Source organism: Heteronotia binoei, chromosome 5 (genome assembly GCF_032191835.1).
Source record: "Heteronotia binoei isolate CCM8104 ecotype False Entrance Well chromosome 5, APGP_CSIRO_Hbin_v1, whole genome shotgun sequence".
Taxonomy (NCBI): Eukaryota; Metazoa; Chordata; class Lepidosauria; order Squamata; family Gekkonidae; genus Heteronotia; species Heteronotia binoei.
The window spans coordinates 172,186,348-173,143,723 of NC_083227.1; the positions used below are offsets into that span (position 1 = coordinate 172,186,348).

Consider the following 957,376-nt stretch of genomic DNA (forward strand, 5'->3'; position numbering starts at 1 on the left):
TGGATTGAATTTATTTTCCTAAATTTAATCAAATCATGCTATTCCATAGAATTTAAACCAGGGGTATCACGAGGGCCAGATCTGACATAAATGGGACTTTGTGGGGCCCGGTCATGTGTGTTATAAAATATAATGCCAGATAGCAGAGATATAAACTTTATAAAGGACACAGACAAACACAATTAAAAATGTTATTTTTTAACTTAAAATATAAAGGTAAAGGTAGTCCCTTGTGCAAGTACCAGTCGTTTCCAACTCTGGGGTGACGTTGCTTTCACATTTTCATGGCAGACTTTTTATAGGATGGTTGCCATTGCCATTGCCTTCCCCAGTCATCTACAATTTCCCCCCAGCAAGCTGGATACTCATTTTACTGACCTCAGAAGGATGGAAGGCTGAGTCAACCTTGAGCCGGCTACCTGAACCCAGCTTCTGCTGGAATTGAACTCAGATCGTGAGCAGAGCTTAGGACTGCAGTACTTCAGCTTTACCACTCTGCACCACAGGGCTGTAACTTAAAATACAAACATGCTTAAAACTTGCAATATTTTATTTAAGATGAAGAGGTGGAGTAGTGGGATTTGACAGTGCAATTTTTAAAATAGCACAAGGATCATAGCAGAAACTAAAAATATAGTGCTCTGAGCCTGGGAAAACATGAAATGGCTGAGCATTGCAAGCTCTCTCCCCGCCCCCTCCGGTACTCAGATTGGCAATGGCTCTCCAGTGTAATATCCCCCTTTGGCTGTGGGTTCCCAGGTTGGAGTACTCACTAGGCACAAGTTATCTGGTCCATTCAGCAGAGACAAGCTGGCTCAAAGCATTAATTCTTTATTAGTAACGACACAACTCCAGGAAGCATGAGCTTCAGCTGGCCAGAGCAACACTGGAAAGTGAAACTGAGCTCCACTCCATTGAAACACATTGCAGCACAACGTGGCAAGAAAAACATGGAATGGATTTTTTATTAAAGTCTGTGGGTCCAGATACTCTGTGGGATACTCATTTTACCGACCTCAGAAGGATGGAAGGCTGAGTCAACCTTGAGCAGACTACCTGAACCCAGCTTCTGCTGGGATCGAACTCAGGTCGTGAGCAGAGCTACTCAAATTGGCAATGGCTCTCCAGTGTAATATCCCCCTTTGGCTGTGGGTTTGACTGGGCAAGAAAAACATGGAATGGATTTTTTATTAGTCTGTGGGTACAGAGGGTACAGAGACCTTAAGAGAAAATCCACTCTGCATTTTCTTTGCAGCTGTGCTTCCTGCTGCAGCTAACAAAGACAAGGCAGAAAGAACAGGAACCTTTGGCAGCCTCAGATTCAAAGGGTGAGGACGGGAGAGGGGGAGGAAGAGCCCTGCAGGCCTGATTAAAGCCCTGGGGGGTTCTGGCCCGCAGACCGGCCATTTGACACCCTTGATTTAAACATTAAAAGAAGTTACTTTAAATTTTAAAATATCAGTTGTGTATTGTAAGTGCCCTTGGGAGGCAGGAAAATATTGTTTACTTTGTATTTAGTCGCATGGCAATGTGTGGGGGCAGATTTTGCCCTCATTGTTCTGTTCCTTTTCCATTTGAGATAAATTTAAAGGAAGTATTCTTGAGGATTAAGTCTTCTACAGTTGCCAATGTTAGGAGGGACAGTTCCCTTCCTACACCCTGCATTCCAGGTCATGTGTTTATCTTGATTCAGTGGGTCTAATAGAATTTATTGTTATTTTATTTATTTTATTTCTGTAAATTTATAGTCTGCCCTTTCCCATAATGGGCTCAGGGCGAATTCCAACATGATAAAACAAAACAATAAAACAAAAAATATAAACTAAAACAGCAAAACAAAAAAAATAATAAAACAGCAAAACAAAAAAAATAATAAAACAGCAATAAAACAGACAAACAGTTAAAACAGTTAAACTATTAGCTCAGAATTCATTTAAGGCAGCCTGGATGGTGTGAACACATAAATTGAGACATAATTGTCACAGGCAACTTAGATGTCCAAAAGATGTCAATTGTATCAGCCTGATTTTTAGCAATCAAGATGGCAGTCAGTGCTGGGAGGCCAGTTAGATGATATAATAAAATAATTGAGCTTTTCATCAGTGTTGTTTTGAGATAGTGTGGCGTAGTTAAAGTTTCATACGAGGACAGAGGAGAATGGGTTCAAATCTTTATTGAGGCTAAAACTCATTGTTGTTGCAGGCCGTTGTTCACAGCTTACCCTATTTCACAGGGTTATTGTGAGTGTGGAGAGAAAAACAATGTGTGTCAAGCTACTGGATGAAGGCTACAATAAATATTACACAACTTTGTTGAAATGTTTTTGCATACTATTGTAATGCCACTTTAAATTTCTCTTAAATGTAAAAGGGACACATCTGTGGCTATGGCAACCCGCTTAAAGAAGCCCGCTTAAAATCTGCAAGGGACCGGGCCTTTTCTGTTACGGCCCCCTCCTGGTGGAACCAGCTGCCGGAAGAGGTGAGGGCCCTGCGGGACCTCGCCCAGTTCCACAGGGCCTGTAAGACAACCCTCTTCCGGCTGGCCTATGACTAGCTGGTACAAGAAACTGAGTGTAGTTACACTAGATGTCTGCTGTCCCTAAGGTTTTAAATGGTTTAAATGTTTTAAAATTTTAAATGTATTAATTATTTTAACTGTTTTTATGCTTAAATTCTATTTACGTCAAATTCTTATGTTGTGAGCCGCCCTGAGCCACTTGTTGGGAAGGGCGGGATATAAATAATAAAATAAACAAACAAACAAACAAACAAACAAACAAACAAACCCTAAGCATGAAGAAACTAAACTGTAAAAGTCTCTGAGATTCAGATAACCTTGGAGCCAACATGTGCACCATTCCCAGGGTTGAAATGGATACTTGATGCATTGCAGACACAACAGGCCAGTACTATGTCAAGTACTGTACAATCTTCACAAATCAATACTCCTTCATTTCTTTAAAGATAGTTTATAGAATAAGCTAGACTAGGAGTGTCAAACACCTGGCCCGCGGGCCGGATCCAGCCCACCCAAGGCTTTGATCAGGCCTGCGGGTCTCTTTTCTCCCCCCTCCTCCCCTTCGAAGCTCCCAGGCTCTTACAGCTCCCAGGCTCTTTGAAGCTTCCAGGCTGAGACTCTCAGTTTCAGCCTGGGAGCTTCAAAGGCTCTTTGTGTTTTAACAATTTATTGTTATCATATGGTTATACAACTTAGTTATTTCTTAATTATCTCAATATTAGTCTGTATGACATTTCAATCCCCCCTCCCTCCAATGTTGTATTTTAACAATTCATTAATAACCTACGGTTACGATGTTTAGTTATATCTTTTCTATCCCTAACCCATATGATATTTTCACTCCCCCCTCCCTCCGTTATTAGACTTACCCCGAAGTTATATATTTAAATCCAAATATAAAGGTATCCCAAACCCATCAAAACACAGTCTTTTTCTTCTCATTCATATTAAAAGATTGTCCAATGTCTTTTTACGTTCCATTCTAACTCTATATATTTTTTAAATTTCTTCCACTCCTTTTTAAACACTTCCAGATCATAGTCTCTCAAAGTTCTTGTTAATTTATCCATCTCGCTCCACGATAAAACTTTCACAATCCAGTCCCATTTCTCTGGTATTTTTTCTTGTTTCCACAGCTGCGCATACAATGTCCTAGCAGCTGAGAGCAGATACCAAATTAAAGTCCTATCTTCTTTTGGAAATTTTTCTATTTGTAATCCTAGCAGAAAAGTCTCTGCCACTTTCTTGAAGTCATAACCCAAAATTTTAGAAATTTCTTGTTGTATCATCCGCCAAAAGTTTTTTGCTTTTTCACAGGTCCACCACATATGAAAAAAAGAACCTTCATGGTGCTTACATTTCCAACATCTGTCTGACATCTTTTTACTCCTCTTTGCCAGTTTCTTCGGAGTCATATACCACCTATACATCATTTTAAAACAGTTCTCCTTGATATTCTGACATGTTGATATCTTCATCGAGTTCTTCCAAAGGTACTCCCAAGTATCCATTTGGATTTCTCTGTTTATATTGATTGCCCATTTAACCATTTGAGATTTTACTACTTCCTCTTCTGTAGACCATTTCAATAATAATTTATATACTTTTGATATTAATTTTCCATTGCCTCCAAGCAAAACCATTTCCAATTCTGTTTGCTCACGTCTAATTCCATCAGATTTCATATCATTTTCCATCAGACTTTTTATTTGTTGCATTTGGAACCAGTCATATTTATTATTTAGCTCTTCTGCTGACTTTAATTCAACTTTCCCACCTTGAATCTTTAACAATTGATTGTATGACATCACTCTTTCTTCCTCAGATTCAGCTGTTATTTTTATTACTTCTGCTGGCACTATCCAAAGCGGCTTCCTCTCATCACCATATTTCTTATATTTTATCCAAGTATTTAATAAAGTGTTTCTGATATAGTGATGAGAAAAAAGCCCATCCATCTTGTGTTTCCCATAATACAAATATGCGTGCCAGCCGAATTTATTCCCATGAGCTTCCAACCTTAAAGGTTTTTTATCCAACAGCGTTATCCAATCCTTGATCCACGTCAAACAAACAGCATCATGATACAATCTTAAGTCTTTGAAGCACCCTTTGAAGCTTGCAGGCTGAGTCCCAGGTTCTTCCTGCCTTTCTTTGCTGGCTGCTGCAAGGAAAACGGGTGGATTTTAAGATCCATTCCACATTTTCCTTGCAGCTTTGTCTGTATTCTGCAATGGTTTCAAATGGAGTGGAGATGGTTACATTTTCAGCTTTCCAAAGCTAGCTGAAACTCATGCTTCCTGGAGTTGTGTCCTTGCAAACAAAGGTTGATGCTTTCAGCCAGTTTATTTCTCCTGAATGCACCTAACCTAGTGAGTACTCTAATGTGGGAATCCACAGCCAAAGGGGGATATTATACTGGAAAGGTTTTGCCAATCTGAGTAGACTGGTGTGGAGATGTTTACAATGCCACTCCATTGTTTCCACAGAGTCAGAGCCTTGTGCTTTTTCTTGATGTTTTATTTTAAAAATTGCATTGCCAAATTTTACTAGTTCCCCACCTTTCCAACTTAAACCACTGGAAGAGTTTTAAGCATGTTTGTATTTTAAGTTTTAAAAATATCTTTAATTGGGTTTGTCTGTGTCCATTATAAAGTTAATATCTCCACTACCTGGCATATTTTATGAGACTCATGGCCCAGCCTCATAAAGTCCCATTTGGGTCAGATTTGGCCCTCCTAACAAATGAGTTTGACACCCGAGCTAGACAGTTACAGTGCAAGCAAGTCCTTGCTGAATGCCCCAGCCCACAGAGATATACCTTGGATCCGTTCATTATACATTTCAAAAGCTAAGCAGCAAAATCCACCAGTAGCATCCCTTGTAAAAATTCCAAGCCCCCCTAAGCATGAAGAAACTAAACTGTAAAAGTCTCAGATTCAGATAACATTGGATGGCCCTGGAGCCAACCTGTGCACCATTCCCAGGGTTGAAATGGATACTTGATGCATTGCAGACACAACCGGCCAGTGTGCAGGAACATAAAGATAACAAGCCAAGCAGAACCCAAAAGGTCACATGCAGACATAATTCTTATCCCACTTAATTCATGGCAAGAGGCACTCTTGACAGCCTGTAGCTGTCAGTGATCCTTTTATCAGGCTCTATTATAGCTTGATCATAATCATAGGGTTTACTGATGGACAAGTGTACACTGGTTTAATCTTATAAATGCTTTGTACAAGTTTAAGAGCTGGGTATCATATATGCATAATATGATCTTAACTAGATGACTAAAAACAAACAAGCGCAGCTTCTACACTGGGAGAAACACTGTAACCTTAATTGCTAGTTCATTAAGAATTTTAACTTGCCCAGGTAGTTGGCTCCTTGTGCAAAAACAGTTGTGCTCAGATTCTCCCATGCAACAGTGTGGCTTTTTCAAAGTTTTCCTAATATATTCTGTGGCAGCTACTCAGTAAAATCCTTATCTTAGGCAATGACATAGGAGAAAAGCTCATTCCCTACAAGTAATAGAGGCAGCCCTAAGGCTGTAACTGTGCAAACAGAAGTAATGTCTGGCCCCATACCATTGCTTTTTATAAATAATCAATGCCAGCATATAGCAGTAGTAATGATTCGCATCCTATCAAGGCTGGCATGTGGGAGTAAGCCATGTAGGCGGCTGACTAGGGTGCCTATGGGGTGCCATTAGGCGCCCCCTCCCCACACGCCAGCGGGCCAGTGGCGTCTTTCCCCCGCTGAGACTCGAGTGGAGGAAGAGGCAGCTTGGCCTCGCTCTCAGGCTGCCTTCCCTTGCAGGAGAGAAAACACCTCAAAGCCTCTCAGAGTAACAAAACTCAAATAATACTCTTTTTTGTTCCTACTTTTCCAGTATTTACATAGTGCTTACAGTGGTAACCAAACATAATATAAACAAGCATATTTGTACAACACAAAATCCCTCAGGAACCGAAAGCACACGCTGCTCCTACTGTATGATGGATCAATGTCCTATAGAAAAAATATGGAGCTGTGATACAAGTCCAACAATATCCAAGACCAGTCCAATATGGTTTCAAGTGCAGAGACTGAACGCCATTTCAGAAGGACATGAAGACAATTTGTAGGCGTTCCAAGGAGAAATGAAAACAAAGCCATGAAAGTGAGATAAAATTTAAAAGCACCACCACTTACCTACTGAATCAATAACAAAGAAGACAGTCCCAAGAAGAGGAGTCTCTACTCGAAACAATCTTGGACTGGTCTTGGATATTGTCGGACTTGTACACAGTAACCTCCGTGGTCCCAGCTTTGATTCCCTTGCAGGAGAGGCAGCCTGAGAGTGAGGCAAAAGCCCCACACCACCTCTTTCCTCTGCCTGAGATTTTCTCGCGCAGCGGGAAAGTCAAGGGGGGGGGCTTTGCATGGTGGGCTCCTCAAGAGGAGCCCACTGCACAAACAGAGCCCCAAGCATTTTAACCTTTCTTCATAGAGAAAGTGTTCCTTATTTTTTTGTGCTAATTTTCTATACATCCACCTGTAACCTGCTGCTCTGTGCAGTCATCCCATGGTTGACCATCTTACCCCACTTGGTTTCCCCACAATGTGGGGAGGTCAAGCGGGGGTGTGGGCATTTTAACGGAGGACTCCTCAAGAGAAGCCCTCCATGCAAACAGGGCCATCAGGCCCCACTAGGCTTCCCCGCACCGCAGGGAGGTCGAATGGGGAGTGGGTGTTTGCACAGTAGCCCTCCGTGCAAACGGGGCCATCTGGCCCCGCTTCCCTGTACCACGGGGAGGTTGAGCGGGGAGGTGGGCGTTTGTACAGAGGGCTCCTCAAGAGGAGCCCTCCATGCAAATAGAGCCATCTGGCCTTGCTCATGCCAGCTTCCCCATGCCATGGGGAGGTCGAGTGGGGGGGTGGGTGTTTGCATGGAGGGCTCCTCAAGAGGAGCCCTCCATGTAAACGGGACCATCCATCCTCTCTTGGCTTCCCTGTGCTGTGGCGAGGTCGAGCAGGGTGGGTGGGTGCCTGGGGGCCCTCCCCCACTGGAGGGGCGGGGGGGGGGCAGAGCCTTGCCGGCCCTGCATCCTGTGCAACCTTCTGTAAATCTGCATCCTTTGAATTGTGTTGCAAATATCTTAGCAAGCCTTTACAGTACAGCCTTCTGACAGAGTCAAGGTGGATTGCACATAATATTAATTTTAACGGAGGACTCCTCAAGAGAAGCCCTCCATGCTTCCCCACATGGAGAAATGGGGAATACTGTCATAATGCTGTGCATAGTAAGTGCTATACACATGCTTTTGCTGTAAGGACCATACTTAAGACCTAGGAGGGGTGTCAAATTCATTTGTCATGAGGGCTGGATCTGACATGAGACCTTGTTGGGCTGTACCATGCCAGGTAGCAGGTTTATAAGGACACAGGCAAACACAAAGATTTTTTAAAACTTAAGAAATGCTTAAAAGATTAGCACTCTTGCAATATTTTGTTTATGCAATAGCTTGATAACTGACACCTCTTGCTTGAGTTAGTGTGCAAAAATCTAGAGATAAGTGTCTGTGCTGTAGCAATCGTGAGTATCTGTTCATCTGTTGTTCAGGTGTGTATCTGTAAGTTGAAAACCTACTTTTGACTTACTGACATTCATTACAGAAATTTCATAGTCAATGCTTTGAGCCTAAGACGCAAAGGAAAATATGAAATGGCTGGGCATTGTGAGCTTTTGTACATAAGTTGCTTCATGTGCTGGTCAGCCTGTGGAGAAACATAGGCTTTGCTCTGTAGCTCCTGTTGATTCAGCAAGCCTGAAAAAGCAAGCTGTGATGCAGAAGAAAGCAAGAGAGAAAAGGAAGCAGATAACAGTGAGTTGTTCAGGAGCCTACCCTCCGGGGGCATGATGTGGCCCTCAGGCCACACACTTGACACCCCTGTTATAAACCAGGGTTCAGCTAGATTAACATGTTTAGTTTTATACATTTTCCACAAGTAAGATTAGGGCTATAGTTCATATTGTATTTAATTGACCTCTGAGAGAAGAAGCCAGGAATAAATTCCTCTTGCCCCTTTTCCAATCTATTACTGATTATTGTGTGACTGTTGAATCTAAAGCTATGGTCAGACAACAGGCTTAGCGCATTTTGGCCACACTTCTAATTTTATCCTTAAGAACATGAGAAGCCATGTTGGATCACAGCGAATGGCTCAGCCAGTCCAACACTCTGTGTCACACAGTGGCCAAAATAACCAGGTGCCATTATGAGGTCCATCAGTGGGGCCATGACACTAGAAGCCTTCACACTGTTGCCCTTCCCAAGCACCAAGAATACAGAGCATCACTTGCCCCAGACAGAGAGTTCCAACAATAAGCTGTGGCTAATAGCCACTGATGGACCTCTGCTCCATATCCAATCCCCTCTTGAAGCTGGCTGTGCTTGTAGCCACCATCACCTCCTGTGGCAGTGAATTCCGTGTGTTAATCACCCTTTGGGTGAAGAAGTACTTCCTTTTATCCATTCTAATCCAACTGCTCATCAATTTCATTGAGTGCCCACGGGTTCTTGTATTGTGAGAAAGGGAGAAAAGTGCTTCTTTCTCTACCTTCCCTATCCCATGCATAGTCTTGTAAACCTCTATCATGTCACCCCTCAGTCAACATTTTTCCAAGCTAAAGAGTGTCAAGTGTGTTAACCTTCATAGGGAAAGTGTTCCATATTTTTTTGTGCTAGATAATTGTCTATACATCCACCTGTAAGCTGCTACTCTGCACAGTCATCCCATGGTTGACCATTCAGATTTGCTGCGTGGTAACCCTTTATTTTTCATGCATGTGCATAACCGTGTATTTGAAACACAGGCTCCTTTTTGACAGTTCCACAATCCCTCTTCCAAATACTGTGATCATTGGTTCCTGTACAACTGTATTTCTCCATCAGAAATAACTCCTTTTCCCATTAATTTCATAGGACTTTACATATTTCTATGGCACTGCCAGAGTGCATCCAGCACCTTTCCCTCTCTGCATAGAGCTTTGTCACCAGCAATATTACAAAGTGGCTTGGATTAAAGTACTGGGGGCGGAATCCTGGCCACAGAGATAGGAGCCTAAAGAGATGACTTCTTCCAGTACCATTCCCCCCCCCCCAAACAAAGCAGGAGTCAAGTAGCACCTTTAAGACCAACAAACTTTTATTCAGAATGTTTAGGTTTATTGGATTTATATCCTGCCCTCCCCGCCGAAGCAGACTTTTGTGTGCATGCACACTTCTTCAGATGAGGAATGAGGTACAGTAAGCAGAGCTACATATAGCTTGTGGGGTTTAGAATGCAGAGTGATACAAAGTTAAAATCCAATAGCAAATTGGTAAAATTAACAAATTCAGAAAACCTTTGCTCTGGGTTGCATTAGTGTGGGAAACCAATAAAACAGTAACATGTCAGAATGTGAGATGTCTGTTAATTGCTAATAAGCCTGGGTCAAAAAGAGGGCATTTCTTTCCCAGAAGTTTTTCCTGTCCAACTAATTTACCTTATAACGTAATGTTAATATATACATAATTCTAGTTTGCCGTTAGAAAAAAAATGCATTAAAATATAGTGGAAGATGGTGCACTATCCTAAAAGAGAAATACATTGGAATACTGTGGATATATAGCCATACTTCGCGAAAGTGGGTTTAGCATATGTAATGATAAAAAACCAATATCCCTGTTCAGTCCTGGGGAGGTGTTTGTTCCAAGTTTCATAATAATTTGTAATTCACCAATTTCCCTCTCCGTTCTGTTCTTGGAAGTTCCTTTGCAGAAAAACAGCAACTTTGAGGTCACCCAATGAATGTTATGGAAGGTTAAAGTGTTCTCCCACAGATTTCTCAGTTCTGTAATTCCTGATGTCAGATTTGTGTCCATTTATCCTTTGGTGGAGGGTTTGTCCTGTTTGCCCTATGTAGAGAACTGAAGGGCATTGTTAGCATTTAATGGCATATATAATGTTGGAAGATGAACAAGTGAATGAGCCTGAGATGGTGTAGTTAATGCTTATTAGGTCCAGTGATTGTGTTGTCTGGGTGTCTGTGGCAGCAAAGTTGGCACTTGGGTTTATTGCAAGCTCTGGTACCAGTGTCCATGCTCAAGTGAAATGTTGTACTGTTGTGGGTGAGGAGTTGTTTGAGATCAGGGGACTATCTGCGTGCAAGAAAAGGTTTACCCCCAAGTACTGTTGAAAGGGAGCTGTCACTATCCAATAGAGGTTGTAAGCCATTGATGATACATTGAACTGTTTTCAGTTGAGAGTTGTGTGAACATATGAAGCTGCCTTATACTGAATCAGACCCTCGGTCCATCAAAGGCAGTATTGTCTACTCAGACAGGCAGCGGCTCTCCAGGGTCTCAAGCTGAGGTTTTTCACACCTATTTGCCTGGACCCTTTTTTGGAGATGCCAGGGATTGAACCTGAGACCTTCTGCTTCCCAAGCAGATTCTCTACCACTGAGCCACCGTCCCTCCACTAGTGTGTAACCACTAGTGGTTCCATTGTTGTCTTTTTTAGGTCTGTCTTGTAACAGGTTTTCTCTAAGGTATCATTCTGGCTTTGTTAATCTGTTTGCTGACTTCATCCGGTGGGTACTTGAGTTCCAAAAGGGTTTGTTGTAGATTCCTCAGGTGAGAATCTCTGTCAGTAGGATTGGAGCAAAGGTGGCTGTAGCGTAGAGCCTGGCTGCATACAATGGATCGGTTGGGATGGTAGCTGAAGGCATGCAGGTATGTTTGTCAGTGAGTAGGTTTCCGGTATAAGGTAGTGTCTGTCCAGTGTGTATTTTGAGGTTAAAACAATTTTATTGGTAACATATGGCAATAAATCTATAGCTATATCTTACATCTTAAAAAAAAAAAGATTATCTACCCCATATTTTCAGTTAAGGGCTCTATTTTTATATTTTGTAAATATTCATCTATCTTCTCTTTCTTTATTTTAGTACCTTTAAACAATTTGGCACAGTACTTAAAAAACTCTCTTTTTATTCCTTCTTGAGTAACCACTTCTCTTCCATCCACCACAACTCTATTAATAATTCTATTTTCTCTCTTTTTCTTCAATTGCCAAGCCAAATATTTTCCCGGTTTATTTGCTCCCTCAAAGGATTTCTGCTGAAGTCTTTTCAAACTCCATTCCACTTCTTTGTTTAACAAATGTCTCAGTTGAGTTTGTAATATTGTAATTTCCCTTAAGATTTTCTTTTTCCCTGGTCTTTTTCTCAGCTCCCCTTCCTTTTTCTTTATTTCATTTTGAATGTCCAATGACTGTTTTTCTTTCATTCTCTTATCTTTATTATTCAAAGTAATCAACACTCCTCTCATTACTGCTTTATAAGCATCCCAGTCCATCTGAAAGTCAATATCCTTTGTATCATTCATTTGGGGAAAAAAGCTTTAGTTTCGTTTTCTAGGTATGTCACTGTTTCTTTATTCTGTAGCAAATCTTCATTCAATCTCCATCTTCTCAATTTCTTGGACAATTTTGTAATCCACATTATTGGGTTATGATCAGCCCCAATTTTAGGCAAAATCTCTATCTTCCTTGTTATAAGACCTAAATCTTTAGTTCCCCACAGCATGTCAATTCTAGAAAAAGTTTTGTGTCTTGCCAAAAAAAAAGTATAGTCCCGAACTTCAGGGTTAAACTTCCTCCATATATCTTCCAGATTCTCTTGTTTAACCAATTCAAATAAGACCTTGGCAATTTTCCTTCTTTACTATTATTTTTTCCCCTCCAGACGTATCCAATGAGTTCTTAACTGTTCCATTAAAGTCTCCCATTATTAAAACTTGGTCATAAGTCAGTTCATCAAGCTGTTGTGTGATATCTTTTTAAAAAGCATCCTTTGCACCATTAGGCGCATATAATCCCAATAACAACGATTTTTTCCCATTTAACATTGTCTCTACTGCTACAAATCTTCCATCTTTATCTTTAAACACTAATTTTGGCTCCAATTCTTGTTTAATATACAAAACCACTCCTCTTTTCTTCTGTTCAGCTAATGAAAAAAATTCCACTCTCAATTGTTTGTTCCATAAAAATTTATAATCCTTTTGTTTAATATGCACTTCTTGCAAACAAATTATATTACAATTTTGTTTTTTAATCCAATGAAATGTTGCCCTTCTTTTTTGTGGTGAATTTAGTCCATTAATATTCCAAGACAATAATTTGTAATCCATCATGGTGCAAATTCTTTATTTTCTTCAAAAAATCTACGCAGTTCCTTGGCATTTGTAATTGTAATTCTCTTCCCCTGGAGTTCAAAGCTCAAACCTTCAGGTATTATCCATCCAAATCTCATTCCATTGTCTCTTAATTTTTCTGTCAGCTTTTTATATGTTCTCCTATCATTTATCATTTGCCTTGGCAGCTCTTTCATAATTCTCACTTTACTACCTCCCACTATAAATGTCTTTTCAAAGTTTTTATTCATGATCCTTCCCACCATTTCCTTTGTCATATATCTTATAACAACGTCTCTTGGTAAATTATTTTTCTTGACAAAAAGTGAGTTCACTCTATACATATAATCATACATGTTTTTAGTCTCTTCAGGGTCTTCATCTAAAAATTCTGCAATATTTTAATTATGTAACTTTTTAAGTCACCATCTTCCTCTTCAGGTACTCCTCTCAGACGTATCTGAGTCTCCATCAATTTGCAGTCATGGATTGTCACTTTTTCTTGCATTTTCAACAAGGTGGAATCATATACTTTCATTTTGCCTTCTACCTCCTGCACTTTCTTAGATGTCTCCTCAGTTTCCTTTCTGAGATCTTCCATATCTTTTTTAATCTCTGCAATAATTTCTGTTTTCGACTCATTTATCATCTCTCTCACCCCTCTCATCATTCTGGCCTCCATAGCCTCTAATTGATCTTGCATTTTTTCCAATGAAGCAGCCCTTGTTCGGGGCTGCTTGTGTTCAGACATTTAAAAGCACCAAAAAAATTTTCTCACAGATTTCAAATTTAACTGTCAGATTCAAAAGATTCACCGTCCTCGGCGCTTCTTAGACCAAGATATTAATTTTTAAAACTTTTAAACCCTTAAAAAAAAACCCCGAAATTTTTGACCTCGCCAAATTTCAATTTGACTATCAGGTTCAAAAGAGTAGGACTTGCCCTTTATAACAAGCCCAATTTTGCCGTCCTTGAAGCTCCCAAAGTCAAGATATTTATTTTTAAAGTTTTTAAATCTTCCAAAATGGCGGTCACAACGTCTTTGCTCCTTGCAATTTTTCCCCCTTTTAAAAATTTCTGAGGACCACACAAATAATATGACCAATAGTATTTATCTTCTTACCCTCTTTTCACTTAATTCCAACAGTTTTTAATGTCCCGAATTCCCGAATTCATTTAAATTATTATTTTTATTTAGTCCTCCCAGCAATGGCCACCAATGTTTCTCAATGGTATATATTCCTAGAGTAGGTTTTTTTTCCACTACTTCCTGCTTTTGTTGCCACGTAGTCACATTCACACTGGAAAGGAGATCTCACGATGCTTTGACGTATTTCCTGTCTTGCTCAGATGTGCTGCAGGTCTGTGCCAATATGACGACGTGCTTTTTTCTTCCAAAACCGCAAGTAGACATAACAAATTCTTTTCCACTTTTTAGCAGTTTTTAACACTGTCCATTATATTTATCAAGTCCAAATTTCACCTCTTTCTTCCCTCTTCTTCCAAGCTCTCTGATTTTCCTTTTCCCACCTTTTAGCTATAAATAGTCCCAGAATGAAAAACAGTTATCTGTACCTTCTCTTCCAATTATCCAAGTTTTCACTGGTCTTGTAAAGCTTTAAATGTTTAGTGATGTCCAAGAAGGTTAGGATCCTGTCGAGTTTATGTCAAATAAATGACTCTGAGAACTTCTGCAGATGATGAATATGAAACTCTTCCCTGAGACCCCTCAAAGCCTCAAAGGAGCCCCCCCCCCCCGGGACTCCCTTTAAGCCAAGGTTAATCTCATCAAAGTTTCCTGTGCATGTCTTGGACTAATCTCTAACTGAGAAAAGTAGACAGTAGGCATTAATTTGCCTTCCACTACCCTGAACAGAAGTTCCAGCCTGCTCCCAATGTGAGAAGCAGTTCAGCTCGGCATTTTCCTCCCCCGGAAGTCTCCATTGTGTATTTTTAAAGTGGTGTCCAGAAAATGTATTTCTTGCATAGACTGGTTCACTATTAGATTGATGGTGGGGTGAAAGTCATGGAATGCCTGGTGGAATGCATCCAGGCCTTCTTCCCATGTGTCCAGACCATAAAATGTAATCAATGTAATGCAGGTATAATAGAGGTAGGAGTGGGTGGGAGTCTAGGAAGCATTGCTCCAAGTCAGCCATAAAGATGTTAGCATATTGTGGAGCCATGCATGTCCCCTGATCTGTACCATTGATCTGTAGGAAACGTTCTTTGCCAAATCTGAAGTAGTTATGGGTGAGAACAAAATAATAATAATAATAATAATAATAATAATAATAATAATAATAATAATAATAATAATAATAATAATAATTATTATTATTATTATTATTATTATTATTATTATTATTATTTTTGTATCCCGCCCTCCCCCGCCAAAGGCAGGCTCAGGGTGGCTAAAATGGCACAGTTTGGTGGCAAAGTCAGCTGTGTTTTTGTCGGAGATTATATTACAGCTTTAATTCATCTTGGTGTGGGATGTTGGTATATAAATATTTCACATCCACAGTGGCTAAGGTAGTATTCTCTGGAAGGTTGTTCAAAGATTGTATTTTCCTCAGAAAATCTGTAGTATCACGAACATAACTGGGAGCACTAGTGGAATAAAAAGGTAAGGGTAGTCCCCTGTGCAAGCACCAGTCCTTTCCGACTCTGGGGTGAAACTGCTTTCACAATGTTTTCATGGCAAACTTTTTACGGGGTGGTTTGCCATTGCCTTCCCCTGTCATCTACACTTTCCCTCCAGCAAGCTGGGTACTCATTTTACCGACCTCGGATGGATGGAAGGCTGAGTCAACCTTGAGCCAGCTACCTGAACCCAGCTTCTGTGTCAGACAATGGAACTTCAAATCAACCAGACTCCATTCGATACAAAGTTTAAGGCTTTATTTGAGAGTTCATAGTTTCTGAGCGTGGAAAGATTGGAACTGATACATTTTTGCCAGTGAGGCATTACTTTAAAGAATTGCACATCAAAGGTTTCTAAACAAAACTACATTCCCAAGCATTCTTAGTATGAAGTGATAGTTTTCACAGAGCAACTTTCTCTTATTTCTTTGCGGTCCTTGATCTCACAGGGATGGCCAAACCGCCATCCCCGGAGGCATTTTATCTTCAAAAGGGAATTGCCTTTGTTAGATCCAGGGACAGGAATTCACACCAGTGTTAGTAATAACTATGCTCCTATGATATGCAAGGTCTCTTCCCAGGGTTAATAATAAAGGTTAGAAAATGGAGTCAGTTAAGCTAAGCATTTCATCATATTCATTTAAGCTAAGCATTTCATTACAGTATTTTTCCAGTGTCTGACATTCTGCGGGGATCGAACTCTGGTTGTGAGCAGGGAGCTCAGATTGCAATACTGCAGTTTTACCACTCTGTGCCACGGAGTTCTTTGCTACTAGTGGCATAGGGATACCCCCTCAGAGATGGTGTCTATCCCCGACACAATGGGACGTCCTGGGTTACCTGGTTTGTGTATTTTGGGTAGGAGATAAAAAGTACCTGGTCAAGGTTCCTGTGATATGTCTGACAGGATCTGTTCCTGAATGTTCAGTAGTAATTGCTTTGTAATCTTGTTTAGTTCTTTTTTATATTCCTGTGTGGGGGCTGAGTCCAGTGGTCTTTAAAAAGTATTTGAAAGTTGTCTTTGAGCTTTCTTGATGTAGTCTGATGTGTCCATGATGACAACAGCTCCTCTTTTGTCTGCCTCTAATTGTAATATCCATATTGTTCCTGTCTATGGCCTTCCTTTCAGCATGGTTGAGATTCTGCTGTGCACAGTGTTGTTTGTTGATCACATCAGTTTGAACTCTTTTGTGAAAGCAACCAATGTCGTGATCCAGTGTGGCACTGCGACCCTCAGGGAGAGTCCTTGTGGAGTTTTTTTTTTTCTTGTATAATGTGTTATAATGTGGCAAGTATCCTGTTCATTGTTGGGTTGGAGGGATGGTAAATGTTTTCCAGTGGAGTGTTAATATGTTGTGAAGATGTAGCATGTTTTTCCTTGTTCTGGTCATGTGTATATTGGAAATATTCCTTTAGGCAAAAAAAGCGGAAAAAGGTTTCCAGGTCTCCACAGAGCTGAATCATCTGTGTGGATTTGGTGGGGCAATATGAAAGTCCACATGAAAGAACTGACTCCTCTGAAGAGCTGAGTCTGTGTTGTGACAGGTTGACAATATTCTTGGAGTTGTGTTTAGCAGTCTGCAGGTTAGAGAGGGTTTTTTTTTATTTTTTGTTGTTTCAGCAGTTCCAGTTGGGAGTGGTAGATGACTTGTCTTTTCTTGTAGAAATTTTGCCAAGTAGGTTGATTCCTTGTTGAAATGTCCAGTATAGAGAGTTTGTCCCTGATCAGCTTCTGTTTGTGATACAGAACACTGATTAGATGTTTCAGTAGTTTCCTGGGAAATGTGAGGCATAGTTTTTCTGCATAGTTCAATAAAAGGTGTTAAACAGCGCTGCATATTAGTACCTGCACTCTTCAATTTATATATAAATGATATCATGGAGAGACTAACGGGCCCTGAATTTGTCCCGCCAACAATAGGCCATCAAAAAATATCCATCTTATTATACGCAGATTACATGGTCTTAGTTTCTTTAACCGGGAATGGATTGAAGAAAGTCTTGGACAATTTGGGGGACTATTGCTCTAAAGAAAAACTTGTTATTAACTACACCAAAACCAGTAGGAGATAAACTGAAGAGGATTATGATTCGAGAATTGAAAGAGGTTTGGGGTACTGATGGGGTGAAGAAAGAGGAGTATAATATTTTGAATAATATTAATTGGTTGTTAAAAAGTCAAATCTCCTCATTGCTGAAGGAGGAAGAACTTAAAAATATTGGTAAAAGAATTAATACTCCCTTTGAAAAATTGGTGAAAGAGTATAGAGAAGATAAGTCAAAAATAGTTTCAAAATTGTATAAGATTTTATTAGGTACAGGGAAATCCCCGAGAGAATTTTTGAAGGAACATTGGGAAACAGATATTGGAGATAAAATTTTAGATGAAGATTGGGAGAGGATATTTAGATTACCTCCCTTTGTTACAACATCTAGGTTAGTCCAGGAGCAGGGATTGAAGATGATACAGAAATGGTATTATACACCCATTAAGATGTATTATATTTCTAAATTAGGGAGTAAAAATTGTTGGAGGAAATGTGGAGAAATTGGAACTTTCAGTCACATGTGGTGGGACTGTCCCTTAGTGAAAAAATTCTGGTTGCAGGTTGGCATAGAGATGACAAAGATTATGGGATGGAAAATAAGTATATCTAAAGCAATGGCAATTATTAATTTGGATGGTGTGGGATTAAGATCAAAAGAGGATAATAAATGGATTAATTTGATGTTAGTAGCAGCAAGACAAGTGATAGCAAGGAATTGGAAAGAAGCTGAGGAACTGACAATCACTGGAGGGATAAAATGAATAATATAATTATTTTGGAGTATTTAACGATGAAGATACGAAGAATGAACGGATTAAAGGTTAGGGAACAGGAGGGGGGTGGTTTAGGAAGGTGGTGAGATATTTGGAAAAGTTTAAACAATTTAAGACGACTGGTTGGTTAATAAGAAAATGAATGGATAAGATGTTTAAATAGAGTGATGGAGTTGTATTTGGATGGAATGTTAATAGTTATAAATTTATGGAATATTATAATGTATCTATGGCCTGGGACTCTCACAGAGGTGGAGTGGTGATGGAATATATAACAATAAAATTTTATTAAAAAAAAAAAAACTACACCAAAACCAAAGTAGTGGCATTTCAGAAAAAGCTTAAAAGCTATTCGTGGAGCATACAAGGCACTCCTATAGAACAGTGCAAAAATTATAAATACCTAGGTTTACTATTCAGTGAAACCCTGAGCTGGAATGCCCACGTAGCCTCCTTGAAAGCTTCAGCAAACAAACTTGGAGTTATTATGAGCTTCTTTTACAACAAAGGAGGTTTTCTTATAGATCCGGCCCTCAAACTGTTTGTTAGCAAAGTGATTTCACATATATTATATGGTGCTGAATTTTGGGGGTGGAAAGAACAAACGCTATCTAGTCTGGAGGTCATACAGAACTCCTTTCTAAAGCGTATTTTGGCTCTTCCAAAGGGAGTGCCATCTGCCCTATTAAGGACAGAACTTGGCCTTCCATCCATCGGGGCACGCATACATCTAGCTGTATTGAAATCTCAAAAGAAATATCGATTGGCACAAACGGAATCACTTGGCAAACGTAGTTACCTAGTATTAAGGATAAAATTCGCTCTGATTTTGTTAACTACATCACTTCTCGCTATACAATTCCAGATGATCTATTGCGAGCTTCAGGAAATAATAAAGATTTGCATCAATGGGTGTTTAATGGGGATGCCATAATAGACTATTCGTTAATTGTTCAAACAAGATCTGCCCCATGGTATAAAAATATAAAGAAGGACCATCTAAGAGCCGGATATCTGGCAAATATTACTGGCATATCTAAGAGCCGCATATCTGGCAAATATATCAGCATTTACAGCTCTGCAGTTTCAGACCATGCCAACAGAATACCTTCTGGGGCGATACTTTAAAACACCTCAGGAACAGCGTACCTGTATTTGCAAAACTTCTGTGGAGGACCTCTTCCATTGTGTTATGGTTTGCCCACTGTATTCAGAACCTAGACGCAAGTTTCTGACTGAAATAACAAATCAATTGTATATGGCTTCTGATACCGATAAGCTAATATTTCTATTATCAGATATTGACCCCATGGTTTCTTATAAGGTAGCACGTTTTGCTCTGGCTGCTAGTAAAATCAGGGCAAAGGTAATTTCCAGCAGACAGTAAAATGATGTTGTTAACTGGACTATTAGAGCCTGACTATGGAATCACAGGGTTGCTGTTTGTAAATAAGATTTTGAATAATTCAATGTATTCATCTTAGAGTCCTTGACTACTTTTAACCTGTATGTTGCTGTAATTGAAATTGCAATAGCCAATGGTTTTATGCAATACAGCATAGTTCATAGGATAAGTGGTTTGTAGAGAAGTCTTAATTCCAGAACATTAATTGGTAACCTCAAAGTTGCTGTTTTACTGCAAAGGAACTTCAAGAACAGAATGGAGAGGGAAATTGCCGAATTACAAATTATTATGAAACTTGGAACAAACACCTCCCCAGGACTGAACAGGGATATTGGTTTTTTCTCTCATTACAGATGCTAAACCCACTCTCAGTGAGTAAGTTATACATCCACAGTATTCCAATGTATTTCTCTTTTAGAACAGTGTATCAGAATAATGTTTTTGTATTGACATCCTCAAACAAGGGAATCCCCTTGAATATTGACATACTCATATTGAGTATACTCATATTGACATACTCAAACAAGGGAATCCCAATCACAACAAAATATTGCAGTGAAGATCTGATGACGCACACATCACTAACTGCTTTTTTAAAAGCAAAGCAAGAAAAACACCGCACACCAAATGTTGCAATGTAAGTGCAAAACACTCTTGCTCAACCACTTTATCACTGTAATTATTAAGTGTCCTTCAAAGCAAATAAACAGTCCTTAGTAGAAACTCAAACTTTAAATGTTGCCAGGTATGAAACTCTGCTGTCTTCTTATCTTTCTGTTGAGAGACGCAGATAGCCCGGCTGTTCCTCTTTGAAGAGTTATTCAACAGGTGTAGTAGCAGCGTTCAAGTTCGTGTTTCCTTTACACTTCCTCAGGCCGCTATTTTTACACTCATGCTTAGGCAACAGCTCACAGTCATATCTTATCAGTATGCACTTACATTGCAACATTTGGTGCGCGGTGTTTTTCTTGCTTTGCCTAAACTCCACACTGCAAGTTTCCTTATTTACCGCATTCCTTTTTTTTTTTAAGGGCAAGAAGGGAAGGTTCAGGCTGTTTATCTCATTACATATACTATCTTCCACTATATTTTAATGCATTTTTTTATAATGGCAAACTAGAATGATTTATATATTTATGTTACATGTTATAAGGTAAATTAGTTGGACAGGAAAAACTTCTGGGAAAGAAATGCCTTCATTTTGATCCAGGCTTATTAGCAGTGGAATAATAAACAAACATCTCACATTCTGACATGTTACTGTTTTATTGGTTTCCCACGCTAATGTAACCCAGATCAAAGGTTTTCTAAATTTGTTAAATTTTACTATTCTATTGGATTTTAACTTTGTACTACTTTGCATTCTAAACCCCACATACTATATGTAGCTCTGCTTACCGTACCTCATTCCTCGTCTGAAGAAGTGTGCATGCACATGAAAGCTTACGTTCTGAATAAAAGTCTGTTGGTCTTAAAGGTGCTACTTGACTCCTGCTTTGTTCTACTGCTTCAGACCAACACAGCTGCCCACCTGGATCATTCCACCCCAAGAAAGGACAGAAAGGCTTGTTTTTCTTGAATTTGTTGTTCTAAACACCACACCCACCCGGTGGGCTCCCAATCACAACAAAATATTGCAGTGAAGATCTGATGATGCACACATCACTAACGGCTAAGGGCAGGAAGGGAAGGTTCAGACTTCCCAAACAGCTTGACTTTGCAATAGTCTTCAACAACTTAGCCCAGAGTCTCTCTCTGTTGAGTCAAAGGCTGATGCCAGATCGACAAACACTGCATACACAGCTTTAGTAGGACCAGACATTGCTGACTTGGCCAGTTGATGGGGATAAATAATACTGCTTTTGAGGATTCAATCTAGTTTCAACAAGTATTTCCCAAAAAGTTTGGACGCTGTATCTTGAAGGCTTTTAGGTCAGTAGTTCTGCGGGTTTGACATCCCCGTTTTATAAATGGGGACCATGATACTAAGTTTCCACCCTTTAGAATATATACCTGAATTATTAATTTGAGTTAATAGTTTTGCCAGTACCGGGATCCACCATCCAGGTGGTGGATGAGATTGGTTGGAATCAGATCTTCCCTAGATTTCCCAGGGACCATAGTAGTAATGAGACTTTCTACTTCAGATTCTGTAACTGGTACCCTTTCAAAGGGGGCGGCTTTTGTATTAGCTCCATCTGACATAGGACTGAATAGGGGTTCGTAGACTTTAGTGAAATACTAAAGCATTCCCCTGATCCAGCAAGATAGTAACTTCCTCAAAAAAGGAGATCAAGTTAGTCTGATGTGACTTGTTCTTGAGAAACCCATGCTGGCTCTTAGTAATCACAGCCATCCTTTCTAAATGTTCCAGGAGTGACTGTTTGATGATTTGTTCTAAAACCTTTCTAGGTATAGATGTCAAGCTGATGCATCTGTAGTTACATGGATCCTCCTTTTCTCCCTTCTTGAAGATGGGGACAAGATTCACCCACCTCCACTCTTTTGGCACCTCTCCTGTTCTCCAAGAATGCTCAAAAATAAAAGACAGAGGCTCAGAAATTATGCCCACAAGTTCTTTTAGTCCCCTTGGATGCAATTCGTCTGGGCCCAAGGACTTACTTTCATTTAAAGAAACTAGGTGTTTATGTACTACCCCTATGCTGATCCTAGGCTGCAGCTCCCTTCCCTCATCATATGTTCTGTTTTTGCTCTGTTGAGCATGGTTTCCCTCAGAAGAGAAGACCGAGGAAAACTACGAATTGAGCAGTTCTGCCCTCTTCATCGCCTGTTAGTTTAATTTTCCTGTCCCGCAATGGGCCTGCCATGTCCTGGTCTTCTTACATTGAACAAAAGTACCCTTTGTTATTGTTTTTAGCAACTCTCAATAGCCTCTCAGGTCATTCTGAACTTTTAACTTTCCTAACTCTTACTCTACATGCACTTGGTATTTGTTTATATTCATTCTTGGTTATTCCTTCCATTTCCTAGATGAGTCTTTTTTATTTCTCAAGTCTTTAGAGAGCTGTTTATGGAGCCACCTTGGCTTCTTTAGGCTCCTCCCATTTTTTCTTTTACATAGGAATAGTTTGTGATTGTGCCTTCAATATTTCACTTTTAAGAAACTCCCACCCCTCTTGAATTCCCTTCTCCCTAAGTATTTCTGACCATGGGATTTTACCCAGCAGGAACAATAAATTTGCCAAAATTTGCTTTCCTGAAACGATATGTCTGGCTACATACAGCTTTTCCCTTCCCTAAGATTGTAAATTCTAAAATCATGTAGTCACTACTACGCAGTGTGCCCACTACTTCCACCTCATGAACTAGTTCTTCCCTGTTGGTGAGAATCAGGTCCAAGATAGCAGATCCCCGTGTTTCCCTCTCCATTTTGGAAAATGAAGTTGTCAGCAAGACAAGTCAGGAATTTGTTTGACCTTTCATTTTTAGCACACTTGGACTTCCAACAGATGTCTGGGTAATTGAAATCTCTCATGCCTACAGTGTCCCTTCTCTTTGAGAACATTGCAGTCTGTTCTAGGAGTATATCTCACCCAAGTCCTCTGCCTGACTTGGTGGTCTACAGCAGACCCCCGCCGTAATATCACTGTTATTTCTTACTCCTTTTATTTTTACCCAGAGACTCTGAACTGAACTGGCATACTCAGATCCATGTATTTCCTCACAAGTATATACCTCCCTCACATATAGCTACACCTCTGCTCTTCCTTATTTGTCTGTCCCTTTTAAATAAGTTGTAGCCTTCAATCTTATATTGCAATTGTTAGTGTCATACTAGCAAGTTTCAGTAAGGCATATTAGGTCATAGTCCCCTTCCTGTATTAGGACTTCCAGTTCCTCCTGTTTGTTTTTCATACCTTGTGCAGTAGCGTAGAGACATCAGAATCCCTATTTTGTGCACCGATGTTTGTTTCTGTAAATACCTCTGAGTTAATGTCACCTAGCGTGCCATTCCCTGCAAAACTAGCATTCTTATCTCTAGTTATTGGCAGCATACTAGGCATTTAATTATTGTCTCATCCCCCCATACAATTTATTATAAGGCCCTCATTAGGTTAGCAAGGCTCTTACCAAACAGCTTTTTTCTTACCTTTATAAGGTGCAAACCATCTTGCAATAAAGACCACCATGTTGAAAGCGTAAGCCATGGTCCAGGAATACAAACCTTTCAGCGTAGCCAATCATTTATTTGCCGTATTGCTCTTTCTTGTCCTAAGCCACAGCCTTCAACGGGAAGAACTGATGAAAGCACCTGTGCTCCCAGCTCCTTCATCTTGCATCCTGGATCTGTGCACCCAGTAGACAACATAGCTCTCGAGATGACAAGTCCGGTAGGCATACTTTGATTTCTTCCCCTTTGAGTAGGGAATCCCCAATTACCAGTACACACCTCTCCCTATATTGGGGAACAGAAGCTTAAGTCTTCTCATCCATGGGGGCCTGAGAGACTTCCTTCGAGCTTTGTGGAGGCTGGGGAAGTAGCCCTTGTTCCAGTGGTTCACAATAAGTATCCTTGGGGAGATCCTGGAACTGATTGCTTAGCAGCAAAGACTCAGAATGTCTCCTGCTTTTCCTACTCTTGTGGGTTACATTTTCCTCCTCCTGTGTTGGGATCTCCTCCATTTGATGAGATACCTTTTCCTCCTGTTGTCCTCTGAAGAGTAATTCATCTATGGTGTCAATGAATTCCTCACCTTCCTGTGTACACTGTAGCATGCATAAGCATGCCTCAAGTCCCATATCTTCTCCTCCAGCAGGGCTACCAATTTACACTTGCTGCAAGTGTAATTATGGTTTCCCACAGGTAAGAATACAAACATCCCGCAGACTTTACATGTCACTGCCTCAGCTCCCTCACCAGCCATGCTGCTGCAGCAATCCATTTTGAAATTAGTTCTGTTAATCTTGACTTCCCTGAAAGTTCCACTGCTAAACTTGATGACAGGAGCTAATGTTCCTACATGGCCCTGCGGTTTAAAGGCTCAAGCTTCCCACTTCTGACTCAACAGCCAGAACAACAGTAGAGGGTGGGGCAAACAACTATCCCCAGGCAAAAAGGGCTTTCTCTCTCAGCAACAGACAAAAGACACACAAGCAAGCACTCACACAGTTCTTTCACACAGTAACTTCAGTTAATGCTCCCTAGCAGTGTAGGAAAAGCGAAATTACCTTAAGAACATAAGAGAAGGCATGTTAGATCAGACCAATGGCCCATCCAGTCCAACACTCTGTGTCACACAGTGGCCAAAAAAAATTATATATACACACACACACACACACACTGTGGCTAATAGCCAGTTTGGTGTAGTGGTTAAGTGTGCGGACTCTTATCTGGGAGAACCGGGTTTGATTCCCCACTCCTCCACTTGCACCTGCTGAAATGGCCTTGGGACAGCCATAGCTCTGGCAGAGGTTGTCCTTGAAAGGGCAGCTGCTGTGAGAGCCCTCTCCAGCCCCACCCACCTCACAGGGTGTCTGTTGTGGGGGAGGAAGGTAAAGGAGATTGTGAGCCGCTCTGAGACTCTTCGGAGTGGAGGGCGGGATATAAATCCAATATCATCATCTTCTTCTTCTTCTTCTTCTTCACTGATGGACCTCTGCTCCATATTTTTATCTAACCCCCTCTTGAAGGTGGCTATGCTTGCGGCCGCCACCACCTCCTGTGGCAGTGAATTCCACATGTTAATCACCCTTTGGGTGAAGAAGTACTTCCTTTTATCCGTTTTAACCTGTCTGCTCAGCAATTTCATCGAATGCCCTCAAGTTCTTGTATTGTGAGAAAGGGAGAAAAGTACTTTTTTCTCTACTTTCTCCATTCCATGCATTATCTTGTAAACCTCTATGATGTCACCCCACAGTTGACGTTTCTCCAAGCTAAAGAGCCCCAAGCGTTTCAACCTTTCTTCATAGGGAAAGTGTTCCAGCCCTTTAATCATTCTAGTTGCCCTTTTCTGGACTTTCTCCAATGCTATATCCTTTTTGAGGTGCAGCGACCAGAACTGCACACAGTACTCCAAATGAGACCACACCATCGATTTATACAGGGGCATTATGATACTGGCTGATTTGTTTTCAATTCCCTTCCTAATAATTCCCAGCATGGCATTGGCCTTTTTTATTGCAAACGCACACTGTCTTCACATTTTCAGTGAGTTATCTACCACGACCCCAAGATCTCTCTCTTGGTCAGTCTCTGCCAGTTCACATCCCATCAACTTGTATTTGTAGCTGGGATTCTTGGCCCCAATGTGCATTACTTTGCACTTGGCCACATTGAACCACATCTGCCACGTTGACGCCAACTCAACCAGCCTCAACAGATCCCTTTGGAGTTCCTCACAATCATCTCTGGTTCTCACCACCCTGAACAATTTAGTGTCATCCGCAAACTTGGCCACTTCACTGCTCACTCCCAACTCTAAATCATTTATGAACAAGTTAAAGAGCATGGGACCCAGTACCGAGCCCTGCGGCACCCCACCGCTTACCGTCCTCCACTGCGAAGACTGCCCATTTATACTCACTCTCTGCTTCCTATTACTCAGCCAGTTTTTGATCCACAAGAGGACCTGTCTTTTTACTCCATGACTCTTAAGCTTTCTAAGGAGCCTTTGATGAGGAACTTTATCAAAAGCTTTCTGGAAGTCAAGGTAAACAACATCTATCGGGTCTCCTTTGTCCACATGTTTGTTCACCCCCTCAAAGAAATGTAACAGGTTAGTGAGGCAAGATCTTCCCTTGCAGAACCCATGCTGAGTCATATGAACATATGAAGCTGCCTTATAGTGAATCAGACCCTTGGTCCATCAATGTCAGTATTGTCTTCTCAGACTGGCAGTGGCTCTCCAGGGTCTCAAGCAGAGGTTTTTCACACCTACTTGCATGGACCCTTTTTTGGAGATGCCAGGGATTGAACCTGGGACCTTCTTCTTCCCAAGCAGATGCTCTACCACTGAGCCACCGTCCCTTCCTCAATAACCATCCCTTCCTCAATAACCCATGTTCATCAATGTGCCTACTCATTCTGTCCTTGATAATGGTTTCTACCAACTTATCCGGTATTGAAGTCAGACTAACTGGCCTGTATTTTCCCGGATCTCCTCTGGAACCCTTTTTAAAGATGGGGGTGACATTTGCTACCTTCCAGTCCTCAGGAACGGAGGCAGATTTCAATGAAAGATTACAGATTTTTGTTAGAAGATCCACAAGTTCAACTTTGAGTTCTTTCAGAACTCTCGGATATATGCCATCCGGACCTGGTGACTTATTAGTTTTTAATTTGTCTATCTGTTGTAGGACCTCCTCTTTTGTCACCTCAATCTGACTCAGGTCTTTCAACACCCCTTCCAAAATTAGTGGTTCTGGGGCGGGCAAAAAGTTCTCATCTTCCACAGTGAAGACGGAGGCAAAAAAATGCATTCAGCTTCTCAGCCATTTCCCTATCCTCCTTCAGTAATCCTTTTACCCCATGGTCATCCAAGGGCCCCACTGCCTCCCTAGCTGGTTTCCTACTTCTAATATATTTGAAGGAATTTTTATTGTTGGTCTTTATGTTTTTTGCAATATGCTCCTCATAGTCCCTTTTTGCCTGCCTGATCACAGTCTTGTATTTGATTTGCCACAGCCTGTGTTCCCTTTTATTAATCTCACTTGGACTCGTTTTCCACCGCTTAAAGGAGTTTTTCTTACCTTTTACAGCTTCCATTACTTTGTTCATGAACCATGCAGGCCTTTTCTTATGCCTGTATGTGCCTTTCCTAACTTGTGGTATGTATTTTATCTGAGCTTCTAGGATTATAGTTTTAAATAGTCTCCAAGCTTCCCCAAGGGTTTTGACCGTATTTACCTTTCCTTTCAGTTTCCTCCTCACATGCCTCCTCATCTCAGAGAATTTACCCCTTTTAAAGTTAAATGTGGTTGTGGCTGTCTTTTTGTGCAACTCCCTATTTATACAAACGGTGAAATCAATAACATTATGATTGCTGCTTCCAAGTGGCGCAATCACTTTTACATCTCTCACCAAGTCTTGGGCATTACTTAGGACCAAATCCAGGATCGCCCCACCCCTGGTAGGTTCTGAGACCATCTGCTCCATAGCACAGTCATTGAGAGCACCAAGAAACTCAATCTCTTTCTCTCGACCAGAACACATATTGACCCAATCTGCGAGTAGTTAAAATCACCTATTATGACACAGTTTTTACGTTTAGCCGCTATCTTTAAGCCTTCCATCATATTATAATCGTCCTCTCTCTTTTGATTTGGTGAGCGATAACAAACTCCCATAGTTAAATTTCCTTTTGGGCCCTCTATTTCAACCCAAAGCATTTCTAAAAGGAAATCTAATTCTCTGACCTCAGTCTTACTGGACCATATATCCTGACATACAGAGCCACCCCACCTCCAACCCTTCCCTCCCTATCCTTCCGATATAACTTATATCCAGGAATCACCGTGTCCCACTGATTCTCCTCATTCCACCAAGTTTCTGAAATTCCCACAATGTCTATGTTTTCTCCCAACACTAAACATTCCAATTCACCAATTTTACTTCGAACACTTCTAGCATTTGCATACAAACATCTATAATTTCCCAGGCAAGCTAGGCCCGCCACCTTCCTCCTCCCGCCCCTAGACTCTGGCAGACAATCCATACTGTTTGTCACCATCACAGTGGACAACTCTGATCCGTTACCCGGTAGAAAAATAGCAGCCAACCCTTCATCTCTTTAAGATGAGTCCTCCTGAACCAGAGATGTTTCATCTCCTGTCGGCTTTCCCCCAAGATTTAGTTTAAAAACTGCTCTGCCACCTTTTTGATTTTAAGCACCAGCAGCCTGGTTCCATCCGGGGACAAGTGGAGACCGTCTCTTTTGTACAGCTCCCGCTTGTTCCAGAAAGCATCCCAGTGCCTAACAAACTTAAACCCTTCCTCCTTACACCATCGTCTCATCCACACATTGAGGTTTCTAATTTGTGCCTGTCTCTCCTGCCCTACACATGGAACAGGTAGCACTTCTGAGAAGGCTACCTTGGAGGTCCTGGCCTTGTCTCCCGCCTAGCAGCCTAAATTTTTCCTCCAGGACCTCACGACTGCATTTCCCCACATTGTTGGTGCCAACATGCACCGTGACCACAGGCTCCTCCCCAGCACTGTCTATCAGCCTATCTACTACACGCGTAATGTCCACTACTGTCAGGCTCTGTTCATTTATGACATTAATAAAAGCTGTTACTAATCATATTCAATACTGCATAGAAATGCCTACTAACAGAGAAGCCGGGGTAGTAAGGAGGGGGGGGGGGAGAGAAGAGAGCAACTTCCCAGGAATATCAAAGGTTGCCAAGGTCCCTTTGAAGTAGACAGTATGTGCCAGATTCTCACCTCCTCTCCAGAGGCCCAAGGACAGTGCCTCCGGGAAATGTAACCACCAACTGAAAAAGATAAAGGGGGGGGGGGGAGCGCTGGGAAAAATCTCACATGCAAAGCAACCTTTTGTTTTGGGAATTAAGGGGTAGAAACAATTGCTTTGATGTAGAAGAATAAATGCCAATAGTTCCAGCTGATCTCCATCAGTTCCAATAACCGCCCTGCTGAAGTAACTCTGAAGTATCCAATAAATGCAACTTTGTTTCAAAATACCAAGTCTGCTTTCTTGTGAGCTTCAATGAACCCACGCCTGACACATTACCTTCGCACCAGGCAGGCAAGTCACCATACGGTCAGTATGCGGTTTCGCCACCCAGATGTCTACTTGCCTAAGGATCAAATCACCAACTACCAACCCCCCCTTCCCCTGCCCAGGGATTCCTTGGCGCGAAAGGATTCCTGCTCACCAACCGAAGAAGAGGTCCCTTCTGAGGGCGCATTCCCCTTATCCTCAGCACAGTGCTGTTCCCTCTCGACCCTCACGCTCTCTGGCAGCAACGGGGCTGCTACGTTCAGAGCAGGGCTCATCTAATACGCCCCCGAGAGTCTTCCCCAAGTGCCTAACTGACCGTCTCTGCTTCTCCAGGGCAGTCACCTCAGCCTCAAGGGTACGACCTCGTTCCCTGAGGACCAGGAGCTCTTTGCATCGAGCACACACCCAAGACTTCTGTCCTTCGGGCAGATAGTCATACATGTGATGCTCAGTGCAAAACAATGGAAAGCCCCCACCCCCCTGCTGGCATTCTACCTTCATGATATATATATATATTTAAAATATACACTCCTCTTTAAATGCTGTTTGTTTAAGTGGCTTCCTTTCTGGAGGGTCAACTTACCTTATTGGGAGAACAAGGAAATTAGGGATCTGGGTTCCTGGTCCTTAGAGAGCCCCTAGGCGAAGAGCCCTTTAGCTCTCGGCATTTGGCAAGGCACAGCTTAAAATGCAAAGAGGGTGGAGCAGAGGCACTCCTAAGCAATCAGCAGCAATCACTCTCAATCACTTTCACCTTTAGCCCACTCAACCAAACAAACAGCAGTTCCCCAGCTATCACAACTCAGAATTTTAGGCAGTCCCACAAACCTCAAATGAAGTCTTTCAAAACTCAGAAATTCTCAGCAACTTCTCCAGCTGTCTCAGCTATCAGAGCTGCTCTGCTCTGTTCCTTACCAGCAGTTCTGTCTCTGCTCCTAGCACCTTCCTTCAACCCAGTTGAGTTCCTGTCCACTTCGCTTCCCCGGGCACCAAGTGGCTGCAAGGCTCCTAAGGAAGCCAAGGGGAGACTGTTTAAATTGCCTTCCCTCTGAGTCCCAGGTGACCCCGTGGGGAGAGGAGCAGCTGCTTTGCAGGCTCTGCTGCACTGCCTGATAGAAACCAGGCACCCAAGCTGAACCCATTGAAAGAGGTCTCCCCTCTCTTTCTTCACTTCCTCAGCCAGTCTGCCAGGGCTGGCTGGCCAGGGAAGGGAAGAAAGATCAAGGAGAGATATCTCCATTGTATCTTATGGGGCTATAGGATACAATGGAGAGCTCCTGGGCTGGAGAAGTGAAGGGGTGGCAATTGTTTGTGGAAAATTGTGATTTTGTTGGTTCATGAAATCAAACAAACCACCCTTTCTGTGGTTTGTACCCATCCCTAATAAACACTGGTTACTTAACAGGTTGGATCCAACAGTGATTTTTTGCCAGTTTCCTCTTCTGCTTTTAATGAGGACTTTCTGTCTTCATATAACAAAATTTGAAGGAGCTTTTGGGGCTGGGGAGGAAGAGGAGATGAATTCCATTGCTCTTTGAATTCCATTGCACCCCGGGGGGAGGGAGGCCAAATTCAGTGCTCCCACCCTGCTGGCCCTGGGGCTGCGGTGGGCAGACCGGTCCTGGGGCCAAAAAGTTGGAGGCCACTGCTGTAAAGGACCAAGCAAAAAAGACTGTGAAGTCAAGGGATAACAGCCATAGCAAGGCAAGGGCAGAGAGAAGACCGCATTGTAATCTGTTTAAAATCAGCTCACGCAAGCAGTTCGCTGAAGAGGAAGCATATAAAAGTTTTAAATAGTGATTTTCTTTTTAGAAACAGAACAGAGCAGATGTCAGAGGGGATAGCAGGAATAGGGGACAATGAAAAAGGCAGCCACAGAGGTATGAACTACCACCCTATGGAGTCTATAGTAGTATAATGGGAGCAACTCAGAATGTATGTTATTTTGAATTTTCCAGTAACAGTTACAGCCGTTTAAAAATGAAATAATTCACTACCATCCAGAACAGAATAGGAAAGGAACCCATGACCACCTAAAGAACTCCTCTTACCATAAAATGAATATAGCAAATTAGTCAATTTTAATTAAAAGATTACAAAAAGTGTGCAAAAAAACTTCCATGATTAAATACACATTTAAAAGCAACATGCAAATTGGCAAATATGAATATAGGGTTTAGTTAAATGACATTGAAAAACCTCACATCTCTGTAACCTAAGGATTCTGTTAATTTTGAAGCATGTGTGAATTTAAAGGAATTAAAGAAGATTTTCAGTTGAGGGTGTGGGGGTGATTTCAATTTGAGTGTACATATACCTGTTTCCAAAACACCTAAACTACGATTTTATGCCTGTAGGGCTTTAACACTTATGATTCAAATGGCCACCAACTTTGTTCAGAACACACTTAAGTTTGCAGGATGATAGTGATACCTTTCAGGCTACAGCAGATAACAGCAGCATATTTATTGCAGACAACTTTTCTATAGTCCTGCCACTGTACAGCATAAGAGCAAACACATCAAGAAACAAAAACAAAATGTCTGGAAAGGTTATATTATCCAAACCTACTTACCTACCAGATTCACAGCCCCATCATTGTCCTATATAGTTTACTTTTTACTCTGCAGAATAATTTAGGCCAACAACATTTAACGCCATTCGTAGGATGTGTACTTTGGCACCTCTGACAAGATGTATTAACATTAATACAAATTCACAACAGTATGAAAATAAGGGCTTGAAGATTCTATCTATTCCTGAGCAAAGGCAATTCAGAGGAAACCTGCTGTGATCTCTTTCTGTGTATTAGATGAGAAGGAAATAGACATTTGTACAAGCAGAAACTGCTGGTATAGTATTCCAAGTTGTTTGGCATGTCTTTCCTATTGCCCTACAACCATGATACAGAAACTGGATTCTTTTTATGTCTTTCTGAGGAGTAAGAAATATTAAAACCTTCCCTGCAGACTGATGGCATAACATACAATAAACTTCACAAGTTAGAGAGAGGTGATTGAAACTTTTAAAAGAACAGCAGTAGCCAAAACTAACATTTAAAGGCATTTGTTGACAGCATATGCTGTATAAGTCCTCTGCCTTGCATCTGGCTCTGATTGCATCTGTTCCATGTTGAGCAGCACCACTGACTGCTGGGGTAGTTAGACGCTGTCTCTTCAGAGAGGAAAAAGATGCAGAAGAATACATTCATCTCTCTTCCTCTTCCCCCTTCCCCAGTATTTCCATCCGTGCAGTCAAAGTTTGTCATCAGTCATTTCTAGGAATTGAGCATAGACATCCCTAGAGCATTCCCCTTTTTGGTTGAATAAAAATTTGTAGTAGCTGCCATCTGCACATATTGCTAGAAGAAAGAAAGATTCTTTTCAGGCTGGCAACATATGTTTACATTTTTTCTCCCAGAGCATCTTCTACTGTGCGATTAAAGCAGCAAGAGAAGCTACCGTTGTTTACAAGTATAAGGCCCAAAGTACTGTTTTTTAGGAGACAATTACGTACAACACATTTGGTAATAATTTGATAATTCTTAATACGTTTAAGTTTAAATGTAGCTCAATTACATTCAAACACGTACACACACCCAAAGCTTCAGATCAGATATGGCATGAAACAAACTGCGAATCACAATTTGTGCTCAAAATGGGTTGATCTGTGGCTCATTTCGAACTGGTTTGTTTCAACGCATCATGCATGAACTGGAAAACGAACTGGCTATTTTCCTAGGTAGTTCATTTGGGCCATTATCTTCATTTTTCAAGACAGCCTGGCACCAATGCAATCAATTCCTAGACAATGCTGGAGGTGAACTTCTAAGAGCCCTGGAAACACCCATAACAGTTGCTCATAGCTTGATTGGCAGCTCTGAGAACCCATCATGGAGCTTCTATTCTATTTATTTATTTATATTTCGATTTGTATCCCGCCCTTCCCACCGAAGTGGCTCAGGGCGGCTTACAGCATATAAAAACTAACATAGGTTTGGCTTTAAAACATCAATTAGCAGCAGTTTAAAACAGTAAGTTAATAAAACATAAAACATAAAAACCAGCCGTCTGTCAGAATGCACACTACCCCCATCCAAAATTCTCAGTGTCGGTTAGTTGTAAGCCAGCCGGAAGAGGACTGTCTTGCAGGGACCAGCCGACCATAAGTAGATAGAGCTGGGTGTCATCAGCATACCCATACCTTCGGGCAATCTGGGCAAGGGGGTGCATATAGATGTTAAACAACATCGGGGAAAGCACCGCCCCTTGAGGCACTCCGCAATTAAGCGTGTGTCTCCGGGACAGTTTATCCCCAATCACCACCCTTTGTCCCCGACCATCAAGGAAAGAGGAAAGCCATTGTAAGGCCAGCCCCTGAATCCCCACGTCGGCAAGGCGGCAAGCCAGCAACCAATGGTCGACCGTATTGAACGCTGCCGATAGGTCTAACAACATCAGCACCACCGAGCCGCCTTGATCCAGATGCCGTTGAAGGTCATCTACCAGGGCAACCAGCACTGTCTCCGTCCCATGGCCCGGGCGGAAACCAGACTGGCAGGGATCAAGGACAGAAGCATCCTCCAGGAAGCCCTGTAGCTGCAATGCCACTGCCCTCTCGATAAGTTTGCCCAAGAAGGGCAAATTCTAGACCAGCCGGTAATGTGCCAATTCGGCCGGGTCTAACGTTGTTTTTTTCAAGAGGGGACGGACCACCGCCTCTTTAAGCGCTGATGGAAAATGCCCTTCCATTAGGGATCTATTTATGATATCCCATACAGGATATCTAAGCTCCCTATGGCAGGTCTTAATAAGCCAGGAGGGGCACGGGTCCAGATTACAAGTTGTTGGGCGTGCAGATAAGAGGATCCTGTCAACTTCCTCCAGGCTGAGAGCACCGAAACTGTCCAGAACACGATCCGAAGACAGGCATGGGGCCTCGGGTTCACTAGCTGTATCTAATATGGCAGGGAAGTCGCAGCGGAGCGACGCGATTTTATCCGCAAAAAAATTTGCAAAAGCCTCACAGCCAATCTCCAATTTGTTAGAATTTGGTCTGCCCTGTGGCAGCGTTGTAAGGGTCCGAATTATGTTAAACAATTGTGCCGGGTGCTAAGTTTCAGACGCAATCTCAGCCACAAAGTATGTTTTCTTTGCGGCCTTGACTGCCATCTCATAGGACTTCATAAACTCTCTATAAGATGTTCGGGTCGCTTCGTCTCGAGTACGCCGCCATTGCCTCTCTAGTCGTCTGAGTCCCCGTTTTAATTGCCGCAACTCCTGGTTATACCAAGGTGTCGGCTTTAAACGAGGGTGCAGAGGATGCCTAGGTGCGATCTCATCGATGGTTCCGGAGAGCCTGTCATTCCAGGACTTCACCAGGTCATCTAAGGAATCGCCAGGGGGCCAGGGATCCTGCAGGGCCATCAGGAACCGTTCCGGGTCCATCAGGCTCCGCGGGCGAGCTAAAATACGCTCGCCGCCTAAACCGGCTTGAGGTGGGACATCCACACAAGCCTTGAGGGCATAGTGATCCGACCATGGCACTGCTATAGGAGCAAGATCGTTCACTAGAACTCCCGCCGCGAAGACCAAGTCTAACATGTGCCCCGCCTGGTGGGTGGGCGTTGTAACTATTTGGGAGAGTCCTAGTGTCGCCATGGAAGACACCAGGTCCATCGCCCGACTGGAGGTCGTGTCATCGACATGAACATTGAAGTCACCCAGGATCAAAAGCCTCGGGTACTCCAATGCCCAGCCTGCTGCGGCCTCCATCAGGGATGGTAAGGTGCTAGCCGGTGCGTTAGGCGGTCGGTACACCAGCAAGATCGCCAACCCCTCCCCAACGTCCCACGCCAGACTGGCATATTCAATGCCCTTGATCTCCGGGGCCAGGAGAGCCCAGAAGGAGTAAGCCTCTCGTATGAACAATGCCACCCCTCCCCCCCGCCCGCTAGTCTGTGACTGGTGAAAGACCGAGTATCCTGGGGGGGCCATCTGGGAGAGAGCTACGGTCTCCCCATCGCGCACCCAGGTCTCGGTCACGCATGCCAGGTCCATGTCCTGCTCAAGCAAAAATTCCCGAAGGATGGAGGTCTTATTATTAATGGACCTGGCATTACATAACACCAGCGACGGAGGCGAGTAATTTCGCCTGGCCCCACTACCTGTCACCATCGGGATGGGACACAGACTGGAGGGTGGTCGAGCACTATCTTGTCTCAGCCTCCCTCCCTTACATTTCTGCCTGTTCCCACGGTCACACCTTCCCCTCCCCAGGAGCACCGGGATCCCCAGGCCAGTCATCTCTTACTGGTATCCACCAGCCCTTCAACCGACAGAATGTTTAAGCCTATCTCTTCTCAACCCTCCCAACTCCAATCGACCTATCAATAAATTACCCGCCAATATTCTAATAGTTATTTAATTTAAAACCCTCCCCGGCACAAATCCTAATTCATTAGCTAACAATAATTAAATTATTAAATCCATTGGCTCCTTAAATATAAAACCTTCCCCAATCAATATCCCTCTTCTAATCAATTTGCCATAAATAAATCCTTCAATTAGCTAATCAGTGAACAGTCAATTTAAATAACCAATAAGGAGCAGCAGTATTTATTGCCATACCCGGATTCAGCTGCTTTCACTTTGCCAGCAGTTTCTGCATGAGTTATTTCGTCATGTGATTGTTGATTGGCTGTTGCTGCATGCCAAAGTTTAGGGACTCCTTTTATCCTCCAGCCCCACATTATGGGACAAGTTTAAACACTTCTACCAGTTTGGAAGGCATTGCTGAGTGCTCCTCTGCGGTTTAAGGGACCTTGGCCCCAAGGGGAAGCTGCAATGTTTAGATCAGTTCCACAGGGCCTGTAAGACCTACCTCTTCAAACTAGCCTTCACCTAATACCGAGCCAAGAAAGCTTCGCTGGACATGTTTTAGCCACTGAATTTTATTAAGACCTAAGTTATAGGACCACAATGTTAATTTTAATATAGTTGTTAATGGTTTAATGATGATTTTATTATTGAAATTGTGATTTACTATGTATGGTTTTATTGTATTTTATACTCGTATGTTGTGAGCCGCCCTGAGCCTGCCCTGGTGGGGAGGGCGGGATATAAATAAAAAGTATTATTATTATTATTATTATTATTATTATTATTATTATTATTATTATTATTATTATTATTATTATTATTATTATTATTTGTGTTGGTTTTTTTTATTTTGCCAGAACTTATTTGTTATTGATGGGGTTTGCTTATTCACAGAACCCACTGGTTCGTACCCTACTGGTTTCAGGGACCCCCCTCTATTTCTTGCCTTACTTCTACAATTTTTTTCCAAATCCTAATTTATTATTTTGCTGAGCTTTTACATATTTTAATCGCAGAAAACAAACTAACTTCCTTGTGCCTCTGTAGTGTTCAGGGACCTGAGCTACAGACATTCATGTTTGTTGCCTTTATCTTTCATTTTTCAGCATTTAGTGATTCTGCAAGGGGTTGGTAGTCTGCTCCTGCCAGTGTGACTGCTTTATTTATTGGCTTTCAAATCCAACTTGATTGACTGGGCTGCATCACCTTTATTATTAAATCATAAGCTTTTGTTTTAATGTTTGATTTCTATCAGTATACCAAAACCAACTAGCTCAGAAGCCGTTACAAACCTCTGTCAGGGCCAGCCATAATACCCTGCTCTGTGGGGGGGTTTTGTTTTACTCCAGTCTACCAGCTTTCCTGGGCAAGACTGCCTTACCACAGGGGCTCTATATGGATGGTTTCAGCTTCTAGTGGAGGTACTCGACACACTCCCCCCCCGCTTTGCACTTTCATGCACCCTAAAATCTCCCCTGTCTCAGAGCCAATCTATATACAACCTGGAGTGGCATCCCAGGGAAGTCATCTGTGATTTGAATGGCACCAAGAATGCATGGACAGCTGTGCACTATGCTGGGGGCACCTGCTTTGTGTGGCTGTAACTCAACCTCCCGAAATCCAATTCTCACCAGACCTGGAGAGCAGGTGGAGGAGAACCCACTGAAGACCTTACTGCCCGTATGATATCTCCAGCACACGGGGTGGGGCATTCTACCATCTCCAAAGCTAATGAACCAGCTAGGGACACCTGTTGGTGGGGGGGGGGGAGTCCACTGAAGAGTTTGCTGCAAGTTTGGCATCTCTAGCCCACTCGGGTCATTCTACCCCTTACCAAACCAAACAAACCACAAATCAGTTCAGGAATTTTTTTTTTAAAAAATGAATCAACACGAACCAATGAATCAGGCAACTGAATGAACCATGAACCGAAATGAATCACCATTTTTTCCTCGTTTGTGCCCATCCCTATTTCAAATAGATCACAGGTGCGGATGATGATACAATCTCAAGACAGGCTTGAGCACTGGACATGCCTTGCACTCTGAATATATTATACTCATGACTGCCGCCAAGAGCACAATCGTGTGTATTTATCTGGAATTAATCTCAATGACAAATTGGACTACATCACGCAAATAGGTTTAGGATGGAGCTTTAAAAAGAATACTTCTGCAGGCAAAACTGCTTACTCTCTGGCTATGTTTTAGAATGGGTTTCCTGTGTGTGTGCATTCACAAAAATCCTTACCTAGGACAGAATTTGGCTCTGTTCCAAAGGCACAGATGCAAGGGGAACCAGAGGGAACCTGAAATTTCGAAAAACTCCATTTGGAACTGAAGTATTTGGGCAGGAAACTGGCTGATGCTAGACTGAAAGAGAGAAACAAAAAACTCATAACCATTGAAGCAGACTAGTTTCTAGCGGCAGCTAAGGCAGCTTTCAGTTATTTTATGACCACTTACAAACCCAATTCATGGACAGAAGCTAGATCTTAGGTCTTGAGAATAGAAACTATTTTTAGAAATACCTCACTTAAATGCTGTGAAGATGTAGCTACAGCAAAGAGAAACAAGTTGCCACACAATGATTCATAAACATTTCAAATGCAAATTAAAAATCTTATTCTGTTTTTTCCAATCAATAACTTTATAGTACTTTATCTACGCTGGTCTTTGACCATACAATAGATTAAACTAAACTAAGCTAATTAAAAATCTTCTGTTATCAGTCATAAATAAAAGCCCAACCATGGTGGCAATTCCGAGGATTTTCATTCATTGGATGTAGCCTGCACAGGATTGACTCGCACTGCCTCTGCCGTACCACTGGCTGATTCTGTTCTTCCCTGCCCACCACCGGCCCCATTAGGCAAGAACCTCAGCAGAAGGCCACATGACCTTCAAGGGAGACAGTTCTCTGCTGATAGGAAGCTTACTGATCAGTACTGCTTCTCAAATATCCATGAATTTCCTAACCTGGAGTTGGCAACCCTATCTCCTCCCTTTATCTGCCCCTCTGACTTCACCTCCTCCCTGCAGCCTCTACATAGGCTGTCTTCTCCACAGTGCGTGGAACCAGGAACTTGACTGATTGTGGAACCTGACTGAGTGATTGAGTAGTTTTGGACCAGTCACAGACTTCCAGCCTAACTCACCTCACAGGGTTGTGAGAGGAGAATGATGCAAGCTGCTTTGGTTTCCCGCCCCCCCCCCCCCCAAAAAAAAACACTGTGGAGAAAGACAGCCTATGTAGAGGCTGCAGGGAGGAGGTGAAGTCAGAGGGGCAGATAAAGGGAGGAGATAGGATTGCCAACTCCAGGTTAGGAAATTCATGGATATTTAAGGTATGGCGCCTGTAGAGGGTGGGGCCTCAGACAGGTAAAATGCAATTTCCTCCTATGGAACCACTGGGGATCACTCAGATTTACAACTGCTCTCTAGATAGCAGAGATAAACTCCCATTGAGGTGGGAGGAAGTTAATGCCTTCACTTGAGTCGGTAGGAAGACAGCAAGGGTGGTGGGCACTTGCCCAGAGCCTCCTTCTAGAGCCCGCTGTATTTTCTTCTTCACAATGGGCTTTACTCCTAGTGTTCAATAAAGTATGGATTCAGTTGTCTTTCATTCTGTTTAATACACTGAGAACTGGGAAGGCATGACACTGGATAGTTCATTTAATTTGTTTCGAAAGCCTGACTTGTCAAATGATGCTGTCAAAGTATATAAAATAATGCACTGTAATAAAAATGTGCCTAAATGGAAAAAAAAAAACTAAAACAGCATTCACCTTAATTTCAAGAGGCCCAGATAAATAAAGGAATCTTGAAGGCTGTCTTAAATGCGTGAAGCGGGAAGAAGATTCCATAGAATCGATGTTGTCACTAAAACAGTGCAACTTGTAGCGATATGAACTTGTATCAGGTGGAACCACCAGATAAGTGTCAGTGGCAGATCTTAATTAGAGTGATTGTACATATGGGAGAACATACACCAGGCCAGTATCAAAGGCAAGAACAAGCATTTTGAGTTTAGTCCAAAAGTACACTGGTAACTAGTACAACCAGCTGAATACTAGATCCAACTGTGACTCCTTAAAAGCTTTCAAGTACAACCCCAGAGCACATTACAGTCATCCAACCGGGTCATCAAAAATGTAAGCACATGTAGTCAAAAGCCTTCAATTCCTGGAAGGTGCATAGATGAATCAGGTAATAAAATGTGGTCTCAAACTACAAGAACCACAAGATCACTTACAAAGCAACTTCACCACACCCATCCTTCTTTATGATAAAACATTTTTTACAAGTTTTACCAGCCTTAGTTTACTACCATAAGCAACTCCGTCCTGCTTAGACAAGAGTATTTACTCTTATCTAGTCATTTACTGACCTGAGGTAGTCATTTGGAGATGAAACTATCTCATTTGAGATTTTTTATTAAAAATAGCTGAAGCTTTATCCAAAGTCCATCTGAATTTTAAAACTGCTATTTTTAATTCATCCTGTGTTTGTTAACTTTCATCCCATCCAGCATCTTACCTTGATTGCTTGTTCCTTTTTGGATCCTCTGCAGCAAAGATGTGCACTGTAGCATGGTCACTGGACACACAGATCAGAGAAGCATCTTGGTTGAAGTTAATACTGATGTAGAAGTCAGAAATAAATCTGTTTATACCACCGTCATAAAGCAAACAGTGTTACAGAGAACTTTCCATGGGTATATGGAACACTTCTTTTGTTTAAAGGAAGCAGTTAACACATCTGCCAGTTCCTAGCATTGTATTTTCTTCTTCACCTACATGTAGTTAACTCCCACAGAAACCAATCCCCACCCAACGAGGTTGGAATCCATGAAACTGGGGGTTCCTAGAAAGTTTTCTGGAACAAAAGGCATACCCCACAGCAAGAGAGTACATTAAGAGATATCCACTGAATTCAAGCAGGTTACCCTAAATCCACAGAAACTGACACAGAGGTAGCAGCTACTGGTAACTAAGCGGAAAAAAGAGAAATGACAGATGCCTTTAAAAACTAACACAGAGACAGAAAAGCTATTCACATCTTTAAAAGAAATGTTTACTGCTCCTTAATGTATTTGGTAGAACATAAATGGACTTATTTTCACATTAAAATGTCTTCCCAGCTTGACTATAGGAACAAATATAAACACCACAACTTTTATCTAAATGAAAGTCAACTGTTTTCACTAAGAAAAACTGGAAGGATTTAGGAATCAAAGAATCTAGCAGAACTGAAAAAAAGATCCAGGTTTTCAGTTTTGGCTTACAAATCTGGAACATATATCAGTTCAGCAGGTCTATTTTATATCCCACATACTTTTCTTTTAAAGACTCTTTAAAAAATCTTTCAGCCCTGCACTACTATCTACTGTATTGTCCCAGACTTCAATTCACTAGAATTTTTGCAAATACTATTTATTTGCTGAAATTCCACAAAGGACAAGTCTTATACTATTTAAGCTTAATCAATATGCTTCACACAATTCTGAATTGGCTTGAAACAAGACCCATTTCTCATACAATGTAGTACATGAGCAAAAACATATTAATATGTGAGAATCCATGTCACTTATCTACAGAAATCAAGGTAACAGCTGCAAGTGTATGAACAGTATGTATATAGTCTGCACCTTTTTCATGCACTGGCCAGCTCATCTCCTGATAAGCCAAGGTAAATATGATGCCATGGATCCCATTGGCAAAAAAAATAAAATAAATGCTTACCAGTAGATATTGGCAGCTTGAGACCCTCTGCGCAGTTCTTGGATTAAATACCCTGATGATGTATCAAATATTCTTATAAGAGTTCCCTTGAAAAGCAATATAAGATACATGAAAAGAACTTTTCAAAATCAGAATTAAATTTTCCAACAACAATCCAAGCATAAGGGCATACCTATTTGCTTAACCAGATATGGCTGTTCTGGATTATTTTACTATCATCCCATGCTATTCTAGCTGTAAATCTTGTTTCTTCCACATATAATGTTCTCTTAATTTCGTGGTACTGCTTGAGAATCGTTACTTTCCTTCTGTAAACACAACATGGACTTCCATTATGAAGCATGTCCCCCTCCAGCACTAGGCATGTCCAGCTCATGAAGTAATCTCTGTTTTGTGAAAGCTGAACGAAAGCGTAGGATTCAAATACAGGCTTGGATCTAGAGAAGCATTTTTGTGGACACAAGTATTTCCTTAGACAGAATGTGACTTTCTGGCCTTTTCTCTTGCTGCAGCCCAAAACACTGCTACTGGGGAACAGATAACTCCCAGGAACAGCAGATAAGTGTGAATTCCATTGAAATTTATGCACCCACAAAAACACCACCCTGTATCCAATCCACACTCTTGTTCGAAAACGATCAAAATAATTTTTACAATCCCACCCTAACTCTCCACTTTATTTCAAATTCTTTTCCAATTTGTCAAAATTCAAGTCAAGTCAGCCTTTATTGGCATAACAGTGCAGATTAATATAGCATAAAACAGGATAGAGACACAACTTTCATATACACCTACGTGAACAAAAATTATTTCTGTGATATCCTTTGGTGAAACTTTAGAACAGAGTATAGAAACTTGCCTGACCTCTCAATAACACTAATAGAAAATGAAAAATGAAAAGATAAATTCAGCGTTTATTCAGGAAGCCATTGCTCCCTCTGAATTAGTGTGAGCTAGCTCAGAATTTTTTCGCCTCTGGCTCACACATCTTTGTCTTGGCTCAGGAAAGACAGCCCCAGTATGCAGTAGCCAAATCACTTGCTCAGAACTTCAGTAGCTCACAAAGCAGAATTTTTGCTCACAAGATCCCACATCTTAGAGGGAGCATTGGCCATAACTATATTGAAGCAGAGCAAGTTTGAACCAGCAGCTTCGGCGCATTTAACTCTTCCCTTTCCCTTCACCTGCTTGGAAGCCGCCCTGAGCCCATTAGGGGAGGGCGGGATATAAATCTGATAAAATAAATAAATAGACTCTTGAATGATTTTTCTTTTAATGAAAGCCAAGTCTTAAGAATCTGCAAGACAATCAGGCCTCCTAGTAAGAACAATGATGAACAGATTCTACAGAGACAGACTTAAGCACGTCAGAGCAGTCGGTCATACTATCAAAAATCAATATACCTGAACATAGTGCCAAGGAAATTCTCATTTTTAAAAAGCTTTAAAAGTTTATATAAACCAAACCAGTATGCTCCATTTAATCTACCTACATATTTTGGAATTACTGTATTTTTTGGTCCATAAGACTTACTTTCCCCCCCAAAAAAAGTGTGGGGGAAAGTGTGTGCGTCTTATGGAGCGAAGAGACGATAGGACGTACCTTCCTTGGGGGGGGGGCAATCCGCTGCCTCCGCCTCCGATCCCGACGCTTCCCCTGCGCCTGCCTGCCTGGCTCCAGCTCTGCTTCCAGCAAGCGCTGGGATCGCTCCACGCTGCCCCCACCACAAACCCAGCGCTTCGCGAGCGCCGGCTGCGGAGGGGGCGTGCCTGTCTGCCTGGCTCCAGCTCTGATGCTTAAAGCAAGTGCCGGGATCGGAGGGAGCGGATCCCCCTCCCCCGGAGAAAGGTACGTCCTATCGTCCCTTCGCTCCATAAGACGCACACACTCCCCCCCCCACTTTTTTTCGGGGGCGAGTGCGTCTTATGGTCCGAAAAATATGGTATTTCAGCAAAAAGAAGCAGTTTAACTTTGTAGCAGCCCCAGGGAGCCTGCTCGTCATCCAAGGAATTAAGGGCAGTGTGCACAAGTCTCTTTCTCCAGTTTTGTCCTCTGAACAAACCTGTAAATTGCTGAGAGAAAGCGAGCTGCTCAAGGTTACCCAGAGTTTAACAGTCAAGTGGGGATATGAAGCTAAGTCATTCTGACAGAAATCCAGCATTCTAGCCATTATATCACAGTCTCCCTAAAGCAATGGAAATACAAGCACAGTATGTATCTTTTTCAGATGCTTCTCCACAACTATCTCAATTAGAAATTTGCCTTAAAAATGAAAGCCAAGAGTCTTAAGAATCTGCAAGACAATCAGGCCTCCTAGTAAGAACAATGAACAGATTCTACAGAGACAGAATTTATCTTGAATGTATCAAGCCATTAAGAATGGCAGCATACCTTTCTAGCCAAACATGCAACATGATTATTTGCTTACTTTTTCTGACGCTGTGGCAATCCTTGTTCCTTGCAGGTTGAGAGCTATGCAGCTCAAGACTCCTTCATGAGCAGGTATATCTACAGGAGGTTTTTCTGTGTTTGCCAAATCCACAATCTGTACGTGTCCAGTATGCGTTCCAGGGAATGCAAGCAGGGAATTATTACTGTTTGGACACAGTACGCAGAGACCTAAAATATAGCGGAAAGTAAAGACGACCAGCTTTTTACCATCACATCTTCATCCCACCCCCGGCATTAAGAAAGTATAACAAAAGTTTTGGGGATACCCATCCCTGAGGCAAACAAGAATTCAGGCTTAAGAGTAGCAGAAGCTGACTTGTATCCTACAAGATCTACAGATGGTTCTCCTTCCCTTTCTACTCAAGACCACTCCCAGCGGGAATCTCTCTTTGTTGACAGTAAATATTCATGAACAGCATACAGGGCAAAGTGATGGTTAAGGGTGTGCACTTGATACATACTGAGCCAAATAAATACCTGAAAAATACCTGGATATTTATTCAGCTGAATCAGGTTCTCTAATCTGATTCAGCTACTGATATGGCTGACCTAAATAAACACCAACAAATTTAGCATTTATTCAGGAAGCCATTGTTCCCTCTGAATTAGTGTGAGCTAGCTCACAATTTTTTAGCCTCTGGCTCACACATCTTTGTCTTAGCTCAGGAAAGACAGCCCCAGTATGCAGTAGCCAAATCGGTTGCTCACAACGTTAACAACCAGTAGCTCACAAAGTAGAATTTTTGCTCACAAGATTTCACATCTTAAGAGGGAGCGTTGGCCATAACTATATTGAAGCATGGCGAGTTTGAGCTGGCTGCTTCGGAGCATTTAACTCTTCCCTTTCCCTTCACCTGCTAGGAAGTCAGGCAGAAGGAAAGGGAGGTGTTAAAGGGTTCCCAGGCCTTTCTGCCTTATAGTGGGGTTGGCACAGGCAGAAACATTCGGCTAACATAAGAACATAAGAGAAGCCATGTTAGATCAGGCCAAAGGCCCATCCAGTCCAACATTCTGTGTCACACAGCGGCCAAATATATATACACACACACACACTGTGGCTAATAGCCACTGATGGACCTCTGCTCCATATTTTTATCTAACCCCCTCTTGAAGGTGGCCATGCTTGTGGCCGCCACCACCTCCTGTGGCAGTGAATTCCACATGTTAATCACCCTTTGGGTGAAGAAGTACTTCCTTTTATCCGTTTTAACCTGTCTGCTCAGCAATTTCATCGAATGCCCACGAGTTCTTGTATTGTGAGAAAGGGAGAAAAGTACTTCTTTCTCTACTTTCTCCATCCCATGCATTATCTTGTAAACCTCTATCATGTCACCCCGCAGTCGACGTTTCTCCAAGCTAAAGAGTCCTAAGCGTTTCAACCTTTCTTCATAGGGAAAGTGTTCCAGCCCTTTAATCATTCTAGTTGCCCTTCTCTGGACTTTCTCCAATGCTATAATATCCTTTTTGAGGTGCGGCGACCAGAACTGCACACAGTACTCCAAATGAGACCGCACCATCGATTTATACAGGGGCATTATGATACTGGCTGATTTGTTTTCAGTTCCCTTCCTAATAATTCCCAGCATGGCGTTGGCCTTTTTTATTGCAAACGCACACTGTCTTCACCTTTAACTTTTCCTTTTTCCTTTGCCCCACTTGGAAGGAAGGGGGAGGGGGTTAAAGGCTGTAATGCATTTCTGCCTGACAGCAGGGCTGGCACATCAGCCTCCTTTTAACCACTCCCTTTCCCTTCACCCCACTTGGAAGAGGGGTGAAGGGAAGGGGGAGTTGAAAGGCTTTAGGTGTTTTTCCCTGCAGGGGGACTGGCACACTGTTCCGACTGTCAGGCATAAGTGTCCAGCTACCCTTTAACTGCCCCCTTTTCATTTGCCCCACTTTCAAGCACGGAGAAGGGGGGAGTTAAAGGGAAGTCAGATGATTCTGCTTGACAGGCTCCCTGCAAAAGAAGCCCTCCCAGCCAGGACTGGGTGCCATAGGGAGGTCTCTCTCTCTCCCTCCACACACAAGATCCTGGGCCAGCTTTTTCTGTGGGGCAGTTTGAACCTTCCTGCAGAAAAAACTCTTCCAGGCAGGACTGGGTGTCATGGGGAGGGATCTCCCCACGCACCCTAGATCCTGGGACTTTTTCTGTGTGGCATTTTAAACCCCCACAGAAGAAACCCTCCAAGCCAGGTCTAGTTGGAGGGGGGAGAGAGAGACCGACCTCCCTGTGCATGCCAGATCCTGGGGCCAGCTTCTCCTGGCCCTTGGTTTAAACAGTCCCTTTAAATGTATTTGGAAGCTAATCCTCCAGTGAAAAAGGAAGGGTGAAAAATCCAGGTTCAATTGCTGCATGGCTTGGAAGAAGGCCCATTCCATTAAATTCCATGCCAAAGAAATTCAGCTACCCCAATTCAGGAGTATCATGAAATCTGATATTTTTGGGGTTCAATATACCCAGACCTGAAAAATAAGGATTTTTTTTTTTTAGTGCACGCCCCTAGTGGTGGTCTTCAGTAGAAGGGAGAAATAGCAGAAATCACTCCTTTTCTGACAACAGCAGTGCCTTTGTTAACCTGTTAGCTTCCAGGCAAAAAGACTGGTGGACTGAATACCTGTATTCGCCAGGTAGCCTTCCATCACTGGAAGGAGATATGATCCTCTAAATTTATGTAAATGAAAAAAAATAAACTACACAGATTCATTTACACATGATGGATTTCATTAGCACTGCCGTTATCCCACATTAGACTTTTCAGATCCCATGAAGCAGTACCAGAAAGCCGGAAGACAACTGTCCTCCTCAGCTTTGATACTGCACCAAAACAGAGAAGATATGTCTCAGTAACATAACAGTTGACTGCTAAAGTTACAAGGGATTTCAGAACAGGGATTCTCAAAATGTCAAGCATTTTGTGGGCAGCATCACCTTCTCTTATTTTTTATAATGGTGACAGTTTACCTTTTGGGTTGTAGCAGGTTTCAAAAACATGCAACTGGTGAGGATTGTGTGTGAATGTGAAAACTTTAATCATAGAGTCCAAAACTACCACAATTCTGAAAGAGAAAAAGCCAACAGCCCCACATTTATGTTACAGATGATCATTATATTCAGCAAAGTTTAGTCCAGTATCAAGTACACATTTGCCCCAAGAGTAAAGCAACAAGATCACCTTCAGAACTAATTTCTTTTAATCTGGAGTACAGCAAAAAAAAAAATCAAGAGTGAAAGAAACCCCAACATTTTTCTCATATATGGCAGTAGTGCCAAACTCATTTGTTATGAGGGCCAAATCTGACATAAATGTCACCGTGTGTGCCATAAAATATAATGCCCGGTAGCAGAGGTATAAACTTTATAAAGGACACAGGCAAACCCAATTAACAATATTTTAATTTTAAACACAAACAAAAGCAATTGATTCCTACTTGTGAAAACAACTGATTTACTGGAGAGCTCACAAAAGCACAAGTAAGTTCATTTAATCATATGCAAGATTAGGTTTTTTCCAAAGGAAACCATAAAAGGGTTACCTTATATTTCCATACATACCAGTTGCTTACATGCCAGGTAAGAGACCTGGATGGGCCAGTTCTGTCCCCTGGGTCTTATCTTTGAAACCTCTGATATAGAGACTGATTTCGCACTAACCTTGTTCCACAGCAGGCTTCCCTTTTTCTCCAGAGCAAGCTTAGCGATTTCGCACAAGCTGCTCTGCACCGCCATTTTCTGTCACAGCAACCACCAATTTGACGCGTGGCAATGTAAACCAGAAAGATCTGACCCTCATGATAAAAGAGTTCAACCCCCGTGGCCTAGATGCATTTACACAGGATGGATTTCATAATTAGCACTGCCATTATCCCACAAAACAGCCCCATATAAATAGCTCTGAACAATAAACTGCACCAACTCACCTGTGTGAAATCACTAGCTTGCTCTGGAGAAAAAGGGAAGCCTGCCGCGGAGCAAGGTTACTGCGAAATCAGTCCGAGTCTCAAATTTCTGATTTTTAAGAGGGGCCTCAGCCTCTACAATATGTAAGGGGAAGTATAGTTGACTTGTGTTTCTTATTTCCCTTGAGCTTCCTAGACTTATTCAAAATATGTGTATTCCCTACACTAGGGAGATGTTCAAGTTATTCCCATCATAGGATCTTGTAAGGCTCCTAACACAAGACATGTGGAAGACTGATTTTTAGATGAGAGAAAAGTACCGTATAAAGGAAAACAAGAGAATGTTCCCATTCCCTTTCAGCACAGCTTCCACAAAAAAGCCGAGTCCATATAAATATCTCTGAAAAGTAAACTGCACCAACTCACCTGTCTCTTCTAAGCTTAACTGCTTTGACTTCTGTGGAAAACTCTATTTCAATAACTGTCTTCTTTTTCAGATCGTCCCAGATCATCACTGCAGTAGTGGAAATGACTTGATTAGTCTTACAGTAGCAGCTGTGATTACTTGAACACTTCTAGTGCTTGGAAGACTAACTCCATGAAGAGCAGCTGCATCCCATAGTGTCCAGGTTTGCACAAGCTTAATTAGAGAAATACAAGGGAAGAAGCATATACATCCCAAACCTGGATCCTTACATTCTGATTCTTCTACAGTTGCATTAAGCTTTTAATTTATTTAATCTCTCCCTACCTAAATCTGAATTAATCAGCCAGGTCTAAAATCCTTATAAGGCTTTGCTCTGTAGCTTGACTGAGCAAGTCTTGCAAAGCCAGCTGTGATGCAGAAGGAAGCAAGAGAGGGAGAAGAAAGCAGACAACAGTGAGTTGCTCACAGACCCAATAAGAGCCCTCTAGGGGCCTGATGCAGCCCACAGGCCGCATGTTTGACACCCCTGATCTAGGCTATATGTTACATATGATTTAAGGCACCGTGGCCAAGAGGTTTTTTGTTCAAGAGCAACCTAGATAGCCTTCCATAAAATACACTCAATACTATACCTTTATTAGGTGGATATTTAGGCTTTTTTCCTCCACCAACCAAAGCTAAATAGTTGCACCGAAACAACATTTCAATATGGCCAACACCTCCTTCTAGAAATTCTAGGGGGGAAGAAAGGAAATTTTTAGTTAAACATTCAATGCCAAGTTTTCCCAAAGTTAATCTCAGACAGGATACATGCAACTGAGGTCAAGCCTATTTTACTTTGAGCTTCCTCTGCCTTGCTTCTAGATAAAGGTTTACTTTCTAACAATCAGAAACGTTTGCTCAAAAATCTTCCTCAATATACACATTATGGTCATAGTAATACGAGCCAGAAAAGAGGCAATGAATGCAGTAAGTCAACAATTTTAACCCCTCCCCCCAACCCCCCCCCCACATCAGTACTTGTCTTCAGGACAAGTAAACGTTATTGCCTTAACGTTGCCATTCTGTGCACACTGAGAGTAAGATCCAGTTAATAACTCAACAGGACACTTACCTCCAAATAAATCTACATATGATTGTCCTACATATGGATTATATAAAATGATGATTAAGCACAATACAGCAACTATGTAGAAGGATCACTCACCTTGCTTCTCCTTCTCCTTGAGTGGATCGGCATTAAACACTCTAAATCCATTTTCCATTCCACATGCAAAGCATCCTAAATAAACAAAAAACAGATTACTACGTCAGGTGTATCTGCTCTGTATTGATGCAGGTCTGTGCAGGTCTCTAGAAAAGATGAGGATGAGTTTATTTAGTGGACTGGAATGGAAATGGAGGACTTTTAAAAGGAGATTTTTCTTTCACATATGTAACGCATTCTTCCCAGTTCACAGCCCTACACCAAGGGCTGCTCATTTGACCTTGACAACAACCTAGTGTTGCAGACTAGATCAAAGATGACTGATTAGCCCACAAAAGTCACCAAGTGAACTTAATAGAGGAATAGACCCAGGTGGGCAGCCATGTTGGTCTGAAGCAGTGGAACAAAGCAAGAGTCAAGTTGCACCTTTAAGACCAACAAAGTTTTATTCAGAATGTAATCTTTCATGTGCTAGAAGCACACTTCATCAAACAAAATATGGAATGGCAAGCAGTCCTAAATATAAAGTGAGCAGTGAGTTAGTATACAGAGTCATGGAAATGTTTTTAGCAGATTAAAAGAGTCACAAGTTGGGGTCTGGTGTTTGTTAGTGTATGTTAACTGGGCTAAAACAACAACAATTAAGTTGGAATAGAGTTTGATGTCCATGTACTAAATCCATTACGTATCCTGAGTGTGAAGTGCAATAAATGAGAGTCTGTTGTAATGTTAGCTCTGGGTTAAAATGAGGGCATAGGTTTCTCAGAGGTTTGATTTAAACATGTAATACACATATAAACATAATTCTAGTTTGCCATTAGAGGAATAATGATCTGAACTCAACTCACTAGTCTTTTTTTCAAAAGTGAAGGCTAAAAATTAGAGGTGAACATAAGAACATAAGAACATAAGAGAAGCCATGTTGGATCAGGCCAACGGCCCATCAAGTCCAACACTCTGTGTCACACAGTGGCAAAAAATGTTATATACACACATACACTGTGGCTAATAGCCACTGATGGACCTGTGCTCCATACACTGTGGCTAATAGCCACTGATGGACCTGTGCTCCATACACTGTGGCTAATAGCCACTGATGGACCTGTGCTCCATATTTTTATCTAAACCCCTCTTGAAGGTGGCTATACTTGTGGCCGCCACCACCTCCTGTGGCAGTGAATTCCACATGTTAATCACCCTTTGGGTGAAGAAGTACTTCCTTTTATCCGTCTTAACCTGTCTGCTCAGCAATTTCATCGAATGCCCACGAGTTCTTGTATTGTGAGAAAGGGAGAAAAGTACTTCTTTCTCTACTTTCTCCATTCCATGCATTATCTTGTAAACCTCTATCATGTCACCCCGCAGTCGACGTTTCTCCAAGCTAAAGAGTCCCAAGCGTTTAATCATTCTAGTTGCCCTTCTCTGCACCTTCTCTAAAGCTATAATATCCTTTTTGAGGTGCGGCGACCAGAACTGCACACAGTACTCCAAATGAGACCGCACCATCGATTTATACAGGGGCATTATGATACTGGCTGATTTGTTTTCAATTCCCTTCCTAATAATTCCCAGCATGGCATTGGCCTTTTTTATTGCAAACGCACACTGTCTTGACTCTTTCAGTGAGTTATCTATCATGACCCCAAGATCTCTCTCTTGATCAGTCTCTGCCAGTTCACACCCCATCAACTTGTATTTGTAGCTGGGATTCTTAGCCCCAATGTGCATTACTTTGCACTTGGCCACATTGAAACGCATCTGCCACGTTGACGCCCACTCACCCAGCCTCAACAGATCCCTTTGGAGTTCCTCACAATCCTCTCTGGTTCTCACCACCCTGAACAATTTAGTGTCATCCGCAAACTTGGCCACTTCACTGCTCACTCCCAACTCTAAATCATTTATGAACAAGTTAAAGAGCATGGGACCCAGTACCGAGCCCTGCGGCACCCCACTGCTTACCGTCCTCCACTGCGAAGACTGCCCATTTATACTCACTCTCTGCTTCCTATTACTCAGCCAGTTTTTGATCCACAAGAGGACCTGTCCTTTTACTCCATGATTCTCAAGCTTTCTAAGGAGCCTTTGATGAGGAACTTTATCAAAAGCTTTCTGGAAGTCAAGGTAAACAACATCTATCGGGTCTCCTTTGTCCACATGTTTGTTCACCCCCTCAAAGAAATGCAACAGGTTAGTGAGGCAAGATCTTCCCTTGCAGAACCCATGCTGAGTCTTCCTCAATAACCCGTGTTCATCAATGTGCCTACTCATTCTGTCCTTGATAATGGTTTCTACCAACTTTCCCGGTATTGAAGTCAGACTGACTGGCCTGTAATTTCCCGGATCTCCTCTGGAACCTTTTTTAAAGATGGGGGTGACATTTGCTACCTTCCAGTCCTCAGGAACGGAGGCAGATTTCAATGAAAGATTACAGATTTTTGTTAGAAGATCCACAAGTTCAACTTTGAGTTCCTTCAGAACTCTCGGATGTATGCCATCCGGACCCGGTGACTTATTAGTTTTTAATTTGTCTATCAGTTGTAGGACCTCCTCATTTGTCACCTCAATCTGACTCAGGTCTTTCAACACCCCTTCCAAAATTAGTGGTTCTGGGGCGGGCAAAAAGTTCTCGTCTTCTACAGTGAAGACGGAGGCAAAAAATTCATTTAGCTTTTCAGCCATTTCCCTATCCTCCTTCAGTAATCCTTTTACCCCATGGTCATCCAAGGGCCCCACTGCCTCCCTGGCTGGTTTCCTACTTCTAATATATTTGAAGAAAGTTTTATTGTTGGTCTTTATGTTTTTTGCAATATGCTCCTCATAGTCCCTTTTTGCCTGCCTGATCACAGTCTTGCATTTGATTTGCCACAGCCTGTGTTCCCTTAGCACTGGTGGCATACACTTCCATGTGAAGTATCTTCTAGAGAAAGATTAGTGCAGGACAACGACACGGTGAGAGGGCTTGCGCGGTTCAGTGAGACTGTGGGCTATGCCATGCAGGGCCACCCAAGATGGATAAACCACAGCTGAGAACCCAGACAAAATGTGATCCACTGGAGAAGGAAATGGCAACCCACTCCAGTATCCTTGCCAAGAAAACCCCATGGACAGTAACAAAGGCTAAAAGATATGGCGCTGGAAGATGAGCTCCTTAGGTCAGAAGGTGCCCAATATGCTACTGGGGAAGAGTGGAAGGCAAATACAAGTAGCCACAGAAAGGGTGAAGCAGCTGGGCCAAAGCCGAAAGGATGTGGATGTGTCTGATGGTGAAAGGAAAGTCCGATGCTGCAAAGAACAATACTGCATTGGAATGTGGAATGTAAGATCTATGAACACAAATTTGAGCAGACTTTGAAGGATGGTGGAAGACAGGAGGGCCTGGTGTGACTTGGTCCATGGGGTCGCAAAGAGTCAGAGTTGACTGTGCGATTGAACAACAACAAACTGTGGGGAAACTGACACATTCTATTTCATAATATTTTGGTTCCTCAATATTTTGTTAACAGCAAACAGAACTGTAGCTGAATTCTTGTTGACTCAGTAAGTTTGGGCCACTTCACTCATTATATTTTAAGAGTACACTATCTAGATGTGTACTCTTCAGGAAGTACAGACAGCAACAACCAATATAGCAAACACAGGTTTCCCTCTGCAAAGATATTCATCATTTTGCAAGCACATCTACAAAACCTTCCCTAACGGATCAAAATGACAAACTGCTTGCCACTTTTACTAATTTGGAACCAATGGAGATAAATTTCAAATTCAGCCCAATGCTGTAGAGCAGAGCTGTCAAACATAAGGCCCATGGGCCGAAACTGGCCATCCAAGGTCTTTAATCTGGCCCTTGGGTAGAGCACCCCTCCCCCACGATCCCTCTCCCCTTGTTAAAGATTCGCTGCCAATTTACTATTGGGGTTGGCAGTAACATCAGCAGCTCCGCGCGACTGGCTTTTTTCTGGTGGTTGTGATCAGTGACTTCCTCTTTTCCCATGCAAATCCCACCCCCTTATTACTTGGGTACACCTCCACTGTGCCTTGCTACCATGGGTCTGTGTGTGTGTGTGAAGCAAAGTTAGAGACTAGCAGCATGTTAAGATGCATGATTTTTTTTAAAAGGTAGGGGCTGGGGCTGCTTCCTTTTCCCCTCTCCCCCCTCCCCTTGCATCTTTGTGTAATTGAAGCTACGTCTGAGTCTTGTTGCACCTTAAAACTGACAGAGTTTTCTTCAAGATAGGAGCTGGGTCTGCTTCCTCTCCTCCCCTCCCCTCCCTGAGTCTTTGTGTAATTGAAGCCAAGTTTGAGTCCTGTTGCACCTTAAAGTCCACAGAGTTTTATTTAAGATAGGCACTGGGCCTTGCTTTCTTTTTCCCTCTCCCCCTTCTCTTAAGTCTTTGTGTGACTGAAGCCAAGTTTGAGTCCAGCTGCACCTAAAAACTTTCAAAGTTTTCTTCAAGGTATGAGCTTTCCTGTGCCTTGCTACCGTGTGTGTGTGTGTGTGTGTGTGTTCTGTTAGGCTCCTTATGCTGCAGTTCTCCTGGTTAGGTCTCATTTATGTCAGATCTGGCCCTCATAACAAACGAGTTTGACACCCCTGTGTCTGACACTAACTACCTGTTGCTCTGCTCCCGTTCAAATACATTAAGCCTGTTCGGGCATCTGTATGCAGCAATTCATACATAGAAGGTTTTTTCAGTGGCATTATATCACCTGCAGAATGCTGTTCCCCTAAGGCTCATCTGGTGCCTACCCTACAGGCACTAGCAGACTGAACACTTCTTGTTACCCAGGCTTTTAATTAGGAGCTCTTATTTTAAACTCACAGTCTGCTTCTTCTGAGAAGCTTTTAATGCGCCTTGTTTGACAGCACTATGCTTTGGATTGGTTTTATGCTCTCTTTGGGTCTTTGTTTATTTATTGCTTAATTAAAGGTTATGTTTTTCTTATGTTTTATTTTGCAAGCTGATGAGGTGGTGAGCTCCCGCTCATGGGCAGTCTTTAAGCAGTGGCTGGACAAACACTTGTCAGGGATGCTCTAGTCTAGGCTGATCCTGCATTGAGCAGGGGGGATTGGACTAGATGGCCTGTATGGCCCCATCCAACTCTGTGATTCTATGATTCTGATGAGCAAGCTCAAAGATGGCACAGAAGTTATCTAAGTAAAAAGCATAAATAATATATTTAAGAAAACAGGAGAATTTGAAAGCCACCAACACAGTAGAAGAATCTACAGGAGAAGAGAAAGGTATCTCAGCAAACAGGGGAGCACCCAACACAGGAGGGAGGTGCATGGAAGAATGTAACCCACAGGAGCAGGAAAACCAGGAGACATTCTGAACCTCGGTTGCTAAGCAATCGGTTCCAGGATCTCCCCACAGATACTGATTCTGGACCACTGGAACAAGGGCTACTCCCTCAGCCTCCACAAAGCTTGAAAGAAATTTCTCAGGCCCTTGTGGATGAGAGGACTTGAACATCTGCTCCCCATTATAAGAGATATTGTGTGCTGGTGTCAAAACATTAGAGATGTGCCTGTTCAATATTTGGCCAAGTTTTTAGGTAACTAAGAGCCAATTCACAGGACAGGCTTCCTTTAATTATTCTTATTAATACTATGCTTGCATATGGAACCAGCACTCACTCCAATTAAAATATAAGTTTATTTTAAAAAGAAAAGGATAAATGGTAAAAACAAACATGTAAGGGGAAAGGAGTGTACAAGGTCCAAAGGAACACACAAAATAACAAACCTCTCCAACACTTGTTCCCAGTCATCTCCTGTCTCAAGGTTGCAAAAAAGATAGCAGTATTTCAGCAGCTCTGTTTTCAGTCAGCTTAGTGGAAGTCCTGGAGGAATTAAAGATAAGCCTCCCTTCAAAGTATTGAGACCATAGCCTTCCAGTGTAGTTCTCTGGGCAGAGCGTCAAGCTTCTCCCTGAGCTTCTGGATTTTGGATCTCTCTTCTCTTACTTCAGCATGAATGGCTCTCTCTCCGATGCTGATTATGCCTGTGCTTCTGAATGGTCTTAACTAGGCTTCCTTTATACAAAGCTGGCTGTCATTTCTTTAATTGAACAACCTATCACTGTGCCCAGCTAATTAAACAATGGACCTTAGCTCATCTAAATCTAGAACTGTCAAAGTTAGCTGTCAAAGCTAGATGATAGTCAACTTGACAGATAGTCAACTTGACAGCTCAACTTGACAGATAGTCAACTTGACAGCTCCCAGGTGAACATAGTTAATAAGTAAACTTAATTCAGAGCCATTGCTATCTAAAGATGTAACAATGTCCTGGATACATATCCAAAAAACAAGGACCAAGGGTATTACTGTGTATAGAATTGAAGTCCAGGGTACAGGCAATCACTTGCATACAAACAGTATGCTGGTCAATCCATTTCTTGACAGCTGGTAAATGGGGATTTCCCACTGAGAGGGGTAGAGGCTACAGTGTGCTAACCAGACTTCTAATCTGCAGAACGGAACGATTCCACAGATGTGCAGCAAGAATAAGAAACCCTTAAAAAGTTTTAAACTAGTAAAGACAAGGCAGGAATCACTTTGAGGCTGTAATTTGGAAGCCCAGGTCTAGTTCTGATATCTCCTTTTTAAAAAGAATGTTAGATACAGGCTCAGTCATAAAGGAAATGAGGGCAAGGTCTAGTATGGCAAACGCATCCAACGCCAGGGATCTCAAAACACACAGCTTATTAAAGACAAAGGAGGTAAAGTGATAACAGCATAGAAATATGTTAGGAGCCAAGGAAATGAGCAGCCCGCTTGGGAAGGAGCAATATTTTGCCCAGAAAGAGTGAAAAAGTATAACATCGCGCAATGGATGGAACTAGAAGCAGGACCGAACCATAGAAAGCACCAAACAGACTCTGCATCCAGGAGGAAGGGCTGGCCTGACGACCACAGCGGGGGCCTTTCGGCCTGCAGTGCTGGGACGGGGCCAGGCCCGCCTGAGGGCGCCCCCGCGGCAGATGCACGAAGGCCGAGCGGGGCTGCAGGCGGAGGCCCCGCGGGATGGAGAGCCGGGCTCGCAGCCGCCTCCTCCCTCGCAAGGGCAGCCGCCCCCCCCCCTCCCCCCCCCCTCCCCGCGCGCCTGAGCGGCCTCACCGTGGTCCTGGTTGAAGCCGGCGAAGAGGAGCCCGTTCCCGTGCGGGTTGGCCGGCAGGAGGTTCATGGCGGCACACTGCGGGGCAGGCCGGGCCTGAGGCAGCGACGACGCCGCGGCTCCTTCCGGACGACGCAGGCCACGCCCCCGCACGGAGCGCGCCGAGCTCTCGATGGCCTCTTTGCGCCTCGGGGTCGATCACCGAGCACATCGGCCGAGCGAGTCACTTGCCTCCTCCGAGCGGCCCCTCTTTGTTTTCGTCGGCGCGCTGCGGCTGACGTCATGCGTTCTGCCCAGGGAAACTGGGCTTTTCGGCTTCTCTCTGCAACTCATTCCCTCGCCCTCCTTTTGTTGTACCATTAGGTGTCACTCTCTGTGCCTCTTGAGTGTAACGCGTCATGCATCAGGTCAAGGGGGATCTGACAGGCAGCAATTTATTCATTATACTTTAAATAGCTCGGGAATGCTACTGCGAGCAGAATAATGCCGTTTGATTCCTATCGGAAGCTAGGTGCAGTATACATACTGCATCTATTCAGTCCATCAGTTACCCATTTAGCCATTGCTTGTCACCTATTGGACCCATATATCTGCAGAACTACTTGTACCAGTATGCTCCATTGCAACAGCGCTGCTTAACTGAGCCCAACTTTCAGAAGGTGTCGTCTTGCAAATGGGTAAGCTCCACAGCTGCATGTTTCGGAGCTTTCCCTGTTCTGACTCCCAGCTGGTGGACTATACGAGGAAGACTCCCATATTCCTATTTCAGGCTGGTCAATCAGAATTGTTCAGAAGAACAGTTTATAAAGTGAGTAAGGCTATAGCTCTGGAGTAGCCAAACTTGCTTATTATAAGAGCCACATAGAATAAACATCAGATGTTTGAGAGCCACAAGACATGATCATCAGAGGTTTGAGAGCCAGAAGGAAGGAAAGAAGAAGATAAACAGATGGGGGAGGTAGAAAGAAAGCAACTTTAAATGCATTCTCCAAGCTGCCATCTTGCTTGGCTTGGAGAAGTGCTTTAAAGAGAGAAATGCCGTGTTCAAGCTGGCTGACACAGCGGTGGGGGCTTTGAGAGCCACACAATGTGTGCCAAAGAGCCACAGTTGGGCCTCCTGAGCCATAGTTTGGCCACCCCTGTCAGACGTGTAACTTAGCTGTAGTATCATGATATAGGTAATCTGCTGCTTGACATGACTAACGCCATATTGTACTCTGCTGTGACCCTGCTTTTTACTAACCGTGAGAACAACAACCTGTAACTTTCCCCAAGGCAATCCCAAACCGCAGGGAGAGGAATTTCACACCCGGCCTAGGAGCCATCTGGGCCTTTGAAGTTAGTATGCCCAAGGCAACCAGTGGACAGCTTCCTGGGAGCCAGATAAGGGAAGCATGGGAAGCGCCAACTGTCTCTGAAAGTGTGAAAATGCTGTATTGTTTCCTCCCTTTGAAAATGTACAAAAAGGCAAGGCTTGGCCTTGAAAGTTATCAAACTCAACTTGCCTCTTTAGTAGACTGATTGTTCTCAAATAAATGGATTAATTTTGAAATACTGTGATCCGCATCTGTTTGAAGTTCCTCATCTGACACTATAGCTGATGTCTATAGAATTTAAGGTAGTATTCAACGGGCATATTGCGCTGTTTATTGTGTTTTCTCCAATTTTTTAAATCTAGTTTTATTACAGGTTTCTCAGTATTGTTCTGTAGTCTTGTAATTCCTGTTTTACGGAATTTTTTACTAGTGTTGCCTTTACCTTTGAGAGCCAATATGTTGTAGTGTTTAGAGAGACTAGGATATAGGAGACCTAGATTCAGATCTTTACTCTGCCATGGAAACTTGCTGGGTATCCTTGACGCATCACCATAACTTTCTGTACAGGGTTGTTACAGAGATAAAATGGAGATGGGAGTGATGTAAGCTGCTTTAGCACTCCGTTGGTATCAAACATGGGGTATAAAATAAATCCTTTCAGGTTAGCGAATGAGGACAGAAATGGACAGACACAATTGCATGGCCTGCCTGCAATGAGTTGGGACTATTTCATTGCTGCTAGTTTTGATGTTTTTTTAAGGTTTAGCTTTTAACATTTTTAATTGTTTGCTTTTATTTTTAAAAATACTTTGTTACGTTAAGATACAAATATACATATACAAAGCTTCAAAAAGGTAAAGGTAGTCCCCTGTGCAAGCACCAGTCGTTTCCGACTCTGGGGTGACGTCACATCAAGTTTTCGCAGCAGGCTTTTTACGGGGTGGTTTGCCATTACCTTCCCGTTATCTACACTTTCCCCCCAGCAAGCTGGGGACTCATTTTACTGACCTTGGAAGGATGGAAGGCTGAGTCAACCTTGAGCCAGCTACCTGTACCCAGCTTCCGTCGGGATCGAACTCGGTTCGTGAGCAGAATTCCCAACCTCTTTGAGCCTGTGGGTGGATGCACTTGCAAAATGGCTGCGCTGGGAGGCAGAACCACACACAGGAAGTCCAAGTGCAGGGGAGAATAGAGGTAATCTAAAAAATACACTAGGAAAATTGAGTGAGAGAGAGAATATAATCAACACCGTGGTGGCTGCTGCTAATAAGGCAACATTATTTTAATCTTCACAGCCGGTCAGAAATTTTGTTGGGCAAGAGTCCTGTGTGGCGCACTCTTAAAACACTTGTGGGTGCCAAGTAAAGTGTCGGCAGGCACCGTGGTGCTTATGAGCACCACATGGGAACTCCTGCTCTATGGTCTTTATGTTCAAAGCTACCAGGGAGGCAGCCTGCTAGAAAAAAGGAAGAAAATAGAATATAGCTTCATTGGATCTTGGTAGTGCAAGAAAGAGTGGGAGAGAGCAGAAAGTGACCAATGGGGCTTCTACAAGTAGATCTCAAGAATAACAGGCAGCAGTAATTTAGACATCTTAAGTGATCAGTTACATCAGTGTTTAACGGGAAAGCCCCCAGGAGACAAGAAGGCTGAAACTGAAGCAAGTGGTTCCCTAAGAAATGAATTCATCTCTACCCCACTCTTGCTGTTTTTCTTGTCGTTTCTTGTATGTGCAGGCACAGAAAGTAGCACTCGGAGCTAAAAGGATAAACATTCAAATGTGTATAGCCACCTTCAAGAAGGGTTTAGATAAAAATATGGAGCACAGGTCCATCAGTGGCTATTAGCCACAGTGTATGTGTGTATATAAAAAATTTTGCCACTGTGTGACACAGAGTGTTGGACTTGATGGGCCGTTGGCCTGATCCAACATGGCTTCTCTTATGTTCTTATGTTCTTATGTGTATATAGAAGAAGAAGAAGACTGCAGATTTATACCCTGCCCTTCTCTCTGAATCAGAGCCTCAGAGCGGCTCACAATCTCCTTCATCTTCCTCCCCCACAACAGATACCCTGTGAGGTGGGTGGGGCTCAGAGGGCTCTCACAGCAGCTGCCCTTTCAAGGATAACCTCTGCCAGAGCTATGGCTGACCCAAGCCCATTCCAGCAGGTGCACGTGCAGGAGTGGGGAATCAAACCAGGTTCTTCCAGATAAGAGTCCGTACACTTAACCACTACACCAAACCAAGAAGGCAACTACTAAGGCATATAAGCAAATAATGCAGCATTTTCTTTTTTTCTCGTTTAAAGTTTTTATTAATTTCAAAAGAGAAAGGGAAAAGGGGAAGTTGGAAATAGAAAGTTATATTCCTGGATCTGGTCCTAAGTAATGCCCAAGACTTGGTGAGAGATGTAAAAGTGATTGCGCCGTTTGGGAACAGTGACCATAATGTTATTGATTTCACTGTTTGTATAAATAGGGAGTTGCCCAAAAAGACCGCCACAACCACATTTAACTTTAAAAGGGGTAAATTCTCTGAGATGAGGAGGCATGTGAGGAGGAAACTGAAAGGAAAGGTAAATATGGTCAAAACCCTTGGGGAAGCTTGGAGACTATTTAAAACTATAATCCTAGAAGCTCAGATAAAATACATACCACAAGTTAGGAAAGGCACAAACAGGTATAAGAAGAGGCCAGCATGGTTAACAAACAAAGTAATGGAAGCTGTAAAAGGTAAGAAGGACTCCTTTAAGCAGTGGAAAACCAGTCCAAGTGAGATTAATAAAAGGGAACACAAGCAGTGGCAAATCAAATGCAAGACTGTGATCAGGCAGGCAAAAAGGGACTATGAGGAGCATATTGCAAAAAACATAAAGACCAACAATAAAAATTTATTCAAATATATTAGAAGTAGGAAACCAGCCAGGGAAGCAGTGGGGCCCTTGGATGACCATGGGGTAAAAGGATTACTGAAGGAGGATGGGGAAATGGCTGAGAAGCTGAATGCATTTTTTGCCTCTGTCTTCACCGTGGAAGATGAGAAGTGTTTGCCCACCCCAGAACCACTAATATTGGAAGGGGTGTTGAAAGACCTGAGTCAGATTGAGGTGACAAAAGAGGAGGTCCTACAACTAATAGACAAATTAAAAACTAATAAGTCACCGGGTCCGGATGGCATACATCCGAGAGTTCTGAAAGAACTCAAAGTTGGACTTGTGGATCTTCTAACAAAAATCTGTAATCTTTCATTGAAATCTGCCTCTGTTCCTGAGGACTGGAAGGTAGCAAATGTCACCCCCATCTTTAAAAAGGGTTCCAGAGGAGATCCGGGAAATTACAGGCCAGTCAGTCTGACTTCAATACCGGGAAAGTTGGTAGAAACCATTATCAAGGACAGAATGAGTAGGCACATTGATGAACACGGGTTATTGAGGAAGACTCAGCATGGGTTCTGTAGGGGAAGATCTTGCCTCACTAACCTGTTACATTTCTTTGAGGGGGTGAACAAACATGTGGACAAAGGAGACCCGATAGATGTTGTTTACCTTGACTTCCAGAAAGCTTTTGATAAAGTTCCTCATCAAAGGCTCCTTAGAAAGCTTGAGAGTCATGGAGTAAAAGGACAGGTCCTCTTGTGAATCAAAAACTGGCTGAGTAATAGGAAGCAGAGAGTGAGTATAAATGGGCAGTCTTCCCAGTGGAGGACGGTAAGCAGTGGGGTGCCGCAGGGCTCGGTACTGGGTCCCATGCTCTTTAACTTGTTCATAAATGATTTAGAGTTGGGAGTGAGCAGTGAAGTGGCCAAATTGCGGATGACACTAAATTGTTCAGGGTGGTGAGAACCAGAGAGGATTGTGAGGAACTCCAAAGGGATCTGTTGAGGCTGGGTGAGTGGGCGTCAACGTGGCAGATGCGGTTCAATGTGGCCAAGTGCAAAGTAATGCACATTGGGACCAAGAATCCCAGCTACAAATACAAGTTGATGGGATGTGAACTGGCAGAGACTGACCATGAGAGAGATCTTGGGGTCGTGGTAGATAATTCACTGAAAATGTCAAGACAGTGTGCGATTGCAATAAAAAAGGCCAACGCCATGCTGGGAATTATTAGGAAGGGAATTGAAAACAGATCAGCCAGTATCATAATGCCCCTGTATAAATCGATGGTGCGGTCTCATTTGGAGTACTGTGTGCAGTTCTGGTCACCGCACCTCAAAAAGGATATTATAGCATTGGAGAAAGTTCAGAAAAGGGCAACTAGAATGATTAAAGGGCTGGAACACCTTCCCTATGATGAAAGGTTGAAACGCTTAGGGCTCTTTAGGTTGGAGAAACGTCGACTGAGGGGTGACATGATAGAGGTTTACAAGATAATGCATGGGATGGAGAAAGTAGAGAAAGAAGTACTTTTCTCCCTTACTCACAATACAAGAACTCGTGGGCATTCAATGAAATTGCTGAGTAGACAGGTTAAAACGGATAAAAGGAATTACTTCTTCACCCAAAGGGTGATTAACGTGGAATTTACTGCCACAGGAGGTGGTGGCGGCCACAAGCATGGCCACCTTCAAGAGGGGGTTAGATAAAAATATGGAGCAGAGGTCCATCAGTGGCTATTAGCCACAGTGTGTGTGTGTGTGTGTGTGTATATATATATATATATATATATATATTTGGCCGCTGTGTGACACAGAATATTGGACTGGATGGGCCATTGGCCTGATCTAACATGGCTTCTTTTATGTTCTTATGTTCTTAAGTTGGAATACAGATAAAAGTACAATTATAGTCCAGTCTGCATGATAATACTTATTACAAATAAAATATCGTTGGGGGATTATTATACATTTAACATCATAACTTTCTGTTCTATAGATTATTATACTGATTGCAAATTAGCATTTAAGTATCCTTCTGCTTAGATTAGATCGCCTTTCTACGTTTTACAATACATCTTAAGAGATGATAATACAGGTTCACACCAGTATATCTTGAGTATCTAACCATACATATAGTCTTTCCCAATGTTTCTTTGCTTCGTCCTTAGATTTCCCAGCCAGCAACTGGGATAAATAGCCCATCTCCACCGTTTCTGAAATTTTCCCTATCAAATCCGATCTGGTAGGAATTTCCTGAAGTTTCCATTTCTTCGCCAGAAGAATTCTGGCAGCTGTGTTCATATGAGTTATTAAATGTCTCCTCTCTTTTGCATAGTCACCAGGATATATGTTCAACAAAAATAGTTCTGGTTTAAATTGAATCTGTGTCTTCAATATTTTCTGTAGGAGTTCATGCACCATCTTCCAATATGTCAAAAGGTTACCTTTCACAGCCTAGGCCAAGTGCCTTCTGGTACTTGCAAAACCCTGGGGTGTGACTGGTAGCCTGTCACCAGTCCTTTGACTATTCCCACAGAAACCAAACAGCAGATTCCCAACCAAGTCCTCCCTGCAAAGTAGGCTTGCAGAATGAGTTTTTTACAAGAGACAATTACAATGGTAGGTAGTTTGCCAGTCTAGGCTCTGGATTTAGATTGAGAACTGGGAAAGCAAATAATGACAAAATAGATTAAAATATATATTTTATTACAGTGTAAGAATACTTGAAGCAGGAACAAGACTGTGAGGATAAAACAAAGAAACTAGAGATTTAAAGGCTAGCTACAACTACCATACATTGGTTCCAGGTTACAAGAGATTACACATTCTCAGGTGGATGTTCCAGTGATCCAAAGTGGCCACCAGTCAGAGTTCTAGGGTTGCCAGGTCCTACTTCGCTGCTGGCAGGGAGATTCTGGAGCTGCTCCGGGAGTCTTCTGCCATGCGTGCAAATGTCATTGTGCAGCTGACATGCATGTGATGCTCTAGGTATGGGGCAAAACCTTTATGGGTTTTTTTGCTACAAAATCATATAGTTTGCCCCAAAAAGTCAGCAACAATGACCCTGTCTGGGGCTGAGGCTTCTCTCGCTGGCCAGCTGGCTGATGGAGGATTGGAGCCCCAAAGACTGGGGGATCCCCTGGCCAGACCAAGGGTCTGGCAACCCTAGGTTCATTGGCCTATGCAAGCAAGTATCCCAGATGTCTCCCAGAGGAAGAAGGTATCTACATAGCTAGGTCTTGAGTAGGTGCCATCAAGCTGAAAATAGACTAGAATCCTACTGTTTTCTGGGGTAAGGGCCTATGACTCAATAGGGCCCCTTAGAAATGACATAACCAAAGTGTTCAGGGTGGTGAGAACCAGAGAGGATTGTGAGGAACTCCAAAGGGATCTGTTGAGGCTGGGTGAGTGGGCGTCAACTTGGCAGATGCGGTTCAATGTGGCCAAGTGCAAAGTAATGCACATTGGGGCCAAGAATCCCAGCTACAAATACAAGTTGATGGGGTGTGAACTGGCAGAGACTGACCAAGAGAGAGATCTTGGGGTCGTGGTCGATAACTCACTGAAAATGTCAAGACAGTGTGCGATTGCAATAAAAAAGGCCAACACCATGCTGGGAATTATTAGGAGGGGGAGGGGTGCCAAATTGGGTATGGAGTCCATTCTATTCTATGGGCCCATAAGATAGAATGGACCTATAAGGGGAAGTCATTTTTTAATTGTGTCCCCTCCCCAAACATGTAGATCTGGTCCTGATCCCTGGCAAAACTGGCCTGGAGAAAAATTGCTGCCTGACCCTAAAGTGGCAAACAGCATTTCCCTGGGCATGTAAGAGAGGGCCAGGAGAACAAAGCACTGATGCAAACTTTCCTGCCCTGCTTCTCATGAGCTGCCTTAATTCATAGAATCAGCATTGCTGTCAGATGGCCATCTAGCCTCTGCTTAAAAACCTCCAAGAAAGGAGAGCCCGCCACCTCCCAAGAAAGCCTGTTCCTTTGAGGAACCATCCAACTGTCAGAAAGTTCTTCCTAATGTTTAGCCAGAAATTCTTTTGATTTAATTTCAACTTATTGGTTCTGGTCCAATCTTATGGTGCATCCTCCTCTATATGACAGCTGTTATGTATTGTGTTTCACTGTGTTCTGTGCCTGAGCTTGAGACAGGCTCTCCTTGCAAACCAGGATCCTGAAGCCTGGAAGAACTGGCCAATCAGGATACTAGGCATGTAACAACTTGTAACAAAGAAATGCAAATGAAGGATTCTGGAGTGAGCCAGTAGGAGTAACTGTTGCCTGCCAGGGGGGCATAGTTAACCATGGTCAGATTGTATATAGTTGCAGTTTTGCCTGTGTTCCTCTGTGATTGTTTCTTCTTGCAATAAAGTGTTCTTCAACAGCCCTTCTCTCCTTGCCAGAGGTGCGAGCTGAAGGGTTAGAGCTAAAGGGCTCTTGCCCTGTGGCTCTTAGCCTGGGGACCTCATAGATAGGAAAGTTTGAATTGTTGAGCTTATTCCACTTGGGAAGTGATGATGAATGCTCATGGACCATTTCCAGTGACCTGCAAGGCGTGTGCCATGTGTCTCTTTCTCCCTGAGGACAAGATGGACTATATTTGTCAGAAATGTAACTTAATAGGACTCTTAGAGGAAGAAAGAGCCTGAAAGAATTACTACTCTCCATGAAATCAAGGAAGGGGAGAAGTTCATAAACAGAAGTGTTGATGTCCTGCATAGGGAAAGAGAGACCAGTCGAAGGGACAATGGTGACATTGTCAGACCCCACACAGGAATACAAAAAAATTGAACAAGATTACAAAAGAATTACCACTGAGCATTCAGGAACAGATCCTGCCGGACACATCACAGGAACCTCGACCAGGTATTTTTTATCTTCTACCAAAATAGGTAGAACCAGGTAACCTGGGACGTCCCATTGTGTCGGGGATAGGCACTATCACTGAGGGGGTATCTGGATATAAGGACTCTATTCTAAGACCCTATGTCCCCAGTGCCCCCAGTTATGTTCGTGACACTACAGATTTTCCGAGGAAAATACAATCTTTGAACAACCTTCCAGAGAATACTATCTTAGCCACCATGGATGTGGAATCTTTGTAAACCAACATCCCACACCGAGATGGATTACAAGCTGTAAGTAATATAATCTCTGATTAAAACACAGCTGACAGAGATTCTCACCTGAGAGATCTACAACAAACCTTTTTGGAACTAAAGTACCCACCTGATGAAGTCAGGACACAGATCAACAAAGCCAGAATGATACCCAGAGAAAATCTGTTATAAGACAGACCCCAAAGAGAAAATAACAGAACACCACTAGTGGTCACACACAACTCTCAAAACAGTTCAACGTATCATCAGCAATTTACAACTTTTAGAAGAAAGAAGAATATTAATTTTAGTTCTTAGGAATTAAGGGTACCTTTTAATGTTAGTATTTTGAGTAAATAACACTGGCGGGGGTCAAGTAATGGGGGGAGGGGTGATTAGAAAGAAGCATATGGGATAGATGAAAAGTTATTAATGGAAATTGTTACCATATGTTATCAATAAAATTGTTTAAAAAGAGCAATTTACAACCTCTTTTGGAAAGTGACAGTTCTCTTTCAAAAGCACGGGGGGTAAACCTTTTCTTGCACACAGGCAGCCCCCCAACCTCAAAAACTCCTCACCCACACAGTACAGCATCTCATCTGAGCATGGACACCGGTACCAGAGCTTGCAATAAACCCAAGTGCCAACCTTGCTGCCACATACAACCAGACAACACAATCACTGGGCCTAACAAGATTAACTATACCATCTCAGGCTCATTCACTTGTTCGTCTTCCAACATAATATATGCCATTAAATGCCAACAATGCTCTTCAGTTCTCTACATAGGGCAAACAGGACAAACCCTCTGCCAAAGGATAAATGGACACAAATCTGACATTAGAAATCTGTGGGAGAACACTTTAACCTTCCAAAGCTACCTCAAGGTAGCTGTTTTACTGCAAAGGAATTTCAAGAACAGAATGGAGAGAGAATATGCTGAATTACAAATTATTATGAAACTTGGAACAAACACCTGAACAGGGATATTGGTTTTTTATCTCATCACAGATGCTAAACCCACTTTCAGTGAGTATAGCTATACATCCACAGTATTCCAATGTGTTTCTCTTTTAGAATTGTGTATCAGTGTAATTATTTGTATTAACATACTCAAAATAGGTATATTGGTTGTATATCTCATTACATATAATTACCCATTTTCACTATATTTTATTGTATTCCTTTTTTCTTTGGCAAACTGGAATGATGCTTACATGTTAAAAAGTAAATTAGGTGGACAAGAACATCACTATCCAATATATTTCTCTTTTAGCTGTACTGACACACTCAAACAGGGACTTTGGTTGCTTATCCCATTACATATATTGAACCCATCTTCCATTGTCACTGACAGGCACTCTCACATTTTGACATACTACTGTCTTGTTGCTTTCGCATGCTCATGCTACTCAGATCAAAGGTTTGCTCAATTTGTTAATTTTACTATTCTGTCATTGTACCATTTTACATTCTAAACCACTGCCTACCAGATAATTTTACTTCACTGTTATTGGTTCTTAAATCTATACTATGTTGCATTCTGGGCCACTGCCTACCAGCTATGTATGGCTCTGCTCAGCTATGTATGGTTTTGCTCACTGTGTTGGATTCCTCGTCTGATGAAGTGTGCTTAAGAGCACATGAAAGCTTACGTTCTAAATAAAAATTGGTTGGTCTTAAAGGTGCAACTTGACCTCTGCTTTGTTCATCTGCTTCAGACCAACACAGCTGCCCGCTTGGATCTATTGACTGTCTTTATGAGATTCCTCAGAATGCTACAGCCCTACCCCAAAGGTGTTCAGCAAGATGGCACTCAGTTCCATTAGAACTAATGAATCGATTCCAGGCCCTTTTGGCAGAGGCAGAGATGGAAACATTGCCAACAGAAGTATTACAAACACCAGGAAGACAGAGGATGGAGAACAGGGAGATACAAAGAAATGTCATGGGAAGTAAAAGGAAGGTCTTGGTTATAGGTGATTCCCTGTTGAGGGGTATGTATTCCAGGCCTGACCCTCTGGCCTGAGAGGTATGTTGCTTGCATTAAAGATATTACAGACAGGGTCCCAAAACTTATCAAAGCCACAGAGCACTACCATTTTGGATGGTCTCTGTGGGAACCAATGACACAACCATGAAAACCATTAGAAGCATTAAGGCTGACTATGAGGCTCTCAGGAGGAAGCTGAAAGGAATGGGGAAGCAGGTGATGTTTCCTTTGATCCTTCCTATTGTGGGAAGGGGTGTACGATGGGAGCAGACGATAATGGAAGTGAACCACTGGTTGTGTTGGTGGTGCCGGCAGGAGTGATTTGGATTCTGGGACCATGGGTTATGTTTTCTGGATGATAACCTACTAGCATGAGACAGACTTCATCTGTCAAAGTGTGGGAAGAAGGTGTTTGGCAGAAACTGGGAGAAATTCATCAAGAAGGCTTTAAAGTGACAGCATAAGGGGAAGGAGACAACCAACAGAAGGATTTAAAGGAAGAGAGCAAACAACGAAGGTCTGCCAGGGAGGGCCAGGTCTAATTGGAGCCAAAGGTGTGAGACTTCAGGTGTATACCCTTCAGGTATACCCAAAGCTTGGGCAATAAGAAGGAAGAGCTTGAGCTTCTAATGCAGATGGAGGGATATGATTTAGTAGGCATTATAGAGACTTGGGATGATTCCCATAACTGTAATGTAGTAGTGGATGAATATGAGTTGTTAATCTGAAAGGAATGCTGATTCTGTGAATTTAGACTGCTGCGACTTGGCTGCAAAAAACAACCAACCACCTATGGAATGTGATTAGCATACTATTGTTAACACTGGACGTGGTCTTGCAGACAGTTTTGGGATCTGGGAGGTAGAGTGCCATATCTTCCACGTTGGGATTGGAAGCCGCTGTTGAGCATGATTTCCTATGGGTATCAGTCTCCACTAAAATTCTTTTTTTTAAAAAAAGGTGGGAGGCGATGCTTTTCTGTAGCCATAGAAAAGAGCAAGAGTCTAGCAGCACCTTAAAGACTAATAAACCTTATGGCAGGTATGAACTTCCGTGAATCACTGGCTGCTCACTTCTTTAGATTCGAGTATAAGATTCTTTAGACTCTTTAGTGAGTATAAATGGGCAGTCTTCGCAGTGGAGGACCGTAAGCAGTGGGGTGCCGCAGGGCTCAGTACTGGGTCCCATGCTCTTTAACTTGTTCATAAATGATTTGGAGTTGAGAGTAAGCAGTGAAGTGGCCAAGTTTGCGGATGACACTAAATTGTTCAGGGTGGTAAGAACCAGAGAGGATTGTGAGGAACTCCAAAGGGATCTGTTGAGGCTGGGTGAGTGGGCGTCAATGTGGCAGATGAGGTTCAATGTGGCCAAGTGCAAAGTAATGCACATTGGGGCCAAGAATCCCAGCTGCAAATACAAATTGATGGGGTGTGAACTGGCAGAGACTGACCAAAAGAGAGATCTTGGGGTCATGGTAGATAACTCACTGAAAATGTCAAGACAGTGTGCGATTGCAATAAAAAAGGCCAACGCCATGCTGGGTGTTATTAGGAAGGGAATTGAAAACAAATCAGCCAGTATCATAATGCCCCTGTATAAATCGATGGTGTGGTCTCATTTGGAATACTGTGTGCAATTCTGGTCATCGCACCTCAAAAAGAAAAGTATAGCATTGGAAAAAGTGCAGAAAAGGGCAACTAGAATGATTACAGGTTTGGAACACTTTCCCTATGAAGAAAGGTTAAAACGCTTGGGGCTCTTTAGCTTGGAGAAACATCGACTGCGGGGTGACATGATAGAGGTTTACAAGATTATGCATGGGATGGAGAAAGTAGAGAAAGAAGTAGTTTTCTCCCTTTCTCACAATACAAGAACTCGTGGGCATTCCATGAAATTACTGAGCAGTTGGGTTAGAACAGATAAAAGGAAGTACTTCTTCACCCAAAGGGTGATTAACATGTGGAATTCACTGCCACAGGAGGTGGTGGCCACAAGCATAGCCAGCTTCAAGAGGGGGTTAGATAAAGATATGGAGCAGAGGCCCATATATATATAGGCCACTGTGTGACACAGAGTGTTGCACTGGAGGGGCCACTGGCCTGATCCAACAGGGCTTCTCTTATGTTCTTATGTGACGCAGAGTGTTGGACTGGAGGGGCCATTGGCCTGATCCAACAGGGCTTCTCTTATGTTCTTACGTGACACAGAGTGTTGGACTGGATGGGCCACTGGCCTGATCCAACAGGGCTTCTCTTATGTTCTTATGTGACACAGAGAGTGTTGGACTGGATGGGCCATTGGCCTGATCCAACAGGGCTTCTCTTATGTTCTTATGTGACGCAGAGTGTTGGACTGGAGGGGCCACTGGCCTGATCCAACAGGGCTTCTCTTATGTTCTTATGTGACACAGAGTGTTGGACTGGAGGGGCCACTGGCCTGATCCAACAGGGCTTCTCTTATGTTCTTACGTGACACAGAGTGTTGGACTGGATGGGCCACTGGCCTGATCCAACAGGGCTTCTCTTATGTTCTTATGTGACACAGAGAGTGTTGGACTGGATGGGCCATTGGCCTGATCCAACAGGGCTTCTCTTATGTTCTTATGTGACGCAGAGTGTTGGACTGGAGGGGCCACTGGCCTGATCCAACAGGGCTTCTCTTCTGCTCTTATGAAGAGGTGAGCAGTGATTCTCACCCGCTTATTCCCTGCCACAAATTTTGTCAGTTTAAAAAAGTAGGGGCGGGGCTCTGCCAAATGATGACGGCAAAGAAGGGCGAGCCTACTATTGGTTATGGTGCATCACGTGAGACCACAGTCTTTCCCCGGTTATTGGCCAGTGAGCCAAGACAAGATTGACCTGTGAGGCGCTCCGTACTTCTCAGCCGGCGCCCCTCGGAGTCCCCGAGCGCAGGAGCTGGATGTGGAAGGGGCGGCTGCAGGCGGCGGTCAGAGGCATGTCTGGCGGGGCAGCCATTGCGGGGCTTCGCAGGCAGCCGCCGCCGCGCCACTTGCGCTCGCGGGAGAAGCGCCTGGGTGCCGCCGGGGCCTCCGGGCGCAATGGGCCGCGCACCGTCTTCCTGCAGGTGGTGGCTGCTGGCACGCGGGACGCGGGAGCCGCGCTCTACGTCTTTTCTGAGTTCAACCGGTCAGTGGGAGACGGCAGGCCTCGGCTTTGTTGGCCTCGGTTTCTGTGTTGGGAGAGAAGCCGGCTAAAATGCAATTAAAACGAAGTCATACGCTCTGCCGGGTCCCTTCGCCACGGTGAATCGTGTGCTTCTCTGCCCTCCTCCATAGTCATACCGGCGCAGTAGGGTCGCTGCCATGGGGCTTCGGTCTCCGCACGTGTTGTCTTAAGGTTGCCACGCCTTGGAGGAAGACTTTTGTATTTCCTTCGGTTCTCTTCATCCTGTGTTGATGTAATTAATAGCAGATGTATGTGCAGCTCTTTCAACAGCTTGGCCACATATAGGGCTCTCTCTTCCTCCTCACTTCAGAAGATTTGTTTTATAAATGCAGATCTCCATTCTCCCTGTAGTAACTTGAGGAAAATTGCTTCCTCTTTAATGTTTTTTACTGGCTGTCATGTAAAGAAGGGTTTCCAAAGTCTGCTGCAACCTGTGAATGGAGTTTTGGTATCTTAAGTGTCTGATTTATAGTCCATATTCTGCAGTGCATTGACACTCCTGAAGGGTTGCAACATATAACACTTAGATCCAGACACTGGTTTTATTATCCTTTTTCATGCCTTTTGCCCCCAAGGAGTTCAAGACTCTTCCTTGTTGAGAAATTTTTCCAGTGGGCAAGTGAATTGTTTTGCCTATCTACTTCAGAAGGCTGATGTTACAGGTTTTGAAGTCTAAACTTTCAGGCATCCTGAACTGAATTTCTAGAAGAAGTTTATTCCCTTTCAGGTTTCTTACATCAAATCGAATGAAATAAAAATAAATCATCTGCTGCTTCTTTTGTCCGCTGCTTGTTCTGACTCAGCATGATATTGCATCCTGGTCAGCCTTCTTATTCTGATTTTGAACAATATTTTGTTTAGATAGGATGACTGAAGAAAATTCCATAATACAGCCTTACAAATAAAGTGTGCATCCTTTGCTCTGGTTGTCATTCTTTCAGCTGACTGTGAGTGTGCTTCATTGTTGGAAGGAATGGGATGATAAATTACTGTCTGCTGCATTTGCACATTCTTGATGATGTTGTTAACCTCATATAGTCAGTAGAAAATAAGTCATTTGTAGCCATAAGTCAGTTAGTTCTAATGAATGGTTTTACTAATCATAAAATATTTCATTTCAGATATCTTTTTAATTGTGGAGAAGGAGTACAACGCCTTATGCAAGAGCACAAGTGAGCCTGATTGGTGTCAGGATGCGGGGTGGGGGGAGTGTTGTGCTACAAGGAAGCTAGCTTCTGATAAATTCTGATTTCATAATGCTTTCTTTCCTCAGGTTGAAGGTGGCTCGCCTAGACAACATCTTCCTTACCAGAATGAATTGGGCCAATGTTGGTGGTCTATCTGGTGAGTTCATTCAGCAATTCTAGTCTTGTCTAAATTTGATTTTTTTAAAAATCCAGTATTTGAACATATATGGGAGTAGTTGCAGGCATCCACACTTACACTTATTGTGTGAACTATATTTGGAGTTTTGCTATCACAAAATGTACATGTTGATATTTAAATGTCTTACAAAAATGTACTTCTTACTGAAAGGTACAGTGTAATGCTCTCTGTCCAAAATAATTTATTACCAAAAGAAAGAGACTTGAAGAAGTTTTCCAAAAGCTAGGAGTTCTAAGGCACCCTAAAACCTGAAACACATTTTTGTTAGCTTCTCTAGGTACAAGGGTCTTTTGTTAGCATCTCTACATACAAGCAGCTGCGGCTAAGATGCTGAGATCTGTTGTCATTCGGAGGCATCAGTGCTGAGCTGGATAAGCTAATGTTATGATTGGTTTCTGGGTAAAGATGTGTAGGAAACAGCATACATCTCCTAGGTTAGGCTAGAGCAGGGGTGGAATTCTATCAGGAGCTCCTTTGCATATTAGGCCACACCCCCGGATGTAGCCAATCTTCCCAAGAGTTTATAAGGCTGTTTTTTGTAAGCTCTTGGGAGGACTGGCTACATCAGGGGTGTGGCCTAATATGTAAAGGAGCTCCTGATAGAATTCCATCCCCGGGATAGAGAGGAAGAATTAAAATTGATGACTGAAACTCCCTGGTTTAGTGGGCTTGGGAAGGCATTTTAGTGGATCAGTAGTAATAAATTATTCCACATTTTAAACAGAACAAAAATGGTGCACTAATATAGTGGAGCTGAATGAAGAGCACTGAGGACATTAAGAGCTGTCTGGATTTCAAATAAATAAATAGTGCAACCAGTTGCTTCAGCTCATTGGGTCAGTCTGACTGCTGCTGCATTTGTAGCACTAACCCTCCAACATTTAAAAAATGAAAATAGGAACATTCTTTTTGTACTTGCTGCTGCACAAAAATCATTACCTGTATTTTTCCTTCTCTGTATCATTGTATGATTCTACTAGGAGTATTAAATTACTCATGCAGGAAGTTTATGTTTATTTCTGGTTATACCAGTGAAAAAAATAACCTTAGCTCTTAAGATGAATTTACTAATGTACTTTTCCTTTAAGGCAGATAGTTCATTCATCATATGATACGAAGCCGATGGGAGCAAAGAATCATATGTCCTTCCATTATAATAATAACCCATTGCTTCCTGGGTTCTGCTCCACATGAATATTTAACAGCTGCATCTGCCCCCTAATGCCTAAAGTGCAAAAAATAATTTTCTTTAGCTCTAGCTTCCTGTTACTTTTTTCTCGTTTTTTGGTTTTTTTTTTTTTGCAAATTTTCACCATGGCTTCAAGCTTTACCATAGTAAGGTTGAGGAAAACCTGTTGACCACAAGCCCACGAACCAAGTAGTCTGTCTATCCCCCCAGACATGGAAAGTCATCAAGTACAGCTGAAAATCTGTGATAAGTTTGAGGTAACTCAGTGGGCTTCAGGAGTGAATGAGGGTTTGAACTCTATTCACGTTCCATTATTTTGTATATATAGCCATTGGTTCAAATGAAGAGGAATGCTTTATTGTTTAGGTGAAATAATTCCCTTGTGTTGCGGTAAAGCTTCAGAGGAATCTGTAATATAATACATAGTTATAGGAGTTAAGAACTTAAAAGAAGCCATGTTGGATCAGGCCAGTGGCCCATCCAGTCTAACACTGTCACACAGTGGCCAAAAAACTAGGTGCCATCAGGAGGTCCACTAGTGGGGCCAGGACACTAAAAACCCTCCCACTGTTGGCCCTCCCTCAAAGAACTCTAATAGAGTTCCCCTGTGTGTGACTGTGTGATTGCTGAAAATTCTGAGTTTGTGGTTGCTGGGGAACTGCTGTTTGGTTTGAGTGGGTTGAAGATAATTGTTGCTGATTGATTAGGAGTGGCTGTGTTCCCCACCCTCTTTGCATTATTAAGCTGCGCCTTGCCAGAGGCGCGAGCCTTTGGCGCGAGCCAAAGGGCACTTGGTCTGTGGCTCTTAGCTTGGGGGCTCTGTAAGGACCAGGAACCCAGATTCCTTGTGTTCCCAATAAGGTAAGTAGACCCTCCAGAAGGAGAGCCACATAAACAAACAGGATTTAAAAGGGGACTGTATATTTTTAAAAAAAGCTATCATGAAGGTAGAATGCCAGCAGGGGGGTGGGGGCTTTCCAATGTTTTGCACTGAGTGTCACATGTATGACTATCTGCCCACAGGACAGAAGTCTTGGGTGTGTGCTCAATGCAAGGAGCTCCTGGTCCTCAGGGAACGAGTTCGTACCCTTGAGGCCAAGGTGACTGACCTGGAGAAGCAGAGACAGTCAGTTAGGCACTCAGGGAAGACTCTCAGGGACGTATTAGATGAGCCCCACTCTATGTTTAAAACAATTTATTATAATGTAATATATTGTAGTAGCATATTATCATTTGTTATTAAAAATTAATACACATATATCACATTTTCTCCACCCCACCCTCCTTTTGGTGACCCCTGGCAGTGCCAACCCCCTTAACAGACAACTCCCTATTACTATTTTATTTAATTTGTTATAAGGTAATAAACTCTATCTATTAAAGGATCTTTCTTCATAAAAAAGCAAAAAAAAAAAAGATACCAAAAGCTATAATTGTAGTCCATCTTCATGATAGTCCTTCTTATTCATTCACAAAGAAACGAAAAAGTTATAATCCAATAATCCTATTTTTTTAACTGTAATCCATATATAGTTTATTTAAAAATTAACCATTGTCAAAGATCACCAAATGTCCTTTAATGTTCCATTGTTTTTCAATATACTTCTGCGACTTTCCCCATTCATTTTTAAAGTTCTCTAGATCTTGTTCTTTTAAGATTCTTGTAAGTTTGTCCATTTCACTCCAATACATAACTTTCAAAGTCCATTCCCACATTTCTGGTATTTTGTCTTGTTTCCACAATTGCGCATATAATGTCCATGCAGCTGAAAGCATATACCAAATTATTGTTCTATCTTGTTTTTGAAATGTTTCCATTTGTTTATAGTCTAGTAATAATGCTTTCTCCTGCATTTTTTGGACAGTGGAATCTATTTTATCCATTCTTGTATCTTGGTCTTTCACCTTTTCCTCCCCCTTTTGAACTTTCTGTAATGCTGCTTGAGTATCTTTTCTGAGATCTTCAATGTCTTTTTTAAATTTCTTCTGCGCTGGACTCAATATCTTTTTTTAGTTCTATTTTTGTTTCTCTAATTATCTTTGCCAATCTTGCTTCATAGCATCCATTGCATCTTGCCATTTGACCCAGCCCTCATTCGGATCTGCTTTGCTGCTGGTCTTTGCTCTGATTGCCTACTGCTTTAAATAGGTTCAAATGTTCAAGTACGCAGTTCTATAGACTGGACCATGCCCTTTTATATAAGCCCAAAATTGCCATTCTCTGATGTTCCTAGGTCAAGATATTAATTTTTTTAAAAGTTTTTTTACTCAAAATGGCCCCTGAGGTTTTTCTGTCCTTTAAAAAAGTTTTTTCCTTTTTTCTCAAACTGTACCTTAGTTGATTCTGAGTATATAGTCCAATAGATTTCACCTTTTAATAACAGTATCTTCCAGCTCTGTTATTTTTCAATGTCCAGTTTTCTTTTAATTAATTTTTAAAAGTTTGACCTCCTTATAATGGCTGCTGGTACTTCTCTATGATTTTAAGTCCTAGAGAAGGCTGGGAGGCTTGTTATTTTTCCCTTCTCCTAATGGCTCCTTCCTTTACCTTCCTTCCTTTCTTGACACGAAGTCTCCTTTGCAGTGGTTATAAAGTCTTTCGTTATTTCAGTGACATTTCCTGTATTATATTCACCAACTCAGCAATTCTTCCCGGAGGGGTTATCTATTCCAGACCACAGGTATTCCAAACAAAATTTGTTTTTCATCTTTTAGTCTTATTTCTCCAAGTTCACAAGTTCCAATTTTAACCCCTCCTTTATCTTCCTTAATATAAAATGTTATATCTGGATCCAGACCTTTGTTTTTGTTGTTATTTATTCTTATATTAGTCCTGGAGTAATAGATATAAATCTTTTACCTTCTTTTCCGATGTCCTTCTGCGCACTGCTCTCTTAGTTATTAGATGTTAATCAGTCTCAAAGAAGCTTTGTATCCTGGTAGATTTAAGCCAATTTAATGACCTCAGGAATCCTCTGTAGATGATTGAATGCAGTCCTTCTCGGGGGACTCTTCAAAGCCAAAAAGGAACCCCACTGGAATCCCTCAGCAAAAGTAAATCCCCTCAGAACTTGATAAGCATATCTTGGCCCTCTCCCTGCCTGGAAGAGGTAGGCAACAGGTGTTAAGATCACCTTCTCTGCCCAGAACAGAGGTTCTGATCTGCTCGTCGGCTGAAGAGCAGCTCAATCCTCCATGACCAAAACCCGGACGTTCTGGCAGAGGTAGATGAGCCCCACTCTGAACGTGGCAGCCCTGTGGCTGCCAGGGAGCATGAGGGTCGAGAGGGAACAGGACACCGAGCTGAGGATAAAGGGGAATGTGCCCTCAGTAGGGACCTCTTCAGTTGGTGAGCGGGTATCCTTTCGCGCCAAGGAACCATCCCTGGGCAGGGAGAGGAGGGGGCGGGTCTTGGTAGTTGGTGATTCGATCCTTAGGCAAGTAGATAGCTGGGTGGCAGAACCGCGTACTGACCATATGGTGACTTGGTGCAAAGGTAGTGGACATTATGCGTGTTGTAGATAGGCTGATAGACAGTGCTGAGGAGGAGCTAGTGGTCGTGGTGCATGTTGGCACCAACGATGTGGGGAAATGCAGTCGTGAGGTCCTGGAGGAAAAATTTAGGCTGCTAGGCGCGAGACTAAAGGCCAGGACCTCCAAGGTAGCCTTCTTAGAAGTGCTACCTGCTCCACGTGCAGGGCTGGAGAGACAGGCACAAGTTAGAAGTCTCAATGTTTGGATGAGACGATAGTGTACGGAGGAAGGGTTTAAGTTTGTTAGGCGCTGGGATGCTTTCTGGATCAAGCGGGAGCTGTACAAAAGAGACGGTCTCCACTTGTCCCCAGATGGAACCAAGCTGCTGGCGCTTAAAATCAAAAAGGTGGCAGAGCAGTTTTTAAACTAAATCTTGGGGGAAAGCCGACAGGAGATGAAACGTTTCTGGTTCGGGAGGACTCATCTAAAAGAGATGAAGGGTTAGCTGTTACTTTTCTACCAGGTAATGGATCAGAGTTGTCCACTGAGATGGTGACAAACAGTATGGACTGTCTGCCAAAGTCTCAAGGCGGCAGGAGGAAGGTGGCGGGCCTGACTTACCTGGGAAATTATAGATGTTTGTATACAAATGCTAGAAGTGTTCGAAGTAAAATTGGTGAGTTGGAATATTTAGTGTTGGGGGAAAACATAGACATTGTGGGAATTTCAGAAACTTGGTGGAAAGAGGAGAATCAGTGGGACACGGTGATTCCTGGATATAAGTTATATCGGAAGGATAGGGAGGGAAGGGTTGGAGCTGGGGTGGCTCTGTATGTCAGAGAGGGTATACAGTCCAGTAAGACTGAGGTCAGAGAATTAGATTCCCTTCTAGAATTGCTTTGGGTTGAAATAGAGGGCCCAAGAGGAAATTTAACTATGGGAGTTCGTTATCACCCACCAAATAAAAAAATAGATGACGATTACAATATGATGGAAGGATTAAAGATAGCGGCTAAATGAAAAACCGTATCGTAATAGGTGATTTTAACTACCCGCAGATTGATTGGGTCAATATGTGTTCAGGTCGAGAGAAAGAGATTGAATTTCTAGATGCTCTCAATGACTGTGCTATGGAGCAGATGGTCACAGAACCTACCAGGGGTGGGGCAACTCTGGATTTGGTCCTAAGTAATGCCCAATGCTCTTGGTGAGAGACGTAAAAGTGATCACATGGCTTGGGAGCAGGGACCATAACGTTATTGATTTCACCATTTTTATAAATAGGGAGTTGCCCCAAAAGACCAGCACAACCACGTTTATATTTAAAAGGGGTAAATTCTCTGAGATGAGGAGGCATGTGAAGAGGAAACTGAAAGGAAAGATAAATACGGTCAGAACCCTTGAGAAAGCTTCGAGGCTGTTTAAAACTATAATCCTAGAAGCTCAGATAAAATATATACCACAAGTTAGGAAAGGCATGAACAGGTATAAGAGAAGGCCTGCATGGTTAACAAACAAAGTAATGGAAGCTGTAAAAGGTAAGAAGGACTCCTTTAAGCGGTGGAAAGCTAGTCCAAGTGAGATTAATAAAAGGGAACACAGGCTGTGGCAGATCAAATGCAAGAGTGTGATCAGGCAGGCAAAAAGGGACTATGAGGAGCATATTGCAAAAAACATAAAGACCAACACTAAAAATTTCTTCAAATATATTAGAAGCAGAAAACCAGCCAGGGAGGCAGTGGGGCCCTTGGATGACCAAGGGGTCAAAGGATTACTGAAGGAGGATAGGGAAATGGCTGAGAAGCTGAATGCATTTTTTGCCTCCGTCTTCACTGAGGAAAACGAGAAGTGTTTGCCCGCTCCAGAACCACTAATTTTGGAAGGGGTGTTGAAAGACCTGAGTCAGATTGAGGTGACAAGATTGCCGAATTAAAAATTAATAAGTCACCAGGTCCAGATGGCATACATCCAAGAGTTCTGAAAGAACTCAAAGTTGAACTTGTGGATTTCCTGACAAAAATATGTAATCTTTCATTGAAATCTGTCTCTGTTCCTGAGGACTGGAAGGTAGCAAATGTCACCCCAATCTTTAAAAAGGGTTGCAGAGGAGATCCGGGAAGTTACAGGCCAGTCAGTCTGACTTCAATACCGGGAAAGTTGGTAGAAACCATTATGAAGGACAGAATGAGTAGGCACATTGATGAGTACAAGTTATTGAGGAAGACTCAGCATGGGTTCTGTAAGGGAAGATCTTGCCTCACTAACCTGTTACATTTATTTGAGGGGGTGAGCACACATGTGGACAAAGGAGACCCAATAAATGTTGTTTACCTTGACTTCCAGAAAGCTTTTGATAAAGTTCCTCATCATAGGCTTCTTAGTAAGCGCAAGAGTCATGGAGTAAAAGGACAGGTCCTCTTGTGGATCAAAAACTCTTTAATTAATAGGAAGCATAAATGGAGTATAAATGGATAGTCTTCGCAGTGGAGGATGGTAAGCAGTGGGGTGCCGCAGCGCTCAGTACTGGGTCCCGTGCTCTTTAACTTGTTCATTAATGATCTGGAGTTGGGAGTGAGCAGTGAAGTGGCCAAGTTTGCAACTGACACTAAATTGTTCAGGGTGGTGAGAACCAGAGAGGATTGTGAGGCTCTCCAAAGGGATCTGTTGAGGCTGGTTGAGTGGGCATCAACATGGCAGATGAGGTTCTATGTGGCCAAGTGCAAAGTAATGCACATTGGGGCCAAGAATCCCAGCTACAAGTACAAGTTGACGGGGTGTCAACTGGCAGAGACTGACCAAGAGAGAGATCTTGGGGTCGCGGTAACTCACTGAAATGTCAAGATTGCAATAAAATATTGCAGTGTGCGATTGCAACAAAAAGGACCGCCATGCTGGGAATTATTAGGAAGGAAACTGAAAACAAATCAGCCAGTATTATAATGTCCCTGTATAAATCGATGGTGCGGTCTCATTTGGAGTACTGTGTGCAATTCTGGTCACCGCACCTCAAAAAGGATATTATAGGATTGGAAAAAGTCCAGAAAAGGGCAACTAGAATGATTAAAGGTTTGGAACACTTTCCCTATGAAGAAAGGTTAAAACGCTTGGGGCGCTTTAGCGTGGAGAAACGTTGACTGCGGGGTGACATGACAGAGGTTTACAAGATTATGCATGGGATGGAGAAAATAGAGAAAGAAGTCCTTTTCTCCCTTTCTCACAATACAAGAACTCGTGGGCATTCGATGAGCAGTCGGGTTAAAACGGATAAAAGAAAGTACTTTTTCACCCAAAGGGTGATTAACATGTGGAATTCACTGCCACAGGAGGAGGTGGTGGCGGCTACAAGCATAGCCAGCTTCAAGAGGGGATTGGATAAAAATATGGAGCAGAGGTCCATCAGTGGCTATTAGCCACAGTGTGTGTGTGTGTGTATATATTGCTCACTGTGTGATAGAGTGTTGGACTGGATAGGCCATTGGCCTGATCCAACATGGCTTCTCTTAAGTTCTTATGTAAAGAACTCTAATGGGTTAGTGAGACAAGATCTTCCCTTACAGAACTCATGCTGAGTCTTCCTTAATAACTTTTGTTTATCAATGTGCCTACTAATTCTGTCTTCAATAACAGTTTCCACCAACTTTCCCAGTATTGACATCAGATTGACTGGTCTGTAATTTCCCAGATATTCTCTGGAACCCTTTTAAAAAATGGGATGAAATTAGCTACTTTCCAGTCCTCAGGAATGGAGGCAGATTTTAATGAAAGATTACATATTTTTGTCAGGAGATCTACAAGTTCACATTTGAGTTCTTTCAGAACACTTGGATGTATGCCATCTGGGCCTGGTGATTTATTAGTTTTTAAATGGTCTATCAGTCATAGGACCTCCTCTCTTGTCACCTCAATCTGACTCAGGTCTTTCAACACCCCTCCCACAATCAGCAGTTGCGGAGTGGGTAGGCACGTCTCATCTTCCACAGTGATGATGAAAGGAAAAAATGCACTCAGCTTCTCAGTCATTTCCCTTATCATCCTTTCAGTAATCTTTTTTCATCCACGGGCCCCACTGCCTTCCTGTTTCTAATGTATTTGTAGGAATTTTTATTGTTGGTCTTTGTTTTTTGCAATATGCTCTTCATAGTTCCTTTTTGCCTGCCTGATTACAGATTTGCATTTTTTTTGCCACAGCCCATGTTCCCTTTTATTAACCTCACTGAGACTAGCTTTCCACTGCTTTAAGGAATCCTTGTTACCTTTTACAGCTTCCATTACTTGGTATGTTAACCATGCAGACTTTTTTCTATACCTATTTGTGCCTTTCTTAACCTGTGGTAGATATTTTATCTGAGCTTCTAGGACTGTAGTTTTAAATAGTCTCCAAGCTTCCCCAAGGGTTTTGACCCTTTTTACCTTTCCTTTCAGTTTCCTCTTCCTCTAGAAATGCAATCTCTTTATCCCAACTTGAACACATATTAACCCAAACAATGTTGTGGGTAGTTAAAATCACCTATTTACATCTTAGCTGCTATCTTTAATTCTTTGACCATTATAATCCTCTATCTTTTGATTTGGTGGGGATAACAGTCTCCCAGAATTAAGCTTCCTTTTGGGGCCCACTATTCCGACCCAAAGCATTTCCTGAAGTGAATCTAATTCTTTTACCTTCTCATTCTTCCAGTCTTAGTCTGACATACAGAGCCACCCCAACTGTAACCCTTCCCTCTGTCAGACGTGTAACTTAGTTGTAGTATTATGATATATGTAATATACTGCTTGACATGACTAACGCCATATTGTACTCTACTATGACCCTGCTTTTTACTAACCGTGAGAACAGCAACCTGTAGTCTTCCCCAGAGCAATTCCAAACCGCAAGGAGAGGAATTTCACACCTGGCCTAGAAACCATCTGGGCCTTTGAAGTTAGCATGCCCAAGGCAACCAGTGGGTAGTTTCCTGGGAGTGAGATAAGGGAGTATGGGAAGCACTGACTGTCTCTGAGAGTGTGAAAATGCTATATTGTTTCCTTTCTTTGAAATGTACAAAAGGGCAAGGCATGGCCTTGGGAGTTATCAAACTCAACTTGCCTCTATACTAGACTGATTGTTCTCAAATAAATGGATTAATTTTGCAACACTATGATCCGCCTTTGTTTGAAGTTCCTCGTCTGACACCCTCCCGGTCCTTATGATATATCCAGGAATCACTGTCCTACTTATTCATCTCATCCCACCAAATGTCTGAAATGCCTACAATGTCTGTATTTTCCCCCAACACTAAGCATTCGAACTCCTTGATTTAGCCTCAGAAACTTCTAGCATTTGTATATAAATGTGTATAATTTTCCAGGCACGTTAGCCCTGTAACCTTCCTGCTGCCTTAAGACCTTGCCAGGCAGTCCATATTGTTTGTCACCGTCTCAGTGGACAACTCTAATCTATTGCCCTGTAGAAAAATAACAGCTAACTCTTCATCCCTTTGAAATGAGCTATCCTGAACTAGAGACATTTCATCTCCTGTCGGCTTTCCCCCAAGATTCAGTTTAAAAACTGCTCTGCCACCTTTATAATTTTCAGCGCCAGCAGTCTGGTTTCTTCTCGAAAAAAGTGGAGACCATCTCTTTTGGACAGCTCTTGCTTTTTCCAAAGAGCATCCCAGTGTCTAGCAATTTGAACCCTTCCTCTCTACTCTATCGTCTTATCCACACATCGAGACTCCAAATTTGTGCCTGTCTTTCCCGCCCTGCACATGGAACAGGTAGCACTTCTGAGAAGCCTACCTTGGAGGTCCTGGCCTTGAGTCTGCTGCCTAGCAACCTAAATTTTTCCTCCAGACTGCATTTCCCCACATCGTCGATGCCAACATGTGCCTTGACCACTGGCTCCTCCCCAGCATTGTTTACCGGCTTATCTAGAACACATGTAATGTCCGCTACCTTTGCACCAGGCAGGTAAGTCACCATTCCCTCTTTGCCCAGGGATGGTTTCTTGGTGTGAAAGGATACCCATTCACTGACTGAAGAAGAGGTCCCTTCTGAGGGCACAACATGGTGCTCTGTTGCCACTTGACCTTCATGCTCCCTAACAGCAGCAATGCTGCCATTTTCAGAGTGGGACACATCTAACAAGTCCCCAAGAGTCTTTTCCATGTGCCTGACTGTCTCTGCTTCTCCAGGTCAGCCACCTCGGCTTCAAGGGAGTGAACTCATTCCCTGAGAATCTGGAGCTCCTGGCACCGAGCACACACCCCAGACTTCTGTCCAGTGGACAGATAGTCATACATATGACACTCAGTGCAAAAAACTAGATAGCCCCCGGCTGGCATTCTCCCTTCGTAATTGCTTTTTAAATTTTTAATTGTTTTTAAATAAATCCTCCTTTTAATACCCATCATGTTTATGTGGCTCTCCTTGTGGAAAGTCTATTTATCTTATTGGGAACATGAAACTAAGGCCCTGGCCTCTTTATCTGGCCTCCTGGTCCTTCCTGGGCTTTTCTTTCAGAGCCTCTAGGCTAAGAGCTACAGGCCAAGAGCCCTTTAGCTCTGGCAAGGTACAGCCTTGCAAATGCAAAGAGGGTGGTGCCAGCAGTCATACACACCCTCAGACACTCTCTGTCCACACAGTAAAAGAGGTAAAGGTAGTCTCCTGTGCAAGCACCAGTTGTTTCCGACTCTGGGGTGACATCGCATCACAACATTTTCATGGCAGACTTTTTATGGGGTGGTTTGCCGTTGCTTTCCCCAGTCATCTTTACTTTCCCTCCAAGCTGGGTACTCATTTTACTGACCTCGGAAGGATGGAAGGCTGAGTCAACCTTGAGCTGGCTACCTGAGCCCAGCTTCCACCGGGTTCGAACTCGGGTTGTGAGCAGAGAGCTTCAACTGCAGTACTGCAGCTTTACCACTCTGTGCCACGGGGCTCTTGTCCACACAGTAGCACAGCTAATTCTCCCCAGCAGTTAAGGAAGGCAGTTAAGGAAAAGCACACACTCACTCCTTCAGCAGCATCCTTTCCTGCTTTCTCGCAGAGCCCAACAGACTGAGTTGGTTCCCATAGGTTTTAAAATCTCTTTCCCTTTAAATGGTACATCCCTTTTGTTTGAAGAATTTAAATGTCTGCATCTTTATTTTTAAGGTGGACAAATACATATACATTATAGTAAATGTGGCCTTTTCTCTTTTTTGTAGTAGCAGATGAGTAGGTACTCTGTTTTTCATGACTGTTAAGGCTGTACTAAAACTTTTTTTAAAGCAGAAGGTTTGCTTTTTTTCTCTTTTTCCAGGAATGATTCTTACCTTGAAAGAAACAGGAGTTCCAAAGTGCGTTCTTTCTGGACCACCACAACTGGTGCGTGGGTGTGTTTCTTCAGTACTAATCGATGTAACTGTTCAACAATGCAGAATGGAATGTCATTAACTGGTAGCGAACAATACAAACTAGTGCAGTCCTTTGGCTCTGTTTTTGGGTCTATGTTTGCATAGCGGATGTTCCAATTATGAGCAGGTTTTCAGAGCACAATCCAGCCTTTATCCTTTGGACATCTCTTGTGTCCCACAATAGTAGTATTTGGCAGTTCTGCTTTGTACAAGAGGAATGTTTGGGGGTGGGACAAGAATGTCTGATCCTCTTTGGCATTATGCCTACTGATAGGAAGGGTGGTCCCAAGAACTTAAAGGTTATTTTTGTGTTCACGAAGGATTGTTTCCTTCCTAACAGCTACATCTTCGCCTGTGAAGATGACATTCTGATGTGCTCTTGTCTTCTTTCTGTCCCGTCTCCTGCATTGCTTTTCATTTGCATCTTTGTGCATGATGTGGTGCACATGTAATATAGGCAATGTGGTCAGCTGTTGAAATGTCATAAGAAGCAGATGAAGTACAAGGAGTGGATGAGAATAATCTGTGCTGATATCTTGCTATATGGTATTGTGACATGACTTGATAACCGTGTCTCTCTTATACATCTCTTCCAGGAAAAGTATCTGGAGGCAATCAAAGTTTTTTCTGGCCCACTAAAAGGAATAGAATTAGGTAGGAGCTGCTCTTCTGTGTTTATTTAACTACCACCAGCAGCTAATTACCTTGTGCTGCACTTCTGTTCATAAGGCAGATCAGAGAACTGCGCTTCATATTTGCTGCTGTTTGTCATGAGCTGTGGCAATTTATTTCACGGCTGCCGAGGCATCTATCGATAAAACAGTAGAAACCTTGAAGCATGAGGGGCTTGATTTATTGATGGATTTATTGGACGTTTTAACCAAACTTACCATGCTCTTGTTCAGTTACAATATTAATTGTTTAAAAAGATGTACTTCTTGTGGCCATTTTAATATTTCTGCTTGATCTGTTTCATTTCCAGCTGTGCGACCCCATTCTGATCCAGAATATGAGGATGAAACCATGACTGTCTATCAGGTACCCTTGGTAGGTGAGTAAAGGGGTACTGATTGTACAAGTGAGAAAGGAATGGTGAATCTATGATTTCTGAGAGAGAAAATGGTGAAGGTGACATGCAGTCTAAAAAACAAATTGCTTGTTTGCGATAGGGTAATTCACATTAAGCATGAGCTATGAACATGGCTTTGGTTATGTAGCTCTTTTAGAACTGGTCAATTTAATGATGCTATTTATTATTTATGTTTTATGGGTTTTGTGATTATTTTAATGGCTTTTTGCCATATACAATAAATGCCGCCTCACATACTTTGACTATGGAGGAAATTGCTGGGAGCCGCTGCTCCATCTGGTCCTTTCCACTCGGTGTTTAGCTTTCCCTTCCAAGTGCTTGGTTTGTATACAAAATACTGTGTGCACATTACATTTATCTCCTTTAAAAGGAAAGGTTATATTGAGAATGAGGCAGACACTGTTTTGCCAGCCCACCCTGAACTTTGCGGCCAGGCAAGGAATTTAATCTGGGATTTCCCTATCTGAATCCCACATCCAGGGTGTACCATGTTTGTTTACTCCCTGTAGTCATAATTGAGCCATTGAAAGCTTCCTCTGAAAAACAAGTCTATACCTGATGTAGGCTCTGTACTGTGTTCCACCAACTTTCTTATGGTATCAAAATTAAAATAAGTGGTTATGTTGAGAAACTGCTTATCCAGCTGTAAAGATATTCACAAAAGAACAAAGTAACACGAACAAGGTTAAGTGAAGAAGTTTGTGGCTTAAACAGTATTTCTTGGAAAGGAGGATGTGTGTGTTTGTTCCTTAATCTTTTTTTCTTCCCTATATTCTGTGAAATAGGAAAAAAGCCCTTAAATAACAAAGGGGAGCTTTCGTCCTCTGAATCAGCATCACCAGCAGATGGGACTGACCAAATTCATAACTCGGGACCAGAATCTCCCTCTAGGGAACAACAGTATCGAAGGGATGACAGTTGTAAAACACCCCCTGATAAAATGGGTGAGTGAGCCTTGCTTCTCAGTGACTTGCAAAGTAATGGTGTGGGGCCCAGCATGGAAATATGAATGGTTTGGTAGAGTGCTGACAGGCTGTAGGTTGGAAGATGACACATCAGTTTAAGGTGTTCCCTATAGTGTGTTTGGATTCACTTTACAATTTGGTTTAATCAAGCTTCAGTGGTTGGTTGCCTTATCAAATATTTGGGAGCGTTGTCACAGCTAAAATCAAATGAGATAATGTTTCATTATCATTCTTAGAGGAGAATGTTTTAAAGGGATTTTTGAAATTTTGATAAGATATTAACTGAATATTGCGGCATGCTGATAAGCATGTTGATATGCTTTTCGATGGGCAGAAAAGGGGTGTTTCTAATCTTAGAGTTGTACAAACATCTTAAATCTGAAATCTTCTGTACTTTGTTTTTGATGTGTGTTTATTTTTTTAAGATGGTAGCAGACAAGTTGGCCAAAGGGATCCATCTTTAGTTGTTGCATTTATTTGTAAGGTAAGAGTTGCATTTAAGAATAAGGTCTTGCAATTGTTGTAATGTTTCTGTTTTACAAACAAGATCAATGGTTTCTTCCTAGAGAATCATAATTTCTAATAGTCAAGCTTTCTGTCTACTGCTACTGCTTTGATAGGCCTAGGGGACTGAGGCTCCATGTTTACTGCATGCTGTGCAGCTGCTTTCACTGTCTTCTGCTTTCCACATCTTTCTATACTTTCTTGTTCAAAGAAGTACAAAGCTGTTTAGTCTTTTTTAAGGAAATCTTGATTGAGTAGCACCAAAGCTTAACATATTGAAAAATACCTGAGGGATGAACTTGTACATATGATTGGTTTTCCTGGAAATGTCTTATGAAGATCACTCAGATAACTTGCTGAATTTTAATTAAAGCAACAGATCATTAGTAGTTTCCAAAAAGGTACTGTTCATTTAAAATACTGTACTATGCAACGTGCTTATGAATCTGTCTGAAACATGGCTGCTTGTTGAGAGGATCTGTAGATACATTTTTATTATTTTCTTCTTCATGTGATGGTTCTATTGGTTGAGAGACATTTTGGGGGATATGCCTGATGTGATGTCAACTTGTTTCTTACCCTTTTAAGTAATTTAAATTAGTGGTAAAATTGTTTGAAGGAAAAAAGTAATTTAAATTAGTGATGAAATGAACATTGTTTATCTACAGCTCCATCCAAAGAAAGGGAACTTTCTAGTGCTTAAAGCAAAGGATCTTGGCTTGCCTGTGTAAGTACAGAATATTTTCCAGTAATCTTTTGTAGACAAGAGCATCCCACTCCTTTATGACTGGCTAATTTTTAAAATTATCTCTCATAGGGGCACAGCAGCAATCGCCCCAATCATTGCAGCAGTGAAGGATGGAAAGAGTGTCATGTTTGAAGGCAAAGAGGTATTTTTAAATAATAATTTAGGAACCATTTTTTCATGACACGTGAACCCTAGGTGACTTGCATACTACAGCATGTATGTTAATAAAAACATATAAATTCTGTTCCATCCCAATTAAGTTTCCCAGGGAATTTTTTTGCTCAGAAGTATCTGGTTGTGTTTCTAGCTTTTAGTCACTACATTGTGGGTATAACCAAACAGGACTTATACCTGATAAGTGTGAAGAATTACCACTTGAAGTGTTGTTGCTTGTTGTTATTTCACACTATCAGTGGGAATCTCTGAATTGTTGAAGTTGTACTGGGTATTGACCTAAAAAATTAAAAGATGTGAAGTGGCCTCTCAGACTAGAAAGGAGAATGCCTCTTTAGTGAATGTGCTCTGAAATTTAAATTGCCTGCTTAGGAGCTCAAGTATACCATCTCTGGGACATGTTTATAGCCTGTCCCTCCATAATAGCATGTACCATATAGTAGTACAGCAGGTTTTATGAACATTTGTAGTATACGCTTGTGAAGGTTGGGGTTTTAAATTCATTTAAACTGAGACAGCATGCTGTGTAGAGTGGTTGCCTTCTGCTGACACACTGAACCAGTATTCCCTCTAAGCAGAGTTAGTGTGAGCTAGCTCACAGGTTTTTGACCTCCAGTTCACACATTTTTGTCTTAGCTCAGGAAAAATGGCCCCAGAGCAAGATAATTTATGCAGGAGCCCCCAACTGTAACGCTAGTAGCTCACAAAATAGAATTTTTGCTCACAGGACTCCACAGCTTAGAGGTGACATTGCACTGAACCCAAGTGGTTGTCTGAGTGCAGTTATTTCATATGAGATGTCAGGGGAGAAATGATTTTTATTGACTATCAGGGAGAGGAGAAATAAGGGTATTCAGTAAAGAGGCTTAAAACGATTTACGGCTAATGCACAGCTTTTGCTAGATATCAATTTATAATGTTCGGTTGTCAGTCCCTGAAGAACAGTTATCAGTTATGCTTGTGTTCTTGAGGGAATACTGGCTTTCCCTGAGACTCAGATTCTCACATTATCAATGTAAGCTCTTCCCAGAAACCACAAATTTTTAATCAATTTCCCGCAGAACTGGACCCCGAGACACTACAGTCACCTCCTAAAGTGTTCACTGTGCTACTCTGCTTTTCCATAAAAGACACAACTTTGAGACTTTGAAGAAGGGGGGTAGATGTATTTTTTCTTAACCTTTTCCTTTCTATTTTTAATTTCTGTATTCTATAAAACAAAATAAAAATCTTTGAAAGAGATTGCTGAAGTCTCCCAAGAAAGACTTTGTGCCTACCTGGCTTCCATGGACCTTAATTGTTGGCTAGTAGCTGTTCTGCATTTATGTGACTGGTAACTGACCAAAAGGGAAACGATCTTTGCCCATTCACAGTGTTTATCTCTGTGCCTTGTTGCAGATTTTGGCTGAAGAACTTTGCACCCCTCCAGACTCAGGTGCAGTCTTCATTGTTGTGGAGTGTCCTCATGAAGGCTTTGTAGATGCAGTCTGTGAAAATGCTACATTGCGAGGGTATGGCTGAGATGGGAACAACTGTCTTCATAGTCAAGATTTGGGAGGGGTTAACTCGCATTTCCTGCCATCCTTGTGCTGGGTACATGTGTCGTCTTCCAGATGTGGACTGCACCTGGTAGATCATTCCTAACAAAGTTTTCACATTGGCCCAGTGTTACTAAGTAGGGGACATATTCAAATAGTAAGGCTGAAGTGAAGATACCATCACAGTGGAGATATAAATCACAAGAAGCCATGGAGAGCCATTTTCTATTTTATTTAAAGACAGAAGTCTTTAATACTTTATTTTTGCATGGCTTTGAATTGTCATATTGCGAAAATTAGGAGCAGAGTTGGAAAACACGTGGCTTCTTTGGCAGACATGAAGATTTTTAAAGTTAGTATTGGTATCTTAGGGACCATAAAGAGCACTGTTCTCAAACATATGGCCCACAAAATGGTTCTGTCCCCCGCAAGGCTCAGATCTGGCCCACAAGCAACTTCCTTCTCCTCCTCCCTTTTCTAGGGTTGCTCCTGCAGCCATCCAGTGACTTGCTTTCCCTGCCAGTTCCCTCAGTGGCTCCCTCTCTCCCTTCCCCCACTTACTTACACAGCTCTCTCAGTGGCTGCTTCCTGCTTTGTGCATGAGAGATACAAAGACAAGCCCCTCTCTCCCCCTTCCCCCCTCACATATACTCATACCCACTCGCCCATACTTTTCCTGCTTTCTTCTCTGAGGCTGCTCCTTCTCTTTTGAGGAGGAAGGGAATGGAGGAAAGAGAGAGACAGAAAACAAAGTTGGAGTCCTGTGTCAGCTTTAAGACCAACTGTCAGGTTCCCTGATAATTAGATTCCACAGTCAGGTTGTTATGCTACAACAAGTTGCTCATTTCTGCTCAGTCATTTTTATATACATTCACACTGTATGATATAATCCTGTAGTCATGACTTTATATTCATTCTTTTTCCTTTGTTAAATGTATATGTTTGTTACACATGTATCTGGTGGCACTTTGCTTGCTGGTAACCTTTTACAAGGTGTGTAGGAGGGAGACATTAGCCATGGATCTGTCATCTGGTAACGGTTGGTAACATCTGGCTTTGACCAGACTTTGAGCATCCAGGATGAGGGGCTGGCTTTTAACTTGGATGCCTTTTTTGCCTGGTATATTATTGGTTCTAATTGTAAGTTGCTCTATTCTCTATAATGGCTTCTTGGCAAGAAGGTCATTGCTCTGTATTGATCTCCAATAAGCTTTGACCATTTCTACATGTGCTTAGTTGATTGGGGTCAGTAACTGGTAAAACCTTACACCAGCAATGTTTTATTACACGTATAAACTTTTTGAGTGCAAGCACATTTCTTCAGAATAAGAGCCCCGTGGCGTAGAGTGGTAAAGCTGCAGTACTGCAGTCGGAGTCCTCTGCTCACGACCTGAGTTCGATCCCAGCGAAAAGCTGGTTCAGGTAGCCGGCTCGAGGTTGACTCAGCCTTCCAAAGAAAAAAAAACAGGAGAACTGTAGATCAAACAACACAGAGTGAAAGTAGTGGCAGTATTCCAAAACTTGTTCCACAATATTTTGGTTTTCCATAGTAAGAGATAGACAAGACAAAGGCTGCAAAATAGCGGGTGGAGAAACAACCATTGAAGAAGCTGCTAGGTGCCAGTAATAGTGTATATCCAATTACTTCTTTTAAATGTTGTGTTTGCGTTACTTAATCCAATTAAAGGTAAAAAAGTAAGCTATATCTTAGTAAGAGATAAGTATTTCCTTTAACAAATAGCAGTAAATCTTATTCGGATTCTCCAATGCCACAGAAAAGATGAGATAGCAGGAAAATAAAGTTTCAGTTCTTTATAGAAATTAATTAGATGAACTTTTAAATAATGGTCTGATTAAGATCTGTTTTGAAGATATTTACAAAGTTATTAGGCAGGCAGACATGGTATCCTAGCAGGCTTTCCTGTTGAGAGCCAATTTGGTGTAGTGGTTAAGTGCATGGGCTCTTATCTGGGAGAATCAGGTTTGGTTCTCCACTCCTCCACTTGCAGCTGCTGGAATGGCCTTGGGTCCGCCGTAGCTCTTGCAGAGTTGTCCTTGAAAGGGCAGCTTCTGTGAGAGCTCTCTCAGCCCCACCTACCTCACAGGAGGGTGTCTGTTGTGGAAAAAGATTGTAAGCCGCTCTGAGATTTTGATTCAGAGAGAAGGGGGGTATAAATCTATGGTCGTCTTCTATTTCTTTCCTCACGTCTGCTTGATTATAACTGCAGTGCAGAAGCCAGGAGACCTTGAGTCCAATAATTAAAGGAGACTCTAAAATCTTCCAAGCTTCCAAAATAGTTCACTGGAGCCCTCCATGTGTTGAAAAGGCGGGTTCTGGGGTTTTGTCCATCAAGCCCTGCTGGCTTTGAGCCCTGGTTCCAAGGAGCAGAGAGCGCAAAACAAGTTGTGCTCTGATAGGCGCCATTGCTTTGTCCAGTTTTGGAACTCATTCTGGATATAAATTGAACAAAAAGAAAACCAAGATTATCTTATTAAATACAACCAACGAAGAACAAGAAGAAATACAAAAACTATCTGGATGCCTTATTACCAAAACCAATAAAATATTTAGGCATCAATATAACAGGACAAAATTAAAATCTGTACAAAGATTTGGATATGCATCATTGGATATGGATAAGTATAATTGAAGACCTGCAAAGATGGAACAAACTGAAAATGATATGACTAGGCATAATCTCTGCCATCAAAATAAATGTCTTACCAACACTGACTTTTTTGTTTCAAATGCTGCCAATCAACATAATAAGAAAAGGTTTTTTACAAATGGCAGAAAACGATAAACAATTTCATATGCACAGCACTCAATGCACAGCAGCCAAGAAGGTCTGAGCGCCTGCTCCGGCTGCAACGCCACTGAGGATGTTCTCTGCAGCTGAGAACGAAACGTCTGGAAGGAAAACTTTCTCCAGTAGAACATGGCACTTGATCCCGAAAGATTCTACAAACCCTAATGATGTTACCAGCTGTGAAAACCTGAAATCTTTGAATTTCATATGGAATGGGAAAAGACCAAGAGTAAGGTTTAAAACAATGCAAGATGAGAGAGAGAAAAGAATTGTCAGTACCGAATATTAGGTTATATTGTCAAGCAGCAGCACTAGTTTGGATATCAGAATGGATTATAAACCCAGATGAGAGGATTGGAAATAGGGAACACAAAGGAAAGAATTCACAGCTATTTATAGGTCAAGAAGTCATTAAAAACAAGCTGGTAGTTATACAATGATAGACAGATTGCTGAGAATATGGTTTGAATGCAAAAACAATAAGCCCACCTGCTTCATCATTGACGACTCCAATCAATGTATAATGTACATTCAATGTATAATGTAATGCAAATACTGGAGGGGGGGGGATGATCACCTGATCTATGATTACATGATAAGACATGGAAGAATAAAGTCTTGGCAAAATGTACAAAGTGAAGGAAAGAATATTCAATGGTTGACATATCAAATGGCATCAAAATACAAAGAATAGCAAAAGAAGGAGGCCATCTGTGACACTCTGAGCCACAAACTGAGAGCCTTCCCCAAAAGAGTGTCTAGCTCCTTCTTTCACACAGATCAGAGCTCTATCTCAAACTGCCTCAGTCTGAACTCAAAACTGCAGACTGATGAGATTTCTCTTTGCCCCTCCTAACTGTTACTGATGTTATCATTCAAGGCTGTCAGCCAATCATAGTGAGTTCCTCCAACTGTCACTCACTGAGAAAATTACTTATATACAATTGATTACAGGTGACCTAAAACATCTATTAGGAAAACAATATATAAAGTGCTATTGAAATATGAAACAGAAACAAAACAAATGGATTGTGTTGATCAAATGGATGAAGAACTTTGGAGAGAATATTTCAGTGAGCCAGTGGGAAAACTTATGGACAAAAATCAATTTTACTGAATCCCAAAGCCTAAGGAAGAACTGATATAAAATGTTCTTTAGATGTACATCACACCCAAAGAAATTGCAAAAGCTAACAAGAGCTACAATGCCACATGTTGGAAAAGCAAGAGTACAGATTCAACATCAGGCCCATAGCTACAGGGGGGCCAGGCCACTCCATTTAACCCCCTCTTCCATCTGTATGGCCCCTCCATCGGAGGGCCTCCAATCTGCCTCCTTTATTCACTGCCACTCTGAACAAGTGCAGCATTGCTTGAGAGGGAGATAAGCTCCGCCATTTCATAAGAACATAAGAGAAGCCATGTTGGATCAGGTCAAAAAACCCCCCTCCTCGGCTTATACTCGAGTCACTATTCCGCCCGCATGCCTATATTGATGGTTAATCAGCTCCCACGGGGCTATAATAATGATTATGGTAATTAGTAAAATAGCTGTGCGGACGGGCGGCTGATTACCCTAATCAGTAATATAGGCGGGCGGGCGGCTGATCACTATTCAGTAATATAGGCGGGCGGGCGGCTGATCACTCTATTCAGTAATATAGGCGGCTGATTCAAGCGTAATCAGCCGCCCGCCCAGCGTTTTTACTACAGCCGCGGAGAGATGGTGACAACAAGCGCCGCCAATCACAGTGGATGTGATGCGCCCACAGTTATTGGCGGGCGTGAGGTGGCCAGTAGGGAGGGGGACTCGAGATGAGTGCATAGGCGGGAGCCGCGGGAGCACCAGCCACGAAGTAAAACAATTCACTGTATAGGGTATATGAAAGGTACCATAGGTTTACCAGTAACTGCTGCGTTTCCCACCCTCGGCTTATACTCGAGTCAATAAGTTTTCCCAGATTTTTGGGGTAAAATTAGAAGCCTCGGCTTATATTCGGATCGGCTTATACTCGAGTATATACGGGTGTGTATATGTGTGTGTGTGTGTATATATATATATATATACACACACACACACACACGTGCACACATATATATATATACACACTGTGGCTAATAGCTACTGATGGACCTCTGCTCCATATTTTTATCTAACCCCCTCTTGAAGCTGGCTATGCTTGTAGCCACCACCACCTCCTGTGGCAGTGAATTCCACATGTTAATCACCCTTTGGGTGAAGACGTACTTCCTTTTATCCGTTTTAACCCAACTGCTCAGCAATTTCATCGAATGCCCACGAGTTCTTGTATTGTAAGAAAGGGAGAAAACTACTTCTTTCTCTACCTTCTCCATCCCATGCATAATCTTGTAAACCTCTATCATGTCACCCCGAGTCGACGTTTCTCCAAGCTAAAGAGCCCCAAGCGTTTTAACCTTTCTTCATAGGGAAAGTGTTCCAACCCTTTAATCATTCTAGTTGCCCTTTTCTGGACTTTTTCCAGTGCTATAATATCCTTTTTGAGGTGCGATGACACGAATTGCACACAGTATTCCAAATGAGACCACACCATCGATTTATACAGGGGCATTATGATACTGGCTGATTTGTTTTCAGTTCCCTTCCTAATAATTCCCAGCATGGCGTTGGCCTTTTTTTTATTAAAGTCGCACACTCTTCACATTTTCAGTGAGTTATCGACCACGACCCCAAGATCTCTCTCTTGGTCAGTCTCTGCCAGTTCACACCCCATCAACTTGTATTTGTAGCTGGGATTCTTGGCCCCAATGTGCATTACTTTGCACTTGGCCACATTGAACCTCATCTGCCACGTTGACGCCCACTCACCCAGCCTCAACAGATCCCTTTGGCTTGCTTCACAATCCTGCTTCACCACCCTGAACAATTTAGTATCATCTGCAAACTTGGCCACTTCACTGCTCCCAACTCCAAATCATTTATGAACAAGTTAAAGAGCACGGGACCCAGTACTGAGCGCTGCGGCACCCCACTGCTTACCGTCCCCACTGCGAAGACTATCCATTTATACTCCATTTATGCTTCCTATTAATTAGCCTGTTTTTTATCCACAAGAGGACCTGTCCTTTTACTCCATGACTCTCACGTTTACTAAGGAGCCTTTGATGAGGAACTTTATCAAAAGCTTTCTGGAAGTCAAGGTAAACAACATCTATTGGGTCTCCTTTGTCCACATGTTTGTTCACCCCCTCAAAGAACTGTAAGGTTAGTGAGGCAAGTTCTTCCCTTACAGAACCCATGCTGAGTCTTCCTCAATAACTTGTACTCATCAGTGTGCCTACTCATTCTGTCCTTCAAAATGGTTTCTATCAACTTTCCTGGTATTGAAGTCAGACTGACTGGCCTGTAGTTACCCGGATATCCTCTGGAACCCTTTTTAAAGATTGGGGTGACATTTGCTACCTTCCAGGCCTTAGGAACAGAGGCAGATGTCAATGAAAGATTACATATTTTTGTCAGAAGATCCACAAGTTCAACTTCGAGTTCTTTCAGAACTCTTGGATGTATGCCATCCGGACCTGGTGACTTATTAGTTTTTAATTTGTCTATCAGTTGTAGGACCTCCTCTCTTGTCATCTCAATCTGACTCAGGTCTTTCAACACCTCTTCCAAAATTAGTGGTTGTGGAGTGTGCTAACACTTCTCGTCTTCCACAGTGAAGACGGAGGCAAAAAATGTATTCAGCTTCTCAGCCATTTCCCTATCCTCCTTCAGTAATCCTTTGACCCCTTGGTCATCCAAGGGCCCCACTGCCTCCACCGCTTAAAGGAGTCCTTCTTACCTTTTATAGCTTCCATTACTTTGTTTTTTAACCATGCAGGCCTTTTCATATACCTGTTTGTGCCTTTCCTAACTTGTATATATATTTATCTGAGCTTCTAGGATTGTAGTTTTAAATAGCCTCCAAGCTTCCCTAAGGGTTTTGATTGTATTTAGCTTTCCTTTCAGTTTCCTCTTCACATTCCTCATCATCTCAGAGAATTTACCCCTTTTAAAGTTAAACGTGGTTGTGCAGGTCTTTTGGGGCAACTCTCTATTTATACCAATGGCGAAATCAGTAACATTATGGTCACTGCTCCCAAGCGGTGTGATCACTTTTACATCTCTCACCAAGTCTTGTGCATTACTTAGGACCAAATCCAGGATCGCCCCACCCCTGGTAGGTTCTGAGACCATCTGCTCCATAGCACAGTCATTGAGAGCATAAAGAAACTCAATCTCTTTCTCTCAACCAGAACACATATTGACCCAATCAATCTGCGGGTAGTTAAAATCACCTATTACGATACGGTTTTTCATTTAGCCGCTATCTTTAATCCTTCCATCATATTGTAATCATCATCTATTTTTTTATTTGGTGGGTGATAACGAACTCCCATAGTTAAATTTCCTCTTGGGCCCTCTATTTCAACCCAAAGCAATTCTAGAAGGGAATCTAATTCTCTGACCTCAGTCTTACTGGACCATATACCCTCTCTGACATATAGAGCCACCCCACCTCCAACCCTTCCCTCCCTATCCTTCCGATATAACTTATATCCAGGAATCACCGTGTCCCACTGATTCTCCTCATTCCACCAAGTTTCTGAAATTCCCACAATGTCTATGTTTTCTCCCAACACTAAACATTCAAACTCACCAATTTTACTTTGAACACTTCTAGCATTTGTATACAAACATCTATAATTTCCCTGGCAAGCTAGGCCTGCAACCTTCCTCCTGCTGCCTCAAGACTTTGGCAGACAGTCCATACTGTTTCTTACCATCTCAGTGGACAACTCTGATCCATTACCCGGTAGAAAAGTAACAGCTAACCCTTCATCTCTTTTAGATGAGTCCTCCTGAACCAGAGACATTGAATCTCCTGTCGGCTTTCCCCCAAGATTCAATTTAAAAACTGCTCTGCCACCTTTTTTATTTTAAGTGCCAGCAGCCTGGTTCCATCCGGGGACAAGTGGAGACCATCTCTTTAGTACAGCTCCCGCTTGTTCCAGAAAGCATCCCAGTGTCTAACAAACTTAAACCCTTCCTCCTTACACCATCGTCTCATCCACACATTGACACTTCTAATTTGTGCCTGTCTCTCCTGCCCTGCACGTGGAACAGGTAGCACTTCTGAGAAGGCTACCTTGGAGGTTCTGGCCTTAAGTCTCCCACCTAGAAGCCTAAATTTTTCCTCCAGGACTTCACGACTGCATTTCCCCACATTGTTGGTGCCAACATGCACCACGACCACTGGATCTTCCCCAGCACTGTCTGTCATGCTATCTACGCGTAATGTCCACTACCTTCGCACCAGGCAGGCAAGTCACCATACGGTCAGAACGTGGTTTTGCCAGCCAGCTGTCTACTTGCCTAAGGATCAAATCACCAACCTCCAAGACTCCGCCCTCTCTCTGCCCAGGGATGGTTCCTTGGCGCGAAAGGATACCCGCTCTCCAAATGAAAAAGGTCCCTTCTGAGGGTGCATTCCCGTTATCCTCAGCACGGTGCCCTGTTCCCTCTCGACCCTCATGCTCCCTGGCAGCAACGGGGCTGCCACGTTCAGAATGGGGCTCATCTAATATGCCCCTGAGAGTCTTCTCCGAATGCATAACTGACTTTCTCTGCTTCCCCAGTTCAGTCCCCTCGACGTCAAGGGTACGAAGTCGTTTCCTGAGGTCTAGGAGCTCCTTGCATCGAGCACACACCCAAGGCTTCTGTCCTATGGGCAGATAGTGATACATGTGACACTCAGTGCAAAACACTGGAAAGCCCCCACCCCCCTATTTAAGGTAAGGTAACAGATATAAATTTTATAAATCACACAGACAAACACAATTAAAATAACATGCTTAAAACATTAGCACTCATTGGTCTTAAAGGTGCCTTCTTTGTATTTCTCCCATGGGATCCAGGGAGCTGGGCAAAGAAAGCTCTGGTTTTGCTATGCACTGTGCAATTGAGCAAGCCTTGCAAAGCAAGCTGTTATGCAGAAGGAAGCAAGAGAGGGAGAAGGAAGCAGATGACAGCCAGTTGCTTGGGGGCCTTAGGAGCCCTCTTGGGGCTTTATTTGGTCCCTAAACCACATATTTGACACCTCTGGTCTAATGTATTAAAAATTCATCACATACTATTGAAATACATGGTGACAATGGCAAGAGTGGTATTTGCATCTAAATGGAAAGCTGAGATATACCCAGAATTGATTGATTGGAAAAATAAATTAACTGATTATATGACAATGACAAAGCTTACATCTTACTTGCACAATGGACTAGAATCTGAGTTTCAAGAGAAACGGAATGTATTTTTTGCATATATTGATCATTGAACCAGAGTTGGAAGGGACCTCCAGGGTCATCTAGTCCAACCCCTTGCACAATGCAGGAAACTTACAAATACCTTCCCCTAAATTCACAGGATCTTCATTGCTGTCAGATGACCATCTGGCTTCTGTTTAAAAATCTCCAAGGAAGGAGAATATATGTTTATAATGTTTATGCTTACAATGATCCACGGTCAGAAATTTAGGAATGAAAATGTAATTCATGGTAGACCGGACCAAAACAAAAGTATATAAATAATTTGTACATAACAAAGTAAGATCTGTTCAACAACTTTATAGATAGAAAATGTTATTGGTAATAATTTATTAGACAATATTGATGATTATAAATGATGGTTTTCTTGATTTTTATGCTTTTGTCAACCAAAATATGTCTGCTTACATATAAATGAAATTCTGTGGTATTTTTATCTTACCTTTCTCAGTGTTTACTGTATATAAAATACTATCCCCTATAAAGTTTATATGTCCGGTACCTTGTGTTATATTTTATGGCATGCATGTCCTGGCCCAAAAAAGTGACATTTATGCCAGATCCAGCCTCAACAAATGACTTTTACACCATAATGCTCTGAAATCTGGGATCTGCCTCACAGTGGCTGACCTCTTTTCTCCAAGATCGGGGGCAAAGGGTGGTGATCGGGGAGGAAGCATCCCAGAGGCCCTCTCTTAGTTGTGGGGTGCCACAGGAAGCGGTCCTATCCCCGATGCTATTCAATATCTATATGCGCCCCCTTGCCCAGATTGTCAGGAGGTACGGACTGGGTTGTCATCAATATGCGGATGACACCCAGCTCTATCTATTGATGGGTGGCCAGTCCAACTATATCCCGGAAAATCTAGACCTGGCTCTACAAGCCGTGGCATCTTGGCTCAGACTGAGTCGGCTGAAACTGAATCCAGCAAAGACGGAGGTTCTCTACCTGAGTCGGGGTGGTCCAAGGGGAGAGATCCATCTGCCGACTCTTGACGGGATGCCACTAACACCGGTTCCTAAGGTCAAGAGTTTAGGCGTGCTCCTTGAGTCCTCCCTCAAAATGGAGGCCCAGGTAGCAGTCACTGTTAGATCTGCCTTTTTTCATCTTTGGCGGGTGCGGCAGCTGGCTCCTTTCCTGGAGCACAACGATTTAGCGATGGTAATCCATGCTACGGTCACCTCAAGAATACATCACTGTAATGCTCTCTACATGGGGCTATCCTTGACGCAAACCCGGAGACTACAGCTAGTGCAGAATGCTGCGGCCCGGCTGTTAATGAGGCTGCCACAATGGGAGCACATTCAGCCAGTGCTGAAAGAGCTGCACTGGCCACCTGTCGTGTTCCGAGTTCGCTTCAAGGTGTTGGTATTGACCTTTAAAGCCCTTTATGGTCAGGGACCTGCCTATCTACGGGACCGCCTTTCTCCATATATCCCCCAGAGAGCACTGCGTTCAGGGGTAAAAAAACTTGCTCTCCGCCCCCGGACCAAAAGAAGCCAGGTTATGCGTGACAAGATCTAGGGCTTTTTCGGTGGCAGCACCAGAGCTCTGGAATGCTCTTCCAGAAGCCATACGGGCCCTGCGGGATCTGTCTGCGTTCTGCAGGGCCTGTAAGACCGAGTTGTTCAAGCAGGCCTTCGATGCTTAACGAAAAGACGGCTGTCACCGGACATCACACAGAATGCCGGCGATCACTGTTTGGAAATTTAATGCCGCCTTTAATGTATGGATTCAGCACTATATAATGGTTTTAAAAATTGTAATATGTTTTTAAAAACTGAAAAATGTAAATTATGGTTTTATATGTTTTATTGTTTTAATCGTGTGGCTATGATGTTGTGAGCCGCCCTGAGTCCGCTTGCGGAGAGGGCGGGATATAAGTTGAATGTAATAAATAAATGTTCAGGTTTCCAGACATTAAATGTGAAGAGAGCATGAATGGATGTATTAGAACAAATGCTTGAATTGAAGTTTGGGGAAATCTTAGGAATGCTACTTTCTTGGTACTCTCAACTTGATACTAGTCATCTGGTAAGAACAGAGAAAGTCTCTCTGTGTTTCTGCCCTACCAGGTAACACTGACATAATGGTGCATGAAAGGAGAAGTTGCCTTCAAGAGCCTAGTATAAGTTTTTAGTGGCATGCAGTTATGCTGTAACTGTTTGACCTAGCCAGGCATTGGCAGGTAAGGGAGGAAGCCACTACCACATCCAGGAACCAAGAAGTTCTCTGTAGGCTGCCACCACTCTGGTAAGGGCCTCCTTGGGAGGGCCCAGAGCACCCACCTGACCCCTTATGTCCACTCTTTCCAAGTAGGTGAGCGAATGAGGTGTGAGGATTGAGACAGAATAATATTTTTTTTAATTTAAAAGGTCTAGTAATAACTGGTTTTTACAAAATTGGTAGAATAATGAGAACAGTAAAGGTAGAAGAAGAAGATATATTCTTCTACCTGGGATTTATACCCCACCCTCCACTCCGAATCTGAGTCTCAAAGCGGCTCACAATCTCCTTTCCCTTCCTCCCCCACAACAGACACCCTGTGAGGGGGGTGGGGCTGAGAGGACTCTCACAGCAGCTGCCCTTTCAAGGACAACCTCTGCCAGAGCTATGGCTGACCCAAGGCCATTCCAGCAGATGCAAGTGGAGGAGTGGGGAATCAAACCCAGTTCTCCCAGATAAGAGTCCACACACTTAACCACTACACCAAACTGGCTCTCTTTGCAATTACTTTGCAATTTCTTGTAGGTGAACAGGCAAATTAAAACACCCCAATGTGTCTATCTAGACTGTTCCTAGCTGTCTTGGTGATTGGCTTCAAACTGATTTACCCCTTCTGGATGAGGGATCCCTGTGTCTGCAGCAGCCTCTCCTCAGCTCTGCTTCCTAAGAGTGAAGAACCTCCAACTTTGGGCAAAACCTTTTATCCCTTCTCAGGCACTTCCCTCTACTCCTCTACTGGTGTAGGTTTTCCCTCCAAATCCCCTGTTAACCAGTCACAGGGTCCAAAGGATGGCCTGGGAAATGCAGCCTCAGTAGTTACTCTTAATACAGGCTTTCCCAGAGCCACTAAGCCTCACTAGCAGGCCCAGGCTCATAACACCTTCCATGAGTTGTGTGCCTCCCCATCTCCCCAGTCATCTCATTCCTCTTGAGGTTGTGTATGGCTGCTCTACAGTCTCAGCATGACTACTTACATATTTAAATGCTTTGTTGCAGATATCAAGAAGGCAAACAGAATCCTGTGGCTTTGGTTGTCCACATAACCCCAGAGCCTGTTTTACGGGACAGTCGGTATAAGCAGTGGCTAGAAAGGTTTGTACCTTGGTGGGATATGCATTGTATGTAGCAATCAGGTGACAAGCAGTCTTCCCTGTTGTTTAGCTCACGTTTCCAAACTGGACTGGAGTTGGGTTAGAGGCAGTATGGGATTTCATCATGTGTTAACTTCGTATCTGTGCTGAAGTGACTAATTGTGATGTCGTGGTGCTGGCTTGAAGGATAATGGCCACATTTAGTATTCATATAATGCTTTTTGAGTGTTGAACATGCGTCTCATACATAATCTCAGTAATCCTTACAATTCCCATATATGTTGTCTTATTCTACAGATGGTGGCAGTCTAGGACTGGGGAAATGAGCCACTAGGGTCATGTAGTGAGTTCAGGACAGCAGTAAAAGAGGCCCTTGCCAGCTCTGAAATTTTCCTGCTTTGCATGCAAATTTATTTGGGTGAAAATCCTACAAAATAGATACCGTAATTTACATGAGTGGAACCTTTCCTATCTGTAAGACCATCAGACTAGCATAATTGTTAGGGTTACCAGCTGTGCATCAGGAAATTTCTAGAGATTTGAGGGTGGAGCCTGAAAAGGGGAGTGACCTCAGTAGGATATAATGCCACTGCTCTCCAAAACAAGCATTTCCTCCAGAGGAATAATAATAATAACTTTTAGGAACTGATTGCTGTAGTCTTTGGAGATCAGTTGTAATTCTGGGAGATCTTCAGGTCTCACCTGGAGGTATGCAACCCTAATAATTATGGTGTTCACTGCATAAGTGTTCGTTAATACAACTCAAAGGAGAGATTAAAAATTAGCAGCAGTCTGTCAGGGAACAAGCATCCTCTGCCCTAAAAAAACAAACCAATTATCCTAGTATAGTTCATACCAGGAAAAGTTGTGTGTTAGAAGTGAGAGCATGGTGGGCTTGGTGGTACAGAATGCTGCAGCTAGAGTTACTTTTGCCAGTAAATGAAGACTTTTTTGTTTTTTCAGGCATACCCCTAGTAATGGTTTTTGGCCCTTCTAGTTCTGTGTGTTTGAGGGTTTTTAAAATAATTTTAATTGCTTAAATGTTTTTATGTTCGCCATCTTGTGGACCCTGATTGGGTGGAAAGACAACATAAACATGTTTAAAATAAATAGGAAGCAGATAATGCAACCAAAATGTGTTGTAAGCAGTAGGAACTATGAGTATTATTTATAAGTGGTGTGTCTCACAAAACTCTACCTTTTTCCTTATTTAGGATGTCTGACACATCAGATTTTAAATAAAATCAGACACTCATCATTGATTCTTATTCCACCAGATTTGGAGCTGATACTCAGCACTTAATTCTCAATGAGAACTCCCACTCAGTGCACAATCTCCGCAGCCACAAAATTCAAACCCAGCTCAACCTCATCCATCCAGAGATATTCCCATTACTCTCCAGCTACCAGAGCAAGGTAAAAGTCTTGGCCTGTCTGGAAGGCACACCTTTCTTGCTAGGTGTGGTAACATTTTAAATGTTCTTTTTCTGTCTTGTCCACCCATCAGAAAGAAGAAACCACATTCAGTGTGCCTGTCATGCGAGGAGAATGCCTCCTCAAATATCAGCTGAGGCCCAAGCTAGAGTGGCAGAGGTTGGTGGATTCTTAAATGTTCTTTTTTGGGTAGAGGAGGAGAGGGGTAAGACCTTCTTCTCTTACATGATAGCATCTGATGGAGAGAAGCAGATGTTACCCCAGTGAGATAAATCCTACCATTTCATTCCATCTGTTCCTATGTGTTCCTCTGCTGCAAGGCACTTTGCATTGACTTGGATGCTGAGAGTCTTCTGTCTCTAAAGTTGACAGAATGAAACAATGGGGTCCAACCCAAGGATCACTTATTTGTCTCCTATGTCCTTTTTCATAATGTCTAGTTTGGCACAATGTAGTGTATGATAGGCACAGTTATGTGCATGGCTGATGTGTATTGGGTATGCATGGTATGTCATCACTGGCTGATGGGTCTAGGTAACTGTGATTTATATGTCCTGTGTTAAACTAGATGTTCCAAAATATGGGGAGAATGCAGATATGAAGCCCTCGTAGTTTCATGTCTTGAGAGATCTCATTCCTTCCTCGTTATTGCTTGTAATTTCAACCCATGGGCTTCTTTCAAGACTCTTCTAAAAAGAGCTTCAGTATGGTGGTTTGGCAGGCTATCTGGTTCTGTGAGGAAATGATTGTGTAACAGGCTATCTGGCACACCAAAATGTGAGCTAGGGTGTGTGTGTGTGAATAGTTTAGAAGAGAACCATGTTTTGAGCTGTACTCTTGGGTGTTGTATTCTACAGGATGGTATGTAGACTACCTGGTATACTTGGATGAAAGGAATAAATAGTTTCTGAGGGTTGGTGTTTTTTCTCGGTAGAAGGAGCAATATTGACTTGCAAAAATTTGAAATGCTTTGTCCTAACAAAAATGATTGCTTTTTGCATCCATCCTGACTCTTTACTCTTCCAGAGAGAGTGTTACTGCTTACAATTCTGCTGAGTTTGTAGCTGAAGCCTTGGAGCTGCCTGACTTCCAAGAGAATGTGCAGAAGTGCCAAAAGAGCCTAAAAGGCAAACTGGCATCATCAGGTGAACAAACTTTCTGTGCTATGCTTGAAGAAGGTAATTAAAACTGGTGTGGGAGGGAGATTGCATCTTTCATACATGTTAAGTTTTAGTTGCTGCAGGAACTTGTATTCCTGTGCTTAGAAGTATGAGCTTTGGCATCTCAGTGCTTGGCCTCATAAGTTAGCATTTATAGGCCCTGTTTCATCTGTAGCTCAGATCATATACCTGAACCACAGAAGAATTCCCTCTGACTGCACAAGGTGTTGCTGTTGTGGCTAGTGAGCTGGGCCTCTTTCTGTGATATAGTATGCAGAGAGAATCGTTCCTTTCCTTCCTGGGCACTCTGGGAAATGTAATGCACAGGGCCCCTGACATCTCAGTGCTGTGAAAACAAATCAACGCTGTTGGAACCTGCTAGTCTCGTAACACTTGCTCAGATACAGTGACTAAAACCGGAGAAGAACCCCGCTGCTGCGCCGTCCAGCCACTCTCAGCTTCCCAGGCCTGTGATAGGGGAAGCTGAGAGCGGTGGGGAGGGGGTGCCTATACACCCCATAGGTGAGGTGGCGCTCCAGGCAGCCACTTACCTCACCTACCATGTGCCAACCATGACTAAAACATTGTTCTTTGCCATTAAATGGATGATCAGGATAAGCAGATCCCAACTGACTTTCTTTCTTTGTAAAGTTTATTTCCCATGATAGTTGCCCTTCAAATGCATTGAGAATACAGAACACAATAGGTGCCTGTGTCTTCTTCCTTTTTGGGTGTGTTCCATTTTTGTGGTGGGATATATTTGCCTAATCTTATTGATTTGCACTCATAAACATTTGCTGCTGTAGACTGTCAGAAAGAAATGAATGAGGGCATGGGGAATGATATATGAATATGCTTTTGCTGGAACAGGGATTCTGAACTAAGTGGAACATCACTTTGAAAACTGTTGGATTTTAAGTAGAATAAAGTGAGGATTCAGTGGCTCCTTTAAGGCCAACAAAGTTTTATTCAAGGTATGAGCTTTCATGTGCACGCACACTGTTTTAGATATAATGAAATGGAAAGGAAAAAAAATCAAAAAAATTGTTTGCTACTGTGAAGAGGTGACTGCTTTATTAATCACCCCACAAAAATGATAACCTTGTTGCTTCAGTTGTCAAATATTTCTCTTCAGAAAATGGCACGGTAGGCACAGGTAAAGATTTAGTTTCTGATTTATTGGAATACACTGGTGGGGAAGGGAATCAATATTTATATAGGATTTTGGGATGTGGAATAGGTAGAAATTTAAATATATAAACACAGAACTGCCTCTGAGTTTGCTGACTTCACAGGAGACGGTTTTAGACTTAAAGATGTTTGGCTTCCACTAAGGATATTACAGATGTTATGATGTGTATTCTTAGAGGTTACTTGTTCTAGATTTCATTTGAAATTCCACACTTGGTAATCACAGTCTCACTTCTCTAGCAAGATCATTATCATCTCCTATGTAAGATAAATAACCTAGACCTTGGGCGTGTTTAGGGCCTTTCAATGCCAACTCTAAACCATTTGCCAAATCCTTATCTTCCGAACTGATAGTTGGTTCACACCAGACAGTAAGCTTAAAACTGGAGAAATATTTCCCTCTCAAGATGTGTTTCTTTGTTTTTCGCACAGACTGTTTAAATTTTTGGGAACAATCTCCTACAGAGCCTTTTTTTTATTCCAAGAAACAGACTCTGCTTTATTATGCTATTCTCACATTACAAAGTTTCTCAAGCAATCACTCCCTTCTCTATCCACTCTCCAACTCCTTCCAACTCCAACTGCCTGTCTTCCTTTTCTCAACAGTTAGCTGAAATTCCCCAATCAGGGTCAGTTCTGTTAGCTGTCACTCATGTGATAGAGTGGTGCACAGTGTTAAAGCTGCAGTACTACAGTCCTAAGCTCTGCTCATGACTAGGGGTGTGCATTTGGCTCAGCCGAACCGCATAGACCACCGAATCACCCCTGATTCGGAAGTATATGGCACCATATACTTCCGATTCCATTTTCAGGTCAGTAAACGGGAGGCGTATATGGCTCCCTGTGTACTTCCATATAGATATTCGGAAGTGTACGGAAGTCAATGGAAAAGGCGGGAAAGGAGCTTCTGCAGCCTCAGGGGAGCTGCTTGTTTCCTTTCCCGCCTTTGGAAGCCTTTTCCCGCCTCTCCCATAGCCTTCCTGGGATCAGGGAGGGAGGGGGAGGGGGGAGAGGAGCCCCAGCAGCCAATCCAAAGCATGCATTTCCAAAATGCATTGCAAATGCATGCTTTGCAGGGCTTTTGTGTAGCTGATGGCTGGGCTAATCCCTCAGCCATCAGCTACATTGTTGTTCTTTTGTTTACTTGGGTATCCAAGTAAATAGTGTTCTCTGGCCAATCACAGAGCAGTGGTATTTTTTAAAACTGCTCTGTGTAGGGTTAGAGTCTGCCTGGCTGGACTCTATTCCATTGCTGTTGTTTAGTGTGTTGGTGTGAGAGAGAGAGACTGTACTGCGCTGGACCTTGGCCTCAGCTGCTGCTGCTCTCTCTCAGCCTTTCCTGACCTGCCTTGAGAAGAGAAGATGTCTCTAAGTTAAGACAGTCTTGGGGTTCTTGTTTTTATTTTAGTTAGTAAAAGGACTTCTTAAGACTCAGAGTCCCTTTCCTTATCCAGATTTTGGTGGGTGAGTACTGGGTAGCTTATTTGGGGTTAGGGGGTTCTGCTGGGGGTGGGGGGTTTGCTAATTTGACTGTATCTTACTTTAGTGAGAGGACTTTTAAAAGTGCAGTGTCCTTTTACTTTTCTTGATTTGGGTGGCTTGGATTTCTTGGGGTTAGGGTAAAGGTTTTTTTTGGGGGGAGGGGTTGGTAAAGTTCCTATATTGTTAAATGTTAAGTTTTTTACTGTTTTAAAAGGATTCTGTGTTTGATTTGTTGCTGCTGTGTTGTGCTGCTGCTGTTCCTTTTCTCTTCTGGTTCTGGTTCTTGGGTGGGGGGGGCTGTTTGGCCTAATTTTCATTGTTTAAAAGGCCACTTTTTTAACAGTTGAGTTTCTTGGTCTTCTCCTGTTGTCCCTTTTCCTGGTTCTGGTTTTTTTGTGGGGGGAAAGCTGGCACCTGGGTGAGAGACCCAGAACCAACAGGCTTGTTGTGCTTGGCCAGCTCTCCCTGTGTTGTTTGGGGCAGGGCTGGAGAGCTGGCATCTGTAGATTGTGTGTTCTGTGGCAGGGAAGCTGGCACCTGGGTGAGAGATCCAGAACCAGCAGGCTTGTTGTGCTTGGCAAGCTTTCCCCGTGTTGTTTGGGGCAGGGCTGGAGAGCTGGCATCTGGGTTTGCTGCAGCCAGGTCTGCAGAGCAGACCTTGAGCAGATTGTGTTATGTATGGCAGTGACGTTGGCAACTGGGTTTATATTGGCTCCAGGCCTGCAGGGTTCATAGAGTAGATAGAGGGATGTAGTGCATTTGGGTCCTATAGAGATTCTCTGGTGTGAAGTTAGGTTTGGCTTTGGGTGCCCCAGGAACTGGACCCCCGGTCCAATTTTTTTTTTGGCCTTGTGGCTTTTGTGTGGGGCAGTGCCCTGAAGCTGCACAGCAGTTTGGGGGGCTCTCCTCAAACCTCCTGCTCCCCAGAGCCACTTTTTCCATGACAATTACAGTGAGGAAGTGGCTCTAATTGTTTTTTCTCACCATTGGGAGCAGTGTTCCTTTTGGGGGCCCACAGATGGGTGCAGTCTTTTTGGGCCAGGGGGGTTGCATGCGGGGGAGTCCCCTGAAATTGCCCTGCAGTTTTGGGGGCTCTCCCTCAAACCCCCTGCCCCCCAGTAGCCTCTAATTATGCCCTATGTTGCCTTTGATTTCAATGGCCCATAGGGTATAATGGTGGGATAGGGGCACCCTCTTTGGGTGCCCCTGGAATGGGACCCCCTGGCCAAATCTTTTTGGGACTTGGGGGGTTTGTAGGGGAGAGTCCCCTGCAGGTCCCCTGCAAATTTGGGGGCTCTCCCTCAAACCCCTTCTCCTCCAGGCGGCTTCCAATATACCCTATTTTGCCATTGATTTCAATGGCCATAGGGTATAATGGGGCTGTACATTCGGAAATAGCTGTGTATCTACCATATATGCGGCTATTCCGAGTACGGTAATAGGAAATACACGGTATTCCGTATTTTTTTGGCCCCGTGTATTTCCGAATCCGTTTAATTCCGTAATTTTTTTTTTTTTGCACACCCCTACTCACAACCTGAGCTCGATCCCTGGTGGAAACTGGGTTTTCAGTTAGCTGGCTCAAGGTTGACTCAGCCTTCCACCCTTCTGAGTAGTAAAATGAGTACCCAGCTTGCTCTGGGGAAAGCAGAGATAACTGGGGAAGGCAATGGCAAACAACTCCGTAAAGAGTCTGCTGTGAAAATGTTGGCTAAAGCAACTTCAGAAACGACTGGGGCTTGCACAGGGGACTTTTCCTTTCCATGTTAGCTGACTCACTCTCTTCCAATCAGCACTGTATCAAGAATGCCTCTTGCCATGAATTTAGTCTCAGGATTGTTATGTGACTTAATGCGACCTCACTGACTCTAGCTTGGCTTATCCCAACGATTAACTGAAACAAAAATTTGATTGAGTTTCTGTTCCAAAAACCGTAAGAGTCCTGTTTTGCCGCTGGAGCAAACCAGGTTCGCCTCAAAAAGGTAGCAATTAATGAGATAGGAGGGGCCAATCTCTTGCGATTGATATCCCATATATTTACTTTTGCTTTCAAGAAGGAGCTCTGTAACAGCCAGCCTGGTCTAGATGACCTTTCCAGCCACATATATTCATGGTATTTCAGTGGGGTTAAATGTTGTTCTTCTATTATCACCCAATCTGGAGTATCTTTAGCATAAACTGCTTTTAAGAAGCCTGAAAGTACTGTCGCTGAATAAAATAAATATAAATTTGGGTAAGCTAGGCCACCTCTGTCGGAATGACGACAGAGAGTTCAGAAAGCAACCCTTGGTTTCTTATAGCTCCATAAAAAGCTTCTTTTTTCCATTGTTGGTGGGAATGTGAGAAAGTCGTAAGCTTCTGGAAATGTATTATCCAAAAGGTGTCAGAAATTACAGGTGTTTGCATTCCATATACTCCAGATTTCATATTATTGTATAACTGGTTAGATTCGAAAATTCCATCTAGGCATTGCTCATTGTTGGTAACTCTGCTGACAGCAGCGAAATCCGTCATAGCTACCACATGGAAAAGCCTTGATTATTTAAGTGTTGATCAATGGTTTTCCAAAATTTGGGACCATATGGCCATGGAAAAAATAGCATCAGGTCGTAATTCTATAGATCCCTACATGGCCCATGAAAAATTTATTGCAAAATGGTTTCCGATAATTGAGAAGTTAGACAATGATCCTTGCTATGTAAATTCGCTCTTGAAATGTGAGAGTTATAAGTTTCTGTTACTATTGTAAATATAGTTATGGGCAGGCCTTTTGGTTTTAATTTGAAATATTTGGTCTATCACTTTGTCTATCGGTTTCTGAGGATATATGATACATATATTTAAGAATGATTCTTTTGACTATTTTGTATGTATACAACTCTATTCTATGTTCGTCTTTTTGTGGCGTTGAATAAAAATTAAAAAAAAAAGGGTGGCACACAGCATAGTATTCCTGCATGGTGTGGCTTGTTATGTCTGTGCTTTACAAAGTAACCACTTCTGTCTTGAGAAAGAGAGCACGATGGTACCAAGGTTATACTGTGTTATTTGACTCTCAGAGAATGTACTTTCGTTTCCTTCTCATTGATGCTACTTGGAGTGTTTTTGGGGGGATAGAGGGGGGCTGCATTTGGTAGATTTTGGCACTTAACATTCTGAATGTATAGTGGATGGACCCAAACCTATATCTGGGGGAACTGAGGCCTCAAGCCTCAGTTTCAGCAAGAGGAATCTTGCTCTCTGTACCTGCCTGTTGTAATGCAATAAACTTACTCTGCAAAATCCTGAGAAGCGTCTTTTGATGAGGACTGTGCAGAACTTGACACACTGCCTCCAAGCATGCTTTTACCTGCTGTCCATCACAGTTACCACTACAGACGACATTCTGACCAATGTAGACGACAGCAGAAAGAGGGCTAAGAGATTGGGGGTCACCCAACCGCAATCCCAATCCATACGACAGAGAATTTGAAAGCCAAATTACAAGCGCTCTCGATCCCCACGACAGGCTAAGCCCTGGAGGCGCAAGGCCCCAGGCAGAATGTTCGAGTGGACTTTCTAAGCTGAGGGGGAGCATTGCTCCACGAGTGGGAGCTGAACTGGGACTATCTGGAACCGGTCTTCCAGCGCTGGGGCACGCCAGACCTCGATGTCTTTGCGACAAGGGACAACAAGAAGTGCAGGCTGTTTTGCAGCAGGGGAGGAGTGGACCCCAGATCCCTGGGGGACGGCCTCCTAGTCCCATGGCGTTATCACAGCGTGTATCTGTTTCCCCCCGTCCCACTCATTACTCGAGTGCTACAGAAGGTTCTGCAGGACCGGCCGGTGGGCATCCTTGTAATGCCGTGGTGGCCGAAGCAGCAGTGGTTTCCCCTCATTCTGGAGCTGGCCAAAGGCGATTTTCATCACTTCCCGCAGGTTCCGGATCTCCTATTATCCCACCGGGGGCGGGTCCTTCACCATGACGTCCCGCACTTGAAGCTAACAGCATGGCGCCTGGGGCACAGCAGTTATCTGAGAGAGTGCAATTCATTATGCTGAATTGCAGGAAGCCTTCCACGCGAAAGTCGTACTCGTACAAGTGGAGCAGGTTCTTCAAGTTTGCTGAGGCTGCAGGGGTTAACCCGTGTGCGGCGGGTTTGCCTGTTATTTTTGATTTCTTAATCTCCTTGTTAGATGCGGACCTGACGGTGACATCGGTGCGCGTCTATTTAGCTGCCATCTCGGCAGAACACCCGCGGGTGGATGGTCAGTCTGTTTTTGCCCACCCGGACACCAAAAAGTTCCTGAAGGGCCTTGCTCGGCTGTATCCGGCAGTGCGGGTGCCCGCCCCAGCTTGGGACCTGAACTTGGTGCTGAAGGCTTTAACTGGGAAGCCATTCGAGCCGATGGCTACCTGTGCTCCTCACCTCCTGGCCTGGAAGACGGCCTTTCTGGTGGCGGTGACGTCTGCCAGACGAGTGGGCAAGTTGGCAGCCCTCCGCTGCGACGCCCCCTACTTGACCTTCACTCCAGAAGGGGTGGTGCTCCGTCCGGACATTACTTTTTTGCCCAAGGTTTTGTCCTCCTTCCATCTCAACGCTGAGATCTCGTTGCTGGCGTACTACCCCAACCCGGCGACTGAGTCTGAGCGCAGGCTGCACGCCCTGGATGTGAAACGGGCGTTATCCTTTTATGTGCATCGTACGAAGGGCTCTCGGAAGGACCCCCGGCTGTTCGTGTCCTACGCGACTGCAGTGAAGGGGCGGAGAATATCGTCCCAGAGGCTGTCCAGGTGGATTGTCGAGACGATCCGGTTGTGTTACCTGCTCTGCAAAACGCCGCTTCTGGGGCCGGTGAGGGCCCATTCCACGCGGGCGATGGCCACTTCGGTGGCGTTCATGAGGGGTGTCCTACTTCAGGACATCTGCAGGGCCGCTACGTGGGCGTCGCCACACACCTTTGTGTCGCATTATGCCCTGGACCTGAGGCGACATCGGGAGTCTTCGGTAAGCCCTGCCGTGCTTCAATCCATCTCCTACTGACGAACCGTGGCACCCTCCACCAGGTATGACTTTAGCTTGCTAATCTCCCATCGGTGTGATGCACAGAGACCACGAAGAAGATAAACAGGTTTCCTACCTGTAACTGATGATCTTCAAGTGGTCATCTGTGCAGTCACACTACCCGCCCTCCTTCCCCTCTGCGGCCGGTCCGTCAGTGGGCTGACGCAGCGGTCAGAAGGAACTGGCGGGATGTCCGCTCCCGTCCCAGTGGGCATGCGTGGTGGGGCTCCTGAGCATGCGCACTAGGGCGGAGGCGCGGAAATCCGCAGCTTTGAAGTTTACCGATCGTGATCGGCGCTGGCGCCTTCTCCCATCGGTGTGACTGCACAGATGACCACTCGAAGATCATCAGTTACAAGTAGGAAACCTGTTTATCCTTCTTTCCATCCCTTCATGACCGCCACGTTCAAGTCACCTCCGACAATGTGGCCACTGTCTTCTACATCAATCGACAGGGAGGCACTGCCTCTACTTGACTATGCAAATGAGCTCTAGCCCTATGGCACTGGAGCATCACCCAGGGTATCTTCCTAACAGCAGTACATCTACCAGGGGTCCAGAACGTCCAAGCAGACGCACTGAGTTGCCACTTAGTCAACGACCACGAATGGACCATCAACAGTCGTTAACTACAGCCTTTGTTCCAGACCTTTGGTACTCCGAAAATAGATGTATTTGCATCCCCAGACAATGCCCAGTGCCCCCGCTTTTACATGCGAGGCCCTTCGTCCCCACTGTCAGCAGGGGATGCCTTCCTCCAGACATGGACCGGGCCACTGCACTACCTATTCCCTCCAATACCACTCATCACGAGGGTATTACAGAAGATAAAGATGGACCACACCAATTGCATTCTGATTACACCTTGGTGGCCGCGTCAACCCTGGTTCACTACTCTCCTCCTATCGAACAACACATTCTTCCAGCTCCCTCAAGCTCAGGACTTAATCTCCCAGCAGGAGGGTAAGGTCCTACACCACAACCCAACGCTCCTGCGACTGACAGCATGGAGAATCAGTTTCTGAGTTTTCCACCAGAGGTCCGCCATGTCCTACTCAATGCAAGGAAACCTGCCACCAGGAAATTTTATTCTCTTAAATGGAAACATTTTTTGGAATACGCATTTCAACATAAATTTAAACCTGATCTTTCCAGTATCACTCAAATCCTAACATACACCCTAGCCCTTTCTAACGCTGGACTTCCGTACTCCTCCCTAAAGGTCCACTTAGCGGCTATCTCTGCGTTCCACCCACATATCGAGGGCTCCACCGTGTTCTCCCACTATGCTACTTAAAGCCTTTCTGAAAGGAATCCTTCACCTCCACCCTCCAATCCGGAAAATCCATCCTACCTGGAGTCTGTCACTCGTACTGAGTCAGTTGATGAAGCTACCCTTCGAACCTATGGCATCCATTCCTCTACATCTCCTGACTTGGAAAAAGGCCTTGTTGGTAGCACTCACTGTTGGTATAAGGAGTCCTCCTTTACACAGCCTGACAGGTGCAACGTGCCAGCAGGAGATCTATCTGACAGGTCAGGTCAGAGTGGCCTTGTCAGCAAGCCGGTTCTGGCTGGATAAGGACAAGGGGAAAGTACCTGCTGGAGTCAGCAAGATTATGGACTGCCTTGATTGGCTGATGTACATATATAAGGACTGCATTACCTGTGTATAGTTCTCTCACTGGAGAGGTGAATGCTGGTGGAGCACTTTGTCACTGAGATCCATGTTTGTCACTGCACTAGTTACTTTGTATATAGCATGTATATGTTGCAAAACAAAATGATGAAGTTGGACAGGATATGTTTTACAGTGGTATTTTGATGTCCAACAAAAGTTTCTCAGACCTGTGGTCTGTTGTCAAAATGTGCCTTATCCTGTCTCATGGTAATGCTTCTGTTGAAAGTGAATTTTCAGTTAATAAGTCAGTGTTAATTGAGAACTTGCATGAAGAAACTGTTTTCTATCAACGTCAGGTTTATGATGCTTCTTGAACTACGTGGAGGACTTGAATCTGTTGTAATTGATAGGAATTTGTTGCAGTCAGTCAGGCATGCTCATGCTCACTACACAGAGCACTTGGAGGCTAAACACCATAAGCAACAAGAGGAAAGAAGAGAAGTAGAAACTTGAGAGACAAATTAAACATCCTGAAAATGCTAAAAAAAAGACTGAGCGAAGAAGCCAAAGTGGAAGAGAAAACAATTAATGAGAAACTAAAGGAGTTGCAAAATAAAAAGAGAAAACTGTAGAAGTAATAGTTTTATATCTTAAATCTTCATTCTTTAAAAACAGATTACTTGTATTCTAATTTCCAACTTGATTATTACTGCAATTTCAAAACTACAAGTTTTGTAATGTGACTTCAGAGAAACGTTTTAGATAGAACATTTATATAATTTATATAATTTTTAGCGTATCTTTAAAACAATAACAAAAATGTTATGCCATTTATTAGCATTCAGAGTTTAACTGAATTGAAGTTTGTATCTTGGTTAAATTTTTGGTGCAATTGCAAAACAGGTGTTGCTGCAGTTAATGTTGAAAGAAGCTGATATTAAATCTCTTACTTTGACAAATATTTTTGTAGTTGAGACTTGTGTAGTTGTAGAGTGGAACATTTCATTAGCCTTGCATTAATGTAACATGACCTATTCATTTTTAAACTTGTGGTTATATTTGAATGGTGATCAGGGAAATTGACAAATGTTGGTCAGGAAAAGTCAGGGAAATGAAAAATAAAATTTTACTTTCAACGCTGATATATTGCTTCATCTGTTAATTAAATCCGTACAGTTGTTGAACCCTAATTAAATCCGTACAGTTGTTGAACCCTATACACATAACTTGTTATTCCTGTTTTGTCTCCCCATATCTTAAAATATCTCCATCATGTTATATGTTAATCTGCTGCTCAGCCTCTGTCTATAAATTTCAATGGTTTTCTTCCGTTTCATTACATCTGAAGAAGTGTACATGCACACAAAGGTTCATATCTTGAATAAAAGTTTGTTAGTCATAAAGGTGCCACTGGACTCTAACCTTACTCTATTGCTTCAGACTAACATGGCTGCCCACATGGATTTTTTAGTATTTACTGAGTTACCCTTGTTCCTTCTGGCATTTCCTGTTCCACTTTTGTAGCAAAGGTAGTGAGAAAGAATGATGGCCTCTGTGGGTTTGATTCCTTTTCCTGGTGTATCCTTAAATTTTCTACTTGGCCAACCAAGTTAAATTTCTTACTTCAGTTTGAAACCCTAGTCTGCTTTTATGTTTTGCCCTCATGTCTAATAAAACTGTGTTTAAACTTGATAGGTGGTAATAATGCAAGACTCTGATTTGCAAGTATTCAAGAGCTTTTTATTGTTTGTTCTAGGAAATACAGATCAGTATCCTGAAGTTGTATTTTTAGGAACTGGCTCTGCAGTCCCAATGAAAATACGGAATGTCAGCTCAACATTGATAAATGTCAGGTATATACTCTAGTATGTGGTATCTGTGGGTGGCTGAAGGCACTAGTCTTTGGGGGAGAGACAGGTGTGGATCTTGGGGTATGTAAATGAAGCCTTTTTTGGGATGTTCTTTAATGTAGAGTATCTTACAGGGTTTATGTATTGTTGGCTAGGGCAGAAAGGTGCTGCATGAATTGTTAATAGAAGTTATTGGTTTCTTTGTAACAGAAGGTATTGGTCTTTCGTCAAAAATTGAAGTGTTTGTTATAGGTGCCTACCGTAGCATTTTACACCTGACCCTGCCTTGTCTCTGAAACGGACCTTGCTCTCCTCACCAAAGTAGTGGCAAAGCTCCTTGGCCTGTAACGAATAATTGATGATCAATAATGGCACATTGATTCTCTTCCGTATTCATAGATTGTTCATAAGATTTCAAATGAGTTGTGTGAATCTTTTAGCTCTTTTCCATGGCATAGCATGAGGAGAGAGCAAAGGTGCATTCTATCACTGCCATAAACGTTGCAAAATGTAGTTGTTTGCTACTTTGGTGAAATAAGCCTTTATACTGCCACTGGTACTTGTAATATAAACTGGCATCTGTTTCTCTTGCTAGTGCCACCCAGTCTCTGATTCTAGATTGTGGGGAAGGAACTTTTGGTCAGCTTTGCCGTCATTATGGAGATGATGTTGACAGAATTCTGTGCAACATCGCAGCTGTGTTTGTATCTCATATACATGCAGATCACCATACAGTAAGTATTGTATTGGAATGAAATTCTCCTGCATTTTCCATTGTGCCAGTTTTATATTGTGATTCTTCCTATTCTCATTTCTTTTAAACATAAAGGAATAGTATAAACATAATGATTTTTTAAAAAAAAAAGTTTAGAGATTTTTTGCTACTTTTCTCTCCAATGCTAGCATTCAACACGTAACCCCTTTTGATTTTCACAGCAACAAACCTGTGAAGTTGGTTGGGCTTAAGAATATTTTACTGGCCAAAGGTCATTCAGAGAGCTTCCATTACAAGAGTGGGGATTCAAACCCGGGTCTTCCAGATCTTAGTCTGATGCTCTAAGTGCTATATTGTAGTGACTATAATGATTATGAGAATAAGTCAGGAGGATCATTGAACTCATGTTTTTTCCCTCATCCCGTTGTGCATGGCAATTCAGTGAACTCTTCCTGCTTTCGCCATGTTTATCACTGCAAATGCTCAGCAGATGTCACAGAACAAACCCTATTTGGTGGCCCAGATGCCCAGGCAAACAATAGTTTGCAGAAGTCTTTCCTTATGACTACTGCCTGCAAGGGGAGGGAGGAGCATGCAGGCCCCAAATTCGTTTACACAACAAACCATGATATGCCATTGCGTCTGAAGCATGCCTACATCATGCTGTATAACTAGATCATCTTTGTGGTCTCGGCGCATCACATCCATGGGATAGGGTGCCTACGCCTATTTTGATTGGTAAGCCCAAGGGATTTTTTGGGCGTTTCTCTAGATGACATGCACAGAAGCCCCACTGTGCATGCTCACCGGGGGAGGCATGGACATACCGGCAGTTGTCTTCTGACCGTTGCGCAGATTGGTTGATCTTCTCCGCCACAATTGGTAGCTTTCTTGCCAAGCCTTCAGTTCTTTCACCTTTCTTCAGTGTTTCTTGAACTCTCTTTGTTTCTTCACTTTGGTTTAAAAAAAAATGGAAGAGGGAAGGTTTACAGCAGGTATGTCAAACTCATTTATTACAAGGGCCAGATTTGACATATATGAGACCTTGTGGGGCTGGGCCATGTGTGTCATAAAATGTAATGCTAGGTAGTGGTGATATAGACTTGTACCTCGCTGAGGTCCCCCACTAAGCATTTATTCTCACTTTCCACTGTTCATCCTTTAGTAAACAAAGATTTCAGGCTGCTGTGCACATTTTTAATTTGCACATCCATACTCCTCCCCTGACCATCTGACCAGGGCATTGGAAGCAGTGGCTGATACAACTGAGCTGGCTGAAGCTTAATCCAACTAAGACAGAGGTCCTGTACCTGAGTCGTGGGGGGCTAAGACCAGGCGTCTGACTCTCCACCCAGGATAGCACACCACTTGTGCCAGCTCAGAAGATGAGGAGTCTGGATGTGATACTGGATGCCACCCTTTTTATGGGGGCGCAGGTCACAGCAGTTGCACAATCTTCAGCTGGTCAAACAGCTAGCGTCCTATCTGGCTCCCCAGGACTTAGCTACAGTGATTCATGCAACAGTCACTTCCAGGCTGGACTACTGTAACTCACTCTATGCAGGCTTGCCCCTGAGACTGATCCGGAAACTCCAGCTGGTGCAAAATGCTGCAGCTTGATTGCTGACTGAACTGCCTTTACAGGCTACCAATCGAGTACCGGATTCGCTTCAAGGTTTCATGCTGTTTTTATCTAATTGTTTTAATTGTTTAATTATTTAATTGTTGGATTTTAATTGTTTCACTATGCTGTAATCCGCCCTGAGCCTGCTAAGGGAAAGGGTGGACTATAAATTCACTAAATAAATAAATTGTAGCAGCTCCTCACAACCTGCTTTTAAAGATTCCGCTCCGCTGAAAGTGAAATGCACTGTGGGTTCACATCTGGCTTCACTACAATTCACAATATTTTAATTCCTTGAAGTCACCAAAAAGCCTTTTGTTGTTGAGAGTCAAGGCTAAAAGTGTCTGGCTGTTACAGTAGTGGAATAAATTGAGATAAGTTGTTAAGCAATCCCAGAATATGAAGCTGGGCCAGAACTAGATAGGAAGAGAAAGCCAGGCTAGGGGAAGGTACAGAGAGAGCCTCTTTTGTTCCAACAGCTTTAGACATTTCGCACATTTCTGTAAATAAATCTTTAAAGCATGTCTTTGTAGAACACTAAGTTTTTAATGTTGTGTTTCAAGATCAAGTACTACATTTCAAGATCTACAAGTATTTAGCACCACCAACCACTTCTTTTACAAAACAAAAATTTGTAAGCATGCTTATCCAGTCACCTGGGCTAACCTAATACAAATAAAAGACTTAACGGCTGACTTTCTGGAATTTAAACAACAGAAACTACTTCTTCAGCAGCCAAACTTGCTTCTCCATTCAGTACAGCGCTGGAGGAAGCAGACCTGATGTCAGGAGAGAAGGCAGCGAGGCAACTTGATTAAACCAAAATGCACACAGCTTTTGTCCATTTTAGCTGATAATTTTACGGGCACTGGGGAAACATAGATCAGGCTGCCCAAAGCACTCTTAGCACACACTTATTTCCCACCACACTTCTGGAAGCATACACGGTGGGAAACGCATTCAAATAAATCAAAACAGCACCTCTGAGCTAAATGCTGAAGAAAATGTGTGGCGCAAAGAGATGTTGAATTGAGAAAGGAAGACAACAGCCAACTGACACTCCCTTTTAAGATGACCAAAGCAACTGATATGGGCCTCACCATTCAATTAAAAAGTTCCTAAACAACTGAAAGTGAGAATTCAGGACTGAGTGGGGGCTAGGGATACCAGCCTCCTCCAAAACTAACATCCCATGCTAAATGCCAAGGAAAATGTGTGGAGTGATGTTGGATTGAGAAAGGAAGACAACAGCCGACTGACACATCCCCTTCTAAGATGACCAAAACAAGTGATCTGGACTTCACCATTCAATTAATAAGTTCCTAAACAAATGAAAGTGAGAATGCAGGATTGAGTGGGGGCAAGGGATGCCAGTTTTCAGGCGGGATCTCAGGATCCTCCAAAACTAACATCCCATGCTGGTGGCCAGGAGGGACTGGCAACCATAATCGCCAAATCACCAGGAGTTTCCCAACCTGGATCTGGCAAAAAAAAACCAACCCAAAACCCCCTTCTGGTGGCCAGAGAGGACTACACTTGTAAATTCTAGCAACTCTGAGGTGAGCAAAGTATTGAACACAGCAGCTAACCAGCCAGCTTTTTTTAATAGAGTCGCTCAGGATCAGGGTCTTCCACAGGGTTTGAGGGAGGGTGATGGGGGGAAGAAAGCATAGAAAACCACATTTGATGAGTGACACTGACATAATATAATGCCCCCACAGTTTTGAACAATTTCTGCCCCAGGGAGCTGTGCCTGGTCTTCATCCCCCCCAGTTGCTGGACTAGCCTTTCCACCCATTCAGATGATGGTACTCCTAAACATCAAGCGACTCTGTGGCATTATTAGAATTGGCTCTCTCACCCACCCTGATGGCGTCAACGTTCTCACCACTGACCGACACCCCTGTTCAACTACTGGCCTCAACATTGAGAGGCAAGTTGATTTAGGGACACCAGAGCTCCCAAGGCCAAGCCCTTTCCAACGCCAACCACCCCTCCCCTTGAAATGACTGGGCTCAGCATCTAAGTCAGAGTCCTCTCCACCTGCAAAAAAGAGCAGGGAGAATAAAGAGTTGAACTCTGACAAACTTAAGAAGCATAAAAAGGACTCAGAGTAGCATCACAAGCATGATCACTCATAACCCACTGAGCCTGCCTCTACAAAGCGCCTGGCACCAGAGCCAACACACCCATCAGTTATTGCTCCAGTGCAACTCTTGGAGTCACCAGTTTGTTGGCTAAGCCCCCTGAAACTGGGCTGGCTTCCTACACAACTGGTCCAACTCTTGGAATCTGATTGCAAGATAGACCTGATATAGCACTCTCCCCACTTGCAATCTAAATATTGATTTCTGAGCGTGACGAGCAGCCGTTCGGACCAGGGTGATGTAACCTCATTTTGTGACTGCTGCCGAAGAGATACTACCCTCTAACATCAAGACTGCTCATTGGGACCACAACAGGGATCGATCACCAGTGTTCTGACCCCCATTGCTATTCCCTGTTCCTTAGGACCAGTGCCAGTTACATGGGGCATACCCACTCCAATCAGTCTATCCCTGGCTTCCACTGTGTAGTCCTCAAAACTGGGACCAATATTCAGAATTCTTGCATCATTCCCAAGCATCCCATTGAGATCAGCATCAGACGACCTCCACCAAACATTTGACACCATCAGTCCAACACTGATACAATCAGCCCACTCAGCTGAATGAACCAGTGGACAAGTCACTGCTAACCACTTTGCCAACTGCCACTAACACCAAATCTGGACATGCTGCCAAAGCCTCTCCTATTGGAACCCTCCGATGCCAAGGATACATCCTCTGTGTCCGATCCTGTGCCTGACCACTCAGATTCTGATTGACAATCTCCCAAGACACCAGCAACTCCTGTTTCTGAGCATTTACCAATGCCTCCTTCAGAAGGCCTTAAATCTTATGAGGGAACTTATTAAACAAATGGCACACACCCTGACACTATCTACAGTCCAACCTCAGCCCTCCATAACTGACTCAGTATTCGACATAGTAGAACTCAACACATCCACTTGCCCTACCAGTCAGTACTGTCATGCTCCAAGCTACTAAAGCTTCTTGGGATAAACCAGCATCCACCTGTCTTTTCCAGGAGACACAACATACGAACCATATCCAGGAAGCCAGTCTTGAGTGCCTTTTCACTCATCCAAAATCGAACTCCATCATGGTCTCATTTTCTTCCAAGGCACACTACTAATTCCACCCCTTTGGAAAAAGAGGGCAAGAAATTGGACACCCTGGGCAGGAAAATCTACTCTGCAGGTGCCCTCTCCCTGGCCAAGATGTCAAGCCTTCACCCGGAGGGGCAGATGTGCAGCCGCAGTGGCAGGTGGTAGCTTGTGGCGGGTGCATTTGGGTGAGCTGCTGCTGTGGGGTGGCTGCCACTGGAGCCTGGTGCCCTGGAGCTGTGCCACTGGGCAGCTTGGTGAGCCAAAAGTGGTGGTGGCTGCCATCACCACTTGTGCCACTGGTGCCTTCCAGGTGCTCCTGCTGCTGCTGTCACCACTGCTGCCTGTGCCACTTGTACTCCTGTGGGCAACTGATTCCAAGCAGGGAACTTGCAGCCAAGCCAGCACTGCTGGAGTGAGGCACAGACGGCCACCGCCAGTTGCACCACCACCATGAGGAAGCCATGTGGTCTCTCTAAATCACAGCTTGCCCCCCTCATTTCGCTGTGGCAGCAGGTCATTCCCTGCATGAGCAAATGGGCTTCCTCTGCAGGGGAGGAAGGGAAATGCCTGGCAGCCGAGGTGGAGGAGAAGTGCCACTGCCGCAGCAACCTCCCAGGGCCGTCGGAGAGCAATTTGATATATAGTGTTCTGAAGCTCTTCTCTTGTTTTGCACCCCGCTTCCAAGGGAAAAAAGTGCTTTCTGACATCATTTAAAAACTTGCTTAGCAGCCAGTGAGAATCATGAAATGGCATGTAAATGTGTTTCCTCTGGGACAATCCTATTTGGCATCAAGGTGAGCTAACTCTTCTGACTGCTTTATATGGCACTCGGTGTTTCTTCAGGAACACTGGTATTTCTGGTCAACTCACTGGTTCTGGGGTGAAGGACAAACGGCATGCTTTTCCTATCCCAGTTTTAACCTTGGGGGGGGGGGAGGGCGGGTCTATCCAGGCTTTGAGTTAGGGCAGGGGAAAGGGTTTCAAAACTCTCTCCCCTAGTTGGAAATAGTAAAATACAACCAGAAGCAACATCTGCTTTTGTCAAATCAAGAGCAGTGGTGACTGAGGGGAAATTACCTGGGCAGGGGGTCTAAATTTGGAAGGGTTGAATTAAGTTAATATGTTTGTAGGAAAAGTACAGAAAAGCCCACAGCTTCCATCATAAACTGTGTAGCTATCTGGGCCTGGGGGTCATGTTGTGGAAGAGGGCCCATGTGCACCTGCTGCTATGCCCAGGGTTTGGCTGTCATTATTAGATGGTGGGAAATGTTACTTTAGGTGGGTGGGTGAGTTAAGTTCACTGGTACTTCCACTTATGTGATCACAGAGCTGCCACCTCAGCCATCCTTAAAAAGATGACAGAAAACAGACTAGATTGGAACTGAAATCCTTTTGCATTTTAGTGCGTCCTCATAAATTGATGAAACATGACTTGTAAAAAATGTACTAGGGTATACATTTTGCTGGCAGGGTTTTACTCACTGAATTACTAATTCAGCGTTTGTCTCACTGAATTACTTTTATGGATAAAGAAAATGTTCTGATCTATTGATATGGCCTCTCAAAAGCCCTAGATTATGCATTTCTCTTAAGAGAAAATTGATTTAAATAACTACATTTTGACACATTTTCAGCCATTTTTGCCTAAATTTCAAGGAAATATTTAGTGTGACAATTACATGTAGTACTGATTGTTAAGACAAAGTAGGCAATAAAATAAACTCAGGTGTTGACTCAAAGGATCTTTTTAACATTAATAACCATTTTTCAAAAAGCTGTGAGCAACCAAAGTTTATACTTGAATAAATCTGTTCATCTTTAAGATGCAACCAGACACCTCTTTATTTTCCCATCATTTGTATAGTTAACAATACACTTGCTAGTCATATTCGTACAAATGGATTAAGTTTGTAACCTATGCTGCCTCTGTTCCAACTTAACCAGTTCAGGTGGACCTAGAGGTTATTTTCAAATTCCTACTTTTCCTCATGGACTATGGGTTCAGCCACTCATCTGTTTGGGTGTACCATGTGGCTATTTCTGCATGCCATGACATGATAGACAGCTGCTCTGTTTTCTCCTACCCTGACACTAAATGATTTCTGAAAGGCCTACTTTGCTTGTTTCTTCCGGTCAAACAGCCTTGGTTTTAAATAAACTGCCAGGGAAACCATTTGAACTAATGACTACATACTCCCTTCAACATTTGTCCTGGGAGATGTCCTTTCTGGTGGCCATCAGCTGTGCAAGACAGGTAGGGGTGCTCATGATGCTCAGATGTGACCCTCCTGTCAAGAAGGCTCTTGGCATTATCTCGAAGCACTTTCGCTTTCTGGTGTCTCTATGTAACAGTTGAAACCTTCCTTTCTGCCTAGTCTCAAGAGTTACCAAGGTCGCTCTTGCCTGATTACATGCACACCTGCGAGGGGCCTGGAAAGAGTTTGGGGGGGAGGGACTGCTTACTTCCCGCTTTTCTCTGAATGTGTAACAGTTTGGACCACGGCTATAAGAGAAGGGCAAAAGCCAGTTTTCGCAAGGACCATCTTGCTCTGACTTGTCATGCATCAAACTGCTATTCTTGTAATGGACTGTCTTTGATCAGTGCACTGTCAGGGTCATGACATATTGTGAAAACGGGTGCCACCCACTGCACTGACTGCGCCTCAGCCAGAGCCCCAGTTCACCCCAGGAGGACCGAAGGTGCACGAGGCTCGGTTTGATGGCAACCCCACCAAGCTTGGGTATTTCCGGGTGCAATCCAGGTCTGTGCTGACAACTTCCCAACGGAGTAAGCTAAAGTGATCTATATTGGGTTGTGCCTAGACAGAGCAGCAGCAGACTGGTATGTGATGCTCTACGAGACATGGTCCCCCACACTTGGAATGGCCAGGAGCCTGTTAGTGCACCCTGGGTACAGTTTGAGGACCTGCTCTAGGAGACCCAAGTGATCTCAACACTCCAAGAGCTCAGGAAAGGGGTGAGATTGGTACAAGAATACACTGCAGAATTCTGCATTCAAGACAGCCGAGTGCACAGCTGGGATGAACGAACAAGAATTGAGCAGTACAAGAAGGGACCCTATTTGCACAAGAGCTGGCCACCGGGAACCCGCAAACCCTGGTCGGGTAGATCCAGCTAGCATGTGAAATTGAAGACCGGCAAAAGGTAGTGACCCTCCACCAGAAGAAGCAAGAAGGGGCCACCACAAAAGGGACTAAGGACAAAAGCAAAGGGAAAGGGTCCCCTGGAGATAATCCATCACCCCTCGGGGAAAAGGAGCGGTGGGCCAAAAATCGCCTGTGCTTCAAATGTGTGTTTGTGTGGAGAGGAGAACCATGTAGCCAGTGAATATCCAAGTACTACTCGAGAGACCCCACCGTCGGTTCCCAAGAAGGGAAACCAGAAGAAAAAAAAAACCCTGCCAAAACCAGAGAAGGGGAGCGCCGCCCTACTACACTTCCTAGGCCAATGCAGCAAGACCTTGGGGGAGGAGAGTAGGGAAGAACAGCTGGCAGGAAATACCAATGACCTGCTGTGAAGGGCGCACACTAGCAGGTTACTGCCACACCACTTCAGGTGAGAGTTTCTGGGATGTTATATTTTATCCCTGTCACCATAGTAAACCCGCTAACTAGGAGGTTTGTGAATGTACGGGTCCTATTAGACTCTGGGTGCTCCCGGGATCTTTTATTCCCAGGACTGGCGGACGCCCTTTGGTTAACATGGAACGAATTACCCACCCCACTATTGTTTGAACAAATTGAGGGGGACCCGTGCACCCAAGAGATGGCCCCTTGCGCAGTGGGGGGGCACATTGGGAAGCAAGGCCATTCATGATTGCCCCCTTCACCTCCTTCCTAGCAGTAGTGGGGATCCAATGACTGGCAGACCATGACCCCTTTGTTCAATGGAGTGGCCATGCCATCTGTTTCCAGGATGAAAAATGCCATAAGCACACGTGGAAGGGAGAATGGGGCCCGAACCTCCCCCCCCCCCCACCTGGAAAAACTGTGTTTAACTAGAGAGGAGGTGGCCACAATCCCAGCAGAGTACCAAGACCTGAAAGGGGTCTTTGAGGCCGTGGAGGCGGACAAGCTCCCCCTTTACCACTCCACTAACTTTGTGATCGAACTGATAAGAGGGGGAGCTGCTACCCAAAGTAAAACTTTACTTTATGAGCCGCCAGGAGGAGCGAAAGAAGTTCATTGAAACCAACCTTCAAAGGGGTTTCATACTCCTCGCCCAGTCCCTGCATGCCGCCCCTGTATTATTCAGAAAAAAGAAAGATGGACGCCTTAGGGTTTGCACTGATTATAGGGGCCTGGATGCTATCCCCATGAACAATGTGTATCCCCTCCCACTTATAAAAGACCTCAGCAAAGTCTCCCAAGGAGAAATTTTCACTAATTTGGACTTGTGGGACACTTACTTTTGGGTATGCATAAAGGATGAGTGGAAAATTGTGTTCAGCATCCCCCTCGGCCAATTCGAGTACTTAGTCATGCCATCTGGGCTGAAGGGGCTACCCCTGGGGTGTTCATGAACCTCATCAATAAAGTTTTACAAAAGCACTTATTTAAGGGTGTGGTCTGTTATTTAGATGATGTTTTGATTTATTCTGAGGACCTACCCTCCCAAGTGACCCTGCAGGAAGTGTTACAGATCCTCCATGACAATAAATTATTTGCCAAGCTCTCCCAAGTGTGAATTCCATAAAATGGAACTCGATTTTTTGAGATACCACGTCTCGGCAGAAGGGCTAGGAATGGACCTAGCCAAATTCCAAGCAGTAGTAGCCTCCCCCCTCAAACCAGAAGCAGCTACAAAGCTTCCTCAGATTTGCCAACTTTTATAGAAATTTTATCAATAATTTCACAGCTGTGGCCGTCCCCCTCACAGACTTACTGAAAACTAAGGGGAAAGGCACAGACGCAAAGAAACTGGGAGCACGCCTCAACTGGTCCCCAGAATGCCAAGCCGTGTTTGATGAACTGAAATGCTTGTTTAGCTCAGAACACATCCTCATCCACCCGGATGAAAACAAAAGGTTCGTGGTTGAATGCGACACAAGCGATGTCACCCTAGCAGCAGTCCTATTTCAGGAGGGGGATGATGGGAAATTGCAGCTGTGCACCTACCTATCCAAGAAATTTTCTGCCAATAAGCGAAACTAGTCGATGTGGGATAAGGAGGCATCTACCATTAAGTTGGCCTTAGAAACCTGGCACCACTTCCTCAAATGAGCCAGAGTACCTTTCGAACTGTGGACTGACCACAAAAACCACCAGAAAACTCAGCACCAAGCAAATCCAGTGGGCAGGGTTCTTTCACAAGTTTAGATTCATGCTGGGCCACATCCCCAGGAAGCAGAACTTTTTAGCAGATGCACTCTCCCACCTTCACCAGCACAACAGCAAATGGGAAGTCGTGGTGGACTCTTTGTTCTCGCCATCCCAATTGGGGCTGATGGTCACCACACATCAGCAGGCACAAAATCCCAACCCCTGCCCTGGACCCACCGATTCATTCCTTTCTTCCCTACAAGACAAGTTGACCCGAAAACCCCCGGGGCTCACCGGGGGGCTAGCACAAGAGCCCAATGGACTATGGTAAAAGAACACTAAGCTTTACGTGCCAGAGCCGCTCTGCCTAACGGTAATGAAGCGTTCACATGATTCTAAGTTAGGGGGTCACTTCAGATTTGTAAAAACTCTCCACCTCATCCGAAGACAGTTCTGTTGTCCGGGGCTATGTAGAGATGTAACTGGCTACCCGATGTGCTTTATCGCGGAAAAGGGGGAAGGAACCCCCAGGGGAACTCCAACCCCTAGAACTGACTAAGTGACCCTGGGAGTGCATCTCCATGGATTTTATCACAGATTCACCTCCCTCTGAAGGGAAGTCAGTAATTTGGGTGGTGGTGGACAAACAAGCTCACTTTGTCCCTTGCAAACAATTGCCAACAGCCAAGAAATTAGCTGAACTATTTCTCCAACACGTGGTCAGACTCCATTCGTTCCCAGCCAAGGTGGTTTCTGACTGTGGTGTGCAGTTCAATGCCAAATTCTGGGGAGAGCTATGTGCCTTAACAGGAATTGCATGGGTTGAGCTCTGCCTATCACCCACAGACTGATGGCCAAACAGAATGCACCAGTGACGTGCTAGAACAGTTCCTATGCTGTTATGTCTCATACCAACAGGATAATTGGGTGTCCTTCCTCCCCTTCACAATGCCTATAGCAATAGCTTCCACAGCTCAACTAACGCCAGCCCCTTCCTCATCACCAATGGCTATGAAGGAAAGCCATTTCCAGAGCTTCTGGGGGGTCCATCACCCAGCGGTTCCTCTGAATTCTCAGAGTGGTGGGGAGTCATTGGCAGTGGATGGCAGACCAAACCAAACTAGAAAAGGCTAAGGAGACCTATAAAAAGCAGTGTGACAAGAATCACTCCAAATGTTGGAATCTGAAAGTGGGTGACACTGTATACATCTCCATAAGAAACCTACCAAACTCACAGCCCTCTAAGAAATTAGGTTTAAAGTATTTGGATCCCTTCGCAACAAAACGAATTATATAGTGTGACTGTGGAACCGCAATTGCCTAAAGCTCTAATATCCACCCTTGTTTCCATTCTAGCCTGCTCAAGCATGACCCTGGACCCTCACAGTGGCACCCACAGTTTGCAGCACCATCACCTATATTAGTTTGGGGTCAGATTCATCATGAGATCCAGGACATTCTCAATTCGAAATGGAAGCGAGGGGAGTTATACTACTTGGTCAAATGGACCCACTTTCGTCTCAGCAAGGCAAAATGGGTGGAAGCTGTCAACATGCAGGCTCAAAGAGACCACCACAAATATAAACAGGTTGCTTACCTGTAACTGATGATTTTCAAGTAGTCATCTGTGCATTTGCGCCACCTGCCCTCCTTCTCCTTTGCTGTTGGTCCTCTAGACTCTGGGGATCACACAGTAATCAGAAGGAACTGGCAGGATGTCTGCACCTACCCTGGTGGGCACGGGCTGTGGTGCTTCTGTGCATGCCACCTGGGGAACGGCACAAAAATCCCTTAGGTTTGAGAGATTACCAGATTGGCCCAGGCATTCCATCCCATTGGTGTGAATACACAGATGACCTCTCAAAGAACATCAGTTGCAGGTAAGAAACCTTTTTTTCTTCATTATGGTAAACCCACCATGAAAAAGCTATAACACTGTATTGCCCAAAATTACTGACCTATCAGAAATTGTATCTGATAGCAAGAAGCAAAGCTTCATTTCCTTCTGTTTTGTTTAATAAATGAAGACATTCACAACCTTCAGTCATTTTTCTCTTTTTCTTCGTACAATCCTGTCAAGCATTGTATACTCATTCTATATTAAAGAAGCCAGATCTTAGAATTGTTACTTTTATATTATAGAATTTAGATTGTAGAGTTGTTACTAACCCAAAGTTAAAAATGTGAGCACATCAAGGTAGCAGCCCCCACCGTTCTTTCGCTTTTACTAACAGATGCAGGAATGTCCTCTTTGAAGATAAGACCTCCTGGGACTTGTTCCCAGGCCCAACCAGGCCTGAACCCAGGATGTGCTAGTCGCAATATAGATAAGGGACCCAGCGTGTGAATTTCACACGTGAATGTAGAATTGTTTATAGAACCTTTGATGTGCCATTTTAAAGCTTGTATTCTAGTGTTAGAAAGTATCAGTCCCAATCTTCTGCTCGAATGAGCCACATGGATTATCAATAAACCTAACTTTGTTTCAAAATCCAAGGACTGGTTATTTTGAAATCCCATGCATGACAAATCCTTGTCCTTCTGGAAGCACACTGCATGGCTGCATGTCTTAACCTCTTCTGCAGAAAGATGTCTGGGAGCCAGTGTTGTGGAAAAGCTAGATTAGAACTGGGGAAACTTGGGTTCAGATCCCACTCTGTTGCAAAGGTCACAGGCTTAGAAGTCATACTCTCTTAACCTACTTCACAGGAATGTTGTGTGGATCAATGCATGAGGTTAGACCCAAGTTCCTAAATATATTAGGAACAGGAGTATAAAGTGTAACAAAGAATGTCTGATAATACTATAGGAAAAAACAAATAAGGATTGAACTGCTATTGTAATCAAATCATTCTTACAGTTGTTTAACAAGAGCTGTAGAAAATTGGCACCTATCTCTATCATTAGCTATTTTTCTGTTTCCTAGGGCTTGTTGAATATCTTGTTGCAGAGACATCGTGCATTTGTAAGTACTATTTTAAAGGGAAAAAAATCAGGCTTTGTTGTTTTGTGGTAATTTCAGTGGATCAGCAGTAGTGTGTACCAGCATTGGTTCTTGCTTTTGGATCTGCCATCTCTGTTGCTATTGTATCCCATTGTCTTTTCTCCTTTCTGTTTTCAGATGTACTGGGGTCGGCCCTACAGCCCACTGTTTCTGGTTGCTCCCACACAGATCATGACATGGTTACATCAATACAATGACCATTGCCAACAAATCCTAAGGCACATTAAGTGAGTTGTGATTGTAAGCCCCACTCCAAGACTCCTTTGTGTAGAAAAGGTTAGGGTGCAAATCCAAGGGTAGAGTGCAAATTCTTCTGCTGCTGCTGCTTTTGAATAAAAGATTGTGTAGAAGAGAGCCTTGGAAAGTTTTATTCAATTTGGCAATGTTTTTTGGACAACAGGTTAAGTTGCAGGCGTCTTCATCTCATTCCTTTTAACATGCTAAAATTCCACTGTTTGTGATTTGCTCAAATTTTACCCTGCAGTCTGAGTTTTGGTATGGAAATAGAACTATTTTTGTAATTATGGCTTCTCCCCCCCCCCCTTTTCTTGCAGTATGATTCCTGCCCGGTTTTTAATGGAAGGGTGCAATGTCTTTAAGCCTAAAGCAAAGACATTCATCTGTTCGCTTATGGAGAAATATGACTTTGCAAAGGTACGTGGATACAGGTTAAGATAGTAGAAGAAGCACTTGAAGAGGAATGCCAATGATTTAACATGCAGTGGTCTTATTCAGTTTCAGACATGTGAAGTCAGGCATTGTAAAAATGCCTTTGCATGTTCGGTGGTCCACAAATCTGGATGGAAAATTGTCTATTCTGGTGACACTATGCCATGTGAAGCTTTAGTTGAAATGGGTAAGTTTTGTGTTGTATTGTTGCTGAGGAGGGAGAAAGAGGAAGAAGAAAATGAAAAAAACTTCAGAATGTTGGTAATAAGAATGATATGCATGTGAGAGAGGCAGTTATTACCTTTGTTTTGCAGGAGACCATTTAAAATGCTGCTGATATGTGCCATACAGGTCGTTTGCCTGCCTTTCTATAGCATATCCATTGTAAGGAATCATAGAATTGGGACTTCCAGGGTCATCTAGTCCAACCCCTTGTACAATGCAGGATCACCTTCGTAGCCCATGAGAGTAATGCAACTGAACATACAGGCAGGCTTTGTTGAAGCCAGGACAGAAAAGAATACTTACGGTATTGTTGCAGACAGAACAGGCAGTGCAAAAGCAAAAGCACCTACAGCATGTAACATGACATACAGTGGTTAAAAGATAAAGGTAGTCCCCTGTGCAAGCACCAGTCATTTCCGACTCTGGAGTGACGTTCCATCACGACATTTTCATGGCAGACTTTTTATGGGGTGGTTTGTCATTGCCTTGCCCAGTCATCTGCACTTTTCCCCTAGCAAGCCCGTTACTCATTTTACCGACCTCAGAAGAATGGAAGACTGAGTCAACCTTGAGCCAGCTATCTGAACCCAACTTCCACTGGGATCGAACTCAGGTCGTGAGCAGAGAGTTTCGACTGCAGCTTTACCACTCTGCGCCACGGGGCTCTTTTTATAGAATGTTAGCAGGTTATAATTTCTCATGACGAGAACCAATTCTTGTGCAATCTGGATACTATACTTCTGTTGATACATCTCAAAATTGGATGTCTTTTTAACAGTTGCATCACACTGCTAACTCACGTTCATTGTATGGTCCACTGAGACCCCAAGATCCTTTTTGTGCATACTACTGCCGAGACAAGTCTTCCCCATCCTATAATTATGCATTTAGTTTTTCCTACCTAAATACAAAACTTTCCATTTATCTTTTTTAAAAATTCATTTTATTTGTTTTCACCCAGTTTTCCAGAATGTTGTGAAGAAAGCCAAGAGATGTCCCTTTATATAATGATATACATCTGCTTTGAAAATTCCTAACCCCCATTTCACAAATGTGCTGACTGTGTTGTCTTACGCAGGGAAAAATGCTTCTCTGTTGATTCACGAAGCTACGCTTGAAGATGGCTTGGAAGAGGAGGCTATAGAGAAGACACACAGGTAAGAGACTTTCTAGCAGTTATTAAGTATGGACACTTTCTCTTAGCATATAAGTGGCAGGAAGGAAGTCAAAAGCTCTGTCTCTCTTGAATTCAGCCAGCATTAGCATATAGAAACAAAAGAAAAGCATCAGACAGCATACAAAGTCTTTCTTGCTTAAAATTCCAGTATATCATTCCATCCATCTCTTTGACCACCTTGAAAATCCTATGTGGTTGCCATAAGTTGACTGCAACTTTACTGTACTTTACACACACATCTCTTTGAGTGAGCCAAGATTCAAAGTCCCATCAAGCCACAGGAATGCTTTCATTCACTAGCATATATTATTGTAAGCCTCGTGTAAGGAACAAAATAAATCCCAATATTACGCTGGTGTCAGAATGGTTTATCATAAATGCTCTAAAAAATGTACATGAAATTAAAAAGATGATGAACAAACCATGTTTAAAAGTAATAAAATAAAAACCTTCTACACTTTTTGGTGTGTGAAGTCTTAAAAATTAGCCTCTCTTAGTGGAAAACTCTGAGCTTTATTAACATAATTTAAAAGTTTAGTCAATCCTGCCTGTAAAATGGTTCAACCTTCCGGAGTATTTGATTCAATAGCATCAAATAGGTTACATACTGTCTTCCAGTCTTTCATTTTTTCTGATTGAGTAAGGAGACTTTTTAAATTGCCCCATCTTTTTTTTAACCTGTTTTTATTTTAATTTTACAACATTCTCAACATATTAAAGCAGTAAATCACATATATCAATCAATCTGAGGGATTCAAAGATACTGCTTTCAGTTTGGAACTAATGTCTGTTGATTTTTTATCAAATTTATTTATCTATTTAATTTAATTTGTATCCTGCTCTACCCTGTAAATGGGCTCAGGGTGACTTGCAGCATATGGTAAGAACAAGATAATAAAAATTCATAAAAACAACAACCATCTAAATAGATCAGTTAAAATATCTAATGGCAGCTTAACCATTTAACTACAGTACCTGCTGCAGCCATGTCAGGGAGAGCACACTTCTCTCAAAAGGAAACGGAGTCATCTGATTCTGGTGCCAGGTTGGCCAGAGGTGGCCAAACTTGCTTGATATAAGAACCACATAGAATAAATGTCAGATGTTAGAGAGATGCAAGACATGAACGAATATTTTGTGTTTAAACAATTTATTGGTAGCATATGGTTACAAAACTTAACTATTTTTTAATTTTTTTTCCCCTCGCATTAACCCATATGACATTTCGATCCCCCCTCCCTCCAATGTTGACTTCCCCGAGGTTATAAATTCAAAATCAATATTAAAGGCACTTCTAACTGCTAAAGTTCAATGTATATATTCTTACTACTAAAAAATTGTCCAATGTTTCTTTACTTTCCAAGTTTTCTCCATATATCCTTTATTTTCTCCACTCCCTTTTGAATATCTCTAAATCAAAGACATGAACGAATATTAAACACATTTTTCTTTTTTTTGTTTTAAACAATTTTATTGATAACATATGGTAACAATTTCCGTTAATAACCTTTTCATCTATCCCATGTGCTTATTTCTGATCACCCCTCCCCCCGTTACTTGACCCCTGCCAGTGTTATTTACTCAAAATACTAACATTAAAAGGTACCGTTAATTACTAAGAACTAAAATTAATATTCTTCTTTCTTCTAAAGTTTAATCATTATCAAAAATTGTCCAAAGTCCTTTTGCTTTCCACTCGTCTTCTACATAACTTCTAAAAATTTTCCACTCCCTCATAGTCTCTTAAAGTTCTTGTTAATTTGTCCATCTCACTCCATGTCATAACTTTTACAATCCAATCCCATTTTTCTGGTATTTTTTTCTTGCTTTCATAACTGCTCATATAGTGTCCTAGCAGCTGAAAGCAAGTAACAAATTACAGTTCTATTTTCTTTTGGAAATTTTTCCATTTGTAATCCCAACAGAAAAGTCTCTTCAACTTTCTTGAATTCATATCCCAAGATCCTAGACATTTCTTGTTGGATCATCTGCCAATACTTTTTCACTCTTTCACAAGTCCACCACATATGGTAGAAAGAACCTTCATGTTTTTTGCATTTCCAACATCTGTCTGGCATCTTGTTATTCATCTTTGCCAATTTTTTAGGAGTCATATACCATCTATACATCATTTTAAAACAGTTCTCTTTAATACTCTGACATGTTGAAAGTTTCATAGAGTTCTTCCATAAATATTCCCATGTATCCATCTGTATTTCTTTATTTACATTTATTGCCTATTTAATCATTTGAGATTTCACTACTTCATCTTCTGTAGACCATTTTAAAAGTAACTTATAAGTTTTTGAAATTAATTTTTCATTATCTCCAAGCAGAACTTTCTCCATTTCTATTTGCTCTCGTCTTATTCCTTTAGTTTTAATATAATTTTCCACCAAACTCTTTATTTGTTGCATTTGAAACCAATCGTATTTGTTATTCAACTCCACAGCAGTTTTCAATTCTATTTTGCCACTTTGTAGGGAGAAACCCCTCTTAGTCTTCCTTTATGAAATTTATCAAATATTGTTTCATTTTGAATGTCCAACATCTGTTTTTCTTTTGCCCTTTTGTCCTTATTGTTTAATGTAATCAATATTCCTCTCATTACGGCTTTATAAGCATCCCACACCATCTGAAATTCTATATCATCTGTATCATTTATTTGGAAGAAAGCTTTAGTTTCATTTTCTAGAGATGTCACTAATTCTTTATTTTGTAGTAAATCTTCATTTAATAATAATAATAATAATAATAATAATAACTTTTATTTCTATCCCGCCCTCCCCGCCTAGGCGGCTCAGGGCGGCTAACAACAACTTACACATTAACATAAATAAAACTTTAAATTTAACAATTAAAATTAAACATAAAAACCAGTCAGTTAAATTAAAATACATGATTTTCATTAGACTAAATATATATGAGTATATCTGGCAGCGATAGAGCTGTTATTTAAGCGCCATCTTCTCACTTTTTTAGACAATTTTGTAATCCATAATATTGGGTTATGATCTGTACCTATCTTCGGTAAGATCTCTATTTTCTTAGTTATAAGGCCTAAGTCCTTTGTACCCCATAACATGTCAATTCTGGAAAAAGTATTATGTCTTGCTGAAAAAAAATGTATAATCTCGTACTTCAGGATTAAATTTTCTCCATATGTCTTCCAAGTTTTCTTGTTTAACCAGTTCAAAGAAGGATTTTGGCAATTTTCCTTCTTTAACGTTACTTTTTTCCCCAGCTCTGTCCAATGTATTCTGAATTCTTCCATTAAAGTCTCCCATAATCATGACCTGGTCATATGTCACTTCATCAAGTTGTTTTATAATGTCTTAAAAAAAACATCTTTTGCACCATTTGGTGCATGCAGTCCCAATAATAAAGGTTTTTTTTGCATTTATTATTACTTCCACTGCCACAAATCTTCCATCTTTATCTTTAAATATTATTTTTGGGTCCAATTCTTGTTTAATATAAAAAAACCACACACCTTTTCTTCTGTTCAGCCAGTGAAAAAAATTCCAGTCTCAGTTGTTTATTCCATAAAAATTTATAATCCTTTTGTTTAATATGAACGTCTTGTAAGAAAATTATATTACAGTTTTGTTTTTTAATCCAATGAAATATTGCCTTTCTTTTTTGTGGTGAATTTAGTCCATTAACATTCCAAGATAATAATTTATAATCCAACATGGTGCAAATTCTTTATTCTCTTCATAAAATTTACGCAGCTCTTGTGTATTTGTAATTCTAATCCTTCTTCCTTGTAGCTCAAAGCTCAAACCTTCAGGTATTATCCATCTATACCTCATTCCATTGTCACGTAGTTTTTCTGTTAATTTCTTATATGTTCTCCTGTCATTTATCACTTGTCTTGGCAATTCTTTCATTATACTTACTCTGCTTCCTCCCACTATCAATGTCTTTTCAAAATTTTTATTCAAGATTTTCCCCACCATTCCTTTTGTCATATGTCTTATAACCACACCTCTTGGTAAGTTATTTTTCTTGGCATATAATGAATTCACTCTATACATATAATCATACATATTTCTAGTCCCTTCAGGATCTTCCACCAAGAAATCAGCAATTATTATTATTACATGTTAACATAAGAACATAAGAGAAGCCATGTTGGATCAGGCCAACGGCCCATCCAGTCCAACACTCTGTATCACACAGTGGCAAAAAAATTTATATATACACACACACTGTGGCTAATAGCCACTGATGGACCTCTGCTCCATATTTTATCTAAACCCCTCTTGAAGGTGGCTATACTTGTGGCCGCCACCACCTCCTGTGGCAGTGAATTCCACATGTTAATCACACTTTGGGTGAAGAAGTACTTCCTTTTATCCGTTTTAACCTGTCTGCTCAGCAATTTCATCGAATGCCCACGAGTTCTTGTATTGTGAGAAAGGGAGAAAAGTACTTATTTCTCTGCTTTCTCCATACCATGCATTATCTTGTAAACCTCTATCATGTCACCCCGCAGTCGACGTTTCTCCAAGCTAAAGAGTCCCAAGCGTTTCAACCTTTCTTCATAGGGAAAGTGCTCCAGCCCTTTAATCATTCTAGTTGCTCTTTTCTGGACTTTCTCCAATGCTATAATATCCTTTTTGAGGTGCGGCAACCAGAACTGCATACAGTACTCCAAATGAGACCGCACCATCGATTTATACAGGGGCATTATGATACTGGCTGATTTGCTTTCAATTCCCTTCCTAATAATTCCCAGCATGGCGTTGGCCTTTTTTATTGCAAACGCACACTGTCTTGACATTTTTAGTGAGTTATCTACCACGACCCCAAGATCTCTCCCTTGGTCAGTCTCTGCCAGTTCACACCCCATCAACTTGTATTTGTAGCTGGGATTCTTGGCCCCAATGTGCATTACTTTGCACTTGGCCACATTGAACCGCATCTGCCACGTTGACGCCCACTCACCCAGCCTCAACAGATCCCTTTGGAGTGCCTCACAATCCTCTCTGGTTTTCACCACCCCGAACAATTTAGTGTCATCCGCAAACTTGGCCACTTCACTGCTCACTCCCAACTCTAAATCATTTATGAACAAGTTAAAGAGCATGGTACCCAGTACCGAGTCCTGCGGCACCCCACTGCTTACCGTCCTCCACTGCGAAGACTGCCCATTTATATTGCTTCCTATTACTCAGCCAGTTTTTGATCCACAAGAGGGCTTGTACTTTTACTCCATGACTCTCAAGCTTTCTAAGGAGCCTTTGATGAGGAACGTTATCAAAAGCTTTCTGGAAGTCAAGGTAAACAACATCTATTGGGTCTCCTTTGCCCACATGTTTGTTTACCCCCTCAAAGAAATGTAACAGGTTACTGAGGCAAGATCTTCCCTTGCAGAACCCATGCTGAGTCTTTCTCAATAACCCGTGTTCATCAATGTGCCTACTCATTCTGTCCTTGATAATGGTTTCTACCAACTTTCCCGGTATTGAAGTCAGACTGACTGGCCTGTAATTTCCCGGATCTCCTCTGGAACCCTTTTTAAAGATGGGGGTGACATTTGCTACCTTCCAGTCCTCAGGAACGGAGGCAGATTTCAATGAAAGATTACAGATTTTTGTTAGAAGATCCACAAATTCAACTTTGAGTTCTTTCAGAACTCTCGGATGTATGCCATCCGGACCCGGTGACTTATTAGTTTTTAATTTGTCTTATCAGTTGTAGGACCTCCTCTTTTGTCACCTCAATCTGACTCAGGTCTTTCAACACCCCTTCCAAAATTAGTGGTTCTGGGACGGGTAAAAAGTTCTCATCTTCCACAGTGAAGACGGAGGCAAAAAATTCATTCAGCTTCTCAGCCATTTCCCTATCCTCATTCAGTAATCCTTTTACCCCATGGTCATCCACGGGCCCCACTGCCTCCCTGGCTGGTTTCCTACTTCTAATATATTTGAAGAAATTTTTATTGTTGGTCTTTATGTTTTTTGCAATATGCTCCTCATAGTCCCTTTTTGCCTGCCTGATCACAGTCTTGCATTTGATTTGCCACAGCCTGTGTTCCCTTTTACTAATCTCACTTGGACTGGTTTTCCACCGCTTAAAGGAGTCCTTCTTACCTTTTACAGCTTCCATTACTTTGTTCGTGAACCATGCAGGCCTTTTCTTATGCCTATTTGTGCCTTTCCTAACTTGTGGTATGTATTTTATCTGAGCTTCTAGGATTATAGTTTTAAATAGTGTCCAAGCTTCCCCAAGGATTTTGACCGTATTTACCTTTCCTTTCAGTTTCTTCCTCACATGCCTCCTCATCTCAGTATATTTACACCTTTTAAAGTTAAACGTGGTTGTGGCGGTCTTTTTGGGCAACTCCCTATTTATACAAATGGTGAAATCAATAACATTATGGTCACTGCTCCCAAGCGGTGCAATCACTTTTACATCTCTCACCAAGTCTTGGGCATTACTTAGGACCAAATCCAGGATCGCCCCACCCCTGGTAGGTTCTGAGACCATCTGCTCCATAGCACAGTCATTGAGAGCATCAAGAAACTCAATCTCTTTCTCTCGACCAGAACACATATTGACCCAATCAATCTGTGGGTAGTTAAAATCACCTATTACGACACAGTTTTTACGTTTAGCCGCTATCTTTAATCCTTCCATCATATTATAATCGTCCTCTCTCTTTTGATTTGGTGAGCGATAACAAACTCCCATAGTTAAATTTCCTTTTGGGCCCTCTATTTCAACCCAAAGCATTTCTAAAAGTGAATCTAATTCTCTGACCTCAGTCTTACTGGACCGTATATCCTCTCTGACATATAGAGCCACCCCACCTCCAACCCTTCCCTCCCTAGCCTTCCGATATAACTTATATCCAGGAATCACCGTGTCCCACTGATTCTCCTCATTCTACCAAGTTTCTGAAATTCCTGCAATGTCTATGTTTTCTCCCAACACTAAACATTCCCATTCACCAATTTTACTTCGAACATTTCTAGCATTTGCATATAAACATCTATAATTTCCCAGGCAAGCTAGGCCCGCCACCTTCCTCCTGCCTCCTCGAGACTCTGGCAGACAGTCCATACTGTTTGTCACTATTACAGTGGACAACTCTGGTCCGTTACCCGGTAGAAAAATAGTAGCCAACCCTTCATCTCTTTGAGACGAGTCCTCCTGAAGCAGAGACATTTCATCTCCTGTCGGCTTTCCCCCAAGATTTAGTTTAAAAACTGCTCTGCCACCTTTTTGATTTTAAGCGCCAGCAGCCTGGTTCCATCCGGGAACAAGTGGAGACCGTCTCTTTTGTACAGCTCCCGCTTGTTCCAGAACGCATCCCAGTGCCTAACAAACGTAAAACCTTCCTCCTTACACCATCGTCTCATCCACACATTGAGACTTCTAATTTGTGCCTGTCTCTCCTGCCCTGCACGTGGAACAGGTAGCACTTCCGAGAAGGCTACCTTGGAGGTCCTGGCCTTAGGTCTCCTGCCTAGCAGCCTAAATTTTTCCTCCAGGACCTCACGACTGCATTTCCCCACATCGTTGGTGCCAAAATGCACCACAACCACAGGCTCCTCCCCAGCACTGTCTATCAGTCTATCTACTACACGCGTAATGTCCGCTACCTTCGCACCAGGCAGGCAAGTCACCATACGGTCAGTACGTGGTTTTGCCACCCATCTGTCTACTTGCCTAAGGATCGAATCACCAACTACCACCCCCCCCTCCCCCTGCTCAGGGATGGTTCCTTGGCGCAAAAGGATTCCCGCTCACCAACCGAAGAAGAGGTCCCTTCTGAGGGCGCATTCCCCTTATCCTCAGCACGGTGCCCTGTTCCCTCTGGACCCTCACGCTCTCTGGCAGCAACGGTGCTGCTACATTCAGAGCGGGGCTCATCTAATACGCCTCCGAGAGTCTTCCCCAAGTGCCTAACTGACCGTCTCTGCTTCTCCAGGGCAGTCACCTCGGCCTCAAGGGTACGAACTCGTTCCCTGAGGACCAGGAGCTCCTTGCATCGAGCACACACCCAAGACTTCTGTCCTTTGGGCAGATAGTCGTACATGTGACACTCAGCGCAAAACACTGGAAAGCCCCCAACCCCCTGCTGGCAGTCTATCTTCATGAGATATATATATATATATATTTTAAAATATACAGTCCTCTTTAAATGCTGTTTGTTTAAGTGGCTCCTCTCTGGAGGGTCAACTTACCTTAACTTAACTTACCTTATTGGGAACTTACCTTATTGGGAGAACAAGGAAATCAGGGATCTGGGTTCCTGGTTCTTAGGGAATCCCCAGGCGAAGAGCCACAGGCCAAGAGCCCTTTAGCTCTCGCCCTTCGGCTCGCGCCTTTGGCAAGGCGCAGCTTAAAATGCAAAGAGGGTGGAGCAGAGGCACTCCTCAGCAATCAGCAGCAATCACTCTCAATCTCTTTCTCCTTTAGCCCACTCAACCAAACAAAGAGCAAACAAAGACCAAACAAACAGCAGTTCCCCTGCTATCACACCTCAGAATTTTAGGCAGCCCCACAAGCTCAGAATGAAGTCTTCCAACACTCAGAAATTCCCAGCAACTTCTCCAGCTGCTCTGCTCTGTTCTGTTCCTCTCAGACCTCTGTGAGATGTGCTCAGCCTTTGGCAAGGCTCTTTTAAGTCTGTCCCTTCTTCAGGTACTCCTATCAGACGTATTTGTGTCTCCATCAATTTACAGTCATGGATTGTTATTTTTTCTTGCATTTTTAATAAGGTGGAATCCTGGAGTTTAACTTTCCCTTCTACCTCCTGCACTTTTTTTACACCACCACTGTTTCCTTTCTAAGCTCTTCCATTTCTTTTTTAAAGTTCTCAATATCTTTTTAAAGTTTTTTCTTGCAACCATTTATCATCTTTTCCACCCCTTTCATCATCCTAGCTTCCATTGCTTCCAACTGATCTTGCATCTTCTCCAATGAGGCAGCCCTTGCACGGGTTACCTTTGACTGATTAAAAAAAAACAGCAAAAAATTTGATATCACCAAATTAAATTTCAACTATCAGGTTTGATAGATTAGAACTTTCCCTTTCAAATGAGCCTAATTTTGCCGTCCTCCGACCTTGCCTTGCTCAGATATTAATTTTTTAAAAATTTACCCTCTCAGTAATGGCCGCCGATGTTTTTCTATGGTAAAACAATCCTAGAATAGGTACACTTCTTCAATAGTTACTTCCTGCTTTGCTTGCCCCAAGTCACGTTCTCACTGGTAACAAAGTCTCACAATACTTGACGTATTTCCTGTGTTGACTGTAGAAACTGCAGATCTCTGACGATGGTGCTTTCACTCCACGACCGCAGGTAGACAAAACAATAAATTCCTTTCCAATTTTTAACACTGTCCTTAATTTAACAAAGTCCAAAATTCACCCCTTCTCCTCTTCTTCTTCCAAGCTTTCAAACTTTCTCTTTCCCAGCTTCTAATATTATTTTGTTTGCTTTAAAATAGTCCCGGATTGCCAGATAGCAATCAGTACCTTTTTCTAAGGTTATCCAAATCAACACTGGTCTCGTACAGCATCAGATGTTTAGCAGTCTCAAAGAAGATTAGGATCTTGTCCAGCTTATGTCAAATAAATGACTCTGTAAGCTTCTGCAGATGATGAATATGCAACTCTTCTCCGGGGATCCCTCAAAGCTTCAAAGGAGCCCCCCCACCCCGGGACTCCCTTTTAGCCAAGGTAAATCACCTCAAAGTTTCCTGTGCATATCTTGGACTGATCTCTCACTGAGAAAAGTAGGCAGAAGGCAAAAATTTGCCCTTTACTACCCCGAACAGAAGCTCCAGTCTGCCCCCCTTAGAGAGTCAGGTCAGCTCAGCATTCTCCAAATCCTGGAAGTGACACATTTTTCTTAAAACTCTTAATGCTTTTCCCAGAAAGATAAGATAGATTCATGTACTTTACAACATGGTATGCTAGAAGGCTTAAAAAAAAAAAAACTGGGAATAGCAGTCCCCATAAGACCAGCATTGGGAAAGGTTAAGGAATTTTTTTTTGTTGTCACTGGGAGAAGGAAACACACATGTACTGTATAAATCACTGATCATTATGCATCTCTTTTTGGCTTGACACCAAGGTTAGTAAATACAGTTTCTATAAGAACTATGATACTAAGGGGGAAATCTGCACCATGCTCTTTAATTCTGTTCCTCCTTCCAATGGAAAAGCCCTACGGGGGGGCGGGGGGAGTACTCAGCTGAGAAATGGTGTGAAGTGTTATTACAGGCAAACTGAGGGACACTACAGCTTCACTATCACTTCTACAGCTGCCTGTAACCTGATGGCAGACTTGTTAACCTGCTTACTTCCAAAGCCCAGTGCAGGAGAGGGATACAGCAGCAGTTCCCCCGTGCTCAGCAATCTCACAAACCTGTCGGGACCATGGCACTTGGCCAGCCATGAGAGGGAGGCAATCCTCTTCTATTAGAGCCACAGCTCACTTGGCTAGGCTGCAGGACCTGCCATTGGCCATCCCAGTACACCTTGCAATGGAGGGGTGAGGGCAGCCATCATGCCCCTCCCTCCAGTTCCACCACCATTGTCGTTCACCAAGCTAAGGATTGCCACTGGCACTTGCCCTCTTGTATTCCTTCCCTCACTCACTCACTGCTCTCTATCTCATTGCCTTTCTTGGCAGTGGCTGCATTTGGGTTGCTCCATCTGTCCAACAGGGGGAAGGGTGGGAATCCTAAGTGCATGCCCAGTTGGACTCAGTGGCATGGCCAACAGTTTCCCTTCCATATGTGGTCATTTTTTTCTCTTGGCTCTTTCCCTCTCTTTCCCTGTTCTAGGTCTCTGGGCAACCTCTGTGGTGGAGGAAAAGAGCTTGCAAGCCTTCCTATTTCCTCCTCCTTCCCCACTTAACACATGGCAGAAATAGTTTCCTACCTATGGGTCAGCACTCAGAGGCTGACTGAGGTCCTGATGCCTTACTTGAGAGTAAGCCTGCATTAAGTTTCTTCTTGACCTCTGGGAGCTGCACAATGTGTGTGAAAGAGCCACATGTGGCCACCCCTATGTATCCTCTCCTGACACTCTTACTTGTTTCCGTCCTCTAGGCAAACCTACATTTCCTCACTTTTCCCTGCTTCTCTCCTTCCCTGCCGACCAACCTGCCTACCTTTTGTCTGGGCAGCCCCATCTTCCGCTGGACTTCTACTTTGCCTTTCTCCACAACAGGGACCTCAAGCATCTTACACCATTCTTCTTGCCTCCATTACATCATTCTTTTTGACTCCATTTTATTCACACAACAACCCTGTGAAGTAGGTTAGGTTGAGAATATGTAACTGGCCCAGTGAGCTTCCATGTGAGAGTGGTGATTCAAACTTGGGTTTCCTAGTTCCTGGTCTGAAACTACTACATCACACTGGCTTTTGTGGGGTGAGCCATGCAAGTTGTGTGGTAGCAGGTCACACCGATGGTTGCTGCTGGACTTGGCCCTAATTAGTCCTTCCCTCTGCTTTTTACTGATAGAAACTAAGGCTTGAAGGCTATGTGGTTGCCTAGCAACAACTACAGACGACATTCATTTAAAAACAAATTGTTGTTGATTTGTATTCTGCCCTTTCCCACACGTGGGCGGCGGATAACAACAAAAGTTAAAACAATTAAAAACTACAAACTTAAACCATAAAATACAATAAAACAAACAGCATGTATGTCACAGGCAACGGTTTCCATAGGGCGCATCCTATATATCAGTACAGCAGCAGGCCCAGAGATGGAATAATAAATTAAGATCAAAATAAGATAGCATCATGAGAGGCAAGGGAGGCCAAGCAGATGGAGTAAGGACAGCCGCTGCCACAACTGAAGGCCTGGTAGAATAGCTCTGTCTTGCATTAATGGTTGGGAGCTGGATGCCCAGCTCTAACCCCTCATGACTCAAGTACAGGACCTCCATTTTAGCTGGATTAAGCTTCAGCCGACTTAACTGCAGCCATCCATCCACAGCTTCTAAGGCCTTGGTCAGATGATCTGGGGTGGAGTTTGAATGGGTGTCCATCAACAGGTAGAGCTGGGTGCATCTGCATACTGGTGACAACCCAGCTCATAACCTCGAGCAATCTGGGCATAGGGATGCATATAGATGTTAAATACCATGGGTGAGAGAGTAGCTCCCTGAGGCACACCGCATTCAAATGGATGTCGCAGGGAGGTCTTCTTGCTGACCACCACACTTTGTCCCCAACCATGGAGAAAGGAGGAAAACCACTGTAAGGCAACCCCTTGACTCCAATGTCGGCAAGGCGGTGGGTCATTAGATCATAGTCAACCGTGTCAAATGCTGCTGATAGATCTAAAAGCAACAGCAGCACTGATCCGCCTTGATCCAGATGCCTTCTGAACAGGGCCGGCTTGCCCACTACGCAAAGTAGGCCATTGCCTAGGGCACCGGGAGGAGGGGGTCGCTGAATTAAGCTCCCCCTCCCAGTGCCCATGACAACCACCTGGTTTGCTTGCCTACATGTCTCCCCGCCACACGCCCGCTCCCCTCCCTTGTGCTTCGCCTGCCCACCAGTCCCCCCGGCCTGGTCAGAGTAGCGCCCTGAGGTGGGGCCCTACTGGCTTTGATGTGGCTGACACGGCATCTAATTTAATTCAGTTCCAGGAAGGGGGGGGGGAAGCCTTCTCCTGTGTGTGCTTCAAAAGATTAGATGGTGCACCAGCCACATAGAAGCCGGTAGGGCCCAGCCTTGGCGTAGTGCGCTTTGATTGGAGGGAGGGGGGATGGAGCGCAGCACTGCATTGCAGCGCTGCGGAGGGAAGTAGGGCAGCGGGGGGCAAACAGCTTGCCTGGGGCGCCACACACCCTAGAGCCAGCACTGCTTCTGAAGTCATTTGTAAGAGCAACCAGAACAGTCTCCGTCCCATGGCCCAGGCAGAAGCCGGACTGGAATGGGTTGAGGGCAGATGCATCCTCCAGGAAAGCTTGGAACTGCTCTGCCATCTCTTTCTCAATTACCTTACCCCAAAAAGGAAGATTTGAAACTGGGAGGTAATTGGCTGGGACCATTGGATCCAAGGATGGCTTTTTAAAAAGTGGATGAACCACTCCCTCTTTGAGCCTGGCTGGGAGCATCCTTGATGACAGGGACAGGTTGATAATATCAGCCAGAGAACCCCGGATGCCATCACCACCTGCTTTTACAAGCCATGATGCACATGGATCTAAAGGGCAAATGGTAGGCTTCACTGCTGCAAAATCCTGTCCACATTTTCCACAGAAAGTCCGTTGAAGTGGTCCAAAGTAGGACCAGAAGACAGATGACAGGTTTCTATTTCCTGTACTGTATCAATTGTGGCTGGAAGATCTTGGTGGAGAGTCAAGTCTTTATCTGTGAAATAAGTCGCAAAGGCCTCACAGCCAGTATTCAATTCCCTAACCTTTTGGTTGCCAGTTGGCAATGTGGTTAATGATTGAATCGTTCTGAACAGTTGGGCTGGTCGCGATTTCACAGACGCAAGGGAGGCTGCATAGAATTCTTTCTTTGCAGACTTCATTGCCTTCTCATAGACCTTGATAAATGTTCTATAAGAAGCTCTTGACTCTTCGTCATAAGAATGCCGCTACGCTCGCTCTAGCCATCTAAGTTGTCCCTTCATCCTCTGCAGCTCCAAGGTATTCCATGGGACTGCTTTGGCACGGCAACAAAGACGGTGCCGGGGGACAATGTCATTGAAGGCTGTAGAGAGCTGGAAGTACCAATCCTCTACTAGCTCATCTAATGACCTGCCAAGGGGGCATTGGATCCCATAGAGCTTCCTGAAGCCGCTCAGGGTCCAGTTTGCTCTGTGGGCAAGCATAAATCTGCTCACTGCCTAAACAGGAGGGGGGCTGCAGGTCCAGTTGGACTTTCAGGGCATAGTGATCTGACCATGGAACTGCGTGAATAGCTATCAGATCCAATGTTATCCCAGCCCCCAAAATCAAATCCAGCATGTGATCAGTCTGGTGGGTGGGTGCTGATACAATCTGGGTGAGTCCCAGCATCTCCATGGATTACACTAGGTCCTGGGCTTGTGAGGATGCTGCATAATCAACATAGACATTGAAATCCCCCAGCACTAACAGCCTGGGGAAGTCCAATTTCTTAAAGCTACAGTTAGACGTCAATTATTTTGGCGGAAGGTGGTTAACCCCCAGTGAATTTTTTTTAGATTTCAGATATTTCTGCAAATCTGGAACATTTCGTAGGTTTATAGAAAGACCTCTTTTTTTCTGTTCACTGCTCCAGTCTCCAGATCCACAGATTTGGCCACATTGAGGGTTGTATATATTGGTGTGCTTTTCCACCCTCTTAGCTCTTTATTATCTCCTGTGCCATAATTATCTTTCAGCACTACCTCCCAAGCGATTGAAGTTGGGATGAAGATGAATGCAGAATTCATCATGCTCAATCACTTCAGCCAACGCTATGCTAAAATTCCTCTCTTCAGCGAGGATTTCAATGAAAAGGTTGGGATTGCATTTGATCACATGCAGGTGAGTTGAGGTTTGAGCTGTCAGATAAGAGCTCCAGATTTTCAAATGCTCAGTCATCTCCTGCTGGGAGCTAAGCTCTTGGGCAGAATTTCCATCAGAGCTTTCTAAGACAGGGTTTGGGCCAACTGCAAGGCATTGGTGATGGAGAATAGAACAGCAAGGATTTTTTTTCTTGTAATGGGTTCATGAAAAGATGCTAGTAACTGGGACTGAATACACTTGTTTCATCTCTACTTTGGAGTACATATCAATTTCTCCAAACTAACTACCGTCTCTTTTCTTAGCATGTTTGCACGTCCTTTTGCAGGAAAGTGTTTGATACTGATCACATCTTTTTTTTAAAAAAAGCTATAGTACCACAATGCAGCAGTCCAGGATTGGCTGGTTTCTGGATTCCACTAACCTCATCTTCTTCGTGGTCTGTGCTTCACACTCATGGGATAGAGCGCCCACGCCAATCCCCAAATCGGTACCTAAAAAGCCCGGGATTTTTTCGCGCTCGGCACCAGTGGGCATGCGCAGGCGTCCCAATACGCATGCTCACCGGAGCCAGCACGAGGATCCCGCCAGTGCCTTCTTGATTGCTGTGTTGAAAGGATATCTCTTTGACTGCTCTGGTCGGTGCCTGGTAATCATTCTGGATTTTCCCCTTCTTGCCCGTTTTTTTTTTTTCCTAGCCTTGTTAGTTGTTAAAAAAACAAACAACTTTGTGTTGGACTTTGCCCCTCGGGGCCATAATTTCTCCCTTCCCTCGTGGGTTCTAGTGCGTATGGAAAAGCTTTGGGGGTTCTTCAAGCACTGCCTGAAGTGTGATAGTAAAATCGCACCCCCTGACGGTCACTTCCTCTGCTTGTTGTGCTTGGGCGAGGGACACCATGTCAACTTGTACCCGCATTGCTTGAGATTTTCGAGGCAGATGCGGAAAAATCGGGCGGCAAGGCTATCAGCAGCTTTAGTCAAATTGGCTCTTCGTCCACCAAAAATTGCTACAGGCCCATCGGCATCGATGGGGGACGCTACCCAGTCTATGGCTTCGGCATCGATAGATCCATCGTCGCCATCACAGATGGGTATGCCGACTGAGCGGGGTCGATCCACAAAATGACCCTCTGAAGGGTTAGTGGAGCCCATGCTGACTAAGAAATGTCGGGACGTTTCAGGGACCTGATCGTCCCTCCCAAAGAAGTCGAAATCGAAGGGTAAGCGGAAGAACAGACTTTCCCGCACTCCTTCCCCTTCTAGGGATGTTTCGATGGAGTCGGTGTCGGCGCAGACTGCTCCACCTTGGAGAATTCTGGAGTCTTCTAGTCCTCAAAGTCCATTGGTATCCGGGAGACACGGTTCTCAGCCGACCCATTTTTTGGGATCAGCAGGAAATCCACCTAACCCAGCGGACTCATTTGTCCAGGTTGGGATCACGTTGTCGGAGCGACAGTGGTTCAGTATTGGAAGTCGAGGCTTCGGCGCCGAGTGAACCTTTAGTACTGCTTCCACCTACTACAAGACAGAGAGAGATCGAGTCGAGTGCTATGATTTGACGGTTGCTGCCACCTCCTATGTGGGACCAACATCAGTGGCCTTGCTCATTTGGGCCTTACCCAAATCCATCGCCATATTCTTGGTACCCTCCCCATGAATTACCGGAGTGGGACCAACGCTCAGAGGCTTAGCACTTCTCCCTAAGAGGCGGAGGACATCTTGGGTGTTTCCCACTGTCCAATCAGGGAGTCAGGAATCTTAAAACTCTCCTCTTCCTGTGGCTGTGGGAATCACCCCTCTCTCAGTTCCTTTCCTGCCTTGACAGGGAGAGCAAGGTTCAGGATAGGTTCCTATCCCTTTATCTTTATATCTGTTTTTTTTTTTTAAAGTGTATGTATATGCATACCTTTCCTTCCTCTTTCTTGTTTTTTATCTTCTTGTTCTTATCTTTCCTATAACTAACTTCTTTAGCTTCTACCTTTCCTTCCTTCTGCCTTTCCTCCTTCAACGAGGAGAGGAACTGCATTGTGGCGGCTCAGGCGCGAAGCCACGGCGCGAAGCTAGATGGACCGTCGCTCCAAGGACGTCTTCATGGAAGACAACGCTCTTCCAAGCCGCTGGCATGAAGCTGAAGAGACGTCCTCCGGAGCCGGCATGACCTCAGGGCTTGCCTCGGCTACTGGCAACGTGCCCTGTAAGGCCGGCCCGCAGAGGAGCGGACGAAAGTGGCGCTGGTCTTCCCCGGCTCGGAAAGAGGCGCGAGAAGCAAAAGCCCCTCCAGAGGCCGGCGGCCATTTTACAGAGCGCAAAAGGGCACGAAACGGGGCTGACCGGCAACAGAGTTCTGCGGAGCGGCAAGAACCCTCTGATGGTAACCTCTCGCCGGTAGACTGCGACCACGAGGAGACCCAGTATAATCCAGAGTCCTACCAGCCCCAGAAGGGCTTGGGTAATGTACCCTGATGGGATCTTCTTTTATTAGAGTTTTTAGACTCTATTAAGCAGACTGTGGGGGAAGCAGTCAGGGCAGCCTCTCATAGGAGGCCAGGTCCCTCTAGCTCTCGTTCCTTTCCAGGTCTTCTTCCCCCAAGAGAACCAGAGAGCGTGTCCGACTTTCTAAGTCCCAGAAGAAATCCCTAGTCCGTGACCACATGGAGGAGAGATCCCTTAATGGGAATCAGTCTGCGAGCTCTTATGGGGAGACCGGGAGGAGGGCGAATTCTTATCAGACGAGGAGATAGATAACATTTCTGTTCCAGAGCCCCCCTCATGTTTCTTTAAGGCAGAGGAGTATCAGCCTCTCTTAGCTAAGGTGTTAGCTGCATTGGACCTCTATGTTCCACCTGAGGAGCAGGAGACCAACAGTCCTTTAACTAATCCAAAAAACAAGCCCAAGGGGAACACGGAATTCTTTCCTCGCTACCAGTCTTCTGATAAGGTTTTTCCCTTTCCAGAGTTTTTCGAGCGCCAGTTAAAATCGGAATGGGCTAAACCAAGCACTAACAAACAAGTCCCTAATGTGGTTAAGAAGCTGTATGATTTACCCTCCTTTGCTAATGACATGCTACAGGTCCCTCTGGTTGATGCCCCAATCGCGGCTCTTCAATCTCATGGGCTGCTAGCTGAAGATGGTCATGGGTCAGTCCAAGATAACTGGGACAGAAAGATTGACCTGGCCTTGAAGAAGAGCCATGAGGCTACGGCCTTGGCCATCAAGGCATCCGCCACAAACTCTATAGTTTCTAGGGCGGCAATTGTTTGGTTAAGACGGCTAACCCAACTATTGCCGGACGTAGATAAAAAGATTCTGGAGGGCACCAACAGGCTTCTTAGGGCAGCTGAATTTTTTGCAGATGCTTCTCTGGATGCTCTTACATTCTCCGCCAGAGCAATGGCATCAACCACTGTTGCAAGGAGGGGCTAGTGGCTCCGGGCCTGGCCAGCAGGCATTCATTCAAAGTTGATAGTGTCAGCCTATCCCTTTCAAGGGGAAAAGCTCTTTGGAGACACCCTGGATAAGATCCTAGTGGAGACACGGGACAAGAAGAAGGCCATGCCCAAGTACCTGAGATGTCCGGACAGAAGAGGTTTTGGATCTAATTCCTTTCGTGCCTCCACCAGCACCTCCAGGCTAAAACAGGAATACAGGAAATCAGCCTGGGGACAACCCAAGCAGAACCCACGGTTTCAGAGAAATCAGTCTGACAGGTCGGACAAATTCGACAAGGGCCCCAAGCCCAATAAGGCATGACTGGGACCCCATCCCAGTAGGGGGTCGCCTGCTACATTTTCGCCAAGCTTGGATGGCTTCGCAGACCGACTCTTGGATTCTGGAAATTGTATCCTGGGGCTACTCAATCGAGTTCAAAAGGACACCTCCGGACCACTTCATCATATCTCCTCTTCAGTCAAACCCGGGACGAAGAGACATTACCTTCAAAGCGATACACCACCTGCCAAATATTTCTGCAATAGAACAAGTTCCTTCGAAGCAGAGATGTCAAGGTGTCTACTCAATTTTTTTCACGGTTCCCAAAAAGAACGGGGACTGGAGGGCCATTTTGGACTTAAAATTTTTGAACAAGAATATCAAGCTACTCCATTTCCGAATGGAGTCCATCAAGTCCATAATGGAGGCCCTTCATCATCAGGATTACATGTCATCCCTGGACTTAACAGAGGCCTACCTTCATATTCTGATTCTACCTGCACACCGCAGATTCCTTCGTTTCTGTGTGAACGGGTCCCCCTTCCAGTTCAGAGCTCTACCATTTGGCCTCGCAACAGCACCGTGGGTGTTCACCAAGGTATTGGTGAATCTGATAGCATGCCTCAGGCAGAAGGGGATACATATGCATCTGTATCTCGACGACCTGTTAATAAGATCCACGTCGAAAAAGAACGCAGAGCAGGACGTTCGTCACACTATCAGTTGTCTTCAGCAGCATGACTTCATAATCAATCTGTCCAAGAGTCATCTACGCCCAACTCAGAGACTGGAACACCTGGGCATGGTCATCGATACGACCCTGAACTCTATTTTTCTTCCAGAAGACAAGATAATAAAGACCAAGGGGTTAGTGCAACAGGTGATACGGGAATCGTCGTCGACCCTTCAGTCCTTGGCAAGACTTATGGGCCTCCTGATTTCTAACCTCGAGGCACTTCAGTGGGGACGTATTCATACCAGACAGCTACAGATGTTTCTACGCCCCCACCAGTTTCAGATCATGGAGAAACGTCCCATGTCTCTGACGGTACCCATAGTCATCAAGGAGAGTCTCATTTGGTGGACCAAGGACGCCAACCTACGCCAAGGAAGAACCTACTGCGTGGAGAAGGAGATACAGTTGTTCTCAGACGCCAGCCTCTCAGGTTGGGCGGCAACCCTCAACAAGATACCTACGCAGGGTCAGTGGTCGACCAAGGAGTTTAACCTTCCGATCAATCTCCTGGAACTTCGGGCCATTCGTTTGGCACTGTTACATTTCCAAGACAAGGTGACAGGACAGCATGTGCTGGTAAGGATGGACAATGTAGCAGCCAAAGCATATCTAAACAATCAAGGGGGGTCCAAGTCCAGTTCCCTTCACAAGGAGGCCATGAAGCTGTTCGATTGGGCAGAGCTCCATCTGAAATCAGTAAGGGCAGAGCACATCAAAGGGTCTTACAATGTCAAAGCAGATTGGCTCAGCCGACAGAACATGCAATCCGGGGAGTGGTCCCTCAACAAGTCTCTTTTTCAAAAAAATAGTGGAACACTTCGGTCAGCCGATGTTGGATCTCTTTGCCTCCTATCAGAATCACCAACTACCTCGGTTCTTCACGAGGTACTTCCACAGTCAGGCAGAGGCTACGGACGCCCTGACGTCTCCCTGGCCATAAGGTCTTTTGTATGCCTTTCCTCCGATCCCAGTCATCCCGAAGTTACTCAGAAGGATCAGTCTGTTGGGAGCCGATGTCATTCTGGTTGCGCCCTGGTGGCCTCGACGTCCCTGGTTCTCATCAACCCAGCAGATGTCAATAATGGAGCCTCTTTGTCTACCAATCTGGCCATACATGCTGTTGCAGGGTCCGGTGTGGCATCCACATCCAGAATGGCTGAGATTGACCGTGTGGAGGTTGAGAGGAGATCGCTATTAGGTTTGGGTTATTCCAGTGAAGTGACGAATACCATCCTAGAGTCCAGAAAGGAATCCACTACACGGATCTACAACATGTCATGGAAAGCCTTTCACAGGTGGTGCCGGAGGAAGGGAGTGGACCCACTTCATCCCACAGTTCCTAAAGTTCTTCAGTTTCTTCAGGACGGCCTCTATTCTGGTCTGAAACTGGCTACCCTTAGGCGTCAGGTTGCGGCCTTGTCTTCGGTACTTCAACAGGTGGACGGCGTAAATCTAACGTCACATCCTCATATTTGTCATTTTCTTCGAGGGGCCTCAATGAGCTCCCCACCTCAAGTTCATCGCTTTCCTACCTGGCGTCTAAACCCAGTGCTTTCAGCCTTAACAAATCCACCATTTGAGCCCCTAATGTCAGTACCTTTAAAGATGATGCGCATGAAAACTATCTTTTTGGTGGCAATAACATCGGCCAGAAGGGTTTCTGAGATCGAAGCCCTGTCGGTCAAGCGAGAGCTGTGTGTATTTCATAAGGACAAGGTTGTACTCTATCCGGATCCTACCTTTCATCCTAAGGTCTCATCTAGGTTCCACAAGAACCAGGAAATCAATTTACCATCTTTTTGCCCGGATCCTAAGCACCCCAAGGAGCACATATGGCACACTCTGGACGTATGTAGGGCAATCAAGATATTCCTGATCAGAACTGAACCTTTTCATAAGTCAGATTCTATGTTCATTAACACAGCAGCTCCCAGACTGGGCCAGAAGATGTCCAAGTCGGCCATTAGTTACGCCATTAAACAGTGCATTGCAGAACTGTACAAGGCGCTACATCTCAAGGTGCCCACAGGAATCACTGCTCATTCGACCAGAAGTGCGGCCACTAATGCCGCCTTTAGCAAGAACGCCTCTGTTGAAGAAGTGTGTAAAGCAGCTACGTGGTCGTCTGTTTCCACCTTTATTCGCCACTACAAATTGAACGCCTACGCATCGGCGGATGCAGCCTTTGGTCGGCGAATCCTGCAACATGTACTTCCTGAGTAGGGCGATCCCACCCTGACTAACAATACTGCTCTGGGAGCACCCAAGATGTCCTCCGCCTCTTAGGGAGAACGACCCTTGGCACCTACCATGAGGGGTCCTTCTCCTAAGAGGACAGGAGGACATCTTGCCCTCCCTTCTGTCGCCCTACCTTGGGCAGTACCTTTCTTTACCTCGCCTGGCAACCTGCTTCTGAGGTTTTTTCATGCTTAAAACTGTTACCTGTTTCATGTTTCTCTTCCTATAAAGGCCTGTTTGATCGGTCTATTGGGCTAACACCCCGTTTTTTGTGACCGAATGTTAGTTATTTCTGTTTTAGGTGTGTTTTAGGTATAATTCTTTTTTACTGCTGCTCGGAGTCACCTGAACTGAGAGAGGGGTGGTTCCCACAGCCACAGGAAGAGGAAGGTTTTAAGATTCCTGCCTCCCTGATTGGACGGTGGGAAACACCCAAGATGTCCTCCTGTCCACTTAGGAGAAGGACCCCTCATGGTAAGTGCCAAGGGTCATTCTCGAGGGTTTCATATCACTCTGCCACTCGTGCGCCTTCGGCATCGGTGTCAATTCTTCCTGAGAGACGCAGAGAGCGGTCTGGGGACCCACAGGCTCATCTGTCGGTATCACTCCGGTCACCCGAACATGCTTTAACCCCAATGTTATCTGAACACTCTGGGAGAAGAGTTTCTTCGACATTGGATTCCGAGGTTGGTACTGATAATCTGGATAAGGCAGCGGAACCTTCTCCAGATTCGCACATAGCTGAGGACCTTCCGATATCCCCCTCGGAGGATCTCAAGTCATACGGGGATCTGGTGAAGCGTATGGCACAGTCTCTCTCCCTCTCGGTGGTCCAACCACAGCCAGTCGTCGATGATACTGTATTTGATATAATACAGCGAGACACATCGACGGTTGTGGCCCTTCCAGTGACCAAAGTCATTCTGCAGGCAGTGAAGGAGCCTTGGACAAAGCCGGCATCCACACCAATTTCCTCACGACGCCTGGACCACAGTCCAGGAGGCTGGTGCTGAGTTTTTATTTTCTCACCCCAAACCCAATTTGGTGGTGGTTTCTTCGTCCGCCAAAGCACACAAGACCCACTCTTCTCCACCTGATGAGGGCAAGAAGATCGACGATACTGGCAGACTGTTCTACTCAGCGGGAGCTTTGTGAGTAAAAATCTCCAACTACGCTGCATGTATGGCACGCTACCAGTATTCGGTTTGGGAACAGCTAACACCATTGATGTCATCTATGCATGAGGAGAAGTGGGCTTCGCTGAAGAAGCTGCAAAGAGGGATTTGCTGTGGCTAAACAACAGCTGGCTGCGTCAAAACAAGACCCTCATTTCCGCCGTCTCCCTGCGCCGTCACTCCTGGTTACAGTCTACCGCCCTTCAGCCTGACACCAGAACCTATGTCGAAGACCTTCCCTTTGAAGGCGAAGGTCTTTTCAGCTCGATAACTGATAGTGTCCTACAGGAGAGGAACAAAAGTATTAAGACCTCGAGGAACCTTGGCTTGGCTATTCGGGCTGGCAAGCCTAAGCAGTGGCACAAACCTTGGCCCAAGAGGCCTTATCAGAAATTTCCCCCTGATCAATCCTGGAGACCTCGCTCTTCACAGACGGAGAGTAGATCTCCTTATAGGGGAAATAACAAGTCTCGCTTTGCTTCGACCTTGGCGGCCACTAACAAATCCAAGGGCTCCCGCCCTCAGAAGCAGGGCCTTTGACTTTTCTGCCACACACATCACTGCCCCTTCTTCTCACATCCGCCTCCATCACCATCTACCGGCTTGGGAGTCCATATCCACAGACAGATGGGTTCTCTCCATCATATCAGAAAGTTACAAGATAGATTTTGTTCAGGTTCTGATTCAGTCAGTGATTGTCACCACACCTCCTTCCCCTCCTGTGCTAGAGGAGGTGAGCAACCTCTTGCAGAAACAAGCCATAGAACTGGTCTCTGTAGTAGCCAGAACAGGGGGGTTCTATTCTCGTTATTTCCTGGTCCCCAAACAGGATGGGAGATTGAAGTGTCCCCTGTTCTGCACCAGGGGAGGAACGGATCCGGTGTCCTTGGGAGACGGACTAATGTTCCAGTGGAAGGGTTGGTTCCTGTATCTGTTTCCGCCTGTTCCGCTGCTGACGAAAGTTGTCAACAAGATAGCAAGAGAGAAACCGAGGTGCTGTGAAGCATGAGATTTCAAAATAACCAGTCCTTGGATTGTGAAACAAAGTGTGGTTTATGATAATCCATGTGGCTCAGCCGAGCTAGGTATTGGAACTGATACTTAGTAACAACAGAGTGCATTCTTTAAAATAGCACGTCAAAGGTTCTATAAACAATTCTACATTCACATGTGAAATTCACACACTAAATTCCTTATCTCTATTGCGGTTGGCGCATCCTGGGTCCAGGCCTCGCTGGGCCTGGGAACTAGTCCCAGGAGGTCTTATCTTCGAAGAGGACATTCTTGCATTTGTTTAGTAAAGCGAAAGAAGCAATGGAGGGGGTTTGCTACTTTGATGTGCCTGGGTTTAATTCATGGTTAGTAACAATTCTATGATCTGACAATTATAACAAATAGAGAATTCACAATGCTTGACATACTGTTCCCCCTAAGCTCTTGCTCGGGGTTTGTCTGTGTGCAGCAGGTAAAATCTTTTAAGGAGGAGGGGGGCCCGGCGGTCGGATGCTTTTACCCATTCATCACAACTGGGGGAAAATACTTCCAGCGTACTAAGAAGTACATTACCCCCCTCTTTTCTCTCGCATCCAATATCTCCTGCACCTCATGGTGACTCTGACCCTTCACTTGAATAGGTTTGGGCTCCGGTGGGCGAGGGTGCCAGCTCGTAGCCCCCGGATCTCACCAAAGAAGGCTGCAATGGAAAACTGTGGATTTTACTAAACAGTTTTGGCAATTCCAACTCCGCTGTCACTTTATTTATCACCCTCTTTATTTTGAATGGCCCCAAGTAGTTGTACGCGAGCTTCTTAGAAGTCTGTGGCAACGGCAAGTTCTTTGTAGACAGGAACACCGTTTCTCCTACTTTAAAATCCCATTCAGGGGCATGTTGTTTGTCATAATGCGCTTTGTAATCCCGTTTGGCCATTTCCAGGTTTTCTTGGATTATGGACCACCCTTTCCCCAGCATTTCCCACCTTTGCTGACATGAGGTGGGGGGCTTGTCCCCACTGCCGCTGGGCAGCAGTGCGAATGGTTTTCCCTCATAGCCATTTACAATTTTGATCAGAGTAGCTTTGGTTGAGCTATGGAGACTATTCTTGTATCCATATTCTGCGAATGGTAACAGCTCCACCCAGTTAGTCTGCTGGAAGTTCACATAGCACCATAAATACTGTTCTAGAAGTGCGTTTACGCGTTCCGTCTGCCTGTCCGTCTGTGGGTGGTAGGCAGAGCTCAACCCGTTCCATGCCTGTCAGTTTACAAAACTCCCACCAGAAGTTGGCAACGAATTGCGAGCCACGGTCACTAATGACCTTATCGGGGAATGAGTGGACCTTAACAATGTGTTGGAAAAACAAATAGGCAAGCTTGTTTGCTGTAGGCAATTTTTTACAGGGAATGAAATGGGCTTGCTTTGAGAAAGTATCCACCACCACTAATATTACAGTTTTGCTCTGAGAAGCTGGTAGTTCCACTATAAAGTCCATAGAGACCACGGACCAAGGGCGTTCCGCAGTGGGAGTCGGCTGGAGGAGGCCGGGGGGGTTCCCATCTCGTTTCTTTGCCATTGTACACACCTGGCAAGTGGTCACAAATTCTGAAATGTCTTTTTTCATTTGAGGCCACCAGAATTGTCTATTGACTAAGTGTAACGTCTTCACGTGTCCAAAGTGACCAGACAGTTTATTACAATGTCAATGTTGTAAAACCTCTTGCCTCAGTGTTTTTGGCACATACAATTTCTCGTCGTGGTACCAAAAAACCCCTGCCCCTTTAATCAGTCCTTGGGGTGTGCCTTCGCCTTCGCATTCTGTCTCTTTGATTAGTCTATTGCCCCCCACCATGGCTCTGGTGCTCCCCATTTCTTCTTCGACCGGGTGGTCACTGTGCCCGCTACAGCGCTGGGAGGGATGATGGAGTCCACCACCTCCTCCCTCTGACTCTCATGTTGGGGCAGTCTAGATAGCGCGTTGGCTAAGGAGTTTTTCGACCCAGGTATGTGTCTCAGGGTGAAGTCGAACTTAGCAAAGTATCCTGCCCACCAAATTTGTTTTTCAGTTAGCTTCCTGCGGCCAGTTAATGCCTCTAGGTTCTTATGATTGGTCCAGATTTCAAATGGTACCCTCGCTCCCTCTAGCCAGGACCTCCATGTTTTTGATGCAAAAGTTACTGCGAACGCCTCTTTGTCCGACACCGACCAATTCCACTGTTCTTGGGAGAATTTCTTAGAAATGTAGGCACATGGTCGTAACCACCCCTCCGAATCTTTCTGCATCAATATGGCTCCCACAGCTACATCGGAGGCATCGCATTGAACCACGAAGGGCTTAAGCTCTTTGGGATGGGCCAGCACCAGTTCACTTGTGAACAACCGCTTAAGTTTTTCAAACGCCTTTTGGTAGGCAGGGGTCCACGTCAGTTTCGCCCCCGGTTTTTTCACCTCAGGCCCCTTCCCTTTAGTCTTATGCAAATCTGTCAAAGGTAGCATTACTTGGGCGAACCCTTGAATGAAATTTCTGTAAAAATTTGCGAACCCGAGGAAAGATTATAGCTGTCTGTGTCCTCGGCAGTGCCCAATCCAACACTGCCTGTATTTTGGCGGGATCCATAGCGAGTTCTTTCCCAGACACTCTGAATCCTAGATAGTCAAGCTCAGTCTGGTGGACAGTTTTGCATACAGTTTGTGCTCGTATAGGGTGGTGAGCACCTTTCTCACTAATTGTACATGAGAAGCTATGTTCTTTGAATAGATAATAATGTCATCCAGGTGCACCACCACCCCCTTGTACAGGTACTCTCTCAAGATTCATTAATAAAGTTCATAAACTCTCCTGGAGCGCCCTGTAATCCGAAAGGCATCACGAGGTACTCGAACTGCTCCATTGGAGTGTTGAATGCAGTTTTCCACTCGTCCCCCTCTTTGATCCGCACTCTAAAGTGTGCATCCCTCAGATCCGGTTTTGTGAAAATGGACCCCTCAGACACCATACTCACTAGATCTCGCATCAGGGGGGTGGGATAAGCGTTGGACATTGAAATCCCATTTATTCCGTGAAAATCTGTGCAAAGCCTAAGGCTCCTGTCTTTCTTCTTCTGGAAGAGTACCGGCGCTGAATGCGGGGCAGTGGCCGGTTTAATAAATCCTCTTTTGAGGTTTTTGTCTATGAATTTCCTTAGTTCTGCCTTCTCAGCCCACCCCATGGAGTATAGTTTGGCTTTGGGCAGCTCCTGCCCAGGGATTAGTTCCATGGCGCAGTCGGTGCTTCAGTGGGGAGGGAGCTCGTTCGCCTCCTCCTCGCTAAATACTCTACGCAAGTCTCTGTACTCACGAGGGATAGATTGGACCTCTTCTACCGACACGCACATTCTTTCATTTCGGGGAGGAGGGTTAGGCCCCCTGGCCCCTAACCAGCAATGGTGTTTGCACCTTTGATTGGTAAAGTCTATTGTTTGGTCCCCCTATTGTATGTCCGGTTGGTGCTTGGCTAACCATCCGACTCCCAACACTATGTCGAAGGAGGAAGAGGGGGCGATTACAAACATCTATACATCCCACTGATCTTCTATCCCCACCGGTACTCCCTGGGTCTTCTCCAAGCAGGGTTCTCCCCTCATTACTGACCTGTCCATGTGTTCAAATTGGATCGGGTTGGGTAGGGGTTTCCGGGCTAACCCCAAAGAGTCCACTAACTGGGTCAATTAGAGCTTGGGCATGGATAAAGCATTTAAGCTTTTGATTTAGCAATGTCAATGGCACAAAAAACAAAGATCCAGTTATTCTCCCCTGAAACGGTGCCGTTAGATCCGCAACCTGCCTCCTGGCACCTCTCAGTGCAGGTCTTTGTCGTTTTCCGCCGGCTCCATTCCCCACGACTCCTTACTTAAGTCATCCAGAATTATAGTATCTTCGTCAAGCACCATCAATGTTGTGGTGCTCCCTCAGACCGATTCCTTGGCCTTGGTCAAAGTCTTCTTTGGTCCCGCCGCGGTCGGCTTTGGGGTCAGGGGCTCGAGGTTTCTCAGGGCAATTGGCTGCCAAGTGGTTTGGGTCTCCACATCGGAAGCATTTGCTCACAGGGGAAGTTTTGGAGTTCCCTCCCTGGGCCGTTCCTTTCTTCCCATCGGTCTTGGCCCCCGACTGAGCCTCATGTCCCCCCTTTCCCCCTTGCTGCAGTTGGCGTTGGAGGGCCACCCGCTTCATATTGGTTTCTACCTCACTGGCCAGTTGTACCCAGCCCACGAGTGTGGTGGGACGGGCTTGCTGCAGGGCTCGGTTTAGTAGACTTGCATTCAACCCTCTCTAGTACGCTTCAATCATCATTTCACTCCAACCTCGAACTTTAGCTGACTATGCTCTGAAGTCGGCCGTGTACTCCCATACCGACTTCGCTCCTTGTTGCATGTCATGTAAGGCCGTGATGGCTCGGGTCTCCTTGAGGGGATCTTCGTATTGAGTTAACAGCGCCTGCAGGAATCCGGCCACTGTGTCGAGCTCAGGCCCCCTCGTCTCGTACAGACTCACGTACCACCGTCTCGCTGCCCCCTTCAGCTTGGAGCCGAGGTAGTCCACTCGGCTAAAGTCATCAGGGAACGTGTTCCCCCAATAATGCATGTAGCTATTGGCTTGAATGGTGAAGTACTTCACTTCCTCTGTGTCACCGTCAAAGGTGGCGTCCAGTTCTCGTCCCCTTCCATAGTCTTGAGGGGCTGGGGGTCCCGGCGGTGGTGCTGGGGCTCCTGGTTGGGCCAGTACCACTGGGGGCACTTGAGTTGCAGGTGCTGCTGGTGGTGCCGGCGCTGCGGGTGTGGCTGATGGAGCTCTCCCAAAGTCACGCAGCAGTAGCCAATCAATCTGCCTCTGCATCTCTTGCGCCATGAAGGTGGCGTTCGCTTGCATTTCGTCCCGTAGTTCTCTCGCCATGGTAGTCATCTCTCCCCTCATGGTCTTTAGGATGTCCATCTCTTTAGGGGGACTCCCATCTTCCTCCTCCAACTCAGATCCAACAGGACGGTCATCATCCGGTCTAGTTACACCCCGTTCGTCCTCATCCTCCATGGGACAGTCTTACCCCCTCTCACCGGGGTTTCCACCACTCTTGCCCCCTTGCACTGGTCTCGGCAGGATGATCTCGTGGCGTGCTGGGGCTTCATCAGGGTGGTGGTGGTACGCGGTGCCCACTTCTTAGGGGTGATTAACAGCTGTTGTACGTGCAAAGGGGACCCGCACCCCCCCCGACTCTCCGAGTCCCAACGATGTGCCAGGGGGGAGTCCGCACCTCGATTCCTTCGAGTGGATCAGTAGGTTCTCTGTTATCTGGTACTCTTTCAGCCATCCGTCTTAAAAGTTGCCAGGTCAGATGAATTCTTAATAAAGGATCAGTTCTAAAATGTCAAGCATGAGATTTCAAAATAACCAGTCCTTGGATTTTGAAACAAAGTGTGGTTTATTGATAATCCATGTGGTTCAGCCGAGCTAGGTATTGGAACTGATACTTAGTAACAACAGAGTACACACTTTAAAATGGCACATCAAAGGTTCTATAAACAATTCTACATTCACATGTGAAATTCACACACTAAATTCCTTATCTCTATTGCGGTTGGCACATCCTGGGTCCAGGCCTCGCTGGGCCTGGGAACGAGTCCCAGGAGGTCTTATCTTCAAAGAGGAAATTCCTGCATTTGTTTAGTAAAAGTGAAAGAAGCAATGGAGGGGGTTTGCTACTTTGATGTGCCTGGGTTTAATTCATGGTTAGTAACAATTCTATGATCTGACAATTATAACAAATAGAGAATTCACAATGCTTGACAGGTGCATACTAATCACGCCACATTGGCCTCGGCAAAACTGGTTTCCAATTTTGCTTCGTTTAGTGAGGGGAGTTTTTTATTCCTGGTGGAACCAGACCTTCTTTCGGCCCAGGAGGGGCACGTGTTTCACCACAACATACCTCATTTAAAGCTGACGGTGTGATTAATCGACCCTGCGAATTTCGAACAAAGTACGTCTTTCTGAATAGTGGAAAGTTGTCTACCCGTATTTCTTATGACAGGAAATTGGGGAAATTTCTTTGGGTTTTGGCTGATCCTGCAGTCTCACCCCAATGGGTGGGTCTACCGGCGATTTTTGACTTTCTGTTGTCTTTGGTGGATGCTGGACTTTCCTTTTCTTTTGTTAAAGTTTATTTATCAGTGATATCAACTCACCATGAGCCTATTGAGGGGCATTCGGTGTTTGCTCATCCTCATTCAAAGCAATTCCTGAAAGGATTGGTCAGATTGCATCCTCCGTCTAGATCACCTCCACAGTTGTGAGGTCTGCCGTTAGTATTGGACAGATTGACCCGCCGTCCCTTTGAACCAATGGCAACCTGTTCCCAACAGCTTCTATCCTGGAAGACTGCATTTTTGGTGGCAATCATGTTGGCATGCCGTGTAGGAGCTCATGGCTATGCGTTGTGACCACCTTTACTTAGTGTTTCATGAGTCCAGAGTTTCGTTGGCTCCTGATGTTTCAGTGGTTTCTCAGTTTCACCTTAAGTTGGACGTTTGGTTACCTACGTTTTACCCCATGCCTTCCTTGGACGAGGAACATTGGTGGCACTCTTTGGATGTCAAGCGTGCGTTTCTTTTTTATCTGAGTCGTTCTCAGAGTTTTCGTCAGGACCAGCATCTTTTTGTTTCCTATGCTGCTCCTTGGTTGGGTTTAAAAATTTCATCTCAGCGGCTTTCAAAGTGGCTTACTGAAACTATTAAGCTGTGCTACTTGCTGGCGAGGAAGCCGTTGCCTGGACCCATTTGTGGACACTCTGCTAGAGCGATGGCGACGTCAGTGGCGTTCCTGAAGGGTGTCTCCTTGATGGATGTCTGTAAGGCCGCTTCTTGGTCCTCTCCTCATGCTTTCATGAAGCATTACGCTTTGGATGTGCATGCTCAGTAGAGGACTCGTCTGGGAGCTGTGGTGCTGCATGCTGTCTCTTCTGGTTGACCATCTGCTCCCGCCTCCAGGTATGTCTTGCTTGCTAATCTCCCATGAATGTGAAGCACAGAGACCATGAAGAAGATAGGCAGGTTGCTTACCTGTAACTAGATCTTCGAGTGGTCATCTGTGCATTCACACTATCCGCCCTCCTTCCCCACTGCTGACGGTCTCCCTATGTTAGGGACTTCCAGCGGTCAGGAAGGAACTGGCAGGATCCTCACACTGGCTCCGGTGAGCAGGCATATTAGGATGCCTGCGCATGCCCACTGGTGCCGAGCGTGAAAAAATCCCAGGCTTTTTATGTACCGATTCGAGGATCGGCGTGGGCGCTCTATCCCATGAGTGTGAATGCACAGATGACCACTCGAAGATCTACAGTTACAGGTAAGCAACCTGTCTTTCCCCTGTCATGTAGAAAAAGGGAGCAAAATATTTGTCCAATACTCAAAATACTGTGACAACACCTGTGGGCTGTCAGATTTTTTTATCCTGCTCTTCCTCTCAGGATAGTACACAAGATTTTCTTCTTCTCCAATTTATTTTTAAAATAACCCTATTGAAGAAGAAGACTGCAGATTTATACCCTGCCCTTCTCTCTGAATCAGTTCTCTCAGATAAGAGTCTGCACACTTAACTACTACACCAAACTGGCTACACCAAACACTACACACACTTAACCACTACACCAAATTGAATGAGTAACTCTTCCAAAGTTACCCTGTCAATGTCCTGGCAGATTGGAAATTTGGTGTGTCTCCACAGACCTAATCTGGCACTCTATCACTACACAATACTGGGTTTCTAACATGAAGTATACATATGTACCTTGTTCCAAGAATGTGTGTGGACTAATATGCTGCACAATCACTACTAATGGTAATATGGGTTTATTTGTTGCCAGGTGCGGTTTGGTGATTTTGCAGCTATTCCAAAACTGATCCTGCCACTGAAAGCCTTGTTTGCAGATGAGATTGAGGAGATGGAAGAGCGAAGGGAGAAACGAGAGCTGCGACTTCTTAAAGAGGCAATAAAAGCCTCTGAGGCCCGAACTGCCAAAACAGAACTGGAACATGGAGTGGAGCTTCGTGGAGCACCGAACAAAAAACTTAAAACTGCCAACTGAGCAAAGCCGCAAACAGCTGTCTTTGTGCCTTTCTTGCTGGGGTGAGAATGACTTACATATGGCACGCAATGTGTATTGAAGATTTCAGGAGGTGGCATCAGCATATTTCAGCTTTGTCTGCTATGGGGGGGCCCCCTGGAAGATTACCTAAGCTGCTTCTGTTGAACTTAATCCACGTTAACAAAATGCACTTCCTGCCTAGAAACAAGATCCATCCTTGTTGCTCATCTGCCTGTTTGCTGAAAATAGTTTTTTAAAAAATCTGACACAAGTGACGAGTAATAATTAAGGTTTAGACAAGGGGAAATCAGGATTACTTCTTAAGTACATTTTAGGAGGCAAGTCTTTCACAGTAAAAGAGGATGTATTGTGTTTTAACTGTGCATGCCTCTGGAAAAATGTGGAAATATCTTGGATTAATCTTGCAGTATTCCTCAGTACTTTGGTATTTGCAGTGTAATGCTGTAGGTGTTCCTTGTTGGCATTTGTTTTTTAAATTCAGGGAACCAGTAAAAGGAACTTAAGTGTGTTGTTTTGCCAAACTACACTTCAGTTACGACAAGTTTTTTAGTCTTTAGAAGCATGATTATGATAACCTCTTGGTTATCATCTTGAAGACACAAGGTAAGGCAATTTTGCTGTAATTAAGCAGGTGTGGTCTGCTGAGTGTTTAGAGGCAAGACTTACGGAGACCTCTATGTACTTGAGCTCTATGGTGGAAGAAAGTGGGATATAAATGTAATAACATTTCCTGCCATGTTAATTAAATAGATAGCTAATTTATGGTTATGTTGCACGCTTTCCATTTAATTCCATATTCAAGGTTTAATTTTACCAGCACCATCTATTACTGTGTTTTCCAAAAGCCTAACGGGTGCTATGGATCACTTAAAAATAAACACATTGACTACAGGTTTACATTTTTTCCCACCTTTAAAAGGCAGAGTGTGACTAGGGGTATGCAGTTTTTTTCTTAGTATTTTTCGGTTTGAGTCTATTGGACCTGAAACATATTTGAGATTCCTGAAAAAAACCTGGATCCCTTTGGAAATTCCATATTCTTTACAGGTCTAATAGACTGGAACTGAAAAATACAGAAGGGAAAAAAAGCAGTGGCAAAGCAGCAAAGAACAGCTGTGATGTGGTTCAGCTGGGGCTCTTCTGGGCAGTTCATATCACCTCTCAAAATGTGGTGCCCAAAACTGAACACAATACTCCAGGTGAGGTCTTGCCAGAGCAGAGTAACACAATACCATCACATCACGTGATCTGGACACTATAGTTATGTTGATATAGCCCAAAATTGCATTTGCCTTTTTAGCCACTGCATTACACTGTTGACTGATCCACTAAGACCCTGAGATCCTTTTCGCACATACTACTGCTAAGTTTCCCCCATCCTATAACCATGCATTGGATTTTTCCTACCTAAATGCAAAACTTTACATTTATCCCTGTTAAAATTCATTTTATTGGTTCTACCCCAGTTTTCCAGGCTGTCAAGGTCATCCTGTATCCTGTTTCTGTCTACTGCAGGGGTAGTCAACGGTTGTTCTCCAAATGTTTTTGCCTACAACTCCCATCAGCCCCAGCCAGCATGGACAGTGGCTGGGGTTGATGGGAGTTGTAGGCAAAAAAAAATCTGGAGAGCTACTGTTGGCCACCCCGTTCTACTGTATTTGCAACCCCTCCCAATTTTGTATCATCGGCAAATTTAATAAGCATTCCCTCTATCCATCCAAATAATTTATAAAGATGTTGAACAAAACAGGTCCCAGGACAGATCCTTGAGGCACTCCACTTGTCACTCCTCTCCAAGAGGATGAGGAACCATTCACAAGCACTCTTTGGTTGCGATCTGTCAGCCAGTTACAGATCCACCTAATGGTAACAGAATCCAAACCACATTTTACCAACTTGTCAACAAGGTTAGTACATAGAACCTTATAAAAAGCCTTACTGAAATCAAGATAAACTATGTCTACAGCATTCCCCTGGTCCAGCAAGGGTAGTCACTTTCTCAAAAGAAGAGATCAGGTTAGTCTGACATGACTTGAGAAACCCATGCTGGCTCTTAGTAATCACATCCATTCTTTCTAAAATGTTCCAGGACCAACTGTTTGTTCTAAAACTTTTCCAGGTATAGATGTCAAGCTGACGAGTCGGTAGTTAACCAGATCCTATTTTTTCCCGTTCTCGAAGATGGGGACGACATTCGCCCACCTCCATACTTCCGGCACCTCTCCTGTTCTCCAAGAATTCTTAAAAATAATAGCCAGAGGCTCAGAAATTACATCCGCAGGCTCTTTTAGAACCCTTGGATGCAATTCATCTGGCCCTGAGGACTTAGTTTTATTTAAAGAAACTAGGTGTTTATGTACTACGCCTATGCTGATCCTGGGTTGGAACTTCATACCCTCCTTATATTTTCTGTTTATGCTATGTTGAGCACCGTTTCCCTCAGAAGAGAAGACTGAGGAAAAGTAGGAATTGAGCAGTTCTGCCCTCTCTTCATTACCTGTTACAATTTCACTTTCTTGCCCTCACAATGGGCCTACCATGTCCTTGCTCTTTTTCTTACTCTGAACATAACCCTTTTTGTTGTTTTTAGCATCTTTGGCTAGCCAAAGTTTAGCTTTCTTAACTTTTTCTCTACAAGCACTGGTAATTTGTTTATATTATAAACAACATCCTTAGTTATAAGGCCCACCTTCCAGTTCCTAAAGGAGTCTTTTTTATTTCTCAAGTCTTTAGAGAGCTGTTTATGGTGCCAACTCGGCTTCTTTAGGCTTTTTCCATTTTTTCTTCTCATAGGAATAGTCTGTCATTGCGCTTTCAGTATTTCGCTTTTAAGAAACTCCCATCCCTCCTAAACTCCCTTCCTCCTAAGTATTTCTGACCATGGGATTTTACCCAGCATAGTTCTAATCTTATCAAAGTTTGCCTTTCTGAAGTCCAACCTATAAGTCTGACTACGTATAGCTTTTTTCTTCCCTAAGACTGTAAATTCCAAAATCACATGCTCACTACTGCCCAGGGTGCCCACTATTTCCTCTTATTCCATCAATTCTTCCTTGTTGGTGAGAATCAAATCCAAGATAGCAGATCCCCTTGTTTCCTTCCTCACTTTCGGAAAAAGGAAGTTGCCAGCAAGACAAGTCAGGAATCTATTTGACTTTTCATTTTTAGCAGAGTTGGACTTCCAATAGATGTCCGGGTAATTGAAACCTCCCATGATCACTGTTTCCCTTCTCTTGGAGAACTTTGCAGTCTGTTGCAGGAGTATCTCATCCAAGTCCTCTGCCTGGCTTGGTGGATCTATAGCAGACCCCCACAATAATATCACTGTTATTTCTTACTCCTTTTATTTTTATCCAGAGACTCTCAACTGAGCTGCCATGTTCAGATTCACATATTTCCTCACAAGTATATACCTCCTTCACATATACTGCTACGCCTCCGCCCTGTCTCATTTGCCTGTCCCTTTTAAATAAGTTGTACTCCTGAATCCTAATATTCCAGTTGTGAGTGTCAACCCACCACATTTCAGTAAAGCCTATTATGTCATAGTCTCTTTCCTGTATTGGGGCTTCCAGTTCCTCCTGTTTGTCTCCCATACTCTGCATTAGTGTAGAGACATTGGAATCCACATTTTGTGCATCCTGAAGATTTGTTTTCGTACAAACCTGCAAGTTAACATTACCTAGCGTATGCGCCACTCTTTGCAAATCTTTAATGTTCTTATTCCCAGTTTCTGGCATCATATGAGGCTTTGAATTATTGTCTCGCTCCCCCATACAATTCAGTTTAAAGCCCTTCATATTAGGTTAGCAAGGCTGCTACCAAACACCCTTTTCCTTACTGCAGTAAGGTGCAAACCATCTCCTAATAGAAGTCCACCATCTCGAAAGCGCAAGCCATGGTCTAGAAATCCGAATCTTTCCTGATGACACCATCGAGATAGCCAGTCTTTTATTTGAAGTATTCTTCTTTCTCGTCCTAAGCCACAGCCTTCAACAGGAAGCACTGACGAGAACACAACCTGTTCGCCCAGCTCCTTCACCTTCTGACCCACAGCCACATAGTCTTTTCTAATACGTTCAGGGCTGTGACGGGCAGTATCATTCGTTCCCACGTGGATCAGCAAGGAAGGATAGTAATCCGTGGACTTGATAAGTCTTCCAATCCTTTCTGTCACATGCTGGATGCATGCACCCGACAGACAGCAGACCTCCCGGGAAGACAAGTCCGGTTGGCACACTTTGGGCTCCACTCCTCTTAGCAAGGAGTCTCCACCACCTTCCTCTTCCTATATTGGGAAGTAGAAGCTCCAGGCTTCTTATCCACAGGATCCTGAGAAACTTTTTTCAAGCTTCTTGGAGGCTGGGGAAGTAGCCCTTGTTCCAATGGCTCAGAATCAGTTACAGTGGGGAAATCCTGGAACCTATTGCTGAGCAGCAGGGGCTCAGAATATCTCTTGATTTTCTTTCTCCTTCGGGTTACATTTTTCCAGGAACCCTCCTCCTGTGTTGGGTTCTCTTCTAATTGCTGAGATACCATTTCCTCTCCCTCCTCTTGTCCTTTCAAGAGCGCCTCATGCGTTTTGTCAAGAAAATCCTCACCTTCCTTTATACACTGCAGTGTGGACAATCGTGCCTCCAGTCCCTGTATCTTGTCCTCCAGCAGGGCCGCTAACTTACACTTGCTGGAAGTGTAATTCGTGCTACTCTCAGGTAGAAATACAAACATTCCACAGTCTTTACACGTCATTGCCTCTGCTCCCTCACCAGCCATACTGTTGCAATCCATTTCAAAATTTTCTTTTATTTTCACTTCTCTTTAAATCCGACTACCAACTGCCACTTGAAACTACTTGTGGGTAACTCTCCATGTTTCTTCAGAACCTCCAGGCTAAGAGCCACAGGTCAACAGCCCTTTGACTCTTGCCCTTTGGCTCGCGCCAAAAGCTCGTGCCTCTGGCAAGGATGAGCCTTGCAAATTAAAGGCTCAAGCTTCCACCCACTTCTGACTCATCAGCCAGAGCAACAGTAGAGGGTTACCCCCAGGCAAACAAGCTCTCCTCACTCAACAGCTACACAAAAGCAATCAGAAACCCCTCTCCAGCAGGCACCAAGCACTCACATAATTTCCTCCCACAGCAACCCTAGGTAATGCTCCCCAGTAGTTTTAGAAAAGCAAATCAAGTCTCACCTTACCAGCAGCTCTGTTCTAGATTCTACTGCAGCTGAGCCACTTCTGCCTCTGGCAAGGATGAGCCTTGAAAGTTAAAGGCTCAAGCCCTCACCCACCTCTGACTCAGCAGCCAGAGCAACAGCAGAGGGTGCGGTCAGCAACTACCCCCAGGCAGACAAGCTCTCCACACTCAGCAACAGCTTACCAGCAGCTCTGTTCTAGATCCAAGCACCTTTTTCTACTGCAGCTGAGTTTGCTGGTAATTGTCGAATACATCTTGGATTTTTTTTGGGGGGGGGGGGGTTGTGGTGGTATTTTTTTTTTCTTTTTTTGTTCTCTTGAAAAATCCCAGATACATTTGGGATGCTGAAATATATCTGAAAACTACCGAAAAGGTGTTTTCTGGGTGTATTTTTGGTTTGTGTAGATCTGAATGTGCACTCCTAAAAGAGGCCGGTACCATTTCCTCAGTAGCGCAAAGCCCTGCATCAGCATTCTTAATTCCTTGGAGTTTGCAGAATTTTCTGCACAAAAATTCAACTCTTCAGGAGTAGATTAGAAGTGCTTTCTGAAGTCCCCATTTCTTCAACTTTCCTTCAGATTTTAACTCACGTTTTAAAGTGAGGAGTTTCTATTTCTAAATTAAGTTTTACACTGCGCTGCCATTGCTGTTAACAGTGACTCCTATTTACCCTACCTCCTTTCCCCATCACCCCAAAACTCCATTTTTTAAAATGGGATTTTTATCACATTATAATGTGCTCTTGTCCTTTGCAATACAGCAATGTTATTTTACCTGTCCTGTGGTTTCCAAGCATAATCCTGTCCTAATTTCATTTATGTTGTGTTGTTATTGATCCTCAAAGGTGTATTCCTTTTGTTCCCTGTCTCCCTCACCCCACCCCCATCCATGGTATTGCGGGTGATGGTTTACTCATTCTTTAATATGCAGTAATGCAGAGAAATATGCAGAGAAAATGGATCACTGTTCACTCTCTTCTGAGAATGGCTGGATAGCTTAGTTATTTAGTGTGCAGTGCTAATAATGCCAAAGTCATGGGTTTGGGCAAGTTCCTTTCTGGAAAAAACCCCCCACATTGTATTCTTTTAAACTGAGTCTGATCACAAACATTAAATCATTTTTTCATGCATCATGATCAATTGGTCATGGCAACAACAGCTGAAAATATAAGAATATATTGAAAATATGAACTCAAGAGAAATATTCGAAAGTCTAACAATATTTATAATGGGTGACAATTCAAATCCCATATATTCTTTACACACAAAAATTCCTTGCAGACTCAAAAAAATACGAACAGTCAAAAGCACGAAGTTCAAAGACAAACTTGTCTGTTTCAAGGAACTCCTGTTCCTTTTCATGTGCTGAAGTTGAAGTGATGAAACCAATTCAGTGATCCCCGCACACAAAGTTGCTGTGCTGGAGTAGCTGGCAAATGCTTTTGGGATAAAGGTAAAGGTAGTCCCCTGTGCAAGCACCAGTCATTTCCGACTTGGGGTGACGATGCTTTCACGTTTTCACGGCAGACTTCTTACAGGGTGGTTTCCCATTGCCTTCCCCAGTCATCTACACTTCCCCCCCAGCAAGCTGGGTACTCTTTTTACCGACCCCGGAAGGATGGAAGGCTGTGTCAACCTGGAGCCGGATACCTGAACCAGCTTCCGCTGGGATCGAACTCAAGTCATGAGCAGAGGGCTCCAACTGCAGTACTGCAGCTTTACCACTCTGTGCCACAAGGCTCTTTTGGGATACTGTATAATAAATGCGGGGTGGTGGGGGGTGGGCTCCCTCTGGGAATCCTACCCCCCCAGGGAAAGTGCATGCGCAATACATAGCCTCTCCTCTCCCGGTGTAGTGAACGCCGCGTGGTCACTGTCTGGCTATGCCTGGCAGATGGTCACTGCAATGGCCTCTCCTGCATTACTGCATCCGTAGCAACACCTTCTCGCTGGTCCCCCCCGTTTTCACAGAGTTTGCTACGTCATGGTGCGACCGAATTGTCCGGCGGTATAACCGGATGGGCAGGCTCAGAGAAGGAAAACTCTAACATCAAACCCGGGCAGATAGAGCTCGTTAATGTAACACCTACCACCTGGAGGACTCACTGCCGGCGTCCCGGCTTACTGGGCCATGGCAGATGACCCCCAGGTGAAAGGGTGGAGCCAGTACCGCGCACACTGCGCTTCACCTAAAAAATTCCTCTGCGCAGGCCTGAAGGGCATATCCACACACACAACCCACAATGCATCAAGTCCTGCAGCGATAGGCAAGGGGCGAAACGGCAGGTGGAAGGTGCCACTGGAAGCCGCAGTCCCGATCCTGCATGTAGGCGGTTCAGGATATTGGTCGCCTGATGCTAACCCGGAGACGAAAGCATCTTTCGGCAGCACCCTGAACGACCAAGCAGCCTTATCTAGGGACAGCACTGCTTGCTCCACACGGAGAGGGGCCTAGAAAAGGTGGCCTAAACAAAGCTCGTCTCCCCCACCCCAGTTGGCTAGCCGCGGTCAACGGGCATCCTTACTTGCGGTCGAAAAATAACAACAAAGAAAAGGCATGCACCTGCCTCACAAAGTGTGCAAAGACTAAACCTTGCGTGTTGGAACATCAGAACCATGCTTGACACAGTAGGCAGTGGTCGCCCTGAACGACGCTCTGCTCTAGTTGCCCACGAACTTCTCAGGTTGAATATCGACATAGCAGCTCTCAGTGAGGTCCGTTTCCCTGAGGAAGGTAGTCTTCAAGAACACGGTGCTGGCTATACCCTCTACTGGTCGGGTAAGTCAAAGGCTGAGAGCCGCCTTTCTGGCGTTGGCTTCATGGTCAGGAACTCCATTGCCTCCAAACTCGAAAACCTTCCAACAGGTCACTCAGATCGCATCATGTCCATGCGCCTCCCACTTCAAAACAAGCAGCATGCAACACTCTTCAGTGTGTATGCCCCAACCCTTCAAGCAGATCCTGCAGAAAAGAACAAGTTCTATGCTGATCTACGCAACCTTGTACGGAAGACCCCTACAGAGGACAAGGTGATCATCCTTGGCGACTTCAATGCCAGAGTAGGTAAAGACTCGGAAGCCTGGAAAGGAGTACTTGGCAAACACGGCATTGGCAACTGCAATGACAACGGGCGCCTCCTGCTAGAATTCTGCATGGAGCACCAGCTCACCATCACCAACACTATCTTCCAGCAGAAGAACAGTCTGAAGACAACCTGGATGCACCCACGGTCCAAGCATTGGCACCTTATCGACTACATTCTGGTGCGCCAGAGAGACCTTCGAGATGTCTTACACACCCGAGTAATGCCCAGCGCAGAATGTCATACGGATCATCGTCTTGTACGCTGCAATCTCCGTCTTCACTTTAAACCCACACCCAGGAGAGGAGGTATCCCTCGGAGGAAGTTTCAGGTTGGCAGCCTCCAGTCAGCCGAAGTTAAAGCTGCCTTCCAGGCAAAACTCCAGTCAAGAATTGAGGACCTCAGTTGCCCCACAGACCCTTCTCCAGAAGCACTCTGGGAACACCTAAAAACTACCGTCCTGCAGATCTCTGAAGAAGTCCTCGGGTTCTCCACAAGGAAGAACAAGGACTGGTTTGATGAGAACAATCAAGAGATCCAAGAATTACTGGCAAAAAAGAGATCTGCCTACCAAGCACATCTTGCTCAGCCCTCCTGTCCTGGGAAAAAAGCAACCTTTCGCGCTGCATGTAGCAACCTCCAGCGCAAGCTTCGAGACATTCAGAACGAGTGGTGGACCAAGCTTGCAGAGAGAACCCAGCTGTGTGCAGACACTGGTGATTTAAGAGGGTTCTACGAAGCCCTGAAGGCAGTATATGGTCCATCATATCAGGCTCAGAGTCCCTTGCGTAGTGCAGACGGCCAAGTGCTCCTCACAGACAAGGCATCCATACTGAACCGGTGGTCGGAGTATTTTCAGGTTCTCTTCAGTGCCAACCGCGTAGTTCAAGATTCAGCAATCCACCTCACCCCACTTCAACCGGTGAAAACAGAGTTGGATGAGATCCCCACCCTAGAAGAGACTGTTAAAGCCATCAAGCAACTGAAAAGTGGCAAGGCAGCAGGAGTTGATGGAATTCCACCAGAGATCTGGAAGCATGGGGGCACAGTACTACATAGCTCACTTCACAAAGTACTTGTCACCTGCTGGGAACAAGGCAAATTACCACAGGACTTTCGCGATGCAATCATCATCACCCTATACAAGAACAAAGGGGAAAAGTCAGACTGCTCCAACTACCGGGGGATAACCCTGCTCTCCATCGCAGGCAAAATCCTTGCCAGAATACTCCTGAACAGACTGGTGCCCACCATTGCAGAAGAACTCCTCCCAGAGAGCCAGTGCGGCTTCAGAGCTAACAGGAGCACCACCGACATGGTATTTGTTCTCAGGCAGCTCCAAGAGAAATGCAGGGAACAGAACAAGGGTCTGTATGTGACTTTTGTCGACCTTACCAAAGCTTTCGATACCGTTAGCAGGAAAGGCCTGTGGCAAATCTTGGAACGTTTAGGATGTCCCCCAAGGTTCCTCAGCATGATCATCCAGCTACACGAAGACCAGCGAGGCCAAGTCAGACACTGCAACGACCTCTCGGAGCCCTTCCCAATAGGCACAGGTGTAAAGCAAGGCTGCGTTCTCGCGCCAACTCTCTTTACGATCTTCTTTAGCATGATGCTTCAAAGAGCCGCAGTAGATCTAGATGAGGACGATGGTGTCTACATCCGCTATCGCACCGATGGCAGCCTGTTCAACCTGAGGCGACTAAAGGCACACTCCAAGACAATGGAAAAACTCATCCGAGAGCTACTGTTTGCTGATGATGCTGCACTCGTCTCCCACTCGGTATCAGCTCTGCAGCATATGACGTCCTGCTTTGCAGAGGCTGCCAAGCTATTCGGCCTAGAAGTTAGTCTGAAGAAGACAGAAGTTCTCCACCAGCCTGCACCCCAGGAAGATTATCACCCTCCCTGCATCACTGTGGGTGAATCAGCTCTGAAGACAGTCCAGCAGTTCAGCTACCTGGGGTGCATCATCTCCTCAGATGCCAAGATCGACAAGGAGATTGACAACAGGCTGGCAAAGGCAAACCGTGCATTTGGCCGACTGCACAAAAGAGTGTGGAGCAACAAGCATCTGAAAAAAGGCACAAAGATCAATGTTTACAAAGCGGTTGTGATGACAACCCTCATCTATGGCTCCGAATCGTGGGTTTTATACCGTCATCACCTGCGACTCCTTGAGCGCTTTCATCAGCGCTGCCTTCGCACCATCCTCAACATCCACTGGAGTGACTTTGTGACCAACACTGAAGTCCTCAAGCGGGCAGAGGTTACCAGCATCGAGGCACTGCTGTTGAAGACGCAGCTGCGCTGGGCAGGGCATATTTCTAGGATGGAAAACCACCGCCTTCCCAAGATTGCCCTGTATGGCGAACTCTCCACCGGCCATCGAAATAGAGGGGCACCAAAGAAGAGGTACAAGGACTCCTTGAAGAAATCCCTTAGCACCTGTCACATCAACCATCACCAGTGGTCTGACCTCGCCTCAGATCGCAAAGCATGGAGGCACACCATCCACCAGGCTGTCTCTTCCTTTGAGAACATACGCATAGCTGGTCTTGAGGACAAAAGGAGATTGAGGAAGAATCGCACTGCTACAGGACCAACCCTAAATCAGACTTTTCCCTGCAGCCGCTGTGGCCGGACCTGCCTGTCCCACATTGGTCTTGTCAGCCACCAGCGAGCCTGCAGCAAACGTGGACTATTGCACCCTTCTTAAATCTTCGTTCGCGAAGCCAAGCCGAGAGATAATAAATGCATAGTATGTCAATGTAATAAATAAATCAACCATGGACGCATCTTTAAGGGCATCTTTAAGGGCCATCACTTATAAATCTATAATACACTACCACTTCATTTTGGAATTATGATGTGGATTAATGGGATCTACCTCAACATTAAATTTTCAGGCTCTGCAAATGTTATGAATGTGAATTTTCTTGACGTCGCTGTATATAGGAGCTCTGGTAATAGGTTAGCTGTGAAACCTTACAGGAAAGAGCCTGATAAAAATTAATTTCTATCCTTTAGGTCAGCGTTTCTCATTTGTAGGGTCGTGACCCTGTACCGGGCAATGGAAACCTCGCTGCTGGGTCACAAGAAAAACCAAAGCTAGTCCCGCCCCCAGCAAAGCATGAGCTCTGTTCTGCTTCCTTTCTTCCCTGTCTCTGTGTTGTGCAGAGAAAAGCTAGCTTTGAAGACTGACACAGGTTGCAAAGCCTGAGCTCCGTTTGGCTTCCTTCTTTCCCCCTTCTCTGTGTTGTGCAGAGAAAAGCTAGCTTTGAAGACTGACACAGGCTGCAAAGCCTGAGCTCTGTTTGGCTTCCTTCCCCCTTCACTGTGTTGTGCAGAGAAAAGCTAGCCTGGAAGACAGACACAGACTGCAAAGCCTAAGCTCTGTTTGGCTTCCTTCTTTCCCCCATCTCTGAGTTATGCAGAGAGGAGCTGGGCTACCTCTCCTTCCTTCTTCTGCCCTGCCAGTGTTTGAGAGAAAAGCTGGAGTCAACTGGCACTTTAGATTCATGAAGTGTTCTTCAAGGCCTGAGCTTTAATGTGTCTTGCAGTATGTTCTTTTGAAGAGATTTCCGCAGGAGGCCTGGGTGGCAAAGAAGGGGGAGATTTTTTTTCCAGCCGGGAGGGGAGTGGGCATTCCAGTAGCTATTTTTTTTATATACCAAACAACCCCTGGGCAGAATTGCTGCTGGCTGGGGTCATCTGATGGTAATGCTTTTTTTTCCTTTGTGGGAGGGCTTCTAGTACCCTGGTCCCAATGGTGGACATTCTGGTGCTTTTGGGGCATTGTGTATGAGAATTTTGGACTGGATGGTCCACTGGCCTTATCCAACATGGCTTCTCTTATGTTCTTTCCATATCTTTTTCTTTCCTTCCATTTCCTTCCCTTTTTCTTTCTTTCCTTCCGTTTTTACTGGATGAAACTTTTCTGTTCATCATACTGTTGTTGCAGACATAGGAGCTCTGCCAATGAAAAGTTGGCACCCCCAGTTGTAGCCAGCTGGTCTTTCTATGAGATTTCTGTGTGAGTGAGAGGTGTGGGGCAGAAAGAGATTATTGTATATCTCAACAGCACTGGAAGCGACGGTACTATGAACTTGGCACCATTTTACTGGTCCTGCTTTTAACTGCTGTCTGACACCAAAATTAAACTCCTGTAGATGTTAAAAAGGATGAAAGTAGTTCACTGGCTAAATAACTGCACAACTGGTTGCTTTTAAAAGCTTGGGAAACAGCCAGTAGAAAGCTGCAAGCCCTTCATAAATATCCTTTCTGGGATAACTGCAGAAAAGTTTGTATGGACTTCATATAAGTTGAAATTAATTCATTAATCGCAGTACAATTCTCTGCTGCCTTTCACAGCAATTTCCTAGTGTTCCAACCATGGAAAAGTATGAAAAATAACTGTCAAAAGATTTTCTTGAAACCAAGCAAGCTTGGTTGTAGCTTGAGGCAGGGTTCCAGTAGTAGTAGCTGAAGGAAGGGCCTACTAAATGTGTCAGCATATTTTGAGGTAGAGCAGCTGCCAGGGCCCAGTGTGGGTGGTACACAGTGCTGGCATTCCTGATGGCAATGGCAACAGCACTCCCAACTGCATACACTGACCAGTGCTGTTGAGGAAGAGGTGAGTAGATGGTGCAGGCTATTGAAAATGGGCATTAGGAGTGATTGCAAGCTGGAGAACACAGGAACAGGTGTATGCAGGTGTGGGGGTGGAAAGAGAGGACCCTGGGAATGTATGAAAAAGTTGCAAACCGGCCACTTTCCACCCCCATTTTGGCTCAGCATGAGTTTCAGAGAGATTTTTCTGGAAACAAAGTTACTTCAGAAGAAGAGGCAGGTTTGGGGGAGTGCCCTGGAAATGACATCACAGGAAAAGGTAGAGTTCTGGTTCAGTGTGCCCCAGAAATGACATCACTTGGCCCTTCACCTGGAAGTGACACCACAGGAAATGACATGATTCCTGTTTCCCAAGTCCACCTCCAAAGTCTCCTGGCTCCACCCCCAAATTTTAGTGGGCCATGAAGGAGAAGTGTAAAAATAACCGGGCTATGGGAAAGAAAAGTTTGGGGAACCCTGCTTTAGGTCATTTCACCCCAAACATCTTAGGAGGAATTTGCCATGTAGGCACTTCCTCAGGATAAAGTGTAATGCAGCAGTTAACAATCACTATGTGAGGGAACGTGACAAAATGATGCAGGATTTCAGAGAGGGTACCTATATGATATATTATATGCGGCCAGGAGGGCAGACAGCACTTATATGAACACCTGGAGAACGGTTAACGTGTGCCTTTAACTTTACTCCCACATTGGATCCTATAAGGAGAATAATCCAGAGGCACTGGCACCAATTTAGGGACGTTCATGAGTGTGAAATGTCCCCATTGGTAGGATTTAGAAAAATAAAAAGCATTAAAGATCACCTTATCAGGGCAAGTTTTCCATGTGAGGTACCAGTGAGGGGTGAAAGAATGACAGTTGGGCATTTTAAATTCGGGACATGCGCATTATGCCCACAATCGATGCAGATCAAGGAGCTCACTAGCCCTAATGGGGTTAAGATTCGTTTAAAATCTTTCAACATCTGTCGAACTCAGGATGTTGTGTACTGTCTTGTTATATGATTGTCCAAAAATTTACATAGTACCACCCATGCTTTATGCACTCATGTCTTGGAACACAAATCAGGGGTGTGACTGTCAGTACCAAATGCTGTCATTTGTAGCAATGCAGATCCAGAGTTCACGGGGTGCAGTGATGTCTTGAGTGTAAGTTAATTGCAATGGTTTTTAAAGAGTTTTCAAAGGGATCCAATAAACAATAAATTTTAAAGTGATTGTTGAAACTGATTTAATAAATAAATTTTGTATAGAATTTATGTGTGGTGTTACCAAATGTGTGTGTTTAAAAGATATGGGCATGTTGCAGCTGTTGCCAGTTTCCTGCATTTAGAATGGAAGCATGACCTCTGCCCAGCAGTTCTGTAGAGGAGGAGCTCCCACTACACCGATCAAACTATTATTAATTGCTGTGCTTGGAATGGCAGAGAAACTTACCATAAGCATCTGGACTCTGCTTAACTACTGCAAACCAAATGTGGGAGCTGGTGAAATTGGAGAAGCCGATGATACAGAATTATTTGTGTTCCACCCAGAGAACCTGACTGAGCATCAGCCAAGCCACAGCAATGCTTTTCAACCGTCAGCAAGGCTTTTACAATTTCTGCTGAGTTTTCCAGCCTCAAAGGAGGACTGAGGAGGGAGAGTGACCCCGCAGAGAAATATTGCCTCTCTGACATCCTCCAGCTGTTGGTGTGGTTTTTGAAACTCCTCCTGATTGTTTCGCTATCACAGCCTGGCCTGCTTGGGGGGCTGAGAAGGGATAATTGACAGGATGACAGGTGTTGCTTCCTTGGCATTTTCCAGTTTAGCTATAATACTACAGCTCTCTGCTGCAGCTCTACTGAGAATTGTGATGCTGTGGAACTGGGAAGTCAACTGGAAGACAGACACTATTACAGACACTATGGCTAACACAAGGCCATTCCAGCAGCTGTAAATGGAGGAGTGGGGAATCAAACCTGGTTCTCCCAGATAAGAATCCGCACACTTAACCACTACACTAAACTTGGAGCTGGTTTGGAAAAACACTTGCTTTTCTCAGCAAAGTTTGCCCCGTTCAATTTTGGTAGAGGAATGAGGGAGTCGGAGAGCAATCAGACTGCCTGCTAATTGTACTGAACAGTGGAGGATTGCCTAATCCCTACAAATTAGTTCAGATTGCTCTATAACAACCTTACCTGGTTCTGCCTAGGTGATTGGAAAGTTACTCTGCTGCAGGTTTTTTTTAACTTAAGTTTTCGATGTTTGGTCTAGTTGGGTACGGTGGTTAGTTAAATAATATTGTATTGCTGAATTAGCTATAGAAAGAATGTTTCTGTCCATCATAGGAACTATTTAAATTGAATTGTCTTGTTAACAGGGAGGGAGGTGTAAGAAAGGAGGTTGGGCAGCGGGAGTTTGGGAGGAGTTTTAGTGCCTACGTAAATTTTATAGTTTGGACTACTGGTTGGCTCTTAGGAATTGGAGACATACTGCAAGTGGATATAGTGTTAAGTCATGCCTTTAAATGTTGAATGTAAAACTGGGCTCAATCAGGTAGAGATTGGAAGATTAGGGTTTGTAGAATCTTTCGGGCTCAAGTGCCGTGTTCTACTGGAGAAAGTTTTTCTTCCAGACATTTCGTTCTCGGCTGCGGAGAACATCCTCAGTGGTGTTGCAGCCGGAGCAGGCGCTCTGACCTTCTTGGCTGCTGTGCATTGAGTGAGGCCAGGGCTGCTGGATCTCTCATATTGCCAAAAATGTACAGTTGTAAAAACCCTCATCCACTGAGCATCACGCATCTGTGAACCAAGCCAACTCCAGCAGGAGCTACACCACCTCAACCAGTCACTGCAGGCCAATTGATACTCCCTATAAGAAATTAGAAGAGCCCTCCATCCCAAGAGACCATCCACACCAAATCCCGAGCCACACACAAATGTAGGTACAGCCTTCCTGCCCTACATAAAATCTGTCACTGACCGCATTGGCAAAATTCTCAAACGCCACAATGTTGACACAGTCTTCAAATCCACACAACAGATCCGCCACATGCTGTGCTCGGCCAAATATATGAGAGATCCATTTTCAACCCCTGGAGTCTACAAAGTTACGGAATAAATAAATAAATAAATAAATAAATAAATAAAAATACCCTGCTCCTGTGGTGCAGTCTACATTGGCACTACCCAACGCAGTATCAACACCTGCCTCACTGAACACAAGAGACACTGTCGCTTGTTTCAGCCAAAAAAATCAGCTGTAGCTGAACACGCACTGCAAGGAGGAGACCACGTCATTCACTTTGAAAGAACTGAAGTCCTTTCTATGGCCTCACATTATCATACCCACCTGAACAGAGAAGCTATTGAGATCTACAAACACCAGCACAACTTTAACAGAAAGGAAGAAGGCATTTCCATTCACCAATCTTGGTACCCAGCTCTGCAAAACACCCTACAGACTCTAAATTGCAGAAATTCACAGAACAACCAGCACATTTCACAGAACAATCAGCACAGTTAACAACCATCTTCCTTATCTTCACACCCCTTCCAACCCTCCCAGCAATTAACACAGAACAATGGTCACATTCAACAGCCAGTTTCCTTATCACTACCCTTCCAGGAAGCCCCACCAAACAATGGGCACATCCACAAACCTATTGCCCTTTCACCACCACCCCTCCAGCCTAGAAACAGCAGCTCTCCAGCAGCCCTGGCCTCACTCAATGCACAGCAGCCAAGAAGGTCAGAGCACCTACTCCGGCTGCAACGCCACTGAGGATGTTCTCCGCAGCCGAGAACGAAACGTCTGGAAGAAAAAATTTCTCCAGTAGAACACGGCACTTGAGCCCGAAAGATTCTACAAACCCTAATGATGTTACCAGCTGTGAAAACCTGAAATCTTTGAGAGATTGGAAGAGTTTCTTCCACCCACAAACTGTAAATTATTGCCTTGCTAAGGGACGGCTTAGTAAGTAGGAGCGGTGGGTGGCTAAGGGGTTTGGTTAAAATTGATTGAGGCCATTGTTTGAGCCTCATTGGAATAGTGGGGAGGTTAGTTCTATTAGGGCTCTCTGTCACCCTCAGCTGGATGTTATTGGGCTACTTTGGGGCCAATAAGATCTAGCAGGGAGGCCATGCAGGGGTCGGAAATACCAGTAATAAGGGGGAGGGGAAGATATAGTGGTGGGTCTAGGTGGAATTCCACTCAAAGGAATGGAAGGAGCCAGAGATATGGAAATGCTCGGACCTCTTCCCACCTATGTCCCATCCCGAGACATGCTGGTTGTGGGGCAAAGGGAATTTACTCATCTCCGGCACTGTGTTGTGCAATGCCAGGTCTATTAATAATATCTAGTCCTATGAGATTTTGTCATGGACCAGAATGTAGACCTGGCTTGCATGACTGAGACCTGGGTGAAGGTGGGCAAAACAGTTGCCTTAGGTCAGCTTACCCCACCTGGGTTTTCAGTCCTTCACCAGTCCCAGACAAATGGGTGGGCGGGGGAGTGGCATTGCTTATCTGAGAATTTCTTTTCCTTCAGGACACTCCCTGCACCAAAAATTGCTGGTGTTGAATGTGTGGGCCTGGCATGGGATGCTGAGGAGACCTTGGCTGTCTGGGTAGTGTACTGACCGCCTAACGCACCACCAGACAGCCTGCCTGACCTAGTAGCCCCCGTCTCTGGGTGGGTATTGCAGTTCCCCAGACTATTGGTCCTGGGGGATTTCAATGTTCGCACCAATGATGTGGCATCTTCTCAGGTCAGAGATCTAGTGATGTCCATAGTGTCAGGCTGGGGTTCATTGAAGCTCACAAGTAAGCTGAATTGGTATTTTGAAACAAAGTTGCATTTATTGGATACTTCAGAGTTACTCCAGTTTGGCAGGCATTGGAACTGATGGAGATCAGTTCAAATCATTGGTATTTAACATTCTACATCAAAGCGATTGCTTCTACCCCTCATTTCCCAAAACAAAAGGTTGCTTTTGCATGTGAGAGTTTTCCCCACGCTCCCCACTTATCTTTTATCAGTTGGTGGTTCCATTTCCTGGAGGCACTGTCCTTGCTGCCTCTGAAGGGGAGGTGAGAATCTGGCACATACTGTCTACTTCAAAGAGACTTTGGCAACCTTTGATATTCCTGAGAAGCTACTCTCTACTTCCCCCCCCTCTCTACTACCTCAGCCCCTGTGTTAGTGAGCGTTTCTAGGCATTGATCAATATGGATGGTAACAGCGTTTAGCAATAGTGGAAATGAGCAGAGCCTGACACATAGGGGCACTGGGGCTCTCCCAATTTATATCGACTCCCAGACATCAAGAGGCCACACACTGGATTTGATTTTTGCAGCAGAGGTATCTGGATCTGGAATCTGTGGAGCCAGTACCATGGTCAGATCACTTCGCCTTGAAGGTCCAGCTAAGCGTGCTGAACCCTCCCTGTTTAGGCAGTGAGCGGATTTATGCTTGCCAAAGGAGCCAAATGGACCCTGAGCAGCTTCAGGAGGCTCTGCGAGATCCCAGACCCCCCGGCACCTCATTAGATGAACTGGTGAAGAACTGGCATAGCTGGATCTTCTTCGTGGTCTCTGTGCATCACACCAATGGGAGAGGCGCCGGCGCCGACCCTGATCAGTAAACTTCAAAAGCTGCAGATTTCCACGCCTCTGTCCCAGCGCGCATGCGCAGACCCCCCCCTTTCACTGCGCATGCTCGCCGGGACGGGAGCGGACATCCCGCCAGTTCTCTTCTGACCGCCGCGCTGATCGGTTGATCTTTTCGCCACGGTCGGTGAACTTCGTTGGACTCTGTCTAAAATTTTTAGAATAGTTAGTATTAGTTGTTAGTGTAGTTTAGTTTAGTTAGTTAGTGTTAGTACTGTTCAGAGCATGGGGTGAGTTTTCCACCCTTCGGGGCGTCCCCCCCATGCTCTCGGGCCTTCCACCCGTTTTCCTAACCCTCACATGGAAAAGCGGTGGGGTTTCTTCCGTCGCTGCTCGAGGTACAGAAGCAAAATTGCGCCGCCGGACGGCCACTCACTGTGCTTGCTGTGCCTGGGAGAACAGCACAAGCCGGACTCTTGTGTCCATTGCGCCAGGTTCTCAAAGCAGACAAAGAAGAACAGGGCGGCGCAGCTGGCGGCAGCGCTCATGGAGAAAGGACTATAACCACGTGCGCTCTCCACCGATCAAGGGCAACCTTCGGCTGAACTGTCGACACCGAAATCAGTCGACGCCGAAAAAGGTCCCTCCGACTCCGATCGCCCCTGCAAGCGCTCGGGCTCGGCAGTTGCATCAGAGTCCTCAGTGCCGGCAAAGAAGCACAAGGAGGACAAGGGGTTGCATGCTGAGAAGGCGAAGAAGCAGAAGAAGGCCGATAAGCCCAAGCACAAGTCCGCTTCGCAATCCTCTCCTCCTTTCTCTGAGCCTTCGACGCCGGTCGTTCCGCCGTTGAAGCTCTTCGCCTCACCCGTTCGTCGATCGAGCCCACCGCTGCTTACCTCGATGTCGACTCAGCTGGTCATCTCCGACTCTGACTCCGAGATCGATTCAGCCTAACGCGTCGGTATTGACAGAAGCCCATCGGGTAGGCGTATGCCAGGGCAAGGGACCCCTTGTTCCCGTAGTCCTGTTCGGGATCGACGTCGGGACTCACACCGGGATCAGTCGTCGAGCAGCCGCTCTCCTCACTACCAAAAGAGGGACCCTTCTCATTGGCCAGTGTCACAGATTCCTTGGGATCAGCGGCAATGGCAGTACCTCTACGGTGCCTACCCGATGCAGCCCCCGTTTCCTTGGTTGCCACCGCAGCAGAAGGACTGGGATCAGGCTTTGGAGACTTCCTATCGGTCCCGGTTGTCCTGCAGAACCCCTCGACGTGCGCCTTCTGCTACGCTATCGAAGCCGCCCGAGGTCGAGCATCCGGATCGGCGTCAGGAGCCAGAGCAGCATGCCTCCCCGGAGAAGCCGAAGACAACACCGACGGTTCGGACGTCACCGCCTCGGCATCAGCCGTCTGAGCAGTCGGAATCGCCTGAAGCATCCCCTAGGTCCTTGAGAGAGTCGTCGCCGGAAGAGCAAGGGGCTTCCTCTACTGGTGAACCATCTCCACCGTCAAAGACCACAGAGGATCATCCCATCTCCCCGTCTGAAGACCTTAAGTCCTATGGGGATCTGATTAAAAGGATGGCGCAGGTGCTGTTTTTACCAACAGTCCAGCCTCAGCCTGTGGTCACGGACAGTGTCTTTGATATCGTCCAAAGAGACACCTCGACGGCGGTTGCCCTACCCATCACCAATGTGATGCTTCACACGGCAAAGTCGTCCTGGGACAAGCCTGCGTCCACGCCGGTGTCATCGTGCCGGCTGGACCACATGTATCGTCTGCAGGAGAACACAGCGGAGTTCCTATACATGCACCCTAAGCCTAACTCAGTTGTGGTATCGTCCTCGTCCAAGGCGAAGAAGACGCATTCGACTCCTCCTGATAAGGAGGGCCGGAAGCTGGACGCTATGGGTCGGCGATTGTACTCCACTGGGTCGCTTGGGGTGAAAATCGCAAACTACTCTGCGTGTATGGGCAGGTATCCATATACCCTGTGGTACCAGATCTCGCCCATCCTGAATACTCTGCCGGAACAGAGTAAATCGATTCTGAAGAAGTTGCAAAAGGAGGGGATGGCCCTGGCGAAGCAGCAGCTGAATTCCGCAAAGCATTCAGGTGATGCTTGTGCCAAAACTCTCACTACGACCATATCTCTACGCAGGCACTCCTGGCTACGCTCCACTGCTCTGCAACCTGATACGCAGGCGTATATTGAGGATCTCCCGTTTGATGGCACGGGTCTCTTTAGTGCGACCACAGACTCGGTCCTTCAGGAGATGGACAAGAGTATAAAGACATCCAGAAACCTGGGGTCTCCACCTCTCGTCCTCAGGCGAAACGGCAGTGGCCGCGGCAGTGGCAGAAGAAACCTTATGCCAAGTCTCCTGAGCAGCAGTGGTGCCCGAAGTCAGCAACCACCTTTTCAAGACCTCAGTACCAGCCCAAGCAGAAGTACTCACCGTTCTCTGCTCAGGCTTCAAGGCAGAAGGGTGCCAAGCAGCACAAACAGGGCCTTTGATTACCCACCTCCTACTCGTCCCCATGGGGACATGGACTCTATCTGCCTGTCCCGTTTCCTTCCAGCCTGGTCCCGTATCACCTCAGACCAGTGGGTCTTATCTGTAATTCAATGGGGGTACAATATAGAGTTCTTCCAACATCCCCCAACCCCGACGTTTGCCTGCACTTCACCCTCCCCTCCTCTCCAGGAAGAGGTTCAGTCCCTCCTCTTCAAGCAGGCCATCGAGGAGGTCCCAAAGGATCAACGCGGCCGTGGGTTCTACTCCCGCTACTTTGCTGTCCCGAAGAAGGACGGAGGCCTGCACCCGATTTCCCAGGAGGATGTTGACAGGGTCCTGGCAGCTCTGAGACCTACCACCTGCCTCTTAGATCTGTGCCCATCCTGGCTGGTCAAGGACTGCCAACTTGTTCCTTTTATCAGGAGTTTTTCCAGTGGGAATGAAAGAGGCAGTGGTACGGCCACTCTTGAAGAAACCATCATTGGACCTATTGGTCCTATCCAACAACCGCCCAGTATTGAATCTACCATTTCTGGGTAAGGTAGTTGAGAGAGCAGTTGCTGAACAACTCCAGGCCTTCCTGGATGAAGCATCTGTCCTAGATCCATTCCAGTCTGGTTTTCGACCTGGCCATGGGGTGGAGATGGCATTGGGCACTCTCACAGATGACCTCCAGAGACATCTGGATTGAGGCAGATTGGCGTTGCTGTTATTGTTAGATCTGACAGCAGCGTTTGATATAGTCAATTATGATCTTTTGACCTACCGCCTTGCCAACATAGGAGTGAAGGGGACTGCCTTACAATGGTTTTCCTCTGGGGTCAGGGACAGAGGGTGGCAATTGTGATACAGTCTCCCAGCAGTACCCATTAAAATGTGGAGTGCTGCAGGGAGCAATCCTGTTGCCAATGTTGTTTAACATCTATATGCACCCCCTTGCCCAGAGGTATGGGTTGGGTTGTCATCAATATGCCGATGACACCCAGCTCTATCTGTTGATAAATGGCCACCCAGACTCTGTCCCAGAAAATCTTGGCTGTGCACTTGAGGCTGTGACGGGGTGGTTGCAACAGAGCCGACTGAAACTAAATCCATCTAAGATGGAGGTCCTGAATCTGGCCCAGGGCAGAATAGGTATGGGAATAAAGCTCCCAACAATTGGTGGGGCACTTCTGTCACCAGTGCCAAGGATTGAGAGCCTTGGAGTGATACTGGATGTCTCATTGTCTATGGAAGCCCAGATCACCGCAGTAGCCAGGTCTGTTTTTTACTATCTATGGCAGGTGAAACAATTGGCTCCCTACCTATCCATCCAGGATCTGGCCACAGTGATCCATTCAACGGTCACTTCCAGACTAGACTACTGCAATTTACTCTACGCAGGCTTCCCCTTGAATCTGATCTGGAAACTCCAAATGGTGCAGAATACTGTGGCAAGCCTACTTGCTGCAGTGCCTATACAGGCGTGCATGCAACCAGTGCTCTGCTAGCTGTACTGGATATCAACTGAGTACCGGATCCAATTCAAGGTTTTGGTTCTGACATTCAAAGCCCTGAATGGCCTGTGACCAGCATATCTGCGACTGTCTCTTCCCATATGCCCCCTGGCGAGCCTTACGCTCCATGGTGTCAAGTCCTCAATCTCTCAGACGCAATAAACAGGCCATAAGTGTAATGGTAGTTTTATTGGAACTTAAGATGATGCAGGCATGGCAGCTCTTGGAAAGACTGACGTCAGTCTTTGCCTCACATATATAATCTCAGTAAAACTTTTCAAAGGGCAGCGGGAAAGCAGAGCAAGGAATTAGCGCGGCTTTTTTGGCCCAGCCTCTTGCAGGTGTTTCTGGCCTGGCCAGTTGTTCTTGGTTTCCGAGGCAACCACCTGGCCGGCAGAATCTTCTTCAGATAACACTGTTACACAGATACTATAGCAAGCAAGCAAAAGTGCAAAAGAGACAAAGCACAAAACATAAGGGATTTCATGGCAAGACTCTTGACATTCTGCCCCCCCCCCCCAGGCTCACCCCCCCCAGCCGGGTTATTAGGGAACCGTTTATGGAAGTCTTTCACTAGGCAGGGAGTCAGTGTTGGTGGCACACACCCATTCCGCTTGGCTAATGGGGAAGTGAGTCCATTTAATCAGGTAGTGCAGTTCCTTCTGGCAAACCTTAAAATCGAGGATAGACTCTACCTCATGATGAATCTGGCCCCGAACCAGCATCGGCGGAGGGGGGCTTGTCTGCGGGTGCCATTGCGATGGTCCAGGGTCACGCTTCAGCAGGCTAGCATGAAAACAAGGATGAATGTGTTTAAGTGCTTTGGGTAATTTCAGCTTGACGGTCACAGTATTGATGATGCTTTTAATAGGGAATGGACCCAAATACTTAAGACCCAGTTTCTTGGACAGTTGTGTGTTGGGCAGGTTTTTTGTAGAGATGTAAACCGTATCCCCCACCCTCAGTTCCCACAGTTTGGTATGGTTTTTGTCATATTGTTTTTTATAAGTCATTTTGGTTCTCTCAAGCTCCTTTTGAATTTGGCCCCAGCCAACTGCTATTTTACTCAACCAATCAGAAAAGTCATTGGAGGCCTGTGGATCTTGTCCCCCCGGTAGTTCCGGGAATGGCTTGGATTCATAGCCGTTTACCACCATGAAAGGAGTGGCATTGGTAGAACTGTGAACACTGTTGTTTTAAGCATATTCAGCAATAGGGAGGAGGGATACCCAGTCAGTTTGCTGGAACGACACGTAACAGTGCAAAAACTGAGAATTGCGTTTGTTCATTCTATCTGTCCATCCTTCTGGGGGTGGTAGGCGGAGCTCAGTCCCTGCTCCATGCCTGTGAGGTGGCATAGTTGGCCCCAAAATTTGGCAACGAAGTGGGACCCACAGTTGGAGACCACCTTACTGGGAAAGCCGTGGATCTGGACCACGTGCTGGAGGAACAACTGTGCCAGACTTTTGGCCATGGGCAGTTGCTTGCATGGGCTTGCTTGGAAAACGTGTCCACCACCACCCAGATAGCTGATTTATCCTGCAAGAGGGGTAGGTCGGTAATAAAATCCATAGAAATACACTCCCACAGCTGGGAGGCTGCTGACCCCCTCCCAGGGGGCTTCTCTCCCAGCTTCTTCTCCAGGGGGCTTCCCTCCCCGCTTCTTAGCCATGACACATGGGGCAGCCCATGACGTAGGCCGACACATCCTTCCTGAATTCCGGCCACCAAAACTGTCTCTGGAGTAAATGCAATGTTTTTATGCTGCCGAAGTGGCCCCCCAGCTTGCTGTTGTGCGTGCACTGTAGAACCAGCTTTCGAAGGGGCTCTGGGACAAATAGCTGATTGTTTTTATAATACAATCCATCAGGCCCCTCTACCACCTCTAATCCAGAATCTGGGGGGTTGGCAGATAGTGTCTTTTGCTAGGGGCTCCAGGTCCTCGAGGTTCGAAGTCTGGAGCTTAGTTTGAGTACGTGTTCCCAGTTAGGTGGGGGTGAAGAATGAGTGAATGACCGGCTCCAGCTTGCTTTCATGTTGTGGGAGGTGGGACAAAGCGTCCGCTAGAAAATTCTGTTTGCCAGGAATATGGCCGAGTGTGAAACAAAACTGGTGGAAGAACCCCGCCCACCAGACTTGCTTATTGTTGAGGTTGCGGGTTGCTATCAACGCCGCCAGGTTTTTATGGTCGGTCCACAATTCGAAAGGGACCCTGGCGCCCTCTAGGTAGTGCCGCCAAGCCTCGAGTGCCAGCTTGATGGCTGTTGCTTCCTTATCCCAGACCGACCAGTTGCATTCAGGGTCCAAAAATTTCTGGGACACATAAGTGCAGGGGTGCAATTTCCCATCCACTCCCTCCTGCAAGAGCACAGCCACTTGGGTGACGTCACTGGCGTTGCATTGCACAACAAACTTTTTATTCTCATCCGGGTGGATGAGCACCAGCTCCGAAGTAAATAATCCTTTCAGTTTTTCAAATGCTGCTTGGCACTTGGCCAACCACTCTAGTCTACACCCTGGTTGCTGTGCCCCAGGCCCTTCCCCCTTTGTTTTCAACAAGTCCATGAGGGGGAGGGCAACTTGTGCAAAGTCCTGTTAAAAATTCTATAAAAGTTCATGAACCCGAGGAAACTCTGGAGCTGCTTACGGGATCGAGGGGCCACCCATTCCACTACCATCTAAATTTTGGCTGGGAACATCCCCAGGCCCTGGGCCAACACCTGGTAGCCCAGGAAGTCGAGTTCCTCCTTATGGAATTCACACTTTGAAAGTTTGGCAAACAATTTGTGCTGGTAGAGGGTTTGGAGGACCTTCCTGACCAACTCAATATGTAAGGGGAGGGCCTCTGAATATATCAAAACATTGTCTAAGTAACAGACCACGCCCTTAAAGAGGAATTCTCTCAGCGCCTCATTGATTACGTTCATAAAAACTCCGGGGGCACCCTTCAGCCCAAACGGCATCACCAAGTATTCAAACTGGCCCAATGGCGTGTTGAAAGCCATTTTCCAGTCATTTCCCTCCTTGATGCGCACATGAAAGTATGCATCTTTCATATCCAGTTTGGTGAACACCCGACCCTGAGAGACCTCAACTTAGCAGGTCTTTGTTCAATGGCAGCGAATAAGCATTATTAATTGAAATCGCATTCAAACCCCTAAAGTCAGTGCAAAGTCTCAGGCTTCCATCCTTTTTCTTCCTGAAAAGGACAGGGGCTGTGTGGGGGGATTGAGAGGGGTGAATGATATTCCATTTCAAGTTCAGTTTGATACTGTTTTAGTTCCTCCCACTCATCCCTACTCATCGAATACAATTTAGGTTAAGGGAGGGGCTCCCCTTCCACTAACTGGACTGCACAGTCAGTAGGCCTGTGGGGGGGGGGGGGGGGAATTCATCAGCTTCCTGAATCCCAAACACCCTGATGAGATCACTGTATTCCACCAGCACCTTGGTGCTCTCCACCTTGACAACACACACCCTCTCCAGTTGGGGCGGGGGTTCTGGGCCCCACTTTTTGTCCCAGGTGTGCCTCTGACTGTCTGGGTCCTGAAAATAGATGGCATGCCTGCTCCACTTCACAAATGGGTCATGGTCTGCTAGCCACTCTAGCCCTAGGACCGCCTAGAATTTGGCAGAAGGGGCAACTACAAATGACCTCCGTTTCCAGTGGGGCCCCACCCCTAGTACACAAGTCTCAATCTGTTGGGTGCAAGGCTCCCCCTTCTTCAGTTCCCCTTCCATCTGCTCAAATAGTAGGGGGCAGGGCAGAGCCTTCAGACCCAGGCCCAACGATTCTGTCAGCCCGGGGGATAACAAATCTTTTGAGCAGCCCAAGTCTAACAGGGCCCTCATATGAATGAACCTCCAGGTTCAGGGGTTCACCAGGGTAATCGGTACATAATACAAAGTTCCAGAAATTCTCACCCTCAGTGGCGCAGCTGTTTGGGAGACCTGCTGGCGCGCACCCTTCACAGCAGGTTGTTGGCATTTCCTGCTAGCTGTTCATCTCCGCTCTCCTGCGATGACTCCTCCGGGGAATCTCCTAGATACTCCAAAAGAGCTACTTCACCCTGGGTGGGCTTCTGGGCCACCTTCTTCTTCCCATCCTTCTTTTTGGCACTGGAGGTACTGGGTGTGCAGGGACTGCTAGGGCATTCATTGGCCAAGTGATTCTCCCTCCTCCCCACAATGGAAGCAGAGCCTCTGCTTGATCCTCCTCTCACATTCTCCAGGGGTCAACACTGACTTCCCTGGTGGTTTCATTGCTTGTTTCCCCAGGGTGCATTCTCTTTGCTCCTTTTGGCCCATCATGCCTTGCTGCTTGTGATGCAGGGCTACCATTTTCTGGTGGTCCTCGACCTCGCAGGCTAGTTGAAACCACTCTCCCAGGGTCTGCGGTGCCCCTGCCTTCAGCACTTCCGCAAACACGTTGGAATTCCACCTGAGTACTTTGCCTTCCCAACATCTGAACTCCACTGTATACTCCCGGGCCGTTTTAGACCCCTGCTGTAGGCCTTGGAGGTTTGAGATGGTGTTGTTCTCCTGTACGTGGGTCATCAAAATGTGCTTGCGGTGCTTTCAATAGTTTTCGGGCCGACACCAATGCCGGAGAGCAGGATTCATACAGGGAGACATACCAGTCTGCCGCAATCCCCTTCAGACAGCCCCCGATGTAGACCAGCTTCGAGTCATCCCACACTCCCAGGTGACCTCAGATCTGCACAATAAAGTATCTGAGATTTGCTGGGTCCCCGTTGAACTCCGTGTTGTGTACCTTAGGGCCTCCTGGTACCCGGGGTCCTGGTGGTCCTGCCAGCGACAGGGGTGGGTTCCCCCCATCTGGAGCTGGAGGGGGTGGCACCACTTTGACGGGGGCTGGAAATGCCTGCAGTGGTGGTTGGGTGGGAGGTGGTTCAGTGACCTGAACAGCTACTGCTTGTAGCTGACGGGCGAGTTCCTTCACCTCCCGCTTCAACACATCTTGCATCTCATCTCTCATATATTGGTCCCAAGTAGCCAGGGAGTCCATCAGCCAAACAGGAGCGTCCATCTCGGTTCCTGAGGGCCCCCTCTCGCCAGAGGGTCTCCCCCACCAGGGAGCATCCTCGTCCTTGTTGTCTGACCCCCATGGTCGCAGGGGTTCCACCAGGAGCATTGAGCACACTTGAGTGCATTGAGGCATGGCCCCCAAGTCTCTCCATTTGCTCGCTCCTTGGGCCCCATGATCCAGGGTCCAGACTGTCACCCCAGTTCCCAACAGTGGGGGCAGTACGGGTTGCTCTTTCTAGGTTTTCTCCTCTCCCCTCAGAGCGTTCTGTGGGTCCTTGGTTTCATCCATGTCTGCTCCTGACATGCTGGGGAGTTGAACGGGTGCCAAGGAATAGAGGAGTCTTTGCAATATGTCAAGTCCTCAGTCTCTCAGACGCAATAAACAGGCCATAGGTTTAATGGTTGTTTTATTGGAACTTAAGATGATGCAGGCATGGCAGCTCTTTCAAAGACTGACGGAGTCGGTCTTTTCCTCACATATATACTCTCAGTAAAACTGTTAACTTTTCAAACGGCAGTGGGAAAACAGAGCAGGGAATTAGTGCGGCTTTTTTGGCCCAGCCTCTTGTAGGTGTTTCTGGCCTGACCAGTTGTCCTTGGTTTCCGGGGCAATCGCCTGCCTGGTGGAATCTTCTTCAGATAACACTGTTACACAGATACTATAGCAAGCATGAGAAAGTGCAAAAGAGACAAAGCACAAAGCATAAGGGATTTCATGGCAAGACTCTTGACACATGGCTCAACATCTGCTGGTAATCCTTGGCGCAAAAGAAGTCCACTTAACCTCAACCCGGGCCAGGGCATTCTCTGTCCTGGCCTCCACCTGGTGGAATAAGCTCCCATTGGAGATTACAGCCCTGCAGGGACTGTTGCAGTTCTGCAGGGCCTGTAAGACAGAGCTGTTCCACCAGGCATTCAACTGAGGCTGTGGACATTTTGTTATTTTGTGGCCTCCCTGCTGCAGGGACCTTGATGATATAATTTTGCTGACACATTTATCTTATACCAGCTGGGGGATGTATGGAAGGAGTGGAGGCAACTGATATTACCAACTGTTTTTAGATTGTTATATTGCTTTTAGATTGTATATTGTTTTGTTATATATATTTGATTTTAATCTTGTATTATGATTGTTGTTACCCTCCCAGAGCCCATTTAGGAATGGGTGAGCTATAAATTGAAAATTATAAAAAGCGTCGCAATCGCTTGGTCTGAACATTTCAGCGAACGACAGCATTTTGCATGATTCAAAGTGATTGTGATTCTGAAATATGCTAAGATTGTAATTTTGCTCTCTGTTTTGAGTATTGGATAAAATAATATAGCTATTGACATACTGTGCATTTATTATACAGTATCCTGAAAGCACGCATGCCTGAGGAAGGCTTTGGGAAACAGCTACTCTGGCGCATCAACTTTGTGAGCAGGGATCACTGAATTAGTTTCATCACTTCAACTTCAGCACATGAAAAGGAACAGGCGTTCCCTGAAATAGACAAGTTTGTCTTTGAACTTTGTGCTTCTGACTGGTTGTATTTTTCCGAGTCTGCAAGGAATTTTTGTATGTAAAGAATATATGGGATTTGAATTGTCACCCATTGTAAATATTGTTAGACTTTCACATATTTCTCTTGATTTCATATTTTCATTATATTCTTACATTTTCAGCTGTTGTGGCTGTGAACATTTGTGCTTGTTTTTTTTGTAGTTGCATGGTTGCTTCTTGTTTTTGGTATCATGATCAATTGTAACAGTCATCACAAAACAACCAAAGAGGAATAGACAAGACGTGATTGGACTAGCAGCACATGCAGTCCTTCACTTGGAAGAGAGTAGCAAGACTAGGATAGAAGGTTTCACTAATTTATTCAATTATTTTCTTAACTAAGACAATAGTCTCAGTTGATCATGACATATGAAAAATGATTTGATGTTTGTGGTCCGAGTCAGTTTAAAAGAATACATATTCCTCCCCCAAAAGGAACTTTTGGGGATCAAACCCTCAAATTTGGGATTGTCAGCATCCCACTCTAACCAGCTGAACAAGCTGGCCATTCTCAGAAATAGAGTTTGCCTGCAAAACTGCTGGATTCACAGAAGGATCTCTGATTTTTCCCTCTTGGAGAAAACAAGTGGAATTTAATGATGTAGCAGTATTATTTCTAACCCATATATTTGTTAGTTAACATAGGCAAGAATGCATTGCTAGCTCCTAAACTGGTTAAAAATTGAGTGTGTATCTCTCCACCTACTTGTTTATCAAATTTAAAATGGGAGTGAGCAGGCTCTGTTGGATGCATTTGGTCAGACAAGGAGATTTTGGTGGCGGGGGTACTACTAATGCGGCCTAGAGGATCTCAGAGACCAGGAAAGTATAGGAAAGGCATGGGGGGCATATTTAAACTTTACTGGAGTTTCTCTGGCCTATCAGCATCCTGCTCTCAAAGTTTGACTTTTTTGAGAAAGCTATTACGTTCTAGCATTGCCACACGTGGAAAAATAAAAAACGATGTGCGTGACAGGTCACATGGTCATTTTTCCCATTTGAACTGTGGAATGCATGTGGCAGGTCCAATGCTGGATCGAAGCCCTAAACCCTGAGGTAAAAATCTCTATTGCAGAACTACTTCCGCAAAGCTGAAACACTATGGGGATTCAACTTGAGCATAAAAAGAGGTAAGACGGACCATACTGCAGAAATGGTACTACAGAGGTCAAAGGCAAGTCCTTAAGCACTGTTTCAGCTGTTCTATGGAAGGAAGTATTGAGACTTGAGACGGCAGGAGGCAATCAGTTGCAGGGGAGAACATGGATGTATAAAACAGAAGTATTAACAGAGTAACTAGGAGAGAGTAAGAGTGGAAAGATTTTTTTAAACTTGAAACTAGATCCAATAAAACTGGTAAGGGCATTAAACCACAGAAGCATGTGTGTTTGGTATAAATGCAGGAAATGATCCTTGGTGTTAGTTCTGAAATAATGGAAAGTTTACAGTGGTGTGAATTCTTCCAATAAAAATCTAAATTCAGTAGAAAGAAATACCGGTATAAAGAATAACTGGGGACTTGTAGGGGGGTTGCTTTCACCTATAACAGTCTGTGGAGTTGGAAAGCTCAGTTTCATATGGCAAAAGATCTCTGATTATAATAGTCTTCACCCAGGCTATTGCATGCTATTGTTAAGGTGGAGAAGCAACCGAAGAGTGCAGTTAAAGTGAACTGGGACCAGGGCTGAACTAGATAAGCCATTGAGTATCTGTGATTCAAATGGACATTTAAAAGCAGAGTTCTAAATTATCTGGATGAAACTGTCTGCTCTGTGCACCATAAATCTGTAAAAGAGAAACTTGGAAAAAGAAATCAGCTAACACCTAACAGTGGATAAGGGGAAATGCCTGAGCTCACAAAAATAATTATTTTATATTGTACAGCTGTGTGAAAGTCAAGGAATTTTTCCTTTCCCTTGTGGTTCATTTTCAGAAATATGTTGAGTTGCTGCCCAAAATGGCCACAAGATGGACGCTGCTCTTCTCAGGGAAGCTGGTGAGGGTAGCCATTAGTAGTCCTGTTGCTCTTTTATATATGGTAACATTAACTTACAGGTGTGTACAGGGCTGACTTGTCCACTAGGCAAACTAGCCAGTTGCCTAGGCTGCCGAGAGGCCGGGGGCGGCAAATTGGGCTCCCCCCGCCCCCATCCAGTGCCCCAGATTGCAAAGTTCTCCAAGAGAAGGGACCCAGTGATCATGGGAAATTTCAATTACTTGGACATATTTTGGAAGTCCAACTCTACTAAAAACAAAAGGTCAAATAAACATCTGACTTGGCTTGCTGACAACTTCCTTTTCCAGAAAGTGAAGAAGGAAACAAGGGGATCTGCTATTTTGGTTTAAATAATTTTTATTACTTAGCAATATATTGTTATAGAAGTCTATATATTTTTTTAAATAATACAAAATAAAAACAATACATCGCTTTACTCCCCTTCTCCCTCCCTTTTTCTTGACCCCCGCCGGTGTTTTAAAATTTAAAAAAAGAAACAAGGTAACTTAAATCAAGAATCTCCATTTTAGAACCTTATATCAATATGGAAGAAATAAAAACATAAAATAAGAAAAGTTAACTCTATAAGTTCATCTTCATTTTTCAATAAAAAAATTTCCCTTTATAAATTCTAGTCCATTATTTCACCTCCTTCAGCTTTTATCAGAAATCACTGTGTCCCCTTACTTTCCATCGCTTTTCAACATAGTTTTGAAATTTCTCCCATTCCTTCCTAAACTTCTCCAAATCATAGTCTTTTAAGATTCTTGTATGTTTATCCATTTCACTCCATGACAAAACTTTTAAAATCCAGTCCCACTTTTTTGTATTTTGTCTTGCTTCCATAGCTGCACATACAATGTCCTTGCAGCTGAAAGCAGATATCACGCCATTGTTCTATCTTGTTTTGGAAAACTTTCCATTTGTAATCCCAACAAAAAAGAGTCTGGAGACCTCTTAATGTCATAACCTAAATTTTTTGACATTTCTTTCTGAATCATTTGCCAAAATTGTTTTGCTTTTTCACAAGTCCACCACATATGGTAGAAAGATCCTTCATGTTTTTTACATTTCCAACATCTCTCTGACACCTGATTATTCATTTTTGCCAATTTCTTAAGTGTCATGTACCATCTATACAGCATTTTAAAAGTTTTCTTTAATATTATAACATGTCGAAATCTTCATAGAGTTCTTCCATAAATACTCCCAAGATTCCATTTGAATTTCTTTGTTAAAATTAATTGCCCAATTTTATCATTTGAGATTTAACTACTTCCTCTTCTGTTGACCACTTCAATAGTAATTTATAAATCCTTGAAATCAACTTTTCATTATCACCCAACAGCATTTTTCCAATTCTGTTTGCTCCTGTCTTATACCTTCATTTTTAATGTCCTGTTCCACCAAGATCTTAATCTGTTGTAATTGAAACCAATTATATTTGTATTGTAATTCTTTAGCTGATTTTAGTTTCACCTTTCCTCCATGTATTTTTAATAGCTGATTGTACGTTAACCACATCCCTTCATCAGTTTCTGAAGTTAAATTTAATACTTCTGTTGGCACAATCCGTAGCGGCTTTCTCTCATCACCATATTTTTTATATTTTACCCAAGTATTTAGCAAGTTTCTTCTTATACAATGATGCAAGAAAAAGACATCCATCTTATTTTTCCCATAAAACATATATGCATGCCAACCAAAAATATTTCCATGACCTTCTAATGCCAGCAGCTTCTTGTTTAATAACGTCATCCAATCTTTAATCCATACCAAACATACTGCATCATGATACAATTTTAAATCCGGCAGTTGGAAACCTCCTCTTTCTTTTGCATCAGTTAAAATTTTCATTCTAATTCTTGGTTTCATTTTAATTGCAGCAGCTCTGTGCAGCATAGACAAGTTCAAGTTTATTCCATTTTATCAAATCTTCATAAATTTTCCGCCAAAGCTTTTCATAATTATTTTTATACAAATCTATATTTTTCATAATAATTTCCACACCTAAATATCTTACTTTTGAGGCAACTTCACACTCTGTTACTCTTTGCAGTTCTTTCTGTTGACTCTTTGTCACATTTTTACACAAAATTTTAGATTTTTCTTTATTTATATAGAAGCCTGCCAATTCTCCATAGTCTTGAATTTTATGAAGCAGGAATGGTGTCACAGACAGAGCATTTTCGTTAATAAACATTACATCATCAGCAAATGCTCTGTATTTATAAGAAAAACCCTTCGGCCCCTCTATTCCTTTATCTTCTTGTATTTGCATAAGCAATATCTCTAACATCATTATGAATATCAATGGAGATAGAGGGCAACCTTGCCTTGTACCTTTGCTGATTATCATTTTCTCCATCAAATCTGCATTTATAAAGAGTCTTGCTTGTTGCTCAGTATATATCACCTTAACCATTCTTATAAAAGCTTCTCCAAGTCCTAATTTCTCCATCACTGCAAACATAAAGTCCCAATTCACATTGTCAAAGGCCTTCTCTGCATCTGCAAAGAATAATGCCACTTCTTTTTCAGGATGCTTCTCATAATATTCAACAATGTCTATGACAGTTTTGATATTATCTCTAGTTTGTCTCCTAGGGAGAAATCCTGCTTGTTCCTCTTTAACAAAATTGTTCAAATGCTTTCTGAGTCCTTATGCTAGTATCCTGGCATATATTTTGTAGTCGTTGTTAAGTAATGAAATTGGTCTATAGATTTTTACATTTGTTATGTGTCTATCTTCTTTTGGTATGAATGAAAATATTGCTTCCTTCCATGTATTTGGTATTTTCCCATCAATCCTTATAATATTCATCGATTTTTGAAGTTTTGGTACTAACACTTCTGCGAGGACTTTATAAAATTTTGCTGTGGAACCGTCTGGACCTGCTGCCTTTCCCAATTTCATTGAATTTATTGCTGCTTCAACTTCAGCTTTTTTCAATTGGTTCATTTAAGACCTTTTCCATATTTTCTGTTAAGGGGCTTACCTGAATTTTCTGTAAATATGCATCTATTTTATTTTTATCCACCTTAGCATAGTATTTAAAAAATTCCCTTTTAATTCCTGCTTGGTCAACTATTTCTTTACCTTCCAATACTATTTTAGTAACAAATTTACTTCCCCCCTTTTTTTTTCATTTGCCAAGCAAAGTATTTTCCAGGTTTATTTGCTCCTTCAAAGGATTTCTGTTGTAATCTCTTAAGGTTCCACTCTATCTCTTTATTTAACAAATGTCTCAATTGATTCTGCAATATTGTAATTTCCCTTATTATTTTCTTTTTCCCCGGTCTTTTTTTAACTTCCTTTTCTTTTTTTCCAATCTCTTTTTGAATATCCAGCAATTGTTTCTCTTTATCTCTTTTGTCTTTATTATTCATTGTAATTATAAGACCTCTAATTACAGCTTTGTATGAATCCCACACAGTTTGGAAGTGAATGTCCTCATTTTCATTTATTTGAAAGAAAGCTTTAGTTTCTTTTTCTAGAGACACCACTGTCTCTGTTTTCTGTAGCAAATCTTCATTATTCTCTATCGCCTAGTCTTTTTCACACTTTTTGCCGACCACATCAGTGGATTGTGATCAGTTCCAACTTTAGGAAGAATCTCTATTTTTTCCGTCATAAGTCCAAGATCTTTTGTAGTCCATAACATATCAATTCTTGAGAAAGAGTTATGCCTTGCTGAAAAAAAAGTATAGTCACGCACCTTGAGATTAAATTTTCTTGCTTCACTAAATTAAAAAATGACTTTGGTAATTTCCCCTCCTTACTTCTTCCTGATCTGTCCAAACCATTTATAATTGTTCCATTGAAGTCTCCTATTATCATTATTTGATCATAGGTCACTTGGTCTAATTTTTGTGTGATATCTTTTAAAAAAGAGTCTTTTGCCCCATTTGGAACATACAATCCCAACAACAATGTCTTTTTATCATTCATTGTCACTTCCACAGCTAGATATCTGCCTTCACTGTCCTTAAAAATCAATTTTGGATCTAATTTTTGTTTAATATAAAAAAAATCACACCCCTTTTTTTCTCCTTGGCCAAGGGAAAAAATTCTTTTCCCAATTGTTTATTCCATAAAAATTTGTAATCCAATTGTTTAATATGTACTTCTTGTAGACAAATTATATTACATTTTTGTTTCTTTATCCATTGAAATGTAGCCCTTCTTTTTTGCGGTGAATTTAGTCCATTTACATTCCAAGATATTAATTTGTAATCCATAATGGTTCTTCTTTTTATTCTGTATCCCCAAATCCCCTATTTTCTTCAAAAAACTTCCGCAGTTCCAGTACATTTGTAATTCTGGCAGTATCCATCTGTATCTCACGTCCTGTGGCGGAACCGGCCCGATTCTACCTTCAGACCCGGTCCCGTCAGCTCCCTATTGAGTCGCCAACTCCTGGAGGGAGCTATTTCTCCTCCTGCCCCTTGGGCTCGCTGCCACCACCTGCTCAGTCTAGGGGTTCAGATTGAGAGGAACAGGACTCCCAATCCCCCTCTCCAGCTCTGAGGCCAGGCCTCAAGGTCCTCTGCCACCCTGCACTTGGGTTTCACAGAGACCTTAGCGCTTCTTTGGGGCACCCCTGGAGGATTGGCACCTTATCCAACTGCATGCCTTCCCCCTTCCCCGGGGCCCCCTTCTCAACACAGCGTGGTCTAAAGCGGTCTGGGGATCTAGGTGGTACAGAGATTGACTGCCAGCATTTAAACAGTAAAAATATATTTATTTAAAAAGAGAAAAAGATCGGAAAACAAAAACAAAACAAAATCAGTTGCATTTAAAAAGTTAGCACAGCACCGCACAACACAGCAAACAGCATAACAAAGAAAAGTTGATTATAAACGCATCCGGTTGGCCCTGATCTAGACATGCCCTGCCCTTTTTGAATGACTTACTTTGTCTTACTGCCTGGAGGCCTCATTTTCCTGAGCAGGCCTCCCCCACAGGCAGGAGCTCACCGGCAAGCAACCTCTCTTCCAGAGCGCCAGCTCCCCACTGAGGCTCTCTTCCTGCCTAACACATGGCAAGAACAAAAGCACTTCCTGCCCCTCTAGGAGATTTTCCCCCTAGCGTTGTTGGTTTGGTTCTGGAAGGGAGGGGGGGAAGTGAGAGGAAGGCTACAAAGCCTGCTGAGGGATTTACTGATCCCTGCCACTGAAGCACCAACACTCTAAGATGGTGTTTCTCCACACGTCCATATCCTGCAACTTATCTGTTAGCTTTTTAATATAGTCTTCTGTCATTTATAACTTTTCTTGGCAACTCTTTCATTATTCTTACTCTGCTTCCCTCAATTTCCAGTTTTTTTTTCAAATTACTTTTTTAAGATCTTTCCCACCATATCTCTTGTAATAAATTTGACTACCACATCTCTTGGTAATTTATTTTTCTTGGCATACTGGGAATTAACTCTCTATATATAGACGTACAAATAACTGGATTCATCAGAGTCTATTTCTAAGAACTCAGCAATGATTCTTATTATATATATCCTTAAATCAGAACCTTCCTCTTCAGGCACTCGTCTCAAACGAATCTGGTTTTCCATTAACTTGTAATCTTGCAGAGCTGTTTTCTCCTGCAATTTATTAATCATGGAATCTTGATCTTTCACCTTATTTTCAACCACATGTACTTTGTTCAACGTTGTTTGTGAGTCCTTTCTAAGATCTTCAATCTCTTTCTTTATTTCTGACTTAACCACCTCTAGTTCTTTAACTACTTGCTTTTTATTTTCTGTTATTAGGTCCTTTATCACTTTGATCAGTCTTGCCTCCATGGCATCTAAGTTGTTCTTGTATTTTTGGCATCTTTCCCTCCTCAAGTGAAGCAGTCCTTGCACGTGTCAATTTTGGCAGCTTCTGCTCTGACATTCCACTCCCCTCACTGCCAAAATGAAATTTTGGGTTGATCTTTCCAAATTAAAAATAAACCACTAGATCTTAAAGATTAGGAGATGCCCTTTTCAATGCACCCAAAATCGCTGTCCTCAGGGCTTCCTAGTCCAAGATATTAATTTTTAAAGTTTTTAAAATAGACAAAATGACGGCCACGATTTTTCTAGCCCTTTTAAAATTTTCTTTTTCTCCCAAAGGCCACCAAAATTGATACCTCTCATATATTCCAATATGTTTCACTCTGTAGTAGTGAAAGTCCCTGTGGAGAAACGCCATCTTAGTTGGGAGGGAACATGAAACTGCTAAGCAGGCTTTGGCCTAGCCTCCCTCCTACCCCCCCTCCCTTCCGGAGCCAAACCAGCAACTCTAGGGGGAAAGCCTCCTAGAGAGGCAGGAAGTTCTTTTGTTCTTTGCATTTTGAATTATTTGAAGAGAGGCAGTCCTCAACTGGCGCTCACAGGAGGAGGCTGGGAGCATGGGGGCTCCTGACTCCAGGCAGTCAGACCAAGTAAGTCATCCACAAGACAGGGCAAGTTTAGACCAGGGACAATAAGATGCGTTTATAACCACCTTTTCTTTGTCATGCTGTTTGCTGTGCGGGTGCAGTGCTGTGTTAACCTTTTACATGCAACTGTTTTCGTTGTGCTTTTCTTTTCTTTTTCTCTTTTAAATAAATATTTTTGCTGTTTTGAATGCTGGCAGTCAAACTCTGTACCACATAGATCCCGACCGTTTAGACCACGCTGCTTTATGAAGGGGGCCCCAGGGAAGGGGGAAGGCATGCAGTTGGATAAGGTGCCAATCCTCCAGGGGTTCCCCAAAGAAGCGCTGAGGTCTCTGTGATACCCAAGTACAGGGTGGCAGAGGACCTTGAGGCCCGGCCTCAGAGCTGGAGAGGGGGATTGGGAGTCCTGTTCCTCTCAATCTGAACCCCTAGACTGAGCAGGTGGTGGCAGCGAGCCCAAGTGGCAGGAGGAGAAATAGCTCCCTCCAGGAGTTGGCGACTCAATAGGGAGTTGATGGGACCGGGTCTGAAGGCGGAATCGGGCCGGTTCCGTCACAGTCCCGTTTTTTTCTTTAGAGTTTTAAATTATTTTGACCTTCTTTTAATGGCCGCAATTTTTCTATGATTTTCAAGTCCTAGAGAAGGCCAGGAGGTCTTTAAGTTCCCTTCTTTCAATGGCCTCTTCCTGCTTTTCTTGCCACAAAGTCCCGTTCTCAATGGTTGAAAGATCTCACGATACAGTTTGTGCGTCACTTCCTGTGCAATCTTCCAGCTCAGCAACTCAGTGACGATGGGGATTTTTTACAGAAACCGAAAGTATTCCAAACATAAGGGGTTTTTTGCCTTTAACTTTGCTTCTAAGTCTCCCCAAAGTCTCAAAATTGCCCCCTTCTCTTGTTTATAACTTTAGAGTATTGTAGCTAAGTCCAAATTCCAATCTTTATCTCAAATAAAGTTGGTTTTAGTCCCAGAATGAAAGATAAAGATCTTCTTACCTTGCAGCCAAATTTAACCTTCTAAACACCGTCCTCTTCAAAGATTAATATTTAGACATTTAGATAGTCCAAAGAAAGCTTGAATCTTGATGAATTGAAGTCAATTTAATGACCACGGAGACCCTCTGTAGACGCTGGAATGCAATTCCTCGATGGGGACTCTTCAAAGCCTAAAAGGAACTGTATGGGGACTCCTCTTCAGCCAAAGTAAATCCCCTCAGAATATTCCATGCATGTCTTGGCCTTTTCCCTTACTGAGAAAAGTGGGCAGCAGGAGTTGGATTCGCCTTCTCTACCCAGAACAAAGGCTCTGGTCTGCTCCCCTTTTGAGAAGCAGCTCAATTCTCCACGATCCAACCCCAGAAGTCAAGGGGATCTGCTATTTTGGACTGGATTCTCACCAGGGGTAGTTTTATAGAAAAATAGGTGGTGGAGCTCATTAGTATAACTCATTAGCAAATGCCATCCCCCCCCTAGCCAAAAGCAACCTGATTCAAGAAAGGAGATCCCTGGGTTAGTGAGGCCTCCTTGGGCTGGCTAGAGATTCAGCCAGCCAAAGCAGGTCTCACTTACTTGAGAATCTCCTGCCCCCCCCTCCAGTCAAGATTATTCCTATGGGAAGAAAAAATAGGAGAAGCCTAAAGAAGCCAAGGTGGCTCCATAAAAAGCCCTCTAAAGACTTGAGAAATACAAAAGACTCATTTAGGAAATGGAAGGAGGGTCTTATATCCAAGGATGAATATAAACAAATCATCAGTGCTTACAGAGAGTTAGGAAAACTAAAGCTCAGTATGAGCTTAGCCTAGCCAAAGATGCTAAAAACAGCAAAAAAAGGGTTATTTTCTTATGTTCAGATTAAGAAAAAGAGCAAGGTAGGCCCGTTGTGAGGGCAGTAAAGTGAAATTGTAACAGGTAATGAAAAGAGGGTGGAACTGCTCAATTTCTACTTTTCCTCAGTCTTCTCTTCTGAGGGAAACGGTGCTCAACATGACAAAAGCAGAACATATAATGAGGGTGTGGATTTCCAGCCAAGGATCAGCATAGGGGTAGTACACAAACCCCTAGTTTCTTTAAATGAAATTAAGTCCTCAGGGCCAGATGAACTGTATCCAAGAGTACTAAAAGAGCTTCCTGATGTAATTACTGAGCCTCTAGCTATTATTTTTGAGACTTTTTGGAGAACAGGAGAGGAGCTGGAAGATTGGAGGCGGGTGAATGTTGTCCCCATCTTCAAGAAGGGGAAAAAGGAGGATCTGCGTAACTACTGACCCGTCAGCTTGACATCTATATCTGGAAAAGTTTTAGAACAAATCATCAGTCAGTCCTGGAACATTTAGAAAGGATGGCTGTGACTAAGAGCCAGCATGGGTTTTTCAAGGACAAGTCATGTCAGACTAACTTGATCTTTTTTTTAGAAAGTGTCTGCCTTGCTGGATCAGAGGAATGCTGTAGACATAGTTTATCTTGATTTCAGTAAGGCTTTTCATAACATTCCTCATGCTATCCTTGTTGACAAGTTGGTTAAATGTGGTTTGGATCTTGTTACGCTTAGCAAGATCTGTAACTGGTTGACAGATTGCACACCCCACCCCACCCCTTAGGCTCCGCAAAGGGCAGTGGAGTGATTCCCGGGCTCTTTAAAGGTTGACCCCCCCACACCGATCAGCTGATCAGCAGGGAAAACACACCGAATGGTGGACTCCTATGCCCCGCTGGGGGCAGCAGTGGTGAGCAACCTGCTGAAAAAGCAGCGCTGCCCTTGCCTCCACCCCACTTACTTCCTCCCCACTTCCTTCCTTTGCTGTGTTTTTTCCACCCATCAGCTGATTGGCAGGGGGGTTGGCCTTTAAAGACCCCGGGGAAGGTGTCACTTCACCACCCCTTTCTGAGCCTTAAAATTGTGAATTAGGGGTGGAGGAGGTGCCGCCACGGGGGGGCAGGGCACCACGGGGTGTGGGGTGGTGAGGCCCTGCATGGCCCAGTTGCTAACAGACAGGTACTGGTCCATGGCCTGGGGGTTGGGGACCCCTGATCTAGGGGTCTTAGTGGACCATACACTGGACATGAGTCAACAGTGTGATGCAGTGGCTAAAAAAGCAAATGCAATTTTGAGCTGTAGTAACGGAATTATAGTGTCCAGATCACATGAAGTGATGGTTCTCACTTTGCTCTGGTAAGACCTCACCTGGAGTATTGTGTTTATTTTTGGGCATCACATTTTAAGAAGGATATAGACAAGCTGGAACAGGTCCAGAGGAGGGCTACAAAGATGGTGAAAGGTCGGAGACCAAGTCCTGTGAAGAAAGGTTGAAGGAGCTGGGGATGTTTAGCCTGGAAGAGGAGGTGGCTGAGAGGTGATATGATCACCATCTTCAAGTACTTGAAGGGTTGTCATAGAACCATAGAGTTGGAAGGGACCTTCAGAGTCATCTAGTTGAACCCCCTCCACAATGCAGGAATTCATAAATACTGTGCCCCCCCCCCCTAAATTAACAGAATCCACATTGCTGTCAGATGGCTGTCCAGCCTCTGTTTAAAAACATCCAAAGAAGGAGAGCCCACCACCTCCCGAGGAAGACTGTTCCACTGAAGAACTGCTCTAATGGTCAGGAAGTTCTTCCTAATGATGAGCTGGAGACTATTTTGATTTAAGTTCAACCCATTTGTTCTGGTCCTCCCTTCTGGGGCCACAGAAAACAATTCCACACCATCCTCTCTAGGACAGCCCTTCAAGGACTTGAAGATGGTGATCCTATCACCTCTCAGCCGCCTCCTCTCCAGGCTGAGCATCCCCAGCTCCTTCAACCTTTCCTTCCCAGACCTCTCATTATCTTTGTTGCCGTCCTCTGGACAAGTTCCAGCTTGTCTAGATCCTTCTTAAATCGTAGTGCCTGGACCTGAACCCGTGGTGTCACTCTGCTACTTGTATAGAGTTTGTCATGAAAAGCAATGTTCCAAGGGGGATTCCCTCGAAGTGGGGGGTGCCCTCCCCCACCTCATTCCGCATTTTGTGCCAACCCTGCTCCTCGTATGGTTCCCTAGGTGAAACTGGGCCGGGGCATGACTGACTGACTGGTGTCTGCAGGGGAAATGCTGGATGCTGGTTTCCAAAGCACGGGCCAAGTTGGCTGTCGAGCGTTTCCCGGCCGAACGTCTCCGCCTGAGGGCGAAGGAAGCGCCAGGGCTGCAGGCTGCAGGGTCGCCCTGGGGACGAAAGGGAGGAAGGAAGGAGGGGAGCGCTGCAGCCAATGGCTCCTCTCTCCGCCCCGCGGCGTCCCGGGTGCCCCAGCAACGGGCGCGCCTGGCCCCAAACAGCGGCGGGCAGCAGCATGGGCGGCGAGGAGCAGGAGAGCCCCGCGGAGGGCGACCCGCGCTGGCGGCGGCTGGGGGAGCGCGTGGCGCGCAGCCTGCGGGTGGAGTCGGGGCGCTGGGCGCGGGGCGCGGCGGGACCCCAAGCGCGGCAGCTGCTGCGAGCCTTCCTGAGCGGCGACCCCGCCCAGCCGCTGCTCTTCGTCGCGCGCGACGCCGCCGGGCAGCTGCAGCTCCTCCCCGCGCCGCCCGCCGAGGGGGTCTTCCTGCTGCGCGCCGCTCCCGGGCCCGTGCGCCGGCCGCCCTCTGCCGGCCCGCTGCTGCTGTGCGGGGACCTGCCCGCCGCGCCCCTCGAGCACCTCGCCGCCCTCGTGCAGCAGGTAGGCAGCCAGGCAGGCAGGCGGGAGGCTGCTCCTTGCAGCGGCTGGGAAAGGGAGCCACCCAAGGGCACCAAGGGAGCTTCCCCTGCCGAATGAAGCTTGGAACCCGACTCTCCCAGAGGGTGGTCTGATGGTCTAGCCACTACACGAGGTGGACAATGCCTTTCTTTTTTGACTCCAGTGATCCTAATTAGCTCCCACACAGCAGGGTTTGGAGGTCCGCAGACTTTTTCAGAAGTTTTTTTCTTTTTAAAAAAGCTGGTAAAGGAGCTGGATTCCATGTGGCGCTGGATTCTCTGGGCTGGAGTTCCTGATGTGCCATATGGGATTAACAAGCTAGGGATGCTGTTTTACTGTTCTGCTCCCCATTGCACTATTTCCCCAGTCAAAACACCCACTGGTGGTTGTGGTGGTGCCCTCATTGTTCCTGTATTTTTTCTTCCTTACTGGGGCATCAGGCAGTCTGGGTGAGGTATTTATAACTGGGGAAACAGCATAGCCAAACGGTTAACCACGCCTTTCACTGTCCCCAGACACATAATCCCTAACATGCCTTTCTCGTAGGGCCAAATAACATGCCCTTAATTATGGAATGCTAATAGTACAGACAATTTGACCTTAAGAAGAAAGGTACAATGCCAGGTGGACAGTCAGCCAGGAAGCACCTGGAACCTCTTTCATTCTCTCCTGGCCTTGCCAGCTGGAACAGACTAATGTGCTCTCTTTATAGCCCCAGTCATCATCTGTTCTCCCAGGATTTCAGCTCCTTGGGTAGGCTGAGCCAGTTTCAAAGCAGAAGTCCTCTTTCATCCTCTGCTGATTTGTATCTGAGCAACTCCGGTTCAGGTCCTCTTTCATCCCCTGCTGATTTGTGCCTTCTGTGCAGGTAAAGATGCAGAAGCTGGTAGGCAGGGACAGGTGTCCTGAAGATAATAACATCTGTATTCCTGCAATGCACTTTCTGCACATGGTAGTGGGAAAACTGGTTGTAGATATCTACTTTTAAATATAACTGGTTTGTTTGCTGACAGTACAATTAGAACAAAATGATTTTAAGAAGAGTAGTTCCTTTTTATTCTTCAGAAAGTGGCTGAGGGACAGGAATGCAAAACCTAGAACCCCAATCAAGGAAATGCAGTTTTATTTTATAAAACTTAGTTGGTCTTAAAGGTGCACTTGTCTACTGCTTTGTTCTATTGCTTCAGACCAACACGGCTGCCTACTGGGATCTATTTGCTGTCATCAGTACATGGAAGGGGCCATGTCTTCATTTTAGGGCACATGCTTTGCTTGTATAAGGATTTACGTTGAATCCCTGCACCATCTCTAGTAAAACGCTCTCAGGTAGCTGGGAAACACTCATTTACCTAAGACCTTGGAAAGCTATTGCCAGCCAGAATAGACAGTGCTGGTTTTGAATGGGTCAATGGTCTGACTTTTTATAAGGAAGCTTCACATATTCCTGTTTTTTTTTCTTTGCCTCTTCTTATGTCTGCAAATCAATTTTATTTGCGCTATATGAGCACTGTTGTTGCTACCGTACTATAAAATATTTCAAGTATGTAATTATTGGTAATGCTGCTCTGCTTAACAATACAGTGGATCAGAATAAAAGGATATTAATGATGCTTTCATTGAGAGTCCCTTACTCCTCACCTGTGGGACTAGGGGATGCAGGGGTCTCATCCTATGTCTGTGGTTACAAAGGAAGGGGGGCAAGAAGGCTAATTATGAGTGATAACAATGCTAGAGGAGGGGTTGGCAGCCTCTCCTTGTCTGGAGCAAGAAGTGGAAAATGAAGGCAAGTGATTTCAGGGCTGGGGGGATGACAATAAGAAGTCACAGCCCCACTTGGCTAGTCAAGGCATTGATTCAAAGAGCAGGGACCAAGCAACTCCTCCTCCTACTCTCTGCTTGTCAATTTCCCAGTTCAAGTCTTGGGTCTTATTTACATCTTGAGTCTCTTCCCTGTTTTACTGGACCAAGTGTCTGGTGAGCAGAGGCAGGTGAAATGAAAAAAGGGGACTCACTGGTGAGAACACTTACATTCCCTGGAGTAGGGATGTCAAACATGCTGCCCGGGGGCCAAATCAGACCCCTGGAGGGCTCCTATCAGGCCCGCAAGCATGCCTGCTTCCTTCTTCCTCTCTCTTGCTTCTTTCAGTTATCAGAGATTGTTAAATAAAATAATAATTAATAAGATTAGCAAGAATGCTAATAAATAAAATAATAATAAGATTAGCAAGAATGCTAATCTTTTAAGCATGTTTTATTTAAAGCTTTTTAAAAAAAGCTTTATCATGTTTGTCTGTGTCCTTTATAAACTTTATGTCTCCACTACCTGGCCTTACATTTTATGAAGCACGCGGCCCAGCCCAACAAGGTCTCATTTATGTCAGATCTGGCCCTCATAACAAATGAGTTCAACACCCCTGCCCTAGAGAAAGCAGTTCCCTATTGTTGTTGATCCATATATCTCAGTCCAGTTTGGTGTAGTGGTTAAGTGTGCAGACTCTTATCTGGGAGAACCGGGTTTGATTCCCCACTCCTCCACTTGCACCTGCTAGCATGGTCTTGGGTCAGCCAAATCTCTAATAGAGAGCCAGTTTGGTGTAGTGGTTAAGTGTGCGGACTCTTATCTGGAAGAACCGGGTTTGATTCCCCACTCCTCCACTTGCACCTGCTAGCATGGCCTTGGGTCTGCCATAGCTCTGGCAGAGGTTGTCCTTGAAAGGGCAGCTGCTGTGAGAGCCTTTTCCAGCCCCACCCACCTCACAGGGTGTCTGTTGTGGGGGAGGAAGGTAAAGGAGATTGTGAGCCGCTCCGAGACTCTTCGGAGTGGAGGGCGGGATATAAATCCAATATCTTCTTCTTCTTCTTCTTCTTCTTCTTCTTCTTCTTCTTCTTCTTCTTCTTCTTCTTCTTCTTCTTCTTCTTCTTCTTCTTCTTCTTCTTCTTCTTCTTCTTCTTCTTCTTCTTCTTCTTCTTCTTCTTCTTCTTCTTCTTCTTCTTCTTCTTCTTCTTCTTCTTCTTCTTCTTCTTCTTCCAGTGTTTGAGAACTTCAACCTTACTCCAAAAGGGAATACACTGAAGCTATAGTTCCTACTTGTGGCTGTTGGCTTCTTTCTTCCATTCACTTGTCTCACTTTATAAGTCTTAATTTTGCCCTTGGCAGCTGTCAGAATAAATTCATAGTTCTTTCCCATCCACTCAACTTCTGTAGGAGACTTCCATATTTGTGCAATTGCTTTGCACACAGTTTTCATTTTGGTGCTATTAATGGTTACAATTAGCCTTGGAGGAACTGAAATGTTATCCCCTGGCTTTTTGTTGGTGCTGGGTTACTTTTGATAAATGGTACTATTTTTTGTAAACTCTTAACATTTTCATATAAATGGTAAAGAAGTCTGTTAGGGCTGGTAACATTTGCTTAAGCAAATCAGATGTGGTTATGGAGCTGCACTTTCCTCCACTGTCCTGGAGAATGAATTTTCTCCACTAGAAGAAGAAGAAGAATTGCAGATTTATACCCCACCCTTCTCTCTGAATCAGAGACTCAGAGCGGCTTACAATCTCCTGTATCTTCTCCCCTCACAACAGACACCCTGTGAGGTGGGTGGGGCTGAGAGGGCTCTCACAGCAGCTGCCCTTTCAAGGACAACCTCTGCCAGAGCTATGGCTGACCCAAGGCCATGCTAGCAGGTGCAAGTGGAGGAGTGGGGAATCAAACCCGGTTCTCCCAGATAAGAGTCTGCACACTTAATCACTGCTTTGCTCTGGTAAGACCTCACCTGGAGTATTGTGTTCAGTTTTGAGCACCACATTTTAAGAAGGATATAGTCAAGCTGGAATGAGTCCAGAGGAGGGCGACGAAGATCGTCTGGAGACCAAGTCCTATGAAGAAAGGCTGAAGGGGCCGGACATGTTTAGCCTGGAGAGGAGGTGGCTGAGAGGATATGATCACTATAAAGTACTTCAAGGGCTGTCATATAGAGCAAGGTTTCCCAAACTCCCCCCCTTCCCCTGTGGCCCGGTTATTTTTACACTTCTCCTTCGTGGCCTGCTAAAATTCGGGGGTAGGGGCAGGAGACTTTGGGGGTGGAGCCAGTAGACAGGAATTATATCATTTCATGTGATGTCACTTCCAGGTCAAGGTCCAAGTGATATCACTTCCAGGGCACACTGAACCAGAACTCTACCTTTTCCTGTGATGTCATTTCCAGGGCACTCCCCCAAACCTGCCTCTTCTTCTGAAGTAACTTGGTTTTTAGAAAAATCTCTCTGGAACTCATGCTGAGCCAAAATGGGGGTGGAAAATGGGTGGTCTGCAACTTTTTCATACATTCCCAGGGTCCTCTGTTTCCACCCCCACACCTGCATGCACTTATCTGTTTGTGTGTTCTTCTCCAGCTTGCAACCACTTCTAATGCCCATGTTCAATTGCCTGCACTACCTACACACCCCTTCCTCAACAGCACTGGCTAGTGTATGCAGTTGGGAGTGCTGTTGCCATTGCCATCAGGAATGCCAGCACTGTGTACCACCCACACTGGCCCTGGACGCTGCTCTACCTCAAAATATGCTGACACATTTAGTAGGCCCTTCCTTCAGCTGCTACTACTGGAACCCTGCCTCAAGCTACAACCAAGCTTGCTTGGTTTCAAGAAAATCTTTTGTCATCTATTTTTCATACTTTTCCTTGGCTGAAACACTGGGAAATTGCTGTGAAAGGCAGCAGAGAATTGTACTGCAATTAATGAATTAATTTCAAGCAAACAACCCTCTTCCGGTTGGCATATAATTAACTGTGAGCAGAATGCCTGAATATTAAATCTTAAACATCAGATTACTGAATATTGGAAATTTGAAGGACTGATTTAAGGAATAGTAGCATAGTGTATATCGATGTGAGTTTTATGTATTTTTAGGTTTTTATGTATTTTATTGTATAATTTTAATCGTATTTAAATCGACCTCTGTTAGCTTTTATTGTTGTAAGCCGCCCTGAGCCCACCTCGGTGGGGTAGGGCGGGATATAAATCGAATAAAGTAAAGTAAAGTTACATGAAGTTCATACAAGCTTTTCTGCAGTTATCCCTAAAAGGATATTTATAAGGGGCTTGTAGTTTTTTACTGGCTGTGTTTCCCATGCCTTTAAAAGCAACCTGTTGTGCAGATATTTAGCCAGTGAACTTCTTTCATACTTTTAAATAGTATGAAAGGAGTATTATTAAGGAGTATAGTATTAAGGAGGAGTTTAATTTTGGTGTCAGATAGCTGTTAAAAGCAGGACCAGTAAAATGGTGCCAAGTTCATAGTACTATCATTTCCAGTGCTGTTGAGATATACAGCAGTAATCTCCAGTAATCTCTTTCTGCCCCATACCTCTCATTCACTCACATAGAAATCTCATAGGAAGGTCAGCTGTCTACAGCTGGGGGTGCCAACTTTTCATTGGCAGAGCTCCTATGTCTGCAACAACAGTATGATGAACAGTAAAAAATTTCATCCAGTAAAAATGGAAGGAAAGAAAGAAAAAGAACGGGAAAGCAAGGGAAAGAATGAAATGGAAGGAAAAGAAAAGAAAAGAAAAGAAAGACATGGAAAGAAAGAACATAAGAACATGACAAGCCATGTTGAATCAGGCCAGTGGACCATCCAGTCCAAAATTCTCTCACACAATGCCCCAAAAGCACCAGAATGTCTACCAATGTGGCCAGGGAACTAGAAGCCCTTGCACTGTTGCTCCCCCCCCCAGCACAAAAAATACAGACAGAGCATCATTTGCAGGGAAAGAAATAAAGAAGCGGGGATAAAGGGGGGGAAAAAGCCTTACCATCAGATGACCCCAGCAGCAACAATTCTGCCCAGGGGTCGTGTGGTAAAAAAAAAAAATAGCTACTGGAATGCCCACTCCCCACCCCTCCTGGATGAAAAACACACACACACCCTTCTTTGCTGCCCAGGCCTCCTGGGGAAATCTCCCCAAAAGAACATATTGCAAGGCACATAAAAGCTCATAGCTTGAAGAACACTTCATGGGTCTAAAGTGCCAGTGAACTCCAGCTTTTCTTTCAAACACTGGGGCGGGGGGGGGGGAGAACAAAGGAGAGGCAGCCCAGCTCCTCTCTGCACAAGACAGACGTTGGGGGATAGAAGGAAGCCAAATGGAGCTCAGGCTTTGGAGCCTGTGTCAGTCTTGAAACCTAGCTTTTATCTACACAAGACAGAGACATTGGGGGATGGAAGGAAGGAAAACAGAACTCAGGCTTTGCAGCCTGTGTCAGTCTTCAAGCCTAGCTTTTATCTGCACAACACAGAGACGTTGGGAGATGGAAGGAAGGAAAATGGAGCTCAGGCCTTGCAGGCTGTGTCAGTCTTCTAGCCTAGCTTTTCTCTGCACAACACAGAGATGGTGGGGGATGGAAGGAAGGAAAACAAAGCTCAGGCTTTGCAGCCTGTGTCAGTCTTCATGCCTAGCTTTTCTCTGCACAACAGAGAGATGGGAAAGGAAGGAAGCAGAGCAGAGCTCATGCTTTGCTGGGGGTGGGGCTAGCTTTGGCTTTTCTTGTGACCTGGTATTGAGGCTTCCATGGCCTGGTATAGTGACCCTGCAAATGGGAAACGCTGATATAGAGGATGGTGTGGAATAGTTTTCTGTGGCCCCAGAAAGTAGGACCAGAACCAATGGGTTGAAATTAAATCAAAAAAGTTTCTGGCTCAACATTAGGAAGAACTTCCTGACTGTTAGAGCACTTCCTCAGTGGAACAGGCTTCCTCAGGAGGTGGTGGGCTCTCCTTCCTTGGAGGTTTTTAAACAGAGGTTAGATAACCATCTGACAGTGATGAAGATTCTGTGGATTTAGAGGGAGGTATTTGTGAGTTTCCTGCATTGTGCAGGGGGTTGGACTAGATTGTCAAGTCTGTCTATAACTCTGGCTCAGTTAAAGAGCACTCTGGGTAGAACCAAAGTATATTCAAATGCTGCTAGCTCATACCTTCCCTACCCTTGCCTTCCTGTAGTGAGTGGCCTTGCTTTGAAATGGAAAGATGTGAAAGTCTTATCTGTGCCTTCTCAGGCCTGGCTCTCGGAAGGGAGTCAGGAGCCCACTACGATCAAGGCCATGCAGCCTGAGAACGAATTGGTAACATCAATGTGTGAATGTTCCCTGCATAATCCTCCCCCCTTAGGAATCCCTTTGAAGTGTCCCTTATATGCAATGTATCTACAGGTTATTCTTTAGTCTTTTTAATACTGGCCTAGCCTCAAGTATCAGTATCAATAAAGTAGTTTCTTTGTATCAACAACGACTCGTTATTGAATCTGCCGACTTGACACTGGTGATCCCTTCCAACTCTATGATTCTAAGATTCCCCCATAAAATCAGAGTTGAAAAGTACCTCCAGAATCATCTAGTCCAACCCCCTGCCCTCCTTCTCATGACCTGCCTAAATTCACAGAATCAGCATTGCTGTCAGATGACCATCAAGTTTCTGTTTAAAAATTTCCAAAGAAGGAGAGCCCACCACCTCCCAAGGAAGCCTGTTCCACTGAGGAACCACTCTGTCAGGAAGTTCTTCCTAATGTTTAGCTGAAAACTCTTCTGATTTAATTTCAAGTTGTTGGTTCTGGTCCGATTTTTTGGGGCAACAGAAAACAACTCTACACCATCATCTATATGGCAGCCCTTGAAGTACCTGAAGATGGTGATCATATCACCTCTCAGTTGTTTCCTCTCCAGGCTAAACATACCCAGCTCTTTCAACCTTTCCTCACAGGACTTGGTCTCCAGACCCCTCACAACCTTTGTTGCCCTCCTCTGGACCCGTTCCAGCTTGTCTATATTCTTCTTAAATTGTGCTGGCCAAAACTAAACACAATGCTCTAGGTCAGGGGTGGCCAATAATAGCTCTCCACTGGCCATGCTGGCTGGGGCTGATGGGAGTTGTAGGCAAAAAAACACCTGGAGAGCTACCATTGGCCACTTCTGCTCTAGGTGAGATCTAACCAGAGCAGAGTAAAGTGATACCATCACTTTGTGTGATCTGGATATAATACTTCTGTTGATACAACCCAAAATTGCATTGGCCTTTTTAGCTACTGTATCACGTTCCTGACTCAGGTTCAGCGTATGGTCCACTAAGACCCCTGGATCCAAGGAGTCGCAGGTGATGACGGTATAAAACCCACGATTCGGAGCCGTAGATGAGGGTTGTCATCACAACCGCTTTGTAAACATTGATCTTTGTGCCTTTTTTCAGATGCTTGTTGCTCCACACTCTTTTGTGCAGTCGGCCAAAGGCACGGTTTGCCTTTGCCAGCCTGTTGTCAATCTCCTTGTCGATCTTGGCATCTGAGGAGATGATGCACCCCAGGTAGCTGAACTGCTGGACTGTCTTCAGAACTGATTCACCCACAGTGATGCAGGGAGGGTGATAATCTTCCTGGGGTGCAGGCTGGTGGAGAACTTCTGTCTTCTTCAGACTAACTTCTAGGCCGAATAGCTTGGTAGCCTCTGCAAAGCAGGACGTCATATGCTGCAGAGCTGATACCGAGTGGGAGATGAGTGCAGCATCATCAGCAAACAGTAGCTCTCGGATGAGTTTTTCCATTGTCTTGGAGTGGGCCTTTAGTCGCCTCAGGTTGAACAGGCTGCCATCGGTGCGATAGCGGATGTATACACCATCGTCATCATCTAGATCTACTGCGGCTCTTTGAAGCATCATGCTAAAGAAGATCGTAAAGAGAGTTGGCGCGAGAACCCAGCCTTGCTTTACACCTGTGCCTATTGGGAAGGGCTCCGAGAGGTCATTGCAGTGTCTGACTTGGCCTCGCTGGTCTTCGTGTAGCTGGATGATCATGCTGAGGAACCTTGGGGGACATCCTAAACGTTCCAAGATTTGCCACAGGCCTTTCCTGCTAACAGTATCAAAAGCTTTGGTAAGGTCGACAAAAGTCACATACAGAGCCTTGTTCTGTTCCCTGCATTTCTCTTGGAGCTGCCTGAGAACAAATACCATGTCGGTGGTGCTCCTGTTAGCTCTGAAGCCGCACTGGCTCTCTGGGAGGAGTTCTTCTGCAATGGTGGGCACCAGTCTGTTCAGGAGTATTCTGGCAAGGATTTTGCCTGCGATGGAGAGCAGGGTTATCCCCCGGTAGTTGGAGCAGTCTGACTTTTCCCTTTGTTCTTGTATAGGGTGATGATGATTGCATCGCGAAAGTCCTGTGGTAATTTGCCTTGTTCCCAGCAGGTGAGAAGTACTTTGTGAAGTGAGCTATGTAGTACTGTGCCCCCATGCTTCCAGATCTCTGGTGGAATTCCATCAACTCCCGCTGCCTTGCCACTTTTCAGTTGCTTGATGGCTTTAACAGTCTCCTCTAGGGTGGGGATCTCATCCAACTCTGTTTTCACCGGTTGAAGTGGGGTGAGGTGGATTGCTGAATCTTGAACTACGCGGTTGGCACTGAAGAGAACCCAAAAATACTCCGACCACCGGTTCAGTATGGATGCCTTGTCTGTGAGGAGCACTTGGCCGTCTGCACTATGCAAGGGACTCTGAGCCTGATATGATGGACCATATACTGCCTTCAGGGCTTCGTAGAACCCTCTTAAATCACCAGTGTCTGCACACAGCTGGGTTCTCTCTGCAAGCTTGGTCCACCACTCGTTCTGAATGTCTCGAAGCTTGCGCTGGAGGTTGCTACATGCAGCGCGAAAGGTTGCTTTTTTCCCAGGACAGGAGGGCTGAGCAAGATGTGCTTGGTAGGCAGATCTCTTTTTTGCCAGTAATTCTTGGATCTCTTGATTGTTCTCATCAAACCAGTCCTTGTTCTTCCTTGTGGAGAACCCGAGGACTTCTTCAGAGATCTGCAGGATGGTAGTTTTTAGGTGTTCCCAGAGTGCTTCTGGAGAAGGGTCTGTGGGGCAACTGGGGTCCTCAATTCTTGACTGGAGTTTTGCCTGGAAGGCAGCTTTAACTTCGGCTGACTGAAGGCTGCCAACCTGAAACTTCCTCTGAGGGATACCTCCTCTCCTGGGTGTGGGTTTAAAGTGAAGACAGAGATTGCAGCGTACAAGACGATGATCCGTATGACATTCTGCGCTGGGCATTACTCGGGTGTGTAAGACATCTCGAAGGTCTCTCTGGCGCACCAGAATGTAGTCGATAAGGTGCCAGTGCTTGGACCGTGGGTGCATCCAGGTTGTCTTCAGACTGTTCTTCTGCTGGAAGATAGTGTTGGTGATGGTGAGCTGGTGCTCCATGCAGAATTCTAGCAGGAGGCGCCCGTTGTCTTTGCAGTTGCCAATGCCGTGTTTGCCAAGTACTCCTTTCCAGGCTTCCGAGTCTTTACCTACTCTGGCATTGAAGTCGCCAAGGATGATCACCTTGTCTTCCATACAAGGTTGCGTAGATCAGCATAGAACTTGTTCTTTTCTGCAGGATCTGCTTGAAGGGTTGGGGCATACACACTGAAGAGTGTTCCATGCTGCTTGTTTTGAAGTGGGAGGCGCATGGAAATGATGCGATCTGAGTGACCTGTTGGCAGGTTTTCGAGTTTGGAGGCAATGGAGTTCCTGACCATGAAGCTCCTGACCAAAGGCGGCTCTCAGCCTTTGACTTACCCGACCAGTAGAGGGTATAGCCAGCACCGTGTTCTTGAAGACTACCTTCCTCAGGGAAACGGACCTCACTGAGAGCTGCTATGTCGATATTCAACCTGAGAAGTTCGTGGGCAACTAGAGCAGAGCGTCGTTCAGGGCGACCACTGCCTACTGTGTCAAGCATGGTTCTGATGTTCCAACACGCAAGCTTTAGTCTTTGCACACTTTGTGAGGCAGGTGCATGCCTTTTCTTTGTTGTTATTTTTCGATCGCAAGTAAGGATGCCCGTTGACCGCGGCTAGCCAACTGGGGGGGGGGGAGACGAGCTTTGTTTAGGCCACCTTTTCTAGGCCTCTCTCCGTGTGGAGCAAGCGGTGCTGTCCCTAGATAAGGCTGCTTGGTCGTTCAGGGTGCTGCCGAAAAATGCTTTCGTCTCCGGGTTAGCATCAGGTGACCAATACCCTGAACCGCCTACATGCAGGATCGGGACTGCGGCTTCCAGTGGCACCTTCCACTTGCCGTTTCGCCCCTTGCCCATCGCTGCAGGACTTGATGCGTTGTGGGTTGTGTGTACGGATATGCCCTTCAGGCCTGCGCAGAGGAATTTTTTAGGTGAATCGCAGTGTGCGCAGTACTGGCTCCACCCTTTCACCTGGGGGTCATCTGCCATGGCCCAGTAAGCCGGGACGCCGGCAGCGAGTCCTCCAGGTGGTAGGTGTTACATTAACGAGCTCTATCTGCCCGGGTTTGATGTTAGAGTTTTCCTTCTCTTAGGCTGGCGAGGTTGGTGGGCCCAGCCTGCCCATCCGGTTATACCGCCGGACATTCGGTCGCACCATGACGTAGCAAACTCTGTGAAAACGGGGGGGACCAGCGAGAAGGTGTTGCTACGGATGCAGTAATGCAGGAGAGGCCATTGCAGTGACCATCTGCCAGGCATAGCCAGACAGTGACCACGCGGCGTTCACTACACCGGGAGAGGAGAGGCTATGTATTGCGCATGCACTTTCCCTGGGGGGGGGTAGGATTCCCAGAGGGAGCCCACCCCCACCCCACCCCCGTCCTACAATTATGCATTCAATTTTTCCTACCTAAATGCAGAACTTTACATCTATCCCTGTTAAAGTCAATTCTATTTGTTTTAGCCCAGTTTTCCAGCCTATCGAGATCATCCTGTATCCTGACTGTTTTCTCCTGTATGTGGAAGGTTTTGCCAAGTAACATTCAGACTACTTATGAAAGCATAGGGGAAGTTTTGTTGATATGTTACTAGTTCAGACTTGTGCATGCGGATTTCTTACCAGAAGTAAAAAATGAAAACTACAGACAGCAGTAAATACTTTCAGAAAAACATGGGCTTCCTCCCACCCCGAACTTCAAAGACATAACTCTTCATGAAACAGTTCACAGTGAACTCATCGCCTTATCTCCCAGCCTGTTTCCCAGTCTTTGCCTCCAGATGGCATAAAGGAAGGAGGGGGAGAGGCCCCACATTCACAGGAAGCCGTTAACAGCCTCACTGTGAGAGGCGAAATAACCTTGTACAATAGCAGTACATAGCATACAACGTAGTAAAGCAATAACAGTTATGTTGTATGTAAACCCACTCAGGAAGTAAAACATGGCAGGAGACGTGGATTCTGACAATTTGCTACCCTTCACAATTCAGTATCATCTGAAAATTTAATAAGCATTCCCTCTATTCCTTCATCCAAATCTTTTATAAAGATATTAAACAAAACAGGTCCCAGAACAGATCTCAGAGATACCCCACTTGTCACTCCTCTCCAAGAGGATGAGGAACCATTCACAAGCACTCTTTGGGTGCAATCTGTCAGCCAGTTACAGATCCATCTAACAGTAATAGGATCTAAACTTCATCTTACCAGTTTATCAACAAGAATAGTATGTGGAACCATATGAAAAGCCTTACTGAAACAGAAGGCGATTTCCCACACAGCTTACCGAGGAGCGAAGTCCCTCCTCACCGCGCAGCATCTGCTCGGATTTCCCACCAACTGCTCCGCGGAATCAGGAAGTGCTGGACCTTTTGTGTCGCTAACTTAAACTAGGGTTTTAGCGATTTCCATTTGAGATGCAAAAGGTCCGGCACTTCCTGCTTCCGCGGAGCAGTTGGTGGGAAATCCGAGCAGACGCTGCCTGGTGAGGAGGGACTTCGCTCCTCGGTAAGCTGTGTGGGAAATCGCCCAGAGAGAAAAACCTTATCTACAGCATTCCTTTGATCCAGCAAGGTAGTAAATTCCTTAAAAAAGAAGATGAGGTTAGTCTGACATGACTTGTTCTTGAGAAATCTATGCTGGCTCTTAGTAATCACATCCATCTTTTCTAAATGTTCAAAATGACTGTTTGATGATTTGTTCTAAAACTTTTCCAAGTATAAATGTCAAGCTGACAGTTTGGTAGTTACTTGGATTCTCCTTTCCCCCCTTCTTGAAGATGGGGGCAACATTTGCCCACCTCCAGTCTTTCAGCATCTCATCTGTTCTCCAAGAAATTAACAGTAATGACCAGAGGCTCAGAAATTATGTCCCCAAACTCTTTTAGTACCTTGAGATGCAGTTCATCCAGCCCTGAGGACTTTGTTTCATTTAAAGAAAGTAGGTGTTTATTTACTACCCCTATGCTGATCCTAGGCTGCAACTCCGTTTGCTCATCATCTGTTTTTGTCATGTTGAGCACTGTTTCCTTCAGAAGGGAAGACTGAGGAAAAGTAGGAATTGAGCAGTTCTGCCCTCTCTTCATCTGTTACAATTTCACTTTCCTGTCCCTAAATGGGCCTACCATGCCTTTGCTCTTTTTCTTACTTTGAAATGCAAACCATAGCAACTGAAAACATGTGTGGTTGTTATTTATGATAATTTACTCATGGTTTGCATGCTAGTTCATACACGATGTGCTTTCTGTGTGGGAAATGGAATTGCAGCAGCAATTATTAGTTTTAATGTGTTTGTGTAAAGTGCTGTCAAGTTGCAGCTGATTTATGTCAGCTGTAGGATTTTCAAGGTCAGTGAAACCCTGTAGGTTTTTCAAGGTGAGTGAGTATGCAGAGGTGGTTTGACCCATGGGGTTTTCAAGATATAAGATGTTCAGAGGTAGTTTGCCATTGCCTACCCCTGCATCATGACCCTGGTATTTGATGGTGGTCTCCTATCCCAGTATTGACCAGGGCTGTTGAGAGCTAATGACATCAGGCTAACCTGGGCTTTTCAGGTCAGGGGTAGCTCTCCAAAAAGAATGGTAATTGTATGGTTTGGAGATTCCTTTGCAAGAATTATAGGTTTTTCTTCTCAGTGTAATCTCTTATGTTTCATTAAGTTATTGATAGCAAAAGAAGTTATAACTTTAAAAAGAGCCAGACTTTGAACAGAAGGAAAGTAGTAATGTGTGTGTAGGAACTGAGACTGAATGCCTTGTCTTCTGTTCTTGGTGGGTCAATGTCTTGCTTCCTGATCGACCTGCCTATCCAATTGCACTTGCACTTTATCTCAAAGATGGCTTGAAGCACTTCTAAGTTCCCAAATGCTCAATTTCGGGTTGCAGTTCAGGGGGTGATGGAGTAATGCTCTTTCTTAACAAGGGATCAGAAATTAATAGAGGACTATCTATAAAGTGCTCCTTTCAGCCAGGTCCTACTGTGATTGATTATGTCCTGGCTAAAGTGCGAATCAGGCAAGCCAGAGACCATTAAACTTTCTCTTCTGCTTTCTTTTTGATTAACATTTCTTCACATAACCCCGGTGGTTACATTTCTAGGTAGTTGTGCCACTGCTGGCAAACCAGCAAAACCATCACGGCTGGCCACAAGTAGTGTCTCAGGATGTTACCCGACATGTCTGCAGCCTGGAAAATGGCATTTCTGTGGTTGTTGGTCAAGTAAAAGGCAAAACTGTTCTGCTTCTCCCTGCTGACTCTGGGATGAATAAATATATAGATTTGGACAATGAGAAAAGGTGAGTTTTTTTAAAACAGGTATTGAATTAAATCTGTGTATTCTTTTGAATTATTGGTTTTGTCCTATGAAAGTTAATTCATCAACAGATCAATTTTTATTGCATTATAATATGATTTTGTTCCACTTACTAAAAGCAATGCATATTTTATACATGCTGATGTATGTTCTAGTTAACAGTGAATATTTTTGTAATACAGTTGCCTTCAGTGCTCCAAATGCCATTTTGTTCTCTTTTCAATTATTTGTTACAAAGTAGAAACTATTTTCTGGACCATTTCTTCTTGGTCAAGGTTTAAACTAGGGGTCTCCAATGTTGTGCCCATGGATACCCTGTTACCCACCAATGCCTTTCCAGGAACCTACCAAGTGTTTTTAGAAAGTGGGCAAGGCTTGAGCCCCACAGGGCTTCTGATTGGTTGTGGAAATTAAAAGCTATTCTATTAAAATAGAGCTTCTGCTTTAAATATTGAAGAGCTACTTTGAGAGTTATGCATAACCTTGCTCCCTGACATTTTGTGTTTGGCTTTGCTTCATGTGGCAGCCAATTTGTAACTGGCTCCAGGTTTTGTGGCAGCCATTTTGTTGATATGTCCATCACCCTTTGTCACAATTCCAAAGGTATCTGCAGGCTCAAAAGAATTGAGAACCCTGGCAAAAACAGTTCTGATGGTAAGTGCAGCTGACAGTGTGATACTGGGTGTTTTATTTTAAATTATCTTCACCAAGTAGTTCTTGGGTGATTTATTTTAAAATATCTTCACCTAGTAGTTGTTATAATGGAAAGAGAATTGTGGGCATGAATGATTTTGCATTTGATAAATAAGTGAGCTAGGTCAATGAAAGTGGAATCTAAATTGAATTGTACTCTCTTTGAAGTCCAGCTTTAACAGAGATTATAATTTCAGTTCAGATTGTAATTTTACAAATCTACCTTCTTATTCAGCACCCTCAAATGGAAAACAAAATTAAACTGGTTATATTTTTGCTTCTGCAGCATTGAGCAAGTGGATAAATCTATTGTGCATGCCATTGAGTCAGCAGTTATTGAATGGAGTTCTCAGGTAGAGAAAGTTCTGAAGAGAGAGTCATCAGAGCTACTTTTGGAAGGTCAAGATCCCAATCCAAAAGTGGAGCTGGAGTTTTGGAAAGTCAGGTAAATGGTTAACTTCATACTGTACTGCAGGTGTAAACAAACTAGCCAGAGCTACTGTTACACAAGGTCTGCTGCATGAAGAACCCATCGTTCAACACTAGCCCTGTTTCAAGTAGAATGAAAGGATGGGGACAGTTATTTCTGTTGATTGGACTGGAACAAAGGTGTCTGTTTGCTTATGGGGAAATGTTAGCCAGGGAAATAGAATCTGATCTGTTAAATTATACAGTAGTTTACTTCTTGTTTAGTACAAAAGATCTCTTTTATTCCATGTAATCAATTGTCCTGGGGAATATCCTGGGTAGGATCCCACAGTGGGTTTCTGTTAGGGCTACCCTTGAGACTGCCTCAGCAACTGGTTCAAAATGCAGTGGCATGGATCCTCGTGGGGACTCCATGAATGGCATGTATTCAACCTGCGCTGCGTGAGCTGCATGAGCTGCAGTGGCTCCTGTGGAGTATCAGATCAGGTTCAAGATTAACCTTCAAAACCCTTAATAGTCTGGGATCAACTTATCTTCAGGATCACCTCTCTTGGTATAGCCCCTGGAGAACACTGCATTTGGGAGATATCCAGTTGTCCTTGACCAGAGCCAGTGCATTTTTCACCCTGGTTCTCACCTGGTATAACTCTCTGCTGAATAACATCCATGCCCTGTGGGATCTGAGGAAATTCCACAGGTCCTGCAAGGCAGAGATGTTCCATCAGCCATTTGGTTGAGGATAGTAATGGTTCCATCTGTCTGGCACTCCTACTCCTTGCCTTTCCCATGAGGCAGTGGCACCACTGGAAGTTTATAATGTCATCTGTTGATCATTGTGTTTTATGCTATGTTTTAACTATGTTGTGTCTTGCATTTCGATCCCTGAATTTCCAGCACAGCGCAACTATGTGCGCTGAGGTGACTGGTGGGAGACAGCGGGTCACCTGATGTAAGGGACAATCCACCTATGAAGATCTGTGGTGGGAAGTTTGACTGGTCAGGATTGGACCTGACCAGGAATGGGGTTGTTCCGGGCAATGTATATAATCGGGGACCTGGCCCTACCATGTTGTCTTTGTGATGTACTAGCTAATAAAGGATGTTGACTGTTACTTGTGTCTGAACTCAGTACATTACACTGGTGATGAGGATGGGATCCTGTTAAGCAGCCAGCCCTCCACCTGGCCACACCACAAGCTCCATGCACCGAGCTTAGTGTTCCCCCTTCGTGCAACACAACGCATGTGGTCGAGTTCATGGCTGTGGCTCCAGGACAATCTCTCCCGGAATTCAACTCCACCCGACCTGACCTGTGGAAATCATGGGTGGACCGGCTCAACTACTAAATAGAGCCACACAAGATGGAGAGAGCAGCAGAAAAGAAGGTGCTCCTCCTGAGTTTGTGCAGGATGGAGACCATCCAGGTGATGAAACGACTCATTGCACCGACCACCCTCGCTGCAGCCACCTACGAGAACCTGATCAAGGTGACGACAGACCACTTATCCCTGCAAACGACCTACCTAGCACGCAGACATGCTTTCTATGCAAGGCCATAATGTCCATCAAAAAAGCAACCATGAAAAAAACAAGGCGGCAGCAGCCCGAGTCCGCAGCTGAGTACCTCGCCAAGCTCCGAGTCTTGCCCTGCGATGCGATTTCACGGGTGACCTGGAAGAGATCCTACTCGACCATTTCGTGGTGGGGGTCTAAGAGGAGAAGGTGCACCGTAAGTTGTTGACCATAGAAGACAAAGATATTATTCTTGCAAAGGCGCTCTGACAGGCGACGGCTTTTGAACAGGCACATCTCGGCCAATTCACAAGAGCGCACCAGGCGGCCACAGCATCGGTGTCCAATGGCTCAGATGGGGAAGAAGCACATCAGATCCATCAACAGCCATGCCGGGGTCCAAGGCCTACTGAGGCCTACCCAACCCAGGCCTGCTGAGAAGCCTGCTTCTGCCAAGTGCGCCAGCTGTGGGGATCCACACGAGCTCTGTGACTGCCCCTACCAAAACACGGATTGCAGAAACTGCGGGAAGTTGGGCCACATTGCTTGAGTTTGCCGGCCAAGGCCAAATGGAGGCACCAGTCCACGCACCACAACTTGACCGATGCACACACGACCGCCTCCTCCAGCCTCCAAGTAATGAACTTGCCCCTGGGCACCCCAGATAAGGTCAAAGTGTTGGTCCGGATTGAGGGGGCACCCTGCCTGATGGAACTGGATTCGGGGTCCTCCATCTCTATAATATCGGAGGAGTCCCTTAAAAAACTATGCTCCCGCGGCCGGCAAAATTCATTTTGAGGGACTTTCAGAAAAACCCCATCCAGATTAAGGGGTGGGCCAGAGTCAGGGTAGATTTCAAACACCTTAAGCGAGTGCTGGACATACTCGTAGTAAAGCACCAGCTCACCACCTTGCTGGGATTGCCTGGTTCAAGCTGCTGGGAATAGAAATAGTTGGGGTGAACCAAATTCAGACCCACAATTTCGACCAGGTGTGTCAGCAATTCCTGGAGAGGTTTGATGGGACTGTAGGATGTTACAAAGGGCCACCCGTAGTGCTGCAGCTCGACCCCACGGTAAGGCCCATAAGGCTGAAGGCTCGGCGGGTTCCATTCGCACTGAAACCAAAGATAGAAGCTGAATGTGATGACCTCATGACCCAGGGGGTGCTACAGCTGGTCTTCCATGCTGCTTGGGAGACCCCCATAGTCACTCCAGTAAAACCAAATGGGGACGTGCGCATATATGCAGACTATAAATGCACAATAAATAAAGCCCTCCAGGACCACCTGTCCCCCGTCCCAGTGGTTAGCCACTCCTCACATCCTTGGCCAGATCTAAGATTTTCGAGAAGCTGGACGTGGCCCAAGTCTACCAACAGCTACTGGTGGATGCACAGATTGCTGAGGCCCAGACCATAATTACACACCAGGGGGCTTTCAAGGTGCAGCAGTTGCAATTCAGGGTTAGCATGGCTCTGGGAATTTTTCAAAGCATAATGAACTCTCCTCTCAAAGGGATTCTCAGAGTACAACCCTTTTTCGATGACGTTTTGATTGAAGGCACCTGACGTCAAAAAATTTAGCCTCTGCCTTCAAGAGCTGCTGTGCCATTTCTAGACAATGGGACTTAAGGTGAAGCAGGAGAAGTGCTCCCTCGGGGTGCCGAGGGTTGAGTTCTTGGGGTTTGCAGTCGATGCTGCGGAAATCCACCCTATGGCTGACCAGAGCAATAGTCCAAGCTCCAGCCCCCACTTGCATAGTGGAGCTTCAAAGTTTCTTGGAGCTCCTGAACTTCTACCATTCCTTCTTGCCCCACAAAGCCGCCCTCACAGAACCCCTACACAGACTCCTTGATAAACACGCCTCATGGATCTGGGGAAAAAAACAGGCCACCTTTCAGGCGGTCAAGAACATCTTGGTCTAACGAGGTTCTACACCATTTTGACGAGTCCCTCACAGTGATCTTGGCCTGCGATGCTTCCCCGTAGGGTGTTGGAGCTGTTTTGGGCCATCAACTGCTGGATGGGAGGGAGGTTCCCGTGGCATATTATTTTCACACCCTGACACCAGCGGAGCGCAATTACACGCAAATCAATAAAGGGGCACTGACGATTGTGGCGGGGGTGTACAAATTCAATGACTATTTGTATGGGTGACGGTTCACGGTTGCCACAGACCACAAGCCACTTCTGGGCCTCCTTGCCTTGGATCGTCCCACCCTGCAGATCTTGTCCCAGCACATCCTGCGTTGGAATGAGTTCCTCCGGGCATACTCATACAACCCTATCTACTGCCTGGGCAAAGCAATGGGCCATGCAGATGCCCTCAGCTACCTTCCATTGTCATCACAGAACCTCGATCCAGTGCCATATCACCATGTGATGCTAATAGAGACTCTGCCAGAGAGACCCCTCCATGCCACTGAGGTAGCCTGGTCCACAAGCCGAGACCACATCCTTGCACATGTTTTGGAATGGGGAGGGGATGGCCAATGGGAAAAATTGATGTGGAGTTTAGGCCCTTTGCATCCTGCTAGGATGAACTTTCAACACACAAGGGCTTCATTCTCTGGGGCAGCAGGGTGGTGGTTGCCCCCCCACTTCGGAATCAAGTGCTCGAAGCCTTGTACGAGATGCACCCAGGGATTGTGCACATGAAGGCTCTGGCCCGTAGTTATGTGTGGTGGCTGGGGATGGATGAAGAGATAAAGGGTTGGGTTAGAAAGTGCCAGCCATGCCAAGAGTCCCGGCCAGATCTGCCCAGCATCCCCATTCACCTCTGGGAGTCTTATTGCATGCCTTGGTCCTGGCTACACCTAGACTTTACAGGGTCATACCAAGGTCAAATATTCTTCATCCTGGCTGACGCTTACATAAAGTGACCTTGGCTGCAGTTAGGGCCTTACGAAGAGTCTTTTGTACCCATGGGATCCCAGAGATCATAGTGACAGACAATGGTACTGCGTTTACCTTCAGGGCATTCCAGGAATTCCTGAATAGGTACCTTACCCAGCACATACGGTCCGCTCCCTTTCACCCGGCCACTAATGGCCAAGCGGAGTGCATGGTTCGCACCACCAAGGAGGCCCTGGGCAGCATAGTTCAGGGGGATTGGGATCACCATCTGGCAGCCTTTCTTTTTGGGAACTGGATCACCCCAAACCCAGTCACAGGCCTGAGCCCGGCTGAACTACTCATGGGCAGGAGACTAACCACCAGGCTAGATAGATTGCATCCTGACCAGTCTCCAGACCTCCACAGCTCCCCTGAGACCTGGAAAGCCACTAGGGGGTTCTTTCCAGGGAATCCGGTCTATGCAAAGAACTTTTTATGCGGTCCAGAGTGGATACCGGCCTGAGTGCTGCAGGTCCCACTCGTACGAGGTCTCGACAGAGGGGAGTCAGCTCCTCCATCGGCACATTGATCACTTGTGTCGTTGCACCCTGCCGGATGAACCAGTGGGGTCTGAGGGAGCGGGGAATGGGGACAGCGTTGGAACGCCACTGGCAGCTGCCCTACCAGCCCCAGACTTGCCGACAGCGGAACCTTACAGAGAGTGGAGTGACTTTTCTCCAGCAGGGGAGCGGGAGGAGCCTTCAATACTGTCACAGTCACAGGGCGACGCTCTTCCGGCCTCTGCCTGTGATTCCAGCAGCCCCCATTCTCCAGGTCAAACCTCTGTGGTCCCACAGGGAGCAGCAGCCACCAGCTTATTTAAAAGACTGTGTCTTGAACTAGGGGGGAAGGAGTGTTGTGTCTTGCATTTTGGTCCTTGAATTTCCAACACAGCGCGGCTACGTATGCTGAGGTGACTGGCAGGAATTAGCAGGTCACCTGACATAAGGGACAAAGGCAATCTGCCTATGAAGATCTGTGGTGGGAAGTTTAACTGGTCAGGATTGGACCTGACCAGGAAGGGGGTTGTTCCGGGCAATGTATATAATCGGGGATCTGGCCTCACCATGTTGCCTTTGTGATGTACTAGCTAATAAAGGATGTTGACTGTTACTTGTGTCTGAACCCAGTACATTATAAACTACTTCAATTATATATTTATATATTAATGCATTTTACGTTGGACATTGCCCTGAGTCCTGTTCCCACAGGACTGGGTGGTTTAAAATACGATTTAATAAACAAACAGAAATGAAAGGGGGAGTGATTTGCTCTCCCTTCATGCTGCTTCTGGGGAGGGAGTACCTTGTTCCCCAGAAGCAGCATTTCAGGGGAACATTTTCAGCTTTGGGGCTGGGGAGGCTAGAAAGCTGTGCTTTGCGTGCAGCAATCCTTCCATCATCAGAAATGTTTGATGAAATCCAAGCCTGTGGCTTTGCTGCAAGAATATTGCCTGTTGAATTGGAATGGAATGCCTTTTTTTCTCATAGTGTCATCATCTTGGTTTTGCTGTAGATGTGAGGATCTACAGTGCATTTACAGCCAGCTGAAAACAAGGCAGATCTTAATAATGATGGAGTTGCTAGAGAGAGTGCAGAGCACCTACTTCCTCGCCTTCAGGTCAATCTTCAGAGATGTAGAAGCAGGTGAGATTTTGGAAGTTCACATCATGATGTTTGAGAATGGATTGTCATCCCTCGTGAGACTGCCCTTGAGAATAATTTGGCAGCTTCAGCTTGTGCAAGTTGTGGCTGCCGGTCTGTGGGCTGATGTGAGAGGCTTCAGCTCCTTACGCCTATTTTAAATTAACCGCTGTGTGTTTCCAGGCTAAGTTCAGAATGTTGGTGTTCTGCGTTATTATTTTTTCATCCTGCTCTTCTTACAAGGAGCTAAAGGCAGCATACAACAGTCTTCCTTCCTTCATTTTATTCTCACAACAGTTCTATGAAGTAGGTTAGGGAGAAAATTAATGACTGACCCAATGTCACTCAGCAAGAGTGAACCTGTGGCTCCCAGATTCTTGTCCAACACTCTAACTATTGCACCAGAATGGCTCTCAGTGACTTAAAACTTAGTAGCTAGATACTTGAAGAACTGCCTCTCTCTTTATGAGCTCATGCACTGTCTTAGGTCCTCAGACCAATTCATTGCTGATGAGCCCCGCTAACTGAAAGGTGGTGATTTCCTCCAGGATCTCTAAAGCCCCTTCCTTGTTCATTTTCATGAGGCATTGTAAATTTTGTTTTTTTCAGGGAACTTTGAATAGAACATGCTGCTGCTGCTGCTGCATAGGGACTTTGAGCAGATGTGGAGTGATTATGGCTACTACAATCTGTTGTGTATTTTAAATACAATATATTTTCTTTTGATGACATTTTAAGTAATGCTGCCATTAGCCTGATTAAAGGTCCAGATGTTTGAAACAAATAAATAAGCGAATAATTCTGGTTGGCTGCCTGGATATCAGTTCCTAAAGAATTAGTGAAAATTGTGGCAGAAAGACTAGAGAGTGAAGGAAGAATAGCAGCAATACATTGCAAGCTATTGCAAGCTAATACTAGTGTAAGCTAATACTAGTGTAGCTAAACAGCATATGTTCAGGGCACATACCTTTTCTAAAGGCTTTGAAGAACTATAGAAATGACAAATTTGCACTCACTGTCACAAACAGAAAGCTGTACTGTTTTTAAAAAATGTTTGCAGGTGTATTCTTTAGATTCCTAAAGAATACATCCAAGTTCCATTAATTTTTCAATGTTGGCTTTTTACTGTCCTGTGTATTTGTAAGCCAAAGGAAACTTCTGTGTACTTATTTTAATTCTGAATGTATTTTGGGGGAAGGAAGTCCCATTGAATTAAACAGCGTTTATTCCAAGTGAGTGTACTTAAAACGATATCTTAAGGAATGTATACATCCCAGCATCTCTTGAGTGCAACTGTTTTCTTTGCTTTCAAAAATCACAGCATTGCTTGAAGCCCAGGACATAAACTTGCATCTAAAGCCCCTCCAATGCTCTCTAGAAGAAATCGAGAATATAGAGTTTAATGAGGTGAAGCCACTTCTTAACCAAATTCTTCATGTGGTGTGCTTTATCTGGACCACATCAAAATACTACAACACACCTGCAAGGATAATTGTACTGCTTCAAGAAATCTGCACTCTCCTTATCCGACAGGTAAGCCATGCTGTGGTTCTACCCCTTGCCCCACAGCTATTCTTGGAAAATGGAGAAAATTCTCTACTAATGATCCTCTGGGGCCTTCTGATATATAACATATTGGATTCTGCAACTAAGATTGTGTACTCTGTCAGTGAGAGCGTCCCTCAGCTTTCATCCTAAGGCTTTCCTCAACCTTAGCAGGAGTCTGTACCTGCCATTGCTGCTGTTCCAATGTAGCAGGCTCGGATGAAGCACCTGTTTATACCTCTTGATGGATCATGGTGACCTCAAAGCAGAAATGTTGTACCTAAGGGATAATCAGAGAGAGGCCCTGTTTTTTCTGCAACTCCTGCCCGCCAAGTCTGGAAAGTTTAAGTACAACAATGCTCCTTTTTCTATGGAAGGAAGCTCCATTTGTTTTTCAAATGTGTCTATGGAGTTCTCTTTGTTATTTAGTGAAATAGGCTTGGATACTATTTGTGCAAGGGCTGCAGAACAGCTTAAACATCATTATTTACGTATTCTAACATTTTAATTGTGCCCTTAGAATCATAGAGTTAGAAGGGATCTCTAGGGTCATCTAGTCCAACCCCCTGCACAATGCAGGAAACTCACAAATATCTCCCCCTATATTAACAGAATCAGCATTGCTGTCAGATGGCCATCTAGCCTCTGTTTGAAAACCTCCAAAGAAGGAGAACCTCCAAAGGAAGTCTGTTCCACTGAGGAATTGCCTAACTGTCAGGAAGTTCTTCCTAATGTTCAGCTGGAAACTCTTCTGATTTAATTTCAACCTGTTGGTTCTGGTCTGATCTTCTGGGGCAACAGAAAACAACTCCACACCATCCTCTATATGTCAGCCATTCAAGAACTTGAACATAATGATTATGTCACCTCCCAGTCATCTCCTCTCCAGGCTAAACACACTCAGCTCATTCAGCCTTTCCTTGTAAGATTTGACCTCCAAACCTCTCATCATCTTCGTTGCCCTTCTCTGGACATGTTCCAGCTTGTCTATATCCTTTTTAAATTGTGGCACCCAAAACTCAACACAGTGCTCTAGGTGCATTTAATCACAGCAGGGTAAAGCTATACCATCATTATGCGTGATCTGGACACTATACTTCTGTTGATACAGCCCAAAATTGCATTGCCCTTTTAAGCTACCACATCACATTGACTCATGTTCAGTGTATGGTCCACTAAGACCACTAGATCCTTTTCACACATACTACTGCTAAGAAAAGTCTCCTGTGAAGACAAGCCAGTTTGGTGTAGTAGTTAAGTGTGCGGACTCTTATCTGGGAGAACCAGGTTTGATTCCCCACTCCTCCACTTGCAGCTGCTGGAATGGCTTCAGGTAAGCCATAGTTCTTGTCCTTGAAAGGTCAGCTGCTGTGAGAACCCTCTCAGCCCCACCCACCACACAGGGTATCTGTTGTGGGGGGAGAATATATAGGATATTGTAAGCCGCTCTGAGTCTCTGATTCAGAGAGAAGGGTGGGGTACAAATCTGCAGTCTTCTTCCACCATCCTAAAATTTTGCATTGGATTTTTCCTAACTAAATGCAGAACTTTACATTTATCCCCATTAACATTCATTTTATTTGTTTTAGCCCAGTTTTCCAGCTTGTATCCTTACTCTGTCTTCTACTGTATTTGCTACTCTTCACAATTTAGAATCATCTGCAAATCTAATAAACATTCCCTCTATTCCTTCTTCCAAATCATTTATAAAGATGTTGAACAAAACAGATCCCAGGATAAATCCTTGGGGCACGCCACTTGTCGTTCTTCTCCAAGAAGATGAGGAACCATTCACAAGCACTCTTTGGGTATGATCTGTCAACCAGTTACAGATCCACCTAACTCTAATAGGATCTAAACCACATATTACCAATTTGTCAACAAGCATAGTATGTGGAACTTTATCAAAAGCCTTACTGAAATAAAGATAAACTATGCCTACAGCATTCCCTTGATCCAGCACTTTCTCAAAAAAAGAGATCAGGTTAGTCTGACATGACTTATTCTTGAGAAGTCCATGCTGGCTCTTAGTAATTACAGCCATCCTTTCTAAATGTTCCTGGACTAACTGATGATTTGTTCTAAAACTTTTCCAGGTATAGATGTCAAACTGATGGGTTGGTACTTACCTGGATCCTCCTTTCCCCCCTTCTTGAAGATGGGGACAACATTTGCCTGCCTGCAATCTTCTGGCACCTGTTCTCCAAGAATTCTCAAAAATAAGGGCCAGAGACTCAAAAATTACACCCACAAGCTCTTTTAGTACCCTGGGATACAGTTCAAAGTCCCTGAGGACTTTGTTTCATTTAAAGAAACTAGGTGTTTATGTACTACCCCATGCTTATCCTAGGCTGCAACTCCCATCATTCATCATGTTGAGCACCTTTGCCCTCGGAAGGGAAGACTAAGGAAAGTATGAAATGAGCAGTTCTGCCCTCTGTTCATTACCTGTTACAATCTGACTTTCCTGTCCCCACAATGGGCCTATCATGTCCTTGCTCTTTTTCTACTTTGAACTTAAGAAAAGAACCCTTGTTTGTTGTTTTTAGCATCTCTGGCTAGCCTCAGCTCATACTGAACTTCAGCTTTCCTAACTCTCTCTTTACAAATAATGGTTATTTCTTTATATGCATCTTTGGTTATAAGGCCCTCCTTCCATTCCCTAAAGGAGTCTTTTTTATTTCTCATGTCCTCCGAAAGCTGTTTATGGAGCCACCTTGGCTTCTTTAGGCTCCTCCCATTTTTCCTTCTCATAGGAATAGTTTGTGATTGGGCCTTCAATATTTCACTTTTAAGAAAGTCCCACCCTTCTTGAACTCCCTTGTCCTTAAGTATTTCTTATCATGAGATTCTACTGTGAGGTTTTGCCAAGTAACTCTCAGATAGACTTTTACTTATGAAAGCATATATGAAGCTTTATTGACATGCTACTTGTTTGCCAGAAGTAAAACTGAAACTGAAACTTACAGACAACATTAAATGCATTCCCAAAACTGCGGCCTCTTCCCCTTCACCCTGGCCTTCAAAGACATAACTCTTTCCTGTTTGCAGGGAACTCATCTCCTTATCTTATTCCCAGGCTCTGGATGGCACAGAGGAAGGGAGGGGAGGCTCAGCCACTAACGCTCTCACTGTGAGAGACAGAGACATAATAGTCTAACACAACCCATTCCCATAGCAATATATGACAACAACAGGAAGAAGCAAAGCAAACATGACAGGGGATATTGTAGAATAGCATTAAGTTTGTCAAAAATTTGCTTTCTTGAAGTCCAACCGATACTATGTACAACTTTTTCCATTCCCCAAGAAGTCTGTAAATTCCAAAATTACATAGTTGCTACAACCTAGGGTGCTTACTACTTTCACCTCATCAACCAGTTCTTCCTTGTTGGGGAGAATCAAGTCCATGATAGCAGATCCCTTTGTTTTCATTTCCACTTTCTGGAAAATGAGGTTGTCAGCAAGACAAGTCAGGAATTTATTTGACCTTTCCTTTTCACAGAGTTGTACTTCCAACAGATATCTGGGTAATTGAAATCTCTCATGACCACCATGTCCCACCTCTTAGAGAATGTAGTAATTTGTTCTAGGAGTGTCTCGACCAAGTCCTCTGCCTGGCCTGGTGGTCTATAGCAGACCTCCATCATAATATCACTAGTATTTCTTCTCCTTTTATTTTTAGCCTTCTTCTATGGAGTTCAGTATTGCATACATGGCTGTTCCCCTCTACTCTGTAAACTAAGCTATGCTAAGATGAGGGATACTGATACTCCTGTGATCACTCATCAGTGTGCTCAGTGGCTGAGTAAGTGTCAGTCAGTCAGTTTATTATTGAGGCCCATGACCAGCATAAATCTAAACAAACTAATTTACATAAAATACAGAAAGTATATTGTAGTATAATATACAAATACTTTAAAAAGGTGGTATTAAAGGAAGAAGGGAACTTACAGCATTCTTGTAAAAAAAAAAGCAGCAAAGCATAAGGGACATTAATATCTTGGAAACGGTGGAGGACTTCTCACAGCCGGTTGCTAAATTCCTCCGCGTCCGGGGTGGCGATCAAAACGTCATCAAAAAACAGTTGCACCCCAGGGATCCCTTTGAGGAGAGAATCCATCAGGCTCTGAAACACCCCCGGGGCCACGCTCACCCCAAACTGCAACCGCTGCACCTTAAACGCCCCCCTGTGGATAACTATGGTCTGTGCTTCGGCCGTTGCGGCGTCCACAGGCAGTTGCTGGTACGCCTGGGCCAGATCAAGTTTTCCAAAGATTTTGGACCCCGCTAATTCCGCCAGGACGTGGCTTGTTACTGGAACGGGGTAGGGGTTATCTTGTAGTGCCTTGTTAATAATGCACTTATAATCAGCGCATATGTGCACCTCCCTGTTCGGCTTCACCGGGGTAACTATTGGGGTTTCCCATGCGGCATAGGCCACCGGTTTCCAGCACTCCCTGGGCTGTGAGGTGGTCTAGCTCTGCTTCGATTTTAGACTTCAGAGCGAATGGAACCCGCCTGGCCTTCAGCCTTATGGGTAGCACGTGGGGATCGAGGGGTAAGGATACAGGAGGCCCCTTGTAGCACCCCAGGGCCCCATCAAACACCTCCGGGAACTCCCTGCAAACATTTTCGAATCCCCGCGTCCCCAGCTGTTGCACCCCCACGATCTTTATTCCCAAGGGCCGAAACCAGGCCAGGCCCAACAAGGTGATGAGCTGCCTCTTAACCACCAGTATGTCGAGTTTGATCCTAAACCCGTTGTATTCCACCCCCACCGTTGCCCAACCTAAGACTTCGGGGTTCTTTTGGAAGTCCCGTAGCACGAAGCGTGCCGGTTGCAGTCTGGGCAAGCCACATGGGCACAGTTTCCTCAAGGTTTCCTCCGAGACTATGGATATGGAGGAACCCGAGTCCAGTTCCATCAGGCAGGGTTTGCCCTCGATCCTGACCGAAACCTTGACCTTCTTGGGGATCTCGTCGGGCAAGTTCATTACCTGCACGCTGGTTGAGGCGGTTGAGTAGTCCCCGGTCGATTCCTGGTTGGTCGACTGGCAGCGGCGGGTGGCCTTGGCCCTGCAGGCCCTCGCAATGTGGCCCATCTTCCCACAGCTCCTGCAGACCACGTTGCGGTAGGGGAAGTCCCGTCGCTCGTGTGGGTCTCCGCAGCTGGTGCACTTGGTGGCAGTGGGTCTCTCGGCCGCTCGGGGTCGCTGGGCTGCTTGTGGGCCCTTCCCTGTTGGGCGGTGTAGCTGGAGTGCCTCTTCTTCGTCCGGTGGGCTGGGGTCCCTCTCTTCCCGATGGACGGCTTCGGCCCTCTTCTTTGGGAAGGTTCTAGTGTTCTGCTCGAATGAGACGGCCTCATTGAAGGCGCTCTGGAGGGTGAGCTCTTCCCTTGCCAAGAGCTTTTGTTGCAGCCTCTCGTCCCTCAGGCCCCACGTGAAACGGTCCCACAAGGTCTCCTCTAGCACAGTTGCCCGTGATTTGGCGGAGAGCAGCCAGGTAGTCCGCCGCTGTCTCTCCCGCCTCTTGGTCTCTTCTGTGGAAGATGAGCCGGCGGGCAACGAGTGAGGGTTGGGGCAGGAAATGCCCGGTGAGGAGTCTGATTATCTCCTCGTAGGTCTTTTCTGTGATCCTTGCGGGGGCCGAGAGACCCTTGGCGATTTCGAACGTGGCCACTCCGCAGACGCTCAGGAGGACATCTCTCTTTAGGCTATCCTCCGTTATCCTGTTCGCTCGCAGGTAGCACACAACACGCTCCGTGTAGGTCTCCCACCTCTCCGGAGTAGCGGGGTTGAACTCTTCGAGACGGCCTGTGGATCCACTCTGGTTAGCCATGGTGGCTGTGGCGGCGGGCCTGTTGGGCTACCTCGTTTTCCCTTCGTCGTCTCTCACCGGATCTGCTGGCTCTATGGATTGGACTGGCTAGGATCCCACCTTCATCGCCCCTGTAATGTACTGTGAACCGAGACGGTTTGAAGGCAACATAGTTTATTCAGTAGCACATTACAAGAGGGAGAGCACGCGGGCCGGGCCCCGCTTATATACAATGCCCGGTACAGCCCCCTCATCTGACCAGGCCAATCCTGGTCGGTCAATCTTCCTGCCACAGATCTTGCTGGGCGGGGCCTCAGGCTAGCTCCATCCGGGGACCCAAGGGTTGCCTTTAGTCGCAATCGCCATGAAGTCTGGTTGCTTATATTCAATACATAACACTTTTAAAAGAAAAAGAGGCTTTCCCTCTTCCTGTATGACAAATGGTCAAGTAATGGTCAAGTGGAGAGCCAGTTTGGTGTAGTGGTTAAGTGTGCGGACTCTTATCTGGGAGAACCGGGTTTGATTCCCCACTCCTCCACTTGCACCTGCTAGAATGGCCTTGGGTCAGCCATAGCTCTGGCAGAGGTTGTCCTTGAAAGGGCAGCTGCTGTGAGAGCCCTCTCCAGCCCCACCCACCTCACAGGGTGTCTGTTGTGGGGGAGGAAGGTAAAGGAGATTGTGAGCCGCTCTGAGACTCTTCGGAGTGGAGGGCGGGATATAAATCCAATATCTTCTTCTTCTTCTTCTTTGTCTCTGTATGTCTTTCTGTGTGCATAGTCTACCCTGTTTCCTATCCTCCTATTATATTGTACACCAAAACTGATTAATCATTGATGTTTACCAAATAAATAGACAACATAAGAAACACATGATCAAGTGGGAATTTTGGGTTAGGTGCCTCAGTTGATGAATGATAAAATGATGTCTGTGTAATTTTCTTTGTTTAGTTAAGTGTTGTTTTGCTACTCTGCCCATTTAGGCCACAAGTTATCTCAGTCCAGAAGATCTGCTGAAAGGGGAAGCAGAAGAAAGTGTGGGTAAAGTGCAGAATACTTTTGATATTTTCAACTACTTCAAGCAGACCTTTGAAGAACGAAGAGAAAATCTCAGCACTTATTTTCAGCCAGGCCAGGAGGTGAAGCAGTGGGATTTCCCTTCCTTAATGGTTTTTGCACAATTGGATAACTTTCTAGAAAGACTCTGTTTGCTGAATGTAAGTACCAGATCATGAAATATGATGAAGAGTTGCTTGTGCAGAAAAAGATCTGCCACATGTGTTTTTGTAAGTCATTTCAGTTGTAGGCATGTTGCCTTTACTGTTTGGTTTCAAGGTTTAAACATCAGATTTGTGGATGTCCCAAGGAGCCACTACATTGTAGTGTTTAGAGTGTTATATTCCTAAACAGAGTTACATCCTAAATCCATTGAAGTCAGCAGGCTTAGAAAAGTTTAACTCTGTTGAGGATTGCAGTTGGACTGATAAGACCGTGTTTACCCATTAATTTCATGGGTGTGTTTGAACATCTTATTCAGCCTTCCCTAACTCTCTAAATTGGTGTGATGGTAAAGTGGAATGTACCTCATGCATTAAGCTAAGAGGAAAGGCAGACATGGTAAGTAAATAACCTTATGGTTTAAAGCCCTTGCAAAGTTTATAGCCATGGTGTTCTTGAATTCCCAAGCCTTTTCTTCAGCGTGGCAATTTCCTGTTGCAGAGCTGCTGGGATTTCTGAACAAGTGTTAACAGTGACTTTTTTGATGAGGTAGGTTTTCTCATCCTTCATGTTATCTTCTAGTGATACTATAATATAGTGGGTTCTGTGGATCGATGAGGCAAGGTGGTAGTGAAACATCAGCTCTTTATTGATTACATGGTAAGGCTAAGCATAAGACTGCTGAACTGGGCCCACAGGGCCAACTATATACACACCCGTGTTTCCACGCAAGTGTTTGATTGGTCCATTTAAACCAGTAGGGGGCCCGTGATTGGAGCAGGGCAGCAGACTTTTGGATCCTGCTCCCCATTGTTCCCAAGTCTCCAAGCTCTGACCGTCTGGCTCCAATGAACCAGGCAGGAACGCGCATTCCGTTCTCTCTTGAGTCTGCATACGTTACATCCCTTCCCTCCTAGTTCACAAACCCTGACATACATAGTCTTCTAGGTAAGCCGGTTTGCGGTGCTCCCTTGTTGACCGCCTGGGTGCCGGAGAGGGTGGCGGTGCAGAGGCCGGTTCGGGTGCAGTGGACGGAGGGGCCGGGGATGCGGAAGCTTCTGTTGGCGGTTCCAGGCTCCTGGACGCTTCCAGCTCCGGTGGAAGGTTGGGGGTCAGAATCGCAGCAGCAGGAGTCTGGGGGCTGTCAGACCCAGAACTGCCGGTGGGTCCTGTGGCCCGCTGTCTTCCTCAACCTTATCCCTGGGCACCTCCCATGACCTCAGTTGGTCTATGTGCTGCCGCATTGTAAACCCTCCCTCGGTGATGACCTCATACACGACTGATCCCAACACCCTGGAGACTCTGGCCGGAAGCCATGCTGGGCCACCCCCAAAGTTCTTTGTGTACACTAAGTCCCCTGTATTGAAACCCCTGGTCGCTCTGACCATGTCGGGCATCACTTGCAGGTCTGGGGCCCAATCGGGGTGCATGCGTCGATAGCCACCGGCCCATGAGGAGCTTGGACGAGCAGCGGCCAGTGGCAGTGCAGGGTATGGCATACTGGGCTAGCAGGAACTCAGCAAGGCAGGCCTCCCAGTCCCCCTGGATGATGCAGCAGAGGGACTCTTTTGTGACTGCACCATCCTTTCCGCTTGGCCATTGGTAGCCGGGTGCAAAGGGGCTGACCTGAGGTGCCGGATTAGATTTCGGCCACAGAAGTCCTGGAATTCCCCTGATGTGAAGGCAGTCCCATTGTCTGAGACGAGAGTGTCTGGGAGTCTCTTGGTGGCGAAAACCTTGCAGAGCGCTGTAATGGTAACCCGGGAGCAAGTGGAGGCAACCGGGACTACCTCCAACCACTTAGAGTAGGAGTCCACGATTAGGAAAAATAGCTGACCCTGGAATGTCCCCCTCAAAGTTCAGGTGCAAGCAGGACCACAGGTTACGTGTGGACTCCCAATGCTGGGCTGGCGCTCTGGGCGGTGCTGGCCAGGTCTCCTGGCATGATTGGCACTTGCTACCCAAGACTCAATGGCATTGTCGATTCCAGGCCACCAGACATAGCTGCGGGCAAGGGCCTTCATCTGTACAATCCCCAGGTGAGAGTCATGTAGTGCAGTGAGGACTCTTTGCCGCAAAGCAGGGGGCACCACTACCTGACCCCCCTATAACAGACAGCCCTAGTGGACCGATAGTTCGTTCTGGCAGGAAGCAAACACTGCAAACTCTGAGCCCACCCGGCTCGTGGGCCATCCCTTCCACACCCAGTTGAGAACCCGGGAGAGGATTTTGTCCCGGGCAGAGAAATGAGCAATGTCCTTCGCATGAACTGGGTGGTCTGGGAGGGACTTTAACAACATTATCTGGTGCACTGGCACCAGATCCGGGTCCCCGGAGGGTAGCGGCAATCGACTCAAAGCGTCCGCATGGCCCATAGCCTTATCCAGACAGTATTGCAGGTTGTACTGGTACCCTGCTAGGAAAATGGACCACATTAAGACCTGGGGTGACAGCATCTGGGGCGTTTGGCAGTCAGGGGCAAACAGGCTCAGGAGGGGCTTATGTTCAGTGAGTATGCTGAAGGGTTGGCCGTACAGAAAATAATGAAATTTCTTAATACCGGCTACTATGGCTAACCCTTCCTTATCTATTTGCTCATAGTTGCTCTCTGGTTTTTGCAATGTCCTTGAATAATAAGCCACTGGAACTTCCCGGCCATCCAGTAGCGCATGTGCTAAGACTGTCCTTACCCTGTAAGGAGACGCACTGCAGGCCAAGACCACGGGCAGCTGCTCGTCAAAGTGCTCCAGTAGGCTGTTCAACATCAGAAGGTCCTTCACCGCTTGGAAGGCGGCCCCACACCCATGGGTCCCTTTTGTCCAGCAAACAGTGAAGGGGTTCCAGTACTGCTGCCTTGTGGGGAAGGAAGGCGTGGTAGAAGTTGAGGAGGCCCAAGAAAACTTGTAGTTCTGCTTTGTTAGTGGGGGCGGGGGCATCACACATGGCCTCCACCTTTTCCTTCGAGGGATGGATCACATTGATTGAATACCCCAGGAAGTCAGTCTTGGGCACCCCCAGCATACATTTCTCCCTCTTCACATTTAGGCCCGCTGAGTCGAAACGTCGGAGGCGAACTCATCCTCCGTGGCTGCGGTGATTAACATGTCGTCAAAAAACAGCTGGACCCCAGGGATACCTTTCAAAAGAGAGTCCATTAGGTTCTGGAAGATCCCCGGGGTCACGCTGACCCCAAACTGGAGGCGCTTGACCTTGAAGGTGCCTCTATGCGTCACTATCGTTTGCGCCTTGGCTGTGGCGGCGTCCACCTGGAACTGTTGATAGGCCTGAGCCAAGTCCAATTTCCCAAAATTTTTTGCCCCTACAAGAGAGGCCAACACATGGTTCACCACCAGCACTGGGTAGGCGTGGCCTTGCAGTGCTTTGTCTATGGTACACTTATAGTCCGTGCAGAGGTGGACCATCAGGCTTCACTGGGGTGACGATGGGTGTTTCCCAGCATGCATTAGTGACTGGCTCCAGTACTCCCTGCGCTACTAGAAGGTCTAGCTCCTCCTCTATCTTATGTTTGAGGGTGAAGGGAACTCGCCATGCCTTCAGCCTTATGGGCTGGACGTTTGGATTTAGTTGTAAGGACACTAGGGAGCCTGTGTAAGTTCCCAGGGTCCCTTCGAAAACTGTCGGAAACTCCGCACAGATGCTCTGGAAGTCTCTGGGCCATGTGGGGGGCTTCCGGTCGCGTGGGATGCTGTGAGCAGACGCGTATAACTCGAGCTCCGAGCGGCAGTTACAACTTTTGGGCTATATGAGCAGATAAGAGTGCTTTTCCTTTTTTTTTTTTTTTACCTCAAACAGTGCGGCAGCTCTTGGAGAAGCCTTTGAGGTCCTGTTTTATTTTGCCTGACTTTGCTGGTCTCATGCAGAGTTAAAGAAGGTGGAAGGTCTCTATCTTGTTTCCCTCCCCCCCTTAATTGCTTAGCTGAAGATTTATGTCTCCTAAACCTCAGCAGAAAAGAAAGATACGCGTGGGAGACGGGGGGCGGAGGAGGAAGATTCCTTGAGTGGAGACGAGCCTTTGTCGGCAGAGGGGTCATCAGGAAGACACACCCCCCCCCCATGGAAAAACTAGAGGGAAAGATAGACGCCCTCGCGGGCAATTTGCATCAGCTGTCGGCGCGTATGGACAAGCTGCAAGTTTTAGAGAGTCTCCCTAATCAACTTACCCAACAGCTACAGCAACTGACTTTGCAGTTACAACAAATGAAAAAGGCCACAAATGAAGCTTTAAATAAAATTCAGCTTTGTGAAGGTAAAGTTGCTTCAGTTGAACAATTGGTGACCCAGCAAGCTGTTGCTCTTAAAGAGACAGGGGGAGAAGTGCAGGCACTGTGAGAGAAATTAGATACCCTGGAGGCTGAAACGTGTCGTCGTAACTTACGGCTGGTGGGCTTGACAGACTTGCTGGCTCAGACCCCCTCTGAGCTGATTTCCTTTGTGTCTGGCTTCTTTCAGCAGACACTCCAACTTCCTGAGGATTTTGCTCTGGACATTGCTGATGTTCTTCGCATGGCGAGACCAGGACAGCAGGGGTTAACAAGAGTCACTCTCCTGATTTCCTTTGTCCGTGCTACTACTTGAGACTTTGTTTTGAAACTGTTTCGGGAGACTGCAATGAGCAGCAGAATAACTTGGCAAGGGAGTGCAGCGCGTCTCGCCTTATATCCTGATTATCCTCTATCTTTAATTCAGAGGAGAAGGGCATATAAAACCGCAAAAGACCTAGCTAAGCAGCTGAACTTAGAAGCTTTTGTCTTGTTCCCTGCAACTTTGGTTGTGATTCAGCAAGGGAAACGTAAAGTATTCTACTTCCCTCAGAGTGCGGAAGAATTTCTGAGAACTTTAAAACTGCCAGCTGCTGTGAACTCATCAAGGTCACAGGGAGGGAATGCAAGGTCCATGGACTTAATTATGCTTGGGCCGTAGATCTTTGCTGCTGCGAGGAAAAAAAAAACTTACACTGGAAAGTCGCTTTAATTTGCAACCACTTGCTCAGTCTCTCTTTTTTTTTGCATTTGGTTTTTTCTTTTTTCTTTTTTATTGGTTGCAAGGGGGTCCTGATGGTTCCGGCTTTCTCCTCTTAGACTGTTCCATCCCAATGCAATGTAATCCACTTTTTCTATGTGGCTGGGTCTGTTTGCCCTCGAATCTATTACTCATAGTCAACCGCTTTCTTTTTTTGGGAGGCCTCCCCGTGCCGCCTTGCCTCGCTACCCAGAATCCCCCCCCCTTTTTTTCTGGAGTGAGCCGTTTTGCCCCTCTTCTTTACCCCCCTTGCCCAATAAACTCTGGCACTTATTGGAGCATTGCAGCTACTCTGGAGAATTCATTATTAGTTTAAGTTTTGTTGCTTGGACTGACCTACAAAGCACTTATTCATTGTATATCGGTTATTTTGAGGCTGAGGCGTATTCAGTGTTGTGTCTGACAACTATTATTTTAACAAGTGGGCTGGGGGGGGGATGAGTTTTTGTTTGATGGGCTAGGGATCAGGGTCTCGACTGATCGAGCGCTTGATTAGGCATGTGCTTGCAAGGGTGACAGTCTATGCGACATATTGGTCTTGCCATGTCCATAATTTATGCGTCATAGCTATATAGACTCCAGTGTGTTTTCTTTAATTCTTTTTGTGTGTGTGTGTGTGTGTTTGGACTTAGTACCCAATGTAGCAAGCGCAGGTTTATGCCGCTTGGGCTCTGCTAAGTACCCCATGACTTATTGGAAGCCAGGAAGTTTGGGTGGGGGTTATACGCTCCTTGGGGTTCGGAGCGTATTATGTGGTGGGTTTCACTGTAGGGTGTAACATGCCTGTTCTTACTTTCCACTTGATGCCTGGCTGTCAACCCCCGGCCGGGTGCCCCCGGACCAAGGCGCAGGATGCCGTTTAAGGTTTTGACATTTAATGCACGTGGCCTCCGTGACCCCCAAAAAAGAGCCATGATCCTTGGTGTACGCGAGATACGAGCTGCTGATATTGTTATGCTGCAAGAGACCCACATTCTTCAAGACAAAGCTGGTTGGTTGGCAAAGTATTGCGGTGACCAGGTGTTTCTGGCGGGCTTCGAACAAAATGCTTGTGATGTAGCCATAATTATCCGGGCTAAGCTGAGGTGGGCAAAGATCTTGGAGTTTCTCGACCCCCAAGGACATTATATTGTGCTGTTAGGGGAAGCCCAGGGGGTGAGGACGGCCCTGATTAACATCTATGGCTCGAATAACGACAATCCTCATACTTTTAACAAAGTGGCTGCTATACTTGAGAACTTGGACTATGATAATATTATTTTCGGTGGTGATTTCAATACCACTCTGGATAGCAAGATGGATCGCATGGGTGCGACTGAACGATCCTTGAGATCATGGTTGGCCATGTTGGCCCTGATGAAGGAATTTGGGATGGTGGACATATGGAGGGAGCAACATAAAGACTTGAAAGCCTACACCTTTTGCTCTCACATCCACCAGACCCTTGCAAGACTAGATTACTTATTGGTGTCTAAATCCATACTCCGATGTGTGCGTTCATCGGCAATCCATCCCTCCACTCTTTCTGACCATCACATGGTGCTCATGGAAGTGGACAACTTGTTACACATAGATAAGTCTCCATCGTGGTATTTTAATAACTCTTTAGTAAACAATGAGGCTTTTTGTGTACAAATGGAAACAGAAATTCAACATTTTTTCGCCACTAATGAGGGTTCCGTTTAACATTATTTGACTGTATGGGAGGCTTTTAAAACAATGATAAGGGAATCATCGCCTATTCTGCTGCAAAACAAAAGGAAAAACGCTGCACTGAGGCGAATCTTGAGTCCAGACTTCGGGCCCTATGGGACACACAGTTCCAAAGTCCTTCAGAGATGCAATTTAGGCAGATTCAACAAATAAATTTTCAACTTATTATGCTTAGGTCAAACAAGGTGGAACTTTGCTTATGCACGCATCAAACAACAGCGATGGGAATTCGGAGAGAGACAAGGCAGGGTTTTGGCATCCAAGCTTAAAGCCCTGCAAGAGCAGAGATGGATCGCTCAAACTGTGGATCAATATGACAAGCCTCACGTCTCTTCTGTCGAGATTGCTGAATGCTTCCGTCAATTCTACCAGACCTTATATCAGGGACATACCTCGGTGGACCCATCAGTCCAGGAATCTTTTTTGTGTTCTCTGGGTCTTCCGCAGTTGTGTGAGGAAGCAAAAGAACTTTTTGGGGCCCCATTGAGACTTGAGGAAGTGAACGAGGTGATTCACGGACTTAAAACTACTTCTTTGCCGGGCCCTGACGGGTTCTCTCCGATGTGGTATATCTGGTTTGCAGATAAACTTGCTCCGAAGTTGTTGGCCACATACCAAGCGATTTTTGATCAGGGTATGTCATCAAGCTATTTTAATGAAGCCTGGATTACTTTAATTCCGAAGCCTGGGAAAGACCCACATCTCTGCGCCAGTTATCACCCTATATCACTTCTAAATATCGACAACAAGATTCTGACGGCAATATTGGCTAAGCGTCTTCAAAGGGTCATCGCCTCGGTGGTCGACCCTTCCCAAACCGGTTTTATCCAAGGATGTTCTGGTGCAGACAATATTCGGCTTATCATGGACTTCACCGCGATCCACGCTCAGAAAGATGATGTCGCCCTCCTTATTTCTCTAGACGCAGAGAAGGCCTTCGATCGGGTTGATAGATCTTTCTAGCAGATGGTATTGAAACATATGGGTTTCCCAAAAGACTTTCTTTACTGGACGTGCCTGATCTACAAGTCTGCTACGTCAAGGGTGTGGGTGAATGGCCACCTTTCAACATCAATTAATCTTCGGTGCGGCACCAGACAGGGGTGCCCACTATCCCCTCTTCTCTTTGCTCTTTGTTTGGAACCATTCACTAGGGCAGTTCGTCTGAATGACAATATCCATGGCATGTGTTACCAATCACAGATATTTAAGATTTTGTTATATGCCGATGACGCCATGCTCACCATTACGCAGCCGGAAATATCGATACCGGCGATTATTCAACTGGCAAATTACTTCGGTAGTTTGTCCGGTTATAAAATTAATTGGCAAAAATCAGAAATTTTACAGATCGGGGGTGAAGTGGCACTGGTGGGAGATATTGGGCAGTTCTCAGTTCAAGAGGCTTTTATTATGTACTTTGGTATCCTTATTCCTAAACAGACGAAGATGCTGATATTGTTAAACTTTAAAAAAGTAATAAGGAAAATACAGCCAGAGTTAGAGTGATGGTCTGCTTTCCCCTTGTCACTTTGGGGTAAAATAAATGCTTTGAAGATGATCATCTATCCCCATTTTTTTTACGTGTTGCGTGGTATCCATCAATACATACCGCAGAAGTGGTTTTGAAAAGTCAATTCAATATTAATGAATTTCCTGTGGGAGGGGAACCCCCCTCGGCTGTCGTGGGCACGTTTACAGTTACCATTTGACCGAGGTGGATTTGGCCTGCCAAACTTATGCCTATACCATCGGGCATATTTGCTAGCTGGTATTCAGCGATGGGCTCCACCTAATTATCTGGTTGAGTCTCCCTGGATGAACTTGGAAACTGCTGTTCTTACTCCTTTGTTGACATGGAATGCACTCGGGTCCACATACCATCAGGGAGAGTTGGCTCTTCCATCGATCCGGGCGACAAGACAAACATGGCAATATTTGGGTGATTCCTACGGATTTGACAACTACATCCTTAGTCGGATGACCCTTTGGGGCAACCCTGAAGTGAAGATAGGGGGTTGGCCGGTGATCTGGAAGCTGTGGGCACAGAGGGGTCTCTTAACTCTTAATCAGCTTAAAGATAGCAATGAGGACGTGTTTCTCTCTTTTGAAGATCTACCAAGTGCCTTTGGGTTACCAGCTAATCAATGGCTGCAATTCCAGCAACTGAAGCACTCATTGTCTACTTCTTTCGGCATAGATGCCTTGGCAGTTCCGGATGCCCCGCCTCTCCTGCAGACCCTAGAACAGGCTATAGAACAAAATAAGCCAGTTTGTGTTTTATATTCATGTCTGAAAAGAGACTCGCAATACTCTATGGAAGACTTGCGATGTCAATGGAGCGAGGAAATCAACTGCCCTATTTACCCTTTTCAATGGGCAGCCATTTGCAGTGGTCTCTGGCATTGTTCGAAAGATCTCTGTTTGATTTTAATTCAACAAAAGCTTTTGTTCAGGATTTACTGGACTCCTCTCCGCCTTTATAAGCATGGTTTGGCTGAATCTTCGGCCTGTTGGTGATGTCTACGTCCAGAGGCGGGTCTGGTTCACATGCTGTGGAAATGCCCGATGCTACATAATTTTTGAGATGGGATCGCTCGATGGATGAAACAGGTACTCAACACTGATCAATCTATCTCTGCCATGCAGATACTATTGAACTATTTCCCGTCGACCTGGCCATTGACTCGTTGGCAGCGAAGATGGGCGGCACGTGCGATAATGATTGCGAAGCAGCTTATCCTGCGGCAATGGCGTGAAGACTTCGCTGGTATGATTACCACTTGGCTCGAGGGAATGTATGTTCTGGATGTGCAAGAAAGGATAGCATATCGCCGGCAATGTCAACAGCAACAATTTGAAGAGATTTGGTCAGCTTTTTTAGAAGCATCTAATACTCAACGCTCCGCACCTTGAAGTCTGGATTTGCCTGTCCGGGGACGCACAGGCTGGGGAATTGGCATGCCAGCATCTAATTAAATCGATCAAGTTACAGGCAGTTTAGATTAGAAGAATACATGGTGGTGGTGCACAGGGTGTAGGATGAGTGCCTTTGTTCGTTCAATGGAATGAATGTCTGTGATATGCTTTATGGAAAAAAAAAACTTAAAGTATAAATAATAAAAAAAGTCTCTGGGCCATGTGGGGATCTGATTTAATCCCGTTACTTGGATCCCTAAGGGCCCAAACCATGTTCGGCCCAACAAGCTGCCCAAGTCCACTTCCACGACTATCAGGAGCAGCCGTCCTGAGAAGTCATAGTTTACCCTTGGAAACCCCACTCCCTTAACTGCGATCTCCCGTCTCTGATAGTCCTGAACCACAAATGAGGATGGCTGCAGTTTGCCCCCCCCCCCGGGGCATAACCTTCAGAAAGTCCTCAGAGAAATTACAGTTTGTCCAGCCCCCGAGTCCAAGTCCACAGCACAATACGCAGAGGCGGTGGCTCGCTCCTTCCTCGATTTCTCATATGCTGTAGCCTCCTTGATGGCCTTGGCTAGGTCGGTGTCATCTTTACCCACCAACTTTTGTCTCAGTTCTCGTTTCACAGGCTGAAGATGAACTGGTCCCTTAACGCTTCATCAAGGACCAGAAAGTCACAGCAGAGTGACAACTGGCAGAGGCCAGTGCTGAAATCCTCCACCAACTCATCAGGGTGTTGGCGGTGCTCTGAGAACTTGAGGCAGCAGGCCAGGACAGTTGGTTGTGGGGCAAAGTGCGTCATGAGGGCCGTGATGATCTCATCGGCTGCCTTGAGGGTCACAGGCTCCATTAGACCTTGGGCCAACTCCAGGACATCCATGCTGCAGGAGCTGAACAGCAGAGCCTTCTTCTTGCGCCCTGTGACCTTGTTGTAGTCGATGTGGTTCTCCAGTTGCTCTAACCAGGTCTCCCATCTCTTTGGGCGGCCCACATCAAAAGCTTGAATTGGACCTGACGTAGCAGCCATTTTGTCAGTTGTGGCGGTGCAGAGTGCAATGCTGGATCAGGGCAGCGATGCGCGATGCAATGCTGGCTGGGCTGCTCACCAGGATCCCATCCTCCTCGCCACTATAATATAATGGGTTCTATGGATTGATGAGGCGAGGTAGTAGTGAAACATCAGCTCTTTATTGATTATGTAGTAAGGCTAAGCATAAGACTGCTGAACTGGGCCCACAGGGCCAACTATATACAGACCCATGTTCCCACGCAAGCGTTTGATTGGTCCATTCAAACCAGTAGGAGGCCCGTGATTGGAGCATGGCAGCAGGGTTTTGGATTGTGCTGCTCATTGTTCCCAAGTCCCCGAGCTCTGGCTGTCTGGCTCCAATGAGCTAGGCAGGAACACGCATTCCGTTCTCACTTGAGTCCACATACATTACAGATACTGAAGGTTGTCTTGATACAATGGAACTAGGCACAGAAAGATCCTGCCAGCAGTGTGTTGCAGTGTGTATTTATAGGGCATGGCTCCCACAATTCATCAGGATCTGCTTTGTTCTTACAACAGCATTTATTCTATGATTTTCACTTTGACTGCTTAAGCATAAATCAGTTCTCGAGACTCAACTTCTTTTGTTGGAAATAGTATTGCTCTCTCCCAGCTGAAGTATTAATCCTTAAAAATGGAAGAATAACTTTCAAGAACTAGCATGGATCATATGACTTTTCTGAAATAACAATATTTAATTCTGAACTTTCTATTGGTATAAAATAGCTGTTTTTTGGGGGTGTGCATACTTACTGTGGTCCTAGTGTAGCTTATAGGCTTTATGGCTTAAGGACCTGTGTGCATGACAGGTATGTGTGTGTGTGAAGCTTATGGGCTTTATGGCTTAAGGACAGGTAGGCTATAATGTTCCATGTGTGTGAAGTGTTATCAAGTTGCTTCCAACTTATGGTTACCCTATGAGCTAGTGACTTCCAAAGTGCCTTGTCATTAACAGCCTTGCTCACATCTTGCAAACTAAAAGCCGCAGCTTCCTTGAAATCCATCCCATGCCCCCTCCTGGAACACCCCCCAAATCCCTGCCACCGGGGACAAGATTGAACCTGGCAACCCTAAGCAGTATTGATATTGTAAGGCTTTGCCAAGTAACACTCAGATAGGTTTCAACTATGAAGACATAGGAAAGCTTTATTGGTGTTACAAGTGCATGCTTCTCCCTTGGAAGGCTTTGCTTGAAGTGAGAGCAATAAGCCTGAACAATGTTAAGTAATTCCAAAAAGCACTGGCTCCCCCCCACCCCTGAAGGTCTATTTACAACACAGTTCACAGAGATCCCAGCCTGAGAGGGAAGTAATTCTTGGCCAGATGGCACAAAGAACACCCCCGCAGTCTCAGACAGTCAGTAAAATCTCCACAGGCAATCTTGGGAGTTGGGAGGCCTAATAAGCTTTAACAGACTATCACACATTTGGATTTAATGCTTAGAGCCTAAATGGTTATTCCCCCCCCCCCCTTGTAGTAGCTGCTATTGACAGATAAATAATTGGATGGGTAGAACAGTCCATAAGTCTGACTAAATATAGCTTTTCCCTTCCCTAAGACTGTAAATTCCAAAATCACATGGTCACTACTGCCCAGGGTTCCCAGTATTTCCACTTCTTCCATCAATTCTTCCTTGTTGGTGAGAATCAAATCCAAGATAGTAGATCCCCTTGTTTCCTTCTTCACTTTCTGGAAAAGGTAGTTGTCAGCAAGACAAGTCAGGAATGTATTTGACTTTTCATTTTTAGCAGAGTTGGACTTCCAACAGATGTCCGGGTAATTGAAATCTCCCATGATCACTGTATCCCTTCTCTTGGAGAACTTTGCAATCTGCTGTAGAAGTATCTCATCGAAGTCCTCTGCCTGACTTAGTGGTCTATAGCAGACCCCCACAATAATATCACTGTTATTTCTTACTCCTTCTGTTTTTACCCAGAAACTCTCAACTGAGCTGCCATGCTCCGGTTCACATATTTCCTCACAAGTATATACCTCCTTCACATATACTGCTACGCCTCCGCCCTTTCTCATTTGCCTGTCCCTTTTAAATAAGTTGTACCCCTGAATCCTAATATTCCAGTTGTGAGTGTCATCCCACCAAGTTTCAGTAAGGCCTATTATGTCATAGTCTCCTTCCTGTATTAGGACTTCCAGTTCATCTTGTTTCTTTCCCATTCTTTGCGCATTAGCAATTCCATTGGACACCAAGCCTCTTGACTGTCAAGCTATAAGAGAGGAGTCTGGTTTCCCCACCAGGGTAGCTGGTCAGCACTTCCCAAGGATTCTCAAGTGCTCAGACACAGAGCCTTTCAGTCGTTATCTAGAGGAATATGAGCTTTGCCTGCTGATCCTCTAATAAAGTGCCCAGTTCAAAATAACAGTTGACAGTCTTTGGCCATACGTGCTGTTATATGTTTGCTGTTTATGTCTGAAATAGTGTCTGTCTCTTCTGAATGTGCTGCTCTGATTTATTGAAACTGTTTTATGATGTTCTCATTCTGATGTTTGTTTTTACTGTTGTAAGCCACCCTGAGCCCTTTTGCAGGATAGGGCGAGATATAAATAAAAAAATTAAATTAAATAATCCACCTCCACTAGAACCAGCTGTTGTAATTGAGAGATGGTTTGCCAATTTAAGATCAGCTACCTCACCGAGCAATCTTGATCCCTGCACTTTTGTTGAAAGGAAAATAGCAATTGAAAACTTGGACATTTCCTTGAGACTGGGCAGTGTCATCTCTACAGCATGAGGAGATGGAGCCTATCCACTTCAGTGATCAGGAGACAGAGACAGCTGGAGGTTGTGATAATGTCTTATTTTTCTTGTTGCTCTTCCCGAATGTGGGATGGTTCTAAATTGGTTCAGTTACTTTCAGATTTGTCCTTATCTGCGCCCTTGTACTGTTTGATGATTTGGGGTGTTGTCCTTGTGGGATTCCCCCCCTTCCCCGCAACTAGTCTTGAATAGAGTCCTCCTGTGCAAGAATGGTTAATATATTTTTTCCAATAACCAAAACTGTTGCTATGATATGCAACTTCCACAGATTTATTCCCTGGCTAATACTGGGATAGTAGGGTAGAAGACATGAAGCTGCCTTATACTGAATCAGACCCTTGGTCCATCAAAGTCAGTATTGTCTTCTCAGACTGGCAGCGGCTCTCCAGGGTCTCAAGCTGAGGTTTTTCACACCTATTTGCCTGGACCCTTTTTTGGAGATGCCAGGGACTGAACCTGGGACCTTCTGCTTCCCAAGCAGATGCTCTACCACTGAGCCACCAACTTCAAGGAAAGACATTATTGACCCTTCCTTTTCTTTTTCTTTCTCCCTCCCCTCCCTGTATTCCTCTAGCAATCCCTACAGTCCCTTCTTCTTCTTCTTTCTACCATCGTGTCCCCTCCCCCCCCCCCGATTCTTCCCCCAGAGGTCTCTACCCTTTCCTCCATCAATGGCACACTCCCTTCTCTACCTTGTTCTTTTTGCCTTATCACTTTTCCCCCTCCAGTTTCACTCTTCCTATCCCATCCCTCTTATACCTTTCAGTATTTTCCCATCCCCCGATATTGGCACTATCCGAGGCTGCGAATTCTCAGCAATGTTGGAAAATAACACCAATGTTGCTTAAATTTTAAGCAAATAGGTCTTCACTCTACTTGTATGCATTTAGATATTCAGGATTTTAGATGTTTATGTATAATTTTAGATTGCTTTTTCCTTTATAATATAATTGTATTGCCTCTTACTTGTTATTATCTGGATTCCTATGAACTGTTCTATGACCGTTAAATAAGTTACTGCTACCAAGGCTGTCAAACTCCCAGCCTGTGGGCCACACCTGTCCTGCCCAGGGCTTCAATAAGGCCCATGGCAATTTTCTCCCCCTCCTGCCCTCCCCCTTTGAAGCTCTGAGGCTGCTGACAATGTTCCCAGCTCCTTCTGCCTTGTCTTTGCCTGATTCAACTGTAGTTGCAAAGAAAATGTGGAATGGGTTTTCCATTAAGGTCTCCACATTGAGATAGACTGGTCTATCTGAGCCAAAAGACCTTAATGGAAAATCCATTTCATGTTTTCCTTGCAACTGTGTGCTGCACTTTCAATGGAGTTGGGCTAAAGCTTGCAATGCCTGGCCATTTCTTGTTTTCCTAGACCCAGAGCATTTTATATTTTTAGTTTCTGCTGTGATCCTTGTGCTTTTTTATTTTTTGTTTCAAATAGCATTGGCAAATCCCACTATTCCCCACCTTTCCTTTTTATAAAAAGTATCACTAGAGTTTTAAGCATGTTCACTTTCCAATGTAAGGCCAGTTGAAGCTGTTGTTTGCTGGAGTGGTTTTCTTGCAAATAAAGGGTTGATGCTTTGAACCAGCTTATCTCTGCTGAATGGGCCTAAGAACTGGTGCCTAGTGAGTACTCTAGCCCAGGAACCCATAGCCAAAGGGGGATATTACACTGAAGAGCCATTGCCAGCCTGAGTAGGTGGAGGTGGGAGGAGAAGCTTGCAATGCCCAGCCATTTTATGTTTTCCCAGGCTCAGAGCATTTTATATTTTTAGTTTATATTTTTAGTTTCTGCTGTGATCCTTGTGCTTTTTCTTGATGTTTTATTTTTTGTGTTGCCAAATCCCACTATTCCCCTATCTTTCCATTTTAAACAAAATATCACAAGTTTTGAGCATGTTTGTATTTTAAGTTTAAAAAAATCTTTAATTGTGTTTAACTGTATCCTTTACAAAGTTTATATTTCTGCTACATGACATATTTTATGACATGCATAGCTCGGCTCCACAAAGTTCTATTTGTGTCAAATCTGGCCTTTGTAGCCAATGAGTTCAACACCTCTGCTATACAGTACAGTTGTGGTATGTGCTAGCTGTTGGGAAATTATGACTTGATCTGTCTGGATATTATGTGCAAATTGACCTTGTCTGTAGGAACTTCTGATGACCGCTTTGGACATAGAGAAACTGGAGAAATTGGAATTCAGTGGCATAAAAGGGAAAGCTCTGAGTCAGCAAGTCTTGAGCATGTACAAAGAATTCCAAGAGGTCTATATAGCATTTTCAGATCGTACATATAACTGTCTGGATGTGGCCAATAAGGTAGGTGGTTTGAGTGCTATGAGAAATAATAGAATTTAGTATTTATCTATCATTAGAAGTTTCAGGAGATAGTGGGTTGAAGCCAGTGGTCCGTCACTAAGAAATGCCGATGGATGAGCATACTCCAGCAGTACTTTCTAGTCCCGGGAAAGCTGATTCCTACAGTCACAGGACCCATGTGAATTAATAGCCAGTGCCCCACAGGGTTTCACAGAGAAGAGGAAAGGGGGGGAGGAGGGCTAGATTACCCTCCTGCCTGTTGTTCAGCAGAGCTGGTGCTTGTGGAAGAAAGAGGAAGGGGGCAATACAGATCTGTAACCCACATAGCTATTTGTTCACATGACTCTAGAAATCAACTTCACTGAAGTGGGGGGGGGGGCTCAGAAAGGATACCAGATCCTTGCCTCCATGGTTCATGGGATTTAATTAAGTTGTGGTAAAATCTGATCTATAAGAAGAAGATATTGGATTTATATCCCGCTCTCCACTCCGAAGAGTCTCAGAGCGGCTCACAATCTCCTTTACCTTCCTCCCCCACAACAGACACCCTGTGAGGTAGATGAAGATATTGGATTTATATCCCACCCTCCATTCCAAAGAGTCTCAGAGCGGCTCACAATCTCCTTTACCTTCCTCCCCCACAACAGACACCCTGTGAGGTAGATGAAGATATTGGATTTATATCCCACCCTCCATTCCAAAGAGTCTCAGAGCGGCTCACAATCTCCTTTACCTTCCTCCCCCACAACAGACACCCTGTGAGGTAGATGAAGATATTGGATTTATATCCCACCCTCCATTCCAAAGAGTCTCAGAGCGGCTCACAATCTCCTTTACCTTCCTCCCCCACAGCAGACACCCTGTGAGGTAGATGAAGATATTGGATTTATATCCCGCCCTCCACTCCGAAGAGTCTCAGAGCGGCTCACAATCTCCTTTACCTTCCTCCCCCACAACAGACACCCTGTGAGGTAGATGAAGATATTGGATTTATATCCCGCTCTCCACTCCGAAGAGTCTCAGAGCGGCTCACTACCTTAACCACTACACCAAACTGACAATAAGCTGTGTCATTGATTCATGTAACCATTGCTTGGTTCCTTTAGGAGTTTGAAGATGATGTGCAGAATTTTAAAGAGAAAGTGGAAGAGATGGACCGGAGACTGGTGGCCATTTTTGGACAGGCTTTTGATGATGCGGCTAGTTTGGAGCATGTCTTCAAGGTTCGCATTTTATTACCGCAACACACAGGAATTGTGGGCTATTTTTCTATATGTAAATCCTTAATTTTATTACAAAAGAAGTGCCTGAAGACACTGTCTTATGCTGAGTCATGGCACTGGTCCGTCACAGTCAATGTTGTCTAGTCTGAGATGTGGTGGTTCTTCAAGGTTTCAGGCAGAGGTCTCTCACATTACCTAATGTCTGATCTTTTTTTAAATTGGAAATGTTGGGGACTGAACCTGAGACCTTCTGTATGAAAGGAAGATTCTTTGCCACTGAGCCATGGCCCCACCCATTTCCTCCTAATTCCAATTTAGGTTTTAAACTTTTAGACATGTTTTATCATTTGAATTAGGCTTTGACTCAATTGCTGTTAGCAGGACTTTTACCTGGATAAGTGTTCTGGGGAAAAACAGGCTCGCAAGGTCTTCCCTGTTCCTTCTGATTGGATCTTCATGCGGTCAGATGAACCCTGCAGGTACTCTAAGTTTCCACTTTCCCTCATTCCACAAGGGCGCCAATGACCAAATGAGTAGCCATGCCAACTGCCACTAATGACTCTTAAGAGTATCTCATGCCAGACAGAATTGTGTGTCTGTTTAGAGCCCCGCTTATTTGTCACGCCTCCTGCTACCTTTCTACAAGCAAGGGGCAGTGACCTTCTCTGCTGCTCCTCCCTGGTAGCACATTTCAGATAGCTTGACTGAATAGGCATGGAGATTTTCCAAAGATTAGATTTAAAAATATAAGAAAATGGAATAAAAGGAATAAAAGAATATATAAGTTCTGTTCACATTTTTGGGTTTAGCAAGGAAACAGAAAAGGTGAAAACACACAGTCCAATTTCCCTTCTCTAAGTACTTCCTAAATGATGTTTGATTTAGAACAGACAAGGTTTATTTGAAGTTGCAGTTGAAGTTACACCCCTAAGTTGTGACTCCTCTCCATTTCCCCCTGCCTTATGGTGAAAACTTTCTCCATCATGGCTTGTGCGCATCCAGAGAGCTGCCTAAAATGGAAGAGACCCCTCTTCTTCATCTCCAGAGTTTTTATAACCTCCTCCCCCCACTTTGGGATGACCTTCCTGTCCCAAAGGAATTTTCCTTCTGTCATTTTAGTGTTCCCAACTCTATGGCTCTAGGTATCACTTGCTAATGGGGGTTTGGGTAATACAGCATTAGCATAATTAACAGCTTACGTTATCAGTGTTGGGAGCTTGACAGCTTCTGTATCACCAACTTCCCCCCTTGTGCCAACTTTCAGTTTGTGTCACAATGTAAACAGGACCACGAAGGAGAGACTAATGCGCCACAACAGAAAGAAAAAACTCCCCGTGTAAAATGCAATTTTAACTTGTTGTGAATGATAAGTATCAAATACGAAATGAATAATATCAGTACATATCACCAAGTTAAAACTTCTTACGTTACTCAATGCTCCTACTGTCCTTATGTGGCTGAAAGCCACTATATAACATTCAGTCCAGTGTTAAAAGTAGGTGTTTTTCTACATGTTCTATGGATTTTAGTAGGCTCAAAGGTGGGATATAAATCTCCCAACAAATTGTTTCTGTGCAAGAATTATCTTCAAGAAAATTTGTGGCTCATTGTATGTTGTTAACTCTTCTCTGTGGTGTTTCTTATAAATGAAAAGAGATATGTTGGATTTTCAGTTTTGGGGCTGGACGTTTCATGGACAGAACACTAAAATATTGGGGACTGAGGGTTAAACTTAAATGTGATACTGGCAGGCCAAAAGAGTCTGTGTTTGCAACATGGCAGATGTCCAGGGTTTTGTTTAATCTGTGTATGCAACAGATGCAGTGCTACTACAAGTGTAACTTTTGCAAGCCAGTGCAAGCCCAGCTTCGGCAGCAGATTTCTGGCATGCTCACATTGAATGTATAGCAGTTGAGATTCAAGATCTTCTTCGTGGTCTCTGTGCATCACACTGATGGGAGTAGGCGCCAGTGCCGATCGCGATCAGTAAACTTCAAAAGCTGCGGATTTCCACGCCGACGTCCCAGTGCGCATTCCCAGAAGCCTCACCGCGCATGCTCACTGGGAGGGGGGTGGACATCCCGCCAGTTCTCTTCCGTCTGCCGCGCTGATCAGTCGATCTTTTCTGCTACGGTCGGTGAACTTTGTCTTTTTGCTATTTCTTGTATTATCGTTAGTTTAGATAGTTGTAGTATAGTATAGTTATAGTATAGTTGTTAGTTTAGTCGTTAGATAGATAGTTGTTAGCTGCGGGAGAGTGGGGCATTTTTTTCCCGCCCTTCGGGGCCCCCTCTCCCTCCTTTCGTTTTTCCCGCTGCTAACTTTCCTCGTATGGAAAGACGGTGGGGATTTTTTCGCCGCTGCTCCTCGTGCGGGAGTAAAATTGCCCCACCAGACGGGCACATGTTGTGTTTGCTGTGCCTGGGGGAGCAGCATCGGCCCGATTCCTGTGCTCACTGTGCCAAGTTTTCGCGGCAAACCAGGAAGAACAGGGTGGCTCGACTTGCGGCGGTGCTGATGGAGCAGGCACTCTCCCCGCGTCGGCTGTTGTCGAAACAGGCTGAACAGCCGGCTGGTCAGTCAGACCAGTCGGCATCGAAACCGGTCGATATCGACCAACCCCTTTCCGATGCCGATTGCCCTCGGAAACGGTCAGGCTCGGCTTTAACTTCGGATTCCTCAGTGCCAGTGAAGCGGCATAAGGAGGACAAAGGGGCGCCTGCGGACAAGGGGAAGAAGTCCAAGAAGCAGAGACACAGCAAATCGGCAGCGCAGTCGTCCCCGGTGTCTCCATCGGGTCCGACGGCTCCGGTCGTTCCGCCACTCAAGCTCTTCGCTTCTCTGGTCCGCCAGCCGAGCACCCTGTTGGAATCGAGGTCGACCCAGCTAGTTATCTCGGACTCAGAGATCGAACCGGCCCAACGTGTCGGTGCCGATCGAAGCCCGCTTGGTCGACTCACCCCGCACGCAAGTAGCCCATCTGCTCGAGGCCGAGATCGGCGTCGGGATCGATCTTCAAGCAGCCACTCTCCTCATTACAGAGAAGGGGATCGCTCGCCACGTGGAGCTCCAGCCCAGATCCCATGGAACCAACGGCAGTGGCAGTACTTGTACGGGGCCTACCCCATGCAGCCGCCTTTTCCTTGGCTTCCTCTGAGGCAGATGGACTGGGACCAGGCATCGGAGACTTTGTATCGGTCCCGTATGTCTTTTCGAACCCTGAAGCAGGCTCCGTCGGTGTCGAAGCCCCTGAAGGTGCGTCGGAGGGAGTCTGATCAGAGCACCCCGTCGGTGAAGGTCAAGTCCACACCGGCCGCCCCAGTGTCTCCTAAGGTGCTTCAGCAGTCTGAGTTGTCTGACTCCCCAGGAGAGTCTCCTAGGTCCTTGGAGGGTTCGTCACCTGAAAGAGAGACCTCTTCACATGGTGAGCCGTCTCCTCCACTGAAGACCTCGGAGGAGCAGCCTATTTCGCCGTCAGAAGACCTTAAGTCTTACGGTGACCTTATAAAGAGGATGGCACAAATGCTTTCCCTCCCAACGGTGCAACCACAGCCGGTAGTCACAGACACAGTCTTTGACATTGTCCAACAGGACACCTCTACTGCCATAGCTCTGCCACTCACTAACGTTATGTTACAAACTGCCAAGTCCTCTTGGGACAAGCCAGCGTCCACGCCTGTGTTCTCTCGCAGGCTGGACCATATGTATAGGATCCAAGAATCATCGGCTGAGTTTCTTTATGTCCATCCCAAGCCGAACTCCATAGTGGTGTCGTCGTCCTCCAAGGCGAAAAGAAAACCCATTCCACACCCCCGGACAAGGAGGGCAGGAAGCTGGACGCGATGGGTAGAAGGCTGTACTCTGCGGGTTCCCTGGGGGTCAAGATTGCAAATTATGCAGCTTGCACGGGCAGGTATCAATACGCCCTGTGGGACCAAGTATCCACCATCATGGGTTCCCTTCCGGAGCAGAGCAGAACTGCCCTCAAGAAACTACAGAAAGAGGGCATGATCTTGGCAAAGCAGCAACTCAACTCTGCCAAACATTCGGGGGATACGTGTGCCAAAGCTTTGACTACAGCCATCTCTCTCCGCAGACATTCCTGGCTACGGTCCACTGCTCTTCAGCAGGATACGCAGGCCTATGTGGAGGACCTTCCATTCGATGGCACGGGCCTCTTCAGCTCGAATACAGACTCGGTCCTGCAGGAGCTGGACAAAAGTATTAAAACGTTCAGGAATCTGGGGGTCTCGGGGCCTCGTACACCAGCAAAGCGTCAGTGGCCGAAGACATGGCAAAAGAAGCCCTACTCGAAGTCACCGGAAAGGTAGTGGCGTTCGAAACAGGCGACGTTTACCAGACCTCAGTACCAGGCTAAGCCCAAATATTCCCCTCCTTCTGCCCAGGCCCCTCGGCAGAAGGGCACCAAACAGCACAAGCAGGGCCTTTGACTACCTCCCATCTTTGGGTGGCCCTGTGGACTCGGACCTTATCCTCCTTGCCAGGTTCTTCCCCACTTGGTCCCGTATCACCTCGGACCACTGGGTGTTATCCATAATCCGGCGGGGTTATGGAATAGAATTCTGCTACCCCCCTCCCACCCCGACTTTCATCTCTACCACTCCTTCGCAGACCCTTCGGAGGAGGTTCAATCCCTCCTCCTCAAGCAGGCCATCGAAAGGGTCCCCACGAACCAACTGCGACTCGGGTTCTACTCCTGATACTTTGCGGTCCTGAAAAGGGATGGGGGCCTTCGGCCCATCATGGACTTGTGAGCTCTGAATGCATTCGTAAGATGCGACAAGTTCAGGATGACCACTCTGCCTTATATTCTTCCTCTTTTGGGGTGAGGGGATTGGATGGCCACGCTGAACCTGAAAGATGCGTATTTTCACATCTCAATCCATCCCTTCCACCGACAGTTCCTACGCTTCACTGTCGGGGACGACCACTTCCAATACAGGGCCCTGCCGTTTGGGTTATGCACGGTTCCGAGAGTGTTCACCAAGACTATGGTGGTGATTGCCGCCCACCTGTGGCTGCAGGGAATAACACTCTTAGAACATAAGAACATAAGAGAAGCCATGCTGGATCAGGCCAACGGCCCATCAAGTCCAACACTCTGTGTCACACAGTGGCAAAAATGTTATATACACACATACACTGTGGCTAATAGCCACTGATGGACCTGTGCTCCATATTTTTATCTAAACCCCTCTTGAAGATGGCTATACTTGTGGCCGCCACCACCTCCTGTGGCAGTGAATTCCACATGTTAATCACCCTTTGGGTGAAGAAGTACTTCCTTTTATCCGTTAAAATAAAAGATAACTCTTAAAATAACTCTTCCCATACATCGACGACTGGCTCCTGGTGGCAGAGACAAGACATTCATTGTTGCGGCACATAGCCGTCACCCTATCCTTGGTGGACGAGTTAGGGCTTCAGATCAACCAGAAGAAGTCCCATCTCCAGCCTGCCCAGAGGGTGCAATTCATTGGGGCAATATTGGACACACAGGAGTGCAGGGCATTTCTTCCCCCGGATCGGGCAGATGCCATTGTCCAGATGGTCGGTGCTTTCCAGCGGAATCCCACAGTCTCCGCCCGGAAGGTGCAGCGCCTTCTGGGGCTTATGGCGGCAATGACCGCAGTGATTCCCTTTGCGAGACTCCGTATGAGGACTCTGCAGCTCTGGTTCTTGCGGAGCTTCAAGTGCAATCTCGAACCCCCTTCTCGCCTGCTGATGGTGCCGCCAGATGTCTTGGCATCTCTGGACTGGTGGGGACAGAAACATCTCTTGGTGGAGGGGGCACCTTTCCACAGACCAGCGCCCTCCCTCACGATCACGACGGATGCATCCCTGTGGGGCTGGGGAGCCCACATGGGGGGCTTGTGCGTGGGGGACTGGTGGCCCGGCCAACATGCTCAGCAACACATAAACTTTTTGGAGTTGCTGGCCATCTTCCACGCCATTCATTCTTTTCAGCTTCTCCTGAAGGGCAAGTCGGTGGAGGTGATGTCCGACAACACCACAGCTATGGCGTACATCAACAGGCAAGGCGGCACGGTGTCACGCAGACTTTGCCACCTAGCCATGAGGATTTGGGAGATGTGCAGGTCGCTGGGGGTCTTCATTCGAGCAGCTCATCTCCCAGGGGATCGGAATGTGCAGGCGGACTTCCTCAGTCGTGGGGGAGCCCTGTTCCACGAGTGGGAGCTGAACTGGGAGTTCCTGAGTCTGGTCTTCTACAAGTGGGGGACCCCGATGCTGGACGTCTTCGCCACATGTCACAATGCAAAGTGCGAGATGTTTTGCTGCAGGGGGGGGGTGCGGACCCCTTGGCACTCGGGGACAGTCTCCTGGTACCCTGGACTTTCTACACAGTGTACCTCTTTCCACCCATCCCACTGCTCACCAAGGTGGTGCAGAAACTGTTGAGGGAGCGTCCACATGGGATCCTTGTGACGCCCTGGTGGCCGAGGCAACACTGGTTTCCCCTGGTCCTGCGCCTTTCCAACGGGACGTTTCATCAGTTTCCTCAGGTCCCGAATCTCCTGCTCTCCCATCAGGGTCATGTCCTGCACCACGATGTTCCTCATCTACGGTTGACTGCTTGGCGTCTGGGGCCTCTCGGGTCTCCAAGAGGGCTCAATTCGTCATGATGAACTGCAGGAAATCCTCTACGAGGAGGTCATATGCTGCCAAGTGGGTGAAGTTCGCAGAGTTTGCAGCGAGCCGTACATCGCGGCCCGAAACGGCTGGCCTGACTGTGATTTTCGACTTCCTGATTGCTTTGCTAGACAAAGGCCTGGCGCAGTCGCCGGTGCGTGTGTATTTGGCGGCTGTCTCCTCACAGCATGTTCAAATTGATGGCCGTTCAGTCTTTATGCACCCTGACACCAAAAGGTTCCTTAAGGGCATGGCGCGGCTGTACCCCGCGGTGCGGGCACCTGCTCCAGCATGGGACTTGCCTGTGGTACTTAAGGCGCTGATGGGGAAGCCTTTTGAGCCAATGGCTTCTTGTTCTCCTCACCTCCTGGCCTGGAAGACAGCTTTCCTGGTGGCCATTACATCTGCCAGGAGGGTGGGAGAGCTGGCGGCGCTACGGTGCGACGCACCCTACCTGATCTTCTCTGCGGAGGGGGTGATGCTCCGCCCCGATATCACGTTTCTGCCTAAGGTGATTTCGCCTTTTCATCTTAACTCGGAAATTTTCCTACCGGTGTACTTTCCTTCACCGGTTAATGACTCGGAACATTGCTTTCATGCCCTGGATGAGAAGAGGGCACTGTCCTTCTATCTTTATCGTACTAACCCCTCGCGGAAGGACTCCAGGCTGTTTGTCTCCTATGCTGCGTCCTCTCTGGGTCAGCGGATCTCCTCTCAGCGGTTGTGTTATCTTCTGCGCAAGACGCCTCTTCCCGGTCCGCTTCGGGCCCATTTGACGCGAGTGGTGGCAACCTCGGCTGCTTTCATGAGGGGAGTCCCCCTGCAGGACATCTGCAAGGCTGCCACGTGGGCATCGGCGCATACCTTTGTGTCACACTATGCGCTGGACTTGAGGCATAGACAAGCGTCCTCCGTGGGCCGTGCTGTGCTGCAGTCTGTCTCCTCTTGATGGACTGTCGCACCCTCCTCCAGGTAGGCCTTGAGCTTGTTAATCTCCCATCAGTGTGATGCACAGAGACCACGAAGAAGATAAACAGGTTTCCTACCTGTAACTGATGATCTTCGAGTGGTCATCTGTGCAGTCACACTACCCACCCTCCTTCCCCGCTGCTGACAGTCCCTCCTAAGGGGCTGACGCGGCGGTCAGAGGGAACTGGCGGGATGTCCGCTCTCGTCCCAGTGAGCATGCGCGGTGGGGCTTCTGGGCATGCGCACTGGGACATCAGCGTGGAAATCCGCAGCGTTTGAAGTTTACCGATCGAGATCGGCGCTGGTGCCTACTCCCATCAGTGTGACTGCATAGATGACCACTCGAAGATCATCAGTTACAGGTAGGAAACTTGGTTTTTTAAGCAAGATGAGTGTTTGTACTATTGCATGGATAATTTCTTCTTACCTGCCGATGAAAGTTGGGTATATGTTGCACAGCTAGTTGGGAAAAAAAGAATAAAAAAGGAGAATCGAGTCTCTCTAAAAATTCAATGGTTGCTTTAATGTGTGTGTGTATGTGGGGGGGGGGGAATGCTAGAATGGAGCCATAACTTTAGAGTAATGTCCTGAAATAATTGTACATCTTGGCAGGGCTTTTTTTGAACAGGAACACATGGGAACACAGTTCCAGCTGGCATGGCATCAGGGGGTGTGGCCTAATATGAAAATGAGTTCCTGTTGGGCTTTTTGTACAAAGAAGTCCTGCATCGAGGTCATTCTGGAAATGGGTCTATGATTGCTGGCTCTTATTAACTGGGGCACATACATTAAATCATTTCCCATTTCTCTCCGCTATGATGTAGCTAGTGGACATATTTGGAAGCCTTTTGGAACGGCCACTGATAGCAGTAGATGTCTCTGCCAAATACCATCTTCTGATAACAATATTTGAAAGAGACCTGGATGATGCCAAATGGATCTACCTGCAACATATTCAGGAGGAAGCAGAACTAGGTATATATCATCACCTTCAAAGCAGCTTAGCATTTGTTCAACAGAATACTCCAGGAGCACCTTAGAGACCAATGATATTTGTCAGAGTTTTTACTCTTGAAAGCTCATATCCAAAAATCTCGTTGGTCTCTAAGGTGTTATTGGATTCTAGTCTAGATGTTCTACTGAAGACTAACATTGGTATTCTATAAAACTTAAAAAGAAAGGAAATACAAAATGACTGTAGGAAGCATTTATACTCTCTAATTTTTAAAATTAATCTTGTAAATTCCTCCCATTGGTATTTTGGCACTTCCCTGTAGATTAAAAAGTAAGCATGTAAATGCAGTTATAAAATAATCAACATTATTGCAATATCAGGTAATTAATTTGGGTTTCATTCAGCAGTATCCAAAATGTAATTTTGGGAGGGAGCTGTGGAGTACATAGTGCAACCAACCCCTGGACTTTTGCTCTGTCCCTATGGAGGACATATAAGAGTCTGACTATGGAAGGGAGAGGGACTTGAAACTGCAAATAAACTTCCTCTCCAAGTTTGAGACCGATTTCATACTCAGCACTTGCCTCACTTTTGCTGCGTGGTTGTTTGATATGGTTGGTCTTGCTGGATTTCCCATTTGTGAATTTGCTGTGCAGTGCACCTGCTCTTGTGTTGATGGTTTTCACATTAGAATATTGAGCATTCTAACTCCTGGCATTCCAGCGTTGTGGCCATATCCCCAACCCAATGCTTCCTCTCTTCCCTACCCCTTGCTCCCTTTTTTGTTTTAGGCATGCATGGTTGAGTTTCAAAGCAAGTGCAAAAAAAAATTGAGGACACCCCTCTTTAATTCCCCTCCCATCACTTCCTCTCCCCCCACTCCTTTCATTTTATTTAAAGACCTGAGCATGAGCACAAACAAACAAAAATTGAGGACTTTCCTCTCAGTCAAATGCATGAACCCCCTACTAGCATCAGCCAAATAACCACAACTTCCCCAAATGTAGTGGAGTGCAAACAAGGGTAACAGACAGACAGGTAACAGATGCTGTGTGTGAGAGATCTACCCAATAAATGCATGTTGTCACAGGAATCTGAGCCTACACCCACCCTGAATCCGGTCCGGCACCATTACAGGTAACCCCTAAATTCCAGTCACAAAATGGATGAGGCTAACACAATGCATGATAGCAACGATGGCAATAGCATCAGCCAAATAATTGCAACTTTCCCAGTGTAGTGTAGTGCAAACAAGGGGCAGTGGTGCAAAGCACAACAGGCTTGACTAAAATAAAAAGTGCCGTTCCCTATCATAAAAACAAAAGGGGGGACTGCTGCTTGACACGCATTTGGTTGAATATAGAACTGCTAACCCTCCATGTCATGAGCATCGTGGCAAAACAAGTCTTTACAGTCCTAAGTGAAAGTTCTTACACAGTTTAGTGTTTGATTGCAATGGGAACTCCTCCCGTATGATACTTCCAAAGTGATGGGTATGGGGAGGAGGAACGAAAAGACAGAGCTGGGTAAGATTGCATTGACTTGTAATTACACACACATACCCACCCTTTATTGGCATTAACAAAGGATACTTTAAAAAAATGGCCAAAAATTTATGGCTGCTCATTCACCATGATGAGTAGCAAGCAAGCCGGTAATTCAGCGTTGGGTGACGTGAAGAGAGAGGCAGGAGAGTAGGCGTGGGCAGAGGCGGGAATTGAGATGAGTTTCACACATGAAACAATGGACTTGAGCCCAATGCAAAGGGAAACTTCTGGCAAAAAGAGGATCCACAGGACGCGAAGCAAAAATGAGAAAGCTGCAGGTCAATCCGTCAGCCCACGGCAACAGGTGGGAAATAGACAAGAAGGGCTGGAGCAAGCAGAGCACTGCGCGTGGAGCAAATGCTTGCGTGAAATCGGTCTGAGACTTGGTGTCATGTGAAGCAACTGAACTGCTGGGGAGTGGTTGAATGAACTTCTCTTTCTGGTCCATACAATGCTTCCCATTCTTTAAACAATTTCCTTGTGCATAACACAGTAGCATATCAAACAGAAGGCCAGGCTAGAACTCTTTTCCGTCAGGTTTTCTACATGCAATAAGTTGTTTTGGGTTTCATGGAGGAGCATTTAAACACGTGATCCTCCCCACGTGGGATGAATTGGAACAGCAATGAAAGACTACAGTTGCATATTTTGATACACAATGTAATCTTACTGAATCAATTTCTTATTTTATTTGGCAACAAACTGACTTGCAGTTCCCACTTCCGACTGAATTTGTTCTTCAGGTTACCCACCTGTACACAGGAATATGCCAGTGATTGCTGGAGGAATTCGCTGGGCTCAGGAACTGAGAGATCGGATTCAGATTCCATTTAGTAACATCACAAATCTTACACCTCTGTGAGTATCTTTACTGCACATAAGTAATTCTATAAAATGACATCAGTTTTCAACTAGAAACATCAGTTTTCAACTAGACCTTTAATCCTGGTTTAGCCCTGTCCCCAAACTGATATTCTACGCTAGAATAAGAGAATCAGAGAAATGATTCTATGATTTTAGTGTAGAATGTCAGTTTGGGGACAGGGCTAAACCAGGATAAAAGGTCTAGTCTGAAATTGGTGACAGTTTCCTCTTATGAATCAGCTTGTTGCCTTATTTTCAGTGTTAACAAAAATATTGGATCTAAAAATTAAATGAAGTAATTGTCTTCATCTGTATCAGAGGTGGCCAAACTTGCTTAATGTAAGAGCTACACAGAATAAACAGATATTTGAGAGCTGCAAGACCTGAACAAATATTTCACACATGTCTTTATTAAAACTCTTAATACTTTCTTTGCACAGAAAGATAAAATACATATGTATGTACTTTACAACATGACCGAGCTTGAAGGATCTTTTTAAAAAACAAAAGCTGGGAAAAACAGTCCCCATAAAACCAGCATAGGGGATTATTTTTTGGCACCAGTGAGAGAAGGAAACACACATGTACCAAATAAATCATTAACAACCGATTGCATCATTATGCATCTCTCTGCTTTGACACCAAAGTTAGTAAATGCATCTCCTACAAGAGCTATGAAACTAAGGGGGAACCCTGCGCTACCCTCTTTAATTCCATCCCTCCTTCCAGTGGCTTCCTCAGCTCTTACACTCTTTCCACACTTTAGGTCTCTAGGTGCCCTCTGTGGTTGAAGAAAAGAACTTGCAAGCCTGCCTGTTTCCCCCCCTCTTTCCGTGCTTCACACATGGCAGATGTAGTCACCAACCTATGGGTCAGTGCTCAGAGGCTAACTGAGGTCCTGACGCTAAACATGCTTACTTGAGAGGAAGCCTGCATTAAGTTCCTCCTTGACCCCTGGGAGCCACACAATATCATAGAATCATAGAGTTGGAAAGGACCTCCAGGGTCATCTAGTCCAACCCCCTGCACAATGCAGGAAACTCACAAACACCTCCCCACTAAATTCACAGGATCTTCATTACTGTCAGATGGCCATCTAGCCTCTGTTTAAAAATCTCCAAGGAAGGAGAGCCCACCACCTCCCGAGGAAGCCTGTTCCACTGAGGAATCGCTCTAACAGTCAGGAAGTTCTTCCTAATGTTGAGCTGGAAACTCTTTTGATTTAATTTCAACCCGTTGGTTCTGGTCCTACCTTCCGGGGCCACAGAAAACAATTCCACACCATCCTCTAGTGAAGTAAGAAGCAGATATCATTTCCAATTGCCTATCTTCAAAGCCATCTGTCAAATAAATGTGCCATGAAGAGTTAAACATTGCTTACACTGAAAGCTTATGATCTCGGTCTCACACACTCTTAACTCTTTTCGTCCTTCCCGTGTCTTCCTTCTCCCTTCACTTCCCACACTTTAGATTCCATGACAACCCACCTGTTCTTTAGACTTCTGTCGCAAAAGTAACAACTATGTATCTAACGTGGTAGCCTTGAGTGGTTTGTTCTCTACTCAAAGAATGCTTGGGAAAATATGCTCATGTATCTTTTCTATGCTGGGAAAAGGGGGCGATTGCTTAGTAATTTACCCTGTAATACTGGAGGAAGATCTGGGGCACCCCAGATCTGACTCGGACAGGATGTCTGTACCTATTAACCTGGAACTTATAATAAAAGGAACTTTATAAAGAATACAGACTTTTTATTTTGGGGAATCGGGGGAGGGATTTGACACCATCCTTGGTAATCTCCCTTCCAAATACTTATATCTGCTTAGTTTCCAAGATCTGATGAGATCAGACTTTACCATGCTGCCTTCTCTCCCAAAAATGAGCTAAACATACATAATCACAGATGTTGCATTTTAACTGCATGTTTAAGTCCACACTGCATTTTTAAGTGCAGTGTAGTCTGTACATACTGGATGGTGCCATTTCACCATATCAGGTGAAAGAAGACATACCCTCTCTTGGTGAACTTTGTTGTTTTTTAAAAATTTCTCATTTCCTTACTTTTAAAAAGTTCTTGAGATGATCATAGAGTTGGAAGGGACCTCCAGGGTCATCTAGTCCAACCCCCTGCACAATGCAGGAAACTCACAAACACCTCCCCCTAAATTCACAGGATCTTCATTTCTGTCAGATGGCCATCTAGCCTCTGTTTAAAAACCTCCAAGGAAGGAGAGCCCACCACCTCCCGAGAAAGCCTGTTCCACTGAGGAATCGCTCTGTCAGGAAGTTCTTCCAAATGTTGAGCCGGAAACTCTTTTGATTTAATTTCAACCCATTGGTTCTGGTCCTACCTTCTGTGTCAAGTCTGCTTCAACTCTGGTCAAGTCTGTATTCCATCTTTGGTTCAGGGGGAAGCATTCTGGGTAAAAGCCACACTGTATGCCAATGCTGCTAGCTCGAACTTTCCTCTCCCCCCTCCCTTCCTTTGTTAGTAGTTTTGCTTTGAAATGGGAATATGTGAAAGAGATTGTGGTGCCTTCTCAGGCTGGGCACCGGGGGAGGTTTCTCGCCCAAGGCCAACAGGCCTGAGAACGAAATTGTAACATCAATGTGTGAATGTGCCCTGCATAGTGCCCCCTCCCTAAAGAATCCCTTTGAAGTATACCTTATATGATTACACTTTGCTGTATGTTGCTTAGTCTTCCAATCTCTCTGAGTAGTCGAGAACAATGATATCAATAAACTAGAAACTTTTATCAAGAAGGTCTCGTTATTAAATCAGCTGACTTGACATTCTGGGGCCACAGAAAACAATTCCACACCACCCTCTAGATGACAGCCCTTCAAGTACCTGAAGACAGTGATCACCTCTCAGCCGCCTCCTCTCCAGGCATGCCCAGCTCCTTCAACCTTTCTTTATAGGACATGGTCTCCAGACCCCTCATCATCTTCGTTGCCTTCTGGACCCATGCCAGCTTGTCTATATCCTTCTTAAAATGTGGTGCACAAAACTGAACCCAATACTCCAGGCGACGTCTCACCAGAGCAGAACAAAATTATACCATCACTTCACGTGATCTGGAAACTATACTTGTTAATACAGCCCAAAATTGCATTTGCCATTTTAGCCACCACATCACACTGTTGACTCATGTTCACCATATGATCCACTAAGATCCCTAGATCCTTTTTTGCACATACTACTGCTAAGACAAGTCTCCTCCATCCTATAACCATGCTTTGGATTTTTCCTACCTAAATGCAGAAGTTTACATTTATCCCTGTTAAAATTCATTCTATTGGTTTTCCAGCCTGTCAAGGTCATCCTGTATCCTGTCTCTGTCTTCTACTGTATTTGCAACCCCTACCAATTTAGTATCATCTGCAAATTTAATAAGCATTCCCTCTATTTCTTCATCCAAATCATTGATAAAGATGTTGAACAAAACAGGTCCTGGGACAGATCCTTGAGGCACTCCACTTGTCACTTCCCTCCAAGAGGATGAGGAACCATTTACAAGCACTCTTTGGGTGCGATCTGTCAACCAGTTACAGATCCACCCAACGGTTACAGGATCCAAACCACATTTTACCAACTTGTCAACAAGGATAGTATGTGGAACCTCATCAAAAGCCTTACTGAAATCAAGATAAACAATGTCTACAGAATTCCCCTGATCCAGCAATGTAGTCACTTTCTCAAAAAAAGAGATCAGGTTAGTCTGACATGACTTGTTCTTGAGAAACCCATGCTGGCTCTTAGTAATCACATCCATTCTTTCTAAATGTTTCAGGATCGACTAAAACTTTTCCAGGTATAGACGGGTCGGTAGTTACCCAGATTGTCCTTTTCCCCCTTCTTAAAGATGGGGACAGCATTCGCTACCTCCAATCTTCTGGCACCTCTCCTGTTCTCCAAGAATTTTCAAAAATAATAGCCAGAGGCTCAGAAATTACATCTGCAAGCTCTTTTACAACGCTTGGATGCAGTTCATCTGGCCCGAGGACTTAGTTTCATTTAAAGAAACTAGGTGTTTATGTACTACTATGCTGGTCCTAGGTTGGAACTTTATACCCTTCTTATATGTTCTGTTTTTGCCATGTTGAGCACCGTTTCCCTCAAAAGAGAAGGCTGAGGAAAAGTAGGAATTGAGCAGTTCCGCCCTCTCTTCATTACCTGTTACAATTTCACTTTCTTGCCCTTGCAATGGCCTTGCTCTTTTTGTTACTCTGAACATAAGAAAAGAACCCTTTGTTGTTGTTTTTAGCATCTTTGGCCAGCCTAAGCGCATACTGAGCTTTAGCTTCCCTAACTTTTTCTCTACAAACACTGGTGATTTGTTTATATTCATCCTTGGTTATAAAGCCCTCCTTCCAAATTGTAAAGGAGTCTTTTTTATTTCTCAAGTCTTTAGAGAGCTGATTATGGAGCCAACTGGGCTTCTTTAGGCTTTTCCCATTTTTTCTTCTCATAGGATTCGTCTGTGATTGCACTTTCAGTATTTTGCTTTTAAAAAACTTCCACCCCTCCTGAAGTATTTCTGACCATGGGATTTTACCCAGCATAGCTCTAAGTTTATCAAAGTTGGCCTTTCTGAAGTCCAGCCTATAAGTCTGACTACGTATAGCTTTTCCCTTCCCTAAGAATGTAAATTCCAAAATCACATGGTCACTGCTGCCCAGGGTGCCCACTATTTTCTCATCTTCAATCAATTCTTCCTTGTTGGTGAGAATCAAATCCAAGATAGCAGATCTCCTTGTTTCCTTCTTCACTTTCTGATATGTGAAAGCTGTATGTGGTTCCCAATATGCAGTTTGGCCACCCTGATATATATCATCATTCAGAAAGTGCTTGTTTGCCTGGCCTAGTCTCACTTTCTGATACATGTCACTCTAATGGAACTATCCAAAAAGCAAGTAGGCTGCCCGTGTGCAATGGGGGGGAGGGACTGTGGCTCAGTGGTAGAGCATCTGCTTGGGAAGCAGAAGGTCCCAGGTTCAGTCCCTTGGCATCTCCAACTAAAAGGGTCCAGGCAAATAGGTGTGAAAAACCTCCGCTTGAGACCCTGGAGAGCCGCTGCCAGTCTGACAAGACAATACTGACTTCGATGGACCAAAGATCTGATTCAGTATAAGGCAGCTTCATATGTTCATAATGAGTTGCCTACAGAACTTAGAAGCAAGGAATGCAAGGTGTTTTCAAGAGATAACACTATGATATTTTCAGTGTTCATATGACTTTTAGACAGAGAGTCTTGCAGAGGGTTGACTCCTACAAACTGCAAGCAGAAGGCACTCAAGATGGTGATTTTCCCCACCTCACATCCCCCCAACAGGTATCTAAGGTCTCTGAAAAGGTAGTGTTGGGGGTCATACCAGGAGGAGCCTTGTGGACAAAATATAATGAGGCTTGGTGGACTTCAGGGGGGAAATTGGTCAAAATCATCCCTCCTCCCTCTTTAGTAGTGGAGAACTTGTTCTGCTGCACTTGCTCAATCAGTAGAAGAGTATTTCCTCTTCTTCACTGCAGCTCTGTGGTCCTCATAACCAGTGTTCTCTCTAAGCTCCACAGTGCAGTGAGCAGAAATTCTACCTCGTGAGCAAAAAAGCTAGTAGCATTAAATTTGTTGAGTGAGTCAACATTTGACTATCATGTAAATTAGTTTTTTAGATTACTTCCACAACCTTTTAAATATCTTAGAATATTTTTTTAAAATTATATTTAAACTATATTTTCAGAATAAGTTAAACATTATAAGAGAAAACAGAATCAAGTCAAATTTCACCCACCCATTTCCACTATATTGGTAGACCTGTCCTCCAGAGATCAGGTCTACCCACCCCTTTCCACTGTCTTGGACCAGCACCGTGTGCTGACCCTTAGAATACATACCAGCATTTGTTGGGGGGGGGGGGGGGGAGAAGGCGGCTGGATTCTTGCAGTTTACTTTTTTTTAAAAAAGTGAAATATGACCAGCAGCAATACAGGTCAAGTATAATAGAGGAGGAACAATCACTGTCAGTATCTTGCCTAACTGAACAAACAGGAAGTTGCTCAAATGTTATGAACCTGCCCAAACTACTTATTTATTCAGATATTTATGTCCCACTTTTTTCTTCAACGCAGCTTATCACCACACATAAAATCATCAAAACAACTCCCAAACAACACCAAAGCAACTCTCACCAACATTCAACAGAAGTCCAATATGCTAGGCGAGAGCAAAATAACAGTCATGGACTTATGTCTTAACAGCATGGAGGAGCATCCAGTATCTTCAATCATCCACCTGCACCCCCTTAAGACAGCTTACAAATCACACTGAAAAGCATTAATAGGGGTGTGCAATTCCCCCCCCCCCCTTGGCTCTACTGTAGCCAATAGGAACCATTATCGTTCAATGAGCCCCATAGGCTATATTGGAGAATCAATCTCAGGGTATCTGGAGCTCTGGGAGGTGTTTTTTTGAGGCAGAGAAACTAGTTTTGCAGCATAGCAGTGAGGAGGAGCCTGCAAAATCAGGGAAACCCTCACTCAGACCTGGAAACTGGCAAGCCTACTGAACAGTCAGCTAAAATTATGTGCAGTAGCACCCCTTAGCACAGCTTAGAGGGAACTATGTGTGTCATTACATTTTACTCATGTCGGTTTGCCATCCTCCAGGTGGAGCTTGGAGAGCTCCCAGAATTAGATCTCTAGATGGCCAAGATCAGTTCCCCTAAAGAAAACGGGTGCTTTGTGTGCATATGCATGCCCAGTCAAGCACAAAATGGCTGCTATGAGGGCAGGGCCCAATCACAAAATGTTGGAAGGTTCTAAACCTAGCATCTTTCCATGTTTCCAGGTGGGTATTTCTTGCAAGCACTAAGCTGATGCCTTCCTCGGTCTTCAGAATTATGCCTTCTTATCCCAGTGAAGCAGAGGAAAGCCAAGTCTGGCTCTTTGTTTTGGGAAAGAGATACTTTAGGGAAGAAGTTGGGTGCCAGGAAACACAGCAGTGGTCACTATGGTGTCCAGGAGTTCTGTGCTGGAGATTGCTGGTTTCGTGTTTAGTCTCTGGCATGAAGATGTTTTAACCTGTACTGTAACACTTTTTTTACAACAGATGTTGGCTTTATTGCTTTATTTATTTATTATTTATTGCTGATCTTGTCATTGTTGAATTATGCTGCTTTTGTTGGTTCTGACCATTCCTGCAAGTTTTAATTTTTTTAAAAAACTGATGGCTGTTGCAGTTTTAGTGGTGTTTTAGGTTGCTGTTGGTTGTTCGTTCTTAGATATGCTTGGATTTTTTTTAAAAAAAGTTCTCTTGATTTTCTATGTTTTGTTATTTTCTGTTGATGAAAATTGCCTTGCATATTGCTTCTGAAAGAAAGGTGAACTATACATTTTCTAAGTAATATAAAATGATATTTATTCTGGTCTTCTTTGTTGACAGTTACTTGGATTCTACTGAGGGAAAAAGAATGATACAGAAATATGAGGAATTGATACAACTGCTGGAAAAGTATGTCTCTTTTCTCAAGAGTTTTTTTGGAGGACTGGAGCTTGACCACTGCATCTCTGTAGTTTTAACAGAGAATTACTAGGTTAAAATGTTGGACTAGGAATAGGGACAACCAAGTTTAAATCCCCCATTAACCACAAAACCACATGCAAAAAGAAGCCTAACCTACTTCACAGGGTTGTTGTGATGATAAAGGAAAAGAGGGGAGAATGATATATGCAGCCTGAACTCCTTGGAGGAGGAAGGGGTTAAAGTAGTTAGATTATCATGAAATTTGATGCCAGCATAGCGGGGGGAAACCACTAAAGGTTTGCAAAGATGAGAAATGTGGCAATATGACTGTCTCCATAATATTGTTTCTCGGATCACACCAGTAGTTGAAAGAATGAAATAGTTTCAGTCACTGAAACTTCCTTCTCTGTGTGCTTCTTGCCTTGTTATTTCCAACCCCACTCACTTGTGTCCGGTTTCAAGGAGTAGCCGTGTTGGTTTGAACAGTTAGGCTTGGGCCCAGTAGCACCTTAGAGACCAACAAACTTTTAAGAGTCACTGCTCCCTTTGTCAGTTGTATATATTTACCTTTATGCTCCTTTAAAGTACATTGCAGTTGTTCAAATCCGGGCTGCCTTTATCCCATAAGTAATGCATTACTGCTAGTTAGGATTCCCAAATGCTTTGTGCCTGAACAGTTCAGCTTTTGTCTTAGGTATGCAACTTGTTCATAGGAGAAAATGCTATCTAATTTTTAAAGGTAGACCGTTTTATCTATGGTTTGTGTATATGAATATTTAATGTTGCTGTCTGAGATCCAGTATTCATGTTCATGAAGGCCTTCACTGGCAGCAAGTATAAGAAACTGAAAACTCTTTCTCATGTTACCAGTTTTCTTCCATACACCATTCCCATGACAAAATATTACGTTTTTGTAATTTGTGAAACATTTATACCTGTTTCTAGCCACAAGGCATACACAGATATGCTAAACTTTTCTAGATTCTTGACATGTCCATGCTTTGGACGGGTTTGTCCACACAAGTGAAAAGCTTTGTTTTTGTAAGCTTTGCTTGTGTGATTAAACTTTCAGCCTAACAAGCAGCTGACTGACTGAAGCAGTACCCACATGCCTCAGACTTCCAGGCACAGCTGTATCACCAAACTCCAAGTGGGGCCTGGAGATCTCCCAGTATTTTCACAGATAAGGTCTTGTCGCTCTGCCATGACCTTCCCACCACACTTGATACAGTGAGTGAACTCAACACACCAAGCACGTCTTCTGGTCCTTTTCTGGATTCCTTCACTCCACTCAGCCTAGAAGAAGTCAACAAGATCCTTTTTGCTGTGCGCCCTACCACCTGTGGGTTGGTGCATGCCCATCCTGGCTAGTGAAAGTTAGCCAGACAACACTATGTGAACCATTACAGGGGATCATCAATAGATCCCTCTGTGAAGGGATCTTTCTCACGCCCCTTAAAGAGGCTGTGATTCTCCCCCTCTTCAAAAACCATCTGCTGACCCGACTGAATTGACGAACTATCGGCAAAGTATTATTGGAGAAGGGAAGGATCCCGATGGATCTGTTGTCACTTCTGGGGTGGTAGTGGAGGATGAAGTCCCTCCACTTTCTGGGAAGTCCATAGCCTCTTGTGGAAGGGAAAAAGATATTACAGCATAGTCAGAGTAACGGCAGCGCAGCAAGATCTGCAGTTTATCTTTCTGTAGTACATCTAATAGTCTATAAAGTCTGTCATGATGGTTGTGATCTTCTAACAGATATCAAGAGAAGCTCTATAAGAAATGGCTCCAAACCGTGTATGAAAAATCACAATATAATCTCACTCAACCGCTTATCCAGCAAGATCCAGAGAGTAAATTGATTGCAGTCAATTTTGATCTTCAGGTAAAGATTAGATGATGCTATTTTCTTAAAAGGTTTTTCTCTTTCGCATCAGCATGGCCACTAGCAGGAATTTTCTTGCAAATTCAGGAGTAGCTACAGTGACAAGTAGCAATGCTTACCTCAAGAGCACTGTACTTCAGTTATTGGCAAAGTGGAGTTCTTGCAATGCACAGCTGGGATTTGCACTTCTGGGAAATGACTTGTGAGCCCACTGCATATTTGAGATGAAACATTCGAATGCATGCACAAATTAAGCCATACCATGAGCCCTGATGGATTAGACCACTGTTTCTCATTCGCAGGGTTAAGACCCGGTACCGGGCCATGGAAGCCTCGCTACCGGGTCACAAGAAAAGCCAAAGCTAGCCTCGCCCCCAGCAAAGCATAACCTCTGCTCTGCTTCCTTCCTTCCACCGTCTCTCTGTTGTGCAGAGAAAATCTAGCCTTGAAGACTGACACAGGCTGCAAAGCCTGAGCTCCATTTGGCTTCCTTCTTTCCGCCATCTCTGTGTTGTGCAGAGAAAAGCTACCCTTGAAGACTGAAACAGACTGCAAAGCCTGAGCTCTGTATGGCTTCCTTCCCCCATCTCTGTGTTGTGCAGAGAGGAGCTGGGCTGCCTCTCCTTCCTTCTCCCCCTCTCACAGTGTTTGAGAGAAAAGCTGGTGTCCACTGGCATTTTAGATCCATGAAGTGTTCTTCAAGGTATGAACTTTTATGTGCCTTGCAGTATGCTCTTTTGGAGAGATTTCCCTGGGAGGCCTGGGCGCCAAAGAAGGGGTATGCGTTTTTTTCAGCCAGGAGGGGCGGGGAATGGGCATTCCAGTAGCTATTTTTTTTTTACCAAACAACCCCTGGGCAGAATTGTTGCTGGCTGGGGTGATCTGATGGTGAGTAAGGCTTTTTCCCCCTTTGTCCCCCTTCTTTCTTTTTCCCTCTGCAAGGGATGCTCTGTCTGTATTCTTGGTGCTGGGGGTGGGGGGAAGCAACAGTGGGAGGGCTTCTAGTGCCCTGGCCCCACTGGTGGACATTCTGGTGCTTTTTGGGCATTGTATGAGAGAATTTTGGACTGGATGGTCCACTGGTCTGATCCAACATGGCTTCTCTTATGTTCTTTCTTTCCATGTCTTTCCTTTCCTTTACTTCCATTTCATTCTTTCCTTCCATTTTTACTGGATGAAACTTTTCTGTTCATCATACTGTTGTTGCAGACATAGGAGCTCTGTCAATGAAAAATTGGCACCCCCTAGTTGTAGCCAGCTGGCCTTTCTATGAAATTTCTGTGCGAGTGAGAGTTAGAGGTGTGGGGCAGGAAGAGGCAATTCTCTGCTACCTTTCACAGAAATTTCCCAGTATTTCAGTCAAGGAAATGTATAAAAAATAGCTTCAAAAGATTTTCTTGAAACCAAGCAAGCTTGGTTGTAATTTGAGGAAGGGTTCCAGTAATAGCAGCTGAAGGAAGGACCTACTAAATGCGTTAGCATATTTTGAGGTAGAGCAGCTGCCAGGGCTTAGTGTGGGTGGTACACAGCACTGGCATTCCTGATGGCAATGTCAACAGTACTTCCAACTGCATACACTGGCCAGTGCTGTTGAGGAAGGGGTGTGTAGGTGGTGCAGGCAATTGAACATGGGCATTAGGAGTGCTTGCAAGCTGGAGAAGAACATACAAACAGATAGGTGAATGGTGGAGGAAAGAGAGGGAGGAAAGAGAGGACCCTGGGAATGTATGAAAAAGTTGCAGAACACCCACTTTCCACTCCCATTTTGGCTCAGCATGCGTTTCAGAGAGATTTTTCTGAAAACGAAGTTACTTCAGAAGAAGAGGCAGGTTTGGGGGAGTGCCCTGGAAGTGACATCACAGGAAAAGGTAGAGTTTTGGTTTTGGTGGAGTTTTGGTTCAGTGTGCCCTGGAAGTGACATCACTTGGTCCTTGACCTGGAAGTGACACCACAGGAAATGACATAATTCCTGTCTCCCGGCTCCATCCCCAAATTTTAGTGGGCCACGAAAGAGAAGTGTAAAAATAACCGGGCCACGGGAAAGAAAAGTTTGGGAAACCCTGGATTAGACTATAGGTCTAAGTATTCTGTTTCCAGCTGTGGCTCTCTCCTAGTGCTCACAGTTAGGTATTCAGAGGCAGACTGCTTCTGAGCTAGTAGGTTCTATTTACTTTATTAATTAATCACTACTAATGGGTGTATCATGCATACATTTGTCTATAAGAACAACCCTCTCTAACAAATCCTGAAGGACCTCATCAAGCCCAGGTTTAAACCAAAACTCTTGAATGATATGGAAATAACTGAGGCTGATTTTCAGAGGTACACCACATTTGTTGGCTGATAGACTCCTCCAGGATAACTTCTTTAAAAAAAAACTTCAGTGCTAAACTGGAGCACTTTCTGTCTACTTTTTTTTTTTCAAACTTCAGAAATACTCAATAAGAAAACACTGTTCTGTAAAGGAAAAGGCTCCAAGAAGGGAAATTGCTGATAAATTTGAGTTTGTTGTTTTCCAGCTGGTGTCTGTTCTAAGGGAAGTGAGATACCTTGGGGTAGATCAGATTGGAAGAATTCCAAAGATAGCAGCAGATATCTATTCTTCCAAGGAGTCCTTCCGGCAGCTGGTAGCCAACCTGGAGCTGATGGTGACTTGGTACAACAAGATTCTGCTTACAGTTCTGGAAGTGGAGTACCCACTTATACAGAGTCAGCTGGAGAATATTGATGTTCAGTTGATAGAAGCAGAAGAGACACTGAACTGGAAAACAGAAGGTGAGTTTTGCCTCAGGAAAAGGCACCAGGAGATGTGGCAAGAGTGACAGGTACAGATAAAACCAACAAAGAATATCAGTTCCATGTCCTGAAATAGACATAGTAGAGTCTTATTCCATGGGCATAGTAGATTCTTATTCCATATGTTCTTCAGAAAGTTCAGTAGTCCTAGGAATCCTCAAGTATTTCATATAGAATGACTCCTTCCTTTGGTTGTAGATGAAGGCTTTCAAAATGGGAAATACTGCTCTTCGACATTTAGCACTTTCACTTGCATTAATTCTGTCTTGTAAAAGACAAAAGAGGGGGACTTAACCCAAATTAAATTGAATTAAGAACCAAAAGGTTAAGGAACTCAGAATATAAGAGCCAAATAGTTCTGTGTCTAAAATTGAAGCTCAAGTATTATCAAATATACAAAAATCTGTATGTATTGATTAAAAAGTCAATAAAAATAGGATTACGTAATAGCCTCAGTTCAGAATAAAATCATACATCAATCCCAAAGATAGACCATTACTGACACTGACCAAATGTGTTTTGGCCAATTGACCTTTCTTAGTGGTCAAACAATGTTGTTACGGAATGGCTCCAGACATTACAATAATAACTTAGACCAAAGTCAAATTGTATTATAGCCAATATCTGACTGATTCCTCACCAGCAGTTGCTCTGCCCCCAGACTTCTGCTTGAGCCAGCTCAAGCTTCTGATTCCACACCAGTTGCTGCGTGGGCACCTTTTGATCCATGACTGCCTCCCATTCCCCTCGCAGTGACCACATCTCCAAAAATCCAGTTCTGGTCACTGCGAGGGGAATGGGAGGTAGCTGTGGGTGAAGAGGCAAGTGTGTTCAAGAATCAGTTTATTAGGATACCAATATGACAGGTTAGACAGGCGTTGCTAACTGACTTTGGTGGGCAAGGCCCCCCTACCTTAAGGATGACCATTATACCATTCAAATATTAGGTGCCCAAAAGCATTCCCTCCCCCCAGTGTTCAGTCCCCTTTAAATGCAGGTGCAAGCAGTTCTCTGTGAATCAGACTCCTCCACCTTGACGTGTCTGGCACAGGATGATAATGGATACATAATGGTTACAGATATAATGCAAAAGATAGTGTGCATAGCAGAAGCTTGGAGGTTACTACTATGATATAGTGGGTTCTTTGTACTGAAGAACGAAGTGGTCGTGATAAACAGCTCTTTATTAGATACAGCATGGTAAGTGGCTGCTCTACAAAGATTGCATGACTGGGCCAATGGGGCCAACACTGGGTTCCCGCACCAGCACGTTATTGGTTCATTTAAACGAGCCGGGGGTCTTGGATTGGTGCAAGGCAGCAGGGATTTGGATCCTGCTGCCCATTGTTCCCAAGTCCCCAAGCTCAGTTCGTATGGCTCCAATGAGCCAGGCAGGAACTCCTAAAACAGTCTTTACTTGAGTCCAGTACACAACAACTACAGGGCAAAGTAGAGGTTCAAAGTGAAAAGGTTACAAAATACATTGTAGCAAGAACCAATTTTGACGCAACTGGTGGGGAATCGATTGCTTGAGCTGGCTCAAGCAGCAGCTTGGGGGCGGAGCCTTAATCAGGCACACTTCCTTTGAATAATAGTTCAGTTGTGTACCTTTCTCTCCTGGTCCCCCCCTCCAAAAAGGGGGTACTATTACATTACTGTTGCCTCCAATCTGCATCTTAAAAGGTAATACAGATATTGACTATAAAACAATTTCACCATGGTCTAAGTTTAAGAGATGATTGTATTATTGTAATGTTTGGACTCGGAGCTATTCCGTAGCAATATTGTTTAAATACTGAAGAAAGTCAATTGGCCAAAATGCATTTGGTCAGTGTTGTCAAGAGTCATCCTCTCTGTATTCTTCTTGCCATGTTTTGGACTGTAACCATTTTCCCTGGGTACATTCCTGCTTAGCTCATCTCTCTGCATGCTTACCTTGGGAACTTATTATTCAAGCTGTTTCCACTGGCCTCAAGGTCAGGCACTAGTGAAGTATAGATTAGACACCTGGACTCTAAGACTTGGGGTCCCGCCAAAAACCCTATTACCGCTTTGCTTTGCCGCGCTTGCACTTGAAGTGTAACGGTTGGGGTGAGGGGTTAAAAGGAGAGTCATTGGGCTACGATGTTAGTCTTAGCAATATGTCAGGATCTTGAGTCAAGGAATAACACAGTCCAATATTTCAGCAGTTTTTATTCCATAAGCATCATAAGGCAGTACACCATCTTGGCTAAAACTGACATTCTTGCCTCGGCGACACCGTGCACCGGCTGCTGTAGGCATTTCTGGGGAAACTCTGTGGTTTTCCTGGATGCTCTAGCAATTTGGGGAAACCATAGAGTTTTCCCAGAAACGGCTAAAGCGACCAGTGCGTGGTGTCGCTGGCGTGATGACATCACTTCCGAGTGACATCAGTGCACCAGCAATGTCGGGGGAGGTTCCCCCAACCGGCCCAATGTGGGCCAGTGGGTTTGGACTCTCCAGGGTGGGAGAATCCCAACTCAGCCCAGGGGCTTGGCAGTCGTAGGTGAAGACCACAATAGAAAAGGCATGTGTATGAGCAGTTGCTGGTTTTGCACACTCGCAGCGTAGTACCTGTAGAACGCCCTGCTCAGATGAGCAAAACTGTCATGGTGGATCATAGCAGGGGGGACGGTCCCACAGACCGTCTGAGGGACTGAGGCCATGAAAGGCTTTTAATGTGATAGCCAGTATCTTAAATAGAGCCTAATAACTTTTGGGTAGCCGATGGACTGACTGCAGGATGGGAGTAATACAGGAAATACAAAAACACTGAGTACAAAGACCATCAAAGAATACAAAGAATACTGTCTGAATTTTTAGATGATAGAAGAATTTATATACATATTGTGTTTATAACATTATGTATACACAATGTGTATATAAATTCTTATATCATCTCAAAATTCAAACAGGATCTCTTTCCAGTAATGATATAATACACGTAAAAGGTCAATACAAAAAATCATATCTGTTGTGAAGGAGAAAATATGCAAGAAACCACCCTAAACATTGATCTTTGTACTGGACATGTACATAAACTCTGATAATACAAGGGTGTATAACAAGCAAAGACAATGTCAAGCAATTGGATCTCAAAGTAATCAGTCCTTGATTTGAAACAAAGTATGATTTATTTGATAGTCCAGAGTTGAGCTGAAGATTGGAACTGATACATAGTAACAGTGAAAGGCATACTTAAAGGTGGCACATCAAAGCGTTTTCTAAACAAAGCTACATTCTCTAAACAATGCTACATTCATGTGTGAAGATTCACACGGCAATCCCTTATCTCTTTGTGGTTTCCTTCCTTGGGGTCAGTCCTGGGAACCTTCCTTGGAGACGCTTTATCTTCAAGGAGCAAATTCCTGTATTTGTTAGTAAAAGCGAGAGGAGCAAACTACCCCCTAAACATTCCCTGCTTTGATGTGCCCATCTTGGCTTTGGTTAGTAACATTCATGAAGCTTTATAGATACATTCAATTGCAATATTTCATTAGCATCAGATTATTGAAAGAAAGAAAGATTCACATTGCTTGACAGACAAGTTGTCAGTGCTGAATCAGTGTACACTCTGTAGAGAAACAAAAGAAGAACCCTGCAGGAATGATGTCTTCAAAACTGTGGTCTTCAAGTGATAATGAAATCTGACTTAAAAATTCATAAGATGTAGACAAATGTAATGAAGCTTCCAAACATTGAGCACAGACTGGCAGGACACACCGTTCCTGATTACAGGGAGTTTCATAACATCAAACTTTATCAACTTGCTTCCAAATTAGAATTTTCAAATGTAACCAAAAAAGAAGAAAAAAATTCAAAATACAATTTTTGTCTTATCACTGGATTTCCCCCTATCTATACTTGGATGGGAGCAATAGGCATGTTTCATCTGACTCTTGATAATAGCCATGCTGTGGCATTTTGCATCAGCTGGGGTCTCCAAAGTTTGTAGCGTTACACTACAGTAGCCTAGTCTTGATGTTACCATGGTGTGGATCCTGATGGCCATATAGTTTGCAATTAAAAATGTATTAGGAAAAGTAACATTTATTGGTAACCCTACAAGGAATGTTTAAAAAAAAGGGGGGGGGAAACAAAGGGTAGGAAGTTCATCCTTTTGGTTGTAAGATCCAATCCAATGCATGGTTATAGGATGGGGGAAACTTGTCTTAGCAGTAGTATGTGCGAAAAGGATCTAGGGGTCATAGTGGATCATATGCTGAACATAAGTCAACAGTGTGATGCGGTGGCTAAAAAAGCAAATGCTATTTTGGGCTGTATCAACAGAAGTATAGTGTCCACATCACGTGATGTGATGGTATCACTTTACTCTGCTCTGGTAAGACCTCACTTGGAGTATTGTGTTCAGTTTTGGGCACCACATTTTAAGAAGGATATAGACGAGCTGGAACGGGTCCAGAGGAGGGCGACGAAGCTGGTGAGGGATCTGGAGACAAAGTCCTATGAAGAAAGGTTGAAGGAGCTGGGGATGTTTAGCTTGGAGAGGAGGCGGCTGAGAGGTGATATGATCACCATCTTCAAGTACTTGAAGGGCTGTCATCTAGAGGATGGTGTGGAATTGTTTTCTGTGGCCCCGGAAGGTAGGACCAGAACCAATGGGTTGAAATTAAATCAAAAGAGTTTCCGGCTCAACGTTTGGAAGAACTTCCTGACAGAGCGATTCCTCAGTGGAACAGGCTTTCTTGGGAGGTGGTGGGCTCTCCTTCCTTGGAGGTTTTTAAACAGGCTAGATGGCCATCTGACAGAAATGAAGATCCTGTGAATTTAGGGGGAAGTGTTTGTGAGTTTCCTGCATTGTGCAGGGGGTTGGACTAGATGACCCTGGAGGTTCCTTCCAACTCTATGATTCTATGATCATCTCAAGAACTTTTTAAAAGTAAGGAAATGAGAAATTTTTAAAAAACAACAAAGTTCACCAACAGAGGGTATGTCTTCTTTCACCTGATATGGTGAAATGGCACCATCCAGTATGTACCCATGATGACTACACTGCACTTAAAAATGCTGTGTGGACTTAAACATGCAGTTAAAATGCAACATCTGTGATTATGTATGTTTAGCTCATTTTTGGGAGAGAAGGCAGCATGGTAATGTCTGATCTCATCAGATCTTGGAAACTAAGCAGATATAAGTATTTGGAAGGGAGATTACCAAGGATGGTGTCAAATCCCTCCCCCGATTCCCCAAAATAAAAAGTCTGTATTCTTTATAAAGTTCCTTTTATTATAAGTTCCAGGTTAATAGGTACAGACATCCTGTCCGAGTCAGATCTGGGGTGCCCCAGATCTTCCTCCAGTATTATAGGGCAAATTACTAAGCAATTGCCCCCCTTTTCCCAGCAAAGAAAAGATACATGAGCATATTTTCCGAAGCATCCTTTGAGTAGAGAACAAACCACTCAAGGCTACCACGTTAGATACATAGTTGTTACTTTTGGGACAGAAGTCTAAAGAACAGGTGGGTTGCCATGGAATCTAAAGGGTGGGAAGTGAAGGGAGAAGGAAGACACAGGAAGGACAAAAAGAGATAAGAGAGTATGTGTCATACTCTGGAAAGCTTTACTGTTATGATATAATGCTTTACTATTATGGTATGATGCTATGCTCAAACTGCTGTGAGCTGCTTGACCTAACTGACTGCATTTTTTAACATTTGCTACTAACCCCAAATGGAAACATTGCATATCAAAGTAGAAGTAAAACTGTTACTAACCCTGCTGTGAGTTCCTGTCCTTGATACTAACGAAAGTGTGGTTTTACTAGACTTCTGCTGTCCTTAATGTTTTAAATGTTTTAATTATTTTAACTGTTTATATGCTTCAACCCTATTTATGTGGGGTTCTATGTTGTGAGCCGCTCTGAGCCACTTGCTGGGAAGGGCGGGATATAAATCATTAAATAAATAAATAAGTAAATAAAAGCAACAATCCTTTGAAGATAAAATGCCTCAGGGGCAGCTAGAAGCTATTTCTGTGAGAAAGGAACCACAGCGAGATAAGAAGGACCTAACTTGTGAAATGTATCACCATACTGTGGGAATGTAGTTTTGTTTAGAAAAGCCTTTGATGTATTCCTGGTTAAAATGTCTATGCTCCAGAGGGAGGACATCAGTTCCAATGTATCCATGCTCAGAACCTTTGGACTATCAAAGTAAAGTCTTAACATTGTAACCAATGGAAGCCTGCTTACTTTGAAGTTCTATCGTCTGACAGTATGAGACCAACATCGCAAGTTTTCAGTGTAAGCAATGTTTAACTCTTCATGGCACATTTGTTTGACAGATGGCTTTGCAGAGATAGGCAATTGAAAATGATCTCTGCTTCTCACTTCCCTTGAAAGCCTCTTGCTAGGATTGCCATAAGTCACTTGCAACTTGATGGCAGATATGTAAATATGCAGCTCATGTTTATGGTTGTGAGTGTTGGAAACATGCAGTTTCCCTACAATTGAGGCATTCACAGGACAAATAATGCATTTTGTTTATCTTATGGAAGTGGGGGTGGGGATGTTAATCTCTCTTCTGACTCATTCTCAATTGTTATTGAAAGGCCTTTGGGATCACATTTCACCAATGGTTCACAATGTTTTGGATCTTGAGCAAAGAATCCAGAAAACCAAAGACAACATAGAGGAAATTCAGAATATCATGAAATCTTGGGTCGTTCCAATTTTTGAAAGAAGAGATGGGAAAAGAGAATCTCTACTGTATCTTGATGATCAACATGAACGATTGGACAAGCACTACCAAATCATCAGAGACTCAGGGCATAAGATTCATTTGTTGATCAAGGTAATACATGTGTATGCATTGATATAAGTGAGTCATAGTGAGAGGGTTGCTGGGAGATGCCACTTGTAATATTTCTTTCCCCTTCATAGTAAAACTGATCCAAAATGGTTAATATTAAACAGATTAAATAGCACATATTTTATGTATCCTCCCATTTTGTCATACAACTGGGAGGGTACTGGCTGAATATTAGGAAAAACTTTTTTACAGTAAGAATTGTTCAACCACGGAATCAGTTACTGAAAGAGGTGGTGAGCTCCCCCTCACTGGCAGTCTTTAAACAGTGGCTGGATGAATACTTGTCAGGGATGCTCTAGACTCATCCTGCATTGAGAAAGGGGTTGGACTAGATGGCCTGTATGGCCCCTTCCAGTTCTGTGATTCAATGACTTATGTCTGTGTTCATTAGCATAACTGTAATACTGGGCTAGAAGTGTAGAAGCTGCTTTCAACAGACATGGCTATCTTTGTTTTGCTTCCTCTGTGTGTATATGCATATACATATGTATATGTAGTGAAAAATCACTTTTATAAATAAATACTTCTGTCACTACACAGAAAAGGATACTAAGGATGCTTGGATGCATGTTTTTCTTTCCATGTTTACTTAAAAGCTTGGAGAAAATGTGTCATTTTCTAAGATCAGCTAAAGAATAAGAAGTCTGTTGTGTTCAGGCTACAGTCACAATGCATCATGGGGTGAGAGACAAAAGCGGCTGGTATTGTGTCTGAGCATCACATGGCTTATCTGCAGCAGACTGTGTGATTTTGGATGCTGCAGTGCTGTGCTAGTCTGCAGGGATCTGAATAGGTATAGACCAGGGGTGGCCAAACTTGTTTCATGTAAGAGCCAAATAGATTAAATGTCAGATGCTCAAGAGCTGCAAGGTAACTTCAGAGGAAGAGGCAGGTTTGGGGAGTGACTTGAAAGTGACACCACAGGAAGGGGTGGGATTATGGCATGAGATGTGACATCATTGAAAGGGGCGGAGCTTAGGAAGTGACATCACCTGGCCTTTGACCTGGAGTGAAATCTCAAGACATGACATCACTTTACACATCCTTGCTAGGTACCACCTAGAAGCAGAAACAGAAAAGCTACAACATTTTATCAAACTTTGAGGTCTTGCCAATTGATGAAAGGTGGGCCATTTTTTAAACCCTTTACAGCACTGAGCAGGGGGTTGGACTAGATGGCCTGCATGAACCCCTCCAACTCTGTGATTCTATTATTCTGCTTCTCAGCACTGCTACTTTGAGATTTACTGATTGTGGCTGTAAAAGTTTCCTTTAGCCACCATGGCTTTTGATTTCATGGGATCCATGAATCTTTTCCAATCCCCATTTTCAGCCATTTACACTTTTGCATTTCTTAAAATCTTAGCAATACTTCTTATAATGAGATAATATTGTGGTTTACAATCTGCTTATAGCAGAGCACTTTCATATACCTCCACTTAACTCTTATCTTGTGGTTAACTCTTATCTTGGAGAACCGGGTTTGATTCCCCACTCCTCCAGTTGCACCTGCTGAGATAGCCTTGGATCAGCCATAGCTTTCATAGAAGCTGTCCTTGAAAGGGCAGCTGATGTAAAAGCACTCTCAGCCCCACCTACCTCACAGGGTGTTTGTTGTGTGTGTGTGTGTGGGGGGGAGGAAGGTTAGAGGAGATTGTGACCACTCAGAGACTCTGAGATTCAAAGTATAGGGCGGGATATAAATCCAAAATTTTCTTCTTCTTCTCCCTTGCTGTTCTGTGACAGTCTTCTTGCACTTAAAAGTGTTTGGATCTGTCAGACATACCAACAGCCCCATATCCTCCTCTTTGAAAAATATGTTCCATAGCTGCAAGAAACTTAAACAAAATCTTTTCAGGTATTAAAGTCTGCTAATTCAAATATATTTAATGGTAGAATGGCTGTTAGCTAAAGTACATTAATAACCATGGAGCACTCCATTGCTTCAAGGCTATATTAATAACAGAATATGGAACCATAACGAAATTGTTAACAGCTTCTATGCACACAAGGAAGTTTCAGGGTTTTTTTTTTAATTTTACATCCTAGTTCTCTATCCTTACATAACTACAAGGCCTGGCTTGCAAGTGGACTTTATCAGAAGCCCAAAAGAACAAGGCACTCAATTGATTCTAACACATTGAATAACCAGTTAAATATCATCAGCCTGGTGTTTAGCTGATAATTATCAATGCAATTTTATTTAACAGTGGTTAAGTATTCCAGCATTCAATGGAAGTTCTAATGAGGGAAGAAACCTGGAAAGTGACTGTTTAAAATTATGAAATGGGGCTCTATGTCAGAAGAGTATGGTGGTATCTTTTTAAAGAGAGAATTTTATTCCAGCACAAACTTTTGTGGCTTCCAGAGCACTGAAAGAAGTGGGCTAAATCACAAAAGTTTAAGACTAGACTAAAATCCTGGCACTTTAGAAAAATAAGAAGCTTGTATTCCAGCTTTCATGGACATCAGAGCATCGTCTGTAAAAGCTTAAACCAGGATACTGAATCTGCATCCCGAGATCACTCTGCTGGCTCAGAGCATCCTTAAAGAAGTTCTGAAACAAACTGCTGGCAAATATCCACCTTTGCTTCCTTGAGGAAAAAGAGATGGAAGTGGGAGTGGGGAGAGAAGCAGATCTTGCACCTGCACTGGCCACAACACTTGCTTTGTCCTGGTTTGCTTGAGAAGAGGCCAGGCAAGGTGCGAGGGAGGGAAGACGGTTAACAGGAAGGACAGCCAGACCACTCCTAGCCTACATTTACACATGACTGACTTAATTACACTAAGCAGAATTACAGCTTTTGAAACCCACCATTTCCAGGTGATGCTACTGCTTCTAGCTAGCCCCATGGGCAGACCCGAAGATGCGCCAGCCTTTGACCCACAGGAGGTGGTGGTGGCTGCAAGCATAGATGGCTTCAAGAGGGGACTGGATAAACATGGAGCAGAGGTCCATCAATGGCTATTATCACAGCGTATTGTTGGAACTCTCTGTCTGGGGCAGTGGTGCTCTGTATTCTTGGTGCTTGGGGGGGCTTCTAGTGTCCTGGCCCCACTGATGGACCTCCTGATGGCACCCGGGTTTTTTGGCCACTGTGTGACACAGAGTGTTGGACTGGATGGGCCACTGGCTTCTCTTATGTTCTTATGTTCACTTGGCGCCATGAATGGGAAGAAGAGCACTCTGGCCAAGGGCTCATTGGGGGCTGGGGCTGGCCAAGCCTCCCTTTCCATGTGAGGTTGGTAAGGTTTGGCATGATGGAGCTCCTTCTTGGGCTGCAAAGGCTCAGTAGCCCATGCTGTTGCAGCCCCTGCCAGTCCATGCCCTCCCACCTCACCCCATCCCTCTGGCTCACACATGTGCATGCACAAAGGCTGCCTCCCCTGGCAGCGCTGGTCACAGCAGGCCCATGAAGGGTGCTGGGCAGCATTGCCAAGGGGGCAAACGGCGTCTGCTTCCTCCCACCCCATCCTCACTATCATGCACGTGCTCACACACATATGCACTGCCTCCCCTGACAGCACTGGTCTAGCATAGGGTACTGGGCCACACTGCCGATGAGGAGACAGATGCCCACAGCCTCCCCCCCTCCCCACTCTCTCACACACAAATGCATGCACTTGACAGTGGGGAGATGGGTGCCCCCAGCCTGCCCCTACCCCCACCTCACACACCTGCCACTTCTCCCAACAGCACTGGCCGAACAGGCACCAAGTCATGTTGCTGAGGGAGAGGAGGAGGCAGGCCTCCACAAGCTGCACAAGAGGACTTGGAGAGCTGCATGTGGCTTGCGAGCCATGGCTTGGCCACCCCTGGTAGAGACAGCCCCTAACAGGTCTAGAAGGATGCCATGTTTCTTCTCCTGAGAGGGCAGCAGCCTCTGGGGAGAGCCTGACCCCCAGCCTAAATCAGGAATGTTCACAAGAGTCCAGACCAACTGTCTACAATGCAAACTGCCTATCAGTTCTATAACACCTCAGCACTTTGTCCTGAAAAATATAAAATGTTTTTGTTGGGACTGCATTCAGATATAATGGCAAAACCATGAGATGTAATGAAAAAAACATGGTTTGTTTTAAGAATAAGTCATGGGAATCCATGACTTAGATCCTGTTGGAGTCTCTCCAACAATTTCTATGGTCCGGAATTTGACTTTCTTGCCTTTTCCTCCTGCTGTCCCAAACTGTCCCTTTAAATGCAAGCAGCATTTCTGGGGGAATTCAGAATTGTAGAGGGACAGGGGAGCTGAGAAGATCATGTTCCACGGGAAGAAATTGTTCCATCCACGCCAGCAATCCAATGGATCAAACCCATGTCTGTATGGTCCCTAAAATATGGTTTAATAATGGTTTCTAGGCAAGAAACCAACCACAGTTCTTGAGCGGTGCACAGAAAAATGGGGGAAGGAAAATGCTTAAGCCTGAGGCAGGGCTTTTTTTTTTTTTTAAGCAGTAATACAGTTCCGACTGGCTTGGTGTCAGGGGGTGTGGCCTAATACGCAAATGAGTTCTTGCTGGGTTTATTTTGCAAAAAAAGCCCTGGCCTGAGGACTTTCAAAACTCAAAACGCATAAGCACAGTGGTTTGTTGCTGCATCTGAATGTGGCCTCTCACTCTTTGCCAAAGCCAAAACTACATTTGCCTCCAGTGTCTGAGATAAAGCATACAAGATGATCAAGGAATTATTGGTCCAAGTGCATCAGGAATACCCATAGATCCAAGATTGAACATATACTTAAGATCCCAGGTTCAGTCCCTGACATCTCCAGTCAAAATACCTTGGGTGTTAGCAGGGCCCGATGCCCCATGGTGCCCTAGGCAGACTCGCTGCCTGGCGCCCCCCCCCCAAGCACCCCCGCACCTCCCTCTGCAGCTCCACGCCTCCCCCACTCCCTGCTGCGCCTCCTCCTTCTCCCTCCCTTTGGACCCTTCCCCACCCCATATCAATTTCAATGCCAGAACCAGCTCTAGCGCCGTGTCCCAGCTATCTAAAGCCTCCCCCTTCCCAGCCGATCACTCAATCGCGAGTAAAACTGTGCTGCGGGGCCGGGACATGCTTACAGTCTGTCAGGACCAGCGTCCTGAAAGGGCAACCCCGCTGCCACTGACTCCTCCCCTCCCCACTTCCTGGATGGGAGAGGAGTCAGCGGCAGCGGGGTCGCGCTTTCAGAACATAAGAACATAAGAGAAGCCATGTTAGATCAGCCAATGGCCCATCCAGTCCAACATTCTGTGTCACACAGTGGCCAATATATATACACACACACACACACACACACACACACACACACTGTGGTTAATAGCCACTGATGGACCTCTGCTCCGTATTTTTATCTAACCCCCTCTTGAAGGTGGCTATGCTTGTGGCCGCCACCACCTCCTGTGGCAGTGAATTCCACATGCTAATCACCCTTTGGGTGAAGAAGTACTTCCTTTTATCTGTTTTAACCTGTCTGCTCAGCAATTTCATCGAATGCCCACGAGTTCTTGTATTGTGAGAAAGGGAGAAAAGTACTTCTTTCTCTACTTTCTCCATCCCATGCATTATCTTGTAAACCTCTATCATGTCACCCCGCAGTCGACGTTTTTCCAAGCTAAAGAGCCCTAAGCGTTTCAACCTTTCTTCATAGGGAAAGTGTTCCATCCCTTTAATCATTCTAGTTGCCCTTTTCTGGACTTTCTCCAATGCTATAATATCCTTTTTGAGGTGCGGTGACCAGAACTGCACATAGTGCTCCAAATGAGACCGCACCATCGATTTATACAGGGGCATTATGATACTGGCTGATTTGTTTTCAATTCCCTTCCTAATAATTCCCAGCATGGCTTTGGCCTTTTTTATTGCAAATGCACACTGTCTTGACATTTTCAGTGAATTATCTACCACGACCCCAAGATCTCTCTCATGGTCAGTCTCTGCCAGTTCACACCCCATCAACTTGTATTTGTAGTTGGGATTCTTGGCCCCAATGTGCATTACTTTGCACTTGGCCACATTGAACTGCATCTGCCACGTTGACGCCCACTCACCCAGCCTCAACAGTTCCCTTTGGAGTTCCTCAGAATCGTCTCTGGTTCTCACCACCCTGAACAATTTAGTGTCATCTGCAAATTTGGCCACTTCACTGCTCACTCCCAACTCTAAATCATTTATGAACAAGTTAAAGAGCATGAGACCCAGTACCGAGCCCTGTGGCACCCCATTGCTTACCCTCCACTGCGAAGACTGCCCATTTATACTCACTCTCTGCTTCCTATTACTCAGCCAGTTTTTGATCCACAAGAGGACCTGTCCTTTTACTCCATGACTCTCAAGCTTTCTAAGGAGCCTTTGATGAGGAACTTTATCAAAAGCTTTCTGGAAGTCAAGGTAAACAACATCTATCGGGTCTCTTTTGTCCACATGCTTGTTCACCCCCTCAAAGAAATGTAGCAGGTTAGTGAGGCAAGATCTTCCCCTACAGAACCCATGCTGAGTCTTCCTCAATAACCCGTGTTCATCAATGTGCCTACTCATTCTGTCCTTGATAATGGTTTCTACCAACTTTCCCAGTATTGAAGTCAGACTGACTGGCCTGTAATTTCCCGGATCTCATCTGGAATCCTTTTTAAAGATGGGGGTGACATTTGCTACCTTCCAGTCCTCAGGAACAGAGGCAGATTTCAATGAAAGATTACAGATTTTTGTTAGAAGATTCACAAGTTCAACTTTGAGTTCTTTCAGAACTCTCGGATGTATGCCATCCAGACCCGGTGACTTATTAGTTTTTAATTCGTCTATCAGTTGTAGGACCTCCTCTTTTGTCACCTCAATCTGACTCAGGTCTTTCAACACTCCTTCCAACATTAGTGGTTCTGGGGCGGGCAAACACTTCTCATCTTCCACAGTGAAGACGGAGGCAAAAAATACATTCAGCTTCTCAGCCATTTCCCTATCCTCCTTCAGTAATCCTTTTACCCCATGGTCATCCAAGGGCCCCACTGCTTCCCTGGCTGGTTTCCTACTTCTAATATATTTGAAGAAATTTTTGTTGTTGGTCTTTATGTTTTTTGCAATATGCTCCTCATGGTCTCTTTTTGCCTTCCTGATCACAGTCTTGCATTTGATTTGCCACTGCCTGTGTTCCCTTTTATTAATCTCACTTGTACTGGTTTTCCACCACTTAAAGGAGTCTTTCTTACCTTTTACAGCTTCCACTACTTTGTTTGTTAACCATGCTGGCCTCTTCTTCTACCTGTTTGTGCCTTTCCTAACCTGTGGTATGTATTTTATCTGAACTTTTAGGATTATAGTTTTAAATAGTCTCCAACCTTCCCCAAGGGTTTTGACCGTATTTAACTTTCCTTTCAGTTTCCTCCTCACATGCCTCCTCATCTCAGAGAATTTACCCCTTTTAAAGTTAAATGTGGTTGTGGCGGTCTTTTTGAGCAACTCCCTATTTATACAAACGGTGAAATCAATAACATTATGGTCACTGCTCCCAAGCAGCGCAATCACTTTTACATCTCTCACCAAGTCTTGGGCATTACTTAGGACTAAATCCAAGATCGCCCCACTCCTGGTAGGTTCTGAGACCATCTGCTCTATAGCACAGTCATTGAGAGCATCAAGAAACTCAATCTCTTTCTCTCGACCAGAACACATATTGACCCAATCAATCTGCGGGTAGTTAAAATCACCTATTACGACACAGTTTTTACGTTTAGCCGCTATCTTTAAGCCTTCCATCATATTATAATCGTCCTCTCTCTTTTGATTTGGTGGGCGATAACAAACTCCCATAGTTAAATTTCCTTTTGGGCCCTCTATTTCATCCCAAAGCATTTCTAAAAGGGAATCTAATTCTCTGACCTCAGTCTTACTGGACCGTATATCCTCTCTGACATACAGAGCCACCCCACTTCCAACCCTTCCCTCCCTATCCTTCCGATATAACTTATATCCAGGAATCACCGTGTCCCACTGATTCTCCTCATTCCACCAAGTTTCTGAAACTCCCACAATGTCTATGTTTTCTCCCAACACTAAACATTCCAATTCACCAATTTTACTTTGGACACTTCTAGCATTTGCATACAAACATCTATAATTTCCCAGGCAAGCTAGGCCCGCCACCTCGAGAATCTGGCAGACAGTCCATACTGTTTGTCACCATCACAGTGGACAACTCAGATCCATTACCCAGTAGAAAAATAGCAGCCAACCCTTCATCTCTTTGAGACGAGTCCTCCCGAACCAGAGACATTTCATCTCCTGTCGGCTTTCCCCCAAGATTTAGTTTAAAAACTGCTCTGCCACCTTTTTGATTTTAAGCGGCAGCAGCCTGGTTCCATCCAGAGACAAGTGGAGACCGTCTCTTTTGTACAGCTCCCGCTTGTTCCAGAAAGCATTCCAGTGCCTAACAAACTTATATCCTTCCTCCTTACACCATCGTCTCATCCACACATTGAGACTTCTAATTTGTGCCTGTCTCTCCTGCCCTGCACGTGGAACAGGTAGCACTTCCGAGAAGGCCACCTTGGAGGTCCTGGCCTTAAGTTTCCCATCTAGCAGCCTAAATTTTTCCTCCAGGACCTCACGACTGCATTTCCCCACATCGTTGGTGCCAACATGCACCACGACCACAGGCTCCTCCCCAGCACTGTCTATCAGCCTATCTACTACACGCATAATATCCGCTACCTTCGCACCAGGCAGGCAAGTCACCATATGGTCAGTACGCGGTTTTGCCACCCAGCTGTCTACTTGCCTAAGGATCGAATCACCAACTACCAAGACCCCCCCCTCCCCCTGCCCAGGGATGGTTCCTTGGCGCGAAAGGATACCTGCTCACCAACCGAAGAAGAGGTCCCTTCCGAGGGCGCATTCCCCTTATCCTCAGCACGGTGCCCTGTTCCCTCTCAACCCTCATGCTCTCTGGCAGCAACGGGGCTGCCACGTTCAGAGTGGGGCTCATCTAATATGCCCCCGAGAGTCTTCCCCAATTGCTGGTCCTGACAGACTATAAGTGCCTCCCAGCCCTGCGGCGAGGTTTTACCCATGATTGAGTGATCAGCCGGGGAGGAGTGGGCTTTAGATAGCCAAAACGTTGCACTAGAGCCAGTTCTGGCATTGAAATTGACATGGGGTGGGGAAGGGTCCAAAGGGAGGGAGGGAGGAGGAGGCAGGGAGGGGGGAGGCGCAGAGCTGCGGTGGGGGGGAGGTGAAGAAAAGGGAATGGAAGGACGGGCGGCAGCAGCAGTGGTCGTGGGTGGTGGTAGCAGCCGGCAGGTGGGGGAGGCAGACAAACTAGGTACTTGCCTTGGGCACTGGAACTGGGGTGGGGAGCCCAATTTGCACCCCCACCCTCCCAGTGCCCTAGGCAACTGCCTAGTTTGCCTAGTGGGTGAGCCTGCCATGGGTGTTAAAAAAGACTAACAGAGAAGCCATAATCCAGTGTATTTCCCTCTGGTAGCAAGGCTGGGGCAGAGATCTGCCTTAACAACTTGCAGAACTGCTGCCTGTCAGAGCAAACAATATAGAGCTGGATGGATCAATGTTCTGACACAGCATAAGGCTGCTACACGTGTTTTTATCTTTTGCCCTCAATTGCTTCTTTACAACGAATGACTTTATTTGACAGAACAATCTGCTTTTGTTTCTTAAGGTTTACAGCAGAATCCTAGGCAAGTCCCATTGTGATTAATGGTACTTACTCCCAGGAAAGTGTGCATAGGATTACAGCCTAAGTCTCCCTGATATAGCATGCTTCGGTTTTGCATCTACCCATTCTTGGGGAGATCTTATTCTACAAAGTTTACATACAGAATTTTCTGAGTATTCTTGTTTAGTCCTTCTGAGTAACATTAAGTAATGAAAATTCAATGATGCTTACTTCTGCAGCCCACTTCCTAAAATCCATACAGAACTACCCTCGGGTTACAGCTACATGGGCAAAATGTCAAATGATATCGTAGGACCATCAGATTTTTTGTTAGTGCTTAGACTTGTTCAAATCACCTGCTTTTGTTTCTGGCTTTTTTTGTTTAGGAAAACCTGAGACTTTTTGGAGCAGATCCAGTTTCTGAGGTTTGGAAAGCTTATCTGGAGCATGTGGATGAAACTATCCTGGATGGGTTCTTTCATGCCATTGAATGTTCACTGAAGTACCTTTTGGAAAACACAGGTGAGTCGTTGTCAGTGATCTTGTCCACCATTAACTGAGATACTCTTTTAATCTCTTCTTAGCTTACTGTGTTTATGATGGGCAGGGTGGAATTGAGGGTGTCTCTAACCTGGACCCAGAACTAGCTGATAAAAACTGCTCACATTCCTGTGCCAATTGATTTCCTTCAACAGAGGCAAAAAAGTACATTTCTCTCTTGGAGTGACGTATTGTATTTTCACTATATGGTATTCATGAGCTGATTTTCATTGGAGAGTTGTCTCCTCTTTGTCTTACAGATTCTAAGGCAGGCCTTGCTCCCCTTTTCAAAGTGCAACTGGATTTATTAATTCCTGATATGGTGTTCCATCCCTCTTTGGATCCTGGTGCCAGCGATGGTTTCTATGATCTCATTGAGGGTCTTGTCAACAATGTATTCCGAATTTCCTCTCTGGTGCCCAGAGTGGCAGACCACAACCCATTTCTCCATTATCAGGTCTTTCTCTTAGTCAACCTTTGTTTTTTTCACACTTACATGCCTGAAGTCCTGCTAATTAGCACTACCTCATATTTCTGTCTTCTCCAGGATGACATAGAGGAGATGTCAGATCTTGCTGATATGCGCCACATCCTAATGGAACGTATCCAGAAGATGATGTCCATCTGTTGCGACTACCGCAGCTCCTTTGACCACTACTCCTACCTCTACATGGATGACAGAAAGGAATTCATGAGGCATTTTCTGTTGTATAGTCATGTCCTCACTGCAGAGGAAATAGAAGCACATGCCGAGGATGGGGTACCGGAGACCCCTCCCACTTTGCAGCAATTCAAAGAGCAAATAGACTCCTATGAGAAGATCTATGAAGAAGTAAACCACTTGGAAACTATCAGCATATTTGGTGGCTGGATGAAAGTTGATTCTCAGCCATTCAAAGCATCTCTTTTGGGTATAATAAAAAAGTGGAGCTTCATGTTCAAGCAGCATCTCATTGATCATGTGACTCACAGGTATCACTGTTTTCGAATGAATCACTTCTGAGGTCCTCAGGGTTTATGTTAGACAGGTTTATGATCAGGCTGAATCAAATGTGATTAGCATAGAACAAATAAGATTAAAAGTACATCATATATTGGCAGTTTCCAGATAGGGGAGAAAAGAGAGAGAGAAACAATCCACAGAGGATAGAAGAAGCAGTAGTTTCGTCTGCAGGTCAGGTGAGGTTCAGGTTAAATGTCAGAAAGAATTTCCAAATAGCACGAGTAGCAGTTCAGCCTCAGAGCAAGTAACATGAAGAGACCAAGCCTAACATTCTGTGAAAATGGAACAAGACAAAGTGGATGCATCTCTAAGAAAAGATCCAATTCCAATAACCTTTAATGGCATAACAATAGTTTACAGAAAGGAATGAACATACAATTGGCTGGTTTTTTTTTTTTTTTGTAGCAGGGACTTCTTTGCATATTAGGACACACACCCCTGAACATAGAATCATATAATTATAGAGCTGGAAGGGACCTCCAGGGTCATCTAGTCCAACCCCCTGCACAATGCAGGAAACTTACAAATACCTTCCCCTAAATTCACAGGACCTTCATTGCTGTCAGATGGCCATCTAGTCTCTGTTTAAAAACCTCCAAGGAAGGAGAGCCCACCACCTCCCGAGGAGGAAGCCTGTTCCACTGAGGAACCGCTCTAATGGTCAGGAAGTTCTTCCTAATGTTGAGCTGGAAACTCTTTTGATTTAATTTCAACCCATTGGTTCTGGTCCTACCTTTTGGAAGTACCTTTTGGAAAACAATTCCACACCATCCTCTAGATGACGGCCCTTCAAGTACTTGAAGATGGTGATCATATCACCTCTCAGCCGTCTCCTCTCCAGGCTAAACATGCCCAGTTCCTTCAACCTTTCTTCATAGGACTTGGGTCTCCAGACTCCTCACCATCTTCACCACCCTCCTCTGGACCCATTCCAGCCTGCCTATATCCTTCTTAAAACGTGGTGGCCAAAACTGAACACAATACTCCAGGTGAGGTCATACCAGAGCAGAGTAAAGCGATACTATCACTTCACATGATCTGTACACTATACTTCTGTTAATACAGCCCAAAATTGCATTTGCCCTTTTAGCCACCATATCACACAGTTGACTCATGTTCAGCATATGGTCCCTTAAGCCCCCTAGATTCTTGTTGCACATACCGTAGTACTGTTAAGACAAGTCTCCCCTATCCTATAACCATGCACTGGATTTTTCCTACCTAAATGCATAACCTTACATTTATCCCTGTTAAAATAAATTTTATTGGTTCTAGCCCAGTTTTCCAGCCTGTCAAGGCCATCCTGTATCCTGTTTCTGTCTTCTACTGTATTTGCAACCCCTCCCAATTTAGGATCATTGGCAAATTTAATAATTATTCCCTCTATTCCTTCATCCAAATCGTTTATAAAGATGTTGAACAAAACAGGTCCCAGGACAGATCCTTGAGTCACTCCTTTCCAAGAGGATGAGAAACCATTCACAAGCACTCCTTGGGTGCGATCTGTCAACCAGATCCAAACCACATTTTACTAACGTGTCAACAAGGATAGTATGTGGAATCTTATCAAAAGCTGTAATGAAATCAAGATAAATGATGTCTACAGCATTCCCCTGATCCAGCAAGGTAGTCAGGTTAGTCTGACATGACTTTTTGAGAAACCCACGCTGGCTCATAGTAATCACGGCATTTTTAAATGTTTCTAAATGTTCTAGGACTGACTGACTGATGATTTGTTCTAAAAGTTTTCCAGGTATAGACGTCAAGCTGACAGGTCAGTCGTTACCCAGATCCTCCTTTTCCCCTTTTTGAAGATGGGGATAACATTTGCCTGCCTCCAATCTTCCAGCTCCTCTCCTGTTCTCCAAAAATTCTCAAAAATAATAGCCAGAGGCTCAGAAATTACATGCAGGAGCTCTTTTAGAACCCTTGGATGCAGTTCATCTGGCCCCGAGGACTTAATTTCATTTTTAAAAACTAGGTGTTTGTTTACTACCCCTATGCTTATCCTAGATTGGAGATCCATACCCTCATTATATGTTCTGTTTTTGCCATGTTGAACACTGCACTGTTTCCCTTAGAAGAGAAGACTGAGGAAAAGTAGGAATTGAGCAGTTCTGCCCTCTCTTCATTACCTGTTACAATTTCACTTTCCTGCCTTCGTAATGGGCCTACCATGTCCTTGCTCTTTTTCTTACTTTGAACATAACCCTTTTTTGTTGTTTTTAGCATCTTTGGGCAGTCTAAGCGCATACTGAGCTTTAGCTTTCCTAACTTTTTCTCTACAAGCACTGGTGATTTGTTTATATTCATCCTTAGTTATAAGGCCCTCCTAACCCTCCAAGGCCCTCTAAAGGAGTCTTTTTTATTTCTCAAGTCTTTAGAGAGCTGTTTATGGAGCCAACTGGGCTTCTTTAGGCTGCTTCCATTTTTTTCTTCTCATACGAATTGTCTGTGATTGCGCTTTCAGTAATTCACTTTTAAAAAATTCCCACCCCTCTTGAACCCCCTTCTTCCTAAGTTTTTCTGACCATGGGATTTTACCCAGCATAGTTCTAAGTTTGTTGAAGTTGGCCATTTTGAAGTCCAACCTATAAGTCTGACTACGTATAGCTTTTCCCTTCCCTAAGACTGTAAATTTCAAAATCACATGGGAACTACTGCCCAGGGTGCCCACTGTTTCCTCATCTTCAATCAATTCTTTCTTGTATGTGAGAATCAAATGCAAGCTAGCAGATCCCCTTGTTTCCTTCTCCACTTTCTGTGTTGCCCAGCTTCTCCCAGGCAATGCAGCTGGTGTGGGGCTAGCGTCTCTTCCTGGGTGGTTAAAGAGAAGCCTCCAGGTGGGGTCTGTGTGCAGCCTGGAGAGACCTCTTTGCTGCACACAGATTCTGGGGTCAGCTTCTCTTCCTAGACAGCTTAAACCACCCAGCAAGAGTACCCTGTAAGCAGGGTCTTCTTGCAGCTGGGAGAGACCTCCCCACTGCACGCAAGTTCCTGGCCCCAGCTTCTCTTGCAGGGCAGTTTGTTTGTTTGTTCCTTCCCCTTCCCTTCCCTCTCCTCTCCATTCATTCCTTCTCCCCTCCCTCCCACCACGCAGCTTTTTAACCGAATTATGCATCTGTTATGAATTCATGCTTTGGGGTACATAGGGACCATAATCCAGAGGCAGGGCCTGCGCCAAGGTTTTTTGCACCATAGGCTCCCTGTCCTCCTGCCCTATGCCTGCCCCACTCTCCACTCCATACCCATCCAGAAGAGTTTCCCCCTTCACTCCACACTCCAATCTCTATGGGCAGTGGAATGCTCACCCATGTTCTGCACTATAGAGAAGCTGCTTAAAGCTTTGCTCAGGTTGCCTCTTTCACTTTCAGTCCACTTTCCCTCTTAAGGTGGCCCCCCTGCTGCAACCCAGTCCACCAGTGGCACTCGAGTAGAGTAGCCTTAAAGAAATCTCCTCGCCTTCTTCCATACTGACCTCTAAGCATTCAGCAGTGTCGCTTTGTAAGGAAGCTCCTGAAATCCATTCATCTCCAGTCGGTAGGAGGCTTTGCAAAGAGCCAGCCCAGGAGTCAAAGTGTCCAGGAAACTGCTGCGGCCACCGCTGGGAGGCATGTGCTGCACCCACAGGTGGCAAACTGTGGATGGATACCTGTCTGCCTCCCCTTCCTGTGCTAGTCACCGGTAGATCTCCTGCCCAAGCTCAGACTCTCTCCCTTCACCTGCACCAAAGGACGGCTAATGGACAGTGGTTGGCCCCTAACCAAGGAGCCTTTTACTTGCGGCATGCTGTGCTCCTCATGTGCTCTGCTGGGAGCCAAGGGGTGCTCACTGCTGTTGAGGCAGGCAGAAGCGTGGAAGAGAAGCACCTCATCCGGTCCCCAGGGGCAATTTAGGGCAGCTTCTTGGGCTGCCTTGCCTATCCCTTGGAGACTTTCTGGGATCTGCTGCTTTGCCCCCTGCATCCCCAGTCCTGTTACAAAGTGTCTTTTCTTGCCTTGCTGCCCCCACTCAGCCCCTTCCTTACCACTACCCACAGCACTCCTGGTAGGTGGCAAGGCAGAGGAGGGCAGCAAAGAGGCAGGTGGCAGCAAGGGCAAGCACAGCAGTGGCAGGGAAGGGGCACTTGGGGTGGCAGGAAGCATGCAGGGAGGGGAGGGGGCACACGCCACCCATCCCTGTGGCCGGGGGGTACCCCAGACAACTGCTTACCTGGCCTACTGGGACTCACTGGCCCTGTCCAGACAGGTGCATGAGGATATATGTCTTTGGTTTATTGCCGGTGAAATCTCAAGTGAAACAAAGAATGCCAGGCTACCCACAGTTTTAGAGTCACATCATGGAATTTTAAAGATCAGTCCTCAGTTAAAGTTTCAGAGTATGAAACTTCAGGTCTCACATTACTAGTAAAAAAAATTATCTTGCGAAAACAGAAAGATAAATACATTGTGAAGCACCAGTATTGTCATCAGATGGATGTTTCAGCTTACTATTTAGAATAAATGTGCATTTTAATACATAAATTCACAGAAATTAGAATTAAACTAAAATTAACACAGCAAGTCATAAAATTAAGACACAATCCAAAATTAACTTTTTAACAAGGGAAGAATATTTAATTGTATTGGGGAAATTGGTTTTCCAATTTTGTTTTAATACATGAGTTAAGATGGTGATGAATGATTATGCTTTTAATATTTCCCTCTGTCTTTTTACATTTGGATACTTTGCTTAATAGAATCCTTCATATGGCCAGGTTGGAGTCCCTATGGTCATGAGAGGTGGACATGGCCAGAAATTATTTTCTCATGTTCTTGTGTTGCCTTTCAGACTGATAGAGACAGCTAATAATGATAATTCTAAAACAAATGTTTTCTTGTTCTTTCTGTTCTGTATTTAGTTTGGCAGACCTTGAAAAGTTTGTAGATATTGCTGAGAGAGGTTTGAGCAAAGATGTGGAAAAAGGAGATTATGAAGGCTTGGTGGAAGTTATGGGTCATCTGATGGCTGTGAAAGAGAGACAGACTAGCACCAATGAGATGTTTGAGCCCTTGAAACAAACAATTGAACTGCTGAAGATCTATGAGCAAGAATTGCCAGGAGAAGTCTACAAGCAGCTGGAGGTGGGTGGGAACACATGGCTGGAAGGCAAATTTCAGGACAGATTGGAAATTTTAAAAAAAAGTCTTCTGAGAATATTGTTAGCCACAAAACACATGCTTATTAGAGATGCAGTGTTTTTAGGAAGGTTGCTTTGATATGCAGAGGATGTAAAAGATTATCAAATGTGCAAGATGGATTCCATTATTTAAAGTTTCATGGGGTGCAGTCAGACGTACCATTAGTGGTGACACAGCTCTGTCTGGCTGACGGATTAAACGTGTTCGTTCAGACATCCACATCTGGCAATCGAGCATCATCCAGGGTCATCCAGGCTTGCTATGCCTGAATGGCGCATTAATTTGACAGCACAGAAAGTCCGGCCCTTTTTCAAAACAGTGGCACAAGATCGGCTTTTTGCTGTTTGGACAGCTCACGCATGATACTGCCTCCCACCTTTTTTTAAAAAAAAAAGCCCCAGCAGACATGCGCATTGCCAGATCATCCGGGAATCTGAGGTGACGCTTCTGCTTCTCCAATCAACACAGGATCGAAGGGGGGGGGGAAACGTTATCCCACTATTCAGAACAGGAAAAAAATATCTTTTTTTTCAATGTGGAGGATTTCCAGATATCACTGTCACTGCCAATTTCTAGGAAAGTAATTCCTGGCAGTTCCTTGGTTTGAATCGGCAACGTTAATTCTGGAAACTTTCCCCCTGCCTTTGAAGCAATGTTTGATTTCCCAGTTCCAAACAGTTGGGCGCATGTTCAATGGACCCCCCCCACCCCGAAATCACCATCTGATTACGCATGCTCCAAGAAAAGAGCGCGATAGTATTGGATGTCTGATCGCGCAACAACAGAATGAATCGCATTCTTGGATGCTTGTCTGAACTGCCCTCCATCGAATCAATATTCTTAGATTAAGTGAATGATAAGGTAACACATAATTCTTTAGCATTGGGCGTACTAAGAGTTTGCAGAGGACACCACTGGGAACCTCATTTTAAGTCATTGTGAATTTTCTAAAGGAAGAACAGAATGCAGATGTGAAATGCAGTATGTTTATATACCTTTCATAGCCTGGACCACAATACTTGCAAGATCGCCTTTCCTAATATCAACCTGGCTGGCAGCTTTGCTTAGTCCAACACCTACTGAATATTCCCTTCTATAGGGTAATTATGACAACCAATGCTAGAGCTGAAGCTGCTCCTTTGTTATAGGATAGCCTTCCTGAAGTTGTTAGGATAGCTCCCACTTTGTTGTGATTTCAGAAGTTATGCAAGGTGGAATTGTTCAGGTTAGTTTTTGACACTGAAACCTAATATTTAATAATATATGATTGCTAGATTTTAGAAATTTTCAAATTGTGTCTTTTTGTTCTCATAGTAACCCGCCTTGAGTCCAGTTTTGGAGAAAGGTGGTCTTAAAATTCTCTAAATAATTACATCAAAGTAATTACACCAGCACAGCCCCACTGTAGTATCCATAACTATTTCGAGAGTTGTCCAACAGTCCTGAAGCAGGCTTCTATTAAATCAATGGGATCACTTACGAGTAAACATGGTTAGGATTATTTTATTTTAAAAGCTGAAACAGCTTTTAAAATAATCAATGGTAACTTAATTTTATAAGTGTTTCTCAGTAATTCAAACATACCACTGAACCTTTGAACAAGGTGCCCCCTGCCATTAGTAAGCCCCAAAACCAACAAACAAGAGCAAGAAAGCACTGACCAAGCCTCCTGATGCAAATAGAACCAATGAGCCCAACAGAACCAATTCAAAGCACATAAGACAAGTAGAACCCATGTGGCAAACACAACACAATCAATGTCAAACTATAGAATCCAAATTAAACAAAGCTGTTTAGACAGTACCAAGGAAGTTAGACTCAGCAAGACACTGACACATTTATGCATACATTAACATCACTTCCTCAAGGAATGCCTCAGAAAGCTGAGGAGTAGCAGGCTGTCTTTCAGCAAGACCAGTTGCTCAACCTTTGAGGGGAGCAGACATAAGTGGTGTGGGCTGGCAATATTGCCCATCTGAGCAATAGCATGCTCACTCTGCACACTCATTGGAGCCTCTGAGCTATGAAAGAGACCATCCCTTTCCTGACCCAGTTGCTTAGCAGATTGGTGGAATACAACTAGTAGGGCACTATTGCATCTGCCAAAGCCTGGCTCAGGTTCCTTAAATTCCCAGAGTGGCATGTTCCCTCTTTGCCTGCAAACAGCTCATCTCTCCAGCAAACGAGCTGTTCAGCCCATTTGGCAAGACTGCCCTTTGCACATGGCTGCCAGCATGTGGACCTTCTGCTGAGTGAGAGGTTCTAGATTTATTTATTTACTAGACAGGAGGCTTGTTATGCCCCACAATACAATGGGCACTAGGAAGAGGATGGACATGAGTGCCCTGTCTTCCCACCCACCTCCCACCCTTGACATTTGGTTTTCCCCAGCTTGCTGTCTTGACCCCCCAAGCCTTGTCATTAAGCCCCAATTGCTGCCCCCCCACACTTGCTGCCTTCCCACCCCCTTCCAGCCTTGGCATTTGGTTCCCCCTAACATTTGTGTGTCCCCCTGAAGCCTTGGAATTTACCCCCCCCCCTATTGCTGGTTCCCCTGAATGCTTGGCATTCATTCCCCCTTCCTTGCTGTCTCCCCCCCCACCACTGGTATTAAGCCCTCACCCCTTGCTGTCTTCCCAAACATCCCAGCCTTTGCAAGCAGTCAGCCCCACACTGTTGCTGTCTTCCAACTCCCTTATGCTTATCATTCAACCTCTCCGCCTTGCTGTCTTTCCAGGCATTCATTGGCATGCTTTCCCCTTATCTCAGTTTCCTCTCACCCACTCCCAGCACTTTTTATGAACTGTCTCACCCTCAGTTTCCCCCTATGCACTGTCTATTGTTTGGCATTGCCCCCCTCACACACCTTTGCTTATGTGTGAGGGGCCACTGGGTTGCTTTCGCACTGCCTCAAGGCTTCTGTGAGAGACCGTGAGGCACCACTGCCACCTGTAGTATTCTGTGGCCTTCTGAGTCATCCACAGTGCTCAGGCTGGTGGGATGGGCACGGGGGCGCCGGTGGCTCCAGGGCCTTGGGGAGGGCTCAGGAGGGTGCAGCAGGGGTGGTGGCAGCTTTCAGGGCCTTTTGGAGGCCTAGGGAAAGTGGGGGGGGGGGTATTGTGGCAGCTTTGGGAGGTGGCAGGAGACTGGCAGCAGTGGCAGCTCCTGGGCCCTTCTGGAGGTAGTGGAAGACATCAGGGGAGAGCACCACCCAGCTGGGCTGTCGAATGGTGGGGAGGCCTGGTGCAGCCTGTCAGGCATTTTGGCTGTTTGTTTGAAGGTGGCCATGAGGGGGGGAGATTGCCACACCTTTGATGGGCCAAAGGTTGATGGCGTATACTCCTAAGCCAATGGGAGAGCTCTATTTGGCCACCACCATTTGGCTTTTATTATTATAGAGATTTTTGTGGATTTTTATTCTGTCCTACCCCATGAGCGGGCTCAGGGTGGATTGTAAAGGGTCAAGATAGAGTTAAAATCAATAATTAAAACAATTAAAATCATCTGGTTTCAGAGCAGGAGGCAAATTGATTGAAATGTACTAGTGAATCAACAGTGGAATCACTGAATCAGCAGGATGTCATCAAACTTTAATTGGGCCATCTAAAGATGAAATGCTTCAGCAAGGGAGGCTGATTTAATTTGGATGCCCACTGCCTCATTTGAAGGCCAGGCAGAACAACTCTGTTTACAGGGTCTGCAAAACAGTAACAGGTCTGGCAGGGCCCAGATTTCTAACAGGAGCATGTCCCACCGGGAAAAGCTCTGGCCCCTGGTCAAGACTAGGCAGATGTCCCTTGGATTAGGGACAACCAGTTGATGTTGTTTTACTGAGTGTAAGGTTCTTCAGGGCACATATGGGGAGAGGCGGTCCCTCAGATATGTTGGTCCCAGGCCACACAGGGCTTTGAAGGTCAATACCCAAACCTTGAAGTGAATCTGGTACTCAACATGTAGCCAAGTGCGAATGGCACAGCATGCTTGCACAGGCGATGCAGTCAACAGGGGTGGTGCTGCATTTTGCTCCAGCAGGGCAAGCACACAGAGAGCGAGTTACAGTAATCCAGCCTGGAAGTGACCTTTGCATGGGTCACTGTAGCTAAGTCCTGAGGGGAGGGGGAGGGTGCCAGTTGCCTGATCAGCTGAAGAAAAGGCTGACCTGCCAACTATGGTGACTTGGGTCTTCATAGAAAGCAAGGCATCCGGAATCTGCCCCAGGCCCTTCACCTTCTGGGCCAGCACAAATTATGTATTGTCCAGGGCTGGGAACCTGATACCGGATTCCACTCCACCCTGGATCAGGTACAGGACCTCTGTCTTTGTGGGATTAAGTGTCAGTCAATTCTGCTACAGCAACTCAGCCACGGTTCTCAGTGTCCAAGCTAGATGGTTCAGGGAGGAGTCCATCAACAGATAGAGCTAGGTGTCATCTGCATATTGGTGACAGCCCATCCCAAATCCCCAGACTAGCTGGGCTAGGGGGTGCATGTAGATGTTAAACATCATTGGTGAGAGAATTGCCCCTACAGCACAGCACATTCAAGTAGGTGCCACAAGAAGATCTGCTCACCAAGTGCCACCGTCTGTCCCTCACTGTGGAGAAAGGAGAAGAACCACTGTAAGGCAACCCCCTGAACTCCTAGATGGGATATGATGCCTCCTTGCAGCTTCTGTGCCATCACATACACTTCTAAAAGAATGTCTGCATGTTCCGTGTGTGGGTCCAGAAAGGCAGTCAGCTTGCCTTGAAGCATTAGAATCAAGGAAGGGAGAAGACCTGGTCTTGCCATTTTAACTTGGTGAACTCCCTAAAGGGCTTAAGGATGTCTGCGGGAGTCCACCACTTCTTGATGCTGTGTGGTCTCCCCTGCCTTTTTAAAAAAAAAAAAAAAATAATAATTTTGGGGTTCTGAAGAAAATTTCTGGTTAGGATTTAATATTTTAGGTTATCCCCACCCCACCCAGTGATCTATGTCAATGACGGTGGTTGATGAAGGAATAATATCTAATGAGGAAATGTTAATTGACAGAGACAGTACTGCCAGTAATATATCCTAGTAGCATGTCATAACTATTGTAACATAAAATCTGATATATTTCTCTAGTATGAATATGCACTGTAGTAATGGAGACTAGGCTTGTTGCTGATTGTGGAAATTACTTTCTCCGAGAATCTTATTTTTGTTTTGTCTTGTTCTGCTGCTAGGAACTGCCTGAAAAATGGAACAACGTGAAGAAGCTGGCGATAACTGTGAAGCAGCATGTGGCTCCTTTGCAGGCAAATGAAGTGGCAGTTCTGCGCAAGAAGTGTGCTGTGTTTGATGTGATGCAGCACAAATTCAGAGAGCAATTTCATAAAAAAGCACCATTCAGGTAGGGACAGATCGCTGTACTGATGCTATGAAAGCATGGAGGGCTTGTATGCTTCTCCATGGAGGTGTTTAGTTTTCTGCTTGACTATTAAGAGATGCTAAAAGAGTGCTAAAAGAACTTGTGGATGTAATTTCCAAGCCTCTGGCCATTATTTTCGAGAATTATTGGAGAACAGGTGAGGTACCAGAAGACTGGAGGTGGGCAAATGTTGTCCCCATCTTCAAGAAGGGGGAAATGGAGGATCCGGGTAACCACTGACTCATCAGCTTGACGTCTATACTTGGAAAAGTTTTAGAACAAATCATCAAACAGTCAGTCCTGGAACTTTTAGAAAGGATGGCTGTTATTACTAAGAGCCAGCATGGGTTTCTCAAGAACAAGAACCTGATCTCTTTTTTTGAGAAAGTGACTACTTTGCTGGATCAAGGGAATACAGTAGACATAGTTTATCTTGATTTCAGTAAGGCTTTTGATAAGGTTCCACATACTATCCTTGTTGGGAAAGGGAAAGGTCCCCTGTGCAAGCACATCGTTTCCGACTCTGGGGTGACGCTGCTTTCACAACGTTTTCACGGCAGACCTTTTTATGAGGTGGTTTGCCATTGCCTTTTCCGATCATTACACTTTCCCCCCAGCAAGCTGGGTGCTCATTTACCGACCTCTGAAGGATGGAAGTCTGAGTCAACCTCGAGCCAGCTACCTGAACCAGCTTCCGCTGGAATTGAACTCAGGTCGTGAGCAGAGGGCCCCGACTGCAGTACTGCAGCTTTACCACTCTGCGCCACGGGGCTCCTTGTTGACATGTTAGTAAAATGTGGTTTGGATCCTGTTACCATTAGGTGACTGACAGATCACACCCAAATTGTGAATGCTTCCTCATCCACTCGGAAAGGAGTGACAAGTGTAAGTGGAGTGCCTCAGGGATCTGTTCTGGGACCTGTTTTGTTCATAATCTTTATAAATGATTTGGATGAAGGAACAGAGGGAGTGCTTCTTAAATTTGCTGATGATACTAAATTGGGTTGGAAATACAGTAGAAGACAGAAAAAGGATACAGGATGACCTTGACAGGCTGGAAAACTGGGCTAGAACCAATAAAATGAATATTAACAGGAATAAATGTAAGGTTATGCATTTAGGTAGGAAAAATCCAATGCATGGTTATAGGATGGGGGAGGCTTGTCTTAGCAGTAGTATATGCAAAATGGTTCTAGGGGTCATAGTGGATCATACGCTGAACATGAGTCAACAGTGTGATATGGTGGCTAAAAAGGCAAATGCAATTTCAGACTGTATTAACAGAAGTATAGTGAAGTGATCGCTTTCTTCTGCTCTGGTATGACCTCACCTGGAGTATTGTGTTCAGTTTTGTCTACCACATTTTAAGAAGAATATAGACAAGCTGGAACAGGTTCAGAGGAGGGCGATGAAGATGGTGAGGGGTCTGGAGACCAAGTCCTATGAAAAAAGGTTGAAGGTGCTGGGCATGTTTAGCCTGGAGAGGAGGCAGCTGAGAGGTGATTTGATCATCATCTTCAAGTACTTGAAGGGCTGTCATATAGAGGATGGTGTGGAATTGTTTTCTGTGGCCCCAGAAGGTAGGACCGGAATAAGTGGGTTGAAATTAAATCAGATGAGTTTCTGGCTCAACTTCCTGACAGAGTGTTTCCTCAGTTGAATAGGCTTCCTTCGGAGCTGGTGGACTCTTCTTCCTTGGAGGTTTTTAAACAGAGGCTAAATGGCCATCTGACAGCAATGAGGATCCTGTGAATTTAGGGGAAGTTATTTGTGAATTTCCTGTATTGTGCAGGGGGTTGGACTAGATGACCCTGGAAGTCCCTTCCAACTCTATGGTTCTATGAATTACATTAATGTATAGTTCTCCGATTCTTTTAAAAGACTATTTTTAAAAAATAAAAGGCAGCTGTTGAAGTTGTGATTTAGAGATGGATAGGATTATAGAGTATTTAATGCTTGGTTCCTGCTGAAAACAACCCTCCCTTAACCTACTGGGAGTTCGTTATCGCCCACCAAATCAAAAGAGAGAGGACGATTATAATATGATGGAAGGCTTAAAGATAGTGGCTTAACGTAAAAACTGTGTCGTAATAGGTGATTTTAACTACCCGCAGATTGATTGGGTCAATATGTGTTCAGGTTGAGAGAAAGAGATTGAGTTTCTTGATGTTCTCAATGACTGTGCTATGGAGCAGATGGTCTCAGAACCTACCAGGGGTGGGGTGATCCTGGATTTGGTCCTAAGTAATGCCCAAGACTTGGTGAGAGATGTAAAAGTGATTGCACTGCTTGGGAGCAGTGACCATAATGTTATTGATTTCACCGTTGGTATAAATAGGGAGTTGCCCAAAAAGACCGCCACAACCACGTTTAACTTTAAAAGGGGTAAATTCACTGAGATGAGGAGGCATGTGAAGAGGAAACTGAAAGGAAAGGTAAATACGGTCAAAACCCTTGGGGAAGCTTGGAGACTATTTAAAACTATAATCCTAGAAGCTCAGATAAAATGCATACCACAAGTTAGGAAAGGCACAAACAGGCATAAGAAAAGGCCTGCATGGTTAACAAACAAACTAATGGAAGCTGTAAAATGTAAGAAGGATTCCTTTAAGCAGTGGAAAACCAGTCCAAGTGAGATTAGTAAAAGGGAACACAGGCTGTGGCAAATCAAATGCAAGACTGTGATCAGGCAGGCAAAAAGGGACTATGAGGAGCATATTGAAAAACATAAAGACCAACAATAAAAATTTCTTCAAATATATTAGAAGTAGGAAACCAGCCAGGGAGGCAGTGGGGTCCTTGGATGACCATGGGGTAAAAGGATTACTGAAGGAGGATAGGAAAATGGCTGAGAAGCTGAATGAATTTTTTGCCTCCGTCTTCACTGTGGAAGATGAGAAGTGTTTGCCCGCCCCAGAACCACTAATTTTGGAAGGGGTGTTGAAAGACCTGAGTCAGACTGAGGTGACAAAAGAGGAGGTTCTACAACTGATAGACAAATTAAAAACTAATAAGTCACCAGGTCCGAATGGCATACATCCGAGAGTTCTGAAAGAACTCAAAATTGAACTTGTGGATCTTCTAACAAAAATCTGTAATCTTTCATTGAAATCTGCCTCCGTTCCTGAGGACTAGAAGGTAGCAAATGTCACCCCCATCTTTAAAAAGGATTCCAGAGGAGATCCGGGAAATTACAGGCCAGTCAGTCTGACTTCAATACCGGGAAAGTTGGTAGAAAGCATTATCAAGGACAGAATGAGTAGGCACATTGATGGACATGGGTTATTGAGGAAGACTCAGCATGGGTTCTGTAGGGGAAGATCTTGCCTCACTAACCTGTTACATTTCTTTGAGGGGGTGAACAAACATGTGGACAAAGGAGACCCAATAGATGTTTTTTACCTTGACTTCCAGAAAGCTTTTGATAAAGTTCCTCATCAAAGGCTCCTTAGAAAGCTTGAGAGTCATGGAGTAAAAGGACAGGTCCTCTTGTGGATCAAAAACTGGCTGAGTAATAGGAAGCAGAGAGTGAGTATAAATGGGCAGTCTTTGCAGTGGAGGACGGTAAGCAGTGGGGTGCCACAGGGCTCAGTACTGGGTCCCATGCTCTAACTTGTTCATAAATGATTTAGAGTTGGGAGTGAGCAGTGAAGTGGCCAAGTTTGTGGATGACACTAAGTTATTCAGGGTGGTGAGAACCAGAGAGGATTGTGAGGAACTCCAAAGGGATCTGTTGAGGCTGGGTGAGTGGGCGTCAAATTGGCAGATGCGGTTCAATGTGGCCAAGTGCAAAGTAATGCACATTGGGGCCAAGAATCCCAGCTACAAATACAAATTGATGGGGTGTGAACTGGCAGAGACTGACCAAGAGAGAGATCTTGGGGTCGTGGTAGATAACTCACTGAAAATGTCAAGACAGTGTGCATTTGCAATAAAAAGGGCAATGCCATGCTGGGAATTATTAGGAAGGGAATTGAAAACAAATCAGCCAGTATCATAATGCCTCTGTATAAATCGATGGTGCGGTCTCATTTGGAGTACTGTGTGCAGTTCTGGTTGCCGCACCTCAAAAAGGATACTATGCATTGGAGAAAGTCCAGAAAAGTGCAACTAGAATGATTAAAGGGCTGGAACCCTTTCCCTATGAAGAAAGGTTGAAACGCTTGGGACTCTTTAGCTTGGAGAAACGTCAACTGCAGGGTGACATGATAGAGGTTTACAAGATAATGCATGGGATGGAGAAAGAAAGAAATAAGTACTTTTCTCCCTTTCTCACAATACAAGAACTCGTGGGCATTCAATGAAATTGCTGAGCAGACAGGTTAAAACGGATAAAAGGAAGTACTTCTTCACCCAAAGGGTGATTAACATGTGGAATTCACTGCCACAGGAGGTGGTGGCGGCCACAAGTATAGCCACCTTCAAGAGGGGTTTGGATAAAAATATGGAGCAGAGGTCCATCAGTGGCTATTAGCCACAGTGTGTGTGTGGGTGTGTGTGTGTGTGTATATATATATATATAAATTTTGCCACTGTGGGACACAGAGTGTTGGACTGGATGGGCCATTGGCCTGATCTAACATGGCTGTTCTTATGTTCTTACTCTGGGAAAAACACATATGTATTCATTAGTGATCCCCCCCACCACCCATGGCCCTTTCTTACACACCCAGGGAAATGCTGATAACCACTTTGGGATCAGGAAGCAATTTTTTCTCTAAGCCAGTTTGGCCAGGGATCCTGGAGAGATCCCCCCCCCCCATCTTCTAGGCATGGAACAGGGGTCAGTAGAAGTGTTTGTGTGTGGGGGAGGTATTTCTTACATTGTGCAGGAGGGTGGACTAGATGACCATGGAGGTACCTTCCAACTCTATGATTCTAGTTAAAGTAAAAACTCCCCAAGGTGGAGGTTTTCAGCTGGAAAATGATTGGGGTGTGTGTGTGCAAATAGCCTTTCTCTCACTGCACCTTCTCACCAGGTCTTCTCCTTCAAGTTGCAGGCTCAATCACTATATTTTCAGGAAGAAAGCAAGTCAAACTTCCTAAAAAGGAAATAATAGAACTCCTGATTATCAGGAGGTTTATCTTAAACTAAGGTGACAGCAGTTAAAAATGAAAGGCCACTTAATCTGACATGACTTAATCTGACATGACTGTTCACCATGTCAGTTTGAATACCCTATAAACATCTCTTGTGCCCTCAGTACTAATCTATATGGGAGGGAAAAACAGCCCTTTTCCCATAGCATCTTATGACTCTTTGAAAGGAGAATATCTCTCTTTCTGCGCAGATAGACCTGTGACTTAACTATATACCATATTTTTCGGACCATAAGATGCACTTCCCCCCCCCCCCCAAAAAAAGTGGGGGGGAAAGTGTGTGCGTCTTATGGAGCGAAGGGATGATAGGACGTACCTTCCTCCGGGGGGAGGGGGCGATCCGCTGCCTCCGATCCCGGCGCTTCCCCCGCGCCTGCCTGCCTGGCTCCAGCTCTGCTTCCAGCAAGTGCTGGGATTGCTCCACGCTGCCCCCATCGCAAACCCAGCGCTTCGCGAGTGCCGGCTGCGGAGGGATTGGAGACGGAGGCAGCAGATCGCCCCCCAGGAGGAAGGTGCGTCCTATGGTCCGGAGCGTCTTATGGACCAAAAAATACGGTAGTTTGTTTTGCCATGTGTTTGTATCCTATACTACCTATAGAACTCACAGATTTTAGGACTTGATACTCTTTTGGATTCAGGGCCGGCCCTAGACTATCTGGTACTCTAGGCAAGACTAGGCAAGTCCCCCCCCCCTTAACCCATTTTCAAAAACTTTTTGCAGATCCTGTACTGGATTGTTTATGTGTTGATTCTCCCCCAGCTTGAGGTTTTTTTTTTTTTTAAAGATTCCTGTTGAAATAAAACTGAGCAGCTAAAGTACTTTTAAAATAGAAGAAGAAGAAGATGAAGATATTGGATTTATATCCCGCCCTCCACTCCAAAGAGTCTCAGAATGGCTCACAATCTCCTTTACCTTCCTCCCCCACAACAGACACCCTGTGAGGTGGGTGGGGCTGGAGAGGGCTCTCACAGCAGCTGCCCTGTCAAGGACAACCTCTGCCAGAGCTATGGCTGACCCAAGGCCATTCCAGCAGGTGCAAGTGGAGGAGTGGGGAATCAAACCCGGTTCTCCCAGATAAGAGTCCGCACACTTCACCACTACGCCAAACTGGCTCTCCTTTTACTTTTAACTAAGGAGGATAAAACAATCAAAAAAGTCTACAACTGATGCTGTTAAAATTAGAGGATGAATTGGTGAAAGAAGTGATGATTAAATGGTCGCAAAATCTGGGAAAGACCATTGATCTAGAACAATGGTCACAATTGTGGAAAAATAATTATAAGATCATCAAGCCAGTCAGTTACATAGAAAATTTTTAAAAAATGTTTCACAGGTGGTATATAATGCCAGTTCAGTTAATTAAGATTAATTCTAATTTGTCTCCCAAATGTTGGAAGTGTGGATCTAACCTGGTATGTTTTATTTATTTATTTTTTATTTATTCCGGGATTTATATCCCGCCCTTCCCACGAGTGGCTCAGGGCGGCTCTATCATTTATCATTTATGATGGACTTGCAGTGTTGTAAACAAATTTTGGGTGAAAATCTTTGAATTTTTGAAGAAAGTATTTGGTACTGGATTGCAATTTAAACCAGAGGTTATGTTACGATCTCTGGTTGGAAAAGAGGTCCCAAAGGAAGATGTTGATTTGATGGTTTATATTCTTACGGCGGCTAGAATTCTACTAGCCAAATATTGGAGACAAATAAAATGCCCAAATTTAGAGGAATTGGTTGGAAAGGTACTACAAGCGGCTGAAGCGGATATACTTTCTGCTCTTTTAAATGGGAAATCTAAAGTCATGGCAAGTTATAAATGGGAAAAACTATATAGATGGATTAATAAACAGAAACAAGAAAATGACTGTAGAAGGTCTGAGGCAACTGGGGGAGAGAAATAAATGGTATGACAATATGTTTGGTTTATAAAGTTAGGTTGATAACTTTGAAGTTGAAGACTACTTCCACTCTCTATTTTATGTTGTTTATATAACTTAGTTTTATGTTAATTGTACAAAACTAGGGCGGGGAAAATTAATTAAGAAAATTTGATGTATTAAGATTAGTCTGTTATAAGAGAAAACTAATATACTGTTGTAAAAAAAAAAAGACAAAGGTAATAGAACATCAAGTAGACATTCTGACCAACAGTCTTAAGATGAATGTTGACATTCAGTTCACCATGTGATTAAAGTGTTTATGGACTATAACATTTCAGAATGTAGGTACGGTAGATCCAAGCGGGGCAGCCGTGTTGGTCTGAAGTAGTTGAACAAAGCAGGAGTCAAGTTGCACCTTTAAGATCAACCAAGTTTTATTCAGAACATAAGCTTTCGTGTGCTCTCTAAGCACACTGATCCCCTCGTCTGATGCAGTGTGCTTAGAGAGCACACGAAAGCTTACATTCTGAATAAAACTTGGTTGGTCTTAAAGGTGCAACTTGACTCCTGCCTTGTTCAATTTCAGAATGTAGGTGGAGGATGGTATGTTCTCCCATGAGCATTTGGTGTATATGTCTACATATAAAAATCCAAAGCAAAAGATTCCCATGTGACAATAATGTATACAATACCAATGATTTTTTTGTCTATTTATATAAATATTTACTGTCTTTTTATGTGTATCAAAATAGTATATTATATATTGCTCTATTATAGCATACAAACAACTGTGTACCCCAAAAAAAGTTAGCTGCAATTATGGTGTCTTTTCCTTTATATCTTCTATTAAATAATGTTATAGTCAATTTCAGGAACAAATATACAAAGTACAAAATAATGACAGTCCACAATGATACCCAAATATCACAGAATGAAAGTTTTAAATAGTAATGGAAGGGCTCCAGTACCACTCTTCAAGATAGCAGAATGAGCTCAATAAAACAACGAGTCTTTACAAAGGCACACAATGCTTAATATTCTTCCAACAGGCATCAGTGGAGTCCACATCCAAAGGAAGTCCGGCTTAAAAGATAAGTCTTCTTTTACGTGTTCGCTAGCTGGTGAAACACGTTTTGCATGTCATTGCTTTTTCTAGAGCTGACTTACCAAATTCTCGGTGGGTGAAGTACAACAATATGCACATATAATGATTATCAAATACACAATTTACATATACACAAAAATACAGTGCATCCATATGTAACCCTGGTACTGGATGTAAGGGCAAATTCAAGGCTTAAGGCCTCTTTTCTTAAATCCCCCCTCCCACTCACACACCTTAGCTTAAGCAAGGTAATTATTTATTATAGAAAAGTAAATACAGTTTTGTTCACAGGGTATGGTGCTCCTCACTTCCAAACTACTTTCCCTTCCCAAACCTGAGATCCAGTGTCCCAGAAATGCCGCTTTCTTGATGAAGCTGGTCCAGCTGCCTATCAGATTCTACAGTTAAAAAGTTAATGCACACCAGTTCCATTGGGCCAGAGATGCTAATGCTCTCTGGAGAAGCTGCCTTATTGAACACAGCGGGCACAGGTCTGGCACTTCTTGGCCACATCTTTTGCCTTCTGAGACTGATAAAACCTGTCCCTAAGTAGATCTAGTGTCCTTTCAATTCCCAAATGTCCTAAGTCATCATGTAAAGCATACATTGCAGTCCATTGATACTGTCAGAATAAGACATTGCCCTCTTCCTGGTTCAGATATGACTCGATATAATACCCCATTAATGATCTTTACTTTCTTTCCACAAGAGAGTGGCCCCAGCTGACAGAGTCATGTTGTTTGATAGATTCTGTTCATTCCTTTTCACAAGAAAGAAAATATCTCTAATATCAGGATCTCTCTGCTAAGCCTCACTCCAATCAGTAGCATTTAAGTGTGATAATGGTGACTGTTGTAGTGCAATGTAGTTGACAGACACAGAAGGTATGGTTTCAGGTGGCAAACTCAAATTCTCTGCAACACCACCTTCTATGGTTCCTGCTGATTTCAACCTATCTTCTCCACACAAGGTCTTTATGCCTTCAGCAGGAATCTCTACCAGCCTGTCATCTTGCTGCCATTGGGATAAGGCATCTGCATCTCTGTTAGCCTTTCCAACTCAACAGAGAATGCTGAAGTCATAGTTGGACAGGGCAGCCACCCATCTGTGACCAGTAGCATCTAATTTGGCAGTTGTGAGCACATAGGTAAGTGGGTTATTATCAGTCCAGATACCATATACACAATATAAGTAGTCTCGGAATTTCTCCATGATAGCCTACTTTAGAGCAAGAAACTCCAATCTGTGTATATGGTAACTGGTCTCACTGTGGATGAGTTCCTGCTTGCAAAAGCAACTGGCCGTTTTTTCCCATCAGTCTATTGATATAGTACTGCCCCAAGTCCATTTGTGCTGGCATCTGTATGCATTATGAATGACTTACTGGGGTTTGCATATGCTAAGACTGGGCCTTCTATTAGACATTTGATAATCTCTTTAAATGCCTTCTCACAATTTTCATCCTATCATTCCCCCCAAAATTCTAAAGGGTCATGATAAAGTTCCTCTGGGGTCTGTTTCATGGACCTCTTTTTCTTGCCACTTCGAGGGGTCATCTTAGTTGACTGGTAACCTCTAGTTAAATAATTTAGGGGTTTCATGATAACAGAACAGCCATGGACAAACTGGCTATAATAACCAGTAAACCCTAAAAAGGTCTTCAGATCCTTATAATGCTGAGGACGTGGCTATTGAATGAGCGTGCTTATTTTTTCTGGATCTGTACTAACCCCCTCCTGTAACACTATATGCCCTACATATTTGACAGATGTCCTACAAAAACATATCTCAAGTGACAACTTAAGTCCATAGGCTTCCAATTGGTCCAACACCTTTAAAAGCCATTCCTCATGTTCTTCAAGTGTTTCCCCAAACACTATGAGATAATCTAAATAAACCAATACTTGCAGCAGGTTCATGTCCCCCACAGTTTTTTCCATGAGCCTCTGAAAGGTGGCAGGGGCCCAAGATATGCCTTGAGGCATCCATTCAAATTGATAAAACCCCAATGGACATACGAAAGCTGTCTTCTCTTTGTCTTCCTCTGCAAGTGGAATCTGATAGTATATACTCCGAAGGTCAAGTACTGAAAACCACTGACATCCAATTAGACAGTCCGAAGCACATGAGGAATAGTGTACTGGTCAGGTTTTGTACACTTATTTAGTGCCCGATAATCAACACACAAGAGCCCTGTGGCACAGAGTGGTAAAGCTGCAGTACTGCAGTCTAAGTTTTGCTCATGACCTGAGTTCAATCCCGGCAGAAGCTTGGTTCAGGTAGCTGGCTCAAGGTTGACTCAGCCTCCCCTCCTTCCAAGGTTGGTAAAATGAGTACTCAGCTTGCTGGGGGTAAAGTGTAGATGACTGGTGAAGGCAATGGCAAACCATCCCATAAAAAGTTTATTGTGAAAACGTTGTGATGTGACGTCACCCCAGAGTTGGAAATGACTTGTTCTTGCACAGGGGACTACCTTTACCTTTTTTAACCAACACACATTCTGATTTTCCCATTCTTTTTCTTTACTACCACTATAGGTGAGGCATAGGGGCTACAGGACTCAGTGATAATGCCATTAACCTGTAAATCACGAAGGTATTGTCTTACGCCTTCTATCTCAGCTAATGCCAGTTTCTTGGATTGTTCATGGAATGAAGAAGTTGAATACGATGTTCCACACCCTTGGCTTTCCCAGGATCCCATTCATGAAGTGAGAATACCTGGGCTCTTTGGCAGAGTTTCTGTCTCAGACGTTCCTTCCATGCCTCAGGAATGGTTGAATCCCCAAAGTCAATTACAGCTGGGTCTAATTTTAACTCAGGAGGTCTAGGTCTATCTGTTTTCATAGAAACAGCCTCAAACAGCTCTGCCATCTTTTGGTATGGCTTCAATGTGATGTCATGATTGGAAACATTGGCAATCCTCATCACCACTTGCGGATGCTTTCCGTTATGTAGATCAATAAGTCCAGCCAGGACCAATAATCCAGTAGGCAACCCTGGATCTCCAGGATGGTCTAGAAGAACAGTCCCTCTTTGTATTTGGGAGGCAGATACATGCTCAAAGTTGCTTCTCAGACCCTGCAGGTATCACAATAGAGCTTTTCCCCACATACTCTAAAGAGCCCACTGGCTGTTCACGTTCTCCATCACCTTGTATGAAGCGCTGATAAGCTGCTGCACATAATGAATGCATTTTTAATGTGTCCAAAAACTGTTCCCCAGCTTGCTACTGATAGTACTTTGCAAGCATTCTGAAAAAATGGGAGTTTTTCCCAATGATCACAGGAGGAGCTGGAAACCCTCTGGGGTCTGGACAAACGAAGGCCATTGTATGCATTACCCCCTTAATTCCTCAGGAAACTCCAAATGGGTGATAACATAGCCCAGATAAGGATAATTTGACTCACTGAGTCCCCATAGGTTGAGTCCTTCAAGAGGATGGACCTATGACATCATTTTGTCATAAGTGGATTTGAAAATGATGGTAACTTGAGATCCACTGTCAAGTGCAGCCTTACATTCTTAGGCCTCACGCTTCACTTGGATCTCGGCATGGGGTCCCACTAGTCCAGCAGAGATCCTTGGATAAGCAACTTTAGTGTCATCTTTCTTGTCTTCCATGTCAGGGCCACTCTTTTTTCCCCCAGACTTGAATGGCCCTCTCACGAAGCCTGTCGTTTCCCTGACTTTCCCATGAGCCACGAAATTTTTGCATTACTAATGAAGGGTTCTCAACACCGAAGAGATATATGCCCATCCATACCACACATAGCAGAAGAAAGGTCTTCCTCCTCTTTTTTTATTTGTGGTAAGATGTACTACTGTAGGTTTCCTGGCAGCTTCACCTTGGGCTCTTTGAACCGTACTTCTGTTAGCTGCTCCTACACCCTGAAGCATTGCTATTGGCTCATCATGGTCAGGGGGAAGTTCATTAACATTTGTTATATATGAAATTGTTGAAGCATGGGCCATTGATTTGGTGGTTCTTTGACCCTGTTTTCTAAAGGCCTCCTTAGTCATCTCCTTCTCTTCCTGCTCTCGGATTTCTTTCATTAGCCAGGAGAAAGTTGGTGGATTCTCTTGCTGTTCTCTCAGATGGATCCTCATTAGAAGTAGTTCATTGTATGGAGTCCCCTTTAGCACTTGGGGAACTCTCACTTGGTTCATCTGGCTGGGGGTCAGTCCACCTTTCTGAATTACTTTTTGCAAAGTTTTCTCTAGCCTCTGCAAATAGGAAGACAGTTTCTCTCCTTGCCTCTGCATGATCATTCTGAATCTGCAAAGAAGATCTTCAGCACTTTTCATATTATCAAATGTGTGTTCCAAAGCATCTATACATTCTTGTATGCTAGCCTGAGGGTTGCTGGTCATCAGGCTATGGATGATATCCATTGCAGACTTTCAGTAAGATGTCTTTTTCCAGCCTCAGGTACTTGCCAGTCCTGCATCATTGCTTTTACATGCAGGATCCGTGCATCATACTCTTCTTCACCCGGCCCAGGTTTTAGACTGTCAGAAAAGAGTCTCAGCTTTTGGTAAGGGGTGGCATCAGGATGAACTTGTAAGGCTTTCCCAAGAATTTCTCCCATAGCCTTTATCATTTCTGTGCAAGAAGTATTGTCATCTGAAGTGTCTGCTTTGGAACCTAGAGCTTGTAAAATACTCTGCATCTCAGGAATAGTCTTGCCTTCTTTTTCTAAAAATATTGAAAGTTTTTTTTAAAACAAATTCCACATTTTGGGTGCTGTGTCCTACAAATACCCATTTCCCAAACTTAGTTGGAATACTTCCAGGAATCTGGAAGTAACTGTCCTGCAGGTATGTACAACTCAATTAATGCAGCATAAGCATTGTCTTCATGCCTGAAAAACAGCCCCCACACTTTGTACTGACCCAAAATTTCAATGGAGCATACCTCTTTTTCTACCATCTCAATATCACATCCTTCAGCAATCTGAGTAACCCAAACAGCTTTCTGAGGATCAATATCCAGACCCTTGCACCACCCTTCTAGCATTAGAATGTTTCAAGGTACAATATATGCAACCCAAAATCTCCTCACTCACAATTTACACTGTAAAATAATATAAATATTCCGGATGAGCCCCCACAAATGTAACCCAGGCACTGGAAGTAAGGGCAAATTCAAGGCTTAAGGTCTTCTTTCTTAAATCTCCCCTACCACTCACACACCTTGGCTTAAGCAAAGTAATTATTTATTATAGAAAAGTAAATACAGTTTTGTACTCAGAGTTTAGTGCTCCCCCCGCAAACTACTTTCCCTTCCCAAACCCGAGATCAGCAGTCAGTGTCCCAGAAGTGCTGCCTTCTTGATGAAGCTATTCTATTGCCAATCAGTTGTTTCTCTGTTTCTTCACAATAGTCTTTCTTATTTAACAAAACAATTGCCCCTCTCTTATCTTATGGTTTAAAAATGATCCTGATTGTTAGCTAAGTCATAATTTTCCTGTCAGCAATTTTTCCACTTAAATTTTTATTGAATTAAATTCTACGGCGAATATTAACACTAATTAACCACCTTTCCCCATCAATCTACTATAACAATCATCCGCATTTTACAATAGAAAACGTTCTTCAGTTTATACGCATACAATTGATACACCTGTATTAACCAAGACTCATTTTCTGTTCTGAATCTTATTATCTTGTATCACCCATTAATTACCATTCAGTTCCCCTATTTCATTTTATCCTAATCGCCTTAATAACAATAATATCAACCTAATTGCCTTCATATCATTCTAGATTAAACTTTCTTCCACTAACTATCTATTATCACATTTCCCCCCCTTCTGTTTGCCTTTCAAGAAGTCAGCTTCACCTAGATGAAAAAGAAAAAAAGAGAAAGAAAACCAAATGGCTGTCTCTCATTATGGAGCCAAGAGAACTCGGCAATGTGGGGAAAAGGACCCTCCATCCTGTTAGAGAGGCTATTGTGGGGAGGCTCCCTCCTCTCTCCTCCTAACACCTAATGTTACAACCCAAACTTAATATGTATATTTCCAACAATCTATTTTGCATTTCTAAATATTAAAATTTGAAAACATTACTAATATTGCTTAATAACCTTAAACTTAGTTAATATTACATAGAAAACCTTTCTGTTTAATATTAACAAATAAACCTTATATCTTTCCCAATATTTTAATCTTTAAATTGTACCCTAAATTATTCTTAACATACATTCAAAACTATATATTTCCCTCCACTACCTTCTATAATTTTGCACATGCTAACAATTTCTGTCCAGATAATTCATCAAAAGCCATATAAGTTTTGCCTTCCAGATGCACAATAATGTGCCCTAAAGGTAGCCAGCGATATTTAACACTATTTCTCTTGAGTTTATCAGCCACTCCTTGTACTTTTCTTCGTGAAGCAAGAATTTCAGCAAGTAAATCAGGAAAGAGCTGCACTATTGTGTCAGCCAGTTGCAATCGTTGTTTTTCTCTTGCCATTTGAAGTAATTTATTCTTTAGCTGAATGTCTACAAATTCCACAATATATCTGGAGTCGATTCTATTGGGGCTTTTTTCGACAAAGGCAGACGAAAGGCTGCCGTAATTACCCTTTGATTTAAAGCTGTTATTCCAAGCAAAGATAATAACCAGGCATTTAAGGACAGGCACAAATCTCCTGGTGAGACATTCTTTGAAACACCTCTAAGTTTAGCTTTGCGTTCTCTTGGTTTTATGTCCTGTAATATAATTTTATTCTTTGCCCACATCTCAAAGTCTTTCATTGCTTTCAAATCTTCTGCTTTTAAAAATTATTTTTGTAAAGCCATTTCTGCTTTTAATTCTGTATCCTTCATTGCTGTCATCAGTTGTTCAAACTTCTTCTGCATTGGTTCAACAGTTCCCTGGAGTTTCCCCAGTTCTGGTTTTAAGTATCCAATCTCCCCCTTTAAACAGTCAGTGCCTTGGCTGAACTCATTTTTCATTTCAGTAAGAACATTCATTATCTTTGTTTGGAAACTTATATCTGGACTCATTCCTCCCAACACCATTTTCTCTAAGGAGAGCAGCTGCAACTCATCTTCTGACTCAGACGCTGACCTTGTTGGTTGTCTGTTTGGAGGATTTTTACCACCTTTCCCCCCTTTATTTCTTCCCATCACAGACCTTGTGCAGCACATGCAAAACAATGCCTTAATTTCAGTGCAATTGTATATTATCCAAAGGGAGTTTCAGGAGAGAGAGGAGAGTGTGGCCTGCCAGAAATTCTGCTGCCATGCCCCCCCGCTCTTCGGTCAGTGATTTTTCAAAGACTGTAATACATGCATCCTCTATAGAGGGAATGAAATTCAACTTCGATTTAAAGGGAGTGATTTCTGAATCCGTACCCCCTTCCCCAAACATGCATTTTAATTTCCGTTGTCTAGTTAATTTATAAATGTCTATTCTGGTTGCAAAGTCATCATTAAAAAGGTGTAGGGCTAACCCTAAGCTTAAGATTCTCTGTTCCCTATGTGATAATGGGAAGAGGGAAGATTGATCACTAGGTCCAATGTCTCTGTCATCTGTTGGGGGGACCTTGAAAAAAATCTCTGGATCTACTTTGGGTATTTCTATAAGGTCTAAGCCATTCATGGCATCTTCTTCCTCCCCCAAGGGAACAGTGTTGGTTCTGCCACTGTGAGTTTATTTTTGTATTGTACTTTTGGGATATTGTATGATACAATAGAGTAATATATAATATACTATTTTGATACACATAAAAAGACAGCAAATAAAAATATTAAAATATTAATTTATATTAAAAATATTCAGTGGCATTGTATATATTTATTGTCACAAGGAGATTTTTTTGTTTTGTTTTCATAGCCTGTGCTGTGTGTTGATTATTGCTGCTTTTAAAAAAGCTTTACTGTATATACATATTATAGTATTTATGAGAATAGTTTTATACCTTGTTGTTAACTGCCCTGAGCCCCAACTGGGGGGAGGGTGCTATAGAACAACCACCACCATAATAATGGAAATAACTTTCCCAAGGTTGGATGGGACTGCTGGGGGGTGAGGAATGCAGGAAAGATCCACAGCCATCAGTGTTTACCAATGATGAATCGCTGACTGAGCCTTTTGAATTTAATACTTTATTCCAATTAATTTTGCATCCTTTGCTTATACCCATTGTATAAATCTGTTTTGTCCCTGATTAGCTGTTATTTTAAGATCCAGTGGTAAGAAATGTGGTCAAAGATTTATGTTTTTAAAAATATTTTGAACTCGTGAATATGGAGAATAAGTGTGAAAGATCAGATGATTCTGGAATAATGTGGAAGACTAGAGACAAATTATTTCCTTTCATTCCAGTTTTGTGGATGGGCTTGTCTCTTCAGTTAATTCATACCTACTCACTTGTGTTTGGGGATCCAATGCATACACAGGCAATTTTATATCTCTAGCAGGTGGTTTTTTAATTTTTAATTTTATTGTATTTTTGCTGATTTCTCGTCTGCCATTTCCCAGGTTGGGCTCAGGGCGGGTTACAGCATAATAAAACAGTTAAAATCACATCATAAGACAATTAAATTTAAACAGTTAAAACCATTAAAATGAAATAAAATAAGGCAGTGTCAGTGTACAGATATGTACATCCTTCATAGATTGAAACACAGAATGCGGTCAGTGCAGGGAGGCCAATTAGCTGGTGTGAGGACACCTGCCTGCCTCTACCAAAAGCCTGGCGGAACAGCTCCGTTTTACAGGCCCTTTGGAATAGCAGTAAATCCGGTAGGGCCCACATTTTCTTGGGGAGCTGGTTCCACCAGTTTGGAGCCAGGACCGAAAAGGCCCTGGTTGAGGCAAGCCGGACATCCTTTGAGCCAGGGATGGTCAGAAGAGGTTGATTGGCACATATTTTGCACTTATATCAACATTATTAAAACTTGTGTCGTAGGCTTGATGATGCAAATCCTTACCAAATGTTGGATGTGTCCCGTACTGAACTCAAACAGATGGAAACTATCATGGCTTCAATTTATGAATCAGCTGACTTGTTTGAAGTTGGTATTCCAGAATACAAACAACTTAAGCAGTGCCAAAAGGAACTATGCATTCTTAAAGAACTTTGGGATATGATCTCCATTGTAAACTCCAGCATTAATGACTGGGAGACTACAAAATGGAAAGATATTGATGTAGAAAACATGGAACTGGAGTGCAAGAATTTTGTCAAGGATATTCGGAACCTGGATAAAGAAATGAGGGCCTGGGATGCTTTCTCAGGTTTAGACAAAAGAGTAAAAAACATTCTGACATCTCTCAGGGCAGTATCAGAACTGCAGAATTCTGCCATCCGAGAGAGGCATTGGAACCAATTGATGCAGGCAACAGGTGTGCAATTCACAATGGATGCAGACACAACTTTGGCAGACCTGCTCAAACTCAACCTGCACAACTTTGAGGATGAGGTTCGGAGCATTGTGGACAAGGCTGTTAAAGAGATGAGCATGGAGAAGGTTGTGAAAGAGCTGAAGACTACTTGGGCCACCATAGAATTCCAGTATGAGCCTCACCCACCCACAAATATCCCTCTACTGAAGTCTGATGAGGAGCTTATTGAAACCTTGGAAGACAATCAAGTCCAGCTACAAAATCTGATAACATCAAAGTATATTGCTTTCTTCTTAGAGGAAGTGTCTTTCTGGCAGAGGAAGCTGTCAACAGTGGATTCTGTCATTTCCATCTGGTTTGAGGTTCAACGAACTTGGTCTCATTTGGAAAGCATATTCATTCGCTCAGAAGATATCCGGTCACAACTTCCTGAGGTAAAAACTCTGTTTCCTTTTCATGGGAAAATACTGGTTGACATCTGCTGTCTTTCATATAGCAATAAGTTTCATAACTTCTTCAAGATAATTAAAGGTTTCTCATGGCACAGGCTCTCAAGACAACTATATTTTTATTCTGGAAATGTGAATTGGGCTGCTGCCATTAATTTAGTTAGTGAACACTATATGGTTAAACTGGGTTAATATGTGTCTTGACTTGTCAGGTTATTCTGGGCATTATGATTTTGTAGATGTCTGAGAGGTTTTAGCACTTGTACAAAATACACTTCCTGGGATTCTTTCAACAGAGCTAACAGTGTAGATAAAAATGTCATTGATCCATTGGGTCAGGAAATGTAGCATATTTGCATGTTCAGCAAAATAATTTTGGGGCCCATCTTTTTCAGATATATATGAAAATGGGGTAGCTGCATTTACAGGAACACTAGCTGCATTAGATTTCAGCATCCTTCACTGTTTCTCAGAAGTACAGGCTTGAGATGGAGATTTTCAGGACCTTGTTTCATGTATCTGGTGCAATATTTCTCCATTATACTCTTTAATTCAAGCAAGACATCATTCATTAGTAAACTGGGAACTAACATAACATGTATCTGCAAAAAGAAGCAACAAATTGGGGTTGAAAGTTAAAACCAGTGGTCTGCGGTATGTAAGAATGCTCTGGTTTTGGAACCGATCTGCATTATTTAGTTAGTCCCCTTATCCAGCACCTGTTTTAGTATTAATAATTGCTTTGAAAAGTGCCCTCTGTTTTCTTTAGGTGCCTAGGTGTCATGGTGTTTTTGTAGGAGGCTGACGGCTATCTGAGCAGTTAGTAGGACTCTTGCTATTTTGTTTGTAGGATTCCAAGCGTTTTGAAAGAATTGATGTTGCCTTTAAAGAGCTGGCATATGATGCTGAAAAGACTCCAAATGTAGTGGAAGCAACTAACAAGCCTGGTCTTTATGAACAACTGGAAGATATTCAGAACAGGTAAGTACCAAATCTATTTATTTAGTTACTTGTTTCATTTATAGCCTGGCTCTCTTCCTGATGGGGACCCCAAATAGTTTACATTACCTTTTCCATTTTATCCTCACAACCTTATGTAGTGGTTAAGAGTGGTGGACTTTAATCTGGAGAATGAGATTTGATTCCCCACTCCTTCACATGCAGCCAACTGGGTGACCTTGGATCAGTTACATTATCTCAGAGCTGTTTTCTCAAGAGCAGTTCTCTTAGAGCTCTCTCAGCCTCACCTACCTCACAGGATGTCTTTTGTGGGGAGTGGAAGGGAAGGAGATTGGAAGCCGCTCTGAGACACCAAGTGAAGGGCAGGATATAAACAAGGCTGGTGCTAGGGGTTCTGCCGCTTGAGCCTTGCCCCCCCGCAAACTCCCTTTATTTTTTTTTTTGCATGTGCGCAAAGTGCACACGCGCCATGTTGACTTCACTTGAAGTGACATCATTGTTAGGGGAATGAGAGAGCAACAGGCGGCACACAAAAGTGCTGCTCCACTGCCACTTTCCCCCTGCAGACATGCTCTTCGGGGGTGTCTTTGGAAGCCTCCAAGGGGGCGGTGTTTCAAGTGAAAGCTCCGCTTGGCTGCTTTCAACCTGAAATAATAATAATAATAATAATAATAATAATAATAATAATAATAATAATAATAATAATAATAATAATAATAATAATAATAATAATTTTTTATTTATATCCCGCCCTCCCCGCCGAGGCAAGCTCAGGGCGGCTTACAGACATGGAAAATGCCATGATTACAATAAATACATTATACAATGAAATACATTTAAATAATTTAATTAAAACCACAACAGTTAAGGTGCTATATACAAGACCGTATATATCAGATGGCTAGGTGTCACTTCAGGATTCAATCTTGTAGGCCATTTGAAAAAGGACAGTTTTGCAGGCCCTGTGGAACTGATTATAGTCCCGCAGGGCTCGAACCTCTGCTGGTAATTGATTCCACCAATGGGGAGCTGTTATTGAGAAGGCCTGCTCTCGAGTTGTTTTCAGTTTGGCACTGGTATCAGCGATGCACCGTCAAAGGCTGGTAGGGAGATCTCCTCCCCTGGCCTGCCGCGACCCACGCAAAGGACCTCTGTCTTCGCTGGATTCAACTTCAGCCCACTCGACTTGATCCACCCTGCCACGGCTTGCAATGCCCGGTCCAGATTTTCAGGGACGTTGCCAGTCCGGCTGCCCATCAATAGATAGAGCTGGGAGTCATCAGCATACTGGTGACAGCCCAGTCCATACCTTCGGGCGATCTGGGCAAGGGGGCACATGAAGATGTTAAACAACATCGGAGAGAGAACTGCCCCCCTGAGGCACCCCACAATTGAGTAAGCGCCTCTGGGACAGCTCTCCTCCAATCGCCACCCTTTGTCCCCGACCCTCAAGGAAGGAGGAAAGCCACTGTAAGGCCACTGTAAGGCTAACCCCCGGATTCCTGCGTCGGTGAGGCAGCGGGTGTTGTCAGGTGTTGCTAAAACACAGTGCTCTTGGGAGGCTTTCAAAGATGCCTCCGAAGACCATGGTGTTTTAGCAGCGCCTGGCCACTTTCAACCTGAAAGCGACCAGGTGCCACTAAAACACCACGCTCTTTGGAGGCTTCTGACAGTTCCACCTCCTCCTTCCCACCTTGTCTATTGAACAGTAGGTACGGCTGCATAACAATCCCTGAATGAACACCACCACTTTTTTTTTTACAAATCGACCCTTGGTCATAACCTCTGGTTTAGATGATTATAGTAATAGCTAGTATTCATATAGTAACTGTAGTATCCAAAGTGCTTCAAATCATAGCGTTGGAAGGGACATTTATTTTATTTTATCAGATTTATATCCCACCCTCCCCTGACGGGTCATCCTGGGTCATCTATTCCAATCCCCTGCACAATGCAGGAAATTCACAAATAACTTCCCCTAAGTTCACAGAATCAGCATTGCAATCAGATGGCCATCTAGTCTCCAAAGAAGGGGAGCCTGCCACTTCCCAAGGAAGCCTGTTCCACTGACGAACCACTCTGTCAGGTAGCTCTTCCTAATGTTTAGTCAAAAACTCTTCTGAGTTGGGTTGAAATTAAAACCCATTGGTTCTGGTTTGACCTTCTGGGGCAACAGAAAACAAACTCCATACCATCAGCCCTTCTGGTACTTTAAGATGGTGATCATGTCATCTCTTAGTTGTCTCCTTTCCAGGCTAAACATACCCAGATCCTTCAGCCTTTCCTCATAGGATTTGGTCTCCAGACCTCTCACCATCTTTACTGGCCTCCTCTGGACATTTTCTGGCCTGTCTATATCCTTCTTAAATTGTGGTGCCCAAAACTGAACACAGTTCTCTAGGTGAAGTCTAACCAGAGCAGAGCACATCAATCCTGAAAAGTAGGCAACTGCTGTTATCTCTATATTTTAAATGGGGGATGGAGGCTGAGTGAGGACAGGTTGCCAAAGGCCATCTAGTGAGTTTGTAGCAGAGGCAAATTTTGAACACATGACCTGTATCATTGTCCTGTCTCTTATCCATTATGAACTTTCTGCTCCCAGTTGTAAACTAATTTTGATAGCAGTTTCTCAGATTTTCTGGTTCAGTCTGTGGCCTGTATATATGCTATTCTGTGTTTGATTTTGTCAGATTGTCTTTGTGTGAAAAAGCCTTGGCTGAGTACTTGGACACCAAGCGGCTGGCATTTCCGAGATTTTACTTTATTTCCTCTGCTGACTTACTGGATATTCTTTCAAATGGCACCAACCCACAGTTGGTAAGACACCTTAAGTTTCCTTCCCACTGTTCTGTCACAGCTACAGCACCAACTGTAATTGAATCTCCCCACTAGATGGCAGCCTGTACATTACATGCTCCTTGTTAACATGTATTATATATAGGGTGCATCCCTCTATTGCGAGAAGGGATCATTAATATAGATATCCTGGGAAAATACTCTCAGAGAAAAGAGAACACCAGACTCCAAGTTCATAGCTGCATGACAGTTTATTTAAGTATTAGCTAATACATGAATCTAAACACACAAGTCAATGGAAAAGGTTATAGTGGATATATAGTTACATATGGTTATAGGTTTACATGGCTAGATATGTGTCCTTATAGCTAGGCCTAACCTATCATAATAGAAAAGCAAAGCATCATGTGTGTAAAGCATCATAGCGGCATTGTCTCACCTCTCCTGGTCTTCTGATAGTTGTCTGTGACAGGCAGATAGAGCAGTTGGCTTTAGCAGGTTGGAAGGTTGGCGGAGAGAATGGAGTCAAGGTTTCCCCAGAACTCCCAAGCCTCCTGCCTTCACTGGATCTCTCCTCCATTTTTATACACTATTAAGGATGTCTGCTCACCTATCCCAGCCAATCAGCACCAAGAAAACCCGCTGGGCTATCTTTAGCTAGAAAGTCCCAATTATCAATAATTTCCTGGAATTATAGGGACTTCTTCCTGTATCAAGGTTCCCTTTTGTGTAAGGGATATATTTCTTGAAGGGTCACCCTGTGTAAGAGATTTATTTCTTCAAGGGTCACCTTGACCTTCCCATCCTTGGCATTGGCTCTTTGTCTCTTCCCCAACTAGAGACTGAGCCTCAACCCTTTCTCTCTTCTCTACTTGCATATTTAGGGGATTAAAAAATACTAAGATGGAATCTTCTGTGTCTCACATTCATTCTTTAAATTTAAAAAGATCAGCACAGACCATTACATTAAAATTCATTCTTTATATAATAAACCATGAATATAACATATATCATAAACATAGCATAATAAGTATATAAGTATGTGTGTGGGTGTGTAAGTATGTGTGTGTGTGTCTCCTCTTACGTATATATACACAGCACACCTCTATATCTGTGTGTGTCTCAAAGCTCCTATGCCTAAAATCCTAACATTAAAATATGATTCTAACTTTCTATAGTTCTATCAACCTAAACCAGCTATGGTTATTCCTTTAAATCAGTTCAAACCCCTCTGCAATTCTCCTAATAACTGCACTGCATATGTTCCTAATAATGTGTTATAGTATATGTTATGATATAGGTTCCCTTACCTATTCCTTATAAATGTAGTCTGTATTTCACAAAGTTCTACTTTCTAAGGAAAAATATTTTTCTAAAAATGTGTTTCTCTGTCTAATCCTAAAGATAGCCTACAAAACAGCATTTCTCTGATAAACCAGCTCTCGTTCTCCCTCGCCTCTACTGCTTAAATCATGTTGGCTCATCTCCCTATGCGAATTTCTTCCCATTCATTCAGTATTGGGGGTTAGAATGGTCATCTCTTAATTCCCAATATTAGAAGTCTACTATCTTAATACAGAAGCCCATGGTATATCCTTAAGATGCAAGCTACCTTTCACCTAGATTCACGTTGACCGATTTGCCTTGCTTGCAGTAAACAGCCAGATCCTGCCACAAGGAATTCATAACTCGTCCAAGTTCTCACGGTCTGAGAGCCAGATCAGTTGAACTCATCAAGACTCTATGGTTGGCAGTCTCCCACCACAGGCTGGCATGGTAGTAATTCTGGCCCAAAGCAGCTCACAAACTCCTCTGCTTGCAAAATCACGCTGCTTCAGAAATGTCGGACTTGCTTTCAATGTCAGGCCATGAGCATATTAGCTTATTAGAAGGTATTAGGAGCGTATAGGAAAAGTCTACATCCTTTTTTAATGGCACTCTATCAAGCCTAGTCAGCATATAATTTCCACAGAAGGGACAGTGGACACTTGCAAGTTAAGTTTTTGGATATCTGCAGGCTACCAGGGGGCTTTTCATAGCTCCTATTGCAGCCTCTCCCCCACCTGACTGTTTCTTGTGTTTCCCCTAGTTCCAACCACTTTATTAGGGCTGCCAAGTCCAATTCAAGAAATATCTGGGGACTTTGGGGGCACAGCCAGGAGACATTGGGGGTGGAGCAGGAACAAGAGTGTCACAAGCATAATTGAACTCCAAGGGAGTTCTGGCCATCACATTTAAAGGGACAGCACACCTTTTTAAAATGCCTTTCTTCCATGGGAAATAATGAAGGATAGAGGCACCATCTTTTGGGGCTCATAGAATTGGACCCCCTGGTCCAATCGTTTTGAAACTTGGGGGGTATTTTGGGGAGAGGCACTAAAATGTGGTGCCTCTACCTAAAAAAAATAGCCCCCCCCCAGAACCCCCAATATCCGTGGATCAATTCCCCATTATTCCCTATGGGAATCGTTCTCCATAGGGAATAATAGAGTGCCCAGTAGACATTTCCTCCCCCCCCCCACGCTTTCTAAAGCGGGGAGAGGACCCCCAAACCAGGGAATCCCCTGCCCCCTTCCTCTCTCTCACACACAAATACTTACTGGGTCTTGTTCCTACAGAACTTTACTTGCTCTGAAAACGAAAGCAAAAGAAAGGGAGGGGCCGTTCTCTGACAAATCTGTTACTGACCCTTTCCCATGAAGCGCTTCCTGCTTCCTGCTCAGCCTTGAAGGCACACATTTTAAAAATGGACCTGTTTGCAGGTTTCTAAACCTGCAGGAGCTCTAAAACTACATGATGACTGTGGGGATGGGGCTTGTCCTGCCGGCCAGCTAGCTGGGGGCAGGGAAAGCCTGTAAAAACAAGGGATCCCCCGCTGGGACCTGGGGATTGGGAAGCCTACACTTTATAGTTGTAGTGATTCTGATGGGAAGTTTTTGGCTCGAAATACCCTAAGGATTTTCAGATTTGGATCTGAATTGGAATTGATTTGGGTGTGCCTCAAAAATCAAGGAACTTTTAAAAGGAACTGAATTCTTCCCATTTTTTCTTTTACTTCCAGCTCCTGTTGGCAGAGATTTTGATTCTAAAATAGATTGCTTAGGAGGCAAAATAATATGAAAATTTCATTTACACATGCATGATGTGCACATTTAATTTTTTCAAGGACATCTTTGGACATTTTGCATGTCAGACAAACCTGGGTGATGCTTTTTCCTGGATCTTTTCTTTAATTTTTGTGAACAGGTGGTGACAGCTGCCTCTTCCACCATTGACTGTCTTTTCTTCCTCTGTCCACATATTATTTTTTAAACTATGTCCATACATGCGTTGTTTGAAAAAAACCAAACATGGTGGAAGGGATAATAGTGCGGATGGGTGGTAGTGCCACAATCCAACTAGATTAGGTCTGGTTGCTTTCCTGTGTAAACCATGCTTCCATCTTCACAGTCCAGTCACTTGAGATGAGGGAGTCCAGAATCAAGTTTCTTGAAGTAGGATGAAAGTTTTGCACTTTCACTTAGGATTCCAAGATGTTACTGTAAGTTGGAGTTCCAAAAGTGATCCTTATCTTCCATAAGGTGATTCATTCTCTCTGTCTGTCTGTCTGTTGGTCTCTGTCTGTCTGACTCTCTCTCTCTCTCTCTCACGCACACACACACACTCACCTCCTCTGCAAAACTCTGTGTCAAGAGAGCTAGAATTTGATCTTGCAGAGTATCCAAAAAGTATTATTTATTTGGAGGTTTCTGTTCAGCAAAACCATTTGGTACCTGTCAAAAGTGCGCTGTGATTGCTGAAAAATGGGGAACAGAGTGAAATATAATGATCTCTTAGACTTTTGTACCTATCCATAGGAGGCTGCATACTTCTATTAATAGGACCATTCCTGATTCCAAGTGATCCTGAATGTGGGTGTTCTGTAATAATTCATGTTTACACCTAGAAAATGTTGCTTCCTCCAGTGCATAAGATTTTTAGTTACTCCTTGGACTTAGACCTTCACATTTGATCAGTGCCAGACACCGGGGGTGGGGGTGGGGGATAAGAAACACAAAGAAAAATATTGGTTTGAAGGTTTCCCTAGTAAATAGCTAGATCTACTAGGGAAACTTTCAAACCAGTGTTTTTCTCTGTTTTTCTTATCCCCCCCATGTGATCAGATATGAAGGTAGTATGATGGAATGATGGAATCCTTTGAGCTGTATCTGTTAGTTCCATTTAAAGTGAACTGCAATAAAATCAAAATAAATGTCAAGTGGAATCAAATGTAGATAAACCTGAGCCTTTGCATTTTTTGTCTCCACACTCTGTTGGCTGATTCCAGGAGGAGGATTAAATGCATAACAATTTTATCTTTGTGGGACTAGTATTGAACTTGCAATGATTTAAGTGCAATTGAAGGCTTTAGGGGGCCCATTGGTGAGGAATGAGTATGCTTTATGTACAATTTATCAAACAGAAGGAAAGACGTTTTGTACATAAAAGGAGCTTTTCTCAGGATTGCAGTGAGCTACTTCCATAAGATGCTGAATGCCAATTATGGTTCCTGGCCATTTCAGATAAGTTAGTTCTCGAAACTGAAAATAGTGACATTAAATATAAGCTGCCTTTGTCTTTCGCTCTGGTCCTATGGTACAGCTCTGCTGGTGCTGGTATTCTCCCCTGGCATCTCTGGGAACGCTTCCTCCAAAAACCAATATGGGTAGATATATTTACTGTGACTTCCTATTGCTCAGACCCAATTAATTTTTGCAGGTCCAACGCCATCTTGCAAAACTCTTTGACAATATGGCAAAAATGAAATTCCAGGTGGATTCTGATCAACACCCAACCAAGCTGACCTTAGGGATGTACAGCAAAGAGGATGAGTATGTTAGTTTCAGCGAACCATGTGACTGCAGTGGCCAGGTAGGATATTGTCAAAAATCCAATTTGTTTTTGCAGATGAGAACTACAGCCCTGTTCTTAAAAACCTCTTCTTCATTGGAATGTTTCATATGGATGGTGGTAAAAAGGTGATTGTAGTATCTGCCACTTGCATTTAACAAAGTGTCTGGCTCTGATAAGTCCTACTGTGTGATCACAAGGCTAAAGCAAAAATAAAAATTTCATCTCTTAGGTTTCTTCCATGTGGGAATAATTCCTCTTTTGCTGTCATTGCTTTTGCATCACTAACAGAGCCACTGCACAGAGATTGTCTCCATGTGTTCTCTTTGTGCCTACCGTCCCACCCCCCAAGAGGGCTTTCTGCTGTAGTACTGGGCCTACTGCCAACAAGAACAGGGAAAAGTTTGCTATCGGAAGGAGGCTGGAATGATGAGTACAGGGGGAAATGGGGAGATCCTGGTGACTGATAACGGCAAGAAGGTGCACAAATCTGCACCCTCCCATCCCCATGAATCCCAAACCTGCTTTGAGCACAATCTTTTTGGAAGATTGCAGCAATGTAGAATTTGGAAATTACACAGCAAAACTGGGAAGACCTAGAAGATGAGTGACGACATGAAGCTGTCATGTGGAATTAAATTTATTCATTTATTTCGATTTATATCCCGCCCTACCCCACTGAAGCGGGTTCATGGCGGCTCACAACACAAAAATTCTAACAATAAAATTAAGAATTAAAATACATTAATAATTTACACAATAAAAATAAACAACAAAGAGTTCTGTGTGGAAGCCAACAAAAAATATGCTGTTCCCCATACTTGTGATTTTTTTTTTGTACAGCAGTTGACTGTTACTAGAGTAGAACCAGGCTACACCATCAGCATCCCCATTTAATGGCTGCTAGTCAAACAAAGACTTTTCCATGACAGACATGAAGATATCTTTCCCTCTTTCTATCCCATGCAGAATACAGGCTGTGGAGAAACGCCATCTTGGTTGGGAGGGAACATGAAACTGCTAAGCAGGCTTTGGGGCCTAGCCCTCCTTTCATCCCCCCCCCTCCCTTCCAGAGCCAAACCAGCAACTCTAGGGGGAAAGCCTCCTAGAGTGGCAGGAAGTTCTTTTGTTCTTGGTATGTGAGTTAGGAGGAAGAGAGGCAGTCTGCAGCTGGCCTTCAAAGGAGAAAGGTTGGTAGCCTGGGCTCCTGCCTGTGGGGGTGGCCCCAAGGCAGTCATTCACAAGGTAGGGCCAGTTTACACCAGGGATGAGCTGATGCGTTTAAATCTACCTTTATTTGACCTCTGGTTGCTATTCAGGTGCTGTGCTAAACTTTTACATGTAACTGTTTTCGTTGTGCTTTTCTTTTCTTTTCTTTTTCTCTTTTAAATAAATAGTTTTTTTGCTGTTTTGAATGCTGGCAGTCAAACTCTGTACCACATAGATCCCCAACCGCCTTAGACCACGCTGCTTTAAGACGGGGGCCCCGGGGAAGGGGGAAGGCATGCAGTTGGATAAGGTGCCAATCCTCCAGGGGTTCCCTGAAGAAGTGCTGTGGTCTCTGTGATACCCAAGTACTGGGTGGCAGAGGGCCTTGAGGCCTGGCCTCATAGCTGGAGAGGGGGATTGGGAGTCCTGTTCCTCTCAATCTGAACCCCTAGACTGAGCAGGTGGTGGCAGCGAGCCCAAGTGGCAGGAGGAGAAATAGCTCCCTCCAGGAGTTGGCGACTCAATAGGGAGTTGACGGGACCGGGTCTGAAGGCAGAATCGGGCCGGTTCCGTCACATTTGGCGGCAGCGGTGGGATAAGAACAAACAGAGAACTTGATTGGCCAGGCATTTTTGTTTTTTGATACGTGCAAGCACCCAGAAGAAGCAACAGAGGTTTTGTTTTATTTTCGGGTCAACTGGAATAGGGAAAGTTTAGCTAGTTAGGATGGAGCATGCTAAGAGACTGGAAATCCTGACGATGACAAAGCCACAGCTCCAGGAAGAGTGCGCAAAGCAAAAGCTGGAGTGTGACAACATGACTGTAGCAGATATGAAAGACCTCCTGTTGGAGCATCATCAGCATGCAGGGGCACCTGCAGAAGTGCCCCCCACCCAGTCAGAAGCAATCTTGCAGCTACAGTTGGAACTGGAGAGAATGCGTATCGAGGCGGACCGAGACCGCAGATGGGAGGAAAGAGAGAGGGATGAGATCCGCAGATGGGAGAAAAGAGAGAGGGAGCTGAGACAAGCTGAGATCCGCAGACGGGAGGAAAAAGAGGGAGCTAAGATCCGCAGACGGGAGCAGAAAGAGCAACGTCGCCATGAGCTTGAGGTGCTACGTCTGGAAGCTGAACAAAGCAAAAAGATCAAAGTCACCCCCAAGACTTTGCAGTGTACAAAGAGGGAGAAGACCCCTCCATATACCTCTCCAACTTTGAGAAGGCAGCCAAACAGTGGGGGATTGCAGAGGAAGACTATATGTCTTACCTCTGTAGCATCCTGACTGGAGAACTTTCAGCCATCTATCACAGCATGCCTATGGAAGATGGGGGGATAACTTTTGCAGCCTATAAAGCCACTGTATTTAAAAGGTTTAAACTGGGGCCAGACCACTCCCAAAAGCAGTTCAGGAGTTTAGCTCCACCAGAATGTAAATCCTATTCTGAATGTGGGATAATGAAGGAACAGACAGTTCCAGTGTTATTGGGCCGGGATTTGTTGGTTGGCCAGTACTCTATCAATTCTGTAACCCGCAGCCAAACCCTCAGAGGAAAGTGGGAGGAGGAAGGCAACGTTAGGGAAGCCAACTCACCACCAACCAGGGAGGGGGAAATAGCCCAGGTTACTGAGGACGAAGAGAGGTCAGTCACCCAGGAGGGGGAGGACCAGCCTGTCTCAAGCCCTGGAGGAGGGTGTTCCCAAGGGGAAGAGGGGTGTAGCTTTCCCCAAGTGCAGCAAGAGGCTGTAGATGTTCCTAGCGAGGAAGGGAACCTGTCTAGCGTAAAGGATGTGCATCCTGAAGAGACAGAGGAGGAGAGTGGAGATTTCACAGGAGGTTCTGAGAGCAGCAAGGCTAATGTGGGCTCAGAAAAGCACATAGCTGAAGGCTTGGGGGAATGGGAGTGGTTCCAGAAGGGGGTCCTGAGTGACCTTAGGTTGGAACCGGTTCACCAAGTAGCTGTGGATCAGGAAGTGGGATCTTCCAAGACGCTCTCAGAACAGGTTGTCTTGAAGCAGGGCAGAAAGGAGTCCTGGGAAGCTGTGGGACCTTCCAGGCAGGAGGGGGGCCAGTTGGGTAGTGCTGAAAAACCAACTGAGGGGACTGAGAACCCAAGCCAAACCCTTGCTGAGGGTTCTGGAAACAGTGGGACTAGGGGTGGCTTGAAGGAACAGATGATAGAAAGTCTGGGGGAGCCAGGAATGTTCCTGTCTGAGGTTCAGAGTGACCCTAGGCTGGAACCACTGTGTGAGGTGGCAAGGGACCAGAAAGTGGAGTTCTCAGAAGCTGAGACAGGGGATAGGGTGATGGTTTTCCTGCCACTTCATACTGGTGAACGGAAAGTGGAATGGGAGGGACCCCATGTGATTGTGGATGACCTGGACAATGCCACTTATGTGGTGGCTATGGAGAAGACTGGAAAGACAGTTAAAGTGGTGCAGGTGAATATACCACAGCCATTCTCTGCGAGGTCCATGGTGTTGCATATAGGTAGGAAGGAAGGAGACAAAAAGAAGCTGGAACAGCAATTGGTTGGAGCCCCAGAGGTGGTTTTCTGGGAGGTCAGAGTGGACAGAGGGAACATTCCACCAATGAGGGATAAAGAAGAAGCAACTGTGTGGGAACTGGGCAGTTTCCAACATCATATGTGGGGCCAGGAATTTCCTCCTTTGATGGACCACTCATCCCCGCAACAGCAGCAACTGAGGGAGAGCACCAAACTCCAGAGGTGGTCCTGGGAGATGGAGGAGTACATTTTAAAGACTGGACATTCCTTCCGAATGCAGCAATGCAACTTTTTGTCCAGAAAGGACATGGACACCTAGGGTGTTGGACTTTGTGTATTGTTGGGAAAATTCCTAATCTTGGTAAATGTTCTGTTTTGATTAATGGGTTTCTCCCTGGTTTGTTTGGATTCTGCTACGGGATCACCTCTGCAGGAGGCAACCCCTCCGGCTCAGAATTTAAGGAGGGGGACGTGTGGAGAAACGCCATCTTGGTTGGGAGGGAACATGAAACTGCTAAGCAGGCTTTGGGGCCTAGCCCTCCTTTCATTCCCCCCTCCCTTCCAGAGCCAAACCAGCAACTCTAGGGGGAAAGCCTCCTAGAGCGGCAGGAAGTTCTTTTGTTCTTGGTATGTGAGTTAGGAGGAAGAGAGGCAGTCTGCAGCTGGCCTTCAAAGGAGAAAGGTTGGTAGCCTGGGCTCCTGCCTGTGGGGGTGGCCCCAAGGCAGTCATTCACAAGGTAGGGCCAGTTTACACCAGGGATGAGCTGATGCGTTTAAATCTACCTTTATTTGACCTCTGGTTGCTATTCAGGTGCTGTGCTAAACTTTTACATGTAACTGTTTTCGTTGTGCTTTTCTTTTCTTTTTCTCTTTTAAATAAATAGTTTTTTTGCTGTTTTGAATGCTGGCAGTCAAACTCTGTACCACATAGATCCCCAACCGCCTTAGACCACGCTGCTTTAAGACGGGGGCCCCGGGGAAGGGGGAAGGCATGCAGTTGGATAAGGTGCCAATCCTCCAGGGGTTCCCCGAAGAAGTGCTGTGGTCTCTGTGATACCCAAGTACTGGGTGGCAGAGGGCCTTGAGGCCTGGCCTCATAGCTGGAGAGGGGGATTGGGAGTCCTGTTCCTCTCAATCTGAACCCCTAGACTGAGCAGGTGGTGGCAGCGAGCCCAAGTGGCAGGAGGAGAAATAGCTCCCTCCAGGAGTTGGCGACTCAATAGGGAGTTGACGGGACCGGGTCTGAAGGCAGAATCGAGCCGGTTCCGTCACACAGGCAAAAGAGTGACGGTTTGGTAAAGCCTCGAATCAAGTTCCAGTTTTCTGCTGCAGCTGAATACAGGCACTCAACCTATTGGAGCCCTCACCCCACCCCACCCACAAACTGGGATTCTAGACTTCCATTTAATCCCAGTTTAGAATTCTGGTTTGTGGCGATAGGAACGAGCTCCTGTTTGCCCAGGTGTTCTCATTTGAACATTCAAGTTATATTGGAGTTTGATTCCCTTTGTGTCAGATCACAGAAGGGATCAGAAAGGTCTGAGGAGAGAGTATGGCATGAGCCAGTTCTGGGATAGTGGGTTAGAAATTAAATGAAATAAATAAATAAGCCATGTTTGTACCCATCATATCAAACATCTGTTTGTCTTGACTTCTGAGTGTGACTGTTGCATCTGTTATTGGATTACACCTTTTCACGCTAAAAATAGTCTAAAGGCAGTGGATTGAATATTTGAATTTTCCCTTGTGTAAAAAACCATACATACACAGTTCAATCCACAGAACAAAGTAAAAACAGAGAGATTAGTCTGCAGTCCCATGTATACTTCTGAATACACATATATGGAATTGCATTCTAACCCCCAGAATCACTTTTTAACAGCACCCTTTCCCCAAGGTTATGGTATACATGTGCTGTCACTCCTCTGCCCCAACTGGACCAATCTATTTGATTACTGCTTGGATACTGTCTTAGTAGCTATAGGCAGCAAAATTGTATTGTAGTTTCATGGAAGCAGGAAAAGTCAGCTCCAGGGATAGCACTGTAGATGGCAAATGTCTGGATTCTTTTTCTCCTGCAGGTGGAAAGCTGGCTGAATTGTGTGCTGGACCATATGAGGGCCACTGTGAGGCATGAGATGACAGAGGCAGTGACGGCTTATGAGGAAAAGGCAAGGGAACAGTGCCTTTTTGAGTATCCTGCACAGGTATCTCCTGAAATATCACTCTATTCCATATCTATCTATCTGCCGGTCTGTCTGTCATCTTCTGTCATTTTAAACCATATATGGCAGGGGTGGCCAAGAGTAGCTCTCCAGATGTTTTTTGCCTACAACTCCCATCAGCCCCAGCCATTGGCCATGCTGGCTGGGGCTGATGGGAGTTGTAGGCAAAAAAACATCTGGAGAGCTACTCTTGGCCACCCCTGATATATTGGTACAGAAAAAAGAGAAAGAGAAACAAAATTTAAAATACACGTAACAAGGACACTCATAGATATTATAGACATACAAGAATAAGGCCTGCTGTGAAGAAGAATACAGCATGCTCTAGAAAGAGGCTCCGGGTGAGTGCCCCCCCCCAAGGTCTTCCCACCCATTGAAGTGAAGGCATTCACTCCCCCCCTCACCTCCAAGGGAGCTGATGATGACCAATTTCGCACTAGACCTTTAATCCTGGTTTAGCCCTGTCCCCAAGCTAACATTCTACACTAAAATCATGGAATCATAGAGCCATAGAGTTGGTATCTCTGTTTCTAGTGTAGAATGTCAGTTTGGGGGCAAGGATAAACCAGGATTAAAGATCTAGTGCGGAACTGGTTGATGTCTGTCATCTGGAGAGCAGTTGTAATTATGAGTGATCTCCAGTCCTCACCTGAATATTGGCAACGATGGCTCCCCAGGAGGAAACGGCTGGTTTGCAGGGTGGAGTGTCTGAGGTCCCACCCCTCCTCAAACCGTACCCTCTCCAGGCTCCACCCCTCAAATCTCCAGGAATTTGCTAACCTGGAGTTGGCAACTGCTAAGTCACACTGGCTGTCATGGAGGGCTGCTGCTGAACAGGAGCAAGCAGCAGGCCTAGTCAAGTTAAGCAGGCCTAATGGCAGTCAAAAGAATAATTCTTGGTGGTGGTGGTGGGGGGGGGTTGACGGTCACAAAAATGCTGAAGCTCAGCATTGCTTTTGTTTGCAGTGCATTGTTTCCTCCTTGTCCTGCCATGTTCAGCCTTGCAGTATTTAAGCATGAGCTTGTGGTGTGAGCAGGTGTTTTTTCCCTAGCCCAGTTGTGTGATGGTATACCATAGAGTGTGCACCTCAAAGCAGCCATTTTCTGTAGGGGAACTACTCTGACTTCAGCTTTCCATCTCCTCCCCACTCCCTGCAGCCTCTACCAAGAAAAAGTGCAAACTTTCTCCATAGTGAGAACCAAAGCAGGAGGGAAGTGACTTCAGCAGGATGTAATGACACAGAGTTTGCCCTGCAAAGCAGCCATTTTCTCCGGAGAAGCTGATCTCTGCCATCTGGAGAGAAGTTGTAATTCTGAGTGATTGCCAGCCCTCACCTGGCGATTGGAAATTGCTGGTTTGGAGGGTGGAGTCTATAGCATTGTACCTGTCCAAGGTCCCATCCCTCCTCAAACCCTATCCTCTCCAGGCTCCAACCCTGAAATCTCCAGGGATTTGCCAATCTGGAGTTGGCATCTGCTAAACCACACTGGCTGTAATAGGGGGATTGCTGCTGAACAGGAGCAAGCAGCCAGGCCTAGTTAAGTCATGCCAATCAGGTGACATCAAGTCACCCAGAGAGTGCTGCCAGGCCTAGGGTAGCCAACCTCCAGGTGGAGCCTGAAGATCTCCTGGGATCACAATTGAACTCCAGACAACAGATCTCTCTCCCCTTGGGAAAAATAACTGCTTTAGAGGATGGCCTCTATGGCATTATATTCAGCTAAGGGCTCTTCCTTTACTGCCTAGCAGCAGCCTCTGGCTAGCAACTTCCCCAGTGGCCCAATCCTTGCCTGTCCTGGGGTGAGGCTGAGGGGACGAGGGAGGGAATGACAGGAAAGAGGCAGTCACCATGACTTTTGAGGAAACGCTTTGTGAGGCTGCAGTAGAGCAGCTGCCCTTTCTGAGGCTGGTTGACAGAGAGGACACAGAGAAGCATCAGAGATGTGTCTGTCTCTGAGGTAAGACTGTTTTGGTGGTTTGTTCAGTGTCCCCGGGCCTGCAGTAGGTGGGGGACAGGGGAGTCAGTCAATGGGAAGCCAGAGGTAGTTTGTTGAGTGTACCCATCAGCCAATGGGAGCACTCCATTTGGCAGCCACCATTTGAGAATTATTATCTATGATGATTTAAAATTTAAAATTGTATTTCAAGTACACAGCATGTTCATAATATTCAGGAATACTTTCTCTCTCAATCTCAATCTTAAGCAAAGTTTACTACTGCTACTAGTTAGCTTAAAACCTAGACATTATTTGACATTAACTATCAAATGTTGGACTTGCAAGAACAACGTATTAATTATTACGTAGTTTTAAAATATTAACATATTTTCGTGGTCAGGGCTCCCAACTGTTCTCCACTGCTGGTCCAGCCGCGAAGGAGAGGGGTGAAGATGAGGATAAGGGCGGGAGCAGGAGCGAGAGTGAGGGGGGGGGGGGGGGCAGGATGAAAGCAGAGGCTAGGGTGCTCACCAAGGCCTACGCCCCGGGACCAACCCACTCCTCCGTTCACCTGCCAACCCCGAAACTCCCCACTTCTGCTTGTAATAACCCCAACTACACTGCATGCTCCACTCACCGCTTCCCTCCTCGTCGCGCCGACCTGCGCTGTAATCCCACTCCAATGCTGAGTCAGCCCCTCTCGAGTGTCAGTCCGCAGTCACACCCTGTCTCGGCGTCGGCAGGGATGTTCTCCCGCAATAGTCAGCAGGAGCCCCCCATCGGGCTGGTCTGCGCAGCTCGCAGCTCGCTCCCTTCTTCGGTCTGCATAGTTCGCACCACGCTCCGCTCTTCGATACTTCGATTAAGAGACTCAGCAACAGAGGTGGAAAGAGATGAATGTGCAGGTCTTTATTGTTTTCACATTAATGCGGGAAGGAAAACAACCTTTTCACCCCCTTTCCTCCATTCTCCTTCGAAATCATTCAACTATACCCATAACATTTTATACCCTCTGGAAACAAACGTACAGATTGGCTACACAGTCCCCCGCTTCTGATATCTTGATTACATTCATTGGTCAAATAAATCCCATCTTCCAATTTAGAAGTGAAAGATGACTGTCAAGCATGAGATTTCAAAATAACCAGTCCTTGGATTTTGAAACAAAGTTAGGTTCATTGATAATCCATGTGGCTCATTCCAGCTGAAGATTGGGACTGATATTTTGTAACACTAGAATACAAGCTTTAAAATGGTTCTATAAACAATTCTACATTCACATGTGAAATTCACACTCTGGGTTCCTTATCTATATTGTGGCTAGCACATCCTGGGTTCAAGCCTTGCCAGGCCTGGGAACAAATCCCAGGAGGTCTTATCTTCAAAGAGGACATTCCTGCGTCTGTTAGTAAAAGCGAAAGAAGAAAGGTGGGGGTTGCTACTTTGATGTGCTCACATTTTAACTTTGGGTTAGTAACATTTCTACCATCTAAATTCTCTAACATAAGAATAACAATTCTAAGGTCTGACTTCAGCAATATAGAAGAGGTATACAATGCTTGACAATGACTTGGTATCACCTGGGGTCTCTGATCAGGACCATCCAGGTCTCACTTCTTTGTACCTCATATCTGCGGTTTCCCCCCCTTCCCTGTTGGCTCAACTCCAGAATGTGTAAGAGCAGAGCTTCTGCTCTCGCAGGGGAATTTTGACCTTCTCTGAGAGATAGGCTCCTGGAGATGTTTACAGAACAAATGGTGATAACAAATTTCTGCTAAACAGTAGACAAGTGCACCTTTAAGACCAACCAAGTTTTATTCAGAATGTAAGCTTTCGTATGCTCTTAAGCAGATTTTATTAGACAAAATGGGAATGGCAAGCAACAATTCTTAATGTAAGTGGGCAGTGAGTTGGTATGTAGAATCATGGGAATGTTTTTAGCAGATTAAAAGAATCACAAATAGGGATCTGTCTGTGTTAGTGTTAGAACAAAGCAGGGCTGAAACAACACTGGTGGGTGATAAAAAGCAGACTGCTGTTGTAGGTGTGTAGTGCCATAAATCTAGGTAACATTCTGGCTTTGTTAGTTTAAATAGAGGGCATGGTTTCTCAAGAGGTCATAATATCCATTATAGTTTGCCATTAGAAAAAAAGGAAGACATTAAAATACAGTGAAGGATGGGTTAGTATATGCAATAAGATAAATATATGCAATAGGACAACTTCATCTGCATAGCTTCTCATCTTCTATTTTTCCTTTATTCTAGTAATCCTATTATCTTGTCTGATTTTATTGACCATTATTTCCATTGCTAGAATGAATAGTAGTGGTGATATTGGGTATCCTTGTTGAGTTCCCTTGGCAATCTCAATTTTCCTGAATAAGGAACCATTCATTAAGATTCTAATATATTGACAAGTGTAAATACTTTTAATCCAATTTTAAAAATTGTTTCCAAAATCTATTTTTATAAAACTTTAAGTAGGAATGGCCAAAGCATATTGTCAAAAGCTTTTTCAGCATTCAAAAACATAAACGCTGTTTTTTGACCTTCTAAAATATTCAGTTGTGTTTAAGAGATATCTGGTGTTGTCCTTCATATATCTTTTGCGAACAAATCCCATTTGATCCTGATGAATTAGTTCTGGAATACATGTACTTATTGTTGCCAAAATCTTGTAATCTATGTTTAGCAATTAAATTGGTCTGTAAGATTGTGATAGTAGCAGATCATTCCCTTCTTAGCCTCTTGCCAAGTTAGTGATAGCTGCTTTGTTTTCCTTGTTAGCCACTACGGGACTATCAGACTGGAGGGGATGCTGCCCACCCCTCTGCAGACACATGTAGCGACCCACAGAGGATGCAGGCAGTGGCCTCAGAGACAGCCGTGTTGAACAGGGCTCCTGCCAACCCCCAACCGGTCAAGGGCAGGCCCGACACCCGGGACAGTGATTCTGATGTTGATCCCTCCGCAGACACATGTAGCGACCCACAGAGGGTGAAGGTGGTGGTCTCAGGGACATCCATGTTGAACAGGGCTCCTGCCAACCCCTAACCAGTTAAGGTCGACCACGACGCCCAGGACTGCGACCACGACGTTCATGGGTCTCAGCAGGCTGGTCCCCCAGGGTTGGGCTTGATCACCACCGGGAGGAGCAGCCTGTTGGCTGGCCGCCAGTGATTGGTCAATGTTGGCGAGGAGCCACTCAACCCTTTCCCCCCACTTCTGTGACTGCTTTGCTGTAGCCAGAAGATGGAAAGGTGGGCAGTGGCTGTGGAGTTCACAGTTGTTGCAGTTCTTCACCTGTGGATGCTGTAGCTACCCCCCTGGACATGGGGAGGGGTTGTGGGCAGGGTCTGTAGTATGAGTGATGCCACCATAGCCAGCAGTCTGCTCGGGGATGCTCTCCAAAGGTCCTCTACCACATGGCTCGCCAGTGTCACTGTGCAGCTACCTGTGAAAGTGGACAGGGGTCAGCTGTTGCCTCTGATTGCACATCCCCATTTGTGGTCCCCCTAGGCCACCTGGAGGGGCTTCATGGCGCTTGTCATTTATGGTCAGACAGAGCCCCATGACAGCAGTATCCATCCCCTCATCACTCAATGTGTCCTCCTGGCGAGCTGGTGCCTGGAAACTCAGGTCCTGATGGGACAGTGGCAGCTGGAGGCTCTGGACATGGCCTGTTGCCATGCCGGATATGCTGGGCAGGCTTGCCCCCTCCCTGTTTGCCATCTGTTCGCTAAGAGAGCCTCTCTGCTCCGAGTCCCCCATGGAGCTTGTGGCAGCCCTGGAGGAGTCCTGAGAGTCACCTGGAGAAGGCAAATGGTGGGGCCATCAGCATTAGCATCCCCTATGGTTGGGTGGCCCATAGGGGGGTGCATGGGCTGACCTACCGCCAAGCATCTCCATGCCGTGGCCTGCCACAACCACTGGGCAGATGAGTGGTACCATAAGGGGTTCAGATCCAGTCAGGGCCCGTGACAATGCCTCCTCATAGGTTGCCCCATCAGTGATGAGCCTTCTGACCTGTTTCTTGGTGGGACCAAAGCAGTCATTCCAGTGCTTCAGGGTGGACTGTTCTGTGTGGGCTGCATGGCCCACAGCAGAACTTGCTCCACTGCCAAACGCCAGAAACTCCGGCAATGCAAGGCTTCCCACCCAGCTCTCATGCAAGCGAGTGCCATCGCTGCATTCTGGGCCACCAACCCAAACAGTAGCACCTTCTTCACCTCCGTCCAGTTTGGTTGGCATCAGCCATCTGCAGAGGCTGACCTGACTGCCATCCCTCCCACAGGCAGTGGAATGCAGGGGTGTCTGGCCTTGGCTGGCAGATAGTGCCCACTCTGGTACAGCCCTGCCCCGCTTTCCCACGGGATGGGATCAGGGCGACCAGTGCCCTCCAGAGCACTGGCTCCCGCTTGGATGAGGGTAGGTGAACTTCCCCCAGTCCCCAGGACATGTGGGTGGGCACCCTGGGAAACCTGCGCACTGACCAAGGCTCTTGCCAACCTACAGGACCACTGCGGCATTGTGGCTTGTAGTGTCCCTTCCCCCCAACTCTGGGCTCCCTAAGAGTGTGCCTCGTCCATCTACTCCCTGCGCTGTGCTTCTGGGTCACATGGTGGTGAGAGTGTGGAGGTACTGGGAGTGGCTGAGTACTTTGAATCTTGAGGATGCCACCTGTCTAGGTGGACCACTTCTGCCTAGACCATGCCACTATCCAGAAGTTGTGTGAGCAGCTGGGTCTGATCCTTTGCAGCCAGGTGACAAGCTCATGTGCCATCCCTGTCCTGCAGAAGGTCCTCATCTCTCTGTGGTTCCTGGCAATGGGATTCTTCCAGGGTGTTGTGGCCAAGGTCCTGGAGGTGTCTCAGTCATCAGCAAACTGATGCCTCCACTCATTCCTAGATGCCATGCTGCCGCGCCTCCAGGAGCATGTTTGGTTCCCTACAAGTGAGGAGGAGTTGTGAGCTGTCAGAGCTGGCTTCGCCGCAGTTGCTGGGTTCCCCAATGTTGTGGGGACCGTAGACTGTACCCACGTCACCCTATGCAGGAGGAGCCCATGGTGTAGCACAACAGGCATAACTTCTACAGCATTAACGTGCAGCCATTGAACAGTCCCAGCAGGGACTGTTCACAGATCTGGTTGCGAAGTTTCCAGGGAGTGTGCACGATGCCCAGATCTTCACGTCCTCAGGACTCAACCGGCTCCTGGCTGCCTGACTGGATGGCAAGGGATGGTTGTTAGGTACAAGCGCAGGGTGCCAGCGGGGGGGGGGGGGGGCACATCCCACACAGATGGCTCCTCAACATCTCCCTCTCCTGCAGGTAACCGTGGCTACCCCCCTGCTGCTGTATCTGCTGATGTTGAACCTGGAGGATGTGCCCGAAGATGTTGAACCTGGAGGATGTGCACATTCGGCCGGGTCTTCGGGCTCTGCACTGGCTTCCAATAATATACCGACTTCGGTACAAGGTGCTGGTCATCACCTTTAAAGCCCTATATGGCCTGGGACCTGCCTACCTGAAGGACCGTCTCTTCCCACATGTTCCCCAGAGAGTACTGAGGTCAGGAACTCAAAACCTTCTCGCTATCCCCGGGCCAAAAGAAGCCCGTCTTAAGTCTACTAGGGACAGGGCCTTCTCGGTTACGGCCCCTATATGGTGGAACCAGCTACCGGAGGAGGTGAGGGCCCTGCGGGACCTTACTCAGTTCCACAGGGCCTGTAAGACAACCCTCTTCCGGTTAGCTTACACTTAACTGGTACCGGAACTAATGTAGCTTATCAGACTCTTGCTATTTATATTGTTATAAGGTTCAATGTTTTAAGGTTTTAAATGTTTTGATTGTTTTAATTGTTTATATATTTAAATGTTATGTCTTATTTTCTGTTGTGAGCCGCCCTGAGCCACTTTTGTGGGAAAGGCGGGATACAAATCATAAATAAATAAATAAAGTCCGGGCAGCATACAACCAGGCGCACCAGGCCACTCATATGGTCCTCGAGCCTTCAGCCAGCTCAAGATGCAGTTCCACTGCCTACACCACACGGGGGGCTGGCACTCTATGCAGCCACTGCCAGTGGCAAAGCTGGTCACCATCTGTGTCATGCTGCACAACATCGCCATCCGCCAATGTTTGCTGCCCCCAAGGGCCTCCCCCTGTCAGACCTAGGGTCGGTGCCAGAGGAGGGGGATGGTGAGGGCCCATGGGCAGCCCATCTGCAGGACCTTGGGCGGCCACATACACAGGGAGCAGGTGTGGAGGCATATCTGGGCTGGCTGCTGGCCAGCCAGGGATGCCATAGGGCAGGGCATGCTTTGAGAGGTTGGTCCACAGTTAATGACAGGTCCCCCCTGCCACGAGCAGTGGACACCCCCCCATTTCCCCCCTGGCCAGTCCCTCAGCCAGTGGCTGTTGCGATACCATTCGGGGATTGGACCCCTCCCACGCACACAACCACCCATGCTTTACCCTGGCATCGCGCATAGTGGCCGGCCACCCTGTCCGCTTGTACTGTCCCTCTCCCGGGGAGGACCATGCCAGGGCCAAGCCAGGGGAGGCACACCAGCTGCTTTGTGCATACCCCCGCAGGCCAGGCCAGGGGGGGAATGCATGTGACCGTGTGTGTTGGTTTTTACTTTCCACCTCAATCTGTTTTTCAACCAGTATTGTCAGGACCCTTAAAAGGGTCCCTCCAAAAATTTTGCACTATGTCGAAAAGGCATAGAAGAAAAAGGCAAAATAGCAGGCAGAGCAGAAACTTGAGAAGTGGGAAAAATGGATAGGAGAGAGGGGAGGGGAAGAAAGGAACCCCCGTGCAATGACAGGCGCACCCTCATCAGGGTTCCTGCATGCCCTGGCTGCAAAAAACTTTGGCAGGTCACCTTGGTGGACCACCTGTCAGGTGTGACTGCAGACCCGACTTGCTGTGTGGACTGCCCCGAGGAAGGCAGCAGCCAACAGGAATGGAGTCCCGTGCCTGCTCCTTCTGACGTGGCTCGTAGGTCGAGCACCTGCACCTTAAAGTGGGCAGGTTTTGCTAATTTGCATACCCACAGATCTTTGCAGCCCCTCCCGAGCCTGGGGGTGTTGGTCTCTGGGTGACCCTGCGGAAGCCACTCCAAGTGATCCTGCTGAAGCCGCTCCGCTCTGAACCATTATTCAAATGTGGAGGCGTTTTCTCCCTTTTCCCCTCCTGGTAGTAAAGGGAACAGTTTCCCCTCATACCCATTCACTACTCCAAATGGCGTGGAGCTGTGCACACTGTTATTGTATCCATACTCTGCGAAAGGCAGCAGTTCTACCCAGTTAGATTGTTGATGGTTCACAAAGCATCATAAACACTGTTCCAGCAACACATTTGTGCGTTCCATCTGTCTGTCTGTCTGTGGGTGATAGGCGGAGCTGATTCCCTGCTCTATTCTTCCACCAAAAGTTTATTTATTTATTTATTACGTTAAGATTATATCCCGCCCTCTCCGCAAGCGGACTCAGGGCGGCTCACAACATCACATTACTTTCATTGAAACCAATAAAACATATAAAACATAATTACATATTTAAATTATTTAAATTATTTAAAACATTTCATGCTGCTGTATTAATACTGTACAGTATAGCGGTTCTGAAAGTTCGATGGTGACCATCAGTACTCTGCATGGAGCTCTATATAATGTCCAGTGGCAGCTCTTTCTCGGTTAAATGTCGAAGGCCTGTCGGAACAATTTGGTCTTACAGGCCCTGCGGAATGTAGACAAATCCTGCAGGGCCCTTATGGCCTCCGGGAGACTGTTCCAGAGTTCTGGCGCTGCCACCGAGAAGGCCGTGGCTCGTGTCGTACGCAACCTGGCTTCTTTTGGTCCAGGGATGGACAATAGATTTTTCGTCCCTGAACGCAGTGCTCTCTGGGGAATATGTGGAGAAAAACGGTCCCGCAAATAGACAGATCCCTGATCATAAAGGGCTTTAAAGGTCAACACCAAAGTTGGCAACGAATTGTATTCCACGGTCACTAATTATCTTATCCGGGAATGAGTGTAGTTTCACCAATTGTTGAAAGAACAATTGTGCTAATTTTTTAGCGGTGGGTATTTTGGAGCAGGTTTGGAAAATGTGTCCACTACCACTAAGTTCACGATTTTCCCTTGAGAAGGAGGTAATTCTACTATAAAGTCCATAGATACTACCAACCAGGGGTGGCTGGCTGTTTCCAGACGTCATAATAGTCCCCGGGGGTTCCCCTCCTTCCTTTTGCCATTATGCATATAGAACACAAGGCTGTATATTCTGAAATGTTTTGCTTCATAGTGGGCCACCAAAATTGTCTGTTCACCAAGTGCAGTGTTTTTACATAGCCAAAGTGGCCGGCAGTTTCATTATCATGGGAGTGCTATAGTATTTGTTTTCATAGACATTCAGGGACATACAGTTTATTTTCCCTACACCTAAATCCATCCTCCCTCTTTCTTACTTCCGTGGGGCGGCTTTCTCCTTCTTTCTCAGTTTCTGCTTTAAGTTTCTCCCCCCACAGCTTCCCCACTGACTGGTGGAGTTTTTGTGAGCCAGTGACTACCCCCCCCCCCTGATTTGAGAAGGGGGGATTATCACTTCATCTCACTGGCTGTTGTGTTGCGGGAGGCAGGAAAGGGCTTCAGCTAAGAAGTTACGGGAGCCAGGGATGTGTTTTAGGGTGAAATCAAACTTGGAGAAAAATCCTGCCCAGTGGATTTGCTTCTCAGCTAGTTTCCTGTGTCCCGTTAATGCTTCTAGGTTTTTATGATCTGTCCCTATCTCAAATGGCACTCAGGCCCCCTCTAACCAAGAGTGCCACGTCTCAAGCGTGAATTTGACAGCAAAAGCCTCCTTGTCCCACACAGACCAATTGTGCTGTTCCAAGGAGAATTTCTGGGAGATGTAAGTGCAGGGTCTCAGACTCCCCCCTCTCATCTAACTGCATCAGAATTCCTCCCATGGCCACATCGCTTGCGTCACAATGCACCACAAAAGGTTTTAATTCGTTGGGGGTGAATTAATACAGGTTCACTGGCAAATAGTCTTTTTAATTAGTCAAACGCTTGCTGGCATTTGTTCATCCACTCTATTCTCACCCCCAGTCTTTTGGCATCTGGCCTCCTCCCCTTTGTTTTGAGCAAGTCTGTAAGAGGTAACATTGTGTGGGTGAACCCCTGTATAAAATTACAATAAAAGTTTGCAAAGCTGATAGAAGATTGTAATTGTTTACGAGTTTTTTGGGGTTCCCAATCTAGCACCGCTTGTACTTTAGCTGGGTCAATCGCTAAACCCTTCCCTGACACTCGGTAACCCAAGTAATCCAGTTCTGTCTTGTGGAACTCACATTTTGATAGTTTTGTGAACAGTTTGTGCTCGTAAGGTGTTTTCAGCACTTCTCTCACCAATTTCACATGGGATTGTAAGTCATTTGAATAAATAATGATATCATCAAGGTACACCCCTCCTTGTACAAGTATTTTCTCAGCACTTTGTTTATGAAATTCATGAACACATCGGGGGCTCCTTGCAGTCCAAACGGCATTATTAGGTATTCAGATTGGCCGAGTGGGGTGTTAAATGCTGTCTTCCACTCGTCTCCTTCTTTAATCTGCACTCGGAAATATGCATCTCTTAGATCTAGTTTCGTAAATATCTTCCCTTGGGTCACAGTGTTCAATAGGTCTTTTATGAGGGGGATGGGGTATGCATTTGATGCTAAAAGGGCATTGATCCCCCTAAACTCTGTGCAAAGTCACAGCCCCCTGTCCTTTTTCCAGAACAGTATGGGTGCTGCATGGGAGGCCGTGATCGGGTGGATAAACCCCCTTTCTAAGTTTTTCTCCAGAAATTTAAGCAGTTCTGCCTTCTCTGCCTATCCCATAGTGTAAATTTTTACTTTTGGCATGGACTGCCCTGGATTAGTTCTATGGTACAGTCAGTGTCTCTGTGAGGGGGTAATTCATTAGCTTCCTCCTCAGTAAACACCACTTTGAGGTCTCAATACTTTTTTGGTATGGATTTTACTTCCTCTATAGCTAGGCATAGCTTTGCATTGACAGGTGGGGGCTCAGGACTCCAGCCACTCTTCCATTTATGATTAACGCACACTGGGTCTTTGATGTCTATGATCTGATTCCCCCACCTTATGTTGGGTTCATGTTTTGCCAACCACCCCACTCCTAGTACTAAGTTGATGGATGAAGAGGGGGCAATTACAAAAAATTTTGTGTCCCAGTGGTCTTCTATCCCTACTGGCACTAGTTGGGTCTGCTCTGTACATGGTTCTTTCTTCATTATTGTCCCATCAATCTGCTCGAATCAGATGGGGTGCTGCAAAGGGCTCTTGGCTAAGCCTAATACTTCCACCATCTTGGGGGTGATTATGTCTCTAGTACACTCTGAGTCCAACAGAGCCCTCACATGCATGAAGCATTTGGAATTAGAGTTCATTAGAGTCAGTAGAATGAAGAATAAAGTCCCCATTATTCTCACCCGTAGTGGCGCCGATAGTTCCGCAACCTGCTGCATGGCACCGATCAGTGCAGGTCGTTCTCATTTCCCGATGGCTTTTCTTTCCAGGATTCTTCTCCCGATTCCACCACCATTATGATGTCTTCCTCTTGGGGAGCGGCCACTACCGCTTTACCTTGAGGTGTTTCCTTCTGGCATCCCTCCGCTTTCTTTGGTTTGGGTGCCCTGGTCTTCGGAGTAAGGGGGGCCTCAAGGTCTCTCAGGGCAGTCAGTAGTGAGGTGATTCATGTCCCCACACTGGAAGCAATTTCGGGGTCCTGGAGTTTTCACTTGGGTGCCCCCTGGACCTGGTTTCTTCCCTTCTTGTTTTGCCCCTGACCAAGACTCATGTTCCCCCCCTTTCCCCCTTGCACCTGCTGACTTTGGAGGGCTACACAGCACATGTGGGTTTCCACTTCCCCGGGCAGCTGAATCCACCCCACCAGGGAGGTTTGTTGGGCTTGGTTCAGGGCCTGGTCTAGGACATTAGCGTTCAGCCATCTCTGGAATTGCTCCATTTTAATCTGCTCGCTCCACCCACAGCCTTTTGCAGCATTCACTCTGAAGTTGGCCACGTACTTCCTCACCGACCGAGACCCTTGTTGCATGTCGTGAAGAGCAGTTAGGACCCGGGTCTCTTGCAGCAGAACTTTGTACTGCACCAGTATGGCCTGGAGGAATGCCACCACCATGTCTAGCTCGGGCTGTGGGTCTCATAGTGGCTCACATACCATCTTTTTGCTGCCCCTTTCAGTTTCAAACCGAGGTAGTTCACCTGGTTGAATTCATCAGGGAAAGTGTGCCCCCAATAATACATGAAGCTATTGGCTTATATTGTGAAATATTCTACTTCTTCCGGGTCACCTTCTCTTGGCCTCTCCTGTAGTCTGCCGGGGCCAAGGGAGGTGGCAGTACCTGGATGGTGGCGGTGGTGGGTTTAAGGCTCGGTCCAATTGCCGCCTCGCTTCTTGTGCACTGTTTGACCGCATTTCTTCTCGCAGGTTGCACATCTCCACCAATTCGAATCTCATGATTTGGAGGAAGTCCCTCGGGTCGGGATCTCACTCTTCCTCGTCACCATCATCAGGGATCAGGTCCATGCCCTTCTCCCCTCTCTCATCACCCCCGCTTACCTCCGATCGATCCTCTTTTCCCCCTTCTTCACTCTGGATTTGGAGGGGAGGTAGTCCCAGGATTTCCTCTTGTCGAGCCGGGCACGCATCCATGAGACTCGTGGATCTGCGGGGGCCCCAGTCTTTTGGGATGATGAACAACAGCTGGATGTGTAGTAGGGAGCCTCTTCCTGCCTGTCTCCAGACATCTATGATGTGCCATGGAGGTTGCTTCGGGATGGCTCCAGTGTCTCAGCCTTCCGGTCCTGGTGACTCCAGCATGCTCGGAACTTGTCCGTTGTCAGGGGCTTTTTCTGCCATGGTGTTAAAAAGTCTCTAAATTCGGTTAAGTCTGAGTCTTTTCAGAATGTCAAGCTCTGATGTTCCAAATAATGGGATCCTTGTTTATTTCAAATAGATGCATTTATTAGAACTCAGTAGATACTTCACAGACACAGTCACTGAAAAGACTAAAGAGGTACCAGCTACACATTCACTATATAGGATGGCATAGACCATTACCAAATGGCGGCAATATTCGAATCTAAAGGTTATGGGGTTACAATAACAGAATGGCTCTAAGCCAGTTTGGTGTAATGGTTAAGTGTGCGGACTCTTATCTGGGAGAACCGGGTTTGATTCCCCACTCCTCCACTTGCACCTGCTAGCATGGCCTTGGGTCCGCCATAGCTCTGGCAGAGGTTGTCCTTGAAAGGGCAGCTGCTTTGAGAGCCCTCTCCAGCCCCACCCACCTCACAGGGTGTCTGTTGTGGGGGAAGAAGGTAAAGGAGATTGTGAGCCGCTCTGAGACTCTTTGGAGTGGAGGGCGGGATAGAAATCCAATATCTTCTTCTTCTTCTTCTAAACTACAAAGCATTCTACTAAGGCTCTGGGAAGAGATACGAATTTCTGAGAAAGGCAAGGGTGATACCTTCACATTCTCCTATAGACAAAACAGGAAGATCTTGGGTAATAAACAGCAGTATGCCAGATACCAGGTCAGCTAAGTTGTAAATAAGAGAAGACATTAGGCAGTAAATAAAGACAAGAGGGAAGGGGCTTGACACTGAGCTTTGATCACTGTCTGGTTTCAGTTCTTGTAAGAGTTCTTCTATGTTTTAATGTTATTATTATTTTCTTACCCTTTGACAAGAATATTCAAAGGTGCATGGGATTTTCCAATGATAATGTATATTTTTTTGTGTCAGTTTTCCAAATTTTTTCCTTTTCTGGATAGTATCTGGTGAAAGATCTTGAAGATCTTGGATTTCTTTACATTCAGTTCTGAGAGACTCCTTCCTCTGTTGTGATAGAAGAAGTATATTGGATTTATACCTTGCCTTACACTCTGAATTTCAGATCTCAGAGTGGCTTACAATCTCCTTTACCTTCCTCCCCCCAACAACAGACACCCTATGAAGTAGGTGGGGCTGAGACAGCTCTCCCAGAAGCTGTCCTTGCAAAGAAAGCTCTGAGATAGCTATGGCTGACCAAAGGCTGCAAGTGGAGGAGTGGAGAATCAAACCTGGTTCTCCCAGATAAGAGTCCACGCACTTAATCACTACACCAAACTGATTCTTTTGTGTCTTTTGATTTTTTGTGAGTGAAAGAGACTAGTATGTCTCTTGGTAGATTGTTTTGCCTTGCGTATCTTGAGTGGATTCTGAAGATTTGCTCAGTTTCTGGGAAGTCACCCTGTACGTTTAAATAATCTTGAATTGATTTTTCTGAACCCGTTTTCTAAGTCCTGTTCATAGAAGGATTCTGGAATACTGCAAAATTGTAGATTATTAGTTCTAAATTTCATTTCTAATACTCCACTCCTTTGATTTGGTTCTCTTAGGGAGTGTTCTTGATGTTGTAATACTTCAAACTTGTCTTATTCCCTTCAAATTCTTTTTGCTTTGTCTTGATTTCTTGAGTCTCTTGTTTGTTTTCTTGAATCTTTTGGCTTATTTCTTGTAGTTCAGTTGAAATTTCAGTCCTTATTTTTTGTATATCTTCTTTAATATTTTGCAATAGTTGAGTTAGTAATCCTATATTTTATTTAAATCCAGCAGTTAAAGTTTTAATTTGCCAGGAAAGGGATTTTTCTAACTTCTCAGTTGTAATTTGAATATCTTCATCAGAACTAATATATATTTTTGTAGACCTTTCCAGTTGCCATCTTTCTCAGCTTTGCTAGCTTTCCTGGGCATTGAAATGCCTTACATAACCTTTCCATAAAGCTACATAAATTTACATAATCATAGCATTATAGTGTCAATTAACTTCTACAGTCTTAAAATATAAGCAATCTTAACAGTTTTAAGATAACCTTAAATGTAGGGCTTTTTTGAAGAAAAATCCCAGCAGGAACTCATTTGCCTATGCATTCCTCAAAAAAAGCCCTGCTTATATGTTTTAAACAATCTTTAACAATATGAATGGATGGGAGAATGTAATATGTATATTTTATATATTCAATCAATTTCTGTCTTTGCCTCAATAGAGACTATGTTATAAACTTGGTATCAAATATATGCACAATTTTAGCCTACAATTCCTATTTCAGTCAATTGTATTAAATGTTTCTGTTCAAATTTTAAAACAATTGAAAATAATTATTGACAGTTTAAAAAGAGTAAAAGTAGAATAGTCTGTTAAAAATGTGTGTTACTAAGTATAAGTTGTCAAGCAAGTAGCAGTAAAAGCTTAGAATCTTATCTATTTAAGTCTTGAGTTGGGCACAGCAGACCACCAAGATGGGAGCAGTTTTTTGTCAAGTGACAAAAAAGTTACAATATTCAGATGGTCCAAGAATAGTAAATATGGAGAAGGATTGTAAATCAGTACTTATTTTATCGTTTAATATACCAGTGTTAGATTAGATATAATCTAAATGAGAGGGCAAAAACGATGCAGGAAGTAATCCACATGGAAAAGGATTGTAAATCAGTACTTATATCCTTTAATATGCCAGTGTTCTTTTTGATGAGATTTCCACATGAGAGAGCACAAGTGTTTAGTCTTTTAGTATCTAATTTGACATCAGAAAATAGTAACAAAAGGAAGCAGCAGCATAAAATCCAAATGGTATTTTTTTAAAAAAGGTGAAAAATAGGTATAGTTTATTCAAATTTGTAGACAAATTTTAAAAAAAGCGGGGGGGGGGGAGTTGTAGACCAAACAGTGCAAAGTGAAAGTAGTGGCAGTATTCCAAAACCTGTTCCAAAATATTTTGATTTCCCACAGTAAGAGATAGACAGAAGGGGGAGGGGGGACCTCCGAAGAAACTGCTAGGTTCCAATAATAGCTTGTATTCAATTACTCCTTTTAAATATGTTTGCGTTTCTCACTACTTGGGAATTCTTCTGCTTTCCATTTAGTTGCCATTACTACTCTGGATGCAGTCAACATATATCTAAACAGTTCATGTAATGTTCCTTCAATGTTGTTTGGCATAATTCCCAATAATATAGTCTCTAGTTTCATGGCAAAGTCAGTTTTTAGAATGATCTGAATCTCAGAAGGTATATCTTGTCCATATTTTCAATGTCTTTCAGTGTAAAGCACCATCAATAAAACTTACCAATTTTCTCTTAATACTTGACTTGCAGTGAATTTAAACTTTCATCTATTCTTTTCCCCACTGTTGAAATGTTATCTCTCCTCCAAATTTCTGAATCTACTTCAGCATATACATTCTAACTTCTACAGTTTCTGTATCATATTAAAGTAAGTATTTGTAGATGTGTCCTAATAAGTGGTCTTTCTGTTGGGTGATTATCTTTTCAAAGTCAGTGAGGGATCTTATTTGACCTCTACAGACAAGAGCTGCTTCTTTAAGTTTGAAGGTTAATTGGAAGTATACCAGCCATTGTATCTTCTTTCCTTCTTCTTTAACTGTTTACCATGATTTAATTTCTCCTTCTGGATTTATCATGTCTTGGTAAGTTACACATTCACTGATTTTCTTCACATATTTATCATAAAATGCATCTGGTGGTGATATTATTGGTGAAGTCAGTGGACTAATCCTCATTCTGAGAGTCCCGGATTTTGAGCAGGCTATCTCTAATTACATCATTTTTATATTGAACCCGGGTTCTTTTCGTTACCCAGAGTAGGTTACACAACCCTTCATTCAGTTCTGCAGTTTCTAATTTAATCAGTCTATCACTTGGACTTTTAATCAAATTTGGAATCCAAACCAGACCAGACGTCGCTCTGAAATAATAAAAAATAATTATTATTTTTATTGCAGAAATAAAATTTAAAATCAGTTTAAACCAGGACAGTTTTATTTTAATTTTTAAGGGTCCACACAATCACCAACTTTCTAAGAGGTAGTGATAACGTGTCATAACTTCTTGTGGTTGTTACTGTCAATGACTTGCTTGATGTTGATCTGCAGTTCAGACCACTGGATGGCTGTGAAGCAGAGTCCTTATTGTGATGTTCCTTTTTGCTTGTGGGTCAGGATGCCCGTTCAGGTACCTGCTTGTAGATTCACACAGCACAGTTGGGTGTGTTCAAAACAACATCAATTTATTAGCAAAGATACAAAGAAGCAACTGATTTGAGGACAAGGGAGCATGTGCAGTCTTCAATTTAAATTTATAAACAAAATTCATGAGCAGGGACTCCACCCCATGAGACTAAACCAACACACACAAATATCAGATTGGGAAAGCAGAGATTGTTCTGTTGTAATACATACAATAAATATTGCACACTTAAGAAGCTTCTGGAAAAATGTAACTTCTGGTATCTGAACAGAATGTCAGTACCTTGGTTTCATGGTAGACATTCTTTAACCTTGCTGTGGGAGTAACTCCTATGTTAGAATGTGTATCTCGGAGCTTTGGCACATGGGGTAAGGAATCATTTATTAGAAGAATGGAAATCCAGCAATAGTTTTAGAAGAGGAAACACTTTTCACATGGCCTCTCATGTCTCAGAAAACCATCTGTTATTGCTGACTTTGCAAAAGATGCTGAGTTTTTTTTTTTTAACTTTCGAAGGTGGCACTCACCAGCACCCAGATTTGGTGGACTACAGAGGTCGGCATTGCCTTTTCCCGTTTGGAGGAAGGCTATGAGAATGCCATGAAAGAGTATTACAAGAAGCAGGTGTCCCAGCTGAACACCCTCATCACCATGCTCATTGGACATCTCTCCAAGGGTGACAGGCAGAAAATCATGACCATCTGTACCATTGATGTCCATGCTCGAGATGTGGTGGCCAAGATGATTGCTCAAAAGGTTCGTTTCATTAAATAAGTAACACCACTCCCCACCTCAACTGTTTCATAATAATTGTTGTCTCCTTTGAGAAGAGAGTTTGGATAAATTGCAGTCCTTGTTTGTTTTCAGAGGGAACCTCTTTTCTCTGTACCTTCTTTTCTTCTTCCTGGACAAAATCAAAAGCGTTTCTGGCTAAACATTAGGAAGAACTTCCTGACAGAGTGGCTCCTCAGTGGAAAAGGCTTCCTCAGGAGGCCATGGGCTCTCCTTCTTTGGAGGTTAAAGCAAAGGCTAGATAGCCATCTGTCAGCAATACTGATTCTGCGAATTAGATTATGAGAAGGAGGGCAGGAAAGGTTGCATAAGTGTTTGATTCCTGTGGCCTTTTCTTACAAACTCAAGGAAATGCTGATTGTCACTTTGGGGTCAGTCAGCAATTTTTCTCCAGGCCAGTTTGGAAAGGGATCTTGGAGGTTTTTGCCATCTTCTGGGCATGAAACAGGGGTCACTGGGGATGTATGTATGGGTGTGTGAGGTATTTCTGAAATTCCTGCATTGTGTAGGGGATTGGAGGACTAGATGACTTTGGAGGTCTCTTCCCTATGATTCTATAATTTTATAATTCTATGCATCAATTTTTTGTGCTGTGCTTTTGAAGGTGGACAATGCACAAGTATTCCTTTGGCTGTCACAACTCCGGCACAGATGGGCAGATGAGGAGAAACACTGTTATGCAAATATTTGTGATGCACAGTTCCTATATTCCTATGAATATCTTGGGAACACACCACGCCTGGTCATTACTCCTCTGACGGACAGGTGGGTACCCAGAATCCTTCACATGGATAGAGGAGAGGGGATAAGGAGGAGAGGAAATCAGCACTTGAGGAAATTTACTTGACTGATTGTTGCAGAATCTTTTTTTTGCAGGGACATGGCCTTTCTGATGGAGAACTCACAAAAGCCTGATGGCATTACAGCTTCAGTAGGGAGAGGGTTTTATTCAGATCCCATTGCTCTCTGGCTCAAATGCATTTTCCGTTAAAGACAGGAGGAAGAGACATGGCAGGATGCTACAATGTGTTTAGGATTTTGTAGAGAAACTGTCATACCACATGTGTTATGTAGTGATAATAGTGCAGCTATCACTGTAATCCAACATCGACTCAATCAAGGAAGCCTTGGCATTCAGTTTGCAAGGCTGTTAATAATATGATGTTTTGGAAGTCATTACTACCTCGGCAGTAATCCGGTCCACCGTAACTCCTACTGCAAAGATCAAATCCAGCATGTGCCCGGCCTGATGGGTGGTAGTTGTTACATATTGGGAGAGTCCCAGTGTCGCCATGGATGACACCAGGTCTGTCACTTGTAAGCTTGCGTCATCGGCATGGACATTGAAGTCACCCAAGCCGTGGGTACTCCAATGCCCAACCTGCTACAGTCTCCATCAGGGATGGTAAGGCATTGGCCAGTGCAGTAGGTGGATGGTACACTAGCCAGATAGCCAACCTCTACCCCACATCCCATACCAGGCCAGCACCTCTATGCCGGTAATCATTGGGAATGGGAGCGCCTGGAAGGAGTAAGCCTCCCGTATAAGTAGTGCCTCCCCTCCCCCGCCTGCTAGTCCGTGACTGGTGAAGGACCGAGTACCCAGGTGGAGCTATTTGAGACAGAGCTACAGTCTCTCCATCTCACACCCAGGTCTAGATCACGCAGGCCAGATCCATTGCCTGCTCTCGTAGGACTGCGGTCTTATTATTAATGGAACTGGCGTTGCACAACACCAGAGATGGAGGCGGGTAATTTCTTTTGGCCCCACTACCTGCTACAGTCAGGATGGGGTATAGGCTGGAAGGAGAGCGAGCATTGTAAAGTTTTGCTCTGAGTATCACTCAAGGGAACTTCTCAGGATGAATGCAGAAGAAACTTTATTTGAGATAAATCAGCAAAGGAAACACTTATGGCAAAAAAGCCTTTCCTTGTCAGAAATGAAGTAAAATGAAACTTAACTAATATGTACAGTATACATATAACCTAACCGCCTCAGCTTTATGTGCCAGAATTCTGGGCATGCAATTCCAGTGCCAAAATACATTTAGAAGAGTTCTCAGGCCCATAATGTTTTGGGTAAGTCAAGGTTGCACATTCCAGTCCAAAGCTATTCTCCCTTTTCTCTGTCTAATTTTTCCAGGGAGACAGCAATTCCCTCAGGGTCACATTTCCCTCTTCTGGGCCCCTTACTTGGAGCAGTCTCACATTAGTTACTCAGAAGGATTAAGTATCGAACATAACATTTGGTGAAATACAAGTCTTATAGATATATCTGTTGTTCATGATACACACCAGTCTATACTACTATATATGAATACTTGAATAGAATCATAGAGTTGGAAGGGGCCTCCAGAGTCACCTAGTCCAACCCCCTGCACAATGCAAGAAACCCACAAATACCTACCCCAATATATGAATATGTATAAGGATACATGAATATATACGTAAAGTATATGAATACACGAATATGTCAATATAAGCAACAAAAATATAACCAAAACATAATTCATAAGTAGTGAAAATACAGAGAATATTCAGTTGATCAAACAAATGCAGTCACACTCTTAGCATCAATAATATTCAGTAGCATTCAGGACCACTGTCAGGAGCCCATCCTGATACACATCACCATTAAGGAGGTCACCAATGGAACATCCTCACAGAGCGACCAAGCAGCTTCCAAAGCCTTCCATCTCTGTGGAGAATGCTTCCAGAAATTTCAAGCCTCACTTTCCCCAGCACAGAGAGCTGATGTGACAGTTGGGGGAGGTTTCTGGTGTCCCTCAGAGGCATCCCATGCCTCATCATCATCATTCGGTCTTCTCTCAACACCCCCTGTTCAATATGGGATCTTCATATTATTTTCAGTTCAGCAGTTCTGAGACATTGGAAGACTATCAATGTCTTTCATGTCATTTAACCTGACAGTTAGGTGTGAAGCAGAGTTTCTGCATGTGGCCAATATTTACTTTTCTCTCTTCTCCATCTTGGTACATGGAAGATGCTACATCACTCTCACCCAGTCTCTGCACCTGACTATGAGTGGGGCTCCTGCAGGGCCAGCTGGAACCGGAAAGACTGAGACCACCAAGGATCTGGGCCGAGCTCTAGGCATCATGGTGTATGTGTTCAACTGTTCAGAGCAAATGGACTACAAGGTAAGTGCTCAGAACGTCTTCAGAATGAATATGTGCCTGGACAGATCTATGCAGGAAGAAATGGAGCTAATTTATGTAAGGTCTGCTTCACCCATGACACATTTCCTGTTTTGTCTCTGTTTCTTTTAAGATATAGCAAATTGAGATGGGAGGGACTAGAAATCTAAATATTAACACTATTATAATTTTTTAAAAAGAGTTATATGCATAAACTCCTATCTTGTTTTTTCAGAAAATGTTTTTATGGTTAATTTTCATAAAAAATATACTGAAATATTTCTCATTCATTGTTTTCCATCCCTTCTTGGTGCAGTTTTTCAGTACAAACTGCACTGAAATTATGGATTCTACCCACTGATATGAAAGTGCTCTGGAACAGTTTTGGCTACTGCTCATGATAACAATTATTCTCCAGTCAGATTGATTTTCCATGTACCCTTTTCTTTCCTTGCTCAAATATTAGTTAAATACACTGATGAGAAGAAAGTGACTACTGACCTTATTGAGTCCACTTCTTTGCCTTTAAGAAAGTAGCCCCCAAACTTCTGAAATGTTTTCAGGATCTATAAAAGAACATAAGAGAATGTTGGATCAGGCCAATGGCCCATCCAGTCCAACACTCTGTGTCACACAGCGCCCAAAACACCCAGGTGCCATCAGGAGGTCCATCAGTGATGCCAGGACCAAAAATGGAATTACGACATTGTGAGGGAGTTATTTTAAGCACTTGGACCAAGAGATGAAACAGTGACCCTCCTGCAGGACTCCTGTGATTCACTGGTGATCCTATCCCATTGTTTGGGAATGACTGCTACCTACACCAAAGTCTAGACTCTAACTTGTTCTCTATCCCTTCTCATTTGATATAAGAGAACAACTGCAGCATTTTTCATTTATCTGTTGTGACTCAGCTGACCCAGGAAGTCAAGACTGCCAGTAGAGCGGCACCAGTAATCTCTAATCAAGAATCTTATTCACATATATAATGAAAGTGAACAAAGTAAACCGATTTGTCATTGCTGTCATTTTTATTTTGCCTTTGGTCCCTTTGCACTTTAACTATAACTTGCTTAGGAGACTGGAAATGAGTGATGCAAATTTAACTGAAACAAATTCTGGGGGTAATTGTACTATCATGTCTTTCTGTTGCAGTCTTGTGGGAACATTTACAAAGGTCTTTCTCAGACTGGTACTTGGGGCTGTTTTGATGAGTTTAACAGAATCTCTGTTGAGGTTCTGTCAGTGGTGGCTGTACAGGTAAGTAACAAACTCTGTCATATAATTCATAATAAGGATAGGGGGAGGTACACCTCAGGGATGTGGTCCACCCTACTTCACAAAGTACTCTGAGATATTAGTCAAAGAGGGTTATGTGGGTTGCGGTTTTGGTGATGATTTGGAAATATAAATTAGCCTCATTATGAACATAATTATCTTTTAACTCCAGTGTGTTAACTTGATAGATGGGGGAAAGGATTCCTTATAATTTTGTGTAGCTTTGCATGCAGAGTTACTATACTATATGCAGCACTGGCCCGTGGGTGTCTGGCACCCTAGGCAGGCACCCCCTGGTGCCCCACTGAGGCATGGCACCCACCTGCCTCCTCCCTCCCTTCCCTCCCCTTCCTTTCCCGTTTGCCTCCCTCTCTCCGCCGCTGCTGCAGCTGCCACTAGCCCCCTCTGGTCTGCCCCACCCCCTCTGGCTCACCACTAGCCCCTTACGGCTCGCTGATGCCCCCGCACCCCCGCCAACGCTGCTTGCTTGATGCCCCTCCTGCCCCACTCGCTGTGAGTAAAACTAGGGTCTACTGGCTCTTGCAGCCCGCACCTGCGCGTTTGGTTAAGAGACTCCTAACAAAATGTGCAGGCGTGGACTGTGAGGAGCTGCCAGGCCTTCGTTTTACTCACAGCGAGTGGGGCGGGAGTGGGGGAGTGAGCAGAGCTCGGTGACGGTGGGCCAGAGGGTGCAGGGGGCAGGGGTGGCGGTGGGGGCAGAGGGGAGAGGAAGGCAAACTAAGTGCTTGCCTGGGGCACTTGGGGGAGAGCCCAATTTGCTGCTCCCAGCGCCCTAGGCGACTGCCTAGTTTGACTAGTGGGTGAGCCGGCCCTGACTATATGGCACATTTGTACAATCCACACCAAGAGTGCAAAGAACTGTTGTAGGGGTGAGAACTGATATTCATAGCCTAATTGTATTGAAGGATGGTCATTCCATTCTGGCAGTGAAGGTTTTTTTTTTTAAAATATTCCCGTGTTCGAATTTTGAGTTTTTGGTAACATTCATTGTTACCAAAAAGTGCACAACTGTTTAGTAACTAAAGTGCACAACTGTTTAGTAACTCTGCCATGCTTATTATTATTGGTACAAAGACAGCTTTTGTTCAGTTGCTTTTTGGCAAGTTGTTAAGGTGGATATGCAAGCTGCAGAATCTAGGAATCAGTTTCGTTAGTAAGCATAGGACCATGCTGAGGGACTATACAGCAAGATAATATAGCAAGCTCTCTCCTTTCTAGAAATCTTTCGATGTGGCATATGTTAATCTAGTGTTCAGATGAATTCACAAGATAATTTTTGACATAGCGAAGCCTTCATAGATTTACTTTTTGAGTGTGGTAGTAATTTGTACAAATGTTGTATCATACTGACAAGTTTCCCATGTTCCTAGGACAGATGTAGGTAACCCCGTGGTATGTGTACCAAAAAACATCATGCCAGACTATTTTGCCTGATTTTGCCAAACTTATTCACTATCTAAGCCCTTGAGGTGCTAGTAGCATCCTTGGGACTCATTCTGCTCCAGATGTGTCTAGACACATACAGTCTTTGTCTCGCTCTGCCCTTCCCCCCTTTGTTTCTCACGACACTAACATCTTCACAGGTAGATGTTGCAGTTTTTTGGGCATCCAGGCCAAGAAGAGTTGTCTGCCCCATTTTAGGAGATGATAGACCTGGCAAAAGACAGTTTACTGCAGCTAGCAGGTCTGTCACCTTCCCAGCCTGTGTGTGGCTAAGAACTGTCAGCACTACTGGTGCATGCTTTCTTTCTAGAAGAGGTAGAAATGTGAGTTGAGGAAAGGATGAATGACCTTCTCCTTGCCATCTTGCATGGCCAGAGGGAAGGTAAACCTGTTGGATCTTAATAATAATAAACTTTATTTATATCCCGCCCTCCCTGCCCAGGCAGGCTCAGGGCGGCTAACAACATATTCATGCAAAAGGTTATACAATAATTTTAAAATCAGCATTATCTTAAAAACCATTCCAATTTACATTCGACATAATTTAACAGTAACAGTGGTGTTCCTGGCGCTATTCGGTCTGTTTGCATGATGGCGAAGATCACTGAACAAAGTCACTTTGGCGGATCCATCAGTTCGGCAATCCTTAGTCAGCAATCTGCAAAGGCCAACCTAAAAAGGATGGTCTTGCAGGCCCTGCGGAATTGGTCAAGACTCCGCAGGGCCCGCACTTCTTCCGGGAGCTGGTTCCACAGGCATGGAGCTGCAACGGAGAAGGCCCATGCGCGGGTGTTCTGCAATTTCGCCTCCTTTGGCCCAGGGATAGTCAGCTTGTTCTTCCCTGCTGACCTCAGTGCTCTCTGGGGCTTGTATGGGGAGAGATGGTCCCTCAGGTAGGCAGGTCCTCGGCCATATAGGTCTTTAAAGGTAATAACCAGCACTTTGTAGTGAACCCGGTATGTAACTGGCAGCCAGTGCAGTTCGCGCAGCCCTGGCTGTATATGCTCCCACTTCGGGAGTCCTAGTAACATCCTAGCCGCCGCGTTCTGCACCAGCTGCAGCTTCCGGGTTCGACACAAAGGCAGCCCCATGTAGAGGGCATTAGAGTAGTCCAATCTTGAGGTGACCGTAGCATGAATCACTGTTGCTAGGTCCCAACGCTCCAGGAAAGGGGCCAACTGCCTTGCCCGCTTCAGATGGAAAAACGCCGACTTGGCAGTGGCTGCTACCTGGGCCTCCATTGATAATGAAGGCTCCAGTAGAACTCCCAGGCTCTTGACCTGGCACGCCACTTTCAGCGGTGCACCGTCAAAAACCAGGAGAGGTATTTCCCTCCCTAGAGCGCCGCGGCCCACGCAAAGGACCTCTGTCTTCGTTGGGTTCAACTTCAGCCCACTCAGCCCAAGCCAGGTTGCCACGGCCTGCAGTGACTGATCCAGATTCCCTGGGACGCAGTCAGGCCAGACATCCATTAGCAGATAGAGCTGGGTGTCATCTGCATATTGATGACAACCAAGCCCAAACCTCCGGGCAATCTGGGCAAGGGGGCGCATGTAGATGTTAAATAACATCGGAGAGAGAACTGCTCCCTGGGGCACCCCACAGTCTAGTGTGCGCCTCTGGGAGAGTTTGCTCCCGATTGCCACCCTTTGTCCCCATCCCTTGAGGAAGGAGGAAAGCCATTGTAAAGCCAACCCCCTAACCCCTATGTCGGCAAGGCGGCGGTAGCCGATGGTCGACCGTATCGAACGCTGCCGACAGATCTAACAGCATCAGCACCGCCACGCCACCTCGATCCAGTTGCCGCTGGAGGTCATCAACCAAGGCGACCAGCACTGTCTCCGTTCCATGGCCCGGGCGAAAGCCGGACTGGCAAGGGTCTGGGATGGAAGCGTCATCCAGAAAACTCTGCAGCTGCAACGCCTCTGCACTCTCAATAATTTTACCTAAAAACGGTAAATTAGAGACCGGTCGATAGTTTGCAAATTCGGCCAGGTCTGCTGTACATTTTTTCAGGAGGGGATGGACCAAAGCCTCTTTCAGAGGTGTTGGAAAGCACCCCTCCAAGAGGGATCTATTTATTATGTCCTGTAAAGGACATCTAAGCTCCCTCTGGCAAGATTTAATCAGCCAGGAGGAGCAAGGGTCCAAATCGCAAGTTGTTGGGCATGCAACAGAGAGAATTCCGTTGACTTCCTCCAGGCTGAGTGGGTCAAAGTGACCCAACACTAAACCAGAAGACAGGCACGGAGCCTCAAGTTCCTGTACTGTATCCAATGTGATAGGCAGGTCTTGGCGGAGCGACGTGATTTTATCTGCAAAATGTTTCGCAAAAGCCTCACAGCCTATCTCTAATTCTCTAACATTTGGTTTGCCTTGTGGCAATGTAATAAGATTTCCAATTATTCTAAACAATTGTGCTGGGCGCGAATTTGCAGATGCAATCTTGGCTGCAAAGTAGTCTTTCTTTGCGGCCTTGACTACCATCTCATAAGACTTCATAAACGTTCTATAGGATGTTCTCGTCGCTTCGTCCCTTGTATGCCGCCACTGCCTCTCTAGTTGTCTGAGCCCTTGTTTCAGCTGACGTAGCTCCAAGGTATACCATGGAGCCAGCCTCATACCAGGGCGCAGAGGGCGTTGAGGTGCAATCTCATCGATAGCCCTGGATAGCTGGCCTTGCCAGGCCTCCACCAGGTCATCAAGGGAATCGCCAGGGGGCCAGGGATCCCTCAGGGCCATTTGGAACTGTTCCAGGTCCATCAGGCTCTGGGGGCGAGCCAAAATAGGCTCTCCACCCATACAGGGTTGGGGTGGTATCTCCATACGGGCCTTGAGGGCTAGGTGATCCGACCATGGTACCGCTTCTACTGCAATATCGTTCACCAAAATCCCGGACGCAAAGATCAGGTCTAACATGTGCCCGGCCTGGTGCGTGGGGGTTGTAACAAATTGAGAGAGTCCCAGTGTTGCCATGGAAGACACTAGATCCATTGTCTGAGTGGAGGCCATGTCATTGGCATGGACGTTGAAATCACCCAGGACCATAAGCCCTGGGTACTCTAATGCCCAGCCCGCCACCGCCTGCATCAGGGATGGTAAGGCGCTAACTGGTGCGTTATGCGGACGGTACACCAGCCAAATCGCCAACCCCTCTCTGACGTCCCACGCCAGACCGGCACATTCAATACCATCGATCGTTGGGGCCGGGAGAGCCCGGAAGGAGTAACCCTCCCGTATGAACAATGCCACCCCTCCCCCCCGCCCGCTATTCCATGATTGGTGAAAGACCAAGTAACTTGGGGGGGGTCATCTGAGAGAGAGCCACCGTCTCCTCATCTCGTACCCAAGTCTCGGTCACGCAAGCCAGGTCCACGTCCTGCTGAAGCAGGAACTCCCTAAGGGTCGAGATCTTATTATTTATGGACCTGGCATTGCATAACACCAATGACGGAGACGGGCTTTTCCTCTTGGCCCCACTACCTGTCACCGTTGGGATGGGAAGTAGACTGGAAGGGGGCCGAGCACCGTATTGTCTCCGTCCCCTTCCCTTACACATCTGTCTATTCCCACCGTCATACCTTTCCCTCCCCAAGAGCACTGGAATCTCCTGGCCAAGCATCCATGCCTATGCCCGGAATGATCTTGCCAATATTAGAGCAGTTTCACCCCCCTCCTAGGTTATCTCAACCTGCAATTTAGGTTCACACCCCACCAACCACTCCGGTCCCCCAATTGTCAGACTCACTACTTATATACTCCGAATTAATTAATTTGAAAGCCCATCCCAGTACTACCTCTAAATTGATTAGTTAAAAATTTAATAGATTCATTCCCAGCATTATTAATAAATAATCCCCCATCAATCTTCCCAATTAATAAACTAAAAATATAAATATATAATCCAATATATAAATATATGATAATAATTTCAGTTACTAATCAATTGACTAAAAATCTGATTAATTAATTAATACTAATACTAATAAATTCCAATTAGTGGTCTGCAAATCTATTAGTCAGTGGGTGGAAGTCCAGATGCTATATTAAGGAGGTAGATAATGTATATTGTTCGTAAAGTGCTGTTCTTGGGTGCAGTGTCTGTAGATGTTCACAGTTGTTATTAAAGTGCAGGTGCAGTTTGTGTTCGTGTGGGTGTGGCTTTTTGGGGCCTGATAGCACCCACAGCTTGGTGACCCGGGGAGGGGTGGGGCCTCCCCTGTGTCTTCCCAGCTGCTCGGCCGAGCCTCGCAGCTTCAGCCAGGAAAAAGCACAGCCCCCGTTGGCGCCACCTCCGATCTTCCGCAGCTCGGCACACGCTCTGGGGCCCCCCGCATCCCCTGAGCCCCGTACAGGGCTTTCAGTCGGGGAGGTCCCGGCTGCTAGCCCGGCCGCGCTGAGGCAGTATCCGCAAGGTGGAAGATGAAGGGCGAGGGGACGAAAGCTGACTGGCGCCCACCGAGACCAGCGTCCCGGGGGCAGCCCGCTGCTTCACCCACTCACAGTGCTCCGACCATTCCTCGGCCTCCGCTTCGCTCCTCGGCTGCTCCTCGGCCTCTGGTTGCAATAGCCTCCGGCTACATCACACAGGGACGCCCATCGTCTGCGGCGTTCTCACTGCACCACCCGGCTCCGCACTTCTTTCCCAGCCCTGCTCGGACTTCACCCGCACGCCAGACCACAGCCGCGCTCCACCTCCACTTCAGCGGCAGTAGTATTTCCAGTCTCTCTGCGGGACCAGGAGCCGCTATCTCCGTCGTTTGCAGGTTAAAAATTCTAGTGGGTTCTTTCTTTTGCTTTTGATATCCAATCCAGCACCACAGGCCAGAGATAAAATAAAAGGTACTATTAGTCAGATTCCTTTTTGGGGAGAAAAAAGTGATACCGGCGAGCCATAATTGCAAAATCTTGCCATCATCCTGAAGATAGGGAAGCAATGGGCATCTGTTACCTTCCTCCACTTGCGTATTGCCTGCATCTGGGAGCTCACCATCCCAGGAGGTGGAGAAGAATTTTGGGGTGGTGATGGGATGTTGCCTTCCACCCAGCCCATGCAGCTGTAGTCTAGGACTCAGGAGGAAGGCATGTTCAGCACCACTGGAGCTCAGCAACTTCCTGGGTGGTGGGCAGCAGCAGGCAAGGCAAGGGCATGGAGACCATAGAGATTGCCACCAGCCTCAAGCTCAGGTATTCTAAGCATCCACTTGGCTTGAATGTGCACTGGGCCTTGGAAAACTAACTAAAGCTACAGTTTCAGTATCTGTTGCAGGTAAGATCTGTTAACGCATTCACAGAATTTGTCTCTGCTCAAGATGGTTCTATCCCTTAATAATAACTTAAACTGATGTGCCAGTTAGCTTCTCCTAGTTCTGGCTGGCACAGTGGTCAGGGGATGTGTACCAAAAGCCAGGCTGTGATAATGGCACTGATGTAATCCTTATACAGAAAATCAGTTTCCTAGGCAAAGATGACTGTGAAGGAAATGCTTGTGTGAATCTTGTAGTGATAGTTGGAGAGTGATGAGCTTGGTAATGTGCAAAAAGCACAAAAGGGGTAGTGTCTAATTGAAGGGAATGGGGATGTTTAGTCAAGGAGTCCCTGGTTGACTCAACCTTTCATGAGTCTCTCTCCATTAATTAGATTACTGAAATAAAATAAGCAATGGCTTTGTAAAGTCATCAGCATGCTTCTAGTTACAATTTAGAATGTAAATATGGAAATTACTATCTGGATCTCTCTCTTGTAAAAAGTGTCTTGGAAATGTCTTGAAATCATACTTAATTAGTTTTGTTTGGAGATGGCCTATTAATACTGTGATAAAGTCAATGAAATAGTGGTGATGATATTCTTTTGCTTTTGAAAAACAGCACACCAAGAAAAACATTAATGACAGTAAATACTCCAGATATAATAATCACATGATAGACATATGGTCCAGAGGTATGAACTGCACAGTGGGACAAAGCAGAGAAGCATAATATTAGTAAAGGGAAACGTGTTAGTGGATGTATTGTAGTTGCCATTAAACATTCAAGATAGCAGCTCATAAAACCTCACTTAACTTTCAGATCAGTTAAAACGATTTCTTAGATAACTAGTGTATGTGGATATAACATTGTGGGCTGAAAACAGTGGGTGTTTTATTTAATATGCTTTATAGCGGGAGTATATACCTTTGATGTCCCTCAAGGATCTGTCCTGGAACCTATTTTGTTCAACATCTTTATCAATGATTTGGATGAGGGAATAGAGGGAATGCTTATTAAATTTGCAGATGATACTGAATTAGGAGGGGTTGCAAACACAGAAGAAGACAAAAACAGGATACAGGATGACCTTGACAGACTGGAAAACTGGGCTAAAATTAATAAAAAGAATTTTAACAGGGATAAATGTAAAGTTCTGCATGGTTATAGGATGGAGGAGACTTGTCTTAGCAGTAGTATGTGTGAAAAGGATCTAGGGTAGTGGATCATACACTGAACATGAGTCAACAGTGTGATGCGGTGGGTAAAAAGGCAAATGCAATTTTGTGCGCTGTATCAACTGAAGTATAGTGTCCAGATCACATGATGTGATGGTATCGCTTTACTCTGCTCTGGTAAGAGCTCACCTGGAGTATTGTGTTCAGTTTTGGGCACCACATTTTAAGAAGGATATAGACAAGCTGGAACAGGTCCAGAGGAGGGCGATGGAGATGGTGAGGGGTCTGGAGACCAAGTTCTATGAGGAAAAGTTGAAGGAGCTGGGGATGTTTAGCCTGGAGAGGAGGAGGCTGAGAGGTGATATGATCACCATCTTCAAGTACTTGAAGGGCTGTCCTATAGAGGATGGTGTAAAATTGTTTTTTGTGGACCCGGAAGGTAGAACCAGAACCAATTGATTGAAATTAAATAAGTTTCCGGCTCAACATTAGGAAGAACTTCCAGGGCTTCCGGTTTTGGATTCATGGAGGATTGACGTGCTTCTCAGTGAGGAGCAGACCAGACCCTCTGTTCTGGACAGAGAAGGTGTTTTTAATGCTTGCAGTCCACATCTTCTAGATAAGAAGGTGACCAAGACATGCTTATTAAATTCTGAGATTTACTTTGGCTAACAAGGAATCCCAGTGGGGTTTCTTTTTGGCTTTGAAGAATCTCCGGAGAAGAATTGCATTCCATCGTCTACAGAGGATATCTGGAGTCATTAAATCATCATGAGCCAAAGCTTCTTTGGGACTAATTAACTTCTAAGGGAGTTTGAACGGTGTTTTTGAAGGATCACGTCATTAAAAGGTAAAAGATCTTTATCTACTGCTCCAGGACTAAATTATGATTTATTTGGAAGAAAAATAAAAGGCTGGATAGTAATATAAGACACTAAAACAAAGAAGAAGGAGGAGGAGGAAAATTGGAACTGAAAAAATTAAAGTAACGGCTTAAAAAGGGGGAAATTGAAACTGTTATGCATACCTGTGGTCAGCTACCCCCTCCGAACTAGAAGAGGACTTCAAAACAACAAGATGTCACAGGAAGTGACATCATAGAAATATCACAAGACTTCTTTACCATAGAGAACGAGACTTGGTGGCAAGAAAGGGAAGTGGTGGCCATTAAGAAAAGGGAAAAAAGTAAGCCTCCTAAGCCTCTCTAGGATCACAGTCATAGAGAAACATCGGCAGCCATTAATTGGAAAGTAAAAAGTTTTAAAAATTAATATTTTGGCTTTGGAGCTTAGGAGGATGGTGATTTTGGGCTTGCCTGAAAGGGCAAGTCCTTATCTATAAGACTGTACAGTTTTAAAGAACTTTGGTGACATCAACTTTGGAGCCTATATTTATAATGGGAAGGCAGTAGTGTCAGCTCAAAAGCTAGGGAAACAGATACAGACAAGGGCCAAAATGCTAGAGGAAGTTAAAAAATCTGAAAAAAAGAACAAATGGATGCCATGGAGGCAAGATTGGTGAAGGTGATTAAGAAATCTGTAAGTGAATGTAAGAAGGAATTAAAAAGGGATATAATAATAATAATAAAATTTTATTTATATCCCGCCCTCCCCGCTGAGGCGGGCTCAGGGCGACTAACAACATTTCATAAAATTATACAGGGTTTAAAATCACATTAACTTTAAAACATTCCAATTAACAGATTTCCAGGTGCTAATTCCAATTATAAATGATAATAGCGAAGTCACCCACAGCAGTCTCTCAGCCAGCAAAGGCCATCCTGAAAAGAGTGGTCTTGCAGGCCCTGCGGAACTGGTCAAGGCACCGCAGGGCTCGCACTTCTTCCAGGAGCTGGTTCCATAGGTGTGGAGCTGTGATGGAGAAGGCCCGTGTATGGGTGTTTTGAAGTTTGGCCTCCTTTGGTCCAGGGATAGTCAGCTGGTTCTTCCCTGCTGACCTCAGTGCTCTCTGGGGTTTGTATGGGGAGAGACGGTCCCTCAGGCAAGCAGGTCCTTGGCCATATAGGGCTTTAAAGGTAATAACCAGCACTTTGTAACGAACCCGGTAGGTAACTGGCAACCAGTGCAGTTCGCGTAGCCCCGGCTCTATGTGCTCCCACTTTGGGAGCCCCAATATCAGCCTAGCTGCCACGTTCTGCACCAGCTGCAACCTCTGGGTTCGGCACAGAGGCAGCCCCATGTAGAGGGCATTACAGTAATCCAATCTCGAGGTGACCGTTGCATGGATCACGGTTGCTAGGTCCTGGTGCTCCAGGAAGGGAGCCAACTGCTTTGCCTGCTTCAGATGGAAAAACGCTGACTTAACAGTGGCTGCTATCTGGGCCTCCATTGATAGTGAAGGCTCCAGTAGAACTCCCAAGCTCTTGACCCGGTGCGCCGCTTTCAGAGGCACACCGTCAAAAACTGGGAGAGGTATTTCCCTCCCCAGGGCGCCGCGACCCACACAAAGGACCTCTGTCTTCATTGGGTTCAGCTTCAGCCCACTCAGCCTAAGCCAAGTTGCCACGGCCTGCAATGCCAGGTCCAAATTCCCTGGAACGCAGTCAGGCCGGCCATCCATTAGCAGATAGAGCTGGGTGTCATCTGCATATTGGTGACACCCAAGCCCATACCTCCGGGCAATCTGGGCAAGGGGGCGCATATAGATATTGAATAGCATCGGGGAGAGAACTGCTCCCTGCGGCACCCCACAATCAAGAGTGTGCCTCTGGGACAGCTCACCCCCAATTGCCACCCTTTGTCCCCGACTACTTCTCACTAAAGAAGTTAAAGCAATATCTAAAAGAATTCAAGATGTTGAAGATAAAGTGAAAGACCATGAAGTAAGAATTAATACAATGGATTCCACTATAAAAAATGCAGGAAAAATTAGTACTGCAAGATTGCAAATTAATGGAGAATCAGATACGTTTGAGAGGGATGCCTGAAAAAGATGGAATAGATTTAAGAACATACATAATAAGGATTATTGCTGAATTTGTTGGTGATGACCCTGATGAGACTAATTATTTCTATGACTATATTTACAGGGTCAATTCGGAGTCTCTCTCTCTCTCTCTCTCTCGGCTTGACTTCGCGAACGAAGAATTAAGAAGGGTGCAATAGTCCACGTCTGCTGCAGGCTCGCTGGTGGCTGACAAGACCAATGCGGGACAGGCAGGTCCGGCCACAGTGGCTGCAGGGAAAAGTCTGATTTAGGGTTGGTGCTGTAGCAGTGCGATTCTTCCTCAATCTCCTTTTGTCCTCAAGACCAGCTATGCGTGCGTTCTCAAAGGAAGAGACAGCCTGGTGGATGGTGTGCCTCCATGCTTTGCGATCTGAGGCTAGGTCAGACCACTGGTGATGGTTGATGTGACAGGTGCTAAGGGATTTCTTCAAGGAGTCCTTGTACCTCTTCTTTGGTGCCCCTCTATTTCGATGGCCGGTGGAGAGTTTGCCATACAGGGCAATCTTGGGAAGGCAGTGGTTTTCCATCCTAGAAATATGCCCTGCCCAGCGCAGCTGCGTCTTCAACAGCAGTGCCTCGATGCTGGTAACCTCCGCCCTCTTGAGGACTTCAGTGTTGGTCACAAAGTCACTCCAGTGGATGTTGAGGATGGTGCGAAGGCAGCGCTGATGAAAGCGCTCAAGGAGTCGCAGGTGATGACGGTATAAAACCCACCTGTGGTAGTAAGATGTGTAACAAGAGACTTGGTGGGCAGAATTTTAAGTAAACAATATGATGGTAATTTGGTGGTGGAGGGTAGTCAAGTCAGAATCATGAAGGAATTACCAAGAAAAGTTCTAAGTGACAGAAAACTATATAAAAAATTGACAGATCAGTCGTTGAAAGAGTGAATTGAGATATAGGTGGATTCTTCCAGAAGGTGTGGGTTTTGAATACAAAGGGAAGAGATGTACCATTACAAATGTGCAAGATATGGAAAAATTCCTGATGGAAAATAAAGAATTTGGGGGTATAGATTAAAATCAGAAAATCATGATGGATTACAAATTATCTTGGAATGTAAATGGATTTAACTCACCACAAAAAAGAAGGGCAACTTTTCATTGGATTAAGAAACAAAAGTGTAACATTATTTGTTTGCAAGAAGTACATATTAAACAATTGGATTACAAATTTTTATGGAATAAGCAATTAGGTTTGGATTTTTTTTCACTGGCCAAGGAGAAAAAAAGAGGTGTGGTTTTTTATGTGAAGCAGGACTTAGAACCAAAACTGATCTTTAAAGACGATGATGGTAGGTTTATTGCAGTGGAAGTGATGTTAAACCACAAAAGAACTTTGCTATTGGGATTGTATGCTCCTAATGGAGCTAAAGACTCTTTCTTTAAGGACATTATGCAACAACTTGACCAAGTGACACATGAGCAAATCATGATAATGGGAGACTTTAATGGAACGGTTAAGCAGATTTTGGACAGATCTGAGGAAAAAAATAAAGAAGGGAAATTGCCAAAATCTTTTTTTGAATTAATTAAACAAGAAAATTGTGTGGATATTTGGAGAGAAATGAACCCTACAGTGAGAGACTATACATTCTTTTCAGCAAGACATAACTCTTTCTCAAGGATTGATATGTTATGGATTACAAAAAAAATGGGGTTGATGACAAAAAAAAAAATAGATATTCTTCCTAAAATAAGTGCAGACCACAACCCAATAATGTGGTTTGCGAAGGACACTAAAAAGACTTTGAGATGGCGGATAAATGAAGATTTACTGCAGAAAAAAGAGGTAGTAGAAGCTCTGGAGAAAGAGACCAAAACTTTCTTCCAAGTAAATGAAAATAATGATGTCCAATACCAAACGGTGTGGGATGCATATAAAGCAGTAATGAGAGGCATTCTAATCACACTGAATAATAAGGGCAAAAAAGCTAAAGAAAAACAAATGATGGATTTATAAAAAGAAATTGGAAAGAGAGAGAGGGAACTAAAAAAAAGGCCAGGAAAAAAGAAAATCTCAAAGGAAATTACAATTCTACAAGAACAACTAAGACATTTATTAAATAAAGAAGTGGAATGGAATTTTAAAAGGCTTCAACAAAAATCTTTTGAGTGCCAACAAACTGGGAAAATACTTGGTCTGGCAAATGAAACGAAAAAGGAAAAATAAAATTATCAATAAAATAATTTTGGGAGATAAAGAAATTGTGGATCAGGAAGGAATTAAAAGAGAATTTTATAAATATTATGCAAAATTGTTTAAAAGCCACATGGTGGATAAAGGAAAATTTTTGAAGGAGACTCTACTTCCAAAGCTTCTGAAATTGATGAACATTATAAGAGTTGAAGGGAAGCTACCTAAAACTTGGAAAGAAGCAGTAATCTCATTAATTCCGAAAGAGGACAGAGATGCCACAAATGTAAAAAATTATAGACCAATTTCATTACCTAATAATGATTATAAACTGTATGCTAGTATACTAGCAGAACACCTGAAGCAGCATTTGAATAACTTTATTAAAGAAGAGCAAGCAGGGTTTCTTCCCAGACTGCAGATTAGAGACAATATCAGAACGGTAATTGTTATAATTGAATACTATGATAAACATCCAGAAAAAGAAGGGCTTTGTTCTTTGCAGATGCAGAGAAAGCTTTTGACAATCTACATTGGGAATTTATGTTTGCAGTAATGGAGAAATTGGGATTGGGTGAAGACTTTGAGCGAATGGTAAAAGCGATATATACTGACCAACAAGTAAGACTTTGTATTAACGCAGATTTGACAGAGAAAATGGTAATTAGTAAAGGAACAAGGCAAGGATGCCCTCTATCCCCATTGATATTTATAATGACTTTAGAGATATTGCTACCGGCCCAACTTATATACATCTCTGGGTTCCCATGCTAGCACATAATTGGGTCATTCAAACCAGTGGCCGTGAGTGAACTTCACAAGCAGGGCCTCTTCCAGTTGTGTACCGTACTCCGCTTTCCTGCCCAGGTCTCGCAGGTGGGCTAGGAAGGTTGCAACGGTCTCATTCGGCTCCTGGAAGCTGTCGAGAAACTGTAGCTTCTTGGTGAGGATAGTAGGCTTCAGAAATGGCCGGTCAGTGCCTTGATGATCTTGTCGAAGGAAGATGCCTCAAGCGTCTCTGGCATGACCACGCTCTCTGCTAGCCGTAGTGTGGTGATGACGCAGTTGCTCAGCAGGATGGCCTTCTTGATTTCGGGTTCATCATCCTTAATTTGTTGTTCCATGAGGTGATACTTGAGTCTTTTGGCCCAGGCTTCCCAGGCCTCAGGCTGTGCCATGTCAAACTCTGGAATGGAGCTTTGCGATCCGGACGTGGTGGCCATGATCGGGCTGGGCAGCGGTGCCTCTTGCGCAGTGGCTCTGGAGCTCGATGTGCTTGGCGGTGCTGGGTTGCCCTGAATCTCACTCATCCAGATCCCATCCTCATTGCCACCATAATATATCGGGTTCTATGCATGGCAGAGGGCTTCCGGTGTGAGTTTCCAACAGAGCTGTTGTCTCCTGAATAAGGGGAAAACTTAATCCTTTGTTCAGGGTAGTAAAGAGCCTTATCGGGTTCTCTGCCTGCATTTCTCAGTTAGAGAATTGCCCAGGATGACGTCAGAAATACTTTGAGCCGTTGATCTCAGCTAATGATTGATTCTGGAGGGGATTTTTCTGAGGCTTTGATGATCCGGCAAGGAAAAGAAGCGTTGTCCAGCATCTACAAAGGATTAAGAGCCATTCAATTGGCTTAAGCATGTTTGGATCTCACTCTCTTTTGGGACTGATAAGCATCTAAAAGACCAAGAAGACCGAAGTTTAAAAAACATAGCCGCTAAGGTACTTTGATCATTATCTCTCACTCCAGGACATGTCTAAGCTAATCTAAATAACAGTAGAAGGTGGGAAAACTTGAACAAGAATGAAAGTGAGGGGAAGAAGAAAATTGGAAAAGAAGAAAATTGTTTTGTACCTGTGGTCAGTGACAAAGGCTTCTGTGTTATGGCTCTGTACTTGCAAGCAACATAACAAGTATTCAAAGACTGCGATATTTGGGGAACAAGAGCTGAGCTCAGTGATCCAGGAAGTAAAAGCTGAAGGTGTACTGGCAGTCAACATAACAAATACATGGATAAAATATAAGAAATATGGTGATGAAAGAAAGCCGCTTTGGATAGTGCCAGCAGAAGTAATAAAAATAACAGCTGAATCTGATGACGAGAGAGGGATGTCATATAATCAACTGCTAAAGATTCAAGGTGATAAAGTTGAATTAAAATCTGCAGAAGAGTTAAACAATAAGTATGACTGGTTTCAAATGCAACAAATAAAAAGCTTAATGGAAAATGATATTAAATCTGTTGGAATTAGACGTGAGCAAACAGAATTAAAAAGGGTTCTGCTTGGAGATTATGAAAATTAATATCGAAAATATATAAATTATTGTTGAAATGGTCTACAGAAGAAGAAGTAGTAAAATCTCAAATGATTAAATGGGCAATTAATATAAACAAGGAAATACAAATGGATACATGGGAATATCTTTGGAAGAACACGATGAAAATATCAACATGTCAGAGTATTAAAGAGAACTGTTTCAAGATGATGTATAGGTGGTATATGACTCCGAAAAAACTGGCAAAGATGAGTAAAAAGATGTCGGATAGATCTTGGAAATGTAAGAAACATGAAGGTTCTTTTTACCATATGTGGTGGACTTGTGGAAAAGCGAAAAAGTTTTGGCAGATGATACAACAAGAAATATCGCAAATGTTGGGATATGATTTTAAGAAAGTAGCAGAGACTTTTTTATTGGGACTACAAATGGAAAAATTTCCAAAAGAAGATAGAACTTTAATTTGGTACTTGCTTTCAGCTGCTAGGACATTATATGCGCAGTTATGGAAACAAGAAAAAATACCAGAGAAATGGGACTGGATTGTGAAAGCTTTATCATGGAATGAGATGGATAAACTAACAAGAATTTTAAGAGACGATGGAAGTCTCTTTGGAAGTGTTTAAGAGGGAATGGAAGAAATTTAGAGGATATATAGAAAAAGAGTGGAATTTGAAAGGACATTGGGCAATCTTTTAACAATGAATTTAAGAAAAAGGGAAATTGAACTTCGATGGGTTAAGGGTACCTTTATAAGTGAACTTAAGTATATAACATCGTCGGAAGTCTAGAAAAGGAGGGGGGGAGGATTAGAAAAATATCATATGGGTTAGGGATTATAACAATATAATTTGACATTGTTACCATATGTTATTAATAAATTGTTTTAAACCTAAAATTCATTCTGGAACCTAACACTTGAGCTGCAGTGATTCTCAAATCTTCAAAAGGAATATTAGTGTAAAGGGACCGTATGTCCATCATTACTAATGCAGACCCTGGAGATATGGTAAATCCTTCTGCTTTTGAAATAAAATCCATGGTGTCTCTTACATAGGTGGGTGTCTCTTACACAAGAGCAGTTTCGCTCAATCTGAGATACAAACAGTTTTGAAAAAAATCGACAAATTTAGATAAGGGTTCCAATAGGGAACCTGATCCCAAATCTATGGGTGACAATGGTGGAGGTAATCCCTTTTTTTGTACCTTTGGCAAAGTGTAAAAAGTGGGTGCACATGGATATGGGTTATATAAAAATCCAAATTCTATCTCTAAAAAAAGCCCATTTCCCTAGCTTCTGTGAGAACTACCTTAATCAATCTACTAATCCTAGGAGTAGAGTCTGAATTTAGGGAGAGCTATTTGTGAATTTCCTGCATTGTGCAAGGGTTAGACTAGATGCCCATGGGGATCCCTTCCAACTTTATGGTTCTGTGAATCAACTGGAGTATAATAAGACCTGTCTGCCAATTGCCTGTCTATTACTTGGCTATAGTCCACCTTATTCATAAGGACTACAGCACCTCCCTTACCAGCAGGTTTAATAGATAATCTCTTGGAATGGGATAAATTTTACTCTATCTTGTTTTTACTAAATTATGATTTAATGGTATTTTAATTGTTTAAACTGAAATTGTTTTAATTATTGTGTTGTAAGCCGCCCTGAGACACCTAGGTGAGAAGGGCGGGGTATAAATCTTAATATAAATAAATAAATAAATAAATAAATAAATAAATAAATAAATTATTATAATAAGGTCTTCTAGAAGTCTCTAAATGTTCAATTTCTTTTAAAACCAACTCTTCAAAAACCAAAATCCGTATCTTCTTTACATGAAGAATGAAGGTCGATGCTGCTTAAAGGGCCAGACCTCTTGTTGCCTAGTATAATTACTGAACATACTTTTTAATTTCAATTGTCTGGTTAGTTTATATGTCTACTCTGGTAGAAAAAACATTATAAAGCAGAGTGAACACAAAACATAAACCCAAATTCAGTACCCGCCGTTCCCTCCAGGAACACTCTTAGGTGTCCCATTGCTGGCACTTTGCCATGCCATATTTGGTAATGGTGTATGTGTGCTCCCTTTTATGGGCAATCTGTTTTGGTGTAGTTGAGAGTCAGTTTGATGTAGTTGTTAAGAGTGCCGGCTCTCATCTCAGAAAACCAGGTGTGATTCCCCACTTCTCTACATGCACCTGCTGGTGCTACTTTAGGTCAGCCATAGATTCTCGCAAGGGCAGTTTCGCTCAAGAGCTCTCTCAGCCGCACCTCTCTCAACTCTCACAGGGTGTCTGTTGTGGGGAGAGGAAGGGAAAGGAGATTGTAAGCTGCTCTGAGACTCTGAGTGAAGAGTGGAGAATAAATCCAATCATCTCCTCCTCCTCTGCAGTCAGGCTTGCTCTCCTCACTATTTATTGAGTAGGCCTGAATCCATGAGCATGCATCTGCACATCTCCAGTAAAGATCTCAGTTTCCTTTCAGCAGTGCCATTCTACTCAGATGTAAAGCCCACTGACTTCCTATGGAGGATGCTTCCTCTGCCAAGGGGGTTTGTGTGTGATGTGATATAAACTTACCACCATTATCTATCTGTGGCATTTGAGCCTTTCTTTGAAACTTAGAAAACCTAGTGATGTATCTCTTGAGGAATTTGTGAACTTCACTCTTTTGCCTCAGCAGATATGTAACCGAGTACTTTGAGAAATCATCCAGAAAGATTAAAATAAACATATTTCCACCATTTGATGTTTCATACACTAGTCCAAGGACATCACTGTGAATTAATTCTAATGCTTGCTAGCAGTGAAAATGAGAGTCTAAACTCCTTTTGTTCTTATACGACATGCTCATTTACTTCTGTCGATTTTGGTGAGAATCTTGTTCTGAAGGTCTAGGATTCCCTTTGGATTACAATGTCCTAGGTATCTGTGCCGCATTTCCAGGCTCTCTTCATCTTTCCTTTCATGTGCCAGATGTACCTGTTCACCAGCAAGACTCTATGTCAAGCATGTGGTTTATATTCAGTATTAAGTTTTAAGTTTTGTTCTTTCTTTTCCTTTCAATATAATTGCATATCAAAGCTAAGTAGCCCTCCTTTGTTCTCACTTCCCTTTTCCTTTTCCCACCTTTGAGTAGCAAATGTAGGAATGCCATGCTTTGATAATAGGTGCCTCTCGGAAAGGTTTCTATGCAGTAACTATCAACTGTAACAAGAATGCATAAGACTGAGGGAAGTTTCAACCGCAGAGATAGCAAGGTGCATATTTGTAATAATTCACACGTCCTTGTTATGTCTTATCTCTTCTATGCGCTTTGATGTAACCCTTAAAGCTTCATACTGTCCAGTATTTTGTATCACTTTCAAGGTGTTACACCTTGAAGCAACAATAGATTATCAATAAACTGAGACTTTTGTTAAACAATTACTTGGTTATCTGAAACTTCCATGCTTGACACTCTATTCATGTCGTTTTCCCTTTGGGTTACCTTGTGCAAATACTTTGCTAATAGTATTTGCAAAACATATGCAAAGCATATGTCAAAGCCTTTGTTGTCTAATGTAGACACACTCAATAAATTATAACTTCATTCAGGTATGCCTCCAACTTCATTTAGAACATTTTTGTGAGGTATGCTATAGCAGAAAATTCCAGGACCTATGCCATGAATCTGTATGCATATTGCATTAGCAATTTTTATATCTTTCTCACTTTCATGAAGTTCATCAAAGAAATCTTTGCAGTGTGTACTGTGACTGTCTGTTAGCCACTTATTTTCTTTTTATTCTGATTCAGCATCATCATTTTCTGGTTAATTAGTAAAAATCTTTTTTCTTTATATTCTTTTGATTTTTAAAATTGCCTCTCTCTTTGTTTATAGCTTGTGTGTTGTTCCTGTGCATCTTAGAAAAACTATGGTTAGCTGGTAGCTCTCTATAGTCCTTTGCAAAGTAACCCCTTTTGTTGTAATTAAAGCGACACAGCAATTGGGTTTTCTCCATTTCTCTGGGTGGGACTTGCTCTTTCACGTTCTTTCTAGAAATGTAACTTGAGCCATTTGCAGCATAATCCTAAAGGGGGGGGGAGTGCTCTTGAAGTGAACTAAGTTCTACATGGGTGTAAATGTCAGTTATGCCATTCTAAATCATTCCATGCCAGCAGAAATGGAAGATACGTTTGTGTACAGGTGCCTGAGAATGCACCTGCTCCTGGCTTCAGGTGGAGGGGCGCTGTACCCAGCTAGTGGTGCAACTGGGGCATAGATGGCCACGTTGGCCTGGGTAGGGGTGGTGTCAGGGGCATGGCCAATGTTAGTTGGCTTCCTGAGACCTTTCAGCTTGGAAATGCCACCCCCCGAGAGATGCATAACGTTACGACAAGAAAATAGGCGTATCCCATAGAAACCCATGGATCATGAAAACAAAGTTTGCTGCCGCTCCTGGCATTGCTTCAGAACTCCACAGGGAGTCAACTAAATGCTGCACCAATCTCCTCCAGCCTTGGACTGGCCAAGCCCCCTCCCCATCATCCAATCACAGGGCCCCCTCCCTACCAAAACTTCTGCTCTGGCCTCGCACAACTCTCCAGGTAGGGTGCATGGCACAGGACTCTGTCTCAGAGCTCCCTGCCATGCAGACTTAGAGCAAGGGGCAAGGCACTTTGGTGGTGGGCACTGCACAGAGAGGGCACTTAGACAGCACAGAGCAAGCTCTTTGACATGCAAGGAGGAGAGTGAAGTCTCTACTCTGTGGCTAATCTCTCCTGTTTCCAAGTCCCAACAGGCACCCGACCTCTGGAGGCTCAGTGCATGAGGTTGATCGCACAGAGACAGGTAGGTGCGAGTATGCACCCCAAACTTGCCTCCCTTCTCTCCTTGCCCAAGGCTGGGCAGATTGAGAGCCTCTCTGGTAATCGAACCTGGTAGTAAGCTCAGGCATGGGGCGGCATGGGCCCTGCTGTTCATTGCCCTGGGCCCTACATGCAGCTGGAGGCCCACCTACTGGTTCCCACCCCTGGAAGGGCACAGGGTGTTGGGGGGGAGGGGCTAGCAGCTGCTCTGATGCCTATGGTGAGTTAGGTCAGTGACTGTCCCTTTAAGACAGTCCCTTGCCAAAACACAGTTTTGTGCTGCAGCTGCTGTTGCTTATGAATTGCAAGCAATCCAGGAGCACTTTACCCCAGGACAGGCGGATGAGCGTTGGCCAGTTCCATCATGTGCTGGGAGGGGGGTGTTGTCAAAACACCTCCCCTGCCTCTGCTGGCCCTGTCAGGATGGAGCATCCATGGCTGCGGGTGATGTGGCAATCTTCCCTGGGTGCAATGGGTCTGTTTCTCTGGTTTGCAGGTGGAGATTCAGAAGAGAGGCTTCTGAGTATGGTGATTCCAACCACCCCCCCTCAGTCAGCTGTTCCTGCCCTCCTCTCAGAGTGGAGCCTCATTTCCATGTTCCACCTGGGATGCTGTCCAACTTGGTTCCAGTGCAATAAAGCCTTAGATGTGCCCCTACTTTGTCTCTCCTGCTTGGCTTCTGCTTCACACTCCTCTCTGCCCCTCTTCCTCCCCACTCCCTCTGCCACTCTGTGGGCTCCCCAAGGTAATGTCTCAGAGGGTGAGCTCACTTGCTTCTGTATGCAGGGGGGCCTGGAGGGTGGTGGGAACTAATGAGCCACCTCTGTGCAAGGCTGGGCAGGGGAGCCTGTGGGTCGTTTCCCTACTCATACCATGGGAGGGAGGGTGGCCTTGGGCCAGATGCATCACCTCAGCCTGCCTGTTCCCTCAGCCCTCCCAACCCTATGGGGCTGTTGTGCTCGTGGGACAGAGAATAGGGGAATGAGGCAACCTACGGGGGGGGGGGGGGTGCTAATGGAAGGGTGCATGACGGGTGCGTTGCACTCTGTGCGCCTCTGCCACTGGGGGAGGGATTCCTTGCACATAGCAGGGGGCATCACAGCTTCACAGGGGGTCTCCAATGTGTTGGGGGGAGTTTTCCTGTGGGACTTAGTGGCGTGCTGGGACTCTGCTCATTTCTATACACACATTCTGCCTGGTGTCTCTGAGTGCAGACTCCTGCAATGTGTGTATCCAGTTTGTTTATGGCTAGCTGGGATGGCACATGACTCTGCCTGTCTGTCTGCCATTGACACAGGTCTCTGACAGTGGGTGGGCGCAAACGTTATCAGCTTCTCAGGAGGCACCTTTCTCACCCTCCCATCATGTGTAATGGCACCCACCATGGGACTGGCCAATCCTGTGGTTCCACGCTGCCCCGTCCCTTCCCCCACCCCCACCTCACCAGTGAGCCAGTAGTGCACACTCGAGTGGATTCACCATGGTGATAGCTTCTCTCAGACATTCACACACACCCAGCTGCACTCCCTTCTCCTCCCTGCTTCGGTGGAACTTCTCTCCTTTGGGAGCCAACTGCCACCGCCCACGTTAGTTCTACGCTTGGGCGTGCCTCTGCAACAGATGTTAGGATTGCTCTGCCCATGATTCAAATTCAATAAACTGTCTTGAGTATTCCTCCCACAATTCTTTTAGTACCTGATTGAAAGTTTATGTGTCCTTCTTTTGGCTTTGACTCTGCACACTCACAAACACAGAAAAATCTTCCCCTAAAGTCCAAGACAAAAAAATTGCCTTTTGTTCATCAGTAAGATGAAAGCTACGGATTGCTAGATTTCCAAACGCCCCAGTTCAGATATCTGTTTTTCACAATTTCCTCTGTTATATAATCTTGTTTTGCAAAATTTTCATATCCATACTCCTTGTGATTTAATACTAATAAAACCAAAAGACTCTTCTAGGTTCTAAAGCATTTCTTTTGCAGTCTGGGAATGTTCAGACATGAAAGTCTCACTGTAATCCAATGATCCCATAATAATGTTCTTGGCAGTTCTATTTTTTATTGCCCAGGTATCCAAACCTTTGCTTTTCCCTGTTGATTTTTCTTTTCTCTAGGATTTCTTTTGCTTCAAGGAGTATATGCAAGATGGAGAAGAGCGATGGAGAATTTTTAAAGATTAAAAACCCTACAAAAGGACCTGCTAAACAAAGACTTCAAGCCCTTTTTAAACATTAAGCTTAATCTAAACTTTTGATAGACTCTGGGCTCATAACTTAAAAAAAAAAAGTTTGCCTTGGAAACAGAGATGCTTTGTGCAGTATCCGTGATCCTCCATGTTTCTCAGTTAAGGGGAAAATGCTGTTAAAACAATGATAAAACTTTACTTACAAAAATAGAGGCACATCTTACATAACATATTCATGTACGGTAGGTACATTTAACTAGTTGTGAGCAGATTAACTTAAACAATTAACTTGCTACAGCTCCAGGCCCAGGTAAGAGAAAGAAGCAGAGAGGTCCTATATATGATGAAAAAGCAATGGCCGAAGAGGCTCAACATCTAACTGATGAGAGGGTAGGGTGAACTTCAAGTGTACTCCAGTGAGAGAATTGTTTTAACCCATTCCCTCCCAGACCCTCTTGCATGCAGTTACAATATCTAACACTTTTATCATCCACTTTATGAAATATACTGAGCTAGTTTGCTGTAAAGTGATTGGGGCTCCTATGAATGGATGAATACAACTCCCTTTTCTCTTATTTTCAGGTAAAAAGCATTCAGGATGGCATACGAGACAAAAAGCAGAATTTTAATTTCCTTGGAGAAGACATTAAACTGGTTCCGTCTGTTGGTATTTTTATTACCATGAATCCTGGCTATGCGGGCCGTACAGAATTGCCTGAAAATTTGAAAGCTCTTTTCAGGTAAGTTAGGAATGCTGTTTCTGACCGTAAAATTTGATGTTTCTGACTGCAGAGGATCTTAGAACATTAAAATGTTTGCTCCATTCATCCTGATAGTAGTCCTTGTCTATAGTGGTCATTGTTGCTTCCTTTTTAGAGTTGGGAAACTGGGACTGAAATATTTTAACTTGCCTGTTGTCCTTCATTAAATGGATCTGATGCTTTTCCATTGCCCGGTGCTGCAGATTGCAAGAAGCTACCATAGCCATATTCCTTTGTTTTTCCTTGACAAGGGCAAGAGTTTAGCCCCATGCTTAATCTTTTGGTTTATGGACAAAGGTGTCTACTCTTTGGCTGACAAATCTTCAGGCTATATGAAATGTATAATATTGTGCAGTCTGTGTATTTTAAACAAAAGCCAGTCTGTGCAGGTATGCAGGGCTTTTCTCTGTATATTTTGAATATTCTCTGAAAGCCCTGGAAGGCTTTTTTTCCCTGCTGGAGCCCACAGGAGTTGAGCTCTGCCTGGCTGGCTAGGGCTCTGGCTAGCATGACCCGTCATGCAAATTCAAAAACAACTGTGTAATAAAGAATAAAGACATTTTTAACAAATAGTACAAACTTCTTGTATTCTAATCATCTTCATAACAATACACTAAAAAAGGTACCAAATTGTACAAAGAAATTCATTTAACAAGGAACCAGAAGTCCACATTGCAACTTAGTCTATCATAATGAATTCATGATCAGTTCAAAACAGATTTTTTCTTGTGGATCTAGTTCTCTTGAAGTAGTCTGGCCCAAAGGACAGGAGTTCTTCCCCTTCCTCCTTCCTTTATGTGATTGCTGACTAAATACACGTTTCGCCAAAAGGTGTTTTTTCTGAAGCCGGTATTTTCATCATAATGAGTATCATATTACAACTTCCACAACTTACAGAAATAATATTTTACAATGTAACCACAGAAATCCAATCAAATAAAGCGATAGATCATTTGACAAATTAAGTCCCTGTAGATGTACAGTATTTAAATGGTGTATCCACCTGGCTTCCATTTGTAACAAAAACTTCTGTAAATCCATCTGTTTGAATTTTGAATTCTCTAATTTTTGTATTACAAAAAATCTCATATTTTCTATATCATGGTCCTGAAGTGATGGATGTGGGGCTCCTTCCGCTAATCAGTGCACCCTTGAGATATGCTCCAAAATTCTTGTCTTGAAAGGTTGTACCAAACATCCTATGTACATTTTTAAACAACAGATAAGGGCATAGACAGTGTATCTTGCCTCGCAATTACTGAAAGATGTCAATTTGATTTCAACTTGTGTGAGGGGATCCACATATTCCTTAATATTTAAGGCAAATTTTCCAAGCTTTACATCCCCCGCATCGAAAGTGACCCATCAGGCCCGTTAACGGAGTGGCTTGTGTTAGCAAGTCCGGTCTAACTAAAGTGTCTCATAAGTTACGGGTTCTTCTGAAGCCCGCTAGTGGCGGTTCAGCACAGCCTGGAATGTCAGATACAATTGGCCATAATCTCAAAATAGTTTTTTTTATTCCCAGAGCTCTTGAAGAGTATTGTAAAGAGCATGATATCCTATACAAATCATTATTATGATCTCTTGGACTGCCCAGCAATTGTTTTCTCTCTTATTTGCTCTGCTCTGTGCCTTTTTCAATATCTCTCTTGTTCTGAAAGTCGTTCCCTTAAGGAGTCATTCGCCTTTTGGTAATCATTCTCAAAGGTGCTATTTCTTTTTAAATGAAAAAACTGGCTGAAAGGTAAATTATTATGGAGGTGGGGGGGAGGTGAAACAAAGTAATTCAAAAAGCTATTCCTTGCTACTGTTTTCTTATGGTTTCTTATTCCTAAAGTATTTTCTGTGGTCCTAAAGACCACCGTATCAAGGGAAATGGTCATGTCCCTATTACTTTTATAAGAAAATTGAATGTTTTCATAACATGAATTCATCCATAAAGCTAGTCTATCAATCACTCCCTCCCCCTTAACCAACAGGAACACATCATACACAAAACAGGCATAGAAAAGTATGTTTTCAAAATATGGATTAACAGTTGGATTGCAGTAATATTTCAATTCTAATGTGAACATGAAAAAGCAGGCAATGGATGGCACAAATGCACTACCCATGGCCATGCCCTTTTTTTGCAGAAAAAAGTTTTCTCCATACCTAAATAATTTTTTTTTCAACAATCAGATTGAACAAATCAATTTGAGAATAAATTGGGGGATCCAAGTTCTCCCTACATTCAAAACTTGGAATTCTGAATACAAAGGGTTTAAGATAATAATCTATATATTTGGAAATGGGTTCAAGGATGGACCGCATTCCCGACATAACAGGTCGTCCTGGGGATGGGGGGAACCCTCTTTGTGCACTTTTGGTAGGATGTAAAAAATCGATACCCTGGGAAAGGGATTTAACAAAAAGTCAAATTCTTGTTGATCTATAAATCCCGTTTCTCTTGCTTCCACCAAAACTATTTTCACTAGTTTAATAATGTCATCTGTTGGCTCCTTCGACAATGGAGTATAATAAGCGGAGTCCGACAGTTGCCTTTCAACCTCCTTATAATAGTCCTTTCGGTCTAGCAAAATGGTAGCCCCTCCCTTATCAGCTGGTTTAATAACCAGTTCTGGATTGTTTGCTGTTTAAGATTAATCTGTCTTGTCGCTTTAAATTGTTGTTATAAGGTCTATATTTTGAGTCTCTAGCTGTTCAATATTTTGCAGAACTAACTGCTCAGATACTGAAATCCTAGCTTTCTCTATATTAGGTATGAATACCAATTTCTGTTTAAAGGCAGCCCATTGTACATCCGGTTCTTGTTGCCCCCCAAAACATTCAATTTTAACTGCCTAATCAGCCTATAAACATCTGTTCTAATAGTGAAGGAATTATAGTAAAGTGTTGGGACAAAGCTTAAACCAAGATTAAGGACCTTCAGTTCCAGATCATTCAAAGGATATGAGGAGAGATTAATTACTAATTTCTGTGTCTCCCTTGTCTGTTTGGTAGTCCCCAAATTTTTTTTAGATCTGCTCTGGGTATTTCTGTATTGTCGAGAGCGAGCATAATCCTCCTCTTCCCCAGAAGTATACTGGGTATCTTCCCCATTGGACATTTCTAAATCTGAAAGACAACCTGACTGATTGGCCCAGGATACCCGTTTCTTTTCTGGCCCAGGGATGTGCCCAATTGGGCCTTCCCCTCCTCCTGGCACCATAAGCAAATTCCTGAGCTGCCCACCACCCTTCTACCCCCCACAGACTGCAGGCAAAGCTGGAGGAGGGTGGGGAGGTCACCTGGCCTCTGTGGCACTCCCTAGGGCCACCAAGCACATACCAGCTCTCTGAGTGCCACAGAGAGGCCAAGCACATACCAGCTGACGGGCACTGCTGCACCTCCCTTCCAGAACTGGAAGGGAAGTGGAGCAATGCTGGCTGGCTGGTGCATGTGTGACCTCCCTGCAATGCTCAGAGTGCTGGTCAGGTTCTCTCTCCACCCTCCTCTAGCTTTGCCTGTGGCCTGCGGGGGGTGGGGCAGAAGGGTATAGGTGGCAGGGGGGCACCACAGAGGAGGGCAGCAGGGTGGGGGTTCACCTAGAGCACTGTGTGCCCTAGGCCACCCCTGTGTTTTATCTCTGTGAGACTGCAGAATTGGTATAATGCACAGTATTTATTTATTGGATTTATTCAGGGTAGGTAATAACAATAAATTAGGTTAAAACCTTTAACACATATCTGAAACAACTCTAAAATTTATAGCAATGCAATAAGATGGCACTTAAAGAGAACACAATAATGCCTTATTTCCTGACAGTGTAGGACAGGAGGGAGAAAAAAGTAGGGAAAAGGAGGAAGTCAGTCTAGTTAGAGATCATTGCTATTCTCAGACATAGACCTGGCAGAACATCTCCATCTTACAGGCCCTGCAAAACTGCATTAAGCTTGGATCTTGTTCAGTAGAGACATCAAGATCTCTACTCTACTCTACCAGTGATCACCAGTAGATTTTTGTCAACTGAGTGTAATGCTTTTTGGGAAGTATACCAGGAGAGGTGATCTGGTAGGTGTGCTCATCCCAGGCCATTTAGGCCCTTAAAGGATAATACCAGAACCTTGAACCTGATCTGGTATTCAATTTGCAACCAGTGCAGCTAGCAGAGCACCGGTTGTATATGGGCACTGACTGGGATTCATTCCTGTAAGAACCTGTGCTGCTGCATTCTGGACCAGTTGAAGTTTATGGGTCAGCTTCAAGAGTAGCCTTGTGTAGTGCAAGTTACAGTTGTCTAATCTGGCGGTGACCATTGCACGGATCATTGTGGCTAGGTCAGAAGGAGACAGGTAGGGGGCCAATTGCCTGTGTCTGGTTACATTTGTGATCCAGGCCTCCATCGAAAGGGAGGCATCCAGAATCAAACTCTCAACTGTCAGCTTTGGTGTTAGATCAAGTAATAATAGCAGCGCCAACCCATTTTGATCCAGCTGTCTATGGAGATCATCTGTGGGAGTGACCAGCAGTGTCTCTGTCCCATATCTGGGCCAAAGCTGGACTGGTATAGGTCCAGGACCCATGTGTCATCCAGGAAGGTCTGAAGTTGTTACACTGCTGCTCTCTCAAGTTTGATGCTGGACAGTAGTTGAATAGATCATTGGGATCCAAGGATGGTTTCTTCAGGAGCAGTCTCACCACTGCTTCCTTTGATTTCCTCAGGAAGACCTCCAAACTCAGTGACAGATTTATAATGTCTACCAGAGGGTCTCATAATTCATCACCACTGCCTTTCACTAGCCATGATGGACATGGGTCAAGGTGGCGAGTGGAAGGCTTTACAGCGCCCAGGATCCATATTGCAGATTAGTGGGCTTCTTGTTGTTACTTACAAAAATAGAAGCACATCTTACATCTCACAGAGGTCTGGGAGGAGCACAGCAGAGCAGCTCTGATAGCTGAGACAGCTGGAGAAATTGCTGAGAATTTCTGAGTTTTGAAGGACTACATTCTAAGGTTTGTGGGGCTGCCTAAAATTCTAAGGTGTGATAGCTGGGGAACTGCTCTTTGTTTGGTTGACTGCTCTTTGTTTGGTTGACTGCCTTAAGGGTGAAAGAGATTGAGAGTGATTGCTGCTGATTGAGAGTGATTGCTGAGGAGTGCCCTGCTCCACCTCTTTGCATTTTAAGCTGCGCCTTGCCAAAGGCACGAGCCTTTGGCGCGAGCCGAAGGGCGAGAGCTAAAGGGCTCTTGGCCTGTGGCTCTTCGCCTAGGGGCTCTGTAAGGAGCAGGAACCCAGATCCCTGGCTTCTTTGTTCTCCAAATAAGGTAAGTTCCCAATAAGGTAAGTTTAGGTAAGTTGACCCGCCAGAAGGGGAGCCACTTAAACAGCATTTAAAGAGGACTGTATATTTTAATATATATATATATACAATGAAGATAGAATGCCAGCAGGGGGTTGGGGGCTTTCCAGTGTTTTGCACTGAGTGTCACATGTATGACTATCTGCCCAAAGGACAGAAGTCTTGGGTGTGTGCTCGATGCAAGGAGCTCCTGGTCCTCAGGGAACGAGTTCGTACCCTTGAGGCCGAGGTGACTGCCCTGGAGAAGCAGAGACGGTCAGTTAGGCACTTGGGGAAGACTCTCGGGGGCGTATTAGATGAGCCCCGCTCAGAACGTAGCAGCCCCGTTGCTGCCAGAGAGCGTGAGGGTCGAGAGGGAACAGGGCACCGTGCTGAGGATAAGGGGAATGCGCCCTCAGAAGGGACCTCTTCTTCGGTCGGTGAGCGGGAATCCTTTCGCGCCAAGGAACCATCCCTGAGCAGGGGGAGAGGGGGGGTATTGGTAGTTGGTGATTCGATCATTAGGCAAGTAGACAGCCGGGTGGCGAAACCGCGTACTGACCGTATGGTGACTTGCCTGCCTGGTGCGAAGGTAGCGGACATTACGCGTGTAGTAGATAGACTGATAGACAGTGCTGGGGAGGAGCCTGTGGTCGTGGTGCATGTTGGCACCAACGATGTGGGGAAATGCAGTCGTGAGGTCCTGGAGGAAAAATTTAGGCTGCTAGGCGGGAGACTTAAGGCCAGGACCTCCAAGGTAGCCTTCTCGGAAGTGCTACCTGTTCCACGTGCAGGGCAGGAGAGACAGGCACAAATTAGAAGTCTCAATGTGTGGATGAGACGATGGTGTAAGGAGGAAGGGTTTAAGTTTGTTAGGCACTGGGATGCTTTCTGGAACAAGCGGGAGCTGTACAAAAGAGACGGTCTCCACTTGTCCCCGGATGGAACCAGGCTGCTGGCGCTTAAAATCAAAAAGGTGGCAGAGCAGTTTTTAAACTAAATCTTGGGGGAAAGCCGACAGGAGATGAAATGTCTCTGGTTCGGGAGGACTCGTCTCAAAGAGATGAAGGGTTAGCTGCTATTTTTCTACCGGGTAACGGACCGGAGTTGTCCACTGTGAAGGTAACAAACAATATGGACTGTCTGCCAGTGTCTCGAGGCGGCAGGAGGAAGGTGGCGGGCCTAGCTCGCCTGGGAAATTATAGATGTTTGTATGCAAATGCTAGAAGTGTTCAAAGTAAAATTGGTGAATTGGAATGTTTAGTGCTGGGAGAAAACATAGACATTGTGGGAATTTCAGAAACTTGGTGGAATGAGGAGAATCAGTGGGACACGGTGATTCCTGGATATAAGCTATATCGGAAGGATAGGGAGGGAAGGGTTGGAGGTGGGGTGGCTCTGTATGTCAGAGAGGATATACGGTCCAGTAAGGCTGAGATCAGAGAATTAGATTCACTTTTAGAAATGCTTTGGGTTGAAATAGAGGGCCCAAAAGGAAATTTAACTATGGGAGTTTGTTATCGCCCACCAAATCAAAAGAGAGAGGACGATTATAATATGATGGAAGGCTTAAAGATAGCGGCTAAACGTAAAAACTGTGTTGTAATAGGTGATTTTAACTACCCGCAGATTGATTGGGTCAATATGTGTTCTGGTCGAGAGAAAGAGATTGAGTTTCTTGATGCTCTCAATGACTGTGCTATGGAGCAGATGGTCTCAGAACCTACCAGGGGTGGGGCGATCCTGGATTTGGTCCTAAGTAATGCCCAAGACTTGGTGAGAGATGTAAAAGTGATTGCGCCGCTTGGGAGCAGTGACCATAATGTTATTGATTTCACCGTTTGTATAAATAGGGAGTTGCCCCAAAAGACCACCACAACCACGTTTAACTTTAAAAGGGGTAAATACACTGAGATGAGGAGGCATGTGAGGAAGAAACTGAAAGGAAAGGTAAATACGGTCAAAACCCTTGAGAAAGCTTGGACGCTATTTAAAACTATAATCCTAGAAGCTCAGATAAAATACATACCACAAGTTAGGAAAGGCACAAACAGGCATAAGAAAAGGCCTGCGTGGTTAACAAATAAAGTAATGGAAGCTGTAAAAGGTAAGAAGGACTCCTTTAAGCGGTGGAAAACCAGTCCAAGTGAGATTAATAAAAGGGAACACAGGCAGTGGCAAATCAAATGCAAGACTGTGATCAGGCAGGCAAAAAGGGACTATGAGGAGCATATTGCAAAAAACATAAAGACCAACAATAAAACTTTCTTCAAATATATTAGAAGTAGGAAACCAGCCAGGGAGGCAGTGGGGCCCTTGGATGACCATGGGGTAAAAGGATTACTGAAGGAGGATAGGGAAATGGCTGAAAAGCTAAATGAATTTTTTGCCTCCGTCTTCACTGTAGAAGACGAGAACTTTTTGCCCGCCCCAGAACCACTAATTTTGGAAGGGGTGTTGAAAGACCTGAGTCAGATTGAGGTGACAAATGAGGAGGTCCTACAACTGATAGACAAATTAAAAACTAATAAGTCATCGGGTCCGGATGGCATACATCCGAGAGTTCTGAAGGAACTCAAAGTTGAACTTGTGGATCTTCTAACAAAAATCTGTAATCTTTCATTGAAATCTGCCTCCATTCCTGAGGACTGGAAGGTAGCAAATGTCACCCCCATCTTTAAAAAAGGTTCCAGAGGAGATCCGGGAAACTACAGGCCAGTCAGTCTGACTTCAATACCGGGAAAGTTGGTAGAAACCATTATCAAGGACAGAATGAGTAGGCACATTGATGAACACGGGTTATTGAGGAAGACTCAGCATGGGTTCTGCAAGGGAAGATCTTGCCTCACTAACCTGTTGCATTTCTTTGAGGGGGTGAACAAACATGTGGACAAAGGAGACCCGATAGATGTTGTTTACCTTGACTTCCAGAAAGCTTTTGATAAAGTTCCTCATCAAAGGCTCCTTAGAAAGCTTGAGAATCATGGAGTAAAAGGACAGGTCCTCTTGTGGATCAAAAACTGGCTGAGTAATAGGAAGCAGAGAGTGAGTATAAATGGGCAGTCTTCGCAGTGGAGGACGGTAAGCAGTGGGGTGCCGCAGGGCTCGGTACTGGGTCCCATGCTTTTTAACTTGTTCATAAATGATTTAGAGTTCGGAGTGAGCAGTGAAGTGGCCAAGTTTGCGGATGACACTAAATTGTTCAGGGTGGTGAGAACCAGAGAGGATTGTGAGGAACTCCAAAGGGATCTGTTGAGGCTGGGTGAGTGGGCGTCAACGTGGCAGATGCGGTTCAATGTGGCCAAGTGCAAAGTAATGCACATTGGGGCTAAGAATCCCAGCTACAAATACAAGTTGATGGGGTGTGAACTGGCAGAGACTGATCAAGAGAGAGATCTTGGGGTCATGATAGATAACTCACTGAAAGTGTCAAGACAGTGTGCGTTTGCAATAAAAAAGGCCAATGCCATGCTGGGAATTATTAGGAAGGGAATTGAAAACAAATCAGCCAGTATCATAATGCCCCTGTATAAATCGATGGTGCGGTCTCATTTGGAGTACTGTGTGCAGTTCTGGTCGCCGCACCTCAAAAAGGATATTATAGCTTTAGAGAAGGTGCAGAGAAGGGCAACTAGAATGATTAAAGGGCTGGAGCACTTTCCCTATGAAGAAAGGTTGAAACGCTTGGGACTCTTTAGCTTGGAGAAACGTCGACTGCGGGGTGACATGATAGAGGTTTACAAGATAATGCATGGAATGGAGAAAGTAGAGAAAGAAGTACTTTTCTCCCTTTCTCACAATACAAGAACTCGTGGGCATTCGATGAAATTGCTGAGCAGACAGGTTAAGACGGATAAAAGGAAGTACTTCTTCACCCAAAGGGTGATTAACATGTGGAATTCACTGCCACAGGAGGTGGTGGCGGCCACAAGTATAGCCACCTTCAAGAGGGGTTTAGATAAAAATATGGAGCACAGGTCCATCAGTGGCTATTAGCCACAGTGTATGGAGCACAGGTCCATCAGTGGCTATTAGCCACAGTGTATGGAGCACAGGTCCAGCAGTGGCTATTAGCCACAGTGTATGTGTGTATATAACATTTTTTGCCACTGTGTGACACAGAGTGTTGGACTTGATGGGCCATTGGCCTGATCCAACATGGCTTCTCTTATGTTCTTATGTTCTTACATGGCATATTCATGCAGGTACATTTAAATTAATTGTGAACAAATTAACTTCAAAAAGATTGACTTGGTACAGCTCTAGGCCTGGGTAAGAAAAAGAAGAGCCTTAGAACACTGTTGGAAAATGTCAGTCAGCTCTTCGCTGCTGTCATATTGGTGCTGCAATATTCTTATAACTTGCTTTAGTTTTTCTTTTCTGGACTTTTCTTTTAGGCCATGTGCAATGGTTGTGCCAGACTTTGAATTGATCTGTGAAATTATGTTGGTGGCAGAAGGATTCATAGAAGCCAGATTGTTAGCTAGGAAGTTCATCACCCTTTACCGGTTATGCAAAGAGCTGCTGTCCAAACAGGTAAGTAGTTTTAGGTCAGATGCATAATATTAGATAACAGCAAAAACTGCAGACATTGTGGAATATCTCAAGTGGTGCATCTCCCATACAGCTGTATTCTTTATTCGAAGTGTAATGTACTGAGAACTGAGACGATTTGAAGGCAACATAGTTTATTCAGTAGCACATTATAAGAGAGAGAACACGTGGGCCGTGCCCAGCTTATATACAGTACCCGGAACAACGCCCCCCCCCCTCCGACCAGGCCAATCCTGGTCAGTCAAACTTCTCGCCACAGATCTTGATGAGCGGGGCGAATGGCGAGCTCCATCCGGGGACCCAGGGGGTCGCCTTTAGTAGCGATCGCCATGTGGCCGGGTAACTTATGTTCAATACATAACACTCCTCCCCCCCTAGCTCAGGACACATAGTCCCACAAGTATGCGGGGGCCTTGCGCTCCCGGGTAGACCGCCTTGGGATGACTGGTGGAGTCGGGGCAGTCGCTGGAGCTGCTGGGGCTGCAGCCTCTACTGCAGCCAGTGCGATGGTTTCCCCACGTGGGGGCACCGCTGGTCCGGGGTTATCTGTACCTTAAGGATTCCTCTGAAATTATGGAGTTGGAGGAACCCGAGTCCAGTTCCATCAGGCAGGGGTTGCCCTCGATCCTGACCGAAACCTTGACCTTTTGGGGGCTGTCGTTGGGCAAGTTCATTACCTGCACGGAGGTTGAAACAATCGAGTGGTCCTCGGTCGATTCCTGGTGGGTGGTCTGGCGGCGGCGGTTGCTCTTGGCCCTGCAGGTCCTCGCGAAGTGGCCCATCTTGCCACAGGCCCTGCAGACCACGTTGCGGTAGGGGCAGTCCCGTCGCTCGTGTTGGTCTTCGCAGCTGGCGCACTTGGTGGCGGCCGGTCTCTCCATTGCTCGGGGTCGCTGGGTCGCTCGTGAGCCCACCCCTGTTTGGCGGCATAGCTGGTGTGCCTCATCTTCGTCTGGTTGACTGGGGGTCATCTCTTCCTGATGGATGGCTTCGGCCCTCATATTGGGGAAGGTCCTCGTGGTCTGCTCGAACGAAACGGCCTCGTTGAAGGCGTTCTGGAGGGTGAGCTCTTTCCTCGTGAAGAGCTTCTGTTGCAGTCTTTCATCCCTCAGGCCCCAGGTGAAGCGGTCCCGCAGGGCCTCCTCTAGCTTATTGAAGCTACAGTTGCCCGCGATTAGGCGGAGAGCAGCCAGGTAGTCCGCTGCCATCTCTCCAGCCTCTTGGTCCCTCTTGTGGAAGAGGAACCGGTGTGCGATGAGTGAGGGTTGGGGCAAGAAGTGCCCGGTGAGGAGTCTGACGATCTCCTCGTATGTCTTCTCCAAGATCCTCGCGGGGGCCGAGAGACCCTTGGTGATCTCGAACATGGCCTCTCTGCAGATGCTCAGGAGGATTTCTCTCTTTAGGCTATCCTCCGTTATCCTGTTCGCTCGAAGGTAGCACACGACCCGCTCCGTGTAGGTCTCCCACCTCTCCGGAGTAGCGGGGTTGAACTCTTCGAGACGGCCCCTGGTCCCGCTCTGGTTAGCCATGGTGGCTGCAGTGGCAGGCATGTCAGTCTATAGCCGATTTGCCTTCGATGTCTCTGACCGGATCCGCAAAGCCCCTCTGGAGTGGGCTGGCTAGGATCCCATCCTCGTTGCCACTATAATGTACTGAGAACCGAGATGGTTTGAAGGCAACATGGTTTATTCAGCAGCACATCACAAGAGAGGGAGTACGCGGGCCGGGTCCTGCTTATATACATTGCCCGGAACTGCCCCCTTGACTGACCAGACCAATCCTGGCCAGTCAAGCTTCCCGCCGTAGATCTTGATGGGCGAGCTGCATCTGGGGCGAGCCGCATCCGGGGACCCGTAGGTTGCCTTTAGTAGCGATCACCATGTGGTACAACAGCTTACATAACACTCGCACTGGAGCAATGGTGACTGGATGTTCGAGACAGCAATTTCTCACTGGCAGTGTTTCAACCTTGGGGCTACCTACACAAGCAAATCCCACCTTTGTCACCAGTATTGTAAAGTGAGTTCAGTCAGTTCTTAAGTAAGCAGCAACAGTTTATTCAAGAAGAACCAGTCACAAACAGCACAGACCACTTCACTCAATATATACACTGTGACTGAGTTAAACACGCCCCCTTTCATCGGCAGCTATCCCTCCTATAGATTTCTCTAGGATTCTTCATTTGCATTTCCCGGAATAAATGCCTCATGTCCCAATCATTCTGATACACTATTCTAAAAGAGAAATACATTGGAATACTGTGAATGTATAACTTACTCAGTGAGAGTGGGTTTAGCATCTGTAATGAGATAAAAGTTGAAGTTCTTGAAGTTCCTTTGCAGCAAAACAGCTACTTCGAGGTCACCCATTGAATGCTTTGGAAGGTTAAAGTGTTCCCCCACAGGTTTCTCAGTTCTGTAATTCCTGATGTCAGATTTCAAGAACAGAATGGAGAGAGAAATTGCTGAATTACAAATTATTATGAAACTTGGAACAAACACTTCCTCAGGACTGAACAGGGATATTGTTTTTTTATCTCATTACAGATGCTAAACCCACTCTCACTGAGTAAGTTATACATCCACAGTATTCTAATGTATTTCTCTTTTAGAACAGTGTATCAGAATGATTTTTTGTATTGACATACTCAAAATAGGGATATTGGCTGTTTATCTCATTGCATATACTTAACCCATTTTCACTATATTTTATTGTATTCTTTTTTTTCTATGGCAAACTAGAATGATGTTTACATGTTAAAAAGTAAATTAGGTGGATAAGAACATCGCTATCCAATGTATTTCTCTTTTAGCTGTATTGACATACTCAAACAGGGATATTGGCTGTTTATCCCATTACATATACTGAACCCATCTCCCACTAATTTTAATGTATTTTTCTCCTAATGGCAAATTATATGTATGTTACATGTTAAAAGGTAAATTAGTTGGATGGGAAATCTGAGATATAAATACCTTCCTTTTGACCCAGGCTTAATACAATATAGTCATTAACAAACATTATCACATTTTGACATATTACTGTTTTATTGCTTTTGCATGCTCATGCTACTCAGATCAAAGGTTTGTTCAATTTGTTAATTTTCCTTTTCTGTTATTGAATATTAAATTTGTACCATTTTGCATTCTAAACCACTCCCTACCAGATAATTTTACTATGCTGTCATTGGATCTTAAATTTGTACCAGTTTGCATTCTGAGCCACTGACTACCAGTTATGTGTGGCTTTGCTCACTGTACTGGATTCCTCGTCTGATGAAGTGTGCTTAGAGAGCACACGAAAGCTTACATTCTGAATAAAATTAAGTTGGTCTTAAAGGTGCAACTTGACTCCTATTTTATTTCTCACTGCATTACTTTCTTTGAGCAAAGGAAGGTGTAGGGGAGAGGGAAGAGGAGGCTGCATGAGAACTGGTGTTCTGGGAATTGTGGTCTTTTAGTCCTCAGGATTTCTGGGTGAAACCCATTGCGATTTCACCCTTGTAGGTTCTCTGTTTCACTCTACTTGCTCTGAACTGAGTACTTCCCGCCTAAGGAGACTAGGCTTTCAGGTCCTCCAGCAGCAAGCTGAATAATCTAAGTTTCTGCTGTTCAGGCGGTATGTTGAGCTCTTGTCTTTATTTGGACCCGGACAGCATTTTGTACTTCATTGTTTGGTTTGCAGTCTATGTACAAAAGGGCTATTTTCTTTCTTCTCACCTTAGGATCACTATGACTGGGGGTTACGTGCAATTAAGTCAGTTTTGGTTGTTGCTGGTTCTCTCAAAAGAGGTGACCCGGACCATCCTGAAGACCAGGTGTTAATGCGCTCTCTCCGAGATTTCAACATCCCAAAGATTGTGACAGATGATATGCCTGTGTTCATGGGTCTAATTGGAGACCTCTTTCCTGCTCTGGATGTCCCAAGAAAACAAGACCTCAGATTTGAATCTTTTGTGAAACAAGCCATGCTGGAGCTTAAGTTGCAACCAGAGGACAATTTTGTGCTCAGAGTAAGAACAACTTGCCATTCATCCAGCCTTCAAAGTGCAACCAGGGTTCTGAGTATCTTGAAATAGTCTGTATGATATAGAGGACTTTATCATTCCCTAAGGGGATGTGTGTACCAGTGCATTCTCCAGTGCAGCTCTTTTTTGTGTTGTCTTTTGTTTTGTTCATCCCCACCCCTCTGTTTTCTTCTGAATGTTGTTTCTTTTGGTTTTCCTATTCAAAATATGAACCTTTTTTGGACCTTTTGCTTTACAGCAGTGTGCAGTCACATACTAGCTTCAGGTCATTCTCTACCATTCCACAGAGCAGAAGGGACCAGAAATGCCCACGGCAGGTGATATTTTCTAAGTCAAAAGCCTAGCGCATACCTTGGATTATTGGTGCATCTGAAGAAGAGGATCAGCACTATAGCCATTGGCATGCACTGAGCTCCATTTCACAATCTTATTTTGTTAAAACCAGTTGTTATCCTTATTTTATGGATTAGAAATTGCAAATTTTGTAATAAGTATCCAGCAGTCATTTTACAGGCACCACAGTCATTGGGGTTGCATGTGCAGAAAAGTATTTCTGCCACTATAGCATGGAAAGTGCAGTGTTGGAAGCAATCAAATCCCTGAACCAGATGAAGGGTGTAATCCTAAACAACTCTAATAAAAATTAATGTCATTATATTTAATTGGTCTTACTCTCAGGAAAGTGTTCTTGGGATAGCAAACTTGGGTGTATTTGCAGGCAAGATAAATAAGTAAAATGTGGGAAAGTAGTATTATTTTAAGCTAACAAGATCCAGTTGCAGCAGGAAAGCTACCATGATTGAGGGACATGGCAGAATGTTAACCCACAACATGTTCCCTCTAAGCTGAGTTAGTGTGAGCACAGTTTTTTAGTCTCCAGCTGATATTTTTTTTTGTCTTAGCTCAGGAAAAATGGCCCCAGAGCAAGCTAATTTATGCAGGAGCTCAAACTTTAATGCTAGTAGCTCAAAAAGCAGAATTTTTGCTCACATCTCCACAGCTTTGATGGAGTATTGCCCACATAGAGTATCCTGTGAGGTCTAGTACCTATAATAGAAATATAGAGCTGGAAGGTGCCCCAAGGGTCATCTAGTCCAACACCCTGCAAGACATTCATATTTCTCCCTCCTCAACGCCACAGTGACCCCTTGCTCTATGCTCAGAGGAAGGCAAGAAACTCTGGGATCCCTGGGACCAGGGCCATAGCCAGGATTTTTGTTTGGGGGGGGGGGAAGGCTATGTGGCCTCCCAAGGTGAACACAGCTGCAATGAGAGGCTTCAAGGGAAAAATAAAAGTGTGTGAGAGATGCACAACTGAGGCATATGGGGATTCAGGGGTGTGTCTTCTGTGGGGTTTTGAGGAATAGCTAGTGCAAAAGGCAAGGAGAGGACCTCTTCTCAAAACAAGAATCACCCTTTCAGTCCCTCCCTCCTTGAAGTCAAATAAAACACACTCAAGGCTTTTGGGCTTTGAGAAAGCCAAACAAAAAGGGTTCCTAGACTGCTGGTGAGATTACATGTGATGTAGGCATGCCACAGAAATGATAAGAGGTCTCCTACCCAGCTGGTGCAGAAAGATAAACTTTATAAGCTCCTGAGGGCCATGTTTGTGATGGCCGGCACAGCCCTGTGCAGCAGGGGCCAGGGTGTCAGGCAGGCCCCCCAAGTCTGCTCAGGCCAGGTTAACAATGAGGAGGTGGCTGCAGCTTGTGACCCCATGGTGCATCCTCCTCTTCCTGCAGGCTGAGCACCAGAAACAGCTGGCTAGAAGAGGGCATTTGGACTGAGGCGGCTTTGTTCACCTCAGTAGACAATGCATTGCAACAACCTGCTTTGCCCAACTCTGGTCTGCGATGCAGTTCTAAACAAGACAGGATCTTGTCCCTTCAGGCCCTGGCTCTTGGAGAGGATTCAAATGCTAATGTTTACACATCAGGACCTTTGACTATCACATTTAAACCAGCACCAAGTAACAGGGAATGATGCTTTTCCGCTCCAACTCCCCCAAAATTTCCTCCACCCATTTCTGCACCTGAAGTTTGTGTCCTCCTACTCCCACTGGCTGGCTGAGCGCCAAGGCAGGCCCTTCACGGAGCAGAGGCAGTGTTGTACAAGGGCCATCTTAGGAGGCAATGGTAGCCTGGGAGGCCATGTATAGGTGGCTCCGCCCAGCCCTGTGTCTGAGGCTGGCTGGGGAGAAGAAGCACACCACAGCACCCCCAGGCCATCTCATGAGCTACCTAAATTCATAGTTAGTCATCAGCACTGCTGTCAGAAGCTATCTAGCCTTTGCTTAAAGTCCTCCAAAGAAGGAGAGCCCACTACCTCCCAAGGGAGCCTGTTTCACTGAAGAACTGCTCTGTCAGGAAGTTTTCCCTATTGTTTACCAAAAACTCTTGATTTAATTTCAGCCCACTGGTTCTGATCCAGCCTTCTTGGACAACATAAAACAACTCTGCTCCATCCTCTATATGACATTTCTTCAAATACTTGAAGATGATTATCATATCACCTCTCAGTTGTCTCCTCTCCAGGCTAAACATCCCCAGCTCATTCAGCCTTTCCTCATAGGACTTGGTCTTCAGAGCCCTCACCATCTTTGTTGCCCTCCACTGGACATGCTCCAGCTTATCGACATCCTTCTTAAACTGTGGTGCCCAAAACTAAATATAGTACTCAAAGTGAGGTCCAACCAGAACAGAGTAAAGTGATACTATCACTTCACTTGTTCTGGATGCTATACTTCTGTTGAAGCAATCAAAAATTTCATTTGCCTTTTTAGCTACCACATCACACTGCTGACTCCTGTTCACTATATGATCTACTAAGACGCTTTTTTATGTGTGCTATTACCAAGCCAAGTCAACTCCATTCTATAATTGTACATTTATCTCTGTTGAAATTAATTTTGTTCATTTTAGCTATGATTACCAGCCTGTCAAGATAATCCTGCATCTTGATTCTGTCTTGTACTGTATTTGTTGTCTTTCCCAACTTAGTATTGTGTGCATATTTAATGAGCATCCCCTCTGTTCCTTTATTCAAGTAATTTGTAATGATGCTGAACAACACAGAGGCCAAGGCAGATCCAAGAGGCACTCCACTTGTCATTCCTCCCTGGCAGGGTGCAGGACTGTTAACAGAGGATGTAGGACTCTTTGGGAGTGATCTGTCAACTAGTTACAAATCCACCTAACAATAGAAGGATCCAAACCACATTTTGCCAGCTTGTCAGAAATCAAGATAAACTGTTTCCACAGCATTTCCCTGAACCAACAAAGTAGTAATTGTCTCAAAAAAGGAGATAATTTTAGTCTGACATGTAAGACAGGCAAGCCTTATTTGTTGTAATTTCCACACTAAGCATGATATAGGATAGCTTATGCAAGCTTTTTATGGTTCAATCAAGTAAAAACCGCATGGGAAATATATATATATTTGTGTGTGTATGTGTTTGTGTGTGTGTGTGTGTGTGTGTAATCCTAAGGAATGTTGCAATCAAATATCCAGTCAATAATCAGTCTATGCTTTGTATCCTTCAGTTTACATGAATTAGAGTTTAGGTGAATTTAGAAGCACTTTTACCCTCAGGGTTGATGTTAGTTCAATGAATTTAAATTTATTCAACTCAGTTATTTGCCCAAGGTGTAGCTATGTGTAGCTATTCGTACTTCCTGTTAAATGGAACCATTTAATAAGAATCAGGCATAAGCAAGAGATGTGCAGAACTGTTGTTGAATTTAAGACTTTAGCCTTACACATTCCTTGTGTTCAAATTATTTGGAATGTGTGTTATGAAAATAGTATGTATGCTTACTAAAAAGAGGACATTGAATGCCTAGCTTTGTCCATAATGTGGTGTGATGCCAGTTTTCATGCAATATTCCTGCAGGTGGTACAGCTTGAGGAACTCCTGACCGTTCGCCACTCTGTTTTTGTGGTGGGAAATGCTGGCACAGGCAAGTCCCAGGTGCTGAAATCCTTGAACAAGACCTACCATATAATGAAGCAGAGGCCTGTTTGGACAGACCTCAACCCAAAAGCAGTCACCAATGATGAACTCTTTGGCATCATCAACCCTGCCACAAGAGAGTGGAAGGATGGTAAGAACACTCTCGTATTTTTGAAAACCCAACAAAGAGAGGATTTTTTAAATTAAACTATCCAGCTGTGCAAAATGTTTGCTTTGAGAGTTTATTCTAAGCATGAGGGTTAGCCCTAACCCTCATCACACGGGAAGCTTTTCTGGTGTTTTCTTTTGCATTTTCTGGCTTTTTCGGTCTTTAAAAATTAGATGAGGCCTTCATGGAAAGTGGAAACTCTGGGGGTCTCTGTCGTGCTGTGCAATAGGGCTGCTATTGTTTCAGCACACTTTTCTCATCTTTATTTATTTATTTATTTATTTAAGATTTGTATCCCGCCCTTCCCACAAGTGGCTCAGGGCGACTGCTTTTGGGTCTGCACTTTCATGCAGGCTTCTCCAGAGACACTTACCTGCTTAATTTCCTTTTATGTGTTAACTGCTTCTTCCCATCACACACTCCCAATTGTTTTGCTTCTTCAGAAGACAAAACCCTTCCAGAGCTAAAATGGGGTTTCTGAAATGAAAGCTCCTCTGATAGAGGAGAAGGGTGGAATGGCTACAGAATATTCTGTCTGCTCATGAAATTCGAAGAAGGGAGTCTGCTTCAGTCTGCCACTTGAAGCTGTATTTGTTGTCACAGTATGTTGCCTGGTCAACTCTGTGGTTAATTTGGCTGATGAGGTTAGCTGGCCACCTCATAATACAACCCAGTTCTGGCACCCTCTTTGCATTGTGAGATTTCTAAATATTAGTCTTCCAGCACCTAATTAGCTATGGTGCTGGAAACATAATGTGGGCCACTCACAAGTTAACTGTAGAAGTATGTTTGTACTGTGGAGGTGAAGCACATGCACATAACATTTAATGTGTGCCTGCTTGTACTGGAACACATACACTGATCTTTAGGCACACATATGTGCATTTTGAAAATGTATGTGCTGCCTCTCCAAAGACCCACTCTAGGCAGCTCACAAAGTAAAACCAAATACAATAAAACACTTTTTAAAATTAAAATTACCAACATTAGAATATGCTGCAGGGCCATTCCAGTTGATTTTAGTTGTCAAACAAGTTCATGCGGCAATGCATGGACCTATAAAGGCCCTGGTACCAGACTGTTTTGGGGTTTGTATGTGGCAACCAGAACCTTAAATTGTGCTTAGAATCAGGAACCAGAAGCAAGTCAAGAACTACATATTTTAGAAAGTGAGATATGTTCCCTATAAATTATACCAGGAAGTAACTTTTATGTGTTACAACTGGACCTGCAGCCCTCCTCCTTTTTGGGCGGCGAGCAGATTTTTGCTTGCCTGCGGAGTCAACTGCACCCAGAGCGGCTTTCGGAGGCTCTGTGGGATCCAATGCCCCATGCAGATCGTTGGATGAGCTAGTGGAGGACTGGTACTCCTGGCTCTCCACAGCCATTGACGATATCGTGCCTCAGCACCCTCTTCACTGCCGCACCAAAGCAGCTTCTTGGTATACCCTGGTGCTGCTGAGGATGAAGTGGCAGCTCAGATGGATAGAGCAAGTATGACGAAGATCCTATGACGAGGAGTTTAGAACTTCTTATAGGTTTATGAAGGTCTATAAGAAGGCAGTGAAATCTGCCAAGAGAGATTTCTATGCAGCCTCCATTGCATCTGTGAAATCACGCCCAGCCCAATTGTTTAGAATGATTTGATCACTGACTATAGTGCTTGCAGGCAATCAAAAGTTTAGGGAATTGGTTATTGGCTGTGAGGCTTTTGAGACTTATTTCGCAGATAGGGTCTCGACTCTCCGCCATAATTTCCCAGCCACAATTGATACAGTACGGGAACTGGAAGCCTGTTGTCCGCCTTCGGGTCCCGTGTTGGACCACTCCAACTGTCTCTCAGGAGGATGTGGACAGGATCTTGGCTGCAGTGAAACCCACCACTTGTCCTCTGGACCCGTGTCCATCCTGGCTTGTTAAAGCAGGCGGGGATGACATTCGGGGCCCTTGGCCGAGATTGTTAACTTATCCCTGTCATCAGGGGTATTCCCGGCCAAGCTTAAAGAGGCTGTGGTTCGCCCGCTTTTGAAGAAGCCATCTTTGGATCCATTGGTCCTAGCCAATTATCACCCAGTCTTGAATTTACCATTTCTGGGCAAGATAATTGAGAAAGCGGTGGCAGAGCAGTTTCAAGCTTTCCTGGAAGATGCATCTGTCCTTGATCCCTTCCAGTCTGGCTTCCGTCCTGGTCATGGGATGGAGACTGCTTTGGTTGCCCTCACAGATGACCTTAGAAGGCATCTGGATCAAGGCGGGTCAGCGCTGCTACTACTTTTAGATCTCTCAGCAGCATTTGACACGGTTGACTATGATCTAATGACCCACTGCCTTGCCGACATTGGGGTCCAGGGGGCTGCCTTAAAGTGGTTTTCCTCCTTTCTCTATGGTCAGAGACAAAGGGTGGCGATTGGCGAGCAGACCTCCCTGTGTCATCCACTGGAGTGTGGTGTACCGCATGCATGATATGCCTTCTACCATCTTCGGCAGGCCAAGCAACTGGCGCCCTAACTGGCCCCTCGGGACTTAGCTACAGTGATCCATGTAACAGTCACTTCCAGGTTGGACTGCTGTAACTTGCTCTACTCAGGCTTGCCCTTGAGGCTGATCCGGAAGCTCCAACTGATGCAGAACACAGCAGCATGATTGCTGACGGAATTGCCTGTACAGGCGAGCAGTCGGCCGATGCTGCGCAGTCTGCACTGGCTACCAATCGAGTACCGGATCCGCTTCAAGGTTTTAGTATTGACATTTAAAACCTTATGCGGCCTGGGACCGGCATACTTGTGGGACCATCTCTCCCCATATGAGCCCCGGAGGTCATGGTGCTCAACCAGTCAACATCTCCTGACCATCCCTGGCCCAAGGAACATCTGGCTTGCCTTGACCTGGTGGAATCAGCTCCCTGTGGAGGTGCGGGCCCTACCGGATTTGTTACTATTCCGGAGGGACAGTAAGACAGAGCTGTTCTGCCAGGCCTATGACTGAGGTGGGCGGACGTCCTTATCCTATTATTCCATCTAAATTGGCCTCCCTGCACTGATTGCCAAAATCGGGCGGATACAGCTGATACTTTTGGACAAGTATGCCTTAAGTGATAAGTCCACACTTTCCATGACTGAATTGCCATCCATGCTGCCTTGAACTAACTCTGAGCTGTGGCTTAACTGTTTATTTTACTCTTTTAATCTGTTTTAACTGTTTGTTTTACTTTTTATCTGTTAGATTGCTTATTGTTAGTTTTAATAATTTACTATGTTGGCATCCGCCCTGAGCCCACCATGGAAAAGGGTGGACTACAAATGAACAGAAATAAATAAAATAAACTGCTCCTTTTGCATTAGGCATGAATTGAAGTCCTCTCCTCCAAAGATAGGCCATCACAGAGCACATCATAGCAATCCTACCTGGATGTGATCAGAACATGGGTAACTGGAAGATTAAACCTCTTAAGGAGGGGCCACAGCTAATGCACCAGCTGAAAGCTGCTTGAAAGTGTTATGTGCCACAAACACTTCTTATCCTTCTTCTCCTTCTTCTCCTCCTCCTCCTTCCTATGCTGCCTCACCCCCCCCCCCCCATCTATAGGCATGGGTCTGATAGAACTGTAAACTCCAAACCTATTTCATCAGGGAGAGTTCATTCTATCCAGAACAAACTAACTGTGTGCTCCTTGGTTGGAATATATTACTGAACAGCAAATGCCAATCTCATCTGGACTGCGCTTCAGTTTATTGATCCTCATCCGTTTCAAAACTGTCCTTATTTCCCTATTATTCAAAGTGGCATACCAGAGAGTTGGCTTTTTTTTATCCTGTATAATTCCTAGAAGTATCAAATGAAATGGGGTTATTTTCAATGAGATCACATTTATTCATTACTTTCTGGAAAAGATTCCAATCATATCCTGTTATTTTGTAATTATTATATGTAATTAGCTGCATTTAGTCTTTGCCTTGCTTGTTTGTGTGCAACCTGAACTAATTCCTTAAAAGCTACTAAAGAGAGCCTTGGGGACCCTAAGAGAATCGCACTGACCACCTGTTATCTGTTTAGGATTGTTCTCATCGATCATGCGAGATCTAGCCAATATTACACACAATGGCCCCAAATGGATGGTGCTGGATGGTGATATTGATCCAATGTGGATAGAGTCTCTCAATACTGTCATGGATGATAATAAGGTAAAATACAGGCACAAAAGACAGTGTATGTTCTTTAGTATGTAGAGCACTCTGCTGTTTGCTGAAGTGTACAAACTAAGACTTGTAAACTGGGGGAATCCAGTGGGTATTGGAAGACTTCATAACAGGCTTTTCTTAAGGAAACAGAATTCCTCCAGCATCACAAGTTCAGGGATAAAGAAGCCCCAGAAAAATTATACAAAGAAAATGTGCACTTTTCTGTTTTAGGTGTTCATATGTTGTGAGGAATACTGTTGCAGTCAGCTGTATTGAATGATAATATTTTAGTCTAATGGAAAGATTCCTAGTAAAACAACTTAATATAGTGAGACAAGGACTGAAGAACTGGAAGAAAAAAATTATTAGAACATAAGAACATAATATAGAAGCCATGTTGAATCAGGCCAATGGCCCATCCAGTCTAACACATTGTCATGCAGTGGCCAAAAAATCCAGATGCCATCAGGGGGTCCACTATTTGTAATGAAAGTCACCTCATGAGCTGATCCATTTTATCACAGCTTTACTCCTCTATAAGAATGCCCTCTTGAACAATTCTGTTTCACATATTTTACAAAACAATATGGTCGAGGACCTGCCTACCTGAGGGACCGTCTTTCCCCATATGAACCCCAGAGAGCACTGAGGTCAGCAGGGAAGAACAAGCTGACTATCCCTGGGCCAAAGGAGGTGAAATTGCAGAACACCCGCGCACGGGCCTTCTCCATTGCAGCAACATGCTTATGGAACCAGCTCCCGGAAGAGGTGCGGGCCCTGCGGAGTCTTGACCAATTCCGCAGGCTCTGCAAGACCATCCTTTTTAGGTTGGCCTTTGCGGACCACTGATTAAGGATCACTGAACTGATGGATCCGCCTAAGTGACTTCTGCCTCAGTGATCTTCGCCATTATGCTGACAGAATAGCACCAGGAATACCACTGTCACTGTTAAATTATGTTAAATATGAATTAGAATGGTTTTAAGATAATGTTGGTTTAAAAGTTTTTGTATAACTATTGTATGAATATGTTGTTAGCTGCCCTGAGCCTGCCTAGGCGGGGAGGGCAGGATATACATAAAATTTTATGATGATGATGATGATGATGATGATGATGATGATGATGATGATGATGTTCTTTCTGTTATTGGTTGCTTATGTTATGTTGCTTAGTGTATTGATAATCATTCTTTTGTGGATTTTTCTAAAAAAGTAGTTTACTGAATAGGAAATATTCCTTCTATGTATTTGTTGAATACTATCATGATGGCCCAGGTTAGCCTGATCTTGGAAGCAAAGCAGGGTTGCTATGCGGAGGCCAGGAATGGCAATCATTTTCTGAATGTCTCTTTCCCTTTAAATAAAGAATAAAATAAAGATACAAACTCGGACCACAGAAAAGGGAAGTTAATAGCATTGTCATGTGACTAGGAGGCACTGCCTACCTTTATGGGAACACCCCATTTTCCTGACCTGAAATGAAAGGTCCTTGTCAAAAACAGGCTAAGTGAAGACACTCTCTGAAAAGGCCAGATAACTTGTTTGGGCTTGTCTGACTGCATAAGGTTACAACATAGGCATCCTCCAGGCAAACCCCCTCCACCATCAATGGAATGTCTGAAACAATGGGTTCTCCCAGGTAAGTATCTCTGTTTCTAAAGGTGTCTGCCAACATCTGTCTAATCTCCCCTGTCTTCATACTCCAACTAAGCACCTTTTGTGTTACCTCTATGCTAATACATTGCACAAGTTCCTTGTTGCATTCCTGACTCCTCCTCAGAGTATCGAAACAGAATTGATACCTCAGATGAAGCCCATCGTGGCCCTTCCTGAGAAACATTAAGGGTCATTCTTATCTTTTTGTCAAGAGTGCCTCTTGCCATGACGTTGTGTAGTTGCTTCTGATCTCTGCTATGCTATGCTACCATCTCTTTTGTAACATGTCAAGTATACTTCTGCCTGGTCTCAGAGATAGTCAAGGTCACTGGCTCATCTACTGATTATTATGCGTGCACCTGCGAGGGGCCTGGGAACAGAACTTTGGTGGGGGGGCAGTTTGCTTGGTGCCTTTGCATTCAAAAGTGTAACAAATGGATTAAGGTGTCAAGCATCGGTATTTCGAATAAACAGTTGTTGGATGCAAAGACTCATTTTATTGATAATCCATTGTTGGCTCAAGGTAGGATACCTTGAGAGTGATACAGAGTCTCAGCATAGTGTTTTAAGGGATACTTCAAAGGCAATAGAAAAGATAGCTTCAAGTCATAACATACATATGTGAATTGCTACAGATATTCAAAAATACTACCAGCTGCTATCATGCAGTTACAACTTCCCTGGTTCTCATACATTCCTGCCTCTCTTGATAAGCGGCATGAATGGGAACGATTTGGGGGAGGCGCCTCCTTTCTTTCTATCATCAAAGTTACTTGTATTCCTACATTTTCTACCCAGAGGTGCGAAAGAAAAAGAAAGGCGAGAAAAAGGGAGGGGGGAGTTGCTTTGAAATGCAACTCTGCGAATGAGGAGATTTTAGAACAGCGAGAGAGAGGAATTGGATTCCAATAATGGTATTGATCTAATACACAGAAATAGCATGTTTGACATAAAGGGTATAAGTATAGGACCTTGGCCCACCATAATCAGTTTTTGCGAGAACCATCTTGCCCTATGGAAGTCAGTATTTCAATAAAGCCAGTTTGATAAATGATGAGTGTTGATAGCTGAGCGACCGGGGACTTGACATATAGTGAAAACTCCCTACTACACCCTGCTTACTGCTTATCGTCACTGACCATGTTGGACAAGGAGGGCGAGAAGGGTAGGGGCATGCAGATCACCCGCCCTATAAGAACGGAGGAGCTGTTGAATGATCTACCACCATTGGGATCCCACTTCAAGGAGATTGTGAGCCGCTCTGAGACTCTTCGGAGTGGAGGGCGGGATATAAATCCAATATCTTCTTCTTCTTCTTCATCACCACCTGGAGAGATGGCTGGGAGACTCGAGGGTCGGCAAATGGGGAAAGTGGGCTCCAGTTTCATCCCCTACCAGACGATCCTGCTCTTCCAGGCTGCATGACAAGTACCAAGCTTGGGGGTTGAGTGATGAGGACATGAACAGGGTTCCTCGGGGGGTGGGTTCCACCAGTTGGGGTGGGCAGCGGAGGCCTCTACCTTCCCACTGCGGGAAGAAATGAAATCCCGCAACAAGCAGCTCCAAGATGATGTACTGCAAATGGGGGATTACTTCATGCAGGAAGTGAGAACTCTTGCCCGTCAGCTACAAGGAATAGTTGGACAGGTCACTGGGGCACCTCCTGCCCAACAAGTACCCCCATCCCCACCAAAAGATGGAGGTGCCAGAGGCATGGGCCAACCTGTGGGCCCAGCAGGGGGAGATGGTGGACAGCTGGTCCCAGCAGCACTACTTCCTGGTACAAGTGAGGGGCTATCTATGGGTCTGGGATGACAGCTTCCCCATGGAGAAAGCAAAGGTAATTTATGTGGGATCCTGCCTAGATGGGGCAACCACCACCCGGTATGTCACTCTGCACGAGACTTCAGTCCCAGAACTTCGCATGGTTCAAGACCTACTCTGGGCCCTTCAGGAGACGTGCTCCAGGAAATGGAGGCCATCACCATCCTACAGGAGCTCACACAGGGATTCAGATCAGTTCAGGAGTACACTGCGGAATTCCATATGCAAGCCAGCAAGGTACATGGCTGGGATGACCACATGAAGATTGAGAAGTATAAGAAAAGACTGAACTCCAATCTTTTTGCTCAAGAGTGTCCACTGATAACTGTCAAGCATTGTATACTCATTTTATATTGTAGAAGTCAGATTTGAGAATTGTTACTTTTATATTATAGAATTCAATTCAGATTGTAGAGTTGTTACTAACCCAGAATCAAAGTAGCAGCCCCCACCTTTCTTCTTTTGCTTTTACTAACAGATGCAGGAATGTCCTCTTTGAAGATAAGACCTCCTTGGACTTGTTCCAAGGCCCAGCCAGGCCTGGTCCCAGGATGTGCTAGTCACAATATAGATAAGGAACCCAGCGTGTGAATTTCACACATGAATGTAGAATTGTTTATAGAACCTTTGATGTGCCATTTTAAAGCATGTATTCTAGTGCTACAAAGTATCAGTTCCAATCTTCAGTTCGAATGAGCCACATGGATTATCAATAAACCTAACTATGTTTCAAAATCCAGGGACTGGTTATTTTGAAATCTCATGCTTGACAATAACCTTCCCCCCACTGGTGGGGTGGATACAACTGGCCTGTGAAATCGAGAACCGGCACCTTGCATCGTGACCTTGCACCAATGGCAGCAAGAGGCAAGCTCCCAGAAGGGCCCCAGAGGAGAAGTGCAAGGGGGACTGAAAAAGCTGTCAGTGGTGCCAGGGGAAAAGGAGCAAAGGATGAAGAACTGCCTGTGCTTCAAATACGGCAGGGGGGGGGGGTCATATGGCCACTGAATGCCCTAGCACCCTCTGAGTCATCCCTCCCTCGGCCCCAAAGAAAAGCAATGGGAAGAAGAAAACCTCCACACCCAAGATGGAGAAAGGGATCACTGCATTACTTCAATTCCTGGCAAATCAAGGGAAGTCGTCGGGAGAGGAAAGCACCAAAGACCAGCCAGCGGAAAACGCCAATGACTTGTGATCGGTACAACTCAGCAGGTCGTGGATGTTGCCGCGCCACTATGGGTGACAGTTACTGGAACTTTATATTTTTTACCTATCACCCTAGTAAATCCAGCAGCCAAAAGGTTAAGAACATAAGAGAAGCCATGTTGGATCAGGCCAACGGCCCATCAAGTCCAACACTCTGTGTCACACAGTGGCAAAAAATGTTATATACACACATACACTGTGGCTAATAGCCACTGATGGACCTGTGCTCCATATTTTTATCTAAACCCCTCTTGAAGGTGGCTATACTTGTGGCCGCCACCACCTCCTGTGGCAGTGAATTCCACATGTTAATCACCCTTTGGGTGAAGAAGTACTTCCTTTTATCCGTTTTAACCTGTCTGCTCAGCAATTTCATCGAATGCCCACGAGTTCTTGTATTGTGAGAAAGGGAGAAAAGTACTTCTTTCTCTACTTTCTCCATTCCATGCATTATCTTGTAAACCTCTATCATGTCACCCCGCAGTCGACGTTTCATTCATTCATGTGAAGGTTCATTAATGTGAAGGTTCATTCATGTGAAGGCCCTCTTAGACCACTGATTCGGCTGTATAAGGAATCGGCTGCAGTCGATTCCTATCGGGGACCATTATGCGGCAGCCGAATACGGCTCACCGTATACTTCCAAATAGATATTCGGAATTCAATGCAAAACGCGGGAAAGGGGCTTCTGCAGCCTCAGGGGAGCTGCTTGCTTCCTTTCCCTCCTTTGGTAGCCTTTTCCCGCCTCTCCCATAGCCTCCCTGGGATCGGGGAGGGGGAAGAGGAGCCCCAGCAGCCAAACCAAAGCATGCATTTGCAAAATGCATTGCAAATGCATGCTTTGCAGGGCTGTTGTGTAGCTGATGGCCCAGCCATCAGCAACATTGTTGTTCTTTTGATCTCTTGTTGTCTGGCCAATCAGAGAGCAGTGCTATTTTTTTGAAACTGCTCTCTGTAGGGCCAGAGAACCTTTTTAAGGAGTCTGCCTGGCTGGACTCCCATTTCATTGCTGCTGTGTTGCTGTGTGTTGGTGTGAGAGATTGTGCTGCTGCTGGCTGGCCCTTGGCTTCAGCTGCTGCCTGCTGCTCTCTCACTCAGCCTTACCAGACCTCCCTGGAGTAGAGAAGACAAGGTAAGACAGTCTTGGGGTTCTTGTTTTTATTTTAGTTGGTGAAAGGACTTTTTAAGACTCAGACTAGAGTCCCTTTACTTATCCAGATTTGGGTGGTGGTGGTGGTGGGGTAGCTTATTTGGGGTTAGGGGTTTCTGCTTGGGGAGGGGGCCTGGGGTGGAGGGGGGTTGCCAATTTGCCCATATCTTAATTTAGTGAGAAGACTTTTAAAAGTGCAGTGTCCTTTTACTTCTCCTGATTTGGGTGGCTTGGATTTCTTGGGGTTAGGGTGAAGGGTTTTTTTGGGGGGGAGGGGTTGGCAAAGTTCCTGTATTGTTAAAAGTTAAGTTTTTTACTGTTTTAAAAGTATTCTGTGTTTGATTTGTTGCTTCTGTGTTGTGCTGCTGTTGTTACTTTTCTCTTCTGGTTCTTGGGTGGTGGTGGTGCTGTTTGGCCTAATTTTCATTGTTTAAAAGGCCACTTTTGTCCTCCTTTTTCTGGTTCTGGTTTTAGGGGGGAGGTGTTGTTGACTGATTTGGCCTGAGGTTTCTTATTGGTGAAAAGGCCACTTTTTTAACAGTTGAGTTGCTTGGCCTTTTCTGATTGTGCTGGTTTGTTTGTTTTTTAAATTACCTCTGGTTAGTGTGGGGGTTGGCGAGGGTGTGTGTGGGCTGGGTCACTTTCATGTTTTTATAGAGTGATTTTTGGAGTCTGAGTGTTCTCTCGGTTTGGCTAGGGCCACTAAATAGGCTGCCCCACTAATAAGGGTGTAGATTGTGTGTTCTGTGGCAGGGAAGCTGGCACCTGAGTGAGAGACCCAGAGCCAGCATGCTTGTTGTGCTTGGCCAGCTCTCCCCGTGTTGTTTGGGGCAGGGCTGGAGAGCTGGCATCTGCAGATTGTGTGTTCTGTGGCAGGGAAGCTGGCACCTGGGTGAGAGACCCAGAACCAGCAGGCTTGTTGTGCTTGGCCAGCTCTCCCCGTGTTGTTTGGGGCAGGGCTGGAGAGCTGACATCTGGCAACTTTGAGTAGATTGTGTTTTGTGTGGCAGTGATGTTGGCAACTGGGTTTATATTGGTTCCAGGCCTGCAGGGTTCATAGAGTAGATAGAGGGATGTAGTGCATTTGGGTCCTATAGAGATTCTCTGCTGTGAAGTTAGGTTTGGCTTTGGGTGCTCCAGGAATTGGACCCCCTGGTCCAATTTTTTTTTTGGCCTTGTGGGTTTTGTGTGGGACAGTGCCCTGAAGCTGCACAGCAGTTTGGGGGGCTCTCCTCAAAACCTCCTGCTCCCCAGAGCCACTTTCCCCACGGCAATTACAGTGAGGAAGTGGCTCTAATTGGTTTTTTCTCACCATTGGGAGCAGTGTTCCTTTTGGGGTGCCCACAGATGGGTGCAGTCTTTTTGGGCCAAGGGGGTTTCATGCTGGGGAGTCCCCTGAAGCTGCCCTGCAGTTTTGGGGCCTTTCCCTCAAATCCCCCTCTGGCCAGAGCCACTTTCCCCACAGCAATTGTACCGGAGGAAGTGGCTAATTGGGCTTTCCCCATCATTGTTGGCAATGGGCCTTTTGGGGAGCCCAAAGACATGGACCCCCTGGCCCAATCTTTTTGGGATTTGGGGGTTTTGTAGAGTCCCCTGCAGGTTCCCTGCAGTTTTTGGGGCTCTCCCTCAAACCCCCTGCCCCCCAGTAGCCTCTAATTACGCCCTATGTTGCCATTGATTTCAATGGCCCATAGGGTATAATGGTTGAATAGGGGTGCCCTCTTTGGATGCCCCTGGAATGGGATCCCCTGGCCCAATATTTTGGAACTTGGGGAGATTGTAGGGGAAAGTCCCCTGCAGGTCCCCTGCAAATTTGGGGGCTCTCCCTCAAAACCCCTCCCCTCCAGGCGTCTTCAAATATACCCTATTTGCCATTGATTTCAATGGCCCATAGGGTATAATGGGACCGTATATTCGGAAATAGCCGCGCATCTACCGTATATGCGGCTATTCCAAATACGGTATTCAGCAGTATACGGGATTCTGAATCCCCCCCCCCCCCCCGTATGCTTCCGAATCCGTGTAATTCCAATTTTTTTTTCTTTTGCACATCCCTACTCAGGATGCCCAAGGGACCTCCTCACCCCAGGGAGTGGGCCATGATAATAAAATCTTTTCTAAGGCCCTTAACCTCAATCTAGATGATACCTTACCACCTTTTTTTCCTATTGGAGGCAATCTAAAGATAGCTATTCAAATTTGGCAGGCATTTGCTTTGACAAATGTTGTATCCAACACAATAGGGTCTGGTTAAATGGTTTGGAAAGATTTTCTCATTCGAGGGATTTTACATTCATTTCTAAGAAAGGTTGCAGTATAATTGATTATATTACTGTCCCTTTCTCACTAGAATTTTACATAAAAGATTTCTGTATAGGTGATCTCATTATTAGTGATCACCTTCCACTTATCTTGACCCTTCATACAGAGTCTTCCCCAGACTCTTCCCTTAATCCCTGTATACACTCGTTGGAGTCTACATCCTTACCAAAAATCTGCTGGAATAGTCAAACTAAACAAGCAGTTTAGTTACTTTTAAATTCTCATTCCCTTTTGAATCTTAGAAGGGTTTTAACCACCGCAACAAATTCTTCAGTGCTAACAATAGCCTATGATTCTCTAGTATCTAACATTCTTAGTTCACTAAATGTTAAACCTAAAAATGTAAAAAAGGGAAGAAACATTAAATCTCTGCAGCCCTGGTTTGATGAAGAATGTAGAGCCATTAAAACTCTGATGTTACCGTGACTCTGGGGCTTTGTCTTTACCATCAGAGTACCATCAGAGTACTTTGATTTTAAAAATCAGCTGTCCCCGGTTATTATAAGTAAAAAGAATGATTATGCTAAACTTCAATGGGAGGAGCTATACCAGGCCATAATCTTAAAGAACTCTAAAAAATTCTGGTCTGTTGTATCAGGTGCCCATAGAGTTGATGCCCCTTCTATGTCTGCCATTTCCCCCAATGTCTGGTACCAATATTTCTTCTCTATGTTCTCCCAAAGTAAACTATGCACTTCTAGACCTTTTGAACTTTCTCAGGTAGATCTTCCGGAGTGGCCCTCTGTGACTTCTGATGAAGTTAAAGATCTAATTTTGCAATTGAAATCCTAAAGTTAGATCCAGATTGGTGGGCTACTCCGCTCGCATCTCTTTTTACTAGAATTGACAGAACTGGCATATTTCCTAAAGCCTGGCTTAATTCAATAGTGGTTCCAATTTATAAAAAAGGAGATCCCACCATTCCAAATAATTACAGACCGATTAGTCTCCTATCCACCATTGGTAAATTATATTCTAAGTATCTGCTGAGGAAACTTGAACCATGGATGACACGAGAAAAAATTCTTGGTCCGGAACAGCTGGGTTTTTGTAAAGGCAAAACTACTCTCGATCATTGTAATACTTTGTCCCATCTAATTTCCAAATACACTATTGGGAAAAAAGATGAAATTGTATGTAGCCTTTTTAGACTTAAAGAAAGCATTTGATTCAATTGACAGAGACCTGTTGTGAGATAAATTGGAACAAACAAGTATTGATAAAAGACTTCTTATGCTCATTAAAAAATTATATACTTTCAACTTTTGTCAAGTCAAATGCTCTTTATCAGGCAATCTTATGTCAAAAATCCCATTAAGAAAGGGGGTTAAAAAAGGTTGTGTGTTGGCCCCCTTTTTGTTAACCTCTTTCTTAATGATCTTACTCCCTTTTTTGTCAGATACTGACCATCATAGTCCAAAACTTGGTGCCAGACATGTTCCCTTACTGTTATATGCGGACGATACAGTCTTACTATCTTGTTCCAGAATTGGATTAAAGCATTTGCTTGTTCGCTGTATCACCTTCCTTAACAATATGCTCCTATTGAACTATGACAAATCTAAAATTGTTGTTTTTTCCAAATCTTGGAAACCAACTAATCAATAGGCGGCAAAGAGATAGAACAAGTAAAATACTACAAATACCTAGGAATTCATTTTCAATATAACACACTTTGGACTAATCATCGTAACTGTATAATTAAGTCAGTCAATGTTAGCATTGCAGCTATCCAGCGCTTCTTTTACAGCAGAGGCAATCAGTTTATCCCAGCCATGCTAAAAATCTTTAAGGCTAAAGTGATACCGCAGCTTTTATATGGGATCCAGTGTGGATCACAGCCTTGGATAATAACATTGAAGGTGTCCAATCAAAATTCCTACGGAAAATTCTGGGATTCCCAAAGTGAGTACCATATGCAGTTTTGTGTTTAGAAACAGGGACGAATCTTGTGGAAATACAAACATGGCTAATGTCACTTAAATACTGGCTACGGCTACATTTCCACTCTGACTCAGAGAGCCTTTTATATCAACTGCTCTCAGAATCTAGTTTATCAAATTGGCTAGTATTTATTGAGAGGAAAATAAAATCTATGGGCATTGATTTAGATTCACTTCTTATGCTATCCTTAAAAGAAGCTTTTTTTGAAACTTAAGCTCAGAATTCTAGTTATTTAAATGCAAACGTTATATAGCCTGGCCAACAAGTCCTGCTCCCCGCTGAATTTCGAACTTCCTCTCTCAGTAGGGAAATTAGCGTTGTATTTTTCCTCTCTGCAAGCTGCACAGCAACGGCGTGCGTTCTCGTTAACTAGATGTAATGCATTACCATCTGCTTTCCTATTTGGTAGATTTAACAGGATTGAGTACTCTAATAGACACTGTCTTTGTAATTCCAAGTGTATTGAAACTATTTCCCATGTATTACTGAACTGTCCTCTTTATCCTCTCTCAGTAGGGAAATTAGCGTTGTATTTTTCCTCTCTGCAAGCTGCACAGCAACGGCGTGCGTTCTCGTTAACTAGATGTAATGCATTACCATCTGCTTTCCTATTTGGTAGATTTAACAGGATTGAGTACTCTAATAGACACTGTCTTTGTAATTCCAAGTGTATTGAAACTATTTCCCATGTATTACTGAACTGTCCTCTTTATGATAATATTCGTTGTATATACTTGAAAGATATCTTAGCAGATATGTTGGGCTGTGCTGATTCCGGCAAAGTCCACAAACTTTTAAATGACACTTGTGCTGAGGTAACTTTAATGGTGGCTAGATTTCTCCAACAGGCCATGGAAATATGACAGAGAATGGTTTTGGAATGACCACATTTTATTTGTTTTAATTATTTAATTTGGCTAAACTCGACTCATATATATTTTACTTATTTTATGTATTTAAGCTCCCTATGTACTCTATAATCTAGGATTTTATATTATTTATATTGCTATTTTACCGCTAAATCTGTTTTATGCCAATAAAGGCTTGCTATTTGCTATTTGCACACCCATTTGCTCTTTGAACAAATGGATGGGGAACCTATGAAAGGGGACCCGTGCACTCACGAGACTGAACCCTGTGCGGTCGGAGTGGGCCTTCATTGGGAAGAGAAGTCATTTCTAATAGCCCTATTGGCCAGCTTTCAGGTAGTCCTGGGGACTAGGTGGCTGGCAGATCATGACCCAATCATCAAATGGAGCAAGCATGAGATTTCTTTCTTTTTTTTGTTTAGTTTATTTATGATTTGTATCTTGCCCTTCCCACCAGGTGGCTCAGAAGTGCGACAATGAATTTAGGAGGAGGTATTTGTGAGTTTCCTGTATTGTGCAGGGGGTTGGACTAGATGACCTGGAGGTACCTTCCAACTATGATTCTATAATTCAATTCAGGGCTTTTTTGTAGCAGGAACTTCTTTGCATATTAGGCCACACACCCCTGACGTAGCCAATCCTCCAAGAGCTTACAGGGCTCTTCTTACAGGGCCTACTGTAAGCTCTTGGAGGATTGGTTACATCATGAGAGTGTAGTCTAATATGCAAAAGATTTCCTGCTACAAAAAAGTCCTGATTCTATATATGGAGAACAAAGGTTTTATCAGGCCTGCCAATTCGCTGTCAAGCATGAGATCTCAAAATAACCAGTCCTTGAATCTTGAAACAAAGTTTGATTTATTGATAATCCATGTGGCTCATCCAAGCTGGGAGAAATTGGAACTGATACTTTGTAACAGTAGAATACAAGCTTTAAGATGGCACATCAAAGGTTCTATAAACAATTCTAAATTCACGTGTGAAATTCATACGCTAGGTTCTTTATCTATCTTGCAGCTAGCACATTCTGGGTTCAGGCCTGACTGAGCCTGAGAACAAGTCCCAAGAGGTCTTAAGCTCTTGCTCGGGGTTTGTCTGGGTGCAGTAGGTAAAATCTTTTGAGGAGGAGCGGGGCCCGGAGGTCGGATGCTTTTACCCATTCATCACAACTGGGGGGAAAATACTTCCAGCGCACTAGGAAATACAACACCCCCCTTTTTACTCTTGCATCCAATATCTCCTGCACCTCATGATGACTCTGACCCTTCACTTGAATAGGTTTGGGTTCTGGGGGGCGAGGGTACCAATTCGTAGCACCCAGATCTCGCCGAAGAAGGCTGCAATGGAAAACAGGGTGAATTTTACTAAACAGTTTTGGCAACTCCAACTCTACTGTCACTTTATTTATCACTCTCTTTATTTTGAATGGTCCCAGGTATTTGTAAGCAAGTTTCCTGGAGGTTTGTGGCAATGGTAAGTCCTTTGTAGATAGGAACACAGTTTCTACCACTTTAAAATCCCATTCTGGGGTATGCTTTTTATCATAATGTGCTTTATAGTCCTGTTTGGCCATTTCCAGATTCTCTTGAATTACTGACCACCCCTTCCCCAACATTTCCCACCATTGCTGACAAAAGGAAGTGGGTTTGTCTCAGCTGCCGCCAGGAAACATGGGGAACGGCTTCCCCTCATAGCCGTTCACAATTTTAAAGGGGGATGCTTTGTTTGAGCTATGGAGGTTATTATTGTATCCATACTCAGCAAACGGTAGCAGCTCCACCCAATTAGTCTGTTGATAGTTTACATAACATCGTAAATATTGTTCTAGGAGCATGTTTATGCGTGCCGTCTGTCCGTCCATTTGAGGATGATAGGCGGAACTCAACCCCTGCTCCATGCCTGTTAGTTTGCAGATCTCCCGCCAGAAGTTGGCAACGAACTGCATGCCGCGGTTGCTAATGACCTTATCAGAGAAGGAGTGGCCTTTCACAATGTGTTGGAAAAATAAATATGCCAATTTCTTTGCTGTAGGCAATTTTTTGCACGGAATAAAATGCGCTTGCTTTGAGAAAGTATCCACCACCACTAGTATTACGGTCCTGCCCTGAGAAGTAGGCAGTTTCACTATAAAGTCCATAGATACCACCAACCATGGGAGCTCTGTGGTTTGAGTGGGTTGAAGGAAACCGGGGGGGGGGGGTTCTGCCCCGCCTTTTTGTCATTATGCACACTGGGCAGGTGGTTACAAATTCTGAAATGTCTTTTTTCATTTGAGGCCACCAAAATTGCCTATTGACAAGGTGTAACGTCTTTACATATCCAAAGTGGCCAGATAGCTTACTACTGTGACAGTGTTGCAGTATTTCTTGCCTCAGTGTCTTTGGAACATATAATTTCCCATCGTGGTACCAACCCCCCCTTGTCCCTTTAGGTAATCCTTCTGGTTTTTCAACGCCCTCTCGCTGTCAGCAAAGGTTCATTGAAGTTTCCAAATGAGCAAACTTGTTGTTTGAAGAAGAAGAAGGTATTGTATTTATATCCCGCCCTCCATTCCGAAGAGTCTCAGAGCGGCTCACAATCTCCTTCACCTTCCTCCCCCACAACAGACACCCTGTGAGGTGGGTGGGGCTGGAGAGGGCTCTCACAGCAGCTGCCCTTTCAAGGACAACCTCTGCTAGAGCTATGGCTGACCCAAGGCCATGCTAGCAGGTGCAAGTGGAGGAGTGGGGAATCAAACCCGGTTCTCCCAGATAAGAGTCTGCACACTTAGCCACTACACCAAACTGGCTCTCTAGATTCAATAGAGAATCAAATATTGGCCTAGGTATCACCCAGATTAGACAAAAGACTTGGCTCTGGCAGGAGATGGTCTTCCTCTTTTTCTATCTTCTTCTGGGTATGAGCCTTTGTCCAAGGTTCCGCTGGACAAAAGAAACGACAGTTGAGTTGATGGTCCATTCATTGGGCAGATGGGTTGCTTGTAGGCTAAAGGTGACATCTGGTGTGTACGTGAGCCTTCCACTATGATAAAATGAAGTCAAGCCTGGCGGGCAGATGGCTACGTGTGGTGTTAGCTTTACACGGTGGATTCCATGTTCAGCGCTTCGTAACCATTCGCCTGGATAGCTCCCTGGCGGCACAGTCTCTTCTGCTCCATGGCTGGCATACGCGACGATGGGAAGACGTCCGTTGTGCTAGCAGGCACTCTGTACCGATTTAGAGTGCCTGTATAATTTGTGGCTGCTTGTACACATAAGTCCCTTATATTCCTGGATTGGTTTGCCCACACTCTCTGGCCAGACGTGTGCGAGCTTACTTCTCCAGGCACCCTGGCAACCATACTGGTGACTACGATATTCGAAAAGGGGGCTTTTCCCTCACAAGTTTATTGAATGCTTCCTGACATGCGCTGTCCAATCTAATCTGGCCCCCAGCCATTTGGCTTCTGGACCCTTCCCTTTCATTTTGAGAAGGTCTGTCAGAGGGAGCATGGTTTGGGCGAACTGTGTATAAAATTACGGTAAAAGTTCGCAAATCCGATGAATGATTGGAGCTGTCTACGTGTCCTCGGGGGTTCCCAATCTAATACTGCTTGTATTTTTGCGGGGTCTATGGCCAGTCCCTTTCCTGACACCCTGAAACCTAAATAGTCCAATTCCTTCTGATGGAATTCACATTTGGATAGTTTGGCATATAACTGATGCTTGTAAAGGGTTTTAAAAACCCCTCTAACCAATTTCACGTGAGATGGTAAGTCTTTGGAGTAAATAATTTTATCATCCAGGTACACCACTACCCTGTATTGAACGCCGTCTTCCATTCATCCCCCTCTTTTATGCACACCTGAAAGTCAGCGTCTTTCAAATCCAACTTTGTGAAAATCTTTCCCTCTGACACCGTGCTTAATAAATCTTTTATTAATGGAATGGGGTACGCATTCATGGTTGAAATCGCGTTGATCCCCCTAAAATCCGTGCAAAGCCTGAGCCCCACGTCCTTCTTCTTCCTAAAGAGTACTGGGGCAGCATGTGGCGCCATGGCTGGCCTTATGAACCCCCGCTTTAAGTTTTTATCCAAAAATTTGCGCAGCTCTGTTCTCTCAGCCCACCCCATGGAGTACAATTTGGCTTTCGGGAGGCTTTGCCCTGATATTAATTCTGTCGTACAGTCAGTGTCTCAATGAGGGAGGGAGGGAGCTCATTGGCCTCCTCTTCACTAAACACTTGTTTGAAGTCCCAATACTCCTTAGGAATCGATTTCACCTCTTCTTTGGTGAGGCATAGCTTTCATTTACCGAAGGCGGCTTCGGACCCCAGCCCATATCCCAGTGGTGGTGCTCACAAAGCCCTTCTTTGAAGTCTGTAATCTGGTCGCCCCACTTTATGTCCGGTTCATGTTTGGCTAGCCATCCTACCCCTAGAACAATGTCAAAGGACGAGGAGGGGGCCACTACGAAAAGTTCTGTGTCCCACCACTTGCCTCCGAGATGCCCTGATCACTGTCCTCTCCCATCTTCGAACGTAGGGAAGGCAACTCCAGGATTGCCTCTCTCTGAGCAGGTGCTTTGTCCATCAAGCTAGTTGATCTTCGGGGGACCCACACTTTGGGGGTGATGAACAGTCACTGTATGTGCAGCGGAGACCCTCTCCCTGCTTCTCTCCATGCATTAAGTATGTGCCACGGAGGTTGCTTGGGGCCACTACCGTCACCATTCGGTTGTTCTGGATTGTCAGGGGCTTTTCCGTTATCTGGGGCACCCTTTGTCATAGGGTCAGAAAGTTTCCAGTTTGGTTACGTCCCCAAATGAGATTACTTCCAAAATGTCAAGCATTGATATTTCTCAATAATCACTCTTTTGTTGTGAAATCAAAAGTTGCTTTATTGTAGAAACTCTGAAGCTTTACCGAGGACAGAATCCTTGGAAGTAATGACGTATACATGAATATACTGTAACTATATAGGATTAGTTCAAAGGATAACATACAGATGCTTTTTGAGTCATGGGTTCAAAGGTTAGTGTCAGCTTGTGTTCTATTGAAGCTAACTCTGCTGTTTGAAATGTTTATTTACTGCTAACTAACCCTATGAATCTTTGCCCACTAACACTAGTGCCATTGTAGAATGTGAAAGGGGGGAAGGAGGAGGTGATTGAGGTGCCAAAGGCCAGTAAGGTCTTTGAAGTGCTAAAATGCTCGGCTGCTTCTCAGGCGCCTGCTGGAGCCGAGCAAGGACACCACCGGAAGGAAGATACAGTTTACATATGTGAAAGATAAGGGCGTGTGAACCGGGTACTTCCAAAAGACAAATTGCAACTTTATTATGAGAAGTGATTTAAACCCCCAATGCTTTGATGTATGTCCATAAATGCCAATACCTTTCCTTATTCGTTATCAGTTTCAAAGAACCTGTGTAGAGAGTAGCATTGCTGTAATCAATAAATGAAACTTAGTTTTTAAACAAAGACAAGTCTGATCATTTTGAAACTTCAATGAACCCTCCGCTGACAGTTAGTACATAGTATCTAATTTACTACTAAGCAATGTAGATTATTAAAAACATCTCCATTTCTCACACTTCTTCCAAACCTGATAAGAGCTGTCTGCGTGAATTTTTTCATTTTCATTTCATTCGATTTATATCCCGCCCTACCCCACCGAAGCGGGCTCAGGGCAGCTCACAACACAAAATTCTAACAATAAATCAAAAATTAAAATACATTAATAATTTACACAGTAAAATAAAACACAATTGTCAGTGTGCTATGCTACAGTCTTCTTAAAATTCAGCTATTCATGTATTCAGATATTCCAATATTCTGATGTTCAGATGTTCAGATGTCGGTCAGTTGTATGCCAACCGGAAGAGGACTGTCTTACAGGCCCTGTGGAACTGCCCAAGGTCCCGCAGGGCCCTCACCTCCTCCGGCAATTGGTTCCACCAGCAAGGGGCTGTGATCGAAAAAGCCCTGTCCCTAGTTGACTTCAGATGGGCCTCCTTTGGCCTAGGGATTGTAAGGAGATTTTGAGAACCTGATCTCAGCACTCTCTGGGGAACATATGGGGGGAGACAGTCCCTAAGGTAAGAAGGTCCTAGGCCATATAGGGCTTTAAAGGTAATAACCAACACCTTGTACCGAACTCGGTATATTATCGGCAGCCAGTGCAGTCCCCAAAGCCCCAGCTGAATGTGCTTCCATCTAGGGAGCCCTAATAACAGCCGGGCGGTGGCATTCTGCACTAGCTGCAACTTCCGGGTTCGGCACAGGGGCAGCCCCATGTAGAGGGCATTACAGTAATCCAACCTTGAGATGACCGTTGCATGGATCACTGTTGCCAGATCACCGTTCTCCAGGAAAGGGGCCAACTTCAGGAAGAGGCACCTCACAGCCCGGCTGCAGCGAGAACATTTTTGGGCTAGATGGAATTACTGTTTACCCAACTTTTGGGAAAAAAGTGAGGGAGGCAGTGGATTCTAATGGCCTCCTTTCTATTTAGGAACCCACCATTGTGCTTAGAAATATGCATGCTTGACAGGTCCGCCATAAACAATTTTTGTAAGAACCATCTTGCCCTATGGAAGTCAGTATTTCAATAAAGCCATTTTGATAAATGACGAGTGTTGATAGCTGAACGACCAGATACTTGACACTTTTGTCTTAAATTGGGAATCTATTCAGTTACTCAGGAAAGACCTATCAGCAGCCATTAAGAGTCGTCACAGCTCTGGAAGGGGTCTCTGCTCCTCCAAATACTATAAAACATGAGAGCAAACACACCTCTGTGTTCAGTCTGTGAACACATAGACAGCTTGCACCCCCATTACTCTAACTAATGGGCCTTAGACATGGTAAGATGGCTGTGCACGTCCCCATCATTAATTTCTACATGGACTTCTGCACATATGAATTAGGTAAATATCACCTCTAAAATAATTCCTAAAAGTCTCTATTACTCACCCCTGATTTCCTTAGCCTCTTGATTGTGTGTATTTTGATTGCTCGTGTGTGATTGTATGCCTACATATTTTTCTAGTATAAAATTTAAATTATTTTAAATCTGGAGGTTTTTTCCTGATACTGGACCTTTGTATTATTGGTGGAAAGTTCCCTGCTCCAAAAATAGCTCTACCTAGGTCTACCTCTTGCTAATTCCCCCATCAAAAAGCGGAGGCTCCCAGAATTTCTGGTAACAGCCATTCCCAATGTTCCTTTTGTTTCTAACTGACGCCATCTACCCTTTCGCAGGTGCTGACACTGGCAAGCAATGAAAGGATTCCTCTCAACCCTACAATGAGACTGCTGTTTGAGATCAGTCACCTACAGACTGCCACCCCAGCCACTGTCTCCAGAGCAGGTAGATGGCAGAGGGACAAAGAACATTGAATTTCCTCTGGCCTTGTAAGGAAGTGAGCACAGTTAACTTCCAATGGAGCCTTTTGCAACATGTAATATGTGAATTTTTAGATTTTAAATATACATTTCCTCAAGACCCTTCTCATCTTCCATGCTTGTCTACAGTAGGCTATAGTGAATGCAGGGACAGTGTCCTTATGTCCCTTGTGACATCAATTTTTGCATAGCATGTATCCAAGTCTTCTTACCCAGAGGAGCCTGATGATTCATGGAGTATATGAGCACATTTTCATCCATACATTTCTGCCTGTTTTCACATTACATTAAGAGTTCTTGCTTCTGGCACTGGCATTCATGTTCTTCAACAACCTGAAAGTCCAAAGATAATGGAGGGAGCAGCTGCTTTTATTGCACATATTACAAAAAAGGTAGGAAGAGCAGCATTGTGTGAGGCATCAGTTGTCTCAGATACAGAATTCAGGGAACCAAATTTACTTCCTGCACCACCCCAGCTGTGACCAAAGCAAACAATCCAGGCATTATGTGAGCCACATTAGCATCTGATAAGTGGCTATTGCAGCTTTGGACACCCCAGCATGTGATGAGGAGCAGCCAGTCAGAACAGAGATGCAACTAGATAAGCTTTGCATCATTACTTGTAGTAACTCTTCAGTGGAATGACCATTCTCTGCAGTGCCTGCTTCTTACTTTCCCTGGATCCATTATTGCTCCTTTGAATTTGCTGCTTTGTCATTGTTCCTACTAATATAGTCACTATTCCTGCTTCTAAGTATATAAAAGCAGCCATGCTGACAGACCTGGTGCTAAGGGTTCTGCCACTCCAGGCAGAACCCCATCCCCTTCAGGACTTGAATCATGTGCGAGAAGTGCACGCGGCACAATGACGTCACCTAAAGTGCCGTCATCACACTGGCATGCTCTGCTGACCCAGCTAACTACCTCTAAAGGAGAGGAGGAGGACTGGGCAAGGGGCGGGCTGAGCATTCTTCTCGGCCCACTCCTTGCCCAGCCCTCCTGCCCCCTTCAAAGGGAACTGACTGGAAAGTGGCCGCCTGCATGCTTCTTCCTCCGTTCCGATTTGGGAGTGCAGAGTCCGTGGGTGGGAGTGTGGTGGCAGGGTAGGGGTGGGTGGGGGCACAGGGCAGGTGCCAGCCTGGGTTCGAGGCCCTAGCTTCCCTAGCACTAGGCCTGCCCACATCCCAGGTAGGCAAAAGAGGCAGCGGTGACAAGTGTACCACTTAGAGGCTGCCTTCCTTTGCAAAGGAAGGCAGCCTTCAACTGGCAGAGAGGTGCTGCACCGTCCCCTTCACCTGCCTGGGTCCTGGGCAGGTGAAAGAGGTGGTGCATGGCAGCAAAGTGTGCACTGCCACTGTCAGACACTGGAAAACTATTATGATATGATGCTTGGTTTAGACTGTGATGAAATGCTTAGCTTAACTGACTCCATTTTCTAACCCATGTTATTAACCTCAAGGAGAATCCTTGCATATCAAAGTAGAAGCATAGTTGCTATTAACACTGGTGTGAATTCCTACCCCTGATACTAACAAAGGCAGCATCCCTTTGAAGATAAGGTGCCTCCGGGAAGGCCGACTTGGCCATTCCTGTGAGAATGGGAACCACAAAGAGATAAGAGGAAACAACCGTGTGAAATGTATCGCTGCATAGTGGGAATGTAGATTTGTTTAGAAGCCTTTGATGTCAAACGTTTAAGTATCAGTTCCAATTTTTGCTACTCTCAGAAACTATGAACTATCAAAATAAACCTTAAACATTGTAACAAATGAAGTCTGGTCACTTTGAAGTTTCATTGTCTGACAGCCACAAGGGGTGGGGGTTCTTGCCTTGTGCAGCAGAACCCATGGCCAGCGTGAGGGAGAAGGCAAGGTTGGTGGCAGCAAGGGAAGCCAGGCTCAAAGGAGAATGCACTACGCCTGGCTGCTCTCACCTTGAAAGTGAGAGCAGCCAAGCAGGATGTGTTCTTCTCTTCCAGTCTTGGAGGAGAAGAGTGCATCTGAGCCACCTGGATGCTCTTGCCTTCATGTGAGAGCAGCTGAGTGGGGTACCTTCTCCTCCTTTGAGCTTGGTTTTTCTTGCAAGGAGAAAGAGATGGTGTGTGGCAGCAATGTGTGCACTGCCGTGCAGGGGGCAGGAGTCCTTGCCTGGAACGGCATCTCTCTCCTGCTCCAGGTTGTTGGCAGCTCTGCCCATTTCTCCTCCCCCCTCCTGGAAAAAAACCCCATTTCCAATCAGACCCAAAGCAAAGCCCATTTTGGGCAGTTGGGAATGTGTGTATGGCAGCAGTGCCTTGACTGGAGTTTCAAACACCCCTCCCTCCCACACACATACCTATGACTGGGCAATCTTGAGAGACAGCTACATTGAACCTCCAGCCTCTGGGTGGGATGAGGGCCTGTAGTCTTTCTTCCTCCTTTTGCAAATGTAGATGTAAAACTCCGCAACAGGCGAGGAGCAAATTTTTAAATATGGAAGTATTTTGAATGATATGAGTTTGTAGCAGGCAGATTCAGTGCTCACTAAATCTGGAGCAAAACTGAATGGAGAAAGGATTTTTGTCTTTTTCTTTCATTCTATCTTCCTTCTCATTTTTCTTTCTCTCCCTCCTTCCCCCCCTCTTTTTTCTACCTCATTTCTGTTCTTTCTCTTATTCTTTCTCTGTATCTCCATCTTTCTGTCATTTTATTTCATTCTGGCTGTGATCACATACACTAAATAATGCACTTTCAATTAGGGTTGCAGGTCAAATTAAAGAAATATCTGGGGACTTTGGGGGTGGGCCCAGGAAACTTTGGTGGTGGAGCCAGGAGCAAGGTTGTGACAAGCTTAACTGAACTCCAAAGGTATCTGTGGCCATCACATTTAAAGGGACTACACACCTTTTAAATGCTTTCCCTCCATTGGAAATAATGAAGGATAGGGTCATCTTCTTTTTGGGTTCATAGAATCTTTTTGATACTTGGAGAGTATTTTGAGGAGAGGCACTGGATGCTAAGCTACAAATTTGAAGTCTCTATCTCAAAAAACAACTCCCCTAGAACCCCAGATACTCATGGATCAATTCTCCATACACCCTATGGGAATCAATATCCTTAGGGAATAATGGAGTGCCCAGCAGACATTTCCTCCCCCCCCCACTTTCTGATGACCTTGAAGTGGGGGGAGGGCTTCCAAACCAGGGGATCCCCTGCCTCCAACTGGGGATTGGCAACCCTACTTTCAATCCACGTCCAATGCACTTTCCAACTGGATTTTACTGTGTGAACTGGCAAAATCCAGATGGAAAGTGCTTTGAAACTGGATTGAAACTGCATTATTTTACATGTGTGATTGCAGCCTCTGTCTGTCTACCTTCCTTCTTTCCATTTCTCTTTCTCTCACTCTTTTCTCCCCATCTTTTCCCTAATGTTCTTTCTTTGTCTCTCTTTCTCTCTTTTTCTTTCATTCTGTTTCTCTACCTTCCTTCCCTTCACCTACACATTCATCACCCACCTCCAAAATATTTTCTAGGGCCTATTGTATGTCTTCCTACAATGGGCTTTACTGCTAGTTAATCCATAATTTAGCTATGGGAAAAGAGACAACTTTGTAGCTAACTTTGATATTCTTTATCACTAGGGATCCTTTACATCAATCCAGGTGATCTGGGCTGGAATCCTCCTGCAAGCAGTTGGATTGACAAGCGAGAAATCCAGTCTGAGAGAGCTAACTTGACCATTTTGTTTGACAAGTATTTCCCAGTTTGTCTGGACACTCTTAGAACCAGGTATAGTGAGACAGAGCTCAGAGTGAGTTTGCACAGTCAAAAACCTGTATTATTTGCTTAGTCTGAGTGTATTCCACAGGGGTCTTTGACAATTTGCATTAAGGCTCATTTTTTCGTGAGTGTTTCCTCCTCTTGCATTGTTGTGTTCTCCAGCTTCCCCATGTGATTGCTTGTTTGAGTTAAAAGATGTTCAGTGTTATCCAGTGGGAGCAGAGAACTTTGCCCCCTCCTTATTTCACAGAATGAGTGAAGAATGTCTGTCTTCAAGAGACATCTCATTATAAGTATCTAAAGTACTCTAAAGCCTTTGGAAAAATGGTAAGTTATATGTTTAACAAATAAACAATGTTTTGTCACTATGCTTTTCTAGTGCTGTTAGCTGTTCAGATGTGCTATTCTGACACAATGACAGAAAAAAGTCTTACAACAAAATTTTACTATGCAGAATGCAAGGGCTGTTCTTGTAATAGTTGTGGAGTTTATTGTGCCAGCTGCAGCCAGCTGACTATTTGTACATACCACCCTGTACAGGAGTAAGTTCAGCATAGTCTTGCAAACACAGTGTTTAAAAAATTACCCTTGTGGTTTCATGCTTCTCCTGTTTCTGAAGAACATGTGCACAGCTAACAGGCCATAGAATGAGGCCAACACATGCAGGTTTTCAGGTACTTTTCTTGTGTCTACTGTACACCCAGTGGTTAAGAGAACAGATGCTTATAGCAGTGGTTAACAAATAGTGGAAGAGTTCTGGAAGTCCTCCAACACTCTTACAAAACTGAATGATCCATGACTGGCTTTTCCAAATTATTATTCTTTTTTTGAAATGTGTTTGTTTTCACCCAGGGTCATTTGACCCTCAAGTTCATGGTGGAGCATGAGGTTACAAGTGAGCTAAATTTGGAAAGGAAGAAGTTTTTTTCAGCTATGCAACTAGTTTTCACTATTGCTACAGATAGTCAGTGGGGTTGCATGAACAGTATCCGGCAAAGGGGAAGGGGCATCCTGATATCTTGTGTATATTTTATATGGACCTCAAAGAATGAGCAGCAGATGGTTTCAATATGAGTATATTTTGCAGAACTGGCCTTTGTAATAACTATAATCGTTCCATAGCAAACTACTGGGCTTTTCCAGCTTCACAGGTCTGTAAATGTAGCTAAAGCCCATGTAAAATAAGAGATGAAAGGGCTTATTTTATTACTCCATTATTTACCACTTCTGAACTCGTTGCATTTGTGCCAAATCAGTGCCCTTAGCAAGTCGTCTATTTCATTTCTATCAAGAGGATCAAAGTTTTAAAAATGGCTCAAACTTATGATTACAATTATTACTTGGCAGTATGCTGGTGGTATTTTATTCATCTCTGCAACAATGAATAAGAAAGATATACACAATGAAAGTTTTTTTTAAAGTTAAGATTCAGAGAGGATATATAGGCCTATTTTCTCATATTGTTAAACTGTAGTCATACTAAATCCAATTAATCTGCATACTTCAATTAATCCATTATAGATTTAAGAAAATTATTCCAGTTCCTGAGCAGAGCATGGTTCAGATGTTGTGTTACCTCCTTGAATGCCTTCTGACAAAGGAAAATACCCCTCCTGAATGCCCCAGAGAACTCTATGAACTTTATTTTGTTTTTTCTACTGTCTGGGCCTTTGGTGGTGCTCTGTTCCAAGACCAGGTAAGAAGATATCTCTGCTGGCAGCAGTACTAATTAATTTAGCTCTATTTTTAACATAGCAAAAGTGACAAGAAGCTGTGGTCCCCCACCCGAAGAACTCCTGAGGAGACCTTTTCCCAATAAGAATCTGACAAGCTTCAGAAAAAAACTGATATCTTCAAGTAGGGGGAAAATAAGAAGCCGACATCTTCAAGAAGGGGGAAAAGGAGGATCTGGGCAACTACCGACCCATCAGCTTGACATCTCTATCTGGAAAAGTTTTTGAACAAATTATCAGTCAGTCAGTCCTGGAACATTTAGAAAAGATGGATGTGGTTACTAAGAGCCAGCATTGGTTTCTCAAGAACAAATCATGCCAGACTAACCTGATCTCCTTTTTTGAGAAAGTCATTACCTTGCTGGATCAGGGGAATGCTGTAGAAATCATTTATCTTGATTTAAGTAAGGCATTTGTTAAGGTTCCACAGAGTATTCTTGTTGGCAAGTTGGTAAAATGTGGTTTGGATCCTGTTACTGTTAGGTGGCTCTGTAACTGATTGAAAGATCACATCCATAGGCTGAATATGACAGTAAAAGGTGGCAACAATGCACTGCAAACAAAAGGAATGATGCCCTTCAGTGTCTGTGTGACGGTCGTCATGCTTCCCCTGTAACCCTCCGCCCCCCAATTATTCTTCCTTCTTGGCATTCTGGATCTGTTTCAGGTCTTTGAGCCACTACACACACACACACACACACACACACACACACATATGTGTGTGCCGGGGGGAGAATGGAAAGCTGGTGTCTGTTTCAGCTGCAGGGTGGGTGGGAAGACAGCAAGGGTGAGGAGGTGAGTGAAAGCCAAGGCTGGGGGAGGGGGCTTCAGAGCCGGGTCTACCAGACCCAGGTTTTTGCTGTGGAAGCTGACTGGGTGATTTCAGGCCAGTCACAGGCTTTCAGCCTTACCTATCTTACAAGGTCGTGCAGATCACAGTGGGGAGAGGAGAATGATGTAAGCTGCTTTAGCCTCCTCCCTCCCCACCAGTGTGAAGAAAGATTGTCCTTTTCCTATGTTAAACAAACAAACAAATAAATAAAGGAAAGCTGAAAGAGGGACAGATAAAGGGAAGGGGACACAGTTGCCAACCCCAGGTTAGGAAATTCCTGGAGATTTAATGGGTGGGGTTTGAAGAGGGATGGGACCTCAGACAGATACAATGCCATTTCCTCCCGGGGAACTACTGTTGCCAATCTCCAGGTGAGGACTGGTGATCATTCAGAATTCCAACTGCTCTCCAGATGACAGACGTCAGCTGCCCTGGAGGTGGGGGGGGGGGAGTGAATGTGCCTTTTCTTGGGTGGGTGGAAGACAGCAAAGGTGGGGGAGCACTCACCCAGAGCCTCTTTCTAGAGCCCATTGTATTTTTCTTCACAACAGGCCTTATTACTAGTGTTTAATAATCCATGGGCTTGATGAGTCTTCCTATCCTTTCTGTTACATTGTGGATGCGTACACCTGGTAGATGGCATGCCTCTCAAGACGAGAAGTCCATTTGGCACATTTTGGGCTCTACCCCTCTGAGTAGGGAATCCCCAATTACCAGCACATGCATCTTCCTATATTGGGGAGCAGAAACGTGAGTCTTCTCATCCACTGGGTCCTGAGAAACTTCAAACTTCGTGGAGGCTGGGGAAGTAGCCCTTGTTCTAGTGGGTTTAGAATCCGTATCCATGGGGAGAACCGGGATTGCTTAGCAGCAGAGGCTCAGAACATTTTCCTGCTCTTGCAGATCACATTTTTTTCCACACACCCTCTTCCTGTGTTGGGTTGTCCTCCATTCCCTGAGATACCTTTTCCTCTTTCTCCCATTCTTCTCTCAAGAGCACTTCATGTATTCTATCTAGGAAATCCTCACCTTCCCTTATACTTTGTAGCATGGAAGCGTGCCTCAAGTCCCCATATCTTCTCCTCCAATAGGGCTACCAACTTACACTTGCTGCAAGTGTAATTGCTGTTACCCTCAGATAAAAATAGAAACATCCCTCAGATACATAGCTTGATCTTGTCAGATTTTGAAACCTACGCATGGTCAGTACTTGAAAGGAGACCAGCAAGGAAGACTCTGCAGAGGAAAGCAATGGCAAACTACCCCTGCTTCTCACTTGCCTTGAAAGCCCCTTGGTGGGAACACTGTAAGCCAGCTTGTGACTTGATGGCACCTCATAGACAAATCATAGCTGTGGATGGTCCTTTTGGGCAAATTTCCCTGTCTTTACTGAGTCCAGCCCTTCACTATTTATTTTAGGGATTGTTTCATGTCATGTGTGAATTCAGGCATCCTGGCATTATGCTGGTTTGTTCCACAGCACTACCTGTGCCACAATGCAGACTACAGTTGGGTCTCTGTGGTAGAGGTGGGGAGAGGAGCAAATCCAATGAAACCAGCATTTGTTGAGGAAAATCAGGACTTGGAATGATTGTCTAAGTCCTGGTTCACAAACTAACAAGAATTAAAATAAACTATGGCTTCACATTATGTCTAAATATGTCAGAGGGAAAGAGAGGCAGCCTGATCCCATATCCTGCAAAGATGTACACATGAAACCCCTGTATTATGACCATCAGCTTTCCCATTCATTTCAGTGTTGGAAGAAACTGGCCACATGATGGAAATGTGCACAGAGCATTGTACTCAACACTATAATGGAAGGGTAGTCCTTTTTGCATGAGAGCTTCTTTTATACATAATCTCAGGGCTTGTTTATGTATCACATGTAGACACACCTTTCAAATTGTAAGAAACAGGAGCTTCTATTCAGCACATTTCATTTGGAATTGAGCACTGTATTGTATTATAGTTGACATTCACATCTTTCAAAAAGACAGAGGTCAGAAGGGAAATGTTCACTCTTATTTGGTAGCTGGTCTCCTGTTTGATTTATTTTTTCACAATAATTATTTAAGCAGACTCACAGTTTTAAGCATTGCTCATTTCAATCTCAGAATCGCTGGCTGGACACCTAATTAATTGTGTTAGTTACACCATATGATACACCATATGGTAATGGTTAAGTATGCAAACTCTCATCTGGGAGAACAGGGTTTGATCCTTCACTCCTCTACTTGCAGCTGCTGGAATGGCCTTGGGTTAGCCATAGCTCTGGCCAGAGTTGTCCTTGAAATGGCAGCTTTTGTGAGAGAGCTTTCAGCCTCACCTACCTCACAGGGTGTTTGTTGTAGGGGAGGAAGGTAAAGGAGATTGTGAGCCACTCTGAGACTCTGAGATTCAGAGTGGAGGGCAGGATACAAATCCAATGTCGTTGTCAGCATCCTCTTCTTCTTCTTCTCTATAAAAGAAGAGAAGAACTTATCTAAAATCTTCTCTGCATACTTTCTGGATTCCAAACAGCAAATTCGTTTTCTCAGAATTGGTTATTAGAGGTAGATTCTCACTGAGAGGGAGGAATCAGCTATCTCAAACATTTCTGTCATAGGTAGTATTGCAGCCATTGAGATTATGATTAGGATATGTTCAGTTGCCTCATCACTTGATATGTTTAGATTCTTTTACTGTATCAAACACTGTTCTGTACATACATCTGACAAATTTTTGTTGCTTCTGGAGAGAGCCATTTTTCTTTAGGGACATGGACTGAGGTCTTTTCTCTCATGATTTTCTAGGGGTTTCCAGGTCTCCTTGTGTATTTCTGCTCCATCAGGACCGAAAGTGTGTTCAAATCACTGTAAGCATCCATGTTTGCTTCAGGAATGGTCTGGCTTCTCGATAAGACAAGCTTTACTTCTGTGATGTTGCTTTTGACCCTGAACTCCATATTTCTTCCTTGGCTTCTCTGTAATTGTCAGAAGTAAGGATATTAAATGTTGTAGTCTGAATAAGAACAAACAATGATCTGGTGAAAAATGATATAAAATCTGTTTATCGCTCACCATGGAAATTACCCTTAGTTCTGACCTTTTGCTGTTGAAATGTCAGAATAAACAATATGAATGCCTTTCTACTAAGGCAGGCTGGTAGATGGGCAGCAAGGACTTCCCAAACCCTGCAAAGATGGTATTCTTTTTAAAAAACAGAGAATAGTGGTGGCAACATTATTCCAGTGTGAGAGCAGAGCCATCTTCTTCTGTCCTGTCTTCTTTCTTACTGTCTGGCTGCCCATTCTGGGAGCCTGTTGTTTTTTAAGTGTTCTCGTCCTCTAATGGGTGAGCAATAGGGAGGCAGACTATGCGAATCCTCAGTGTGATTTCAATGTTTTTTTATAAATTTAATATTAATTTCTCAGTATGTTAAAATTTACGATTACGGTTCTCAGTGAATCAAGCAGATTATAAACAAATTAATCTAAATATCATGTATACAGTTCAGTTAGATGTCAATGCAATTATATATTACATTTAAAAGATTCAGTGAGATAAAAAGGTAAAGCACCGAGTTGTTACCGACCCATGGGGCAATGTCACATCACGACATTTTCTTGGCAGACTTTTTACAGGGTGGTTTTCCATTGCTTTCCCCAGCCATCTACACTTTACCTCGGAAGGATGGAAAGCTGAGTCAACCTCAAGGCAGCTACCAAAACCCAGCTTCCACTGGGATTGAATTCAGGTCGTGAGCAGAGCTTGGACTGCAGTACTACAGTGCCACGGGGCTCCTAAACTGACTATAAATACAAACCAAATAATAGTTTGAGCAATATGTATAAACTCTAAGATTCATTAACTTCATTAACTCTCTGAATCATGCTAAAGATAGTACAGTTATTATTCTGAGAGAGGAAATAATCATTGTAGTATGTTTAGAATGATTTAGAGTTAATGAATCTTAGCGTTTATACTCAAGTACTTATTTAGTTTGTATTTAGAGTCTTTTTAATAGGATTAATACTAATCTTGAGGATGATAAAAAGCAGTTGGTGAGGCAAGAAAGGCATTACACTAGCAATTATTTCCTATGGAAGAACTTCAGACCATGTTAGTCATTCTTAATTTGTTATACTTTTGCACTAGTTGGAAAAGTATTGTGTTCACCAGAGATTCATGTCCTGATCGGCCACTTCTAAGAAAATGACCAATTGGAATGCAGGCATCAGGACCCTGGAGAGTAAGAAGAAGAAGAAGATATTGGATTTATATCCCGCCCTCCACTCTGAAGAGTCTCAGAGCGGCTCACAATCTCCTTTACCTTCCTCCCCCACAACAGACACCCTGTGAGGTGGGTGGGGCTGAGAGTGCTCTCACAGCAGCTGCCCTTTCAAGGACAACCTCTGCCAGAGTTATGGCTGACCCAAGGCCATTCCAGCAGGTGCAAGTGGAGGAGTGGGGAATCATGCTTCAAGCTCAGGTCTACTAACAGTGAACACAGCAAATAAATAACAGGCCTACTAACAGTGAACACAGCAAATACATAGCAAATACATAACACCCCTCCCCCTAAGGCAAAGCTGCCTAAGGGCAGACATTGTCCTTTAAGAAGCGAGGGCAGACTCTCACCCACTGGGAGCATCTGAGTTCTGCAGTTGGCACCCATTGGGAGGGACAGAGTCCAGAGCATTCTTTGCAGCTGACTGACAGCTTTGCCTCACATTGTCCTCAGAGGGGGCAGGTGTGTTGCAGATGGCCCTCACCTTAACTGCTGTTGGATGGATGCCAGCTGCATCTATCAGGAATCCCAAGGACTTGACTTTCAGAACACCAAAATGACACTTCTGCTGTATTTTCAGGCTGGCCATTTGTAGTCTCCAAAGGACTTCTCAGAGGCGGTTGGTTAATTCAGTTGTAGAGCCTCCCAAGATCAAGACATCAAAATAGGGAATAACCCCTGAAATTTCCTTCAGAAGTCCTTCCATAAGTCATTGAAAAATGTCTGGAGCCATGCTCACCCTGAGCTGTAGACACTTAACCTTGAAGGCACCATAATGGGTGATGATGGTATGGGCTTCTGCAGTAGCTTCATCTATGGGCAGCTGTTGGTATGCTTGTGCCAGGTCTATCTTGGTGAAGATCTTCCCTCCAGCCAAGGACATGAGTAGATGGCTCACTACTGGAACAGGATAGGTGTTTTCCTGAAGTGCCTTGTTGATGGTGCATTTATAATCTGCGTAGATGTGGACAGCCCCATTCGGCTTGATTGGAGTGATGACTGGAATTTCCCAACAAGCGTGGGACACCAGTTCTAAGACTCCTTGACCAATTAGTCGATCAAGTTTGGCCTTGATCTTGGGCTCAGCACAAACAGTACCCAATGAGCCTTGAGCTGCACCGGGATCACTGTCGGTTCAAGGTCGAAATACTGGAGTCCCTATATAGTGTCCCAAGGACTCATTGAAGATACTTGCAAATTAAAAACAGATGGTGTCAAAGAATAACTGACTGATTTGTTGGACATCCATGACTTGAATGCCCAGTGCCTCAAACCAGTTGAGCCCCAGCATGCTAGCATGGCAACCCTCAACAACAACAAGGTTCAAAGGGCTGCTACAGTCTTTGTAGCAGACATTGAAGGAACCGATGCCAAGTACCAGAGCACGCTGACCCTGGAAGTCTGTAAGGTGGATTCCAAACAGCTAAAGGTAGTGATCAGGCTGCTGTGGGCAGACTCAGCAGTAAGTGTCCATGGAGATAATGGAGAGTGCTGAGCCAGAGTCTACCTCTATCTCACAAGGCACACCCTCAATGAGAACCATCACTTTGATTTTCTTTCATGGTCACAGTTGAATCTCCTGGATGGTGGTTCCCCAGGTACAGTCGGACAGGTGGGAGTACTGCAAGACAGTGTGGTACTCCTCTGATTTGATGTACCCCTTCTGGACCTGTTGTAAGTGAAGAGATGTTGGTTGTGTGCAGTCCTTTGCTTTTGCACCCCAACAGGCACATACAATGTGCCTAGTTTTACTGCAGTCCTGACACTGGGTACCTCGGAAACAGCAGGTCTTTTGGAGATGGGAGCCCCCACAGCTGGTGCAGGGCATCCCAGTGAATGGTGGTGAGTCTTTTTTCTTTGGCCAGACCACCCTTGTGTGATGCACCTCATCGTCCTCATCTGATTCTTTGCTCAGGCTTTCATGGTGGACAGCCTCTGTTTCGGGAGCTGGTGCAGGGCTTCATGTTTGCTGAACCTCGCAAGTTGATTGGTTGGCTGCTTTAGCAGCAATAGCCTCTTCATAGGCCATTTTAAAATTTAAGTCTCTTTGGGTGAACAGTTGCTGCTGGAGCTTCTCATCATGGAGGCAACAGATTAGACAGTCACAGAGGGCCTTCTAGAGGTTTGAGAACTCACATAACTGTGCTGCCATTCTCAGAGCCATCACAAAGGCAGCAATTGACTTGCCTGGTTACATTTGTAGAATGCATGGCGGCAGGCAATTTTGGAAGGCCTCAGTGCGAAGTGTTTGTGAAGCTTTGCCTTGATGGAGTCAAAAGGCTCTTAGTCTAGTTCTGAGGGTGCAACAAGGGCTCTCACTATGTTGAATGTAGAGTGCCTGCAGACACTCAGGAATGTGGCCTTGGCTCTAGCGTGTTGGTGATCTCATTCACTGTTAGGTAGAACTGGAACCTGTAGATATAGTCTTGGCTGGAGGCATTGAACAGTTCAAATTGACCCTTGGTGGCCATGGTGATACTCGCTGTAATGTACTGAGAACTGAGACGGTTTGAAGGCAACATGGTTTATTCAGCAGCACATCACAAGAGAGGGAGCACGCGGGCCGGGTCCCGCTTATATATATTGCCCAGAACTGCCCCCTTGACTGACCAGACCAATCCTGGCCAGTCAAACTTCCCGCTGTAGATCTTGATGGGCGGGGCGTCTGGCAAGCCACATCCAGGGACCCGTAGGTCACCTTTAGCAGCGATCGCCATGCGGTACAACACCTTATGTTCAATACATAACACTCCTCCCCCCTTAGCCCAGGACACATAATCCCGCAAGTAAACTGGGGCTGTGCGCTCCCGGGTTGACCTCCTCGGGGTCGCAAGTGGAGTCGGAGAGGTTTCCGATGCTGCCGGGGCCGCGTCAGCTGTGGCGGATGGGGCGGCGGCTTCCCCGTGTAGGAGAACCCCCTGCCTAAGGTTGCCGGAGCCTTGCTGCTCGTCTGGTGTCCCTACTCTTGGGGGGGGGGTCATCCCCGCTATGGAGTGGCTCAACCGCCCGCTCAGCCAGTGGGGCCAGGCTGGCTCTCTGCGTGGGCGCAGCTGTGGGTTCCTCCTCACTCCGTATTGCAGCTGGCTCTTCCGGCAAGGTGCGGCGGTGCATTTGGTCAATGTGCCTCCACAGTATACTGCCTCCCTCCGTCGATATGTCATAGTGGCGGGACCCTATTACTAGTAGCACTCGACCCGCTACCCACTCGGGGCCACAGGCACAGTTCCTCGTGTACACCGGATCCCCTGGGAAGAATCCCCTGGCCGCTTCTCTGATCTCGGGGGAACGGCGGATGTCTGTGGCCCGGTTGGGGTGCAGCCGATCTAATCATGTGATTAACTTCCGTCCCATTAACAGCTCGGCTGGACTGACCCCAGTGACTGGGTTGGGGGTTATCCTATTATCGAATAGGAAGGCGGCTAGGCGGTGGTCCCAATCCCCCTGCAGGATACGGCCCAGGGCTTCTTTAGTGGTGCACACCATCCGCTCTGCTTGGCCATTGGTGGACGGATGGAATGGGGTGGACAGTATGTGGTGTATTAAGTATCTCTGCAAGAACTCCCGGAATTCCCAGGAGGTGAAGGCCATCCCATTATCCAAGACGATGGTGTCCGGAATCCCGTGCGTGCTCAGGGCCCTGTGCAGCACCCGGATCGCTGCTGCCGTTGAGGTAGAAGCTACCGGAATCACTTCCAACCATTTGGTGTACGCATCCACCAGGATGAAGAATATTTGGCCCTGAAAGGGGCCCGCGAAGTTGATGTGTAGCCTAGACCATGGCTTCCTGTGTGCTTCCCAGCGTTGAGCGGTGGTGCTGGGCGGTTCGGTTCGGGACTCCTGGCATGCTTTGCACCTCCGGACCCACCCCTCTATTTCTTCGTCCATTCCCGGCCACCACACATAGCTGCGTGCTAAGGCTTTCATCCATACAATCCCCGGATGTGTTTCAAGAAGGGCCTCCAGCACTTGTCTCCGTGGAAGGGGGGGGAAACCACCACCCTGCTCCCCCATAACAGATAGCTCTTGTGGGTGGATAGTTCTTCTTTCCGTGTTGTGTATGCCCTGAACTCTTCGCCCTGTTTTCCCTCTGGCCATCCCCTTACCACCCAGTCAAGAACCCGCACGAGTATTTTGTCGCACCCTGTGGCTTTCGCTACCTCTGCTGCGTGGAGGGATCTCTCTGGTAGCGTTTTGATGAGCATCACATGGTGGGCTGGGGCCAGGTCGGGGTCTATGGAGGGCAGCGGCAGGTGACTGAGAGCGTCTGCGTGTCCCATCGCCTTGCCCGGCCAGTGGACCAGGGCATAGGTGTAGGAATTGAACTGATTCTACCGCAAAATGCGCTGCGATAGAATCTGTGGCGTTTGGCGGTCCGGGGTGAGGAGGCCCAGGAGTGGTTTGTGGTCCGTGGCTATGGTAAAACGTCTCCCGTACAGGTAGTCGTTAAACTTTTGCACCCCTGCCACGATCGCTAAGGCCTCTTTATCTATCTGGGCATAGTTTTGCTCCACTGGCGTCAGGGTCCTCGAGTAGTAGGCTACCTGGACCTCCCTCCCGTCTGGGAGTTGGTGACCCAGGACCGCGCCCACCTTGTACAGTGATGCGTCGTATGCTAAGATCACCGGAAGGCTCTCATTGAAATGGTGGAGCACATTGTTTGATATGAGCAGCTTTTTGACCGCCTGGAAAGCGGCTTCCTGCTTCTTTCCCCAGACCCATGTGGCATTTTTGTCTAGGAGTTTGTGGAGGGGTTCAGCTATGGCGGCTTTGTGGGGAAGGAATGCATGGTAAAAGTTTAATAACCCCAAGAAACTTTGTAGCTCCGCCTTGCTCTTGGGGGTGGGGGCTTCCACTATGGCCTTAGTTTTGTCCTGTGTCGGGTGGATCCCTGCTGCGTCTACTACAAACCCCAAGAACTCTACCCTTGGTACCCCGAGGGAACACTTTTCAGGCTTAACCTTCAGACCGGCCTCTTGGAAACGACGGAGTACTTCTCGCAGCCGGTTGCTAAACTCCTCTGCATTCGGGGTGGCGATCAATACGTCGCTGAAAAACAGCTGCACCCCAGGGATCCCTTTGAGGAGAGAATCCATCAGGCTCTGAAACACTCCCGGGGCCACGCTCACCCCAAACTGCAACCGTCGCACCTTAAATGCCCCCCTGTGGGTTACTATGGTCTCTGCTTCTGCCGTCGCGGTGTCCACGGGCAGCTGCTGGTACACCTGGGCTAAGTCCAGTTTCCCGAAGATTTTAGACCCCGCTAATGCTGCCAGAACGTGGCAGAATACTGGAATGGGGTAGGGGTTATCTTGTAGTGCCTTGTTAACGGTGCACCCCGGGGATCCCTTTGAGGAGAGAATCCATCAGGCTCTGAAACACTCCTGGAGCCACGCTCACCCCAAACTGCAACCATCGCACCTTAAATGCCCCCCTGTGGGTTACTATGGTCTCTGCTTCTGCCGTCGCGGTGTCCACGGGCAGCTGCTGGTACGCCTGGGCCAAGTCCAGTTTCCTGAAGATTTTAGACCCCGCTAATGCCACCAGAACATGGCTGATTACTGGAATGGGGTGGGGTTATCTTGTAGTGCCTTGTTAATGGTGCACTTATAATCGGCGCATATGTGCACCTCCCCGTTCGGCTTCACCAGGGTAACTATTGGGGTGTCCCATGAGGCATAGGCCACTGGTTCTAGCACTCCCTGGGCTGTGAGGCGGTCTAGCTCTGCTTCAATTTTAGGCTTCAGAGCGAACAGAACCCGCCTGGCCTTCAGCCTTATGGGTCGCACGTGGGGATTGAGGGGTAAGGATATGGGAGGGCCCTTGTAGCACCCCAGGGTCCCATTGAACACCTCAGGGAATTCTCTGCACACGTTTTCAAACCCCCGGGTCCCCAGCCGCTGGCATACTGGGTGGTGGCTGGTCTCTTGGACGCTCGGGGTCTCTGGGTCGCTTGTGGGCCCACCCCTGTTTGGCGGCGTAGCTGGTGTGCCTCATCTTCGTCTGGTTGGCTGAGGGCCATCTCTTCCTGATGGATGGCTTTGGCCCTCGTGTTGGGGAAGGTCCTCGTGGTCCGCTTGAACGAAACGGCCTTGTTGAAGGCGTTCTGGAGGGTGAGCTCTTCCCTTGTGAAGAGCTTTTGTTGCAATCTTTCATCCCTCAGGCCCCAGGCAAAGCGGTCCCACAGGGCCTCCTCTAGCTTATCAAAGCTACAGTTGCCCGCAATTTGGTGGAGAGCAGTCAGGTAGTCCGCTGCCATCTCTCCGGCCTCTTGGTCCCTCTTGTGGAAGAGGAACCGGCACGCGATGAGTGAGGGTTGGGGCAAGAAGTGCCCGGTGAGGAGTCTGACAATCTCCTCATACGACTTCTCCGTGATCCTTGCGGGGGCCGAGAGACCCTTGGCGATCTCGAACATGGCCACTCCACAGATGCTCAGGAGGACGTCTCTTTTTAGGCTATCCTCCGTTATTCTATTCGCTCAAAGGTAGCACGCGACCCGCTCCGTGTAGGTCTCCCACCTCTCCGGAGTAGTGGGGTTGAACTCTTCGAGACGGCCCGTGGTCCCGCTCTGGTTAGCCATGGTGGCTGCAGCGGCGGGCGTGTCGGTCTACAGCCGATTTGCCTTCGATGTCTGACCGGATCCGCAAAGCCCCTCTGGAGTGGGCTGGCTAGGATCCCATCCTCATCGCCACTGTAAAGTACTGAGAACCGAGACGGTTTGAAGGCAACATGGTTTATTCAGCAGCACATCACAAGAGAGGGAGCATGCAGGCCGGGTCCCGCTTATATACATTGCCCGGAACTGCCCCCTTGACTGACCAGACTAATCCTGGCCAGTCAAACTTCCCGCCATAGATCTTGATGGGCGGGGCGTCTGGCGAGCTGCATCCGGGGACCCGTAGGTCACCTTTAGCAGCAATCACCATGCGGTACAACAGCTTATGTTCAATACATAACACTCCCACTGGAGCAATGGTGACTGGATGTTCGAGATAGCAATTTCTCACTGGCAGTGTTTCAACCTTGGGGCTGCCTACACAAGCAAATCCCACCTTTGTCACCAGTATTGTAAAGTGAGTTCAGTCAGTTCTTAAGTAAGCAGCAACAGTTTATTCAAGAAGAACCAGTCACAAACAGCACAGACCACTTCACTCAATATATACACTGTGACTGAGTTAAACACGCCCCCTTTCATCGGCAGCTATCCCTCCTATAGATTTCTCTAGGATTCTTCATTTGCATTTCCCGGAATAAATGCCTCATGTCCCAATTGACTGGTTCTAAGAGAACAACCAATCAGAATGCAGGCATCAGAATCCTGGAGAGTAATGGATGCATGCTTCAAGCTCAAGCCTACTAACAGTGAATTGAGAGGACCCAACACCTTTGATTAAACTCAAAAATACATAACACTGGGTTCAGCATGTTTCATTCATTGACCTACATATGAATTGAGCCACCAGGTGTAAGTGGATTCTTGTGGCAGCATTTCTGGGGAGTTGGGGGTAGGAAGTAATAGGAGAAAGACTGTTACCTACACTGTCTGAGGGCTGTTCCACACTTGAAAATTGATGCTTTGATGACTGCTGCCAGAAAATACCAGAAATCTCCCTTGTACAATGAAAACAATTTATATCTGGTGTTTTCTGATTATATCGTTATTCCTTCCGTCCCTGGTTTTTCATTGTTGATGACTGCTGCATCAGGTGACTACTGCATGCATGAATGGGATGTCATAGATGGGTCATTAAAGGATGATATTTAAAAAGTCACTCCAGACACCATTCTTTCCAGTGCAGACAATTCACCAAGAGCTGATTAATCAAGTACTGACAGGAATCATATACATGCATGTGTGAATCAAAGATGGATCCATTGAACCTAATTTATTTTTTCTTGAATTATTTCTATCCCAAAATTCTTTTCCCTCCAAAGAGTACTCAGGGTAGCTTACAAATTGAGAGGACCTAACACCTTTGATTAAACTCAAAAACATCAATAAAGCAATGCATGCAATAAATATCCACTGTCAAGCAAACAGAGAGAGAGAGGGAAGGAGAGAGTTAAACTAAACAGATCCAGTCTTATTACCCAAGACTACAAATAGATTTAACTTCCTCCTGGTTGCCACTGGGTACGGATTAGGAATTGGCATGAGCCAAACCACAAATCATGATTTGAGCTAAAAATAGCCAATCCATGGTTTGTTCAGAACTTTCATCTGATCCCACCACACCAGAGCATGAACACAAACCAACCTTTTTTTCTTGATATTTCAAGGTTTTTATTAAGTTTAAGCAGAAGGTTGGGGGGGGGGGCGGGGAGAGGGAACAATACCAAAGAAAAATAAAATATATACGCTACAGTTGTTTCTACTACAGAAAAAGCTATAAGATTCATTATACCTGCAAGCTACCATATCGTAACTAAATATTACCATTAAATTCCACAAACATTTTGTGACCTTTTGTGATTTCTTACAGTTCTGTTAATCAAATTATAGATCATATCCATTTGTCCTTAATACCTATAAAAAGAAAGAAGGAAATGAAAAGAGGAAGGAAAAATAACAAACAGAATAATTAAAAACAAGAAAAAAAAGGAAAGTGTAAAGGAGGAAGTGAGGAAAGTTTTTAGTCTGTCATACAAGCTCATGACTACCAAAAAATAAGATAACTTCACAATGCAACCATTTGACTATCTATATTAATGGGAATTCCAAGCAAAACATGAAAAGCAGATCTCCAATGTTATACAGCATATCTATTCTCTAAAATACCATAAATTGACAACAGTAAAGCATACACTAACAAAAGTTATTCAAAATTAATTAAACATTCTTGGAGACAACATATGCCCCAGTGCCATAATACTTACAGAGAGAGGAGAGAAAACAAGAAGTCTTAATCTACCATATAGGCTTGTTTACTACCCAAGAAAGAGAGTGCTTAATTATGACATAACCTCCACTAAATTGCTTTAACCAAATTGAAACAAAAAAAATCACTAAAATAATTCTTTACATGACTAAAATTTCATCTAACTTATTATAAGCCAATAGAAATAAGACATATCTCTTGAATACCATTAAAAAATTGTATAATTTCAGCCTCATTACATTTAACCAGAAACTTCTGCACCCAAACTGTTATCAACTCCTTTAAGAAACCAATTCCGTTTTATAGAGAATATGGTAGCCATAAAGTCTTTTGGATAATCCATTTTTACTTGCTGTGTCATCTTTCCACAAAATAATTCAGTTCAATAGTGAAAGCTGAATAATACCTCAAAGTCCCAAATTAACAAATCCTTCCAAGTCTCCACTTAAAAGATATTTTTCTCTTACATTCCAGTTTGAATCAATTCAGTCCCAATAAGTCCTCAAATGCACTTCTCCCTTTTAACATCACAGTCAGCCTTTGTTCAAGTTGTTGTTTAGTTTTAAACCAAGTCAGCCCAAATTTGTTTGCTGTTTTCCTTTGGAAGCCTCTCTTATGGGGGGGTGGTTCTCCTCCTCCCCCTCTTTCAGAACAGTCCAAGTTGGTTTTGTAATAAGGATTTCAGTAGTCGGTAAAGTTGTAGATCAGACCTACTTGCAAGGTGCTGTTTCGATAGTTGTAGTAAAAAAGAAGATGCTTTGAAAGATCGTTAGCATGAAAAAGAGAAGAAGCCAGCGATCATCTCTGCTACCATTCAGAAATGGTGATCAAAGCAGCGGGGCATCGCAGTGACAGCTGCTCAGGAAGTCGGTCGCCACCAAACTCCAGAGCCTTGTCAATTTGCTTGCCTCCCAAGACCCTCGCTGGGACTTGAAGTCGAGTCTCCCTGCCAGAAGACCCCCCAAACTGTCAGGTTTATGAGCAGCCGCTGGGAGCAAGTCCAGGGCTACTGCTAATGCTGAGATGTCAAGACCAGAAGTCCCGACCTTTTTTTCTTGGCATGTTGTTTCGTTCATGTTTACTTCATATTTCCAAACAGCTTGGCACTGGCATGATTACCCAGCCCCTTTGCTTCTGGTCCGCTTCTAGTGAAACTGACTAGAATTGTCAGCTCTGCTCTCCCTGAGCTCCTGCACTTCTGGTCAGTTTCACTGGAAACTGAACAGAAACGCAGGGGTTAGGGAGAGCAGAGCTGACACTGTTTCCAAGCTTTCTGGGAGTGAAATTGATCAGAAACTGCAGGTCAGTCCTGCAGCTTCTGGTCAGTCCCCACCCCCACCCCGGAAGCTTGGAAACTGACAGAGTTGATAACTCAGAAAATGTAAATCAAATGTGCCCTCCTAAGCCCTGTGACATCAATAAACGTCAAATGGTGTAGCTCTGCTTAGGATGGCACAGCAATTGAAGGATGGTCTTATAACCAAGGATAATATAAACAAATAACTGGAGAGAATTAGGAAAGCTAAAGCTCAGTATGAGTTTAGGCTAGTGAGAAGCTAAAAACAACAACAAAAAGGTTCTTTTCTTATTTCCAAAGTAAGAAAATGAGCAAGGATATGGTATGCCCCCTGCAGGGACAGGAAAGTCAAATTGTTACAGGTGATGAAGAAATGGCAGGACTGCTTAATTCCTACTTTTCCTCAATCTTCTCTTGTGCAGAAAATGGTACTCAATATGGCAAAACAGAACACATGTTGAGGGAACGGAGTTGCAGCCTAGGATTAGCATAGAGAGTAGTACATAAACACCTAGTTTCTTTAAATGAAACTAAGTCCTCAGGCCAGGTGAACTGCACCCAAGGGTACTAAAAGAACTTGTGGACATAATTTCTGAGCCTCTGGCCATTATTTTTGAGAATTCTTGGAGAAAAGGTGAGGTGCCAGAAGACTGGAGACAGGTAAATGTCCCCATCTTCAAGAAGGAGAAAATGGAGGACCCAGGTAATTACAACCCATCAGCTTAACAGCTATACCTGGAAAAGTTTTGAAACAAATAATTAAACAGTCAGTTCTCGAGCATTCAGAAAAAAATCTGTGTTTATTAAGAGCCAGTATGGGTTTCTCAAGAACAAATCATATCAGACTATCCTGATCTCCTTTTTTTGAGAAAGTTACTACCTTGCTGGATCAGTGGAATGCTGTCAACATAGTTTATTTTGATTTCAGTAAGGCTTTTCATAAGGTTCCACATAGTATTCTTGTTGACAAATTGGTAAAATGTGGTTTGGATCCTGTTACTGTTAGGTGGAGGTGTAACTGGTTGTCAGATATCATCCAAAGTTATGGTTCCACATCCTCTTGGAGTGGAATGCCTCAAAGATCTGTCCTGGGACCTGTTTTGTTCAACATCTTATTTAAAAAGAACATAAAAGCATAAGAGAAGACATGTAGAATGAGGAAAATGGCCCATCCAGTCCAACTCTCTGTCAAAGAGTGGCAAAAAACCCAGCAACCCAGGTGCCATCAGAAAGTCCACCAGAGGGGCCAGGACCAATACTCCCTGTAAGCTGTAGAGTCTTATGAGGAAAAATTCTACTTAATGAGCTACTGGTATTAAAAGTTGTGAGCTACTGGGGCCATTGTACCTGAACTAAGACAAAATGTGTGAGCTGGAGGCTTAAAAATTGTCAGCTAGCTCACACTAACTCAGCTTAGAGGAAACACTGGCCAGGATACTAGAAGCCCTGCCACTGTTGCCCCCCTCAAGCACCAAGAATACAGAGCATCATTTGCCTCAAACAGAGAATTCCATCTATACCTTGTGGCTAATAGCCACTGATGGACTTCTGCTCCATATGTTTATCCAATCCCCTCTTGAAGCTGTCTATGCATGTAGCTGCCATCGCCTCCCATAGCAATGAATTCCATGTGTTAATCACTCTTTGGGTGAAAAAATACTTCCTTTTATCTGTTCTAAACTGACTGCTCAGCAATTTAATTGATTATCCATGAGTTCTTGTATTGTGAGAAAGGGAAATAAGTACTTCTTTCTTTGTCTTCTCTGTCCCATGCATAATCTTGTAAACCTCTATCATGTCACCCCTCAGTTGTCATTTCTCCAAGCTAAAGAGCTCCAAGTGCTTTAACCTTTTTTCATAGGGAAAGTGTTCCAACCCCTTAATTTTTCTAGTTGCCCGTTTCTGCACTTTTCACAATGCTATATCCTTTTTGAGGTGTGTTGACCAGAATTGTACACAGTACTCCAAATGGGGCCACACCATCAATTTATACATGGGCATTATGATACTGGCTGATTTGTTTTCAAGTCCCTTCCTAATAATCCCCAGCATAGTGTTGGTCTTTTTTATTGCAGTTGCACACTGTCTCAACATTTTCAGTGAGTTATCTACCGTGACTCCAGGATCTCTCTCTTGGTCAGTTTCTTTCACTTTCTTTCAATGTGTATTTATAGTTTGGATTTTTGGCCCCAATGCACATTACTTTGCACTTGGCCATGTTGAACCTCATTTTCCACATTGATGCCCACTTGCCTATCCTTGACAAATCCCTTTGAAGTGCCTCACAATCCTTTCTGGTTCTCACTAGGGATGTGCAAAAAAAAAAAAATTCGGTATTACACGGATTCAGAAGTATATGGGGGGGGGGGTATTCAGAATCCCCGTATACTCCTGAATACCGCATTCGGAATTGCCGCATATACGGTAGATGCGCAGCTATTTCCGAATATACGGCTCTATTATACCCTATGGGCCATTGAAATCAATGGCAAATAGGGTATATTTGAAGCCACCGGAGGGGAGGGGGTTTGAGGGAGAGCCCCCAAATTTGCAGGGGACCTGCAGGGGACTCTCCCCTCCACCCCCCCCAAAAAACCCCCCTTCACCCTAACCCCAAGAAATCCAAGCCACCCAAATTAGGAGAAGTAAAAGGACACTGCACTTTTAAAAGTCCTCTCACTAAATTAAGATATGGGCAACTTAGCAACCCCCCACCCCAGGCCCCCACCCCCAGCAGAACCTAACCCCAACCCAAAATACGCTACCCACCCAGTACTCACCCACCCAAATCTGGACAAGTAAAGGGACTCTAGTCCTTTTACCAACAAAAACTAAAACAAGAACCCCAAAACTGTCTTACCTTGTCTTCTCTACTCCAGGGAAGTCTGGTAAGGCTGAGTGAGCGAGCAGCAGGCAGCAGCTGAAGCCAAGGGCCAGCCAGCAGCAGCACAATCTCTCACACCAACCCACATACACCAACACAGCAGCAATGGAGGAGTCCAGCCAGGAAGACTCCTTAAAAAGGTTCTCTGGCCCTACAGAGAGCAATTTCAAAAAATAGCACTGCTCTCTGATTGGCCAGACAACAGTGCTTACTTGGATACCCAAGTAAGCAAAAGATCAAAATAACAACAATGTAGCTGATGGCTGGGCCATCAGCTATACAACAGCCCTGCAAAGCATGCATTTGCAATGCATTTTGCAAATGCATGCTTTGGATTGGCTGCTGGGGCTCCTCTTCCCCCTCCCCCCCTCCCTGATCCCAGGGAGGCTATGGGAGAGGCAGGAAGAGGCTACTAAAGGCGGGAAAGTAGGCAAGCAGCTCCCCTGAGGCTGCAGAAGCTACTTTCCCGCCTTTTCCATTGACAGCCGTATACTTCCGAATAGCTCTTCAGCAGTATACGGCGAGCCGTATTCGGCTGCCACATAATTGGCCTCAATGGGAATCGGCTACAGCCGATTCCGTATACAGCCGAATCAGTGGTGTATATATGGTTCGGCCGAACCGAATGCACATCCCTAGTTCTCACCATCCTGAACAGTTTAGTCTCATCTGCAAACTTAGCCACTTCCCTGAATATTTCCAACTCCAAATAATTCATGAACAGGTTAAAAAGCATCGACCCAGTACTGAGCCCAGCGGTATCCCACTGCTTAACACCCTCCACTGTGAAAATTGCCCATTTATAACCACTCTCTGTTTCGTATTTATTAGCCAGTTTTTGATCCACAAGAGGACTTGTCCTTTTACCCCATTACTATTGAGCTTACTTAGAAGGCTTAGATGATTTGGATGAAGGAATAGAGGGAATAATGATAAAATTTGCAGATGATACTAAATTGGGAGGGGTCACAAATACAATAGAAGACAGAGACAGAATACAGGATGATCTTGATAGGCTGGAGAACTGGGCTAAAACAAACAAAATGACTTTAAACAGGGATGAATACAAAGTTCTGCATTTAGGTAGGAAAACCAAATGCATCATTATAGAATAGGGAAGACTTGCCTCGGCAGTAGTATGTGTGAAAGGGATCTCGGAGTCTTGGTGGACTGTACACTGAACATGAGTCAGCAGTGTGATGCGATGGCTAAAAAAGCAAATGGTTAGTTCTTGTGGCTCTTTCTTACACACGCAGGGAAATGCTGATTGCCACTTTGGGGTCAGTCAGCAATTTTTCTCCAGGCCAGTTTGGCAAGGGATCCTGAAGGTTTTTTTGCCATCTTCTGAGCATGGAGCAGAAGTCACTGGGAATGTATGTGTGTTGGGAAGGTATTTGTGAATTTCCTGCATTGTGCAGGGGGTTGGACTAGATTACCTTGGATGTCCCTTGCTGGTCTATTACTCCATGAAAGTCCTGCTGGCCGTCTTAGGGTCAAAATACATGACAATGACTTGGAAGACAGGAGGGACTGATGGAGACTTTGCATATAATAGCAGAATTACTCATACAACCTTAGCACTGGAACCTGACATTTTTTAACTTCATAATTGGCAAGACCAAAGGTTAAGTTTCAGTACATCAGAATTTGTGTTTTAACAATTTATTAATAACATATGGTTACAATATTTAATTGTCTCTTTTCTATACTAACCCATATGATATTTCAACCCCCCTCCCTCCAATATTTGACTTCCCCGAAGTTATAAATTTAAATTCAATTATAAAGATACCGCTAACCAATCAAAGTTCAATATTTTTCTTTTCTCATTAATACTAAAAAATTGTCCAATGTCTTTTTACATTCCACTCTTTCTCCATATATCCTTTAAATTTCTTCCACTCCTTTTTGAATATATCTAAATCATAGTCTCTTAAAGTTTTAGTTAATTTGTCCATCTCACTCCATGATAAAACTTTCACAATCCAATCCCATTTCTCTGGTATTTTTCCCTGTTTCCACAGTTGCGCATACAATGTCCTAGCAGCTGAGAGCAAGTACCAAATTAAAGTCCTGTCTTCCTTTGGAAATTTTTCTAATTGTAATCCAAGCAAAAAAGTCTCTGCAGTTTTCTTAAAGTCATAACCCAAAATTTTGGAGATTTCTTGTTGTATTATCTTCCAAAATTCTTTCGCTTTTTCGCAAGTCCACCACATGTGAAAGAAAGAACCTTCGTGTTTTCTACATTTCCAACATCTATTCAGTACATCAGAATTAATTCATATCTTAATAGCCATGGCACGGCTAGTCATAGCCTCACACTGGGTAGATAAACACCCACTCACATTAGAAGCCTGGTATCAAAGACTGTGGGAAATGTTCATATTATGCAAAATTGCTTATAATTCATACAATATATCTTTTGACCAATATGAAAGACATGTAGTGTCTTTGGTACCCCTTACTTACTTTTCTTTCTTAAAATGGCATCATTCCACAGAATCAATATTATAGAAAGTTAATCTATTTTTGATAATCCTGTTGCTTATGTATATTATGCAACCAATTGTTTAACATTGGTTAGTTTTATGTAACACGCAATGAAGATCAGACTTTGAAGGATTGTATTAGATTAGATATAGCAATGTATCTATTTATGTTTCCATTGGTTTTCTGTTTGATTTTTAAATGTAATGCTGTTGGAATAAAAATTTAATTAAAAAAAAAGACTTTGCATAGCATCATGGGAGCCTCCTGCTTTCTTTAGCTGATCGATTGTATGTACGATAGATATGATATCTGATAGATCTTGCACCAGCCTGTTCCCATGATAGATAATTATTTGTTTAGTGACATAAGCATCCTAAGATAACACTGGGAAACACTTTATGAAAGAAAAATGTTTCCTGTGGAACAGTCAATATGAGGACTTGGATTAGGGTATTGGTGGTGAAACCCTGAGCAAATAATTTCTTGCCATTTAGGAATGGGACTTCAGTGAGAGATAATTAGCCAGTTTACACCATTGTCTGTTTATTAACCCATTTTCTTAACATTTCATTTGGCAGCTTGTAGATTACAGAGTTGAGTTCAGTAAATGGTGGGTGATGGAGTTCAAGACGATCAAGTTTCCTTCCCAAGGAACTGTCTTTGACTTTTACATTGACCCAGAAACAAAGAAATTTGAGCCATGGTCCAGGCTGATCCCCAAATTTGAATTTGATCCAGAAATGCCACTACAGGTAAGCGACTGCCTTATATCTGTACATAAAACAAACAAAAATATCAGGTAGACATTTGTGAACATATTTTCTCTGTTAATTTGCATTCTGTGATAGCAAATGTATTATATGAATAATCCTAATGTTTCCCCTCCTATAGCAGCTTTGTAAGTAATTGTTTAGAAGGGACATGCAGCCTTCCTGAACTCTAGTCATCTATGCTTCTGCTGTTCCCCACTTCTCTGTTTCCCCATTATTATTTTGCTGCACAAGGAGGCTGAAGTTGGTTCCTTATTCCCAGTTCCTTATTCATTCCTTATTCACAGTTTATTCATAAATTCAACCAAAAAACACTGAGGACTGTTTGAAAGCTCTGAAACACAAAATAAGGTCTGAAACACAAAATAAAATCACCATCTATCATACACCCACACATTCAGGGGACTCTTCCCTTCTAGGGGACATGTGTCATTTCTTGGTCCAAAGAGCAGTTCTCATGCCAGCTGTTCCAAAGCAGGGTGCCCCAGGACAATTGCACAGGCAGAAACTGGGGCCAGGCTGTAACCCAAAATAATCTTTGGACCACTCCAAATGACAAATCACCATCCCCTGCAAGAAGACATATAGTAGTGCCTGGTCACAACATGGGTTCCAGTACCAGGAACTTCTATTTGGAGTGCCTCACAGAGGCACTCCAAGATTTGAATAAATAGCTGGAACAATTCCATGATGCAAAATAAGGCTTGGAGTGCCACACATCATACACCTCCACCTTCAGCAAGCTCTCTCCTTCAAGACGATATATGCTGTTTTCTGGTCCAAAGAGTGATGCCAGGTGCTCCAAAGTGCAGTTCCCCCAGGACTGACACTGGGGACTTGCTGCACCCCAAAATTATCTTTGGACCTCTTTAAATGACACATCACCACGCTCCAGAGAGTGTCCCCAGAAGAAGACAGAGTGGTGCCCAGTCCAAACACTGGTTCTATTTGGAGTGAGGCAGGGAGAATTTGGAACATTCTGACAATCAGGGTTTTGGACTGGAAATAATAAGCACCCTAATTAAATCGGATATTTGGTTTTTAATGACAATTTTTGTGTTAAGTGAAGCATCTTTTCTAAAGTTTGGACATTTAGGATTGGCAAGTCTGAATTATCACATCTATTTATTTCCTTTTGATGGAAACGTAGCAGCTTTAACAAGACTTTTGGCAATGGGAGGCAAAGTCTGCTTGGCAAAAAGAATCCGCAGATCCCATCCTCTGGCACAGGGGTGGCCAAACTGTGGCTTGGGAGCCATTTGCAGCTCTTTCACACATAATAAAGACATGTGTGTAATATTTGTTCATGTCTTGCAGCTCTCAAACATCTGACATTTATTCTATGTGACTCTTATGTTAAGCAAGTTTGACCACCCCTTCTCTTTCATCTGGCATTAGCTGAAATAGGTTTTGGTTTCAATGAGTAAGATGAGTGTGTGCATTGATCTCTTTACCTACTGATGTGCAGAAGCCCATAATGGTTGAGTCTGGTGCCTTCTATAAAGAGTATCCTAATGTTGTTATGGCAGAAAACAGAACTGTATCGTTCTTTACTTTTTAAGGGATTAATAATATCTTATATACACATTTGCTGAAAAAAATGCACCTAATGTTGTACAAGAAATCCTAGGAAGGCTCAGTGCAGGATAAAGTTGTTAATTTGTTTTAAAAAATGCTGCTCCCATTAAATGTATTCCTCTAGATTTTCTGTTCTGCTTAGTTCTGTTTCCTGCCAGCCGCATTTTTTTGCATCCTACAACAAAACTTTGCTGTCATTTTTTTGCTGGACCAGGACATTCATGAGAGATACTAGCGAAACAAGCATTTATTTTGATGTTATTGGATATACTTTGCCTGGCTTTATTATTGGGGTTATTAAAGTCTCAAAATGAGGTCACATGAGCAAAATATTCATTGCTTTCCACAAATTCCTGGGCAAAGGTAGTATGTGCATAACCTACATTACTCACAGCAAGATCTTCTTGTTCCAGAACAGGGTATGGTGCATGGATAACTCATAGGGCCCTGCTGCAGTTCCAAGTTTGAACTGAGGCTCAACATTAACTGTAGACAAATGCTACTGGTGCAATTCAGTGAGGCAAAAGCATAGTGGAGGTGTTTCAAAGAGCTCTGCAACTTAGCATTTCTTGTCCCAGAACATTTTGGAGAGGATTTGCACATCATTCAGCTTTGCCTAGGAAAGTATTTGCTGTTGTCTAATCCAATCAATGAATTGATGCCTGGGCTTCTAGACCACCTTGTCTTTTCATGAGCCTATTAGTGAACTTAAGCTGTTCCCATATTACAAAGATTAGTATCTCTGATTTCATATATTGCATGCAGTTTGAAACATGCACACACTGGAAGAGCGTCGATACCCTGCTAAATACCAGCTGTGTTCAGCATCCTCATTTTTGTCAGCTTGGAGGAAAGTAGAGCTTGACCTGATGTCACTCAGTGCCCCCACCAACTATTTTTTGCTTGCCCATGCTTAATTGCATAGGAGTAGTACAGAGATCATTATTAATTTCCCTAATTCTCTGCTCAGGCATGCTTGGTACACACCAGCGAAACCATCCGGGTTCGTTACTTCATGGATCTTCTCTTGGAGACATGCAGACCAATCATGCTGGTGGGAAATGCAGGAACAGGGAAGTCTGTGATTGTAGGAGATAAGCTGTCCTTTCTGGATTCTGAGGAATACATGGTGAAGAATGTTCCTTTTAATTACTACACCACATCTGCCATGCTACAAGGTAAATCAGCAGGCTAAATGTCAGGGATGAGACTAAACTTGAAAGACAGTTGCTAAAGTGTGGATCCATGAATTCAGGGATTAAATTGCACTAAATATATTCAAACATATACCCTAAATCAAAAGGGATCAATAGAGATTTATGAGTTGAGGCCCCGCTTGTACTGCTCGACCTTTGTCCCCACATCCCAATGATGTACCTTGCTATTCAGGAGCCGAAATTCTTATGTATAGTCCTGGATAGACCTCATCCCTTGCCGAAGGTTGTGGAGAGCTGAGATAGCATTAGTTTCCTGTAATGGTCACATAGCAGGTCCTGCACCATATCTTGGGTGGGCAATCATGACTTGTAGAGGGTGACATACCAATCTGCTGCCGCTCCCTCCAGGCTCCCTCCAATATAGATCACCATGGCCTCCTCTGTTGGGAAGTTGTCAGCCCAAACTCGAAAATAGCCCCTGATTTGCATCAGAAAATAGCCCAGATTGGAGGAGTTCCCATCAAACTGTGCCTTGTGTACTTTTGGGCCCCCCTGGATGATTTGTGGCTCCAGTGGGGCGGTGGGTGGAATGGTGGACTGGATTGGCTGAGCTGGCAATCCTCTGCTGTCTGGCGGCAGCAGAGGTATCCCTCTGTCCAGTGCAGGAGGGGAGGGGGGAATTGCCAGTTGCTGGGAGGTGCCCCAGCTAGCTGAACAGCTAAATCTTGTAGCTGATGGGCAAGTATTCTCACCTCCTGAATGAAGTAATCATTCATGGTGAGCATTTCCTTTCTCAAGTGTTGACTATGTGTCATTAGGCTCTCTTATAGCCACTTAGGCAGGCCCTCACTGGGGCAGCCAAGTGATGCCCTTGCAGAGCTCTCCGCTTCATCGGCAGATCCCCAGGTCCGATACGCACCATGTAGCACCGAGGAGCGGGGACATCTGGTGACTAATCCCCTCTCTTTCCATTCCACAAAACCTCTCGAGCCTCACTCATTCCTTCTGGTTGTCACAAACCTGGGTACAAGCTTCGGCCCCTCTGGTGGGGGTGCATCAGTCTGTATGTCCTGAGATTTAGCCTTTTCTTTGTCCAACATCGTCAACATTGTAAGGCGCTCCAAGGATGAGGAGTCTTTGCAATATGTCAAGTTCCCGGCAGTTCAAAGATCACAAACAGTCCACTTCATTCATGGTTGTTTATTGACTCATGACAGCTATGTGTGGGCAGGACAGTCTTTGCGAAGTTTGGCAGGCTTTCTGCCCCCTTATATAAATCTAACTTAAATCATTACAATTTTAAAGAAAAGCAGGAAGCAGCAATCCCTACCCCCAAGTTGTTCCCAGGCCCATTTCAAAGGTGCTCCTAATCTGGAGGAGTGACCTTGGTTTCCCTTAGACCAGTGTGAAGGAATTTTGATAACTTTTACAAGGAGATAGGTGCAGCAGAAGCAAGGAGATGAAAGTGAAAGCGCTCTAGCAAACAGGAAAAATGGCAAGGCACTTGACATTAGTGTTCTTTGAGGGGGTGAACAAACATGTGGACAAGGGGGACCCAATAGATGTTGTTTACTTTGACTTCCAGAAAGCCTTTGATAAAGTTCCTCATCATAGACTCCTAAGTAAGCTCAATAGTCATGGGGTAAAAGGACAAGTCCTCTTGTGGATCAAAAACTGGCTAATTAATACGAAACAGAGAGTGGGTGTAAATGGGCAATTTGGTTGGTGCCTCAAATTCTTGCCAGCTCCTATGTGGCAATGGGTGATGGTGGCAGCTCTTCCCAAGGGCTGTCGAGAGCAAGTAGGCAATGTAGGCTGCTACCTAGAGCAGCACCTTGCCACAGGGGTGCTGGCCAGGGTGGGCTCCTCCTGCTGGCTGGAAGACTCAGGAGGAAGAGAAGTGTTAACCCGGAAGAAGCCATTCTGTGAAGGGCTTATTGCCATTGCTGCTGAGGGGAGAGCTTCAGGGGGAATGGGGTGCCTGCCCACTCACCTACCTGCTAGGCTCTCACCTGTAGCCACCACCTCCTCCTTCATCACACAGAGCTCCTGTTGCTTTGGCAGCCCTAACAACTGGGAGCTATGGCAGAATTTGGCAGTGGGAGCTGGCAGGGGTGAGCCACAGAGGGCTCACTGTCAGGGAGGGAAGAAGCCTTGGCAGCCCAGCAGCTGGGAGCCATGTAGGGTTCACTGCCATTGCCACTGTCAGGGGTGAGAGAACGCTTGGTGGGGCCAGCGGTTGGGATCCACACCAGCCTTGTGCCACAAAAGTCATTGATGGGGGAGGGGGAGTCTTGATGGGCTCGCTAGTTGAGAGAGCAACTCCAGCATGCTATTCTGGGCTGCCTTCTCCAGCTGGCTGGTGTGGGAAAGAAGTGGGCAGACTGGAAGCCTCTGACCACACAGAACTGGCACAGTAGGTTAGTTCAGAAAGCCTCGAGTCCTCACATGCAGGGAGGGTGCAGAGTGCTGGGGAAGATGACCGGGGGGCGGGGTGGTGGTGGAGGAATACCCAAGGTAAGGAAGGCAGCCAAAGACCTCTGGACGGGAGGACCAGGCAGGCATTTGTGAGACACTTTTCTTCCTTCTCTTCCCTCTGTCTCAATCAAGCTTTTAAAGGCCTGCGGTAACACTGGACTGAAAGACACCTGCACCTCAATTCAGTCTTCTGATGCTTCCCTTGCAGAAATGGCTCATCACATGCCTCTTCCTCCTTGGACCTCTTCCTGCTTGAAGGAGGAAGGCAGAGGGGAGCAGAAGGCTCCAAAGATGGCCAGGGAGGCTGGCAGTGGTGTGTGTGTGTGGTTATTACAATGAGGAAAGGAATTACCCCTGAGAGTATCACAGGTCCCTACTTCTAAATTATAATCAGAATGGAAGAGCTGCAATTAACCCTCTCCCTTCCTTCTACACTGAAATTCTGTTCAGAGTTTACAGCTCATGCTGGTAAGGTTGCTATAAAGATGAGTGGATTTCACTTATCACTTATTAACAAAATGCAATTTTTACTATGACTTCACTCAAAATCGCTGCTGCTATTGATTTTAGTTCCCTGGAGATGTCACATATCTGCTTCCCCTCCATGCACCACTCACAAAACGCTTCAGTTCCCACTACCATTCCATTACCCTCCCGATTTCCATTACATTTTAGTTTAGAGAATGGGCAAAATCTACTCTAGATGAAATTTAGACCAGAAGCTAGCAGGATATTGTGGTAGTGGAGCTGGGATTGGTGAGTTCTGATTTGAAAATAATATTTAAGATGTGAGTCTTCCCTTCCTTACAGCAGTTGTAGGCTGTGATATGATTCCAGCAGACCAAACAAACTTCTACATGTTTGTTCCTTTGAGATCGGCTTTAATACCTATTGTTTGTCATACTGTGATTGAGTCATAGCAGGGGTGGCCACCGGTAGCTCTCCAGATGTTTTTTGCTTACAACTCCCATCAACCCCAGCCAGCATGGCCAATGGCTGGGGCTGATGGGAGTTGTAGGCAAAAAAACATCTGGAGAGCTACCGTTGGCCACCCTTGTGTTATAGGATGAAATCAGCAAATGCTTCTTGCCTTATTTTGAATGTTGGTGTAAATACCATGGAGATGTCAAGTCCCCAACAATATAGTGATTAACACCAGGCCGTTCAGAGAATAGTCTTTTATTGACTTAACTGACAGGTTTGGGTCAAGATGGTTCTTGTGAAAACTGGCTTTGGCAGGCAAATGCCCTCTACTTATACCTTATATTAAAACCATTATACATTCAAACCTAAGGCGCAAAGCAAGTGGTCCCTCCCCCCTGGTTCTTTCTCAGTCCCTTTGCAGGTGTGAACATATGAGGCAGAGACGGCCTTGGCCATCCCTGAGATCAGGCAGAAGGAATGCTTCAGTTGTTACACAGAGATAGGAGTTGGCTAAGCGAGAAGTGAAAGTAGCGTTCTGGCTAAATGGCAAGAGGCACTCTTGACAGGAGAGAGGGTATACTGGCAGGAACATGAGGCGCTCACTGTTTGGGTATGAAGATCTCTAGGGAGCAAATGTGTTGGTGAATAAGACTAGTAAATACATAAATAACATTAATTGCCTAAGGAATGTACCTATGGAAGTTCGTGAGAGCACAAAACAAACAAAAACATAGTAGTAAACTGTAATTTGCAACGTATATAAATACCTCAACATATATAAATATTATTAGGGTTTGTAGAATCTTTCTGGCTCAAGTGCCGTGTTCTACTGGAGAAAGTTTTCCTTCCAGACGTTTCTCAAAATGAAACGTCTGGAAGGAAAACTTTCTCCAGTAGAACACGGCACTTGAGCCCGAAAGATTCTACAAACCCTAATGATGTTACCAGCCGTGAAAATCTGAAATCTTTGATATATAAATATTCATTTCTCCAGGGAACTATGGGTGATAAAAAACCCCCAAACATCTGGAGCTCAGTTCTGCAAATGAAGGGCAGAAAGAAATAAGGAGCAAGCAAAGCAAGAGGGGTCCTTTCAGAAATACTTTGTTGGGGGGGGGGAGGGGCACAAATGGGTAGCTTTGCCTAGGGCACCAAAAAACTTGGCACTTGCCCTGCTCTTCCCCAAACAAACACATGTACTTAGTCCTTACCTCCTGCAACTACACTTGTTTAGGTTTCTGGTACACAGCTCTCCGTGGAGGAACAATTCTTGTATGTAATTGTTGTTTGATAACTAATGTCAGATCGCCTTCTGTAAGCATATTCTGGCTGCCAATGGAAATCCTTCCTTTTCTGATCCAAGCATAATGAAGGTGCATGAAGGTTGAAACATTCTCTGCCCCCTCCTTGTTGCCTGGCTGTTCACAAAAATCCTGACTCCCAATCCAGGGATTGCTGAAGTATCAGAAGGGGAAAGTCAAGTCCTCTGCATTCTGTACGTGGCATCTTTAAACCATTGTCATCAGAACTATTATATACCTTCCCTTTTTATCTTTTTTCTTTTCCCTCTATATTTTTCTTATCTTTACTGCCTCCTCTTCTAAAGTTCCAGTTTGGCTGATGCATTCTTGTTGTCAAGTGTCTTCCAGTTTCAGCCTCTGAGCCACATCCCATTCAACATTTAAATATTGCTAACATTAGTTTTTCTCAATGGTAACTGCTAAAACTCTTCAGCAACCATAACCTTCTGATTAGTTTTTCTCTTGTTTTAATTCTTGTATTTCCGTAGTGATGGTTAATGACTGACGTATAGTTATCACTTCTCACCTGACTCGTTATGGATGTGGTTACTCCATCACAAGTGTCAGCTTGTTTCTAGCTCTCTTACAGTATGAAGTTGCCTAAGTTACCAGCCTTGTAACAGTGGAATGAAGACTGTGACTTCTAATGCCTTTGTTTCTCTCAGCTGTTCTTGAGAAGCCTCTAGATAAGAAGGCTGGAAGGAATTATGGCCCACCTGGCACCAAGAAACTCATCTACTTCATTGATGACATGAATATGCCGGAAGTAGACAGTTACGGGACAGTTCAGCCTCACACGTTGATACGTCAGCATCTGGACTATGGGCACTGGTGAGCCTCTCATTTCAGGAGCCCATGAGAAAACCTGGTGCACTTAATCCACCACTATAGGACCACCCACCATCTAGTTCTTCATGCCCCACTGGAAATATGATAGAATGTAAAACACTTAATCTGGTGGTACTTCAGCACCTTTCTGGCTAAGATTTGTTTCTTTGTTATTTATTTATTTATTTATTTGGTGACTTCTATCCCGCCCTTCCCACAAGTGGCTCAGGGCGGCTTACAACAACAATAAAACAGTAAAATCAGAGCAAGTTATTACCTCTAAAATCAGACAATTAAAACCTAAAAACCTTAAAATTAAACATTAAACTATACAGTATAAACACAAAGATCTGGTAGCTACATTATCTAATCAGGCATAGGCTAACCGGAAGAGGGTTGTCTTACAGGCCCTGCGGAACTGAGCAAGGTCCCGCAGGGCCCTCACCTCTTCCGGTAGCTGGTTCCACCACATAGGGGCCATTGTGGAAAAGGCCCTGTCTCTAGTTGCCTTGAGACGCACTTCCTTGTTAGATTTCCTCTTGACTACAAGTCTGCTTACACCCAGCCCTGTTATAGGGAACTTGAAGGGTTTGTTTGTTTGTTTTTTGCTTTTAATTCTGTTTTAAATGGTTGTACATTACCCAGAGCCTTATATTGTAGGGAATAGGCAACCCATAAATCAAATATATAAATAAATTAACCTAAATAAGCTTCAATGTTGTAGAGTTGCATACAGGAGTCCCTACAGCATAGCTCCAGAAGCATACCTGCTGGGGGTCTTTTTAAAAAGTGATTTGCTTTATCCTGCAGATATTGGCCCTTTGAGAAAGTTTATCTTCCCTCCCCTCCCCACAACAGCACAATGATAATATTGGTCAGTAATGGACTGGTGTTGAGTTTTACACAGATCTCATATAGGTGAGCAGCGTATGCGGTTTTACTTTATAAGGAACTGCATAAGCATGAAATCTTTCAAGCACTGTGAAAAATGGAGCAACAAATGGTCTGCTTATTACCTCTTTATCAAGATTAGACAAACAAACAAGAAATACAACCACTTCATCACTGGGCTAGTTAAACTTTTCACACTAGTTGCCACTGATTTTACCTCATTTATCAGAAGGAAAGCAATGGGAAGCAGAACAAGGTCTCTGTTCCTTTGCTGTTGCCCCCATGGAGCAGTGTGCAGTTAATAGCATTTTAAGTGCATGTATACAATTTAAGCATGACCATCAATTGACCATGGTGACTCAAGCAGTGCTGCACCAAGATCCCAAAGCATTAGGTATAAATACTTGTAATGGAAGTATGAGCCTCTAGCTTACAGCAAGTCCATGGTGTGCAAGACATTACCCAAACATATGTGAATTCTAAACTTATCCTTGAAATTGCATAGCCTGTGCTAGAATGTTAATTGAAAACACCTGGGATGCAGTAGGTGTCCAAGACCCAAGAGTGTTAAAGCTGCAGTACTGCAGTCCTAAGCTCTGCTCATGACCTGAGTTCGATCTCCAGCAGAAAATGGGTTTTCAGGTAGCCGGCTCGAGGTTGACTCAGCCTTCCATCCTTCCGAGGTCGGTCACATGAGTGGCCAACGGTAGCTCTCCAGATGTTTTTTGCCTACAACTCCCATCAGCCCCAGCCATTGGCCATGCTGGCTGGGGCTGATGGGAGTTGCAGGCAAAAAACATCTGGAGAGCTACCATTGGCTACTCCTGGTGTAGATGACTGGGGAAGGCAATGGCAAACCACCCCGTAAAAAGTCTGCCGTGAAAATGTTGTGAAAGCAACGTCACCCCAGAGTTGGAAACGACTGGTGCTTGCACAGGGGACCTTTCCTTTCCTTGAGATTTGGCAATGTCCATCAGGCACAGTGCCATTTGTTTGTCACTAATAGGCTGTGATTAGGATGACGCATTCTTTTTTATTCTTCTTCTGGCGAAGGTATGACAGAAACAAGCTGTCCCTGAAGGAAATCATGAATGTGCAGTACGTGTCATGCATGAATCCCACAGCAGGCAGCTTCACTATCAACCCACGCTTGCAGGTATTGCTTGTTCACCTATCTAGGAGAAGCATTTTTCATTCAGTCCTTGGAAGGATTAATAATGTGAGGCTGTTATGTATTGAACATAAGTTACCCGGCTGCATGGCGATCGCTACTAAAGGCGACCCCCTGGGTCCTTGGATGGAGCTCGCCATTCACCCCGCCCATCAAGATCTGTGGCGGGAAGTTTGACCGACCAGGATTGGCCTGGTCGGGGGGGGGGTGTTGTTCCGGGTACTGTATATAAGTGGGACCCAGCCCGCGTGTTCCCTCTCTTGTAATGTGCTACTGAATAAACTATGTTGCCTTCAAACCATCTCGGTTCTCAGTACATTACAGAGGCAAACTGATGTAGACTGTGTCTACATGAACCACTTTACAAAGTTGAAAATTTTGGTAGAGAATCAACACAGAATTTGCTACAAAAAAGGAAACAGAAGACAGAATATGAACAGAAAGGGTGTATGTGTTGGAATAACCTAAAACAGACAACTGTGTCATTTGTTATGTTTTTAAGCTAGAGGAATAGAGGCACCAGTGGAAGAGATGTCACCCAAGCTTATCTTGTATTTGTCACATACAACTGGGATGCAGCTTGTGTTTGCTTTCTTTCTTGCAGCGCCACTTCAGTGTGTTTGCCCTTTCGTTTCCTGGGTCAGATGCTCTATCCACCATTTACAGCACCATCCTAACACAGCACCTGAAGAGGGGGAACTTCCCTGGGGCTTTACAGAAGTCATCACAGCAGTTAATAAATCTGGCACTTGCCTTTCATTTGAAAGTGGCTGCAACTTTCCTGCCAACAGCTGTCAAATTTCATTACAATTTCAACCTAAGGGATTTCTCCAATGTCTTCCAAGTAAGTATCTTTTCCATTCAGGTGCTCATTGTTTCTTCCTGTTGGTGGCTGTTCCCCCTAACTACATCAAGTTTTGAAAATAAAGGGAAAGATACTGGGTTTACAATATTATTTACTTGAAGTGTCATACCATGGCATGACATAGCATGAAAGGAAAATGGCAGAATCCACTGGGAAATAGCTGAGAGCTACCTTGTTACCTGTGCAGTTCTCATGTCATTCATGAGCACATTTAGAAATAAACAACAATAAATGGGTTGTCTCACAAGAAGCCCTAAGTTCTGATTGTCTTTCCACCTACTTATATTAAGTGCCTCTTGTTTTCATGCTGGCAGGAACATAAGAACATAAGAACATAAGAGAAGCCATGTTAGATCAGGCCAATGGCCCATCCAGTCCAACATTCTGTGTCACACAGCGGCCAAATATATATATAAGATAAGACTAAGATTGGTTTGTGATTATAACTTCATTCAGTGTTAGGCAGAAACTCCTTTTAATTTCTAATGTTGATGTGAATGGAGACATGTCTGGAGTAGTGGTTTTTTTACACCCCTTTTAATCCAACTCAGGAAATCAAGTGGCTCATTGTTGAATGTCTTTGAATATCAAGGCTGTTTTTTAAAAATAAATAAATCTTTATTAAAAACAAAGATCTTTGACTTACAAATGCATATGAAGAGCATAAAATTATATCATTCAATAGCATTGAATAAAACTTACTTATTGCAAAAAACAGTCCAAAGAAATGCTGCATAAAATAGCATGAACAGAGAAATAATAACTAAATACGAGCAAACCAAATAATATACCCAGACATGCACCTCTCAGACCTTAGAAAACTAAAAATGAAGCCAAGAATGATAAGTGCAGTTGGATGGAAGAATACATTGTTCAGACATAAAATTTAAAATCAGGGCCCAGGTAGATCTAAACTTGACATGAGTACTTTCTGAATTCGAAAAAAGTTGTGGTTCACAAAGGTCACAATTTTATGCATGATAAATTGATCCCAAACTTTATCATACCAGACTCTTAATGAAGGAGGCAAGGGAGGTTTCCATACTGAAGCAATAATAATTCTTGCTGCCACTATAAATATGATGGTCAACTCCTTGTGCGAGACTGTATGAGAAGAATCATCCCACCAATTTAGGAGCATTAATTCCGGCGTCATTGAAAATGACTGTGAAGTGATTTTGGAGATTTGTTGAGTGATATCATTCCAGAATTGAGAAATAACTGGACACTTCCACCAGCAATGCAGAAATGTTCCCAGAGACCCACAGTTTTTCCAATGAAGTGGACTAATATGCTGGTTTATTTGATGTAGCTGACTGGCGGAAAGGTACCATCTCGACATAGTTTTAAAGAACTGAAGCTGAATGTTAAAGATAGAATTGGAGTTGACATAAGAGCTCCAGATTTTCAACCATGAAGAAGGAGGGATGTCTTTAAGGAGGTCTTCATTCCAGGGTAATTGAAAGCCAAGAGGCTGCCCACAGTCTGACAAAATTAAGATTTTATATAATTTAGAAAGAAGACCTTTTATACAGGAGGAAGGCAGAGCTAATAGTTGTTCAAAAGTGGATCACGATCTGGCCAAAACACCAATTTCTGAGAGATGTTCAATCAAATTTTTAAGTTGTAAGTATCTAAACCAAGGAACTGAAATACCCATAAGGTCTTCAAAAAACTCTTATCTCTTATTGATCCGTTATATAATAGATCTATTGGGCGTGAAATACCTACTTTTATCCTATCATCAAATACTCCTGGAACGTTTTCCAGACCAAACCAGGGTTGATTCGTATATGTTGCATACAGAGAAATTTCCAAGGCAAGAAGCCTTTTATTTCTATCCCAGGTCTGAAGCATTACACGCAAGAAAATATTATTTCATGCAAGCTTAGGTCTAAACTTTGAAGTTAACCAAAAAATTTCTTTTAAGCCAAGGGGAGCAACCAAAGACTGCTCTAATAGCATCCATTCTGTCATGAAGTCCAAATTCAAAATACGAACAATGTTAGCAGTAATGGAAGCCTAATAATACACTCTCAGATTCAGCAAGTCCAAGCCACCCAAGTAAGATGATCTGTATACTATCCGTTGGTTTAAGCGTGACTTCTTATAAGACCAAATAAATTTGGTGAGTAAGCTCTGCCATTTATTGAAAGCAACCATTGGAATAAGGATTGGTAGAGCACGAAAAAGAAATAAAATTTTTGGGAAAATGAAGCATTTTATTAGATGAATACGATCTGGCAAAGAGAGATGTAGCAAATTCCATTCTTTCAGTAGATTAACTAAAGTCAAATACAATTTATTGTGTTTGAAAATATCAGTCAAATTAAAAGGAATGTGAACCCCTAAATGTCGCCAGGTATGTGTGCACCAAGAGTAAGAATAGGAATGCTTGGTAGAAGAAGTTATCTCAGAAGATAAAAAATAGGATAGATTTCAGATTTAGAGAGATTGGCATGCAGACCAGAAACTTTACCAAAATTATCCAGAACTCTTTGAATCTCCTGCAGAAATCTACAAGGATCAGAGATATATAAGGAAATATCATCTGCATATAGACTGATTTTATGTTCAATCCCCCCTGCTGTAATTCCAGAAAAGACCATATTTCTTCTGAGTTTTTCAGCTAGCGGTTCTTTAGCTAAAGCAAACACTAAAGGAAGTAATGGGCAACCTTGTCTTGTTCCTCTCGCTGGATGGAAAGCGGAGGAATTACAACCATTTACCCTTACTCTTGAGAAAGGATTTTTAAAAGCCCGAAGAAAATTTGGGCCAAAGCCCATGTTTTCTAATAAACTCCCACTGAGAAGTTTAATTCTTGCCATCGACGTGCATCAGATATCTAAAAATATTTATATTAAGCAGAAACAGAGAGAAAAACTCAAGTTATAGGTTCTCAAGAAAGTGTAAATACTGTTACCCTGTTTTTTAACTATGCTATCTATTTCTGTCCTGTTTTCGTTGCCTTATTCTAGTTCTAATGGTTATATCAGTTATATTTTTTGCATTAGAAGGAAGGTTCCTACTGTTTGCAGGAGTTGCCGAACTGAGTTGAGGGTGACTCCCAACGGAAACAGGAAGTTGAAAATTTAGTCCTACCTCCCTTCTAAAGTTATTGCTTGCACCTGGTTAGCACGATCTTATGGCAGCGCTCACCTAGTTGTTTTTGAGCATGTGCCTGCCTTGAGATTTGTAACATGCAGTGGAGGGAGAGTTACCCTTATTAGAATTTGTAAGTATTATTTTTGGTATGTTCTTAAATTTATCTTAAGAAACAATGATGTTAATGAGAATTGCATTCATTCAGGCTCTTGAAAAAGCTTGAACTGCCCACGGGCGGTTCCTCGAAATGCGCAGCAAGTTATAGTCGACAGATGCGTTGAGAGATTGATAATGGATTTATTCGGCAAGTGAAGAGGAATGAGATGGAGAGCTGCCGTTGTTGCCCCACCGCTTCCTTTGAACAGACTTTCATCTCACCGATGCTCTCTTGAGCCTTTTCCCCCCCTTTGTAAGGGTTGTGATTATTGGACTAATTTGGACTGAGTTTGCTCACTTGGAGCTGCGCTCCATTTGCTTGTCTGCACTTGTGATATTATAGTTTGTAAACATAAACTTATACATATTTATGTGTCAGAATTGCAGCAAGATGGGCCACATTGCCCGAGCCTGCCGGGCTAAGGGAAACTGTAAATGCCTAGCGACCCACCAGGAAGCAGCGGAGCTGCACACCATTTCCCTGATCCATCTCCAGGTACTGAATTGGCCCCAAGACACCCCCAATTAAATCAAGGTCACAGTATTGATTGATGGGGCCCGATGCTTAATGGGAATAGACTCTGGTCCTCCATATCTGTCATTTTGGAGGAAACCCCCAAGTAGCTTTGCCCCAAAGGAGGTCCTCAGCTACAGCCCTCCAGGTTCATCCTGAGAAACTTTCAAAAGGACCCAGTGCACACAAAGGGTGGGGCCATTTCCGAGAGCACTTCAAGCACTTTGACAGCATATTGGACTTGTTGGTGGTGGCGGGCAAGCTCACGAATCTACTTGGACTGGCCTGGTTTGAGCCCCTCGGGACAGAAATCATAGGGGTAAACCAGACTCAGCCTCCCAGTTTCACAAATCTATGTGAAGAGTTCCCCGACGTTTTTGAGGGAACTCTCGGCTGCTACACAGGTCCCCTGGTGTCCCTTCAACTCGATCCATGTCTGTATTTGTGTGGACTACAAGTGCACAATCAATAAGGTGCTACAGGACCATGCATACCCGGTCACAGTGGTCAGCCATGTATTGGCTTCCTTGGCTTGCATTAAAATCTTTGGAAAGCTGGACTTAGCACAGACATACCAGCAACTCCCTGTAGATGACAAAATGGCTGAGGCACAAACAATAGTCACCCACCAGGGGGCCTTTAGAGTGAAGCGGTTGCAATTCTGGGTGAGTGAAGCCCCAGGGATTTTCCAGAATCTCATGGACTATATTCTTAAAGAAATCTCAGGAGTCCAGCCATTTTTTGACAATGTTCTGATCACCGCCTCCACCATAAAGGAGTTTGCCTGCCACCTCTGCTCTGTGTTACAATGTTTCAAGGTGGTCGGCTTAAAGGTAAAGAAAGAAAAGTGTTCCCTGGGAATTCGGCGAATGGAGTTCCTGGGATTTGCAGTTGATGCTGATGGCATCCATCCTACTCCTGAGAAGATCTGTGTCATAATGCAGGCCCTCACACCTACTTCCAAGACAGAATTACAGGCACTTTTAGGACTATTGATCTTTTATAATTCCTTCCTGCCCCACAAGGCTGCCCTTGCAGAGCTGCTCCACCATCTGCTGGAGAAAGAAGGCTCCATGGGTCTGGGGGTAAGAAACAGGTGCCTGCATTTCAGACAAGGTCCTGCATCACTCTGATGAGTCCTTGCCCGTGGTCCTTGCATGTGACGCATCTCCCTACGGTGTTGGGGCTGTCCTGGGGCATTGGTTGCCAGATAGCTGGGAGGTGCCAGTGGCCTATTACTCTTGCATCTTGTCACCAGTGGAGCGAAACTACTCCCAGATCACAAGGAAGCACTCTCCATCATGGCGGGGGTGAAGAAGTTTCATGATTACTTGTACGGGCGACCTTTCACCATTGCAACTGAGCAAAAGCCTCTACTTGGACTGCTCACCCCTGACAGGCAAACCCTGCAGATCCTGTCACCACAGGTCCTTTGCTGGAACATTTTCCTGGACACCTATCAGTACAACCTCGTCTATTGCCCTGGGAAGACAATGGGCCACGCCGATGCACTCAGCCGCCTTCTGCTATGCATCACTGACCCAGACCTGGCCCAGGTGCACAAGATCATGCTGTCGGAGAACCTGCCCGATCAGCCCCTGCATGTCACCAGAAACACAGCCCGGGACTGCATCCTCTCCTGGACTGGGTGGGGAGGGGATGGCCCACCAGCTGGGTGGGCCTGGAATTTACAGCTTTCACTTCCTGCAAGGACGAACTGTCAGCCCACAAGGGGTGCCTACTCTGGGGAAGCCGTGTAGTGGTTCCACCACTGCTGTGAAAACAGGTCTTAGAGGGCCTACATGAGACACACCCAGGGATTGTGCGCATGAAGGCCCTCACCAGTAGTTAAGTGTGGTGGCCTGGGCTGGATGAGGAGATCGAGACGTGGGTGAAGAGGTGCCAGCCCTGCCAGGAAACACAACTGGATCCCCCAAGCGCACCCATGCACAGGTGGGTGTCTACGCATACACCTTGGATGAAGCTAATTTTGGACATTGTGGGCCCATTCCATGGCCAGATATTTTTCATATTGGTGGACTCTTACACAAAATGGTTGGAGGTGTTACCCGTGGCCTCCACATCAGCATGAGCCACCATCTGGGCCCTCAGATGGGTTTTCAGCACCCACGGTCTGCCCGACATGGTCATGACTGACAATGTAACTGCCTTCACCTCTAGGGAGTTCCAGGAATTCTTGGGATGCTGTTTAATTAGGCACATTTGATCCACTCCTTTCCACTCCGCCACTAATGGGCAAGTGGAGAGAATGTTGTGCACGACCAAGGAGACCCTCTGCAGAATCATCCATGGGGACTGGGACCACAGGCTGGCTGCCTTCCTGTTCGGCCACCATGTAACCCTGAGTGTGACCACAGGCCACAGTCCAGCAGAACTTCTCATGGGGCGACGCCTCACAACACGTTTGAACCGACTGCACCTTGACTGGGCTCTGGAGCAGTGCCCAAACCTGGTGAGTCAAGAAGTGCCCAGAGGGTTCTTTCAGGCAACACCATGTATGCCCCGAACTTCATGAGCAGCCATGAATGGGTTCTTGCCAGGGTGTTCTGAGTCACTGACCCCCATTCCTATGAAGTGTCAACTGAAGGGGGCCAACTGCTCCACCACACATCGACCAGCTGCACCGCAGGATGCTTCTGGAGGAGCCAGAGAGCCTGGGGAAAACAGAAAACAATGACAGGGAAGAGCCAGCATTGCCCCAGACTGGGGGTGAGCAAAGAACTACAGAGAAGCAGACCCTCTGCCCCTGGCCCGGGAAATTCTTGATGGTGTTCCTGTTTTCCTGCCACAGCTGAGCAAGTTTGCGGCCACACCTAGCTTGACTCCTACGGCACCTTCTCAGGCAGAGCTCTGACGCTCACAGAGGGAACATTGCCAGCCAGAGTACCTAGAGGACTCTGTGTGTTGAGTACTTTGGAACTTGGGAGGGAGGGGTATTATGTACTGGACTTTATGTTTGGTGGGAAGCTTTTGCACGTGCCCGGGCAGCAGCAGGAATGCTAGAGATGCGATGATACATTTAGAGATCTGGATGCTAAGCAGTAACCAATGAGCAGTCTTGGCGCAAAACTTGACTGTTGTGATTTGGTATGGGGACCTGGGGGGTGGTTCTTTTGCATGTATATAAGAAGGCCATGGCTCCGCCATTTTTGTCTTTGTAGTTACCAATAAAGCATGTTCCTGTTTGAACTCCAATGCATAAAACCCGGTATTTAACAGAAAAGCTGGGAGAAGCAAGGAATTTCCTTGCCTCTGAATGCATCTTTATAATTCCTGAACAAGCCATCAGATGTAGGAAATAAAAGTGGTATTTAAATTGGTGTCATTAAACCCATAGTTATTGTTGAGACTGACTTCAGTTTGAAAGAGAGATCTTCTGGTGTATTTTAAAAGAATTGTGAACACACCACAATTACCTGACAGCAATTAGTATTTTCTCTAGGCAACATCTGCTTCATTCAAAAAGTTATTATCCAGTCTGATCACCAAGCTGTTTTTTTCCCCTCCTGCAATTGGATGGGAAGCATCAAGTATGTGAAAGACTGAGATTGCAGGAAAGGCTGAATTCCAGGCTATGGGAGTGACCTGCATTTTCTTCTGCCTGCTATAAGTGAAATCAGATGATGACTTGGAGATTACTGAAGTCTAGGATGAACATTCTTCTTGGATGGTCTCACTTAACACCAAATTTTACATCATGGTTGTAATCCTGTGCCTAATTAGACTTGCATGAGACTTACTATCAAAGGCTATATCCATGGAAACAAAGTTGAAATTTCCCTTTATTCCTTTTATTTGGCAGAAGGCTTAGGGCTTCGCAGTGGGACAGTGCCAGTATGTCACCTGACTCTTCCTTATGAGAACAAAGCTGAAGTCAAATATCACCTTTAAGACCAACAAAGTTTTATTCAGAATGTAAGCTTTCATGTGCTTACATTCTGAATAAAACTTTGTTGGTCTTAAAGGTGATACTTGACTCCTGCTTTGTTCTACTGCTTCAGATCAACACGGCTGCCCATCTGGATCTAGCCTCCTTATGAGAACAGTATTTGGCTTTCTCATTCTGTTTTCATTTGTATCTTGTCTCTGAACAGGCAACTATATTTGCTACTGAGCCTGAGCTGAAATACAAACTCAGCCATTTAAGGGATAGTGGATATTTTAGCCTGAGCTGGGCTTCAAACACACAGATATCTCATCAGGATTTATTTACTCCTTAAAGTACTTGTTACTTCAGTCACCACTTGTTGCAGTAAGAATGATCAAAGGATAGACCCCACACATAGATCATATTCATATTTTTATTTTGAAGTGGAAATTCTGAGGCTTGCTGGTGTCATGGAGTTTAGGGTTTGAGCTCAGCTGTTATTCATTAGTTGGCTTGTGTGATGATTCAAGGATGCACTTATAGCCACAATATGAAGTGAGAAGAGGCAGTCCAAGGTAGTCTGTACAATGCAAATCATGAGTGGTGTGACACAGCATGAACTCTTAGCCATAGCAGCAGCCTGCTGTTTGGAGCCTATGTCTTGACTGCATAGCTCAACCTGTAGATTTGCATCCAAATAAGATATGTGTTGATTTCACCTCTGTTCCTTTTCAGGGTATTTTGTTTTCATCCCCTGAATGTCTAAAGACTCCCCAAGAATTAGTTAAGCTGTACCTGCATGAGTCCAGTCGTGTTTATCGGGATAAAATGGTTGATGAGAAGGACTTCAATCTCTTTGATAAAATGCAAACAGAGACTGTGAAGAAATATTGTGAAGTAAGTGGCACAGGCTCTTTCTGCATGCGTATTTACCTCATAGTTTTTGAACAGCCAATTCTGTTCACCTTTATTTTGGATGCAGTGTTTGCAATTTTACAGCTCTGGATTTTCCCACAGGAATAACAAAATATGCAGATTATGCATTCTGCATTCACAACCAAAACCCACATTTTTTTGCTTAATTGTGATTAATGTCACTTGTGACCAGCCAGGTTGGACATCCAGTTGCCAACTACTTGACCAAGTATGCATCCAAGGGATGGGGCACACCACACCACACCCTCCCCTTTCTCCCTTCTCCTCCCTGCTGTCCCACCCCCTTTCACTCACAACTGGGCTACTCAGTGCATGGGAAACCCAGGGGTGCAAACTTGGCAGCTGGCTGGTCTGTCAAGAGGGCTAGCATTCCATTAAAAAAAAAATTAAAACAAGGATCCACCATTTTAATGCTAGGCTTCTGAAGGTTGCCAAAATGCCGCCCCTCCCACCACCAATTTCGTCCACTGAAGCATTTACAGGGAGAAACATTTTCAAACCTTTCCCATCCTGGTGTCAATTTCATTCCATGCTGACTATCACCCTTCTTTATTTTGTTTGTCTATCCCTGTTCTATCCCTCTCTCCTTGTGCCTTCCATTTAAATCCTTGTTCAATTCCATGAATTAAACTGACATAGGGAAGTGGTCACTGAGTTGGTCTAGCTGACACACAAGAGGTGGGGGAAATCACAGCCTCCCCTTTCTCTTCTCCTTGCTCCTCCATCTTTTTTGGCTCACTGCTGCTGTGCTACTTTTGCATGGGTGATTGAAGCGGGTGGGGACGTGATTCCTCCAATGGGCTAGGGGAAGAGAAGAAATCTTTCCAGCAGAAACTCTCACAGAGAGCAGAAATTTTCAACTTGCAGGAAGGAGTTCAATAAAAAGTAGATTGTCCAGGTTGTGCTGGCCCGGCCTCTCCTGGGCCTCCAGCAAACCCGTTGTCCCAGAGCCCCTCCCCCCCATGAAGTGGCCCAGCCCAGAAGGGGCCCCAACAGAAAGGACAGAGTGCCTTTGGGGGGACCAGAGCCCTGTTACCTGCTTTGCCAAAGGTGGGTGGCCTGGGGGCTTGGAGGAGCAGGTGGGGCAGAGGAGCCTGATAGAGCGGCTCAAGCCAATTGTGCCATGGAGCGCTTGGCCCGGCAGTCAGGAGCAGCAACCAAGTAGAGCGGCTGGGTTGGGGGAGGAGCCAGGATGGCCACAGATGAAGAGACAAGGTGGCAGAGTGGAGTGAGCTGGGGTGGTAGCTGCAGCCATCCTGGGGCTGCGACTCCACCCACCAGCGGATCCCCGGGGTGAGGCTGAGGGGGAAAGGCCTATAGGGGGTGGGAAGTCCACAGGGTGAGGAGGAGGGGACTGACAGGAATGACTGGGAATGTGAATGGTCGTTGGTGATGAGAATGGAGGTGTGAAGTATAAAAGGGGACTTAGCACTGGTGGCCATAATAATAATAATAATAATAATAATAATAATAATAATAATAATAATTTTTATTTATATCCCGCCCCCCCGCCTAGGCAGGCTCAGGGCGGCTAACAACAGGTTCAATAAAATTATACAATATACACTAAGTTTAAAATAGCATTTAAATTACACAATAATTTAAAACAACAATATCTAAAACCATTCCAATTGTCTAACCATTCCATAATTTAACAGCAGCGGTGATGTTCTTGTTCTTGCCGCTGTTCTGTTCATTTACATAGTGGCAGAGGTCACTAAATAGAATCAATTTGGTGGATTGAACAGCCATCTTTTTGTCAGCCATCTACGAAGGCCTGCCTAAAAAGAATGGTCTTACAGGCCCTGCGGAATTGGTCCAGATTCCGCAGAGCCCGCACCTCCTCTGGGAGCTGGTTCCAGAGGCACGGAGCTGTAACAGAGAAGGCCCGTGCGCGGGTGCTCTGTAGTTTTGCCTCCTTTGGCCCAGGGATAATCAGCTTGTTCTTCCCTGCTGACCTCAGTGCTCTTTGGGGCTCATATGGGGAGAGACGGTCCCTCAGGTAGGCAGGTCCTCGACCATATAGGGCTTTAAAGGTGATAACCAGCACTTTGTAGTGAACCCGGTATGTAACTGGCAGCCAGTGCAGTTCACGCAGCCCCGGCTGTATATGCTCCCATTTTGGGAGTCCCAGTAACAGCCTGGCCGCTGCGTTCTGCACTAGCTGCAGCTTCCAGATTCAGCACAAAGGCAGCCCCATGTAGAGGGCATTGCAGTAGTCCAATCTTGAGGTGACCGTCGCATGGATCACTGTTGCCAGGTCCCGGTGCTCTAGGAAAGGAGCCAACTGCCTTGCCCGCTTCAGATGAAAAAATGCTGACTTGGCAGTGGCCGCTACCTGGGCCTCCATTGATAGTGAAGGCTCCAGTAGAACTCCCAGGCTCTTGACCTGACCCGCCGCTTTCAGCGGCGCACCGTCAAAAACCGGGAGAGGTATTTCCTTCCCCAGAGCGCCGCGACCCACGCAAAGGATCTTGGTCGGGTTCAGCTTCAGCCCACTCAGCCTAAGCCAGGTTGCCACAGCCTGCAGTGCCCGGTCTAAATTCACTGGGACGCAGTCAGGCTGGCCATCCATTAGCAGATAGAGCTGGGTGTCATCCACATATTGATGCAGCCCAGTCCAAAATTCCGGGCAATCTGGGCAAGGGGGTGCATATAGATGTTGAATAACATTGGAGAAAGAACTGCTCCCTGAGGCACCCCACAATCTAGTGTGCACCTTCGGGAGAGCTCATTCCCGATTGCCACCCTTTGTCCCCGACCTTTGAGGAAGGAGGAAAGCCATTGCAAGGCCAGCCCCTTAACCCCTATGTTGGCGAGGCGGCAGGTCAGTAGCTGATGGTCGACCGTGTCGAACGCTGCCGACAGGTCTAACAACATCAGCACCGCCACACCACCTCGATCCAGTTGCCGCTGGAAGTCGTCTGCCAAGGCGACCAGCACTGTCTCCGTCCCGTGGCCCGGGCGAAAGCCGGACTGGCAAGGGTCTAGGATGGAAGCGTCATCCAGAAAGCCCTGTAGTTGCAACGCTACTGCCCTCTCAATAATTTTACCTAAAAACGGTAAATTAGAGTCGGTAATTTGGCCAGGGAGGAGAGAAAATGGAGAAGGAGGCACGCTGCGAGAGAGATAAAAGCCAAGGGTCCTTACTCCGAGGAGGTGGCGGTTGCGTGAAATAATGTGGACCCCCTCCACTGTCGGAGGCCACAAGCCTCCCTCAGCCTCTCTCCATGGCATGATGGCTGCTTCGCCAAGTGGGGTGTTATATATGTGATCGGAATTGTGTTTAATATATGGAGTTCTTGCCTGGCTCATTGGAGCCTGGAAGACAGAACCTGGGGACTTGGGAACAATGGGTAGCAGGATTCAAATCCATGCTGTCCTGCTCCAATCACGGCCCCCCTGCTGGTTTGAATGGTCCAATAGCATCCTATATTATGCTGTACAAATAAAAGAGCTATGTTCACTACCACCTTGCTTCTTCATTGCGTGAAACCCACTATATTATAGTGGCGACAAAGGTGGGATCCTGGGGAGCAAGCCCAGCAACCGACATTGCACCGTGCATCGCTGCCTCCTCATCCAGCTCCACGCACTGCACCATCAGCGCTGACGACATGGCTGCTGCACCAGGAACAATTCCAGATTTCACCATTGCCAGCCCAGAGTGATGGGAGACCTGGCTGGAGCATCTGGAGAACTACATAGAATACCACAAGGTCGAGGGGCCCAAGAAGAAGGCGCTGCTGCTCAGCTCTTGCAGCACAAACACCTTGGAATTGGTGCAGGGTCTAATGGCACCCGTCATGCTCAAGGCTGCAGCCTTTGACAACATCATCTCAGCTTTCATGACCCACTTTGCACTGCAGCCAACAGTCCTGGCCCGCCACTTCGATTTCCCTGAGCGCCACCAGCGGCCCAACGAGTCCATGGGAGACTATGTCACTGCCCTACATTGGCTATCGCTCCACTGCAATTTTGAGGAGTGAGTGACAGCCTCCACACATTGAGCTGCATCTTCATTGTTGGAATCAGAGGACTTGGGGAGATGACGCTCTCAAGCTTTGAAGCACCAGTCACCACATACGACCAAGACTATACCTGTCTGGGAGGGGGGGAGCTACATGAGTTCTACTCTTGCAAGTTCTGGGACTCTGTCTGTCACCAGTGTGGAAAGAAGGGACATCTGGCATGAGTCTGCCACTCCAAATCGACTCACCCAACCCAAGAGAGCACAACCTGGTGAAAGAATGGCTGACACAACAACCTCATGGAGGATATCCATGCCCTCACTGCATCAGTTGGACAGGTATGCAAAATTACCTTGCCATCCCCAGATAAACTTAAAATGACAATATTCATTGAGGGCACTCCATGTAAAATGGAGATTGACTTGGGGACCACCCATACAATAATCTTGGCCCAGACACTTAAGAAACTGCCCAAGGCGGAGACCCTGGTTGCAACCGTCCCCTGTCATCATCCGGGACTTCCAGAAATGGGTGATTGGCATTCTAGGGGCCGGGGTGGTCAATGTAAAATCGGGCAATTCTCAGGGACCCTTCCTTTGTCGGTGACTGAGGGGGATCTCTGTAGCTTGTTAGGCTGGGCATGGTTTGCTCCCTTGGGAATCCGGGTGAATCTATCATACACCCACTAGTATGGATTTCCAGAGCATCTGCGGGGAGTTTCCATCGGTATTTGATGGTACTCTAGGGACTTATATTGAACCCCCCATGGCCTTACAAATTAACCCCAATGTGCAGCCCATATGGCTGAAGGCTCGGAGCATATCCTTCACCCTGAAACCTAAAACTGAGGAACTAAATCACCTTGTGCAGCAAGGGGTCTTGGAGCTGGTCGCTAAAGCACGATGGGAGACCCCTATTGTCACCCCAGTGAAGCCCAATGGTAGTGTCCGTATCTGTGTGGACTACAAATGCACAATTAATAAGGTGTTGCAGGACCACGCATACCTGGTCCCAATGGTCAGCCATGTCCTGGCTTCACTAGCAGGTGCCAAAAATTTCAGCAAGTTGGTCCTGGCTCAAGCATACCAGCAGTTCCCCCTGGACGCTGCCAAGACAGAGGCTCAAACCATCATGGCACAATGGGGTGCTTTCTGAGTCAAGCGCCTTCAGTTTGGGGTCCAGCCATTCCTTGACAATGTGCTGATCACCGCGGCCACAGAAGAAGAATTTGCCTTCTGCCTCTACACAGTGCTCCAACGATTCAATGAGGCTGGCCTTAAGGTAAAGAGGGAGAAATGTATGCTGGAGGTCCCCACAATAGACTTTTTGGGCTATACAGTAGATGCAAGCGGAATCCACCCGGCGCAGGACAAAATAAAGGCCATCTGTGACGCATCAGCCCCCATCAACAAGGCCAAGCTGCAGACTTTCCTCAGCCTCCTGAACTTTTATCACACCTTCCTCCCCCACAAGGCGGCAGTAGCGGAGCCCCTACATAGGCTCCTGGACAAAAGGGCTCCGTGGGTTTGGGATCGCCAGCAAGCTGCCGCTTTTCAGGCAGTCAAGGACATTTTAACACCCAGCAGCTTGCTGGCACACTTCAACAAGAGGCTGCCCATCATTTTGGCCTGTGATGCCTCCCCCTAAGGCGTGTGCGCAGTCCTGGCCCATGTGCTGCTAGGATGGCCATGAGGTCATGGTAGCCTACTATTCTAGGACACTGCAGCAAATGGAGTGTAACTATGCACAGATCGATAAGGAGGGTCTGGTGATTGTGGCGAGGGTAAAAAAATTCCATGATTACCTCTATGGCCAGTCCTTCACCATCCTTACAGACCATAAATCTTTGTTAGGCCTTTTCACCCCGACTACCAAAGCCCCAAATGCTGTTGCCTTGGTTCTTGCATTGGTCCATCCTTGCGGGGTAGTATGCCCTTTAGTACTGCCTGGGGAAAGTGATCGGCCATGCGGACGCCTTGAGCCATCTGCCGCTGCCATTGGAGGACCCAGATCCTGCCCCTGTGCACCAGATGCTGCTGCTGGAGTCCCTCCCGGACTGCCCAGTTCACGCCAGAGACATTGCCCATTGTCCCACCAAGGACAAGATGCACTCCTGAGTTTTGGACTGGGTATGGAGGGGATGGCCCACCAGCTGGGTGGGCATGGAATTTACAGCATTTGCATCTCACTGGGACAAGCTCTCAGTACATAAGGGATGTTTGTTGTGGGGGAGTAGGGTGGTGGTACCCCCGGGGCTGTGGCAGTAGGTCCTCACAGTGCTGCACAAAACCCATCCAGGGATTGTGAGACTGAAAGCACTTGCCTGCAACTATGTTTGGTGGGATCGATGATGCAATCGAGTCCTGGGTTGCCAGATGCCAACCCTGCCAGGAGACCTGACCGACACCTCCCCGCACACCAACTCAGCATTGGGAGTCCACATGAAACCCCTAGTCCCATTTACATCTGGACTTTGCAGGGCCCTTCCAGGGACAGACTTTATTTCTAATAGTGGACTCCCACTTGAAATGGTTTGAGGTGCTTCCAGTGGCTTCCAGTTCCTCTCAGGCCACCATCAGTGGCCACCACTGGATCTTTGCCACACATGGCCTACCAGACACTCTGGTCTCCAACAATGGGACGGCATTCACTTTGGGGGAATTCCAGGACTTTTGCACCCAGAACCTTAGCAGGCATATCAGGTCTGCCGCCTTCCACCTGGCCATCAATGGCCAAGCTGAAAGGATAGTGCGGACGACTAAGGAATCGCTCCACCACATCATCCAAGGGGACTGGGAGGCCCGCCTTGCAGAGTTCTTATTGACCCAGCATGTGATAACATACATCGCCACTGACTGCAGCCCGGAGGAACTCTTAATGGGCTGGTAGTTGTCCACCTTACTGGACCGTTTACACACAGACCAGGCCTTGGACCTCCAGGAGGTATCAGAGGTAGTCATGGTGCCCTGCGGGTTAGATACAGGAGACTTGGCCATGGCTAAGAACTTTAGGGGGAGCAGCATGGATTCTGGCAAGGGTCGCCTGGTTCTTGGGTCAGTAATGTATGAAGTGACTACAGAGGGTGGGTCCACTTTTAGAAGAAGAAGACTACAGATTTATACCCCGCCCTTCTCTCTGAATCAGAGTCTCAGAGTGGCTTACAAGCTCCTTTATCTTCTTCCCCAACAACAGACACCCTGTGAGGTGGGTTGAGCTGAGAGAGCTCTGACAGAAGCTGCCCTTTCAAGGGCAACCTCTGAGAGAGCTATGGCTGATCCAAGGCCATTACAGCAGCTGTAAGTGGAGAAGTGGGGAAATCAAACTCGATTCTCCCAGATAAGAGTCAGCAGACTTAACCACTACACCAAACAAGGTGGCACATAGACCAGTTGCGGTCACAAGAGGCCCCCGAGGAAGAGGTCAAGGACTACAATCCCGATGACCAGCCTGCCACTCCAACTTCTTCCCCAACTGATGCAGCCGAGCCAGAGGCCCAGGCCTTCGCCCTTCGAGCAGAGCTGGCAACCACTGCTAACCCAGAACTGCTGGCCAGAAGCCCCATATCACCAGCCCCTCTGCTTGCTGCCACTGAAACCGCAACCACTCCTACTCCTACTCTGGAGCTCAGGTGGTCCATGTGGGAGCATTGCAAGCCAGCCTACCTATGGGACTATATTTGCTAGGCTTGTGAACTTGGGGTGGGGGTGGGGGGAGGGATGTGATATATGTGATTGGAATTGTGTTTAATATATGGAGTTCTTGCCTGGCTCATTGGAAGACTGAGCTTGGGGACTTGGGAACAATGGGCAGCAGGATTCAAATCCCTGCTGTCCTGCTCCAATCACAGGCCCCCTGCTGGTTTGAATGGACCAATAGCATGCTAGCATGGGAACCTTGTGTGTATATATAGTTGGCCCTGTTGGCCCAGTCTTCAGTCTCTGAGTGCATCCCTATATTATGCCGTACATATAAAAGAGCTATGTTCACTACCACCTCGCCTCTTCATTGCATGGAACCCACTATATTATAGGGGGACAGCATGGGGGAGCCCCACAGAGATATTTTGCTCCTTCCCTCCTTCTGCCTCCAGCTCTACATAGAACCATATGTGTGTGTTTGGGGGAGGGGGGGCAGACAGCAGCTCCCAGCAAAGAGAACTGGCATTGCTGTTCCCTTTGCAAACCCCTCCCAAGAAATCCGCCCCTGCTTTCCCCCAAACTGAATCAAAGAAAGGAAAAAGACAGATTTAAGCCCAAGCACACTGCTGATTGCCTCACTGTGCTGGCTACAACTGGCAAAGGTGAGCTCAGAGCCTTGGCCATTTTACAGAATGCAGAGAGCCTTTCAGCTTTTGTCCTAGTGCTTGCAAACATGAAAGTCTTTGAGGAAAGTCTTTGAGAAAAAGCTTTGTTCAAGGCACTCACTGCTCCCATGGAATATTTCCCCTTCAGTTGCAAACACAAACACAACAAAGGACTCCTACAGGAGGATGCAGAAGGGGGTGAGCAGAGGAGTGGCCTCTGAGGGGGCTGGAAAAGAGGCATGGGGAGGAATTCTGAGAAAATGTTTCTGCATTGCAATTAATCTGGCATGGGAACAGGACCTGGGGGAAATCTGGGGATAAACAGCATTCAGAAAAGCTGGGTATAAAATGGGGCACTATCATAAGAAAATAAGAAGAGCCCTGCTGGATCATACCTTCTAGTCCAGCATAGACTAGACATACCTTCTAGTCCAGCAATTTGTTTTATGCATCCTGACCTTTCTTCTTGAGCCAGGAGACTGCAGTGATTAGAAGCCGCAGAATTTTTGTTTGTGTGTTTGCTTTGCTGGGTTTGGATGGGGCTACAGCTTTGTGTGTTTCATTTATGTTCTTCCTCATTAGGAAATTGAGCATACCCTGCAACAGGCTAAGAAGATGAATATGTTTTGCCACTTCGCAAAAGGACTCGGGGAGCCCAAATACATGCCAGTCCAGAGCTGGGAATCATTGAACCAACTCTTAGTGGAAGCCTTAGAGAATCACAATGAGGTCAACGCTGCCATGAACCTGGTGCTGTTTGAAGATGCCATGTGCCATGTGTAAGGGGAATTCTGTACTTGTGGAACACGTGAGAGCTTGTGTATGGGTATTGTGAAGTGCCATATCTGCAAATATACCTCAAGATTGCAGAGTAATGAGAGTCCAGAGTCCCTGAAAAAACAGTCCTGTTTGGATAACATATTTTGAAATTATTTTGATTCTATTTTTCAACTGTAAAATGTGAGATTCCCTTTCTCTTGAAGACAATGACAGTCTATAATAAATCTTTGTAAAGTAGGTTGGGAAACCATTACAGAAAAACCATTGTAGGAGGATGTTAGTGCTTTGATGCAGTTTCATAGAATCATAGAGTTGGAAGGGACCTCCAGGGACATCTAGTCCAACCCCCTGCACAGTGCAGGAAACCCAGCTTGATTATCATTCTCTGTCTCAAGGTATCAGTACAGTCCAAACTGTACTAATTACATTTTGCATTGTACCTTTGTATCATAACTCCCTTCTTTGAAATGTCCCTCCCACCTTCTGACTGGGATATGGGGGCTCAGAGATCTCCATTCCTACTTGTATCTGAGGAAGGGAGCTTTGCTTTTGAAAGTTTATACCCTGAAGATCATGTTGGTCTCTAAAGTGCCACTGGACTCAAATCTAGGTTCAGAAAGAGGCGCTTTTTAAATTGTGGGTGGGTGGGAAGCTTGGAAGCTTCCTCAAAGGAACTTTTTTTCATCCTGAGGAACTTTCCTCCAACTTAAAAAGATTATCTGTTGTAGGAAGACCCCTTGAGCAGGAGGAATGCTTTACCAGGGGAGTCAAACATACAGCCCATTGGCCTGACCCAGCCCACCCAGCCCACACACATACACATGTTGTTTCCCCTGCATTAGACACCTACTGACCTAGCCAAACTCCCTCTAGGTCTAGAACTTCTCCTCTCTCATGATGGTTACATCATGGAGAGCCAGTTTGATGGTTACATCATGGAGATCCAGTTTGGTGTAGTGGTTAATCTGGGAGAACCGGGTTTGATTCCCCACTCCTCCACTTGCTCCACTGCTGGAATGGCCTTGGGTCAGCCATAGCTCTGGCAGAGGTTATCCTTGAAAGGGCAGCTGCTGTGAGAGCCCTCTCCAGCCCCACCCACCTCACAGGGTGTCTGTTGTGGGGGAGGAAGGTAAAGGAGGTTGTGAGCCGCTCTGAGACTCTTCGGAGTGGAGGGTGGGATATAAATCTAATATCTTCTTCTTTACAAAGAGCCGCCTCTTATTTTGAAGGCCCACATGATTAGTTTCTGGCTTTTGCCTTCCTCTCCTTCTCATTGGCTGCTGGCTTCTGCCTTCCTCCCCTTTCTAAGCTGAGGCTGAGAACTAGCAGAAGGATGGATGATGAGTGCTTGTCAGAAGAAGCCCCTCCTCCTTTGGTGGGAAGGGAGGGGGAGGGAATGAGTAAGAGAGAGCACTGCCCCTGACAAGCACTCCTAATGGAATGCAAAATGCTTCATCCAGGTCTGAGCTCAATCATTTCCTATCTTTTGCCCAGCAAAAGAGCAAGGGAAGCAAGGGAAATCTGCTGAGTTAGGAGAAAACACTGGCCTTTCTCTTTTATAACCTTTTCAAAAACTTGTTCAAAGATGCATTGCCAAGCACTCCCAGAAAGAGAAAGATAGTGGAATTAAGAGGTAATGGGAGTGGGGGCGGGGCAGGGGAGCAAGCACAGAAGTGGGAGGGGGGAGCCAACAATAAATTTATAAACTGACATGACAAAGTTCAATCCATCTCCACTGTCAACAAACAGCAGCAGCTCCTCACCTCACCATTCTCTCAGCAAAATGTTTTTTCAGCATCACAAGCTTACCCTCATTTTTGACTGCTCTACTCTGCACAGCGATGAGATGTATTTCACCTGTTGCACAACTTGCTTGCAAGCTGTACGTTAACTTTAGCTGAAGAGGACTTGATATGAGAGCAACCACATTTTCTAAGGTAGCTCTTTCTCACTTCCTGAGTTACAGAAAGGGAACATATAGACGAGTATCTTTTGCAGACTCACCCCAATGTTGTTACTTTACACTGGGGGGGGGGATTGTTTTTCTTAAAATAACTCCCAAACGGTGCAACACCCCCCGCCCTTTTACAGTTGCATGCATTCTTAGAAGTAAAGGAAGAAAAGAAATATGCCAATCACCAAGAGTGGCAGGGGGAGGGTAGAGGAAACCTTGCAGTACTTCTAAGCAACGCATAAGGTCGCAGATTCCCATCATATCGCCGCTATCACCGCCACTGCCACCATCTTCTTCGTCTTCTTCTTTGTCTTCTTCTTCATTGTTGTTGTCTTCTTCATCTTCTCCTCCTCCTCCTACTTCTCTGAAAATATATATTTTTAAGTACGCAAAAGTAAAGAGATCTTGTTGTGTATGTGGACTGATGTTGTGTATAATTAAAGTTGTTCCTGGCTCACTGAAGTCTGAATGACTGGGCTTGGGGACTGCATGACTGAGCTTGCTGCCCTGCTCCAATCACGGGAACCTACTGTTTTGAATGATTCAATGGTGTCCTAGCATGGGAACTTTGAAGTGTATACAGCTGGGCCCGTTCTCCAGTTCAGCCACTACCATGCTGTACTTAATAAAAGAGCTATGATCGTAGCAACCACATCTCTTCATTGCATGGAACTCACCATACTATAGTGGCAATGAGGATGGAATCCTGGTGAGCGAGCCCAGCAACCGGCTCTGCACCACACCTCTGCTTCCAGCTCCACGCACCGCACCACCATCAATGTCGACATGGCCACCACACCAGGATGCTGCCCAAGTTCGACACCACCCGCCCCGCACTATGGGAGACCTGGTTGGAATGTCTGGAATATTATATCGAAACCATAAGGTCAATGGGCCCAAGAAGAAGGCGCTGCTGCTCAGCTCCCATGGAATTGCTACCCTGGACCTGGCCCAGGGCCTCATGGCACCCACCACGCTCAAGAATGTGTCCTTCAACCAGATCATTATGACACTCACTGCCCACTTTGCATCACAACCCACAGGAGTCCCTCAGGGCCTCCTCTAGCTTATCGAAGCTACAGTTGCCTGCGATTTGGTGGAGAGCAGCCAGGTAGTCCGCTGCTGTCTCTCCCGCCTCTTGGTCCCTCTTGTGGAAGAGGAACCGGCGAGCGATGAGTGAGGGCTGGGGCAAGAAGTGCCTGGTGAGGAGTCTGACGATCTCCTCGTACATCTTCTCCGTGATCCTTGCGGGGGCCAAGAGACCCTTGGTGATCTCGAACGTGGCCTCTCTGCAGACACTCAGGAGGACGTCTCTCTTTAGGCTATCCTCCGTTATCCTGTTCGCTCGAAGGTAGCACGCGACCTGCTCCATGTAGGTCTCCCACCTCTCCGGAGTAGTGGGGCTGAATTCTTCGAGACGGCCCGTGGTTCCACTCTGGTTAGCCATGGTGGCTGCCGCAGTGGGCGAGTCGGTCTACAACCAATTTACCTTCGTCGTCTCCGACCGGAACCACAAAGCCCCTCTAGAGTGGGCTGGCTAGGATCCCACCTTCGTCACCACTGTAATGTACTGAGAACCGAGACAGTTTGAAGGCAACATGGTTTATTCAGTAGCACATTACAAGAGAGAGGACATGCGGGCCGGGTCCCGCTTATATACATTACCCGGAACTGCCCCCTTGACTGACCAGACCAATCCTGGCCAGTCAAACTTCCCGCCGTAGATCTTGATGGGCAGGGCGTCTGGCGAGCCACATCCGGGGACCCGTAGGTCGCCATTAGCAGTGATCGCCATGCGGTACACAGCTTATGTTCAATACATAACAGCTACCTTCTGAAACTTCTTTCGGGAGGCTGATCTATGATTGTAACAAATAAAAATTGATTGAATTTCTTTTATACTAAGCAAATTTTCTTTTGAAATATAAAATTGTGGCTCTGGGTAACTTATCACTCCATGTATTTAGAAGCAGGCTGCCCTAGTCATGCTATAAAGTTTAACATTAGGGTTATCTAGCTCCTTATTTAGGAGGATTTCAATATACCCACCAGAGTCTTAACGGGTTCAATATATGCCATATTCTGAAATGTACTGCTAAGGAAAAACAGTTCCTAAGATGCATCTGTATACCTTTCTGTTTAGTTGCAGGATCAACCGTATTCTGGAGTCTCCAAGAGGGAATGCATTGCTAGTTGGTGTGGGAGGAAGTGGTAAGCAGAGTCTGACAAGATTAGCAGCTTTCATCAGCTCACTGGAGCTTTTCCAGATTACCTTGAGAACAGGCTATGGAATTCCTGACCTGAAGGTAAGAGGCTCATAAAGCTAAGATTAAACTAGTTGTTGCCTCTTAGCCTATACTATGAATGAGACTTGTAATTCTCTGATTCCTTAATGTATTTCAGTTATTCCAATCCAAAAACATACCAGTTGCTTACACTGAATTTTCTTCCATTTTTCTTAGTTTACACAAGTTTATAAAAATCTTTTTTCCCCAATAATCCACTTTTGGAAATTTAAATAACAGAGAAGTGGTGGCAATGGGGGGAAGAAGCAGTGACCGGGACGGGGAAGGAGGCGGGGAGAAGCAGCGGCAATGGGGGGAACGAGTTCGTACCCTTGAGACCAAGGTGACTGCCCTGGAGAAGCAGAGACGGTTAGTTAGGCACTTGGGGAAGACTCTCGGGGGCGTATTAGATGAGCCCCGTTCTGAACGTAGCAGCCCCGTTGCTGCCAGAGAGCGTGAGGGTCGAGAGGGAACAGGGCACCATGCTGAGGATAAGGGGAGTGCGCCCTCAGAAGGGACCTCTTCTTCAGTTGGTGAGCGGGAATCCTTTCGCACCAAGGAACCATCCCTGAGCAGGGGGGGGGGGGTGGTAGTTGGTGATTCGATCCTTAGGCAAGTAGACAGCTGGGTGGTGAAACCGCGCACTGACCGTATGGTGACTTGCCTGCCTGGTGCGAAGGTAGCGGACATTACGCGTGTAGTAGATAGGCTGATAGACAGTGCTGGGGAGGAGCCTGTGGTCGTGGTGCATGTTGGCACCAACGATGTGGGGAAATGCAGTCATGAGGTCCTGGAGGAAAAATTTAGGCTGCTAGGCGGGAGACTTAAGGCCAGGACCTCCAAGGTAGCCTTCTCAGAAGTGCTACCTGTTCCACGTGCAGGGCAGGAGAGACAGGCACAAATTAGAAGTCTCAATGTGTGGATGAGATGATGGTGTAAGGAGGAAGGGTTTAAGTTTGTTAGGCACTGGGATGCTTTCTGGAACAAGCGGGAGCTGTACAAAAGAGACGGTCTCCACTTGTCCCCAGATGGAACCAAGCTGCTGGCGCTTAAAATCAAAAAGGTGGCAGAGCAGTTTGTAAACTAAATCTTGGGGGAAAGCCGACAGGAGATGAAATGTCTCTGGTTCGGGAGGACTCGTCTCAAAGAGATGAAGGGTTGGCTGCTATTTTTCTACCAGGTAATGGACCAGAGTTGTCCACTGTGAAGGTGACAAACAGTATGGACTGTCTGCCAGAGTCTCGAGGCGTCAGGAGGAAGGTGGCGGGCCTAGCTTGCCTGGGAAATTATAGATGTTTGTATGCAAATGCTAGAAGTGTTCGAAGTAAAATTGGTGAATTGGAATGTTTAGTGTTGGGGGAAAACATAGACATTGTGGGAATTTCAGAAACTTGGTGGAATGAGGAGAATCAGTGGGACATGGAGATTCCTGGATATAAGTTATATCGGAAGGCTAGGGAGGGAAGGGTTGGAGGTGGGGTGGCTCTGTATGTCAGAGAGGATATACGGTCCAGTAAGACGGAGGTCAGAGAATTAGATTCACTTTTAGAAATGCTTTGGGTTGAAATAGAGGGCCCAAAAGGAAATTTAACTATGGGAGTTTGTTATCGCCCACCAAATCAAAAGAGAGAGGACGATTATAATATGATGGAAGGCTTAAAGATAGCGGCTAAACGTAAAAACTGTATTGTAATAGGTGATTTTAACTACCCGCAGATTGATTGGGTCAATATGTGTTCAGGTTGAAAGATAGAGATTGAGTTTCTTGATGCTCTCAATGACTGTGCTATAGAGCAGATGGTCTCAGAACCTACCAGGGGTGGGGCGATCCTGGATTTGGTCCTAAGTAATGCCCAAGACTTGGTGAGAGATGTAAAAGTGATTGCCCCACTTGGGAGCAGTGACCATAATGTTATTGATTTCAACGTTTGTATAAATAGGGAGTTGTCCAAAAAGACCGCCACAACCACGTTTAACTTTAAAAGGGGTAAATACACTGAGATGAGGAGGCATGTGAGGAGGAAACTGAAAGGAAAGGTACATATGGTCAAAACCCTTGGGAAACCTGGACACTATTTAAAACTATAATCCTAGAAGCTCAGATAAAATACATACCACAAGTTAGGAAAGGCACAAACAGGCATAAGAAAAGGCCTGCATGGTTAACAAACAAAGTAATGGAAGCTGTAAAATGTAAGAAGGACTCCTTTAAGCGGTGGAAAACCAGTCCAAGTGAGATTAGTAAAAGGGAACACGGGCTGTGGCAAATCAAATGCAAGACTGTGATCAGGCAGGCGAAAAGGGACTATGAGGAGCATATTGCAAAAAAACATATAGACCAACAATAAAAATTTCTTCAAATATATTAGAAGTAGGAAACCAGCTAGGGAGGCAGTGGGGCCCTTGGATGACCATGGGGTAAAAGGATTACTGAAGGAGGATAGGGAAATGGCTGAGAAGCTAAATGAATTTTTTGCCTCCGTCTTCACTGTGGAAGACGAGAACTTTTTGCCCGCCCCAGAACCACTAATTTTGGAAGGGGTGTTGAAAGACCTGAGTCAGATTGAGGTGAAAAAAGAGGAGGTCCTACAACTGATAGACAAATTAAAAACTAATAAGTCACCGGGTCCCGATGGCATACATCCGAGAGTTCTGAAAGAACTCAAAGTTGAACTTGTGGATCTTCTAACAAAAATCTGTAATCTTTCATTAAAATCTGCCTCCGTTCCTGAGGACTGGAAGGTAGCAAATGTCACCCCCATCTTTAAAAAGGGTTCCAGAGGAGATCCGGGAAATTACAGGCCAGTCAGTCTGACTTCAATACCGGGAAAGTTGGTAGAAACCATTATCAAGGACAGAATGAATAGGCACATTGATGAACACGGGTTATTGAGGAAGACTCAGCATGGGTTCTGCAAGGGAAGATCTTGCCTCACTAACCTGTTACATTTCTTTGAGGGGGTGAACAAACATGTGGACAAAGGAGACCCGATAGATGTTGTTTACCTTGACTTCCAGAAAGCTTTTGATAAAGTTCCTCATCAAAGGCTCCTTAGAAAGCTTGAGAGTCATGGAGTAAAAGGACAGGTCCTCTTGTGGATCAAAAACTGGCTGAGTAATAGGAAGCAGAGAGTGAGTATAAATGGGCAGTCTTCGCAGTGGAGGACGGTAAGCAGTGGGGTGCCGCAGGGCTCAGTACATAAGAACATAAGAGAAGCCATGTTAGATCAGGCCAACGGCCCATCAAGTCCAACACTCTGTGTCACACAGTGGCAAAAAATTTTATATACACACATACACTGTGGCTAATAGCCACTGATGGACCTGTGCTCCATATATTTATCTAAACCCTTCTTGAAGGTGGCTATACTTGTGGCTGCCGCCACCTCCTGTGGCAGTGAATTCCACATGTTAATCACCCTTTGGGTGAAGAAGTACTTCCTTTTATCCGTTTTAACCTGTCTGCTCAGCAATTTCATCGAATGCCCACGAGTTCTTGTATTGTGAGAAAGGGAGAAAAGTACTTCTTTCTCTACTTTCTCCATGCCATGCATTATCTGGTAAACCTCTATCATGTCACCCTGCAGTCGACGTTTCTCCAAGCTAAAGAGTCCCAAGCGTTTCAACCTTTCTTCATAGGGAAAGTGCTCCAGCCCTTTAATCATTCTAGTTGCCCTTCTCTGGACTTTCTCCAATGCTATAATATCCTTTTTGAGGTGCGGCGACCAGAACTGCACACAGTACTCCAAATGAGACCGCACCATTGATTTATACAGGGGCATTATGATACTGGCTGATTTGTTTTGAATTCTCTTCCTAATAATTCCCAGCATGGTGTTGGCCAAGTTAAAGAGCATGGTACTGGGTCCCATGCTCTTTAACTTGTTCATAAATGATTTAGAGTTGGGAGTGAGCAGTGAAGTGGCCAAGTTTGCGGATGACACTAAATTGTTCAGGGTGGTGAGAACCAGAGAGGATTGTGAGGAACTCCAAAGGGATCTGTTGAGGCTGGGTGAGTGGGCGTCAACGTGGCAGATGCAGTTCAATGTGGCCAAGTGCAAAGTAATGCACATTGGGGCCAGGAATCCCAGCTACAAATACAAGTTGATGGCTGGAGCACTTTCCCTATGAAGAAAGGTTGTAATGCTTGAGACTCTTTAGCTTGGAGAAACGTCGACTGTGGGGTGACATGATAGAGGTTTACAAGATAATGCATGGAATGGAGAAAGTAGAGAAAGAAGTACTTTTCTCCCTTTCTCACAATACAAGATGACACCCAGCTCTATCTGCTAATGGACGGCCGGCCCGACTCCGCCCTAGGGAACCTGGATCGGGCTCTACAGGCGGTTGCGACGTGGCTCAAGTTGAGTGGGCTGAAGCTGAACCCAGCGAAGACAGAGGTCCTTTGTGTGGGCCGCGGCGCTCTAGGAGGGGAAATAGCTCTCCCAGCTCTCGATGGCACGCCATTGAAACCAGCGCGCCAGGTAAAGAGTCTGGGAGGCCCAGATAGCAGCCACTGCCAAGTCAGCCTTCTTCCATCTGAGGCGGGCAAGGCAGTTGTCCCCCTACCTGGAGCGTCGCGACCTCGCAACAGTGATCCACGCAATGGTCACCTCAAGATTGGACTACTGTAATGCCCTCTACTTGGGGCTACCTTTGTGCCGGACCCGGAAACTGCAGCTGGTGCAGAACGCGGCAGCCAGGCTATTGTTAGGGCTCCCGAAATGGGAGCACATACGGCCAGGGCTGCGCGAACTGCACTGGTTACCAATTGCATACCGAGTCCAGTACAAAGTGTTGGTTATTACCTTTAAAGCCTTATATGGCCGAGGACCAGCCTACCTGAGGGACCGTCTCTCCCCATACGAACCCCAGAGGGCACTGAGATCAGTTGGGAAAAACAAAATGATTATCCCTGGACCGAGAGAAGTCAAGCTGCAAAACACCAGAGTGCGGGCCTTTTCAGCTGCGGCCCCGGTCCTATGGAATCAGCTCCCAGAGGAGGTGCGGGCCCTGCGGAATCTTGACCAATTCCGCAGGGCCTGCAAAACGGTCCTCTTTAAACAAGCGTATGCCGGCTACTGAATTAGGACCTAGAGTAGCCGTGTCTCAAGACTCTCGTCAGTATAGATACTTAAACTGGCAGGCACCAGCGTCAGAATATTATTATGCTGCCAGATTAATTTAACTCAAACTGTGAATTCTAATTTTTTTTTAATTATTAACGGGTTTTTATAATGTTTAGATGTTTTTATTGTTAACTAAGTTTTATCTATTACCTATTGTTGTACATGTATGGATGCTGTTAGCCGCCCTGAGCCGCCTCGGCGGGGAGGGCGGGATACAAATAAAATTTATTATTATTATTATATTATTACAAGAACTCATGGGCATTCGATGAAATTGCTGAGCAGACAGGTTAAAACGGATAAAAGGAAGTACTTCTTCACCCAAAGGGTGATTAACATGTGGAATTCACTGCCACAGGAGGTGGTGGCGGCCACAAGTATAGCCACCTTCAAGAGGGGGTTAGATAAAAATATGGAGCACAGGTCCATCAGTGGCTATTAGCCACAGTGTGTGTGTATATATAAAATTTTTTGCCACTGTGTGACACAGAGTGTTGGACTGGATGGGCCGTTGGCCTGATCCAACATGGCTTCTCTTATGTTCTTATGTTCTTAAGACAGCAGTGATGGGGCAGGGAGGGAGGGGGAGGAGGTGGGGAGAAGTGGCAGCAACGGAGTGAAGACAGCAGCGATCAGGGTAGAGAGGGAGGGGAAGGAGGTGGGGAGAAGCGACAGCAAGGCCAGGGGGGAAGACAACAGCAATTCGGGTAGGGAGGGGAAGGAATTTTTTAAAACAAAAGGTGGAGGGGCCAATTCGGCACACCTCTAGGGCCGGCGCCCTAGGCAAGTGCCTGGTATGCCTAGCAGGCACATATCAACAGTTTTCTTTGAACAGTTTTCTTTAGAACTGTGTGTGTGTTAAGCGCTCTCAAGTCAATTTTGACTTAAGGCAACCCTATGAATTGAAATCGTCATGATGTGATGTCACCCCATGGGTTGGAAACGACTCGGTACTTGCACATGGGACTACCTTTACTTCTATAAATTGATGACCTCCAAAACATCCTATCATTAACAGGCTTGTTCAGGTCTTGCAAACTGAGGGCCAAGGCTTCCTTTATTGAATCAGTCCATCGCATGTTGGGCCTTCCTCTATTCCTGCTGTCTTCAACTTTTCCTGGCATTATTGTCTTTTCCAGTAACTTGTGTGTTCTCATAATGGGATCAAATCAATTTTCTTCCTATTATCTTTCTTTATGGTCCAATTTCACACATGCATAGTAATGGGGAATATTATGACATTAATTATATTAATCTTGATATATAGAACTATACTATCTTGGAATGCTGCATATTAGCAGTAGGGGGTGGAGCTACTTATTTAAAAGTCAGAGCTTTCCTGCATGTTGCAAGCTAGCCCATTAGAGATATGGGACTACCTCAGAATGCATATGTTAAGTACCCTTGCCCAAGTACCTTGGCCCCTGCTATACCACTATGGGGTTAATTCTTCTGACTGTCGTTACTTTGAATGCTATGATTTCACTCCCATCTCCCCTTTTCCGTTCCCATGTGCTGATATGCATTTAGTTTAGGTTTGCATTTAGGCTCAGTGCTGCTTCCTTGCAACAATGCTGTAAATAAGGTTAATACCTTGGGAATTTGAGTGTCTACACATCATGTTCTCAAAACAAAGTTTCCATGATAATTGATTGGGGGGGGGGGGCACTCTCAATTTTGGAAAAGTATAACTGTACCTTGGAGTCAAGACCCTTCCAGTCTTGATTCAAACCTAGAATGTGACCTCTACACCTACCTGAAACCTTAATAAATGGAACCATTTGAAACCAATGGACTGTTATTGATGTGAACCGGGGAGGGGGGATTGACGGCATAGACTGGACAACATTTTTAGAGGGAAAGCCTGACATACTAAGCTTTTAACACACAGGGAGTCTTTCATGTTGGTTCCCCTCCCCCAAATAAGCTATTGTGCACATATATTCTAAAGTGGCCCCACTTGGGATGGGCTGCACCAGACAAACTTCAAATCAGTTTCTCCAATGAACCTCCATTTTGCCAGTTCATGCCCATCCCTAATCATGAGTATTTTAGCCCTACAAACCTCATGCACATTCAAAAAGAAAACCAACCTCTATTAGTAATATGCTGTTCCATCATATCTGGTTTACACAGAGCAGTTAATAATGATGAGCTTTGGAATTATACTGGAGGAGAATCTGTGGTTGCCCTTTATATAGCCCCAACTGCTATTCTGTTCTCAATAATAAACAATTATATCAGCAATTCAGTTTGGAATGTACATACTATGATTCTGGAGCGATACCAGCATGTTTGGCTGGATGCTGGATTGAGCTGTCAAAATGGTTGGAGTCATCTCACAGCTTATAAATTTTGCTGTTTAATATAGCTTCCCTTTTTCTTCTTGTATCTGCAGGCTGACCTGGCAGCACTGTACATTGCAGCAGGAATGAAGAACGTGGGTACTGTTTTTCTCATGACAGATTCTCAAGTGGCTGAGGAGAGGTTTTTAGTGCTGGTAAATGACTTGCTAGCTTCAGGTATGTATCATGGCCTAATATTAGTTTCACAAGCATATGGTGTCCAGATCCCTTGCCACATTCTGTTTTGTCATGCTATTTTAAACTGCTTGCTTGCTTTGCAGTTATTTTGTCTAACTAGTATTGAAACAAGCTGTGGGTCCCACAGATACACCAGTACAAGCTGGTTCTCAAGGTTAAGAGATATCTCGTGGTGTATGTAACTGTTTCTCTTTGATTTTCTTGTGAGAACTAATTGTCCTGCTAAGGTGTGCTTTTTTGCCTGAATTCTGGCGAGGCAGTAAGGGTTGTAGATAAAGGTATATAACGTGGGTAAACCCTACCCCTCCTTAATTTAAACCCTTTCCTTGGAAGTGTATGTCATCTATTATTCAAAATAAATGCTTAGCCTGACTGTATGGAGAGTGTCTTTTATTGAAGACAGCAGCAGAGCTGACATAGTGTCTAAACTCCATTTCTTCAATGTTCCTGAATGTGGGACCTATCTGCATATGACTGAATCAGCACCTAACAACAGGAACATTCCCAAGTCCCCAGAGAAAAAGACTCCCAAGCTACCACACAATTTGGGAGCTATCCCCAGAGCACCGTGGCACGTCTTGAATGAGCGCCGAGGATATGGGAGGGGAATGCCAGTGAGGGAGGAATGACATTTCATCACTCGCTGAGTCTGGAACCCCCCTGAAGTCCACAGAAATCATGGAAGCCAGACAGGTCCAAAGACTGGCCCTACTGAGGGAAACCACTGCCACTGCTGGTGCTGGAGCTGCCGCCCCAGAGGAGCAACAAGCAAAAGACTAGCTTGAAGAAGAGAAAAAGAAGAAGACGACATTGGATTTATATTCCGCCCTCCACTCAAGAGTCTCAGAGCGGCTCACAATCTCCTTTATCTCCCTCCCCCACAACAGACACCCTGTGAGGTGGGTGGGGCTGAGAGGACTCTCACAGCAGCTGCCCTTTCAAGGACAACCTCTGCCGGAGCTATGGCTGACCCAAGGCCATGCTAGCAGGTGCAAGTGGAGGAGTGGGAAAACAAACCCGGTTCTCCCAGATAAGAGTCCACACACTTAACCACTACACCAAACTGGCTCTCTAGGGAGCCACTGGTCCAACTGAAGGTCCTCCCAATGAAGGAGACCCGGTAGGGCTCCTCAGGTTCGAGATGAGAGTCCTGGCCAACAATCTCCAGCAGGAGTTAATGCATTGTTACTGACTATATGTTCCAAGAGATTCAGAACCAAGTTGCAGGTCTGAGGAATCCTCCGAGGAGAGATGGGGCAACTGCAGCAGCAGATGGAGCCACAATCCCCACGGACCTACCATACCAATGCAACATCTCTACCCACCGTGAGCTCTCTGCCAAGTTTGATGGCAACCTCGAGAAGCTGGAATACTTTGTGATCCAAGCTAACAGCTACCTGGATCGGGCCCTGATGCAAGCTGAACCCAACACCCCGGTGGGATAGATTCAGTTGACCTGTGAGGTGGAAACCAGAATGCAGAGGGCCGCCTTCCAGCACCAGCAACAAGGAGGCAAGGGGGACATGAGTCTCGGTCAGTGATGACTCTGGCCTGCTGGGCACCCAGAGGTGCTGCTACCAGTTGTCAGGACCCCCACAGTTCAAAGAGCATAAATGGTCCACTTTATAAAGGATTGTTTATTGACTCTCTGCAGCAGATTACAGGCATGACGTTCTTTGTGAAGACTGGAAATTGATGGCTATCTGCCCCTTTATATACGTTACCTCAATCCATTACATTTTCAAAGAAAAGCGGCAAGCAAAAGGTGGAAGTGGCAAGAAAGTGGGAAGCATCATCCCTCCCCCCAAAATATCTCAGTCACTTCCGCAGGTGCTCCTTGGATGGGGCGTGACCTTGGTCTCCCATAGCAACCCCATTCCGCCTATATAAGGAATTTAGACAGGCCCGTAGCTACGAGGAGGACTGTGGGGGCACAGCCCCCCAACTTCTGGGCGAGGCCCCCTGACTGGAGGCCCCAAGCAGCCCCTGGGACCTCTGCCATGGTTCTGGGGGCTGCCGCTGGCCCTGTGAGCATTTGGCAGGTAAGGGCAGAAGCAGTTCCAGCCTCCCGCTGGAGTTAAAGGGCCCCCGATCAGCTGTTTCGCGAGCCCTTTAACTAGCACAGGGGCTGGGGCTGCTTCTGCCTCCAGTCAGCGCACTATTTTAATGGTGGGGAAGGAAAGGAGGGTGGTGGCGGGGAAAGCAGCAGGGAGAGGAGAGGAGGGAAGGGAAGCTCTTCCTTGCCTGCCCCTTGCCACCACCCTCCCTTCCCCGCCATTAAAATAGCACTGTGGGGCTGGAGGCAGAAGCAGCACCAGCCCTCGTGCTAGTTAAAGGGCCTGCAAAACAGCTGATCATCGGGCCCTTTAACTGGCAGGGAGGTGGGGGGCTGCTTCTGCCCTGATTGCCAGCTTCTCCTGGCCTCTTTCCCAGTTTCCCTCACTCCCTTCCAAGCCTCGATTGTTGCCTTCTCCCCGCCTCCTTTCTCTGCCTCCCAGTCCCAACCCCAGCTTCTCCTGGCCTCTTTCCCTCTCTCCCTTCCAAGCCCCAATCGCAGCCTTCTCCCTGCCTCCTTTCCCTCCTTCCCAGCCCCAGCCCCGATCGCCATATTCTCCTGGCCTCTTTCCTTCCCTCCCTTCCAAGTCCTGATCGCCACCTTCTCTCTGCCTCCTTTCCCTGCCTCCCAGTCTCAGCCCCAATCCAGCTTCTCCTGGCCTCTTCCCCTCCCTCCCAGCCCTGATCGCTGCCTTCTCGCCTCCTTCCCCTCTCCCAGCCCTGATCATTGCCTATTCTCCTGCCTGTCACTCTCATCGCCACCCTCCCTTCCGTGGGAGGGAGGGGGGAGGGTGTCAGAGAGGGAGAACAACTAGAGGGAAGGTTGTGTGGGGTGCTGGGGGGCATCAGTGCCCCCCCAAATGTAAATGCCCCCCGATCTTCCAAATCCTGGCTATGGCCCTGAATTTACAAAGAGATAAGCATAGAGCGGCAGCGGCAAGAAGACAGCAAGACTTGTTCATAATGAAAAAATGACAAGGCACTTGACATATTGCCACCTCACCAAGCCCTCACCTCCCCCCCCCCCCCCCCCCCGTGGCTAATTTGGGAAGTGGCAGTGAAAGTCTTTAGCCAGTTTCAGGGCATTTGTGTCTGAGGCTTCCACCCATTCTGCTGGGCTAATGGGGAAATGAGTCCATTTGATGAGATAGTAGAGTTTGTCCCTTCCCACTTGGAATCGAGAGTGGCTTGAATTTCATGGTGAATCTGACCCCGCACCAGAGTCGAAGCTGGCGGAGTTGGTTGTGGATGCCACAACGAGGGTCCAGGATCACATTGAAGAGGCTGGCATAGAAACAAGGGTGAACATGTTTTAGTGCTTTAGGCAGTTCAGGTTCAACAGTGACATTATTAATAATTCATTTAATGGGGAATGGTCCCAAATACTTGAGTCCTAATTTTTTTGATGGCTGTGAGTTTGGCAAGTTTTTGGTTGAGATATACACCATGTCTCCCACCTTGAGGTCCCAAAGTTTGGAATGATGCCTATCATAGAATTGGAAGGGACCTCCAGGGTAATTTGGTCCATCCCACTGCACAATGCAGAAAACTCACAAATACCTCCCCCTAAATTCACATGATCTTCATTGCTGTCAGATGGCCATCTAGCCTCTGTTTAAAAACCTCCAAGGAAGGAGAGCCTCCCGAGGAAGCCTGTTCCACTGAGGAATCACTCTAATGATCAGGAAGTTCTTCCTAATGTTGTGCCAGAAACTCTTTTGATTTAATTTCAACCCATTGATTCTGGTCCTACCTTCTGGGGCCACAGAAAACAATTCCACACCATCCTCTAGATGACAGCCCTTCAAGTACTTGAAGATGGTGATCATATCACCTCTCAGCCACCTCCTCTCCAGGCTAAACATCCCCAGCTCCTTCAACCTTTCCTAAGAGGACTTGATTTCCAGACCCCTCACCATCTTCGTCGCCCTCCCCTGGACCCATTCCAGCTTGTCTATATCCTTTTAAAAATGTGATGCCCTAAACTTGAACACAATACTCCAGGTGAGGTCTTACCAGAGCAGAGTAAAGTGATACCATCACATCACGTGATCTGGACACTATACTTCTGTTGATACAGCCCAAAATTGCATTTGACAATTTGACTGGGGGGGGGGGCAGGGTTCTGCTTGGACCTAGCCTGGGTAGTTACCATGCCGGCCACATGTCTACCACCTCCTCCCTCTGACTGTTGTGTTGGGGAAGTTGCGAAAGGGCATCCATCAAAAAGTTTTTAGCTCCTGGGATGTGTTTCAAACTAAAATCGAATTTCAAGAAAAATCCCGCCCACCTAATCTGCTTTTCAGTTAGATTGCGGCGACCCGTGAGTGCTTCTAAATTCTTGTGATCAGTCCAAATTTCAAATGGCACTTTGGCGCCTTCTAGCTATGATCGCCAAGACTATTGTTAGCCGCCCTGAGCCTGCTTCGGCAGGGGAGGGCGGGGTATAAATAAAATTTATTATTATTATTATTATTAAGACTTTAGCGCGTAAGTTACTGCAAATGCCTCTTTATCCCACACAAACCAATTCCGTTGCTCATGGGAGAATTTTTTGAAAATGTAGGCACAGGGTTTCAATCGCCCCTCCTCATCTTTTTGCGTGAGGATGGCTCCTACAGTGACGTCGGAGGCGTCACATTGAACAATGAAGGGCTTCAGTTCATTAGGGTGACTCAGGACGGGTTCGTTTGTGAACAGTCTCTTAAGTTTGGTGAACGCCTCCTGACATCTAGGTATCCAGTTCAATTTCGCCCCCATTTTTTTGCTGTCGGGGCCCCTTCCTTTGGTTTTCAACGGTTCAGTAAAGGGTAACATCGTCTGGGCGAACCCCTTGATGAAATTACGGTAAAAATTGGCGAACCCAAAGAAATATTGGAGCTGTCTACGTGTCCTCAGGGGAGCCCAATCTAATACTTCTTAGACCTTACTCGGGTCCATGGCCAGTCCCTTCCCGGACACCCTGAAACCCAAGTAATCTAGCTCAGTCTGATGGAACTCACATTTAGACAATTTAGCATACGGTTTGTGCTTTTGCAATGTGCTGAGGACCTCTCGCACCAATTTCACATGAGATTGGAGGTCCTCAGAATAGATAATGATGTCATCCAGGTACACCACCACCCCCTTATACAAATACTCTCTCAACACTTCATTTATAAAGTTCATAAAAACTCCCGGGGCCCCTTGGAGGCCAAATGGCATTACCAGGTATTCAAATTGTCCCATGGGGGTATTGAAGGCTGTTTTCCATTCGTCCCCCTCTTTTATGAGCACTCTGAAGAACACATCTCTTAGGTCCAATTTGGTAAAAATCTTCCCCTCCGACACCGTACTGAGTAAGTCCTTGATGAGGGGTATAGGGTATGCATTAGAGGTTGAAATCCCATTAATCCTGCAAAAATTAGTACATAGCCTGAGCGAGCCGTCCTTCTTTTTCCGGAAGAGGACAGGGGCTGCATGGGGGGCCATAGCAGGCCATATGAAGCCCCTTTTCAGGTTTTTATCTAGAAATTTGCGCAGTTCCATCTTTTTGGCCCACCCCATTGAATATAGCTTTGCTTTCAGTAAGGTCTGTCAGGAATCAATTCAGTGGCGCAGTCCGTATTTCTATGGGGAGGGAGTTCGTCAGCCCCCTGCTCACTGAACACCCCCCCCCCCCACAAGTCCCGGTACACTTTGGGGGATCGCTTGAACTTCCTCCACCATTAAGCAGACCTTTTCATTCCTGGACGGGGGGTTGGGCCCCCACTTTTTTTTTCCACTGATGGGTTTGACATTTCACATCAGTGAACTCTATTGTCTGATCCCCCCATCGAATGCCTGGTTCATGCTTTGCTAACCCAACACCACATCGTATGAGGAAGAGGGGGCTATCACGAAGGCCTCTTGGTCCCAATGATCCTCAATGCCCACTGGGACCAACTGAGTTTCCAAAATACAAGGCTCCCCCTTCATCACTGTCCCGTCCATCTGTTCAAACTGAATAGGGTGGGGCAAGAAGGCTGTGGGGAGCCCCAAAGCGTCCACTAACTTAGGGGTGATTATGTCCCTTGTACACCCCGAGTCAATCATGACCTTCACATGACTAAATCGCCTAAGCTTGCAGTTTAGCAAAGCCACTGGAACAAAAAATAACGACCCCGTTATTCTCACCCTGAGTGGTGCTGGTGATTCCGCGACCTGCTGGTTGGCACCATTTAGAGCAGGTCGGTCTCATTTCCCGCCGGCTCGTCATCCCAGGACATCTCACTCAGCTCGTCAATGATGATGGTCTCCTCCTCCAGGGTCGAGCTCGCCACCACACTGCTCTTCGCCACCACACTGCTCTTAGGGGGGCTGGTTGACTTCTTCGGCGTCGGGGTGCTCGCCTTCGTAATGGTCGACACTGGTCATGGGGGGTTAGGACAGTTGACAGCCAAGTGGTTTGGGTCTCCACAGCAAAAGCACTTGCAGGCAGATGGGGGTTTTCCCACTCCTCCCCCCACCTGGGTCTTCTTTGCTTCTGTCTTCACCTCGGTTTTCTGGTCATGGCCTCCCTTGCCGCTCTGCTGCTGGCGCTGGAGGGCCACTCTTTTCATGTTGGTTTCTACTTCGCCCACCAGTTGTATCCACCCTGTCAGGGTAGTCGGCCTCGCTTGTTGCAGGGCCCAATCCAGTATGCTTGCATTCAGATCTCGAGTGAAGTGCTCAATCTTGGGGAGGGACGGTGGCTCAGTGGTAGAGCATCTGCTTGGGAAGCAGAAGGTTCCAGGTTCAATCCCTGGCATCTCCAAAAAGGGTCCAGGCAAATAGGTGTGAAAAACCTCAGCATGAGACCCTGGAGAGCCGCTGCCGGTCTGAGAAGACAATACTGACTTTGATGGACCAAAGGTCTGATTCAGTATAAGGCAGCTTAATATGTTCATATGTTCATAATCTTCATCAGCTCGCTCCATCCCCTCACCTTAGCTGCGTTGGAACAGAACTCGGCTGCATACTCATGGATTGACTTGGACCCTTGCTGGATGTCCCTCAGGGTGGCCAGCGCGCGAGTCTCTTGCAGAGGGTCTTCATACTGAGTCAGTAGCGCCTGGAGGAAAGTGGCAACGTCGTCCAGTTCTGGGCTCATTTTCTTGTATAAGCTCACGTACCAGTGTTTAGCCGCCCCCTTAAGCTTCAACCCGAGGTAGTCGACCCGGCTGAATTCATCGGGAAAGGTGTTCTCCCAGTAGTGCATGTAGCTGTTGGCTTGTATGGTGAAATATTCCACTTCCTCTGGGTCCCCATCAAATGTGGTGTCCAGCTCTCTTCCTTGGGCCCCCTCTCGAGGAAGGGGCACCCTCGCTGGTTGCGCCCTAGGTGGGATCACCGAGGGTCTAGCCGCAGGTGGTTGCAGGATTCCCCTTGGGTCTGCCGGTCTCAGGATGGGTCTGCTTAATTCTCTGGCCATGAGTGTGGCTGTCGCTTGCATCTCATCCCACAGCACCTTAGCAACCTCGCCGACCTCCCTTCTCACCATCAGGCGAAACTCTCGGGCCCCTTCGTCTTCCTCTTCAACAGGGCATGACGGCTCTTGGGATCCTTCTCCCTCTGCCTCCAATAGGGGTGCTTCCACCTCCACCTGTGTGGTAGCGGTGGCTCTGCATTCCTCCCCCAGCTTGTACTCCTCGTCCACTCCCATCGCCATTCTCACCTTACGCATGTGTTTGGTCAAAATAGCATCCCTGCACACCGGCGCCTCGTCCATTGTGGTTGTAGATGTGCGCGGCTGCTACTGATGAGGGGTGACCGAGAGTTGTTGGATGTGGAGAGGGGAGCCTCTTCCCGTGACTCTCTGGGTGTCCAGCACGTGCCACGGCGGTGTCGGTGCTCTCGCCCCTTCTTCAGGTTCTAGAAGTTCACTGCTCTCTGGAATCTTTTCAGCCATCCGGTTACAAAGTTGCCAGGGCCGTTAAACTTCTTCTAGGATCACTCTCAAAATGTCAAGCATGCGATTTTCAAAAGAATGAGTCAAGTGGATACAAAACTATGTTTACTGCTAAATCTCTTGGTACAGGACCTTGAGAGTGATACCAACAGTACATTGATACACTTCTTTTAAGACACACTTCAAAGGGTTCTCACGGGAAGGGGTGAGGAATGCCAGCCGGCGCATAAACTATCATAAAAGTCTACATTCTCACTACATTATCAGCATCTCATCCTTGCTTTCCCAGATGGTCTGCACTCCCATGTAGGAATGTATGGGAAGTTGTTAATTCTTCTCATCTCACTACTAGTTTCGTTTTTCCTGTTCCACTACACAAAGCAATAAAGCAAGAAGGGGAGGGGGGAAGAATAACAGAGTCATGCTACACCGGCCCTCCATGATGTTTTACAGACCAGCTTTATGGAGGGCCCTAAAACTATAGATCACCATTTAGTTTTACCATGCTTGACAGATTGGGTCCCTCAGTTCATTGCCACCTTTTGGAAAGCTTTTTGCAGGCTCATGCAAACTGAACAGGGACTTAGCTCCACCTATTACCAACAAACAGATGGACAGACTGAACAGATTAATTATCTAATTGAGCAATATTTACGCTGCTTTATTGGCTATTGATAGGACAACTGGGTGGCGCTATTTCCATTTGCTGAGTTTGGATACAATAACAGCTTGCACAGCTCCACCCAAGCCACCTCTTTCATGGTTGTTAATGGGTATGAGGGCACATATTTTCCCCACCTGCCCGGGAGGGGGGTACTAACTCACTGCCAGCTGACTTTGCATGATGATGGTCTGATTTAAGTACATCCTGGGAAAAAATTCAACAGAACCTTCACAAATCTAAAGAGACTTATAAACCTCAGCATGACAAGAAACACTCCCCTGTATGGGAACTAAAACCAGGAGACTCTGTGTACTCACCTACCAAAAACCTCCCCTCTCTTCAACCGTCCAGAAAACTGGGATATAAGTATTTGGGACCTTTTACAATAAAAAGAGTAATCAATAACTTGACTGTTGAACTAAATTTGTCTAAGATACTAAGTAAAATTCATCCTGTTTTCCATTCCAGCCTTTAAAAAAGTACCCCACAGATATACCAGCACAAGCTGGCTCTCAAGGTTAAGAGTTATCTCATGGTGTATGTAAGTGTTTGATTTTCTTGTGAGAACTAGTTGTCCTACTAAGGCATGGTTTTTTGCTTGAATTCTGCCGGGGCAATAAGGGTTGTAGATTAAGGTATATAACCTGGGTACACCCTACTGCTCCTTAGTTTAGACACTTTCCTTGGAAGTGTGTGTCATCTATTCAAAATAAATGCTTATCTTGACTGTATGGAGAGTGTCTTTTATTGAAAATATTATTGTTGTTGTTATTTATTGCATTTGATGAATTTCCCTATCCCGGCTAGTGCCAGGCTCTGGGAGATGTACAACATTAAAAAATACACATATATAAAATCAGTTACATTAAAAGATTACAAACCCTGATAGCGTCTTTAAAGTGCTCTTATTCTGTCATTACAGCACATCAGGGGTGGGGGGATTCCCCAAGAGGAAATGGAGAGAAAAATAGCAGCAAAGTTGGAACTCAGTGATGTTCTTTGGTCTCTAGTTTTATAAATGGGATAAATATTTGGCATGTCCTGAATGGCAAAAAGTAAAATTACAGAGGAATCCTATGATTCTTGTGTATCAGTCTTCACTATGTCAATATAATATAATACATTTAGCATGTTCCCAGGAGTTAGGATTGCCAGCTGTTAAGTGCAACCTAGAGGCTGATCTCCAGACTCTACAGATCATTTTTCCTAAAGAAAACAGCTGCTTTGGAGTGTAGACTCATTAGCATTATATCCCATGGAGACTCATCCTTTCCCCGAACCCCATCCTCTGCAGGATTCAGTCACAAATCTCCAGGAATTTCCAACCCAAATTAGTGGCTATCTAATTGTGAGGATTTAATTTAATAGCTGATTGCTATTATGATTGCTATTATGCCAATTGGGACTTTTGTATAGAATTAGTGAGCCTTTGGAATTGGTGTGGAAGAGCTGGATGTTGAGGGTGGGTGGGTGGGCTTGTAGGGAGGGTTGGGTTCTTTCAGGTAGTGGATAATGGTTTGGTTGCTGCCATCCTTGTGAGACTCTGAGGGCTTGTTACTCTCTGGTTGGTTTAGTGGGCCTATGAGGGTCAATAGGCTGAATGAAGTAACATTAGGACCAGGAATCTCAGTCCTGGTGCAGCATGGGAGACATGGCAGTGGGAGAAGTTTGAATGTTGGAAGGGGTCAGAGTGTTGGAATGGGACATGCTTAGTCCCATTCCTACCTTAATCCCATTTTGAGAAATGCACACTATGGGGATAGGAATGATTACCCCTCTCTGACACTGGTGTTGTGCAATGCCAGGTCTATCAATAATAATATCTCTGTCCTTTGGGATTACCTGGTGGAACAGGAGGTGGACCAGGCTTGTGTGACTGAAACCTGGGTATGGGATAGTGAAATGGTTGCCTTGCGGCAGCTGACCCCTCCTCCAGGTTTCTTGGTCCTTCACCAGTCTTGGACAGATGCAGGGGGAGGCATGGCTTTGCTGATCCGGGTTTCTTACTCCTTCACGGTACTCCCCAGCACAAAGATTGCCAGTGTTGAATGTGTGGGCCTGGTGTGGGATGTCAAGGAGAGCTTGGCCATTTGGGTGGTGTACCATCCACCTAACACACCAGCCAATGTCCTGGCCTGGCCTGATGGAGGTGGTATCCACCTGGGTGCTGAAGTATCCTATGCTTTTAGACCTGGGGAACCTGCGATGCAGCCTCTCCACAGGCTAAGGACCTAGTGTCATCCATGGTGGCACTGGGGCTCTTCCAATTTATTTTGGCTTCCACTCCTCAAATGGGACACACTCTGGATCTTATCTTTGCTTCGGGGATTATGGTGGACCGTATTGCCATGGATGTAGTGCCATGGTTGGACCACTTCACCTTGAAGGCCTGGCTATGATCACCTGGCCCTTCCTGTTTAGGCGGCAAACGCATTTATGCTCACCCATGGAACCTAATGGACTTTAATGTGTTCCACAGGGCTCTGTGGGATCTGATTCCCCCGAGCAGCCCATTAGACGGTCTACTGGAAGACTGGCATGACCATCTTTCTGAAGCCATCAACATGGTTGCCCCCTGCACCCTTGTCACTCTTATGACCACTCATCTCCTTGGTATTCCATGGAGCTGAGATAGATTAAGTGAGAGCTAAGATGGCTAGAGAGAGTGTGGCAAACAGTTCGCGATGAGGCTATGAGAGTATCCTATAGGTCCTTTGTTCAAACCTATGAGATGGCTATGATGACCACAAAGAAGGAGTTCTATGCGGCCTCCATTGCATCTGCAAAATCGAATCCAGACCAATTATTTAGATTAATTCAGTCTTTGACTTCTTTGCCTCAAGGCACCCCAAATGCTAGATAATTGGCTATTGGCTGTGAGGCTTTTGTGAATCATTTTGCAGATGAAATCTCGTTGCTCTGCCGTGACTTCCCAGTCACATTTGATAACAATATATGAACTTGAGGCCCCTTGTCCATCCTTTTATTTATTTTATTTGATTTATATTCCGTCCTACCCCACCGAAGCGGGCTCAGGGCAGCTCACAGCATAAAAATTCTAACAATAAAATTCAGAATTAAAATACAATAGTAATTACATAGTTAAAACATTAATATCAATACAACAGTCCATATCAATGTGCTCTCTATAAACTTCCTTCAGTATTTCGGTGCCGGTCAGTTATAAGCCAACCAAAAGAGGACTGTCTTACAGGCCCTGCGGAACTGTCCAATATCCTGCAGGGCCCTGACCTTTTCTGGTAAATGGTTCCACCAGCAAGGAGCTGTAATTGAGAAGGCCCTGTCCCTGGTTGACTTCAACCGGGCCTCCTTTGGCCCGGGGATTACAAGCAGATTTCGAGAGCCAGATCGCAGTACTCTCTGGGGGACATATGGGAAGAGACGGTCCCTAAGGTAGGCAGGTCCTAGGCCATATAGGGCTTTAAAGGTAATAACCAGCACCTTGTACCAGACTCGGTATATTATTGGCAGCCAGTGCAGTCCCCGAAGGCCCGGCTGAATGTGCTCCCGTCTAGGGAGCCCTAATAACAGCTGAGCGGTGGCGTTCTGCACTAGCTGCAGCTTCCGGGTTCGGCACAGGGGCAGCCCCATGGAGAGGGCGTTGCAGTAATCCAACCTTGAGGTGACCGTTGCATGGATCACTGTTGCCAGATTGTCCTGCTCCAGGAAGGGAGCCAACTGCCTCGCCCGCCTAAGATGAAAAATGCGGACTTAGCAGTGGCTGCTACCTGGGCCTCCATAGTTAAGGCAGGCTCAAGTAATACCCCCAAGCTCCTGACCCTGTGCGCCACCGTCAGTGGCACACCGTCAAGAGCTGGAAGAGGAATTTCCCCTCCCGAATCACGGTGACCCATGCAAAGGACCTCTGTCTTCGCGGGATTTAGTTTCAACCTACTCAGCCTGAGCCATCTAGCCACGGCTTGTAATGCCCGGTCCAGGTTTTCTGGGACACAGTCAGGCCGGCTGTCCATGAGTAGATAGAGCTGGGTGTCATCAGCGTACTGGTGGCAACCCAGCCCATACCTCCAGGCAATCTGGGCAAGGGGGCGCATGTAGATGTTGAACAACATTGGGGAAAGAACTGCCCCCTGAGGCACCCCACAGTCAAGCGTGTGCCTCTGGGACAATCTTAGCTGCAAAGTATGTTTTCTTTGTGGCCTTGACTGCCATCTCATAGGACTTCATAACTTCTCTATAAGATGTTCTAGTTGCTTCGTCTCGAGTATGCCGCCATTGCCTCTCTAGTCGTCTGAGTCCACGCTTTAATTGCCGCAACTCCTGGTTATACCAGGGTGCCAGCTTTGGGCGGGGGCGCAGAGGACACCTAGGTGCGATCTCAGAGATGGCCCTGGAGAGCCTATCATTCCAAGACTCTACCAGGTCATCTAAGGAATCACCAGGGAGCCAGGGATCCCGTAGAGCCGTCAGGAACCGTTCCGGATCCATCTGACTCTGCGGGTGAGCTAAAATATGCTCGCCGCCTAAACGGGCTTGGGGTGGGACATCCATACGAGCCTTGAGGACATCCTTGGGTCTGGTTTTGGACCAGTTCAGCCTGCTCTCTCAGGAGGAGGTTGACAAGACCCTGGCAGCTGTGAAACCACCCACTTGCCTCCTCGATCCCTGACCATCATTGCTGATTAAAGCCAGTGGCAATGAGGTTGGGATTCCCCTGCAGGAAATAATAAATGCATCCCTGCTATCAGGGATGTTCCCAGGGGCTTTGAAGGAGGCAGTGGTTCACCCTCTCCTGAAAAAAAAAAATCTTTGGACCCTATGGTCTTTACTAATTACCACCCAGTATCAAATTTACCATTCCTGGGCAAGGTAGTGGAGAAGGCAGTGGCAACACAGCTCCAGGTTTTCTTGGGAGGAAACTGACGTCCCGGACCCCTTCCAGTCTGGCTTTCGCCCTGCCCATGGAACGAAGACAGTGCTGGTTGCCTTAGTAGATGATCTCTGGAGGCATCTGGATAGTGGCGGTTTGGTGCTGCTGATACTCTTAAATCAGGAGTGTCAAACATACGTGCTGGGAACCAAATCAGGCCCCCAGAAAGCTCCTATCAGGCCCTGAGCAACTGGCTGTCATCTGCTTCCTTCTCACTCTCTCTTACTTCCTTCTGCATAACAGTTTGCTTTGCAAGGCTTGCTCAATTGCTCAGGAGCTGCAGATAGCAGTGAAGCCAATGTGGTGAGCAGAAAAGAGCAATGTAATAGGTAACAGAAGATCTTCAGGCTCCACTCTTGGAAAGGTAACACAAGAGGGTCCTGACAGCAAAAATAATATTGGATAGAGAAAAAGAAAAACTTTGGGAATAGAACTCAAACCTCTCACAACAGAAGGCAGAGCCTAACTACTCAGCCAGTATACATAGAAAAGAGTAAGCAGAAGAATGCCTTAAATCTTCTAGGGTCTGTGGACATTTAGAATCTTCTAGGGTCTTTGGGGATATATTTCAGCCTCTGACTTGGCTATATAGATCAGTGCTGAAAGACTTTCTGTATAATCATAGATAAGTGGACCATTATAGCAAACAAGAGTTCTAAGAGAAATGACTGAGAAAAGCCATGTACACACCTGTAATAACATAGTGCTGTAGCCAATCAGCATGCCTGGCACATTTGTCCATGCTGATGCCTTTTGTTTTGTTTTAGTGGTGATGAGAAAGTTTTGTTAGATTGAATCTTTTCTGCTACCACTGAATAGCCTTGCTTCTTATATTGAAACCATCCTAGTGATAATTTATTTAGGAAATTTATATGCCACCAGTCCAGAGTCCTGCTTGAGACAGCATACAAGAAAAAACACCACAAAATCACAAAAACACCATCAAGTATCAATATAAAAAACAAAACAAAAAACCCTAAAGCAACCACTGAGCTCCCTCAAAATATCCATAGGATACTCTTTAATTCCAGGTTCACAATGGCTGAAAATATATTCTGTTTCTAGGAGAAATTCCTGATCTTTTCCCAGATGATGAAGTTGAAAATATCATCAGTAATGTGAGGAATGAAGTCAAAACCCAAGGACAGATGGACACAAGGGAGTCCTGCTGGAAATTCTTCATTGATCGGGTTAGACAGAAGCTCAAGGTAGGGTTTTGGTCCCCAAGAATCAGATCTCCTTTCTCTATCTGCTGTTCTTGGGAAAGTAAAATACCTTTTTCTTCTGACATCTGTTTCTGATGCCAGACTTTTTGCAATATTTTTCTTAGTACATTTTTTCTCTCAGGTGTTTTAAGTGGGTAAAATATTGCAATTTGAGTGCTGAGAGGATGTAATATCCTTGCAAGAGCAATGTTACCTTGAGGGACATGTTCACATTCTGCACAACGTAGGGGTAACAACTGAACATTTATCAAGGGGGGAAACGTTATATGACAAGACATGCCTACCGTTGTATAGTGTTGGAGAGCATTATTAGTCAGTTCCCAGCATAACAAAATCATACTTCTCCCTGACTTTGTCTAGCTTTCCTTGTTTCCTTTTTTCCGGTGACATGTTCTCCTTTCCCTCAGGTTGCTCTTTGCTTTTCCCCTGTGGGAAATAAGTTAAGAGTTCGTAGTCGGAAGTTTCCAGCCATTGTGAACTGTACAGTGATAGATTGGTTCCATGAATGGCCTCAAGAGGCTCTGGAGTCTGTCAGCTTGCGCTTCTTGCAAGTGACAGAAAATATTGAGGTAAGCATCTAAGTAAGGGCTAGGGCTCATTCACACACTACTTTTCTTGATGCAGAGGTTCATTTCTGTGTTGGAAAACTGTACTTTGTAACTATGTATGGCACCCAGAAGGGAAGGGAAGTGGCATGGTATAGTCCAATCACAAAAGATAAGTAGGATTAGTACTTGGAAGGGAGACCATCAAGGAAGACTCTGCAGAAGAAGGCAGTGGTAAATCACTTTTGCTTCTCACTTGCCTTGAAAGCCTCTTTCTGGGGTTGCAATAAGTCAGCTGTGATGTGACAGCACTTTACACACAGACACACACACGACACCTGGGGTATTTTGGGGGCCGAATGCAGGATCTGCTGCATTTTTGTGGTGCTCTCTAGTTCATGTGTCCTTCAGGATCCTTCACAGTCCTGCTGACATGTCATCTTGGTTTGCCAGGCTGGATTTTTGACCTCATATGTGAGATGGGTCAACATGCCAAAGCATCTCCTGATATTCTTCCACAGATAAACCATGGAACTGGAATCAGCCCAATGTCTTTCAACTAAAGGCTAGGGTTTCAGGTTCAAGTTCCTGGTGCTCACTGAAAACCATGCGGGATGTTGAACATAATATTCAGGCAGATATGTAACAGCTGCTGAATTCCTTCACAGCTTCTGATGCTTAAAAGTTGTTCTGAAGAGAGTGTTACCTGCACTTGAAATCTGATATTGAAGTTGTGATATTGGCTTGAAATATGTGATTAATTAATTCATTGAAAACATTTCTATAAGCACCCATTGCTCCCAGGCAACTGGAATTTAAGATAGCAGAAATGGAAAGGAAATCTTAAGTATCCCCAAGTAAGCAACAGATTTCAGAATTGATCCTCTGATTTAACTGTCCCATTTGCTATGTGCAGTAATTCAAGGACATGCAGAATCTTTTCAAGAGTGTGTCTTGATCAGGGCCAGCCCTAGACTATCCAGTGCCCCAGGCAAACCTAATTTCTGCCCCCTCACAAAGCCAGTAACTCCCTATCAGCTGAAACACCCACCCTTTTCAGGCCACCCACCCCTGAAAACACAGCAAAAACTGGCCCCAAGCCCTTCCTGCTCCTTCTTGGATCCAAGAGCTTCTTCCCACCATTAGGGCTCCTTGGCAGGAAGTCTTGCAAACACGCCTGGCCACCTCCCCCCACCCCCCAGCCCCAGAGATGCACCAGCTGTCTCCAAACACTAGAAGAGTGACAGATGCCGAAGCAGTTCCAAGTGCTTACCTTCATGAATGGAGGCAGGGAGAGGCAGCGATGAAGAGCGAAGAGGGTGGGGAGAGAGCGAATCAGAGAGGGTGGGAAGGAGGAAAGATTGGAGCCGGTGTGAATAGAGGTGGGGTGAGGCAGCAATGAAGGAGGGGAAAGGAGCGAAGAGGGCAGGGAGAGAGGGCGGGAAGGAGAGGGCGGGAAGGAGGAAAGGCTGAAGCCAGAGTGAACAGAGGTCGGGTGAGGCAGTAGTAGGGTTGCCAAGTCCAATTCAAAAAATATCTGGGGACTTTCGGGGTGGAGCCAGGAGACATTGGGGCAGAGCCAGGAGCAAGGGTGTGACAAGCATAATTGAATTCCAAGGGAGTTCTGGCCATCACATTTACAGGGACAGCACACCTTTTTAAATGCCTTCCTTCCATTGGAAATAATGAAGGATAAGGGCACCTTCTTTTGGCTGAGTTCTTTTGAAATTAGGTTTGCCTGAGTTCTTTTGAAACATGCCCTGCTCCTTCAATCTTTCTTCATAGGACTTGGTCTCCAGACCCCTCACCATCTCTGTCGCCCCGTTCTGGACCTGTTCCAGCTTGTCTATATTTCTTAAAAGGTGGTGCCGAAAACTGGACACAATACTCCAGATGAAGTCTTACCAGAGTAGAGAAAAGCAATACCATCACTTCATGTGATCTGGACACTAGACTTTTATAAATACAGCCAATATTGCATTTCCCTTTTTAACCACCGCATCACACTATTGACTCATGTTCAGAGTATGGTCCATCAAGACCCCTAGATCCTTTTCACACATACTACTGCTCAGACAAGTCTCCCCTATCCTATAACCATGCATTGGATTTTTCTTACCTAAATGCAAAACCCTGTTAAAATTCACACAAACTCTTGGCACTTTACTTGATCAATTCTTTTTTGCTCAGTTGCATTACATTTTAACAAACATTAATTCCTTATTTATGTAATGTTGGAAATGCTTTTTTAAGTAGAATAATAAAAAGGGCAATTTGTGGGGAAATACAGGACTTGTCTCTGAGCCTGAACCTGAACTTACACTCTCATCTTTCAGAAGCACTGGAACTTGTATGCTGTCCTCTTGTTGCATGTGCCATATCTAGCTAGAGGTAGTTTGTATTGGTTGAGTGGAATCAGAGAATCATTTCAACTTCTCTTGGAGTCTACTATTGGTGGACAACCTCTCCTAATCTGCCCTCCCCCTGCTTCAGTTACGTCACTGTGCCTCCAGATCCACTTTACTAATATATATGGAGACAGTCACCTGAAATCAAACTTATTTAGGTTCAGTCTAGTCTTATTTCAGGCTAGAATGAAGAAAAGCCAAATACATTATTGGGAGGGTAAATCTTGAATGGTTCCTCTGGCAGGATGTCATGCACCATATTTTGTTGTAGTGCGGTTGTAATGCCTTGAGTTGACTGACTTAAGTCATATAATCAGGGCACTTGGCCAAACTGCTTAATTACATGGCTTAAGAGACTTTTCCCTCTTTTTTATTTTAAGGATCCAGTGAAAGAATCTATAAGTAAGTTCATGGCTTATGTGCACACCAGTGTGAATGGAATGTCCCGTTCTTACCTGAGTAATGAACGTCGTTATAACCACACCACTCCTAAGTCATTCTTGGAGCAAATCAAACTGTATCAGAATTTGCTGCTTAAAAAGAGGAAAGAACTGGCAGCAAAAATGGAGCGACTGGAGAATGGTCTGCAGAAGCTCAGCAGCACCTCTGCCCAGGTAGGTGAGGCCAGGTGTTGTGGAAAACAAGAGAAACATAATCAGGAAGCAGAAAACAAATATCCTTCCTCTCTCACACAAACAATTACACAAGCATGAGAGTTTGTATGAGTTAAACAACCACAAGTACGGGATGAATTGTGTGGGGCTCTTCTGACTAGCATCAAGCCAGTCTCATGGGAAAGATTGTGGAATTGGTTCTTTATATTCTCTCTTTGGCTAAGACTGACACAAACCCCAAGGGATGTGCTGGTCCAAAAAATGTATATAACCTACAAGGGTATGAGAGAAGTGATCTTTTCTTTGGGCAGTTTGCCTTGCCCCTCCTTCCCTTCCTCCTTCCTTTCCTCCCTTCCTCCTCCTCCCTCGATATGCTGCCTTTCCATCCAACTTAGTGTCCCCAAGGTGGTGAGCAATCAAACAAGTGTTAAAATAAGATAAATATGTATAAAACATTTAAAACAACTAAATAAAATATATAAACACATATGCAAATAGGAAGGAGGGCCAATAAAAGTTAGTGAGAGAACTTTGAATGACTCCCCCCACACATCTACTAGCAGAAGACAGTGATAGAAGAAGACAAAAGACTCTCCCTAGGGACGGAGTTCCAGAGTTTAGAAGCTGCATCTGTGAAGGCTTTTTCTCAAATTGCCACCTGTCTAGCCTCAGATGATGGAGGCACCTGAAGCAGAATCTGAAGATGACTGGAGTGATTAGGTGAGTTCATATGGACTGGAGTGATTAGGTGGGTTCATATTAGGTGGGTTCACTGGAGTGATTAGATGGGTAGGCAATTCTTAAGGTATGCTGGCCTCAAGCCATCATAGAGTTTTAAAGCTCAATACCAGCACCTTAGATTAGGCTCAGAAGTCTTTTCCTCAGAATCACAGTACAGTACTGTTTTCACAGACCAAATACTGAAGAGACAGTAGAGATGTGCTAGAATTCTGTGTCACATTTTGTGTAGCTCTCATCAAATTTGAGTCAAATAAGGATATTATTGAAGAGATATATATCCACAGCAAGACATTCTTGTTAGAACTTACCTCATAGTGGGAGGATCAGAAACTTATACTCTACATAGGACAGTTAATGACATCAGCATGCAAAACTGGTGGTAAGCATTGAAACGACTGGCTACGTTGATGGTGTCATCAGGAAAGATTCAGATTTCTGGACCATGGTTATGCTTTCCAGATGGTGGTCTTTTATTGGGAGATGGTTTGCATCATACTACAGTAGGAAAAAGGGTGTTTGGTAACAGCCTTGCTAACCTAATAAGGAGGGCTTTAAACTAGATTATATGGGGGAGTGAGACAATGATTCAAAGCCTCATATGATGTCAGAAACTGGAGTTAAGAACACTAAAGATTTGCAGAGAATGGAGAGGAGGCAGCTGAGAGGTGATATGATCACCATCTTCAAGTACTTGAATGTCTGTCATCTAGAGGATGGTGTGGAATTGTTTTCTGCGGCCCCAGAAGATAGGACCAGAACCAAGAGGCTGAAATTAAATTAAAAGAGTTTGCGGCTCAACATTAGGAAAAACTTCCTGACAGTTAGAGCAATTCCTTAGTGGAAGAGGCTTCCTCGGGAGGTGGTGGGCTCTCCTTTCTTGGAGGTTTTTAAACAGAGGCTAGATGGCCATCTGGCAGCAATGAAGATCCTGTGGATTTAGGCGGAAGGTTTTTGTGAGTTTCCTGCATTGTGCAGGGGGTTGGACTAGATGACCCTGGAGATGCCTTCCAACTCTATGATTCTATGATTCTACTATGTGATCACTCCCCACCCTCAGTCACTAAGTGTTTTCTTTGTAAATAAGATTCCAAGCAGTTCTTTCCATCCCTCAGATAACCACTGTCTCTCAAGGTCAAATAGAGGAAAGGAAGGCTGTGACTCCTTCCAGTCTACTCTAAGTTTACATGGGCAGGAGAATGACAAAGTGAAGCAAAGCTAATCAGCAATTATATTTTAAAAGATAGCATGTGAGAGACTTATATGGAATGCATACATTAGATGAAATGCAAATTTCACAATCACAATACTAATAATTAACAGTGGCCATTGGCCTAAAATCATTGGCAAGAAGACTCTTCTTGACAGCAGGATTGATTCAGTTCCTGCTCTACAACTTGTTCCTTTCACTCAAGCAATAGCTCTATTCCAGAAAGAAGATACTAAAAGCTTTTCCATGACTTCTTAATTCTCTTCCAAGAAAATAGAGTAATAGAATGATAGAGTTGGAAGGGACCTCCAGGGTCATCTAGTCCAACCCCCTGCACAATGCAGGAAATTCACAAACATTTCCCCCTAAATTCACAGGATCTTCATTTCTGTCAGATTGCCATCCAGCCTCTGTTTAAAAACCTCCAAGGAAGGAGAGCCCACCACTCCCGAGGAAGCCGGTTCCACTGAGTAATCGCTCTGTCAGGACATTCTTCCTAATGTTGAGCCAGAAACTCTTTTGATTCAATTTCAACCCTTTGGTTCTGGCCCTACCTTCTGGGGCCACATTTAGAAGTTTCTGGCCCTACCTTCTGGGGTAACAGAAAACAATTCTGCACCATCCTATATAAGACAGCCCTTCAAGTACTTGAATTTATTTTTATTTATTTTATTTTATTGGATTTATATCTCACCCTCCCCACCGAAGCAGGCTCAGGGCGGCTCACAACAAATAACTTACAATAAAAACATTTACATTAAAAGCATTAAACAGTTTAAAATAATTTGGTGCTAATTTCGATACAGATCTAAGATGGCATTCAATGATCTTAGCATTCATTGGATCTAGTGTCTTGGTGGTGGTCAGTATTTCAGTTAAACACTAACTGAAACAGTGTCATCTTATAAGGCTTGTGGAACTGGGCAAGGTCCCACAAGGCTCTGACCTCCTCAGGCAGTTGGTTCCACCAATGAGGGGTGGCAATTGAGAAGGTTCTTTCTCGTGTCATTTTCAGACTTGCCTCCCTCGGCCCAGGGATCAATAACAAGTTTTGTGTTCCCGACCGAAGTACTTTGAGGTCACCCATTGAATGCTCAGGAAGGTTAAAGTGTTCTCCGACTGGTTTCTCAGTTCTGTAATTCCTTATGTCAGACTTGTGTCCATTTATCCTTTGGTGTAGGGTTGCACTTTAACCTTCCTGAGCATTAAATGGGTGACCTCAAAGTAGCTGTTTTACCGCAAAGGAACTTCAAGAACAGAATGGAGAGAGAAATTGCTGATTTACAGATTATTATGAAACTTGGGACAAACACCTTCCCAGGACTGAACAGAGATATTGGGTTTTTTTTTTTTATCTCATTACATATGCTAAACCAACTCTCACTGAGTATAGCTATACATCCACAGTATTCCAATGTATTTCTCTTTTAGAACAGTGTATCAGAATAATGTTTTTTTCTTGTATTGATATACTCAAATAAGGGATATGGGCTTTTTATCTTATTACATATACTAACCCACCTCCCACTATATTTTAAGGTAACTTTTTTTAATGGCAAACTAGAATGTATTTCTTTTTTAGAACAGTGTATCAGAATATTTTTGTTTTTTGTATTGATATACTCAAATAAGGGATATGGACTGTTTATCTCATTACATATACTAACCCATGTCCCACTATATTTTAATGTACCCTTTTTTCTTATGGCAAACTAGAATGTATTTCTCTTTTAGAACAGTGTATCAGAATATTTTGGTTTTTTGTATTGATATACTCAAATAGGGATATTGGCTATCTTATTACATATACTAACCCATCTTCCACTATATTTTAATGTATTCTTTTCTTCTAATGGCAAATTGTAATGATGTTATAACCTCTTGAGATACTAATGCCCTCCATTTAAACCCACAACTAAGAAGCCAGAATGACACCCAGATTTATGGCAATTCACACCTATGACATGTCTGTTTTTTATCACCCTCCACTGCTGTTACAGCCCAGTTAAGAATACCAAACAAACACAGACCCCAATTTGTGATTCTTTTACTCAGCTAAAAACATTCCCATGACACTACATACAGTATGAACTCACTGCCCACTTTCTCTATATTTAAAGATGGCTTGTAATTTCAGTTTTGTCTGATAAAAGTCTGCTTAAGAGCATACAAAATCTTACATTCTGGCTAAAACTTTGTTGGTCTTAAAGGTGCACCTTGTCTACCGCTTTGCTCTGTTAAGAATGAAAAGTCAAATAGATTCCTGACTTGACTTGCTGACAACTTCCTTTTCCAGAAAGTGAAGAAGGAAACAAGGGGATCTGCTATCTTGGATTTAATTCTCACCAACAAGGAAGAATTGATTGAAGAAGTGGAAATAGTGGGCACCCTGGGCAGTAGTGACCATGTGATTTTGGAATTTACAGTCTTAGGGAAGGGAAAAGCTAAACGTAGTCAGATTTATAGGTTGGACTTCAGAAAGGCAAACTTTGATAAACTTAGAACTATGCTGGGTAAAATCCCATGGTCAGAAATACTTAGGAAGAAGGGGGTTCAGAAGGGGTAAGTGTCAGGCTCTGTAACTCTTATGCAGTAATAAATGTAGATTACTAACCCCATGAAATCTTAATACTAACTTTAATGTAGGTAACTTACATATCAAACAGAACAACAGGGGATGTATAAATGTTGTTGATGTTACCAGAGAACAAAGAATGTGACCGTTAAAAGATAACACCGCCCCCAGGCATGTTCCCAGGGCAAAGAGATAACGGAAACCCTTGTGTGAAAGTTTGCACCTTCACTCCCTGATGTTATGGGAAGGGAGGCTGTTGTTTAGAAAATGCTTTGATGTAGAATCCTTAAAAAATAACCCCCGCCTGATCTCAGGCATTAGCCTCAACTTTTGTATCCAGTGATGAGCTTCCAATAAAATATACATTGTCTCAAATGAATATTGCCTTGAGATTCCATCGCCTGACAGTAAGGGTTTCTTAAAAGCAAAATACTGAAAGCGCAATCACAGATGATTCCTATGAGAAGAAAAAATGGGAAAAGCCTAAAGAAGTCGAGTTGGCTCCATAAACAGCTCTCAAAAGACTTGAAAAATAAAAAAGACTCCTTTAGGAATTGGAAAGAGGGCCTTATAACCAAAGATGAATATAAACAAATCATGAGTGCTTGTAAAGAAGAAGTTAGGAAAGCTAAAGCTCAGTATGAGCTTAGTCTGACCAAAAGATAGTAAAAACAACAAAAAAGGGTTCCTTTCTTAAGAAAAAGAGCAAGGCCATGGTAGGCCCATTGCAAGGGCAAGAAAGTGAAATTGTAACAGGTAATGAAGAGAGGGCGGAACTGCTCAATTCCTACTTTTCCTCCTCTTCTGAGGGAAACGGTGCTCAACAGGGCAAAAACAGAACATATAAGGAGGATATGGAGTTGCAACCTAGGATCAGCATAGAGGTAGTATATAAACACCTAGTTTCTTTAAATGAAACTAAGTCCTCAGGGTCAGATGAATTGCATCCAAGGGTTCAAAAAAAGAGCTTGTGGATGAAATTTCTGAGCCTCTGGCTATTATTTTTGAGAATTCTTGGAGAACTGGAGAGGTGCCAGAAGATTGGAGGCGGACGAACATTGTCCCCATCTTCAAGAAGGGGAAAAAGGAGGATCCGAGTAGCTACCGACCCGTCAGCTTGACGTTTATACCTGGAAAAGTTTTAGAACAAACCATCAAACAGTTGGTCCTGGAACATTTAGAAAGGATGGCTGTGATTACTAAGAGCCAGCATGGTTTTCTCAAGAACAAGTATGTCAGACTAACCCGATCTCTTTTTTTGAGAAAGTGACTACCTTGCTGGATCAGGGGAATGCTGTAGACATCATTTATCTTGATTTCAGTAAGGTTTTTGATAAGGTTCCACATACTATCCTTATTGACAAGTTGATAAAATGTGGTTTGGATCCTGTTACCGTTAGGTGGATCTGTAACTGGTTGACAGATCACACCCAAAGAGTGCTTGTGAATGGTTCCTCATCCTCTTGGAGAAGCGTGACAAGTGAAGTGCCTCAAGGATCTGTCCTGGGACCTGTTTTGTTCAACATCTTTATCAATGATTTGGATGAAGGAATAGAGGGAATGCTTCTTAAATTTTCAGATGATACTAAATTGGGAGGGGTTGCAAACACAGAAGAAGACAGAAACAGGATCCGGGATGAACTTGACAGCCTTGAAAACTGGGCTAAAATCAATAAAATGAATTTTAACAGGGATAAATGTAAAGTTCTGCATTTAGGTAAAAAAAATCCAATGCATGGTTATAGGATGTCTTAGCAATAGTATGTACGAAAAGGATCTAGGGTCTTAGTGGATCATATGCTGAACATGAGTCAACAGTGTGATGTGATGGCTAAAAAGGCAAATGCAATTTTGGGCTGTATCATAGAATCATAGAGTTGAAAGGGACCTTCAGGGTCATCTAGTCCAACCCTCTGCACAATGCAGGAAACTCACAGATACCTACCCCAAATTCACAGGATCTTCATTGCTGTCAGATGGCCATCTAACTTCTGTTTAAAGACCTCCAAGGAAGGAGAGCCCACCACCTCCCGAGGAAGCCTTCATCAACAGAAGTATAGTGTCCAGATCACGTGATGTGAAGGTATTGCTTTACTCTGCTCTGGCAAGACCTCACCTGGAGTATTGTGTTCGGTTTTGGGCACCACATTTTAAGAAGGATATAGACAAGGTGGAACAGGTCGAGAGGAGGGCGACAAAGATGGTGAGGGGTCTGGAGACCGAGTCCTATGAGGAAAGGTTAAAGGAGCTGGGCATGTTTAGCCTGGAGAGGAGGCGGCTGAGAGGTGATATGATCACCATCTTCAAGTACTTGAAGGGCTGTCATCTAGAGCAGGGGTGGCCAATGGTAGCTCTCCAGATGTTTTTTGTCTACAACTCCCATCAGCCCCAGCCATTGGCCATGCTGACTGGGGCTGATGAGAGTTGTAGGCAAAAAGCATCTGAAGGGCTACCGTTGGCCACCCCTGATTTAGAGGATGGTGTGGAATTGTTTTCTGTGGCCCCAGAAGGTAGGACCAGAACCAATGGGTTGAAGTTAAATCAAAAGAGATTCTGGCTCAACATTAGGAAGAACTTCCTGAGTAATAGAGCAGTTCCTCAGTGGAAGAGGCTTCCTTGGGAGGTGGTGGATTCTCCTTCCTTGGAGGTTTTTAAACAGAGGCTAGATGGCCATCTGACAGTAATGAAGATCTTGTGAATTTTGGGGGAAGTGCTTGTGAGTTTCCTGCATTGTGCAGGGGGTTGGATTAGATGACCCTGGAGGTCCCTTCCAACTCTATGATTCTATTAACTCCTTCAGCCTTTCCTCATAGGACTTTGTCTCAAGACCTTTCAGCATCTTTGTTGCTGGACACATTCCAGCTTGTCTATATCCTTTTTACTGATTTCAGCCCAGTTTTCCAGCTTGTCAAGATCATCCTGGATCCTATTTCTGTCTTCTACTGTATTTGCAGCCCCTCCAGTGAAATAGTTTTGAGTACAGCAGCATCCTTCTAAATGCTGTTGTGTGTTTATGACAGACTTGCTAAGAATGACACATGCCAAGGGCAAACTACCAAGGAACATTTCTCTGGTGGAACATTGCAACAATGAAGGGTAGATTTTGGAGCTACTATTTTTTCCCCAAGAGTCATGGGAACTCCCAGACACAAAATGGCTGTTTGGCCGGTAGAGTTAGTCACAAAATTGAGAGTTGTAAAAAAAAAAATTACTGTGTTTCAGAGTAGGTTGCTAGTTCTTGAGTGGGAAAATCTTTCCTCTACTGTTTTCTGGAAGCAAACTACTGCTCCAAATTGTAACTTGTTCTGTAGGGGGGCCTTTGTATTTGTGTGTTGTGTACACACATGTATACATCTAGATATAAAGAGAGAGAGAGTTTCTTCTAGAAAAAGCAAACAGCAGCTTTGATGTAAGGAGAGGGTAACTGATACTGTGCTTCTTTCCCATCCAGATCAAGGGTACTTTTTAAACATAAGATTTAACAAATCGCCCCATCCTGGCCAAAGCCAGGCTCTGGGTGATGACCAACAACAAAAATGCATTTATTTAAAAACATTAAAACATCCTGAATAAAATATCACATCTTATGGGCATCCTGATGGATTCTTCTGAATTCTGTTGTTCCATCATGGTGGGGAGGGGTTAGCCCGAAGGAATGACAGAATAATGTGCCAGCTTGGCAACAGTCGCTGTCCTTACTTGAAAGGCTGGTGGAACATCTCCGCTTTACAGGCCCTGCGAAATTGCTGCAAATTCTGCAGGGCCCTGGTGTCAGCTGGAAGAGCCACCAGGTCAGAGCCAGGACTGAAAAAACCCTGGCTCTCATTGAGAACAATTGGACCTCTTTAGATCCAGGGATCACCAATAAGCTGTTACTCGCAAAGCATAATGCTCTTCCAGGGATATAGCAGAGGAGACGGTCCTGTAGATACACCAGTCCCAGACTGCACAAGACCTTAAAGGTCATAATCTTGAATCTGACTCAGTACTCAACCTGAAGCCAGTGTAGCTGGTGCAGCACTGGTTGCATATGTGCTGTCTGTGGTATTCCCATCAGGACTCGTACTGCCATGTTCTGTTTGCGTACATGAAAGAGTAGGAAGGGAGAAGGAGGATGGAAAAGGATGCTTCTGTTTGCCCACCCACAGCAAAGGTGCATGCATGGTTGAACCTCCTTCTCCTTTGCACAAAACAGAAAGATAAACTGCTGCAATAGCTTGAAAGAGAAGGATACAAAAATGATTGTAGCAGCACTGGAGGAGGAGTGGAGAGCTACTTGTAATTGTTTGAAGAGTGACTGGTCACATCCAAGTGACCTTCTCCCCACCTTGCACATTGCAGTACCAGAAGTCATGAAACTTGGATTTGGTGCTTACATTCTGCACCTGACAGAGGGCTTGGATGAGATACTTAACAGACTGCAAAGTTCTCAAAGAGAAGGGACACAGTTGTCATGGGAGACCTGGACATCTGTTGGAAGTCCAACACTGCTTTAAAAAAAAACCCAGTCAAATAAATTCCTTTGCTGACAGCTTTATTTTCCAGAAAGGGGAGAAGGAAACAAAGAGATCTGCTATCTTGGACTTGTTTCTCACCAACAGGAAATAACTGGTTGATGAAGTGGAAGAAGTGGGCACCCTGGGTTGTAGTGCCTATGGGACTTTGGAATTTACAGTCTTGGGGAAGGGAAAAGCTGTATGTAGTCAGACATATAGGTTGGACTTCAGGAAAGCAAATTTTGACAAATTTAGAACTATGCTGGGCAAAATCCCATGGTCAGATATACTTAGGAAGAAGGGGATTAAAGGGGGGGGGGAGTTTCTTAAAAGTGAAATACTGAAAGCACGATCACAGATAATTCTCATAAGAAGGAAAAATGGGAGGAGCCTAAAAAAACCAAGGTGGCTCCATAAACAGCTTTTGGAGGACATGAGAAATAAGACTTCTTTAGGAAATGGAAGGAGGACCTTATAACCAAGGATGAATATAAACAAATCACCAGTGCTTGTAGAGAAACAATTAGGAAGGCTAAAGCTCAGCATGAGCTTAGCCTAGCCAAACATACTAAAAACAACAAAAGGGTTCTTTTCTTATGTTCAAAGTAAGAAAAATAGCAAGGACATTGTTGGGCCATTGTGGGAACAAAAAAGTGAAATTGTAACAGGTGATGAAGAGAGGGCAGAACTGCTCAATTCCTACTTTTCCTCAGTCTTCTCTTCTGAGGGAAACAGTGCTCAACATGGGAAACACGGAACATATAATGAGGGTATGGAATTCCAACCTAGGATCACCATAGGTTTAGCAAATTCTTTAAATGAAATGAAGTCCTCAGGGCCAGATGAACTGCATCCAAGGTTACTAAAAGAACTTGATGATATAATTTCTGAACCTCTGGCCATTATTTTTGAGAATTCTTGGAGTACAGGTGACATGCTGGAAGATTGGAGGCAGGCAAATGTTGTCCCCGTCTTCAAGAAGGGGGGAAAGGAGGATTCAAGTAACTACCAACCACTTAGCTTCATGTCTATACCTGGAAAAGTTTTAGAACAAATCATCAGTCCTGGAACATTTAGAAAGGATGGCTGTGATTACTAAGACCCAGCATGGTTTTCTCAAGAACAAGTATGTCAGACTAACCCGATCTTTTTTTTTGAGAAAGTGTCTACCTTGCTGGAATGCTGTAGACATAGTTTATCTTGATTTCAGTAAGGCTTTTGATAAGGTTCTGCATACTATCCTTATTGACAAGTTGATAAAATGTGGTTTGGATCCTGTTACCGTTAGGTGGATCTGTAACTGGTTGACAGATCACACCCAAAGAGTGCTTGTGAATGGTTCCTCATCCTCTTGGAGAGGAGTGACAAGTGGAGTGCCTCAAGGATCTGTCCTGGGGCTTGTTTTGTTCAACATCTTTATCAATGATTTGGATGAAGGAATAGAGGGAATGCTTCTTAAATTTTCAGATGATACTAAATTGGGAGAGGTTGCAAATACAGTAGAAGACAGAGACAGGATACAGGATGATCTTGACAGGCTGGAAAATTGGGCTAAAAGAAATAAAACTATTTTTAACAGAGATAATAGTAAAGTTCTGCATTTAGGTTGGAAAAATCCAATGCATGGTAATTTTGGTGGCTTTTTGGTGAAAAAGGAAAAAACTTTCAAAAAGGTCTGAAAAATCGTAGATGCCATTTGTGCATTTTTAAAACTTTTTAAAAAATATTTTGACTTAGGAAGCCCTGAGAATGGCGATTTTGGACTTATTGAAAAGGGCATTTCCTAATCTATAAGATCCTATGGTTTAATTTGAATTTTGTGAGATCAACTTAAGAGCCTATTTTGGTAGTGGGAAAACAGCAATGTCTGATCATAAGCCGGCACCAAAACAGACACGTGCAAGGACTGGTTCACTTGAGGAAGGCATAATGCCTAAAATATAAGATCAACTGGATGCTATGGAGGCAAGGTTGGTCAAAGTGATGAAAGATCTAATGGACAATAAGAAGCAATTAATTAAAGAACTTAAAAAAGATATTGAAACAAGTGCAGAAGTGGTGAAGACAGAAATTAAAAAAGAAATTGAGGATCTCAGAAAGGATTCACAAGCAACATTAAATAAAGTACATGTGGTTGAAAATAAGGTGAAGGACCAAGATTCTATGATTAACAAATTGCAGGAGAAAGTAGTTCTGTAACACTGTAAGTTAATGGAAAATCAGATATGTCTGAGAGGAGAATGAAGGAGCTGATTTAAAGACATATATAATAAATACTATTGCTGAGTTTTTGGAGATAGAACCTGATGAATCTAGCTATCTTTATAATTACATATACGGGGTCAATTCATCGTTTGCCAAGAAAAATAAATTACCAAGAGATGTGGTAATAAAATTTATTTCAAGAGACATGGTGGGAAAGATCTTAAGAAAATGATTTGAAAAAACATTGGAAATTGATGGAAGCAGAGTAAGAATCATGAAAGAGTTGCCAAAAAAGGTTATAAATGACAGAAGATTGTACAAAAAATTGACAAGCTGCGGGAGAAAGAAGTGAGATACAGATGGATACTGCCTGAAGGTCTAAGTTTTGAACATGGAGGAAAGAGGATTACAATTACAAATGTACAGGAATTGAGGAGATTTTTTGAAGAAAATGTGGGATTTGAGGATACAGAATAAAATAAGAATCGTATGGATCACAAATTAATATCTTGGAACGTAAATGGACTAAATTCACCGCAAAAAAGGCTACATTTTACTGGATCAAGAAACAAAAATGTAATATAATTTGTTTACAAGAAGTACATATTAAACAATTGGATTATAAATTTTTATGGAACAAACAATTGGGTAAGGAATTTTTTTCCTTGGCTAAGGAGAAAAAAGGGGGAGTGATTTTTTATGTTAAACAGGAACTGGATCCAAAATTGATTTTTAAAGACAATGACGAAAGATATTTAGCTGTGGAAGTGACTATGAATGATAAAAGGACATTGTTGTTGGGATTGTATGCCCCAAATGGGGCGAAAGACTCCTTCTTCAAAGACAATTAGACCAAGTGACTTATGAACAAATAATGGTAAGGGGAGACCTCAATGGAACAATTATTAATGATTTGGACAGATCAGGAAAAGAAATAAGGAGGGGAAATTACCAAAGTCATTTTTTGACTTAGTGAAACAAGAAAGCTTAGAAGATATATGGAAGAAATTTAATCCTAAAGTGCGTGATTACACATTTTTTTCAGCCAGGCATAACTCTCAAGAATTGATATGTTATGGACTACAAAAGATCGTGGACTTATGACAAAAAATTAGAGATTCTTCCTAAAGTTGGGGCTGATCACAATCCATTGATGTGGTCAACAAAGAGTATGAAAAAGACTAGGAGATAGAGAATAAATGAAGATTTGCTACAGAAAACTGAGATAGTGGTGTCTCTAGAAAAGGAAACTAGGGCTTTCTTCCAAATAAATGAAAAGGAGAACATTCAATTCCAAACCGTGTGGGACATGTACAAAGCAGTAATGAGAGGTATTTTAATTACAACAAATAATAAAGATAAGAGAGCCAAAGAGAAACAAATGTTGGACATTCAAAGAGACTGGGAAAAAAGAAAAGGAACTTTTAAAAAGACCAGGAAAAAAGAAAAAAAAATAAGGGAAATTACAATATTGCAGAATCAATTGAAACATTTGTTAAATAAAGAAGTAGATCTTAAAAGATTGCAACAGAAATCTTTTGAAGGAGCAAATAAGCCTGGAAAATACCTGACTTGGCAAATGAAAAAAAAAGAGAGAAAACAAATTCGTGAACAAAATTGTATCGGGAGGTAAAGAAATTGTTGACCAAGCAGGAATTAAAAGAGAATTTTATAAATATTATGCTAAGTTACTTCAAGCTCAAAAGGTGGAGAAAAAAAATAGATGCATATTTACAGAAAATTCAAGTAAATCCCTTAACAGAAAATATGGAAAAGGTATTAAATGAACCAATTGAAAAAAATTGAAGTTGAAGCAGCTATAAATTCAATGAAAATGGGAAAGGCACTGGGTCCAGATGGTTTCACAGCAAAATTTTACAAAGTCCTCGTAGAGACATTAGTACCGAAACGTCAAAAGTTGATAAATATTATAAGGATTTTTTTTTTGCTAATAAACAATTTTTATTAGTAACATATGGTAGCAAAACTATATCTACATCTTATAAAGACTTAAAAAAGAAAAAAAGAAAAATTCTTCTATCCCATATCTTACTTTCCCCCCACTCCTCCCCCTGTTACTTGACCCCCGCCAGTGCTATTTACTTAAAAGAAACAAATATTAAAGGTACCCTTAACTATTTTTAAAAAAATTATATTCTTATTTTAAAAACTTAATCATTATCAAAGATTGTCCAATGTCCTTTTATTTTCCACTCTTTTTCTACGTATCTTCTGAACTTCTTCCACTCCAATTTAAGGAGCTCCAAATCATAGTCCATTTGTCCATTTCACTCCATGACATAACTTTTATAATCCAGTTCCATTTCTCTGGTATTTTTTCTTGCTTTTACAGCTGCGCATACAATAAATATTATAAAGATTGATGGGATAATACCAAATACATGGAAGAAAGCAATAATTTCATTGATTAAAAGAAGATAGAGATACAACAAATGTAAAAAATTACAGACCAATTTAATTACTTAACAATGACTATAAAATATATGCTAGGATACTAGCAGAACAACTCAACAGTATTTGAATAATTTTATCAGAGGAACAAGCAGGATTTCTTCCCAGGAGACAAATTAGAGATAATATCAGAACTGTTATAGATATTGTTGAATATTATGAGAAGCATCCTGAAAAAGAAGTGGCACTATTTTTTGCAGATGCAGAGAAGGCCTTTGACAATCTGAAGTGGGATTTTATGTTCGCAACGATGGAGAAATTGGGGTTAGGAGAAGATTTTATAAGAATGGTTAAGGCGATATATACTGAGCAACAAGCAAGACTCTGTATAAATGTGGATTTGACAGAAAAAAATGATAGTAAAGGAACGAGACAAGGTTGCCCTCTATCTCCATTGATATTTATAATGATATTAGAGATTTTGCTTAGGCAAATACAAGACAATAGAGAAATAGAGGGGTTGAAGTTGAAAGGTTTTTCTTATAAATACAGAGCGTTTGCTGATGATGTAATGATTATCAATGAAAATCCCTTATATGTGATACCATTGCTGCTTCGCAAAATACAGGAGTATGGAGAATTAGAAGGTTTTTACATAAATAAAGAAAAATCGAAAATTTTGTGTAAAAATATGACAAAGAGTCAACAGGAAGAACTGCAAAGGGCAACAGAGTGTGAGGTCACTTCAAAAGTAAAATATTTAGGTGTGGAAGTTACCATGAAAAATATAGATTTGTATAAAAATAATTAGGAAAAGCTTTGGTGGAAAACTGATGAAGATATGATAACATGGAACAAATTGAACCTGTCTATGCTGGGCAGAATTGCTGCAATTAAAATGAATGTTCTACCAAGAATTATGTTTTTATTTCAAACAATTCCAATTGTGAAGGACAATAAACAATTTAGTAAACAGCAAAGAAAAGTTTCAGAATTTGTATGGGCTGGGAGAAAACCAAGGATCAAAATGAAAATTTTAACCGATGCAAAAGAAAGGGGAGGTTTTCAGTTACTGGATCTAAAATTATATCATGATGCAGGGTGTTTGGTATGGATTAATGAATGGATGACTTTAAATAAGAAACTGTTGGTTTTAGAAGACCATGGTAATATTTTTGGTTGGCATGCTTATAAGTTTTATGGGGAAAATAAGATGGATGTTTTTTTCTCACACCATGATATAAGAAGAAATCTGCTAAGTACTTGGTTAAAATATAAAAAATATGATGATGAGAGAAAGCCACTCTGGATTGTGCCAACTGAAGTAATAAAATTATCCTCAGAAACAGATGAAGGGATGTTGTTAATGTATAACCAACTATTAAAAATACATGGAGGAAAGGTAGAATTAATAGCGGCAGAGGAATTACAATATAAATATAATTGTTATCAAAGATTTCAGGTTTTCACGGCTGGTAACATCATTAGGGTTTGTAGAATCTTTCGGGCTCAAGTGCTGTGTTCTACTGGAGAAAGTTTTCCTTCCAGACGTTTCGTTCTCAGCTGCGGAGAACATCCTCAGTGGCGTTGCAGCCGGAGCAGGCGCTCTGACCTTCTTGGCTGCTGTGCATTGAGTGGGGCCAGGGCTGCTGGAGAGCTGCTATTTCTAGGCTGGAGGGGGTGTGGTGAAAGGGCAATTGGTTTGTGGATGTGCCCATTGTTTGGTGGGGCTTCCTGAAAGGGTAATGATAAGGAAACTGGCTGTTGAATGTGACCATTGTTCTGTGTTAATTGCTGGGAGGGTTGGAAGGGGTGTGAAGATAAGGAAGATGGTTGTTAACGGTGCTGATTGTTCTGTGAAATGTGCTGGTTGTTCTGTGAATTAGTGCAATTTATAGTCTGTAGGGTGTTTTGCAGAGCTGGATACCAAGATTGGTGGATGGAAATGCCTTCTTCCTTTCTGTTAAAGTTGTGCTGGTGTTTGTAAATCTCAATAGCTTCTCTGTTCAGGCGGGTATGATAATGTGAGGCCATAGAAAGGACTTCAGTTCTTTCAAAGTGGATGACGTGGTCTCCTTCTTGAAGTGCATGTTCAGCTACAGTTGATTTTTTCTGGCTGAAACAAACGACAGTGTCTCTTGTGTTCGGTGAGGCGGGTGTTGATACTGCGTTGGGTAGTGCCAATGTAGACTGCACTACAGGAGCAGGGTATTTTGTAGACTCCAGGGGTTGAAAGTGGATCTCTCATATCTTTGGCCAAGCGCAGCATGTGGTGGATCTATTGTGTGGGCTTGAAGACTGTGTCAACATTGTGGCGTTTGAGAATTTTGCCAATGCGGTCGGTGACAGATTTTATGTAGGGCAGGAAGGCTGTACCCACATTTGTGTGTGGCTTGGGATTTGGTGTGGATGGTCTTCTTGTTGGTGAGAATCATATCCAAGATAACAGATCCCCTTGTTTCCTTCTTCACTTTTTGGAAAAGGAAAGTTCATTTCAGTGCTATGTTTAAGACTGGGCCACTGGGGAAGCTGCCTTTGCTGTCTTGTTATTGCCTGTTGCTAACTTGGTTCTGTCAGTAAAATGCAGGAGGAGGAGGCCCTTTCTGGGTCCATTTAAGGGAGAACTCATTGGGCCAGTCCTGACTAGGGCTGCCAGCTCCAGGTTGGGAAATTCTTGGAGATTTTGTGGTGGAGTGTACAGAAGCCAGAGTTTGAGGAAGGGAGTGGCCCCAGCTGACTATAATGCCATAGAGTCCACCCTCCAAAGCAGTTACTTTTCCAGGGGAAAGAGATCTGTTGTATGGAGTTCAGTTGTTATACAAGGAGCTCTTCAGCCTCCACCTGTAGGTTTCATACCCTAGGTGTGGCAGCACCCTCTGGGTGACTTCATGCCCTCTGGCTGGCATGACTTAACTAGGCCTGGTTCCTTACTTCTGTACAGCAGCAGCCCCCTTGTGAGAGCCACTGTGACATTGCAGTCAGCTGACTATGTGATTTTGGACCACCCACAAACTTTCAGCCTAACTTACCTCATGTGTGGATCAAAAGGGAGAGAGGAAAATTATGCAAGTTGCTATCTCCACTGTGGAGACAGACTGTCCTTTTCCTAGGTAGAGGCTGCAGGGAGGGGGAGGAGCTGGAATTCTTAAGTCAGAGGGGCACTGATAACATTACCAAGTCACATGGGGAGGTGTCAAATTCAGAGACCCCAGAAGACTGGCACCCTAGGCAATTGCCTAGTTTGCATAGTGGCAGGGCCAGCCCAGCCTTCCCAGGCCCTTCCCCCTGCCAAGGCCATGACACTCACCCACAGCAAATTTCTAGTGCCCATTCTATTTCTCCTCACAATGGGCCTTATTAATAGTAGCAGCATAACACCAGAACAGCTTTTCTGAACTGAAGTTAAGCAGCTGTTATGCTTGGGATGAATCGTCTTATGCTGTTATGATTAATAAATGAAGGCTTTGGTTATGTTTGATGTTTTGGTCCTGATGAAGGTCTAGGGAACTAATTGATACTCCAGAATGGTGTGTTGGCCATCTGGAGTTTTCTTGGAATTCTGAAATAAGAGAGTTTGCATATTTATACTACAGTGTACATTGACCCAGTGAAGGCCTTTTTCATATATGTAATTGAATTTTTTTGAGTTCTTCAGGGCTTTTTCAGATTTATTACTGAGAACACTGATGTGAAGTGTGAAACATTACATATAGTTGTATATATTGATCATTGAAATTGTGTATTGTCTAGTGCGTTTATATTGAATTTTATTGGTAACAATGATGGTTAAAACTTATGATATATGTTATCAAAGATTTCAGGTTTTCACGGCTGGTAACATCATTAGGGTTTGTAGAATCTTTCGGGCTCAAATGCCATGTTCTACTGGAGAAAGTTTTTCTTCCAGACGTTTCGTTCTTGGCTGCGGAGAACATCCTCAGTGGCGTTGCAGCCAGAGTAGGCGCTCTGACCTTCTTGGTTGCTGTGCATTGAGTGAGGCCAGGGCTGCTGGAGAGCTGCTATTTCTAGGCTGGAGGGTGTGTGGTGAAAGGGCAATAGGTTTGTGGATTTGCCCATTGTTTGGTGGGGCTTCCTGGAAGGGTAGTGATAAGGAAACTGGCTGTTGAATGTGACCATTGTTCTGTGATAATTGCTGGGAGGGTTGGAAGGGGTGTGAAGATAAGGAAGATGGTTGTTGACTGTGCTGATTGTTCTGTGAAATGTGCTGGTTGTTCTGTGAATTTCTGCTATTTATAGTCTGTAGGGTGTTTTGCAGAGCTGGATACCAAGATTGGTGGATGATGTTTTTGCCATCTGGAGTCATGGAGAGGCTGCTTTGAATAACTTTCTCCTTCATCTGAATTCAGTCCATCCTCGTATCCAGTTTACCATGGAGAAAGAAAACAATGGTCAACTTGCCTTTCTTGACGTCCTCATTACCAGGAAAGATGACGGAAAACTCGGCCACACTGTATTCAGGAAACCCACACACACCAACTGCTATCTAAATAAGAATTCCAATCATCATCCTCGCCAAAAACGTACAGTTGTAAAAACCCTCATCCACCGAGCATCACACATCTGTGAACCAAGCCAACTCCAGCAGGAACTATACCACCTCAACCAGTCACTACAGGCCAATGGATACTCCCTACAAGAAATTAGAAGAGCCCTCCATCCCAAGAGACCATCCACACCAAATCCTGAGCCACACAGAAATGTAGGTACAGCCTTCCTGCCCTACATAAAATCTGTTACCGACCGCATTGGCAAAATTCTCAAACGCCACAATGTTGACACAGTCTTCAAACCCGCACAACAGATCCGCCACATGCTGCACTCAGCCAAAGATATGAGAGATCCACTTTCAACCCCTGGAGTCTACAAAATACCCTGCTCCTGTGGTGCAGTCTACATTGGCATTACCCAACGCAGTATCAACACCCGCCTCACCGAACACAAGAGACACTGTTGTTTGTTTCAGCCAGAAAAATCAGCTGTAGCTGAACATGCACTTCAAGAAGGAGACCACATCATCCACTTTGAAAGAACTGAAGTCCTTTCTATGGCCTCACATTATCATACCCGCCTGAACAGAGAAGCTATTGAGATTTACAAACACCAGCACAACTTTAACAGAAAGGAGGAAGGCATTTCCATCCACCAATCTTGGAATCCAGCTCTGCAAAACACCCTACAGACTATAAATTGCACTAATTCACAGAACAACCAGCACATTTCACAGAACAATCAGCACAGTTAACAACCATCTTCTTTATCGTCACACCCCTTCCAACCCTCCCAGCAATTAACACAGAACAATGGTCACATTCAACAGCCAGTTTCCTTATCACTACCCTTCCAGGAAGCCCCACCAAACAATGGGCACATCCACAAACCTATTGTCCTTTCACCACACCCCCTCCAGCCTAGAAATAGCAGCTCTCCAGCAGCCCTGGCCTCACTCAATGCACAGCAGCCAAGAAGGTCAGAGCGCCTACTGCGGCTGCAGTGCCACTGAGGATGTTCTCCGCAGCCGAGAACGAAACGTCTGGAAGAAAAACTTTCTTCAGTAGAACATGGCACTGGAGTCCGAAAGATTCTACAAACCCTTATGATATATGTATTGCTAAGTACACAAATATGGGCAAGGCATGTATACTCCCCTTCTGCACTAGGGATACCACTTTCGATTACCCTTCCTTAATATTTGAAACATCTTACAATCCCTTGCTACAGGCATCCTTTTATGTTTGCCAGGCAACAGAACTGAGAGGTTGATTGATTCACTAATGTAACATTTTCAGAATGTTTCTGTGGCAGTGTATCTGGTGCAATAGGGACTGTAGACTACATTCTGGTGCAATAGGGACTGTCCCCAGGGTAATTTGAATTACCTCATTCTGTCCAGATATCAGTTTCTTGTTGAGTCCTGGGTCTCTATTGTTAGCAGATTTTGATCAAGAAATAACTCAATCTGTTGCAAACTATTTAAAAATAGTAATCTCCTTTAAATGTTGCTAAAATGAGTATTATCCTTATGAGGAATTGTAGAGGTCCGCTGTTATATTTTATCCAGGGTGTTTTAGACTTTTGTGAAATATATTGTTAGCCAAATTGCCTTATATATTGGATTGGGGAATGTTAGGTGGGCAAGATGTCAAAATAATAAAGGAGCAATGGCCTATGTATACAGGAGTCCCCAGAGTCAATGAGGAGAGTTTTGTACTTAAATAAAATAATTTTATTGGGGATAATCTCAATCACACAATTAAAAGAAAACATACACTCAACACAAGCAATACAGAACTAGGAAAAATAGATATGAAAAGATAGATGCATTTGCATTAGCAGGATGAATCGATGAGGAGTATAGTGTACCTATCCAACAAGATCCAAGAGAGTTCTGCAGTGAAGATGAGGGGAAGGGGTAGTGTGAGATGACCAGTGTCACCCACAATAATGGGCCCAAACTGATCAGGAAAGGGGGTGGCTCTGGCAGCAAAGTACTGTCAGAGTCACACCCGAATGGCCACAAGGGTGGCCTTAAATAGCCAATTTCATAACCCAAGGCAGTATCCCATGATTAGGATGCTCCTGCCCAGCAATGGTTTCCAGGGGATTTGACAAAAGATTCCCAGAGAGTGATGATGGTTCTGTGAGTGGGATATATGTTAAAACTAAGAAAACTATATGTGTTAATTTGGAGCCTAATATTTGCCTATTATAACACCTCTATAAAGACATCGAAGAGACAAAAGCATTTGAAAGGAAAGGAGATGTGTGACAGGATCTAGTTGATGGCTCCAATGATGGTCTATTGACATATGGTGATTTCCTAGCTAGACAGCAGGCAGAGTCTATTGTAAATTGCAACAGTCCTTTGTTAGTAGCGAGGTAGTTACATTATGCAATGATGTTGGTATGCAGTACGTGTGTCCTTCTAAGCATCTTCATGGAGGCTGGCAGGAAAATATGTTGTCCTTTTAAAATTATCCAGGAGCAGAAACCAGAACTGCAGTTGATGGTCTTCATTGGCTATGCGGTCAAGGAGATGAAGCATGATTTGGAGTAGTTATAGCTGAATAGACAAAGTTGCTAACTATGTAGCAGTCCAAGCAAGATTGTTCTGAACCTTACCTGGTTCAGCAAAATGACAGTCCACGTGAGCCTGCTGCCCAAAACTTGCATGGTGTAAATGCCAATTCATATACAGTCCATAAGAGTCCAGTACAAATATGGGGGGTTGCTGAAAAACACAGTCTTTGGCCAACAGTATCTATTTTAATGTTCTGTATTTTGCCTTTTGCTAGTTCTGTTGTGTTTTGTAACACTGGTTTTGTTTCCTTGCCTGTCATGCTCAACATCTCTGGTTATAAGAACTTAATAATAAACAAAAGGAGAAAGCAGGAGTCCCCAGTATGGTGCCTGCCAACTTGGTGCCAACTAAGTGTATTTAGAAAGTGAGCTGGGCCAGGTAGGACGTTTTGAGTTTCTCATGTTTGTAGCATAATGCTGACAGCAACTTTTTGTAAAGCACTTTAGCTGTGCAAACAGCAGAGTGATAGTCTAAAACAGGAGTGGCCAACGGTAGCTCTCCAGATGTTTTTTGCCTACAACTCCCATCAGCCCCAGTCACTGGCCATGCTGGCTGGGGCTGATGGGAGTTGTAGGCAAAAAACATCTGGAGAGCTACTGTTGGTCACCCCTGGTCTAAAAAACAATGGGACTTCCTCCTTACTCAACATAATAGGACAGTTCAGCTGAAATGCTTAGTGTACCTAACAGGAATTTCTACTTGATGTTATCAGATCTTTCTAGTTTAATATTTATTATATATAATTCCCCTCTCATGTTGGCAAATCTGAGCTCCTTTATTGGTTGGGACTGGGTGGGACTATGGTGCATCAACCTTTGGCCCATCAAACCATCAATCAACTGCTCTTGCATTGCATTGGCTGATTCTGGTCTCCCCCACCCACTGGTGGCCTCAGGACAGATGAGGATTGGCCCTCTGCTAGGCAGTGGCTACTGCTGGGCAACTTACCTTGCTTATCTCAGTAAAAAGCACCCAAGCTTGGTTCTCTCAGTAGAAGCCTGGAGGGGGAGGCCTTTTTAAGTCCTATTTTGGCCTTTGAGGGAGAACTCATTGGTTCACTCCACTCATCTCTCTCACCCAAGTGGTTGTTGCTAGCCAGCCAAGCTGATTCTGTCAGTAAAAGGCAACCAACCTTGGTTCTGGCAGTTGCTGTCTCTCCCTACTCTCCCATTGGCTAAGCTGTCTGTTGCTCTGTTTTGCAGAGAAGAGAGGGAAAGCTTTCCCTTGACTGGCTGAGGGACAGAGGAGGAGGGAAAGAGCCATAGAGAAAACCTTCCCATGATAGGCTGAGGGGGAGGAAGAGGGAAGGCTTTCTCTCAATTGGCTGAGGATTCCTCCCTATTCTCCTCTGGGAAAAAAACACCCAGTAATGGGGACAGGGAGAAATGGTGTCCTGTTGCAGTAGGACAGATACAGAGAGAGACAGAGAGTAGGATTTTTGCTCACAAAACTCTGCAGTTTAGAGGGAACATTGCACGTGAGCAAAAGTTCTACTTTGTGAGCTACTGGTATTAAAGTTGTGAGCTACTGGCATTAAAGTTGTGAGCTACTGCATAAATTATTGTGCTTTGGAGCCAATTTTCCTGAGATAAAAGAAAAATGTGTGAGCTGGAGGCTAAAAATCTGTGAGCTAGTTTATGCTAATTCAGCTTAGAGGAACGCTGCCAATATCTAAGTCCCAAAGCACATCACAGTCAAAACAGCCCCAATTTAGGGTGTGTAAAAGAAATAATAAGAGAGATAAATCTGCAAAAACACAGAGGAATGCAAAGTGAGGATAGTCTCCAACAAGCAGTAGCCGTCCTTTTCCTACCTCGATCAGACTCACTCCCACTGTTGCCAATCTCCAAGTGAGGGTTGGAGAACACTTAGAATTACAACTGCTCTCCAGATGGCAGAGATCAGCTCGCCATGAGGTGGTGGTTGGGGGGAGTGAATGCCTTCACTTGAGTTGGTGGGAAGACAGCAAGGGTGGGGGGAGGCACTCACCTAGAGCCTCTTTCTAGAGCCCATTGTATTTTTCTTCATGACGGGCCTTATCCCTAGTATTTTTATAACTAAGGTAGTATCTGGGATTGCTTGACAATCTGGACCAATTGGCATGACTGTTCCCCCCCTTCTAACCTGGAAGACTGGAAGAAGCAAGGCCTGGGACGGGGAAAGCAGCACATGCCCAATGGGCTGCCAAGTGCTGACAGGCCTGGCATGATCCCAAGCTCTGAAAAAAGAGAGAACTGCCACCCTACATCATGATAGGGTACTATGTGATCACTGTCAGAAAAGAACTCGCTTATATTGTAGTGACACAGCGCCACTAAATGGTTTTAAAATCTTAAATTGTAATTATGTTTTATTGTTTTTTATTGGTTTTAACTTGTGAATATGACTGTTGTCAGCCGCCCTGAGTCCACTTGCGGAGACGGCGGGATAGAAATTTAAAGTAATAAAAATAATAAATAAATAAATAAAAATAAAAGTAAGCTGCTGAGCAAGTGAAGCTAGCTGGGGGACGCGCTGCAGCAAGACCCTGAGAAAGTGCCATCCCCAGTTTGAACCTTGGTGAGCTGATGCAGACCAAGGCAGCTGTAAGGGATGGAGGTGGAACTGGGCACACCGATCCTTTTGGGCAGAGCCAATGGGAGCAGAAGGTGATGGGTGGGTCTTGCACCAGCCCAGGATGGTGATTGTGGGGGGCGGGGAGAATTGATCCAGGAATAGAAAGGAATTAGGAATGGACAAATCCCATTGGATAATGAGAAGAAAGGGGGTAGAGTAACTGCCCTTTAAAAATGGAAGCTTCCCAAATTTAAGGTACATTCAAGGTAAATAAATTCTTGACTGGCCCAGGGGGAAGGAGGCTGTTGGGTTTGCTGATACAGGAACTGGACAGCCAGGGAGATGGAGTGGCTTTCTTTGGTTCCTGGGATGGCAACCACCACTGCCTCTGAAATCACAATGGAGGGCAAGATGCCCGGACGGGAGCAGGTGGAATATGATAATAACATCACTGCATCAAGTCTGTTAACTTTTCAAAAATCATTTATGTTCCTATTGACATCATGCCACAATATCTCTCTCACTGTACATATTGCATTCCTCCAGCCCTTCAGGATCAACTGTTATTGTTGCAAGAAATCGTGTCAATTGAATATGGCTGGTACATGTAAATGGATAGCAGAGACCCTTTCCTTTTGCACAAATGCATTAGATGCCTGAAAAATGAAGAGTTGAACTGCCAGAAGAGAGTGTCTTAGCTAGCTCAATATGTTTACTTGTTTTATGTGTATGAACAAAAATATTTTTAAACAATATGCTAAGTTTAAAAGGCATCTTGTTAAACAGAGCTTCTATTGCAAATGCTGAAAAGCTACTATCAGGCTTATGCATAACCTGGCATTTTGTAGTTGGCTCCTCCTTCTATGGTAGCCATTTTGTGGCTGTGCCCACCACCCTCTGTCAAAATTCCAGAGATGCCCTTAGGTTCAATAAGATTGGGACCCTCTGCAGTAAAATACCAGTGTTCTGATTTGATGTGTAAACAATAACTTCCTCCTTTTTAACAAACTGAAATAATAAATGTGTACTTTTCAGCATACTGCAATCTAGTTTCCAGCATCCATTTAAACCTTTGAACTGCTTATCAGTTTCAGTCTTTGTCCACACTTTTTATAAGGAACTGTTTACTAGTGTGAAATCTATTGAGATTTTTTTTCTTTATTCCCTTCCATCATATTCCTTTTTCAAATACTCCCTTTTCCCTGTAAGTGTCCCATAATTCTAATTCCATGTATCTGGCTTTCCTTTCACTTTCCTTGCTCTAGGTGGATGATCTAAAAGCAAAGCTGGCAGCCCAAGAAATGGAGCTGAAACAGAAAAATGAAGATGCAGACAAACTGATCCAGGTGGTGGGCATAGAGACAGAGAAAGTGAGCAAGGAGAAGGTCGTTGCTGATGATGAGGAACAGAAGGTAGCCTTAATTACCCAAGAGGTCCAGCAGAAGCAGAAAGACTGTGAGGAGGACCTGGCAAAAGCTGAACCTGCCCTTGCTGCTGCCCAGGAAGCTCTTAACACACTCAATAAGGTACAGGCCACCAGCTGTGAAGTAATTTTTCGCATCATTGTTGCAGTTCTATGCACATTTGCCCTTCTGAAATAAGTAGACATGCACTGGATTGTACTCGTGACATGTGAATGCATTTCTTTGGTCAGTATGGAAAAGCACCTCATTTATTGCTCTATCGCAGACTTGTAGCAATGACCAAACTCAGTACAGAAAGAAGTCTTTCATGCCAGCTCTTCTGATATTATTTTAGTACACATTTTAAAGTAACCCTCTGAAATGGAAACATTATGTAGGAATTGGTTGTATTCACATAGCTATGCCAGAGCCATATCACTCAAGAAGACTCAACAGAAGATCTAGGATGCAGCTCAGGAAGTCATGAGGGGAAGGTTTTTGGGTGTTCTCATATTTGTTCACCACGTCATGCATATCATAAAATGCAATGTCAGGTAGTGGAGATACAAACTTTATAAAGGATACAGAGAAACACAATTAAAGATATCATTTTTTTTACTTAAAATACAAACATGCTTAAAACTTCTGATTTTTTGTTTAAAATGAAAAGGTAGGGAAGCAGTGGGATTTGGCAATGCAATTTTTAAAATAAAAAATCAAGAAAAAGCACAAGGATCACAACAGAAACTAAAACTTTAAGCCAAAAATAGAAAATGCTCTGGGCTTAGGAAAAGATGAAATGGCTGGGCATTGCAAGCTTCTCCCCCTGCCCCCAGCTCTACTCAGACTGGCAATGGCTCTTCAGTGTAATATCCCACTTTGACTGTGGATTCCCAGGTCTTCCTCCAAAGTCTCCAGGTATTTTCCAACGCAGATCAGGCAACCCTATCAGTTTTAAGATTCATTCAGCAGAGATATGCTGGCTCAAAGCATCAACCCTTTATTTGTAAGGTCACACAACTACCACAAGGAACAGTTTGTAACTGGCCATATAAATGCTGAAAAGTTAAAACAGCTCCACTCCACTGAAATACATTGCAGCACAGACAAAGTTGCAAGGAAAACATGGAATGGATTTTCCCTTAATAGAAAGTCCACTCCACATTTTCTTTGCAGCTTTGCAAGCCCAGAATTGCTTTCTGCTTCAGCCTGCAAAGACAAGGAAGAAGGAGCTGGGAACTTTGGCAGCCTTGGAGCATCCATGAGGATGGGGAGGGGGGGGGGAGGAGAAAAGAACCCCACAGGTCTGGGTGGGCTGGTTCTGGCTCGTGGCCAGACATTTGACACCCCTGTGAGTATCCCAATTAAAGGCTGCATTATGGAGGAGGGCTTTCTTGGCTTTGGTCCCATCCAAGTTGGTTCCTAATTTGGAACCACCCTCCTTGAGCCAGTCAACCCTGTTGGTTCCAGTATTGGAGTCCTGTTCTGGCCCACCATCTGTCAGTCCTCCATATCAATATCCTTGAACTACATGCAGTGAGATTTGCCCTTACCTCCTTTTCAGATATGTTCAAGGGCAAAAGGGTTCTGGCCACTGAGTGAATTGAGACCCTGGAGAGCCGCTGCCAGTCTGAGAAGACAATACTGACTTTGATGGACCAAAGGTCTGATTCAGTATAAGGCAGCTTCATATGTTCATATGTTCATATGTTCAATTTTGCCCAGTCTAAAATCAACATATTATTTCACTTGGAGAGGTCCCCCTTTCCATTTCTAATGGCGCAGCTTGCAATCTTTATTAGTGGAAGGGTGCAAGAGTCCAGTAGCATCTTCAAGACTAATATAAGTTGTGGCAGGGCTTGAGTTTTCATGAGTCACTGCTGGCTTCTTCAGATACAGCTACAAAGTGAGCCCATCTGTCTTAATATCTTGGAGAGTTGAGTGATTTCAGATGCCAAATAACAATAGCAGCCATTGTGAAGAAGAAACCTACGTCTCAATTCAGCCCAGGAGGATGAATTGAGCTTCATTATCAGTTGCAGTTCAGCAGTCTCTCTAATCTCCCTCTGATTTCTGAGATTTCTGAAGTTCTGAAAGCTTTCATGAGCTTTCTCTTTTTCAGACTTATGTCCATTTATTCTTTGCATCCTCCTGGACCAAACTGAGGCCTAGGTTTCCTGTCTCATTACCAATGAATATATCTCCATGTCTACTACCCCTCTGCATACCACACCTGATCCAAACAACCCTATTGCCATTTGTGTCACGAGCTGGGGCTGAGTCAGGCAAAGTCCAGGGGCGGTCCAGGGTCTGCAACTGGTGAGCAAGGTGGGTCCAAGGCGCCAAAACAGAATCGCAATCCAGGTATCACAGGTCAGAGGTTCCGAAGCCAAAGTCAGGGGGTCCAGAGGTCCAAGCCAAAGTCAGGAATCCAAAAGCCAAAGTCAAGAGCTGGAGTGGATGCTAGGATGTCAGGTATGTGACTAGTTGCTTCCACAAAGCCTCCTCCCAAAGCCCACAGCTATATAGCCCTCTGCTGCCTGTTGCTCATTTGGGCTAATTGCTGTCTCAGAACAGCAGCCAGGATCCTGCCGAAACTTAAGCATCCTCACACTTAGAAGGGCCAGAATCCTTTCAACACTCAGGGCTCAGGGAGCGTCTTACTTGTGAGCGTGCCGCCCTCCTCCGATCCCTGAGGTCCCGACGAAGGCGGTCACGCACACGAGCCACCCGAGAGGGCGAGGCAGGGGGGCTTGGATCTTCTTCAGCAGGAGGCAGGGGCACTGGTGCAGGTGGCAGGGGCACAGTTCCTTCTGCAGGCTCTGCAGGCTCAGCTTCTTCTGCAGGGTCCCCAGCACCCATGACACTTTGGCATCTGAAATAATCTTTATGAAGTCTATATCTGTGGTACCACATTTTATATTTTATGGCACACATGGTCTGGCCCAACAAAGTGACTTTTATGTCAGATCTGTCCCTCATAACAAATGAGTTCCGACACCTCTGATTTAGACAAACAAGGAAGTACAGGGTCTCAGAGGCAACCAAAGACTGCCAGAGACTACAGCATGGTAAATAACATTTAAATTCTGGTTAAAATTGCATTTTTAACCCACTACTTATCCCAACTGTCTCGTTTCTTTAGTCTTAACAAAGTTTTGTCAGTCTTCTTGGCTGACATCTACAGCAAAGAAGACAGCTATTATAGGGATAAGCTTTGATGAGCTGCTTTCCCTGTCAGAAAAAGCTGGTTTTGTTTTACTTAAACAAAGACTCCTCAATACTGCTACAGCTAGTTTTTCCAAATACATAATTAGCTAGAAGTAGAAGAAGAGGAGATTGGATTTATACCCCACCCTTCACTACCTGTAGGAATCTCAGAGTGGCTTACAATCTCCTTTCCCTTCCCTCCCCACAACAGACACCCTGTAAGGTAGGTGGAGCTGAGAGAGCTCTCCAAGAACTGCTCTTGAGCAGACCAGCTCTGACAGAGTTATGACTGAACCAAGGTCGCTACAGTGTCAAGAGTCATATAACAAATCCTGTGCAGTGTATTCCTTTTGCCATGGACCCTGTATTGTAACTATAGCTTTGCATATTTGCTTGGCTTGGCTCCCCCCCCCGCCACACACACACTTATCTATGGAATTCATTATTCAAGCTGCTTCTGCTGGCTTTCAAGGTCAGATGCTCGAGAAGTAAAAGATTAGACGCCTGGACTCTAAGACTTTGGGGTAGGAGGGGAACCCACCAAAATAATTTCCCATTTTGCTTCCCTGTGCTATTTGCTTGAAATGTAATGGTTGGGGCGAGAGGTTAAAATGAGAGTCATTGGGCTAAGATGTCAGTCTTAGCAAAGATGGTGTCCTGCCTTAAGACGTTTATGGAATAAACTGCTGAAGTATCAGACTGTGTGATTCCTTGACTCAAGGTCCTGTCAGGTTGCTAAGACTGACACTTTACCTTAGCCTACCTATCCATCCCCGAGGATGTCGAGAGACAAGAAGAACATAGCTAAGGAAGATCTACCCAAACCTGTAGAAGAGGAGCCAAAAAAGGAGGGATTGGTATTAGTACCTTCCTCTGTAACCGTCAGAAGAAAGGAATGGGGATCCAAGAGTCTCCGGGAGAGTATTATTGGAGACACCCAAGGGCCCCCCCTTGTTATTGGTCGTCAGGCCGAGGGTCCAAAGATGAGGCCGAGGACTTGGTGCACTCCTGTCAGAGCGGGACAAGTGAGGGCCCAGGAGAATGGGTCCAAGAAGCAATCATGCTCCAAAGCCGACAGCTGAGAGAGGAGATGTTGGTGATGAATGCCTTCCTAGTGCAGGAGATGAGACACCTCACCCATCAACTACAAGAAGTAGCTGCTCAGGTCACTGGGGTGTCTCCTGCCGGCTGCTCCACCTAAGGTGCCAGACAGAGGAATACCTGGGAGGGGGGGTGCCAGTAGGCAGGGATCAACCCCCCTCCCCAACCGCAGGGGCCCCCAGGGGCACCCGAGGAACCAGTTCATGTACCCAGGGGCCTGAAGGTCCACGAAGTGAAATTTGATGGGGACCCGACAAAGTTGGGCTACTTTGTGGTGTTGGTGAGAGGCCACCTCAGAGTGTGGGTGTGCAACTTCCCAATGGAGGAGTCGAAGATGATCTACATTGGGGCATGCTTAAAGGGAGCAGCAGCAGACTGGTTTGTAACCCTGTACGAGGCTCGCTCCCCTGCTTTGAATTCCCTGAGGGAGCTGCTCCAGGCCTTACGCACCCACTTCGAGGACCCCCTGCAAGAGACCAACACAATCTCGGCCCTGCAAGAGCTCCGACAAGGGCTGATATCTGTAAAAGAATACACCAGAGAGTTCCACCTCCTGAATGTGAAAGTGCACCGCTGGGATGATGGGGCCCGAATTGAGCAATTTAAGAGGGGCCACAACTCCAGAATCTTTGGTGAGGCTCTCAAAGCAGGGAACCCCCAGACGTTGGTCGACTGGATCCAACTAGCCTGCGAAGTTGAGGATCAACAGAAGATCATAGCCCTCCACAGTAAGCAGCAAGGGGGTCTGGGACCCCGGGATATGAAGGAGAAGGTCCAGAAACCCACTCCAGTGAAACAAAGTCAAGGAACTCTGCTCACCGCTGGGGAGAGGGAGCGTTGGTTGAGGACAAGGCTGTGCTTCAAATGCAGTGGGGAGAATCACGTCACCAGCGAATGCCCCAGCAGACTGCAGGAACAGCAGGCACCCACTCCAGTGAAGGGAGAGACCAAGAAGATGCCAGGATCCGGGGGACCACCATCCAACAAGGGGAAGGCTGCCGTGCTATACTGCCGGGATCTGACCCCCGAGGCTTCAGGGGAGGAAGAGAACAAGGAGCAGCTGCCAGGAAATGATAACCTACTGTGAAGAGCGTGCAACAGCGGGTCAATGTGACAGCCACACCACTACGGGTGAGAATCTCAAAAACTTTACAATGGGGATTTATCCGGCCAGCTCAATCTCCTCATGTGGCCCCAGTATTATTCTGCAAGAAAAAAGATGGCAGTCTTAGACTGTATAGATTTTAGGGGTTTGAACGTGATTTCAGTGAACAATGCATATCCCTTAATTAGGGATCTGCTCAGCGAAGTCTAGCCATCTTGCCGACGTGGGGATACAGGGGTCTGCCTTACAGTGGCTCTTTCCCCCAAGGTCGGGGACAAAGGGTGACAATTGGGGAAATGCTGCCCCAGAGACACCCACTTATTTGTGGGGTGCCCCAGGGGGCAGTGCTTTCCCCAATGTTGTTTAATATCTTTATGCGCCCCCTTGCCCAGATGGTCAGGAGGTATGGGCTGGGTTGTCATCAGTATGTGGATGACACCCAGCTCTATCTATTGATGAGTGGCTGGTCTGGCTGCACCCCGGAGAATTTGGACCTGGTGCTGCAAGCCATGCCATCATGGCTCAGGCTGAGCTGGCTAAAGCTGAATCCAATGAAGACAGAGGTTCTCTATCTAAGTCTCGCAGGGAAAGATCTTTACTAAGCTGGACCTCAGAGATGCATACTTCCAAGTCTGCATTCGGGAGGGGGATGAATGGAAAACCGCTTTTAACAACCCCATGGGTCAATTCAAGTATTTGGTGATGCCCTTTGGGTCGAAGGGGGCCCAGGGGGTCTTCATGAACCTAATCAATGTATTACATAAATTCTTCTACAAGGGGGTGGTCTGTTACTTAGATGATGTGTTAATTATTCATGGGACTTCTCACATGTGCAGCTAGTACGCCAAGTGTTACAGACCTTACATGAAAATAAACTGTTTTCCAAGCTCTTGAAATGTGAATTCCACAAAACAGAACTTGACTTCCTAGGTTACCAGGTTTCAGCGGGAGGACTGGGAATGGACCCCACCAAGGTGCAAGCCATAGCCGAGTGGGAGGTGCCTAAAACCCAGAAGCAATTACAAAGCTTCCTCAGTTTTGTGAACTTTTACAGAGGATTTATAAACAATTTTGCAGCGGTCACTACGCCCTTGACTGACTTATTGAAGACCAAGGGGAAGGACATCAACGCTAATAAAGCAAGTGTCAAGTTAGAGTGGTCCCTGGAGTACCAGAAGGCATTCGAGTACCAGAAGGCATTCGAGGACTAATAAAGCAAGTGTCAAGTTAGAGTGGTCCCTGGAGTACCAGAAGGCATTCGAGTACCAGAAGGCATTCGAGGACTAATAAAGCAAGTGTCAAGTTAGAGTGGTCCCTGGAGTACCAGAAGGCATTCGAGGACTTCAAGCAAAGGTTTATTTCTGAACCATGTCTAATCCACCCTGATGAGAACAAAAAAATTGTGGTACAATGTGATGCAAGTGATGTGGCCTGATGTATTGCTTCAAGAGGGGGATGACAGGAAACTCCACCCATGTGCCTTCTTGTCCCAGAAATTCACTCCCTCAGAGCGGAACTGGTCAGTGTGGGACAAGGAGGCATCTGCTATCAAACTGGCTTTAAAAATGGTGGCATTACTTAGAGGGGGTGAGGAAACCATTCAAACCATGGACGAACCATAAGAACCTTGCTTCCCTGATCACCACCCGGAAACTCACCACCAAACAAGAGTAGTGGGTGGAGTTTTTCCATAAGTTCAAATTCACACTGGGGCACATCTCGGATAGGCTGAACCTCCTAGCTGATGCTTTGTCCCGCCTACCCCAACACAAAAGCAAGAGGGAGGCTGGCAGGGCTCATGACAGAGGCGGTGATAAACTCACTGTTTACACCAGCCCAACTCAGTGCTCTGGTTACCACCCGCACTCAAGAACGGAAGGGGGCGGGCCAACCTGACTCATTCCTAACTTCCCTTAAGGAAGCCTTGGCAGTGGAACTACCCGATAAGGAGTTACAATTGACCCCCTCTCCCGAGGGTCTATGGTACAAAGACAATAAACTGTTTATCCCTGAGCCACTACAAGCGGGAGTCATGCAACGAGCACACGATTCCAAACTGGGGGGGCATTTGGGGTTTGTGAAAACAATTCACTTGGTCTAGAGACAGTTTTGGTGGCTGGGACTATGAAAGGACATATCCCAATACATCACCAGCTGTCCGACCTGTGTCATCGCAATGAAAAGAGGGGGCCTGCCTGCCCCCAGGACAGCTACAACCATTAGCTACAGTTTCTCAATCCTGGGAATGTATTTCTATGGGCTTTATAACAGACCTCCCCCCCTCCCAACGGAAGACAGTGGTGTGGGTGGTGGTAGACACGTTCTCCAAACAGGCTCACTTTATTCCTTGCAAGCAGCTATCCACTGCTAAAAAGCTGGCCCAGTTGTTTGTACAGCATGTCTTCTGGCTACATGCTTTCCTGAGCAAGATAATTTCTGACCGCGGGCCACAGTTTGTTACCAGCTTCTGGACATATCTGTGTAGTTTGGCAGGAATCAAACAGGGGCTTAGCTCAGCGTACCACCTACAGATAGATGGATAGACAGAATGCACGAACGTGGTGTTGGAACAATTCCTAAGGTGTTACACCTCGTTCCAACAGGACAATTGGGTGCCCCTTCTCCCTTTTGCAGAGTATGCCTACAATAACAGCATTCACAGTGCAACCAATGCTAGCCTGTTCCTTGTGGTTAATGGATATGAGGGCAAACCATTCCTGGAGCTCCCATCACCACCCACCACCCCTGCTGACTTCACGGTGTGGTGGACATGAATTTCCCAGGGCTGGGGAGTCATACAGAAGGAACTGCTTAGGGCCAAGGGAAGTTATAAGAAACACTATGATAAGGAACACTCTAAGTTATGGGACCTTAAGGTGGGGTATATCGTGTATGTTTCTACAAAACACCTCCCAAATACTCAAAACTATAAAAAAACTGGGAATGAAATACCTGGGACCGTTCCCCATCAAAAGGATTGTAAATAATATAACTGTCAAACTCGAATTACCTAAGAACTTAAAACACGTCCATCCTTGTTTCCATGCCAACTACCTGAAGCATGATTTTTTATTTATTTTTTATTTACGTTATATTTATATCTCACCCATTCTATACAGACTCAAGACGGCTAACAGCATAAAATAGATAGTAAACAAAAGCAATATTAAAACAATAAAACAATCAAATAAATGGCAATGGTGCTACTTCAGGCAGATCATGTAATATTTCCTTTCCCACGCGCACAGATCCTAGGCAGTTAGTACTAAAGAGCGATAGATCCAGATGTGGTGGCAGCCCTCTCCCATTAGATGTTATATGCCATCGAAAACAGATCAGTCTTGCAGGCCCTGCAGAACTGCGATAAATCTCGCAGGCCCCTGATGGCTTCTGGGAGGGTGTTCCAAAGTATTGGGGCCACAACCAAGAAGGCTCTTGCTCTGGTGGAATTAAGTCTAGCCTCTTTCAGCCCAGGGACAGCCAAAAGATTTTGAGAGCTTGATTGCAGTGCTCTCTGGGGAACATGTGGGGCAAGGCGGTCCTGCAGATAGGTAGGTCTTAGACAATATAGGGCTTTGAAGGTTAATACCAGGACCTTGAAACGGATTCGGTATGCAACAGGCAGCCAATTCAGCACTCTCAGCACAGGCTGAATGTGCTCCTGACAGGGAAGCCCCATTAGTAGCCTGACTGCAGCATTCTGCACCAACTGCAGCTTCTGAATCTGAGTCAAGGGCAGCCCCATGTAGAGTGTTACAGAAATCAATTCTTGAGGTGACTGAGGCATGGATCACCATTGCCAAGTCATCGTGCTCAAGGTAGGGGACCAACTGCCGTGTTCACCGAAGGTGAAAAAAAGTAGCTCTGGCAGTGGCTGCTACTTGGGCCTCCATAGTTAAGGAGGACTCCAGAAGCACTCCCAAGCTCTTAACCCTCGATGCTGGTGTCAATGGTGCCCCATCGAAGGCTGGTAGAGGGATCACTGCGACTTAGATAAAGAACCTCTGTCTTCATTGGGTTCAGCTTTAGCTGGCTCAGCCTGAACGGTGATGCCACGGCTTGCAGCACCAGGTCCAAATTCTCCGGGGCGCAGCCAGACCAGCCACCCACCAATAGATAGAGCTGGGTATCATCCACATACTGATGACAACCCAGCCCATACCTCCTGACTATCTGGGCAAGGGGGCACATAAAGATATTAAACAACATTAGGGAAAGAACTGCCCCCTGGGGCACCCCACAAATAAGTGGGTGTCTCTGGGGCAGCATTTCCCCAATTGCCACCCTTTGCCTCAACCTTGGAGGAAAGAGGAGCGCCACTGTAAGGCAGACCCCTGTATCCCCACGTCAGCAAGATGGCTAGACAGCAGCTGGTGATTGACTGTATCAAATGCAGCTGAGAGGTCTAATAGGAGCAGTACTGCCGAGCCGCCTTGATCCAGATGTCTCAGTAGGTCATCCATGAGGGCAACCAGCACAGCCTCCGTCCTGTGGCCTGGGCAGAAGCAGGACTGGAATGAGTCCAGTATGGAAGTGTCCTCCAGGAAACCCTGTAACTGTTTCTCTGCCAACCTCTCAATAATCTTACCAAAAAAGGGCAGGTTTGACACTGATAGTTGGCCAAATTGGTCGGGTCTAAAGATGGTTTCTTCAAGAGAGGGTGGATCACAGCTTCTTTAAGAGGTGTGGGAAGATCCCCTCTATGAGGGATCTCTTGACATTGGAGCAAAGTGGATCACATAACACCATCCGGCAAGCTTTTATCAGCCAAGATGGACACGAATCCAAAATGCAAGTTGTAGGGTGCACAGAAATGAGAATCCTGTCAACTTCCTCCAGGCTGAGTGGGTCAAAGTGATCCAGAAATGGACTGGAAGACAAGCTCGGAGCCTCACGTTCACTTACTGTTTCAAGTGTGGCAGGGAGGTCGTGACGGAGTGATGAGACCTTATCTGTGAAAACAGAGGTCCTTTGCTTGGGCCGTCGGGGTCCGGGGGGGGGGGAAATCCCCCTGCCAGTTTTTGACGGTGCGCCGTTGATAGCGGCGAACAGGTTCAAAAGCCTGGGGGTACTATTGGAGCCTTCCTTAAAGATGGAGGCTCAAATAGCAGCCACTGCCAAGTCTGCATTTTTTCATCTTAGGCGGGCAAGACAGTTGGTTCCCTTCCTGGAGCGCGACGATCTAGCAACGGTGATCCATGCCATGGTCACCTCGAGGTTGGACTACTGCAATGCCCTCTACATGGGGCTGCCCTTGTGCCGAACCTGGAAGTTGCAGTTAGTGCAGAATGCCACTGCCCGGCTGTTATTGGGGCTCCCAAGATGGGAGCATATTCGGCCGGGGCTCCGGGCTGCCAATAATATACCAAGTCCGGTACAAGGTGCTGGTCATTACCTTTAAAGCCCTATATGGCCTAGGACCTGCCTACCTGAGGGACCGTCTCTCCCCACATGTTCCCCAGGGAGCACTGAGATCAGGAACCCAAAATCTTCTCGTTGTCCCTGGGCCAAAGGAAGCCCACCTGAAATCTACCAGGGATAGGGCTTTCTCTTTAATGGCCCCTTCCTGGTGGAACCAGCTGCTGGAAGAGGTGAGGGCCCTGTGGGACCTTGCTCAGTTCCGCAGGGCCTGTAAGACAACCCTCTTCCGGCTGGCCTATAACTAACCGGCATAGGAAATTGAGTGTAGTTCTTTTAAATTTCTGCTATGTTTGAATGTTTTTAACTGTGTAAAATGCTTAATTTTAATTGTGTAAAATGCTTAATTTAATATTTTAATGTTAGATTTTATGTGCGGTGAGCCGCCCTGAGCCACCTTGTGGGAAGGGCGGGATATAAATCATAAATAAACTAAACTAAAAAACTAAACTAAAAAACTCACAAAAGCTTCGCAGCCGATTTCCAATTCCCTAGCATTTGATCTGCCTTGCGGTAGGGCAGTTAAGGACCAAATTGTACTAAATAATTGGGCTGGGCATGAGGTCACAGATGCAATCCGGGCCACAAAGTAAGCTTTCTTTGTGGTCTTGACTGCTACCTTATAGGTCCGCATAAATGACCTATAAGATGTTCCCATCGCTTTGTCCTGAGTACATCACCACTGTCTCTCTAGTTGTCTAAGCTGCTGCTTCATTGACCGCAATTCCGGAGTATACCATGGTGCAAGTCATGAGCGGGGGTGATCTCATCAATGGCGGCAAAGAGGCGGCTATTCCAGGACTCCGCAAGCTCATCTAATGAGCTGCCAGGGGGCCAAGGATCTCTCAAGGTCATCTGAAGCCTCATTGGGTCCATCAGGTTTCGCGGGCGAGACAAAACATGCTCATCACCTAAACAGGGGTGTAGTTAAACGTCCATATGGGCCTTCAGGGCATAGTGGTCCGACCATGGCACTGGCTCAGCAGTAATCCGGTCCACTACCACTCCTGCTGCAAAGATCAAATCCAGCGTGTGCCCGGCCTGGTGGGCGGGTAATGTCACATATTGAGAGAGTCCTATTGTCACCATGGATGACACCAGGTCCGTCACCTGAGCAGAAGCTTCATCATCAGCATGGACATTGAAGCCACCCAAGACAGTAAGTCAAGGGTGCTCCATTGCCCAGCTTGCTACAGTCTCCATCAGAGACGGCAGGGCACTGGCTGGTGCATTAGGCGTTCGGTACACTAACCAGATAGCCAAACTCTCCCCAACATCCCACACTAGACCTGCACACTCAATGCCGGTGATCTCCGGGGCCGGGAGTGCCCAGAAGGAGTAAGGTTTCCATAGGAAGAGCACTACACCTCCCCACACCCGCTAGTCCGTGCTTGGTGGTGGGCTGAGAACCCAAGGGGAGCTACTGGGGAGAGAGCTACTGTCTCCCTGTCTCACACCCAGGTCACAGTCACGCAGGCCAGGTCCATTTTCTGCTCAAGAAGGTAGTCTTGTAGGACTGCAGGAGGGATCCTGGTTTCTCCCCTTGGCATGCACAACAGCAGCTTCCAGCTCTGACACTAGTTTGTGGTCAGATTCATCATGAGGTGCAGGAAATCTTGGATTCAAAGATCAAACGAGGAGAACTGTACTATCTCATTAAATGGACCCATTTCCCCCTTAGTCAAGCAAAATGGGTCTGCGCCGGTGATACCGAGTGTCAGAAACCTATCAAAGACTTTCACCTCAAATATCCTGATAAACCAGGGGGAAGAGGGTCTTTGGGGGGGGGGGCAGAATGTCAAAAGTCATATAACAAATCCTGTGGAATGTATTCCTCTTGCCATGGACCCTGCATTGTAACTATAGCTTTGCATATTTGCTTGGCTTGGCTTTCCCCCGCCTCCCCCCCACGCTTATCTACGGAACTCATTATTCAAGCCGCTTCTGCCAGCCTTCAATGTCAGACACTCGAGAAGTAAAAGATTAGACACCTGGACTCTAAGACTTTGGGGTAGGAGGGGGACCCGCCAAAATAATTTCCCGCTTTGCTTCCCCGCACTATTTGCTTGAAATGTAACGGTTGGGGTGAGGGGTTAAAAGGAGAGTCATTGGGCTAAGATGTCATTGGTACTATATATGTTATAGTTTCATTTTGCGTGGGAACTGAAGTGGAGAAGGACAACTTGCCGCAAATGTTTTGAATAGTTAAGTGAAAAGCCTTGACCGGAGCGGTGTGAAGATAAGGAAGATGGTTGTTGACTGTGCTGAAACAACCTACAGACTATAAATTGCAGAAAGTCTCAGAACAACCAGCACATTCCACAGAACAATCAGCACAGTCAACAACCATCTTCCTTATCTTCGCACCCCTTCCAACCCTCCCAGCAATTAACACAGAACAATGGTCACATTCAACAGCCAGTTTCCTTATCACTACCCTTCCAGGAAGCCCCACCAAACAATGGACACATCCGCAAACCAATTGCCCTTTCATCACACCCTCTCCAGCCTAGAAATAGCAGTTCTCCAGCAGCCCTGGCCCCACTCAATGCACAGCAGCCAAGAAGGTCAGAGCACCTGCTCTGGCTGCAACGCCACTGAGGATGTTCTCTGCAGCTGAGAACGAAACGTCTGGAAGGAAAACTTTCTCCAGTAGAACACAGCACTTGATCCCGAAAGATTCGACAAACCCTAATGATGTTACCAGCCGTGAAAACCTGAAATCTTTGATAACAACACTACTACTACTACTACTAATAATAATAATTCAGAACCCAAAGCGTAGCAAAGTTTTGTTTTTGTGGCCTAAAAGCAGATGTAATTGTTCCTAACTTGCAAATAAATGAAAGCATTTCTGCTCCAGGTAGACTCTGCTGTCAGACAAATCATTCAAGCCTTTGTTCAAGAATGGCAGGGCCAGAAGGGTTTAGCTGAGGGGTAACATGTAGCTACTTTGCAGCTGTAACACCTTCCTCTCTCTCTCCCTCCCACTTATCCACACTAGTATTTCTGATATAGGACTTCAACCTGACCATACATTTCAAGCTGTTCTCAGTGTGGGACCTGCCACATTCACAGATAACAGCAGAAGCATCATTTATTCTGGTTTCTTCACATTGCTTATGTTCAGGGCTTTTTTGTAGAAAAAGTCCAGCAGGAACTCATTGGCATATTAGGCCACATCCCCTGATTTCACCAGCCACACTCACCTCATAGAGGTTCTGGTGATTTGATGCTGGAAGTTCTAGAGCAGGGGTGTCAAACTTATTTATTATGAGGGCCAGATCTGACATAAATGAGACCTTGTTGGGCCTGGCTATGTCAGGTTGGGCATAGGTAAAATTAGGTAGCAGAGATATAAATGTTATAAAGAACACAAACACAAATATATTTTTAAAAAAACTTAAAACATGCTTAAAACATTAGCACTCATTTGCCTTAAAGATGCTTTCTTTGTTTTTCTCCCATGGGATCCAGAGGACTGGGCAAAGGAAGCTCTGGCTCTTTCCTTGCTTCCCCAGGGGACAGGGGGGAGCAGCCTAAGCCAATAGAAAGAAGAGAGGCTTGGCTCAGTAGCTCTGCTGAGCAACTGAGAGAGCCTGGCAAAGGAAGCTATTCCTCCCCCCCTTCCTCCCCAAGGGAGGGGCCTCAGTCAATGGAGAAAATGGAGGTTTTGCTCTGTAGCTCCTGTGCAATTGAGCAAGCCTTGCAAAGCAAGCTATTATACAGAATGAAGCAAGATATAGGGAGAAGGACGCAGATGACAGCCAGTTGCTCAGGGGCCTGATAGGAGCCCTTTGGGGGCCTGATTCAGCCCCCAAACTGCATGTTTGACACTCTTGTTCTAGAGTAAAGACACTATAGCAGACAAACACCACAAGAACCTTCACTTTAAAGCAGTTTCCAGCACAGTTACCAGAGGTTGCCATGTTGCTAATTTTTTAAACAGAGGAAACAGAACACTGAGAAACTCAGGACTCTGTGCATTTAAATTTCTGAACATGCTCTGAGGAATAAATGAAGATGACAGATACAAAACCATAGAGGGGTTTTTATATATCTTCAAAAATTGGGAAATTAATTATATAGCAAAAATATAAAAAGGGAAAACATATTTCATTTAAAATCATACCCCCCCTCCCAATACTCCAGAAAGCATGGCTCTTTGGCTCACTGATAAGGATCCTAAGAACACTCTAGCAATTGTAGGATTTGTCTAAGTCTTTTTAGCACTTGCATTAAAAAAATGAAGTGTCTTCTGCTGCTCAAGATTCTGGAATCAGAATCAGTGAGCTTCTGAGAGTACAAATGGAAATTAAATAATAAAGTACTAATACTGGTGGAAAACACAAATTATATAAAAAATGGAACCTGAAGGGAGAAATTAATATTTCTAAAACAGTTATTTGAATATATGAAATTGTTTTCAAAATCTGAATACCAATAGGAAGCTCAGCAAGTAAAGAGATACCTGAAAGAGATATCTAAATATAACATTTAAAAAGAGACAGTTGTTTATTTTATAATTTCATTTTATTATATATTTATATCCCACCCTCCCTGGCGGGCTCAGGGCAGCTAACAACAATTAAAATAACATAAAATTAAATTGTTACAGTAAACTCACGGTAAATTATTAAAACATCTCAAACATATACGGTTTTAATTCCTAGATGGCGTTATTATTAATTCTTATTAGCGCTGTTTACTATAATGTTATTGAATATGATTAAATGCCTTACATTCTGTTTGGGTCGCATTAAGGTATTAATGCTGTAGGGTGGTGAAGTACTGGTCACCTCCATTTAGATGTTAAAAGCTTGTTCAAACAGTTCTGTCTTGCAGGTCCTGTGGAATTATGGCAAGCCCCAAAGGGCCCTGATGTTTTCAGAGGGAGCATTCCAGAGGGTAGGGGCTGCCACCCAAAAGGCTCGTGCCCTGGTGGTGGACAGCCAAGCGTCCTTTGGCCTGGGGATCATTAAGAGATTTTGTGAGCTTGATCATAGTGCTCTCTGAGGCTAATGTGGGGGAAGGCGGTCCAAGAGGTAGACAGGTCACAGGCCATATATTGTTCAATGTAACCACGTTTCAACCAAGTTCTCCAGACCAGTGGCCCCCAACCTTTTTGGCCCCAGGGACCGGCCCCAGGGCCGGCTGGCCCACCATGGCCCCAAAGAAAGTACTTTTCTCCCTTTCTCACAATACAAGAACTCGTGGGCATTCGATGAAATTGCTGAGCAGACAGGTTAAAACGGATAAAAGGAAGTACTTCTTCACCCAAAGGGTGATTAACATGTGGAATTCACTGCCACAGGAGGTGGTGGCGGCCACAAGTATAGCCACCTTCAAGAGGGGTTTAGATAAAAATATGGAGCAGAGGTCCATCAGTGGCTATTAGCCACAGTGTGTGTGTGTATATAAAAATTTTTGCCACTGTGTGACACAGAGTGTTGGACCTGATGGGCCGTTGGCCTGATCCAACATGGCTTCTCTTATGTTCTTATGTTCTTAAAGCCAGCAGGGTGGGGGCACCCAATTAGGCCTCCCCCCATGGTGCCTCCTCCCCCTGTTTTTCTCCTCCCTCCTCCGTCCCCCTCCCATGCAGCCCCGCCCCCCCACAGCCTCACCGTCCCCAGTTTTCACCATTTAAGGGGCCCTGAAGTGCTTCCCAGGAAGACCCCCCTGATCACCTGATTGGCGGGTAAAACGGCGGCAGCGGCGGCGAGCAACCTGCTGAAAGAGCGGTGCTGCCCTTGCTGCTTACTGCCATGGTTTCCCCCGCCAATCAGGTGATCGGTGGTGGTGGTGGGGGGTCAGCCTGGGAAGAGCTTCATGGCCCCTTCCCCGGCCTTTAAATGGTAAAAATGGGGGGGAGGAGGCTTGCTATTCCATTCTATGGTCTGATGAAATGTGCTTCTAGCACACATTCTGAATAAAACTTTATTGATTTTAAAGGTGCTACTTGACTCTTGCTTTGTTCTACTGCTTCTGGCCCACCAGCTCTTGAGACGCTGACCACACCCATCCTAGTCACCGTGCAATTATATATTACTAGCAGTAAAGCCCATTGTAGGAAGACATACACAGGCTCTAGATAAATATTCTGGAGTGGGGTGATGAATGTGTAGGTGGCAGGAAGAATGAAAGAAAGAGAGAGACAGAGAAAAAACAGTAGGAAAAAGAGGGGGAGAAAAAATGAGAGAAAGAGAAATGGAAGGAAGGAAGGTAGACAGAGGCTGGAATCACACACATTAAATAATGCAGTGTCAATCTAGTTTCAAAGCACTTTCCATCTGGATTTTGCCAGTTCACACAGTAAAATCCAGTTGGAAAGTGCATTGAACGTGGATTGAAATCAGGGTTGCCAATCCCCAGTTGGGAGCAGGGGATCCCCTAGTTTGGAGGCCCTCCCCCCGCTTCAGGGTCATCAGAAAAGGGGGGGGAGGAAATGTCTGCTCCGTTCCTGAGGACTGGAAGGTAGCAAATGTCACCCCAGCTTTAAAAAGTGCAGTATTTAGTATGTGTGATCGCAGAATGAAATAAAAAGACAGAAAGGGCCTTTCTCTTTTTCTTTCATTCTATCTTCATTCTCATTTTTCTTTCACTCACTCCTTCCCCCCTTTTTTTCCTACCTCCCTTCTGTTCTTTCTCTCATTCGTGAAAGAAAAATGAAAATGAAGAAAGAATGAAAGAAAAACAGAAAGGCCCTTTCTCCATTCAGCTTTGCTCCAGATCTAGTGAGCACTTTATCCACCTGCTACAGACTTGCATCATTCAAAATGCTTCCACATTTAAAAATTTGCTCCTCACCTTTTGCGGAGTTTTACATCTACATTTGCAAAAGAAGGAAGAAAGCCTGCAGCCTCTCTCAGTGGCTGGATGTTCAATTCAGCTCTCTCAAGATTGCCTGGTCATAGGTGGTGGTGGTGGGGGTTGAAACCCCAGTCAAGGTGCTGCTGTCTCACACACACACTCCCAACCACCCAAAATGGGCTTTGCTTTGGGTCTGATTGGAACTGAGCTTTTATTCCAAGAGGGCGGAGGAGAAGTGGGCAGAGCCACCAACAACCTGGAGCAGGGGAGAGATGCTGCCCCAGGCAAAGACCTCCCCCACACCGTGTTGCAGTATGCACATTGCTGCCACATGCTACTTCTTTTTCCTTGCAAGGAAAGCCGAGCTCAGAGGAGTAGAAGACTCAGTTGCTCTTGCATGAAGGCGAGAGCACCCAGACAGGCTGGGCACACACTTCTCCTCTGAGCTTGGAGGAGAAGAACATGCCCCACTTGGCTGCTCTCACTTTCAAGGCGAGAGCAGCTGGGCGGAGTGCATTCTCTTCTGAGCCCAGCTTCCCTTGCGAGAGAAGCTGGGCTTGGTGGAGAGTGCCACATAAGAACATACGAGAAGCCATGTTGGATCAGGCGAATGGCCCATCCAGTCCAACACTGTATCACACAGTGGCCAAAATACCTCTATCATGTCACCCCGCAGTCGACGTTTCTCCAAGCTAAAGAGCCCCAAGCGTTTTAACCTTTCTTCATAGGGAAAGTGTTCCCAACCTTTAATCATTCTAGTTGCCCTTTTTTGCACTTTTTCCAATGCTATAATATCCTTTTTGAGGTGCAGTGACTAGAATTGCACACAGTAATCCAAATGAGACCGCATCATTGATTTATATAGGGGCATTATGATACTGGCTGATTTGTTTTCAATTTCCTTCCTAATAATTCCCAGCATGGCGTTGACCTTTTATATTGCAATTGGACACTGTCTTGACATTTTCAGTGAGTTATCTACCGCGACCCCAAGATCTCTCTCTTGGTCAGTCTCTGCCAGTTCACACCCCATCAACTTGTATTTGTAGCTGGGATTCTTGGCCCCAATGTGCATTAATTTGCACTTGGCCACATTGAACCTCATCTGCCTTGTTGACGCCCACTCACCCAGCCTCAACAGATCCCTTTGGAGTTCCTCACAATCCTCTCTGGTTCTCACCACCCTGAACAATTTAGTGTCATCCGCAAACTTGGCCACTTCACTGCTCACTCCCAACTCTAAATCATTTATGAACAAGTTAGAGCATGGGACCCAGTACCGAGCCCTGCGGCACCCCACTGCTTACCGTCCTCCACTGCAAAGACCGCCCATTTATACTCACTCTCTGCTTCCTATTAATTAGCCAGTTTTTGATCCACAAGAGGACCTGTCCTTTTTCTCCATGACTCTCGAGCTTACTAAGGAGCCTTTGATGAGGAACTTTATCAAAAGCTTTCTGGAAGTCAATGTAAAAAACATCTATTGGGTCTCATTTGTCCACATGTTTGTTCACCCCCACAAAAAACTGTAAAAGGTTAGTGAGGCAAGATCTTCCCTTACAGAACCCATGCTGAGTCTTCCTCAATAACTTGTGTTCATCAATGTGCCTACTCAATCTGTCCTTGATAATGGTTTCTACCAACTTTCCCGGTATTGAAGTCAGACTGACTGGCCTGTAATTTCCCGGATCTCCTCTGGAACCCTTTTTAAAGATGGGGGTGACATTTGCTACCTTCCAGTCCTCAGGAACGGAGGCAGATTTCAATGAAAGATTACATATTTTTGTCAGGAGATCCACAAGTTCATCTTGGAGTTCTTTCAGAACTCTTGGATGTATGCCATCCTGACCTGGTGACTTATTAGTTTTTAATTTGGCAATCAGTTGTAGGCCCTCCTCTCTTGTCACCTCAATTTGACTCAGGTCTTTCAACACCCCTTCCAAAATTAGTGGTTCTGGAGTGGGCAAACACTTCTCGTCTTCCACAGTGAAGACTGAGGCAAAAAATGCATTCAGCTTCTCAGCCATTTCCCTATCCTCCTTCAGTAATCCTTGTACCCCTTGGTCATCCAAGGGCCCCACTACTTCCTTGGCTGGTTTCCTGCTTCTTATATATTTGAAGATTTTTTTATTGTTCGTCTTTATGTTTTTTGCAATATGCTCCTCATAGTCCCCTTTTGCCTGCCTGATCACAGTCCTGCATTTGATTTGCCACAGCCTGTGTTCCCTTTTATTAATCTCACTTGGACTAGCTTTCTACCGCTTAAAGTAGTCCTTCTTACCTTTTATAGCTTCCATTACTTTGTTTCTTAACCATGCAGGCCTTCTCTTATACCTGATTGCGCCTTTCCTAACTTGTGGTATATATTTGATCTGAGCTTTTAGGATTGTGGTTTTAAATAGTCTCCAAGCTTCCTCAAGGGTTTGGACTGTATTTACCTTTCCTTTCAGTTTCCTCTTCACATGCCTACTCATCTCAGAGAATTTACCCCTTTTAAAGTTAAACGTGGTTGCGCTGGTCTTTTGGGGCAACTCCCTATTTATACAAATGGTGAAATCAATAACGTTATGGTCACTGCTCCCAAGCGATGCGATCACTTTTACATCTCTCACCAAGTCTTGGGCGTTACTTAGGACCAAATCCAGGATCGCCCCACCCCTGGTAGGTTCTGTGACCATCTGCTCCACAGCACAGTCATTGAGAGCATCTAGAAACTCAATCTCTTTCTCTCGACCTGAACACATATTGACCCAATCAATCTGCGGGTAGTTAAAATCACCTATTACGATAGTTTTTACGTTTAGCCGCTATCTTTAATCTTTCCATCATATTATAACCGTCCTCTATCTTTTGATTTGGTGGGCGATAACAAATTCCCATAGTTAAATTTCCTTTTGGGCCCTCTATTTTCACCCAAAGCATTTCTAGAAGGGAATCTAATTCTTTGACCTCAGTCTTACTGGACTGTATATCCTCTCTGACATACCTCCAACCCTTCCCTCCCTATCCTTCCGATATAACTTATATCCAGGAATCACCGTATCCCACTGATTCTCCTCATTCCACCAAGTTTCTGAAATTCCCGCAATGTCTATGTTTTCTCCCAACACTAAACATTCCAGCTCACCAATTTTACTTCGAACACGTCTAGCATTTGTATACAAACATCTATAATTTCCCAGGCAAGTTAGGCCCACAACCTTCCTCCTGCTGCCTCAAGACTTTGGCAGACAGTCCATACTGCTTGTCACCATCTCAGTGGACAACTCTGATCCATTACCTGGTAGAAAAGTAACAGCTAACCCTTCATCTCTTTGAGATGAGTCCTCCCAAACCAGAGACATTTCATCTCCTGTCGGCTTTCCCCCAAGATTTAGTTTAAAAACTGCTCTGCCACCTTTTTGATTTTAAGCGCCAGCAGCTTGGTTCCATCCGGGGACAAGTGGAGACCATCTCTTTTGTACAGCTCCCGCTTGTTCCAGAAAGCATCCCAGTGCCTAACAAACTTAAACCCTTCCTCCCTACACCATCGTCTCATCCACACATTGAGACTTCTAATTTGTGCCTGTATCTCCAGCCCTGCAAGTGGAACAGGTAGCACTTCTGAGAAGGCTATTTTGGAGGTTCTGGCCTTAAGTCTCCTGCGTAGCAGTCTAAATTTTTCCTCCAGGACCTCACAACTGCATTTCGTTAAATCATTGGTGCCAATATGCACCATGACCACTGACTCCTCCCCAGCACTGTCTATCAGCCTATCTACAAGACACGTAATGTCCGCTACCTTCGCACCAGGCAGGCAAGTCACCATACAGTCAGTACGCGGTTTTGCCACCCAGCTGTCTACTTGCCTAAGGATCAAATCACCATCTACCAAGACCCCCCCCTCTCTCCCTGCCCAGGAATGGTTCCTTGGCACAAAAGGATACCCGCTCTCCAACTGAAGAAGAGGTCCCTTCTGAGGGCGCATTCCCCTTATCCTCAGCACGATGCCCTGTTCCCTCTCGACCCTCATGCTCCCTGGCAGCAATGGGGCTGCCACGTTCAGAGAGGGGCTCATCTAATACGTCCAAGAGTCTTCTCCAAGTGCCTAACTGCCTGTCTCTGCTTCTCCAGGTCAGTCACCTCGGCCTCAAGGGTATGAACTCGTTCCCCGAGGACCAGGAGCTCCTTGCGTCGAGCACACACCCAAGACTTCTGTTCTGTGGGCAGATAGTCATACATGTGACACTCAGTGCAAAACACTGGAAAGCCCCCACCCCCCTGCTGGCATTCTATCTTCATGATAGCTTATTTAAAATATAAACTCCCCTTTTAAATCCTTTTTGTTTATGTGGCTCTCCTTCTGGAGGGTCTACTTACCTTATTGGGAACACAAGGAAATAGGGATCTGGGTACTTGGTCCTTACAGAGCCCGCAGGCTAAGAGCTACAGGCCAAGAGCCCTTTACCTCTCACCCTTTGACTCGCGTCAAAGGCTCATGTCTCTGGCAAGCCACAGCTTAATAATGCAAAGAGGGTGGGGAACACAGCCACTCCTAATCAATCAGCAACAATCACCTTCAGCCCACTCAAACCAAACAAACAGCAGTTTCCCAGCAACCACAAATTCAGAATTTTCTGCAATACACAGTCACACAAACTCAGAAATTCTCAGCAACTTCCCCAGCTGCTTAGAAAGCCAAACCTTACCTTTGTAGCACTTCTCCTCTGCTCAGTCGAGAGTGGCAGGGAGCACCCCATAGGCAAGGTGGCACCCCGGCCCCTGCCATCCTTGCCTGCTCCCATGTGCTGGCTGTGGGTCCTACCACCCCAGGCAAGGATCCCCACCCCTCGTGGCAGTGCACACACTGGTACCATGCACCATCTCTTTTGCCTGCCCAGGACCCAGGCAGGTGAAGGGGGCTGTGGGGCACCGCTCCACCACTAAGAAAGCTGTGTTCATTTGCAAAGGAAGGCAGCTTCTGAGCAGTGCAATGTCACCACTGCCTCTTTTGCCTGCCCAGGATGTGGACATGGAGCAGGTGCTATTGGGTATGGATGGGGGAAGGTATTTGTGAGTTTCCTGCATTGTGCAGGGGGTTGGCTGAGATGACCTTGAAGCTCCCTTCCAACTCTATGATTCTGTGATGAGCCTTGGTTGTCCTCATGGAAACAATCACTGCATAATAACAGTATAGAAGGCCACTGTCCCATGTAGTATTTCATGAATCCACTCTGAATTAAACTGAATAGGAATTTATAAGTCATTTATTTCTATCAGAATTATCCAATTAACAGCCTTATTTAGATTCCCTCTGCAGGTCTGGATGTACATTGTTGATTTGCAGACATTCTGATGTTTCTGTTGTTCTTTCTCATCCTAGATAAACCTGTAATCTAATTGTGCATTTTTAATGGTCTGAGAACTGGTTGAGATGCTGAAGGCACACAATCGACTCTAATCTAACACAGGGAGGCCCCTGTACTACTAGAGGGATTCATTGCTTTATGTTGGATGAGTCAGAATATTTAAAATGCAGAGTGCTGCTTCTGGCTTCAAAGCTCCTCTCTGGAGCCTGACTCCATTACCAGCAAAGTAAATAGAAAATCCATTAATTTCCATCTAACAACCTTGTTTTATTTTATTTTCAGATCAATCTGACAGAACTGAAGTCATTTGGATCACCGCCTTCCACTGTCAGCAATGTCACCGCTGCTGTGATGGTGCTCTTGGCTCCTGGTGGAAAGGTCCCTAAGGACAGAAGTTGGAAAGCAGCCAAGGTGGCCATGTCAAAAGTGGATGGCTTCCTGGACTCCTTAATCAACTTCAACAAAGAGAACATACATGAGAACTGCCTTCGAACCCTTCAGCCCTACCTACAGGATCCAGAGTTTAACCCTGAGTTTGTGACCTCCAAGTCCTATGCAGCTGCTGGCCTCTGCTCCTGGGTCATCAACATTGTGCGTTTCTATGAAGTGTATTGTGATGTGGAGCCCAAGCGTCAGGCCCTTAGCAAAGCAAATGCTGAACTGGCTGCTGCGCAAGAAAAGCTGGCTAGCATAAAGGCCAAGATTGAGGTAAGAACAAAGCAGCCTGTGAATCAGGTGTATAGATTCAGTTATAAATAAAAGCCCAACCATGGTGGCAGTTCTGAGGATTTTCATTTGTTGGATGTAGCCTGCACAGGATTGTCTCACACTGTCTCTGCCGTGCCATTGGCTGATTCTGCTCTCCCCTGCCCACTGCCGACCCCAGCAGAACACCACTGACCTTCAACGGAGACAGTTCTCTGCTGACAAGGAGCTTACTGATCAGTACTGCTTCTCCTTGGGGCCTGTTGTAGGAAGTCTGGGGTGGGGGAGTGAATGCCTTCACTTGGGTGGGTGGGATGACAGCAAGGCTGGGGGGCACTCACCCGAAGGCCTTTAGTTATATCTTTCCAGGTTGGTTGGAAATTCCTAAGGCATCACTTTCCTCCTGGGGAACCACTGTTGCTAATCTCCAGCTGAAGGCTGTAGAAGCTGACTGAGTGATTTCAAACCTGCCTAACCTGCTTCACTGGGTCATTGTTGCTCAGATCAAAGGAGGGAGAGGAGAGGAGAATGCTGTTAGCTGATGTAGTGGCTGAGGACTCCTCCCTATTAAACAGTCTGCCAGAGAGAGACTGTTGGTCTGGAAGGTCTCACTACAGATCTCTGAGGCAGAACTCATTGGGGCCACTCCTGACTACGGCTGGGAGACTTTTTACGGGGTGGTTTGCCATTGCCTTCCCCAGTCATCTACACTTTCCCTCCAGCAAGCTGGTACTCATTTTACCGACCTCAGAAGGCTGAGTCAGCCTGAGCCAGCTACCTGAAACCAGCTTCCGCTGGGATCAAACTCAGGTCGTGAGCAGAGAGTTCAGACTGCAGTATTGCAGCTTTACCACTCTGCGCCACCGGGCTCTTTACAGTTAGCATAACAACAATAATAATTAACATTCATGGATCTGGAGATTCTCACCACTTTATACTAAATCTGGGCAGGGTGCGTAGGTCACCTAGGAGGTATTTGTGTGGGGCAGGTATTTGTGAAGTTCCTGCATTGTGCAGAGAGATGGATTAGATAACCCTGGAGGTCTCTTCCATCTCTATGATTCTGTGATTCTAAATCAATTTCATAAACACTCAGGACACTGTCTAAAAGACTCCTCACTACTTCTTCACCGGTATATCACAGAGTAATGCAGTCTGGAATTGTTGCTGCTGGGAAACTTTGCCAAGCCTTTAATTAGGAAAGCCTTCAGCTCTCTACTGCAGCACATTTATTTGACAGATTATCACCAAGGAGGCAATGTAAAGCTTTCTTGGGCCATTAGAATCCTATAGCAAAATGTTGAGGAAGGTGGTGAAAATGGAAAGTTCAACAAATCATTTCTGTTCTATTTTCAGATTTGTTCATGTAGGAAACTATCTATAACCAAGGGGTGTATTTTAAGAAGAGAAGGTCATTAACAATTTGTAGATAATTTTGTCTTTGTTTCTAAAAGAGCTATAGAGACAGCATGCCTTAAAAATATTTTGTTTCCACTGATTTTTGAGGAGTTATATGCATTATAGGATTCATCATATGTAATGTCATGCTTCAGTTCATTTAGCAGCTGCACGACAGGCAGAAATTCAGCAAAAGTAATCTCCAATATAGTAAAGCCTAAACCTGTTGGGTTTCTTTGCACCACTTAAAAGCATAGGACTTCTGTCAGGAAAAGACAATTCTACTTAGCCAAGGTTAGAAGTATTGTTTTTAACATTAATTTATTTAAAACATATGCATTTGTGACATATACATACTCTGCCTTGAAAAGAATTCCTTGGTGGGTCCATTATCTAGGTATTGACCAGATCCATACCAGCTTAGTTTCAGCAAGGGTGCTATTTCATGTGCTTTCCACACATATTCCAAGGATACCGTCTTGCCACATTACTGTATAAAAAAATTCAGCATAAGATAAAGTGGTGAACAACTAACAGCACAATCCTAAGGGGTGTGTGTGTGAAAGTCCTTTGGAAACAAACTAAGGCCTATGCCACTCTAAGTTCACTTATGTAGGAGCGGAGGTGGCTTATGTGGGCATTGGCCCGCCCAAGCGGGCCCCTGTCCAAGGGCAACAGCACCTCAGCCCTGTGCCTGAGTGCAGGCAGAAGTTAAGCAGAGAGGCTGACGTCGGTGAGAGGGGGGCGAAGTCAGGGGCGTGCTAAGGCTTAGTTGACTTCCTAAGAACTTTGGGCCCTGACATGCCCCCCCCCCCGAGAGGTGCAAAGTTACGCCTTCCAAAATGCTGGCACATCTCATAGGCACCCGTTGTTCTTAAAAACACATTTCTCCCCCCCCCCAGTGCTGCACAAGCTCGCAAACTCCTTAGAGCGCCATGTAATTACTTCACCAATCCCCTCACTCCCCAGGCTTGGCAAGCCCCCTCCCAGACACCCAATTGCAGCTTCCCCCTAGATAAACATCCACTCCGGCCTCGCACATGTCCTTAGGTAGGGCGTGTGGCATGGGACTCTGTCTCGAAGCTCCCTGCTGTGTGGACTTAGAGTGAGGGCGAGGCACTGGTGGTGGGCGCTGCACAGAGAGGACACTTACACTGTACAGGCAAGCTCTTCGACACGCATGGGCAGGAGAGTGGTCTGGGGCCAGATGCATCATTGCAGCCTGCCTGAGCCCACAGCCTGCCCAGCCCCACGGGGCTGTCATATTCATGGCACAGAGAAGAGGGGAGTATGGGGGGGCAATGCAATGGGTGCCTGGCTGGTGGCTCACACTCTTTGTTTTGCTGCCACCGGGGGAGGGGTCCCTTGCAAGTAGTGGGGGGCATCAAGGAGGAACTCCGAGTCCATGCCAGGAAGGGCTTCCCTTGTGGGACTTGGTGGCATGCCAGGACTCCGTCTGCTCATTCCAATACACACATTTTGCTTGACTTCTCTGACTCCTGCACTATGTGTTTCCTGTTCTTTTTTGGCTCGCTGGGAGGGCACATGACTCTGCTTGTCTGCCTGCCATTTGCACAAGTCTCTGACAGTGGGTGGGCAAAGCCAAGGAACTGGCCAATCCTGCAGCTCCTCACTTCCCCTTCCCTCCCCCCCACCCCTACCCCGGCAGTGATTCTATCTTGTGCATGCACACACCCAGCCTCACTCCTTTTCCCTCCCCATGTCGGCGGGACTTCTCTCCTTTCACTTTGGCCATATGCCTGTGATTGTCACAGTTCTTTGTCAGGGGGTGGGGAGGGACAGGCAATCAGCCTCTCCAGGGCTGCCTCTCCTCACCCCAACGGTCATATGCCACGGTGCCTGCACCAGGACTGGCCAATCCAGCAGCCCTAGGATGCCCCTCCCCTCCTGCCATCTCTACCGCGTGGCCACAGTCTGGTGGAGTTGCCATGGGAACGGTCTCACATGCGGAGAGCTATGCTCCCCCCCCCCAAAGCCTGGGCGTAACTTAGCCCTTAGGGATTCAACCGGTGGTGCCCCAGTTACGCCTACGTTGGGCGGTAAATCATGAAAAACTAAGAAAATTTGGGATCCATTATAAAACTGGTTATGTTGTGATATATAAACTTCCAAAATAAGTCAATCAAGTTAATTTATGAAAAAAATTGCTTATATAATTATATTCTAGTCTTAGTAGGAGCTTCAAGAGATATTAAGGACTATTGTATTGTATTATTAAATTAGAAGATCTGTTTGCAGTGAATATTATAAGATCATTGACACCAATGATGATATGAACTGAGCATTGTATAAGTATATTACAAAAACTTTTAAAATTCATGTACCCTTCCCTTTCCCCTTTCCTTTCATTCCCCTCCCCCATCCCTCTGTACCTGGAAATACAATAAACCTATTAAACCGATTTCCGTCTCCCAATGGGGCCCTATCTCTACGGGGACAAGTTCAGTTTGTTGAGTACATGGCTCCCCTTTCATTACTTTCCCGTCCATCTGTTCAAACTGAATTTGTTGGTGTAAAAAGGAGGAGAGACCTAGCATCTCCACTAGTGTAGGGGTCATTATGTCTCTTGTGCACCCTGAATCTCGTAAAACCCTCACAAGTGCAAAGTGTTTCAGTTTTGGGCTCAATAAAGGATAAAGAACAAAGTTCCAGTTATTCTCACCCGCAGCGGCACCACTAACTCCCCGACCTGCCTCTCTGCACCGCTTACAAAAGGTCGCTCTCATTTCCCACCGGGCTTTCTTCTTCCTATTCCTCACAAGAGTCCTGGCTCTGCACCCAGTTTTCTTCTCTCTTGTTGGTGGTGGCTACATTGCTTTGGGTAGTTTTCTTGCGGCTCACATCATCCTTCTTGGATTTGGGAGCGCTGGTGGTCTTCGGAGCTAGGAGGGCCTCGAGGTTCTTCAGGGCATTCGATGACGAGGTGGCACACCTCATTACACAGTAGCATCTTCTCCCTCCCAGGGTTCTCTCCTTCCCCACCAAAGAGGACGTTTCCTTTCCTTCTGCTTTAGCCCCTGACTGCGACTCACAGTCCCCCCCCCCTTGCTCCCTTGCTGCTGCTGCCTCTGGAAGGCCACTCTTTGCATCCTAGTTTCCACTTCACCAGTCAGTTGGATCCAACCTACAAGGGTGTTGGGGTTGGCCTGGTTGACTGCCCGATTAAGGATGCTGGCATTGAGGCCTCTTTGGGATTGATCTATTTTTATCTCTTCATTCAGTCCTCTCACTTTAGCCACATTCGTCCTGAATTCTGTGGCATAATCTCGCACCAACTTGAATCCCTGTTGTAGGTTTTTCAGGGTTGCCAGTGCCCTTGTTCCCTGCAGGGGGTCTTCGTATTGTACCAGTAGGGCTTGCAGGAAATAGTCCACGGAGTAGAGTTTGGCTGCTCCAGGCCGAGGTCAGACACACATAAACTGACGGGATGGGCATGGATGAAAGCCAGATGCATGTCGGATTTTATGCGGTTGTCCAAACATCAGCATCTGGCAACGGTCGTTGGCTCGTTTGTGTCCCGAACTGCCGTGACTGAGATGCGGACTTTTTTGATAGTACATTAAATCCGGAATAAGAATGCTTCTGATGACTCCCGCGCGTACTTTCTATGTTTGAATGCTCCATTGTAGCTGACTCGTCGCAAGCGCACATCTGCTTCCCTGCGAGAGCCCACTCCAAATGATATCATTGTGCCAGCAATTGTTGACTCAGCCTTCCATCCTTCCGAGGTCGGTAAAATGAGTACCCAGCTTGCTGGGGGGGGGGGGGAAGTGTAATGACCGGGGAAGGCAATGGCAAACCACCCCGTAAAAGATCTGCCGTGAAAACTTTGTGAAAGCAGCATCACCCCAGAGTTGAAAACGACTGGTGCTTGCATAGGGGACCTTTCCTAAATGGGGAAGGGGAAGATCACCCACATTTGCTGTCTCCCTGCCAGGGGAGGAGGATGACCCACCTTTGCCGTCTCCCCGCCAGGTGGAGAGACAGCAAAGAGACTTGCTGTGTGCCCACCCATTTAAACACCATGGCGGGGTGTTTAAATGGGGGAGGAGGAAGATCCCGCACCTTTGCTATCTCCCTGCCAGGCGGAGAGACAGCAAAGAGAGTTGCCGTGCGCCCCCCCCCATTTAAACACCACGGCGGGGCGTTTAAATGGGGGGGAAGGAAGATCCCACACCTTTGCTATCTCCCCGCCAGGCGGAGAGACAGCAAGGAGAACTCCTGGGCTTCCCTTTCCTTTCCGGGTGTTTAAATTGGGGTGGGGGCAGATCGCCCACCTTTTCTGGCAACTTAAAAAAAAAAAGCCAAGCATGATATCCCATGGTACTGTGCTTGCACAAGCGTGGAATGCCATCTCAAAAAATGAGGTCCGGTTGAGCACTCTGATCGACCAGCGACGGGACCCACATGGGATAGAACGGTAGCCTGGCTGTTGTCTGATCGGGAAATTGGTTGTGCGGATTATAATAGAGGCGCGTTGCAGATGGATTTAATGGTGAGTGTGACCGCACCCCAAGTCTCATATAAGCTTATATAGCATCTCTTCGCAGCCCCTTCCAGTTTAGAGGCCAGATAGTCCACCCTACTGGCTTTGTCAAGAAAGGTGTTCCCCCAGTAGTACAGGTAACTGTTGGCTTGGATCATGGAGTATTCCACTTCTTCAGGGTCCCTGTTGAATGTAGCTGATAGTTCCCAGGAACTCACTCTGGCCAGCTGCGGTTGGGGTTGCGGAATGGGTTGGCCTCCCCTTCTGCCATCTTACACAGGCGGGGCTTGCTGGGCTAGGGCTTGTGCTATTCATTGCCTCACCTCTTGTGCAATGACAATAACATTGGCTTGCATCTCTTGTCACAGGGTACACCCCATTTCCAGCATCTTGGGCCTCATGGCGTGGAGCGGGTTGCCTCCTCCTCTTTCTTCTTCTCTGGAGTCTTCTTTCTTCGGGGGGTTGGGAATCTCTTTCTTATCATCTCCTGCCTCCCTTTCTCCCAGATTTCTTCCTCATCACCCCCTCCTGCGTCTCCTTTTGCTGATCTGGCTTCCAGGATAGCTGTGCGTCTGGCTTGACTCGCCTCCACAATTTCAGTATATCAGTGAGGATTCCGTGCACAGGGTGTGAAGAATAACCGCTGGGTGTACCGTTGGGGAGCCCCATCCAGCTGGTCTGTGCCAGTCAAAGATGTGCCAGGGTGGCTGCTTCAGGATGGTTCCTGCTCCTTTGCCCACCAGTTTGGGATGTCTGGAGTTTTTCCGTTATCTGGGGTCTTCTCTGCCATAGCATGGGAAGTTCCCTTTGATTCGGTTAGGCTCCGATGGAGAGTTTCAACACTATGTCAAGTTCCTAGGTTCCTTCAAATAAAGAGGCTGTCCATATTTTCAGATAAGCTTTAAATAGATGGTCATACTAGGTGCAAGAGCCCCGTTGCGCAGAGTGGTAAAGCTGCAGTACTGCAGTCCCTCTGCTCCCGACCTGAGTTCGATCCCAGCGGAAGCTGGTTCAGGTTGTCGGCTCCAGGTTGACTCAGCCGTGCATCCTTCCAAGGTTGGTAAAATGAGTACCCAGCTTGTTGGGAGGGAAAGTGTAGATGACTGAGGAAGGCAATGGCCGTAAAAAGTCTGCCATGAAAGCATTGTGAAAGCAACGTCACCCCAGAGTTGAAAACGACTGGTGCTTGCACAGGGGACTACCTTTACCTTTTTTACATACTAGGTGCTCACAACACTGGGTCAGTGTTGAAACTAACTTGGTTCAACATGGCAAAGATTATATAGTTCACTAGAAGCAGTTAAACGCACACCTCATTTTGGGTGCGCAAGCAATTCAAACAATCCATACTTCATGGATTATTCAGATGATCCGTCATCTGAATTATTATATCTGGGTCATTGATTATATCCCAACCTGCACTATGAGCCCACCCACTTTTGTTTTATAGTACTGTGTTGTGTTGTTCTGTTTTAATTGCATTTTATTGGTTTTATTGTATTTGACTGGTTTTACCTGGTTGTGATCCGCTCTGAGCCCGTTTGGGAAATGGCAGAGTATAAATGTACCAAAATAATAAATAATAATAATTCATTGATTACAAATCATGTCTCACTCTCACCATTACTACAAAGCCCAATCAAAAGATAAGAACATTCTCAGTTAGCAGGCATGACCTTGGAGAAGGAACAGCAGCTTAGTTTTCGATTCTACCCACACATTCTTTCAGATACACTCGCCAGCAATAGGCAGTAAATAACGGGCAGTAAATAAGGGACTTGACATAGGTTGGCAACAATGGTTCTCCAGGCAGAAATGACTAATTTTGAGAATGGATTCTATGCCATGGTACCTGGCTGAGGTCCCACCCTTCTCAAAATCACCCTTTCCAGGTCCCACCCAATAAATCTCCATGATTTTCCCAACCTGGAGTTGGCAGCTGCTAATTCACATTGGCTGTCATAGAGGAACTGCTGCTGAATGGAAGCAAGCAGCCAGGCCTAGTTAAGTCATGCCAGCCATGTGGCATCAAGTCACCCAGAAGGTGCTACCAGGCCTATGGTAGCCAACCTCCAGATGGAGCCTGAAGATCTCTTGGGATCAGAACTGAATTCCAGACATCTGGATTTTCACCTTTTGCAGAGTTTTACATCTACATTTGCAAAAGAAGGAAGAACGCCTGCAGGCCCTCACCCCTCACAGAGGCTGGAGGTTCAATTCAGCTGTTTCTCAAGATTGCCCAGTCATAGGTGGGGTGGGGAGGGGGGGTTGAAATAGGTACCATAGAGTGTTTACCTCCCAAATGGCTAGGGCATCCAGGAAAACCATAGAGCCCCACATTTTGATGACATCACTTCTGGGTGACGTAATTGCGCCAGTGACATAGGGGGAGGTTCTCCTCCCTGCTGGTCAGTGGGTTGGGAACCTCCTGGACAGGGGAACCCCTTCCCTAGTTACAGCCCTAGTTACTTCTGCTGTTAATAGAATTTACCCTATTTCCTGTTTATTTTCCCCATTTTTATTACTCTTACTAGGAATAAGGCCCATTGTAGAGAAAAAATACAATGGGCTCTAGAAAGAGGCTCTGGGTGAGTGCCCCCCTTGCTGTCTTGCCACTCACCCAAGTGAAGGCATTCACTCCCCCCCCCCCCCCGCCACGTCATTGAGTTGTGCACACACTTTGCATACGTGCAAAAGTCTCCCACTACAGGAAGCTGGGGATTTGGCAACCCTAGTAGTAACTGAACAAAGTTATAGTCCAATGGCACCTTTAAGATCAACAATGTTTTATTCAGGGTGTGAGCTTTTGTGTGCATACACACTTCCTTAAGATAGAATGGACAGAACAGAAGTAACTGTTAGAAGGACAGAGAACCTCCCTGTCCTTCAGTTCAGTCTCCAAACCTATTTTCTCCAAGGGAACTCAGTTGAAAAGCTGCTATTTTCTCCATGGAAAATCAGTTGTAATTCTGGGAGAACTCCAGGCTCACCTGGAGGTTAGCAACCACATTTCAAATGCAGCCACTATCTATGCGGAAGGGTAAACCTGACTGCATGTTCATTCCCTATAGAATTGGCACAGTACTAATGGCTGAAGATGGATTCACAAGGCTTGTGAATTGTACCTTTAAGAAGTCAGAGTGGGTGATCTTGTTAACATTTCTCAGAACAATTAAATTAATAATCCCCTCCCCTATATGGCTCCTTCAGAAACAGAGGTTCACTTCCTTCTGACCAAGGCCAGGAGTGTGTCAATGCATAAACTCAAAACTGCATTACTTCAGGATATTTTGTTTCTCTCAATATTTTCTTCTTTTTATACTGCAGCACCTTAATGAAAACTTGACAGTACTCACAGCTAAGTTTGAGAAGGCCACAGCAGAAAAGCTGAAATGCCAGGAAGAAGCTGAAGTCACCGCAAAGACTATTTCCCTTGCAAATCGACTGGTAAGATTTGCTCAATTAAGTGTAGCATGTGCAAAGAGCAAACAGGGGTATAGTTTGTGAAAAGCTTTTAGTCTGTTTAGTGCTGTGTGCAGAACTGGAAATGTTTCTTAATCATGTGAGTCTAAACTGGAGTTGCCAACTCTGACTTGGGAAGTTCCTGGAGATTTCGGGTGGTGCCTGTGGAAGGCAGAGCATGGGCAGAGGAGGGACCTCAGCAGGGATGTAACCTCTGAAGCATCCTTTTTGCCCAGGAGAACTGATCTCTACAGCCTGGAGATCAGTTGTAATTTCAGGAGAACTCCCCCCCACACACACCTGGAGGTTCACAAACCTATTCTAGTCTATTTATTTAAAACATTTAATATCTACCTTGTGGAACTCAAGGCAGCTTGAAATGTAATTTAAACATGACCGGATCTACATGTTTTTTGAGGGGGGGGGGAAATTAAAAAATGACACCCCTTTATGGGCCAGTCTATCTTATGGTCCCATAGAATACAATGGACTCCATACCCAATTTGGTGCCCCCCTCCCTGTCTGCGCCTGGGGGAGCACCCCCTCTGCCCCCCCCCAAGATCCGGCCCTGAATTTAAAAAAAAAAACAATTTAAAAAAAGCATAAAAGACCACAATTTAAAACAACTGCCAATAAACAAAAAACTAGATTAGTCAAATTTATTTATTTTATGTACCTTATTAATAGTCTGCCTTTCTCACTTGGACTCAAACACAGACCTAAATAAAATTGTCTTCTGTTGCCTCCTAAAAACTGAAATAAGGGAGCCATGCACACCTTTCTGGAGAAGTTGTTCCATAATTGAGGGGGGGGGGGGCTGTTGCCAAAAAGACCCTCTCTCAGGTGTCCACCGGACAAACTAAACTCTGAAAGCATTGTCAGCTAGCCTTGCAATGGGGAGCAATTGGGATGCAATAGTATAGTAATAGTGTCCCTTTCTTTTTTTGCTTTTCTTGAGGGTACTGCTTAGGTCAAAGGTGTCAAACTCATTTGTTATGAGGGCTGGATCTGACATAAATATCACTTTGTTGGGCCAGGCCATGGGTGCCATAAAATGTCACATGAAGTATCGGAGATATCATAGTAGCAAAATGGAGCACTCTGATTGGTTGGGAATGTGCTGTATCACACTTTGGCCCGTCAAACCATCAATCAAGGTCTGTTGCATCCCATTGGCTGAAGGTGGGAGGAGGGAAGCAACTACAGAAAGCCTTTCCCCAATTGGCTGAGGGATCCTGGGTCTTCCTGGTGAGTGTGTAAAAGGAAGAGAAGTGAGCAGAGCACCTCTGTTTGTTTGGAGCTGCTCTGCTTTCATTTTCCTGTTAGTCTTAAGAAGTTGGTTGCAATACAGCAGATGGTTACAGTGCGCAGTTCCAGTGAGTAAATTGCTCCAGTGAATAAATTGTCCCAGTTTATTTAGTGGAAGTACAGTCAGCTGCTGGGAGAAATGAAGACCGTATTCAGGGGAATGGCATTGTATTTTTATGGGGGAGGATGCGAAAGTCTCCTGGCTCTACCCCCAAAGTTCCCAGATATTTTCTGAGTTGGACCTGGCAACCCTATAGCAAACCTTGGTTCTGTTAGTAAAAGGCTGGGGGAGGAGGCCTATTTTGGCCTTCGAGGGAGAATTCATTGGGGCCAGTCCTGACTAGGGTTGCCGTTCCAGATTGGAGGGAAATTCCTGGAGATTTTGTGGAGGCGTTTCCAGAAGCCAGACTTCAGGGAGGGGAAAGGCCCCCCCTAAATATAATGCATAGTCCACCCTTCAAAGTAGTTATTTACTCCAAGGGGAAAGAGATCTGTTGTCTGAATATCTGCTGCCTGGTTCTGGAGTTTTCCTACTCTAGGCTTGGCAGCACCCTCTGGGTGACTTGATGCCACCTGACTGGCATGACTTAACTAAGCCTGGCTACTTGCTCCCGTTCAGAGAATTAAAAAACAAACAAACAAGCACTGTGATATACTGGCTAACATTTAGAAAACATTTTTTTAAAGTGATATAAATCCTTTTAAATACATTATAAAGAAGTTCTACTTTACAAGATTGCAAAGAAAAATCCATCCAAACGAGCACTTGGATGTAGACTCATTTCATCAAAAGTCTTCCTCAGGAGCATTTCTATTTTCTTCAAAGTTATCAGCAATTTAGTGTTAATACTGGGAGCCAGCCAGGCCTTAATGTGTTCCCTAAGCATCTGCAAAAGCCTTCTGGATTTGGCTGGCCGAATGCTCTCTGCGTTACATTTATATTAGGAGCCAGCCATTCCTGAACCTCTTTTCTAACCAGATGGAAAAGCCTTTTGAATTTTGATGGCAAAATGCTCTCAATACCACTAAGTATTTCATTTAGGAGCATGCCAGTCCCAAACCTCTTCTTTAACTCAGAGGTCCCCAACCCTAGCGCTCGTTGTATTATTGTTGTTATGCTAACTGTAAAGAGCCCCGTGGTGCAGAGTGGTAAAGCTGCAATACTGCAGTCTGAACTCTCTGCTCACGACCTGAGTTCGATCCCAGTGGAAGCTGGTTTCAGGTAGCTGGCTCAGGCTGACTCAGCCTTCTGAGGTCGGTAAAATGAGTACCAGCTTGCTGGAGGGAAAGTGTAGATGACTGGGGAAGGCAATGGCAAACCACCCCATAAAAAGTCTGCTGTGAAAATGTTGTGAAAGCGATGTCACCCACCCCAGAGTTAAAAACGACTGGTGACCTAAGAGCAGCAATGCTCTTACAAAGGAATTCCAAAGGGAAATTAGAAAGAGAGACTGCTGAATTGCAATTGACCATGAAGCTCAAGACAATGCATCCTCCTGGACCAAACTGAGAGCCATTTTTCCTGTCATTGGGGATGTTTGGGAGGAGGTATTTTTCATGCATTGTGCAGGGGATTGGACTAAATGACCCTGGGGATCCCTTCCAACTCTGTGATTCTCATTATCAATGTGTGAAATCACTTCACTATCCAAGATATAAGGACCAATCCATGTGTTCTAATCAGGGTATTTTTGAAAGAAAATAAAATCCTGATAGGAATGGAAAACTCCAACTTTTTTTTTTATTTTTTTGGGATAAACCAAAATCATTTCCTTGATTTATAATATAACGATTTCCCAAATCTTGCTTGTCAGAAGAATCCATCCATCCACACTCTCTCCCAAAAAAAGAAATGTGATTGGAAGCAAAAGTTTATACCTGAAATAAAATGTTGTTGGACTTAAAGCCACCATGAGACTCTCTTTCCTCTCCCTCTTTAAAAGAGGCAGAGGCAGAAGCTCTGTGTGTGTGAATGAGATAGGGAGGGAGGGAGGGAGGGGGAGAGAGGCATGAGGCAGGAAGCAAAGAACCACTTGGGGGAACTGGTGAAAAAGCAAGCTATGGCGAGGCTGCAGCAGCAGTCCTGGAAAAGGAAGCAGGAGAAGGAAGTTGTTTGTGGGCCAGATCTGAGCCCTGCATGGGCTGGATGCAGCTCGCTGACTGGATGCTTGACTTAGGTAAAGCTAATTGAGGACAATGAAAAGGACTACCAGGACACAAAATCACCTCTCCAAGACATGATGGCAGAGTAGTGATCAAATTAGTGTTAGCCGCCCTGAGCCTGCCTTCGGCAGGGGAGGGCGGGATACAAAAATAAATTTATTATTATTATTATTTATTATAGTGAGTCAGTATGGGTGAAAATTAAAGACTAGTAGAAGCCTGAGTCTTGTTAAAGGGGAATACTGTGCTGGTGGAGAGCATAAACATTGTTTTAGTCTTTAAAAATGTTTTATATCTGTTGTTTTAATGCTTGCTTTTTCAAATCATTTTTGTATTGTTGGCTCCTGAGATGCTTAGAAGAAAGGCAAACATAAATAGCTGAAATAAATACATCAAAAACTTGGTGCAGACACACATAGCATGAACACAGCAGTCGACTGCTTATGATGCACTTACTCAGACCAGTGAACTATCCTTACATGCAAGCAAACAGAAATACACAGCTGCCTTAAAACCATGACACAGCAATTCCCCCAAAATACCACGCTCATATTCAGTCATTCATATCTGACAGCAGATAATAAGCAAGCATTCACCAACTACAGCTGCTGTGAAAAGAAACCTTTACTTTCAGCTTTTAATGAACATTATTGCCCTTTATCTTTATAATGAGGCTCTGTTGGAAAGATGCAGAGTTCCATAGTGTTTACATTGTGCAGAAAAAAACCCACACCAAACCCTGCCTTGGCTGTTCAACAAGAAACTAAAAAGTAAGAGCTGTTGGTTGCTTGAGATTAGAATATTGCAATTGGACGGGTCAGTTTCCAGGAGTTCAGGAACACAAGCTTTTCCAAAGAGCCATTAGAGCTATTCTGAGCTTGCGGGGAGGTTGGTGGGCATGACTACAAAATGAATGCCACATAAGGTGAAGCCAAATACAAACTATCAAGGAATAAGATTATACATAACTCTCATAGTACCTCTATTTCAGGTAAAACCTCACAGTAGCAAGATGCCTTTTAAATGAACAAACTGTTTTAAAAAGTTTTCTGCATACTCCTTCAGTCATGCAGTGGTAGCAGCTGCTGCCAAAGCAACTTTTAAAAATCTGCACAGCTGATCAGATCTCCATTGCCAGTCAGAAGCTCTGTTGGGCAAAAGCCCCATCTGAACCTGTCAACTTTATTAAAATGCTTGGTGTGTCACAGGAAAGATTATGTGGGCACTACATTGGGAACCCCTGCATTAGAGTTTCACTCCTTGATCTACCTCCCCGCAGAATCTCTTAACAACAATAGCACTAATCCAGAGTAAATGATGTCAGGGTTACACTTTATACACTACAATCTGCAAACTCTTTAAAGAGCTGAGCTCCATTGCCTCTATTGGAACCAAATTAGAAGTGCCACACTATATGTAAAACTAATGCATATTTTTTAAAAAATGTGTATTGTTATTACAAAATTCACAGCAATACAAAATCTTTACAAAACTTATCAAAATAGACTAATCAATGTGCAGTAATAACAACTACCATGTCAAGAATCTAATAAGAAATATGTTGCAACACAACAATAATCAGCATTTTCTTTTACAACATCTCCAGCATAAATGCTAAGCACTTAATTTGTCCAGCTAAATTGTTGTGTATGACCCCACGGTCCAACCAAATATGTATATGTGTCAAGCATCAATATTTCTCAATAAACAGTCTTTTGATGTTGAATCAAAAGTTGCTTTTATTGTAGGAACTCAGAAGCTTTACCAAGGACACAATCCTTGGAAGTAATGACGTATACAGTGTTACATAGTTACTATATAGGATAACTTCAAAGGGTATCATGCAGATGCAGTTTGAGTCATGGGTTCAAAGGTTACTACACAGTATCTATTTTATTACTAAGGAATTTAGGCTATTAAAAACATCTCCCTTTCTCACACTTCTCTGGGACCAGATAAGAACTGTCTGTGTGAATCTGGGGAAGAGGCACATCACAGCTTTACCAGCCAGGCTGTGGAGTAAACATCCTTGGGCTAGATGGATTTATTACTTGCCCAAAGGTTGTAAAGGAGGGGTGGTGGTGGTAGAGACTGGTGACTTGCTCTTTGTCTAAGCAACCATCATGGCACATAGAAATATGCATGCTTGACATACTGCTCCCCCTAAAGCTTTCTCCGGGATTTAGAAGGATGTTTTGCATAGAATTTTTTAATCAGCTCTGGCACTTTCACATTCAAGCTATCGACCCACTCATCGTGGGCTACAGAGAAATGTTTCCATCTAATCAGAAAATGCAATACACCCCGCTTCAGCTTAGCATCTAAGATTTCTTTTACTTCATGGTGATTCTGATCCCCAACTGGAATAAGTTCTGGAACTAGGGGTCGGGGATGCCAAGACGTGGCTCTAGAATCTCTCCGAAGTAAACTGCAATGAAAGATGGGGTGTATCTTACTAAACAGTTTAGGCAATTCAAGTTCTACAGTCACTTTATTGATTTCTCGTTTAATACGGAATGGCCCCAAAAATTTGTACGATAGTTTTTTAGATGGTTGCGGTAAAGGCAAGTTCTTTGTTGACAAAAACAGTGTCCCACACCTGAAAGTCCCAAGCAGGTGAATGGTGTTTATCATAATGTTTTTTGTAAGTTTCTTTTGCTGCTTTCACGTTCTCTTGGATATTATTCCAAGTTTTCCCCAATTTTCCCCATCATTGTTCAAAAGTTGATGGTACATCTGGTATCACTCCCCCTGGCAACTGTGGGAACGGCTTTCCCTTATACCCGTTCACTATAAAAAATGGGGAGGTTTTAGTGGAACAATGTATGCTGTTATTATATCCGTATTCGGCAAATGGGAGGAGGTCTGCCCAATTTGACTGCTGATAGTTCACGAGGCACCTCAAATATTGCTTCAGAAAAGCATTCACCCTCTCCGTCTGTCCATCTGTCTGCAGGTGATACGCGGAACTTAATCCCTGCTCAATCCCAGTCAGTTTACAAAACTCCCGCCAGAAGTTGGCAACAAACTGAATGCCCCGGTCACTAATTAGCTTGTCTGGTAACGAGTGTAGTTTCACCACTTGTTGGAAAAACAACTGTGCCAGTTTTTTAGCCGTGGGTATTTGTAAGCATGGAATGAAATGGGATTGTTTGGAAAATGTGTCCACTACTACAAGAATTACAATCCTTCCCTGAGAGGGGGGAAGTTCTACAATGAAATCCAATGAGATTACCGACCACGGTCTGGTTGCTGTCTCTAAGGGTTGTAGCAACCCAGGGGGTCCCCCCCTTCTTTTAGCCATTAAGCATATTGGACACGAAGCAATATAGTCAGAAATATCTTTCTTCATAAACGGCCACCAAAATTGTCTATTTACTAAGTGTAGGGTTTTGACATATTCAAAGTGCCTGGAGAGTTTACTGTCATGACAAAACTGGAGCACTTCCTTTCGGAGACTCTCTGGCACATAGAGTTTGCCGTCCTTGTACCAGAACCCCCCTTCACATTCTTTACCCCTTCCAGTATGGCGTTTCCTTCTTTTTCCACTTCAGCAATCAGTCTCTCCCCTCCCCACTTTTGTCCAATTTCTCATGCTTAGCTTTCGAGCGCGTGGTTACATCTCCTCGCAATTGGCTAGGAGATATGAAGGAATCAATTACCTCCTCCCTTTGGCTATTATGCTGATGGAGTCTCGATAAAGCATCTGCTAAAAAATTCTTAGATCCAGGGATGTGTTTTAACTTGAAATCAAATTTGGCAAAGAAACCCGCCCACCTAATTTGTTTCTCCATTAGTTTCCTGTGTCCCATTAGGGCCTCCAGGTTCTTATGGTCTGTCCATATTTCAAAGAGAACTCTCGCTCCTTCTAGCCAAGATCTCCATGTTTTTAAAGCGAAAGTCACTGCAAAAGCCTCTTTATCCCATACTGACCAATTCCTCTATTCCTGAGAAAACTTTTTGGAAATGTATGCACATGGTTTGAGGGTCCCCTCCTCATCGGGTTGCATGAGAATTGCCCCCACAGCGACATCGCTGGCATCACATTGGACCACAAAGGGTTTTAATTCATTGGGGTGAATCAAAATAGGTTCGCTGGTAAACAATCTTTTCACTTTATTGAAAGCTTCCTGACACTTGGCTGTCCAATCTAATTTAGCCCCTGGCCGTTTGGCGTCTGGACCCTTCCCTTTCATTTTGAGAAGGTCCATTAAGGGGAGCATGGTGTGAGTAAACCCCTGTATGAAATTACGGTAAAAGTTTGTGAATCCAATGAAGGATTGGAGCTGTCTTTGTGTCCTTGGGGGTTCCCAATCTAATACAGCTTGTTTTGTCAGAACTGGAAGAACTTCAATTGAGGCCCAGGACTTCGTTACAAAAGTATAGGCGTTTATTGAGAACTACAAGGCTGAAGGTACAGGATAACACTGATACCGAAGGCTAGCATTAGTTACATTTTATGTGGTTATGGCAACAACAATAAAATGATCTTTCACACAGCCAGAGACAACTGTCTGTTTCTCAGGGTCTGTTATCAGTGAGGGAGGATGAAGTCCTGCTGAGAAGGCCTGGCCGGCCCGGCTTCAAAGGGGCACCTGCAGATGTTGACCAGAGGCTATCTGTCACCCTCCAGTGATCACAGTTTGTTTGAAATGCATAGGAATTTTGGTTAGTGTCCTACAGCAGGGTACACTGGGTTAGTATCTGGTTACAATATGGAGTCAGTCCGGCTAACAGCACACAGGAAAGTTACAAGTTCTGACATGTATTTTGGTGGAGTCCATAGCCAATCCCTTCCCAGACACTCTGTAACCCAAGTAATCTAACTCCGTCTGGTGGAATTCACACTTGGATAGTTTGGCATACAATTGATGCTCGTAAAGGGTCTTTAAGACTTCTCTGACTAGTTTCACATGAGATGGTAGATCATTGGAATAAATAATTATATTAGCCAGGTACACCGCTACCCCTTTGTACAAGTATTTTCGTAATACTTCATTGATAAAATTCATGAAAACTCCGGGGGCACCTTGTAATCCGAATGGTATGACCAAGTATTCAAACTGTCCCATCAGCGTGTTAAATGCCATCTCCCATTCATCCCCCTCCTTTATGCACACCCGGAAGTAGGCATCTCGCAAGTCCAACTTGGTAAAAATCTTTCCCTCTGACACTATGCTTAGTAAGTCCTTTATTAAGGGTATGGGGTATGCATTGGAGGTTGAAATGGCGTTGATCCCCCTAAAATCCGTGCAAAGCCTGAGCCCCCTGTCCTTCTTCTTTCTAAAGAGCACGGGAGCGGCATGGGGTGCCGTGGCCGGCCTTATGAACCCCCGCTTTAAGTTTTTGTTGAGAAACTTGCGTAGTTCTGCTTTCTTAGCCCACCCCATAGAATACAGCTTGGCTCTTGGGAGGCTTTGCCCCAGAATCAGCTCTATGGCACAGTCAGTGTCTTGGTGTGGCGAGAGCTCATTGGCTTCCTCTTCACTAAAAACTTGTTTCAAGTCTCTAAACCCCTTAGGGATCGAACTCGCTTCTTCTATGGTGAGACACAACTTCTCGTTTAACAGAAGCAGCTCTGGGCCCCACTTCTCATTCCAGTGGTGGTGTTCACACCTCCCATCTCTGAAGTCTATAATCTGATCCCCCCCTCCCATTTTATATTGGGTTCATGCTTGGCTAGCCATCCCACTCCCAGGACAATGTCAAAAGATGAAGAGGGGGCCACTACAAAAATTTTCATATCTCAGTGGTCTTCTATTCCCATTGGCACCTCATGAGTTTGCTCCGTGCATGGTTCCCCTCTCACGACTGTCCCATCCATCAGTTCAAACTGTATGGGGTGTGGTAGGGGACTTGTAGGGAGTCCAAGAGCTTCAACCAGTTTGGGCGTGATTATGACTCTAGTGTAGGGCCCGGGCATGTATAAAATGTTTTAAACTAGGGTTCAGTAAAGTCAATGGGATGAAAAACAAAGTCCCAGTTATTTTCACCCTCAACAGTGCCATTAGCTCCATGACCTGCTGCTCGGCACCTCTCAGTGCAGGTCATCCCCATTTCCTGCCGGCTCGTCTTCCCAGGCGTCTTCCCTCAACTTGTCCACTATGATGGTCTCTTCCTCTCGAGGAGTTGCTGACACTGAGCTGCCTTTTGCCGGTTCCTTCCTCTTTTTTCACCTTGGCTGCGCTGGTTTTCGGAGTAAGGGGGGGGCCTCAAGGCCATTCAGGGCAATTGGTGGCTAGATGGTTTGGGTCGCCGCAATGAAAGCAATGTCTGGGGGTAGTCGGTTTAGTGGTTCCCCCCACTTGGCTTGCTTTCCGTTCCTCTGCTTTTGCCCCCAGCTAAGACTCATGCCCCCCCCTTTCCCCATTGCTGCTGTTGGCGCTGGAGAGCCACTCGTTTCATGTTAGTTTCTACTTCACCGGCCAGCTGCACTCACCCCACCAATGTGGTAGAGCGAGCCTGTTGGAGGGCTCGATCCAGCACACTTGCGTTCAGGTCCCCCTGGAATTGCTCTATCTTCATTTGCTCATTCCACCCACGCACTTTGGTCACATTTGCGCGGAATTTGGCCATGTACTCTCTTACGGCCTTGGACCCTTGTTTCAGGTGTCGTAGGGCAGTGAGGGCTCGGGTCTCCTGTAGCGGGTCTTCATACTGTGTCAGCAGGGCTCGTAGTAACACTGCCATGGTGTCTAGTTCAGGGCTCCTGGTCTCGTACAGACTCATGTACCTCCTCTTAGCTGCTCCCTTCAGCTTCGATCCTAAGTAATCCACTCTGCTGAATTCATTGGGGAAGGTGTTCCCCCAATAGAACATAAAGCTATTGGAAAAAATGGAGCTTGGAGAAAGTTTTATAAGAATGATAAAGGCAATATATTTTGAACAAAGGGCAAGGTTGTGCATCAATGCAGATCTTACAGACGAAATGAAAATTAGTAAAGGTACTAGACAAGGCTGCCCGCTTTCGCCATTGTTGTTCATAATGACTCTTGAAATTTTACTGATGCAGATCCAAGATGAAAAAGATTTAGAAGGACTACAAATAAAAGGGTATACCTATAAATATAGAGCATTTGCGGATGATATAATGTTTATAAATGAAAATCCCTTACAAGCTACACCGTTGTTGTTAACGAGAATACAAGAGTTTGGGGAGTTGGCGGGACTTTACATAAACAAAGAAAAATCGAAAATTTTATGTAAGAATATGCAGAAAAATAGACAACAAGAACTACAAAGACTAACGGGTTGTGAAGTTACCTCTAAGGTAAAATACCTAGGGGTAGAGATAACAATGAAAAATATTGATCTGTTTAGGAACAACTATGAAAAGCTCTGGCGCAAAATAGAAGAAGATATGCTAAAGTGGAACAAGCTCAATTTGTCATTGTTGGGCAGAATAGCTGCAGTAAAAATGAATATCTTACCAAGGATTATGTATTTGTTTCAAACCATCCCCATTGTGAAAGATGCTAAGCAATTTGATAAATGGAGAAGAAAAATCTCGGAATTTGTGTGGGCCGGGAGGAAACCTAGAATTAAAATGAAAGTCCTGATAGATGCAAAAGAGAGAGGTGGGTTTCAATTACCAGATTTGAAACTGTATCATGAAGCAATTTGTTTAGTATGGTTGAAAGAATGGATAACGTTATTAAATAAAAAACTTCTAGTGTTAGAAGGCCATGGGAAAAAATTCGGCTGGCATGCCTACTTATATTATGGGAAAAAGAAGATGGACGGTCTTTTCTCTCACCATTATATAAGGAGCAGCTTACTAAATGTGTGGATAAAGTACAAGAAATATGGCGATGAGAGAAGACCTTTGTGGATAGTGCCGGCTGAAGTGATAAAGTTAACGGCCAAAACAGTTAAGGAAAAACAACTATCATACAACCAACTACTAAAAATACAAAGTGGGAAAATAGAAATGAAAACTGCAGAAGAATTGAATTATAGATATGATTGGTTTCAAATGCAACAAATAAAAAGCTTGATGGAGAATGATATCAAAGCTGAAGGAATAAGGAAAGAGCAAACAGAAATGGAAAGAGTTCTGCTTGGAGATAATGAGAAATTAATTTCAAAAGTGTACAAATTACTTTTACAATGGACTACAGAAGATGAAGTAGTGAAATCTCAAATGATAAAATGGGCAACTAATGTAAATAAAGAAATAAAGATGGAATCTTGGGAATATCTGTGGAAAAACTCTATGAAACTCGCAACATGTCATAGTATTAAAGAGAACTGTTTTAAGATGATGTATAGATGGTATATGACTCCAAAAAAATTAGCAAAGATGAACAATAAGATGCCAGATAGGTGTTGGAAATGTAAAAAGCATGAAGGTTCTTTCTACCATATGTGGTGGACTTGTGAAAGAGCTAAAATGTTTTGGCAGATGATTCAACAAGAGATATCTAAGATCCTAGGATATGAATTTAACAAAGAAGCAGAGACTTTTCTGCTGGGATTACAAATGGAAAAATTTCCAAAAGAAGATAGAACTTTAATATGGTACTTGCTCTCAGCTGCTAGGACATTGTATGCGCAGTTGTGGAAGCAAGAAAAAATACCAGAAAAATGGGACTGGACTATAAAAGTTATGTCATGGAGTGAAATGGACAAGCTAACAAGAAAACTAAGAGACTGCGATTTAGAACTTTTTAATCGGGAGTGGAAGAAATTCAGAAGATATGTAGAAAAAGAGTGGAAAATAAAAGGACATTGGACAATTTTTGAAGATTAAGACCTTTAAGACAAGAATATAACTTTTGAAGGGGGGATCTTTTTTTAATCAATTTTTGTTTTTTCTTGATAGTTAAAGGTACCTTTAATATCGGTTTTTTTTAAAAAAAAATAACACTGGCGGGGGTCAATTATTGGGGGGAGGGGTGGGAGAAAAGTAAGATGTGGGGTAGAATGATGTTTTTTTTTTATCCTAAGTTTTTTATAAGTTGTAGATATAGTTCTACTACCATATGTTACTAATAAAAATTGTTTATACTAAAAAAGAACATAAAGCTATTGGCTTGTATAGAGAAGTACTCCACCTCTTCAGGGTCCCTGTCAAAGGTGGCATCCAGGTCGTGGCCCCTTCCATAGTTGCATGGCAGTGGCAGCTGTGGAGGTTGCCGTAGCCGGGGTTGTTGCAGCACTGGAGGGGGAGGCAGAGGTGGCTTCCCTCCTCTTGGTTCCGGTGGTTGCAGTGCCTGCTCTAACTGCCTCCTCACCTCTTGGGCCTGAATGTAGCATTGGCTTGCATTTTGTCTCTCAACCCTTTGGCCATCTCTGCCATCTCCAATCTCATCTTTGGAGGAAATCCTGAGGGTCTGGGTTTTGGTCCTCCTCCTCTTCTGGATCCGGATCGGGGCATGGATCTTCTCTCTCATCCCAACCATTCCCACCACTCGCCTCTGAGGTGCCCTGGTCACTGTCATCTCCCATCCTCGAGCGTAGGGAGGGCAACGCCAGGATCGCCTCTCTCCCAGCGGGTGCTTCATCCATCAAGCTAGTGGGTCTTCTGAGGCCCCACACTGTTTTTTTGTTGTTGAATCAAAAGTTGCTTTTATTATAGGAACTCAGAAGCTTTACCGAGGACACAATCCTTGGAAGTAATGATGTATACAGTGTTACATAGTTACTATATAGGATAACTTCAAAGGGCATCATGCAGATACAGTTTGAGTCACGGGTTCAAAGGTTACTACACAGTATCTATTTTATTACTAAGGAATTTAAGCTATTAAAAACATCTCCCTTTCTCACACTTCTCTGGGACTAGATAAGGACTGTCTGTGTGAATCTGGGGGAGAGGCACATCACAGCTTTACCAGCCAGACTGCGGCATAAACATCCTTGGGCTAGATGGATTTATTACTTGCCCAAAGGTTGTAAAGGAGAGGGGTAGTGGTGGTAGAGACTGGTGACCTGCTCTTAGACAAAGAACCATCATGGCACATAGAAATATGCATGCTTGACAATATGATCCAATGGATAGCCAATTCTGTTCGTTCTGTTTCTTGACTGCATCCATTTTTAATGGTTGTTATTATTTTCTGACTGTTGTTCAGTTTCCACAGTTCCAAATGCAAATTGCCATTGCTGTGTTCTCTAGTTGTATTCACCACAGCAGTCCAAGTCCAGTTCTATATATTCAATTTAACACGGAAAATCGGAATGCCATCATTCTTACAAAATTTCCATCTGCAGTCTGCTGTTAACTTCTCACAGCTAGAGGACACAGCAACAGCAATTTGCATTTGGCACACTGAAAATTAGCCAACAGCCAGAAAATGGAAGGAACAGAACTGGCCATCTGTTGGGTCATATATATATTTGACTGGGCAGGGGGTCATACACAACAATTTAACTGGTGTCTTTAAATGAAACTAGGTCTTTGGGGCCAGATGAATTGCATCCAAGGGAACTAAAAGAACTTGTTGATGTAATGTTTGAGTCTCTGGTCATTATTTTTGAGAATTCTTGGAGAACAGTTAAAGTGCTGGGAGATTGGAGGCAGTCAAATGTGCTCATCTTCAAGAAGAGGAACAGGTAACTATCAACTTGTCAGTTTGATGTCTATACCTGGAAAAGTTTTAGAACAAATCATCAGTCAGTCCTTGAGCATTTAGAAAGAATGGCTGTGATTACTAAGAGCCAGCATGGGTTTCTCAAAAGCAAATCATGTCAAATTGACCTTATCTCTTTTTGGGGGTGGATGGGGGAGAAGATTACTACCTTGCTGGATCTGGGGATGCTATAGACATCATTTATCTTGATTTCGGTAAGGCTTCTAATAAGGTTCCACATACTACTCTTGTTCACAAATTGGTAAAATTTGGTTTGAATCCTGTTACTGTGAGGTGGATCTGTAACTGGTTGACAGATTGCACCCAAAGAGTGCTTGTGATTGGTCCCTCATCTTCTTGGAGAGGAGTGACAAGTGGAGTCCCTCAAGGATCTGTCCTGAGACCTGTTTTGTTTAATATCTTTATAAATGATTTGGATGAAGGAATAGAGGGAATGCTTATTAAATTTGTAGATATTTACTTGGGAGGTGTAGTAAATACAGTAGAAGACAGAGTTAGGATACAGGATAATACTGACATGCTGGAGAACTGGGCAAAAAACAAATAAAAATGAATTTTAACAGAGATAAATGTAAAGTTCCTATCTACCATTTAGGTGGGAAAAATCCAATGCATAGTTATGGGATGGAGGAGACTTGTCTTGGCAGTAATATGTGTGAAAAAGATCTAGGGGTCTTAGTGAACGTGAGTCAGCAGTGTAATGCAGTAGCTAAAAAGGCTAAAGTGATTTTGGGCTGTATCAACAGAAGCATAGTGTCCAGATCATGCAAAGCGATGATATTGCTTTGCACTGGTTAGACCTCACCTTAGTGTTCAGTTTGGGGCTCCACAATTTAAGAAGGATATAGACAAGTTGGAGAATGTCCAGAGGAGGACAACAAAGATGGTGAGGGGTCTGGGGACCAAGTCCTATGAGGGAAAGTTGAAGGAGCTGGGTATGTTTAGCGTAGAGAGGAGATAACTGAGAGGTGATATGATCACCATCTTCAAGTACTACATCTCCTGCATTACTGCATCCGTGGCAACACCTTCCCGCTGGTCCCCCCCGTTTCTCACAGAGTTTGCCACGTCATGGTGTGACCAAATGTCCGGCGGTATAACCGGATGGGCAGGCTGGGCTCACCAACCTCACCAGCCAAGAGAAGGAAAACTCTAACATCAAACCTGGGCAGATAGAGCTCGTTAATGTAACACCTACCACCTGGAGGACTCGATGCCGGCGTCCCGGCTTACTGGGCCATGGCAGATGACCCCAAGGTGAAAGGGTGGAGCCAATACCGTGCACACTGTGCTTCACCTAAAAATTCCTCTGCGCAGGCCTGAAGGGCATATCCACATCCACAACCCACAACACACCAAGTCCTGCAGCGATGGGCAAGGGGCGAAACGGCAGGTGGAAGATGCCACTGGAAGCCGCAGTCCCGATCCTGCATGTAGGCGGTTCAGGGTATTGGTCGCCTGATGCTGACCCGGAGACGAAAGCATCTTTCGGCAGCACCCTGAACGACCAAGCAGCCTTATCTAGGGACAGCACTGCTTGCTCCACACGGAGAGGGGCCTAGAAAAGGTGGCCTAAACAAAGCTCGTCTCCCCCACCCCAGTTGGCTAGCCACGGTCAACGGGCATCCTTACTTGCGGTCAAAAAATAACAACAAAGAAAAGGCATGCACCTACCTCACAAAGTGTGCAAAGACTAAAGCTTGCGTGTTGGAACATCAGAACCATGCTTGACACAGTAGACAGTGGTCGCCCTGAACAACGCTCTGCTCTAGTTGCCCACGAACTTCTCAGGTTGAATATTGACATAGCAGCTCTCAGCGAGGTCCATTTCCCTGAGGAAGGTAGTCTACAAGAACATGGTGCTGGCTATACCCTCTACTGGTCGGGTATGTCAAAGGCTGAGAGCCACCTTTCTGGCGTTGGCTTCATAGTCAGGAACTCCATTGCCTCCAAACTCGAAAACCTGCCAACAGGTCACTCAGATCGCATCATGTCCATGTGCTTCCCACTTCAAAACAAGCAGCATGCAACACTCTTCAGTGTGTATGCCCCAACCCTTCAAGCAGATCCTGCAGAAAAGAACAAGTTCTATGCTGATCTACGCAACCTCGTACGGAAGACCCCTACAGAGGACAAGGTGATCATCCTTGGCGACTTCAATGCCAGAGTAGGTAAAGACTCGGACGCCTGGAAAGGAGTACTTGGCAAACATGGCATTGGCAACTGCAATGATAATGGGCACCTCCTGCTAGAATTCTGCACGGAGCACCAGCTCACCATCACCAACACTATCTTTCAGCAGAAGAACAGCCTGAAGACAACCTGGATGCACCCACGGTCCAAGCACTGGCACCTTATTGACTACATTCTGGTGCGCCAGAAAGTCCTTCGAGATGTCTTACACACCCGAGTAGTGCCCAGTGCGGAATGTCATATGGATCATCGTCTTGTACGCTGCAATCTCCGTCTTCACTTTAAACCCACACCCAGGAGAGGAGGTATCCCTCGGAGGAAGCTTCAGGTTGGCAGCCTTCAGTCAGCCGAAGTTAAAGCTGCCTTCCAGGCAAAACTCCAGTCAAGAATTGAGGACCCCAGTTGCCCCACAGACCTTCTCCAGAAGCACTCTGGGAACACCTAAAAGCTACCATCCTGTTGATCTCTGAAGAAGTCCTCGGGTTCTCCACAAGGAAGAACAAGGACTGGTTTGATGAGAACAATCAAGAGATCCATGAATTACTAGCGAAAAAGTGATCTGCCTAACAAGCACATCTTGCTCAGCCCTTCTGTCCCGGGAAAAAAGCAATCTTTCGCGCTGCATGTAGCAACCTCCAGCGCAAGCTTCGAGACATTCAGAATGAGTGGTGGACCAAGCTTGCAGAGAGAACCCAGCTGTGTGCAGACACTGGTGATTTAAGAGGGTTCTACGAAGCCCTGAAGGCAGTATATGGCCCATCATATCAGGCTCAGAGTCCCTTGTGTAGTGCAGATGGCCAAGTGCTCCTCACAGACAAGGCATCCATACTGAACCAGTGGTCGGAGTATTTTCAGGTTCTCTTCAGTGCCAACCGCGTAGTTCAAGATTCAGCAATCCACCTCACCCCACTTCAACCAGTGAAAACAGAGTTGGATGAGATCCCCACCCTAGAAGAGACTGTTAAAGCCATCAAGCAACTGAAAAGTGGCAAGGCAACGGGAGTTGATGGAATCCCACCAGAGATCTGGAAGCATGGGGGCACAGTACTACATAGCACACTTCACAAAGTATTTGTCACCTGCTGGGAACAAGGCAAACTACCACAGGACTTTCGCGATGCAATCATCATCACTCTACACAAGAACAAAGGGGAAAAGTCAGACTGCTCCAACTACCGGGGGATAACCCTGCTCTCCATCGCAGGCAAAATCCTTGCCAGAATACTCCTGGTGCCCACCATTGCAGAAGAACTCCTCCCAGAGAGCCAGTGCGGCTTCAGAGCTAACAGGAGCACCACTGACATGGTATTTGTTCTCAGGCAGCTCCAAGAGAAATGCAGGGAACAGAACAAGGGTCTATATGTGACTTTTGTCGACCTTACCAAAGCTTTCGATACCGTTAGCAGGAAAGGCCTATGGCAAATCTTGGAACGTTTAGGATGTCCCCCAAGGTTCCTCAGCATGATCATCCAGCTACATGAAGACCAGCGAGGCCAAGTCAGACACTGCAACGACCTCTCGGAGCCCTTCCCAATAGGCACAGGTGTAAAGCAAGGCTGCGTTCTCGCACAAACTCTCTTTACTATCTTCTTTAGCATGATGCTTCAAAGAGCCGCAGTAGATCTAGATGATGACAATGGTGTCTACATCCGCTATCGCACCTATGGCAGCCTGTTCAACCTGAGGCAACTAAAGGCTCACTCCAAGACAACGGAAAAACTTATCCGAGAGCTACTGTTTGCTGATGATGCCGCACTCGCCTCCCACTTGGTATCAGCTCTGCAGTATATGACGTCCTGCTTTGCAGAGGCTGCCAAGCTATTCGGCCTAGAAGTTAGTCTGAAGAAGACAGAAGTTCTCCACCAGCCTGCACCCCAGGAAGATTATCACCCTCCCTGCATCACTGTGGGTGAATCAGTTCTGAAGACAGTCCAGCAGTTCAGCTACCTGGGGTGCATCATCTCCTCAGATGCCAAGATCGACAAGGAGATTGACAACACACTGGCAAAGGCAAACCGTGCATTTGGCCGACTGCACAAAAGAGTGTGGAGCAACAAGCATCTGAAAAAAGGCACAAAGATCAATGTTTACAAAGCGGTTGTGATGACAACCCTCATCTACGGCTCCGAATCATGGGTTTTATACCATCATCACCTGCGACTCCTTGATCGCTTTCATCAGCGCTGCCTTCGCACCATCCTCAACATCCACTGGAGTGACTTTGTGACCAACACTGAAGTCCTCAAGAGGGTGGAGGTTACAAGCATCGAGGCACTGCTGTTGAAGACGCAGCTGCGCTGGGCAGGGCATATGTCTAGGATGGAAAACCACCGCCTTCCCAAGATTGCTCTGTATGGCGAACTTTCCACCGGCCATCGAAATAGAGGGGCACAAAAGAAGTGGTACAAGGACTCCTTGAAGAAATCCCTTGGCACCTGTCGCATCAACCATCACCAGTGATCTGACCTAGCCTCAGATTGCAAAGCATGGAGGCACACCATCCACCAGGCTGTCTCTTCCTTTGAGAACGCACGCATAGCTGGTCTTGAGGACAAAAGGAGATTGAGGAAGAATCGCACTGCTACAGCACCAACCCCAAATCAGACTTTTCCCTGCAGGCACTGTGGCCGGATCTGCCTGTCCCGCATTGGTCTTGTCAGCCACCAGCGAGCCTGCAGCAGACGTGGACTACTGCACCCTTCTTAAATTTTCGTTCGCAAAGTCAAGCCGAGAGAGAGAATACCTGAAGGGCTGTTATGTAAAGAATGGTGCAGAGATGTTTTCTGTTGCCCCATAGAGTTGCACAAGAACTAACGAGTTGAAATTCAATCAGAAGAATTTTCAACTAAACATTAGTAAGAGCTTCCTGACAGATAGAGTGGTTCCTAAGTGGAGCAGGCTGTAAGATTCTGCCAGTTACTGACTCCAAGAATCCATGCAGGTAGTGTATTGTTAGGATTTATTGAGAGTTCAATACAAGTGTAGATCTTCTGCCATCAAATGAAGTGGACAAAATCCATCCCTGCCTCCCTGGTCCATTAGTTCTCACGAAAGCCAGTACAGGAAGGCACAAGGCATCTTCTTTGGCCTCTCACCTTCAACGTCAGATGGACCCAGTCCTATAAATACCAGATATGCTAGCTTGCTGTAGCAATGAGACTTACAATACACTCTTCCCACCTCCTGCACACACTTGAAACATCAAAAAGCTTACATTCAAGCTTACAAAAAGAAAACTTAGCAATATGCATATGAAAATGAAAAAACATGGCAGGCTCAACATGACACAGGCTTCCTAGGGAGGTAGTGGACTTCTTTGGAGGTTTTTAAACAGAGGCTAAGTGGCCCTGCTGATTCTGAGAACTTAGGCAGATCTTGAGATTGAGGGCCAGAAGGGTTGCATCAGTACTTAGTTCTCATGGGCCCTTCTTATATGCCCAGAGAAATGCTGTTTGCCACTTTGGGGTCAGGTACTTTTTTATTTATTTATGTATTTATTTACTTCCATAAATTTATAGCCCGCCCTTAACTGTGATGGGCTCAGGGCGGATTCCAACATAATAAAACCATTAAAACCAACAATAAAACATCAGTGCAGTTAAACAATTGAAACAATAAATCAGAATTAATTTAGGACAGCCTGGATGGTGGAAGCACATAAGGCATAATTATCATAGGCAACATAGATTGCCCAAAGATGTCAGCAGTATCGGCCCCAGTCAAGATGGCAATCATTGCTGGGAGGCCAGTTAGATGGTATAATAAGATGAGGATTCCTGCTTGCCTCAACCACAGGTCTGGCGGAACAGCTCCGTTTTACAGGCCCTCCGGAATGGTAACAAAGGGCCCAAATCTCCATAGGGAGCTGATTCCACCAGGTCGGGGCCAGGGCCGAAAAAGCCCTGGCCCTGGTCGAGGCAAGCTGGACATCCTTTGGGCCAGGGATGGTCAGAAGATGTTGACTGGCCGATCGTAACGGCCTTCAAGGCTCATATGGCGAGAGATGGTCCTGCAAGTATGCCAGTCCCAGGCCACACAAGGCTTTAAATGTCAATACTAAAACCTTGAAGTGGATCCGGTACTCAATTGGTAGCCAATGCAAACTGCACAGCATTGACCGACTACTTGCCCGTAAAGGCAATTTAGTCAGCAATCGCGCTGCTGTATTCTGTACCAGCTGGAGTTTCTGGACCAATCTCAAGGGCAAGCATGTATAGAGCAAGTTAAAGTAGTGCAACCTGGAAGTGACTGTTGCATGGATCACTGTAGCTAAGTCCCGAGGAGACAGATAATGCGCTAATTATTTGATCTGCCAAAGATGGTGAAATGCACATTGTGCAACAGCTGTGACCTGGGCCTCCATAGAAAGGGTGGCATTCAGTATCACATCCAAATTCCTCTCCTTCTGAGCTGGCACAAGAGATGTGCCATCCAGGGTGGGGAGTCGGATGCCCGATTTTAGCCCCCCATGACTCATCTACAGGACCTCCGTAGCAATTTTTCTCCAGGTTAGTTTTGCCAGGGATCTTTGAGAGGTTGGTGGTTTTGTTTTTGTTTTTTTGTCATCTTCTTGGCTTGGAACAGGTATCACTGGGTGTGTGTGTGGATGGGGGGGGGGGAGAGGTAATTCTGAATTTCCTGCATTGTGCCAGGGGTTGGACAGGATGTTCCTGGATGTCCCTTCCAACTCTATGAGTCTATCAAATAATAAGAACATAAGAGAAGCCATGTTGGAGCAGGCCAATGGCCCATCCAGTCCAGCACTCTGTGTCACACAGTGGCCAAAAAAAATTATATATATCATACACACACACTGTGGCTAATAGCCACTGATGGACCTCTGCTCCATATTTTTATCTAAACCCCTCTTGAAGGTGGCTATGCTTGTGGCCGCCACCACCTCCTGTGGCAGTGAATTCCACATGTTAATCACCCTTTGGGTGAAGAAGTACTTCCTTTTATCTGTTTTAACCTGTCTGCTCAGCAATTTCATCGAATGCCCACGAGTTCTTGTATTGTGAGAAAGGGAGAAAAGTACTTCTTTCTCTTTCTCCATCCCATGCATTATCTTGTAAACCTCTATCATGTCATCCCACAGTCGACGTTTCTCCAAGCTAAAGAGTCCCAAGCATTTCAACCTTTCTTCATAGGGAAAGTTTTCCAGCCCTTTAATCATTCTAGTTGCCCTTTTCTGGACTTTCTCCAATGCTATAATATCCTTTTTGAGGTGTGGCGACCAGAACTGCACACAGTACTCCAAAAGAGACCGCATAATAATGACCATTGAGAAAGGAATGGAAGGTCAGAAATGGAAGGAACTGAATAGGCCATCTGTTGGGTCATATACATATTTTGCTGAAGAGTGGGTCCTACACAGGAATTTAGCTGGACATATTGTGGCATTTACGCTTGAGATGTGAAAGGAAATATTGATTACTGTTATGTTGAAACATATATTTTCTGTTAAATTCTTGACATGGTGGTTAATATGTTATATCTTGGATATTGCACATTGATTAGTTTATTTGGTTTAAGTTTTGTAAAAGAAGTGTATTGATGTGATTTGTGTGATAACAACAATACACTTTTTATATATACATTAGTTTTATTTAGCTACATGTGGTGTGGCACTTTGATCATCTTTCCACGGTGCTCCCCTATAGCATATCTATTGGAACCAAGGCAGCTTAAAGAGTATCTGCTTAAAATGTTTATGGAATTCACACTAGCTGATTTAAGAGAATCCCACAAACAACTTTACTATCTTTATTCATTATTTCTAAACTGCTTCAAGGTATTTCAGCAGAAAGAATAATTAGCTACTTGCAAGTGAAGAGGATTTCCTTTCCTGTGCAGCTATAAATGGTCTGATGGCTTATTCAAAATGAATATAGATGTTCAACATTCAGCTTAATTAAAAAGTAGATATAAAATTCCATACAGTAAAATACCACATCTTAGAATAATTAAATTGCAAACATGGGGCAAATTTCCCATGATGCTTTCCAGCTCCTACTTGCCTGCTGGTGGGTGGATCCAGCACCACTCCGAGATTATTCTGGTGCATGTGCAGCATGATGACATCACCTAGAAATGACATCATTACATTGTCAATGTCACACATGGCGTTCTAGGTTTTGGGAAAACGCGATGATTTTTTTTCTTACAAAACCATAGTGTCTGCTCAAAACCCAGCGCATCATTGTTCATTGTTGGCAGGACCAGTCCTAGAGTGTTTTGCACCCTAGGCAAAGGTAACTTTCCCCCGCTCCTCTGCAGCACCACACCAGAGAAGGGGTTTAAAGTTTAAATCCCCTTCTCTAGAGTTGCGCAGCAGCGTGACCCGATCCCTCCATTCTATCCTCTGGGTCCATAGGAAAGAATGGAGGAACTAGGAAGTTAGCTGCTGCACAAGTGCTTCTGGCCAGATCTCATTCCCTCTAGTTGCCTAACCTTTTGCATCTATCTTGCCTTGGTGAGACTGCTGGCAGGGGCAACCCCAGAGGGAGGACAGAGAGATGGTGGAATGGGGGGTGGGGTCTGTCTGCCTGCTTGTCTCTTCTTTCCTCCACTTCCCCTGCTGCGCACAAACATGCACACATGCACTAACCAACTGGGGAGCAACCCACCAAGACTCTGTACTCCAGGTGGGCCACTACCTTGCACTTTGCAAGCTCTAGCATCCAAGCAGCCTAATGGTGGCAGGGCTGGGACTCCCTGCCAGCTTCCCCATTGCAAAGGATCGGAGCTGAAACTCTCCTGCCATTTGGATTCCAGAGCTAGCAGAGTGTGAGGTGGCAGCTCACCATGGAACACTGAGTCCTGGTGGGTTGCTCCTCAATCGCCAAGTGCATCTATGCATGTTTGTTTGTGGTGGGGCAGGGGAAATGGAGGAAAGAAGAGACAAGCAGGCAGAAAGAGCCCCCACTCCACTGTCATTGTCAGTGCTTACACATGTGACCATTTCTGCACAAACACAAAATGTGTGACTATGAATGAAAGCATAAGCTACCCACAACCCCTGTGGTGCAGAGTGGTAAAGCTGCAGTACTGCAGTCTGAACTCTCTGCTCACCACCTGAGTTCAATCCCAGTGGAAGCCGGTTTCAGGTAGCCGGCTCAGGTTGACTCAGCCTTCCATCCTTCCGAGGTCAGTAAAATGAGTACCCAGCTTGCTGGGGGGAAAGTGTAAATGACTGGGGAAGGCAATGGCAAACCACGCCATAAAAAGTCTGCCGTGAAAACATTGTGAAACGACTGGTGCTTGCACCTTTACCTTTAATTGCAGTGTACATATATTGTACATATTACTGGCAGTATACAGTAGATACTAAATGTAAATACAAATTGCATTTTCTCCAGGGAAGCTGATCTCTGCCAGCTGGAGATAACCAACCAAAAAAAACCTGTGGAAAAATAACGAAACAATATTTTACAGAACGAACACTCTAAGTATCAAAATACTCTTTATAACATTTTTAAGTACCAACTTTACATGTCATAGCTAGGAATTCATCACAATCATGCAAAATTTACAATATCTAGGAAGAGAAATAGCAAAAATTCATAGATTTATTTATGCATGCCAATTTCTGACTTCCCGGATTGAAAAACCATTAAACTAAACGTACATCAAAGGTTTTCTAAACAAAACTACATTCCCACACTAGAGTGATACATTTCACGCGTTTGCTTTCTCTTATCTCATTGTGGTTCCCCTTCTCACAGGAACAGCTCTGCTGGCTTCCCTGAGGCATTTTATCTTCAAAGGATTGTTGCCTTTGTTAGTATCAGGGAAAGAAATTCACAGTAGGGTTAGTAACAGCTTCACTTCTACTTCGATATGCAAGGTTTCTATTCAAGGTTAGTAGCAAATGTTAGAAAATGGAGTCAGTTAGGTCAAGCAACATATTGCAGTTTGAACATAGCATCATATCATAACATGAAAGCTTTCCAATGTCTGACACTGGCAACCCTAAATACAACGTAAATTTTAGTTGCATTGCAGTAATAATACTGAAACTTCTATTATATTTTCAAGCTATTAAAAGATCATTAAGATTTTTAATATATTGTCTAATGTTTTAGGGGCCCCACTTCATCAGGAGCCCATAGGGCCAGTTTTCCGAAACAAGATAGAATGATGGTGTGGTATCTGCTTTCAGCTGCAAGGACATTGTATGCGCAGTTATGGAAGCAAGATAAAATACCAGAAAAATGGGATTGAATTTTAAAAGTTATGTCATGGAGTGAAATGGACAAACTTACAAGAATCTTAAAAGACTATGATTTGGAGAAGTTTAGAAAGGAATGGGAGAAATTTCAAAGTTACGTTGAAAAACAAGGGAAAGTAAAGGGACATTTAGTGATTTTTGATAATAGATGAATGGAGTGGAATAATGGACTAAAGTTTACAAAGGGAAAATTTTTCCTTTAATTGTTTTAAACCAGGAGCCCACAGGGCCCACTTGCCATCGAGCAAGCTGACACCTTGGCCAGTCCACCACTGAATGAAATTAGGAATGGAAAGCAAAGCAAAAGGACAGGAACTTCTGGGATGCAGCAATGGACAGAATTTGTTTTTTTAATGGTGGAGTATCCGGGGAAACAATAGAGTTTCCCCAGAAATGCCTAGAGCAGCCCTACACAGGCACCACCATTTTGATGACATCACTTCCGGGTGACGTAATCGTGCCAGCGGGATTCCCTGCCCAGACCGGGGGCTTGGCAGCCCTAAATCACACCTAATCCAATCAAGCCTGCTATTGTCATTCACCTACTATTGCCATTTGATATCTGAAATTATAAAGGTGATTTCATTTATAAAGTTTATATCTCCAGTACCTCATGTTGCATTTTATGGCACACATGGCCTGGCCCAACAAAGTGTCATCTATGTCAGATCTGGCTCTTGTAACAAATGAGTTTGACATCTTTGTGATAGGTGGTGGCAGCTATTCTGGATTAAGCAGCAATACAAAATATGATTAGTTTAATCAACTCAGTTGGACCCAAATGTTAAACAAACATTGGCTGGCTTTAAACCAAGCTTGCTGGAGTGACCTTGGATCAGAAGCTGTTCTGGAAAGAGCAATTCTCTCAGAGTTCTCTCAGCCCCACCTACCTCACAGGGTGTCTGTTGTGGGAAGGGGAAGGAAAAGGTGATTGTAAACCACTCTGAGACTCCCAGTGAAGGGTGGAGTATAAATCCAATTTCCCTCCCCTCCTCCTCTTCTCTTTCTTCTTTTTGCTTCTTAAGACAAGCCATGTTGTTTCTCCTGTGTAGGGTTTGAGAGGATGAAATTGAGAGGATGAAACCTATCATAAACTGCACTTAATTCAAAACTTGTTTTCTCAAAATCAAGATACAAAAGTGAAAAAAGATTATTCATCTTTGCAGTGTCACCCATTCCTGTAGAAATTATGTGACCTAAACCTGGCTAGGGAAGCGCAGGCAGTTACCAAGGAAGGTGTGAGCTCTAGCTGTACATGCTAATGTGTGCCTTTACTGGATAAGTAGGCATATCTCTCCTTCCCAACTGATATTTTTTAAGAAGCAAAATGTTTGTTGAATGGAAAAATATCTGAAACCAACATTTATTTCCTGAATGTTTGCTTTGTGCTTTCAATCTCTCCAATTGTGTGAATTCTTGTCAGGATATATAGTTGGTGTAAGGTGCAGATGGGGCTCAGACATCTCGCAAATTGCAAAATGTATTCATTTTTTCAATTTATATTTCTTTATTTTATTCAATGTATATCCTGCCCTCCCCACAAGCGGGCTCAGGGCAGGTTACAAGATCACATAAATGGTGGCAATAAAACAGTATCATATTTATCATATAAAATTAGAAAATTAAAATAGAAGTCATAATCCAAAACCAACATGAGGCATTGCCTTGGCAGTGATGCTATGAAGTACCCTTCTGGGTGGTGCTGATGGTGAATCCAGATATAGGATCCAGATAACTATTTTCTGATATAATTTTAGGTTGGTGGCCTTGCCTCTGAAAATGTGAGATGGGCTGAATCTGTGAAAGAGTTCAGGATTCAAGAGAGTGCATTGTGTGGAGATGTCTTGCTGATAACAGCCTTTGTCTCATACTTGGGTTACTTCACCAAAAAGTACAGGCAGGATCTGATGGATACTGTTTGGAAACCATACTTGCATCAACTGAAGGTGAGCACAAAAAGCTAACACACTTGCATGTTCATTTCACAGAAACTTGAGAAACTGTAAGAGAGGTCATGCCTCAGTAGTAGAACACATGCTTTTTGCATGCAGAAGTTACCAGCTCAGTCCCTGGGAGCTCCACTGAAGGGATCCAATATATCATGTACTGTCAAGAGTCTTTTATCCTTATTATGCAGTCTATGTATTTCCTGTCAACTTGTGTCTCTGTTTTGACCATGTAGGATAGGTGGAAAGAAAAAAGGACTGATAAGTGTAGGATGCCCCCAAAATTGCAGAGATTGCAAAATTGCAGATACCCCCAAAATGGCACAAAGGACTGATAAGTGTAGGATGCCCCCAAAATTGCAGAGAGACGTATTCCCCTTCTGTTATATGCTGACAATGCAGTGTTAATTTCCAGGATTCCTATTGGGTGAAAACGAGCTATGCAAATCTTAGCTTGGTACTGTGAGTCCAATCAGAAACTGAAGGCCCTAGTGTTTGCCAACAACCCCAAAATATATTAGTAGAGGATTAACTCAGTAGACATTGAGCAGTTTTGCGGTTTCAAATATTTAGGAATAGTTTTTCAGTCCTCAGGTTCCAGGAAAGTGCACATGGATTATGTCTTTACAAGTGCAACTAAAAACATGGGCGCAATTGAGAAATTTTACTGGAACATGGGAAGCCAAAACGTAGCAGTGGCAGTTAAGATTTTTAAGGTCAAACCAAGTATTGTATGGGGCTCCTTTAAATGTATCCCCACACCAATCTCCCTGGCAGGCGTTAGAAACAGTTCAGTCCAAGCTTTTAAGACATATTTTACAGGTCCCTCCTGGTATCCCTAATTCTCTGATTCACTTGGAAACCTGCATGCTTACTTTAAAGGCTCATCTATGGATTGCTGTTTTTTTTTTAATTGGATAAGTATACGAAGGCTATTTTCCCTGTTGTTTTATCCCATTGACAAGGAAAGTGTTTGCCAAGTCAGAGCCAAAACAATAATACTTTTTACGGGGTGGTTTACCATTGCCTTCCCCAGTCATCTGCACTTTCCCCACAGCAAGCTGGGGACTCATTTTACTGACCTCAGAAGGATGGAATGCTGAGTCAACCTGAGCAGGCTGTCTGAAACCAGCTTCCACCAGGATCAAACTCAGGTCGTGAGCAGAGAGTTCAGACTGCAGTACTGCAGCTTTACCACTCTGTGCCACGGGGCTGTCACATATATATATATTAGTTTTTAGTAGCAAATGCAGATATTTCATGCAGATATTTTAAATTTTTTTAGAATTCAGTTCTTTTAATGTAAGGTAGTGTTTTGAGTCAAAAAAGACACCTCTGGAAGGCAAATGGTGTCAGGGTGATGTCCTGAAAGCAAAGTCCCCATAATATCTCTATTACTATGTAAACCTGGGGTAATTAGAAAGTAGCTAAAAGTATGAAAACAAAATCCCCATCATATCTGTCATGGTCCCCCTGGCACCCCTTGTGGGGCTTGGGTATCGCCATCACCTCGCCTGCTCCCTGGAGGCCCCCATCCTTGTAACCGGAGATCTCAGCATTGGGAGGAGGTCAGGTTATGTCACTCTAGGCTCTCATCCCCAGCTGCACACTTCTGGGCTCTTCTCTCTCTCAGTTCGCAGCCCCTTTTTAGCGCCAGCCTCACTTCCTCCCCAACCTCCTGAGCTGGCCACCTTTTATCCTGCTCTGCATTCCCCTCCTTCCTTCCCTTGACCCTCCCCTTAGGCTCCACCCCCTCTTAAGGTGAGACACTGGGTGTTGCCACTCCAGCATTCAGGCCTTTCTGGCCTTGAGTGGACAGGGAGTCTTGGGGGACCTGTACGTGGCAGCTAGCAGCAGCAGTGAGAAGACAGTAAGAATTATTCATAATAAAAAAAATTGGCAAGACACTTGACATACTGCCCCATCAAGCCCTTCCCCCTCCCCCCGCCAGCTTATTCGGGAAGCGCCAGTGAAAGTCTTTAATCAGTTTAAGGGCATTTGTATCTGAGGCTTTTACCCATTCAGCCTGGCTAATGGGGAAATGAGTCCATTTGATGAGATAATAGAGTTTGCCCCTTTTATGGCGGGGATGAATAGTTTAGAGTCTTTGCACCAGAGCCCATCAGGGGACATTGTTAATTCCACATTTGGATCCGGGGTCCGTTCAGCTAGTTCAGTGTGCAAGGATGACATAAATAGAGTCCCTCCTTGTCTTGCTGTAACTGTGCTTGGCGCCGAGTGGTGACTCGCGCTCCTAGTTGGGAGGGGGAAAACAGCGAGTCCACGACCACTTCCCATTTGCTGTCATGCTGCAGGAGGCAGGACAGTTAAAAAGTTCTGCTTTCCGGGGATGTGTCCTAAAGTGAAGTAGAATTTGTGGAAGAACCCCACCCACCAAATCTGTTTGGTGCTAAGTTTCTGGGTGGCCACCAGGGAGGCTATGTTTTTATGGTCAATTCAGAGTTCAAACAGAACCCTTGCCCCCTTCAAGGTAGTGGCATCAAGTTTCTAAGGCTAGCTTGATAGCTGAAGCCTCTTTGTCCCACACCAACCAATTGCACTCTGTTGATGAAAACTTTTTGGAGACGTAAGCGCAAGAGTGCAGGTTTCCATCCTCCCCCTCTTGGAGCAGAACAGCCGCTTGAGCGATATTGCTTACATCACATTGTACCACAAACTTTTTATTCTCGTCAGGGTGGGTAAGGATTGGATTAGAAGTGAACAATCATTTGAGTTCATCAAAGGCTGCTTGGCAATGAGGGGACCATTCAAGGTGGACCCCAGGCTTCTGAGCTTCCATGCCCTTCCCTTTAGTTTTTAGGAGGTCAGTGAGGTGGAAGGCCACAGAAGCAGTTACTGATGAAATTTCTATAAATATTCGTGAAATCAAGGAAACTTTGGAGTTGTTTCTGGTCTGGGAGGCGGCCAAATCCACCACCGCTTGTATTTTTCCGGGGTCCATCCATAACTCCCCGCCCCACTGAAATTCAGTAGCCCAGGAAGTTGAGTTCTGTCATATGGAATTCACACTTGGATAGTTTAGCGAATAGTTTATTCATAAAGGGTTTGTAGCACCTCTTGTACTAACTTAATGTGGGAGGGTAGGTCCTCTGAATGTATTAACATGTCATCCAGGTAACAGACCATGCCCTTAAACAGATATTGCTGTAAGGTCTCATTTATCAAGTTCATGAACACCCCAGGGGCCCCTTTCAGGCCAAATGGCATCACCAGATATTCGAACTGACCTAGAGGAGTGTTGAATGCTGTTTTCCACTCCTCTCCTTCCTTGATGCGCACTCTGAAGTATGTATCATGCAAGTCCAAATTTAGTAGACTTTACCTTGGGAGTCTTCGCCAAGGAGGTCTTTTATGAGCAGGAGGGGATAAGCATGACCGCCTTTAATTTAATTATTAAATTTCACCAGCAAGCAGCACTTTAGACTTTGCAGTTAACACCTAGTGCTTGATAATTAGTACTCATAACTATCTACCTCAAACTTGCTGCTATAGCCATGTAGGAACAAATTCACTGCTGCTAAGCTATGTAAGATGTTAGTTTTATCTATGCTAATGAAATGTATTTTTCTTGTGACCATTAATGTAAGTTATTGTTAGCTCTACAGATCGTGATTATTTTTGATTGTGTTAGAATTTATCGTTATTAATTGACTAAATTGGAATTTTTAGTGGTTAGTTGATAAAATAGAATATAATTAGGGAAATCTGGTTGTGGATATTGATTATTAATTAATTAATTATTGTACATATTAATAGGATCAAATTAGGATTTTTAATTATAAATTGTAAAGTGGTTTTTGCTAGCTAGTGCATTGAATTTGTTGGGAGAATGAGGAGGGTAGACTGTGATTGTCAGGGGTTGGTGGGGAGTGGGTATAGGAAGAAAGTGGACTGAGATATAGAAGGGCCACATTTTGGCCCACCAGTGAATGCTAGCAGGGTCTGATAGCACTACGCTGGGGAGGCAATGTTAGGGTGAGGGATGTCAGTCATTGAGGGGCAAGGAAGATATGGCGATGGGCATAAAGTGTGAAGACAAGGAAAGGGCCAGAGATATGTAAATGCTCTGACCCTTTCCCACCTATGTCCCATCCCAAGGCGTGTTGGTTGTGGGGCTAGGAAGATCCCATCTCCAACACTGGTGTTGATTAATGCCAGGTCCTTCAATAATAAGATTGCTACTCTGCGAGATTTTCTCGTGGAGAAGCAAGTAGACCTGGTATGTATGGCAGAGACCTGGGTGTGGGAAGGTGACACTGTTGCCTTGAACCATCTTACCCCGCCTGGGTTCTCTGTCCTCCACTAGCCTTAGACAAATGGGGGGGGGGGGTTTACTGTGTTTGTCCGGGATTCTTTTTCTTTCAGGGTGTTTCGTGTCCCAAAGATAGTCAGCATTCAGTGTGTTGGCCTAGTGTGGGAAGCTGAGGAGAGTTTGGCAATCTGGGTGGTGTACCAACCATTTACTGCACTACCAGAAAGCCTGCCTGCCCTACTGAATGCTGTGTCCACCTGGGCATTGGACTTCCCCAGGTTATTCTCTCTCGGCTTGACTTCGCGAATGAAGATTTAAGAAGGGTGCGGTAGTCCACGTCTGCTGCAGGCTCGCTGGTGGCTGACAAGACCAATGCGGGACAGGCAGATCCGGCCACAGTGCCTGCAGGGAAAAGTCTGATTTGGGGTTGGTGCTGTAGCAGTGCGATTCTTCCTCAATCTCCTTTTGTCCTCAAGACCAGCTATTCGTGCGTTCTCAAAGGAAGAGACAGCCTGGTGGATGGTGTGCCTCCATGCTTTGCGATCTGAGGCTAGGTCAGACCACTGGTGATGGTTGATGCGACAGGTGCCAAGGGATTTCTTCAAGGAGTCCTTGTACCTCTTCTTTGGTGCCCTTCTATTTCGATGGCCGGTGGAAAGTTCGCCATACAGAGCAATCTTGGGAAGGCGGTGGTTTTCCATCCTAGAAATATGCCCTGCCCAGTGCAGCTGCGTCTTCAACAGCAGTGCCTCGATGCTTGTAACCTCCGCTCTCTTGAGGACTTCAGTGTTGGTCACAAAGTCACTCCAGTGGATGTTGAGGATAGTGCGAAGGCAGCGCTGATGAAAGCGCTCAAGGAGTCGCAGGTGATGACGGTATAAAAGCCACGATTCGGAGCCGTAAATGAGGGTTGTCATCACAACCGCTTTGTAAACATTGATCTTTGTGCCTTTTTTCAGATGCTTGTTGCTCCACAATCTTTTGTGCAGTCGGCCAAATGCACGGTTTGCCTTTGGCAGCCTGTTGTCAATCTCCTTGTCGATCTTGGCATCTGAGGAGATGATGCACCCCAGGTAGCTAAACTGCTGGACTGTCTTCAGAACTGATTCACCCACAGTGATGCAGGGAGGATGATAATCTTCCTGGGGTGCAGGCTGGTGGAGAACTTCTGTCTTCTTCAGACTAACTTCTAGGCCGAATAGCTTGGCAGCCTCTGCAAAGCAGGACGTCATATGCTGCAGAGCTGATACCGAGTGGGAGACGAGTGCATCAGCATCAACAAACAGTAGCTCTCGGATAAGTTTTTCCATTGTCTTGGAGTGAGCCTTTAGTCGCCTCAGGTTGAACAGGCTGCCATCAGTGTGATAGCGGATGTAGCCACCATCGTCATCATCTAGATCTACTGCGGCTCTTTGAAGCATCATGCTAAAGAAGATCGTAAAGAGAGTTGGCGCGAGAACGCAGCCTTGCTTTACACCTGTGCCAATTGGGAAGGGCTCCGAGAAGTCGTTGCAGTGTCTGACTTGTCCTCGCTGGTCTTCATGTAGCTGGATGATCATGCTGAGGAACCTTGGGGGACATCCTAAACGTTCCAAGATTTGCCACATGCCTTTCCTGCTAACGGTATCGAAAGCTTTGGTAAGGTCGACAAAAGTCACATATAGACCCTTGTTCTGTTTCCTGCATTTCTCTTGGAGCTGCCTGAGAACAAATACCATGTCGGTGGTGCTCCTGTTAGCTCTGAAGCCGCACTGGCTCTCTGGGAGGAGTTCTTCTGCAATGGTGGGCACCAGTCTGTTCAGGAGTATTCTGGCAAGGATTTTGCCTGCAATGGAGAGCAGGGTTATCCCCCGGCAGTTGGAGCAGTCTGACTTTTCCCCTTTGTTCTTGTGTAGAGTGATGATGATTGCATCGCGAAAGTCTTGTGGTAGTTTCCCAGCAGGTGACAAGTACTTTGTGAAGTGCGCTATGTAGTACTGTGCCCCCATTTATATTTATATTAAGATTGCTTCCAGATCTCTGGTGGGATTCCATCAACTCCTGCTGCCTTGCCAGTTTTCAGTTGCTTGATGGCTTTAACAGTCTCTTCTAGGGTGGGGATCTCATCCAACTCTGTTTTCACTGGTTGCAGTGGGGTGAGGTGGATTGCTGAATCCACCTCACCCCAGGTTATTAAGCTACCAGAGAACAGGCGTTGTCTACAAAGGCCCCCCAATGGTGGAATCAATTGCCGGAAGAGGTGCGGGCCCTATGGGATCTTAACCAGTTCCGTAGGGCCTGCAAAACTGCCCTCTTCCAGCTAGCTTTTTAAGACAGAACTCCTGATAAGATCAGTAATACCGAGCCATCCTATATGCCATTCGACTGTATTTTAATGTCATATTGTTTTACTGGTTTTATTGTTTAAATTATTAATTATATTATCTATTGTTTGTCTGTATCATGGTTTTACCATGTCTTGTTAGCCGCCCTGAGCCTGCCTAGGGAGGGAGGGCGGGGTATAAATAAAAGTTTATTATTATTATTGTTATTATTATTATTATTATTATTATTATTATTATTATTATTATTATTATTGTTATTATTAGTTCTGGGAGGTTTCAATGTCTATGTTGATGATGCAGCATCTCAGCAGGCACAGGACCTGGTGACGTCCATGGAGACACTAGGACTCAGCCAATTTGTATTGGTTCCCACACATCAGGCCGGTAACACACTGGACTTGATCTTTGGGGCAGGTATATCACCAGATCTGGTGACAGTGGACCCAGTTCCATGGTCAGATCATTATGCCCTGAAAGCCTGGGTAGACCTGAAACGTCCTTCCTATTTAGGCGGCAAGTGGATTTATGCTCGCCTGCGGAGCCACATGGACCCAGAGAGGCTCCAAGAGGCTCTGCAGGATCCGATGCCCCCTGGCGGGTCATTGAATGAGTTAGTGGAGGAGTGGTACTCCTGGTTCTCCACTGCCATCGATGACATCACTCCCTGGCGCCCTCTTCATTGTCGCACCAAAGCAGCCCCTTGATATACTGTGGAGAAGCTGGGGATGAAACGGCAATTTAGACGGCTAAAGCGAGTATGGTGATGTGCTCATGACAAAGAGTCAAGAACCTCTTATAGAACGTTTATGAAGGTCTATGAAGGGGCTATGAAGTTTGCTAAGAGTTCTATGTGACCTCCATAGAGTCTGCAAAGTAGTGCCCAGCCCAACTATTTGAAGTAATTTGATCATTAACAGTTTTGCCATCAGGTAAATTGGTAGAGAATTGGATATTGGCTCTGAGGCCTTTGCGACATATTTCGCAGATAAAATCCTGATTCTCCGCCAGGACCTATCCACCACCATTGATACAATATGTGAGCTGGAAGCCCCTTGGCCGTCTTCTGGTCCTATATTGAACTGCTTCAGTGGGCTCTTGCTGGCGGATGTGGACAGGATCCTGGCTGCAGGGAAGCCTACCACTTGTCCCTGGATCCCTTTCCATCCTGACTGGTGATGGTATCAGGGACTCTCTGGGTGATATTGTCAACTTGTCCCTTTCCACAGGGACCTTCCCAGAGAAATTGAAGGAGGCAGTGGTTCATCTGCTTTTGAAAAAACCATCATTAGACACTGGGGTCTTGGCCAACTACTGCCCAGTGTCAAGCGCACTTGTTTCTGGACCACATTTTACTATGTAGAGAGCAGGTCATCAGTTCTCCAGCTCTCCCCCATTATTTACAGCCCAGAGGGCACGTAGAGAAAACATCCAGCCCTGGGATATTTATACTAGAGGCTGACCACTGGTACCTCCAAGTCGCGCCCCCCCCCCTCGCCGGTTTCACACAGAAAATACTTATCTCTTCACGAAGGAGTGTGAGAAGGTTTGATGTTTCCAATAGCCTAAGATTCCTTAGTAATAAAATAGATAGTTGCTTAGTAACTTCTGAACCCGTGACTCAAGTATGCATCTGTAGTGTAACCTTTGATGACATCCTATATAGCAACTGTGTAACTGTTTGTACCCCATTACTCCCAAGGCTTGTGTCCTTGGCAAAGCTCCTGAGTTTCTAACAATAAACCTACTTTTGATTCAAACAAAGGACTTGTTATTGGGAAATATCAGCGCTTGACATTTTGGGAGTAATCTCACCTGGGGACTTAACCAAACTTTCTACCATGATGGTGGAGAGAGCTCCAGATAATGGAGAGGCCCCTGACAATCGAAGATCAAGGACCTGACACAGTCCCGAGGCAACCTCTGTGGCACATACTCGATGCCAGGAGGCCAGCTGGGAGAGGGTCCCCGCTGCACATACAGCGACTATTCATAACCCCAAAGGATTGGGGCCCCAGAAGGTCTATTAGCCTGATGGATGAAACACCCGCTCGGAGGGAAGTGATCTTAGCACTGACCCCTCTACACACATGAATGGGGGAAGACAGCGATCAAGGCACATCTGAGGCAAGTGGGGAGAAGATCAGGGTACCAATCTGATCCCAGATGAGGAGGAGGAAGAGGAGGAACAAGATCCTGACCCACAGGACTTTCTCCAAATGATGAGGTTTGAGATGGTGGAGATGGCCAGAACTCTCAGGGAGGAAATGTGAGTGAACAATGCCTTCATGACTCAAGAAGTGAGTAGGCAGCTTGACCGGGCACTGCAATCACCAGCGCTGGGGGGGGGCAACCACAACAACTCCCCCCACTCCAACCTCAGCAACTGCAAGGACCCCTACCCCCACTGCCATTGCCGCAGCAACCCCAACCGCCGCCACCACCACCGAGGCCAGTAGATTACAGTAGGGGCCGTGAGTTGGATGCCACCTTCAACGGGGACCTCGAGGAGGTGGAATACTTTTCGATACAAGCTAACAGCTTCATGTACTACTGGGGGCACACCTTCCCTGATGAGTTCAGCCGAGTGGATTACTTAGGATTCAAACTGAAAGGGGCCGCCAAGAGATGGTACGTGAGCCTCTATGAAACTCAAAGCCCGGAACTAGATATGGTGGCAGCATTCCTGTGGGCACTACTGATGCAGTACAAAGACCCCTTACAAGAGACCGGAGCGCTGATGACCCTGCGAGACCTACAACAGGGGTCCAAGGTAGTAAGAGAGTACACTGCAGAATTTTGGGCCAACGTCGCCAAAGTACGGGGCTGGAGCGAGCAGATGAATATCAAGTAGTTCCAGAGAGGTGTGAATGCAAGCATGCTGGATCAAGCCCTCTAACAAGCTCGCCGTACATCACTGGAGGGGTGGGTGCAACTGGCAGGAGAAGTAGGGACCAACATGAAGAGAGTGGCTCCCCAGTCCCAACAGCAGCAAGGGAGTAAGGGGGGAAGTGAGTCTCAGCCAAGGGCAAAGGCAGAAGGGCGGAAGGCAGGCCAGTCCGGAGGGGCATCCAATCCACCCACCCCCCGGCGCTGTTTTTGATGCAGAGACCCTAACCACATGGCTGCAAACTGCCCTGAGAGGCCTCGAGGCCCCCCCTCACTCCGAAGACCAGTGTGCACAAAGCAAAGAAGGTGGAGGGATGAGCGAAGCAGCCAGTGAAGGGCAGCTCGGCATCTGCAACCCCATGGGAAGAAGAGATCATCGATGAACTGGGAGAAGAATCCTGGGAAGAAGAGCCGGCGTGAAACGAGAACGACCTGCACTGAGCGGTGCCAAGCAGCAGGTCGTAGAACTAACAGTGCCACTGAGGGTGAGAATTATGGGGACTTTGTTTTTCATCCTACTGACTTTACTGAACCCTAACCTTAAATGTTTTATACACGCCCAAGCGCTACTAGATTCTGGGTGCACCAGAGACATAATCACACCCAAATTAGTAGAGGCTCTCAGACTCCCTATGAGTCCCTTGCAGCCCCCCATCCAATTTGAGCAGATGAATGGGACGGTGATGAAGGGGGAGCCCTGCACAGAGCAAACCCAAGGGGTGCTGGTAGGGATAGAAGACCACTGGGATACGGAAATCTTTGTCGTGGCCCCCTTATCATCATTTGACGTTGTCTTGGGGGTGGCTGGCTAAACATGAACCTAAATAAGATGGGGGGACCAAATTATAGACTTTAGAGATGGGGTGTGCAAGCCTCACAGATGGAACGAGGGGTGGGGCCCTGGACATCCCCCCCCCCAACGAGAAACTATGCCTCACCATAAAGGAAGAGAGATCAATCCCAAAGGAATATCGAGATTTAAAACAAGTGTTTAGTGAAGAAGAAGCTAATGACCTCTCCCCCCCCCCCACTGGGACACTGACTGTGCCATAGAATTAATTCCGGGGCAGAGTCTCTCCAGAGCAAAAATATACTCCATGAGGTGGGCCGAAAAGGCAAGGCTCCAAAAGTTCATAGAAAAGAACCTAAAACGTGGGTTCATCCAGCCGGCCACCACCTCCCACGCCACCCCAGTGCTCTTTAGGAAGAAAAAAGACTGGGGGCTGAGGCTATGCACAGATTTTAGGGGGATTAATGCAATTTTGGCATCCAGTGTGTACCCCATACCCCTCATAAATGATCTATTAAGAACTGTGTCAGAGGGAAGCTGGATCTGTGAGACGCTTACTTCCGGGTGTGCACCAAACGGGGGAACGAATGGAAAACATCATTTAACATGCTGATGGAACAGTTTGAATACTTAGTCATACCATTCAGCTTACAGGGAGCCCCCGGGGTCTTCATATACTTCATAAACGAGGTGCTGTGGAAGTATTTGTACCGTGGGGTAGTGGTGTACCTGGATGACATAATTATTCATTCAAAAGACCTCCCCTCCCATGTGAGATTGGTGATGGAAGTGTTAGCAACCCTCTATGAGAACCAACTGTATGTGAAACTATCCATAAGACGGAACTGGATTACCTAGGCTACATAGTGTCGGAGAAGGGTTTGGCAATGGACCCAGCCAAAATACAATCTGTGCTGGATTGGGAACCCCCGAGGACATGTAGACAGCTCCACTCCTTCCTTGGATTCACAAATTTTTATCATAATTTTATGCAAGGGTTCACCCACACAATGCTCCCCCTGATGGACCTCCTTAAAACGAAAGGGAAAGGTCCCAAGGCCAAACGGCCAGGAGCCAAATTGAAATGGACAAAAGGTTGTCAAGAGGTGTTCACTAAATTAAAGAGACTGTTCACCAGTGAACCCATCCTGATCCACCCCAATGAATTAAAACCCTTTGTGGTTCAATGTGACGCCAGCAATGTCGCTGTGGGGGCAATTCTAATGCAGCCAGATGAGGGGGGGGCCTAAAACATCTCCAGAAAATTTTCCCAAGACCAAAGGAACTGGTTGGTGTGGAACAAAGAGGCATTTGCCGTAACGTTTGCATTAAAGACATAAAGATCTTGGCTCGAAGTAGCGAGGGTCCCGTTTGAGATACGGACAGGCCATAAAAATTTGGAAGCCCTAACAGGGCATCGGAAACTAACTGAGAAGCGGGGTTCTTCACCAAATTCGATTTCAAGTTAAAACACATACGGGGTCTAAGAACTTTTTAGCAGACACTTTATCACGCCTCCCCCAGCACAACAACCAAAGAGAGGATGTGATTGATACATTAATCTCCCCCAGCCACTTGGGGGGAGCTGTGACCACCCGCACACAGTCAAAGCATGAAGAGACCGAAGAGCAATGGGGGGGAGAAACTGAGTAAAGAGGCAGAAAAGGAAGGAGAAGCAAAACTGGAGGGGGCGAAAAGAGGGGAGGGAGGCTTTTGGTATAAGGACAATAAACTTTACGTACCAGAGAGCCTCAGAAAAGAAGTACTGCAATCCTGCCATGATTGCAAGATAGCCGAGCATTTTAGGTATGTCAAGACCCTGCACCTAGTGAATAGACAATTTTGGTGGCCATTTATGAAAAGGGACATATCTGAGTATGTGGCTTCTTGCCCAATTTTTCTAATGGCTAAAAGGCGAGGGGGAAAACAGCTGGAATTATTACAACCATTGGAGACAGCAGCCCGACCTTGGTCGGTGGTGTCACTGGACTTTATCATGGAACTCCCTCCTTCCCAGGGAAAAACCATAATTCTTGTAGTAGTGGACACCTTTTCTAAACAAGTGCACTTTATCCCATGCTCCCAGATACCCCTGGCTATGAAACTAGCTCAATTATTCTTTCAACACGTGGTGAAATTATGTTCTTTTCCAGATAAATTAATTAGTGACAAAGGAGTACAGTTCGTTGTCAACTTCTGGCGGGAGTTCTGTAAATTAACCGGAATTGAGCAGGGACTGAGCTCCGCGTATCACCCTCAGACAGACGGACAGACTGAGAGGGTGAACGTATTGCTAGAGCAATATTTAAGGTGCTTTGTGAACTATCAGCAGTTGAATTGGGCAGAGTCGCTCCCTTTTGCGGAATATGGTTATAATAACAACATGCACAGCTCCGCCAAGTCTTCCCCCTTCCTGGTGGTGAATGGCTATGAAGCGAAGCCCTTTCCCCAATTGCCGGGAGGACTGACAGCAAAAAACCCATCCACCTTTGAACAATGGAGGGGAAAATTGGGGAAAGCTTGGGGTAACATCCAGGAAAATTTAGAATTGGCTAAAGAGACATACAAAAAACATTATGACAAGCGTCACTCGCCTGCTTGGGATTTTGAAGTGGGAGATATGGTATTTCTGTCCACCAAGAACTTACCATTACCACAAACTTCTAAAAAACTGGCCTACAAGTTTTTGAGATCGTTTCATATAAAACATGTACGATAAAGTGACTGTGGAACTAGAATTGCCAAAATTGTTTAGTAAGATACACCCAGTCTTTCATTGCAGCTTACTGGTGCTGCAAGCCGTGTCAGGTTGGCTCAGGCTGAGTGGATTGAAGCTGAATCCAACAAAGACAGAGGTCCTTTGCTTGGGTTGTGGTGCTCAGGGAGGAGAAATTCCTCTCCCAGTTTTTGACAGTGTGTCACTGAAAGCGGCACACCGGGTCAAGAGCTTGGGGGTTCTACTGGAGCCTTCATTGTCAATGGAGGCCCAGATAGCGGCCACTGCCAAGTCCGTGTTTTTTCATCTTAGACAGGCGAGGCAGTTGGCCCACTTCCTCGAGCGCCAGAACCTAGCAACAGTGATCCATGCAATGGTCACCTCAAGACTGGATTACTGTAATACCCTCTACATGGGGCTGTCTTTGTGCCAAACCTGGAAGCTGCAGCTGGTGCAGAACGCAGCAGCTAGGCTATTGTTAGGGCTCCTGAAGTGGGAGCACATACAGCCGGGGCTGCGCGGGCTGCAGTGGCTGCCGGTTGCATACCGGGTTCGGTAAAAAGTGCTGGTTATTACCTTTAAAGCCCTATGTGGTCGAGGGCTTCCCTACCTGAGAGACCGTCTCTCTCCATACGAACCCCAGAGAGCACTGAGGTCAGTGGGAAAGAACCAGCTGAACATCCCTGGGCCGAGGGAGGCCAAATTGAAGAACACAAGGGAACAGGCCTTCTCTATTGCAGCTCCACACCTGTGGAATCAACTTCCGGACGAAGTTCGGGCCCTGCGGAGTCTTGAGCAATTCCACAGGGCCTGCAAGATTACTCTTTTTAAGATGGCCTTCGCTGAATGCTGAGTTAATGATAAATTCGTTGCTGTTGTATTCCGCCATCAATTTATTAAAAACCTGAAATTTAGCACCATAAATGTTAATTTTAATTGGAATGTTGATTTAAACAATGGTTTTATAATGTAGTATTTATTGAATTATATGATTTTATTGTATTGTATTGAACTAATATGTTGTGAGCCGCCCTGAGCCTGCTTCGGCGGGGAGGGCAGGATATAAATAAAAAGTATTATTACTTCAAAAAGACCCTGGAGCAACGCCCTGGCACCCTAGACCAAAAGCTCCAGTTCCTATCCTGGTGGGAGATCAGAATCACCATGAAGTAAAAGAAATCCTAGATGCTAAACTGAAGCGGGATGTATTGTACTTTCTGATTAGGTGGAAACATTTCTTAACAGCACAGGATGAATGGGTTCAAATGTAAGAGCCCCGCATTAATTAAACAATTCTATGCTAAATATCCTTCAAAGCCCAGAAGGGGAGCTTGGGGGGGGGGGGACAGTATGTCAAGCGTGCTCGTTTCTGGACTACATTTTACTATGTAGAGAGCAGGTCATCAGCTCTTCAGCTCTCCCCCATTATTTACAGCCCAGAGGGCACGTAGAGAAAACATCTGGCCCTGGGATGTTTATGCTAGAGGCTGGCCGCTGGTACCTCCAAGTCGCCTCCCCCCTCCCGGTTTCACACAGACAATTCTTATCTCTTCACGAAGGAGTGTGAGAAGGTTTGATGTTTCCAATAGCCTAAGATTCCTTAGTAATAAAATAGATAGTTGCTTAGTAGCCTCTGAACCCATGACTCAAGTATGCATCTGTAGTGTAACCTTTGATTACATCCTATATAGCAACTGTGTAACTGTTTGTACCCCATTACTCCCAAGGCTTGTGCCCTTGGCAAAGCTCCTGAGTTTCTAACAATAAACCTACTTTTGATTCAAACAAAGGACTTGGTTATTGAAGAAGATGAAGAAGATGATATTGGATTTATATCGCGCCCTCCACTCCAAAGAGTCTCAGAGCAGCTCACAATCTCCTTTACCTTCCTCCCCCACAACAGACACCCTGTGAGGTGGGTGGGGCTGAGAAAGCTCTCACAGCAGCTGCCCTTTCAAGGACCACCTCTGCCAGAGCTATGGCTGACCCAAGGCCATGCTAGCAGGTGCAAATGGAGGAGTGGGGAATCAAGCCTGGTGCTCCCAGATAAGAGTCCGCACACTTAACCACTACACCAAACTGGCTCTCCAGTTTGGGAAATACTGGCACTTGGGAAATATTGGTGCTTGACACCCAGTTTCGAATTTACCATTTCTGGGTAAGGTAATTGAGAAAGTGGTGGTAAAGCAGTTACAGATTTTCCTGGATGAGACATCCACCTTGGACCCATTCCAGTCCAGCTTTTGCCCGGACCATGGGACGGAGACTGTCCTAGTCACTCTCACAGACAACCTAAGACAGCACCTGGTTCAAGGCGGGTCAGCACTACTGATACTTCTCAATCTGTCAGCAGTATTTGACATGGTTGATAAATAATATTAATAAAATTTTATTTATATCCCGCCCTCCCCGCCTAGGCAGGCTCAGGGCGGCTATACTACCTTATGACCCACCTCCTCGCCATCACCAGAGTTCGAGGGGGGGTGACCTTACAATGGTTTTCCTCCTTTCTCCGGGGACGGGGACAAAGGGTGGTGCTTGGCAAGCAGAAGAAGAAGAAGAAGAAGATATTGGATTTATATCCCGCCCTCCACTCCGAAGAGTCTCAGAGTGGCTCACAATCTCCTTTACCTTCCTCCCCCACAACAGACACCCTGTGAGGTGGGTGGGGCTGGAGAGGGCTCTCACAGCAGCTGCCCTTTCAAGGACAACCTCTGCCAGAGCTATGGCTGACCTAAGGCCATGCTAGCAGGTGCAAGTGGAGGAGTGGGGAATCAAACCCGGTTCTCCCAGATAAGAGTCCGCATACTTAACCACTACACCAAACTGGCTCTCCTCCATGTGTCTCCTCCAAGCAGACCTCCATGTGTCACCCACTTGAATGTGGTGTACCCCAAGGAGCTATTATCTTGCCAATGACTTTAAACATCTATATGCGCCCCCTTGCCCAGGTTGCTCAAGGGTTTGGACTGGGTTGTCACCAATATGTGCATGACACCCAGCTCTATCTGTTGATGGATGGTCAATCAGATTCTGCCCCAGATCATCCAACTAGGGCTCTAGAAGCTGTGGCTGGATGGTTGTGACAAAGCTGGCTGAAGCTTAATCCAGCTAAGATGCGGGTCCTGTACCTGAACCGAGGGGGATTGGAGTCAGACCCCTGACTCCCAACCCTGGAGGGAGCATCTCTTGTGCTGGCTCAGATGGTGAAGAGTCTGGGAGTGATTCTGGATGCCTCACTTACTATGGAGGCCCAAGTCACAGCAGTTGCTCGATCTACCTTCTATCATCTCTGGCAAGTCAGACAGCTGGCACCCTACCTATTCCCCCAGGATTTAGTGATCCATGCAACAGTCACTTCCAGGATGGATTACCATAACTCATTCTACACAGGTTTGCCCTTGGGGCTGATCCAGAAACTCCAGTTGGTGCACAATGCAGCAACACGGCTTTTAACTGCATTGCCTTTATGGGCAAGTATTCAGCTGGTGCTGCGCCAATTGCACTGGCTACCAATTGAGTACTGGATCCACTTCATTGAATAAAATGGTCTCTGAATATATTTGGCAAAAGAAAAAAACAAGAATCAAATTAAAGACGTTACAGGATTCTAAAACAAGAGTGGGCTTGGGCCTTCCGGATTGGCAATTGTATTACAGAGCTTTGGTGCTTTCCTGGGTAAGAGACTGGGCGTTATTGAATGAAAGAAGACAGTTATTGTTAGAGGGCCATGATCTCACCTTGGATTGGCATGCGTGTTTATGGTACCAAAGACTAGAAGGGCATTCCTATTTCAAAAATCACTGGTTCCGGAAATCTTTGTATCACACATGGACTTGGTTAAAACTGAGAATTTATCAAAAAATTCCAAGATGGGTGTCTCCAGTGGAAGCATTCACACCCCCAAAATCTTATGAAACCAAATCAGTGCTACAGATATGGATATTAAAATAAGTTGGTGGTTGAGAATACAAGTAGAATCTAGACATGCCAAAGACAAGATAGTAGACTTTAATATGGAACAATACCCATTTGATAATATTTTCTTGGGTCCTCAAGAAAAACTGATTTCTAAACGATATTCATATCTACTACAGATGAAGATGCAAGATGAGACTGTAAAAGACTGTATGGTCCAATGGGCTAAGAATGTGGGTCATAATATCATGTTAGATGAATGGGAGATGTTATGGAAACTTAATATTAAATTAACTAAGTCGGTAGCTTTTAAGGAAAATTTGTACAAGATGTTTTATAGATGGTATGTCACTTCACAAAAACTTTCCAAAATGTATTCTAACATGTCTAATAAGTGTTGGAAATGTACTAAACATTCTGGGTCATTTTACCATATGTGGTGGACCTGTGAAGTGGTGAAAGACTATTGGAAGATGGTGCGTGAACTATTGCAGAAAATTTTAAAAGCGCAGATCCAATATAAACCAGAACTATTTTTATTGAATATATATCTTAGTGAATATACGAAAGAGATGAGACACTTAATAGTTCATATTAATACAGCAGCTAGGGTTCTTCTGGCGCGGAAATGGAAACTTCAAGAAACCCCCACAAGATCAGACTTGATGGAGAAAATACTGGAAATGGCTGAGATGGACTACTTATTTATTATTTTATTTATCAGATTTATATCCTGCCCTCCCCTGACAGGCTCAGGGCAGCTAACAACAGTTTAAAAACATTAGCAAACATATTAAAAATATATCTATAAAAACATTTCCACATGTTAATCACCCTTTGGGTGAAGAAGTATTTCCTTTTATCCATTTTAACCTGACTGCTCAGCAATTTCATTGAATGCCCACGAGTTCTTGTATTGTGAGAAAGGGAGAAAAGGACTTCTTTCTCTACTTTCTCCATCCCATGCATAATCTTGTAAACCTCTATCATGTCACCCCGCAGTCGATGTTTCTCCAAGCTAAAGAGCCCCAAGCTTTTTTAACCTTTCTTCATAGGGAAAGCGTTCCAAACCTTTAATAATAATGATAATAAACTTTTATTTATATCCCGCCCTCCCCGCTGAGGCAGGCTCAGGGCGGCTCACAAGACATGGAGTGTACCATGATTATAATAAATACAATTATACAATAAAATACAGTTAAAACACATTAGATAAATGAATTAATTAAAACCACTACAAATTAAGGTGCTTTAATCATTCTAGTTGCCCTTTTCTGCACTTTTTCCAATGCTATAATATCCTTTTTGAGGTGCGGTGACCAGAATTGTACACAGTATTCCAAATGAGACCGCACCATCGATTTATACAGGAGCATTATGATACTGGCTGACTCGCTGCCGGCATCCCGGCTTACTGGGCCATGGCAGATGACCCCCAGGTGAAAGGGTGGAGCCAGTACCGCGTGCACTGCGCTTCACCTAAAAATTCCTCTGCGCAGGCCTGAAGGGCCTATCCACATCCACAACCCACAACACACCAAGTCCTGCAGCGATGGGCAAGGGGCGAAATGGCAGGTGGAAGGTGCCACTGGAAGCCACAGTCCCGATTCTGCACGTAGGCGGTTCAGGGTATTGGTCGCCTGATGCTGACCCGGAGACGAAAGCATTTTTCGGCAGCACCCTGAATGACCAAGCAGCCTTATCTAGGGACAGCACTGCTTCCTTCACACGGAGAGGGGCCTAGAAAAGGTGGCCTAAACAAAGCTCGTCTCCCCCCCCAGTTGGCTAGCTGCGGTCAACGGCATCCTTACTTGCGGTCAAAAAACAACAACAAAGAAAAGGCATGCACCTGCCTCCCAAAGTGTGCAAAGACTAAAGCTTGCGTGTTGGAACATCAGAACCATGCTTGACACAGTAGACAGTGGTCGCCCTGAACGACGCTCTGCTCTAGTTGCCCACGAACTTCTCAGGTTGCATATCGACATAGCAGCTCTCAGTGAGGTCCGTTTCCCTGAGGAAGGTAGTCTTCAAGAACACGGTGCTGGTCAGGTAAGCCAAAGGCTGAGAGCCGCCTTTCTGGCGTTGGCTTCATGGTCAGGACCCCCATTGCCTCCAAACTCGAAAACCTGCCAACAGGTCACTCAGATCGCATCATGTCCATGCGCCTCCCACTTCAAAACAAGCGGCATGCAACACTCTTCAGTGTGTATGCCCCAACCGTTCAAGCAGATCCTGCAGAAAAGAACAAGTTCTATGCTGATCTACGCAACCTCGTACGGAAGACCCCTACAGAGGACAAGGTGTTCATCCTTGGCGACTTCAATGCCAGAGTAGGTAAAGACTCAGAAGCCTGGAAAGGAGTACTTGGCAAACACGGCATTGGAAACTGCAATGACAACAGACGCCTCCTGCTAGAATTCTGCATGGAGCACCAGCTCACAATCACCAACACTATCTTCCAGCAGAAGAACAGCCTAAAAACAACCTGGATGCACCCACGGTCCAAGCATTGGCACCTTATCGACTACATTCTGGTGCGCCAGAGAGACCTTCGAGATGTCTTACACACCCGAGTAATGCCCAGTGCAGAATGTCATACGGATCATCGTCTTGTACGCTGTAATCTCCGTCTTCACTTTAAACCCACACCCAGGAGAGGAGGTATCCCTCGGAGGAAGTTTCAGGTTGGCAGCCTCCAGTCAGCCAAAGTTAAAACCGCCTTCCAGGCAAAACTCCAGTCAAGAATTGAAGACCCCAGTTGCCCTACAGACCCTTCTCCAGAAGCACTCTGGGAACACCTAAAAACTACCATCTTGCAGACCTCTGAAGAAGTCCTCGGGTTCTCCACAAGGAAGAACATGGACTGGTTTGATGAGAACAATCAAGAGATCCAAGAATTACTGGCGAAAAAGAGATCTGCCTACCAAGCATATCTTGCTTAGCCCTGGGGAAAAAGCAACCTTTCGCACTGCATGTAGCAACCTCCAGCGCAAGCTTCGAGACATTCAGAACGAGTGGTGGACCAAGCTTGCAGAGAGAACCCAGCTGTGTGCAGACACTGGTGATTTAAGAGGGTTCTACGAAGCCCTGAAGGCAGTATATGGCCCATCATATCAGGCTCAGAGTCCCTTGCGTAGTGCAGATGGCCAAGTGCTCCTCACAGACAAGGCATCCATACTGAACTGGTGGTCGGAGTATTTTCAGGTTCTCTTCAGTGCCAACCGCGTAGTTCAAGATTCAGCGATCCTCCTCACCCCACTTCAACCAGTGAAAACAGAGTTGGATGAGATCCCCACCCTAGAAGAGACTGTTAAAGCCATCAAGCAACTGAAAAGTGGCAAGGCAGTGGGAGTTGATGGAATCCCACCAGAGATCTGGAAGCATGGGGGCACAGTACTACATAGCACACTTCACAAAGTACTTGTTACCTGTTGGGAACAAGCCAAACTACCATAGGACTTTCGCGATGCAATCATCATCACCCTACACAAGAACAGAGGGGAAAAGTCAGACTGCTCCAACTACCGGGGAATAATCTTGCTCTCCATCGCAGGCAAAATCCTTGCTAGAATACTCCTGAACAGACTGGTCCCCACCATTGCAGAAGAACTCCTCCCAGAGAGCCAGTCTGGCTTCAGAGCTAACAGGAGCACCACCGACATGGTATTTGTTCTCAGGCAGCTCCAAGAGAAATGCAGGAAACAGAACAAGGGTCTATATGTGACTTTTGTCGACCTTACCAAAGCTTTCGATACCGTTAGCAGGAAAGGCCTGTGGCAAATCTTGGAATGTTTAGGATGTCCTCCAAGGTTCCTCAGCATGATCATCCAGCTACATGAAGGCCAGTGAGGACAAGTCAGACACTGCAACGACCTTTTGGAGCCCTTCCCAATAGGCACAGGTGTAAAGCAAGGCTGCGTTCTCGTGCCAACTCTCTTTACGATCTTCTTTAGCATGATGCTTCAAAGAGCTGCAGTAGATCTAGAGGATGAAGATGGTGTCTACATCCACTATCGCACCAATGGCAGCCTGTTCAACCTGAGACGACTAAAGGCCCACTCCAAGACAATGGAAAAACTCATCCGAGAGCTACTGTTTGCTGATGATTCCACACTCGTCTCCCACTCGGTATCAGCTCTGCAGCATATGACGTCCTGCTTTGCAGAGGCTGCCAAGCTATTCGGCCTAGAAGTTAGTCTGAAGAAGACAGAAGTTCTCCACCAGCCTGCCCCCCAGGAAGACTATCACCCTCCCTGCATCACTGTGGGTGAATCAGTTCTGAAGACAGTCCAGCAGTTTAGCTACCTGGGGTGCATCATCTCCTCAGATGCCAAGATCGACAAGGAGATTGACAACAGGCTGGCAAAGGCAAACCATGCATTTGGCCGACTGCACAAAAGGGTGTGGAGCAACAAGCATCTGAAAAAAGGCACAAAGATCAATGTTTACAAAGCGGTTGTGATGACAACCCTCATTTACGGCTCCGAATCGTGGGTTTTATACCGTCATCACCTGCGACTCCTTGAGCGCTTTCATCAGCGCTGCCTTTGCACCATCCTCAGCATCCACTGGAGTGACTTTGTGACCAACACTGAAGTCCTCAAGCATTGAGGCACTGCTGTTGAAGACGCAGCTGCTCTGGGCAGGGCATATTTCTAGGATGGAAAACCACCGCCTTCCCAACATTGCCCTGTATGGCGAACTCTCCACCGGCCATTGAAATAGAGGGGCACCAAAAAAGAGGTACAAGGACTCCTTGAAGAAATCTCCTGGCGCCTGTCGCATCAACCATCACCAGTGGTCTGACCTAGCCTCAGATCGCAAAGCATGGAGGCACACCATCCACCAGGCTGTCTCTTCCTTTGAGAATGCACGCACAGCTGGTCTTGAGGATAAAAGGAGATTGAGGAAGAATCGCACTGCTACAGCACCAACCCCAAATCAGACTTTTCCCTGCAGCCACTGTGGCCGGATCTGCCTGTCCCGCATTGGTCTTGTCAGCCACCAGCGAGCCTGCAGCAGACGTGGACTGCTGCACCCTTCTTAAATCTTCGTTCGCGAAGCTAAGCCGAGAGAGAGAGATTTGTTTTCATTTCCCTTCCTAATAATTCCCAGCATGGCATTGGCCTTTTTTATTGCAATCGCACATTGTCTTGACATTTTCAGTGCATTATCTACCACGACCCCAAGATCTCTCTCTTGGTCATTCTCTGCCAGTTCACAACCCATCAACTTGTATATGCGTTCTGCACGTGCATCTCCTTGCGCATTATGAACAGCTTGGCTTCCCTAGTGCGACCTGCATCTCAGGTGGCTGCTAGGTAGCAACCTTTTGCCCCCATCTCATGCTCCAACTTGCTATTTCCCAGGCACGATAATCTCCCTTCATTCCCAAGGAACAAGGTCTCTGGGCCCTGGGGATGCCGTTGGCAGCCATCCCAGGCCTCTGTGCTTCAGCTCTCCCACTGTGTTGTGATGAAGTGAGAGTCTCATAATGCGATGTCTTTCAGATTTTCCTCTTGTTTCTCTGGATGGTCTGTTTGAGTACCCTTCCCTGGTGTGTTCTCTTCATCTGATATTGCAGCAGAGGATGAGCAGGGGTCAGGGTGATGAGGAGTTTTTGCAATTTGTCAAGTCCCTCCCCCCAAAGTTCATACCCAACACCCCCTGTATCCAGGTACAATCATATCACTGAGAACTAGACAATTGACCTTGGTCTGTCTGGTACTTGGGCAGAAGATACTTATGCATGTTACACAGCAAGATAGCAGGCAAAAGCAAGACATAAGGTTACTACAGGTCAAACAGGCAAAACCATACATAATGGCAAGAGCCACTCTTGACAGTAATGCCATACTGTTAAAGAATCAAAATGATTTCAGAAATTCAGTTTGTCTATGTATGGGATGTGGAGGTGTTCGCAAATTGTCTCTGTCTTGCTGTCCTAGGTTGCCATACCTGTGACTCCTTCTCTAGACCCTCTGGTGATGCTGACTGATGATGCTGACATAGCAGCTTGGCAGAATGAAGGGCTACCAGCTGATCGCATGTCTACTGAAAATGCTACCATCCTAACTAACTGTGAACGCTGGCCACTCATGGTTGACCCCCAGCTCCAGGGCATTAAGTGGATAAAAGCCAAGTATGGTGAACATATCCGAGTAACTCGGATTGGCCAGAAGGGGTGAGCGATTATGGCATGCAAAACTGCAATGAAAAATGTATGTCTTCAATTGTAATGACAAGTTTTATGTATATCTGGCTTCAAACTAAAAGACTGTGGGAGCCAATTACATTTTCAGGAAAGCTCTCCAATTTGGCAGCTATAGTACTTTTGTGTATTAACCTGACTTTTTCATTGCCAAAATTATAAAGATTTCTGATTAAACAGGGAGGAGCTTTGCAGAACTTGGCTTGGTTACCATAGAAGCCTAACTAAAACTGTAAATGTAGTGAGGAGGAGGACAATAAAAAGGTTTGGCTGCACTCTGGGTGTCAGCTGGCTGTGTGTCACTCTGCAGTTTTCAGTGCTGAGGACTTAATTCATGTTCTATTGGCGCATCTATAATACTTAGCCAAGACTCAGGCCTGCAATGGGACAGGGGCAGTTTTACATGTCCTCAAAAGGAAAAGGTCTTTTGGTCTTTTGGGGAGAATGAAGTGGAACTTTTGTTGCCTGTTGCTCAGAGGGTTGCTTTTATACCCCTTTCCCCGAGGGTTTCAAAAAGAATTTGAGACAGAGAAGTTCACAAAGGGATAAGAAGCTGTTTTATTTTCTGTCTTTGCTATCTTTCTGTGGAGAATGCCAAGCAAGCAGTATTCTCACTTCTAATTCCACTCAAATGCAGTAATCTCACAATCCGCATGTTTGTTGGTTCTGTACTTCCAATATCTTTATATTGTCTGTTAATTAATGTGTGTTTGGCTCTGGGCTTTTAGTAATGTGCAGTGTAGGCTATTCTCTGCTTGGATAGGTCTGCAGGGGATGGAAGAAGTATTAACTTGTTTGCAGTTTTATTATGGTAGCTGGTTACCCCCAGCCTCAAAGTAGTACTTTACCACACTGTCTTATAAAGAGGAGCACTGAGACAAGGAGAGGCAAACACCAACAACCTAAAACAAAGCAAATTCAGCACATGCAGGTTCTGGTGAAAGCAAATCCTTTGGATCAGACCTGCCTCTTTGTCCTAATCTGTAATTCATTTCAAGTTTCAAAGCATATAATTCTCAGTTGCCTATGTAAACCCCTCTTCCCTGTAAAAGCATGACTGGGCACTATATTATTGAAAGGCATTCTTTTAAAAAAAATGGTAAGGCATTTAATGAATATGAGAAAATGGTAGTTAGTTACAATACCAGGAACATATTCACAAAAGACTTTTAATGGAAGCAAGCAAGCACTTTCTTATGGGGTGATCAGATATATGGGGTGCAAAATTTCATAGTATCATAGAGTCATAGAGTTGGAAGGGACCTCCAGGGTCTTCTAGTCCAACCCTTTGCACAATGCAGGAAATTCACAAATACTTCCTATGTGCACATACATCCCCAGTGACCCCTGCTCCATGCCCAGAAGATGGCAAAAACCTCCAGGATCCCTTGCCAATCTGGTCTGGAGAAAAGTTTTCTGACTGACCCCAGGGTGTGTAAGAAGGGGCCACAATAACTAGGCACTGATGCAACCTTTCCTGCCCTCATGATCTGCCTGATCACAGAATCAGCATTGCTGTCAGGTGGCCATCTAGCCTCTGTTTAAAAACAACCAAGGAAGGAGAGCCGACCTCCTCCTGAGGAAGCCTGTTCCACTGAGGAAATTCTTCCTAATGTTTATCTGGAAACTCTTTTGATTTGTTGGTTCTGCTCTGACCTTCTGGCGCAACAGAAAACAATTCTGCATCATCCTATATATACTCAGCTCTTTCAAAGTTTCCTGATAGGACTTGGTCTCCAAACCCCTCACCATCTTCATTGCTCTCCTCTGCACATGTTCCAGCTTGTCTATATCCTTCTTAAATTGTGGTGGCCAAAACTGGACAAAATATTCTAGGTGAGGTCTAACCAAAGCAGAGCAAAGCAATACTATCACTTCACGTGATCTGGACGCTATACTTCTGTTGATACACCCCAAAACTGAATTTGTCTTTTTAGCTACTGCATCACACTGCTGACTCATATTCAGTGTATGGTCCACTAAGACCCTTAGATCCTTTTTGCACATACTATTGCCAAGCCAAGTCTCTCCCATCCTATAATGATGCATTGGATTTTTCCTACCTAAATGCAGAACTTTACATTTATTCCTGTTAAAATTCACATTTTTATAGAAGTTTGGTAGGCATTAATGATCTGGAGTTGGGAGTAAGCAGTGAAGTGGTCAAGTTTGCAGATGACACTAAATTGTTCAGGATGGTGAGAACCAGAGAGGATTGTCAGGCACTCCAATGGAATCTGTTGAGGCTGGGTGAGTGGGCATCAACGTGGCAGATGAGGTTCAATGTGGCCAAGTGCAAAGTAATGCACATTGGGCCAAGATTCCCAGCTACAAATACAAGTTGATGGGTTGTGAACTGGCAGAGACTGACCAAGAGAGAGATCTTGGGGTCGTGGTAGATAACTCACTGAAAATGTCAAGACAGTGTGCGATTGCAATAAAAAGGGCCAACGCCATGCTGGGAATTTGTTATGTCTTGAAACATAAGCTAATGCACCGCATGGCGATCGCTACAGAGGCAACCCAGGGAAACCCATGGGTCCCTGGATGTAGCTTGCTAGACGCCTCGCCCATCAAGATCTGTGGCGGGAAGTTTGACTGGCCAGGATTGGACTGGTCAGATTGGGGGGCAGTTCCGGGAAATGTATATAAGCAGGACCTGGCCCGTGTGTTCCCTCTCTTGTAATGTACTACCGAATAAAGCATGTTGCCTTCAAACCATCTCGTCACTCAGTACATTACAGAATTGAAAACAAATCAGCCAGTATCATAATGCTCCTGTATAAATCGATGGTGCAATCTCATTTGGAATACTGTGTGCAATTCTGGTCACTGCACCTCAAAAAGGATATTATAAAATTGGAAAAAGTGCAGAAAGGGGCAACTAGAATGATTAAAGGTTTGGAACACTTTCCCTATGAAGAAAGGTTAAAACACTTGGGGCTCTTTAGCTTGGAGAAACATCAACTGCAGGGTGACATGATAGAGGTTTACAAGATTATGCATGGGATGGAGAAAGTAGAGAAAGAAGTCCTTTTCTTCCTTTCTCACAATACAAGAACTCATGGGCATTCAATGAAATTGCTGAGCAGTCAGGTTAAAACAGATAAAAGGAAGTACTTCTTCACCCAAAGGGTGATTAACATGTGGAATTCACTGCCACAGGAAGTGGTGGTGGCTACCAGCATAGCCAGCTTTAAGAGGGGATTGGATAAAAATATGGAGCAGAGGTCCATAAGTGGCTATTAGCCACAGTGTGTGTGTGTGTGTGTGTGTGTGTATTGGCTACTGTGTGATACAGAGTGTTGGACTAGAGGGGCTATTGGCCTGATCCAACATGGCTTCTCTTATGTTCTTAGGCTTAACTTTGTATTCAGATGTGAGAAAAACTGCTCATGTGGAAATCCCCTTTTTATACAACCTTTAAGGGCACCACAGCATTGTCTCATTTACTCATATTTAGTCTTTTGGTATATCTCATGATTATCTGATATTCCAACAACCCTTTATGGCTCACCGTAAATTTTTGTTTACATTTGTCAGGATGGATCTGATATGCTATTTCTGTAACTTGTCATTCTGTAACATGATATCCTGTAGACATCCTGATTCATAGTATTTGCTGATTATGCTTTGGAACTTGGAGTTCTTTCACTTTGACATAGCCTGGTAACAGACATAACTATGTAATTGTTAAGAAATGTGCAGGTGGACTAGGGAGGAAACTAAAATGAGACCAAACTGGAACTTATGTTGCTTGGTAACCCATAAGGAGAACTTGGTGTCAGGCGGGGGTTCATTGAAGCTCACAAGTAAGTAGACTTAGTATTTGAAACAAAGTTGCATTCATTGGATACTTCAGAGTTACTCCAGCTAGAAAGGTATTGGAACTGATGAAGATCAGCTCGAATCATTGGCATTTAATATTCTATATCAAAGCAATTTTTCCTACCCCTTATTTCCCAAAACAAAAGGTTGCTTTTTGCATGTGAGAATTTTCCCAATGCTCCCCCCCCCCCCTTATCTCTTCCGTTGGTGGTTACATTTCCCGGAGGCAATGTCCTTGGTGCCTCTGGAGAGGAGGTGAGAATCTGGCACATACTGTCTACTTCAAAGGGACCTTGGCAACCTTTGATATTCCTGGGAAGCTACTCTCTACTTCTCCCCCCTCCCTCCTTGCTACCCCAGGCTCTATGTTAGTGAGCGTTTCTAGGCATTGATCATTATGGTTAGTAACAGCTTTTATCAATGTTGTAAATGAACAGAGCCTGACACTTGGCTGTTGACCTTGATCCTCGAAATAATTCTATGCAGTGCCATCTTTGGGAATTAGCCCTAGGTTGGTGGGTGACTTTTTGTGTGCATTTTTTTGCTATAACTGTAGGCTTTGTGTTTGCTTTCGTTAGTCCCAGCTCTGATTGTTCACAGCACAAGGCGTCATACTCTGTTGCTAAACTCAATAAGCCTTTTACTCTTTTAATATGAGAACTGGTGAGTTGGGTCAATAAATGGTACAGCCTTGCAACATTAAACATGTACAAATCTCATAAGGTTCCAGTTGAAACCTGGGTTAAAACAAATAAAATGAATTTTAGCAGGGATAAATGTAAAGTTCTGTATTTAGGTAGGAAAAAATCCAATGCATCATTAAAGAATGGGGGAGACTTGTCTTGGAAGTAGTATGTGTGAAAAGGATCTAAGGGTTTTAGTGGAGCATACATTTAACATGAGTCAGCAGTGTGATGTGGTGGCTAAAAAGGCCAATGCTATTTTGAGCTGTATCAACAGAAGTATAGTGTCCAGATCACATGAAGGGATGGTATCACTTTGCTCTTCTCTGGTTAGACCTCACCTAGAGTATTGTGTTGAATTTTGGGCACCACAATTTAAGGTTATAGACAAGCTGGAACATGTGCAGAGGAGGGCAATGAAAATGGTGATGGGTCTGGAGACCAAGTCCTATGAGGAAAGGTTGAAGGAGCTGGGTATGTTTAGCCTGGAGAAGTGATATGATCACCATCTTCAAGTACTTGAAGGACAGTCATGTAGAGGATGGTGCAGAATTGTTTTCTGTTGTCCCAGAAGGTTGGACCAAACCAGCAGGTTGAAATTCATTCAGAGGAATTTTCAACCAAACATTAGGAAGAACTTCCTGACAGAACAGTTCCTCGTTGTAACAGGCTTCTTTGGTAGATCAGCTCTCCTTCCTTGGAGGTTTTTAAATAGAAGCTAGATGGCCATTTGACAGCAATGCTAATTATGTGAATTAGGCAGATAATGAAAAGGAGTGCAGGAAGGATTACATCAGTGCTTAGTTCTCATGGCCCTTTCTTACACACCTAGTGAAATGCTGTTCACTACTTTGGGGTCTGGCAACAATTTTTCTCCAGGACAGTTCTACCAGGGATCCCAGAAGGCATCATCATCATTATTCTTTGGGTGTGGAGCAGGTGTCACTGGAGTACGTGTGGGGGGAGGTATTTGTAAATTTCCTGCATTGTGCCAGGGGTCGGACTAGATGAATGTGAGGGTCCCTTCCAACTCTATGATTCTATGCTGTAACAGGCATTGCTGCTTTATTTGCATCTGTCAATCTTAATTGCTATCTTTCCTAGATATCTGAACATGATAGAACAGGCTCTTGCTGCTGGTGAAGTTGTTCTCATTGAGAACTTGGAAGAATCTGTTGACCCAGTACTAGGTCCATTGCTTGGTCGAGAGACCATCAAAAAAGGAAGGTAAGTGGGTGGTAGATCACATGGATTCTCTTGGATTCTCTTGGAACTCTTAGATCAGTTCCGCAGGGCCTGCAAGACCGTCCTCTTTAAACAGGCGTTCACCAATGACTAAATTAATGTTTACCGCCAGATTAATAATGTTTACCGCCAGTATCAGATCTAGGAATGTTTTAATCATTGATTGGTTTTAATGTGAATTTAATATGAATTTATTGTTTTATTATTGTGTTGTTCACCTTAAATGTTGTTAGCCACCCTGAGCCTGCTTCGGCGGGGGAGGGCGGGATACAAATAAAATTTTACATTACATTACATTGTGATGATGATTCAGTATAGGCATTTTGCACTTGGCCACATTGAACCTCATCTGCCACGTTGACGCCCACTCACCCAGCCTCAACAGATCCCTTTGGAGTGCCTCACAATCCTCTCTGGTTCTCACCACCCTGAACAATTTAGTGTCATCTGTAAACTTGGCCACTTCACTAATTACTCCCAACTCCAGATCATTAATGAAGAAGTTAAAGAGCATGGGACCCAGTACTGAGCCCTGCGGCTTACTGTCCTCCACTGTGAAGACTGGCCATTTATACTCACTCTCTGCTTCCTATTAATTAGCCAGTTTTTGATCCACAAGAGGACCTGTCCTTTTACTCCATGACTCTCGAGCTTACTAAGGAGCCTTTGATGAGGAACTTTATTAAAAGATTTCTGGAAGTCAAGGTAAACAATATCTATCAGGTCTCCTTTGTCCACATGTTTGTTCACCCCCTCAAAGAACTGTAACAGGTTAGTGAGGCAAGATCTCCCCTTACAGAACCCACACTGAGTCTTCCTCAATAACTTGTGTTCATCAATGTGCCTACTCATTCTGTCCTTGATAATGGTTTCTACCAACTTTCCCGGTATTGAAGTCAGATTGACTGACCTGTAATTTCCCGGATTTCCTCTAGAACCCTTTTTAAAGATGGGGGTGACATTTGCTACCTTCCAGTCCTCAGGAATGGAGGCAGATGTCAATGAAAGATTACATATTTTTGTCAGGAGATCCTCAAGTTCAACTTTGAGTTCTTTCAGAACTCTTGGAGGTATGCCATCCGGACCTGGTGACTTATTAGTTTTTAATAATGATGAATTATATTTTTAATATTGATGAATTAAAGACTAATAAGTCACCAAGTCCGGATGGCATACATCCAAGAGTTCTGAAAGAAGTTGAACTTGAGGATCTCCTGACAAAAATATGTAATCTTTCATTGAAATCTGCCTCCATTCCTGAGGACTGGAAGGTAGCAAATGTCACTCCCATCTTTAAAAAGGGTTCCAGAGGAGATCCGTTGTAGGACCTCCTCTCTTGTCACCTCAATTTGTCTCAGGTCTTTCAACACCCTGTGACGGAAAGCTAGGGGTTAACCATAAACTGAAGACGCACAGGGCTGCGTCAGGTGACCTGAGGGTGGGGGCAAAGTGCTCAGAGCTCTCAGGGAGAAAAAGAGTAGTTGAGAAAGAGAAACTGCTGAGGCAGTCAGTCAAGTTGATGTCTGACAGAGTGGAGGCCTGTCAGAGAAGTCTGTCAGTGGGGACCTGACAGAGACTGAGAGGGTCAGTTCGAGCCTGCCAGAGAGGCTGAGAGGACAGCTGATCCTGTGAAGGAGCTTGAGGCGGAGACGGGGAAGTCTTCCAGAGACTACAAGCTCGACAAAACCAGCCAAGAGGGCTCTGTGTGTGTGAGTCAGTTAAGACCGGAATGGTCACAGACACGTAGAGACTACTCTGAAGATCTAGTGAGGTGGTTGAGGGAGTGGATGTGGGTCTGAGAAACCAAGAAGGGCTGAGAGGAGAGACTTCAGTCGAGGGGTGAGACTAGACACATCAATCCCAAGAGGCCAGACCTTGGCTAGAGGTGGAAAGTGAGTTGAAGGGAAACTGTGAACCGTGTAACTGTGAAAGACTCAAGAAAGTAAAAGTGATTGTAAAGCCTGAAACAACAGAACAAACGTACTAGCCTGTGTAAATATCTCCCATATCCCCAGTTTAAGACTTTTTGTTACAATAAATCTGTGGTTTAAGTTAAAGTTCTCGTGAGCCTATATTTTGTGGGAAGAGCAAACAAAGCTGCTGTGGTCCCATCAAAGAAACAAGTAAAAATACCCCGAAGAGACTAAAATATAGAGATTCAGTGAGGCCGTGAGGCGGGCGTTGCTATACACCCCTTCCAAAATTAGTGGTTCTGGAGCGGGCAAACACTTCTCATCTTCCACAGTGAAGACTGAGGCAAAAAATGCATTCAGCTTCTCAGCCATTTCCCTATCCTCCTTCAGTAATCCTAGTACCCCTTGGTCATCCAAGGGCCCCACTGCCTCCCTGGCTGGTTTCCTGCTTCTCATATATTTGAAGAAATTTTTATTGTTGGTCTTTATTTTATTTTTTTTGCAATATGCTCCTCATAGTCCTTTTTTGCCTGCCTGATCACAGTCTTGCATTTGATTTGCCACAGCCTGTGTTCCATTTTATTAATTTCACTTGGACTAGCTTTCCACCACTTAAAGGAGTCCTTCTTACCTTTTACAGCTTCCATTACTTTGTTTGTTAACCATGCAGGCCTTCTCTTATACCTGTTTGTGCCTTTCCTTATTTGTGGTATATATTTTATCTGAGCTTCTAGGATTGTAGTTTTAAACAGCCTCCAAGCTTCCCACGGGTTTTGACTGTATTTACCTTTCCTTTCAGTTTCCTATTCACATGCCTCCTCATCTCAGAGAATTTACCCCTTTTAAAGTTAAACGTGGTTGTGCTGGTCTTTTGGGGCAACTCCCTATTTATACAAATGGTGAAATCAATAACATTATGGTCACTGCTCCCAAGTGGTGTGATCACTTTTACATCTCTCACCAAGTCTTGGGCGTTACTTAGGACCAAATCCAGGATCGCCCCACCCCTGGTAGGTTCTGTGACCATCTGCTCCATAGCATAGTCATTGAGAGCATCTAGAAACTCAATCTCTTTCTCTCGACCTGAACACATATTGACCCAATCAATCTTTAGGTAGTTAAAATCACCTATTATGACACAGTTTTTACATTTAGCCGCTATCTTTAATCCTTCCATCATATTATAATCGTCCTCTTATCTTTTGATTTGGTGGGTGATAAATTCCCACAGTTAAATTTCCTTTTGGGCCCTCTATTTTGACCCAAAGCATTTCTAGAAGGGAATCTAATTCTTTGACCTTAGTCTTACTGGACTGTATACCCTCTCTGACATACCTCCAACACTTCCCTCCCTATCCTTCCGATATAACTTATATCCAGGAATCACTGTTTCCCACTGATTCTCCTCATTCCACCAAGTTTCTGAAATACCCACAATGTCTATGTTTTCCCCCAACACTAAACATCCCAACTCACCAATTTTACTTCAAATACGTCTAGCATTTGTATACAAACATCTATAATTTCCCAAGCAAGTTAGGCCTGCAACCTTCCTCCTGCCGCCTCAAGACTTTGGCAGACAGTCCATACTGTTTGTCACCATCTCAATGGACAACTCTGATCCATTACCCGGTAGAAAAGTAACAGCTAACCCTTCATCTCTTTGAGATGAGTCCTCCAGAACCAGAGACATTTCATCTCCTGTCAGCTTTCCCCCAAGATTTAGTTTAAAAACTACTCTGCCACCTTTTTGATTTTAAGCGCCAGCAGCTTGGTTCCATCTGGGGACAAGTGGAGACCGTCTCTTTTGTACAGCTCCCGCTTGTTCCAGAAAGCATTCCATTGCCTAACAAACTTAAACCCTTCCTCCCTACACCATCGTCTCATCCACACGTTGAGACTTCTAATTTGTGCCTGTCTCTCCAGCCCTACACGTGGAACAGGTAGCACTTCTGAGAAGGCTACCTTGGAGGTCCTGGCCTTAAGTCTCCTGCTTAGCAGCCTAAATTTTTCCTCCAGAACCTCACGACTGCATTTTCCCATATTGGTGCCAACATGCACCACAACCACTGGCTCCTCCCCAGCACTGTCTATCAGCCTATCTACAACACAAGTAATGTCCGCTACCTTCGCACCAGACAGGCAAGTCACCACATACGGTCAGTACACGGTTTTGCCACCCAGCTGTCTACTTGCCTAAGGATCAAATCACCAACTACCAAGACCCCCCCTCTCTCCCTACACAGGGATGGTTCCTTGGCACGAAAAGATACCCGCTCTCCAACTGAAGAAGAGGTCCCTTCTGAGGGCGCATTCCCCTTATCCTCAGCACGGTGCCCTGTTCCCTCTCGACCCTCATGCTCCCTGGCAGCAACGGGGCTGCCACGTTCAGAGTGGGGCTCATCTTATACGTCCCCGAGAGTCTTCTCCAAGTGCCTAACTGCCTGTCTCTGCTTTTCCAGGTCAGTCACTTCGGCCTCAAGGGTACGAACTCGTTCCTGAGGACCAGGAGCTCCTTGCATTGAGCACACACCCAAGACTTCTGTTCTGTGGGCAGATAGTCATACATGTGACACTCAGTGCAAAACACTGGAAAGCCCCCACCCTCCTGCTGGCATTCTACCTTCATGATAGCTTATTTAAAATATACAGTCCCCTTTTAAATCCTGTTTGTTTATGTGGCTCTCCTTCTGGAGGGTCTACTTACCTTATTGGGAACACAAGGAAATAGGGATCTGGGTACCTGGTCCTTACAGAGCCCCCAGGCTAAGAGCTACAGGCCAAGAGCCCTTTAGCTCTCACCCTTTGGCTCGCGTCAAAGGCTCGTGCCTCTGGCAAGGCACAACTTAATAATGCAAAGAGGGTGGGGCCTCAGTCTCTCCCAGGAACACAGCCACTCCTAATCAATCAGTAACAATCACCTTCAGCCCACTCAAACCAAACAAACAGCAATTCCCCAGCAACCACAAACTCAGAATTTTCAGCAATCACACAGTCACACAAACTCAGAAATTCTTAGCAACTCCCACAGCTGCTTAGAAAGCCAAACCTCACCCTTATAGGACTTCTTATCTGCTCTCTTAATCATTCATAAATGATTTAGAGTTGAGAGTGAGCAGTGAAGTGGCCAAGTTTGCGGATGACACAAAATTGTTCAGGGTGGTGAGAACCAGAGAGGATTGTGAGGAACTCCAAAGGGATCTGTTGAGGCTGGGTGAGTGGGCGTCAACGTGGCAGATGCGGTTCAATGTGGCCAAGTGCAAAGTAATGCACATTGGGGCCAAGAATCCCAGCTACAAATACAAGTTGATGGGGTGTGAACTGGCAGAGACTGACCATGAGAAAGATCTTGGGGTCGTGGTAGATAATTCACTGAAAATGTCAAGACAGTGTGCGTTTGCAATAAAAAAGGCCAACGCCATGCTGGGAATTATTAGGAAGGGAATTGAAAACAAATCAGCCAGTATCATAATGCCCCTGTATAAATCAATGGTGCGGTCTCATTTGGAGTACTGTGTGCAGTTCTGGTCGCTGCACCTCAAAAAGGATATTATAGCATTGGAGAAAGTCCAGAAAAGGGCAACTAGAAGGATTAAAGGGCTGGAACACTTTCCCTATGAAGAAAGGTTGAAACGCTTAGGGCTCTTTAGCTTGGAGAAACGTCGACTGCGGGGTGACATGATAGAGGTTTACATGATAATGCATGGGATGGAGAAAGCAGAGAAAGAAATACTTTTCTCCCTTTCCCACAATACAAGAACTCGTGGGCATTCGATGAAATTGCTGAGCAGACTGGTTAAAACGGATAAAAGGAAGTACTTCTTCACCCAAGGGGTGATTAACATGTGGAATTCACTGCCACAGGAGGTGGTGGCGGCCAGAAGCATAGCCACCTTCAAGAGGAGGTTAGGTAAAAATATGGAGCAGATGTCCACCAGTGGCTATTAGCCACAGTGTGTGTGTGTGTGTGTGTGTGTATATATATATATATATATATATATATATATATATTTGGCCGCTGTGTGACACAGAATGTTGGACTGGATGGGCAGTTGGCCTGATCTAACATGGCTTCTCTTATGTTCTTATGTTCTCTCTCAGAGCTCTCTTTTCTTCCAGGCAGCAGTTCAGCCAGTTCTTTTTTTTCCAGGTTTTAGGGTGTAATTTTTAGTCTAGCGCACTTTGAATCCATTCTGCCTTTTCCTCCGTCTACGGCAATCACAACTTGTCACCATAATGGTGTCCATAGTGGCTTGGGCTTCAGGTTAACAGGAAGCCTGAGAGGCAGCCTCTGCTTCCCCCCAAGCTACCTAGATCACCCTCTGCTTGTGGATCACCTCAACTGATGTTCTGCTGAGTCCTCGGCAGCCTGGAGATTCCCCAAAGTTGCCCAGTTCGGCTTGCCCCTATACCGGCATTTCTGGACATGGCTGCTCCTGTTGCACTGAAACCAGAAATTCCTCATCAAATATGGTTTCTGACCCTTATGGAGATCTCTCGGGGCCAGTTCCTTCCCCTACCAAATGAACCAGATCTAATCAGTATCAACCAGGCGCTTAATTACAATCTCAATGACCTCAAGGGCTTGGAGGCTTCAGCTAGAGATCTAATATATTCTAAGAAGGTTAATAACATTCTCTTGCAGTCATGCAACAGGAAATCCTATAAGTGGAACCAAATTTCCCTCTGGTGTAGTGGGAAAGATTGTTGCTGCGTGCTACCCAGTTGCAGGCCATATTGGTTATTTATTACACCTGAAAACTTAGTGCCTGGCATTTTCTTCTTTGAAGGTTCCCCTGCACACAGGAATTGAGGGAGGATCAGTTTTATCCTATCATTTGTCTAAGAGGTTTCTTAAGGTAATCTCTTCCTATCCTGAGATCCTTTAGTACCCAGTGGTCTCTATCTGTTGTGTTAGCACAGTTAATGCTCAAGCCTTTTGAACACTTTACTGTTCTTTGGCAGAGCTTTCTATGAAGGTGTGTTTCTTGATAGTTGTTACCTCAGTCAGGAAGATGAGTGAACTCTTCAGATGACTCGTTCATTTTTGAAGTTCTTTCCTTTGAACTAGTCTTAAGTTCCTTCCTAAGGTAGTTTCTAGGTTCCATTTATCCCATGATATTATTTTGTCTGTATTTTTTCCTGCACTGAGCTTGGAGAATGAGCACTCATTCTTTAAATGTTAGGAAGACATTATTATTTTACCCTGGAGTTTCACAAGGTTTAAGCACTGTTTGTTTTAGTGACCCTAAGAGGGTAAGAGAGCATCATCTCTGAACCTGTTCCAATGGATTGTCAAGACAACAGACTACCATGTCTGTTGAACATTCATGCCCATTCCACTAGGGCAATGACTTCTTCAGCAGCTTTCTTGGATAGAGTGCCTTTGACAGAGATCTGCAGAGCTGCCACCTGGTCATCACTAGACACGTTTGCACATCACGATGCTTTGAATTTGCAGGCAAGACACAAGGCTCAAGTGGGCAAGGCAGTTTTTCATTCACTGTGCAATTGTGGAGAGCAGGCCCCACCACCTAGTGAGTAGCTTGCTAGAATCTTCATGTAGGACTGCACAGAAGACTGATGATGAAAACGAAGTTGTATGTAGTAACATTTTTCATCAAGCATTTTCTGTACAGGCACGCATTCCCTCCCTCTTGCCCTATTGGATGGTCTAGCTTCAGTGACGCTAAAGGTACTGAAGGCAGGGGGCACCGCTGCACAAGAGCATGTGGTCTCTGGGCAGGAGCAAGCTTCAGCTCTAGTGCACAGTTTGTAAGCCGAAATGCCCTCAAAACGAGGTTGGGGAATTAGTCAGGTGGGCACCTGGCTCACTCGGAATCTTTTTACCTATGTCTACAAGATTAACCAACCAGAGAGTGATGCTTAAATAATGGGACTCTAATTTAATAAAACCAATTATAATTTATTGAGAAAAATATAGTCTTCCAAGATAAAAATACGCATACAATCATGCATACAGTCCTAGGAAATATATATAGAGAGATAGAGACAACACATGGGTAGACAAACAGGGTGATATTTACCTATCGTAGCCTTCAAGGAAGGCTCCAATGGCGACGTAAGAGGACCGGGGAAATGGACCCAAAACTATGGCCAGAATTGGGGATGGATCTAGACAGAGGAACTGGGGTACTGCTAGATGCACACATGAGTGGAGTTGGGTCAGAGGTTAAATAGACCACCTTAGACCCTCAGGGGCTGGGAGGTATAGGGGAGGAGAAAGGGGAGGTTCTGCAGTGACCATAAGGCTGGACTTCTGCAGTAGCCAATAGAAAGTGCATTGGTGACACCTAATTGGGTGCTTGCTCTTGACCAATGGACTTGCCTGGATCCTGGATACCTGAGAGAACTTTGAGATTGAAACAGACAAGGGGGAGGCTCCAAAGTGACAGTTGGGAAGAAGAATAGAAGTGATTACTGGGTGGGGAACACTTAAGATTAAATGGACTTATCTAAAAAGGAGACAATAGAGAATCAAATGTTGGCCTAGGTAACACCCGGTTTACAATGGAACTTGGCTTTTGGCTGAAGATGGTCTTCCTCTTCCTTAGTCTTCTTCCTGGCACCAGTCTTTGTCCTGGGTTTCGTTAGACAAAGGCTTGAGTGGTCTGGCAGGATCCTTGCCTGGATAAGCTTGATTGCCTTATGGAGAAATTGAAGCAACTGTTGGATATGGAATCAAGAAAACAAGATGCATTCTGGTGGTGTTAGTCTTTGGTTCATGGAAACAGGCTGGAAACATGGTGGCATGGCTTCTTCCACTGCAGCGGCCAAGACTGGGCACACAAGGAGCAGCTGGAAGCTCGTCTGTAGTTCTGGCTAACACCCATCCAGAGATGTAGAATGCTGCTGCAAAGCTGAGGCTTATAGTATCCACATAAGCCTTAGAAACTGTGGGCAAAGTCCACTTCTTAGAGCAGATGTGTGCGAGTCAAAACTCCAGGCACCCTGGCAACCATACTGGTAATCACGATGTCCATATGTATGAAAAGTAGAGGGTTTTTCCTTACAATTTCTCCCTGGAGGCCGATAGCTGTAAAGACCTATCAGTTGTCAGGCCTTGCTCATGTATGCCTGCATGGAAGATATGCTATGAACAATAGTTACAGGTAAGTACAACTTTGTTTTCTACTGCTAATTGGTTCTCTTTTTCTGGGGCCACTGCTGTTGGTTTAGTGTCAAATGGTAATATGTATCCATTAATATGTGTGATGATGGGAGCCTTTATGAAGCCTGTCAAGGTGGAAAACAATTCTGGTGACAAACATGGTTTTGGCTCCACATATGAAGTGGCTCATGAAGGAGCCACTGAGGTGTTCACTTAGATAAACTATCTCTGCATACTGCATTACGTGAAATGTTGCATTGTTTAATTCTAAGGTATACAAAATATGCCTAACATTATGGTATTGATTGCCATTCATTTCATAGTGGTATCACATTCCTTTACAGCTGTAGCTTCAAATCAATTTGACACTTTATTTTAAAGATCAAGTAGACTATCGTAATGATGATCTAGAACATTCCTTTCCCACAAATTATTGTGCCTTTTTGGTAATTTAATAACTTGTTTTATGTTGACATGGAGTAGTACAATATAAAGATGTCTCATATTTCTTTCAGATACATTAAAATTGGAGATAAGGAATGTGAATACAATCACAGTTTCCGCCTAATACTTCATACAAAGCTAGCAAACCCCCATTATCAACCAGAAATGCAGGCTCACTGCACCCTCATCAACTTTACTGTAACTCAAGATGGTCTGGAAGACCAACTTTTAGCAGCAGTTGTCAGTATGGAGAGACCTGACCTAGAAGAGCTGAAGGTAAGATCTACAACTATGTGGCTGGATCTTCTGATTGAATCTTCCTATGTTTCTCCAGAATACTCAGTCCCAAGACTAGGAATTTCTGGAATTCTCAGAATACTCAGTACAAAGGCAGGAATTTCTGGAATGTTTAAAGGAAATCTGCATCAGTGAATTCAAACACTGTTGTCAGAAACAGAATTAACCAGATTCTAAGAGAGAAATGCTTGGTGAATCCCACCCCCTTGAGGCTAACTGTAATCATTTTCAAGATGCTTTTTATCTCAGCAGACTGAGTTTTACTCTGTCTTTTTCATCTAAGACATAGGTTCTCAGCATTTGGCCCACTGGAGCCATATTGTGTGGCTTACAGTCCCTTCCTATGAGGCCAGGGGAAGAATGCACCAGCATGGTGGCATTCTGCCCCTTGGAAATTTCATGCTGAATCTTTACTCTGGGATATGGCAGAAACTTTCATTTCCCCTTGGAGGGAAGGAGTCACAATTATGCCTCTCAGCTGTTCTATGGGCTGAGAGGCTGTGTTCTCACACACACCCCAATTTTAGTTGCAGACTCTTGGAATCCATTGGGTAAAATTTCCAGTGGTGGCTCACCATCCTCTCAGCCCAGAGAACAACTGAAGATGGCATTTTTACCCCCAGAACAGTTATGGGCCATAATGGAGTCAGTCAGATAGAGTCACGTAGCATCAGGGCCGGATCTAGGGGGGGGGCAGAGGGGGGTGCTTGCCCTGAGCGCCGACAGAGGGGGGGGTGCCAAATTGGGTATGGAGTCCATTGTATTCTATGGGACTATAGCAGCGCCCACCTCACGGCCTCACTGGATCTCTTACTATCAGTCTCTTCGGGGTATTTTACTTTTGTTCTCTGACGGAAATAGAATTCACTTCATAGGGAACCACAGCAGCTTTGTTTGTTTTTCCCAAAAATATAGGCTCCAGAGAAACTTTAACGCAAACCACAGATTTTATTTTAAACACAAAGTCTTTAACTTGGGGATATGGGAGATATTTACACAGGCTAACACGTTGTTCAGTTGTTTCAGGCTTTACACAAACTTTTTCTTGCTTTAAGTCTCTCAGTTTCAGTTCACAGTTTCCCTATATCTTGCTCTCTCCACCTCTAGCAAAGGCTGGCCTCTTGGGTATGATGTGCCCAGGTCTCACTAGTCGACTGGAGCCACCACTACCAGCCCTTCAGACTTCTTAGACCCACATCTGCTCCCTCAACCACCTTTCTAGTTCTTCAGAGATGTATATAGGTGTCTGTGACCGTCCAGGTCTTGACTAACTCACACTTGTTCCTCACACACACAGCCCTCTTGGCTGGTTTTGTCGAGCTTGTAGTCTCTGGAAGACTTCCCCGTCTCTGCCTCAAGCTCCTTCACAGGATCAGCTGCCCTCTCAGCCTCGGTCAGGCACGAACTGACCCACTCAGTCTCTGTCAGGCTCCAACTCTGACAGACTTCTGACAGGCACCAACTCTGTCAGACACCAACTGACTGAATGAAATGAGTGCCTCAGCAGTTTCTGTCACTCAACCACTTTCCCTCCCTGAGAGCTCCGAGCACTCGGCCCCCACCCTCAGGTCACCTGACGCAGGTCCTATGCGTCTTCAGTTTCTGCTTAACCCCTAGCTTTCCGTCACAGGGACCATAAGATATAGTGGCCCATAAGGGGGCGCCATTTTTTAATTTTGCCCCCCCCCTCAAAAAACATGTCGATCCGGTCCTGCGTAGCATAACCAGGTGACATTATGGGATAGTCCACACTAAGCTCCAGGCAAGGTCCATGTAACTGGGTTATTATTTAACATATTACTGCTGGCTCCTAGAAGTCACTTTCTGTAGACTCCCCTGTGGCTTCTGCTTCACTCAATGGCTATTAATATATAGAGCAACTTACTATATTGATTACTTCCTTTGCTTGGAGTAGTTTCCTGCAATAGGCAGCTGTTCCTAGGTGCATGGAGATGGCATGATCATTCTTCACAGAAATGGCAAACGATGTATGTTTATAACTGTGGAGCAGCTGTTTCAGGCAGTCTCCTGCTGGTGGCTATAACACATTGACAAGCCTCACTGGTGCAATCCACAAGTCAAATTGGTTTTAATTGTTGTTAATTATATGCTGAAATTGTCATTGATCCTAGACTCAATTCACTGCTGAACAGAAATAGTAGCTGTGACGGAATGGCCCTGGTTTGCCTACCAGACTCCGTTCCCCTTTTTGGAGGGAGCTATTTCTCCTCCAGGCACTTGGGCTCGCTGCCACCACCTCCTCAGTCTAGGGGTTCGGATTGAGAGGAACTGGACTCCCAATCCCTCTCTCCAGCTCTGAGGCCAGGCCTCAAGGTCCTATGCCACCCTGTACTTGGGTATCACAGAGACCACAGCACTTCTTCGGGGAACCCCTAGAGGATTGGCACCTTATCCAACTACATGCCTTCCCCCTTTCCCCGGGGCCCCCTTCATAAAGCAGCGTGGTCTAAAGCGGTTGGGGATCTATGTGGTACAAAGTTTGACTGCCAGCATTCAAAACAGTAAAAATATTTAATTAGAAGAGAAAAAAAGGGGGGGGGGGGAAGCAGTTGCATGTAACAGTTTAGCACAGCACCCGAACAGCAACCAGAAGGACAAATAAAAGGTGGATTTAAACGCATCCTCCCGTCCCTGGTCTAAACTTGCCCTGCCTTGTGGATGACTTCCTCGGTCTGACTGCCTGGAGTCCTCTCCCTCTTGAGAAGGCCTCCCCCACAGTCAGGAGCCCACAGACTGGCAACCTCTCTCCTTGAGGGCCAGCCGAGAACTAGCCTTTTCCTGCCTCACTCCAATTAAAAAAAAGAACTTCCTGCTCCTCTAGAAGGCTTTCCCCCTAGAGTTGATGGTTTAACTCCAGAAGGGAGGAGGGAGTGAAGGGAAGGCTAGGCCACAAAGCCTGCCTTAGCAGTTTCACCACCACCACTAAGATGGGGTTTCTCCACAGTAGCAGCAGAATGTAATAAGACGATTAGTTACCAGGTTGCTTAAATACAATGTTGTGCTACAAAAGTACCAGTTTTAGGCTTTATGTATTCTCTCTATGATGAATTAAATAATGGCTGTATAATTCCCCCCTTTCCAGTCTCTAACACATTCCATGAACTAAGTGCCTCTTTGAACAAAAAAAAAAAAAAAATGGGGGGGGGGGAACTAGATAGAAAACATTGACCTACTTTGTTGCTGAAGGTTCTGACTATATATGTATCCAGCAACTGAAAATCTATCAAACTTTAAAATGCATATATAATTTTAAATGGTGTTTTTAATTTTGTAAATTGTCTATAATTCTGGGACAAGCTAGAATCTGCAGTTCTAAAAACCCATGCTGGCTCTTAGCAATCACAGCCATTCTTTCTCAATGTTCCAGGACTGATTTGTTCTAAAACTTTTTCAGGGATAGACATCAAGCTGATGGGTCAGTAGTTACCTGAAACCTCCTTTTCCCCCTTCTTGAAGATGGCGACAACATTCGCCTGCCTCCAAGCTTTCGGCATCTCTCCTGTTCTCCAAGAATTCTCAAAAATAATAGCCAGAAGAACAGAGATCCATTTCAAAATTCTCTTTATCTTGACTTCCCTGTAAATTCCATCACCAACTGCCACTTGAGACTACTTGTGAGGAACTACCCACCTTCCTACAGAACCCCCAGGCTAAGAGCCACAGGCCAAGAGCCCTTTGGCTCACGCCTCTTTAAAGAAGAAGTCTTGCAAGTTAAAGGCTCAAGCCCCCACCCGCCTCTGACTCAACAGGCAGAGCAACAGTAGAGGGTGGGGTCAGCAACCCCTCCCATGGTATGAATACTTGGCCAAAGCAAAGTAGTCCAAGTCTACATTCTACAAACAGAAATTCAGCTTCCAGACCAGCTTTTCTGAAGCTTAACTGAGAGACATGGGAGCTTTCTTGAAGAATATATAGGGCGTTTTCGCACTCACCTTCAAGTGGTGCGACCACCCTCCTCACGCCGGCGGATCTGCAGGGATTTCGCACCAGAAGCGCCGGCGCACCCAAAAGAGCCGGCGACTTCCGTCGCGAAACCAGCTCAAACGTTTTCCTGCTTCTTGGCGGTTTCCGTTTGAGCTGGTTTCGCGACGGAAGTCGCCGGCTCTTTTGGGTGCGCCGGCGCTTCTGGTGCGAAATCCCTGCAGATCCGCCGGCGTGAGGAGGGTGGTCGCACCACTTGAAGGTCATTGCGAAAATGCCCATAGGGAAGCCTACAGCCAAATTCACACACATTATTTTGAAGTCCCTTTAGCACTCTCCAGCTGTAGGTGTACATGTGCGAAAAAATGCCAGTTTTTAACATGTATACATCAGGTTTTTGAATTGATTGATAGGTAGATGGGTAGACAGAGTCACGACTGCATTACAACCTTCCTGTGTTTTGCAATGCATATGTGATTTTGACCTGTGTCTGGGTTTGTAAGATTCTCAAGTAATGCTCAGGGAGACTTCTCTTCCATGAGCATAGATGAGGTTTCTTTACTGATTTGTTACAAGTGTTCTTTCCCCTGCTGGAGTAGTGCCAGGAATAACTAACACCAAGCAAGGAATTCTAAAATAGCCTTGTACTTCCTCCCCCTCCACTACCTAGCATTCTAGTCTAAGGAATAAAAAATCATTACTTGCTAGACTAACCAAAATAATACATAGTTCTAAGAGGTAAGGTGTTATCAAAAGGCCAAGACCAGATGGTACATGTATGAGGGATTAACACATGTGTGTTTCCAGATCCCGCACAATTCACACAGGAATGCATTTCATGTTGTAACTTTGGTCTCCCAAGGATGTGAGATACTTCCCAGTCAGGCACGAAGAAGAGTGGGAAAGGAGAGAAAGTGGAAGGGGGAACAAGGGAGGGAAAGAAGAGGGTGAACATCATCATTAAATAACAGACTTCAATATACTAGCTACATAACTACAAGAAAGGCAATCTTCAATATACTTTAGCAATACGTGGCAGAAAACTGGAAGTGGTTGCAGCTGAAGTGGCAGCTCTGCTCTCTGCTGCTTGGCATCCTGAACTGTGACTCATCCATCTTTTGCAGCTTCAGAAGTGAGACAACAGTGTGTGCAACCCAGGGCCGGCACATGGGAGTAGGCAAGGTTGGCGGCCACCTAGGGTGCCACCTCACCGTGGGGGTGGGCACCCCATTCCCACTCGTGCCGACCCTTCCCACCCTCTCCACTTCCCTCCCCATCCCCGCTCACACCGCTTCAGATACTGAAGAGGGAGAAGGCTGGGCAAGGGGTGGGCCGAACAACAATGCTCGGTCCACCTCTTGCCCAGCCCTTTCCCCTGCTTCAGCGGGAGCTGGTTGGGCAGTGGCTGCCCACATCCTTCTCAGAGCAAGAACACTGGGCCTGCCCCTTGCCCAGCCCCCTCCCCCACTTCAGATGGCAGCATGCCATTGTGATGACATCACTTTCAGGTGATGTCATTGTGCTGCGCACACTTTCCTGGGAGATTAGAGTCTGGGGGCAGGAGGGTGGGGCTCTGCCTGAGGCAGCAGAACCCCTAGTGCCGGGGTGGGTGAAACCTGATTCAAACTTTGTCTCAATCAGGAGAGCTCACTAAGTGGCCTTAGGCAAGCCAACATCTCTCAGTCTCATCTTGCACCTGTGATATGGGGATGAAAATATTGACCTACAGTGTTACTGTAAAGACTACTTGAGTTGTTTATGGAAAGGATTTTAAATTTTCTCTCTCACACACAGACTAAAATTATTTAATGTTACATGTATTGTATATGTTTATGTGTGCATGTGTAAGTGATAGTTTCCTATTCTTTTTCTGGATGCAAAGGAAAGGTATTTACCAGATGGGCATTTAAGAAAACGTGTAAATAACAGCAATGTTGATATTTAATTTTTTAAAATGTTGTAATCCAACTGTTTGCAGTCTGATCTCACAAAGCAGCAGAATGGATTCAAAATAACTTTGAAAACTTTGGAGGACAATTTGCTATCCCGCCTCTCCTCTGCCTCGGGGAATTTCCTGGGAGACACAGGCTTAATCGAGAATCTGGAAGTGACCAAACAGACGGCTGCAGAAATTGAAGAGAAGGTAGCACCAATGGGGCATGGGGTAGTAGGGAAAGTGCATACGAGGTGCTTTAAGTATTTAGAAATGCATCCTTGTTCTGAAGTTTGGGGACTAGAAATCACTGCACAACCACATGTTTTATTGTCAGTCAGATCTGAACCACTTTTTTCATTGTGTGCATTGAGATGGCAATTTAAAGCAAAATACAAATAAAGCTTCAGTTCTATAATGCTTTAAACCACTCAGCATACATCACATTTACTAAATTAAACTAGAATTTGTAACAGGTTGCATGACAGGATATGCTGACATTTAAGTCAGCCAAATTAAATTGGCAGAAACTCTACAGCATGGTACTAATGCTGCTCCCCTGGGTAAAAATTGCTTTTTAAAACCATGTGCCTCAACAGTCATCTGACATATATAATTTTCCTTGCAAATACTGGATGCATTTTTCATGTGCAAAAAACATTGTATGGCAATGAGAGCCTGCACTGTGTTTTTCCTTGAACTACAACAGTTGTTAGACTGCTTGTCTGATTGAAAGCTATCACTCATGCTGGCTGTAAGAGTTAATACAAAGGTTTGCCACATAACTCTGGGACTTGGCCACATAAATTTGTAAGATAGCCTTAAAATGTCAAAATTAACTCAGAAACTCCTGTTAGTGCAGAATGCTGCAGCTGGAACTATGTGGTTCATGCATATTACAACCATTCTGCAGTCATTCCATTGGCTGTCCATCACTTCAGTGTACTGACTATCACATACAAAGCCCTTCTGGGCCCTTATATCTGCAGGCCTGCCTCTCCTCCTCTGCCCTACCATCACAACTGTTGCTCACCTGAACAGGGTGTCATGCTGCAAATGGGCTGCATCAGCAGCTGCTCACACACATCTAGTCTGTAACAGCCCACACCCTATGGAATGGGTGCAGTACTGATATGTATTGTCTGATGCTGTATATTTTTATCTTGCTCTCACTGCATCATATTTCTACATATGTAATGCCATTTCTTGTACTGTTTAACATGTCATTTGGAGTTCTTATGCCTTGTTTCAGAAGTCTACAATCCTATTCCTATACTGATTGACGTTAAATAATCCACCTTTAGTCTCTGTGAGAAAGGTGGACTACAAATCACAAAAAAACCCAACCTATAATAAATAAATAAACAGTTATTGAGTAAGTTTTCCAATTCCAGCTTGGGAAATTCCTGAAGGTTTCATGGCATTGCCTAGGGAGGTCAAGAAACACAGCTGAGATGTAGTTGCATAGAGTCCAACCTCTAAGGCTGCCATTTCATTCAGGAAACCTGATTTCAGGAGATCATTAGAATCAGAGTTAGAAGGGACCTCCAGGATCATCTAGTCCAAACCCACTGCACAATGCAGGAAACTCACAAATACCTCCCCCTAAATTCACAGGATCTTCATTGCTGTCAGATTGTCATCTAGCCTCTGTTTAAAGACCTCCAAGGAAGGAGAGCCCACCACCTCCTGAGGAAGCCTGTTCCACTGAGAAACCACTCTAATGGTCAGGAAGTTCTTCCTAATGTGGAGCCGGAAGCTCTTTTGATTTAATTTCAACCCATTGGTTCTGGTCCTACCTTTTGGGGCCACAGAAAACAATTCCACACCAGCTTGGAGAATGCATTTAAAGTTAAAGTTGCTGTCTTTCCACCTCCCTTCCCCAGTACTTACAGCTGCTGGAATGGCCTTGGGTTAGCCATAGCTATTGCAGGAGTTGTCCTTGAAAGGGCAGCTGCTGTGAGATCCCTCTCAGCCCCACCCACCTCACAGGGTGTCTGTTGTGGGGGGAGAAGATATAGGAGATTGTAAGCCACTCTCTGATCCAGGGAAAGGGTGGGGTATAAATCTGCAGCCTTCTTCTTCATCATCGTCTCTATGACAGCCCTCCAAGTACTTGAAGCTGGTGATCATATCACCTCCCAGCTGCCTCCTCTCCAGGCTAAACATGCCCAACTCCTTCAACCTTTCTTCATAGGATTTGATCTCCAGACTCCTCACCATCTTCGTCGCCCTCCTCTGGATCCGTTGCAGTTTATTTATATTTTTCTTAAAATGTGGTGCCCCAAACTCAACACAATACTCCAGGTGAGGTCTTTCCAGAGCAGAGTGAAGTGAAATCATCACTTCATGTGATCTGGACACTATACTTCTGTTCATGCAGACCAAAATTGTATTTGCCTTTTTAGCCACCACATCACACTTTTGACTCATGTTCATTGTATGGTCCACTAAGACCCCAAGATCCTATTTGCACATACTACTGCTAAGACAAGTCTCCCCCATCCTATAGCCATACATTGGATTTTTCCTACCTAAATGCATAACCTTACATTTCTACCTGTTAAAATAAAAGGGACTTAATTGGAGGGGCAGAATATGTGAGGGGGAGGAGATCTGATCATCCAAAATGACTGACTATTAATTAATTGGTAAAAAGGTAAAGATGAGATGAAGGTGATAAAGGTGAGACCATGCAAGCACCAGTTGTTTTCGACTCTGGGGTGACATTGTTTTCACAAGTAGGAATTGAGCAGTTCCGCCCTCTCTTCATTACCTGTTACAATGGCACTTTCCTGCCCTTGCAGTGGGCCCACCATGTCCTTGCACTTTTCCTTACTCTGGCTTGCCCTTGCAGCTTATCCGGAAACTACAGCAAATGCAGAATGCAACTGCTCGTCTGCTGACTTCATCACCTCTATGAGTGAGCATGCAGCTGGTGCTCCGCGGCCTGCACTGGCTGCCTATAGAGTACCGGATTTGCTTCAAGGCGTTAGTCCTGACTTTTAAAGCCTTACGTGGCCTGGGACCAACATACCTGCGAGACTGTCTCTTCCTGTATATGCCCCAGAGGTCACTTCATTCAGCCTCCCAAGATCTTCTGACTGTCCCCAGCCCAAGAGATGCCCGTCTTGCCTCTACCAGGGCCAGGTCTTTCTCAGTCCTGGCCCCAACCTGGTGGAATTAGCTCCCTATGGAGATCCTGGCCCTACCTGGCTTGCTAGCCTTTCATAGGGCCTGTAAAACGGAGCTGTTTCACCAGGTTGGGGCCAGGATTCACTAGATTGGTTGGCCTCCCATACTGTACTGTCCTAGTGCGCTGTTATGCTATTTTATTGTTATGTTGATTTTATTGTGATTTTATTATTCATGCTGTGCTCCGCTCTGAGCCCCTATGGGGAACAGGCGGAATATAAATAAACAGTAAAAAAAATCATTTTATAGGTTTTAGCCCAGTTTTTCAGCTTGTCAAGATCATCCTGTATCCTGTCTCTATCTTCTACTGTATTTGCAACCCCTCCCAATTTAGTATCATCTGAAAATTTAATAAGCATTCCCACCATCCCTTCATCCAAATCATTTATAAAGATGTTGAACAAAGTAGGTCCCAGGACAGATCCTTGAGGCACTCCACTTGACACCCCTCTCCAAGAGGATGAGGAATCATTCACAAGCACTCTTGGGTGTGATCTGTCAACCAGTTACAGATCCACCTAACGGTAACAGGATCCAAACCACATTTTACCAACTTGTCAACAAGGATAGCATGTGGAACCTTATCAAAAGCCTTATTGAAATCGATAAATGATGTCTACAGCATTTCCCTGATCCAGGAAGGTAGACACTTTCTCAAAAAAAAGAGATCAGGTTAGTCTGACATGACTTGTTGTTGAGAAACCCATGTAATCACAGCCATCCTTTCTAAATGTTCCAGGACTGACTGACTGATGATTTGTTCTAAAACTTTTCCAGGGATAGACATCAAGCTGACAGGTTGGTAGTTACCTGGATCCTCCTTTTTCCCCTTCTTGAAAATGGGGACAACATTTGCCCGCCTCCAAGCTTGCGGCATCTCTCCTGTTCTCTAAGAATTCTCAAAAATAATAGCCAGAGGCACAGAGATTACTTCCATGAGCTCTTTTAGAACCCTTTGATGCAGTTCATCTGGCCCTGAGGACTTAGTTTCATTTAAAGAAACTAGGTATTAATGTACACCCCTATGCTGATCCTAGATTGGAACTCCATACCCTCATTATATGTTCTGTTTTTGCCATGTCAAGCACTGTTTCCCTCATAAGAGGAGACTGAGGAAAAGTAGGAATTGAGCAGTTCCGCCCTCTCTTCATTACCTGTTACAATGGTTTTCTGGTTTTTAAAAAGTTTTATTGATTTAAACTACTACAGGACAGCAGCATTGCAGATAATACATAAAATAAGGGGGAAAGCAAGAAAAGGGAACATACAGAATGGGAAAAAACAGAAAACAGAAACCAGCACAAATATATCAATTATAACTCCACCTCTCAATATAATACTCTAATGTTTCTACCTATAATTATAAAAATCTTCATTAAATGTTATTTTCCTTTCTTCTTTTACCAGGACAAAGAAACAAAAAAAGAAGAATTCTTTTAGTAAACTATTAAAGCATTGTACAACTAAACAATTCTTCTTAAACACAAATCAGACTGTCTCATCCTCCAATTTGTCTAAATTAACTTGCAGCTATGACTAGCACAAATTAGATTATTAATTTAACCAATAGCTTAACCAAAAAAGCACATGACTATTTTTTCTTTATTCATAAGAAATTGCATAACATATCTCAAGTATAATCAAATACTTTATCAGTCTTTAACTAAAATCAAATACTTTATCAGTCTTTAACGAAAACATTTCTCCTACAAACATGTTAAAACAAATCTACCAGATCTCTAAATAGTCAGACTGTCAATATTTACCTATTCACCAGGAAAAAAGAAAGAGAAAGAGAACCAAACATAAAAAAGACCCACATTTCAAAATTCTTCTTTCCCAGAATTAAAAACTTTTAAGTTCCTTTAGTTTCTACATCCAAGTTATATCCAAGGCAGCCCATTTGTCCATAACTTATCTTCTAGTGGCATCATACATTTCTTAATCAAAGTTCCTTATTCACCAAAACAGAAGAAAAGATCCAAAATACTTTTTACGGATTGTTTTCCAACACCAGATTAGACAATTGAAGTACAATTTGCCTCTTCTCGACATGGGTCGCCTCCTCAACCAACAAAAAAAAAGTTCTTCGCCATCTCCCCTTCTCCAGTTGATCTTGTTGACAGTCAGCATCCGGTGAAGAATTAAAACTGCGTCAGAGGGGGCCATTTTCTTTTCTCTTCGTTTGTTTCGCATAATCACCATGTTTCGCATAATCACCATTTTCCCTTTTTCCATTAGCTGTTAGATCCTCTTCGCTCAAATAGTTAGCTGTAAACATGAAGTAATCTTTAAGATACTGCTTAAGTGAAATAAAATCCTCCTTTAAAGATCTGAAAATTGCACTGGTATCTTTTCCATGTGCCATTTCATTAAATGATGCCATTTTAAAATTCAACTTGTGCATAAGTTCAGTCTCTCAAATCAGGTTATTTTTCACTTCTCTCTTGTAACTTCTTGTTCTACAGCAACTTTAACAGAGCTTGTTAAGAGACATTCTTTCAGTTACAAACAGATAAAGGAGACAGAACTTTCTGTTTCCCTTTTATAGTCAGATCGTTTTGCAGATTCTTGATAATCTTTGTATTATATGTCCAATTAAAGTCCGGGTTAATTTTATTGTTTATATTCAAGCCAGTTTGAGTAAATAAGACTGCTCATCACGTTGCCGGACCTTTTGAAGTAATCCGTGAGCTAGTCTATTGACGGTATGTTAAGTGGCCCATTAGGGGGTAGAGTTGGAGAAGTAACACCTACTTGTTAGGCAGGGCTGTCACTTTTGATGTGGAGGAATGTTGCTTTAAAGAACATACTGTAGAAAAAGAAAGCAAAAAGTGTTCGGGAGTCTTTCTTTCTTTGCTGATTTCAGCGTTCAAAGCTGCAGAGCTTCAGGAAGCACGACAGGTCTTGGGGGCCGTTGCCTTTGGCCCCTTCCACCCACTCGTGGAACTCCCATGCCAAAGAGAAGGCTCAACAAGTCCCCACCTTTTGGGGGTATCACTTCTGTGATACCCCTCCTATGACCAGAATCAGAATTGCTGCGGAGAGCGTCCGCAAGCAACCTGAAGCCAAGATGACGGATCCTGGAACTCTACAATGGCACTTTTCTGCTCTCACAATGGGCCTACCATGTCCTTGCCCTTTTCTTAACATAAGAAAAGAACCCTTTTTTGTTGTTTTTAGCATCTTTGGCCAGCCTAAGCTCATATTGAGCTTTAGTTTTCCTAACTTTTTCTCTACAAGCTCTGGTGATTTGCTTATATTCATCCTTGGTTATAAGGCCCTCCTTCCAATCCCTAAAGGAGTCTTTTTTATTTCTCAAGCCTTTAGAGAGCTGTTTATGGAGCCACCTTGGCTTCTTTAGGCTTCTTTCATTTTTTCTTCTCATGGGTGTCAAATGACTTTGCCATAAAGGGTTAAAGTTTCCCAGGTTGTCCTGAAAGGCTGCATTTTTTTGTCTCACAGAACCTCATCTCTTCTCTCTCCTTCCTGTATCTTCCCTCTCCCCCTTTCCCTCTCTGATTCCCATGGCAATTCACGTGTTGTTTAGTCTTGTACTGCAGCAGCAACAACTATGTATCTAAAGTTGCAACCCTGGGTGGAAAGTTCTACTCAAAGAATGCTTGGGAAGATAAGTTGATGTATATCATATATGCTGGGAAAGGGGTGGGGGGGGGGGGGCAATTGCTTAGTAGTTTACCCTATATTACTGAGGGATTTCCTGGGTCACCCCAGATCTGACTCACAGGTTGTCTGTACCTATTTACCTGGATCTTACAATAAAAGGAACTAAAAAGAATAAAAGACTTTTTATTTTGGGAAATCATGGAGGATTGACATAGAGTCAGATCTCCCTGGGGCAGCACTCCCCCTCAGCATGGACCCTCCAGGATGCTGGAGAAACTGGGATCCAAGGAAGAAGTAGAAGCTACCTCCAGCATTCACGGTGCTTCCGGCAATAGTTGGCCAGGGGGCCTTGGAGCAATACCAAAGATGGTAGCTGTTAGAAAACATGAGCCAGAACCAGATGAAAGGAAAGAGGGAGAGGCTTTTCATTGCTCCTCAGGCATGGGAGCCTTGGAGGTCTGCGACTGGGCAAGAGCACCAAGCCCAGCAACTCAATCTATTGGGAGAAGATGACCCACCTAACCCCGAGCTCAAGGGAATCAAGGGGGAAGAACCGGAGCCACTGGATGGGGCAGGAGGGGTTGGCAACTGGGTGAGAATGAGCAAAGTACAACGCATCTGGTTCGAGTTGGGAGATGGGGTGGGGCAGATACAGTATGAGATATGCTTCATGAGTGACTTTTTTCTGCACACATTACAACTGCGGCCCCTGGTACTGCTCCCCCTTCAACCCCTGCCTCACTGACAGAACCCACTCCACCAGTGGGGCAACCACTGCCACCACAGGGGCCACCCAACCGCCACCGCCTGCTCAGCCGGCCCCACCGGTGCCAACCACCCCGCTGGTTCAACTAGCACTGCCGCATGCCCTATCACCAGGGATACCACCGGGGGTGGCCCAGCCAGCACCCCGGGCCCACCAGCCGTGCCAGGGACCCTGTCGCCCAATGTGCGTGGCCCCACTGTTCGCTTCAACGGGGACCCAGGGCAGTTGGAGTTTTTCACCATTCAAGCCCAGAGCTTCTTATGCCAGTGGGGTGCCTCGTTCCCTTCGGAGCAGTTACGCGTTGTTGCTATTGGCACACATCTAGAGGGCCCAGCAGCTGACTGGTTTGTGGCGCTATATGAATCCAATGCACCCGAACGATATTCTATGCAAGAATTTTTGTGATCGTTGCTGTGGCAGTTTGAGGATCCTATGAAGGAAGCCAACGCCAACGCCCAGCTAGAAGCCCTCAGGCAAGGCAAATGGCCGGTGAGAGCATACCCATGAGTTTCGTCTGCTTGAGACCAAGGTCTGCAATTGGGATGAGCAAATGAAAGTTGCCATTTACAAACAAGGGTTGTGAGCAAATTTGCTCTGGTGGCTGCTGGTGCAAGACAACCCTGATAATAATAATAATAATATAATAATACCTTTTATTTATATCCCGCCCTCTCCGCCAAAGCAGGCTCAGGGCAGCTAACAGCAAAATTCAATATACATAGTACAACAACGTTTTAAAACTACAATTAATTAAAAACTATTAAAATTCTAAAACAGTGAAATTAACATTTGTGCTATTACCTGGATGGCGAACTTACTTAGCAGTTCTAGTCTGTGAAGGCCATTTTGAACAAGATGGTCTTGCAGGCCCTGCAGAATTTCTCAAAGTCCCGCAGGGCCCGCATTTCTTCTGGAAGTTGGTTCCATAACTGTGGGGCCATAACAGAGAAAGCCCGGGTATGGGTACTCTGAAGTTTTATCTCTTGGCCCGGGGATAGTCAGTAGGTTCTTCCCTGCTGACCTCAGTGCTCTCTGGGATTCATGTGGGTTGGATACAATTAATGATAAGGGATACATGATACCCTTGTGGGTTGGATACAATTAACGAGCAAGGTTGACACCCACTTATGCCAAGTGTAGTTACAAGAGGAGAGAGAGCACAGCATCCGAGAAAATCGAGCTAAACCTCAACCCCCGGGGAAGTGAGCGAGTATGGGGAAGAATGAGAAGCTGTGCTTCCAGTGCGGCTTTCCAACGCATCTTGCTTTCAACTGCCCACGTGAATGCGGCCCGCCACCACCTGCCACTCCCAGCCACAGGACCAACCCAAAAAAGGAGAAAGGAAGCAAACCACTCAAACCTCAGAAGGACTGGAGGGCCTCTAACTCTGGAATTATCCCACTTTGGCAGTACCTGCAGGAGGTGGAGGGGGATCCTCTCCATCTGATGACGAACACAGAGCCCCATCAAGGGGTGAAACTGCAGGCATGGTAAGAGTCCAAACTTCAGGAAAACTTTTATATCTTCCAGTAAGTCTTTTCAACCCAGATTTAAAATGCTACACTCACATGCGAATGTTGCTGGACTCAGGCTGTACCAGGGACCTGATTACACCCCACCTGGTCGAGGCTTTAGGGCTAAAAATGACAGCTTTACCACACCCAATGACTTTTGAGCAGATGGATGGATCCCTGATGAGGAGGGAACCATGTACCCTAGAGACTTTACCCACCCAGGTGGGTCTAGGGAAACATTGGGGGGAAAAGACCTTTCGTAATAGACCCTACAGCAGCATTTGACCTGGACTTGAGTGCTGAGTGGCTCAGGGACCATGAACCGTATATTCGGTGGAAAAGCAGAGTAGTATACTTTGTGGATGAAGGTTGTAATGCCCATACCTGGGATGGCAGTTGGGGCCCTCACCCTCCTCCGATGGTGGAAAGTCTGCCTCACCAAAGGGGAAGTGGCCAGCATTCCCCAGGAATACAGGGACTTATGCAAAATGTTTGAGGGAGGAGAGGTGGATGAGTTACCCCCTCATTGACCAACAGACTGTGTAATAGAATTGAAACCCGGAGTACAGTTAACCTAAGCTAAACTATACTCCATGAGCCGAACTGAGAGAGAGGAATTACAAAGGTTCCTGGATGTTAACCTAGCACAGGGTTTTATACGCCCTGCATCTTCCTCCCATGTGGCCCCGGTGCTCTTTAGAAAGAAAAAGGATGGGACACTAAGGCTGTGCGTGGACTACAGAGGGTTAAACGTGGTCTCCATGTCTAATGTGTATCCTCTGCTGCTGGCAAAGACTTATTAAAAGCTGCATCGCAGGGCAGGATTTTGACTAAGCTAGACTTGTGAGAAGCTTACTATAGAGTACGCATCAGAGAGGGAGATGCGTACTCTAATACACCAGTGGGACAATCTGAATACAGAGTAATGCCATTCAGGCTACAGGGAGCCTCAGGAGTTTTCATGAACTTGATAAATGAAGTACTAAGAAAATATTTATTCAAGGGAGTTTTGATTTATTTGAATGATTGCTTGATTTATTCAAAGGACCTCACATCGCATATAAAGTTGGTGAGGGAGGTACTAAAGGCTTTATACAAAAGCAAACTATTTGTAAAGCTGTCCTAGTGCGAATTCCATAAGGAGCAATTGGACTTTTTAGGGTACAGGGTATCTGGCAAAGGACTATCGATGGACCCAGCAAAAGTTAAGGCTGTGGTGGACTGGCAGGCACCCCGCAACTGGCAACAGTTACAACAATTTATCGGATTTTGTAACTTTTATAGAACCTTCATCCCTGACTTTGCACAAGTAATTTTACCTATAATGGACCTTTTAAAAACAAAAGGGAAGGGCCCAGGAGCAACCAGACCAGGAGCTCCCTTAGATTGGACTGGGAAATGCCAGGAGGCCTTTGACAAATTGAAGTGCCTATTTACCTCTGAACCTATTTTAATTCACCCAGATGAGACTAAGGAATTTTGGGTTCAATGCGACACATCAGATGTCACCATTGGATGTGCCATCCTCCTACAAGATAAGGAGGGCCACTTACGGCCCTGTGCAAATATTTCTTGAAAAGTTAATGAGACAGAGAGACAATGGTCTGTATGGGACAAAGAAACTTTTGCAATTAAACATGCATTGGAAGTTTGGAGGCACTGGTTGGAGGGTACAAGGGTCCCTTTTGAAGTATGGACTGATCATAAGAACTTGGGGGCGCTACATGCCAGTAAGAAACTATCCCACAAACGAGCGCACTGTGCTGGATTTTTCCCACATTTTGCATTTACTTTAAAATATGTTCCGGGAAAAAAGAACTTTTTGGCTGACACCCTCTCTTTGTTACCTCAACATGAGAGCAAAAGGGAACCGATCATAAACTCGATGTTCACTCTGGTGCAACTGGGGGGGGGGGGGTGGTAGTGCAAACTCGTAGCCAAACCAAAAGGGGAAAAGTCCCTGAGGATTTACAAACAAAACAAGCCACTGAGGAGGAAAGGCAGACTAATTTACCCCTCTCAGTGGTAGTAAATGCTGACGGCCTGGGATTTAAAAATGGGAAATTATATGTGCCTCAGTCCTCACACAAGGAAATATTACAACTAAGCCATGACAGTAAGCTGTCTGGCCATTTTGGATTTATAAAAACAATACATTTGGTGCAAAGGCAGTTTTGGTAGCCAGGGATGAAAAAAGACATTTCTGATTACATGACTTCATGCCCGGTGTGTATCATGGCAAAAAAGAGGAGCGGGAAACCCCTGGGACTCCTGCAACCATCAGAAACAGCTACCAGACCTTGGTCTATGGATTTTATAATGGATTTGCCAGAAAGTGAATGGAAAACAGTGATATTGGTTGTAGTGGACACATTCTCTAAACAGTCTCACTTTATCCTGTGCACAAAAATACTATCCGTTAAGAAACTAGCCAGGTTGTTTTTTATTCAAGAAGAAGAAGAAGATATTGGATTTATATCCCACCCTCCACTCCGAAGAGTCTCAGAGCGGCTCACAATCTCCTTTACCTTCCTCCCCCACAACAGACACCCTGTGAGGTGGGTGGGGCTGGAGAGGGCTCTCACAGCAGCTGCCCTTTCAAGGACAACCTCTGCCAGAGCTACAGCTGACCCAAGGCCATTCCAGCAGGTGCAAGTGAAGGAGTGGGGAATCAAACCCGGTTCTCCCAGATAAGAGTCCGCACACTTAACCTCTACACCAAACTGGCTCTCCTCCAAGTGGTCCACCAAGTGGTCCGCCTCCATAGCTTTCCTAATAAGGTGATGGACAGAGGGTCCCAATTCTGCATAAACTTTTGGAAAGAATTTTGCCAATTGACTAAGATGGAGCAGGGAATTAGCTCTAGCTACCACCCCCAAACTGACGGCCAGACAGCGCGTACCCATGCTGTGCTAGAACAGCACTTATGGTGCTTTATAAATTTCCAACAATCAAATTGGTGTGAATTACTGCCATTTGCGGAATATGCCTACAATAATTCAATTCATAGTTCAGCTAATCATTCACCTTTCCAGATTGTGCATGGATGTGACAACAAGCCATTACCCACTCTACCAGGGGACACCAACCAAAAAAACCACTGACTTTCAAACAAGGTGGTGTAACCTGGAAACTGCATGGAAGACGGCTCAGCACTATTTAGATAAGGCAAAAAAGACTTATAAACAAGCCTATGACAAGAAAAGACAACCTTTCTGGGATGTACAATGTGAGGACTGTGTTTATCTGTCAACCAAAAATCTCCCTAACTTGCAACCATCCCGAAAATTGGGACCCAAATACATTGGACCTTTCCAAGTTAAAAAACTGATTAACAAAGTGACTGTAGAACTTGATTTACCTAAAGCTTATCGTAATTTGCATCCTGTCTTTCACTGCAACTGGTTAGAACACACCCCCAAGGACGATACTTGGTACCTTGAGACACCAGCTCCACCTCCGAAGATGATCCAGAACCAGCCTCACCACGAGATTGAATCCATTTGGGACTCTAAACTCAAACATGGGATTTAGTATTACTTAATTAAATGGCTACATTTTCCTGTTTCCCAAATTGAATGGGTAAGAGCAGAACATGCCAGGCTCCCAAACTAATAAAGAAATTTCATCAATGATATCCCGATCGGTCGGGATCTGAGGTGGAATCTTAAGGGGGGCAGAATGTCAAATGATTTTGCCATAAAGGGTTAAAGTTTCCCAGGTTGTCCTGAAACGCTGCATTTTCTGTCTCACAAACCCTTATCTCTTTCCCTCCTTCCTGTGTCTTCCCTCTCCCCCTTTCCCTCTCTGATTGCCATGGCAATATACCTGTTGTTTAGTCTTATACCACAGCAGTAACAACTATGTATCTAAAGTTGAAACCTTGGGTGGAAAGTTCTAGTCAAAGAATGCTTGAGAAAATAAGTTGATGTATCTCATATATGCTGGGAAAGGAGTGGGGGGCGATTGCTTAGTAGTTTACCCTATATCCTGGGTCACCCCAGTAATATACCCTAGTTTACCCTATATCCTGGGTCGCCCCAGATCTGACTCAGACAGGATGTCTGTACCTATTAATCTGGATCTTACAATAAAAGGAACTTTATAAAGAATAAAAGACTTTTTATTTGGGGAACCAGGGGTGTTTGACAATAGGAATTCAGTATTTTGCTTTTAAGAAATTCCCACCCCTCTTGAACCCCCTTCTTCCTAAGTATTTCTGACCATGGGATTTTACCCAGCATAGTTCTAAGTTTGTCAAAGTTTGCCTTTCTGAACAACCTAAGTCTGACTACATATAGCTTTCCCCTTCCCTAAGACTGTGAATTCCAAAATCACATGGTCATTAGCAATGCCAGAAGAATTCCAGGCCACACCTGGAGGTTGGAACCATAGGCTGGAGTCAGAGATTTGTCTCCCAGGCTTCATCTTCTGATTTAATTTATTTGATTTTTAGCCCACCCTTCCCATGAATAAGCCCCATGGCACAGAGTGTAAAGCTGCAGTACTGCAGTCTGAACTCTCTGCTCATGACCTGAATTTGATCCTGGTGGAAACTGGGTTCAAGTAGCCAGCTCAAGGTTGACTCAGCCTTCCATCCTTCTGAGGTTGGTAAAATGAGTGCCCAGCTTGCTGGGAGGAAAGTGTAAATGACTGGAGTAGGCAATGGCAAACCACCCTGTAAAAAGTTTGCCGTGAAAATGTTGTGAAAGCAACATCACCCTAGAACTGGAAACAACTGGTGCTTGCACAGGGGACTACCTTTCTCCCCACCCCCCATAAATGGGCTCTCCTTTCTTTTGGGCTCTCCTTCCTTGGATGTTTTTAGATAGAGGCTAGATGGCCATCTGACAGCACTGGGTATCCTGTGAATTTAGGGGGAGATATTTATGAATTTCCTGCATTGTGCAGGGGGTTGGACTAAATGACCTTAGAGGTCCCTTCCAAGTCTATGATTCTATTCTATGAATGGGCTCAGCTGAAGCTGTTTGCTTTCCTCCCTATTTCCAGCTTGGAGAAAAGTGTTTGGAACAACAGACTTGAAAAAGTACAAGACCTTGGAGTGGGAAGGATCAACTCCTGTGTGTTCCTCTGTGGCTGTCCAATTTATTTGATCTGTAAACAGGAAGAGACATGGAAAGAAAAATGCATCTGCCACTGTCACATAACCTTAAGCCCTAGCTTGCAGACTGTGTCATGATGACCAGGTGGGAGATGAGATGACTCTTGAACATCTGCCCTCTGCCCCCAGCTATGCTTGGAGGAACGATGAGGGACACATTATACAGAGTTAATCTAAAGTATGACAGTCAGCTGAGGTTGTACCATCCCCATGGAAACAAACAAAATTTGCATAAACCAAAATACAGCTTCATGGCTGGTTTTGCCTTTCCTTTCTTTCAGGTCCAGGAGTCCAAGCTGACAGAAACAAAGATTAATGAGGCAAGGGAACATTACCGTCCTGCAGCAGCCCGGGCTTCCCTGCTGTACTTCATCATGAATGACCTCAATAGCATCCATCCCATGTACCAGTTTTCCCTGAAGGTACAGAATTTATGTTTGGGTTGTTGTTGTTTTTGAAAGGTGGGTGGGTCTTACACTCTCCATCGGCTATTTTAAATTGCTTTAAATCTTATTGAAAAGTATCCAGTGGCATCACGTTTGTAGGATAACCTCCTTTCTCTTCATGTGCAGTGGTGGCTGGATTCCTCCAGTTACACTGTGTGTTTTTCTTATTCTAAATAGCAGCATTTTTACCACAATATGAGCCCACATTGCAGAGATCCTTGGCTGCAATTGAAGCCACTCCTTTGAAATTAGTGTCTGAGTTCCCTTTTAACTCTGACACCTCTTTCCAGCCCCCTTTTCCTGTGTCAGCAATTGGACAGAGGATCCATTCTTCAGATGTCTCAAGGGTTCCCTCCTTTGTTTTCTTCCTTCAGAAGATCAAAACCTATAGAAGCGATGCTAGCTACTTTTCTCTACTTCTCTAAATCTAGACCATAACATCTCTTCACAGAGACTCCTTTAAGTCCCAACAGAAGCTATTGAGTTCTACTGCGGCCTAGCCATAGCTGCTCCCTAACCCACTTTGAGGCCACTAAAGGTGGTGTTGTGTATTGCATCTCACTGTGTTCTTGTTGCCTGAGGTTGAGACAGGCACTCCTTGCAAGCCAGGATCCTGAAGCCTGGAAGAACTGGCCAATCAGGATGCTACAAGTTGTAACAAAGAAATGCAAATGAAGGATTCTGGAGTGAGCCAATAGGAGTAACTGCAGCCGACTAAAGGGGGTGTGTTTAACTCAGCCACAGCGTATATATTGATTGAGTTGCCTGGATAGTTTGTGATTTTCTTCTTGCAATAAAGTGTTCTTGATTGATTCAGAGCTTGCTGAAGTCACTTTACTTAAGGCGGTTGTGTAAAAAAGAAAAGCTCTAATGTGACATGCTAAACATACCCTTCTTCTAATACCAAACTCACTCTTCTTGAGTGAGGGACCTCTCTCCAGCTGCCTTCTCTCCAGAGAGAATCTTTCTCCCTGCAGCCTTTTCCAAAGAGCACTTTTCTCCCTACAGCCTTTCAGAGAGAGAACAAACCTCCTTTTGGGGCTGCCAAACCCCTGGGCCAATAATCAGGAGATACCTGTGTTCTAACAAATTTACTCACGAGGAATTTTTTAAAAAAGTTCTTATCAAAATATACTATTTTAAAGCTCAAAATTTGTTATAATAATTTTACTTTATAAATTTCCTAACATACTTTCACAAAGTGAAGAAAGTATAATTAAAAAATTTAAACCCAAACGTTATATAACATTGTGTTTTAAATATGCAAAGCATTGAAAACATAAAGAGGGATACAGAGAGGATAACTCTTGACATTCTGCCCCCCCAAGCTTCCTTTCCCTCCCCCTGGCTTAGAATCATAGAGTTGGAAGGGACCATCAGGGTTGTCTAGTCCAACCCCCTGCACAATGCAGGAAACTCACAAATACCTCCCCCCAAATTCACAGGATCTTCATTGCTGTCAGATGGACATCTAGCCTCTGTTTAAAAACCTCCAAGGAAGGAGAGCCCACCAACTCCCGAGGAAGCCTGTTCCACTGAGGAATCGCTCTAATGGTCAGGAAGTTCTTCCTAATGTTGAGCCGGAAACTCTTTTGATTTAATTTGAAACCATTGGTTCTGATCCTACCTTCCGGGGCCTCGGAAAACAATTCCACACCATCCTCTATATGACAGCCCTTCAAGTACTTGAAGATGGTGATCATATCACCTCTCAGCCTCCTCCTCTCCAGGCTAAACATCCCCAACTCCTTCAACCTTTCCTCATAGGACTTGGTCTCCAGACCCCTCAACATCTTCGCTGCCCTCCTCTGGACCCTTTCCAGCTTGTCTATATCCTTCTTAAAATATGGTGTCCAAAACTGAACACAATACTCCAGGTGAGGTCTTACCAGAGCAGAGTAAAGCAGTACTATCACATCACGTGATCTGGACACTATACTTCTATTGAAACAGCCCAAAATTGCATTTGCCTTTTTAGCCACCACATCACACTGTTGACTCATGTTCAGCGTATGATCCACTAAGACCATGTAAGGGCTTCTAAGTTTTTGTGATCTGTCCAAATCTTAAATGGGACTCTGGCTCCAACTAGCCAGGACCTCCAAGTCTTTAAGGCAAAAGTTACTGCAAATGCCTTTGTCCCAAACGGACCAGTTCCGTTGTTCTTGAGAGAATTTTTTGGAGATATAGGCACAGGGACGCAATCTCCCTTCATTATTGGCCTGCATTAATATTGCTCCTACAGCCATGTCAGAGGCATCACATTGGACCATGAAAGGTCGCAGTTCGTCTGGGTGGCTGAGAATGGGTTCACTAGTGTACAATCTTTTCAATTTGTTGAACGCCTCCTGACATTTGGGGGTCTATGCCAATTTTGCCCCCGGCCTTTTTGCTTCCGGACCTTTCTCTTTTGTTTTTAACAGGTCTGTCAGTGGCAACGATGTGTGTGCAAAGCCTTGAATGAAATTACGGTAAAAATTTGTGAATCCGAGGAATGATTGAAGCTGTCTACGTATCCTCGGGAGTTCCCAATCTAGTACTGCTTGTATTTTAGCTGGGTCCATAGCCAGCTTCTTCTCAGATACTCGGTAACCCAGATAATCCAACTCTGTCTTGCGGAACTCACATTTAGATAGTTTAGCATACAGTTTGTGTTCGTATAAGGTTGTGAGTGCTCTTCTCACCAATTTTACATGGGAGTTCAAGTTTTGTGAATAAATAATTATATCATCCAGGTACACCACAAGAAGTAAGCGAGCTTGACCTCCAAGACATTCCCTTGGGGAGCCCACTGACAGAGTAGCAGAGGGGGTGGGGAGGGGCACAGGGAAATTTGGCTCCACAGCCAAATTTCTTTTAGCATGCTCTTGGAGGTCTAATCATATACTGTAGCAGCAACCTTAGCTGTTGGTGGTCAGGCTGAAACGAGGCCGCAGGCAAAATCAGGAAGAAACAGCCATTTATTTAATGTGTACATGGACCCCAGATCAGACTCATGTCTAAACACATCCAGGAGCCCCGATTTCAGGAAGGTCTACAGTTTTATAGCCACAGACAATCATTTCCAGTAAACAATCGCACAATTACAGGAAAGGACCACCCCATATCCCATACATCAATACAAGCGTCATATTACTAAAGGAACAAGGAGGAGACGTGGCATTGATGTTGCCGCAATATCCTTCTTGCAGCAATATCCTTCATCAAAAACACATTTGCACTTTTGACTTGCTCCCGAGACATTTTCCAAGGTGCATTTGCTCAATGCTTATTTTAGTGCTTATTCCAGCCAGTTTCTAGTTCCTCTTTTAGGCAGCTGTTGCAGATCCGGTGGGTGAAGGATTAACTTTCTCTTTTGCTGCCTTATGCTTCTACAAGTTGGACACACTGTTAACTCCCCTTTCCTCCCTTTCGCAATCTAGAAGGATTATTTCACAGTGTCAGGCAATGTTAATTTTACTTTAATATTAGAAAGCTTGTTAAGGGTAGTTGCCATGTTTAACCAATGTTACTAACCATAAAAGAAACTGTGTACATCAAAGCAGAATGTTGTCAGTGCCCTGCTTGGATCTTTCTCACACTTACTAACAAATGCAAAAAATTGTCCTTTGAAGATAAAGCACCTCCAGGGACGATCTCACCAACTCATCCCAGGAAGGGAAACCACAGATAAAAGATAAGAGGAGGTTACCGTGTGAATATTCACACATGAATACAGTATTGTTTAGAATTGAGGCTTTGTTTAGAAAAACTTTGATGTACTGCCTTCAAGTATGCCCTGCAACCTTACTTTGTATCAGTCCCAATCTCTTCATTCATTGCATATGGATTATCAAATAAAACCTTACTTTGTTTCAATTCAAAGACTGGTTACTTTGAAACCTAATTGCCTAACACACAGAGGCATCTAGCAAGCACTTTTTGAAATCTCTTTGACCTTTTGTTTTCTTGCCGTTGTGCCTAATTGATGGCTTTCTGTCAAGCATCGATATTTCAAAATAATCAAGCTTTTGTTTAAATCAAAGACGCGTTTTATTTGAAACTCTATGACTTGCTCCAAGGACAGAAACCTTTCAAGTAATACAGGTTGTTACTTTGCATAGCATCTTAAAGGTTACTTCAAAGGCAGGGGTTACAGATAACTTCAAAAGAATAACATCAGGATATAAATTGCATTGAGGGTTCAAAGGCTACAAGCAACTGTCTCTTTGGTCACTACGGAATGGCAACATCTCCTGTTCTCATACATTCTTCCCATACTGACAAGCCCTTTTGGTGAGAACCTGTGGGAGAGGTTTTACATTTCTATTACAAGGTTTCTGACACTTCCTGAGCTGGTGAGAGTTATTATGCATGGTGAGAATAGAAGAAAAGAAAGAAAGGGGGAGAGAGGGTAAGGTTAGATGAGTGAAATATAGGTAATACAACGTTCAGAAATAACATGCTTGACATACTGCACCCTCTAAGATCGTCTTCTGGGCTTTGCGGGATTAATCTTGTAAAACTTGTTTATTAAATCTTTTGCTTGCGCATTCAAGCTCTCGACCCATTCATTGTGTGCGGCTGAGAAGTGTTTCCATCTAATCAAAAAATATAGCACTCCTTGCTTTAACTTTGCATCTAAAATCTGCTTGACTTCATGGTGACTCTGACCCCCAATCAGGATAGGTTGTGGAGCTGACGGTCGAGGGTGCCAAGATGTAGCTCCAGGATCTCAATGGAGTAGACTGCAATGAAAAACAAGGTGTATTTTACTAAACATTTTTGGGAGTTCCAATTCTACTGTCACTTTATTGATCACCCTCTTTATTTTGAATGGACCTAGGAATCTGTATGCCAGTTTCTTAGAATGTTGAATCAGTGGTAAGTTTTTTTGTGGAAAGAAAGACTGTCTCTCCTACTTTAAAATCCCATACTGGAGTATGGCTCTTATCATAGCGCTTTTTGTATGTATCTTTAGCAACTTCCAGGTTCTCTTGTATTATTTTCCAAACTTTTCCCAGATTACCCCACCAATGTTCAAAAGATGAAGGTAGTTCTGGGGTCACTCCTCCAGGTAATAATGGGAAGGATTTCCCTTCATACCCATTCACTACCAGAAAGTGACACGTGTAGACTCTACACATGTCAAAAGGGAGAAGTTTTGGTGGAGCTATGAACACCGTTATTGTATCCATATTCCATAAAAGGTAAAAGTTCCACCCAATTTATGTCCGGTTCATGTTTTGCCAGCCACTCTACCCCTAGCACAATGTCAAATGATTAAGAGGGGGCTATCATGAATAACAGTGTGTCCCAGTGATCTTCTATTCCCACTGGTACTTCCTGTGTTTGTTCAGTACATGGTTCCCCTCTCATTATAGTTCCATCCATTTGCTCAAACTGTATCGGGTGCCGTAAGGGGGTTCTGTGGAGGCCCAATGCTTCCACCAGTTTAGGCGTGATTATGTCTCTGGTGCACCCTGAATCGATTAGCACTTGAGCATAAATGAATCTCTTTAGTTTGGGGTTTAATAATGTCAAGGGGACGAAAAATAAAGCTCCAGTTATCCTCGCCCTTAGTGGTGCTGTTAGTTCCACGACCTGCTGCTCGGCACCTTTCAGGGCATGTTGTCCCCGTTTCCCGCTGGCTCATCTTCCCAAGACATCTCACTCAGCTCATCGATGATGATGGTTTCCTTGTCTACCGAAGTCACTGCTGCGGTGCTCCCTTTCACCGACTCTTTTGGACGACCCTCGTTCTTCTTCACCTTAGGTGCGCCGGGTTTCAGAGTGAGGGGGGGCCTCAAGGTTGCTCTGAGCAATTGGCGGCCAGGTGGTTGAGATTTCCACACTGAAAGCAATGTCGGGGAGTGACCGGCTTAGTTGCTCCCCCTGCAGGATTGGCCTTCTTCACATCTGGTTTTGCCCCCAACCAAGACTCACGTTCCCCCTTACCCCCTTGCTGCTATTGCTATTGTAGGGCCACTCATTTCATGTTGGTTTCCACCTCCCCAGCTAGTTGCACCCACCCCACCAGTGTGGTGGAGTAAGCTTGCTGCAGTGCCCGATCCAGCACACTCACGTTCAGGCCCCTCTGGAACTGTACTATCTTCATCAGTTCGTTCCAACCCCAGATTTTGGCCGTGTTGGCTCAAAATTAGGCAGCGTACTCACGCACTGACTTGTACCCCTGCTGTAGATCTCGTAGAGTGGTGAGGGCTCAGGTTTCTTGGAGTGGATCTTCATATTGAGTCAGGAGTGCTTGAAGTAAAGCAGCCACCATATCCAACTCAGGGCTCTGGGTCTCGTACAGACTCACGTACCATCTTTTGGCAGCCCCTTTTAGCTTCGACCCCAGGTAATTCACTCTGCTGAACTCATCAGGGAAGATGTTTCCTCAGTAATGCATGTAGCTATTAGCTTGGATGGAGAAATATCCCACTTCCTCAAGGTCCCTATCGAAGGTTGCATCCAGCTCTCTTCCTCTCCCATAATCTCGAGGGACGAGGGGAAGCGGTGGCTGGGGTAAGGTCGGCGGCCTCGCCGGAGGTAGTGTTGGTCCCCCTCTTGGGTCTGCTAGCTGCAGTGCCCTTTCCAGCTGCCTTCTCATTTCTTGCACCATGAACGTAGCATTGGCTTGCATCTCATCTCTCAGACATTTGGCCATTTCAGCCATCTCATTCCTCATCATTTGGACAAGTCCCCGGTCATCAGAATCAGGTTCTTCGTCCTCCTCGTCTGGGCATGGAGGGTGTGGATCCCCATACTCCTCCTTCTTCTCAGGTCTCGTCTCGACCACTCCCACCTCCGGCTCTTGTGCCGTCCTGGCCACTTTCGTCCGTCACTCTTCCTCATCTGGACGGGCATGCCAGGATCGCTTCTCTCCGAGCTGATGCCTCATCCATTAGGATAGTGGATGTTCTGGGAGCCCACACTCTGGGGGTGATGAGAAGTTGTTGGATGTGCAAGAGGGACCCCCTCCCCATGGCTCGCCAAGCATCAAGGATGTGCCACGGGGATGTCAGTACCCCTGCACTTTCTTCTCTGGGTTCCCCTTGTACTCTCTCTGGGGATGTAGGGAGTTTGCCGTTGTCTGGAGTTCTTTCAGCCCCAATAGCTTCAAAAACAGATGACTTCAAAAGAATAACATCAGGATGTAAATTGCATTGAGGGTTCAAAGGCTACAAGCAACTATCTCTTGGTCACTATGGAATGGCAACATCTCCTGTTCTCATACATTCTTCCCATACCAATAAGCCCTTTTGGTGAGAACCTGTGGGAAAGGCATTTACATTTCTATTACAAGGTTACCAACACATCCTGAGCTGGTGAGATTTATTATGCATGGTGAGGAAAGAAAGAAAGAAAGAAAGAAAGAAAGAAAGAAAGAAAGAAAGAAAGAAAGAAAGAAAGAAAGAAAGAAAGAAAGAAAGAAAGAAAGAAAGAAAGAAAGAGGGAGAGGGGGTAAGGTTGAGATCTATTGCAATGTCTTAAAGTCATTCCTCTCTCTTTTCTCTCTGTCTCATAGGCATTCAGTGTTGTCTTCCAGAAAGCTGTCAAAAGTGCTGCCTTGAATGAAAACCTCAAAGAACAAGTAGCCAACCTTATTGACAGCATTACCTTCTCTGTGTTCCAGTACACAACCCGAGGGCTGTTTGAATGTGACAAACTGATTTACATAGCACAGGTCACTTTCCAGGTAAAGTAACTGAGCACATAGTAGAACCCTTGCTTGCTCTTATGCCATCTCCAAACTCTTCCCATTGCATTGTTGAATTCATCATACACAGGAAAGTCTCACTTTTTGAATGACTGTAGAACTAACCTGTAATCACTGAGAACTTTATTAGATAGCATTTTCTTTATTTATTTCAGTATTTATAATTTTTATTTATGCATTTTCCTGCATTGGTTGGACTAGATGACACCAGAGGTCCCTTCCAACTCTATTATGATTATATTCTATAATATTTCTATGCTGTATCTTCAGATACTTGCTCAAGGCAGCTTACAATGAAAAAGAACACAGTATAAAAATGAGTCGTTACTGACAAGCCATTAAAAACAAGCCATTGGACACAATAAGCATAAAAGCATCCGTACAACAGAAGAAAACTATTAAAAAGGTGCTAAGATAACCACCCCAAATACATTAAACCCTATGTGGAGAAACACCATTTTGTTTGTGCTTACCTGTGAGATGGATAAGGGGAAACTGTCAAACATGAGGTAGGCCTTGGCCTAGTCTCCTCCTCATTCTCCCCTCCTCTCCTATGTGTAACCAGTAATGTGAGGACAGTTCCCTAGCGAGAACAGGAAGTCCATCAGGGGCCTGTCCCGTAATGCTGCAGGAAAGTGGGCCAGTTTCTGAGCGGGAACTGCAGTTTATATTAGTGTTTTTTGGGTGGGAAAGCTGAGTTCAGTCAGTTGTTGGTTGAAGCTTGCAGGAGAGAAACAGCTCTGCTCCTGAGCCAGAGTGAGTGACCATTTTGGAGAGTATGAATGATCATCTATCCAATTGAAACTAAGTAAGGTGTCTGCCCTACATACCATCCAGTTAGGGCATGAGTTTAAACAGGGAGAGAGATGGAACATTTTTGCGTCTTTTGATTTGTTTCAATTTTTTCAATTTTTATTAAGTTTCAGTATAAAGGGGAAGGAATGATGCAGGGATGCAGAAGCAAAAAAGGGGAGGGAGTTTTGGGGGGGGACAAGACAAAGAAAAAAAAAGCAGTAAATAAAGCTGTTACATTTCTATCTTCCAAACTTGATCCTAACTTGGCTGGAGTACAAGCCAAAGCCAAAGCACTACTAGCCTGTAATGCTGCTATCCCCTCTACTAAATCCTCTTCATCCTTTTGTTCAGTTTCCTGCCAAAAAGGAACCATCTTTTGCCCAGCCCCCAGCTGTACTAAGGATGAAGCAATTGGGGTCCCCATCTTCCGAATATTGGAAGTTGTATACCCAGTTTTATTTGCCAATACCTCAATACTCATCGAATCCAGGAAACTCGTAGCAAACCCTGATGCAGCTAGCACGGTATCTAAACTTCTAGCATTCCTGCTTTTTGTTGCTTGAGCTGTATACCATAAGTCTAGCCATCTCCTCCATCCTTCGTGGCTAGTAATGACATAAGGAGCACATGCAGGCACAGCTTGTGACATTTAAACCTGTTAAGTCCAGTCTAACTTTTTTCAATGATCGGACTAGAGTTAACATCACCTGCTCCTTATGATCCAATTTCACCACAAGTGGCTCAATTAATGGATGTTTTTTGGGTTTCAATAAATCATTCTCCCTTGCCAACACTTCAAAATGAAGCATCTTTCCTGGTTGATGCAGTTGATAAACATCAACTTCAACTGGTACCGACTGGAACTGACGATGGCACAGATACCAGAAAATTGTATCTCGTTATTTCAAGTCACATTCACTTTATCAAAGAGTTCAGGTTTTCACGGCTGGTAATATCATTAGGGTTTGTAGAGTCTTTCGGGATCAAGTGCCGTGTTCTACTGGAGAAAGTTTTCCTTCCAGACGTTTCGTTCTCAGCTGCGGAGAACATCCTCAGTGGCGTTGCAGCCGGAGCAGGCGCTCAGACCTTCTTGGCTGCTGTGCATTGAGTGCGGCCAGGGCTGCTGGAGAGCTGCTATTTCTAGGCTGGAGGGGGTGTGATGAAAGGGCAATTGGTTTGTGGATGTGCCCATTGTTTGGTGGGGCTTCCTGGAAGGGTAGTGATAAGGAAACTGGCTGTTGAATGTGACCATTGTTCTGTGTTAATTGCTGGGAGGGTTAGAAGGGGTTTGAAGATAAGGAAGATGGTTGTTGACTGTGCTGATTGTTCTGTGGAATTTGCTGGTTGTTCTGAGACTTTCTGCAATTTACAGTCTGTAGGGTGTTTTGCAGAGCTGGGTTCCAAGATTGGTGGATGAAAATGCCTTCTTCCTTTCCGTTAAAATTGTGCTGGTGTTTGTAAATCTCAATAGCTTCTCTGTTCAGGCGGGTATGATAATGTGAGACCGTAGAAAGGACTTCAGTTCTTTCAAAGTGGATGACGTGGTCTCCTTCTTGAAGTGCATGTTCAGCTACAGCTGATTTTTCTGGCTGAAACAAGCGACAGTGTCTCTTGTGTTCGGTGAGACGGGTGTTGATACTGCGTTGGGTAGTGCCAATGTAGACTGCACCACAGGAGCAAGGTATTTTGTAGACTTCAGGGGTTGAAAGTGGATCTCTCATATCTTTGGCCGAGCGCAGCATGTGGCGGATCTGTTGTGTGGGCTTGAAGACTGTGTCAACATTATGGCGTTTGAGAATTTTGCCAATGCGGTTGGTGACAGATTTTATGTAGGGCAGGAAGGCTGTACCCACATTTGTGTGGGGCTCGGGATTTGGTGTGGATGGTCTCCTGGGATGGAGGGCTCTTCTAATTTCTTGTTGGGAGTATCCATTGGCCTGCAGTGACTGTTTGAGGTGGTGTAGTTCCTGTTGGAGTTGGCTTGGTTCACAGATGCGTGATGCACGGTGAATGAGGGTTTTAACAACTGTACGTTTTTGGTGAGGATGATGATTGGAATTCTTATTTAGATAGTGATCGGTGTGTGTGGGTTTCCTGAATACAGTGTGGCCGAGTTTTCCGTCATCTTTCCTGGTAATGAGAACGTTAAGAAAGGCAAGTTGACCATTGTTTTCTTTCTCCATGGTGAACTGGATACGAGGATGGACTGAATTGAGATGAAGGAGAAAGTTATTCAAAGCAGCCTCTCCATGACTCCAGATGGCAAAAACATCGTCCACATATCGGAGCCAGCAACGTGGTTTTAGGAGGGCAGATCTTAGTGCTGTATCTAAAACCACGTTGCTGGCTCCGATATGTGGATGATGTTTTTGCCATCTGGAGTCATGGAGAGGCTGCTTTGAATAACTTTCTCCTTCATCTGAATTCAGTCCATGCTCGTATCCAGTTCACCGTGGAGAAAGAAAACAATGGTCAACTTGCCTTTCTTGACGTTCTCATTACCAGGAAAGATGACGGAAAACTCGGCCACACTGTATTCAGGAAACCCACACACACCGATCACTATCTAAATAAGAATTCCAATCATCATCCTCACCAAAAACGTACAGTTGTTAAAACCCTCATTCACCGTGCATCACGCATCTGTGAACCAAGCCAACTCCAACAGGAACTACACCACCTCAAACAGTCACTGCAGGCCAATGGATACTCCCAACAAGAAATTAGAAGAGCCCTCCATCCCAGGAGACCATCCACATCAAATCCCGAGCCCCACACAAATGTGGGTACAGCCTTCCTGCCCTACATAATATCTGTCACCAACCGCATTGGCAAAATTCTCAAACGCCATAATGTTGACACAGTCTTCAAGCCCACACAACAGATCCGCCACATGCTGCGCTCGGCCAAAGATATGAGAGATCCACTTTCAACCCCTGAAGTCTACAAAATACCCTGTTCCTGTGGTGCAGTCTACATTGGCACTACCCAACGCAGTATCAACACCCGTCTCACCGAACACAAGAGACACTGTCGCTTGTTTCAGCCAGAAAAATCAGCTGTAGCTGAACATGCACTTCAAGAAGGAGACCACGTCATCCACTTTGAAAGAACTGAAGTCCTTTCTACGGTCTCACATTATCATACCCGCCTGAACAGAGAAGCTATTGAGATTTACAAACACCAGCACAATTTTAACAGAAAGGAAGAAGGCATTTTCATCCACCAATCTTGGTACCCAGCTCTGCAAAACACCCTACAGACTGTAAATTGCAGAAAGTCTCAGAACAACCAGCAAATTCCACAGAACAATCAGCACAGTCAACAACCATCTTCCTTTTCTTCACACCCCTTCCAACCCTCCCAGCAATTAACACAGAACAATGGTCACATTCAACAGCCAGTTTCCTTATCACTACCCTTCCAGGAAGCCCCACCAAACAATGGGCACATCCACAAACCAATTGCCCTTTCATCACACCCCCTCCAGCCTAGAAATAGCAGCTCTCCAGCAGCCCTGGCCGCACTCAATGCACAGCAGCCAAGAAGGTCTGAGCGCCTGCTCCGGCTGCAACGCCACTGAGGATGTTCTCCGCAGCTGAGAACGAAACGTCTGGAAGGAAAACTTTCTCCAGTAGAACACGGCACTTGATCCCGAAAGACTCTACAAACCCTAATCACATTCACTTTCATCCAATTGCACTATCCATTCAAGGGGTCCCCATTCTCCAATCTGATCCGTTTCCACCACCCATTTCTCCAGTTGACACTCCCCTGATACAATAAATTGTATGCCAGAAGGTGTTATTAACGTGATGTTCTGGGATTGCCACTCATCAGCCATCTGAGTTCCATTAAACCCTGTGAGGGTGTAAATTGGAATATAACCTGCAGCCACAAATGCAAAACCGTTAACCTTTAAAACAGCACAATCAGTTTCATTCTGGAGAACGAGAAATTTTCCCAATCTCTCACGTACCATAGCCCCTTTATAATGGTACTGTATAGAACAATCTCCTGGGGTGAAGTTGTATAATGGGAATATATCCCATACACACACACTGTAGGTATACCTTGGCATGGGGGTTACTGTTCGTATCTCTATGCATCGGGAATCCCTAGGGTGGGAAAGAAAGAGGCAAAATGGCCAGTTGCCAGCTCTCCAAGGGAATCCCAAAGATTCCTGGCAAGCCCCTAGGTGGGTTCCTAGTAACATGGGAGGAAGATTAGGAGGCTGTCCCACCTAACTGGAGCCCAAGACAGTGTCAAGTCGGCAGATTCAATAACGAGTTGTTGTTGATACAAAGAAACTACTTTATTGATACTGTTACTTGAGGCTAGGCCAGCATTGAAAGACTAAAGAATAACCTGTAAATGCATTGCATATATGGGACACTTCAAAGGGATTCCTAAGGGGGGAGGATTATGCAGGGCGCATTCACACATTGATGTTACCAATTCATTCTCAGGCTTGCGTGGCCTTGATCGTAGCAGGCTCCTGACTCCCTTTGGAGTGCCAGGCCTGAGAAGGCACAGATAAGACTTTCACATCTTTCCATTTCAAAGCAAGGACACTCACTACAGGAAGGGAGGGGTAGGGAAGGTACAAGCTAGCAGCAATTGAATATACTTTGGGTCTACCCAGAATGCTCTCTGACTGAGCCAGAGTTACATACAGACTTGACAGACAGGGACATGGCAGGAGACTGTGAAATGGTGAAACTACATATGAGGAAGCTAGATTCTGTGAAACGACTTATCCAGCTAGCAGCAATGTTGCCAGAGTGCTGTGGCTGGATCACGTGGGACACTTCATGAATTTGCATTTTGGACACTTGTGAAGAGACTTTTTTCCTGAATGTTTGATTGGTCTCTATTTGAATGCTTAAGTGGTCTTTGTGAGATGTTCATTCTCTCTGCGTAGGGGTTTGTTTCGGATCAAGATGTTCATTATCATGTCATATTGTGAGTAGTGTTTATGAGAATAACTTTGATATTATATAAAAATACACAACAATTTTTTGCTAAAATTCCTTTTCCAGTTATGTAGTAATTATGACCATGGACCATTTGGCATTTCTTGCTGTGAAAAAGGGCAGCTTTATACAGCTTTACTCTTCAAGTAGACCATTTCAAAAGGTGTGCTTTTTCTGTGCATTCTAGCCCTGTCTCACCTCTGCTCATAATTCTCTAGAGCAGGGGTGGTGAACGGTAGCTTTCCAGATGTTTTTTGTCTACAACTTCCATCAGCCCCTGCCAGCATGGCCAATGGCTGGGGCTGATGGGAGTTCTAGGCAAAAAACATCTGGAGAGCTACCATTGGCCACCCCTGCTCTAGAGGAGTTTGCTTGCTCTTGAGACACTAGTAACCCATTACCTGTTCTCCAGTACTGAGACAATTATCACAGCCTCCTGCAGCAGCATCTCGGTTTGTCATTGCAGATACTTCTAATAACTAAAGAAATTAACAACATGGAACTTGATTTCCTTCTACGATATCCAGCTCAGCCAGGAGTCATGAGTCCAGTGGAGTTTTTGTCTAATCAGTCATGGGGTGGCATCAAGGTAACTTTTAAACTCAAAAGTATTATCTTTCCTTTTTTTAAAAAAATTGGCAGTTATTTAAATTCTTATCAGATTCCAGAAGTTGGTATTTCCCAACCTCAGATCAAATTTTTCTAGTTTGCTACTATGAAAAACAAGTTAGTGAAAATGGTTCCAATAAAAAACAAGTTTCATTTGCCATTAAAAGTGCCATCTAATGCTTTTTGTTGTTCTCATAAAGTCCCATGAATATAATGTTTTGGTTGTAACTGTTATGCAGTCAGATGAAATGTGATGTACAGTGTTTATTAAAATGCAAGACCAGGTTTTATTTTCCATGTGTGACGTCAAAAGAGTAGGTCATTTTGGCTCCCCCTGTTGGTGTCCCCTCCCTGCAGAGCCTCTGCCATGTTGAGGGAGGGAGGCCAGGGTGCGCTTAAGGCTTCAGAAATGTGGAGCGGGGTCAGTTACAGCACTCAGTCACCAGCTCCGCGAAGCACGTTCACTAGGCACCCCCTCTCGCTCTCTGTCTGCCCTTACTCCGCTCGTCTTCCTCCCCAGCCGGCAGCAGCATTTTTCCTTTTATTGTGTCAAACCTCTGTGCCTATTTCCACCCCAAAGTGCCATTTCCACCCCGAAGTGCCCCACTGTCAGTCCCCTTTCCCCCTGCTCCATTGGTACATGGTTCCCTCCTCCCTCCTGTGTCCCACCCCCCAGCTCAGAGCCTCTAGGTGAGTCTCTCTATGGGGTGTGGTCGGCCCGTTGTGCTCCGTTGGCAGCGGCGTGGCCTCCATCGACTCCTCTCTGTCTTGTCCAATCCACCAGTCGCTGCCTCACCTCCACCCACTGAGCTGGGCTGTCCTTGCCACCTGCCTCCACTCCTCCGCAAGGCCCCCAGAATGCCCACAGCCAGCCTGGTAGGTAGGAGGGCGTGGGCCTTCAGGTGGGGTTGCTCTTTCCCTGGCCACTGCTTCTTTTCTGGGGGAGGGAGTCTCTCGGGATGGGGTTGCTAAGAACCCAGGAGAGGCCAGGATGCCATGGCCTGGGCACGTATCTTACAGTTACAGTTACGTCCAATAATAAAAATCTTTTTGGGTATAAAAGGGGGGCATCTTACATTCAGGGTTGTCTTTCTTTAGAATAAATATAATACTATAGATATAATGAAAAGAATTGCAAGTAACCATGTTGATTAATTTAAAAAACCTATAAGCAGTAACAGGTCAATTAAAATATCACAAAGTGCTTTCAAATTCCTCACAGTTCCCCCCCCCCCCTCCACAAGAATGGATGTTGTGGTGAGAGAGATGAGGAACGCTTTTTGTCTGCAGATGGCAACAGTTTTCAGAGGGAGCCTGGGAAGCACGATGCTGACTTAATGAAGTAAAAACCAGCTGTTAATCAGAACTGCCATTGTCACTAGTTGGAATGTAGTGGTGTTGACACAGTTCAAAAGCAGAGGAAAAAGTAGCAGTCCTTACATCAGCAAAGCTGGAGATTAATTTTAGGTACAGTATCCAGAGATGCTAATAGTAGTGTCAGCTATTGGCTTCCATTTTGGAAAGTCCTATATTAGGTGGCAGATATTCCTTCGATGGTAGGCTCCCCTTCTAGAACAGCTAAATTTCGAATTCTTCAAAGGAGAAGAACATTGAACGTAACCTGATCCGTTAAAGAAAATGACCAAGAAGTACATAAATACCTTTCTGAAAACCAACTAAAACATTAGAAACTAATGAGTAAGCTTTTCAAGTTAATTGGAGCTTTTCTTTAGATAAAAACAATCCTCCGAAAGCTGAGTGAGTGGGAGAAAAATGTTGTTAGGACTTGAATGAAAAGCTCAACAGTGTCATCTGAAGAGTCTTAAAATGGAGGTGAGGAGGTGTTGTGCACAAGTAGAGTGGTATCCTCCTAAATCCATTGAGCTTAAAAGGATGTATCTCTGTTTAGGACAGCTCTGTGAATTAGCTTCAGTTAGGCTGGACTAAGTGCAAACAGACCCCAACGAATGAAACCCAGCTCAATTTGCACCAAAGAGTATTAGAATCAAGAATTATGACAGTTCTTCCTTTGAAAATATGAAATCCAGAAGTCAATCAGATGTTAATCCAGCACTAAACAGATATAACATGAGCTGTATATTGCTTCCTTCACCCACTTTATGTTCCCTAGCTTGCTTTCTCTATTACATTTTTTTGCAGAAACCAACGGTACTACCATTTCTGTTATTATATATTTCTGTTAATAATAAGATCTGAGTTAATGAGGAAAACATGATTGTAGTAGTCACATTGTCAGAGCACTTGCCATTGTTTTTTACTATGTGTAAATGCTTGCTTTGTCTAGAGAAAACAAAGTTTGCATCCCATGAGAGAGGCCAGCTCATTTCTTCTCAGTCTGGCCTTCAAGGTTACTCCTGTGCGTTATCTCATGGTGATTTCACATGTTGCTTTGTAGTGTGAGAAACAATTTGTAGCATCCTGCGTTTGCTTTGTTTTTGAATTAATCTCGCTCCCAGCACAAAAGGCATGCTTGTGACAGTTACAATGAACATGTATATCTCATACCTGCAGTTGTATCTCAGTTCTGATACTGGTGTTAACCCGGGTCACTAGTTCTATCCTACAATAAATGCTTATTCTGCCCCCATGGTGAGTCATCATTATTTTTGTGAATAAACAATTTTATTAGTAACATATGGTAGTAGAACTATAACTACAACTTATAAAAAGCTTAATATATATTAAGAAAAAGACCATCATTCTACCCCACATCTTACTTTCTCCCACCCCTCCCCCAATTACTTGACCCCCGCCAGTGTTATTTTCTTTAAAAAAACAGATATTAAAGGTACCCTTAACTATCAAGAAAAAAAAAACGAAACAAAAAAGAAACATAGGGAAGAAGAACCCCCTTCAAGAGTTATATTGTTATCTTAAAAATCTTAATCCTCAAAAATTGTCCAATGTCCTTTTATTTTCCACTCTTTCTCTACATATCTTCTGAATTTCTTCCACTCTTGGTTAAAAAGTTCTAAATCACAGTCTCTTAATTTTCTTGTTAATTTGTCCATTTCACTCCATGACATAACTTTCATAATCCAGTCCCATTTTTCTGGTATTTTTTCTTGCTTCCACAACTGCGCATACAATGTCCTAGCAGCTGAGAGCAAGTACCATATTAATGTTCTATCTTCTTTTGGAAATTTTTCCATTTGTAATCCCAGCAGAAAAGTCTCTGCCTCTTTATTGAATTCATATCCCAGGATCTTAGATATCTCTTGTTGAATCATTTGCCAAAACATTTTAGCTCTTTCACAAGTCCACCACATATGGTAGAAAGAACCTTCATGCTTTTTACATTTCCAGCACCTATCTGGCATCTTATTGTTCATCTTTGCTAATTTTTTTGGAGTCATATACCATCTATACATCATCTTAAAACAGTTCTCTTTAATACTATGACATGTTGCGAGTTTCATGGAATTTTTCCACAGATATTCCCAAGATTCCATCTTTATTTCTTTATTTACATTAATTGCCCATTTTATCATTTGAGATTTCACTACTTCATCTTCTGTAGCCCATTGTAAAAGTAATTTGTACACTTTTGAAATTAATTTCTCATTATCTCCAAGCAGAACTCTTTCCATTTCTGTTTGTTCTTTCCTTATTCCTTCAGCTTTGATATCATTCTCCATCAAACTTTTTATTTGTTGCATTTGAAACCAATCATATTTATAGTTTAGTTCTTCTGCAGTTTTCAATTCTATTTTCCCGCTTTGTATTTTTAGTAACTGGTTGTATGATAGTTGTTTTTCCTTGACTGTTTTGGCCGTTAACTTTATCACTTCAGCCGGCACTATCCATAAAGGTCTCCTCTCATCACCATATTTCTTGTACTTTATCCACACATTTAATAAGCTACTCCTTATATAATGGTGAGAGAAAAGACCGTCCATCTTCTTTTTTCCATAGTACAAATATGCATGCCAGCCGAATTTTTTTCCATGGCCTTCTAACATTAGAAGTTTTTTATTTAATAACGTTATCCATTCTTTTAACCATACTAAACAAATTGCTTCATGATACAGTTTCAAATCTGGTAATTGGAATCCACCTCTCTCTTTCGCATCTATCAGGACTTTCATTTTAATTCTAGGTTTCCTCCCGGCCCACACGAATTCCGAAATTTTTCTTCGCCATTTATCAAATTGCTTAGCATCTTTCACAATGGGGATGGTTTGAAACAGATACATAATCCTTGGTAAAATATTCATTTTTACTGCAGCTATTCTACCCAACAGTGACAAATTGAGCTTGTTCCACTTTAGCATATCTTCTTCTATTTTACGCCATAGCTTTTCATAATTGTTCTTAAACAAATCAATATTTTTCATTGTTATCTCTACCCCTAGGTATTTTACCTTAGAGGTAACTTCACAACCCGTTAGTCTTTGTAGTTCTTGTTGTCTATTTTTCTGCATATTCTTACATAAGATTTTTGATTTTTCTTTGTTTATATAAAGTCCCGCCAACTCCCCAAACTCTTGTATTCTCATTAACAACAAAGGTGTAACTTGTAAAGGATCTTCATTTATAAACATTATATCATCTGCAAATGCTCTGTATTTATAGGTAAATCCTTTTATTTGTAGTCCTTCTAAATCTTTTTCTTCTTGAATCTGCATTAGTAAAATTTCAAGAGTCATTATAAACAGCAATGGCGAAAGCGGGCAGCCTTGTCTGGTACCTTTACTAATTTTCATTTCATCTGTAAGATCTGCGTTGATGCACAGCCTTGCACTTTGTTCAGAATATATTGCCTTTATCATTCTTATAAAACTTTCTCCAAGCTCCATTTTTTCCATCACTGCAAACATAAAGTCCCAATTTAAATTGTCAAATGCTTTTTCTGCATCCGCAAAGAATAGCGCTACTTCCTTTTCTGGATGTCTTTCATAATATTCTACAATATTTACAACAGTTCTAATATTGTCTCTTATTTGTCTTTTGGGAAGAAAACCGGCTTGGTCCTCTTTTATAAAATTTATCAAATATTGCTTAAGACGTTCTGCCAGAATTCTTGTAAATATTTTATAATCATTGTTCAAAAGTGAAATTGGTCTGTAATTTTTCACATTTGTAACATCTCTTTCTTCTTTAGGTATCAAAGAAATAACAGCTTCTTTCCATGTATTTGGTACCTTCCCTTTGACTCTTATTGCATTCATCAGCTTCTGTAATTTTGGTATTAATTCATCTTTAAACATTTTAAAATACTTGGCTGTATAACCGTCTGGCCCGGGAGCTTTATCATTTTTCATCACGTTGATTGCTGCCTCAATTTCTATTTTTTCAATTGGGTCATTCAAAATTTTTCTCATATTCTCAATTAATGGCTCAATTTTTATTTTCTGTAGATATTCATCTATCTTTTTTCTCTTTACTTCAGCACCTTTAAACAGCTTGGCATAATACTTAAAAAATTCTCTTTTTATTCCCTCTTGAGTAACTACGTCTCTTTCATCTATCACAATTCTATTAATTATTTTATTTTCCCTCTTTTTTTTCAGCTGCCACGCCAAGTATTTCCCCGTCTTATTTGCTCCTTCAAACGATTTTTGCTGGAGCCTTTTCAAATTCCATTCTACTTCTTTGTTTAATAAATGTCTTAGTTGAGTTTGCAATATTGAAATTTCCCTTAGAATTTTCTTTTTCCCTGGTCTTTTCCTCAGCTCTCTTTCTTTTTTCTTTATTTCATTTTGAATATCCAGTAGTTGTTTTTCTTTTTCCCTTTTATCTTTATTGTTCAAAGTAATCAGCAACCCTCTCATTACTGCTTTATAAGCATCCCAGACCGTCTGAAAATCGATATCTTCTTTATCATTCACTTGGAAAAATTCTTTAGTTTCTTTTCCTAGGAAAGTCACTGTTTCTTTGTTCTGTAGCAAGTCTTCATTCAATCTCCATCTTCTCAATCTTTTGGACAGTTTTGTAATCCACATTATTGGGTTATGGTCAGTGCCAATTTTAGGCAAAATCTCTATCTTTCTTGTTATGAGGCCTAAATCTCTGGTTCCCCATAGCACGTCAATTCTAGAAAATGTCTTATGTCTTGCAGAAAAAAAAGTATAGTCCCGCACTTCAGGGTTAAACTTTCTCCATATGTCCTCCAAATTTTCCTGTTTTACTAATTCAAAAAAAGACTTTGGCAATTTTCCTTCTTTTCCACTATTTTTTTTCCCTCCGGATCTATCCAATGAGTTCTCAACTGTTCCATTAAAATCTCCCATTAAGAGTATTTGATCGTAGGTCAACTCATCTAGTTGTTGTGTAATGTCTTTAAAAAAAACATCTTTTGCACCATTAGGTGCATATAGTCCCAATAACAGCGTTTTTTTCCCATTTGATGTTATTTCCACTGCTACAAATCTTCCATCCTTATCTTTAAATACCAATTTTGGCTCCAGGTCTTGTTTAATATAAAAAACTACTCCCCTTTTTTTCTGGTCAGCTAACGAAAAAAATTCCCTTCCCAATTGTTTGTTCCATAAAAATTTATAATCCTTTTGTTTAATGTGGACTTCTTGCAAACAAATTATATTACAATTTTGCTTTTTAATCCAATGAAAAGTTGCCCTTCTTTTTTGTGGTGAATTTAGTCCATTAACATTCCAAGACAATAGTTTGTAATCCATCATGGTGCAAATTCTTTATTTTCTTCAAAAAATCTCCTCAGTTCTCGGGCATTTGTGATCGTGACTCTCTTCCCCTGAAGTTCAAAGCTCACACCCTCGGGGATTATCCATCTATACCTTGTGCCATTGTCTTTCAATTTTTCTGTCAACTTTTTATATGTTCTCCTGTCATTTATCGGTGAGTCATCATTATTGAAGGTAGTTCAGAGACCTGACACTCATTAACAAACAAGCAGTGCAGAACAGCTAGAATTGGTCTGAAAATTTGATAAATTTGTATTTATTATTTATTAAATTTATGGATTGCCCAGTCCCTGCTTTTGCAGGGCTCTGGGCAATTTACAATATTATTAAAACATTACAATAAAACATAATTAAAATACATTTCAGAACATGTAAACGTTTAAGAACAGATGGTGAGCAATAATTTTATCTAAATTGCAGATTGCCAACTTTGCGGGCACAGGGGAAGAGGGTGGCAAGCTCGAAGCAGACAGGGTGCCAGTTTAGTATGAAACCATCACTGTCCTCGATCAAAGGCCTGGCTGAACATGTCTGCCTTACAGGCCTTGCAGAATTGCATAAGATCCCATAGGAACCTGGTATAATTTGACAGAGAGTTCCACCAGGTTAGGGCCAGGACTAAGAAGGCCCTGGCCCTTTTTGAGGACATCTTTAGGGTTGGAAATCTTTAGGAAAGGGGCCAATTGCCATGCCTGGCACAGATGAAAAAATGCCATTTTGGCAATATGAGTGACTTTGGCCTCCATACTGAAGGAGGCATCCAAGATCATACCGAAACTCTTAAATGGGTTGTGTCAGTGTTTAATGGCACCCTGCCAAAACTTGGTAATGTATGCCCTGATCCAAGACCACCCCCCGCCACCAGCCACAGAACCTCTGTCTTAACTGGATTAAGTTTCAACCTGCTCTCCTTCAGTCATCCAGCCATAACCTCTAAACCCACAGCCAAATTTTGTGGGGTGTAGACTGGGTGACCATCCAATAGCAGACATAGCTGGGTGTTGTCAGCATATTGATGACATCCAAGCCCAAAGTTCCACACCAGCTGGGCAAGGGAGTGCATACAGATGTTAAACAACATCAAGAAGAGGAGTGCCCCCTGAAGGACCCTACATATTAGGGGATATCTAGAGGACACTCTCTCACCTTGTGCCATCCTTTGCCCCTGACCATGGAGAAAGGAGGTAAGCCATTAAAGGGCCAACCTCCGAACTCCTACGTCAGTGAGGCAGTGGGTTATGAGATCGTAATCAACTGTGTTTTTTTATCATATAACTTTATTTAAAAATTCCAAGTTATACAGAACTTTGTTGAATGAAGTAGTATCAAGTAGCAAAGTACATCAGTAATCGACTGTGTTGAACACTGTCATCAGATCTAACAGTAATAGCAGCACTAGGCCACCTTGATCCAGCTGTCTGTGACCAACACCATCTCCATCCCATGGCCGGGACAGAAGCTAGATTGGAATGGATCTGATAGAATCGTAGAGTTGGAAGGAGGCATACAGACCATCTAGTCCAACCCCTGCTCCATGCAGGATCAACCTAAAGCATCTCTGACAAATAATCATCCTGCTGTGTTTTGAAGACTGCGAATGAAGGGGAGCTCACCACCTTTCTAGTCCTCTGAACTAATCTGACTGTGAAATTTTTTTTCCTAATATCCAGCTGGTACTTTTCTGCTTGTGATTTGAGCCCATTGCTTCGGGTCCTATCCTCGGCTGCCAAATGGAACAGCTCCTTGCCCTCCTTTAAATGACAGCCTTTCAAATATTTAAAGAGAGCAATCTTCTCTTTTCCAGATTGAACATTCCCAAGGTCCTTAGCCTTTCCTCATAGGGTTCTTCCTTCAGGCCCTTGATCATCCTTGTTGTTCTCTTCTGCACTCACTTGATTTTGTCCACATATTTTTTGAAGTGAGGCCTCCAGAACTGGATGCAGTATTCCAGGTGTGGCCCGACCAAGGCAGTATACAGCAGAGCTATGACCTGTGATTTTGATGGTGTAGCCCTTTTGATACAACCCAAGATCTCTTTTGCACACACTACTTCCCAAAAGTGCATCCCACATCCCGTATTTGTGCTTCACATTTTTATGGCCCAGATGTAAGACTTATCTTTGTTGAATTGCACCTTGTTTGCATAAGAACATAAGAGAAGCCATGTTGGATCAGGCCAACGGCCCATCCAGTCCAACACTCTGTGTCACACAGTGGCAAAAAAAATTATATATACACACACACTGTGGCTAATAGCCACTGATGGACCTGTGCTCCATATTTTTATCTAAACCCCTCTTGAAGGTGGCTATACTTGTGGCCGCCACCACCTCCTGGGGCAGTGAATTCCACATGTTAATCACCCTTTGGGTGAAAAAGTACTTCCTTTTATCCGTTTTAACCTGTCTGCTCAGCAATTTTATCGAATGCCCACGAGTTCTTGTATTGTGAGAAAGGGAGAAAAGTACTTCTTTCTCTACTTTCTCCATCCTATGCATTATCTTGTAAACCTCTATCATGTCACCCCTCAGTCGACGTTTCTCCAAACTAAAGAGTCCCAAGCGCTTCAACCTTTCTTCATAGGGAAAGTGCTCCAGCCCTTTAATCATTCTAGTTGCCCTTCTCTGGACTTTCTCCAATGCTATAATATCCTTTTTGAGGTGCGGCGACCAGAACTGCACACAGTACTTCAAATGAGACCGCACCATCGATTTATACAGGGGCATTATGATACTGGCTGATTTGTTTTCAATTCCCTTCCTAATAATTCCCAGCATGGCGTTGGCCTTTTTTATTGCAAACGCACACTGTCTTGACATTTTCAGTGAGTTATCTACCGCGACCCCAAGATCTCTCTCTTGGTCAGTTTCTGCCAGTTCACACCCCATCAACTTGTATTTGTAGCTGGGATTTTTGGCCCCAATGTGCATTACTTTGCACTTGGCCACATTGAACCGCATCTGCCACGTTGACGCCCACTCACCCAACCTCAACAGATCCCTTTGGAGTTCCTCACAATCCTCTCTGGTTCTCACCACCCTGAACAATTTAGTGTCATCCGCAAACTTGGCCACTTCAGTGCTCACTCCCAACTCTAAATCATTTATGAACAAGTTAAAGAGCATGGGACCCAGTACCGAGCCCTGTGGCACCCCACTGCTTACCGTCCTCCACTGCGAAGACTGTCCATTTATACTCACTCTCTGCTTCCTATTACTCAGCCAGTTTTTGATCCACAAGAGGATCAGTTTTTGATCCTGTCCTTTTACTCCATGACTCTCAAGCTTTCTAAGGAGCCTTTGATGAGGAACTTGCAACCACCCACTTCTCCAGATTATTCATATGAAGCTGCCTTCTACTGAATCAGACCCTCTTGGGTCCATCCAAGCCAGTATTGTCTTCTCAGACTGGCAGCGGCTCTCCAGGGTCTCAAGCGGAGGTTTTTCACACCTATTTGCCTGGACCCTTTTTTGGAGATGTCGGGGATCGAACCTGGGACCTTCTGCTTCCCAAGCAGATGCTCTACCACTGAGCCACCTCATTCAGATCTTGTTGAATTTTAAATCTATCCTCCTGTGTGTTTGCTACTCCTTTCAATTTGGTATCTTCAGCAAATTTTATGAGCAGTCCTTCCACCCCTTCATCCAGATCATTGATAAAAATGTTGAAAAGAACCAGGCCTAAAGCTGAGCCCTGCGGCTGTCAGCGAAGGTTCATTGGAGTTCCCAAAATGAGCAGACTTAGTTATTTGAAACAAAGTTGCATTTATTGTATTCTCCAAAGTTACTTCAGCAGGAAAGACATTGGAACTGATGGCTAGCAATTCGAGTCATTGGTATTTAACATTATACATCAAAGCATTCACATCTACCCCCAATTCCCAAAACAAAGGCTGTCTTTGCATGTGAGACATTTCACACGGCTCCCCCTTATCTCCTCCAGTTGGTGGTTACATTTCCCGGCAGCAATGTCCTTGCTGCCTCTAGGGGGGAGGTGAGAATCGGCCAGGCACTCTCTACTTCAAAGACTAGCTAACAACCTTTGATATTCCTGGGAAGCTATTCTTGGGCTAGCCTCTACTTGGCCCCCCTTCTACTACTATACTAATATGAGTTAGTAAGCATATATCTTTATTAATCAGTATGGTTAGTGGTCAGTATTCAAGAAGAGTATCAATGAACAGAGTCTGACAGCGGCACCCCACTGGACATCTCTCTCCAATCTGAAGAAACTCCATTGATAACCACTCTTTGAGTACGGTCCTCTAACCATTTTCCTATCTACTGAACTGTCCTATAGTCCAGTCCACAGTCTTCCAGTTTGCCCATCAGAATGTCATGGGGAACCTTATCAAAAACTTTACTGAAATCCAGGTAAACCACATCAACAGCATTCCCACAATCAAGTAAGCTTGTCACTCAATTAAAGAAGGAAACCAGGTTGGTCTATAAAGAAGGAAACCTGTTGGAGACAAATCTATGCTGACTTCCTCAAATCACCAAGTTATCCTTCAGATGCTCACAGATTGACCCCTTTAAAGTCTGCTTAACTATCTTTCCAGCAACAGAAGTCAGACTAATTGGCCTGTAGTTTCCCGGTTCATCCCTCTTCCTTTTAAAAAAATGGGATAACATATCGCCCACCAAATCAAAAGAGAGAGGACGATTATAATATGATGGAAGGCTTAAAGATAGCGGCTAAACGTAAAAACTGTGTTGTAATAGGTGATTTTAACTACCCACAGATTGATTGGGTCAATATGTGTTCTGGTCGAGAGAAAGAGATTGAGTTTCTTGATGCTCTCAATGACTGTGCTATGGAGCAGATGGTCTCAGAACCTACCAGGGGTGGGGCGATCCTGGATTTGGTCCTAAGTAATGCCCAAGACTTGGTGAGAGATGTAAAAGTGATTGCGCCGCTTGGGAGCAGTGACCATAATGTTATTGATTTCACCGTTTGTATAAATAGGGAGTTGTCCAAAAAGACCACCACAACCACGTTTAACTTTAAAAGGGGTAAATACACTGAGATGAGGAGGCATGTGAGGAAGAAACTGAAAAGAAAGGTACATACGGTCAAAACCCTTGGGGAAGCTTGGACGCTATTTAAAACTATAATCCTAGAAGCTCAGATAAAATACATACCACAAGTTAGGAAAGGCACAAACAGGCATAAGAAAAGGCCTGCGTGGTTAACAAACAAAGTAATGGAAGCTGTAAAAGGTAAGAAGGACTCCTTTAAGCGGTGGAAAACCAGTCCAAGTGAGATTAGTAAAAGGGAACACAGGCTGTGGCAAATCAAATGCAAGACTGTGATCAGGCAGGCAAAAAGGGACTATGAGGAGCATATTGCAAAAAACATAAAGACCAACAATAAAACTTTCTTCAAATATATTAGAAGTAGGAAACCAGCCAGGGAGGCAGTGGGGCCCTTGGATGACCATGGGGTAAAAGGATTACTGAAGGAGGATAGGGAAATGGCTGAGAAGCTAAATGAATTTTTTGCCTCCGTCTTCACTGTAGAAGACGAGAACTTTTTGCCCGCCCCAGAACCACTAATTTTGGAAGGGGTGTTGAAAGACCTGAGTCAGATTGAGGTGACAAATGAGGAGGTCCTACAACTGATAGACAAATTAAAAACTAATAAGTCACCGGGTCCGGATGGCATACATCCGAGAGTTCTGAAATAACTCAAAGTTGAACTTGTGGATCTTCTAACAAAAATCTGTAATCTTTCATTGAAATCTGCCTCCGTTCCTGAGGACTGGAAGGTAGCAAATGTCACCCCCATCTTTAAAAAAGGTTCCAGAGGAGATCCGGGAAATTACAGGCCAGTCAGTCTGACTTCAATACCGGGAAAGTTGGTAGAAACCATTATCAAGGACAGAATGAGTAGGCACATTGATGAACACGGGTTATTGAGGAAGACTCAGCATGGGTTCTGCAAGGGAAGATCTTGCCTCACTAACCTGTTGCATTTCTTTGAGGGGGTGAACAAACATGTGGACAAAGGAGACCCGATAGATGTTGTTTACCTTGACTTCCAGAAAGCTTTTGATAAAGTTCCTCATCAAAGGCTCCTTAGAAAGCTTGAGAATCATGGAGTAAAAGGACAGGTCCTCTTGTGGATCAAAAACTGGCTGAGTAATAGGAAGCAGAGAGTGAGTATAAATGGGCAGTCTTCGCAGTGGAGGACGGTAAGCAGTGGGGTGCCACAGGGCTCGGTACTGGGTCCCATGCTCTTTAACTTGTTCATAAATGATTTAGAGTTGGGAGTGAGCAGTGAAGTGGCCAAGTTTGCGGATGACACTAAATTGTTCAGGGTGGTGAGAACCAGAGAGGATTGTGAGGAACTCCAAAGGGATCTGTTGAGGCTGGGTGAGTGGGCGTCAACGTGGCAGATGCGGTTCAATGTGGCCAAGTGCAAAGTAATGCACATTGGGGCTAAGAATCCCAGCTACAAATACAAGTTGATGGGGTGTGAACTGGCAGAGACTGATCAAGAGAGAGATCTTGGGGTCATGATAGATAACTCACTGAAAGTGTCAAGACAGTGTGCGTTTGCAATAAAAAAGGCCAATGCCATGCTGGGAATTATTAGGAAGGGAATTGAAAACAAATCAGCCAGTATCATAATGCCCCTGTATAAATCGATGGTGCGGTCTCATTTGGAGTACTGTGTGCAGTTCTGGTCGCCGCACCTCAAAAAGGATATTATAGCTTTAGAGAAGGTGCAGAGAAGGGCAACTAGAATGATTAAAGGGCTGGAGCACTTTCCCTATGAAGAAAGGTTGAAATGCTTGTGACTCTTTAGCTTGGAGAAACGTCGACTGCGGGGTGACATGATAGAGGTTTACAAGATAATGCATGGAATGGAGAAAGTAGAGAAAGAAGTACTTTTCTCCCTTTCTCACAATACAAGAACTCGTGGGCATTCGATGAAATTGCTGAGCAGCCAGGTTAAAACGGATAAAAGGAAGTACTTCTTCACCCAAAGGGTGATTAACATGTGGAATTCACTGCCACAGGAGGTGGTGGCGGCCACAAGTATAGCCACCTTCAAGAGGGGTTTAGATAAAAATATGGAGCAGAGGTCCATCAGTGGCTATTAGCCACAGTGTATGTGTGTATATAACATTTTTTGCCACTGTGTGACACAGAGTGTTGGACTTGATGGGCCGTTGGCCTGATCCAACATGGCTTCTCTTATGTTCTTATGTTCTTATGTTCTTGCTCTCTTCCAATCTTGTGGGACATCCCTATACCAGGAGGTCTTAAAAATGATGGACAAAGGTTCCGCTAGTTCTTTAGAAAGTTCTTTGAGCACTCTCAGGTGCATGCATTCCGACCCAGGGGATTTGTACTCATCAAGTGCAGCCAGTTGCCTCTCCACAATTTCTATGTCCATGTCAACGAGCCTCTTGGCATTCTGTTAACTCTTCCACCAACTCTCGATGGGCTTGAATTCTTCTTCAGGAAGAAAACTGAAAAGTCATTAAGCCTGTCTGCTTTTCCCCTGTCCTCCGTCAGAGTTTCTCCTTTTATTCCCAAGATGATCCAATTGCCTCCTTATGTTGCGTTTGCTTCTCAAATATCTGAAGAAATTGTTGTTCTTGTAGTGAGACCTCCTAGCCAGACCCAGCTTATACCACCTTCACCCCATCTGCCAACTCTTTTCTTGTTGGTTAATATTAAGTCTAGCAATTCTGAGCCCCTAGTGGCTGTTTAAGAAAGGAAATTTTCAGCCAGGCAGGTCAGGAAGTTGCATGATTCTTGCTGCAACTTTCCTAACTGAGAGCTGAGTATCTAAGAAATTCATCTGAATGCTAAACAAGTTCCTCCCTGCCTAACTGGATAATTGGCTGGCATCCTCAGCGTCTCTGGCCTTGAAGACTGAATGGAGTTTAAGTCTGAACTGACTCTGTTATGAGACCTGCTAACTTTTATCTGAAACTGGCCTGTTTATTCTGTCAGCTGGCCTTTGTGGACCATGGCTCTCTTATATTATGAAACCAATTAAATGGATGAGAGAAGAAGGGGAATCTCCCCCCACCCCACCCCCCGGTCTCTAAACAATTGAAAATTGACGATTTTTATTCAACCAAATACTTACTTCAAACCGTTTTGCAGTGTTGGAAGGACTAAATCACTCACCTGACTCACCTGATATTACTGCTGCCTCAGCTAATTCAGCTGCTTTTTTTTCCGTGCTAGAAGGTGTGGCAGTGAATGCCAAGTCAACTGGAAGCCAGCCTAAATTGTTTAATGGGGCTGAGGAAATAGGAGGAAGCTCTGGGACTGACTGTTCACAATTAATACCTTTAGTTGCAAAAACTGTGGAGCACATTTGTAAGACACTCAAATGTCTGCTTGTTAAAATAGACAGGCTATCATTTGTTAAATAAGGATATGAGGGAGGCATCTAATGGTCTCAGGAGCAGAGAACCTATCAATATTATACAATCTAAGTCCTCCAACGATGTGCATGTAGCTGGTGGAACTAATGATGCAATAGTGAAGTCCAGTCTGGAGGTTAATAAAGGGGAGAATCAATTAGTGTTGCAACCCACTAAGATCAGCTTGACTGTGTGTAAATATAATGGCCGTATCCCCTGTTGGTATACCAAATCAGCGGTGAAAAGGCACTTAATGACCTTGGTGAGGAGCCCAGTAGGCACCGTGTTGGTCTGAAGCAATAGAACAAAGCAGTAGACGAGTGCACCTCTAAGACCAACTTATTCAGAATGTAAGCTTTTGTATGCTCTTAAGCAGACTTCATCAGACATATGGGAATGGACGCAGCAATTCTTAATGTAAGCTTGCAGTATGGAATCATGGGAATGTTTTTAGCAGATAAAAAGAATCACAAATAGGATCTATGTTTGTTAGTGTAGGACAAAATGGCTGAAAAAATACTAGGTGATAAAAAGCAGACTGCTGTCGTAGGAGTGCCATACATCTAGGTCGTATGGCTGAATAAAAGTGTCACAAGAAAGATGTAAAAACCTTGCAAACCACAGTTGACAAGGCCACGCCCTGGATCCCCATGCCACCCCCTAACTCGAGTCCCAACAGCCCCCCCAGCCTGCACACCCACCTGCAAAAAGGCATGCCCAGGAGACAGCCCAGAGCCTGGTGGCAAAGAGGAGTCAGCTGGAGAGGAGATGGACCCCAGTGGAGCCAAAGGCACCCCAAGAAAGGCCTGCACCTGAGGGAGCACGCCAAGTGACCCCCAATCCCTAGATGGCAAGGGGGGTGCATGGGCAGCGCTGGGTCCCAGGGAGAACAAGATGTGCACTGCAGCCCTAGGGTGGCAGGAACAGGAGTTTCCCGGCCCAGTAGAAGGTGTTCTGACAGGAGGGGGCAGGGTCAAACAGCAGGCAGGCTAGATGCCTTGGCAGAGCGTCCTGGCTTATCAAGGGGGGAGGGTCTAAATGGGCTGGTGAATGGGGGAGGGAGCAGGGGATATAAGGGGGCAGCCAGAACTAAGGGGGGGGCAATGAGGAAGAGAGGTGGAGCTGGTTCCAGAGCCCAGGATGACTCAACAAGAGAGAGAGCGAGAGAGACGGTGTCAAGGCAAGGGCCAAGCTAACTAGCTAACAAGGGCAACAAGGTGCAGTCAACCCAGCCCTCCTAGCTGGGCCCCCCCCCCAGCCACCCTTTGCACCAAAGGAAAGGGGGCAGGGGGAATGGCTGTCCCAGGGGCAGGGCTGAGCAAGGAGATGGAGTATCAGAGTTATCTTGGATGATTCTCACCAACAAGGAAGAATGGATTGATGAAGTGAAAAAATTGGGCATCCTGGGCAGTAGTGACCATGTGACTTTGGAATTTACGGTCTTAGGGAAGGGAAAAGCTATACGTAGTCAGACTTATTGGTTGGACTTTAGACAGGCAAACTTCGACAAACTTAGAACTATGCTGGGTAAAATCCCTTGGTCAGAAATACTTAGAAAGAAGAGGGTTCAAGAGGGGTGGGAATTTCTTAAAAACAAAATATTGAAAATGCAATCACAGATGAGTCTATGAGAAGAAAAAATGGAGGAAGCCTAAAGAAGCCGAGTTGGCTCCATAAACAGCTCTCTAAAGACTTGAAAAATAAAAAAGACTCCTTTAGGAATTAGAAAGAGGGCCTTTATAACCAAGGATGAATATAAACAAATCACCAGTGCTTGTAGAGAAAGAGTTAGGAAAGTTAAAGCTCAGTATGAGCTTAGACTGACTAAAAACTACAAAAAAAGTTCTTTTCTTCTGTTCAGAGTAAGAAAAAGAGCAAGGACATGGTAGGCCCATTGTGAGGGCAGAAAAGTGAAATTGTAACAGGTAATGAAGTGAGGGCTGAACTGCTCAATTCCTACTTCTGAGGGAAACAGTGCTCAACATATGTTTTTGCCAACAGAACATATAAGGAGGGTATGGATTGCAGCCTTGGATCAGCATAGGAGTAGTACATAAACACCTACTTTCTTTAAATGAAACAAAGACCTCAGGGCCAGATGAACTGCATCCAAGGGTTCTAAAAGAGCTTGCGGATATAATTTCTGAGCCTCTGGCTATTATTTTTGAGAATTCTTGGAGAACAGGAGAGGTGTGGGAAGGTTGGAAGTGGGAAAATGTTGTCCCAATCTTCAAGAAGGGGAAAAGGGAGGATTCAGGTAACTACCGACTCGTCAGTTTGACATCTATACCTGGAAAAAATTTAGAACAAATAATCAAACAGTCAGAAAGAGTTTAGAAAGGATGGCTGTGAATACTAAAAGCCAGCATGGGTTTCTCAAGAACAAGTCATGTCAGACTAACCTGATCTCTCTTTTTGAGAAAGTGACTATTTAGCTGGATCAGGGGAATGCTGTAGACATCATTTATCTTGATTTCAGTAAGGCTTTTGATAAGGTTCCACATACTATCCTTGTTGACAATTTGGTATAATGTGGTTTGGATTCTGTTACCATTTGGTGGATCCATAACTTGTTGACAGACCGCACCCAAAGAGTGCTTGTGAATCATCCTCTTGGAGAGGAGTGACAAATGGAGTGCCTCAAGGATCTGTTCTGGGGCCTGTTTTGTTCAACATCTTTATAAATGATTTGGATGAAGAAAATTGGGAGGGGTTGCAAATACAGTAGGAGATAGAAATATGATACAGGATGCTCTTGACAGGCTGGAAAACTGGGCTGAAACCAATAAAATGAATTTTAACAGGGATAAATGTAAAGTTCTGCATTTAGGTAGGAAAAATCCAATGCATCCAATGCATAGGATGAGGGAGACTTGTCTTAGCAGTAGTATGAGCAAAAAGAATCTAGGGATCTTAGTGGACCTTATGCTGAACATGAGTCAACAGTATGATGCGGTGGCTAAAAAGGAAAATGCCATTTTGGGCTGTATCAACAGAAGTATAGTGTCCAGAGGACTTCTGGGGTTGGAAAATGACGAGCTGAACTGCTTCTCAGAAGGGGAGCAGGCTGGAACTTCTGTTCGGAGTAGTGGAAGGCAATCTAATGCCTCCTGCCTACTTTTCTCAGTCAGAGATCAGTCCAAGATATGCACAGGAAACTTTGAGGAGATTTACCTTGGCTAAAAGGGAGTCCCAGGGGAGGCTCCTTCGAGGGGTCTCCGGAGACGAGTTGCATTTTCATCATCTGGAGAAGTTTCAAGAGTCATTTATTTGACATAAGCTCGACAGGATCCTAATCTTCTTTGATACAGCTAAACATCTAAAGCTATACAAGACCAGTATTGATCTGGATAACTACAGAAAAGGTACAGATTGCTATCTTTCATTCCAGGACTAATTAAAGTTAAACAAAATAAAATCAGAAGCTGGGAAATTGAAAGCTAGAAAGCTTGTAAGAAGAAGGGGACAGTGCTAAAAAGTGGAAAGGAATGTATTGTTTTGTCTACTTGTGGTTTTGGAGAAAAAGCCCCATCGTCATAGATTTGCAGCTCCCACAGCCAACACAAGAAATACGTCACATATTGTGAGATCTCTCTACCAGCGAAAACAGGATTTGGTGGCAAGCAAAGCAGGAAGTATCGGATGGAAAAGGGAAATCATTGAAGCAGCCAGCCTACTCTAGGACTATAATATCATAGAAAAACATCAGCGGCCATTGCTAGGAGGCTAAAATTTAAATAAAAATTTTAAAGTGTTCAGGACATTAAAAATTGGTGGAGCCGACAGAGGTGACGATTATAAGGTATATACTATTGGACATTATTGTTAATAACCATTTTAGAAGCCTCTAAAGGAAAAAGGAAAAAAAATTAAAGTGAGGGAGAAAGTCGCGACTGCCATTTTGGAGAAAATAAAAATTTAAAAATTAATATCTGAACCCAGGAGGCTCTGATGACAGTGAAATTAGGTTATTGAAAAGAGCAAGCCTCACTCTTTTAAATCTGATAGTTGAAATTTAATTTGGTGAGGTCAAAATTTTCTGTGTTTTTACATGTCAGACCACAAGCAAACCCGTGCATGGACTGCTTCACTGGAGAAAATGCAGGACCAATTAAATGCAATGGAAGCCAGGATAATGAAAGGGATGAAGGAGATGATAACTGCTTCCAAAAAAGAAATTAGAAAAGATATTGAAGAGCTAAAAAAAGATATAGAGGATCTCAGAAATGAGACGGTGGTGATAGCAAAAAAAGTGCAAGAGGTGGAAGGGAGAGTGAAAGTACATGATTCCACCTTGTTAAAAATACAAGAAAAAGTGGCAATTCATGACTGCAAATTGATGGAGACCCAGATATGTCTGAGAGGAGTACCTAAGAATGAAGAAACTGGTTTCAAAGAATATATAATAAAAATAATTGCAGAATTTTTGGAGGAAGATCCTGAAGGAAGTAGAAACACATATGACTATGTGTATAGAGTGAACTCACTATATGCAAAAAAAAAATCTACCAAGAGATGTAGTTATAAGATATATGACAAAAGAAATGGTGGGAAAAATCATGAATAAAAACTTTGAAAAGACATTGATAGTGGGAGGCAGTAGAGTAAGAATTATGAAGGAGTTGCCAGGACAAGTGATAAATGACAGAAGAGCATATAAGAAATTGACAGAAAAATTACGGGACAATGAAATGAGGCATAGATGGATAATACCTGAAGGTTTGAGCTTTGAGCTACAAGGAAAAAGGATTACAATTACAAGCACACAGGAACTTCGTGGATTTTATGAAGAACATAAAGAATTTGTACCATGATGGATTAAAAATTATTATCTTGGAATGTAAATGGACTAAAAGAAAGAAAGGCAACGTTTCATTGGATTAAAAACAAAATTGTAATATAGTTTGTTTACAAGTACATATCCAACAAAAGGATTACAAATTTTTATGGAATAAGCAATTTGGACTAGAATTTCATTCATTGGCTGAACAGAAGAAAAGGGGAGTGATTTTTTTATATATTAAACAAGAATTGGACCCGAAATTAGTGTATAAAGATAAAGATGGAAGATTTGTAGCGGTAGGAATAATATTAAATGCAAAAAAAAGTTGTTACTGGGACTGTATGCACCAAATGGAGCAAAGGATGCTTTTTTAAAAGACATTATACAACAATTTGATGAAGTGACATATGATCAAGTTTTGATAATGGGGGACTTTAATTGAACAATTAAGAACACACTGGATAGGTCTGGGGGGGGGGGAAATAATAAGGAAGGGAAATTGCCAAAGTCCTTTTTTTGAATTGGTCAAACAAGAAAATTTGGAGGATATATGGAAGAAATTTATTCCTGAAGTGTGGGACTATACCTTTTTTTCAGCAAGACATAAAACTTTTTCCAGAATGGTGTGGGGTAGTAAAGATTTAGGCCTTATAACAAAGAAAATAGAGATTTTACCTAAAATAGGGGCTGATCATAACCCAGTAATGTGGATTACAAAATTGTCTAAAACTCTATACTCTATGGGGCGGGCTGAGAAAGCAGAGCTATGCAAGTTTCTAGATAAAAATTTGAAACTGGTTCATAAGGACGGCCGCGGCCCCCCACGCCGCCCCAGTGCTCTTATGAAAGAAGAAAGATGGGGGGCTCAGGCTTTGCATGGATTTTAGGGGGATTAATGGGATTTCCACCTCCAATGTGTACCCCATACCCCTGATAAAGGACTTACTCAGTACGGTATCAGAAGGGAAGATTTTCACTAAATTGGACTTGCAAGATGCTTTTTTCCGGGTGCGCATAAAGGAGGGAGATGAACGGAAGATGGCGTTTAACACACCCATGGGACAGTTTGAATATTTAGTCATGCCTTTTGGATTACAAGGGACCCCTGGAGTTTTCATGAACTTTATAAATGAAGTGTTGCGGAAATACTTGTATAAAGGGGTAGTGGTGTACCTGGACAATATAATTATCTATTCTAAAGATTTATCATCTCACGTGAGGTTGGTTAGGGAAGTCTTAAAGACCCTTTACGACAACCAACTATATGCCAAATTGTCCAAATGTGAATTCCATAAAACGGAATTGGATTACCTGGTCTACCGAGTATCGGGGAAGGGGTTGGCTATGGATCCTGCTAAAATACAAGAAGTGATAGATTGGGAACCCCCAAGGACACGTAGACAGCGCCAGTCCTTCATTGGATTAGTGAATTTTTATTGTAATTTTATACAGGGGTTCGCCCACACTATGCTTCCTTTAACAGACCTTCTGAAGGCCCAGAGGCTAAACAACCAGGGGCCAAATTAGTTTGGACAGCCCAGTGTCAAGAAGCTTTCAATAAACTGAAGAGGTTGTTTACTAGTGAACCCATCTTGATCCATCCCAATGAACTGAAACCCTTAGTGGTCCATTGTGACGTCAGCGACGTCGCTGTGGGGGCAATTCTGATGCAACCCGATGCGGAGGGGGGCCCTTAAACCTTGTGCTTACATTTCCAAAAATTCTCTCATGAACAAAGGAACTGGTCGGTGTGGGATAAAGAGGCTTTTGCAGTAACTTTTGCGTTAAAAACATGGCGATCTTGGTTAGAAGGGGCAAGAGTCCCATTTGAAATATGGACAGATCATAAAAACCTGGAAGCTCTAACAGGGTGCAGGAAACTAACTGAGAAGCAAATCAGGTGGGCGGGGTTCTTTGCCAAATTTGACTTTACATTAAAACATATCCCTGGATCTACAAACTTTCTAGTGGACTCTTTGTCGAGGCTTTCTCAGCACAACAGCCAGAGGGAGGAAGTGATCAATTCTATCATCTCTCCCAGTCAGTTGGTGGGAGCTGTGACTACGCACTCGAAAGCGAAGCGTGAAAAGGTGGAAGAAAAATGGGGGGAGATAGACTGATCGTAGAAGCAGAGAAAGAAGGAGAGGCTAGATCTGAAGGAGTAAAAAGGGGCGAAGGGGGATTCTGGTACAAGGATGGTAAACTGTACGTGCCAGAGAGCCTCTGCAAGGAAGTACTCCAGTTTTGTCACGACAGCAGACTTTCAGGGCACTTCGGATATGTTAAAACCTTGCATTTAGTGAATAGACAATTTTGGTGGCCGTTCATGAACAAAAGATATTTCAACCTATGTTGCCGCTTGCCCAATATGCATAATGGCCAAAAGAAGGAAAGGACCCCCCCCCTCCCCGGACTATTACAGCCTTTGGAAACGGCCAAGAGACCATGGTCAGTAGTCTCAATGAATTTTATTGTAGAGCTGCCTCCTTCACAGGGGAAAACCGTAATCCTAGTAGTAGTGGACACCTTTTCTAAACAAGCTCACTTTATTCCATGCACACCAATCCCCACGACTAAGAAATTGATGCAATTATTTTTCCAACACGTGGTGAAATTACACTCCTTCTGGGGTAAGTTAATTAGTGACTGGGGCCCGCAGTTCGTTGCCAACTTCTGGCAGGAGTTTTGCAAACTAACTGGAATTGAACAGGGATTGAGCTCCGTGTACCATCCCCAGACGGACGGACAGATGGAGAGAGTAAACGCCTTATTGGAGCAATATTTAAGGTGTTTTGTGAACTATCAACAGTCAAATTGGGCAGACCTCCTCCTGTTTGCTGAGTATGGATACAATGATAGCATTCATAGTTCCATAAATACTTTTCCTTTTTATCGTAGTAAATGGCTATGAGGGAAAACCCTTCCTTTTGTTGCCTGGTGGAGCAATACCAGAGATACCGTCATCTTTTGAACAGTGGTGGGGAAAATTGGGGAAAGCCTGGAAAAATATCCAAGAGAACCTGGAAATGGCGAAGGAGACTTATAATAAACATTATGACAAAAGTCATGCCCCTGCTTGGGATTTTAAAGTGGGAGAAACAGTATTCCTGTCAACCAAAAACTTACCACTACCACAACCTTCTAAAAAACTGGCCTATAAGTTCTTGGGACCGTTTCACATTAAACATGTAATTAATAAAGTGACAGTAGAACTTGAATTGCCTAAAATGTTTAATAAGATACACCCCATCTTTCATTGCAGTTTACTTCGGAGGGACCCTGGAACTACGCCTTGGTACCCTCGACCCCAAGTTCCAGAACCTATTCCAATTGGGGATCAGAATCATCATGAAGTAAATGAAATTCTAGATGCAAAGCTGAAGCGGGGTGTATTGTATTTTTTAATTAGATGGAAACATTTTTCTGTCGCTCACGATGAGTAGGTTGAAAGCTCAAATGTAAAAGCACCAGAATTAATTAAAAGATTCTATGCCAAACATCCTTCAAAATCTCGAAGAAGGGCTTGGGGGGGGCAGTATGTCAAGCATGCATATTTCTGGGTGCCATAATAGACCATAAGACAAAGAGCAGGACACTTCCCCTCCCCCCTTTCTTCTTTTACAATCTAGGGCAAGTAATAAATCCATCTGGCCCAAGGATGTTTAGGTTAGCCTTGCTATGAATGGTGCGATGTGCCTCTCCCCCAGATTCACACAGCCAGGTCTTATTTGCTCTCAGAGAAAGTGTGAGAAAGGGAGATGTTTGTAACAGCCTGCATTCCTAAGTAGTAGAAGAGATACTATATAGTAACCTTTGAACCCATGACTTAAATTGCATCTTTATGTTACTCTTTGAAGCTATCCTATAAAGTATCTATGTGTATCTATATTCGTCATTACTTTTAAGGATTTTGTCCTTGGCAAAGCTAAGCAACTTTTGATTGAATAACAAAAGACTGATTATTGAGAAATATCGATGCTTGACGCTGGACATTCGCTGGACACTGTCCTTCTACCTTGACAGAACTCTCCCATTCTGTAAGGACTTTCAGTTGTTTGTGTCTTACAGAAACCCTCATCAGGATCACAAAATCACTTCACAACACTTTGCTAAGTGGGTGGCTTTGACAATTGCACTCTGTTATGAGCTTGCAAAGGAACCCTTAGTTTTGAGCACATCTCACCAGGGCTGTTGTCACATTGTTGGCTTTCCTCAATGATGTACCTCTGGAAGGCATTTGCACTGTTGAGATTTGGTTTTCCCATTTCACTTTCATGACACCCTGAGCCCTTGCTGTCTGGGCATAGAGAGATGCATCCTTTGGCTACTCAGTATTGAAGTTGGTCTTCTAGTGATGCATCATGGACATCTCAGGTGAGCTTGTACAGATAAACGTGCAACTGACTGACTGCTTTCTTGCTATTTGGTGATGGGTTTTGTTGGTCTGCCAGAAACCTCCATCCTTGCTAATCACCCAGGTGTGGGACTGCACAGGGACAACAAAGATAAACAGATTGTTTACCTGTAACTGATTGTCTTTGAGTGGTCACCTGTGCAGTCACACATGCTCACCCAGCCTTTTCCACTGCTGGCATCTCCTTCCACTTACATTGAATGGCCTTGCTAGTGGTGACTGGAAGGAACTGAGCAGGGGCAGAGCTTTTTTCTCAGCTCCAGGCATGCTCAGTTGCAGCCTGCTCCCCAGAGCAGAGGAAAAAGCCCACCAAAACTCTGAGACTAGTTCATATAGATCTCCAAAGACAGGTTCCTGCACAACCAAAGTATATGATTGCACAGGTGACCACTCAAAGATAATCAGTTACAGGTAAGCAACCTTTGTTTATAATCTTTGTCCTTTTAGCCACTATGAAGATCACAACTTGTCAAAAGACTGATTATGTGAAGGTAAGTTCATTGTTATGGCTTCTGTATATACTTTTAATATACTTTCTTTTAATACCATCTTGATTGAGTGCTGTACACCTATAATGCAGTGGTCTTCAAGATTTCCAGGATTCACTTATAATCCCAGTGTTAATAAACCAATGACCAATGTTATGGAGGGATCCTTTCCACCTTGTCTCACTGCCTCCTCTCCCTGGGTTTGTGCAAGTGACAGGTGTGTTATCCTTGTTCTGTACAGATACAAATAAAGTAACCAAACAAGCCTGCTCCACAGAGGCTCAGTACCCAGCTTAAATGGCTTCATGACCCAGCTGATGGTCCTTGACCTTCAGAAGACCACTGCAGTAGCAAAGACATTCCTTCAATTTATCCAGGATTCTAGAAAACATTGACTGCAGACTAATGCATTGCATATCTTTCACTGAACAGGTTTGAGAGCATCTGAATAACAGAAGCTACAGTATATGCATGAATAGATATGAAGATGATAAATTCTCCAATGCTGATTGGATGTCATAAAGTGTCAAGGTTTAGTATCGAATATTTCTCAGGGTTGTAGCTCACAGACACAAAGTGGTGAGGAGATGTAGTAGGAGGGCAGAGAAGAAGGTACCAAATCTTGGAGTAAAGTAAATGATCCTCCACTAATAAAGTTAATAGCTTTTAAAAATCAGACATGAAAAGATGAAAGATGATGTTGGATATAGATCTGCAGACCTGTTGTTGCAAGTTTTCCAGCAGCTTGTTGCCCCAGCAATCCTTATGTACAAGTCTGCAGTACAAGTAGCTCTAAATAATGGTCACTACCTTTTCCAGGCTTTGTCATCCCTGGAACAATTTCGCAATTTGGATCGGGACATTGAGGGTTCTGCCAAAAGATGGAAGAAGTATGTGGAGTCTGAATGTCCTGAAAAGGAAAAGTTTCCACAGGAATGGAAGAACAAGTCGACTTTGCAGAAGCTGTGTATTATGAGAGCCATACGACCTGACCGTATGACATATGCCGTCCGGTAAGTCTTGTTCACAAGATGGTTGATCTGTGCCTTTTCCATTAAAACAAAAAACTAAAGTTGTGAACAGAATGTCCAAGAAATACAAAATAAGCCATTGAACAAGTGCTTAAATGTCTTGATCTTTACACGCTCACATTCCTGGCTGAGAATTCTGTCAGACGTTGGAGCTCAAAGTAAACGGACCATCATTTGTTGCAAAAGTAGTGGCGTTTATTTGTTATCTCAAAGTTCTGAATAGGCAGTTATTGGAACTGATAGCAAGTATTGAAACATACATGGGTTTTAAGGCCTTACATCAAAGCATTTCTAAACAATCCTACATTCTCACACTCTAGTGCTACAAGTAACACTTTCCCTACTTCTTATCGCTTGCGGCTCCCTTTCTCATGGAGGAGCCCTGCTGGCTCTCCTTGAGGCTTGCTATCTTCAAAGAGCTGTTGCTCTGTTAGTGTTATGCAGAGGAATTCACAGCATGGGTTAGTAACATTTCTAAGACTGTTTGATATGCAAGGTCTTTTGCTTCATAGTTCAAAAGAGTTCAAAAAGAGTTCAAAGATGGAGTTAGTCATGTCAAGAATACATTCAGCATAATAACACAGTAATGCTCTCCAATGTCTGACATACTGCCCCCCCTAAGCTCTCGCTCGGGGTTTGTCTGGGTGCAGTAGGTAAAATTTCTTTAACAGAGAGGGAGCTCTCAGATCAGTTGATTTAACCCATTCATCACAACTAGTGGGGAAGTACTTCCAACGAACCAAATAGTACAACACCCCCCTTTGGACCCTAGAGTCCAGCACCTCCTGCACCTCATGATGACTCTGACCCTTCACTTGAATAGGTGGGGGCTCTGGAGGGCGGGAGTGCCAAGACGTAACTCCAAGATCCTTGCGAAGAAGACTGCAATGAAAAACAGGGTGAATTTTACTAAACATCTTAGAAAGGTCCAGTTCTACAGTCACTCGGTTTATCACCCTTTTGATTTTAAATGGACCTAGGAACTTATACACTAATTTTTTGCAAGTCTGCGGTAACGGAAGGTTTTTAGTGGACAAGAACACACTCTCCCCTTCCTTGAAGTCCCATTCGGGGGAGCACTTCTTTTCAAAATAGGCTTTATAGTCCCTTTTTGCCATTTCTACATTTTCTTGGATGATTGTCCAGCCCTTCTTTACTTTTTCCCACCATTGTTGGCAAGAGCTAGGTGGCGCTGTTCCCTCGGGACTGGGTAGCAATGGGAACGGTTTGCCTTCATAGCCGTTTACTATCTGGAATGGCAAGGCTTTGGTTGAACTGTGCAAGCTATTGTTGTAGCCGTACTCTGCGAATGGGAGCAGCTCTACCCAGTTGGACTGCTGGTAATTTATATAACACCTTAGGTACTGCTCTAAAAGACTGTTTACATGTTCTGTCTGTCCGTCCGTCTGGGGGTGGTAGGCAGAACTCAGTCCTTGTTTTATTCCTGCCATTTTGCAAAACTCCCGCCAGAAGTTGGCAACGAACTGCGGCCCGTGGTCACTAATGACCTTGTCAGGGAATGAGTGGAGCCTAACCACGTGATGGAAAAACAAGTAGGCTAGTTTCTTAGCTGTCGGTAATTGTTTACAGGGAATAAAATGCACCTGCTTGGAGAAGGTGTCCACTACTACTAGCACTACCGTTTTTCCCTGGGAGACCGGGAGTTCCACTATAAAGTCCATCGATACCATGGACCAGGGCTGGTTTGCGGTGGGGATCGGGTGCAGCAGTCCCGGGGTTTCCCCCCCCCCTCTGCTTAGCCATGACACAGATAGGGCATGAACTCACAAATTCAGAAATGTCCTTTTTCATCTGAGGCCACCAGAATTGGCGATTTACTAAATGCAGTGTTTTTACATAGCCAAAATGGCCGGCCAATTTGCTGCAGTGGCAATGCTGCAGGACCTCTGATCGGAGGGACTTTGGCACTTAGAATTTCCCCTCGTAGTACCAAAATCCCCCCTCTCCTTTCAGAATACCTTCCGGCCTCCCCTCTCCCTCCTTTTCTGTCTCTTCAATGAGCCTGTCCCCCCCCCCCCGGGCTCTGGTTGCCCAGTTTTCTTCCCGGAGCGGGTAGTTACCCCCCCAGCCACTGCGGAAGGGGGGATGATCGAGTCTATGATTTCCTCCCTCTGGCTCTCGTGCTGGGGCAAGCGTGAAAGAGCGTCGGCCAAAAAGTTTTTGGAGCACAGGATGTGTTTGAGCACAAAGTCAAATTTAGCAAAGAACCCCGCCCACCGGATTTGTTTGGCGGTCAGTTTCCTCCAGCCTGTTAGGGCTTCCAGGTACTTGTGGTCGGTCCAGATTTCAAACGGCCCCCTGGCCCCCTCTAACCAGGACCTCCAGGTTTTCAGGGCATACGTTACAGTGAACACCTCTTTGTCCCAGACCGATAAGTTGCGCTGCTCATTAGAGAACTTGCGCGAGATGTAGGCACAGGGCCGGAGCCTCCCCTCCTCATCTTTCTGCATTAATATGGCTCCTACGGCCATGTTGGAGGTGTCGCATTGAACCATGAAGGGCTTTAGCTTGTTTGGATGGGCCAACATGGGTTCACTGGTGAATAGTCTCTTAAGTTCATCAAATGCAGCTTGGCAACTAGGGGTCCATGGTAGTTTCGCCCCCGGTTTTTTTGCTTCCGGCCCTTTCCCTTTTATTTTCAGGAGATCAGTTAAGAGCAGCATCACCTGGGCGAACCCCTGTATGAACCCCCTATAAAAATTTGCGAACCCGAGGAAAGATTGGAGCTGTTTGCGTGTCCTCGGTGGTTCCCAGTCTAAAAGCACTTGGATTTTGGCTGGGTCTATTGCTAATCCCTTCCCGGACACTCGAAACCCTAAGTAATCGAGTTCCGTCTGGTGGAACTCACATTTCGATAATTTTGTGTACAGTTTGTGCTGATATAAGGTCGTTAGCACCTTTCGTACCAGGGGTACATGGGACTCTAGATCTTTCGAGTAGATAATGTGTCATCCAGGTACACCCCCCCCCCCATGTACAGATATTCCCGCAACACTTCATTTATAAAATTCATGAATACCCCGGGGGCTCCCTGCAAGCCAAAAGGCATTTCTAGGTATTCGAACTGTCCCATGGGTGTATTGAATGCCGTTTTCCACTCGTCCCCCTCCTTGATCCTGACACGAAAGTAAGCGTCCCTCAGGTCTAGTTTGGTAAATATAGACCCCTCCAACACTGTGCTCAATAAGTCTTTGATTAGGGGGATGGGGTAGGCGTTGGACATGGAGATCCCGTTTATTCCATGAAAGTCTGTGCAAAGTCTCGGACTCCCATCCTTCTTCTTCCAGAAGAGGACTGGGGCGGCATGGGGCGCAGTCGCTGGCCTAATGAGCCCCCGCTTCAGGTATTTATCGATGAATTTCCGCAATTCGTCTTTCTTGGTCCACCCCATCGAGTACAGTTTGGCTTTGGACAGTTCCTGCCCCGGTATCAGTTCAATCGCACAGTCTGTGTCTCGGTGGGGTGGGAGCTCATAAGCCTCTTCCTCGCTAAATGCCTTGCGGAGGTACTGGTACTCTTTTGGGATGGAGCGGATCTCCTCCACCGACACACATGTCTTTTCATTCATGGGGGATGGTGTTGGCCCCCACTTCCCCTGCCAGTGGTGGTGGGTGTACCGCCAGTCGGTAAAGGCCTGCAGGAACCTCGCCATGGTGGTCAATTCAGGGCCTTGGGTTTCGTACAGGCTGACGAACCACCGCCTCGCTGCCCCCTTTAGCTTTGATCCTAAGTGTTTTAACAATTTATTGATAACATATGGTTACAAAACTTAATTATAAATTTTTTGTACTAACCCATATGATATTTCAACCCCCCCTTTCTCCAATGTTGACTTCCCCGAAGTTATAGATTAAGTTCAATACTAAAGGTACCACTAACCAATCAAAGTTCAATATTTTTTTTCTCATTAATACTAAAAAATTGTCCAATGTCTTTTTACATTCCACTCTTTCTCCATATATCCTTTAAATTTCTTCCACTCCTTTTTGAATATATCTAAATCATAGTCTCTTAGAGTTCTAGTTAGTTTATCCATCTCACTCCATGAAAAAACTTTCACAATCCAGTCCCATTTCTCTGGTATTTTTTCTTGTTTCCACAGCTGCGCATACAATATCCTAGCAGCTGAGAGCAAGTACCAAATTAAAGTCCTGTCTTCCTTTGGAAATTTTTCTAATTGTAATCCAAGCAGGAAAGTCTCTGCAGTTTTTTTAAAGTCATAACCCAAAATTTTGGAAATTTCTTGTTGTATCATCTTCCAGAATTCTTTTGCTTTTTCACAAGTCCACCACATGTGAAAAAAAGAACCTTCATGTTTTTTACACTTCCAACATCTATCCGACATTTCCTTATTCATCCTAGCCAGCTTTTTCCGAGTCATATACCACCTATACATCATCTTAAAACAGTTCTCTTTGATACTCTGACAAGTTGAGATCTTCATCGTGTTCTTCCAAAGGTGCTCCCACATATCCATTTGTATTTCTCTATTCACATTGATTGCCCATTTGACCATTTGAGACTTTACTACTTCTTCTTCTGTAGACCATTTCAATAATAATTTGTATACTTTCGATATTAATTTTTCATTATCTCCAAGCAGGACCCTTTCCAGTTCTGTTTGCTCACGTCTAATTCCCTCCGATTTAATATCATTTTCCATCAAGCTTTTAATTTGTTGCATTTGAAACCAATCGTAATTATTTAACTCTTCTGAGGATTTTAATTCAATTTTATCTCCTTGAATCTTGAGCAGTTGATTATATGACATCGCTCTTTCTTCATCGGATTCAGCTGTTATTTTTATTACTTCTGCTGGCACTATCCACAGCGGCTTTCTCTCATCACCATATTTCTTATATTTTATCCAAGTATTTAGTAAACCGTTTCTGATATAATGGTGAGAGAAAAAACTGTCCATTTTATTCTTCCCATAACACAAATACGCGTGCCAGCCGAATTTATTCCCATGAGCTTCTAACCATAAAGGTTTTTTATCTAACAGCATTATCCAATCTTTAATCCATGTCAAACATACCGCATCATGATACAACCTTAAGTCCGGGAGTTGAAGACCACCTCTCTCTTTGGCATCCGTTAAAATCTTCATCTTAATCCTTGGTTTCTTTCCGGCCCATAAAATCAGACATCTTCCTTTGCCATTTGTTAAATTGTTTGGTATCTTTTACAATCGGGATAGTTTGGAACAAATACATTATTCTTGGCAAAATATTCATCTTAATTGCAGCTATCCTGCCCAATAAGGACAAGTTAAGTCTATTCCATTTCATCAAATCTTTGTCCATCTTGCACCACAATTTTTCATAATTATTTTTGAATAAATCAATATTCTTCATGGTTATCTCTATTCCAAGGTATTTAACTTTAGTAGTGACCTCACAGCATGTCACATTTTGCAATTCTTTAATTTTATTTGGTTGCATATTTTTGCATAAAAATTTCGATTTCTCTTTATTTATATATAGTCCTACTAACTCTCCAAATTCTTTTATCTTGGCTAACAGCAATGGTGACACTTGGGTCGGATTCTCTATTATGAACACAATGTCATCTGCAAAAGCTTTATATTTATATGAGAATCCTCTGATTTTTAATCCTTCTATTTCTTTATCATTTTGTATTTGTTGTAATAAAATTTCAACAGTCATTATAAACAACAATGGTGATAACGGACATCCTTATCTTGTACCTTTGCTTACCTTCAATTCTTTGGTAAGATCTGCATTTCTGCACAATTTTGCTTGCTGTTCCATATATATTGCTCTCGTCATTTTTATAAAATGTTCCCCTAAGTTTATTTTTTCCATTCTCTCTCTCGGCTTGACTTCGCGAATGAAGATTTAAGAAGGGTGCAGTAGTCCACGTCTGCTGCAGGCTCGCTGGTGGCTGACAAGACCAATGCGGGACAGGCAGATCCGGCCACAGTGGCTGCAGGGAAAAGTCTGATTTGGGGTTGGTGCTGTAGCAGTGCGATTCTTCCTCAATCTCCTTTTGTCCTCAGGACCAGCTATGTGTGCGTTCTCAAAGGAAGAGACAGCCTGGTGGATGGTGTGCCTCCATGCGTTGTGATCTGAGGCTAGGTCAGACCACTGGTGATGGTTGATGCGACAGGTGCCAAGGGATTTCTTCAAGGAGTCCTTGTACCTCTTCTTTGGTGCCCCTCTATTTCGATGGCCGGTGGAAAGTTCGCCATACAGAGCAATCTTGGGAAGGTGGTGGTTTTCCATCCTAGAAATATGCCCTGCCCAGCGCAGCTGCATCTTCAACAGCAGTGCTTCGATGCTTGTAACCTCCGCCCTCTTGAGGACTTCAGTGTTGGTCACAAAGTCACTCCAGTGGATGTTGAGGATGGTGCGAAGGCAGCGCTGATGAAAGCGCTCAAGGAGTCGCAGGTGATGACGGTATAAAACCCACGATTCGGAGCCGTAGATGAGGGTTGTCATCACAACCGCTTTGTAAACATTGATCTTTGTGCCTTTTTTCAGATGCTTGTTGCTCCACACTCTTTTGTGCAGTCGGCCAAATGCACGGTTTGCCTTTGCCAGCCTGTTGTCAATCTCCTTGTCGATCTTGGCATCTGAGGAGATGATGCACCCCAGGTAGCTAAACTGCTGGACTGTCTTCAGAACTGATTCACCCACAGTGATGCAGGGAGGGTGATAATCTTCCTGGGGTGCAGGCTGGTGGAGAACTTCTGTCTTCTTCAGACTAACTTCTAGGCCGAATAGCTTGGCAGCCTCTGCAAAGCAGGATGTCATATGCTGCAGAGCTGATACCGAGTGGGAGATGAGTGCAGCATCATCAGCAAATAGTAGCTCTCGGATGAGTTTTTCCATTGTCTTGGAGTGAGCCTTTAGTCGCCTCAGGTTGAACAGGCTGCCATTGGTGCGATAGCGGATGTAGACACCATCGTCATCATCTAGATCTACTGCGGCTCTTTGAAGCATCATGCTAAAGAAGATCGTAAAGAGAGTTGGCGCGAGAACGCAGCCTTGCTTTACACCTGTGCCTATTGGGAAGGGCTCTGAGAGGTCGTTGCAGTGTCTGACTTGGCCTCGCTGGTCTTCATGTAGCTGGATGATCATGCTGAGGAACCTTGGGGGACATCCTAAACGTTCCAAGATTTGCCACAGGCCTTTCCTGCTAACGGTATCGAAAGCTTTGGTAAGGTCGACAAAAGTCACATATAGACCCTTGTTCTGTTTCCTGCATTTCTCTTGGAGCTGCCTGAGAACAAATACCATGTCGGTGGTGCTCCTGTTAGCTCTGAAGCCGCACTGGCTCTCTGGGAGGAGTTCTTCTGCAATGGTGGGCACCAGTCTGTTCAGGAGTATTCTGGCAAGGATTTTGCCTGCGATGGAGAGCAAGGTTATCCCCCGGTAGTTGGAGCAGTCTGACTTTTCTCCTTTGTTCTTGTGTGGAGTGATGATGATTGCATCGCGAAAGTCCTGTGGTAGTTTGCCTTGTTCCCAGCAGGTGACAAGTACTTTGTGAAGTTTGCTATGTAGTACTGTGCCCCCATGCTTCCAGATCTCTGGTGGGAGTCCATCAACTCCCGCTGTCTTGCCACTTTTCAGTTGCTTGATGGCTTTAACAGTCTCTTCTAGGGTGGGGATCTCATCCAACTCTGTTTTCACTGGTTGAAGTGGGGTGAGGTGGATTGCTGAATCTTGAACTACGCGGTTGGCACTGAAGAGAGCCTGAAAATACTCTGACCACCGGTTCAATATGGATGCCTTGTCTGTGAGGAGCACTACGCAAGGGACTCTGAGCCTGATATGAAAGGCCATATACTGCCTTCAGGGCTTCGTAGAACCCTCTTAAATCACCAGTGTCTGCACACAGCTGGGTTCTCTCTGCAAGCTTGGTCCACCACTCGTTCTGAATGTCTCGGAGCTTGCACTGGAGGTTGCTACATGCAGCGCGAAAGATTGCTTTTTCCCCGGGACAGGAGGGCTGAGCAAGATGTGCTTGGTAGGCAGATCTCTTTTTTGCTAGTAATTCTTGGATCTCTTGATTGTTCTCATCAAACCAGTCCTTGTTCTTCCTTGTGGAGAACCCGAGGACTTCTTCAGAGATCGACAGGATGGTAGTTTTTAGGTGTTTCCAGAGTGCTTCTGGAGAAGGGTCTGTGGGGCAACTGGGGTCCTCAATTCTTGACTGGAGTTTTGCCTGGAAGGCAGCTTTAACTTCGGCTGACTGAAGGCTGCCAACCTGAAGCTTCCTCCGAGGGATACCTCCTCTCCTGGGTGTGGGTTTAAAGTGAAGACGGAGATTGCAGCGTACAAGACGATGATCCGTATGACATTCCGCACTGGGCATTACTCGGGTGTGTAAGACATCTCGAAGGTCTCTCTGGCGCACCAGAATGTAGTCGATAAGGTGCCAGTGCTTGGACCGTGGGTGCATCCAGGTTGTCTTCAGGCTGTTCTTCTGCTGAAAGATAGTGTTGGTGATGGTGAGCTGGTGCTCCGTGCAGAATTCTAGCAGGAGGCGCCCGTTATCATTGCAGTTGCCAATGCCGTACTCCTTTCCAGGCTTCTGAGTCTTTACCTACTCTGGCATTGAAGTCACCAAGGATGACGACCTTGTCCTCTGTAGGGGTCTTCCGTACGAGGTTGCGTAGATCAGCATAGAACTTGTTCTTTTCTGCAGGATCTGCTTGAAGGGTTGGGGCATACACACTGAAGAGTGTTGCATGCCGCTTGTTTTGAAGTGGGAGGCGCATGGACATGATGCGATCTGAGTGACCTGTTGGCAGGTTTTCGAGTTTGGAGGCAATGGAGTTCCTGACCATGAAGCCAATGCCAGAAAGGCGGCTCTCAGCCTTTGACTTACCCGACCAGTAGAAGGTATAGCCAGCACCGTGTTCTTGAAGACTACCTTCCTCAGGGAAACGGACCTCACTGAGAGCTGCTATGTCAATATTCAACCTGAGAAGTTCGTGGGCAACTAGAGCAGAGTGTCGTTCAGGGTGACCACTGTCTACTGTGTCAAGCATAGTTCTGATGTTCCAACACGCAAGCTTAAGTCTTTGCACACTTTGTGAGGCAGGTGCATGCCTTTTCTTTGTTGTTATTTTTTGACTGCAAGTAAGGATGCCCGTTGACCATGGGTAGGCAACTGGGGTGGGAGAGACGAGCTTTGTTTAGGCCACCTTTTCTAGGCCCCTCTCCGTGTGGAGCAAGCAGTGCTGTCCCTAGATAAGGCTGCTTGGTCGTTCAGGGTGCTGCCGAAAGATGCTTTCATCTCCGGGTCAGCATCAGGCGACCAATACCCTGAACCGTCTACATGCAGGATCGGGACTGCGGCTTCCAGTGGCATCTTCCACCTGCCGTTTCACCCCTTGCCCATCGCTGCAGGACTTGGTGTGTTGTGGGTTGTGGATGTGGATATGCCCTTCAGGCCTGCGCAGAGGAATTTTTAGGTGAAGCACAGTGTGCGCAGTACTGGCTCCACCCTTTCACCTTGGGGTCATCTGCCATGGCCCAGTAAGCCAGGACGCCGGCAGCGAGTCCTCCAGGTGGTAGGTGTTACATTAACGAGCTCTATCTGCCCGGGTTTGATGTTAGAGTATTCCTTCTCTTGGCTGGTGAGGTTGGTGAGCCCAGCCTGCCCATCCGGTTATACCGCCGGACATTCGGTCGCACCATGACGTGGCAAACTCTGTGAGAAACGGGGGGGACCAGCAGGAAGGTGTTGCCACGGATGCAGTAATGCAGGAGAGGCCATTGCAGTGACCATCTGCCAGGCATAGCCGGACAGTGACCACGCGGCGTTCACTACACCGGGAAGGAGAGGCTATGTATTGCGCATACACTTTTCCCTGGGGGGCAGGATACCCAAGAGGGAGCCCACCCCTCCCCCCCATTTTTTCCATTACCACAAACATAAAGTCCCAACACAAATTGTCAAAGGCTTTTTCTGCATCTACAGAGAATAAGGCCGCTTCCTTTTCTGGATGCTTCTCATAGTATTCCACAACGTTAATAACAGCTCTTACATTGTCTCTTATTTGTCTTTTAGGAAGAAATCCGGCTTGGTCTTTATTTATAAAGATATTGCTTCAGTCGTTCTGCCAAAATTCTTGTATAAATCTTATAGTCATTATTCAGCAGTGAAATTGCTCTATAGTTCTTTACATTTGTGGTATCTGTCTTCTTTAGGAATCAAAGAAATTACAGCTTCCCTCCAGGTATTTGGAATTTTCCCTTTTTCTCTTATCATATTTAACAATTTCATTAGTTTGGGTGTTATCTCATCTTTAAGAGTTTTGTAAAATTTAGATGTAAATCCGTCTGGCCCAAGAGCCTTACCTTCTTTCATTGCTTTTATTGCTGCTTCAATTTCAACTTTCTCTATTGGGTCATTTAAAATCTTTTTCATATACTCAGTTAAAGGTGCCACTTGGATTTTCCGTAAATACTCTTCCATTTTTTCTTTCCTAATATTCACACCTTTAAATAAACTTGCATAATATTTAAAAAATTCTCTTTTGATTCCTTCTTGATCTACTATTGCTTTTCCATTTACCATAAGTTTGTTGATGGTTTTATTTTCTTTCTTTTTCTTCAATTGCCAGGCCAAATATTTTCCAGGTTTATTCGCACTTTCAAATGATTTCTGTTTCAGACTTTTTAAATTCCATTCTAGTTCTTTGTTCAGCAAATGTTTGACTTGGGATTGTAATATCGTAATTTCTTTTATTAACTTCTTTTTTCCTGGCCTTTTTTTCAAATCCCTTTCTTTTTTATTTATTTCATTTTGTAATGCTAACAGCCTTTCTTCTTTGGCCCTCTTATCTTTATTGTTCAATGTGATTAATAGTCCTCTCATTACTGCTTTGTAAGTATCCCATACTGTTTGAAATTCCATATCATCAGTTTCATTTATTTGGAAAAAAGCTGCAGTCTCCTTTTCTAAAAATGTCACAATGTCTTTATCTTGTAGTAAGTCTTCATTAATTCTCCATCTTCTTGTTTTCTTTTGCAATTTTGTAGACCAGCATATTGGATTATGGTCCACCCAAACCTTTGGTAGAATCTCAATTTTTTTTTTTTGTTATGAGGCTCAAACTCTTGGAACCCCATAACATGTCTATTCTAGAGAAAGAGTTATGTCTTGCTGAGAAGAAGGTATAGTCTCTTACTTCAGGATTGAATTTTCTTCAGATATCCTCCAAATTTTCTTGTTTGACCAACTCAAAGAAAGAATTTGGTAATTTTCCTTCTTTGTCATTCTTCTTTTGGCTTGATCTGTCAATATTATTTTGTATTGTCCCATTAAAATCGCCCACCATCAAAATCTGATCATATGTCTTTTCATCTAGTTGCCGATTAATATCTTTAAAAAATTTATCTTTCGCTCCATTGGGCGCATATAATCCTAGTAGCAACATTTTTTTCGCCTCAATTGTCACTTCTACAGCAATATATCTTCCTTCTTTGTCTTTAAATATTAGTTTTGGTTCAAGTTGTTCTTTGATATAGAAGACTACCCCTCTTTTCTTTTGTTCTGCTAATGAGAAAAATTCCAGTCCCAAATTTCTATTTTACAAAAATTTGCAATCTTTTTGTTGTATATGATCTTCCTGTAAACAAATTATGTTACATTTTTGTTTTTTTAATCCAATGAAATGTTCTTCTTTTCTGTGGTGAATTTAGTCCATTTATATTCCAAGATAGTAGTTTGTACTCCATTATGATGCTGTCTCTTTATTCTCTTCAAAAAAGCTATGCATCTCTTGTTCACTCCTTATTGTAATCCGTTTTCCATGTTGTTCAAAACCAAGACCTTCAGGTATTATCCATCTAGTACTCTCTGCATGCAGCTGGTCAGTTAACTTCTTGCATTTCTTCCTGTCAATGATCACTTGTCTTGGTAACTCTTTCATTATTTTGATTTTGCTCCCTTCTATGATCCAAGCTTTTTGGAAACCTTTGTTCAAAATTTTTCCTGCCAGATCTTTTGATCTTAGTCTTATAACAATGTCTCTTGGCAGGCCTTTATCCTTTGCATATGCTGAGTTGATTCTGTAGGCATCATCCAACATACTTCTAAATTTGTCAGGGTCTTCCTCTAGATATTCAGTGATAGTGTTCACCATATATCCCATTAAGTCCGCCTCCTCCTTTTCAGGTATTCCTCTCAGACGAACTTGTGTTTCCATCAACTTGCAATCATGTATTGTAACCTTCTCTTGAAGTTTTAACAAGATAGAGGCATGTGTATCCACTTTTTCCTCTACCTCTTTAACTCTGTTTTTAACCTCATCTTTAAAACCCTCAATATCTTTCCTGAGATCTCAAACTTCCTTTTTAAATTCTTTTTTCATTGCCATTTGCATTTTGTCCATAGCTTTTAACATTTTAGATTCCAGAGTGTCAAATTGAGATTGCATTTTGTCAAATGAGTGAGCCCTTGCACGGGTTACTCTCCCTTCTGACATAGAAAAAGTCACCAAGCCTTAAAAAGTTTTCCAATTAATATTCAACACCAAGTCCAATAGCTTAGAACATGCTTTTTCAAATAAGACTAATTTCGTTTTCTTCCTAGCTTCCTAGGCAGAGATATTGATTTTTAACAAATTTGACAGTTTTTCTCCCTTTTAAAATGGCAATCGTTGTTTCTCTATGGTTAAATTCAATTTCTAGAGAGTTCCTTCTTGATCTTGGTCTTAATTCCTTCCTAGTTCAAATGTCACAGCTTTTGTAATCCTTACAGAGTTTTTTGATTGGTCAGTCTCTTTTACTTCCTGGTGCAGGTTGCTCCGTTCTCGTGTTTAGTATCACAGCTTTGGAGACTTGTGGGAAAGTATAGAAATAGTCTTCATCATCAGCCGCAATCCACAAGCCACAAATATTCAAAACACCTTTTCCTTTTCTCTGAATTCTTTTGAGGCTATTAAATTAGCAAAGTCCAGTTTTGGCAGGCTGAATTTTCATTCAATTATGCCTTAGTTCAGACTATTTATAAATTCCAGCAACTTGTAGGAGTGTAGAAGTGTAAAACACAGCAAGAAGCGAACTGTATCACATGTCACAGACCACAGACCACAGAGAGTCAAAACATCTCCCTCTTTTTTCAGGGCCTGCAAAACCGCCCTCTTCTGGCTAGCTTTCTAAGATGGAGCTTGGAATAAACATCATGCCATCATTAACATTAACATAACTGAGATAATAGCACTATTAGATTATATTTTAGACTGTTTTTAGATTATTTAAATATTTAATTGTTATCTGTATTGAATTGTATAATCTTGTTTTATTGTTTTAACATGGTTTTACCATGTCCTGTAAGCCGCCATGAGCCTGCCTCGGCGGGGAGGGCGGGGTATAAATAAAATTTATTATTATTATACCATTGAGACTGACATGAAACTCCAACTGGCATAGAATGTGGCAGCATGGATCCTTATGGGGACCAGCGAATAGCACATAGTCAACCTGTGCTGTGTGAGCTGCACTGGCTTCTGGTGGAGTACTGGATCAGGTCCAAGATCTTAGTGTTAACCTTTAACACTCTTAGCACTATGGAATCCACACATTTTTGGGAACCACCTGTCCTGGTATACCCTCTAAAGAGCATTGCGCTTGGCAGATAAGAACTTGGTCCAAGAGATATCCTGCTGTCCTCCAACCTGGTGGAGCTCTCTGCTGAACAATATCTGTGCTCTGCGGGACCTTATGTTGTTCCACCAGGTGTGTGTTTGAGGACAGCAACAGTTCTATCTGTCTGGCACTCTTACTCCCCGCCTTCCCCTGTGAGGTAGTGGCAGGATGTCATCTATTTAAGCTGATGGTTGTGTTTTTATTGCATTTTTATTGTTTCAATTATGTATTTATATATTCTACTGTTGCACACTGCCCTGAGTTCTGTCTTTACAGGGGAGTGTGGTTTAAAAATCCAAATAAATAAATAAAGCCCTTTAGATCAGTTGCACTTAAATTATATTAGAACTGCCTGTTTTTATAAATTTATTACCCAGAGTTGATCGGAAATGTTTTCTGAAAATGAATGCCTTCAATAATATCTTCCAACAGAGATTTTGTGGAAGAGAAGTTGGGGAGTAAATATGTGGCTGGAAGATCTCTGGATTTTGCAACATCATTTGAGGAGTCGGGACCTGCAACCCCAATGTTTTTTATCCTCTCACCTGGAGTTGACCCCCTGAAGGATGTAGAAAAGCATGGTAAATACATTGTGTCAGTAAAAAAAAAAAGGCAGCCCAGCATGCTATAATATTACTTCACGATAAGCTTTTGTGAACTTTAGCCTACACATAGATAATAAGTGTGATGAGCAAGGACTTCCTTATGTAGCTGTATGGATTTTCAGTGCAACATAAATTTTGGAAAGGGCCCTACATTCAGGCCTCTCTTCAGAGGGATGAAGTTTCCTTCTGGATTTGTAAATAACAAGAATGAGCTTGCATTCTTCTCATTTCTCTTGTATCTGAACATCTTGCAGCATTCATCTTGCTATTTCACTCAGTGCCTCCATAACTGATATTTGTGAGTCAAACTCCATATAGCGTTCAGTAACAGATGCAAGAATCTGAAGTTTGGACCAGAAGGTTATGCAGGGGGCAGAGGACACACTTCTTTTCCCATGAGCTGGTTTTCTTATCAGAATCTTCTGAGCTGCTTTTTGTCCTCCTTTATTTTCACTTCTTGGTCTCAAGACTTTCTCATCCGTATTCTGCTTGGTGACAGAATATACTTAAGAGAAATATAGTAGCAAACGTTCGTTAATATTTTGAATAGAAGATGGGGAAAGAGTTAATATTTCCCCATGATCTGACAAAGTAATAAAAGGATGCTTCCCTGCCCCTCACTCCTCCATCCTTTACATGCACAGTAATGGAATATTAATCTGTTCTAGTGGTTATACATATGGAACGGAAGTTACAACTCTCAGTTCAAGCACTGGATTGTTAATCATTATTGGGTAGGTGGAAGATCTAACAGTTCTTTATAAAGGCTACTTTGCTATATGACAAATTAAGTATTTTTAATATCATTAAAATTGAATTTATAACAAATACCATACTCAGTCTTTGTCCCCAATGGGGACCCAGTGCTGCATTGTTCTTGCCACCATTTTATTTTCACAACAGCTTTGTGAGATTATCTTCATTTTTGGCACTGTAACTTTCATCATTATTCTGGGGTTACTGGCCAGTTTTCAAACATGCAGCATTATTTTCTGAGTTATGCTTGCCATGGAGACCCTCAGCTTCAGTCGCAAATAATACAGTGTGATGGCGGTTTGTCTCACCTTGGCCAAGATTTTCCCATGCCTTTCAAGTTTGGCTATGGAACTCTCACAAGCATCCTAAAGCTGGTGGACAATTTTGAGTCTCCTACTTTATTCTCTGATGAGTTATGCCTGCCAAGGGGATGTAGTGGTTAAAGCGTCAGACTAGAATCTGGGAAATTCAAGTTCAAATCCCAATTCTGTGATGGAAGCTTGCTGAGTGACCTTGAGCCAGTCACATACTCTCAGCCTAACCCACCTCACAGGGTTGTTGGGAGGATAAAATGAAGGAGAGGAGAATTATATATGCTGCCTTGGGACCCCATTAGGAAGAAAGGTAGGATGTAAATAAAGTAAATATATAAACAGACATGGACAGATAGGTCAATTCTTTTATTATTATAGATTAATGGTAACAGCAAGCCAAGTGATTTGTTTGTCTTGTTATGATATTTGGTTTGGATCAGGGTTGTGGAAGGGGCAGACAGAATCTTTTTCTCTCAGCAGTCCTGCCTGTATTCCACCCCCCCCCCCAGTCCAAAAAGCAGGTTGGAGAAGATGATTTCAATAAGAAAAAAATAATTTCAGATTTTTTTCTGCAAACTTGGTTAATCCCCTAAGTTTGAAGAAAGATCTGTTTACTTGGATGTGGCCCTAATCAGCAGAGTTAGGTATCTGCAGATGGGCACCATGTGTTGTTATTAGTATATATTATTGACACCAGCAGGCGGTCCATCCCAGTGGTGCTGGATGCTAGCAACCACTGCAGGCCTGGGTGTGCAGGAGGAGGCCCCTGCAAGCCCTAGCTGGAACAAAGAAGTACGCTGGCAGCTGTATGGGCTCAGGCTTAGCAACAAAGGATTGAATGGTAGATGGCTGGACCTGGAACCTTGCCAGCCTCAGCAGAGCATGTGCAGGAATATGGGACCCTGCAAATCTTACAGGCTCACCTCTTGGTTTTACTTTAAACCAATTTTCCTTTCTCCAAGAAAAACAAGGTTATAAACTTCCCACTAGCAGGACAGCGGCTCCTCAGAGTTAAATGTTGGCATTACTTTGGCCATATTCTAGCATGTGCTTGTTGCAGAGTACTAAGGTTATGACTGGTTTGGAGGGAGTTACTGTTAACATCATGCTGTGGTATAAATGTCTTTCAGTGAGTTGAAAAATATTCAGAGGAGACTCCCGTAAGTGATAAAGAGAAGGCAGATCATATCAGGAATAGAAACTGGGTGTCTTTAAGCCATGAGAAAGGGAGTTTGACTTGACAGATTTATAAAAGAATTAATTTAGTTGATCAGTACCAAATTTCATCTAGTGTAGCCCCCAATTCAGAGTATATACAGAATTAGCTCTCTTGGTTTTTAAAGTTTTTAAAGTAAGAACATAAGAACATAAGAGAAGCCATGTTGGATCAGGCCAACGGCCCATCAAGTCCAACACTCTGTGTCACACAGTGGCAAAAAATGTTATATACACACATACACTGTGGCTAATAGCCACTGATGGACCTGTGCTCCATATTTTTATCTAAACCCCTCTTGAAGTAGTATAGCTGGACTTTACTTTTTCATTTTAGTTACTGTCATTAATAAATGAGTTGTTTGAACTGAGCCTGGAAAATATTCTCCTATAACTGAGCATCTTCATTCAAGCATTTATAGAGTTCATGCAAATATATTAAAAAGACAACTGGTATTATACCAGTAGTAATGTATGGCTGTGAGACTTGGACTATAAGGAAGGCCAAGTGCAGAAGAATAGATGCTTTTGAACTGTGGTGCTGGAGAAGAATCTTGAGAGTCCCTTGGACTGCAAGAAGATCAAATCAGTCAGTCCTAAGGGAAATCAACCCTGACTATTCCCTGGAAGGTCAGATGCTGAAGCTCAAATACTTTGGCCACCAAATGAGAAGGGAGCACTCACTGGAGAAGACCCTGATTCTGGGAAAGACAGAAGGCAAAAGAAGAAGGGAATGGCAAAAGATGAGATGGCTGGATAGCGTTACTGATGTAACTAACACAAATTTGAGCAGACTTTGAAGGATGGTGGAGGACAGGAGGGCCTGGCGTGACTTTGTCCATGAGGTTGCAAAGAGTCAAACTCGAATGTGTGACTGAACAACAACAAATTATAGCAAAGCCATGATGACTGTATTAATCTGCCAGCACTGGATTTTTTCTCACTCTTCAGTACTTTCTTTGCCATTCAAAAGCTGCTGTTGCATGATATTGTTTCCTGAAGCACCCCGAGGACATTTTGGGTAGAGGATATAACTTCTGAGTTTCATGTATATCATGGTCCAGCAACTTTCTCAGCTGTACAAACAATGAAGGATGTGCAGTGGAATCTTGTTAATCCTTGATCTCAGGAGCTGTTATGAAGACCTGCCTACTAAGAAAGTAAAAAAATGAGAAATTCACTGAAGAAAACAAAATGCACCATATGATATTTTTCATATAATTCAGTAGAATGCAAACACACTCATACTACCATATCCAAAATACTGAGTAACTACCATATCCAAAGAGCCCTGTGGCGCAGAGTGGTAAAGCTGTAGTACTGCAGTCTGAGCTCCCTGCTCACGACCTGAGTTTGATCCCCGGCGGAAGCTGGGTTCAGGTAGCTGGCTCAAGGTTGACTCAGCCTTCCATCCTTCTGAGGTCGGTAAAATGAGTCCCCAGCTTGCTGGGGGAAAGCATAGATGACTGGGGAAGGCAATGGCAAACCACCTCATAAAAAGTCTGCCGTGAAAACGTTGTGAAAGCAATGTCACCCTAGAGTTGGGAACGACTGGTGCTTGCACAGGGGACTACCTTTACCTTTTTACCATATCCAGAATACTGACCCAAAATGAGAAATACATTCAAACACAACAATAATAGCAATAATACATTTATAATAGCCATTTTTCCAGGATTCTATATAGACACTGTATCTTTAAATTTCCAAGTGTTGCTCCCAGAGAGCTAAATGTAATTTTCTTCCTTGCTTGCACTATGTGTATCAGAATCAGAGTCTATGGCTTGTAGAGCATGAATGATGTAACAATGCAGAGCATGGTAAAACAAGAGAATCCACAGAGAACTATAAACTGAAGAGAGAAGAAGAATTCGTCCTTTCTGGAACTCAAAGACGGTTTCGAATGTCTTCTTCTGCTCGATTCCTCATTGCAATATGAATATTCTTCTTGGAGCTATTGTAATACAAGATCAAAGAACCATGCCAAACACCATACATTTAACAGATAACATACACCAACAATAACTAAAATAATGACAACTGACCCACAGAAAAGCTTCATTCACTCTCGGATCAACACATTACCTTCAAGAAATCTGCTGAGGCTCTTACCTCATTCTCATGTGCTCTCACTAAATACAAATTGCCTCTTTTTCTTTTAAAGGGATGCTCTCAATATTCATAAAAACGGTTCTCTTGTTGTACCATATTTCTTTGGTGAATTTCCCATTTTGCCATATTGACACCAAAGCTTGTATATTACTGCATTAACTTTTGTAACAGGTTGTAATTTCAGTAATATGGAGAAATTAATGTTTTCTGACAATGACAAAGATAGAATCTTAGCTACTTTTCCAAGTATGTTTGAATAGCAACCCACGAAATTGAGTTCTGATTGGAGCCAATTAGCTAATTTGAAAAAGAGAATGATGAGATATATCATCCATCCGTAATGGATTACTGTAAAGTAGATAAAATAATGAGAGGCACTAGTTTTATTTACTAATTCAGAAACCTTTAAGAAAAATTGGATGGCAGTGTTGAACAAGTGTTCTCTAGATCTTATGCTTTTAATCATAGAAACAGCAGCAGAGAAAACTAAGTCTCTTGAGGATGAGGAAGATTTAAATAAAAAGGCTACTGGTAAAGAACATTTTGACAGCAAATTTCTGGAATTAGAGAATAATATTAAGGAAATGCAGAATAAGATTGGAGAAAATAAGATTTAAAAAATTCCACAGTGATGTATGGGATGGGGGCATGGCGTCAGGAAGCTTCATGGCGGATGCCTAAAACTTCGCCTCTCAACCCAGTCTCCATCTGCCCAATAAAAACAGCAGTGAATTTCAACAAAAGCCCTTGAGAATGCAAAAAGAGAATGGGGAAAACAATACCCCACAACACTCACCAAAAAGGCTCAGCACCAGACAGCAAGCAGCACAGCATAGCCCTGAGGTGGGAGCACCCAGCGCCACTGCAAAAATCGTGCTGCTAAAGAAAAGGGTGGTGGAAAACCCTGGAAAAAAGAAGGACGCACAAGATGAGCCAGTAACCTCTAAGCTGTTGCAAAAAATACTAAAAGACTCTCTACAAAACATGGAAAGTTCTATCTTGCAGAAACTTGATATGAAAAATGAAAAAAATCCAACCAATAACAGACCAGTTGAAAGACTTAACCATTAAAGTTAAAAAGACAGAGGCACAGAGGCGATGACACATGGAATGACCCTGCAAATGTAAAATCAGCAGTTACAAAAAGAAGCTCAAGATCTGAGAGAGAAAGTAATAATTTTTGAAACACAAGCCCATTCTCATCAGCTGAAGTTCAGAGACTTCAGAGAAAACCCAGAAGAAGCAGGCACTTTACTACAAGACATGACTGTATGGCTTGTTCAAATCCTTCAAATGGGGGAAGATGTATATCCTATACTGCTGAAGGTTCATCACATAGGAGCCCTTAATCCACAGAGAAAACTGCCCAGAGATATTCTGGTGGAATATGCAGACATCAGGCAGAGAACAACGATCCTTAACAAAGCAAGAGAGATGGGACATTTACTTTTCCAGGACATTAGAATACTAGTCTTTCCAGACTTGCCTAATGAAGCACTATCTATAAAGAAAAAGTTCAAATATGTCACTACAAAATTAAGAGAGGCTCATATTGCCTACAGATGGATCACCCCTGCCAAACTAATGGTGTATAGAAATGAACAGCAATACTATGCTTCGGACAAAGACTCTGGGACTGGACTACTGCAAGCACTGAAGCTAGGAAAAGCCTCGGAGCAAAGCAGAAAATCAGCAAAAAGAAAACTATCGCTATCTGAATCTCCAGAAAAGGAACATATCTAAGCACTTATCCAAGGCACACATGACATCAACAGAAAGAAGATAGACTGTATTGTTAAGTATAACAATATGACAGGGGTGGCCAAAGGTAGCTCTCCAGATGTTTTTTTGCCTACAACTCCCATCAGCCCCAGCCATTGATCATGCTGGCTGGGGCTGATGGGAGTTGCAGGCAAAATACATCTGGAGAGCTACTGTTGGCCAACCCTGCAATATGACATCAACAGAAAGTATAACATCAACAGAAAGAAGATAGACTGTATTGTTGAGTATAAGATATTTAAAAAACAAGTAAACAACTGCTTTCTACAAATTTGTATCCATTCCAATACTCCTCACTGTGTACTTCCAAATCAAGAGGGACGGCCATACCTTTAGTGAAAACACTTCGGTTTGTTTTAAAAGCAGAACTATCTGATCCCCAGGGCAGATTCCATTTCATAAAGGGCATCCTAGATGGAGACCTTATGACCATCGGACCAAACATAAATCAGGTCCAATTTCTGAAAGAAACCCTTGACAAATTGAGTAAATTTCAGGAGGGAGAACTACTCTTGAGGAGACTTTAATTATATTTTAAATAAATTTTGCAACAGATCAAATTTTAAAAAGAAAAAAAATGGAAAGATTTCCCGACTGAATTATTTTATGTCATAAAAAAGCAGGCCTACATGACATATGGAGAATGAAACATCAGGGTGAAATAATAATTCATATTATAATTCATATTATTCAGCCAAGTATAATTCTTTCACAAGAACTGATTATATATTGACTTCTTCCTTTTTTCTAGACAAATAACAGATGTTAACATAGAGCAAAAATCATGGTCGGACCACTCCCCAATATCCTGTAATTTTCATGCCTCAAATCAAACAAAGAATACAAAAAATGGTCCTTAGATAAATCAATTTTATTAAAAGATGACATAAAAGAACAGATTACAACTAACATTATTACCTATTTTAAAGAAAACAAAGGACACCACAGTTCAGAATACTTGGGATGCCATTAAAGCGGTTATCAAGGGACAGCTAATGGCAATATCCAGCTCCCTGAAAAAAGAAAAAAGAGAAAAAATTAGAATAATACAAGATAACATTAAAATACTAGAAAGTCAGCATAAGAAGTCTGGCAATAAAAAAATATTTTAAAAGTTGTAAGCTGAGAGAAAAATCCTAGAATCCTTACTAACAATAAAAATTCAAAAAGATTTACTCTATGCTAGGCAATCATATTGGCTTAAATCTCCAAGACAAAACAAATTATTAGCTTGGAAAATAAAAGAAAAATCAAATGCCAGATTAATACGTGCTATTAATTCACAGACAGGAAAAACTCTTACAAATACTAGTCAGATTGTGGAAGAACTACATCAATTTTACACCAATTTGTACACCTTACAAAACATATCACAAGAAAAAATTGAAGCCTTTTTTCAAAAACACAAGGTTATACGAAATATTTCTGTGACCCATAGAGAGCTGTCAGAGAAACCTGTACAGACAAAAGAAATCCTAGAAGCCGTATCTCAGTTTAAAAACAATACTGCTCCAGGACCAGGTGGTTTCCCACCAGAATTTTTAAAATTATTTAAATCTGAATTGGCTGGCCTTTTTGAAATTGTATGTAAAAGTATTTTTGAGTCTGGACAACTCCCAAATTCATGGTCACAATCAGAAACTACCCTCATCTCAAAATCAGGAAGGGATCCTTGTTTGCCTGCATCCTATAGACCAGGGGTGGCCAACAGCAGCTCTCACCAGATCCTCACAAAAAGGTGGCATGAATCTGCCAAATATAAAAGTATATTATGAGGCAGTTATGCTTGGCAATATTTTAAGAGCAGCAACAGTAGAGATCCCACCAGATTGGGTAGGGATAGAAATGGACCCATTACCCAATAAGTTTCTATATGATTTATTATGGAATACAGAACTGATTAAAAAACTAGCATTCATCGTCCGTCTTGCTGTGCATCCCCATATTGGAACTGCCGTGAGGCAGGCCTGCTGCGGAGGTTGATCGACAAGCCTAGAATTCTTCCAGATAACTGGCGGTCTGCTGTTAACAGCCTATGTCTGCACTACCCCCGTTTAACGGACTCCCCCCAACGGCAGACCGCCCACATTCCCCCAGTTCCTTTTTCACCGCTGTTGGAGTAGGTTCAGTTTTCAATTTCTTCCAGATTTCTCTTCAGTTTGGTGTAGTGGTAAAGTGTGCGGACTCTTATCTGGGAGAACCGGGTTTGATTCCCCACTCCTCCACTTGCACCTGCTGGCATGGCCTTGGGTCAGCCATAGCTCTGGCAGAGGTTGTCCTTGAAAGGGCAGCTGCTGTGAGAGCCCTCTCCAGCCCCACCCACCTCACAGGGTGTTTGTTGTGGGGGAGGAAGGTAAAGGAGATTGTGAGCCGCTCTGAGACTCTTCGGAGTGGAGGGCGGGATATAAATCCAATATCTTCATCTTCTTCTTCTTCTTCAGAAATGGCATCTAAACCAGTATTTAAGAAATGCATTAGATGTGGTGTTAAGATGCCCACTTCAGATGAGCACGATTTCTGCCTGATCTGTTTGGGGGAGGGACATAATGTCCCAAAATGTAGCATCTGCCAGGCGTTTACACCGAAGGCACGGACTGACAGGGCAGCACGTCTCAAAGCAGCTCTGTGGGAGAGAGCATTTTCATCTATACTACAGGATAAGGGGGAGCAAGAGCCCTCAGGGGCTGATATAGAGGTGCCCTCAAGTTCTGCCTCTGTGAGATCAGTCCCCTTAGTCCCATCTTAAACACAGTTGCGACCTCCAAAACGTGCAGCTTCTGTGTTATCAGGGAATCGAGGCAGGCATGAACAGCCACAGATGGAGGAGACGGCTAGAGCAGAGTTTGAACCTCAGCCCCTAAAGAAATTAAAGAAGTCAAAGACTAAGCACAAGCATAAGGCTGTTGAGTCTGCTTCTTTGGCCGGTAAGGCTTTGGAGGAGTCGTTTCCAAGAACCCCATCTCCATACTTTTCAGATCCAGGGTCCTTATCGGATCATGATCCTGACTTTGCTACAGGGACAGCCCCTGTGGAGGTCCCAGTTGTGCAGGAGAGATCTTGACCCCGTTTTGTTGGAAATACTCAAGGGGGTGAGGTATATAGCGTTGGATTAGTGGGCAGCATGGAACCCCGGTGAGACTGAGAGTCTCTCAGCAGTGGGTAACTACCCAGTACCCAAGGACTGGAACCGAGATTATGTTCTTGAGTCTTCCATCTCAAGAGTGGAGAGTAATTCCAATCCATCACCTGATGAGAGCCTGGGAGATTTATTTTCTTCTCCAGCTAACAAGGACTTTAAGTTGTATAATGAACAAATGGTGCGCATGGTGCATGCCTTAGAGATTAATGTAGCAGTTTCAGATATGAGGCCTAAAGATAAAACCCTGGCACGCTTGTCAGCAGAATCACCAACCACAATAGCATTTCCTATATTGGAGGGTTTAGATGAGTTGGCACTGCAGATATGGAAGACTCCTGGGTCAATGCAAGCAACTCCAAGGAAACTGGAGCATTTGTACAGGGTAAAGCCTGATAATGCAGAGTATCTCATGCAGCATCCTGTGGCTTCATCTGTCATTATTGAGGGTGTGCAGATGCACCGCAAGCCAGGTCAACATAATTCTCCATCAGATAGAGAAGGTCGACGATTAGATTTTATAGGGAGGAAAATATATGCCTCAGCTGCTTTAAACGTTAGAGTAGCAAATTATGAAACAATTATGGGAGGCTACCAATTGTTTTTGTGGGAGGGCATCCAGAAGTACATTGAGATGCTACCTCTTGAGGCCAGATCTCTGGCTAGAGTAATTCATTCGAAGGCTATTCGCCTATCGAAACCAACAGATTAGTGCTGGGAAACACTTAGCAGAAATTGCAGCAAGATCAATGGCTTCAGGTGTTGTTCTGAGACGTCACTCATGGCTACGTACAACCACTCTCCCTTTGGAAACTCGAACACTCGTGGAGGATTTACCGTTCCATTGTACATCACTCTTTGCACAGAATACTGATGAATTCTTGTCAGAGATTAAGAAAAGCAAGCAAGCAGCAAGATCTTTAAGTGTCTACTCTGGTGGAAATCAACAGGGATATCGCTATACACCAAGGCAACAGCAGTTCTCTTCTCCATTTTACAGATCTGCTTGTTCTTTTGGCCAGCAACCCTTCCAGTATCCTGGTTGCCAGTTTAATAATCAATCTGCTCCCTTCTATAGGAAAGGTAATGCTCCTAAGTCAAGAGGCCCCTTCCAGCAGAGGGAGCTGTCAACGCAGGTACATTGAAGTTTCAACAAGGAACAGGCTTAGCTTTGTTGAAAACAAAGTTTCTGTTTATTGATTACAGCAATGCATTCCACAACGCAGGTTCATTAATACTATAGCAGCGCCAACCTCACGGCCTCACTGGATCTCTTTATTTCAGTCTCCTCACTGGATCTCTTTATTTCAAAGTATTTTACTTTGTTATTTGATGGAAATAGAATTTACTTCATAGGGGACCACAGCAGCTTTGTTTGTTCTTCCCAAAAATATAGGCTCTCGAGAACTTTAACTCAAACCACAGATTTATTATAACACAAAGTCTTAAACTGGGGATATGGGAGATGTTTACACAGGCTAACACGTTGCTCAGTTGTTTCAGGCTTTACATTAACTTCTTCCTTCTTTTGAGTCTCTCAGTTACACAGTTCACAGTTTCCCTATAACTTGCTCTCCACCTCTAGCCAAGGTCTGGCCTCTTGGGAATGATGTGTCAAGTCTCACCCCTCGACTGGAGTCTCTCCTCTCAGCCCTTCTGGTGTCTCAGACCCACATCCACTCCCTCAACCACCTCACTAGATCTTCTGAGTTGTCTATAGGTGTCTGTGACCGTTCAGGTCTTGACTGACTCACACTTGTTCCTCACACACAGCCCTCTTGGCTGGTTTTGTCGAGCTTGCAGCCTCTGCAAGTCTTTCCCGTCACTGTCTCAAGCTCCTTCACAGGATCAGCTGCCCTCCCAGCCTCGGTCAGGCACGAACTGACCCTCTCAGTCCCTGTCAGGCCCCAACACTGACAGACTTCTGACAGGCACCAACTCTGTCAGACACCAACTGACTGAATGACTGCCTCAACAGTTTCTGTCACTCAACCACTTTCCCTCCCTGAGAGCTCCGAGCACTTTGCCCCCACCCTCAGGTCACCTGACGCAGGCCCTGTGCGTCTACAGTTTCTGGTTAACCCCTAGCTTTCCGTCACATGTCCCTCCCCCTTCTGAGACATTGCGCAAGGCGAAAGGTCTCAGCCTTTTGCTGAGCAATGGGACATGGGCACACTTTCTTGGGTTACACTATGTTATAACTTCACACTTTTGTTATAACACCAACTTCAAAATTATATACATTCTTCATCAGTTATACAGACTAATATCTTCTATAACATTACTATACAAACAGACTTTTAAAATTTACATTCTTCTTGACAGTGCATCTGCAATCACATTTTGCTTCCCAGGGATATGCTGTATATCAAAGTTGTAATCTTGGAGCTGTAAACTCCATCTTATCAGTTTGCTGTTCGTATCTTTTACCTGGTTCAACCATTTCAGGGGAGAATGATCTGTACACAGTGTAAACTTCCTTCCCCATAGGTATGGTTTCAATTTACCTATTGCCCACACAATCGCTAAACACTCTTTTTCAATTACTGAGAGGTGTTGCTCTCGGTCCAATAACTTTCTACTCAAATACAGAACTGGATGGTACTGTCCTTCCTCTCCCTGCTGACTTAATGTTGCTCCTATCCCAACATTAGATGCGTCAGTAAAGAGGGTAAACTCCTTTGAAAACTCTGGAGTTCTCAACACTGGTTCAGTGGTCAGAACCACTTTCAGATGTTCATAAGCTTTTTGACACTCTGCATTCCAGTTTACTGGATCAGGGTTCTTCTTCTTGGTGCACTCACATAGCGGTGCTGCTATCGTGCTAAACTCAGGTATAAACCTTCTGTAGTATCCTACTACACCCAAAAATGCTCGAATTTGTTTCTTGGTTTTGGGTCTGGGCCACTCATGTATGGCTTGCACCTTTCCCCAATCTGCTTTGATCTTACCTCCTCCTAGCACATGCCGTAAATACTTAACCTCGGCCATGGCTAGTTGACACTTAGATGCTTTGATGGTGAGACCCACATCTTTCACTCGTTGTAACACAATGGCCACATGCTGCAAATGTTCCTTCTATGTAGCACTGTAAATAGCAATATTGTCAATATATGAAAGAGCAAATTCTTTCAGTCCCACTAACGTCTTATCAATTAATCTTTGGAACGTGGAGGGAGCGTTCCTTAACCCAAATGGTAATACAGTAAACTCAAAGAGTCCCTCTTTGGTTACAAAAGCTGTTTTCTGCTGATCTTTAGGATCCATAGCCACCTGCCAATAACCTTTTGTCAAATCTAAGGTGGTAATAAAATTGGCAGCTCCAATTGTCTCGACCAACTCATCTATGCAAGGCATTGGATACACATCCAATACTGTGATCTTATTCAATCTTCTGCAGTCCACACAAAACCTCATGGTTTTGTCCGGTTTGGGTACTAGGACTACAGGTGAGGCCCACGGACTTTCTGATGGTACAATCAAACCCAATTTCAACATTTCTTCTACCCCCTGCTGCACATACTTGGCATTCGGGCTGGTCACTCTATACGGTTGGAGTGCCACAGGCCTCGAATCCCCTGTGTCAATCTTGTGACACGCTAGGTTTGTCTTACCTGGTACATCTGAAAAAATTGCTTTGTACCTTCCCAATATTGTTTGTAATTGGCCTCTTTGTTCTCCATTAAGAGAAGGGGCGAAGGTATCTTCCTGGGATATTTTCCCCCAACCCGACATTTCAGTTCCCGCACACACTCCCTTCTTAGCAATTAAAACCAAATTACCCCTATCAAAATAAGGTTTTAACATGTTTACATGGAACACTCTACACTGTTCACCATTCTCACTTAAGTTCACTACATAGTTCACGTTGGAGACCTTATGGGCGATGGTATAAGGTCCCTCCCAGGCCACATCTAACTTGTTCTTCTTCCTGGGCTTCAAAACCAGTACTCTGTCTCCTGGCTTGCTCTCTGTCTCTGGACTTGGAGTCGTACCACTGCTTCTGCCGTCATTGCGATCTTCTCATGTTGTCTGCAGTCTCCATCATCTGCTTGGCAATTCTTCCGGCGGTGCATTGTTCTTGCTTCTGCTGAATGAGCCGCTGCAGTTCTGTTTCACAAGTGGTGATGCATAGCTGGTATGTGGATGGGAAAGCTATACTGCTCAAAACTTGCACGGTTGGTTTCCTAGCTTGGACAACAGTTCCATTAGTTGTCTTGGGAGAGGATGACAAAGGTGCACACATGCCAACTGATGACTCTGATCGAAGAGGCTTGCTGGTCTGGATGATTTCTCGCTCTGTTGCTTGGCTGTGTCCTCTGCTCACTGGTTGGGCCACCTCAGAGGGTTCCAAAGAGCCAAACATGCTCTCCCATTCTTCTTCCGTCATCTCCCCAGTTCTCTGCCATAGTTCCTTCAGGCTGTCAACCTGTTGCTGCTCTCTGAGGAATCCTGCAGCAGGGATGGGCTGCAACATTGTTTCCTCTTCTTCTGCTGGTTGCTGTACCAACACCTCAGGTGCTGGCTCTGGCCTGCTTCTTGTAACAATGTTTACAGGATTAGCTTGCTGTCTCTTTAATTCAGAAGCTAAATCATTGCCCAATAAAAGCGATGTTCCTATGTCACTCAGGACTCCCACAATCCAATCACCTTGGGATTCTCTATACTTGATAGGAACTTCTGCTAGGGCCACTTCAAATGTAGGTCCTTTAATGCCTTTTATGTTGTAAGATTTCCCAGGCAAATACTGATGACTTCTTACTAATCCTGGCTGTATTAGGGAAACCTGCGCCCCTGTGTCCCTATAAGCCTTGACTTCCTTATCATTTACTGTCACAGTCTCCGTATACTCCTCACTCAAGCTTTCCTGTACCTTCCACACTTTCAGAACACTAGTGGGTCTTTCTGGTGGTGTGTTCTCTGGAAGTGAGGGGTTTGTTTCTACTTCTTTCTGTTGACCCTGCACCATTTTAACTGTCTTAGCTGGTGGGGTCTTTTTTCCTTTTTCTGGGCAAGACCTGGCATAGTGCCCTATTTCTCCACATTGGAAGCAAGCAGCCTGAGTCTTTCTGTATGGAGGTGGACTGTACCGCTTTGCAGGGTTGTTGTCACCCACCCCAGACTTCTCTGGAGAGTTCCAGACTCGGGGTTTTTTATTTGGAGCAGTCCACATTGATCTCCCTAGATCTGATTCAATCTCATCTAGAATCACAGCTGCCTCTTCTACTGTTTTCAATTTCTTGTCTCTCAGAACCCACCTATACTGAGAGGGGACTTGGTTATAAAACTGTTCCAAGCCCACTAAGTTTTTCAGGTCTTCTAAAGTGGAAACTTTACTCCCTTCTACCCATCTGTTAAGGGCTCTGTCTAACCGACAACCTAGTTGAGAGTGTGTTTCTCCAGGCTTTCTTCTGATTTCTCTAAATTTTTTTCTGCTTTGCTCTGCTGTTAAGCCAAAGCGGACCCTGACTCTTTCCCTGTACAATTGATAATCAGAGGTCTCCTCATCCCTCAGTTCAGAATAGATTTCACTCAACTCTCCACAGATCTGAGGTCTCAAATAAATCATTCTGTCCTCATCAGCAACTCTTAAATCTTTACAGGTTCTTTCAAAATTAAACAAAAAGGCTTCTACATCATCCCCTTTTTGGTACTTGGGGAATTTCTTTTGTTCTACTGTGAGGCGCCTTTCACTTCTAGTATCACGTTGAAACTCTGGCCTGCTCTGAATCTCCTGTTTCAAACTGTACATTTTTTCCTCATGTTCTCTCTCTGATTCCCTTTCTCTGTGTTCTCTCTCTCTATTTTCTGATTCTACTTGAATTTTGGCCATCTGAATTTCTTTTTCTCTTTCCGCTTCCCTCTCTCTTTGTTCTCTCTCTGATTCCAGCCTAGCCATTTGCAATTCTTTCTCTCTTTCTGCTTCCCTTTCTCTGTGTTCTCTCTCTCTATTTTCTCTTTCTACTTGAAATTTGGCCATCTGAATTTCTTTTTCTGATTCTATTCTGGCCAATTCTAACTGCATTTTCATAGCCTCCATGCTCTGACTAGGATTCTCCTCAGGAATCTCTTCTTGTGTCTGCCCATCCCCCGTGGCTGTGGTAGTTCTCTTAGGAGGAGCCATTTCTGACAGGAATTTTTCACAAATCTGTCTTAATTCCTTTACTGCAGTGTCCCTCTACTTTCTGTGTGTCTTAATGACACTTATTTTGGGGTTTTCCTTCGAAATCCCGACGCTGGCAACCAATTATAGCAGCGCCAACCTCACGGCCTCACTGGATCTCTTTATTTCAGTCTCTTTGGGGTATTTTACTTTGTTATTTGATGGAAATAGAATTTACTTCATAGGGGACCACAGCAGCTTTGTTTGTTCTTCCCAAAAATATAGGCTCTCGAGAACTTTAACTCAAACCACAGATTTATTATAACACAAAGTCTTAAACTGGGGATATGGGAGATGTTTACACAGGCTAACACGTTGCTCAGTTGTTTCAGGCTTTACATTAACTTCTTCCTTCTTTTGAGTCTCTCAGTTACACAGTTCACAGTTTCCCTATAACTTGCTCTCCACCTCTAGCCAAGGTCTGGCCTCTTGGGAATGATGTGTCAAGTCTCACCCCTCGACTGGAGTCTCTCCTCTCAGCCCTTCTGGTGTCTCAGACCCACATCCACTCCCTCAACCACCTCACTAGATCTTCTGAGTTGTCTATAGGTGTCTGTGACCGTTCAGGTCTTGACTGACTCACACTTGTTCCTCACACACAGCCCTCTTGGCTGGTTTTGTCGAGCTTGCAGCCTCTGGAAGTCTTTCCCGTCACTGTCTCAAGCTCCTTCACAGGATCAGCTGCCCTCCCAGCCTCGGTCAGGCACAAACTGACCCTCTCAGTCCCTGTCAGGCCCCAACACTGACAGACTTCTGACAGGCACCAACTCTGTCAGACACCAACTGACTGAATGACTGCCTCAGCAGTTTCTGTCACTCAACCACTTTCCCTCCCTGAGAGCTCCGAGCACTTTGCCCCCACCCTCAGGTCACCTGACGCAGGCCCTGTGCGTCTTCAGTTTCTGCTTAACCCCTAGCTTTCCGTCACAGATACTAATAACGAAAAGGCTACAAGCATGAGCATATAAGGATACACTTCAAAGGCCAGAGGGTTTAAATCATTTCCCACCATAAAACTGGGGCTTCTCTGCTGAGAAAAGCCAGGGCGGCTATCTGTTATCTCACACCTACATAGCATTCTCTCCTCCTCTGCAATGGCCTTGCTTGTCTCTTCCAGGCGCCTGGGAACGGCTAGATGTTTTACATTTCAAAGGCCTGTTGGTGTTCTGGCTTCCCCCTCCTCCTGGCCATCTCTCCACCATACTGGGGTTAGTGTAGCAAAAGGCATGGGGTTAGTTCACAGTAAACAAACAGTTCAGGTCATAAAGCAAGACTTCAATGTATACAAGCTGACAGGAGCGGCAGCAACAACAGCAGCAGCAGCAGCCAAGACTCTGACTTCTGCAGGAGCAAGGGGGGAGGGAGCAATGTTTTCTGGTTCGTTTAATTTTGTTAAGAAGAAATTTGTTCTGATTCCTGGGTTCTGTCGGTGATCAGTTCAGGTTATAGGTTAGAGTTCTGCTCCCATCCAACCTTTTCGCAGGGGTACACTGCATTTGATAATCAGTTCCCAGAGTTGCTAGTACAACTAGATGAGTTGATAACCAAAGGAGTGGTGCAGGAGGGCCTTTCGGCCACAGGTTTTTATTCTAGGTTTTTTGTTATTGACAAGAAAGATGGAGGTCGCAGACCTATTTTGGATCTGAGATCATTAAATGAGCATCTGTGTATTAAAAGATTCCGTATGGTCACTTTGCCTTCAGTCTTAGAACTCCTTTCCAGAGGAATGTGGTTTAGTGTTTTAGATCTTAAGGATGCATACTTTCACATTGGAATTTACCCAGAGCACAGAAAATTCCTTAGGTTTAGACAGGGACAGAAGGTTTTCCAGTACTCTGTGCTACCTTTTGGTCTGGCAACAGCTCCACGCGTTTTTACAAACTGCATAGCTGTCGTCATGGCGTATTTTAGAACTAAGGGCTGCACCATTTTCCCATATTTGGATGACTGGCTGTTGGTGCCCGAATCACGGGAAGGGTTGCAGGAACAAATACAGTTTGTGTTGAGCACTTGCACTAGGTTAGGACTCATAATAAATTATGAAAAGTCACGTTTAATTCCATCACAGCAGGCTCAGTTTATTGGGGCATATCTAGACTCACAAGAGAATAGGGCTTTTTTGCCTAGAGATAGAGCTCTGAGTCTAAAGAGGATGGTAAGGGCCTTCCAACGGAAACTTTTTCAGTCTGTTCAAATGATACAACGAGCCCTTGGCTTGATGGCATCTACAATTGCTGTGGTTCCCTTTGCTAGGTTGCACATGAGGGAGCTACAAAACTGGTTTATAAGGCGGTTTGATATACGGGTGCATTCCCCACATTAAGGCTTTAACATCCCTAGAATGGTGATTAGTTCACTGGAATGGTGGACTTCAGACTTACATTTATTTGAAGGAGTTGAATTTGGGCCATAGTCACCTGAGGTAGTACTGACAACAGATGCCTCAAGGGTGGGCTGGGGTGCACACTGTGAAGGTATTCAAGTGCAGAATACATGGCCATGGTCGCATTCTGGCTATCACATCAATTTATTAGAGTTAAGAGCAATTAAGTTGGCTTTAACAACTTTCTCAGATATGTTACAGAAGAAGAAGGTGCTGGTGCAAACAGACAATTCTGCAGCTATGTATTACATGAACAGGCAGGGAGGGACCAGCTCTTTGAGGCTGTGCAAGGAGGCACAGGATCTATGGGCCATAGCAATTCGCTTAAGATCCTCTCTTTGAGCAATCCACATAGCAGGAGTTGCCAACCAGGAAGCGGACTCCCTGAGCCGCAAGTTTCTGGTCAATTATGAGTGGTCCCTGTAAGAAAAATATATCAACCCAATTTTTGCAAAGTGGGGAATGCCGAAAGTAGACCTGTTTGCTACGGGCCAATCAACAAAGGCGCAAATTTTTTGTTCATGGGGAGGCCATGATCAGAAGTCAATAGGGGATGCATTTCAGTTCCGGAGGAGAGGAGAACTGCTATATGCATTCCCACCTTTCCCCCTGATTCCAAGGGTCCTGGGAAAGATAAAGGTAGATCGATCGATAAAGGTAGATCGAAAGGTAGATCGAAAGGTAGATCGAAAGGTAGATCGAAAGATAAAGGTAGATGGATCCAGGATGATTTTAGTGGCCCCATTTTGGTTCCCAAAGTTGCTAAGGCTGTCCCGTGGGAATTTTGTTCCTCTCCCACAGGTTCCCGACTTGCTAGTTCAGGAGGTCAGAATTTACCACAAGGTGCAGGACTTGTATTTGACAGCATGGTATATAGAGCTGTGAATGAGGAGTTTTCAGAGGAGGTGCTACAAGTATTAAGAGAGGCCTGTAAGCCCTCTACTCGTCGATCTTATGAGAGTAAATGGGACCGTTTTGAGAAGTGGTGTAAGGAAAAGAATTTATGCCCATTTACTTGTCCAATATCAATAGTTTTAGAGTATTTACTATTTCTAGCACAGAGTGGTTTGGCGGTGTCATCAATTAGGGTTCACCTAGCAGCAAACTCTGCTTGCCATATGGAAGTGGAAGGTACCACTGTTTTTGCTAATAAAATCTTCTGAGGCAGAGAAGAGATTGCATATGTTAGATGTTAAAAGGGCTTTATTGTATTACATTAGTCGAACAAGACAGTTTCGCAAGACGAAGACACTATTTGTGTGCTATTGGGGTCCTAGGAGAGGAACTCCAGCAACTTCTCAGACCTTATCTAGATGGCTGGTTACTATTATTGGCCATTGTTATAGATTAGCAGGGGTCCCCTGTCCAGTTGCAGTAAGAGCTCATGCAATGAGAGCTATGAGTTCATCAGTAGCTGCAAGGAGAGGAGTTCCATTAGTGGAGATCTGTAAAGCCGCAACTTGGTCCTCAGCAGAGACATTTGTACGACACTATGCATTGGATCTGCAGCAACGTCGAGATGCGGATGTGGGAAAAGCAGTTCTTCATTTGCTATTTCAATAAGAGATTCACCCCACCACCATCAAGGTGAGAAGCTCGAGAGTGGGTTCCAATGTGGGGATACACAGCAAGACGGATGATGAAAAACAGTGTTGCACTTACCTGTAACTGTTGTTCATCGACGTCTTCTGTGCATACACACATTCCCTCCCGCCATCCCCGCTGTGAGTTCTCATTGATACAGTAGGTTTAGAACTTATGGCAGCAGAAGCAGAACTGGGGGAATGTGGGTGGTCTGCCATTAGGGGGAGTCCATTAAACGGGGGTAGTGCAGACATAGTCTGTTAACAGCAGACCGCCAGTTAACTGGAAGAATTCTAGGCTTGTCAATCAACCTCCGCAGCAGGCCTACCTCGCGGCAGTCCCAATGTGTGTATGCACAGAAGACATCGATGAACAACAGTTACAGGTAAGTGCAACACTGTTTTTATAACCTTTTGGAACACTCTTTTAAAATTTGGAGTCGTATCAGGCATAAATTAGCCCCGGACGTCTCAAGTCAAGCCTCATTTTTAAATCAAAAATGGTTTACCCCCAGGACAAAGCCCTAGTGAATTTGATAAATGGAAAACAGCAGGCATCTCGTGTCTAGCACAATTATGGGGAAAAGGGAAAACTCTGGAAAAAAACTAAAATAGAGAAAAATTCAAAGTAAAAATGCATTGGTATACTTACCTGAAGATCAGTCATTGTCTTGAATCAGAACAACTAAAAATCACAAGAAAATGGGACTTGACCCAATTTGAACAGCTTTTACAACAAAATAAAACAAAACTGCCACACCAAATCATAATGTTATATAATATCCTGAATGAACTGGATGAGAAAGAACTTTTACACTATCAAAAACAATGGAACTTGGATTTTATAAATCCTTTAACTGAAACTGATTGGGCTAATACATGGACATCACCCAGCTTTACATCAAAAATCATGAAAGTAAAATTGCAATCTACAAAAATATTAACTCTGGTATTTAACTCCAGCAAAGCAATATCATTTTAGCTCATTCAGTTCTCCGGAATGTCCAAAACAATGTGGTCAGCTCACTAATTACCTGCACGTTTGGTGGTCCTGTCCGGTCACCCAACAATTCTGGGGACAAATTATTAATGCAATTTTCCTTATTCTGCAAGTACAGATTCCATTAGATCCTTGTGTGGTCATTTTAGACAACTGGAACCCAGGGGACATATCTAAAAACAAAAGAAACATGTTTTCAATATTTTTATCGATAGCAAAATCCATGGTAGTCATTAGATGGAAAGAAAAAAATTACCTGATAGAAGAGTTTCCTAGTCCAGCTACTGGGGAAACTACTCACAGCTCTTACCAAGAGCAACTCTAATCAATTAGTCAACATGATACCGAAAGAAGAGATAAATTTGAAAAAATATTTTAAAAATAGACCTATATCTCTTTTAAATGTGGTTTACAAGATTTTTGCAACAATTTTGGCACAATGTCTAAAGAAAGTTCTATCTGAAATCATACATCAGGATCAGGCTGGTTTTCTCCCAAGAAGATATTTGAAAAACAATGTTAGATCAATGTGTAACATATTAGAATACTATGAAACCCATCAGAGAGGCAATTAGCACTAATCTTTTTAGATGCTGAGAAGGCCTTTGACTGTGGGATGTTTGTATTTCTACCTGAGAGTAGCATGAATTACACTTGCAGCAAGTGTAAATTAATGGCCCTGCTGGAGGAAAAGATACAGGGACTGGAAGCACGATTGTCCACACTGCAGTGTATAAACGAAGATGAAGATTTTCTTGACAAAACGTATGAGGCACTCTTGAAAGGAAAAGAGGAGGGAGAGGAAATGGTATCTCAGCAATTAGAGAGGACCCAACACAGGAGGAGGGTTCCTGGAAAAATGTAACCCAAAGAGAAAGAAAATCAGGAGATGTTCTGAGCCCCTGCTGCTCGGCAATAGGTTCCAGGATCTCCCCACAGTAACTGATTCTGAGCCATTGGAACAAGGGCTACTTCCCCAGCCTCCTCGAAGCTTGAACAAAGTTTCTCAGGATCCTGTTCATAAGAAGCCTGGAGCTTCTGCTCCCCAATATAGGGAGGAGAAGAAGATATTGGATTTATATCCTGCCATCCACTCCAAAGAGTCTCAGAGTGGCTCACAATCTCTTTTACCTTCCCCCCCCCCCCCACAGCAGACATCATGTGAGGTGGGTGGGGCTGGAGAGGGCTCTCACAGCAACTGCCCTTTCAAGGACAACCTCTGTCAGAGCTATGGCTGACCCAAGGCCATGCTAGCAGGTGCAAGTGGAGGAGTGGGGAATCGAACCCGATTCTCCCAGATAAGAGTGCGCACACTTAACCACTATACCAAACTGGCTCACTTAACCACTACACCAAACTGGCTCTGGAAAGGAAGGTGGTGGTGATTTGGAGACTCCTTGCTCAGAGGGGTGGATCCCAAAGTGTGCCTACTGGACTTGTCATCCCGAGAGGTCTGTTGTCTGCCAGGTGCACATATCCAGCATGTGACAGAAAGGATTGGAAGACTTATCAAACCCATGAATTACTATCCTTTCTTGCTGATCCATGTGGGAATGCATAATACTGCCCCTCATAGCCCTAAACGTATTAGAAAAGACTATGTGGCTCTGGGTCAGAAGGTGAAGGAGCTGGGCACACAGGTTGTGTTCTCGTCAGTGCTTCCTGTTGAAGGCTGTGGCTTAGGACGAGAAAGAAGAATACTTCAAATAAAAGACTGGCTATCTCGATGGTGTCATCAGGAAAGATTCGGATTTCTAGACCATGGCTTGCGCTTTCGAGATGGTGGACTTCTATTAGGAGATGGTTTGCACCTTACTGCAGTAAGGAAAAGGGTGTTTGGTAACAGCCTTGCTAACCTAATATGAAGGGCTTTAAACTGAATTGTATGGGGGAGCGAGACAATAATTCAAAGCCTCATATGATGCCAGAAACTGGGAATAAGAACATTAAAGATTTGCAAAGAGTGGCGCATACGCTAGGTAATGTTAACTTGCAGGTTTGTACGAAAACCCTCAGGATGCACAAAATGTGGATTCCGATGTCTCTACACTAATGCACAGAGTATGGGAAACAAACAGGATAGGATAATACCGGAAGGAGACTATGACATAATAGGCCTTACTGAAACTTGGTGGGATGACACTCACAACTTGAATATTAGGATTCAGGGGTACAACTTATTTAAAAGGGGCAGGCAAATAAGAAAGGGCGGAGGCATAACAGTATATGTGAAGGAGGTATATACTTGTGAGGAAATACGTGAATCTGAGGATGGCAGCACAGTTGAGAGTCTCTGTGTAAAAATAAAAGGAGTAAGAAATAACAGTGATATTATTGTGGGGGTCAGCTATAGACCACAAAGCCAGGCAGAGGACTTGGATGAGATACTCCTACAACAGACTGCAAAGTTCTCCAAGAGTAGCGATACAATGATCATGGGAGATTTCAATTACCTGGACATCTGTTGGAAGTCCAACTCCGCTAAAAATGAAAAGTCAAATAGATTCCTGATTTGTCTTACTGACAACTTCCTTTTCCAGAAAGTGAGGAAGGAAACAAGGGGATCTGCTATCTTGGATTTGATTTTCACCAACAAGGAAGAATTGATTGAAGAAGTGGGAAAAATGGGCACCCTGGGCACTAGTGACCATGTGATTTTGGAATTTACAGTCTTAGGGAAGGCAAAAGCTATACATAGTCAGACTTATTGGTTGGACTTCAGAAAGGAAAACTTCGATAAACTTAGAACTATGCTGGGTAAAATCCGTGGTCAGAAATACTTAGGAAGAAGGGGGATCAGGAGGGGTGGGAGTTTCTTAAAAGCAAAATACTGAAAGCGCAATCACAGACAATTCCTATGAGAAGAAAAAATGGAAAAAGCCTAAAAAAGCTGAGTTGGCTCCATAAACAGTTCTCTAAAGACTTGAGAAATAAAAAAAGACTCCTTTAAGAATTGGAAGGAGGGCTTTATAACCAAGGATGAATATAAACAAATCACCAGTGCTTGTAGAGAAAGAGTTAGGAAAGCTAAAGCTCAGTATGAGCTTAGGCTGGCCAAAAACTACAAAAAGTTCTTTTCTTATGTTCAGAGTAAGAAAAAGAGCAAGGACATGGTAGGCCCATTGTAAGGGCAGAAAAGTGAAATTGTAACAGGTAATGAAGTGAGGGCCGAACTGCACAATTCCTACGTTTCCTCCGTCTCCTCTTCTGAGGGAAACAGTGCTCAACATGGCAAAAACAGAACATATAAGGAGGATATGGAGTGCAACCTTGGATCAGCATAGGGGTAGTAAATAAACACCCAGTTTCTTTAAATGAAACTGTCCTTAGGGCCAGATGAACTGCATCCAAGGGTTCTAAAAGAGCTTGTGGATGTAATTTCTGAGCCTCTGGCTATTATTTTTGAGAATTCTTGGATAACAGGAGACGCACTGGAAGACTGGAGGCGGGCGAATGTTGTCCCTATCTTCAAGAAGGGGAAAAAGGAGGATCCGGCTAACTACCGACCCGTCAGCTTGACGTCTAAATCTGGAAAAGTTTTAGAACAAATCATCAGTCAGTCCTGGAATGGATGAAGGAAGAGAGGGAATGCTTATTAAATTTGCAGATGATACTAAATTGAGAGGGGTTGCAAACACAGAAGAAGACAGAAACAGCATACAGGATGACCTTGACAGGCTGGAAAACTGGCCTAAAATGAATTTTAACGGGAATAAATGTAAAGTTCTGCATTTAGGTAGGAAAAATACAATGCATGGTTATAGGATGGGGGAGACTTGTCTTAGCAGTAGTATGTACAAAAAGGGTCTTAGTGGATCATACGCTGAACATGAGTCAACAGTGTGATGCAATGGCTAAAAAGGCAAATGCAATTCTGTGCTGTATCAACAGAAGTATAGTGTCCAGATCGCATGATGTGATAGTATCGCTTTACTCTGCTCTGGTAAGACCTCACCTGGAGTATTGTGTTCAGTTTTGGGCACCACATTTTTAGAAGGATATAGACAAGCTAGAACAGGTCCAGAGGAGGGCGATGAAGATGGTGAGGGGTCTGGAGACCAAGTCCTATGAAGAAAGGTTGAAGGAGCTGGGGATGTTTTAGCCTGGAGAGGAGATGGCTGAGAGGTGATAAGATCACCATCTTCAAGTACTTGAAGGGCTGTCATCTAGAGGGTGGTGTGGAATTGTTTTCCATCGCCTTGGAATGTAGCACCAGAACCAATGGTTTGAAATTAAATCAAAAGAGTTTCCGGCTCAACATTAGGAAGAACTTCCTGACCGTTAGAGCGATTCCTCAGTGGAACAGGCTTCTCGGGAGGTGGTGGGCTCTCCTTCCTTGGAGGTTTTTAAACAGAGGCTAGATGGCCATCTGACAGCAATGAAGATCCTGTGAATTTGTGGGGAGGTGTTTGTGAGTTTCCTGTATCGTGCAGGGGTTGGACTAGATAACCCTAGAGGTCCCTTCCAACTCTATGGTTCTATGACTGAGCAGACAAAGGCATTCAAAACAGTCTTTGAGTTCCAGAAAGCATGAGTTCTTCTCTCTTCAGTTTACAGTTCTCTGTGGATTCTCTTGTTTTACCATGCTCGGCATTGTTACATCATTCATGCTCTACAAGCGGTAGACTCTTTGATTCTGATACACAAAGTGCGAGCAAGAAAGAAACTTACATTTAGCTCTCTGGGAGCAACACTTGGAAATTTAAAGAGACAGTGTCTATATAGAATCCCAGAAGAGTGATTATTGTGCAATTATTGCTGTTGTTGTTGTGTTGTTGTTGTTACTACTACTACTATTACTATTATTATTGTGTTTGAATGTTCATATTGTTATATAGCTCAGTATTGGGATATGGTAATGTGTGTTTGCATTCTATTGAATTATATGAAAAATAGCATACAGTACATTTTGTTTTCTTCCATGAATTTCCCATTTTGACATATTGACACCGAAGCCTGTATATTACTGTACTAAGAAAGTGAAACTACTTATTTTAATTAAAGGACTAGGATGGCAGTTTTGGGGGAGCGATTGAACTACATCCAAGGGTACTAAAAGAACTTGCAGACATAATTTTTGAACCTATGTCCATTATTTTTGTGCATTCTTGGAGAACAGGTGAGATGCCAGGAGACTGGGAGCAGGCCAGATGAATTGCATCCTAGGTTTAGGTTTTATTAAATTTATACCATGCCCTCCCTGCCAAGGCAGGCTCAGGGCGGCTTACAGCAATCATCATATTACAATCAATTAAATTTAAAATGATTTAAAAACAGTTGGTGCTAGTAACATTCTGATGTTGTTCAGATCCGATGGCGTCAGTATCTGGATTCCTCCTGCTGTTACAGTCTCAAAGTCAGCCAAAAGCAAGCAGAAAGAGTTTGGTCTTGCAGGCCTTGCGGAACTGGGTGAGGTCCCGCAAGGCCCTAACCTCTTCCGACAGCTGGTTCCGCCAGTGGGGAGCCACTACTGGGCAGGGCTGTAGCCAGCAAAGGGGGCACAAGGCCAATGCCCCATATAGAATCTGTAGCACCCCCACTGAAAGGAAAAGATTAGAGAAGATTGGGTGGGGGTGATGTAGATTCCATAGGGGGTATCAGCCCTGTGCCCCTCCCTGCTGTCTACAGCCCTGATCCAAGAGTTCTAAAAGAGCTTGTGGATATAATTTCTGAGCCTCTGGCTATTATTTTTGAGAATTGTTGGTGAACAGAATTAAGATTGGATGCGGGTGAATGTTGTCCCCATCTTCAAGAAGGAGAAAAAGGGGGGTCCGGGTAACTACCAACTGATCAACTTGACATCTATACTTGGGAAAGTTTTAGAACAAATCATCAAGCAATCAGTCCTTGAGCATTTAGAAAACAAAGTTGTGATCACTAAGAGCCAGCATGGGTTTCTCAAGAACAAGTCCTGTCAGACTAACACTATCTCTTTTTTTAATGGATCAGGGGAATGCTGTAGACATAGTTTATCTTCATTTCAGTAAGGTTTCTAATAAGGTTCCACATATTATTCTTATTGACAAGTTGGTAAAATGTGGTTTGGATCGTGCCCCCTCCCTCCGTCAAATCCTAACAGGTGACAGCCATATAACTAGGCTTAGTATTCTTTTAAACTGTTAAAAACATCGTCATTATTCTGTAGGCTAATTAACTGACAAGTGCCCACCTTCCATATGTGGGATTGTTATTTCTGTTTCCATTCCTTTCTGTATGAGAAAGTGTGTGTGCACACAAAAACTCACACCCTGAATAAAACTTCAATGGTCTTAAAGGTGCCACTGAACTTCTAACTGTATAAACTCATATAAATAAACATTAGAATCATAGAGTTGGAAGGGACCTCCAGGGTCATCTAGTCCAACTGTCAGACAATGGAACTTCATATCAACCAGACTTCGATTTGATACAAAGTATAGGTTTTATTAGAGAACTCATGACATCTGAACGAAGAGAGATTGGAACTGATACATTGTTGCACATGAGCACATAACTTAAAGAATTCTACATCAAAGCTTGGTATGCAAAAACCCACACATCTAAACATTGCTAAGTATGGGTGCTAACTTTTACACGGGTACTCTTATCTCTTTGTTTAGCTGCTTCACAGGGATGGCAGAATTGCCAGCCCTGAGGCCCTTATCTTCAAAGGAAAATATCTTTTGTTAGTTTGCGGGGAAAGGAATGTTCACAACAACTGTTAGTAACATCCTGTGACCTCTACTTTGATATGCAGCAAGCTTTCTCTTGGTTAGTATCAATGCTAGGAAAATGGAGTCAGTTATGCTAAGCAGTTACCATAATTGTATTCCAGTGTCTGACATACTGCCCCCCCCCCCACGTTCTTGCTTGGGGTTTGTCTGGGTACAGTAGGTAAAATTTCTTAAGAAGCATAGGAGCCCTGGTGACTTGACCCATTCATCGCAGCTGGGAGGAAAATACTTCCAGCGCACCAAGTAGTGTAACACCCCCCTTTTTATTTTGGCAACTAGCAGCTCTGGCCCTTCACTTGAATAGGCGGAGGCTCTGGAGGGCGGGGGTGCCAAGACGAGCCTCCAGGGTCTCGATGAAGAAGGCTGCAATGAAACACAGGGTGAACTTTACTAAACATTTTAGTGCGTTCCAATTCCACAGTCACTTTATTGATCACCCGTTTGATCTTAAAGGGCCCCAGGTATTTGTAGGCCAGCTTTCGACAGGTCTGTGGCAACGGCAAGTTCTTAGTGGACGGAAACACTGTCTCCCCTACTTTAAAGTCCCATTCTGCGGAGTGCTTCTTGTCAAAGTGGGCTTTATAGTCCCTTTTGGCTGTCTCTAGATTTTCTTGGATAACTGCCCACCCCTTTTTTATTTCTTCCCACCATTGTTGACAGGAGGTAGGTGGCGCTGTTGTTTTTTGACTGGGCAGCAGCGGGAACGGTTTTCCTTCATAGCCATGAACTATCTGGAATGGTGTTGCTTTGGTTGAGCTATGTAGGCTATTATTGTACCCATATTCTGCAAATGGCAGAAGCTCAACCCAATTAGTTTGTCGATAATTCACATAGCACCTTTGTTGATAATTCACATAGCTGGTTGATTATGCAAGTATTGTTCCAGAAGGCCGTTCACGCATTCCATCTGTCCATCCGTCTGCGGGTGGTACGTGGAACTCAAACCTTGTTCTATGCCCTCCAGCTTGCAAAACTCCCAGGGACTTCCAGTTTCCGGTATGTGCTGAGAAGACGTAGTCGGTGGAAGCTCTGGGCGAGTTGGATTACTAAGGCTGTATATGGACAGATAAGTTTGACCTTTTTTTGCCAGCTTATTAGCCCAGTTGACTGGGTGGCTATTGGGGTGTGAACTTCCCCCAGATAAGTCGGGTTCCAGCCTAGCCCGGAGTTAGAGAATATTCCTTTTCCCTGCACGTGCGGCCGTTTCCCTCCCCCCTCAACGGCTGATGTCTCCAAAACCACAACAAAAAAGGAAGAAGGAAACAAGGGGTAGAAGGGGGGCTGAGGAGGATTCCGAGGGCGAAGAGGAAACCCATATGGATGAGACAACAACTGCAATGGGGGGGTCCCTCGCTGGAGAAATTAGAGGGGAAGATAGACCCGCTAGCAGCTCATATGGAGTCTTTACCGACTCAGATAACGCAGCAGCTGCAGCAGATTCAGCAAATCACTGCAGAGGCTTTGAATATAGTCCAACAATGCGAAGGAAAAGTTGCGGTGATGGAAAATAAGATGGCTGATCAAGTTGCAGCAGCTGGAGAAATGCAGAAAGAAGTTCTAGCCCTTCGGGAAAAGGTGGACACTTTAGAAGGGGAAGCTCGGCATCGCAACTTACGTTTGGTGGGTCTTACAGACGTTGCAGCTTGGGCTCCGGCCGAGCTGGTTGATTATGCAAGCACCTTTTTTCGCCAGGTACTTAAGCTCCTTGTGGATTTTTCTTTAGAGATAGCAGACGTGGTGCGTCTTCTGAGACCTGCCCAGGAGGGGTTAGCCAGGATCACACTGCTAATCTCTTTTGTTCGTGTGTCCACACGAGATTTTGTGCTTCGTAAATTTAGGGAATTATCTATGGGGGATGGCATTGTTTGGAATGGCCTGTCAGCCCACTTTGCTTTGTACCCAGATCTTCCTATTGCTTTAATCCAGAGGCGTCGTGCTTACAAGACAGCCAAGGAACTTGCGCGGAAACTGCAAGTGGCAAACTTTATTTTGTTTCCAGCTACTTTCGCCCTGATTCGCAATGGCAGAAGGGTTCTTTTTTACACTCCACAAAGTGCTGAGGAATATTTAAGAATGATGCTGCCACCTGCTGACAATGTCTAGGAAACACGGAGATCTGAAGCAAGGGCAATGGACACTTCTGCATTCACTGGGATATAATAGGAGCAGCTTTTAAAGCGGGCTGTTCTTTCTGTTCTTTCTTTTTTTCCTTTTGGCTCGGGCTGTTCTCGCTCTAAAGGTCCCCCCCCCCAATTGCACACTTCCCTGGGTGATGTCCTCCTTTGCCCCCCACCCCCCACCCCTTGACGTTAAGTATTAATAAACATTTTCTCACCTATGCAGTAACTTGCTATGAGGTGTATGGATCTTGTGCAAGTATTTAGATGAATTTTTCTAGATTATTAAATAGAAATAAGGAAGGCTTACGTTGATTATAAGGGCTGATTAACTATAAGTTTAAGCCATGCTGACTTATTTAATGCTTTTCTTTTAATTGCATTAGCTGGGTCCTCCAGGGCATGCAGTTAGGTTGAATATAGTTTCTACTGGCTGGTGAGAAGTGAATGAATTCAGTGATTTAATTGCATGAATTATTAGTCTAATGAAACTTAATGAAATATGATGGCATATAAGTAGAGAATTGTATAACGGCATTGGGTAATTATACCTGTTTAGGAATTGTGCACGGGGGACTTAGTTGAATACATCTTAAGATATAAGCTGTGTTTTGATTTTTAAGAGGACAGCAAACTTTAGCAGACTTTTGAATTATAGGAGAAACATGCACATTTTGTAACAGTGCTGAAGATATAAGCTGCTTTTACTCCCTATTCAACTAGAGAAGTTGGTGGGGGTTGGGGGCAGGGGGGATTATGGGCAAGGTGGGGATTTATGAAGTGACTTATCCCCCCGGGGGTGGTTGGGGGGTAGGGGGCAGGGGCGGGAACTGTTTAATTTAAGTTTGTAGATATTAACTACTAGACCAATGCCAGTGACGCCTTAAGGCTCCCTAAGGGATGACAAGTTGCTACTCTTAGTTTGTCTTGAACCACCGGTCTTCACCTTTATTTTCTTTTCAGACTGGATTATACTTGATTAGAAATTCTGCCTGGGGTAACCACTCCCGTTAACATCTTGGAGTGCTTTATGGAAGTCAATAGAGCGAGTGGGGGGTTGTCTTTTTCAAGGTGCTCCTTCAATAAGGAGGGGTTCCATACACGGGGTGTAGTTAAGATGCCTATAAGTAGTCTATGGTTAATGTTGCTCTCTGGCCCCTGGCCGAATGGTCGAGATGAGGAATGGACATATGTCAATTAAATTGGTGTCTCTTAATGCCCGAGGCCTCAGAGACCCTAAGAAGAGAGCAATGATCCTGGCAACTACGGTCCTTCGAACCGCTGACATATTGTTTATCCAAGAGTCCCACATTCTGGAAGAATAAAGTGCTTTGCTGGTTAAGTGCCAAGGAGATCAGGTTTACTGCTCAGGAATGCACGTGGCGTTGCAATAATTATTCGAGCCCGCTCAGGTTGGAGCAACTTTGAGAAATTTTCTGACTCTCAGGGGCGATGTTATTTTGTGTGGTCAATTGCAAGGTCAAAAGCTCGCCTTGGTCAACCTTTACGGTGCTAACAGAGATGAGCCCGCTATAATTTATGAAATCGCCAACATATTAAGGAAGTTGGACTTTGAGTGGTTAATTATGGGCAGAGATTTTAACTTAGTCCTAGACAAAGATAAAGATCGCACTGCCAATTCAGTCTTGCGCTCCCCAAGAACGTGGGCGGCGCTGACGGCGTTGATGACCGAGTTCGGTTTACTGGACGTGTGGAGAGAACGATACAGAGAGCGGAAAGGGTTTACCCATTTCTCTCATGTCCACCAAAGTATGGCTATGTTGATGTCAAGATCCAGGTTCCATTTGGTTCAGAATGCCCAGATATGCCCTTTCTCTCTCTCAGACCTCCATGCAGTAACTATGGAATTGAACATCCCTAACCGGCCTGAGAAAAATGCCACATGGTGTTTTAATAACTCGCTTGTGAACGACACGGTTTTCTGCCAGCAGATGACAAGGGAGATCCATCAGTTTTTTCAGACCAATGAGGGGTCGGTGGAGCATTATCTAAATGTCTGGGAAGCATTTAAAGCCACAATGAGAGGTCGTATAATCGCGTACTCAGTGGCAAAGAAAAGGGAGCAGGCCCAACACGAGCAAGAGTTGGAGAAATCGCTGCAGGATCTATGGGAAAAATATTTCCAAAACCCATCGCCGGCTCTCTATGGACAAATTCAACAATTCACATTTCAACTAAACTTGCTGAAATCCCGTAGAGCCGAATTTATATACGCCCAGATAAAGCACCAGTACTGGGAATTCGGTGAGAAGCAGGGGAAATTATTGGCTTCAGAGAGAAGGACGATGGGTCACGCAGATTAGCGACGACATGGGTACAGCTCATGTTACCCCTGCAGGGATCGCCGATCAGTTTCGCCTTTTTTATCGGGCACTTTATAAAGGCCATGTGGATGTGACTGATGATAAACAACACACCTTTTTGCGACAGCTCTGTTTACCACAACTGAGTGTGGAAGCTCAAGGGGTCCTCTCTGCACCCCTAAGACTGGAGGGAGTAACGGCTGCGATTGGGGCACTCCGGCAGGCATCAGCTCCCGAACCAGACGTGTTTTCCCCGGCTTGGTATATAAGGTTTAAAGATATACTAGCTTCTAAACTGTTAAAGACTTACCAGGCTATTTTCGATAAGGGTATGCTTTCAAAGGAGTTCAATGCAGCATCTATCACTTTGATCCCCAAGCTGAACTTTGTTCAAGTTACCGCCCAATATCCCTACTGAACGTTGACAATAAGATACTGACAACTATACTTGTGCAGTGCCTCCAGTCAGTAATAACTCAGGTGGTGAACAGAGCACAGACAGGCTTCATTCGGGGCCATGCGGGCGCGGATAATGTTCGCTTAATTACCAATTTACTCGCTATATACAATGAGAAGGAAGAACCTGCTTTTTTAATATCCATTGATGCTGAAAAAGCTTTTGACCGTGTCGACCGACGGTTCTTGAGAAATGTGATGAGCCACTTGGGCTTTCCAGATGTGTTCCTTCATTGGGCCCAGCTGATTTATGAAAATGCTGCATCAAGAATCAAGGTTAACGGTGTTCTATCAGATCCAGTTGATTTATTGTGTGGAACTAGGCAGGGATGCCTGCTATCCCCTCTTCTGTTTAACATTTGTATTGAACCACTCGCCCAAGCGGTGCATCGACGGACGGACATATACGGAATGAAGTACTGCTCATCCGAATTTAAAATATTGTTATATGCCGACGGTGCTCTTTTGATGGTTACCGAGCCAGATTCTTTGATCCCAGCTATTATTAAACTTACAGATTAATTTAGCCTACTCGCAGGCTACAAAGTGAATTGGGGGAAAATGGAGGTACTTCAAGTGGGCGGAAGGAAGACCTCAGAAGCAGTGGGATTGCGGTTTGCACTTCAGGAGGAATCTATTCAATATCTAGGATTGCTAATTCCATGCCGAATACAGCATTTAGTGGGCTTGAACTTTAGAAAATTTATAGATAAGACAAAGTCTGATCTTGTTCGATGGAGATCTATCCTGCTGTCACTGTCAGGCAAAGTAAATGCTTTGAAAATGGTTATCTTCCCATGATTCTTTTATGCTCTCCGTGCCCTTCATCAGTATATTCCGCAGAAATGGTTTCGAGAACTTAACTCACTAGTGGCGAACTTTTTGTGGGAAGGGAAGCAACCGCGTCTCTCCCTGGCACGGCTGCAACTTTCCCCTGATCAAGGCGGGTTTGGCATACCAGACTTAAGTGCCTATCATAAGGCCTATTTGTTGCCATTGGCTAATAGATGGAGACAGGCCGACGGAGCAGACTCACCAGAATGGGTTGCTTTGGAGGCTGCATCGATTGTCCCCCCTGTCTTCGTTAGAAGTACTGGGCTCAAACTACTGTCGAGACAACGTCCTACCTCCACCGATTCAGGCTGCTAGATGAATTTGGCAGCAATTCGGCTCTGCGCAGGGCTTTAATGTCTTTTTACATGCCACTATGACTCTCTGGGACAACCCAGTATTAAAGATCGGTGAACGCCCGGTGGTTTGGATGAGGTGGGCAGAAAAGGGGATTGTCACTCTAGACCATCTCCGCAATACAAATAGAGAAGTGTTTTGGACTTTCGCGGAGCTTCAAGATAAATATGGACTTGAGCCTAATCAATGGTTGCAACATCGCCAAATGAAGGCAGCTTTAACACTACTATTGGGACCGGATGCTTTGGTTGCTCCAGATCCCCCGCCCCTTTTAGCAAGAATAAGGCGTGCTTCACAATATGACAAACTGGTACAAACCTTATATGCGCTCTTTCGGTCCGGAATGCAACAACAACAGCTAATTGAGGAATTGCGGATAAAATGGGCTGATGACCTAAAAGTTAACATTTTGCCATTTCAGTGGAGTATGATTAGCAGGACGATTCAGAAGGTTTCCAAGGATCAGCCTCTGATATTAATCCAGAAAAAAATTCATTTTCAAATCTGTTGGACCCCAGTTCATTTGTACAAACATAACTTTTCCTCTTCATCGTTCTGCTGGCGGTGTCAAGCAGCTGAAGCAGGTTTGTGTCATATGCTTTGGACAACTCCGGCATTGGTGGAATTTTGGGGAGGAGTATTGGCCTGGATGAATCGTATGATTGGGACACAACGTAAGTTCACCGCCGTTCAAATTTTGTTGAACTATTTTCCGTCAGTTTGGGCACTGTCACGCCCGCAGCGACTGTGGGGGTATCAGGCACTGATGATGGCTAAGAGGATTATTATGCGGATGTGGAGATCAGATTTTTCAGGCACTGTAGCTCTCTGGTTAGAAGAAATGCTCACACTGGCGGTAGAGGAAATGATAGTTTATCGACATCTGATGCAATCCCAGTAGTTTGATGAAATTTGGTCATCCTTTTTGATGGCCGTCCACGGCGCACTGGATTAGGGCGGAAGGACACAAAGGGTGTCGCAAGTGCAAATGAAATTACCCTCGTACTGGGGGGGCTGGTGGCAACCAGAGAGCAACATTGGAGATTAGACAAGTAATAGGCAGAGACAGATTAGTAGAGGTGATTATGGTGACGGGTCACCGGGTGTTTGATGAGTGGTCTGCCTTGATGTATGTAAATTAATTATTTGTTTGTTCATTGTAACATATATAAAATTTAATAAAAGATAAATAATTAAAAAAATAAAAAAACGAACTGTGGCCCGCGGTCACTAATGACCTTGTCTGGGAACGAGTGTAATCTAACAACGTGCTGGAAAAACAAGTAGGCTAGTGTTTTGGAGGTGGAGAGTTGTTTGCAAGCAATAAAATGCGCCTGTTTAGAAAAAAGTGTCCACCACCACCAAGATTACAGTTTTGCCCTGAGATGGTGGGATCTCTACTATAAAGTCCATAGATACCACCGACCATGGTCTCGTTGCTGTGGGGGTCGGCTGGAGGAGGCCAGGTATTTTACCCCCCCCTCCCCTTTTTGGCGATGATACAGATCGGGCAGGAGTTCACAAACTCCGAAATGTCTTTTTTCATTTTTGGCCACCAGAACTGCCGATTCACCAAATGCAGCGTTTTCACAAACCCAAAATGCCCTGCTATTCTGTGGCAGTAGCAACGTTGCAGGACCTCAGCGCGGAGGGTTTTGGGCACATACAGTTTTTCCTCATGGTACCAAAAAAACCCTTCCCCCCTTACAAGACCCTCTGGTCTCTGCTCGCCCTCTTTCTCTGTTTCCTCGATCAGTCTACTACCCCCCCACGGTTCCAGAGACTTCGGGTTCTTCCTTGAGCGAGTAGTCATCGCCCCGACTACCGCCGAAGGAGGAATTAGGGAGTCTACAACCTCCTCTTTCTGGCTTTTGTGCTGGGGAAGCAGCGAAAGTGCATTGGCTAGAAAGTTCTTTGCCCCCGGGATGTGTCTTAATGTGAAATCAAATTTGGCAAAGAAGCCAGCCCAACGGATCTGCTTAGCGGTCAATTTCCATCGGCCAGTCAGGGCTTCTAGGTTTTTATGGTCATTCCATATTTCAAACGGTACTCTTGCCCCCTCCAACCACAACTGCCAAGTCTTTAAGGCAAAAGTTACGGCGAATGCCTCTTTGTCCCAGGCCGTCCAATTCCTTTGCTCTGGGGAGAATTTCCGGGAGATATAGGCGCATGGCCTTAACCGCCCCTCCTTGTCTTTCTGCATCAGTATTGCTCCGACAGCTACATTGGAAGCGTCGCACTGGACCATGAAGGGCTTAAGTTCGTTCGGGTGGGCCAGGATGGGTTCGCTTGTGAATAGTCTCTTAAATTGCTCAAACGCCCCCTGGCACTCCGGCGACCATCGGAGTTTCGCCCCGGGTTTCTTCGCTTCCGACCCTTACCCTTTAGTCTTAAGTAGGTCGGTTAGGGGCAACATCACTTGGGCGAACCCCTGGATGAACCCCCTATAGAAATTTGCGAACCCGAAGAAAGATTGTAGCTGTCTACGCGTCCTCGGGGCCTCACAGTCCAGTACAGCTTGTATTTTGGCTGGGGCCACTGCCAGTCCCTTCCCCGACACCCGGAACCCTAGATAGTCCAGTTCCGCTTGGTGAAATTCACATTTTGACAACTTTGCATACAATTTGTGCTCATACAGAGTGGAGAGCACTTTTCTCACCAGCTGTACGTGGGAGGGTAGATCTTTGGAATAGATAATGGTATCATCCAGGTACACTACCACCCCCTTGTACAGGTATTCCCTGAGTACTTCATTGATAAAGTTCATGAAAACCCCGGGGGCCCCTTGAAGGCCAAATGGCATTTCTAAGTACTCAAACTGCCCCATCGGTGTGTTGAACGCCATTTTCCACTCATCCCCCTCCTTAATCCTTACTCTGAAGTAGGCATCCTTTAGGTCCAATTTAGTGAAAATGGATCCTTCCGATACTGTACTGAGTAAGTCTTTAATTAGTGGGATGGGATAGGCATTTGACATCGAGATCCCATTTATCCCGCGAAAGTCTGTGCAAAGTCTAAGGCTCCCGTCCTTCTTCTTCCGGAAGAGGACTGGGGCCACGTGAGGGGCTGTCGCGGCTCTGATGAACCCTCTTTTGAGATTTTTCTCAATTAACTTTCTCAGTTCTGCTTTCTTGGCCCACCCCATGGAGTACAGTTTTGCCTTGGGGAGTTCCTGCCCCGGGATCAGTTCGATCGCACAGGCAGTGTTGCGGTGGGGTAGCAGCTCGTTGGCTTCCTCCTCGCTAAACACCCTTTGCAGGTCTCTATACTCTTTAGGTATCGACCTGATCTCTTCCACCGACACACACATAGTCTCGTTTTTAGGGGGTAGTGCTGGCCCCCATTTCCCCAGCCAGTGATGGTGCATGTACCGTCGGTCCGTAAAGTCTATAGTTTGTGCCCCCCATTGTATGTCGGGCTGGTGTCTCGCAAGCCAACTGACCCCTAACACCACATTGAATGAGGACGATGGGACAATAACGGATACCTCCACCTCTCAATGTTCCTCAATACCCACGGGTAGCCCCTGGGTCTCCTCCGTGCATGGTTATCCTCTCATGGCCGACCCATCCATCTGCTCAAATTGGATCAGGTGGGGGAGGGCATTCCGTGCTAGTCCCAGGGCATCCGCGAGCTGTGGGGTTATGATCTCTCGGGTGCACCCCAAATCGACCAAGGCCTGGGCGTGCATAAATCTTTTAAGTCTCGGGTTTAATGAAGTCAGGGGCACGAATAGTAGGGACCCGGTTATTCTCACTCGTAAAGGTGCTGAAATTTCCGTGACCTGCTGCCCGGCACCCTTTAGTCCAGGTCGTTCTCGTTTTCTGCCGGCTCCGGTTCCCACGCTTCATCGCTCAGCTCCTCAACAATTATACTATCCTCGTCAATCGCCATCGACATGGCGGCGCTGCCCCGACTGGGCTCCTTGGGCTTTCCTGGGTTCTTCTTTGGTCCAGCCACCGTCGGCTTCGGGTTCAGGGGGGGTGCTCGAGGCTTTTCTGGGCAGTTTACGGCCAGGTGCCCTGGGTCTCCACAATGGTAACATTTTTGGCCCCCTGTCAGTTTGGGGGTCCCTCCCGGGCTTGGGCTTTCTTTGCCTCTGGCTTCGCTCCCAGCCGAGCTTCTCTTCCCCCCTTCGCCCCTTGTTGCTGTTGGCATTGAAGGGCGATGTGCTTCATGTTTCTCCACCTCCCCGGCCAGCTGCATCCACCCCACCAGCGTGGTGGGGCGGGCTTGGTGGAAGGCTCGGTCCAGCAGGCTCGCGTTGAGGCCTCTATGATAGGCTTCAATCTTCATCGACTCGCTCCAGCCTCTGACCCTCGCACAGTGGGCCCTGAAGTCAGCTGTATACTCTCTCACCGTTTTCGACCCCTGTTGCATCTCGTGCAGCGCGGTCAGTGCTGGGTTTCCTGGAGGGGGTCTTCATATTGGCGCAGCATCGCTTGTAGGAACCCTCCTACACTTGTCAGCTCGGGGGCCCGATTCTTGTACAGGCTCACGTACCATCTCCGGGCTGCTCCTTTCAGCTTCAATGCGAGGTAGTCCACACGGCTGGGCTCGTCAGGGAAGGTGTTTCCCAATAGTGCATGTAGCTGTTGCCCTGGATCGTTAAGAATTCCACTTCCTCATGGTCTCCGTCAAAAGTGATATCCAGCCCTCGACCTCTTCCCCCATCCCAAGGCCCGGGTCCCACGGGCTGTGGGGCAGCCGGCCCCACTGGCTGCCCCACTGGTGGCGTGGGTGGGGCTGGCGGTGCGGTGGGTGCTGCCGGTTCCCCAGGCGGTGCGTCTGGCACTCCGGGGTCTGGCAGTGGGTGGATGCGTAGCTGGTCAAGCTGCTGTTGCACCTCTCTAGCAATGTGCACTGTGTTTGCCTGGATCTCATTCCGTAGGTCTTTGGCCCACCTTCTCATCTCGTCACACATCCGTTCGAAGATTTCTTCTCCCTTCGGGGGGTTCCCATCCTCTCTGTCCGGGTCGGCTCCCCGTTTTGGGTTGCCGTCTCCCCCCTGATTCTCACCCTGGTCTGTCCTCGCAAGTAGCTTCTCATGCCGACCTGGTGCCTCATCCATTAAGGCGGTTGAGGTGCGGGGCTTCCATTGCTTCGGAGTGAGGAAGATCGTTTGGAATTGCAACGGGGATCCCCCCGTGCCTCTTGTCCCCGTAACGTGTGGGGGAGTCTTCGGCTCTTCCACTGGTTTGGTAGGTTCTCCGTTCTCCGGAAATTTTGCAGCCATCTGGCTTAAAAGTAGCCGGCACGCATAAACTCAAAAAAAAAAAAAAAAAAGGATCAGTTCCAAAATGTCAGGCAATGGAACTTCAGATCAACCAGACTTCGATTTGATACAAAGTATAGGTTTTATTAGAGAACTCATGACATCTGAAGGAAGAGAGATTGGAACTGATACATTGTTGCACATGAGCACATAACTTAAAGAATTCTACATCAAAGCTTGGTATGCAAAAACCCACACATCTAAACATTGCTAAGTCTGGGTGCTAACTTTCACATGGGTACTTCCTCTTATCTCTTTGTTTAGCTGCTTCACAGGGATGGCCGAATTGCCAGCCCTGAGGCCCTTATCTTCAAAGGAAAGTATCTTTTGTTAGTTTGCAGGGAAAGGAATGTTCATAACAACTGTTAGTAACATCCTGTGACCTTTACTTTGATATTCAGCAAGTTTTCTCTTGGTTAGTATCAATGCTAGGAAAATGGAGTCAGTTATGCTAAGCAGTTACCATAATTATATTCCAGTGTCTGACAGCAACCCCCTACACAATGCAGGAAATTCACAAGCACCTCCCCCCCCCCCACACACACACAGTGACCACTGCTCCAATCACAGAAGATAACAAACAAAAGAAAGAAAAAACTCTCCAGGATCCCTGGCAAAACTAGCCTGGAGAAAAATTGCTGCCTCTCCCCACAGTGGTGAATAGGCATGTAAGAAAGGGCCATGAGAACTAAGGACTGATGTAACCCTTCCTGCCCTCCTTCTCATGATATGCCTAAATTCACAGAATCAGCATTGCTGTCTGATGGCATATCTAGCCTCTGTTTAAAAACCTCTGCCAGTTTGGTGTAGTGGTTAAGCGTGCAGACTCTTATCTGGGAGAACCGGGTTTGATTCCCCACTCCTTCACTTATAGCTGCTGGAATGGCCTTGGGTCAGCCATAGCTCTTGCTAAGTGGTTAAGTGCACAGACTCTTATCTGGGAGAACCGGGTTTGATTCCCCGCTTCTTCACTTATAGCTGCTGGAATGGCCTTGGGTCAGCCATAGCTATCAAAAAGCTATCCCTGAAAGGGCAGCTTCTGGGAGAGCTCTCTCAGTCCCATCTACCTCACTGGGTGCCTGCTGTGGGAGGGGAGAAGGTAAAGGAGATTGTAAGCCACTCTGAGATTCAGAGTATAGGGTGGGGTATAAATTCAATATTTCCTCTTCCTTGTATTTTGCTACCCCTCCCAATTTAGTATCATCTGCAAATTAAATCAGCATTCCCTATTGTCAGAGAAGGTTCATTGAAGTTCCCAAAATGAGCAGACTTAGTTATTTGAAACAAAGTTGTGTTTATTGTATTCTCCAAAGTTACTTCAGCATGAAAGACATTGGAACTGATGGCTAGCAGTTCGAGTCATTGGTATTTAACATTATACATCAAAGCAATCACAACTACCCCCGATTCCCAAAACAAAGGCTGTCTTTGCATGTGAGGCATTTCACACGGCTCCCCCTTAACTTCTGCAGTTGGTAGTTACGTTTCCCGGCGGCAATGTCCTTGCTGCCTCTAGGGGGGAGTTGAGAATTTGCCAGGCACTTCTACTTTAAAGACTGCCTAATAACCTTTGATATTCCTGGGAAGCTACTCTTGGGCTAGCCCCTACTTGCCCCCCCTCTCTCCTACTCTACTAGTATGGGTTAGTAAGCATATATTTTTATTAATCAATCTGGTTAGTGATCAGCATTCAGGAAGAATATCAATGAACAGAGTCTGACACCTATATTCCTTCAACCAGATCATTTATAAAGATGATGAACAAAACAGGTCCCAGGACAGAACCTTGAGGCACTCTACTTGTCACTCCTCTCCAATAGGATGAGGAACCATTCACAAGCACTCTTTGGGTGCAATATGTCAAGAAGAAGAAGAATTGCAGATTTATACCCCACCCTTCTCCCTGAATCAGAGACTCAGAGCAGCTTACAATCTCCTATATCTTCTCCCTCCACAACAGACACCCTGTGAGGTCGGTGGGACTGAGAGGGCTCTCACAGCAGCTTCCCTTTCAAGGACAACCTCTTCCAGAGCTATGGCTAACCCAAGGCCATTCCAGCAGCTGCTAGTGGAGGAGTGGGGAATCAAACCCGGTTCTCCCAGATAAGAGTCTGCACACTTAACCACTATACCAAACTGGCTCTCAACCTGTTCCAAGTCCACCTCACAGTAATAGGTTCCAAATGACATTTTAACAATTTGTCAACAAGGATAGTATGTGGAACTTTATCAAAAGCCTTACTGAAATCAAAATAAACTATGTCTACCACAATTCCCTAATCCAGCAAGGTAATAACTTTCTGAAAAGAGAGAGAGAGAGAGAGAAGATTAGTCTGACATGACTTGTTCTTGAGAAACCCATGCTGGCTCTCAGTGATCACAGTCATTGTTTCTAAATGCTCAAGGACTAACTGATGATTTGTTCTAAAACTTTTCCAGGTATAAATATCAAGCTGACAGGTCAGTAGTTACTTGGATCCTTCTTTCCCCCTGTCTTGAAGATGTGGACAACATCTGCCCACCTCCAATCTTCTGGCACCTCACCTGTTCTCCAAGTATTCTCAAAAATAATGGACAGAGGCTCAAAAATTACACCCAGAAGTTCTTTTACTACCCTTGGATGCAGTTCTCCCTGCTTTGATAATCTTGATAGACCACAAAGATACCTCTAAATAGGGTAAAATGAATAGCAGAAAAAATTATTAAAATCTGCCTAGCTATAATTTACCTAGCCTAGCTATAATTTGCCAGTCCTTCTAGATTTTATAGGGGATTATGCTTTTGGTGTACAGAGGTTGACCTCACCTGCTTTTGCATGCACCTAGTGAATCAAAAACTAATCAAACTAATCAAGACTTTGAAGATCTGATAGAAACAGCATCACACCCTAATTTATGCACATAAATATACTTGGGTACCATTAAAGAGATCACAGTAATATATGCGCTCCTACTACTGCGCGAGATGTTCTTACTAACATTTGAAAATGTTTGTTTTGCATTTCAGGGAAGAAACTTGGCTACACATTTAATAACAGGAATTTCCATAATGTCTCACTTGGGCAAGGCCAGGAGGTGGTGGCAGAACAGGCCTTAGACTTGGCTGCAGCGAAGGGACATTGGGTTATCCTGCAGGTAATGTTTGTTTTTAAGAAAGCTGCTGGTAGTCTCTGAATCTCTCTGTTAGGGCTAAAATGTAAATGTAGCAGAGATAAAAATGCAGCAAAGCAAATGTATTAGCTTAAACAAGAAACTTTACTTTCTATTAAGGGAGGGTTTACTGGGAGTTGAAAAATAACAAAACAACAATACAGGAAAACATCCTGTCTAGCTACTCTGACCTACATCTTAACACAGAGATTTCTAAAACTCATGTGAGTTAGACTAGAGATTCTAGGAACAAAGGGCCATAAAACTGAAACTCAATCCTATTTTCCAGTCCAACCCAATTAGAGCATCCCATTACAAGTTAATTATGCATATTGAGAAACCTAGCTGTGGTGGCAAATATGTGGAAACTATCCCATTGATCTCTAACCCTGAACTGGATAAGATATCAGCATGCATATACAAACAGTTAATTATCTCATGACTTCAGGGAAGAAACTTGCCCAATATACCCAACGCTCCCACTGCTGAAAGTGGTTACATCAGTATTGACTGACAGCTGATTATGCAACAGGTCAGGGAGATAATGTGATATCTCTTGGTAAGGCCGAATGTCTGCAACCAGCAGTCACTATCACAGTTTGGAAGCTGGGTGGTAGTTTCCATAGAAATGGCAAAAAGGCATTGGGAATTAACCCCTTTGAAAGCTTCTCTCTTGGTGAAGCAGCCTATATCTTCCAGAAAGTTTCAGTTTTTGCCCTCGCAGCAAAGGAAATATGTGCCAAGGTTGCAATGCGAAGGGATGATTTGTAGATTTATATGTATATCTCCATTGTTATTGCTATTGTATTGCATCTGTTGTTATACCCTTTTGCTTTACTTTGTATGTTCATCAATGTCTAGTTTACTTTGCTTTTCCTTAAGATTTTTGTAGACTTGTAACAGCCAATGGGTAATTACAATAAACGGACTAACTGGTGAACAGCAGAATATTGTGAGATTTTAATGTTTGCACCCCCTACTCTATGAGTGAATTAAAGGATTAATTTTCTGAATTCCTGGCAAAAAATATACTTCCTTGTTGAGAGGTGCCTCTTGCCAGTTCAAATCCTCTTAATTTTTTTTCGTGACAAAAGAAAGAAATCAAAAGTCCATATCTGCATAACAGAAATTCTGCACCAGAATGAGCTAAATTCTATAGTAAGTATTAGAATACTTAGTTAAATCAGTCATAGAATGTGATATTGAGTGCAGTAAATAAAATCTCCCAAGAAGTATATTGCAAAAAGTAAAACTTACGTTTATTCAAGTAGGTTCAGTTCACATTCAGGTTGCCGTTGAAAGGAGAGAGGGACCTCATGTTCTGTTTCCCTTCTTAAATGAAACCTATAACATAATGCATATTCATCTTCTGTTAATCTCTGTCTCCTTCTCCCTCCCTTCCCTGTGTGATCTTCCTTCTGTCAAATGTTTAGATGGTAAACTTCTTGAGGTAGGGACATGTCATTTTGTACTGTGTAAAATCCCATGCAGGTTGAACATGCTATATGGATCATAATTTCAATTAAAGTTCCACATACTATCCTTGTTGACAAGTTGGTAAAATATGGTTTGGACCCTGTTACCATTAGGTGGATCTGTAACTGGCTGACAGATTGCACCCAAAGAGTGCTTGTGAATGGTTCCTCATCCTCTTGGAGAGGAGTGACAAGTGGAGTGCCTCAAGGATCTGTCCTGGGACCTGTTTGTTCAACATCTTTATCAATGATTTGGGTGAAGGAATAGAGGGAATGCTTATTAAATTTCCAGATGATTCTAAATTGGGAGGGGTTGCAAACACAGAAGAAGACAGAAAGTTTTATTGAGAATGTAAGCTTTTGTGTGCATGCACACTTCATCAGACAATGAAATGGGGTACAGATAGCAGTGCTACATGTAGCTTGTGGGTAGTGGCCAAGCATGCAAAATAGTACAAAGTTAGAATCCAATAGCAAAATAGTGAAATTAATGAATTGAAAGAATAACAAGTTTGGTCTGGATTCTTTCATGTACACAAAAGTTTACCATCTCAATAAAACTTTGTTGGCCTACTGGACTCCAATTTTGTACTATTGCTTCAGACCTGGATCAATACTAGCTATAGGAAAGGAAAGGTCCCCTGTGCAAGCATCCAGTCATTTCCGACTCTGGGGTGGCGTTGCTTTCAACGGCAGACTTTTTACGGGGTGGTTTGCCATTGCCTTCCCCAGTCATCTACACTTTCTCCCCAGCAAGCTAGGTACTCATTTGACCGACCTTGAAAGGATGGAAGGCTGAGTCAACCTCGAGCCGGCTACCTGAAAACCCAGCTTCCGCTGGGGATCGAATTCAGATCGTGAGCAGACCTTAGGACTGCAGTACTGCAGCTTTAACACTCTGTGTCACGGGGCATAGACCACCTGTCAAATTTCCCGTTCATTTTACAGCATCATTCAACTGGACGGATATTCCAAAGTTGAGATTCTAGAAAACTTTTAATTAAATCTTGAATAAGGTAGTAGCCACCAGCATGGCAGAATAGTATGGAGGCCCAGGGCAATGGCTCCATGGCAGAGCATCTGCTTGGCATGCAAAAGGGTTCAATCCTTGGCATCTCCAGCTAAAGGGATCAGGTGGTAAGCAATGCCAGAGGGAAAGAGGCATTGTCAAGCCTCAATAAACAGTCTTTTGTTTTAAATCAAAGCTGTTTTATTGTTAGAAACTCAGGAGCTCTACCAAGGACACAAGCCTTGGAAGTAATGACCCACACACAGTTACACAGTTGCTATATAGGATATCATCAAAGGTTACCATACAGATGCATACTTGAGTCATGGGTTCAAAGGTTGCTAAACAACTATCTATTTTATTACTAAGGAATTTTGGCTATTGGAAACATCAACCATTCTCACACTATTCTGGTAGAAGATAAGAGTTGTCTGTGTGAACCTGTGGGAGAGGCGACTTGAAAGTAATGCCAGCCAGGCTGTAGTATAAACATCCTTGGGTCAGATGGATTTATTACTTGCCCAATAGTTGTAAATAAGTGGGGAGCAGAAGAGAGCTGGTGACCTGCTCTTTCTCTAGAAGAAAAACATGTTACAGAAATAAGCGCGCTTGACAGGCATGATAGAGCCTCATCTTGTCAGATCTTGGAAGCTAAGCAGGATCAGTGCTTGGAAGGCAGACCACAAAGAAAGACTTTGCAGAGAAAGGCAATGGCAAACCACCTCTGCTTCTCTATTGCCTTGAAAGTGCCTTGCTGGGGTTGCTGTGACATGACAACACTTAACACACACACAGTAAACAATGTGAAATACCCTGGAGAGCTGCTGCCACAGCCTGCCAGTATGAACAGACAATTCTGACTAAGGATGGACCAATGATCTGATTAAGTCATGTGTGTGTCTAATTATTGGATTGTTAGTAAAGGCATCAGCACTGGAAATCTAAAATGACCTCCATTGAGCGGGATGTGAAATGTGATTTTCTACTAATGAACTCAGATTTCAAGGCTGAATTATTTGATTGAAAATTATGAAGCAATTTTATTTCAGCTCCCTATGCAACTTTGTTTTGTCTGGGAGAAATAACTTTACTGGCAGTACATTACTGGCAGTACATTATTCTAACAAACTGAATAGCATAATCCTTAAAACAAGAAACACTCTGAGATGTTTCCTTAATTGCTAGTGATTTGCCTTGATTGTTTTGCATTTCAAAGTGTATAAAATCTGCATCCTTTTATATGCAGCTAATGTCTGTGAAAGAGAATGATAATGTTGAGAGCTATTAAACAAGGTGCTTGATCTTGATGCTAGAGTGGGTGGAGCACTCATGGCTGCTGCTGGCTGCTGGAGTAAAAACCACCTGCTGAATCCTGTTTTTTTCCTGCTAGAACATCCACCTGGTGGCCAAGTGGCTGAGTTCTTTGGAGAAGAAGCTAGAGGAGCACAGTGAAGGCAGTCATCTGGAATTCCGTGTCTTCATTAGTGCCGAACCTGCAGTTTCGTCAGAGGGCCACATAATACCTCAGGGGATCCTGGAAAATTCCATCAAAATCACTAATGAGCCCCCAACAGGGATGCATGCCAATCTTCACAAGGCTCTGGACAACTTCAACCAGGTAGTGGCTCACCCCTTTTCAGCAGCCATCTAGAAGATCTAACCAGTGAACAGCCAATGTACTCATGTACCCCACAACACATACATACAGCTTTGCAATGGACTTGCATTGACTTCTGTGGGTAGTGAGGGAATGGCTTTATACAGACCAGGGGTCCTCAACATGATGCTAGTGGAAGCCATGGCATGAATCGACACCTTTCTTGGTGCCCACCAAACATTTTTAGAAAGTGTGTTGGTCCACATGGGGCACTTGCCCAGCAGGGCTTCTTAGTTATCATTAGAGATCTGATCCACCATGCAGATTAAAGAAGGTTGTTTCAGTGGCAACTACCACTACAGTGTAGTTTCAGTCTCTCATACTTCTTTTTCCTCCAGATATACTTTTATAAGTAGCTCTGTTTACCCCTGCAATTTGGCTTCCCCTCCATGTGTGTTCCACCTTCTGCAGCAGCTGTGTTATATCTGGCTCTGTCTCATGTGGCAGTCATGTTGCTACTGTGCCCAGCACGCTGTGTTAGAATTCCAAAGGTGCCCACAGGCTCAGAAATGTTAAGACCATGATACAAAGTGACGTGTTGCTGTCCCTATGTGGAGCTCTTTTCATTAGAGCAGGGGTGTCAAACATGCAGTTCGGGGGCCGAATCAAACCCCCAGAGGGCTCATATCAGGCCCCTGAGCAACTGGCTATCATCTGCTTCCTTCTCACTCTCTCTTGCTTCCTTCTGGATAACAGCATAGGAGCTACAGAGCAAAATCTCTATTTTCTCCATTGGCTGAGGCTCCTCCCTTGGGGAAGAAGGGGGGGAATAGCTTGCTTTGCCAGGCTCTCTCAATCACAGCAGAGCTACTGAGCCAAGCCTCTCTTCCTTCTATTGACTGAGGCTTCTCCCCCTGCTGGTCCCCCGGGGAAGGAAGAAGCTTCCTCTGGCCTGTTCCCTGGATCCCATGGGAGAAATACAAAGAAAGCACCTTTAAGACTAATCAGTGCTAATGTTTTAAGTATGTTTTAGGTTTAGGGGGGGCGGGGTGGGGGGGCTCCCTCTGGGTATCCTACCCCCCCAGGGAAAGTGTATGCGCAATACATAGCCTCTCCTCTCCCGGTGTAGTGAACGCCGCGTGGTCACTGTCTGGCTATGCCTGGCAGATGGTCACTGCAATGGCCTCTCCTGCATTACTGCATCCGTAGCAACACCTTCTCGCTGGTCCCCCCCGTTTTCACAGAGTTTGCTACGTCATGGTGCGACCGAATTGTCCGGCGGTATAACCGGATGGGCAGGCTGGGCCCACCAACCTCGCCAGCCTAAGAGAAGGAAAACTCTAACATCAAACCCGGGCAGATAGAGCTCGTTAATGTAACACCTACCACCTGGAGGACTCGCTGCCGGCGTCCCGGCTTACTGGGCCATGGCAGATGACCCCCAGGTGAAAGGGTGGAGCCAGTACCGCGCACACTGCGCTTCACCTAAAAAATTCCTCTGCGCAGGCCTGAAGGGCATATCCACATCCACAACCCACAATGTTTTAGGTTTTTAAAAATATATATCTGTTTGTCTGCTACCTAATCTTAAATAGGTACCAGGCTGATATGGCCCAGGCTGATATGGCTTGGCCCCTCAAGGTCTCCTTTATCTCAGACCTGGCCCTCATAACAAATGAGTTTGACACCCCTGGATTAGAGCTTGTGGCTGTAAGAACTGGAGAAATGAGAACTATATGGTTAGAGCAACTTTCTTCGAGCATACAGTTGGAAATCATCCCCATGCTTAGTGCTTGTGATAACATGTTTTGCTGCATTCGGTGGAGGGGGAAGAAACCTGATGCAAGCCACTGTGGTGTTTTCTACCAGCTTCAGAGCTTGGATGGGTATGGGTTTCCTATGCCAACCAGAAGATTCAGTTCTTTGGTGGAATGTTGTGTTGCTGAACTCTATTGATGGCTTTGCCTTTATGATATTCTGTAGGATAAGAGCTGGAGCCACTGAGCAGGTGCAGTTGCATAAAAGTTAACCCAGGTATTCAGAAAGACTTATTTTGTTCAATGCATTGTCATTCATCTGAGAATCCAGGAAAGGGAAAGGAAAAACCTTAAATATTTCCTCATTCTCATCCTGCCTCTGCTTACTGTGATCAGCTAATAATTAATATTCTCCAACTGTTGGAATCTTACAAAAATGTCTCTTATCCTTCAAGAGCCAGTTTGGTGTAGTGGTTAAGTGTGCAGATTCTTATCTGGGAGAACCGAGTTTGATTCCCCACTTCTCCACATTTACCTGTTGATGTTACTTTGAGTCAGCCACAAATTATCTCAGAGCTGTTCTGCTCAAATGCAGCTATGGCAGTCAGATTTGATCCTGTCGTAACTCTTCTCATCAACAAACCGGATCTAAGGGGGGGGGGATCTTTTGACAATCTTAATATAAATAAATCTTAATATAAATAAATAAATAAATAAAATAAACTGTGGCAACTAGTTCAATTATCCAGAGTGAGTAGAGTTTGGTTATTTGCAATTTTTTTAGGCCCCTGTTGAGTGTGCCATATTATGTTCACATTACTCATCCCATGTCTTACAGGACACCCTGGAGATGTGTACCCGTGAGAATGAGTTTAAGAGCATCCTTTTTGCCCTGTGCTACTTCCATGCTGTGGTGGCAGAAAGGTGCAAGTTTGGGCCACAAGGCTGGAACCGTTTGTACCCCTTCAACACAGGAGATCTCACCATTTCAGTCAATGTTTTGTACAATTACTTGGAGGCCAGTTCAAAGGTGAGCTGAACTGAGGGTATAAGTAAAGTATATTATGTACATCATCATGTATGCTCAAAACTGTCTTTTTCTGAATCAGGCTCTTAGCCCAGAGGTGGCCAAACTGTGGCTCGGGAGCCACATGTGGCTCTTTCACAGATATTGTGTGGCTCTCAAAGCCCCCACTGCACCATTGGCTGGCTCAGAGAAGGTATCTCTCCAGGTCAAGGCAGCCATTGGCTTGTAGAATGCATTTCAAGTTAAAGGTGCTTTCTTTCCACCTCTCGCTTCCCCCAAATCTATTTGCTTTCTTTCCGCCATCCTTCCCTCCCTCCCCTTCCTTCCTTGTGGCTCTCAAACATCTGATATTCATGTCTTACAGCACTCAAATGTCTGATGTTTATTTATGTGGCTCTTAAACTAAGCAAATTTGGCCACCCCATCTTAGTCCACCAAGGTCAGAATCGGTAGCAATTCTCCTGAGCCTCCAGCAAAGGTCTTTCACAATGTCCACTACCTGGAGACACTAGGGATTGAACCTGGGACATACCACAAGCCAAGGAGATGCTCTACCACTGTGCCACACCCCCTCTCCAAATTTATACAAAATCATATGTGTTTCTGGATGTTTATTATATGCTAGATGGCTCTGATTCTGATTGCTTTACTATAGGACATTTTCCCCTCCATCCCACTCTATTATAGTGATTCCAGGAAATATCTTTCTTTGCAACTGCTCCTGGTTCTGTAAGCACTAATTTCTGCTCTGTCTGTGCCTCCACCATGACAGTCCTATGAAAATATTTGGAAATGTTTAGCTGTCAAGATAGATGCATTCCCTCTAGGGAAAAGGGAGAAGACTTGCTTTAACAATCCTCAGACCCTTTCTTGAACCATACATATATACATACAGTCTGGGCTTTTCCTGAATTCTGCTGTGTGTAGCATGGACTGATTTAACTGCTACGTACTATTCAGTTTCTTAGGGGAAAAATGCTCAGTTTAAGTTTAAGTTTATTTCAATTTATATCCCTCCCTTCCCGTCAAAGCGGCTCAGGGCGGCTTACAACATATAAAATCTAACATAAGTTTAGCTTTAAAATACATCAATTTACAACAATTTAAAACAGTAAGATAATAAAACATATAGAATAGTGATCTGTCGAAATGTTACACTACAACCTTCCATAAAGTTTCCAATGTCAGTTAGTTATAAGCCAGCCGGAAGAGGGCTGTCTTGCAGGCCCTGTGGAACTGCCCAAGGTCCTGCAGGGCCCTCACCTCTTCTGGCAACTGGTTCCACCAGCAAGGAGCCGTTACCAAAAAGGCCCGGTCCCTGGTAGATTTCAGACGGGCCTCCTTTGGCCCCGGGATTACAAGCAGGTTTTGAGAACCCGATCTCAGTACTCTCTGGGGAACATGTGGGGAGAGACAGTCCCTAAGGTAGGCAGGTCCTAGGCCATATAGGGCTTTAAAGGTAATAACCAGCACCTTGTACCGGACTCGGTATATTATTGGCAGCCAGTGCAAATCCCGAAACCCTGGCCTAATAACAGCCAGGCAGCAGCATTCTGCACTAACTGCAACTTCCAGGTTCGGCACAGGGGCAGCCCCATGTAGAGGGCATTACAGTAGTCCAACCTCGAGGTGACCGTGGCATGAATCACCATTGCTAGATTGTCGTGCTCCAGGAAAGGAGCCAACTGCCTTGCCTGCCTAAGATGAAAAAATGCAGACTTGGCAGTGGCAGCTATCTGAGCCTCCATTGTCAGTGAAGGCTCCAATAGTACCCCCAAACTCTTGACCTTGTGCGCCGCTGTCAACAGCGCCCCATCAAAAACTGGCAGAGGGATTTCCCCTCCCGGGCCACGACAACCCAAGCAAAGGACCTCTGTCTTCGCCGGATTCAGCTTCAATCCACTCAGCCTGAGCCACCTAGCCACCGCCTGTAACGCCCGGTCCAAATTTTCTGGGGCACAGGCAGGCCAGCCAGCCATAAGTAGATAGAGCTGGGTGTCATCAGCGTACTGATGACAACCCAACCCAACCCATACCTTCGGGCAATCTGGGCAAGGGGGGGCATATAGATGTTAAACAACATTGGGGAAAGCACCGCCCCTTGAGGCACTCCGCAATCAAGCGTGTGTCTCTGGGACAGTTTATCCCCAATCACCACCCTTTGTCCCTGACCATCAAGGAAAGAGGAAAGCCATTGTAGGGCCAGCCCCTGAATCCCCACGTCGGCGAGGCGGAAAGCCAGCAACCGATGGTCGACCATATCGAACGCTGCCGATAGGTCTAACAACATCAGCACCTCTGAGCCGCCTTGATCCAGATGCCGTTGAAGGTCATCCACCAGGGCAACCAGCACTGTCTCTGTCTCATGGCCCGGGCAGAAGCCAGACTGGTGGGGATCAAAGCATTCACTGAGTCTGAAGCTCAGAGAACCCACAGCATGAGACTACTGCTATAAAGTAACACCCGTCCTGGTCGCGTCCTGAGCCGCTTTAAAATCGACACGTTGAGGGGTCGCCCCCAAAGGACAACTTGACTCTGGGGCCCAGGAAGGGTCCCAGAAGGCAGGGGAATTTGAACAGTAGATCGGGGGTGCCAGCGGAGGCGGCTGCCCCCCCCCCCCGATCCCATTTTTCCCGAGCCTCATGTCTCCGGTCATCCTTTTTAAATGGCAAGAGGGTCAGACACCGGCTTCTTTTTTCCCTTTCCTACACTCTACATTCTGGATCTTCAAGCTTGGCAAATTCAAGATAAGTGACATTGAGTTCTCTACTGATGTAAGTGCCCCCTTTGTATACTACTTTCTGAATGGGTAATGTCGTGGAGAAGCAAGAAAATGGAGAATCAGAAGCAGATTCCAAGTGAGGCAAAAGACTGAGAAGGGGGGGGGGGACTCCCTCATTCTCCTTCAAGGCTTGTAAAAGTTTCTGCCTAACCTGATCATTAAAGATACCTGCATGAGAGTACACCAATTTATATCTTTATAAGAGACTTGATGGTTGAACATAACTGATCCATTTCAAACCCTCTTGGGGGAGAAAAATTCTTTGGATTTGGGGAAAGATGCTTGCTGTCAAGTATACAGGGATGTGAAATCTTAAAAACTGGTGGGTACCTGATACTGATTTATAAGGCATTGTAGGATCTTTGGTTCTAAGAAAATTATCTTGACAAATTTCTAAAGTGGATTTTTATCTATTCCTATGGACGATATGGATATATCTTTGTAAGCTGGCTTTTATTTTTTTTTCCTCTCTTCCTGCCTTTTGTTCATCTGTGGTTGAATTATTTTTTGACAAGATTTGACATGGTTTAAATATTTTTGGGTTTGGATTTTCCTTTTCATGCACCTTTTATCTTTTCTTTGTTTGTGTATCACCAAATAGGGGGATTCCCCCCCCCCATTTTTAAATCATTTTTTATTATTTTTTTGTTCTTACTTTTGGGTTTACTGGATTGCTCTACCTTTTGTTTGGATTATTGGTTTATGGTTTAATTTTGGGTCTCATTTTTGGGATTACCAATAGGGCATTCAGCCCTGGATTACAAATTTATACTTTGCAGCTGCTGAACTTTGGAAATGTTTGCAAGTTGTGGTGGTGAGCTGGACTGCATCTGAATCAGCATTGCTGGAAGATACTGGACAGTGAAATGCTGTGTTTGTAGAGAACTGGATTGTTTTGTCTATTGATTATCTAGTGTGGTGATCTGAAAAGTTGTGTTTACTATTATTCTTAGCATTGTTTTTGGCTACCACAAATTGTTGATAGCTAGAAAGTTGTTTTCTTTTTAGAACTATCTCCTAATAAGGGCAGTGTTTGGAGGAGATTAGCCTATCTGTTGCAAACAGGAACACAGAGTTTTAAAACAAACGTTAGAGAGGCCTTATTGAACTTGTAGCTGTGAGTGTGCTTAATTTAATAAGAATGGAAACTAAAGCTGGGACTGTGACCAAAGAAACTGTCAAAAAAAAGAAACCTAAGAAGGCAAGCCACCATTTCTTTCACCCAATGCTCCACCCGGGCCAGGGAAATTTACAACCATGCAAGGAGATATGAAAGAACTGCAAACTACTTTAATGACTGCTATAACACGGCTGATAAGTGAAGTAGACAATATTGGTGAACATATGGCAGAGATTACACAAGAGCTTTTGGAGAATAGTAGACAGACAGCTGAGACCAATAAAGCCTTAAAAGTATTAGAGGGTCAGTTGACAGAGAATATTCAAAAAGTGGAACACCTGGAGAAAGAACAGAGTATACAAGACTCTAGACTCTTGCAGCTGGAAGTAGATAAAGCCACTTACATGTTGAGATTTCAAAACATACCAGAAGAGAAAAATGAAGACCTACAGAAAATGTTTAGTGAAGCCTTGGCTGAAATTTTACAGGTGAGTCTTCACAGGATGGAAGAAGAATTTGATCAAGTTAAGTGGGTGCCATCGAGTTATACCAGACAAAATAAATTACCTAGCAAAGTTCATTTGAGATTCACAAGAATTTATTTATTTTTATTTCATTTGATTTATATCCCGCCCTACCTCACCAAAGCAGGCTCAGGAAACTAAAGAAAGAAACTAGAAAGAAAACTAAAGATGACATTGTGAAACAAGTAAGAGATAAACCTATGATGATAGCTGGAAATATGGTGAAAATTCTAAGAGAGGTCCCTTGGCCTGTGAGACAAAGGAGGAGAGAATATCAAGCATTAACAGATTTTTTGAGAGGAAGAGAAATACCCTACATGTGGCTAATGCAGAGGGTCTTCTTTTTACATACCAGGAAAAGATGCAGAATCAACTCCATTTTTAAAGCTCAGAACTTTTTGGAAAGAATGAAGAAAAATGAAGGCAAAGAGAAGAAGGAGGAGGAGGAGGAAGAAAATTCTGATGAAGAAGATCCAAATGAACCATGGAGATACCATACAAGACAGCATTCCAAAAAAGATAAGCAAAACCCATAATGACTTCAATAATTTTAATTAATGTGAATGAACTCTCCTGCCAAAAAGAGAAAGACATTCAGATATTTGCCAAAAATGGAAATGGACAGAATTTGTTTACAAGAAACACATATCCTAACTAAAGATCAACATTATTTGAAAAATAAAAATCTTGGTAGTTTATTTATAGCAACAGATACGTATAAGAAGAAAAGGGGAGTGGCAATATATATTAAGGATAAATTTAACCCACAACTGCAATTTGCTTCTGAAGAATTTTATTAGTGGAAATTAAAGTGGATAATAAAGAAATTTTACTTACAAATATTTATGCTCCAAATGATCATCAAGAGAAATTTTTTCAAGATTTGCATCTTAAATTATCAAATTTGGAGTATGTAGAATATTGTCTAATAGGAGATTTCAATGCAGTTTCTGACAGACTACTGGATAAAAAAAATACACAAACAGATGAAAAGTAAAGGTCTTCAGCTACCAACAAGTTTTTGGAAATTAGCAGAAGAAATGGATTTGGTGGATGTATGGAGAACAAGATATCCCAACTCTAAAGATTTTACTTACTATTCCTCTAGTCACCAAACTTGGTCAAGAATTGATATGTGCTGGCTTTCTGCAAGTCTGATCAAAGAATTAGTGGACATAGAAATTCAAACAAGAATCATTTCAGATCATAGGCCTGTAATGATAAAATTAAAAGGCTTACGGATGAGAAGATCATGGAAGTTAAATACCTCAATTTTGAAAGATAAAGACTTTCTTAAAGAATCCAAGGTGGAAATGGAATCTTTTTTCAAGCAGAATATAACACAAGAGGTAAAGATGCAAGTAGTTTGGGACATAGCTAAAGCTTTTTATAGGGGCCTTGCAATTAGATATAGTATTAAAAAAAAGAAAGAACTGAAAATTTTCAAAATTTAATGTCACAAGCTGGAGAAGCTGAAAAGAATGTTAAAAAACAACCAACAAAATATGAATTCCAAAAAAAGGTGAAAGAAATGCAACATAAATTGAATTTAATTCTTATGGAAGAAGTGGAGATCAAACTAAGTACGCTAGACAAAATTTCTTTGAACATGCCAATAAGCCTGGAAGGTGGCTGGCTTACAGGATGAGAAAAGAAAGGGCTAAAAGAATAATTACGATATTGAAAGATGAGAATAACAAAGAGAAAACTCAAAGCAAGAAATATGTCAACTTGTGGAACAATTTTATAAAAAATTATATGAAGATAAGCAAGTTCATAAAACAGACTTAGAAGAATATGTTAATCAAAATAACCTTAGCAAATTTACAGAAAAACAACAAAAAAATTGAATGAGCCAATAACAATAAGGGAACTTGGAGAAGCAATGACATCTCAAAAGAATGGTAAAACTCCAGGTCCAGATGGACTACCTGCAGAATTCTACAAAGCTTATGAAGAGTCTTTACTTTTACTATTTAAATGCCTTATTAAAAAGATTCAAGAGGAGGGCCAAATTCCAGTTTCATGGCAAGAAGCTACAATATCTTTGATTCCGAAAGAAGATAATGATTTGAAAGATATTAAACATTATCGTCCAATTTCCCTTTTAAATGTGGATTATAAAATTATTGCTGCAATATTGGCACAACATTTGAAGAAAGTTTTACAATCTATAATACACAATGATCAAGCAGGATTCCTTCCTAAAAGATATTTGAAAGACAATGTCGGAACATTTGTAATATTTTGGAATATTATGAGAACCATCCAGAGAAGCAACTGGCTTTAATTTGTTTAGATACTGAGAAGGCTTTTGACAATGTTTGTTGGCATTTTATGTTACAGCAACTGAAAGGCATGGAATGTGGTGAAAACATTTTGAGTGGTAGAAGCAATATACTCCTCACAAAAGGCCAGGGTGACAGTGAATGGTAAATTAACAGACGTAATTAAAATTCAAAAAGGTACAAGACAAGGCTGTCTATTGTCCCCGCTACTTTTTATTTTATCTTTAGAGGTATTGAACAATCAAATAAGGGAAGATGCAAGTATAAAGGGAGTTTCGATAAAAGATGAATATAAACTCAGAGCATTTGCTGATGACCTAGTTTTTATACTAGAACAGCCAATGAACTCAATAGATTGTCTTATAAACAAGATTAAACAATTTGGATATTGGGCAGGCTTAAAGATTAATTATCACAAAACAAAATTTTTGATAAAGAATATGACAATGGAACAAATTCAATCCTTCCAGCAAAAATCAGGATTTTTGTATGAAAAAAGAATTAAATATCTAGGTGTTGTTATTTCAAACAGGTGTAGCAACTTAAAAGCAGATAATTATGACAACCTACTTAAAGAAATCAAAAAAGATTTGATCTGAATTTATCTTTAATGGGAAGAATAGCCTTAATAAAGATGAATGTTTTACCAAGGTTATTATTTCTGTTTCAAACTATTCCAATATTTTTAAATAGTGGATTTTTTCAAGATTTAAATAAGATGGTTGCTAAATATGTGTGGCAAGGCAAAAAACCTAGAATCAAACTAAAGACATTGCAGGACAAATATGTATATTTGGCCACTGTGTGACACAGAGTGTTGGACTGGATGGGCCATTGGCCTGATCCAACATGGCTTCTCTTCCCACTGATTCTCCTCATTCCACCAAGTTTCTGAAATTCCCACAATGTCTATGTTTTCTCCCAACACTAAACATTCCAGCTCACCAGTTTTAATTCGAACACATGTAGCATTTGTATACAAACATCTATACTTTCCCAGGCAAGCTAGGCCCGCAATCTTCCTCCTGCTGCCTCGAGACTTTGGCTGACAGCCCATACTGTTCGTCACTATCTCAGTGGACAACTCTGATCCATTACCCGGTAGAAAAGTAACAGCTAACCCTTCATCTCTTTGATATGAGTCCTCCCGAACCAGAGACATTTCATCTCCTGTTGGCTTTCCCCCAATATTTATTTTAAAAACTGCTCTGCCACCTTTTTGATTTTAAGCACCAGCAGCCTGGTTCCATATGGGGATAAGTGGAGACCGTCTCTTTTGTACAGCTCTTCCTTGTTCCAGAAAGCATCCCAGTGCCTAACAAGCTTAAACTCTTCCTCCCTACACCATCGTCTCATCCAAACATTGAGACTTCTAATTTGCGCCTGTCTCTCCTGCCCTGCACGTGGAACAGGTAGCACTTCTGAGAAGGCTACCTTGGAGGTCCTGGCCTTAAGTCTCCTGCCTAGCAGCCTAAATTCTTCCTCCAGGACCTCATGACTGCATTTCCCCACATCATTGGTGCCAACATGCACCACAACCACTGGCTCCTCCCCAGCACTATCTATCAGCCTATCTACTACACCGTAATGTCCGCTACCTTCGCACCAGGCAGACATGTCACCATACCGTCAGTACACGGTTTAACCACCCAGCTGTCTACTTGCCTAAGAATCGAATCACCAACTACCAAGACCCCCCCTCTCTCCCTGCCCAGGGATGGTTCTTTGGTGCAAAAGGATACCCGCTCACCCACTGAAGAGGAGGTCCCTTCTGAGGGCGCATTCCCCTTATCCTCAGCACGGTGCCCTGTTCCCTCTCGACCCTCATGCTCCCTGGCAGGAATGGGGCTGCCGTGTTCAGAGTGGGGCTCATCTAATACGTCCCCGAGAGTCTTCTTCGAGTGCCTAACTGATTGTCTCTGCTTCTCCAGGTCAGTCAACTCAGCCTCAAGGTTACGAACTCGTTCCCTGAGGACCAGGAGCTCCTTGCATCGAGCACACACCCAAGACTTCTGTCCTGTGGGTAGATAGTCATACATGTGACACTCAGTGCAAAACACTGGAAATCCCCCACCCCCCTGCTGGCATTCTACCTTCATGATAACTTTTTAAAAAACATACAGTCCCTTTAAATCCTGTTTGTTTTTGTGGCTCCCCTTCTGGAGGGTCTACTTACCTTATTGGGAACATAAGGAAATAGGAATCTGCGTTCCTGGTCCTTACAGAGCCCCCAGGCTAAGAGCCACAGGCCAAGAGCCCTTTAGCTCTCGCCCTGGCAAGGCGCAGCTTAATAATGCAAAGAGGGTGGGGAACACAGCCACTCCTAATCAATCGGCAACTATCACCTTCAGCCCACTCAAACCAAACAAACAGCAGTTCCCCAGCAACCACAAACTCAGAATTTTCAGCAATCATACTATCACACAAACTCAGAAATTCTCAGTAACTTCCCCAGCTGCTCAGAAAGCCAAACTTGTAGCACTTCTTCTCTGCTCTCTCTCAGAGCTCTCTGAAATGTGCTAAGCCTCTGGCAAGGTGCAGCTTAATAATGCAAAGAGGGTAGGGAACACAGCCACTCCTAATCAATCAGCAACAATCACCTTCAGCCCACTCAAACCTAACAGCAGTTCCCCAGCAACCAGAAACTCAGAATTTTCAGCAGTCACACAAACTCAGAAATTCTCAGCAACTTCCCCAGCTGCTTAGAAAGCCAAACCTCATTCTAATAGCACTTCTTCTCTGCTCTCTCTCAGAGCTCTCTGAAATATTGTAGAATCATACTTGTGTTTTATCTTTGAAAGTATTTTATACAAAATAAGGTCAGACTGTATTGTGCTTTTATCTTTCTTTTCCTCTTATTTCTACCCCCCACCTTTTTCTGATACTAATAAAACTAAAAAGTAACACCTCTCCTAATCTGCTATTGTTTTTAGGTACCCTATGATGACTTGCGGTACCTTTTTGGAGAGATCATGTATGGAGGACATATCACAGATGACTGGGACAGGCGTCTCTGTAAGACCTACCTGGAGGAATTCATCAAGCCTGAAATGATGGAAGGAGAATTCTCACTGGCTCCAGGATTTCTCCTCCCAGGGAACATAGACTACAATGGCTATCACCTGGTAATACTCTTGTTGCCATTTTGTTCATCCTGCTTATTTTCATTTTTAGCATTATAACTAAAAATGCAGATTTCCAGGTCATATTTGTTACTATTTTCTGGTGAGTGGTTCCCAGTTTAAAGATAATATGACAGTTTTAGTTCATTCCTGCATGAGTAGGAAAGGTGTTCCTTAGACTAGAGTTTTTTTACCTTAGAGACTAGACTATTTGTTCCTTAGACTAGAGCAGGCCTAATAGAAAATTATATCTGTTTGGTCAAAAGGTACTTTCAAACACCTTGCTGATGACAGAGGTGTTCATTAGTCTTACCATTATATATTGGTTTTTATTAATACTTTGTTTATATATCAACTATGTGCGTGTGTGTCTGGGAGCATCTTTTAATCTGTTAACTGGTTATTTATTTATTTATTTTTGCTGATTTCTAGTCTGCCCTTTCCCAGGTCAGGCTCAGGGCAGATTACAACATCATTAAAATCACATCATAAAACAATTAAATTTAAACAGTTAGACCATTACAATAAATTAAAATAAGGCAGTGTCAGTTTACAGATATGTACATCCTTCACAGGTTGAAGACAGGATGCAGTCAGTGCAGGGAGGCCAATTAGGTGGTGTGAGGATGCCCCCCTGCCTCAGCCAAAAGCCTGGCGGAACAGTTCTGTTTTACAGGGCCTCCAGAATAGCAATAAATCCGGAAGGGCCCGTATCTCCTTGGGGAGCTGATTCCACCAGGTTGGGGCCAGGGCTGAAAAGACCCTGGCCCTGGTCAAGGTAAGCTGGACATCCTTTGGGCCAGGGATGGTCAGAAGATGTTGATTGGCCGATCGTAGAGGCCTCCGGGGCTCGTATGGGAAGAGGCAGTTCTGTAGGTATGTAGGTCCCAGGCCACGTAAGGCTTTAAAAGTTAATACTAAAACCTTGAAATGGATCCGGTACTCAATTGGTAGCCAGTGCAGGCTGCGCAACAATGGTCGACTGCTGGCCCGTACAGGTAGTTCAGTCAGCAATCATGCTGCTGCATTCTGCACTTTCTGGAGTTTTCGGATCAGTCCCAAGGGTAAGCCTGCATAGAGCGAGTTACAGTAATCCAACCTGGAAGTGACTGTTGCATGGATTGCTGTGGCTAGGTCCTGGGGCGCTAGTAGGCGCTAGTTACTTGACCTGCAGAAGATGGAAAAAGGCAGGCCATGCAACTGCTGTGACCTAGGCCTCCTTCGAAAGGGTGGCATCCAGCATCACTCCCAAACTCCTCACCTTCTGAGCTGGCACGAGAGGCGCACCATACAGGGTGGGAACTTGGATACCTATTATTAGCTCACCATGGCTCAGACACAGGACCTCTGTCTTCGCTGGATTAAGCTTCAGCCAGCTCAACTGTAACGAACCAGCCACTGTTTCCAATGCCCTGGTCAAATGACTTGGGGCGGAGTCCAGTCAGCTGTCCATCAACAGATAGAGCTGGGTGTCATCTGCATACTGGTGACAGCCCAGCCCAAAACCTCTGGCAATCTGGGCAAGGGGGCGCATATAGATGTTGAATATCACTGGCGAGAGAATAGCTCCCTGTGGAACACCACATTCCAGTGGGCAACACTGCTTGCCAATTGCCACCCTTTGTCCCTGACAACAGAGAAAGGAGAAAAACTACTGTAAGGCTTTCCCCTGAACTCCAATGTCAGCAAGGCGGCGGGTCATGAGATCGTAATCGACCATGTCAAACACTGCTGTAAGATCTAAGAGCAACAGCAGCGCTGACCCGCCTTGATCCAGATGCCTTCGAAGGTCATCCGTGAGGGCTACCAAAGCAATCTCTACCCCATGACCAGGACAGAAGCCAGACTGGAAGGGTTCATTTTCAGTTTGCAGGGAGGGGGTGGTATAAGGAGAATGTCAACAGCAATTTTTCTGAAAAAGGCAAACATACGAGACCACTCAGAGTATGGTATATTTTGTACTCAAGTGCTGCTGAAACTCATGCCAAATCAAGTCCAGAAAATGATCCCTCTCTGAAAAAAGGGCCAAGTACAGCAACTGCCAGTTTGGGCTTGGCTGGTGTTGCCGATCATTATCTCAATACACGTCAGTTCCATCTTTGGTTTCTTAACAGCTCTGAAACCTGCATCCCCTCTGACATAATTGTGTGCGGTGTCTGTTATCTTATTGAGTGTAGATTTGCTTTTCCTGCCCAGTATATAGATGATGCCTTGCCTGCTGAGTCTCCATACCTTTATGGCCTCCACCCCAATGCAGAAATTGACTTCTTGACCCAAACGTCAGAAAAGTTGTTCCGTACCCTCTTGGAGCTGCAGCCTCGGAACACCAGCTTAGGAGAAGGTGCAGGGACCACCTGGGAAGAGAAGGTGAGTGAGGGGATCACACGGGAGCCTTTAACACTACATAGTCAGAAGACAGCACTACTGAGCTGTAATCAGAGTTGTACAAGGTTCTAGAGGTCTGTATTCTAGTAACATAGTTATCACCTTATGTGGTCATTGCAGGGCAAGTTTCAGAGTTCTGCTGTCTTTCAGTATGAATAATTATGCCACTGTATGGTAATTGTCATACAGAAAGGTCAACACAATACCTTTCTGTCATACAGAAAGGTCAATACAATTAATTGCATGTACAAGCTGGGATGCTGCTGAGCACAAACAGGACAATAGGAGGGCCACATACATATTTCTTTGAACACTTGGGCAGACTGCAACACTTCTCCAAGTTCCACTTCTATGGACAGATGAGGTCCCACAGGGCCTGGAACTTCCCAACTCCCTCTGCTGTTGCTCTGGCTGTTGAGTCAGAGGGGGGTGGGGGTTTAAGCCTTTAATTTGCAAGGCTCATCCTTGCCAGAGGCAGAAGTGACTCAGCTTCATTAGAGGAAGGTGCTTGGAGCTAGGACAAAACTGCTGGTAAGGTGAGTGTTGATTTGCTTTTCTAAAACTGCTGGGGAGCATTACCTAGGGTTGCTGTGGGACGGAACTGTGTGAGTGCTTGGTGCCTGCTGGAGAGGGATTTCTTTTCCAGGTTTAAAACAATTTTATTGGTAACATATGGTAGCAAATCTATATCTATATCTTACAACTTAAAAAAGGAAAGATTTACCTACCCCATATCTTACTTTTTCCTCCACCCCTCCCTCCATTACTTGACCCCCGCCAGTGTTATTTACTTAAAGAAAAACAAATATTAAAGGTACCTTTAACTATTAAAAAACCAAAAGTTATATTCTTGTTTTTAAAAAACTTAATCATTATCAAAGATTGTCCAATGTCCTCTTATTTTCCATTCTTTTTCTACGTATCTTCTGAACTTCTTCCACTCCATCTTAAAAACTTCTAAATCATAGTCTCTTAATATTCTTGTTAATTTGTCCATTTCACTCCATGACATGACTTTTATAATCCAATCCCATTTCTCTGGTATTTTTTCTTGCTTCCACAACTGCGCATACAATGTCCTAGCAGCTGAGAGCAAGTACCAGATTAAAGTTCTATCTTCTTTTGGAAATTTTTCCATTTGTAATCCCAACAGAAAAGTCTCTGCAACTTTGTTAAACTCATATCCCAAGATATTAGACATCTCTTGCTGAATCATCTGCCAAAACATTTTAGCTCTTTCACAAGTTGACCACATATGGTAGAAAGAACCTTCATGCTTTCTACATTTCCAACACCTGTCTGGCATCTTGTTATTCATCTTTGCTAATTTTTTAGGAAAATGAGTATTTCCTCATGAGTAGTCCCAAGTGGCAGTTGGTAGTAGAATTTACAAGGAAGTCAAGTTAAAGAAAATTTTGAAATGGATTGCAGCAGCATAGCTGGTGAGGGAGCAGAGGCAGTGATGTGTAAAGGGTGTGGGACGTTTGTATTTCTACATTCATCCATTTTATGCCATAACTTCTCATAATTATTTTTAAACAGATCAATGTTTTTCATTGTTATTTCCACCCCTAGGTACTTTACCTTGGAGGTGACTTCACAGCCCATTAGTCTTTGTAATTCTTGTTGTCTATTCATCTGCATATTCTTACACAGAATTTTAGATTTTTCTCTATTTATAGAAAGTCCCTCCAACTCCGCATACTCTTGTATTTTCGTTAACAACAAAGGTGTAACTTGTATGGGGTTTTCATTTATAAACATTATATCATCAGCAAATGCTCTATATTTGTAAGTACATCATTTTATTTGTAAGCCTTCTATATCTTTTTCTTCTTGAATCTGCATCAATAAAATTTCAAGAGTCATTATAAACAACAATGGTGAAAGCGGACAACCTTGTCTAGTACCTTTGCTAATTTTCATTTCTTCTGTGAGGTCTGCATTAACACACAGTCTTGCCCTTTGTTCAGAGTATATTGCTTTTATCATTCTTATAAAACTTTCTCTGCTGGAGAGGGATTTTTGATTGCTTTTGTGTAACTGTTGCTGAGTGAGGAGCAACAGTTACACAAAAGCAATCAGAAATCCCTCTCCAGCAGAGAAAGTTTTATAAGAATGATAAAAACAATATACTCTGAAGGCTCCTCCCTGCAAGAGGCATGAGCCAAAGGGCTCTTGGCCTGTGGCTCTTAGCCTAGGGTTCAAGAGAAGTGGGAGTTTCTTAAAAGCGAAATACTGAAAGCACAATCACAGAGAAATAAAAAAGACTCCTTTAGGAATTGGAAGGAGGGCCTTATAACCAAGGATGAATACAAACAAATCACCAGTGCTTGTAGAGAAAAAGTTAGGAAAGCTAAAGCTCAGTATGAGCCTAGGCAGGCCAAAGATGCTAAAAACAACAAAAAAGGTTCTTTTCTTGTTCAGAGTAAGAAAAAGATCAAGGACATGCTAGGGCCATTTCGAGGGCAGGAAAGTGTCAAGTCGGCAGGTTCAATAACGAGTCATTGTTGAAACAAAATAACTAGTTTATTGATACGGTCGTATTCAACAAGGCTAAGATTGGAAGACTAAGGATCATACAGTAGAATGCAATCATATAGGTACTCTTCAAAGGAATTCTTCAGGGAGGGGGGACTATGCAGGGCACTTTCACACATTGATGTTACCAATTCGTTCTCAGGCCTGCTTTGGCCTTGAGCGTCACCGGCTCCAGACTCCCCCTGAGCCAAGCCTGAGATGGTACAGATAAAGCTTTCACATATTCCCATTTCAAAGCAATACTACATAACAAAGAGGAGGAGGGGGGTAGGGAGAGTTTAAGCTAGCAGCAACTGAATACAGTTTGGCTTTTACCCAGGATGCTCTTTGCCTGAGCCAAAGTTAGATACAGACTTGACCAGAGTTTTACACAGACTTGACAGAAAGTGAAATTATGACAGGTAATGGGCAGAACTGCTCAATTCTTACTTTTCCTCAATCTTCTCTTCTGAGGGAAACAGTGCTCAAAATGGCAAAAACAGAACATATGAGGGTATGAAGTTCCAAACTAGGATCAGTATAGGGGTAGTATATAAATACCTCATTTCTTTAAATGAAACTAAGTCCTCAGGGCCAGATGAACTGCCTCCAAGGGTTCTAAAAGAGCTTGTGGATGTAATTTCTGAGCCTCTGGCTATTATTTTTGAGAATTCTTGGAGAACAGGAGAGGTGCCGGAAGATTGGAAGTGGGCAAATGTTGTCCCCATCTCCAAGAAGGGGAAAAGGAGGATCCGGGTAGCTACCGACCCATCAGCTTGACGTCTATACCTGGAAAAGTTTAGAACAAATCATCAAACAGTCATTTAGTTTGGTCATCAATCAATCATAAATGGAACATTTAGAAAGGATGGATGAGATTATTAAGAGCCAGTTTGGTTTTGTTAAGTCGGTGGATTCAATACCTTTGCTATGCAGGTTTGACCAGAGTTAAAGCAGACTTGACATACTGCCCCCCCAGGCCCCCTCCACAGCCCAAGGCAGTGGGAGAGGCTGGTTGGTCTTAGAGTCTCGGACTTCTTGGATTGAAATGCTCTGTTTCTCTCTCTGAGTTGGGAGGGATCCTGGTGATTGAGGACAACTCGAAAAACCGGGGTCTCGACGGAGCAGGCTGCAATGAAATACAGGGTGTATTTTACCAAGGGCAGGTGGCAGGTCCAACTCTACAGTCACTGGATTAATCACCCATTTGATTCTGAAGGCCCCCAGGAATTTATAGGCTAACTTCCTGGAAGGTTGTGATAGAGGTAGGTTCTTGGTTGACAGAAACACAGAGTCCTCTACTTTGAAATCCCAAGCGGGGGCATGGGATTTGTCATAGTATTTTTTATAAGTTTCCTTTGCAGCCTCCAGGTTCTCTTGGATGGTTGGCCAGCTCCGGCTCGGCCCCTGCCACCATTGTTCAAATGCTGAGGGGGTTCCCTGGCTTTCCCCTCCCGGCAGTAAGGGGATGGGCTTCATACCCGAACACCAAGAAAAGGGGGAGGCCTTGGTGGAACTATGCACACTATTGTTGTAGCCATATTCAGCAAAGGGGAGGAGGTCAGCCCAGTCGGACTGGCGCTGATTAATGAAACATCTTAGGTATTGCTCTAGCACCCCGTTCACCCTCTCCGTCTGTCCGTCCGTCTGGGGGTGGTAGGCTGAGCTCAAACCCTGCTCCATCCCCACCAGCTTGCAGAACTCCCGCCAGAAGGTGGCAACGAACTGCGACCTGCGGTCGCTAATGACCTTGTCCGGGAACGAGTGTAGTTTTACCATGTGATCAAAGAACAGGGCCGCTAATTTCTTTGCCATGGACAGTTGGGCACACGGGATGAAGTGGGCTTGCTTTGAGAACGTGTCGACCACCACTAGTATTACTGTTTTCCCTCGGGAGGGGGGTAATTCCACTATGAAGTCCATGGACACTACCGACCATGGCCGTTTGGCCGTTTCTATTGGGTGCAGGAGTCCTGGAGGCTTCCCCCCCCCTCGCTTAGCCATGATACACACTGGGCAGCTGATCACGAACTCCAACACGTCCTTCCTTAGGGACGGCCACCAGAATTGCCGATTGACTAGGTGTAGGGTTTTTATGTGTAGGGTTTTTACGGCTGGGGGCAACTGGAGGCGAGGTGGCCTGGGTCCCCACACCGGAAGCATTGGCGGGGTCCCACCGGCACCGCCGCCGCTGGCCTCTTGGCTTTCTGGGCCTCGGTTTTCCCCGGAGCAGCTTTCGGCTGGCTCTTGCCCGACTGGTGCTGGCGTTGCATCGCCACCCGCTTCAGGTTGGTCTCGACCTCCCCTGCCAGTTGGATCCAACCCACCAGGGTATCTGGACGGGCCTGGGTGAGTGCCCGGTCCAGGATGCTAGCGTTGAGCCGCCGGGTGAAGTGCTCAATCTTCATCAACTCGCTCCAGCCCCGGACCTTGGCCGCATTCACCTGGAACTCAGCCGCGTACTCGCAGATGGATCGGGCCCCCTGTTGCATATTGTGGAGGGCCGCCAGTGCACGGGCCTCCTGAAGGGGGTCTTCATACTGGGTCAGCAGGGCCTGCAGGAAGGTGTGCACATAGTCCAGATCAGGGCTCATCGCTTCACACAGGCTCACGTACCATCATTTGGCCGCCCCCCTCAACTTCGAGCCCAGGTAGTCCACCCTGCTGAACTCGTCAAGGAAGGAGTTCCCCCAGTAGTACATATAGATGTTTGCTTGGATGGCAAAGTAGTTCACCTCCTCTGGATCCCCGTCGAAGGTGGCATCCAGCTCGCGCCCTCTCCCTGCATCGCGCGGGGCCGGAGGGATAGTGGGAGCTGCGCCTCTTGCAGGGGCTGCCGCTTGTGCCAGCTGGCTCGGGCGGCCTCGGGTCATCGGTTGGACCAGTGGTGGTCTCCGGGACCCGGTCACCCCCAGTGCTCTCCCCAGTTGAGCCGTTAGGGTCTGCATCTCATCCTTCAGGCTCCACGTCACTCCGTCGACCTCCCGGCGCACCATCGAATGGAACATCTGGTAGTCCTCATCGTGCATGTCTTTCGGCCTCGGATCCCCTCCGCCGGCTTCCATGCACTCGGCACCCTCTCTCTCGTTCTCTGGCACTTGGACGACAATGATGCTGTCCACTTCCCCTGGCTCGATGGTGCCTGGGTTGGTGGCCTCTGTTTCGGCCATTCGGACCCTCCGGGTGTGGCGGGTCATGATGGCTTCCCGGCGGATTGGGGCCTCATCCGCGGTTGGTACTGCCGGGGCGTAATCACCAACTGGAACTGTGGAGGGGACGCCAGGGTTCTCCTGGAGTCGAGGATGTGCCATGGCGTCTCTGTCTCCCCCTCTTCGTTGGGAAGCTCTCCGTTGTCCGGAATCTTTTCTGCCATCAGGTTTTAAAGTTGCCAGAAAGGTTGAGCTTCGAAGGGGAGTCTTTCAAAATGTCAAGTCGGTGGATTCAATAACGAGGCTTTGTTGAAACAAAGTTGATAGTTTATTGATATCATAGTTCTCGACTAGCTATTAGCCACAGTGTATGTGTGTATATAAAAATTTTTTTGCCACTGTGTGACACAGAGTGTTAGACTTGACGGGCCGTTGGCCTGATCCAACATGGCTTCTCTTATGTTCTTATGACTACAAGGAGATTGAAAGACTAAAGATCATACAGTAGAATGCAATCATATAAGGTACACTTCAAAGGTATTCTTGAGGGAGGGGTACTATGCAGGGCACATGCACACATTGATGTTACAATTTCGTTCTCAGTCCTGCTTCGGCCTTGAGCGTCTCCTCCTCCGATGCCCGGCCTGAGAAGGCTCTATAATCTCTTTCACATATTCCCATTTCAAAGCACAGCTGCATAACAAAGGAAAGGAGGGGGGTGAGGAAAGTTCAAGCTAGCAGCATTGGCATACAGTATGGCTTTACCCAGGACGCTTCTCTCCTGAACCAAAGATTGAGTGCAGGCTTGACCAGAGTTAAAGCAGACTTGACAGGTTTTCTCAAGAACAAGTCATGTCAGACTAACCTGATCTCTTTAGAGCGATTCCTCAGTGGAACAGGCTTCCTCGGGAGGTGGTGGGCTCTCCTTCCTTGGGTTTTTTTTAAACAGAAGCCAGATGGCCATCTGACAGCAATGAAGATCCTGTGAATTTAGGGGGAGGTATTTGTGAATTTCCTCCATTGTGCAGGGGGTTGGATTAGATGACCCTGTAGGTCCCTTCCAATCATCCTGCCCAGGGCTTTAATCAGATCCCAGGGCTCTTTTCTCCCCCTCCCTCTTCCTGTCCTCAGCTTTTGAAGCTCCAAGGCTGACATAGTTTCCTGCTCTTTCTGTTCCCTGCCTGTTCTGCCCTGTCTTTGCAGGCTACAGCCCAGACAAAGCTGCAAGGAAAACATGGAATGGACTCTCCATCAAAGCTGCAGGGTGAATGTGAAGTAAATTTTCGATTAAGGTCTCTGTGCCCAGATAGATAAGGCCCAGGGACCTTCATGGAAGATCCATTCCATATTTTTCTTGCAACTTTGTCTGTGCTGCAATGTGTTTCAAGTTTCTATATAGGAGTTGTACAAATAAAGGATTGATGCTTTCAGCCCGCTTGTCTCTGCTCAATGGACCTGACCTAGTGAGTATTCTAACCTGGGACCCTACAGGCAAAGGGGAATATTATACTGGAGAACAATTGTCAATCTGAGTAGAATGGGGCGGGGGGGAGAAGTTTGCAATGCCATTTCATTGTTTTCACATGCTTAGAACATTTTTTTTTCCGTTTCTGCTGTGATCCTTGTGCTTTTTCTTGATGTTTTATTTTTAAAATTGCATTGCAAAATCCCACTATTGCCCCCACCTTTCCATTTTAAACAATATATTGCAAGAGTTTTAAGCATGTTTGTATTTTTAGTTAAAATAATATCTTTAAATGTGTTTATCTGTGTCCTTTTAAAAGTTTATATCTCTGCTACCTCACATTACATTTTATGACGCACATGGCTCGGCCTCACGAAGTCCCATTTGTGTCAGATCTGGCTCTCCTAACAAAAGAGTTTGACACCCCTGCACTAGATGACCCTGGAGGTCACTTCCAACACTATGACTGATTTCACACTCACCTTACTCCACCCTCACATCTGTCTTCTCTTTGCGGTGTCCTCACGATTTCCGACTATTTGCACTGGGGCTGCAGCAAACATGGTTTTCACACAGCAAACAGAAATTGCTAAAAACCAGTTTCCATTTGCTGTGCAAAAACTGCAATGTTTGCTACGGCCTTGACACAAATAGTGGGAAATTGGGAGGACGCTGCGCCGAGAAGACGAACGTGAGGGTGGAGTAAGGTGAGTGTGAAATCAGCCTATGATTCTATGATTCTGTGGCTGGGAAGTTCAGAATTCCGAGATCACACCTGTCAACTGGTCCTAGGGATATACTAGGAGAAAGTGTATCATGTAGCTGGGCACCAACTGAGGACATCTTCTAAGGTGCAAAGATCACCATATTTCCACATTTAAGTGCCAGGGAATCTGGAGACTGATGATGTTTTCATGTCTTATTTGGGCTGAGATAGTTTATCTCAAAATTCCATTTAAAATAATTTCCTGCATTTTTCGATAACATATGAATAAAATTGTTCATAAACTGTGCAATATTCTGTTTGATTTAACTTTTATAACATCCATCTCACTGAAGTAGCCCAAACTTACAATGAGGCACAGGGGAGAATGAGAAGAAAAGGAAGGAGTGAGCTCCTGTATAATGTGTAGCCATTTCTAAATCATCTCTATAAAAAGAGCCAGTTCGACAGCTTGTAGGTATTTAGGTATTAATAATCCTTTTGGTAGGTTGATTTAGAAGAGCCTGACTTGGCTCAGGTCATCTGTATTCTGCCAGACATGAGTATCTCTCCCACTGCAACCATGACTAATGGATTCTCTCTACTGGCTCCTGCAAGTAGCCCTTAGAAACTGTATTGTCTCCTTTTGCCATGTAGGTGAAAGTACTGCTAGATGATATCCTGGAGAAGCTGACTGATGAGTTTAACATTCCAGAGCTGATGGCCAAGGTGGAAGAGAGGACACCATACATTGTTGTTGCATTCCAGGAGTGTGAGCGAATGAATCTCCTGACAAGTGAGATCCGACGTTCGCTGAGGGAGCTAGACTTGGGGCTAAAGGTAGGGGGCTGTTTGTTATGTAAGTGTGAAGATTTTTATCTACAGTTTATTGGAATAGGGGATGCATCCTAGTTGTGGATCATGAACTGCCAGTAGTCAGTCAGTTTATTTATATGGCACCAAGCCAACAAAAAGCCTAATAATTAGACAAATATAAATATCGAATGGCAAAATTATCAGTGGTTAAAACAGGATAGTAAAATTAATAAAATTATCAATAAAATCAAGAGATATATGCCTTTCTAATACAAAGACAAGCATTGCAAAACTTAGCTACCTGTTTTGTGATATTCTGATTGGCATCTGAGAGGCGATAGATTATCTAAAAGCAGCAAATATGTTAGGCTTTGAGGTTGAGAATTGACATTGAGCCATTTGTTAAGTGAGGACAAGGTTACTTTGGCTTCAAGGCCTGTCTCCAGTCTGAGCTTAGCATTTGAGACGCATCTTGGTAACTGAAGTGCTACCCTTAGGAATTTCGATTGAATATGTTCCAGTGGGCAGAAGCAATGGGGTGGAGGTCCCAAAAAGGTACCATAGAGCAGCTGGAGAATCACTTTTGCCTGAAACAACTTTAATGAAGCAGGTATAAAATGAGCCCCTCTAGTGCGCAGAAATTTTAGGACAGTATTTGCTGATCTTTTACCTTGTGTTGCTGCATAGTTACTATGGGCAATCCTTGCTCATGAAGCTTGGATCACCATACCTAGGTATTTAAAGGTGTGCACTTGCTCAATAGGGTGTCTTTTCTTTTGTCTTTTCCCAAAAGCCATTATTTTAGTTTTAGAGTAATTTACTTCCAAAACATTTTCCTTACAGAAGTTGGCAAATTTAGGGAGTGCACATCTCAAATCTATTGGGGTCCTAGCCAAAATCACCACATCATCAGCATATAGCAGAATAGAAATATGGCAGTGGTGTAGTTTAGGAGGATGCAGATCAGGGAAGGGAACTGACAACATCATTTATATAATAATTAAATAAAAAGGGGCAAGTAAACATCCCTGTCAAACTCCCTTGTTGACATTTATAGAGTCTGAGAGACATTCATTGATATTATATCTGACTTTTGAGTATTTTCATGGAGTGTTCTAATGAGCAATAGGAGTCTTTTATCTATAGATGATGATTCTAGTTTAGCCCAGAGCCGAGATCTTTATATAGAATCAAAAGCGATCTTTAGGTCTATAAAAGTGACAAATAATGAGACTGGGCCACTTGCAGCATATTTCTCAATGAGGTGCTGTAAAACAATACAATGATCTAAAGTAGATCTCTGCTTTCTGAAACCTGCTTGCTCTGTGGCAATCCTATCTCCCTGAGTTAGCCAAGAAATAAATTTCTCTAACAAATATCTGGAATATAACTTACTGCATATATTTAGCAGGCTGATAGGTTGATAGCTCACTGGGTCATCTCTCCTCCCTTTATTTTTAAAAACAGGCACCACTATAGCAGTTCTCCATTCTGAAGGAATTTGGCCTGAATATTCTATATATGTGAAGAGGGATGCTAAAAAAGGTGCCCACCACTTAATATTTTCTTTAAAAAACTCGGGAGGGATGCCATCTGAACCAGGAGCTTTACCCTTTTTTAGAAGAGCTATATGAGATTTAATTTCCTGAGGTGAGACAGGAGGCCACTCAAGGAGTTTGCAAAGTCAAAAGTAGTAGCCAAAACTGATAAAAGAAGGACTCCCAGGACTCAGGCGTGATTAATGGATCATCAAGAAAATGCGGGAATTGTCTCTTATCTGTAATTAACCTCCAAAATTCAGTTTGATTTTTCTGCTTAACTACAGTAATTAGTTCACACCAGAGATGCTTAGTGTAACTTTTTGCCATCTCAGCAATTAACAGTTTGTAAGCTTTCTTATGAACCACTATCTCTTGTTTAGCTATCATGTTGGAATTATCGTTTGCTCCTTTAAATGCATGGTAGGCAGATATAAGCACTTTTTTAGCAGCTGAGCATTCGGCATCAAACCAAGGTTTAGAAAAGGAATGCATTTTATGTGAGGTGGAGTAGGAGCCCTTTATAATATCTCCCAGCTGTTCCACCAGATTCTCATATATGGATAGAGGATCATTACATGAAATAGAACTTAATTTGTCAGGAGTAAGAGCATAAGGGTCTCTCTTATCAATTACCTGCTTTAATTTAGCTTGTAGCTGGACAAACCATCTCACTCTATGTATTGGCTGAGGTGTCAACTCAGTTGAATTCAAAAGAAAACCATGAGAAGAATCAGTACTTGGGAGGTTAACACAGGAAATTAAGGGAAAATGGTCACTTTCTAAATAGGGAAGCCACTTAAAACTTATTATAAAAGCTGAGCACAAATTATCATATAGTTGATGGTGCTGGCTTTTTTTGGCCTGCCAAAAAAGTAAATCCAGCTGGATGATCTCCTGGAAAGGTACCATTTAACATACAAAACCCCAGTTTTAAAATTAATTTGGCTAAGCAGAGGCCTGAAATGTTTGAAATGGTATCTTTAAACAATCTAGGTAGAGGAAAGTTCCTATATGGATCAACCAGGTCATTTGGACTTTCTATATATGGGACACTAAGGGTGGAATTGTCAGGACCCAGACGAGCATTAAAATCGCCCATTAAAAAAAAAACAGCTTCAGGATGGACTGCCCTCAGTAAGCCTATATACATTTCTAAAGACTCCCATGTCTCCAAAATGTCAGATTTTTTGGAAAGTGGCAGTAAATAGACATTGATTATTATTAAACTAAAAGATCAACATGACAAAACCACTGACATAGCTATATTTTTAAGAGAGGGCTGTTCTATACAGTTCTAAGCAATGCCATGACTAAAATTGCTAGGCCTCCTTTTAATCTACCAGGGCCTTCACCTTTAACTGCTTTCATATTAAAAGAGTTATATCCCTGTAAAATGATATCTTTATCTGTCCAGGTCTCTTGGAGGGCTAGAATATCAAAAGATTGTTGAAAAAAAGGGGTATCAGCGGCAGTGGATAAGCATTGACTCCAACCAGCAACATTCCATGAAAGGGTTTTCAGAGGGATACCCCACTTAGGTGTTGAGGCTCTTATAGGTAGTCGATTCCTAGGTGTTGTCCCAGCATCCAGGACATAATTTAAGGACTTCTCCATTTATTGGGAGGTCCCTTGCATGTCCTTAATCCCCATGCCAGTATCCATCACATCAGGGCAGACTCCTCCAGAGTCTCCAAAACATGATTGAGTACAGCAGGTTCCACATATGGGATCTTGTTATTTTCCTCTACTAATAAAGTAGAGGACTTATTGTTTAGCTCCATAAATGTAGAGGCATTAGGTGGCAACAATTTGGCGCAAGCTGATGATGATGGATTGTTGGTCTCCACTTGGTTCTGTTTTGGGAGTATCCGATCTTCCAGCATAGAGGAAGAAGGTGGTGATAATCCTTTTTGTGGGTAAGGAGCAGATAATTTCTTAGAGGGAGGGGATATCTTCCTGTCATTTCTCTCAATCACAAATCTCCCCTTATCCTCATTTATGTTAGTTAATGACCAAGTCTCCGACTGTAGAATGGTTTTTTTGGGGTATTAGCAAAGGTTTTGACTCCTGTTCTTCAAATACTCTAATTGGAACAATTTGAAGAGAAGCAAGACATTTTCTCATTCTGAGAAGCATGAAAGGAATAATTGAGTTCTTGAAGGATCATAATAAACATTTCTCTTTTGCAGTAGGGGGAAGGAATTCCATCTGTGCGTGATCAGTATCATCCTTGTCAACCTTAAGTAAAGCACCAAGGGATCTTTTGATAACAGTCCAGTTCTCCCATTTGGCAAAATTCACTGCGATCTTAGCTATTTTAAGAGCTATCTTATTATTCCTTAATACTCTCCCAAGGGCACTTGGCACCGATGTCTTTTCTGTCTTTTCTGAAGGGACTTCGTAATGCTGGTAGGTGTGCATTTTCCTCTCAGTAGCCATGCCATAAGATTGATTGACTAATGATTTCTTAAGCAGATATTCCATCTTCTGTAGCTTATCTTCAGTTCTAAGTTCTCATATATTTTAATCATTGTTTCTGCTGTCATAAGCATTGGTCTCCTATAAGTCTGACTTTTTCAGCCTTTGATAGACCATTTCCTGGTTCATTAGTCAAGGAGGACCCTGGGATGGGGCAAACCTCATCTTCAGAGACTATCAACTCACTCAAAGGGTTTAAGGGAGTCTGAACTTGCTCCAGCTGGTGCGAAGAAAAATCCAGGAACTGTGGTGTGCTTTGACTAGCAAGATGGCTAATTTGTTTGCTGAGCATGGAATGAGTTGGTGAGTTACACAGTCAAGGTCATTAGCTAAAAGATCATTCATTTTCAATTGCTTTAACACTTTAGGCAAAGGAGAGTTTGCGGGATCTTGTTGTAAGCTGCCTCTGCAGCGTTTCCTGTTTCTGTGCATAGTGAGTAATCCCTTTAGTCCACTGCTCTTCCCTCTTTTTCTAAAAAGGAGAGCTGGAGGTTGTCTTCAAAACTTTAGTCTCAGTCAGTATTCACAAAACTCAGCACAGCAACAACTGCGCAACATCAGCTTATCTCTTCTAAGGTAGAACAATAAAGATAAGATGGCTGGAGTTATTGAAGGCACAGTAGTTCAAAATGAGTTAGTATTTTAAGACTTCAGAACGAATGTAAAATAATAACAGGGAAGTGCAGCCGCCTGTTATCTCTTGTAACAATTGGATTAACAAACTTTTAGGCATCTATTTGTTAAGTTTAAAAGCTTGAGCCATAACCTTGAGTCATTCCGAAGATAGACTGAAACCTGGAAGTCAAACTGCCAGTAGAAAAACAAAGCAGGAGTCAAGTACACCTCTAACACCAACCAAGTTTTATTCAGAACATAAGCTTTCATGTGCTCTCTAAGCACACTTCATCAGATGAGGGAATCAGGAATTGTGGGCTGAAATACATGCAGTTTGTTGATTAAGAGAGCAAACTGGCTGTGATCACATGGTGAAACAGTGTGGCTTGGCCATTCGGTCTGGATAGCCATAAAAGGTAATAAAGTTTCTTGCCAGTTGGTGTTTTTTGCAATTAAAAAAGGACATGCATTTCCTAGTTGTAATCCACCTCGTTTACTTATCAACATCAATCTATACATTATAAACATCATTCTAGTCTGCCATTAGAAAACAAGAATACATAAAATGAATTAAGTATATGTAATGAGATAAATAGCCAATATCCCTTATTTGTGTATGTCAATATAAAACATTATTCTGATACACAATTCTAAAAGAGAAATACTTTGGAATACTGTGGATGTATAGCTATACTCACTGAGAGTGGGTTTAGCGACTTCCTGTTTGGCTGGAAGACAGTCTGCAGCTCCCTAACAGAGGGGGATTTTATTGTCACTGTTCAGGGTATTAAAGACCCCTGATAAGGTCTATGCTCATTAACCCTAGGCAAGGGTTAACCCAAGACGACTTATCTTCCTTTAATGCTGTTGATATCGAACGGGAAGAGTCAGGAAGCTGACTCCTTCATTTCTTGATGTCCGGCAATGGAAATTGTCAACCATCGTCTGCAGTGACTCTAAAGTGACTTCGGTCACTTAAGGCTGTCGGAATCCAAGCACTCTAGAAGGACTGATTTTAATTGCAAGAAAATAACAGCCGAGGGAGTTGAGAACATCTAAAAGGTACACTTATCATTCTTATCTTCACTCTGAGAGACTTTGAATATAGTTTAAACACTGAGTGGATTAACAACAGACGAAGGCAAAGCATAATTGAATGGAAAAAAAAAACTTTTACCTTGTTAAGCTGAGCTCTGTGGCTTTGGAAGTGAACAACAGCAAAAAATAAAAAAAAACCTTCAAGATAAGAGTGAAAATTGGCAGTCGGAGGCTGGTGACGCAGAAGAAAGAAAAGAGAGTTGCCGTGTATATATGCCCATAAATTGCAGAACCTTGAATGAACTGAGCTGAGTGGGGGCATAGTTGGATAAGAATTCAGCTTGTGAAAATTGAACGCCGTAAAAATAATTGCCTTCAAAGATATCTGGAGTAAAGACATATTATTTTGGATTTTTGTGGTTGCGGTTTCTTCATGCAGCTCAAAAAACTGCGAGATTAGACACGAGATCAGTCTAAGCTGTGACAGGAAGTGAAACTAAAAGGGGCTGGACAATAAATCAGAGCCTATAAGGATAACAAGAGCTGTGACACCCGACCTTTGAACTAGGAAGGAATTGAGTCCAAGATTCAGACCAAGAAAGACGAAGAGAGACCTCTCTAGGCTGGAACTGTACCATAGAGAAATAACGATTGCCATTTTAAAAGGGAGAAAAACTGTCAAAATTGTTAAAATTCAATATCTTTGCTCAGGAAGAAGGGAGAAAAACGAAACTAGTCTCATCTGAAAGAACTGGCTCTAAGCTATTGGATTGGATGCCAAACTTTATGTGGGGATTTTTTTAAGGTTTGGTGATTTTTTATATGTCAGTAGAAAGAATAACACGTGCAAGGGCCCAATCATTTGACAAGATGCAGTCTCAATTTGACGCTCTGGAGGCAAAAATGTTAAAAGCTATGGACAAATTGCATTTGGCAATAAAAAAAGATATTAAAAAAGAAGTTGGAGACCTTAGGAAGGAGATAGAGAGTTTTAAGGAAGAGACTCAAAATAAAGTGAAAGAGGTAGAGATGAAAGTGGATACACAGGCCTCTGCCTTGCTAAAAATCCAAGAAAAGGTCATAATACACGACTGTAAGTTGCTGGAGTCACAAGTGCGTCTAAGAGGGGTACCTGAAAAAGAAGAGACAGATTTAAAAGGCTATATGGTGGATATCATCACTGAGTACATAGAAGAAGACCCTGACAGATTTAAGAGTATGTTGGAGGGTGCCTATAGAGTCAACTCAGTTTATGCGAAAAATAAAGGCCTGCCAAGAGACATCGTCATAAGATTAAGATCAAAAGAGGTGGCAGAGAAAATCTTGAGGAAAGGGTACCAAAAAGCCTGGGCAATAGAAGGGAGCAGAGTTAAAATAATGAAAGAGCTACCAAGAGAAGTGATCAGCGATAGGAAAAAGTACAAGAAGCTAACCGATCAGTTGCGTGCAGAGGGCACAAGATATAGATGGATAATACCAGAGGGTCTTGGATTTGAACAAAATGGCAAAAGGATTACAATAAGATGCGAACAAGAGATGCATAGCTTTTTTGAAGAAAATAAAGAACCAACATCATAATGGAGTACAAATTACTATCTTGGAATATAAATGGACTAAATTCACCACAGAAAAGAAGGAGAACATTTCATTGGATTAAAAAGCAAAAATGTAATATAATTTGTTTACAGGAAGTTCATATACAACGCAAGGACAGTAAATTTTTGTGGAATAGAAATTTGGGGTTGGAATTTTTTTCACTAGCAGAGCAAAAGAAAAGAGGGGTGGTTTTTTACATTAAAGAACAACTTGACCCAAAATTAATCTTTAAAGATAAAGAAGGAAGATATATTGCTGTTGAGGTGATGATAGAGGCGAAAAAAACGTTACTACTAGGACTTTATGCACCCAATGGAGCGAAAGACAAATTCTTTAAAGACATAAATCGACAAATGGACGAAGAGACCTATGACCAGGTATTGATGATGGGCGATTTTAATGGGACAATACAAAATAACCTTGACAGATCAAGTCCAAAGAAGAATGATAAAGAAGGGAAGCTGCCCAATTCTTTCTTTGAGTTGATTAAACAGGAAAATCTAGAAGACATTTGGAGAAAGTTCAACCCTGAGGTAAGAGACTATACATTTTTCTCAGCAAGGCATAATTCTTTTTCCAGAATTGACATGTTGTGGGGTTCCCAAGGCTTGGGCCTCATAACAAAAAAAATTGAGATTCTTCCAAAGGTTTGGGCGGACCATAATCCAATATGCTGGTCCACAAAATTGCAAAGAAAATCAAGAAGATGGAGAATTAATGAGGATTTACTACAAAATAAAGACACTGTGTCATTTTTAGAAAAGGAGACTGCAGCATTCTTCCAAATAAATGAAACGGATGATATGGAGTATCAAACAGTATGGGACACTTATAAAGCAGTAATGAGGGGTATATTAATTACATTGAATAATAAAGACAAAAGAGCAAGAGAAGAAAGGCTGTCAGCACTGCAAAATGAAATAAATAAAAAAGAAAAGGACTTAAAAAAAAGACCAGGGAAGAAAAAATTAATAAAAGAAATTACGATATTACAATCCCAAGTTAAACATTTGCTGAATAAAGAACTAGAATGGAATTTAAAAAATTTGAAACAGAAATCGTTTGAAAGTGCAAACAAACCTGGTAAATACCTGGCCTGGCAATTAAAAAGAAAGAAAATAAGACTATAAATAAAATCATGGCAAATGGGAAAACAGTAGTGGATCAAGAAGGAATTAAAAGAGAATTCTTTAAATACTATGCAAATTTATTCAAGGGTGTGAACGTAAGTAAAGAAAAAGTGGAAGAGTATCTACGAAACATCCAGGTGGCACCTTTGACGGAATATATGAAAAAGATATTAAATGACCCAATAGAGAAAATTGAAATAGAAGCAGCAATAAAAGCAATGCAAGAGGGTAAAGCTCCAGGGCCAGATGGATTTACATCAAAATTTTACAAATCTCTTAAGGATGAATTAACACCCAAACTGTTGAAGTTGTTAAACACGATAAGAGAAGAAGGGAAAATCCCAAAGACCTGGAGGGAAGCTGTAATCTCTTTGATTCCTAAAGAAGATAAAGATAGCACAAACGTGAAAAATTATAGACCAATCTCATTGTTGAATAATGACTATAAGATCTATACAAGAATCTTAGCAGAGCGACTGAAACAATACCTGACCAACTTTATAAACAAAGACCAAGCGGGATTTCTTCCTAAAAGACAAATAAGGGACAATGTAAGAGCTGTTATTAATGTCGTGGAATATTATGAAAAGCACCCGGAAAAAGAAATGGCCTTATTTTTTGTTGACGCAGAGAAAGCCTTTGACAACTTAAATTGGGACTTTATGTTTGCGGTAATGGAAAAAATTAATTTAGGAGAACAATTTATAAAAATGACAAGAGCAATATACTCAGATCAGCATGCAAAATTGTGTATAAATGCAGACCTTACCAAAGAATTGAAAGTGAGTAAAGGAACAAGGCAAGGATGCCCGCTATCACCATTGTTGTTTATAATGACTCTTGAAATTCTGTTACAACAAATTCAAAAAGATGAAAAAATAGAAGGTCTAAAAATTAGAAGATTCTTTTATAAATACAAAGCTTTTGCAGACGATATAGTGTTCATAATGGAGAATCCGGTTCAAGTGTCACCACTGCTGTTAGCTAAGATAAAAGAGTACGGAGAACTAGCAGGATTATACATAAATAAGGAGAAATCGAAATTCCTCTGTAAAAACATGCAACCAAATAAAACAAAAGAACTACAAAAGGTGACAGGTTGTGAAGTTACAACCAAAGTTAGGTACCTTGGAATAGAGATAACAACGAAGAACATTGATTTATTCAAAAACAATTATGAAAAACTGTGGTGTAAGATGGACAAAGATTTGATGAAATGGAATTAACTCAACTTGTCCTTACTGGGCAGGATAGCTGCAATCAAAATGAATATTTTGCCAAGGATAATGTATTTGTTTCAAACCATCCCGATTGTAAAAGAAGCAAAACAATTCAACAAATGGCAAAGGAAAATTTCTGATTTCATTTGGGCCAGAAAGAAACCAAGGATAAAGATGAAGAACCTAACGGATGCCAAAGAGAGAGGAGGTTTTCAACTTCCCGATCTAAGACTATATCACGATGCAGTTTGTTTGACATGGATAAAAGATTGGATAATGCTGTTAGACAAAAAACCTTTGTGGTTAGAAGCTCACGGAAACAGATTCGGCTGGCATGCATACATGTACTATGGGAAGAATAAAATGGATGGTTTTTTCTCTCACCACTATGTTAGAAATACATTACTAAATACTTGGATAAAATACAAGAAATACGGAGACGAGAGAAAACCACTATGGATAGTGCCAGCAGAAGTAATAAAAATAACAGCTGATTCTGAAGAAAAAAGAGAAATGTCATACAACCAACTGCTTAAGATTCAAGGAGACAAAATTGAATTAAAAACCTCAGAAGAGTTAAATAACAATTATGACTGGTTTCAAATGCAACAAATTAAAAGTTTGATGGAAAATGACATAAAATCAGCGGGAATTAGACGAGAACAAACAGAACTGGAAAGGGTCCTGTTAGGTGACAATGAAAAATTGATATCAAAAGTATATAAGTTATTATTGAAATGGTCTACAGAAGAAGAAGTAGTAAAGTCTCAAATGGTCAAATGGGCAATTAATGTGAATAGAGAAATACAAATGGAAACATGGGAGCACCTCTGGAAGAACTCAATGAAGATATCAACTTGTCAAAGCATTAAGGAGAACTGTTTTAAAATGATGTATAGGTGGTATATGACTCCGAAAAAATTGGCTAAGATAAGTAAGAAAATGTCGGATAGATGTTGGAAATGTAAAAAACATGAAGGTTCTTTCTTCCATATGTGGTGGACATGTGAAAAAGCGAAAGAATTCTGGAAGATGATACAACAAGAAATCACCAAAATTTTGGGCTATGATTTTAAGAAAATTGCAGAGACGTTTTTACTTGGATTACAATTAGAAAAATACCCAAAAGAAGACAGGACTTTAATTTGGTACCTGTTATCAGCTGCTAGGACTTTGTACGCGCAGCTTTGGAAGCAAGAAAAAATACCAGAGAAATGGGAATGGACCATGAAAGTTTTATCGTGGTGTGAAATGGACAAATTAACCAGAACACTAAGAGACTATGATCTAGAGATATTCAAAAGGGAGTGGAGAAAATTTAAAGGATATATGGAGAAAACTTGGAAAGTAAAGAAATATTGGACAATTTTTTAGTTGTAAGAATATATATATGGAACTTTGTGCAGTCAGAAGTGCCTTTAGTATGGATTTGAATTTATAACCTCGGGGAAGTCAACATTGGAGGGAGGGGGGATGGAAATGTCATATGGGTTAATGTGAAAAAAGAAAAAAAAATTAAGAAATAGAAAAGCTTTGTAACCATATGCTACCAATAAATTGTTTAAAACTCACTGAGAGTGGGTTTAGCATATGTAATGAGATAAAAAAACCAATATCCCTGTTCAGTCCTGGGGAGGTTTCATAATAATTTGTAATTCAGCAGTTTCTCTCTCCAATCTAAATAGATCCAAGTAGTCAGCTGTGTTGGTCTGAAGTAGTAGTAGAAAATAGAAGTCAAGTTGCACCCTTAAGACCAACTTAGTTTTATTCAGAACATAAGCTTTCATGTACTCTCTAACCAGACTTCATCAGATGAGGACTCTGGTACAGTGAGCAAAGCCACACGTAGCTGGTAGTCAGTGTTTGCATTCCGGATTCCTCATCTGATGAAGTTTGCTTAGAGAGTACACGAAAGCTTACATTCTGAATAAAACTAAGTTGGTCTTAAAGGTGCAACTTGACTCCTATTTTGTTCTCCAATCTGTTATTGAAGTTCCTTTTAAGTAAAACAGCTACCTTGAAGACGTCTCTGAATTCATGGCTTCTTGCCCTATTTGCTTAATGGCTAAGAAAAGGAGAGGAAAGCCCCCCGGGTTATTGAAACCTTTAGAAACAGCCACACGTCCTTGGTCTGTAGTGTCAATGGATTTCATAGTCGAACTACCAGCCTCGCAAGGGAAGACCGTAATTCTGGTAGTAGTGGACACCTTTTCCAAATAGACGCCCTTCATTCCTTGTGCGCAACTGCCAACAGCTAAGAGACTAGCTTATTTGTTTTTCCACCATATTGTGAAACTCCACTCCTTCTCTGATAAGATCATTAGTGACAGAGGCCCACAATTCATTGCCAACTTCTGGCGGGAGTTTTGCAAACTGATGGGTATAGAACAGGGGTTGAGCTCAGTTTACCATCCACAGACGGACAGACAGACGGAAAAGGGAATGCAGTTTTAGAACAATATTTACGATGTATTTGGAATCAAGTGGTGCACCTTCAAACATCTCTTCTGGAAAGATATTTTCAACCTCAAATGGTGCAGTCCAATGATCTGATGCCACCGATACCCCCTTCACAATAGGGAGGTTTGGCTCCATTGTTTGGCTTAAGTTCTATACCTCAGACCAAGAAAGACAAGAACAAGCAATCCTTGGGTTCAATCCTCACCGATCTGAAGAGCAAACATTTGAAACAACTGAAACCAATACAAAGATCTACCAACATGCATGTCCCACCATTACTCTTCTTGGGATTCACCTTCTCTACTCCAGTTGCTTGAGAATATCTGTCTGGGAGCTCTATGTCAGCCACAATCCCCTCGCAAGTTCCAAGGGATGCTGCCACAGTAGAGGATGCTGCCTTGCACCAATAAACCCAGTTGACAACTTCACTGCCACACAAAACATAATCTGACCATGGCCTGGCTGTGGCAAACCTGGATGCTAACTATCAAGCCCTGCCACAAAGAGCATGAGGAGAGTTGGCCAAGCACACCAACCATGTTGGTTCTGGGTTTCTCACCCAGATGGCAGCTTCCCTGTCACAGAGCACACTGTCTGACCATGCCAACTCTCCAGCCCTGCCACAAAGAGCATGAGGAGATTTGGTCAAGCATACCAACCATGCCAGTTCTGGGTTTCTCACCCAGATGCCAGCTTCCCTGCCACAGAACACACTGTCTGACCATGCCAACTCAGTCTCCAGCCCTGCCACCAACAACACAAGTCTCAAACAAAAAAAGCAGTGGACCACACCTAGTTCCACATCTGTATCTGACACTGACTGACATGCAAAGCAAGAAGTATTTAGAATTACCTTGCGCAATGGACGGTTCACTGGACTAGCTCTTTGGCATTACCCAGGGTGCACCACAAGGAGGCGAGCCAGAGTCACACCTCAAATGAGAAAGATCTTTGGGAGGGCCTCAGATTGTGAGAGGAAGGGAACCATTCCTTCTCTCAGCTCAGCAGCAACACACCAGATATCACTGTCCCAATTAGAGGAACCTCAGTCTAGGTGTGGCTGCTGGCTGCCTGCCATCATCATCATAATTGAACCTACATAATTGTAGGATTTAAGGATGACTGAATACTTTAAAGCTTATGCCACTAACTTTGCTGCAAAACGTTTTCAAGATATTTTGCAGTTTCAAATGGTTATCTTCCAGCAATAATAAGGGTTGGGCTGCAGGTAGGTTCTGTAGGGTGGATTGTTCTATGAAAAACAATTATAGCCTGAGGAAAGTCAACATAAAAACAGCACAGTGAAGCATTGACAGAAAATTAGTGTCAGGCTCTGTTCATTTATGATATTAAGAAATGCTGTTACTCATTATACTCAATGCTGCATAGAAATGCTAACTAACATAGAAGCTGGGAACAACCAGGAGGGAGGGGGGAAGAGTAGAGGCCGCTTCCCATGAATATCAAAGGTTGCCAAGATCCCTTTGAAGCATACAGTATGTGCCAAATTCTCACCTCCTCTCCAGAGGCCCAAGGACATTGCCTCTGGGAATTGTAACCACCAACGGACAAGATAAGGGGGGGAAGCATTGGGAAAAGTCTCACATGCAAAACAAGCTTTTGTTTTGGGAATCGGGGTAGAAACTATTGCTTTGATGTAGAAAGATAAATGCCAATAGTTCGAGCTGATCTCCATTAGTTCCAATACCTGCCTTGCTGGAGTAACTCTTGAAGTATCCAATAAAGACAACTTTATTTCAAAATACTAAGTCTGCTTACTTGTGATCCTTTACTGTGGCAGCATCCCTTGGAACTTGCTAGGGGATTGTGGCTGACAAAGAGCTCCCAGACAGATATTCTCAAGCAACTGTGTCCTGACATTTAGGTGGCAGGACAGGTAGAAGAGGAGCACTGGGACTGGACAGGTGTAGAGATTGAATGAACAGCTGTATATTTCTTACTTGCCTCCTTCAAACTTCATCTTCCTGTCCTCCATGACAGATTTCTCCTCAATGTTCTTCCTCCAGTCACTCACATCACACAGATCCTTCTCCTTTTCAGTGTCTTCTTTCTTGACTTCAGGTTAGCTTCAGATCCATGCAGACTTTGTGCCTGGAGCCCAGGAGAACATGCAGCATAGCATCAGCTGACATGCAGACTCTCTTCAAGGGTGGCCTCTTGAGCTTAGATAAAACAGTTTCCGGCCCAAATCTTCAAGCTCCTTGGTAGTTTTCTGTAGTTCCATCTCTGTGTTGCATCTTTCCTCATCTACTTCCTCTATCTTAGCATGAATCTTTTTGCACAGTTCCTACAGTTCTTGCATGGAGTTTGGGAGCTTCAGGGTTGGAAAATGCTCTGCCAGATAAGCAGCTTTTTCTTGTTCCTTAGCTGCTTGCTCTTTTTCAGTTCAGTAGCAGCAACCTGGAGCATAACTGTAATGTACTGAATGACGAGACGTGTTGAAGGCAACATGCTTTATTAGCGAGTACATCACAAGGCAAGGCAACGCGGGCCAGGTCCCGATTATATACATACCCGGAACAACCCTCAGTCTGGCCAGGTCCAATCCTGGCCAGTTAAACTTCCTGCCACAGATCTTGATTGGCGGAACGTATTTGCGGAGCTACATCCGGGGACCAGTGGACTTCCACTGGTCACCTCCGTAGCATCCACTGAGTTGTAATTTCAGGACTGAAATGCAAGACACAACACTCCTCCCCCCCTAGTTCAAGACACAAAGTCTTTCAAATAGGCTGGTGCCCTGCGTTCCCGGGTCGACCTCCTTGGGGTTATTTGGGGAGTTGGAGCGGCCGCTGTGTGGCGTGGCGGCTGGTTCCTCATGGTGGGGTGATGCTGGAAAAGGGCTGTCCATCGCCTGTTGCTGTTCCGGAATCTCCTCTCGGGGGGGGGGGGTGCTCCCTCCTCTGTGGTGCTCTTCCGCCTGCATAGCCGGTGCGGCCAGCATAGGCTGGGCAGCTTCTGGGGGTGTTGCTGTTAGTACTCCCCCACTTCTTGCTCCCCCGATTGCTGTCAGTTCTTCCAGCAATGTGCGACGGCGCAGCTGGTCAATATGCCTCCTTATGATCTGGCCCCCCTCTGACGAGACCTTGTAGGAGTGGGACCCGGTGACCTGCAGCACCTGGGCAGCTAACCACTTCGGCCTGCTTGCAAAGTTCTTTATGTATACCGGATCCCCTGGAAAGAATTCCCTAGTGGCTTCCCTGGTTTCGGGGGAACTGCGGAGGTCTGTAGCCCGGATAGGATGCAACCTATCTAGCCTCGTGATCAACTTCCTCCCCATTAGTAACTTGGCAGGGCTTAACCCGGTGACAGGGTTGGGGGTGATTCTGTTATCAAATAGGAAGGCTTCCAGGCGGTGATCCCAATCTCCCTATAGAATGCGACCCAGGGCCTCTTTAGTGGCGCGTACCATGCGCTCTGCTTGGCCATTGGTGGCTGGATGGAAAGGGGCAGACTGAATGTGCTGGATGTGGTACTGATTCAAGAACTCCTGGAATTCCCAGGAGGTGAAAGCGGTCACATTGTCCGTGACGAGGGTCTCGGGAATCCCATGAGTGTAAAAGACCCTTCGCAAGGCTCTGACCGCCACCGCGGTGGAGGTTGAAGCTACGGGAATCACTTCCAACCACTTGGTGTATGCATCGACTAAGATAAAAAAATATTTGGCCCTGGTATGGCCCCGCAAAGTCTAGGTGTAACCAGGACCACAGCCTCCTGTTGGACTCCCAGTGGTGGACAGGGGCACTGGGCGGAGCAGGTCGGGACTCTTGGCAGGGTTGGCACCTTCGAACCCACCCTTCTATCTCCTCGTCCATCCCCGGCCACCATACATAGCTACGTGCCAGGGCCTTCATATGCACTATCCCCGGGTGTGTTTTGTGTAGGGCTTCCAGCACTTGCTTCTGCAGTGGGGGCGGGGGGGAACCACCACCCTGCTACCCCAGAGAAGGCACCCCTTGTGCATGGACAGTTCTCTGTGTGATGCGAATGCCCTGAATTCTACGTCTAGTTTGCCCATGGGCCACCCCCTTCCCACCCAGTCTAAAACGCGTGTGAGGATGCAGTCTCTACCCGTGGCCCTAGCTCCCCTGTGAGTCACAATGGTCTGGGCTTCTGCTGTCTCGGCATCCAGCGGGAGTTGCTGGTACGCCTGGGCCAAGTCCAGTTTCCCAAAAACCTTAGAGCCTGCTAGGGCTGCCAGTACGTGGCTGACCACTGGAACGGGGTATGGGTTGTCCTGAAGTGCCTTATTTATTGTGCACTTGTAATCAGCGCATATGCCACATCTCCATTCGGCTTTACTGGAGTGACTATGGGTGTTTCCCATGCAGCATAGGATACCGGTTCTAGCGCTCCCTGGGCCGTGAGGCAGTCCAGCTCCGCTTCTGTTTTTGGTTTAAGAGCGAACGGAACTCGCCGGCCTTCAGCCTTATCAGCCTCATGTGGGGATCGAGGGGTAAGGTGATGGGAGGCCCCTTGTAGCACCCCAGGGACCCATCAAACACTTCCGGGAATTCCCGGCACACGTGCTTGAAATTTTGTGTTCACATCTGCTGCACCCCCACTATTTGAATACCCAGCGGTTGAAACCAGGCCAGCCCCAGTAATGTGGTGAGCTGGCGTTTGACCATGAGAATGTCCAGCTTGCCCTCTACCCTTACAGTGGCCCAACCCAAAATCTGTAAAGGGTTTTTTTGGAAGTCCCGCAGTATGAAGTCTGCCGGTCACAGCCAGGGCCGGCCACGGGGGCAAAGTTTTCTTAGAGACTCCTCTGAAATTATGGAGATGGAGGAGTCTGAGTCCAGCTCTATTAGGCATGGAGCGCCCTTGACTAGGACCAACATCCTGACCTTATCTGGGGTGGTGAGCGGCAAGTTCATTACCTGCAGCTAGTTGATGCAGTCGAGTAGGCATCTGCCGAGTCGTGGTTGGTGGACTGGCGTCTGCGGGTGGCCTTAGCCCGGCAAGCCCACACTATGTGACCCACTCTTCCACAGTTCCTGCAGTCCACATTGCAGTAAGGGCAGTCCCGGCGCTAGTGTGGATCCCCACAGCTGGCGCACTGGGTGTTGGCTGGTCTCTCTGTCACTCATGGCCGCGTGGGTGCTCTCAGCCCCATTCCTGGTTGGCAACATAGCTGGTTTGCCTCCTCCTCTTCTGGGTTGCCCGGTGCCATCTCCTCCTGGTGGACGACTGCCGCTCGCAGGTTGTTGTAAGCTTTGGTTGCTCTCTCGAATGCGGTGGCTTCTTTGAAGGCGAGTTGGAGGGTGAGCTCTTCCTTTGCGAAAAGCTTTTGCTGCAATCTTTCGTTTCGGAGGCCCCAGATGAAGCGATCCCTCAGGGCTTCATCTAGCTTGTCGAAGCTGCAGTTCCCTGCGATTTGGCAGAGGGCGGCCAGGTAGACGGCGGCTGTCTCTCCGGCCCCTTGATCCCTCTTGTGGAAGAGGAATCGGCGGGCGATGATGGAAGGCTGGGGCAAGAAGTGCCCGGTCAGGAGTCTGACTATCTCCTTGTATGTTTTCTCCGTGATCTTCGTAGGGGCCGAGAGATCCTTTGCGATCTCGAATGTGGCCTCCCCGCAGACACTCAGGAGCACGTCTCTCTTACAGCTGTTGTCTGTAATCATGTTTGCTAGTAGGTAGCAGGCGACCCACACCGTGTGGCCTCCCACCTATCTGGGTTGGCAGGGTCAAACTCTGCAAGGTGGCCTGTCATCCCACTTGGGTTAGCCATGGTGACGGCGGGCACTTTCGTCTCCCTCGAATGCGTGCCTTCCTCGTCTCCAGCCAGGTCAGCGAAGTCCCGCTTGGGGAGTTACCTGGCTAGAATCCCACCTTCGTCACCACTGTAATGTACTGAGTGACGAGACGTGTTGAAGGCAACATGCTTTATTAGCGAGTATATCACAAGGCAAGGCAACGTGGGCCGGGTCCCGATTATATACATACCCCGGAACAACCCTTAGTCTGGCCAGGTCCAATCCTGGCCAGTTAAACTTCCCACCACAGATCTTGATTGGCGGAGGGTATTTGCGGAGCTACATCGAGGGACCAGTGGACTTCCACGGGTCACCTCCGTAGCGTCCGCTGTGTTGTAATTTTGGGACTGAAATGCAAGACACAACAATAACACTCTTAAGATTCTGCCAGGGGGCAGTGATTGCCCTCTTCCTTTTTTTTTCCAAAGTAGCCACTGCTTTTCTTCCCTAATAGGTCATAGACTTTCTCCCAGGAATATCAGTCTTTTATGGGTAGGATGAGAGGGTAAATATACTGTCAGCTACATCTGGCAAACAAACTCTTGGAACCATGTGCCAGTTTGGATAGATGACCACTTGAAGATCATTAGTTACAGGTCAACACCCCTGTTTTTTTATCTACATAGGAGTGGGGTATGGTGTCCCCAGTGCAAAAGCAGGAACAAGTAGCATGGAAACAGGTAGAAATGGCAACCACATGCCCTATCCCTGTGTTCCTTGCTTCTGTTGCCACCGCCCACCCCTCTTTGCCTTCATTCCATTAGTTCAAAAGTGGCAATGAAGTGACAATTGTGATGGTCCCCAGCAATGACAGTAGAAGACACAACTGGTTGCTGGGTTCTAGACTAGAGACCTCATAGCAATTGATCTGATATTTAGCCTGTCCACTTCCTTTCTGTCACTCATACACAGTCCATCTTGTGCTTAGGTTCTCTGTTTCTTCTGCCCTTTCCCTCCAACCCTCTATCCTTCCTTAAGGTTCTTTTTTTTGTTAGTCCCCTGTTCTGTTTTACAGCATTCCTATAGTCCTCTAGGCTATTTGGGCTCAGGAATTATGTGCAGAGATAAGCAAGAGGAGGAACTGTGCAATTTTCAATAGTTTACCACATATTATGTTTTGACTAAAAAACCCATACTGTTAGCTACAGGATGGCAAACAAACTCTTGGAACCATGTGCTGGTTTGGACAGATGACCACTTGAAGAAAATATATTTTTGAAAATATATATATGAAAAAATATTTTTAATGTATTGTATGTTCTAAAAATTTTGCTGTAAGTTGCATTGAGAACCTTGTATTGACTGAATGCATTGGATAAAAATGATTCAAATACTTTGATCCACAGCACACTCTTCTAAATGAGGCATCAAGACTGATCCATATTCCATTTTTACAGATCCACTACATTTCATTGTGTCACCTGAGACCACTGTTTTGTAACTCATGCTCTTTTTTCCTGACATTTTTACAGGGTGAATTAACTATGACCAGTGATATGGAGTCTCTACAACATGACATCTTCTTAGATACAGTACCTGAGTCATGGACCAGGAGGGCTTATCCTTCCATGGCTGGTCTCTGTGGCTGGTTTGCTGACCTTCTCAGTCGTATCAAGGAGCTAGAGACATGGACAGGGGACTTCATGCTACCATCTGTGGTGTGGTTGGCAGGCTTTTTCAATCCACAGTCTTTCTTGACAGCCATAATGCAGTCCATGGCACGAAAGAATGAGTGGCCGCTGGACAAAATGACCCTACAATGTGATGTGACCAAAAGAAATCGTGAAGATTTTTCCAGCCCACCACGGGAAGGAGCATACATCCATGGATTGTTCATGGAAGGAGCACGCTGGGATATGCAGGTAAAACATAAGCATTGAGGGATGGCCAGCTAGGGGTGTGCAAATTTTGGGGGAGGATTCAGATTTGGGGGTATTTGGGGTTTAAAAATTTAGGGGGGCATATATCTCCTAATAGTAGATTATCCCCTAAAATCTCCTAATCTGATTTGGGAAATATTTGGCTATTCCTGAATATATGGCCCCAATATACCCTATGGGCCACTGAAGTCAATGGCAAAATAGGATATAATGAAAGGCAGCTGGAGGGAAGGAGGACTGAGGTAGAGGCACCAAACTTGCAGGGCAGCTGCATGGGTCTCTCCCACAAAAGAACCAAGTCCCAAAAAGATTGGATCAGGGGTTCCCGTTCTAGGAGTACCCAATGGTGGGGGGAAAGCAATCCGTCACTTTTCCCTCTGTAATAACAGTGGGAATAGTGACTCTGGGGAGCAGAGAGTTTGAGGGAGAACCCCCAAATTTGCAGAGGCCTTTTCCCCACAGGCAGTGCCATGTCACCAAGCAGAATCAGTGCCACCATGCTACTGTCATTGGCACAAACAGTACATTAGCTCAAACTAGAGAATCTCATTCAAAAATCAGGGTGGTGGCTCTCTGCAAGGACTACTGCACAGAGCGAGTGCATTGCCATGAAGCAGAGATGGGGCATGGACTTCCTGTATGTGAAGCATCTGCCAACTGAACCACAGCCCCACAGAAGAAATACCTCTGTAGAATCCCTCAACACTCCATATCTTGTTTGTCACTGAAAAAAAAAATTCTTGGAAACCAGGGCACTTGGGTTTGTAAAGAAGCTGATGAAAAATTAAGGCTGTTCAAGGGGAACCTTGGCTGACATGCCAAGTGGCATGCAAATATCACATCTGCTCTTCTTTTAAAGGCAAGTATACTTATGCACCATACTTATCTTACATCTTGGTCCTGGCATGGCACATTCCCAATGAGAGAAACATTCTTTTTCTATCATAACAAAACCAAGAGAACAGTCTACACAATGGAACCCCCAGAACATAACAAAGATATTGGCTTCCTATCTCAGTAGACATAACAATTAATAACTAAGTTGCTTAGTTCTCAGCTTTTCACAGAAAACAGACTATGTTGGTCTTAAAGGTGCCACTGCAGTCAAACGTAGTTCTCAGGCATGTTATTAACCCCATCAGTACTTGTTCTAAATCCAAAATTGCAGGTTTTTTGCTCTTGTTTAATATGTTTATCCACTTCTAGCTGTAGTTAACACCCTGTCACTTTGGCATCTAGATTTTTGATAACAAATCCCTCCACCCTTATGTAGTATGAGGGGACATCCTGTCAGACAGTGGAACTTCAAATCAACCAGACCTTGAGCTGATACAAAGTTTAGGCTTTATTCGAGAGTCCCTAACATCTGAACGAAGAAAGATTGGAACTGATACAGTGTTGCATACTAGAGCATGTCTTAAAGAATTCTACATCAAAGATTACTATGCAAAAGCCCACATTTCTGAACATTACTGGTTCGAGGTGCAAGGTTTCACATGGTCATTTCTTCTTATCTCATTGTTATTGCCGCTTCGCAGGGATGGGTGAACTGCCATCCCTGGAGGCGCTTATCTTCAAAGGAAGGTAGCTTTTGTTAGTTTCAGGGAAAGGCATGTTCACACTAACTGTTAGTAACATTCTGGGCCTTTACTTTGATATGCAAGGCTGTTCCCAGGGTTAGTAGCATGGGTTAGAAGATGGAGTCAGTAAGGCTAAGCATTTCATCACAGTTATATTCCATTGTCTGACATACTGCCCCCCCTAAGCTCTTGCTCGGGGTTTGTCTGGGTGCAGTAGGTAAAATCTTTTGAGAAGCACAGGAGCGCGGAGGTCTGATGATTTGACCCACCCATCACAACTTGGGGGAAAGTATTTCCAATGCACCAAGTAGTGTAGCACCCCCCTTTTCATTTTGGCATCTAGCACCTCCTGCACCTCATGGTGACTCTGACCCTTCACTTGAATAGGTTGAGGCTCTGGAGGGCGGGGGTGCCATGATGTAACCCCAGGGTCTCGTCGGAGAAGGCTACAATGAAAAACAGGGTGAATTTTACTAAACATTTTAGGTAGCTCTAATTCTACAGTCACTTTATTGATTACTCGTTTGATCTTGAATGGCCCCCAGTATTTATACGCTAGTTTCCGGCAAGTTTGGGGTAAAAGCAAGTTCCTGGTGGATAAAAATACAGTCTCCCCTGCTTTAAAGTCCCATTCCGGGGAATGTTTTTTGTCAAAGTGGGCTTTATAGTCTCTCTTTGCCATTTCTAAATTTTCTTGGATGACTGCCCACCCTTTTCTTATTTCTTCCCACCAATGCTGGCAGGAGGTAGGTGGCGCTGTTTCTTTGCAGCTGGGCAGCAGTGGGAAAGGTTTTCCTTCGTAGCCATGCACTATTTGAAATGGTGTTGCTTTGGTGGAGCTGTGCAAACTATTATTGTACCCATACTCGGCAAAAGGCAATAATTCAACCCAATTAGTTTGTTGATAGTTCACATAGCACCTCAGGTATTGTTCCAGAAGAGCGTTCACGCGTTCCGTCTGTCCATCCGTCTGCAGGTGGTACCCGGAACTCAGACCTTGCTCTTTACCTGCTACTTTACAAAACTCCCACCAGAAGTTGGCAACGAACTGTGGCCTGCGGTCGCTTAATGACCTTGTCCGGAAATGAATGTAGTTTAACAACATGTTGGAAAAATAAGTATGCTAACTTTTTAGACGAGGGAAGTTGTTTGCAACGAATAAAATGCGCCTGCTTAGAGAAAGTGTTCACAACTACTAAAATCACAGTCTTGCCTTGAGACATTGGGATCCCTACTATAAAGTCCATTGACATTACCGACCAAGGCCGTGTAGCGGTTGGTGTTGGCTGAAGGAGGCCGGGTGTTTTACCTCCTCTCTTTTTTGCCATGATACAAACTGGGCAGGAGCTCACAAACTCGCAAATGTCTTTTTTTCATTTTCAGCCACCAAAACTGCGGGTTTACCAAGTGCAGTGTTTTCACATACCCAAAATGCCCTGCTAATTTGCTGCTGTGGCAGTGTTGCAGGACTTCTTTGCGGAGGGTCTTGGGCACATACATTTTCCCCTCATAGTACCAACCCCCCCCTCTCCTTTAACGATGCCATCTGGTCTTTGCTCACCCTCTCTCTCAGTCTCTTTGATTAGTTTGCTGCCCCCCCACGACTCTAGGGTTTTTGGTCTTTTCCTGGAGCGAGTAGTCACCGCCCTGGCCACCGCTGACGGGGGAATCAGTCTATGACTTCGTCTTTCTGGCTTTCGTGCTGAGGAAGCCGGGATAGAGCATCGGCTAAAAAGTTCTTTGCCCCCAGGATGTGTCTCAGGGTAAAGTCAAATTTGGCAAAGAAGCCGGCCCACTGAATCTGTTTGGTGGTTAATTTCCGCCGACCGGTGAGGGCTTCTAGGTTCTTATGGCCAGTCCATATCTTGAAGGGAACCCTCGCCCCCTCCAGCCACGACCGCCAGGTCTTTAGAGCAAACGTAACCGTGAACACTTCTTTGTCCCAGACCGACCAGTTACGTTGTTCTTGGGAGAACTTCCGGGAGATATAGGCGCATGGTCTTAACCTTCCCTCCTCATCTTTCTGCATTAATATGGCCCCGACGGCCACATCAGAGGCATCGCACTGGACCACAAAGGGCTTGAGCTCGTCTGGGTGGGCTAGGACAGGCTCACTCGTGAATAGTCTCTTATTTCCTCAAATGCCCTTTGGCACTTCAGTGACCATTGTAATTTGGCCCTGGGCTTTTTAGCTTCTGGCCCTCTTCCCTTAGTCTTAAGTAGGTCGGTCAGGGGCAACATCACCTGGGCAAATCCCTGAATGAACCCCCTGTAGAAATTTGCGAAACTGAGAAAGGATTGTAATTGTCTACGTGTCCTTGGGGGTTCCGTCCAGTACTGCCTGTATCTTGGCTGGGTCCATAGCCAAACCCTTCCCCGACACATGGAACCCCAGATAATCCAGTTCCATCTGGTGGAACTCGCATTTAGATAACTTCACATACAGTTTGTGCTCATACAAGGTAGATAGCACTTTCCTGACCAGTTGCACGTGGCTGGGTAGATCTTTGAAATAGATAATGATGTCATCCAGGTACACTACCACCCCCTTGTACAGGTACTCTCTGAGCACTTCGTTAATAAAGTTCATAAACACCCCAGGGGCCCCTTGAAGTCCAAACGGCATCACTAAGTGTTCGAACTGCCCCATTGGCGTGTTGAATGCCATTTTCTATTTGTCCCCCTCCTTGATCCTCACTCTGAAGTAGGCATCTCTTAGGTCCAGCTTGGTGAAGATGGACCCCTCCGACACTGTGCTTAGTAAGTCTTTGATCAGGGGAATGGGGTAGGCGTTTGACATTGAAATCCCATTTATCCCACGAAAATCCGTGCAAAGCCTAAGGCTCCCGTCCTTCTTCTTCCAGAAGAGGACCAGGGGAGCATGAGGGACCGTGGCCGGTCTAATAAAGCCCCTCTTTAGGTTCTTGTCAATAAACTTTCACAATTCCGCTTTCTCCGCCCACCGCATGGAGTACAGTTTTGCTTTTGGGAGCTCCTGGCCCAGAATTAGTTCAATCACGCAGTTGGTGCTGCGGTGAGATGGCAGCTCGTTGGCTTCCTCCTCGCTAAACACCCTCCACAAGTCCCGGTACTCTTTAGGTATGGAGCAGACCTCCTCTACTGACATGCACATAGTCTCATTCCTAGGTGGTGGGGTTGGCCCCCATTTTCCTAGCCAGTGGTGGTGCGCGCACCGTCGGTCCATAAAGTCTATGGTTTGCACACCCCACTGTATGTCCAGCTGGTGCCTAGCAAGCCAGCCCACCCTCAATACCACATCAAAGAAGGAGGATGGAGCAATGATGAATACTTCAACCTCCCAATGTTCTTTGATCCCCACCAACAGCCCCTGGGTCTCCTCCGTACATGGCTCCCCCCTCATTGCAGACCCGTCCATTTGCTAGAACTGGATCGGGTGGGGGAGAGTCATCCGTGCCAACCCCAGAGCGTCCACCAGTCACTGAGTTATGATCTCTCGGGTGCACCCCGAATAGATCAAGGCCCGGGCGTGCATGAACCTCTTAAGTCTCGGGTTTAATAGGGTCAGGGAAATGAAAAGTAGGGACCCAGTTATTCTCATCCATAATGGTGCCGTTATTTCTACAACCTACCGTCCGGCACCTTTTAGTACAGGTCATCCTCGTTTCCCGCTGGCTCGGGCTCCCAGGCCTTTTCGCTCAGGTCATCAGCAATTATAGTATCCTTGTCAATTACCACCGACATGGCAGTGTTGCCCCGATTGGGCTCTTTGGGCTTCCCCGGCATCTTCTTTGGGCCCATTGCCATCAGCTTCGGGTTTGGGGGGGCTCGAGGTTTCTCTGGGCAGTTCGCAGCCAAGTGCCCCGGGTTGCCGCAGCGGTAACACTTTCAGGCCCCTGGTGGCTTAGGGGTTCCCCCCGGGGCCTGTGTCTTCTTCACCTTGGGTTTTGCCCCTGACCAAGCCTCTCATCCCCCCTTCGCCCCTTGCTGCTGTTGGCGTTGCAGGGCTATGCACTTCATGTTAGTTTCGATCTCCCTGGCCAGCTGCACCCACCCCTCCAGCGTGGTCAGGTGGGCTTGATTGAAGGCCCGGTCTAGAAAGCTCACATTGAGGCCCTGTTGGTAAGCTTCGATCTTCATCGCCTCGCTCCACCCTCGAATCTTCGTGCAGTGAGCCCTGAAATCCGCGGTGTACTCTCTCACCATTCTCAATCCTTGCTGCATGTCACGTAGCGCAGTGAGGGCTCACATCTCTTGGAGGGGGTCCTCATACTGGTGTAGCATTGCTTGCAGGAACCCCCCCACACTGGTCAGTTTGGGGGCCCGACTCTCGTACAGACTCACGTACCATCTTCGAGCTGCCCCCTTCAGCTTCAATCCGAGGTAGTCTACCCGGCTGGGCTCGTCAGGGAAGGTGTTCCCCCAGTAGTGCATGTAACTGTTGCCCTGGATCGTGAAGTACTCCACTTCTTCTGGGTCGCCATCGAACGTGATATCCAGCCCTCTGCCTCTTCCCAAGTCCCCAGGCCCTGGGCCTAAAGGTCTCGGGGCGGTCGGCCCCACAGGTGGTGGCGGGGCCGGCAGGGCGGTGGGGGCCGTAACTGATAAATCTGCCATTGTACTTCTCTGGCGATGTGTCCCGTGTTGGCTTGGATCTCGTTTCGGAGGTCTTTCACCCAACCTCTCATCTCTTTTCTTATCTGCTCGAGGTTCTCTTCCCGTCTCGGAGGGTTCCCATTTTCCCCATCCGAATCGGCCCCCCGGCCGCGATCCTCCTCCGCTTCCCTTTGCTTTGGGTTGCCGTCGCCTGGATCTGGCCTCGCGAGTATGTTTTCGTGGCGCCCCGGTGCCTCGTCCATTAGAGTGGTGGAGGTGCGGGGCTTCCACTGTTTTGGGGTGACGAAAATTGTCTGGAAGTGCAACGGGTATCCTCCCGTGCCCTGATCCCCCGTAATGTGGGGGGGTCTTCGGCTCCTCCACTGGTTCAGTAGGTTCTCCGTTATCCGGAAATTTTGCAGCCATCTGGCTTAAAAAGTCGCTGGAGCGGATAAACCCTTAAAATAGGGATCATTTCCAAAATGTCAGACAGTGGAACTTCAAATCAATCAGACCTTGAGTTGATACAAAGTTTAGGCTTTATTTGAGAGTCCATAACATCTCAACAAAGAAAGATTGGAACTGATACAGTGTTGCACACTAGAACATGTCTTAAAGAATTCTACATCAAAGGTTACTTTGCAAAAGCCCACATTTCTAAACATTACTGGTTCGAGGTGCAAGGTTTCACATGGTCATTCCTTCTTATCTCATTGTTATTGCCGCTTCGCAGGGATGGGTGAACTGTCATCCCTGGAGGTGCTTATCTTCAAAGGAAGGTAGCTTTTGTTAGTTTCAGAGAAAGGAATGTTCACACTAACTGTTAGTAACATTCTGGGCCTTTACTTTGATATGCAAGGCTGTTCCCAGGGTTAGTAGCATGGGTTAGAAGATGGAGTCAGTAAGGCTAAGCATTTCATCACAGTTATATTCCATTGTCTGACACATCCTTTTCATTGAATCTCATAGAGCTCTGGTGTCGCTTATACCACTTAGCGTTGATCTTTGCTTGTCTTGAGGTGCCATTGGCACACTTCTAAATATCATTCTCTCACATTTAGGTGTTCAGGTTTGTAGTTGTATGCTGCTGTATTCTTCCTTTGCTTCAATCTTAGTTATACTCAGTGAGCACTCAGGTCTTATTATGCATCTTGATTCTAACTGGTTCTTCCTGAGAATCAACCAACCCCCACCCCACAACCTATGTGTTATAGAATCAGAGAATCATAGTTGAAAGGGTCCATGCAGTGGCCAACCCCCTGCTCCATGCAGGATCAGCCTTAAGCATCTCTGACAAATAACCATCCAGCCACATTTTGAAGACTGCCAATGAAGAAGAAGATAGAAGATATTGGATTTATATCCCGCCCTCCACTCCGAAGAGTCTCAGAGCGGCTCACAATCTCCTTTACCTTCCTCCCCCACAACAGACACCCTGTGAGGTGGGTGGGGCTGGAGAGGGCTCCCACAGCAGCTGCCCTTTCAAGGACAACCTCTGCCAGAGCTATGGCTGACCCAAAGCCATCTCAGCAGGTGCAAGTGGAGAAGTGGGGAATCAAACCCGGTTCTCCCAGATAAGAGTCCGCACACTTAACCACTACACCAAACTGGCTCTCCCAATGAAGGGAAGCTCACCACCTTCCTAGGCAGCTGGTTCCACCTCTGAACTACTCTGACTGTAAAAAAAGTTTTTCCTAATATCCAGCCAGTACCTGAACACTAAATAAAACTTTGCTTATCTTAAATGTGGCAATGGATTCTAACTTTGTTCTTACCTGTGATGGTGCCCTATTTATTTTATTTTATCACTTTTATATCCTGCCCTCCCCTGGGTCCAAGATGTATGTCGATGTTACTACTTATTATTTAGCACTACGTTCATTGGTGTTTCTAGTTATTATTTAGAGCTCTGACAATCCATATGCTGTGGGATGGTAGGCTGAAAGCAAGTCTGTTGCTGAAAGCAAGTCTGAACAATTCAGTCTTGCAGGCCCTGTGGAACTGTGGCAGGTCCCACAGGGCCCTGATGTTTTTGGGAAGGGTGTTCCACCAAACAGGAGCTGGTTATGGACAGACAACCTTCTTTTGGCCCGGGGATCATAAAAAATGCTGCAAACCCAAATGTAGTGCTCTCTGGGGCACATATGGGGAAAGGCAGTCCCAAAGATAGACAGGTCACAGGCCATATAGGGCTTTAAAGGTTATGACCAACACCTTGAAATGCATCCAGAATGCCATAGGCAACCAGTGCAATGTTTCCAGCACAGGTTAGATGTGCTCCCATAAAGGTGGCTCCAACAATAACCTGGCTGCTGCATTTTGCACCAGTTGCAGCTTTCGAATTTGATTCAAGGGCAGCCCCATGTAGCGGGTGTTACAGTAGTCTATTCTCAAGGTGTCTGTCACATGGATCACTGTTGCTAAGTCACTGTACTCTGGGTATGGTACCAACTGCCTTATCTGCCTGAGATGGTAAAATGCAGAATTGGCAGTGGCTGCTACCTGGGCTCCATTATCAGCGAAGGCTCCAGGAGCACCCCCAAACTCTTGACCCTAGATGCTGGCACCAAAGGCACCCCACCAAAGGTCAGTAGAAGGATCTCCCTTCCCAGGTCACCGTGACTTAGGTGCAGGACCTCCATATTCTCTGGGTTCAATTTCAGTTGACTCTGCCTGAGCCATTTCACCATGGCTTGCAATGCCAGGTCCAGATCTTCCAGGACACAGCCAAACTGGCCTCCCATCAATAGATAGAGCTGGGTGTCATCCAGATATTGACGGCAACCCAGCTCATATCTCTGGACAATCTGGGCAAGGAGGTGCATATAAATGTTGAACAACATCGGGGAGAGAACTGCCCTCTGGGGCACACCGCATATAAATGGGTGCCTCTGGGATGATTGCTCCCCTATTACTACCCTTTGTCCCCAGCCTTGGAGAAAAGAGGTAAGCCATTGAAGGGCTCTTTGGCATTACCCAGGGTGCACCATGTGTAGGTGAGCTAGGGTTGCACCCCAATTGTACCCTGAACCAAACTGAGCCTGACTCCTTTTTTAAAACCCTCTCACCAAAACTCTGGTTTTTATACGTCCCTAACCTTGTGTTGTTTTAGTCTGGTAAGGAAACTAGGTGGACCTGCCTCTTCCTGGCTACAGTTTTTAAAAAGTAACCTTGAGATGAAGGCAAACCTTTTTAGAAGCACTGATGTGCTCTTTGTTAAACTTCTCCTGACTAGAGTATAGGACAAAACAAGATTTCCTTGTAAACTAAAAATCAGGTGTCCTCTATGACAAGAGAAAAGCTGGGGTTCAACCTATGGAATGTAAAAATGCACTGGCCTTCAGTAACTGAAGGTCAGATGCACACACACCCTTTTCTCTTATAAATGGAAGCTGTTCTGGCCTAGTTACACTGCTTTTTGGAGGAAACTATACTCTTTTGAAAGAGTATGGTCTAGTTAGTTGAAAATGAGAAACTGAAGCCCTTAGCAAAAATTCTTCACCCAAAAATTTGTTCCATAAAAATTTATAATCCGTTTAATATGTACTTCTTGTAGACACACTATATTACATTTTTGTTTTTTAATCCAATGAAACGTTGCTTTTTGGGGGGGGGGGATGAATTTAGTCCATTTACATTCCAAGAAATTAATTTGTAATCCATAGTGATTCTTCAATTATTCTGTATCTCCAAATTTTTTATTGTCTGCAAAAAACCTTTCCATGCCTTGAGTATCTATTATTATAATTCTCAGTCTCTTATACTCAAAGCTAAGACCTTCAGGTAAAATCTATCTGTATCTTATTCCCTTCTCCCTTAGCTTGTCTGTCAGTTTCTTGAACTGCCTTCTGTCATTCATGACCTTCCTTGGCAGCTCCTTCATTATTCTTACTCTGTTTTCATCCATTTCCATTGCTTTTTCAAATTGTTGACTTAACACCCTTCCCACCATGTCTCTTGTAGTAAATTTTACTACCACATCCCTTGGTAGTGTACGCTTTCTAGCAAATTCTGAGTTGACCCTGTAAACATAGTCATACAAATGTCTCGTCACATCAGGGTCATCTCCCAAAACTCAGCAATGATTGTTGAAATATACTTCTTTAAGTCATCTTGTTCTTTTTCAGGTACACCTCTTAAACAAATAAAGTTTTCCATTAACTTGCAGTCTTGTAGTGTTGCTTTCTCCTGCATCTTCTTAATAGAGGCATCTTGATCTTTGACTCTCACTTCTATCTTCTGTGGCTTCTGTGCTGTTGCTTGTGACTCCTTCCTGAGATCATCAATCTCTTTTTTAATCTTTCTTGACTTCTTCAGCACTAGAATTTATTTCTTTAGTTAATTGTTTCTTGCTGTCAATTAATTCTTTCATCACCTTCACCAATCTTGCCTCCATAGCATCCAGTTGTTCCTGAACTTGTTTAGCCATTTTTCCTTCCCCCAAAGAACTTGCTCTCAAACGTGTAAGCCTTGGTCCCAACTTGATCAGACATCACTATCCTCTCATTGCACAAAATAGGGTCTGAGGTTGACTTTACAGATCAGCAAATCAATAGCATAGTTCTATAGATCAGAGCATGCCCTTTTCAGCAAACCCAAAATCACCGTCCTCTGAGCTTTGTAACTCGAGATATTAATTTTTAAAGTTCTTATAATTTCCAAAATGGTGGACGCGACTTTTCCAAGCCCCTTTTTAAAAAGGTTTTCCATTTTCAAAAAGTTCTTAAATTTTATCTTTAAACATATAATCCAAAATATTTCACCTTTTGGGGATGATTCCTGCTGGTTTTATAAATTTTTGAAGTCCCGTTCTATTTTAAAAAGTTTAAAACCTTTGACCCTGCTTTAATGGCCGCCACTATTTCTCTATGGTTTTTAATTGTAGAGATGGCCAGGAGGCTTAAAGATTTCCTTTCTCACAATATTTACTTCCTGACTTTCTGGCCGTGAAGTCTCGTTCTCAATAGTTGATAATCCCACGATGGTTGTCAAACATCACTTCCTGTGTCGTCTTGAAGATCAGCAACTCTGTTATGTCGGGGGGGGGGCGTTCAAAGCCACAGGTATTTCAAACATCCATTATTTTTCTGCACTTTCCTGCTTAGGTTAATTACCAAAAGTTCCAGATTTACCCCCTTCTTTTTCTTCTTAACTTTATGCTCTTATAGTTAGTTCCAGATCTTAATCTTTTATTTTAAAAGTCTTATTTTAGTCCCGGAGTGATAGATAATGATCTTTTACCTTAACGAAAGTATATTCTTCTGTACACCATTCCGTTCACAATCAGATGTTATTGTAATCCATAGAAAGTTGGAGTCTTGATGAATTTAAGCCAATTTAATGGCCCCGGAGACCCTTCGTAGATGATGGAATGCAATTCTTCATCGGGGACTCTTCAAAGCTGGAAATAAACCCCCCTGGGATTCCTCGCCAGCCAAAATAAATTCTTCAAGCACTTCTTAGACAGTTCCCTTTTCTGGAAAATGTAGGCAGCAGGCGTTATGATCCCCTTTTATGCACAAAACAAAGGCTCCGGTCCGCTCCTCCTAAAAGAAGCATGTCAGCTCACCATCTTCCAACTCCGGAAGTCTTGCATCAGGTTGCTTTTGATGGGCGAGGGGGGGAGGGGTGAGTTCTGCCACCTATTTTTCTACAAAACAACCTCTGGTTGCAAATAAAAAGTGGAATGGATTTTCCATTAAGGTCTCTAGGCTCAGATAGACTACTCTGGGACTGGAATGACAGCGACCAAGTGGAATGATAGACCCTACGGGTGCCAGAAGTGTTCTGGGTCTGGAATGACAGACCTCAGAGTGGAATGACAGCCTATAGGAGTAAGAAAAGTGTTCTGGGACTGGAAGTGGCATGACAGACCCTGGAAGGAGAAGTGTTCTGGGACCAAATAAACAAACAGTCGGTCCTGGAACATTTAGAAAGAATGAATGTAATTACTAAGAGCCAGCAAGGGTTTCTCAAGAAGAAGTCATGTCAAACTAACCTGATGTCTTTTTTTTTGAGAAAGTAACTACCTTGCTGGATCAGGGGAATACTGTAGACATCGTTTATCTTGATTTCAAAAAGGCCTTTGATAAGGTTCCACATACTATCCTTGTTGAAAAGCTAGTAAAATGTGGTTTGGATCCTGCTACTGTTAGGTGGATCTGTAACTGGTTGACAGATTGCACCCAAAGAGTGCTTGTGAATAGTTCCTCATCCTCTTGAAGAGGACAAGTGGAGTGTCTCAAGGATCTGTCCTGGGGCCTGTTTTGTTCAACATCTTCATAAACGATTTGGATGAAGGAATAGAGGGAATGCTTCTTAAATTTGCCGATGATACTAAATTGGGAGGGGTTAGAAATACAGTAGAAGACAGAAACAGGATATAGGATGACTTTGACAGGCTGGAAAACTGGGCTAAAATCAATAAAATGAATTTTAACAGGGATAAATGTCAAGTTCTGCATTTAGGTAGGAAAGGGGGGAGGAGGCGGCGAGGCTGTGTGGGGGGCGAAGAAGGGAGGAGGAAAGATGGGAGGAGACGCAGCGGGGGGGTGAGGCTCCGCAACCCATTACAAACAGGCCAGGGCCTGGTACTGGTCCCCGGCCTGGGGGTTGGGGACCCCTGATTTAGTCCAACCCCTGCACAATGCAGGAAACTCACAAATACCCCCTCCCCTGAATTCAAAGGATCTTCATTGTTGTCAGATGGCCATCTCACCTCTGCTTAAAAACTCATTGAAACTCAGAAACTCTTTTGATTTAATTTCAATGCATTGGTTCTGGTTCTACCTTCTGGGGACACAAAAAGCAATTCCACACCATCCTCTATATGACAGCCCTTCAAGTACCTGAAGATGGTGATCATATCACCTCTCAGCTGCCTCCTCTCCAGGCTAAACATACCCAGCTTCTTCAACCTTTCTTCATAGGACTTGGTTTCCAGACCCCTCACCATATTTGTCGCCCTCCTCTGGACCCTTTCCAGCTTGTCTATATCCTCCTTAAAATGTGGTGCCCAAAACTGAACACAATACTCCAGGTGAGGTCTTACCAGAGCAGAGTAAAGAGATACCATCACTTCACATGATCTGGACACTATACTCATGTTGATACAGCCCAAAATTGCATTTCCCATTTTAGCCACAACATCACACTGTTGACTCATGTTCAGCATATGGTACACTAAGACCCCTAGATCCTTTTCGCACATACTACTGCTAAGACAAGTCTCCCCCATCCTATAATCATGCATTGGATTTTTCCTACCTAAATGCAGAACTTTACATTTATCCCTGTTAAAATTCATTTTATTGGTTTTAGCCCAGTTTTCCAGCCTGTCAATGTCAAGTCGGCAGATTCAATAACGAGTCGTTGTTGATACAAAGAAACTACTTTATTGATACTGATACTTGAGGCCTGAGCCAAGCATTGAAAAGACTAAAGAACATACTGTAGATGCATTGCATATAAGGGATACTTCAAAGGAATTCCTAAGGGGGGGATTATGCAGGGAACATTCACACATTGATGTTACCACTTCGTTCTCAGGCTTGTATGGCCTTGATCGTAGTGGGCTCCTGACTCCCTTCTGTGAGCCAGGCCTGAGAAGGCACAGATAAGACTTTCACATATTTCCATTTCAAAGCAAAGCTACCCTCTACAGGAAAGGAGGGGGTAGGGAGAGTATGAGCTAGCAGCATTTGGTTATACTTTGGTTCTACCCAGAATGCTCTTTGACTGAGCCAGAGTTATAGACAGACTTGACATTCTGCCCCCCTTAAGCCGCCTCCACCGCCCCATTGGAATATTTTTGATGGAACCTCCTGATTAGATCTGGTGCTGAGATATTCTCCTCAGCCACCCATTCATTTTCGCTGGCTGGGAAATGCTTCCATTTAACTAGGTAGTACAAGATCCCTCTTTTGACTCTAGAGTCCAGGATTTCTTGGACCTCGTGGTGACTCTGGTTTCCAATTAACACAGGCTGGGGGGCTGGTGCTCGAGGATGCCAGACCGAAGCCCCGGGGTCTCGACGAAGAAGGCTGCAATGAAATAAAGGGTGTATTTTGCTAAGTGCCTTTGGCAGCTCCAGTTCCACTGTCACCTGGTTTATGACCCTCTTGATTTTAAAGGGCCCTAGAAACTTATAAGCCAGTTTCCTAGAAGGCTGACTGAGTGGCAGATTCTTAGTAGATACGAATACTGAGTCTCCCACCTTGAAATCCCACGTGGGAGCATGGGACTTGTCATATTGCTTCTTATACGTTTCCTTAGCTGCCTCTAGGTTCTCTTGGATAGTTTTCCAGCTCCCGCTCGGCCCCTGCCACCATTGTTCAAAGGTGGTGGGATCCGATGAGGGTTCCCCTCCTGGCAATAAGGACATTGGTTTTCCCTCGTACCCATACACCGTGGAGAAGGGGGAGGCCTTGGTGGAACTGTGCACACTATTATTATACCCATATTCAGCGAACGGGAGCAGGTCAACCCAGTCGGACTGTCGGTGGTTAATAAAACAGCATAGGTATTGCTCTAGGACCCTGTTTACACGATCCGTCTGTCCGTCCATCTGGGGGTGGTAGGCAGAGCTCAAGCCTTGCTCAATCCCCACCAATTTACAGAACTCCCGCCAGAAGTGGCAACAAACTGTGGCCCACGATCGCTAATGACCTTGTCCGGAAATGAATGGAGTCTAACCACGTGATTGAAGAATAGTGTGGCCAATTTGTCTGCTGTGGGCAATTGGGCACAGGGAATGAAATGGGCTTGCTTGGAGAAAGTGTCTACCACCACCAGGATCACTGTCTTCCCTTGGGAACTATCCACAATGAAATCCATAGACACCACTGACCAGGGGCGTTTCGCCGTTTCTAGGGGCTTGAGGAGTCCCGGGGTTTTCCTACCCCTTCTTTTGGCCATAATGCAAATGGGGCAAGAAGCTACGTACTCTGACACATCCTTCTTTAGGGACGGCCACCAGAATTGCCTACTGATTCGGTGCAGTGTCTTTTGTAACCAAAGTGCCCGCCAGCTTATTGGAGTGACAGAACTGCAGTACTTCTGCTTTTAAGCTTTTCGGGATGTACAGTTTTTCTCCTTCGTACCACAGCCCGTCTCTCCCCTTTTGTACTCCGTCGGGCCGATCCTCCCCTTCCCCCTCAGTCTCCGCGGCTAGTTTTTCCTTACTTAGCCCTTCTAGGTCCCTTTTCTTTTGTGATCGCATAGTGACCATTGCCGCTACCTGGGAGGGCGGAAATAAGGAGTTCACCACCTCTTCCCTCTGACTCTCGTGCTGCAGGAGTCATGAGAGGGCGTCCGCTAAGAAGTTTTTCGCCCCCGGTATGTGCCGCAAAGTAAAGTCGAATTTGTAGAAGAATCCCGCCCACCTGATTTGCTTCTCACTCAGCTTTCGTTTTCCCATGAGAGCTTCGAGGTTCTTATGGTTGGTCCAGATTTCAAAAGGTACTTTGGCCCGCTCTAGCCAGGACCGCCAAGTTTTTAGGGCGAACATAACAGCAAAAGCCTCCTTGTCCCACACTGACCAATTTCTCTGCTCTCCCGAGAACTTCCGGGAGATATAGGCACATGGTTTCAACCTCCCCTCCTCATCCCTTTGCATGAGGATGGCGCCAATGGCCACATCGGAGGCGTCGCATTGCACAATGAAGGCCCGCTGCTTGTCGGGGTAGCTCAGGACTGGTTCACTAGTGAACAGGCGTTTTAGTTTGTCGAAGGCCGCTTGGCACTTTCGGGGTCCAATTTAATCGGGCTCCCGGCCGTTTAGCTTCGGGCCCCTTCCCTTTTGTCTTTAGTAGCTCTGTTAAAGGGAGGGCGATCTGGGCGAACCCCTCTATGAAGGTCTTATAAAAATTTGCGAACGCAAGGAAGGATTGGAGCTGTCTATGTGTCCTCGGGGGAGCCCACTCTAAGACCGCCTCCACCTTGGCTGGGTCCATCGCCAACCCCTTTTCCGACATGTGGAACCCCAAGTAGTCTAGTTTGGTCTGATGGAATTCGCATTTGGACAGCTTGACATAGAGCTGGTGCTCCAGCAAGGTGCTGAGCATCTCCCTCACCAATTTCACATGGGACTGTTCGTCCTGCGAGTAAATAATGATGTCATCCAGATACACCACCACCCGCTTGAACAAAAACTTTCTGAGCACATCGTTAATAAAGTTCATGAATACCCCCGGGGCCCCCTGCAGTCCGAAGGGCAGGACCAAATACTCAAACTGTCCCATGGGCGTATTGAACGCTGTCTTCCATTCATTCCCCTCCTTGATGCGCACTCGGAAGTATGCGTCCCTCAAGTCCAATTTGGTAAAGATCTTGCCCCCCGAAACCGTACTCAAAAAGTCCCGGATGAGGGGGATGGGGTAGGCGTTGGATGTGGAAATCGCATTTATCCCGCTAAAATCCATGCAAAGTCTAAGCAAGCCATCCTTCTTCCTAAATAGGACTGGGGCGGCATGGGGGGCCATGGCCGGTCTAATGAAGCCTCTCTCCAAGTTCTGATCTAGGAACTTTCAGAGCTCTTTCTTCTCCGCCCACCCCATGGGATACAATTTTACCCGGGGTAGGGTTTCCCCCAGGATTAGTTCTATGGTGCAGTCCGTGTCCCGGTGGGGGGCAGTTGGTTGGCCCCCTGCTTGCTAAACACCCCCATCAGGTCCCAGTAGGCTTTCGGGACAGCGTGGACCTCCTCTACTGACATGCACGCCCATTCCTTAGCCACCGGAGCTTGTGAGCCCCAGGCTGGGTTCCATAGATGGTTCGCGCAAAGGGGGTCTATGAACCTGATGGTCTGCACTCCCCACCTTATGCAGGGTTCGTGTTTCTCTAGCCAACCCACCCCTAGGACTACTGGGTAGGAGCACGATGGGGCAATAACAAAGGATTCCAGGTCCCAGTGCTCCTCAATCCCCATCGGCAGGAGCTGGGTCTCTAGTTTACATGGCTCCCCTCGCATCACTGACCCATCCATTTGCTCAAACTGCATGGGGCAGGGTAGCGGTGAGCTCTCAAGCCCCAGGGCTTCCACTAGTTTAGGGGATATCAGTTCTTGATTGCATCCCGAGTCTACTAAGTCTACCTGCATGAACCTTTTCAGGTTAGTGTTCAGTAGTTTCACTGTTACAAAATATAAACGTCCCGTTACTCTCACCCTCACTGGTGCCTCTTCCGGCTCGACGTGCTGGCTGGCACTCTTCAAAGCAGGTCGGTCTCGTTTCCCACCGGCTCGGACGCCCAAGTCAGGTCGCCCAGCTCCGCTGACAGCAACACCTCCTCCTCCAGCTCTTCCAGCACGACGACGCTGCTCTTCACCGCTTCCTTAGGGCGGCTGGCTGATTTCTTTGGGGTCAGGACGTTGGTCTTCGCCCCCCCTTGTGGGGTTTTGGGGGGAGTAGGACAGTTGGAGGCCAGGTGGTTCGGGTCACCACACCTGAAGCATTTACATGGCCTCGCGGCCGTTCCTCCTCCCCCTGCGGGCTTCTTAGGCTCGGCCTTGGGGGGGAAGGTTTCTGCGGGCCCTTCCCAGACTGGTGCTGGCGCTGCATCGCCACACGCTTCATGTTGGTCTCGACTTCCCCCGCTAGTTGTATCCAGCCCACTAGTGTGGTGGGCCTGGCTTGGGTAAGGGCCTGATCCAGTATACTGGCATTCAGGCCTCGGGTGAAGTGCTCGATCTTCATCAGCTCACTCCATCCCCGGACCTTGGCGGCATTTGCCCGGAATTCTGCAGCGTATTCTCGAATGGATTGGGACCCTTGCTACATGTCCCTCAGGGCCACCAGTGCGCGCGTCTCCTGAAGGGGGTCCTCGTATTGGGCCATCAAAGCCTGGAGGAAAGTTTGCACATAATCCAGTTTGGGGCTCATGGCCTCGTACAGGCTTACGTACCACCTCTTCGCGGCCCCTCTCAGTTTTGAGCCTAAGTAATCCACCCTGCTGAACTCGTCGGGGAAGGTGTTTCCCCACTAGTACATGTAGCTATTCGCTTGGACGGCAAAGTAGTCCACCTCCTCCGGGTCCCCATCGAAGGTGGCTTCCAGCTCTCTGCCTCGTCCCCCGTCTCTCGGGGCTGCTGGGCCCACTTGTCGTGGCATCGGCCCTCTCGCTGGGGGAGCCACTGGCACCGGCAGCGTAGCTGCAGGGGGTCGAGCCTGAGGGGCCGGTTGGGACCTCCAGGACCCCGCCAAACCCAGGGTGTGGGAGAGTTGGGCGGTCATCGCTTTCATCTCATCCTTCAGCCCCTTGATCGCCCCATCGACCTCCTTTCGAACCATGGCTCGGAACATGCGTGTGTCCTCGGGCATGTCCCTTGGCAGTGGTTCCCCTTCTCCCTCCTCGCGCATTCTGGATCGTCCTCCGGCACCGGAACAACGATGATGCTGTCCACCTCGCCTGGCTTGATGGTGCTCGGGTTAGTGGGCTCTGGTTCGGTCATGATGTGGTGGGTCATGATGGCATCCCGGCAGGCCGGCACCTCATCCATGGTAGTGGTCGAGGTTCGCGGCTGGTACTGCCGGGGGGTGATCACGAGCTGGAACTGTGGAGGGGAGGCAGCAGCTCTCCTGGTGTCCAAGACGTGCCAAGGGGCCTCCGGCTCTCCTTCCTCATTGGGAAGCTCCCCATCTCCTGGAATCTTTTCGGCCATCTGGTTACAAAGTTGCCACGGCGGTTGAGCTTCGGATCGTTAGTCTTTTCAAAATGTCAAGTCGGCAGATTCAATAATGAGGCGTTGTTGATACAAAGAAACTACTTTATTGATACTGATACTTAAGGCCTGAGCCAAGTATTGAAAAGACTAAAGAACATACTGTAGATACATTGCATATAAGGGATACTTATGGGAATTCCTAAGGGGGGGGGATTATGCAGGGAACAGTCACACGTTGATGTTACCACTTCGTTCTCAGGCTTGTATGGCCTTGATTGTAGTGGGCTCCTGACTCCCTTCTGTGAGCCAGGCCTGAGAAGGCACAGATAAGACTTTCACATATTTCCATTTCAAAGCAAAGCTACCCTCTACAGGAAAGGAGGGGGTAGGGAGAGTATGAGCTAGCAGCATTTGGTTATACTTTGGTTCTACGCAGAATGCTCTTTGACTGAGCCAGAGTTATAGACAGACTTGACAGTCAAGGTCATCCTGTATCCTGTTTCTGTCTTCTTCTGTGTTTGCAACCCCTCCCAATTTAGTATTGTCTGCAAATTTAATAAGCATTCCCTCAATTCCTTCATCCAAATCATTTATAAAGGTGTCGAACAAAACAGGTCTCAGAACAGATTCTTGAGGCACTCCACTTGACACTCCTCTCCAAGACGATTTCTTTATTTTATTTATTTTAGTATATTTCTATTCCACCCATTCCCCGTAGGGCTCAAGGCAGAGTACAGCATATGATAAAACAATAAAATACCATAAAAACATTTTAAAAAACAAACAACTCAACAGCACTCAGAAAAGAATGAGGAACCATTCACAAACACTCTTTGGGTGCGATTTGTCAATCAGTTACAAATCCACCTAATGGTAACAATTTCCAAACCACATTTTACCAATTTGTCAACAAGAGCCCCGTGGCGCAGAGCGGTAAAGCTGCAGTACTAGAGTCGGAGCCCTCTGCTCATGACCTGACATCGATCCAAGCAGAAGCTGATTCAGGTTGACTCAGCCTTCCATCCTTTCAAGATCAGTAAAATGAGTACCCAGCTTGCATGGAGGGAAAGTGTAGATGACTGGGGAAGGCAATGGCAAACCACCCCGTAAAAAGCCGGCTCGAGGTTGACTCAGCCTTCCATCCTTCCGAGGTCGGTAAAATGAGTACCCAGCTTGCTTGGGAGAAAGTGTAGATGACTGGGGAAGGCAATGGCAAACCATCACGTAAAAAGTCTGCTGTGAAAATGTTGTGAAAGCAATGTCACCCCAGAGTCGAAATTGACTGGTGCTTGTACAGGGGACTACCTTTACCTTTTTTTACAACAAGGACAGTATGTGAAACCTTATCAAAAGCCTTACTGAAATCAAGATAATTGATGTCTACAGCATTCTCCTGATCCAGCAAAGTAGTCACTTTCTCAAAAAAAAGAGATCAGTTTAGTCTGACATGACTTGTTCTTGAGGAAACCCATGCTGGCTCTTAGTAATCACAGCATTACTTTCTAAATGTTCCAGGACTGACTGACTGATGATTTGTTCTAAAAATTTTCCTGGTATAGACGACAAGTTGACGGGTCGATAGCTACCTGGATCCTCCTTTTCCCCCTTCTTGAAGATGAGGACAACATTCGCCCACCTCCAATTTTCCCGCACCTCTCCTGTTATCCAAGAATGCTCAAAAATAATAGCCAGAGTCTCAGAAATTACATCCGCAAGCTCTTTTAGAACCCTTGGATGCAGTTCATCTGGCCCTGAGGACTTAGTTTCATTTAAAGAAACTAGGTGTTTATGTACTACCCCTATGCTGATCCAAGGTTGCACTCCATATCCTCCTTATATGTTCTGTTTTTGCCATGTTGAGCACTGTTTCCCTCAGAAGAGGAGACGGAGGAAACGTAGGAATTGTGCAGTTCGGCCCTCACTTCATTACCTGTTACAATTTCACTTTTCTGCCCTCATAATGGGCCTACCATGTCCTTGCTCTTTTTCTTACTCTGAACATAAGAAAAGAACCTCTTTTGTTGTTTTTAGCATCTTTGGCCAGCCTAAGCTCATACTGAGCTTTAGCTTTCCTAACTTTTTCTCTATAAGCACTGGTGATTTGTTTATATTCACCCTTGGTTATAAGGCCCTCCTTCCAATTCCTAAAGGAGTCTTTTTTATTTCTCAAGTCTATAGAGAGCTGTTTATGGAGCCAATTTAGCTTCTTTAGGCTTTTTCTATTTTTTCTTCTCATACGAATTGTCTGTAATTGCGCTTTCAGTATTTCATTTTTAAGAAACTCCCACCCCTCTTGAACCCCCTTCTTCCTAAGTATTTCTGACCATGGGATTTTACCCAGCATATTTCTAAGAACACAACCTGTGCTCCCAGCTCCTTCACCTTCTGACCCAGAGCCACATGGTCTTTTCTAATATGTTCAGGGCTGTGACAGGCAGTACCATTCATTCCCATGTGGATCAGCAAAAAGAGATAATAATCCATGGGCTTCATAAGTCTTCCGATCCTTTCTGTCACATCCTGGATGCATGCAGACAGCAGACCTCTCGGGAGGACAAGTCCAGTTGGCACACTTTGGGCTCCACCCCTCTGAGCAAGGATTCTCCGATTACCACCACTCTCCTCTTTCTGTATCGTGGAGCAGAAGCTCCAGGCTTCTTATCCACAGGATCCTGAGAAACTTTCTTCATGCTTCTCAGAGGCTTCATGCTTCTCAGTAGCCCTTGTTCCAATGGTTCAGAATCAGTTACTGCAAGGAACCTATTGCTGAGTAGCAGAGGCTCAGAACATCTCCTGATTTTCCTGTTCCTTCAGGTTACATTTTTCCATGAACGCTCCTCCTGTGTTGGGTTCTCTTCCAATTGCTGAGATACCACTACCTCTTCCTCCTCTTGTCCTTTGAAGACATACAGTGAAAGCTTGATGGCTGAGAATATGGTTTCAATGCAAAAACAGAGTAAGCCCACCTACCTCACTACTGACATCTTCAATCCATGTCTATTGTGATGCAAATACCAGGAAAAAAGAAATGATCTCCTAACCTATGATCACATGATAAGACACGGAAGAATAAAATCTTGGCAAGATATACAAAGTGAAGGAAAAAATATCCAATAGCTGACATCATCAAATGGCATTGAAATTATAAAGAATTAATAGTAAAACAAGAAAACCATCTAAGAGAAAAATGCTTATGAACAAATTATCATAGGTAATCTAAAACATCTATTAGGAAAAAAATACAAAATGCTATTACAATATGAAACAGAGTGAAGGACTGTATGATCAAATGGATGAAGAACTTTGAAGAGACTATTACTATGGGTCAGTGGGAAAACTTATGGACAAAAGAAATCCAGTTCACTGAATCGCAAACACTAAGGGAGAATGGGTATAACATGTTTTTTAGATGGTACATCACACCCAAAGAAATTGCAAAAGCAAACAGGAGTTACAATGCCAGATGCTGGAAATGCAAGAGTATGATTCAACCTTCTATCATATGTGGTGGTCCTGCAACAAAGCCAAAAAATATTGGATAAAGATCCATAAAGAATACAAAAGATATAAAACATTAACTTCCTGATGAATAAAAAATGCTATAAATTATATTACTATCTAATGTACCAAAAATTAATAGTGAATGATTTAAATATCTGGTGATGGTGGCAAGAGTGGAATTCACTTCTAAATGGAAAGCTGAAATATGCCCAGAATTGATTGATTGGAAAAATAAATTAACTGAATATATGACAACGGCAAAGCTAACATCTTACTTGCGTAATAGGCCAGAATCTGAGTTTCAAGAAAAACGGAATGTATTTTTTGCATAAATTGATCAAAATTAGACTGGAAAGTTTTAAAGACTAAAATAAGAATAAAATTATAAAAGTCTCTGACTGAGTGCCCTCCCACCATTTCTGTCTTCCCACCCACTTGCCATCCACCCCCCTTCAAAAAACCCCATACCTCAGCTAAACACAGTGGGCATTAAAAGGGGCTATGTGTCAAGTCGGCAGATTCAATAACGAGCCGTTGTTGATAACAGTAACTAGTTTATTAAAATCTGGTACTTGTGGCAAGGCCAGTATTGAAAGACTGAAGAACATACAGTAGGCATCAAGCTATAAGGGATACATCAAAAGGATTCCACAGGGAGGGGCATTATACAGGATACATTCACACATAGATATTACAATTTCGTTCTCAGGCCTGGTGGCCTTGAGCGAGGCAGCTTCCTGACTCCTACATTGCCTCCAGCCTGAGAAGGCACCGATTATCGTTTCATACTCTCCCATTTCCCAAAGCATTACTACAAAACAAAAGGGAGGGGGGTCGGGTAGAGTTTAAGCTAGCAGCAATTGAATCTACTTTGGTTCTTCCCCAACATGCTCTGCATGAGCCAGAGTTATACACAGACTTGACATACTGCCCCCCCCCCTAAGCCGCCTCTACCCCTCCGTCTGTGGGCTTTTGATGGAAGTTTTTTATTAAATCCGGGGCTATGATGTCATTTTCGGCCACCCATTCGTTTTCACTGACAGGAAAATGTTTCCATTTTACTAGGTAGTGGTGAACACCCCTTTTTATTTTAGAGTCCAGGATTTCTTGGACCTCATGATGGCTCTGGTTCCCAATTAATGTCGGTAGGGGGGCTGGTTCTCGAGGATGCCAAGTCGACGCCCCCGGGTCTCGACGAAGAAGGCTGCAATGAAATACAGGGTGGACTTTACTGAGGGCCTTAGGCAGTTCCAGCTCCACTGTCACTTTATTTATAACTCATTTGATTTTAAATGGCCCAACGAACTTGTAGGCTAGTTTTTGGGAAGGTTGGCTAAGAGGTAGGTTCTTGGTTGATACGAATACGGAGTCCCCCACTTTGAAATCCCAGGCGGGGGCATGTGATTTATCATACTGCTTTTTGTAAGTCTCTTTTGCTGTTTCTAGATTTTCCTGAATGACTTTCCAACTACTGCTCGGCCCCTGCCACCATTGTTCGAAGTTCGAGGGGTCAGTAGGTGGTTCACCTCCCGGGAGGAGGGGCATCGGTTTTCCCTCGTAACCATACACTGTGGCAAAGGGGGATGCTTTGGTAGAACTATGTACACTGTTGTTGTACCCATATTCTGCAAATGGGAGGAGATCCACCCAGTCGGACTGGCGGTGGTTGATGAAGCAGCGTAGGTACTGCTCCAGCACCCCGTTGACCCTCTCCATCTGTCCGTCTGTTTGGGGGTGATAGGCGGAACTCAATCCCTGCTCGATTCCCACCAACTGACAAAACTCCCGCCAGAAGGTGGCAACGAACTGTGGCCCGCGGTCACTAATGACCTTGTCCGGGAATGAGTGAAGTTTGACCACGTGATCAAAGAACAGGGTGGCCAACTTCTTTGCGGTGGGTAGCTGGGTGCATGGGATGAAGTGGGCCTGCTTTGAAAAAGTATCTACCACCACCAGGATGACTGTTTTCCCATGGGAAGGGGGTAGCTCTACTATAAAATCCATAGATACCACTGACCAGGGGCGCTTGGCTGTTTCCAGGGGCTGTAAGAGGCTGGAGGCTTCCCCCCTCTCCTTTTTGCCATGATGCAGATGGGGCAGCTGCCTACATACTCCGACACATCCTTTTTTAAGGAGGGCCACCAAAATTGTCGGTTGATCAAATGGAGGGTTTTGACGTAGCCAAAGTGGCCGTCTAATTTATTGGAGTGGCTGAACTGCAGCACTTCTCCTCTCAGGCTTTTAGGCACGTAAAGTTTGGTGCTTTTGTACCACAGACTGTCACTCCCCTTCAAAACCCCCTCAGGCCGTTCCTCTCCCTCCTCTGTTTCCGCGGCCAGCCTTTCCTTTCCCAACCCTTCCAGTTCTCGTTTTCTTTGGGACCGGGTTGTTACCATGGCCTCAACCTGAGAGGGGGGGGGACCATTGATTCAATTACTTCTTCCCTCTGACTCTCATGCTGCGGCAGCTGGGAGAGGGCGTCTGCCAAAAAATTCTTTGCTCCCAGGATGTGACGCAGCGTGAAGTCAAATCTGGAGAAGAAGCTTGCCCACCTGATTTGTTTTTCACTTAGTTTCCTCTTCCCTATAAGGGCTTCGAGGTTTTTATGGTCGGTCCAGATTTCAAATGGTATTTTGGCCCCCTCTAGCCAGGACCACCAGGTTTTCAGGGCAAACATTACTGCGAAAGCCTCTTTATCCCAGACCGACCAATTCCTTTATTCCCCCGAGAATTTTCGGGAGATGTAGGCACATGGCCGCAGTCTCCCTTCCTCGTCTTTCTGCATGAGAATGGCTCCGATGGCTACATCGGAGGTGTCACATTGGACCACGAAGGCCCTTTGCTCGTCCAGGTGGGTCAGGACCGGCTCGCTAGTGAACAGGCGTTTCAGCTTGTTGAAGGCCTCTTGGCACTTCACAGTCCAATTAAGCTTTGCTCCCGGGCGCTTCGCCTCCGGACCTCTCCCCTTAGTCTTTAGGAGCTCTGTTAAGGGGAGAGCTATCTGGGCGAACCCCGCTATGAATGTTCTGTAGAAATTTGCGAACCCGAGGAACGATTGGAGCTGTCTATGTGTCCTCGGGGGTGCCTACTCCACTACCACCTGTACTTTCGCCGGGTCCATTGCCAATCCCTTCCCCGACACCCGGAATCCCAAATAGTCCAGCTCTGTCTGATGGAACTCGCATTTGGACAGTTTAGCATACAATTTGTGCTCCAGTAGGGTACTGAGCACCTCTCTCACCAATTTTACATGCGACTGTTCATCTTGAGAATAAATAATGATGTCATCAAGGTACACCACCACCACCACCCCCGATAAAAATACTTTCTCAGTACATCATTGATAAAATTCATGAACACTCCCGGAGCTCCTTGTAGCCCGAACGGCATCACCAAGTACTCAAATTGTCCCATGGGTGTGTTGAACGTCGTCTTCCACTCATCCCCCTCCTTGATGCGCACTTGGAAGTACGCATCCCTTAAGTCCAGCTTTGTGAAAATCTTGCCCTCCGAGACCGTGCTCAGCAAGTCCCTGATGAGGGGAATGGGATAGGCATTTGATGTTGAAATCGCGTTTATCCCTCGAAAGTCTGTGCAAAGTCTAAGCGAGCCGTCCTTCTTTTTTCTAAAGAGGACCGGGGCGGCGTGTGGGGCCGTGGCGGGCCTAATGAAGCCTCGGGCCAGGTTCTGGTCTAGAAATTTGCGTAGTTCTTTCTTCTCTGCCCACCCCATGGGGTACAGTTTTGCGTTAGGTAAGGTTTCCCCCGGGATCAGTTCGATAGCACAATCCGTGTCCCGATGGGGGGGGGGAGCTGATTGGCTTCTTGCTCACTAAAAACCCTCATCAGGTCCCCGTAAGCCCTCGGGATCATTGGGACCTCCTCCATCGACACACACGCCCGTTCTTTCGCCACAGGGGCTCTGGGGCCCCAGAGCGAGTTCCATGTGTGATGGGCGCACAGGGGGTCTATGAAGTGGATAGTCTGTGCCCCCCACCTTATGCGGGGCTCGTGTTTCTCCAGCCACCCCACCCCCAACACCACCGGGTAGGAGCAGGAGGAGGCAATGACAAAGACCTCTTGGTCCCAGTGCTCCTCTATCCCCATCGGGAAGGGCCGAGTCTCTAGCTTGCAGGGTTCCCCCCGCATCACCGACCCATCCATTTGCTCAAACTGCATGGGGCAGGGGAGCAATGTACTCTCTAGCCCCAAGGCCTCCACCAACTTAGGGGAGATTGGCTCTCAGTTGCAGCCTGAGTCTATTAGGGCTCGCACCTGCATGAACCTCCTTAGGGAAGGGTTCAGCAGCTTCACTGTCACAAAGTTCAAACGTCCTGTTACTCTCACCATCACTGGTGCCTCTTCCGGATCGACCTGCTGGCTGGCACCCTTCAGAGCAGGTCGGGCTTGTTTTCCGCCGGCTTGGTGATCCAAGTCAGGTCGGCCAGCTCCGTGGATAGCAGCACCTCCTCGTCCACTTCCTTGGCCATGGCCAGGCTGCTCTTCGCCGCATCCTTAGGGCGGCTGGTGGGCTTCTTCGGGGTTGGGGTCGCTGTCTTCCCTCCACTCGGAGCTCCCTTTGGGGAAGGGGGATTCGGGCAGCTGGAAGCCGGGTGGGATGGGTCCCCGCACCTAAAGTACCTCCGGGGCCCTGCAGCCACCCCGCCTCCGCCGGCCGGTTTCCTGGCCTCGGGCTTGGGGGGAGCCGGTTTAGCGTGGTTCTTCCTCGACTGGTGCTGGCGTTGCATCGCTACCCACTTCAGGTTGGTCTCGACCTCACCCGCCAGCTGGATCCAGCCCACCAGGGTGTTGGGTCTGGCCTGAGTTAGGGCTCGATCTAGGATACTGGCATTTAGCCCCCGGGTGAAGTGCTCAATCTTCATCAGCTCACTCCATCCCCTCACTGTGGCCGCGTTTGTTCTGAACTCCGCGGCATACTCCCTGATGGATCGGGCCCCCTGCTGCATGTCGCGGAGGGCCGCTAGTGCTCGGGAGGGGATCCTCGTACTGAGCCATTAGAGCCTGTAAGAAAGTTTGAACATAGTCCAGTTCGGGGCTCATGGCTTTGTACAGGCTCACGTACCATCGTTTGGTGGCCCCCTTCAGCTTGGAGCCCAGGTAGTCCACCCGGCTGAACTCATTGGGGAAGGTGTTCCCCCAATAGTGCGTGTAGCTATTCGCCTGGATGGCAAAATAGTCCACCTCCTCCGGGTCCCCGTCGAAGGTGGCCTCCAGTTCTCTCCCCCGTGGGGCAACGGCCCCGACCGGTTGTTGTCTCGGGCCTCGAGGGAGGGGAAGGACTGGGGCTCCTTGGCGGAGGGAAGGTTGCACCCGCTGCGGTTGGGGTGCTGGCTGGACCGAGGGGGACCGTCGTGGTGGCCCCTGCCCTAGAGCTCGTATGAGTTGGGTGGTCAATGCCTGGATCTCGTCTTTCAGTCCTTTGACCGCCCCGTCAACCTCCACATGCACCATGGCTCAGAACATGCGGGCGTCCTCTTTGGGCATGTCTTTCGGCCGGGGCTCCTCTTCCCCGCCTTCGGCCCCCTCGCACTCTCCGCTCTCCTCTTCGTCCTCTGGGACCTGAACGACAATAATGTTGTCCCCCTCGCCTGTCTCGGTGATGTCAGGGTTGGGGGCTTCCACTGCGGTCATCCTGACTCTCCTCATGTAGCGGGTCATGAGGGCTTCTCTGCGCATCGGGGCTTCATCCATAGTGGTGGTCGAGGTCCGCTGCTGGTACTGCCGAGGGGTGATTACCAGCTAAAACTGAGGAGGGGAGGCCGCGGTTCTCCTGGAGTCCAGTACATGCCAGGGTGTCTCCGTCTCCCTCTCCTCATCAAAGGGAAGCTCCTCGTCTTCAGGAATCTTTTCAGCCATCGTGGTTACAAAGTTGCCGAGATGATGGAGCTTGAATTTGAGAGTCTTTCAAAATGTCAAGTCGGCAGATTCAATAACGAGCCGTTGTTGATAACAGTAACTAGTTTATTAAAATCTGGTACTTGTGGCAAGGCCAGTATTGAAAGACTGAAGAACATACAGTAGGCATCAAGCTATAAGGGATACATCAAAAGGATTCCTCAGGGAGGGGCATTATGCAGGGTACATTCACACATAGATATTACAATTTTGTTCTCAGGCCTGGTGGCCTTGAACGAGGCAGCTTCCTGACTTCTACATTGCCTCCAGCCTGAGAAGGCACCGATTATCGTTTCACACTCTCCCATTTCTCAAAGCATTACTACATAACAAAAGGGAGGGGGGTCGGGTAGAGTTTAAGCTAGCAGCAATTGAATCTACTTTGGTTCTTCCCCAACATGCTCTGCGTGAGCCAGAGTTATACACAGACTTGACACTATGGTCAAAGAATGCTCAGAGGGAATAGTAAAAGGGTGTCTGTGTTTCAGAATGAAAAAAGTAGGGCAGGATGAAGCCCAAGCCAGCAGTTCCACACATTATTCCCACAACCCCTAGGTGCTCTCCAGCCCCGCTACTGTTGCCATTTCTCCCTTATCATCAGTAGGTCCCCTGGCTGTGTTGCTGCCCAGCCAGTGGTAACTCCCCCCCCCCCCAGGTATGTGGCATGAACCCCCGACATAAGCATTGTCTGCCTGAGAGGCAGAGTAGAGACTGCATCATTATTGGGGTGTTGTTACCTTGGGCCATTTCGGAGGCTCTGGATTGCAGACAGAGAATATCCTAATCTTCCAGCCTTCATCACAAGGCTTGTGAGAGGGCATGAGAGCACTCCAGCCACTGTTGTCTCCCAGGCCCATGGAATTTCTGAGGCCCCTAGTGAGGGTTTCTGTTGCTGCAATGTTCAGAGGGGATAGGGAAAAGGGGGGTTCAGAATGAGAGAAGGAGGGAGAGTTCCGTGGGCATCATCATATCCCGGGCCCAGTGGGAGGGCTTGGGAAGCAGCAGGAGAGTGTTTTGGAGTAGTCTGGAGGCTGCAGCAGAGGACTGTGGGCAGTGGGGGCTCCGAGGCCCTCCAGAAGGCTGCATCACATGATGTCTCCCGCACCATAATGAAGGATGTGGGACAGTGGCAGCAATGGCGGCAGGTGGGTGGGAAGAGCCCCTGACTTATGATTTGCCTACTGCCCCCCCCCCTATCACCTTGGTGCATAGGACATTGAAAAGTAGAGATGTTTGTTTGTGGCTGCCTGAGGTGAGAGTGGCATGTTGACAGGTGGGTTGAATGTGAGGAACCCAGTCAGAGGCTTTATTTGTGAGGTGACCACTTTAAATTTTCTCCCTGGTCACCTTCCCTCAGTCCCTAAGTAACACTCCCAAAAATTCTGTCAAAACTATTAATAATTGGTACCAGACAGTTTTAAGTTAAAAAACTACAAAATATTTATTAGGTAACACAAGGCACTCAGAATGCTGTTTCTTCAGATGTTTCCCCTAACTTTGGCAGTGCCAAATCATAAAAATAACAAACTTCAATCACTCTTCCACACACACATAGAGAACTCCTGACTGGTGTCAGTATTCTCTCTCACAGACCCTTTCACACTAGCTATCTTCCAGACTCACACACCTCAATTCTGTTGCATCTCAGCCCCACAGCTAGTCCTCTGGTCTGAGTCTTAGGCAACCCTGCTGACCACCAGAATCCAGTTATCCCCTCAGTGTGTATTTGCATGATCTAGTTTGTATTTGGAGTTTGCCTGATGTGTTGACAACATCTCCCTCAGAGAGTTCCAAATCGTCTGAAAACTCTCTCCTTCAGTCAAAGTCCACTCAGTTCTGTCTCCCACAAGGAGCCCAGCCATTCTGGCCACTCTCAGCCCCTTGTCCAGTTGATTTTACAACTGCCCAGTCTAAGCCCACTGTCTTCACTTCAGACTGGTATATTGAAGACTTCTCTCAAAGACTCCCTAGCTCAGACTAAAATCCTGAGGTGATTTTCTGTTGAGCAAACCTCAAAAGGATACTTTTCCGTTGCTTGGGCAATATTCCAGCCAAATATTGCAAGTCTGTTTCTCAGCTACTCAGGCTAAGTGCCTGAGTCTGTCACAGTTCCTGGGGCAGCAATGGGCAGGGGACTGCAAGGCCAGAGAGGGTGACGGACATGTGATGAGTCAATAGTTGATACCCCACAGACCTACCTAGTCCCAATCAATCAGGCTGCTCCATTTTGCCACTACAATATGGGTTTTATAATATATAGAATTAGCAAAGAGACAAGACTGTTCAGTGTCAGAAAAAATCAACTTCAAAAAGCAAAAACAAGAAAAAAATGCAAAAGCAAAACCTGAAGCCTAATTTTTATGGGGACATTTGAAAGGAAGAAAGTGTAAATATTTCACTTCATGTGATGCAACAAATGCCAGGACATTTGGGGGGGGGGGAGCATAGGAAGAGATCATTGTAGGATGTTTGGACAAACAAGTATAACAGCTGATGGTTGGTGCCTGCTGAATGCTAAAATAAAATAAAGGTGGAGCACCACATGGAATGGGGCATCATTTGAGATGTAGGCTGCACAAGTCGTTCATGGGATATATAGGGCAGAACTACACTTGGTTTTTTAAAATATTTATCCAGGTTTTTTTTTAAAAAAAGAAAACAACACCTCTTTCCAGCAAGAAACACAGCTCAGCCAATATTGCATTACAATCTGTGGGACATTCCAATCAAATATAGTCAATTAAACAGAAAATTATATGTACTCATTTGGCTACTTTGAGGGCCTCTATTTATGTATTTACTTAATTTATACCCCACCAATGTGGACCCAAAGTGGAATACATCATTCTGCTCTCCTCTGTTTTATCCTCACAAGAATTTCATGAAGTAGGTTACACTGATGGTGTGTGATTGGCTCAGGGTCACTCAGTGAGCTTCCATGGCAGAATGGGGATTGAAACTATTTCCACAATTTTACCCCTCATGGTTGTGTCCTGAGCTTGAGGCACGACACAATAGACTGAGAGGATCCAAAGAGCTGCATTCCAATTGGCTGCATAACTCTAACTCGCCAACTGGAAGGCAGTATCAGGGAATACTAGGATCTGCCAAAGGGTATGCATATTCTAATGAAAGATCCCAAAAGGGTGCAATCACAGGGTGTTTTTTGCTTCATGGGGGTTGGGTTTTCCCTGCCACAACTGGATATATTGCTGCATGTTCTGAGCACTTGTCAGTAGGATGTAGTCACTTAATAAAGATGCTGAATCACTATGCTGACTGAACTCACTACTTAACACTGGTGATGAAGGTGGGATTCTAGCCAGCCATATATCTGCACTGCCAGGTAACCATTGAGGAAGAGGCTACCCAGTCCAGAGGGGCAGAAGCTACTGCCACCATGGCTACCCAGAGTCATGTGGCAGACCACATGGCAGAGTTCAACCCTGCATTTCTTGAGAAGTGGGAGACCTACACAGAGCACATTGACTGCTACCTATGGGCAAACACTATCACAGATGACAGCTGGAAGTGAGATGTGCTCCTCAGTTTTTGCAGCAACGCCACATCTGAGATTGCCAAGAGTCTTGTTGCACCACAAAGACCTACCAGGAGGTCATCTCACTGCTGACTGGGCACTTCTTGCCCCTGCTGTCCATCACTGCCCACCACTTCCCGTTCCACAAGAGAGATCAGGGAGCTGGAGAGAAAGTTGCCCCTTACCTGGCCACACTCTGCCAAATCGCCAGCAACTGTGTCAAGCACCGATATTTCCCAATAACAGAGTCCTTTTATTTTGAATTAAAAGATATGTTTATTGCAAGAAACTCAGGAGTTTTACCAAAGACATAAGCCTTGGGAGTAATGGAGTACCAACAGTTACACAGTTGCTATATAGGATAGTATCAAAGGTTACATTACAGATGCATACTTGAGTCACGGGTTCAAAAGTTACTAAGTTATTAATAAAAGTTATTAATAAAAGTTATTAATAATAAAAGTTATTTTATTACTAAGGCATCTTAGGCTATTGAAAACATCAGAAACCTTCTCACACTTCTTTGTGAACAGATAAGGGTTGTCTGTGTGAAACCGGGGGAGGCTGCTTTGAGGTACCAACTGCCAGCCCATACCGTAAACATCCAGGGCCAGATGTTTTTGCTACATGCCCGCTGGGTTGTAAATAATGGGGGAGAGCTGGTGACGTGCTCTCTACATAGTAAAATGTGGTCCAGAAATGAGCTTGACATACTGCCCCCCCTAAGCCCCCCTTTTGGGCTTTGATGGACATTTAGCATAGAATTGTTTAATTAATGCTGGGGCCCTCACATTTGAACTTATTACCCATTCATCATGGGCCATTGAGAAATGTTTCCACCTAATCAGAAAGTATAACACTCCCCACTTCAGCTTAACATCTAAGATTTCTTTTACTTCATGGTGATTCTGATCTCCCACTGGGATAGGATCTGGTGCTTTTGGTCTAGGGTGCCAGGGAGTCACTCCAGGGTCTTTTCGAAGTAAGCTGCAATGAAAAATTGAGTGTATCTTACTGAACAATTTTGGCAATTCTAGTTCTATAGTCACTTTATTGCTCACACGTTTAAACAAAACGGTCCCAAGAATTTGTAGGTCAGTTTTTTAGACATTTGTGGTAATGGCAAGTTCTTGGTGGATAGAAACACTGTATCTCCCACTTTAAAATCCCAAGCGGGTGAGTGGTGCTTATCATAATGCTTTTTGTATGTCTCCTTGGCTAGTTCCAAGTTTTCCTGGATGTTGCTCCAGGCCTTCCCCAATTTCCCCCACCATTGCTCGAAGGTGGATGGGCTTTCTGCTGTTGGCCCTCCCGGTAACTGGGGGAAGGGCTTCCCTTCATAGCCATTCATCACCAGGAAGGGAGAAGATTTGGTGGAGCTATGCATGCTGTTATTATAACCATATTCTGCAAAGGGGAGCAACTCTGCCCAATTCGACTGCTGGTAGTTCACAAAGCACCTTAAATATTGTTCCAGCAACGCATTCACTCAGTCTGTCTGTCTTAGGGTGATACGCGGAGCTCAGTCCCTGCTCAATACCCATTAATTTACAGAACTCCCGCCAGAAGTTGGCAACAAATTGTACTCCTCTGTCACTAATCAATTTATCTGGGAAGGAGTGTAATTTCACCACGTGTTGAAAGAATAATTGGGCTAGTTTCTTAGCCGTCGGTATTTGGGAGCATGGGATAAAATGCGCTTGTTTAGAAAAGGTGTCCACTACTACAAAAATTATGGTTTTTCCATGGGAAGGAGGGAGCTCCACTTTAAAGTACAGTGACACCACCAACCAGGGTCGGATTGCTGTCTCTAGTGGTTGTAATAATCCTGGCGGTTTTCCTCCTTGCCATTTTGCCATTAGACAAATTGGGCAGGAGGCCACATACTCAGATATGTCCCTTTTTATAAATGACCACCAAAATTCTCTATTCACTAACATTGACATAACCAAAATGACCAGTTATCTTGTTGTCATGGCAGGATTGAAGTACTTCTTTTCTGAGGCTCCCTGGTACATATCGTTTATTGTCTTTGTACCAAAAGCCTCCCTCTCCTCTTTCCACCCCCTCCAGTTTTGCTTCTCCTTCCTTTTCTACCTCTTTACTCAGCTTCTCCCCCCATTACTCTTCGGTCACTTCGCGCTTTGATTGTGAGCGGGTGGTCACAGCTCCCCCCAAGTGGCTGGGAGAGATTAATGAATCAATCACCTCCTCTCTTTGGCTGTTGTGCTGGGGAAGGTGTGATAGAGTGTCCGCTAAAAAGTTTTTAGACCCCGGGATGTGTTTTAGCTTTAAATCGGATTTGGCGAAGAACCCCGCCCACTGGATTTCTGATGCCCTGTTAGGGCTTCCAAATCTTTATCTCAAACGGGATCCTCGCTCCTTCAAGCCATAATCTCCATGTCTTTAACACGAATGTTGCAGCAAAGGCCTCTTTGTCCCACACTGACCAATTCCTTTGGTCTTGGGAAAAAAATTTGGAGATGTAAGTGCAGGGCTTTAGGGACCACCCCCACCCCCCAAATCTGGTTGCATTAGAATTGCCCCCACAGCAACTTCACTGGTGTCGCATTGAACCACAAAGGTTTTTAATTCATTTGGGTGGATCAGGATTGGTTCACTGGTGAACAGTCTCTTTAATTTATTGAATGCCTCTTGGCAACTTTCTGTCCATTTTAGTTTGGCTCCCGGCCGTATGGCCTTGGGAATTCCCCTTTCGTTTTAAGGAGGTCCATCAGTACTGGGATGTGCTTGAGAGTGAAATTGAATTTGTTTCTCGGCGCACCATTAGCGCTTCTAAGTTTTTGTGATCAGTCTAAATCTCAAATGGCACTCTCGCCCCTTCTAGCCAGGATCGCCATGTTTTTAAAGCAAAAGTCACTGTAAACACCTCTTTGACCCACACAGACCAATTGCGCTGTCTTGAGGGAATTTTTTAGAAATGTAGGTGCAGGGGCGCAACCTTCCCTCCTCATCAGCCTGCATAATTATTGCTCCTACGGCCACATCGGAAGCGTTGCATTGTACCACAAAGGGCCGGAGCTCATTGGGGTGGCTCAGCACCGGCTCGCTCATGAACAATCATTTCAGTTTATTGAACGCTTGCTGGCACGCGGAAGTCCATTTTAGTTTGGCTCCCGGTTTTTTCGCTTCCGGTCCCTTCCCCTTGGTCTTTAAGAGATCTGTCAGGGGCAACATGACTTGGGCGAACCCCTGAATGAAGGTCCGATAAAAATGTGCGAATCTGATAAATGATTGTAATTGTCTACGTGTCCTCGGGGGTGTCCAATCTAACACCGCTTGTATTTTGGCTGGATCCATGGCCAGTCCCTTCCCTGACACTCTAAACCCCAGGTAGTCCAACTCTGTTTTGTGGAACTCACATTTCGACAGTTTAGCATACAGTTTATGCTCATACAGAGTAGAAAGAACTCTTCTCACTAGTTTCATGTGTGACTCCATATCATTTGAATAAATAATTATGTCATCCAGGTACACCACCACCCTTTGATATAGGTATTCTCTCAAGACCTCATTGATGAAGTTCATAAACACCCTGGGTGCTCCTTGCAATCCAAATGGCATCACCAAGTACTCAAACTGGCCCATCGGAATGTTAAATGCTGTTTTCCACTCGTCTCCCTCCTTAATTTGCACACTGAAATACGCATCTCTCAAGTCCAGTTTGGTAAATATTGTCCCTTCGGAGACCGTACTTAACAGATCTCGGATTAGAGGGATGGGGTAGGCATTGGAGGTTGAAATCCCATTTATCCCTCAAAAATGCGTGCAAAGTCTAAGACTCCCTTCCTTCTTTTTTCGAAACAGCACGGGCGCTGCGTGTGGGGCTGTTGTGGGGTGGATAAAACCCCTTTTTAGATTCTTCTCTATGAACTTTCTCAGTTCTGCCTTTTCCGCCCACCCCATGGAGTATAGTTTCGCCTTGGGCAGCTCTTGCCTGGGAATGAGTTCAATTGCACAGTCCATTGTCCGGTGAGGTCTCTGTATTCCCTGGGGATGGCTCGGACCTCCTCCACCGCCACACACATCTTCTCATTTCTAGGAGGGGTTCGGGACCCCATGATCCCGCCCATTGGTGGTGGTTGCACTTATTGTCTGTAAAGTCAATGGTTTGATCCCCCCATTTAATGTCTGGCTCATGTTTGGCTAACCAGCCTACACCCAAGACTATATCAAAGGAAGCTGAGGGGGCAATTACAAACAGTTCCGTGTCCCAATGGTCCTCTATGCCCACAGGCACCCTCTGGGTTTGCTCCACACACAGCTCACCCCTCATTATGGTCCCATCCATCTGTTCAAATTGAATGGGATGGGGTAGTGGGGTTCACATGAGTCCGAGGGTGTCCACCAATTTAGGAGTAATTATCTCCCTCGTACACCCCGAGTCAATTAGGGCCCGGGGGTGTATAAACCTCTTGAGCTTCAGGTTTAGTAAAGTCAATGGGACAAAAAACAAAGACCCAGTTATTCTCACCCTCAGTGGTGCCGTTAGATCCACGACCTGCTGCTTGGCACCCTTCAGTGCAGGTCGTCCTCGTTTCCCGCCGTCTCCCAGGACATCTCGCTCAGATCATCGATGGTTTCCTCTTCAGGAATGGCGGAAGCGGCAGTGCTCCCCCTCGCTGATTCTTGGATTGGATCGATGCTGTCTTGGGCATCGCTGTTGGACCCTTCGGAGCAAGGGGGCCTGTTGGACCCTTCGGAGCAAGGTTTCTCCGGGCAGTCTGCTGCCAGGTGGTTCGGGTCCCCGCACCGATAGCACTTGCGCACTGGAGGAGTTTTGCTGGCTCCCCCCACCTGCAGGCCCTTTTTCCCATCTGGCTTCGCCCCCGACTGAGACTCACGTCCCCCCTTACTTCCTTGCTGCAGTTGATGCTGTAGGGCCACTCGTTTCATGTTGGTTTCCACTTCCCCTGCCAATTGCACCCACCCTACCAATGTGGTAGGGCGTGCTTGCTGCAAAGCCCGATCCAGCAAACTCACGTTCAGGCCCCTCTTCATCAACTCACTCCAATCCCGGACCTTGGCTGAATTTGCTCTAAAGTCGGGCGCATACTCACGCACTGACTTCGTCCCTTGTTGCATCTCCCGTAGTGTGGTGATGGCTTGGGTTTCTTGCAGGGGGTCTTCATACTGGGTGAGCAATGCTTACAGGAACCCGGCCACAGTGTCTAGCTCAAAGCCCCTGGTTTTGTACAGACTCACGTACCATCTTCGGGCTGCTCCCTTTAGCTTGGACCCAAGGTAGTCCACTCTGCTAAATTCGTCTGGAAAGGTATTCCCCCAATAGTGCATGTAGCTATTGACTTGAATCGAGAAGTATTCTACTTCTTCTGGGTCGCCATTGAAGGGGGCATCCAGGTCCTTCCCTCTCCCATAGTATCGTGGATCTGGTGGTATCAGCTGGGGTGCCAAGGCCACTGGTTGCCGCGGGACTGGAGGTGGCCCCTCAGGCAGAGCCGGGGGTGCTGCAGGTGGGATCCCTGGTATTGGGATCCCTGGTATTCCCCTCGGATCTGGTCTCAGCAGGCGGTCGATCTGCCTCTGCATCTCCCGCTCTATGAACACGACATTGGCTTGGATCTCATCTCTCAGTCCCCTTGCCATAGTTACCATCTCCTCTCTCACTGTCTCCAGGATGCCTGACTCCCCCGGGCCTTTTCCTCCATCCTCCCCTTCAGAGTTGTAACCCTGTGGTGCTCCGCCGCTATCCTCGGGCCGGGGTTCTTTACGTCCATCCCCCTCTTCTGGGGAGCAACCCTCATGGCCTCCCCCTGGTGCTCCGCCACCATGACCCCCTTGGGATGGTCTCGTTAGGATGATCTCCCTGCAGGCTGGAGCTTAGTCCATCAGGGTAGTGGACGTTCGTGGTTCCCACTTCTGAGGGGTGATGAACAGCTGCTGTATGTGTAGAGGTGACCCGCGCCCCATGACTCGTCTTGCATCAATGATGTGCCGGGGGGGGGGGGGGGGTCCGCACCTCTATCTTCTCCAACGGGTTAATCGGTTAACTGTTAGCTGGTGCTCCTCCAGCCATTCGGCTTGAAAGTTGCCAAGTCAGTTGAACTTTTAAGGGCTCACTTCCAAAATGTCAAGCATTAGATCTCAAAATAACCAGTCCTTGATTTTGAAACAAAGTATTGATTTATTGATAATCCATGATGTTCGATAGGCACAAGATTGGAAGTGATACAATATGACTCAAGAGCTTTAAGGGGGCACATCAAAGATACTTTAGGAATTTCTACCCTAGCTTGTGAAATTCGCACGCTTGCTATTTTATCTACTATTGCGGTTTGCAACATCCTGGGTTCAGACTCCCAACCTGAGCCTGATAAAGTATTCCTGGAGGCCTTATCTTCAAAGCGGACATTCCTGCATTTGCCACTAGTGAGAACTACAGAACATAAGAACATAAGAGAACATAAGAGAAGCCATGTTAGATCAGGCCAATGGCCCATCCAGTCCAACATTCTGTGTCACACAACGGCCAAATATATATACACACACACACACATACTGTGGCTAATAGCCACTGATGGACCTGTGTTCCATATTTTTATCTAAACCCCTCTTGAAGGTGGCTATGCTTGTGGCCGCCACCACCTCCTGTGGCAGTGAATTCCACATGTTAATCACCCTTTGGGTGAAGAAGTACTTCCTTTTATCCATTTTAACCTGTCTGCTCAGCAATTTCATCGAATGCCCACGAGTTCTTGTATTGTGAGAAAGGGAGAAAAGTACTTTTTTCTCTACTTTCTCCATCCCATGCATTATCTTGTAAACCTCTATCATGTCACCCCTCAGTCGACGTTTCTCCAAGCTAAAGAGCCCTAAGCATTTCAACCTTTCTTCATAGGGAAGATGTTCCAGTCCTTTAATCATTCTAGTTGCCCTTTTCTGAACTTTCTCCAATGCTATAATATCCTTTTTGAGGTGCGGCGACCAGAACTGCACACAGTACTCCAAATGAGACCGCACCATCGATTTATACAGGGGCATTATGATACTGGCTGATTTGTTTTCAATTCCCTTCCTAATAATTCCCAGCATGGCGTTGGCCTTTTTTATTGCAAACGCACACTGTCCTGACATTTTCAGTGAGTTATCTACCACGACCCCAAGATCTCTCTCATGGTCAGTCTCTGCCAGTTCACACCCCATCAACTTGTATTTGTAGCTGGGATTCTTGGCCCCAATGTGCATTACTTTGCACTTGGCCACATTGAACCGCATCTGCCACGTTGACGCCCACTCACCCAGCCTCAACAGATCCCTTTGGAGTTCCTCACAATCCTCTCTGGTTCTCACCACCCTGAACAATTTAGTGTCATCCGCAAATTTGGCCACTTCACTGCTCACTCCCAACTCTAAATCATTTATGAACAAGTTAAAGAGCATGGGACCCAGTACCGTGCCCTGCGGCACCCCACTGCTTACCGTCCTCCACTGCGAAGACTGCCCATTTATACTCACTCTCTACTTCCTATTACTCAGCCAGTTTTTGATCCACAAGAGGACCTGTCCGTTTACTCCATGACTCTCAAGCTTTCTAAGGAGCCTTTGATGAGGAACTTTATCAAAAGCTTTCTGGAAGTCAAGGTAAACAACATCTATCGGGTCTCCTTTGTCCACATGTTTGTTCACCCCCTCAAAGAAATGTAACAGGTTAGTGAGGCAAGATCTTCCCCTACAGAACCCATGCTGAGTCTTCCTCAATAACCCGTGTTCATCAATGTGCCTACTCATTCTGTCCTTGATAATGGTTTCTACCAACTTTCCCGGTATTGAAGTCAGACTGACTGGCCTGTAATTTCCCGGATCTCCTCTGGAACCCTTTTTAAAGATGGGGGTGACATTTGCTACCTTCCAGTCCTCAGGAACAGAAGCAGATTTCAATGAAAGATTACAGATTTTTGTTAGAAGATCCACAAGTTCAACTTTGAGTTCTTTCAGAACTCTCGGATGTATGCCATCAGGACCCGGTGACTTATTAGTTTTTAATTTGTGTATTAGTTGTAGGACCTCCTCTTTTGTCACCTTAATCTGACTCAGGTCTTTCAACACCCCTTCCAATATTAGTGGTTCTGGGGCGGGCAAACACTTCTCATCTTCCACGGTGAAGACAGAGGCAAAGGTTACATGATTAGGGTTTGTAGAATCTTTCGGGATCAAGTCCCGTGTTCTACTGGAGAAAGTTTTCCTTCCAGACGTTTTGTTCTCAGCTGCGGAGAACATCCTCAGTGGCGTTGCAGCCGGAGCAGGCGCTCAGACCTTCTTGGCTGCTGTGCATTAAGTGGAGCCAGGGCTGCTGGAGAGCTGCTATTTCTAGGCTGGAGGGGGTGTGATGAAAGGGCAATTGGTTTGTGGATGTGCCCATTGTTTGGTGGGGCTTCCTGGAAGGGTAGTGATAAGGAAACTGGCTGTTGAATGTGACCATTGTTCTGTGTTAAGAACATAAGAACATAAGAGAAGCCATGTTGGATCAGGCCAACGGCCCATCAAGTCCAACACTCTGTGTCACACAGTGGCAAAAAATTTTATATACACACACACTGTAGCTAATAGCCACTGATGGACCTGTGCTCCATATTTTTATCTAAACCCCTCTTGAAGGTGGCTATACTTGTGGCCGCCACCACCTCCTGTGGCAGTGAATTCCGCATGTTAATCACCCTTTGGGTGAAGAAGTACTTCCTTTTATCCATTTTAACCTTTCTGCTCAGCAATTTCATCGAATGCCCACGAGTTCTTGTATTGTGAGAAAGGGAGAAAAGTACTTCTTTCTCTACTTTCTCCATCCCATGCATTATCTTGTAAACCTCTATAATGTCACCCCGCAGTCGACGTTTCTCCAAGCTAAAGAGTCCCAAGCGTTTCAACCTTTCTTTATAGGGAAAGTGCTCCAGCCCTTTAATCATTCTAGTTGCCCTTCTCTGGACTTTCTCCAATGCTATAATATCCTTTTTGAGGTGCGGCGACCAGAACTGCACACAGTACTCCAAATGAGACCGCACCATCGATTTATACAGGGGCATTATGATACTGGCTGATTTGTTTTCAATTCCCTTCCTAATAATTCCCAGCATGGCGTTGGCCTTTTTTATTGCAGACGCACACTGTCTTGACATTTTCAGTGAGTTATCTACCACGACCCCAAGATCTCTCTCTTGGTCAGTCTCTGCCAGTCTCTGCCAGTTCACACCCCATCAACTTGTATTTGTAGCTGGGATTCTTGGCCCCAATGTGCATTACTTTGCACTTGGCCACATTGAACCGCATCTGCCACGTTGACGCCCACTCACCCAGCCTCAACAGATCCCTTTGGAGTTCCTCACAATCCTCTCTGGTTCTCACCACCCTGAACAATTTAGTGTCATCCGCAAACTTGGCCACTTCACTGCTCACTCCCAACTCTAAATCATTTATGAACAAGTTAAAGAGCATGGGACCCAGTACCGAGCCCTGCGGCACCCCACTGCTTACCATCCTCCACTGCGAAGACTGCCCATTTATACTGACTCTCTGCTTCCTATTACTAAGCCAGTTTTTGATCCACAAGAGGACCTGTCCTTTTACTCCATGACTCTCAAGTTTTCTAAGGAGCCTTTGATGAGGAACTTTATCAAAAGCTTTCTGGAAGTCAAGGTAAACAACATCTATCGGGTCGCCTTTGTCCACATGTTTGTTCACCCCCTCAAAGAAATGTAACAGGTTAGTGAGGCAAGATCTTCCCTTGCAGAACCCATGCTGAGTCTTCCTCAATAACCCGTGTTCATCAATGTGCCTACTCATTCTGTCCTTGATACTGGTTTCTACCAACTTTCCCAGTATTGAAGTCAGACTGACTGGCCTGTAATTTCCCGGATCTCTTCTGGAACCCTTTTTAAAGATGGGGGTGACATTTGCTACCATTGCTAATTGTTAATTAGCAGTGTTAATTGCTGGGAGGGTTGGAAGGGGTTTGAAGATAAGGAAGATGGTTGTTGACTGTGCTGATTGTTCTGTGGAATTTGCTGGTTGTTCTGAGACTTTCTGCAATTTAGTCTGTAGGGTGTTTTGCAGAGCTGGGTACCAAGATTGGTGGATGAAAAAGGTTACATGGCTTTGATGTGCACTACATTAGAATAACAGTCAGTAATACAGGCATACTAATAAGGAAACAATAAAGAGACAAAATGCTTGATACGGGAGGGGTATTTCGTCCCCTGGCCCTGCCGTGCCGCCTGTTATGTTATAGCCCTTGTGTTAATGTAATAAGTAAAGAAAGCGGCCCTTTAGTTACCCAAACCCTTGTGTCCGTCTCTTCCTTCTGTCTGGGGGGGCAATTGTGTACATACTTTTGTTCCAGAGATCAGGGTTGCATATTATTGCCTCTGCATGTCAGAATGGAAATAATTTACCTAGAGGTACAGTGATCAGAAAGTTGTATTTTATATTCCTTCTTCATTATACAATATCCCCATCTGTACTGAGTGGTTAACTCCTCTAGTGCTTGTAGCTTTTCTCTCTATTTGCTGCTTGTTTTCGGTTCCTTTTGCCTGGCTCCTCCTATACTTCCATTAGTTTTCTTAGCCCCTCTAGGGTCAGAGAATTTGATGCATAGGCAGTGAATGCAATTATTAGACACATGATATTTAGTGGGACGGTGAATATCCACTGAAGTTAGTGGTTCACTTTATGTAAATGTCACACCTCAGCTCTCCTATAGGCACATCCCTGCCGGTGGCTGTTGTTGCACCTTCCTGGAGGACCTCCTCTGAAGGTGGCCAGGGGTCTCAGAATGGGAGAGACCAGGTTCCAGTTACCCTCCTTGGCCTTCTCCTTGACTGGGTTCCACTTCACTGCTTCCTTCTTTCTATGCTTTCAAGCTTCTGCAGCTTCCAGCCTTCTGAGCTCCTCCTTGACCCTGTTTAGGCCACCTTTTATACCCTTCCTAACTCATTAGCCCTCTTTCCACTGGCCCCTTCATTCAGCCCTTCCCTCCTTTACATACAAAGATGCCCAGTCAAAGCTCTGGGCACAGCTGTGTTCATCAGCCCCATTCGGGGCCAACAAGGTATCTTTCTCTCCATCGTGGCAGGACCTGTGGGCCTGCATGGATCTGTAAGTGCCAGCTTGCCTTGTGTCGGATGCAGTCAAACTCTCTCAGTCCTGTGCTGCTTCCCCAGCTGTTGGTGGCCACTCCAGAGCAGGGTGTTGTTACCCTGGTGGTCACTTGGGCAGGGTCTGGCTCTGCTTCTTAGTTGGAGGCCCATCTCCTCTTTGGACAGATGGATGTCACTGCAGGCCTCTGGCTTGGCTGCCTGCTCATCTCTTCGTTTGGTGGGTGTCTGGGGCATGAGGCCACTCATTTCGGCACTACTTGGCTCACCAGTGGGGGTGGGAGGGTTGCAGCCAGGGCCGGCTCTTCCATTAGGCAAATTAGGCACTTGCCTAGGATGCCAGCCCTGGAGGGGCACCAAATTAGGCACCTCCACCTTTTTGGTTTTTTAAAAAATCCTTCCCCTCCCTTCCCAAATCTTTTCTTCCCTTTACCGCCGCTTCTCCCTGCCCCAAATCGCTGCTGCTTTCTTTTCGCTTTCCGCTGCTTCTCCCGGTCTCCTTCCCCTCCCTCCTCGCCCAATCGCTGTTGTCTTTTCCCCCCTTTCCACTGCTTCTCCCCACTTCCTTCTCCACCCTCCCCAAATTTCTGCTTTCTTCTTCCCCCTTTCTGCCACTTCTCCTGGCCTCCTTCCCCTCCCTCTCCACCCTGAAAGGGCAGCAGGGAGAGTGCAGGGGCAGCGGGGGGTAGCAGGTGGCAAGACTGCCTGGGGTGCTGTGGGCCCAAGGGCCGGCCCTGGTAACAGCGCAAGTCTTGGCCAGGAGTGGCTGTAACAGTAGGTTTTAATAACTTCTAGGTTATGTAATAACTTAGTTTTAAACTTCTGCCTATTTGTTCTACTCTATCATTCCTGCATTCAGCAGCATGCAGAATTAGCAGAGGAGGAGTTGCACATTGGTAAATGATGTGCTGGTGATGTGGAATTGTATAGTCTAGTCCAATCTCATCAGATCTTGTAAGCTAAGCAGGGTTGTACTTGGATGGGAGAAGGAAGACTACAGAGTAAGGCAATGGTAAACAATCTCTGCTTAATTACTTGCCTAAATTAATCACTTTCACTTTTCATAAATCTTGACACACAGAGATAGAATGTGCCATTGAAATCTTTCACTTCCAGGATTATCCTATTCATGTGGAGGTAGGGGGAGTGCTCTGACCACAGGAGGGTGTTCTGACCACAGCTTGCTAACATCAGTGGTAATATTTCTCCATTACTTTTGTGTTATGACACTATATCACTTCTCTCCTTTTTGTGTGTCCCTTGTCTGAATCAAGGTCCAAGGCATCTATAATTTTGCTTTTAAAAGACTCTGGAAAGATCCAGTCATAGATTTCTCAGTACTTCATCTATTTTGTCAGCTAGCACTGGTGTTGAATTCCAAGTAATAAGGCTCAAATGTCCAAACAATGAATAGTTTTTAGCTTTCTGAGGGACAATTTATATGGCCCCAAAGTTTGTAATGAAGAGGCCATATAGATTGCTTTGCTACCTGCTCAGTTCATAGAATCATAGAGTTGGAAGGGACCTCCAGGGTCATTTAGTCCAACCCCCTAGTTCACAAGTCAAACCCACATCCAGCAGTCTACCAGTCAGTCCACTTATAACAGTTGTACAATGGTGTGGCACACGGGTTTGAGCTGAATGAGTTTGAGCTGAATGAGTTTGAGCAATCACATGAATGCTATATGTTAAGGAAACTCTGCATAAATCCACTGAGACCACATTCTTAATGGGGCAAGCTGATCATTTGAACTGATGCTTGGTAACTGAGTAAATAAGCTGGAAAAAGTTCACATTTTTGATCAGCTTGGATATTACTCTGACAGAATCAACTGCTCCAGGGGACTAGGAGAGAACAGGCAAATAGATAATAGAATACAGTAGATTCTACAAAGGCAATATACAGAGGCATATGGTTACATCAGGAATGATACAAGAAATGGAGCCTTTGCTAATCTTATCTCACATTTACACAGACAGGTTTAATTGCTGATGCCCGCCTGAAGGACCTTACTCCATCAATGCCGATTATTTTCATCAGAGCCATCCCTGTTGATAAACAAGATGTTCGCAATGTGTACCCTTGTCCTGTGTATAAAACCCGCCAACGTGGACCAACCTATGTCTGGACCTTTAACTTGAAGACTAAAGAGAAACCTTCCAAGTGGGTTTTAGCAGGAGTCGCACTCCTCCTACAAATTTAAACTCCAACCCAAATGCTCTTTTCCAAACAGAATGGACAAGAAAAGAGGCCACTGTGTCTTCTTTTGGAAATGTTTCACAAATTCAATTAACCCTGAGCCTGGTTAACATGAGCACTGTATACAAGTTAGAGTGAACCTGTGTCCCTTGCAGGGCTTTTTTGGTAGCAGGAACTTCTTTGCAGATTTGGCCACACACCCCTGATGTAGCCAATCCTCCTGGAGCTTACAGTAGGCCCCATACTAAGAGGCCTGTAAGCTCCTGGAAGATTGGCTACATCAGGAGTATGTGGCCTAATATACAAAGGAGTTCCTGCTACAAAAAAAGCCCTGGTCCCTTGTGTACTTGATTTTTCTTTGTATGTTGAGTAAGTTCAGTGTATGTATAACTCAACATGTGATTTAAATCCCACATTTACCCAGATACTGATCCCTGGTTACAGTTGTAAAGTTAACATGCACGGGTTTTTTTTTAATAAACAGATGTGTATGCATGTACAAGCAGAACATACATGTGTTCACTGTAACATGTGAAGAAGGCTATAATGATTATACCATTGCATTGCAACATTGGAGGCGGCTGTGGTTCAATGGTAGAGCATCTGTTTGATATGGTTCCAGTCCCAGGTTCAGTCCCCAGCATCTTCAATTAAAGAATCTAATAGGCAGTTTCATATGATCATATGAATATACATTTATGAATGAGCAACAGATTATAATCACAGATCATTAATCACTGCAGCAATAGAACTTCCATATTATCATTTGTCTCAGTCACAAAACTTGCCAATGAAATCAGTTCACACATTCATCAAATGCAGACTTATCAAGGGCTATACATACATGTGTGAATCAGTCTCCCCATTGCAGTGTGTGTGTCTGCTCCCAACATCATACCAAACGCTGGTCACTCTTCTCTTCCACAGACCAGAGAAGAAGGAGAGAAGAGAAGATTGAATTTATACCCTGCCCTTCTCAGAGCAGTTTATAATCTCCTATCCCTTCCCACAACAGACACCCTGTTTGGTAGGTGGGGCTGAGAGAACTGCTTCGAGAACTGCTCTTGAGAAAGCAGTTCTGAGAGAATTTGTGACTGACCCAAGGTCACACCAGCAGTTGCATGCGGAGGATTGAGGAATCAATCCTGCTCACTTAACCATTACACCAATCTGGGTCTCACTATTTCCCTACTCAATTTTTTTTTCTTAGTTAGACCTTGTATGCTTAATTTTCTATGTATTTTCTATGTGTGCTTTGTCCTATTAGTTTCAATAAAACTCTACTAGTTAAACAGCAGTCTGGTTCATTTAAGAGTCTCTCTGTTGTTGTAAGAGTTTCTCTCTTGTAGTTGGTGGAGACCTTGCTGTTACCCCCAGTTGCTAAGCTAAATTCCCCAATAATTAATCAATAGACCATTTCAGGTAACACAACAACATAAAGTCATTTACACTGTAGATTCAAATACAGAATTGTCCCCCTGCACAGAGAGAAAGGATTAATTCTACTTCAGCTATCCGTGAAACATTCTTACATTGCCAGGAAAAACCAGTAAAAGATTTGCCGTAACATCATCTTGAGGCATAAAGGAGCCAACTCTGTTTTCACAGACTGTTCATTTTTACGGAAGATTTACACTTTAGGAACACTGAGAAGAAGTGAATTTTCACAAAGCTATTAAACAAGGCAAACTGGTAGTAAGAAAAGGCAAAATAACTAAAAATGGATTAGAAAACGGTATTTATGCAATACCATCATTTTCTAAGGAGCCTTTGATGAGGAACTTTATCAAAAGCTTTCTGGAAGTCAAGGTAAACAACATCTATCGGGTCTCCTTTGTCCACATGTTTGTTCACCCCCTCAAAGAAATGTAACAGGTTAGTGAGGCAAGATCTTCCCCTACAGAACCCATGCTGAGTCTTCCTCAATAACCCGTGTTCATCAATGTGCCTACTCATTCTGTCCTTGATAATGCTTTCTACCAACTTTCCCGGTATTGAAGTCAGACTGACTGGCCTGTAATTTCCCGGATCTCCTCTGGAACCCTTTTTAAAGATGGGGGTGACATTTGCTACCTTCCAGTCCTCAGGAACGGAGGCAGATTTCAATGAAAGATTACAGATTTTTGTTAGAAGATCCACACGTTCAACTTTGAGTTCTTTCAGAACTCTCGGATGTATGCCATCCGGACCCGGTGACTTATCTTACTAGGCAAAAGTTCTTGTAAGCCTAGCCAAAAGGACAGAAGCAGAGAAGCAAAAAGTAGTCCCCATCAGGCCTATATCTCACAAAGTGCTGGCATTTATCCAATTGTTAGCAAAGACATTTGTGTTGTGTTTGCACTAGTGTGAAACTCATGGTAAGGCTGGTGCACATCAAAGACTTCCGTGTTGTATTTGCACTTGTGTAGAAACATGGTATGGTCAATACACATCACTCCACAACTGACCTCTGAAATTATCGGTGGTATGATTGCTGTTTTGGCATCAGAACTAAATCATTAGTAGTGTGTATACTTGGACATTTAATGATGCAGTATTTCTTTGGGCACTCAAGAAAATCTAGGACAGACACTTAATCTTAAAAGCAATGTTTGAGAAAAGTAATCTCTGAACAAAATCGCTGAAAGCTTGGAGGGGGGGAAACAGCTTCAGGATGACATTTTAAAATCTCTTTTCCCCCAAAAATGGACATATAATCATCCCTGCCTTTCCCTTCGTTTCTTTGATATTGTACCAAGGAAGAGAAGAAGTATGGGAAAGATTAGAGATGGGCCAACTGAAACGTATGGCCAATTAAACCAAATGACTATGTGATGCACATAATAATTCTCTGCTTTAAGCTTTAATGGAAATTATATTTTAAAAACTGATAATAAAACAATAAAAGAAACATGTGGGGTACACTGACACAGTGCTATGTTGGCTTAATGGCAGAATTCTTCCTCACTCCTGTTCACCATTAGTTAAACAGAAACAACAAAAGGTCTTCACTTTTATGTTTGTCTCTGATAAGCATTATATATCATCATCATCATCAATCAATCATAATTCTCTTGTGGGGTGGCCAAATGCAGCTTTCCCGTTTAGGGGTACATTCCATGCATTCCAGAAACCATTGGCTGATAACAGCTCAGTCAGAGTCTCTCGCCTCCCACTGGCTGACTCCCCTGCCCCCCCTCCTACTCTGGGCCAAAAATATTGAACAAACTGCCAAACTACCTCAGAGAGAGACATATCTCCCACTCTCCTCTGTGTCCTCTCTGTCAACTGGCCTCAGAAAAAACTGCTGCTGTACTGCAGTTTCACAAAAGGTGTTGTGGCCACTACCAGCAGCAGACCTCTGCTGCCCTATTAATGGCCTACACAGACTTTCTGCCAATACAGGCAGCCTCCGAAGGGAGCCAAAATAATTCACACGTTGTCCCACATTCCCTGTCTATTATAAACTGAGGCTGGAACAGCTCTTATTTGAAAATAGGTGATTTATTTAGCTCACAAAACACAACACACAAAGCTCACAAACACAACACTTATAAACACTCCAGACATTGCCTCCAGCCCATCATTTTTTAATAGCTATATACAGTGTTACGTGTCCCAAAAATCAGCCAATCCAAATGGTTGTTTCAGGCCCAATCAGGACAGTTCCCTCCGAAACAGTCTCTTTCCTGATTGGGCAAAGTTTAGAATTCTTAGGAACATAGCTGAAGACTCAAGCTCTGGCAAAACAAAGTTCAATATACAACACTGTCTTTCCTGCCTCTTTCCCTGTCTCCCTCCTCCCTTCAGCTTCGTCCCAGCATGATTGGCCGAGAAGCAGATAGGGTTGCCAATTCCAGATTGGGAAATTCTTGGAGATTTGAGGGGTGGAGCCTAGAGAGGGTTGGGTGTAAGGAAGGGTGAGGCCTCAGACAGCTACAAGGCCACCCTCCAAACCAGCCATATCCTCCTGGGGAACCACTTTTGCCAATCTCCAGGTGAGGGCTCAAGATCACTCAGAATTATAACTGCTCTCCAGATGGCAATCAGCTCCCCTTGAGTTGGGGGAGGGGAGTGAATGCCTTCACTTGGGTGGGTGGGAAGACAGCAAGGGTGGGTGGGGCACTTGCCCAGAGCCTCCTTCTAGATCCTGTTGTATTTTTCTTCACAACGGGCCTTACTCCTAGTAGATCATAATTCTCTTATGGGGTGGCCAAATGGAGCTCTCCCATTGGCTTGCGGGTGCATGCCATGCACTCCATAAAACATTGGCCTATCACAGCTCAGCCAGCATCTTTGGCCTCCTATTGGCTAACTCCCCTGCCCCCACCTACTGCAGGCCATGGAATGTTGAACAAACTGCCAAAAGCAGTCTTACCTCAGAGATAGGCACATCTCCAATACTGTCTCCTCTCTGTCAACTGGCCTCACAAAGGACATCACAGCTGGCAGTAGCAACAGACCTCTGCCACCCCATCAACAGCACACACAGATGGCATCCCAGCACACGCAGCCTCCATCTGTTTCCTGTGGCCTTCCACATCCTTACACAGGACCCTACTGCTCTACTGCACCCTTTGGACTAACCACCGGCAATAGCCCTCAATAAGTAGATGCTTGTTATAATTATATAAGATTACGTAGTTATTAGATATTGCTATCTCATCATTGCTTGTATGAATCCGATCAATCTCTTTCCACAAAGAATGGCATTGTAAACTAATTAGAATTAAAGGGAGAATTTTAGAAAAACACTTAGCGAATGTTTGTTATGGTAACCTTGAATTACATAGATTTCGTCCTGCTTGATTTCTCTGCAGTACTGTTATGAATCTGTTCAATTGCTTTCCACTATGAACAGCAGGGTAAGCTTAATAGAATGCTATGTAGAATTATGGAAAAACAGTAAGTAGATGTTTGTTATTAATATATAAGATTACATAGTTACTACGTATTGCTATCTCCTCATTGCTTGTTTGAATCCGATCAATCTTTTTCCATAAAGAATGCCATTGTAAACTGATTAGAATTAAACGGAGAATTTTAGAAAATTAGCAAATGTTTTTTATGGTTACCTTGAATTACATAGATTTAGTTTATGGTTACCTTGAATTACATAGATTTAGTCCTCCTTTATATCTTCGTAGTGCTGGCATGAAACTAGGGCATGGCTCTTAACTGTTAAATATTGGTTGCGAATACACTATAACTTCGATCCTTCCAGTCTTATCTTTCAAATGCTCTCAGAATCTAGTTACTCTAATTGGCTAGACTCCATCGAGAAAAAGATTAGCACTGTTGGTTTATCTTTAAAGTAATTATCCATGCTCTCACAAACGGAAGCATTTCGTATGATTAAAACCAGAATTCTGGATATTGAATTACAAAATCTCCACAGCGCCGCTAACAAAACTTGTTCTCCCGTGAGTCTAGGGTTTTCGTTTGATGTTGGCCATATGGCTTCCTATCTCTATTCTTTGCAAAGTCCTCAACAGCGTAGGGCCTTTTCATTGGCAAGATTTGATGTTATGCCATCAGCAGTTCTATATGGCAGATATCATAACATACCCTACCCGGCCAGACTATGTCCATGTAAGTCTGGATCTATTGAAACCATTTCACATATTCTCCTGTATTGTCCTTTTTATCTAAGTATTCGTGGCATTGTAAACTGATTAGAAATAATTGGAGAATTTTAGAAAAACACTTAGCGAATGTTTGTTATGGTTACCTTGAATTACATAGATTTAGTCCTGCTTGATCTCTGCAGTACTGCTATGAATCCGTTCAATCGCTTTCCACTATGAACAGCAGTGTATGCTTAATAGAATGCTAAGTAGAATTATGGAAAAACAGTAAGTATATGTTTGTAATAATTATATAAGTTTACATAGTTACTAGGTATTGCTATCTCCTCATTGCTTGTATGAATCCGATCAATCTCTTTCCACAAAGAATGCCATTGTAAACTGATTAGAATTAAACGGAGAATTTTAGAAAAACACTTAGAGAATATTTATTATGGTAACCTTAAATTACATAGATTTAGTCCTGCTTGATTTCTCCTCAGTACTGTGATGAATCCACTCAATCGCTTTCCACTATGAACAGCAATGTAAGCTTAATAGAATGCTATGTAGAATTATGGAAAAACAGTAAGTAGATGTTTGTTATAATTATATAAGATTACATAGTTATTAGATACTGCTATCTTGTCCTTGCTTGTATTTATCCGATCTATCTCTTGCCACAAAGAATGGCATTGTAAACTGACTAGAAATAAATGGAGAATTTTAGAAAAACACTTAGCGAATGTTTGTTATGGTAACCTTGAATTACATAGATTTAGTCCTGCTTGGTATCTCCGCAGTACTGTTATGAATCCGTTCAATCGCTTTCTACTATGAACACCAACGTAAGCTTAATAGAATGCTACATAGAATTACGGAAAAACAGTAAGTAGATGTTTGTTATAATTATATAAGTTTACATAGTTACTAGGTATTGCTATCTCCTCATTGCTTGTATGAATCCGATAAATCTCTTTCCACAAAGAATGCCATTGTAAACTGATTAGAATTAAACGGAGAATTTTAGAAAAACAGTTAGCGAATGTTTGTTATGGTTACCTTGAATTACATAGATTTAGTTTATGGTTACCTTGAATTACATAGATTTAGTCCTCCTTTATATCTTCGTAGTGCTGGCATGAATCTGTTCAATAGTTTTCCACTATGAACAGCAGTGTATGCTTAATAGAATGCTAAGTAGAATTATGGAAAAACAGTAAGTATATGTTTGTAATAATTATATAAGTTTACATAGTTACTAGGTATTGCTATCTCCTCATTGCTTTTATGAATCCGATCAATCTCTTTCCACAAAGAATGCCATTGTAAACTGATTAGAATTAAACGGAGAATTTTAGAAAAAAACTTAGCGAATGTTTGTTATGGTTACCTTGAATTACATAGATTTTTTCCTGCTTGGTATCTCCGCAGTACTGTTATGAATCTTTCAATCGCTACCCAATATGAATACCAATGTAAGCTTTTTTTTTTTTTAAACTTTAAATTTTTATTAATTTTTCAACAATAACCAACAACTCAGATACACGCTTAGTAATCGAGTAAATACAATAATATACCTGCGTTACATTTGTGTCTTAGTTATCTTTTAAGTTAAATTAACTAGAGCTCCTCTTAGTCCTATTATCATTACACTCAGTTGCAAATCTCTAATATACTACAAAACAATATATAACCTTTAAATATACTTTTCAATAGTATGAAAAATCAATATATTTTTTTGGGACATGCTTTTGAGGATCTTCTTTCGAATTTATATAGTTAAAAAAAGGAAACCATTTTTCAATAAAGTTATTATTCTTCTGTTGTATATCCATTGCTCTTATTTGTATAGCCAGTTTATCTAATGCTGCTACCTCCCATACTTTAGTCAACCATTGTTGTATCTTAGGGGACGCATCTCGTTTCCAATGTTGGGCTACCAATAACTTTCCTGCCATCAACAAAAGAGTTATTAATTCCTTTCTCAAATGAGAAAGTTTTAAGTTGGGCCAATAATTTAAGAGAAAAGATTCTGGGGTAAAAGGGATATCGTCATCGGCAATAATATCTATTATGTATTTAATTTCCCTCCAAAATTTGTTAATTTCTGGGCACAGCCACCAACAATGTAAAAATGACCCTTCCTGCTGACACTTCTTCCAACATTCAGAAGTAGGCTTTATATGGGCTAAAAATAGTTTTTTGGGTGTCAAATACCATCTTGAAAAAAGTTTGTAATTTTGAAGTTTCATATTTAGTGAATATGTGGTGTAAAGTGGAGATTCCCAGATAGTCTGCCATTGTTCCAACGTAAAGGACATAGCACAATCTTTCTCCCAGGCCTTCTGTTGGCTTGTAACTTCGGACCAATCTTTAGCATTAAGTAGATTATAAATAGTCGATGTCAATGTTTTGGTTTGTTTTAGATTCTTTTTCAACATATTCTCAAAAGTTGTTAACGGCCTATCGATCACTTCTACAATTCTGGGATTGTGTAAAATAAAATATATTTGTTGATACTGAAACCATGGAATTGGTATTTTATATTGAGTTTCCAATTGTGTTTTAGTCAGCATTTGTCTATTCTTGATGATGTTTTGAAATTGGAAAATACCCGCCTCTCTCCAAACTCTAAAGTCTTCGGGTGCACGGCCTGGTTTAAACCATGCTTGTCCTAAGAAGCTTGCCATCGGCGAGGTGGATGGTATTAAAGTTTTTTTGTGCTTATCCCAAAGTTTTAAAGTCAAGGATAGATAAGGGTTATTGTCAACAGTAAAGTGTCTATCTTTTGGAGTGTTCCAAATGGCTTCCCATAGATTGTCCCCTACTAAGTAAGATGCCTCAATTTTTACCCAAGGTTTATCACAATCTTTTATTGCATACAGTAATATATTTTTTAAATTTGCAGCTAAATATTACGCTTCTAGATTGGGTAAACCCAACCCCCCCTGTTTTATTGGCCTCGTCATTAACTTAAACTGAAATCTTGGTTTTTTGTTTGACCACAAAAATTTAGAAATAAACTTTTGTCTGTCTCTGAATTCTTTGGGAGAAATATCGCAGGGTAAGTTATAAAATAGAAATAAGTATTTAGGGAGGACAAAAGTTTTAATCATATCGATTTTTTCTAACAAAGTTAAATTTAGTTTGTTCCATTGCTCTAATTGTGTTTTAATAGTGCTATCTATTAATTTGTAGTTGACAGTATAAAGATCCTGTAAATTCAATGGTATTTGGATACCTAAATGTCGAATAGATTTTTGGACCCACTTAAAAGGAAAGGCGTTTAGTAAGTTTAATTTAGTACTCGGGGACATAACAATAGGGTATAATTCAGATTTTGTATAGTTAATCGTGAAACCTGATACCGCACTGAATTTTTGAATATGATATAGTAATGATGTAATAGATTGGACAGGATTAGTGAAATAAAATACGGCATCATCTGCAAACAAACTTAATTTATATTCCTCTTTCCCTACAGAGATACCAGTTATTAATGTCTCATTACGTACGGCAAAGGCCAGTGGTTCTATAGACAGGGCAAATAGGATAGGAGACAGGGGGCATCCCTGCCTCGTACCCCTATGTAGATCGAAATCCTCTGATCTATAATTATTCACGTAAATTTGTGCTATTGGCTTAGCGTATAATGCTTCGATGGAGGTTAGAAATTTTTGACCAAATCCCATATACTGTAACAAAGTAAGTAGATAGGGGACCTCCACCTTATCAAAGGCCTTCTCTGCGTCAATGGCCAAAAGGATTGATTCTTCCTTTCTTTGCTTTCCCAGAATAATTAAGTCCAATGTTTTACGGATATTGTCCGTTAAAGTTCTTGTGGGAATAAATCCTGACTGGTCACTATGTATATAGTTTGCAATAATTTTATTCAATCTGTTGGCCATTAAAGCAGAGAAGAGTTTAAAATCATTATTTAAAACAGAAATAGGTCTAAATGAAGCAGGATTTTGTTTGTCCTTTCCGGGTTTGGGAATTACTGTAATTCTGGCTTCTGACCATGTGGCAGGCATAATTCCGCTGAGCATAACTGAGTTACAGGTCTGCACCAAGGGGTCCACCAATACATGCTCAAATGTCTTATAAAATTCAATAGGGATACCATCCCTACCTGGGGCTTTATTATTTTTGATATGTTTTAAGGTTTCAGATAGTTCAAGTGGTGTTACATCTTGTTCCAAATACGCCTTATGTTCAGGAGATATTTTAGTATTATAATTTATAGAAGTGAGATACTCTTTAATTTTGGTAGGCTCTGGATTTTCTGATTTATAAAGTTGCTGGTAGAATTTATGAAATATTTGGATTATTTCGCTAGATTTAGCGACTAGAGATCCTTGATGATTCCGCATGTTATGAATAAGGTGAGATACCTTTCTTTGAGAGGTCCTTTGTTTAAGTAATTTTATCGATTTTGGTGTTTTAGTAAAATATTTTTGATTAAGTATCAACAGGTTTTTTTGTATTTGGGATGTTTCCAACAAATCTAACTTTTTACGTTCCTGCTCTAATGTCCTTAGCAGTTTTTTCCCACCCTTTTTAGCGTACTGCAGTTCCAACCGTTTAATATTAGTTGTAATTTCTAGTATTAGTGACTGTCTTTCTTTTTTATAGGTGGATGCCATTGCAATTAGTTGCCCTCTTATAACTGCCTTAAAAGCGTCCCACAACGTTCCCTGTGATACCTCTTTAGTGGTATTAAATTTAAAGTACTCCTTTATTGCTGCTGTAATTTTTTTACAAATCGATTCATCTTGTAGCAGTAATTTATTTAAATTCCAATGGTAACCTTGTTTGTCTTCATTTTGAACAGAAAGTGTCCCCATGACCCAGGAGTGATCCGAAATTGTCCGTGGGCCTATGTCTGCTTCTTGAATTTGATTAACTATTCTTTTACTTACTAAAAGATAATCAATTCTTGTATGAATTTGGTGTACAGTAGAATAATAAGTGTATTGTTTTACTCCGGGATTTAATGAACGCCATATGTCCACCAAATTGAATGTATCTAATATATTCAATAAACCTGTTGATTTTACTGCTTTTTTCCCTGGTTTGTGTGTCCTGTCCAATTCGGGATCCATTATATAGTTCAAGTCAGCACCAATTATAGTTTCCCCTATCTGAAATTCTGATAGTAGTTGAAGAGTTGTCTTAAGAAAATCTTTCTGATTTACATTTGGGGCATACAGAGATGCTATTGTTAATGGCTGGCCGTCTAATTCTCCTCTAATGAAGATATAGTGACCTCTAGGGTCAGCTTTTATTTTTTGGCAGTGGAAAGGTACTGATTTTGACAGTAAAATTGCTACTCCTCTAGATTTTGATGTCCCTGCTGCCAAATAGCTTTGGTTAAACCAATTTGAGGACAATAGTTTTCCATTTATATTCTTTAAATGCGTCTCCTGTAGACATACAATGTTTGCTCTATCCCTTTGCAAAGTGTTAAGAAGTCTTTTACGTTTTACAATATTATTGAGGCCTCTGCAGTTCCAACTGAGGAGCTTATATGAGCGTGTCATCTTTCAATTAAAATAAGAAAAGAAAAGAAAAATTAAGAACTCAGTGGTGCCACAATACAACACCACTTCTCAAACTATAACCAAACTTAAAAACCTTAAACTTAATTTCCTAATTTGGGAAGCTTTTCAGAGATTCCTCCCCAAAGGATATTTCAGTTAACCCTAAACCACCCCCCAACTTACGCTGTTCTTAACCTTCAAACAAACAAAACAAAACAACACAAATAACTCAAACACCCCCAACTACCCTCAATTGGGGGAAATGCTTCACCAGTCCTCTTTACCTTCAGAGGAAAAGGGAGAAATACCCGTGGTACTCCCTAGTAGTGAAACTACTCACACCTTTAGGGGAACTAAAGAATATTTGAATGTAATTAAAAAAAATTTTTAAAACATCCCAAACATTCCCCAGGTTTGTAAGATGAAACCTTAACCAGGCACCTTGCACAAAAAAAACATACTCCTGCTCACTTGGGAAATAAAATGTATTATCTTATTTAACAATTTAAGGTATATCAAACTTGTCCTAGTACCCTCCTCTTAGTTAACCAAAATCCAGAAAGATGGAAATGTATATAGGAAGATGTACATTATGCTATATGGGTTATAACCCTTAAGAGTTCTTATTTACATTTGATTTCCCAGAAAGTAGAAATCACCAAGAGTTACAATCCACCTAAGGTGATTAAGATATTTTATAAGACCATTTGATGACTGTATTGAGATATTAATGAGGCTAAATACAATTATGCCTATCTATATTCATACCATCACTACTCCATTTATATTTATTCCAACCTCTCACTCATTCATATCTCCTCCTTTTATCATTATATAATGTTGCAAAAGCATTCACCAATACAGACATTTCCCCTATTCACTCTATCTCATCCACCAAAAAATCAATCACTTACTACACTGCAATCATTCCTAACTATACACATTCATTCAAATACACTAGTCCAAATTTATAGCAACCAGGATTTAGCATACTCACTTAAATTTTAGATTTCATTGTAAGTAAAGAAACCCTAAATGATCATTTCAATAACACACACATTCTGCACTCATATCTACCTATCATTCATACTCTCTCATTTAATTAACACTCCAACCATTCACCTTCAGTCATTCACTAGTCTTTAGTCATGACCCATAGCAAAGCATATTACAAACGTTCTCTTACCAAGAGATCATTACACGGGGGGGGGGGGGGGGAGGGGAGGGGAAAAGAGTGCTTTGATCTGACTACCAGGAAGGGGAGTTGGGGAGGGAGGGGGGGCGTGTTTTGGTGCATTGCCTCGAGGGGCATGTGTAAAGCTCCGATGATCAGCAACAAGATTTTCACGAAGAACACTCTAGGGTATCTTTGCTGATGAGGGGGGGGGGAGGTGGGTGAAAAAAGAAAAAAGAACAGCTCCTTCCGAAGTTCTGGAACTTCGCTAGCAGTGGAATTCAGAAAGTTAGAGATTAGATACGTCCCGAAAATCCAGTAGAAAAGACACCAAAAGACTGGCAGCAGGGGTGGAGAGATCCATAAACGAAGGGTAGGCAAGAACAACCCAAGCGTAAAAAGGTGGCTGCGGAGATTACCCTTCCCCCGAAAGTAAGAGGGAGAGGCAATGGGATCAGGGAGGACAGTTCTGAGCAAGCCCCAAAGTTCAGGCAGAGAAATAACTATGCAGCTTCTCCCCCGCTTCGATCTCTTCTCGAACTGCTTTGTGCGGCTTTGCAGAGGCAGATCGGATTTCTTCATACTACAGACAACTCCCCTCCCCCAAAAAACCCAGCGACGGAAAAAAGAGAGAGATCAAGCATTCACCAGTCACCTTTCAACCATTCATTAGCATATCCACCAGTCATTTATATCCCAATCTATTAGCAAATGGTGCAGTAAAGATATACAATAGAGCCGGGCTCCGCAAAGTTCAGGAGGCTTGTGGCGTTTTTTAAAGGAACAGGAGCCCGCCAAAAGTTTTCCATCAGATGCAACGGCGATCGACGGGAAAAAAGGGAAAGAGATATAAAAAGGGGAAATCAAACAGATATTCAGAAAAACGTTAATGGATAAATCATTTCTTTCTCTCAGGAAAATATAAAAGGTGAATCTTCCAGGGAAGAGGGAATCCTGTGATCTATTGGAGTGAAGAAGTCCGCTACCAGTTTTTCCTAGTGACGCAACAGCTTAGAACAGTAGTTAATCTTTTTGAGAGAAACTCATACAAAATTAACAATATAGCTCCTTCAAATTTGTATAAGTTAAGGAGAGACGTCTTCAGAGGGAGGGTTGGCTTTCAGTATTTCTTCTTCATCCGCCGCTGTTACTGCTATGGAAAGTGCCTTAAGCAACGCTCTGCCTGAGTCAATGTCCGCTGCTGTGTGTAAGTGGCCGTTTTTGTAAACCAATACGTCTGACGAAGGGCTCCATCTAAATCTAATGTTAGCCGCATGCAACTTACAAACAAAAGGTCGTAGCTTTCTGCGTTTATCAAGTACTTCAGGAGGTAGGTCTAGCAAAGTTAGAATTTTTTTCCCTTTATACAGCAAAGCCCCATTTGATCTCACTTCCTTTAGAATAAAGTCCCGTGTTTTAGGAAGGGCGAAATGTACCAGGTCTCCCTCTCCTGGCCGACGCCATTGCTCCCAGCCTTTGTGCTTTGGCTATTGATAAAGTACTTCCCGCCTCCATTTTCAGTGCAGATTTTAGCCATTTTGAAATAAAAGAAACCAAGTCAGTGGAATTCTCCTCTCCCTCCTCCAGGCCTCGAAATTTTAGATTGGAAGCTCTAAAACGGTTTTCTAGTATAAGAATTTTGTTTTCCAGAATAGACTCCTTTCTTTTAAGAGCTTTCACCTCGTCTTGCAGTACAAGGGCTGCTTCAGCCGTTTGCTCCGCCATCTTGGTGGTAACGGAGAGCTCTTCTGTTATTTTTTGTACTTTAGACTGGATAGGTTTGAGGAAGGAGTCCAATGATTCATTAAAATAGCGGTGTATGTCAGCTTTTAGGAGATTTAGATCTCTTTTACTTATCGGGGCGTCTTCATTTTCTATGCTGGGGCTGGGAGGATTAACATTGCTAGCTGCCATATTTAGTACAGATCTGGTTACAGGCCTACTAACCTCTTCCACAGCGTCCACTTTGAAGAAGTCTAGTACCGATTTTTTTTCTCTCGGGATAGTCTTCTTTTTAGTTTTGTTGTGTTGTCCCATCGAAAGCAGAGTTTATAATTGTGCCTGGTGACTCTAATATAGGCTATATAGGGGGAATGATCAGGAGCTCGATCAGACTGCGTCCACCATGTTCAAGCGACGCTCCGCCACCCCCACCAATGTAAGCTTAATAGAATGCTACGTAGAATTGTGGAAAAACAGTAAGTAGATTTTTGTTATTATTATATAAGATAACATAGTTACTAGGTATTGCTATCTCCTCATTGCTTGTATGAATCCAATAAATCTCTTTCCACAAAGAATGGTATTGTAAACAGATTAGAATTAAACGGAGAATTTTAGAAAAACACTTAGAGAATGTTTCTTATGGTAACCCTGAATTACATAGATTTTTTCCTGCTTGGTATCTCCGCAGTACTGTTATGAATCCTTTCTATCGCTATCCAATCTGAACATCAATGTAAGCTTAATAGAATGCTGCGTAGAATTGTGGAAAAACAGTAAGTAGACGTTCGTTATAATTATATAAGTTTACATAGTTACTAGGTATTGCTATCTCCTCATTGCTTTTATGAATCCGATCAATCTCTTTCCACAAAGAATGCCATTGTAAACTGATTAGAATTAAATGGAGAATTTTAGAAAAACACTTAGCGAATGTTTTTCTATGGTTACCTTGAATTACATAGATTTAGTCCTGCTTGATTTCTCTGCAGTACTGTTTGAATCTCTTCCATCGCTTTCCACTATGAACAGCAATGTAAGCTTAATAGAATGCTATGTAGAATTACGGAAATACAGTAAGTAGATTTTTGTTATAATTATATAAGATTACATAGTTACTAGGTATTAATATCTCCTCATTGCTTGTATGAATCCAATCAATCTCTTTCCACAAAGAATCCCATTGTAAACTGATTAAAATTAAACGGAGAATTTTAGAAAGAGAATGTTTATTAAGGTAACCTTGAATTAAATAGATTTAATCCTGCTTGATATCTCCGCAGTACTGTTATGAATCCTTTCAATCGCTACCCACTATGAACACCAATGTAAGCTTAATAGAATGCTATGTTGAATTGTGGAAAAACAGTTAGTAGATTTTTGTTATTATTATATAAGATTACATAGTTAGTAAGTATTGCTATCTTTTCATTGCTTGTTTGAATCCGATCAATCTTTTTCCATAAAGAATGCCATTGTAAACTGATTAGAATTAAGCGGAGAATTTTAGAAAAACACTTAGAGAATGTTTGTTATGGTTACCTTGAATTACATAGATTTAGTCCTGCTTGATTTCTCTGCAGTACTGTTATGAATCCATTCAATCGCTTTCCACTATGAACACCACTGTAAGCTTAATAGAATGCTAAGTAGAATTATGTAAAAACAGTAAGTAGATGTTTGTTATAATTATATAAGATTTCATAGTTACTAGGTATTGCTATCTCCTCATTGCTTTTATGAATCCGATCAATCTCTTTCCATAAAGAATGCTATTGTGAACTGAATAGAAATAAATGGAGAATTTTAGAAAAACACTTAGTGAATGTTTGTTATGGTAACCTTGAATTACATAGATTTAGTCCTGCTTGATTTCTCTGCACTACTGATGAATCCGTTCAATCGCTTTCCACTATGAACACCAATGTAAGCTTAATAGAATGCTATGTAGAATTACGGAAAAACAGTAAGGAGATTTTTGTTATAATTATATAAGCTTACATAGTCACTAGGTATTGCTATCTCCTCATTGCTTGTATGAATTCGATCCATCTCTTTCCACAAAGAATCCCATTGTAAACTGATTAAAATTAAACGGAGAATTTTGGAAAAACACTTAGAGAATATTTATTATGGTAACCTTGAATTAAATAGATTTAATCCTGCTTGATATCTCCGCAGTACTGTTATGAATCCTTTCAATCGCTATCCACTATGAACACCAATCAAAGCTTAATAGAATGCTATGTAGAATTATGGACAAACAATAAGTAGATGTTTGTTATAAGTATATAAGATTACATAGTTACTAGGTATTAATATGTCCTCATTGCTTGTATGAATCCGATCAACCTCTTTCCACAAAGAATGGTATTGTAAACTGGTTAGATTTAAACAGAGAATTTTAGAAAAATACTTAGAGAATGTTTATTATGGTAACCTTGAATTACATAGATTTAATCCTGCTTGATATCTCCGCAGTACTGTTATGAATCCTTTCAATCGCTATCCACTATGAATACCAATGTAAGCTTAATAGAATGCTACGTAGAATTGTGGAAAAACAGTAAATAGATTTTTGTTATAATTATATAAGATTACAGAGTTACTAAGTATTGCTATCTCCTCATTGCTTGTATGAATCCGATAAATCTCTTTCCACAGAGGATGGTATTGTAAACAGATTAGAATTAAATGGAGAATTTTAGAAAAACACTTAGAGAATGTTTATTATGGTATCCTTGGATTACATAGATTTAGTCCCGCTTGGTATCTCCAAAGTACTGTTATGAATACTTTCAATTGCTTTCCAATATGAACACCAATGTAAGCTTAATAGAATGCTACGTAGAATTATGGAAAAACAGTTAGTAGATGTTTGTTGTAATTATATAAGATTCCATACTCACTAGGTATAGCTATCTCCTCATTGGTTGCATGAATCCGATCAATCTCTTTCCACAAAGAATGCCATTGTAAACTGATTAGCATTAATTGGAGAATTTTAGAAAAACTCTTAGGGAAAGTTTGTTATGGTTACCTAGGGTTAGGGGTTGGGGTTGGGGTTTGGGTTAAGGGTTAGGGTTGGGGTTAAGGGTTAGGGGTTTGGGTTAGGGTTTGGGGTAAGGGGTTGGGGTTTATGGTTTAGGGGTTAGTGTTAGGGTTTATAGTTTAGGGGTTAGGGGTAAGGGGTTAGGGTTTGGTTAGGGTTACTGGGTTAGGGTTAGAGGTTAGGGTTTAGGAGTTAGGGTTTAGTGGTTAGGGGTTAGTGTTAGGGGTTGTGGGTTAGGTTAGGGGTTGGGGTTAGGGGTTAGTGTTAGGGTTTAAAGTTTAGGGTTTAGGGTTAAGGGTAAGGGTTAGGGGTTTGGGTTTTAGGGTTTAGGGTTACGGTTAGGGGTAGGGTTAGGCTTAGGGTTTATGGTTTGGGTTTAGAGTTAGGGTTAGGGTTATAGGGTTAGGGGTAGGGGTTAGGGTTAGCAACCAGAGGACAAATAAAGGTGGATTTAAACGCATCTGCTCATCCCTGGTGTAAACTGGCCCTACCTTGTGAATGACTGCCTTGGGGCCACCCCCACAGGCAGGAGCCCAGGCTACCAACCTTTCTCCTTCAGCGCCAGCTGCGGACTGCCTTTTCCTGCCTAACTCAAATAAAAAGAAAAAAAGAACTTCCTGCCCCTCTAGGAGGCTTTCCCCCTAGAGGCGCTGGTTTAACTCTGGAAGGGAGGAGGGGTTGGAGGGAGGCTAGGCCAAAGCCTACTTTAGTAGTTTAATGATCCCTCCCATTGAAGCACCAACATTGACTAAGATGGCGTTTCTCCACACCTCCTATGACCTTTACTCCATCTATGGGAAGGGGGGCAGCTGTGGTCTTTCTTTCCATGTCATTTGAGACAATTGAACCCTAAAGCCCCAGGGAAGGCTTCAGCTAGAATTAGCATGAAAGACATGACTAGATCACGTTCTAGATATGATCCACCCCAAACCCCTTCACCTCCTCGAGCATCAAGAAACTTTAAAACAGTTATGGGAAAAATTAGGAAGGAAACACAACCAGACCGTCCAACTCACACTTCTCCATCTAGATCATCTGCCCAAGCCCATACTTGTTCAGAGTCCGCACTGTCTGTTTTTGGCATTAAAGGCTTACACTTTAGGGCTTGTGACTTACATGTCCCTGCTAATTTTTCAAAGGGCTTCTCGATGCTGAAAGAGAGGGAGGTTATGTCAGGTGTGGAATCTTTGAGCTCCAGTGGAGGGGAGGATGAGATATATGGAGGAAAGGGGGGGAAACCCAATTTTTCAGCTTCACTAGGTACCTTGGTAGGGAGGCAGAGTTTACCTATCCAAATGGGAAAGGGGGAGGAAGGGAGGGAGATGGGGGAAGGGAAAAAACCTTCACAATACCTGTCCTGTCCAGAGTCTCTCTCCACTCCTTTTTCATCCTCAGCTCCACCCTTAGCTCCTACCACACCTGCTTATGAATCGCTGGAATTTATGGAATCTCCTTTCGGAGGGATACCAACAAACGCATCGAAGACTGGACTTCATTCTATAGAGACTGCGGAGATCGAACTTTCTCCAGTTATTCCATTTATGATGCCTAAGGGTCAACATCCTCCGAAGCTTCAACTGGAACCCAAGAATGCCTCGTCCTTTAGACAATATTTCACACGCTCCAGCCTCTAAGGACAATCTTGTGGGTGTAACAAAGCGAGACAGTGATATACATGAGGTTGTAACAACTTTGGGTGATAATCTCCGTTGTTCCAATGTTTCTGATACCACCTCGAATTTTAGAAATACTGATGGGACTCAACGTAGATTATTCAGGGGACAAAGGGGAGGGTAAGGTAGATCCGATAACTACACAGACTGACTTCAATCTGATAGAGCCTGGTGTTGTCTCCACTGTGCAGGGACAGTTTCCTCTTCCTACTCAATCTTTGAAAGGAGAGGGCTCAGAGGTGATGCTGACTGGTGATGCTACTAAGGGAGCTAGACTGAACACTTCACGGATGGCAGATAATAAGGGGGTGCCACATGAAGCTTTTCCAGGCAGTATAGGACAAGGTCCTCTGAAAGATAATTCTGAATCTCAACCCTCTAAACCGGGTACATCAATTTCTTTAATTTCGACTCCTTCTACGGACCCAGTGAGTCCGACAGACTTGTCAGTCCATGGTAGGACTACCCAACACACTCTAGAATACAAAGGGGTGAGACCTCCTCTTCCCTGTCTTATGCTAAGGCCCTGCAAGAGCAAAATTCAAGGTTTCAGTCAGCGGGTAACAGCCAGGCTACGCCACTTAGTGGTTTGAGAGATCAGAATCCACCACCCGGACAGTCTCGGGGAACCCCTAGAACTGATCTTCCCAGGAGAGCGGTCAATTATGAGCAGGAAAGAATCTTTGATGATGAAATTTTAGAGGCTTTTTTTTAGTGAAGGCAGTGACATGGAAGATTCTTTTGACCCTCGGCAATGCTTTGTCACTCGTTTCAGATACAGGGGGAGTGACCCCCAAAAGCTGTCTGACACATACATGACTGATGTTATCCTCGAGGATTTCTTACACGTGCCTAGAGAGGATATTTTAGCCGTTATCTGTCCCCCTGGAATGAGGGAGACGGATGTATGTGTCATCTCTGAGTTAGCTTTTCAAAGGTTCTGGGCTCGGATTCGAACGGCCACTGCTTTCTCCTCTGGCCCATTGGCTGATTTTGATATCTTCCCTTTGTTTTGGGGAGAGGCAAGGGTTCTGACAGTGTCCTTAAGAACAACTACTGTTCCGGAACAGGATATCAAACAGTGGTTATTGCGACACTGTACAGTACTCATGTCCCCAAAGAAAAAACTGAATAACAAAGGGATCTGGACAGGTGAATACAAGGCTGTCATTGCCTTGCAGAAAGATTTGAAAAGTTGACTCCAACACCTACCCAAATATTTTTTCTTAGGCCCAGAACAGTGCATTGCTAGATATAGTGGTCAACCTCCAGCCTGTTTCCTTTGCGGAGGATACGGCCATATCCGGCAGGATTGTTCTTCACCCTTATGCTCCAACTGTGGGGAATTTGGTCATCTGTCCACAGGGTGTAGGAAGGGAATTTTTTGTAACCTTTGTAGACAAGTGGGTCACACATACCTATTATGTCCCTATGCATTCTATAATACCAGTACCCTAGTGCATATGAACGACTTAAACAGACTCACTCAGGCTATAGGAAACAAACACCTACTGGAGCTCCTCCTTCCCGACCCTGGTTCCACCAAAACAGGGGCAACTCAAACATCTTCCCCCACAGATATTGTAGACCTTACCTCTTTGCACACGGAGAAAGTGCAACGTGACCGATCTGATAAGGTTATTACAGCTGAATCTAAAGAACAAGATTGGATTCAAGTTTCGAGGAAAAAGATAACTTCCGCCAGAAGGCCTGTATCCAAAGGCGTGTATAAGTTGTTTAAACACACAGAGGAGCAGGAAACCATGCCGGTTTCCCGAAACCGTTTTGAACTCTTCCAAAACGCAGAAGACCAAAACACAGAAGACCAGGAAATTCAACACCGAGAGGACCAAAGAACGAACGTAGGTGAGAAGACGCCGGCGAAGGATGGCAATGAGCGTGCAGTGGGGTGTCTTGGAAGTGAAGATGATGATGAGTCGGGGATGGTGAAAATCTCCCTTCTGCAACAGCTAAGGACACATCAACAGCTTCCTCTCCCTCTTCTTTTTTTCGTTACCTCACCGTCCAAAACCTCCGGCGGGGCAACCTGTACGGAAAAATACATCACCAGCTTACATCGATGGGGGAAGATGGTGGTGGCTCTAGACAAAACCGACCTGGATCAATTGATTCAAGAGATGAGACAGGAGTATCAAGCGACTAAAGACACCATGCAAAGAAAGGAGGCCACATTCCAACGAATGTGGGAACAAAGGACAGGATCCAAGATGGGGAAGAGAAAGGTCCGCTCTTACGAATCAGAGAAATCCCACTTGGTGGAACAACTCCAGAGGGTCAGGACCAAGCTAGCCATAGCCACTAACGAGGCAGACAAGAGAAGGGAAAGGAAGGACGCAGCGCGCATGGAGGAAGAGGCGGTGGGTTCAGATTTGGACCTTTCAAATATGGAATGTTTGGAAGTCGAACCCAAGGATGGGCAGAGAGAGTTAGAGAAGGATACGGAGAAGGAGAAGGAACTGCGCGAAATGACCCAAACCGACTATAAGAGTCTAAAAGATATAACCCAAGATATGACCCAGGATGCAAACAACCAACTCCAACTCGTTCCCGGACAACAGGGCGAAGGACCCTCCCAACTCCTATCGCCTCTCAAAGAGAACGGTTCTCTACCCTACCCCACTTTACCTCCTAATCAGGAGCTTTATTTTCTACAGCCTCACCTGTACCCCCCGCCCGTCAACCTAAGTGAAACGGAGCGAGATTCTGAGGGAGCCATCCCCCCCCCTCTTAGTGAGACCACACTTCCCCCTCCCGGGGAAGGGGCGGGTGATCAGGCTTCGGTGATGCCTGAAATGACCTCCATTTGGTCAGAGATCGGCTAACAGCCAAGACTACCTGCAGAACTATCGAAATTTTTGAGCCTGTACACTTTAACACTCATGCACTTTTTTCTTAAAAGGTCTGTGATGGGATAGCTTTTTAACTGCTTTTTATACGGATGAAACTTAGTAACCTTGTAGTTTTACTTTTCTTTTTTTGTGATTCCCTTTTTTGGTGTCAATAAATTAAAACTTCCTGATCAGATGAATTTTTAGTATTAGATTCCTTATGATATCTGATAATAATAGTTTTCTTTTTTCTACAATCAATTTTTTATGATGGCTCTATTTTATTTTGGAACTGTAACGGGCTACGGCAACCCTCCTGGAGAGAGGAGATATTTTATACCTGCGCTCGCATCCAAACCCATATCCTGCTTTTAGTGGAAACTAACATCGGTTCTCCGAGAGAACGGAGTGAAGAGCAACGGGTTTGGACTTGGGGACCCTCCATTTGGTCTCTCAAGCTAGAACACGGAGCAGGGGGAATAGGAATTTTGTTTAAAGCCTCTAGCAACTTACAAACGATAAGAACGATACATGCCCACCCCCGCCATCTAGTCGTTTTGGATTTTAATTTTTTGACCCACTCTGGTCTTGTTGTGATTAAATACAGACTGTTGGCACTTTACGTGCCCGTCGATTTTAGAAAACAGAAGGCACTTTGGGAGGTCTTAAAGGATTTCTCTAGGACTCATAGGACTTTAATAGTGGCTGGAGATTTTAACATCCGTTCGGAGGAGGGGGACAGGATGGGGGGACAGGGGTCCATTACCCTCTAAGCCTTTAAGCATAGAGGAATCGCAGCTGAAAGCCTTTCTGAAGGACCACTTGACTTTGATGGACTTGGGCTTAAACCAAGTGGGTCACATGGACTTCCTTCCTACTCATCATAGGGAATTTTTAAAAAAGAAATATGGACATTACGTCAAGAACAAAATGAGCTATTACCATCCTTTGCACCTGAGCAGTATCGATCGAATTTGGTGTCCCTCGTCTTTGACTCCGGCCCAGTTAAATTTGCTTTTTACGATTTGGTCAGACCACGCTATCTTGCACGCCGACTTCTCCAGTCCCGTTCAACAACCGTCTGCGCGACCGCGATGGAGATTGATGGACAGGGATCTCAACGCCTTTCTGATGCTCAGAGAGCTTCGGCAAGTGATTTCCTACCACAATTTATTTAGAGGTGAAGATTCCATTGTCAACTGGTGAGAAAACCTCAAAAGGGCGGTGAATAAGATGGTGATGAGTGTTAAGGGGGTCAGCTCCTCTAAAGAGCTCAGGGATTACCACAAGGCAATCGCCGGGCTCTTGAGTATACAGTGGAGAAGGGACAAAGAGATGACCTACGATAAGGAATGCCTGAATCAACACCAGGGCACAATCGAAACTTATCAGTTATCCCAGCGACGGCAGAGACTCACGGCCTTTTTGGCAAGGGCATCAGGACCCCTTCTCATCAGAGGGGAATGGCAGAAAGATCGGCAGTCTAAACCGATGACTCGCTTCTCACACCTGAAACTGGAGGGACCCAACGGAGACGTCATCGGTTCTAGAAACATCATTTTTTATCTTTCTGATTTTTATATTTACAAGACTCCCGCTGATGAAAGGGACACTATCTCAGACTCTAAGAACATAGCATCCTACCTCGACTCTATCCCAACTTGGAACCCCTGCCTGTCAAAGACTGTGCAATCCCAGCTCTGCTCTCCTTTTACGGAGGAAGAGGTTTCTTTATCCATCGGCTACGGGAAAAGAAACTCAACTCCCAGTACAGACAGTCTGTCTTACGCACTTTATAGAGAGCTCAAGGAACTCTTCGTCCTGATTTCAACCAAACTTTTTAATCATATGCTCGATGATGGCCAGGTGGGAGCTAGCTTCAAGGAAGGTCTGATGGTTTTTATTTTCAAAGGGGGGGACCCGACCAAGATGACCAACTGGAGACCGATCACCATCTCCAATGTGGACTATCGCATACTAACTAGGGTCGTGAACAACCGTGTCAAAGCAGTCATAGGGCAGTTGGTCGACCACAGGCAAACGATTAGGGTGCCGGGGTGCAAAATGGTACATACTACATGTACTTTTAGGCAGGCTTTCCTCGTTGTTAAGAAGGAGCGCAAAAAACAAAGGTTGCTACAGCTGGATCAGAGCAAAGCCTTTGACCAGGTGTCACATCAGTTTTTATGGTCCCTGCTGGTCAGGTGTACTGATCAACCTGTTGCAACATCTGTACTCTGGGCCCAAGGTTCAGCCGTGGGTAGATGGTCAGAGCGGTCCCTTCTTCGATGTGCACTGTGGCCTCCGGCAAGGGTGCCCCCTGAGTCCCTTGCTCTACGTCTTGACCCTCGAGTCTTTGCTGAGAGCGATAAGAACGGACCCTTTCATCAAAGGTTTTACTTCTGGCGAAGTCCCTTCCTTTCGCCTCTCCAGCATAGCGCACACGAACGACACCTACGTATGGCTTGCTGACTTTCATGACTTAAGCTGGACCAAACATCATATTTTGCGTTACCAACAGGTCTCCGGAGCTTGTATTAACCTGGACAAAAGCAGATGGAGGGTTAGATGGAGGGTTGGAGATCATTTCGGTGAGTTCTGTGGAGTCATGCATAGAACCTCTCCCATGACAACCCACAGAGGGAAGGTGCCAACAGACCTCTGTAAGCCCCGATCCGATCCCCGTAGCTGACAACGCTCTAAAGATTTTAGGCGTCTCCTTTGACCTGACTGAGCATGGTTGGAAAGAAAACTGGTTTAGATGAGAGGGGGCAGTTTCGGAGAAACTAGAGTGCTGGAAGAAGTGGCATCTTTCCACCAGCCAGAAAATCCAGTACTTTATTACTTATTGCATTCCCGCCGGGAACTATTTAGCGGGCGTTTCCCCCCCTCCCGAGCCCATCGTCGCCTCCGTAATGTGGAGGGTCTTTCTGTGGCTCTTCGGGATGCTAAATTTCCCCTTGGCCAGGGCGGTGTCATACAATAAGCAACAAAACGGGGGGCTGGGACTTTTAGAAGTAGGCCTATGGTTTTTATGCAGTTTTTTAAATGTGAATTGGGGGTGGTTGAGCGATCCTCAAAACCCGGGCTCCGATCCGACCTTAAACCAAGAAGGTGTTAGGCTACACTTCCTGAGGTCCTGGATGTCGGCTCCCTAGGGGAAATCATGGTGGGTGGAAGATGGTTGCATCCCTCGCTTCAGCTTGCTCTCCGCTAGAGCCACGCCGAACTTTTTGTTGGAAGTTTGGAGGGCAGTGAAGCAGTACCAACTGATGACCCACCTGGTTAAGACCTTGTGTTTGGGGGGGAAAGGTCGGACAGGGAAAATGTACTGGGACACTTTAAAGCTGGCTCTTCTCGACCCTTATTATCGGAAGAGAACTTTAAAAACTACTATTTCGGAATACCTCAGAGAACCAGCGTTTCCCATCCCCACCTTCTCCGATAAGTCCATCCCTTACTATTACCGCGATTTGAGGTGGCGGGCTTACTATCAGGTGCTATGGGTGGGGGGGAGCAACGGTTTGGGCTTCCAGTGGACCAAAAAGTATGTCCCAGGGCAGACTGTGTCAGGTTTCTGCTGTCCGATCCGGGAAGGTTCGCAGATGAATACAGACGGTTGGCCACCATAGAAACGGTCTAACATGCAGTCTCTACGTGTGTAGCCGTCCGCAGGGAGCACGCTTCTATCGCCAGGGCCCTACACTGGCCGTACCTGCTACATCAACCTTGGGAGGGAATGGTGTCTGGATTGGAACCCTCAGATGGGTACGGTCTCCCGGGTCAGCCTTGGCCCCCGGTCGTTAACGGTCACGGGGTTACAGCTTCTCTCTCTCTGAATGTACCACCTGGGGTTCCGTGGTCTGTGGTCCGACTGGTTAATTTGGCTACCCTTTATATTATTTTCCAAACAGAAGAGAGGAAATCACATCTAAAAAGAGCACTCCAGTTAAGAGCACAGTAAGTAGAGTCGTAAAAGCACTCTCCCAGGTCAAAACGTGGGAAAAGCAAAGGACTAAAACATCTGTCTGGTGGAAGAGGTGGAAATGGCTTGAGGCGGTCAATCCGCCCGTGCCGTGAAAATCCCTTCTGTTTATATATAATTTTGTTTGTTTGAATTTTTTTGAATCTTAGGAGACCCAACCCAGCCGAGAAGAAAAGTTCATTTCTCTGACATCTCTGAGATCTCTACACGCCCCCAGGGGAGATATGAGCTTTGTTCCTTTAGGAGAGTTAGAAGGAGTGGCGGTCGAAGGGGTTTAAGCAGATCTCAAAGACTACTTCACTTTTGTAGGATATATAAAGCGGAGATTATTACAATGCTTCTACTCTTAAGAATTCCAATCATCATCCTCGCCAAAAACATGCAGTTGTAAAAACCCTCATCCACCGAGCATCATGTATCTGTGATCCAAACCAACTCCAGCAAGAGCTACACCACCTCAACCAGTCACTGCAGGCCAATGGATACTCCCAACAAGAAATTAGAAGAGCCCTCTGTGGAGGAACGCCATCTTAGTTAATGTTGGTGCTTCATTGGAAGGGAACATTAAACTACTAAAGCAGGCTTTGGCCAAGCCTCCCTCCATCCCCCCCCTTCCAGAGTTAAACCAGCAACTCTAGGGGGAAAGCCTCCTAGAGGGGCAGGAAGTTCTTTTGTTTTATTTATTTGAGTTAGGCGGGAAAAGGGTAATCTGCAGCTGGCCCTCCAAGAGAGAGGTTGTGAGTCTGTGGGCTCCTGACTGTGGGAGAGGCCTACTCAAGAGGAGGACCCCAGGCAGTCAGACCGAATAAGTCATCCACAAGGCAGGGCAATTTTAGACCAGGAACAGTAGGATGCGTTTAAAACCACCTTTTATTTGTCATGCTGGTTGCTGTGCTGAACTTTTACATACAACTGTTTTTGTTTTGTTTTTCTTTTCTTTTTCTCTTTTAATTAAACATTTTTTTTCTGTTTTGAATGCTGGCAGTCAAGCTCTGTACCACATAGATCCCGACTGCTTAGACCACGCTGCTTTATGAAGGGGGCCCTGGGGAAGGGGGAAGGCATGCAGTTAGATAAGGTGCCAATCCTCCAGGGGTTCCCCGAAGAAGTGCTGTGGTCTCTGTGATACCCAAGTACAGGGTGGCAGAGGACCTTGAGGCCTGGCCTCATTGCTGGAGAGGGGGATTGGGAGTCCTGTTCCTCTCAATCTGAACCCCTAGACTGAGCAGGTGGTGGCAGCGAGCCCAAGTGGCCAAAGGAGAAATAGCTCCCTCCAGGAGTTGGCGACTCAATAGGGAGTTGACGGGACCGGGTCTGAAGGCAGAATCGGGCCGGTTCCGTCACAGGAGGTAAAATAGAAGTAGAAACAGAAGTAGTAAAAGAAGAAGAGGTAGAGGAAGGAGGGGTAGGAGGAGGAGCAGAGGGGAGAACAGTCTGTCTTATGAATTCTGAAGTGCAAGAAGACAAATCCTCACCCGTTTGCGGGGGGACCTGAGAAGCAGGTTCTCCCTGGCAGGTGTGTAGGGCCCATCGAAATGTAATTACAGCCGCCTCTCCTCCCGGAACTCCCTGTCGGTTGTCCTCAAGGTCTTTCCTCTGTCGAATGCGAATTTTCATGGCGTGGACAGCCGCCTTGAGCCAATCAGCCCATTGTTGTCTCGAAACCGGAGCCATCTTGGATCCTTCTACATCCCACAGGTAGTAGTCCGCCCTCGTGTCCACATGTTCTGCCAGCCTAAGGAACTCCTTCAACATGATTAAAAAACTCAAATCAGTTAACCACAAGGGGTACTCTTCTAGTGAGGACCTGGGTTTCCTGCCAATCAGCAGGCGCTCCGTGATTTTAATCGACAAGCTATGGGCATAAAGGATTTTATCCAACAAATCCAGGTCCTCATTTAGGCTGTCTTCTTGTTTGTTAAACAAAAAATCACATAAAAGGTCCCTCATTTTGTCCAGCATACCAATAGTATCATCTTTCCTGCGTTTATCCACACTAGTCGTAAGGACCTCTGGCATCCGAAGATGAAATAGAAAAAACCCCCAAAACTTTGCCAAATCTGTCTTTTGTATTACCTTAGGGTTTAAGATGGCTAAGCCATCACTCAAAGATAATTGTTTCTCCTGATCCCAGCAAGCAAGGATCTTAGTTTCTTTCCCCTGAACAAATTTCTTTGGTGATCTCCTAGGGTCAGGGGTCAGTTCTGATAGAGATAACAGCCCAGGAAAAAGGGATCCACAGATGTTTCTGCAGGCCATAGTGTTCTTCACAGGCCTCTTTGGAGTGAAAAAAATCAGAGGGACCTTCAGGTATAAATAGTCCTCCCTGAAAAACCTCTGAAGACTGTACCCCTTTCCCTTTTTGGCCTCTTAATAGAGGGGGGCAGGCTGGGAGATTTAAAGTGAGTAGGTGTCAAAGGACACTGGACTTCTTTACCTCTCTCAACAGGTAAGTGGTCCCTCTATAGGGACATGGTCCTCAGAAGCACTCAAACTTAAATTCAAAACAGCACTTTCCCCTAATACAGAGGCTTGTCCTTTTTTAATAGGAAATAATAACGGCTCTGTTACTGGAAAAACTTTCTCTGCAGGCTGTCTCAGAGGAGTTTCCTTTTCCTGAATTTGCTCTGATAGATCCATAGGTGTTAGCCCCAAGCCCTGAGGCTGTGGGAGAGAGGTAGGAAGAAAGATGTGAGTATTATCCACTCCTTCAATTGGAGTCAGCCTAAATGGGTCTTCTAAGACTGAGATTTCTTCATGTTTTATCATGTCATTGATCAGGCTTGTAGAGGGCAAAGCCTCCAAATTAAGGTATTCAACATCCTGATGAAGAGAAAGGTCCCTTTCTTCTTCAACATAATGTTCAACTTTAGAAACAAAATCAGTCTCTATAGAGACTGAACACGAAGGCAGTTTGGAAAGTTGTTGCTCATTTACAGGAAAATTATTTAAGTCCTTTTGTTTAATGGCTGCTTCCCTGGGATCAACTCCTTCAAAATTTTCCTGTCCAGGGGCCTGTTGTGGAAGGTCACCCTCCTTCATAATATGTCCCCCAAGGTCTTTAGCAACAGGATTTACTGAATTTGCAGGAGTTAATGGGGATTCCTGGCTTTGAGAGGTAGCAGAAAAACCCAGGCCTAATTCAGCAGTCTCCATAACAAAGGCTCTAAGGGAAGCACTAGGTCTCAAGGCCTGAACTAGATTTTCGTGTCAATCCTCCCGGCCGGGGAGGGGGGGGTCTTCTAACAAGGAGGGTTAAAAAAAATCCCCCCCCCAAAAAAAATTGTAGAAAATCGGTGGAAATTGGAGAAATAGGTACTCACTCACAGAGCTCTAGAAAACACAGCCTCACGCCCCGAAGTTGTCAGGTTAGGTTAGGTTACGTTTGGGGTTAGGATACGAGTTAGGGTTAGAGGAGAAATGGTTGCCCCTGCCAGACAGGCTTCCAGAGAGGGGGAAAGAGTCCCAACAGGTGGGGCCTGCAGTGGTCTCTCTCTCTCTTGCAGGGTTTGGCCCAGAGAATGGCCCAGCGGCGATTGCTTATTATTCTCAGCTGAAGACTGTCTACGTGGAAATGGGCAATGTGGAATCGGTGTTTTAGGGTCCTGGGCCCAGCCAGCTGTCTGCAGCAGTGCCCTGTGGCTTAGGGAGTGGCCTGGAAGAGGTTGCTGCTGTGTTTCCTTCTCCCTCCTGCTTGGCATTCTTCTGCTTTTTCCTTCTGGAAGTGGCAGAAAAAGAAAGTGCTCCTCAGAAGGACAGATAGACAGACTTCAGCAGCAGCAGCAGGGAGTAGCAGATTCCCCTTTGGACTGCCTCATCTGGGAGCAGCAGGAGGAGAAAGCATCTGCAGAACGGACCACATGGACACCTGGCCATCTTGCTGCTAGTCTGCTGCTCACCTTCACGTCCCTCTTTCCTCACCCGTCAGCCCTCAGGCAGGGTTGCTGTTGCCTTTTCTATGCAGGCACTTTTGGGCAGTTTTCAGAGTAAATAAAAGACCTGAACAATAAATGTTGGGATTGAGCAGCCCCAGGAGCTGCCAGAGGAGGTAGGAAGGCATCACTGCCATTCCTTGGAGCCTTCAGGGAGCACACCTGCACCCCCAGCTTTGGGCCTCTTGAAAGGGTACGGGCACCCTGGGCTACAGTGGGAGAAAGAGGCAGAGATTAAGAGCAGGAGATCCTCACACTCAGCACTGCTGGCCACTCCTTCAGGGCAGAGGCAAGTCAGAGGGAGAGCCTGACCTCTTTGGTGGCTGCACTCCTAGACCTCAGACTCCGAATTCCCTGGGGGGGGGGGCAACTAGGGACATTCTTGGAGTTGCATTGAATTGTTTTATTTGCAGCTTTCAGACCCCAGGAATCTTATTTCCTTGGCTAATATTTGTTTGGGGTAATGTCAACAGTGACCAAGACGCTCGGCTCGCCCGGGGAAGAGGAGAGGCGCGGGGCCCCCCTCCCGCCTGCAGACCTGGCCCCTTCCCCCTCTCCGCCCGGACGGGGGGGGCACTCAGGTCGTCCCACTGGGCGAAGGCGGCGCTTTTCCGGAGGCTGCCCGGGACGCAGAGGGGCCGGAGCTGGAGCGCGTGGACGCCGGGCTGGGCCCCGGCCATAGGGCAGTGCACACGGAGCCTTCTGGCGCCGGAGGGAAGAGACACCGAGAGCCGCTGCTGCCTTCCAGGCAGGCAAAGCAGGGCAGCTCCTCCTCTCTGCACAGAGGCCGGCCGGCGGGCAGCGAGAGAGCCGCAGCAGCGACGAGGCACCAGGCGGAGGCAGCCCTGACCATGGGGGGGCGGCGGGGAGGGAGGCTCTCTGCGCAAGCGCTACTGCCTGCTCCGCCACGTGGCTGCCTGGCTGGCCGGGAGGGAGGGAGGGCAGGAGTGCGAGGAAGTCCGGCGCAGGTGGGGGGGGAGGAGGAGAAGGCTGCCGGGGGAAGCAGCCCCCTCCCTCCCCCCCCCAGAACTGCTGGAGGACGCCAGGGCCGCAGGAGGGAGAGCGCCCTCGAGAGCCGGGGGGCTGCCTGAAGCCCGGGAGGGGACAGGCAGAGGTAGGCCGCCAATGGCTGGGACTGGGAAGCGGTGCTGGTGGCTCTAGGACCCTCGGAAGGCTGCCTGCATGCCCCCCACCCCCGGGAGTTGCCGCCGGCTGGGTGACTTTCTCCAGCTGCTCTGCGAGAAAGCGTGGGCTTCCAGTACTGTCCAGCCTGCCTGTGGGTTTCACACGTGAGCTCAAATTGGAACGCAGGTTTCCCCAGTCCTGGTCTCACGTGACACCACCGTTACCTTCATCACACTTGTGGCAAGAGTTGCCACCTGGGCTTTTGGGGAGACAATCCCAGCAGGAATCATTTGCATATTAGGCCACACCCTCTGAGATGAAGCCAGCCGGAGCTGCGCCCCTGCTCCAAAAAGCTCCGGTTCTCAGACTTCTTTGCTCTTGCTCTGAGGAGCCCACCGTGTCTTCAGTAGCTGTGAGTGGAATGGTGGTATCTGGGAGGTTGCTGAAGCTTTTCAGAGAGTCCTTCGGTTTTGTAAGCAGTCCAGCCAGTCTTTCTGTTCCATGATTTCACACGAGGGTGGAAATTGTCCTCATTTCATTCGCTGAGGCAGGCCTCCCCACTTTGGCTCTCTGGCCGGTAGGAGCAGCCACGGGAGGTGGAAGGGGCAGTGCTGAGGTAGTGGGGAGAGGCTCTGGAATGGGGCTCAAAGGAGTCTTGCCTTGCAGGATTATCTGTTTCCTGTGACCCATTTGTCTGGAAAGGGAAATGTTACCGCTGATGCTTTATCCGGGGTTTACCAGCAGATGAGTAACTGGGAGTATTATAGAATGCTTTGCTGCTCCTAAATGTACTGTGTTAAGAAAGTTCATTTTAAATTGTCTTGTTATGTATGTCTTTAACAGTATTAAAGGTACATATGTGGGTGGTGTTGGAGGGCATTATCCCTTTTGAGCTAAGTAATGGAATTTGGGATTGGCACCCCTCCATTTCCATTTAGGGGGAGGGTGTTGTGCCAAGGTGTAGGTTTCCATGACTAAATTCTGCAGGATCTTTCATCTTCTGTTGCAAGCCCCAGGGTGAAGCCCCCAGCTGCAAGGCATCAGGCCCTGATTGCCACTTAGAGGCTGGTGGGCTAGTAAAAGAGGAGGTTTCTCCTCCTAGTCTCAGTCTTCTGGCTGCTTGATGAGGCCAAGAGCTGTGGTGGCCAGAGGGTCAGTAAGAGTCTCCTTAGAAGCCTGGTGGGTTTGGCCAGACCGTCCCAGAAGGGAGCGCCTGAGGAACTCTGAACCTTTTAGCTCTCTACAATTGGCCTGAGGCTCAAGGTAAATAGACAGTTTTTAAAGTGTTTTGTTATTTTATTCCGTGGTGCTGGGGGGTGGGGGGGGGTGGGCTCCCTCTGGGTATCCTACCCCCCCAGGGAAAGTGTATGCGCAATACATAGCCTCTCCTCTCCCGGTGTAGTGAATGCCGCGTGGTCACTGTCTGGCTATGCCTGGCAGATGGTCACTGCAATGGCCTCTCCTGCATTACTGCATCCGTAGCAACACCTTCTCGCTGGTCCACCCCGTTTTTCACAGAGTTTGCTACGTCATGGTGCGACCGAATTGTCTGGCGGTATAACCGGATGGGCAGGCTGGGCCCACCAACCTTGCCAGCCTAAGAGAAGGAAAACTCTAACATCAAACCCGGGCAGATAGAGCTCGTTAATGTAACACCTACCACCTGGAGGACTCGCTGCCGGCGTCCCGGCTTACTGGGCCATGGCAGATGGCCCCAAGGTGAAATGGTGGAGCCAGTACCGCGCACACTGGGCTTCACCTAAAAAATTCCTCTGTGCAGGCCTGAAGGGCATATCCACATACACAACCCACAACGCATCAAGTCCTGCAGCAAGGGGCGAAACGGCAGGTGGAAGTGCCACTGGAAGCCGCAGTCCCGATCTGCATGTAGGCGGTTCAGGGTATTGGTCGCCTGATGCTAACCCGGAGACGAAAGCATTTTTCGGCAGCACCCTGAACGACCAAGCAGCCTTATCTAGGGACAGCACTGCTTGCTCCACACGGAGAGGGGCCTAGAAAAGGTGGCCTAAACAAAGCTCGTCTCCTCCACCCCAGTTGGCTAGCCGTGGTCAACGGGCATCCTTACTTGCGGTCAAAAAATAACAACAAAGAAAAGGCATGCACCTGCCTCACAAAGTGTGCAAAGACTAAAGCTTGCGTGTTGGAACATCAGAACCATGCTTGACACAGTAGACAGTGGTCGCCCTGAAAGACGCTCTGCTCTAGTTGCCCACGAACTTCTCAGGTTGAATATCGACATAGCAGCTCTCAGTGAGGTCCGTTTCCCTGAAGAAGGTAGTCTTCAAGAACACGGTACTGGCTATACCCTCTACTGGTCCGGCAAGTCAAAGGCTGAGAGCCGCCTTTCTGGCGTTGGCTTCATGGTCAGGAACTCCATTGCCTCCAAACTCGAAAACCTGCCAACAGGTCACTCAGATCGCATCATGTCCATGCGCCTCCCACTTCAAAACAAGCAGCATGCAACACTCTTCAGTGTGTATGCCCCAACCCTTCAAGCAGATCCTGCAGAAAAGAACAAGTTCTATGCTGATCTACGCAACCTCGTACGGAAGACCCCTACAGAGGACAAGGTGATCATCCTTGGTGACTTCAATGCCAGAGTAGGTAAAGACTTGGAAGCCTGGAAAGGAGTACTTGGCAAACACGGCATTGGCAACTGCAATGACAACGGGCGCCTCCTGCTAGAATTCTGCATGGAGCACCAGCTCACCATCACCAACACTATCTTCCAGCAGAAGAACAGTCTGAAGACAACCTGGATGCACCCACGGTCCAAGCACTGGCACCTTATCGACTACATTCTGGTGCGCCAGAGAGACCTTTGAGATGTCTTACACACCCGAGTAATGCCCAGTGCAGAATGTCATACAGATCATCATCTTGTACGCTGCAATCTCCGTCTTCACTTTAAACCCACACCCAGGAGAGGAGGTATCCCTTGGAGGAAGTTTCAGGTTGGCAGTCTCCAGTCAGCCGAAGTTAAAGCTGCCATCCAGGCAAAACTCCAGTCAAGAATTGAGGACCCCAGTTGCCCCACAGACCCTCCTCCAGAAGCACTCTGGGAACACCTAAAAACTACCGTCCTGCAGATCTCTGAAGAAGTCCTCGGATTCTCCACAAAGAAGAACAAGGACTGGTTTGATGAGAACAATCAAGAGATCCAAGATTTACTGGCGAAAAAGAGATCTGCCTACCAAGCACATCTTGCTCAGCCCTCCTGTCCTGGGAAAAAAGCAACCTTTCGCGATGCATGTAGCAACCTCCAGTGCAAGCTTCGAGACATTCAGAACGAGTGGTGGACCAAGCTTGCTGAGAGAACCCAGTGTGTGTAGACACTGGTGATTTAAGAGAGTTCTATGAAGCCCTGAAGGCAGTATATGGTCCATCATATCAGACTCAGAGTCCCTTGCGTAGTGCAGACGGCCAAGTGCTCCTCACAGACAAGGCATCCATATTGAACCGGTGGTCGGAGTATTTTCAGGTTCTCTTCAGTGCCAACCGCGTAGTTCAAGATTCAGCAATTCACCTCACCCCACTTCAATCAGTGAAAACAGAGTTGGATGAGATCCCCACTCTAGAAGAGACTGTTAAAGCCATCAAGCAACTGAAAAGTGGCAAGGCAGCAGGAGTTGATGGAATTCCACCAGAGATCTGGAAGCATGGGGGCACAGTACTACATAGCTCACTTCACAAAGTACTTGCCACCTGCTGGGAACAAGGCAAATTACCACAGGACTTTCGCGATGCAATCATCATCACCCTATACAAAAACAAAGGGGAAAAGTCAGACTGCTCCAACTACCGGGGGATAACCCTGCTCTCCATCGCAGGCAAAATCCTTGCCAGAATACTCCTGAACAGGCTGGTGCCCGCCATTGCAGAAGAACTCCTCCCAGAGAGCCAGTGCGGCTTCAGAGCTAACAGGAGCACCACCGACATGGTATTTGTTCTCAGGCAGCTCCAAAAGAAATGCAGGGAACAGAACAAGGCTCTGTATGTGACTTTTGTCGACCTTACCAAAGCTTTCGATACCGTTAGCAGGAAAGGCCTGTGGCAAATCTTGGAACGTTTAGGATGTCCCCCAAGGTTCCTCAGCATGATCATCCAGCTACACGAAGACCAGCGAGGCCAAGTCAGATACTGCAACGACCTCTCGGAGACCTTCCCAATAGGCACAGGCGTAAAGCAAGGCTGCGTTCTCGCGCCAACTCTCTTTACGATCTTCTTTAGCATGATGCTTCAAAGAGCCGCAGTAGATCTAGATGATGACGATGGTGTCTACATCCGCTATCGCACCGATGGCAGCCTGTTCAACCTGAGGCAACTAAAGGCCCACTCCAAGACAATGGAAAAACTCATCCGAGAGCTACTGTTTGCTGATGATGCTGCACTCGTCTCCAACTCGGTATCAGTTCTACAGCATATGACGTCCTGCTTTGCAGAGGCTGCCAAGCTATTCAGCCTAGAAGTTAGTCTGAAGAAGACAGAAGTTCTCCACCAGCCTGCACCCCAGGAAGATTACACCCTCCCTGCATCACTGTGGGTGAATCAGTTCTGAAGACAGTCCAGCAGTTCAGCTACCTGGGGTGCATCATCTCCTCAGATGCTAAGATCGACAAGGAGATTGACAACAGGCTGGCAAAGGCAAACCGTGCCTTTGGCCGACTGCACAAAAGAGTGTGGAGCAACAAGCATCTGAAAAAAGGCACAAAGATCAATGTTTACAAAGCGTTTGTGATGACAACCCCCATCTACGGCTCCGAATCGTGGGTTTTATACCGTCATCACCTGCGACTCCTTGAGCGCTTTCATCAGCGCTGCCTTCGCACCATCCTCAACATCCACTGGAGTGACTTTGTGACCAACACTGAAGTTCTCAAGCGGGCGGAGGTTACCAGCATCGAGGCACTGCTGTTGAAGACGCAGCTGCGCTGGGCAGGGCATATTTCTAGGATGGAAAACCACCGCCTTCCCAAGATTGCCCTGTATGGCGAACTCTCCACCGGCCATCGAAATAGAGGGGCACCAAAGAAGAGGTACAAGGACTCCTTGAAGAAATCCCTTGGCACCTGTCGCATCAACCATCACCAGTGGTCTTACCTAGCCTCAGATCGCAAAGCATGGAGGCACACCATCCACCAGGCTGTCTCTTCTTTTGAGAACGCACGCATAGCTGGTCTTGAGGACAAACGGAGATTGAGGAAGAATCGCACTGCTACAGCACCAACCCTAAATCAGACTTTTCCCTGCAGCCACTGTGGCCGGACCTGCCTGTCCCGCATTGGTCTTGTCAGCCACCAGCGAGCCTGCAGCAGACGTGGACTATTGCACCCTTCTTAAATCTTCGTTCGCGAAGCCAAGCCAAGAGAGAGCTGGGAGAGGACCTGTCCTGTCAGAATACATTGTTGTTTCACCTTTTGTTTGGTGTCAGTGGCTTGCAAAGGACCAGTGATTTTTGGCCCTACTCAGAAGAAGGTGTGAAGGCCATAAGCATCTCTTTGGTTATCTGGACATTGTTGATCCTTCAGGGGAAACTGGGGGGATTGGGCCCTGCTAAAATACGAGTCTCATGGCAGCAACCTGGGGGGGAAGGTGGAAGAGCTTTGCCTCCCCCTTGATATCAGTTTAAAAGTGTCCTGGTAGTAAGTTCCTGGACTGGTCTCCTCACAGGAAACGGAGCTGGCTAGAGGGTCTCCTGAGCACATTTACAGGGGTGTGGCCTGTGACCTGAATCAGTCCCCAGAGGGCTCCTCTCAGGCCTGTGAGCAGCTCCCTGTTGTGTGTTTCCTTCTCCCTCTCTTGCGGAATTCCTTCTTGCTTTGCCGGCCTTGCTCAGTCACACAGGAGCTACAGAGGGGGTTGCCAAGTCCAATTCAAAAAATATCTGGGCTCTTTGGGAGTGGAGCCAGGAGACTTTGGAGGGTAGAGCTAGGATACATTGGGGAGGAGCCAGGAACAAGGTTGCAACAAGCATAATTGAACCCCACAGGGAGTTCTGGCCATCGCATTTAAAGTGATTGCACACCTTTTAAATGTCTTCCCTCCATTGGAAATAGGGAAGGCTAGGGACACCTCATTGTAGGGCTCATAGAATTGGACCCCTGCTCCAATCTTTTAGAATTTGGAGAGTATTTTGGGGAGAGGTACTGGATGCTATTGTTCAGATTTGGTGCCCCTACCTCAAAAACAGTCCCCCCCCCGAGCCCCAGACATCTGCAGTCAATTCTCCATTATACCCTATGGGAATCAGTTTCCATAGAGAATAATGGAGTGCCCAGCAGACATTCCCCTTCTCTCTCCCCACCTGAAGCAGATAGAGGGCCTCCAAACTGGGGGATCCCATCCTGGGGATTGGCAACTCAACTACAGACCAAAGCCTTTATTTTCTCTATTGGCTGACCAGCCCATAAGCAACTTATGCATAAAAGCTCACAATGCCCAGCCGCTTCATGAGATTTCAGTAATGAATGTCTATAAATCAAAAATAGTTTTGCAGCTTACAGATGCACACCTTAATAACACCTGCACAGCATACTCAAGATTGCTACAGCACAGACATTGTCTCCAGATGTAGATGTAATAATTGAGAACAAGAGGTGTCAGTTATCAGAGAATAACCAAAATATTGCAAGAGTGATTATCATTTAAGCATGTTTTAAAGATACACACAAACACACACACACACAAACATATATATGGCTTTTATTGTAGAAAAAGCCCAGCAGGAACTTATTTGCATATTAGACCACACCCCTGATGTCACCATTGTTTTGCAAGGGCTTTTTTGTAGAAAAAGCCCAGCAGGAGCTTACTTGCATATTGGGCCACACCCTCTGACATCAAGCCAGCTGGATCTGCGTTCCTGTGCATTCCTGCTCAAAAAAAGCCCTATGTATGTGTATATGTATATATCGGCTTCTTTACGGTTACCATATGTGTATGTGTAAACGTACATATTTATACACACTCCCACACACATATGGTAACCGGAAAGAAGCCCACGTAGAAAAAAGCCCCCATGGGAAAATATGTAAAGCATCATAAATGTTTATAATTGTGGATAACCATTAATAATATTTTATTCTTATTTTAGGATTAAAATAGGTTATATTCACATGCAATGAGTGTTAGAAAATTTTGTTAGAAATTCTATTTCTTTATCACAAACAGTGCGATGGATCACTGGATCAAATAAGCATTGAGAGGCATTTAACACGAAAAAGCAAAAACATATTTATGAGAAGTTCGGCATGCTGTATATTTCTGAATAGTGGTATTTGAGAATAGCCAATTATACGGGAGATATCTGGCTATTCCCGACGATACGGCCTCATCATACCCTATGGACCTTGAACTCAATGGCAACATAGGCTATAAGGAGAGCCACCCCAAATTTGCAGGGAAGCTGCAGGGGACTCACCCCCAAGGAACCCCCAAGGCCGCAAAAGATTAAACCAGGGGTCTCAGTCTTTGGGCACCGCAAAAGGTCCATTGCTCCCAATGGTGGGAGGAAACCAACTAGCTTCTTTCCCCTCTGAAATGGCTGTGGGAAAAGTGGCTCTTGGGAGCTCAGGGTTTGAGGGAGAGCCCCCAAAACTGGAAGTATGATTTAGGGGACTCTCCCCCATGGAACGCACAAGTCCCCAGGAGACTGGGACCCAGGGGTCCACAGGTATTGTCACTTTGCCACACACAGCAGCTATACCCAACTTCACAAATGAGAATCTCCACATTTGATACCCTGCCCAACCCCAGATAAAGGACTACATGGAAGCTCAGATGTCACACAGCAGGCCTGGTAAGCAGCAAACTTCCATGACTCCAGGCCTGGTTTGTTGGCAACAGCTAGCACAAACCCAGATGCCAACTCACCTGCCCTGCCACAAACAAGTCCCCAAAAACATAAGCCGTGGGCCACACCTAGCTCCATCAGTGGACACGTCGACATCTTTCTCTGACACTGAGTAGTGCACAAAGAAGACACATTTAGAGTTACCTTGAGATGGACAGCTGATCGGTCTAGCTCTTTGGTGTTATCCAGGGTGCACCACAAGAGGCGAGCCATGTATTCTCCTGGGACTCCTGCGGGTGCTGTCGGTTTCACTGGGGCTGCAGCCATGCCCTTTTCATTACCTACGTGTTGGTGGGGAAAATCTTGATTTATTTCGTAAATTTTGAAATCTGCATTCAGTTTTGGTTTGGGGTGGGGTGAGGGGTTTGCCAATAATTCAAATGATTAGTTAATGGGTTGTGGCTTCACCTTTGGGCTTCATGTTTAACTTTTGGTAGAGCGATTTCAAGCCGCCTTCCAAGCAGGGCCCGAGAGAGGATGTAGGCACAGGTAGGTGCTCACTTCAGTTCCTCTCAAAGCCAGCTCCTCTCAAAGCTGCTCATAGGGAAGTTGCCCTTCAGTAAGACCACCTGCTCAGTTGTCCGGGGTTCCAGGCAAGTGCAATGTGGGCAGAGAATGTCACCCCTATGCAAAGAGATGCAGATGCTTGTTGGTGGGCATGAGAGGAACACCCAGGCCATGGTGGAGAGAGCTGGCCAGGCAGTTTGACAGGCTTGATGCTTCAAGGAGGAGCCCTCGCCAGATTTACAGACTCTTTCTTTACGGCAGGGGTGGCCAAACTGCAGCTCGGGAGCCACAAGTGGTTCTTCCACATATATTGTGAGGCTCCTAAATCCCTCCCCACCCTGTTGACTGGCTTGAAGAAGGCATTTCTTCTTCCATCCTCCCAGGTCCCAGGCGGGTGGAAGGGCCTGCAAAGCTGCTCTGTCTTGGAGGGAGGCCACACTTCCTTTCCCATCCTCCCAGGTCCCAGGCGGGTTAAAGGGCCTGCAAAGCTGCTCTGTCTTGGAGGGAGGACACGCTGCCTTTTCCATCCATCCATTTACAGACTCTTTCTTTACGGCAGGGGTGGCCCAACTGCAGTTCGGGGGCCACGTGTGGTTCTTTCAAAGATATTGGGAGGCTCCCAAAGCCCCCCCCCCCGTTGGCTGGCTTGAAGAAGTCATTTCTCTCTTTTAATCCCTTCTCCAAGCCAGCCAGCAGCCTAAAGGATGCATTTAAAGTTAAAGCTGCTTTCTTTCTACCTCTCCTTCCCTCCCCCCTCCCCGTCTGTGTCCCTCCGTCTCTGTCTTGAGGCTTCCCAGCATCTGATGGATGTTCTGTGTGGCTCTTACATTAAGGAAGTTTGGCCACCCCTGGCTTAAGGACCGCATTTTCCCCACTTCTAAATTCTCCATCCAATGATTTTAATAGCTCAAATATGTAAAGCCAGTTCTGCTCCGGTTCTCTAAACTCTTTACTCCTGCTCTAGCAAGTTAAAATGGCCTTTTCTTATGGGGTACATGAGCATTCGCTATCCTTTAGTCATAAAACTGAAGCCATGGTGGCAATTTCCAGCATCCTGATTGGTTGCAGCCACTGGGACTGTACTGCACTAAGTATTTGTCTCACTCGATTTCTGTCAGCACTTCCTGCTACCGTTGGGTAGCCTCTCTTTCACCTGCCTACTGCAGCCTTCCCCACATGCTTCTAGGATTGGCTTGCAATCCATGTCTGCCGTGCCATTGGCTGATTCTGCTCTCCCCTGCCCACCACTGGCCTTGTCAGCCAAGGACCCCAGCAGAAAGTCATTGACCTCTGAGGGAGACAGTTCTCTGTTGGGGGCTTCCTGGTCACTACTCCCTCTCCTCTGGGCCCGGTCTTATCTTCCTCCTTCGCATTTCTCTTTCTCTCACTCCTTTCACCCCCTCTTTTTTCTACCTTGCCCTTCTCTTATTTCTCTCATTCTTTCTCTGTATATCTGTCTTCCAGGCTTTTTATCTGTTTCTGTTTGTCTTCCTCCCTTTAACCCAGGGGCCCCCAACCACCAGGCCACGGCCCAGTACTGGTTCATGGCCTACTAGCAACTGAGCCACGGAGCAAGGCAGAGCAGCCCCACTGCCCCTTTCACCCACCTGGGACCTGGGAGGATGGAAAAGGCAGCGTGGCCTCCCTCCAAGACAGAGCAGCTTTGCAGGCCCTTCCACCCACCTGGGACCTGGGAGGATGGAAGAGACAGCGTGGCCTCCCTCCAAGACAGAGCAGCTTTGCAGGCCCTTCCACCCACCTGGGACCTGGGAGGATGGAAGAGACAGCGTGGCCTCCCTCCAAGACAGAGCAGCTTTGCAGGCCCTTCCACCCGCCTGGGACCTGGGAGGATGGAAAAGGCAGCGTGGCCTCCCTCCAAGACAGAGCAGCTTTGCAGGCCCTTCCACCCGCCTGGGACCTGGGAGGATGGAAAAGGCAGCGTGGCCTCCTTCCAAGACAGAGCAGCTTTCCAGGCCCTTCCACCCACCTGGGAGGATGGAAAAGGCAGCGTGGCCTCCCTTCAAGACAGAGCAGCTTTCCAGGCCCTTCCACCCACCTGGGAGGATGGAAAAGGCAGCGTGGCCTCCCTCCAAGACAGAGCAGCTTTGCAGGCCCTTCCACCCGCCTGGGACCTGGGAGGAAGAAAAGGCAGCGTGGCCTCCCTCCAAGACAGAGGAGCTTTGCAGTCCCTTCAACCCGCCTGGGACCTGGGAGGATGGGAAAGAAAGCGTGGCCTCCCTCCAAGACAGAGCAGCTTTGCAGGCCCTTCCACCTGCCTGGGACCTGGGAGGATGGAAAAAGCAGCGTGGCCTCCCTCCAAGACAGAGCAGCTTTGCAGGACCTTCAACCCGCCTGGGACCTGGGATGATGGGAAAGGAAGTGTGGCCTCTCTCCAAGACAGAGCAGCTTTGCAGGCCCTTCCACCCTCCTGGAACCTGGGAGGATGGAAAAGGCAGCGTGGCCTCCCTCCAAGACAGAGCAGCTTTGCAGGCCCTTCCACCTGCCTGGGAGGATGGAAAAGGCAGCGTAGCCTCCCTCCAAGACAGAGCAGCTTTGCAGGCCCTTTCTCCCACCTGGGACCTCTGGGCACCCCAAAAGGTCCATTGCTCCCAATGGTGGGAGGAAACCAACTAGCCTCTTTCCCCTCTGAAATGGCTGTGGGAAAAGTGGCTCTTGGGAGCACAGGGTTTGAGGGAGAGCCCCCAAAACTGGAAGGATGCTTTAGGGGACTCTCCCCCATGGAACCCACCAGTCCCCAAAAGACTGGGACCCAGAGGTCCACAGGTAGTGCCACTTTGCAACACACAGCAGCTACACCCAACTTCACAACTGAGAATCTCCACATTTGATACTCTTGCCCAGCCCCAGATAAGAGACTACATGGAAGCTCAGATGCCACACAACAGACCTGGTAAGCAGAAAACTTCCATGACTCCAGACCTGGTTTGTTGGCAGCAGTTAGCCACAAACCCAGATGCCAACTCACCTGCCCTGCCACAAACAAGTCCCCAAAAACATAAGCCGTGGGCCGCACCTAGCTCCATCAGTGGACACGTCGACATCTTTCTCTGACACTGAGTAGTGCACAAAGAAGACACATTTAGAGTTACCTTGAGATGGACGGTTGGTGGGTCTAGCTTTTTGGTGTTACCCAGGGTGCACCACAAGAGGCGAGCCATATATTCTCCTGGGACTCCTGCGGGTGCTGTCAGTTTTACTGGGGGCTGCATGCCCTTTTCATTGCCTACGTGTTGACGTGGGAAATCTTTATTTGGAAAATTTTGAAATCGGCATTCAGTTTTGGTTTGGGGTGGGGTGAGGGGTCTGCCAATAATTCAAATGATTAGTTAATGGGTTGTGGCTTCACCTTTGGGCTCCATATTTAATTTTTGGTAGAGCGATTTGAAGCCGCCTTTCAAGCAGGGACAGAGAGAGGATGCAGGCACAGGTAGGTGCTCACTTTAGTTCCTCTCAAAGGCAGCGTTTGGGTAGCTGCACATAGGGAAGTTGCCCTTCAGTAAGACCACCTGCTCAGTTGTCCGGGGTTCCAGGCAAGTGCAATGTGGGCAGACAATGTCATCCCTATGCAAAGAGACGCAGATGCTTGTTGGTGGGCATGAGAAGACCGCCCAGGCCATGGTGGAGAGAGCTGGCCAGACTGCCTCCTGCATGGTCCAGTAGTTCAACTTGTAGGGCTCTGAAAGGTAGTCCCTCAGCGTCACAGCACCCGTCTCCACTCTTAGGGCCTACCGCTCCCAGAGGGGCCAATGAACCACCCAGTGACTGTCTCTCGGCCCTCTTTGTGGTGTGAGCCTTGTGGGGAACGCTGACTAGTGGGGGGCATTGGGGATGAGCAGCAATGGCAGATGAGTTACTCTCCCCACCCTCCTCCTCTGCTCCCAGCAATGTCCCCCCCCCCCACAGCGCTCAACCTATTGTTAGAGCTAATCTCTCCAGTAGAAGTGAGGGACGGTGGCTCCGTGGTAGAGCATCTGCTTGGTAAGTAGAAGGTCCCAGGTTCAATCCCCGGCATCTCCAACTAAAAGGGTCCAGGCAAATAGGTGTGAAAAACCTTAGCTTGAGACGCTGGAGAGCCACTGCCAGTCTGAGTAGACAATACTGACTTTGATGGACCAAGGGTCTGATTCAGTATAAGGCAGCTTCATATGTTCATAGTGCTCGCTAGCTTTAAAGAAGTGTTTTCCATGGAACATCCAATGGTAATGAATCAGAGTCGGCAGAGACCCTCCCCCCTAAATGCTTTGCTGCTCTTAAATGTACTGTGTTAAGAACGTTCATTTTAAATTGTCTTAAACATTATTAAAGGTACACATGTGGGAGGTGTTGGAGGGCATTATCCTTGAGCTAAGTAATGAAATTTGGGATTAACACCCCTCAGTTTCCATTTAGGGGGGAGGGTGTTTGCCAGGGTGAAGGTTTCCATGACTAAGTTCTGCAGGATCTTTCACCTTCTGTTGCAAGCCCCAGGGTGGAGAACCCAGCTGCAAGGCATCAGGCCCTGATTGCCACTTAGAGGCTGGTGGGTTAGTAAAAGAGGAGGTTTCTCCTCCTAGACTCAGTTTTCTGGCTGCTTGCTGAGGCCAGAAGCTGTGGTGGCCAGAGGGTCAGTAAGAGTCTTCTTAGAAGCCTGGTGGGTTTGGCCGGACCGTCCCCGAAGGGAGCCCCTGTGGAAATCTGAATCTTTTAGCTCTCTACAGTTGGCCTCAGGGTCAAGGTAAATAGACAGTTTGTAAACTGTTTTGTTTATTTTATTCCATGGTGTTGGGAGAGGACCTGTGCTGTCAGAATACATTGTTGTTTAACCTTTTGTTTGGTGTCAATAGCTTGCAAAGGGACCAGTGCTTTTTGGCCCCACTCAGAAGAAGGTGTGAAGGCCATAAGCATCTATTTGGTTATCTGGGTATTGTTGATCCTTCAGGGGAAATGGAGAATTGGGCCCTGCTAAAATTCGAGTCCGGTGGCTGCAACTTAAGGGGAAGGTGGAAGAGTTTTGCCTCCCCCTTGATATCAGCTTAAAAGTGTCCTGGTAGTAAGTTCCTGAACTGGTCTCCTCACAGGAAACTGGGAGCTGGCTAGAGGGTGTGCTGGGCACATTTACAGGGGTGTCAAATGTGTGGCCTGTGACCTGAATCAGGCCACCAGAGGGCTCCTCTCAGGCCTGTGAGCAACTCCCTGTTGTGTGTTTCCTTCCCCCTCTCTTGCGGAATTCCTTCTTGCTTTGCTGGGCTTGCTCAGTCACACAGGAGCTACAGAGAGGTTTGCCAAATCCAATTCAAGAAATATCTTGGCACTTTGGGGGTGGAGCCAGGAGACTTTGGGGGTAGAGCTAGGATACATTGGGAGGAGCCAGGAACAAGGTTGCAACAAACATACTTGGACTCTACAGGGAGTTCTGGCCATCACATTTAAAGTGATTGCACACCTTTTAAATGTCTTCCCTCCATTGGAAATAATGAAGGCTAAGGACACCTCATTTCAGGGCTCATAGAATTGGACCCCTGGTCCAATATTTTAGAAATTTGGAGAGTGTTTTGGGGAGAGGTACTGGATGCTATTGTTCAGATTTGGTGCCCCTACTTCAAAAACAGTCCAGTCCAGAGCCCCAGATATCTGCAGTCAATTCTCCATTATACCCTATGGGAATCAGTTTCCATAGAGAATAATGGAGTGCCCAGCAGACATTCCCCTTCTCTCTTCCCACCTGAAGCAGATAGAGGGCCTCCAAACTGGGGGATCCAAACCTGGGGATTGGCAACTTAACTACAAACCAAAGCCTTTATTTTCTTTTTTGGCTGACCAGCCCATAAGCAACTTATGCATAAAAGCTCACAATGCCCAGCCGCTTCATGTTTTCTCTGGGTGTTTGGCTCAAAGCATTGACCATGAGATTTCAGTAATGAATGTCTATAAATCAAAAGTAGTTTTGCAGATGCACACCTTAATAACACCTGCACAGCGTACTCAAGATTGCTACAGCACGGACATTGTCTCCAGATGTAGATGTAATAATTGAGAACAAGAGGTGTCAGTTATCAGAGAATAACCAAAATATTGCAAGAGTGATTATCATTTAAGCATGTTTTAAAGATACACACAAACACACACACACATATATATGGCTTTTATTGTAGAAAAAGCCCAGCAGGAACTCATTTGCATATTAGACCACACCCCTGATGTCACCATTGTTTTGCAAGGAATTTTTTGTAGAAAAAGCCCAGCAGGAGCTTACTTGCATATTAGGCCACACCCTCTGACATCAAGCCAGCTGGAACTGCGTTCCTGTTTAAAAAAAAAGCCCTATATATGTGTATATGTCTATATCGGCTTCTTTCCGGTTATCATATGTGTGTGTGTAAACGTACATATTTATACACACTCCCACACACATATGGTAACCGGAAAGAAGCCCACGTAGAAAAAAGCCCCCATGGGAAAATATGTAAAGCATCATAAATGTTTATAATTGTGGATAACCATTAATAATATTTTATTCTTATTTTAGGATTAAAATAGGTTATATTCACATGCAATGAGTGTTAGAAAATTTTGTTAGAAATTCTATTTCTTTATCACAAACAGTGCGATGGATCACTGGATCAAATAAGCATTGAGAGGCATTTAACACGAAAAAGCAAAAACATATTTATGAGAAGTTCGGCATGCTGTATATTTCTGAATAGTGGTATTTGAGAATAGCCAATTATACGGGAGATATCTGGCTATTCCCGACGATACGGCCTCATCATACCCTATGGACCTTGAACTCAATGGCAACATAGGCTATAAGGAGAGCCACCCCAAATTTGCAGGGAAGCTGCAGGGGACTCACCCCCAAGGAACCCCCAAGGCCGCAAAAGATTAAACCAGGGGTCTCAGTCTTTGGGCACCGCAAAAGGTCTATTGCTCCCAATGGTGGGAGGAAACCAACTAGCCTCTTTCCCCTCTGAAATGGCTGTGGGAAAAGTGGCTCTTGGGAGCTCAGGGTTTGAGGGAGAGCCCCCAAAACTGGAAGTATGATTTAGGGGACTCTCCCCCATGGAACGCACAAGTCCCCAGGAGACTGGGACCCAGGGGTCCACAGGTATTGCCACTTTGCCACACACAGCAGCTATACCCAACTTCACAAATGAGAATCTCCACATTTGATACCCTGCCCAACCCCAGATAAAGGACTACATGGAAGCTCAGATGTCACACAGCAGGCCTGGTAAGCAGCAAACTTCCATGACTCCAGGCCTGGTTTGTTGGCAACAGCTAGCACAAACCCAGATGCCAACTTACCTGCCCTGCCACAAACAAGTCCCCAAAAACATAAGCCGTGGGCCACACCTAGCTCCATCAGTGGACACGTCGACATCTTTCTCTGACACTGAGTAGTGCACAAAGAAGACACATTTAGAGTTACCTTGAGATGGACAGCTGATCGGTCTAGCTCTTTGGTGTTATCCAGGGTGCACCACAAGAGGCGAGCCATGTATTCTCCTGGGACTCCTGCGGGTGCTGTCGGTTTCACTGGGGCTGCAGCCATGCCCTTTTCATTACCTACGTGTTGGTGGGGAAAATCTTGATTTATTTCGTAAATTTTGAAATCTGCATTCAGTTATGGTTTGGGGTGGGGTGAGGGGTCTGCCAATAATTCAAATGATTAGTTAATGGGTTGTGGCTTCACCTTTGGGTTCCATATTTAATTTTTGGTAGAGCGATTCCAAGCCGCCTTTCAAGCAGGGACAGAGAGAGGATGCAGGCACAGGTAGGTGCTCACTTCAGTTCCCCTCAAAGCCAGTTACAATTGGATTTGCCATATCCAATTCAAGAACTATCTGGGCTCTTTTGGGATGGATCCAGGAGACTTTGGGGGTAGAGCTAGGATACATTGGGGTGGAGCCAGGAACAAGGTTGCAACAAACATAACTGAACTCCACAGGGAGTTCTGGCCATCACATTTAAAGTGATTGCACACCTTTTAAATGTCTTCCCTCCTTTGGAAATAATGAAGGCTAAGGACACCTCATTTCAGGGCTCATAGAATTGGACCCCTGGTCCAATCTTTTAGAAATTTGGAGAGTATTTTGGGGAGAGGTACTAGATGCTATTGTTCATAGTTGGTGCCCCTACTTCAAAAACAGTCCCGTCCAGAGCCCCAGATATCTGCAGTCAATTCTCCATTATACCCTATGGGAATCAGTTTCCATAGAGAATAATGGAGTGCCCAGCAGACATTCCCCTTCTCTCTCCCCACCTGAAGCAGATAGAGGGCCTCCAAACTGGGGGATCCAAACCTGGGGATTGGCAACTCAACTACAGACCAAAGCCTTTATTTTCTCTATTGGCTGACCAGCCCATAAGCAACTTATGCATAAAAGCTCATAATGCCCAGCCACTTCATGTTTTCTCTGGGTGTTTGGCTCAAAACGTTGACCATGAGATTTCAGTAATGAATGTCTATAAATCAAAAGTAGTTTTGCAGCTTACAGATGCACACCTTAATAACACCTGCACAGCATACTCAAGATTGCTACAGCACAGACATTGTCTCCAGATGTAGATGTAATAATCAAAAACAAGAGATGTCAGTTATCAGAGAATAACCAAAATATTGCAAGAGTGGGAATCTTTTAAGCATGTTTTATAGACATATACACACACATATATGGCTTTTATTGTAGAAAAAGCCCTGCAGGAGCTTATTTGCATATTAGGCCACACCCTCTGACACCAAGCCAGCTGGAATTGCGTTCCGGTGTGTTCCTGCTCAAAAAAAGCCCTGTATGTGTGTGTGTATATATGTGTGTGTGTGTGTGTAAACATACACACACAAACATATGGTAACCGGAAAGAAGCCCACATAGAAAAAAGGCCCCATGGAAAAAAGCCCACATGGAAAAATATGTAAAGCACCATAAATGTTTATAATTGTGGATAACCATTAATAATATTTTGTTCTTATTTTAGGACTAAAATAAGTTATATTCAAATGCAACAAAAAGTGACCATTTTGTTATTTTCATATTGCTATTTTAGGATTAAAATATGTCATATTCACATGTAACGAGTGTTAGGGAATTCTGTTAGGAATTCTGTTTCTTTATCACAAACAGTGCGATGGATCACTGGATCAAATAAGCATTGAGAGGCATTTAACACGAAAAAGCAAAAACATATTTATGAAAAGTTCGGCGTGCTGTATATTTCTGAATAGTGGTATTTGAGAATAGCCAATTATACGGGAGATATCTGGCTATTCCCGACGATACGGCCTCATCATACCCTATGGACCATTGAACTCAATGGCAACATAGGCTATAAGGAGAGCCACCCCAAATTTGCAGGGAAGCTGCAGGGGACTCTCCCCCAAGGAACCCCCAAGGCCCCAAAAGATTAGACCAGGGGGTCCTAGTCTCTGGGCACCGCAAAAGGTCCATTGCTCCCAATGGTGGGAGGAAACCAACTAGCCTCTTTCCCCTCTGAAATGGCAGTGGGAAAAGTTGCTCTTGAGAGCTCAGGGTTTGAGGGAGAGCCCCCAAAACTGGAAGGAGGCTTTAGGGGACTCTCCCCCATGGAACGCACAAGTCCCCAGGAGACTGGGACCCAGGGGTCCACAGGTAGTGCCACTTTGCCACACACAGCAGCTACACCCAATTTCACAACTGAGAATCTCCACATTTGATAGCCTTGCCCAGCCCTAGATAAGAGACTACGTGGAAGCTCATGGTGTCCAATTCTATGAGCTCCAAAAGAAGGTACCCCTCTCCTTCATTATATCCTATGGAGGGAAGGCGTTTAAAAGGAGAATCGTCCCTTTAGATGTGATGGCCAGAACTCCCTTTGGAGTTCAGTTGTGCTTGTCATAACCTTGCTTCTAGCTCCACCCCCAAAGTTCCCAGATATTTCTTGAATTGGACTTGGCCAAGCTGCTGTGGTAGCATCAGGTCTGTCCCTTGCCCCACGCTAAAGTTCCCAGGGTTGTCCAACCTGGCAACCTTACTTATGATAGTTGTAGAAAGACTTCCTTGACATTAGATAAGTTTGACAGGCTTGATGCTTCAAGGAGGAGCCCTCGCCAGATTTACAGACTTTTTTTACGGCAGGGGTGGCCAAACTGCAGCTCGGGAGCCACGAGTGGTTCTTCCACATATATTGTGAGGCTCCTAAATCCCTCCCCACCCTGTTGGCTGGCTTGAAGAAGGCATTTCTTCTTCCATCCTCCCAGGTCCCAGGCGGGTGGAAGGGCCTGCAAAGCTGCTCTGTCTTGGAGGAAGGCCACGTTTCCTTTCCCATCTTCCCAGATCCCAGGCGGGTTGAAGGGCCTGCAAAGCTGCTCTGTCTTGGGGGGAGGACACGCTGCCTTTTCCATCCATCCATTTACAGACTCTTTCTTTACGGCAGGGGTGGCCAAACTGCAGCTCAGGAGCCACGTGTGGTTCTTTTAAAGATATTGGGAGGCTCCCAAAGGCCCCCCCGCCCCGTTGGCTGGCATGAAGAAGTCATTTCTCTCTTTTAATCCCTTCTCCAAGCCAGCCAGCAGCCTGAAGGACGTATTTAAAGTTAAAGCTGCTTTCTTTCTACCTCTCCTTCCCTCCCCCCTCCCCGTCTGTGTCCCTCCCTCTCTGTCTTGAGGCTTCCCAGCATCTGATGGATGTTCTGTGTGGCTCTTACATTAAGGAAGTTTGGCCACCCCTGGCTTAAGGACCGCATTTTCCCCACTTCTAAATTCTCCATCCAATGATTTTAATAGCTCAAATATGTAAAGCCAGTTCTGCTCCGGTTCTCTAAACTCTTTACTCCTGCTCTAGCAAGTTAAAATGGCCTTTTCTTATGGGGTACATGAGCATTCGCTATCCTTTAGTCATAAAACTGAAGCCATGGTGGCAAGTAATGGCATACATAGTATTGAATAGTATCTTATAGGCAAACTTCAAAAACAGGGTTACAGAAAACTTGAAATGAATAACATAAAGATGCAAATTGAGTTGAAGGTTCAAAGGCTACTTTCTAGTATCTCTTTTATGGCTACGGAATGTTAACTAATGACAGCATCTCCATTTCTCACACATTCTCTACAAGCTGATAAAGCATGGCTGTGTGAATCTGGGGGAGAGGCATTCTACAGTGTTAATACAAGGTTACACTAAACATCCTGAGTCCAGATGGATTTATTATGGATCCAAGCTGGGGGGGGGGGGAGGAGAAGAAAGGGGAAAAGCCAAAGGTAATACTGTAATTCTGGCCTGTTTACTAGGTACGAATGAAACCAGCACTTAGAAATAGCATTCTTCTTTCTTTTATCAAGCAGTTGTCTTATATATCAAAGCAGGACATGCCTCCCAGTTATACGGCGGTTTTGTGTATCCAACTTTATCAGCTGGTTTTTGTATCTTTCTGCTTGGTCTTAATTGGAACCCAGTGAGAATAAAACTCTTCTTAACAGAAAAAAAAGAAAGAAATAGCATGCTTGACACACATCCCTGTGACCTGTTGCATTTCTTGCTAATTTGCTGCCATTCATTGATCTTACAGGCCTATTTCAGCTCAATGCATCTGTAACAGCTGCCCCCAGGTTAGGAAATTCCAGATGTCAGAGATCGTCTCCCCTTGAGGTATGTGTGCGTGGGGAGGAATTAATGCCCTCACTTGGGTGGGTGGGAAGGTAGCAAGGCTGGGGGGGCACTCACCCAGAGGCCTTTAGTGGTGCATTTCCATGTTCGTGGGAAATTCCTAAGGTATCAATACAGGCCTCTGTGGGGGAGATCTTTCCTCCTGGGAGCCACTGTTGCCAATCTCCAGGCAAAGGCTGGAGATCTCTCAGAATTACAGCTGTGTTTGGGGGGGGGAAGGGAGTGCCTTCGCTTGGGTGGGTGGGAAGACAGCAAGGCTGCGGGTGGAACTTGCCCAGAGCCTCTTTCTAGAGCTCGTATTTTCCTTCACAATGGGCCTCACTTCTACTATGTATATAATTCGATTCATTGTCTCACTTTTTACTGAATTTGCCCACATGCAAAGATGTAGTTGCTTAGGGTTTGTCCAAGCATCTGATCATTATGAAATCTGTAGTGCTTATTGTATCTTTAGGGGTTTTTTTGGGGGGGGGGGAGTTATGTAGTTTAGATACATCAGATTTCTTCATTCTTCAGTTTCGAACTTTGTTAATCATGCCATGACTCCCTCCTATGTTTGCAATTTCTATAGGTTTTCCCACTTCAAAACCCCAATCCAAATTTTTAATGGTTAAATTGCTTTAAGTAAGAGTGCAATTGAAAGTCCCATTATAACAAACGGTTTGGTCATGTGAGAAACAACATAATAGTCCCAAAGCTTGATAAGATACAATCTTAGTAGTTCTAAAGGTTGGGGAGGTATGCTAGGTTGTGTTGCTAGTTTCTTCTCTTAACCTCTTATGTCTCTTGTCAGCTGCTTTGGGTAGTGAACCAAAAAACCAAGATTCTTAAAACTAATGCATACACACACAGACACACAAATTGTGTGCGTCAAACTTTGCAACTTCCTCTGCCATGGAAGCTTGCTGGGTGACCTTGGGCCAATCACACACTCTTCTCCTGACCTACCTCGCAGGGTTGTTCTGAGGATGAAATGGTGGAGAACACTGTAAGCTTCCTTGGGTTCTCGCTGGTGAAAAAGGCGAGGTACCGAAGTAACATAGAACAGCTCTAAAAATTGCTGGGAACTCTTATCTATGGAGAAGCGTAGAGTTCCCAGCAATTCCCTCAACTACCTGTGCTGCTTCAGAGCCTCACAGAACTCTGTGGGGATTACTCCTGGGTAAATTCCACAGCTAATAGTCACAAAGAGGTGATTATTCTATATCTATATTACAAACATTGATCCAGTTTGGTGTAGTGGTTAAGTCCACGGACTCTTATGTGGGAGAACTGGGTTTGATTCCCCACTCCTCCACTTGCACCTGCTGGAATGGCCTTAGGTCAACCAGAGCTCTGGCAGAGGTTGTCCTTGAAAGGGCAGCTGCTATCAGAGCCCTCTCAGCCCCACCCACCTCACAGAGTGTCTGTTGTGGGGGAGGAAGGTAAAGGAGATTGTGATCCACTCTGAGACTCGGGAGTGGAGGGCGGGATATAAATCCAATATCATCTTCTTCATATATGTATATATAAAGAAGAAATATAAGGCGGTGCCATTTTTTACTTTTGCCCCCCTCCCCAAAGGACTGCAGATCCCACCCTGCCCCCAGCAGGTGGAGGAAGAGGGAGCCAGGCCTTGGTGATGGAAAACCCTCGAGGGACTGGAGGGGGGGAGCTGCCAGGAGGGCCTGGGACTACAGCCCCCCACTCCTTGCAAGAGCCCTTCCTCCAGCTCCGGGACTCCTCTGGCCAGAGGGGGGCAGAGGAGCAGAGTCCTCTCTGGAGAGCAGGCTTGCCGCCCCTCTGCCTCCACAGGGCAGAGCAAGATGCCGGGTAGCCCTGCCAGTCTGGCTGAGGCAGGAGGAAGGAGCGACAGCTCAGCAGCAGCGCCTCCCCAAGGAACAGAAGGGGGTGGTGGAGAGGGGCTCTTCTCAGGAGCCTCAGCAGCAGCTGCTGCCACTTCCTCCTCTCCCGCCCTCCTCTCCCCCCTGCTCTCCCCCCTCCTCTCCCTCCTTCTCTCCCCCCACCTCTCCCTCCACCCTCTTCCTCCTCCTCATGCATCTCCAGCATCCAGGCATAAAACAAACACCTTGCTATTCTCAAAAGTTCTCATGACACAATCAGACATGAAATGAGTCCAAAGACTTCCTTTTTATGGTTTATAAGAATAGTGACAAGACAGAATGAGGGGCAGAGAAATGCTAATTTAATCCACAACATGCTGGACATGGTTGGTTGGTTGATGAAATGCTAAATCCAGTGCATAAGCTAATTGTTGTGTTTGCTTCTAAACTAGCCAGCAAATGTCTTCTAGATTAGAGATGTCAAACATTTATTTATTTATTAATTTCATTTATTAATTCTGCCAGCCTGAATCCTTTTCCCTTGGTAGAGAACTATTTTTTAAGTTGATAATTTTGTATTGCCCGTGAACAATGTTATAAATATCCAAATGGCCCTTGGCAGAAAAAAAGGTTTAGCATTACATTAATTCTTGCCTCTAAGCTTTCTAGTAAGGAAAGTTCAAGCATTTGCAGCGAGGTTTTTATGGTATTTTCTAGTATTTGTTGAGTTAACATGTCTTCTGAACAATCTTGCTTGCTATGTGATGGCTGCCATTTTGTTTTTCGGCTGTTCTCCTGTCGCGTCTTTATCCAGCTCCATTTCTGAGGGGAAAAGCTTCTTTTTTGCTGCAGGAACACTCCTTTTTTGGCAACATTTTCTGTCCCCCAGTTTTTTTCAGCATTTTGGATTGCTTTTGTCTGCTTCAGCTTCTAAACGAAGGGGGGAAGGAAGGCTGGGGATCGGAGCAGTGAGTTTAGATGTCTGGCATTATCCACAGCAATGCCACGCCCCCCACGACGGTGTACTTGATATACCAACGTTGGGTGATTCCCCCTCCATCAATAAACAGAAATGGAAGCCGTTTGTACTTCTAATACTTTGCATTACTTCCTTATTTGTATGAACGGTGAGGTTTTCAAGGTAAGACTTGTCATTTTACATCTAAAGCAAAGTCAAATGAATAGGGTGTGTTTGCATAAATCATAGTGGTCTTGTAAATATTCTTATATGCTCTAAGATCATCTCTATTAAGAAGGCTGCGGTCAGCAAGGAGGGTTGAAGTCAACATCTCAGCAAAACTTAATCGAAGGTAATTCCAGTCTACATTTTGCTGTTTTAGTTTCATAATGTGACACATTAAATTGAGTCTATTTCCATCAACATGATGGATTTTGGGAGGAGGCCCTAAACTATCTTAGCTGAACACATTGACTGGTATCTCTGCACATCAAGCAACACAATTCTGCAGTGATTCAGAGAGTGAATAATTAACTAGCAATTCGTAGCTATATTCTTTAGATCAATGACTGATTTTCACGGACAACCAAAACTTGAGTGACAATGTTGCTTTGTACCACAAGCCCGTCAGAAGGACCATTCAAAAGCACATCCCAATGAGAAGGTTCCCCAGGAGAGAAGATGGAGGGCTTTCCCCCCCTTTATGGAGGAAGTGGGCTGCCATGTCTCTCCAAGAGAAAGGTTTCTTTCTCCTACACTCTAGGAGGCAGTCTGCAGGACTTTTCTGGAGATTTCCTAACAAACCAGATTCAGTTCCCCAGGAGAGAGGAGAGAGGGATTTCCCCCCCTTTATGGAGAAAGTGGGCTGCCCTGTCTTTACAACACAGAGGTTTCTATCCCCTGCAGCCTAGGAGGCAGTCCCAAGGACTTTGCTGGAGTTTTCCTCACAAAACAGGTTCAGTTCCCCAGGAGAGAAGATGGAGGGCTTTCCCCACCTTCATGGAGGATGTAGGCTTCCCCATCTTTCCAAAAGAGAGTTTGCTTTCCCCGCACGCTAAGGGGCAGTTTCCAGAACTTTCATGGAATTTTCCTCACAAACCAGGTTCAATACCCCAAGAGAGAGAATGGAGGGCTTTCCCCCCTTTATGGAGGAAGTGGGCTGCCCTGTCTCTCCAAGAGAAAGGTTTCTTTCTCCTACACTCTAGGAGGCAGTCTGCAGGACTTTTCTGGAGATTTCCTAACAAACCAGATTCAGTTCCCCAGGAGAGAGGATAGAGGGATTTCCCCCCCTTAATGGAGGAAGTGGGCTGCCCTGTCTTTACAACACAGAGGTTTCTATCCCCTGCAGCCTAGGAGGCAGTCCCAAGGACTTTTCTAGAGTTTTCCTCACAAAACAGGTCCAGTTCCCCAGGAGAGAAGATGGAGGGCTTTCCCCACCTTCATGGAGGATGTAGGCTTCCCCATCTTTCCAAAAGAGAGTTTGCTTTCCTCGCACGCTAGGGGGCAGTTTCCAGAACTTTCATGGAATTTTCCTCACAAACCAGGTTCAATACCCTAAGAGAGAGAATGGAGGGCTTTCCCCCCTTTATGGAGGAAGTGGGTTGCCCCGTCTCTCCAAGAGAAAGGTTTCTTTCTCCTACACTCTAGGAGGCAGTCTGCAGGACTTTTCTGGAGATTTCCTAACAAACCAGATTCAGTTCCCCAGGAGAGAGGATAGAGGGATTCCCCCCCCCTTTATAGAGGAAGTGGGCTGCACTGTCTTTACAAGACAGAGGTTTCTTTCCCCTGCACCCTAGGAGGCAGTCTCCAGAACTTTGCTGGAATTCTCCTCACAAGCCAGGTTCAGTTCCCCAGGAGAGGAGGCAGTCTCCACCACTTCCCTGGATTTTTTCTCACAAACCAGGTTCATTTCTCCAAGAGAGATGATGGAGGGTTCCCCCCCCCCCTTTATGGAGGAAGTGGGCTGCTCTATCTCTCAATGCGAGGTTTATATCACCTGCACCCTAGGAGGCAGTCTCCAGGACTTTGCTGGTGTTTTCCTCACAAACCAGGTACAGTTCCCCAAGAGAGAGGATGGAGGGCTTTTCCCCCATTTATGATGGAAGTGGGCCGCCCAGTCTTTCCAAGAGAGAGTTTTTTTTCCCCAGCATCCTAGGAGGCAGTCTCCAGGACTTTCCTGAAGGTTTCCACACAATCCAGGTTCAGTTCCCCAGGAAAGATGTAAGGCTTTCCCCCCATTTATGGAGGAAGTGGGCTGCTCTCTCTTTCCAAGTGAGAGTTTTCTTTCCCCTGCACCTTAGGAGGCTGTCTTTAGGACTTTACTGGAGTTTTCCTCACAAACCAGGTTCAGTTCCACAGGAAAGAGGATGGAGGGCTTTCCCACCTTTATGTGGAATTGGGCTGCCCTCTCTCTCCAAGAGAGAGTTATTTTTCCCAGCACCCTTGTAGGCAGTCTCCAGGACTTGAGTTTTCCTCACAAACCAGGTTCAGTTCACCAAGAGAGAGGATGGAGGGCTTCTCCCCCCCTTTATGGTGGATGTGGGCCGCCCAGTCTTTCCAAGAGAGAGTTTTGTTTCTCCTGCTCTATAGGAGGCAGTCTCCAGGACTTTCCTGAAGGTTGCCACACATTCCAGGTTCTGTTCCCCAGGAAAGAAGATGGAGGGCTATCCCCCCCTTTATGTTGGAAGTGGGCTGCCCTGTTTCTCCAAGAGTTTTCTTTCCCCTGCACCCTAGGAGGCAGACACCAGGACTTTCCTGAAGGTTTCCACACAATCCAGGTTCAGTTCCTTAGGAAAGAGGATGGAGGGTTTTCCCTCCCTTTATGGAGGAAGTCGGCTGCTCTTTTTTCCAAATGAGAGTTTTCTTTCCCCTGCACTCTAGGAGGCAATCTCCAGGACTTTACTGGAGTTTTCCTCACAAACCAGTTTCAGTTCCACAGGATAGATGATGGAGGGCTTTCCCCACCTTTATGAAGGAAGTGGGCTGCTCTGTCTCTCAATGAAAGGTTTATTTCACCTGCACCCTAGTAGGCAGTCTCCAGGACGTTCCTGGTGTTATCCTCACAAACCAGGTACTGTTCCCCAGGAAAGAGGATGGAGGGCTTTCCCCCCCTTTATGTTGGAAGTGGGCTGCCCTGTTTCTCCAAAAGAGTTTTCTTTCCCAGCACCCTAGGCGGCAGTCTCCAGGACTTTACTTGAGTTTTTCTCACAAGCCAGGTTCAGTTCCCCAAGAGAGAGGATGGAGGGCTTCCCCCCCCCCTTTATGGTGGAAGTGGGCCACCCAGTCTTTCCAAGAGAGAGTTTTGTTTCCCCTGCTCCCTAGGAGGCAGTCCCCAGGACTTTCCTGAAGGTTTCTACACAATCCAAGTTCAGTTCCCCATGAGAGAGGATGGAGGTCTTCCCCCCCTTTATGGAGGAAACAACAGGACTTTCCTGTTGTTATCCTCACAATCCAGGTTATGTTCCCCAGGAAAGAGGTTGGAGGGCTTTCCTTCCCTTTATGGAGGAAGTGCGCTGCTCTGTCTCTCCATGAGAGGTTTATTTCACCTGCACCCAAGTAGGCAGTCTCCAGGACTTTCCTGGTGTTTTCCTCACAAACAAGATTCTGTTCCCCAAGAGAGAGGATGGAGGGCTTTCCCCCCCTTTATGGAGCAAGTGGACTGCTCTTTCTCTCCATGATAGGTTTATTTCACCTGCACCCTAGTAGGCAGTCTCCAGGACTTTCCTGGTGTTATTCTCACAAACCAGGTTCAGTTCTCTAGGAGATTGAATGGAGGGCTTTCCCCCCCCTTTATGGAGGAAGTGGGCTGCTCTGGCTTTCCAAGAGAGAGTTTTCATTCCGCTGCACACTTGGAAGCAGTCTCAAGGACTTTCCTGGTGTTTTCCTTACAAACCAGGTTCAGTTCCCCAGGAGGGTTTTCTCCCCCTTTATGGAGGAAGTGGGCTCCTCTGTCTTTCCAAGAGAGAGTTTTCTTACCCCAGCACACTAGGAGGCAGTCTCCACCACTTCCCTGGATTTTTTCTCACAAACCAGGTTCATTTCTCCAAGAGAGAGAATGGAGGGTTCCCCTCCCCTTTATGAAGGAAGTGGGCTGCTCTGTTTCTCAATGAAAGGTTTGTTTCACCTACACCCTAGTAGGCAGTCTCCAGGACATTCCTGGTGTTATCCTCACAAACCAGGTACTGTTCCCCAGGAAAGAGGACGGAGGGCTTTTCCCCCCTTTATGTTGGAAGTGGGCTGCCCTGTTTCTCCACGAAAGTTTTCTTTCCAAGTACTCTAGGTGGCAGTCTCCAGGACTTTACTTGAGTTTTTCTCACAAGCCGGGTTCAGTTCCCCAAGAGAAAGGATGGAGGGCTTTCCCCTTCCCCCCTTATGGTGGAAGTGGGCCGCCCAGTCTTTCCAAGAGAGAGTTTTGTTTCCCCTGCTCCCTAGGAAGCAGTCCCCAGGACTTTCCTGAAGGTTTCCACACAATCCAGGTTCAGTTCCCCAGGAGAGAGGATGGAGGTCTTCCCCCCCTTTATGGAGGAAATGGGCTGCTCTGTCTCTCCATGAGAGGTTTATTTCACCTGCACTCAAGTAAGCAGTCTCCAGGACTTTCCTCGTGTTTTCCTCACAATCCAGGTTATGTTCCCCAGGAAAGAGGTTGGAGGGCTTTCCCCCCCTTTATGTTGGAAGTGGGCTACCCTGTTTCTCCAAGAGAGTTTTCTTTCCCCTGCACCCTAGGAAGCAGTCTCCAGGACTTTCCTGGAGTTTTACTCACAAACCAGGTTTAGTTCCCCAGCAGAGAGGATGAAGGGCTTTCCCCCCTTTATGTTGGAAGTGGGCTGCCCTGTTGCTCCAAGAGAGTTTTCTTTCCGGGCACCCTAGGCGGCAGTCTCCAGGACTTTACTTGAGTTTTCCTCACAAACCAGGTTCAGTTCCCCAAGAGAGGGGATGGAGGGCTTTCCCCCCCTTTATGGAGGAAGTGGGCGGCTCTCTCTTTCCAAGAGAAAGTTTTCTTTCCCCTGCACACTAGGAGGCAGTCTCCAGGACTTTACTGGAGTTCTCCTCACAAACCAGGTTTAGTCCCCAGGAGAGAGGATGGAGGGCTTCCCCCCCCCCCTTTATGGTGGAAGTGGGCTGCCCTGTCTCTCCAAGAGAGAGTTTTCTTTCCCAGCACCCTTGTAGGCAGTCTCCAGGACTTTCCTGGTTTTTTCCTCACAAACCAGGTTCAGTTCCACAGGAAAGAGGATGGAGAGCTCCCCCCTCCCCCTCCCCCTTTATGGTGGAAGTGGGCTGCTCTGTCTCTCCATGAGAGGTTTATTTCACCTGCACCCAAGTAGGCAGTCTCCAGGACTTTCCTGGTGTTTTCCTCACAAACCAGGTTCAGTTCCCCAAGAGAGAGGATGGAGGCCTTTCCCCCCATTTATGATGGAAGTGGGCCGCCCAGTCTTTCCAAGATAGAGTTTTCTTTCCCAGCACCCTAGGCTGCAGTCTCCAGGACTTTACTTGAGTTTTCCTCACAAGCCCGGTTCAGTACCCCAAGAGAGAGGACGGAGGGCTCCCCCCCCCTTTATGGTGGAAGTGGGCTGCCCAGTCTTTCCAAGAGAGTTTTGTTTCCCCTGCTCCCTAGGAGGCAGTCCCCAGGACTTTCCTGAAGGTTTCCACACAATCCAGGTTCGGTTCCCCATGAGAGAGGATGGAGGTCTTTCCCCCCCTTTATGGAGGAAGTCGGCTGCTCTGTCTCTCCATGAGAGGTATATTTCACCTGCACCCAAGTAGGCAGTCTCCAGGACTTTCCTCGTGTTTTCCTCACAAACCAGGTTCTGTTCCCCAGGAGAGAGGTTGGAGGTCTTTCCCCCCCTTTATGGAGGAAGAGGGCTGCTCTGTCTCTCCATGAGAGGTTTATTTCACCTGCACCCAAGTAGGCAGTCTCCAGGACTTTCCTGGTGTTATCCTCACAAAACAGGTTCTGTTCCCCAGGAAAGAGGTTGGAGGGCTCTCCCCCCCTTTATGTTGGAAGTGGGCTCCCCTATTTCTCCAAGAGAGTTTTTTCCCCCCTGCACCCTAGGAGGCAGTCTCCAGGACTTTCCTGGAGTTTTACTCACAAACCAGGTTTAGTTCCCCAGCAGAGAGGATGGAGGGCTTTCCCCCCTTTATGTTGGAAGTGGGCTGCCCAGTTGCTCCAAGAGAGTTTTCTTTCCGGGCACCCTAGGCGGCAGTCTCCAGGACTTTACTTGAGTTTTCCTCACAAATCAGGTTCAGTTCCCCAAGAGAGAGGATGGAGGGCTTCCCCCCCCCCCTTTATGGAGGAAGTGGGCTGCTCTCTCTTTCCAAGAGAGTTTTCTTTTCCAGCACCCTTGTAGGCAGTCTCCAGGACTTTCCTCGTGTTTTTCTCACAATCCAGGTTCAGTTCCCCAGGAAAGAGGATGGAGAGCTCCCCCCCCCCCCTTTATGGTGGAAGTGGGCTGCTCTGTCTCTCCATGAGAGGTTCATTTCACCTGCACCTTAGCAGGCAGTCTCCAGGACTTTACTGGAGTTTTCCTCACAAACCAGGTTCAGTTCCCCAGGAAAGAGGATTGAGGGCTTTCCCTCCCTTTATGTTAGAAATGGGCTGCCCTGTTTCTCCAAGAGAGTTTTCTTTCCCAGCACCCTAGGCGGCAATCCCCAGGACTTTACGTGAATTTTCCTCACAAACCAGGTTCACTTCCCCAAGAGAGAGGATGGAGGGCTTCCCCCCCCCCTTATGGTGGAAATGGGCCGCCCAGTTTTCCAAGAGAGAGTTTTGGTTCCTCTGCTCCATAGGAGGCAGTCTCCAGGACTTTCCTGAAGGTTTCCATACAATCCAGATTCAGTTCCGCAGGAAAGAGGATGGAAGGCTTTCCCCCCCTTTATGGAGGAAGTGGGCTGCTCTCTCTTTCCAAGTGAGAGTTTACTTTAGGGTTTGTAGAATCTTTCGGGCTCAAGTGCCGTGTTCTACTGGAGAAAGTTTTTCTTCCAGACGTTTCATTCTCAGCTGCGGAGAACATCCTCAGTGGCGTTGCAGCCGGAGCAGGCGCTCTGACCTTCTTGGCTGCTGTGCATTGAGTGAGGCCATGGCTGCTGGAGAGCTGCTATTTCTAGGCTGAAGGGGGTGTGGTGAGAGGGCAATTGGTTTGTGAATGTACCCATTGTTTGGTGGGGCTTCCTGGAAGGGTGGTGATAAGGATATTGGCTGTGGAATGTGACCATTGTTCTGTGTTGATTGCTGGAAGGATTGGAAGGGGTGTGAAGACAAGGAAGATGGTTGTTGATTGTGCTGATTGTCTCTGGAATGTGCTGGTTGTTCTGTGACCTTCTGCAATTTGTAGTCTGTAGGGTGTTTTGCAGAGCTGGATACCAAGAATGGTGGATGAAAATGCCTTCTTCCTTTCTGTTAAAGTTGTGCTGGTGTTTGTAAATCTCAATAGCTTCTCTGTTTAGGTGGGTGTGATAATGTGAGACCATAGAAAGGACTTCAGTTCTTTCAAAGTGGATGACGTGGTCTCCTTCTTGAAGTGCATGTTCAGCGACAGCTGATTTTTCTGGCTGAAACAAGCGTCAGTGTCTCTTGTGTTTGGTGAGGCGGGTGTTGATACTGCGTTGGGTAGTGCCAACATAGACTGCACCACAGGAGCAGGGTATTTGGTAGACTCCAGGGGTTGAAAGTGGATCTCTCATATCTTTGGCAGCGCGCAGCATGTGGCGGATCTGTTGTGTGGGCTTGAAGACTGTGTCCACATTGTGGTGTTTGAGAATTTTGCCAATGCGGTCGGAGACAGTTTTTATGTAGGGCAGGAAGGCTGTACCTACATTTGTGTGTGGCTTGGGATTTGGTGTGGATGGTCTCCTGGGGTGGAGGGCTCTTCTAATTTCTTGTTCAGGGTATCCATTGGCCTGCAGTGATTGGTTGAGGTGGTGTAGCTCTTGCTGGAGTTGGCTTGGATCACAGATACGTGATGTTGGGTAAATGAGGGTTTTTAAAACTGCACGTTGCATCACAGATACGTGATGCTCGGTGGATGAGGGTTACAACTGCAACCCTCCCAGCAATCAACACAGAACAATGGTTACATTCCACAGCCAGTTTCCTTATCACCACCCTTCCAGGAAGCCCCACCAAACAATGGGTACATTCACAAACCAATTGCCCTCTCACCACACCCCCTCTAGCCTAGAAATAGCAGCTCTCCAGCAGCCCTGGCCTCACTCAATGCACAGCAGCCAAGAAGGTCAGAGCGCCTGCTCCGGCTGCAACGCCACTGAGGATGTTCTCCGCAGCTGAGAACGAAACGTCTGGAAGAAAAACTTTCTCCAGTAGAACACGGCACTTGAGCCCAAAAGATTCTACAAACCCTAATGAAGATGCCAGCCGTGAAAACCTGAAATCAGAGTTTACTTCCCCTGCACCCTAGGAGGCAGTCTCCAGGACTTTACTGGAGTTTTCTTCACAAACCAGGTTTAGTTCCCCAGAAGAGAGGATGGAGGGCTTTCCCCCCATTATGTTGGGATAGGGCTGCCCTGTCTCTCCAAGAGAGAGTTTTATGTTCCAGCACCCTTGTAGGCAGTCTCCAGTACTTTCCTGGTGTTTTCATCACAAACCAGGTTCTGTTCCCCAGGAGAGAGGATGGAGGGCTTCCCCCCCCCTTTATGGTGGAAGTGGGCTGCTCTGTCTCTCCAAGAGAAGTTTATTTCACCTGCACCCAAGTAGGCAGTCTCCAGGACTTTCCTGGTGTTTTCCTAACAAACCAGGCTTAGTTCCCCAAGAGAGAGGATGGAGGGCTTTCCCCCCCTTTATGGAGGAAGTGGGCTGCTCTATCTCTCCATGTTAGGTTTATTTCACCTGGCCCTAGTAGGCAGTCTCCAGGACTTTCCTGGTGTTATCCTCACAAACCAGGTTCTGTTCCCCAGGAAAGAGGATGGAGGGCTTCCCCCCCCCCTTTATGTTGGAAGTGGGCTGCCTTGTTTTTCCAAGAGAGTTTTCTTTCCCAGCACCCTAGGAGGCAGTCTCCAGGACTTTACTGGAGTTTTCCTGACAAACCAGGTTCATTTCCCTAAGAGAGAGGATGGAGGGCTTTCCCCCCCCTTTATGGAGGAAGTGGTCCGCCCAGTCCTTGCAAGAGAGAGTTTTCTTTCCCCCACTCCCTAGGAGACAGTCTTCATGACTTCCCTGTATTTTTCCTCACAAACCAGGTTCTGTTCCCATAGAGAGAAGATGGAGGGCTTTCTCCCCCTTTATGGAGGAAGTAGGCTGCTCTGCCTTTCCAAGAGAGAGTTTTCTTACCCCTGTATACTAGGAGGCAATCTCCACGGCTTCCCTGTATTTTTCCTCTCAAACCAGGTTCAGTTCCCCAGGAGAAAGGATGGAGGGCTTTCCCCCGCTTTATGGTGGAGGTGGGCTGCTCTGTCTCTCTATGAGAGGTTTATTTCACCTGCAACCTAGTAGGCAGTCTCCAGGACTTTCCTGGTGCTTTCCTCACAAACCAGGTTCTGTTCCCCAGGAGAGAGGATGGAAGGCTTTCCCCCCCTTTATGAAGGAAGTGGGCTGCCCTGCCTATCCAAGAGAGAGTTTTCTTTCCTAACTCCCTAGGAGGCAGTCTCATGGACTTTCCTGGAGTTTTCCTCACAAAACAAGTTCAGTTCCCCAAGAGAGAGGATGGAGAGCTTTCCCCATCTTTATGGAGGAAGTGGGCTGCTCTGCCTTTCCAAGAGAGAGTTTTCCTTCCGCTGCACACTAGGAAGCACTCTCAAGGACTTTCGTGGTGTTTTCCTAACAAACCAGGTTTAGTTCCCCAGGAGAGAAGATGGAGGGCTTTCTCCCCCTTCATTGTGGAAGTGGGCTGCTCTGTCTTTCCAAGAGAGAGTTTTCTTAGCCCTGCATACTAGGAGGCAGTCTCCAGGAATTCCCTGGATTTTTTTCTCACAATCTAGGTTCAGTTCCCCAAGAGAGAGGATGGAGGGCTTTCCACCCCCTTTATGGTGGAAGTGGGCCGCCCAGTCTTTCCAAGAGAGAGTTTTGTTTCCCCTGCTCCCTAGGAGGCAGTCTCCATGACTTTCCTGGTGTTTTCCTCACAAACCAGGTTCTGTTCCCTTGGAGAGAGGATGGAAGACTTTCCCCCCCTTTATGGTGGAAGTAGGCTGCTCTGCCTTTCCAAGAGAGAGTTTTCTTAATCCTGTAGACTAGAAGGCAGTCTCCACGAATTCCCTGTATTTTTCCTCACAAACCAGGTTCTGTTCCACAGGAGAGAGGATGGAAGGCTTCCCCCCCCTTTATGGAGGAATTAGGCTGCTCTGCCTTTCCAAGAGAGAGTTTTCTTTCTGCTGCACACTAGGAAGCAGTCTCAAGGACTTTCTTGGTGTTTTCCTAACAAACCAGGTTCATTTCCCTTCGAGAGAGGATAGTGGGCTTTCTCCCCCTTTATGGAGGAAGTGGGCTGCTTTGTCTTTCCAAGAGAGTTTTTTTACCCCTGTACACTTGGAGGCAGTCTCCACGACCTCCCTGTTTTTTTTCTCACAAACCATGTTCAGTTCTCCAAGAGATAGGATGGAGGATTCCCCCCCCCTTATGGAGGAAGTGGGCCGCTCCTGCTTTTTAAGACAGAGGTATCTTTTCTTTCCTCTACACCCTAAGAGGCAGTTTTAAGGACTTTCCTGTTGTTTTCCTCACAGGAGAGAGGATGGTTGGTTCCCCCCCCCCTTTATGGAGGAAGTGGGCTGCTCTTTCTTTCCAAGAGAGAGTTTTCTTAGCCCTGCACACTAGGAGGCAGTCTCCACGACTTCCCTGGATTTTTTTCTCACTAACTAGGTTCAGTTCTCCAAGGGATAGGATGGAGGGTCCCCCCCCCTTTATGGAGGAAGTGGGCCGCCCCGTCTTTCCAAGGAGAGGTTTCTTTCCCCTGCACCCTAGGAAGCAGTCTCCAGGACATTACGGGATTTTTCCTCACAAACCAGGTTCAGTTCCACAGTAAAGAGGATGGAGGGCTTTCCCCACCTTTATGAAGGTTGTGGGCCGCCCCGTGTTTCAAAGAGAGAGTTTTCTTTCCCCTGCACACTAGGAGGCAGTTTCCAGGACTTTCCTGGAGTTTTACTCACAAACCAGGTTTAGTTCTCCAGGAGAGGATGGAGGACTTCCCCACCACCTTTATGGAGGAAGTGGGCTGCTCTCTCTTCCCAAGTGAGATCTTTCTTTCCCCTGCACCTTAGAAAGCAGTCTTTAGGACTTTACTGGAGTTTTCCTCACAAAGCAGGTTCAGTTCCACAGGAAAGAGGATGGAGGGCTTTCCCACCTTTATGTTGGAATTGGGCTCCCTCTCTCTCCAAGAGAGAGTTTTCTTTCCCCTGCACACTAGGAGGCAGTTTCTAGGACTTTCCTGTAGTTTTATTCACAGACCAGGTTTAGTTCCCCACTAGAGAGGATGGAGGGCTTTCCCCCACACTTTGTGGTGGAAGTGGGCTGCTCTTTCTCTCCATGAGAGGTTTATTTCACCTGCACTCAAGTAGGCAGTCTCCAGGACTTTACTGGTGTTTTCCTCACAAACCAGGTTCTGTTCCCCAGGAGAGAGGTAGGAGGGCTTTCCCCTTCTTTATGGAGAAAGTGGGCTGCTCTCTCTTTCCAAGAGAGAGTTTTCTTTTTCAGCACCCTTATAGGCAGTCTCCAGGACTTTCCTGGTGTTTTCCTCACAAACCAGGTTCAGTTCCACAGGAAAGAGGATGGAGGGCTTTCCCCACCTTTATGAAGGTTGTGGGCCGCCCCGTGTTTCCAAGAGAGAGTTTTCATTCCCCTGCACCCTAGGAGGCAGTCTCCAGGACTTTACTGGAGTTTTCCTCACAAACCAGGTTCAGTTCCACAGGAAAGAGGAAGGAGGGCTTTCCCCACCTTTATGAAGGTTGTGGGCCGCCCCGTGTTTCCGAGAGAGAGTTTTCTTTCCCCTGCACATTAGGAGGCAGGTTCCAGGACTTTCCTGGAGTTTTGCTCACAAACCAGGTTTAGTTCCCGAAAAGAGAGGATGGAGGGCTTCCCCCCCCCCTTTATGTTGGAAGTGGGCTGCCCTGTTTCTCCAAGGGAGTTTTTTTTCCCAGCACCCTTGTAGGCAGTCTCTAGGACTTTACTGGTGTTTTCCTCACAAACCAGGTTCTGTTCCCCAGGAGAGAGGATGGAGGTCTTCCCTCCCCCTTTTATGGAGGAAGTGGGCTGCTCTCTCTCTCCATGAGAGGTTTATTTCACCTGCACCATATTAGCTAGTCTCCAGGACTTTCCTGGTGTTTTACTCTCAAACCTGGTTTAGTTCTCCAGGAGAGAGGATGGAGGGCTTTCCCCCCCCTTTATGGAGGAATTGGGCCGCCCAGTCCTTGCAAGAGAGAGTTTTCTTTCCCCCACTCCCTAGGAGGCAGTCTTCACGACTTCCCTGTATTTTTCCTCACAAACCAGGTTCTGTTCCCCTAGAGAGAAGATGGAGGGCTTTCTCCCCCTTTATGGAGGAAGTGGTCCGCCCAGTCCTTGCAAGAGAGAGTTTTCTTTCCCCCACTCCCTAGGAGGCAGTCTTCACGACTTCCCTGTATTTTTCCTCACAAACCAGGTTCAGTTCCCCAAGAGAGAGGATGGAGGGCTTTCCCCCCCTTTATGGAGGAAGTGGGCCGCCCAGTCCTTGCAAGAGAGAGTTTTCTTTCCCCCACTCCCTAGGAGGCAGTCTTCATGACTTCCCTGTATTTTTCCTCACAAACCAGGTTCTGTTCCCTAGAGAGAAGATGGAGGGCTTTCTCCCCCTTTATGGAGGAAGTAGGCTGCTCTGCCTTTCCAAGAGAGAGTTTTCTTACCCCTGTATACTAGGAGGCAGTCTCCACGGCTTCCCTGTATTTTTCCTCTCAAACCAGGTTCAGTTCCCCAGGAGAAAGGATGGAGGGCTTTCCCCCGCTTTATGGTGGAGGTGGGCTGCTCTGTCTCTCTATGAGAGGTTTATTTCACCTGCAACCTAGTAGGCAGTCTCCAGGACTTTCCTGGTGCTTTCCTCACAAACCAGGTTCTGTTCCCCAGGAGAGAGGATGGAAGGCTTTCCCCCCCTTTATGAAGGAAGTGGGCTGCCCTGCCTATCCAAGAGAGAGTTTTCTTTCCTAACTCCCTAGGAGGCAGTCTCATGGACTTTCCTGGAGTTTTCCTCACAAAACAATTTCAGTTCCCCAAGTGAGAGGATAGAGAGCTTTCCCCATCTTTATGGAGGAAGTGGGCTGCTCTGCCTTTCCAAGAGAGAGTTTTCCTTCCGCTGCACACTAGGAAGCACTCTCAAGGACTTTCGTGGTGTTTTCCTAACAAACCAGGTTTAGTTCCCCAGGAGAGAAGATGGAGGGCTTTCTCCGCCTTCATTGTGGAAGTGGGCTGCTCTGTCTTTCCAAGAGAGAGTTTTCTTAGCCCTGCATACTAGGAGGCAGTCTCCAGGAATTCCCTGGATTTTTTTCTCACAATCTAGGTTCAGTTCCCCAAGAGAGAGGATGGAGGGCTTTCCACCCCCTTTATGGTGGAAGTGGGCCGCCCAGTCTTTCCAAGAGAGAGTTTTGTTTCCCCTGCTCCCTAGGAGGCAGTCTCCATGACTTTCCTGGTGTTTTCCTCACAAACCAGGTTCTGTTCCCTTGGAGAGAGGATGGAAGACTTTCCCCCCCTTTATGGTGGAAGTAGGCTGCTCTGCCTTTCCAAGAGAGAGTTTTCTTAATCCTGTAGACTAGAAGGCAGTCTCCACGAATTCCCTGTATTTTTCCTCACAAACCAGGTTCTGTTCCACAGGAGAGAGGATGGAAGGCTTTCCCCCCCTTTATGGAGGAAGTAGGCTGCTCTGCCTTTCCAAGAGAGAGTTTTCTTTCTGCTGCACACTAGGAAGCAGTCTCAAGGACTTTCTTGGTGTTTTCCTAACAAACCAGGTTCATTTCCCTTCGAGAGAGGATAGTGGGCTTTCTCCCCCTTTATGGAGGAAGTGGGCTGCTTTGTCTTTCCTTTTTTTTTTCCATTTTTTATTTTATTGTGTCTCAAATATTACATTACATAGAATACATTTCCAATTCTCTCGTGACACCATTTTTACCCCTATTTATATCCCTCCCCCCCACCAAGTGACCATACTAAAGTTACAATTAAATTTTTAACCATGAGCACACTTTTCCCAATTTTTCAAATATAGCTTTGTTGGCTTCCCCCTTAAACACCCATGAGAAGTATATATCCCATTTCTCTTTTATCTCTTCAATTTTTCTATCCCATATCTTATCTTGTTTTAAACATTCTAATATGTCTGATTGTATATATTCATACAAATAATTGTTCCATCTTTCCAGGGTCCATTTTAAGCTCTCCTTCCAACCATATGCTATCACTGCATGTGCTGCTAATATCATTGCTTTGAAAATGCTCTGGTTTTGTTTCTCAATTTTATTGTTTTCCAGTACCCCCATAAATAACAACTCCCCATCTATATCAATATTAAACTTGCATACCCCCACTATTTTCCCCCGAATTTTCCCCCAAAACTCTATAACCTTGGGGCACTCCCACCATAAGTGGGAGTACCACCCTTCTTTTGCATTGCAGTGCCAACAATTTGGTTTCATCCCTTTAATCATATATGCCAATTGAGCCGGCGTCCTATACCATTTCAAGATTATCTTCCTTTCCAGTTCTCTATATTTCTCTATCTTAATTTTCTTCAAATTCATCATTAACTTATTCACCTCCCCATCAGTTATTTGTTTTTCTTTATTCCATTTGTTCTTTAAGGTTCTATACATGAACTCCTTATCTTTTACCAATTCAAGGTAAATAATCCCTGACAGTCCTTTCTTCCTTTCATCCACATATAGTACCTTTTCTATAAAATTGTCATCTCTTTTAATAGCATCTTTATACTTTTCTTGTCGGATTGTTTGATATAATCCCATTAGATTTAACCAATATTGTTTCCCTATCTTACAGTTCAACTCCTGAAGTGGTAATAAGGCCCCTTGGCTATTGTACAAATCCTTGACTCTTATTATGTCTTCCCTTTGCAGCTCTTCATAGAATTTTGGGTTCATCTCTTTTTCCCAGATATCCTTAAGTGGGGTCCATTTCGAGGTTAAAGGCATTAAGATCTTTTTCCACCTCTTCCACACAATTAAAGCTATTTTTCTTGGACCTTCGGTTTGTATCATTACCTTTTTTATCTCTCTCGTGTAAATTCCACTACTACCTGCTCCCTTATTGACTGCAGATTCAAGTCTTACCCATTTATCCCCTTTCCTCCATTCTAGCTCCATCAATGCTTTCAACTGAACTGCATCATAATAAGCTTGTAAATATGGAACTCCCCATCCTAGTTCATCTTGGGGCATATATATCAACTTTTTTTGTATTCTTGCTTTTTTCCGACCAAAGACCCAATTTTTAATATGTTCATCCCATTTCCTTATCGTTTCCTGATCTAATCTTATAGGAAGTACTTGAAATAAATATAGCAGCTTTGGGAGTATAAACATTTTTATTGCTCTAATTTTCCCTAGGATACTCAGATTTTTGTTCTTCCATTCCTTCAATTTCTTTAAAATCTTTAACCACACCTTATTATAATTCATTTTTTGTAGCCTCTCTATATTTTTATTAAGATAAACTCCTAAATATTTAATTTTGCTAACTCCTGATTTCATCCCCGTTAAGGCTAATATTGCCTTCTTGGTTTCCCCACCTACATTAATAAACATTATTTCTGATTTCTTAATGTTTATTCCAAGTCCCGAACATAACTTAAAATCTTCTAAAATAACTAACTATTCTCGTATTGCCTGCAGTGGATTACTTATTGTCAACAAAATATCGTCCGCAAAAAGGTTTAATTTCAATTCTTCCTTACCTATTTGAAATCCCTGAATTCTACCACTATTTCGTATCCTATCTGCTAGGGGTTCAATTGCTAATGCAAATAACAGAGGGGACAATGGGCAACCTTGCTTTACTCCTCTCTGTATCGAAATTTCTCTAGAGTGCCCATCATTTATTCTAATTACTGCTTTACCCCCCCTATAGATTTCCCTTACAACATTTAAAAAGGGCCCATCAAAACCAAAGTTTTCCAATACCTGCATTAGATAATTGTGATTTACCGTATCAAACGCCTTATACACGTCTAATTTTAACAAGGCTAAAGTTTTCTTATCCTTACAGAACAAAACATTCAATATATTTCTCAATGGATCTGCAATAAATCTACCTCTAACAAAACCATATTGATCTTCCTTAATCAAGTTTGGTAAATATTTTTCTAGTCTATTAGCTAGAATTTTTGTAAATATTTTATAGTCTTGATTCATCAGGCTAATTGGCCTATATGAATTTATTTCTAGGGGATCCTTCTGAGGCTTCAAAATTGGTAAAATTTCAGCTTTTTTCCATGAATCTGGTATTTTCCCCCCTTTTAAAATATAATTAAATAAACTCTGCATTTCTGGTATCATTAACTCTGCCATTTCTTTATAATATTCTGCCGTAAAACCATCCAAACCAGGGGATTTCCTATTTTTTAACCTTTTTAATACCTCTATTATTTCCTGCCGGGTAATTTCTTTATTCAGGCTCTCTCTCTGTTCTATCGTTAATTTATTATCTAACTGTTCCTCGAATCTTTGGTTTTCTCCCGATTTGAATAGTTGTTGATAGAATGTAGCAAATTCCTCTCTTATCCGAGCGTTTTTAAAAAATTGTTTATCCCCATTTCCCTTAATACATCCAATTTTTTGTTTTTCCTTTTTCGTCTTTAAATAATTCGCCATTCTTCTCATTGTATTTATATTAATTCTATGGTACTCATTCTTAACTAATATATCCTTTTTCCACATAGATAATGAATCCAAGTTCTCTAAATCTTTTTTAAGTTTTTTGAATAATTCATATGACTGCCTATTATAATTTCCCTGCAGGTCTTTCTGTATTCGTTTAATCTCATTTACTATCCTACTTCTTTCCTTATTATTTTCCTTTCTAATTCTAATTTCCTTAGCTATATAAGCTCCTCTTATAACTGCCTTAGCCGCATCCCAAACTACTCCTTCTGTGGCTGAATTTCTATTTTCTCTAAAATAGCATTCTATATCCCTTCTTAAATCCATCCGATCTTTTCCTGTCAAGGGCAGATATGCCTTATATTTCCAAGTAAACTCTTTTCTCTCTTCACTTATTCTAAATTGCACCTTTAAAGGAGCGTGGTCCGAAATCCATAATGGCTCAGTTACTGCCTTCATCACCTCTAACTCATTTGATTCCTTTACTAAAATATAATCTATATATGAAAAAGTCTTAAATCTATTAGAGAAATATGTAGGTTGAGGATTGTTCCCTTCATATGTGAACACATCTTTCAATTTCCATTTCTTAAATTTCAAGGTTTTACTTTTCTTAAAATCATAATTCATGTCCCCTGCCACTACCACATCCCCTTCATAAAAGTTCTGCAATTTCTGGAATACCTTATTTAAGAAGCTCACCTGACCCATATTTGGGGCATAGATAGATGCTATTGTAAACTTCCTACTATTCAACTTAAATTTCAAAAAAACATATCTTCCCTCTAAATCAGATATTTGATCCAGTACTTCTAACTTCAAGCTAGAATGTGTAAGTATCGCTACCCCTCTTGCCTTCCTAGTTCCTCTTGCTTCCACCCTTGTTTCCCATAGTGTAGAGTTTAGTAGGGGTTTTTTTATCTTTTTTACCTTTATGGGTCTCCTGGAGACACACTATATCTATTCCCTGTTTTTTTAGCATATTTTTCAGTCTATACCTTTTTAAATCTGAAGCCAACCCATTTATATTTAAAGATAATATTTTAATTGTCTCAACCATTTTCCTTTGTAAATCTCATACATATGTGCTCATTTCTATCCTCTCTTACTTGATGGTCACTACCTTTCCCCTTCCCCCTCCCCGAAGAAGAACCCTCAAAGGGTATACAGGTGGCATAACCTCCTGACCTCTTCGTTGCTAAGTTGGGGTCCACGTTCCTTTCCCTTCCTCCCTATCTAATTAATATAACTCATTTCAATATTTTTCTATAAGCCATCTTATTCCAAAAAAAAAATTTTTTTTAAAGTAAATTGAAAGCAATATTAAGTTCCCTTGGAGACCCTCATTACTAAGAGCCCCCAGTGTCTTTTCTCAAACGCTTTGGCTTGCTTTGCAATGTCTGACTCGACTCTCCTTCTTCTTCACTGCTACTTGAAGTGTTCTCACAAGGTTCCTGTTGCTCGTCTTCTTGCTCCTCCACATTTCCTGGTTCTAACGGCCTCATGTTGATTCCCAATCTCTCCAACATTTTTCTTGCCTCTTCTGGATTTTTAGCTCGCAGCAGCTTGCCTTCTTTAAAAACCAAAATCACTGCCGGGTAGCCCCATGAAAATAATATTCCATTTTCAAAAAGACTTTGCGTATAAGGTCTTAGTATTGCTCTTTGCTGGAGTGTCTCTGGAGAGAGGTCCTGTCTTACTATAACTTTATTATCATCAAACTGTAAATCCTTCTGAAGTTTCAAACATTTATAAATATTGTCCCTTATTTTCTCTCTTGCAAAAGCCATAATAACATCCCTTGGCTTTGCTCCCAGGCTTGGCTTGGGGCGGAGAGATCTGTGTACTCTTTCTATATCTTCCGTTTGTATCCTTAAATCATAACGCTCAAGCCATTCCAGTAGTTTTGATTCAAGGTCTTTCTGTGTAATCTCTTCAGGGATGCCTGATAAGCGAATGTTTCTTCTCCTTTGACGATCACTTACAAACGCTAATTTGCTCGTTAGCTCTTTAATTTTGTCTTCATTAACTTGAGCTTTTTTGGCTGCCTTATCAGCCACCTTTTTAATGTTCTTAATTTCTATGGCCATCTGTCTCAAGTCTGTTTTAAGAGCTTTAATATCGCCCCTTACATTCTGTTCTGAAGAAGCAATGAGCTGTGTTAAATCCTTCAGCTCCTTTTTAGTCGCCATGTTCTCTTCTCGCTTTCTGGCCTCCTCCCAGGGAGCGGAGAGTAAAGAGATGATAAGAAATCACACTTCCAAAGACTCACTCTGATTAATGCCCTCCAGGTCTTGCTTCCTTCCACGAATATTTCAAACTGTTTTCAAAAGTTTATCTCTCTTCTTCGATGGCTTAATAACAAATTTCTCCGGGAGTACGTTCTGGGAGCGTCTTAACCGATTTGACGCATGCGTGGTTCCCCGGCTGCTTTGTCTTTCCAAGAGAGTTTTTTTACCCCTGTACACTTGGAGGCAGTCTCCACGACCTCCCTGTTTTTTTTCTCACAAACCATGTTCAGTTCTCCAAGAGATAGGATGGAGGATTCCCCCCCCCCCTTATGGAGGAAGTGGGCCGCTCCTGCTTTTTAAGACAGAGGTATCTTTTCTTTCCTCTACACCCTAAGAGGCAGTTTTAAGGACTTTCCTGTTGTTTTCCTCACAGGAGAGAGGATGGTTGGTTCCCCCCCCCCTTTATGGAGGAAGTGGGCTGCTCTTTCTTTCCAAGAGAGAGTTTTCTTAGCCCTGCACACTAGGAGGCAGTCTCCACGACTTCCCTGGATTTTTTTCTCACTAACTAGGTTCAGTTCTCCAAGGGATAGGATGGAGGGTCCCCCCCCCTTTATGGAGGAAGTGGGCCGCCCCGTCTTTCCAAGGAGAGGTTTCTTTCCCCTGCACCCTAGGAAGCAGTCTCCAGGACATTACAGGATTTTTCCTCACAAACCAGGTTCAGTTCCACAGTAAAGAGGATGGAGGGCTTTCCCCACCTTTATGAAGGTTGTGGGCCGCCCCGTGTTTCAAAGAGAGAGTTTTCTTTCCCCTGCACACTAGGAGGCAGTTTCCAGGACTTTCCTGGAGTTTTACTCACAAACCAGGTTTAGTTCTCCAGGAGAGGATGGAGGACTTCCCCACCACCTTTATGGAGGAAGTGGGCTGCTCTCTCTTCCCAAGTGAGATCTTTCTTTCCCCTGCACCTTAGAAAGCAGTCTTTAGGACTTTACTGGAGTTTTCCTCACAAAGCAGGTTCAATTCCACAGGAAAGAGGATGGAGGGCTTTCCCACCTTTATGTTGGAATTGGGCTCCCTCTCTCTCCAAGAGAGAGTTTTCTTTCCCCTGCACACTAGGAGGCAGTTTCTAGGACTTTCCTGTAGTTTTATTCACAAACCAGGTTTAGTTCCCCACTAGAGAGGATGGAGGGCTTTCCCCCACACTTTGTGGTGGAAGTGGGCTGCTCTTTCTCTCCATGAGAGGTTTATTTCACCTGCACTCAAGTAGGCAGTCTCCAGGACTTTACTGGTGTTTTCCTCACAAACCAGGTTCTGTTCCCCAGGAGAGAGGTAGGAGGGCTTTCCCCTTCTTTATGGAGAAAGTGGGCTGCTCTCTCTTTCCAAGAGAGAGTTTTCTTTTTCAGCACCCTTATAGGCAGTCTCCAGGACTTTCCTGGTGTTTTCCTCACAAACCAGGTTCAGTTCCACAGGAAAGAGGATGGAGGGCTTTCCCCACCTTTATGAAGGTTGTGGGCCGCCCCGTGTTTCCAAGAGAGAGTTTTCATTCCCCTGCACCCTAGGAGGCAGTCTCCAGGACTTTACTGGAGTTTTCCTCACAAACCAGGTTCAGTTCCACAGGAAAGAGGAAGGAGGGCTTTCCCCACCTTTATGAAGGTTGTGGGCCGTCCCGTGTTTCCGAGAGAGAGTTTTCTTTCCCCTGCACATTAGGAGGCAGGTTCCAGGACTTTCCTGGAGTTTTGCTCACAAACCAGGTTTAGTTCCCGAAAAGAGAGGATGGGGGGCTTTCCCCCCCCCCTTTATGTTGGAAGTGGGCTGCCCTGTTTCTCCAAGGGAGTTTTTTTTCCCCAGCACCCTTGTAGGCAGTCTCTAGGACTTTACTGGTGTTTTCCTCACAAACCAGGTTCTGTTCCCCAGGAGAGAGGATGGAGGTCTTCCCTCCCCCTTTTATGGAGGAAGTGGGCTGCTCTCTCTCTCCATGAGAGGTTTATTTCACCTGCACCATATTAGCTAGTCTCCAGGACTTTCCTGGTGTTTTACTCTCAAACCTGGTTTAGTTCTCCAGGAGAGAGGATGGAGGGCTTTCCCCCCCCTTTATGGAGGAATTGGGCCGCCCAGTCCTTGCAAGAGAGAGTTTTCTTTCCCCCACTCCCTAGGAGGCAGTCTTCACGACTTCCCTGTATTTTTCCTCACAAACCAGGTTCTGTTCCCCTAGAGAGAAGATGGAGGGCTTTCTCCCCCTTTATGGAGGAAGTGGTCCGCCCAGTCCTTGCAAGAGAGAGTTTTCTTTCCCCCACTCCCTAGGAGGCAGTCTTCACGACTTCCCTGTATTTTTCCTCACAAACCAGGTTCAGTTCCCCAAGAGAGAGGATGGAGGGCTTTCCCCCCCATTATGGTGGATGTGGGCCGCCCAGTCTTTCCAAGAGAGAGTTTTGTTTCCCCTGCTTCCTAGGAGGCAGTCTCCAGGACTTTCCTGAAGGTTTCCACACAATCCAGGTTCAGTTTCCCAGGAAAGGGGCTGTAAGGCTTTGCCCCCTTTATGGAGGAAGTAGGCTGCTCTCTCTTCCCAAGTGAGAGTTTTCTTTCCCCTGCACCCTTGTAGGTAGTCTCCAGGACGTTCCTGGTGTTTCCCTCAGAAACCAGGTTCAGTTCCACAGGAAAGAGGATAGAGGGCTTTCCCCACCTTTATGAAGGTTGTGGGCCACCCTGTGTTTAGAAGAGAGAGTTTTCATTCCCCTGCACACTAGGTGGCAGTTTCCAGGACTTTCCTGTAGTTTTACTCACATACCAGGTTCTGTTCCCCAGGAGAGAGGATGGATGGCTTTCACCCCCTTTATGGAGGAAGTGGGCTGCCCTGTCTCTCGCAGAGAGAGTTGTCTTTCCCAGCTCCCTAGGAGGCAGTATCCAGGACTTTCCTGGAGTTTTCCTCACAAAACAGGTTCAGTTCTCCAAGAGAGAGGATGGCGGGCTTTCCCCATCTTTATGGAGGAAATGGGCTGCTCTGCCTTTCCAAGAGAGAGTTTTATTTCCGCTGCACACTAGGAGGCAGTCTCCAGGACTTTACTGTAGTTGTCCTCACAAACCAGCTTCAGTTCCAGAGGAAAGTGGATGGAGGGCTTTCCCCACCTTTATGAAGGTTGTTTCCAAGAGAGAGTTTTCTTTCCCCTGCACACTAGGAGGCAGTTTCCAGGACTTTCCTGGAGTTTTCCTAAGAAACCAGGTTCTGTTCCCCAGGAGAGAGGATGTAGGGCTTTCCCCCCCTTTTATGGAGGAAGTGGGCTACTCTGTCTCTCCATGAGAGGTTTATTTCACCTGCACCATATTAGCTAGTCTCCAGGACTTTGCTGGTGTTTTCCTCACAAACCAGCTTCAGTTCCCCAAGAGAGAGGATGGAGGGCTTTCCCCCCCTTTATGGAGGAAGTGGGCTGCTCTGTCTCTCCATGAGAGGCTTATTTCACCTGCACCCTAGTACAACAACAACAACAACAACAACAGCTTTTGTTTGTATCCCGCCCTCCCCGCCGAAGCAGGCTCAGGGCGGCTAACAACATAATTCATACATTAATTAAACAAATGAAATAAAACTACATTTAACAGTTTAATTAAAATTCCGATTAAATTTAAAACTTTTAAAAGTGCTAGTGCTATGGCTATGTTTACTTTTTATGATGGCGGTTTTCTTAACAATTTCATTCTTCTTCAGCGAAAGCCAGTCGGAAGAGGATGGTCTTGCAGGCCCTGCGAAACTTTTCAAGGTCCCGCAGGACCCGCACTTCCTCTGGAAGTCGGTTCCATGGAGGAGAAAGCCCGGTTACGGGTGCTTTGCAGCTTCACCTCTCTCGGTCCGGGGATGCTCAACAGGTTTTTCCCGGCTGACCTCAGTGCTCTCTGGGGTTCATATGGGGAGAGACGGTCCCTAAGGTAGGCAGGTCCTCGACCATATAGGGCTTTAAAGGTAATGACCAGCACTTTGTAACGAACCCGGTATACAACTGGCAGCCAGTGCAGTTCGCGTAGTCCATGCCGTATGTGCTCCCACTTGGGGAGCCCCAACAGCAGTCTGGCCGCCACATTCTGCACCAGTTGCAGCTTCCGGGTTCGGTAGAGAGGCAGTCCCATGTAGAGGGCATTACAGTAATCCAGTCTCGAGGTGACCGTTGCATGAATCACCGTTGCCAGATCTTGACGCTCTAGGAAGGAAGCCAGCTGTTTTGCCTGCCTTAGATGGAAGAAGGCTGACTTAGCAGTGGCTGCTATCTGGGCCTCCATTAATAGTGAGGGCTCCAGTAAAACTCCCAGACTCCTGACCCGGCACGCCGCTTTCAGCAGTGCCCCGTTGAAGACCGGGAGAGGTATTTCCCCTCCCCGAGCGCCCCGACCTAGGCAAAGGACTTCTGTCTTCGCTGGATTCAGTTTCAACCAGTCTCCAGTCCTTTTCTGGTGTTTTCCTCACAAACCAGCTTAAGTTCCCCAGGAGAGAGGATGGAGGGCTTCCCCCCCCCTTTATGTTGGAAGTGGGCTGCCCTGTTTCTCCAAGAGAGGTTTTTTCCCCAGCACTCTAGGAGGCAGTCTCCAGGAGTTTACTTGAGTTTTCCTCACAAACCAGGTTCAGTTCCCCAAGAGAGAGGATGGAGAGCTTTCCCCCCCTTCAGGGTGGAAGTGGACCGCCCAGTCTTTCCAAGAGAGAGTTTTGTTTCCCCTGCTCCCTAAGAGGCAGTTTCCAGGACTTTCCTGAAGGTTTCCACACAATGCAGGTTCAGTTCCCCAGGAAAGAGGATGTAAGGCTTTCCCCCCCCTTTATGGAGGAAGTGGGCTGCCCTCTCTCACCAAGAGAGAGTATTCTTTCCCCTGCACACTAGGAGGCAGTTTCTAGGACTTCCCTGTAGTTTTACTCACAAATCAGGTTTAGTTCCCCACGAGAGAGGATGGAGGGCTTTCCCCCCCCTTTTTGTGGTGAAAATGGGCTGCTCTTTTTCTCCATGAGAGGTTTATTTCACCTGCACCTAAGTAGGCAGTCTCCAGGACTTTACTGGTGTTTCCTCACAAAGCAGGTTCAGTTCCGCAGGAAAGAGGATTGAGGGCTTTCCCTCCTTTATGTTGGAATTGGGCTGCCCTCACAAACCAGGTTCTGTTCCCCAAGAGAGAGGTTGGAGGGCTTTCCCCTTCTTTATGGAGGAAGTGGGCTGCTCTCTCTTTCCAAGAGAGAGTTTTCATTCCCCTGCAACATAGGAGGCAGTCTCCAGGACTTTCCTGGTGGTTTCCTCACAAACCAGGTTCAGTTCCACAGGAAAGAGGATGGAGGGCTTTCCCCACCGTTATGAAGGTTGTGGGCCGCCCCGTGTTTCCAAGAGAGAGTTTTCATTCCCCTGCACCCTAGGAGGCAGTCCAGTGGCGTAGGGAGGGGGGGCGGGGGGAGCGGGCCGCCCCAGGTCTGGGGGGTCTGGGGGGCCCCTTGGCTGCCTGGCGTCCCGCCGCTGGGAAGGACTGAGGAGGCCGACATGTCCGACAACGGCTTTGACCGGACTCCTAGTGCGGGTCGAGGCCGAGGTAGAGGCAGCAGCCCGCTGGCTCCCGAGAGCGGGGCCGGCTTTGCAACCACGGCCTGGAGGGCCCGCGTCTTCTACCGGGAAGGCGGCTCCAGGGGCCTCGAGATCTTGAGTGCTGCAGAGCAGGCGGGGAGGCGGGCCAGGCAGGTCACGTGCCACTAAGGCCTCTAGAGCCCCACCCCCTCTGGGGCAGCTCAGGTCCTCTATGGCTGGCCCCCGCGGAGCTCCTGGGGCGAGCGAGGGTGCCCGTTGCCTTAGCCTTAATGGCGGCCTCGAACGGCGTCTCCCCCTCGGCTCTTTCCCCAGCCACTGCCGGCCCTCCTGGGACAGGCGCCGCAGCTGCTTCGGCGCGAAGCAAGAAGCGTCCCTCGAGCCCCGGCAACGGCAGCGCCGTTAAGAAAAGGCAGGTGGCTGCCCTGGGCGGAGCCACTCCCTGACTCGGCTCTCAGGTAACCGCCCTGGAGAGTGTGCGCCTGCGGGTGGGAAAGGGTCGGGCCTCGAGACGAGCAGAGCCGCGCATGCGTGCTGAGGAAAGGGTTCCGTCCTTTCCAGGCTATGAAAAGGGGCTTTGGAGGCGGGGAGGAGCTCTGCCCCGAAGAACAAAGCAGCAGCCAAGTTCAGCTTTAAGACCAACTCAGTTTTATTCAGAATGTAAGCTTTCGTATGCTTACATTCTGAATAAAACTGAGTTGGTCTTAAAGCTGAACTTGGCTACTGCTTTGTTCTGTTGCTTCAGACCAATACGGCTGCCTGCTGGGATCTGTCTGCCCCGAAGAGGCTGCAGTTCGCAGGTCTGGCTTTCTCTGCACGCATTTGTCGTTGTGGGTTTTACTAGCTTTCCGAGCCACTGCTGCAGCTCCGTGGTGCTTAGTTGGGAGGAACCGCGCTGAGCTCAGTGGGACTTCTCAGCATGAAAAGGTGTGCAAGGCGTTGGATCCTTACGTGTCACCTTGTAATGTCTGAATCGGACATGGCGTGTGCAGTGCGAGGTAGCCCGGGGAACTCTTTTCTCAGCAGTACCGTGGAAAGTAAAGACTTGGACTCTCGCTTTCTGGTTCCGACGTTGTATCTGGTGTTTTGCCTTGGAGTAAGGCTTGAAAGGCCATTGGCTACTCACTGTGAATTAAGCGTGGCTGGGAATGGACGTTTTAGTTTATTTATTTGCTTTATTTATAGTCCAGCTTTCTCAATGTGAATGAAGGCAGATTTCATGGTGTAAATCGATACAGTCAATAGAATGGGACAGCCAGTAAGTGATGTAATGGGATTAGGAAGTGAAACTTAAAACCGGGTAAAAATCTGGAACAAAACAAACGTGGCATATTAAATGATGCAGAGATGACATAATAGGGTAATGCATACTGCAACAGATAGTAGGTATTGCATGAGGTGGCATCACCCATAGTGTTTGTCCCTTAATGAAAGCATTCTTCTGGAGCCATTCCGTTATAATAAAGCAGTACTCAGTTTTGCATAAAGTTTAATCCTTGGTGTAAGCTGTAATATGCATGCACATGAAAGTTTATACCAAGAATTAAACTTTGTTGGTCTTTAAGGGGCCACTGGACTCAAAAACTTTGCTCTGCTGCTTTAGATCAACAAGCCTACCTGATTGAATCAGTTTTGCACAGTTTGCTAATGTGCATTTTGCAAGGCAGTGCAGGGAAACAAGAACATGCTTTAGACCATCTTGGAGTGTCATCTGTTGCTATTACAAGTGGCATGGGTAGGATCTGGCTCTGTATGCAGTTAAATGAAGTTATGAAGTAAATGCAGCTTACTCCACAGGGAAAAGCTGGAAAACAAATGTGGCTGTATTGTTTGCAGGTCCTTGAATGGGATATAACACATGTATATAAGATATGTACGGTATTTATTTACTGTATTAATAGTCCACCCTTCTCACTGAGACTCTGAGCAAATTACACTGTTTACATTGATGTAGTCAATATGATGAGACATCTAAGAAGCATTGAACTAGGACTAGAAAGCTGGTTTTAGGTAACCGGCTCAAGATTGACTTAGCCTTCCATCCTTCCAAGGTCAGTAAAATGAGTCCCCAGCTTGCTGCGGGGGAAAGTGTAGATGGCTGTGGAAAGCAATGGCAAACCACCACATAAAAAGTCTGCCATGAAAACATTGTGATGCGACGTCACCCCAGAGTCAGAAATGACTGGTGCTTGCACAGGGGACTACCTTTACTTTAGGACTAGGATTACAAATATTTGAACGAGCAAAGAATATTAGACATGAAGCAGAATGCAGAAAAATGGTATTGCATCATAGAAAATGATACAGTGACATCAGGATAATACATTAATTGAAGAGGTCAATACAATGGATAACAGTCCTTTCCATGTATAAAGTGCCCTCCTGAACAATTTCTTTGTAGTATAGTTCTATTACCTTTATAGAAATACCTTCGTGAAGAATTCTGTTTTAAGTAGACTGTGGAATTACAGAAAGGTGGGAGCCTTTCTGACCTCATCAGGCATAGTGCGGGGAGGGGGGGGGAGATGATTCAGAGTCAAAGATGTGCTAAATATTTGAAAAAACGTTTGTTATTAAAATGGTATTGTTGAGCATGAGATTAGGAGTGCCAGAGCAGGGCCAGGGAGGTGGGTTCAGATACCGGCTCTGTCATGTAGCTGTCCAGTGTCCTCCAGCCAGTTAATCTCCTTCACGAGGTCGCTGTGAGGGTAAAATGGGGAAGAGAGAAGTATCTATGCCACCCTCACTGCCCTGGAGCAAGGGAGGAATAAGAAAAAAATCTAGACGGAACATTTTTGCTCAGATCACAAGCCAATATGTACAAGGGCCATCTCAATGGAAAAGATGCAGGAGCAGTTAGAGGCTATGGAAGCAAGGCTGATGAAAGGAATGAAGGAGCTCAAGAAAGAAATTAAAAAGAACATTGAAGCTAGTACAGTAGCTCTAGAGAAAAAAAATTGAAGACCTTAAAAATGAAACGGTGGTAACATCAAAAAAAGTGGATGAGGTGGAGAAAATAGTAAAATAATATGATTCCACCTTAAAAAGTGTGCAAGAGAAAGCTGTATTGCAGGACTGTAAATTGATGGAAAACCTGGTACGTCTGAGAGGGGTACCTGAAAATGAAATGAAAATGAAATCCCTCGCAAGTGGTGGCCATCTTGCAGAAGTGACATCACCAGAAGTGACATCATATCCTGTTTCTGGCGGCGTGCACACACATAGGGGGGCCCACATAAATCTTGGGCCCCGGGCCCCCAAAGCCCTAGCTACGCCACTGAGGCAGTCCCCAGGACTTTACTGGAGTTTTCCTCACAAACCAGGTTCAGTTTCACAGGAGAGAGGTTGGAGGGCTTTCCCCTTATTTATGGAGGAAGTGGGCTGTTCTCTCTTTCCAAGAGAAAGTTTTCTTTTCTAGCACCCTAGGAGGCAGTCTCCAGGACTTTATTGGAGTTTTCCTCACAAACCAGGTTCAGTTCCACAGGAAAGAGGATGGAAGGCTTTCCCCAACTTTATGAAGCTTGTGGGCCGCCCCATGTTTCCAAGAGAGAGTTTTCTTTCCCCTGCATACTAGGAGGCAGGTTCCAGGACTTTCCTGGAGTTTTACTCACAAACCAGGTTTAGTTCCCCAGGAGAGAGGATGGAGGGCTTTCCCCCACCCCCCTTTATGGTGGAAGTGGGCTGTTTCTCCAAGAGAGTTTTCTTTCCTATCTTCCTAGGAGGCAGTCTCCAGGAAAGGTTTTCCCCAACTTTATGAAGCTTGTGGGCCGCCCCATGTTTCCAAGAGAGAGTTTTCTTTCCCCTGCATACTAGGAGGCAGGTTCCAGGACTTTCCTGGAGTTTTCCTCGCAAAACAGGTTCAGTTCTCCAAGAGAGAGGATGGCGGGCTTTCCCCATCTTTATGGAGGAAGTGGGCTGCTCTCTCTTTCCAAGAGAGAGTTTTCTTTCCGCTGCACACTAGGAGGAAGTCTCCAGGACTTTACTGGAGTTTTCCTCACAAACCAGGTTCAGTTCCACAGGAAAGAGCATGGAGGGCTTTCCCCACCTTTATGAAGGTTGTTTCCAAGAGAGAGTTTTCTTTCCCCTGCACACTAGGAGGCAGTTTCCAGGACATTCCTGGAGTTTTACTCGCAAACCAGGTTTACTTCCCCAGGAGTGAGGCCGGAGAGCTTTCCACACCTTTCCCCAGGACTTTCCTGAAAGTTTCCACACAATCCAGGTTCAATTCCCCAGGAAAGAGGATGGAAGGCTCCCCCCACCCCTTTATGGAGAAAGTGGGCTGCTCTTTCTTTCCAAGAGAGAGTTTTCTTAGCCATGCACACTAGGAGGCAGTCTCCACGACTTCCCTGGAGTTTTTCTCACAAACTAGGTTCAGTTCGCCAAGAGATAGAATGTAGGGTTTGCCCCACTTTATGGAGGAAGTGGGCCGCCCTGTCTTTCCAAGGAGAGGTTTCTTTCCCCTACACCCTAGGAGGCAGTCTCCAGGACTTTACTGGAGTTTTCCTCACAAACCAGGTTCAGTTCCACAGGAAAGAGGATGGAGGGCTTTCCCCACCTTTATGAAGGTTGTTTCCAAGAGAGAGTTTTCTTTCCCCTGCACACTAGGAGGCAGTTTCCAGGACATTCCTGGAGCTTTACTCGCAAACCAGGTTTACTTCACCAGGAGAGAGGCCGGAGAGCTTTCCACACCTTTCCCCAGGACTTTCCTGAAAGTTTCCACACAATCCAGGTTCAATTCCCCAGGAAAGAGGATGGAAGGCTCCCCCCACCCCTTTATGGAGAAAGTGGCCTGCTCTTTCTTTCCAAGAGAGAGTTTTCTTAGCCCTGCACACTAGGAGGCAGTCTCCACGACTTCCCTGGAGTTTTTCTCACAAACTAGGTTCAGTTCGCCAAGAGATAGGATGGAGGGTTTGCTCCACTTTATGGAGGAAGTGGGCCACCCTGTCTTTCCAAGGAGAGGTTTCTTTCCCCTACACCCTAGGAGGCAGTCTCCAGGACTTTCCTGAAGGTTTCCACACAATGTAGGTTCAGTTCCCCAGAAAAGAGGATGCAAGGCTTTCCCCCCCCTTTTTGGAGGAAGTGGGCTGCTCTCTCTTCCCAAGTGAGAGTTTTCTTTCCCCTGCACCCTAGGTGGCAGTCTTTAGGACTTTACTGGAGTTTTCCTAACAAAGCAGGTTAAGTTTCGCAGGAAAGAGGATGGAGGGCTTTCCCACCTTTATGTGAGAATTGGGCTGCCCTCTCCAAGAGAGAGTCTTCTACCCCTGCACACTAGGAGGCAGTTTCTAGGACTTTCCTGTAGTTTTACTTACAAACCAGGTTTAGTTCCCCACTAGAGAGGATGGAGGACTCCCCCCCCCGCTTTGTGGTGGAAGTGGGCTGCTCTTTCTCTCCATGAGAGGTTTATTTCACGTGCACCCAAGTAGGCAGTCTCCAGGACTTTACTTTTGTTTTCCTCACAAACCAGGTTCTGTTCCCCAGGAGAGATGTTGGAGGGCTTTCCCCTTCTTTTTGGAAGAAGTGGGCTGCTCCCTCTTTCCAAGAGAGAGTTTTCTTTTCCAGCACCCTAGGAGGCAGTCTCCAGGACTTTCCTGGTGTTTTCCTCACAAACCAGGTTCAGTTCCACAGTAAAGAGGATGGAGGGCTTTCCCCACCTTTATGAAGGTTGTGTGCCTCCCCATGTTTCCAAGAGAGAGTTTTCATTCCCCTGCACCCTAGGAGGCAGTCTCCAGGACTTTACTGGAGTTTTCCTCACAAACCAGGTTCAGTTCCACAGGAAAGAGGATGGAGGGCTTTCCCCACCTTTATGAAGGTTGTGGGCCGTCCCGTGTTTCCAAGAGAGAGTTTTCTTTCCCCTGCACACTACGACTTTCCTGGAATTTTGCTCACAAACCAGGTTTAGTTCCCCAGGAGAGAGGATGGAGGGCTTCCTCCACCTTTATGGTGGAAGTGGGCAGCCCTGTCTCTCCAAGAGTGAGTTTTCTTTCCCAGCACCCTAGGAGGCAGTCTCCAGGACTTTCTTCATGTTTTCCTCACACACCAGGTGTAGTTCCCCAGGAGACAGGAAGGAGGGATTCCTCCACCTTTATGTTGGAAGTGGTCTGCCCTGTTTCTCCAAGAGAGTTTTCTTTCCCAGCACCCTAGGAGGCAGTATCCAGGGCTTTCCTGGTATTTTCCTCACAAACCAGGTTCAGTTTCACAGGAAAGAGGATGTAGGGCTTTCCCCATTTTTATGAAGGTTGTGGGCCGCCCCGTGTTTCCAATAGCGGATTTTCATTCTCCTGCAAAATAGGAGGCAGTTTCCAGGACTTTATTGGTGATTTTCTCACAAACCAGGTTCAGTTCTATAGGAAAGAGGATGGAGGGGTTTCCCCACCTTTATAAATGTTCTGGGCCGCCCTGTGTTTCCAAGAGAGAGTTTTCTTTCCCCTGCACACTAAGAGTCAGTCTCCAGGTCTTTCCTGGTGTTATCCTCACAAATCAGGTTCTGTTCCCCAGGAAAGTGGATGGAGGACTTCCCCCCCCCCTTTATGTTTGAAGTGGGCTGCCCTGTTTCTCCATGTGAGTTTTCTTTTCCAGCACCCTTGTTGGCAATCTCCAGGACTTTCCTGGTGTTTTCCTCACAAAGCAGGTTCAGTTCCACAGGAAAGAGGATGGAGGGCTTTCCCCACCTTTATGAAGGTTGTGGGCCGCCCCATGTTTCCAAGAGAGAGTTTTCATTCCCCTGCACCCTAGGAGGCAGTGTCCAGGACTTTACTGGAGTTTTCCTCACAAAGCAGGTTCAGTTCTGCAGGAAAGAGGATGGAGGGCTTTCCCCCCCTTTATGGAGGAAGTGGGCTGCTTTGTCTCTCCATGAGAGGTTCATTTCACCTGCACCCTTCTAGGCAGTCTACAGGACTTTTCTGGTGTTATCCTCACAAACCAGATTCTGTTCCCCAGGAAAGAGGATGGAGGGATTTCCTCCCCTTTATGGAGGAAGTGCGCTGCTCTTTCTTTCCAAAAGAGAGTTTTCTTAGCCATGCACACTAGGAGGCAGTCTCCTGAACTTCCCTGGATTTTACTTACAAACTTGGTTCAGTTCTTCAAGAGATAGGATGGAGGGTTTCCCACCCTTTATGGAGAAAGTAGGCTGCCCCATCTTTCCAAGGAGAGGTTTCTTTCCCCTGCACCCTTGGTGGCAGTCTCCAGGACTTTACTAGAGTTTTCCTCACAAACCAGGTTCAGTTCCAAAGGATAGAGGATGGAGAGCTTTCCCCACCTTTATAAAGGTTGTGGGCCACCCCGTGTTTCCAAGAGAGAGTTTCCTTTCCCCTGCACACTCGGAGGCAGTTTCCAGGACTTTTCTGGAGTTTTACTCACAAACCAGATTTAGTTCCCCAGGAGAGAGGATGGAGGGCTTTCCCCCCCCCTTTATGTTGGAAGTGGGCTGCCCTGTTTCTCCAAGAGAGTTTTCTTTTCCAGCACCCTTGTAGGGAGTCTCCAGGACTTTCCTGGTATTTTCCTCAGAAACCATGTTCTATTCCCCAGGAAAGAGGATGGAGGTCTTTGCCCACCTTTTTGGAGGCAGTGGGCTGCTTTGTCTCTCCATGAGATGTTTATTTCACCTGCACCCAAGTAGGCAGTCTCCAGGACTTTACTGGTGTTTTCCTCACAAACCAGGTTCTGTTCCCCAGGAGAGAGGTTGGAGAGCTTTCCCCTTTATGGAGGAAGTGGGCTGCTCTCTCTTTCCAAGAGAAAGTTTTCTTTTCCAGCACCCTAGAAGGCAGTCTCCAGGACTTTCCTGGTGTTTTCCTCACAAACCAGGTTCAGTTCCACAGGAAAGAGGATGGAGGGCTCTTCCCACCTTTATGAAGGTTGTGTTCCGCCCCGTGTTTGCAAGAGAGAGTTTTCATTCCCCTGCACCCTAGGAGGCAGTCTCCAGGACTTTACTGGAGTTTTCCTCACAAAGCAGGTTCAGTTCCGCAGGAAAGAGGATTGAGAGCTTTCCCACCTTTATGTTGGAATTGGGCTGCCCTCTCTCTCCAAGAGTTTTCTTTCCCCTGCACACTAGGAGACAGTTTCCAGGACTTTCCTGGAGTTTTACTCACATACTAGGTTTTGTTCCCCAGGAGAGAGGATGGAGGGCTTCCCCCCCTGCTCTTTATGGTGGAAGTGGGCTGCTCTTTCTCTCCATGAGAGGTTTATTTCCCCTGCATCCAAGTAGGCAGTCTCCAGGACTTTCCTGGTGTTTTCCTCACAAACCAGGTTCTGTTCCCCAGGAGAGAGGTAGGAGGGCTTTCCCCTTCTTTATGGAGGAAGTGGGCTGCTCTCTCTTTCCAAGAGAGAGTTTTCTTTTTCAGCACCCTAGGATGCAGTCTCCAGGACTTTCCTGGTGTTTTCCTCACAAATCAGGTTCAGTTCCACAGGAAAAGGGATGGAGGGCTTTCTCCACCTTTATGAATGTTGTGGGTCGCCCCGTGTTTCCAAGAGAGAGTTTTCTTTTCCAGCACCCTTGTTGGCAATCTCCAGGACTTTCCTGGTGTTTTCCTCACAAAGCAGGTTCTGTTCCCCAGGAGAGAGGATGGAAGTCTTTCCCCCCCTTTATGGAGGAAGTGGGCAGCTTTTTCTCTCCATGAGAGGTTTATTTCACCTGCACCATATTAGCTAGTCTCCAGGACTTTCCTGGTGTTATCCTCACAAACCAGGTTCTGTTCCCCAGGAAAGAGGATGGTGGGCTTTCCCCCTATTTATGTTGGAATTGGGTTGCCCCGTCTTTCCAAGGAGAGGTTTCTTTCCCCTGCACCCTTGGTGGCAGTCTCCAGGACTTTACTAGAGTTTTCCTCACAAACCAGGTTCAATTCCAAAGGATAGAGGATGGAGGGCTTTCCCCCCCCCCTTTATGTTGGAAGTGGGCTGCCCTATCTCTCCAAAAGAGAGTTTTCTTTTCCAGCACCCTTGTAGGGAGTCTCCAGGACTTTGCTGGTTTCCTCCCAAACCATGTTCTATTCCCCAGGAGAGAGGATGGAGGTCTTTCCCCACCTTTATGGAGGCAGTGGGCTGCTTTGTCTCTCCATGAGAGGTTTATTTCACCTGCACCCAAGTAGGCAGTCTCCAGGACTTTACTGGTGTTTTCCTCACAAACCAGGTTCTGTTCCCCAGGAGAGAGGTTGGAGAGCTTTCCCCTTTATGGAGGAAGTGGGCTGCTCTCTCTTTCCAAGAGAAAGTTTTCTTTTCCAGCACCCTAGAAGGCAGTCTCCAGGACTTTCCTGGTGTTTTCCTCACAAACCAGGTTCAGTTCCACAGGAAAGAGGATGGAGGGCTCTTCCCACCTTTATGAAGGTTGTGTTCCGCCCCGTGTTTGCAAGAGAGAGTTTTCATTCCCCTGCACCCTAGGAGGCAGTCTCCAGGACTTTACTGGAGTTTTCCTCACAAAGCAGGTTCAGTTCCGCAGGAAAGAGGATTGAGAGCTTTCCCACCTTTATGTTGGAATTGGGCTGCCCTCTCTCTCCAAGAGTTTTCTTTCCCCTGCACACTAGGAGACAGTTTCCAGGACTTTCCTGGAGTTTTACTCACATACTAGGTTTTGTTCCCCAGGAGAGAGGATGGAGGGCTTCCCCCCCTGCTCTTTATGGTGGAAGTGGGCTGCTCTTTCTCTCCATGAGAGGTTTATTTCCCCTGCATCCAAGTAGGCAGTCTCCAGGACTTTCCTGGTGTTTTCCTCACAAACCAGGTTCTGTTCCCCAGGAGAGAGGTAGGAGGGCTTTCCCCTTCTTTATGGAGGAAGTGGGCTGCTCTCTCTTTCCAAGAGAGAGTTTTCTTTTTCAGCACCCTAGGATGCAGTCTCCAGGACTTTCCTGGTGTTTTCCTCACAAATCAGGTTCAGTTCCACAGGAAAAGGGATGGAGGGCTTTCTCCACCTTTATGAATGTTGTGGGTCGCCCCGTGTTTCCAAGAGAGAGTTTTCTTTTCCAGCACCCTTGTTGGCAATCTCCAGGACTTTCCTGGTGTTTTCCTCACAAAGCAGGTTCTGTTCCCCAGGAGAGAGGATGGAAGTCTTTCCCCCCCTTTATGGAGGAAGTGGGCAGCTTTTTCTCTCCATGAGAGGTTTATTTCACCTGCACCATATTAGCTAGTCTCCAGGACTTTCCTGGTGTTATCCTCACAAACCAGGTTCTGTTCCCCAGGAAAGAGGATGGTGGGCTTTCCCCCTATTTATGTTGGAATTGGGTTGCCCCGTCTTTCCAAGGAGAGGTTTCTTTCCCCTGCACCCTTGGTGGCAGTCTCCAGGACTTTACTAGAGTTTTCCTCACAAACCAGGTTCAATTCCAAAGGATAGAGGATGGAGGGCTTTCCCCCCCCCTTTATGTTGGAAGTGGGCTGCCCTATCTCTCCAAAAGAGAGTTTTCTTTTCCAGCACCCTTGTAGGGAGTCTCCAGGACTTTGCTGGTTTCCTCCCAAACCATGTTCTATTCCCCAGGAGAGAGGATGGAGGTCTTTCCCCACCTTTATGGAGGCAGTGGGCTGCTTTGTCTCTCCATGAGAGGTTTATTTCACCTGCACCCAAGTAGGCAGTCTCCAGGACTTTACTGGTGTTTTCCTCACAAACCAGGTTCTGTTCCCCAGGAGAGAGGTTGGAGAGCTTTCCCCTTTATGGAGGAAGTGGGCTGCTCTCTCTTTCCAAGAGAAAGTTTTCTTTTCCAGCACCCTAGAAGGCAGTCTCCAGGACTTTCCTGGTGTTTTCCTCACAAACCAGGTTCAGTTCCACAGGAAAGAGGATGGAGGGCTCTTCCCACCTTTATGAAGGTTGTGTTCCGCCCCGTGTTTGCAAGAGAGAGTTTTCATTCCCCTGCACCCTAGGAGGCAGTCTCCAGGACTTTACTGGAGTTTTCCTCACAAAGCAGGTTCAGTTCCGCAGGAAAGAGGATTGAGGGCTTTCCCACCTTTATGTTGGAATTGGGCTGCCCTCTCTCTCCAAGAGTTTTCTTTCCCCTGCACACTAGGAGACAGTTTCCAGGACTTTCCTGGTGTTTTCCTCACAAACTAGGTTCTGTTCCCCAGGAGAGAGGTAGGAGGGCTTTCCCCTTCTTTATGGAGGAAGTGGGCTGCTCTCTCTTTCCAAGAGAGAGTTTTCTTTTTCAGCACCCTAGGATGCAGTCTCCAGGACTTTCCTGGTGTTTTCCTCACAAACCAGGTTCAGTTCCACAGGAAAGAGGATGGAGGGCTTTCCCCACCTTTATGAATGTTGTGAGCCACCCCGTGTTTCCAAGGAGAGTTTTCTTTCTCCTGCACACTAGGAGGCAGATCCCAGGACTTTCCTGGAGTTTTGCTCACAAACCAGGTTTAGTTCCCCAGGAGAGAGGATGGAGGGCTTCCTCCACCTTTATGTTGGAAGTGGGCTCCCCTGTTTCTCCATGAGAGTTTTCTTTTCCAGCACCCTTGTTGGCAGTCTCCAGGACTTTCCTGGTGTTTTCCTCACAAACCAGGTTCTGTTCCCCAGGAGAGAGGTAGGAGGGCTTTCCCCTTCTTTATGGAGGAAGTGGGCTGCTCTCTCTTTCCAAGAGAGAGTTTTCTTTTTCAGCACCCTAGGATGCAGTCTCCAGGACTTTCCTGGTGTTTTCCTCACAAACCAGGTTCAGTTCCACAGGAAAGAGGATGGAGGGCTTTCCCCACCTTTATGAATGTTGTGAGCCACCCCGTGTTTCCAAGGAGAGTTTTCTTTCTCCTGCACACTAGGAGGCAGATCCCAGGACTTTCCTGGAGTTTTGCTCACAAACCAGGTTTAGTTCCCCAGGAGAGAGGATGGAGGGCTTCCTCCACCTTTATGTTGGAAGTGGGCTCCCCTGTTTCTCCATGAGAGTTTTCTTTTCCAGCACCCTTGTTGGCAGTCTCCAGGACTTTCCTGGTGTTTTCCTCACAAACCAGGTTCTGTTCCCCAGGAAAGAGGATGGAGGGCTTTCCCCCTATTTATGTTGGAATTGGGTTGCCCCATCTTTCCAAGGAGAGGTTTCTTTCCCCTGCACCCTTGGTGGCAGTCTCCAGGACTTTACTAGAGTTTTCCTCACAAACCAGGTTCAGTTCCAAAGGATAGAGGATGGAGGGCTTTCCCCACCTTTATGAAGGTTATGGGCCACCCCGTATTTGCAAGAGAGAGTTTTCTTTCCCCTGCACACTCGGAGGCAGTTTCCAGGACTTTTCTGGAGTTTTACTCAAAAACCAGATTTAGTTCCCCAGGAGAGAGGATGGAGGGCTTTCCCCCCCCCCTTTATGTTGGAAGTGGGCTGCCCTATCTCTCCAAAAGAGAGTTTTCTTTCCCAGCACCCTAGGATGCAGTCTCCACGACTTTACTGGAGTTTTCCTGACAAACCAGGTTCATTTCGCCCAGGGAAAGAATGGAGGCTTCCGCTCCCCCCGCCTTTTATGGAGGAAGTTGGCTTCTCTGTTTTTCCATGAGTGGTTTATTTTACTGCACCCTAGTAGGCAGTCTTCAAGTGTTTCCTGATGTTATCCTCACAAACCAGGTTCTGTTCCCCAGCATAGAGGATAGAGGGCTTTCCCCCCCCCCCTTTATGTTGGAAGTGGGCTGCCCTGTTTCTCCAAGAGAGTTTTCTTTTCCAACACCCTTGTAGGGAGTCTCCAGGACTCGGGTCTTTCCCCACCTTTATGGAGGCAGTGGGCTGCTTTGTCTCTCCATGAGAGGTTTATTTCACCTACACCCAAGTAGGCAGTCTCCAGGACTTTACTGGTGTTTTCCTCACAAACCAGGTTCTATTCCCCAGGAGAGAGGTTGCAGAGCTTTCCCCTTCTTTATGGAGGAAGTGGGCTGCTCTCTCTTTCCAAGAGAGAGTTTTCTTTTTCAGCACCCTAGGAGGCAGTCTGCAGGACTTTCCTGGTGTTTTCCTCACAAACCAGGTTCAGTTCCACAGGAAAGAGGATGGAGGGCTTTCCCCACCTTTATGAAGGTTTTGGGCCGCCCCGTGTTTCCAAGAGAGAGTTTTCATTCCCCAGCACCCTAGGAGGCAGTCTCCAGGACTTTCCTGGAGTTTTCCTCACAAACCACATTCAGTTCCCCAGGATAGAGGATGGAAGTCTTCCCCCCCCCCCTTTATGGAGGAAGTGGACTGCCCTGTCTCTCCAAGAGAGAGTTTTCTTTCCCAGCACCCTAGTAGGCAGTCTCCAGGATTTTACTGGAGTTTTCCTCACAAACCAGGTTCAGTTTCCCAGGAGAGAGGATGGAGGGCTTTCCCCCCCTTTATGGAGGACGTGGGCTGCTCTGTCTTTCCAAGAGAGAGTTTTCTTACCCATGTACACTAGGAGGTAGTTTCCACGACTTCCCTGGATTTTTTCTCACAAACCTAGTTCATTTCTCCAAGAGATAGGATGGAAGGTTTTCCCCCCTTTATGGAGGAAGTGGGCCGCTTGTCTTTTTAAGAGAGAGGTTTTTTTCCTCTGCATCCTAAGAGGCAATTTCCAGGGCTCTCCTGGAGTTTTCCTCACAAACCAGGTTCTGTTCCTCAGGAGAGTGGATGGAGGGTTTTCTCCCCCTTTATGGAGGAAGTGGGCTGCTCTGTCTCTCCATGAGAGTTTATTTCACCTGCACCCTAGTAGGCAGTCTCCAGGACTTTCCTGGTGTTTTCCTCACAAACCAGGTTCTATTTACAGGAGACAAGATGGAGGGCTTTCTCCCCCTTTATGGAGGAAGTGCGCTGCTCTGTCTTTCCAAGAGAGAGTTTTCTTAGCCCTCCACACTTGTAGCTTTTTCTCACAAACCAGGTTCTGTTCCCCAGGAGAGAGGATGGAGGGGACTCTCCCCCATGGAACGCAAAAGTCCCCAGGAGACTGAGACCCAGAGGTCCACAGGTACCCAGAGGTCCACAGCTACCCAGAGGTCCACAATGAGCCACCCAGTGACTGTCTCTCAGCCCTCTTTGTGGTGTGAGCCTTGTGGGGAACGCTGACTAGCGGGGGGCATTGGGGATGAGCAGCAATGGCAGATGAGTTACTTTCCCCCCCTCCTCTGCTCCCAGCAATGCCCCCCCCCGCAGCGCTCAACCTTTTGTTAGAGCAAATCTCTCCAGTAGTAGTAGTGAGTGAGGGTGGCTCAGTGGTAGAGCATCTGCTTGGTAAGCAGAAGGTCCCAGGTTCAATCCCCGGCATCTCCAACTAAAAGGGTCCAGGCAAATAGGTGTGAAAAACCTTAGCTTGAGACGCTGGAGAGCCGCTGCCAGTCTGAGTAGACAATACTGACTTTGATGGACCAAGGGTCTGATTCAGTATAAGGCGGCTTCATATGTTCATAGTGCTCACTGGCTTTGAAGAAGTGTTTTCCATGGAACATCCAATGGTAATGAATCAGAGTCGGCAGAGACCCTCCCCCTAAATGCTTTGCTGCTCTTAAATGTACTGTGTTAAGAACGTTCATTTTAAATTGTCTTAAACATTATTAAAGGTACACATGAGGGTGGTGTTGGAGGGCATTATCCTTGAGCTAAGTAATGAAATTTGGGATTAACACCCCTCAATTTCCATTTAGGGGGGAGGGTGTTTGCCAGGGTGAAGGTTTCCATAACTAAGTTCTGCAGGATCTTTCATCTTCTGTTGCAAGCCCCAGGGTGGAGCCCCCAGCTGCAAGGCATCAGGCTTTGAATGCCACTTAGAGGCTGGTGGGCTAGTAAAAGAGGAGGTTTCTCCTCCTAGACTCAGTTTTCTGGCTGCTTGCTGAGGCCAGAAGCTGTGGTGGCCAGAGGGTCAGTAAGAGTCTTCTTAGAAGCCTGGTGGGTTTTAGCTCTCTACAATTGGCCTGAGGATCATGGTAAACAGACAGTTTTTAAAGTTTTGTTATTTTATTCCATGGTGTTGGGAGAGGACCTGTGCTGTCAGAATACATTGTTGTTTAACCTTTTGTTTGGTGTCAGTGGCTTGCAAAGGGACCAGTGCTTTGTGGCCCCACTCAGAAGAAGGTGTGAAGGCCATAAGCATCTCTTTGGTTATCTGGGTATTGTTGATCCTTCAGGGGACATGGGGCGATTGGGCCCTGCTAAAATATGAGTCTGGTGGCAGCAACCTGGGGGGAAGGTGGAAGAGCTTTGCCTCTCCCTTGATATCAGCTTAAAAGTGTCCTGGTAGTAAGTTCGTGAACTGGTCTCCTCACAGGAAACTGGGAGCTGGCTAGAGGGTGTGCTGGGCACATTTACAGGGGTGTCAAATGTGTAGCCTGTGACCTTAATCAGGCCCCCAGAGGGCTCCTCAGGCCTGTGAGCAACTCCCTGTTGTCTGTTTCTTTCTCCCTCTCTTGAGGAATTCCTTCTTGCTTTGCTGGGCTTGCTCAGTCACACAGGAGCTACAGAGAGGTTTGCCAAATCCAATTCAAGAAATATCTGGGCACTTTGGGGGTGGAGCCAGGAGACTTTGGGGGTAGAGCTAGGATACATTGGGAGGAGCCAGGAACAAGGTTGCAACAAACATACTTGGACTTTACAGGGAGTTCTGGCCATCACATTTAAAGTGATTGCACACCTTTTAAATGTCTTCCATCCTTTGGAAATAATGGAGGCTAGGGATACCTCATTTTAGGGCTCATAGAATTGGACCCCAGGTCCAATCTTTTAGAAATTTGGAAAGTATTTTGGGGAGAGGTACTGGATGCTATTGTTCAGACTAGATGCCCCTACCTCAAAAACAGTCCCCTCCAGAGCCCCAGATATCTGCAGTCAATTCTCCATTATACCCTATGGGAATCAGTTTCCATAGAGAATAATGGAGTGCCCAGCAGACATTCCCCTTCTCTCTCCCCACCTGATGCAGATAGAGGGCCTCCAAACTGGGGGATCCAATCCTGGGGACTGGCAACTCAGCAACAGACCAAAACCTTTATTTTCTCTATTGGCTGACCAGCCCATAAGCAACTTATGTATAAAAGCTCACAATGCCCAGCCGCTTCATGTTTTCTCTGGGTGTTTGGCTCAAAACATTGACCATGAGATTTCAGTAATGAATGTCTATAAATCAAAAGTAGTTTTGCAGCTTACAGATGCACACCTTAAGAACACCTGCACAGCATACTCAAGATTGCTACAGCACAGACGTTGTCTCCAGATGTAGATGTAATAATTGAGAACAAGAGGTGTCAGTTATCAGAGAATAACCAAAATATTGCAAGAGTGATTATCTTTTAAGCATATTTTAAAGATACACACACACACACACACATATGGCCTTTGTTGTAGAAAAAGCCCAGCAGGAACTCATTTGTATATTAGACCACATCCCCTGATGTCACCATTGTTTTGCAAAGGGTTTTTTTTGTAGAAAAAGCCCAGCAGGAGCTTACTTGCATATTAGGCCACACCCTCTGACACCAAGCCAGCTGGATCTGCGTTCCTATGCGTTCCTGCTCAAAAAAAGCCGTGTATATGTATATATGGGCTTCTTTCCGGTTACCATATGTTTGGGGGGGTGTAAACATATATATACACACACACACACACACACACATATGGTAACCAGAAAAAAGCCCACATAGAAAAAACCCCGCATGCGAAAAAGCCCACATGGAAAAATATGTAAAGCACCATAAATGTTTATAATTGTGGATAACCATTAATAATAATTTGTTCTTATTAGGATTAAAATTAGTTATATTCACATGCAAAAAAAAGTCACCATTTTGTTATTTTTATATTGCTATTTTAGGATTAAAATATGTCATATTCACAAGCAGCAAGTGTTGGGGAATTCTCTTTGAAATTTTTTTTCTTAATCTCAAACAGTGCGAGGGATCACTGGATCGAATACGCATTGAGAGGCATTTAACACGAAAAAGCAAAAACATATTTATGAAAAGTTCGGCATGCTGTATATTTCTGAATAGTGGTATTTGAGAATAGCCAATTATACGGGAGATATCTGGCTATTCCCGAAGATACGGCCTCATCATGCCATATGGACCATTGAACTCAATGGCAACATAGGCTATAAGGAGAGCCACCCCAAATTTGCAGGGAAGTTGCAGGGGACTCTCCCCCAAGGAACCCCCAAGGCCCCAAAAGATTAGAACAGGGGGTCCCAGTCTCTGGGCACCGCAAAAGGTCCATTGCTCCCAATGGTGGGAGGAAACCAACTAGCTTCCTTCCCCTCTGAAATGGCAGTTGGAAAAGTGGCTCTTGGGAGCTCAGGGTTTGAGGGAGAGCCCCCAAAACTGGAAGGAGGCTTTAGGGGACTCTCCCCCATGGAACGCACAAGTCCCCAGGAGACTGGGACCCAGGGGTCCACAGGTATTGCCACTTTGCCACACACAGCAGCTACACCCAACTTCACAACTGAGAATTTCCACATTTGATAGCCTTGCACAACCCCAGATAAGAGACTACATGGAAGCTCATGGTGTCCAATTCTATGAGCTCCAAAAGAAGGTCCCCCTCTCCTTCATTATATCCTATGGAGAGAAGGCGTTTAAAAGGAGAATCGTCCCTTTAGATGTGATGGCCAGAACTCCCTTTGGAGTTCAGTTGTGCTTGCCATAACCTTGCTTCTAGCTCCACCCCCAAAGTTCCCAGATATTTCTTGAATTGGACTTGGCCAAGCTGCTGTGGTAGCATCAGGTCTGTCCCTTGCCCCACACTAAAGTTCCCAGGGTTGTCCAACATGGCAACCTTACTTATGATAGTTGTAGAAAGACTTCCTTGACATTAGATAAGTTTGACAGGCTTGATGCTTCAAGGAGGAGCCCTCGCCAGATTTACAGACTCTTTCTTTACGGCAGGGGTGGCCAAACTGCAGCTCGGGAGCCACAAGTGGTTCTTCCACATATATTGTGAGGCTCCTAAATCCCTCCCCACCCTGTTGGCTGGCTTGAAGAAGGCATTTCTTCTTCCATCCTCCCAGGTCCCAGGCGGGTGGAAGGGCCTGCAAAGCTGCTCTGTCTTGGAGGAAGGCCACGTTTCCTTTCCCATCCTCCCAGGTCCCAGTCGGGTTAAAGGGCCTGCAAAGCTGCTCTGTCTTGGAGGGAGGACACGCTGCCTTTTCCATCCATCCATTTACAGACTCTTTCTTTACAGCAGGGGTGGCCAAACTGCAGCTTGGGAGCCACGTGTGGTTCTTTCAAAGATATTGGGAGGCTCCCAAAGGCCCCCCCCCCATTGGCAGGCTTGAAAAAGTCATTTCTCTCTTTTAATCCCTTCTCCAAGCCAGCCAGCAGCCTAAAGGATGCATTTAAAGTTAAAGCTGCTTTCTTTCTACCTCTCCTTCCCTCCCCCCTCCCCGTCTGTGTCCCTCCGTCTCTGTCTTGAGGCTTCCCAGCATCTGATGGATGTTCTGTGTGGCTCTTACATTAAGGAAGTTTGGCCACCCCTGGCTTAAGGACCGCATTTTCCCCACTTCTAAATTCTCCATCCAATGATTTTAATAGCTCAAATATGTAAAGCCAGTTCTGCTCCGGTTCTCTAAACTCTTTACTCCTGCTCTAGCAAGTTAAAATGGCCTTTTCTTATGGGGTACATGAGCATTCGCTATCCTTTAGTCATAAAACTGAAGCCATGGTGGCAATTTCCAGCATCCTGATTGGTTGCAGCCACTGGGACTGTACTGCACCAAGTATTTGTCTCACTCGATTTCTGTCAGCACTTCCTGCTACCGTTGGGTAGCCTCTCTTTCACCTGCCTACTGCAGCCTTCCCCACATGCTTCTAGGATTGGCTTGCAATCCATGTCTGCCGTGCCATTGGCTGATTCTGCTCTCCCCTGCCCACCACTGGTCTTGTCAGCCAAGGACCCCAGGAGAAAGTCATTGACCTCTGAGGGAGACAGTTCTCTGTTGGGGGCTTCCTGGTCACTACTCCCTCTCCTCTGGGCCCGGTCTTATCTTCCTCCTTCGCATTTCTCTTTCTCTCACTCCTTTCACCCCTTCTTTTTTCTACCTTGCCCTTCTCTTATTTTTCTCATTCTTTCTCTGTATATCTGTCTTCCAGGCTTTTTATCTGTTTCTGTTTGTCTTCCTCCCTTTAACACAGGGGCCCCCAGCCACCAGGCCACGGCCCAGTACTGGTTCATGGCCTACTAGCAACTGAGCCACGGAGCAAGGCAGAGCAGCCCCACTGCCCCTTTCACCCACCTGGGACCTGGGAGGATGGAAAAGGCAGCGTGGCCTCCCTCCAAGACAGAGCAGCTTTGCAGGCCCTTCCACCTTCCTGGGACCTGGGAGGATGGAAAAGGCAGCGTGGCCTCCCTCCAAGACAGAGCAGCTTTGCAGGCCCTTCCACCCACCTGGGACCTGGGAGGATGGAAGAGACAGCGTGGCCTCCCTCCAAGACAGAGCAGCTTTGCAGGCCCTTCCACCTGCCTGGGACCTGGGAGGATGGAAAAGGCAGCGTGGCCTCCCTCCAAGACAGAGCAGCTTTGCAGGCCCTTCCACCCACCTGGGAGGATGGGAAAGGAAGCGTGGCCTCCCTCCAAGACAGAGCAGCTTTGCAGGCCCTTCCACCCGCCTGGGACCTGGGAGGATGGAAAAGGCAGCGTGGCCTCCCTCCAAGACAGAGCAGCTTTCCAGGCCCTTCCACCCCCCTGGGACCTGGGAGGATGGAAAAGGCAGCGTGGCCTCCTTCCAAGACAGAGCAGCTTTCCAGGCCCTTCCACCCACCTGGGACCTGGGAGGATGGAAAAGGCAGCGTGGCCTCCCTTCAAGACAGAGCAGCTTTGCAGGCCCTTCCACCCTCCTGGAACCTGGGAGGATGGAAAAGGCAGTGTGGCCTCCCTCCAAGACAGAGCAGCTTTGCAGGCCCTTCCACCCGCCTGGGACCTGTGAGGATGGAAAAGGCAGCGTAGCCTCCCTCCAAGACAGAGCAGCTTTGCAGGCCCTTTCTCCCACCTGGGACCTTTGGGCACCCCAAAAGGTCCATTGCTCCCAATGGTGGGAGGAAACCAACTAGCCTCTTTCCCCTCTGAAATGGCTGTGGGAAAAGTGGCTCTTGGGAGCGCAGGGTTTGAGGGAGAGCCCCCAAAACTGGAAGGATGATTTAGGGGACTCTCCCCCATGGAACCCACCAGTCCCCAAAAGACTAGGACCCAGAGGTCCACAGGTAGTACCACTTTGCCACACACAGCATCTACACCCAACTTCACAACTGAGAATCTCCACATTTGATACTCTTGCCCAGCCCCAGATAAGAGACTACATGGAATCTCAGATGCCACACAACAGACCTGGTAAGCAGAAAACTTCCATTACTCCAGACCTGGTTTGTTGGCAGCAGTTAGCCACAAACCCAGATGCCAACTCACCTGCCCTGCCACAAACAAGTCCCCAAAAACATAAGCCGTGGGCCGCACCTAGCTACCTCAGTGGACACGTCGACATATTTCTCTGACACTGAGTAGTGCACAAAGAAGACACATTTAGAGTTACCTTGAGATGGACGGTTGGTGGGTCTAGCTCTTTGGTGTTACCCAGGATGCACCACAAGAGGTGAGCCATATATTCTCCTGGGAATCCTGCGGGTGCTGTCGGTTTCACTGGGTCTTCAGCCATGCCCTTTTCATTACCTACGTGTTGACGGGGGAAATCTTGATTAGTTTGGTAAATTTTGAAATTGGCATTCAGTTTTGGTTTGGGGTGGGGTGAGGGGTCTGCCAAAAATTCAAATGATTAGTTAATGGGTTGTGGCTTCACCTTTGGGCTTCATGTTTAACTTTTGGTAGAGTGATTTCAAGCCGCCTTCCAAGCAGGGCCCGAGAGAGGATGCAGGCACAGGTAGGTGCTCACTTCAGTTCCTCTCAAAGCCAGCTCCTCTCAAAGCTGCTCATAGGGAAGTTGCCCTTCAGTAAGATCACCTGCTCAGTTGTCCGAGGTTCCAGGCAAGTGCAATGTGGGCAGACAATGTCACCCCTATGCAAAGAGATGCAGATGCTTGTTGGTGGGCATGAGAGGAACGCCCAGGCCATGGTGGAGAGAGCTGGCCAGACTGCCTCCTGCATGGCCCAGTAGTTCAACTTGTAGGGCTCTGAAAGGTAGTCCCTCAGCGTCACAGCACCCGTCTCCACTCTTAGGTCCTACCGCTCCCAGAGGGGCCAATGAGCCACCCAGTGACTGTCTCTCAGCCCTCTTTGTGGTGTGAGCCTTGTGGGAAACGCTGACTAGTGGGGGGCACTGAGGATGAGCAGCAATGGCAGATGAGTTACTTTCCCCACCCTCCTCCTCTGCTTCCAGCAATGCCCCCCCCCGCAGCGCTCAACCTTTTGTTAGAGCTAATCTCTCCAGTAGTAGTGAGGGACGGTGGCTCAGTGGTAGAGCATCTGCTTGGTAAGCAGAAGGTCCCAGGTTCAATCCCCGGCATCTCCAACTAAAAGGGTCCAGGCAAATAGGTGTGAAAAACCTTAGCTTGAGACGCTGGAGAGCCGCTGCCAGTCTGAGTAGACAATACTGACTTTGATGGACCAAGGGTCTGATTCAGTATAAGGCGGCTTCATATGTTCATAGTGCTCACTGGCTTTGAAGAAGTGTTTTCCATGGAACATCCAATGGTAATGAATCAGAGTCGGCAGAGACCCTCCCCCTAAATGCTTTGCTGCTCTTAAATGTACTGTGTTAAGAACGTTCATTTTAAATTGTCTTAAACATTATTAAAGGTACACATGTGGGATGTGTTGGAGGGCATTATCCTTGAGCTAAGTAATGAAATTTGGGATTAACACCCCTCAATTTCCATTTAGGGGGGAGGGTGTTTGCGAGGGTGAAGGTTTCCATAACTAAGTCCTGCAGGATCTTTCATCTTCTGTTGCAAGCCCCAGGGTGGAGAACCCAGCTGCAAGGCATCAGGCCCTGATTGCCACTTAGAGGCTGGTGGGCTAGTAAAAGAGGAGGTTTCTCCTCCTAGACTCAGTTTTCTGGCTGCTTGCTGAGGCCAGAAGCTGTGGTGGCCAGAGGGTCAGTAAGAGTCTTCTTAGAAGCCTGGTGGGATTTAGCTCTCTACAATTGGCCTGAGAGTCACGGTAAACAGACAGTTTTTAAAGTGTTTTGTTCTGTTATTCCATTGCTGAGGCCAGAAGCTGTGGTGGCCAGAGGTTCAGTAAGAGTCTTCTTAGAAGCCTGGTGGGTTTGGCCGGACCGTCCCCGAAGGGAGCGCCTGTGGAACTCTGAACCTTTTAGCTCTCTACAGTTGGCCTGAGGGTCAAAGTAAATAGACAGTTTTTAAAGTGTTTTGTTTATTTTATTCCATGGTGTTGGGAGAGGACCTGTGCTGTCAGAATACATTGTTGTTTAACCTTTTGTTTGGTGTCAGTGGCTTGCAAAGGGACCAGTGCTTTTTGGCCCCACTCAGAAGAAGGTGTGAAGGCCATAAGCATCTCTTTGGTTATCTGGGTATTGTTGATCCTTCAGGGGAAATGGAGAATTGGGCCCTGCTATAAGTCCGGTGGCTGCAACCTATGGGGAAGGTGGAAGAGCTTTGCCTCCCCCTTGATATCAGCTTAATAGTGTCCTGGTAGTAAGTTCCTGAACTGGTCTCCTCACAGGAAACTGGGTGCTAGCTAGAGGGTGTGCTGGGCACATTTACAGGGGTGTCAAATGTGTGGCCTGTGACCTGAATCAGGCCACCAGAGGGCTCCTCTCAGGCCTGTGAGCAACTCCCTGTTGTGTGTTTCCTTCTCCCTCTTTTGCGGAATTCCTTCTTCCTTTGCTGGGCTTGCTCAGTCACACAGGAGCTACAGAGAGGTTTGCCAAATCCAATTCAAGAAATATCTGGGCACTTTGGGGGTGGAGCCAGGAGACTTTGGGGGTAGAGCTAGGATACATTGGGGAGGAGCCAGGAACAAGGTTGCAACATAGTTGGACTCCACAGGGAGTTCTGGCCATCACATTTAAAGTAATTGCACACCTTTTAAATGTCTTCCCTCCATTGGAAATAATGAAGGCTAGGAACACCTCATTTCAGGGCTCAAAGAATTGGACCCCTGGTCCAATCTTTTAGAAATTTGGAGAATATTTTGGGAAGAGGTACTGGATGCTATTGTTCAGATTTGGTGCCCCTACTTCAAAAACAGTCCAGTCCAGAGCCCCAGATATCTGCAGTCAATTCTCCATTATACCCTATGGGAATCAGTTTCCATAGAGAATAATGGAGTGCCCAGCAGACATTCCCCTTCTCTCTCCCCACCTGAAGCAGATAGAGGGCCTCCAAACTGGGGGATCCCATCCTGGGGATTGGCAACTCAACTACAGACCAAAGCCTTTATTTTCTCTATTGGCTGACCAGCCCATAAGCAACTTATGCATAAAAGCTCACAATGCCCAGCCGCTTCATGAGATTTCAGTAATGAATGTCTATAAATCAAAAGTAGTTTTGCAGCTTACAGATGCACACCTTAATAACACCTGCACAGCATACTCAAGATTGCTACAGCACAGACATTGTCTCCAGATGTAGATGTAATAATTGAGAACAAGAGGTGTCAGTTATCAGAGAATAACCAAAATATTGCAAGAGTGATTATCTTTTAAGCATGTTTTAAAGATACACACACACACACACATAGATGGTTTTTATTGTAGAAAAAGCCCAGCAGGAACTCATTTGCATATTAGACCACACCCCCTGATGTCACCATTGGTTTGCAAAGGGCTTTTTTGTAGAAAAATCCCAGCAGGAGCTTACTTGCATATTAGGCCACACCCTCTGACATCAAGCCAGCTGGAACTGCTTTCCTGTGCGTTCCTGCTCAAAAAAAAGCCCTGTATATGTGTATATGTATAGGCTTCTTTCCGGTTACCATATGTGTGTGTGTAAACGTACATATATATATATATATATACACACACACACACACACATATGGTAACCGGAAAGAAGCCCCCATGGGAAAAAGCCCCCATGGGAAAATATGTAAAGCACCATAAATGTTTATAATTGTGGATAACCATTAATAATATTTTGTTCTTATTTTAGGATTAAAATAAGTTATATTTGACGGACAGTGCGTGTTAGCAGAGCGGTGTGCTATTAGGCTGATAAGGAGAGTAACGCAGATAAGAAGAGTCTTCACACCGGTTTCACCAAAACCACCAGAGTATTTATAAATATATACAGATAAGTGCAATACAATCACGATCCCGACCTCCAAAGTGCTACGCCAAACTATCATCAATACAGAGAGAGAAATAACCTTGTTAGCTAGCACTTTTATGGCTGAGGCCACCAATCAGCAAATGTGCTGACTCACTGTGACTACACCCAATTACCGGGCATTACATCATCCTGTCCTGTGATCACATTCACCTGGCCTCATCACTCTGACAGTAGATGATCTAAGATGCAGTAACTTCTAAGCTACAGTTACAGACAATATTCACATGCAACGAGTGTTAGGGAATTCTGTTAGAAATTCTGTTTCTTTATCACAAACAGTGCGATGGATCACTGGATCAAATAAGCATTGAGAGGCATTTAACACGAAAAAGCAAAAACATATTTATGAAAAGTTCGGCATGCTGTATATTTCTGAATAGTGGTATTTGAGAATAGCCAGTTATACAGGAGATACCTGGCTATTCCCGACGATATGGCCTCATCATACCCTATGGACCATTGAACTCAATGGCAACATAGGCTATAAGGAAAGCCACCCCAAATTTGCAGGCAAGCTGCAGGGGACTCTCCCCCAAGGAACCCCCAAGGCCCCAAAAGATTAGACCAGGGGTCCCAGTCTTTGGGCACTGCAAAAGGTCCATTGCTCCCAATGGTGGGAGGAAACCAACTAGCCTCTTTCCCCTCTGAAATGGCTGTGGGAAAAGTGGCTCTTGGGAGCTCAGGGTTTGAGGGAGAGCCCCCAAAACTGGAAGGATGATTTAGGGGACTCTCCCCCATGGAACGCACAAGTCCCCAGGAGACTGGGACCCAGAGGTCCACAGGTATTGCCACTTTGCCGCACACAGAGGCTACACCCAACTTCAGCACTGAGAATCTCCACATTTGATACCCTTGCCCAACCCCAGATAAGGGACTACATGGAAGCTCAGATGCCACACAACAGACCTGGTAAGCAGCAAACTTCCATGACTCCAGGCCTGGTTTGTTGGCAGCAGCTAGCCACAAACCCAGATGCCAACTCACCTGCCCTGCCACAAACAAGTCCCCAAAAATATAAGCCGTGTGCCACACCTATCTACCTCAGTGGACAGATCCACATCTTTCTCTGACACTGAGTAGTGCACAAAGAAGACACATTTAGAGTTATCTTGAGATGGACGGTTGGTGGGTCTAGCTCTTTGGTGTTATCCAGGGTGCACCACAAGAGGCGAGCCATATATTCTTCTGGGACTCCTGCGGGTAATGTCAGTTTCACTGGGGCTGCAGCCATGCCCTTTTCATTACCTACGTGTTGGTGGGGGAGATCTTGATTTATTTTGTAAATTTTGAAATTGGCATTCAGTTATGGTTTGGGGTGGGATGAGGGGTCAGCCAAAAATTCAAATGATTAGTTAATGGATTGTGGCTTCAACTTTGGGTTCCATATTTAATTTTTGGTACAGCGATTTCAAGCCGCCTTTCAAGCAGGGACAGAGAGAGGATGCAGGCACAGGTAGGTGCCCACTTCAGTTCCTCTCAAAACCAGTTCCTCTCAAAGCTGCTCATAGGGAAGTTGCCCTTCAGTAAGACCAACTGCTCAGTTGTCCGGGGTTCCAGACAAGTGCAATGTGGGCAGACAATGTCACCCCTATGCAAAGAAATGCAGATGCTTGTTGGTGGGCATGAGAGGAATGCCCAGGCCATGGTGGAGAGAGCTGGCCAGACTGCCTCCTGCATGGCCCAGTAGTTCAACTTGTAGGGCTCTGAAAGGTAGACCCTCAGCGTCACAGCACCCGTCTCCACTCTTAGGTCCTACCGCTCCCAGAGGGGCCAATGAGCCACCCAGTGACTGTCTCTCGGCCCTCTTTGTGGTGTGAGCCTTGTGGGGAACGCTGACTAGTGGGGGGCATTGGGGATGAGCAGCAATGGCAGATGAGTTACTCTCCCCACCCTCCTCCTCTGCTCCCAGCAATGTCCCCCCCCCCGCAGCGCTCAACCTATTGTTAGAGCTAATCTCTCCAGTAGTAGTGAGGGACGGTGGCTCAGTGGTAGAGCATCTGCTTGGTAAGCAGAAGGTCCCAGGTTCAATCCCCGGCATCTCCAACTAAAAGGGTCCAGGCAAATAGGTGTGAAAAACCTTAGCTTGAGACGCTGGAGAGCCGCTGCCAGTCTGAGTAGACAATATTGACTTTGATGGACCAAGGGTCTGATTCAGTATAAGGCAGCTTCATATGTTCATAGTGCTCGCTAGCTTTGAAGAAGTGTTTTCCATGGAACATCCAATGGTAATGAATCAGAGTTGGCAGAGACCCTCCCCCCTAAATGCTTTGCTGCTCTTAAATGTACTGTGTTAAGAACGTTCATTTTAAATTGTCTTAAACATTATTAAAGGTACACATGTGGGAGGTGTTGGAGGGCATCATCCTTGAGCTAAGTAATGAAATTTGGGATTAACACCCCTCAATTTCCATTTAGGGGGGAGGGTGTTTGCCAGGGTGAAGGTTTCCATAACTAAGTTCTGCAGGATCTTTCACCTTCTGTTGCAAGCCCCAGGGTGGAGCCCCCAGCTGCAAGGTATGAGGCTTTGAATGCCACTTAGAGGCTGTTGGGCTAGTAACTCCCTGTTGTGTGTTTCCTCCTAGTCTCAGTTTTCTGGCTGCTTGCTGAGGCCAGAAGCTGTGGTGGCCAGAGAGTCAGTAAGAGTCTTCTTAGAAGCCTGGTGGGTTTGGCCGGACCTGTGGAAATCTGAATCTTTTAGCTCTCTACAGTGGGCCTCAGGGTCAAGGTAAATAGACAGTTTTTAAACTGTCTTGTTTATTTTATTCCGTGGTGTTGGGAGAGGACCTGTGCTGTCAGAATACATTGTTGTTTAACCTTTTGTTTGGTGTCAATAGCTTGCAAAGGGACCAGTGCTTTTTGGCCCCACTCAGAAGAAGGTGTGAAGGCCATAAGCATCTATTTGGTTATCTGGGTATTGTTGATCCTTCAGGGGAAATGGAGAATTGGGCCCTGCTAAAATTCGAGTCCAGTGGCTGCAACTTAAGGGGAAGGTGGAAGAGTTTTGCCTCCCCCTTGATATCAGCTTAAAAGTGTCCTGGTAGTAAGTTCCTGAACTGGTCTCCTCACAAGAAACTGGGAGCTGGCAAGAGAGTGTGCTGGGCACATTTACAGGGGTGTCAAATGTGTGGCCTGTGACCTGAATCAGGCCACCAGAGGGCTCCTCTCAGGCCTGTGAGCAACTCCCTGTTGTGTGTTTCCTTCCCCCTCTCTTGCGGAATTCCTTCTTGCTTTGCTGGGCTTGCTCAGTCACACAAGAGCCACAGAGAGGTTTGCCAAATCCAATTCAAGAAATATCTTGGCACTTTGGGGGTGGAGCCAGGAGACTTTGGGGGTAGAGCTAGGATACATTGGGAGGAGCCAGGAACAAGGTTGCAACAAACATACTTGGACTCTACAGGGAGTTCTGGCCATCACATTTAAAGTGATTGCACACCTTTTAAATGTCTTCCCTCCTTTGGAAATAATGAAGGCTAAGGACACCTCATTTCAGGGCTCATAGAATTGGACCCCTGGTCCAATATTTTGGAAATTTGGAGAGTGTTTTGGGGAGAGGTACTGGATGCTATTCAGATTTGGTGCCCCTACTTCAAAAACAGTCCAGTCCAGAGCCCCATATATCTGCAGTCAATTCTCCATTATACCCTATGGGAATCAGTTTCCATAGAGAATAATGGAGTGCCCAGCAGACATTCCCCTTCTCTCTCCCCACCTGAAGCAGATAGAGGGCCTCCAAACTGGGGGATCCAAACCTGGGGATTGGCAACTTAACTACAAACCAAAGCCTTTATTTTCTTTTTTGGCTGACCAGCCCATAAGCAACTTATGCATAAAAGCTCACAATGCCCAGCCGCTTCATGTTTTCTCTGGGTGTTTAGCTCAAAGCATTGACCATGAGATTTCAGTAATGAATGTCTATAAATCAAAAGTAGTTTTGCAGCTTACAGATGCACACCTTAAGAACACCTGCACAGCGTACTCAAGATTGCTACAGCACGGACATTGTCTCCAGATGTAGATGTAATAATTGAGAACAAGAGGTGTCAGTTATCAGAGAATAACCAAAATATTGCAAGAGTGATTATCATTTAAGCATGTTTTAAAGATACACACACACACACACACACACACCACACATATATGGCTTTTATTGTAGAAAAAGCCCAGCAGGAACTCATTTGCATATTAGACCACACCCCTGATGTCACCATTGTTTTGCAAGGGCTTTTTTGTAGAAAAATCCCAGCAGGAGATTACTTGCATATTAGGCCACACCCTCTGACATCAAGCCAGCTGGAACTGCGTTCCTGTTTTTAAAAAAAGCCCTATATATGTGTATATGTCTATATCGGCTTCTTTCCGGTTATCATATGTGTGTGTGTAAACGTACATATTTATACACACTCCCACACACATATGGTAACCGGAAAGAAGCCCACGTAGAAAAAAGCCCCCATGGGAAAATATGTAAAGCATCATAAATGTTTATAATTGTGGATAACCATTAATAATATTTTATTCTTATTTTAGGATTAAAATAGGTTATATTCACATGCAATGAGTGTTAGAAAATTTTGTTAGAAATTCTATTTCTTTATCACAAACAGTGCGATGGATCACTGGATCAAATAAGCATTGAGAGGCATTTAACACGAAAAGCAAAAACATATTTATGAGAAGTTCGGCATGCTGTATATTTCTGAATAGTGGTATTTGAGAATAGCCAATTATACGGGAGATATCTGACTATTCCCGACGATACGGCCTCATCATACCCTATGGACCATTGAACTCAATGGCAACATAGGCTATAAGGAGAGCCACCCCAAATTTGCAGGGAAGCTGCAGGGGACTCTCCCCCAAGGAACCCCCAAGGCCCCAAAAGATTAAACCAGGGGTCTCAGTCTTTGGGCACCGCAAAAGGTCCATTGCTCCCAATGGTGGGAGGAAACCAACTAGCTTCTTTCCCCTCTGAAATGGCTGTGGGAAAAGTGGCTCTTGGGAGCTCAGGGTTTGAGGGAGAGCCCCCAAAACTGGAAGGATGATTTAGGGGACTCTCCCCCATGGAACGCACAAGTCCCCAGGAGACTGGGACCCAGGGGTCCACAGGTATTGCCACTTTGCCACACACAGCAGCTATACCCAACTTCACAAATGAGAATCTCCACATTTGATACCCTGCCCAACCCCAGATAAAGGACTACATGGAAGCTCAGATGTCACACAGCAGGCCTGGTAAGCAGCAAACTTCCATGACTCCAGGCCTGGTTTGTTGGCAACAGCTAGCACAAACCCAGATGCCAACTCACCTGCCCTGCCACAAACAAGTCCCCAAAAACATAAGCCGTGGGCCACACCTAGCTCCATCAGTGGACACGTCGACATCTTTCTCTGACACTGAGTAGTGCACAAAGAAGACACATTTAGAGTTACCTTGAGATGGACAGCTGATCGGTCTAGCTCTTTGGTGTTATCCAGGGTGCACCACAAGAGGCGAGCCATGTATTCTCCTGGGACTCCTGCTGTTACACCTCAAACAACTTTTTATTGGGGAATATTAATATTTCTTAGCTCAAAATGGTAGGCCTACGAGAGGTGAGGTGTATGGGATCTATGTCTTTGTCTACGGAGATAGACCACTGAAAATCCTTTGGTTAATAATGGATTTTATTATAGCATAGGTTTCAAATAGTTACATCTCAATCAAACAATTTCAAGCATACAAGAGGAATACAAGAGGTTAGCTGAATAAGCAGGATGGGGGAGGGTGATACAATACCTAGATCTTTGCAGGGTAGACTCAGTCAGAGGAAATTGCAAGGCTTCTGGAGGGAGATTTCTCTTGAGAGGAAGGGGGGGTGAGGGTAGGAAGGGGGTGGAGGAAGGAGAGGATGAAGGGATTCCCTTTTTCCCTTTCTTCCCACGCTTCTCGCTGTGCTGCCCTACGCTAAACCTGACAGGTTGGGTTGTCTGTTTTCTAGGGTAAATTACGTCACATCACTCAATTCCACTACCCAATGAGGGAGCAGAGTGTCACACCAATGGAAAGTCGGGGTGTCATGTGTGTAATATCCAATCAGAGACCATTCGTATCATAGATCCATACCCCAACATAGGCATTTTAATTACACTGGCCAAATGACTTTATGGCCTTGTTTTTCCCAAAACTGGTTCCTTTGAAGCTCCCCAAAAGTGATAGATTTCTCTCTTAGTGTCAAACATGGATGGGCATCCATCAAGTGGTCAGGGGACTGGCTGACTTTGATGGCCTTAGCAATTAATTAAAGAAAAATAGAAACTTTGTTAAAAGTCAGAATTGTGAGATCAGTTTACAGGTTATAACACACATTCACAACAAAAGGAGTGCTTGGCCTCTAACCTCGTGTTTCTGCCATCTTGTCCTGAGGATTACCAGATACAAGCCATTTATTTTTGTTGGAGGTTTCTTGGGTCATTATTATTTCCTTACGCTTTGATAACAGGACTTTTAAAGGTTGCCAAAAGTGAAGGAATTCTTATGGCACTGCCCACCAGTCTCTCTGAGCCCGAAACTTTTTCATTCCCAGGAGCAGAAAGATGGACGCTTCTCAACCTTTTAGCTGGCATCATGTTGTTCTGGCTTGTGAACCAGAATCACATTACAGACCTGCTTTGGGTCAAGAAGGAACTGGATTTGTCTCCCTTATGTGCAGGAAAGACCATTCCAATTCAAATGGGCATTGCTGTATCCAATTAATATTCTAGGGTTACATTGCAATATCACATTCCAGGGGTGCATGGCTTGGGAATAAGTACAGGGGTGTCTTCCTGGGTATCAGTCCCCCCCTTGAAAATGGAGACGAACTCTTAGTGAGACTTCTTTTTCACACCAAGGTACAACCATTCACACAGATATAGAAAGAGAAAGAAATGTCAGGCCATAAAATATGATTGAGAACAAAAAAAAATTAGGGGAGCTTTAAAATCTTGCAGCCAATTAAAAGGTAAAAAATAATAATAATAAAAAAACTGCAGGCCAGTTCAAAAATTAACTGGAACCTTTAGTGGGTTAAGCTGGATTCATGGGGTGTGCATATATGTTTCTGATAACGAACACTGAGCCTCTGAGGTTGCATGTACAAAGAACATGGGAGTTATAAATTCTCAAAACCATCTTTGGATAGGTGCTTAGGGGGAAGACAGTTTCTTGCCTTTTAAAACTGAGAGTATACATTTTTAACAAGACCAATCCTCCTCCTATACTATACTATGCATATATATGAGGTCACTTAATAGCTAATCATAAGTTCTAATATAAATGAAGTACAAAACAGTAACTAAACTTATATTGCTAATTAACAGGATATCAAAAGTTGCATAGTCACACACAAAGAAAAAAAATGTTCAAAATATATGCTCAATGTTTCTAAGCTACCAAACAGGCAGAGAATATCATTTTCTTGAGGGGGAAGGGGAAAGAACATAGGATTCTATTAGTCTACAGCAAAATGGGGTTCAGCAACAAAGATACATAGGTACATTTACATTGACATTTTCCTCTTGTAGGCTTAGTCAATGCATATACAGAATTAACAGGCACTTCTTGAAATCTGTTATTCTTTCCCCTTGTATTCTTGCAGCAGGGATGTATCTGGAACCATCATTTCCGAAGGGACAGGGTTTTTTTGCTGCACACCTTTGTTTGGGCAAACTGAAGTCTTCAGGGTCATTTTTACTGCTGGTGTGTGTGTAAATGAGCTGGAAGATATAGCACATGAGGTTAAAATGCCCTCTGTTTCTTCAGGGCCATTTGTAAAACAAAAGGTTGCATTCCTTTAGCTACATGCCACTGGTCAGGTAGGCAATTCATTGTCCTAGTGGGACCCCACCCATTTCCTGCTCCTGCTTCTTCTTCAAACGACAGAGGAAGAAAGATGGCTCTGAGCACATGTGTCTCTGTGCAATGCTGGTATACTTTTTGGTAAAATATTCTGTTTTTCCTTTTAAATTAGGTCAGTTCTGCCCCATACAAAAATGTGGGTTGCAGGGCACTTTTTCCTTTTCTCATTTTTGGAAAAAGAGATGGCTTTGTCTTTCTCTGTGATTTTTTGTGATCTAGAGAGAAAAAGCAGTCTGTTTTTCCTTATTTCCGTATTGAACAAAGAATTTGTTTTCCCTGCATGGAGCAGAGAAAAAAAAGGAGAACACAAGGAGATAAGAATTTCAAAACACCCGGTTCTTTTGTAAGTATAAACGTCATGCAATGGAGGGGGGAAGAGGGAAGCTGGTATCAGCCATTGCCTGGCTGTGAAATCTGTAGAAGCATATGAGAGGCTTAAAAATTCTGCTTGCAGTTCCCAATTTCCAGCAAGGGGGAATAAAAATTGCTTTTGGCTGTTTGCAGAGGAAAAAAAAATGGTCTTAATTTAAAAGGGAAGGCATTTAAAAAAAAAAACTCTGTTCAAACTTGGGTTAAAAAGAATTTCCTTTCAAAAATACTAGATTCTGTTCAAAACTCATTTGATCTATTCAGAAATCTATTCAAAAATCTCACTGGCAAAAATCTCACTGGCTTCCATTCAAAACTGGATCCATTCAAAAATCTCTGACTTCCCCCCTAGTTTTTTCTGGACTGAAGGGAGAGAGGAAGAAAAAACTCTTTGTAGTTCTTTGCCTTTCCTTTGTCTAAGGTATATCTCTGTGCTGACCACGTGGTCACTGGTCTGTTTTAATTTTAAAAAGTTTTTCTGTGGGGGAAGTTTTGTAAAAAAAAGTCTGGCTGGGGTTTTCAAAATAATGCTGTTTGTCTGTTTGCCTTGGCATTAAGGCGTTTTGGACTGTTTCTCTGTTCTCATTGCACAAACGTGCTATTTGTACCTGGTCTGCCTTGCAGGGTTGGCGTGCAAGTGCAGAGCAGAGTTGTTAGTGATGAGGGGAGAGAAATGGGTAGGTGTGGCAGTTGCTTGTAGTTCCTGCTAAGCATGCCAGGGAGAGACTGTAGAGAAAAAAAGGGGAGTGGGAGAACATGTGGGATTTCTGAAAAGAGGGGGGGAAACATGGCCGCTCTTGTAAGGTTGCCAGTCTCCAGTTGGAACCTGGAGATTACTTCCTCCAATATTATATCTTATGCCTGGAGCTTAAGTACCATGTCTCTTTGGAGAAAGGGCTTAAAGAAAAATAAGGCACCATGTGTTATGGTTTTCAAATGCAGTCTCCAAATATTTGGAACCTCCAGGCTGGAGCTGGCATCTTAAAATTTCACTTATAGCCGATCCTTTGCTAAAAGGAAATGCTCAGAGTTTTTTTTGGTTTTTCTCTTTTGAGTTTTGAATACTTTCATCAGCTGCTATCATTAAACACAAATCCAGACTTCATTTGCATGTCTCCAGGTCTCGGCTGGAGATCTCCAGGTTTGCCCTGGAGGTTGGCATTTTTTTTAAAAAACAAATCTTTAGAGTTGCTGCTTGTTCTTAGGTGTATATGCATATATGCCTAAATATATGCATATATAGATATTTTTCTGGAAATTGTAATGCATTCATAGTTCTTCTGAGTGACTATATTTGATTGAGTTTGCCAAGGCTTCTAGTCTATTGAATTGACGCCTTAACCAACATACCAGATAAATTAAAAAGACTACCATGCCAGCTTGTATGGCAAGGATTATCACTATGGGATGCATTACAATATTTAAAAATTTAAAAAGAAAAACAACCTGGTCCTGAAGTGCAATCCTTGGAGGAGAGTGTATTCTGTAAGGGAAAAGGGTTATGCCTAGTTGCATAGTACTTCTAGCTGAAGATCAAGAAATAAACATATACACAAATAGCAGAGGCTTGCTCCCCCCCTTGCTGCTGGGGTGCAGGGTCAAGTTTCCTATATTTACATAGTGGCTCAATGCTCGTAGCCTCAGAGAGCCACAATAGTCTCAGCCAGATCAATCAGAGCAGGTGTAGGAGCATAATTCAGCGAGATCTGTCTGATCTTTATAGAGGAGGCTTTTCCAGGTTTGTCTGGGGGTTGCTTTTCAGAACTCTTCTGGGGAGAAGTTGGAGCAGAGTTGGCCACAGCGTCAGGGGGCTTCCCTTTCCACTCTTTCAACTGAGAGCAGTGGAAGAACTTGAGCCAGGTACTTCCAGACTTGGGGATGGCAACTTGGTACACAGCAGGGCTGATCCTCTTTGTGATTGGTACCGGTCCCTTCCATTTGGCAGTGAGGGCATGCTCTTTTTCAGAAAACTTTCTGTACATTACAAGTTGACCCTCTTCCCATTGTCTGGGGTTTCGTACCCATCCCAGTCTTTTATCCATTGCTTGACGGGCTATGCCTAACTGCAGGGCAACCTTTTTATGAATGGCAGAGATTTCAGTGACCAGGGACCTTACCCATGCATCACTTATTACAACTGGTTCCAAGTCTGATGGGAGGCTTGTATCTAACCAAAAAGCCTCTGGGAAAAGCATTTTGCTGCCAGTCATCACTTGATGTGGTGAGAAACCATGAACAGCTTTAGTACCTCTAAGAGCCATGAGGATGATGGGGAGCTTTTCATCCCAGTCCCTGCCAGAGGACTTAACCATTTTGCACAGAGCCTCCTTGAGCGTTCTGTTTGTACGTTCTATATTTCCAGAACTTTGGGGATGACCAGCCACATGAAATCTTTGCTGTATGCCTAATGCTTTGCATAATTCCTTTGTGATGTCACCAATGAAGGCTCCGCCCCTATCACTATCAATTTGACGACTTATGCCCCACCTAGACCAAACATTGTTAAAAAGAAGGCGGGTTGCAGTTGCTGCTGTGTTATTTCTGCAGGGAAATGCCTCTACCCACTTGCTGAAGGGATCAATTATTGTCAGACAATGGCGGTTGCCACGGGATGTGAGAGGGAGGGGGCCTATGAAGTCAATCTGAATCCGTGCCCAAGGACCCTCTATTCTCTGGTGTTGTATGGGTGCTTTGGCTCCTGTGTTGTCTGCATTAACCATTGCACAGGCTAGGCAGTTGTCTACCCATTGCTCAATGTCCTGCCTCATGTTTGGCCACCACCCTGTCTCTTTAACTCTTTCTAGGGTGAGCTCTCTTCCTCTGTGTCCTTGTTCACGGGCAAGTTGAATTAAATCACTTCTGACTTCTACAGGGACTATCCAGTGCCTGTTGCGGTTCTGATCCACAGCCCAGTAGACTCCTTCTAGTTTCTCAATGGTATATCTGCCTGTGGGGTCTTTTCCTACAGTGGCTAGGCTTTGGATTTGCTCATCTCCCTCCTGGAGAGTAGATAAGTCTAAGAGGGGAGCAGGGAGTGCTGCTCTTTGTCTGGTTGTAACTGGGTGTAGAGGTTGGGGACTAGGCTCTGGCTTTGCTGAGTTCTGGTCCTCCAGGGCAGCTTCTTTAGCTAGTGCATCCACTCGGTTGTTCCAGGTGCTTGTGTCTGAATTATTTTTCTGATGGCCTTTGACATGTGTGACCCAGGTTGCAGCTTGCCTGCTCTGAATTAGTGCAGCAACATGGATCCATTTGTCTCTGGCCGTTTTCGCACTTAGCGTTTGCTCCCCTTTTTCCGCGGCGCAATTATGTCCAGAGCATTTTTCTCGTTTTCCCACTAGTGACTCTTTGCGGCGTCGCCTTCCCTGAAGCCCCGGCTCAAATCGTTTTCCCACTGGCATCGGCTTGAGTCCGATGCCCTGTCAATCATTTTTTTTTTAAGCGCAAGTCTGGTCGCGTAATGACGTACTAACGTACTAACGTAACATCGAGCTGCTGCCTCCCCTTCATTTCTTGGACAAACCGCATCACGTGTGCTGCTGCTGCTTATGGATTGGCTGCAGCTGTAGAATCCTCCACAGCCCTTTATGTATTAACGGAAGCATTCACAGTGGAGAATCCTAGCACTAGATTCCCCCCCCCAAATTCTGAAGCACTAGATCCCCCCCCCCCCCAAATTTCCTCCGCTCTCTTTCCCCTCCCCGGCTGGCGCTTGCAACGGGGACCTGACTGATTCCTGCTGCCAGAGCTCCCCCCCCCGCTCCATTCTCTCCTTCCCCTTCTGTGGCGCGTGTGAGGAGCTCGGTCGCGTCTACTTTCTAACCGAGTGGAATGTAGCCAGGGAGAAGAATGCAGGACTCCAACTTCCCATTTTATACATGGCGATTTTGTGCAGGTCCAGAAATCCTGGTGGCACAGCTGAGGGAGGCATTCCCTTCTTAAAACACACACACATGGACGCTGTGGCCCGCACCGGCACTACATTCCCCCCCCCCCCAGCAATGGTCGTTTTCGCATTATCGAGATAACGCAACAGCGGAATAACGCAACTAAAGTCAATAATAAAAAAAAATTCTAACGAAACCAATTGAAGTGCCAATTGAGGCTATTCCAGGAGGGTTTTTTTTTTTCTATTTGTTAATTTCGAAATATCGCTATTACGCAAAACTGTGAAGTTTAAAAAAAAAAAATGGCCGTGCCGGCACTTTGGGGAAGCGCCGCGAAATGCTGATGATTGGCCAAGCGGGTGGATGGGGTGGGAGGACGGAAAGGGAGAGGGTGACGCCCCCAAAGCAGTCGATCCGGCGTGGATGGATTTCGCACAGGAAACTCCGCTGAGTGGATCCGGAGTGGATCCGGAGGTTTTCGGAAACTCCGGCAACTTGCTGAAAAACATACTCCGGCGTAAAATCCCTGAAGCGCCGGAGCAAAGCGCAGCGCCGGAGCAACATGTGCGAAATCCAAGAGAAGATCCGGAGGTAAATGGGGCGCTACGCCGGAGCAAACGCTAGTGGGAAAACGGCCTCTGTGTGAGATGGGCTTCCCCTCTGAGGATTTGAACTCATTTGCCAACCATACTGGCAGCCATACAGTTGCAGCTTTTGCTGTCCAATCTGAATCTGTATATATAGCCAGGGGGCAATCTGAGGGTTCAAATTCCAGGATGGCACGGAGGGCTGCTACCTCTGCTGCCTGGCTAGAATGTGGACGTGCTATGCCCTTTAGAACATAAGAATCATGTACTCTGATTGCGGCATAGCCTGTCTTGGGGGAACCATTTACATGGAAGGAGGAGCCATCGCAGAACCAGCACACAAAGCCTTGCTGCTGTGCTTCTGCTAGAGACTCTCCCCATATAACTGGCCACTGAGTGTGATTCATCTGAGGGAGGGGGCATTCATGCTGTTCCCCTGAAACTATGAGGCCATAAGGGGCAGGAGATTCAGTTTGCTCTTTCTTGTAGTCTACTCCTCTGCCTACCAGTTTTAGTGTCCATTTAGCAATCCTTGCATTGGAGACCTGACCATCTTGCACTTTCCCTGAAAGGATGTATTTGAGAGGTGTGTGTGTGGTTTGAACTATGACTTTTGCACCTCCTATAATGAATTCCCAGTGTGTGAGGCTCCAAACTAGGGCTAGGCAATTCTTCTCACAGGGGCTGAATCTGGCTTCTACAGGGGTGAGGTTCCTAGAGGCATAGGCAATGACTCTTAGAGAGCCTGTTTGCTGTTGTAAGAGAGTGGCCCCTATGCTTTCGTCTGAAGTGGCTAGCTGTATGTAGAAAGGCTTGGTCATGTCTGGGTGTGCAAGCGCTGGGGCTTGAATCAAACTACGTTTGAGCTCTGCAAAGGCTTTCTGTTGCTCAGGTCC

The 957,376-nt window shown here is 44.9% G+C and overlaps 3 protein-coding genes and 1 pseudogene across 3 annotated transcripts; 2 read left to right on the plus strand and 2 right to left on the minus strand.

Annotated features, from left to right (window-relative positions):
* Positions 1-31,387: 31,387 nt before the first annotated feature.
* WDR45B (WD repeat domain 45B) lies at positions 31,388-56,778 on the minus strand. Its single transcript, XM_060240743.1, has 10 exons — positions 56,556-56,778; positions 49,431-49,505; positions 48,856-48,957; positions 48,223-48,310; positions 46,862-46,956; positions 43,877-44,067; positions 41,449-41,534; positions 40,244-40,345; positions 37,956-38,077; positions 31,388-32,686 (listed from the first exon to the last, which is right to left on the minus strand). Exons 1-10 carry the CDS (start codon positions 56,620-56,622, stop codon positions 32,580-32,582), a joined length of 1,035 nt encoding a protein of 344 aa, XP_060096726.1. The 5' UTR covers positions 56,623-56,778; the 3' UTR covers positions 31,388-32,579.
* A 13,986-nt stretch (positions 56,779-70,764) lies between these two features.
* Positions 70,765-163,889, plus strand: ELAC2 (elaC ribonuclease Z 2). The gene is made up of 24 exons (XM_060240746.1): positions 70,765-71,000; positions 72,161-72,211; positions 72,313-72,383; positions 84,371-84,435; positions 85,061-85,118; positions 85,447-85,515; positions 86,340-86,498; positions 86,945-87,003; positions 87,692-87,750; positions 87,841-87,913; positions 89,344-89,456; positions 101,859-101,954; positions 103,231-103,369; positions 103,461-103,546; positions 104,414-104,532; positions 115,643-115,739; positions 116,332-116,470; positions 129,495-129,533; positions 129,690-129,799; positions 130,127-130,226; positions 130,308-130,428; positions 131,545-131,623; positions 146,012-146,156; positions 162,879-163,889. The coding sequence occupies exons 1-24, from the start codon at positions 70,774-70,776 to the stop codon at positions 163,098-163,100; spliced, it is 2,496 nt and encodes an 831-aa protein (XP_060096729.1). The 5' UTR covers positions 70,765-70,773; the 3' UTR covers positions 163,101-163,889.
* Positions 163,890-204,896: 41,007 nt separating this feature from the next.
* DNAH9 (dynein axonemal heavy chain 9) lies at positions 204,897-841,819 on the plus strand. Its single transcript, XM_060238867.1, has 70 exons — positions 204,897-205,337; positions 206,224-206,241; positions 219,716-219,912; positions 220,909-221,067; positions 226,974-227,104; positions 228,423-228,634; positions 235,446-235,679; positions 251,336-251,503; positions 252,610-252,726; positions 261,192-261,342; positions 263,613-263,727; positions 271,173-271,241; positions 273,012-273,138; positions 275,658-275,913; positions 282,527-282,768; positions 292,820-292,955; positions 293,234-293,430; positions 293,521-293,945; positions 298,877-299,099; positions 304,363-304,529; positions 321,561-322,431; positions 323,297-323,427; positions 326,097-326,223; positions 330,961-331,113; positions 336,889-337,014; positions 355,616-355,855; positions 356,496-356,656; positions 358,896-359,052; positions 360,205-360,309; positions 383,213-383,370; positions 393,113-393,251; positions 396,994-397,281; positions 401,189-401,399; positions 405,471-405,598; positions 423,810-423,918; positions 427,575-427,722; positions 429,235-429,409; positions 450,676-450,849; positions 453,416-453,623; positions 458,971-459,136; positions 461,078-461,180; positions 461,800-462,039; positions 470,460-470,621; positions 479,517-479,713; positions 483,812-483,974; positions 491,481-491,604; positions 506,227-506,369; positions 506,795-506,956; positions 509,721-509,954; positions 534,511-534,771; positions 557,926-558,351; positions 567,581-567,700; positions 593,965-594,153; positions 617,009-617,244; positions 622,887-623,009; positions 632,588-632,792; positions 638,734-638,898; positions 653,194-653,334; positions 660,869-661,039; positions 667,298-667,420; positions 693,023-693,216; positions 707,319-707,467; positions 749,015-749,142; positions 753,032-753,259; positions 755,834-756,025; positions 765,670-765,861; positions 768,055-768,225; positions 776,738-776,920; positions 796,226-796,615; positions 841,506-841,819. The coding sequence occupies exons 1-70, from the start codon at positions 204,897-204,899 to the stop codon at positions 841,731-841,733; spliced, it is 13,503 nt and encodes a 4,500-aa protein (XP_060094850.1). The 3' UTR covers positions 841,734-841,819.
* LOC132573055 (troponin I, fast skeletal muscle-like) lies at positions 790,891-791,404 on the minus strand (annotated as a pseudogene).
* Positions 841,820-957,376: the final 115,557 nt, after the last annotated feature.

Bases quoted from the DNA above. Each gene is read 5' to 3' on its own strand.
- DNAH9 (XM_060238867.1), top strand. From the start codon at position 204,897: ATGGCTCCTCTCTCCGCCCCGCGGCGTCCCGGGTGCCCCAGCAACGGG. The intron at 459,137-461,077 runs GTGAGCCTCTCA...CTTCTGGCGAAG, and splicing joins CATCTGGACTATGGGCACTG to GTATGACAGAAACAAGCTGT. The intron at 638,899-653,193 runs GTAGCACCAATG...CCTTTCTTTCAG, and splicing joins CTGCAGAAATTGAAGAGAAG to GTCCAGGAGTCCAAGCTGAC.
- ELAC2 (XM_060240746.1), top strand. From the start codon at position 70,774: ATGTGGAAGGGGCGGCTGCAGGCGGCGGTCAGAGGCATGTCTGGCGGG. The intron at 103,547-104,413 runs GTTGGTGGATTC...TTACTCTTCCAG, and splicing joins CCCAAGCTAGAGTGGCAGAG to AGAGAGTGTTACTGCTTACA. The intron at 131,624-146,011 runs GTAAGAGACTTT...ATTATCTTTCAG, and splicing joins GCTATAGAGAAGACACACAG to CACTACCTCCCAAGCGATTG.
- WDR45B (XM_060240743.1), bottom strand. From the start codon at position 56,622: ATGAACCTCCTGCCGGCCAACCCGCACGGGAACGGGCTCCTCTTCGCC. The intron at 38,078-40,243 runs GTAAGATGCTGG...TCTCTCTTTCAG, and splicing joins AAAAGGAACAAGCAATCAAG to TCTAGCATCAGCCAGTTTCC. The intron at 32,687-37,955 runs GTAAGGATTTTT...TCTTTCTTCTAG, and splicing joins AGAGCCAAATTCTGTCCTAG to CAATATGTGCAGATGGCAGC.